Below are 949,966 nucleotides of genomic sequence, written 5' to 3' on the forward strand. Positions count from 1 at the left end.
TGATGGTGGTGGTCATCTGGTTACTGTTGTGCTTTTGCATTCTGGGAGTAGAGTTCCCTCAAGCAAAGTACTCTAGAGGAGATGGCAACAGATACCCAGCAGTTGGGGTGACAGCTCGAACTGTGCAGTTCAGAGTTTCAGAGAACCATGCCATAAAGGTAGGACACATTGTGGACCAGGAGAGCTATCCTAGATGAATTCCTGCTCAGTGCTTGCCAGTAGCTCTGCAAATTAACTGCAGTCCAGTTCTGCTTGAAAGTGAAGATGATAGATACAGAAGGCAGTGAATAGTGGGCAAGCTAAAAATAATTAAAACTTTCTTTACCTAGAAAAAGGGTTAAGCCCTTGATTCCAAAAAGCCTACTAAACTCCAAGTAAGCAAATGTAAAAATAAACTCCAAGGGAGTGAACGTTTTTTGAAAAATCATATAAATAAAAATCCAACAAGTATTGACAATAAAAACAATTACCCACTGACTAGTCACAGACTTGTTTGATTACCTAAAACAGAAAATTCAAATATTTGGTGATGGCCTAAATAAGGTAAGTTTTATTCTTGTCGCATATAAAAAGAAGTTCAGTGACAGGCAGTTCAGAGCTGGAGAGGCAGCTCAAGGACCCTGGTTCCTTCTAGCTTTCCCCACTGCAATCCTTAATGTGACCCTCTCAAGATGCTGCCAGGACTCCAGCCATTGCATGGAGGCAGGAAGATGAGGGAAAAGGGACACTTGCCTACTGATTCTTCCCCATTTGGTGGCCTTTCTGAGAAGCCCCCCTGGTGACTTCTGCCTGTGATTAATTCATTGGTCAGAACCATGTTACACAGGCAACCTCCTCTGCAAGGTAGGTTGGGAAATGTAGTTTTAGCTGTGACTATTTCTACACCCAGCTAAATCAAGACTCAGTAAGAAAGGAGAATGGATCAGTATTGGGTCAACAACTAGCAGTATTTGCTATGTCTACAAAAAATAAATAAATAATAAATAAAGTCTATTCCAAGAATCAGAGCTGTAGACAGTTCCCAGTAAACCTCACCTGTGCAGCTCTAGGAAATCAGAGAGTAGTTCTTGTAGACAACTAGATCTTATAGAGAATTCCCAAATCAAAGTTAAAACTATACTAGCCACAGAATGTAGGAAGTGGGTTGAGCATAAGCATTATTTACTTAACTTCTATTCTATAATTAGGAATCTAGTTATCATTCCATGGATACTGTCTGAAATTCTAAAAATTATAAAATAAAATAAGGATCATAACATATTAATTGCTTGGGTGGAAGTGGCCAAGGGATTAACTGATTAAATAATGCAATTGTTACCTGTTCTTTACCTTTCTTCAAATAATGGAGTGGAATTGAGGTCTACTCCCTCTCTCTTCCTTTTTTTTTACCCAATCCCTCTGTCTCCTGCCTTGAGTTTATAAAAACTCAAAGCCTCTCAAGTATTTCCTTTGTTGGGCCACAAACCACTGTTGGCAGGGGTTAGGGGCAAGGGAACCAAGCTGGAGGCTGAGCCTTTCCTGGTGGGTGGGGGAGGGGAAAGGGCTTCCTCTTGTTAGAGTTAACTCCACGTGTGCCAGCAGGTTGCTGTGCAATTCTGTGCCTGGTACAGAATAGGCGTTCAATAGATATGCAGCTGAGTGTAGTTTTTCACTGATTTGTGGTAGCTTTACTATTTTCTCACAGATTCTTTGTCTTAGATTTTATAATAGTCCACAAATGAGCTAAGCCACTGCAGATAATAGAAAGTTGCATACAAAACAAAATCACTGAAAGAGCAAAATAAATACTATGCACAAGAAAAAATAATAACAAGCAAAGGAAGTAGTTCATCAAAGCGATCACCATGGATGAGGTTCACTGGTGGAAATTTCCGTATTTTCTAAAATGTTTAACCAATACGCACTAATTTCATAATAAAAAACAGCTTCTTAAAAGTATTTTCAGATGTGTGTGCACTTTTGGGTGGATTTAGGATTTTGTTTACATGATGTCATAAAGCTCAATTGATCTGGTAGTTTCTTAGACAACCAACAGATTTAATAGCAAAACACAAAACAAACAAAAAACCTACTCAGACTTGGAATTTGTCCCTAGTATGATTGAGGTCTCTACTTTATAATTGTTCTATTCTCATATTAAGATGATAGACAATCTGTGCATGACATTATCTCATGCATAAGAACAGGATAAGATACATACTTAAAAGAACAGTAAACAGTGGTGACCAAACATCAATTGTGTGTCCCTCCATGCTCCTTGTGTTTCTAACTTATGTTGCTAGTACAGAATTGATCCTTACTGTTGTTTGAAGAGTCTCCCTCCCTGTGAGTTAACCTGTGAATTACCTGAGACTAGGACCCATACCTTGCTCACACACCCTCCCACTTGGAGTAAGTTAAGCCCTCAACTGATGTTCTCCCATGATACCCTGGACTTCCCCTTCTGAAGCGCTCATCAGAATTGTAAGGAACAGGTATGTGCTGAGTGTGCTGTGCTTAGTCACTCAGTCGTGTCTGACTCTTTGCACCCCCGGCTCCTTTGTCCATGGGGATTTCCAGGCAAGAATGCTGGGGTGGGTTGCCATGCCCTCCTCCAGGGGATCTTCCCAATCCAGGAATCGAACTGGGGTCTCCTGCACTGTGGGCAGATTCTTTACCAGCTGAGCCAACAAGGAATAGGTATAGTCCTCATTGCTTTGACTTTCTGTGAAAGGATCTCCACTAGAGTAATCAACCTGGTTTCTTATGCCATCCGGCTTTTTGTTCTTAGCCAACTGAGCTTACCCAGGGAAGGGGCTCTTTCCTTTGGTGGGGAAGCCCAGACAAATGGCAGGGTCATCCTGGGTTAGCTCCTGGTCAGATAGGAGGTGAAGGTGGTCCCAGATTGTTGGCAGGGGGTTTTCCCAGGTATTACAGTTGGTGAAGAATCCGCCTGCTCGATATAGGAGACCAAGAGACATGAGTTCAATCCCTGGGTCCGGAAGATGCCCTAAAGAAGGAAATGGCAACCCATTCCAGTATGCTTGCTGGGAGAATCCCATGGACAGAGGAGTCTGGTGGGCTACACCATGGGGTCATAAAGAATCAGACGCAGCTGAGCATGCATGCTATTGGCAGAGGATCTGAATGATTTTTGGCTCTGTCTTCCTGCAGGGATTCTCAGTTAGACGATTAAACTACTGTACTCTCCTGTGAAGGAGGCCTGCAGTTTCATGAAAATTCAGTTCAGGGGCATATTAGAAGGCTTAGGTGATTAAGCGAGACACATGCTCCAAACAGCTTTATCTGTCATAAAGCAGTGCATGGACTTCACCTGTCTGACTCCTTGTCTCTCTCGGGTACTTTAGAACTTGCATCTGGGAAAAGTGGTATAATAATGTGACATCCTAAAATGCTTAGGTCATTTTCAATCTAATGTCTATATTGCCTACTAGACTGACAGGTTCATGGGAAGCACAGCTCCTATATTTATTTGTTTCACCATTGTCCTCCCAGTGCCCATCCTAATGCCTGGTATACAGTAGGCAATGAATAAATATTTTAGAGTACATAAGTGATTTTGTCTTTTAATTGTTATTCTTAGTACTGCCCTTGTTTTACTTTGCCCAGGATGCTGTGACAAAATCATAGACTGGGTGGCTTATGTAACAGACATTTATCATCACAGTTCTGGAAGCCGGTAAGTCCAGGATCAAGGTGCTGGCAGATTTGGTGTCTGGTGAGGGCCCTCTGGGTGGTTTGCAGACAGACACTGTCTTGCTGTATGCTTATGTGGCAGAGAGGGACAGACAGACAGAGACAGAGAGAGCAAACTCTTGTCTTTTCCTCTGCTTATAAAGGCACTAATCCCATCCTGGGGGCTCCACTCTCATGACCTCTGACCGTCTTTAAATCTAATTAGCTCCCAAAGGCCCCACCTTCAAATCCCATCCCATCGGGAATTAGGGTTTCAGCATATGAATTTTGAGGAGACACAATCACCAAGTCCATAGCAGTCTCTGACGTAGAACTGGTGCTTATTAGCAAATACTGATTTGAATCAGAGCTACGATTTCAAAGATGGGGATGGTAGCAGGAGGCATACTCGGGTTCATTCTTCCTGGTGCTTTACCCCAGCACTCCCTGTCTCTGAGTGAGTATAAACAGCCACTGAAGCCCACCTGCATGTGTGCTACGTCGCTTCAGTTGTGTCCAACTCTTTGTGACCCTATGGACTGTAACTCTCCAGGCTCCACTGTCCATGGGATTCTCCAGGCAAGAATACTGGAGCGGATTGCCATTTCCTATTCCAGGGGATCTTCCCGATCCAGGGATTGAACCTGCATATGTTATGTCTCCTGCATTGGCAGGTGAGTTCTTTACCACTAGCGCTACCAGGGAAGCCCTTGAAGGCCACCAGAACTGGTTTGTTTGTTTTTTTGCTTTTTGTAGGGGATCTTAGTTCCCTGATCTTGTGCCAATAGCTCAGTTGGTAAAGAATCCACCTGCAATGCAGGAAACCCCAGTTCGATTCCTGGGTTGGGAAGATCCGCTAGAGAAGGGATGGACTACCTGCTCCAGTATTCTTGGGCTTCCCTCATGGCTCATCTGGTAAAGAATCCGCCTGCAATATGGGAGACCTGGGTTTGATCTCTGGGTTGGGAAGATCCCCTGGAGAAGGGAAAGGCTACCCACTCCAGGATTCTAGAGAATTCTATGGACTGTATAGTCCATGAGGTCTCAAAGAGTTGGACACAACTGAGTGACTTTCACTTATTTCCCTGACCAGGGATGGAACCTTTACTTCCTGTAGAAGCTCAGAATCATAACCCTGGACTGTCAAGAAAGTCCCCCTACCTGAACTTTTCTATGTTGCTTCTCAGCCTGGTGCCTGGGGTGGCGATGGAGGAATCAGAGAAAGATGGGAAACCACTGATTTCCTGTTTGCATGCCTCACCTCAAGAACTGTGGAAGAGAATTTATATTTTATAGAAAAGTACAAAATTTGAAGTGAAAGAGGAAATGAGGGCATCTAACAACAATAGTAATAAGATTGAGAATCTGTTCCACATTCCACGTAGACAAAGAGCATCCATTTCATTTCCTAGCATGAGTGATTCTGTCCAGGCACTGGCCCACCTCCCACATCCATGGGCTTTTTTTGGGCCATGCCTCCTGCGGGGTGACTCCACCTAGATTCTCAATTAAGGATGGAACATTTTCTTCACTTTCACCACACAGAGGAATGATACTGTGTGTGGAACATCTGCAAATCTCAAGTGTGGGCCTCATGCAGTACCAGTTTCCCACACATAAATCTTTCTGTGAACTGAGGTTCACTGATACTTGCCTTTATAGGTGAGTGTGAGGCCAAGCACACATTGTCCTTTGGAGCAGAAAACCAAGACCCCGCTTTCTAAAGGAAAAAAAGTCTACAGTTTTAGGAGATTTGAACAATAGCTTACGATACTGTTGCTTGTCTGCCTTTTCCTCCTGCCCTGCTCCAGTTTAGGTGCCCGCGAGCTCACTCAGGCAACTGTAATCTGAGACTCTCAGAGTTGGAAGGTGTGGCCTCTTCACCCATCCAGATCTAGTATTCCTCCTTAGCTTGTTTTCTCTTTTCTGTGGGCAAGGAGGTGGCAGTGTCTTTGAGATCTATCTTCACTTCATCTTCAGACAGCTTGTATTAGTTACTCAGTCATGTTCGATTCTTTGCAACCCCATGGACTATATAGCCTGCCAGGCTCCTCTGTCCATGGAATTCTCCAGGCAAGAATACTGCAGTGTTTGGCCATGCCCTCCTCCAGGGGATCTTCCCAACTCAGGGATCAAACCCAGGTCTTCTGCATTGCAGGCAGATTCTTTACCATCTGAGACACCAGGAAAGCCCTCTTACATCAAATGAATTTGCTGCTTAATGCCCTAGATGCCCAACTAAGGAATGGCTAAAAAACCAAGCAAATGAAAAACTGGTGCTTCCATGTGATAGAATGTAATGCAGCTATTAAAGACCCCATTTTAGGAAAAAATATTGAATCCCCTGGGAATAGGTTTATGATATATTACTAAGTAAAAAGGTTATAGGGCAATATGTATAGCACAGTCCAGATAGATAGATGATAAATAGGTGATAGAGAGAGTGAGCAAGTGGACTTGAAGAATGATGAGTCCTTTGAAAGACTTAACTCCACCGTAAGGAACTGTGTTTCTATAATCTTCCATTTTGCCTTTGTAGTGTTAGCCACTCAGTCATGTCTGACTCTTGGCAACCCTATGGACTATAGCCCACCAGGCTCCTCTGTCCATAGAATTCTCCAGGCGAGAAGACTGGAATGGGTAGCCATTCCTTTTTCCAAGGGATCTTTCTGACCCAGGGATCGAGGGTCTCTGGCATCATAGGCAGATTCTTTACCCTCTAAGCCACCAGGGAAACTCATATTTGGCCTTACACTATCTAGAAAGACTAGTAGAGATTTCTAGAAGGAAAACAATCTTACAATTATTCAAACACAAAAATGCAGAGAATTCAGGGGATGGTGCCACACCATTGTTCCCTTCCAGTCCATCTACCGAGTCAGCAGTGATCACCAGGAGCCAGCCCTTCCTCCACTGGTCTCCCTTCCCCGTTGTTTCCTCTCTCTCTCCATGGTTTTTCCATCCTTGGACATTTCTGCAGCATCTTAGCTCCACCCTGGCATGAACAGATCCTTATAGTCCTCCACAGGAGCAGGTATAGGGCTTCTAGAAGTTTCAGAATGGGGCATTATCGAGATGAACTCTTCTTGCTGCTATTCAGTTCATCACATATAATTTAAGGTATGATCTACATTAAAAAAAAAAAACTATCAAGATTATGGAGAACAGAAAAACTCAATAAGTTACCCTCGACTTTTCCATATAGTTAGGCACTTGTAATGATAAAATGTATTCACCTTGAAGAGAAAATTTCCAGTTTTTATGGAAAGCAGATGAGTTACTAAATCACAACCATGGTTACACTTGAAAGTGATATTTTCTGTATCTTAAGGTACTCTCCTCTCTCTCTTAATGGCCTCGTCACTCATCTCTGTATTCCTTTACCTCCTGAAAAAAAAAGTTCACTGCACCCTCTATTTGCATCACTTCTTAGAGAACATTTGACAGATGAGTGCTTCTTCTGTGCAAGCAGGAGCTATGGGGTTTCTGACTCAGGTCAGAGTTACTGAAGCTGAAAAGAACAGAAAGACAAGAAACTGGAGGAAATCAAAGGGGCAGTGAGGTGAGCTCTCTAGGTTAGATCAGAGGAGGCCTTTGGGGGAGTAGGGAGTATGGAATGGGCAGCTCAGATGACCATGGAGGGCTGAAGTCTTGACTTGGTTCTGGAGCCCACTGGAAAGGCAACCACAGAGTTGAGACAGTAGGGGTTCCCCTGCCCCTCTGCCATTATTCTGTCCCAGATTCTGCTCCTGGCTCATCTCCCTCTCCTTTTCTTAGGTGGGGTGCTCAGCTGTTCTGGACAACAGAATGGGAAGTCATTTAGATGCCCTGGAGCCTTGCTTTTGTGGTTCTGATACAGAGCATTAGACCTAATTTAATTTGAAAATAATACAGTAAGATGAAAGGGAATCCCTCTTGAGCTCCTCATTTTAAAAAGAGTTTAAAAAAAAAAAAAAAAGATGCTGTGAGCCCAAGACCTGAACCTCAAAGGAGGCCCTCTGGTCAATGGAGGCAGACAGGCCCAGATGTTTTTCCCATCTGTGTCTTGTCCCTCTGGCAGGAAGGCTGGATGAGGGAGGGAGGTGCACAGCAGAAGATCAGGCCAACTTGCTGATGCTGCCCTCTTATTTAGCTCATGGAAATTTCATAGCATCTAAGGTCTGGCTTTCCGCATGGGTTTGGGGGGAAACCTCCTATAGCCCTCTTGAACTAGTTTCATGGAAGGAACTTCGATACTGTGAAAAACTTCACCCAAGATTAATTGAACTTGACATCCTGAATGTCTTTCGCATGATGTACTAAGGTAGTATTTTTGAAAATGTCAGTATCTGATACTCGGTGTGTGGTTTTGAGATGTCTAAAGTATTCCCACTTCTCAAATTTCCTTTAAAAAGCTGGAATGCAATACATTTCTGGGTTTTATTTCGGATGAAACTCCACCTTGCTACAGCAGAGCTAAATATACTCCAGATCAACAATTCATTACACACACAAATACTGAAGGACATCCAGAGTGAGTGGCTGACCTCAACTGGACACAAACCATTCTCTACTTTCTGGGAAATTAGAATCACGGGCCAGCTTTACATTAAATGGAAAGTGTACGCTACCATCTTGTGGACAAAATATAAATAATCCTGAAATCTTCTGAAGACTGCTTAACTGTTCTCCGTATCATGGTGAACAGCTGTCTTGTCCTGGGTTCCCTGTGCCCTCATGATGACCAGACCATGCAGTTTGGAACTTTGGTCTTGAGTGATCTCGGTCAACAAAATCAAGTGTAATAACAACATGAAGAAATGGGAGTTTGCTGAGAAAATTGTGGAACACAAATGCCAGAGGTCTGGGTTCTTGACTCTGGCTTCTTCACCAGTGTCCTGTGGAGCTGAATGTTTTAAACCAAGATAAATTAGTTTATTAATCAGTTATTTTCTAATGAATGTAAAACTTGGTTATTTTTCTCCTGAATGGTTTTTATGCATACACTAACTCATTCAGTTAATCTTAAAGGAAATCAACCCTGAATATTCATTGGAAGGACTAATGCTGAAGCTGAAGCTCCAATACTTTGGCCACCTGATGCGAAGAGCCGACTCATTGGAAAAGATGCTGATGCTGGGAAAGATTGAAGGCAAGAGGAGAAGGGGTGACACAGGATGAGATGGTTGGATGGCATCACTGACTCAATGGATAGGAGTCTGAGCAAACTCTGGGAGATGGTAAAGGACAGGGAAGCCTGGCGTGTTGCAGTTCATGGGATTGCAGAGTTGGACATGACTTAGTGATTGAACAACAACAACTCACTCACGGACACACATCCCCACTTCCCATGCACTAAAGGAATGACATTCTATAATGCAGAAACGTGGATGGTTTCATCACAGCTGAATAAAGCAGAGAAAGACACAGAATCCCAGTGTCTTAGGGTGGACAAGAATCTCCAAGCTCATCACACTGTATCACTTTTCTAATACTTGCATTACTTGTACAATATTCAGCCACTCTATGAACGTAGTCCTCCAGAATATAAGACAGTACTGGCAGTGGTAACCGCATAAAAGACAGAAACAAATTCTGGTACAAATTTACATGGATAGAGGGGTGTGCAAGAAGGAGGGGACATAGGTATAGGTATATATCACTGATTCATGTTGATGTTTGGCAGAAACCAACACCATACTGTAAAGCAATTATCTTTCAATCAAAAATAAAGTTAATTAAAAATTTTACATGGATACATTTTTGGTTAATACACAGAGAGAGATGACTGAAATTAAGCTAGGCACTAGAAAATCTCTGGGCTTCCCAGTTGGCACAGTGGTAAAGAATCTACCTGCCATTGCAGGAGATGCAAGAGACGCATGTTTGATCCCTGGGTCAGGAAGATCTCCTGGGGTAGGAAATGGCACCCCACTCCAGTGTTCTTGCCTGGAAAATTCTGTTGACAGAGGAGCCTGCTGGGCTATAATCCATGGGGTAGAAAAGAGTCAAACATGACTGAGCACACACACACTCACACACAGGTTGTAGTCTATTTATAGTATGCAAATGGCTCTCATGCCTGCTAGAGCTTAAAAGACCTAAAGTTAGAACTTTCTAGTGTTAAAAGTTCTTTCATCTAGGGAAGGTCTTTCATTAGGAAAGCAAGACATCTACCATAAGCTGAAGGTGTTTTATCCCATTAATTCTTCCTTTAAAGGATCCTATCTAAGTTAGGGATATATGTGTATATGTGTTCTATGTGTTTTTCTTACTCATAGGAAAATCACGGCTTTCAGATTGATCCTACCACTTAGGAAGGCATCATAATATTCATTTTTGTTGTGGTCACATACTGTAACTGGTCTTTCATTGTTTTCCCAATTGTATAAAAGAAATAATGTATGTCTTCTCTGTCTCCCTTAGAGAGATTGCTAAGAATATCCCTGATTAATTTCACTAATCTCAGCATTTATATTTCTGTTACAACTTTGCAACAGAAAGCAGAGCCTATTTCTAAAGAAATATGTTCACCTTACCTTTATTTGCTGTCAGTGTTGAAGCACTGAGCTGCCACAAATAGAAAAGTTCTGAAACCACAAGAAAATGACAACAATAGTAGCAAAGACAGAAAAGGCCTAGGCAGGAACCTGTTCTCAGCACTGGCTCTAGGAAGGTCAGGTGAGAATTAAAAATTTTACTCACCCTACTTAAGTTCCAAGCCTTCTACATCAATTCCACTTGTCTCTGCATTTTTATTTATTTTTTTTGACCTCTCTCCTTGGGATGGGGAGTCTAGTTTGTTTGTTTGTTTTCACCTTGTCGCCAAAAGTATAAATGTAGTCTCAGAGGGAAGTTGTTACTTTAAAAGGTCCGAGGAAGCTTTAAAAAGAAAGGTGAAATAGACCATGCCTTGACTAGCTATGAAACCTCCAGTGCTAAATAAAATACCATAAAATCAACAAGAAAATTTCCCGATCTGATAAGAAGGAAGCTTCTGTATTGCATTGTTTTCCACAGTTTAGACGTGGTGTTTTCAATTTCTGTATATTTTTATATGAATGATGAATTTTTGAATGTTAATACTAGCATTTTATCACAAAAATTTCATGGTTCTTCTTGTGCTTCAGAAACTGCTACATTCCTAAATGTATTCTTACATAATATTTATTACATATATTCCTACATATTTGGTATAGCTTCAAAGTTATTCTTGTCTCCAATAGAACATGTCTCCAAATTAATAGTGGAACTCAATAAGAAAGCAAGGCTCAATGTCCAGAATGTCACTGGATAGTCAGCTCTTCATGTGCTTTGTTCTGTATTTGAAAACTTTGTGTAACAGACATAAAAGATAATCTGAGAGTTGAAGGTGTTATATAAATGCCAAAAGGGCTCAAGGATAGGACGAAGGATGTTATTTATTGAGTGTCTGCAATATAACAGGTAGTCTGCCAAGAGTTTTCCATTTGCAGAAGTCTGACCGTCTCCATTCCAAGCTTGGTATGTAAGAGTGGCTCACACAAGTCAGAGTTAGAAGTACTAGATTAGCACTCAAAGCCCACACTCTCTTTAGGCTATGCCTGTGGTTCCTATATAAAGATTGAAGTGTGGCCTGGGTGAGTTTGGATAGAAGAGTAAATCTCATAAAGCGAAGCATCCACCTAGAAAATTTCCAATGAATATTTTGGCTAAATAAGATTGGATCTTGAGAGAGAAGTTGATATGGATATTGTGGCTCCCTGCAAAGATGCCAGACCTAATGCTATGAGAAGGTGTGATATCTCTGATACCGTGGAAAGAGCAGGTCACAAATCCTGAATCCAGGAGAATGCCCACCAGTAAGTGAGCAGGATGAAGAAAAGAGCGTTGGATTCACAACCAATCCAACAGACAAGGTGAGGGGTGGTCTCACGACTCCTCCCCATTTCAAGTCAGGAACATGAAACCCAGTGAGATAAATGACTTATTCAAAGTCAAATTAGCCTCCAACCCAAGGTCATAAACCAGAGTCCGTGTCACCCAACCCATTGTTTTTTGCTCTGCAGTTTTAAAAGTGCAGGCTTTCTGTCTTTCTTAGGCCCATTATTTCTCCCCAGCGGGTGTGAACAAATAAACAAATTCCAATGAGAGCACCCAACCCAGTCTGGGCTTCCATCTCTGTTGGTCTGACAGCCTTTTGGTCCCTAAATGAAATGATCCCATATTAAGTCTTGGTGCACATGGAGGGAGGGAGGGAAAGCAGACAGTGTGGGAGAAGCAGGAGTCAGTATTAGTTTTCTCATTTAATTAACTGCATTCAACAGAGCAAATGCCATAGGCAAATTACTACAGGCCAGTAACACATCCCTTAAGGAATACTTGGGGCCCATTTTTTTTCAGCCCATTAGTGACGAGAACAGCCTCATAACTCAGGTCTGCCAAAGCCAAAAGAAAAATCTGTATAATTGGAAAAAGGTTGAAAACAATCCTGGATAATAAATTACACTTACTCAGTTCCTTTGTCCTTCCAACTCTACAGCTAGCATCACATTTCATAAGGGAGCCACGGAGAAGAGACAAATGCCGAGAGGGAGGCTGTACTTATTAGACACCAGAGGGAGGCCTCCGAGATTAGTGGAATCAGTTGTTTACTTAGAGTCTGCTAAGCCGAAGGGTGCGTCAGGCCAAGGAGGCTTTGGGCTGCCTGCTCCCCTCAAGATCCAGAGCGCACACAGCCCCACAGCTTGACCATTATCTATAGGAAAGTTGGCAGGAAGAGCTTAACCAAATCTCTTCCAATTAGGTGTTCTGATAATCTAAATTCCCTTGTGCAAATGCCAGCTACCTACCTCATCTCCTTGGACCGCCTGGAGTTATAATCTTCCCTGATTTCATGGATCTTCCTCTCCAGGAGATTGCCATTCAGTAAAAGGAAGATGAAATGGAGGTCTCCTGCTTACCAAGTGCATTTTCTGTAATACGCAGATATATAAACGCTCGTGCGCACATACACGCTGGTGTCTCATGTGGATCAAAACCAGCTGGAGTGCATTTGTCAGGGAGTGCCAGGCTTCAGTTGGTCTCAGAACTTGAAATGGATCCTCCCTGTTTTCTGGGATGCCTCTTCTGGATGTTTGCTTCTGCTGCTGCCAGTGATGCGTGAATTTGATCATTTCAATACTTGTCCATAAAGACATTGGAGGATTCATATTTTGAACCCCCCCCAAACTTCTGGAAGAAGCAGAGGAACCAAGGCAGCTTGACCTCCCTCCCTGCTGAGAAGCTCCCATCACTGTCCCCTGCGTGGACTACCACTTACCTACCCCATCTAGCGTGTAGGCTAGCTTTGCCTGCCATTGTCCTCACGGGAACATATCCAACAAGAGCTGCCATGCCCAGCGGTGTGGGTTGTACAGTGAGGGAGGCTGGGAAAAGGATTTGCTCACAAGAAACATCCTCTAGAAGTGACCTCTTTTCAACATTGTTAAGATACCACATTCACCTCACATTTACTGTAATCTATTGTGATTGAAGGCAGGAGGAGAAAGAGACGACAGAGGATGAGGTGGTTGGATGGCATCACCGACTCGATGAACATGAGTTTGAGCAAGCTCCAGGAGTTAGTGATGGGCAGAGAAGCCCGGCGTGCTGCCATCGATGGGGTTGCAAAGAGTCAGACACAACTGAGCGACTGAACTGAACTGATCGTGAAAGCAAGGGCTTTCCAGGTGGCGCTGGTGGTAAAGAACCTGTCTGCCAATGCAAGAGACAGATGCGGGTTCGATCCCTAGGTGGGGGAGGACTTGGCAACCCACTCCAGTATTCTTGCCTGGAGAATCCTATGGAAACTCCAGCCCATGGGGTCACAAAGGGCCAGACACGACTGAAGTAACTTGGCACAGCAGGCACATTGTGAAAGCAAAGGTCAGTCTGTTGGTTATTCTCTTTTTGAAAGATTCAGTAGTCAGACCATGGAGCAATACAAAGATAATGTCTTTATACACAAGGTCAGCCCCAATATTAGAACCAGGACTTATTTCTGATTGTCAGAAAGTTGTTCTAATGTGACTTGAATGATCTCTGGATCTTCCAGAATCCCTCCCACCAAAACCCTCCCAATCTCACCCCAGCAATTTTCAAAGCCCTGCTAAGAAAGTAATTTCCTTGAAAGTGAGAATCTTACCTGTTCTATTCATCACTGTGTTGGCACATCACATGCCCTAGACATACATTGCAGCAAGTTTGAAGGGAAGAAATGAGCAGAGAGAAAATTTTGAGCTACGTTCAGTGTTCCGAGAAGGAGAGCCTGTCCCTTTGACCATCAAGTCACTGAGGACTAAGCAGAGAGCAGGTCATGGGTGGGTAAGGTGTGGAGTATTGAATCTCTGATTGGTGAGAATAGCACACCCTACCTTAGTGCATGCATGTGTATACACACACACACACACACACACACACACACAGCCTTTGGTTTAACCAATGGCAGCATCTTACTGCAAGCATGGATGTTGTGTTTAGGTCTCTACTGGGGTGGCCAGCTCATCCCAAGAATTTCTTGAAGGTTCTGCATCCGGGAAACTCTTCCATTTCCAGCACATCATAATGATTGGTCACTCTATAGCCTCCAGATTTCCTAAAGGGACAATGGTAGTTGCCTTAAACCTAGTTTCTGAGTATCTGCCTCTCTTTTTCTTATCTGCAAAACAAAGATAACAACTTGATATGGTAGTTGCAGGATTAAATTAGAAGCTATGGACATTAAAATTATCAAAAGAGAGAAAGTTTATATTCTAGCTCAATAGCCTTGAATGGGGCTTCCCAGGTGGCTCAGTGGTAAAGAATCTGCCTGCCGATGCAGGAGATGAAGTTTCAGTGCCTGGGTCAGGAGGATCCCCTGGAGAAGGAAACGGCAACCCACTCCTGTATTCTTGCCTGGAAAATTTCATGGACAGAGGAGCCTGGCAGGCTACAGTCCATGGGGGCCACAAAGAGTCAGACACAACTTAGCAACTAAACAACAACAAGACCTGGATGAGTGTTTGTGAACACACTTTGTGAACTGAGACATAATTGTGCATCCAAAATGCTGCTGGAATTAGGAGCATATCTTTTTCTTGAATACTTCTCTGCCCAGTTTTGCTGAGTCTGTACAGTTCTGGGTGAATCAGCATCTCTTCTGTGAAGCCCCTCAACTCACTCCAGCCACAGTGGTTTCCCTTGCTTTCTAAGAATCTTAAGTCATTTGAAGAAAATTGTTCAGTATCACCATCATTAAGAGTATGTGCTCTGGAATCAGTGAAGTAAATTTTGGCTCCATCTCTTAATATTAAGATGACCTTGGGCAAGTTAGCTAACCTTGTGGGGCTCTATTGTTCTCCTTTGCTAAATGGGAGCAATTTGAATAGTATCTGTCTCATTTGTAGTTGGGTGTATCGAATGAGATAGTGTTAAATGTGTGCCGTGCATAGGCTAAATGATCAGATATGTTAGTTGCTCTGCCTTGAAATATATTTAATATTTACATGCTTATAATCCTGATTCTTGTAGGATCTCCAATCTGGAGAAGGATCCTTTTGTAGTCAGTCCTAAAGGAAATCAACCCTGAATATTCATTGGAAGGATTGATGTTGAATGCTGTAGCTCCAATATTTTGGACACTTGATGCAAAGAGCCAACTCATCGGAAAAGACCTGGTTGCTGGAAAAGATTGAAGGCAAAAGGAGAAGCAGGTGGCAGAGGATGAGATGGTTAGATAGCATCGCCAACTCAATGGACATGAATTTGAGCAAACTCCAAGAGATAGGGAGCATGGCATGTTGCAGTCCATGGGGTCACAACATGACTGAGGGACTGAACTATAACAACCCTTTGTAGTTTACAATCTTTCACTTTCCCTAAACTTTTTATGTGCTTAACTGTGTTTCCTTCTCCTGAATTGTAAGTTCCTTGAGGTTAATAATAATAATGTTATCTGTACCACTTCCACCAAAACCAACAGTAGCTATAGCATTTCGAGTGCTTTTCATTGTACCAGGCACTGTGAAAAGCAAATTGCCATCAACGGGGAGCCCTAACTATGAAGGAGATACTTTACTGAGGTCACTTCATTAATCCCCATAACATCTCAGTGTGGTAGGGATTATTAGCTCCTCTTTACAGATGATTTTAGATAAGGTGGATATTAAGTAACTTCCCTATCAGCTGGGACTCACTGAAAACTGTCTGGTTCCAAAGCTCATGCCTTTCTATATTGCTTAGGTCCTAGGATCACCCAGATTATCTGGTGCACTTCCCCTCACACACAGAACAAAGCGATGCTTCTCAAACTGTTCTGTGGATACAAATCACTTGGGGGTCTTAATAAACTTCAGATACTGGTTCTGGAAGTCTGCGGAGGGCCTGAGGTTCTGCTTTTCTAACAGGTTCCCAGTGATGCTGCTGCTGCTATCCAAGGATAGCAAGGCCACATAGCTTGGAAAATTAATAGGTGAAGTCTCCAGAATCTACATTTTCTGAAATTCTTGGGGCTGGAGATGGGCATGGTGAGGAAGATGGCAGGAAAAGACTATTGTGTGAAGCTGAATAAGTGACCAGTCATATTTAGGTATTATTCCTAACTAGAGTGATCATACCTTGCTGCTCAGTCCCTCAGTTGTGTGCGACTCTTTGTGACCCCATGGACTGCAGCATGTCAAGCTTCCCTGTCCTTCATCATCTCCCAGAGCTTGTTCAAACTCATGTCCATTGAGCCGATGATGCCATCCAACCATCTCATCCTCTGTCACTCCCTTCTCCTCCTGATCATACCTTGGGACCACTTTTATCTGTTTCTCTTAAATTCTATAATATTTGCTCTTCCTCAGACTCCCCTGGTGATCAGAATCAACTGGGGCACTGATGAACCATACAGCTTCCCCAGGTGCTTTACCAGGGTGATCTCCAGAAAATTTTTAATTTTAGCATGTTCTTTAGGTGACTTAGTATCAGAGAATTTTGGAAAATGCTGTAAGTGCTAAAGAAATTGCAAAAGCAGGCAACAAATGAGTGGTGGTGTAGTGAAGGAAGACTAGATGGGGAGGTAGGTAGGAGATGAAGTTTGTCTTTAAAAAACGAAAGGCCAAACCAAAAGGAATTCTTGAACATTGGTTTAAATTGATATAACCATTTTAGACAACTGTTTAATGATACCTTCCCATGTTGAAATACGTCTATCCTATAAGCCAGCAATTTCACTCCTAGATATAGACCAAATAGAAATTCGTGCACGAGGGTACCTCAAATCTGAACAAAAATTTCATAGCAGCATTATTTGCAACGGTCCCAAACTTGAAATATATCATATCTTCATCAATAGTAAAATGGAAACATTGCATTGTAGTTATATGGTGGAATGTTACATGGCAATGAAATGAATCGACCGTTGCAATAAGTAGACACAAAATATGGATAATACGGTTTCTGTTATATGAAGTTCAAAAACAGGCATTTTTTAATCTATGGCATTAGAAATTTTTTAATCCATGGCAATTTTATCTATGGAATTTTTTAATCTATGGCATTAGAAATTGAGATGTGACTATATTTGGGGAGTTGGAGGGCCCCATGTCTGGAAAGGGGCTTAGTAGGGGAACTTAAGTACTGATAGTATTCTCTTAGCCTGGGTAGTGGTTATATGGATATGTTCATTGTGTGATTATTTATTCAGAGGAACACTTAACAAGTGTGTACTCTTTTCTATACAAATATATGAATACTGTGTTTCAAGAAAACACACACAGTCACACCCACGGGGTTTGAAAAAGAAGAGGGGAGACCACAGCCCAGGTGTGCTCTAGGAGAGGTTTGTGGGGGCTATATTTCTCAAGGCTCATCTCTGGGATATTACACTGAACTGGCCCTCAAGGATTTCATTCTCCCCAATCTTATCATATAAAAATAATGTTAGACATTGGTTCTTCCCGAACCAGATATTTCTGAAGAAACTAGCCAAGGGCCACATCCGTCTTTCTCTTGGAGAGACACTTAAGCATCACTTACCCTGTGGACTAGTTTTGTTCCTGATTGGAAGGAACAGCCAAGATTCATTGCTGCTGGAAATTTGCCATAACCATTGGACATTGCAGAGAATTATCAATAAAGCGTGATGAATCCTGTGAATAGTTTAGTCAACTCGGTAATCTCATGTTTCCACTTTCCATCTCTCCACCCCCTCCCGAGGCATACAGACATGCCCATTGTTCTGGCTTCTGTATCCAACCTTGCAAAATCTACCTTCCACAGCTCCCAAAGCATGAGATTTGCTTTTTTCTGATTACCCAACTGGCCCTTAATCCTGGCTTTACCTTCAAGCCAGAGGCCTGGGTGGTCTTTGAGAAACCTGACGAGAAGGTCATTAACAAGGAATCATATTCCCAAACTGACCTTTCATGAAACCTCAAACTAAAATCCTCCTGGAGCCTGGTCTTCTCCTGGTTGAAGGTAGTACCATGGGAACTTGGGCAAGAAGTTGGAAGGGTTCTGAAATGATGCAAAAGCAGAGCAATCCAAAGCAAGTAACATTTTAATAAGTCAGTCAATAGACACAGAATGGGAGGGGGCGGTTACTATGCAAATAACTAGAGTGAAAGGAAATGAATTTTAATAAGGGGCCACTTGCTCATAGGTCATCTACCTAACTTTCAGGAGATCTGCCCCGGGACCCAAGTTTTTAAAGTAGGAGCTGCAAACTGACAGCCAGAGCTAACAATGGCCCTCAGATCAGTTTGGTTTGGCTTGAACAGATAAGTTTGGCTGAGCTTTAAACTCAGGAACTTCACACTAAAATCCATGCTAATGGCTTCTCTTTAAAAATGGAAAGTTCTGGCAACATTTCCACATGTTAACAATTGCTGGAGCCACCATCTCCTATTGCTCCGCACCAGCCTGCTGTACTCATTTATACTGCTTGTCTGTAGGAATCAGGTTTTCTACCCTGCTATGACAGTGTCTGTCTTCAGAAACAAGTCCAATGTCCAATGAAAGGGGGTTTGTACCTGCCTATGGGCTCTGTTGATAGGATGGGCTTAGGCTGCCATATTTTCTCTGATGTCCCCTCTCCCTCCAGCCCACCCACGTCTCAGCCATAGCTGACTTCACCCTGAATGGTACCTGAATCAAAGTTGGCTTGTCTTGAAGCTTGCCAGGGACTTCTGGCCTGGCAAGGAAAAGCAGGCAAGGATAATGGCATCCTTCACTCAGAATGTTGGAATTAGAAAATTAAGCAACTCTCGCCAGCTAGTGGGGGAGAAAACTGAGAGATTACGAAATGCACTTAGCATCACAGCAAGACAAAGCCTGAGTAAGCTGAGCTGCCTGGTGGAGAAAATCCACTGAGGGAGGAGACTAAATTGTGTACAGTTGAGGCAAGGATGAGACACGAGGTGGCCCTGAGAGGTTGCGAGCACAGACTTGCCCCTTGATGTCACGCTCAGTTCTAGTTCTGGTGACCTGCTGTACTTGGTTTCTCCTCCTTGGGTGTTGATGAGCTAGGAGACCGTCACCCCGCTTGTCCTATATCCACTGTGCTTAGGGAAATAACACCCTGAACTTCCTCCAGGGAACCACACTACCATGAGAGAAAAGCCCATGTGAGAATGAAGCCAGGCACAGGAGAAAGACCCTCCACCCTAAATGTTTCAGATCTTTCTTATTTCTCCAGAAATGGCTGGAGAAATGAGAAATGGCTCCCAGAAAGTCTCTCTAAGCCTTCATTCGGCATATACGCCTATATTTAAGGCACAGTGGAGTAATGCAACAATAAAAATAGAAAATAAAATAGAAAATAATAATGATAATATAAAATAGAAATATATTTCATAAACATTTATTGAGTATTATTTTCATAAACATGTATTGAGTATGCCATGTACTGAGTACTGTTGGAGGCACTGAATGAGAAACAAACATGGCTGAATCCCAACACTCAAGGAACTTATGATCCACTGGAGAAGACAGAAAGTGTACATGAATTTTTATAACAAAACAATGAAATAAACACTATAGTCAACACTTTCCCATCCTGTCATCCTTAGGGAAGAGAGGTGAGGAAGCGACTCTCTCACACTGGGGCTGGGGGCGGTTCGGTAATGTGGCTTCCTAGCAAATGAGAAAGAGAGATGACCGAGACCAGTTTACAAGGAGGCACTGACAGCAGGGCAGTGTTGATGGGCATGAAGGGAGGAGACTGGAAAGGAAAGCCCGAGAAATGGAAGCACAGCAGGACAGAGAAATCTCCTTCCCAGGGACTTGAGACATCATTGAATGACAACCTGTAGCCGCCTTCATAGTGGAACTAAAACTGAATGTCATGAAGGGGCAGAGGAGGAAGAGGTCATTGTGGATTCGGATGGCCAGAGAATTCTTCCCAAGGAGACTGGCCTTCAAAGTAGGGCTTTGAAGTTTACATAGGGTTTAGAAGAGGGTGAGTTTTAATGGAAGCAAGGGGTACTCCACGTGGAAGGAATCTGGGACCAAAGGCATCGGAAGCTGAAGCAGCCATCTTCTGTCCTCTCAGGGCCTGTACATGTGTGTCTTGGGGTAGGAAAGAGGGCTCAGACTAGCTTCACTGGACTCGATAATTCACAGTGGAGAGTGGTGGAAAAACACTGTTGATAAGGCCGTCTGGAGAGAGCCTGTGGAAGGCCTTGGATTTCAGGACAAAGGGTTTGGACTTGATCCTGGAGGCAGTGGGAGCCAGAGAAGACTGGGGAAAGGGGTTGACTTGATGAAAGAGTTCCTCATTCGCTAAAGAAAAGCACCAACGCAGCTCATTTTTCTCCTTAGAAAACAATCACAGAATTTAGCTTTAAATGCACCCCCCAACTCCATGAAAAGCATATACCAGCCCCTACAGGGCTCCCGGGGGGAGTTCATGAGTTCAGACTCAAAGCACAAGACGTGTTTTACTTGGCATTTAAGCCTGTCTATGGGTGATGCATGTCCTCAAATGAAGACAGACTGATATGATTAAACATTTTATATCAGTTACTCCGATTCTCCCAGTGTGCCTTCCCCCTCTGACTCCTCCAATTCTGGATATCCAGAGAAAAATAGCTGTAAGACAGATTGTATAGTTCCTTAGTAGCATCTGTGGTGTAGATGCTCAGGATAAGGGCTTTGGTGACAGTAACTGCTGCTTTCTTGGACTTTCCAAGTCTCACTGGGTCCTTAGCAGTGCCTGGGAGCACCTAGTTTGGCACATGGCAGAGACTCAACTTGAACCAACTAGTAACAGTGTTTATGATACATATGGTTTTTAATGGACGTTTTAATGAATTTCTTTTCTCCTTTCTTTCTCTCATCCTTCCTGCTCAGTGTCTCCCAACTATTTCTTCATTTCCTTCTTCCTTTTTTTTTTAAAGATTTTCTGTTCAGCTCACTCTTTTTTCCTCCCCCTTCCCCCCTTTTCTTTATGCTTTCTATCTCCAAGTAACTTTCTTTTTCCTAACAGGAACTGGGAAAGACAAGGGTGTGTGGGCGGCCACGGCTTCCCTCCAAGGAAAGTGTGAGGCTTTGGGCAAAATAGATCTCTCATTTCTTCCAAACATAGGTCTAATCTGAACTGTCTCCAGGCTCTAGTCTCCAATCCAACTTCAGTGGTTTCAGTTGGACTCCACGAGAAGGGACCCTAGGGATGCTGTGTCGTTAGTCTTGTCTTGGAGAAATTCAGCTTCCTATGCGCCTACTTGTCTCGAAGATTGGGGCACCCACATTCTCTTTCCTCAAGTCGCCAGAGCCCAAGAGAGACTTCTGAGTAAAATGCCTGGCTGAAGAGAAGCAGGACTTCATTAAGAGTTTGATTTATCCCCAAATGATCTATTGTTATGCATCAAATATGTTTTCCCTACAAACCAGTTGGCAGGGAGCATGCAGATAAATTACTACAAGATGTAACCAGACAAGCTGTTCAAAAGGGAAATGGCTCTGTGTGTGTGGGACGCAGGAGAGCACATCCATAAACATGTGTTGGGAAATCAATTCCATCTAAGTCTGCTGGAAGAAATAAGCTACTGCCCCCAAACTACCAGTTTGCTGTGATAGCTGACTGTTCTTTTGGGGTCATCTTCCATTGTCTCAGTGGCAAGAATCAAAAAGCAAGGTCAGGACCTACTCTGAAGTCTCTTCAGAGAAAAGGGGCAACTGGGTTATCCACAGGCAATTGTGAATTCTTTCCTTTGGTACATGTCAAGTTTGCTAATCTTGTTTTGCTGGAGAGAATGAGTTAGAGTATATTTTATCTGCATATAACAATATTTAGTTGTAATGATAGATTTCAAGGGAATAATAGTAAAATATAACATAGTGTAACATAACCTAAGGGCTTCCCTGGTAGCTCAATGGTAAAGAATCTGCCTGCCAATGGAGAAGATTCAGGTTTGATCCTTGGTCTGGGAAGATATTCCCTGGGGAGGAAAATGGCAACACACTCTAGTCTTCTTGCCTGGAGAACCCCATGGAGCATGGTGGGCTACAGTCTATGAGGTCGCGAGGAGTTGGACATGACTTAGTGACTGAAGAACAACAACAATATAACAGAATATAATGTAATATAATATAGTATAATATAGCACAGTGGTATATAGTTTGATGTGGAAGAAGAACTGGGCATGACATCAGAGAAACGTGGGGGATGTGAATTCTGTCTGACCACATGCCACTTACTAGCTCTGTGACTCTTAGAAAGCTCCTTAACTTCTCTGAGATTTCACCCTCTTTTTTAAAGGGGGGCAGGCACATATGACTTGCCTTACAAGATTGTTTTGTTTTAACACATGCAACATGCCCTGTACCGTGGCCAGTGAAATTTAAATGATTTAGACTGAAAATAATTAAAACTTTAGTTCCTTACTCACACTGGCTACACTTCAAGTACTCAATAGTTCCATGGAGCTTGTGGCTACTGTGTTGGGCAGCACAGATATAGGACATTTCCATTATTGTGGAAAGTTTTACTAGACAGTACTGTTTGAGAATAGGCCAGAGGCAAAAATAGGTACATTATATATAATTGTTGCTTCCTGCTTAATAGTTCAAAGCACATTTGCACGTAGGACCTGATTGAAGGGCTATCTATCCAGCAAAGTTGCCCTTTCTCTTAAATATTGCTATCTCTCTATATAGTATTCTAACCTGACTCAAGTCTGCAAAGCATGGTGATTGCTGGAAAATCAGAGTGTACACAGAGAGAGGATTTCTGGGTCTTAGGTTGAAAGATACCAAATGCATACTTTGGCCACCTGATGCAAAGAACTGACTCATTGGAAAAGACTCTGATGCTGGGAAAGATTGATGGCAGGAGGAGAAGGGGATGACAGAGGATGAAATGGTTGGATGGCATCACCGACTCGATGGACATGAGTTTGAGGAGGCTCTAGGAGTTGGTAATGGACAGGGAAGCCTGGCGTGCTGCAGTCCATGGGGTCACAAAGAGTCAGACATGACTGAGCAACTGAACTGAACTGAACTAGGCCTTAACTCCAACCACAGAACACATCTCAATAGAGATAACAGATAGGAGTAGAAATGAAGTGGAATCAACAAAAATAACAACAAAAACAAACAAATCTCTAAGAATATCCACCAAATACTCAACGTGGTCTTAATGCTAATATGCATATGACCCTCTTAATGTTTCATTTAACTGCCTTAGAAACATCCCAATGTAGATGAAAGTTACCCCAAGGTGCATAGCTGAAGCTTAAGAAATGTTCTCAAGGTCAAAGCAGAGGGATCACAAATTCGCTTTCATTTGGTTGAGGACCATTTTAACTTTCCACAGTAAAACCAACACATCTTTGCTGCACCCGATGCAGTTGCAGCATGAGAAGAAGGTCCCAAATTTCTTATCAGAGACAAAGTAAAGTAAGCCCAGGGTATGGTCACCCTTCACATTCAGGAATGAAAAGAAAAAAAGCAATAGCTACGTTTGTCAGGTGCTTACTGTACACATTGTTTTCTATTCGTATTATACAGTTTACCTAATAATCTCCACCATAACCTTATGAAGTAAGAACCTTAATATCCCCATTTTATAGGTGAAGGAATGAGGCACTGAATGGTTAACAATTCACCCAAGGTCACCAGCTACTAAATGGTGAAACCAGAATTGGACTGGGTGGTTTACCAAAAATTCACTTTTGGTTCCCTAAGGCCTGTAAAGAAGTGATCTCTCTGTAGTTTCCTCATTTAAGTTTCAAAAAAATGTTGAATTCTCTTACAATGCTTAGAGTTTTCCTTCTGAAAATTTTCTGGTCACTGTAAGAAACAGCTCTAATATTAGAGTTATCATATTAAAGACAAAGATGAAAACACTTTGTTTTCTAGATATATCAGCTTACAGATTTATGTAAATAAGCATTTCATGAGTAATTTAAGATAACAAATGCAAATAAGACAGTGAGACCATTTTATCTTTGAAGGTAAGGAAATACTGTTTCCCAGTGTTTGAGTAAGGAATATGTGAAGTGAAAAATGGGTACTTAAGTTGAAAGATCAGCAGACCAAGACCTCCAGGCCAACTACCCGTTTTCATCAACAGTTTTATTAGAACACAACCCCACCCAATCATTTATGGATTGTCTAGGAGTAGAGACAGTGAGAATATGGCCCACAAAGTCTAAGATATTTACCATCTGGCTCTTTCCAGAAAAAGGTTGCCGACCCCTGATTTAGATGGCAGTGAAACAATAGCATTATGTCTGACGTTGAGTCTTATCTTATAACCATCATTTTCAGCGGACTGAAAACATATGACTTCAGTGCTACAGTATTAATAAAATTTTATATTGTTGAATTTTACATAAGTGAAAACTGCAGATAAGGAGTTTATGGGTCAAATGGTAACTCTTTATAATAAAACACTGTTGCAGTGCTGAATTTTAAAGCCAAAGGCAGTCATTAAATAAAGCAAAAGGAGGAGCTGTTCTGCGATCCTCCAACCTCGGTCCATTCCTGTCTGACAACTCTGATCACAAGAGATCATCATGATTCTTGTTGTTGCTTCACCTTTGCTGCCTGAGTTTCTTGAGGGCAGAAGGTGTGTCTTCTGTGGCCTGGTGCTTAAGACAGTGGTTAGTATTAGTAGGTACATAGTAGTAGCTGAATGCAGAGCCATGTGGCAAAGAGTTGAATAATCCAAGCATAGGAGATTCAGGGGAGCAGCCACAGACAGAGGAGTTTGGGCAGAGTGGTCTCAAAGATGGGGTGAACCGGCAATGAACTCACAAAAATCACAGTCTCTACCTTACAAAGTGAAAATACAACCAGGGTAAACCAGGTAATCATGGCCACCTTTTTATGATCATATAGGATGTGACAGAAGAAAGAAAGAAAGGGAAGTCGCTCAGTCATGTCCGACTCTTTGCGACCCCATGGGCTGTAGCCTACCAGGCTCCTCCATCCATGGAATTTTCCAGGCAAGAGTACTGGAGTGGGTTGCCATTTCCTTCTCCAGGGCATTTTTCTGACCCAGGGATCGAACCTGGGTCTCCCACATTGCAGGCAGACACTTTACCATCTGAGCCACCAGGGAAGCCCAGGATGTGCCAGAGACACACTCTTCTCAGCTCTTTGCAAGCATTTATTATGTTAATTGTCACAACAACTTAAGGAAATAGGTTTTTCTCTTTATTTCATAAGTGAAGAAGCTGAAGCAGAGAGGTTTATTACCTGGGCCTGGAATACACAGCTAGAAAATGGTAGACAGTTTTAAACCCAAGAAGTCTGAATCCAGAGATTAAAACTTATGATTATGTTCTGTTGGTGTCTCTGTGGATGCATCTCTGGCCTCTTCCTCCTCGGTGCTTTTCAAGACATTCCATAAGGAGCTGTTCCCTGAAAATGTACATTTCTGCTTTTGTAATGAAAACCAATAGCTCAAACCTAGTTTGTTGTATAGCTCTTCATTTTACAGCAAACTTACCGGCTTCTGTAAAACAAAGCTCAGCATTCGAACAGGGATGGTCATACCATACTCCGTTGTCTTTGAAGAGTATGCTTTTCTGTGTAATTAAGAAACATTATTTCAAATTTGGAAATACTGGAATGGTTTTAGATGTAGGTCCTTGCTACTCAGGTTCCAGTCTGAAATTCAGTTATCATCAACATCTGGAAGCTTTTTAGAAATTCTCTCAGGCCCCAGTCCAGACCTACTGAATCAAAATCTGCATTTTAACACGATGACTAGGTGATTCCTATGCACTAAAGTCTGAGTAGAATGTACTGTTCCACTTCAGTGTGATTATCATTGACTTCACGAGAGATAATGCGGTAGCCCCTTGGTATCTGTTGGACAATTGGTTTTAGAACCCCCCATCCCACCTCAACCCCGCCCCACAGACACCAGAATCTATGGATACTCAAGTTCCTTATATAAAATGGCATAGTATTTGCATTTAAGCTATGAGTATCTGCCATGGACTTTTCTTTCTTTCCTTTCTTTCTTTATTTGGCTGCGTCACGTTTTAGCTGCCACACACAGGAATGACTCCTTGCATCATGCAGAATATTTTGTTGCAGCACATGGGCTCTCTAGTTGTGGCTCACAGGCACTCTAGTTGTGTCACCTGGGCTCTGAAGCGCGGGGGCTTCAGTAGTTGCGGCATGCGGGCTTAGTTGTTCCGTGGCACGTGGGATCTTAGTTCCCCAACTAAGGATCAAACCAATGTCCCCAGCATTGCAAGGTGAATTCTTAACCACTGGACCACCAGGGAAATCCCATGGACCTCCTCCCATAGACTTCAGATCATCTCTTTCTTAAAATACCTAATGCAATTTAAATGCTATATAAATACTTACCATTGTGGGGAAATTCAAGTTTTGGTTTTTGGAACTCACTGGAATTTTTCCCCCTGAATATTTTCAATTGAAGATTGGTTGAATCTAAGGCTTTGGAACCCATGTATAACTGTATTCTGTACCTCCGGAGGTAATGGGTCAATTTGATAAGAGCTTGATAGGCTAGGGGCAAAGGCCCCATCCTGGCTTTGAAAAGACTTAGAGTTTCACAGTTCTGATTGAACATATGATCACCAGGGGAACTTTTAAAAACCCTAGAGCTACTCAGGGCCCTTTGTAGTTCTATACAAATTTTAGAATTGTGTTTTCTATTTCTGTGAAAAATGCCACTGGAGTTTTGATAGGAATTGCAATGATTCTATGGGTAATGTGGGTAATTTGGTAATATGAGTAATATAGACATTTTAACAATATTAACTTCTCTGATCCATGAACACAGGATATAATTCCATTTATTTTTATCTTCTTCAGTTACTTTCATCAGTGTCTTATGGTTTTGGTGTTTGAATCTTTCACTTCTTTGGTTAAATGTATTCTTGTTTTATTGTTTTCAACACTATTATAAATGGGATTGTTTTCTTTGTCAGATAGCTCATTTTTGGTATATAGAAACACAACTGATTTTTATATTTTGATTTTGAGTCCTGCAACTTCATTATTTATTTATTTATTTATTTATTAGTTTTAACAATTTTGATGGGGTCTTTAAAATTTTCTGTAAACAAGATCACCTCATCTGTGAACAGACAGAGTGTTACTTCTTTCCCAGTTGAATGCCTTTAATTCCTGTTTTCTTTCCTATTTGCTCTGGCTAGGATTTCCACTACTATGTTGAATAAGAGTGGTGCATGCGGGCATCCTTGTCTTGTTCTTGATCTTAGATCAAAAGCTTTTAACTTTTCATCATTAAGTATGTTGTTAGTTGTGGGTTTGTCCTATACAGCCTTATTATGTCAAAGTATGTTTCCTCCATACTCACTCTGTTGAGTTTTGATCATGAAAGGATGCTGAATTTTGTCAAATACTTTTTCTGCATATATTCAAGTGATCATATAATTTTTATCTTGCATTCTATTAAAGTAGTGTGTCACATTTATTTATTTGCATGTGGTACCATCCTTACCTCCCAAGATAAGTCCCACAAAGCCGCATTGAAAATGTACAGAACATATGTGTCAAATACTTTTTCTGCATATATTCAAGTGATCATATAATTTTTATCTTGCATTCTATTAAAGTAGTGTGTCACATTTATTTATTTGCATGTGGTACCATCCTTACCTCCCAAGATAAGTCCCACAAAAGCCGCATTGAAAATGTACAGAACATATGTGAAACAGAGCACCATTCCATGTTCGATGCATGTGACAAGGGCTCGGGGCCGGGGCAGTGGGATGATCCAGAGGGATGGGAGGGGGAGGGAGGAGGGTGGGGGGTTCGGGAAGGGGAACACATGTAAACCCATGGCTGATTCTTGTCAATGTATGGCAAAAACTATTACAATATTGTAAAGTAATTAGCCCCCAAGTAAAATAAATAAATTTATAAAAAAAAAAAAAAAAAAAAAAAAAAGAAAATGTACAGAACTGGAGGCATCACACTCTCTGATTTCAAACTATATTATGAAGCTATAATAATCTAAACAGTGTAGTACTGGTGTACAAACACATAGACCAGTGAAATAGAATTGAGTGACCAGCAAAATTTTTGACAAGGAAACCAAGAACACTCAGTGGGGAAAATATGGTCTCTTCAGTAAATGATGTTTGGAAAACTGAATATTCACATGCAGAAGAATGAAGTTAGATCCCTATCTTACACCACTTAAAAAATGAACTCTAATGGATTAAGAATTTAAACATGAAACCTGATATCATGAAACTTCTAGAAGAAAACTTAGGGTAAAAGCTCTTTGGCATTGGTTTTGGCAGTGATTTTTTAAAAAATATGACAATAAAAGCACAAGCAACAAGAGCAAAATATAAACAAGTGGAGCTATATCAAACTAAAAGGCTTATGCACAGCAAAAGAAACAGTCAACAAAATCAAAAGGCAATCCATGGAATGTGAGAAAATATTTGAAAATCATACATCAGATAAGGGGTTAATATCCAAAATCTGTAAGGAACTCATATGACTTAATAAGAAACAAAACAAGATGAAAAAACCCCAAGTGATCTGATTTTAAAACAGTCAGAGGACCTAAATAGACATTTTTTTCCAGAAAAGACATATAAATGGCCCAAAAGTACATGAAAAAATGTTCAACATCACTAATCATCAAGGAAATACAAACCAAAACCACAACAACCTATCACCTCACACTTGTTAGAATTGCTATTTATACTAGGCAAGAAATAACAAATGCTGGCAAGGATGTGCAGAAAGGGAACCCTAGTACACTTTGGTGGGACTGCAAATTGGTATAGCCACAATGGAAAACAGTAAGGAGATTCCTCAAAAGAACAACCATATGATCCAGTAATTTCACTTCTGGGTATTAATCCAAAGAAAATGAAATCACTACCTCATAGAGATATCTACACCCCAAGTTCATTGCAGCATTATTCACAATGTCCAAACATGGAAATAACCTAAATGACCATTGATGGATGGATTGTTGAAGAAAATATCATACATGCATATATGCATATTTTTCCTTCACAATGGAATATTATTCAGCCATAAAAAGCAATCCTGACATTTGTGACAACATAGGTGAATGTTAAGTTCATCATACTAAGTCAAATAAGTCATAGAAAGATGAATACTGTACAGTGTTGCTTATGTGTGGAATCTGAAAAAGCCAACTCAGAAACAGCAGATTGGTGGTTGCCGGGAGCTGAGGGGTGGGGGAAGTGAGGAGATGTTGGTCAAAGGATACCAATGTCCAATGTCCAGTCATAAGAGCAGTAAGTTCTGGGGATCTAATGTGCAGCATGGTAACTGTAGTTAACAGTAGTGTGTGTTAGTCGCTCAGTCGTGTCTCTTCATGGATTGTAGCCCACCAGGCTCCTCTGTTTGTGGGATTCTCCAGGCAAGCATACTGGAGTGGGTTGCCATTTTCTTCTCCAAACAATATTGTGTAACAGCAATAACAAAATGGTAATTATGTGAGGTGAAGGATGTGTTAAGGAACCTTAGTGCCATGAACATTTCACAATATATACATATATCAAATCATTGCACCTTATACAATATTATATGTCAATTAAATCTCAATAAATCTGGAAAACAAACAAAAACCCAACCCAGAGCTCAGACTGCTTGCCATACCAATTAGTTCAGAACCTCTGGGGGTGGGACCTAGGCATCAGTGTATTTTAAGATCCCTGGATGATTCCATTGTGCAACAGAAGTTACTCCCTCTCTGGAAATGGGGTGTTCTTTGTGGGAGAAGAGAGAATGTGCTTCTATTTGCCTTTCTAACCAAGCTTTAGTTGGCCTCCTCCGAGCCCTCTACTCAACTAGACAGGGCCCTGGGCTCTGGTCTCTATCCTTATAGAGTCCAGTTTTAGCTGGAATCCTCTGAAATCGATTTAGCTATACTCCCTCACCCTCGATATTTGATTACCCTCAATATCTGATCACCTCTCCTCATCCCCTACCCACCATTTCCCAGTGATATCCGATCCCCCTGGCCTGCCCTTATCAAGAATCCTGTTTGGTTAGTTTAGCAAGAATTATCCTACCCTCTTCATACTTTTCCATCCTCCACCCCCCATCCTACTCCTTGGCTATAAATCTCCACTCCCATGGTATTTGGAGTTGAGTCTGAGCTTTCTCCCCTTCTGCCAATAGATCCTCTTGAAGAAAGTCTTCCTTACCATCTTTAACAAGTACCAGAATTATCTTTTCTTTAACAGTACTACTCACCCTTAATGTCTCAGTTTAAGCCTTAAATGTTTTTTCCAGGAAGTCTGAATTAGGTGTCCCTTCTACATGTTTACAACACTCCCTCTACTCCTTCTATCAGTTGCTATTGTAATTTCCTGCATACTTTTCTCTGTGTCCCGTTTGACTCAAAATGTCATGATGGCAACAGTGCATCAATCTTGTTCCACATGAACAACAGCAGTAGCAGTGAATACTCACTGCATCACACACGGACTGTGTGTCACTCCCTTTGCATATTATCTTAGTGAATACCAATCTCAGCGCAATGATCATGTCCATTTTACAGGCAACAATCTGAGAATGGGAAAATTAATTAACTTGCCTAAGGTCACACTGCTAGGAAGTCCTTAGCTAAATTAAGTTCCTGGCACATGGTAGGGTGTTCAATAAAGGTTTGTTGAGTGAAAAAAATAAACATATGAATCGCTTTCCTCTCTAGTTTGTCCTCAACCTCTCTGGTGGGATAACAGCCACAGTGGGATTCCCTTCCCTTACTCTCATCCATACTAGGGTTCAGCTTTGACCTCTTCCAAGTTTTCTGCCCTAAAGTAGATGGGCTGAAAGTTCTGACCTTCTTATGACTGAACAGCAATAACTTCTGACCAAAAGGGTAGTATCCCAGCTCTTTTGACAGAGCATACTAAGAACAAAGTGAAAATAAGAGAAGAGAGACTGTATGGGTACCATTTCCCGAAGTTGTACCTTCAGCTTGAGGACCCAGTGTGGGAGGAATAGGGCATGGAATTGTGGCAAAGGACCCTTAAATCCTTAGACATGTCATGCATTTTCTGAGAATGGAAATAAGCATGATTTTCCACTTCTAGACATACTATCGAATTTATTGTTGTTGCAACCAGTAAAGTGTGAGCTCATCTAAGATTATTATCAAATCCATATTAGCTTCCCATCATCTTATTCAGTAAGTACAAACTGCAGTAATAAAATATTTTGTGGGGTCCAGTGGGATATTTTTCATTAAAAATATGGAATGCCTTACTGGTTTATGTGTCATCCTTGCACAGAGGCCATGGTAATCTTTTCTGTATCATTCCAATTTTAGTAGGTGTGCTGCCGAAGTGACTACCAGTGAGATTTTTGCAGTTATTAGTAGTAGTAAAAATTCTAAGTATTTATTGCCTAAGCAGTGTATTGTGGATGCAGAATATCTCATTTAATTCTCCATCAACCTTTTGCAATGGCTACTGTTATTCTCATTTTGTATATAAAGAGCACAGGATATCCTAGAACATTGATAATATTTCCTGCTTAATACTATGATGAAGACAGAACACCTGGGGGACTGCCAGGCCACTGCCAGAGTGACAGAAACAGGAAGGGTCCATGGAGGTTCAGATGCTTGGGTGGTTGCAGGGAGGATGCTAATACTCATATCTGGACATGGAGGAGGGGCCTCAGATAGACTGACCATGTCTAAAATTTAGGAGCCCATGCTGCTGCTGCTACTGCTGCTAAGTCACTTCATTTGTGTCTGACTCTGTGCGACCCCATAGACGGCAGCCGACCAGGCTCCCCCGTCCCTGGGATTCTCCAGGCAAGAACACTGGAGTGGGTTGCCATTTCCTTCTCCAATGCACGAAAGTGAAAAGTGAAAGTGAAGTCGCTCAGTTATGTCCGACTCTTAGCGACCCCATGGACTGAAGCCTGCCAGGATCCTCTGTCCATGGGATTTTCCAGGCAAAAGAGTACTGGAGTGGGGTGCCATTGCCCATGATGATCCAAAAAAGAAGCGGTATATACCTAAAGATTGTGTGTGTGCTGTACTTAGTCGCTTAGTTGTGTCCTACTCTTTGTGACCTCATGGACTATAGCCCACCAGGCTCCTCTGTCCATGGGGATTCTCCAGGCTAGAATATTGGAGTGAGTTGCCATGTCCTCCTCTGGGGGATCTTCCCAACCCAGGGGCTGAACCCAGGTCTCCCACATTGCAGGTGGATTCTTTACCATCTGAGCCATCAGGGAAGTCCAAGAATACTGGAATGGCTAGCCTATCCTTTCTCCAGGGCAACTTCCTGACCCAGGAATTGAACTGGGGTCTCCTGCATTGCAGGTGGATTCTTTACCAGCTGAGCCACCTGGGACACAGGGGCTAAAGTGGTTACCTTGGCAAATGGCAGTGTTCTGGGGTCGGATAGGCAGGATATATAAGGATCTGGGACCTCCAATGCTGAGAAGAGTGGTACATGGATACTTAGGCATTCATTGATTCCCTCACATGTTCCAGACATAATACAAGTGGCTACAATACAGTTCCTGGAGAAGGTGATAGCACCCCACTCCAGTACTCTTGCCTGGAAAATCCCATGGACGGAGGAGCCTGATAGGCTGCAGACCATGGGGTCACGAAGAGTCGGACATGACTGAGCGACTTCACTTTCACTTTTCACTTTCATACATTGGAGAAGGAAATGGCAACCCACTCCAGTGTTCTTGCCTGGAGAAGCCCATGGATGGGGGAGCCTGGTGGGCTGCCGTCTATGGGGTCGCACAGAGTCAGACACACCTGAAGTGACTTAGCAGCAGCAATACAGTTCTAAGCAAAAGAGATGTGGTTTCTCTTTTAATTGGAATTGTTTAGAGAAAAGTATTCAAATATTAGCATAATACATAATTTAAAGCTGTGATAGGTATGATGAATGAAAGGTACAAGGTGCTATAGAAGTGTACAGTAGGTGGAAGGAAAGGGCCGCATTTGAGAAAATGAAAGAAAGCCAACATGTCTACAGACCCTTCTGCTGCATGCCTTAAACTTATATGGTGATGGATGTTAATTATTTCTCAATAAAACTGGAAAAAAAATTACTGCTGCCTCAGCCCCATGCCCTTTGTTTACAATTTCATTATTCAGAGTAAAGGCTGGCCATCAAGACTTTTCAAAGCTCCCCAGGTGATTCTTATATTCAAACAAGTTTGAGAACCATAGGGTTAGACTGCTGCTACTGCTGCTGCTGCTGTCGCTTCAGTCGTGTCCGACTCTGTGCGACCCTATAGATGGCAGCCCACCAGGCTCCGCCGTCCCTAGGATTCTCCAGGCAAGAATACTGGAGTGGGTTGCCATTTCCTTCTCCAGTTAGGGTTAGACACTAGTTCCCAAATACCAGTCCGCAGATCAGCCAAATTGTAAGTACCTGCTAGCAAATCTGCTGTGTCAGCATTTAAGAGTGGCAGCACCAGGTGATTTTTTAACTTATCCAGGTTTGGGAAAGCCTAATTAGACGATGGCCTCTCGAACTTTAATCTGATTCAGTACGGGGTGGGGACTGAGATGCTGCATTTTTGACAAGCTCCAACATGTTGTTGCCTTCGAGGACCACCCTTGAATAGCAGTGGTTTCAGGGGATGCAAATGAAAGAATGAGCGGCTTTTCTCCAAAACCTGCCAAGGGCTGGACCTGAAAGCTATTAGCATATAAGGGAATGTATTTACATGCCCTTGCCTCCTTCCCAGATGGCTTTCTTCAGAGCAGGGATTGAGTCTTTCTCATGGCGCCATCTTTAGCATCTAAGCTCAGTGCTAAGCACAGTTAGAAGCACAATAAATGGGATCTGAATTGAATAAATACCATGATGTCCTCAGGGTCCAAGCTGCAGAGCCAGCTGAAGGTGAGACATTGCTCTAAAGCTCAGGCCTTCTGCCACTTCCAGTCATAAATTCCAATTGGATGGGATCCAATGCGAAGCTGTGTGTTACTGAAGCCTGCTCTGTAGGGGGTAGGGTCAAAGCAGGCCTCTGGAATATTAATAATCCTGAGCAGTGACCACAGCTATGATATTTACAGACCCATGAAGCACAGGGGACAGCCTGAGGCTGCGCACACAGCTATAGGCTCCAAGGATTTACTCTGCTCCAAATGGAGCATGTATATTGCCCGACACTGCCAAAAGCCATACGGCTCATTAGCTTTTACTATACCGAGAAATGCGCCAGGCCTGGTGCTAAGAGGACATGACAAAGCACATTTGACAGCAGTGGTCAAAGGAAAAAGCGCAGTGGGAGCGGAACTTCTCTGTGGGCTGTGGCTCATATCTTTGGAACAGGAGACAAATACCTCTGCCTCTCCGTTTGGAGGCCCAGGCTGGTTGGAGTCTGACAAGGACTTATTACTTTAGAAACTTTTTTCAGGCATTTGGTTTCTTCTCCTGGATTCTCCCTGCATAGTGATGGATGTTTTGTTCCTGAATATTTTTTGATGCTATCACTTTTTGCATTGTTTGTGAGTTACGTATTAGGAGGAGTTCCAGAAAGAGAAAGGAGCAGAGAGAGAGCAGAAAGAGACAAAGAGACACAGAGAGAAAAAGAGATAGAGAAGGGAAGGAGAAAAAAATATGTAAGTAGATGGAAAGGAGTAGAAAACTGTAGAGAAAAGGGTGGGAAGTCAGAGGAGGACAGAGGCTGGGAGGACCCCAGGCCAGGGCTCCCCCTTCTTTTTGTTTCTTTATAGTCAAGGATGGTCAGAGTGGGCTTCCCAGGTGGCACGAGGGGTAAGAACTAGCCTGCCAATGCAGGAGACATAAGAGATGCAAATTCTATACCTGCGTTGGGAAGATCCCCTGGAGGAGGGCATACCAACCAACTACAGTATTCTTGCCTGGAGAATCCCATGGACAGAGGAGCCATGGGGTCGCAAAGAGTTGGACATGACTGAAGCGACTTAGCACACACGCATGTACACATGGTCAGAGTATCCTTCAAAGGGAACTCACATGCTACCACTCTTAAGTCCCGCAAGAGGCACAGAGGGTGACATTTTTTTGGTCTCATCTTTCAGCCTTGATAACTCACTGCTAACACTTACCATGAACTCTCACCCCTGTTTTTTTTTTGTTTTCTTTGCCACCATCACTCTTTTATTTTCTATCAAAGGCTAGACTACCTGGTTCAGGGCAGTTACATTTTATGGGTTAAATTTTTTTTAGTGGTTGGAATGATTAAGATCTAGTCTCTTAACAGGTTTGATGAGTATAGTACAATACCATTGTCTAGATTCACGCATAAGATCCATGCCTTTTTTACTACTCATTGTAAATTTGTGCCCTTAAACAACATCTGCCCTATCCCCCCACCATGCATCCCCTAGTATTATAATTACCATTACTTTCTGTTTTAACAAGTTTGGCTAAAAAGAAATGATAATTATATAATGTAACAGACGTGCTAATTATGATGCAGTGACAATCATATTACACTATATGAATATATGAAATCAACATGAGTATACCTGACGTTCCATGTGCACACTCAATCGTGTCCAACTTTTTGCAACCCCATGGACTGTAGACCTCCAGGCTCCTCTGTCCATGGAATTCTCCAGGCAAGAATACTGGAGTGGGTTGCCATTTCCTCCTCCAAGGGATCTTTCTGACCTAGGACTCAAATCCACATCTCTTGTGCCTCCTGCATTGGCAGGTGGATTCTTTACCACGGTGCCACATGGGAAGCCCTGAGAACACCTTAAATTTACACAATGTTATATGTCAAATATATTATATATAAAAAAAAAACTTTCTCAGGCTATTATAACCCACCTTTGTACCACATTAAATCTCTGTACTCAACTTTCCATATGTCTCTGACCCTCTTCTCTGCACACAGACTGTGATGAGATCTCATTCTGGGCTTCCCACCTCAACCTCCCCACACTCCATCCCGAAGTGTAGATCCCACATGGAATGTTATAACTCAATGTTTCCCAAAGTGTGTTCCCTGGACCACCTGCTTTGGAATCACATGGATGGGGGTAAAGGAGGAAGAAGAAAGGAAGATTATGTTACATATAGATTCCTGAGCTGGGTCCACCCAACCCTACTAAACCAGACTGGGGAGGAGGTGACTATGGAAAGCTACATTGAAAATCTTTGACCCAGTGGATTCTGATATACAGGACAGTTTACGAACCTCAGCAAAAGCAAGACTGCCTTCGGGGGTCTCAAATTCTTTCTTTCAAGACCCTGTTCAAAGAGTCAGAGACCACCCGCCCCCAACACATGTCCTGTCTGGAGCCTGGGTCACACACTTACGCAAATCATGGAAACTCTCCAGCCCATCACTTTCTCATCTAAAAGTGGGGGTATGTCTTAAGTCATGAGTGGGAACAGGGACAGGTAACATACACGGAAGTACAGCTGGCTTGATGGAAGTTAGGGGAAGCTGCAGTCTCGATGCTCCAGTTAAAGGGTCAGCTGCTTCTCCATAGTAGTCAGTTGTGGCTGGGAACTTCCCTGGTGGTCCAGTGGTAACGATTCTGCCTGCCAATACAGGGGGTATGGGTTTGATCCCTGGTCCGGGAAGATTCCACCTGCCACGGGGCAACTAAGCCCTCAGACCACAACTCCTGAGCCCTCACACCCCACCTACTGAAGCTCCCATGCCCTAGAGCCTGTGCTTTACAACAAGAAGCCACCCCAATGAGAAGCTCAAGCACCACAACTGGAGAGCAGCCCCTGCTTGTTGCAACTAGAGACCCAGCATAGCCAAAAATAAATAAGTAAATATATTTAAATTTTTTTTAAAAAGTGCTCTGGAGGGGAGAGGCACCCAGAGGCACCAAATATTCTGAATTTGTGAGGGATGCTGGAAATCTGGACTTTTATGTAAATTTTTCTGTATATAAATCTTTCTGGCTTAATATTTACGTTGCTCGCTGAAGCTTCTCTGCTGTTCCCTCACATTCCCAGGAAAACCAAGGTTCTCAAAAGTTAGCACACATCAAAATCACCTGGTGGACTTGTTAAAATACACATTGCCAGGTCCCACCCGCCAAATTTCTGATTCAGAAGCTCTGAGAATTTGCACTTCTAACAGGCTCCTGAAGGATGATGGTGCCACTGGCCCAGGATTAACATCTTAAGAATCACTGCTATAACACACCACTCACTACATCTTAAATCAGTACTCACTCCTTCCTTAGCTTCTCTCTCATTTCTGAGTCACTTCACACAGCAGTCACTTTGGGCACTTCTAGGGTTGCTCACGTGATTGAATACATTTTGACAATCGTGACTGTCATTTTTGAATGTTTACTATGTGCCAGCCATTCATCTAAACACATATAGTCAAAGCTATGGTTTTTCCAGTAATCATGTACAGATGTGAGAGTTGAACCATGAAGAAGGCTGAGCACTGAAGGATTGACGCTTTTGGACTGTGGTGCTAGAGAAGACTCTTAAGAGTCCTTTGGACAGCAAGGAGATCAAACCAGTCCATCCTAAAGGAAATCAACCCTGAATATTCATTGGAAGGACTGATGCTGAAGCTCCAATACTTTGGCTATCTGATGCAAAGAGCCGACTCATTGGAAAAGACCCTGATGTTGGGAAAGATTGAAGGCAGGAGAAGGGCATGACGGAGGATGAGATGGGTGGATGGCATCACTGACCCAATGGACATGAGTTACAGAAAGCTCCAGGAGATAGTGAAGGACAGGGAAACCTGGTGTGCTGCAGTCCTTGGGGTTGCAAAGAGTCAAACACAACTGAGGGACTGAACAACAACAGCATTAATCTTCATAACAGCCCTATTCAGAAGGCATTTTCACCCCTGATTTCTACATGGAGGGAAGTGAAGCCCAGAGAAGTTAAGTAACTTGCTTGAGGTCACACGGTTAGTGAGTGGAAGAACCAGAATCCAAACCCGAAATGTCTGAGTCCTTAGAACTTCTGGACCAAGCTGGGGGTGCCTTTGAGAGTGAAAGGAGGCATTGTTAATGATTATGCCCCAGTGACAGATGCAAACCAGGACTATCATAGGCAAACCTGGAGGTAAGGTCACCCTATGTGTCCTGCCATTTCAGATGTCCTTCTTGGATGATCTACAACTTTGTGAAAAGGGCACAGATATTATAGCCAGTCGAAATCCAGTTTAATTGAGTCAAAGCATGAAAAAACCTAAGTCGGGGCCTGCTACATGGTAGGAATTCAGAAGACGTCTGTTTCTTTCAGTCAAGCTCCTGAGTCCTTACAGAGGCATATAGGCCCCACAATATAGTTGATAGAATAGAAGAACATAAGTGAAAACTCTTAAAAGGTCACACTAAGATGTTAATAATCCAGGGCTAAGCATAAGAGTTCAGGGCTAAGCATAAGAATTCAGATATGGAAACTCCTTCAGTTTTAATTTTTAAGGAGATACAGATTTAGAAGTGAATCTTGACGACTGAGTAGATGGGAAGGCCATAATTGGGGCTAGCTAGGGAAAGACATAGAATTAATGCAGAAGCTAAACAAAGGCTAAGAAGCATCTCTGTGACTAAATTCTGTTGCATGTTTCAAGTCCACTCCAACCTTTGTAAGACTGCAGATAGGCTACAAGAAGGCAATCTCTTTATTTATTTAGTTCGTTTTGTATACTCTGTCATGATTTTGCCCTCACTCGCAAACCTCTAGAGAACCCGGCTGAAGACTTGATCCTCCCAGGCACGCAAGTCCAGACAGAGAAACTTCTAAGGAGAATTGTTGGCCTGGGGTTTTTGAGAACTTTTGAATTTAGGGATTTTGAACAAAATCCTGCCCATCACAATGGTTTTCACAGTAAGAGCAACAGCTGCTGGGTGCTTAGTCCCCCTGATTTATGTGAAAAGGAAGGCCAATTTCATCATACTTTTTCTTAGTCCCCGGTGTGGGAAATTCTAAACAGGCTCAACGCTACCCTCTAGTGTGCAAAATGGGCAGATGTGGGGATCAGAGAGCATTTGTGACAAAACCCCTGAAAGAAGAATGGAGAAGGTATGGGGAAAGAAGCATTCCCATATTTGCAGAAGGTCCATGAATTAATAAGTATCCAATGACTGTAAAAATTAGACAAATATTTTCCTAATGAGACGGTCTAACATGGTACTTCTTGTAGAATGTAAAGTTCTGTAAAGCACCAGTCCTATGTCATATTCCATTCACCTACCCCTCCTAGGGCCCATGGTTAAAAAATTAGGAATTCTCTGTATGTCATGCTCCCTGAGCCCCCTTTGCAGAAGCAGTGTTAATGAAAGCTTCTGTAGTAAAGGTTCTGGGAAGTTATGCAATGATGAAATTCCAGTTCCTACACATATTTGACTGCTGAAACCTTTTCTGTTTTGTTTTCTCACAAATCCATGACGTCCCCTGGGACAACTGCTCCTGGAGCATACATTGGCCAATGTTAGTGGGCAAAACACAAGAGTTCTTACCTTAGGCTCTCATATGATGAAAGAAGATCTGTCTCATAGGGTTTGATTACTCCACTTTGCTTGCAAAGATAGAACTCAGTAGTAAACCAGGAGAGCTGACCAAAGCACAAAAGGGCAAAAGAACAGGGTGATGACTGAAACAGAGTATCTGGTCCATGGCACCAAGGACTGGAAGATCTCATACGAGGCTAAGAGGTCATCCAGCTCTGCCTCACTCCACATCTCATCCCAGTCTTTAGGCAGGACATGTAGTCTTCTTACAGTTCTCCTAATACATCATTCGCACTCACTGTTGACCAAAGTTCAATCGAGGCTTTGTTCAAGTGGTCCCTTCTTCAGATTTTGTCATGACTCTAAGCTCCATTGAGCATTTCCATTTCTGGCCTTCAATTAGACCGTTCTTTCATTTATTCATCAAAAGTATATTAACACCTGCTCATAGGTACAACATGATGCTGGGGACGCAAAGACGAAGAGCCTACTTTGGAGCAGCTCGTAATTTCTGCCACTGAAAGAAGATATGAAGAGGGGATAATACAGGCTCCACCGAAACAAGATGAAGATACAATAAGCCACAAAGACATTACCCAAACCATCCAAGAGGTTGTCACCACGATCGCATGAAGTTCCTAGAACAAAGCCTGGCTCATGGTAAGCATTCTGTAGACATTAGCTTCTGTTGTTGTTATTACTACCACTGCTATTTCAGATTACATTTATTTTTCATTACTTGGTTCTTATTTTAGTTAGTATCCAAGAAAATGGAAGGGTTAGATGCCATTTCCACGAGAAGTGGTTTACTTGGCAAAATTACTCCTTTACTCAGTGGCTAGTAAATACCAAAGCCAGTGACGCTTTATTTCTTTGCCTGTAAAATGATGCTATTACTCTCTTTTCAGCTTATTTCATTGATTCATCAATTCCTTCCTTTATTTTTTTCAACTAATACAGAGTCCCCGTTATGTCCCCAGACTCTGTGCTAGGGATGGGGAATGTGGTAATCAACAAGATAGACATGGTTTCTGCCTTTCCGGAGCTGCTATATCCCAGGATTTGGGAGACGATTCAAATGAGATTATGTTATGGGAACATGTTTGTGACACACAGGGCAGGGGCTAAATGTAGAGCATTATTACAATTTAACAACTTGCCAACGGGTCTGCTGTCAAGCTTGATTTTTAGTTTCTGTAATGGAGAATATCATTGTGCTTACTTGGCACTGTGCCTGGTTTCATGACCTTCAGAAATGTCTGCTGAACAAATTAATGAGTGGCCAAATTAATTAGAAGCATTATTACTAAAATTTCATTTGTTACATAAATAATAATCATGATGAGAAAAAAGAGGTTGATGAGAATATATACGAATTAATGAACTCCTAGTCTGTGATAAATGACATGATGTATCCTCCTAGCACCCATGGTATTTGGTACTATATTCTCATTTTAAGGGTGAGAAAAAATAAATGAAGTTCAGAGATATAAAGTAACTTGCCCAGGGCTTCAAACCTATATGCACAGATAGAAAAAAATCAGTGGCCTGAGAACACACATTTTTCTTCTCCTTTAAGGGGAAGTTTCATTCTTTCCCCAGATCCTGTTTTTATTATTGGGGAACACGGTCTTCTCTTCCAGACTAAACTAAGTGGGGATGGATGAGGTGATGACTTCCCCCTAATATGTCACAGCTGGATATGGGTACCATGGCTATTAGCTGAAATTAATGCCCTGAAGGCAGTCATTAGCAGCCAGTCTAATAGAAACCCAGAGCATCTCTGATAATGCGGTCTTGATTTCCTCCCAACATTTTCCAAATAAAGTGAAACAAACAACAGATTTCCTTAACACCAAAAGGCCAGGAGTCTCTGTGCTGAGTGAACTTGATCGAGAACTCAGTCACACAATAACAGACCCAGAGGGGGCCTGAAAGTCACCTAGTTCAGCTGTTTACTTGACTGTTCAATCTCCCCTGCTCCATCCCACCAAATGCTCTCTAGCCTGTGGGTTGGAGAGCTGGTTCCTGTTTGTGGTAACCCATTGGAATGAACTGAGTGCAAAGTCCTATATGTTGAGCTAAACTCTGCTTCAGGCAGCTTCCACCCATTTGTTTTCGCTTTTTCCCTTGGGGTCACCTAGAAATCTGATCTGCTTCCACATTGTTTGTGTTTCCATCTTACTTCTATAACACTCACACCGCACATGGTGCTGTGTGCTCAGTCGCTCAGTCATGCCCGACTTTTTGTGGCCCCATGGACTGCAGCCTGACAGGCTCCTCTGTTCATGGAGTTTTCCAGGCAAGAACACTGGAGCATGTTGCCATTTCCAACTCTAGGGGATCTTCCCAACCTAGGGATCAAACGCGCTACTCTTGCATCTCTTGCTTTGGCAGGCGCATTCTTTACCATTAGCACCACCTGGGAAGCCCCACCACACACTTAACACTATTATAAGGTTAATGTTTTCTCTTTCAACTCATTGTAACTGAAACACCTATTTTAATCCCAAAACTGAGCAATAATATCCATGAAATTGTAGGTTTGATATGGTTGTTTTCTATTTTTTCTAATATTAACTGCATTATCAGTATGCTATTAATAATATGAATTATTTGCATTAGTGAATTACTGAACAACATTATGATTAATGTGTTATTAATGTTTTGGTGGTGGTATGACTACCCCATTTTGGGAAACACCTTACATGTTCCCTCTCTATATATGGTATTTGAAAAGAATGACAGCCTTCATTAAAACAAACATTCCCAGTACTTTCAATCATATAATATTATGCAAAATTAATTTACCATCCTGTTTTTTTGCCTCTGATTTATCTATATGCCCACTTAGGTTTGGGGACACCAGTTTCATATAAAATTCTCTCATTATATCTGTTCTGATTTTCCTAATACAATCTGTGTTTTCATTAGCTTTCTGGGTAGCTGAACTACTGTATGTGTTTCTAAAGAGCTCACTGGTCCTTAAGATCCATAAGCCTTTTTTATCCAGACCAGCATTATAATATCCTTTCCCATCTTGTTCATTCTTTTTTTTTTTTTCTTCCCAGTAGAGGAATGTTCTTCCTGCTCCCCAGCTCTGTTGAGATAAAACTGATGCATAATATTCTGTAAGTTTAAGATGGACATGTTGATATGACATATGTATTGCAAAATGATTAAATGAGCCAATCCATCACCTCACATAGCTTTCATTTTTTAATGTGGTGAAACCACTTAACGTCACCATTAGCAACTTTGAAGTAAATAGTTCAGTATTGATAACGATGCTCATCATGATGTACAGTAGGTCCCCAGAACTTACTCCTCTTATAACTTTATAAATGAAAGTCTGTACACTTTAATCAACATCTTCCCATATCCCCTCATGCCCAAGCCCCTGGAAAACCACCATTTTTCTGTTTCTATGAGTTTGGCTTTTTTAGATTCCATGTAAGTGATATCCTACAGTGATGTCATACACTGTTTTCCCCTTTCTTACTTATTTCACTTAGTATAATGCCAAATGATACTAAGAAGATGCAAATCAATGGAAAGATTTCTTGTATTCATAAATTGGAAGAATTAATTTTGTTAAAATTCCCATACTAACTAGAGCCATCTATAGATTTCGTGTAATTCCCATCAAAATTCCAATGGCATTTTTCACAGAAATAGAAAAATAATTCTGAAACCTGTATGGAACCACAAGAGACCATGAACAGCCAAATCAATTCTGAAAAAGAACAAATTTGGAGAAATCACTTCCTGATTTCAAATTGTACTACAAAGCTACAGTAATCAAAATGTTATAGTACTGGCATAAACATAGGCTCCTAGACCAATGGAACATAACTGAGAGCCCAGAAATAAATCCTGGCATATACAGTCAACTAATATTTGACAAGGGAGCCAAGAATACTCAATGGGTAGAGCATAGTCTCTCAAAAGAAAGGTGTTAGGAAAACTAGATATTCTTATGCAGAAGAATGAAATTGGACTCCTCTTATATGAATGAGTGGAGAAAGAAATGGCAACCCACTCTAGTATTCTTGCCTGGAGAATTCTGTGGACAGAGGAGCTTGGTGGGCTACAGTCCAGGGGGTCACAAAGAGTCAGACATTCAAAAAATGAGGCATTCACCAAAACTACATGGAAAGAAGTTAAGGATTTAACATAAGACCTGAAACTTCAGTACTCCTAGAATAAGCTATAGGGAGAAGATTCTTTCTATGACACCAAAAGGCCAAGCAACAAAAGAAAAAAAAAAGTAGAACTCATTAAACTAAAAAACTATCATCAAAAAGACAAAAGATAACAAGTGTTGGTGAAGATGTAAAGAAAGTGAACCCTTGTGCACTGCTGGTGGAAATGTAAATTGATACAGCAACTGCAAAAAACACTATGGAGTTTCCTCTAAAAGTTAAAAATATAATAGCCATTTGATCCAGCAATGCCACTTTTGATTATATATCCAAAGTAAATGAGATTACAATCTTGAAGAGATATCTGCATCCCTATGTCCTTTCTAGCACTATTCACAATAGCCAGGACATGGAAACAACCTAAGTGTCCCTAGACAGATAAATGGATAAAGAGTATATGGTATATGTGTTAATAATGGAATATTATTCAGCCATGAGAAAGAAGGATATCCTGCCGTTTGCAACAAGATGGATGGACCTTGTTCATTCTTTTGGAACCAAGTACAGACACTTGCATTGATATTTACTATATTTCCTCTTGGCCTGTCAATTTAACTGTCAACATGCTTGTTGATTCTGATTCTGTTACCTAAAATATTCATTCTCTGTCTTAACCTCTAGCCATCTACAGATATGATAAGCATGCATTCTGTATCTTCCTCCAAATCATTGACTGGAATGTGGTCCTTGCTTCTAGATTATTAATTCAATCATCTTACTTTGGGTACTAGTTTCTATTATTGAATCCATGTTTCTTCATTATTAATCTTCCAGAGACTTTTCTCACTTAATGTGGCTATGTAATACTCTGGTAATTACTTCTGACATACTGTTCCATATGCACATTTTTACTTTTGTGGCATTATTAACAAATTTCTTAAAGACCATTCACTTCTGGATGCCATAGTAAGGTTTATTGTTGCTTGTGTGCTCAGTTGTCCAACTCTTTGTGATGTCATGGACTGTAGCCCACCAAGCTCCTCCGTCCATGGGATTTTGCAGGCAAGATACTGGAGTGGGTTGCCATTTCCATCTTCAGGAATCTTCCTGACCCAGAGATCAAACTGCATTGAGTATTCATCTACTCATTGAACAAAACACTTGACATATGCTGAGTATTTTTAATGAAATCAACTCATAATGGTAGGTATAACTGTCTCTGAGATACAGAGGAAGAGTTTCTGAAAGGTCATAAAACCATCAAAGCAACCCCTCTAGTAGTTAGTGAAGCTAAGATCCAAATGCAGGTCTGCCTGACATCAAAACACAGTCTATTTTTTTAAAGATATTTATTTATTTCTTTGGCTGTGCTGGATCTTTGTGGTGACACTTAGGATCTTTGATCGTAGTTGCAGCTGGGAAACTCCTAGTTGAGACATATGGAATCTAGTTCCCTGACCAGGGATCGAATCCAGACCAGGCGCCCTGCATTGGGAGCATGGAGTCTTAGCCACTGGACTAATAGGAAGTCCCACAATCTATTTTTATTCTAAAATGGTAGACTCAGTATGAGAATTGGGTTTGGACAGATAGACATGTCTGTTCTTGAGTTTTCTCAGTAGGGTAACTGCATTTGTGAAGTTAATATGTTAACAGCTATCCTGGGAAAATATCAAATCTTCTGCTAACGGCTTCAATCTGGAAAGACTGAAAACCTCAGTTACATAATCTGCACAGAAGAGAGGTTCATGTAGAATAAAGATGAGGCATACTTCATGGGAGTCTCAGTATGGAAGCTAGGAGCAGAGAACAACATCAGGAGGGGCGTATGCTTAATTTTGCCTATTACAGTCATACTTCTGAAGGCTGGTGAATTCCAGAAACTAGAATTTTAAATGAGTTTATTTATGGTCTCTATTCCATGCGGAGAAGAAATAAATATCGTCTAGATTGATCCTCCTGGTCCTGCTGCTGCTGTCACTATAGCTACCAATATTTTGCTTCCTCTGGATGAGTAACACAGTAATGCCATCTCTCTGGACTTCTCCAACCACATTCATGGACACAAAAGCAGTTCCAGGTCCTTTCCCTTAAGAGTTTCTGTTCTAGAAATGGCACTGCATTCTTCATCCCATCCTACACAGGCTACAGAAGTCCAGGCAACATGGGAACCATTTCAAAGGAGACTGATGGCTCCCCAAGGAAAGACAGACCAGTGCTGTGCCACATGAACTTCTGTTCCTGGACATTCACCCCTTTGGGAGACAGTTGAGATGGCTGCTTTTCAATGGGTACAGCCTCTCTGCAACCTTGGCCCTATTTCTTAGCTTTCAGAGAGTGGGTAGCAAGCAAACTTTTCCAGTAGAAGGCTGTGTTTCCAGGTGCCAAAAAATGCACTTGGCCACAGAACTGTTGCAGAAGGCCTCTAGGGGAGCCTCTGTGTTTTTGCATGGTTGTGGGTTGCTAGGTCTGGGATAACCTGGGGCAGGCTGCATTGCTCACCAAATCCTGAAATGAAGTGCTTAGCATGGGAACATGGGGTGAGCGTGCCTGGCTTTTCGGTCGGGGTTGGCAAAGCCAACTACATAGCTGCCATGATGAAGACCTCATGGAAGGTATGTCCAGCTGAAAGCATGGAATGGCTTGGTCAGACCAGATGGCTAGGCAGTGTGGGAGGGAGCCAGTCATCTGCCCATGCTTGTTTAAGGTAATCTGAAACATTTTAAAATAATAATTTAATTAAAAAGACCTTTCCACCTGCCTCTCAATAGCGGAGGAGCCAAGTCTGTGTAATGAGAATTTCATTACAGTGGAAACTGTCTTGTGAATGTTGTTTTCTTTTGTGGTCTGGTAGCTATGCTCCCAACTGAGACCTGGCTAGGACTTTCCAGAGTGTTACTACATCAATGATGCCAGTGCCAACCTGATCCCCAGGGACACTGAAATCTGATTTGATCTGTAATATGATCTGCTTGATTGCTGAAACAAACAGAAGGCATGCCTACCTCCCCCACAAGAGAAGGGCTTGAGTTGGCATCCCTCCGGGTGTGCAGGGAATCTTCCCTGCTTTGAATGGTGCCACTGGGCTTCCCAGGTGGCCCTAGTGGTAAAGAACCGGCCTGCCAATGCAGGAGACATAAGAGACGTGGGTTCAATCCCTGGGCCGGAAAGATATTTTGGAGTAGAACATGGCAACCACTCCACTGGTGAGCTACAGTCCATAGGGTCACAAAAATTCAGACACGACTGAAGCAAAGTGTTTATTTCTGGCTGAAGTTCCCAGCATATCTTAACAGTGGCTAACTGGCTCAGAGAATGTTCTACAGTTGGCCTATGGGGGTTGGCATCTGGTGTTCCATGTCTGACCCCAACCAAACAGCAAGGGAAGTCTGTCTCCACAGCTGCTCAGTATACCTTGATGCACAAGAAAACTAAAGGGTTCTTAGCGGGTGTCCACACAGAACACTATGGGAGAATTGTGTTCTTTTTCAGAGTGATTGCACTAAGGCTCTTCCCCATCTCTGGCTGGAATTTTTACAACAATCTTCAGTGGCCTCCCTGCTTTCTCTCTTGTTCCCTCAGTCAGTTCCCCACACAGCAGCCAGAGTCATGCCGTTCAGACCTAGGTCAGATCACATCACTGCTCTACTCAGAGCCTCCCAAAGGCATCACACCTCACTCAGTAAATGAAAAGCCAGAGTCCTCATGATAACCTGTAAGACCTGACTGTAACGTCACCTATTACACTTTACTTTTATCCGCTCTGCTTAGCCACACTGGCCTCCTCACTCTTTTGTGGGCACATTTCTGCCTCAGGACCACCCCCTCTTACTTTTTCTCTGCTTATCCACATAGCTTGCTCCCTCGTACACTCTAGGTTTGCTCCAATGTGATCTTCTCAAAAAGACCTTCTCTGACCCCTCCTAACCTACCAGCACCTTCTCCTTCACTTCCTTATCTACTGTTTCACCCTAACATTTATCAAAGACTAATGTAGTATATGGTTTACTTATTTATTTAGGCTTCCCTGGTGGCTCAACTGGTAAAGAATCCACCTGATTTATTTATTTTTAATTTTTATTGATTTATTTAGGCCATGCTAGGTCTTCGTTGCTGCATATACTTTTCTCTAGCTGCACCAAGTAGGGGCTACTCTCTAGTTGTGGTGTGCGGGCTTCTTGTTGTGCTGGTTACTCTTGTTGTGGAGCACAGACTCTAGGGCAGGAGAGATTCAGTAGTTGCGACATGTGGGCTCAGCAACTGTGGCTCCCAGGCTCTAGAGCAAAGACTCAGTAGTTGTGGCTCACGGTCTTAGTTGCTCCAATGCATGTGGGATCTTCCAGAATCAGGGATCGAACCTGTGTCTTCTGCATTGACAGGTGGATTCTTTTACCACTGAGCCACCAGGGAAGCCCTCACTTATTTATTTTATTTATTGTTTGTCTCTGCTAGACAGACAATCTCTGGAAGCAAATATTTTTGTCTAATTTGTTCCCTACTGAATTCCCAATATCTGCTGCTGCTGCTACTGCTGTTAAGTCGCTTCAGTCATGTCTCAATATCTAAGGGTCTGTAATAAGCACTCAGCAAATAATGTGCCCAGTAAATTAATTATACCATTTAATCCTTTCAACAAACATGTGAAGCAGATTCTGCTGAATCCCTTTCACAGATGGAGAAAAATAAGGCTTAGAGATGTTAAGTGACTCGCCCAAAGTCACAATGACAGTCATCAATGTTCCTTTGACAGTCACTAATGATCACTTACTGCAGGGCATCCCTGTACTGCTTCTCCTGCATAATACGAAGTTTCCTCAAATCAGTAGCTTTCAGGTATAGTCCAACCACTTCTACAGTCCTTAGTCTCTTCCACACCAATTCCTACAGACTGAAGTTGTCAGCATTTACTGCATAATTTCTCTTAGGCTTTCCAAAGTAGAGAGCCATACTTTTCCATATTGTAAATCATTCTCTGTCCACAGTGGTACCATGAGATGAGGTGTGCTCCTTTAGCCCAGCCTCGTCAGATACTAAAAGGAATTCCTGTAAATGAGAACATTGTAAGTAGATTTTCTGTAGCATTTTGGGTATGACATGCACTTTATAATGCCTTATTATTGTGTGTTCATATTGTTCATGGGGTTCTCAAGGCAAGAATACTGAAGTAGACGGACTTTATTTTCTTGGACTCCAAAATCACTGCAGCCAGCAACTGCAGCCATGAAATTAAAAGACACTTGCTCCTTGGAGGAAAAGCTATAACAAACCTAGACCGCATATTAAAAAGCAGAGACATTACTTTGCCAACAAAGGCCCATATAGTCAAAGCTATGGTTTTTCCAGTATTCATGTATGGATGTGAGAGTTGGACTGTAAAGAAGGCTGCGTGCTAAAGAATTGATGTTTTCAAGCTGTGGTGTTGGAGAAGACTCTTGAGAGTCCCTTGGACTGCAAGGAGATCAAATCAGTCAATCCTAAAGGAAATCAACCCTGAATATTCACTGGGAGGACTGAAAGATTGAAGGCAGGAGAAGAAAGGGATGAAAGAGGACGAGATGGTTGGATGGCATCACCGACTCAATGGGCATGAGTTTGAGCAAGTTCCAGGAGATGGTGAAGGACAGGGAAGCCTGGCATTCTGCAGTCCATGGGGTCACAGAGAGTCGAACACAACTGAGCAACTGAACAACAAAATTGTATGTTCTCCCAGGCCACTCCAGGAAAGAATGTTGACCCTGAACTCAGAATGTCTTCAAATTTCAACTTTGCTGTGTGACCAAAGACAAGTGACTTAAACATCTCTTTGACAAGACTTCTTGACCACCAAATAGTTCTTACTGTAGAGAGTGATTGTAAGGAGTGGATGAAAGTGTGTTTATGAAGCACTGGTGAATACTATGAGAATGCATAGAACTTAGATATGATAAGGAAATGGTAGTATAATTAATAAGGATCTAAAGAGGCCCACATGAGCTGAGTTGCTTGTCATCATCCCATCAACCAAGTTAGAATTTGTGAATTAATTCATCACTGTGGCTAAAGCCAATAAGAAATCTTAAAAATCCTCAATCAGTCAAAAAGCTTTAGTTAATAAACTTCCACTATGTTCTCTTCATTACTAGGTCCTGAGTTAAAAACAATTTCCATTGTATCTTGCCAATATATTAGTAGACTTGTGAAGATAAACATTTCTATGGGGAAGAAGAACTAAGAGTACTCTCCAGTAAGCAAGGAGGGCCAAAGACAAGGCACTGGTCATCAGCAGCAGAGGATTAGGGATCTTTCCCAGAAAACGTAGTCAAGGACGACTCAGAATGGAGGTGGTACTTTGGGCTGGTTTTACATGTGAACTGCGTCTGAATAGATGGCAGGTAAGCTTCCCTGCTGGCTCAGATGGTAAAGAATCTTCCTGCGATGCAAGAGACCCAGGTTCGATCCGTGGGTTGGGAAGATCCCCAGGAGAGGGGAATGGCTACCCACTCCAGTACTCTTTCATGGAGAACTGCATGGACAGAGGAGTCTGGCAAGCTACAGTCCATGGGGTCACAAAGAGACATGACCAAATGACATTAGAGGAAGAGGCTAGCTTAAAAGATCAGGCTGACAAGGCAGAATGGAGTCAGAAGCTGGAGGGCCTTGAACAGCAGGTAAAGGACTCTGGCCTTGATCCTATAATAAATGGGGGAGTGGGTCAATGTTTAAGAATATAAGAACTGTTTAAGAGTCAAAGAGGATGAAACTGGAGCCCATTATACAGAGTGAAGTAAGCCAGAAAGAAAAACACCAATACAGTATACTAATGTGTATATATGGAATTTGAAAGATGGTAACGATAACCCTATATGCGAGACAGAATAAGAGACACAGATGCATAGAACAGTCGTATGGACTCTGAGGGAGAAGGTGAGGGTGGGACGTTATGAGAGAATAGCATTGAAACATGTGTATTATCATATGTGAAACAGAACACCATTCCAGGTTCGATGCATGAGACAAATGCTCAGGGCTGGGGCAATGGGATGATCCAGAGGGATGGGATGGGGAGGGAGGTGGGAGGGGGGTTCAGGATGGGGAACACATGTAAACCCAGGGCTGATTCATGTCAATGTATGGCAAAAAAACACTACAATATTATAAAGTAATTAGCCCCCAACTAAAATAAATAAATTTATTAAAAAAAAAAAAAAAGAGTCAAAGAGGGAAAGAAACTTGGAGTGCTGGAGCTAAGAGTTGCTTCATCCAGTTCAGCCTCTACCTGGTATTAAGGAGGATACCCAAGGTCCTGAGAAATGAAGTGACTTGCTCAAGAGACTATGTCAGTCAATCCATGATAAAACCAGGACTTCATCTCAGGTCTTTGGCTCCTGGTCTGGTATCCTGCCCAACCAAGGCCTCTTCAGAAACGGAAAGCACATCTTACGATCATAGAACCAAAAAAAGTCTTATTGTATGTTTTATCCCATCTCCTCACATGTGAGTCAACCACAGTGCACACTTACTATTGATAAATTTTAAAATCTGCATTAAATGATCTAAGAGAATTAAGTCCAGTATTGTAGTGAGCAGACAAGAGGAATAAGAATTAACACAGGCATCTACACTTGCTTTTCGTACAGCTTGAAATCAAAAGACACCTACTTTTCTTCCATGTTTGCTCCACTTTCCTTCAAATTCCACTTCTTCCTTTCATGCCTGTTAGTTGCTTTAGTTGTGTCCAACTCTTCGCAATCCCCTGAACTGTAGCCCACCAAGCTCCTCTGTCCATGGGATATCCCAAGCAAGAATACTGGAGTGCGTTGCCATGTCCTTCTCCAGAGAATCTTCCCAAACCAGGAATTAAACCTGCATCGCCTCAGTACCTTGCATTGCAGGCAGCTTCTTTACTGCTGAGCCACTGGGGACATCTTCTTCTGCTTTATTGATTACTCCAGTCTTTGTGTAGATCACAACAAACTGTGGACAATTCTTCAGGAGATGGGAATACCATACCACCTGACCTGCCTCCTGAGAAATCTGTATGCAGGTCAAGAAGCAGCAGGTAGAACCGGACATGGAAGAATGGACTGGTTCCAAATCAGAAAAGGAGTATGTCAAGGCTGTATATTGTCACCCTGCTTATTTAACTTATATACAGAGCACATCATGTGAAATGTCAGGCTGGATGAAGCACAAGCTGGAATCAAGATTGCTGGGAGAAATACCAATAACCTCAGATATGCAGATGACACCACCTTTATGGCAGGAAGTGAAGAAGAACTAAAGAGCCTCTTGATGAAAGTGAAAGAAGGGAGTGAAAAAGCTAGCTTAAAACTCAACATTCAGAAAACTAAGATCATGGCATCTGGCTCCATCACTTTATGGCAAATAGATGGGGAAGGAATGGAAACAGTGAGAGACTTTATTTTCTTGGGCTCCAAAATCACTGCAGATGATGACTGCAGCCATGAAATTAAAGAACGTTTGCTCCTTGGAAGAAAAGCTATGACCAACCTAGATATCATATTAAAAAGCAGAGACATTACTTTGCCAACAAAAGTCCATCTAGTCAAAGCTATGGTGTTTCCAGTGGTCATGTATGGATGTGAGAGTTGGACTATAAAGAAAGCTGAGGGCTGAAGAATTGATGCTTTTGAACTGTGGTGTTGGAGAAGACTCTTGAGAGTCCCTTGGACTGTAAGGAGATCCAACCTGTCCATCTTACAGGAAATCAGTCCTGAATATTCATTGGAAGGACTGATGCTGAAGCTGAAACTCCAATACTTAGGCCACCTGATGCGAAGAACTGACCCATTTGAAAAGACCCTGATGCTGGGAAAGATTGAAGGCAGGAGGAGAAGGGGACGACAGAGGATGAGATGGTTGGATGGCATCACCGACTTGATGGTCATGAGTTTGAGCAAGCTCTGGGAATTGGTGATGGACAGGGAAGTCTGGCGTGCTGCAGTCCATTACTGAGTGACTGAACTGAACTGACTGGGGAAGCCCATTTTTCCTCTCGCCCATTGTTTAATCAGAAGGTCTTCATTCCAGGCCCTGTCCACACCTTATCTGGGCCTTGTGACCAGGTCCTGGCTTGCCAACAGCTACGTATTTTCTTAAGAAACTAGAATTGATTAGGCCTTGATTGAAATGAAATTAATTTTTATAGTTCACATCTTGAAACAAAATTTAAAATTCTGCTTGATGTATTGAGAGGAGCCAAATAATAAACTGATAGAGAAATTGTTGTCCCTCCATACAGATCAGGAATCACTTGCCAGTGTGATTTGCCTGGACCAAGAGGTGATGATGTGCCTGACAGCATGATGGGCTGAATGCTGGATCATGCTCAGTCTAGTATGTTTCTCCAGAAATTGTTTCCTGGAAATAGAATTACCTCACTGTACTAACCCTTGGATTTGCCTTTGTTTGAATGTCTATAACATTAGGTGGGTAGGTATGTGGACGAACTAGACGACAGGGTGAACTTTGAGATACATTGAGGCCCTTTAATCATTTTATTCAATTTTAATCAAAATGACTCAAAGTCAGGTTTTCAGAATTTTAGTTATTACTAGAAAAAAAAATCTATGCATTCTTTCACTATTCAGTGTCTTATGCCTCATGCTATATTCCATACTTAGAAATCAGAATATATTAGCTTATTAAAGGCCCCAAGAAGATTTGCAGTAAATAAACTGCTTAAACATATTTATCATGGAATCTTTTCTTTCCTCCTAAGAAATCCCTAGCCTAGTTTTCCTAAATTTATTAGCAAGACAATAATGACTGAAAAGAATAATTACTGGTGAGAACCAGGCAAATCTCCTATCTGCTAACATGAGAATGAAGTGAAAGTGAAAGTCACTCAGTCCTGTCGGACTCATTGCAACCCCATGGACTATACAGTCCATGGAATTCTCCAGGTTAGAATACTGGAGTGGGTAGCCTTTCCATTCTCCAGGGGATCTTCCCAACCCAGGGATCAAAGCCTAGTCTACTGCATTGCAGGCGGATTCTTTACCAGCTGAGCCAGCAGGGAAGCCCAAGAATACTGGAGTGGGTAGCCTGTCCCTTCTCCAGCAGATTTTCCTGATGCAGGAATCGAACTGGGCTCTCCTGTATTGCAGGCAGGTTCTTTACCAACTGAGCTATTGGGGAAGCTCTTAACATGAGAATATGATCCAGTAATTTGTGACAGCAGTCTCTAGAGGAGAAAAACAAGAGGAGGTAAATATGATTTATAGTCGCCTAGAAAAGGCTATATGTAAGGGTGTTTTTGGAAAAAAACTAGAGATGATTTATGTTTTGACATTCAGGAACGACTGCTGTGCAGCTCACCTGCTAGCTTGTTAAAATAGTGTTGTCTCCAAAAGTCCAGCTATTAAGAAGATAAATTACTGTATAATAAAAATATTACAAGTAGGTTCAAATATCATAAAGGATTCATGGCAGAAACACTAACGTCATATAAACTCCTTGCAATATCAACAATCTCCATTTGCATAATCACATTGTCAGTAAATGTGATTTATATAATTCCTTATACATTATCCTATTTGAGTCACTCCATTATTCTGGTATTTGTCTCCAGTGTATAGATAAGGACACAAAAACTCTGAGAGGCTAAGTGTAGTGAATATTGTAGTGTGCTACCCAGATTCCCTTTAGCACCAAGACTTCCCCTTCCTTCTGCCAAAACTATAGGCTTTTGATGGGTCACCTCTGAGTCCGTCCCCAGGGAAGGGAGTTGTCTTGCACAAAGTCAGACATCCCTCTGGGGATAGTCCACATCAACTGACTTGTCAAGAAACTGGCACAAAGTTTTAGCCCCTTGCCTCGATTCAGGGTGTCTCTGGAAAGCTACCCCAGATTCACAGTTTCTCAATCGACTTTAACACTTCCATCACAGTTCCTGAACTTCTGCTGCCTTTTCCTAGTCCATGTTCCTTCCTTTCTCTTAGGTGTGGATTACTGGGGCCTCTTCAGTTAACATTCTGCATGTAAATCTCTACTTCAGAGCTTGGTTCCCAGAAAACCAACCTAATGACTCTAACTTGACCAAGGTCACCCCACTAGCAAATACCAGAACCAGAACTTGAATGTAAATTCCATACTCTTGTCTGCACACCAATATGCCACTTAGCAAGTGGACCTCTGAATGGTGACCTCTATATCCACATCCCCGGCCACTAGGCACCTCATATACTAGCTTCAGTCACAATGGCCTCCTCTGCCTTCCTGAACACACCAAACTCAGTCACATCAGAGCTTTGCACTACCACTTCCCTCTGTCTGGAGATTTCTTCCTCCAGATCATTACATGATTGGCCCTTTCTTATCTATCAGAGCTCAGCTACAGGGTCATCACCTCGAAGATACCTCCCCTGACCATCCAGTGTAAGGTCACCTTCTTGTTCTAGTCTCTCTTCTCTAGCACACCATTCTGCTGTATTTTCATACATGTGTGCATGCTAAGTCACTCAGTCATATCTGATTCTTTGTGACCCTATGGACTATAGCCAGCCAGGTTCCTCTGTCCATAGGATTTTCCAGGCAAGAATACTACAGTGGGTTGCCATGTCCTCCTCCAGGGGATCTTTCCAACCCAGGAATAGAACGCACACGTCTTCTCTCCTGCATTGGCAGGCAGGTTCTTTACCACTAGTGCCACCTGGAAAACCAGTATACGTTCATACTAGCACTTAATTCTCTGACAGTTAGCTTATGAATTTACTTGTGTATTCTCTTCTCCCTCAAGGCTTGGCCTCCAGAAAAATATAATCCCCATGATAGCAGGCACTTTATAAATATCCTCAGTGCTTTGAACAGTAGTTCTCAAAGCATGGTCCATGGACCACAGATGAAACTACTTTCATAATAATCAGTTCAGTTCAGTTCCTCAGTCATGTCCAACTCTTTGCTATCCCATGAACTGCAGCATGCCAGGCTTCTCTATCCATCACCAACTCCTGGAGCTTGCTCAGGCTCATGGCTGGTGACGAGTCGGTGATGCCATCCAACCATCTCATCCTCTGTCGTCCCCTTCTCCTCCCATCTTCAATCTTTCCCAGCATCATGGTCTTTTCCAATGAGTTAGTTCTTCACATCAGGGGACCAAAGTATTGGAGCTTCAGCTTCAGCATCAGTCTTTCCAATTAATATTCAAGACTGATTTCCTTTAGGACTGACTGTTTTGTTCTCCTGGCAGTCCACGGAACTCTCAAGGGTCTTCTCCAACACCACAGTTTAAAAAGCATCAACTCTTCAGCACTCAGCTTTTTTATGGTCCAACTCACATCCATACATGAATACTGGAAAAACCATAGCTTTGACTAGACCGACATTTGTCAGAAAAGATCTGCTTTTTAATATGCTGCCTAGGATGATCATAATTTTTCTTCCAAAGAGCAAGCCTCTTTTAATTTCATGGCTATAGTCACCATCTGCAATGATTTTGAAGCCCCCAAAAATAAAGTCTCTCACCATTTTCATTTTTTCTCCATCAGTAGATGGGAAATATGCCATGCAGTGATGGAAGCGGATGCCATCATCCTAGTTTTTTGAATATTGAGTTTGAAGCCAGCTTTTTCACTCCCCTCTTTCACTTTCATCAAGGGTCTCTTTAGTTCCTCTTTGCTTTCTGCCATAAGGGTGGTGTCATCTGCATATCTGAGGTTATTGATATTTCTACCGGCAATCTTGATTCCAGCCTGTGCTTCATCCAGCTTGGCATTTCACATGCTGTGTTCTGCATATAAGTTAAATAAGCAGGGTGACAATATACTGCCTTGATGTACTCCTTTTCTGATTTGGAACCAGTCCATTGTTACAAGTCAGGTTCTAACCGTTGCTTCTTGACCTGCATACAGATTTCTCAGGAGGCAGGTCAGGTGGTCTGGTATTCCCATCTCTTGAAGAATTTTCCACAGTTTATTGTGATCCACACAAAGGCTTTGGCATAGTCAATAAAGCAGAAATAGATCTTTTCTGAAACTCTCTTGCTTCTTCTATGATCCAATGGATGTTGACAGTTTGATCTCTGGTTCCTCTGCTTTTTCTAAATCCAGCTTGAACATCTGGAAGTTCTCAGTTCATATACCGTTGAAGCCTCGCTTGTAGAATTTTGAGCATTGCTTTGCTAGCATGTAAGATGAGTGCAATTGTGCGGTAGTTTGAGCATTCTTTGGCATTGCCTTTCTTTGGGATTGGAATGAAACTGACTTTTCCAGTCCTGTGGCCACTGCTGAGTTTTCCAAATTTGCTAGCATATTGAGTGCAGCACTTTCACAGCACTTTTAGGATTTGAAATAGCTCAACTGGAATTCCATCACCTCCACTAGCTTTGTTTGTAGTGATGCTTCCTAAGGCCCACTTGACTTTGCACTCCAGCATGTCTGGTTCTAGGTGATCACTCACACCATCGTGTTATCTGGATCATTAAGTTTTTCTGTGTAGTTCTTCTGTGTATTCTTGCCACCTCTTCTTAATATCTTCTGCTTCTGTTAGGTCCATACCATTTCTGTCCTTACTTAGACACTAAATGTCTTTTTCATTGTGTTGATATTTTGCAATGATTGTATGAAGGCACTGGTGGGTAAAGCTATTGGCTCCACAGCACGAGTCAAGCAGTGCCATCAAACTCCATGAATAGTCACATGCTCCTCACTGTAATGTTCTTGTAGGGGCGGTGGGGAAAGCCAGTTTCATTAAAGAATGTCCGTGATGAAGCAAGAAAAATTATTGTTTTAAAATTGTGACCCTTGAGTATACAACCTTTTAACATTCTATGTGGTGGAAAGAAAGCAACCATAAAGCATTCCCCTTGCATGACAAAGAATGTTTTTGTTGAAGAAAAGCATTTATGTGATTGTTTGGCATGAGCTCAGATAGTAAAGAATCTGTCTGCAGGAGACCTGGGTTCAATCCCTGGGTTGGGAAGATCCCCTGCAGAAGGGAATGGCTACGCACTCAAGTATTCTTCCCTGGAGAATCTTATGGATGGAGGAGTCTGGTGGGCTACAGTCCATAGGGTCACAAGAGTCAGACATGACTGAGTGACTTTCACTTTCACTTAAATTTTGGGCATGAGCTGTACTAGGTGCATTTTTCATGAAACACCATTGTTACTTGAAAGAACAACTGATAGTCAAACTATGGTTATTTATATCTGGGGATCTGACAGACATCTTCCCAAAAATGAATTAAAATGCTACTTCAAGGAACACAGCTGATAGTGTAATTGCCCTGTGATATAATTGAAAACTTCAGGTGAAAATTAGAATGTTGGAAATTTTACATCTGCCATCCTCATTTTGGTAGTTTCTCAATACTTTGAGACTTTTTCTGATGAAATTGGTGATATTAACAAATGTGTGATTTCAAAAAATAGAATATATCGTATAATGCAATGTGTCAACTTTAGTCTACCTGAATAACTGAGGGAACTGTCATTTTCATGGTGAACAATGCATGAAGTTACAAAATTATGTTAAAGGATCCATTCTGAGTGCAAGATAGACCAATGGATTTTAATGAAATAGAGTATGAAAAATCAATTGACATGGTTTCAAAATCTGCTAACTTTTAAGAACTTACTACTAATTGAGTTTTAGTTTAGCATCAAAGAAGATTACCCACAGTTATCCAAAAAGGCTATCACATCAGTTTCCCTTTTCCAATTACATAAGTATATGAGAAACAGATTTTTAAAATATACTTTAACCAAAACACATATCCCAACAGACTGAATGCAGAGTGAAGGCAGAACTGAAAACAGATACTAAATAAATTCACAAAAAGGTGAAACAATGTCACTTTTATCACTAGTTTTTTTTTTAATATAGCTCTTTTATTAAAATTTATCATTATTTTTGTTAATGTATAATGGACTTTTTAACTTCAATCAATTTTTAAATGTCTTCATCTTCATTTGGAAATTGGTAAATGCTTATAGATATAACCCACATAAACAAAGCTTTTGCAGGGTCCTCAAATTTTTTTGAATGTAACGGGATCCTGAGACCAAAATGTTTGGGAACTTTTGGTCTAGAATTAGTGCTGGCATATATCTGGCATTCAAAAACTATTTAGTGAATGTTCCAATATTTATAAAAGGAAATAGATAGGTAATAAAAGCACTCCCAGTTGAGTTATAGTTCATATCTCTGCATCATGCAAAAATAGAATAGTGTATCCATTTGAGTGAATGAGTACATTTTCCTAGTGGCTCAAAGTAGGTAGCTGTCAGGAAAGAGAGTATCCATCTCAAGTGTGATGGTCTTGAAAGGAAATCTCCATTTCCTACAGACAGCCAAAATCACAGGTATTTTTAGAATGCAGGAAGTCTGTCGGCTTAAAATTAGTTTTCATAGGCCTTGCCTTGTCTAGTAGTATCCTTTACCTGTAGCCAAAGAACGTTTATAAAAGGGAAGAAACCAGTCCAGTCTCAGACAGTTAATGAGTTCATCTATGCTCTGCCCATCAGGCTGCCCACAGACATGGTGGCAAATGCCTTTTGAACAGAAAATCTGCCTTGAAAACCTAGACACTTAAAGAGCACCAAGCTGCCCCTCTTCCTTAAGCTCTCCTCTCAAGCCAGGGCATGACAACCAGAGAGAAGCAAAAAAAAAAAAAAAAACCCACTAAGATTATCAACTGAATCTGGCACCCTTTGGTAGTGTCAGTATTATGAAAGCTAAAATTAAAAAACACTGAAGTGAGAGTTCTCAATACTGAAATTCAAAGATGACAATGAGGTTCTCCACCCAGCGTTTTCTGAAGCTGGCTCCAGGATTTTCAACAGTTAAAAAGCAGGCTTGTTCTACGTCTTGCCAGATTTTGAGCAATAGTCCTGACCAGCTTTCGTAAGAAAAGTACAGGAGGTTTGCCTCAAATTTTGGAACAAGAAGATTGCTTATATCTGAATTACAGCAACATCTTGATTAAGTAGAACCAAAGTAATAGGACCTTTTCCATTAGACAGACACTTTTTGTCCTACATTAAGAAAATGACGTGATAAGAAAACCAAATGACATAAATAATTTCGTAAGGAGAAAAGACTACTTACAAAGAGTATTCAGGGTCAAACATCCTTTTAGCTCAGTCTTTTCTGTACTTTCAGCCTTCCATGCAATTGACATAATTAATAGCAACTATGGTTCAAAACGATGATTCAGAGGCATCGGAAATGCAGACTCACCAACTCCTCATGCATCTTACAGAGTTAATAGACACGATTTATTGTTGAAACCTTTGCATCATGAATTGAGTAGCTGGAAAGCCTATGAGGTTTTACAAGGCTAGATTACAGACTACCATGACACATTGCCCTGGAATGATATGGTCACATTTTAGATACTACCAGTTAATAATTACTAAATAATAGCTGAAAGATTGAAGGGGGATACAAGATCATCTTTATCATAATAAAACAGCCATCCCTGGACACCCTGAACTTCAGGTCCCCTCCTTGTGCTTCCTTCACCCTCTATGGTTAACTGTATTTGCAAGTGGTTCATGTTTATCGTTTTTCTCTCTCCATGAGAAAGGAAGCTTCAGGCATGGAGGGTCCTGGTCTCATTCCCTGTAGTTTCCACGCACCTAGAACACAGCCTGCTGCATTTTTGGGGGCTGGTAACTTTTGCTGAATGAATCAATCTTGAACATTCCTCAAGTGCTTGCATGTTTGACCATAGGTGGTAAGTCCCAGTCTCTCTCTTCCTTTCCCTGTCTCTGTCTGTGTCTGCCTTTCTGTCCCTCTCTTTCTATTTCTATTCTCTCATGCTCTTTTCCTTGTATTCTGCTGTTTGTTCAGAGCCTGATCAGGTGCATGGCACGTATTGTGCTGTGTGCTTAGTCACATATAATAGGAATGTCTCAAATATTGAATCGTCTTAGTTTGTTCAGGCTACTATAACAGAATACCATAGACTGGGTAACCTATAAACAATAGAAATGTATTTTTTTTGCAGTTCTAGAGGCTGGAAAGTCCAAGATCAAAGTGCCAGCAGATTCTGTGTCTGATGGAGACCTGCTTTCTGGTTTATAGATATCACCTTCTCATCATGTCCTCACATGGTGGAAAGGCCTTCTTTTATAAGAGCACTAAATCCTGCTCAGGAGGACTCTGCCTTCATGACCTAAGCACCACCCATCCTCTAAAACCATCAACTTGAGGGTTAGGACTTTAACACATGAATGCTGGGGGAACATAAACATTCAGACAATAGCAGTGATGAAGGAATAAATGAATAAATTGCAGAAAAAGTTTTGTCTAATTTTAAGCATTAGCAAGTAGATAGAGAAAGGAACTTTTCTGATATATCCTTGAAAAAGAGAGTACCTCCTGTTCTGCCCATGCTTGGGGCCAGGGATGATATTCAAACTATTTAACAACTGCTCTGGGCTTCCTTGATAGCTCAAGTGGTCAAGAATCTGCCTGCAACGCAGGAGATGCAGAAGACTTGGGTTCACTCCCTGGGTCGGGAAGATCCCCTGGAGGAGGGCATGGAAACCCACTCCAGTATTCTTACTTGGAAAATCTCATAGACAGAGGAGCCTGGTGGGCTGTGGTTCATGGGGTTGCAAAGAATCAGACATGCTAAAGCAACTGAGCACACAGACACATTGGTGGTGTCTGGGGCTTCCCAGGTGGTACAGTGGTAAAGAATTCACCTGCCAATACAGGAGACGCGAGTTCGATCCCTGGGTTGGAAAGATCCCTGAAGGAGGAATTGGCAACCCACTCCAGTATTCTTGCCTGGGAAATCCCATGGACAAAGAAGCCTGGCCAGCTGTAGCTCATGGGGTCACAAAGAGTTGAACACAACTGAGCACAAATACTGGTGGCATCCACTCATGAGTTCTGATATCAGCACTAGACTGGAGCAGGTCCCAGGGCCAGGTATTAACTCTCCAGTAACTGGATTCTAGAATGTTCCGGGACACCAGGAGAGCGACTGGATCACGAGGGATCATGTACAAAGCTTACAGCAGCTGCTCAGATTATTTATGTCTTTCAACAACCAGTATGTCTGAATCTTGGCTCTTGGCTGAGTCACAGCCCTGCCTGGTGCCGCCATAAGTCAGGAGCCCTTCCTAGGAGTGTTCACAGACACAGCCTTGGGGGCTTGCCCTGGAAGGATGCACAGCATCTTCTCTCTGAGCCTTGGGTTCTTTCTGTAAAATGGGAGCAGCTGCATGTGCTTCATATAATGCTTGGAAGACATGTAGCACAGTTCCTGGCACGTTGTAAGGACTCAGCAAATGTTCACTTATATGACTGCTCTTATTATCTCCTCCTGACTCTGGGATATTTTGGTTGGCTTACTCCAAATTTGCATACTGAATACTGAATTTATTGGTTGAGAGCTCAGACCCAAGTCTGTGCCTCTCAATCCTCTGTACACTTTTTCTATCCTGGCCACATGTAGCTCTGCCACTGGGCTTCTGAAAGGACAGCTGACCTCACCAGATTTACGCACTGTTACCTAAAGTTACTAGATCTTGAACCTAGTGCTTGGAGAAAGGGCTGCTCCTTTTAGCAGTTTTCTGATGAACTAGGAGATTCACCAGAGAAGCCAGCACTGCCAGTCTTATAAATGATCCTATTAGGGGTCTGAGAGTCTGCCCCCACTCCTGCTTTGGTGACACACAAGATGGAAAATGCCACTGAATTGTGACAGTTATGAACCTGCAGTGCCAAAGAGGGTTACTCTGAACTTAAACCTATCACCAGTCTACCCAACTGTGGCCAAGATGGACCTGTCGACAGGATCTCAGACATAGTGATACTAGGAGGTTAGCTGTAAACACTGTTTATCAAGCCCAGACACCAGCCGCTTCCTTACCCTAATTTCTTTAGCCTAAAAGTAAGGAAAAAAAGAAAAAAGGTGTCTAGTTAAATAAAAGCGTTTGCTTATCGAGTTTTAGTTTTAGAGGCTTACACTCATTCATACCAGGCAAACCACCCCTTTGTCTCCTTTGTCTGAATCAGCCTGAAGGAAGGAGTCTGTTTTTACCACTTGATTTTCTCTGTGTGTGGTGACCTGACTTTTTCGTTGATCTGTGAACCCCTCCCACTCTTATCTGTACCCAAGGCTCTGGGTGAGAGACTTGTGTGTGCTAAGTTGCTCAGTCATGCCCAACTCTTTGCAACCCCATGGACTGTAGACTGTCAGACTCCCCTGTCCACGGGATTCTCCAAGGAAGAATACTGGAGTGGTTAGCCATTTCCTACTCCAGGGGATCTTCCCAACCCAGGATCAAACCTGTCTCTTCAATCTCCTGCATTGATAGGTGGATTCTCTACCACTAATGCCACATAGGAAGCCCCGCAAGACTCTTGTTGTTCAGTCACCCAGTTGTGTCCAACTCTTTGCAAGCCCAGGGACTGCAGCATACCAGGCCTCTCTGACCTTCACCATCTCCCGAAGTTTGCCCAAGTTCATGTCCATCAAGAGAGACTCTTGAGTTCATCTAAAACACTGGCATTTTTGGATCCCAGCTTGATGAGAGGTAAACGTTCCCATTGTTGAGCTACACAGTTTCCATATTGGCACAGGCCGGCCCTGCTTGCCAGAGAGGACCTAAGCAGACTGATAGTTTATGAAAGAGGCTTGGAGGAGAGAGGGATGAGGCCAGGTGGCCAGAGGGTCAGTAAGAGGGCAAGGAGGGCTCGAGAATACGGCTCACGGCAGGGCTCGAGAATACGGCTCACAGCAGGGCTGACCAAAGCTCTTGGCTGGGGACAGCAGCAGCGTGAGCACAGAGTTCACCCTTGGCCTAAGAAAACCTTCACAGGGGCCTAAATAAAACGTTTTCACTTTAAAAACTTCTGCAGTAATGACTTCCAGCTGTGTGGCAGAGCAAGATCCCAAGTCTGAATTGTTTCCCTAGAAAGAAACAATTGTGCCTGCCCCTGGCTCCTTAACTCTTTCATCCCCATCCTGGAGGGAGACACACCCCAGGTCTGTTCTCTGGTTCCTCAGAGGTGGGATGGGCTGGGCAGCTTTGGTGGCCTTTGCAAGGTGGGCCTGGAGTGGGGTCCTGAAGCCTCTCTTGTTCCAATGAGATCCCTGCAGCCATCCTCTCCATCAGGTTGTAAACTGAGAGTCCTGCCTGTGGCTTGCGTTTTAGAGTCCTATTGGGACACAGCCATGCCTATTTGCTTATGTACTGTCTATGGTTGCTTTCTTGATGCCTTAGAGTTGAGTAGAGGTGACACAAACACTATGGCCTGCTCAGTTATGTTCCTGGACCTAATTCTAATGTGTGCACGTGTATGCATGCATGCTTGTTTGTATGTATGCATGTCTGTGTGTATGTGTAGGCTTCCCCATACCAGCAAGCAATTCTTGGACACCAGCAGGGTGTCTGAGGATTCAACTCAGTTTTGACACTGTCCACCTGGATATACAAACAGACTCCACAGGTAAAGGGTTCAGTCCCACAAGAGTGCCCTCCACTTTAGACACCAGTCACAACCCCAAGTTGCAAGTTGGAGGTTCCAGCAACTCAGGAGGCCACTTGCAAGTCCACATTGTCACTATACTTTTGAACAGGCTATCGATCAGAGGCTCCCATGACACCCTCCTTGGGTTTTGAGTAATTATCAGAACAGCTCCTGGAACTGAGGAAACCTGTTTATTCCCTAGATTACCAACTTATTACAAAGGATATTAAAGACTATGAATCAACAGCCAGATATAGATATACACAGGGCAACTTCCTGAACAAAGGTGCTTCTGTCTCATGAAGCTTGGAACCTCTCATGATGGAACATGGAAGTTCCCTGAGGCCCGTACTTTTTGAGTTTGTATGGAGACTTCATCCCATAGGCGTGATTGATTAACTCATTGGCCTTAGGTCCAACCTCCAGCTACTCCCCTCTCTCCAGAAATCAGATGGGTCTGAAAGTTCCAACCACTTTTTCCATTTGGTTCCCTTGGCAACCAGCCTCTATCCTTAGGCACATGGCAAAAGTCATTTCATTAGCATAAACCCAGTTATAGAAAGAGAGTAGTTATGAATAACAGGATACTGTTGTTTTACATGTATGGCTCTGAAGCATTTTCAGGAATTGAGGAAAAGAGAGCAAACATCACAGCAAAAGACATTCCCCTTGCTTTTATGGCTCAGGAAATTCCAAGGGTTTGGTGACCTGTGAGCCATTAACTGTAGATGAAGGTTATATATATATATATATCTTTTACAAAACACAGTGCTACATCTGCAAAGCCTAAAATATTTACCACCTGGTCCTTTACCAAAAAAAAAAAAAAGTTTATAAAACCTGATTAAATATAATGCAGGCTTACTTGAGGCTTGGCTATCTATATTAATATCAAAGTTTTGGTCTTATAGCCCCGATGAAACAAGAGATCATAGTATTCAATCCATTTTAGATAAGAAACTGAAGTTCCCAAAGTAAAGGGACTCTTCAGGGTTGGGTAATGGTAGAATGGGGTTAGTATTGAGTTCTCCTCCCCCTCCCCTGACCCCCAGGCCAGTGCCCTCTCCAACAAAGGGGCTCACCCAGGCAGCCAGTGGACCAAAGGGATAGTTCTTAGCTTTGCGTGTGCTGTGCTTAGTCGCTCAGTCGTGTCTGACTCTTTGCAACCTCATGGACTGTAGCCCACCAGGCTCCTCTGTCCATGGGATTTTCCAAGCAAGTATACTAGAGTGGGTTGCCATGCCCTCCTCCAGAGGATCTTCCCAACCCAGGAATCAAACTGGAGTCTCCTGCATTACAGGCAGATTCTGTACCAACTGACCTACCGGGGAAGCCCTTCGCTTTCCATGGTCAATAGCAAAATACCCACTTTGGTTTTCAGAGGGACTTTTTCTTAAGCTCTTTTTGCTATGTGTTGCATGGGAATACTCTAGTGTTTGGTAAAATAAGTTTTGTAACTTGTGTGTGCAGTGACCTGGTGTTTTAATAGTTGGAGTATTTGTATCTGATGGTTGAACAATTGTTGAACCCAGGATAGAGCCAAAAAAATAAATTAAATGCTTTCTGTTCATTTGATCAAACCCTCGGAACAGTGGCAAGAACTTGCATAGTGATTTTAATGGACTGTTACACTTAGGGTATGTACAGAGTAAGTTATTTTTCAGTTAAATTTTAATTTGATTTTCTCTAATAATCTCTCAAGGATAAATTTTGACTCTGACAAAAAGTTCCGAGAGAGCAAATAACAGATTTTTCTGAAATTTATGCATTCCTTCCAGCTTTTTTGGAACTTGAGTAATGCAATAACCCAATAGAGTAAACTCACAATTAACTGGAATCAATCTAAACCAGAGCCCTCCAATAACTGAAATTTAGTTTTCGGGTCACCCTTCCCATCACTCAACGTTTAGGGGAAAAGAGCTTCATAGCAACAAAACAAGAGATGGAAATTTAGTTAAAAATTGACAAAACGACTTCTGGAAAATGTCTCTGGAGTCAGTACAGACATAGAATGGGGAAGATGAATCATTTCCTGGGGTCCTCACAATTTGTTAGGTATATGCCTCTTGGGGGACTGGGCAGTGGATTCCAGGAAGCAGCAGGAAACAAAGGTGAAGTCACCAGCTGGAGCTAAAGAAGAGATAAGGCTCATGTTCTTAGAAGCAGCCCTGAGTTAGACCACCCAAGCCATGAGGGTCCCTTAACTCACATCCCAGGGGTCCTCCAGCTTCATGTCTTACCACCTCCAATGCTGAGCAATTGCCAAACTGGGTTCTCTTAAACACAGAGCCAAAGCTATGATTCTTCCAATAGTCATGTATGGATGAGAGATTTGGACCATAAGAATTGTTGAGCACCAAAGAATTGATGGTTTTGAACTGTGGCACTGGAGAAGACTCTTGAGAGTCCCTTAGACTGCAAGGAGGTCAAACCAGTCAATCCTAAAGGAAATCAACCCTGAATATTCACTGGAAGAACTGATGCTGAAGCTGGAGCTCCAATACTTTGGCCACCTGATGCAAGGAGCCAATTCATTGGAAATGACCTTGGTGCTGGGAAAGATTGAGGGCAAGAGAAAAGGGGGGCAACAGAGGATAAGATGGTTGGATGGCATCACTGACTCAATGGACATGAGTTTGAGCACACTCCAGGAGAATAGTGAAGGACAGGGAAGCCTGGCGTGCTGCAGTTCATTGGGTCACAAAGAGTCGGACACGACCTAGACAAACAACAAGCACCTATGGTGTCTCTCTCGACTGTGAGGATTCTCTGGGTTCAACTGCTATGTCTGGCCTTTATCTTCCATGTAACCTTTAGCAGGTTACCTAATTTCTCTGTGCCTTTCTTTCCTTATCTGTTAAATGAGAATAATAATAGTGCTTGTCTGATAGGATTGTTCTGAGGTTATATGAGCTAATACATGGCAGGTATGGAGGACACAGCCTGTTACCTCCAGGGATTTGCACATGCTGCTCCTTCAGCCTGGAGCCCCCTCATACCACCTGGGTAGAAAAATGACTTTTGCTGATTTTCCTCACTCTGTCTGTTCCCATGTGAGACTAGGTTACATTTCCTGCCTCTGGGTTTCTGTAAAACCCTACACTACTATAAGGTCTGAAGAAAAAAATGGCAACTCACTCCAATATTCTCACTACAGAATCCCATGGAGAGGAGCCTAGCTGGCTACAGTCCATGGGGTTGCAAAGAGTCAGACGTGAATGAACAACTAAATATGCATGCACTATAGGGTCTGATTCTCCATGAGACTGAGTTCTCAGAAAGCAGAAATTTGGCCTTAAGCATCCCAGTGTCAGGCACAGTGTCCAGCAGAGACTATCCCCTGAAGTCTAGTTTTTAAATAAATATGTTGACTAAAAAAAGATGCACAACTTGAGAGTTGTGAGTTAAGTTGTATTTGGGGCAAAATAAGGACTACAGCCCAGGAGACAGCACCTCAGTTAGTTCTGAGAGACTGCTCCAAAGAGGTAGTGGGGGAAGGTCAATATATAAAATTTTGGTGAAGGGAGAGTTCAGTGCAATCAAGTGCTTACTTTTCAAGGTTTTCTGCTAGTCACAAGGATTAGATGTCATCATGAAGGAATTTAGTGCTTTTCTACCTATGAGGAGATGCAAAGATTGGGATCATGAAATCAGTTCCTGAAAATATCCAACTATCTAAAGACCTGTCCCACCAGATTCCCGGTAGCACAGAGTACCTCACTCCACCCTGAACTCCCTCAGGGGGTGTTGAAGGTCAATAGCTGCAGCAGCACAGGGTTCAATCTTAATAGAGGCAGATGGCAAATGCCCTTGTTGTTCAGTCTTCGGCAATGCTCTTGACAACTGCTAATTCATAGTTGACAGATGCATAATGCATGAATGGATGAACTATGAGTAAATCAATAAAGACACAAATGAAAGCCAAATTTCTTTTCCATCTCTTCCATCTATCTGGACCCTAGATTGTGTGCATGACAACTGTTCACCTATTCAGCTTCGAGTGAATAAGATTAAAAAAGAAAAATCTCCTTTCCTCAAAATGCTCTACCTCCAGGTCTCAGAAAATTGTCAGAATTCACTAATTTTTTTAGAACAAGACATTTTACTGTCATCATCCAGAAAGCTTTCATGATGAACACATACATCTACAGTGCCTAATCGTGGGAATGGTACCACCTGGGGTTGTGCAGTGTCCAGTCTGCACAGAGATGGTAGCCCTGACTATGCTTCTTAAGGCAGGAAGCCAGACTGATGGATTTAGAAATGCGTGTTTGTGTGCATGCATGCTAAGTTGCTTCAGTCGTGTCTGACTTTTTGCGACCCTATGGACATAGCCTGCCAGGGTCCTCTGTCCGTGGGATTCTCCAGGCAAGAATATTGAAATGGGTTGCCATACCCTTCTCCAGAGGATCTTCCTGACTCAGGGATCAAACCTAAGTGTCCTGCATCTCCTGCATTGCAGGCAGATTCTTTACTTGCTGGGCCACTGGGGAAGCCCCCAAAATGAGTGTTTAACTACCTCTAAAGCTCAGAAATCAGACCACTCTGTGAACCAGGGTGGATATTTTGCTGTGAAAGTCTGCTAGTCTATCTAATGCCACCTAGGGACCCACCATGGCATCAGTCCTTTTACTCAGTTCTTCCTTCTTCCTCAGTCATCCTTACCCAGGAACCTCTGTAAGCTTTTCCTCATAGCAGTGATGTACGCAATTAAAACTCCATGAACTGGAAGCCAAAAGACATAGGTTTTATTTTCAGTTCTGCAGCCAATCAGTTGGGTGATCTTGGGCAAATGTCTTAACTAATCTGAGTCTTAGTTCCCTCCTTAGAAAATAAATAATAAAATAATTTGAAGACCCCAAGACTCTGCAGAGGTGCAAAGGTGAAGTGTTATCATCACCATCATCACTAATAATTATTGTTATTACTAACTAATAGTATCTTTTAGTAATAATAATAGCACTAACAAATCCACCAGGAACACCACATTTTAAATTGATTCTAGTATTTCATAAATTGAATGAGATTGCACATTAACTCAGTAAGAAGTTAACAAGAATTTAATTCTGTAATAATGCCATCCTCATCTCAGAAGAAGTGACTGTCAGTAAGTGTGGATTAGTGAGAAAGACATTAGGAACGTGTGCTGCCTGCAGAAGAGTTTAAAACAAGGTAACAGGAAACTTGGGGATACTTAAAAAGAATTGAGAATCTTGTCTTCCTAAAAGCCTCGTCTCCAAGTTTGGTATGAGGACTGCACTGAACACAGAATTCATAGCCCTGGGGTGGTTTCTAATGGATGATTTGCAGTTATACTGTGTTCTATAATTTGCACACTTGTTTGTGAACCAAACACTACAGTGACCCCATTGGCATTTGACGGGTCAATTCTAACTCTGGCTAAGGGAGAGGGGATCAGGTGGAAATTGTTTAGACAGAACTTTCCCCCTGAAGGTAGAAAACTCCAGATTGTAGTGAAACTACCATGCTTTGGGGTTCTGGACAATGTTGTTGTTGTTGAGTCACTAAGTCATGTCCAACTGTTTTACGACCCAATGGACTGTAGCCCGCCAGGCTCCTTTGTCCATGGGGATTCTCCAGGAAAGAGTACTGGAGTGGGTTGCCATGCCCTCCTCCAGCAGATCTACTCAACCCAGGAATTGAACCCCAGTCTCCTCATTGCAGGCAGATTCTTTACCAGCTGAACTACCAGGGAAGCCCAGATTTATCACTACACACCCATAATACAGCAATACAGACTGACATACATGGGGGAGACAGAAAGACAGTGAATGTGATGGACCAAGTGATGACACTGGAAAGTCTACAGTGTCAGGGTCTCTAAAACTGCTGTCAAGGGTGGGACCAGGTACTGAATTCCAGCCAACGCCAGCCCTCTTTCTCACCTCTTTTCTCCACTTGTTATTTGGGAGATGCATACACCACTGAGAAGATGTCCCCTCTATCACCTAGGTTTGCGTATATGCCTACAAACGGGAGCTCACCACACTGCTAAGTGTGGCTTACAGCCTGCCAGCCAGAAGGAGTGGCAAATGTGGAAGGTGAAAGAAACAGAAGCCATCATTTTCTTCTGGAAGGATCAGCATGTGATGCTAAGCACAGAAGGTTTTGAAGTTGTCTCCTGACATTTGCATGCCTCAGGTCCGTGGAAGGAACTGGTTTCCAAGCTCTGGACAGCTTGCAAAGTTCTATGGCTGTTGAAACCACAGCTTACAAACTAGTGACAGCCCATTTCTGACTCTTGCCCCCTTAACCTTTCCAGTGGTTTTGTATTTCCCCGCGTTATATCACTTTTTGCTTGACAAACCTAGAGTGATTTAATTTTCTTGACTGAATTCCGCCTGATAAAACAAACCTACCACTCATCATTGTGTAATTTTGGGCAAGTGACTTCCACATTCTGGGCCTTAGCTTCCAGGCTATAAAATGACAGGTTTGGAGGAGATGACCTCTCAGTTTCCTCTTGATTTTAATGTCATGTTAAAAAAACTCTGTGAAACTATCAGTTCTCTCTCTCTTACAGGTTTGTAAGCAAACAAGGAGGAGAAAGGAAGGGAAGCTAGCCTTTTGATAATCTAGATATGTCCTGCAACTGAGGGATGTAGTGCTCTGAGTAGACACAGAATTTCTCTGGTAGCTGAAAGGCAAAACTCCTAACATGAATGGGTTTGATAGAGGCTAGTTAATTTCTGGTCAGCTTCTCTCCTGTACAGAATATTGGCTGCATTATGACTCTGTTATAAAAGTAGTGCTCACCTGACCCAAAATTCCAGGAAAGGCTCCTGCACCTGCCATATTTAAATGGAGACTCATTTGTCCACTTCCGCCACCAAATCTCAACTTCCTCTTTTGTCTTCCAGCCTGGATAAGAGAGGCAATCATTTGTGTTAAGACAGTATCCCATTCAAACTCTTCTTTAGAAGTCAGGTCCCTTTAGGAGGGTGTTTGTGGTGGATGTGATCAGCCATTTCTCCATCTAACAGTTAGGTTGGCCAATGTGGTCAGTGGCCCACCCAGAGTCCTGCAGCTTTACCACCTCACTATGCCCTACTAACTTCTGACTGTAGATATCAGCATTGCTTCGTCTGAGTGCTTTCTCCAAAGTCAAGGAAGGCCAATCTGCTCATGTTCAAGGAGCTTGAAAGTGCCGGAGAATTAACACTCCTAATAGTGTGTTGAAAATCAGAGACATCTCTCTGTCCACAGAGGTCCATATAGTCAAGGTTGTGGTCTTCCCAGTGGTCATGTACAGTTGTGAGAGCTGAACTGTAAAGAAGGCAGAATGCAAAAGAATTGATACCTTTGAACTGTGGTGCTGGAGAAGACTCTTGAGAGTCCCTTGGACAGCAAGGAGATCAAACCAGTCAGTCTTAAAGGAAATCAACCCTAAATACTCAATACTCAATGATGCTGAAGCTGAAGCTCCAGTATTTTGGTCACCTGATTTGAACAGCCAACTCATTGGAAAAGTCCCTGATGCCGGAAAAGATTGAGGGCAGGAGGAGAAGAGGGTGTCAGAGGATGAGATGGCTGGATGGCATTACTGATGCAATGGACATGAACTTAGGGAAACTCTGGGAGATGTGAGGGACAGGGAGGCCTGGTGTGCTATGGTCCATGGGGTTGCAAAGAGTCAGACTTAAGCAACTGAACAACAATGACAGCAACAGGTAACAATCAATAAGTTGGTGAATAAATACCACTCTCTTGCTTCCAGGTGGGATAACTTTCAGCAAGGTGACATATTTCTTATGCCGTTTTTCCAAATTTTCACATAGGACTGAAGTTTGATTGCCTATAGTGATAACTTGCTTAATAATGTACTCGTCTTTGACTGTCTTTTCCTCTATCCCTTCTTCCCAAATAAACCACATGAACTTGAATCCTTGTCTCAGGCTCTGCCTCTGAGGGAGCTTGACTAATGTGTTTAGTTCATCAACATGCCAGCCAATTAAATCCAGGAGACTGTAACAGTGGACATTTTCTAGGTAGAGAGGGGAAGTATATTCTGAGTTAGGGTTGAGGATCAGCCTGTGTCACAGGTTATGGTGAATAGCATGGAAACCTGGAGGGGCCAAGGAAAAGCCAGCGAGAGCAGGAAGCAGGTTGGAGAACATGGAATACTTCAGTGTCATCGCACATAAAGCCCGGACATATAACAAGGGCTCAAAAGTGTTTGTTATCTTGTTGAGTATCTTCATTTTCTTTGGAACTAGCCCTGGGCATCAGATTATTCATTCAGTCTTCCATTCATCGATTCAGTTACTTATGCAGTCATTCAACAATCAAAATTATTCCCTAAATTCTCATGGTATGCTAGGGACTGTGCTTGTTGCTGGAATGGAAAAATGACTAGGGCAGAGCCCTTGACCTCAAGGTGCTTCCTGTCAAAAGGCTGTAAATGGAAGCTCCTGCTAGAAGCAAGGATACCTCTCCATTCAGATTCACTTGGCTGGATCCTTGGTAAAAGGTCTTTGCTTGGCTCTGGAAGAGGTGGGCTGCACACTATTTTGCTCATTCGAGGCAAACAAGCAATAATGTAATGGCAGGAAGCCTCATAAAATGGTTATTTCTATTCCCGGATTGCTCCGGGATTCCATCTAATTTATAAACATTGTTTTATGAAAAATTGAGATCATTCTTGGAAGTGACCAGAGAGAGTGACCTTTGCTTGTTTTGGTGCAGTGTTTGTGTATGAATGTGTACACGGCTGTTGTTGCTAAGGAGGCGATGGCCAGCCTGGGGTAATGGCTGTCTTTCCACTCTGCACATTTCCTTAGTCAGGGAGGGTGTAACTGACACCCCACCTCCCGCATCCAGTTCTCCCCAGAAAGAAGGAAATGGAGACAGCAGCCTAACAGAGGCCTGGGAGAGGCTGAGGTCCCACAGTACAAAGAAAATAAATCCCATCACTGCCTCCAGACGCTTTCAGACCCACACACTTTGGGCACAGGCTTCATCTAATCTTCTATGAGAACCAGCTATTAATACCAAGCTCTGTCTCCAGGGATTTGAATCAAATTCCAGAGCTCAGAGCTGTTAGAAGCTTTGGGTGGTGTGCCTTATCCTGGGGGAGTCAAGTGAAGTTTAGGAATGACTAAGCCCAGGAACAATTAGACACAAGAAAGAGCACTGAGGTAGAGTCACCTTCCAGCTCCGTCACTTAACTTGCTGTGTGGCCCTGGACACATCACTTCACCTCTCTGAACCTAAAGTACACAGCAGCCCCTACCAGATATTGGGCCAGGTTCTTTCCTTTGTGTGAAGTGTTCTTTCCTCAGATACCCACCTCTAGATCATCCCTCCTTTCATTTAAGTTTCTACTCATAGGATATTTCGGTCAAGCAGTCTTCCCTACCCTTCATCTCTCCCTCTCTTTTATTTCCTACCCCTTCCCGGCTTCCCTTTTCTTCACAGGCTTATCATTACCTGAAATTGTGTGTATAGCTTTTTTTTAACCAGTTTGGTTTTATTTTCTGTCTCCCCATGAAGGCAAAGACTGCTTTGTTCATTATTGTACCCCTGGTGCCCACAATGATGCCAAACACATAATGGTTGCTCAACATAGATTGATTATATCAACAGTGATTATGCATCACTATTAGTCCCTGTGTATAGTTAGACACTCCGGAGTATACAGGATTCTCCAGAGTGTGTATCCTGGACTAACTCAGTAATGGGAAAGCCCAGATTAAACTTAAATGTTCATGGAAATGCCCCCATCATAATTTGCCAGACTTGGTTAAGCTTGTAATTGGAAGGATGCACATTTTCCCTTAATATCCACAAATGTCACTGTTTTTCCATGGTGTGGTTTTACCCGCTTCTTCCCACCAGTCGGCCACCACGGTTGGTTTCAGCCTCAGGGCTGTTTTGGAAGTGAATCTTTGGACCCTAGGGTCATTTTTTTTCTTTTCGTGGACCGGTAGTGCAGCACAGGGGAAGCTCCCTGCCGCTGCTCCTCTGAAAGCCCTTGGAGATGGTTGTGGTGGGCTGCCCAGCTCCCTGGGGACTTTGCTGGAGCCATCACAGCCATGAGGTAATGGATGTGACCCTCTCTCGTAGCCAGAGCACATACGAGCTAATTTAGAGAGCAAGTTTCAAGAAAATGTTGATGTAATTGGTCCCATGAGTCCCTGGGTGGGGCCGTGTGGAGAAGACAGCCATTTCACCGGCCTGGCATGGCCTACCTCTGAATTAAACAAAAACTGACTGGTAGGAAGAAGAGGCATGAGCAGCAATGAAAAGTCCATGTAGATGGTAGCTTCCCACTTTCTAAGGTCATCGGTGCTTCCTATTAGGGCTAGGCAGAGCTAGAGGTTAAAATAAGAAAATGGAAGTCCAGAGAGGTGAAGAGGCTTATCCAAGGTCACACAGCTTATTAGTGACAGAGCTGGGATTAAATACTTGTTTGCCCTGTTCTGAGCTAGACTGTAGGCAAATTTAAATCAAGGACTGTGTCTGACCTGGTCATCATGGGTTCCTCAGCACCTAGGACAGTGCCTGGTACTTACATATTTGAAACATTCCATACATTTGTACATTCACCAGTTTGAACTAATGTATTTAGGGGAAAAAAGTCAAAAAGACGAGAGACCAGAAGGGTAACTGGCTTATCTCTGAGCCTTTCAGCATTTTCACCTCAGCCCCCAATTACCCTCCATCACAGTTCTCCCCTGGTATTTTTACTAGCATGCCCTAAGTTATTCTTCCAAGACAGCTTTGAAATACCTCATCTAACGTCACAGTCGAGGAAAGAATCGAAGCAATATTGTTTCTCCATTTTAGGGTCATTTTTTTAAAAAAATGAAACCATTTTTAGGGACTTGCCTGGTGACCCAGTGGTTAAAAATCTGCCTTGCAATGCAGAATATGTCAGTTTGATCCCTGGTCAAGGAACTAAGATCCCACGTGCTGTGCAGCTGGAGAGTCTGTTGCATTGCAATAAAAGATCCTGCCGGGCGCAACTAGGAGCTGACACAGTCAAATAAATATATTTAAAAAAAAAGAAAGAAAGAGGAAACCAATTTTAGACTTTCATGTCCACATTATACCAACAGGTCGACTCAATCCAATTCATCAACTCCCTGGCAATAAATTGGCTCAATGAACTGACCAAAGCTGACTAGCTAAATAGCTGTGTCCCTGAAAATATAAAACGATGGGCAGATTCTGGGTTTGAACCCCAGATGTTCTGTGAGTAGAGTAGAGTAGAGTCTGTGTAGAGTCTGTGACTACAGACCCCAGTAGAGTCTGTGAGTATGCAGTTTAACAAGTATCCCAATAAATCAGTTGTGGATGACATTGGGTGCAAAAGACCTCATGCAGGACTCAAGAGATAAAAGTTCTAGTCAGGGACATGCCTCTGTGTAGCTATGTGAACTTGCCCAGTTCACTTTACTTCTCTAGACATGACTGTTTTATCTGGACAACCAGCATATAATTCAGAGCTTGCAAATTGGCAACTCAGTGACTCAATTTGACAGCCAGCAAAGTTTGGTATTGACATTCTTTTCTGAGTTCTAGGTACTCTTAGTCTTTTACCCATCAAATCTATCAAGCATGTTAAAGTCAACCATAATCCACATCCCAAATTAAATAGATTGTCTGTAAAATAGTTGAATTACAATTAATTGGTTGGTATGTTGTACTTTGTAGGAATATAGTTAAATATTATTAATTTTGATTTTGATATTTTCTTTTTATGTTTTGGAGTCAAAACTTTTTCCCTTTTAGGTCTCAAACTTGTTTATAGTCTCTAAAAAAAAAAAAATCTTAGGTCCTAAATACTATGCTTTTAGTGGTACCTACTGCAACCCACTCCAACATTCTTGCCTGGAGAACACCATGGACAGAGGAGCCTGGTGTGCTACAATCCATAGGGCCAACTGAACAGCAACAACTAGATGCTGCTGCTGCTGCTAAGTCACTTCAGTCGTGTCCAACTCTGTGCGACCCCATAGACGGTAGCCCACCAGGCTCCCCCGTCCCTGGGATTCTCCAGGCAAGAACACTGGAGTGGGTTGTCATTTCCTTCTCCAATGCATGAAAGTGAAAAGTGAAAGTGAAGTTGCTTAGTCATGTCCAACTCTTAGCGACCCCATGGACTGCAGCCTACCAGGCTCCTCCATCCATGGGATTCTCCAGGCAAGAGTACTGGAGTGGGTTGCCATTTCCTTCTAGATGAAGCTGCCGTAATGTTGCTTCATTAACAAATTATTTTAATAGACAACAAAACTAGCCAGGAGCTAGCTTGATAGGAATACAAGCAGTTTATCCTAAGAGGTCTTAAGCTTAGTCATTTTTACATATTCTTATTTCCTACCTAGCCCTAGAATTGTGATATATTATACTTCAAGATAAAAATTTTAATATGCTTTCCAGTCCCAGCTCTTGTTATTTTATAAATTGTAACTTCCCTGCCTACAGGTCTTACACATCAAATTGACTAGTATACCTGAGGTGCACAATTTGACTCTATTCTGCCATTTAAGATTATCCATTGATGATATAAAGGACATACTTGGCTAGATCCAAGCCTTAACCTCTCTATTCACTTGCTTTAAAATGCCAAGGGGGTTGACACATAGAGCAACAAATTCTCTAAGCCTGCATGCTGGAGCCATCAAAAAGTTATGCAAAGAATATACTCATAATGCTTTTAGAAACTCTCTTCACAAAATATAAATTCAATATGTATGAAGGAAGGAAGGAGGAGAGGGAGGGAAGAAGCAATGGAGGGAGGAATGAAGGAAGAAAGGAAGGAAAAAAGAAAAGAAAATTTTAAAATGTTAAAAAATGGAGTATGTTCACTAAGTTGAAATCTTCTGGGGTGTATAATTAGCTCTTGGAAGGGCATCATCACTTGAAGAGAAAATACATTTGTAAATAGATTCTTACTTTCAGGTTAGTTTCCTCCTACATGGATACAAGAGTTAAGCATACCTGTCTGAGGAGTCCTGGGCACCTTAGTCTCTGAATTATTGGGGCAGTGCTTTCACAAGGTTGTTTTCTCATTGATGAAACTTAATACCACCATGCCTCACCCAACTAGACTTTAAGTTCTATGAAGGCAAAAACCATTTCTTTCTTGTTTAGTACTGCATCTCCAGGATCTTGCCAAGAATAGGCTTGCGATAAATGTTTATCAAGTGATTGAACTCAAGTTTCATTTGCAATTTTTATACTACAGTCAAGTGGTAATAAAGAAAATGAATAGAACTTACTGCTATTAGAAAACCTGAAAATAACATTACCACAAGGGACAGGTGTGTGACTCTGATTAAATAGGTTAGAATTTGTTCTACAAATCTGAGGTTCAGACAGAAATACTGAAAAATTTATTGGTTATTCAGGTTAACTTTTGGTTATGCAATTGTGTGATTTGTATGTGACTATCATGTTGGAGATATCAATGGAATGTTTCATGCAAGGATGGGCATGATAAAGGACAGAAATGATAAGGACCCAACAGAAGCAGAAGATATTAAGAAGAGATGGCAAGAATGCACAGACAAACTATACAATAAAGATCTTCATAACCCAGATAACCATGATTTTGAGGTCACTCACCTCAAGCCAGACATCCTGGAATGTAAAGTCAAGTGGGCCTTAGGAAGCATTACTATTAATACAAACAAAGCTAGTGGAGGTGACAGAATTCTGGCAGAGCCACTTAAAATCCTAAAAGATGATGCTGTTAAAGTGCTGCATTCAATATGTCAGCAAATTTGGAAAACTCAGCATGGCCACAGGACTGGAAAGTGTCAATTTTCATTCCAATCTCAAAGAATAGCAATGCCAAAGAATGTTCAAACTACTGTACAGTTGCACTGTACTGTACAGTTGTACAGTTGCTAGCATTTCACATGCTAGCAAGGTTATATTCAAAATCCTTCAAGCTAGGCTTCAGCAGTACATGAACCAAGAACTTCCAGATGTACAAGCTGGGTTTTGAAAAGGCAGAGGAACCAGAGATCAAATTGCCAACATTTGGAGAAATCAAGGGAATTCCAGAGAAAACATTTATTTCTGCTTCACTGACTACGCTAAAGCCTTTGACTGTGTGAATCACAAGCTGTGGAAAGTTCTTGAAGAGATGGGAGTACCAGACCACCTTACCTGTCTCCTGAGAAACCTATATGTGGATCAAGAAGCAACAGTTTGAACCAGACATGTAACAACAGACTGGTCCAAATTGGGAAAGGAATACAACAAGGCTGTATGTTGTCACCCTCTTATATAACTTGTAGGCAGGGTACATCATGTGAAATGCCAGGACGGATGAATCTCAAGTTGGAATCAACATTGCCGGGAGAAATAACAAACTCGGATATGCAGAGGATACCACTCTAATGGCAGAAAGTGTAGAGGAACTAAAGAGCCTCTTGATGAGGGTGAAAGAAGAAAGTGAAAAAGCTGGCTTGAAACTCAACATTAAAAAAAAAACTAAGATCATGGCATCTAGTCTCATCACTTCATGGCAAATATAAGGGAGAAAATTGGAAACAGTGATAAACTGTTTTCTTGGGCTCCAAGATTACTGTAGACAGTGACTGTGACCATGAAATTAAAAGACACTTGCTCCTTGGAAGGAAAGCTATGACAAACATCTGTGTGTATGTGTCCTCAGTCACTAAGTCATGTCTGACTCTTTGAGACCCCATGGACTCTAGCCCATCAGGCTCCTCTGTCTATAGAATTCCACAGGCAAGAATCCTGGAGTGGGTTGCCATTTCCTCATCCAGATGATCTTCCCAACTCAGGGACTGAACCCACATCTCCTGTATCTCCTAGGCAGCATGCTAAAAAGCAGAGACATCACTTTGCTGGCAAAGGTCCATACAGTCAAAGCTATGGTTTTTCCATATGTTAGGATATGAGAGTTGGACCATAAGGAAGGCTAAGAACCAAAGAATTGTTGCTTTTGAATTGCAGTACTGGTAAAGAGTCTTGAGCATCCCTTGGACTTCAAGGAGATCAACCAGTCAATCCTAAAGGAAATCAACCTGAATATTCATTGGAAGGACTGATGCTGAAACTGATCTCCAATACTTTGGCCACCTAATGCGAAAAGATGACTCATTGGAAAGACCCTGATGCTAGGAAAGATTGAAGGCAAAAGAAGAAGGGGGCAGCGGAGGCTGAGATGACTAGATAGCATCACTGACTCAATAGTCATTTGAGCAAACTCCAGGAGATAGTGGAGGATAGAGGAGCCTGGTGTGCTGCAGTCCATGGGGTCGCAAAAGTTGGAAACGACTTAGTGACTGAACATCAACAACAGTTATTGCTCATGCTTAGGTCCTGGGCTACATTGCATTATACCAATTCCATTTCAATAGCTACTTGCTTCATGTGCAGATGTCAAACTTTTCCAACATCACAGAAAGTTCTATTGGATAATATTGTTACAGGGAATGTCTTGTTTTTATCAAATAATCTGCTGGTTCATGTTGTTGGAACAGGTTTAATTATCTGTATCTCAATTTCTGGGTGAAATAACAATATGGAAGAATATTTAGCACCAAGATTAATCTATGGATAGAAGAAATGCTGCTTGGTAAAGTGAGCTTTGCAGTGTATTAATACACATTGTACTTGTTAGAAGCAAAAGATGTTTTTAAAAATTCAAAACTGATTTCTGAAAAACCATAAAGCTAAAATTAACACAAAGCTGCAATATAGATTGTCATATATAAAATATCCCATATAATGGACATTCTTTTGACTTGACAGTTTATATTTTCATTGCAGTTATTAGAACTAAGAAAAAATAATTTGTTTATCAAAGTAGATAATCTATTTATTCAACTACAATATTAAAATATAAGCAAAAATATAACTAGTATTTTTAGAACATTAGAAAGGAATTTAAAATTATACCTCAGAGTGTGTGTGTGTGTGTATGTATATATTTCATCTCTCACCAATAGTCTCATTCTTCAGATTTGTTTTAACCTTTTACAACTCAGTCTCAACTCTACCTTTTTCTTTATTCACAGCACTGGAAAGTTTTTAATCCTTTAGAAAAGCATTTCCAAAATAATGGTATACATATCACTTTAGATGGAACATAGACAATTATTTATTTTTAAATTTACATATTAGAAAAATAATTATTCCTCCTAAACAATGAATTTTCAGAATTATGCTTTTTTAAAAAAATAATTTATACGAAAGTATAAGACAATTTATGAAAAATACTGGATAAACAATAGTAGTAGTATCTTAATAGAAAAAAAATCACGAAGCTAGTATGTATATGAATGACTACAGTTTAGAAAATACTACTTAAAGTGAATACCACTCTTATCTGGTAGACTGTCCCTTACATGTGATGACTGAAAGAAAAACACACAATGTAAAAGTTGTGGGGCTTGGTTTTATATAGGAACTTTACCGAAGACTGTAGCCTAGGAAACAACCTCTTAGTAGTTCTGAGGGGACTTCCCCAAGAGGTAGGGGAGAAACCAGCATGTATATGGTTTTTAGCTAGGGAATACCTACAGTCAAGCAAACATTTGGGTAAAAGATTACTGCTGGGCATGGAGAATAGATATCTCAGTTAATGATTTTAGAGTGTTTCTATGTATGGGAAGATGCAAGAATCTGAGTTCATTAAAATTCTCCCTGAGATATACATCTAAGGGACCTATTTTTCCAAAGCACAGAGTGCTTCATCCTGAGATTTTTTCTGGCGTGAATTCCTTTCAGGGTACACTGTAGGTCTGCAGCTGCACTGGCTCGTGACTTAATCTTTGTAGAAAAGGGTGGAGCAACGGTCTTCATTTTACAGTCCTCCCTATTGGTCATAAATTCATATGGAAGGCACTTCATGACCAATTTGTCTCATAGTGCTAGGAAGGCTACTTCATAAGTCAGGTAAGGGTTTCTTTGATAGGTTATTCAGTGTGCTATGATGGGACTGAACTCTGTTAATAGTAGCCATAAAAGTCTCTGGACCACCTGTCTTTACTAGTCTGTTACGGTCCAGGAAATGATTCTCCCTTGTTGCTTCTTCCCATATACAGAGTTATACTATTACAATAATCTTAATCTTAAATGTAACTATGTTTGGGGGCAATCATTTTGAGTCTCTTAGTCATCATTATTTTTGTCAGAGACTTGGTCATGCATTAGGTAATACGTGAAACAATAATCTTATAAAATAGGCAAAATACAATATATAGTATAGCTAGTAGCATAAATTAGGTCACGCGTAAGAATTTAAGCCAAGAGTTTTCATTAGATGCAGCCCAGTATAACCCCAGTTGTCTGATCCAGTCTGTTCTGTACCCATTGCTATTTTTAAGGATAATGATATATTTGCATTGTATATAAGGCATCCAGCCCAGTTTCCTAGTGTTATTAGGCTGATTATCCTTTGTATGATCTAATTACCCTGACGTAATGGGGCCTTTAAACTTAAATACTATAACCTGGTCTTACCCATACAAATCCATCCCATAACTTAGGGCGAGTCCCTCATAATAAGTGGATGGTTATGATTTTTGACTGAAATTTAGCTCATTGCTCAGAATTAGCTTGAGTAACTTTTAAAGAAAAGTCACATATATGGCCAGAGTCATAGCAAGCATGATTGACTAGCCAAATAACAGGATCTCATCTAGTAATATCAACAGTGGCCAAAACAGAAGTATAACTTCCTTTTTCTAAAATAACTTTCTGAGGACCATCGAATCAGAGCCTTGGAGAAGAGAAATCCACCAAGGTAAACCAGAAATACTAGATGTAAGTAATTTACCATAAAGTCAACAATTGGATTCATTTTTAGACTCTGCATAGAGTCATGCCCATGATAGAAAAACATTTGACTCATATGCAAGATGTTCAAGAAATCAAGAAAAAAGTATAAATAATCGTATGGGTCAAGTCTAGCACCTTGGGATAACTGTCTACCTCTGGTGTCATCTTCTGGTCCTGGCATGAGTGTCATTTCTCTTCTATGTGAACATTGTTTTAAGGTGATTTTGAGGTCAGCAGTCCTCTCTATGGGATTCCCAGGTGGCACTAGTGGTAAAGAACCTGCCTGCCAACGCAGGAGACACAAGAGACACAGGTTCTATCCCTGGGTTGGGAATATCCCCTGGAGGAAGGCATAGCAACCCATTCCAGTATTCTTGCCTGGAGAATCCCATAGACAGAGGAGCCTGATGGACTACAGTCCATAGGATCTCAAAGAGTCGACCACAACTGAAGCAACTTAGCATGCATGTACATCCTCGCTATAGACTAGTCCAGTGCAAGGTCCCCTTTAAATTGTGAAAATAGAAACCTAAGTGTCCATTTCTTTCATTTTTTCCCCACTGCACTTGAGATAGTTAAAAGTACCTGCTAAGGATCTTTCCATCTAGATTGAAGGGAGTCCTTTACATGATGTCTTTTCCAGTATATATACTCTCCTGGTTGCAGGTCATGGGCATCTAATCTTCATCTAAAGATAGATTACTTTTTTTAAAAAAAAAAGTTAAGCTTCAAAAACAAGCTTAGAGTGTTCTTTTAATAATTCAATTAAACTTTACAATAATGCAACATAGTTACAAGGAGTCACTTAGGAAATAAGTCTTAGCCTGTAAATACAAAACTCAAAGACAATTAAAAGGCAGTTAACAACAATGGAACTTAATATTCACTGAAACATTTTTTTTCTCTAAAATTGACCCTTATTTCCATCAAATATAGCCAGATTAAGACTATTTGTTGGCAAAGTAATTCTGGTTTCAATAATTTGGTTTGATTACTACACAAGTGTAATTGATCACATAAGCTCTTTTAAATTGTCCTTACTGGAACTTTTCATCAGGAATCTCAGATTGAACTTTAAAAGGCCTCTCAAGGCAAGGAAAGCTATGCCGAATACTTGCCATCAGATTTTGCTTACAGTGTCTAACATATTTGGGTGAATTCCTTTCTTCATGAGGTCCCCCAACAATTTTGAGGTTCTTGCATTTGCCAGGAAGTGACCTTCCTTATTCACCTTGTAAGGATGCAGAGAATCCTGTGAGCAAGTTACCAGGTTGTTTTGCCAAGGGGCTTTTTGGTTCCCAAAGTCCACCTTAGTTCTTTAAAGCTAACTGGTCTTTGGTTTTGCATAGATTCTCAAATATATCATTGCATTCAAAACCTTGGTGATACAATGTTTCCAATTATGTCCTAGGAAGAACAGATTCTTATTGAACTTACTGCAAATAACAGTATGGTCATGAAGTAAGAATACTCACTAAGAGTTTCAAATTCTAGAGGGATCAGATTCAGGTACCTCTTTGACCATCACAGAATAAAACTCAGGATCAACCAAGATGGAAGATCTGAGACAGGAATGACTTACTCAGTTACTTGGGCTTGCCGAGGAGGCAGATGGACATAGGGCCCCTTGCTGGTACCATGGCTCCAGATCCTCATAGAGTTCGGGAGAAGGAAACAAGTCAGCTCTGGGTTCCTTTACAGTCACCAACAATTTTTGACTGAAAAAAATAAAATGCGCTATGTAAGAGTTGTGGGTTTTGGTTTTATTCAGAGACTTTCAGTTCAGTTCAGTTCAGCCACTCAGTCGTGTCCGACCTTTGCGACCTCATAGACTGCAGCACCCCAGGCTTCACTGTCCATCACCAACTCTTGGAGCTTGCTCAAACTCATGTCCATTGAGTCAGTGATGCCATCCAACCATCTCATCCTCTGTCGTCCCCTTCTCCTCCTGCCTTCAATCTTTCCCAACATCAGGGTCTTTTCCAATAAGTCATTTCTTTGTATCAGGTGGCCAAAGTATTAGAACTGCAGCTTAGCAATAGTCCTTCTAATGAATATTCAGGACTGATTTCCTTTAGGATTGACTGATTTGATCTCCTTGAAGTCCAAGGGACTCAAGGACTTTACTGAAGACTATAGCCTGGGAAACAGCCTCTCAATAGCTCTGAGGAAACTATCCCCAGGAGGCAGGGGGAGAAGCCATTATATATATGATTTTTGGCTGGGGAATACCTGCAGTCAAGCACACATCTCAGTCAAGATAACTGTTAGTCACAAGGACAGATATATTAGTTAACGATTTTAGAGTATTTCTATGTATGGGAAGATGCAAGAATCTCGGCTCATTAAACCTCTTCCTGAGATATATATCAACTATCTAGGGGGCCTGTTTTCCCAAAGCACAGAATGCCTCATCTGTCTTTTTGTTCTGAATTTCTCTCAGGGATTGCCAGGTGGCCCAGTGGTGAAGAATCTGCCTGCCAATGCAGGAGACTCAAGAGACCTGGGTTTAATCCCTGGGTTGGGAAGATCCTCTGGAGAAGGAAATGGAAACCCACTCCAGTATTCTTGCCTGGGAACTCTCATGGACAGAGTAGCCTGATGGGCTACAGTCTATGGGGTCACAGAGTCATACACAACTGAGCGACTGAGCACATATGCTCACGCCTCTCAGGGTGCACTGTTGGTCAGCGACTACAGTGGCTAATGACTTGATCCTTGTATAATTGGATGGTGAGCAATACTTTTTGTTTTGCAGATGTTTTAACTTTATTCTAAAAAGGCCTTGTGTTGGTCAGAGGTACCAATCTTATTCCAGCTTTAATTCTCCAACATTATTTTGAATCTCAGTCTTATTTTTGGATTCCCATGAAGAGGTATTTCCTCATTTTCTCAGGACATTCCATTTTCTATTCAGCTTCCCTGCTGAAGCCTGTGAATTTCTAGTTTTACCTCTCTACCTTTCTTTTTCTTCTGGAGAAAACTCAGTTCTGACTGGTACTTGATATACTTTTTTTTTAATTAATTTATTTTTTAATTGAAGGATGATTGCTTTACTGAATTTTCTTGTTTTCTGTCAGACATCAACATGAGATATACTTTAAATACACGCTTTAGTCTTGGTTGAATAGTAATAACTTTGAGAACAGATTAAATGACAAGAGCCTCCTCATCAAATTAACTTCCCATCTGAGTTAGAAGATGTCTTCCCTGCAAGACTTCTCAGAACATTTCATACGCTTTTCTGGTAAAATCTCAGATGTTAACTTTGATTAAACCAGAGTTACCTAAACTTGTTTAATTGTAGAACCATTTCTTCAAATATAATCCTTCTCGAGTCCGTCATTTGGGAAACATCATTTGGGAAACATTACTTAAAAGGCTTGTGTTTCCAATACAGTATACTAATGCATATGTATGGAATTTGAAAGACGGTAACGATAACCCTATATGCGAGACAGAATAAGAGACACAGATGCATAGAACAGTCTTATGGACTCTGAGGGAGAAGGTGAGGGTGGGACGTTCTGAGAGAATAGCATTGAAACATGTATATTATCATATGTGAAACAGAACACCATTCCATGTTCGATGCATGAAACAAATGCTCAGGGCTGGGGCAATGGGATGACCCAGAGGGATGGGATGGGGAGGGAGGTGGGAGGGGGGTTCAGGATGGGAAATACATGTAAACCCATGGCTGATTCATGTCAATGTATGGCGAAAACCACTACAATATTGTAAAGTAATTAGCCCCCAACTAAAATAAATAAGTTTATTAAAAAAAATAAAGTACTCTAAAAAAAAAAAAAAAAAAAAAAAAGGCTTGTGTTTGAAAGCCAGGAGCTCAGAAAGCCAGTCGGTTCCTTCAAGGTGCTTTTCTGTGTAAGGTTATGCTGCCCCCAGGCGGTCAAAAAGGTCTTGGCCAGAAACCTGGAGTTTAAAGAGCCAAGCTCTCTCTTTCCACAGGTGCAATTAAGTGAAAGTGAAATGCACACACACACACACACACACAAATGGTTTTTCTGTTCAGACATATCTTAAAATAATTTGAAAAAGAGCTCTTTATTAAAACACTAAATATAAAATAAGTATCGCCAGGCAGAGGGTACTAAAAGCTAAGGCTCTAAGTCACCTCCCATGAAAAGACATTGTCATTTCATTTTTTTATGTCCTGATTGGAACCCTCCACGCACATACAACAAGGTGATCGACAAATGTTTGCAAACTAAATGATTGCCTGGTTGATTTCTCTCAATGAGAGGCAAGAAATCCAACTGAGTTGTGTCTTGCCAATCTGCCCTTTAGGGATCTCAAGCAACTGCTGCATATCTATGTAAGATTTCAGGTAATATGGCTTAGATTAAAATTCAAAGGTGATGGGCAGCTAACTAGCAAATTCAATTAACCAAAATAGCTAGCTCTAAAACATTACAACCCACTATTGAAGTTTTTCTCTGAAAGAGCCGTCTGAGAATGTGGGTGATGGGACAGTGGTTCTCAGCAGGATCATATAGAAGTTCCTACTTTCCAAGTGTTTATAATCATTTGTGTTCTTATTCTCTTTCTCCTCCCTTTCCCATGCTTCCTCCTCCTTCCCTTCTCCTTCTTTCCTGGATCACCTCTCTTTCCTCCCCTTTCTCCTCCTCTTCCTCTTCTTCTACAGAAGTCCTTTCCTTGAGTACAGTTGGGAATGTAGCCTTAAATGCAGTGATCTAAATGCCAATACTAAAAATCTGGGTATTACTTCATTAGGGACCTTTCAGTTACAAGTGACAGTAAATGACTTCCATCATGCTAAGCAGAAGTAAGAGACATATTGGAAACATTCTGGGTTGCTGAGCAACCAATTTGTAGAAGAAATGGAAGCAGAAAAGATCAAGATTCTTCAGCAGCAGAAACTGGTGGACATTCTCTCATGCACCATTAACAGTATTCATTTTTAATGACAGTTTCTCTGTCTCTCTGTTTTCGGTCTCAAGTTCTAGAGCAAGAAGAGCTAATTGTCCAAACTGAGATAACACGTGCACTGAATGTTTTCTGTTTTCTTTTCCAGATCCATTCTCTATTCTTCTCCATCCTCTCCCATGCCCCAGGGAGGTCAACCTGTATGGACTGAATCAAGGGTCTCTTGTCCTCTTACTTGCAGTTGGGTTTGGCTGATGGAAAGCACTGTGGGAGACTGGAGGGAGACAGGAGGGAGGAGAGTAACTGGGGGTATTTGGTACCTCCCCCGACTCAAAGTCATAGCTCCTGGCAGAGCTCTTTCCTTTTATGTCTGGGGCCAAGGTATCGCCTATGCTTTCTCAGTTTCCTTATACCCTGCCCACTCTATCTAGAGTGTGCGTATGTGCTAAGCTGCTTTAGTCATGTCCGACTCTTTGTGACCCTATGGACTATAGCCCACCAGGTTCCTCTGTCCATGGGATTCTCCAGGCAAGAGTACTGTAGTGGGTTGTTATGCCCTCCTCCAGGGGATCTTCCCAACTCAGGGACTGAACCTGCTTCTCTTATATCTTCTGCATAGGCAGGCAGGTTCTTTACCACTAGTGCCACCCAGGAAGCCCAGCTAGCATATCTAGTCCCAATATTAAATGCTTCCTGATTTACCCAATTTGAGTATCTCTTCAATTTCCTGCTGGGATCTGATAGATACCAGAAATCAACCACAGAATCCACCCGGCAATTATTTAACCTCTCTGGACTATAGTCTCCTCAGCTGAAAGATTGGATCAATACCTCACAGGGTTATGGTGAGCCTTCAATGGGTTAATAATATATGTAAAGCTTGAGCTACAAAGACTCTCAATAAGACTAAGCTATAATTTTTATTTTGTATTTTCAGTTTGGTTATTTTAAGTATATATATATATGTAAATCTGGTTAAAAATACATTCTTTCTGAGAATTTTCACACACTTTTCAAAATGAAAAAAAATGTATGAATGTGCCCATTTGGGACAGGAGAGGGTGGGACCACAATGGCTGTGGAGCCCTGACCAGCGTAAGGAAGTATCAGGTTCTCAGTGGTGATGCACTGATATTCACATCTCAGAGATGGACTATGAGCAGTTCATCCACCCACTGATCATCCTCCACTGCTTAACACCAAGAGAGTGGGTCTTCTGAAGAGCACCACCAGCAGACATTGCCCCTTCTTCTCCATGGAGCAACACTACTGCTGGCCCATCCTTCAAGATAAAAAATACTCCTATAAGGAAAATAGTTCTCTTTCCAGGGAAAGCTATGGACCCAGGAACACTGCTTGAGTGGTTTGCTTACTCTCTGTAGCCCAAAGCCATAATGTCTGCTCTTAACTTCTGTGCTCCAGATCTGTATTGTCCTAGAAAGGAAGAGAGGAGCTGAGAAAGCACCACCCCTGGGCCATGGTTCCATTCGTTCAGCAAGGAATTTTTTTCCCCCGAGGAGAAGAAGTTCCAGCAGTCCTAATGTTGAGGAGTACCATTCCAGAGAGGCAAGATGGCTCAGCTGACAAAGGATGAGCCACAAAGCCAGACAGACCCAAGTTCAAATCCTAATTCAGTCAATTAAAGTGAAAGTGAAAATCGCTCAGTTGTGTCTGACTCTTTGCGACCCCATGGACTGTACAGTCCATGCAATTCTCCAGGCCAGAATACTGGAGTGGGTAGCCTTTCCCTTCTCCAGGAGGTCTTCCTAACCCAGGGATCGAACCCGGGTCTCCCTCATTGCGGGCAGATTCTTTACCAGCTGAGCCACAAGGGAAGCCCTTCAGTCAATTACTAGCTGGATAATCTTGGGAAAGTTACTCACCATTTCTGGGCCAAAGGATCCTTATCAGCACTATGGGGGATACTTTCTGCTTTTGCAGGATTCTTGTGAGGATTAAGCAAAAAAAGATGGAAAGTGCCTAACATGGTGCCTGACACTATGGGCTGGAATCAACAGTCATTTTCATTGGAATGATCGTCATTTTCTGCTTGCTGATTGTTAATGTCCTTGCCTTTTATGCAGTGACCTCAAAGCAACTCACAGACCCTTAGACTCTGAGTTGGAAGGACAAAAGATCCAGCTGCTTTAACATCCCCACCACCCTAACCCTGTGTCAGAGAGAACCCCAGAATGCCAGTTGAGCAGAAAGTAGGGATACATCTGAGACATCCAGTTGACTTAAATCTAGACACATAATAGTAATTTGCATCATGGATCCTCATACATTAGTCACTCTTGTGAAGTGAATTCTAAATTAATCCTCAAAACAATCTATGCTGTAATTTCTACCATTACCCATCCCATATTGTACAGATTATGTAACTAAGGTTCAAAAGTGTTAAATGACTTTCCCAAAGTCACATAAGCCCATGAGTAGACTTGAATTTGACCCAGGCAGCCTGATCTCAGAGCCCCAACTCCTAACCCTTTTGTTGCGCAGCCTCAGTATTAGGCTGTAAGACACAGCAAGGCGGATCCACTTTCCAGGATGTCTGCTTGGGTTGAACTGATGAGTTAATTAGCAAAGCAAGTGATCTGATTGATTTAGGCATATCGCATCCACCAGAGACGTAAGTATCCTATAGACCAGAGCTTCTCAACCCCCGGAGAGTGTTATAATCACTTAGAGAAGTTTTCAAAAAATACCAATTCCTGGGCCCCACTGAAAGATTCTTATTTAATTGCTCTAGGGTAGAGTCTTGGTATAGAAAAATTTTAAAGCTCCCCAGGTTGTTCTAATGCACAGCCAGTGTTGAGAACCACTGATGTAGGGTTTTTAATGGACACTTGATGTTGCCACTAAGTTTTGGAGTCCCTTCGGGATTGGGTCTGTTTATCTTGACATTTAGTTCTGAATTAATTAGCTGATCCTCATACATTAGGCAATAATACATTGTGTAAATTCTGACTTAGGGTACTGCTTTACATAGAAATATGAGACTTTCCAAGGAGACTATTTTTCTCTATTACCAAGTGTAGTCAAGTTTCCTTTGGAAAACGGCAACATCCAAATCCTTTCCTACTAATCATGTATTACAAAAAAAAAAAAATTGCTTTGAAACATTGCAAGGCAGCCAACACTATTCAGTAAATTACACCATGTAACTGGCTTAGGCCTCATTAGGCTTGCCCTCTTTGGCTTTATCAAGGGAACAGCCACTTCTCTTTGCAATCCCTTATGGGAATGGATTTCTTCACTTTTCTCTGAAAGGTCAGTACATCCCCCTTTCCTGTATTCCTCATCAACTAGTGGCAGCTCGGCCTTTTGTTATCTTCTGGTGCAGCTCCCTTGGAGATGCCGTTTACTTCCAAATAAGTGATATCTGCAATTTTAGACAATCTACTGTGATTTTGAATAAGGATCCTTCTAGTGAATCCTGTTAGCTATCTAGCCAGCATTTCCCTTACTCTTTCCTAGCAGGTCATGGTTTTTGTTGAGTTATCGTTACCCTCCCCTTCATGGTCTGAGTGTGCTCAGTATTCCTTTGTGCTCCCTATTCCATTTGCTCCTCCAAATCTGTCTTTATCCTTCTCCATTCTGACCTGGTGATGGGCATGCATCGGTGGGATTAATGGCTCTCTGGCCCTGTGAATTTCAGCAACTGGAAGACGAGTAAGGTTGGAATATTTACGCTGCTGGCTTCCTCCATGGCTAAGTAATTGCAGGCCGACAGCATCCCTTTATGAATGGACAAAGATCCTCTTGGGTCGCCCTCAACATCCAGTGCCCTGTGCCTATGTTCTAATAAGAGCTCTGCACTGCTCAGGCCTCCTGAGGGGCAATGGTGGCTCTCTGTTGTTGCCAGCCTCTGGGCACTGCACCAGCCATTGCTGAGTTTCTTCAGCTTTGCCTACAACCTCATAAATGACCACTTGATTAAATTTTCCTCACCTAACCGGTTCTAATATGCCACCTACTTCCTGCTGGGACCCTAAGACATCCCATGACTCACATTTCCAGTTTCAAGGGCTGATCCTGACTAGTTTAATCTAGTCACAGCATCCCATTTGCCAGCAGTCAATTCAGACACCCCAGATGAAGGCACTCAGTGCATGGTACTTCCTTAACAAATGTTTCTGATCCAGAGATGGGCACCTAATTTACGTAGGCGGGCTGATTAGATGGAAGGTGTTTCCTATTCCATCCAGGCTGCCATAAGAAAACACCACAGATTGGGTAGCTTATAAACAACAGAGGAACTTCCCTGGTCATCCAGTGGTTAAGACTTCGCCTTCCAGTGCAGGAGGGGTGGGTTTGATCCCTGGTTGGGGAGCTGAGATCCCACATACCTCAAAGTCAAACAACCAAAACAGAAACAATATTGTAACAAATTCAACAAAGACTTTAAAAAATAGTGCATATCAAAAAAAATCTGTAAAATAAAATAAATAACAGAAGTATATTTCTAACAGTTCTGGAGGCTGAGGAGTCCAAGATCAAGGCACCAGAGTTCTGGTGAGAGGGCTCCAGTGAAAGCCCGCTTTGATTCATAGCTGGTGTCTTCTAGCTGTTTCCTCTAGCTGTCTCACTTTCCACATCGTGGAAGGGGAGAGAGATCTCTGTGGGATCTCTTTGAAAAAGTGGAAGTGTTAGTCACTCAGTCGTGTCTTAACTCTTTGTGACCCCATGGACTGTAGCCCACCAGGATCCTCTGCCCATGGAATTCTCCAGGCAAGAATACAAGTGGATAGCCATGCCCTCCTCCAGGGGATCTTCCTGACCCAAGGATTTCACCTGGGTCTCCTGCCTTGCAGGCAATTTCTTTACTGTCTGAGCCACTGAAGACCTCTGTGAGGTCTCTTTAAGAAATGCTGATCCCATTCGTGAGGGCTCCATCCTCATGACACAAGCAGCTCCCAAGGGTCCCACCTTCTAAATACATCATCTTTGGGTTGAGGGTTTCATCATATGAATTTAGGGAAAGTGAAAGTCTCTCAGTTGTGTCCAACTCTTTGTAACCCCATGTTGCAAGTCCATGGACTTCTCCAGGCCAGAATACTTGAGTGGGTAGCTGTTCCCTTCTCCTGAGGATCTTCCCAACCCAGGGATCGAACCCAGGTCTCCCACATTGCAGGTGGATTCTTTTCCAACTGAGCCACCAGGGAAGCCCAAGAATACTGGAGTGGGTAGCCCACCCTTCTGCAGTGGATCTTCCTGACCCAGGAGTCGAACCAAGGTCCCCTGCATAGCAGGCAGATTCTTTACCAGCTGAGCTACCAGGGAAGACCCCATAAATTTGGGGGTAGGACATAAACATTCAGACCATTGCAGGCGAGAAGAACAAGGCTTCAGCTTCTGTCAGTGACCATCCTGTGTGAGCATAAGGGATGTCATTGTAAAATACCAAGCACACTCATGGACAGAGCTGGAGTAATAGCACCGGAATCCCGACGGTCGCATCTGTGGAGTTAGTGTTACGGGAAATTAGAAATCCTCTCACAGGTAACTTAGTGTTATGGGAAATTAGAAATCCTGTCACAGGTCAAGCCAGTTTTAGTAGGTTTTGCTTTGTAATTGCTGCTGAAAGCACCACAGCCAATACAGTTTTATCAATATTTATTTTATTTTTGCAGCAGCCACAGAACTCAAAGCACTTACTATGCATTGTCCTGTTTGATTTTCTCAATAAACATGTGAATGATTATCATAATAGTAATAACTAAGATAATATGTAACAATAATAACTTTGTGCCAGAGTTATTCAATGCACTTTATAATTATTAATTTGGTTAATTATCACAGCAGCTCTACTCAGTAGGCACTATGACTGATCCTATTCCATTTTTTATTAGATGACACAAGGCACAGAGGTATAAAAAACATGCATCAAGTCACCCAGCTGGTAAGCAGCAAAGCTGGATTTGAACCTAGGCAGTCAGATCTGGGAGTCTGTATTCTTCACCACTATGTTCTAGCACGCTGTGGATTAGGAGGAACAGGTTTTATGTCCATATTTCAAATGGGGGACCAATGGATCAGAGAGCTAAAGAGCTAGTTACAAGAAGACTCAACTTATGTTAGATCCAGCTCTCTTTCTACTATGCGGCATTTCCCTCCCAGTGAACTTTCCATCCAGGGCTGTTCTAATAATTTATGGAACAATCAGTGCAAATGAGCTTTCTCCACCCTTCCAAACTGTCCTGGAGTGGAACTGGGAAGAGACTCCCTCTAGGGGCCATGGAATATAATGCAGCCTACAGACTACAGACAGTCTTTATTCAAACTTTCATCTCACACACACCCTACAAAAACATACCTCTTATATGGGGCCTCCCTCCTGGCTCAGACGGTAAAGAATCTGCCTGCAATGCAGGAGACCCACGTTTGATCCCTGAGTTGGGATGATCCCCTGGAGGAGGGCATGGCAACCCACTCCAGTCTTCTTGCCTGGAGAATTCCATGGACAGGGGAGCTGGTGGGCTACAGTCCATGGGGTTGCAAAGAGTGAGACGTGACTGAGCAACTAACACACAGACCCCTTATATATTTTGAAGTTATTATTTTATCATGTGTTGCCAAGAATATAATTCCTAGTATATTAAAATAGTGACATTTAAAATAAAACTGTAAGAAAATAAAAAACAAGCAATAAAATAAAACCACAGATCATACTTCTGTAGGTATCCAATGAAATCTGAATTCCATTGCAATTTGGTACTCACCATAATCAACTCAAAATATGTGAATAAACACTTTGCTTATAGTTAGAAAATTTGTATCTTCCTGTTTAAAAAAAGTCATATTTCCATTCCATATTGCATACAGAATTTTATCCCAATGGCATACATGCTTCATTCCTTAAAGCATTTTGTTGATCTTTGCAATAAAAATATGAATATAAGTTAAAGATAAGTGTGTTTTTTAAAAATTTCCTGTGACTATAAGATCCTAAGCATTAAAATATTTCTTTTGGATTGAGTAAAATGCACAAATATTATTAGTACACAATTTATAAATTTTTAAAAACTACAAAAGTTCACTTTAATTGGAAATGCATTTATTAATTAGGTAAATGAAGATTTTTCTAATCTCCATTAGTTTATACAGAACTAATTTACTTATTGCTAGAATGAGTCAGGAACCAGTATTGATTCTATTTGTTGTGTTAAATTTTTTTTTAATTTTAGGTATTTATTGATGTAAGTAGGCAGATGATAATATAAGGTTTATTATAGTAATGTCCTTGATTTATTTGAACACCTTCAGATTATTTGCCAAAAGTATATAGTGATCTATCATCAGAAATTATTTTATGAACAATTAGATGTTTATTGTCTTTATAGCCCTTATCACACAAAATGATTACATTCTTTACTTCATATCTTCCCTCCTGCATCCTTATGTCAGGATGCAGTCACCACAAAAGCAGGAAACTTTCTTTGGAATTGTGTCTGACACATGGTAGGGAATTAACAAATATTTGTTGAACAAATGAATGAGGCAGCCTGTTCCCTAAGAGAAGGCAATCCTAGTGATTCTGTTAGGATGGGGATGAGGGAAGAGTGGATGTATATGTAACTGGGTTCTCCATGAGCCCAGCTATCGAAGCTTCCTTCTCCATACATAATCTCTTAAGTAAACTGTTGATTCAGTACAACAGAGATTCCCCTCCCATTCTCAGTGTGCAGCAGGGGCAGCACTCCGATTCTCCTATACCTCTGGCCCCAGGGACCCTGGCAGTCACCGCCTGTCCTCTCCTCAATAGGTTTTCTTAATAGACTTCCCCATAGACTAAATAGCCATCTGTGGTGTCCTTGGGTAATTCGAGGGTGTCTGGTGTGTCCACCAAACTTTGTTCATTTTCCAGCTGTGTGCCACTTAGGGGAAAGCTTCTAGAAAGCTCTAGTGGTACTTAACTTTCATTTCCATGCCATTTGAAGGTCTACAAGTTACATTGTCATATTTGATTTTTATTCTTATCCCAACTTTGTGAAGTGGACAGGACAGGTTTTTTCATCCTGAATTTAAAGATCAGAAAACTGAAGCCAAGAGAGATAAAGAAACATGTTTAATATCACAACATTAGCAGATGGCTGAGTATGTTTTGAATAGCTAGTCTAGAAGTAGTATAGATTTGAATTTAAATCTACTTTGCTTTAGCAATTTATTAATGTGACTATTAGGGAAGTAACTTAGCTTCTCTGAACTTCAGTTGAGGAAATTAATTTAGTTATAGCTTTACCATTCACTAGCACATAGCATTCCCTGCCATGAGGAGATATTACTATTATTCCCATTTTAAAGATGAAAAAACTGAGGCATATCATAGCAGAAGAGCATAGCCTCCAAGAGTATGGGCTTTGGAGCCAAGCCACCTGAGCTCAGGTCCTATCTCTATCACTGAGGGGCTAAGTTACCTTGGGCAAGTTATTTAATACCTGCCTGGTACAAGGTGAAAATCAATGTATGTCAACTAATATTATTAGGCAACTTGTCCAAGGCTACAAACAATGGCAGTGTTAGGATTCAAAGCTAGCCAATCTGATTCCAGAGACTATGCTTTGAACCATGACACTGTGTTATCTTTAGAGCCAGAAAGTCAGAAGTAGATAGGAAGGTAAATACAGAAGAGAGAAAGACAAGCTTCATAGGTTGTATGTTTGAGAGATATTAAGTACAGGAGAAAGAAAGGAGAGAAATTGTGGAGTATCAGGATGTTTTGCTATAAGAAAAGAAATAGAATTACCTTTAGGTGCACTTCCCAAAGATTTGAGTAAGGAATTAAATTGTTCAACCATGTCCCTTTGCCACAAGAATGTTGTTTCCTTAGAAAGCAATACTGTGGCGCTTCCCTGGTGGCTCAGTGATAAAGAATCCACTGCCAATGCAGGAGACATGCGTTTGATCCCTGGTCCAGGAAGATCCCACATGTTATGGAGCAACTAAGCCCCTGAACAACCACTGAGCCTGTGCTCTAGAGCCTGGGAGCTACAACTACTTACTGAAGCCCGTGAGCCCTAGAGCCCATGCTCTGCAACAACAAAAGCCACTGCAATAAGAAGCCATGCACTGCAACTAGAAAGTGGCCCCATTCGCCATAACTAGAAAAAAACCCATGCAGGAATGAAGACCCAGCACAGCTAAAAAATTAAAATTTAAATAAATAAATACATTTTTTTAAGCAGTAGTATGATAAGATAGGATGTAAGAGTTCTCTCTGAATAGGGTCTCCAATATGGGGCTTTGGAGATAAGGGACAGAAATTTCTAGGGCAAATGTCACCGTGTGTTCCACCAGCAGCAATAGAACCTGCATATATGGATGCTCATTGTATCCTGGGAACTGATCAACTAGCCAATCAAGGTATTTACTCTGTGAGTGCACCTAGGAGGCAGAAACCAGGCTCCTTCTCTGTCTCAATGTACTTCCAGCTCAGTGCCACACTGAGGAAACCCACCCCTCCCTCTGGCAAACTACACCCAGGAAGCCCTGCTTTCCTTTCCAAGATAGTCAGGGCCCTGCGCATACTCTTGACCTGGAGAAGAGAGATGGTCTCCTTTCTCAGTTGGTGTTAGATGTTACCTGTGGCCACCTGTGGGTTACATTGGTGGCTCAGTAGTAAAGAAACTGCCTGCAATGGAGGAGACAAGGTTTCAATCCCTGGATTGGGAAGATTCCCTGGAGAAGGAAATGGCAACCCACTCCAGTATTCCTGCCTGGGAAATCCCATGGGCAGAGGAGCCTGTAAGGCTACAGTCCGTGGTGTCCCAAAAGAGTCAGACATGACTTAGCGACTAACAACAAATGGCCACCTGCTGGGTGACAGTGAGTAGGCTCTGTACTGACCTGTAGCCTTATGTCTTTCAACAACTAGCTCTACCATTTGCCTGTAGTTTCAACAGCAACACCAACAATCATATCTAACATGTGCTGAACAATGACTACATTTGCTTGTTGAAGCCAATTGTGTAGACTGTAAAATGTTACCTACCCTTACCTCAGTTAGAGGATTGCGGTGCTGTAGGATGTCAACAGTCTTCTTCCAGTGTCCAGATGGTATAAATTCTTAGTATACTGTATGGTACTCTATGATTCCTCTACAAGATGCTGTTGTTGTTATTATTATTATGAGCTAAAATGAGGACTGACGTTTCTTAGACATATACCATTGTGTTAAGTACTTAATATGTACTTGTACTAAGTACATGTACATGTATATGACTTGTACTAAGTCATGTCTGACTCTTTTGCAACCCCATAGACTGCAACCTGCCAGGCTCCTCTGTCTTTGGAATTTGCCCAGCAAGAATACTGGAATGGGTTGTCATTTCCTCCTCCAGGGAATCTTCTTGACCCAGGGATCGAACCCTCATGTCCTGCACTGGAAGGTGGATTTCTTTACCACTGAGCCACTGGGGAAGTCCTTAATATGTATTAGCATACTTAATTGCTAAAAAACCTTGTGATGTATGTATATATGTATTATTATCCTGAATTTGCAAATGAGGAGAATCAGAGTTTAGAAAGATAAACTTCTCAAGGTTACATAGCTAGTTGTGAAAGAGCTGGGATGAAACCCTAACCGATGTGACTTCAGGCTACCAGCTCTACTGTGTGCAATTGTTCCTTCTAAGATCCTCATGAACAAAAGAGTCCAATTTCCCTTTGTCTACATGTCTGGGATCAGAGATTGTGCAGTACATACACACTGGTCTAAATCCAGGTTAATATTTCCAGCCATATTTTTAGGAAAGATCGGGGTCTGCCTGTCAGATTCCTGCCTGACAGTGATTGTATTCTCACTGCAGATGAGAAGCCTGTCTGGAGTCCCATTTTAGAACTTTGGAGAGTACACACTGTAAGCTATGAAACAAATTCCAGACAAACAAAGTGATAATGGTCCAAATTGTGTCCATGCTTGATCACCAAGTAGTGGCAATTGTCAGGAGCTTATATATTTCCTTGGAATCAAAGCAAATTTAAGAAAGAGAAATGAAGACATCTGAGCAAAAAAAGAGAGCAATTTTGTGATAGAATTAGGCTTAAGAATGGCCATCGTGGGAGAAAATAATGTAGAAGCTTGTAGGAGAAACGCATGTCACCACTATAATCATTACTAAAACACTATGTGCCTCTGTACTACTTTGGGTTCGTCCAGAAGATGAACCCTAGAAAAGGATTCTAGTATAATAGAATATTTTATTCTATTGTACTAGAATAAATAGTTTATTTAGGAACTGAAGATAGAAACCTAGGAAAGAGAGACAGGGAAGGAAAGGCAATGATTAAAGGATGTGTGATCAACAGCTCTTACTATGGGCAACTGAGCTTCATCTCACTGAGAAAACTCTGGGAGCCAGTGTATATATACATTAAAAAAAACTTACTACCAACTCTTATTGTCATTGGTAGAAAGATGATGGGAAGTTATTAATTTCCAGGCACTCTTCTTCAACCGTAGGGCAGGCAAAGTGCCTTAGAATCCAGATAAAACTTTCAGGGAGAGAAATGCAGGAGCTGGTAGCTGGGAGTCAAGCTTGTCTGCACTGAAGTGGAGCAGATAGAAGGATATGGGTGGGTAACTGACAGTGTCTAAGCAATTTTGCCTTTAGAGAACAAGAGACACATAGAAGCTACCACTTACTGAATGCTTAGATTCACTTAATGATCACAGCCACTATATAAAGTGGGCACTACTATTGTCGTCATTTTGTAATTAACCAAAAGTACTGAGAGGTAACATAATTGCTCACATGCAAATAGCTGATAAATGCCAAAGCCAGGAATTGAATCCAGGGCGCCTGACTCTAAAAATCATTATCTTTTCCCATCTATTTAGGCTCCTTAATCAATTCCTATTTCTCTAGCTCCATTCTTCATGGTTATGCTGGGTATTTTTGTCCAGAAAAAGAAAATCCAAGTTGCTTCTAACTGATTTCCATTGCCCCTTGATTAGCATTTTGTAGGTAGGGTTGTTGATAATTAATGCTGACACTTAGCACTCTCCTAAACTCTTTAAAGGGTTTATCTTAATAAATCTATGAGGCATTTATATTCCCAGCTTACTGATGAGGGAACAGAAACTCAAGATGGTAATAATTTGTTTGAGGCCATATTCAGTGAATGGGAAAACCCAAGGTTCAATCTGACTTCAGTGCCCGTGCTTAATCACTATGTTCTGCTGTCTTCTTAGTCAGCAAGATTTACAAGAACAAAGTTTTGAGTAGACTGTAGCACTCGGCAATTCCAGAAACTTTAAAAGGAGACAAAGTTAGCAAGCATAGCCAATCCAGGGAAATGGCATCTCCACTCAGTTTTGATTCAGAAAGTATGAATAGAAAAATTCAATGATAAGCCTCTGGGTGAACATGCATATTTTTGAGCTCTTGTTTTAAGTGATCAATAGACAGGCTGACACTGGACTTAGAAATGTCATATTCATGTAAATTTCCAGCTGGGACAAAGCTCCCTTAGCCTTGGGAGTAAATTTTGATTCTAGACAGAGGATTTTTGTTTTCAAGGACTAAAATGGAGAGATGTATCAGTAATTGACACCTTTGTGTGCTTGTTTCTTTCTCATTTCAGTGGTATTTGTTTATTACAGAAAATACTGAAATAATGAGAATAAAAACAACAGAAAATCAAAGTTGAAATTGTCTTTAATCACATCATTTTTTTTTCTTTTCTTAAAACCACTATACAAGGTAAAGAAAAAGAGCAGTCTCTGACCCCATCCCAGTCTCTGTAATAACTCTAACCACTGGCAACATTCTGGTGCTCGAAAGTCTTTTTTTCCCTCTGTGAGCATAAAAAATATACCTGTAGACTAAATACAGGCATACACACCATTGACAGCTTTTTATTTTAATTAAAATATGATCATGCTTTTATTTTTTTCACTTAACCACACCTCCTAGGATTCCCTGATAGTTTTAACAGATTCACCTCATTTTCTTTTGAGATGCCCCTCCCAACAATCTTCCTTAAGGAGAATATTCTTCTCCTTTTTATGATTACAAGAAAAAAAAAACTTGTGAGCACCAGAATGTCACCAGTGGTTAGGGTTACTACTGAGGCTGGGATAGAGGTCAGAGACTGCTTTCGTTCTTTACCTTATATACTAGTTTTAAGAAAAGAAACAAACAAACAAAAAAGATGTGATTAACTTTACTAACCCACTCCAGTATTCTTGCCTGAGAAATTCCATGGACAGAGGAACCTGGAAGGGTACAGTCCATGGGGTCACAAGAGTCCGACATGATGGAGCAACTAAACCAGCACCCCCACCAGTACAGTATTTCAGTATATAGGTTATAATTTGTCTAAACAATCTTTTTGTTGGACATTTGGCTTACTTCAAAATGTTTGTTAATACAAAATGTGCTATAGAAATCATGTTGGTATATTTTTTTACACTGCCCAATTCATCTTTTTAGTGCATTTAGCACTTACCTGAAGGTGTCCGGTGGTTGGAATTCCCTCCAACCCCCAACCACCCAGATACAGCATAACTAAATATTTACTTTTCAGAATCCCAGACCCCCTTCCACAGATACTTCCTGCTTCTGATTCTAGTTGAGATACCCACAACTAAGAGTAGCACTAATTTAAATTGTAAATCCCCAAAGGCAATATTGTGTGTCTGCATTCCCATTCTGATACCCAGGGGGCATCTTCCCTCCCACCTCCTCCATCGTTTCTCCCTGCCCCCTCAACCTTGTCATAGGTCCAGCCTCCCACCCTGACTTGTCTCCTGGGCCAGCCCTGGGCCCTCTGGGTATTCACAGAGACCAAAACCTTAGAAGATGCTGCTCAGTCGGATTGAAATATGCCTCCTGTGCTTTCTGCCACACACCCACCAACCACACACACACACAAAGCAAGCTCCGGCTCCTTAACAAAGACGTTATCTGTGGAAAGCTTCCCCGGTCTTGGATGGAGAGGAAGACTTTTCTCCTTGAGCTCTGCCTCTACATTTAGAATGGAAGCCAGCAGAGAAGACCAATCTGAAGCAGAAGGATCTCAAATCCCCTCCCTACCTTCCTACAAAAGGCAAGGACCTCCAGACCTCAACGCCCAGCTGGGCCCTGGTAACCCGACCTTCCTCTCAGCTCTCTCTACAGGACCTGGGGATGGTGAGATCTGGAAAGAGAGGAGGGAGGGAATGTGGAGACCACCCAGTGATTGGTGAAATGGGGACACTGAGATGCAAGACTAATATGGAGAGAATTCCACATCTAGCCACCCCTCCCCTCAAAGAGCCCCTGTTTCCAGGGGCTAGAGACTGGAAGTGGAGGGGGAAATGGGGAGATTGAACTTACCTTCCTGGGAAATCTCAGCTCCACTGTGCAGAGATGCTTCTAACACATCTCTCTCCCTTCCCTCACTTGGAAGGGAAGGGGTACCTAGAGGGCTTGGGCTGTCTTTGACAAACCAGCTGCCCTCCTTCGGGGAGAAAAGCAAGATCACCTCCGCCCTGACGTCTCCTGGGTCCCGTGGCTGCCTTCTCCTCCTCTGTCATCTCCCTGGGTGCTGCCTCTCAGGTGCGGAAGCTGAACTCCCAGCACTGCAGACTTGGGTACTCAGGGGGGCACCCCTTTCTTGGCCCTCTGGCTCAGACCCTTCATAGGGTCCGACTCCAGGCTCCCAGAAGTCGCGGGGGTGGGTGGGGAGGGAGCAGAGCAAGAGGAAGTCGATTCCGACAGCCACAGTCCCGATCCTCCCCGGTGGAACTGGAGACTGCCCAGGTCTGGGAGGACCGAAGGACCTAGGGATGGCAGCTATCCATGGTCCTGGCCGACATCAACGCGTGGATGTGTAAGGCCAACAGCAGCCCGCCCATATTACAGTAAAACGGGTAAAGCAGTAAAACGGAGCTATGGTACTGGAATTGGTTTCAATTAACCCGCTTGCAGGCGGGCTAATTAAAGCCTGAGTGCCGCATTTCTGCACCTTCCCAACATGTGTCAACTGTCAGGGTGAATCTGAAAGTCTTTCCACTTCCTGCTAGTACTATCTCCCCTTATGAATTAAAAAAGATGTTGATGCCTCCCACCCTCTTAGCCTGCCTCCTCCGATTCCTCCTCCAGCACCATTCCCAGCTAAGGCAGAAAAGCCACATGGCCCTTTCCTGCTTTACTCGCAATCCCCAAGCCCCTGAAACTGGTCCTGAAAGTTTCAGGGTGGAATGAATTTGGGATTGGCTTAAAATGCACTGCCCTGGCCTGTAAGTCCAGGGGATGCAACTTTAATTTTTGTCAAATAAAATCTGGATCTTTGGGTCAGTGAGGTTTGAACCCTTTAAAATGACATATATACACTACTAAGTATAAAATAGATAGCTAGTGGGAAGCTGCTATGTAGCAATGAGACCTCAGTTCTATGCTCTGTGATGACCTAGAGGGGTGGGAGGGGAGGCAAGAGGGAGAGGATATATGTATGCATACAGCTGATTCGTGTTGTTACACAGCAGAAACTAATGCAACATTGTAAAGCAATTATACTCCATTTAAAAAAATAAAAGTAGAGCCTGTGTTTTGGTTCCATCTGAACTAAGTCTGAGCTAGGACTGAAGCATGGAAAGTGATCTCTTTCAGTTCAGTGAGCTCCTGAGAGGGAAGAGAAAAGGAGGTCAGGAAATGAGATGGTACAGAGGTGGAAACATACCAGCTAAACCAAGACTCCAGTGGAGGGCCCACGGAGGCAGGCACTGCCGAACTGCCCTCCCAGTAATCATTTTAATGAGCCTGGTCCAGGGCTGAGCAGGAAGTAGACAACCAGATAAATGCTTGTTGAATTAAACCCAGAAAGTGCAATAAATTTTGTGTTTTTAAGCTTTGTATACTGGTATACTGGTTGGTTCTCTCTTCCCTCTATCAAAGTATATAGCCAATGACAAATTTTGGAGGCATTTATTCTATAATCCTTTATAAGGATACCTTCTTATAACATCCACATCTTTGAGGGACTCATTCTGTTTTGCAAGAATTGTTATTTCCATCTGGTCTTCTACATTGGCTGTTCCTTGGGCTGACTTGGAGCAAAATGTTCAGAGGGGGAAATGGCTTGATCATAGTACCAGCTACTTTTATTTAAAAAAAAAAAAAAAGGTCTCTACTTCCTGCCCCTGGAAAGATAAAAAGCCTGCCCAAGGTGACCTTAAAACTGGGCAGCAGAGTGAAGCTATGTTCTCTTGTGTTGGTTCCTCAGTAAAAAAACATATCTAGAGAATGATGATTTCAATTCAATTTTGTTTATGTTAACCATCTTGTAGAATGAACACAAGATGATATTCATAGCAGAAAGAAGTGTCATTAGCAGAAGAGTGAATGCTGGCTTTTGGAGGTTATGGTTTTAAACAGTGTTGTAATGCCATAGCTCCTGAAGGAAAAAGAAAACAGGCAATGATGTGGGAATTGCAGAAACGGGGTTAAAAGAGTGAAAGTCTATTGCTTTGAAGTTCAAATGGGAAACTTCCATTTCGATCTCCAAAGTAATCTTTTACAAGATAGAGCTTTAGCTTCGAGTTGATGTACATTTCATTATTTTATAGCTCACAACTTTTATTTTTATGTGTACATAGATTTGGACTGTGTTGAAAGGTTTATATTCTGATTTAGTCAAACTCCTTTCTCAAGTGTAAACCAAATAGTCTTTATGTAGGGCACTTCCACAATTATCCATCTCTTTGGAAAAAATGGGTCAATTGGGATCTTGTTATTTGACCAAAACAACTATAATAATAATAATAACCAAATTTCATGGGAGCTCATTTGTGCTTTATGTCAGCATAATAATCTGGGGAAAATTGAGGGCAAAAGGAGAAGGGGATGGCAGAGGATGAGATGATTAGATAGCATCATTGACTCAATGGATGTGAATCTGAGCAAACTCCAGAAGATAGTGAAGGAGAGGAGAGTCTGGCGTGCTGCAGTCCATGGGGTCACAAAGAGTCGACTTAGAGACTGAACAATAGCAATAAATAAACATTTAAAATTGTTAGAATGTTACTAAAAATGATTGAGAGGTGCCTATACACACACAATATGTTATTTGATTTATGTGGCAATCTTATAAGGTGAGCATACCTCTTCCCCATTTTACAAAGGAGGAAACTGTAACTCAGGGAGATTAAGAGTCTGTCCAAGTAGGTTCAACCTGATGGAAAAACTGGCATTTGAATCGGGGTCACCAGAGCAGTGCTACTGAAAGATTCTATGTCTTCCAATCTCAAATGTGGGGGTGTACCATTAACAAAAATATGATACCTGACTTTCATCTGTATAAAGCATTGTCACCAAGGGGACAATGACCCACTGGTCCATCCTGCCTTGCCTTTACCCAGTCAAAATTTATTCAGTCTGTAGTGAGCAAGACAGTTTGCCGCTTCATCTGTGTACCTACTCCTCTAGTTCCCCCCCCCCCCTTACTTTTGCTCAGTGAAATGATAGCTTTTAGGTTTTCCATCCTCTTGCAGGTCAGTGATTCCCCGTGCTGGGAGTGGGTGCTGTCCGCGGTGCTGAGACACTCAGCTTCTGGAGGCGCAGATAAGCAGGGCCCTTTCCCTCCACATAGACCTTCTTCCCAGGTGGCGCTAGTGGTAAAGAACCTGCCTACCAATGCAGAAGACATAAGAGACTGGAGTTCAATTCCTGGGTCAAGAAGATCCCCTGGAGGAGGAAATGGCAACCTGCTCCAGTATTTTTGCCTGGAGAATTCCAAGGACAGAGGAGCCTGGTGGGCTACAGTCCATAGGATTGCAGCGTCAGAGACAAGTGAGTGACTTAGCATGCACTCCTATGCTCCAACCTCAGGCACATTTTCTCTTATCTGGCACTTCATGTTCATAAAACCACTGTTCTGTAATCTGCTGTTTTGTAATCCCAGACTTCCCTGTGCACTGGGAAACTATTTTCTCCCCCAAATGACACTCTTACAGAAGCCTCTTGTCTCCCTCCCTTTCCCAAGGACATTCTGAGGATGGGAAGTTTGGGAAAGGTTCAGCTTCCTCATTTCTCATTTGGAAACTTAATTTTTTGTTAGGCCAAAGAAATAGAATTTAGCAGGCTCCATGGCTTTAGTGCTGGTGGGCAGGAGGAGTATTTGGAGGCTAGAGACAATTGAAAGCCTTACTAGGCCAACAGTTACCCTTTGCAAGTACTGCTGTTATTCCAAGCTGATTATCTCCTTCTGGGTGGTGTCAATGGCTGGAGGCTCTCAAAGAAATGCTTTGAAACATGCTCCTCCACCCCCAAATATGTCCTATGTGCCTTTATCTGCAGAGACCTTAACTCAGCCCCCAACTCCTCTTTTGTAAAGTCTCTTAGAGGTCAAAGGCATGGCGCGCGCATGTGTGTGTGTGTGTGTGTGTGTGTGTGTGTGTATGATAGGATGAGTTTCTTTCCAAGGAAACCAAAGGGCCACATTTTTGAAAACAGATCCATAAGGGAAAAACTGAAAACAAAAGAATGTACATTCCTTATCATTTTTTTCTAAGTCTAAACTCCACTCTCCCCTGACAACTCACAAGGAACAATAACAGTTAGCCTTTTGCCAACACTCTCTCCATTTGAAAAGTGATTGCAGAAAAAGACAGGATGCCGCTGACATTTTTTGAAAACCTGTAGGAATAAAGAAGCCTCAGAGAAGACTGAAGTTTATTTCTTCTTTAATAGATAGTCTTTAATTGCTTCTGGGAAGAATAAACTATAGACATCCAAAGCATGTACTAATTTGAATAACCTCAATGAAAGAAACTGGTTTGGGGGCATCACCTACCTCCTAAGAATGATCTGAGAAAAAATATACACTGCAGTTCACATGAATCACCATTCACATTTTACCCACTTAGACAGACCTGAAAACAGGCAGGTGTTATTCTTCTTGGAGTATCATCTCCTTCTTTTGGGAGACTCGGGTCCATCACTCAGTGAAGTACATTTTGTCTCTTTATTTTTCATAGGTGTTCTATTATTCAGAGATTGTTGTCATAAAAGAAACAGTGTGCAAGAGACATACAAAACAAATATTGTTAAAGAGTAACCCTGAACAATTATAATGTTATAGATGAGTTGTATAGTCTCTGGAGAGCTAGAATCAATTTTCTCTGCAATTGCTTATCACTCTGAACTTATTCTTTTAAAATAATTGTGCTTACTACGGTGAAAAGATAAATTGTGCCTTGAAGCTAGCAAAGTTAAAAGTAAGAGTATAAATGAGGTAAAAATTCAAGGCACAGAAACTACTAGTTTCATTTCTAACATGTATCAAATCTACGGTGGCTTATAGTTTTTGAAACTGAATGGAAAAGCTATTAAAAAGCAGTGATCATGTGTGTGTGTGTGTGTGTGCGTGCAGACTTCATTGAGAAGGGAAAGTTTTGATCACATTTTTTCCTTCTTATTTTGAAAAGTCCATATTTTACTAAGCTTACTTATTTTGTCTCCTGTGGTTTTTTGCAATCTTTAGACAAGTCACTTATTGCTTTCTGACCATTTCAGCCCCACTGTGGATAACTCTGAAGTTTCACCAATGCATTTTTGTCCCATTTATTAATTGACATTTATTAAGCACTTCCCGGAGAAAGCAATGGCGCCCCACTCCAGTACCCTTGCCTGGGAAACCTCATGGATGGAGGAGCCTGGTAGGCTGCAGCCCATGGGGTCGCGAAGAGTCAGACACAACTGAGCAACTTCACTTTCACTTTTCACTTTCATGCACTGGAAGAGGAAATGGCAACCCACTCCAGTATTCTTGCCTGGAGAATCCCAGGGACAGGGGAGCCTGGTGGGCTGCCGTCTATGGGGTCGCACAGAGTTGGACATGACTGACGCAATTTAGCAGCAGCAGCAGCAGCAGCAGCAAGCACTTCCAAGGTCTTCCCTGGTGGCGCAGACAGTAAAGAATCCATCTGCCAAGCAGGAGACACAGGTTCAGTCGCTGGGTGGGGAATATCCCCTGGAGAAGGAAATGGCAAACCACTCCAGTATTCTTGTCTGGGAAATCTCATGGACAAAGGAGCCTGGCAGGCTATATAGTCCAGGGAGTTGCCAAAGAGTTGGACATGACTTAGCAACTAAGCAACAACAAGCATTTCTAAATGTCAGTTGTTGAAGCAGTGTAAGATACAAACTACCTAGCCATAACCTAGCTTAAACAGGAGATAATATTTTTCTTTTAAAAAGTCATAGCTTAAAATAATATTTTTCAATAGATTTTAAAAGGAGAAATCACAAGTTTAGTTGTTCTCAAATTTTTCTTGCAAAATAGTTTATTTGTGAGAGAAAATCTCACTACACTCCCTGTGATTAAACTCGGAAAAAGTTTTAAAGATTAAAGAGTATTGAGTACCTACCATGTGTAACATGCCAAGGCTTTCCAGTGGTGAAAAAGATAATAAAGGTTCTTGACTTCATGAAGATGATATTTTAGTGGTAGGTTCTCTGAAGCACAACTAAATGATATAACTTAGAAATTTAGAGTGAAAATTTAGTTTCCTCCTTTCAGAAACTTACTGAACACTAATACTACACAGTTTTAATATTCTTCCATATATTTCTTTTGTTTGGAAACAGCAAGATTAGCTGTCAGTAAAACATTACTACTGTTTCCTTAAAAACTGCTTATTTACTGTGTATTGAACAAATAATAATACTAACACATGGAAATATACTGAATCCAATTGCTGTACCTTTTATATCCAGATGAAAAAAACTAAGTACTGAGTAACACATGAAATTTCAGAGACTAGCTTCTATCCAGTACATAATTTCTTCCTGCCTAAGCTTTCACTTAGAACACACTAAATTATCTTCAGTAGGACTAAAAATCACTATAAAATAAAATATCCAGTATAAAATACTTTATAATATTTCAATATCAAAATCAAGAAATGTTCTAACTTACATTTAATGTGAAGTCAAGAAACAGATTGGAGAAGGAAAAGGCAACCCACTCCAGTATTCTTGCCTGGAAAATCCCATGAACAGAGTAACCTGGTGGGCTCCAGCCCTTGGGGTTGCAAAGAGGTGGACACGACTTAGCAACTGAGCAGAGCAAAAAAATAGTTATCAGAATAGTCCCTTTGCAGGGTATATGAACCCTAGATGAACACCAGAGAAAAAGTCCACTTCCAGTTTTAGAATCAGAGCTTGTCAATGAGTTCTTCAAAGGCATGAGGAAATAGAGAAAAGAAAATCGCCCTTTCAAAGCAATGAAACCTCAGACACATTCAGACCAAATTGTTCTTTCCACCCATCTGGCATACTTGGGCGGTTGTTATTACACCCTATTAGTAGATTAGTGACAGCTGTTTAAAGACACATGATACCATTTGAATTATATTTCAAGGCTGGAAGGGATCTTGATTCATCCAGTTTAACTCCTTATTGTCAGAGTAAAACCAAGGTCCAAAGAGCAGAAGTGACTTATGCAAGGTGACATCATTAGCAAGTAGCAGAACTGACCACCAGAAATCAGGGCTTCTCAAACTTGAGGTACCCAGTAGATGTGGCTGGGCATAAGAGAATAAACTGGAGTGCTTAAAAACACAGGTCTCTGTGTCCCATCCCCAGATATTCTATTTGGGTAAAGACCCTAATGCCGGGAAAAAGTGAAGGAAGGAGAAGAAGGTGGGGCAGAGGATGAGATGGTTGAATGGTATCACTGACTCTCAATGGACACGAATTTGAGCAAACTCAGGGAGATTGTGAAGGACAGGGTAGCCTGGCATGCTTCAGTCCATGGGGTTGCAAAGAATCAGATGCGACTAAACAACAACAAGGCTGGGATTGTGCCTAGGATTTACTGTTGATAATGATACAAGTGGTCTGAGAATCACACTTGCAGAAGTATTACAAAAATCATTGACGATTTAACTATTTCCATGATAAAATGATAAAGTGGTGAGAGAATTTCAAAGCAAAGCTTTTAAGACACTGTTTTTCCCCCCACTGTTTCTTATATTTGTATATTCATGTAAAATGCACAACCAGCAAAAGTCAAAATCTGTCAACTGCCCAGACTTGACTTAGATTATCACAATGATCCCCGGCAATGGGTGGGAAATCTGAAACTCTGATCATTCTTTCATGTTACAAGTTTATCCAGCTAATATATTTCTAAGGCAATGAGAGGATTATTTCATTCCAAGAAACTATAAAATTGAGAAACTGCTAAAGTTTTTTTTATGTATTTAAAATTCTCATATTTGTTGAAGATTTGCTGTTTAATAATGAATTCCCTTATTCATTCAATGAATATTTACTTTAAATCTACCAGCTGGGATTTTAATTAACATCTATTGCATCTTAAAGGGGCTTCTCAGGTGGTGCTAGTGGTAAAGAACCCACCTGCCAATGGAGGAAACATAAGAGACTTGGATTCTATCCCTGGGTTAGGAAGATCCCCTGGAGGAAGAAATGGCAACCCACTCCAGTATTCTTGACTGAAGAAACCCATCAACAGAGGAACCTGGTGGGCTACAGTCCATGCAGTTGCAAAAAGTCAGACATGACTGAAGTGACTTAACATGTATGCATTGCATCTTAAATGTCTTCAAAATGTCTCCCAAAACAGACTTGACAATTGATTGGAAAATGATACTGCAAGTTGAATCAGATGGAGAGTTCTACCACCTTCCATACAAGTGTTTATGATGATAATAAAACATACAGAAATATTTTGATATTACATTATCAACTTTAATATTTGTATTGATTTTAATAGGCTTCTGAATTAAAGAAAATCTACATAGGCAAAATAACAAAGCAGTAAGTAGAATCATAGTTCCCTGAAACAGAAAATGACTTTTGTAGGTTAAAATTTATATTAAATCCAGAAATTCAATTCTGATAGGCTTGTGTTTCACAGTGAAGGATATATATCCCTTTAGGAATTCTCTACAGCAAATAACTAAAGTATTCAGGAAGGCTGAATAAAGCAGGTCCCAAATTTTCATTAACTTTGATGCAATGTGACAGGTTATTGATTTTTAATTCAATTCAGAGTATGAGATTATCATCTCTAAATCATAGATGACCCCAAAAGATCCACCATTATGCTTTTGGGTATTATTAATATGCTGTCATTTCAAATAATTTTATTTGTTGACCCTCCATCTTGCTCTCGAAAGGATTTAAGGCTGTCATTTTGAATTAAGGCTTGTTTTTTTACACTTTTTAAGATGAAATAAAAGAAGTAGTTGGATTTCCATCGAGAGATTCTCAGTTTATGTTCTGTCCATGACTTCACTTTAATTTCTGGAGGGCACTGCAAAGGATCTCAACTTCACCTACAAAGAAAAACAAAGGAGCCACTCATACTGTGAACAAACACCCTTAAGTGTCTACAGTGTGTAAAATGCTAGGGAATCAGTGGGGTGTGTGGATACACTAGGTACTACCCCAACCTTCAAGGAGCTGACAGCTTACTTAGGGTAATAAAATCGGAGCCATTACAGATGATTCCAAGTTGTAGGAAGTGCTAAAGAGCTATTAATATAATGAAGCTTTCTTTCTCAGGGAAGGAGTTAATAGTTTTCTCCCCAGGGAAATCACTAGCTTTTCTGTTTCCTTTCCACATGACCATCCACAGATGCTCCCAAGGGGCTAAGCCACAGAACCTAAAAGTAGGGTTCACATAGCTCCCCACCCCCACTCCATGTCAGAATTCTCTGGGGCTTCATTACAAATACAAATCCCTGACTCATATCACACATTCAGGGAATTTAGTCTACGAGTACAACTCAGGACTATCCATTTCTAACTAGGTCTCCAGGTGATTCTGAGGCATACGAGGTTTGAGAAGGCATGGTCTAAGCAGATAACTCAGCCTAGATTGCCAGATCACCAGACTAAGTAAGGTATGATGGAGTCACTTCCATTCATGCCAGGTTTCTCACATGCCAAGGGGCCATAAGGACACAGACTCTTCATAGAAGTGGAAGGGGACTTGGAGACAAATCAGCCTTATTCCTGCCTAGATCCTGAGGACAGTATAGAAATGATGGGGCCTTATATAAAGTCACAAAACTCTAAGGACCCTCCAGTTCCTAAATCTGATATTCAGTGATTTTTAGAAACCTCTTATAAATAATAGTCTTTGAAATTATTTTTGCTTTCTCAGGGGAAATGAGAAAGAGAGAGAGAAAACAGCTATGGCCTAACCCTTCTCTCTCACACCCCAGCCTCCAGAGCCCTTGGATGGCCTCTTTGGTGAACAGATTATTCCAGCTGAGTGTTCGAGATAGCATCTATGGGAGGGAATCAGTCTTGGACTTTATCAAAATGGCTCATAATGGGAGGGAGGCCATACCTGATGGGAACCAGTATAATGGGCTAGTTCTACATATTAGCAGTGGCCTCAGGCAACATCACAGGGATAGAGAGGGATACATCAAGTCCACCAGCCCTTCTGGCCTTTGTTAGCACATTTTTACAGATAGAAACTCCCCACCCCTTGGACTAGAACTTCTCCCTTTAAGCTTGATCCTTTGGTGGTTTTGTCCATTCATTCAATAGCTCTTGAGTACCTAATATGATTTTTAGGAATATGGCTAACTGCTGGGGATTTGACAGCAAACCTGACATGGCCCTTTGCTCAAGTCTAGTTGGGGAGACAGACAGGCAAACAATTCTAAAATAAAATAAAATAAAAAACTATGATAAGTGCTCTGAGAGAGGAATCTATGGGAAGGCCAAGACCTTGGAAGGATACCCAAACCAGGCTTACTCTAAGAAGAGATATGTATGAACGATTAAAAGATGAACTGGGATGGGGTCCCTAAATGGGAGTGGTAAAGAGAGTATTTTAAACAAAAACTGTATGGGCAAAGGCCAGGGGAAAGCATGGGAACTAAGAGCTGGTCAGTGTTGCTCGAGGGGAATTTGAAGGCTAGAAAGAATCAGGAGATCAACATAATAGCACAATGACTTTTTAAGAACAACTATTAAAATATTCTTATTGTCCAGAAAAAATAAAAGGTCAATGGATGAACTACTCTGTGTTTGATAAAGTAGATAAAATATATCCTTAGGAGTTGGTATTCCAGGCAGAGTAAGGTCCAGTGGACACTTAGAGGGAAAGGGGTGAAAATGCAAAGGAGAAAGAGGAATGTGGCAGCGACAAGCCAGGGTGGAAAGGTGGTGGGTCATAGGAGGTGGGGTGGGATCCAGGAAGGTCAAAGCAGAAAGGACAGTCAAGGCAATTCTGGCTTTTTATTGCTAAGTTTTTCTCTCTCAATAAGTCAGTGGCTTCCCTGGAAATGCTTTTCTTAAATATTTAATACATTTCTTACTGTTCCTCTGATGAAGGTAAGAAAACACAATCCTCTATGAGAGAATGGCCTCGAAGGGTGCATGTTACTTACTACTGATGGAGTCAGCCAAAATCTTAAGTTGCTGGGTGTTGTCCAAGACCTCAATCCGTTGAGTGTATGGGTCATAACGAACTGAGAAGGGCCGTGGGATTGTGGCAGCAAAGTTCCTGAAACCAAAATCATAGGTCTGAGTGAAGGCTACCATTTGGGGAAAAATAATTTAAGAAGATTTTTCAGTGGCATTCACTTGGTTATTAGTAGCATAATAATTAGTAGCCCCCTCACCAGGGCCTTTAGTACTGGGCTGAGAAGTGAAATGGAGTTTTAGGTCCTCTTTGGGAAGTCTTTGTGTGGTAGGTGTGTCTGTGTATATACAAACACACTTATGCACATGCCTCCAAAATGTCAGAAATAGCTTACAATAAAAGCACAGAATAAGGCCAAATTCTTATCATTAAATAAAAGGAGTAAGTAAAATCTAGCCAAAGAATGTTATAGAAGAAAAAAAAGCTCTGAGATGCTTGACCATCAATGCAAAGAAAGAAACATGGTTCTCAAAGTTGAAGACAACACTATGAATGAAACTTAACATGGACTGAGGGCCTCCTATGTTTGATAACTATAGCAAGTTCCAACTGTTTTATACTTTTAACAACTATTATCACTAACTTAGTCTTCATAAAAACCTTAAGAGGAAGATACCGTTTTATGATGAGGAAACTGAGGCTTGAAGAAGCTAAATAACTACTAAAGCCATGCTGGCAATACATTATAAAGAAGGCAAACGACACAGGTAGTCTGAATCTGGCCTGGGCCCCTCACTTCCCTGCCTCCCTGGTGCATAACTCCTGGGCTTGGGAGGAATCTTTTATTAGTGACTGGGGATGCATGAAGAATAGGTGGTTAAGTATCCTTCCCCATCTCTTCTTTGGAAATAGCTTTCTCAGTCCAGCTGGTGACATGAACCAGGTAGTAGACACCTGTGACTCTGCCTGCTCTCCCTTTTTCCCTCTTATTCCCGGGTGTGCCTCATTTTTCTTTTGAGGAATCGACCTCCCCCACTGGATGTACATCATTTGGGCTGTCAGTCTGAGGTCCACTCAGCCCTCCTCAGGTCAAGCAGCAGGTTTGTGAACAAACAGCACTGTCTCTGCTAGAACTTGAATACTGAAATTGAAACTGGTTGGCATCGGTTTCTTTTAGTTGGGATGCTCTGAGGGTATCCCAGAGATGCTCAGATCCCTTCCTTTTCTGAACTGTGTTCTTTAGAATTCTCTTTGGTTCTGTGAGCCAGCTCTCAGCAGATGAGAGCTTTTGTGTCTCCTCTGGGCTCTAGACACTAGCAGTGAGTGCATGCTCAGTCATGTCCGACTCTCTGCGACCCCATGGACTATAAAGCCCGCCAGGCTTCTGTCCATGGGATTTTTCATGCAGGAATACTGGAGTGGGTTGCCATTTCCTCCTCCAGGGGATCTTCCTGACCCAGGGAATGGACCCGCGTCTCCTGCATTGCAGGCAGGTTCTTTACCACTGAGTCACCAGGGAACATAGGGTGTCTGCAAGCGGACACTAGCAGACCAGGTGGGATTTCAAAGAGAGGCCCATGTCCTGGCAAGGTCTTCCCTGTTGGCCTGGGGATGATCACTTCCTGAGTTAGAGAGTCCTCTCCAGAAGGGCCTGTCCATATAGGAATCTCAGTGTGACTCAGCAGTTAAGAGTACCAGCTCTGAGTTCCACTGCCTGAGTCCAAACCCTGGGCCAGCCACTTACTAGCTGTATGACTCCGAGTGAGTTACTTACCCCTTCAATGTTTCTGCACCCCTATCCGCAATCTGTGGTCTTATTTAATGACTAAATGAATTGATATCTGAAAAGCACTGAGAACAATGTTTGGTACAAAATAGCTACTAGGCATCTTGAAAAGTGAAAGTGTTAGTCGCTCACATGTGTCCAACTCTTTGTGACGCCATGGCATGTAGCCCACCAGGCTCCTCGGTCCATGGGACTCTCCTGGCAAGAATACTAGAGTGGGTAGCCATTCCCTTCTCCAGGGGATCTTCCCGACCCCAGGGGTCGAATCCATGTCTCGTCCTTTGCAGGTGGATTCTTTACTGTCTGAGCCACCTTACCTGCAACTATAATTACCTTGGTGGAATAATGCATGAACTCACGAAAATCCATAACCCTAAAGGAGTCCCAGGAATGGCACAGTGGAACCTTTAGGGCTATAGGAAGACTAGGTTCCCAGTAAGGGTGAAAATTTAGGAGAAAAGTGGGAAAGAATGGCAGGAAGGACCTAAGGGCCTGGAGAAAAGAGTAAAGGGAGTCATTTGGGGTCAAACAAAGTGCACTTGTGGGCTACCATTTTACTGTTGGTTACCTAAGCCCAGTGCATTCAAAGCTGACATGCCCAGCTTCATGGGATCCCAGAAGCCTGTAAGACTTACATTTATTACGCATCACTGCTAAGATATGACAAAAGAAGTGGTAAAAATGGTATCACGGTTGCCCTGTCTAAGTAGACCCTCTGCCCAGCCTACCATCCGCTGGGAGCATTGTGGCTCTAGCAGGTTGATGGCAGGGCCATCTTCTCAAGGGGCTGAGAGTCTCAGAGAGACTCAGTACCACTCCACCAGCCTGGTGCTGAACTGCCTCTGAGATTGGCACATTTGCCAGTTATTCACTGATTCAGAGGATGAGATGGTTGGATGGCATCACCGACCCAATGGACATGAGTTTGAGCAAACTCCAGGAGACAGTGAAGGACAAGCAAGTCTGGTGTGCTGCAGTCCATGGGGTCGCAAAGAGCCTGACATGACTTAGCAACTGAACAATAGCAATACTGAGGGCTTGCTATGTGTCTGGCTCTGTTCTTGAAGTGGGGGGAAAGAGCAGAAAGGACAAAACCTCCTATCCTCATGGACCTTAAATCATACAAGTTTTTAGACATTAATAAGTGCTAAGGAGAAAAGTAAATCACAGAGCGGGTAAGCAGTACTGGGGGGACAAGGCTGGGTAGTGATTTTAACTAAGTTGGTTAGAGAAAGACACACAAAAAAGGTTAAATGTGGGTAAAGGCTGAAGAGAGGGGAGGGAGTGAGTTATGCAAGTATGTGGGAGAATAAAGTGGCAAGGGACTCCCTTGGGTGAGAAAACGTCTAGGGCTGTTTGATGAGGGGACCTCTGTGGCCACTCTGAACATAGGAGAGTTCAGGGGTGGACCTGGTGGCCACGCTGAGCAAGGATAAGGTGGTAGGCCCGTCTACAGGGGTTATCATGTTCAGCTAATAAGCTATGAAATGGGGTCCTGCAAAGGATGGCACTTCTCTCAACAGAGAGTGGAAAGAGACAGGGTGGAGAGAGAATACTGTCTGACACACGCTGCTGCTGTAGGCACTGGAGTCCACTCTCCTGCCCAACCTCCAACAGACCAGCGGCACCAGGTCAAGTCAGGAGGTCCCAAGGGCTGCTGGCCCAGCTTGGTTACCATCTCACCTCACTTTCTCCTTGGCATCATTAAAACTCTCAGCCACATAATACAGGGGCTGGAACTCTGTGATCGTATACTCCTGGACAGCGGTCTTGTCCAGTTCCAGAGGAAGGAGCTTCGGCTTGCCTGACAGGCAATACTGCGGGTCCCAAAAGGAAAGTCGTCATGGTTAAGTCAGGGCTGCTGGTCCCTGCCGCATCCCCTAGGCTATTTGTGCATCCCCTCCCACCTTATCCTAATTCCTTCCATACCCTAGTCCCAGTGCAGGTGAGCTAAATTATTCTGCACATACTAGACAGCAATCAGGATCAAAAGGAATAATTTACCCCAACCATTTTCAGGTAAGGTGATCAACAGATGGTGTGGGAGCAGCCACATTTTCTGGCATGTGTTTGCCTATGTCCCAATGCACAGTTCAACCCTAGATTCAGGAGGCCCCTCTGGTCTGGAGACCTGTGTATCTGCAGTTCAATTTCAATCTCTAAAACCCACAGTCATGACCAAATCATAGTTGCTAAGAGGTCAATCACTTGGGGAGAAACCCTGAGGTTCAGTTTCAGGATAAAAGAAGGTTTCGACAGCACAAAGGGAAAATGAATGGTCTGCTGTACCTACCACTCTCAAATCCATCCACAGTTCCCATTCGGGTCATACCTGTAATTCACCAAAGGATGACAGGAGCCCAGCACCATATGCCTTTATGGAGTCTCCTTGCTTGCAGAGCCCAAACTCCACAGTAAACCAGTAAATCTGAAATGGAAAGTCAAGTTGAAAGCATACACAAGGAAGCAGCAGGTGACCCAGGGCCAGAGACAAGGTGCCCAGGTGGGAGTTTGTGCAGGTCTGTTCTCTGAATCAGCCTGACCTGGGGTCATGGTTTTGTGTGCTATGTCTTCCCCTATCCAGTTACCTGTTGAATTAAGTGTTGGCTGAATGCAAGATGCTGAAGCTGAAACTCCAATACTTTGGCTACCTGATGTGAAGAACTGACTCCTTGGAAAAGACCCTGATGCTGGGAAAGATTGAAGGCAGGAGGAGAAGGGGATGACAGAGGATGAGATGGCTGGATGGCATCACCAACTTGATGGATATGAGTTTGAGCAGGCTCTAGGAGCTGGTGATGACAGGGAGGCCTGGCGTGCTGCAGTCCATGGGGTTGCAAAGAGTCGGACACGACTTAGCGACTGAACTGAACTGAACTGATTGCAAGATGGATGGGAAGTGGTGGGAGAGTATTAAGGAAGCCCCCAAAGGATACCCCCAACAAGCCACTCTCTATGACAGGAACTCCTCCACCCCTTCCGCTTTCTTCTCTGTGGCATCAGCTAGAGGGAGTTGCTCCCGCAAGTTGGCTAAAGTTACCAGACAATCCCATCAGGCTCAGTGGGAGGTAGGGAATCGGGTCATGATAGAATCAGTGAGGGTGCATCCTGTCATCTGTGTGGCTGAACCACACCAATGCCATTTTGTTAGCTCCATCTAAGCCTGAAGTCCTAACCCCATCCTTTTCTTCATGGCTGAGCTTTAGTCTACCCACAAGGAATGCACCAGATAAGTTCCTCATCAACTTTTACCCTTCTTATCTGATATAAAAACTTCATCTGACATATAAAAACTTTTGCTGAGGCAGATGGGTAATGCCTCACAAGAAATAATGGTCATGAGACCTTCCGGGGGGAGGATAAAACCCCTAACTCCTGACAGTGTGAACCTGCTTCTCCCTTAGTAATCAGATTCTATCCTTACCTTTGGCCCCTTTAATTAATTAACTAATCAATTTTAATTTGGCTGCACCGGATCTTAGTAGCATTGCCCCTTAAAACCCCCCTGTACCCTTTCCGTGGCATAGAGTGTGGTTGCCAAAGCCTCTGGCTGCTGTCTACCCGCCCTTTCCTGTGTGTAAGTTACCCACAATAAACTTCATCATTGCATTTTATTCAGTTATCTGCTTCCTTATTTGGCCTCAAAGTTCCTTCTCAGTTCTAAGGTTATTATTCAATATCCCCACCATCCAACAATCTGTGTTAAAACCCTGTCAGTCACTGCTCTCAGCCTCCCAAATAACCAAGTCTTTTTCTTTCAATAGCTCCCAGTGCAACATGTCCCAGATAAACAGCTTGGGAAATAAGGTCCTAGAATTGATTCCTGGGTCAGGAAGATCCGCTGGAGAAGGGATAGGCTACCCACTCCAGGATTCTCAGGCTTCCCTTGTGGCTCAGCTGGTAAAGAATCCACCTGCAATGTGGGAGACCTAGGTTTGATCCTTGTTGGGAAGATCCCCTGGAGAAGAGGAAGGCTACCCACTCCAGTATTCTGGCCTGGAGAATTCCATGGACTGTACAGTCCATGGGATCGCAAAGAGTCAGACACGACTGAGCGACTTTCACTTTCTTTCCTACTGAATAGGGCCAAGAGAAAGCCAAGGCCCAGGGTTTCTAGGTAAGTCTATTTATTGCACTAGAGAACATGAAACCTGGGAAGGCTGTCAGAACTGAGTCAGTGTGAGATCCTCACATACAGATGAGACGTCTTTAGCCCAGAGAGGTCAAGTTATATACATACAGTGACACAGCATCTCAAGGGCAGAGCAAGGGCCCCAAGACTATTCCCAGATCAGTATATCAATAATAAGATTGTTTTTGAGAAGCTAGGTTGGTGATGAATACTTTCATCACAATTACAGCAGGTAACTTAATGCTCTGTATTTGAGTTTATTTTTTTCTTACAAATGAGAGATTCTATCAAGTTCTGCAGTTTCCTTGAAAGTTGCTTTTTGTATCACCACAGCATCTGGCATTTAAAAACTCACATCCACACAAATTTAATTCTTTTGATCCTCAAGATCCTCATGATGTACTTTTGAGATGGAAATGATATAAACAATTGTATCCATTTTTAGAGATGAGGGTACAAAAGCTACTTGCCCAGGGTCTCAGAGCAGCTGGGCAGTGAGGAAGAATCTGGGAGGTTTCAACCTTCTCTTAAATTAAATTCACAAACTTCTAAACTGATATATCATAATGACAGGGAAGCCTGGAGTGCTGCAGTCCACGGGGTTGCAAAGAGACATGACTGAGCAACTGAACTGAACTGAACTGAATGGTATGTGTGCATTAATTTGAAGTCCCTAATTCCATTATAAAGTTTTTTCTTTTTTTTTTTTTTTTTTATTTAGCTGCACTGGGTCTTAGTTGCAGCATGTGGGATCTAGTTCCCTGACCAGGGATTGAACTCAGGGCCCCCTGTATTGGGAACACAGAGCCTTAGCCACAGACCACCAGGGTAGTGCAAAGTTTTATTTCTTTTTTTTTTTTTCAAAGTTTTATTTCTTATCTTCCAAGCTGAGCACATTATAAAAAATATGGCTTAGAGGTTAGGGAGGGAATCACTCAAGTTGGAAAGGGGTCTACAGGAAGGAAAGCCCCTGCTGTGCAGAGTCACTCATCCATGGTGTCTATGGATGAGAGTCATCATACCCCTGGGGAAGAGAGTGTTTGGTTAGAAGGGAAAAGGCAGTTCCCACTTCTACCTTGGATCTGAGAAAGGAAAGATCCTAATGCTGACTCCAGTGTCAGGTAGAAAGTAAATATTTTCCTCTTCAAAGATGTGAATCTAGACTACTTCCCACCCACTCAAGGGGGTTCTCAACAACTATCATTATAGCCTGTTGGTGCTTTCAAGACATACTGTTTAAAATTACATGTAAACATCTGCGTGTAGTTGATTTCAAAATCAAACCACTGAGAAGAAGTCAATATGTGAAATGTCACTTGTGCAAATGTAAGCAAGGCATTCTGATTCTTTTTCAAATGATCTGGCTTTCAGGAAAACAGAAAAGTTTCAAAGACCTGAGACAGTCCCACCATCCACCAGGCAGAGAGGGTACTTACTGTTGCAAGTTTCTCAATGTACTCGTCAGGTGCACCCAGGGAGGCGAGGCCGATTTCCTGTAATGGCAGAGAAATGGTCACTGACATGGCTGGGGTCTGCTGACCTTCAACCTTGACCCTCAGATCCAACCTCGTATTTGACCACAGGAAGGAGATGGGTGGCTAGATACCTTCAGAAGGGCCCAGGTAGACTCTTAACTGTTCTGTCAAGGCTTCCCTGACCACACTTCATAGAATCACAGATCTCGAGAACGGAGGAAGCCTTTCTCCATCACTTGATCCCCTATTCACTTTACAAAAGAGAAAACCAAGGCACAGAGAAAAGAGATGACCTCCTCAAGGTCACACAGTAGGTTGTGTCTAACGTTTCAAGTCCTGATTATCCTTCCACAGTTCAAGTGGAATATTCCTGGTGCACTAGATGAGACTTCATCAAGTCCCCTGAAGACACCATAGGAGACTTGCTGTGAAGTGCTTGACATCTGTCCAGGTATATGCATAGCTGGAGAGTCTGAGATGTCACGGACCACCTCTCATCACAGCTCCAAACTCAGAAGCCTCTAGTGGTCTCTGTCTCTTTTACAGCATTTGTTTCAGCCTGATTTGCAGCAGACAGGGCACATATATATACAAATATATATATATGTGCGTGTGTGTGTGTGTGTGCATATATATTATATTTCTTTCCTACTAATATGCATTCATTCATCCCAAAAATATTTATTGAATGCCTTCTATGTGACAGGCAATGTACGAAATTGATAAAGATCCCTGACCTTTACATTTAAGTTACATTTAAGTGGATAGACAGTAAATAATAAGCATATACATAGGTATGTTAAAGGTGATAAGTTCTTCAGAAAGAAGAAACAAAAGGAGAAAGGGACAAGGGGGATCCAGAGTGCCAGAGAAGCAGGGGTGGGGTCAGGGGCTTTGATTGTATTCTTTCCTTCATCTTTTTTCTTTGGCTGTATTGAGTCTTTGTTGCCGCTTGCAGGCTCAATAGGTGCGGCATGCAGGCTCTCTAGTTCAGGCATGCGGGATTAGTTGCCCTGCAGCATATGGCATCTTAGTTCCTCAACCAGGGATAGAATTGAACCTTCGAATGCCTGCATTGGAAGGCAGATTCTTAACCTCTGGACTATCAGAGAAGTCCCGAGGCTGTGATTTTAAATAAGGCCCCAGAATGATTTTAAAAAATCACTGTGTTGCTGTTGTTCAATCTCAAAGTCATGTCTGACTCTTTGCAACCCCATGGACTGAGGCATTCCAGGCTTCCCTGTGCTTTACTCAGTTTGCTCAAACTCATGTCCATTGAATTGGTGATACCATCCAACTATCTCATTCTCCGTCACCTCCTTTTCCTCCTGCCCTTGAACTTTCCCAGAATCAGGGTCTCTTCTAATGAGTCAGCTCATCACATCAGGTGGCCAAAGTATTGGCGCTTCAGCTTTAGCATCAGTCCTTCCAATGAATATTCAGGGTTGATTTCTTTTAGGATTGACTGGTTTGATCTCCCTGAAGTGCAAGGGACTCTCAAGAGTCTTCTCCAGCACCACAATTTGAAAGCATCATTGGAAAGGTGATATTTGAGCAAAGACTTGATGAAAGTGAGGCTGTTGGCTCTGCTGATAGCTGAGGAAAGAGCATTGTACAGACCAAATGCATAGCCCGTGAAAAATCTCTTTAAGGAGAGGCAATGTCTTCCTCCAGGGGATCTTCCCGTCTCAGAGGTTGAACCCACATCTCCTACGTCTCTTGAACTGGCAGGTGGGTTCTTTATCACTAGCACCACCTGGGAAGCCCAAGTCTAACAGAAGTCATCATCAATAAATGCAAGGTTGAAAGGGTTCCCTGTTCTCATAGCCACTATTCTTTGTGAGCCCAGATCTTGCCTAAAACATGGAATCCAAAGTGCTTCATCCCCACTCTATCCTGCACTCCAGTGGGAGACTAGTCCTGCTTTTAGATCAAAAAAGAATATGCTCGGGGAACTCAAAATGACTCCCTGCTTTGGAACTGTCCAGGTCAAAATTGGAACCAGGAACACTGATGAGCCAGAAGCTCCTGTCTGCTGACTCAGGTAACTTCCAACCCCTCTGTGGGGATCCCCAAAATGGAAATGGCTTAAGGAGGATGGCCATTTAGCTCTGACTGGGAAGTGAAACTTTTAGTCATGAGAATAAAAACTTCCAATCCTAGTTTGAAAGCAATCTATGACATCTTGGCAGCAGGAACCACACTTGAAAGTCAGCTACTCCTGTGGTGACACTTCCACAGCAAAGGTTCACCTAATTTCTAAACACTCCCACTTCTAAAAGTCCAACAATCTCCGAACTTCACAATTCCCCCAAGCCCAGATAAGGTGGCTCAGTGGTAAAGAATCTGCCTGCCAATGCAGGAGGCACAGGAGACAAGGGTTAAATCCCTCGGTTTGTTAGATCCCCTGGAGGAGGAAATGGCAACCCACTCCGGTATTCCCGCTGGGAGAATCCCATGGACAGAGGAGCCTGGTGGGCTACAGTCCATGGGGTCACAAAGAGTCAGACATGACTGAGCATCTAACACACACAAAAGCAGTTGTTTTCTTTGTTTAGAGAGGCTGTGTCTAACAAGTACAGTTTTTCCTTGTTTAGTAAGCAGTTAATTTTGCTTTCTGTTTGTTTCAGCTACCATGTAGCAGCCTCCTTATTCAAGAGTAGAAATAGTTCTTTCTTTTTGGCTGAAGGAAGATGCTTAAGTGATTCATATACAATCCCATTACTGTGAAATTCATGCTTGGCCCAGCATTTGCTCATAGGTCATTCTATTTGATCGTTATTCTTCCTGGTGAGGAAGGAGACTATCAGGAAGGGCTCTTTATTGATCCACTTCTGTGGTGACTGAGACACAGGGTGGCCCGGCAACTTGCCCCAGGCTACACAGCACTACCATTCCACTCTCCCACCATCCCAGCTGCCCAACCACAGTTTGGGGCTGCCTCTCAGTGCCAGAAAGAATTTGTAGGATTCTTTCACTCATCCAAAAAGCATTTTTGAGCCTGCTCATCACTGTAATAGATGAATCAAAGCTTAGCCTGCTGCCTTGATGATGGTGAGAAGGCAACTGCCTCTTTATTTTTTGCCACGAGTCAGGCTATTGGCACTAGAGTCTTGGCAAATGCCATCTTACTTACTCAAAGCATATACAAAAATGATTGCCTGATAAGGTAGAAAGTGGAAAAGACCCAAAATATGAGGGGAAAGATGCCATGAGAACTTGGAAGAAGGCAAGGTTACTTCTGCAGGGGGATCTGGGAGGTTTTCACAGATGAAAAGGCTCTTAAACTACACCCAGTAGGACAGGTGAAATTAGCTAAGTCAATAACACACAATTCCTAGGATGACCAGATCACCAGCTCCATGCTGCGGTCCCTGGAATTGGTAATTAGCTAGCCCCATGGGATCACATTCCCACCTGTGATGGGGTCACAGAACTATACCTGGATTCCATCCTCGCAGAGGGCATGAGGGCCCCTCCATGGGCTCAGTTTATCTGAGCAATCCAGGTCTCACCCTGTAACTAGAAGGCTAGAGAAATTAATTGCTCACCTGGGAAAACTGGGCAAAGCTGCGATCCGAAAACAAAGGTACATGTCCCAAGAGCTCATGGCATATGTCACTGAAAAACAAAAAGCACAGAGCTTGGAGGGGAGGAGGATTATCAGCCACACAGGACTCAGTCTTTCTACATGAGGAATGGGCAGAAAGCAACAAGCAACTCATTCAGTCTTATAACCTCATTCCTAAGAATAAGGGGTATCTAAGACTTGATATCAGTTGAGACAAGATACAAGAGAAAAAGAAGAAGGGAAAAGAAATGTAAGGGACAGGACAGAGCACAGCAGCCAGGGGATTTTGAGTGTATGCCCAGTGGGATGCAGAACAAAAGAGCCAGTATTCCTATGGGCAGCCATACACCTGAATGAACTGTGGGTCACAAACACTTCCCATCCCAAGTCTTCTCCTTGGTACTGACATCCCTGCACAGATACAATATGCTCAGTTATTCTCCATGGGAGCTAAATAACAATAATAGTAGAAGTAAAAATAATAATAATAATAATAGTAGAAGTAATAATAACAGTAACAACAACAACAATAATAGTAATGATGCTCGTCTCTTATTCTGGAGGGGGCTGACATTGGTTACAGAAGAAAACTTACATTTATTTAACACTCTATGTGCCGGGTTTACTAGGAGTAGGTCTTTTCTGATTTCTAGTAATGAATTTTGCAGGCTGGGAAAGATCATTTGGGGTATCCTGCTGACTGTTCACATAAACTACTCCAATTCTAGCTGACTCAGGAGATGGCTACTTGCAAAAATAAGAAGCATAGTGGCCAGACATTCTGTATCTCCAGCTGAGACCCAACCTAGGCAAAGAGAGATGAGAATCATCTAGATGTGATCCAGGAATTAGGAAGTGTTGAGACAGCCTGGCTGTCACTTCTTCCTATCCCCATTTGGCATTTCATAGCTCTGACTTTTCTACAATCTTTTTGGAATTTGAGTGCGGACTCTCATTCTCTCATCTGAACCTTTGATTCAGAAGATGCCTAAATCTCCAATCAGTACAGTCTATTTGGACGGGGGAAATCCCCAGAAGAGATGAAATTCCCTGGTTGCACTATCATCAAACAAAGCAGGCAATGAGTCCTGTGGACCAGCCCACCGTGGGTCCCAGCCTTGTTCCTGGAGCCGGGTGAGATAGAACTCACTGTGGCTAGAAACTGAAAGCAAAAGGACAGTACTCACGGTTCTGGTGTATACATGGGCTTAGACCCATGTCTGATGTACTGAGTGCAGTGGAAGACTCGGAAAGCCAGGCCACCCAAGAAATCCCGAGAAGAAAGCAGGCCAGCCACCGGTCGGAGGCGGAAACCAGTGCAACCTGGGAAGCAAAGGAGAAAGAAAACTCAGAGCCCATCACAGGGAGCCAGAGGGGCCTGAAGACCGATAGGGAGGAAAGCAATACATTCAGCTGTCCAAGAGCGTGGACGTTGACGCCAAGCAGAACTATGCCTTAGTACTTCAAATCTATGCCTTAGTACTTTCTAGCTGGGTGATCTGGGTCAGGTAACTTCACCTCTCTGAGCCTCAGTTTTCTCATGTGCAAAATATGGGGAGACATTTCTTAGGATTATTCTGAGAATCAGAAGAGCTAACAAGTATAAACGACTTAGAGCCTAGCACATGGAAACTTTCAATAAATTTAAACTTTCATTATTGTTTGTTAGGGTGGAACACTTATTCCTTACTTATGTTTCCAGAGTAGCAGGGAATTTTCATTCTGCTTCCCAGGGGGGAAGAATATAAAAGGAGCACTTCTAGCTTTTCTGTAGTGCTTTCCATATAGCACATATAGGTATACCCCATGAGGAACAGTGACTTCTCTGAGGATTTGAGAAGAGGAAATGAATATCCTCAACTTAACCCTCTCTGCCCTTCCTCTCTTGACTGTCCACACAGGAACACATTCTGGTCTGCTCTTGGCCAGCCAATGGACTAGATACTGCACCAGTGAATTAATTGGCAAGTTAGTTTACATAATCCAAGGGTGAAACATTAGAAAGTCCATTTTGCCTATACATCTACACCACATTCTCGAAGCAGCTTCTATCGGTAATAAAACTGACATTTTGATCACCCCTCTCTGGCTCTTGTATCTGTCTCTCAGTCTCCCTAATTTCAGACTTGGAAGGAGAATGGTAATGGCCATGATCATGATAGTAAGAGTTAACATTGTATAATACCCACCATATGTCAGACACAGGTTTAAGCACTTTATATACACGAATTAATCCTCATTGTAACTCTAGGTGGTAGAGCTCTTATTCTCTGCACTTTACAGATGGGGGAGCTGAGAAGATGCAGTGATTAAAGCTCTGCCCAACATCACAGCTACCAGCACTCTGGCTTCAGAGTCTGCTTCTATAATCGCTACTCAATGCTTCTCTTCTACTGCTCATGTGGATCTCAAGGCAAGAATTCTGAAGTGGTTTGCCATTGCTTTCTCCAATGGGCATCTGGTCCCATCAGTTCAGTTCAGTTCAGTCGCTCAGTCGTGTTTGACTCTTTGAGACCCCATGAACCGCAGCATGCCAGGCCTCCCTGTCCATCACCAACTGCCGGAGTCCACCCAAACCCATGTCTTTCAAGTCGATGATGCATCCAACCATCTCATCCTCTGTTGTCCCCTTCTCCTCCTGCCCTCAATCCTTCCCAGCATCAGGGTCTTTTCAAATGAGTCAGCTCTTCACATCAGGTGGCCGAAATATTGGAGTTTCAGCTTCAACATCAGTCCTTCCAATGAACACCCAGGACTGATCTCCTTTAGGATGGACTGGCTGGATCTCCTTGCAGTACAAGGGACTCTCAAGAGTCTTCTCCAACAACCCAGTTCAAAAGCATCAATTCTTCGGCACTTAGCTTTCTTTATAGTCCAATTCTCACATCCACACATGACCACTGGAAAAACCACAGCCTTGACTACATGGACCTTTGTTGGCAAAGTAATGTCTCTGCTTTTTAATATGCTGTCTAGGTTGGTCATAACTTTCCTTCCAAGGAGTAAGCATCGTTTAATTTCATGGCTTCAGTCACCATCTGCAGTGATTTTGGAGCCCAGAAAAATAAAGTCAGCCACTGTTTCCACTGTTTGCCCATCTATTTGCCATGAAGTGATGGGACCAGATGCCATGATCTTAGTTTTCTGAATGTTGAGCTTTAAGCCAATTTTTTCACTATCCTCTTTCACTTTCATCAAGAGGCTCTTTAGTTCTTCTTCACTTTCTGCCATAAGGGTGGTGTCATCTTCATATCATGGCAAATAGATGGGGAAGCAATGGAAACAGTGAGAGACTTTTTTTTTTGGGCTCCAAAATCACTGCAGATAGTGACTGCAGCCATGAAATTAAAAGAAGCTTGCTCCTTGGAATAAAAGCTATGACCAACCTAGACAGCATATTAAAAAGCAGAGACATTACTTTGCCAACAAAGGCCTGTCTAGTCACAGTTATGGTTTTTAGTCACAGTTATGGTTTTTCCAGTAGTCATGTATGGATGTGAGAGCTGGACTATAAAGAAAGCTGAGCACTGAAGAATTGATGCTTTTGAACTGTGGTGTTGGAGAAGACTCTTGAGAGTCCCTTGGACTGCAAGGAGATCCAACCAGTCCAACCTAAAGGAAATCAGTCCTGGATATTCATTGGAAGGACTGATGCTGAAGCTGAAACTTCAATACTTTGGCCACCTGATGTGAAGAGCTGACTCATTTGAAAAGACCCTGATTCTGGGAAAGATTGAAGGTGGGAAGAGAAGGGGACGACAGAGGATGAGATGGTTGGATAGCATCACTGACTCGATGGACGGGAGTTTGAGCAAGCCCGGGAGTTGGTGATGGATAGGGAAGACTGGCATGCTGCAGTCCATGGGGTTGCAAAGAGTCAGACACGATTGGGCGACTGAACTGAACTGTACTTGTCTCCTAGGCACTGGCACAGTATATAGTCCATTGGCTTCCCTGGTTGCTCAGCCAGTAAAGAATTTGCCTGCAGTACTGAAGACCCAGGTTCAATCCCTGGGTTGGGAAGATCCCCTGGAGGAGGGCATGGCAACCCACTCCAGTATTCTTGCCTGGAGAATCCCTGTGGATAGAGGAGCCTGGAGGGCTATAGCTCAGGGGGTTGTAAAGACTCAGACATGACTGGAATTACTTAGCACACACTTCTCTCCCACCCCCACCCGCCACCCCACCAATTGGTGGCACAGTAGTAAAGAATCCAGCTGCCAATGCAGGAGACATGGGTTCAATCTCTGAGTCAGGAAGATCCCCTGGAGGAGGAAATGGCAACCCACTCCAGTATTCTTGCCTGGAAAATTCCATGGACAGAGGAGCCTGGTGGGCTACAGTCTTTGGGGATGCAAAAGAGTCAGACACGACTGAGCACACACACACACACAACTACTAGTATACTGTTGTATTCTTCTTATTATTGGCCATAGCAACATGGGTAATTAACCAAAGAATATCTTTAAGACTCCTTTGTCCCTCGGCTTATGTGTCTTAGACCCTCAGGTTGAAGTTCATTTTGCTTGAGCCCTGCTCCTCTCTTTATCTGAATAGTAAAGACCCTACATAGAAGGGATTCAAAAGGTCATCCAACTCACTCCTCATCTAGTCCAGCTCCCATTTCTCTTCCTACCAGGTAGGTTCTCTGGCTTCTTGCCCTAGAGCTGGCCACACTGTCACTGCATAGCTCTGAGGCATAGAAAACTCTTCCTTCTATAACCCTGTGGTCTGTCTCCCTAATTTCCCTCATTTTACCTAGCACATAGTAGGTGTTTAACATGTGTTGACTGTTTATCTTGGTTTTGCTGAGTCAACAGCTCTTGGAAGAAAAGAAAACACTTTTCTCCCCTGTAATGATGGGCATGTCAGTTCAATCACCTGTTTACCTACTGAGTTACTCAGATTCCAATGCAGCCCAAACTCAGTGAACACCTACTATACATGAGTGCTAAGCTTTCACGTTCATTATTTTATTTCATTCTCACAATTTCCCTGTGAGAAAGACTAAATGATGGTGGTCTCCATTTGACAAATGACTAAACTAAGGAAGGTTCTCCCAACTAGAGAGGATCAAAACAAGATTCCAGAGACCAGATGAATAGACTTAGGGCTCAGATCTCTTGGTACAAATAGTGCATGTCTTACACAAATGCACACTGCAGCCAGCTCATAACATAGCAGGAGGTGTGGGGAGGACCCTGACTAGGCACCTTGGGCTTTGAGTATTAAAAAACCTTTCAGGGATATAGACATGGCAAAACCCACACCAGATGCCTTTTCTTGGATGACAGTGTTCTACTGGTGGGGCCTGGCAGGGAGGCAGAGCCCAGCAGTGAAATACTCATTTTCCTGGGAGAATCAACCTGCCTGCATCAGCATGAACACACTCACACTTGCCTAAATTTCCTTCTCTTCCCCTTTCCATCCCCAGCCCCCAACCTTTTGACCTGGATGTGCACTTACTCTGCAGAAACTGAGAAACCTCTTCGAGCTGGGGAATGTTATCTTCGCGGAAGCCGCAATACTTTTCCAGAAGGGGGAAAATGTGGTTGTGCTCATAGCAAGCATGGGTCTTATACAAGGACTTCAGGGTCCTGAACACCATCCCCCATGTTTTCTTTTCTTCCTCCGTGTATTCCACTCGAGGAATGGGCTGCCCACTAGGAAACAGACATGAAATATTTGTCAGCAGCAGGGCAGGTGCAGAGGAGAGGGTGAAGGAACTTGGGCAGAGGGACATGGGTCCAGAGTCCATGAGCTGCCACCCCACATGACAGTGGATTTCCTATTTCATAAGTTATTTGAAAGAGGAAAATTCCACTTCTTGATATAGAAAACATTCATGTGACTTGATTAAGCAAGGACAGAAGCTTGCAACCTTACCCACTGCACTAAGGATTTCTTCTCATTTTGGGAAACCACTGGGCTTTTCTGCTCTCCTATCTAATACTCTTTACCCAGTGTGGAAATGCACTTACCTTCAGAAGCCTATAACATAAATGTGTAAAGTAGCAGGGATAGATAATAGGAGGGTGGGGACTGAGACAAGTGAAGACATCCTCTTTCTGAACAAAAGCATCCAAGCTCAAGCAAAGCAATAGTGTTTCGTATGGTCAACTAAAGCAACCATATCTGTGGGCTCAAGTGTATTTACTATATGCACCATGAGTTTGAGATCCCTTGTTGAGTGGGCATAAACTTGCTGGATTTGGTATTTCTGCCCCTAGGATGTTACAAGGATATTTAAATGCATGCTAGGTATAAGATCTGCTTACCCAGCATCTGTTGTTATGACATAACAAGACTATGGAGAGCTTGCTAAAGTACATATGTTGGACCTACCCCTCATATCCTGAACCTGTGGGGGAGGGGAGAGCCCAGGCTTCTGGATTCCAATATACTCCCAGGTGACACTCTATTATCCGAGCATCATTGGTTCAAAAGGTCCTTTTGAAAACCAGCTAAGAGTGAGCCATGTTCTGAACAGCAAAATACAAAAACCAAACAAAGACTGACTTCAAAGACCCATGACTGTTCTCTGGGCTGCCGGCCTGTTTCCTAACAGGGTACACAGTGTCTGGGACAAGGCAAGACTGTTTACCTTAGAATTATGGATCATCTTCAGGCTCCAAACTAGGTCTCTCTTGCCCTTTCAGAGTTGTAGCTCTTCCAAAGACATTAAAGCAAAGTCACTGTTACATTCCATGGAGTGATGGGCAGGGGGTAGGGGGGAAAAGAATGATTTTTGCCGAAGAATTAAAAGCCCAGAGGGCCTATAATGGCGTAGGAACTGTGAAAAGAACACCACGTAAGACCTGCCTACAGAGGCACCATTGTTTCCGGGTTAAGCGCTTACGAAGGGAAAGAATAGGCTTTGGAAAGGGACAGAGGTAAATAGACTGCTTTGCTCTGCCATTGGCTGAGTGGCCTCAGGCAATTTAGTAAACCTCTCTGAGCCTATACAGCCAGGACATGGGCTAATAACAAGTAACTCTTTGGAGGGTATGGTGGAGAGGTAAGTGAAATGCTATGTATAAAGTATGTAACACTGGTGCTGACAAACAATACCCTTGGATAGTTGGAAATTATCATCATAACAGATTCTCATTTAGAAAGCAAAGTCTCTGCTATAACAGCAATACACTTTCAAGAGATTGTAACATACTAGGCAATGAGATATCCCCTCAGTTGACATTTGCTGTTCCAGGGTTTCATATCCATTCCCATTCTTCCAGTAAAGCACCCTTCTCCCCTCTCAGTCTGCAAGTTCAAGTAAGAGGAGACTCCACCCCTCCTACCTTCAGAGGTGGGCATGTGACCAGGCTTGGCCAATTAGAGTGTCTCATTTCCCTGGCCACAGTGATTGGCTGAGAGATGGGCCCATTTCCTGATCAGAGTCAATGAGACACAGTGAAAGAACTTTTGTTGATTCTGTTGAAAAGAGATAGAACCTCTGGGCGGGATCGTGGTGTCAGCCTAGAGGTGCTGGGTCCACTTCCGAGAGAGATGAGGCCAATGCCCCAGAGCAAGGTCACTACAGAGAACACCAGAGTCAGGGGGAAGGAAAGAGAATGAGATGCTGAGTCCTAGATTCACCTCAACTATTCCCTTTACACTTCGCACTTATAAGAGCCAATAAAACACCCCTTTTGTTTCAGTTCAGTTGTGGCTAAAAGATAAAAATTCTTATAGTTCATTTAGCATATTCTTTGATAAAATTCTAAAGTCTAAGCCCCACCCCAGAAACATAATCAAACTCTGAGCAGCTGCCTTCTAAGTGGTTCTAGACACAATCCCTAGCTCCATCTTTGACTTGGCACTTTGAATCTTTACTGTCGTAGGGTCTCCTAGGTTCGTGCATTTATTCATTCAACAAATACTTACTGAACACCCATGATGTTCTGGGAATATTTATTGTTGTTTAGTCACTAAATCATGTGACCTTGCTAGGCTCCTCTGTCCATCCATGGTCTACTTAGGAATTAAATTCTACACATTTGCTTCCATCTTCTCCTTCCACCAAGAGACCTAGGTTCCACAAGATCCTCAGTCTTTGAATATATCATCAATTATTTTATCAAAATATGATCTCATGAAGTAAAATAAACCAAGATATTTGAGGGAAAGTATTAATTTGGCTTGAAATAAAAATTATCAATTTAGCTTGAAATAAGATTTCAGCCAATTGGGATCTCTCTTCAGAAAAAAAATACACATTTGAAGGAAAAGATGCTGGTTTTGAATTATTCCACCAACCAAAGATGGCATTCAAGATAGTCTAGCACCTATAGTCCAGGAAAGTATCAGCTTCCTCACTCAGTCTTATTTTACACCAAGTCCCCATACATGTAATCATTACCAAGGCAAACAATTTGGTGCCCCTAAACAAAGTAATTTGACAGTGCCTCTTCAAATTGATGTTTTAAGACTTTTGCTAAATATTCTTAGGGAGGAGCCAGAGCATCACATGGTGGATGGGCCAAGAAGAGGTTGCTAACAGGGTTTAGCTGCTTCCTGACTGCCTCCAGTAATTCAGTTCTGGACCCAAATATACATCTTACAACAAAAGCCCTGTTTCTAAAGACACCTGCCCTCCCGTTCACTTTCCTTTTTCTCTTCAGCTGATAAACTCCTATTCCATCTTCAGTTCTCAGTCTAAATGTCACTTCCTCTAACCAATCCCCCTCAGTCAGAGTTAAAGTTCCTAATTATATGGCCTCGTGACACCCGTGTTTTGACTTTGGTCATACTGACTGCATTTATTGTTCCTTTTGTCATTGTCTGTCTTTCTCAATAATCCCCGGAGGACATGGAGTTTGTTGGTCTTGCTCTTGGCATGTGTCCTGGAACAGAGTAAACACACTGGATCAACTGATCCTGTGAGTCTATGACTCAAGGGGCAGGATTTTGACCTCCATGTGGGAGGACGACTGGGAAGGTGCTAGAGGCCAGAATGTGGGGCTGTTGGCATGGAGGCTGGCAGAGCCCAAGGAAGAGGGTCAAAACTGGGTCTTGAAAGGCATGATGATTTCTAGGGTAGGAGGAGGAGGCCAGAGGAGATTGAGATGAAGTATGAAAGAGGAAGGAGGGAAACCTGCAGAGAATAGAACAGTTTATTCTCCTTATTGACAGCAATTCTGCTCCATCAAGACACTGTGAACTCTGAGTGAGTGAACACTGAACCGCTGCTCCTATGTGAAATGCAGGACCCAGATCACATTTTCAACTAATAATCCCAACCTTGTCTTGCATGTGGCTTTGTTTAAAGACACCTTACTTAATGTATATGGTTGATTCATTCACACTGAACTCACAGCCAGCAGCACTACAGCCCAGGCCTGAAGGAAGCATATCGAACACACATTTTCCCCATTAGGCATGTCAGAGCCATCCTGTACTCAAGACCACGAGACAGAATTTCAGCTCTATGCTGGAGGGCCATTTTAAACAACAAAATTACCAACCAAAAGAACAAAAAGTCAACAAACATGGCTCTAAAGAGACTGCAAAAGAAACACTTGTTTACAGTAGAAAAGCCGAACACAAGAAGGCAGTGTTGCCTTGTTTGACCTCAGTTGGGAACTGGTAGATCAGGAGACTCACATTTTCCTTTGCTCTGTGCATATCTGGGGATGAATGTGGAAATGCCCTGAGTTTGTGGGTCTCAAATCAATGTAAGCAAGTAATCTTCCAAAAATGAAAATCAACTGTAACAGATGCTGAGATAAAAGACAAAAGCAAAGAAGGAAGGGATGGAAAACAGCATCAGAAGTTCAAAAGAGATGAGTGGAGATGAGGTCAGAAACAGGCTTTAAATTGGAGGACAAGTTCCTAATGAGACATATGACCTTCAGTACATCACTTAACCCTTTGGGGTTTATCTATACGAGGTGATTCCCTGGTAGCTCAGCAGGTAAAGAATCCGCCTGCAACATGGGAGACTTGGGTTCAATCCCTGGGTTGGGAAGATCCCCTGGAGAAGGGAATGACAAACCACTCCAGCATTCTTGCCTACAGAATTCCATGAACAGAGGAGCCTGGCAGGTTCATGGGGTCGCAAAGAGTTGGATACAACTGAGCGACTTTCACTTCACTATTCAGTTCAGTCACTCAGTCATGTCCAACTCTTTGCGACCCCATGGACTGGAGCATGCCAGACTTCCCTGTCCATAACCAACTCCTGGAGCTTGCTCAAACTCCTGTCCATTGAGTCAGTGATGCCATCCAACCATCTCACCCTCTGTCGTCCCCTTCTCCTCCTGCCTTCAAACTTTCCCAGCATCAGGGTCTTTTCCAAAGTATTGGAGTTTCAGCTTCAGCATCAGTCCTTCCAATGAATATTCAGGACTGATTTCCTATATTATTGACTGGTTTGATCTCCTTGCTATCCAAGAGACTCTCAAGAGTCTTCTCCAACACTACAGTTGAGAAGTATCACTTCTTCAGTGCTCAGCTTTCTTTATGGTCCACCTCTCACATCCATACTTGACTAATGGAAAAACCATAGCTTTGACTAGACAGATCTTTGTCGGTAAAGCAATGTCTCCACATTTTAATATGTTGTCTAGGTTTGTCATATCTTTTCTTCCAAAGAGCAAGTATCTTTTAATTTCACTTCACTACATGAGGTGAATTCACTACATGAAGTGAACTACAACTTCACCTCATCCTAAAAGATGATGCTGTGAAAGTGCTGCACTCAATATGTCAGCAAATTTGGAAAACTCAGCAGTGGCCACAGGACTGGAAAAGGTCAGTTTTCATTCCAATCCCAAAGAAAGGCAATGCCAAAGAATGCTCAAACTACTACACAATTGCACTCATCTCACACACTAGTAAAGTAATAATCAAAATTCTCCAAGCCAGGCTTCAGCAATACGTGAACCGTGAACTTCCAGATGTTCAAGTTGGTTTTAGAAAAGACAGAGGAACCAGAGATCAAGTTGTTAACATCCACTGGATCATCAAAAAAGCAAGACAGTTCCAGAAAAACATCTATTTCTGCTTTATTGACTATGCCAAAGCCTTTCACTGTGTGGGTCACAAGAAACTGTGGAAAGTTCTGAAGGAGATAGGAACACCAGACCACCTGACCTGCCTCCTGAGAAACCTATATGCAGGTTAGGAAGCAACAGTTAGAACTGGACATGGAACAACAGACTGGTTCCAAGTAGGAAAAGGAGTACGTCAAGGCTGTATATTGTCACCCTGCTTTTTAACTTACATGCAGAGTACATCATGAGAAATGCTGGGCTAGAAGAAGCACAAGCTGGAATCAAGATTGCTGGGAGAAGTATCAATAACCTTAGATATGCAGATGACACCACCCTTATGGCAGAAAGTGAAGAAGAACTAAAGAGCCTCTTGATGAAAGTGAAAGAGGAGAGTGAAAAAGTTGGCTTAAAGCTTAAAGTTCAGAAAACTAAGATCATGGCATCTGGTCCCATCACTTCATGGCAAATAGATGGGCAAACAGTGGAAACAGTGGCTGACCTTATTTTTCTGGGCTCCAAAATCACTGCAGATGGTGATTGCAGCCATGAAATCAAAAGACGCTTACTCCTTGGAAGGAAGGTTATGGCCAACCTAGATAGCATATTTAAAAGCAGACACATTACTTTGCCAACAAAAATCCGTCTAGTCAAGGCTATGGTTTTTCAAGTGGTCATGTATGGATGTGAGCGTTGGACGGTGAAGAAAGCTGAGCACCGCAGAATTGATGCTTTTGAACTGTGGTGTTGGAGAAGACTCTTGAGAGTCCCTTGGACTGCAAGGAGATGCAATCAATCCATCCTAAAGGAGATCAGTCCTGGGCGTTCATTGGAAGGACTGATGTTGAAGCTGAAACTCCAATACTTTGGCCACCTCATGCAAAGAGTTGACTCATTGGAAAAGACCCTGATGCTGGCAAGGATTGAGGGCAGGAGGAGAAGGGGACGACAGAGGATGAGATGGTTGGATGGCATCACTGACTTGATGGACATGGGTTTGGGTAAACTCCGGGAGTTGGTGATGGACAGGGAGGCCTGGCGTGCTGCAATTCATGGGGTTGCAAAGAGTCGGACACGACTGAGCAACTGAACCAAACTGAGTCAAGGCTATGGTTTTTCCAGTAGTCATGTATGGATGTGAGAGTTGGACTATAAAGAAAGCTGAGCGCCAAAGAATTGATGCTTTTGAACTGTGGTGTTGGAGAAGCCTCTTGAGAGTCCCTTGGCCTGCAAGGAGACCCAACCAGTCCATCCTAAAGGAGATCAGTCCTGAGTGTTCATTGGAAGGACTGGTGTTGAAGCTGAAACTCCAATACTTTGGCCACCTGATGCAAAGAGCTGATTCATTTGTAAAGACACTGATCCTGGGAAAGATTGAGGGCAGGAGGAGAAGGGGACGACAGAGGATGAAATGGTTGGATGGCATCACCGACTCAATGGACATGGGTTTGGGTAGACTCCGGCAGTTGGTGATAGACAGGGAGGCCTGGCGTGCTGCAGTTCATGGTGTCACAGAGTCAGACACAACTGAGTGACTGAACTGAACTGAACTTAACTGAACATGAGGTGTAAAATTGCCTGAAAATATCTGGTGTGCCTTTGAGTACCAGCCATCTCTGTATGGTGTTCAGTAGCCAATTTAACTCATGATCATCCGGAATCATGAGGCATTCAACCAATTCTACACTTCTTCACCAGGTGTAATATTTTTATGGAAAAGAGGTGGTTTGAGTTTCTCCCCCTCAAGTCCCAACAGCCAAGAAGGAGTGAATACACCCTGTAAGCAGCTCCTGGGACATCTGGAGAAGTGTGGTCTCCTGACTGGAGAGTCCCCAGACACTCAAGGAAGTGGTTGAGAATGACTTTGTGGTTAAAAAAGCCAGAGTTCATGCCATATGACCCAGCAATCCCACTGCTGGGCATACACACTGAGGAAACCAGAATTGAAAGAGACACATGTACCCCAATGTTCATCACAGCACTGTTTACAATAGCCAGGACATGGAAGCAACCTAGATGTCCCTCATCAGATGAATGGATAAGGAAGCTGTGGTACATATACACAATGGAATATTACTCAGCCATTAAAAAGAATACACTTGAATCAGTTCTACTGAGATGGATGAAACTGGACCCCATAATACAGAGTGAAGTAAGCCAGAAAGAAAAACACCAATACAGTATTCTAATGCATATATATGGAATTTGAAAGATGGTAATGATAACCCTATATGCAAGACAGAATAAGAGACACAGATGCATAGAACAGTCTTATGGACTCTGAGGGAGAAGGTGAGGGTGGGACGTTCTGGGAGAATAGCATTGAAACATGTATATTATCATATGTGAAACACAACACCATTCCAGGTTCGATGCGTGAGACAAATGCTCAGGGCTGGGGCAATGGGATGACCCAGAGGGATGGGATGGGGAGGGAGGTGGGAGGGGGGTTCAGGATGGGGAACACATGTAAACCCATGGCTGATTCATGTGAATGTATGGCAAAAACCACTACAATATTGTAAAGTAATTAGCTCCCAACTAAAATAAATAAATTAAAAAAAAAAAAAGCCTGAGTTCAAAACCAGGCTCTGCCACCTTCCAGTTTTATGACTTTGGCAAGCTATTTACTGGGCTGTTCTAAAGCTTTAGTTTTTCCATCTGAAAAATGGAGAGTTATTATTAAGACTAAATGAAATTATGTACATTAAGCATTTAGCAAAGACCCAGACATAGCAAGGAGATTAAAAATGACCTATTATTATTGACTAGCTGAAGAAGGACTCTTGTCCGTGCCTGATGTGTCCACCTGACCATGTGGGGCCGTGATGGGGACAGGGGAGAGAGGTCACCACATTCTGTGATTCCTGCTTGCCACAAGCCAAAGTCCAGCTGGGTCTAGACATGACTAAGGTCAGCACTGTTCTGGATCCTTCTATTACCAGGACTCATTCAGATAAAGGAATTTTCTCATTATCTCTGGAAGCCTTTCCCTTGTGAAGGTCGTTTTTATTCCGTGTCCAGAGCGTTAGCATCTCCTTTATCTCCCCCATATTCTAGCAAAGCTATTGAAGTCCCATCACCTTAGTGTTCTAAACCCTGTATGTTTTCTTGAGCGCATCTTTTCTCACACCCTTAACTCAGGAATGGAGCTCAGATCCCCAAACACTAAGTTTCTCATGGGAGCATTTCTGTAGTTCCCAAGAACTCAAAATAGCAAAACAATTCTCTTCCCAAATAACATTTGATATTTGCATTTTCCTCTGGCTAAAATCTGACGGAATCCCAGAGAGAAAAAAAATAAACTCATTCTAAAATTGCCCTTCACATCTGGGTCAGATCAAATAAAAGTAGAACCCTGAGGCTTGGCTCTCCTGAAACCTCCAACGATTCACTAATTCAGTAAAGCAGCCAACTCCTTCTTGAATGTAACTAATTCTTTCTCCTTCCCGGTTTAATGCAGAAACACCAGAGGCTCTTTTATTCAGGACTGAGGCCTTTTATAATTATGTCAGACGTTACTGCGTAATTACACAACAAAGCTTGGGAGAGAGTTGGGCCCTGCTGCAGGGGGTAATATTGTTTTATCTCATGGTGACTTTTTTAATGCGTGTTATTAAAGGGAGGGTTTAAACATACACAAACATACACAGAGGGAAGGATTCTCCAAGCTGGTATTTTCCAACTTTGGGCAAAGGAGAGTATGGTCTTCTCCCCACCCCCCACCAACACGCAGAGCAGACTTACTGTCTATAGTTGTAGGCAATGTCAGCAAATTGCTTCCGTCTTGCTCGGTATACAGGATCCTTAAATCCCTAGGAAGAAAGGAGACACTTGATTTCTTCAGGCTATGAAACCTGGCCTATCTACACATGCTTTGAATGGGGGCCTTTGACCACTGACAGTTCATCTCGCCTTCCCCTGATTATACTCTGAAAATAAAGCCTCAGTTAATCTGAGCATAAATTGTCCCACAAGATACCATGAGTGACACATTACTAGCCACACTTTCAATTCAATGTGAGCTCTGCCTTGGGATTCCTAAGCACAAATGGTGCCTGGGTTTTAAAAAAATCTCATCTATGGCATTTCTAATCTATATATGTGCTAAATTAGGCAAAGTTCTTAGGATAAGTGTCTATGAAGAAGATATACAACAGCCACTCAACTCCTGACCAATGGTATGAGTCTAGCACTGCCTCCTAACTTCTTAATGGACTAACAGATAAACGCTTACTGGTATTGCAATTTTTTAAAATACCATTTATTCAGTGTCTATTATGTGCCAGTCTGTGCATGCTAGGAACTTATAACTCTCACAAGAAACATGTAAGGTAAACCATTGTGATGATCCCTTTCTTTCCAGAATAAACAGAGGCTCAGAGAAGAGCAGTCCAGTAAAGATAAAGTTAGGATTTGAATCACTCAGTTCCATACTCTTTTCACTTCACTTCAGGAAATGTCAAACTTTACAACTTGGCAGGGGCCTGACTAACTAAGATTCTGCCCCAGGGCATAAAAAGGATGATACTAGTTTCTCCTCTGAGGCTGACTTGCAGGCAGCCTTTCCCCAACAATTTGTAAACATTTCTGAGTGAAAAGAGGCCAAGTGTGTCTTTCAGTATTGGGGGTTGGGGGAGGTCACATCCTGAAGTTGGAGATGATCCCAATTGGTTAAAAGGACATTTTCCTTACGTTTTCTTCTTGGAGTTTTATCATTCCAGGTCTTAATTTAATGCATTTCAAGTTCATTTTTTGAGTGGTGTAAGACAGGGGTCTAATTTCATTCTTTTGCATATGAATATCTAGTTTTCCCAACACCATCTACCAAAGAGACTATCCTTTCCCTATTGAGTATTCTTCACTCCCTTGTCAAACACTAGTTGACTATATGTGCATGAGTCTATTTCTAGGCTTTTAATATGTTCCATTAGTTCATCTGTCTGTTTTTAATGCCCATACTAAAATGTTTTGATTACTATAGCTTTGTAATATAGCTTGAAATCAGGGCATGTAATTCCTCTAGCTTTGCTCTTCTTTCTCAGGATTGCTCCTTGACCTTGGCCTAAAAAATGAATTTTTGAATATGACACCAAAAGCACAAGCAACAAAAGCAAAAGTAAATAAGTGGGACTACATCAAACAGAAAAGCTTCTCCACAGCAAAAGGAACAATTAACCAAGTGAAAAGGCAATCAATAAAATAGGAGAAACTATTTGCAAACTCTTCATCAGCTAAGCAATTAATATCCAAAATATACAAGGAACTCAAACAACTCAATAGACAAAAATCAAATAGTCTGATTTAAAAATAGGCAGAGGATCAGAACAGGCATTTTTCCAAAGAAGACATACAAATGGCCAACAGGTACATGAAGAGATGCTCAACATCACTAATCATCAGTAAGATGAAACTAAAATCACAATGAGCTATCACTTCATATCTGTTAGAATAGCTGTTATCAAAAAGAAGAGTGTTGGCAAGAATGTGGAGAAAAGGAACCCTTTGTGTACTATTGATGGGAATGTATATTGGTATAACTACTTTGGAAAACAGTACGGAGGTTCCTAAAAAAAATTAAAAATAGAACTACCATATGATCCAGCAATCCTACTTGTACGTATATATCCAAAGGAAATAAAATCACTCTTAGAGAGGTACCTGCACCTCTATGTCCACTGTATCCCCATTCAAACAGTCAAGATACAGAAATAAACTCAGTGTTCACTGACAGATAACTGGATTAAAAAATGTGGTACATACATACAATGGGATATTATTCATCCATAAAAGAGAAGGAAAAACCTTCTGACAACACGGATGGAACTTGAGAGCGTTTTACTAAGTGAAATAAGTTAGAGAAAGACAAGTACTGTATGACATCACTTATATGTGGAATAAGCCAAATTCATAGGCAGAAAGTAGACTGGTGGTTGCCAGAGGATGGAGAGTGGGAGAAACAGGGAGATGATGGCTAAAGGGTCAAACTTCAAGTTACAAGATGAACAAGTTCTAGGGATCTAATGTACAGGATGATGACTATAGTTAAAATACTTTAAAGTTGGCAAGAGAGTAGATCTTAAATGTTTTCACCACAGGAAAAGAATGGTAATTATGTGAGAAGATAGAGGTGTTAACTGACCTTACATATGGTAATCATATTACAATATATATAGTAATCACACATGGCAATCATTTTACAATATGCACATATACCAAATCAGCATGTTGTAAGACCCAACTTACATGATGCTGTATGTCAATTATATTTCAAAAACGCTAGGAAAAAGACCATTTTCCAAATAAATTTGGTTGTAATCTGTATTTTAGTTAAGATACCAGTGTCTTCACTCTAGAACCTTGCTTTGTTCCCTCCAAGCATCTACCAATCAACCATACCATCCATCACTTTAGCTTGCAATTTCTGTGTCCCACTATCCCTCCAAACCAAGGCATTAATGAATCAACAACAAAAGTTTACGCCATGGAGAGTAATCTTTAAAGACTCTTTTTAAAGGATAAGTACTCCCTGACTTTCAGATATTGTTTTCTGCTTCACTTGATTGGTTAGTTGGTGATTTTGTTCGTTTGTTTTATAAAACCCAACTCCACCAGTAATTCCAGAGAACCAGGGGTCCATGTATAATGTAGTTTCACCTGAGTATCCATAGCATATAGAGTCTGGCTGGGATATGGAAAGAACCACCAACACTTGTTAAAAGAGAGAAGGAAGAAAAGAATAAGGGGGAGGGAGGGATAAATAGAGGGGAAGAGGAAGGAAGGGGAGAAAGGAGTTCCCTAGGATATTTATAGTTTTTTAAGAAAAAGAGAAATCTAAATGTTTCACACTGAAAAAGTAAAGTAAAATTTCCATATTATTTAGTTTTTTACTCTAAAACTAAATCTCAAATTAAGCAATTATTCAGTTTAGGAAAGATTCCATAACATAGTTATTACAATCTATAACTATAGTGTTTTCCCTCAAGCACTGAATGATTTTAAATCATTAACTACAGGCAGGAAAGCTTAGGAATCTGAAAACTTAAAACTATTGCTGGACCCAGTTCTTCTGGATGAAAGTAAGTTGCTTTGGGACAATAGAGTAAGAAAACTGGACACTATTGAACTTTCCTGGCAGTCCACTGGTTAAGACTCTGTACTTTCAGTGCAGGGGGCATGGGCTCAGTCCCTGGTCAGGGAAAATCCCACATGCCCTGTGATGTGTCCAAAAATAAATAAATAAAAATAAATTAAAGAAAATTGGACTCTATCATTTTATTTCCAAGCAGCGCTAACAAACACTTTGAGGACCCTGTCTACTGGGCTAAATGAAGAACACATCTCCAAACTTAAAGACTCAAAATATAACCTTAATGTTTGTCAGTCATTAATGCTTGATTTACAGTCATCCTCACTACAAGTCCTATTTAATGGTCATGGCTTTTCCCAGTCCCTAAATACAAAGCATAGGATTTGCACTTGTAAAGTGCCTTGGAGAATATCTATTTTTATATTTTGATGTAGATATACAGAAAGTGAAGCCCATAGAGCCATTTGCCGAGGGCCCTTAACTGCAGAAACAGCACCTCCACTTGGGTTTTCTGGTCCTAACCGGGTGGTGAGATGTGGTTTGAAGTCTGAGATAGTTACCCAGGGAGAGGAGTGAAGAATTCAAATTCACTTAACCAGTGGATTTCCACTTTATTAGGCTGTCTCCAGAATGGGATGCCCATGACAATTTCTCTTACCATTTGGCTCATTTTTCTTTTATCTTCAACGTATTTTGTCTAGGTAGTTTAAAAATTTTTCCACCAATTAAAAAAAAAAAAAACCTTAACATAAAATTGTATCTCCAGTAGGTAGCAACTATGTCAGTGGGATTATTTAAATAGAATAAAAAGATAGAATAAATACACCCAAACCCAATCAATGGTATGAAATGGGAACTCTTATTCTTCCGTGCCATTTAGGCTTCTAAATGTATTTTTAATGTGTAAAAATACTCAGTATTTTTTTTTTTTTACTGTGAATGTGGGTTTCTTTTTCCCTCCTCTTTTTCTTTTTGCAGTTGGGTTTATTTTATTGTTTCACTTTTATTTATTTATTTGAAGTATAATTGATTTACAATATCATGTTAATTTCAGGTATAAGGCACAGTGATTCAGTTATACATTTATATATATGTATAACTGAATACATATACATACATATATCTTTTTCAGATTTTCCCCTTATAGGTTATTACAAAATATGAAGTATAGCTCCCTGTGCTATATAGTAGGTCCTTGTTAGTTATCTATTTTATATATAGCAGTGTGTATTTGTCAATCTCTGGTGGCTCAGTGGTAAAGAATCTGCCTACCAATGCAGGAGACACAGGTTCAATCCCTGGGTCAAGAAGATCCCATGGAGAAGGAAATGGCAACCCACTCCAGCTGCCTGGAAAATCACATAACAGAGGAGATTGATGGGCTACAGTCACAAAAGAGAGAGGTCATCACAAAAGAGTTGGACACAATGTAGTAACTAAACAGCAACATATGTTAATCCCAACTTGAAAATTTATCTTGGCATGCATGCTCAGTCACTTCAGTTGTGTCCAACTCTTTGCAACCATGTGAGCTATAGTGTACTAGGCTCCTCTGTCCGCAGGATTCACCAGGCAAGAATACTGGAGTGGGTTGCCATGCGCTCCTCCAGGGAATCTTCCTGACCCAGGGATTGAACCAGCATCTCCTACACTGCAGGCGAATTCTTTACTGCTGTGCCATTGAGGAAGCCCAATTTATCTCTACCCCTTTTATAATTAGAAAAAAAGTAAAATAATATTAAAAACCCATCTCAAATCATTATGGGAATGGACAGAAGATTGATACAGTGAGGTATATCAACACATCCAAATATAATATTATTATATTTTATATTGCATATTTTATATACTATTATATGAGTTCCAGAAAAACACCTATTTCTGCTTTAATGACTATGCCAAAGCCTTTGACTGTGTGGATCACAATAAACTGTGGAAAATTCTGAAAGAGATGGGAATACCAGACCATCTGACCTGTCTCTTGAGAAACCTGTATGCAAGTCAGAAAGCAACAGTTAGAACTGGACATGGAACAACAGACTGGTTCCAAATAGGAAAAGGAGTACGTCAAGGCTGTATATGGTCACCCTGCTTATTTAACTTACACGCAGAGTACATCATGAGAAACGCTGGGCTGGAAGAAACACAAGCTGGAATCAAGATTGCCGAGAGAAATATCAATAACCTCAGATATGCAGATGACACCACCCTTATGGCAGAAAGTGAAGAGGAACTAAAGAGCCTCTTGATGAAAGCGAGAAAGAAGAGTGAAAAAGTTGACTTAAAGCTCAACGTTCAGAAAACTAAGATCATGGCATCTGGTCCCATCACTTCATGGCAAATAGATGGGGAAACCGTGGAAACAGTGTCAGACTTTATTTTTTGGGGCTCCAAAATCACTGCTGATGGTGATTGCAGCCATGAAATTAAAAGATGCTTACTCCTTGGAAGGAAGGTTATGGCCAACCTAGATAGCATATTTAAAAGCAGACACATTACTTTGCCAACAAAAGTCCGTCTAGTCAAGGCTATGGTTTTTCCAGTGGTCACGTATGGATGTGAGAGTTGGATGATGAAGAAAGCTGAGCGCTGCAGAATTGATGCTTTTGAACTGTGGTGTTGGAGAAGACTCTTGAGAGTCCCTTGGACTGCAAGGAGATGCAATCAATCCATCCTAAAGGAGATCAGTCCTGGGTGTTCATTGGAAGGATTGATGTTGAAGCTGAAACTCCAATACTTTGGCCACCTCATGCGAAGAGTTGACTCACTGGAAAAGACCCTAATGCTTGGTAGGATTGGGGGCAGGAGGAGAAGGGGACAACAGAGGATGAGATGGTTGGATGGCATCACTGACTTGATGGTCATGGGTTGGGTAAGCTCCGGGAGTTGGTGATGGACAGGGAGGCCTGGCGTGCTGCAATTCATGGGGTCGCAAAGAGTCGGACACAACTGAGTGACTGAACTGAACTGAACTGATATGTTATTTATATAATTATGCATACTATAATTTTATAAAGATTTTCTATATGGGAAGTTTCCTAACTATGGTCTTTTCCAACTTCAAGTTTCTAAGAAGTTCATTATCAATGTACAAAGGAACCCTGCCAACCAGGCAGCACAGACTTTTGTTCTGTTACCAGCAAAAGAGATCTGCAGCATTGGAGCCCACCTCTCAGGCATTTGGCCTTGCATCCCCTGGGCTGCCAGGTGGCCACAGGGCTCTGTGACCACGTGTAAGACACTCTGAATTAAGCTACAGTTGGTGATGACTAATCATCCCATCTCAATTTAGGCTAATAGCAGCAATTTCGGTAGCACTGCATATAATTTATTTATAATCACTCTGTCTCAATTAAGCTAATAGCAGCAATTTTGGTTGCACTGCATGTAACCAACTATGTTTTGACAGGAAAATATATTGTTGGTGAAGGAGTGGGGGGGCGGAAGAGAGGCATAGTGGATGGGAAGATGGTGAGAGAAGTCTACAGGATGCAAAGTTGTCACCCGCAGTCCACCTGGAATCTCTCGCCTTAATCCCAGCAAGTTTTTTACTTGGGGTGTTGAACAGTATGATTTTGCTTCAGCTGGGTTGACTTATAGAAAGACTGCGTGCGTGCTAAGTCACTTCAGTCATGTCTGACTGTTTGCGACCCTGTGGAATGTAGCCTGCCAGGTTCCTCTCTTCCACGGTATTCTGCAGTCAAGAATGTTAGAGGAGGTTGCCACGCCCTCCTCCAAGGGATCTTCCTGACCCAGGGATCAAACCTGCGTCTCTGGAATTGCAGGCAGACTACTTACCGCTGAGCCACCGGGGAAGCCCTTACAGAAGATTAGTAAGTTGCAAAACATTTATTTTATGATCAAGTTGCAAATGACTTCTGTCCAATAGAAAACACTCGTGGTTGTGACTTTATTGTTTTATAGGACATTAATCATGTGTACCCATCTTTGTAATCTCATTTTTCAATGAGCATTCCATCATCCCATTTTTCAATGACCATATATGTTTTCGTCTCTTTTATCTTCCTTTGCATTGTCCTTGTCATGTTATTGTTTTCCTTACTCCAGAGTCCATAGATCTTTGAGAGATGTTCACTATCTACCTGTATGACAGTTGTTTTTAACTTTTTAAAAGTTATGCTTTGACAGAGCAGCTTAGTAGAAGCACAAGGAGTCTTTGATGACTCAACTCTCTGACTGATCCTTAGAACAGTCCTTGACAGGACCCTGGGGTGGAGAAGGTTGGATGGGCAAAGGAAAAAGGAAAGAGAAGTATTGGAAAGATAGTCCTGCTTTCAGGAAAGAGCAAGGCTCTTCTTGGGAGAGCAGGGAAACTCAGCATCTATGTTCTGGAAAGACTGAAAAGCAATTTGAGAGATTTAAATCAAGAAGTAGAAAGAGATACAGAAAAGCAGTTGTATGTATGGCAAAAACCACTACAATATTGTAAAGTAATTAGCCCCCAACTAAAATAAATAAATTTATTAAAATAAATAAATAAATAAATAAAAAGAAAAAGAAAAGCAGTTGTATTAGCTAATGTTTTCCCCACCAGAAAGCCTCCCCTCATGCAGATCTTCAGTTCAGAAGCAGGTACAGATGCCAGGAAAACTGGAAGAGGGATCTCTGGGGTTAGAGTCTGTGTGGCAGAGGCTGCTGGTAGTCCCCAAGATCTGAGCCCTCTTGCTTTCAGACAGCATTGCTTAACCACTGTTCCTGGTCTCTTTTTCAGGGAGTAGCAACCCTGTGACTGAGCTGCAGGCAGTGGAACTGAAATGAAGGGATGTGAGTCACCTTTCATCCTGGACCATAAAAACCTCCCAGGAGCAATTCTCCCATGCCCGGCAGAATGGAGATGGCTCCCAGGACCCAGATGAGGGTGCCACCACTAGATCGAAGGAGACTTGATCTCTGCAGGACTGTGGGAGGAAATTTCCCTTTTGACCTACACTATGAACTTTTACTGGGTTAATTCATAGAGATTTGCGGGTTGTTTGATAAGCATTTGGCCCTATTGATCAATACTTTGGTCACCTGATGGGAAGGGCCGACTCACTGGAAAAGACCCTGAGGCTGGGAAAGATTGAAGGCAAAAGGAGAAGAGGGCAGCAGAGGATGAGGTGGTTGGATTGCATCACGGACTCAATGGACATGAATCTGAGCAAACTCCAAGAGAGAGTGAAAGACAAGGAAGCCTGGTGTGCTGCAGTCCATGGGGTTGCAAAGAGTCAGACACGACTTAGCAACTGAACAACAACAACTATTGACCTTGTTACTAAAGGGCTCACCTCAGATCTCCCTCTTTCCAGAAGTCCTCCCAAACCATTCTAGTCCATAGGGACCTTAGAACTGATAGTATGTACTATCTGACTGAGAGATGTCAGAGAAAGGAGAGTCCATTTTAGAAACAGGGATCAAACAGACCCATTTGGGATATTTCCCGGGTGACCCAGTGGCTAAGACTCTGTGTTCCCAATGCAGGGGGCCCCCCAGTTCAATCCCTGGTCAGGGCACTAGATCCCACAAGACCCAAAGTGACCAAATTAATTAACGATCTAAAAAACAAAGACTAGACCCATTTGAATTCCGCCTGCCAGGCTGTATCCTCGCCCCCTCTGGCATCCGTTTGGGAAGACTCGACACCCCTACCCGCTCTACCCCATGACCGAAGGCCTGTGGAGGGCAGGAGGAATCAGGTCTCACTAATCATTTCCACCCCCTTTCCTCTACACAGCCTGGGACACAGTGTACACACATGTGAGGCCACACAGCCCTCTCGTCTGAGCTGTCTCCTCTGAAAATGAAAACATTCAATCCTCCCAGGGAGGTTATAACATTGAAATTTTGAAAATGTGGGTAAAGCACTCAGCACAGTGTCTGGCACGCGTTCCTCACTGGAGAAACATTAGCTGTAGATGTTTGCTTAATCAATGTTTGTGGAAGGAAGGGGAGTGGGGGGGAGGCGGGAGAGAGCAGGGAGAAGACGGCAGGTGAGCTGGCCCCTTCCACATTCCCGCCCAGCCGACGCTGAAAGGCAGGTGCCCTTTACCCTGCATTTCGGGAACAAGCCTTCCTTGGCCTCATTTCTCAAAGGGGCTGTTTTGAAGGCCCTGAAGTGAGATGCTGGGTCAGGCGTCAGTACACACTGCCAAGGACAGGCGGTCAGCCTGAACACCAGGGGACCGGGAGGAACAGAGGGTCCTTCGGGAAGAACACCCGAGCCGCTCCTCGCAGCGAGGCCAGGCCCTGCAGGGCCTGGAGGCTGCAGGGAAGCACCCTGGAGGGTTTACTCTGTCCTTGGCCCACGAGTTCCCCAGATCTGATGAAAAGTCACAGAAAGGAACAAAGAGAGCCTGGCCTCCTCGTCAGGGGGACCGTGTACCTGATAAATCTCATTTTATGATAAAAAATATGACACGGAGAGGCCAGGGAGCCAAAGACATGGGCTGGGTCTGTATAGAAAATGAATTCCAGGGAGTTTTAAGACCAGCCCCGACTGCCTCTGAGGAGACACGAGGGCAAGGAGAGGGAACAGGCCGTATCTGGGGACTGGCCTCTTCCCCCACTGCTCCGAGGGAGCCAGCACGTGGCCAAAGGAAGGGACACGGGGCCGGGCGGGAGGCGGGGAGCTTGGGAAGAGGAGAAAACATCCCAGGGACGGGGTCAGGGTGGCCAGACAGCATTTCTGAGAAACGGAGTCTTTGGAGATGCTCGTCTCTCTGGGCAGGCAGCAAAGTGGGGCTGTCCCAGTCATGTCATGGGGCATGTAGAGCATCTCCTTGTGTGGCCCCCCTTCCCTGGGCTCCACTCAGCTGCTTTCTACCCAGGAAGATGGGACGAGATTTCAAATGCTGCAACTTTACCTCTAGCTTTTGCAGGGAGCAGGTGTTTAAGTAATAGATACGAGGAGCCCGAAATCCAGTTTCTATCCTTAAATAATTTCACAAATAAGAATCAAAGAAGCTCTGGGAAGTTCACATAAAGATGCACAGGCAGGAGGATTCACTGCTGAATTATCCTAAAAGACTTAAACCTCCTACAAGCTTCCTGCTGGGGGCGGGTTAGTACATGATGGCACTGACTTAAAATATGTATATTCATGCTGTGTGCCTGCATGCTCAGTCTTGTCCGACTCTTTGTGACCCCACAGACGGTAGCCCGCCAGGCTCCTCTGTCCAAGGGGTTTCCCAGGTAAGAATACTGGAGTGGGTTGTCATTTCCTACTCCTGGGGATAGTCCCAACTCAGGGATCGCACCCGAGTCTCTTGCATCTCCTGCATCTGGCAGGCAGATTCTTTACCACTGCGCCACCTAGGAAGCACCATGTGTGCTCATGTGTGTCTAAATAAATAAATGAATAAAATATTGATGATTTTGGACAGTATAATAGGTGATTTTTCTTCTGTTTTTAAGTATAGGAGCTGGGAGAAATTCACCTTTGCTTCTGCTTATAAAACACTTTCTCCATGTTAAAAAAAAAGCAGAATAAAACCAAGAGAAAAAAGAAATAACTGAGATTAGGGATGATCTTCATATTCTTCCTCATGCTTTTCTGCACTTTTGAGTCCACTCTAAGGGGTGTACTATTTGAATTGGAACAAGCAACAACTGTTCAGATTTTAAAAGGCTAGCCTGCCCAAACAACTTGCTCTTTGTCTCTGTGAAAGGGCCTGAATTTCAGACACTGGTTAGACTTCTCTCCTCAGGTACTATGAGCACAGATGAAAGAGCTGAAGGATCCAAAGTTTAGGATGACTTAGGCAAGTCATTTACTCTTGTTGTGCCTCAGTGACTCTGTCTGTACAATGGGAACACAACCTGCTCAGCTGTAAAGACCACAGAGCTGAGACGGAGGAGAAAACAGAGTCCTGATAAAATGCAGAGGCTCTAACTGAGTTACAGTAACCATCGCCAATGAAAGCAGCCTCCAAGTCATTTAAAGATTGAGGAACCATTTGACTGGTCAGAGAGTAGATAACAGTCAACACGATGGTGGCATTTTTCACCTCCAGGCTGCTCCTTCTAGAGTCCTCCACCCTAAAAAGGAGAATAAGACTCCAACTCTGGTCCTCTACTTAAAAATACTAATGGACACAGGATACAGTCAAATGCTCTGTCTGATATATCAGATCTTTTAAAATCGGACCATAACCCACCACCCAGTTTCATCTCCTGACACTCTCACCCTCACACCTAACACATCAGCCCAGCCATTCCCCAAATGTTGTTGTTGTTCAGTAACTGAGTTGTTTCCGACTCTTTGCACCCCATGGACTTCAGCACGCCAAGCTTCCCTGTCGTTTACCATCTCCTGGAGTTTGCTCAGATTCATGTCCAAATATTCCAGATACTTTCAGGACTCTGAGCCTTTGCATATGCTATTCCCTTGGCTCATAGAGCCTCTTGGTTCCTTATATGACGAGCATCTTGTTCTCAGGCTTTGAAATCCAGTTCCAGGTCACTCCCCACTGCCCCACTGTACCTGGTGGAGTTGTTAGTAGTTTAGTGTTGCCCAAGCACTTGATTTAAACCTCTGTGATAGGACCAAGTCAGAAATAAAGGTGATTTACACATGTGCGTGTGTGTTTTTATGCATGTGTGAATACACATGCCTTACATACATCTATGATAAATAAATAATAGTTTCTGGATGGTGATCTGCATTTGCTTCAAAGATAACCATGATAATGACGATGTCTAAGTAGACACTCAATAAATGTTTGTCGTACAAGCAAATAAAGACACACTGCTCCAAAGGGGGTGGGAAGGTGGAGGGAGGAACTGAGGGAATCTCATGAGCGGGGCCACGGGCTCACCGGGTGATCTGCATCCAGTTCAGCTCCATAGCTGAGAATCTGATTGGCAAAGTTGTCGAGTTCCTGAATGGTTCTTGGAAACCAGGGCACTGCAACACAGAAAGGGCAAAGGCCTGATTAGCAGATTGGTGTAACATGGCCAAAGTTCTCACCAAGATCAGAAGCAGGGGATCAGCTCCAATGAGGCAAGCCCATGGTGCTGGCAAGTGGGGTCTCAGATAACCCCCAAATTCCTATTCAAAAGTCAAATCTCATTTTCTTTGGAAACAAAGTATATATATTTATTGGTTTATTCAACACTGAAGTTGAATAAGCCAGTAACAAAACCTGACGATAGCTTAAGCGTATATCATGATGGTTTGGTAGACATAGACCTTGTGAGAGGATTCCCCCCATCTGTAATTAACACATCCATCACCACACATACTTATCTTTTGAGGGTTTTGTTCTCTTTGCAAATTTCAACAGTACAGTACAGTGTTATTGACTACAGTCACCATGTTTTACATTAGATCCTCAGACCTGATCCATCTGTTTTGGGGGACCATTCCACACGGCATGTGGGATCTTAGTTTCATCACCAGGGATTGAACCTGTGCCCCCTGCATTGGAAGCACAGACTCTTAACCACTAACCGCTGGGGAAGTCTCAGACCTCATTCATCTTATAGCTGAAAAGTTTGTACCCTTTTACCAGCCTCTCCCTATTTCTCCACCATTAAGCCCCTGGTATCCAGTTATCTACTTTATGTTTCTATGAATTTACTTTTTTTTTTTCTTTTTGAAGATTCCACATATAAGTGATACCATTCAGTATGGTTTTGTTTTTTTCTGTCTCGCTTATTTCACTTAAAACATGTTCCCTCACCTATTCCATTTCCTGGAGATTTTCTCTGAATGATCTCAAAATTCATCTCTTGTCCACTATCATGGCACAGTGGAGTGGTGTTTGCTGGTTTACTTTAGCAGCAAAATATTTCATGTGATATATGTTCCAGATATATTCTGGAATTGCATTCTATGCATGCTAAGTCGCTTCAGTCATGTCTGACTCTTTGCTACCCTATGGACTTTAGCCCACCAAGCTCCTTTGTCCAAGGGATTCTCCAGGCAAGAATACTGGAGTAGGTTGCCATGCCCTCCTCCAGGGGATCTTCTCAACCCAGGGATTGAAACCACATCTCTTATGTCTCCTGCACTGGCAGGTGGGTTCTTTACCACTAGGCTTCCCTGATAGCTCAGTTGGTAAAGAATCACCTGCAATGCAGGAGACCCCAGTTCAATTCCTGGGCAGGAAGACCCCCTGAAGAAGGGATAGGCTACCCACTCCAGTATTCTTGGGCTACCCTTGTGGCTTAGCTGGTAAAGAATCCTCCTGCACTGCAGGAGAACTGGGTTCGATCCCTGGGTTGGGAAGATCCCCTAGAGAAGGGAAGGCTACCCATTCCAGTATTCTGGCCTGGAGAATTCCATGGACTGTACAGTCCATGGGGTCACAAAGAGTCGGACACCACTGAGCAGCTTTCACTTTCACTTTCTTTCAGCGCCACCTGGGAAGCCTGTTCTGTTGTAAGCACCAGTAAGCCCAAGAACCCTCCTCTTGCAACCCATCTTCCTTTCATGTATCTCCCTCCCAAGGGCCTCCAGGAAACCTTGCAAAATCTTTTGATGTCAAAGCCATGGTGACATGGAATAAACACCATCCAGTAGTTTGGGATTTGATGATGCTGTGCAGTACCTAACAACCCACGGGCTTGTCCTGAAGCAGTAGCAGTACAGTGGGAGAGAAGGTGGGGTCTGAATGGTGTGACCCACAGTGACTGGGTCCTGCAGAGCAGGTGGTAGCACCCAGATCTCTGTGGCCTTCAAGAAAGAAGGCACACTGAGAGTGGAACTGTCCCAGGAATTAACAGAGATGAGGACATTTTGGACTGCAAGTTCCAAGAAGTTAGGAACCAGACTACACTGTAGTTCTATGTGCAGAGAGGGAACGCAGGGAGGAAATTTTAGGGGAAAAGATGCTAAACTTGCAGCCAGTTGGGTCTACCTTTTAGAACCCAGGCTCCAGCTGCCTACTCACCCTCTCTGTGTCTCAGTCCCAACTCTGTAGAAATATCAGCAACAACAGTAGGAAGCATCGTAAACGTATTTTGAGGTTTTGTCGTATGCCAGGAATTGTGCTTAGCATTTTTGGTGAAATATGTCCTTTAATCTGGGGACTGCTGTGAGGAGTAAATGAGAATGTAGGCAAAGGATGCAGCCCAACGTCAGGATCATAAAAGGGAGCTTTCCACTGCTTGCATGTTATTTCTGTCTGGCTTTGCTCAAGTCAGGCAGGAAAGAACATGTGTGCCATCTAGTGGTCATACTGGGGAACTGTCACCCATGGTCTACACATTAGAGCATCAGACAGGAAACAGCTGCATTCCATCAAAACAAGATGATTATGTGAACACAAGTAATAAAGGTCCACTTAACAGCCTCCTTTCCATAGATCTGAGATGCTAATCTTTCTTCCTCCTCTGTTAATAATAGAAACTAACTAACACTGAGTATAATTCCAAATACTTTACTTAGTATTTGTACTATTGGTGGGTACTACTGTGTGTGTGTACTATTGGTGTGGGTAGTATTGTATGTGTGGGTACTATTGGTGGGTACTATTCGATGAGTTGGATCATCAAAAAAGCAAGAGAGTTCCAGAAAAAATATCTACTCTGCTTTATTGACTATGCCAAAGCCCTGTGTGGATCACAACAAACTGTGGAAAATTCTTCAAGAGATGGGAATATCAGACCACCCGACCTGCCTCTTGAGAAATCTGTATTCTGGTCAAGAAGCAACAGTTAGAACTGGACATAGAAAAACAGACTGGTTCCAAATCGGGAAAGGAGTACGTCAAGGCTGTATATTATCACCCTGCTTATTTAACTTATATGCAGAGTACATCATGAGAAATACTGGACTGGATGAAGTGCAAGCTGGAATCAAGATTGCCGGGAGAAATATCAATAACCTCATATATGTAGATGACACTACCCTTATGGCAGAAAGTGAAGAGAAACTAAAGAGCCTCTTGATGAACGTGAGAGAGGAGAGTGAAAAAGTTGGCTTAAAATTCAACATTCAGAAAACCAAGATCCTGTCATCCAGTCCCATCACTTCATGGCAAATAGATGGGGAAATAATGGAAACAGTGACAGACTTTAATTTTGGGGGCTCCAAAATCACTGCAGATGGTGATTGCAGTCATGAAATTAAAAGACGCTTACTCCTTGGAAGAAAAGTTATGACCAACCTAGACAGCACATTAAAAAGCAGAGACATTACTTTGTCAACAAAGGTCCATCTAGTCAAGGCTATGGTTTTTCCAGTAGTCATGTATGGATGTGAGAGTTGGACTATAAAGAAAGCTGAGCAGAAGAATTGATGCTTTTGAACTGTGGTGTTGGAGAAGACTCTTGACAGTCCCTTGGACTGCAAGGAGATCCAACCAGTCCATCCTAAAGGAGATCAGTCCTATGTGTTCATTGAAAAGACTGATGCTGAAGCTGAAACTCCAATATTTTGGCCACCTGATGCAAAGAACTGACTCATTGGAAAAGACTCTGATGCTGGGAAAGATTGAAGGTGGGAGGAGAAGGGGACGACAGAGGATGAGATGGTTGGATGGCATCACTGACTCAATGGACATGAATTTGAGTAAGCTCTGGGAGTTGGTGATGGACAGGGAGGCCTGGTGTGCTGCAGTCCATGGGGTTGCAAAGAGTCAGACATGACTGAGCAACTGAACGGACTGAACTGATTGTGTGTGTGTGAATTGTTCAGTTGTGTCCAATTCTTTGAGACCCCATGGACTGTAGGCCACCGGGCTCCCCTGTCCATGGAATTCTCCAGGCAAGAATACTGGAGTGGGTCGCCATTCCCTTCTCCAAGGGATCTTCCTGACCCAGGGATCAAGCCCTGCATTGCAGGTGGATTCTTTACCCTCTGAGCCACAAGGGAAGCCTGGTAGTACTACTGGTCTCCCCATATTGAAAATGAGAAAACCAGTATACGGAGAGGTTAAGTGATAAACCCAAATACACACACTGCTAGGAAACAGTGGATTCGGGATTCAATCGTGGGCCTGGATGATGCTGTCATCTCAGGTCTGGACCACAAAATCCATGCTGCCAGGTGCTGGGGTGGGGAGCACAGTGGTGGGGCAGAGGGGCTGGCTCTGCAGCCTGACTGCCTGATTTTCTTTACAGTTTTCCACCTGGAGGTTTGCATGCCCCTAAGCCCAGCCCACTTCTCAAGGTGGGCTCCCTACAATAGTAATGACAGAAACAGACGTTGTGGTAGTAATTCCAGCTAAGACTCATAGAGCTCTTGTTCCGTGCCAGGCGCTGTCCTAAACACTACATACCCTTCCTCACCCAATTCTCATACTAGCCCCGTGAGGTTGGTGTTATTATCACCCCCATTTTCAGAAGAGGAAATTGAGGGGCAGGGAGGATAAGACCCTGCACAGACCTCCGCTGTCCAGATGCTAGACTTTGGAGCCTGGGATCACTCGGCCCCGCATTCAGCTCACTGAAGATGAGATCTGACTTCCCACTTTGTCACTTGAATTCTCTCCAAGCTTTTCTTTCTCCTTGAATCCGGGGCCTTGCATGATGGATCTCTGTTGTCCGCACTGAAAGTGGGGTCTGTTCCCTCCCTGGGTCTGGGAGGGCGTGAGGAAGGACATCCTATTGTAGTCAGCCAGGACTCAGGACCCCCTCTAAGACCCATCCTGTTTCCCTCGTGTGTTGCTGCCCTGGCACTTCCCTTCCAAGGCTGCCTGTCCCCGCTCAATCACAGACGCTATTTTGCCAGAAATTTATCCATAATTCTGGCAATAACAGCTGCCCTTGGAGATACGGCAAGCCAGCCTTTCCTCACTGCACCATCTTCTGACTTGGGGCACCCTTACTCCTGCCAAAGGAGTTTTCAGGACTATGTACTGAGCACTTAAACTACCAGGCTCTGGACGTTGAGGAGCAAATACAGTGGATTCTTCACTCCTGTGGTGCTTACATCCGAGAGAGAGTGACAAGGAATAAGCTATAAATAAATTTAAATATATAACAATGCCAGGAAGTCCCTGAAGAAGACAAAAGCAGTGCCAGAAAATAGAAAAGGAAGAGGATACTATTTTATATAACATCTCACGGTTCCAGACCCCAGGGCAAAGGTTGGAGAGACGTGACACGACCTTGCCATGGCTCAAGGGGACTGGAATAGCCACAGTTGGTCCCCAGCCCATATCAGGGCCCCCATTTCTCAGGGAAAGACAATGGTTAATGCCTTGATTACACAGCCAGACAACCTAGGCTTGAATGTTGTCTCTGGGGCACCCAGGACAAATAATTAACCCTGCTTTAGTCTTCCTACCGGTAAAGTGGGGATAATAAAGTACCACTTTATAGGAACACATAAGTTTAACAGAGTTAATATGTGTGATCTGTTGAGAACAGAGTCTGGCACATAATAAATATAGACTCATGTTGGAAATAGGGATTCCCTGATAGCTGAGTGGTAAAGAATCCATCTGCAATGCAGGAGATGCAAGAGATGCGAGTTCGATCGCTGGGTCAGGAAGATCCCCTGGAGGAGGGCATGGCAACCTACTCCTGTATTCTTGCCTGGAGAATCCCATGGGCAGAAGAGCCTGGCAGGCTACAGGCCGTAGGTTTGCGAAGAGTCGGACACAACTGCAGTGACTGAGCACTTATGCACGTTGGGAATACTGGGGCTTTGGTTCCAGATCACCACAATAAAGAGAATATCACAGTAAAGTGAGTCACATTAATTCTGAGGCTTCTCAGGACATATAAAAGTTGTGTTTTTATGTTATTCTGTAGTCTATGAAGTGTGCGATGGTGTTACACCTGAAAAAAGCAATGTATATATCTTAATCAAAAAATATTTATTTGCTAAAAATGCTAAGTATCATCTGAGCCTTCAGCAAGTCATAGTAGTAACATCACTGATCTCAGATCACCGTGACAAATACAATTATGAGAAATGCTGAAATATTGTGAGAATTACCAGTGTAGGATACAGAGACAAGAAGTGAGCAAACACTGTTGGAAAAATGAAACCTATAGACTTGCTCCTTCCAGGGCTGCCACAAACCTGCTATTTGTAAAAAATACAGTACCTGTAAAGCATGGTAAAGCAAAGCACGATAGAAGGGGAATGTCAGTACTAGGACTGTTCAGCTACAAACTCTGGGGACTTTGCTGTTGTTTTTACTCTGCCCGTAATATAATACAGGGAGCAGAGCAGAAAGTCTTCCAGCGAGGCTAGGAATCCATCCACTTACTCTGTTGTGTAACTGAGCAAGCATTTTATCTCTCAGAGCCTTAGCTTCTTTAACCACAAAATGGATTAAAACTGTCTTTCCATATTATTGCATCATTACATATGTTAAGGGGCTTCACAGGTGGCTCAGTGGTAAAGAATCTGCCTGCCAATGCAGGAGCCGCAGATTCAATCCCTGGGTCAGAAAGATCCCCTGGAGGAGGCAATGGTCACCCACTCCAGTATTCCTGTCTGGGAAATCCCATGGACAGAGAAGCCTGGTGGGTCACAGTCCTTAGGGTCTCAGAGTCGGACACGACTGAGCACGCATACACTTGTGTTAAATGCTGTAGGAAATGGGACACATTTTAACAGAGCGACTGGCCACAGTAAGTGTTCCATTGGTGTTAACCACTAGGATGGGAAAAGTTCAATGGTGATGAGGAAGGAAAAAAAGGAGGAGGAGAGGAATGAAGGGGAGAAGGGCGAGGAGGAGGGGAGGGAACAGGAGGAAAGAAGGGAGACTGGAGTCAGAAGCACCTTCTCAGTCAGGCTCTGCTCTGATGTTGACAGGCTTTCTGATCTTGGGCTCGGTTTCCCCCTGCATAAAATGTGGGCTGTTGGATTCACAGCTGCTGGGATCCTTTCAGGGCTTCATATGCCTACGTGGAGGGCTAATGCTGGCTAGGGGACACATGAAAATACACTTCCAGTCAATCGATGTGTCAGCCTCATTTGTCCTCAGAAGCACAGTTACTGTGTTTCTTCAGCTCCCCACGTGCCTGAGCCTACTGTTTCCCAAAGAAACAAGGCTCTGCTCCAGAGACAAGCTTCTCTGTCCCTGCCCAGGTTCAGGGCTGGGCGTGCTGGTCAGGTTCCAGCTGACCGCCAGAGGGCAGCAGAACCAGCTTACTTTCAGCTTTGGCTGCTTTCTCTTCGTTTCCTCTTCTCTCCTTTTTTTTTTTTTTTTTTTTTATTATATGGCTCAATTCTTTTTTTTTTTTTTTTTTTGAGTTTTATTTTATTTTATTTTATTTTTTTTTTATAAATTTATTTATTTTACTTGGGGGCTAATTACTTTACAATATTGTAATAGTTTTTGCCATACATTGACAAGAATCAGCCATGGGTTTACATGTGTTCCCCTTCCCGAACCCCCCACCCACCTCCCTCCCCCTCCCATCCCTCTGGATCATCCCACTGCCCCGGCCCCGAGCCCTTGTCACATGCATCGAACATGGAATGGTGCTCTGTTTCACATATGACAATACACATGTCTCAATGCCATTCTCCCAGAACGTCCCACCCTCACCTTCTCCCTCAGAGTCCATAAAATTGTTCCATGCATCTGTGTCTCTCATTCTGTCCCGCATATAGGGTTATCGTTACCATCTTTCAGATTCCATATATATGCATTAGTATACTGTATTGTTTTTCTTTCTGGCTTACTTCACTCTGTATAATGGGCTCCAGTTTCATCCATCTCAGTAGAACCGGTTCAAATGTATTTTTTTTAATGGCTGAGTAATATTCCATTGCGTATATGTACATTATTAGAGAAATGCAAATCAAAACCACAATGAGGTATCATTTCACACCAGTCAGAATGGCTGCTATCCAAAAGTCTACAAGCAATAAATGCTGGAGAGGGTGTGGAGAAAAGGGAACCCTCTTACACTGTTGGTGGGAATGCAAACTAGTACAGCCACTATGGAGAACAGTGTGGAGATTCCTTAAAAAACTGGGAATAGAACTGCCATATGACCCAGCAATCCCACTGCTGGGCATATACACCGAGGAAACCAGAATTGAAAGAGACGCGTGTACCCCAATGTTCATCGCAGCACTGTTTACAATAGCCAGGACATGGAAGCAACCTAGATGTCCATCAGCAGATGAATGGATAAGGAAGCTGTGGTACATATACGCAATGGAATATTACTCTTCTCTCCTTTTCTCTTTTTTTCTCCTCCAAAAGGAACACACTCTGTACTTGGGCCACATGGCTTGGTTCAGGCCTCTTGGTGGGAAAAAAAAATCAGACAACTTGAGAGGGTTGCAAAGACTCAAAGGATTCAAGTCTTAGCAAAGTGAAGTTGCTCAGTCGTGTCCGACTCTGCGACCTGATGGACTGTAGCCTGCCAGGCTCTTCCATCCAAGGGATTTTCCAGGCAAGAATACTGGAGTGGGTTGCCATTTCCTTCTCCAGGGGATCTTCCTGATTCAGGGATAGAACCCAGGTCTCCCACATTGCAGGCGGACTCTTTACCACCTGAGCCACCAGGGAATCCCCCAGGTGTTAAGTCTTGGCAAAGAGAAGACAGAAGTTGAAGCAGCTTAACAAGCCCTAGGACCCCGTCATGGAGACTATCAGAGAGACCCAGGTGGCACTGTGAGGCCGTGGGGCCCTCACCCAAGTCCAGGGGCTTCTGGTAGCTTCTGGGCCCCATCATCATTCAGAAAAGGCTCAGAACACACTTGTCTGGTTAAGTAAGGTCCCGCAGGCCACTGCTGGCCAGGACAGAACACTTACCCATGTCCCCATTGTCAACTTCTGGGTTTTTCCAATTTTCCCAGTCCCATGGTTACAGTAACTGCTTTTTTCCTTTAAAGTTACACTTTCTGAGAGCTTCCCAGCCACCAAATGCTGTGCTAAGCACTTGACTTCCATTGTCTATTTTAATTCTCAGAATAATCCTGGCCAAGTGTTTGTGTTAGTCACTCAGTCATGTCCAGCTTTTTGCCACCCCATGGAGTGTAGCCCGCCAGGCTCCTCTGTCCATGAAATTCTCCATGCAAGAATACTGGAGTGGGTTGCCATTTCCTACTCCAGGGGATCTTCCCAACCCAGAGGTAGAACCAAGGTCTTCTGCATTGCAGGCAGATACTTTACCATCTGAGCTACCAGGGAAGCCCAAGGGGGCAGACAGGATCATTTTTGAGTTATTAACAGAGCACACTGAAGGTCAGAGAGATGAGGTGACTTGTTCAAGATTATAGAGCTGGCGGGGCTGGAATCAGAACTGAGGCACCTCGTGCACTGAACCACTGGGCTGGCTTAGAATGAAGTGAGGGTGGGGGACCCTTGATTTTAGATTTCTGTTCTCCATCTAGAGAGGGGGAGGCAATGACAAACTAAGACAGGAATTTAGAGGGGCTGATAGAAAATCCCTAGGACAGCCCCAGGTCCTCCCCACCTTCCATCAGGCGTCCTGGCTTTAGAAGTGGTAGCTTTTTTTTTTTTTATTTTTTTTTTTTTATAAATTTATTTATTTTAGTTGGGGGCTAATTACTTTACAATATTGTAATAGTTTTTGCCATACATTGACAAGAATCAGCCATGGGTTTACATGTGTTCCCCTTCCCGAACCCCCCACCCACCTCCCTCCCCCTCCCATCCCTCTGGATCATCCCACTGCCCCGGCCCCGAGCCCTTGTCACATGCATCGAACATGGAATGGTGCTCTGTTTCACATATGACAATACACATGTCTCAATGCCATTCTCCCAGAACGTCCCACCCTCACCTTCTCCCTCAGAGTCCATAAAATTGTTCCATGCATCTGTGTCTCTCATTCTGTCCCGCATATAGGGTTATCGTTACCATCTTTCAGATTCCATATATATGCATTAGTATACTGTATTGTTGTTTTTCTTTCTGGCTTACTTCACTCTGTATAATGGGCTCCAGTTTCATCCATCTCAGTAGAACCGATTCAAATGTATTTTTTTTAATGGCTGAGTAATATTCCATTGTGTATATGTACCACAGCTTCCTTATCCATTCATCTGCTGATGGACATCTAGGTTGCTTCCATGTCCTGGCTATTGTAAACAGTGCTGCGATGAACATTGGGGTACACGCGTCTCTTTCAATTCTGGTTTCCTCGGTGTATATGCCCAGCAGTGGGATTGCTGGGTCATATGGCAGTTCTATTCCCAGTTTTTTAAGGAATCTCCACACTGTTCTCCATAGTGGCTGTACCGTGTTCATGGATTGGAAGAATTAATATAGTGAAAATGAGTATTCTACCCAAAGCAATCTACAGATTCAATGCAATCCCTATCAAGCTACCAATGGTATTTTTCACAGAACTAGAACAAATCATCTCACAATTTGTATGGAAATATAAGAAACCTCGAATAGCCAAAGCAATCTTGAGGAAGAAGAATGGAACTGGAGGAATCAACCTGCCTGACTTCAGACTCTACTACAAAGCCACAGTCATCAAGACAGTATGGTACTGGCACAAAGATAGAAATATAGATCAATGGAACAAAATAGAAAGCCCAGAGATAAACCCACGCACATATGGACACCTTATCTTCGACAAAGGAGGCAAGAATATACAATGGAGAAAAGACAACCTCTTTAACAAGTGGTGCTGGGAAAACTGGTCAACCACTTGTAAAAGAATGAAACTAGAACACTTCCTAACACCGTACACAAAAATAAACTCAAAATGGATTAAAGATCTAAACGTAAGACCAGAAACAATAAAACTCCTAGAGGAAAACATAGGCAAAACACTCTCCGACATAAATCACAGCAGGATCCTCCATGACCCACCTCCCAGAATATTGGAAATAAAAGCAAAAATAAACAAATGGGACCTAATTAAAATTAAAAGCTTTTGCACAACAAAGGAAACTATAAACAAGGTGAAAAGACAGCCTTCAGAATGGGAGAAAATAATAGCAAATGAAGCAACAGACAAACAATTAATCTCAAAAATATACAAGCAACTTCTGCAGCTGAATTCCCGAAAAATAAATGACCCAATCAAAAAATGGGCCAAAGAACTAAACAGACATTTCTCCAAAGAAGACATACAGATGGCTAACAAACACATGAAAAGATGCTCAACATCACTCATTATTAGAGAAATGCAAATCAAAACCACAATGAGGTATCATTTCACACCAGTCAGAATGGCTGCTATCCAAAAGTCTACAAGCAATAAATGCTGGAGAGGGTGTGGAGAAAAGAAGTGGTAGCTTTTTAACATGCAAGTTCTAGGTTCTTCCAAGACCCCTTCCTATTCCCTTTCTCTTCTTCAGTGACGGTCACAGGCCTCTCCCCTCCCAACCAGACTCACTCACAAAGCTGGGAATAGAGACTGACCCCAGCGACCCAGGCTTCTGTTTGGAAAAGTGAAATCAGATTAGCTCATTAATGACCTTTGCAAATACCTCCGCGGTGGGCTGGCCTCTGTGAGCCCCTCCACAGCCTCACGGGTGGCGGGGCTCAGCAGTTAATGAATGGCTCCGGCAGGCTGGTGCAACAGAGGGCCTCTGTGAAGCCAGAGGCATCTGGGGGTGGGTTGAGGGGGGCAGATCATTAATAAATATTGATTTGGCTCCAAGGGAAGCAGCCCACGGGAGAGTTGGCCCTGGACACCCACGTTGTAGTCTCATTAAGTCGGGGTCAACTGCTCAGCCCGGATGCTGAGGGGCGGCTGGCTCAGGGGTGCTCCTGAGCAAAAAGTATCACCACCACCACCACCCCGCCCCCCACAGGCCTGGCTGGAGCCTGCTTCCTGGCCAGGAAGATTTATAGCAGTTCAAGGTGCAGGTTGAATGCCATCTGACCACCCCCCCTCCACCAGATGCTCCCCAGCCCCAGGGTGTAGCCAGCAAGGCACCCAGGCTTGCCCCAGACTTCTGCCTTCAGCCTGTCTCGGGGAGAGCAATAAATCCTTGGCTTCCGAGGCCCAAAATAGAAGGGTGTTCACTCCCCCCTCTTCCGAGGTTCCTGGATGTCTTTTCTGAGGCCATGGCATCCAGCCCAGCAGAGAAGCCTTCACCGAACTGACCCCAACAGGGCTGATGTGCCCACCTCCTGAAGGATGAACGCCTTTGAGGGCACTAGGTTTCTCCTTTAAGGAGCTTCCATTTTCTTTCTGAAGAAGGAACACTCTCTGTGAAGGTCTTGGCAAGAATAGGTGAACCAAATGCAGATGATGGTGCCAAGCCAGTTACCTTCTCCTGGACCAAACGGAAGCATGGTGGAGGCAGGGCTCACTTATCACTGACAGGCCAGACAAAGCATGTGATCCCTCCATCCACATATCAAAAGGAGAATGAAACCAGGTGAATAAAAGGCATCTAGCAGGAAGTAAAGATTGAAAAGGTGTTAAAATGAATTAATGGATGGAATGAGTAATAGATGCCAGTGAAATGATGAACAAAGAAAAGGGCGTGTATTCCAATCACCAATCTAAACTGGAGCTATCCTCCCCAACAGCCATTTTAAGATGTCACTTATCTTATTAACTTACTTACTGATGGGGATGTTCACTATGTTCCCAAATACTGAATTCCACATTGTAGTGAGATCTGATTACGAGCTACTTGCCCCTGGAGTGTGGTCAACCTACATTGGCTCAAACAGAATGCATCTAAAGCCTCTTCAGTATAATGTCTGTCCCCTCACAGGAGCCCCTCCTCAACCCCTGCTCCCCTCTCCCCACCATGCCCAAGAATGGCCTCAGTGTAGATCCTTGGTGTGCCTGGCACACACCCACTCCCCTATCCCTACACAGACATAGCCGAACAGCAACCTCCTAGACCATAAGACCAGAGAAGGCAATGGCACCCCACTCCAGTACTCTTGCCTGGAAAATCTCATGGACGGAGGAGCCTGGTAGGCTGCAGTCCATGGGGTCGCTAAGAGTCAGACACGACTGAGTGACTTCACTTTCACTTTTCACTTTCATGCATTGGAGAAGGAAATGGCAACCCACTCCAGTGTTCTTGCCTGGAAAATCCCAGGGACGGAGGAGCCTGGTGGGCTGCCGTCTATGGGGTCACACAGAGTCGGACACGACTGAAGTGACTTAGCAGTAGCAGCAGACCATAAGACACATGAGTCAAGACACCACGTGACTGATTTTCCCTAATGCATCCCTCCATGTGGCGGCCGCTGAATGGGTATTCAATACATGAGTTGTACGGATGAACGATCCACTGAATTAGGGCATAAATGTGAATGAACTACAAGAAGGTGGTAAAGCAGACTCTGGTTTTGGAGAAGATGTAAAAGAAAAAGGAAGAAAACCCCAATCATCAGGATTTTAATAAGTAAGAGCCATGTGATTTAGCAAATACAAAGGAGAGAGAGGATTCCAGGGAGAAAAATGCTGTCAAACATTACAAATATTTCAAAGAGGAAGATGACCAAAAAGAGGCTACTGCTTTTGGTAATGAATGTTGTCAGAATGATGAGGAAGAAGAAAAGGAAAAAAAGGAAAGGAGGGAAGAAAGGAAGAACAAAGAGGAAAAAGCAGGAAATCTGAATGTGAAGCTGGCCTTCCATCTCCTAGACCAGTGCTATTTCCAATATAACACAGAGTCACATGGATAACATCCAAGCAGTGTTCACAGGAAGTCATCTTTGTGAATGAGAGATCATTCCCAGGGGCCCTCACATCATCCCACACAAGAATTTGACTCCCTGGCTTCTAGGTGGGGCTAGCTCCAGTGAAGGAGTGGCTGCCGCCAACTCTCTATTTGTTATTAGCCTGGTGAATGTCCACCCCAAGGACCTGGTGGTAGCAAATAGCCTGATACTAAGCTGCAGTTGCTTCCCTGGTGATTCAATGGTAAAGAATCTGCCTGCCAGTGCAGGAGACATGGGTTCCATCTCTGGGTCAGGAAGATCCCCTGGAGAAAGAAATCCAGTATTGCTTGTGGAATCCCATGGACAGAGGAGACTGGCAGGCTATAGTCCATGGGGTTGCAAAGGGTCATACATGACTTAGTGTCTGAACAACAGCAACAGACCATAAAGTCCCCCCCCTTACTGAGGCTTAAGGATATCTAAGATCAAGGGCCTCTTCAACTCAAGCAAGTTCAACTCAATCCATCAAACATCCTAACATACTGAGTATCTTGCATGATGCCCCTGTAAGACCCAGAAAGTGACAGAGTGGATCTCAGCTCTATTTTACAGATGAGGAAGGAGAGGTAATGAGGTCTCCCAGCTGGCAGGAAGTCAGATGGGATTCAAGCCTAGCTGGCATTATACAGAATAGGAATTCACATCCTGGCTCTTGACTCTTTTCAAGTAGTTGCTCTTTTTTACTTGCTATGCTGCCCCCTCAACTCAGCATCAATGGTAAATTGACATTCCATTATAAGCATTTCATATTCTCTTATTACCTCCTTCAACTAAGGGAACACATCTGTACAGAGAGAAAGGGTGTTCTCAGTCTAATTCTTTGTAATCTTCACCATCTTTGGGATTGATCCAAATAGCACATCATGGTAGCCTTTCTTTATCAAAGATCAGGACTTTGGAGATTCTGACTCTGTCTCCACCATGAGATTCACTGGGTATCCTTAGAAAAAACTAGGCATGAGTTTCCTGACCTTTTTGCACGGATCCTTTATGCCAGGCACATTGTAAAATCATATCACATAATTTACACAACTGCACTGGCACACAGATATCTTCGTTTTGCAGACAAGAAAAGCTAGGCCTACAGAGGGCGAGCAACTTGGCCAAAAACTACAGCCCAGGAATTGAATTGGAAAAATGAAGACTCCAAAATCCACACCGCCATTCAAGTGTACCTCTGCCTCGTTTCCTAATACGGAGAATAAAAATCACGTTATCTGCTTACTCTGGCCAGTTGAGTTGCAAAGCTTCAGTGAGACAACCTAAGGGGAAAATATTTTGGATTTGGCCTGCAAATAAGGAATTCCTGTTAGAATGAACGCCTGCTTATAGTCTTATGATATTCCTCAGCTTGAAGCCCTGGAACCTGGGAAGCTGACTGGCCTCAGAAACCGCATTTACTCAGGATCTTCCCTCACCAGTGAATAGACATGCTTCTGACAGCTTGCAAGAAGGCAAGCCCTAGGCCAGCCTCCAGCTTCAGGGTTGCTGCCACCTCTTCACAAACAGGTTTGTCCTCTTAGCTGTGGGCGTGCTTGTCGCGATGAGGCAGGCTACTGAAACAAAAGTCCCATCCCCAGCTGCCAGAGGACTTACAGCAACATTGCCACAGGTAGCAAGCATCCAGGTAGACTGGAAAAGGCTGTCAATCAATCCTGTATGTCTTTATGAACATGCAGATCCCAGGTCTCCTGCAGACCCAGGTCCACGAGCATCTCCAGCCCTGAGATACATATGGGGCCAAGTGAAATGCAAGGGAAGAGGTTCAGAAGTGAGAGGGGGATAAAGGGAAGATGATGGAAATGGAAGAGTAGAGCAGAGGAAAGGCAGGTGCCGGTGGTAGAAATGGGGAAATATCCTGACCATCTGGACCCCCTCCTGCCCAAAGCAGCTTCTCTCTACAGGATCTCAACTCTGAGAACTATGACCCCTTTGAAAATCCTCTCTCCTAAAATATATGCAAGCAGGTGCACATGTACAATTTTGCCCACAATCCCTGGGGCTATTCAGACTCCTCCAAGGAACCCTACCCTTTTTCCTCCCATGATGGATCTGCAACTTCAGCGTTATCATGACACTGCCTTTCAGAGCAGTGATGTTGAAGCAGAAAAGAGAAAAACTCAAGTGAGCTGGGAGGGGAGAGGGGCATATAAGAGGGAGGGAATAAATATAATGTTATTTTGTCTTCTGCAATAATTTTTCCACTTAAATCATTGCCTCAGGAATTAATCCAAATAAAAAAGACAAAATCATAAGCACCTCCAGGCTAGATAGGTAGTAGATAGATGAATAAGTAAATAAATAGCCTTTCTACTCCCCACAGAAAATACAGTTGTCCTGGCAATCTGGATGCGCTTTGTTTCCACAGCAAGACCCTTATAATCACCCCAATTTGAACAAAATCTACCCAATTGCTCTTGGAAAATAACTCTCAAGTCCAATTCCTCTTGGAAAATAACTCCAAACAGATAAATTTCTCGAAAGGTGATGATCCTACACTCTGTCTAGCCAAGACATTTTGTCCATCTGCTTCTCCTGGCTGCAATCTGGCTCCATGTAGGAATTTTACATCCCCCCCATGCAAAAGATTCAAAGAGAAAGGTAAAAGGATTAGTAGACTAATCGATGGAAGATATTAACACTCTTTCATGTTGGGTTGAAGAAGGATTTGAGGTCATCAGGAGACAGGGGAAGAGGAGAATAGACCTCAAGTATTCAAAAGGCTCTATGGATTAAAATCCTATTAAATTCCTATCAGCCAGGAGCCATTTGAGAAGGTTGGGGTTTCTTTAACTTGTCACCATAATTAGCCTTCCCTTAAGCTGTTTTGGGTGGGGAACTTTAGCAATTAAGAAACTGAAAACTTTCATTTTCTAGCACCCATACAGTCTTTTGAATGGTTTAACAACTAGAATGGAAAGTGATTTAGCCCAATTGATTTGAGGGGTTCAGATCTCCCCCTCCTTCAGCCTGTTGTCAGACTCGCCCTTGAGATCTGAGCCCTCAATAGGAAGGGCACTTTGTTGAATGAAAGAATCAAAGGTTCAGATCTACAAAGATGCTTTCTTCTCCTAATCATCCTCCAGTGGAGTTTGACGGAAGGAACAATTCTGCAAAGGGATGGCTATTTCCCCTAAAAAAAAAAACAAAAAAAACTGTTTCTGGGCCCAGACTCCAGTTCACAAAAACTAACTCAGAAACCCAAAGGGCCATGTCTTTCAGCAGGTACAAGGGTCAGGAAACCATGCCTGGGAAGGGCAACCAATATGGGCTGGGGTGAAGTACCATCCAAAGAAACAAGGGTCCTGAGACACATAGTGTTTTGGAGGGTTAGTCTGAGCAGTGTTTTCCTCACTAGGTAAAATATCGACCCAATGTTAAACATCAATACCCTGCCACTTTGAGCCCCGCCAGGGAATCAGACCTGTGTCACGTTCCACCTCTGATGAGCCCAACATGGATGATGTGGTGCCTTGATGTCAGAGCGTGGGCTTCCTCACTTTCACACTTGCTGGGTCCTCAGAGTTAAGGTGGAATTGAGGCCAAATTCTACCATCCATGTCTCCATCACAGCACCCACCCTTCTTCTGCATTCACTCGGCTGCCCAGTTGCCCTGTGAGCTCCCTAAGGACAGGCCCTGCCAACTCTCTCTCTCCCTCCAGCTCCAAGCACGGTGCTTGGCACAGAGCGGTGCTCGACACCCGCTTGCCCACAACTGCACAGAATTCATTCTGTGCCTGAAGACAAGTCATGGCCTCTGATTTTAACGGATGAAAAATTAAGGACGTTGTTGGGCTGCATGACCTCTGAGGTCATTTTCCAGTTCCCAGAACCTCTGAAAATGTCGCTGTGTACCGGCTGGCTTTTCATGGCTCCTATGCTCAAGTCATTATTTATAATAACAATGATGATAACACTAAGAATAGAGAACCTCTATTAAGCCTTTAAATGTGCTCTGGGCTGTCCTCAATACACCACTGGTGTTATTTCATTAATCTTGTAAGACAGAGACTTCTTACTTGAATTCAATACAGTGATAAACTATGATGATCAATAATCTCCCCAAAATCACACCAAGTGGGTGTCCTGGTTCCGGAGTCTGGGCTCCTAACTGCTCTTCCACATCTGCTTTCTGAGCCTCCAGTTCAGGCTGCCTGCCCTTAAGCTGATCTATGTACATCTTCCCTGCCTCCCTGAGGGGCTGCAGGCCTGCCTGTCAATTGCTTTGAATTTCTACCCCAGGGCCCCAGCTGGCCTGGCCTCCACCTGCTCCCAGCAGAGGCAGAGCTCGCCCCAGGATCCGGCAGGCCCTTTGCCCTGAGGGCCTGAGGCTCCTGTTGGGAGCAGGTGGCCGGAAAAGCAAGAGAAGGAGGTCATCAGGGAAGCAGCTCACTCAGAAGGTAGAAGAAGAAGGGAAGCAGATAGGGTTAATTTGAAGAGGAATTCCAAGTGCCCACCCCCCACCAGTGACCAGACCCTGCATGCATGGCTGCCACTCTCAGCAAGGGCAGACACCCAGGATGGACTTCCTGGTCTTGGTTACAGCCACAAGAGAGCAAGGGCAGGAAGAGAAGAGATCCCCTAGGATGGCTTCAGAAGAGTCTTTTAGAAAATGTTTCAATGGCCTATGGGGGGGGGGGCGGGGTGCAGTCTTGTGTCTCATTTTAAAGCATCTCTGCAGTAATTATTAACATGTTATCTTCAACTACGAAGCCTGAAATCCTCTTGAGCTAGTCTTTAATGTGGCCAAAAAAAGCTTTTGATTTTAGATTTTACAATAGAAAAAAATTTTTGATTATATAGGAAAAAATAGTTCATCTCAGCAATCACTTCTAAGTGGTGATCCGAATGAGTTGAAAACTTTGAAAACAGAAAAACCTGCACATGAATATTTAACAGCCTCATCCATAATTGCCAAAATTTAGAAGCAGCCAAAATGTCCTTCAACAGATTAAGCAAAATGGATAAACAAGATGCAGTACATCTATACAATGGAACATTATTCAGTGATTACCAAAAAAATGAGCTATCAAGTCACAAGGCATGAAGGAAACCGCTAAATGAAAAAAACAAACCAAAAAAAAACAGTCTGAAAGGATAAAGGGACATCCCTGGTGGTCCGGTGGTTAAGATTCTGCCTTGCAATGCACAAGACACAGCTTCAATTCCTTGTTGGGGAACTGAGATCCCACATGTTTCAGAGCAACTAAGCCCTCATGCCACAACTAGAGAGTCTGCAATGAAAGATCCCATATAACATAACTAAGACCTAGTAAAGACCCAACACGGCCAAATAAATAAATATTTTAAAAAAGGATATATAGTCTGTGGTTCCCTATTCATACAGCATAACATTCTGGAAAAGTCAAAATCATGAAGACAGTAAAAAGATGGGTGGTTGCCAGGGAGAAATGGGAAGGAGGGAAGGATGAGCAGGTGGAGCAAGGGCATTTTGAGAGCACTGAAACCATTCTGTATGACATGTAACAGCAAACACATGACATTATGCATTTGTCAAAATCAACAGAACTATACAATGCAAAGCATTATCCCTAATGGAAACTCTGGCCTTTAGTTAATAGTCACCTATTAGCACGTCTCATCAGTTCAACAACCACCACATACTATCATTGATCCAGCTGGGCACTGTTTTGAGCACTGACTATGCAAGATCTCATTTAATCCTCACAGAAGTCCTGTGAAAAATAGAGGTCAGGGCTGTTAAAGAGACTTGTCAAGGGTCTCAAAGCCAGTAAGTGGAAAAAGTAGGGCTTGAACTGAAGCCTCTCCAAGGCCAAGCCCATGCAATTCCTACACTCTATTGCCCTAACTCCTCTCCATGGCAATATTTTGTAATAGAGAAGAACAAATATGACTCCATATTAGATGTTTCTTTTATTTTAACCTTTGTGCTCTGCTGCCAGTGATTAGTCACACTGGCTCTCCACCTTTTGTAAAAGAATGTTGCCTAGAACCTAAAATATACAGGATAGCCCATTCTCAGGGCTCTGGCCTTTATACACATATGGGTAAAAAGCTGCCAAACAGAGAATAACATTTGTTTTGCTGGAGATTCACAGGAACATCGTGACCTGACCTACAGGGACACTTGCAAGAACAAAGGATTCCTGCACCAAGAAGTTTGCAATAGACAACTAACTTTTTTTAACATAAAAATATAATTCGGGCTATTTTTAGTAAAATAGCCCACATTCTGACTGGGGTAAGATGGTTCTTTGAGACATCAGTCTGCCATCTTCTCAGTCTGCTGGCTTTCTGAATAAAGTCACTATTCCTTGTCCCCAACAACCTGTCTCCTGATTTACTGGCCCATCGTGTGACACAGCAGAACCAGTTTGGATTTGGTAGCAATTTCAGTAAGTAAACAAGTAGGCAGAGCAAGTCTTAACAATTGCTCTGTTTAGTCATTCATACACAAATATTTGCTGAGAGCTATATAACTCTGAGGATATTAACTCAAGGAAAGGATATTAACTGTAGGAAAGAGACTCTCCCTGCCTATAAGAAGCTTGTAATCTAGTGGAAGAGACAATGAAAGTCCTAAGAACAAGGAACCAAAGAGCTCTAGCTCATGAGAAGCACGTGGGGAGAGCCCATGAGATGCAATAGAGATTACTAAAGAATTTGTCCTGACATTATATTTAAATAGAAAGCACCCTGGGCACCCTAATCATCCATCTCTAGAGACTGGGAAATTCTGAGAGCATAAGAATCCACCAACAAAAAATGTATAAAAATTGCAGTAGAAGGCAACTAAAGACAACTAATATAAGAAACAGCTATCTTGAGGAAGGGGAAAAGGAACAGCTATTAAATGTCTAACTATGACAGGCACTATTGTGCATCCCTAAACTACATCCTCTCACTAAATCCTGGTCTTTCATGGTAGAGATTACCTTTGACATTATTTTTTTTAAGTTTTTTTGATGTGGTCGCACAGAGTCAGACACAACTGAAGCAACCTAGCACAAGCACGATTTTTAAAATCTTTATTGAATTTGTTTCAATTTGTTTCTGTTTTATGTTTTGGTTTCTTGGCCACAAGGCATGTGAGATCCCCGCTTCCCAACCAGGGATGGAACCAGCACCCCCTACATTGGAAGGCAATGTCCTAACCACTTGGCTCCAAGGTAAGTCCTTCTTTGCCATTATTTTATGATGAGGATGTAGAGTTATTTACCTTGTGAAATTCCTGTCTCTCACCTGTGTCCTTCTTCTTATCCCGGGAAAGCTCGTGCACAGTGGCACCAATGTCATGTCTCAAGATCCTGATGATGTTTGCCAGGGCAGGCACGCTGCGTTGATCCAGATTGGTGAAAAATTCATACTCGTCTTTCCTTAAACGTGAAGGTCTTGATTCAATGTGGGTCAGGTTTATATCGTTCTCCTAGAAAAGAGAAGTTAAGGGAGTATGAAGGGGACAGTAACTGGAATTGACACAGACCAAACATGCAAAACCAGAGCAAACACGACGAATTGTGGAGAAGTGAGGAAGACGAGTTCTTCTTTTTTTTTCTTTCTTCCTTTTTTGTCCAGTATAAGAGTAGAAGAAAGCCTTTAACACAGCAAAAACTGTTTACTTTTTCTTCTGCAAAACCAAATAACAAATCCAACGTTGGGAAAATAGTTCAAATGTCACAGAATTTAATCACGTGGAAATCTGCTCAAGGCCTAGAATAGCAAACATAAGATTTCAGTTTGGTACACAGAAGCAATGCTGTTCTGCTTGGATAGAGTCCACAAGAGTCAGGCTTATTGGGTTTAAATCAAAGTTTTTAACTATATCAGCTACGAGACCTTAGAAAATGTACTTTTATATTTCTAACCGTCAGTTTCTCCATCTGTAATTTTGTGGGTATTTGTGGTGCTTAGTCACTCAGTCATGTCTGTCTCTTTGCCACCCCATGGACTGCAGCCTGCCAGGCTCCTATGTCCATGGGATTCTCCAAGCAAGAATACTGGAGTGGGTTGCCATGCCCTTCTCCAGGTATTCATGGTACCTGTTCATAAATTTGTAGGCAACACTGAATGAGATGATACATACAGACTGCCAGGTACATAATACATGCTCAGTTAAAATTATCCAGTATAAATACTGCTCATATTTTTATATAATTACTTTTCATTCCAGTTATGCCACAAATGTATATGTAGCACCTACCAGGTACTGATCACTTCCTAGGTGGCTGGGATACAGTAGTGAACAAAACAAAGATATTTTCCCTTAATAGAGTTTACATTCAATTTGTGATGATACAAACAACAAACAAAAAAGAAAACTGATTTATGTATTATAATGATAAAGGCTAGGGAAAAATACAAAGCAGAGCAGGGTGAAGGGAACAGGCAGTCTTGGAGTGGAACGGGGCAGTTTGCAGTATTTAATAGAATGGACACGTGAAGTCTCATTGAGAAGGGAAGACTCATGTGCATTAAATGCCACAAAATAATAATCACTTAATACAGCTTCTCAATGTCAATGTCTCTAGCTGGTGATACTTTAGCCCTTATGGAGTTCATCAGTAAAAAGAGTCACTTACTTAAACTGGCCCTCAAATTTCAATGTGTGGTTTTCATTATTATGTATTCAAAACTCTGATTTCATTGACAGTACTGTTCTTTGTGAAGAAAATCAAGGAGTATCCTCTTCATTAATTTTTCTTTAAAAGAGGGTTTCTCCAAATATTAAAATGGACAAAATGTACCCAGAAAAAAATGCTTAATAACTTGAATAATTCTATAATTGAAAGAAATGAAATTCATCAACCTTCGAGTTCAAGAAGTGTATCTTTTTCCTTGATGGTTAGTGGCATATGGTCGCACATGGATAATTACAGTAATGATACTTAAATACAGTAATTATATTCAAATAATATCACTTTACAGTTTCAAATTATTTTCTGTGACCTTCTCAAGAATCCTCTGAAGAGGTTAAGGAAGATGTGAAAAACAAAATCAGAGACAAAGATGCTTTGTCAAAAAGGGCCAGAGAGGAAGCTGCTGTGTAACACAGGGAGCTCAGCTCGGTGCTCTGTGATGACCTAGATGGCTGAGATGGGGGATGCTGGGTAGCAGGGAGGTCCAAAAGGGAGGGGATACATGTATACATATAGCTGATTCACTGTTTTGTACAGCAGAAACTAATACAACATTGTAAAGCAATTACTGTTGTTTAGTCACTAAGTCGTGTCCAACTGTTTTGCAACCCCATGGACTATAGCCCGTCAGGCTCCTCTGTCCATGGGATTCTCCAGGTAAGAATACTGGAGTGGGTTGCAATTTCCTTCTCCAGAGGATCTTCCCAACCCAAGGATGGAACCCAGGTCTCTTGCATTGTAGGCATATTCTTACCATCTGAGCCAGCAGGGAAGCCACTTGGGAAGCCCAAAGCAATTACACACCTATTTAAAAGAAAAAGTGGCTGGAGAGAGAAGCTCATTTTCTCTAACCTCAGACACTGGTCTTTTAACCACACAACCTGTCCTGCCAGGGATATGATGAGCATCCCACAAATACCAGGTCTCATCATTCTTATCACTATTATGCCAAGTCCCTCAAAGTGAAAACACTGTGGGAGTAAACACAATAATAAGCAATCCTACATAGGCACTGCTTCCTGCTCCTTCTTCCCCATAATTCTCAGGGGTACATGATAAAGCCCATTATATATGGGCACCAGCTACAGAACAACACACCCCTGACCAGGTAACCCAATGTGGGGACTCCTGACCAGAGAGAGAGAAGATCACGTGGAGGAAGGAAGACCAGACAGATAGCAGTTGCTCTAAAGCTTTCTTTGCAAACAGAGGTGACTTCCTAGTGGAAGCAAAGAGCAATGTCATCCTTCTTGGCTCTGGATGAAAGTGAATGGTTAAGCTCTGCTTATTGACCTAAGCTGAAACTTTAAATGAAGAGATAACCAATTCCTGCCTTGTTAAGAGCAGAGAAAAAACAGCAAAGCCAAGAAATAGGAGTGGATGCACCTTGGGCATGTTTATTTGTGGAACAGCAAGGGAGGGCGGGTGGTATAGGAGGTGGGTAGGGGTGTAGGGTGAAAAAAATTTTCAAAGGCTGGAAGGCAGACCCTACACTGATTGAGTTTCCCCACTTCTATCCCACCCCTCCTAACACAACACCACTTCCCAGGCAGAAGCCTCTCACCTTGGAAATAGCCAGAAGACAATGTATGCCATATATACACTACCATGAGTAAAATAGCTGGTAGGAAGCTACTGTATATCACAGGGAGCTCAGCTCAGCCCTCTGTGATGACCCAGAGGGGTGGGATAGAAGGGAGGGAGGGAGGGAGGGAGCCTCAAGAGGAAGGGAATATACATATACTTCCAGCTGATTCACTTCATTGTACAGCAGAAACAAACACACTGCAAAGCAATTTTGCTCCAATTTATAAAAATAAAAACAATGTATGCCCCATGACTCAGTTTTTATAACACTAGAGACCTAACTTATGGGAGAACTTTTTACCAAAATTTGTAAGCTGACTACATAATAGTGGAATGATTAGATGGACTGTAGTGTATAATCATTCCCTGGAGATCCTGCAACCACTAAAAAGAAACTAACAACAACATGCATAAAACAAAGTGCCAGTAAGCACTCCCACAGTGATGATCTCCAGTGATGAGTCTGAGCAAACTCCAGGAGATAGTGAAGAACAGGGAAGTCTCACGTGTTGCAGCCCATGGGGTCGCAAAGAGTCAGATATGACTTAGCACCTGAACAACAACTCCAATGATGGGCCTCAGGGTGTTTTTTGTCTCTATTTTCTTTTTGATCACAGTTCAACTTTTCAAAAAACAATATTTATTACTAAAATTTAACTTTCTCTTTTAAATGACAGAGCCTTGGGAAAATACTTATGATGGATATAGGTATGTGATAGATAATTAAAATATGTCTTAAAACTTCTGTCCAAAGCAAGGAAAAAAGGCTAGAATGAAAGGCATCTGATGTTATTACAAGATTATGTGTAACTTCCACTTACCTGCCAAAAGTTTCATACTATTATCCATGCAAAGAAAATTAAAATGTATCTTTTTAATGTGAGTGAAATTTCTGTCTAAGATCACCCAGCTAAATTCTTCAGATGATTTCTTTGCCATTTGAATCAATTAACTCTCTAGCTTAGCATGCAATTTCCTTAGTGGTGTTTCTCTGGTTTAATAGTGTGGATCCTTAGATACCAATAATTCTGGTTGCTAAGAAATGCCTTAGAAATGAACCTCCAAATCTGAATATGATCATAGTTACCTTTTAAGAAACGAATTTTTATTATTATTTATTTATTTGGCCATGCCAGATGGCATGTGGAATCACAGTTCCCCAAAAGGGATTGAATCCACACCTCCTGCAGTGGAAGCACAGAGTCTTAAGCACCGGATAGCCAGGGAAGTCCTTGAATTTGTATTTTCAAACAAGGGCTCTATGCAAGTTAAAAATCAACCCATGCACACTCACCACATCTTGGGGGAGGGAAAAAGAAAGAATTCTTTCTGTTAATCCATGTGGACCTTTTGGCAGAGGCAAGAAAAGTTAGAGTTAGAGTTCAACACTGCAAAGACAATTTCACAATTTGCCCAGTAGTTAATTTCTGCATACAAGAAGGCAGAGTAACAACTTGATGGCTCAGGACTCTTGAACAGAGTGTGAGGACCAAAGAAAAGCAAAGTGAAATGAATGATCTATTTTAACAAGGATTGACCAGAAACCCTTTTGTGCTCCCATCCATGAGGAAAATCTTCCTAAATGGGGATTCATCACAAGTAGATGAAACGCAGAATGAATATGATGAACTGTGAAAAATGGATTTGTGCTTCTGGACCTTTTCTTGAACTCAAGCTCCTTCCTCTCCTCTTCCATTTCATTTCTCAAGGAAAGAAGAATGGTAAGGCGAAAAGTGTGGGCTTTGGGACTAATCTGAGTTCAAATTCTGTTCTGTACTCACCAGCTTTGGATACATTAGTTAACCATTATGAACTTTTATTTTCCATGTTTAATATAAAAATCAAAATATTATCTGACAGCTTAATGAGCATTAACAAGAGAGAAAACACCTAGCACCATTGTGGCCTCAATCACAGTCACTCAGTAAGAAGTCAGTATACCCTACCTTTCTCAACCTGGCACAGATATATATTCTCCTGGAAACTGAAACACATTAAGTTGATGAGTCACTTCCCCTTTAATATTTGCTGTACTTTAAGTTTTTCTCAGCTTTTCTCCTGAAAGTATGTTTCCAAAAGGAGAATGAAATGCTGAGCATATTTTCAGATGAGACTAGACTGGAAAGGGGAGCTTCTTGAATTCTTGGACCCCCTACATGCTGTTGCCTTGGCATAAGCTCAAATGACGTTATGTCTTGGTCTGTTTCAGAGCTTTCTGGGGTGGGAAGGCAACATCAAAGACAGTCACAGATGATGGTCCACATCATTGGTCTCAGGTAAACAGACAGGAGCCTTTCATAACTCATTCAATCCAACACATTGCTGGTGCCAAACACTGCCCTAAGCACTGGGCTATTAAAGCAGACAAAGCAGGAAAAATCCCTGCCCTCCTGGAGCTTACATTCTGGAAGGAAGACACAAATAATAACTATGATAAATAAATAAAACATACAGTCTTCAGATGGAACAGACAAAAATAAGCAGGGAAGAGGAACAGACTATTCCAGAGGTTCAATCGAGGTGCCATTTTAAACAATGGGGTCATGAAATCCTCAGAAAATAAACAGATGACATGTAAGCTTAGACCTCTAATCAATGAGGAAGCAAGTCATGAGGGAACAGAAAGTGGAAGGGTCCTGGGGTCAGCCATTTCAGAATATGACTGAAGACCATCAATGAGGCCAGTATGACAGGGGCAGAATGAGCAGGGGCAGGGGGCAAGAGGACATGAGGCAGAGAAGTAACCAAGAATAACCTATCGGCCATTATCTTAACTTTGGTTTTCACTTGGAGTGATATTAAGAAGCTATGTATAAAATAGATAAACAACAAGGACCTACTGTAAGCAAAGGGAACTCTACTCAATATTCTGTAATAACCTATAAAGGTAAAGTATCTAAAAAAGGCTTCCCTGATAGCTCAGTTGGTAAAGAATCTGCCTGCAATGCAGGAGACCCCGGTTCGATTCCTGGGTCAGGAAGATCCACTGGAGAAGGGATAGGCTACCCACTCCAACATTCTTGGGCTTCTCTTGTGGCTCAGCTGGTAAAGAATCCACCTGCAATGTGGGAGCCCTGGGTTTGATCCCTGGATTGAGAAGATCCCCTGGAGAAGGGAAAGGCTACCCACTCTAGTATTCTGGCCTGGAGAATTGCATGGACTGTATAGTCCATGGGGTCGCAAAGAGTTGGACACGACTGAGAGAACTTTCACTTTCTTCTGAAAAAAGAATGAATATATGTATATGTGTAACTTAAACCCTTTGCTGTACATCTGAAACTAACACAACATTGTAAATCACTATACTCCAATAAACTAAGCTATGAGAGGTAGCAGGGCAGAGGGAGAGAGAGATTTTGATTCATGTATTCAATGAAGCACTCTAGCAGGTATTTCAAGAATAGACTGGGGACTTCCTGGTGATCCAGTGGTTAGGACTCTGCACTTCCGCTGCAGAGGGCATAGGTTCGATCCCTGGTTGGAGAACTGAGATCCTACAAACCTTGGGTCACAGCCAAAAAAAAGGACTGCAATGGGACAAAGGCAGAAACTGTCTGGGGATGGCCACAACATCTTGGGTGAGAAATAACAGTTACAAAAGAAGTCTCTCAGAGGTACAGGCAGGGCTTCTTGTATATTTTACTTATCTCTTCTTGAGAGAGGTCCAGTAACAGACCCAGTTGACTAAGAGTCTAAAACTTAAACCCACTGGGCTAAACAGGAAACCAAAAACATTCAGGAAAGCAGGAGCAGCACAATTAAAGTCAAGATTCTCCCCAACTCCATGCTAGAGGCGAGTTCTCGGGCAGGTTCAAGTTAACTTTCAGGATTCACCCCCTGGAAACCATCTTTTAGGATCCCACTCTCGCCTCCCCTGGGAGTGTCTCTGTTGTCATCTGGTCTTCCCTTCCCTTGGTCTTGTCTCTCTTTGTTAAGTTATTTCTTCCCCATCTCCCCCTCCATGTGGTTGGAACTGTGTCCAATTCAGAGGGAACTCCTTTCCTGGGGAAGAGCTGGGCTAGCAGCTTAATCCAAGCTCTTTTCAAGGCTTTACAGGAAAGACCTGTCCTGTCACAGGTTCCCCTTTCTACGCCTTTTTTTTTTTTTGGCACGGAAGAGATAAAATCTAAATGGCCCAGTGGCCTGTTTCAGTCCAAGCTATCCATGAGCAATCACAACCCACATGCCAACAATGGACCACGGCACTCCATCAACATTTTCACAACATAGGACTGAACTTTATGATGCAAGTTTAGAAAGTCAGCTCCATGCTACTGTTTCTCAAATATGTCTGGTTTTGAACAGGTGAACAGCTGAAAACAGTGCCAGTTTTCCATCTGAGGTTCCTCTATTCAATAACTGGATCATCAAACCTACACAAAATGTTTGAGGCAGCACCATCTGCATGGACATACAATAGAAGCAAGCTAACGATCCATCAATAAGAAATAAAGTATAATCACACAATGGAAAATAGAAAAAAAATGAATGAGCAAAAATATATGCACAAATCTCAAAAACAATGTCCCCCATCTTCTCCCCAAAAAGAAAACTGCAGACGGACAATTACAATATGATTCCAATCTTATGAAGATTAAAAGCTTACAGGATAAACAACAAGGTCCTATATAGCACAAGGAATTATATATAATATCGGAATATATATAACATTTTGTGATAAACCATAACAGAAAAGAATATGAAGTCTATATATGTAAAGTATATATGTTCATATACAAATGAAGCACTTTGCTGTATACAGAAATTAATACAGCATTGTAAATCAACTTTACTTCAAAAAAGCAAAACTTGCAAGACCATGCCATATATCCTAATGGATATCTCTATACAACAAAGTCTAGAAAGGTGCATGGGAATAATATGTATCAAATTCAGATTAATAGCTACTTTTGAGGAGGGAGGTACATGGGGAAGGGGTACGCAGGGATTTAAGTCATTTCTGTAATGATTTACTGCTTAAACAGGAAGTGAGTTACATGGGCATTCTTTATATCATTATCTATATTTGGGGGTTTAAATAAGATGAAAAAGTCATCTGGGTTGTAAGAACTCTTCTGCAGTGAAACTCAATGCTCTTCTTATTTTAATTAAAGATGGAATGTTCCCTGTAAACATGTTACTGCTGCAACTGCTCTAGACCAAGGCCAAAAGGATAAAAGGAACCCTCATGATTCAGTCTTGATGCTGTCCTGCTCACTAGACCCAGGAGTCATAGGCAGGACCTAAAGTCCAAACTTGAGAGTAGTAAACATCTTATTATCTGCCAAACATCTCCTCTGCAACCCCGCCTCTGTTCCCAGGAACACTGAGGTTGGTGGATGGTAAAGGATTCAAGGATTCTGTGACCTGGCCATGATTTATTCTCTCCCCTCAAGTCATTTGTTTCTTCTTTCTGGAATTTACTCCCCTGTTTTCCTCACTAGTCAGTCCTTTAGGTTTCAGCTTAAACATTATGTCTGCAAGAAACTTCTTAAACAATTTTTCCCCCAGCCTGGGTTAAGAATGCTCATGGAAGCCTGAGCTTCTCCACGTTCTGTACGTGCAGAGAATGACTGCTTCAATCATCCTGGTCTCCTCAGCACATATATACGGTCTGATAACAGCTGATAATCACAGAAGGTTAATGGAATACATGAATGAGACAGTATGAGCTCATTGAGTATCTTATGAGGGTGGGATATGGGTCATCTGGGCAGAGAGGGAACACAGAAAGTGACTGTGACAAATATAGACTGTACTTGTAAACATTTAGACTATAAACACATATACAGATTTGTTTTCAAATCTACTGTGAAAATGGAGGGTGAACTTGGAAGCAGTTTTTAGCTCTAAGTGTCTAGCCCTGGGCAGCTTGCTTGGTCTGAACCTGTGTGTCTCCATCAGTTAAATGATGACAAGTGAGCACACTCATCATGTACTTCAGAGCTCTGTATATGTGCCTGATGGCTTATTCCTGTCCTTAGGGAATTCATGGTAAAATGATTAGTGGAGTTCTGGCAGAGGAAGGGAGACCTCTTCTCTGCAACTTCCCCCAGGAGTTTGATTCTAATTTTATAGCCCATTACTAAGCCACCTGCAATAAAGACTCTCAGGAGACTATGTTTTCTAAGTAGGCGCAGGACATGAGCGAGTAGAAGCTAAAAATAAAGAGAACTTTGGAAAATGCAGAGAATTGAGAGATCAATGTACTGAGGACAGTGGGATTTTGGGGGGTTAGCAGACAGAGGTTTGAGTATGTTCCTAATTGTTTGGCCCCAATTCACAAAACCATCTGCCTCACTGCCCCCATCACCACACAACCAATGCATGTAAACACCATACCTCTGTATCTCCAATGCAAATATCAAGCCTATTGCATTCTTTTTTTAAGTTAATGAATCTTTATTTATTTTTGTATTATTATTATTTTTAATTGGAGGATAATTGCTTTATAATGTTGTGTTGGCTTTTGCTATATAATATGAAACAGCTGTGAGTATATATATATATATACACACACACACATATATATATGTATATGTATATATATATATATATATACATATATATATCCTCTCCCTCTTGAGCCTCCCTCCCACCGCCACCCATCCCACCTCTCCAGGTTTCTGTTGCATTCTGATGTTGTTACCAGCTGAGGTCTAACAGACCACGAGCCCACTGGCAGGCAGTATCACCACTTAGTGGGATGATGACTTTGGTGTTAATCAGCTATGGAAAAGATAGTCGTGCTCAGTAAGGATGGAGGTGACTGCAAGAGTACTTAGCAAGGTGCTCATAGGTGCAGGTGATTCCACCATATAACATTTCTCCTCCATTGCCAATGTTGGAGGAACTAGAATGGATTTTTCTTTTGTCTTTATTAAGGAAAGGTAAGTTTATTTATACCATAATTTTTGCACTGATTCTTCCCTGCCTTTTACTAGCTGTTTTGATAGTAATGATGCTTGAAATCAGTGCCTTCCAGTTCTCTTCTACAGTAGAGATGATGCCTTTAAGTAATTTGAAATATGCTCCCTGTAACTTCGTGCTTTGTCCTTTTGCCTGTGAAGTGACAAAAAATAAGCAGTATTCTTCTGTCTGACTCTTTTTGACCTCATGGACTGTAGCCCGCCAGGCTCCACTGTCCATGGAATTCCCAGGCAAGAATACTGGAGTGGGTAGCCATTCCCTTCTCCAGGGGATCTTCCCCACCCAGGGATCAAACCCAGGTATCCCACATTACAAGCAGATTCTTTACCATCTGAATCACCATTTCTGAAGCCCCATTCTTTTTCCATGATGGCACTTCAAATATTTGAATGAAACTATTGTTTCCTCACCCCCATAATCCCTTTTCAAATCAATTAACCTTAATCTTAATCCTTTAGCTATCTGTCACAGAGCTAAGAATGTAAGTCTCTGATGCTCCATGGCTCTCCAAAATGATACTGCATAAAAATAATGAGAGCAAACATTCATTGAGCTCTTACTATGTGACAGATACTACCATTAAGTACTTTGCCTGTGTTAATTGATTTAATTTTCACAACAGCCCTACAAAAAAATCTTATTACCTTCAGTTTAAACATGAGGAAACTAAGTCACCAAGAGGATAAATAACTTTCCTAAGGTTATCCAGTTCACGGGTGGCACAACTGGATTTTCAACCCAAACAGTTTGGATCCAGACAACATAGTCTTAATCCCAATGCTGTTCTACTCCTCAGGGTCCCAAATCTCACTCATAACTAAGAGTCTGGAGCTCCTAACTCTATAATAGCATAAGTTCAGTGGGATACTAGTGCCTGCAAAATGGTAATATGTCTTTCTTGAACAAGGTTCCATGGTCAAAAACATTTGGGAAATGCTGAGTAAGGTAACACTGAATAAGTTTCCACTCTGCAGGGCTTTCCAAAGTCTTTAATATTTTCACAAGCATGAGGGGTCTCCAAAATCTAGGTGCAGAATTTTCCAACCCTATTTACCCTTGGAACTCTAATCTAATAAAACACCTAATAATATGTGGCATTCGATAGAATATTGTTTAGGAAATACTGTCCTAAAGTGTAGTTTAGATTCATCCTTATTCTTTTTCTTTTCTTTTCTTTTCTGGCAGAAAATGATTTCATTTTATATGATCCAGAAGTTTAGCGTCATCTATACAATATAAATGGCTTCCCCATGGGTTCATCATTCAGGAGACGCAGGAGACAGGTTTGATCCCTGGGTGGGGAAGATCCCTTGGAGGAGGGCATGGCAACCCACTCCAGTATTCTTGCCTGGAGAATCCCATGGACAGAGGAGTCTGGTGCACTACAGTCCGTGAGGTCACAAAGTCAGACACGACTGAGTGACTAACCACACATGCACACAGTTTAAAGGCTTTGTATCTAACACTTAGTTTTCCATATCATTGAGGGTATCATGAGAGATGTGAAGTACACAAATACACTGTGGCCACCATAACCCCTTGGTTCTATTAAGCTGTGCTTACTGTGCTGTGATTACTCGCTCAGTCGTGTCCAGCTCTTTGCCACCCTATGCTATCCTACTTTTTTTTAATGGTCCTGCCTTGACTCTTGGTCATTGCAATTTCCTGTAAATGCTCAACAAAACATACTAAGCCATTCATTCTAATTTTTTTTTTTTTTTTTTTTACTTTTTGGGAAAAAAATTTAAATCAAGGCTCCTGAATATCTCTAGGCTTCTAACATCTTTCTCCTCTTCACACAGTCTCAAAGATTTCTCATGGGTTTCCTAGATAATAGGTGGAAGCAGTAAAGGAACAGACATTGTGTGAGAATCTTCTGTGGACTCAGAGTCATACCATGCATTTCATGTAGCACATAAAATCTCCCGGACCTAGGGAGGTATGGATCATTAGTTCCAGTTTACAGATGAATAAACAAAAGCACACATTAAACAACCTGTCATGGTCAATGAACTTTGACATTCAACCATCCCACGTGCAGTCCATGTTTCTTGGGTGCATTTCATCCTGGTAAATAGTTACTTGTGGCTTATTTATTAGGTTGAAAACATCCTGTTAATTTACTATTATTTAATTTATTAACCTTAAGGTCTAACTCTCAAGAGGAAAATGCTTATGAACTGTATAATACAAAGGCAAAAGTGTGACGTTCCTGTATTTTACAGACATATTTTTTCTCAGGATCAGCTTGCCATTCAGAAACCTCTCTGTCTCTCTTTTCTACACTCATTTCTTGCTCTCACTCAGGCAGTTATTTTTCTTTCTCACTTTGGATACCCAGGTTTAATTTCGTTAAAATAGACTTTATTTTTTAGATTTACAGAAAAAGTAAGAGGCTAGTAGAGAGAATTCCCATATATTCTGCAGCCAATTTCCCCTAATATTAGTGTCATGTATAAGTACAGAACATGTGTTATAATTAATTAACTGATGTTGATACACTTTCACAAACTAAGGACCATACTTTATTTGAATTTCTTTAGTTTGTGTCTCATGTCCTCTTTCTGCTCTACAATCCCACTCAGGACACTATATTTAGTTGTCATATCCCTTGAGGCTCCTTCGGACTGGGACAACTTCCCAGACACTTCTAGTTGTTGATGACCTTGACAGTTTTGAAGAGTTCTAGTCAAGTATTCTGTTCACTGTTCCTTAACTGGAATTTGTCTGAAGTTCTCCTCATGGTTAGACTGGGGTTATGGGTTTAGGGAAAGAAGATCACAGAGGTAAAGGGCTATTTCATCAAGTCACTCTGTATGGCCCACACCTAAGGAGTGGAGAATTACGTTCTTTTCCTTCTTTGACTCCAGAGTATCTGTTTAAATTATTTGGCATTCTTCTGCCTGGGATATCTGTCTCTTCACCTATTTATGTATTCAGTCACGAGGTAGAGTATAACTAAAGTACTAGGGGTAAAAAATCATTTGGTTCAAAAATATTTCTTCTTACAATCCAGGGCAAAAACATTTTTGAAAGTTGATTTTCCTTTGCTCATATTTAAATATAATTTCATTCTTTTTCATTTATGATTTTATATCAGAGTATAATTGCTTTACAATGTTGTGTTAGTTTCTGCTGTACAACAAAGTGAATCAGCTATAACTACACATATATAGTTAAGCCTCCTTCCCACCAACCACCCCCCACCGCATTCCACCCGTCTAGGTCATCGCAGAGCGCTGAGCTGAGCTCCCTGTGCTACACAGCAGCTTCCCACTAGTTATCTGTTTCACACATGGTCTTGTATATATGTGAGTGCTACTCTCTCAATTCATCCCACTCTCTCCTCCCCCCAGTGTGTTCACATGTCTGTTCTCTTCATCGGTGGCTCTATTTCTACCCTGCAAATAGGTTCATCTGTACCATTTTTCTCGATTCCATATATTATTTCATTCTTAATTGAACACTTCATATATATAAACTGAGCCTGTAGAGGATATAAAGATGACTCACACAAGGTTCCCTGCCAGGAGAAACAATCCTCAGGGTCAATCAGAAATGTACACATTTCATAAGGTAAATAAGTGCTGTGAAAGTGTTAGTCTGTAGTCCAAAGTTAAAAAGTGCTTTGGGAACACTGAGAGAATAGTACAGTCATCCTTCTGTATCTGTGGAGGACTGATTCCAGGACCCTATGGGAACCAAAACCCTGGATGCTCAAGACCCTTATATAAAATGGCAGTACTAGTGTAATGAATACAGTCAGTCCTTCCTACCAGCGAGCTGCACATCTGTGGATTCAACCAACTCCAGATAGCAATTTTGGTTGAATCTGAAGGAGGTGTGACTTATAAATATGAAGGCCAACTGTAATTAACTCAAGCAAAGTTTGATACAGGAAGAGGGAGTCCAATGTTGGCTTCCTGGGTGTGCAACCATGATCCTGAATGATCCTAATTATGAAATGGAGAAACCTTGGCTCACAGACAATGAAAGACTTATCTAAGATCACACAGTTGGGTAATGTAAGAGCCTAAGCTGAAAATCAAGTCTTCCAGTTCTAGACCCTATGTTCTTTTCACTGCATCCAACCAGAAGATAACACAGAAGTCTGCTATGCCATTATTTAAAGCAGAAATGAACAGAGCACTTACCTCAAATAAACGTAAAACTTTGGCCAGTGCACCAACTTCTTCTTTGAGTGAGAAGATCAGCGATACAGCATTTTGATTGGAGTTGTCTTCAACATAGCTCGTTTCCTATAGGAGTAAATGCACTTGGATAAATGTTTTTTTCACAGTTCAGCAATTCAGTCCTGTGAAACCTCTAAGGAAGAAGCAAGCATGGACTTTCTCTTCTAGTTAAGCCTTGGAATATAATGAGCTACATACATTCTATATAGAAGTATATGTGCCAGGGAAAATAAGTAAATCAAGGAAAGTAAAACATTAAATGATGCTCATAGATCATATTTCAATTTTAGAAAACTCGAATTATTCACTGGAGCTTCCCTGGTGGCTCAGATGGTAAACAATCTGCCCACAGTGCAGGAGATCCAGGTTCAGTCCCTGGGCTGAGAAGAGTCCCCTGGAGAACGGAATGACTACCCATTCCAGTATTCTTGCCTGGAGGATTCCATGGACAGAGAAGCCTGGCCAGTTACAGTCTATGGGGTCGCAGAGTCAGACATGACTGAGTAATTAACACACACACAATTATTCACTGATGTCACCAGTCACTCCAAAGATTGCCTTTCAGTGACACTTACCCAGTGGCAGGTACAATCAGGGCTCTGAGAGAAACAAATGAGTAAGAGGATGCCCCATTCATCAGCAGCTCAAATTTTTACTTCCTAGACACCTACGCAACAAGCAAGGTAAGTAGAAAAAGATCTTAAAGGTGGTATGATGGTTCAATAATTGTCCCAGGGAAACACTGAGAAACAGAGGGTAGAAAATACTAAAATTAGAACACACACAGGCTTTTAGCTCCAAAGACATGGGTCGGAATCCTCTCTCTTCCATTGACCAACCAGAGCACTTTGGGACCAACAGCTTTTAACCTTCTTAACTTCCTCATGTGTGATATCAGGCTGAGCACCGCAGAATTGATGCTTTTGAACTGTGGTGTTGGAGAAGACTCTTAAGAGTCCCTTGGACTGCAAGGAGATCCAACCAGTCCATCCTAAAAGAGATCAATCCTGGGTGTTCATTGGAAGGTCTGATGTTGAGGCTGAAACTCCAATACTTTGGCCACCTCATGCAAAAGGTTGACTCATTGGAAAAGACCCTAATGCTGGGTAGGATTGGGGGCGGGAGGAGAAGGGGATGACAGAGGATGAGATGGTTGGATGGCATCACCGACTCGATGGACATGGGTTTGGGTGGACTCCGGGAGTTGGTGATGGACAGAGAGGCCTGGTGTGCTGCAGTTCATGGGGTCGCAAAGAGTCGGACACGACTGAGCGACTGAACTGAAACTGATATCAGGCTAATGTATAATCATACCAAGCCCTATCAAAACAGTATGAAAGAAAGACAGAGAGAAAATATTTTAAATATAATATTAAGAAAAGCGTACAAAATGATGGAAATATCAAAAATACCCACAAAAGATTTCCTGGCCTTCAGTAAAGATCTTGCAGGAGCATTAACTTGTTCCCAGATGCTGGGATCTGAGATACCAGTTGTTGAAAAAGAGTCACAGAATGCATAAGAGCACACAAATAACCTACTGGAAGATGGACTTCTTAAAACAGCAAAGAATGTTAAGGATCTAACACTTTCTCCAGCCGTGTGACAGCAAATTAAGGTGGGACTAGGGTTGCCACTCCAGGAAGGGTTGGCCAAAGTCTTAAAGTTAAGGATTAAATTAGGTTTTACAATAATACACAAAGTTCCATGTGTGCTTTCAAATGAAAATCATGTACCTAAAACTGGGAACAAAACTCCATGCAGAACAATTACTCTCTTGTAAGCAAGTTAATGAAATTAGTGGAATGGATGTTGCGTTATCTCAGTGAGAAGGCTGTGCTGGGCAGGCTCTCGGTGACTTGGCATCTTAAGCCCCGTGTGGCCACTGATGACCCTTAGGATGAAATTCTTTTAATTCAGAGAATTCAGATTTTCCCAGAACCTCACCTGAAACAGTGTGGGGAAAGAACCAGAATTATCAGTAAGTGTGATTAGAGGGAGCCTTAGATGAATAGCAAGACTGAATTGTTATATATCTTTGTATGGACCACAGCACTATCTTTCTAAAAAAATTTTCTTGATCTACCATATATTAAAAGCCCCTGTAAAGTCGTGTCTGACTCTTTGTGACCCCAAGGACTATAGCACACCAGGCTCCTCTGTCCATGGGATTCTCCAGGCAAGAATACTGGAGTGGGTTGCCATGCCCTTCTACAGGGGATTTTCCCAACCCAGAGATTCAACCCGCGTCTCGTGTCTCCTGCACTGGCAGGCAGGTTCTTTACCACTAGTACCACCTGGTTAGTATACTGTCCTAAGCATTATAATAAGCACTTGATTTAGATTATCTCATTTAATTTTGATAACAATCTAGAAAGTAGGTTTTCTCCCAGTGCCGTTTTTATTGATGACAAGAGGAAGGCTTAGAGAAGTTAAATAACTCGTCCAGAGCTGCACAGTTAGCGGTGGCGCCCATGTCACTGGATGCCAGCACTCTGTCCATGAATCACCGCTTCCTGTGGGCTCCTCTTTCTGTCTCTAACCCTGCCAGAGACACGCAAATCAGTCTCTGATGTCAGTCTTCTTCCTAGGAGAGAACACTAAGCCCTCAGTTCTTCCCAGATTCCTTGAAATGACAAAAAATTTCTATTTCTAGTTCACTTGGCAACATTATCCTCTCCTGTTGGCCTCCAGGAAATAGAACATTTCAACAGATGTCACCTATGACTAGCGTGATTCCGATGTGAATGTGTGAAACCCTGTCAGCCACCACCTTCCCTTTTCCACCCAGGCCAGTCTGACCTCCTGCAGAAATGGCTCTCAGGGTCAGGCCTTTCTTTGGTTCCTGCTGACAACAATCCAGCCCTTAGTGACTGGCAGTGATTGGATGCTCCTAGCAGAATTTAGGGCTTCCCTGGTGGCTCAGACAGTAAAGAATCTGCCTGCCATGTGGGAGACCTGGGTTCGATGCCTGGATTGGGAAGATCCCCTGGAGGAGGGCATGGCAACCCACTCCAGTGTTCTTGCCTGGAGAATCCCCATGGACAGAGGGGTCTGGTGGGCTACAGTCCACGGGGTCGCAAGGAGTCAGACATGACATGGCAAGTGAACAACAACATAGTCAACAGTATACAATACCTCCTTCGAATTTTCAAAAGTCTCCTTGGTGCCTCGTCTCCTGAGATTCACCCTCAGGAAACTCCTCTCCAGAAAACTGACTTCCTCCTTGCCTGTTCAACACCTCATTATAGGAAATGCACTGCATCCCACCCTCTTCCCCTTTCAAATCCCTTACCCTTCCTCAAAAGCCCCATGGGTAGTACTTCTCTCAGAAAACGTCTGTACTCCTCAGCCAAGGTGAATAATCCCCCCTCAATCTAGGTATTCCATTTGCCTCCCAATGCCCACATGGGGCTTGAGAATACCTGACTCACAGAGATAGGCTTATCCACAATCTCATTTTGGGGAAACTATGGGCCAAAGAAAGTGACTCACCTGAGAGCACACAGGCAGTACACGGCAGGATAAGAACTGAGGTTCCTACTATGGAGAACAGTATGGAGGTGCCTCATAAAACCAAAAATAGAACTGCCATTTGATCCAGCAATCCCACTCCTGCACATATACCTGGACAAAACTATATTTCAAAAAACTACATGCACCCCAATATTCATAGCAGCACTATTCACAATAGCTAAGACCTGGAGACAACCGATATGTCCATCTGACAGATGAATGGATAAAGATGTGGTACATATATACACCAGCATATATATATATATAGCAATATATATACTGCCGGGAGAAATATCAATAACCTCAAATATGCAGATGACACCACCCTTATTATTTTGAAATGAGGAAACAGACTCAGCAAGATTAAGTGGCTTGTCCAAGGACACTCAGCTAATGAGTGGCAGAGCCAGTATGTGAACCAGGTCCAATAACTCCAAAATCCTTAATCTAAATCCCAGTGACCCAACTGGAACAATAGCTCCCCTTTTCAAAGCTTGAAGGACCTGAAATGAAAGGAAGCTCATGGAATTTTGTGAAATGATGTGATCTTGGGTGGATTCTGATTCCAGTACTGTTCTGCGGACCAGCATGGGATCTTGGGCAAACCTTTTCCAGAATGTGTGTAAACTGGCTCATAATCTGTAATTATTTGCTTCAAATAGATATGTGAGTTGACTTATAAACACATGTACACTCAGGATGCATAAAGGTACAGAAAATTAGTTTAAAAACTAGAAAAGGAGAAAGAAAGCAGGGAGAAAAAATTCTTTACTAGCAACCAAGAAGAAAAGAATTTTGATCACTGAGAATTGCTCAAGTGCCCTCATCTCATATGCTAGCAAAGTAATACTCAAAATTCTCCAAGCCAAGCTTCAACAGTACATGAACCGTGAACTTCCAGATGTTCAAGCTGGATTTACAAAAGGCAGAGGAACCAGAGATAAAATTGCCAACATCCGTTGGATCATCAAAAAAGCAAGAGAATTCCAGAAAAAAATCTACTCCTGCTTTATTGACTATGCCAAAGCCTTTGACTGTGTGGATCACAACAAACTGTGGAAAATTCTTCAAGAGGTGGAAATACCAGACCACCTGACCTGCCTCCTGAGAAATCTATTTGCAGGTCAGGAAGCAACAGTTAGAACTGGACATGCAACAACAGACTGGTTCCAAATAGGAAAAGGAGTACTTCAAGGCTGTATATTGTCACCCCGCTTATTTAACTTATATACAGAGTACATCATGAGAAATGTTAGGCTGGATGAAGCACAAGCCGGAATCAAGATTGCAGGGAGAAATATCAATAATCTCAGATATGCAGATGACACCACCCTTATGGTAGAAAGTGAAGAAGACCTAAAGACCCTCTTGATGACAGTGAAAGAGGAGAGTGAAAAAGTTGGCTTAAAACTCAATATTCAGTAAACTAAGATCATGGCATATGATACCGTCACTTCATGGCAAACAGATGGGGAAGCAATGGAAACAGTGACAGACTTTATCATTTTGGGCTCCAAAATTACTGCAGATGGTGACTGAAGCCATGAAATTAAAAGACACCTGTTCCTTGGAAGAAACACTATGACCGACCTAGAGAGCATATTAAAAAGCAGAGACATTACTTTGCCAACAAAGGTCCATCTAGTCAAAGCTATGGTGTTTCCAGTAGTCATGTATGGATGTGAGAGTTGGACTATAAAGAAAGCTGAGTGCCGAAGAATTGATGCTTTTGAACTGTGGTGTTGGAGAAGACTCTTGAGAGTCCTTTGGACTGCAAGGAGATCCAACCAGTCCATCCTAAAGGAAATCAGTCCTGTCGTTCATTGGAAGGACTGATGCTGAAGCTGAAACTCCAATACTTTGGCCACCTGATGTAAAGAACTGACCCTGATGCTGGGAAAGATTGAAGGCAAGAGGAGAAGAGAACAGCAGAGGATGAGATGGCTGGATGGCATCACCAACTTGATGGACATGAGTTTGAGTAAACTCCGGGAGTTGGTGATGGACAGGGAAGCCTGGCATGCTACAGTCCATGGTAGCACATGCCAAAGAGTCAGACACGACTGAGTGACTGAACTAAACTGAGAAATACACTTAACAACAGAAATAAGTTCTCTTTGCTTTTGTCTAACAAATACATTCTATTGTTAATATATTTGGAAAAAGAGTAGTTTTCATAACTACAAGCAATTAATCTACAGCAAAGATATTCCAAGGGCACTCGCTTCCGACCTTAGTGCTTTTGGGGGTCATGGGCAGAGGTGTGTTTTCACATGTGTGATTATACGTACACACATCTACAGTGTAAGACACCCGAAAACAAGAGCAGACATCCTTCTGTGGACACACTAAGCCTGTATATTGCAGAATTTATCCACAGGAGGAAGCAGTGTGGTTGGAGGAGGGCACAGGGTGTTGGAGTCAGACCTGGGTTTGAACACTGGCTCTGTGCCGTTTAGAGCTATGATTTCTGAGTTTCCTTCATCTTTTAATCCATCACTCCATTCTATTTTTCTTTACAGCACTTATCCTCCACATGAAATTATATGTTCATTTGGTTAAATGTTATAGTCTTGTCTGCTCCACAAGAATTTAAGTTTCACCAGGGCAGACTTTATACCAGCTAGCTGTGCCTAGCTCAAAGTAGGTGCTCAATAAGTCTTTGTTGAGTTGAGTGAACAAATGAGCCAGATGTCTCTTGCGGGATTGTTGTGCTTGCATGTGTAGACCAGCCTTCTATCTGGACTACACCTAGGGCATTCTGCTTATCTGGGTTAGAGCTTCAAGAAGGTATGAATGTGTCTTTTTTGTAGATTGTCAGAGCTGGAGTCCTAGAGACTCAAAGGTGTTAGTAGCTCAGTCCTGTTCGACTCTTTGAGACCCCATGGACTGTAACCCACCAGGCTCCTCTGCCCACAGAATTCTCCAGGCAAGAATACTGGAGTGGGTACCCATTCTCTTCTCTGGGGGATCTTCCCAACCTTGGGATCAAACCTGGGTCTCCCACATGGCAGGCAGATTCTTTACCATCTGAGCCACCAGGGAAGCCCTCCTAGAGACTATTCTCTATCCAACCCCCCCCCCATTTTACAGATCCCAAACTGAGCTTCTTCACCCAGTTAGGGGACTTCTTGATGATACACCAGCATCAGCAAACTAAACACAGAGTTCACATCACCTGATCCCGAGTCCATCACCTTTCCTCTGAGAAGCTCCACCAGCCACTGGGCTTGACTCAGTGTGCGTTCCTCCTGCCAGTATTCTGACACGTTTTGTTGAACAAACAAATCATTTCTGGCTAGACACCACTGGCACTTCTCCTATGCTCCAGGAAGTGTGCTAAGAGCTTTAACGATATTATTTCACTTGATTCTCATACTAACTCTAGGATACAGGTATTTTTATTCCAACCTTTCAAATGAATAGACCTGAGGCTCTGCAAAGTTAAATAGCTTGCTTTCAACACACAGGTATTACAGGGCACTCTCTAAACCCTCCTCTTTACACTCCCCCTGAGTCCCCCCCCCCCCCGCTGTCATCGATAGTGACAATTTATGGTTCTTAGGCTTTTAAGTGCTCCGTAAATGAAGTTTTCAGTTCCCATGGCTTCCTAACCAGATTGCTGCCCCTAACCTCCTGCCATGCTTTCGGGGAGCCCACGGCCAGCAGCACAGAAGCTAAATAATGGCACAGCTGGGGTCTGTTCTGGGATCTGACACCCATGGCATCCCTCTTCAACATGAAGTTCTGTCTCCCAAGTCCTACATACCATTTCCAAAGGAAGTCTTCTCTTGGGATTTAAAAAAAAAAAAAAATCCACTTTTCTGCACTCTCTAGTTATACTAAAACATCAATCATCCTCTGTCCTCCAGCCCCCCTGGGCTCTTACAGATGACAGCCCCCCTGTCATCCTACAAATGACAAATCCCCATAGACCCACCTTATCTCCCAGGGCTGGGCTTTAAGTCTGAACCCTAAATTCTGGGAATGTGGCCAGTCAATTAAAGAACGTACTCTGCAGTTGTTCACCTCAAGGGACAAGCAACACTTTCTAGAGAATAGAAGGCACCCCGGTCATTATTCCATGCCACATTTAAGGGTCTCTTACATGCCAAGTTCAAGACTGACTCTCCAGTATTTTCCTCTGTGTTTAATTTTCTCCTTCCCCAGGTGGGGGTAAGTCTGGGACCTCTTCATGACCCATTTTCTCCCAGAGGTGAAAAAAAGGATACAGTTTCTTACAATTGTGCCATTTTGATTCCTGGCTGAGAACACTTGTAAAACATCACAGAAGAGCAAATCCGGAAGGACCCCAACTCCCATTCCAGATTGTTAAGGACCAATGTACAGAAGAAAAAGAAGGCGACAGACACTTGTGTAAAGACACACAGGGAGTCCATCCGTGGCAGCTCTGAAGCCGATCCCCAACTCCTGGAGCTCACTCCCTGAAAGTCACCCTAGATAGATGTCCTCTCCTTGGGAAACGTGTTGAGCACATGTGTTATCTGTCAACTTCCTAAACGTTTCCGTCCTCCTCAAATGAACTCTCAAAGTCCTGGTGAGTTGATGGGAGTTGGAAACACCAACATTGCTCTGACCTCTTTCCACGGCGGAGGGCGGGGGGCAAACTCCCCTCCCTGCGCAGCTAAGGCGCCCCCAGGCTCACCTGTCCCAAGTCGCTGAATTTCCTGCCCAAGGCTCCGTTCTCCAGGACCAGAGCTGACATGCTGGCTCGTAGCGCGGGCCTTCCCTACCGATTTGGGCCGTCGGCCTCAGGGAGATTTGCAAACAGCGCAAACAACACGTGGTGCTGAGATTTTTAACCTGGCTTTAGGGAGGAGCGCCTCCAAGATGTCTCCTGCCGCGTACCCGCCGCAGGAACGCCCCCCGATGGGCGTTGTCCTGACGCTGCAGGGCTCTGGGTCGGGACCTGGACCACCCAGAAGGGAGGGGCAGGGGAAGCGGCCAGGGAGGGTGTGGCGGATGCCGAGAGGCCGAACTCGGCTGCCCTCCTGGGACGTTGGAAGGCCAGCGAGTTCCGGTGATTAGACAGGTTGGGCATTTCCAGGACCCTCCAAAGCCTGCGGAAAAGATTCTCTGCCACTGGAGTAACTCTGTGGCTGCCTGATGAAAACAATTATAAGAAGCAGAGTCAAGATCTTAGTTGAGATTGGGGAGGGGTTCCTTTCTATTAACCACCAAAGAAACGACCTTTTGGGTTCTGACTTCAGGAAACTAAATAGGTGACGTTGTGAATACTGGGAACTGTTGCTAAGGAGCAAAGGTGAGAGCACGACCTGGGTTGAAATGCAGCCAGTGTGTTACTGAGCTGTTTACATCACTGCTGGGAGCACGCAGAAGAGGATGGTAGCACCACCTTACCAGGACGTTTTAGTAAGACTGTGGGTGAGAGAAAGCATGAGGTGACACCTTTAACATTAAGTAGAGTTTCTGCCCTCTGAGCCACCCTCCTACCCTCCCAGGTGGCACTAGTGGTAAAGAACCCGCCTCCCAATGCAGGAGGCATAAGAGACGCAGTTTCCATCCCTGCGTTAGGAAGATCCCCTGGAGGAGGGCATGGTAACCCACTTCACTATCCTTGCATCCTCAGTCCATGGGATAGGAGAATTCCTGGAGAATCCCATGGACAGAGGAGCCTGGCAGGCTAGGATCCACAAGGTTGCAGAATCCGAAAGGACTGAAGCGAGGTAGCACGCATGCACGGAGTTCTTGCCATATAGTTCAACACGCAATAACTGGGAGATACTGCTTAAAAGTATACCATAGCAAATGCTTACTGCGGACCTTTCTTGTGTGCCAGGTGGTGATGGGAATGCAGGGAGGACCCTGCCTCCCCCACCATGCTACCATTCTGGAAGACAGACAGCAAACATATAAGTAAGTGTAGGCAGAGTTAAGCCTTCTGAAGAAAATTAAATAGGGGGACGGGCTAATCTGCAGGAAGATGTCATTCACCTCCACTTTTTCAGTTCTTACACTGAGATGAGACACTCATTCCCAGCAGGCAAAACTAATTTATACGGACACTGCAAACACAGAAGTTCAGAAAATATGTGAAACAAATCAAGATCGTCAAGGCCTTGAGTCTCTGCCTAATATTTGGCCAGGAGAGTGTAATGAGCTAAGAGAAAACAAGTCAACAAGCCAATAATAGAGGCTGCTAGAAATCCACCCATTCCGCTCCCATGATTCTTTGACAGAATGATCAGGCACCGGCCAAAAGATCAAAAAAAAAAATCTCAGATTTGGGATTCAAAACAAACAGATTGACTCCTGATTCCACCTCTAACTTTGGTCAAGTCCTTGCCTCAATTTGTCTTTAAAATGGGAGCCCAGCTCAGTGCTCTGTAATGACCTAGAGGGTGATACGAAGGTGGGGTGGGAGGGAGGCTCAAGAGGCAAGGGGTATATATGTGCTTATGGCTGATCCGTGTTGTTGTACTGCAGAAACCAATACAACTTTGTGAAACAATTATCCTCCAATTAAAAATAAATAAATAATAAATTTAAGAGGCAAAAAAATAAAATGGGGTTTTAAGGATTGTTTAGGATTCTTGGAGCCTCTATTACGTGCCTGGCTTTCTACTGGTTGCTATGAATACAGATGTTAAGTATAATTTCTGTCCAAAAGGAGTCTTTGGGTGTGTGATTAATATTTCCTGTGGTCAGATGGAGGATCAATGTTGTTGAACATAGAAGAGCAAGACCTTGACTTGCACCCTCAGGAGAATCCATATCCTTTATCAGACTCCAGTGTTTTTCTAGTGTGATAGACATGAGGTTCGGCCCCTAGGTCTAGAAGATCCCGTGGAGTAGGAAATGGCAACCCACTTCAGTATACTTGCCTGGTAAATTCTATGGACAGAGAAGCCTGATGGGCTACAGTCCATGGGGCCACAAAGAGTTGCATATGACTGAGTGACTAAGCTCGCACATACACACAGACATGAGATGAAGAGTTTTCCACCACCCCAAGATTGCCTTACAAACATCACTTCATCCCTTGATGTTGCTGCCATATTAAGGAGAGCAACGAATGTGACAACCCTGTTATGTTGCTATTTAAGAGGCATGCAATGAATGAAAGCAAGCAATAACAGCTTCTTACTTAAATAAATGTACACTGTATGGTAGACACTGCCAAGCATTCCCCATGCATGGCTTCATTTTCCCCCTCCAAAACCCCTTGAACTATGAATCCCCACTTTATAAATAAAGAAACTGAGATACAGAAAGTTTAAATAAGTAGTTCAAAGTCAAACTATATTTCACCCAGTTCCAAGGCACTGGCTCTTACATACTCTTCCTTCCCTTTTAAAAATAAGAACAGCAATGATTTTTAGGACAACAAAATAATAGCACTTCTTTTTTCTTTTCTCATCTACTAAAAATAAAATTCTTAATTTCCTCTCACATAAAAATGACCCAGACCTGTGTTGGGAGGAGAGCACAATTAGTTAGTTGTCTGCTGCTTTAGGGAAAAACATTTAGTAGCTTCTTTTCAAAATTGTTTTGGCTAAAAGGGGAAATTTATCCATGCAATAAGATTAAAACTCACTTACCATGAGATTGCTGCTGACATGAATTTTGTACTGATTTAAAAAAAAAACAAACAACTATCATTTTAATTGGGATGGAATGCAATGTGTTGCTGTTGTGAACAAGGGTGGTGCTGAGCCCTAAGAAAATTTGTGTAAAAGGAACACCCAAGAATTCAGCCTGTGTGGAGAGGGTGTGGAGAAAAGGGAACCCTCTTACACTGTTGGTAAGAATGCAAACTAGTACAGCCACTATGGAGAACAGTGTGGAGATTCCTTAAAAAACTGGAAATAGAACTGCCGTATGACCCAGCAATCCCACTGCTGGGCATACACACTGAGGAAACCAGAATTGAAAGAGTCACATGTACCCCAGTGTTCATAGCAGCAATGTTTACAAGAGCTAGGACATGGAAACAACCTAGATGTCCATTGTCAGATGAATGGATAAGAAAGCTGTGGTACATATACACAATGGAATATTACTCAGCTATTAAAAAGAATGCATTTGAATCAGTTCTAATGAGGTGGATGAAACTGGAGCATACTATACAGAGTGAACTAAGAAAGAAAAACACCAATACAGTATATTAACACATATATATAGAATTTGCTGCTGCTGCTGCTGCTAAGTCGCGTCAGTCGTGTCCAACTCTGTGCGACCCCATAGACGGCAGCCCACCAGGCTCCCCCGTCCCTGGGATTCTCCAGGCAAGAGTACTGGAGTGGGTTGCCATTTCCTTCTCCAGGGCATGAAAGTGAAAAGTGAAAGTGAAGTCGCTCATTCGTGTCCGACTCTTAGCGACCCCATGGACTGTAGCCTACCAGGCTCCTCCATCCATGGGATTTTCCAGGCAAGAGTACTGGAGTGGGGTGCCATTGCCTTCTCCAATATAGAATTTAGAAAGGTGGTAACAATGACCCTATATGCAAGAGAGCAAAAGAGACACAGATATAAATAATAGACTTTTGGACTCTGTGGGAGAAGGCGAGGGTGGGATGATTCGAGAGAATAGCATTGAAACATGTATATTACATACGTGAAATAGATCACCAGTCCAAGTTTGATGCATGAAACAGAGTGCTCAAAGCCAGTACACTGGGACAACCCTGAGGGATGGGGGAGGGAGGTGTGAGGGGGGTACAGGATGGGGGACACGTGTACACCCATGGCTGATTCATGTCAACGTATGGCAAAAGCCACTACAATATTGTAAAATAATTAGGCTCCAATTAAAATAAATAAATTAATTTTTTTAAAAAGAAGGAATTCAGCCTGTCGACCACTGAGATTTGCTGACCGACCAGGAAGAGGTAGGCACCATGTCGCAAGATGTGCAGTTGTATACCTTGTAAACTTAGAGTTGACCTTCACTGATTTGGAAGTTGAAGATTTCCCAATCACTGCAGGTTATCAAACACTTGTCATTTAACCTCACAGGTAGAGAGTTGAGTTAATCATAATCTCTGAGTTCATGGCAAGTAATCAAAACCTCCAAGGCCCCTCTCTTGTTTTATTTATTCATTCTCTTTTATCTTCATGCCACATTTCCATTCCCTTCCCCTAGATACAACATCCTTAACATGTTTTAATATTTAGTCACAGATTTATTAGCTACAAGGAAATATTGGTGTGTGTATGTATTTTTCATGAATATGAGCGATGTTATAATATAGATTTGTTGTTGTTGTTTAGTCATTAAGCCGTGTCCAACTCTTTTGTGACCCTGTGGACTGTAGCCCGCCAGGCTCCTCTGTCCATGGGATTCTCCAGGCAAGAATACTGGAGAAGGTTGCCATTTCCCACTCCAGGGGATCTTACTGACCCAGGCTTTGAACCTGTGTCTCCTGCATTGGCAGGCAGATTCCTCACCACTGAGCCATCTGGGAAGCCCCAGTATAGGTTTACTATAGCATATCAATGTACCATAGATTTTCTGGTTTCTAACTTTTTTCATTCTACATTCTTGGAACGTGGCCATGCTGCTGAATGTAGTAACTCTTTGCTCCTTTAACTAGTGTAGTATATTTCACACTATGTAACTACCGTATTTGATTTTTCCATTCCCCAGTGATGGATCCCAGGCTGTCTCTAACTTTCCACCACCCCCAACAGTAATATTGTGATAAATATCCTCATCCTTGTCCTCTTACATCCTGTGTGAGAATTTTTTCCGGGGTAGAAGGATGAGGTCCTGAATCGTAGGAAACATGCATCCTTAATTTCACAAAGTAATGCCAGATTGCCCGTTTAAACGGTTTGTATGAGTCCACATTCCCACCAGCAGAGCAAATGGGTTCCTGTTGCTGGGTATCCTCAATATTTGGTCTTTTCCAAATGTCTGATTCCTTGCCAGTCTGTTCAATATGAAAAGGTATGTTCCCCAGTGGCTCAGCTGGTGAAGAACTGCCAGTCAATGCAGAAGACTCAGGTTTGAATCCTGGGTCAGGAAGATCCCCTGGAGAAGGGAATGGCAACCCTCACCAGTATTCTTGCCTGGAAAATTCCATGGACGGAGGAGCCTGGCAGGCTACAGTCTGTGGAATTGCAAAGAGTCTGACACAACTGCACATACACACACACACATGTCTAATGAGTGAGTTTGAGCATCTATGTACTTAAGAACTACACTCTGAATAGTTCTTTATCAAACACTTTGCCTGTTTTTATATTAGGATTCCTGGCTTTTGTATTTAGTTGCAGGAATAATGTGTATAGTCTCGATATTAGCCTTGTGGCTTTCTCAGATCACTAAAGATATCATCTCATCACCAGTCAATCACAGTTAACTGTTAACTGGTGTCTTTCCTTGAGAAAAGTTATAATTCAGATATAACAAAAAATCTATCATAAAAATGTTGTGGCTTGTGCTACTGGGATCTTTTTAAAGAAGTCCTTCTTTATTCCTGTGTTGCTCTGATACTCTCTTTTTTCTTCTGTCATCCTGAGTTTTCTCTTTCACATTCAGATCTTTAATCTTTCTGGATCTCTTGTATATGGGATACAGTAATGACCCAGTTGTTTTTTTTCTTCTCTCTCCAAATCACAAGTCAGCTTTTCTATAACAAGTGCAAAAAATTCCCCCCAATTTTTATGTCAGAGGTTTCTGAGTCAAAATGAAATTGCCATTTGTACCCGAGTCTTTCTCTAAAGCTTGATTTTATTCCATTGGTGTATTGCATTATATCTCTTCTTGTATCAGTATCATACTACATTTATTATTATAATATGGTTTGGTAGAATATCTTCATATCTGGTTGTCAGGTACCCTTTCTTGCTTGTATGTTTTCAAAAGTTTATTTGGGCATCAGTACACACTTATTTTTCCATATTTCATCTGAAACATTGATTAGTTTAACCCTGAATGTGTTGGATAATTTGTGGACACTTGCATTAAACAGGAGCAGTCAAGAGTAGACGTACACACTAAATCCAAATTTATGAATGCAGCCAAAGTTTCTCCATCAATATTATACTTGTTGTAGATTTTTGATGTTATGAAAGTCATTGGATTTACAAAATCTCTCTGCCCTTGTGTGCTGAGGCTTGTTTTTATTATAAAGCATTGAATTTAGCAAATGCTTTTTCTGTACCTACCAAGAAAATGATGTGATGTATTTCCTTTCATCTATTAATATAATGAATCACATTGGTAGATTTTTTAGATGTTAAGCTCTTCTTATATGCCAGGATAAACCTTCTTTGATTATGATATATTGATTTTTATTATACTAGTAGATATGGTTAGCTTATGTTTTATGTAAGATTTTCCCATCTCTTTTTAGTGGTGAAATGAAACTGAAATTTTATTACTTGCACCATCATCTTATTTTGAAATCAAGATTATAGTAATCCTGCATAAGGAGTGGTACAACTTGCCCTGTTTTTATAATTTCTGGAATAACCTATAGAAGATAGAAAGTATTTGTTTCTTGAAGATTTGGTAGGACCTCTTGTAAATATGTTGGACTGAAATTTTGGAAAGCAGGAAAAGTAATATAGTTCAATTTATTTCACTTTTATCGGCATATTTATATTTTATGTTTCTTCTCAGTTTGTATTTTTTCAGAAATTAATTCATTCTGTCAAGGTCTCAACAAAACTAACATATTACTGTTTGTAACATTCTTTTATTTTTTGGAGTTCTATTGTATCTATATTTATTTTTCCTTTTTTACTTTGTATTTTGTTTATGTGAATTTTCTCTTATCCTGCCAGATGTTTGCCCAGTAAGAGTCAGCATTTCATAAGACTGCTTCTCTCTGTTGTACGTGTTGTCATCTATTTCATTGTTTTTCTCCACTTTTCTCTATTATATTGTGTTTGAGCTTGCTTTGTTGTTCTTTTCCAAACTTCTTGAGTTGAACACTTAGCTTATTTGTTTTTAATTTTCTTTGTTTCCTGATAAATGCATTTAAAATGAAGTGTTTCTAAGTACTGCTTTGACTGTGTCTCATTAATTTGATACCATTAGTGTTTTTATTATTGTTTGGTTCTAAGTTTTGAATACAATGATCTCAATAATTTAAGAGTTATTAGTAGTCTGTTATTTAAATTCAAAATACTGGAGATGTTTTTAGCTCTCAGTTTTAAAATTTCTAACTGAATTACCTCATGGCTAAAGAGCCTAGTCTTTGTCACTATGATTTTTTGGAGTTTATTGAAGCTTTTTTGGTGACCAAGTACATGTGGCCAATTTTTGTTTTCAGATATTCAAAATTTTCAGATATGATAGAAAAAATAGGTATTATTTATTTCTTAGATACAGATATCTTAACATACTCACTTCAGAAGTTAATGGATCAGATCAAAAAACTGATATAGAACACATACAACATTTGTGTTGTTTATGCAAACATTTACACAGAGATTATAATATACATACATATTTTGTGTTTTAATCTAATCTGACAATTTCTTCTTATTAGTAAGCTTAACCCATTTAAATTTCTTATAACAGCTTTTATGTTAGGGCATATTTCTCTTATTTTATTTCATATTTTCCATTTCCTGCACTTCCTCTTTATTTCATTTTCTCCTTTTTAACCCTTCTATGGAAGAACAGATCAAGTTTTGTTCTTATGATAAAAAGTTAACCCTTCTATTTGTTTTTCTTTGCTGGTTGTTATGGCCTGAAATGTTTGTGTCCCCCCTAAAGTTCATATTGCGATACCTCATCCTCAGTGTGATGGTATTTAGAACTGAGGAATTTGGGAAGTGGTTAGAATGTGAGGGTGGAGCCCTCATGAGAGGGATTAGTGCCCTTATGAAAGGAAACATAAAAGAGTTTGTTTCTTCTCTCTCTGCTCTTCACTGTGTATTATACTGTGAGAAGATGGCCATCTGAAAACCAGGAAAGGGGTTCTCACCAAACAGTAGATCTACTAGCACCTTGATCTTGTCCCAGCCTCCAAAACTATAAGAAAAAAAAAAAGTGTTTGCTATTTTAGCCACCCAGTCTATGGTATGTTTGTTATAGCAGACCAAACTAAGACACTGGTTATCTCTAAGTTGTTACTTATTTTTCCATTTTGATATAATGCTTAATTTCATTTATTTGTGTTTGAAGAGTTACACACTCATTTGGATTAAAAATCCAAAAGTAGAAGCATAAATAATGAAAATTCTCTCATACTCCCACATCCTTCAGCTGCCTGATTCTCTTCCCCAAAGACAACCAACATTATTATTTTCTTCCAGAGACTTTAAACCAAATATATGTTTGCATTTGTGTGTGTACATGTATTCTTTCTCTTCCATTCAAAGAGTAGCACAGCATACACGGTACCTTGCCATTTTAAACTTTTATCTTAATAACATGTCTTGGGATCACCCTGCTTACTGTATACCTTCTTCATTCTATTTTTTTTTTTTTTTTTTGGCGGAGCTTCGCAGCCTGCAAGATCTTAGTTCCCTGACCAGAGACTGAAGCCATGTACCATGCAATGGAAGCTCCAAGTCCTTACCACTGGACTGCCAGGGAATTCCTCCTCATTCTTTTTAATAGCTCCATTATACTTCTTTGTATAAATTATCATAACTCAATTAGTATTCTGTTAATTAACAGTTTTGTTGTTTCCAACCTTGTGCTATTACCTTTTGCTATTATACCCTGTGTTATACCCTTGCCCTTCACAGTTTAAATCATTGGACAGGACAGAGGCTTGCGGCTTTATCCCAAACCCTGCCCCCAAACCCAGTTACACTGCACTGTGGAGATACCTGCTCTTCATGGAAGCATCTATAGGTATAATCTAGTATTGTTGTTCTCTGGCACACACACACAAAAGATGTCCCAATTCTGATTATTTCTCTAACAGAGAGTCTTGTATTTAGCTTGGAGATTTCCCATTGGCGGATTTTAAATATGGTTCTATGGTCTGAGTGATGGCCTCTGACTTAAAGAGGTTCATCCCACAATGCATTGTCTCTTTGGGGTCATCTCACCATGTAGCCTAGTTCAAGAAACACATACCTCTGTCCTTCCAATGGAGGAGTCTAGCTTGCTCTCACTGTGACCACATATTCATGTTCAATATTCAAATAAGCTAGAGAGTTTCTTGCCTTTATACAAGAGTCAGGCATAGTCCGTCCATCCCCTAAATTCCAGAGGACAAAGGCCATGCTCTCTGTTAGGTTCTTTTTAACCTCCATAACTTGCTATAAGGTGAAGGATAAAGAAGTCGGGGAAGAAAGAGTAAGATAAATCTTATGATATTGGTTCTATGTAGAATCTTAAAAATGCGTACAAATGAACTTATCTACAAAACATAAATAGAATTACAGATGCAGAAAACAAAGTTATGGTTACCAGGGTGGGTAGGGAGGGATAAATTAGGAGACTGGGAAAAAAGAAAGGAGAAACGTGACAGCACACTAATCAGTGGAAAGGAAAGATGTCCCAGCACACTAACAAATCTCTCTCTAATAAATTCTCTATTCCAGCCATTTGTGTTAGTCTCCCCGTATAAATCCTTAAAGTGAGTGTTGAGCTGAGGGTTGCAAAATGGGTTTCAGCGTCTCTTAGAATGTCCTGCGTAGAGTGTCAGACTCCAAAATAACAACCACGAAACAATCACATTTAACATACCATTAGACTAATAACAGAAACTATGGGTCTCAAACAAATTCAGATATTCCTTTACGTGTATAATTAGGGTATGCATTTGTGTAGAATTTAGAAAAGGAGCATGTGGAGAGGTAATTTCCACAGCATTTCTACATGTCTTGGACTACCTTTTCAAAGACATTGGCAGAGCAAACAGCCTTGGAGCTGGGAGATAAGACCCTATGGGTCAAAGGGCAGAATGTTGATCAGCATGATAGATAGAGAACCTCTCCATCTCAGAAGACATCCCATAATAATAAAGCTTTCTCCTCTACCCAGAGAAGATTTTCATATGTTCCAGGGTAAAGATAATGCCTCACTTTGGAGAGGAGGATGGGAAAGTTGCCATCAATCCTTAAATAAGATTGGAGTTTTCTGAGCTCCTTGTTCCTCTGCTGTGACACAGATCCAACGTGTGCTCAGTATCTGCCCAGATTCACTCTGCACTGATGCCCATGAACTTGAGGGACAAGGGGAGCCAACATGAACATAAAACATGTTGCCTGCTGTGCTCTGAGAAGTTTACTGCCTAAATTCATTTGGGTTTGTTGTTTCCTTACTGGCCAATTTCATGGAAATTTGACACGTCAGCCTAGTAGTTACACTGATATTTGGGAACTGCTTAACCCACTTGATGGAGAAGAAACAAAGATGTGGCATATGTGGCGAGTGGCCCCATTTTCTTTCTCTCTCTCTCAAGAAATAGAAGCTCTGAATGTTAGCTATCCAGCCCCAAGGCTTCCCAAAATAAAAGCATCTCCCAGGTTTCCTTGCAGCTAGATGTAACCACAGTTCTAATATTTGATCAAGGAAATGCAAAGAGAGGGGCTTCCCAGATGGAGCTAGTGGTAAAAAAAATCCCTCCTGCCAATGAAGGAGACATAAAAGACCCTAGTTCAATCGCTGGGTCAGAGAGATTCCCTGGAGGAAGGCATGGCAACCCACTCCAGTGTTCTTGCCTGGAGAATCCCAAAGACAGAGGAGACTTGTGGGCTACTGTCCATAGGGTCCCAAAGAGTTGGACATGACTGAAACAACATAGCACACAGCACATACAAGGAGAAGTGGTCTGTGCAACATTTAAGAATTGTTCCTAAAGGAAGCCTGTCCTTCTCCTTTTATTTTCTCCTTAATGCAGGCTGGAATGCAGAAATGCTGACTGGAGATGGAGCAGCCATATTGGATTGTGAGGTAAACATAGGAATGGGAGCCATGCTTTTCAGAGCAAAAAAGAGAAGGAACAAGACAGGAGGAGCCTGATTCTCAACACCATGGACCATCACTCCAGCAGCCTTGGACTGCTGCCTTAGACACTGACATAAGAGAAAAATTAACTTCTATTTTGTTTAAACCCATGTTATTTTGAAATTTCTGCCACTCATGGCCAAGTATACTTCTAGCAATACGAGAGATGTGAGAATAATATTTAAGATGGATTTATCTACGCAAGAACTACTCTTTCCTCATCAGAATTTAAAAAAACAGTGAAATACCTCATTGGAAAAAATTTAGGAGACCCCCACATTTCACACCTTGCAAAGTCAACTGGCCGTGAGCTTCTTCAGAACCTCATTCCTATGGTCTGCTTCTTTTTAGTCTAACTTTTCCCACACAGACCACCCAGAAATCTGAAGATTACTATCAATCCATGCCCACACATACAAATAATTAATGTACATAGTGGTTTCCATCAAAGTAAAATTTAAGGCAAAGTATTCTAGGAATTATTAGCAGAACTCAGACATTTCCTTGGGTTATAATAAAATCAGTTGGTAAACCAAGTGTACTTGGTCAAAGGTTTTTATTATATATATGTATATAGGTAGATAGACATAGATATAAATTTTAAGACTCTGGAGCCATTAGTCCTTTTGGCAACATCAGGTTGAAGTCACTGAGTATCATTCATACATTGTCATTCATACACTCATTCAGTAAACAAATTGTTGAGTATATTCCATTCCTCCTCCAGGGAATCTTTATGACCCAGCAACTGAATATATTCTTGAACCATCAGGCACAGTTCAAGACATTGGTGAGGGATTCCCTGGTGGTCCAGTGGTGAAGACTCCATGGTCCCAATGAAGGGAACCTGAGTTCAATCCCTTCTCAGAGAACTAGATCCCACATACAGCAACTAAAGATATGCATGTTGCAACTAAGACCCAGTGCAGCCAAATAAATAAATAAAATTAAAAAAAAAAAAAAGACATTGGTGAGCAGGACGGTCCATGCTCTCACTGATTTCACATTCTTTTAAGGGGGATATGATGAATAAACAAGAAGGGGAAAAAAAGCAAGATACACTCAGTATTAATGATGGCCAAGAAGAAATCAAGTTTTAAAAAAGAGGTATTATAAAGGGAATAAACTGTTCTGAAGAGGCTGATTTGAGTTGGATGCAAAAGGAAGACCTATTCAACCAGGTAATATTTGAACTGAGAACTGAATTATGAGAGGGCTCAACTCCAAATGCAAAGATGAGAGGGCAGAAAGATCCCACTGGAGGGAACATTTTAGAAAATCTCCAAAACAGTGAATAGTGGAACTCTTTTGAGGAACAGACAGAGGCCTGTCATGACTGAAGTAGACAGTGAAGGGGAGAGAGGGGTGAGCTGAGTTTTGAGAGGTGGGCAGAACCAGTTCTTGTATTTATAGCCATGGTGTACTAAAGCCTGCTCATATAGATGTGAGAGAGCTCGTTCTTCAGTTCTGTGAGGTTGTTGCTAAACACATCCCTGACGATAAAGTAAATTATATAAACTTAAAATTAAATAAGTTATATTTAAAACAAAGGTAGTAAATCCTCGAGACATTATTTCATAATTATTGTATTAAATCTTATTATCCATGCTCCTAAGGTTATTTATGTCCATTTTATCTGTGTGGTAGAAACACTACATAATAATATGCTACCACATCTCTGTTCTCAACTTCATGCTCACGTTGGTAGCTTGAAATCTGCCAAAGCAGGAATATTTACTCCATGGAAATCAACAAACACCACACATCAGGAGTGAAGTCAGTGGGCTGTTAAACATTTACCACCATCCCATCAACAATAGCTACAGCAGCAAAACCACAAGTAGGACTGGTTCAAAGTCAGATGCCTCAGAGGCAGGACAACAAAGTCAGTCAAGGGACTGAAGACACTTTGGGGCAGAGTGGGCTCAGCCACTGGTCAATAGAGCTATGGCATCAAATCCAAGTAGATCAGAGTAAGATTCAGTCTAAGAAAAATCCAAAGTCAAAGCTGGGGGAAGCTGCCACAATAGCGGGGCTTACAAGTAAGTGTTGGCACTCAGTTGGTCAAGGTGAATACCACCTCTCCCAAAAACATTGCCCACAGGTGGGAGTGGTCACCCCTCCTTGACTCAGGTAGCATCTTGACTTTCCTTCAATAACTAAACTTACAAATTCTCTTGTCTTGTTTTCACTATACTGTCTCCTCCTTCAAGATTAAGAGCTCTCAGTCTAGAGACCAAATCCTAGTCTTTCTAAATCTCAGGACTAAGCATGGTGTCTGGTTCATTATACTAAGTGCTCATTCATATTAGTTTAATCGAGAATTAAACTAGAGAATTAAATTAAAGATTGTAGAAAAATATGTACAAAGATGTTCAGATCAAAAAAAGTTTGGGGAGTAATGGAAACTTCATCAATAAGGGAATCAATTAAATTATATTTCATTCACATAATAGATGCAGTCATAAAAATTATTTTTAAAATCATAAACGTTTATCATACTTCATAAACACTTATCATACTCCAAACAAACACAATTCATCTCATGACTGATAAAAGTAAAACATAAAGTCTTGTATTCCACATTGTGGAAATATGTCAATAGGCATACAAAAACAACAAAAAAGAATGAGAAAGAGGCATTTTCTCTAGTTATGGGATTGGGAGAGCAGGTTTTGTTGCTGTGGTTGTTATCTTTTCCATTTAAATGTATATAAGGAAGGAAATTTGCACGGAATAAAGGAGCTTGCCTAGAAAATTTTCCCAAAGCCATATTGGATTTCCAGTTAGACATAAAAGGCTATCCTCAGCTTTATTCTTTCTGTCTCCTCCTCTCTGGAAACGGAAAGGAACAAATATTTATTCTGTATTTAAATATTTATTCAGTACCAGGCATTTGGCAGAGGCTGTCTTATATAATTCATTCTAGAATCCAGTGGGATAGATTTTGAATATTCCTGTTGTATGGATGAGGAATCTGATATATAAGCAAAAGACCTGGGGTGGTGATGTTAGTCTTGAGAAAAATGCCCATTATCCTTTCCCATTGATTCTTGAGTGACAGAAGAGTCCTTTGTGGAAGGCAAGGGTGGTATAAACACCTCTGTCCACTCAGAGATCCCTGGTCCCTGTAGAACCTCAGTAGGCTTGGCCATTTGAAAGCTATGGTCTTAGTGGTTGTGATCATTATTCATAGAGTAATTAATTTGGGAGGCATGCAGTCCACTAAACCAAAGGGATGCCCAGTTTCTTTTAAAACACATGCATAATCTTAGACCTTGATTTTTTTTTTTCTAATTCTTTTGCATCTGTCTCACTGGTGGGAGAAGGGGAGCTAGCTGAACTCTTAAGATTGAGAAGATACTTGGGACTAGAAGTGAGTGAGATTCATCCATACAACCTAAAAATATGCATTAAGGTTTTGCTGCAAAACAGGCACTATTCTAGTTCCAAGTATAAATGCTTCCCTGAGTTTATGTTCTTTTTAGGATTAGTAAAATTACAGGGATAAATTCAGATTTACAGCTATAACAGAGAACATGAAAGAGACGCACATGATACTGTAAGAAGTTTTCCCCAGGAGGTTTTCTTGATTTAAGAATATGTAGTAGAAAATACCCAGATGATAAAGGAAGGGAAGAATCTGGAACAGTCTGGAATCTTCCAGGCAGAAGGAGAAGCATATGCAAAAGTCAAATGTGGTAGAAACAATGGAGAATAAGGTTGAAGATGTAGCCAGAGAGCTAGAGAGCCAGACTATGCAGAGTCTTATAGACCAAGTTCAGAGGTTGTTTTGTTTTTTTTTCTAAATCTCTTTCCTGGAAGAATTTCAAAGCCATTGAAGTATATAATAAAATGGTGCTCTTCTATGAGATTGTCAGCTTCCCTCGTGGCTCAGCCAGTAAAGAATCTGCCCGCCATGGAGGAGACCTGGGTTCAATTCCTGGGTTGGGAAGATCCCCTGGAGAAGGGCCTGGCAACTCACTCCAGTATTCTTGCCTGGGAAATCCCATGGACAGAGGAGCCCGGTGGGTTACCATCCATGGGATTGCAAAGAGTCAGACACAGCTGAGCAACTAATACTTTTTATGATATTTGCATTATCACAAATCACTCGGGCTGGTGGAGTGGAGGGCAGGGAAGCATAGCAAGAGCAGTTCAGAGGTAATCACAGTTGTTCAGGCAAGCAATGGACATCTTGAACTAAAATGGTGGAGATAAAGAAAATGGGATGCATTTGAGAAAGAATTAGAAGGTTGAAAGAGTCAATTTAGATATGATGGGTGAGGGTGAGAAACAGATCAAAGATGACTTCTGGGCTGCTGAGTCAATGGAAATAGTGCCATTCTCAGAGATGCTTCCATGCATGCTTTTTTATGGTTTGACTTCTATTTTGCTTTTTAATTTATTTATTTCTAATTGAAGGATAATTGCTTTATGATATTGTGTTGGTTTCTGTCATACACCAACATGAATCAGCCATAGGGATACATATGGCCCCTCTCTCTTGAACCTCCCTCCCACCCCACTCCACCCCTCTAGGTTGTCACAGAGCCCCAGTTTGAGTTCCCTGACTCATACAGCAAACTCCCACTGGCTCTCTATTTTACATATGATATCGTACTGAATAAATATTTAAATGCAGTGACCCAGACATTTTTGAGATCAACCTAAGGAGAAGTTAAGATGAAGGTCCATTTAATTTGTATTTAGTAGATGCATTCAAGTCATTTGCTGTCACTTGCATGGATAGCTATTGCTGGTTGTCTAGAAGTAGGAAAGGTTTCCAGGAACACTCCTACTGTTTCTGTCCTAGGTCACTGACTCTTAGATTCAAAGTCAGAAGTCTTGAAAATGTGGCCTAAGTGTCCAGTTTTCTTCAGCCCCTGACTAAAACAATTTCCTTTCTGGAGAGCTAATGCATGGCAAAGTTAACAATACTGTATTGCATAAATGAAATTTACTAAGCAGGTGGATCTTAAGTCTGCTCAACACACACACACACACACAAACACATGAGAGAGAGACAGAGAGAGAGAGAGAGAGAGACAGAGAGGAAAAAGAAAATGGCAATTATGTGAGGTGATGAGTATGTTAATTACTTGATTGCTGCGATATGAACATCAAAACATCAAGTTGTACAACTTAAATATACACAATTTTAACTTGTCAATTAATTATAAAATTGGGGGGAAATATCATATGCTTGGGCAACTCCTCTCAAATAAAAAAAAAGCAGAATTTCTTTCCTTGTTGGGAATATACTTGATAATAAAACACAACGATGAGAAGGAATTGATGGGAAGTTAAGATTTCCAAGGTGGAGCTGTTCTGAGTGCAGACCACACCCAGGATGTAGCCTTGGAGGAGGGTAACAAAGGGGAGTGGAGGTTAAGCTTGTTGAAGTCTCAGAAGTCAAGGAAGCGAGACGCTCTGTGTTGGGTAGATTGCTCCCATAGTCCCTTTCTTGCCACTGCAAATTTCCACCAGTGCTTCAGGGCCAGCATTGAAGACCATCTCTGTAATAACTTACCAATAATCTCCACTCCTTCAGAAGTCCTTGGGACACCGCTTCATCCTGAGAAAGTATATTTATGGAACTAGTGTAACTTCTTTATCAGAAGATTAATTCTTCATAGCTCTGAATAATGAAGACTATGTCTTATCACCTGGAACACCTCTAGAGTACTAACTTTCCATCTGCAGAGTACAAAATGACTACTGTATAGCTTGTTAAAAAGGCCAGCTGGCCAGATTATGACTTGGTAGTTCTGGGATGAAGGTTTATAATCTGAACATTAATAGGCATCTCATATATTTCTAATGTAAGTATTTTGTGGATGTGATACAGACAGCACAATGCTCTGTGAACTGAACTGTGTGGGGTAAAATTAGTAGAAGCTACTTGTAATGAAATTAGTAGATGATTGTTTCTTGGCAGGAAAGCTATGACAAACCTAGACAGTATGTTAAAAAGCAAAGAAATCCTTTTGCCAACAAAGGTATGTATAGTCAAGGTTATGGTCCTGCCATTAGTCATGTACGGATATAAGAGCTGGACCATAAAGAAGGCTGAGTGAGTATGAGTAAAAGTTGCTCAGTCGTGTCCGACTCTTTGCAACCCTATGGACTATACATTCCATGGAATTCTCCAGGACAGAATACTAGAGTGGGTAGCTGTTCCCTTCTCCATGGGATCTTCCCTACCCAGGGATCGGACCCAGGTCTCCAGCATTGCAGGCAGATTCTTTACCAACTGAGCCACAAGAGAAGTCCAATGCCTTAGAACTGATGCTTTTGAACTGTGGTCAAAAAGTTCGATCTTAAAGGAAATCAACCCTGAATACTCATTGGAAGGACTGATGTTGAAGGTGAAACTCCAATACTTTGGCCACCTCATGCGAAGAGTTGACTCATTGGAAAAGACCCTAATGCTGGGAAGGATTGGGGGCAGGAGGAGAAGGGGACGACAGAGGATGAGATGGTTGGATGGCATCACCGACTCGATGGACATGGGTTTGGGTAAACTCTGGGAGTTGGTGATGGACAAGAAGGCCTGGCGTGCTGCGACTCATGGGGTCGCAAAGAGTTGGACACGACTGAGCAACTGAACTGAACTGAACTAACTAGACGGATCTTTGTTGGCAAAGTAATGTCTCTGCTTTCTAATATGCTGTCTAGGTTGGTCATAACTTTCCTTCCAAGGAGTAAGCGTCTTTTAATTTCATTGCTTCAATCACCATGTGCAGTGATCTTGACAGGACTTAGCGACTGAGAAACAGACTTGTAAGGAATGGAATTCCAGTCCTCGCTGCAGTTCACGAAATGGCCGGCAGGTGGCGAGCGATTCACACAACCCAGCAAGGAGGACGTCGCGTTTTACTGAGCCCCAAATCCCAAACCAAAATCTGCTCAGGCAGTGGAGAGGAATCCTGTTTCCCAAGCAAAGTCCTAGTCAGAGTGGTGGTATTCTTTTCTTTGCATGTGAATCCCCATGAGACAATGGCCCATCTAACCCCCAGGGCTAAAGTTTTGCTGACCCTATAATTCAGCCTCTGACCACTAGGAGCCATAATCTTGGCACTAGCAAGAGCTTGTCTCTATCTTGAAACTCTGGATGAGGTCATATGCCTTCTGAAGGTTCTTGCAGTGAAGATTAGCAAAAGATGTTTGTCTGCTCAAAGAGGAAAGCTGTTGTCAGTAGAGGGGCAGATGGCCGTGCCTCTATTTTCTGTGTAATTAGAGGTGAAGAGGGCTGGAGGGGAGGTGGTTTAGTCAGTCCCCTCATTTGGTAGATGAGAATAGTCTAGGAGAAGGTGAGCCTTTTGCCTAAGGGCACAGAGCTGGAAAGTTCCAGGACCTGGAGTCTGTCTGACTTCAAGTGACTTGCCTTTTCACTTCACTTGACACTCACTACAGGTGTTAAATGTGTGTGTGTTTACTTCATTAGTGTCTGCTCATGAACTGTCACACAGGAGAAGCTGAGAGTGACCATCTGGTTGGGGAAGAGGGCCTGGTTCTATTTGCATCAACAAGTCCACTTTTTACCTAGACTGTGTATTTATTTGCGGTAACCAAGAGGGTCAGAAAACGCACTGGTGACCCACTTCAGTACTCTTGCCTGGAAAATCCCATGGACGGAGGGGCCTGGTAGGCTACAGTCCATGGGGTCGCTAAGTCGGACATGACTGAGCGACTTCACTTTCACTTTTCACTTTCATGCATTGAAGGAAATGGCAGTGTTCTTGCCTGGAGAATCCCAGGGACGGAGGAGCCCGGTGGGCTGCCATCTATGGGGTCGCAAAGAGTCTGACACGACTGAAGTGACTTAGCTGCAGCAGCAGCAGCAACCAAGAGGATGACAAGGGGCAGGGGTTGGGGGTTGGAGTCCACACTAACAGTCCATGAGGGAAGAGGGCAGAGGGCTCTCCTTGTTTTCCAACTGTGTTTTAATGGACATTCTTGTCTTTTACTCTTCCCTTTTTGTCTGCTAAACTAGAAGGTTGCTGAAGACAAGATATTCTTATTTATCTCTGATTATGTTCAATAGTTATTTGACGAATCAGTGAGCATATCCACCTAGATCATTTTGGGATCAGAGCAACATTTTCTAACATCTGAGATGAGCAGAGCATCTCCTATGATGCCTGCATTTATTTAAAAAATGTATAAACAGTGTTCCCTCAGTGCCCAGCCCTGTTCTCAGCGTTTTACAAATATTAACTCATTTAATTTTGTTTTTATTCCTGTGTGTTGAAGGTTCCATGACAATGAATAACCATGTGTGAGAAATTACCCTCTTCCTCTCCCTCCACCTCCTCCCCCTCGAGAGATTCTGCAAATGCTAGGGAAGAGGGTGGGGAGGGAGGAAAGAATTTACTGCCCCATCGCGGGGGCTTACAGTTGCCCAAGCGGACCCTGGGCCCTGGCAGCCTCGGCTTTCTAGCTAAGCTGGTGCGAGCAAACTTTCCCCTTGGTCGGCGGGGCGGGCGTCCAGGGCAGCGCCGAGTTGCAGTGCCGACCGCTCGTAGCCACCGGCTGATTTATAGGCGGGAGCATTCCCAGGTCGCGCCGCAAGGAGTCGGGCTGAGCTCTGACTTCGGGGAGGTGATGATGGACACCGGACACGTGGCCACACAATGGGGACACACGACTGACCTCAGTCACTTCGGCAAACTGCCCCTGCTTTCCGGAGACGGCAGGAGCGTTTCAGGAGCTCCAGCTTAAGGGCCCGGGGCGCCCGCGTTCCTCTCCCCAGCAGATAGCGCCCCTTGCCCGCAATGGTGAGCGCAGAGGGCACCCGAAGGCGTGCTGGGGCCCCCGGAGGTCTCAGAGGCCTCTGACCCTGAGTCTCAAAGTCCTTCCCCGAGGATGCGCGCCTCGGTGCTTTCCCCACTTGGCAAAGAATGCCACACGAACCATCTCCGCTTGGGGGCTGAGTCTGGCCCGAACACGCTGGGAGTGAACTTTCCTGGCAGGTCAGATAGAGACACTCAGGGATTTTGCCCTGTCACCAGGTGGTCGGGCCGGGTGAAAGACGAGGAAGGGTCAAAAGGGGGGTGGAGTGTGCGTGTGGCGTGTGTGGCAGGAGGTCACGGGGATGTGAGGAGAGGGAATCAGGGGAATATGGGTTTGGGGACCCCTGAATTTGAGAAGAGGCGATCAAGTTAGGGAAAAAAAATAACCGGGCTTTTTTTTTTTTTTCTTCCCTGCGATATGCAAACTGTCACTTCGGGTTAGACTGAGCTCTTATCTGGCTCATTAGCATGAGCTGTGGCTAACGCGCTTAAACCCTCTAATTATTTATCATGCCGTCACGGAGCGGGTCGCCACCCCGGGGCGCACTTGCGGGGACCCAGGCGCAGCGCGCAGGCTGGTTGCGCGCTACCCGGGAAAGACCCTTCTCGCCAGGGTCCCCGCGGGGCGCTGCTCCAGGAGGCAGCGTTGCAGAGTTGTTGAGGGTGTATCAGAAGTGCCCTCTCCCCAAAACTCACCCTCAGGGAGGTAATTCAGCACTCAACTCTCGTCTGTACTCGCGCCACATCTTCTCTATTGCTCACCGAAAGCAAGATTTTTGCAAAAATGGAAGGCAAACAAGGAGTAGGGGATTTGGGAGGGGTGGTGTGTTGGATGCATCCTTTAAAGCGACCTCGGGGAGAACCTAAAGGATGCAGGAGTCCTCCTTTCACCCCCCACCCCACGCTAGCCCCCCACTCCCCACCGAGTTCCAAGAGAGTTCAGAAAGTTGGAGGGGGAGGGAGAGGACGCGCTGGGTTGACAGCCGGCCACTCACGTCCACGGTCCTATTCAGAAAACAATTTCAAAATGAGTTAACCTCCGTCGGGGGTTTTCCCCCCTCCCTTTCTAATTGTCCCCCCTTCCCCCGCCCGCTCTGCATTCGCGTCTGTTTTCTGTTCTTCTGCGTTGTGCCAACTATTTTATCTTTATTCCTTCTCTTTCTCCCCGTCCATTCATTCCTTTTTTGTGTGTGTGTGGCTTCTCCGGGCTGATGTGCCCCTCGTTACCACCCACTGCAAGCTCGCTCCTGTCTCTGAGGTGTTTCTATACAAACCGAAGCGTCCAGTTGTCATATTAATTATTACACTGAGTAATGACTGAAATGGTCAAAATAAGGGGAGAGTCGAGAGCGCTTTTTCTTGCTGCTCAAAGATTCAGCAAAGAAGCCGTGCAACAAAGCACTAATTGGTCCCCAGAAACACTCGGACAAGGCACGGAAGATAGGTTTCATAGAACCCAGTGATTGTGAAGGGGGGAAAGCGCTGAATGGACCCCACGCTCCCTTTCTAAACTCTCTTGCTGAGCAAAAAATGGACCTCTGTTTGAATACTGCCCCGATCCTTGAATACTATACCCAGCAGAGAAAAAATGCACCATTTATTGTAAGTTTTTTTTTTTTTCCTTCTCCAGCTATTCATGGGTTCTCTGTGAAGAATCAGCTGGTTTTGTTTACCGTGAAAGACCTTCACTTTATTTCCTTTCTTGGAGGAGGTGGGGAAGGGGGGAGGGGAGGAGAGCCATGTGCCTAGACCGAGAGAGGAGCTGGCCTACTGTAACAAAATAGGGTGTAACAAATCCTACAAAAGTTCAGAATGTATTGGTGCTTTGGAGAGCTATATAGATTAACGACTTTCTTTATGCTTATCCGAGGAAGGTATTTAATCATAATGTAAATGGGGCTTTAGAAAAAAAATAAATAAAGACTTTGCAGCATCACTTCTTATTTGAAGAACTTCAAAAGGATTTGTAAGGGTGGCTGCAAATTGCCCCCTCCCCTCCCCGCAGCTCCCCTCCTTCACCAAAAAGCCACGAGAAAATAATAGTTTGTGCTTTTTTTTTTGTTTTTCCAGCTTTTCCCCCTCCTCTCCCTTTGTAAGGGGCATTGAAAAAGCAAATAGATGGGTTTGGAGCCTGGATTCCTTAATGCAGGTGCAGGCCTGGCTGCTGCGACCCAGAGGCTCAGCCAAATCCCCTCCCCTACTCCCACAGGCCATCCCAGGCTGGTGGACTCAACCCAGGCTGGGCAGCTTCTGAAGTAGCTTTGGGCAGGGTGCCTTGGAGAGAGTAGACTTCACAGTAATGAACTTCTCCTTTTCCCTGGGTAGGAAGGACAGTTTCAGCACAGGCTTGGGGCAGCAAAGACCCCAAGACAGGTGATAGTTACTGGGAATGGGATGTCTGCTATGAATTTCCTGCACACTCACTTTTCTCAAAGTTACCCTGATTTATGGGGTTCACACTCCCCAACACTGAGGGTTGCACCCAAAATTTTCTGTTCAAGTTAAGGCTCTAGGGCCTGTGTTCATCTTTGTACTCTCTTTGCCCTTTATTCGGGATCCACTCTAAATAGGATTCTACTAAATGATTCCTTCAATGGGAAACCTAGTTTCACTTTTAACATGAACTCCTTTCCCTCCAGAGAAAAAGCAGAGAAGCCACTGTGAGAAAGCAGTGAGGGCTGTCTCCTTTCCACAGAGAGAAGGTGAACAAGTAGGGAGTGGGAGTGCAGCCTGTGAGCAAAGGTGGCCTGGCCTCCAACTAAGGGTGGAAAGAAGATGGCAGGAGATTCAGGGCCCCAGCACCTCACGTGTCCCGGGCAGCTGATCCCTATGCATCACCAGGAACATCAGTTCCCCATGTAGATCCTGGTGTTGAATGCAGTTTTCGTCTAAGGGATGATCTACCTCCAGGATTCCCTAACATAGAAGAGGGATCTGAAGATCCAGAAACTAAGACCTTTTTGTATGGGAGGAGAAAGAGGAACCTCCCCACTTCTCTGGGTGTGTGTGCATGCTCACTCAGTTGTATTTGACTCTTTGCAACCCTATGGACCAGACCATAGTCCACCAGGCTCCTCTGTCCATGGGATTTCCCAGGCAAGAATACTGTAGTGGGTTGCTAGTTTCTCCTCCAGGGGATCTTTCTGACCCAGGGATCAAATCTATGTCTCCTGTGTCTTGCGTTGCCAGGCAGATTCATTACCACTGAGCCATGAAGGAAGCTCTATATTCTGTGTAATTCACACAAAAGGGGGTCAGTGTCCTGCCTCCCTATTACAACAATGGCAACCCCTGTAAATTGTGGAGGGATCTGCAAAGTGAATTTACAAACAACATCCGATTTCCTTGACAGGTAAGCAAAGGGAGTGCCACTACTCCATTTATGGATGAAAGTATGGAACCCTGGGGGTTCCCAGCACTAGTGGTAAAGAATCCACCTGCCAATGCAGCAGACATAAGAGATGCAGGTCCAGTCCCTGGGTCAGGAAGATCCCCTGGAGGAGGACATGGCAAGCCACTCCAATATTCTTGCGAGGAGAATACCATGGACAGAGGAAACTGGTGGGCTGCAGTCCATGGAGTCTCAATGAGTTGGACATAACTGAGCATCTGAGCACTTCACATGGAACCGTCCTTTTGTGAGTTATCTTCTTCTCCTTCCATTTCTAGATAAATGGGACCTTGAGCATCCCTGTCAAGTAAAACCTGGAGATTTGCACTGTCAGGCCCACTGGGTGTCAATGAAGCCACAGACAGCTGGAGGGCAGGGCCACTGGCTCTGCTGAAGCCCATCCCTGGGCTGGCCATGAAACTTGTCTGTATTTGATCTGACTTGTTACTGTTTGTGTGTATTAAAAAAAAATTTGTTTCTCTATCACCACCATTTGCCAGTGAGTATCACCACCATTCCTCAAAAAGGACAGAAATGACTCCCAGATGCTGCGACAGTGGGACACGGTGGCATTGACTCTCCAAGGGCTGGAGACATCAGGGCAGTGTGGTTGTAGGAAGCTGGGGGTCAAGCATCCTCTTTCCACAAACCCTTTCCTGGGTGGGCTCTGTGAGCAGGGCCTTCCTTCTTGTTTGAAAAAGGCCATTAAAATTCATCACTTCTGTCTGACCTCCTCCTGAGCACTCCAGGGACATCTCTCTGAAATTCACACCTCTTGGAGGTAGGTGCTCTAACCATGGGAATGTAGATGAGGAAGCTGAGATGCAGAGTGTCCATTATTAGCTCAAAGTCACAGTTTTTAAGTGACAGAGCCTGGATACCAAATCGAGTCCCTTTGCCTTAACCCCCTGGGTAAAGGCTGGAGCCCCTGGGCCTGGGGCAGGAAGTGGCAGCTGTCTTAGGTGTGTGAGTGTTTATGTGTTGGGCGGGGGGTGGGGGTGGGGGTGGGGGGGTGGGGGTGGAGCTGGGAGCACTCTTTGTGTTTACTTGAGTCGGAGAAAGAGAAAGCCTGGAGATTTTGCAAAGCCTATAAGGAAACAGGCTGAGGATGTGGGAGTAGGGAGGGATTTTGGCTCGGGACTGGGGAGGGAAGAATAGGGACAAATGTTCTGTGGCTTTGGCCGGAAGGATTGCAGCACCCGCTGTCTTTGCTCCTGGGTGGAGGCCAAAGCGTAGGGCCACTACAATGCTCGGCTTCACTAGTTGGCGCTTCTATTTGAGCGCCCATTGCATGGCATGTGTGTGTGTGTGTGTGTGTGTGCGTGTGTGAGCGCGCGCGCGCACGTGCGTGTGTGTAAGGTTGGGAGTAGGCTCTGGCCTTGACATCCCTGATAATGAGGATCTCAGTGTACCCGTGGAGCCCACACTCTGGAAGGAAACAGAACAAGTGCTGGCCATCGGCAAATATCCCCGCTCCCAGATATGCTTCTAAATGAGCTAGTGGTGCGTGTCTGGTTCAGAGTGGGAAACTGAGGGCCGTAGAGACTGTTTAAGATCACAACTCGAAACGGTGGTAGAGCCAGGATTATCGGCCTTTGTCAAGTGCGGAAGGATAGAGTCTGAACTGGAACGGAGCAAGACGCAGCCTAAAGTGAAGGAAAATGCACTTCGATGCATTGCTATTGGCTGCCCGCCCTGCACCCTGCCCTCAGCCTCTATTTTACTAAGGAGGAGTGGACGCCGCCTAGCGGCCGCACCCGACGTTCCCAGCTGGGGCAAGTGGGTGGCGGGATGTGCCTGAAGGCCCTTTATTCTGCTGGGTAGTCCGACGCTTCCTCCTGTTGGAAAGCGTGGGGGTGCGCCTCTGTTTTAGGCCTCATGGCCTCTTGTCCTTCCCAGAAGAGGAGACAAGTGTAATTTGGGCGCCCTCTCAGCTCCTTTTCTGCGGTGGGACTCGGGGAGGAAAGGCCAGAGGACGGAGTTCAGCTCAGTCCTGTCGGGGTCAGCAGGCCACAGGTTCCCGTCGGGGAGAGGGCTGTGTAGGTGGGAGGTTTACAGAACTGAGCCTTGTTGGCACCATGCAGTCCTATGTTTCCTAAACCCGTCTATTTCAAAAGAAGAAACTGAGGCCGAGAAGAGAGGTGATTCATCTCCGGAGCCCCACCCCCACCCCACCCCCCAACACTTGCAGCCACTCACACATACCAAAGGCGGCTCCCTGGGTCACCCCCACGATCTTTTAGAAAGACCCATCTCCACAAAGGGCAGTTCAGTGAGAAGCAATTCTTCTGGATGCCTCACCACAAGCATTCCTGCACCCATAACCCGAACTGCCTGTTTTTAGTGGACAAATCAACCAGATGGTTATGCTCTGCTTTTTTCAGTCTATGTAAAGGCGACCTGAGACGCGCCCCAGCTGACTTCTTCTCCCCTCACCGGAGCTGCACAGAGATGGGACCCGTGGCTCCGTCTGCGTCCGCGTTCCCTGCAGCGCCGTGTCCCAAGGAGCCCCGAAGCTGGACCAGGCTCTGTCTAGAGAGGGCCAGGGCCGAGGGCCCAGAAAGGGCGCCTGGGTGGGCGCTGTCCAAGCGGCCGAGCGGCGGCTGCAAGCGTCTCCTCCCCCCTCTCGCGGCGCCAGCACGCGGCCCAGCCGGGCTCGGCTCCCAGTCGCCTGCCACCGGCCCGCCGGGCACACGCCTGGGGCGGGATGGAGGCCGCGCCAAGGCAGCCGAGGTGCCTGCGGCGGCGCCGAACAACCGGCGAAGCTGCTTCCCCAACCCTCTTCCCCAGCTCCATCACCTCCCCCCATCTCTTTTCTCAGATCCCCCGTGGGTACCCTCCAAAGCGCTCCCCTCTTTACGCACCCCCCAGCCGGTCAGGAAATAATCCTTGCGCTGGGGGCGATGCTACAGGCGGGAGGTCACCCTGGAAGAGTATCCGTGCTGTACACACCTGTCTAAGTGCTGATCACAACTCCCCTCAGTGCGATCACCTCCCTTCTTGACCTCCTCCACACTCGTTCCGTTTTGGAGAGCATATTCTAGTTCTCACAACTGGATGGGACATTAGAGACCACCTAACCCAACCTTCTGTGGTTCCCAACGAGGAAACTGAGGCTCGGTACGGGTGCCGCTCAACAAGGGTCACAGAGTTAGTGAGAGGATGCCTTGGTACCAGAACCTAAGTTTTAACAGTCACTTAGTTCCACGGAGTGAGTTCTCCCCATCTTTCTGAACTTTAGGAGCTAATTTGCTTCTGCTCCCAACGACATCGGAAACATCCCCCCCCGCCCCAAGAGAGTGGCAGTAGGGTAGGAGAAGAAAACAGGAAAAATGGAGCCCTACTGTCCCTAACCTCCACACTGCCCTGTGTCACTTTTTCCGCCCAAACCCTTGCCTGTGCTTTTCCCCCAGTTTTCAGGAGAATCCCGGGACACGTCACCCCAAACCTGTCTACCCCTACACCTCCAATTTCCAGAGCTATTCTCCCATCCGGCGACGCTGGCCCCCCCTTTTCCAGAACCACCCCCGGCTGCAGCCCGCCCTGAACGCGCCGCCTGTTTATTCAGCCGGGAGTCCGGCACGCGCCAGGCGCACGCACTGCAACAACAAACCCGGCTGAATGGAGAGTTTGCAAGGAACGGGGGCAGGGAACGGGCGGGGGCGGGGGGGGGGAGGGGAGAGGAGAAGGGGGAGTTTAGGGAGTGGGTGGGAGGAGGCGGTAAGAGGAGGGGGGTGGGGGCTGCAGCCGCTCGCTGCAGCAGCGGGGAGTGGGGGGCGAGGCGGGGCCAGCGCTGCGCGTGGGGCTGGGTGTCCCGTTGAAAAGGCGGCCGCACTCCGGCCGCCCAGCACTCTCTCACTTCTGGCCAGGGAACGTGGAAGGCGCAGCGACAGGGAGCCGGCCAAGGAGGGCGAGTGAAAAGAAGGAAATAAGCAAAGAAAGGGGGTTAACCAAATAACACAAACAGCCCGAGTCGCGGCTGGAGAGACCGAGACCGGGCGCAAGAGCGCGCAACCCTAAAGGGAGAAGAACAGAAGACAGTAGAGCGCGCTCACCACCGACTTTTGCTTCTGCTGCTGCTTGCTTTTTTTTTTTTTAAACAAGAAGGCGCTAGCGGCAGCCTCACACGCGAGCGCCACGCGAGGCTCCTGAAGCCAACCTGCAAAGGGAGGAGGGGAGGGAAGAGGCGGGGTGGAGGGAGGAGGAGACGTATTTGCACCTTCCTCGCTCCCACCCTAAGAAGTCTCTCCCGGGGATTTTGTATTTTTGTAACTTACCTCGGGACTCCAGCTTTATCTCTCCCCTTCTCTCCCTTCTCTGTTCGTGCCCCTCCCCGGTCCTGTCTGTGTCCCCCTAGCGTGCGTCCCGCACCTCGCGTCCCCGCTCGCACCCATCGCGCGACTCCTTGGCCGCCACCGTGCATGGAGAGCTCTGCCAAGATGGAGAGCGGCGGCGCCGGCCCGCAGCCCCAACAGCCCTTCCTGCCGCCCGCAGCCTGCTTCTTTGCCACGGCGGCGGCACAGAGCGCGCAGCAGCCTCCGCCGCCGCCGCCGCCGCCGCAGCTGAGCCCCGCCGCCGACGGCCAGCCCTCAGGGGGCGGTCACAAGTCAGCGCCCAAGCAAGTCAAGCGCCAGCGCTCGTCGTCGCCCGAACTGATGCGCTGCAAACGCCGGCTCAACTTCAGCGGCTTTGGCTACAGCCTGCCGCAGCAGCAGCCGGCCGCCGTGGCGCGCCGCAACGAGCGCGAGCGCAACCGCGTCAAGCTGGTCAACCTTGGCTTCGCCACTCTTCGGGAGCACGTACCCAACGGCGCGGCCAACAAGAAGATGAGCAAGGTGGAGACGCTGCGCTCCGCCGTCGAGTACATCCGTGCGCTCCAGCAGCTGCTGGACGAGCACGACGCGGTGAGCGCCGCCTTCCAGGCCGGCGTCCTGTCGCCCACCATCTCCCCCAACTACTCCAACGACATGAACTCCATGGCCGGCTCGCCGGTCTCATCCTACTCGTCGGACGAGGGCTCCTACGACCCTCTCAGCCCCGAGGAGCAAGAACTGCTCGACTTCACCAACTGGTTTTGAGGGGTCGGTCTGGTCAGGCCCTGGTGCGATTGGACTTCGGAAGCAGGTAGGTGGCATGGGGGCCTGAACCGGAGGATTCTCTTGCCTTCATCCTTTTTCTTCTGTAGGAGGGCAACTGCCCCCGCGGAGATGAGGGGAGGGGTGGATTGAAAGGATTTGTGAGTTTGTCCTTTTCAAATCCTGGCGTGTAAGTTTCAGCCTTGGCTTCAGAGAGTGGCTTTGCCCAGGTCTCCAAGGACTTGCAGGGTAGGGGTACCGAGGTGGTGTACCGAGTACTAGACTTGTCAAAAGAGGCGCTCTACCTGACAGATCTTCCTCCCAACCTCCGCTTCCTCCCACCACTAGCCTCCAAGTTCACACTAACCTCTCCCCTTCTTCTTATGTTATAGGGCCTGCACAACCTGCATCTTTAGTGCTTTCTCCTCAGCGATGTTGGAAGGGAGAAGAAAGAAGAAGAGAATAAGAAGAAAACAAACAAATCCAGGCACCCCAACCCCTACATCAACTAAGCGCCGCACGCCTGAGAAGCAAGGCTCTCTCAAAACAGAGATGCTCTCAGAACAGTATCTTTGCACTCCAATCATTCACGGAGATAGAGTGACTAGGACGCTAGGATGACTAGGATGCACAGATTGCAGCTTGTGTGCGAAAGCAGTGGGTCCCTGGCGTAAGGGAGCAGCACAAGCCCTGTAGGAACTCCCACCCACCACTAACAGGCAGAGCTGACCTCCCCGACCTCTCTTAAAAGCGCAGTTCTTTGGCCCTCTAGATATGGGTTGGTGTCCTTCCTCTCTGTATGCCCCACCCTGATAAAGCTGTGGACGTTTGTCTGCAGTGAAAGTATGCTATTTGAAACCCCGATCCTCTGGGGGTTTTCAAAACCCCCGGCCTCTTGGGGCCCCCCTCCCCAGGCTTCACTCCCTCACACCATCTTTTCTACCATTTTCATCATAGAATGCTTCCAATCTTTTGTGAATTTTTTTTTATTATAAAAAAATCTATTTGTATCTATCCTAACCAGTTTGGGGATATATTAAGATATTTTTGTACATAAGAGAGAAAGAAAGAAAAAAATTTATAGAGTTTTGTACAAATGGTTTAAAATGTGTATATCTTGATACTTTAACATGTAATGCTATTACCTCTGCATATTTTAGATGTGTAGTTCACCTTACAACTGCCATTTCCCCTATGTGGTTTTGTAAAGAACTGTCCTCATAGGTGAGATTGAAAGGCCATCAGATGTACTTCAGCACCAATGTGTCTTACTTTATAGAAACTTTGTTAATGTATTAATGATGTTATTAAATACTGTTCAAGAAGAACAAAGTTTATGCAGCTACTGTCCAAACACAAAGCGGCAGCCAGTTGGTTTCGATAGGTTGCCTTTTGGGAAATTTCTACCACTGCCCTTTTTTTTTCTTACTGTTTTATTACAAACTTACAAAAAAAAAATACCCCGTGTATAACCCTGTTTTATACAAACTAGTTTCGTAATAAAACTTTTTTCTTTTTTTACAAATGAAAATAATCAGCTGCCTCCAAGTTTTCTTTGATGCTACTGCCCCATCCAAGTTAGTATCAAAATGCCAAAGGGAAGGGAGGTGGAGAGGGTGGTGTGAAAGATGCTAAGTGGCAGAAATGACAAAGATAAGTGCTGTGACCAGGCCTATCCGGGGTGACTCTATGAAACTTGTACAAGGAGATATATCTCTATCTATATATCTATATATATCTATTTATATATAGATATATAGATAGTTTTCCTTGACATTTATGCTGCAAATGTATGGAGTTAATCACACCTAGCAAATAGGTGGTGATTAACAGCTGCATCATCTTTTGATAAAATGACTGTACACTGAAAAATATCCCCCAAAAAGTGAACTGGAAGGAGAGGGTTCTCACCCCATTTTCTAACCCTTAGTCCCACTCTGAGTTTCTCATTGTTAAACTGTGGCAGGTCTGGATGAGATGATGAGCATCAGGAGTGGGAGAAAGGATGGTGGTGCCTGAGGCTGGGCTTGGGGGAGGTAGCCCTGTCCACACTGCCAGGGGTGGGCGTGTTCTTCTCCCTTCACCGCCAGCCATGCATTTTCTACTCCTTTCTCCCACTACACACACTGTCCATGTTGGTTTTAAGTAAAGGGTACGTATGATATAAATTTCTTACAGGAGTTAGATTTAAATAAAAGCCTTAGAAATGTGTGGTCGCTTTGAGACACTGGCCTATCTAAGCTTGTGACTCTATCCGAATGGCGTGAGTTGTGTGTAAAAGTACCCAATTACCAAGATTCAAAAAGAAATTGGTGGGTTTTTGGCTGGCTTGCTTCTTGTCAGTTAGCAAGGACGTGATCAGAATCCCACTCTGCCTCTTGTGGGCTCCTCGCTCGCCGCTTGCATTACTTGCAGATTCAGTTAGCGTGTCTCCAGCCAAGCGGAAAGCCGAGTGCAAAATGCATCTTACAAAACCCAACAAAGAGCGAGGGGCCAGCACGTCTTCCAGAGTTAAAAATCTAGTCTGTGTTGGTACATCTATACCATTTAGTGGCACAGAATAATCATTTTTTAAAGCCGCGATGCGCAGAGCACGCCCCAGCGTCTGATGTCATTTTGCTAAATGACCCTCTATAGAATGCACATTGAGGCTTCAGTCCCTTTCAAAGAGATGAGCGTAATTAAGGGGGGAAAAAATCAGTAAATTCCTCATCGCCATAAATAATCGGACTTTCTGCCAGCAGTGGGCCAATTTAGAGCTTACTTGAGGGAAGTAATGCTTTTTGAGATACCTGCTTTATTTTTATCTTCTCATTTGTAGGACCGGACCTTGGTCTCCCCCCACCCCACCCCCACCCCTTCCCGACCCTCATGCATTTCTTTTACTTTTAATTTAGCTCCTTTGCAAATTTCCAGATAAGGTACGCAAAGAAAGTGTAGCAAGTCATTTATGGCTATGAATATAACATTAGGATAATGTTTCAGCCCCCACAAAGGGGATTTTTCCCCTCTTCTCCTTGTGAAGACAGGTGTTCTTTTACTCACTTCTGAATGGGAAATATCCAGTCTCGTTAAACTCGGGGCAAAGTTAGCCGTTGTTTGCCACAATGCGGAGGCAAACTCTAAAAATTCACAAAAACACACACAATTTTGCCGAAGCTAGGAAAGGGCAAAGCGGGGATTGGGCAAAATCTCATTACATCTGCTCTAATCGCTTAGCAACACAAAGCCGGGGCTTGTGCGGCGAGGGGAAGCCATTCAGGGCTCTCTGACAGGCCGCATTCAGCCAGCATTAGTCAGCTCCATAAATCACCGCTGCCCATTGGCTGCGCGGCGGGCTTTGGAGCGGCCCTGGGCTGTCAGCGAAATACAAAATGTAGACCCCAGCGGCTAGCAGTCGCGGCCTCTCCCCAGCGTGAGCCCCCTCTCCTGCTTTCTTTTTGGGGAGGGAGATGCTGGAGAAAATACTGCCTTGACTTTATTAACTTAGAAATCTTACCTATTAAAAAAAAAAAAAAGCCTGGAGACCACCGAGTTAAGACTGGAGTCGCCTGAAATTGACCGGGAGGAGCAAGCAGGCGGGAGAGGAAAGATAAAAAATAGACCAGCCGCTGGCTGCAAAACTGTTGAATGCGAGTATTATCAGAGGCTGTACTGGAGCTCCTGGGACACACATCTCGTTTCCCTGACACTACCTTTCAAAATTTTTAATTGCGAGGAGGAGGATGTTCGTGGAGTGGAGAAATATCTTCGGTTCATATCAGACGGGCCCACCAAAGAAGAGAGAAAAAAAACCCGGTCTGGTCTCTGCCTAGAGCATCAAAGGGCTAGGACTGAGAGGGAATACAATGTGCATTAACACTTCACTGTTCTTGCAGAGTTGGTGATGTGAGATGAGAGAATCCACATCTCCTTCTTGTTTGCAACACGGGGCTGGTGGTACCCACCACAGCAACAGGAGGCTATGTAAAAGGACTTAGCACATGGCCTTGTGGGGGAGATTACACACTATATGTAAATGTGAGCACCTGGTGTTGTTATTCTAGTATCTCATTTTCATGGGGACTGGTCAGTTAGTTGATGCATCCAAATCAACCTAGATTTGAGGTTTACCCACAGGAAAAAGAAATCTTGGAATAGATGTAGTCTTTCCAGGGAAGCCCAGCCCAGCTTACCTCAAATCCATCTCTTCCCAGAAGCTTTCCATGATCATCCTATCTAAAGCAGCTTTCTGCTGGCTATAGTCACTCTACATCCATTTTTCTGTTTCTCCTTCCTGCCATCTACTACTACACAAAAACCGGAAACAAAACAAACTCCAACAAACAACAAAAAAACACCTGTTTATGCAATTGCTATCCATTGCCCCCTATTAGAAGGTAAACTCCATGAGGACTGGGAGCTTACTTGTCTTGTTCTCTGGAGTCCCTCCAGCTCCTGCCCTGCTTTGCCTCTTACTTGCATAAAAAGGAAGTAGGAATATAACTTCAACCTGAACTTAGAGCCCAGCCCTCATCATTCCCAGTGGAAAAAGAGCATTAGTGTCAGCGAATCCACTTCCCTCCCTCCCTTTGACTCCAGATAACCTGGAGTTTCTGGGGAAGTCTGAAAACAGATCATTTCTGGGTCCAGGATTGGAGAGAAGGAGAAAAGAGTTCAGAGACTTCTCAACAACTGGGAAAGGGAAACAGCTTGGAGGGCACTAGGTACCTCAGAGAAGCATCCATTGTGTTTTGAAAACAGGTTACCATAAAACGAGCTGAGGGAGTTCACTCTAGAAGATACAAATTAAGACGATTAAGTCCTAGAAATGTTGACTAACCTTAATCATTTGTCCCTCCCTTTTTATTTATGAGTGCATACATGGATGAGTGAGTGAATGGGTGAATGAAAACAAGAATAGCTTCCCAGTAGCAGCATGGTCTTAGTTTATCTTGGTGGCAAGACCTCTTCATTAGGTCTCCCTTGCCCTCTGGCTTCCTGTTGGGTTTGGCCACTAGGAGGCACCACTAGGAGTTTGTGAGGTAGGAGGGAAGGTAGGTCTGACCATGTTTGTCCCTGCTCCTCACTGAAAAGGTCCTCAGTTGCTTTAGCAGTGGCAAGATCCAACCAATCCATTCCAAAGGAGATCAGTCCTGGGTGTTCATTGGAAGGACTGATGTTGAAGCTGAAACTCCAATACTTTGGCCACCTCATGCGAAGAGTTGACACATTGGAAAAGACCCTGATGCTGGGAAGGATTGGGGGCCAGAAGAGACAGGGACGACAGAGGATGAGATGGCTGGATGGTGTCACCGACTCGATGGACATGGGTTTGGGTAGACTCCGGGAGTTGGTGATGGACAGGGAGGCCTGGCGTGCTGCGATTCATGGGGTCACAAAGAGTCGGACACGACTGCGCGACTGAACTAACTGCTCTTTGGTCTCAGGCCACAGCTCTTGTCAGGACCTTTCTTTCCCATAGCAACAATTCTTGCAGAGATGCAGTAACAGCTTCCCCCTCTGTCCCCTGAAATCCAGAGAAGCTAAGGATACTCCCCTTGTTTCTAGCCTCTGGGTGCTGCATCCTTTTGGTTCCTTTAGTTCCACCCACCTCCATCTCTCCATTAGACTCTTTTCATTTGCCCTTTCAGTGCGCTGCTGGCTCCTGCTCACCCTGGCTGGTACCCAGGCTGTTCTCCCGCAGAATCTCAGGGATGTACTTGTTTTGAGTAAGATTCTCAGGGATCATAGGCCCATCATTATGAAACTTCCTAGAGCAGAAGTGAACCTAGCTTTATTCAAAACCAAACTCTGGTTTATCTTTTGGCACTGAGAATGACTTACTTTAAAGTTTGCAAAATAAGTCAATTTCAGTTTTCTTTTCTAGAAAATGAGGATAATGACTTGTCCCTTGCCTAGACAGATGGATAGAAAATGAAACGGCTTTAGAGCTGTCCATGATTATAGCAGCTGAAGGGATACCCACTACTCACGATCTTCCAAACCCAACAGGAAGCCAGAGGGAAAGGGAGACCTAATGAAGAGGTCTTGCCACCAAGGTAAACAAAGACCATGCTGCTGTTGGGAAGCTATTTTTGTTTTCATGCACCCATTCACTCACTCATCCATGTATGCACTCATAAATAAAAAGGGAGGGACAAATGATTAAGGTTAGTCAACATTTCTAGGACTTAATTGTCTTAATTTGTATCTTCTAGAGTGAACTCTCTCAGCTCGTTTTATGGTAACCTGTTTTCAAAACACAATGGATGCTTCTCTGAGGTACCTAGTGCTCTCCAAGCTGTTTCCCTTTCCCAGTTGTTGAGAAGTCTCTGAACTCTTTTCTCCTTCTCTCCAATCCTGGACCCAGAAATGATCTGTTTTCAGACTTCCCCAGAAACTCCAGGTTATCTGGAGTCAAAGGGAGGGAGGGAAGTGGATTCGCTGACACTAATGTTCTTTTCCCACTGGGAATGACGAGGGCTGGGCTCTAAGTTCAGGTTGAAGTTATATTCCTACTTCCTTTGTATGCAAGATTAGGTTGTTACAAAAGAGGGTGTGTAGGTTAATGGCAGGAAGCAAGTTGCAGCGCAGAGCAGGGCCCTGAGCGCGTGTCAGGCTTAATGATTTATTCAGGCTGCAGCGCATCCGGGCAGTGATTGGCTGCAGGCATGCGTCCGCTGTCAGCTGCGCGCGCCGGGACCTCGCCCGGGTACCTGATGGCAGTGGTGGGGATGGCGGGCAGAGGAGACTTGTCACGCGCTCGGAGGAGAGAGGTGGGGAAAAGGAAGAGGGCGGAGGTGAGAGAAAGAAAGAGGAAGCCAAAGGTGGAGGAAGGGAAGGAGAGAGAAGAGATGGAGAGAAAAAGAAGAAAGAGAGGGTGGGATGGGAGAGAGAGGAGAGAAGGGAGGGAGAGAGGGAGAGAGAAAGAGGAGGAAGAAAAAACGAGAGGGAAATAGAGACAAAGCAGGAGAAGAGAGGAGGAGAATGAATGAAAGAAGACAGAGAGGTTGGAGAGGGGAGTGGGACGCGCTCCCAGAACGTTCCCACGTGCGCCCCCCTCCAGGCAGCCTGCTGGCCGCTGCTCACAAAGCCGCCTTTGATGCTCGAGACCAGGACTATTTTGGGGACGAGATGGGGGAAAGGCGCCAACCCGCACTCCTTGAAGGGAGTCACTTTCTGCAAAGTGCGTTGGAGAGGACTGGGCCCTGGGTCCGGGCAGTCCGGGCAGGAAGTGGACGCAGGGGACAAAAGCCTGGCACCTGCCAAAAGCAAGAGCAAGTCATCCTCGCCTCCTCCCTCCTCCCCTGCAGGTGGGGAGGCTGCACCACGACTTCCGTGCTCCTGAACCCTCTTACCACCATTCTTTGGGGCTCTAACTTCATCCAAGAGTCACTTTCTCCTTCTCTTTTCTTCACTTTTTTTTGCTCTCTCCCATTATGCATTATTATTTACAATAACAGGGCTTCACTGGTGGCTCAGAGGGTAAAGAATCCACCTGCAATGCCGGAGACCTGGGTTGGGAAGATTCTCCAGGGCACGGCAAACCACTCCAGTATTCTTGCCTGGGAAATCCCATGGACAGAAGAACCTGGCGGGTTACAGTTCATGGGGTCACAAAGAGTCCGACCTGACTGAGCCACTAAGCATTCTTTGGGTCTCTAACTTCATCCACGGCTCACTTTCTCCTTGTCTTTTCTTGACTTATTTGCTCTCACCCACTTTGCATCATTATTTGCAATAATAATAAACCAGCACTACCCAAATACTTGTAAACTGGAGTCTTACTCCAGCCCATGAGCCCTTTGGAAAGAGGGAGTGGGGGGGGATGGGGGGAGAAAGAGCAGAAGAAAGCTACTTGGAGGGGAAGGGAGGGGATTTGAACATCAAATGGGAGAACCAGAGGCTGTGTGCATTTTCCTGGATGAAGTTGTGGAGCCTAGAAAGTCAGCAGTAGGAGGGTGGCTGCCTATATTGGGGCAGTTGGAAGTTCTATCAATAACCACCCCTCTGCCCAGGACCAGGACAGAAGTAAAGCTGCCCTCCCCAACCCTCCCTTCCCACCTCCAGGACACACAGCCCTTGGCCTCCCCCAGCTCTTCTCTTTACCAGGAAAAACAGTCTGCCTCCATTGTCCAGGTGCCAGCGGGGCCTTTGGCGAAAGGGAGGCCGGCCAGCCCTCTGATCAAACTCAAAGGTTAGTTAAAAGACAAAAACAGCTGAAAGTCTTCATGAATAATGCTGGGCCAGCACCCCTTCCCCCAAGACACCCCTCTCCCCCCGCCCAACCACCCAGCTCAGTGTAGTGCGAGGCCAGCTCAATACCCTGCCATTTTGTTATGCTGCTCGCCTAAGTCAGAATTTCACAGAAAGCTCGAGAAGAAAAGCTCCCACAATTAGGGGTCGCCTGTCAGAAAACATTAACGCCTTCCTCTCCCAGCCTGTCAGGCCGGCTGCAGATACAAACCGCCATGGCGAATTGGCCATCCACCACGTGAAGCGCCCGCCAGCCAAAAGAGCAGGGATTTCAAAGCCAAAGAAGCTGGAGGCCGCCTGAGTGTGGTTTCTGCAATGTCAGGATGCGAGGAGATACACTTAGCTTCTTCTTTGGAAGAGTCAGCACAAGATGCTTGAAAGAGGTCATTAGGAGATAGATGTGAGGATGGACAGATAAACAGACCTCCCAGGTCTGGGCAGGAGAGCAGGACCTTTTCCTGCAGTGGATGTGGTTTAAATGGCTACTACTTCATCTCTTGTTTACTGAGCATTTTACAAGCTCTGGGCATCTTATGTTGCTCATAATCAGGGCAATACTATAAGGCGATGCATTATTACATTTGCCTTATAGATGAAAAAACTGAGGGACAGGGGAAAATTATCTGACTTGTCCATGATCACAAACCCAGGTAGTGGCAGAGTCAGAATTTGAACTCAGGTTTGTCTGACTTTAGATTTCAAGTTCTTTCCACCATAATCCAGCCCATAGTTTCTCCAGTAAGATCCAAAGACCAACTCTATGCTTGTCTGCATCTGAAAATGCTACTAGTATGCGAGCATTTGTTTATCATCTTCCTTGTATTACCAAGACTACATCCTGCTTCCATAATATTCTGGCATGTGCTGGATACTCAAAACATGTGAAAGGAAGGGAAGAGAGAAGAAAGAGAGACAGGAGAAGAGGGAGGAAGGGAGGGATTCCTTAGATTCCTTTTGATTTTCTTTGAATAAAATGTTGTTCTGGAAGATACTTAACTTGGGGATCAAGGGACCTGACTGGGATTCTCCATGCATCGTCACAAATCTTTGTTTCCTCATCTGCATAAATGGAGATAATAACACCTGTCTGCATGGCTAATTATAAAGATAGAATTAAATAGACTATGTAGAAGTGACTAGCATAGTCACATATCTAGCACATAGTAGGTACTCAAGAAAATTCAGTTGAACATGATATAGGATTTAGTCTTTTATTTTTGTGTATCAGAAAATTATATGCCACACATCCAATTATATTCATGAAACATATGACATCAGGGAATTTTATCTTCTGTTGTTCTATGGTACTCATACCACAAGGATGGTGCGCTAAAGCAGAGTCCATGTTCATGGTGTTACGAGGACTGCCTGGTGGCATGGAAGTGTTTCAGTGCCTCTGAGAAGTGAGCAGTCATCCTCTGGTAAGAGCAGAATAGTCATGCTGTTGCTCACTGCTCCTGTTGATGTAGGGAGGAGGTTGTCAGCCCAGTTCGTGGAAGACAGAAAAGACACCCCAAGGAGTGATGACTTTGCTGGGAGAAAGTGAGCACTATAGTTAGAACTGGCCACTGGGCTCCACTCCAGGAGCTTTTTCCTCTCAGCATTCTGAAGTGATTCAGAACTGTGGCCTCTTCCCAAGTCTTAGAAGCAAATTTTTCCAAAAAACCATTTATAGAAATTCAAGGGATTGCCAGCACTTCCATTGCATCTCTCAAGATTATCTAGATTATTTAGATTTGCATCAACTCCCAAACCTCCAGTACTGTTATTGCCTCCCAACAATCAGTTTTTCCAAGTTCCAAGATACCAATTAAAAAAAAAAAAGAAAGTGAGTGGGAAAAGTTTATAATCCCAGTAAGGTTTCATAAATCCTGCAACAGGTAGTCAGCTTCTTAGTGACTGTTTTCCCACTGATTCCAAGTGTGAATTCCAGAGATCAGGGATGATCTCCATGGCCTTCTCTGTGTCACATTTCCCGCTTTCCCTCCTTCTCTGGTCCACCTTCCTCATATTCCTGAAGACAGATTCTGTCCTGGATATATAATCATTAATTCATGGACTGCTGGTCAAAAATAATGGAGGAGCATAAACACGAGGTCTACTTTTGAGCTATTTCATGAAAATATATCATTGGTTGAAGATGTTCAGAATGCAGTCATGTTTGAGAGGCAGGCCAACTATGTGAACATGCCATGCCCCAAGAACATGATACCATGTGCATGCTCAGTGATGTCTGGCTCTTTGCAACCCCATGGACTGCAGCCCACCAGGATCCTCTGCCCATGGGGTTTTTCAGGCAAGAATACTGGAGTGGATTTCCATGCCCTTCTCCAGGGGATCTTTCCGACCGAGGGATTGAACCTGTGTCTCCTGCATTGGTGGGCACATTCTTTATCACTGAGCCACCTAGGAAGCTCAAGAACATGATATATATAAGACTGATAAAGTGAAGACTGTAGAGTTTGTATAAACAGTGATCTAACACCGGTTCATTTCAGTTCAGTTGCTCAGTTGTGTCCGACTCCTTGTGACCCCATGGACTGCAGCACGCCAGGCCTCCCTGTCCATAACCAACTCCTGGAGTTTACTCAAACTCAAGTCCATTGAGTCGGTGATGCCATCCAATTATCTCATCCTCTGTTGTCCCCTTCTCCTCCTGCCTTCAAGTTTTCCTAGCATCAGAGTCTTTTCAAATGTGTCAATTCTTCGCATCAGGTGGCCAAAGTATTGGAGTTTCAGCTTCAGCATCAGTCCTTCCAATGAATATTCAGGACTGATTTCCTTTAGGATGGACTGATTGGATCTCCTTGAAGTCCAAGGGACTCTCAAAAGTCCAGACCACCTGACCAGCCTCTTGAGAAATCTGTATGCAGGTCAGGAAGCAACAGTTAGAACTGGACATGAAACAACAGACTGGCTCCAAATCGGGAAAGGAGTACGTCAATGCTATATATTGTCACCCTGCTTATTTAACTTATATTCAGAGTACATCATGAGAAATGCTGGGCTGGATGAAGCACAATTTGGAATCAAGATTGCCGGGAGAAATATCAATAACCTCAGATATGCAGATGACACCACTCTTATGACAGAAAGCAAAGAAGAACTAAAGAGACTCTTGATGAAAGTGAAAGAGGAGAGTGAAAAGTTGGCTTAAAACTCAACATTCAGAAAACGAAGATCACGGCATCTGGTCCCATCACTTCATGGCAAATAGATAGGGAAACATTGGAAACAGTGACAGACTTTATTTTCTTAGGCTCCAAATATCACTGCAGGTGGTGACTGCAGCCATGAAATTAAAAGATGCTTGCTCCTGGGAAGAAAAGTTATGACCAACCTAGACAGCATATTAAAAAGCAGAGACATTACTTTGCCAACAAAGGTCCATCTAGTCAAAGCTATGGTTTTTCCAGTAATCATGTATGGATGTGAGAGTTCGACTACAAAGAAAGCTGAGCACTGAAGAATTGATGCTTTTGAACTGTGGTGTTAGAGAAGACTCTTGAGAGTCTAACACTCATGGTTTATATTAATTAGCGATGGGTCTTTCCCATGAAAAGACAGAATGAACCAGCACTGCAGCCCTAGGAGAGGGTGAGGATGCACTAGCCTGGCATCAGCGCTCATACAGTTTATAATATCTCTGCTTCCCAAGGACATGGGAGCGAAGCTTGGGAGAGAAGCAGCACCTGCACTGGGCAGGCACTTTCCCCAGTCTCTTCCTGTTGGGCCGATCAAGAAGAAACCTGCTCTACACCCATCTCCCCATTCCCAGGAATGTTTGTCACCTTGCTTCCCTGGAACACACAAATGAAGGGGGTTTATTCTGTGGCATCTAAAGAGGGTATACTTTTCAGAGAAGAGCTAATTGGTTGCTATGCATCCTCTACAGATGACAACAGACATGCTAATTCTAATTCTAGGTACTTTTTCTAAGGGAAAAAATCAGACATGCCCAAAAGACACACAGCAAATAGTGTTTTTTGTAATAGTAGTAGTAGTACTATTTTTCATAGTGTTGAAGAATATGACACAAACTGAAACTTCAATGCAGGAGATGTAAAAGATGCAGGTTTGGTCCCTGGTTTGGGAAGATCCCCTGGAGGAGGGCATGGCAACCCACTCCAGTATTCTTGCTGGGATAATCCCATGGACAGAGGAGCCTGGTGGGCTACAGTCCATAGGGTCAGACACAACTGAAGCAACTGAACACACACACACACAACATGGAAATAATCTGTGGTATAAGTATCTTGTCGTAAGTGAAAAATATAGCCATCACCTATAATTTGCCAGCCAAAGGAAATCAGACAATGTCTAATTACATGTGTGGTTTTTTCTGACAAGGTGGTACCACATAATTCACTCTTCTTCTTAAAATATTAGCTTTGCCAAAAAATTCATCCAAGTTTTTCCCATAACATCTTACAGAAAAATCCAAATGAACTTTCCAGCCAACCCAATATGTCCATTAATCAGTTTAGTCATTAATTCAGCAAATATTTTCCCAGGCCCTACTCTATACCCTCAGGATACAGTAGTGGAAAAGACCAACACAATTCCATACCTTACAGTTTATGAGGTAAGAAAGATACTCCAAAATCTGGTAGTTACACATTTCTAAATCCTCACATGGTCTTCTACAACATAATTTTAAATGTCAATTGAATAACATCTTTAACCAATCTGTAGTTTTACATAGAGGTTTCTTTTAATTTTATTTTTTGCTATTTGTGAATAAATCCTGTGATGAAAAATCTTATAATGAAACAATTACACAAGACTATGTTCCCAACACACAGCTGAAGAACTGTTTTGTTAAAGGGAATGTGTTTTCTGAAGACTTTTAGATTCATGTCACCTACAACTGGCTTCAGCAGATATTAATATAATCAGTGTGGTTTTCACCAGCAGTGATTGAGTACACATTACATTTATTGTATTTTAAATAAGCAAACAATGTTGCCAATGGTAATTGATGCCTCCTTCTTTCATTCTGCTACATCATCAATGATGGTCAATTACTTTTTCATATCTATTTACATCAGTGATTCTCATATGCGGTACTGAGATGATGAACTGCTTCATAATGAACACAGGAGGATGTCTACTTAAAATACATGTTCCTTAAAATACAGATAAATCCTGATTAACTGCGTGCTCTGGACAGTGACTATAATTTTAGCCCTTCTGGGAAGATATGCCAGATATCTAACTTTAGAAGCAACAACTGTGATGAGACCACTGATTGGATAAAGGTGACTTCTATTCCAAACTTACTTTTCCCAGGTCCCAAAGGTTGAATGCCCCCAGTGGTAATCTGTAGACGGGGAATGCAAAGGATTACTCTAGACTCTGACTCCCCAAATGTTCCTACCTCTCCTTTCCCCCCTCTTCCTATTCACACTGATCTCCCAGCTCTGCCCCCCACCTGCTGCTGGCCTCAAGAAGAAAGCCATTTCCATTGGCCTTGGCTGCCTGGGGAGATCTATATTACTCTGGGGAAGACGAGAGCTGTCCCCATCTTGGTAGAGTGTGAAATTCAGTTTTGATTGCAAAGGGAAGCCATTTCAATGGGATTACACCGTGACCATGTAGATTAAACCCAGCCATATGGCCCAGGGACACTTCTTCCTCTAGTCAGGTAACAGTGCATTGCTAATGACGTGGTGATGACATTTTCAAATGAAAAAACAAAGCCACCTGGACTTAGAATAAAAGAGGTGAAAAATGACAAGATGCTGGTAAGTGGCACAACAGAGCTTTCAGCCTCCATGGGCTTTGAAGAAGAGATGGGGTTTGTTTAATTTAAAAGTAAAACCAATGATCGTGCGCCTGACGTTATGAAAGGAGTTCTGCCTGTTTGGCACAGCAGAAAGGCATTCCAGTGTTGACTCAAAGGGATTGCTTAACCTCACTTAGCCTCAGTTTCTTCATCCTTTAAATGGGCAGAAAACCATACTTCACAGGGTTGTCACAAGAACAAAACAGGTTATGTGATGCTGATTTGTAATCTGCTAGTCACCCTACCAATATGAAAAAAAAATAGATGTTTTTTTAATATCAGAACCCTCAGGTGCAAACAACAGAAATCAACTCCGGCTGATTTAAACTAGAAAGAAACTTATCAAAAGGCTTTGAGTCATTCCTAGAATTACTGAAAAGGTTAACTGCAGAGTCAGAAGGTGACCAGGAACAAATGGGGCTGAGCAGCAGCCAAAATCATTGATAAAATCACCCCACACTGTAACTGGGTGAGATTGCATCCACTCTGCCTTCAGCCTCTGGACTCTGCTGTTTGGACTGACACCATCTCCAGGAACAGCCCTGGATGTCCTGCCAGCAGAGATGGTGCCACTGCTTGGAAACTCGTTGGCTGGACCCATAGCCCCAGCTCCCATTGTGACAAGGATGGATTCTCTGCTGTCCTTGCTTCTTTATGACACTAGCTATCCAGTCTATGGGCTTCCCAGGTGGCACTAGTGATAAAAATAAACCCACCTCCCAATGCAGGGAGACGTAAGAGATGTGGATTTGATCCCTGGGTTGGGAAGATTCCCCTGGAGGAGGGCACAGCAACCCATTCCAGTATTCTTGCCTGGAGAATGCCATGGACAGAGGAGCCTGGTGGGCTACAGTCCATGGGGTCGCTAAGAGTCGGACACAACGGAGCAACTTCACTTTCACTTTTCCCTTTCATGTGCTGGAGAAGGAAATGGCAACCCACTCCAGCATTCCTGCCTGGAGAATCCCAGGGATGGCAGAGCCTGGTAGGCTGCCATCTATGGGGTCGCACAGAGTCGGACACGACTGAAGCAACTTAGCAGCAGCAGCAGCAGCAGCACACACTAGTAAAGTTATGCTCGAAATTCTCCAAGCCAGGCTTCAGCAATATGTGAACCGTGAACTTCCAGATGTTCAAGCTGGTTTTAGAAAGGGCAGAGGAACCAGAGATCAAATTGCCAACATCCGCTGGATCATCGAAAAAGCAAGAAAGTTCCAGAAAAACATCTATTTCTGCCTTATTGACTATGCCAAAGCCTTTGACTGTGTGGATCACAATAAACTGTGGAAAATTCTGAAAGAGATGGGAATACCAGACCATCTGACCTGTCTCTTCAGAAACCTGTGTGCAGGTCAGGAAGCAACAGTTAGAACTGGACATGGAAGAGACTGGTTCCAAATAGGAAAAGGAGTACATCAAGGCTGTGTATTGTCACCGTGCTTATTTAACTTATATGCAGAGTACTTCATGGGAAATGCTGGGCTGGATGAAACACAAGCTGGAATCAAGATTGCTGGGAGAAATATTAATAACCTCAGATATGCAGATGACAACACCCTTATGGCAGAAAGTGAAGAAGAACTAAAGAGCCTCTTGATGAAAGTGAAAGAGGAGAGTGAAAAAGTTGGCTTAAAGCTCAACGTTCAGAAAACTAAGATCATGGCGTCTGGCCCCATCACTTCATGGGAAATAGATGGGGAAACAGTGGAAACAGTGTCAGACTATTTTTTTAGGCTCCAAAATCACTGCTGATGGTGATTGCAGCGATGAAATTAAAAGATGCTTACTCCTTGGAAGGAAGGTTATGACCAACCTAGATAGCATATTTAAAAGCAGAGACATTACTTTACCAACAAAGGTCCATCTAGTCAAGGCTATGGTTTTTCCAGTGGTCATGTATGGATGTGAGAGTTGGATGGTGAAGAAAGCTGAGCACCGCAGAATTGATGCTTTTGAACTGTGGTGTTGGAGAAGACTCTTGAGAGTCACTTGGACTGCAAGGAGATTCATCCAGTCCACCCTAAAGGAGATCAGTCCTGGGTGTTCATTGGAAGCACTGATGTTGAAGCTGAAACTCCAATACTTTGCCCACCTGATGCAAAGAGGTGACTCATTGGAAAAGACCCTGATGCTGGGAAGGATTGGGGGCAGGAGGAGAAGGGGACGACAGAGGATGAGATGGTTGGATGGCATCACCGACTCGATGAATATGGGTTTGGGTAAACTCCGGGAGTTGGTGATGGACAGGGAGGCCTGGCGTGCTGCGATTCATGGGGTTGCCAAGAGTCAGACACGACTGAGCAACTGAACTGAACTGAACTGAACGATAACCCTACATGCGAGACAGAATAAGAGACACAGATGCATAGAACAGTCTTATGGACTCTGAGGGAGAAGGTGAGGGTGGGACATTCTGAGAGAATAGCATTGAAACATGTATATTTTCATATGTGAAACAGAACACCATTCCAGGTTTGATGCATGAGACAAATGCTCAGGGCTGGAGCAATGGGATGACCCAGAGGGATGGGATGGGGAGGGAGGTAGGAGGGGGGTTCAGGATGGGGAACACATTTAAACCCATGGCTAATTCATGTCAATGTATGGCAAAAACCACTACAATATTGCAAAGTAATTAGCCCCCAACTAAAATAAATAAATTAAAAAAAAACAAAACAAAACATGGTCTCTATCCTGGAGGTTGTTCAATTAGTTTTGTCTTTATAAACAAGCTTTTTTTCTTTTTTACTCCTGGGAGCATTCATTTGTTATATCTGTTTCTCCCCAGCACATGTTGCAGGGAAATGGGCTTATTCATCCCTCTATGAGGAAAGTCAGTCCTCACTTTGATCAGAAAATCCAACCTGTGAGGGATCTTCCTTCCTGCTTCCCAAGGAGGAGGTCTGGATATAGCAATTGGGGTTGTATGCTGGCTCACAACACTGTCAGGCCACAGGTGCTGACTAGCTGCCATCCTTATTTATAGTGTTTGGCTTGGCACCTTGTGGTCGCAGGAAGACCACTCTGGCTCCAGATCATGTCTGCTTTCTAGGCAAGAAAGGGAAGAATAAAGAGAAGAAAGGTTGTGCTGTCTAAAGCTGCTCTCCTCTAAAATGCTTTCCTATAAGCTCCCTCTGTAAATCCCAATCATATCTCTCAGGTCAGAACTGTACACACTGCTATATTTAAAATAGATGACCAACAGGGACTTACTGTATAGTACAGGGAACTCTGCTAAATATGATGGAACAACCTAAATGGGAAACGAATTTGAAAAAAGGATGCTAGTATATGTTTAACTGAATCACTTTGCTGTACACCTGAGACTAATACAACATTGTTAATCAACTATACACCAATATACAATTGTAAGTTATAAATAAATAATAAAAATATTAGAGAACAGACAAAAAAAAAAGAGAATAAAAATGAACTATATCAAATGGCTAATGGAAGGGGCTAAAGAAGCCATGAATTGACTTTTAAGCCAGGAATGTTGCTGCTGCAAACACGTGTTGTTGCTGTTGTTCAGTTGCTAAGTCATGTCCGACTCTTTGCGATCTCATGGACTGCAGCATGCCAGACTTCACTATCTCCCAGAGTTTGCAAGTGGGATTCTGTAATAAGAAAGAAGAGGAGGATGGATACTGGGTTTCAAAGAGACTCAAGCTGCTTCCCTGGTGACTCAGATGGTAAAGAATCTGCCTGCAATGTGGGAGACCTGTGTTCGATTCCTGATTTGGGAAGATCCCCTGGAGAAGGGCATGGCAACCCACTCCAATATTCTTGCCTGGAGAATCCCCAAGGACAGAGGAGCCTGAAAGGCTACAGTCCATGGGGTCGCAAAGAGTCAGACATGACTTAGCGACTGAGCACATCACCGCACCCTGGGAGCTGATTTGTACCAGTTCATGGACCCCCACCAGCAACCTGGCTCTGCTCCCAGTCCTTTCAGTCTTTTATATTTGTCTGTATTTTTAAGTGTCATCGATATCATTTATGGAGCCATTTTTAAAGGCCGGAAGCACTTAACCTCTATCAAGCTTTTGAGCTACAGATGATAAACAGAGGCCCAGAGTTATTAAATAACTTGCCCAACATCACACAGTTAGTTAAGTGATATACCCAAAATTAGATTGAGTGGAGAGAATGCCATATATATCCTTTAAAAATTATGTTCTCAATCAGATTTCAAGATTATAAGAATTTCACACCATCAAGACTGGGAGAATCTTTTCTAACTAGTTCCTTTCATTAATAGAACCTGCAAATAAGCCCATAGCACTGGCATTAATGTTTGAATTGTATTCTCAGTCTTTCCTAGTTTTTCCCAATTCCTAGAACCTCTCAGGGTATCACTCTATCCCTCACTGGGTGTTTAGTAGGCTCTGAATATATTAGTTGAAAGAACATGCCAAACTTGCTTTCCAAATCTTGGTTTCTAACACTGTCATTCACCCAATATCTTCAACCAGAAATCCAAGAATTATTTCTAATCCTCTTTCATCCTTTCAACTGGCACTGGTGCCTGAAAAAAGTCTGAAAAATCTACAGAAATAGGGAGAATATTCCAATTATTTATTGGACTATCCCCCCACATTAATGATTATACCCTAAGACTTCAATCTGGAAGTTGAAGGAAACATATGAAACATATAAAGCATGTTATCTGAAAATGCAACCAATGTATTGATTAAATACATTTTTCTCTGTTTAAGGACTTTTAAGATCCCCTGTATTTATCTCTTAGTTCAGCTCCTGCTTTCTCAGCCCCATCGTTTTTGCCTTTGTTCAGGATTTTATCATTTCTCCCTGGACGCTTGACTCTTAATCTCCTTGTTCTTCTCACTCCAATCAAACCTCCACATCGCTGTCACCTGAATACTTTAAAAATAATATGTAGACACACTGCTACCACTAAAGTGATCTTTCTGACATATGATCATCCATATCTCTTGTTTAAAACATTCCTATGGTCTCCCCACTGTTCATGAAAGTAGTTACCTTACTGTGTCTACAAACATCCATAGAGCTTCCCACTATGTGCCAGTATTAAGCTATATGATGTTGAATAAGGCAAACATGACAGTTATTCTACTGGAGCTTCTACTCTAATGAATGGCTGATGACCTAGCTTCTCTCTGCAGCCTCATCCAAATCTCCAATGTCCTTGTTGATCTTTATAGCCTAGCAATACCAAACAGCTTACAGTCTTGCACACATCCTACTTTTCCTCCTCACTGCATTTGCACACATCCTCTATGTTGGTCTGGTATATTCATTTATCCTTTAAGTTCCAGCTCAGATATCACTTTCTCCAGGAAGCCTACCTTGACCTCATACTACACAGATGAATCACTTTTTTCTGGAACTTTTATATATTCTGTTGTTATTTAGTTGCCCTTATCACAATGTTTCCTTATTTATTTGATTACAGTCCTTCCTTTTTTCTTAGAGTGGAGAACTGAGAAAAAGAAAAGGATCTTTATTGCATTTAAATTTTTTTTTAATTGCCAGAATCACTTTTTAAAAAAAGCAGACTCCACTGTATCAAGAAAAGAAATGATGACAATTTTCATATTGACCACCAGGAGTTACACTGTGCATTTTGCTGCTCTGTTAAGAAAATAGCTGTTAAGAAAAGGAGCCAGGAATTTCATGATGCCTCATCTCACTCAACTATAACAATTTGTGAATTCTCATTTATTGTCTAAAAGTAACTGAAATAAAAGGAATCATTAGCGTATGCTTCATAATAGGGACAAACCCTCGAGTTTCAGAACACAGAGAGAACTATTCCTTTTTTCTCTTTAGATGTTAGAAGGTCTAGGGAACAGAAAGAATAGTCTATAGCAAAATGCAAACTGACTTGAGAGTTTTTTTTCCTCAGCTTAAAAAAATCCTAGCAGCAAAATAGAGGCATGGAGAGAAAACTTAAGGAAAACTGATTCATGTAAAGGAGAAACTCATATTTCTATTCATAGAATATATATATATATATATATATATATATATATATACACACACACATACACATTTATATACTTATATAAATGCAAATTGTATAAAATATATTTATATATATTGTGCTCAGTCGTGTCTGACTCTTTATGACTTCATGGGCTGTAGCCCTCCAGGCTCCGCTGTCCATGGAATTTTCCAGGCAAGAATACTGGAGTGGATTGCTGTTTCCTACTCCAGGGGATGTTTCCCACCGAGGGTTCAAATCCTCATCGTGTGTGTCTCCTCTATTAGCAGGCAGATTCTTTACCACTGCGCCACCCAGAAAGCCCCATTTATATACATTAGATAAATGTATATATATTTATAAAAAAGAACTTTTATAAATGACAGTATATTGCTGGTGACTGGTTTTGATGGGAAAAGATCTAAAATTTAACAAGAGTGATAGACACGGCATGAAAAATACATTCACTATGTAAAACTGCAGGTCACAGGGCATTACCTCATTCTATATTTGGGGCACTCAGGACCTGTGCCCAGCAACATATGTACACAAAGATATTGCAATGCAGATGGGCCATATATAGAATATATGTACACATACGCATAACTTAAAACCTCTTTTTCTGGTGTCCCCAGAGCCCCCTTCCCTTCTATTGCCTTTGCCAGTGACATGGCGCTATATTCCCACATTTTTTATTTTCAACTTTTCAAACAAACTCAAGCAGTCCAGGTATGAAGAAGTGGAGAGGTCCTGGGCTCCGTTCTGGTCCTTTTGGGGCAGAGTTTAGGCTTCCATTTTTTCCGTCCTAATTTATAATTTTTCATTTTGTTCTTGGATCCCTCTTCTTTATAACTCCATTCAGCAATTTAAAAAAATATACAAGTTTAGTGTTTGCATGTGGGTTTTGGGTGGGCTGTGGAAACTGATTTTCGAGTCAACCTCTTTTTTTCTTGCATCTCCCGCTTGAGTGGTTTGTCGGCTCCAGGCCTTTCTTTCACTGGAGGAGAATAAGGTTGTCTGTGGAAGAGGTCAGCATTTCAAATTGGTGGAGTTCAACTGCACAAATGACATAGAACTGACAAGAAAAGACAGGGGGTTTGGAGGTCACAGACTGCATAGGTCTCGCTTAGGGTTTTTGCTTTGTGATGAACCCTGGCACCAAAATGAATTAAATAACAGGCTTAAGGACTATTGAGGGAAGACTGAATGCAAATCAAAGATAAGTAGAAGTTTTCTTTCCTAAAAGGGGACTGATTTTTTTTCCTTCCCTCTCCCCCTGCCATATCTACGCCGGCAAGAGCCGTATGTGAAACGTGATTTCGCTGGCATTATGCTGGGCGCTTTCACCGCGCTGGGGCTGTGATGGCCTAGCTTGGCCTATGATTAATGACCTGCTCAGCAATCTGGAAGCCGTAATAACTCCGCGGTCCACACATAAACTATATAGTCGCATTCCTTTTGCGGATTTGCCAAGCTGTTACCAAGGGGCCGCGTAGGAGCCGGATTGCTCGAGAGATAGCGAAGCATTGCTGCAAACGCCATTTGGGCCTTATCTGGCTGAGAAGTGCGATGAGCAGTGGGCTCATTTACAAAATCCAAAGCGCAGATCTCCTGGCTTTTTTTTTCTTTTTCAGCCCAGATTAAGGAAAACAAAACAAAACAAAAATCACTCTAAAAAAAAAAAAGCCTGGTAAAAACTGATCTCTAGGTTCTGAGTGATTACACAGACAGCAGGCAGGGGTGTTCCCAAATTTTGAATAGGATTCATCAAGGCCTAATGCTGATAACGCCCTCTAAAAGCAAAAAGTGAAGTTCTAAAGACTCTCGGTGGAAACAAAGGCTCCTCTTTGATGTGTACGTTCTGGAAGTGTTTGTGTGCACATGCCTAAATGGTAAACCTGTGTGTGGGTGTGAACGCATGTATATGAATGGCTGAATCCCCACCTGAAACTATCACTGACATTATTAATTGGCAATACACCAATACAAAATAAAAAGTTTAAAAAAATCTTTTAGAAAAAAGAAAAATATAGGTCTGGTCTTCAATTCAGCCACTGCCTTGCTCGATGACTGGGAATGCATTTCTTCTCCTCTCTGGGCTACAATTTTCTCATCAGTTCAATGAGAAGGTTGGATTTAGCAAACAAGCCCATAGGCTTTTTCTGGCTCTAAGTTTTCTTCATGTATCAGATATGCACTGAGTGTTCACCGTGTACTTAGCACTCTTCCAGGCACTTGAGCTATTTAGGGGAAAAAGAAGACAAAGCTCCCTATACCCAAGAAGCTTATATTCTAATGGAATGAGATAATCATTAACAAAAAAGATAATAAGTAAATTGTTTATGTAAAGGATGATGAACACCACAGAAAAGGAAACATTAGGGCAGAAGAAAGGGGAACAGAAGCACCATGGGTTGGGCATTGGAGGCAGACTGCATTATGAAACATAGTGGTCAGGATAGGTCTTGGTGAGAAAGTGGATTTTGGCCGTAATCTTCAGGAGATGAGGGAGTCAACCAGGCATATATCCAAGGGGGAAGAATTCTGGCAGAAAGAATACTCTAGAACAAAGTCCTTAACAGTCTAAGAATCTACTGATGCTGTCATCTTCTTTGAGATTGACTGGCTTTCCATTACTTACCTAGCTGGTGACAGCTTTATCACCAAACCCCATGGTTTTCAACTCTGGATGCATGTTGAAAGTATCTTGGGAACTAGAAAAATATAGAGGCATGGGTCCCACTTACAGACATTCTGAGTTAATTGTTCTGGGGGATATCCTGAGCATCAAAAATTCACAAAGCTCCCTAGGTGTCAAGGTCAAGAACCACAGATCTAGAGCAAGCAGGTCAACTCCGCCATAACCTTTCAGGGCTGTTTGTCATTGAGAAAAGCCATCTTACAATTCACAGTGTCAGAACAATTGTCACTCAGTCCACAGGCAGTATCTCGTTAAGAATCTTCTATGCACAGGCTCTGTGCATAGCACTGGCCATTGCAAAGGAGATAAAGATGGTCCAGGCCATTGGGGAGTTCCCAGAGTACGGAGAAGACAGACACAAACACAATTCAATTCTTCAGACACTGAGGTTTTTACAGAAAAACAGAGCCTGTTGTGCAATGCTGAAGGTCAGTTTTTCCCAAACATAACTCATTCAATTATGACATCATTACATTTGCCATATCCATGTAAAATTGACTCATGCCTTTAATTTAAATTTTTACTTTGTCATAGTCCTAATTGATAATATCTGTGAAATCCCTTGTTTGATGTGCTAATTATGTCTACTATAGGTCAAATGAATCACCTCATTAAAAAACAGCTGCACAAAGTTTCAAAGTATGCATCTACATCCTAAAGACAGCCATTGTTTGTCAATGTTGCCTGACTATCCATGCAGATACTTCCCTTAGCACACACCTCGTCATACATTGATGAGTTTGTCTCTAGGATAGACACTGAGAAGTAAAATTGCTGGCTTATGGGGCATTAGCATTTTTAACTTTAATATATACTGCCAAACCGGCCCCCCAAATAACCTAACCAACTTACACCAGGATGTAGGATCATGTACCACTTCTCATTTGTGTCTTTCAAGCAGGGCCACTGTTTACAGGTGACACATTCATTGAAATCTTCTCACCTATCACAGTAGGGATGTATTTGCCCACATATATCTATGTTCTTATTTGCCCACATATATCTATGTTCTTATTTGCAGCACAGAGGAGTTTGCTAGAGGTGGCATTATTATCTAGCCCAGGGAGGGGTGGCGCTCCTCATCTGAGCACTGTGCTTTGACCACCTGAGCTGAGCAGTGCTCCAGCATCTTAGAGTAAGGGGCTGAAAATCACAGTAACTGTGACACCTTCTTGCATACATATGTCGCACTAATTAAGATATAAGGCGTTAGGATATAGAACAGACACCCAAAATACTACTGGCTAAAATCAGCTTAGTTTAGGAATTCTCTCACATAATTGTCCAAGTGTAATAAGTTCAGGGATGGTACTGAAGAGTCACTTCTGTTAAGGTGATGTCCCAGTCCATCTGATCCAAGATGGTGCATGACCACAACCACCTTCTGATCAGGTGAAGAAGGGAATGTGCCCAGAAATCACATTTGATCTGCTGATACACAAAATGTAGTTACATGGCCACATTCATCTACAAAGGGATCTGGAGAATTTTTTTTGATAGCCATGTACTCATCTAAAAAAAAAAAAATTAGTGGTCTACTATTTATGAAGGACAGGGTGAGAGCAGGTACAAGCAGACAATAGCAATCTTGCTACATATTGTCAAAAGGGCCATTACTTGGTGTCTCAACCATGGGAACAGGTCTCATTACATATCTACAGTCATTTATATTTTACAAAGCATTTTCATATATGTGGTCTCTTTTTACTCTCACATAATGCTGTGAATTATTATAGAAAGTCAAAGAGGGAAGAACTCAAGAATCAACAGAGTACATGGTTCAGAAAATCACACTAAGGAACAGCCACTGTCAGCTGCTATACTTGACTCAAAAGCCTCATTTGGTCATTAATGAACACTCCATTAGCCAAATATTTGCTAATGCAGGAGAAGATACTATTTCTGAGAGTAGTTGAGAGCTTTCTTATTAGGATGCAGAAATGAAAGCCAGTTGGAAATAGCTACATAAAGCAGAGAGGTGGAAGATACAGGGAGCAGGTTTTGAGGTGCTCAGCAGACACAGAGGACCGTAGTGGTGAATGGCATTTTGAATGGACGCACTCATTTTGTTCTGAAATCTGTGAGGGGTAGTTGCTGTGGCTAAGTCGCTTCAGTCGTGTCCAACTCTGTGTGATCCCATAGACACAGCCCACCAGGCTCCCCCGTCTCTGGGATTCTCCAGGCAAGAACACTGGAGTGGGTTGCCATTTCCTTCCCCAGTGCATGAAAGTGAAAAGTGAAAGTGAAGTTGCTCAGTCGTGTCTGACTCCTAGCGACCCCATGGACTGCAGCCTACCAGGCTCCCCTGTCCATGGGATTTTCCAGGCAAGAGCTGGAGTGGGTTGCCATTGCCTTCTCCATGAGGGGTAGAGGGACTGAACAAAATCTACTGGAGATCCCTCTTGGGCAGTGATAGCAGCTTTCTGTACCTCTTGAGGTAAATTCTCAGTAAAGGAGAATTCATCATTGTTCCCCTCCCTATGTCCAGGTCCATTTGCCACATGACTTTGCCATCTTCCCATCAAAAGATAGGATTTATTTCCCCAGTTTGAATCTGGACTGGTCTTGTGACTTGTTTGGCCATAATATGACAAAGATTCCCTGCCAATTCCAAACCTAGATCTTAAAAGGTTTTGTGTGTTTCTGTTCTGTGTGCCTCTGGAACCCTGTCTTTCTGCCATTAGAAGTAAACCAGGCAAACTTTCTGGAGGATAAGAGTCAGTGATGCAGAGACCAGCTATTCCTGCTCTGGCCTCCAGAGATCAGCTACTTCCTAGATGACTCAGCAGCTGACCGAACATGCATGATCATGTGTAGCCAAGACAAGAACTGCTCAGCTGAGCCCAGCCCAAATTGCTGACCCATACAATCATTAGCTAAATAGATAGGTGTTATTTTAACCCACTAAACATTGTGCTGGTTTTATTTTGGGGGCAGTAAAAGCTGACACTCCACTTAATGTACCACAGTTTCTCAGGATTTATAATTTATCATGTACTTTAGTTTCTCAGGATTTCTGTAACAAGTAGCACATACACAAGGTAGCTTTAAATAATGGAAATTTATTCTCTCACCGTTCTGGAGACAATAGATCTGAAAGCAAGGTGTTGGCAGGATTGATTTCATCTGGAGAGTCTGAGAGAGAATCTGTTTTGTGCTTATCTCCCCACTTTGGTGGTTGCTGGCAATTCTTAACGTTCTTTGAATTATAGATGCATGATTCCAAGGTCTGCATTTGTTATCACATGGTCTTCAGTTCTCTGTATGTCTCTCCCAGTTCCCCTCATCTTATAAAAAACATCAGTTCTTAGATTAGTGAAAGTTACTCAGTCATGTCCAACTCTTTGTGACCCCATGGACTATACAGTCCATGGAATTCTCCAGGCCAGAATACTGGAGTGGGTAGCCATTCCCTTCCCAGCCCAGGATCTCCTGCATTGCAGGCAGATTATTTACCAGCTGAGCTACCAGGGAACCTAATCTTGGATTAGGTTCCACCCTAATCTCATATGACCTTAACTTGATGACATCTTCAAAAACTATTTCCAAATAATGTCACATTCACAGATCCCAGGGGTTAGAATTTCAATCTATCTTTTTTGAGAGACACAAGTCAATTCACAACACACACACTAAAATTTCTTGTCTTGGAAGATTCATTCTGGGTTCCAAATAATACGTACTAAGGGAACCTCTGGAACACCATCCATTGGTAAGCTAGACCTTTCCCTATATGTATATTCATGTAAGCTTGTGCTATTTTATCTAGATTGGTGCAAAGAACAGAGAATTTGGAGAGGAAGAAAGAGGGTAACATTCATGGTACATAAATTGTCACATTGATTTGAATTCTTACAACTCCCACTTTGTGTAGGCATAAAAATTCCATTTTATAGTTCAGAGATGTTGAGAAATTTGCCTAAAACAGACAGTAAATACATTCTGCAACAGGCATTTGAATGTAAGCCTGTCTGATTTCAAAGACATGGTTTTTTTACTGTACCCATGTCCATCTCCTTTGTGTCAGAAGATCTGGATTCTAGTCCTGGTCCAGTTTCTACTAAGTACTGTGACCTGGAGCAAGCTTCATGATCTCTTAATTTTGCTAAAATCTCTCCTTTTAAAAAATGGAGTTAATGAATGTTACCTTTATTGGCTTTCTTTATTAGCGACTAAAAGTTGAAGTAGAATGTGGAGGTAAGGGCTGAGATTTTCATTTAAACAGCCTTAATTTGGAGTCTTGGCTCTCTGTGCCTTTGGGCACATCATATAACCTTTCAAGTCTGAATTTTTTTTTCTGTAAGAAAGGAATGATATCCCCTATTTTTAAGACTTATTGTCAAGATGAAATAAAATTATATATATATATATAAAATGACATATAATATATATATAGTGATATATAATATATATTATATTATATATCATGCTTAGTTCATTATCTGGCCATAGTAACCCCTCAAAGATGACCTATAGTTAAATGTTTAAAAGCAAAGGGCAAAGTTCTAATTAATACTAATTATTAAGATTCCATGTTATTTTGGTTTGATGGAATCATGTGCTCATTGAAGCCAGAGTGATTTCTCTGGTTTTTTTTTCCTAACTGAGCATCACCCAGGTTTGACCATCAATCGTGACTCAACTTCAAAGGCAGAGCTACTTTCCTGGCTGGAGACTGGCCGCAGAGGAGGACAAAAGTTCCTGCCGCAAAAGTTCCTGAAAGCTCCACTACTGGGGGAGGGGCAGAGCTGTCAGCCCATCTTAGGCTCTGCGAGGACTCAGGATCTCTGACAAGTCCCTCATTAGCTCCTCCTAGTCCGCACACTCCGTGACCTGCTTGGCTCCCATCAGTCTGGGGTTGTTCCAAGTCACCACGTGACTGGTTTCCCTAGCCCAGTTTCAGCCTGAGCAACTCAGGGCAAGACAAAGTGTCTATCAACGTATTCTCCAGGGTTCTCTAATCAGCCTTGAAAACATTTGCCTGGCTCCCTCTGCTGATATCCCTGGGGATCCCTCATTTATAAACTTGGCCTTTTAGCGTCCATCCTCAACTCTTCTTCCTCTCACTCTCAACTCTTTCTCACTCAGACAAAGGCTGTTACGAAACCTGCTGTACCAACTGCCCTCTCTGAGGGAAGTCACTTTACACAGAAATCTTGATGCTTTCTAGCCACATGAATATGACCACAGCTATTTAGATCAGGGATTAGTGCTGCCCCCAAAGGAATGATCTGTAGGCAATCTAAGAAGTAGCATGGCTTTAGATTTCTGACCAGCAGGGAGCTCTAAGCCTTCAGGTGAACACAGCACCCAGAGAACTCTTTTCTCCTAAGGAGGTTGGGCTGGAGACGCCTGAAAAGAAATATGAACAATGAAATGGCATCAGAAGAGGCAAAATAGTAAACAGAAGCCACTGCGTGCATGCGTGCTAAGTCACTTCAGCCATGTCCAGTCCAACTCTTTGAGACCTTATGGACTGTCGTCTGCCAGGCTCCTCTGTCCATGGGATTCTCCAGGCAGGAATACTGGAGTGGGTTCCATGCCCTCTTCCAGGGGACCTTACAGACTCAGGGATTGAACCCCATCTCCTGCAGCTTCTGCATTGCAGGTGGATTCTTTACCGCTGTGACACAAGGGAAGCCCAAACAGAAGCCACTAGGAAACAGAAACTAAGAGACAGAGAGAAGTCCTGTCCCAAGAGAAATGGAATAGAAGTAGGCAGAAAGGAAGTGAGTCCTGAGGATAGAGGAGTTGTGAATAGGACCCTATAAGGGGGTTGTTAGTTGTGTGGCTTTTGAGTCCCCAGAAGCTTTTCAAAGAATCTCAAAGAATAATCAAGACTAATCTAGAATCTATTATTTTGTTCTTAGAACCACACAACAAAAATGAACTCTGGTAACTTGGAGAAAAAGGAAGTGTGTTGGCAAGACGTTGGAAGACTTTGAAAACTAAAGCATCACTGAAGACATAGGCTTCGTGAGGTGCACAAGACAGACGTCTCTGGAAACCCAGGAAGCAAGATCCTCCTGAGTTATGCCTCTGCAATGAGTCAAGTTCAACTCCAACTTCTCTTCACTCAAGAGTTAAAATCACTGAGTTTGAATGCCTTATCTGGACCTGCTTATGGTTAGAGAATTGTAGGAAATCACCATTTTGGCAGAAATTAGGCTCCTTTAACTAAAATAAGTGGGTCTGGATGCTGGCAGTGCCAATGGAATAGCCATCTTGTCCTCTGAGGGCTTACTGTGTGGCTGCTGATGGTGCTTGCTGAGCTTTCATCTTTCCACCTGTAAACTCCAGTCACCTGAGACTACCTGAGTCTGTTTCATGGAAGTGGTACTCCTTTATCTTCTTCAGTTTTGCAAATCTTACCTATTCTGAAATGGCATTTTCTCTTTCTTCTATTGGTCCGCTCTTTTCCTGAGTATATTACCCCCTTATACTCCCACTAGCAACACATGAGTTATCCAATTTTTCCACATTACCATCATTTTTTGTCATAAGTATTTTTAATTTTAGTCATTCTTACAGATGTATAATGGTATCTCATTATGATTTTTATTATCATTATCATTGTTTTATTTTTCGGCTGTGCTGGGTCTTCATTGCAGTGTGTACGTTCTTCGTAGGCTTTGTCTAGGTACAGAGCCTGGGTTCTAGAGTGCGGGCTCAGTAGTTGCAGCGTGTGGGCTCTCTAGTTGCAGTGCATGGGTTAGTTGCCCTGTGGCATGAGGGATCTTAGTTCCCCGACCAAGGACTGAACCCACGTCTGTCCCCTGCATTGGAAGGCAGATTCATAACCCCTGGCCCACCAGGGAAGTCCCTCATTGTGATTTTAATAAGCATTTTTTCAGATGGCTAATGGTTGATTGATAGATTGTTTGATTCCTGGTGAATTTTGAAACTTTCTTATATATTCTACATAGCTGTCTTTTGTTGGATATATGGTTTGGAAATATTTTTTTTCCCAGGGTGTAGGTTATCTTTTGATCTTTTTCACATGGTGTTCATAAAGTAGAAATTTCTAACTTTTTTGCCATTTGATTTATTAACTTTTCCTTTTATGGATCATTCTTTTGGTGTTGAGTCTAAGAACTCTTTGCCTAGTCTTAAGCTGGAAAGATTTTCTCTTATTTTTATTTCTAAAAGTTCCATAGTTTTACATTCTATGCTTACATTCATGTTCTATTTTGAGTTAATTTATGTATAAAGTATGAGGTTTAGGTTAAGGTTCATTTTTATAACTATGGATGTGCCATTGCTGTAGTACTATTTGTTGAAAAGGCAATTTTTCCTCCATTGTTTTGTTCTTGCATCTTTGCCAAAAATTAGTTGGGCATATTTATGTGGGGCTTTTTTGGATTCTTTCTTCCTTTCCATTACTCTATGTATTGATTCCTCCATCAGTACCACACTATCTTAATTATTATAGGTATATAGTAAACCTTATTACTGGGTAGAGTGGTTCTTCCCACTTTGTTCTTATTTGTTGGGATTATTTTAGATCCCCTAGTATTCAGAATCATGATTGGCAGTAGTTTCCTTTCAGCGCTTCAAAAATGTTGTCCAACTTCCTTATGATTTCCACAGTTTTGGATGGTAAATCTAGTCAGTAAACTGGTATTTCCCTATAGGACTTGTGTGGGCTTCCCTCATGGCTCAGTAGTAAAGAATCTACCTGCAATGCAGGAGATGGAAGTTTGATCCCTGGGTCGGGAAGATCCACTGGAGGAGGGCATGACAACCGACTCCAGTATTCTTGCCTGGAGAATCCCATGGACAGAAGAGCCTGGCAGGCTAAGATCTATATTGTTGCAACGAATTGGACACAACTGAAGTGACTGAGCATATGGGCATGCACAGGTTCTGTGTATGTTTGAGATTTTATCTTTGTGTTTAGTTTTCAAAAGTTTATATTGTGTCTTGATATGAATTTCTTTGGGATTGTTCTCCTTGGGCTTCACTCTGTTTCTTAGATCTGTAGATTTCTGCTAAATTCGGGACACTTTGAGAGATTATTTCTTCAAATCCATTTTGGTCAGTTCAGTTCAGTCACCCAGTCTTGTCCGACTCTTTGTGACCCCATGGATTGGGGCACACCAGGCTTCCCTGTTCATCACCAACTCCTGGAGCTTACTCAGACTCATGTCCATCGAGTCGGTGATGCCATCCAACCATCTCATCCACTGTTGTCCCCTTCTCCTCCTGCCTTCAATCTTTCCCAGCATCAGGGTCTTTTCCAATGAGTCAGTTCTTTGCATCAAATGGCCAAAGTATTGGAGTTTCAGCTTCAGCATCAGTCCTTCCAATGAACACCCAGGACGGATTTCCTTTAGGATGGACTGGTTGGATCTCCTTGCAGTCCAAGGGACTCTCAAGAGTCTTCTCCAACACCACAGTTCAAAAGCATCAATTCTTTGGTGCTCAGCTTTCTTCATGGTCCATCTCTCACATCCATACATGACTACTGGAAAAACTATAGCTTTGGCTAGACAGACCTTTGTTGGCAAAGTAATGTCTCTGCTTTTTAATATGCTGTCTAGGTTGGTCATAACTTTTCTTCCAAGGAGCAAACGTCTTTTAATTTCATGGTTGCAGTTACCATCTGCAGTGATTTTGGAGCCCCCCAAAATAAAATCTCTCACTGTTTCCATTGTTTCCCTATTGATTTGCCATGAAGTGATGGGACTGGATGACATGATCTTAGTTTTCTGAATGTTGACTTTTAAGCCAACTTTTTCACTCTCCTCTTTCACTTTCATCAAGAGGCTGTCTAGTTCTTCACTTTCTGCCATAAAGGTGGCATCATCTGTATATCTGAGGTTATTGATATTTCTCCCGGCAATCTTGATTCCAGCTTGTGCTTCATCCAGCCCAGCATTTCTCATGATGTACTCTGCATATAAATTAAATAAGCAGGGTGACAATATACAGCCTTGACGTACTCCTTTTCCAATTTGGAACCAATCTGTTCTTCCATGTCCAGTTCTAACTGTTGCTTCCTGACCTGCATACAGATTTCTCAGGAGGCAGGTCAGGTGGTCTGGTATTCCCAACTCTTCAAGAATTTTCCACAATTTGTTGTGATCCACACAGTCAGGGGCTTTGGCATAGTCAATAAAGCAGAAGTAGATGTTTTTCTGGAACTCTCTTGCTTTTTTGATGACCCAACAGATGTTTGCAATTTGACCTCTGGTTCCTCTGCCTTTTCTAAATCCAGCTTGAACATCTGGAAGGTCATGGTTCAGGTACTGTTGAAGCCTGGCTTAGAGGATTTTGAGCATTACTTTGCTAGCTTGTGAGGTGAGTGCAATTGTGCAGTAGTTCGAACATTCTTTGGCATTGCCTTTCTTTGGAATTGGAATGAAAACTGACCTTTTCCAGTCCTGTGGCCACTGCTGAGTTTTCCAAATTTGCTGGCATATTGAGTGCAACACTTTCACAGCATCATCTTTTAGGATTTGAAATAGCTCAGCTGGAATTCCATCACTTCCACTAGCTTTGTTGGTAGTGATGCTTCCTAAGGCCCACTTGACTTCACAATCCAGGATGTCTGGCTCTAGGTGAGTGACCACACCATCATGGTTATCTGGGTCATGAATACCTTTTTTGTATAGTTCTTCTGTGTATTCTTGCCACCTCTTCTTAATATCTTCTGCTTCTGTTAGGTCCATACCATTTCTGTCCTTTATTGTGCCCATCTTTGCATGAAATGTTCCCTTTTTATCTCTAATTTTCTTGAAGAGCTCTCTGGTCTTTTCCAGGTTATTGTTTTCCTTTATTTCTTTGCATTGATCACTGAGGAAGGCTTTCTTATCTCTCATTGGTATTCTTTGGAACTCTGCATTAAGATGGGTATATCTTTCCTTTTCTCCTTTGCCTTCATCTTCTCTTCTTTTCTCAACTATTTGTTAAGTCCTCATCAGACAACCATTTTGCCTTTTTGCATTTCTTTATCTTCAGGATGATTTGATCACTGCCTCCTGTACAATATCACGAACCTCCGTCCATAGTTCTCCAGGCATTCTGTCAATCAGATCTAATCCCTTGAATCTATATCTCACTTCCACTGTATAATCATAAGGGATTTGATTTAGGTCACACCTGAATGGTCTAGTGGTTTTCCCTACTTTCTTTAATTTAAGTCTGAATTTGGCAATAAGGAGTTCATGATCTAAGCTATAGTCAGCTCTTGGTCTTGTTTTTGGTGTCTGTATAGAGCTTCTCCATGTTTGGCTGCAGAGAATATAATCCATCTGACTTCAGTATCGACCATCTGCTAAGACCCTTCTTTTTTTCCTCCCCTTTCTGATATGAATATTGGTTTTTTGGTTATTGTTCCACAAGTCCTTAAGGCTCTGCCCAATTTTTTTCAGTCTATTTTTATTTTGTTAATATAATTTTTGAATGTGGAAGCAATGACAAGTTTTGTTTTCTTAGGCTCCAAAATCACTGTGGATGGTGACTGTATCCATGAAATTAAAAGACCCTTGCTCCTTGAAAGGAAAACTATGACAAATCTAGACAGTATATTGAAAAGCAGAGACATCACTTTGTTGATAAAGGTCTGTATAGTCAAAGTTATGGTTTTCCAGTAGTCATGTACTGATGTGAGATTTGGACCCTAAGGAAGGCTGAACACCAAAGAACTGATGCTTTCAAATTGTGGTGCTGGAGAAGACTCTTGGGAATCCCTTGGACAGCAAGGAGATCAATCCTAAAGGAAATCAATCCTGAATACTCATTGGAAGGACTGATGCTGAAGCTGAAACTCCAATACTTTGGCCATCTGATGATAAGAGCTGACTCACTGGCAAAGACCTTGATCTGGGAAAAATTGTAGGGAAAAGGAGAAGAGGACCATGGATAAGATAGTTAGATAGCATACAGACCCAATGGACATGAATTTGAGCAAACTCTGGGAGACAGTGAAGGACAGAGGAGCCTGGCTTGCTGCAGTCCATGCAGAGATGACTTAGTGACCTAAGAACAACAACTTTTGATGTGATTATAAATGACATTGTTTTTGCAAAACTTCAGTTTCCAGTTGTTCATTGTTAATATATCAAAGTACACTTGATTTTCTTATTTGATTTTGTATTCTACAATCTATTCAGTTCAGTTCAGTTGCTCAGTCGTGTCCGACTCTTTGCGACCCCATGAATCGCAGCACGCCATATTGTAACTTTGTTGTAAGTATTATTAATATCTGATTTTCCACATTGGTTTTTCTTGCTTTATTGCACTTTCTAGAACCTCCAACCAATATTGGAGGAATAGAAAAAGGTTAGTCTAAATTTTTTTAATTAATTAATTTATTTTAATTGGAGGATAATTACTTTATAAGATTGTGGTGGTTTTTGCCATACATTGACATGAATCAGCCATGGGTGTACATGTGTCCCCCATCCTGAACCCCTCTCTCACCTTCCCTCCCATCCCATCCCTCAGGGTAGTCCCAGTGCACCAGCCCTGTGCACCATGTTTCATGCATCGAATCTGGACTGGCGATCTATTTCACATATGGTAATATACATTTTTCAATGCTATTCTCTCAAATCATTCCACCCTAACCTCCCACAGAGTCCAAAAGTCTGTTCTTTATCTCTGTGTCTCTTTTTCTGTCTTGCATATAGGGTCATCGTTACCATCTTTCTAAATTCTATATATATGCGTTATTATACTGTATTGGTGTTTTTCTTTTCTTTTTTTTTTTATTTTATTTTTTTTTTTTTATAAATTTATTTATTTTACTTGGGGGCTAATTACTTTACAATATTGTAATAGTTTTTGCCATACATTGACAAGAATCAGCCATGGGTTTACATGTGTTCCCCTTCCCGAACCCCCCACCCACCTCCCTCCCCCTCCCATCCCTCTGGATCATCCCACTGCCCCGGCCCCGAGCCCTTGTCACATGCATCGAACATGGAATGGTGCTCTGTTTCACATATGACAATACACATGTCTCAATGCCATTCTCCCAGAACGGCCCACCCTCACCTTCTCCCTCAGAGTCCATAAAATTGTTCCATGCATCTGTGTCTCTCATTCTGTCCCGCATATAGGGTTATCGTTACCATCTTTCAGATTCCATATATATGCATTAGTATACTGTATTGTTGTTTTTCTTTCTGGCTTACTTCACTCTGTATAATAGGCTCCAGTTTCATCCACCTCATTAGAACTGATTCAAATGCACTCTTTTTAACAGCTGAGTAATATTCCATTGTGTATATGTACCACAGCTTTCTTATCCATTCGTCTGCCAAAGGACATCCAGGTTACTTCCATGTCCTAGCTATTGTAAACAGGGCTATGATGAACATTGGGGTACACGTGTCTCTTTCAGTTCTGGTATCCTTGGTGTGTATGCCCAGCAGTGGGATTGCTGGGTGTTATGGCAGTTCTATTTCCAGTTTTTTAAGGAATCTCCACACTGTTCTCTGTAGTGGCTGTACTAGTTTGCATTCCCACCAACAGTGTAAGAGAGGTACACTACACCCTCTCCAGCATTTATTGTTTGTAGACTTTTTCATAGCAGCCATTCTGACCGGTGTGAGATGGTACTTCATTGTGGTTTTGATTTGCATTTCTCTTGTAATGAGTGATGTTGAACATCTTTTCATGTGTTTGTTAGCCATCTGTATGTCTTCTTTGGAGAAATGTCTGTTTAGTTCTTTGACCCATCTTTTGATTGGGTCGTTTATTTTTCTGGTTTGAGCTGCATGAGCTGCTTGTATATTTTTGAGATTAATTCTTTGTCAGTTGCTTCATTTGCTATTATTGTCTCCCGTTCTGAAGGCTGTCTTTTCACCTTGCTTATAGTTTCCTTTGTTGTGCAAAAGCTTTTAAATTTAATTTGGTCCCATTGTTTATTTTTGCTTTTATTTCCATTAGTCTGGGAGGTGGGTCATAGAGGAAGTTTACTCTAAATTTAATTTTTAAACTAAATTGAACTTCTAGAGATGAAAATTATAATGCCTCAGGTGAATAAAAACATTGATAGGCTCAGTGTCAGATTAGACAGTTGAATGTATTGAACTTGAAGACATAACTAAGAAGCTATTTAAAATGAAATGAGAGGGGGAAAGACTAGAAAAATAAATAGAACATCAATAGGCTGTGAGAAAAAGATGTGTAACCATGTACATATGTAAAAATTGAAAGTGTCTTTTTTTCTGTTCTTAACAGAAAAGCATCTAATTTTTCCCCATCAATTGATAACATTAGCCGTCAGTATTTCATAGATGCCACTCATCAAGTTTAGGAACTTCCTTCTAGTCCTAATGTTCTGAAGGGTTTTCTTTTTTTCTTTTTTTTTCAGGAGTGAATGTTAAATCCCGCCAAACAATTTTTTTGTATCTATTGACTTAATTATGTTTTTGTCTTTATTAGTCTATTAATACGGTGAATTACATTGATGAATTTTAACATATTAAACCATCTTTGCATTTTTAGGATAAATTTCACTTGGTCATGATCTACTAATAAGTTTGTCTTTAAAATATTTTTATTTATTTATTTTTGACTTTGCTGGGTCTTTGTTGTTGTCTTCGTGCTTTCTCTCAATGTGGCTGCTGCTGCTGCTAAGTCACTTCAGTTGTGTTTGACTCTGTGTGACCCCATAAATGGCAGCCCACCAGGCTCCCCCGTCCCTGGGATTCTCCAGGCAAGAACACTGGAGTGGGTTGCCATTTCCTTCTCCAATGCATGAAAGTGAAAAGTGAAAGTGTAGTCGCTCAGTCGTGTCTGATTCTTAGCGACCCCATGGACTGCAGCCTACCAGGCTCCTCTGTCCATGGGATTTTCCAGGCAAGAGTACTGGAGTGGGGTGCCATTGCCTTCTCCATCTCTCAGTGTGGAGAGGGTGGGTTACTCTCCAGTTGTGATATATGGGCTTCTAATTGTGGTGACTTCTCTTGTTGTGGAGTACAGACTCTAGGGTGCTCTGGCTTCAGTTGTTGCAGCATGTGGGCTCAGTAGTTATGGCTCCTGGGCTCTAGAGCACAGCCTCAGTAGCTGTGGCACATGGGCTTAGCTGTTTCAGGGCACGTAGGATCTTTCCTGAACAGGGATCAAACTGACATCTCCTGCATTGGCAGGAGGATTCTTTACCACTGAGCCTCCAGGAAGCCTGATAAATTTGTTTTTGAAAGAGATTTTCACCAAGTTCAGAATTCTAGGTTGGCAGGGTTTCATGCACCTGCCCTGCCCTTGCCCTTTTAGTGCTATAAGGATGTTGTTCCATTATCTTCTCACTTATATTCTTTTCTGATGAGTTTTCTGATGTAATCCTTATGCTTGCTTCTCTGTATGTAAATGTCTTTTTTCATTCTGTTTGATTTTAAGATTTTCTTTTCGTAACCGGTTTTAAGCAATTTGATTATGATGTACTTTGGTATTTTTTTTCATGTTTCTTTACTTATGACTTGTTGAGATTCTAGGAATTTTGAGTTTATGGTTTTCTTTAAATTTGAAAAATATTGGCCATTATTTCTTTAAATATTTTTTTTCCTAGATATTCCCCTCACCAAACCCCTGCAATTTTGGGACTCCATTTACATGTGTACAGGTGGTAGATCACATGGTAAAGAGTTTGCCTGCAATGCGTGAGACCCAGGTTCAATCTCTGGGATGGGAAGATCCCCTGGAGAAGGGAATGACTACCCACCCCAGTATTCTGGTCTGGAGGATTCCATAGACAGAGGAGCCTGGCGGGCTACATCCATGGGGTCACAGAGTCAGACACTTTCAGTTTTTATGTATGTACATGGTTACACTTTTCCTCACAGCCTATTGATGTTCTGTTTATTTTTCTAGTCATTTTTTCCTTCTCATTTAATTTTAAATAGCTTCTTTTTTTATATCTTCAAGTTCAGTAACCTTTAATCTGCCACTAATTCTATCAGTATTTCTTTTCACCTGAGGCATTATAATTTTCATCTCGATAAGTTCAATTTAGGTTAAAAGTTAAATTTAGACAAACTTTTTCTATAGATTTGACTATACTTGACTCCTCACTTCCAGTTTAAATTACTACAGATCAAGGACCAAATCTTAATCGCTTTGTCTCTCCTTGCAACTAAAAGAAATATATGGCTGAATGACTTTGGAAACATTAAAAAAAACTTTTCTGAGTCTCAATTTCCTTGTTTATAAAAATAGCGATAATATTATCAGGTTATTATGATGATTATTAAATGCCACGTGAAATTATCGCCACATTATTTATCAGATATACTCCAAAATAAAATTAAAGGTTAAAAAAAATTAAGATACATTAATAAAAGTATGTCTAGTGCCTTCACATGCTATAGTCTTAACAAACCTGAATCCCCTTTATCTCAAGAACAGTAATATTACATTAAATTTTTCTATAGCCCTAGAATCAGGATTCACTAGGGATGTTCTAGAAAATATTTAACAATTGGCTCTGTAGTGGGAGGAATAGCAGCCTGATTTGTAGTATTCTCTGTTATCTGGAAATCCTTCCATTGCAGTTGATTTCAAGCAATCAAAATGATATCACTGAACACAGAGCTGGGAAGAGTTGACTAGTAACACAGCATTCCATAATATTTCCACCATGCAGCTACAGATATAATAGACATAACCCCAAGAGCATAGATAATAATATGTAGTGAAAAAGAACATGATGAGTTTTGGCTATAACTTATTTTGGAATAGTTTATTTTGGTGTAGGCTAATTCAACTTTTAATAGTGGTCATATTTAAAAACTGGCTTGCAAATCCAGAAAAATTTAGCAATTAGCTCTTGTAAAACAGTACCAGCCAACTTTGATACCCCGCCATCTCCTACTTTCCCCAACCCACCTTCTAGACTTTCTTCCTTGAATATGTAGTTGAAACAGTGGGAGTTTTCCTCTCATGTTTTCCTGGAACTGAGCTTTGGAATCTGCTGCTCAGTGTCCTGTATTCTGTATCACTCCCCCTTCCACCTTGGGTCACTGCCTCGATTACTGCAGAACACCAGAGAAATGGATGAGGGTGGACCACTCTCTTCTCTAACAGTCCTGCCACTTTAACCTCCCAGCATCACTTCACACAGAGCTGCAGGAGTGATTATGGCTTTCTTTAATGAATCATTGAAGAGTAATTAGGGAAAATTATAATGTTGGAAGGGAAAAAAATCTAAAAGCTGTTCGATAATTGTGACTTCTCCAGAGTCCAAGGGAAAACATATAAAACACTAAATCCTTCACTTTTTACATTCAAGAACTATTTATTTGACACATACTCTATGCTAGGCATGGTGTTAGATCTATTTAATAAGGGGACATATTCCAAGTTTTCATTTGGTTACCCCATTCTTGGTTTTTATGTGCAAAGATTAACCTATTTCATTAAGCACATAAATGTATCTTTGAAAGGCAAACACTAATTCTCAGTGCCAGTAAACACTAAGCCCCTAAGAAAGAATAAAATGTTTACCCAATAGTCTTATAGCTTGCAAAGCACCTCTTGCCATGGAGAAAGAAAATGTAAATTGTTATGCAGAGAAGTTGAGTTCCTTTGTTTTACCCCATTACTCCTAAATTACACCCACTCGTGCCTTCCAAGAATAAGGAACAAGCACATTGCTGGTCCACTTTGCTCCTTTAGCCTCTTACAGGTAATGCTGCCAATTGAGTTTCAGGTATTAAGATTAGAGACATGAAATGAGACCCAGTCCCTGTTATTGGGGAAAACACACATGTACAAATGAAAGGCCATGATATTATGTGATAAATATTATAACAGCATAAACTCAATGGTGTGGAATCACAGAATGGACTCTTCATTCTGGCTGGAAATGCAGAGCATCTTGGGAAGTCTTCACACTGGCATTGACAGTGAAAGGTTAGAAGGGGTTTGCAGGCAAAGAAGACTGAATGATGGTAAACAGGCATGCAAGTTATAGAAGGCTGTACTTACAAACAGAAACCTTTGAGTGGCAGAATTATGAAGTTTATGATGATAATAGTGCATGTGTGTGTGTGCATGTGTGCATGTGCATATGATGGGGAAGGAATGATAAGGTATGTGACCAAAAAGGTAGAGCAAAATGGCAAGGGTATTTGATTATGATAACAGGTTTGGACTTTATTCTGTAGGTGTGTTGGTCCCAGGTGATATAACCAATTTACGTTTTCAAGTAGAAGACTGAGGATTGTTGAGTAGACTTGTTGGGAGACACTGGAGGCAAGGAGATTATCAGACTGTCAGGATAATCTACGTTGTAGAGGTCTGAACTAGAGTAGTTGGAGTGGTAGGCAGGCATAGAGAACATGATGGAGCAACAGTTCATAGAAAAGAAGGAACAAAAGAAGAACGGAAAGAATTTTTTGGTTGAATAAGCCTCTTCCAGGCAGGTGGTGATGCTGTTAACATGAGAGCATGCACAGGTAGAGGAGCAAGAGTGGGAGACAACAGTCAAGTGTTGAATTTAAAGTACCTGGGAAACACCAAGGTGGATATGTCTAAACCATGAGTTACAAATGACTATTGGCGCTCAGGACAGAGGTCAGAATGGCAGATTAATGGATTTGGATGAAATGGGGGTTATATTAGCTTTCGACTGATGCTGTAATAAGTTACTAAAACTTAGGGGCTTAACACAAACTTATTATCTTTCAGAAGCCTGAAATGAGTCTTTCAAAGCTAAAATCAAGATGTCAGCAGAGCTGCCTTCTTTTTGGAGGCTTTAGGGGGCAGTTTGTTTCCTTATCCCTTCAAGCTTCTAGAAGCTGCCTTCATTCCATGGCTCATGGCCCCTTTATCTATCTTCAAAGTCCATCACCCGATGTCTGCTTTCTCTGTTTTCGTTGCCGCATCCTGGTTCCCCTTCTGATTTAGATAGTTCAGGATAATTTTCTCATACCAAGACATTAACTTAAGCATCTCTGAAAAATCCCTTTTTTACAGAAAGAAACATGTTCACAGGCTCTAAGGATTAAGACGTGAACAACTTTGGAGGGAGACTGTTTAACCTACCACTGGGGTAGATGAGAAAAAAGCAATAGAATGAGAAAATAGAAGGGCTGAATGCAAATATCTGGGGCACATCAATGGCAGAAAGAGAAAAGAAATACCTGGACAATAAGCGTTTCTCAGGAAAAAAAATGGTTTAAGAAATTTCTAAAAGAAGGAATTCAAACTCTCTAGCAATCTTTCCTCAGCCCCTCTAAGCCTCCTGTTGTTGTTGTTTAGTCGCTAAGTCATGTCTGACTCTTTGTGACCCCATGGACTGCAGCAAGCCAGGCTTCTCAGTCCTTCACTATCTCCTGGAGTTTGCTCAAACTTATGTCCATTGAGTTGGTGATGCCATCCAACCGTCTCATCTTCTGCCACCCCCTGTTCCTCCTGCCCTCAATCTTTCCCAGCATCAGGGTCTCCTAGTCACTAGGTTTACCTTTTGCTGATCTATAAAATGAGCAAAAGCATCAAATGGGATATGATTCAATCATCCAGGACCTATTTGCCAGTTCCTGATATATTAGCTCTCCAGACCTTCTCTAATCAACTCCAAACTCCTAACTTGACTCAGATCCAACTCTAGATTTGATATTCAGAAATGTGGTCCTTGACCTTTCTTTCAGAATTCAGGCCAACTTGCCCTCTGTTTTCATTGTTTCTCAGTGTGGTAGCAGTGATCAACAGCGGCTTTCAAGAGTCTTAGGGACCTTCAACTTCTAAAATTCATTCTTCCTTCCCTCAGGCCCTTTGAGTAGAAGTGGAAACCTGGGTTCCAGAGGTGTCACTTGGATCTCTAAAAAGGTGGAAGCACCCACAGGAAGGCTGTTCTCTGTTTCTCTGGCCCTATGTTCTCCATCTCTGGTGCAAGGAATTGGCCAGGAATTGTCTGTGCCTAGGATATCTGTCTTCCATCCAGGTGAACAGAAGGTTACTCTGAATTGCAATAATTTCAGGACCACATGGAATAGAAGAGCTAGTTCCCCTAAGAAGAGGAGGTTGCTATAATGACAAGAAGGAAAGGAAGGATACTGGGCAGGCAACAAAGCAGATGTCCACTATACTGGGGATAGACTTCTAACTTTTCTACTAAGGAGACTATGGAGTTCATGAAGCATCATCAAGAACTCCATGCTTAGATAATATGTATCAGGGAGGCCAAGTAATGATCATTCCTTTAATCATGCAACCTACAAAGGGTACATTCCGTTCTCTAGAATCTGGTCCGTGCATGTATGCGTGTACAGGCACTCAGTCATGTTGGACCCATTGCAACCCTCTGAACTATAGCCCACCAGGCTCCTCTGTCCATGGGATTCTCCAGGCAAGAATACTGGAGTGGGTTGTTATGCCCTCCTCCAGGAGATCTTCCCCACCCAGGGACTGAACCTGAATCTCCTGCTTCTCCTGCACTGGCACATGGATTCTTTACCACTGAGACATCTGGGAAGCTCCCTAATATCTGGTACTCATATAAAATGCTGTGAAAATAATGTATCTGTGTAGCTCCTAGCACACTGCTTGGGACATAAGAGGGATTCAGTGAATACTTGGTGAATTAATGAATGCATGAATGAACATACTGCATATAGATAGTGAAAATGAAAGTCACTTAGTCATGTCCGACTCTTTGCAATCCCATGGACTATACAGTCCATGGAATTCTCCAGGCCAGAATACTGAAGTGGGTAGCCTTTCCCTTCTCCAGGGGATCTTCCCAACCGAGGGATCGAACCCCGGTCTCCCACATTGCAGGTGGATTGTTTACAGCTGAGCCACAAGGAAAGCCCAAGAATACTGGAGTGGGTAGCCTATCCCTTCTCCAGGGGATCTTCCTGATCCAGGAATTGAACCAGGATCTCCTGCATTGCAGGCAGATTCTTTACCAACTGAGCTATCAGGGAAGCATATAGATATGTCAGCTCTTAATCTGCAGGTACTTCCAGGAGGCAGTGCTGTTTTTTTGTTGTTGTTGTTGTTGTTTTTAAGTTTAAAATAGTTTCATAAGGTTATGACACATGTATGGCTGTTCATTCTATAAAATCTTCATCATAGAACTTATGATACACCTAGTTAGCAGTAGCACCCAGATTTTCTAAATAGTCATCGTTTTTCTCTTCTCTGCATAGCCTTCTTTTCATTGGCTGCCTTCTGCTTTTGTTGCATGATCTCAGATTCCTTCTGTTTCCTCTGAGAGTAGTCAAACTACCCTCTTTTCTTTGTCCCTTACCAATTTCCTGGGATTTCTTTATGTATTTCTGATGGGCAACTTCTCAACTTCTCCTCCTTGATTTCCACAGGTCATGCTGACCACCACACTGAGCCTGGAAGAGAGCAACTCGGAAGAGCAATGACTTCCTTACGGGCTCCGTGGCTGAACCCATTTGACTGTCTGGAAGACTGGGCTTGCACAGGTGCTCCCAGTGCTGACATTTTTTTCTTAATGAAGAATTTATTTTGTGGACCTACACCCAGCAGTAAAAGTTTTAAAATTTTGACTTCGGAGGCAGCATTTTAGAAAAACTACTTTATCCTCACACAGTGGCATTGGAAACCAAGAATGTCTGAAAGCTTTTGTATAATCTGATTAAGAGCTGAATAAGAAGAGGAAAGAGGTTAACGATTAGTGGTTTAACACCACATTTACCTAAGCTGAAAAGGTTTTTCTAAAGATCTTTTTAGAAACTTTTGTGAAGTATGTAATATGAGGGCTGGGCTGGAAGCCCAAAGTTAACACATCCACCATCCTTTCTGCCCATTCTTCTCACTTTCAATGGTTAGAATTCTTCCACACCTAAGCTCTGAGACAATCCTCCTCCATTTTCAATGGGCACACAATTAATTCACTGGTTTTATAGCACCATCAGAAATCTGTAAGCTTTTACTCTGAGTGACCATTGTTGGTTATCACATGCATTCTCAAGGGAGGTGACATCACTCTGAAAGAGGCAAAAATTGGTCCTTAGGGTGGGGAAATCTTAGACATTACACTGACTTACAGCCCTTTAAAGGACCACAGTATATTATTAGATATAGAACATATCTCTGATAATTTCATAGGAGACAATGAGGTAAAAACAATCTTTAAAGATCATTTAGTGGAGCAGTAATAATAATTTTTTTAAAGTTTGGGAAACACTGGGTTATAAGGAAGAACTTAAAAACACATGAACACTATTCCTTTTCCCATCCCACAATGCCCTCAAGAAAAAGGATGTTGCATTGTGAATTAGAAGACTTAAGTTCTAACTTTCATATCTACCACCGATGAGCAAATACCTTCATTTATTTATTCAGATATTCATTGAGTACCTTCTATGTTCCAGACACTACACTAAACTCTGGGGGTACAAGATAAATAAGGTGTAGAGTTCTAATAGAGGTTATGTTTGAGAATGGAGAAGATAAGAAATAAGATCCAAATATCTATAAATAATAATTATGATGGTAATAAATAGAATAGGTGGCTATGATAAATTATAATTAATTATAAAAATTATAATACATGCTATAAAGAATTTATAAAAGGACAAGAGGAAGTTAAGCCGGTAGAATGTGAACAGGGATGGTCTTCCCGAGACAGTGATGTGTGAGCTGAGTCTTGAATGGTGAGAAGAATCCAGCCCCACAAGATCTGGGGGCAGGGTTTCCAGGGAGAGAGAAAAGCAAAGACAGAAGTCCTGAGGCAGAAGTGAGTTTGTTGTGTACAAAGAATGAAAGGATATGGCTGGCATGAGCTAAGCCAGGAAGAGAGAGGTAGAAGATGGGACAGGAGATGGGCCAGTCCAGATCATGCAGGGCCATGCAGGCTGTGGGGCAGAGCTTCGTTTTATGCTAAGTGCTCTGTGACTTTGGGCAAATTACTTGATGATTTCTGTCAAACGATGAGTGTGGGGTGGTGGGGGTGGAACAGCTGAATGTTCTAGAATACTAAGTTGCTGCTAAGTCACTTCAGTCGCATCTGACTCTGTGCGACCCCATAGACGGTAGCCCACTAGGCTCCCCCATCCCTGGGATTCTCCACGCAAGAACACTGGAGTGGGTTGCCATTTCCTTCTCCAATGCATGAAAGTGAAAAGTGAAAGTGAAGTCGCTCAGTCATATCCGACCCTTAGCGACCCCATGGACTGCAGCCTACCAGGCTCCTCCGTCCATGGAGTACTGGAGTGGGTTGCCATTTGAGACTCATCTAATTCAGGACCCGGGAGAGATGCCATAAATCGCCAATGGGAGGAAAGTAAGGTAGCAGGTAAAACTTAGGTGGGCAAGGAGATCCAACCAGCCAATCCTAAAGGAAATCAGTCCTGAATATTCACTGGAAGGACTGATGCTGAAGTTGAAACTCTAATACTTTGGCCATCTGATGCAAAGAATTGGCTCATTGGAAAAGACCCTGATTCTGGGAAAGATTGAAGGCAGGAGGAGAAGGGGATGACAGAGGATGAGATGGTTGGATAGCATCACTGACTTGATGGGCCTGAGTTTGAGTAAGCTCTGGGAGTTGGCGAAGGACAGGGAAGCCTGGTGTGCTGCAGTCCATGAGGTCGAAAAGAGCTGGACATGACTGAGAGACTGAACTGAACTGAACTGAAAACTGAACTGAACTGAACTGACACCTCCAGGGTTGCTCATCACAGGGCTGGGGCAAACTCACATTTCACCTGGACAGGAAGGAGCAAGAAGGGCTAGGACATGCATTCCTCTGAAAGTGGAACCTGCCTTCCTCCCATTTTCAATTTTTGAGGTGCACGGAGTACTTTTTCCTCACTCTGCCAATCTCCTTCTCATGTTACACTGGAGCTGCCTAGTGAGCACAAGCATGGGATTGGGGGTCAGGGACCTTGGGCTCTGGACCCCCACCTCTAAATAACTTGTGACACGAGCCAGTCTCTTCCTGGATCTGGGCCTCCAGACCCTCATCTGGGACCATGATTAAGATTCCTTCTAGAACATGGACTCTGATTCTATTATCTTCCTCTTCACCAGAGATGAGAAGGAGCATAAACCGTGCATGGAAGTGCACCCAAACTCTCCTAAAATAATAAAGCAATTTCCTTTGAGATGGTTGACAAGGAAAGTCAGGAGGCCCTTGCAGAAAATGATGAAACCCAGTCCCAGCTGAATATTAAGTTAGAGAGAGGTCTGCAACCGGGCCGGGGGGCAGAGAGAGGGGGAGATGCCAGGGTCGGGGGAGAGAGAAATTTTAATTGCGATTGTTTGGCCTGCTGATCCTAGGCAAATGACAAGGAGCCCCCAAGCAGCCTCAAACACGGATATTTGAAAGGCAGAGACGGCTGGGGGATGGTTTGGCTTCGCCCTCCCCTCTGAGGCTGTTTGAGGAGCGGTCTGTGGCGCTGACAAGCACGGGTTTTGGAGGCCATTGAAAAGTTTTGGGCCTAAATAGGGTAGGCAGCTTGGCTTAAGTGTTGCTATGGAATACCTGGCAACCGGCAACAATAGGCCTTTTAGAGAATCCAGGGCAAACAGTGACCGTGGTAATGGGGTGGGCTTAAGGGTCTCCTTGCCCGGCTGGGCCCCTCCTCTCCTCACAGAGGCCTGGGCACTGGGCTATGTTCCGGAAATTCCCTGCACAAAGCCCCATTCAGTGGGAGGAGGGTCAATGCGTGTGCTTTTGGAGGGGGTGGCGGTCGGACTGGGGAGTGGGGAGAGGCGGGGGAGGGGGTACAGGAGAAGGAGTTTTACTGCCAAAAAAAAAAACCTCTCTCAAGTCTCTTTCTTCTCGCAAAGACTAAAAGAGGCACAGAAAGTGCTAAGTTTGTAAAAGAGGCTGAAAAGGTTCAGAAAAGTAGCATAAAAGGGCCGAGGAACGCCCCGTGAATTTTGAACAGAGAGCAGAAAAGGGACCCTAAAAAGCAATTAGTGATGCTGCTTGTAAATGGAGGCAGCGCGCTGGGGGTGGGGAGCTGAGGGCTGGAGGTAGGTGCGGAGGCGGGTAAGAGGTTGGGGGGGGTGTGATGGGAGCAGGTGAGGAGAAGGGGTGAGGTGTGGGATGGGTGAGGGGACAGGGAGGCCAGGGAGTCGTGGAGGGGTGGACAGCGGCGAGCCCCCTCCGCCCCAGCCAGTCCTGGCTCTAATTGCATGCCTTCAGGCTGCTCTCTGCTGGGGCTGTGCGGCTCAGACTTTGTCCCCTGGTTCCAGCAGCCCCTCCAAAAGGCCGTGGAGCCTGAGACGGTGACCGGCCTCCCGCCCTTTGGTCCGTGATGACCATGAAGGAATCCTCAAGTCTCTGAGAGAGTGGCTACCCGCATTCTCTTGGCAGCGGAGTGATGGCAGGGTGCTGGGGAGCTGGGTGTCTTCCCGAGTCCCCGGGGCGGGGGACGGCGGGGGGGGGGGGGGGGAGGCTCGTATGACAACCCGCGGAGCCCGCTAGAGCAGCCAGCAAATTAGCACTCTGCAAATCCCACGTGCCCGAGCTGCCTAACATCCGTGCTCAAACACCCTACTCCACCTCTCTAAAGATAATAATTTTATATTTCCAGCAGAATGTGCACAGTGACAATTATCTGTATTCCTACTGTGTCGCAGCATCAACGGATCATCAAGAGAATTATGTTCCAGTTGAAAGCAGATTTAAATAAACAGACACTAAATGGGAGCCAATAATAGATGTACCAAAATAGTCCAGGCGAGAAAGCAGCCATTTAAATACAGGGCTGTTTAGTGGGGAAGGTAAGAGGCATCCAGACCCCAGGATTTACAGTTCCCAGACTGCATCTCAGCCCCGCTGATTCTTTCCAGTGATCTCTAGGGTTCTGACCAGAGCACTATCCTAAGCTGCTTCTTCCTTCTCCCTCCCTCCCTCCTTCCTTTCTTTCCCCCTCTATCCTGTCCTTCCTCCTTCCCTTCCTCCCTCCTTCTCTCCCTTTCTCTCCCTTCTTTACTTCAATAAACATTCGTCATTCATTATCAACTAGTTGCCTTTGGGCACCTTTATCAAAATTGTTAAGCACCACCTTTCTTGATTTCTGTGACCCTCTGCTCCAGACTCAAATTGGATCTTGTTGCTCTGTATGGGGCAGGGGAGGAAGTTGTTAGCTCCCCAAGGAGAAAATCAAGCTGTTGTTTTCATAAGAAGGGAGAATGGAATGCTGAAGAGGCAAAATAATGAAGGTCCAGTATATATTCATTCAACCATCACATATTTACTAGAGGTTACTCTGTGTGCCAAGTGCTGTTCTAGGTCCTGGGAATTCAAAGATCAAAGTGTAGGTCTCTCTCCTCAAAGAGCTTCCAACCTTGCAAAGGAAAGATAACCAGGCCACTGGATGTGGGTGGGTGGCACATACATTGGGGACACCGGAGAAGGACCCTGCCAGAGTGAGGCGAAGGAGACTTCAAGAGGAGCCGGCTGTGACTTGAAGGCTGAGAAACACAGAACATTTTACTGAGCAGAAACCTAGCCAGGGGACACTCCTAGCAGAGGGAAGAGGTTGTGCAAGGGCGGAGAAACAAGAGAAGAGTTGGTGTGTTCAGGAGCTTGCAAGTCCTTCAGCAAAAGCAGCTTCAGGATCCAGAAGTCCGACAGAGAAGGCAATCAAGAGGGCTGGGAGGGGGAGGTGTGGGAGAAGTAATTGATGACAACATAAAGGGCTTTGCTGGCTATGTCTACTCTTGAGGTTGGGGTGATGAGCAGAAACCTCATTTTTGCTGGCCTCTTGTTTCCCTTCGTGGGGACTTCTATTACTTTCCTGGCTTCTCTATCTCTTCCCTCACTCCTGTCCAGGCCCAGGGAGTTAGGCTTCATTTCTCTTCTGTCCTGTATAGAGCAGCCCCTTTGATGTATTCCCAGCCACCTGTAATAGAAATCTATTCTACACGGAGAGACCTAACTGTGGGTGTTCAGCCGTTAGGCAATCTAATTCTGGGGTATAGGGTTAGGGAGCTATTGTTTCCCCAAACCTAAGCCTGGTTTTGACTATATTTTCATTAATAAAACTGCCGTTTTGATCTCTGTCCGTTTTTGACTCCTTTCAAGTGACTACTGCTTTTTAAACCCTTGAAATGTCAAGGCAAACTACAGAGGTTAGGAAGGGGACCACTGGAGGAGGGTGAGCATGGGGACAAATGTCATGGGGAGGCTTTTGTGTTAAAACTGTCACTTTGAGAGCAGTCCTCCTGGGTTTTCTTATCCCCCTGCTCTCCACCTGGGTGCCTCTTCCTAGTAAAGTCTCTTGCTTTGGAAAAAAAAATGTCACTTTGGCAGTTGGGCAGAGGATGGATTGGAGAGGGTAAGGAGATTTAGAAGGAAAGAGATGGTAAAGATTAAAAAAAAAAACTGAACTACAAATGTATTTATATATTTAATAATTATATTTTCCAGAGATCAAACTGGGTCTCCTGAATTCCGGGCAGATTCTTTACCATCTGAGCCACCAAGGAAGCCCTAGTCACTCAGTCGTGTCTGACTCTTTGTGACCCCATGTACTGTAGCCCACCAGGTTCCTCTGTCCATGGGATTCTTCAGGCAAGAGATGTATGCGTTGCAATGCAGGAGATGCAAGAGTCACAGGTTTGATCCCTTGGTTGGGAAGATCCCCTGGAGTAGGAAATGGCAACTCGCTTCAGTATTCTTGCCTGGAAAATTCCATGGACAGAGGAGCCTGGTGGGCTACAGTCCATGGGGTGGCAAAGAGTCAGACATGACTGACCATGAGCACACACACAAGTAATCAGCCATATCCCAATACAAAGTAGAAGTTAAAAAAAGACATGAATATATTATTTCATGATTTACTTTAATGAAAATACTTAAAATTACAAAACATGATGCTTAATTTTAAATTTGTAATATAATTCAATATTAGAGAAAATATAGCTAAAACGAAAGGCCCAACAATCTTGAATTGGGTTCTTTATGACATAGGGTTGTTTGTACACATAGAAGAGAGGATAAATGTGATATACATGATATAGACATTTGTAAATTCACTTAGAAAGACAAGAGATGATGAAGATGTTAACGAGGAAGACAGTGGCAGTGGATGATTTGAGTGGAGATAGAGAAGGGATGTGGAGGGAGAGATAGTCTGAAGATAGAATTAGTAGTAGTTGGGGCTGATTGGATGTGAGGGTAAGGAAGAATCTGGGTTTCTGGTTAGTCAATGGGATTCTCATTTGCTGGGATAAGGAATGGAGATGAAGTGCAAGGGACGGAGAGCATAATAATGAGCTTATTTTGTGACATACTGACCCCAGGACACAGAGCAGTCCATTAGGGAGTTAGATATACAGGTCTACAGCTCTAAAAAAATTATTCTGGTTGGATTTAAAAATGCATCTAGAAATAATTACTGAAGCACAGGAATAAGAAAAGTTGCTAAGAGAAAGGGTATGGAATGAGGCAAAGAGAAGTGTGTGGAGGCAAACCAACATTTAAGGCAAGTTTGACAAAAACATATTGAGTTCCACCTGAGAATTAAGGGGGACTATTATTTATACTTCCTGTTATTGGCATCTGATGTTACTTGAGAATCTAAGCTATCACATAATGTACCTTCCACAAAGCCCCCCAAGCCATTTCTTTCTGTTTACTAAGGATTCAAGCTGCTATATGCTAGATATCCATCATTGTAACCATCTATCTGTATATCTCACAAATATATAGCATATATAAAAGCTAATATTTATTGAACATTATGATGTGTCATCTTTGATACTTTGCTAAACTCTTTACACACATTTATACTAGGCAGGTATGGTCAGCTTTGTTTTGAAAATGAGGAAACTGAGGCTCAGAGCGGTCTGGCAGTTCAAACTTTGAAACCAGAACTGTCCAACTACAAAGCTCATGTTCTGACCATAGGTCACATGGCTTATCTTTATCAAAGAAGATGCCACATGAGTTGAAGTCTTTAGGAGTTTACTACCTGGCCACCTTCGTCAAGAAGAAGGCTAACACTAAATGTAAAATTAGCTTGAATCCTGAAACTTGTTTATTGAACAGTGTTAAGTTCTATGAAACTCAGTTTTCCTCACTGGTAGTATGAATGTGTAATACTTTCTTCACAGGTATACTTCTGCCTTCTACCCTGTGGGAAGCCATATTATAGAAAGCTCAGTGACTACGATAGAGGCTCACATTGCAGAAATGTTCCATTTCCCTCTAACTTTAACAGAAAAAAAAAAATCCAAAACACAACAAACCAATCTCTAAAATGTGCTGAAAATAGGAAAAACATCAAGAAAACATCAACAATATAGAATATTTATTTAAATACCATAATAAGAGAAGTAGCATAATTGTGAAAAGGCTCTTTTTATAAATATTAGCAAAAAATCTAACAAAGAAAATTCTGTGACAATATTTAAGTTTTGATATGAGAGTTAAATGTTTTTCCTTGTTAGAAAACTATAATTGAGACCAAGAAGATTAGACTTACTAGTTCCTATTTAGTATTTTTTCCTGTTTGTATTTACTATTGCTTTGTAGCTGTACATTTTTGTAACTTAAAGGTCTCTGTCAGAATAAATAATCTACTTCCTTAATTCATCTGCCTAGGAGTACTTAAAGTCAAAGAAAATGAGATTAAATTATCTGGATTCAGAATTCTTTAAGAACCATTCTGTCTTTGTGGGAAAATGTCTCATCCTTCTTGTAACAAAAGTAATAAAAAGTATCCATGTTTTTAATAATTGGATTTTCAGGACCACAGACAGCTCTATTTTTTTCATCAAATATTTCATGTTCAAAAGTAAAACTACACATGCATTCTACTTATACATTCTTTATTTTTAGATTATATTTTTACTCCAAAAAAGAAGACTTGTTTGGGAATGCTAGGTTTTTAGTTAATTTTGTCCACTTAAAAGTGGACAAAATAATTTTGAGTATTCCATTCTCAATTTTAATTACTCAGTTAATGTTACTTAGTAATAAGTGATACCAAGTTTACCAAGACCTATGTTTTTCTCACATTCTTCCCTCAAAATATCCTTGATACTTTAAGGCAAAATTTTCTGTAACTGATGTTGAATGTGTGCTTAAAAGGGAGACATAGGGAAAATCAGATTAGGGTTACCTTTCCCTTCAAGTTTCATGTAGAGAAAGGGAGATTAAAGGTGCATAAATGCTACTTAAACTCACTTCTGTACTGGAGTTTCTCCATGAGTGTAAAAGGGGAGGGGTGTGCAGAACTCTTGGATGGAGAATTCAGGATGGGATTAAGAAGCAAAGAAAAATGTGACCAAAGAAAGTCAAAAGGCAGCTGGAAGCAGTTAGGAATAACAAACAGTACCATTTAATCCAAACTCTTTCAGTTGCTATGAAAGAAACCCAAATCAAATCCAAATAAAAGAGAAATTGTTGGATATATATGGAAAAGTAGAGGAGTATGCAATTTCAGGAACACTTGTATCCAAGTGCTCATATTATATATTGTCAGAATTCTTTTACTTCCCATCTCTCTTATTGGCTTTTCTCTGCATTGGTCCACTCTCAGGATGGTTATTACCTCATGCTAGCAATGTGAACACCACTAGTTCCAGGCCTACATTCTACCAGCATAGCAACTCCTGAAAAAGATTTCAGCAAAAAACCTGGCCTGTTTTCACTGACCAATCATTGTGGTCAGGGGATGGAATGCACTGATTGATTAAGCCTGGGTCATTGCTAACTCCTAGAGCTATAGACTGAGTCAGATCCAGAAGAACCACATGAACTAAGAGGAGGAGGGAAGAAGGTCTCCAAAAGAACCATAGGGGGAATGTATGATAGGCAGGCGAAAACAATAGAGGCCTTACATTCATTTGATAGTGCTGTCATACAAAGTACCACAAGCTGGGTGTTTTAAACATCGGAAATGTATTGTCTCAGTTCTGGAGGCTGGATGTCTAAAATCAAAGTGTCAGCCGGGTCACTTCCTTCTGAGGGCTGTGAGACGAGAAGCTGTTCCAGGTCCCTCTCCTTGGCTTATAGATGGCTATCTTCATGTTCACCTGTGTTTCTGTTGTGTCTAGATTTCTTTGTCTTATAACAACACCCTAATGGATTAGAACACACTCTAATGACTTCATTTTATCTTGATTACCTCTCTAATGACCCTGTCTCCAATGGTCACATGCTGAGGTACTGGGAGTTAGGACTCCAACTCTGTGACCACAATTCAATATCTAACATGCCCCTATACAAGAAATACTTTATTTCCTGGTCTAAATAGTCTCTGCTCTTAATTATTTATTTGATTGAGTCATGTCTTAGTTGCAGCATGCAGAATCTTTGTTGTGTCATGTGAGATCTTTCGCTGTGGCTCACTGGCTTCCTAGCTGTGGTGAGTAGGCTTGGTTGCTCCACAGTATGTGGAATCTTAGTTTCCAATCAGGGATCAAACCCAGATACCCTGTATCACAAGGTGGATTCTTAACCACTGGACCACCAGGAAAGTCAGTCTCTGCTCTTTTGATTTAACCCTTTGTTATAGGAAATGCCTTTTACCTAGAAAGCCATGATGTATACGGAGTATATTGTATGTGTGTGTGTATGATGTACACTGAGGGTATTATATGTGTGTATGAGTGAGAGGAGATGTGTGGGGTCAGGTAACTTATTTCTTGTTTTGACTTGCTGTATCACAGGAGTTACATCTGGACCTGATGAAGAGGACTGCATATGACCCAGCAGTTAGGACTTGGAGCTGGATGTGGCAGATGGCTGAGGCTTTGGGTTGCCCTGTGGAGGGGCATGCATGTGTTCTGTATTGGGAAGACCTTTGATGATTGTTGTGTAAAGTTGTTACATTTACCTGCTCAGCATCTTTTTTTTTTTTTTTTTTACTGCTGAAATGTCTCCTGCTGATGTGATGGTTTATTAGCTTGTCCTGTATTCCCCACTGCAGAGGTGTACGCATCATCCAGGCTGCCCATCAGAATACATCGTCAACTGAGACCCAGTTGCTGGTTCATGGTCAAACACCTTTCCCAAATAAGGCCAGTCATGTCTGTATTTAGAGGCTTACATGAATACGGGGAGGAAGGATTGGTTTCTTTTATAATGTTCTGTGTTAAGAAAAACCTACCATGGAGTTGGGGAGAGCCATCTTTACTGTAAAATAAAATGAACATACCAAGAGGAAGCCCAAACAGTGGCAGACAGAGGTGATAGATCCAGTGAGACAGAGTCCTGCTGTTATTTAAATCCCTGGATGCAGTCATGTCTGAAATTAATGTCACCCTTTGGATTTGCCAGTTAGGATGACCAAATAAATTTCCTCTTTTCCTCAACTAGCTCAGATGCAGTTTTGTGACTAGCAATGGAGTGCATCTTCAATTGCCTTAATGCTGGAGTTGGGACTCGAAACCAGGTCTTCTCATCCCCATTTAGGGCTCTTTTCTTCATCCCATGATAGTTTATGACATAGTTTTCACTTAAAATTGATAAAATACAAACTGTGAAATGTGACAAAGATACTAGCCAGGTATCAGACCAATATTTGCAGAGAAACAAGAACAGCTCTCTTTTAGAGAGATGGAAGTGTATGGCCCTGGGGAATTGGTGGAAAGTCTAACTATAGAGATGGTACTAGAACACTCAGGTACCAGCACATTAAGGCACTAGCTTTCTGCTGAGCCCCATGGATACACGTGATCAAAATCTTGTAATCATATTAGCAGACTGGCATCAAATAGCCAAGAGGCATGGAGTCAGAGGAGCCATGAGCCTGACTTGAGATTGATACAGTAGCAAAAATTAAGATTCTATACCCAAGCTGTCTAAGTTCAGTGGCAACGTTTTCGTTTGCCAGCTATTCAAATTTGGGCAAATTGATTAACCTTTCTGAGACTTGGTTTCTTTGTACATAAAATAGCACCTTCCTCACTGGGTTGTAGTAAAGATTAAAAGGGCTCCCTAGTGGCTCAGATGGTAAATAATTTGCCTGCAATGCAGGAGACGTGGGTTTGATCCCTGGGTCGGGAAGATCCCCTGGAGTAGGAAATGGCAACCCATTCCTGTATTTTTGCCTGTTAAATCCCACGGACAGAGGAGCCTGGTGGGCTGCAGTCCATGGGGTTGCAAAGAGTTGGACACGACTGAGTGACTAAGCATGCACAAAGATTAAAAAGATATATTAGTATTTCACGTATAGCACTTAGTTCAGGTTTTGGCACATAGTAAGAGCTCAATCTGTATTTATTTTTGTTACGAATAGGATCTTTTTTTGCTATTGGCTAGAATAAACAATTGGATATGCCAACTGGAGTTCCAAGAACCTCATTAGAGAGAAAGAACTACTGAAGCCCAAGGTGGATGACAGTGGTCAGGTATGTCAGTCCTGCAGGTCTATGACGAGAGAAAGGGATGAAGGAGGACTGGAGTGAAGATGGCCTGAGAGAGCTCTGATTAGGCAGAGCCTTGGCTAGGAGCAGTGTGGGGAGAGTGTAGCCTCCCTGAGAATGCTGCTGCATGGCATCTGGGCTGCAGTTGGGGTCATCAACCAGCCCCTCTCCTCAGGAGGTTCTCTCTTGAAGGAGGATCTGAGGAAGTCACTCCCATGACTGCCTGTCACTCCTGGGAGCATTTTGCTAGGAGGGCTCCCGCCCTCACGGTGTCTCCGAGACACTTAGCAACCAATGCAGACAGGCAGCAACAGGGGTACAGCTAGCCCTATTTCTTTCTGACCATTTTTATCATCTTCCTGGTGGAAGCCAATAGTAATCATTTTTTGCCTGTTTTAATCCAATTTAATAATATTATAATTATTGTTATTGTTGCCATTTACCTCCTAACTGTTTTTTCTTCCTCCATTTTGGACCCTTGTTCATCTATTCTCAGCACAGACCTAGAGCTTTCTTTATGACATGTCAGATAACAGTGTCCTTTAATCAAAACCCTCAAGTAGCATGCATTTCACTCTGAAAACTCCTCAAGCTGGCCTGAGCCTGGCTCTGTTTGACCTCTCATTACCCTAGGACCTCCGCTCTTACTCCTTCACCCCTGCCCTCACAGCTCCAGCCACCTTCGCTTCTGCCCTATTCTTTGGTCAAGCCAGGCAAACACTGACCTGGGGACCACTGCTTCTTCCTCCATCTTTGATGCAGATTTACTATCTCACCTCCCTCTGAACCTTTCTGAAATGCCACCTTTCAGGGAAGCCTCCCCAGATGACCTGGTCTAAAATCGCAACTTTGCTGTCTCCTGAAAATCCTTTCCAGCTTCTCCATAGCACTTACAACCATCAAACATACAGTATCTTTTCACTTATTTTGTGTATTGTCGATTTTTCCCACTAGAATGTAAGCTCTATAGGGACAGGGATTGGGGGTCTATTTTGTCCACTGCTGTGATTTTTGCTGAACAAACGAATAAATTTTGTGAAGAGCATCAGAAGCAATGGAGGTATAATAAAAACCCGGGTCTCTTCTGGTAAATGGAAAAAGCACAGAATTTAGAGTCAGTGAGGCTAGCCTGGGTCTAGTTTCATCCCTTAACTAACTGTCAAACTTTGAAAAAGTCACTTATCCTTTGTGAGCACCAGTTTCCACATCTGAAGGTTGGTGATAACAATATATATCTCCCTAATTGTGAAGGCTAATGACTGTAGGAGAACAGACAGCACAAGTAATTTCTTATTGTTTCTATGGCCTGAAAGACAGCAGAATGTGGTGGCTGGCATGCTAAGGCATGTGTGCATCCTCAGTCGCTCAGTCACATCTGACTTTTTGAGACCCCCTTGGACTGTAGCCCACGAGGCTCCTCTGTCCATGGGATTTCCCAGGCAAGAATACTGGAGTGGATTTCCATTTCCTACTCTAGGGGATCTTCCAGACCCGGGGATCAAATGTGCATCTCCTGCATTGCAGGTGGATTCTTTGCCTCTGAACTACCAGGGAAGTACATGCCAAGGCATGGGAGTCATTTACAGTTCCTCCAGTGACATGTAGGGCTTCCCTGGTGGCTCAGATGGTCAAGAATCTGCTTATAATGCAGGAAACCTGGGTTCATTTCCTGCGTTGGGAAGATCCCCTGGAGAAGGGAATGGCAACCCACTCCAGTATTCTTGCCTGGAGAATCCGATGGACAGAGGAGCCTAGCAGACTACAGTCCATGGGGTCACACAGAGTTGGACACGACTGAGCAACTAACACTTTCACTTTCCGATGACATGACATTTTGGGTTGTTTTATTATTAATCAAAGGTTGGGTCTTCGTCCTAGCCCTCTGCTCTTTCACTCTGTCCCCCTAAGCAAGGATCTGGGCCTCAGTTTATTTATTTGTAAAAAGAGGTGATGAAATTTACCACACCTAGCTTGGAGTTTGGAGGAATGAGGATCAAATGAAATAATCTGTGAAATACCTTTGAAAACAGGAACCATCTATACAGACACAAATGATTCATGATGGTTGGTGACAAGGTTTCGTGTGTCTGATTCTAGAATTCCCAGCTGGAGTGAAAAAGGAACCTGAGAAGAGGAATCTTTATTAATAACATTTCCATATCTTCATCTCTGCCAACACAACACCATCTCCAACTCAACCATACAACAGACTCTCCTTTGGTGTTTGATGTTGTTTGAAAAGCACACTTCATCTGACATTTGCATTTGTCTTTTTTTCAACCTCTAGAAAATCTGTTAGACCTGACCTAATTTGGGGGGGCCCATGTATTCATGGCTGGGCTACTCTCTGATAGTCTTAAGTCGAATATATTATGAAAGAATAGTCAGGATCGAGGAAATCTTGCTTGAAGTAATGCTATCTTGAATTAGGTTTTCACATTAGTCAGTGAATTCACACATAGTTATAAAAAAGAATGTACTCTTCTATTCCTTTATTTAAAAGCTATACAGTTTTATGGCTGTAATTAACTTCTGGGTGCTTATACCTTTGTATGTAAAACAGCTATCCTTCTTGCCATCACAGCTTGCTGTCCCAAATGGACATAAACAGGGCACTGTCATGTATACATGAAAAAAAGATGACCTACATACATGATGTTACAGTAGGGTATTAAAACTACAATTTCAGCCATTTCTCCCAATTAAGGCTAACTCATCTGTGATTTCAGCCTCCCATTTGAAATAAAAGTCTGCCGGTAATTGGAGCACAGAGCTATTCACCACTGTACTTCAATCTGGAAATAATTGTCTTTGTTCAATTAGGAATCTGCATTTTCATGCCAGTCTTCACAGATTATCTTGAATGGAAAATGCACTCTGATTACGAGCTATCCTTCTTGGAATGAAAAAAAGCAGCCTGAAGTCCTCATCTTCTTGTTGGGCTTAACATTTTTTCTCCTAGCATACTGAGAATGATATCATACAATGATTTTCTAGACATATTTAATATAACAAAAACCTCCTAGGGAATTCATACATAGTTTTTTAAAAATTTCAAGAACTCTTAGAAATGATTCTCTAGAGTTGGGCTTGAAAAGGTGTTAATTTGTCTGAAAAGTGAAAAAGTGAAAGTGAAGTTGCTCAGTCATGTCCTACTCTTTGTGACCCCATGGACTGTAGCCTGCCAGGTTCCTCTGTCCATGGGATTTCCCAGGCAAGAATACTGGAGTGGGTTGCCATTTCATTCTCCAGGGGATCTTCTCAAGCCAGGGATCAAACCCAGGTCTCCCACATTGCAGACAGACTCTTTACCATCTGAGCCATCATGGAATCCCTAATTTGTCTGAGGTCTTCAGTTAATTTGTCATATTATAATAATCAGATTTCCTATGAAATAAAATCTGACTGCTATTTATTTTTGCCATTTATAGAACCACCCACTCTCTTAGGTGCTTTTAAAATACAGAATAATATATAACTCATAAAAAAAAACTTTGAGAATTAAGGGTTGTTATCTCCACTTAATAGATGAGAACAATAAAGGTCAGAGAGTTTATGTGATTCCTTCCCACCCCCACGGGCAAAGTCACTTAGTGACTTATTGGTAAAACAAAGACTCAACTGCAGGTCTGGCTAGCTTTAAAACCTCTAGCACTTTTTTCTTATTAATTTAATATAGCCAAAGGAAAATTGTAAGAAGCATTCTTGTTAAAAATAATAAGATTCTATCTGCCTTGTAACGCAAAGGACACTGACTCCATCTCTGGTCCGGGAAGATCCAACAGGCCATGGAGCTACTAAATCCACGTGCCACAACTACCGGCCCAGTGTGCCAGAGCCTGTGAGACATAACTGCTGAGCCTACGAGCTGCAACTACTGAAGCTTGTGTGCCTAGAGCCCATGCTCCGCAGCAAGAGAAGCCACTGCAATGAGAGGCCTGCACACAGCAAGTAGAGAAAGCTCACAGACAGCAACAAAGACCCGCCACAGCCAAATAAATAAACAAGTAAATCTTTTTTAAAAATGATAAGATTCTGAGAGCTAGAACTATGAAAACACCAACACAGCAGATGTCTTTGCTATACATCACCCTGCTCTAATAATTTTAAAAGCACCTATATCCAGCCGTTCTGGATGAAAATAAAAGACCCACAATTATGAAACCATTTTAGCACAATGACAACTTTTAACAATAATGTGAGCTACTATCTATATCATGACCTAATTTAATCCTCTCTCCAAGATGGATTTCTTTACAAACTAGACCATGTCTTTTCCATTTTTGGATCCCTTCAACCAAACATACTTATTAAATGAGAAAATGGGTGAATCATCCTTCTTCCCTCTCTCTATCTCCCTCTCTCTCATTTTTTTTTTTTTTAAAACAGGGGAAAGCACGAATTCAGTCCCCTACTACCACAAATTATGCAGTTGAGTTTTCCACCTTTGGGGACATCGCAGGGTTTAGCACCTCCAGAGTGTAATGAATAAGCTTCGTCCTGGGAAAACCACCTTTGTGATCGTGGTATCTTTCCTGCCAGGTAAGTACTGAATCACTCTCTTGATAATTCCAAGAGGCGGGCAGGATATATGGAATCCATATATTATGGATATATTGTGTGTGTGTTTAACATATACATCCAAGTCAAAAACCCCTGTGTAAGTATAAGATGTAGAACTCTGGCCAAACCTTTCATTATCCCCTTTGGAAACATTATACAGGTATTGTAAATCTCCACCTTTGAAGCAAAGTAATTCCTTCTCTTTAATAATACTCTGGTAAACGTACCCAGGAGTGTTACCCATTCTTCTCTGTCTTTGACCATGCCGTTTCATAACGATGAGGAGAAGAAAAGACTTATTTAAGCACCTGGATGGAAAGCGATAGCTAACCCAACTTTTCTTTTTGAAAATATAGCATTAGTATTTGAGTGTGTGTGTGTCAAATGGGACTGATACACACAGAGGGTGGGGGCCATCACTTGTACATTTCATGCTGAATCTGGTTCTGACTTTGGAGTGTTTGGGGCTGTGGGTTGGTGGGAGGAATGTAGCAGGTTCTATGTTTATCAGTCTGCTCCATAGGCTATGGCAGGTGTGGAGATTACTTTCGAATAAAGCCTGGAAGCAATACTCCCCTACCTTCACAGGAACTTGCCATCTGGCTCTGAGGGCCAGAGATAACTCAGTTTCTAAATGAGCTCAGCTTTAGGTCCTCCACAGCAAAAAACTGATAAATGAGTGAGATTACCCTGTTTTATGGCAGTGTCAATGACACACCAGCATTTGGCCACTCAGATGCCTTCAGAAAAGAAAGTGAAGCTTTTATTGAATTAACCTATCTCAAACCCAAGCACATTACTTAAGGGCTTAGGGGGAGGGAGTTGCCAAACTTTATACATATACATAGAAAATACATTTGCATAGTATGTAGATCTTTTGTATGCAATCCTTGGTCTCATCAAGTAAGATGCCAGAGTCAATTTTGGCCTTGTACACTCTAAAATTAATAATTTTACCTATTAAAATTTTCTTCCCAGAAAAAATGGTGGCTAAAGCTGAAAATTTACTAAGCTACCTAGATAATAAACTCTTTGGCTGGAGAAAACATAGGTGTACCCATCAAGTGAACAGACGATATAAAACTGTGACATGAACAATTCAGACCAAAAGACAAACCTTGGAGCAAAAGAGATCTTTTCCTTTCTGCTCTAATTATCTGAACCAGCTGTCAAAATTGATCAAATTGATCAGATAATACCTTAAATCTCCATTTGGTTTTGTCCCTGTGGCCATTACCATCTTGGGATGGTTGTTTTGTATAAACAGCATCAGGTTGAAGAAAATTATGATTTGATGAGAAGAATTGGAGATGCTTGAAATGCATAGCATCCAGCATGGTCCCCTGAGATTATGTGTAGCAATGACAAGATGACATAATTAAATTAAGTGGTATGGCAAAAAGTAAGCAAGTAAGCCCACAGGGCTCCCTTGGGACAATGTCAGCTCAAACAGTTTTTTAAGATGTCTTATTAAAAAGAGGTTCAATAAACTGGAATTATCTCAGCTTGGGAAAATAAAACATAGTTCTCTTGGGAAAACAGAGTTTTCTTCTCTAGAGGAAGCATGGGGAGAAGAAACTTTCTTTGGGAGAGTAAAGAGTATGTGAAGTGAAAGTCTCCCAGTAGTGTCCGACTCTTTGCGACCCCATGGACTATACAGTCCATGGAATTCTCCAGGCCAGAATACTAGAGTGTGTAGCCGTTCCCTTCTCCAGGAGATCTTCCCAACCCAGGGATCGAACTCAGGTTTCCTGTATTACAGGTGGATTCTTTACCAGCTGAGCCACCAGGGAAGCCCAAGAATACTGGAGTGGGTAGCCTATCCCTTCTCCAGGGGATCTTCTCAACTCAGGAATCAAACCGGGGTCTCCTGCATTGCAGGTGGATTCTTTACCAGCTGAGTTACCAGGGAACCCCAAATGAGTATGTATTGCTCAGAAATTTAAAAAAAAATGCAGTATTATATACGTGGAAAATGAGGTAGAAATGGTCAACGTATTTTGGGAGTGCTTTTCCCTATAGAAGTCTCTTTTCTATCACTCTCTTTCCTGGCAGGCAAAACTAAGTGACCATACATGCACCATATCATGCCCCCTGATTGGATCAGCATGGACACCTGCGTTGGTGTCAGGAAGTCTATTGGGCAGCCTACAGCCAATCAAATTCTCACTCTTGAGAGAATGACCAGCACACCAAGTGGGAGAACAGTCAGTTCTGACCAAAACTATATGCAAACCAAATTGAATAAGGAAGAGAAATGATGAGTGAGATAGAAATAAGAGGAAGAAACCTCCAAGGAGAAATGAATGAGGCAGACACCATGGATGCAGCCCAGTCCCCAGAGCCTTCCCAATTAAAGAAATATGTAAGGGTGCTTCTTATAGTATTATAATAATCCTCACTCCCCCTGCCAACTTTTCTTTTTAGTTAATTTTGACAGGCTTTTACTAGTTTACAGCTAATGAATTCCTGAATAAGGCAAAGAACAAGTATCTAAAGATAATATCCTTGGGGTATGAAAACTATAGGAAATTGGGAATAAGGAAGGATGGGATTTAATATTTATTTAAATATACTCTATGTACCTGTTTCTTGAACTTTAATCTCAAGAAGTGCTTGGTGGTTATTGATTTTACATTTTATTTACTGGTTGGTTTATGTAAAATATTTGGAAATTAAGTCATATAGGATAAGTAGTGAGAAAAGCACAGCAATTTGGAGAAAAAATAACTTGGATGTGACCCTGCTTCTGTCAGTTACTAGCTATAGGAACTTCTAGAAGTTACTGATGACTCACAAGCGTGGAATCAAGATTTCTAGGAAAAATATCAACAATCTCAGATATGCAGATGATAACCACTCTATGGTAGAAAATGAAGGAGAACTAAAGAGCCTCTTGATGAGGGTGAAATAGGAGAGTGAAAAAACTGGCTTAAACTCAACATTCAAAATACTAAGATCATGGTATCCAGTCCCATCACTTCATGACAAATAGATGGGGGAAAAGTGGAAACAGTGACAGATTGTATTTTCTTGGGCTCCAAAATCATTGCAGGCAGTGACTGCAGCCATGAAATTAAAAGATTCTTTCTCCTTGGAAGAAAAGCCATGCCAAATCTGGACAGCATATTCAAAAGCAGAGACATCACTTTGCCAACAAAGGTCTGTCTAGTCAAAGCTACAGTTTTTCTAGTAGTCATGTATGGATGTGAGAGTTGGACCATCAAGAAGGCTGAGTGCTGAAGAATTGATGTTTTTGAATTGTGGTGCTGGAGAAGACTCTTGAGAGTCCCTTGGACAGCAAGGAGGTCAAACCAGTCAATCCTAAAGGAAATCAACCCTGAATATTCATCTGAAGGACTGATGCTGAAGCTCCAATACTTTGGCCACCTGATGCAAAGAGCTAACTCACTGGAAAAGACCCTGATGCTGGGAAAGACTGAAGGCAGGAGGAGAAGGGGATGACAGAGGATGAGATGATTGGATGGCATCACTGACTCAATGGACATGAGTTTGAGCAAACTCAGGGAGATAGTGAAGGACAGGGAAGCCTGGCGTGCTGCATGCAGTCCACAGGATCGCAAAGAGCTGGACAATTTGTGATTGAACATCAACAACAGAAGTTACTGAACCTATTTCCTCACTGGAGAGATTTTTTAAAAGAGCAATTTTTAAGTATTAACAATAAATAGCTATAATTTATTGAATGCTTACTCTGGGCCAGCAATTGTTCTAAATATCTATAATGTTATGAAATCCTTATAAAGGTAGATATTATGTAGTAATATTAAGAGTATTAAGAGAGGATGATGATGACTGAAAAGCTTCTGGTATTCTTGAAAATTTGTAGCCTCCTTTGGGAGTATTTTCTCATCTCCCTGGTCACTTCACTTTAGAATGACCCAAAGCTCAGACCTGTGTCCTACTTTTCTTTATCAGTTCCACCTCCCATGGAATCTCATCCAACCCCCAACTTTAAATACCATCTATCAACTGATCACTTGTCAATTTGTATTTTCCAGCCTCAGCATCTCCCCTGAGTCCTAAATGCTTATATGCTAGTGTTTAGTCTGTAATTGCAAACTTAACATGTCCAAAATGGAAGCTTTTCCCCATCCACAGTATTCTCCATCACATTTATTGGCAATTTCATTTCCTATTTGTAAGCCAAAATTCTTGTAGTCATCTTGACCCTCTCCGACATCCTGCAGCCAATCTTCTGCATGCATGGTTTGTGCCCCTTCAGAAAACATCTAGTATCGTATCACTTATCACTTCCACTGTTACTGCCTTGGTCTGGACCTCCATCATCTTTTGCTTGGTTATGGCCAGTGCCTCCTAATTGGGATCCCTGCTTTGGCCTTAATATTCTCCCCACCAATTCCCCACCCTCACACTCCTGCTGGAATCTATCCTCAACCCTGAAGCAAAGATGATCCTGATAGAAAGTAAGTCAGATCATGTCACTCCTTTGCTTAAACCCTTTTTCTCATGAGTTTCCATGCCTCTCAGAGAAAAGCTGAAAATCTTCACAATGGCTTTCAGGGTCCTGTGCTAGTCCTCAGGCCTCTTCCCTCACGTGCATCACTGTGGTCTTAGCTGCTTTTCCTCCTTTCTTGCTCACGTCTCATCTTCCTTGAGGTGCCTAGAATGCATTGGGCACACTGCCATGAGGGCTAGGTGTTTGCTCGTTCCTCTGCCCTGAATGTTCTTCCATAACCTCAGTTTCTCTCTTCCATCCTTCATGTTTCTGTGCAAATGTTCCCTTCACAGTTAAACCTTCCTAGCAAGACCAGCTATATAATCTTTGGACTCAGTGCAAAACAAAAATTCAGAGACCTCTTATTCAGAAAATATTAATAGATGCTCTAAGAAGCCCAGCAGCAGTAACTTTATTTAACTCAAAGCTAGCCAAACTTATTTAAGCACAGTTTTTTTCTCTGTATATAACTTTATATATATATATATATATATATATATATATATTTGCAGTTTTTGCATTTGCAAAAGCCTGGTAGAAATTAGAAGATCTCTTTCAATTCCAAAATTTCATAAATATATGTTTGTATCAATATTAATAATCTATAAAATCACATAATTACATTTTATCACATATAAATTATATAAATGTATCACATATACTGTATGTCATAAAATGTGATTTAGCCAATATAATTAAATGTATAATATATATTTATAATATATAATAACATAATATGTTTGTAAAATATATAATATGTATTTATATTTTATCAAGGTATGAACTTTTAATCATTTTACTTTAGCTTTATAGGAAGTTTGTCAAGCAAATATGGAAAATGGGAATATGCCCTTTGCGTGATTTCTCTATCCAAATATGTTTGAAAAATAATATAACAAACTTGGACAGTATATCTTTTAAATTTTTATGTTAGCATTCTTCTAGATTCCTTTTCCTTAAGATATTTGCAAGATTCTAGTGTTTTGGCAGGAAATGTGACTTTCATTCTTTGGATCTAAACCCTTAAGACTGAATTATGGTACTGAATAACTTCAGAGATGACAGTCTCTAAATGTGTAAAGTGGGAGATTTCTTCTGAGACAGAGAGGCAGGGTGTCAAATGAACTGAGAATTGTCTTTTTCTGACCATAACTGAGGATGAGGGGAAATCCATGTGCACTCGCTTCCACAGGATATTTCTCTACTTTCTTGCAGAGAGGATGCTTGCTGCTGCTGCTGCTAAGTCACTTCAGTCGTGTCCGACTCTGTGCGACCCTATAGATGGCAGTCCACCAGACTCCGCCGTCCCTAGGATTCTCCAGGCAAGAATACTGGAGTGGGTTGCCATTTCTTTCTCCAGTGCATGAAAGGGAAAAGTGAAAGTGAAGTTGCTCAGTCGTGTCCGACTCTTAGCGACCCCATGGACTGTAGCCTACCAGGCTCCTCCGTCCAGGGATTTTCCAGGCAAGAGTACTGGAGTGGGGTGCCATTGCCTTCTCCGGAGAGGATGCTTAGCCATATATATATATAATTACATAGATTGATTTGTGCGTGCTAAGTTGCTTCAGTCTTGCCCGACTCTGTGCCTATGGACTATAGCCTACCAGGCTCCTCTGTCCATGGAATTTTCGAGGCAAGAAGACTGGAGTGGGTTGCCATTTCCTTCTCCAGGGGATCTTCCTGAACCAGGGATTGACCTGCATCCCTTATGTCTCCTGCATTGGCAGGCAGGTTTTTTACCACTAGTACCACCTGGTAAGCCCATATAGACAGGTATATTTAGAATATATAGGTATATATAACATATATTATATATATATATATATATATATAATACAGATAGAGAGGCATATATAATACGATAGGTATGTATCATAATTATTGGAGAAGCGCATGGCAACCCACTCCAGTATTCTTGCCTGGAGAATCCAAAGGACAGAGGAACCTGGTGGGCTCCAGTCCATGGGGTTGCAAAGAGTCGGACACAACTGAGCAACTAACACATATCATAATTATATATATAATACAATTATACATACAGATAGGTCGATATGTGCTATCTCTGTGTTGCTCAGGGTAAAAGATCAGGCTTCTTTTTTAAATTACTATTCATTTACTTATGTTTTTGAAAAACATAATTAAAAAATACTAGAATAAAGGAATTTAAAATAACAAAGCCATACATAATACAAGGTCAGAAACATGAGATTCAATAAGCATAAAATCACTCTTTCAAATTTCTATAAAAGTTTCTCAGTGCTTATCCTTGGTTCCTGTATTTGTATCACCTCAGAACAGAACAAATATTTTGCGGGGATTTTCCTCAGCCCATGTACTACGTATCGAGCAACACAGATATGGATCTCTTACTTTTGCCACTAATTTGTGTGCTTAGTCACTCAGTCATGTCTGACTCTTCGTGACCCCATGGACTCCTCTGTCCGTGGAATTCCCCAGGCAAGAATAATGGAGTGGGTTGCCATGCTCTCCTCCACGGGATCTTCCCAATCCAGGGATCAAACCCAGGTCTCCTGTATTGCAAGTGGATTCTTTTATCATCTGAGCCACCAGGGAAGCCCTTTACCACTAATTTAGTATATTGCAAATACTACCATTTAGTGCGATTTATCTTTTTATTTTCTTGAGAGCAACAGAGATCTATTTGTGACCTTGAAGTACGTTGGGGAAAACACTGTACACAGTAGGTGCTCAATGAATATGTCCTGATGTGCACATACCTGATAGACTGTGTAAATGAGAGATAGGTAAGTAGGTAGATAGGGCTTTAAAAAAAAAACCCCAAAACAGCATTTTTATCTCCTTTATACCCATTCCTGGCTCAAAGCTAACAAAGAAACAAAAAAGTCTCTTCAGAAAATTTCCAAAATAAATAAAAGCCATTTGAGCAAATTTGGGCAAATTTGGGCAAAAGTTTATGATACACAGAAAACCAAAAAATAATAGTTTTAGAAAGCTTTTAAATCTTTTTAAGGAAAAGATGTACTTATCCATTAACAAACCTGTATGTAGCTGTCTTGCTTTAAAAGGTCTCTTGAGACAGAGATCTCAAAACCCCCCATAGGTATCTCAGTTGTGCATAATGTTACTTCAAAGCAAGAGTGTATGTCATTTTCATAAGAAAGAAAATGAATTTCTTGTATCATTTAAGCTTTCTTGATAGAAAATTCAACTTTAAAATTCACAAAAGGAGAAAGGTGTTGTGTTAGTCGCAGAGTCATCTCTGACTCTGTGATGCCATGGACTGCAGCCCACCAGGCTCATCTGTCCATGAAACTCTCCAGGCAAGAATATTGGAGTGGGTTGCTATGCCCTTCTCCAGGGGATCTTCCTGACCCAGAAGGGAGATGCCTAATTAATCTGTTTGTAAGAGTTGGATGTTTTTCTTCATTTGCCTTTACAGCTCAAATGGCAAAAGGTTGTCATAAATTGAATACATTTTCATGCAGGCTGCTAGCCATATTATAGGCATTAAAGAGCAGAAGGATCTTTAATCTGCAGTTCACTCCTAGCAAGAAAGAATTCTTTAGTGCAGTACTATATGGTTAACTTCTTTTGTACAAACTAAGTTACGCTAGTGAAAAGATGGGTGGTGAAGTGAGGTCTTGCTATCCTTGTCTAGAAAGCAGGATTTCTTAGAAGTGAAAATCATACTGCCCTGTAATCAACAAGTGGGCTGGTGACTACTGAGTTCTACAAGAGGACAAGGAAGGGCAGGTATGTCATAGAATCCCAGATATCGAACTTGGAGATGTGCTCCATTTAATTAGATCTTCATAGCTGTCTCATGTTTTCTCTACTTCCTCCACCTTCAGCTTCAGGATAAGTTGATCCACTGCCTACGTTTGGACTGCAGCTCATTGTTCCATACAAAATATTTATTGGGATCACAAACCAAAAAACTGATTAGTTGGGAAATATAAAGATTTGAAAGTACTTTTACAGTAATAAAGAACAAAACTACAATAAAATAGAAACAGATTAGAATGATTCAAGTGCATCTGAATGCTCTTGTTAAAAATGTCAAAGATTCATTTAAGTTTATAAAAGAGGTCCACATCAAACCCATTAAATGGGTGAAGAACAGGTAGGTAGTTCATCTATGAGAAAACACAAATAGGAAACACATAAATTAAAACATTTTAAAATCTTTGCTAGTGATGAAATAAACAGTAAAAATATATTTAGAAATGTTGAATTATATTGAAGTTAGACTTATTGGAAAAGCTCCTGATGCTGAGAAGAATTGAAGGCAAAAGAGAAGAGAGTGGCAGAGGATGAGATGGTTGGATAGTATCACTGACTCAATGGACATGAATTTGTTTAAACCCTGAGAGATAGTGAAGGACAGGGAGGCTTGGTGTGCTGCAGTCCATGGGGTTGCAAAGAGTCAGACATGACTTAGTGACTGAACAATGACATGAAGAAGATTTTAGAAACAAACATTCATTAAAAATTAACATTGATACAAATTATATATTTGCATGGAAACTAGAAAATTCACACACATTTGATATCATTCTGAGTTGGTAATTCACAAATGATAAGCCACACGTAAAACTATAAAGAGAAATAGAAAATGCAGAAAAATATTTTAAAAAGTCATAACCATTTGGGCCTGAAAAAAACCATAAAGGAATTTATTCTAAAGCTGTAACTCAACAGATTCAAAAATCTATAAGCACAGAAGATACTTATTGTAACTAACAGAGAGAAACTTACTATACAACAAAGGAAGATTAAGTAGCCAATAAAAATACTATTTTACAAAGCTACATAGACATCTAAAAGAATAGTGATTACAGAATGTAAAATGAACCCCCAAAAATGCAAAACAACTCCAGCCATTTAAAAACTGTGTACATGTGGTGAATTGCACAATTAAAAATATGCAAGTGGTTTTCAAGTGATAGGGTAAGATTTTTTTTTCCCCTCTTTTTTTTTTGCAAATTCCTTTGCTAGGACTTTGTACAGCCTATGTATTTTTTCCCTTAAAATTATTTTTTGAGGGAGAAAGGAGGAAAGGATGAATATCTGGAGAAGATACTTCTCCCCCTTCACCTAACAGTCAGGTTTCTGCCGACACTCAATTTTCTGCAGTGCTGTCAGCTCCCTTTCGGAGGAGTTGATGTGTAGCGCTTAATCCTGTCTGCGGGCTGCCTCTCTATTCAAGACGGTATGCAAATACTTCCAAACCAGAGCATTTTAGACCTATTCATGGCTCAAGACAACACACTTTTCATTAGCATTTGAAGTGCGAGGGCTGAAAAAGGGGAATGGACAACTTTTTTTTTTTTGCTTTTTCTTTTTTTTTTCTTCTTTTGGCTCGAAGCTTTGGGGAGACTTGAAAATGTACGTTTTTCATCCCTTTGCAACACATCAGCATTGGCGCTAAACTTCAGAGAGACGCATTGACTGCCCTCAGGGGAACGCATTCAGGGGGATTTTTATACATACACAGAGGGCCATCGCCTGAAATAAATCACAGAATGGAGGTGGCAGAGATGAAGAGAGAGGGGTTCAGTGGGCTAAGCTACGCTTCCAGAGGCATGAATTTAAATCACGATTTATTTTCTTCTCACTATGCTCTTGCGTGAACCTCAGTTTCTTAATCTCCAGCAACGAGGAGGGAGCACAGGGGGGAGAAAAGGCCCCAAATTTAAGATGCAGTGCAGGACTCTCAGAAAACAGCCCTCCGGAGGGACTGTGTCTTGCTGCCCAGTGGTTAGAATCTGGTGCTCTGAAATCTAGGTCACAAGTTCAATCCCCTTCTGGGTCAGTTAGCTTTTCTCTGTTCCATAGCCACAGACTAAAGGCCTGAGCCCCTTATTCAGGCTGAATGTCTAACAAAATGTGTGCTCCTGGTCACTGCACAAAACACCCCAACCAAAGCCTAGCAAATCTATCCTCCACTGTGGGGACCCGTTGGGAAGCAAGCCATCACTGGGGCCTCAAAGGCAGGAGAATCTCTGCAAGAACGTAGTGGAGTGGGGTGGTGAGGAGTAGGTGCTGGAGGCAGCCAGACTCTGGGGGTAGGAGGAACCTCAGCCCTGCAATTTACTGTGTCGCTCTGGATATGTTATTTAACCTTTCTGAGCCCCAGCTGGAGACAGGTAGCTCCTCCATAGGACTGTATCAATGACTGAATGTGTTAATGGACCTTAAAAAACTAACACTGTGCCTGGTGTGTACTGAACACTCAGTTAAAACTTGCTAGGGTTGTCATCACTGATCCGCAAGGTAAAGCAGTACTCTAAGGCTATTTTAGGATTCTGAAGAAGATGATTGTGCGTATGAAGGTAAAACAGAGAGGGTCTCCGGATGATATCAGGAAAGATTATATCATGCCTGAGATATACCAGGTAGCATGATAGACTTTTGGGGGAGCAGTGCTAAAAATAATGGGCTTCCCAAGTGGCGCTAGGGGTAAAGAACTTGCCTGCCAATGCAAGAGACATAAAAGACATGGGTTTGATCCCTGGGTCAAGAAGATCCCCTGGAGGAGGGCATGGCAACCCACTCCAGTATTCTTGCCTGGAGAATCCCATGGAGAGAGGAGCCTGGCAGGCTACAGTCCATGGGGTTACAAAGAGCTGGATACGACTGAAGCAACTTAGCATGCATGGAACTTATAAAAATAATGAATCCCAACATGAGTCTTGTCCCAAGGACTTCTAAAGCTAGACGACCCAACTATAAATCCTGATTTCAATCAATCCCCAACTGGGTTTCATTGGATTAGATAACCTTTTGATGCTTCAGTTTCCTTAACTATTATAAAATGGAAATAATAACTACGTACGTCGAAGGGTTGTTCTGGAATAAAATGAGTAACATTGGGTACATGTGAAGCACTTGATATTTATAGTTAGTCTTTAAATGAGTGACTATTTATACTGTAAGAAAATGAAAACACACTCTTGCCATTCTTCAGTTTTGAAAAAGTTACAGTATCCAATTGTAAACAAGATCATAGCATTGGTATTTTAAAAACAATCTGATGACAACTTACCTTTATAGTTATGCTTTTGTGACTCCCATCCACAGCATTCCCTGTATAACAAGCCTCATAGTTCAGGTAAGGTGATGGGTTCATCTTTCCTCAATGCTTCCTTGCTTTTACTTCATTCTCACACATATCCTCAAGAGCATCTCTCCTATACAAACTTTTTCTCTCTAATTTGTTCACCTAGTGAAAAATGTTCAGAATGTCCTTTTTCTCAGAAGCCCTCTTTGAGCCATCCAGAAGAATTTTTTGCCTCTTCTAACAGGTTTCTACATGTCAAAGATAAATGGCCCAGACACAAAGCCCCTTAGAGTGGATCTGAGACAGGAGGGAAGGAGGCAGAGCACAACCATTTAAACAGTGATATAGCCTAAAGGAAATCAGTCCTGAGTATTCGTTGCAAGGACTGATGCTGAAGCTGAAACTCCAATACTTTGGCCACCTGATGTGAAGAACTGACTCATTTGAAAAGACCCTGATACTGGGAAAGATTGAGGGTGGGAGGAGAAGGGGACGACAGAGGATGAGATGGTTGGATGGCATCACTGACTCAATGGACATGGGTTTGGGTGAACTCTGGGAGTTGGTGATGGACAGGGAGGCCTGGCGTGCTGCAGTCCATGGGGTTGCAAAGAGTCAGACACGACTGAGGGGCTGAACTGAACTGACAGCCCTTGAAGGGACTTCTCTGGTGGCTCAGAGAGTAAATAATCTGTCTGCAATGCGGAAGACCTGGGTTTGATCCCTGGGTTGGGAAGCAGGGCAACCCACTCCAGTATTCTTACCTGGAGAATCCCATGGACAGAGGAGCCTGGCGGGCTACACTGCATGAGGTTGCAAAGAGTCAGACACGACTGAGAGACTAAGCACAGCACGTGCGTACATACATACATAGCCCTTGAGAGAGTGAAGTTGCTGAGTCATGTCTCTTTGCAACCCTATGCACTGTAGCCCGCCAGGCTCCTCCGTCCATGGGATTTTTCAGGCAAGAATACTAGAATGGGTTGCCATTTCCTTCTCCCATAGCCCTTGAGGACATGACAAAAACTAATTAGAACCATTAGACCCAAGCTGGCAGAAGATTTGACTTTTTAAAGACCTGGAGCCTCATTATGTGCTTATTGTAATACATTAGCCTATGTTAATGACATACCCACAGGCACCAGGACAGTTCCCACCATAAAAGGCCAGATAGTGGGCCATGGCCCAATTCCCGGAAATCCCCATCACTTTCCCAAAATAGTTGGTATAATCCTCCCACTTATTAGCCTAAAAAACTACGCAGCCCATAAAAACTAGCCACCCCATACTTCAGGGCTGCTCTCATTTTCTGAGATGATCCTATGCTCTGGGGCCACTCTTGCCTTCTGAGATGGACCGAATTCTGCCTATGGAATGTGTTTCTCAATAAATCTGCTCTCCCTTTATTATCACTCACTCTTGCGTTCTTTCCTGCTTAAAGCCAAGGACCTTTACTTAGCTGCCCAGGAACTTGCCTGACACCTAGAACATGACCATCCTCTTGTGCCCCATTTTCCTGCAACATCTTTACAAAGGAAGAGGAAGAAGTTGGTCTTCTTCTCCTTCCCACTTTTCCTTTGATTATAAAAATGCAGCCTACTTAGTTCTCGGGGTATAGCCTTTTGACTGCCCACTTGTATTCTTCAAATGCGTCCTTTATTAATAAATCTCTTGCGTGCGTGCTCAGTTGCTAGGTCATATCCAACTCTTTGTGACTCCGTGGACTGTAACCTGCCAGGCTCCTCTGTCCATGGGATTCTCCAGGCAAGAATACTGGAGCGGGTTGCCATTTCCTCCTCCAGGGGATCTTCCTGACCTAGGGATCAAACATGCGTCTCCTCTGTCTCCTGCATTGGCAGGCAAATTTTTTACCACTGAACCCCCAGGGAAGCCCATTAATATATCTACTTCTTATCTATTTCTTTGCCTCTCACTGAATTCTTCCTGTACAAAGATATAAAGAAACTGAGCTTAATTAAGTCCTGAGATGAGTTGGGTGGTTTCAATTGGAAGACTGTGGGTTCAAGTTCCATCTGAGGCGTGGTTTCAGATCTGCTTAAATCAGGGACAAAAGTTAATGAAAATAATGAAATAAAGGTTACCAGTTGGTCTTTTAAGGGGAGGCAGTCTCTCTGCCTTAGAAGGATTGAACTGAGGATTGCTAGACTGAGACTGCAGCTAGGATTAATGGGAAAGAGTGTGGTGGTTGATTAAGGATGTCTGCATCAGGTGCTAGAAAGGAGATTGGTGGTTTTACTTTTGTTACATATTTGCAAACTCTGCCTGAGGAGTTATAATACGTTCCTAACACTTGCTAAGCATTTTATCTGGAAATTTGAGGTCAATTTACAATGAGCTCTGCCACGTCTCTTCTTCTCTTCCTAATTATTTTCTGGTATTTTCAACTATACCTGGAAAAGGTCAGTTTTCATTCCAATCCTAAAGGCAATGCCAAAGAATGTTCAAACGACATTACAATTGCACTCATTTCACATGCTAGCAAGGTAATGCTCCAAATCCTTCAAGCTAGTCTTCAGCCATACGTGAACTGAGAACTTCCAGATGTACAAGCTGGATTTAGAAAAGGCAGAGGAAACAGAGATCAAATTGCCAACATCTGTTGAATCATAGAGAAAGCAAGGGAATTTCAGAAAAACATTTACTTCTGCTTCATTGACTACACTGAAGCCTTTGACTGTGTGGATCACAACAAACTGTGGAAAAATTTTAAAGATATAGGAATACTAGACCACCTTATCTGTCTCTTGAGAAACCTGTATGTAGGACAAGAAGCAACAGTTAGAACTGGACATGGAACAACAGACTGGTTCCAAATTGGGAAAGAATTATGTCAAGGCTGCATATTGTCACCCTGCTTATTTAACTTATATGCAGAATACATCATGCAAAGTGCCAGGCTAGATGAAGCACAAGCTGAAATCTAGATTGCCAGGAGAAATAACCTCAGATATGCAGATGACACCACCCTTATGGCAGAAAGCGAAGAGGAACTAAAGAGCCTCTTGATGAAAGTGAAAGAGGAGAGTGAAAAAGTTGGCTTAAAACTCAACATTCAGAAAACTAAGATCCTGGCATCCAGTCCCATCACTTCATGGCAAATAGATGGGGAAAAATGCAAACAGTGACAGGTCTTATATCATGTGCTCCAAAATCACTGCAGACGGTGACAACGGCCTTCCTTGGAAGGAAAGCTATGACAAACCCAGGTGGTGTGTTAAAAATCAGAGACATCACTTTGCCAACAAAGGTCCATCTAGGCAAAGCTATGGTTTTTCACATCCATTTCATATATGGATGTGAGAGTTGGACCATCAAGAAGGCTGAATGCCGAAGAATTGATGCTTTCAAACAGTGGTGCTGGAGAAGACTCTTGACAGTTCCTTGTGCAGCAAAGAGATCAAACCTTTAGAAATCAACGCTGAATATTCATTGAAAGGGCTGATACTGAAGCTGAAGCTCCAATACTTTAGCCACCTGACAAAAAGGTCCAACATATTGAAAAAGACTCTGATGCTGGGAAAGACTGAGGGCAGAAGGAGGAGGGGGCACAAGAGGATGAGATGGTTGGATGGCATCTCCAACTCAATGGGCATGAGTTTGACCAAACTCTGGGAGATAGCTAAGGACAGGGAAGTCTGGTGTGCTCCAGTCCATGGGGTCACAACGAGGCGGACATAACTAAGCGACTGGACAACAACAACAAATTTCTCCTTGCCTCTCCTACTAAGGAACTCCCTTAAGAAAAAAGGTAACTTCCCCCCTCCTATCCTTGATCCAATCCTCTCCTATCTGCTCCATACCTGAAAAAATAAAAACTCCAGAGGCACACATTCACTGCCTCCTTCATATTTCCATTTGAAAAATGGAAATGAACATGGCAAAAACAAAAATCTTATGCTCTCCCCATCCAAAATCTGCCCCTTCCGTTATTTTTGGTTTCTATGAATAGCAATACCATTCTTATCAGGCCACAAAATTTGGAGTGGTCCTCGACTCTTTTTCTTCTCTCAACTGATTAACAAATCCTCTTGACTCTGTATCTTCTAAGTAATCTGAATCTTATCCCTTTTCATCTCCATAATGACCCTCCAAATCCAAGCTACCTGCTTCTCTCACTTGGATTAAGGCAATGTTACCAAAACTAAGCTAGGTGGGAGGATATGTGTTAATTTCTTTCTTTCTGCAGTAATTCACCGGTGGGCCTGGTCTGGATATTTCCTGTGAGCCAAACAAAAGTATTTTAGCTTAATGCTTATTACCTGGAAGGCAAGGTACCTGGTTATGAGCAATTATGTATAATTTAAGTTTATAGGGAATATAATATCCCTTTAGTGATTAACTTGTAATAGAATACAAAGTTTCTTCCCTATTAACAGCAATGTCCTCTTAACTAGTTTCTTTGTTTCCATCCTTGCTCCCTGCATCCATTCTTATCATAGCAGTCAGTGTGATCCTATTTAAAATAGGATTTTAACACTCTCTGCTCAAAAACCTTCCAGTGTTTTCCCTCTTTTTTTTTTTTTTTCTTATAATAAAAGCCAGTGTTCTCTGAATGGCCCTTTAGAATCTAGGACCTCACCTCTTACTACTCTTCCCTTGCTCACTCTGTTTTAGGCACATTGGCTCTTTGCTGCTCCCAGGACACACAGATCTCACTCTTACCCTGGGGACTTTGCACATGCTATTTCCTCTGGCCAGAAAGCTTTTACCAGAGGTAATCCCTTTGGAAAATTCTCTGATCTCCTTCAGTTCTTTTCCCAGATGTTGCCTTCTCAGTATGTCCTTTCCAACTATCCTGCTTAATATACCCCTGCCCCCTACCCCCAGAACTTCCTACCTCCTTTCCTGCTTAATTTTTCTCCAAAACGTTTCTTCCAACAGAGGCTCTGTGTATTTATTTCTTTGGTTGGCTGGTTATATGTCACTCCTTTAAAATATGAGCTACACGAGGGGAGGAACTTTCGTTCCCTGTAGTATTCCCTGGGCCTACAAGAGGGCCTGGCACAGAGTAGCCCATCGGTGAAAATTTGCTGAATGAATAAATGAAGTGATGAATCTAACAAGCTTAGCCCTGTGCCTGGCACACAGAAGATGTTCAATAAATGTATTTTTAAAAAATTTTTCTCTGGGATTTGGTGTGGACCAAACAGGGTTATGAATGAAGAAGAAGGATGTATTTCTATAAAATACTACACAGTTCTCAGACACTACTACTTTTATGGCTGTGTTTATCACAGTGCCTTGTATTTAGCGCATATGGGTTTTGAGCTGGGATTTAGATGGGATCTTTGCCAGAAATAGACACTGGGACAGCTATAGCCTCTTATCTGCTGCGGGCTAGAAATCCAGATGACTGAGTAATTTTAATTATGTTTAAAATGAGAGTAAATGTTTTTATTGTGTTCTCATGGCTGTATATAAGAGATAAATCCTATACAAAATTGTCACAAGGGTTCAGAAATCATGGCCACCTGAGGCCATTTAGTGCCAGAGCAAGCAGGCCTAAACACCTCACCAGCTCTACAGGGTATCCTGGATAAACAAACCTTAGCCATTAAGAAAAGACTAGAGGTCCAGTTATATTAGATACCAAAAAAGAAAAATGTAACATATTTTAGGAAGTTTTTCATAACAAGTTGTCAATATTTTATAAAACCTTATTCTTGAATCTCATAAAAGCAAGCTTCAAGCAGCTAGAAAATTAATTTATGTGAATTTCTCCAGCTTTCAAAAATACTAGAAATAGAATTATTATTTACACATTACAAATATCCTGGAAATACTAGACTTAAAAGCTTGTCTGTTGTTTCTACTGCCTTCCCAATTCTATTTTCTATACTGACAGTCAAGTATTTTTCATACATTTCCGAATGACCCATTTGTTATTTTAATTTACTTTTAATGGGTTTCCTTCAGAGGTTTGAGAAGGATGATTTTTCTAGAAAGAAGATAAAACTGGAAGTGTTCAGTAATGACCAGTGATAGGATGAGGTAAGCAAATTTGAGAAAAACTAAACTAAATGACCCAGCAAGTTTATGCTAAAAGGGGCCAGATAAACAATTAACAATAGATAATTCTAACAAATCATCAGGGCACAAGTTAGACCTTCATCCTGCTCCTACTTGGAAAAGACTCTGAGGAGGTGATGATCAGATGGTGCTTGTCCCAGAGACACAAGCAGAAGTCCATTTGGTTACCTTGGTGTTCAAGGTTTGGAAGGAGACTCTATGACCCTGGTGGCTCAGATAGTAAAGCATCTGCCTGCAATGTGGGAGATCTGGGTTCAGTCTCTAGGTCTGGAAGATCCCCTGGAGAAGGGAATCTTCAATATTCTTGCCTGGAGAATTCCATGGCCAGAGGAGCCTGGTGGGTTACAGACCATGGGATTGCAAAGAATCAGACACAATTGACTGCCTAACACATATATACTAGGAGCCTCAGGGGGATGAAAACTAACATTCCTCTTCTTCTCTGTTCAGGCCAGGCCAAACTGGGGCTCAGGAGAGGTAGTGAAGACCATCATAACATGCTGTTCCCAGAGATCCAGAAACACATTGTCCATTTCACTTTTTGCACCTCCCTTTTAGGATCCAACTGTTGGCTTAGTGGGCTTCCCTGGCAGCTCATCTGGTAAAGAATCCACCTGCAATGCAGAAGATCCCAGTTCATTTCCTGGGTCAGGAAGATTCCCTGGAAAAGGGATAGGCTACCCACTCCATTATTCTTGGGCTTCTCTGGTGGCTCAGACTGTAAAGAATCTGCCTGCAATGTGGGCGACCTGGGTTTGATCCCTGGGTTGGGAAGATCTCCTAGAGGAGGGCATGGCAGCCCATACAACATATTAATATTCTTTTTGAAGAAATATTTATATTTAAGCACAAAGGAGAACAGCCAAAATCAATCATAAAGAGCCATCAGCACTTACTGTGAGCAGGCTAGCTTCCTGATTATGGGTGTCAGACCAGGACATCCACTAATCAATGAAAAGGACTTTAGGGAACATAAGTCCTTGAATCCACGCCTTCCTGCCCTTCTGAGACTTGGTTCCATCAGTCTCCTCCCTTTACTGACTCTTTGGCCTCTGCCCCTCAGCCCAGAGGCGTGCTCAAGTGTCCTGAGAAAACCACCTTTCTCCAGTTTTTTCTTTTTTTCTCTTCCAGGCTTTTCATAAGTGAAGACATCCTTGCTTTCCCCACTTCCTCATTTTCTAGTCCTGCTCACACCCCTCCAGTCTGTCTTCCACCTCTTCATGGACACAAGCTTGCTAAGTTCACTGCTGACCCGATGGACATCCAATTATACATTTTCACTATCTGCATGAAGTGCTTTATTTCCCAGTGAATTTTCTTCACGGAAGGTTCGAAATCGTGGCCTCTTTATGGAAAACAGAAAAGTAGGGCTTCCAGAGTTAAGGATATTTGCCTGAAGATATACAGGTAATTCTGCTCAAGCAGGGATTGAACCCAGTGAGAGCCAGCACTGTAACCTAAGCCCTCCCACCTGCCTCAACACCTGCCATTCTGAAACCCTCCTAGAGCCTCATAATAAAGTAGGACTGAATAAATGAGCATAATAAAAGCAAATAAGAGGTAAAGAATGCATTTAGAGAGAGGGAGCATCTGAATAAAACTGAAGGATGAGGAACTGTGAGTTAAAAGTTATAGTCCCAATGTCGTGTTACTTTCTACTATACAGACGTGCATCTGCTATATCCCAATAAAAAAGTAAAATTGACAGATATCACACACAAAAAGCTATAATCCCAGATAAATTATCCAAAAAGGGATGAAAATCATAGAACATTAGGTCAGGAAGAAACCTGACCTCTTCTTGAAGACAGCTGCTCCAAATATTACAACATTTGTTTACTCCACAAACACTTTTTGTTTCAACACCTTTAATAATACTTGGGTTAATACAGAGCTTAATTATAAAAGCTTACCATGGAGCAGAGTAGATACTGCATGCATGTGAATATCTTCCCAAATTATTTCCACCCAGAAAGAGTACTGAATACAAGACAGAAAACCTTACTCTGTTTTTAGACAAAGATGGGGCACACTTCCAGATAGTGGGCTAGATGAAAATTTGACAGACGGAGGAAGTCCAGTTAAGGGAAACCAAAATGCTTAAGCCATAGAATGGTTTCTGAATAGGTTATCAATAATATGATTAGGATTCTCTTCTGGGTTGAGAAGAGCTAAGAAAAATAATGTAGTGATATCTGTAAACTTAGTAAACACATACATTCAGAAGTCTAAAACTAATGTAAGGACATCCCCAAATTTGGATGTAGGTAGCTTTATGGACAATAGTAGGTCGTACTTTACACAATTAATAGACAGAAGTTGAAAATACAGAGTAATTTTAGGTGGAATGGTTGAGAAATGAACAATTGTAGAGAACTGTGATAGAGTTGAAACATTATCTTTTTTAAGAGCAAAGTTTTCTGCAAGTCAAATGGCCATAGCATTGCACTGTTTTTAGTTGCTATGTTTACTTTTTGTGGCAGTTCTCTTTCTTCCTTGCTATCAGCTGTCACTTTTGCTTGCCATCAGTGTTTCCCCTTTTCCCTTATCTCTTAACACAATCATCTTAATCTGTTGTAAGCTTGGAAGCTAGATAATTGAGCTTATTAGGATTCTGTGTAGATCAAGATTTAGTTCCAAAGGCAACAGAAGTGCTTATGAATAGCAGGCGTGTAACATTTCCCTGACTGATGATGTTTTCCAAGAATATTGTCTTAGCAGTCAGGATCAGTGGTGACACTGATCTTATCATCAACCAAAACCAAAGTACAGTATAATTATGGGTTATATTTCAATTTAATCAGAATTTGATCTATATCGTGTTCTTGCTAATTTATACCTCTTACTAACTTCACAGATCCTCTACTAGTCAACTAATCCATTTTAAGCACCCAACTGGACAAGTAATAATGAAGTCTCCGTGTCACCTTAGTTATGAACAGTAGAAGGTCTGATCAGAATACTGGCTGTGGGAGAGGAGGAATATCACAGGACATTTTAGACACATAATTACTAAGATTTCATGCATGATGGAGGGAAGGGGTGAAGAGAAAGTATAAAATGTTGAACAGGACTCTACATTTCAGATGAGGGAGCACAGAGGACTCAAGGGGAGTTAGTATGGTGAGAAAGGAAGGGAAGTGTTTGAGTTTGGTTCAGGATAGGGTGGGGTCTGAAATGCTTTGAGACATCTATGTAATTCCAAAGGTTGGGTTGTCTTCAAGATATTAGCATATCAGCACATATCAGCATATATTTAAATATCAGCATTTTAAAAACATACATCAAGCAAACTTCTCAAACACAAGTAAGATCTTGTGTTGAAATTCCCTAGAATACTTGTTGGGTGACTTACAGGGTGTTAATGTTCTGTGTCATCAGGTGAAAGGAAGAGGCAGAGAAATAAAAGCTATCACTGTTCCACTGACCACTTGAGCCCCCTGTGTACCTTTGAGCTTATGAAGCTCAGGAATGTACAGAGTTTCAAAGAATAGTAAGGAGATGTTAAGAAAGAATTCCTAAGTGATAAATGCAAAGAAATAGAGGAAAACAGTAGAATGGGAAAGACAAGAGATCTCTTCAAGAAAATTAGAGATACCAAGAAAACATTTCATGCAAAGATGGGCACAATAAAGGACAGAAATAGTATGGACTTAACAGAAGCAGAAGATGTTAAGAAGAGGAGGCAAGAATATACAGAACTATACAAAAAAGATGTTAGTGTCCCAGATAACCACGATGGTGTGATCACTCATCTAGGGCCATACATCCTGGATTGTGAAGTCAAGTGGCCTTAGGAAGCATCACTATGAACAAAGCTAATGGAGGTGATAGAATTCCCGCTGAGCTACTTCAAACCCTAAAAGATGATGCTGTGAAAGTGCTACATTCAATATGCAAGCAAATTTAGAAAACTCAGCAGTGGCCACAGGACTGGAAATGGTCACTTTTTATTCCAATCCCAAAGAAAGGCAATGCCAAAGAATGTTCAAACTACTGCACAATTTCACTCATCTCACACATTAGCAAAATAATGCTCAAAATTCTCCAAGTGAGGATTCAACAGTACATGAACCGTGAAATTCCAGATGTTCAAGTTGGTTTTAGAAAAGGCAGAGGAACCAGAGATCAAATTGCCAACATCTGTTGGATCATCGAAAAAGCAAGAGAGTTCCAGAAAAACATCCTATTTCTGCTTCATTGACTATGCTAAAGCCTTTGACTGTGTGGATCACAACAAACTGTGGAAAATTTTAAAGAGGTGGAAATACCAAACCACCTTACCTGCCTCTTGTGAAATCTGTATGCAGGTCAAGAAGCAACAGTTAGAACCAGACATGGAACAACAGACTGGTTACAAATTGGAAAAGAAGTATGTCAAGGCTGTATATTGTCATCCTACTTATTTAACTTATATGCAGAGTACATCATATGAAATGCTAGGCTGGATGAAGCACAAGCTGGAATCAAGATTGCAGGGAGAAATATCAATAGCCTTAGATATGCAAATGACACCAGTCTTATGGCAGAAAGCCAAGAGGAACTAAAGAGCCTCCTGATGAAGGTGAAAGAGGAGAGTGAAAAAGCTGGCTTAAAATTCAACATTCAAAAACTAAGATCACGGCTTCCAGTCCCATCAATTTATGGCAAATAGTTGGGGAAGTGATGGAAACAGTGAGAAACTTTATTTTTGGGGGCTCCAAAATCACTGCAGATGGTGACTACAGCCATGCAATTAAAAGACGCTTGCTCCTTGAAAGAAAAGCTATGACAAACCTTAATGGCATGTTAAAAGTCAGAGACATTACTTTGCCGACAAAAGTCCATTTAGTCAAAGCTATGGTTTTTCCAGTAGTCATGTATGGATGTGAGAGTTGGACCTTAAAGAAAGTTGAAGGCTGAAGAATTGATGCTTTTGAACTGTGGTGTTGGAGAAGACTCTTGAGAGTCCCTTGGACCACAAGGAAATCAAACCAGTTCATCCTAAAGGAAATCAGTCCTCAACATTCATTGGAAGGATAAATAAGCTGGATGGATCCATTGGATGGATGCTGAAGCTGATTTGGCCACCTGATTTGAAGAACTGACTCATTGGAAAAGACACTGATGTTGGGAAAGATTGAAGGCAGGAGGAGAAGGGGATGACAGAGAATGAGATGTTTGGATGGTATCACTGACTTGAAGGACATGAGTCTGAGCAAGCTCTGGGAGTTGGTGATGGACAGGGAAGCCTGGCGTGCTGCAGTCCATGGGGTTGAAAAGAGTCAGACATGGCTGAACAATTGAACTGAACTGAATGTGCTTATTCTAAGGGCAGAGAATTCTTTCTCATATTCATACTAGAACTGAGTTCAGGGCCATTTTTTTCAAAATCACAAAGGGGTTTATTCAGTGACTCCAGAAAATGGATAAAATCTCTTTTGGTCTTGATGGATAATGTTGGAGAAAGCCCAGTGAGAATTACATGGGGCAATCTCTTATTGAAATCATTCTGTTCTATGCTAGTCATTCTAAGGATACCCAACACTTATTTATGTAATTAAACAAATGTGTATACAACACTTCAATATTCCAGAATCTGTGATAGATGCTTTATAAATACCAAGCCATTTAATTTTATATCAACCCTATTATTGGGTACAATTGTTATCCACATTTTATAGATAAGGAAACTATGGTAAAAGGTTAATAAAATTTTCCAGAGTCATACAGATGGTAGACATTGGAAATGGGATTAAAATCCAGGATGTCTGACTCCAGAGCCTAAAACGTGCTATTCTTCATATCATCCAATTAACTTAAATTGAGTTTCTGGTTGAAAAAATAACAATTACACCTGTATATAATTTGTGTGTAAGAAGAGCTTGCACTTTGTTCTAGTTCCATTTGCTCTAAGTGTGTCCAATTTGATATCAAATTATTAGGATTGATACAAAGAAATGGATTTGCCTATTTGCTCATGCCCTTCTTCTTTCAAAAATAAGATGCAATTAACATGTTCTACAAATCTGGAGGCATTGAATTTAAATTGCTAGTTGGAGTACCTCTTGTAGAAAACATCCATTAAGCATTATAAAATACCAGCCCACAGGAAAGAAAGGTACAAACGTTTGGGGATTGGAGATTCTAAAGTCAGGATAGACTCACACTTGGGAGGAAGCCTAATAATATTAACAACAGGAAATACATTCTAATTATGGTGTTCCAGGCCCTCTTCTATAAAATTTATACTTTGGGACTAAGTTTACAATGGAGAAACCAAAGCACAGAGAAGTTGAGTAACTTGCCCAAGGTCACCAACAAGTATACATGTGGAATTGAACCTGAACCCAGGCAGCTAACCCCAGATCCTGTGTTCCTACCCACTCTGCTGCATTAATCCAAGCTAGCCACATAGCAGCTAGTGACAAAGGGGGAGAGTAATTAGCATCCTTAATGTCCTTAATGGAGGCTTTCTGGGCTAAGTCCCATAGGAAGTCAAGAGAATCCTTGGAGAGATTCCTGGTGCCATGCGATCCCTTCAAAACATAAAAGAACAACTTTCTTTTCTTGAGACCCACTAAAGTCTGGGGTAGGGGGGGAAGTGAAAGTGAGGCTTCCTGTGGGTGTGTCACTGGCATCATGGAAGAGATGGGACTGGGCCCTTTGTACCTTAATCCCCAAAGTTAGTGTTAGGGATCCAAGTTCTGATTTTAGTCTCTAATAGTCCCCTCCATTGAATTCACTTGAATCAGTCTCATTTTTTTGCCCTTGCAGTATAGCAAATTAAAAGTTGATTTGATGAAAATAAAAAATCAAAAAAAAGTTGACAATAATTTACACAAGTGAAAGTGGCACTGAATTAAGAGTTTAAACAAGATGACTGGCTTTGGACAATTCTCTGACACACTATATTGAACATTTGCTCAATCACTTGTAAAAGAAAAAGTAGTGAAGAAACCAATAGTTATTGATTGCTTTTCATGTTCAAGGTATTTCCTAGGTACTTCACATATGTTTGACTCATTTAATCCTCATTTGTTGTTATTGCTGTTTGGCCACTAAGTTGTGTCCGACTCTTTGGGATCCCATGGACTGCAGCATGCCAGGCTTGTTTGTCCTTTACTATTTTCCAGAGTTTGCTTAAACTCATGTCTATTGAGTCAGTGACACTATCCAACCATCTCATTCTCTGTCACTCCCTTCTCCTCCTGCCTTCTATCTTTCCCAGCATTAGGGTCTTTTCCAATGAGTTGGTTCTTCACATTAGGTGGCTGAAGTGTTGGAGATTCAGCTTCAACATCAGTCCTTCCAATAATGAACATTCAGGGTTGATTTCCTTTAGGATTGACTGGTTGGATCTCTTTGCTGTCCAAGGGACTCTCAAGAGTCTTCTCCAGCATCACAATTTGAAAGCATCAATTCTCTGGTGCTCATAATATTAGTAATTGATGGATTAATATCCATTTTCAAGATTGAGATAACAGGAACTTAGAGAAATTAAGAATTTCCAAAAGTCATTTGACTAGCAGGGATCAAAGCCTCTAAGTTTAAGTGGGTTTTTTTGCATTTTACCTCCCTTTCACACTGCAGACCTACAATACCAAAAGTTCAGAAGTCACAAAAGGACATAGTATTGTTGCTATTCTTCAACTCTAGTGCTACTACCTAGGAGACCACCATATAAACTCACTTTACCTCCGTTTTGGGGGAGTTCTCCTGGAATTCTGATTTAAAATTTTATTCTCATTACCAAAATTTAGATTTCATCAACTGTAGGATGGCTGCAAGTTCAATGCTTCTTGTAGTGGGCCCATGGTAACCCATTAAAGTGAAAAACTGAAGTGCATTCCCTTAGGAAGTTAACATATGTCTAGGGAGTGACAGGTACTGGAGAAGAAAATTTGATTATAGGTATTGTTTGCATGGTCTATTTTTATCTTGAAATATTTGAAAGGACATGATCTCAAGACAAGAAGGGACCTGTTTTTGGCAGTGGGTGTTTTCTGTTCTTACAAATGTAATTTTGTCCCTGCTGAAAGTTCAGAAATTGCTTTGTCCAAAGGACACTGACATCCTACACTATGCTTTATTTGACATCTTATACCGAGCACTAAACCACATGGGGTGAACTTCAAACAGCTCAGCTATAGGAATGTATATCTGGTTTGAAAACTGAGGTCAGCTCCAGTGTGCTTCCTCCTGTTGCTCCCAGAGGAGGTGAAGACATCTGTGAACACATCTTCTCACTACTTTTGTCTTTTTTTGTTTTTATAAAATGGCCATCAGTCACCCAACCACTTAAACATCTTCCATTACATCCAGCGATGACCATCTCTGTCACTTTGTTTTGGGTATTAGTAACAAAGCCAAACATGGACTTTCGATGATGTGAGTGGAATGGATCATTAGAGTAATTTGTAATTGATTGAGAAAAGGTTGCCCCACAACAATCTCTGGGATTATTATGGTTAAATGATTTACTGATGTAAAAGTTAGATAAAGAGAACTAAGACTTTTCTTTTATACAGCGATGCAAATAATCTTGGCTGATATTACCAAAGGCATAAACAGAAGCTCAAACTGTGCCATCAAACTGTTTTGTTAGAAACAAAAAGAGATTATATAATAGAAAATGGGCATCCATGTATCCACATGGTTCACTTCCTTAATCCTTCAAATCTATGCTCAAATACAGTGTATTTGATCAGCCCTGCCTAAAAACTACTGGTTCCCACCTACCCATAGAATTCTCTGTTGTCCTTAACTTGCTTACTTTGTTTCTTTTCTTTTTTTTAATATTAAAAAGTTCTTTATTGAAATATAATTGATATAAAATGAACTGCATATATTTAAAGGAGCAATTTGATGCATTTTGACACATGCCCATAAAACCATCACAATAGTCAAGAAAATGAATATATTCATCACCCCTGAAGAATTCCTCATATCCTTCATAACTCATCCTTCTGTTTTGGTTTCTTTTACTCAGCATAATTATTTAGAGATTCACCTGATAGTTCATTCCTTTCTATTGCTGAGTCGTAATCAATTGTATTTATTGCTATGATCTGTTTTTGAGTTTTTCCAACTTTATTAAAAGTTTTCCTTCAGCTTTTAATTTTTTTTAATTAATTAATTAATTTTAATTGGAGGCTAATTACTTTACAATATTGTAGTGATTTTTGCCATACATTGATGTGTATCAACAATGGGTGTACATGAGTCCCCAATCTGAACCCCCCTTCCACCTCCCTCCCCATCCCATCCCTCAGGGTCATCCCAGTGCTCCGGCCCTGAGCGTCCTGTCTCATGCATTGAACCTGGACTGGCAATCTGTTTCACATATGGTAATATACACGTTTCAATGCTCTTCTCTCAAACCATCCCACCCTCGCCTTCTCCCAGAGTCCAAAAGTCTGTTCTTTACATCTGTGTCTCTTTTTCTGTCTCGCATATAGGGTCATCATTACCATCTTTCTAAATTCCATATATATGCGTTAATATACTGTATTGGTGTTTTTCCTTCTTACACTTCACTCTGTATAATAGGCTCCAGTTTCATCCACCTCATTAGAACTGATTCAAATGCATTCTTTTTAATACCAGTGTAATATTTCATTGTGTATATGTACCACAGCTTTCTTATCCACTCCTCTACTATTTTCTCTTCACTAGGATGTCAACTCTTAAAGGACTAGAATTTTGGTCTGTTTTGTTCATTGCTCCATCTTTGAAAGAACTCAGAGTCAAGGTTTGGGAAAACCAATTATCAGAGCTGACTTCAACTGGGCTGGAATGGGGAACAGAGAAAAGGGGTAGTAATTAGGCAGAAACTAGATAAGCTCTGAAAGAGTAAAAAGGGCAGCCAAGGATAGTTTTCTGGAATAACATAAAAGCAGCTACACTCAAAGTGATGAGCTGATGAGGAGGAAGTTTGTGTATGGCTGGACAAGTTTCAAGATGTTTGGGAAGACAGACAAGTTCTATGGTGAGCATTTGCCATGCTTTGACTGCCCAGCAGCTGAATCACCACCATCAGTCATGATAGGCAAGGTTAGGCTACAGTAACAAACAATTCCCCCTAGTTTCTGTGGTTTTAAATTATGACATTGATTTCTGACTCATACTACTTGTCCGTCACTGGTTGGTAAGGAAGCTTTGCTCTCTATAGCCATTTGGGGATTTAGGCTGAAAGAAACACCTTCTGACAATATTTGCAGAGGTAAGGAAAAGTAAACTAGGAGAACCATATGCTGGCTTTTAGTGCTTTTGCCCTGATGCGATACATGCCACTGTTACTCATATTTAACTGGCTGAAGGTAGTCACATTGCTAAACCTGAGTCGATGGAGGTAAATCTTGTAATAGGGTAGGGAATATAGGCGATGCTTAACAGTCTATCTCATCCAGTTCTGTCTTTGGGAATTTACCTGTTTAAGGGCTCCTGGAGGGTAGCAGAGCCTGTCTCTGCCCATAGAGATTATAAGTAGCTGATAATTTGCCTCCCCAGCCTTCTTCCCTCTAATCATATGCACGGGGGTATGATTTGAGCTGAGGTTGATGATATAAAGCAACATAGGAGGAGAGAATTCCTTCTGGCAAGACTCTGGTGGCAGCAGCATCTGATTTCCAGGCACACTTGTGGCAACCACGACAATAACACATTCCAGCATCAGAAGTGTAAGATGGGGTATTGAGAATCCAGTGGTGATCAACCTGTAATTGTATGTGATGCGATTCAGAACGTAGTTATGGCTATGCTGCTTCCTGCCACACCCCTACATTTTAAGCCTTAGTTCTTTAGCATTCTAATCTGTTCTGTGAGCTCCCCATTGTCTCTTCAATGAATATCTTTGTATTTAAATCCGCTCAATACGTCTCTGCTGCTTGTATCTTAGGATCATGATTAACATAAGTGATCTGAAATAGTGTTCACTCTTCTTATCCTGTTCATCGTAATATTTGCAAACACCTGAACAAAAGCTGCTTTATCCACAACTTGGCTAAATGGAAGAATATGATTCCTATGGCTTTAGATTTAGTTTTTGGGGTGTGTGTATAGAGTTATCCATGAACATAAACTGAAAAAAAAATCAAATGTCTCAATGGTATGAAAAGCAGCACTCTTCTTTCCCCTGTATTGTTCTCTTCTAATTTTGACATGGTTGACAACATCATCTGATCACTGAACAATGAAATTCAGAGTGTATACTTCCTCCTTGGGAGAGGGTGTCAGTGACTTGGTTTCATGGCCATTTGTTATGCTTACAAACTAGATTCTGTGGTTGTACAGGAAACACTAGCCTGTTTCTCTTTGCACCTGTTTTTATATAAGTGGGATGTATTTGAGGATGTGTTGTCATAAATGTAACAACAACAATAACAACAACAACAAAACATGATTGAGACATTGTCATTTATCAGGAGCTAAGTCCTATATTTCATACACAGTATGTGTTGTGCATGCATGCTCAGTTGCTTCAGTCATGTCCTACTCTTTGTGACCCCACAGACTGTAGCCTGCCAGGCTCCTCTGTCCATGAAATTCTCCAGGCAAGAATACTGGAGTGGGTTGCATGCCCTCCTCCAGGGGATCTTCCTGACACAGTGATTCAACTCTCATCGAACTCACATCTTCTGCATTGCAAGCAGCTTCTTTGCTGCTGAGTCACTGGAGGAGCCCCATATATACTATGTTGGCCAAAATAAAGACATACTTGTGGTACTCTGGGAAGGTCTGGAAATTTGGTGGTACCATTCCGTTCTTGAAATCTGAAACAATTCAAGCAAAGGCAAGGCTGCGGGCTTATCCAGACTGCCAAATAATAAATGTATGCTATTCATCTCCAGGGAAGCTCGGTAAAAGAGTACTGAAGAGTTGGTAAAAATGGAAGATGATCATCTCTGCATAGCAGCCTCAGGACCTCTGAATTTCCAAAGTTAAATCATCTGGAACATTTTTTGCAAGTAAATAATAATAAGAATGATGGTGCCAAATGAATGGAACTACCATTATTTTTGAAAAATGGATACATTTGTGGGAAATTAACATAAAGTCCAACTGCGGATGTTTAGAATTCATGAGTTTGCTTTTAATTCTAAGCTAAGCTCATTAAAAATATTCTTAATTTGCCAACATGAAGCCCATTTGACTTTCCATCTTCACTGTTATTTTAAAGGTAGTAGCTGTTTTGCTTTTCCTTCTTTTTAAAGTCACCAATTTCTCAAATATGAGCTCATTCAAATCAAACTCACTTTTCTCTCCAGCACACAGGTCACATGAGTAGACCAGGAGAGGAAAAAGAGATTTCAGAAAGCACAATTCTTTTGAGGAGTCCCCGTGCCTGCTGCAAAATTATTCGAATGAAAAGATTTTCTTTTTGAGGTAAAACGACAATTAAGGTCGACCTCCTCGGTTTAAATTAAATAAAGAAAAAAAGGAGTGTAATGAAGAATCTGACTCCTTCCTCTAATTTTACAAGTTCAATGGTAATCTAACCGTGCCATTCATTTACAGAAACCATTAATTTTACTATGTGGCTGAAAGTAGTAGGCCTCAGCTTTCATTCTCTTACTTTTCCCCTCCCTTAGTCTTTGTGTGTGCACCTGTTCGGGCCACTTTAGCATCCCATTTGTAAAACTTTGGATAATCCTCTGGCACTAACCCTGGTGTGATAATACTTCTGTTATTCAGCAGCCTAATTACAAAGGACAACACAGATAAAACACTTCAGTCCTATTTTTTAATAGCTGGTTTACCAATTTTGCCAAGCTCCAAAGAGAATGGCCTCCAAACCTTGCTGGATTTAAACTTAATCTGAATTTGTTCAACACACGGAACACCAAGACTTCAGAGCCAAACTTTTGTTCTTAGATTTTTGGACATCCCATTTCTTCTTCCACCTTCCCTCCCATTAAATGGTGATATTAGGGAACTGATTTTTAGAATATGGTTTAATAATATTATTTGAGCATTTTGAAGCATTCCCCAACATCCTCTGGATGTTGACATCCTCCCAATAACATGATAGAGATTTGGAACTTTAGGCATGAGTTACTTTACTCAATCAAGCTAAGTGAAAGACGAGCTGGTCATACTTCTTAATTTAACAAGTTTTTTTGAGGGTGATATCTTCAGAATTGGAGCTCCATAAAGAAAAAAAAAAATGTGTCCAGTATTTCTTTTCTGGCTTACAACAGAAAAAAAAGAGGATTATTTTTAATTCATGGCAAACCCAAGGAAAGGATCATTACTTCAGTACAGATAAGCCTCTGAGCATCTGTGTACTTTACTTCTTTGATCTAGAAATGGGACTGGAGAGCTGGCAATAAGAGACAATCTTATGAATTCTGGGGACTTCTCAGTCCATGGAGAATATCCTGAAGATTTGAAGGATCAACTAAATCTCTCCCCCAAAACAAGTCTTGGGGGTATCTAAGGGGCACTGTACAATTGAAGGGCAGCCCCTACCACTTTCTTAATCCCTTGATTTTGAAACCTCAAATAACTCAAGGGAAACTCAATACATATGTTTCTGATTCACTTACACTGCTTCATCAGAATGGTGTTATGTAACAGCTATTTGATATCTAAGAAGCCTTCTCAGTCTTCTTTCTAAGCCTTTTATTTTGCTCCAGGAAATCACATTTTCTTCGTGCTCAGCAGAATTGGAAGCAGGGAAGGCGTACGTTTGATTCTAAAGGTCATACTCACAAAATCAGCAGAAGTTTGGATGTTGGCAGAATATATGGCTATCCTCTGTTACAGCATCAGGCAAGTGAAAAAACTCAAGGATATTTTCAAAAGCAGGAGACCACAAGTTAGTTGCATTGACTATCCTATCTATTTCATCAAAATGCACATTTCTGTTTTCCAAGATACTAATTGTCACATGTTAAATGACAGAAGACTAATAAACACATTCATCCCATTTTATAGACGAAAAAGTATGTCATAGACTAAAGTGACATTTGTTTTAGTACAAAATGACACTATCATTTGTTACAAATACCAGCTACATTGAGTTATACAGCCAGTTTCTGAATCATATAACAACACTGAAAAATATGTGGAAGAAAAGACACCTATTTTAGATCATAGGAGAGCCCACTAACTATGGAAGATTAATGCTTTAGGGGAGAAGTTCAAAGTTTGAATTTTTAATTATTGATTGAGCACTGAAGTCCTCAAAAAGAATGATAATTAAAAAAAAAAGAAAAAAAAGAATGATAATAAATGAATATCAACAGAGAAAAGCCAGTTATCTAAGTGGTCTAGAGTAATATACTGGTATATTTTACCATTTAAGGGGCACTTATAGTTCAGGCACTGTACTAAGTGATATATATAAATTATTTCATTCAATTTTCACATAATCTATTATTTTATGCCCATTTTTTTCTAACGGGTGCAATGATATTCAACAGTTTAAAGGGAGAAGGACTGTCAGGTCAGGTATAGCTATTTCAGTCATTTCTTGTATTAGTGCAATGTTTTAATCCAATAGGACATGATTAACATGTTCAGTTTTATGAATAGTGTAAAATTTGCATATACATACTCTAGGTAATGTTATGAGTTGGACATTGTAAACCAGAGACCAGCTTTTCCCTCTGTTATAATCATCATAAGTACTGCATGGCAGCTTTTGCAAGTTCACTTTTGCCAAAATGTTCTTTCCTGGGTGGGAGATGTATCTTTCCAAGGTCTGGTAGTTTTTTGATAATTACAGAGCAAAACAAGTCAAGTTTTCCCTAAGGATAAAATAAGGAACCTCAAACATGGAATGTTAAGAGAATTTTCCATGAGGGTATGGTGCTTCAGTGGTACCCTCTGAGAAGGTGGCAGTTGAATTCTAGAGGGTACATCCTAGATATATTTATTATTGTTGTTACCCAGCACCTATCATAGCGCCCGGCAGGTGGCAAATCCTCAGTAAATTTTTGTTGAGTGAAAGGATGAGTAAATGACTAGATAAGAAATAGATGTCTTTATATTTCCTAGCCATGAGTTAGACATGAAAAGAAAACCAGTGAGATAGCTTGTGGTTTTCTTTCCTGAGGTCTCCACTTCTGTGTAGACTTCTATTTGGAGGATTAACCTGTTGGCTCTGCTTGGTGAGTCAAGTGGGAATGACCGTTTCCTCTTTCCACCCAAAGCAGCCCGGTGTGAAGAGCTCTGCCGGGGGATTTGTGGTGGCTGCTCCCAGATGGTCCCTGGTGATTCCCTCCACCAGTATTCTTGCTGGTGCAGTCCTCTCTTTCGCTGAGTAGGACTGACCTATGCAACCAATAAGCCATTGAAGAAATGGTGGAATGTGATTTCTGAGATCAGGTCATAAAAGATAATATAGCTTCCATCTTGTTCTCTCTTAGGTCACTTGCTCTGTGGGGAGCAGTCGCCATGTGTGAGGACACTTACGCAGCCCAATGGAGAGATGCATGAGGTGAGACCCTGAAGGATCTAAACAGTCATGTGGGCCAACAACCTTCCAGCCCCAGGCAAGCCTCAGATAACTGCAATTTTGGCCGACATCTGGACAACCATCTCGTGAGAGACCCCGAGCCAGGATCACTTACTTCAGCAGCTCCTGAGCTCCTGGCCTTCAAAAACTGAGGCCAAAACATGCTCATTGTTACCTTCATGTGCTAAACATTGAGACAGTTTTTTTGGCAGCAATAGCTAATACAGAGTTTTCATTGAATGACACAGAATCAGACTCAGACACTTAAGATAATGGTCATATATTATCAGTTGGCTTATCTTCTTCACATGGATCCATCAGAAAGCTGTTATGAGACTCCTATCTGTCATATAAGAATTAGACCTAGCAATCAATATCTTTTCCTGGGCTTTCCTGGTGGCTCAGTGGTAAAGAATCTGCCTGTCAATACAGGGGTCTGGAAAGATCCCCCATGCCTCAGAGTAGCTGAGCCTGTGTACCACAACTATTGAGCCTGTACTATACAGTCATGAGCTGCAACCACTGAAGCCCGCATGCTCTAGAGCCTGTGCTCTGCAACAAGAGAAGCCACCGAATTGAAAAGCCCTTGCATCGTCACTAGAGAGAAGCCCCTTTTCGCTACAAGTAGAGAAAAGCCCACACAGCAAAGAAGACCCTACACAGTCAGATAAATACATAACATTATTAAAAAAATTTTTTTCTTAGTGATGTTCACATGGGCTAGGGTGGAATTTGTGGAGATTTTAGTGTGTGTGCTTATAGCCACCAACAATTTTGATTCATAGTGAAAATAATTCTGGAGCACTATGAAAACTAGATTGTGGTATCAGGACTACTACATGACAATGGTTATAACAATGGTCAGGATGCTTAAGCTCTCTGAATTGTAAAATCAGAAGTCCCTTTTAGTTGAAAATTGTATGAATAAAGCATATCAGCTAAACAAAATAAGACCTGACAATGGTAGTCAGTATTCTTGGAATTTAAAGATGGTTACATGTCAGTGATCCACACAGAAGAGAGTTTGTTTTAAGGTGAGCACGCATGCAATGTTATCCAAAAGGTCTTTGGCATACAGCTCCCCTGCCCTGACACACTGCATTAGAAGCTCACAGAGCATCTGGCCTGACTCCCAAAGAACAGCGGTGTAGCAAGTCATCCATGCAGACAAACGACATTTTAGAGATTACTTATCAACCACCAAAGATTTCATTTTCCACGGCTTGTTTGGAGATAGCGTGGTCTGATGCCTGAAGGAGGGGAATTCAAGCAAGTTCCTGAAAGTCAGTTTCTGGCATTAGCCAGAGCATGACCTCAGCCAGGTTTCTTACCTCTGGGGAAGAACATTTCTGCTGACACCAGAGAAATGAATGGCTGTGACCTTTTGTGACACTGGGTGAGATGTGGGGTGAGAGGCATGGTCACTACTGAAGCCTTGGAGTTTCAGACAAGACAAGTGTCCCCTGTAAGAAACAAACTGAAACTGTGGTATATTGGCAGCTTGAATCCACTTACTGGAAGTATGACAGGGTATATCAGTTTATCACTCTGCGTGTCATCCTGTGAAAATGGGGCTAAAAAAATAATATCCAATTCAGAGAGGTGTTGAAGGATCAGATAAATTAACCAGCATCTTGTTCTATCTAAATGGGATCTGATATCATAGTTATTATTATTACAATTCTACCTAGGATCCAAGTGCTTTGGCTATGAATAATCTCTTTGGACCTAGGCTTTGGAGAAGTTTAAGCTTGTTTTTTTTTTCAATAGAGAGATACTTACATTTCAATTGGGAGTTACAGAATATTTATAAATTCTATCCCTAAAACCAGATCAGAGAGAAGACAGGGATTCTTTGGCAACAAGAAAAAGCAGGAAGTTAAAAAGAAATGTATGATTTTAGAAGACTTATTTCATTTGAGCTGATGGATGACTTTTTGTTCCTGAAAGGGGGAGGGTGCTTCATGAGTCGGACAGTAATGTCATTATTCATGCTGTAAGCCAGCCCACTTCAACTGCTGGTCTTCACAATGCTTACAAGTGTAATAAAAAAAAAGAATACAAAAAAACCACTTGCTTCCTTTTTTTTATGAGTATTGACATTCTTGTGCAGTATTAGGAGAGCTAATTTAGCTTCCAGTTCTAAGAATTTTTGAATCTATAGCCAGTAATTATTGGCATTCAGAGGTACAAAAGAGGAAAACAAAGCTTGCAAATTCTAGCACATTCATGTGGGATTGGGAGCTGAATTAGGATCCTCACACCCCATTGAATGATCAGCCCCCCTATTAGAGCCTTATTAAAATGGTAATGATTATATGCCAGCTATAGGCAGGCAGCCGCACCTGTCAAAAACTACCCCGATTATCCTGTTCATTGAACTGTCTGGCTCTTGAATCAGTGTCTCAGGTTTACTTCTCTGTGAAGTTTTTTTTTTCCCCTCCTGTCTTAATTTTAAAAGATACAAGAACAAACATTTCCTTGGGGTCATGGAACACTCTTGCTGTTCGTTATATCTTTTCCTCATTTTCTGTTTTTGTGTCTGGTATGGCAATATGATATGGGAGTCATCCTCTTTTGGATTTAAGGATAGATACCGGAAAAAGAAACAGAAGAAATGTAAAGTCCCATCCAAACAAAAATCCTCATGTTAGCAAAAAGGAATGTAAATCTATAATGCATCCAAAAACTGGGATTATTTGATTGTTAATTACAAATACTGTGATCAAGGCAGGGATTATTTTTTTTTTACTCATGCATCTCTTGCCAAGCCTAGAGATCTGTTGTACTTCATGTAAAAACACATAAAACAATTATGTATTTCTTTTGAAATGACTGTTTTTTTCTAGACGAATCATACCATTGAATGTAAAACACTGTTTTCTTCCAAGACTAAATTCTGCCCTTACAGGAGGGAAAGTGTCTTTTAAAATACACTCACCCCTCCATATCCAAAGGGGATTGGTTCTAGGATGCCCAAAGAAACCAAAATCGGCAGATGCTAAAGTCCCTTATGTAAAATGGTGTAGTATTTGCATATATGGAGAAGGAAATGGCAACTCACTCCAGTGTTCTTGCCTGGAAGATCCCAGGACACAGGAGCCTAGTGGGCTACAGTTCATGAGGTCACAAAGAGTTGGACAAGACTGAAAGACTAAGCACATTTGCATAAAACCTATGTACATCTTCTCATATACTTTAAATCATCTCTGGATTATTTACAATACCTAATACAATGTGAATACTATGTAAATAGTTTTTTGCAAATTCAAGTTTTGCTTTTGGGAACTTTTGGGAATTTAAAAAAATATTTCCTAGCCTAGGTTGAACCCGAGGAGGGGAGGGCTGACTCTATTTCATCTAGTGGTCTGTCATATCCCCTAATATAAGAGAATATCAGTGCAAGAGGGCACTGAGAGGTTGGACGTCATCAATAGCACTGTGACAGATGCTCTGATGGTAACTGATCAGAGCACCTGGGAAGAAGGGTCAAAGTACAAAAAAAAGCAATTATTGTGGTTTGTTGTTTGAGAATAGCTTTCTCTGATCTCTAGCATTTCTTAAGGGGAACCACAAAGAATCTTCTTTCCTACAATAGTAAGTGTACTGAGAAGCTTTCTGTTCCCTGTCAGCCACAAGTCTCAGTCATTGGAGAACAGAGCAGGAAGAACAGGGATGTTTCCATCATCTACTTTTTGGTAGAAAGTGTCCTTGGAGGTATTTTGAAGATCCAGGAAGTTAATAATAAAAAGAATCTTAAATTCCTTTTACACACTGTTTTGTTATTTCACAGGAAGAAAAACAGGATTCAAATTTGGGATTTTGTGACTCTATCCAAACTGACAGCATCTTACGTTTCAGGTCCCTTTGATATTACCGCATGAAAAAATTCACAACTAGATCTAAGTTAAGGGAAATCTTAATTACCTTGAGTTGGTAAAGAATCTGCCTGGCAATGCAGGAGACACAAGAGATGTGGGTTCGATCCCTAGATCAGGAAGAGTCCCTGGGGGAGGGCATGGCAACACACTCCAATATTCTTGCCTGGAAAATTCCACTGACAGAAAACCCTGGTTGGCTACAGTCCATGGGGTCGCAAAAAGCCGGACACGATTGAGCGACTGAGCACCCACACACGCTGCTTCTATTACTGTAACAACAAAAGAATACATCTTTTGCAGCAATTCACAATTCATCTGAGACATTCTTCTTCAGAATGCTATTTATTGAATGACTTCAGTGCAATGTATTCTCTTACCTCCCCTCCACCCACCACCCAATCTATCCTGCCCCCATCCAGCCAGTACTGATTCACCATCATGTAGTCAACAGAACTAATTCTCAAGCTTTTATTGCCAAGGTTAAAAAAGGTTGCATTATAAGGAGAAATTTAAAAAGATACTATATTTTTAAAAAATTAAAAACAAAAAAAACAAAAACAAGTAGAGAAAAAAAAGTTTATATCATGGGATAACTCAATATTGAAATAATTGAGAACTATTCAGCCAAGATTATTATCAGAGTGTCTGAGTCCTCAAATCCTTTTCACAGTCCTTAAGCCCCTTGACCTCGCTATAGCATGAATAACCCTTGCCCTTCTGTCCAGGACCGTTCAGCGGTCTCCTTCCTACTTCTCTTCTTTTTTCTTTCCACATTTTCCTCTTAGCAATTCATTTTTTCCAATGATTCCTAGTAATCACTTCTAACAAAAAGACAATCCTAGCTTTCAACCTTGAGCAGCGACTCCTGCAGTCATTCACTCCCAACACTTGGCTTCCTATTTCCCCAAGGACATCCCCAGTGTCTCTAACTCAGCTTGACCACATCTGAGTCCACTGTTGCTAAACCTGCTCCCATTTCTTTAGCATCTTCTTCATCTAATGAGTCACCAAGGCCTAGAGATTCAAGTTCAACAGTGTCCCACAGCAGAAAAGTATTTGGATAAATTAGACAGTGTGTTCCCCCTCTCTCTCCCCCTGCTGCCTCCTTCCATACTCCATGCTTTTACACACACATTTTTTTCTTACAATAATCACCATTAACAAAGCAGTAAAGGTTATCACAGAAGAAAATAACCTTGGGTCTCTGGGTCCAAAAATCAAATCTCCGAAAGAACTCAGTGTAAAAATACTGCAGTTGGAGAAACTTGTGATCAGTTTCAGCTCCCCTATCTACACCCAGAAGGTAAGGATATCTTGAGTTGAAGGCCAAAATGAGAGAACCAGAGGAAGTGTGAATAAGGAGTGAAGTTTGTGGATGCCAGGACAAGGAGACCAAGATTGAGTGCTTTTAGGGCTTGCACAGCCTCCATTCACATGGATATCATTTTCAGTCATATCCATAAACCATGGGGAACTGAGCCCGTGCCCATTGTGGATACTTCACAACAGTGAGCAATACACATGGCCAGCAGCTCTATTAATGGTCCTTCATGATGGCATCTGGTACTCACCTAGGTAGAGTAATCAGCAGAAATGACTTAGGACATCTAACTTCTAAATGACTTACCATGACTTACCAACTTACCATGTGTGGAAACCTCCTGTCATTGACTTTGTAAACCTCTCCCCTCCTACCCATCTCTTGAGATGGAAAATGGCCTCTTCTCTGCATATTTGAGAGGGCACGGTAATGTGAAACGAAAATCCCTCCAACAACATGAGAAAGATCTGCTCAACGTCTTCCTTCTAGTCAAGGCAATGGTGGGAGAAACAGCCAACCCTACAATCTCTTAGATCTGTAACCTTGTCTCTCCTTTCCCTGCCATTAGTCTATTTGAAGTCTTTATTATCTTATTACATATGCCATTTGTTATTGGTTTCTCATCCCTTCCACCTGTCTCCCATGTTGGGTTCCTTCAAGTTAGCTCCCTGTGGAAATACCATGAGTGGTTCTCTATTTCATATTACACCAAGTTCAAACTTCGCTCAAGGTTTCTCCATATAGGTATCAAAACCAGTCTTACCTCCTACAAACCTTAAAGGGAATCATTCATTCTTAGCTCTGTTTTAACTCATAGACCACAGAGGTTACCTTTCCACTTTATCTCTACAGGATTAAGTTCCATTGAACTAGTAGAGACTCAGTTCATTCATAAGTCCTTTTCTCTGATACTCTACTTACATATCAAATACTAGAAGTCACCTCTTCCTCCTCTGATTTCCACAGCACTTTATCTGCACCTCTTTTCTGATTCTTTTATCTTCACATATTTTATGTGTGCATTCATGCTAAGTCGCTTCAGTCATGTCTGACTCTTTGCGAGCCCATGGACTGTAGCCCACCAGGCTCCCCTGTCCATGGGATTCTCCTGGCAAGAATACTGGAGTGGATTGCCATTTCCTTCTCTAGGGGACCTTCCTGACCCAGGGATAGAACCTGGGTCTCCTGCACTGTAGGCAAACTCTTTACCGTCTGAGCCACCGGGTGAGCATATGTAAATCTTATACACTCTCCTAAACGGCATGTCTCTTGAGGGCAGGAACAAAATATGAATCTTCTCTGAGTCACCTGGAAAGCCTAAACCTTGCCTGCTACGTAAAATTCAAGACACATACTTTTTAGAGAAAATACATTAATATTTTATTAAATATTTATTGTTTCTGTTATGTACCTTGTTGGATTGGGCTGTTGTTAATGTATTCTGAAGTAGTTTCCTAGTAAAACTACTTAACGTCTGAGCTAAGTAGTATTGAGTGCAAAAAGTGAAAAAAACAGAAATGCTCAAGACCAAGCATCAAAGTTAACTTTATTATTTTATGGACTGAGTGATAGTAATGTTTTAAAATATTTTAAGTTGTAGCATTTCATTTTTGCCTCATGCACCAAATCTTGGGAGTCTCTTTAACTTCATTCTTTCACATTCTAGAATCCACCAGAGCATTTTTTTGTCTCTATTGGATATAGGATAAGGGACAAGGATGTATTGTACAACACAGGGAATATAGCTGATATCTTATAATAATTATAAGTGGAGTATAACATTTAAAGTTGTGTAGTACCTCTATAACTTATATAATATTGTACAGCAACTATCAGTTCAGTTCAGTCGCTCTTTCGTGTCTGACTCTTTGCGACCCCATGGACTGCAGCACACCAGGCCTCCCTATCCATCACCAATTCCTGGAGTTTACTCAAATTCATGTACATCGAGTTGGTGATGCCATCCAGCCATCTCATCCTCTGTCATCCCCTTCTCTTCCCGCCTTCAATCTTTCCCAGCATCAGGGTCTTTTCCAATGAGCCAATTCTTCACATCGTGTGGCCAAAGTATTGGAGTTTCAGCTTTAGCATCAGTCCTTCCAATGAATACTCAGGACTGATTTCCTTTAGGGTGGACTGGTTGGATCTCCTTGCAGTCCAAGGGGCTCTCAAGAGTCTCCTCCAATACCACAGTTCAAAAGCATCAGTTCTTTGGCGCTCAGCTTTCTTTATAGTCCAACTCTCACATCCATACATGACTACTGGAAAAGCCATAGCTTTGACTAGATGAACCTTTGTTGGCAAAGTAATGTCTCTGCTTTTTAATATGCTGTCTAGGTTGGTCATAACTTTTCTTCCAAGGAGTGTCTTTTAAGTGCATGGCTGCAGTCACCATATGCAGGATTTTTGAGCCCCAAAACATAAAGTCTGTCACTGTTTCCACTGTTTCCCCATCTATTTGCCATGAAGTGATGGGACCAGATGCCATGATCTTAGTTTTCTGAATGTTGAGTTTTAAGCCAACTTTTTCACTGTCTTCTTTCACTTTCATCACGAGTCTCTTTAGTTCTTCTTCACTTTCTGCCATAAGGGTGGTGTCATCTGAATATCTGAGGTTATTAATATTTCTCCCAGCGATCTCGATTCCAGCTTGTGCTTCCTCCAGCCCGGCGTTTCTCATGATGTACTCTGCATATAAGTTAAATGAGCAGGGTGACAATATACAGCCTTGACATACTCCTTCCCCAATTTGGAACCAGTCTGTTGTTCCATATCCAATTCTAACTGCTGCTTCTTGACCTGCATACAGATTTCTCAGAAGGTAGGTCAGGTGGTCTGGTATTCCCATCTCTTTAAGAACTTTCCACAGTTTGTGGTGATCCACACAGTTAAAGGCTTTGGCATAGTCAATAAAGCAGAAGTAGATGTTTTTCTGGAACTCTCTTGCTTTTTCAATGATCCAATGGATATTGGCAATTTGATCTCTGGTTCCTCTGCCTTTCGTAAATCCAGCTTGAACATCTGGAAGCTCACGGTTCATATATTGTTGAAACCTCACTTGGAGGATTTGAGCATTACTTTGCTAGTGTGTGAGATGAGTGCAATTTTGTGGTAGTTTGAGCATTCTTTGGCATTGCCTTTCTTTGGGATTGGAATGAAAACTGACCTTTTCCAGTCCTGTGGCCACTGCTGAGTTTTCAAAATTTGCTTGCATATTGAGTGCAACTCTTTCACAGCATCATCTTTTAGGATTTGAAATAGCTCAACTGGAATTTCATCACCTCCACTAGCTTTGTCCATAGTGATATTCCTAAGGCCCACTTGGCTTTTCCTTCCAGGATGTCTGGCTTTACGTGAGTGATCCCATCATCATGGTTATCTGGGTCATGAAGATCTTTTTTGTATAGTTCTTCTGTGCATTCTTGCAGCCTCTTCTTAATATTTTCTGCCTCTGTTAGGTCCATACTGTTTCTGTCCTTTATTGTGCTCATCTCTGCATGAAATGTTCCCTTGGTATCTCTCATTTTCTTGAAGAGATCTCTAGTCTTTCCCATTTTATTGTTTCCCTCTGTTTCTTTGCATTGATTGCTGACGAAGGTTTTCTTATCTCTCCTTGCTCTTCTTTGGAACTCTGCATTCAAATGGGTATATTTTTCCTTTTCTCTTTTGCCTTTCGCTTTTCTTCTTTTCAAAGCTGTTTGTAAGGCCTCCTAAGATAACCATTTTGCTTTTTTGCATTTCTTTTTCTTGGGTTTGGTCTTGGTCCCTGGTTCCTGTACAATGTTACGAACCTTCATCCATAGTCCTTCAGGCACTCTGTCTACCAGATCTAATCCCTTGAATCTATTTCTCACTTCCACTGTATAATCATAAGGGATTTGATTTAGGTCACACATGAATGGTCTAGTGGTTTTCCCTACTTTCTTCAATTTAAGTCTGAATTTGGCAATAAGGAGTTCATGATCTGAGAGACAGGCAGCTCCCGATCTTGTTTTTGCTGACTGTATAGAGCTTCTCCATCTTTGGCTGCAAAGAATATAATCAATCTGATTTCGGTGTTGACCATCTGGTGATGTCCATATGTAGAGTCTTCTCTTGTGTTGTTGGAAGAGGGTGTTTGCTATGACCAGTGTGTTCTCTTGGCAAAACTCTATTAGCCTTTTGCCCTGCTTCATGTTGTACTCCAAGGCCAAATTTGCCTGTTACTCCAGGTGTCTCTTGACTTCCTACTTTTGCATTCCAGTCCCCAATAATGAAAAAGACATCTTTTTTGGGTGTTCTAGAAGGTCTTGTAGGTCTTCATAGAACCGTTCAACTTCAGCTTCCTCAGCATTACTGGTCGGGGCATAGACTTGGATTACCGTGATATTGAATGGTTTGCCTTGGAAACAAACAGAGATCATTCTGTTGTTTCTGAGATTGCATCCAAGTACTGCATTTTGGACTCTTTTTGACTATGATGGCTACTTCATTTCTTCTAAGGGATTCTTGCCCACAGTAGTAGATATAATGGTCCTCTGAGTTAAATTCACCCATTCCAGTCCATTTTAGTTCGCTGATTCCTAAAATGTTGATGGTCACTATTGCCATCTCCTGTTTGACCACTTCTAATTTGCCTTGATGCATGGGCCTAACATTCCAGGTTCCTATGCAATATTGCTCTTTACAGCATCGGACCTTGGTTCCATCACCAGTCACGTCCACAACTGTGTGTTGTTTTTGCTTTGGCTCCATCTCTTTATTCTTTCTTTCTGGAGTTATTTCTCCACTGACCTCCAGTAGCATATTGAGCACCTACTGACCTGGGGAGTTCATTTTTCAGTGTCCTTTATTTTTTCGTTTTCATACTATTCATGGATTTCTCAAGGCAAGAATACTGAAGTGGTTTGCCATTCCCTTCTCCAGTGGACCATGTTTTGCCAGAACTCTCCACCATGACCCATCCATCTTGGGTGGCCCTACTCGGCATGGCTCATAGTTACATTGAGTTAGACAAGGTTGTGGTCCATGTGATTAGACTGGTTAGTTTTCTGTGACTGTGGTTTTCAGTCTGTCTGCCCTCAGATGGAGAAGGATAAGAGGCTTATGGAAGCTTCCTGATGGGAGAGACTGACTGAGGGGGAAACTGGGTCTTGTTCTGATGGACAGGGCCATGTTCAGTAAATCTTTAATCCAATTTTCTGTTGATGGGTGGGCCTGTGTTCCCCCCCCTGTTATTTACCTGGGGCCAAACTATGGTGGAGGTAATGAAGATAATGGCGACCTTCTTCAAAAGGTCCCATGCAGGCACTGCTACACTCAGTGACCCTAACCCTGCATCAGGCCACTGCCAACCCACACCTCTGCCAGAGACTCCTGGACACTCACAGGCCTGTCTGGGTCAGTCTCTTGAGGGGTCATTGCTCCTTTCTCCTGGGCCTTGGTGGCACAAGGTTCTATTTGTGCCCTCCAAGAGTCTGTTTCCCAGTGCTGTGTAAGTTCTGGTGGCTCTATGGTGACCTCCTCCAAGAGGGCTTATGCCATACCTAAGTCTGCAGCACCAAAAGCCCCTGCCCCTGAAGCAGTCCATGGGTCCTCATGCACTAAGGTTTGTTTGATCCCTCTGAACTTCTCTGGCGAGTATGGGGTTTCATTCTAAATGCAATTTCGCCCCTCCTACCATCTTGCTGGGGCTTCTCCTTTGCCCCTGGATGCGGGGTATCTCCTCAAAGTCACTCCAGCACCGTGCAGCTGCTGCTACAGTGACTACCATCTTGCTGGGGCTTCTCTGCCCTTGGGTGTGGGGTATCTCCTCACAGTCACTCCAGCTCCACACAACTATACTTCAGTTAAAAAAGATAATCCAGCATCCAAAGTCAGGGATATGATGAATCTTCTTATTTGATAAATTTGGTCTTTATTTTGTTTTAAAATATATGTATGAGTCAAGCAGTAAACTGTTTGCTAGTCAAAAAAAAAAAGGACTTTGTAGAGTTTTAGACTCTCTGGTCTAGTGGTTTCTGACTTGAGGGTCTCTGAAAGTCATAATGACTTCATTGAGCTCTTTTCATAATTTTAAGAAATTCTAGTGAAAATTAAGCATTTGGCTATGATGAAATTGCTTAGTTCTATGGTTCCTAAACTATATATTAAGGACTACAGGACTGAATGGGGCCTGAAGGGGCCTCAGTGAACTCATAGATAATCCTGAAGGGATTTCTATATTTCTGAAAAACATAAGTACATCAGGGAAATTTTTACCTCAAGACAGTCCACAATTTCAACATTAAATTGTGCTACATTTCTTTTGATAACATCCTATATGTGAAAGTGAGTTTTCTGTAAGTGCTACAATAAAAAGCAAGTGAGGGCCATGTGAAAACCAATGTGGAACAAAAAAGAATTTATCATTATCTATTAAAAATATGTTTACAGATCTGATTTCAAGATTTGCTAAGGGGTACTGTGCTCAACAGGCACATAACTGTGGTTTTATAAGAATCAAATAAAAATATTTTAAAAGTTTAGGTGTATTTTTCTTCAAATGCCTACTAAGTGGACCTAAACACCCACTAAATTTTTTGGATTTAAGTTCTTAATAAACAGAATGGCTAGATATTTTTTTTTGCCTTGGAGGATCATGAAAAAAAAAAATTGAGGTCCTGAGAGTGCCATGAATTGAGAATGTCTGATCAGGGTTGGGTTTTGCACACAAAAATTTATTTATTGATTTCAGCAACAATCCTCAAATCAGTGTAACTTTGTGGTGTCATGTTTATGAACAGGTTCAGTTGGCAATATTATGGATGCTTCTAATAGAAAATAAATCATTAATGAATAAAAAGTTAATCATTAATAAATGTTCTTTCTTAGACTAAGCCTTTCCAAACATAAGGAACTGGAGGAAAAGATATTTAGAGGGTCCTTGGTGGGAGATGGACAGAAAACCCAGACCTTTGTCCAAGGGCCTGTTTCGACACAAGAGGAAACTAAGACCTGTCAAGATTGAGTGACATGAGCACAGTCACATGGCTTGTTAAGGAAGGACCAGGGTCACCATCTAGTCTCTTGTCCCTTTTCCAATATACTTCATTTACCAGGCTTCCTCCCTAAGACTACATGGAGTTTAGGGAGGGAGTTTTATCTTTTATTTAAATTTAGTTCTATTTTAATATATTTTTAAAAGTCTTTATTGAATTTGTTATAATATTGCTTCTGTTTATGTTTTGGGTTTTTGGCCGTGAGACATGTAGGATCCCAGCTCCCTGGCCAGGGATTGAAGTTGCACCTCCCGCATTGGAAGGTGAAGTTTTTACTCTTGGACCTCCAAGGACATCCCTAGGGAGGGGTTTCTGAATACATTGAAGTTTTGGTAGGTACATGATCACTCTACCTGTGCTCTGGTGAAGCGACTTCCCTCTTCATGCTGTGTGGTTTGGGCTTGGAATAATTCCTAGAACATATTTCAAAAATGCACACTAAATTGAATTAAATAGTAACCATTAAACCTATAGATCATATTTCTTAATTTCAGAATATATTGATGATAACCAACCCAACAGGGAAGTTAGAAAACCCACTTAGTTTACAGAAGGAGGGAATCAGTACTGGTTAATGTGTCCACATTAAAAAATTGTGTGTTGAGGTGTGTTTGGAGATGGCTTTATTTTGCAGCATTTCTTGTGAAATGCTAGAGAGGATAAAGCCCTAGAGAGCTATGTACATCTATTAAGCCAAAGCCTTAATCATTTTTTGTGTAGCTCATGTGTTAAGATTTGAGGATCAGAATATTTTGAATGTCATCCTAGACAAGAGAAACACCAGTCTTATGTACCAAATCCAAGTCAGTGATCTGAGAGATGTTCTGAGTTAGTATCTGTAAGTCCTCTGAGCAGTATACAGAGTAGTTTCAAAAACAAGAAATGAGAAAATGAAGAAAAAATGCTGCTTCTTGAACATTTTGTGCTCCACAGATGGTCCCCTGGCCAACATAATTTTCTCTCTCTTCTTGATGATATGGCTGGAAAATGTCTCAACCAAATTAAGCTAATGGAGGTCAGTGTGTGGTATGTGGCATTAATTTGAAGAACAAGGAGATAGATGGAGGGAAGACAAGGTAATGATTTGTGACAGGGGCCCCAAATTTGATTTCAACAATTCAATTACCCTTTTTAAAGTCCCCTGAAGTAATGTGCTCCAAAACCCTTCCTTCCTTACCCATGCAGATGGGACAAAAAAACTCTTCTTAATCACAATTCTTTATTACTTCCTCTGGGACACGCCATGGGGATTGTAAGACAGAAACAAAATGAACCTGGTATTTTAAAATAGAGGTGATCAGGCGGCAAAAAGCTGTTTTTACATGGCTGGAAGAACAGGAGATGGCAGGTCACATGCAGAAAGACTTCCTGCTGGGAACACTGGACCAATAGTGCTAATGTAGCTCTTGGCACTAGATCCTCCCTGATGGCTCAGTGGGTAAAATGTCCACTTGCAATGTAGGAGACACAGGAAACATGGGTTTGATCTCTGGGTTAGGAAGATCCCCTGGAGAAGGAAATGGCAACTCACTCCAGCATTCTTGCCTCCAAAATTCCATGGACAGAGGAGCCTGGTGGGTTATAGTCCACGGGGTCGCAAGGAGTTGAACACAACTGAGCACGTAAACACATGGACATGGAGTTCTGGCACTGCAAGAGACTTGAGGACATTTCCATCTGTGACAGGCCAAAAATGCAAGACAAGTTTAAACTTCAGCCACAGCTTCCTAATGGAGAATCAATGGAGACATATACTCTTCTCAAGGACCCAAGTCCTACATTATGCTAAGTGAGATAAATCAGACATAGAAAGATAAATACTGTAGGACCTCACTTACATGTGGAGTCTAAAAAAATACAACAAACTGGTGAATATAACAGAAAAGGAGACCTAGGTACAAAGAACAAACTAGTGGTTACCAGGAGGGAGAGGTAAGCGGGGAAAGGCCACTACAGTGGTGGGAGATTAAGAGTTACAAATTATTAGGTATAAAATAAGCTGCAAGGATATATTTTTAACATGGGGAATATAAACAATATTTTATAATAATCATAAATGGAGAATAATCTTTAAAATTTGTGAGTCACTATACTGTACACCTGTAACTTATGTAACACTCTAAAGTAACTATAGTTCAATTAAAAATTTTTGTAATTAAAAATTCTTTTTTAATTTAAAATTTAAAAAAACCTAGAAAGAGGCTTGAATCCTGGTTCCATGACCTTCTAACTCCCTAACCTTGGGCAGACTGGTTAACTTACCTAAACCTCAATTTTTCATGTACAAAAAATAGAGATAATAGTAAGATTTATTACACAGGATTCTTAGAAGGATTAAGTGGGATAATTTATATAAAGCATTTGTAACCAAACTGCACTTGTGAAGGTCAGAGTTAATCTACTATGGATACCAAAAATAAAAAAAAAATTTAAAAAGGAAAGCACAATGAGTTCATAGATATATTTTTTTATTTTATTAAGTGTAAAAGCACTTCAAAGTCTGACTTTTTAGTCACCATTTGGGCACTTCTTTTCAAAACTAACATATGTCATTGCTCACCTTAAAAAGGAGCAAGGGTCAAATGCTTAACCTTGGCATTATGTGTCCTCACCCACAGAAGTAAAACCCACTTGTGAATCAATGATCTTTCGAAAGTGCCAAATGAGAAAAGCACCACAAGGAAAACCAGAGTGGCCCATTAGAAAAGAGGAGTCCCTTCCCTTTTAATATGTCTTCAGTATCTGAAACAGAATACCCACAGAGGGATTTCAGAATATTTTAGGGACACGCAGCCTTTGCAAAGGGCTGCAGCTACAATAATGCACAGAAGGATTGCAAAACCATCATGCTATCCTGCATATTCATTGAATTAATAAAAGTGGCTGGGATGATTTGAATAAGCAAAGACTAGCTACTAGTCTGTGACTGGCATAGAATATGGGCTCAATTATTGGAAACTATGATGATGGTGAAAACAACAACAGATAACTGTAAAGAGGAACCACATTGTAGGAAAGCACCAAAAAATTTGAGGACATACTGCGTGTCAGAACATGGATATTAAAAAACTTGCTCCTCTTACTCCAAGTATTTCGATCAGGAGGTGATATTTACCTAACCATACATCCCAAAGTCCCAGACCTTCAGTGTGCAATAGAAGTAATGCTCCAAAATATTTAACAGCCTGATCACTTTTTGTGGTACCTCTAGGTTGAAAATGCAAAGGCATATGTGCGCTTGTTGACAGTGACACTGACTACTTCAACAAATTATCATTGAGCATCTACTCTTCGACATGCGCTGAGTCACCTAAGATGAGCAAGAACTAGAAACAGCTTTCTAGCAACTCTCAGTCTAGCAAGGGATCCGAACACAAAAACTAACAATTCAGAAATCTAATAGGGTCTGGATTAAAGAATAAGTAAATATAGAACCATATATAGAAGCTGGACACAGAAGGCATACAGTGGCCACCCCTGGGGCTTAGACAGTGAGCTGAGAGGATCTTTATCACTTTGACTGTTGCCTACTTTGTCAAGTACAGACTGAATTACAGCAGACACTTTTTTGGGAAAGAGTAAAGAATTATATCCAAGGATAGGATATTTTATTCTTTGAGTTAAAATAGAAAGCATTTTTTGAGGAGTAAACTAGGACTTTTTGATTAACAGGTATACAATATTATATATAGAATAAACAACAAGGACTTACTGTATCTTGTATTCAATATCTTGTAACAGCCTATAATGAAAAAGAATCTGGAAAAAGCAAAGTGATATCTGTATCACTTTGCTGTACACCTGAAATTAACACAACATGGTAAACAACTACAATTCAATGATAAGTTTTAAAAAATCATGTTTCCAATGTATGAGAGGCTGTATTTGGAGGATTGTATTTTTTTTTTTTTTAGAGCATTTGTATTTCAGGCAAATATGACCACCTGGTTATCAGAACATTGCACAAACAAAAGTATCATCTTATCTTTCTAAAAACCTAATAATATGTGTTAGAAAGTTTGCATGACTTTTTTTTTTTTTTTAGATTGGCATTGTCAACCTATTTTATTCTATTTTATTTTTTTATAAATTTATTTATTTTAGTTGGGGGCTAATTACTTTACAATATTGTAATAGTTTTTGCCATACATTGACATGAATCAGCCATGGGTTTACATGTGTTCGTTGTCTATAAAATGTCATGCATGTGTTTACATGCATGACATTTTATAGACAACTTTCATTTCTATGTACTGGGCAAATGGACCAAGTTATTTCTGACTAAAAGGATATATATCTTTTGCATAGATAAACCTACTTATTGGATGCAATATCCCCCTTGCTCAGAGTTCACTTTCTTTTCCAGATGAGAGAATAACCCAATCTTGCCACACCTGCAATTTTCCTTTTATGATCTTAGAACCTTCTGAGCCCAACTCTGTACATTACATTGTCATTTTGGTGGTCTCTCAGGTAGGGAAATCAAACCTTATACATCTGTGCTGTTTGGATCGCCAAGGCAGGGTGCCACAGGCCTCGTGTCCTGCCTCGGGACCCACACATGCCAGGCCCACGGACAGATCCACACTTTGGTGGGCAGTCTTGCCCGCGGAATCGGTGAGCTGATGATGAATGGCTGTGAAGGCTTTGTGATTGCTCAGGCTCCTTTGTGGGACCAGACAATGGAGGAGGACACAGTCTGGCTCAGGAGAGCAACGGATAAAACTGCTGGGCAGGATGGCGGGCTCCCGCCGACACGACCACTTGTTGACATTGAAAGGATTTCACAACAAGTGAGCAGAAACAGAAACGATTCTGTTCGGCAGGGCTATTAGTTGCAACGTGTGGCACCGGAGCGGTCACTCCCGATGTGTTTCCTCCCTAATGAGCTCTGAATGCCCATTAAACTGGGCTGCTATAGGCCCAGAGCCACCCGGACAATGGCATGCATGAATGCCTTCCCCATTTGCTATTGGCTGGCCCAAGGAAGAAACGACTGGTATCACTCAGATTTAAGCAGAGTTGACAGTACAGTTAAATGATCATTAATTAGAGGTTGTGGGCAGATAAAGACTCGGAGCCATTTCTAATGACAAGATAGGTTAGCGTGACTCACTTGGAAGCATAACCCTGTCTGGTCCTGCCCTATTTCTTGGACTATGTGGAGGGGTGTCCGTGGGATTTTAGACAGGGTGATATATATCTGTACAAAAACATGTTGCAAAGGACAAACATAAAGCTTCATAAGACATAGGAAGTTTTAAAATGATGAGTAATACCTCACAGAGTGGTGAGGACTGAACTCAGTTGTACATGTGAAAAGAACTTCACCTGGGATGTGGGAGTGAGTGGAAAGTGCAAAAGGCTTTGCGTTAGAAAACCAGGTTTGAACCCTGGCTCTTCAATGTATGTGTTGAGTGATCTCGAGCAGCTTTTAAAACTCAGAAATCTCCATTTCTTTATCTGTAAAATGGGGATAGGCATTGACCAAGAGAAAGAAGTGAAGTGTTCAGGGCCTCTTGATGCCTAGACTTAGAAGTGGCCCATCATTACTTCCTCTGCCTCGTATTGGCCAATGTAAGCCTCAACGCCAGCCCAGATTCACGAGGTGTGAGAAGAGGGATGGAATAGATTCCACTTCTTGGTGGTAGTGTCTCAGTGTGAAGAAGTATGGATAGGGAAATAATTATGACCATTTTCGCTCAACTGCCAAACTGTCCATTATAATCCCAAACTGAGCTCATTAATTTCCAAATAAAACTTTTCTCACCTCCACTTTCCCCAATTTAGTTAAAGCCATCAAGGTTTACTCGAAATCCTTCAGGCCACTCTGGGATATGCCAGGCTAACATGTAGTGAGTGACTGTTCTTTTGTCTACTTTCTTAATAAATCTTTTTTCAATGCTCACATCATCTTCATCCAAATAGACTCAATATTAATACAGATCCTTCCCATTTTGGTCTGGACTATTCTGATAACCCAACTAATCTCTCTGTCTCTGGTGTTTCCTTTTGTATTAGTTTTCTATTGACATGTAATAAATTACCAACATTTTGGTATTCTAAAACAATACTATTATTATCTCAGTTTCTGGAGGTCAGAAGTCCAGGTACAGGCTGGATGGATTATCGATTCGCAAGGCTGAAGTCAAGATGTTGACTGGATTACATTCCTTTCTGGGGCTCAGTGTTCTTTACCAAGATAATGGGACTGTTGGCAGAATTCAATATCTTGCAGTTGTAGGACTGAGGTCTCTGCTTCTTACTGGCCATCAACTGGGGGCCGCTCTTGGTGCCAGAGTCACCTTCTGTTCCTGTTACAAAGCCCCCTTCAGAAACATGAGAGTTGCTTTCTTTGAGGTCAGTAGGAGCATATCTCACTGATTTTCATCCTTCCTCTGGCCCAGTGCGCTAAGATAGACTCTTATATACTATACGACTTGATCACAGGAGTGACTCACCATCATAACCAAAGGAATGGCTAACCCATCATATTCACAGGTTCCTCCCACACCCAAGAGCAGATTATTATACAACACATGCAAATGAGGGAGTGGAAATCTTAGGGCCCATTAGATACTGTCTAGTACATCTTTCTCCAACCCATCGTCCAAACACAGCTATCTCTTAAGAATACAAATTGGATTTCTTGGCTTTTAATCTTTTCATAGATTCCTATTGCCTATAAGATAAACACCTTCTGGACAGACTGAACCTTATCCTTAAAAGTCTTTCTCGCATAAGCCACAACACAGGGAAAAGGCTTTCAGATTGAGGTATATCATATCAATTCAGAGAGGTGGTTAGGCTGGCAGACAAGTGGCAGATATATAAATGACTTGGGCTTAAAACACAGTATCTGTTCAATTTGGAGGCTATAGTTAATCATGGGATCTACAGATACTGAAAAAACATCAGAAAGAAGATATTGTAAGACAAATGGGTTTTTATTCCCTTTAAGATTCTGGGGATTCCCTGGTGGCTCAAATGGTAAAGTGTCTGCCTGCAGTGCGGGAGACCTGGGTTCGATCCCCAGGTCGGGAAGATCCCCTGGAGAAGGAAATGGCAACCCACTCCAGCACTCTTGCCTAGAAAATTCCATGGATGGAGGAGCCTGGTGGGCTACAGTCCATGGGGTCGCAAAGAGTCGGACACGACTGAGCGACTTCACTTGACTTCACTTAAGATTCTGGAGAATAAAAGAAGCACATAACATAAAAACATAAGTTTGTGTTTATTAAAAAAAATTAATAATGATTGCAATAATTTCTAAAATGAGTGGAGTTCTAGATATTTAACATAATTAAAGTTTGTTGACAATACTCAATCCCACTTAATCAACAGCTCACATTTATTTTGTAACCACTCTATATCAGGCACTGTGTCTAACATATCCATCATTTCATTTAATCTTTTTGATGGTCTAATGCAGTAGGTATGATTAATCCCATTTTTTTGGATGATGAAACTGAGGTAGAAGGAAGTTAAGTAGATCATAGCTAAAATGTGGCAAAAGACTATACACAAATATATCTGCATAAATGAGAACTTTCAGTTCTGGCAAGCTGGTAGACAGATCCAGTACAAAGCCCTTTCCTGGACTAAACACACACATTTTACATAAAATATAACATCATTTAGTTAAACATACATGAGTTCAAAATAAAGAGAAACTCCTAGATACCAGAATGAACAGTCAGAATGAAGACTGAACTGATGAATAAGACAGTAGTTCAGATGCATATCTCAATAGCTAGGAATTAAGGTTCCATGTTCCTGTAGGGAGAGAACACAGAGAGGATGTGGCCTTGGGCCTGCCTTAATGTGCCACTGGAGCTGAAGCACACGCACAAGATTCTTACCCTGGTGGGGCTGCCTCACCATGCAAGAATCCCACCCACAAAGTCAAGAGAGCAGCAAGAATGTTGGTCTTGTGTTGGAGCTCTAGGCAGGACAAAAAGTCACCACTTTTCCCAGAAATATCAGATATTGCAGAAGCTGGAAAGAGCTTCAGGCATGGTCTTGAAATGTACATAGCACTGGTAATCTAAGCAAAGAAATGTATGTAAGAATTTGTTTTAGATAGAAACCAGAAACACATGAACCTATTGCATGGAATGTGGAATCACTTCTACTTTGGCATGTGAGGTATTTCTTTCTTTATCTGTATAAGAAAGAAAATATAGATAAAGATGAACTCACAGTCAAAAATTACAAATTACATAAGGGAATGATCCCCTATAAGCGAGAATCAAGAAAGGATTAGCACCTCCATAATTTCAGATATTATTATGTCTGAAGGAGATTATAAAATAGGAAACAAAAATATTTATTTTCAACATAGACTGAAAACTAAAACACAACTAGCTCAGAAAGAATACTAAATGGAACTGCCTAATGAAACCTTAGTTAAATTAAAACTCTGATACACAAATCAACATCAGATTATATACAAGAAACAAAAAGTACTGATCTGGAACTAAATATGAGGAAATCACACAGAATTCTGCATACAAGGATGGAAAATTGGAACATATGAAATTTTAAATGCATGTTAGTGACAGGAAGTATAGAATATAGTGATAGATCACCATTTCAATAGGTATTTGGGAAGAAGAGAATTAAGAAGGGAATGAGAAAATTTATTAGAAACATGAATCCATATATTAAGGAAGCACATTAGTATCAAGTAGGGTAAAATCCACATCTGATAAATCATAATGGAACTGCAGATAAAACTTATTTTAATGTAGTAATAAGGCAAAAATATATTCTCTCCTGAGGAATGATAAGTAGATTGACAAAAGACTTCCTAGCAACAAAAACCGAAGTCAGTAAAGGGTGTGGAACAATGTCCAGCTTAACTAAAATTCAAGAGTGAAAGTGAAATAAAGATATTGCAGACATGTAATCACTGAAGCAGTTTGTCACTCGAGACACTTAGTCAGAGAAGGTTACTAAAGGATGGACTTGAATAAGGAAGTTGAAACTGAAGGAAGTAGGATGCAAGAAACAATGGTGGACAAATAAAATGCCAAACACATGGGAAAATATAAACAAACATGAACTGCTTTTCAGAAGAAGAGCAATTGGGAAGGTTTTAAAAAAAAAATAGCTTGGAGTTACAATTTAGACAAAAATAACATAAACTAAGGAGTGGGTGATCTAAGTGTTTCATTTTGTTCAGGAGGAATGTAGAAATGCTGTTATATGTTATACTTTAAGAATACAGAATTAAAAATGATCAGTACCCACTAAAAGTATGCAAATAAAATACAATTTACCCTTGACAACATGGGTTTGAACTGTGATGGTCCATTTATATGTGGGTTTTTTCTAATAAATATATTGGAAAATATTTTGGAGATTCACAACTTGAAAAAACCCGCAGATAAACCATACAGCCAGGAACTACTGAAAAAATTAAGAAAAAGGTATATCATGAATGCATAAAATGTATGTAGATATTAGTTTATCCTTACTTAGGCATAAGGTGAGCAATATTTAATATAACATTAGCAATGTGCTAATTTTCTTACTGTTTTATAACTTTGCTTTCAAAGAATTACATTATTATACCATATGTCTCCTCTCTCTCACAACTGGAGAAATTTTGTGTCAGCTTATTGTCACAATTAAGTGCTTTTTTAAAATAAGTAGCAATATCTTCAAAACTATATTATGACTGTAATACAGTTCAGTTCAGTTCAGTCGCTCAGTCATGTCTGACTCTTTGCGACCTCATGAACCGCAGCATGCCAGGCCTCCCTGTCCATCACTAACTCCTTAAGTCCACCCAAACCCATGTCCATCGAGTTGGTGATGCCATCCAGTCATCTTATCCTCTGTCGTCCACTTCTCCTCCTGCCCTCAATCTTTGCCAGCATCAGGGTCTTTTCCAATGAGTCAGCTCTTCACATCAGGAGGCCAAAGTACTGGAGTTTCAGCTTCAACATCAGTCCTTCCAATGAACACCCAGGACTGATCTCCTTTAGGGTGGACTGGTTGGATCTCCTTGCAGTCCAAGGGACACTCAAGAGTCTCCTCCAACACCACAGTTCAAAAGCATCAATTCTTTGGTGCTCAGCTTTCTTTATAATCCAACTCTCACATCCATACATGACTACTGGAAAAACCATAGCCTTGACTAGACGGACCTTTGTTGGCAAAGTAATGTCTCTGCTTTTTAATACACTGTCTAAGTTGGTTATAACTTTCCTTCCAAGGAGTAAGCATCTTTTAATTTCATGGCTGCAGTCACCATCTGCAGTGATTTTGGAGCCCAGAAAAATAAAGTCAGCCACTGTTTCCACTGTTTCCCATCTATCTGCCATGAAGTGATGGGACCAGATGCCATGATCTTAGTTTTCTGAATGTTGAGTTTTAAGCCAACTTTTTTACTCTCCTCTTTCACATTCATCAAGAGGCTCTTTAGTTCTTCTTCACTTTCTGCCATAAGGGTGGTGTCATCTACATATCTGAGGTTATTGATATTTCTCCCAGCAATCTTGATTCCAGTTTGTGCTTCATCCAGCCCAGCGTTTCTCATGATGTACTCTGCATAGAAGTTAAATAAGCAGGGTGACAATATACAGGCTTGACGTATTCCTTTTCCTATTTGGAACCAGTCTGTTGTCCCATGTCCAGTTCTAACTGTTGCTTCCTGACCTGCATACAGATTTCTCAAGAGGCAGGTCAGGTGGTCTGGTATTCCCATCACTTGAAGAAGAATTTTCCACAGTTTATTGTGATCCACATAGTCAAAGGCTTTGGCATAGTCAATAAAGCAGAAATAGATGTTTTTCTGGAACTATCTTGCTTTTCTGATGATCCAGCAGATGTTGGCAATTTGACCTCTGGTTCTTCTGCCTTTTCTAAAACCAGATTGAACATCGGAAACTTCATGGTTCATGTATTGCTGAAGCCTGGCTTGGAGAATTTTAAGCATTACTTTACTAGCATGAGAGATGAGTGCAATTGTGCGGTAGTTTGAGCATTCTTTGGCATTGCCTTTCTTTGGGATTGGAACAAAAACTGACCTTTTCCAGTCCTGTGGCCACTGCTGAGTTTTCCAAATTTGCTGGCATATTGAGTGCAGCATTTTCACAGCGTCATCTTTCAGGATTTGAAATAGCTCAACTGGAATTCCATCACCTCCACTAGCTTTGTTTGTAGTGATGCTTCCTAAGGCCCACTTGACTTCACATTCTAGGATGTCTGGCTCTAGGCGAGTGATCACACCATCGTGATTGTCTGGGTCATGAAGAACTTTTTTGTACAATTCTTCTGTGTATTCTTGCCACCTCTTCTTAATGTCTTCTGCTTCTGTTAGGTCCCTACCATTTCTGTCCTTTATCGAGCCCATCTTTGCATGAAACGTTCCCTTGGTATCTCAAATTTTCTTGAAAAGATCTCTAGTCTTTCCCATTCTTTTGTTTTCCTCTATTTCTTTGCATTGATTGCTGAGGAAGGTTTTCTTATCTCTCCTTGCTATTCTTTGGAACTCTGCGTTCAAATGGGGATATCTTTCCTTTTCTCCTTTGCTTTTTGCTTCCCATCTTTTCACAGCTATTTGTAAGGCCTCCTCAGACAGCCATTTTGCTTTTTTGCATTTCTTTTTCTTGGGGATGGTCTTGATTCCTGTCTCCTGTACAATGTCACGAACCTCCATCCATAGTTCATGTGGCATTCTGTCTATCCGATCTAGTCCCTTAAATCTATTTGTCACTTCTACTGTATAGTCATAAGGGATTTGATTTAGGTTATACCTGAATGGTCTAGTGGTTTTCTCCACTTTCTTCAGTTTCAGTCTGAATTTGGCAATAAGGAGTTCATGATTTGAGCGACAGTCAGCTCCCGGTCTTATTTTTGCTGACTGTATAGAGCTTCTTCATCTTTGGCTGCAAAGAATATAATGAATCTGATTTCGGTGTCGACCATATGGTGATGTCCATGTGTAGAGTCTTCTCTTGTGTTGTTGGAAGAGGGTGTTTGCTATGACCAGTGCATTCTCTTGGCAAAACTCTATTAGCCTTTACCCTGCTTCATTCTGTACTCCAAGGTCAAATTTGCCTGTCATTCTAGGTGTTTTTTGACTTCCTACTTTTGCATTCCAGTCCCCTATAATGAAAAGGACATCTTTTTTGGGTATTAGTTCTAGAAGGTCTTGTAGGTCTTCATAGAACTGTTCAACTTCAGCTTCTTCGGCGTTACTGATCAGGGCATAGACTTGAACTACCATGATATTGAATGGTTTGCCTTGAAAACAAACAGAGATCATTCTGTTGTTTTTGAGATTGCATCCAAGTACAGCATTTCAGACTCTTTTGTTGACTATGATGGCTACTCCATTTCTTCTAAGGGATTCCTGCCCACAGTAGTAGATATAGTGGCCATCTGAGTTAAATTCACCCATTCCAGTCCATCTTAGTTCACTGATTCCTAGAATGTCGATGTTCACTCTTGTCATCTCCTGTTTGACCACTTCCAATTTGCCTTGATTCATGGACCTAACATTCCAGGTTCCTATGTAATAATGCTCTTTACAGCATTGAATCTTGCTTCTACCACCAGTCCCATTCACAACTGGGTGTTGTTTTTGCTTTGGCTCTATCCCTTCATTCTTTCTGTGGTTATTTCTCCACTGATCTCCAGTAGCATATTGGGCACCTACTGACCTGGGGAGCTCATCTTTCAGTGTCCTATCTTTTTGGCTTTTCATACTGTCCATGGGGTTCTCAAGGCAAGAATACTGAAGTGGTTCGCCATTCCCTTCTCCAGTAGACCACATTCTGTCAGACCTCTCCACTATGACCTGTCCATCTTGGGTGGCCCCACATGGCATGGCTTAGTTTCACTGCTATAGACTTAGGTAAAATATTCACAAAGCATATATTTGATAAAGTACTTATATCCAGACTATAAAAGGAAAATTTTCCAAAATACAATAGTTACTATAAATTATCTGCGAATCTAAATAACTATTTAAGTAGCTATAAGTTATCCAATTTGTGAGCGACCCTATGGAGAAAACGATAAAAATTTGTTGAAATACATAAGGGAAGATAATCTTTGGACAGATATATGTCATTAGGGGAAGACTTAATATCACAGAAATGTCAATTTTCATCTAATAAATCTCTAAATTCAATGCAACTAGTCACAATGCTGACAGCTTCATGGGCTTGACAGAAAGCTAATCTTAAAATTTATGTAGATGAATAAAGGGTCAAGAATTATCAAGACAATTTTGAAGAAGAATTAGAAGGAGTTATTTGCCTGGTCAGATATTAAGAGTTATTATAGAGTCAGATTAGCATTAATAAAAGCTGGGTGATATTGTTGCAGGTATAGAGAAACAGACTAATAAAACAGAACAGACAACTCAGAAACAAGCCCGTGTGTGTGTGTGTGTGTGTGTGTGTGTGTGCATGTGCGTGCATGTGTGTGCGTTATAAATCTAGTGTATGAGAGAGGTGCCATTACACATCAGTGAGGTGGAGGTGGGTGGGGCAAGAACCATTTACTATTTGGTTCCAGGACACTTGGCTTGTATAATAGGAAAAAGGCCAAATTAAATCTCCACCTTTCACAAGAAAGCAATTCTAGATAGGTCAAAGTTCTTAATGTGAGATGCAGAACTTTAACATTTAGAAGAAAAAATCTTTTAAATATTTGGATAAACAATGATATCAGAAATAAGATACAAAAGCATAAACCATAAATGAAAACTGATTATAAATGACACTATATTAAAATTTAAACATCTCTGTAAAAATAAGTGCAATGAACAAATTGATAAGCCACAGATTTTTTAAAATGCAAATTAAAGGGCTAAAGGCAATTTTAAAATATATGAACCATTTCATTAATTATTGCTGCTGCTAAGTCGCTTCAGTCGTGTCCGACTCTGTGCGACCCCATACACGGCAGCCCACCAGGCTCCTTCGTCTCTGGGATTCTCCAGGCAAGAATATTGGAGTGGGTTGCCATTTCCTTCTCCAGTGCATGAAAGTGAAAAGTGAAAGTGAAGTCGCTCAGTCGTGTCTGACTCTTCACGACCCCATGGGCTGCAGCCTACCAGGCTCCTCCGTCCATGGGGTTTCCCAGGCAAGCCCCATGGACGGAGGAGCCTGGTAGGCTGCAGCATTAATTATTAGCTAACTGGTAAAACAATCTCTTCCACATCTCCAGGTCCCTGCAATGAGAAGGGGTTATGAATAAGTAATTCACAGAGAGGAAGTAAAAACCCCAATAATACCACCAATAGTAATCAGAAAAATTCAATAAAGCAACAGTGAGAGAGTATAAACACTTCCAGTTTGTAAAAATAAAAATCCCAATGATGTCAGATATTTGATAATGTCTAGTACAGGGTTTTGATGCTAGAATCAGTATCTCGCATAGTCTGCTACCACCTCTTTGGAGAGTAATAATACACATGTCCATTAGCGGAGGATACGTGAATACACTACACCATGAAATACTATAGAGCAGAGAAACCAATGAAAAATCAGATTTATAAGTATCAACATGGTCAAAGCTAAAAAAAAATTTGGAATCTCTTGTCCTGGCCTCTCTGTGGTTATCCAGTGTCCCTAAACTGAAATCATCTTGAAGTATGAGTGATAACAATGATACAACTTCTGGTGTTCCTGCACCTTTGAAGAATTTCATTGAAACAGACAAGCAGTGTTTAGAAGCTCCCCACAAAAAACACATTTAGTGGGACTTCAGGAACAGCACTCAAGAAAAGATGTTTTAGGGTTGATATCACTCCCAGCATTTTTCAAATCACATTAAATGAAACAACTCAATTATCTCACATGGAAATACTTTGCCCAGCCTGAAGCATGGAACAGGAACTCAGTTTGTGTTCCCTTCTCTTAAAGTCTTGGTTCAGAATATTTGGTCATGTCTGGAGCCATTTTTGGTTGTCACAACATAAGGAGGTGCTCCTGGAATCTAGTGGGTAGAGGTCTGTGATGTTGCTAAACATCCCACAATGCACAGAGCAGCCTCCCTCCCTTCTCCACCCCAACAAAGTAACATCTGGCCCAAATGTTAACAGTGTTTAGCTTGAAAGACCTTGGTTTAAAGTTGAGTTGGAGTTTCATATTGAAAATTTGGAATAGGCTATTGCTTTTCAAATGAAACAAATAGGTTTTTCCTAGGTGCTAAAGAATCTTTCAAATATGTCTCATTTTGTGAACGTTTACACACAGTTTGGGGCTGGAAAATACCAACTCCAACCAAACTATGCCTTTGCTTTACCTATTAAATGTCTCATTTCAGTAAATAGGGCCATTTAAATGAATGCTACAATATGTTCAACAGTTCACATTTTCTTGTCAAATCATAGTTTTTCTTTAAATAGTCTTTAAAACCATGATTGGTGATTGTTCTACATGTAGAATAAAAATGTTTTCCGTTTTTGTTAAAACATTCAAATAAGGTGGAAGATATTCAATTTTAAAGGTTTGAATAGTTCAAATAAAATTTTGCATTTTATACTTTAGAGAAAGATGAATTTTAAATGGCTGGAGGAGAAAGAAAGCCATTTGTAGGAAAGTGTGTAGAGAGAAGAGACCAGGCTTAGGAATCAGAAGACCTGGCTTTCAATCTGGTCGTTCTCAAAGTGGGGGTCTTTGGAGCAGTAGTGGCATCAGCAACACCTGGGAATTTGTGAGAACTGCCAGTTCTCAGGCCCCACTCAGACCTGCAGAGTCACACATTCTGGAGCTGGCCCAGTGATCAAATTCTCCATGTAACTCTCAAGTATATTCAGGCGTGAGAACCATGGATCTGAACTCTCACTTTCTACTTATATCCCTTGGGCAAGTCAGCTACCTTCTTTGACCCCCAGTTTCTTTGTGTATTTGCCTCCCTGAATGAAAAAAGAAAAGAGACTTGGATATAAAGATATGTTATCAACTACAAAGCATGACATTGATATTATGAATCCAGGACACTTCAGAATCAATGTTGTTGACGACAGAAAGCTTGGACCTCACTTAAAAAGGTATCCTTGACTGTTTCTATGAATCCCAAAGCAGAGATGTCCACCCCTGTGACAAGTTGCTCAGGCCATTTATCAATCAGATACAGGGTTTGCGGAAATGACTCTGCGTTTACCAAGGTAAGCAAGAAAACTTGCAAACCGTGCAAAAACAGAACCCCAAAACATTTAATGAGTGAATCCTGGCATAATCGTAACCCAATGGACCTGGTCCTTGTTGATAACAAATTGTACCCTGAACTTCAGTCTCACCGATAAATTCTAAGAACTAAAAACACGCTGTGGAAATGGCATTTGGTTCTGATCAGTCACATATCACCTCACAAAATAGGAATGAAATCTTTATATTAACATCTAAATTAATACTTTCTAAACTAATCTCTCACACTCTTATTTTCTTCTTCGTTATGAAGGTGTCCTACTGCCAAATGCTCTCGGAATAACACAAGTTGTAGAATCTCTGCTAGATTTCTCAATAGTCATTGGATCTTTTTTTGATTATAACTATAAAATAATCTTGAGATCTGTCAGTATCCTGATCAAGTTTCCAATGTGATATTATGAGTATCTGGCCTTCCCCCACCCAAAGATGGTGGTGGTGTTGTTCAGTCGCTCAGTAGTGTCCGACTCTTTGCTACCCCATGGACTGCAGCACGCCAGGCTTCCCTGTCCTTCACCATCTTGCAGAGCTTCCTCAAACTTATGTCCATTGAGTCAGTGATGCCATCCAACCATCTCGTCCTCTGTCATCCCCTTCTTCCCCTGCCTTCAATCTTTCCCAGCATTAGGGTCTCTTCTAATGAGTCAGCTCTTTGCATCAGGTGGCCAAAGTACTGGAGTTTCAACTTCAACATCAGTCCTTCCAACGAATATTCAGGATTGATTTTCTTTAGGATTGACTGGTAGGATCTCCTTGCAGTCCAAGGACTCTCAAGAGTCTTCTCCAACATCACAGTTCAAAAGCATCAATTCTTCAGCCCAAAGTACAGCTTAGCAAAGCCTCTGTTTACTGGAAGTTTATTACCTTTATCTCATAAAGTCAAAAGAGCATCTTAGACAGTTGTACGGGTGCCAAAGTAAAATAAGTGTAGATGTTATTTTTATTTAGAGCATGTGAAGAAGTTTGTAATTTATTCACAGCTGATTCTGGTCTTGGTACCCATCTGTAAAGGTAGAATCATAGTACTCACCTCCCAGAATCATATAGATAGTTTAATGAGATAATAAGATGTTTAGATAACGTAAAAAATTCGATGTAGTGGTGGGCACATGGTTTAGTGCTCATGAAAACATATATTTATTTCCAAAATTAGTTCAAAGACCCATACTTGCTTTTGGGAACAAATAAGGGCCTCCTCCCCAGTTCTACCCATAGCATTTGAGTCTTCTTGTAAATATGACTGAATTCACTTGTGGAAATTGTGAAAACCAGGACAGGTTTTATAGAAACAATTGCTTTTTTGTCTAGCTATCTGCGTAGGCAGCAACACGAGCAGGACTTCAGTCATGGGATGCTCTGGACTTGGAATTTCGGTTATAAAAGAACATTTGTGAAACAATGGATCAATATGTGAACATATCACTGCCCCTGTTGATAAGGAGAGTCAAACAGAGCAGATTTTTACTGCCAAAACTGGATGTTGATAAAGCTGTCCTTCACCTCCTGAGGACATTTAAATTTGGGGTGATAAGGTGCATGCTATAGTCCATATGTCATACTGACCCTCCAGAAAGTCCAGCTGTGAGACTGTGGGCATGGTGACCTGCCTGCCCCAGCCTCGGCCCTGACCCTTAATACCAGCAAGCACTATTAATAAAAATAAATAGTCATGAGACATTGAGCATTCATCCTTTGCCAGTAATGTTCTCTCGTTAACTCACGAGATTTCGCTGTGTGGAGCTGCTGGCTAACATGCTGGGAATTCGATAGTACACATGACGAAACCAGTCCCCTCCCTCACTGAGTTCCCCATTAGGTTCTTTACATTCCTATTATAGTCTTCACTACAGGTAAGATATTTTTATCCTCATTTCACAGATTAGAATAGTGAGGTTCAGAGAGTTTAAGTAACTCAGAGACTGGATTCAAATCCAGATTTGCCTAGCTCTGAGCTCCATCTTGTTTTTAAAATGCCATTCAATCACCAACTATTTTAGTGTTTACACTAAAATATTGTCGTGAGAATTACAAACCCTAAATACTCTTTCAATAGAGTGGTTATTGACCCGGAATAACTCTTTGCACTTAATTTTGCTTAATATATATTTCAGGATTTAAATGATGGCTGCCATCCATGTACAGGTTACTTATTCCTTATTATATTGATCATTTGCTTATATTTTCTTTTTTTTACCCCAATGTCAGTGTATTTATTTACACATTGTTATAAAACTTTGGTGTTCTAAAATGTTGAATTGGGGGCATAAATTTATGATGGTAAATAACTAGTGTTTTCAGAACTCCAGAGGCTTATAGGGAATTCTTGCCTGGGGACATCATGCCAGCGCAGTTACCATGTGCAGAGTACATGTCTGTCTCCCTCACTTAACTACGAAAATCAGGAGGACAGGTACCATGACTTATTCAACTTGTTTATCTCCAGCAGCTGTACACACATAAAGGGCACTTAGTGATTAATAAATATTGTGAAGAATGAATGAATGAGTGAATGAAACTGTCTATTGAGAGGTATGAATATAAAGAGAACATAATTCCCTGTAGCTCGTTATAAGGTTCTATCATTAACTCGATGGCATGAGTGCCAATAGCAATTAGAGTTGGTCCTAGATAATATGCGGACCTTTTGTATACTTTGTAATTTACTTGTCTCCCTAGGCATTAGATCCCTTTAAGTACCTAGAACTATAAGAACACCAGATTTCATAAGCTATGCCTTATAAAGGCAGAACACTAGATTTCACAAGTTATGAATTTCAGGAAACCAACGTACCTAATACTTTACATTTCTGTGATTTGTACACATTCCTAAAGATACAGCCCTGAAATTGTTTATAAAAGTCTCAGCTTATAGCTGCTATCCTGGGGATAATTATTAATAGTTCCCTCTTTCATTCTCAAAAGTGTACTATTTTGATAATTAAGATACACTGACATGAGAAAGACAAATACCATATGATAGCACTTATAATTGAAATCTAAAATATGACACAAATGAACTGATCTATGAAACAGAAACAGACTCACAGATATAGAGAACAGACTTGTGGTTGCCAAGGAGAGAGTAAGGAGGAATGGATTGGGAATTCAGGATTAGTAGACACAAACTATTATACGTAGAATGGATAAACGACAATGTCTCACTATATAGCATAGGGAGCTATATTCAATATGCTGTGATAAACTATACTGGAAAAGAATATGGAAAATAATGTGTGTGTGTGCATATATATATATATGTATATATAGCTCAATTACTTTGTTATACAACAGAAATTAACACAACATTGTAAATTAACTATATTTCAATAAAACAAAATTTTACAAAAGATAAGCTGACATGGATGCAACTTGCTGGACTCCTTTGTTGCCACTGGAACTGAGGGCAGCAGTGTAGTTACGGTTGAGCGCATAAGGGGTTGGGTTCTAACAGTCTGAATCTTAATTCCACCCCCTTAATTTACTAGCTGTTCAATATTGGGAAGGTTCCTTAGGCTATTTAAATGTCATTAGCAATTTCTGGCATCAAAGCAGGCTTAATGAGAGCATCTACCTCAGTGCTCATTGTGATAATTAAATGATACAGTCCATGAGGAGATGCATATGGCCTGGTGTGTGATCACCACTCAGTAAATATTGGTTATCAGCTACAAACATAGTTTTCTTTACCATTTTTTGAGCCACTGAGGTGCAGCCCAGCCACTACATGTGGTTTTTATGGCCTCGAACCTGAAGGAAGAGCCTAGAACAGAGACTGTGGAGGCAGAGAGAAGTGTGAGGTTACTGGCTGATAAGTAATGAGGAATCGTGATCTGACAGATCTGGATAACTCGTCAGAGAATAAAATCAATGGTCATATCCTTCCCTACCCCCAGTCAGCTGTATGCTCCATGAGGACAGGGACCATTATCTGACCTTTCCATTATTTGTATAAATTGCATTCCCAGCACCTAGCCCAATGCATGGAATACAGAAGACAATGAACAAACATTAGTTGAAAGATAAATAAATTGAGCTGAAGGGAATGACCCCCATACATGAGTGTGTATATGCACATACATGGAGTCACAATTTCTGACCTTTTACCTTCAAGCCAAGCACTACCCTTCATGTTAGGTAGAGGGGGGCAATAGATTTTGCCAGCTCAATCCCAACTTGCCCTTTGGCCTTGCTATCAGCTAAGCATCTTTGGTGATACAACCTGGGTTATTTCTGCTTCTGGGGAAATCAGCCATTGGACATCTCACTCAATTATCCACTAGGGAGACCCCACAGCACTAGGGGCCTGGGAAAGAGTGGCAGGCAAGGACAAAAGACACAGAAGAGCCATTTCTTGTTTTGGGGAAACACATTACATTTATAAAACTATCCTTCATATAGCACCTATTCTGAACTGGGCACTGTACCATGCATTAGAGATACAGATGCGGGTAAGAAAAGCTAAAAAGCTGAGTTCAAGGGACAGACAGGGAGCATATTTCTGGGACAAAGTGAAAAGTGCAATAAAAGAAGTCCATATAAGACATAACAGGAACACTGAAGAGAGGGTGACTAATCCTGCTTGTGAGTACTGTGTAGGCCCTCACCAAGGAGGGGGCACTGGAGTTGGGGCTTGGGCAGTGAATTTGGGGGATGAATCAGGAGAAAGAACATATGCATAAGTTCATCATTTCCAGAAGGGTATGATGAACAATCAGTGTGGGAAACGATCAAGCACATTCTAGAGGTGAGAATATTTGAATCATCAAAGCAAGAGTGAGAGAGAGAAGGGGGTCCTACCAGCTTAAAATATCAGTTGTTTGACTTAAGGCACATAATTTCATTTCTCCAAGCTTCGGTTTTCTCATGAGTAAAATGGGGATAATAAAAATATCAACATCATGGGTTGTTTGTGAAAATTAAAAAAATAAATAACAGCTATTCCTATACTGTTATCATTACTATAATATTTATATGATTAATATAAATATTTTAATATCCATTAATAGTATTATAATTATTGTATTATTTATATTTGTATAATAATTATTATATCATTGTTAAATTACTTCTTAGAAGAAACCTAGATAAGAAACCTAGAGGGTAATAGTAGAATGTTCATGGATTGACAGAGGGAATGAATAAAGGTTTCTCAGTATAGTATTGTATATCAAAACATTTAGCTAATATAAATGTCTGTTGTTATTGTTCAGTCCCTAAGTCATGTCCAACTCTTTTTGACCCCAGGGACTGCAGCATGCCAGGCTTCCCTGTCCTTCACTATTTTCAGGAGCTTGCTCAAACTCATGTCCATTGATTCAGTGATGCCATCCAACCATCTTGCCCTCTGTCATACCCTTCTCCTCCTGCCTTCAAACTTTCTCAACATCAGGGTCTTTTCCAATGAGTCAGTTATTCTCATCAGGCAGCCAAAGTATTGGAACTTTAGCTTTAGCATCAGTCCTTCCAATAAATATTCAGAATTGATTTCCTTTAGGATTGAATGGTTTGATCTCCTTGCACTCCAAGGGACTCTCAAGAGTCTTCTCCAGCACCACAGTTTGAAGCCATCAATTCTTTAGTAATCAGCCTTTTTTATGGTTCAGCTCTCACATCCATACCTGACTACTGGAAAAACCATAGCTTTGACTATACGGATCTTTGTCAGCAACGTGATGTCTCTGCTTTTTAATACGCTGTCTGGGTTTGTCATAGTTTTTCTTCCAAGGAGCAAGCTTCTTTTACTTCCTGGCTGCAATCACTGTTCGCAGTGATTTTGGAGCCCAAGAAAATAAAGTCTGTCACTATTTCCATTGTTTCTCCAACTATTTGCCATGAAGTGATGGGACCCAATGCCACGATCTTAGTTTTCTGAATGCTGACTTTTAAGCCAGCCTTTTCATTTTCTACTTTCACATTCATCAAGAGGCTCTTTAGTTACTCTGTACTTCCTACCCTTAGGATGGTATTATCTGCATATCTGAGGTTATTGTTATTTCTCCTGGCAATCTTGATTCCAGCTTGTGCTTCATCCAGCCCAGCATTTCTCATGATGTACTCTGCATATAAGTTAAATAATCAGGGTGACAATATACAGCCTTGACATACTTCTTTCCCAATTTGGGACCAGTCCATTGTTCCATGTCTGGTTCTAACTGTTGCTTCTTACCTGCATACAGGTTTCTCAGGAGGTGAGAAAGGTGGTAAGGTGGTCTGGTATTCCCATCTCTTGAGGAATTTTCCACAGTTTGTTGTGATCCACAGTCAAAGGCTTTGACATAGTCAATAAGGTAGAAATAGATGTTTTTCTGGAACTCTCTTGCTTTTTTGATGATCCAACAGATGTTGGCAATTTGATCTCTGGTTCCTCTGCCTTTCGTAAATCCAGCTTGAACATCTGGAAGTTCACGGTTCACATGCTATTGAAGCCTAGCTTGAAGGATTTTGTATGGTACCTTGCAAGTGTGTGGAATGAATGCAATTGTGCGTTAGTTTGAACATTCTTTGGCATTGCCCTTCCTTGAGATTGGGATGAAAATTGACCTTTTCCAGTCCTGTGGCCACTGCTGAGTTGTCCAAATTGCTGGCATATAGAGTCAATACTGAAAACACTTTAACAGCATCACCTGTTAGGATTTGAAATAGCTCAGCTGGAATCCCATCACTTACACTAGCTTTGTTCATAATGATGCTTCCTAAGGCCCACTTGGCTTCATACTCTAGGACGTCTGGTTCTAGGTGATTGATCACACCATTGTGGTTATCTGGGTTATGAAGATCTTTTTTGTATAGTTCTTTTATGTATTCTTACCACCTCTTCTTAATATCTTCTGCTTCTCTTAGGTCCATACCATTTCTGTCCTTTATTGTGCTCATCTTTGCATGAAATGCTCCCTTGGTATCTCTAATTTTCTTGAAGAGATCTCTAGTCTTTCCCATTCTATTGTTTTCCTCTATTTCTTTGCATTGATCGCTGAGGAAGGCTTTCTTATCTCTCCTTGCTATTCTTTGGAACTCTGTATTCAGACGGTTACATCTTTTTATCTCCTTTGCCTTTTGCTTCTCTTCTTTTTGCAGCTATTTGTAAAGCCTCTTCAGACAACCATTTTGCCTTTTTGCATTTCTTTTTCTTGGGGTTGGTTTTGATCACCGCTTCCTGTACAATGTCACGAACCTCTGTCCGTAGTTCTTCAGGCACTCCATCTATCAGATCTAATCCCTTGAATCTATTTCTCACTTCCACTGTATAATCATAAGGGATTTGATTCAGGTAATATTTATTTATTTATTTATTTTTATAAATTTATTTATTTTAGTTGGGGGCTAATTACTTTACAATATTGTAATAGTTTTTGCCATACATTGACATGAATCAGCCATGGGTTTACATGTGTTCCCCTTCCTGGACCCCCCACCCTGATTCAGGTAATATTTAAATGGCCTACTGTTTTTCCCTACTTTCTTCAATTTAAGTCTGAATATGGCAATAAGGAGTTCATGATCTGAGCCATAGTCAGCTCCCAATCTTGTTTTAGCTGACTGTATAGAGCTTCTAAATCTTCAGCTACAAAAAATATAATCAATCTGATTTCGGTATTAGATTTCCCTAGTGGCTCAGACAGTCTGGAGTCTCCCTACAATTCAGGAGACCCAGGTTCAATTCCTGGGTTGGGAAGATCCCCTGGAGAAGGAAATGGCAAACCACTCCAGTATTCTTGCCTGGAAACTCCCATGGACGAAGGAGCCTGGTGGGCTGCAGTCCATGGGGTAGCAAAGAGTCAGACACAACTGAGTGACTTCACTTTCACTTTCACTTTCTTTCAGTACTGACCATATGGTGATTCCATGTGGAGAGCCATCTCTTGTGTTGTTGGATGAAGGTGTTTGTTATGACCAGTGTGTTCTCTTGGCAAACCTCTGTTAGCTTTTGCCATGCTTCATTTTGTACTCCAAGGCCAAACTTGCCTGTTACTCCGGTATCTCTTGACTTCCTACTTTTGCATTTCAGTCCCCTATGATGAAAAGGACATGTGATTTTTTTTGGTATTAGTTCTAGAGGGTCTTGTAGGTCTTCATAGAACTGTTCAACTTCAGCTTCTTTGGCATTAGTGGTTGTGGCATAGACTTGGATTGCTGTGATATTGAATGATTTGCCTTGGAAATGAACAGAAATAATTCAGTTGCTTTTGAGAAATGAAGTCCCACGTACTGCATTTAGGACTCTTTTGTTGACTGTGAGGGCTACTCCATTTCTTCTAAGGAATTCTTGCCCATGGTAGTAGATCTAATGGTCATCTGAATTAAATTTGCCCTTTCCTTTCCATTTTAGTTCACTAATTCCTAAATGTCAATGTTCACTCTTGCCATCTGTTTGACCCCTTCCAATTTGCCTTGATTCATGGGCCTAATATTCCAGGTTCCTATGCAATATTGTTCTTTACCGCATCAGACTACTTTCACCACCTGACACATCCACAACTGGGCGTTGTTTCTGCTTTGGCTCAGCCTCTTCATTCCTTCTGCAGCTATTTCTCCACTCTTCTCCAGTAGCATACTGGACACCTATGGACATGGTGGGTTCATCTTTCAGTGTTATATCTTTTTGTCTTTTGTACTGTTCAGAAGTTAGTGGATTAAATATTTTGTGCTGTGGTTCATATTGTGAACTTCTGGGGAAACCAAATCTGGCCAAAAAAACTTATGTCAATTAAAGTGGGTAGAGGCTCAGATAGGGTTTGAGATTTGACACTCACTGGATGAAAAGATAAGCCCCTCTAGCTTTTCTGACTCTAATATCATCACGACTATGTTTTGTAGCCCAAGACATCTGTATTTCAACTCTGTAGGAAACTAATAACACAAGCACTTTAACATTTGTATAGGGAGATTTAGATGGAAATTACCTTACCTAACAGAGGTGTGATAGATGTCTGTGTTTTTGAGAACACATGAACTGGCCATTAAAGGTGTAGTTTCAAAATGAAGTGGACAAATGAGGAAATTATAGAAAATTTTTAGTTTGAACAAACCATCTAGTTGATAGATTCTGGGTGTTTTGTTATCTAACAAATTGCCTTAATCCTTTACTTCATTTTGTGTTTGTACACACGGCCCTCATGTCTGCTTAAGGTGGCCATGGTATTATATATAAAAATTATTGCTATTTTTTCCTGTGAAATTCTGTGAAAGGAGCAAAGCATGGGTCAGGCTAGAGGAAAAGCCACAATCATAGCTTGAAATGCTTGGAATTCTCAAGGGGCCAAGCCAATGGGGTACAAACAACTTTGCTTTTCCATTCTGCCAGCTCTTCTTTCTGTTTGTTTGTGACCACTCACTCCTTGTTAAAAAGAAACAGGCAGTGTGACTTGTGGAGGGTCCACAATAAATGCATTTCAGAATTCATAAGAAGGTAGAACCAGCATGCCTGACACGCAGGGTACTGGGCTTTCTGTGTCCATCAAGGCATTTTTATTTCCTTTGAGACTTGGGAGGGCAATTTAGGGCAAGGTTTCAACCACTATTTTCACTTATTCATTCATTCACTTATTCAACAAATATTTTTATTGAGCACCTATTACGTGCCAAGCCCTATGCAGCTTCTGGGAATTTAGGAGTAAACCTCTGTGTATGTGTGTGTATGTGTGTGTGTGTGTGTGTGTGTGTTGTAGAAAATGTTAGATGGTAATAAATTCCATGAAAAGAAGTAAATCAGAAAAGGGAGATAGAGAATATGAATAGAGGGTTGTTCTTAGTAGGACTGTGAGGAACACCCTCAACATTTGATAAAAAACCTGGAGGATACAGGAGGGCCAGCTGCGTGGCTATCTTAGAGATGCATGTTCCAGGAAGGGGAAGCACCAGTCAAGGCTCTGAGGTGGCAGCCAGCCTGGTGGGGTGATGAAAGAACAAGGTCTGGTGCAGGGTGAGAAAGCAGGGAGGTAGGCCCTGAGAGAAAGCTATGACAGGCAAGATGGGGAAGGGTCTTCTAGGCTGCTATAAGGACTTCAGCTTTTTACTGTGAGTGAGAATAGGAAGTCATTGGAGGGAGTGGGTTGAGAGGTGTTGGGTTATATTGCATGCTCACAGGATCAGTCTGATTGCCATGTGGAGAGTATTCTGAAGAGATGCAAGGGTGGAGCAGGAAGACAAGTGAAGAAATGACTGTGACAGCCCATAAGAGGTGATGGTGGTTTGAATCAAATGGTTTAGCAGTGAGCTTGTGGAAAGTGCTCAATTTCTGGATATATCGGGTTGGCCAAAAAGTTTGTTTGGGTTTTTCATAACATGTTACTGAAAAACTCAAATGAACTTTTTTGGCCAAACCAATATTTTATCTGCAATGTTGCTTACAGGGGTTTGGGTGGAGACTGATACACATCAGGAGTTCCAATTTAGAGGTTTTTGGAGACGTTGTCATAGTTTGTGCAGGCCAGCACCTGCTCTGTGATGCTGGTGGGCCCTAGCCATCCTCTAAGAAGGAGGTAACCTGAGAGAAAGTTCAGCCAGTTGGCAAATGTTTGCAGACAAGTAATTGTGAGCAGGGAGTGCAAAAGGCTCAGATCTTCCAGCTGACGGGGCCAGACAGCAGGCTGCCGGCATTGGCAGGTGGCAGGAAGTCACTTCTCAGGATAACCCTGAGATGCCCTTGGGCACATTTGTCCCAGGTCTGGGTCAGAGACTGTGTCTGATTGGAAGAACTAGGCAAGAGCTATGACCTGTAGAATGAGAATCTCACCACTTATCTCAAAACACTAACTATGGAGCTTGAGGAAGAATTAGTGTATGAGGACTAGAAAAGGTCAGTTTTCATTCCAATCCCAAAGAAAGGCAATGCCAAAAAATGTCCAAACTACCGCACAATTGTATTCACCTCACACGCTAGCAAATTTTGAATGCTCAAAATTCTCCAAGCCAGGCTTCAACAATACATGAACTGTGAATTTCTAGATGTTCAAGCTGGATTTAGAAAAGGCAGAGGAACCAGAGATCAAATTGCCAACATCTGTTGGATCATCAAAAAAGCAAGACAGCTCCAGAAAAACATCTACTTCTGCTTTATTGATTACGCCAAAGCCTTTGACTGTGTGGATCACAACTAACTGTGGAAATTTCTGAAAGAGATGGGAATACCAGACCACCTTACCTGCCTTCTGAGAAAGCTGTATACAGGTCAAGAAGCAACAGTTAGAACTGGACATGGAACAACAGACTGATTCCAAAATAGGGAAAGGAATACTTCAAGGCTGTATATTGTCATCCTGCTTATTTAACTTATATGCACAGTATATCATGGAAAATGACAGGCTGGATGAAGCACAAGCTGGAATCAAGATTGCCGGGAGAAATATCAATAACCTCAGATATGCAGATGACACCACCCTTATGGCAGAAAGTGAAGAAGAACTAAAGAGCCTCTTGATGAAAGTGAAAGAGGACAGTGAAAAAGTTGGCTTAAAGCTCAACATTCAGAAAACAAAGATCATGGCATCTGTCCCATCACTTCATGGCAAATAGATGGGGAAACAGTGGAAACAGTGAGAGACTTTGTTTTTTGGGTCTCCAAAATATCTGCAGATGGTGACTAAAGCCATGAAATTAAAAGACACCTGCTTCTTGGAAGAAAAGCTATGACCAACCTAGACAGCATATTAAAAAGCAGAGATTTTACTTTGCCAACAAAGGTCCATCTAGCCAAAGCTATGGTTTTTCCAGTAGTCATGTATGGATGTGAGAGTTGGACTATAGAGAAAGCTGAGTGCCGAAGAATTGATGCTTTTGAACTGTGGTGTTAGAGAAGACTCTAGAGAGTCCCTTGGACAACAAGGAGATCCAACCAGTCAATCTTAAAGGAAATCAGTCCTGAATATTTATTGGAAGGACTGATGCTGAAGCTCAAACTCCAATACTTTGGCCATGTGATGCAAAGAACTGACTAATTTGAAAACAACCCAATGCTGGGAAAGATTGAAGGCAGGAGGAGAAGGGGACGACAGAGGATGAGATAGTTGGATGGCATCACCAACTCAATGGACATGAGTTTGAGTAAACTCTGGGAGTTGGTGAAGGACAGAAAAGCCTGGCTTGCCGCAGTCCATGGGGTCAGAAAGAGTCAGACACGACTGACTGAACCGAACTGAACTGAAAAACTTTAAAAAAGTTATCCTATGTTTAATGCACTGGAACTATTTCCTGATACGGTAATCATTCACCACATGTGGCTATTGGGCATTTGAAAAATGGCTGACCTGAACTGAGATATCCTGAAGGAATTTACCACTGTACCACTGTGCCACATAAAGAATCCATCCGCAATTCAGGGGACAGAGGAGACGTGGGTTTGATCCCTGGATCCGGAAGATGAAGATCCTCTGGGGAAGGAAATAGCAACCCACTCCAATATGCTAGCCTGGAAAATTCCAATGACAGAAGAGCCTGGCAGGCTACAATTCATGGGGTCACACAGAGCTGGACATGACTGAGCAACTGAACATGCATGCACGAAGGAAATTAAAGATTTAGGATAATAGCAAAAAGGTAAAATGTCACTTTGAAAAAAATTTCACACTGATTACACACTAAAATGACAATATATTGGATAAACAATGTAAGTGTATGAAAACAGTATTAAAATTAATTTGACTTGCTTCTTTTCAATTTTTGAAATGTAATTGAAAATTTAAAATTATACTCATGGTTACCATTCATGGCTCACATTATATGTCTGCTGCGCAGAGCTCCTCTCAGGTATGCAAAACACTTTTACAAATATTGGGTCAGGCAGTACTTCAAGGTAAGTGCCAATCTGTCTGCTTTACTTGAAGTCAAGGTAGGTACCTGGCCAGTGGTAGGAACTCTTACTCTTTCAGCCATGATAGGGAGACTATATATCAAGAATAGAAGCAATGTTGGGACTTCCCTGGTAGTCCAGTGGTTAAGAATTCTGCCTTGCAATGCAGGGTACTTGGGTTTGATCCCTAGTCAGGGAACAAAGATCCCACATGCCTCGGAGCAACTAAGCCTGAACACCATGACTAAGACCTGATGCAGTCAAATAAATAAAAATAAGTTATTTAATTTTAAAAAGAATGGAAACAAAGAAAATTAATTGGATATTCGAAAAAACTGATACCCATTACTTGGTGAAAGACTAATAGATGACAGAGAAAGCTGAATTCCTCTTTCACTTGCTTCCATATTGTATATCAAAAAGCATGGTTTTTGTACTAGAAGTGGATGGCCAATTGCCATTAACAGACTGGTGACAACTGAGGAGGACCTCTGGATCAGATGGCAATGTGTTCAAAAGTGATCATTTCCACTGTTCTTAACCCCCATTGAAACCACCTACACAATATAGAAATAAGTGGGGAAGATTTGAAAACTAAATGAAGAATGTCTTTAGTTAATTCTATAGAAGAATGTCATCACTATGTCAGGAACAATGACAGATGTTTGCTAGAAATGGTGTGTGAAAGAGCATGTGAAAGGTAGCAGCACATGGAAGAAGTCTAGGCTGCACTGCTGCCTGTATCTGCCTCAGGACGCTGGATAAAAATACAAGGTAGGTTCTGATATGACAAACCTCCTAGAGATGGATGGCTTATTGAAAGCAGAAAAGAATAGTGCCATGACAACCGGCTGCTAGGAAGGTCCACTGCTCTGGCCTTTTCTGTGTCCTCTCTAGAAAGAACCCAAAAAAGATGAATGCCCACTCTTGATTTACAATGATTGAGAAAAGCTCGCATTGTAACTAGGAATGGGTAACTTTTTAAAATAATAAACTCATCTATATGAAAAGTCATGGTAATTACACCCAGTGGTTAATGTTAGTTTCAGATCTATTAATATCAGGAACAACATCCATTATAAGAGCTATTATTAACATATTTCTGGAAGTCAGAATCAGTGTAATGGCTCAAGGATGGGAAGGCAGCTTAAATACTAGAAACAAAGATGTAAGCTTATTGCTATCTATGGATGTGCTAGAAAACTTCACAATATTAACTGGAAAAATAAACAGAGCAAGAGAAAAAGGACTAAGAAATGTGCTCAAAAACACCATCTCTTACTAGTTTCCCATAAAACAGGTACTTTTCCTGAAAGAAGATTCCTTTCATAAGAAATACCAAATGTGAAATAACCAAAAATAAACTTATAAGAGTTTTTTTTCTGTGCAAAAATATACTCTCAAACTTACTGAGAGACATAAAAGAAGACAAAATATATGGAAGGGCACACAATGTTCCTTGTTTAAAAATGGCAAAATATTAGTCCTTTCAAAATTAATGTTAAATTTAAAGTATCATATTGAAACCATATGACTTTATCAATATTCAGTGAAGGCTGCAATTTCAATAAAATGCCCAACAGATTACTTCTGAATGTTATAAATGATTTTAAAGAAACTTTAAATGACTTCAATGAATGAAAACAATTCTTGTACAGCAATGATAATTGAAACTAAATTTAAAAGACAAATAAGAAACTGAGAAATTATTTATTGCATATAAGAATATTATGGATTATTATATATACCATCCAACAAATCTTATAAATCAACTTTTAAAGAAGGAAACAGGTTGAATAAAAACAAGAATATGAACTACGATTCCCAAAACAAGAAATGCAAATTGCTAAAATATGCTAACAGATGTTCAGTCTCACTAATAATCAAAAAATTCAAATTAGCAGTGTGATACTATTCGTTTTACCTGTCACACTGGCAGAGATTTCAAATATTGCTAATGCCAACTATGAATGATGATGTGAGAGATAAGCACTGTCATATAGAATTGAGAGGAGCATTACTTGATTGTTTGATTAGTTTCCGGAGAAAAATCTAGAAAGGTCATCAGCCCATAGGATTTTATCAGAGTTTATCAGAAACAAACCTCCCTCCATCAAGATTTATACGTAAGAATATTCATTGCAAGAGTTACTTACACTAGGAAAACATTTGGAAAAATCTAAGTGGGCAAAAATAAAGCAATGGTTAGGCAAATATGGTATAAGAATAAAATGCAACATTAATGCAAAATGTCTAGAATATTATTATTTAGGTACTGATACTTAAACAAAAATAGGCTACAAGACAATGTGCATAGCAAAATCTAATTTGTAATACATAGAAGTATATTGTTTGCACAGAAAAACACCTTGAATGAAAATGTGAGTATGCGTGCATGCTTGTGTGTGTGTATATATGTAGTATGTGATTGTACACACACCTACATATGTATGAATATGCAAGTATGCATGTACATGTAAGAGTATGTATATACAGAGAGAGAGAGAAGGAGAGAGACAGAGTCAGAGATCTCATAAGGGCAATCTTGCCTCCCCAGGTGGAAATGCCTGAAGATATTTTTTTATTTATCACAACTGAAAGGGGAGAAATACTAACATCTAGTGGGTGGGACCAGGAATGTTGCTAAATACCCTATAATGCACAGGGCAGCCCTCACCTCAACAAAGAATGATCTGGGTCAAATGTCAGTAATGCCAAAGTTAAGAAACCCTAAGATATGTACACATGTATTTCTACCTATGGTACTGTGCTGGGCTTAGTTGCTCAGTCATGTCCAACTCTGTGTAAACCCCATGGACTGAAGACCGCAGGCTTCTCTGTCCATGGGATTCTCCAGGTAAGAATACTGGAGTGGGTTGCCATGCCCTTCTCCAGGGGATCTTCCCAACCAGGAATTGAACTGGGGTATCCTGCATTGCAAATAACTGTCAAAAGAAGAGAAACGAAAAGCAAAAGAGAAAAGGAAAGATACACCCGTTTGAATGCAGAGTTCCAAAGAATAGCAAGGAGAGATAAGAAAGCCTTCCTCAGTGATCAGTGCAAAGAAATAGAAGAAAACGATAGAATGAGAAAGACTAGAGATCTCTTCAAGAAAATTAGAGATACCAAGGGAACATTTCATGCAAAGATGGGCACAATAATGAACAGAAATGGTATGGACCTAAAAGAAGCATAATATACTAAGAAGAAGTGGTAAGAACACACAGAAGAACTATATAAAAAGATCTTCACGACACAGATAATCACGATGGTGTGATCACTCACATAGAGCCAGACATCTTGGAATGTGAAGTCAAGTGGGCTTTAGGAAGCATCACTACAAACAAAGCTAGTGGAGGTGATGGAATTCCAGTTGAGCTATTTCAAATCCTGAAAGACGATGCTGTGAAAGTGCTGCACTCAATATGCAAGCAAATTTGGAAACTCAGCAGTGGCCACAGGACTGGAAAAGGTCAGTTTTCATTCCAATCCCAAAGAAAGGCAATGCCAAAGAATGCTCAAACTACCGCACAATTGCACTCATCTCATACATTAGTAAAGTAATGCTCAAAATTCTCCAAGCCAGGCTTCAACAATATGTGAACTGTGAAATTCCAGATGTTCAAGCTGGTTTTCGAAAAGGCGGAGGAACCAGAGATCAAATTGCCAACATCCTCTGGATCATCGAATAAGCAAGAGAGTTCCAGAAAAACATCTACTTCTGCTTTATTGACTATGCCAAAGCCTTTGACTGGGTGGGTCACAAGAAACTGTGGAAAATTCTGAAAGAGATGGGAATACCAGACCACTTGACCTGCCTCTTGAGAAATCTGTATGCAGGTCAGGAAGCAACAGTTAGAACTGGACATGCAACAACAGACCGGTTCCAAATAGGAAATGGAGTACGTCAAGGCTATATATTGTCACCCTGCTTATTTAACTTATATGCAGAGTACATCATGAGAAATGCTGGGCTGGAGGAAGCACAAGCTGGAATCAAGATTGCCGGGAGAAATATCAATAACCTCAGATATGCAGATGACACTACCCTTATGGCAGAATGTGAAGAAGAACTAAAGAGCCTCTTGATGAAAGTGAAAGAGGACAGTGAAAATGTTGGCTTAAAACTCAACATTCAGAAAATGAAGATCATGGCATCCGGTCCCATCACTTCATGGCAAATAGATGGAGAAACAGTGGAAACAGTGGCAGACTTTGTTTTTCTGGGCTCCAAAATCACTGCAGATGGTGACTCCAGCCATGAAATTAAAAGACACTTGCTCCTTGGCAGGAAAGTTATGACCAACCTAGACAGCATATTAAAAAGCAGAGATTTTACTTTGCCAACAAAGGTCCATCTAGCCAAAGCTATGGTTTTTCCAGTAGTCATGTATGGATGTGAGAGTTGGACTATAAAGAAAGTTGAGTGCCGAAGAATTGATGCTTTTGAACTGTGGTGTTGGAGAAGACTCTTGAGAGTCCCTTGGACTGCAAGGAGATCCAACCAGTCCATCCTAAAGGAGATCAGTCCTGAATATTCACTGGAAGGACTGATGTTGCAGCTGAAACTCCAATACTTTGGCCACCTGATGCAAAGAACTGAAAAGACCCTGATGTTGGGAAAGACTGAAGGCAGGAGAAGAAGCAGACGACAGAGGATGAGATGGTTGGATGGTATCATGGACTCAATGGACATGAGTTTGAGTAAACTCCAGGAATTGGTGATGGACAGGGAGGCCTGGTGTGCTACAGTCCATGGGGTCACAAAGAGTCAGACTCGACTGAGACTGCACTGAGCGACTGACTGACTCCTGCATTGCGGGTGGATTCTTTACCAGCTGAGCTACCCAGGAAGACCCTCTATCTATGATACTTATAGGAATATTCTTGGTTTGATTTTTCTTGCTTTTTTAGATTCTTCTGTGGCTTAAACGATTTGGGCAATGAAACTAAATTATTTTTAGTGTCAGAAAAAAAAACCACAGAATAATATCTATCTTGTGGGAGGGGAAAACGCCCTTTAAAGTGTCACTTTCTGCTTGCCTCTTATTCTTTGCAAATCTTTCTCTCCATTCTCTGAATTAAATAGAACTTCTAGTGTGTATCATACCACTCACAGTTGTCGTCCATTTGGTCTTATTCTGGTATAGTTTTCTATTTGTTCAAGCTCTACAATGAAATTATAAACCCACTGAAGTGTGGAGCCAGGAACACCTTGAGGGGAGCGACCATGCTTCCCAGGTGCCGATCTCAGAGCCTGACGTGTGAGAAGTGCTTGGTACCTATTCACAAAAGCAAGGAACAGAGGAAGGAGGAGCAGGAAGAAAAGAAGGGGAAGAGGAAGAAAGATTCAAAGGCTGTTGACCTAACTTTTACACTTTCTCATGCTGCTCCCATCCCAGTACTTCACACAGGGCAGCCCACAGAACAGGCAACATGGTTGAGAGCAGTGTAATGCCATCGGAAGAGCACCAGCTTTAGGGTTAAAGAGATGGGTCCAAATTTTAATCCTGAAAGTCACTTACCCTGTTTTTTTTGTAGGTGTTTTTGTTTTTTAGCAAACACACAGTGCTTCTCATCTGCCAAGCACTGTTCTAAGCTTTTTGCAAATATTTACTAACTGTGCCCTCTTGGACAAATGTGTTAAGCTTTCAAAGCTCTGATATTTCATCTGTAAAATGGGAACAGTAGTACCTTGCATGGTTGTCATCAAGTATAAATGTGATTATGTACGAAAAGTGCTATGGACAGACCCCAACGTGTGGCAGGAGTGATCATCATCATCATCATCATCATCATCATTATACACATCACCCTGGTCATCCAATTAAGTCTTTTCAGATGATTACTATTGGTAGGACTAATTATTAGTAATTCATAGGACTTACAGGCTGTAAGATTTAAAATATATCTTGGAACTATTTCTACAAATGAATTTGCTAGTTTGCTGGACAATAGCACAGCCTTTCACACTTTTTGGAAGAAAGAAATGTCACCTTCCTCTAGGGAAGTCATATTGGCCAAATGACTACAAAGTCTGGGGTGTGTTTTGCAGGGAGTAGTGGAGGAAGAGGGACGATCATATCATGAATGGACCCACAGGGTCAGTGGAATGGCCTTTCCATGCATTAGTCACTATCTATGATTTGCACCATGACTGTACCCTATGTCCTTGGAAACTGTACTTAAAGATCGACAGCAGAGTCGTGAACTGGGGGTAGGAACATGGGGAGAGAAGGAGAATGCTGATACAAGCCCAGGAGAGTGCTTGGGACCACAGGAAAAGAGATCATGGACAGATACAGAAAGAATAACTATTGATTTTGCAGACTTTTCATATGATTATAGTGTTTCATGCTACTTGGAGTGGAGGGGCATCAGGGCATGTTGACCTGGGATCGGGACCAGAGCTGAGTCAGATGAGACGGAAGGTGGGAAAGTTGACAGGAGCAACCCAAGCAGATGGGGTGTGGTTTTCTTTGAACATACTTCATTGGTTTATTCCATTCACCTCCCTCCCTTTTCCCAATCAATAAATCAAGCAATCGAAGTATTTATTCAGCAATGGCTACATATCAGAGCTGTCCTAGGTGATGACTGTTTTTGCTGTCGTTGGTAACCTTGGTTCCTCCCTTTTCATTCTTTTTTTTTTTTTAATGGTTCCTCCCTTTTCATTAAGGTTCCTCCCTTTTCATTCTTTTTTTTTTTTTTTAATGGTCTCCTTTCCTACCAACTACAGGAGTTTTATTAGAGTTTTTCTCTACTCATCTCATTTCTCTGCTATTATTAGAGTTTTTATCTATTTATGTCTTCCACAGAAGCCATGCCAGGCTAGTCTTCACTATCCTCCATACTCGAGAACACCAAATGATTTTTGTGTTTTAAATCTTCAACCCAACCTCTGGCACAAGGTGACTTTCCAACTCCCTCTGCCCCAAATGACTTCTTGGCCCATATCCTAGGACTTCAGCTACTGTCTACTGCTACCCGACCTAGCCTTTCTCTTTCATATCCTGTGTGAACCTCTTTCTCTACCTTACCTCCATTCATACTCAGCACCTATCCAAATCCCCAGACAAATACTAAAGATGCCAGCTAGTTGGAACCCCGAATGTTCTCCCCATTCTCTTCCTATGGGGGAAAAAATGTCTATTCCACGGAGATTTGTATTTGTTCCAGAAACACGGGAGTACTGACATTTTATTGGGTTGGCCAAAGAATTCTTTCCATAAGATGATATGGAAAAATATGAACAAACTTTTTGGCCAACATGATATGATTGCCTATGCAGATATAGACAACATAGCCACATTTTCTCCAAGTAAACCTCTGAGCCAAGCCCTTTAAATATTGTTTCTTAGTATTAGTAGAACAGTTGGATAATTATTATTATTATCTTCAGTTTACAGATGAAAGAGCTGAGATGAAATAAGTTAAAATCACTTTGTCCTGGTCATATAGCTGTGATTCTCAGCCAAGTCTGTCTGCCTTCACAGTCTGTATTCTCAAATTCCATGCTAGGTGGCTCAATTGAAGATTTACAATATGAACGTGTCAGTCGTTCAGTCGTGTCTGACTCTTTGAGTCCCCATGGACTATAGCCTGTCAGGCTCTTCTGTCCATGGGATTTTCCAGGCAAGAATACTGGAATGGGTTGCCATTCCTTTCTCCAAGGGATCTTCCCAACCCAGGAATCAAACCCAGGTCTTCTGCATTGTAGGTGGATTTTTTTTTTTTTTTTTTTTACTGTGTGAGCTACCAAGGTGGCTTAAATGAAGATTTATAAAAGGTAAATAGAACTTAACACTGTGATTTTCAAATAGAGTTTACTGAACCAGTCCATTTGATCCTTGGAAAAAGGAACTGAGGCTGGGACTAGAGTGACTGTTGCATGCTGGGTATTCCTAGAAATTGACCATGAGCTGGGCTTAGTGTTTAGGTCATTTTGGGAGTGGGTTGCAGATCAAAAGGTGGGGAAGGAAGCAGGTTTGGACAGAGGCAGAAGTCAAGCTAGTGTGGACTCAACTCAGCCTTGACCAAGGCTGCAGAGCTCTGGAGGTAGAATGGCCATGAATTGGGTTGAGGGAACTGGATCTAATTATCTCACAGTCATCCATCACTGGATGAGGACTATCCCCAGAAGGCTGCATGACCTGGTGTCAAGCTCTTTGCTGCTGTTTGCAATCCCTGACAGCTAAGGGGAATCTGAGTGGCACACTGCATTTTCCCCAGAGCTACTAGCTAGTTAATAGGCCAGCCAGAATAAGAATTTGTTCCTCAGACAGCCTGATGGATACACTTGCCCATGCACCTTTCTAGATAGACTGTGGCTCTGCTTTCCAAGCATTGTCAGTTCTTTGGTGATTCCGAAGCTATGTCAGAATCCAACGTTTGTACTGACGATATTGATACTTACACCAGCCTACATGGAACCCAAAGTAGGTGTTGGACATGTACTGGGGGTGGGGGTGTGTGGGAATGGCAGCAGCATATAGCACAACAAAACTGATAAAAGTAGAACCTAGGCTGCAGTGTTCCATCTGTTACTAGGGGAGAATAAATTTTCCTGAGTTAGAAATTACCGTGAGGCATTGGTGAATTATTTGGTATCCAGAAAAGTTCACACAGAAAGAGAAGGATTTTGAATTCTTAGGGAATATATACAAAATCTGCTGCATGAATACAATTAGTCTTGGTTTTGAACTTGTTATACATTTAGCATATTTCTCTAATCAAAATGGTCTTTTAAACGTCATTTTTCAGCTCCAAATTGTATCCCAGTCAAAAATCATAATTTGGAAGTATCTATTCTCAGTTACTTTCATGTAGTATTGCTTGTCAGATTTTCCCCTTCAGGATGTTAATCAAATCATCTGTGGTTTAAAGTCCTATATTTCTTTGGTTCCAAGGTTCTTTGAATTATATGTACTGTTTCTGCTCATTCTTATCTTGTTTTCTCGGTACAGATCTCTAAGAAACTGTATTTAGAAAGAATCCCCTCTAAAGATTTTACTCAGAGAACTGGACAGTTTCAGCCATTTGAGTGGGAGTGCTGGTGGGTAGTGGGGTGATATTGGTTTTGGTGGTAGTCAGGATGTTGAAGGTAGGATAATGTTATCGGGTGATGGTGGTGGTGTGAGTGATATTCTTATGGGTTGTGATGTTGAAGAACTATGTTGGTGATGGTGATGGTGATGATGGCGGTGGGGAGTTCTCATATTGAGAAAGTCACACTTCAGACTATCTATCTAAAACCTAAGTATGAATGACGCATATTTGTTTCCTGTCCTACTCTTCCAAAATTTTAGCCAAATGGGGGTGAATAAAGGATTTGGATAAGATCCTTTTCTGAGATGCTCATTCAAAATTCTTTCCCAGAAAATGACGTATTTCCCACAAGAAAACAAGTAAAAAAGAAAATTTGTCATCCTCCTCCTCATTACCTCCACTTCACTTTTGACTGATGCTGCAGCTCCCGTCTTGAGCCAGTCAGACCAGCTAGCTCCTCCTTGACCCTGACAAGCCAAGTCACTCTCCATTGTGCCTTTGCTCATCTCTTGCCTCTCTCTTGCATCAACTCACTCCTTGCCATTTATTTTTTAATCCTGGCCTTCAAGATTCAGCTCAAATTTCAACCCTTCTATGGGGCTAATCACTGACCTTGGTAGCATTCTTATTTCCCTTCTCCACAACACACGCAGTTCAGCACAATCATGCATGTGTGTTGTTTCTCAGACAGTGCATGTGAGTTCATCTGGTCTCCTCCGATAGATTTTCAAGGCTACAAGAGCAATGTCCTGGTCTTGTACTTTGCTCCTCATAAGGTCCAGCACTTAGTAGATACTTAATTAATATCACACTTTACTGCAAAGCACAAGAAAAGGACACCAAAGTAGAAAGAAGGGCCCTCATCCTAGCTCTGCCCCATCCATTGCACGACCTTAGGTCATTGCTTCACTTCTCTGGCCTTCAATTTCTTCGTCAATGAAGTATGACATTGAAGCAGATGACATTATCATTTTCCAAGTATGCGGATGATCCATAAACTTTCATATTTTCAAACAACATTACTCAGTGGCTTGTAGGAATAGCTTTTGAATCTGCCATTTATTATTCCAGGTTAAAAAAATAACTTCAGAGTTCTTGTTCCAAATGTGGCTTAAACACATATAGAATTGTCTCCATTCTGCTTCTACACTCATAGATATGACAGAGGTCAATATCTGAAGGATTAGTAAACATATAGTGTGCTAAGTCACTTCAGTCATGTCTGACTCTTTGCAACGCTATGGACTGTAACTCACCAGGCTCCTCTGTCCATGGGATTCTCCAGGCAAGAATAGGAAGTAAGCTGTCATGCCCTCCTCCAGAGGAAACATATAGAGCTGAGGTCAAAAACAGAAGCAAAATAAGGAGATGTCCAGTGACCAAAAAAGAATAATGATGTGTATTCATCTCTTTGAAAAATAAAAGGAAAGGAAGAAAGGAAGGGAGGGAGGGAGGGTGGGAGGAAGAAAGGAAAGAAGGAAGAAGGGAAGGAATGAAGGAAATACAGAAAACTTGCAAGCAAATATGAGCTGACCAAGGTCCGGAGAGAGCTAGCAATGGAACTGGATCACAGTAAAGGGGCTCAGTTGCTGAGCCTGTGAAGTTTTACCTATAACATCTCAATTTTAAAGAGGCAATGAAATCACACATACGGTATGTAATTTAAAATAAAATGTAAATGTAGGGTGAAAAAACTGTCCAGCAAATATGCCCAAAATGCTTTATTACAATGGGACTATGAAAACTAGCTATTTTCTTCTTTGTTCATTACTAAGTTAAAATAGACAAATAACTACCACTCCATTGTCTCATTTCTTTACTTTGCAGGTCTATCTTTATACACTGAAATAGTTGCTGAAGTACAAGCAACCTGGGCTCTAAGCCCAACCTCCTGGTGACTAACACACCTAAAACCCAGGCCTTGGGTGGAGAATCCAAGCCAGTAAAGGTGGTGACTTCCAGAGGTCAATGGAGTTGTCCTTGGGAAGATCAGGTGGGATCTTGTCTATGGCCCCTCTTCCCTTCCCCAGGATATTCTTAACACAATAATACAAACGTTTTATTATTAAAGACTACAAACCCGCTGGCTTCTGTTTTTGAGTCATCTCATTGTTTTGATGCTTGTGGTGAGGCAGTGATGAATGGAAGCCAGGCTGACCTAATCTAGTCTAAATATTCTGAACTGGAGAAGGGAATCCTCTGCAGCAGAATGCCAACCTACATCTTTTAATTGCCTCGGCTCCTGATAGATTGGCTCTTACCCCCTTTGAATTCCTTTGTTGCAGAGGAGTTAAAATTCATGAGCGTCCCATGCCTGGGAAAATTCACTCCAGTGCTGCGATTTTTCTGAGCCAAGCTGGCCAACATCGCAAAGAGTCGGAGGTCTGGCGGGCCATCTGTTACATAATAGTCAACAATCTCGAAAATCTAGGGAAACAGGGATGAGGAGAGCGAAGATGATGAGGCATTTAAACAGAACAGATTGCTGCCTTACATGCAGGGGAAAAAAAAAGAGAGAGATAATATGCTTTGATTGAAGCAGAGACAAGCTTTATTAGCATAGGGAACAAAACAAACTTTAAAAAAGCCACACCAATAAAGCTGACAGTCTAAAGAGGCTTGGTGACAAACCCCATGTTGAATTGTAAGTCACAGGGGTCCCAAATGTGATGGGGAGACACACACACACAAATAATGCACAGTGTATACGCTCACACACAGATGCACACATACATAGGAGAGAAACAACTGAAAAATTGCTGTTGGATTCAGATGCTAAATACAAGCCTTTACTCAAGTTTCAAATGCTTACGAGCCTGGGAAAGGCACTTTGCCTTAACCACCTTCCAAGCAAACCACCTTCATTAGTGGGTGAGAAGAGTCAGGGTCTACTTTGACTGTTTCAACAAAGCACACTCCCATTTGACCAGCACTGGACTCTCAAATTCCCCATAGCTGCCTGTAAACATTCTCATCTTTACTAGACACAAGTCTGTTCTTAGCCATGACCTATACAGCATTCTACCTGAGAAATACTCTTTCTAAAAAAGAGGAATGAAACTGGAGGTAACAAAGTTTAAGGAAGAAGAGATGAGGACAACTGGGGAAAGAGAAGAAATAACAAAAAGAAGATAGGAAACTCTGGAAAAGGCATAACGTCAGTAGAGAGCCTCAAAACATAGGGCAAAAATAAAGTATGTTTAAAATCAACTAGTTGGCAAACAAAAACTGAACTCTAATTGGCGGCATGCTGGCTGAAGTATTTTGAGGGGGAATCTCTTGATGTCCACAGCTTACATTGAAATATGTCCAAAAATAAAATGGATTGATGGCTAGATGGAAGGATGGATAAATGGACTGATTTATACTGAAACAAATAAGATAAATGCTAATTGTAGAATCTGGGTGGTGGGTACATGGGTCTCCACTGTATAATTCTTTTATCTTATCTGCATTTTGAAAATGTCCAAAATAAAATGTTGAGAAAAAAAAATGAACATTGTGACTCCAAACATAAAAATAGAATGAACACTAAAATAAGAATTCTAGATATTTTTAAATGTCTAATTAGTCATCTCTTCAATTTCCATTTTTATTTCACATGACATTGTTTCCATATATGTAGCTTGAATTAGAAAGGAATGGGTTAAAGAACATGATTACAAAGCTCCAGCGACTAGCTTTGGTTCTGTAGTTATTTCCTTGTTGTTATCTTGCTGTTATCTTTTTGTTGCTCTTATTGTTTCAACTGAAATTAATGATATTGGTAAAAAGTCATAATTTGGTATAAAAAAGTAGATTTTACAGTCATTTTCTCCCAAATGAACTCTCTCTGAGATGAACAACACCAATTCTTTATTCCTCCTCATGAGTTCCTTCCTCTGACATAAAATCACTGGAAAACATTCCAACAAAACCAGTTTCAAACCTCAGATAATTCGGAGTGCCAAGTTGGAATGTGTTTGGCAAATTTCACTCCAATAAAAAGTATCTGGTTTATTTTTCTTGCAGGTCTTCACTGGCTCTAAATAACCAAACTTGTTAGATGTATTTTCATTGAGGGGTTGACCACAGTCTAAAACTCTGGCATATCAAAGAGTAAAAGAATGAAAGAAATAATTTTTATTTCTAAAAGTTTCATTTTGCCCATCTCTCTGAACTAAGCTATGAACTGACAGTTTGCATTCGGTCACAGGAGAAATCAGAAAAGAAAACGTAATTTATAGGGTAGCTAAACTGTCACGCGCATTTGTCTGTCTATACTGCAGAAAGGGCTTAATGTCATGCTCAGGGCATTTTACACCTAACTCAACATGTGCAGAAACCAATTTTTTTTCTTCTGTAATAACTAAGAGTAAAAATATATATTTTATATATACATATATATTTTAACCAAGTTCACTTAGTGTGTTCAAGTCAAAATTTTAAGCACAAGGCACTGAAATTTCAAATGAAAACATAAGCGATTCCATTTCATGTACAAAACTGCACTGTGAGGTAACCTCCCAGCTCAGAACACAACAATGTGGAAGAGGGCAAGGTTAGAGGCTTGGGTTGGTTCAAGAGTATCTGTCTGCAAGAAGCACATTTTATACTGGAACGTGACAGGCGACAAGGTTATTGTCTGCAAGTTTTCACCCCAGGGGATTAAAAAAAAAGAGAGGGGGAAATGTGAAAGTATTTCAGCAGATAGTAGACACTGTGGGGTGTCCTCTTTTCCAAGCCAGCAACAGCAGTTTTAACGCCTTGACCCATGAAAAGAGACACTGGTAGTTCAATGCTCACCAAATGGCGGGTTTGGGATGCGGTATTGGAAAATTACTGGGTAGAAGTGGATGCAGTTAACAAGTGCAAAATAAAGGCGGAGGATTTGGAGGAGGATGGGCTCTCTTTGTCACGTTCAGTGGCATTCCCAGCCTCTGTCACTTCTTCCTCCATCACTTCCAGGCCTGAGGTCACATCTCAGGCCTGAGAAGTCAGTGAGGAACCACCTCAGACACCAAGAACCCAAAGTCTGCTCTCCAGCAAGTGGCAGAAACCTGCCCCTGGTGGCCAACTGAGTCTACATAACACCCCAAACGCGCAAAACTCCAGCCGGTTTATCTGAGAAGAGTGAAAACTCACCGCAGGATTTGCAGCAAGTAGCAAGTACTTCTAAAGGCTTGAGTTTCCAAATGTCTGCGGAGTCTTCCTCTAATAGGAGAAAAGGCCTTTGAAAAATTCATCAGGTGAAATGACAGAAACGTTGGGAGAAATTTCAATGTAACTGCAGCTTCTGAAACACAAACGAAACAAATACTTGTTAAGAGTCAAATGGTCTAGGTATTAGTGCTGCCATTTACTACTTGTGTATATTGAGCTAGGGTTTTATATCTTTAGTCTCATCTTTCCTGCCTGCAAAATGGGGAATAATATTAGTATAATAATAAACATAATACTACTAATAATCATTATTACTATTATTATCACAGGATTATTGTGAGGATCAAATGAACTCATATGAACATAGCAATACTTCACAGTTAAGTGCTTAATAACTACTTAGTATATTAATTGCTGCTATGTTCATCATCATTATTATCTTCTTGGTCAGTCAGTGTTAGTAGCTCAGTCGTGTCCGAATCTTTGTGACCCCATGGACTGTAGCCCGCCAGGCTCCTCTGTCCACGGAATTCTCCAGGCAAGAATATTGGAGTGGGTGGCCATTTCCTTCTCCAGGTGATCTTCCTGACCCAGGGATCACACCCAAGTTTTCTGCATTGCAGGCAGGTTCTTTACCACTGTGCCATGAAGTCTCCCTATCTTCTTGATAGAAAGAATATATAAACTTGGGTAATAAATATTTGTTGGGGGACTCTTGGCTAACAAACACAGGATATGTATTTTGGGGCCTTGACTTGAATGATTTGCAATAAGTTACTTTGGCTTCATCCTGTTAACAAAAAAAAAACAAATCAGAGGAAGAGGAGAAGACAAAAGGGAAAAGAATGTATTTGTGGGCAATCTTGGCTCTGAATATCAAGTCTGTTATATTTGCAGAGATTTGTGGCTATTTGCAGTCACCTTAGCAAGCCTGAGGAAAGTCCCATGGTATTTTTCTATTCTCAAGACATATTTGAAGTAAATAAGGTAAGTCCCTTAATGAAAGCTGAGATTCCAGGGAGGTAGAGAATACAATTTTCTGACTTTGCAATGGGCCAGGCAAAGTAGGTGTAGGTGTAGGTATCAGCTTTCATCCTGTAAGACAACAAGAAAAGTCTTCCACATGTACCATGTTTGAGAGTTGAGCTTTAACATACATCCCTTATGATACCAGAAAAAAAAAAAAGATTTTAAAGGGAGTGATATAATTTTTAGAGGTGGAAGAAAAATTACTTAGTATCCACAACTTAAAAAAAAAATCATATTATTCACTTGTATGTAGTCAGAATTCTTGGTTGCAAGCCACAGAAAATAATTGGGCAACCTAAGCAGAAGGGAGTGTTTTGGAAGGATATGGAGGCCTCTTAGGAGGACCAGGCTTAGAATGAGCCAAGAACTCTGGGAGACTAATCTGTAAGAAGTACATTTCTGCTGCTCAAGATGTATAATTGACATCACCTACTGTGTTTTTTTTCCCTCAAGAGTCAAAATCCTAGAAAAGCATATCTGATTGGCCAAGGGTGGTCATATGACCTACTTATGGGGTTGTGCAGCTGTATTCTCTTCAGGTCCAATAGTTTAAGCGGGCATTGTCTCCTCCCAAAACCCCCACACAGTGGGGGATTATCCAGAAAAGCAATCAGGATGATGCTCTGAGCGTTAGTATTGGATGTTGGACAGCTAGAGGAGGTGGCATTTTTCTTTTGTTGTTGTTATTCAGTCGCTCAGTTGTGTCCGACTGTTTGCAACCCTGTGGACTGCACAATGCCAAGCTTCCCTGTCCTTTACTGTCTCCCAGAGTTTGCTCAAATTCATGTCCATTGAGTTGGTGATGCCATCCAACCACTTTCCTGAATTATTTTTAATCATGTGTATCATCCTTCACACATTTAAAATTATTTCTATTTTTACTTTAAATAGGTAATTCTTAGAGTTCTGAGTTTTCTGGTTCCAATCCAGTAACTTACGGATCTTCATCAATTTCAAAGAGGCACTATGAGAAAAGGTATAGGTAATCATGGCTGTTAACAGAGATGTTGTGATCCAGAATCAGCTCAGTTGTTTTGAAAAGGATAGGCTAAATTAATTTTTTTTGTATATGAAACTGACCAACATAAAAATGGAATAATAGCCAGCAGTGCCACGGGTAGAGCAACTAAGGCACTCTTATACATTGTTGGTAGAAGATTAAATTGGTGCATCCCATCTGAAGGATAATTTGGCATTACACATTTAAAATGTCCACATCCTCTGATCTAAAAATTCCATTCTAGGAATTTATCTTAAAGGAAAGATTAGTATAAGCACAAATATATTTATTGCAACATTGTATTGATACATATTGGGCTTCCCAGTTGGCCCAGGGGTGAAGAATCTACGTGCCAATAATGCAGGAGATGTAAGTTTGATCCCTGGGTCCAGAAGATTCCATGGAGGAGGAAATGGGAACCCACTCCAGTATTCTTGCTTGGGAAATCCCATGGACAGAGGAGCCTGATGGGCTACAGTCCATGGGGTCACAAAGAGATAGACATGACTTAGCGACTGAGCACGTATGCATTGATATGTAATTGTGAAGAAGTAGAAACCACACAAATATTCAACAAAAGGTAGATTGGCTGAATAAACTGGTAAACTACATAATGAAATAGTTTGCAGTCATTAAAAGATGTTATGGAATTGTTCATTAACATTTTAAGATATTTATGATATGTGGTTGAAGAATAAAAAACAGGTTACAAAAGAGTATGTGAAGTATGGTGGCTTTTTGATTTAAAAAATACAAATACAGTTTGTGTTGATTACTATACACAGAGAAAGATAAAAAAAGTCTGGAAAGCCATACATTAAAATATTAATAGTGGTAATTTCAGGTGGTGGGATTATGGGTGATTTTTATCTTTATGTTTTCTGTTTGATTTTTTTGGCCTTTACATACTGCACATGTAACTGAAACATAAGCTATTTATAAATATTTTTGTGTTAAGGAAGTATGCGTGCATACGTGTTAAGTTGCTTCAGTTGTGTACGACTCTTTGCAACCCCATGTACTGTAGCCCTCCAGGCCCTCTGCCCATGAAATTCTCCAGGCAAGAATACTGGAGTGGGTTGCCATGCCTTCCTCCAGGGGATCTTCTTGACCCAGGGACTGAATCTGAATCTTTTATGTTTCCTGCATTGGCAGGTGGGTTCTTAACAACACTACCACCACCTGGGAAGCCCTAAGGAAGTATAGACTAACATTAAATGTGCATACAGAGGCAGGATTGATGTCACAGATACTACTTCAGAAACATACCTTGTGTAAATTGTGCTTTGTAAGGAAAAAAATGCTTCTGTGCCTAAGTTGACAGCATCTCGAAACATCCTTACCTGTTTATGAGAGAGATCATAATGTCCTTCCTTATGTCTTTGTTCCCATCATGAGGCTAAGGCATTTTTTTCCCCAAAATTGTCTACTAATGTGGTTGCAAAAATCATGGGCTACAGGGAAAAGCTGTGCTTCATTTGACTATGGGGAAGAGAGTAGAAAGGGCCTTCATTTTGCCAAATGAACAGAAAGCACACAGACCTTTTCAGCCTCAATGCCATTCAGGCAAGTAGATGTGAGATCCATAGTTTAATAGATAAAGTAGCAAGCAAGCATCCCAGTCCTTTATTTCTGGAAGGGCAAGGTTGGCTCAGGGGGCACACTTCAGAGGGCCCCAAGGATGCAAAAGATGCCCTCAGCTAGTGCAGCTCAGGATGAATTTGTACACTTTTTCTATAAATTAAGCCTTACTTGCAGTTTCGAAGGAGGATGCAGAAAAGCAAGCATTAATGTGTTCCCCTGCACTGCAGTCAAAATGAAGTTTCAAAAGAGGCAAACAAATTGGCCTGCTTCTTTTCCCCTTATGGCAGCTTCTAGCTTTCATTTTTCTGAACAATTATTTTCTAATTCAGATGCTTAATAAGAACCTTCGGGTCAATATGATGAAAGACACTTTGTAAAATGAAGAACCAGCATTATGCCAAATTAAAGTTTGGATCTTTGCAATGAATGAAGCATTTTCTATATAGAAATCCATGGCTATGACCCAGGGGCAGTGCAGAGGTTATTTTTTTCTTTCTTTCTTTCCTTTTTTTTGGTTCTTTCTAATGAAACTTTCTCTCTTTTTTTTCTCGCCAGTTGTCTTTGTGTCTCAGAATCGAATGTGTCCCACTGTATTTTGCCGTTGGTTCCCTCCTTCTCTGTGCTGCACAGTGGTAACTGCTACACAGAGTGCGCTCTGCAGAGTCATGTGTGTGAAGCTGGTGTTCCCTTGGAGTGTGGGTACAGGACATTTCATCGTGTTTAGGTCCCTGGCCCCCTTTTCTATCTTGGCTTTGTGAAACCTTGTTCAGCCATTAGAGAGAACAAAATGCCCAGCAAAATGGGGGAAAGCATTGCAGAGAAAATCTGTTAACACAAGGCACAAGGACCAGCCAGCTATAGCTTGATCGACTTTGTGGTTTAACTTTTCACAAAGTAAAAACGATAGGCCAAGCTTTGGCAGGATGGAGGTGAGGGTGGGGGTTGGAGAATAAGGGGAAAAATAAATCTTGTTTTAATCAGCCATACAAAAGAGGGCCATTTAATTTAAAGAGGACTAGCATGGACGGTAGAATCATATCTTTTTCTCTGTATTTATTAATGGGTGACAATAACAGATGGAAAAATGAATTTGCCTCCTTCAATAAAAGCAAATAATCTAGGTTACTGGTATTGGATCCTCACTAGGGCATAGCAGGGGCATGATTAAGTTTATGTGTGGGTCTGCTAGAAGTTCAATTATTTTAGGTTATTTTTAAAAGCTTTATTGAAGTATTTTAGGTTATTTTAGATTCTTACTCATAAGGGTTTGCCAATTAAAAAGGCTGTGAAAGTGAAAGTGTTCGTTGCTCAGTCATGTCTGACTCTGTGAGTACATGGACTGTAACCCGCCAGGTCCTCTGTCCATGGGATTCTCCAGGCAAGAAGACTGGAGTGGGTAGCCATTCCCTTCTCCAGGAGATCTTCCTGACCCAGTGATAGAACCCGGGTCTCCTGCATTGCAGGCAGATTCTTGACCATCTGAACCAGGCTGTAACTGTAGTTATCACTGTATGCCCAGATCAAGAGTCAAGCTCTTGAGTATGATCTCAGAATTACTACTCTCAGACCAAAGTACGTTCCACTTTTAAGTCACTCCCGTAGCTCTAATTATGCTTTTAAAGGTCCAGTTTATAACCTTGATTTGTTATGGTCTTGTTTGGTTCAGATTGTACTAAAAGGAATACCTAGTTGGAAATTCTCTGAAATTCCACTTTATTTACTGTGCTAAGTTCCTTCAGTTGTGTCCAACTCTGTGTGAGCCTATGAACTGTAGCCTGCCAGGCTCCTCTGTCCATGGGATTCTTCAGGCAAGAATACTGGAGTGGATTGCCATTCCCTTCTGCAGGGGATCTTTCCAGCCCAGGGGTTGAACCAGCATGTCTCACGTCTAACCTGCATTGGCAGGCAGATTCTTTACCACTAGTGCCACCTGGGAAGCCCCACTTTATTTACAGTTCAGTGCTTTTTGTTCCCCAAATTATTTCTTAATTTATCATCCCTGTTTGAAATATTAGAGCCTTTTTAAAGAGTGTAAATTAAGAAGTTTCGGGTTTTGGTTTTTTTTTTTTTGGTGGTTTGACTTACACCACCCTTTAGCCCAATGACTTTTTCATTTCTTATTTCTCCCTTTAGCCCTGTGTCTTATTCTCTGGGTCCATGGACCTTGAACTGAGCAGATGATAAATGAGGTTCATTCTGGCTACAGGGATATGTTAGCCGATAAAAATAATAGTGTTCGTTTTAATAAAATAAGATATCTTGGAACAACCAAGAAATAAACTGTTATTAGTTTTATATTATTTCACTGTTTCTATCATTATCTCTGTAATGGACATGGCAGTAAATAATAGTTTTACCTTCATGTCGGGAAACTAAACACAGATCAGTTAAATGTTATAAAAAGTCATGCTGTATTTTGCACCTGTTTAAAAATCAGGACAAGGGAAACTTCAGAACAAGCTCTTCAAGAGGTCTATGTACACAGAAAATTATTATTCACTGGTTCATTGTTACTCAAGAAGGAATTTTTATATCAGAGCATTTTCTGATATTGATCTATATTAAGACTATAAAGCTAGTTTCTTAAAGAACCTTCACATGTTCTCTATAGTAACTGCATCAACTTAAAAAATCTAAAAATAGAACCACCATGTGACTCAGCAATCCCACTCCAGGGCATATATAATTCCAAAAGATAATGTACCTCAATGTTCATTGCAGCATTGTTTACAATAGCCAGGACATGGAAGCAAACTAAATGTCCACTGACTGAGCAATGGATAAAGCTGTGATACCTATATATAGTGGAATATTACTCAGCCATAAAAAGAACAAAACTGTATCATCTGCAGAGATGTAGATGGACCTACAGGCTGTCATACAGAGTGAAGTCAGAAAGAGAAAAACAAATATCATTTATTGATGTATATATGTGGAATCTAGAAAAATGGTACAGATGAATCTATTTGTAAAGCACAAATAGAGAGACACAGATGTAGAAAAACAAATTTATGGATACCAAAGGGGGACGGGGGATGCTGGGATGAATTGGGAGATTGCAATTGATATACATACACTGCTGCTGCTGCTGCTAAGTTGCTTTAGTTGTGTCCAACTCTGTGCGACCCCATAGATGGCAGCCCACCAGGCTCCGCTGTCCCTGGGATTCTCCAGGCAAGAATACTGGAGTGGGTTGCCATTTCCTTCTCCAGTGCATGAAAGGGAAAAGTGAAAGTGAAGTCGCTCAGTCGTGTCCAACTCTTAGCGACTCCATGGACTGTAGCCTACCAAGGCTCCTCCACCCATGGGATTTTCCAGGCAAGAGTACTGGAGTGGGGTGCCATTGCCTTCTCCGATACATACACTACTATGTATAAAATAGATATCTACTGAGAACCTACTGTATAACACAGGAAATTCTACTCAACGCTCTGTGGTGACCTAAATAGGAAAGAAATCCAAAATAGAGGGGATATATGAACATGTTTGGGTTATTCACTTTGCTGTACAACAGAAAATAAAGCAACACTGTAAAGCAACGCTAGTTAAAAAAAAAAAAAAAGACCACAAAGCTAGGCACTGAGAGTAGTTGGTGTGTAATCCTCTGTTCTTGTTTATCCTGAAAGGCAAGTTTCCTTAGTAGTGAGCTCCAATACCTAACTACTTGCTACCCAAAAGTTTACTTGTTTTCAGAAATCCATGTTGAAGGCTGATCTGGTGGTCTCTGGTTAAGAATCCTCCTTGCAATGCAAGGGATACTGGTTTGATCCCTGGTTTGAGAAGATCCTACATACCTCAGAGCAACTAATCCTGTGCACTGCAAATACTGAGCCCTGTTCTGCAAATACGTGTTCCCGTGTTCCATAACAAGAGAAGCCACTGCAATGAGAAGCCCACACACCTCAACGAAGAGCAGCTCCCACTCACTGCAACTAGCTAAAGCTCACATGCGGCAACAAAGACCCACCACAGCCAAACAAATTTTTTTTCAAAATCCTAAAAAAAAAAATCCATTTTGTGGTCCAACTGAAGCAAAACCATTGGCCTTAAATTGCATCCTCCTTTCACTGATTTTCAGGCTTTCATGATAGCTCAGTTGGTAAAGAATCCACCTGCAATGCAGGAGACCTGGGTTCGATCCCTGGGTTGGGAAGATCCCCTGGAGAAGGAAAAGGCTACCCACTCCAGTATTCTGGCCTAGAGAATTCCATGGACTGTATAGGCCATGGGGTTGCAAAAAGTCAGACACAACTGAGTGATTTTCACTTTCACTGATTTTCAAAAGAAAATCTTTGCTTAGAATTAGTTTTCTGTGAGTAGAACAACTGGAATTTTCATTCTAAACTTGGAAACAAAAAATAGTGATTCTTAAACTGTGCTTTCATAGTACACTCTATGTTATAGATTGGCTCAAGAGATGGTACCACTAAAAATGATGTATTTAGAGTTGCTGTAGAAAGCAAAAGTGCAGGATAACCAGTTATATTTGAATTAAAAATAAACCATAAATATTTTTTAGTACATAAAAATCCTTCTGCCTTCTAAAAACATCCAAGAAGTAATCTCATTGTGAAATTAAAACTTTGCTTTTTAATTATTTTTGTAGTCTAGGTTCCTTTAGTGAAGTATTTTTAAGACTGAGATGAATAAATCTGGGTATGTATATGTTGTCTCTCATAAATACATTAATAAAGCACTCACTGTTCATTATTTTTGTAAGGTAGCTTTCCTTGTAGAATGGTTTCTTTTTGCACCTGTACTAAAAATGTCAACTTACCCCAATTCTAAAGAATTTATAAGTCTTGGAGTATGAACTTTTAAATATAAGTTTTTAGGAATATATATGCTCCTAAAATTTAATGTCATAATTGAACAAATTTGTCACTGATACTTTGGGATTTTTTTACTTAATCGTTTAGTAGAGATTATTGAGCACCTGTTTTATGTCAGATGGATATATAAATATGAATGAGAAAATATCCCCCCCTTCAAGAATATTATAGTCAAATAGGCAAAAGAAGACACAGCTGAATGCTAGAAAATGACATAGTTGCTATAACACCTCAGAACTGTCACCCACAAATTTGTTTCTTGTGCTAAGAATACATGTTCCTGAAAACCACAGTGCTTCTAAAACAAAGTGACTAGATAAACATATTTAAAGTTAGCTTGTATTGAATGTTTCTTGTGGGCGAGTCACTGTGGTACTTTGGGTTAATCCATTATCTAAATGAATCCTTGTAAATCTTAGTTCAGTTCAGTTCAGTCGCTCAGTCAACCTTCATTGATTCGCTCAGTCATTCCTTCTCAATGACAAATATTGAAAACTTTCTCCTGAGATCAGGAATCCCCACTTTCACTGTTTCTATTCAATACTATACTAGCTGTCCTAGAAAGTGCAATGAAACAAACAAACAAAATTAAAAGGAAAAGGATTGAAAAGCAATGGATAAAATTGGCCTTGTTGACAGATAACATAATGGTGGACTTAGAATATCCAAAAGAATCTACAAACTTTTAGAACTGACAAATAAATAGAGCAAGGTTGCTAGATACAAGGAAGGTCAATGTATAACAAAAGTTTTATTTTTATACAACACAAAAACTATGTTTTGTGTCTAGTAATCAACAAAATGTAGAAAATAAAACATAACTTACAATAGCACCAAAATAATCAAATATAATAAATACCAAAATATAATGAAAGATGTGTAAGACTTTTATACTAAAAGCTAAAAAATATTAATTAAATAATTAATGCAATATGAGAAATGAAAAGATATTTAAATAAATAGAGAGACATATCATGTTCATGAATTGGCTCAATGTTGTGACCATATCAGCTCCCCACAAATTAATCTATATACCTACTGCAGTTTCAATATAAGTTCCAGCAGTGCTATGGATTAAATGTTATGTTTCCCCAAACTTACATGCTGAAATCCTGATCCCCCACTGCTATAAAGGTATTAGAACTTGGAGCCTTTGGTAGATAATTAGGTGAGGTAGGTGGAGCCCTCATGAACTGTGAAGTGAAAAAGTGAAAGTGAAAGTCGCTCAGTCATGTCCGACTCTTTGTGACCTCATGAAGTATACAGTTCTATTCATGGAATTCTCTAGGCCAGACTACTGGAGTGGGTAGCCTATCCCTTCTCCAGTGGGTCTTCCTGACCTAGGAATTGAACTGGGGTTTACCTGCATTGCAGGCGGATTCTTCACCAACTGAGCTATGAAGCAAGCCTGTATCAGTGTCCTTATAAGAAGAGAGATAAGCTAGCTCGCTTGCGCACGTGCTCTCTCTCTTTCCCTCTTTCTCTTTATACCATATGAGAATGCAACATGAAGAAGGCTGACTGCAAACCAGAAAGAAGGCCCTCATCAGACACTTGAACTGCAGCCCCTTGATCTTAGATGTCCCAGCTTTTAGAATTGTGAGCAGTAAATTCCTGTTGTTTAAGCTACCCAGTCTATGGCCATTTGTTACAGAGCCTGGAGGTGACTGAGATGTGTCATAATCCCACTTGTTTATTTTTGCTTTTATTGCCTATGCTTTTGACATCACATCCAAAGTCAATTCCCAGATCACCATCAGGGAGCTTTTCCTCTATGTTTTTTCTAGGAGTTTCACAGTTTTGGATCTTACAATTAAGTCTTTAATACCTTCTGAGTGAATTTTTGTGAAGTCTAAGGGTCTAATTACTTTGCATGTGAATATCCAGTTTTCCCAATAGCATTTATCTTAGAAATCTCAGAAAAATGATGTCAATAAAAGAACCCAGACACACGAGCTCATGCTCCAAGATTTCATTTATATGAAAAGTACAAAACAGGCATAAATCTCCTGCAGGGTATCTTGCCTGGAATATTCTGCTCCAGTATTCTTGCCTGGAGAATCCCATAGACAGAAGAGTCTGGTGGGCTACAGTCCATGGGGTCACAAAGAGTTAGACACAACTGAAGCAACTCAGCACCTCTGTTCATTAGACTAGTGCTTATTGCCTTGCAGGCAGGTCAAATCTGAAAAATCATTGTTTCCAGATCAGCTCAAACATTTCAACGACTAGTCCACACAGTTTCTTTTGACATTAAAAAATGTAATTTTTTCAGTCCAGCCACAAAATGTAACTGATGTATGATTCTATTCTATTATTATTCTATAATATTTTATTTTATTCTATAATATCTATTAATATTATATTAGTCTGTAAGTATAAAAAAAAATCTATTGGGTTGGTCAGAAAGTTCATTCAGGTTTTTCCGCAAGATGTCATGGAAAAATCCAAACAAAATTTTCGGGCAACTCAATAGAATGTTATAGGTCAGGATGGGGGTCACATTTGGGGGTGGTAGTAACAAGATATGGCTAAGAAGTGGGGCAAGGCTTCTGAGGTGCTGCGATGTTCTTTCTCAACGTGGGTGCTGATGACACAAGTGGGTTCTGACTGTAAAAGTGTACTGAGCCTTCTGCTTCTATGTGCACTTTTCTGTGTTAACATTACACTTCAATAAAAGTAAAATTAAAAGGTAATTTGTTCAAATGCTTGTCAATAAGTGATTTACATAAAAAATTAATATACATCTAAGTGGTGTGGAAATTTAGAAGTCGCAATTTCACAAAATTGTGTCCTATAAAAATTTTTGTATCCATCACTGTACCATGTGTACCAAAAAATTTGCTTGATTATGTTCTTTTTTCATTTCCACTGTATTTTGTTCCAAAAAGCGTATCAGGAAATAAGAAAAATGTCTCTTCATTCTTGTGACAAGGATATCAATCAAAAATAGAAGCTACCATTTTTTGAATGTCTAGTATATGTCACAACTGTAGCTTGTGTTGTCTCTAATTACTCAACATTTGGTGAGATGAGTTTTATTATTCCTTTTTGCAGATGGGCTAACTGAGGCTCAGAGATATAAAAGAATTTGACCAAGGCCACACTGATTTTTAAACTCAGATTTAAAAACCTGTTCTTTTTGCACCACACCATGCCATCCATGTGTCTGCTTTTTAGGACAATGCCAGCTCTCTGAAATACGCCACATGAACAGTCTACCGGCTGCCCATGAGCATTGGAGTCTGGAGACCGGGGACTCATTTGCCTCCATTTCCATTTCTAGTGAATCCAGACACCATGGACTTCCTACCTTAGTCTTCCTGAGTCAATGTTCCTCCTATTTAGAGAGAGCTCAGACCACCATGATCATATGTTTCAATCTCAGTTTTTGGTTTCTAAAAATAAAAAGAGGATCCATGGTCTAGATGGATCTATTCTATAGCTGATTTTTTTCATCAAATGCAGCAAATAAAATAATGAGACATGAGTTGGGGGTGGTGGTTTATATGGTTTTGTCTAAGTTACGAGAAAAATAGTCTTACATCAAGGCTCCAAACAGGAAACATAGATTGTATTTTAATCACCATGTGGAACCCTGTGTAAGACTTTTAAACCCTCCTGGAGAAAAAAGAAAGGATGTTATATTGCCTTATAAGGAGATATTGAAGTAAAGCTACTTATACTAGGCTTTTAAGAAAAAATGTACATAGAGACCAAAATTAGGCTGATGTGATTGCTTTATAGAAGCTTCTCTTTCTTGTCTCTTATTTCACCTTAACTCTTCTCCATCAGTCACACTGCTTCTACTTGAGCTTCAGTGGTACAGGAGTTCCTGGGCAGATGCTAAGGATGATGCAGGGATCAATTTAGTCCTTCATCAAAAATCCACTGGGTGCCTGCCATATACCAGATGTGCTATGTATAATAGGATGCTTAGGATAACATGGTGAGTCAGATTTCTTTCCTGCCTTTAAGAAGCTTTAGTTTTGTCACTAAAGGGCTAGGGATTCAATGTCCTCACAACCACTTCAGAACTGGCCTGGATCTATAGACTACTCCCAGAACCACTGGTTTTACTTAAAACAAGTCAGTGGAGGCTGAACCTGCTTTGGTTCTCCCTCTCCTCAAGGTTTTATTTAACAAGTAATCTGCCTTCTGCAACAAACACTGTTTTAATCCCCTCTTCATGGTGAGGTTCATACTTTCCTTTTTACTTTCCCATTTGTCCACATGCTATGTTCATGGCATCCTCCGATTGTATACTAGGATCATGTGTGTGTCTGTGTGTGTGCTCAGACACACAAATGTGCATCTTCTCCAGGCAAGAACACTGGAGTGGGTTGCCATTTCCTCCTCCAATGCATGAAAGTGAAAAGTGAAAGTGAAGTCGCTCAGTCGTGTCTGACTCTTAGTGACCCCATGGACTGTAGCCTACCAGGCTCCTCCATCCATGGGATTTTCCAGGCAAGAGTACTGGAGTGGGGTGCCATTGCCTTCTCCGTAGACATGCTCAGAATGTCTTATTTGGTCAGTTTTGCTTAAGAAGTACTGTTGATCAGCTGACTAACTGGTTGAAAGACTCTGAGCCCACCTGTCCTGCATAACAGACAGGTTGGCTAATCCAAACCAATTTCTCTGGGATGAGGCCACCTGAGGTGAAGCAACAGGGCACTGCTGGCCAGCGTGTCCACCTCGTGGGGTTTGACATGTTATCAGATGCCAAAGTTTGCCTAGGGTGACTAACAGCCAGCGCTGGGGTTCACTTATTACAGTTACTTCCATGAGAGAAAGTAGCCAGAGAGCATTAAATAAAAATGCAACCTTGGGTCCTTCCTAGAATCTAGCATGATATAAAAAATTCCCAAGGTCTACAACAAAGTAGAATGGAATAATTCCTGTAACCATAGGGAAATGTGCAGAATTCTTATGAGTAGAACTGTCCAGTTTCCTCCATTCCCATCCTTCTTTTCCTATAAAAATGTCTAGATTTTCTAGAGGTCAGTGGGAAATGTTTATAGGGGATTACCCTTTAGGATAAAGGCCTCCCTTGTGGCTCAGTGGTAAAGAATCCACCTGCAATGAAGAAGACGCAGGAGATGCAGGTTTGATTCCTGAGTCAGGAAGATCGCCTGGAGGAGAGCATGGCAACCCACTCCATTATTCTTGCCTGGAGAATCCCATGGACAGAGGGGCCTGGTGGGTTACAGTCCATAGGGTCACAAAGAGTCAGACACGACTGAGCATGCATTCATACCCTGTAGGATAAACTAATTGTCCTCAAAAACAATTTTTCTCCAGAAAAAGCAAAGAATAATCAATAGTGGGGCTTGAGGTTATCATTGCAAGGTATGGGGGTAACTTTTCAATGAAGAGGCCACAAGGCAACTGCAAACACAACTCTCCATATTCAATTATAAGCTCCTTTGCTGCATAGGCTCTAGATAGTCAAGCACCCCAAACCCTAGCTGAATCCCAGCCCACATCTTCCCAGGCAGTTAGACTCCTACCCCACTAGTCTTGAAATCCCAGAGGAATTCCTCCTCCATGGGAGAGTAAAACCCTAGACTCAAGTAAACTGTGACTTGGATGAGGCAGCATATCCAGTTATGTCAAAATAGCCTGGTGGCTAAAAGTCAGATTGCCTCATTTTGTTCTGGACACACTGCAAGGGTTTGAATCCTGGCTCCACTGCTCATTAAACTTTTACACCGTGGGATAATCTGCTTAACTTTAGTTTCCTCAGCAGTAACATGGCCACGGCAATCCTCGCAGAGCTACGTGCAAGACTGAACTAGATGGCCCGTGGGAGATGTGGAGTGTGATGTGGCACATGGGAGTACTTGGCCAGTTTTTATCTGTCCCACTCAGCTGGGTCTCAGACTCAACAGGTGTGGTGAAGACCATCCCCTCCCAACGTGAGGCAGGTTTCCCTCTCTTGCCATTGATAGATTCCCACTCAGGGGGGTCTCTGTGAAGTTCCCCATCTCGCACAGACTGTCTCCACTTCCTACACTGAATCCCAAACGAGAAGAGGGATCTTATGACCTCCAAATTGGAGAATCTTATGACCCTCCAAGCATTGTGAAGGCTGACTTGGAGATGGGTCCTTCTGAAATAATTCCAGGAGAAATAGCCTTTACATGTGTGTATTCCACAGCAAGTTCTGCCCAATGTTGCTTCTGTGAGGTCTTATCAAGAAAAACCTTCTGTAGTTAAATACATGTTTAAAGGACTAGTACCATCTCTCTTGGAGATTCTTGCCTGCATGCTTAGTTGCTCAGTCATGTCCAACTCTTTGTGGCCCAATAGACTGTAGCCCACCAACCTTCTTCGTTCATGGAATTTTTTCACGTGCATCAATATATGAAAGACTTGAAAAGATCATGAAGAAACTGACTTGACTTCATCTCACTCAATGTTTCTACTATTTATTTTATTACAAACCTGCTGTTAATATTTTGGAACCCATGTTCTTAGGAAAGCACAGTAGAAATGGTGGGAGATGTCAAAAAACAACAATAAATGATGCTACCAGCAGCAGTCACCATTACTTTGTCCTAAATTCTCAGAAAACAATTTTAAATGCTCTCTACATTGTCTTGTCCACAGTTAAGTTCTCCTTTCCCAAAATCACCTTACCTGGCTGCATAGCTGAGGTCTTAAAGACTCTGGGATTGTTACCGAGGTCCTGTCATAGAGATGACCTGTTTGTTTGTGAAAAATTTTCTGTGCTTACTAAACACATGTAGCTTGATTTTTATTTTTTTCATAAGAGAGTTGTCTTCCTTAGAAAATAGATCATTCAACTCCATTCTATACCAATATGTTTTCTCTTTTCACTCCCTCTTTGTGTAGTAATCTACTCTAGAATCTGTTCCCACAGGTTTGGGGAAGGAAAAAAAAGCCCCCAGCCCCCCTTCCCCTTTGCCTTCCAATGCCCCCGAGCAGCTGGTAGGGTTTATTGCCCTTCCCCGACATTGGCTTCGTTCTATACACAGAGTAAGATTGATTATCCTCATTCAAAAACGTGAAGATCCAGCATGCGCCTTTGTCCTGCGTCCCCTGAGAGTGAACTGGCATCAGCAGCATGCCGTAAAGAGGCAGCACTTCGGGGGCCGGGAGCAGTGACAGCAACAGTATGGAGCAAGCGCACAGGGGCCACGCCACCACCCCCTGTCCTTGTCAGCCTCTACCTTGAGCTGCTCCTTCACCAGAGAAGACCATGGACAAAGGAGGCTGGTCCAGTCCTCCTGCAGAGACTGCTTGGCAGTGCTGGCCAGGTGGAAGCTGTAACCAGAGCTGAAATGGCCTTTCATCCAAAGTCACCATCACTTACAGTCCAGGGCTACACTGATGTTGAGCAAGATGTGCTTTGTGTGTGCATATGTTTGCACACACATGTGCACACAATGCACACAGTGTCTGTCTGAGAGGCCCCCAAGGCAGGTTGCACAAACCTGGCACATGACAAGGTTCTCGCCAGGCTCTCATTTTTCATTTCACCAGTTGACCTGAAATAAAAACTCAGAGCCCCTACAGTATTGAACCACCATTCCTGAGCCAGCCAAGGTTTGGAACATAAAGAGAGCTGAACAAACCAGCGTGTAGGCAACCCCAGGGAAAGTAATTGTTCTTCTTAGCAGCCCGGCTGCTTCTCTGCTTAGCATCTGAACAAGTTAATTTGGAAACATGGTCTTCTGGAAAGAAATGGCACTCATCTCAGCATCCGATGGATTCATGGGGAGAAATGCCCTTTCGCCAGGTAGAAACAGTAAATTATATTTGAAATCCATTTCTATTGAAGGAAAAAAAAAATCTTCACTTTCCCAGGAGCCACTCTTTTGGCCTGATGGCAAGATTTAACCATGGATGTCCAACTTCAGGGGTCACTTTTTTGCTCACACCGGTGTCTGGCAACCAGGGGAAGAATTTTACTAATCGAACCAGGAGCAGTTTAATTAAATACAAATTCACATAAAGATGTTTGCCCTTTGCTAATCTTGGGCTTCAAGGAACTAATCTCAGCAGCATCTAAATCAGATAAATCAGCTAAATTGATCCTGTTCCTTAGAAAGGGTGCTTCATCTAGATCCAATCAATAGCAGATTGAGGTGTGATGTGAGATGAGGGGAAGGAATCAGGCTGTCCACTGATTCTGGGATGGGAGTTGGACTTCAAGGAGCAAAAAGACCTCTGTCTCATGTCAGCTTTGTTCCCCACTGAACTCTGGGGCTGCTGAATCGTGGCACCAGGACTGCCCTTTCTTCTGGGCAGAGGGAGAGACAGCAGTGGGCTCAGAGGGGAAGAGCCAGAGAAATATGATCTAGACATTGTCTTTTTGTTCTGTCCACGGTTTTGCAAGTCTGCATTTGACCTTCCATCCCCTATTAATTAGGACCTGCTATGTTTCTGGCACTGAGCTAGATGTTTCCCAAATTATTTTTCATGCCATACACCTGAAAACTCAACTAAAAAGTAACACGGGATAGGTGTCCCTGGGAGTGAACCCTACCTCACAAGGACTAGCTGTATGACTTGGGGCAAGTCAGTTCAGCTTTCTGAACCCCAGTTCTCTCATCTGTAAGATCAAAAGAGTGATAGCGACAGTGAAAGATTAACTGTGATAAACCTTAAAAAAAAAAAAGCACGTCACACAGCTATCACTCTCATTCTCATTTTACAGATGGTAATGTGGCTCAGACAGGATGAACTGTCTCAGACCTCACTTCAAGTAAGTCACAGAATTGGGAGATACAAATTAGTGAAGAGTACTTTCAAGAAATTGAGGAGTTGGGAAACAGAAATAAATGCTATAAAGGGAAGTTTAAAAGTTATTAGAGAGGCAATGGTATGGAAGCCTGGGGTTTGATAAGATTTCAGATTGTGAGACTAACAGGAGAGAGAAGAAAAAACCAAAGATTAAGCCTTGGGGCACATCCGTGCCTCAGGCTGGGAAAAAGAGGCGGGAATCCCCTTTCTTCTCCCTGTCCTTGATATCTTGGGGCTGAGGAATGCACCTGATTGCGGGTGAGTTACTTGGTGGGCTTCAGATGACAAAGGAAGCCCAATGTGAGGGACACAGAAAGGGAAGGTGGTAGGGAAAACTCAGGGAAAAAATTCAAAAGACCTCTGGGTTGAGCACTATAGAATCCTAAAATAACAAAATGTCTTGTTTGGGTGACCAGAAAGAATTATCACGTAGGGCACGAGCTAGGGAAGAATGGAAAGTCGAAAGATGAAGATCAAATTCAGTCTCTTTCTAAGAATGGGCATCATTCACTCATTCCTTTCAGTTCAGTTCAGTCGCTCAGTCGTATCCAACTCTTTGTGACCCCATGGACTGCAGCACGCCAGGCTTCCCTGTCCATCACCAACTCCCGGAGCTTGCTCAAATTCATGTCCATCAAGTCGGTGATGCCATCCAACCATTCATTCCTTTATTCTTTCCCAAATTTTAGGCAGGAGGATGCCACTAAATTTCATGAATAAATAGATCTCCTGCCTTCAAGGATATCTCAGTCTGCGGTCGCAGGAAAAAGAGAAGAGAGTGATGTGAATGAGGGGAAGTAGGGGGCCTGGGGAGGTGATAGGGTGGAAGTAACAGAGCAGAGGAAGTCTGGCTCGTGGGTAAATGACGAAGTACTTAAATGACAAGATGATGCCAGGAAGTTGATAGAATGAGCCAAAGATGAGTAACCCACAGTTTTAAGGACAGTAGTGATGACAATAGCAATTTTGTTTTCAGAGCTCTTAGTTCCTTTTTGTCTGTTTAACTTTCCTACCTACAGATATATCTCATTTATTCATCACAATGTTAGTATGTAGTATATGACATTCCCCCTTTATTTATGGGTGAGGAAACAGAGGCTCGGAGTAGCAAAGTCTCACAATCTCTAATCCATAATTTTGGGGCCAGATATTTCACTGCAGTGTCATGTAGCAAATCCACAGTCTTCTTCCGGCACCACTTTATTCCTAATAAACCATATCCAGATTTTATTGGTTTGTATCAAGGATATCTCTACAAAATCTTCACAGTAGTTTTGGTGTTTGGAGTTTTGTTTTGTTTTTTTTTCCTGGAATTTTATCCAAAGAAAGAACATGGTGTAATAATCCAATTCAAAAGCTAACATCAATCTCCTTTTGTGCCGAGAATCTGAATTACATCAAATGGATCTCTTGAACCCATTCCCTACGAGTTAATAATTAAAGTTCCCACTGCACAACCTCCATGGGTGTGTTTGTTTGTATTGCCTAATAATTGGCATCCAAAGACAGTTTTACCACCCCCCCCAAAAAAAGGCTTTGAAGTGTGTGTTCTCTTCTTTCCAGAAACAAAATGGTCCTTTGAGAAAATTAACACCACCATGCCTGTAGAGATAATCCAGTCTAATCCAGTTTTTCAAATATAGACTGAATCTCAAGTACCAACCAGTTGAATGATTTGCTGAGAGTGGGGAGAGCATTTTACTTAAATTCACATGTCAGTATTTTTGTATATTATGGGTATTTATATGTCCTCTATGTACAATTATGATCAGGAATTATCTAGTTTAATGCCCTCATTTTATAAATGAGGAAACAGAGGCACAGAGCAAAGTGATGAGTCTGATCATCACTGGTTCATGGGGAACCAGTGAAAGAGTTGAAATCCCAGTCTCCCAACTGCCTCCTTGGACATTTTGCGTAGACAGTGCTTCTCTCAATACAGTCCATGGACAACATCATGTGTTAAAGACAATGTGCCTCCCATTCTGGACTTGCTAAATCATGATTTCTGGTAGTAGCTCAGAAATCTCAAAGCCTATGCCTGAGGACCCCTGGCATGTAGACATTGCCATTTATAAAATGCAGATTTGATTGTCTAGTGCTATGACAAGACAACATTGACTTTCTTCTTGTATCTAAGACCTTCATGGAGAAAGCAGTCAAAGATCTGTTGTAAACTTTCATTAGATTTTTCATTGTGATTTTTTTTTTCCTCTGTACATAAGTAAATGACAGCCCCCTCCAGTACCCTTGCCTGGAAAATACAGAGGAGCCTGGTGGGCTACAGTCCATGGGGTTGCAAAGAGTTGGAAAGGGTTGAACAACTGAGCACTCATGCATGCACCCTCCATTAAGTCAGTGTTCCCTTTCCTCCCTGAAGCTCTTTTTCTGTGCCAAGAAAAGGCAGGCAGAGGTGGGCAACATCAGCTCCTCACTTCTCTTGCCTTCTGACTACTGCTGGCTCTTTCTCCACTTTGGTCTCCTCAATTTTGTCAATGAACCTGTTGGTTCATTGCAGGAACTCCCTAAAGAGTCCTACTCTTCACTCATATTGTGCCTATTCTAAATATTTACAAATTTGGGAAGAGAATGAAAAGAGATGATTAATTTGAGTCAAGAGGAACATTCTATGTGCATTTTCAAGTGTGGAAGGCAAAGCATTGCATCCACTTGTCCCATATCAATGAGATTATGAATCCAGACTAGAGGTTGGCTCTCCAGATTTTCAGATCACTGCCCATGTCTATACTTGAAAAAATGCATTCTTTTTAGAGTCCATTTCTAACAAGAATCCTGCTAACTCAGCTTTACCAGAATCCCCACACTTGATGTTTGATCACCTTCAATTTCTGATCAAGTTCCTTATCCTCCACCAACCCCCAGATCACCCTGATCAGCATATCTGATCACTCTGGCCTGCCTTTAGCAAGCATCTTGTTAGGTCAGGTTCATCAGAATCCTCCCTTACCTGTGGTTCCTCTTAGTACTTTTCCACCCACTGGCTCTTCTCCTACCCTGGCTCCTTGGCCTTATTGTATTTGGAGTTAAATCCAATGTCTCTCCCCTAACACAAAATTTCATTTTGTGTTAATGAAGTAGTAGCTCCTCTTCAAGAAAGTTTTCTTTATCATTCTTTTAAAAAGTGTCATGAATAATTCTTTCCTTAACAATATAATCTCTATAAATGGTCTATCTGAGCTCCCCTTGGTTTTTCTAAAATTGGTGGGGCAAAACTCAAAGTCATCCTGATCCCAAATCACAGAGAAAATGTATACTCCATTTATGTGCAAGCTCTACTCAATATTGCATCTATTAAACCATAATGAAAAGACAGTTCAATATTGGAAAGCTCATGCTGGCCAAGAATTGGTGAACTAGACATTTTAAAATACACATGCCCTAAAAAGTGAGTGCCTGTCTTCACCACAATGAGAATAAAGATCCAGGTGTTTACATGGCCTAGACTGCCATAGAGACAGGAGTAAAGTTCAAGAATCCACTGAGTTTTAGAACCCAACAGGAAAAAAATGGAATCATTCCTACTTCTACTCCACTTTCAGTCTTCTCACACAGATCATGAGAACTGTGATACATCTAATGGATAATTGCACAATTCTTTAGGTTTCATTGGATGTACAATCATGAGAAAGAGACAGTGTTTATCAGCTGACTCTGCCCTAGAAGGGGGCTTCCCTCATAGCTCAGTCGGTAAAGAATTTGTCTGCAGTGCAGCAGATCCAGGTTTGATCCGTGGGTCGGGAAGATTCCCTGGAGAAGGAAATGGCAACTCACTCCAGTATCCTTGCCTGGAGAATCCCATGGACAGAGGAGCCTGGTGGGCTGCAGTCCATGGGGTCTCAAAGAGTTGAGCACGACTGAGCAACTAACACTGCTACTTCTGCCCTAGAATATCTTTTCAATGCTGATCCCTGGCAAGGGGACTGGACACCATGGCCCAAGCCAAGTAGATGATTAAGTCACACAGTTAATAAGTACATGCAGAGACTACAGTTAGGACAAAGTAGCCAGGATAACTACAGTTAACATGTGACCACCTTATATCAGCATGCTGGACATTGATGATCTGCTACTACTTAACCCGCTTACCACCTTTCCACATACCAGATGCCTGATGTCCTGCTGTCTCCATCAGCCATCGTGGCACATCTCTTTCTCTGCTTCCTTGCTGCCATGTTGTACTTCCCCCCAGCTCATTCATTCGATACCACCTATTGAAAATACTGGTTGACGGTTTCACTGTTTTCTCCCCTATTGGTTGATACAGTCTCAGAGACCAGGAAAATATTTTCAAATATAAACTGTATAAGAAGTGGCTAAGCACACATATTTTAGAGCCATACTACCCACATTCCTGGTGGGCCTCTCTGGTGGCTCAGATGATAAAGAATCTGCCTGCAATGCAGGAGACCCAGGTTTGATCCCTGGGTCAGGAAGATCCCCTGAAGAAGGGAATGGCTACCCACTCCCATCTTCTTTCCAGGAGAATTCCATGGACAGAGGAGCCTGTCAGGCTACAGTCCATGGGGTTGCAAAGAGTCTGACATGATTGAGTGACTAATACACAAAACACAACACCCAATTTCCTGGACCGAATTCTGTGATTTATTCCTTTCTATCCCTAAGACCTTGGAGAAGTTGCTTGGTCTCACCAGGCCTTAGTTTCTCATCTTTAAAAGAGAGAAAATAAGAATTATGCTTTAGGTTTGTTGTATAAATGAGATAGGGCTTACCTCAAAGCTCAGTTGGTAAAGAATCCACCTGCAATGCAGGAGACCCAGCAAATGAGATAATAAACACATAAAGGTTTAGCATAGTGCTCAGCGAATTCTTGCTAAGTAATAAGGCCCCAGTTCAGAGCTCTTGAGTTGTTCTATGGTTTTACATGTATCATTGAGCTCTTTTTTAAAAATTAATTAATTGTTTTTATTTTTGGTCGTGCTGGGTCTTCTTTGCTGTGCGTGGGCTTGTCTCTAATTGTAGCAAGTGGGGGCTACTCCTCATTATGGTGCATGGGTTTCTCATTGTGGTGGCTTCTCTTACTGTGGAGCACAGACTCGAGGTGCACAGGCTTCAGTAGTTGTGGCACAAGGGCTTAGTTGCCCTGTGGCATGTGGGATCTTCCCGGAACAGGGGTTGAACCCATGTCCCGGGCAGGTGGATTCTTATCCATTCTACCACCAGGGAAGTCTTCACTGAACTCTTATAACAACTTTCTGTGGTATCATGATTATCCCTGTTTTGCAATGAGGACGCTGAAGCACAGAGAGGTATACAACAAGCCTAAGATCCTGAAGCCAGTAATGGCAGGACAGGGATCTGAAGCCAGGCTGTCTGGTTTCAGAATCTGTGCTCTTAACCTCCATGCCCTACTCCCTTGAAACAAAGCCAAATCTGGTAACCATATGGGAATATCCTATGTTACTCTCTCAGGACTCTTTAAGACAGTGCCACTATTTGCACTGGCAGGTGATGTCACTGTGGGTGAATCCTATTCATCACTTTCTCAGGATGTGGAGTCAGATAGGGCTAATTTTTATCCTGGCTGACATCTGGTGGAAGCTATGCTTGGGGCCAGCGGTCCTCACACTTCTCCTGACCCTTGTTTCTTGTTCCATCTTTAGTTCATCATTCAGTAGTTTCTGGGAATGTGCCCTGAACTGTACAGCATAAACTTGTACTGGCACAGCATATGCCTGAACTATAACTTTCCAACAAAGGCAAATGGAAGATAGACATGCACACACTGCTTCATAATAGAATAATGACTCCCAGGAATGAAACTAATACAGTGGCCTGGTCCCTAGAAAATCAAGACACACCATCTCAGCTTTGGACACAATGTGCCCCTTGATATTTGGTGAAAACAGCTCAATTCTTGAGCCAAAGGTCCTCCATAAGGGTTGCCTTGTAGCTCAGCTAGTAAAGAATCTCCCTGCAATACAGGAGACCTGGGTTTGATTCCTGGGTCGGGAAGATCCCCTGGAGAGGAAATGGCAACTCATTCCAATATTCTTGCCTGGAGAGTCCCATGGACAAAGGAGCCTGGCAGGCTACCTGTCCATGGGGTCACAAGAGTTGGACACAACTTAGCAACTAAACCACCGAAAAGAAAGAAGTAGGATGCTCTCTAAAATCTAAAGCATGTGAGGGCTTTGACCATTAACCCCTCAGGTGCCTGCCTACAGCTACCCAAGGAAAAAGGAAAACCAATCCCTTTCCCACACATTATCCTTTATGACTCCAGATTTCTGAAGAACTGAAGAAAGGTAAGGACCCCAAAGGACTTAGAACTATCTGGATAATTTTCACAGACAAAATTTTAGAAATAGAAAAGCAGTTCTATTTAATAAAAGGGAGAAAGAAACATCTTTCAAAGCATAAAAATTGCCACCATGAACCTTCCAGGGACGCACTCAGAAACCCTGCTGAAAAACTGACTTTCTTGTATAAGCAATCGGATAATGAGACTCCTTTAAGAAGCCCAGAATAGTTAAATTCATCACCATAATTTAATTGTACAGGTTATTAAAGAGCAGTTCGCCTCCCCTCTTTCTCCGGCGCTGCTTCTGTGTATTAAACTCAGACTAATCAAATTGGGAGATTCCAAGAGTACTGTATTAGTCATCCCCATCCCTTTTAATTTGTTTAATGGCCTCCTCTGTGTGTGTTTTCTGACTGGCTGGACATCACTTAGCCTTACCATGACATGTAAGTAAAGAATGGATAGGAAAACTTCTGCAGAAAAGAATCAAGCATGCCTCCATTCTAAACTTACATCTGATGTTTGAGTAATTCATGGGACGTGGCCTGCAAGCAATGACGCTTATTATTTCTGCTGAGCAGTCTCCAGACACAGGAGAAGAGAGAGGGCGAAGAAAGGAAGGAAGGAAGAAAAAAAAGGAGTCTGAATTTACACTCACCGCTTCAAAAGCCCTTTTGTACTCAGCCAAGTTCTCCCAGTTGAAGATGCCCGATTTGCCAAAAAGTCGCCTGCAAGAAAGCACACAACACAACAAAAGTATAAAACAGTCCATTAAAGGACTCTTTTTCTGCCCACCCCCACCTTGTTTTAATTTTTCTTTTACGTGAAAGACATATTTTTAGAGAGTGGCACTTAGTACTCAACAATGCTGACTGGGATTAGCAAAGATTCACCTCGTTAGTGAAGCTTTGAGCACCCGTGGGCTCTTTGGGTCGATTGTCTTTTCACCTGGCTCGGGCCACCAAGTCACGGTGAACTAAGAATAGGGGTTATTTAGCATGTAGCACCCGTCGGAGAGCAGCCTCTCCGAGCGGTGGTCTGAGGGGAGTGAGAATGGCTGTCTTGTTTGGGTGGTTGTTTTTAGCTGTTTTTACACATTCAGACTTTCTGTCCATTCAGCCAGGGAGGCCACGTGTCCAAAACCTGAAAGGGGCTAGCGCTTTAGAACAACTCGGTTAAACTTGCCATTTCGTATGGAGGACAGTTTAGGCAATTTTCCAACCAGTTGTGAGAATGTTTTTAAATGTTTACATTTTTACACAGATGCTAAAACCCTTTCATAGGTTGGGGGGTGTGGGAGCAGGTAGGGAAGGAGGAGAAAGTCAAAATCAACAAAGAGTGTTTGGTAACTTCTTCCATCACAGGCTGCCTGGACACCTGCTGAAAAGTCACAAGTCTAGTGAAGTCACTGATTCAATGTTTTAGTTTCCATGATGCCAACTGGCTGAATTTTCCAATGAACTGGCCAGTTGTTTGGCATTTTTCAGGAACAACTCTGGATCAATTTGAATTATTTAGAAGCAAGTATCCCATTGGTGGACGATGAAAGCCTGTGTTTTCTTTTTATTTCCTTCCTGGGCACCTGCTGTTTTGTTTATTTTAATACTGATTAGTACCCTCAACCTTGGGAAGGGTAGTTCAGTTTACTTCAATAAATATTTTATTGAACATCTGTCATATACCAAGCACACTGCTAGCTTCTGGAGATAGAAAGATAAAATGTGGTGCTTGCTAACATCCACAATTTGGGGATTTAACGGGAGACAGACGTGTTTTCAAAGCAATGCCACCAAAAGAAACCCAGAGTGGGGAGGAGCCTTTGGTGCAATCTGGGCTCCCAGGAACAGCTTCAAGGAGGTGAAGACTGGGTAAGGTTTTAAAGGATATGGAAGGGGCTTCCCTGGTGGCTCAGTGGTGAAGAATCTGCCTGCCATTGTAGTAGGGACACTGGTTTGATACCTGATCTGGGAAGATCCCACATACCACTGGGCACCTAAGCCCATGTGCCCCAACTACTGAGCCTGTGTCTCTAGAGCCTGGGAGCAGCAACTACTGAAACCCTCATGTCCTAGAGCCCGTGCATCACATCAAGAGAAGCCACTGTAATGAGAAGTCCATGCACTGCAACTAGAGAAAAGCCCTTGCAGCAATAACAATCCAGCAGAGCCAAAAATAAATAAATAATTTTTAAAAAAGACACTAGGGCTATGAGACTGCCTCTAAGATCCAGAGTAAAAAAAAAAAAATAAAGGATATGGAGGAATAAACCAGCTAACAAAGGAGAAAGGAATTCCAGAAAGAAGGAATCACACAAGGCGAAGAAAAGATGCCTGCAATAGTGTTGATGGGTCTTTAAGAGACTTGTAAATGAGGCATTTTGTTATCTGGAAGTTACCAGCTGAGTACAGATTAGTTATCTGATTGACCCATCCTAGCTTAGGGCAAAACTGCAAAGAACAGATATGAAATAGGTAAGTGTTGTGTGAAATATCAATAACCTCACATATGCAGTTGACACCACCCTTATGGCAGAAAGTCAAGAAGAACTAAAAAGCCTTTTGATGAAAGTGACAGAGGAGAGTGAAAAAGGTGGCTTAAAAGCTCATCATTCAGAAAACTATGATCATGGCATCTGGTCCCATCACTTCATGGGAAATAGATGGGGAAACTGTGGAAACAGTGACAGACTTTATTTTGGGGGCTCCAGAATCACTGCAGATGGTGACTGCGGCCATGAAATTAAAAGATGCTCCTTGGGAGAAAAGCTATGACCAGTCTAGACAGCATATTAAAAAGCAGAGACATTACTTTGCCAACAAAGGTCCATCTAGTCAAAGTTATGGTTTTTCCAGTAGTCATGTATGGGTATGAGAGTTGGACTATAAAGAAAGCTGAGTGCCAAAGAATTGATGCTTTTGAACTGTGGAGTTGGAGAAGACTCTAGAGAGTCCCTTGGCCTGCAACGAGATCAAACCAGTTAATTCTAAAGGAAATCAGTCCTGAATATTCATTGGAAGGACTGATGCTAAAGCTGAAATTCCAATACTTTGGCCAACTGATGCAAATAACTGACTCATTGGAAAAGACCCTGATGCTGGGAAACATTGCAGGTGGGAGGAGAAGGGGACGACAGAGGATGAGATGGTTAGATGGCATCACCAACTCAATGCACATGAGTTTGAGTAGGCTCTGGGAGTTGGTGGTGGACAGGGAGGCCTGGTGTGCTGCAGTCCATGGGGTCACAAAGAGTTGGACACGACTGAGTGACTGAACTGAAGTGTTGTGTGTTAGTTGCTCTGTCACGTCTGATTCTGTGACCCCATGGACTGTGGCCTGCCAAGCTCCTTTTTTCATGGGATTCTCCAGACTAGAACACAGGAGTGGGTAGGCATGCCCTTCTCCAAAGGACCTTCCCAACCCAGAGATAGAACCTGGGACTCCTGCTTTGCCGGCAGATTCTTTACCATCTGAGCCACCAGGGAAGCCCATGAAACAGGTAAACTGTGCAGAATCACATGAGAAGGGTTGAGCAGGAATGGTGAGGTCAAGAGAACCAATTCTACACGGTTCTACCCTAGTATTAATTTCACTGGTGAAGGGTTGCTTAAGCCAAGCAGTGTTCCCACTGAACTGGTTCAGGCATAGGCACTTAATCCAAATAGATTAAGTGAGAAAAACGGATACATTTCTCAGAGCTTTGGGGAGTGAGAATCTTCCTTTCATTCACTTAATTTAGTGGTAATTTGATGTCTGGTTGGGAAACACAGCAGCTGCATTGCTACTATCAGTGCAGTTCCGTCGCTCAGTCATGTCCGACTCTTTGCGACCCCATGAATCGCAGCATGCCAGGCCTCCCTGTCCATCACCAACTCCCGGAGTTTACCCAAACTCATGTCCATCGAGTTGGTGATGCCATCCAACCATCTCATCCTCTGTCGTCCCCTTCTCCTCCTGCCCCCAATCCTTCCCAGCATCAGAATCTTTTCCAATGAGTCAGCTCTTCGCATGAGGTGGCCAAAGTATTGGAGTTTCAGCTTCAACATCAGTCCTTCCAGTGAATACCCAGGACTGATCTTCTTTAGGATGGACTGGTTGGATCTCCTTGCTGTCCAATTGCTACTATGAGAGATATTAAATTCCTGTCATACTGCATACTGCTTGGTGTCTCTGTTTCTTTTCTTTTGCTAAGTCTATTTTGAATTTCCTTTGGAAATCAATCCCTTTCATCTGTGTGTCTTGAGTGGAATCAATCTCATCTTCAACTCCAGGTAGATTGAGTGGGGTTTTCTATCCCTTGCCAAAATAGACTTCTAATTAATACACAGAACAAAGAATAGAGTAAGAAACATAACATAAGGAAAAGGCAGGGGTTAATGCATGAAATGCAGCCACTTGCTTCAGGTAGGGTTACTGATCTGGGTCTAAACTTTTCAGCAGCCAGTGCAAAGAGAGAAATATAAGCAGTTTTGCCACAGACTAAATGTTTATATCCACCCCCTTTCATATGTTGAAATCCTATTCTCTAATATTATAGTATCTGGAAGTGGGGTCTTCGGAAGGTGATTAGGTCTTAAAGGTGAAGCTCTCATGAATGGGACTAGTGTCCTTATAAAATTAAAAGTTGACCCAGAGAGCTCTTTTTCCTTTTCCTTCTATAAGGACACATCAAGAAAATAGCTGTGTATGAACCAGGACATGAACCCTCATGTCCTGAATCTTCCAGCACCTTCCCAGCCCCTAGAACAAAACTATGAGAAATTTCTGTTGTTTATAAGCCACCCAGTCTATGAGATTCTGTTATAGCAGCCAGAATGAACTAAGATAGTTATTTTTAAAGTTCATAATGTCTATTGATTAAAACAAGCCAGATGCTTAGAAAAAGGACAACTATTCTTAGAAAAGGGAATCTAAAAGAAATTTCTCCCATGGGCCATTTGATGTGGTGGCAAACAACAGTCTCAGTAAATATCCTTACAATAAATAAAATTAGTACTTATGCTTGTTTGATTTTTCATAACCTCTGTTAGTGTAAGTTGAAGACTTTATAACCAAATATAATAATTTAGGAAAAGTAACTCTACTGGAATCTAAAGCCACAGAGTCTGGAAATCTAGATTTTTATAGCCTTGGATTAATCCAAGGAAAATTTTCTGTTTCTCCTGAGTAACAATTTCCTGTAGAGCCCTAGGAGGGTCCTAGTGACCTCAGAGCCCCTTTGAGGCTTGCAAAAATCTGTGTCTCCCCAGACGTACTTCAGTTAAGAGTCTCTGCATGGATCTCCACTTTCCAAAAAAAAAAGAAAAAAGATTTTTACTAATGAGTTTTTAAACAAATGAACAAAATCCTTTTGAGAACCAATGACCTGGATCAACTTATCGTCTACTGACTTTTCAGGTCTGTCCCTATAAGAAGCATTGCTTCTTTCTAAGATTTCTAAGATTTTATAAGTGTAGACAAATTGGAGATCGTGAATCCTGAAAATATCCAGAGGGCACTTAGTTTAAGTCTGGTCAAGAGAAGACCCTAGGTCTCAACAGTTGAGTTTCTTTGGAAAATCTGGGAAGAAAAAACTGCATGTGCTTCACTCAGCTCTTCCATTTTTCTTTTTCAAAGAGGGCTGTCCAAAGGAAGTTCTTTGCTCATCCACACTATCAGTCTTATTCTGGTTATGCTTGCCCTAACTCTAATGGGAGAGTATTGCTTATATTTGGGGTATAAATCTTGGGTTCAACCATCAGGCTTAGTTGTGTCAAACTGAACTACTTACTCCCTTCAACATAGCCTCCTCAGTAATAAAGCACTAACAGTAACAACCCAGCCCTAACAAAGTCAGTCCCTGGAGAAGACAATGCAACCCACTTCAGTATTCTTGCCTGGAAAATTCCACGGACAGAGGAGCCTGGTGGGCTACAGTCAATGGGGTCACAAAAGAGTAGCACACAACTTAGCAATTAAACCAAACATAGTAAGTGGGGATTGAACAATTCATTCAAAGGATATGCAGTCAGCTAATGATGACATTCATGGAATAATATGCACAGGTGAGCCTGAGCAGCTAGCTGGCAGTCCTGCTGTTCCAGGGCATGATCTAAATCTATCCTAGCATCACATCACTGAGGGTGATGGAGTCAAGACTTTGTGACTGGCTGGGAGTTCCAGGGTAATGGCAGCAACTTTAGACTCTCCTAGATTTCCAATGCGTGTTTTTATATCTTGACTCTGGGATATTGATCCAGGAGAATACTGGTGACATGGAGATCCATCCTTCAATTCCTTTCTCAAAATGAGGTTTCCAGAAGTTTCCTCACATGTCTTTGCCCTTCTCTCCATAGTCCCTTTCCCCCTGCAATTTGAGAAAGGAGTCTGGACAGAAAGAAAGTGAAGTCGCTCAGTTGTGTCTGACTCTTTGTGATACCGTGAACTGTAACCTGCCAGACTCCTCTGTCCATAGGATTCTCCAGGCAAGAATACTGGCATGGGTTGCCATTTCCTTCTCCAGCGGATCTTCCTGACCCAGGAGAACTTCCCAAACTGCTAATCCTACATTATCACAGGACATATCGTTACAGGATTTTTACTATAGTTTTCAACTGCTTTATTTCCTCAATTTGGTTCAGAACCAAGGCAGTAAAAAAACAATATTTACTGGGCCCCTGTAAAGACTATTAAGAAAAAGTCGATTTCTAGTTGTGATTAAAGTCAAACAGTTTAACCTTATCAAAACTTCTGGAGATGAGCAGTTAAAGCTCATAACGACTTTAAAAAGGACTTCCTCTTTTAATTAATGGTTTGATGACATCCTTTCCTGAAACTGAAGTTGAAGTTTCACTTTCAGACGGAACCCTTACATGGGACAAGGACACACGAATGGGAAATTACCAATAATGACACTGCAGCACAATGACAAGTTGAGTTTTCCAAACACAAAAAATCCCCATGTTAAGTAGTACAGGATAGTGACAAAAGGAGGGGCATGGTTGCTTGATATCCTTGACTCTTGACCTTGTTGTTATAGCACAGATAAGAGTAACAAAATGTCTACTGAAAATTGAGATGTACTCCTAGGAAAGATGAGCACCAACTTTTCAGGCCAGAGGATGACAAAGGGGTAGGGGGTGGAGAACAGAAAGTTATTTTTGGTAGAAAGGATATAATTGGGAAAAAGGCCACCCTCAGAACCAGCTCACCTTCCTCCTAGAAGCTACAGCATCAGTGATAATGAATCAATCCTTCAGTTGGCAAAACCAGCCAGATGCACAACTCCAACGTGAAGGTATAGCTTCAGCTTTCACCATCTTAAATTCATGCCTGCATTCTTGGCCCTGAGAGATGCACAGAGAAAAAGGAAATTAGCAATTTGGAATACGTTAGGGTCACATGGCCTCGCTAACATCTGATGAGATAGGTCTCTATGGAACTGCTGGGAGCCACTGCCCTGAGTGACACAGGTCTTAAAAGGTTATGGATAGACCCTATAAAACTCTAAACTTCCTTAAATAATCCCATTATAAAGGCATCAGTTCATGAATTCACCTAAACCCTTTTGGATCTGTTCATTTTTCCAGCTTGAACCTAATAGATTTTCTTTGCTGCCTCCTGCTAAGAGTTAATTTTTTTCCCCCTTTTAACTAGTTCAATGATCATGTCTCTGAAAAGAGATTCTAACTTCACAAACTTAACCTATTTGAATGCCATTTGCACATTCTTGCAGATTGATTTCTCTTTTCTGTTTAAATAACTACCACCACTTCCCTGTGAATTCAATGGTCAAAACTAAAAGAATCTGAACTTAAAATGAGGGTAAATTGATTTCTTTGAAAAGAAAATCATTTCTCTCTCAAGATACTCAAAATGCATTTTTATGAAAGAACAGCACACAATACCTTCTCATCATAAAACTGAATGACACAATATATTTCACAAGGCTATGCTACTTCTATAAGCTTAAGATCAACACATTCTATTAGAGACCCCCAAAAAGCACTAACCAAAAGAAAAATTAATAATTTTTGATTATTTTAAAATTAAGAACTTCTGGGACTTAAGAGGGTGAAAAAGGTACTCATAGAGTAGAAAGGGATTTTGCAATATTTAGCTAATTTGTAATATTTCTTACATTTAAAATATATAAAAATCTTATTTAACCGAATAAGAAAAAGAAACTAAAAGGAAAAATGGACAAAAATAAGCTCCTCACAAAAGAGGAAATCTAAGTGGATAAAAAAATATGAAAAGGTTCTAGTCATCAAGGAAATGAAAAATAAAACCATGATGAGACAGGGAAAACTAACAGATGGCTACATTAAAAGCAAACAAACAACAACAATAACAAAAATACTAAGTGTTGATGAGAATGTGGAACAATGGAAACATACAAACATTGTTGGCAGGAAAGTAAGCTGTTTGGCACCACTAAGGAAAGCTGAAAGTATGTATAGCCCCAAATCCCATCAATGCTACTCCTTGGTTGGCTACCCTAGAGACATACACACATAAAAACATGCACCAGACTCACATAGAAAACAATTATGGTTACCAAAGAGGAGAGGAAGGTACAAACTAAAAGTATAAAAACAGCTATATATAAAATGAATAGCAACAAGGATTTACTATATAGCATAGGGAAATACATTCAATATCTTGTAATAACTTCTGATGGAATATTATCTGAAAAAATATATAACTGAATCACTCCACTGCATACCTGAAATTAACACAATATTGTAAAGCAACCATTTGCTGTTCAGTCACTCAGTTGTGTCCGACTCTGTGACTCCATGGACTATAGCATGCCAGGCTTCCCTATCCTTCACCATCTCCCACAGCTTGCTCAAACTCATGTCCATTGAGTTGGTGATGCCATCCAACCATCTCGTCCTCTGTCATCTCCTTCTCTTCCTGCCTTCAATCTTTCCCAGCATCAGGGTCTTCAGTAAAAAAAAAATGTGTACCAGGAGCCATTTATGGGGACATTTGCAGCAGCATTTGTATACAGCCAAAGGTGGGAGGTGGCCCAAAGGTGTCTCTACAGTGCTGTGTGTGCTCAGTCATGTCCGACTCTTTGTGATTCCATGGACTGTAGCCCACCAAGCTGCTCTATGCATGGAATTTTCCAGGCAAGAATACTGGAGTGGGATGTCATTTCCTACTCTAGGGGACATTCCCAACCCAGGGATCAAACCCGCGTCTCTGGTATCTCCTGCTTTGGCAAGCAGATTCTTTACCATGCGCCACCTAGGAAACCCACCTCTACAGTAGAATGTGTGAATAAATCAGGGTATAATAAAATAGGTAAATACTGTTATGAAAATGGACAAACTGCAGTCACAGGTAACAATGCTAAATCTTAAAAATAAATATCATGTTAAGTAAAACAAGCCAGATATTTTAAAAAATTCATGAGTCATACTTGAATGTTGATTTAAGAGCATATAAAGGAAGTAATGACGATAACAGCTATTGTCATGGCTGGTGTGGCACTCCAGGTTCTCCTCTACAGGACCCAACACTATTCAAAGCTGCTAGAATATTTTCTGGTGATGGCTCTCAGCCAGTCTCTCACAGGGCATTACCCTTTGCCACAGAGAACTGTACTCCCAAGGTCACATGCCTTCCCTGGGGGTTGGCTTGTGTCTAATAACTGGCCCATGTAGGACTATGAAAGCCTGGTCCCACTTGCCTCAACTGAGGACAACTCTGAAGGGCTAACTCAGCTCAGAGACTCCTGTGGGACTGGGCACTACCTCTGGGGCAACCACATTGTGGACCAATTTCTCGCTCCTCTCATCTTGCCTTCCTGACTTCCCTCCAGGTGTGAATCCCATGAACATCCCAGTAAACTTCGGCCTATAACTTTCCATCTTAGAGCTTGTTTGCAGGAAACTCTAAGAAAGCCTTTATCCATTATCTTTAAGAAAAAATGAGCAAGGGGAGAAGAGAAAAACAAATATCATGCATTAACGCATATATGTGGAATTTCTAGAAAAATGGTAGAGATGAACCTATTGGCAGGGCAGGAATAGAGATGCAGATGTAGAGAATGAACATGTGGACATGGTGGGCAAGGGAAGGTAGGATGAACTGAGAGATTAGCACTGACATCGATACACTACCATGTATAGAATAGCTAGCTAGTGGGAAGCTGCTGTATAGTACAGGGAGCTCAGCTGTGTGCTCTGTGGTGACCTAAGTGTGGAGGGGGGAGGGAGAGGGGTGTGGGAGGGAGACCCAAGAGGGAGGTGATGTATGAATACATGTAGTTGATTCACGTTGCTGTACAGCAGAAAGGAACTCAGTACTGTAAAGCAATTACACTCCAATGCAAAAAATAAAATTTAAAAAAAGAGATGTTACTGGGAAGAGGCACCTTGGTCCTTCTGGAATGCCAGCAATGTTCTGTTTAGAACTGGGTGGTTGTTGTATATATGTTCTTTCTATAATAACTAGCCATGCTGTACATCCATCTTTTCAGATCTTTTCTGTAAGTGTTCTCTATCACACAGAAATAAAAAAGATTAAAAATTATTTTATTCCTCATGGAAGGAAGAAAAAATTTATTTCTGATTTAAAGGAACTGTAACATTTGGAAACAGTATCTCCTAGGTTCTTTGTGGGTTTTCCCCACTCATTTCCACAATTATTTGGCTGTGACACGTGTACCTCAGCCATGTTGTGATGGCCCTGGAGCTTTCTCTACACTGGAACATCTCCACCAAGTCTCTGGAGCCAGAGCTTCTGGCTCATGGTGTCACTGAGAGGAATCAAACATCTAATCTCCTCTCCTTATTTATATACAGAGAAACAAAGGGCTCCTGGAGACCATATCAGAGTGCCTCTAAGCTGTCCTGTTTCCTTCTAATGGAATGTTTATCTTTCCCCTACCCAATGGTGAAACAATTCACTCCAGGACATGCTTTGGTCAAGGGAATGTGAGTGGAAGCGACACACATCTCCTCCGTAAGAGATTTTAAGAGTCACTGCATGATTTGTCATTCTCCCATTTTTGTCCACCATGACATAAGCAATGTCCCAGACAGAGACTGCTCCATCCATCCAAGTCCCAGCTCAGAGCACGGCTGGCCCACAATGATCCTCTAATTCAGCTTGGGCTGCTATAACAACTAGAGACTATGTGGCTTAACCAACAAACATTCATTCCTCCTAGTTCTGGAGGCTGAAAGTCCACAATCAAGGTGCCAGCATATTTGGTGTCTGCTGAGAGTTCTCCATTTGTAGATGGTTGTCTTCTGGCTGTTGCCTCACGTGAAAGGCAGAGAGAGACAGAGAGAGAGAGAGAGAGAGAGAGAGAGAGAGAGAGGAGGGGGGAACTTCAGTCTCTTCATCCCCTTATAAGCTCACCAATTCCACCATAGGGGTGGGACCCTCATGAGTTCATCCAAACTTATTTACCTCCCAAAGACCCACCTCCAAATACCATCACTTGGAGATTAGGGGCATAAACATATGGATTTGTGTAGGAGAGACACAAACATTCAGCCCAAGGTACCTGATGAACCATTGCTGATAAACAGACACCGTATCTAAGTTAAGCTTTTCTGGATAAAAGAAAAAATAAATCCCAAGAGGAGGAAAAACTTATATGAAATGAGAGCCATGGATTTGATCTTGCTTTAAAAAATGACTCTGCTTTGAAGAGCTCATCAGAGACCCTCTGCAATCAGGCTGAGAAATTCTGATTAAACCACATTCCTTGCTTCCACACCTGAAAACAGTCTATGGCTGCTGTATAAAGCCAGAGCTTGCCTTTTCATCTGGGTCTATCACTTAAAACAGTTCCTTGGCACAGCTGACCCACCTTGAATACCCAGTGTTCACTACCACCACATAAAAAGGCTAAGAAAGAGACAGATTTTCATCACTGGTTCTCAGAGACAAGCTTAATAGAGAGTGAAAGAAAAGGTCTTGGGCTTCATTTTGAACTTGTTTGAACTCCATGGGACAGCTGGCAAAAGCTCGATCAAATCAAATCTTCAGAGACCAGTGACTCGAACACATTGGGACAGAATGGACAAGCCTTGGTTTCAGCTGAATCCAGGACTTATCACCTCATTCTGTCACTCATATTTTCTCAGTCCACCCACAAATCCTCCAGGATTTATTGCAGATGTAGCAAGCTTGCTGGAAATAATGGTACAGGCAAAGAGGCTAGTCGGCTATCAACTCCAAGCTCTGGGTAATACCAATGGGAAATTGTTTGCACAAAAGGGGCACTGGGGTGACAAACGGAGAGAGGGCTGGCCAACTGAAGATGCTAGGACTTTGACAAAGCTAACATCCTAATAGCAAGCCACTAGCTTTATCTGATTCCATTCTGGGGCTGAGAGCTTCCCACACCCCTCTTTCAGCTCTCCCCACCCCCCTACACTTGTGCGTGAAAGACACAGGTTGCTTGCTTTGGTGTGCGATGTACCATGAAATGGTAATCTAGAGAATGACTACATTTATATAAACTACAAAGTGTTTTTCTGTGCAACACACACATGCGCACACACACACACACACACACACACACACACATGAACCCAATTTTCAGATCTGCAATAAATTTGTTTTTATATTGTTGACAAATGTAACAGTTAGAAGAAAGTATTAAATTATGACAAAGGGAATTAAGACTGATTTTTCTTTTCCCCAGAAAGAATCATTTTGGGGATCTTTCTATTAAAGACACAATTTTTTTTTTCCTGGAGTCTGCTCAGGTTTGATTAGGAAAACATTCAGAACAATAACAATTCTATTCTTCACCCATATGTTTGCAAAGGCAAATGGGTTTTTGTCTTCCCACTTTCATCTTCAAGCAAGCCCATTTTGGGGCAAGTTCTTGAATTCATTTCTGTTATTTTTACTCAGTGTGCTCTTACTCTAAGCAGGTGGCAACGCTGGATGCTGTGTGATGAAAATGGGCTTAGCGACCCTCATTAGAAAAGCCCACAGCACTTCAAGTGAGGAAGAATTATCCTCATGGACAGAGTCTCTCCCTTTTCCTAATCTCCTCATTTTCATAGAAACAAAGAGAAATTCTTTTTATCTGAGTTGCAATGGACTGTTAATGCTTCCAACTGACTTAGTCAAGATGATGGTTTCTCTCCATTTCCTTTTCACAGTATTTCTCCTCAAGTTTGGTAAAAAGTATAGTAACATGGACAGACGATGAAATTTGAGGGTCACTAGAAGAATTGTACAAAAAAGATCTTCATAACCCAGATAATCACAATGGTGTGATCACTCACTGAGAGCCAGATATCCTGGAATGTGAAGTCAAGTGGGCCTTAGGAAGCATCACTATGAACAAAGCTAGTGGAGGTGATGGAATTCCAGTTGAGCTATTTCAAATCCTAAAAGATGATGCTGTGAAAGTGTTGCACTCGATATGCCAGCAAATTTGGAAAACTCAGCAGTGGCCACAGGACTGGAAAAGGTCAGTTTCTTTCCAACCCCAAAGAAAGGTAATGCCAAAGAATGCTCAAACTGCCGCACAATTGCACTACTCATCTCACTAATAAAGTAATGCTCAAAATTCTCCAAGCCAGGCTTCAACAATACGTGAACCGTGAACTTCCAGATGTTCAAGCTGGTTTTAGAAAAGGCAGAGGAACCAGAGATCACACTGCCAACATCCTCTGGATCATCAAAAAAGCAAGAGATTTCCAGAAAAACATCTATTTCTGCTTTATTGACTATGCCAAAGCCTTTGACTATGTGGATCACAACGAACTGTGGAAAATTCTGAAAGAGATGGGAATACCAGACCACCTGACCTGACTCTTGAGAAATCTGTATGCAGGTCAGGAAGCAACAGTTAGAACCAGACATGGAAAAATGGACTGGTTCCAAATAGGAAAAGGTATACTGTCAAGGCTGTATATTGTCACCCTGCTTTATTTAACTTATATGCAAAGTACATCACGAGAAATGCTGGGCTGGATGAAGCACAAGCTGGAATCAAGATTGCTGGGAGAAATATTAATAAATTCAGATATGCAGATGACACCACTCTTATGGCAGAAAGTGAAGAAGAACTAAAGGGCCTCTTGATGAAAGTGAAAGAGGAGAGTGAAAAAGGTGGCTGAAAGCTCAACATTCAGAAAACTAAGATCATGGCATCCAGTCCCATCACTTCATGGCAAATAGATGGGGAAACAGTGGAAACAGTGGCAGAGTTTATTTTTTGGGGCTCCAAAATCACTGCAGATGGTGACTGCAGCCATGAAATAAAAAGACACTCCTTGGAAGAAAAGTTATGACCAAACTAGACAGCATATTAAAAAGCAGAGACATTACTTTGTCAACAAAGATCCATCTAGTCAAGGCTATGGTGTTTCCAGTAGTCATGTATGGATGTGAGAGTTGGACTATAAAGAAAGCTGAGCACCGAAGAATTGATGCTTTTGAACTGTGGTGTTGGAGAAGACTCTTGAGAGTCCCTTGGACTGCAAGGAGATCCAACCAGTCCATCCTAAAGGAAATCAGTCCTGAGTATTCATTGGAAGGACTGATGCTGAACCTGAAACTCCAATACTCTGGCCACCTGATGTGAAGAGCTGGCTCATTTGAAAAGACCCTGATGCTGGGAAAGATTGAAGGCAGGAGGAAAAGGGGACAACAGAGGATGAGATTGTTGGATGGCATCACCGACTCAGTGGACATTACTTTGAGTAAACTCCAGGAGTTGGTGATGCACAGGGAGGCCTGGTGTGCTGCAGTCCATGGGGTCGCAGAGTTAGACATGACTAAGCGAGTGAACTGAACTGAAATGAATACAACTTTAATGTGGTTTCGGAGTTAGAGGTTACTGACAGAGTGTGAAATATTGATTTTTAAAAATGAACTTTCTTCAGAATATACTCAATATATCTCTCTATTTTACAGAATGATGCAGCTTCAATAATCTGTAATAAGATATATTTGAGTATGTAGGTTGTTAACCTCACTCAGAAATACAAAAATTCCTTAAAAACAAAATACAAAAATTTCCTTAAAAACCAATTTAGTTTTCAATTCACTTATTCCATTAGGTGGCATGATACCCATTACATCTCCACTTATCCATTATATATGGTAATTTCAACATGATTTAGGAGACATTGAAGAGAATGAAACAGACTTCATCTTCAATCTTTATATATATATATAATTCGATAGAATGCTGTGAATGTAAGCACTTATCCTGCAAAGTTTCTACCTCTGGTCTCCATTTGTTAGCTTATGTCACACAGTCCTCAGGACATAAGATTAATAAAAGATGATTTGCAGGCAATAAAATTCTACCAGTGTCATCCACTCTTAAAATGTCCCAACTGTGACTCATACTGATGCAACAGACAGTACTGAGTCACAGAATTTGGACCATTTTTCAAAGGCAAAGTCTCAGGGGACAATCTTCAGGGAAGCTCTCATTCCTGAAATTACCTCCTAGCAGATTCGAGGGGCTCAACCTTTCATTCCTCCCGATCATCCCTTCATCCCTTTGTGTCCCTCTTCCTCATCGTGCATGGCCAGTCAACCCTCTGTGTCTGGCTTCTTTACCTTCAGTTCAGTAATTACTTTTATAAACATGGGATGGAAAGACGTGTTTTCTCTCCTACTGATTTTCAGTTTTTATGCTACAAACACTTTCTTTTCCAATGAGATTCGATTTTGTGTTTATCAAAGAACAGCATACACATAGTTTATTGAGATAAATAGTACAAGTGTGTTAAAAAACACACACACACAGCCCCACACTTTAAAAGCAATTCCTCTTTGGCCTCTTAGCTTTGTCTTCCTTATTTTTAAACAATATGGCTCTGTAGCTATGTCAATTTTGACATTTTCAATTGTCTTCCTAATTCAAGAGTTGACAGTCTATCACTTTTCTGTTCCTCCTGCCTATCTTTCCATTCTCATTATTTCAACTTTTATATTATCATAATCTTTGTTTTAATCAATATCAAATATTCATATTACTATGTCTTAGTAAATGTTCTTTGCTGAGTCAAGTCATGAACTATGGTTATGTTTTCCCCTTATCCAATTTCTACCTTGAGACAACCACTTCATTTTCTAGTTATATAATTTTCTATATTCGCAATACTTCCCAAACTCACCAACTTTGAGTTCCTTCTCGACATTCTTTTTCCACACAGTCAGACACAGGCAATTTGACTCCTTCCACTTTCTCTTACCTAGAATCTGCTTCCTCTCTTAATCTTCAGATCCTGAGGTTTCCAGGTGCTGTTGCCCAAGACATAAACCCCTTTGCCTCTTTCATGTGTTCTATTTCATTTCATGAATTCCATGCTTCCTCTATCACTGTTATTGTACACATCTTGATGTAACTCACCCTCTACTCCTAAAGAACAGTACACAAAAAGTTGTGTGTTTGTGTGTGTGTATGTGTGCACGTGAAAATGTCTAGCAAACTAATATGCTATCCACACAGAGGCTATACTTCCCAGCCTCTTTTGCAAATGGAGACATGTGATTAAGTTCTTGCCAATGGAATGTGAGTAGTAGCAATCTCTGAAAAAAGTATGTATTGCCTTTTACTCTCTTCTTTCCCACTGGCTGAAATGGTGCTGGTGGGTCAGCTTCAACCATAAAAATAACATCCTGGAGGAGGCAGAGGAACAAGATAGAAGGAACCTGGGCCACCACGTGATCCTATGGAGCAGACTTTCCTCCCCATCTTAGACTACTCCCTTAGCTCTTAAGAGTTAATGAGTGCAAAATTGACTTCTATCTTATTTTATAAAGAAATCAACTTCTACCTTGTTCAAGCTAAATATTTTAGAGTCTCTTTGTTACTCTTTCACATTTCTGCTTGTTCAAGATGGATAGCCTGGAAAGATTCAAAGGCTCTGAACAAATGTGATTCAGATACAATTAATCAGTGTGATTGGTTTTGCTTTTGTTTTGAAATATTTTTATTGTGGAAATCTCTTTTAAAATATGAAAATTAAAAAAAAAAACCCCACAAACCCCTATGTCCTCATCACCTGGCTTCAATACAAGTCACCTCCTGACCAATCTTGCTTCCATATACCTCTTACTCATCCTCCCAGACTCAGAATTATTTTGAAGCAAATTTGAAACATCATATATTTTCATCTGTAAATATTTCAGCATGTCTTTAAAAAAATTACTCTATTAATAGCTCTGCTGCTGCTGCTGCTAAGTCACTTCAGTCGTGGCCAACTCTGTGCGACCCCATAGATGGAAGCCCACTAGGCTCCCCCATCCCTGGGATTCTCCAGGCAAGAATACTGGAGTGGGTTGCCATTTCCTTCTCCAATGCATGAAAGTGAAAAGTGAAAGTGAAGTTGCTCAGTCGTGTCCAACTCCTAGAGACTCCATGGACTGCAGCCTACCAGGCTCTGCCATCCATGGGATTTTCCACACAAGAGTACTGGAGTAGGTTGCCATTGCCTTCTCTGTTAATAGCTCTATTGAGGTATAGTTTACACAGAATAAAATTCATTCATTTTTGGTATTCAGCTTGCTAAATTCTGTTAGTTATTTGTAGTTGTGTAACCTCTATCATGATCAAAATACAGAACATTTCCATCACTGCCAAAGATCTTTCATATGCTTTGTAGACAATTCTCTCATTCAACCTTTAGTCCCAACTAATCTGTTTTCTGTCACTATGGTTTTTCCTTTTGTCTTTTTTTTTTTTTTTTCATTTTAGTTGGGGGCTAATTACTTTACAATATTGTAGTAGTTTTTGCCATACATTGACATGAATCAGCCTTTTGTCTTATATAGTTTGTGTTTGATTTTGTTCATTTCACATACTGCTTTTGAGATTTACCCATGTGATTTGTGCATTAACAATTCAGTCTCTTTTTTTTATTGGTGTAAGTATTTCATAGTGTGAATGTGTTGTATTAGTCAGTCGTGTCCGACTCTGTGATCCCATGGATTGTAGGCCACCAGGCTCCTCTATCCATGGGATTCTCCAGACCAGAATACTGAAGTAGGTTGTCATTTCCTTCTTCAGGGAATCTTCCTGACCCAGGGATTGAACCTGGGTCTCCAGCATTGCAAACAGATTCTTTACCATCTGAGCCACCAGGGAAGCCCTATTCATAGTATGAGTACACGAGAATTTATTTACCCATTCACTAATTGATGGACTATTTCCAGATTTTACCTTTTAGCAGTATAATGCTGCTATGAATATTTGGACATAGTCTTTGAATGGACATATAATTTCCTCTCTCTTAGATAGTATTTAAGAATGAGATTGCAAGATTATATGGAAAGTATGTGTTTAACTTGATAAAAAAAATTGTCAAACTCTACCAAAGTGACTGTACCATTTTGCATTCCTACTGACAGTATGTGACAGTCTCAGTTGGTCACCAGCACTTGGCATTGTCAGGTCTTTTTAGTCTAAACATTCTGATGAGTATATTAGTGGTATCGTATTGCAGTTTTGATTTAATTTTTTCCTGATTGAGCAGCCCTGATGACAGCTTTCTTGCAATATTGTGAAAGATCTCTGAGCCAGAACAATACAGCTAAGGCATTCCTAAACTTTCAAACCTCAGAAACAGTGCAAGATAATAAATGTTTGTTGCTTTATTAAGCTGCTAAGTTTTGGTGATAAGTTGTTATACTGTAATAGATAACTAATACATCAGCCCTCTATCAAATACATGTTTCACAAATATTTTTAAGTCTGTAAATTGCCCTTTTGCTTCTTTAATTGTGTCTTTTAAAGAACTTTTTAAATTTATAAAGTATATTTTTCTAATAATTGTTTTCTTGCATAGAGTACACTTTTTGTATCCTGTTTAAGAAATTTTCACCTATAACCCAGTGTCACAAAGATTTTCTCCTATGTGTTCTTCTAGAAGTTCAACAGTTTTCCCTCTTTACAATTAAGCATTTGGTTTATTTTGAATTAAATTTTGTTGATGGTGTGAGGTGGGAGTTAATGTTCCTTCTTTTTTTTCATACAGGTAACCCATCTGTTACATTTTCTCATGAATTCCTTGGAAAATTTGGCCATATGGTATGAATCTACTTCTGGACTCCCTATTCTGTTCTCCTATCTCTATGTCTGACCTTATGCCAATACCATACTTTATTGATTACTGTAGCTTTAGAGAAGCCTTGAATTAAGTAGTACAAGCCTTCCAACCTTGTGCTTTTTGAGACTGTTTTGGCTATTCTGAATACTTTACTCTTCTCATACATTTTAGAATCAGCCTATCAATTTATTTTTAAAGCATGCTAGGATTATCATTTGGATTGCATTAAATCTATAGATCAATTTGAGGAGAATTGCTGTCTTCATAATACTGGATTTTCTGATCCTATAAATGTAGTGTATCTCTCCATTTTTTAGATCTTCTTTAATTTCCCCATGTAGTTGTTTACAGTTTCAAGTGTTTAGGTGAAACAGTATCTGACTTGACCCTTTTTAAAACATAATTTAAATGTCATTATTATCCACCAAATTTAATAATTATTCCTTAATATCATTAAATATCTAGTCAATGTTCATATTTACTTGATTGCTTTATAAACATGCTTCTCTCTCTTTTTTCTTTTTTACAGTTTATTTGTTCACATTGGGACTTAAATGTGGTTCCATACAATGCAATAGGTTGATAGATTTCTCTTTTAATTTTATGCCCTTCTTTTGTCTTTTTCTTGTAATGTTTTCAATGTTGTCAAAGAAAAGAAGTCATTTGTCCTCTAATGTACTAAATAGTCTGAGTTTTTCTGGGCATCTTTCTGGTGTTGCTGACTGTGTTCCTCAGTCCTCTATTATTCCTGGCTGACCAGATTCCATTTCAGTTTTAGGGGAGAGGACAAGACTAATTCATGGATGATGTTGAGTACATCTATCACAAGGTACACAACATCTGTCTCTCTTTTTCTTGATGTCAGCAGCCACCAACAATCATTGTTTATATACACTAAATCATGAGGGGAAAAGAAATGGTAAGGTGTTATTAGTTCTACTACTATGTCTTCATTTACTTCTATACAGGAAAATACTTGCCCTTACCATCTATTTGGATATCCCGAAGTACAATTTATATGATTTGTTTAGACATTCTACTGAGTTTTATTGGCTCCAGAAATGCTTGTAGGTCTTTGGTAACCCACTGTGTGTGTGTCTGTGTATGTATGTACATTCACATTTATTTAAGTATTTACGTCATTAAAATAATTTATAATATTTTGTAGATGTCTTGCCTGAGGAGGACCTGATTTTCTGAACCTGAGCTGCTATGACAGGATTCATAGGCTTTAGAATATTAGTTCTCCCTAATATCACAAAACATAAATGGGAAAATCACATTGTACAGTCTATTGGTACAAATCTGTGATCTCTCTTTTTCTTTTTGTCTTGGTGGGACTCAGGTACCACTGAAGATGTTTTGTGAAGGCTTGTTGAACAATACCTAACTTTTTATTCATTTATTTTTTAATTGGAGGAAAATTGCTTTACAACGTTATTTTGGTTTCTGCCATACAACAATGCAATTCAGCCAGCACTACACATATATCATCTCCCTCTTTAGCCTGTCTATATAATAAGTACCTAACTTTCTGAGGGAGGTACCATGGCATATAACAATCATCTAAAGATCCCTTTTTCCAAAACACTGATAAATGCAGTTTCTACAGACTGTGTCCCTTTTCATTTCAGCACTGACAGCTCAGTTCCTCCCCTCACAAAGTTCTAGTTTACCTAGCAAGGGGTTTTCTATATTTAAAAAGTAGGCTGATGAGCTGTTACTTGAAATATGTATCCAGAGTACTATCCCCTAGGTGGGGCAGTGGTAAAGAATCTGCCTGACAATGCAGGAGATGCAAGAGAGGTGGGTTCAATCACTGGGTAAGGAAAATCCCCTGAAGAAGGAAATGGCAACCCACTCCAGTATTCTTGTCTGAAGAATCTCATGCACAGAGGAGCCTGGCAGGCTACAATCCATGGGGTTGCAAAGAGTTGGACATGACTTAGCAATTGAGCATACATCCAGAGTAATGAGCCTGCTCACATAAAAAGATCAAAATCAAGCCCACAGAAAAGCAGGGTCTCCTCAGGCAAGACATCTTAAGATAGAATGTCCTCACTGTCACTATTTGTCTATGGAAACAACTCTCATCATAAAGAGACACCACTGAAAACCCAAAGACACTTGGTCCCACTGACTCCCCTGAAATGCTCTCCATTCTCTCTGTTGTGTCTCCGTAAGGCTGGCCATTGGACAGAAGGTGTCCATATTCAGGCCATGTTTCCAATATCCTGACCCTCTACTCATCTCTCCCAGACCAAACCCCACCAAAACTGTTAAAAAGTGGTCCCTTTTCTGTTAGGGGCTCCCCCATGTTCCCCAAGAATGAATCTACTATTCAAAGTCCTTTTCAACCAAAAATCTTCTCCATCCACCAAAGTCAGTACCCTGCAGTGGCAGATCATTTGACCCTCAAATGATTCTCAATAAGTATTTATCAAATGGAAGAGAAATGATCAATCCTTCTCCAAAACAAAAGGAGACATTTCAGTGAAGGAGAGAGTGAAGGAGAAAGAAATAAACCTTTCCTGGCCTCTGTTTGTGCTAAGAAATGGTTCTAGATATTTTATTATATTAATACTAACATTTCATTGCATTATTACTAACACCAACACCAATGTTAACATTAACAAATACTGACTCTGATACTGATAATAATGTTGACACCAATACTAGCGCAAATATTAATACAAATACTATCTACTGATGCCAATACTAGCAAATACTGATATTGATACTGATACTAACACATTTTCAGGTTTTAATCCACATGGAGGGATCCAAAGAGAGTAGAACTCCTGGCTTCTTACCCTCTCCCTTGCCTATCCTCTTCATGGAGAAGGAATTAGTTATCTAACAGGTGAACAGCAGTCACTGATCAGTTAAAAGGCTGTAATCCCTGAAGATTAGTCACTTTTTATCTCTGCCTGTCCAAGAACTGCCCACAAGAGGCAGTGATCCTAGGTAAGAGTGTCTATAGAACCCAATGTCCTTCAGGTCCTGTCTAAAGGCTTGGATCTGAGGGCAGGCTGTCCCATCTGACAACCTAGCTAAGTGACCCCTCCAACAAAGCACCATCCATCACAAAGTTGATATTTTCTGGAGCAGGATGAAAATACCCAAGACCCGGAACATACGACTCAATAAAGAAATGGAAATTAAGAGTTTTTGTACACATTGGATGGGGAAAATGAACTGACCTGGGACTGGAACTGTTTACACTGAAAATTTCTAAATTTCCTAAGAAGACAAACATCTCAAAAGCCTTCCTCTGAGAGAGGAGATAATAAAGAGAGTCCTTCCTCCCATACTACCTGTTATGGACTGATTTGTGTCCCCTACAGATCATATGCTGAAGTCCCCAGCACCTCAGATTGTAACTATAGTTGCAGATAAGGACTTTAAAGAGATAATTAAGTTAAATGAGATCATTAGGGAGGCCTCTTATTCAATATGACTGGTATCCTTATAATGAGAGGAAATTTGGACTCAGACATGCAGACACACAGAGGCAAGGCCATGTGAAAACACAGGGAAAAGACAGCCATTTGCAAGCCAAGGAGAGAGGCATTGGGAGAACCAATCCACACAATGCCTTTGTCTTGAACCTCTAGCCTCCAGAACTGTGACAAAATAAATTTCTGTTGTTTAATTAAGCCACCTAGTCTGTAGAGCTTGGCTACAGCAGCCCCAGCTGCTGTAGCATACCACCCAACCTATCAAAGTAATAACGTTGCTATTGACTTAATCTCTTGTTGGGAGAGTTCTCCCAGTTGTGCCTAAGTTCACAGATCATGGGCACTGGGCAACAAGCTTGGACTCAGAGGCACCCCAGCAAAGGCATCAAGACACCTTTCTCTGTTTCTGCTCCTTCCCTCTCATCTGAACCTGTGTTATGGTTGGTGGCAGCACTAACATTTGATCTAGAAATGTGATTCTTCCTGAGGTAGCTGTGGCTCCTGCATTTCTATCAAAGGAAAAAAAATCTATCCACTGTTATTTTTAATTTCCCTTGGATTTGAACTTATTCCCACAACAGAGGAATCTGAGGAAGAGCTCAGGGGGTGAATTCATTTAGGGTGGCCAGATAATACACAGGATGCCCAGGTACATGCGAATCTCAGATAAATGACAAATAATTGTTTTTAGTCTAAGTATATTCAAAATACTGTATAACTTAGTCGTTCTGAATTTCATATGTAACTGGGCATCCCGTTTGCTAAATACAGCGACTGTACATTCAGAGTATCTTACTAACAGGAAATAAGAGAGTAAACCAACAAGAGACGTGAAAACGACCAAGTCCTTGAGAATAAGAAGCAGGAACTCACCTTAGTATCTGCACCACCTATTCTCACACACACACACACACACACAGACATGCACACACCATGAGGTACTCAGCACAGTGTCTGCCTCAAAAGCACCAATAATCAGTTGGTGAACTGAACTAAGGTTTTAAAATCGATTAATGTCTCCATTCAAGAAGACCATGAATGGACAAAATGCTACTAAAAAGTATAAATTGAAAATAAGTCAACAATTACCTGATTCTAAAGCTGAAATGAGTTAAGAATCACCTCTCTACTGCCTCATTCCCTGGGGGTTGGGGGTAAACATAGCTCAGTGTGCTTCCATGACTTATCTAAGACCTTATATTTGGCAGTAGCATATCTGGGGCTATAACCAGACCATCCTAAGTTTGCAATGCTCCTCCCACATCCTGACACTAAAAATATTTCTGACAAAGGCAAACATTTTCTGGCCTAGAAAATTCCATGTCTACCTTCTCGACCAGCTGCTTCAGCCATTAAACAACAAACACCCACCAAGCTATTATGCATATTCTTTAGAGAAATCCAAGAAAGAGCTTTGCCCTTTCTTAAGCTCATAAAGAGTACTCTTACAGATGGGTGGAACAAAATAATACGTCAAAAATAAATATAACTGCTGAAATTTTTAAGGCCTTTTACGTGAAACTGCTTTTCACTGATAGACACATCCGATTATACTAAAGAGCTCTTTATCCATTTTTTTAAAGGGTGGCAGCTTCAGTTCAATAGTGTTAGTGAGACAATCCCTTAAGCTGTGTCAAAATGCCAGTTATCTGAGATGCCACCCAGATTTGAATGATTTAGAGAGAGACAAAACACACAGAAAGAAGGAATCATCTTTTGACTACCGCTGCTTTTGACAAAGCCCCCCCCCCCTGCTTTTTCCTGAAGCATCTTTCTCTATCAGTGGTGACAAGTGTCAATCAAACCTTCCGTAGCTGAAGAAGGGGGAGGAATGGGCAGCGAAGCCAAGGAGAGGGGCGGGAGGAAGAAACATGAAACATTCTCGAACAATTGCTCAAGGAAGATTCCCTATCAGTGTGTGGTCTGGGAGAGAGAAGTCTTTTCCTCCCCACCCCACTCTTCTAATCTCTAACCGACTATTTACCTCTTTTTATCAACTTGAATCTCTCTGTTGCTCCAAAGGCTCCAAAACAAATCGCTGGTCAGCCAGGATTAAGCTGCTTTGTTGCCAATGATTAGCAGGTTTGCTTGCAGTTTCAACATCTTCAGCAACAGCTGAACGTCAAATGATTCAAGAAATACTGGCCTTATTTTGGCCAAAGCCATGTGAATGCTTGAAATAAAATGGGGGAACATTAGCCTATAGAGAAGGTTCTAGAACATTCCATGTACATGTTTAATATGGACAGAATGAGAACTCTATCATTTGTATTTCTGTCTTTTTTTTTTTAATGCAGCCATGATTTTGAAAAATATTACATACCAGCAACCTCCTGTCTCAAAGAAAACATCCAGTTTAAGTCCTAGACTCTAGGAAATGTTTAATCCAAACACATTTACACAGATGCACATTTACCAAACAAAACAAAACCCTCAGTAAGTATTTTGAGGTTCAAAATCCACATTGCAAAAAAACAAAAAAAAATCCACATAACATTCATTTTTTGAATACCTACTATGTGCTAGGTACTGTGCTGGAAAATAAAGAAATAAAAAGAATAAAATCCGTTCCCAGTTTTCAAGAGTTGTCTATTGCACTCACTTATATACACCGTAATCATTAAAAACCTTCAATAATATAATTACCTGGGACTCTGCTGTTATTTATACAGCCTTGAATGTCAGGGACTATACTTTCATCTTCTATATCGTTTAACAGTGGTCCCCAATAGTTTTGGCACCAGGGACCAGTTTTGTGGAACACAATTTTTCCACAGATCAGGAAGGGGGAGGAATGGTTTAGGGATGATTCAAGTGCATTACATTTATTGTGCACTTTATTTCTAATCTTATGCCACCGCTGATCTGACAAGAAGTACTGGTCTGTGGGCTGGAGGCTGGGGACCTCTATTGTATTATACTTCACACCAATCTTCCAAATAGTAGTTTCTCAAGGTAGTATCATGATGTAGGGAAAGGCATTAATAGAGAGTCAGAGGCTCATGCTCTCATTGATTTTGTAGACACAGACAAACCCCTTAATCAGTGGGTCCTTTTGGCTTTCTGCATTTATAATGAGGGAAACCCCTTTCCATCCTCCCTTCCAATGCCAATGTCTGTGATTCCTTGACCTTGGGACAAGGAGACTGAATAGCAGAATTTAAGGATCTTTTCTGATATTAAGCAACTTGAGAGCAGAATTTATCTCTCTCACTGAATCCCCAAGGACACAGTGGCCTGTAATGAAGATTAACATACTTGAAATTTATGCCAAAAGTCTATGAAGCAGAAAAGAAAGCAGCAAGAGTAGCTTCAGCAAGTTCCTAGGGCTCAAGATATAGGAAAGACCTAGAGCAGATGCAACTTTATATATGGTAACTTCTGAGGCAACCAGCACGTCCATGGGTCTTGCAGACAGGAGGGGATAATCGTTGAGTACTTCCAGGTAATAATGTACTTTAGGAATGGGACCAGGGATGACGGGAAGGCCATAGTCTTAGTAGAGCTTGAAATACTAGCTTTACAAATGAGACTTTCCCCATTTCCCTTGTGTAAATATATTTTGCCTACAAGGAAAATTTCTCCCATCCCTGAGTGGATCTGCTTCCTGTCCCTACCTGGATGCCCCACCTCAAATTAGGAACACAATAGTGCACTTACCTTGTGTGGGATACCAGGAGGGGGCTGGATCAAGCCCAGGAGTGTTACCTGTCCTGCTTCTTTCTCAGGAATCTTGCTCTATCATTTCTCTCATCTTCTACTGTACCACCAGCCTCTTCCCCTCCATCATCTTCTTTCATTCAGTCTACAAACATGTTCAACTCATTTTAATCCATTCATTCTTAAATTGTAAATCACTTTGGATTTTATTTAAATACTCTCTGGGAATGACATCTGTTTTTCTCTTTCCCATTTTTATAATTTTCAATTCTTTTTCTTGTCATTGCTGTCTAGAGTCTCTATTATAGGATTGATTAGACATGGTGATAGTAAATATCTTTGCCTTATTTCATAGTTATAAGGGAATGACTTTAGTGTTTGCAGTAAATATTTATTAGCTATCTTTTGCCAGGTGAAGCATATTTCTTCTATTTCTAGTTTGCTAGGAGAATTTTTTTGCAAATTTGCTTTAATTGTATTGATTTTTCTGTATCTCTTTACATGATGAATTACGATAATAGATTTTCTAATGATGATCCTAACATCCATTTCTGGGATGAGCTCAAATTACAGAGTGCATTTCTAAATGAGCTTTGCTAATAATTTTTAGAATTTTTCATCTACACTCATGAGTGATTTACACTTTTTTAAAAGTTTTTTGGTGTGGACTATTTTTTAAAAGTCTTTATTGAGTTTATTACAATATTGCTTCTGTTTTAGGTTTTGGTTCTTTGGCCATGAGGCATGTGGGTATTAGTTCCCTGAGTAGGGATCAAACCCGCACCACCTGCACTGGTAGGTAAAGCCTTAACAGCTGGCTGCTGCTGCTGCTGCTAAGTTGCTTCAGTCATGCCTGACTCTGTGCAACCCCATAGACAGCAGCCCACCAGGCTCCCCCGTCCCTGGGATCCTCCAGGCAAGAACACTGGAGTGTGTTGCCATTTCCTTCTCCAATGCATGAAAGTGAAAAGTGAAAGTAAAGTCGCTCAGTCGTGTCCGACTCTTAAACCTCCATGAATGAGTTATATTTAATCTTCCTCTCATGGTTTTCTTGTTTACTGGTATCAAGCTTACACAAGTTCCCAAAATAAGCTGGGTAGTAAAACTTTTTTCCCCTTGGAGAAAAATCTAAGATTGGGATTAGCTATTTGTTGACTATTTTCTAGAGTTTATAAAAATCATGTGGGCACGGTGTTTTTATTGCAGGAAAATTTTAAGCTACAGATATAATTTCTCTAATGATTATAAGACCATTCAGATTTCTACATAATTTTGAATCTACTTTGGTTATTTGTAATAATTTTCTAGATATTTGTCTTCAAATTATTTTGTTATAAAGATACTTGTCATTTTCTCTTATTATCTTTTAAATTTATGTTGCATTCATAATTATGTCCCTGTTTTCATTTCTAACATCACTGAAGTTTTTCTTCTCTTTCTCTATTGATCCTACCAAAGGCAGGAATATTGGTCTTCTAAATGAATTAGGTTTTGTTGATTTTCTCAGTTTTATATTTATTTGATTTTTCATCTATTTTGCTGTTATATTAATATATCAGATTTGTTTTTAATTTCTTTGGATTTCTTATGCTGTTCTTTCTATAACTTAAGTTAGATATTTAATTCATTAGCTTTTGACCTTTCTTTTTTCTAGATAAAAGCATTCAAGGCTCTGAATTTCCCTACTATAGCTGTGTCCCACAGGTTTTATAAATATCTTTTTTTATTATTCACATGATATTTATACTTTCCAACATAATATCTTCTATAATTCATAAATCATTTAAAAGTATGCTTTAGATTTCCAAATGTATAGTTTTAAAAAATTATCTCTTTTCAATATCAATCTTTAATTTAATTGTGGTCTTATATACACTATTTCTTAAATTTGTTGATATCTTCTTTATGATATATAATATGGTCCATTTTATAGCTTTTTCATATGCTTAGGCAGTATTCCATACTTGCCTATTAGAATAATCTCATTAGTTTTATTCATCAAGTCTTCTAAATAATTTCCTTGTTTGATTACTGTTCTGGAGAGATTTGTCATGGTAAAGTTTTGAGGGTTGTGGCTGCTGAAGGAAGAGCACAGCATGGTTGTGGTGAGAGTGAGGAAAGAGCACTTGATATTATATCACCCTGCCCACATCCACTTCCTTGGTACACATCACATCCCACTTAACTATTTGGCATGCTGGAAGACTATAGGTCTCTATACAACTTTATGTTTTACTTCGTTTCTTGAAACTTTCCCCCAATTCTCTCACATATTTAATATTACTAAAACATTAGATCACTTACTCTGTTTCCCTGTCATGGCTTGCCTTTGCTCTTGCTGTTCCCTGCTCTTTTGATGACTTTCCCCAATCCCCACATCCCTTGATACTTTATATAGAAAACTATAAGGTCTCCATCCCAAAACTATCAGATCTAAAAATGAATTTAGCAAGGTTTCAGGATACAAGATTAACGTAGAGAAATCTGTTGTGCTTCTATACATTAATAATGAAATATCAGAAAGAGAAAGTTTAAAAAGTTCTGTTTAAAATTGCACCAAAATGAATACAATACCTAGGAATAAACTTGACCAAGGAGGTGAAAGAACTATACTCTGAAAACTATAAAATACTGATGAAGAAAACTGAAGATTATACAAAGAAATGAAAGGATATCCTGTGTTTGGGGGCTGGAAAAATTATTATTGTTAAAATGGCTATGCTACCCAAAGCAATCTAGAGATTTAATACAATTCCTATCAAAATATCTACGGATATTTTTCACAGAACTAGACCAAATAATTCTAAAATTCATATGGAACCACAAAAGATCCTAAATTGCCAAAACAATCTTGAGAAAATAACAAAGTTGGAGATATAACCCTCCAAGACTTCAGACTATATTACAAAGCAACTGTAATCAAGACAGCAAAGTATCAACACACTCTCTCTCTCTCTCACACACACACAAAACCACAAAGATCAATGGAACAGAATATAGAGAGAACAGAAATAAACCCATGCACTTATCATCAATTAATTTACAACAAACAAGAACATATAAGATGGAGAAAACAAAAAATATATACAATGGAGAAAAGACATTTTTTCAACAAGTGGTGCTAGGAAAACTGGACAACCACTTGTAAAACAATGAGATTAGAACATTCCCAGGGACTTCTCTGGTGGTCCAGTGGCTAAGACTCTTGCTCCCAAGAGGGAGGCCTGGGTTCAATCCTTGATCAAGGAACTAGATCCCACTTGCCACAACTAACAGTTTGTATACTGCAATGAAGATCAAAGATTCTGAGGGCCACAACTAAGATCTGGTGCACCCAAATAAATAAACAAATAAATTTTTTTTTAAAAAAGAACATTTCTTCACATCTCATGCAAAAATAAACTCAAAATGCTTAAAGACCTAAATGTAAGAGTGGAAACTGTAAAAATCCTTGAAGACAACATAGGCAGAACACAGTTTGACATAAACCATAGCAATATTTTTTTGGATTGGTGTCCTAAGACAAACAAAATAAAAGCAAAAATAAATAATTGGGACCTAATTAAACTAACAGCTTTTGCACAGCAAAGGAAACTATCAACAAAATGAAAATATTATAGCAGAAAATACTTGCAAATGATGTGACTAACAACAGTTAATATCCAAAAAATATAAACAGCTCTTATAATTCAATATCAAAAATACAACCCAACTAAAAAATGGGTGGAAGACCTGACTAAATGTTTTTTCTTTTTTTCCAAAGAAGACAGACAGATGGCTAATAGGCACACGAAAACATGCTCAACATCACAAATTCTTGTGTGCTTAGTCACTGAGTCATGTCCGACTCTTTGTGACCCCATGGACTATAGCCCGCCAGGCTCCTCAGTCTATGGGAATTCTCCAGGCAAGAATACTGGAGTGGGTTGCCATGCCCTCCTCCAGGGGATCTTCCAAATCCAGGGATCAAACTCAGGTCTCCCACATTGCATGCAGATTCTTTATCATCTGAGCCAAATCAAAACAGATATCACTTCACACCTGTCAAAATGGCTATCATCAAAAAATCTATAAATAAGAAACATTGAAGAGGATGTGGTATATGCAAAACAGAAACAGACTCACAGATACAGGAAACAAACTTGTGGTTACCAAAGAGGAGAGGAGGGAGGGGAGGGACAAACAGGGGTATGGGATTAACAAACAACTGTGTGTGAAATATATAAGCAACAAGGCTTTACTATATAGCACAGGGAATTATAGTTATTATCTTATAATAACACAATGGAGTATAATCAGAAAAATACTGAATAATTATTCTGTATACCTGAAAGTAATACAATGTTGCAAATTAACTACACTTTAATTAAAAATCATAAAATAAAAATCCCTATGTCCTTTAAGAGTCTTCTCAGATTCCTCCTTTCTCTGAAAATCAATAGTACTCACTGTGTTTCTCAGTTATGAATTGTCTTATTTTGTACTGCATGATATTTTCATGAGCATATATTCTTTCTGACTCTTTGAGACTGTAACCTACCAGGCTTCTCTGTCCATAGGATTCTCTAGGCAAGAATATTGGAGTGGATTGCCATGCCCTCCTCCAGGTTATATTCCATATACATGTATCTATTCTCTTTTAAATTCTTTCCCCATTTAGGTTGTTGCAAACTATTGAGCAGAGTTCCCTGTGCTATACAGTAGGTCTTTGTTGGTTATCCATTTTAAATATAGCAGTGTGTACATGTCAATCCCAAACTTCCTAACTATCCCTCCCCCAACCCTTCCCCATTGGTAGCCATAAGTTCTAGAACTTGATCATTTTAGTAGCCCAACACTACCTAGGAAAGTATCGATATATAAATACTAAAAGAATATGCAGACTTTCATATTCAAATGCAAAAATTTTCATGACTATAAGTTTACTAATTAAATATCACTTTGAAAGAATCTGTCTGCCTAAACATCATAAATGTTCTGGGATAAAGCAAACTAATTATAGGATATGAATAGACTTCCATAAATACTACTGATATTTTTACACTAATTGTTGTGTAATTCAAGACCCAGATGTTCCAGACTTGTTGTACTAAAACAAACTTGAATCAATTTGGCAGCTCATTTCACACCCCTGGCAGGCTTTGTGACACATCACATCTCATTTCCTACTGAGCTGGATTTGTCAACATTTTCTCCAGTATGCTAACTGAATAGCTAAAGATAGAGCATCAAGAGAAGCTCAATGTTAGGATCAAAGAAACAAAAAGATATTCATCATTTTAGAAGTTGCTTTCAAATTTGATTTTTTTCATGAAATATCAATAATTAAGATGATCTTTCTTTAGACAAAGTTATGTTTCCTGCTTATTTATCTTTTATGCAGAGTACATCATGCTAAATGCTGGGCTGGAAGACTCACAACCTGGAATCAAGATTGCCAGGAGAAATATCAACAATCTCAGATATGCAGATGATACCATTCTAATAGCAGAAAGCAAAGAGGAACTGAAGAGCCTCTTGATGAGGGGGAAAGAGGAGAGTGAAAAAGCTGGCTTAAAACTCAACATTCAAAAAACTAAGATCATGGCATCTGGTCCCATCACTTCATGGCAAATAGATGGGGAAAAAATGGAAACAGTGACAGACTTTATTTTCTTGGGCTCCAAAATCACTGTAGATGGTGACTGCAGCCATGAAATTAAAAGACACTTGCTCCTTGGAAGAAAAGCTATGACAAACCTAGACAGTGTCAGGCAATGCGTAGCTGGCATCACTGACTCAAAGGATGTGAGTTTGAGCAAACTCCAGGAGACAGTGAAGAACAGGGAAGCCTGGTGTGCTGCAGTTCATGTGGTCACAAAGAGTAGGACATGACCTATCACCTGAACAGCAACAATGTTTATAATGATTTTCAGAAGAATTTTTTTTTTCTCCTGTGGAAGCCTACATATACAGGTGAACCTTGTAATGGTATCAAGGCAGTAGAGGTCTGAGTATAGAGTAAGCCACATCACCTGGGTCTGAATTCAAACTCCACCATTTACTAGCATGAGAGCTTAATCAAGTTATGTAACTTGTCTGTACTTCACTTTCCTCATCTATAAGTGGCTTTAATCCTAGCACTTGTCTAACAGTGTTGTGAGAGCATGCTCAATCGCTCTGTTGTGTCCGACTCTTTGGGAGCCCATGGACTGTAGCTCCCCAGGCTCCTTTGTCCATGAGATCTTCCTGGCAAGAATACTGGAGTGGATTGCCATGCTGTCCTCCAGGGGATCTTCCCATGTCTTCTTGTGTCCTGTGTTGAACCTGTGTCTCCTGCATCTCCTGCATTGGCAGGTGGATTCTTTACTACTGAGCCACCTGGAAAACCCCTAACAATGTTGATGCAAGCATTGAAAGCTCATAAACGCAAAGTTTTTAGAGGAATGCCTTTCACACATGACAAATAAATTCCTATAAGGTTAATACTGTGCTTGGAGATCCAACTACAACAACCTCTCACTTACATGATGAATTTTTGTGCTTTAAAAAATAAAGTAATGAAGAAATTTGAACTTAAAATATATATACCTGCACTATCTTTGAAACAGCTTGCTTAAAATTCTTGGCAATTCTGGTGGTGCCGAATGTCAGCAAAAAAGTTCAGAAATGCTCATAGTGACCCTGGAAAAAGAATAAGAAACTCTTCTCAGTCAAATGCAAGACTTTCTCTGGAGAATCCACCCTTCAGTTGCCATTGTTAAAGGGCTCTGAGATAATATTTTATGAAATCTGAATGCTTTATTGTTTTTCTTCATTTTATAAACAAATTCATTTGATTTAAACACTTTGATTAACCACTACTTTTCAACATCTTATCATCCATTATATGCATTTGTGAGTCAGGTCTGTATTCTTTTTTTTTTTTTTTAAATAAATTTATTTATTTTAGTTGGGGGCTAATTACTTTACAATATTGTAATAGTTTTTGCCATACATTGACATGAATCAGCCATGGGTTTACATGTGTTCCCCTTCCTGGACCCCCCACCCACCTCCCTCCCCATCCCATCCCTCTGGGTCATCCCATTGCCCCGGCCCTGAGCATTTGTCTCATGCATCGAACATGGAATGGTGTTCTGTTTCACATATGATAATATACATGTTTCAATGCTATTCTCCCAGAACGTCCCACCCTCACCTTCTCCCTCAGAGTCCATAAGACTGTTCTATGCATCTGTGTCTCTTATTCTGTCTCGCATATAGGGTTATCGTTACCATCTTTCAAATTCCATATATATGCATTAGTATACTGTATTGGTGTTTTTCTTTCTGGCTTATTTCACTCTGTATTCTAACTGCACATCTGCTTTTAACCTTTCATGTCAAATGAGACATTTTAATACGTATTTTAATATGGGGATTCTAAGTGTACACTGAGATAATAAATTACTGGGTCAGATTTTGCCAGATAAACAGACTCTTTCAAGTATAACTGGAAACCTAGTTCCCCTAATGGCCTGAAAACGAAACACACCTCTAGAAACACTTACCTTGAAGTCGACGAGGTGTTGATTTGCGCCATGGGATCTGTCAGGTTTTATCACCTGAAAGTGTCTTCTTTAATCATCATTGAAATGTACATTTTCACTTGGATGGTATTTGTGATTATCTCAGTTCACTAAACTTCAAACCTGATTATTCTCCCAATTAAAACAGCAGTGGTTTCCTATTTCTCAGCAAGACACATGGATCCACGACAGGGTCTTGAATGACCAAGATTTCATTTCTTTCTGAGAATATTTTATACGATTCAGTAATCAGTAAAATTGGTTCTTCTACAATGGGCACCCTCTGTCATTAGTGAGAATTAGCAAAGTTCTATTGCCTTTAAGAAAAAATAAAGTGGTCTATTACTGTGAATGAACGTGCTCCTTTTTGTGTGAAGACTCCTTTTAATTTTAAGGAGGGCTTTCATGCTTTTGTGTTATGAATTAAATCACCATTTCATGAGGTTTATCTTTGGCCAGGAAGGAAGAAAATCAATCTTTCATTAAATCGGTGAGATCAAAAAATCATGCTCACCAAAAGGACTGTAGACCTGGCAGATGCAACCACTTGTCCAATGGAGAGCATCCAGGGACACGTCACCCTTCATACCATGCTCAGACACTGCAAAATGTACATTATTTCTGTTAAGGAAATACCATACAATTTTCATTGGAAGGACTGATGTAGAAGCTGAAACTCCATTATTTTGGCCACCTAATGTGAAGAGCCAACTCATTGGAAAAGACCCTGATGCTGGGAAAGATTGCAAGCAGAAGGAAAAGGGGGCAAAAGAAGATGAAATGGTTGGATAACATCATGGATTCTATGGACATAAGTTTCATCAAACTCTGGGAGATAGTGAAGGATAGGCAAGCCACCGAGTTGCAAAGAGTCAGAAACAACTTAGTGACTGAACAACAACAATATAGTTTTTAATTTTAAACAGCTGCATTAATGTCAATATTCCTTAAGTGGCTTGTTGACATGTGGGTTTGGATATATTGGAGTTAAATCTCGTGTGCTCTGAAGTATAACATATGCAACTTGTCCTGAGAGCAATCACACAGCCTATAGATTTGTTATGACAGAACCTCCTGGGCAAACATGTTAGCTGGTGTTTCCTGGTGGGCTGGGTTGGAACTTCAAATGTCAAGTCCTCTACAATGCTGTGTGTGCGTGTGTGTATGTGTGTGTGTGGTATGTGTAGGGAGAGGTTGGGGATGCCAGTGGAGATGAAAAAGGGGATCAAACCAAACTAAGATGAGCGACAACACTGATTCAGTGAAAAGAGCCCAGACCCTGGAACCAATTCCAACCCAGCTTTGTCACTTACCCACTTGCTACCTTGGGCAGGTTCACTAGCTGAACTGTGACTCCTTATTTATAAAATGGACATATGATTAACTCATGTAGTAGTTAGATTCTTGATAATGAACGTGTTTATCCCATAGTAGGTGTTTCAGTTTTCACTGTGTAGCAAACCAACCCTTGGGGCTAGTGGTTGAGTCCCTGCTCTAGATGACTCCTTGAGATTTTAGGTATTTTTTCTCAAAAACATATAGATGAGAATAAATGCACATGAGGGATTTCTATTAGGCTGCAAATAGGCACTCTATAAAAGTGGGATAAAATAAAACCTTCCTTGTGAATTTCTTGTGAGCACTGAGTTATTTCATATAAATGCTTAAAATACTGCCTAAAACATAAAAAATGCTCCAGAAATTCTACATATTATCATTACTGTCATCATCATCATCATCAAAACAGGACCAAAATGTCATCAGGGTCCCAGGAAGTCCTTGGGAACAGCTTTGGTCCTTGTTTCCCCTCTTCCTTTGGTCTAATCTCTCACCTGCCTCTTTTCTCTGCATCACTTCCAGGACATCTTTCTCTTTCTGCAAATTGGTTTCCTCCTACTCTCCTCCACATGTTTGTTGGTTTCTCACAGTTTTGTGCAAATATCCCTGGGCTGCCATGCTAAGTTAGCCCTCACCTTCAACTCCACTGCCAGGTGGAAAATTCACTTCATGTTTCCCACCATGAGAGAAGCTGAGTAGTCCAGCTTATCTTTCTACATTGGCCATAGGTGGTTAGATAGCCAGCTTGAGATTGACTCTCCTTGGATCAGATATCCATCTCTGGTCTGATCAACTGTGGATGACAGAAGTGGGTGATTTCTCTTGGAAAGGGGTATGGGGGGTATAAATAAGGCTAGTCTTCTCAATACTCTTCCAAACCAAATTGGTCCGGTGAATTAAGAAGGAAACCCTGAGGATGCAGATGGCAAAAACTGTTGCTTTATCATCAGGATGAAGGTAGGAACTGGAGACAAAATGTGCCTGAACTTCCAGCAGTGGTTGAGGAAGAACTGGGGAAAGAAGTCAGGAACAATAAAGAGGCTATATTACCAATAAATACAGCTCTGAAAACTAAAGTGTTCAACCCACCGTTATAGATCTTCCATCATGTGCAAAAACCTTTCAGATACTTCATTAATAAAAAGTCAGTGTTTACTGAGTGTTACCATGCACCAGGACTTCCCAGGTGGCACTAGTGGTAAAGAACCCACCTGCCAATGCAGGAGACATAAAAGCCTCGGATTTGATCCCTGGGTAAGGAAGATTCCTGGAAGAGGCCATGGCAATCCACTCTAGTATTCTTGCCTAGGGAATCCCATGGACAGAGGAGCCTGGCAGGCTACAGTCCTCAGGGTCACAAAGTGTCACACACGACTGAAGCGACTTAGCACACACAATGCACCATGTACCAGGCACTAAGATAAGTCCTTGAAATGCACAACATGCATTTCTCTTTTTTTCTAAGTGAAAAAAGTAAGTTTTAAAAAACGTTTTATTTTGTATTGGGGTATAGTCGATCGATTATGTTGTGATAGTTTCCAGTGAACAGCAAAGGGACTCAGACATACATATACATATAATCATTCTTATTTAGCCATCGCAACAACTCTGGGTCAGACAGAGAGACCGTCAAAATGCCTCACAGCCTCGATGACCCAGACATAAAGTGATATGAGCAAATGCCAACCAGAAGTAACTGGTGAGACCTGCAGGGTTTAACGTCAGCTCTAGGGGTAGCTTCTATTATTATCACCATTGGTAAATGGAAAACTAAGACACAGAAGGAAAGATGTGCTGGAAAGTCTGAATGCTGGATATTTGAAATGGGGCATCTAATTCCAGAGTTCTCACATCCTTACCTACCAACTTTGAAGCTCAGAAATGTCATACATGTTCTTGATTAATTAGTTAAGTAACGATACAACCAGACACGACAATGGCCTATAGCAGTTTTTACATAATACTGTAAATTAAATAAAATCATTGTTTTAACAGGAATACTATGGACTTCCTTGGTGGCTCAGACAGTAAAGAGTCTGCCTGCAATGCAGGAAACATGGGTTTGATCCCTGGGTTGGGAAGATCCCCTGGAGAAGGGAATGGTACCCACTCCAGTATCCTTGCTTGGAGAATTTCACAGACAGAGAAGCCTGGTGGGCTACAGTACATGGGATCACAAGGAGTCAGACAGGACTAAGCATCTAACACACACAATCAATTCCTACTTCAAGATTCACTCCAAACATTACACTTTCCTTGTAGTCTTTCCTGAGTTCCCCTACCCTGCTCCATACACAGAATGAGTCATGTCTTCCTTGGTATAGGAGCACAGTGTACACACCTCTATCAAAGCATATCTTATGTTTTATTGAAATTATTTATATGTACATTTTCCCAGGAAGACTGTGAGCTCCTAGATGTCAAGGATTACTACTTTTTTGAGTAATCTTTGTGTCTGGATTATCTAATATTAACATTTGGGACAGTGCAGATGCCTTATACATGTTACTGAATGGAAGAAAGAATGAATGAATGACTGACATAACCAACTGCTCATGGTAGAATGCTGTTCTTATATCTTTCAATCATTGTGAAGAGACAAAAATCACTTACAGAAATGTAAATATCTAATTAGATTTTATTACATTTCTTTATTATTTATTCCATTATTTATTACTATATTCTACTGTATTTTGGAGAAAGTGATCAAATTTATTGCAAGGATTATAAAAATCATTTGGCCTCAAAATGGACAATGGCATTGTTTTTATTTTTTTTACAAATTCAACATGAGTACACATATTTTTCAGATGAATGGATGATAAATGTTTTCTGATATGCAGGAAGATAAACTGGTTTACTGAAAGGAAATATACATGGGGAAGTATTTCTAAAATACCATTTCCAACACAGAGGTCACTTATATTTCATATGCTATTAACTTTCTTTTTCTGAATTCTGAAATTTTTTCAAAAAAATTATTTTAAAATTATTTAGGAATTAAATAGATTAGTTAAATTTATTAAAAAAATTAGTTAACATACCAATCAATGCAGCGGGAAAAAAATACTGGAAAAGTGCATTGTGTTTTAGTCAACTAAAAACTCCTAGTTAGTACGTTAATTTTTTATTTTTTTGCTTTTCAATCAGTTATTTCAGCAAAAAGTTATGAGATAAAATGTATATGAAAAAAAACTAGGCTCATTTCAGAAGTGTTTCATATTCTAAAAAAAAGAGTTCAAATAAATTTGGAAAGGCAAAAAAAAAAAAAAAAAAGAGTTCAATTATTGGATGGGCTTCCCAGACCGCTCAGTGGTAAAGAATCCACCTACCAGTGCAGAAGACATGGGTTCGATCCCTGGGTCAGGAAGGTCACTTGGAGAAGGAAACGGCAACCCACTCCAGTATTCTTGCCTGGGAAATCTCACGGACAGAGAAGCCTGGCAGGACTACAGTCCATGAGGTCGCAAAGCATCTAGCATGACTTAGCGACTAAAAAACAACAACAAAATTATTGAATAGCAATTATATTTTAGGTAATGTCTTAGGCTCTGATAATATAAAATTAATAGTCATGTGTAATGGCATTGCTTTTAAATCTTGGTGAGAAAAGTAGCTGTTTTGCTTTTAAGTAATTTTTATTAGCTGTTTCTTCCTGTGTCCTCCCTCTCCTGTTCCTGCCTTTCCCTTTCCCTACCTCTTCACATCACACACCACTGAGATGCCACTTCATTTATTTAGACTTCATTTTAGTGGATTAGTCATTCACCTAATGGAGCTGGCCTCCCTGGCTCGGAAAGTAAACATGTTGAAAAGTAAATACAACTGAACAGATCAAGTAACTACGTCCGGTGGCTGCACCTGCCATTTGGACCACTTTCCATGGGCAATTTGAAAACTAGCTGGCAGAATTCTTTACCTTCTGAAGGCCAAATAGAAAGAGCACTGGAACATGAGTTTGGGAATCTCAGGTCCCAGCCAGAGTTTTGATCTTAAGAGCGATGTGACCATTGTTGGCTGGTCACTTTTCTCTCTGAGTCTCATTTTCCTGGTCTTTAAAAGACAGGGTTGGACAAAATTACCTCTAAAAGTCTTTCCCATCTTAAAATTCTACATTCATTCATTTAATAAATATTCAGTCAAGATCTGCTCTGAGTTTGGCACTCTGCCTGGCACTGCAGGGACAAGGAGGTATAGACAGCATGGCTTCTGCCCTCAGGGCTTGACATTAACAGAAGTGCTTTGTTGTTGTTCTAGTTACTAAATGGTGTTCAATACTTTTTTGACCCCATGGACTGTGGCCCACCGGGCTCCTCTGTCCATGGGATTTCCCAGGCAAGAATACTGCAATGGGTTGCCATTTCCTTCCCCAGGGGATCTTTCTGACCCAGGGATTGACTCTGTGTCTCCTGCATAAGGCAGGCAGATTCTTTACCACTGAGTCACCAGGGAAGCCCAACTGAAACACACAGGATCAAAAACAAGCTTGAAATGTATGTTAAACTCATTTTTAAAATTTATTTATTTATCTGTCAATATTTGGCTGTGTCAGCTCTTAGTTGCAGCACACAGGATCTTCTTTGTATCATGTGGGATCTTTCATCAAAGCACAGGGACTCTCTATGTGTGGTGCTCCAGCTTGCTTGCTCCACAGCACGTGGGATCTTAGTTTCCCGATCAGGGATCAAAGCCATGTGCCCTGCATTGGAAGGTGGATTCATAATTACTGGACCACCAGGCAAGTCCCTTAGACTCATTTTTTTCAAGGCTACTTCAGTTCAGTTCAGTTCAGTCGCTCAGTCGTGTCTGACTCTTTGTGACCCCATGAACTGCAGCACGCCAGGCCTCCCTGTTCATCACCAACTCCCGGAGTCTACCCAAACCCATGTCCATCGAGTCGGTGATGCCATCCAACCATCTCATCCTCTGTCGTCCCCTTCTCCTTCCGCCCCCAATCCTACCCAGCATTAGGGTCTTTTCCAATGAGTCAACTCTTTGCATGAGGTGGCCAAAGTATTGGAGTTCCAGCTTCAACATCAGTCCTTCCAATGAACACCCAGGATTGATCTCCTTTAGGATGGATTGATTGGATCTCCTTGCAGTCCAAGGGACTCTCAAGAGTCTTCTCCAACACCACAGTTCAAAAGCATCAATTCTGCAGCGCTCAGCTTTCTTCATTTTCCAATATAAATCCTTTTCAAGGAACGATCTTCATTAAGTCCCACGGTTTTGTACCTATATATTTAACTAAACACTTGCTGAGTCTTGTTATCTGGTAAGCTTTTCCAAAGATGATTGAAGAGGTAAATACTTTCTCATGGCGGATGTGTTTTTTTTCTCTTCCTTCTCCTTCACTTCATTTGGCTCACGGAGTTTACTATTTCATGTCTTAGAACTTTTGCTTTGGTTTGGTTTGGCTTGGTTTCCTTTCTTTCTTTTTTTTTTTTTAACTGAGCCACGTGGCATGTGAGATCTTAGCTACCTGATCAGGGATCCAACCAGAGCTCACCACAGTGGAAGTGGGAAGTCCTAACCACTGGATCACCAGGGAATTCCCATCCACGTTTTAGAACTTGGTTCACACAGGTTCTCCAACCTCTAGACTCCAATAAGCCAACAAAAGAACTAACTGTTAACCTTCTTCTCAGAAGCTTTCCAAATTCAGCACTGGAACTCAGCTCTGAAACCCACCTGTTCTGAGATGAAAGTGAAAGTGAAAGTCATTCAGTCATGTCCGACTCTTTGCAGCCGCTGGACTATACAGTTCATGGAATTCTCCAGGCCAGAGTACTGGAGTGGGTAGCCTTTCCTTTCTCCAGGGGATCTTCCCAACCCAGGGATCAAAACCAGGTCTCCCACACTGCAGCCAGATTCTTTACCAGCTGAGCCACAGGGGAAGCCCAAGAATACTGGAGTGGATAGCCAAACCCTTCTCCAGCGGATCTTCCTGACCCAGGGATCAAACCGGGGTCTCCTACATTGCAAGCAGATTCTTTACCAACTGAGCTATGAGGGAAGCCCTGTTCTGAATGTAAAGATACTGTAGATTGTGTTTGTGCTTTGTCTAAATTTATTATCTTTCAGTTGGTGGTATGAAGTGTTTCTCTAGATTTCATATCAGTCTTAATTTTTACAGTAGAAACTCCGGATAACAGCTAGATTGTATTTTCTACACTGATATAACCATGACAATATCTTTTTTTATAGTAGTAGTTTGCACAGAAATGTTCAACTAGCCTATGAAATATTATTTTTAATAATATTGCCATACTTTGAAATGTTTATGACAGTTTCCAAATGACTTCCTTTTTTCTGCTAAAAAATAGTCTTAAAAGGTCACTAAACACCAAAATTCTAATTTCTGAGAAGTCATTTTATCCCACTAACCATCTGCAACAAAGCAAGCATCAGATGTGTACTCACAAGATATTGCCACCTTAACATTTGGAGTAGAAATATATGGCAATCAATTTAAGTTAGGTGATTAAACATCTTTTTTAAGACATGAAAAGTGATATTTTAGTAGCTACTTTGGAAAAAAACTAACATATGGAAATCCAAATATATACAAAAGATATATTTGTAATAATTCACTTTACATAAAGATTCACCATAAAGTTCCATTTAATATTAAATTTTTCTAACATTAAAAGGAAGTTTATTAATATAAATTATACTTAAATCTAATTTTGGTGGCACTTATCTATTATGGAAATCATGATCTCTGGCATTATAACATTCTTTACTACTTATCATTTACTGTCATATAATCGATCATAATTAAATACTCTGGGACTTCCCTGGTGGTCCAGTGGTGAAGAATCCACCTTGCAATGCAGAGGACTCAGGTTCAGTTCCTGCTTGGGGAACTAAGATTCCACATGCTGCAGGGCAGCTAAACCTGCATGTCACAACTACTGAAGTCTGTAGGCACTGGGGCCTGTGTGCCACAACTAAGACCCTATGCAGCCAAATAAATAAAGGTTTTTAAGAAATAAACTCTGGATGTCTATGGAAAATCACTGAATATGTGAATGTTATGGAAAATCTTACTGCATTACGTATTTGAAATTAAGTGAAGAAGAAATTAAATGAAGAAGACAAGTTAGCTTAAAAAAAAAAAAAAAGCAGTAGTTGGCAAATGTCCTCATGCTGTCAATGCCTTGATCTCTGCAAAAACGTTCACAATATACTTTTTGTAATCATTAAAATAATTCCAATTAGGTACTCGGGAAAAATGCCCTGTTTTATTCAGTGTCCTACCATCTGCAATTTAAAAATCTGCCCGAAAGGCATATTATTAATAATGTTATAATTATACATTTAATGATTTATCATGCCCTTCTGATAATTAGAAAAATTTTCTTTTTGTTGGCAAACCTCTAGCCACAATAAGCTTAATGATATATCGGTAATTATTCTCAGTCACTAGATTTAATTTTATGAAAGTACCTAGGCTCGTCTCCTTTTCCCAGCTGTAGAGAATAAAGTGAAGTTAGTTGTTAGAAACATGGATGTTATCTATGGCAGTGCCAGAAAAAGAAGAAAGTAAAATAAATACATTATATCAGCAACAAATGGGTACTTCAAAGTGGCTTTCAATGTTGGTTATACAATAGAATTATCTGGGAAACTTTTTAAAAATCCCATTCTATAGGCTACATTTATTCCAGTTACAGAGATATTGTGGGCTTATTTCCAGCCCACTTCAATAAGGCAATGTCTGTTTTACTGCACATGAATTTTGGGGTTTCCCATTGCATATATAGCTTCTCAGGTAGTGCTAGTGGTAAAGAACCCATCTGCTAATGCAGGAGACTCAAGAGATGTGGGTTCGATCCCTGGGATGGGAAGATCGCTTGGAGAAGGGCATGACAACCCACTCCAGTATTTTTGCTTGGAGAATCCCATGGATAGAGGAGCCTGGTGGGCTATGGTCCATTGGGTTGCAAAGAGTCAGACATGACTGAAGTGACTTAACATAACATGCATGCAATACTTATATAAGTCAGGTTTACACTACACTGCAGTCTGTTAAATGTGCAATAGCAGTTACATCAGAAAAATGTACATACCTTGGCTCTTTTTACATACCTTACTTTAAAAATACTTTATTGCTCAAAAATGCCAACTATCATCTGAACCTTCAGTAAGTCATAATCTTTTTGCTGATAGAGGGTCTTGATTCTATGCTGATGGCTGTTGACTAATCAGGGTGGTGGTTGCTGAAGGTTGGGGTGGCTGTGCAATATCTTAAAATAAGACAACAATGATGTTTCCCTCATCTGTTGACTCCTCTTTCATGAGCAATTTTTCTGTAACGTGCAGTGTTGTTTGACAGTTTCTATCCACAGTAGAACTTCTTTCAAAACTGGAGTCAACCCTCTCAAGCCCTGCCACTGCTTTATCGACTAAGTTGACATAATATTTTAAATCCTTTATAGTCATTTCAATGATCTTTGCAGCACCTTCACTGGGACTAGATTCCATCTCAAGAAACCACTTTCTTTGCTCAGCCATAAGAAGCAATTCCTCATCTGTTTCAGTTTTATCATGAGATTACAGCAATTCAGTCATATATTTAAGTTCCACCTCTGTTCATTCTAATTCAGTACTTCTCTTGCTATTTCTACCACACCTGTGGTTCCTTCCTCCACTGAAGTCTTGGATTCCTCAAAGTCATCTATGAAAGTTGGAATCAACTTCTTCCAAACTTCTGTTAATGTTGATATTTTAACCTTTTACCATGAATCATGAAAATTCTTAATGACACCTAAGAACAGTGATATTTTTTTCTTTCCAGAAGACTTAATTTATCCAGATTCATCAGTGAAGTCACTATCTATGGCAGCTGTAGCTTAGCAAAATGTATTTCTTAAATAATAAGATTTGAAATTTGAAATTACTCATTGATCCATAGGATGCAGCATGGATGCTGTATTAGCATGCATGAAAACGATATTAATCTCATTATATATCTCCATCAGAGCTCTTGGGTGACAAGGTGTACTGTCAACGAGAAGTAAAATTTTGAAAAGAAGTCTTTTTTCCTGGTCTCAACAGTGGGCTTAAATTACTCAGTAAATTGTGTTGTAAATAGATGTGCTACCATTCAGGCTTTGTTGTTCCATTAAAAGAAGACAGGCTGAGTAGAGTTAATATAATTCTTAAGGGCCCTGAGATTTCTCAGAATGGTAAATGAATATTGCGTTTCAACCAATACTGATGCATCAGACTGTCCTTTAAAGCACTGAAGCCAGGCATGATTTCTGCTCTCTGATGATGGAAGTCTTAGATGGCATCCTCTTCCCACAAAAGGCTATTTTGTCTACATTGAAAATCTATGGTTCAGTATAGTCACCTTCATTAATTATCTCGGCTGGATCTTTGGATAACTTGTTGAAGCATCTACCTAAGCACTTTTGCTTCACCTTGCACTTTGATGTGATGGAGGTGGCTTCTTCCCTTCAACCTCATGAACCAACCTCTGATGGTTTCAGACTTCTCTTCTGCAGCTTCCTCCCCACTCTCAGTCTTCATAGAATTGAAAAGAATTTTCAGATCTTACCCTGGATTAGGCTTCGGGTTAAGGGAATGTTGTGGCTAGTTTGATCTTCTATCCAGACCACTTGGACTTTCTCCATCGGCAGCCAAGTTGTTTCACTTTCTTGTCATGTATGTGTAACACTTTTAATTTCCTTTAGGAACATTTCTTTGCATTCACAACTTGACTAACTGGTGCAAGAGGCCTACCTAGCTTTTGACTTATCTCAACTTTCTACATGCCTTCCTCACAAAGCTTAATCATTTCTAGTTTTTGATTTAAGGTGAAAGATGTGTGATTTTTCTTTTCACTTGAACACTAGAGGCCATTGTAGGGTTGTCAACTGGCCTAATTTCAATACTGTTGTGTCTCAGGGAAGAGGGGAGCCCAAGGAGAGGGAAAGAATGGGGGAAATGGGTGGTCAGTGTATCAGTCAGAACATACACAACACTCATCAAGTTCACTGTCTTACATGGATGCAGTTCATAGCACTCCAAAACAATTACAATGGTAACATCAATGATCACTGATTACAGGTCACCATAACAAATGTAATAACTTTGGAAAGGCTTGGAATATTGCTAGAATTACCAAAATGGGACACTGGGACATGAAGTGAGCAAATGCTGTTAGAAAAATGGCACCAATAGAATTGCTCAATGCAGGGTTGCCACAAATCTTCAATTTATAAAAAAAAATACAATATCTATGACGCACCATAGAGTAAAGCACAGTAGAAGGAGGTATGCCTGTACATCAGACTTTCTAGGGATGCAGCCCAATTTTCCATATTCGCTAAAGCACCTAGAGTTGATTCCAACATGCAGCCAAGGTGAGAACTGGGGATATAGAAGAGACAAGAGGAGAAAAGAATCTGAGCTCTGATTGCTTTCATATCTCTCATTTCCAGTAGATCACATGTCTGATGTCACCAAATGAAACATTCAACCACCTAGAATTTTTGATCTTAGAACTCCTACCTTTTGAAAAGGAAAAGGCCCCATTCCCTGGCCTGCTGTGGGTTTGGGCTGATGTCAACCTATGAAAGGCTCTTGTAGGAAAGAGCTGATGTCCTCTGAGAAGATGAGGGCCTTCTGTTCCAGGCACCCACCGCAGCAGCATGGCATCCCCTCTGAGGTCACCTGCTTAGTGTGACTTGGTCTGTGTGCAGCTGCTTCATGTACAAATGCTTAAACGAGTGTGGGAATGGTATTCACTCCATGGACTACAGGGATCTTCCCACATGTTTATTCTCAGTACATGAAGACCTGCTCTGACAACTATCTGTCCATTCTAAATCCAGTTGACCCTGAACAATGGGGGTAGGAGGAAAGGTGTTAGGGGCACCAACCCTCCAAACAGCCCAAAATCCAGGCATAATTTATAGTCAGCCTTCCATACATGTGGTTTTCCTTATCTGCAGTTCCATATCCACAGATTCAACACACCAGGGATCATATAGTGCTATACTATATCTGAGTGAAAAAAATTCTTGTATAAGTAGACCTGTGCGATTTTAATGTCTTTTGTCCGAGGGTAAACTGTCTACCTCTTCATCTAAGCAATGCCTGGCATTCTATGAAAGGAGGAAATGGAGGTGAAAAATCCCTAAGTTAGTGTTAAGGCAGAATTGATCAAAGATGTTGCTAATGACATACAAAACTATATTATAAATAACTATACATGAAATGTCCTTCTTTGTTATCTTGACTCCAAAGCCATAAATGCAACTTATCTTTTACTTGGACATAATTTACTTTTCATTTTCTTTTCTGACTCCTCTCCCCACCCCTTTTCATGTCATTAATGATCTCTCAATTTACTTCTAGAGATTTATCCAGTATGTCAGGATATCATTAAACTATATATTTAATATATATATATACACATGTATATAATATATATATAATACATAAACATATATATATAATAATATATATAGTTTAATATATGTCATTAAACTAATATTCCTGCTAAATAAGCAATGATGATTCCAAAGTACATGGACATCTTTGTAGGTCTTTACTTGAGGTGATTTTAGAAGTTAATATATTATTTCACCTCTTAAAAGAACATATTTAATGGTAAGCAGTAAACTGAAGCAAAGGAAAAAGAAAAGGAAAGTGGATATTATTATATTATCCTATTTCCACCAAGTTTCAGGGACAAATGCAACCAATAAATGTCTGAAATGAATAGAATTGCTTAAGTAATCCCAGAGGATTGATTTAAAAAAAAAAAAAAAGAGTGTTTTTCAAAAGTTGAACCCCACTCCAACAGTATAAAAAGCATCTAATACAATTACCTCGAGATAAGAAAAAATAATCAGAAACAAACATTGGAAAATGCATCTACTAGAGAAATTTCAGCAGTGGTTATTTGTTATATGGGCTTCCCTGGTGGCTCAGCAGTAAAGAATCTGCTTGCAATGCAGGAGACACAGGTTCAATCCCTGGGTTGGGTAGATCCCCTGAAGGAAGAAACGGCAACCCACTCCACTATTCTTGCAAAGGGAATCCCATGGACAGAGGAGCCTGGTGGGCTATGGTCCATGGGGTCCAAAGAGTCAGACACAACTGAAGTCTTAGGCAAGACTATTAAGCTGTCTTAACTCCAGTGTTCTTACCTGTCCAATGATAATAATTCTCGAGGGACATAATTGCTTCACAGAAGAGCACAAGCTCTGGAGTCAGAAAGATGTGTCATTGAATCCCATTTCTGTCAAATACTAGCTGAGCAATCACAGGCAAGTTAACTAACTTTGCTGAGCTTCACATTTTTCACATAAAAAAAAAAACAAAAACCTAATATAGAGAGTAATAGCAAAGGTTAAAGAAATAACATGAATTAAGAGCCTAGTTAAATTCTGAGAGCACTCTAAGCACTTTAAAATTGATAGTGATTATTATTTCACATAAAGTGGAATCTACTGCAAAGATTGGTCATTGTAAGAACCAAATACTGGGCCCCAAATAAATTTGTTCCATAAATATTTACTGAGCCTTAATGCATAGAAGCCTATGCTTCTGTGTAGAGAAATTTTAAAAAATAAATAAACTTGGCCCTCAATGAGTAATAATTTAGATAGGACATAAGGGACATATAAAAACAGCTACTGGCAGCTCAATGCCTAATACCTGCCTTGATCAAGTTCTTTAAGACAGTAGAGAAGTCCAGGAGAGAAATTTGCAGACAGAGGGAAGAGGTGGCCTTTGAGCTGGGTCTTGAAGGAGCTGCATGGGCCAAAATGTGAGTCAAGGAAATCCAGGTGAGACCGATGAGTATCAGTCAATAAAATAGCCAAATTAATGGACATCATTTATTTAATTTGGTCATATTTTTGACAGAGTAGAAATGATCAGCAGTAATCCAATTGCTTGCCAATTACTGAGTTATGCTAAAATAGTCAATTTGATTTCAAGCTTACAGAGTCACTCAAAAATAAGCTAGTATTTTAAAAGCTAAAACATGGAAGCATTCTGCATAACTCTAAGAAATGATCATTTTAAGAACACTGAGGCAAGGGCTTTCCTGGCAGTCCAGTGATGGGACTTCGTACTCCCAATGCAAGGGGCATGAGTTCAATCCCTGGGCAGGGAACTAGGATCCTGCAGGCCACATGGCATGGACAAAATAAATAAATAAATAAAATTTTAAAATAAATACATAGTAAAATTAAAAAAAAAAAACAACACTAAGGCAGAAAGATGCCATGCAATTGAGGACACCAACCCTCTCTATACCAGATAAAATCAGTTTGACAGTTTGTTTTAACAGAACATAACTGGAAATTGAAGTGATTTTACTGAGGGATACTTCACTGGATAAACATTTACCATGCATTAATTTATCTCTTTAGCAATTAATTCTATTTTAAGGAGGTAGGATTTAAATGATTTGGAAGAATGTCAGAATATATTCTAATGAACTTATGCCATATGACTCTGTACCATATGTGATCAAAGTTAATTAAACTGATTTTTTTAAAATGATGTCATTATTTGTCGACAGTGTGGATATAACCCTTGGAACTTAAACATTCCAAGTATTGGAAATGAAGTCATAAAAGTAGTTCAACCGTGCAAAGATTTAATACCTTTTTAAAGACATAGACCTGGGAGAAAGGGATTATCTGTTCATATGGTCAGAGTAAACAACCCACTTTTGGGCCCAACAGATGGAGGCTTTGAATCTGGAGAAGAGGAAGCAGAGAAGAATAAAAATGCAGAGCTTAAAATGACCATTTGGACTATGTTTTAAAAAATCTTCTTTCCTACTCATTGTGAGTCCAGAGGCTCATTATTACAAGTATAAGAAAACATAAAACTCCTCTGGGTCTGAAATTTCTCAGTCTTTATTCTTCATTCATTAAGAGGTATGCTTAATTTTTATTATGCATAGTTAATTTTTAAAAAATTGATTAAATAAGACTATCATATTCTGCTTTATTTTCAATAATTTATTTCAGCTCCTTTAATATTTTATCTTGGTAAAACTATGCTTTAAAAGAAACAAAAAATTTTTATGGTCTTTAAAAGAAAATCAAAATGATAAAATCAATATTTGATAACAAATTTTAAACCCATGACTTCTTAATTTGCTAAAATGAAAGCTTCTTTTTCACTGTAACAAGTACCATTTTCTACACACACACAAAAATTGTTACCAATAGTCTCATCATGTTGATATTTTGAGTTAATATTTAATGAAATGACACGGAGCAAGTATATTAGAAATGTTAAGTATTGCAATGCAACATAAGACAGCGAAGTATTTTGCAGTTTCTCAGACTCATTTTTGCTTGAAAAAATAGAGTAAAAATGAAACATTTCATTTGTTCCAGACACCATATAATAATTTGAGCCCTGGTGAAGGAATCTGACTAATATTCTATTTACTTTATGTCAAAGAAAATTTTATGAGTATATAATTTATGAAACCAATATTTCTTACACAATTCCAAAAAGTAACTTCATTTTTCCATTCAGGAATAAAATGTTTGAATGCTGTGAGTTTGAAATGAGAAAACAGAAATAAGACTCTGATCCTCCACTTCCCATGAATATTTCCAGGCCAGTTTGTCCTCCTGACACCCACCCCAATCCTTTCTTTTTCCCATGAGACTCCCCCCCTTTAAGATTAACCTACCCTATCACTCTCCCACTGGGCCTCTCCCTGATTGTCTCTAGTCCAGCTGGGCCAAGCTTCTTGACTACTCTGTATCTCTCTCTCTCTAGCAGGTGGACTTGGCTGTACTGGTCAGAAATGTAAAGCTTGTATTAAAATGATCATATAGCCATAACTGAACTAAACAAGACTACGTTTAAAAGAGAAAAAATAGCTAATAGCTCTGAAGTGTCCATTGATTGCCAAGCTCTGTGTTCAGCCCTTTTATGTGTATCATCATTTCAATTTGCCAACAATTCTATCTGGCATACACTATTATAGATAAGGTGACTGAAGCTTGAAAAAAGATAAATAATCTTCCCAAGGTCATGCTGCAAGTAATCTTCAGTGAGAGAGTACTTCAATCTAGGTCTTTCTGACTTTAAAATCTGTTCTATTAATCGCTTTGGTGTACATACTTTACTCAGAGTTTTATTCTATGTTTAACATCTAAAACTCCTTTGAGATGTAAATGCAGAATTTATAAGAAGCAGCATTTAATAGAAGAAAACAACTTCATTGTCTTTTTAAAACAGTGTATTGGCTTTTCTTATCAAATGTGTAGCCATTATATGAGGAATTTTCAATACACACTACCATTATTAATTTACATATATGGAAATCAACATGATGATGTTTTCTACTCACTATTCAAATATCATGACCTGATATTACAGTAGGTCAATAATAAAGTACTCAAAATAATATGATTTAGACTCTTTCCAGCAGAGTCTTCATAGCTAAATAAGTCAAGGCAAGACAACTATTCATTTAAGGGTTCCATATGAAGAAGGTATTTTTAATTTGAAAATCAACTTGTCTCTCTTTCAAATGTTTATGTATAGATATACCGCAGAGAAGGAAATGGCAACCCACTTCAGTATTCTTGCCTGGAGAATTCCATGGACAGAAGAGTCTGATGGGCTACAGTCCACGGGGTCTTAAAAGAGTCAGACACAACTAAGTGACTAACACTTTCACTTTCTTTCATACAAATGTTCCATACAAATATATATACATAAATTGCAAAATGTTTCTCATCCTTTTGAGAAATGTAAGTATGTAAGAGTGATCTAGAAAATTTCAAAGATTAAGGAAGTCATGAAAGAGGTGAATTTTCAATTGCTTTGAGGCAATCATTTTGGAAGCAAATATAAATGGAATGGGGTTCTGGTTTGATACCCTCTAGTTGTGGGATCTTACACAAACCACTTAACTTCTTTCTCTCTTAATTTTTCCATCTGTAAAAATGATTTATTGAAAGAATTAAATGTAATTATGATGTGAAAGTGCCTTTAAAAGTGTCTGGTACATAGCTGACTTTTTAAAAAGTTAGTTCCTTTTCTCTTTCTTTTAACATTTTACGTGCATTTACTGACCACTACTAATGAGCTTCCCTGGTAGCTCAACTGGTAAAGAATCTGCATGCAGTGCAGGAGACCCTGGTTTGATTTCTGGGTCACGAAGGTCCCCTGGAGAAGGGATAGGCTACCCACTCCAGTATTCTTGGGCTTCCCTGGTGGCTTAGATGGTAAAGAATCTGCCTGCAATGCAGGAGACATGAGTTCGATCCCTAGGTTGGGAAGATCCTCTGAAGGAGGGCATTGTGTGACACTCCAGTATTCTTGCCTGGAGAATTACATGGACAAAGGAGCCTGGCAGGCTACAGTCCATGGGGGTCGCAAAGAGTTGGACACAACTGAGCACAGCACACTAATGTTCTAGACATGGTTCACCCCTTGGGAATATAGAGGTAGAAGACAACTGACCCTCCAAAATAGTCCACACTTTAGTGGATAAGAATGATCAGAAAACCTACAAATAAACACTACTTTGTGCTGGATAAAAATGAGCACAGACTGAAGGGAGAACCAGGTTGGGGAGGGTCCTGTTATGGGGGATGGGTTTAAGGGGGTCTTAACAGGTCAGAGGGGAACTAGGGTGAGTTTAGGAATAGTAATTCAGGTTTAGGAATATTCATGGAGATCGGTAGTGAGGTTCTCTATTTTTGCTCTCATTTCAACCTCACAACAAACCTGAAAGTTACTTATGAATATTCCCATTTTTCAGATGATGAAATAGCAGAGACTAGAGAGTGTTTATCAATGTTTATGAGTATGCACATCAGATAATAAATGAGCATGACAATCATATGATGTCATGATTCAAAGACACAACAAAAACACAACAAAAGAGGGTAGTTGATTAAGATCAGCTGGGCCAGGATCTCAACACAAGTGAAGCAAGAGACTAACATCAATTCTATTCCAATTTGGAGTGACTAGATTTCTAAAGATATCACAGGTCCTACCGAAATCCCTTGGAGTGATGAAAAAGTGGGGAAAGTTCATTTTGCTAAGAAAACCTCCTCAGACATTATCTCACATCTATCTTTTCCCTGGTCCAAACCAGGAGAGAAGGCAGGCACTCATAAGAGGCTGCTGAACAAACAGAGACTACCCAGTTTCAGTACAGCTTATATTAAATAAGAGAACAAACTCAAACACACAGGGTGGACAATACCCAGTGATGCAAATCAGTCGGCTTTATGTTATCATACTGAAAGACTAATATTACCTGTTCATTAGGAAACAAAAGCCAGGGTGAGTGAGCAAACCAGTCAATTTTCAGATTTTCTTACCTTCCAGGAAAGAGTTACATGTGTCAACATTGACTCAGCAGGGCTCATTGCCATTTAGAAAGAAAGTCGTGTTACACCCACTAATGTTTTTGTTCAAGCTATGACAATATTCCCTATAGAACATCAGCTTCTGCATTGCTAGGGTCATGATCTAGGGTTTAAGTAAGTGAAAAATTTTCCCCAGTTACAAAAATCAAATATATCTAAATGTAGGTGTGTTTAATTTTATAAAGGACTCATATTTTATTTCTAAGAAAGTCAGTTTAAGGGTCTTTGAGATAAAAATGCAGAGGTTTATTAGCTCATAAAACAGAAACAAGGCTGGATTTACGCATGTCACCATAAGGCATTCAAACGTTACCAGGACCTGGTTTTCCTGTCTCCCCACTCTTCTCTTTTCCATCTTGGCTCCCTTCTCCTCTTGTTGTTGTAAGACGGCTTTAGCTTAACCCTAACTCTGCCCCTAAATCTCACACATCTGACTTTCACATGTAGTAGGAAAGGTGAACATTTTTCCCAAAAACTCCTACATGTGGTTCTGAGATAAAATCCAACTGGTATAGCTTTGGACTCCACCCACCCTGGAAGAAACCAATCTTACAGCCACAGAAATGCAGTATGTTGATAATCCGGGAAGGGAGAGGCCAACATGAGAGACAGAGTCAGAACCTGGTAGATAGTGATTTATAGCAGAAGGTCACACTACTTCAATATCAAGCTGTATTTTAAAATGCTGTCTTGGTATTATTTTCTCCCATTCAGAATGGGAGAAAATAATAGCAAATGAAGCAACAGACAAACAATTAATCTCAAAAATATACAAGCAACTTCTGCAGCTGAATTCCCGAAAAATAAACGACCCAATCAAAAAATGGGCCAAAGAACTAAACAGACATTTCTCCAAAGAAGACATACAGATGGCTAACAAACACATGAAAAGATGCTCAACATCACTCATTATTAGAGAAATGCAAATCAAAACCACAATGAGGTATCATTTCACACCAGTCAGAATGGCTGCTATCCAAAAGTCTACAAGCAATAAATGCTGGAGAGGGTGTGGAGAAAAGGGAACCCTCTTACACTGTTGGTGGGAATGCAAACTAGTACAGCCACTATGGAGAACAGTGTGGAGATTCCTTAAAAAACTAGGAATAGAACTGCCATATGACCCAGCAATCCCACTGCTAGGCATATACACCGAGGAAACCAGAATTGAAAGAGACGCGTGTACCCCAATGTTCATCGCAGCACTGTTTACAATAGCCAGGACATGGAAGCAACCTAGATGTCCATCAGCAGATGAATGGATAAGGAAGCTGTGGTACATATACACAATGGAATATTACTCAGCCATTAAAAAAAATACATTTGAATCGGTTCTACTGAGATGGATGAAACTGGAGCCCATTATACAGAGTGAAGTAAGCCAGAAAGAAAAACAACAATACAGTATACTAATGCATATATACGGAATTTGAAAGATGGTAACGATAACCCTATATGCGAGACAGAATAAGAGACACAGATGCATGGAACAATTTTATGGACTCTGAGGGAGAAGGTGAGGGTGGGACGTTCTGGGAGAATGGCATTGAGACATGTGTATTGTCATATGTGAAACAGAGCACCATTCCATGTTCGATGCATGTGACAAGGGCTCAGGGCCGGGGCAATGGGATGATCCAGAAGGATGGGATGGGGAGGGAGGTGGGTGGGGGGTCCGGGAAGGGGAACACATGTAAACCCATGGCTGATTCATGTCAATGTATGGCAAAAACTATTACAATATTGTAAAGTAATTAGCCCCCAACTAAAATAAATAAAATTATAAAAAAAAAAAAAAATAAAATAAAATGCTGTCTTGGGACCTCCCTGGTGGTCCAGTGGTTAAGAATCTGCCTTGTAATGCAGGGGATTCAGGTTCAATCCTTGATCGGGGAACTAAGATCCTACATGCCTCAGGGCAACTGAGCCCTCATACTACAACTAGAGAGCCCTCATGCCTCACTGAAAGATCCCACATGAGGCAATGAAGATCCCTTAGCAACTAAGACCTGACACAGCCAAATAAATAAATATTTAAAAAATAAAATGCTGTCTTTCCTGTTTTCTCATGTGCTCACATGTATTCCTAATGCCCAGAGTCACTTTCACCATTCATTCCAAAGTTACCCCACACAGGTAACTTCTGTTCTTAATTATGGGGGTTTTATTCCCCAAGCATCCAGGTTCACACAACAGGGAATGGTGAACATGCCAGATGCCTAAGTGAGATGCAATGCCTGTTGACTTCTGTGGTTGATCCAGCCAAAGACAGTTCCCACGATGTCCATGCAGGTCCTCAGCAAGGAATAAAACCGGAGGTGGCTGCTTTTGGGAACACAGTAATTTTTCAAGCATTATCTCATTTAATCTTCATGATACTTTCAAATTGTGGTGCTGGAGAAGAATCTTGAGAGTCCCTGGGACAGCAAGGAGATCAAACCAGTCAACCCTAAGGGAAAGCAACCCTGGATATTCATTGGAAGGACTAGTGGCTGAAGCTGAAGCTCCAATATTTTGGCCACCTGAAGCAAAGAGTTGACTCATTGGAAAAGACTCTTGATGCTGGGAAAGATGGAGGACAAGAGGAGAAGAGGGCGGCAGAGATTGAGATGGTTAGATAACATCACTGACTCAATAGACATGAGTTTGAGCAAACTCAGAGAGATAGTAGAGGACAGAGTAGCCTGTCGTACTGCGGTCCACGGGGTTGCAAAGAGTTGGTCACAACTGAGCGAATGAACAACCTCATGCCACGTCTATGAGGCAGGTAACAGTATCATACCAATTCCACAGATGAATGGAGTAGAATTGTAAAGTAAACGGCAAAATAACTTGTCAAAGGCCACACAGTCAGGTGAATCAGATCTATCTGATTTCAAAATCCATGTCCTGAATTATTTAGAGAAGATGATGAACTTTCAAAAACTTCTCACAAGAATATGAGCTCTTGAAGGAGATGAGTAGGGTCTGATTAATCTTTGCAATCACTACCAAAAGCACAGTACCTAACACACTGGTGCCCTATCAACTCATTCACTCATTTATTCACCCACAGATTTTTGCCAAACCCTGCTGGTGTCCTCGTGGTATCAGCCCTTGGTGATACAGAGCGTTCAAACTTCACTGGAGTGAGTTGACTTTCTCCAGCACTGAGAACACAGAATAATCATGTTCCTGGGCTGACTGGATAGGGCAGGGCATATACGTGGATAAATTAGAGGACACACAACTCCCACAGGGAGAGGTCATGGGGTTGGACCCTGAGAAACTCTGGAAAGAAGTTCAGTTCAACTCCAGAAATGGAGATCTAAGTTGGACCCTAGATTTCTAATTAAGGGTAGCCACATCCAACACCATAAGGGTGATGTCATCTGCATATCTGAGGTTATTGATATTTCTGCCGGCAATCTTGATTCTAGCTTGTGTTTCTTCCAGCCCAGAGTTTCTCATGATGTACTCTGCATATAAGTTAAATAAGCAGGGTGACAATATTCAGCCTTGACATACTCCTTTTCCTATTTGGAACCAGTCTGTTGTTCCATGTCCAGTTCTAACTGTTGCTTCCTGACCTGCATACAGATTTCTCAAGAGACAGGTCAGATGGTCTGGTATTCCCATCTCTTGAAGAATTTTCCACAGTTTCTTGTGATCCACACAGTTAAAGGCTTTGGCATAGTCAATAAAGCAGAAATAGATGTTTTTCTGGAACTCTCTTGCTTTTTCGATGATCCAGCGGATGTTGGCAATTTGATCTCTGGTTCCTCTGCCTTTTCTAAAACCAGCTTGAACATCTGGAAGTTCACGGTTCACGTATTGCTGAAGCCTGGCTTGGAGAATTTTAAGCATTACTTTACTAGTGTGTGAGATGAGTGCAATTGTGCGGTAGTTTGAGCATTCTTTGGCATTGCCTTTCTTTGGGATTGGAATAAAAACTGACCTTTTCCAGTCCTGTGGCCACTGCTGAGTTTTCCAGATTTGCTGGCATATTGAGTGCAGCACTTACACAGCATCATCTTTCAGGATTTGAAATAGCTCCACTGAAATTCCATCACCTCCACTAGCTTTGTTCGTAGTGATGCTTTCTAAGGCCCACTTGACTTCACATTCCAGGATGTCTGGCTCTAGGTGAGTGATCACACCATCGTGACTATTTGGGTCATGAAGATCTTTTTTGTACAGTTCTTCTGTGTATTCTGGCCATCTCTTCTTATTATCTTCTGCTTCTGTTAGGTCCATACCATTTCTGTCCTTTATTGAGCCTATCTTTGCATGAAATGTTCCTTTGGTATCTCTAATTTTCTTGAAGAGATCCCTAGTCTTTCCCATTCTGTTGTTTTCCTCTATTTCTTTGCATTGATTGCTGAGGAAGGCTTTCTTATCTCTCCTTGCTATTCTTTGGAACTCTGCATTCAGATGGAAATATCTTTCCTTTTCTCCTTTGCTTTTCACTTCTCTTCTTTTCCCAGCTATTTGTAAGGCCTCCTCAGACAGCCACTTTGCTTTTTTGCATTTCTTTTCCATGGGGATGGTCTTGATCCCTGTCTCCTGTACAATGTCACAAACCTCTGTCCATAGTTCATCAGGCACTCTGTCTTTCAGATCTAGTCCCTTAAATCTATTTGTCACTTCCACTGTATAATCACAAGGGATTTGATTTAGGTCATACCTGAATGGTTTAGTGGTTTTTCCCTACGTTCTTCAATGTAAGGCATAAAGTGAAGAAGAACTAAAGAGCCTCTTGATGAAAGTGAAAGAGGAGAGTGAAAAAGTTGGCTTAAAGCTCAACGTTCAGAAAACTAAGATCATGGCATCTGGTCCCATCACTTCATGGGAAATAGATGGGGAAACAGTGGAAACAGTGTCAGACTTTATTTCTGGGGGCTACAAAACCACTGCTGATGGTGATTGCAGCCATGAAATTAAAAGACGCCTACTCCTTGGAAGGAAGGTTATGGCCAACCTAGATAGCATATTTAAAAGCAGAGACATTACTCTGCCAACAAAGGCCCGTCTAGTCAAGGCTATGGTTTTTCCAGTGGTCATGTATGGATGTGAGAGTTGGACGGTGAAGAAAGCTGAGCGTTGAAGAACTGATGCTTTTGAACTGTGGTGTTGGAGAAGCCTCTTGAGAGTCCCTTGGACTGCAAGGAGATCCAGCCAGTCCATCCTAAAGGAGATCAGCCCTGCGTGTTCATTGGAAGGACTGATGTTGAAGCTGAAACTCCAATACTTTGGCCACCTCATGTGAAGAGTTGACTCATTGGAAAAGACCCTAATGCTGGGAAGGACTGGGGGCAGGAGGAGAAGGGGATGACAGAGGATGAGATGGTTGGATGGCATCACCAACTCGATGGACATGGGTTTGGGTAAACTCCGGGAGTTGGTGATGGACAGGGAGGCCTGGTGTGCTGTGATTCATGGGCTCGCAAAGAGTTGGACATGACTGAGTGACTGAACTGAACTGAACTGACATCCAACACCTGGCTTGGGTGTGGGACCTGCAACTCTGGTTAGTGGAGCATGGAATAGACTCTACCTTTGGGCCAGGGGGTTTGAGAGCACAGACGGCTGGTGTGCCAATCCAGGCTCTGCCATTTAATAGTTTTGTGACCTTGAACAAGTTGTAAGACGAAATAATAAGAGCATCACTCTTATAACATTGTGAGGATTACATGAGTCAATATGTTTAAACACTTAGAGTGTATATGTGTTAGTAAATATCAATGCAAGCATCAGAGCCTGGCACCGATGTCCCATCACACAATCCAGGATACCCACTGCCTCCTCTGTGTCTCCACAACATATTCATCAGACTCATATGCAGCCAAGAAAATCGTTGACAGTTGCCACCTTCAAGACGGTGCTCAGCGCACACAATTACTCCCTCTGCTCCCTTGCTGACTACACCACAGTTAAGAGTGGCTTTAGAAAAGAAGAAGATGTACCCAAAATCAGGAGCAGGATGAAAAGAGTGAGGTCCATAGAGGTCAAAGCTAAAAGAGGTGCTCACACTGAGGATCATTCGAGTGCATCTGTCCATGGGTTTAAGAAGAAAAATTGCAGGGATAAGATTTCAGCATTTGAATTACTGCTGGGTACACCATTTATAATAGTGTAGTGTTAGTTACCCAGTCGTGCCCAGCTCTTTGCGACTCCATGGACTGTAGCCCACCAGGGTCCTCTGTCCGTGGGATTCTCCAGGCAAGAATACTGGAGTGGGTTGCCATTTCCTTCTTCAGGGGATCTTCCTAACCCAGGGATGGAACCCAGGTCTGCTGCATTGCAGGTAGATTCTTTACGATCTGAGTCATCAGGGAAGTTCCCAAGTATTGAAGAGTAATTTATTTTCTGGACAAGTTTTATTCCTCAAAAGTTTTAAAAATTGAATTACAGCTTTAAAACACTAGGAGAACTTGTTTCTTATGGGAATTAACTTGTGAATGCATTTGTAGAACCAAGACTCCTTTAAAGAAAAATTTATTATTAACCAGAAACTGGATTGTTCCATGTTGTATTTGACTGAACTGCCTTTCTAAAAACTGTCATATGTTATACAGGCAATATTTGTTTTCTTGATAGCAGAAGAAGTAAATTCATTGAAGGATATCTTTGTGCAAGAGAAACACAGCCTTGAGGGAAGTAAAGCATCAAAGAGTCTCAGAAAACTGCCATGGATTTTTCTACATTATCATAGGTATGTGTGCATGCTAAGTTGCTTCAGTTGTGCTCAACTCTTTGCAACCCTATGGACTGTAGCCACCAGGCTCCTCTGTCCATGGGATTCTCCAGGCAAGAATACTGCAGTGGGTTGCCATGCCCTCCTCCAGGGGATGTTCCCCACCCAGGGATTGAACCTGTGTCTCCTGCGTTGCAGGTGGATTCTTTATCACTGAGACACCAGGGAAGCCCACATTACTGTATACTAGGTACAAAATAGAATCTTTAAAAGGTGCAGCAAAGAAACTGCCTGAAAAGCAGGAGAACTGGGTTTGATCCCTGGGTCAGGAAGATCTCTTGGAGAAGGAAATGGCTACTCACTCCAGTATTCTTGCCTGGAGAATCCCATGGACAGAAGAGCATAGCGTGCTACAGTTCACAAAGTTGCAAAGAGTCAGACATGAATGAGCAACTAACACACTTCAAACACTTCAAGGGTTGTGCAAACTCTAAAAGATTTATGATCTAGTTAGGTTTGGGCCACTTGATAATTCTCCTCTAAGAAATATATTTTATCTTTTAAAAATCCACTCTTTTCTTCTATTTTGTGAATATGTGTTACTGTCAAAATATTCTCTTCTTCCTTCTTGAGTTCATTCTGTACTTCTCTTTTTAAATTTTCTTGAGTTCATTAGTTTTCTCTTTCTTTTGTATATATGCATTTACAGCTTTAGCTGCAAAGTCCGATGCTGTAAAGAGCAATATTGTATAGGAACCTGGAATGTTAGGTCCATGAATCAAGGCAAATTGGAAGTGGTCAAACAAGAGATGGCAAGAGTGAACGTCGACATTCTAGGAATCAGCGAACTAAGATGGACTGGAATGGGTGAATTTAACTCAGATGACCATTATATCTACTACTATGGGCAAGAATCCCTTAGAATAAATGGAGTAGCCATCATGGTCAACAAAAGAGTCCGAAAGGCAGTACTTGGATGCAATCTCAAAAACAATAGAATGATCTCTGTTCATTTCCAAGGCAAACCATTCAATATCACAGTAATCTAAGTCTATGCCCCGACCAGTAACGCTGAAGAAGCTGAAGTTGAACGGTTCTGTGAAGACCTACAAGACCTTTTAGAACTAACACCCAAAAGAGATGTCCTTTTCATTATAGGGGGCTGGAATGCAAAAGTAGGAAGTCAAGAAACACCGGGCATAACAGGCAAATTTGGCCTTGGAGTACAAAATGAAGCAGGACAAAGGCTAATAGAGTTTTGCCAAGAGAACGCACTGGTAACAGCAAACACCCTCTTCCAACAACACAAGAGAAGACTCTACACGTGGACATCACCAGATGGTCAATACCAAAATCAGATTGATTATATTCTTTGCAGCCAAAGATGGAGAGGCTCTACACAGTCAGCAAAAACAAGACCGGGAGCAGACTGTGGCTCAGATCATGAACTGCTTATTGCCAAATTCAGACTTAAATTGAAGAAAGTAGGGAAAACCACTAGTCCACTCAGGTATGACCTAGATCAAATCCCTTATGAGTATATAGTAGAAGTGACAAATAGATTTAAGGGACTAGATCTGATAGACAGAGTGCCTGATGAACTGTGGACAGAGGTTCGTGATATTGTACAGGAGACAGGGATCAAGACCATCCCCAGGGAAAAGAAATGCAAAAAAGCAAAATGGCTGTCTGAGGAGGCCTTATAAATAGCTGGGAAGAGAAGAGAAATGAAAAGCAAAGGAGAAAAGGAAAGATATTCCCATCTGAATGCAGAGTTCCAAAGAATAGCAAGGAGAGATAAGAAAGCCTTCCTCAGTGATCAATGCAAAGAAATAGAGGAAAACAACAGAATGGGAAAGACTAGAGATCTCTTCAAGAAAATTAGAGATACCAAAGGAACATTTCATGCAAAGATAGGCTCAATAAAGGACAGAAATCGTATGGACCTAAGAGAAGCAGAAGATATTAAGAAGAGGTGGCAAGAATACACAGAAGAACTGTTCAAGAAAGATCTTCATGACCCAGATATTCACGATGGTGTGATCACTCACCTAGAGCCAGACATCCTGGAATGTGAAGTCAAGTGGGCCTTAGAAAGCATCACTACGAACAAAGCTAGTGGAGGTGATGGAATTCCAGTTGAGCTATTTCAAATTTCCACATTAGAGCAAACATAACAAATTAAATAGCAAAACCAAAGATCAATTGAAATTTACCAAAAACTAGGCAATAAGGTATCCCCTAGTATAAGCAAATGGGGGCAAACCAACAACAGCCATAAGAATTACATGGTATTGGCACTTGTTTAAGAGAAAGTGGAGGGAAGCATATATGGTTGTGTTTAATGATGAACAGAATCCCAAACAGCCAATAGTCATTTGCTGGGGAGCACAGTGGGTCAGTTTGAGAAACCAGATGAAACTGAGAATGGATTCTCTCTCTAATATCAAGTGAGTTCAAGGAGCATGAAGTAAGGGACTGAAAGGGTTGAAGCAGCTTAATTCTTATAAAGAAGGTTGGGTGCTGAATAATTGATGCTTTCAACCTGTGGTACTGGAGAAGACTCTTCAGGGTCCCTTGGACAGCAAGGAGATCAAACCAGTCAATCCTAAAGGAAATCAACCCTGACTGTTCATTGGAAGGACTGATGTTGGAGCTGAAGTTCCAATACTTTGGCAACCTGATGCAAAGGGCTGACTCATTGGAAAAGACTCTGATGCTGGGAAAGACTGAGGGCAGGAGGAGAAGGGGATGACAGAGGGTAAGATGGTTGCATGGAATCACTAACTCAATGGACAAGAGTTTGAACAAACTCTGGGAGACAGTGATGGACAGGTAAGTCTGGCCTGCTGCAGCCCATGGAGTCGCAAAGAGTTGGACACAATTTAGCGAATGAACAACAACAATCCTTATGAAGTCTCAAAATGTAAACGGATCTCCTTCCAGTTAAGGAATCATACACTGGAGAAACTACTAGAAGTTGAATAAAATTGATCAATTACTGGAAATTAATATTAAAAAAGAATATTTCCACCCAAGTGGAGAAAGGAAATCTTGGGAAGCAAGAGACCATAGTTTTAAACATTATATAAAAATAACAAAAAAAGGAGCTTTTTGACATTAGAAGAGCTTTCCTAAATTCTGCCTTAATCTAAAGGGTCAGGAAAACTAATTTCACATGAAAACTGTACAACAGAGAAGTATCAAGTTCAAATCCCATATGATGTTATCATAAGAAATGAGATAATATGGAGCATAATAACATTTTCAGAGATGATGAAAGCATGCCAGACAGGTACGTCCACAAAATGCAACTTACTATTTAAAAATTAGTTAAAAGACATTAAGAAGATGACATAGACTATGAAAAAAGAACATACATCAGAATCGTAAAGCTGAGACTCTAAGTGCTAGAACTCAGGAAAGAATTAGAAATAAAATATCCTCTAAGAAATGAAGACAAGAATAGAAAGATACAGTTTGGAAAAAACATTCAGCTAATGAGCTAAAGGATAGAAGGTGAAAAGGGAATTTTTTTAAATCAATGAAAATAAAGACTTTTTTAAAGTTTCAAGAGAAAGTGACAAATACAAAGATGAGCAAAGATTACCTAATATACAGATACTAGGAATTCCTGAAGAATAGAACCAAAGCAAAGGAGCAAAACAGAAAACTTTCCTAAATTAAAAAAAAAAGGATTTGAAACTACATATTGAAACATCATACTGGGCCTTTCCTAACTTTATTCCAAGACTCAAAAAGTGGTTGAAATAAAAGAAGAGACATACTATGCTCATAGATGACATGATTCCACATCATAAAAATATCATCTCCTCAAAATCTATAAATTTGACATAATTTCAAACCCTACAAAAAGTTGATCCTAAAATTCACATGAGAGATCAAATGGTCAAGCAGTTTTGAAAAACAAGCTAGTGTCCTCAACCACCCAGACACTGTGATTCCTAACAAAATTGTAGTAATTGGGATAGTTGTGGTTTTGGTAGCATAATAGACGAATAGACCAGTTGAATAGGTCAAAGAATCCGAAAACAGAAACACATAAATGGGAATTTGAATCCTGAGTCATGATTGATTTAGTTGATTCTATTTTAGAGTCTGGAATCCAGCATTATGTCAGGGCTAAGATTTCACTATTATAAGACTTTGAAAGTGAAAGTGTTAGCCATTCAGTCATGTCCAACTCTTTTCGACCCCATGGACTGTAGCTCGCCAGTCTCCTCTGTCCATAGGATTTCCTAGGCAAGAATACTGGAGCAAGCAGCCATTCCCTTCTCTACGGAATCAATCTTCCTGACTCAGAGATCTTTAATTCAATAAGACCTTACTGCTCTCCGGAAATCATAACTTTGTTATAAATAAAATAAATTTAAATTTTAGAATGTTCAGTTTCCAAATAGTATAGGCTTTTTTTTTAGATTTTCCATTAAGGTAGAGTGAAAAAATTTTGGCATGGAAAGTAGAAGTCAACTGTAGTGTTGTCTTTTGTCAGTGGCCAGTGACTTCACCCTTCTTACCTCATTTGAGGATAAAATGCAATAATATTCACAAAAGCACTTCAAAAATCCTCAGGTATCCCTCTGTCTCAAGGCCAAATGTAATAATCTGTTAGAGCCTTTTTCATAATCCGACACTCTTACTCAACGTATTATATGAATTATAGGAGTTCATCCTGCAAACAACCTTACGAGGACAGTGCATCACCTTTGTTTCATGCCTGGCACATTTGAGGGAGCAAGGGATTAGTAATTTACCCAAGGTCAAGGTCAATTAGCTGGGAAGTAATGGAGCGCGGACTGACATCTATGTCTGTTGAACTGCAGCACTTGATCTCTTGATGACTCCTTCACAGTCTTGCTATAAAATATTGTCATTGCTCTGTTTGAAATTGAATGGGTACCTTTTCAATATTAAAATCAGAGTAAAGGAAAAATTATATAATCTGAATTAATTAAAACCAACCAGTTATCTTTCCCCAAAATATCTTTATAGAACTAGGTCAATTTTATTCTTTAATAGAATATTTAGCCTGTTGACAAGAAATGCACAGGTGACTAGTAGGCACTTCTGAAAAACAAATTTTTTAAAGTGTGAGAAACTTGGAGAGGATGCTGTTTCCTGAAACAAGAGTCAACTCCTAATGCTCCGTTTATACACTAGGTCTTACACTGACACATGAAGAAGCTCTTTTAATTAACTGGTTAGGAATTCAATATCTTCACATATGCAAGGCAAGTCGACTTGCCCAGGCAACCAGATACACTGAGCTTTGTATATTAGTTCTGCTCTTTTGGCTTTTGAATGAACTTTCTAAGTCATGGGCATTAAAGGTAGTCTTAAGTAAATGGTTTTTAACTCAAGTGCTCTTTGGGAAAATGAGGATATGCTAACCAGTGGAGGAGAGTACAAGATGACCAAGCAAATTAAAACTTAACAATAATATTAAAGGACAAGTGCCCAAATAACAAGATCTAAGAGATTAGTTTGCTGGATATCACATGGTTCTCACTAAATGTGGACAAAGAGATCTTCAGTGCTTTGCCAAAATATGAAACTATTAGGCAAACTATCCCAAATGCATATCTGCTTTTGCATGGCGTTTTCAGAAACCATTTCCAAGAAGTTAAGGTGAGTTTTGCTACCTTACTATAATGGTGAATTTGAAGGCATGTCTTTGGTCTCAGTAACACTGTCAAACTCAGGTCATTTTCATATTTGTCTTAGTGTTCCCCTGAACTCTCCTACCTTAACAAAAGTGAGGGTAGTTTTCCTAAAAATATAATATGATTTCTTCTGATATTTGTCTTCAAGAAATTTAGAGTTGCACTTGGGATAAGCATAACACTTTTTATACAATGTCTTAGTGGCATCATTTACATTTAAAATTTTTCTTAACCGTTTTATTGTCACCTGGGTCCATAAACTGTCTCTATGAGATTACAATCACCTTAAGGGTAAATGTTATAGTAATTCCTATTTATTTTTAAATTCTCCAACCAAAATTCTTAACTTACTCATGTAAAAGTTCTGCAAATCTTTTGTTTATATTTTTTGTCTTCCATAAAATTTAACAAAGATTATTACCCAGAAAAGACAGGCAGTAATTTATTCTTTGAGTAAAATAAATTTGTTTAATTAAAATTTTTAAAGATTTAACTACTTTCTATATCAAAGTTTGTAACTTTCATTTTTCCTCTCATTCAATAAATATTTACTGAATATCTTCCAGAAATCCATTATTACTCTATTTCTCTTGAAACAACTTTTTTACAGAATTATGAAAAAAATAAGATCTTAGAATTTGACAGCTAGAAGGAACTTTGAGGGTTACTGATTCAACATACTGATTTCAGAGACAATGAGGGAATTTTTCAAGTCTGTAGAAGTAGTGTCAGGCCTAAGGGAAAATAGCTGGTCGCTGTCACAGTGGAAAATAACAGCTAGACATCTTGACTTTGGTTTCAGGACTTTCCTCTGTCAGAAGTTACTTTTTAAGTTTTCTAATATGTTTACAGATGAGAAATTCATCAGAATATGACATTCATGGTACCTGGAAATGGTTACTGGCTGCTACTTGACACAGTGACTCTAATAGAAGAGAAATAAACACCTTCTCCAGGATAGATCACATCCTGGGCCATAAATCTAGCCTTGGTACATTCAAAAAAATTGAAATCATTCCAATCATCTTCTCTGACCACAATGCAGTAAGATTAGATCTCAATTACAGGAAAAAAGCTCTTAAAAATTCCAACATATGGAGGCTAAACAACACGCTTCTGAATAACCAACAAATCATAGAATAAATCAAAAAAGAAATCAAAATATGCATAGAAACAAATGAAAATGAAAACACAACAACCTAAAACCTATGGGACACTGTAAAAGCAGTGCTAAGGGGAAGGTTCATAGCAATACAGGTGTACCTCAAGAAACAAGAAAAAAATCAAATAAATAACCTAACTCTACACCTAAAGCAACTAGAGAAGGAAGAAATGAAGAACCCCAGGGTTAGTAGAAGGAAAGAAATCTTAAAAATTAGGGCAGAAATAAATGCAAAAGAAACAAAAGAGACCATAGCAAAAATCAACAAAGCCAAAAGCTGGTTCTTTAAGAAGATGAATAAAATTGACAAACCATTAGCCAGACTCATCAAGAAACAAAGGGAGAAGAATCAAATCAACAAAATTAGAAATGAAAATGGAGAGATCACAACAGACAACACAGAAATACAAAAGATCATAAGAGACTACTATCAGCAACTATATGCCAATAAAATGGACAACTTGGAAGAAATGGACAAATTCTTAGAAAAGTATAACTTTTCAAAACTGAACCAGGAAGAAATAGAAGATCTTAACAGACTCATCACAAGCACGGAAATAAAAACTGTAATCAGAAACTTTCCAGCAAACAAAAGCCCAGGACCAGATGGCTTCACAGCTGAATTCTACCAAAAATTTAGAGAAGAGTTAACACCTATCTTACTCAAACTCCCAGAAAATTGCAGAAGAAGATAAACTTCCAAACTCATTCTATGAGGCCACCATCACCCTAATACCAAAACCAGACAAAGATGCTACAAAAAAAGAAAACTACAGGCCAATATCACTGATGAACATAGATGCAAAAATCCTTAACAAAATTCTAGCAAACAGAATTCAACAACATATTAAAAAGATGATACATCATGACCAAGTGGGCTTTATCCCAAGAATGCAAGGAATCTTTAATATCTGCAAATCAATCAATGTAATACAACATTAACAAATTGAAAGATAAAAACCATATGATTATCTCAATAGATGCAGAAAAAGCCTTTGACAAAATTCAACATCCATTTATGATAAAAACTCTAGAAAGAAGGAATAGAAGGAACATACCTCAACATAATAAAAGCTATATATGACAAACCCAGAGCAAACATTATCCTCAATGGTGAAAAACTGAAAGCATTTCCCCTAAAGTCAGGAACAAGGCAAGGGTGCCCACTCTCACCACTACTATTCAACATAATTTTGGAAGTTTTGGCCACAGCAATCAGAGCTGAAAAAGAAATAAAAGGAATACAGATAGGAAAAGAAGAAGTAAAACTCTCACTGTTTGCAGATGACATGATCTTCTACATAGAAACCCTAAAGATTCTACCAGAAGATTACTAGAGCTAATCAATGAATATAGTAAAGTTGCAGGATATAAAATTAACACACAGAAATCATTTGCATTCCTGTACACTAACAATGAGAAAACAGAAAGAGAAATTAAGGAAACAATACCATTCACCATTGCAAAGAAAAGAATAAAATACTTAGGAATATATCTACCTAAAGAAACAAAAGACCTATATATAGAAAACTATAAAACACTGGTGAAAGAAATCAAAGAGGACACAAATAGATGGAGAAATATACCATGTTCATGGATTGGAAGAATCAATATAGTGAAAATGAGTATACTACCCAAAGCAATCTATAGATTCAATACAATCCCTATCAAGCTACCAACAGTATTTTTCACAGAACTAGAACAAATAATTTCACAATTTGTATGGAAATAAAAAAAACCTTGAATAGCCAAAGCAATCTTAAGAAAGAATAGAACTGGAGGAATCAACCTGCCTGACTTCAGGCTCTACTACAAAGCCACAGTCATCAAGACAGTATGGTACTGGCACAAAAACAGAAATATAGATCAATGGAACAAAATAGAAAGCCCAGAGATAAATCCATGTACCTATGGACACCTTATCTTCGACAAAGGAGGCAAGAATATACAATGGAGAAAAGACAATCTCTTCAACAAGTGGTGCTGGGAAAACTGGTCAACCACTTGTAAAAGAATGAAACTAGAACACTTTCTAACACCACACACAAAAATAAACTCAAAATGGATTAAAGATCTAAACGTAAGACCAGAAACTATAAAACTCCTAGAGGAAAACATAGGCGAAACACTCTCTGACATAAATCACAGCAGGATCCTCTATGACCCACCTCCCAGAATATTGGAAATAAAAGCAAAAATAAACAAATGGGACCTAATTAAACTTAAAAGCTTTTGCACAACAAAGGAAACCATAAGCAAGGTGAAAAGATAGCCTTCAGAATGGGAGAAAATAATAGCAAATGAAGCAATCGACAAAGAATTAATCTCAAAAATATACAAACAACTTCTGCAGCTCAATTCCAGAAAAATAAACAACCCAATCAAAAAATGGGCCAAAGAACTAAACAGACATTTCTCCAAAGAAGATATACAGATGGCTAACAAACACATGAAAAGATGCTCAACATCACTTATTATCAGAGAAATGCAAATCAAAACCACAATAAGGTACCATTTCACACCAGTCAGAATGGCTGCTATCCAAAAGTCTATAAGCAATAAATGCTGGAGACAGTGTGGAGAAAAGGGAACCTTCTTACACTCTTGGTGGGAATGCAAACTAGTACAGCCACTATGGAGAACAGTGTGGAGGTTCCTTAAAAAACTCGAAATAGAACTGCCATAACACCCAGCAATCCCACTGCTGGGCATACACACCGAGGAAACCAGAATTCAAAGAGACACATGTACCCCAATGTTCATCACAGCACTGTTTATAATAGTCAGGACATGGAAGCAACCTAGATGTCCATCAACAGACAAATGGATAAGAAAGCTGTGGTACATATACACAATGGAATATTACTCAGTCATTAAAAAGAGTGCATTTGAATCAGTTCTAATGAGGTGGATGAAACTGGAGCCTATTATACAGAGTGAAGTAAGCCAGTAAGAAAAACACCAATACAGTATACTAATGCATATATATGGAATTTGGAAAGATGGTAACGATAACCTTATATGCAAGACAGAAAAAGAGACACAGATGTATAGAACAGTCTTTTGGACTCTAGGAGAAGGCGAGGGTGGGATGATTTGAGAGAATAGCATTGAAACTTGTATCTTATCATATGTGAAACAGATCGCCAGTCCATGTTTGATGCATGAGACAGGTACTCAGGGCTGGTGCACTGGGATAACCCAGAGGGACGGGATGGGGAGGGATGTAGGAGGGGGGTTCAGGATGGGGAACACATGTAAACCCATGGCTGATTCGTATCAATGCATGGCAAAAACCACTACAATATTGTAAAGTAATTAGCCTCCAACTAAAATGAATTAAAAAAAAAAAGAATGCTTATAATCACAGTCAAGAAACGTAAGAGTATTTGTACCTTTTGTTTTGGTAATTCTGTTTTTAGGCATTTATCCTGGGGAAATCATCAGAGATATACACAAAGATTCAGATACAAGACTCTATGGCAGGCTTTTTATCAAAATGCCTAACCATAAATTATGTGACACCTATATGGCAGAATATTATACAGTTTGAAAGGAGGTGCAGTTATGCAACAAAACTTAGTATAATGCTAAGTTTTGAAAAGGTAAAATAGCACACAGTTGAGTAAAATGAAATTAGATGTGTGTGGCAGTCCATTCTAGTCTGAAGAAAACAGACTCATAACTATGGCTACTTCAGAGTAAGAAATCAGTGATTTTAATTTTCTTCTTTTACTTTTTCTGTGTATCCAGTTTTATAGAACAAACTTGTATGCAGGTATACTAAGGGCAGTGAAAATGAATGTTATGTAAAAAGAATACCTTTTAATCAAGGTAGACGCAGAAGGTGTCCAAGCTGAACAGACATCCACGGGAGAAAAAAAAAGTTGTTAAAATGAAGCCATAATACCTCTCTATTTTAAATTTTTTAATGAGCTCTTTTCACTTGTCATAGTTATCTTTCCTTTCTGGACTGAACTTGACAGGCACCCACAGAGCTAGAAAAGTTCTAAAGGATAATGACCCTTGGTAGCCTGGTCACATTTCTAGCCAGGAGTCCCTCTCCTTCCCTGCCAGACACTCTCAGCCTTACCTAACCTGCATTTGGGATCATAAGGCGAACTCTATCATACCCTTTCATAACTATTTATGATCCCAGGACATCCCATATAACCCGGACTCTGATTCCTGTATGTCTCTGTCTGTCCCCTAGTCTGATCTCATTTCTCACACTCCTTTGTGACTCCAAACCCTTCTAGTACAGCCTGGGGAGGGCTGCCTGGTCAGTATTCTACACTGCCAATCTCTTCCTTGAATATCTCCCACACTTTGCTTTTGAATTGAAACCTGTCTCCTGGGGCCATTCTTCATTAGAGAGGGATAGGAGTTTCTCTCCCATCCTTTACCACCTGGCGTGAGGTGGGTTATATGTCCTTTGTGTATTTCACGGGGACTTGCAAAATGCTGTCCTCCCCTTCTCTATAAAAACAAGTTCTTCTGAAGCTCATGCCATCAAAATATATCCTATCTTGGAAATATATTTAATGTTCTGCACTGTTAGCTTCAAATCTGAGAGTGATGATGCTTCTAAATCGTATACATAGAGTAAAGCGTTAGTTGCTCAGTCATGTCCAACTCTGCAACTCCATGGACTGTAGCCTGCCAGGCCCCTCTGTCCATGGGATTTTCCAGGCAAGAATACTGGAGTGGGATGCCATGCCTAGAGTAAACCCACACTTAAAAGGTTCACCTGGCTTTAGGTCACAGTTGTGCTGCAGCCCTGTGGCTGTAAAATGAACTCTGTCATTGGTGTCCTTTGTAAAATGAACTAAATGTTCCCATAGATGATGCTGAAATGGTTAGAAAAGAGAGAGGTTTAATTCAGAGTGTACTACCCATTTGACTACTGTGTCCCAAAGGATGAAGGAAGGAAATGAGCCAACCCTCCAGGATGGACAAAGGAAAAGCCCTATGGACCAAGGCAGCTGTGGTCCCTGGCACTGTCCAGGCACACAGCAGACCCTCTGATGTATTTACTAGCTGACTGAATAATTGGTTTTAATGCTATCCCATATACTCCAAATTAGCCTACAAATTTCTGTAGCTTGACATTTCCCATTCAACAATCCACAATTTATCATGTGACTTGATCTTTCTGATTTGACTGGTTTACTTAAAGTCTGGGATTTGTAGGGTCTAACCCATAGAAAAATAGAAAATGAGTGGACTTAAGAGCAAAATGAATTATGTCTATTTATAACTACAAAATTCAAGTCTGAAGCTAAAGCACTCTCTGATCATATGGGGCTTTCATTTGATTGGATGATTACTTTTATCTCTTATAGTTTCTCCTTATTTATCTTTACATCTCCATATATACCTATGCAAATTGCTCCAAGCAACATATTTTCACTCATTTTTTGAAACACTTGTTCTCCTTCAGCAAATAATTATCTAGTTCCTTCTATGTTCCAGACACTATGCTAGGTGCTAGGAATGCAGCCATAAACAGCACAGATAATGTCCCTGCCCTGTTTATCTTCTACCAAAATGGTAGGTAAATGCTTTACATATTTTGATTCCATTTCATTCTGTTCTATTCTAATAAACTTAGAATTATATAATAAAACGATAAATATTATTTCAATAGACATTTTTAGTTAACAAAGTAGTTTTACAGCCAGTATCTTATTTGATGTTCAAGAAAACTCCATGGGAGGGTGTGGAGAAAAGGAGAAAAGGAAACCCTCCTACACAGTTGGTGGGAATGTAGGTTGGTGCAGCCACTATAGAGAATAGTATGGATGTTTCTCAAATAACTAAAAATAGAATTACCATATGATCCAGCAGTCCCACTCACGGGCATATACCCAGACAAAACTATAATTCAAAAGATACAGGCACCTCTGTGTTCACAGCAGCACTATTCACTATAGCCAAGATGCAGAAACAACCTAATGTCCATTGACAAAGGAATGGATAAAGATAATGGTACACACACACACACACACACACAGGAGTACTACTCAGCCACAAAAAAGAAGGAAATAATGCCTCTGCCTGCAATGTAGCAGACCGAGGTTCAATCCCAGGCGGGGAAGATCCCCTGGAAAAGGGAATGGCTACCCACTCCAGTATTCTTGCCTGGAAAATCTCATGGACAGAGGAGCCTGGCAGGCTACAGTCCATAGGATCGCAAAGAGACAGATACAACTGAGTGACTAAGTGAAAAAGAAAAAGCCGTTTGTGGCAACATGGACGGAACTAGAGATTATCATACCAAATGAAGTAAACCAAAAAGAGAAAGACGAATACCATATGATATCACTTATACATGGATCTAAAGTAAGACACAAATGAACTGATCTACAAAACAGAAAGATTGACTGGCATAGAGAACAGATTTGTGGTTGCCAAGGGGGAGGATGGAGTAGGAGTTTGGGGTTAACAGAGTCAAATTATTATATATGTGTGTGTGTGTGTGTGTAACGGATAACAACAAGGTCCTACTCTATAACACAATGAACTGTATTTCAATATCCTATGATAAACCATAATAGAAGAGAATATTTTCTTCAAAAAGAATATATATGTATGTGTAACTGAATTACTTTGCTGTACAGCAGAAATTAACACAAATATTGTAAATCAACTATACTTTAAATGAAAAACATCCTATGGGGTAGGAAAGGGAACTAGTTTTACTGATATTATTTTACAGATGACACTGTCAAGACACTGAACATAATGACATTAGCAGGTATTGCTTCTAAGGGACTGAGACTCACACGGGGACAAGGCAGGGGAGAGAGCAGGAGCTAGCATCTAGTGGAGAAAGGCAGTCCATACACACCACCCACCATCACTTTTTGGAAATTTCTTAGACTATTTTATTTATTCATTTTGACTTTTATGGGACTCATGCTGCTGCAACAATTCTATTTATTACCATCTTGAATCTCTTGCTTTGGGAGGTCTGTTGATCAAGGTCAACTTTGATGCTCATCTTAAACAACTCTCCTTCTCACTGGCCTTTGACAGAAGACCCCTCTCACCAGGAAATCTACCAACCTTGCAAGCAAAGAATAATATCTTTGCCCAGACAAATTTACCAGCATCCTCTACAGTGGTGTTTACATTCCTTGAACACAGACACTGTGTCTTCTTTTTAATGAACTTCTACAAAAAGCTTCTAAAAGCATATAACAAGCGCATTCTTGAAGAGGTCTCTTTCAGGTCAAATCATGGGGACTTTCCTGGTGGTTCAGTGGTTAAGAATCTGTCTTGCAAAGCAGGGGACACAGGTTTGATCCCTGGTCAGGGAACTAAGATCCTATATTGCCTATGGAGCAACTAAGCCCACGTGCCATAACGACTGAGCCCAAGCACCACAACTAAAGAGTCTGCACCACAGCAGAAGACCCTGCACGAAGCTATAAAGATCCCATGTGGCATAACTAAGACCCAAGGCAGCCAAGTAAATAAATAAATAAAATACTTCTAAAAAAACGTCAAATCATGATAATTACATAGAAGAATATATTTTTATATAGAAAGGAGACCAAAGTCCTGAAAACTAGATATCCAAAATAGGAGGAGGAAACGCCATGGAACAAAATCTGCAGGATTGGTCATATTTATGTCTGGATCTTTATGTTATTAGTCAGCTGGCCCACCCCTGGACTGTCCAGCCGAGGACCACCATTCAGGAGCGTATGTATGCACCGTGTTACCAGAGGAGTCAGAATGGCTAATTTCTGTTTGGTTATCTAGTCTGATCAGCAAGATGTTTTTCTCTCTATGGTTAAAATAGTTTTGTTTGTATCCCTTAGTCATTTTTAAATTTGGAAGAAATTCAAAGAAATAACAAAGGAAAAAGCAAGGGACTGTCAATTCAGTCAAGATAAGCATGTGCAAAAGTAGGAGCTGTCTCTTCTTCTTCCTCCCTGGATCTGGGGGCGGGGGAAACAAAAGCAGCTGTCAGATGGAGCCCAGGTTAATCTTGAGTGCTGCTTGCTTAATTTGACTATTTAAACTTTTTAATTTGTTTTTTTCTCTTCTACATCTTACCAGAGGAGTATTTTTAGATCAAAGAAATACCATATTTTGTGAGCAGGTGGAGAGCTAGAAAACTCCAGTCACCAGGTGTCACACTATCAAACAGCGCACCAAGTGTAAAAAGTGGAAAAATAACCTTCTAGGGTATCTGGGGAAAATTCCAAGGAAGGCAAAACAATGATTCTCCTAACCCCTGGCAGCCATTTTGCTTTGCAACTTGACCACAAAGAAAATATGATTATGAAACAGATATAAGCTAACAAGGGACAATTCCAAATTCATATCTAGGAAGAAGCTGGCAAAAAGCAGAGGAGAAGGCAGGGGTAGCTGCTTTCAGCATCACTGGCTTTTTCCTTGTTATTCTCCAGTTCATCCATGCTTCACTGGATAACTTTCCAGGCTCCAATAAGACATCATCCCTTCCAGGAAGGAAGGACATCTGGTTCCAGTCAATTCACCAACACTGTGCCAGCTAGTGAGGGGTCAGTAAGAATGAAAATAGACATTAGCCTCAAGCTGCCAAGCATCTCATGGAAACAGAGATGCCAGGCATTCTATGAACAACAAATTGATCCAGTACCCAGTGTGGGCCAGGCATGATTCTAACAATGCACATTCACATGGGTAGAGGTGAAGTGAAAGTCGCTCAGCCACATCTGACTCTTTTCGATCCCATGGACTATACAGTCCATGGAATTCTCCTGGCCAGAATACCGGAGTTCCCTTCTCCAGGGGATCTTCCCAACCCAGGGATTGACCCCAGGTCTCCCACACTGCAGGTGGATTCATTTACTGAGGAACAAAAAGATAGCTGTAATATATGTATGTGTGTGAATTTATGCAGACTCTAAGTGTGTAAAGGGTACTGCAGCTGTTTACGAAAAGAATTAGAATTATTTCTAAGAATAACAATAAATAATGTTTCAATAGTAACATACAGTCTTACAAGACACTTTCACATAGGGATTTTATTCAACGCTCAAAAAAGCCCAATGGCGTAGGAAAAATAGCTAGTTTTAATAACGTTACTTCACAGATGACAAGTACAAGGAGTAAGCAAGTGAGGTCAACTTAGAAGCATGCAAACTGAACTGGAAACACTAAATTCTGGGAAGGGTTACCTCTAGAGAGCCAGGAAGGGTGAGGAGTGGGATGGGAAAAGGGAAAGGAGGTGACTTCAAGTTTATCTGCAACCTTCTATTTATACTATTTAAATAAAACCCAAAGAAGAAGGGGGAAAAGGTGAACTTTAATTCTTTCTGACGAATAAACAGTTCTTCCTCTATGAGGCTCTGCTTTTCTGCATTTTGAAATCTCTTTTTAAAAAAAGGAGAAATAGGCAACAAAAAGGAATTAATAGCCTTTAAGAATATTTATACTTCCCTATGTGTTTTTACCACATATTACAAAAATTAAATGTGATCACAGAAATGGAGCTTCTAGCCTAGCTAGGAGCAACAAGCATTACAAACAATCCTTTCCTTTTATTTTCTTTTTTATTCTTTTTCTTTCCTTTCCTTTGCTTTTTATCCTTTTCTTTTCTTGGATACTCAGCAGTTAGATTATTCTGTTTTATATAACAATTAGAGGATGTTGTTTAAATGTCTTCATCCATTCCTAGATTAAAGTATCCTGACGGCTGGGCCTCTGTCTCATATCTGTCTGTCTTGCATATTTTATGGAGTGGTATCACATTTACCTAATAGCCACACAGTAGTAATTGTTTGTTACAGGACATACACACACACACACAAACAGGGAACTTAATTCTAAATGGTAGTAGAAGTACCCGTTTCACTTATTTTTTTCCTGAGTGTCTTGCTCTTTCATTAAGATTCAGGATTTTTTTTTTAAAGAAGTGATTAATAAAAAAAAACACCACCACCACCACTCAGGATTAGGCTCACAATGTCTTTTAAGTGCGGCTGTCTGAATTACAAGTCCTCCAGAACTTGTAAGCAAGATTTGGTTGCATTATACTTGGAGAAAAATCAGGACTTGGTATTGATTTTTACCCCCTGATCCAAAGAAAGTGCAGGTGTTTAAGCAGTTATGAAATTGATTGACTCCCCTCTAGCAGCCAATTGACAGTAAGTTTAAGCTTCGGAGTGAGGCTGTAAAAGGTTTGATTATATTAACAATACTCATAGTCATGGGTTCATAAATCTTAAGAGAAAGGATGCATATGTCACATATAATGCATGAAAAAAAGTTGTTCTTTTATCATGGATAACGCACTATTGTGTGGAAACCTAGTTGATCAGATATTCCATTATTTGAGTAAGTATCTGATGTCTTGTTTTCTTTCAAGAAGGCAGGTGCAGGATGAAGCAGGAAGCCTGCCAAGAAAGATGATAAATTACCATTTGGTGCTGGCGACCAGAGCTCTATGAATGCAGGGCTGCCAGGAATTAGGAGGGAGAGTAACCAGAAACGAGGAGGGACATGACTTCTGACTACAACTGTGGAGGTGTTTGCTTTTTGTCCTCATTATCTTTGCGGTATTTTAAGGGTCTCTGTTAGTTTTGTAACCTGCAGAATGAAGTGCTGTTTTAAAACAACGGTACACCACCTCAAAATATTATATTACAGCTGCTGAGGTCAAATACAAAATCAGAGTTGAGAGAGCACAGCTCAGTGAAAGCAAATAAATGCCCTAAATAGACAAATAACATGGTAAAGCCAAGGTGCTGTGTGGCTGCAGCTTTGTTTGGGAGGGACATCTGGGCTGAATCCCTGGGAAGAGCTCTGCCCCAAGTCAAAATGCACAGCAGTGTGTTCAGGTTGGGTTTCACACTCCAAAACTAAGAAGAATCAAACAATAGCAATAGCAATGACCATAATCATGGTTTTTGGAATGTCTGTTCCATGAACATCTCCTTCCCTACAGGTTATCTTTTCTGCTATCTTGTTATAGGTTTATAAATCAGTGTTTAATATTCATTCAATGTCTATCAGAATCACCATTGGCCATGGCTGTTCTTAATTTATTAAACTCAACAGGATTTACTCAGCAGCTAGAAAGTCCCTGGCACTCAGCTGGGTGTTGGGGATCTACAGATAGAAGATCTAGAACTTCTGAAGCCATGGTCTAGTGGGGGAGAAACAAATCCAGTGCAGGGGCCTCAGTAGGGTGGTAATGATCCATGGAGCACCATGGGAGGGCCCCTGGGAAGCCAGGCAGGCTCAAGTAAGGTTCTTATGAGTGGTGACATCTGCAGTGGGAAAGAGTGGGGGGTGGGTAATTACTCAAGGCATTGGGGAAAAATGAGCTGAGATGTAGCCCTTTTCAACACTCCAGCTTTCTGAATGAAAGCATTTTGGCTGGCAAGATGTGAAACGAGAGGTCCTCAGGGCTTATACCACAAAGGATTCTGGATTTCAGATTGAGTTTGGAATTTATTCTGAAATTAATGAGCTCTCCCTAAAGGATTTTGAGCAGGGGAGCTATGTGATATATCAGCACTTGGCAACAAATATTTACAATACAATATAGTGGGCACTCTGATAGAAACATGATGTAAGTACTGTACAAACGTAGAAAAGCAGTTATTTACTGTGGGAATGGATTGAGGTAAGTCCAAGAGGTCACTCTTAAGATGGGTTTTAGAGGATCAGTAGGAGTTCACCAGACACTAAAGGAATAGATAGCCTATCTACTGAAAAGCTATCAAGAAAAAGAAAAAAGAGAGAGAAAAAGGAAAAAAAAATTCAACAGAGCTTTGAAGAACTCTACTGTACTGCCTCTGATATCTGATACAGAATAACAGAAAACAGACTCCCAGGAAATAGTACAAGGTCAAGACTAGATAGGATTGTAGCCCTTGAATCATTGAAAGTCTCTTGCTCTAAAGAGAATTTAGAGAGCAGTGAGTCTGAACTCCTCCTTCTACACAGGAGAAAACTGAAGCCCAGGGAGGGGAAGTGACTTAGGGCCCAGGGACACACCTAGTGAGAGCCACAGGGAGGACAGGGCAGGCCCCCGGACTAACCCAGCATGACTTTCTTCTCTCTCAACTGTCACCTAAGCCTTTTCCTCAAGTACTTTTCCAGGCTCTCTGCTTCCAATAAATCACACATTCATTATATGCACAGGTAAAGTCTAGTTTGCTCATTTGTTCCAGTTTATTTTTATGCTACCTATGTGTTCCCAGCAGACATGAAATAGAGGAATATTTTTAACACAGGTTATTTTGCTCCAACACCTGATGAAGTGTAGCTGTTAGGACATTAGTCATTCTTTCTATGCTGGTGTGACTCAGTCTCAGACCATCTGGGAGCTGGAATTCATGTTTCCAGTTTAGACCCACCACTGACCCACTGGGTGACAACCAGGAAACCTTGCCCAGGTTCAGTTTGATAAGAGAATGACTATGACCTTCCTCTTCTCTGTAGAATCACTAAGGTTTAAAAAAAAAGGCAATAAAAGAATAAGAATGTGTTTTGCCTACATTATACACTATCTAACTAAAGCTATAGGTAAAATTCAATAGACATAAATGATTGCTTTTAATAATCAGTTTAAAAATGAACACAGCATTATGTATTGGGCATAATCTATGATAATGGAGAGTGTACCACTCTGCTAGAGGACACATCTTAACTATAACTTTAACTCCATCATCCACTCTGTAATCTTGAGCACATCATTTAACTCTCAGGGCATATTTTCTCATCTATGAAATGAAAGGTCTGGATTCTTTCATTCTTAGTGTCATGACTGAAAATATGTCTAGTTTACTAATATACTAGGGTGCTGTGTCTAAAGGTCTGAAAGGTAAGAATAAGGAGGTAGTATGGGAATAAGATAATTAAATTAAAGAAAATAGAAATTAGGGAAAATAAGAAGAAAGAGAATAAGGAGGAGAACGGAGACAAGGAAGAGGTGGGGGGGGGTGCGGGAATGGAAAGGGGAAGAGAAGCCCTTGCCTCTTACATGATTATTTCATAGATCTGAGGCAGCACTAATGTATGTGCAGTTTCAGACTAACACACTTGGAGAATTCCTCCAGATACTGACTATTGGAACTAGAAAGTTAAAGTTCAAAAGCAGAAAGAAGTATTTGTTTTTAACAAATACAGAAAGGAACCCAATTCACTTCATTTCATGGGGCTATGAGTTTATACCCCAAATTAGGTAAAGAAATATAAGAAGATTAGAATTAATTTCACTTAATAAAATAGAGGCAAAACTCTCAAATAATATTTTTTTAGAAATGTATCATGATCAAACAGTTGTCTTTCTACAAAAATCAAGATAGACATTTTTTAAAAATTACACGTTCACCTCAGTGTATGTTAGAAAAAATTTTTTAATGAATTTCAATACCAAGCCAAATTTTTAAAAAGTTAAAAATACAAATAGGAGAGAACTTTGAAAACATGGTAATAAGCTACCTACCAAAAACCTATAGCAAGCATTATATTTAATGAAAAACATTTTCAGTCATTTTCTTAAACACTGGAGAAAGACAGGGGTGACTATTGTCATTATCATTCTCCCTAGTGTTTGTGGAAGCTTACAATCTTATAATACCTTTCCTAACTACCCCCTGTCCTCTTTACCAGGCTCATCTCTAGCCAGCTCTCCCCTGGGACCCTCCCATTAGCAGAGTGGACTTCCCAGGGCATTGTTATCAAGTCTGGCTCTGCCACATTCGTTGAGAAGCTCTAAGAGTTACCATGTCTCGGTTAGTTTCTTTTGGGGTCACTGCTCCTTTCTCCTGGGTCCTGGTGCACACAGGTTTTAGTGAGAGACTTTATTTTGGGGGGCTTCAAAATCACTGCAGATGGTGACTTCAGCCATGAAATTAAAAGATGCTTGCTCCTTGGAAGAAAAGCTATGACCAACCTAGACAGCATATTCAAAAGCAGACACAAGTTTGTCAACAAAATTCCATCTAGTCAAAGCTATGGCTTTTCCAGTAGTCACATATGGATGTGAGAGTTGGACTGTAAAGAAAGCTGAGTGCCAAAGAACTGATGCTTTTGAACTCTGGTGTTGGAGAAGACTCTGAGAGTCCCTTGGACTGCAAGGAGATCCAACCAGTCCATCTTAAAGGAAATCAGTCCTGAATATTCATTGGAAGGACTGATGCTAAAGATGAAACTCCAATAATTTGGCCACCTGATGTGAAAAACTGACTCATTAGAAAAGACCCTGATGCTGGGAAAAATTGAAGGTGAGAGGAGAAGGGGATGACAGAGGAAGAAATGATTGGATGGCATCACCAAAGTGATGGATATGAGCTTGAGTAGGCTCCAGGAGTTGGTGATGGACAGGGAAGTCTGGCATGCTGCAGTCCATGGGGTTGCAAAGAATTGGACATGATTGAATGACTGAACTGAACTGAAGAGTTACAATGTGGTTCTGCAATTGCCTTTTCCCCTATGCCTCATATGGGAGCTGCTTCTTCCACTGGATCCCAAAAGAAAGGAGGCAAGACTGCATCCATTCACAGCCAATTGTTACCAACGGGTAGATGCAATCAAGTCTTCGATTTTGGAAACCTCTGAGATTTGACAGTATTTCTTATCATATTGTAACCTAATTAGGGTTGATCAATACAGTCCTGGAGGTCTTTTCCAACATAAACATTTAAAAAAATTAGATATAAGGGTTGAAAGAGAAAAGGCAGAATTTTCATAGTTGTATGGTATTATGATTTATGATAAAAACCCAAGAAATGCAAAAAACTACTAGAACTCACAAATTTCACATAAGTCATTGCATATAAAAATCAATTAAAACATCAGTGACTTACACTAGCAAAAACATAGAAATGGTACTCACCCTAAAAGAGTGGACTGTATGTTCCCATGCTTATGTGTGGGCTGACCATAGTGATTTCCATCCAAAGGGTACAGTCTGGAAAGGGGAATAAAAAGAATAACTTCACAGCGGAGACCACTGATGAACACTACCTCAGCTGAGTGATCAAGGTCAATGTCAACATTGTTAAATCATATTGATAGCATCTATCCTTGACATGATGTGATAAGAATGGGACTTTACTTCTGTGATCATCCTCCTCAAAACCCACAATCCTAGTCTAATCTTAAGCAAAACATCATGCAAACCCTAACTGGGGGACATTCTACAAAATGTCTGACCAATAGTCCTCAAATTGGTCAGTCATCAAAAATTACCCCCCACTTCATCCATGTGGATTAGTAAGGTATACTGTGACAATTGTTGTTGCTGTTTAGTTTCCCAATCAGGTCCAACTCTTTGCGACCCCAAGCCAGGCCTCTCTGTCCCTCACCATCTCCTAACATTTGCCCAAGTTCATGTCCATTGCATCAGTGATGCCATCCAACCATCTCATCCTCTGATGCCCTCTCCTCCTTATGCCCTCAGTCTTTCCCAGCATCAGGGACTTTTCCAATGAGTCAACTGTTCACATCAGATGACCCGTCAGTCAGCATTGGAGTGAGGTGCCCCATCTTATCTGCCACACAAAAGAGCAGGCACACTGGTGTCCTTACCAATGAACCAATGGGATGTGCCACCTCTTTGCCTGTTCACTGTAGCAATGTGGACATGTCTCAAGGGCTCTACAAGGGGAAACCACCCTGAGGGAGGGTTTAGTAAAACCTCAGGATAGTATTTTTCAAGTTATTCCATAGAAGCACCTTTCTTCTTAGAGGCAAATGACAAGTGCACAAACACTCCAGGAAACCAGGAGGCAGAACCTGAAACATCCTGGCCTAAGCAGAAAATGTCTTTCAAGTCTCCCAACGGGGTTTTAAAATGTCATATGAATGTTTCATTTGAATTCATATTCTCTTTTATTTAATGTAAAACAATGTTTCAAATTGCCATCCACAACTGAAAATGTTTCCTAGCATTTTAGCCTGTACTTTGGTCTGCAATCAGCATATTACATGGGCACAGAGTGAGGTGCTGACAAAGAATACGAGATCTTGTAGCTGGTACCCTCGGACCCTGTCCACTTGTCCACTTCCACAACCACTATCTTAGTTGTTGTTTAGTCGCTCAATCGTGTCTGACTCTTTTGTAATCCCATGGACTGTAGCCTGCCAGACTCCTCGGTCCATGGAATTTCCCAGGCAAAAATGGGTTGCCACTTTCTTCTCCAGGGAATCTTCCCAATCCAGGGATTAAACCTGAGTCTCCTGCATTGGCAGGAGGATTCTTTACCACTGAGCTACATGGGAAGTCACTAGTCCAAGTTACCACCTTTCTTTTCCTAGACCACGGTTGTACAGCCTCTAAGCTGGACTGCCTGCTTCCACTCTTTGGTCTGTATTCAGAGTGTATCCGACTAACAAAAACCCTTCCACACCTTTTCATCGCTATCAGTAGAAAATCAGAATCTTTATCAAGGCCTCCAGGCTCTTGGGTCTGGCCTCCACCAGTTTATTCAACCTCATCTCTGACTATGACCTCCTTACTCTCTGTGCTCCAGACATTCAGCCTCAAGCCTGCTAGTCTGTTTCCTCTCCCCAGACTTAAACCAACTGGTTCTCCTCCTTAAACCTTCTTCCTTTAACCCTTATTTTTGTTTTGGCTCCCTAAAAAATTCATTTTCTCCTATTCTACATTCTGACAGCTCCTCATATTTCCCACTCACTGGCACTAAGCTCCTCAAGGAGAAAGGTAATGTCTTCTTTCTATCTGTTCTTGGCACCTAACACCTTCCCTGACACATAGTAGCTGTTCAATAAATGTTTTGTGACAGAAGGAAAGAATGAGCTAGTGAAGAGTTAATCTTCTTACAAGTCCAGAAAACTAAGGCTGAAAGAGAATAAGTAACTTAGAGAATTTTCTAATGCAATACATATTTTGTCAACATATCATTGACCAGAGATGTATTAACTCCACAAGTATAAGTTTCTGCAAAAATCCCCCAGTCAATAATGTGTTAAAATTCCACTTTAATTGGATGGCATCGCTGATTCAGTTGGGACATGAGCTTGAGCAAACTCTGGGAGATAGTGAAGGACAGGCATTCTACCATTCATGGAGTCGCAAAGAATTGGACATGACTTAGCAACTGAACAACAACAACAACAAAATGTTAGACTGAAAGCTTTGCTCTAGCTCCACCCAAGACACCTTTCAGGTCACTCTGGGGATGAGGAAAAAGTAAGAGGCAGAATCTCCTAGATTTGACACAGAATTTATGAATCTCGCGAGTCTTGATGACCGAGTGTTCCTAATCTAAGCGGTTCCCCTAAGAACGTAAAATGAAATGGCAAGGGTCTCTTTCATCTTTGAAATTTCAAAACTGCTGTTGATATAAATAACTATTTGAAGTTTTTATTTCTTACTCCATCATGCCTATTTGGAAACACGGGAAAATAGAATGTTTTATTAATAAGCACCATCCCTTGATGGTGATCCTTGTATTGACTTGAGGCCGACATGAAAAAGAGGGTGGAATGAACTGGAAATGAAAAGCAGAGCATTCACTCAATAATCATCCCACCAACTTTACGGAGATCCACCTGCTACTTAGAGGTACGAGGATATGATACTGATATTTCCCAACCACAGGTGGCTCAGGGCCTCGAGGGAAGACAGGGCATCATCAGAGAGTCACTAACAGTCTGTGCCTTGGATGTGGTACATAAGCTCTTTCAACTTGTTTCCACATCTCTAAAATTAGGGAAATGGCTGTACTTACCTCTTAGAATTGCTGTGAGATTAAATGGGATGATGACCGTAAAAGACTTACCTTCGTGTCTGGCACATAGTCATTTGTATCAGTTGGAATGTTTTTGCTTACAGGAGACAGAAAACTTGACCAGTGGTGGCTTAAATCATGTATTTATTTTTCTGTTAACGAGCAGCCTGGGGTGGGCGATCCACAGAACTGTTTAGCAATGATGGGCATCTGGCCCTGCATCTCTGGAATTCTCCTGACCTGCCTTCACAGTTTAAAAACACCTGCTGCTTTTGAAGTGCCTCTCTTTTGACTGCAATAAGTAGATCTTTCCTAAGAAGCCCAAGAGACTTTCTTATATGCTCCATTGGCCAGAAATATGTACTAAGTGCTTAGTATAGTAACTGGCAGCTGCTAACTAATCAGTACAATTTAGTTGTTAGATGATAGTGATGATGGTGGTAATGGTGATGATGATGACGGTGCTGGTGACTGTGATGATGGTGGTGATGATGCAATAGAGAGGCAAAACATATGTACTTTCTGTTTATAATCAAGACCATCTTTCAACTTCTGGATCCATTTGTCCTTCTCTTCTAAGGTCTGATATAAAGAGATGGAATCACAGAATATAGAAGTGTATTGGACTAAGTTAAGGTTTTGCTTGGGAGAGCAAAAAGGAAGCAGAGTCACAAACAAATGGAAGTAGATAAAATAAGATATGGTGGGTATACCAGGAAGGTTGGTAAGTTAGAAATAGCATAGAATCATAAAGCATGATCCCTGAAAGTCCTTCTCATTACCAGAGTAATGAATGAGTCTTCTCTGAAACCAGGGCCCAGAGAAGGTAAATAATTAACTCAAGGTAACACAGAATTTCAATTAGAACTTAGGTTTCCTAAAGCCTATAATTTTTTAAAAAAAAAATGTTACCAAAAAATGCAATCTAATGGTGAAAGAAATGCCTAAAATAAACTCTGATTATTAGCAGAGTCAATTGCTGCCCATCTGCCATAATTTTACCCTCCCATCCTGGCATAAAAAGAGTTAATAAGAGTTTTCTGGTTATAAACAACAGAAAATACCAAAGTTTCCTTGTTTTTCTGAATGGCACAAACACCTGATAAACAAACCTTGCTTTCAAAAGATTTCATAATCTGAAGTGTGTGCTTAGTCACAAGCTGAACTCTTGATTCCTTGCCCTTGGAAACAAAGAGAAATCTCTAATTCAGTTAAAAATAAATGATCTGGGATCAAATCATGGATTGTGTCCCCTTGAAAATGCTTAGTTTCTCAGAAATAGACTCACAGACAGAGAAAACAAACTATGGTTACCAAAGAGGAAAGTGGGGAGAAAGGGATAAATCAGGGATTCAGAATTAACAGATTGAAAGAAAGTGAAAGTTGCTCAGTCATGTCCAACTCTCTGCGACCCCATGGACTGTACAGTCCATGGAATTCTCCAGGCCAGAATACTGGAGTGGGTAGCCTTTCCTTTCTCCAGGGGATCCTCCCAACCGAGGGATCGAACCCAGGTCTCCCGCATTGCAGCGGATTCTTGCTTCTCAGAAATAGACTCATAGACAGAGAAAACAAACAATGGTTACCAAAGAGGAAAGAGGGGAGGAACGGATAAATCAGGGATTCAGAATTAATAGATACACACTACTATATAAGGGTTCCCAGGTGGCGCTAGTGGTAAAGAATCTGCCTGCCAATGCAGGAGATGCAAGATATGCAGGTTCAATCCCTGGATCAGGAAGATCCCCTGGAGAAGGGAATGGCTACCCACTCAAATATTTTTGCCTGAGAAATCTCATGGACAAAGGAGCCTGGCAGAGTACAGTTCATAGAACCACAGAGTTGGACATGACTGAGCACACTGCTATACATAAAATAAACAACAAGGACCTACGGTATAGCACAGGAAATTATATTCAATACTTTGTAATAACACATAATGGAAAAGAATGTGAAAAAGAATACAAACATATATGTGCGTATTTATGTATATAAAAATGCACACACACACACACATATATATACACACACACACACTTTGCTGTCTATCTGAAACTAGCACAACATTGTACAATAAATCAACTATACTTCAGTTTTTTAAAAGCCCAGTTTCTTTGTCCCTCTGGAAATAGAAACAGCCTCTCAGATCATAACCTCATGATATTTAACAGCTTTTGTTCTATCTTGTTTCTTGATTGAGCAATCTGTCCATGGACTGGGTACATATACAGTAGATGGGAAATAAGTATGTGTCAAATGCTATCCCAACATTAATATATATCTAACTTTAATAAATATCTAATCATCTGGATCTTAAAAAGATGGTATTAACTTGAATATCAGAGAGACAAAACATAGTAGCACATCAGAGGAGATGGCAGCCAGAGCTAAATCCCTAATAATACGTAATTTATATCAACATTTTCCACAATCAGATGTTACGCTATGGTTTTGACATGAATTGTCTATTGCATTTCATCCTTACAACAAGCCTCTGAGGCAGGGATGGCTACTGTCAACACCCACTGGGTAGATGAGGAAACTGAGGTTTAGAGAGCATCAGCCAAGTGGAAAATGATGGAGCTAGGATTTGAACAGCATTGATCAGGGCTGCACTCAGTTGTGTGCAGTAGGAACCAGATTTCAGTGGCTTAACCCGATAAGGGTTTAATTTTTCTTACATAACAAGGAATTCAAACATAAAGAACTCAGGGCTCATAACCAGTCCAGGAAGTCATCAAAGACCAAAAGACCCAGCTGCCTTCTTGCTTCCACAGGCACCACCCTTAACCTGTGGTTGTTGTCCGCACAGTCAGAAGAGGACTTCTGTGCCTCCAGGCACTGCATCTGTCAGGAAGCAGGAAGAAGCAAAAAAGCAAGAGAGAAAGGTTGCTCAGTCATGTCTGACTCTTTGCTGCCTCATAGACTATAGCCCACCAGGCTCCTCTGTCCATGGAATTTTCTACGCAAGAATACTGGAGTGGGTTGCCATTCCCTTCTCCAGGAAATCTTCCTGACACAAGGATCAAACCCAGGTCTCCTGCATTGTAGGCAGCTTCTTTACCATCTGAGCCACCAGGGAAGCCTATGAGAGACAAAGGACATGTAACCAAATCTGTTTCTTTTTTATCAAGAAAATGGTAGCTTTTCCAGTAGAATTCTATTTATAACTAGTTGACCAGAACAGACTGTTAACGTAGCTACTCTAACTGCAGGCAAGTATGGAGATGTGAACACTCAACCTAGCACATTGTTGCCCTAAATAAAACTCGGGTTTTGTTACTGAGAAGTAGAGAGTACTTATTGGGTAGACAATCAGCAGTCCTGTACTGAATCCAGACAGCTTTTGGACGTTAAAGCTCAAGAAATAAATGTGCTCATAACCTCTATGCCAGTACAAACATCAATATCCTATCCCACCATTCCCCACCAAAAAACTGTTTGAAGCCAATTCGTCACTGGAGTGACAAGTTTTTTTTTGTTGTTGTTGTTTGTTTTTTTACATAGCTTCTTCTAAAAACTCAGTCCTGGAGCATAGAGGGAGGAAGCCTGAATGCTGTCTGGGTCCTATAATTATCACTTGCCTCCCACTCCCCTTTTCAATGCAGTAAATGACCATCAAGCCTTCTGCTCCCCGATGACCAAACACCGAAAATAATTTTCTTTGAGAAGACTTTGTTCCACCTAATTTGTGAGTAAAATGTCCTAAGGGCAGCAGTGAAAGGTCTAAGATAATGAGGAAGTCTTCAAACTCAGGGGAACTGATGAGATCTGCTCTCAAAGTCGCCATACACCATTAATCAATTGTTACTAGGCAGAGTCACGGAACCCAGATAGAGGTCAACAGATCACATGACCCACGGCTGGCCAAACGGCCAGCATCCTGCTGCTTAAACGAAAGCAGAAGTGACTTTGTAACTCTTCCCATTTAGCTGAATTCATAACCTATGTTGATTTTTCATAGCCAGGGTTCAGTTTAGACTGGAGAGCCACTGAGTAAAATAAAGTAAAAAACCCAGAGATGGGTGGAAAAGTGTGTGTGTGTGTGTGTGTGTGTGTGTTGACAGGGGCGGTGTTACCAAGTAAACAAGATAAGCTGGCCATAAGATTTACAAGAAAAACTAATTGGAAATAAAAATCACATTTTAGCAGATTACCCAGTTTTACTTAATGTGTCCTTATTTGAAAATTACAAGTATCTTTACTCATTATTTCCATACGCATTTAAATTTATTCTTGTCCTTTTTTTTCAGTTTAAATCATAGATGCTGTGTTTCATCATTTTCCACAGGGCACAGTATTTTGATTTTTCAGATGCTCTGTAAACCTAAATAGTCGCTATAATGTCAGACTTGGACACATCTCGACCTTCTTTGACTTCTGTTTGTTACTGCTCATATGCTAAGGTGCTTCAGCTATTTGTAAGAGTATCTTTAGATGGTTCTGAAAGGTAGATAACTGAACATCTCAACATTACCTTTAAGTATTTCTTATGTTAGCAAAATCCAAAACTCCCTCTCTAAATAAAAAGGAAGATTTAGTACATTCTTTCTCTGATTCTAGAAATTTTTGAACACTAAAGAAAAATATAAATTAAAAAGTAAAATCATGTATTACAGAGGGCAGGGCAATTTTATTTAATAAACAGTTTCCTCCTACATTGTTTCAGGCTGTTCTTTTTAGTCATACTTGGGACAAGATGCTGGGCAACAACCACATTTAACAGAAATACCCAAAATACCATCCAGAGAAACAAATTGGGTCATATTAAGGTTCTGTTTCCATATCCACTTAGATATGGAACAGTTAGTGCTTGGAAGTCCCCAGTTTAGTTCCTAAAATAAGAGAAGTCCTCTAATTTGTCACATAAAAACTTTCCCACACTTATACCAAAGCAGAAAAATCTGTGCAAATCAAATTTACCATGACAAAAGATGAAGATACAAAATGATTTAGTTTAGGATCTCTGGTGTGTATTTTTAGTTTAAGCTAAATCTTTTCTAACGTCACCAGTTCTTTAAGTTCTGGAAGTCAGAGAGCATGTCCAGTGAAATACTTTGAAATCTTTCTGACAAGGGCAAAAGAGAAGGAAAAGTTAAATCTTGCATGCATTTCAACCAGCCTTCCACATTTAGGAATTTATAGTATAAAAATAATCAGAAGAATACAAATAAGAACATGTAGACATATTCATCATATTAATTACAAAAATATTTGCTAATAGTGAAATCTGCAAGTCACTAAAATGTCCCAAAACAATGGACTGGTGAATTGCATTATGACTATGCAATGAAATTCTCTGTAGGTCTTTGAAACAGCAATAAAGGTCACTATTTATTTATATTGCAAAGATAGCCACAGTTCAGTGTGATAGGGAGGAAAATCAGCTTATAGAACAATGTATGCAGTATGAGCTCATTTTTGCAAAAAGAGTACAAAGATGCAATATGTTAAGTATTAAAAAATATGTTCCAAAATGTAAACAGTGATTGTGACTGGTTTTATTAGGCCATAGGCAATTTTCACTTTTTTCCACAGTAGACAATTCATGTCAAGGTCTTAGCATAGTATCTGACACATGGTCCATATATATTAGGTACTATTCATATTAGGGTTTTAATTTATCAGTCATTGCCTCTGATGTGTCACTTTTTTTTCTCCTTCTAAGTAATTTCTTTTTCTTTTTTTCTAACAATAATGAGAAAACTATGCAAGAAGTGATTTCCATTTTGAGGAAAAAAAGGGGCTGGGGGGAGGTTAGGGAGAGGTTTCTGCACCAATACTTGTCTTCCCATCTGGGTTAGTGACATGCATGCAAAAGGCCTAAAAAGAGAGGTGGAGGGGAAGCAAGAAGGAAGACTTCGCCACAGTAAATGAAAAGCAAACAATATGCATATCAGCATCCCAAGATGTACCACTCTGCTGGGAAAATCCAAGACAAAAGAATTTTCGGACACAACAGTTCAAAGCATATTGCACCTGTCAAAACGTCTGTCATCTTCTATAGAAAGGCACCATTCTAAGAGAGAAAAGGGAAACTTTCGCAAAGTCACTCAGGAACAACAGCTTACTTTGTCTCCTTCCTCTGGTCAACTCCTCCATCTGAAAGCCATTTAGCTCCATGCTATAGCTTGCCTGGAAGGACCAGACAATAGGAAGGTCTCTTTCATTGTCAAGGACAGTTACACTTTGAAGATGACGCTCAAAAGAGGTTAAAATGGGTCAACAAGCAATTGTTGGCCCTATGCAAGGACATGCGAAGAGGACATTGTTAAAGTCACACACAAAAATCTTGATCTCAAAGAATTCAACTTTAACCTAGAGGAGGTGTGGGAAGGAAGAAACTAACATGCAATACTGATTTTATCCCAAAGAGGAATTAGGAAGGGAGGGGATCTACCCCAAGAGGATTAATTAATAGACAGTTTGAGGATGGTCTTTGCCATTCCAAATATCCATCTACACTGTGTATTAGGAAGATAAGTGTAATTTAGGGCAAAGTGAGAAAAATGTGACTTTTCTAAAAATAATGTATGCAAGTGGTTTTAATTCCATGCTGGCTATTATATTTGTTAAGAGTTTTATTTTCTAGATGCACTTTGGGAAATGTGTTTGGCATGTAGTCAGAAGATAGGTAAAGGCTGGGTGGGTGGATATATTTAAACAGTAGTTATTTCTTTTGTGCAATTTCTTAGATATCTTTAAAAGGAAAGTCTCAAAACCCATCAGAGCAAAGATGATCTAAAGAGAAGTAACAAGGAAAATCTGAATCAGCCCAACTCTATGCCTAGATTCACAGCCTGATTCTGCCTTGTTTAGGCCATGTGACTCTGGACAAGTAACTTACCCTCACTCTTGTCAGTTTCTACTTGTGTAAAAAGAGGTAACAACAACAGGCCATCAGAAATATTGGGAGGATTAAAGGAAAGACTGCATCCAGGAGAAATGAAAACATATCTATACAAAAACTTGTACACACAAGTTTATCACAGCATCATTCATAATAATCAAATAGTGGAAATAATGCCAATGGAAAAACAAAATGTGGTCTAGCCACATATTGGAATATTATTCAGTCATAAAAAGGAATAACATATTGACATCCTACAACATGGAAGAATATTGAAAAATTATGTTAAGTGGAGGAAGCCAGTGACAAAAGACCACATATTATATAATTCCATTCATATTAAATTCCCAGAATAGGGAAATCCATAGAGACAGAAAGCAGATTATTGATTGTTCAGAGCTGGAGAGTGGAGAAGGACAGAACAGAAAGATGATAGCTAAAGGGTACAGAATTTCTGTTTGAGTGAGTGAAATGTAAAACTTACTGTGATGATGGCTACACGTATTTGTCAATATACTAAAAAACAGTGTATTGTACACTTTAAATGGGTGACTTGTATAGTGTACAAATTATATCTCAATAAGGTAGCTAAAAATAAACAAAAGAGACCAAGCAAGAATGATGGACAAACTTTTGTGGTAAAAAACAAAACAAAATACTTTTTTTAAAGGAGGGTGGAAAAATACTATAATAAAGGAATCAGAACTGTGCATGGCACAGAGTAAGGACTCGATAAACACTGAGTATCAATAATTACTTTTATGAGTTAGTATAAATCATTGTGAGTAGCTTTGGAAAAAAGAGTACTGTTATGTAGTATGACTAACTATTAAGACTGAAATTTCAACTTTAATCTTAAAGTATGAATCCTTAAAGATATTTCAAAATTCAACCATATACCCTGAAATCTAAAGATAATCCATTCCTAAATAGTCTACTTAAAAGGTAAATTTCTAAATGAAATGCAGCCCTTTCTCTTCTTTAATGAGTTTGCTATGTAAGTATATTAAATTATCTGTGACTGTAAAATCCTCTTTAAGCTTTGGAAACTGACTAACTACAGAGTCAAAACATGAGAAATGTGAGAAAGTTCTTTCATCATGAAATACACTTACAACTGGAATCATTCTTTAAAAAAAAAACTTTGGGGGACTTTCCTGGTGGTTCCATGGTTAAGAACCCACCTTCCAATGCAGGTAACATGGGTTCAAACCATAGTCAGGGAACTAAGATCCCACAGGCCATGTGTCACGGCCAAGAATTTTTTTTTTTTTAAGTTTAAAACCACCTTTAAAAAAAAGTTTACTTGTGATGGTAGATACTGCCTACTGTCATTTTGTACTCTGAACTCTTCTAAACTGAAGGTTCTTAATGGAATATTTTGTTAATTCATCAACTATTTACTTCATTTTTAAAATAGAGAATGCTTGTGAGCATGAGTGCTGGAGGAAGTCACTGTCTGAACAAATTGCTTTGTCTGTTTCCTCATCAATAAAAGAGACACTACAGTACTACTTAACCCCACAATGCTCTGATGAAGGTAAAGAATATAGAGACATGATGACCTGGTCACCAGAAATAATACTCACCGTCAGTGTAAGGCAGCTGGATCTAGAAGCCTTCCATTAGCCCTGCATAACTGATGGTGATATTTGCGCTAATTATTGTTGATACTTGTAGGAGGAAATGGCAACCTGCTCCAGTATTCTTGCTTGGAGAATCCCATGGACAGAGGAGCCTGATGGGCTACAGTCCACTGGATTGCAAAGAGTCAGACATGACTGAGTGACTAAACCACCACCACCATTGTCTATACTAGTCACAAAATAATTGTTTGCATTTGCACGCCAGTTGTGCTTTTCAAAATGCTTTGATTTGATAGAAACTTGATCCCCAAATTATCCCTTGCAGTAAACAAAACGTTACCCCAATTTAACCAAGAAGATACTGCAGCCAAAGGATAGAGAGACGAGATGCTAGGTTCAGATCACATTTACAGGAACATACTCCCGGCTCTTCAGATCCAAGTCAGCCCAGCTCCTGAGTTCTTCCTTACTTCTCCCTCTATGATGTCCCGTCCCTTCTACCACTTTGATGCAAGTCAGCTCCAGTAATCTTGGAAAGTGCTACCATCTTTAACAAACCTCAAAACCACCTTCCCTTTCTTAAGTTAATGAGACTTCATTCACAGAGATGATGTTGCTTCACACAAAAAGAACTATGTGGTGATCATCTCTGCTCTTCAAAGTGTTCAAACATATCATATGTCATCAACTCATAACACTCATCTCCTACTCTCTACTTTGTTACAAGGAAGAGAGGGATATAAGTAGAGTTTCTAGACCTACCTCACTTACATACCAATATCATGAAATAAAAACTAATTTATATATGATATCTACTTAGATAGAATATGCACATATATTCATTGTACTTATATAATAGTTCTAATGACAGTATACAATAGTATGGCTTATATATAAAAAAATACTGTATAGTATATAATAATATCACATATAAAGCTTCCCTGGTGTCTCAGACAGTAAAGAACCCGTCTGCAATGCAGGAGACCTGGGTTCGATCCCTGGGTTGGGAAGATACCCTGGAGGAGGGCATGGCAACCCACTACAGTTTTCTTGCCTGGAGAATCCCATGGACAGAGGAGCCTGGCAGGCAACAGTCCATGGGGTGGCAAAGAGTCGGACACAACTGAGTCATTAAGCATGTATAATTATAAGCTTCAAAATAAACAAATGTATATATAATCGTTAAAAATAAAGCTTCCTCATATGTGAAGCAGCACTAATGCCAATAGTAACTACTTCATGAAGCCATTGTGAGGACTTAAATGAACTAATATATTCTAAATGCTTAGAACAATCTCTAATATAAAATACACACTCAGGAAACACTATCTGTCATAACTATTACTTATTCTACATATTAAAAAGGATTCCTCACTTGTAAACATTGTTCACTAGAGATGCTCTTAAATATTTTGTTTCTTCCATGAACTAGTTTTTAAAATTTATCAGTATTCAACAAAACTTTCAGAAAAACATTTTTTTCCCTAAAGTGACACATTATCTTCTTAGGAAGACTTTTACAGCATGTGGTAATAAATATCCCTTAAATCAAATCACATACTCCTGAAAAAATAAAAGCAAGCTGTAACCCAAAACCTCAGCAACAATGATTTTATACTATAGGACCTCGTTCTAGTCCTCAGTCACACTCCAATGCAAATACACGTATTATTTATTTCTTAAAATTGATTCATACTCAGTTACAACTGTTCAAATCAACATTACTTTCAGAAAAAATGACAGTAAGAAAGATTTAACTATGCTTACCTTGGGGCATTTTTGTCTAAGTTCTAGTGCCTCTCAGAAAGACCTGAACACCCATACCTCATAACTATGACAGTCAAAACTGCAAATGTTCTTTACCATCACTGTCTAAACTATGGTCATAGTTAGACTAACTAAACTCCCAACCATATGCATCCAAAATGAGGTAAATTAAGATAGCTCATTACATTCCTCCAAGGAAGAACGGGTTTCTGGAGGTATTTATGAAAGACTGCTTTCTTTAGCTTTGATTCTTACCTCGCTTTTTTGAAAAGAAGCCCTTACTTTGACCTCTACTGGTTTACATGGATTCTAGTATATTTAGAATCGAGTTTTGAGTCATGTTGTTTCAAATGCATTCCACAAGACACTAGTGTCCAAGGTATTTATAGGCATTATATTAAAAAACAAAAAACATACAAACCACATCAGAATTCCCTTATCACATAAATGTAGACATACTACATATAGTATACATATGGTAGTATACATGCTTTATGAATATTTTATATATATTGAACTGAAGGGGAAAGTATAGTAGGATTTTACTGCCTCCATGTATCAAATTGAATAAATCCAAGTTTGTGGGAAAATTGCAAGAAACTTGCAATTCAAACTGTGTGTGAATATCTTGGTAACATTGATTTGTGTTTCTCTCTGTGGAAAGAGCAGTACATTAAAAAGTGAAAAAACTAAACTCATAAAATCATTTGCTAAATTAGTTTCTGCATTGCCTCACAGTGAAAAGCTGCTATGTTTAACTGACCTTAAACCAAAATTGAAAACACTGCCTAAAACCACAAGTTGATATAAAGGTCCCCTAAGTGTCTCTTCTGCATTAAACTTAGTTCCATGTGTTTCAGGGGCCTTCAAAGAGGTTCTAGCTTCAGGTTTCTGACATAAAAACCTTAATGTAGCCTGAAGAATTCCCCTAGGCACATGGGGAGTAATCAAATTTCATGTTAACTATTAAATTACAGACATTCAATTATGTTTTCCAAACCTCTGTTTTGAGATTCAAAAGGCCCTTGGAAAACATCCTTAAACTGAAGCCCAAGTTGGCAAGTGAAACCCTTTACCTGCGAGACCAGAACAAAGCGGGTCGGGCCCGTCCCTGCCGGCACATGATGAAGCGGCACGCGATGTACCCCGTCCCCATTGTGAGGTGCAAATTCTTTGTGACACTGGGAGACACCGCAGAACAAAAATACTATTAGAAATGCTTCAAAAGGAACATTTTGGGGCTGTGATAGAGACTTTTGACATTATTTATTAGGTTCAAAACGGCCTCTGTGAAGCCTGACAATGGTTCTGTGGAAACCAGTGCATCTGAGGCCCTTTCTGTTGTTCTGGGCAGGCATTGATTTGAAGATGGGCAGCACTCGCCGAACAATTCCCTCGCAGCGGTCAGTGTAAGCGAGCATTCACCCCCGGCCTAGGAGAGGCCTGTGAACAAACCGTATGGAAACGTGGGGGTGGGCGGGAGTGGGGAGAGGAGCAAACCTTGATTAACCTCTTGGAGGGGAGACAGCTAGGAGTACTGGCAAATCCAGGAAGGGGCGCTCCTGCCAGACTGCTGTGGAGGGAGGCGTCTGCCCTGGGCCCCGTTTTCCCGGGGGGATGAGGATGCTTGGTGAGTATCTTTGGTGTCATGGCAACTGCGCCTATTCGGACTGGATTTCCAGGCGTGCCTGGGAGCTGGCTTTGGGAATCTAGGCTTGCGGGTCGGTGCACCTACTGGGGCTGCTGTCTTCTCCACTAACTCCAGTTCTGAGGAACTCCAGAAGACTCCAGGCAAAGCAAAGGGGGTCTGGCTTCTCTGGAAGAGGCCAACGGCAGTGTAAGGCCTCAGGATAAGACTTGGAAGGCAAAGAAGAACCAGGGTGGCACTCAAGTGTGAGGAATTAACCCGCCCTGCTAAAACTTTAAAAAAAAAAGAAAAGAAAACTCTCCTGATAACTGGATGTTTCAGAAATCCACGACGTTTGTAACAAGCTGAGAGAAATATTTTAAAATCCCCTGACATTACGCTCGTGTGCTTCCCATGTTTCTTTAAGAAAATTCCTTTCCTATTGTTCGAAAGAACCTCCTCCCCCCAAAATAGTTTTTACAGAATCCTCCTAAAACTTTTAATTTCAAGGAAAACAACTCAAAACTTCTAAAGAGAGGGAAGAATGAGTGACTAAAATAAAGGCTCATATTTGAAATTTGGGGAAAGGTTTTGACAGAAATTACTCTGGAGTTAGAGATCATGGAAAAACAATTTTACAGCCCATTTAGACTATGACTGACAATTGAAAATCCAAGAGACAATTATTTCATGAGCTTTATTAGAAATGTCAAACCATGTGACAATTAAAACAGTGTTTTAATCTGATGTTGGCTCTACACGATACATACATATACACTAATAATAGATTTGATTCTTTCTTTATTTAAACTATATATATATATCACACATGCATTTGTATGTAGCTATATATACATATATCAAATCTTAATATATGTCATACATATAAAATCATTTTCTGGGGACTTTCCTGGCAGTCCAGTGGTGAAGATTCCCCACTTTGAATGCAGGGGGCACAGGTTCAATCCCTGGTTGGGGAAATAACTTGCCACATGCTATGTAACAAGGGGAAAAAAATTCATTTTTATGTAAGAGCCTATTCATTGACCTATGTAAATTAAATCTAATTCTTCAGTAGTGTATTAAGATAACTAACATGATTTAAATCTCTATGAGCTTTTAAACAACTTTGAATAGCATGCAAATGGCTCAATTATTTGGAACAACCCAAGGCATCACCAGATGGCCAACACCGAAATCAGATTGATTATATTCTTTGCAGCCAAAGATGGAGAAGCTCTAGACAGTCAGCAAAAACAAGACCGGGAGCTGACTGTGGCTCAGATCATGAACCCCTTATTGCCAAATTCAGGCTTAAATTGAAGAAAGTGGGGAGAACCACTAGACCATTCAGGTATGACCTAAATTAAATCCCTTATGATTATACAGTGGAAGTGACAAATAGATTTAAGGGACTAGATCTGATAGACAGAATGTCTGATGACCTGTGGACGGAGGTACCTGACATTGTACAGGAGACAGGGATCAAGACCATCCCCATGGAAAAGAAATGCAAAAAGGCAAAATGGCTGTCTGAGGAGGCCTTACAAATAGCTGTGAAAATAAGAGAAACAAAAAGCAAAGGAGAAAAGGAAAGATATAAGCAACTGAATGCAGAGTTCCAAAGAATAGCAAGGAGAGATAAGAAAGCCTTCCTCAGCAATCAATGCAAAGAAATAGAGGAAAACAATAGAATGAGAAAGACTAGAGATCTTTTCAAGAAAATTTGAGATATCAAGGGAACATTTCATTCAAAGATGGGCTCAATAAAGGACAGAAATGGTATGGACCTAAGAGAAGCATAAGATATTAAGAAGAGGTGGCAAGAATACACAGAAGAACTATACAAAAAAGATCTTCATGACCCAGGTAATCATGATGGTGTGATCACTCACCTAGAGCCAGACATCCTGGAGTGTGAAGTCAAGTGGGCCTTAGGAAGCATCACTATGAACAAAGCTAGTGGAGGTGATGGAATTCCAGTTGAGCTATTTCAAATCCTAAACTATGATGCTGTAAACATGCTGCACTCAATATGTCAGCAAATTTGGAAAACTCAGTAGTGGCCACAGGACTGGAAAAGGTCAGTTTTCACTCCAATCCCTAATAAAGGCAATGCCAAAGAATGCTCAAACTACCGCACAATTGCACTCATCTCACATTCTAGTAAAAGTGAAAGTGAAAGTGAAGTCACTCAGTCGTGTCCGACTCTTTGTGACCCCATGGACTGTAGCCCACCAGGCTCCTCCGTCCATGGGATTCTCCAGGCATGAGTACTGGAGTGGGTTGCCATTTCCTGCTCCAGGGGATCTTCCCGACCAAGGGATCAAACCCAGGTCTCCAGCATTGTAGGCAGACGCTTTACCATCTGAGCCACCAGGGAAATCCTACATTCTAGTAAAGTAATGCTCAAATTCTCCAAACCAGGCTTCAGCAATATGTGAACCATGAAATTCCAGGTGTTCAAGCTGGTTTTAGAAAAGGCAGAGGAACCAGAGATCAAATTGCCAACATCCGATGGATTATCAAAAAAGCAAGAGAGTTCCAGAAAAACATCTAGTTCTGCTTTATTGACTATGCCAAAGCCTCTGACTGTGTGGATCACAATAAACTGTGGAAAATTCTGAAAGAGATGGGAACACCAGACCACCTGACCTGCCTCTTGAGAAACCTGTACGCAGGTCAGGAAGCAACAGTTAGAACTGGACATGGAACAACAGACTGGTTCCAAATCAGGAAGGAGTACATAAAGGCTGTACAGTGTCACCCTGCTGATTTAACTTATATGCAGAGTACATCATGAGAAACGCTGGGCTGGAGGAAGCACAAGCTGGAATCAAGATTGCCAGGAGAAACATCAATAACCTCATGTATGCAGATGACACCACCTTTATGGCAGAAAGTGAAGAGGAACTAAAGAGCCTCTTGATGAACGTGAAAGAGGATAGTAAAAAAGTTGGCTTAAAGCTCAACATTCAGAAAACTAAGATCATGGCATCTGGTCCCATCACTTCATGGCAAATAGATGGGTAAACAGTGGAAACAGTGGCTGACTTTATTTTTCTGGGCTCCAAAATCACTGCAGATGGTGACTGCAGCCATGAAATGAAAAGATGTTTACTCCTTGGAAGGAAAGTTATGGCCAATCTAGACAGCATATTAAAAAGCAGAGACATTACTTTGCCAACAAAGGTCTGTCTAGTCAAGGCTACAGTTTTTCCAGTAGTCATGTATGGATGTGAGAGTTGGACTATAAAGCAAGCTGAGTGCCAAATAATTGATGCTTTTGAACTGTGGTGTTGGAGAAGACTCTTGAGAATCCCTTGGACTGCAAGGAGATCCAACCAGTCCATCCTAGAGGAGATCAGTCCTGGGTGTTCATTGGAAGGACTGATGTTGAAGCTGAAACTCCAATACTTTGGCCACCTGATACGAACAGCTGACTCATTGGAAAAGACCCTAATGCTGGGAAAGATTGAGGGCAGGAGAAGAAGGGGACGACAGAGGATGAGATGGTTGGATGGCATCACCTACTCAATGGACATGGGTTTGGGTGGACTCCGGGAGTTGGTGATGGACAGGGAGGCCTGGCGTGCTGCGGTTCATGGGGTCACAAAGAGTTGGACACGACTGAGTGACTGAACTGAACTGAACTGATAGGCATCACTGGCAAATTCAAAAAATATGCAGACTTCAAATGCATATTGCATTCCCATCAGTGGGTGTTGAACTGTATGCCTATGTGCTCAGTCACTTCAGTCATGTCCAACTCTCTGCGACCCCATGGACTGTTGCCCAACAGGCTCCTCTGTCCATGGGATTCTCCAGACAAGAATACTGGAGTGAGTTGCCGTTTACTTTTCCAGGGGATCTTACCTACCCAGGGATCAAACCCAAGTCTTCTGCATTGGCACTCGGATTCTTTACCACTGAGCCACCTGTGAAACCTTTGCATTTCTTCAAACTAAGCAAGTATCTGAGGGAAGAACATAATAAAATATAAACCATCTAGTACATAGTAAGTGCTCAATTGTTGCTGTTGTTGTTCAGTTGCTAAGTTGTGTCCAACTCTTTGGACCCCATGAACTGTAACAGGCCAGGCTCCTCTGTCCTCCACTCTCTCCCAAGTTTGATCATATTCATGTCCATTGAGTTGGTGATGTTATCTAACCATCCCATCCTCTGCTGTCCCCTTCTCCTCCTGCCCTCAATTGTTCCCAGCATCAGGGTCTTTTCCAATGAGTCTGTTCTTTGCATCAGGTGGCCAAAGTATTGGAGCTTCAGCTTCAGCATCAGTCCTTCCAATGAATATTCAGGGTTGATTTCCTTTAGGATTGACTGGTTTGATCTCCTTGCAGTCCAAGGCACTCTGAAGAGTCTTCTCTAGCACCACATTTCGAAAGCATCAGTTCTTCAGTGCTCAACCTTCTTTGTGGTGCTCAGTACCCAAGTGCTCCTAGTGTCGTATTTAGAATCTTAAAATAGGAGTGCTCTGACTTGGAGTCAGAATGGAGGCCTGAATCCTGGCTCCTCCCTCCCTAAAGTAACAGAATCTCTATAAGCCTCTAGTTCCTCATCTAAGCCATGGGAAGATAACAGTTCTTATCTCAGAAGCTACCCATATGGACCATAATTGCAGATGCATATTCAGATTTTATTACATTGTCTTATACATAAGGCTCAAAGTGTATTAATTATCCAGCATCCTCAACATCCCATCATCAAGCCCATCTTCCCAGAAAAGAAGAATCTCTGACTCGATATCTTTGGTGGAAGTCTCCCAGCACCAACCTTACAATTTACAGCCCAGGAACGACATTATCCTCTAGTTCAAAGAAGGCTCTCAAAATCTCTCTTTTCTTCTATTGGTCAATTCCAACAAACTGTACAAATATTTGAATCAAAATCTACCCATAAAGTTACCTAAAAAACAGTATGGCCATCATCAAAAAAATCTACAAACAATAAATGCTAGAAAGAGTGTGGAGAAAAGGGAACCCTCTTGCACTGTTGGAGGAAATATAAATTGATACAGCCATTATGGAGAATAGTATGAAAGCTTCTCAAAAAAACTAGATATAGAACTACCATATGACCCAAGAGTCCCACTCCTGGGTATATACCCTGAGAAAACCATAATTCAAAACAACACATGCACCCCCAATGTTCATTGCAGCACTATTTGCAATATCCAGGACATGGAAGCGATATAAATGTCCATTGATAGATGAATGGATAACGAAGATGTGGAACATACATACAATGGAATATTACTCAAGCATAAAAAGGAATGAAATTGGGTCATTTGTAGAGATGTAGATCGACCTAGAGTCTGTCATACAGAGTGAAGTAAGTCAGAAAGAGAAAAACAAATGTCTAATGCTAATGCATAAATGTGGAATCTACAAAGACTGTATCAGTGAACCTATTTGCAGGGCAGGATAGAGATACAGATGTAAAGAACGAACTTGTGGACACAGTCAGGGGAGGGCAGGGTGGGATGAATCGGGAGATTAGGATTGACATATATACACTACCATGTGTAAAACAGATAGCTAGTGGGAACCTGCTGCATAACACGGTGAGCTCAGCTTGGTGCTCTGTGATGACCTAGAGGGATGGGATCCTGGGGAAGTCGAAGAGGGAGGGGATATAGGTGTACATATAGCTGATTCACTTTGCTGTACAGCAGAAACTGGCACATTATAAAACCATAAAGGAGCTACATAAAATGAGTCTAATCCTTATTCTACATGACACTTACTAGAATATTTGGAGGTACACATTGTTTCCTTACATTTCTTCTCCTGCAGTCAGAACACCACCACTATCCTCACAACCACCATTTAGTCAGCCCTGCTGTGTTCAGGGAATTTTATATCAACAACATCTCATCAAGGCAGTGATTGTCAGTTTACAGAAAATAGCAGGCTCAAAGAACATTTATGGGACTTGATCATGGCTAAAGAACTGAAACAGGAGACAGCAGAAATTTGAGCTCAAGTCTTTCTGGTTCTGAGCTCAGGTTTCCGTGATTTCAAAGCTTATTCTTTCTGGTCCATCTTCATTCATCTTATTATGCAGTTTTATACTTAATTTTTCTACACATTAACTTGTGCTATGAATTTACACCTTCCTTATCTGTGTGTACGTGTATGCTAAGTCGCTTCAGTCATGTCTGACTTTTTGTGACCCCATGGACTGTAGCCCGCCAGGCTCCTCTGTCCATGGGATTCTCCAGGCAAGAATACTGGAGTGGGTTGCCATGTCCTTCTCCAGGGGATCTTCCAGATCCAGGGATCAAACCCGTGTCTCTTATGACTCCTGCACTGGCAAGCAGGTTCTTTACCACTAGCACCACCTCCTTATCTGTAAAGTGGGGATAATAACATTAACTGCCCAAGAGAGTTATATGAGGATTTCATAAAATAATGTGAAATGCTCAGCATACTATCTGGCATGTGGTGAGAGCTTCATAAATGGAGGCTAGGTTGCTGATGATAATTGCCCTCATCACCATTATCAGGTACAATAACTGAACCATCAAACATGTGTCATCAGCTCACACCTGTTCTCTCCTCCAATATAATATATGGCAACAAGTGGATTTCCATGAAAACTTGGCAACTACATTTTTTATAGAATGTTCTAGAACAGGATCTGCCATTGAGTCAAATAATTTTGCTTGTTTCTATTGACGTTAAAGGCAAAATATGGCCAAATGAAAAGAGGTAAAAAACAGAAACCACGAACTGATACTCAACAGATGGGACAGAATCTCCCTTGAAACTGCAAGAGGGCAGGTTCTGAAGTCTCATAGGCCCCTGGATGTGTCTCCCTATGGCCTCCAGGTGCATAGCATTTACTGAGTGGGCCTGAATACACGTTTTTGTCATTCACTGTTCTAGAAGTAAACTATCCCAGGTCTGTTTGGGTGTGCCTCTGGCTCCCATGTTCATGTTTTGCCTGACAGTGAAGATGAGTGGGGTCTCTTCCCACTCACTGGGCAGTGTTGGGGAGGGACTCACTTCTCCAAGGCTTTCTTCTTTGAAAGAAGCTATACTGGCAGCAGGAGGCCCAGGGAGTGCTGTACTGGTGAACGTAGAGTAGTCTTCTATATGCCATTGGAGACTGAATCCTTTCTGGAAATACTATAAAAGGTAAACTATTTTGAAAGAATACACTTCAATATCAGTGAATGTACCTTATTTGTTAATAGGGTCTTTGTAGATGCAGTCAAATCAGGATGAGGTTGCTGTGTTTTGTGCTAAGTCTCTTCCATCGTGTCTAACTCTTTGCGAATCTATGGACTATAGCCTGACAGGCTCCTCTGTCCATGGGATTCACCAGGCAAGAATACTGGAGTGGGTTGCCATACTCCGCTCCAGGGGTCTTCCCGACCCAAAGATCAAACCAGCATCTCCTGTGTCTCCTGCATTGCAGACGGATTACCTGCTAAGCCATCAGTGAAATCCTGAGGTTGTTAGTGTTAAGGCCTTAGTCCAATGTGACTAGTATCCTTATAAGAAGAAAAAACAGACACACAGGAAGAATGCCATGTGGTGGCAGAGGCAGAGTGGAATGACGTAGCTACAAGCCAAGGTAACCAAGGACTGTGGCATCCTCCAGAAGCTAAGAGAAAGACATGAAACAGATTCTCCCCTAGAACTCCAGAGGGAATTGGCACTCCAGAGGGTGTCAATCCTGATGACAACTGAATTTCCAACTTCTGCCTCCAGAACTGTCAGATAATAATTCTGTTTTAAGTCATCCAGTTTGGGGTTTTTGTTATGACAATCCTCGGAAACTGATATACCCACAAAGGGTCCAACTCACATGTGTTATCTAAGAATAATTATTAACAGCAGCCCTTTTCACTGAAAAAAAAAAAATTGTTTAGACTTGGAGAATAGGAAAGAATAAAACCTAAGAGGTAAGGAAGTGTGGAGTGGAGAGAGGAATGAAGTGCATTTCTTCAGTTCTACTGTTTGGCAGAAACTGTGCCGGGATACGACAACTCCTTTTGGAAACAAAAAAAATTTTTTTAGATTTTATAATGTGGACCATTTTTAAAGTCTTTATTGAATTTGTTATAATACTGATTCTGCTTTATATTTTTCTTTGTTTTTGTTTTGTTTTTTTTGGCCCTGAGACATGTGGTATCTTATTTCCCTGACCAGGGATCAAACCCGTGCCCCCTGCATTGGAAGGCAAGGTCTTAACCACTGGACCACCAGAGAAGTCTCCCAGGCTGTACCAACTCTTAAAAAGACTTGCATTCCCTGTGCTCAAGGTTCAGTCAAGTGGCAAAGATGCTCACCATGTTAGGTATCAGGACGCACCTTTGTCTTCAAAACCACAGCTTTGTTTTCAATAGGAATCAAAAGAAATGCTTCCAGAGGCCCTACAGATAATATTAGAAATGAGAGAAGAGGTCAAGTGGGAGCACCCTGGGAGTATATTCCATCAGAAGGGGAAGTCACTTCTCAGACCTTCTTTCATTGTCCTGAGGGAATGTGAGCCCAGTGAAGACAGATTTTTCCGGATTTTCAGGAGAAGCAGACATATGTTTTTTATATATGTAAAAGCTTCTGATTTTTAAATGTTGGTAACTCAATTTAGAAAAATATATGGTTTGGATTCCACATAACACTTGCTCTCTGAATCACCACAGGCTACCAGTGTGCATCTTTGAGCTGCGGCCAGCCCTATAAAAGTCACACCATCATTTACCTCCTCTCATACCATCTTCATCTCAGAACATGATTTGTTAAATATTTGGCTTGGAGCCATGGGGATGCGTTTGCAAGCTCTGTGCCTAAGCAGACTATAGAGTTCTAGAAGTCTCAACTTCCTCCAACACTTTAGGAAGACCCAGCTTTTCATTTTAATCTTAACTGTCTCATCCTTTTCATCATAAAGCCCAGAATTTGAAATGGTAAACAAATCTATTAGTCTTTCCCAAATGCAGAGAAACTTCTAGAATCTTTGAAAACAGTAGCTATGGGACTCTTGATCCCAAAGGAAAATCTACAACCTTGGAACCCACAGCATTTGATCTGCCCTCTTTCTTTTGTTCAAATATCAAGAACAGAATGGAAGGCCTGAAAGCACTTTAAGCACCCTCACACTCCAGAAGTTACAGGTTGAAAGAGAACTTAGAAGGTCATCTGAGGCTGACCCTCACCATCCATCATCACTCACTCCTGTTTAAATACCACCAGGGCCCTCAGTCTCACTACCTCTGCATCAGAGATTTCACTGCTTATCAGAAAAGCAAGTAAGTAATTTGGTATTTACTACATAAAAGGCACATTTAGATAGATAAGACAGAAAGGAACATAGGCAAGTTTTATATAGGGAATAATTATCAAAGTCAACTTATATGATGTTGAGATAGCTGGTGACTATGTTTGTTTAGTTACTCAACCAATATTCATTGCACTCCTATCATATACTAAGGCACTACAACAAAGGCAAAATGTTACCCACATCAACAGAATCCATCATTTTGAGGTTAAATTGATTAGCTGATTTTTTGAAAAATGGACTTCACAGCAACACAGAGCCTCCCAGTTTCACCCACATGAATTTCAGGTTTCCTCTACGATACAACTGCCAGGTTGCCTGAAGTGAATAGAACCACCAGTAGTCTGGGCTTCCCTTGTGGCTCAGCTGGTAAAGAATCTGTCCACAATTTGGGAGACCTGGGTTCAATCCCTGAGTTGGGAAAATCCCCTGGAGAAGGGAAAGGCTACCCACTCCCATGTTCTGGCCTGAAGAATTCCCATGGATAGTCCATGGGGTCGTAAAGAGTAGGACACGACTGAGCCGCTTTCACTTTCACCAGTTCAGTTCTGTTCAGTCACTCAGTCATGTCTGACTCTTTGCGACCCCACGGACTGCAGCACGCCAGGCTTCCCTGTCCTTCACCAACCCCCAGAGCTTGCTCAAACACATGTCCATTGAGTCGGTGATGCCATCCAACCATCTCATCCTCTGTCGTCCCCTTCTCCTCCCACCTTCAATCTTTCCTAGCATCAGGTTCTTTTCCAGTGAGTCGGTTCTTCACATCAGGTGGCTACAATATTGGAGCTTCAGCTTCAGCATTAGTCCTTCCAATGAACACCCAGGACTGATCTCCTTTAGGATGGACTGGTTGGATCTCCTTGCAGTCCAAGGGACTCTCAAGAGTCTTCTCCAACACCACAGTTCAAAAGCATCAATTCTTCGGCACTCAGCTTTCTTCACTGTCCAACTCTCACATCCATACATGACCACTGGAAAAACCATAGCCTTGACTAGATGGACCTTTGTTAGCAAAGTAATGTCTCTGCTTTTTAATATGCTGTCTAGGTTGATCATAGCTTTTCTCCCAAGGAGTAAGCATCTTTTAATTTCATGGCTGCAATCACCATGTGCAGTGATTTTGGAGCCCCAAAAGATAAAAGTCTCTCACTGTTTCCATTATTTCCCCATCTATTTGCCATGAAGTGATGGGACTGGATGCCATGATCTTAGTTTTCTGAATGTTGAGTTTTAGGCCAACTTTTTCACTCTCTTCTTTCACTTTCATCAAGAGGCTCTTTAGTTCCTCTTCACTTTCTGTCATAAGGGTGGTGTCATCTCTGTATCTGAGGTTATTGATATTTCTCCTGGCCATCTTGATTCCAGCTTGATTCCAGATTTCCAGGATTTCTCCTGGAAATCTTGATTTCACCAGTAGTCTAGGCATTAAACAACCAGAGAATGTTGATAGAAATGCAATGGCCTTTTGCAATTTCCAATGGCTTTGTCTTTATTTTTTTCAATTTTTCAAATCTCCCTACCAAGACAGTGGCAGAACCTGAGCCCAAATCCATTGCTCAGGATTGAAATTCCAGTGCTCTTTGTTATGTTATTTTTCTCTTGAGTCTGCTTCAGTATTTCCCAATCTTAGCTGCTCATGCACCAATATCTGCTAGGCTCTGAAAAATACAAGCACGTGGTCCCAGGATCCCAGTCTTGTAGTTAGTAAGCCCCTTGGGGATTATGATGTATAGAGCCACAAGTCTCAGTCATCAGAAGTGTCAGGTACTGTTACAAACTGTACACATCCCAAACATTCATTAACAAGCTAGAGCCATGATCTCAGGGATGTCTCTCTCCTCCAAGCATTCTCTCTCTGTGAACAATCCTCATGACAGACACCAGAAGTATCTGCTACTTTACAGCTTAGATATTCCTTATGCTATTTGCTTTCACACCAGTAATCACCCACTTGATTCAGACCACAACTCTTCAGCTTATTCACTCAGGAGGAACCTGAGGTTGAAGAGTAAGCATCTGTCTGTACCATGAATCAAGCACCAGAGAAGCTGGGGTTGGGACACAGGTCTGAGATTTTGAAGGAGTTTGGTTTTTTTCTACTGCCCCATCAATGGCAGTGGTGTGAGAGGAAACATGTGACTACCCTGAACTGGGCTTGATGAAGTGCTAAGCCGCTCAGTTGTGTCCAACTCCTTGTGACCCCATGGACTGTAGCCCACCAGGCTCCTCTGTTCTTGGGATTTCCTAGGCAAGAATACTGGAGTGGGTTGCCATGTCTTTTTCCAAGGGATCTTCCTGACCCAGGGAACGAACCTGTCTCCTGTATTGGCAGGTGAATTCTTTACCACGGAGGCACCAGGGAAGCGGCTTAATGAAGGGAGGGATACATATGTCCGCGACAACAGCTCGCAAATAGTGAGCGCTGACCACCTTTCTGGACATGCCTTTGCCAGCAGTTGATGCAACCAGCATGACTTCTGTGCAGAAGAAGACAGGGCACCTTAGGCTAAGTACTCTGCCTGAGGACCAGTGACTGAAATCAGGTCCCACAAAAGCCCACAGTCTAACCCAAACCTCTCCCCATGCTCACTCACTGATGCAAAGACCTACTTTCCTCAACTACTTGTTTTTGGGTGTTTCTCGTCTTAAGAAATTCTTCCTGACATTCAAGTTTAGCAGGTTCTTTCAATGTGTAGGCAACTCTGCATCTTAAGCTGTAGCACAGGTGTTCCATCTGTTGCTATTTCTCTTGAAATAATATTGTGGCAGACAGGAGATTTCAAGGCAAATAAGATAAACCTCAGAGCTGAGTGTTATTTTTTCACAGAAACAATTCATCTTTCTCTTGAGCTGCGAAATAGCTCATGATACATCATGACAGATGCAGATTTATTCATTTTCTATTCATTAGGAAAAGACAATTGTGGTACCCCCCTGCACGCTGAGTCCCTCTGGGCTGCCACGGAGCAGGATGGTGTACTCCTCACACCTGCTCCTGGCAGGTCTCTCTCAACAAAGAACTTCTAAGTGTTTGTGGCCCTGAACTATGTCCTTTGCTCTCTTGGGCTTCTAACTCCAGCGTGTTATGAAGAGACTAGAGGCACTTGTCCTAGAAGGAAAAATAAAAAATCCAGAGGAAATTCATTCCCAAAGCTCATCTTGCCCTTAACTGTGTGCATAAATAGGGGCTGTGTGTGTTAGTCACTCAGTCGTGTCTAACTCTTTGTGACCCCATGGACTGTAGCCCACCAGGCTCCTCTGTCCCCGGGATTCTCCAGGCAAAAATACTGGAGTGGGTTGCCATTTTCTTCTCCAGGGGATCTTCCCAACCCAGGGATCAAACCCAGGTCTTGCACACTGCAGGCAGATTCTTCACCATCTGAGCCACCTGGGAAGCTCAAAATAGAAGCTAAATAATTTATTTCATCTCCTGCATGAAAGTGTGTTAGTTGCTCGGTTGTGTCTGACTCTTTGTGACCCCACGGTGTGTAGCCCTCCAGGCTCCTCTGTCCACGGAATTCTCCAGGCAAGAATACTGGAGTGGATTGCCATTCTCTTCTCCAGGGAATCTTCCCAACTCAGGGATGGAACCCAGGTCTCCTGCACTGCAAGCAGATTCTTTACCATCCGAGCCACTAGGGAAACCCATCTCTTACATAATTAACATCAAACCTAAACCTTAACTAGGTCTTCATTTAATATTAAAAACTAATGACACATGCTTTTAAAGTATTCTTAGACCATATAGTGGATTTGAATGAAGTCTGCCACCTCAATGTCACCACTTCCCCTAGGGACAGAGAGAGAGTTTTTTAAGTCCATGGGAGGAGGCTGAAGGCATCAAGCCCTGATCTGAACACTGTAGAGCCTAGAGGCCAAGTGCACAAGCTCTGAGCCCAGACTTCTTGGATCAAATCTGGTTCACCTCTTCCAGGCTATGCTGCCTAAGTTAAGCTACATAAGTGCCCTGTGCCTCAGTTTTCAAATTCACAAAATGGCAATAATGATCCTATCTACCACTTAGGGTTGAGGTGCAGATTTTAAAGTAGTTAATAAACAAGAGTTTAGAGCCCTATGTGACACATAGTGGGTACTCAGTAAGCCTTAGATGCTATTATTGTTGTTGCTGTTGTTTGAAAATGTTCTTCCTTTCTCTCCTTCTGTAGCTCCTAAATGTACTCTTTCAGCAATGAGGACTCAAGTGGAAAATAATACCTTTTCATTCAACCCGAGTTTGCCTCATTTTATTCATTCTGTCCACCTTATCCCCGTCCATCCTCCCTTTCTGCAGACTTGCCTGGGTGCAACAACCTTTCTTTCCTCGGGGATTAGTCCATGTTGCTCGGTTCACCATAATCCTTCATTCTAGCTCTAGTGTCATATCCTCTACTAAGAAACTTTCATCTTGGGCACCAGTACCCCTTTGTGCATCAATTTTTAAGAGTTCCAGGACTGTGTCTCACTCTACAGGGAAATTACTGATGTTTCCCAGGGATGTGGGAGGATGAAATGACCACAAGAGGGGCAGGCAGTTGTCCTAGCTGAGGGACTCTGCTGAGTAAGAGGGTGCCTTCCCTGCCTTCTGCGGGAGGGATGTGCCTTCTCCTGATGTCACTCAACCACCTCTCTTCCTCTAGTAAAAAGACACAAGGGATCAGAGTCCTCTGGTAAAAGGACACTGGAAGGTCACCCAGGTGTATTCAGATGCACTTCACCCTTCTCCCATGACACCATCCACCTTATGCAGTTGCATTTGAATCATACAGTCTTCAGACCAGGGACACAGATGCATGTCCAAATATTTTGTTTTTAAAATTTTTAAACATGAGGTATAATTTGAGAGCCACTACATTTGGTTTCTGGTGGATCCATTGAATAACTGTCTGAAGGCCTTGATTTCTTCAGTGATGGAAGAATTAAAATGACCTTTAAAATATCCTCTAGCCCTAATAATTCTGTGAGTCTCTGAGGTTATTTTTCATTGCATGAAACATCTTTTATTTAACTACTTTATTTATTTTTGGAAACATTATGTTACCATATAAAATTGCTGTTTTGTAGGATAAAAATTGTTACATGTAGGGAATTTCACGTTTTATAACTTAATATCATGCTTATAAGAGTATAGGTGACATACACTGCTGCTTAGTTGTTAAATTGTGTCCAACTCTTTGTGACCCCAAGGACTATAGTCCACCAGGCTCCTCTGTTCATAGGATTTCCCAGGCAAGAATACTGGAGTGGGTTGCCATTTCCTTCTCCAGGGGATCTTTCCAATCCAAGGATCAAATCCATGGCTCCTGCTTGGCAAGTGGATTCTTTACCACTGAGCCACCTGGGAAGCCCATAGGTGACATATACATATTGTTTAAAGGAAACAAATAGCCACAGACCAACTCAATTTCATTACACAAATATCTACAAATTATTCATCCATTCCCTTACTGATGAGTATATGCATGAAATTTGCTTTTGTTTTGTTCTTAATATTACAAAAAAGGTTGCTATAAACATTCTTATACATGTCCTCTGTTGCATGTACTCTAGTTTCTCTAGGAGTAGAATGGCCAAGTCCTAGGGTATCCATGTCTTCAATATTACAGTTTTCCAAAGTGGTTTTACCAACTGACACTGCTACCAGCAGTGTATAAGTCTTCCTATTATTCCACATACTTGTCAACACTTGCTATTACTTTATTGTGTTTTTCAATGTGTGCCATTCTGGTGGGTATAAAACAGGACTGCATAGTGATTTTAATTTTTTTATTTTCCCAATAGCATCTCTCCTCCCACCACATCTTTAATCTGAATTGCTTACAAGCAATGTGATTGTGGGTTGAGTTTCCACCCCTTTCCTTTCTCCTGCCTCTGGTATTCTAACCAGCTGGTACATAGTGGCACAGCCCTGGAGGACACAGTGGGGAGCACATGGATAATCCACAAAGTCAATAATTTACCTCTAAATAAATAACCAGGAGTTGACCCTTGGGGACTGTACTCTCGCAATTTAACTGCCATGACCCAGTGTAATATTTCATGTCTTGCTAAAACTCTGGCCAAGCACTGTTTTGCATGCAACCAAGTACTTGGACAATTCTTTCATCTGAATGATGAGCTAATTCAGCCACAGCTTGCTTGAGACACAAAGGGCTTCTGCTACCTGTCTGCCTATCTGTAACACTCCAGATGGCACCCCAGCCTTCTTACATAAAATGGTTTTTAAGTTGCTCACCCTTTCTCCCTTGAGAATGTGCAGTTTCTCAGTGACCCTTTTAAAATGAGATACTAAGACTGGAAAACATTTTAAATCACATCATTCAAGGGCACATATTCAGGAAAGAAACCCTTTATTGTATTTATTCTATAAGAAAAAATGCAGAAGTGTTTCCCCCTCAAGCCAGAGAATGCAATGGGAATGATGATCTTTCTTAAATGATGCTGATGAATAACATTAAGAAGGGTGGGAAGAAAAAGTCACACATAGAATCGGAAACAATTGAAAAAGGAATCCAGGCTACCCCCAACCTCGGCCTTTGTTGAAGGGATCACCAGAGATCTATGTAGATATTATTTTGAAATTTAGAGCTTCAACTTGTATGAACATGAATGCCCATGCTGAGTTTTTGCATGCCTCTGTGAAACAGCAAAAAGAACCCAACAGACCCTATTCTTGCATTAAAGCAACACACTGTGGAAAGCCTGAAAATAAACCATCTATGCTTGATTAATTAGGTTTGTAAGTATTGTTTCAGAACCAAACAATATTTCTAAAGATTTCAATAGTTCAAAGATTGCCCTATGGCCGTCTGGCCAATACATCTTCTAACACATGCAGTTTACAAGCATTTTTCTTCCCAATATGTTGTCTTTGGTTGGTGCGACATTGTTTGAAGGCAGGGCTATTTTGGGTCATAGTGGTTTTCTCCCCTGCACAGCAGTGGTGCTGAGCACAGCACTTGGACCATACATCTTCCATGTCATTTCCATCAAAGGCACATGATACTTCCTAGTGACCAATCAGGAGTAGTCCAGCATCCTAACAGAGGGCATATTGGCAAACCAAGCTTTCTTAATGACAGCCATTGTTTGAGGCCAACAAAAGGAAGGTCCTGAATATTAACATGTGGCCTTGTGTAAAGGTCACTGGTATGGCACATCCATCATATTTCACAACCGAGAAAGAGAACTTTATAAACTGTCAGAAACTACTGTTGTCCAAATAAATGTATTAGTCTGACAGCTGACACCAACGAGGCAATGATCTTGAGTGATGATCTCTCTTAAGAAACCTCCTTTCGCTTCTTTGAAGCAGCAGACATTATGGCGAGAGACCGTGTTTAAGGAATATCACAGGGGGTTAGAATAATCAGGCAGCCCGATTAAAATATTAATTTAATAACATGTAATCATTAGACCAAATGGCATCTCCTTCTTAAAGGCATAACTTTCCACACTGAGAAGAGAAATCACATAGTTTAACAGCTTTGAGTCTTGAATGGTCTTCTTAATAGTAAAGACCACAAGTTCATGAAAATTTTGTCAATAAGGTTTACTACAACTGGCACAAAAGAACTCAAAGGTCTGGGACTGAGAACAACACTGCATCTTGGTTAAAAGCTACATAAAGTATGACAGCAGAATTGAATAAAATTAGATGGTAGCACATGCATTTAATACTAAATCTAAGAGCAGATTTAGTAACCATTATGAAGTAATGAAGCTCCAATATTTTGGCCACCTGATGCAAAGAGCTGACTCATTGGAAAAGACCCTGATGCTGGGAAAGATTGAAGGCAGGAGGAGAAGGGGACCACAGAGGATGAGATGCTTTCATGGCATCATCGACTCAATGGACATAACTTTGAGCAAACTCTGGGAGACAGTGAAGGACAGGGAAGCCTGGCATGCTGCAGTCCATGGGGTCGAAAAGAGTTGAACACAACTGAGTGACTAAACAACAGCAAAAAGCAGGTAGCAAACTTTCTTACTTGACGGTCTTGATCGGAAAGTGTTCTGTGTTCAATACTAGAAATATGGTGTTCTGCTTATTAAACAGCATTTTAAAGTAAAAGTTGAAAATTACTTAAGAAAGCTGAAAGAATATGCTCAAGAGAATGATTAGTGAATCAGTGCATATCTCAGCTCCCTCACTCTGACCTTACTATCACAGTCACGTGAGGGGTCGGGGAAGGAATAAAAGAGGGAAAGAAAGAAAAGAGAGAATTCTGTTTAGTTCCTTGGATGCATCATACTCTCATACTCTCTCCTGACATTTAGACAGTTTCTTTCTATCTGGTGTATTTTCCACAGCCCCTGTTCCTCTGACTAGTTTCTACTCCCTCCATAGTTTTTCACAACTCCCGATCTGCTCAGATCCTTCAGCTGTATGTTGACATCATTCTTTGGATTTGCTTTATCATAACACTCAACACTTGAAAACACTTATTGAATCACCTTGTCTTCAAAATTACTCCAAACTTCATAAGAAGAGACACGGGATATGTCAATTTCACCCTCATAGGTGCTCCAGAAACTTTTGTACGTAAGTAGTAACTTTCAATAACAAAACTGGAACAAAGTCTGAATTTATCATCTCTTGACTTCTAACAAGTTTCTGTTAAATAAAAGAAATTTTTGTGCACATGAAAGAAGGATTCAGCATTGGAGTAATTCACCTTTATTGTACTATAGAGAAGACACTAAGCAACTACAATGAAGCCTCACCAATTCATATTCCATTATTTCAGAACAAAGCATAACCAGGTAAGAGATAGGAGAAAGTCAGCTTAAACCATCTTTGTAAAGGGTGTTTTCTAGGCAAAGTACTTACATACATAATATACCAGTGACAACACTTAGCTACTTGTTTTGGCATTGAGGTCTTCTTTCCCCCTTTGTATGTATGTCAGCTCCAGTTAGAATGTCCTCCATGTAGAATGCTGTCCACCTCTCAACAGCGTATTAGCCTTCAAGGCCCAGGATATGTACTACTGTTTTGATGAAGCTTTCCCCTGCTGCTCATGCTCACAGCCCTTTCCCTGAATTCTGAATGGCTCTAGTTCTTCCTGTATTCCCAATGGACATGAAACACACCGTAATTGAAAGTCTTAGATAAGTGTGCATTTTTTAACAAAAAAAATATATTATTTGAGGGAAGAATCTGTATAGTTACACTTTTCTGAATTGAACACACTGCCTACCATGTTGCACTCTGTGAATGGATATTTTCAAAGTAAATGCAGTAACTTATAAGAACAAGCATTTAAGTATTTAAGGAAATGCTAAAGAAATCTCTTTTGGCAATGTTTTATTAAACATATCACATAATATAAATTAATAGTTTAGTCTGTCCACTCAGACATACACACGGGACAATGATTCTATGGCTCTAAGTGGTTTGAATGAGAGTCTTGTGATTATTAGATTTCACTACAATGAGAAAATCACTCAGGATGGTACCCTACTTCCTTTCCTCAGTTGATGGGTCCAGGTTCATGTAATTGATGCAAGCTTGGACAATGAGACCGTTTCAATGGGTTTTTGTTATAAGGACCTAAGAGACTATATCTCATTTCCTTTCCAGAGGGGATGCTGTGGCATGTGAAATGAAAATTATTGGAGGCCATATTTTCAGCTTTCATTGAGAAAATAAAGGTGATATGCAGAGAGAACGAGAGGCATAGATGGAGGGTCTTAAGGAAGCTCATATTCCCTCGTTCAGACTTTCCCTGAGGCCGGATTCACCCCAAATTCCATTTAATTTAGATATATAAAACATCTCTCTTTCTGACCAATGCAATTCTGATTGATCTCCACGTCTATTCAAATAGTTTTAATAAAACTAGTCACTGTTATTGTATTACATTAACTGAAACTGTGCTTCTTTACAAGTTTAAACTGATCTCTCCATCACAAATGTCTAAATTCATAAGAATGCTAGTAGGTTCATCTGCTGTTTCTCTCAAATAAATGGGATACTTATAAGAAAGTTACTTAGATAAGTTATGAAGACTTTTGATCCTCATAAATATAGTAACATTTATTACCACCTCATAATGAATTCAAAAGACAAGAATAATAATGACAAGGCTGCCGGTAACAATAATAATTGCTCATTTTCTGCTGGAAATATTGCATTTATGTATCATGAAAAAATAAAATATTGCTCAGTCCCACTCTATCTGTTGCACTCTACAGATGATGAAGAAATAGACCTAGTGAAATTAAGAGGCTTGTTCCAAACTCTTCCGAACTCTTCATCGGCAGAAGCAATCCTCTAGGCTTGACTTAAAGTACTTAGCACAATGGTTAGCACCCAATAGGTATACATATCCATGAGCTCTTTTCCATCTCTTTTCCCCCCAAAGTCTGGTTTTTTTCTCACCACATCAATCCCGAATACTATAGGGATTCGTAAAGCTGAATTCCCCAAACTTCATTTCTGACTTAGGGCAGCCACTAAGCCTCTTTGCCTCTGTCTCCATTAGAAAGAAAGACAGAAATAGTTATTATGTTCATCCAACAAAAAGGAAATTAATGGTTGATTAGATGCCTGTTCAACACACTGAGGATAAAAACCAGTCTTCATGGTGAATTATTGAATTAAGGGGCCAACTTACAGTGAGGCTGTGTCTACACAAAGCCAAACATCCAGTCAACTCAGCCAAAAAAAAAAAAAAATACAGTTTAGCAACAGGAAAAATTAAATTAGTTGATCAGGACTGTGCAGACAACATAAAATGAAGAAACAAAGGTCAGTACAATAGCATGGTTAAAGCGCTGGCAGAGATTACAGACTTAAAAGGGATAATAAGTAAGAGGAAGATTTTTGATGCTCACTGTCAGAAATATAGAGGTGCTATTGAATATACAAAAACAGATTCATTAATTTTGTGTGGGGTTATATATTTCTCTCTCTTTTTCCTCTTGATTACATTTCATTTTCAAAATTCAAGCTTAAGATGCAAATCAAGAAAAAAAACAAAGCTGGTATCCAGAGATCTGAGTTCCACCCCAACTCAGGATATTAAAAAGAAGCACTCTCCTTTGCTAAGTCTGTCATATGACAGACTCTGATGTGATCATTCTGTGTGGCCTAGCTCCATATTTGGTAGATCAAATATTATCTTCATTTTCTACAGGGCAAAAACCATATTCAAATGCATACTATCTATGGAGAATTCTAAATAACAAACCTTATTTGATGTTCACATCAATTTCCCCAAATCATTTTTAATACTATGGCAAAAATCAGCAAATCCTCTGTTGACTCTTTGAATAGTAGTCATTGACTAGCATTAATGGTGTATGTCAACTGGATGTCATTTTAATGTCCTGTATCATTTTTAGATTGACGTTTCAATTATAAACCCTGCAATATTACTATGCTGTAATATTTAGAGTCCATAAGCTCTCAATAAACTCTAAAATTGCAAGAAGTTTTCATAACTATCGACTCATAACTATTTCATAACTATTGACTTTTAAGTAGGAAAGGATGAGAAATGATTATGACTTATGAGTAATGTATCACTTAAGAATGAAATACAATTAATTAAAATTGCAGATCTTAATTAATAACTTATTAGTTTAACTCTCCCCCTAACCCTAAAAGAATTAGTCCCAGGAGTTAGACAAAGGAAGCCTTCTTCAAGACAAAGTGGAAAGTACAGTTTTGTGAGCTGAATCCTGAACCCCAGGAATGAACATTTGCAGCTGCACCATGGACTGTTTTCTGTTACCTTAAATACCGCTGGGCCATATGGAGCATTTCTGAGGACCTTCTATTTTAAAATGTTCTGTTCATATTTTATGCTTTTCCATATGTCTCATCCTTATTTCAGAGTTTCTATTCATTTCCATGAAAATAAGACCTTTGTTTTCCGAGAGTTCATTTTCCTCTCTCTCCTCATCTCTATTATGGCCACAAACCTCTACTCGGGTTAGTTCAGCCACTCTAGGACTGGCCGATTGTGACAAGATGAATAGAGAATTATTTGGAAGAAAAACAGCAGCCGCAAATGATCCGCGGTGCCGCGGTGCCCCTGTTTTCTTTGCTCCTTCCAACCAACCCAGCGCGGAGGAAAATAAACCTGACGTTGGTGTTGAACTGCTTCAAAACGAAGAAAATGCCTACAGAAATCACTGCTGAACCCCTGAAGGAGGTGCCGAAGGAAGGTATCCTTTGGTGAACGGAAAATTAACCAAAACGTGCTTTCTGAAAAAGGGAGCTCCCTGTAGTTTGGGGTTGACTTGGAGCAATTATCCAAACAAAACAGTTGGCGCCTGTGTTGGCGACAGAACTGTGTTTGCATAAAGTAGAGTGAGATGACAAATATGCATGAAAATTAAATTTAGGCCTCGGGGACTCCTTTCGGGGCCATAGAAGAGCTGATTAGATGTTCACAGCTGGAACTGGTGCTGGCAGGCGGGCCTCATTCACGGGCAGAGTGGGGGGACTCCCTTTCTGAGCACCAACTCTGTGGCAAAGCCAGAACAGCAGTGTTAACAGGATCTAATGTTTACAGACCCCGAGCCCCGTGGCCCCGAGCTTTACCATCCAACTGGAGTTGTCTCAAAGTGTGTGTGTCCACTGACGCACAGGTCCTCCTCCCTCACAGCCCTGTCAGGCTCTCATCCCCCCAGACTGCCTTTTGCAGCATTTCCCTTTAGAAAGCAGCAAATCCAGCCAAGAGAAGAGCCAGCACTCTGGGTGGCAGGGAAACTGGTTCTTATAAGATCACTCTTGAAGGTCACAGCATGATACTTCAGTTATCTTGGAACAAGGCCCTTGGGGTACTTAAATGATCAAAAGTGTGTGTTTCAGCACCTTCTGGCAATGATTTTCTTGGCTTCTATGGTGGAAGATTCCAAAAATCTCACCCTTCCTTTGGAATACAACTCTGTGGCATTGCAAAATAAGAGTGTGTCTTCCTTCCCCTGGATTTGTGACTTGTTGGGTCCAATTAAGTGGGGCAAAGGTGATAGGGAAGACTTCTTATGACAATAGGAAGTGTAAAGGATGAGCAGAAATTAGCCAGATGAATCAGGGGAAGTGGACAATATTGTCCTAAGGAAAGAAAGAGAGTGCTGTGCTTAGTCATCATAGTATCTAACATTTATTGGGCATTTATTATTTATTGTGATGTGCCAGGAACTGTTCCAAGCATTTTGCATGTACTTACTAATTTAATTTCCCATAACAACCTGATGAAGTAGGTATAATTATTACCCTCATTTTTTTTTTTAATTAAGAAAACAAGGCCCCGGGTAGTTAAGTGTCTTGGCTAGTATCCCACAGATACTAATTGGCACAGCTGGCCAAGGCCATTGGGTGTCAGAGCTCATATTCTTCCACTGATTTGCTCTGAAGCTCTAGAGAGGACAGGTAGAAAGTAAGACAAGAACAGATTGACAAAGGCAGGAACCAAGACCCTGCAATAACCTCAACATCAGGGTTCAATGTCCATTCTTGTGCTCCTCAGTCTATTTTTCATGGAGCCACCAGAGGCATCTTTTTAAAGATTAAATTAAATCTTCTTTGTTCAAACTCTTCCAATGACTTCCCCTTGCACTTACGGAAAGATTAAAACCTCTTGCCTGGGAAATCTCATGGACAAAGGAGCCTGGCGGGCTACAGTCAATGGGGTTGCAAAAGAATTGGGCATGACTGAGCAACTAAACAACAACAAATCATGGTCACAAGACCTGACATGGTTTACTTCCTTCTTACCTCCATACCAACCTACCACCTTACCACACTCCATCTTTTTAGCTCCACTCTAGCTTCTTGACCCCCCTGAGATTATTCCCTCCTAGATCCCATGCCTTTGCTCTTGCCTCCACTTAGAATGTTATTTCCCCTGGACACTGGCATTGGCTCAACCTCTTGCCTCCTTCAGACTCTGCCAAAATCTCACCTCCTCTGAGGGGCTTTCTTTGATCACATTATCTAAAATATCACCTCTCAATCTCAGTATTTTTTCCTTATCTTGATTTGGAGAAATATGACGTGAAGAAAATGACATAGGACTTATCACTGCCTGAAGTGATATAATAATCTATTTGTTTGTTCACTTGCTTACTGCCTGGCTTTCCTACTGGAGTGTCCATTCCATAAGGCAAGGTCCTATGTACTCTTGTTCATTACCTAGACCTGTGTCTGATATATAAAAAGCACTCAATATGTTTCACAAAATACCCCAGAGCCTTGATGCTGCTTAAGATTGCTTTACTTTTGAGCATTTTAAAAATGTGGAACATTATTCAAGAAGAGCATGCCTGAGGAAAGACAAGTAGGAGTGTGAGAAATAAAGCGGTCATTCTCAAGCTTCATTGAACAAATGTACACCTTTTGAATCAGGACCTACAGGGAGGGGAGCTCCCAGGTGATTCCGATCCAGATTCTCTGTGGTTAGGGTTGTCAGATTTAACAGACAAAACTCCAGGGTGCCTAGGTAGGCCTGAATTTCAGATAAACAAAAATGTATTGCATGGGACATGCTCATACCACTAAAAATGATCTGAAGGATAAACTGAATGTCCTATATTCTATCTGAAAACACTGCAGACCACACTTAGAGAAAAACCTTGTACTAATGAGAAAAGGAGTACGTCAAGGCTGTATATTGTCACCCTGCTCATTTAACTTTTATGCAGAGTATATCATGAGAAATGCTGGGCTGGATGAAGCACAAGCTGGAATCAAGATTTCTGAGAGAAATATCAATAACCTCAGATATGCAGATGACACCACCCTTATGGCAGAAAGCAAAGAAGAACTAAAGAGCCTCTTGATGAAAGTGAAAGAGGAGAGTGAAAAAGTTGGCTTAAAGCTCAACATTCAGAAAACTAAGATCATGGTATCCAGTTCCATCACTTCATGGCAAACAGATGTAGAAACAGTGGAAACAGTGGCAGACTTTATTTTTCCGGGCTTCAGAATCACTGAAGATGATGACTGCAGCCATGAAATTAAAAGACACTTACTCCTTGGAAGGAAAGTTATGACCAACCGAGACAGCATATTAGAAAGCAGAGACATCACTTTGCCAACAAAGGTCCATCTAGTCAAGTCTATGGTTTTTCCAATAGTCATGTATGGATGTGAGAGTTAGACCATAAAGAAAGCTGAGTGCCGAAGAATTGATGCTTTTGAACTGTGGTGTTGGAGAAGACTCCTGAGAGCCCCTTGGACTGCAAGGAGATCAAACAAGTCCATCCTAAAGGAAATCAACCCTGAATATTCATTGGAAGGACTGATGCTGAAGCTGAAATTCCAATACTTTGGCCATCCCATTTGAAAAGACCCTGATGCTGGGAAAGATTGAAGGCAGGAGGAGAAGGGGACGACAGAGGATGAGATGTTTGGATGGTATCACTGACTCCATAATGGACATGAGTTTGAGTAAACTCCGGGAGTTGGTGATGGACAGGGAGGCCTGGCGTGCTGCAGTCCATGGGGTCACAAAGAGTCAGACATGACTGAGCAACTGAACTGAACTAAACTGAAAGGGAGAGATGATATTTAGTCTAGAGAAGATAAGTTTCATTGAGAAAGGAACCTGGTTTTCAGTGGTACTCACATAGCTGAAGGGAAAGGACCGCTAGTCTCTGTTACTCTAGAGGACAGATGAAGACCAGATGTTGAAGACATCTTTCCAGTAAATACAGGCAGGCAAGAGTGCAATGGCTTATCTCTCCCAGCACTGGTTTTCCATTCCCATATTGTTGAAAGAATTGCTGCTACTGCTAAGTTGCTTCAGTCATGTCTGACTCTGTGCGACCCCATAGACGGCAGCCCACCAGGCTCCGCCATCCCTGGGATTCTCCAGGCAAGAATACTGGAGTGGGTTGCCATTTCCTTCTCCAGTGCATGAAAGGGAAAACTGAAAGTGAAGTCGCTCAGTCGTGTCCGACTCTTAGCGACCCCATGGACTGTAGCCTACTAGGCTCCTCCGTCCATGGGACTTTCCAGGCAAGGGTACTGGAGTGGGGTGCCATTGCCTTCTCTGAAAATTGAGTGAATGAGAAAGGGTCTGTTCTGGGTGAGGATGGATGAATTCCAAAGACTCTTCCAATGCTAGGAATTCAATCCTACAGAGGCATGAAAACAGACCTCTATATTAGACGGGTTTCCATTCATTGCAAAGGACTAGAATATACTCAAAAGGCTTAAGCAAAAAAAAAAAAAAGAGAGAGAGAGAGAGAGCTTATTACTTTGCACTGAAAAAAAAAAAAAGGAGGATCTTGACTCAGGAATAACTGAATTGAAGTGTGTAGAAATGATGCCCTCAGAATTCAGATCCATCTCTGGCACTACTTTTCCTACATCTGCTCCATTTTCAGGCAGTCTCCTCTGGTGGAGATAAGGATAAGGATAAGGTAGGTCACCCATGCTCCAGGCTGACATCCTAACAGGTTAGCAATCTCGTCAAGGGGAAAGCATTCCTCTTTCTCATCAGTTTCAGTAAAATCACCAGGACATGATGTCATGGCCTCTCCTTGGATCAGATGCCAATCCTCAAACCCACATCAGAGTGCCCAGCAGAATTAAATGCTCTGATGAATATTTTAACTCATTTCGATCATGGACTCATTCATTCCTGGAAATTTGGAGTAGGGTCGCCCCACCCAAGTTGTAGGAAACTGCTAGCAGGGGAGGACAGTGATGTTACCAGAGGAAAAGGGAAATCAGAGTAGATAAACCATCAGAGAGTCTTATATTCCAAATTCAATCTCTGCCAGCTATTTAAAGAGTATCATACACACTAACACGTTTTTATTAAAGTCATCCTCTTCCAGCTATGCTTTCATTACTTCTACAGCAATACCAGAATGCATCTTTACCACTCCCGCAAAGCCAATCCTTTCCCCACTGTCCAGTTCCATTTAGTGAAAACATTTATTGAACTGAAAATATTTCAGTTCTTTAGAAGGCTTCCCTGGTGGCTCAGACGTAAAGAATCTGCAAAGTGGGAGATCCTGATTCGATCCCTGGGTCAGGAAAGATACCCCAGAAGGGAGCATGGCAACCCACTCCAGGATTCTTGCCTAGAGAATCCCATGGACAGAGGAACTTGTGAGCCACAGTCCATGGTGTCACAAAGAGTCAAACACGACTGAGTCACTACCACTTAGATGGCCCACCTTTCCAATAAGTACAGGCAGGCCGTGACAGAATGCATTTCCTCTCGCAGCACTGGTTTCCTAGCTCTGGGAGTAGGCGAGCCTTTGTGCTGACAGAATGGAATGAATGTGGAGGGGGCAGTCTGGCCTGGGTGAGAGTAGATCAATTCCAAAGATTCTTCCAACACTATGAAATCAGTCCCTTGGAAGGAAAGGGAGCTGGTCCTCCTCTGTATTTCTTGACCATTTCTGAATTGAAAACAATTATGGAGCACTTAGTATGTTCTAGCTACCATGCTGAAAGCTAGGAATACAAAGATAGCTAAAGCATGGTTTGTGCCCTTCAGAATATCCTGACCTAGGGAGGGAGGGGAAAAAATGCAGAGGAGACTGTGAAATGATGTGATGAGGACAGTGAGATAGATATGCATTCGGGGCTGAGGCAGCACAGAAGGTGGCACTTAACCCAACAGGGACACACCGAGGGCTCCTGTCACTACCTGTTCACAATACAGAGGCCACAGGTTTGTGTGGAAGAATTTTTAATATCTTTTAGTTTGTCACCTTGCTCTTTCAGTGGCTACTAAGATAGTCCAAAAGAGACTAAGCTAAATGATGCTGTTGGTCTTTTCAAAACAGAAAGGCTTTCAATTTGCCAATAATAAAAGCATACATGCTCATGGCACAAAATTTGGCAAATAAAGTATTAAAAAGGAAAAATATATAATCACTATTATCATTTTCATGCTATTTTTATTCTGGTCTTTCTCCATTCTTTCTTTACAAATGGAGAAATAGATAATTGTAATATATATTAACATAATATATGTAAAATGTGTAATGTATATATGTACCCATGGAGATATATATATATATATACACACACATACACATACATATATAATACCTACAATAATACAGATGATTTTATATTTATGCATCTTTAACCTAACTTTCCACTGTTAGAAGTTTCCCATGTCAATAAATATTCTTTGAAGACTTTTTTATGACTCTAATATTGCTGTATGATAATATCACTGTTCATTTTGGACAGTCTTTTTGACAAAGGCGACAAAAAGAAATTGTCAAGTGAAATGACTCATTTAGGCAGGCAAAGATGTCAGACTTCAAAATGGACTGTGATTTATAACTCCAAAATTTAAGAAAATTAAAGTGCCATAAACTTTTAAGGGAGATAAAATGTTGTTGTACTTCCTTTGCTCATTCACCTTTCCAATGATAGAAGCAATGACAAAATATAAATAACAAATAACTCTCATGTGATTTTATAATACCCTCCCTTACACTCAGACCAATATCAAAGCATTCTTTACTTATACTGCTGAGTTGGGATGAGTATGATACTTTTAATACTCCATTTTAAAAATTTAATGAGTCAATCCTATTGCAGATCAAGCTATATACAGAAGATGTGGTTCTTAATTTTGCAGACCTACATTTGTGTTAATGTTACTAATGATTTTCAGGCTGTCTTATCTTATTTTGTAAATTCAAGAATGAGGAGGTAGTTCCACTGGAGGTAAAGGAATCGCTCCCAGGAGTGCACAGGGAGTTCTAATAGGATTAGACCCATTAGCGTCAATAAGTCCCTGGTGTCAAAGTCTGGATAATCTGTAACCATTAACTTTAAACTGAAGTGGTTGGCTGCTCAAGCCCGTAGAATAGAGGCACAATATGGTCTGAATAATAGTTATGTGCTTGTCTGTCACTCCTATTCCTAAATCCTCATCTTTTGCTTTCTAGTTGTATCCTCTTTCTCTGTTCTAACTCTCCTTGGGCTTTATTTCTCACCACTTGCATCATCATGAATTATAGTTATCTGTGTTCTTACTGGACTCTTTTGTTTGCAAAGATGACCTGTCTTCCTCATCTATTTTGTTTCCATGTGTTTATATTTAAGTGTAGGAGGAACTCAATGTCCAGGTCTCATCGGTCCTCTCTCCCATCCCCAAGCTTCCTCCTCTTCCCAGGGTAAGACTGGCCAGATTGCCAGCTGCAGGAATCACTGTTCCCCAAAGCAGGAAAACAGAATGCATTCCTTTTGTCATGCTACTGTTTTCTTATATGCCTGCTGCTTTTGTGCAGTATGGACTCACCTGGTCCTTTCAATGCTCATGCTGTAAGCACATCAGGCAAAACTGCCACTTTCTCCCATCCAGCTTTACCATTAGTTGGTAAAATTTAGGCTTTGATTCTATTCTGTCTTCTTACGTCTACTCTCACTTGGATGGGGAGGGATTAATGACTTCTTCTACAAACTTTTAGCACTCCCATTTCTCCAGAGTGCACAGAGGCAGACATGACTGGGTATGCTTTCACGAAAGTCAACAAGACACCTACCACCTCTTGGAAAGGCCTTTGCTCCATGCATCATTCACTCTCAAAGAAGACTTACAACTTTCGCCTAACAATTCATGTTACCATCTACTCTGTGCAAGGCATTGTGCTAAAGAGTAGTCTTATATCAATAACTAAATGAAACCCCATCTCTACTTTCTAGAGACTTCAGTCCAGAAGGAGCAAAATAAGCAAACATACTGTTGCCACATAGTGTAACAAAAGCTGTCGTGGAAGCCTGCACCAATGGGATAGGAGCATCTCACAGTAGTTCTGGCATGTAGGGTTAGCAGACATTAATATTCCCATTTTACAGATGAGATAACTGAAGCTCAGAAACATCAGGTTCCTGAAGATTGTGCTGTGCTTTGCTAAGTCGCTTCATTCATGTCTGACTCTTTGCGACCCTAGGGACTGTAGCCCACCAGGCTCCTCTGTCCATGGAATTCTCCAGGCATAAATACTGGAATGGGTTGCCATGCCTACCTCCAGGGGATCTTTCCAATCCAGAGATTGAACCTGCTTCTCTGGCATATGGCACAGATAGTTAGAACCAGAAAATATTCTGGTCTATTACATGTCTACAGCATGATTCCTCTGCAGAAACACAGGACCTGACTTTTTCTAGAAGGGGAGGGAAGCTAGGATGATTAAAGTAGTCATCCATTATTGTGTTATGTTTACAACTGATTGCTCCAGCCATGTAAGTAGGATTATCTGAACCACTCGTCTAGACCTACTGCTCATAAGAAATCATCTACCACTTGGTTTCAAGCTATATTAATGAGTCAGATTAAGACTAAGTTATGCTGCAGTAACAAACAATGCACTAATTTTGTGGTTAATAGAAATAAAGAATTATTCTCATTCTCTATTCCTGTTCATCTACAAGTTGGCATTAGCTCTGCTCCACGTCAACTTCATCCTGGGTCTCCTGCAAAGGAGCAGGTTCTACATGGAACACTGCTGGTATCAGAGCAGAGGGAAAAGAGGACACAGTTCTCACAATTTCTGCACAGAAGTAACACATTTCTCTTCATACCTCATTGGCCAAAACAAGTCACATGGCCAACCCTGATGTCAATGAGGCAAAGAAGTAAAATCCTCCCATAATTCAAGGCAGTAAATGTTTTGGACAATAATGCACTATTTTCATGACTAAAGAGGTGCAACTAAATGTAGAGACAGAAGATTTGAGGATGAATATTAGCTCATTTGGGCTTCTCAGATGGTGCTAGTGGTAAAGAACCCATCTCCCAATGCAGGAGACGATAGAGATGCAGATTTGACCCCTGGGATGGGAAGATCAGATCCCCTGGAGCAGGAAATGGCAACCCATTCCAGTATCCTTGCCTGGAAAATTCCGTGGACAAAGGAGAATGGTGGGCTACGGTCCATGGGGTCTCAAAAAGTCGGACATGACTGAGCACACACACAGCAGCAGCATTAACTCTTTCATGACAGGTGAACAGAAATCAAACTCTCTGAACCTTAGTAATATCACCCATAAAACAAAGATAAATATTTCCCTCTATCTCAGGAACTTGACATAAGATTCAAGTACAATGTACAAGAAAGTTCCTTATAAATCATGGAACACATTGCTCTTGCTATCACATATTGATTCATGTTCAAATATTACACTCCGATCTGTAGACCAGGTGTTAACAACTTCAAATGTCTATAGAGTCAAGTAGATAACACAAATATAAACATGTAAGTTATTTGTTCTGAAAAGAAAAACAAAAAACCTTAATATCCACCTACTTATACATTTTTCTGGTGAGTTTTTTTTTCCTTTCTTTCTTTTTAATCTGCTTTCCAAGGAAAACCGTGCATATCTGAAGGCTAGGCTGTCCTACAGAACCACTGGCTTAGATTGTACCTTTCTTAGGAAAAGAGCGTAAGGCTCATATATCCAGTCCACTGCTCCAAATACAGTTCTGACCCTCAGCAAATCTGAGATTAGGTTAATAAAATTCAAGTCCATTAACAAATAAATATTTATCTTAGAAAAAAGTATGAACAACAGCCAAATGTGTCAGTATCCTAAACACATGGAATTAAATAAAAGAGCTGGACATAGAAATAGTCCTTGCCAACCAGGGGAGATGAGTTAGGACACAGCGTAGAAGTGTAGGCTTGGATGTGTAAAGTCCTACAGAGAAGTCTTAAGTGGATGGGTTCTAACCTTCCCACCCTATGCAGTGGGGAGATGCACAGTCTTTGAAATGGGCTCTGGAAAATGGTGAGGATTTCAATTAACAGAAATTGGGAGGGGGAAGTTCTAAGAAATACACAGAGGAAGAAAAGAGAATGACAATGAAAAAGGTTTGTTCAAAAGAAGTATAAAGAAAGAAGGAGTAAAAGAAGAAAATGAAAAACCTCACACACTGGAGCATTTGCTTCTCAAGGACCTGTGTGTGTGCTGGGTACTGAGCTTAGTACCTTCCACAAAACTAGCTCATTTAACTCTCACAATCATCACATTCCACTGATAGCAGCACTGACGTTTCTTCTAAAGTAACTTTCTTCTATCCCAGAGGCACTAAGTCAGAGTGCTGAAAGCAGTGTTTGGGGACAATCCTCTAGGCAATGAAGTGTGGGTGAATTTGAAATGGAAGACTAAGAACAGCACAGGGAAGTTGCTGACACAGCCATTTAAGAGCCCTTAACTATCCAAAATCTCTCCCCACCCTCAAAAAAAGAAAAGTCCAGAACCAAGTGGCTCTACTGGTGAATTCTACCAAACATTTAAGGAAGAATTAATACCAATCCTCCTCAAACTCTCCCCAAAAAATTGAAAAGGAAGAAACACTTCTAAGTTCATTTTACAAAGCCAGCAGTACTCTGATACCAAAATCAGGCAAGGACACTACAAGGAAAGAAAATTACAGGCCAAAATACTGATGAACATAGATGGCAAAAATTCTCCAAAAAAAAAAAAAACAACCTAGCAAACTGAATTCAGCAGCACAACAAATGAATCAAATGGGACCCATCCCTGGGTTGCAAGGATAGTTCAACATAGACAAATCAGTAAATGTGACACTCTACATTAACATAATGAGGGATAAAAGTCATATTATCATCTCAGTAGCTGCAGAAAAAAAAAAATCTGACAAACTTCTACATTCTTTCATGATAAAAACTTTCAATAAATTAGGTATAGAAGGAATGCACCTCAACATAACAAAGGCCATACAAGACAAACCCATAGCTAACATCACACACAATGGTTTTCAGCTTTTTCTCTAAGATTAGGAGTAAGACAAGGGTATCTACCCTCACCACTTTTATTAATCACAGTATTAGAAGTCTTAGTCACAACAATTAGGCAAGAAAAAGAAATGAATCCAACTCAAAAAAGAAAAAGGGAAATTATCTGTTAGTAGATTACATGATCTTATCTTACATGTAGATTACATGATAGAAAATACTAAAGGCTCCACCAAAAAACTGTTAGAACTAATAGATAAGTTCAGTAAAGTTATAGAATACAAAAGTCAACATACAAATTCCATTGTGTTCCTATATACTAATAATGAACTTTCCAAAAAATTAAGAAAACAATCCCATTTATAAAAAATTCAAAAAATAAAATACTTAGGAATAAATTGAACCAAGGAGGTTAAATATCTATACAGTGAACACTGATGAAAGAACATTGATAAAAGAAAATAAGGACACAAATAAATGAAAAGATATCCTGTATTCATGAGCTAGGATTAATATTGTCAAAATGTCTTAATTATCTAACAAATTCATCTTCAGTTCTAACAAACTTCCAACAAAGTGATCTTCAGAGCACTGCCCTCAGTGATCTTCAAATTCAGTGCAATCTCTATTGCACTGACTCCGGATTCTAAGCAATCCCTATCAAAATTTCAATGACATTTGTTACAGAAATAGAAATAAAAAATCCTAAAATTTGTATGGAGCTACCAAATACCCTGCCTACCTAAAGAAAAACAGAGCTGGAGGTATCATATTTCCTGATTTCAAATTATATTACAATGCTACAGTGACCAAAACAGTATGGTATTGGCATAAAACAGATATATAGGCCAATGAAACAGAACAGAGAGCAAAGAAAGAAAGAAACCCATGCACATCCAGCCAACTTATTTTTGACAAAGGCACCAGGACAAAGGCAAGGCAAAGGAGAAAAGAAAGTCTCTTCAACAAATAGTGTTGGGAAAACTAGATTTCCAAATGCAAAACAATGAAATTGAACCTGTATTTTACACCATGTAGAAAATCCAACTTAACATTGATTAAAGACTTAAATGTCAAATGCCTAGAAGAAAACAGAGGAAAAGCTCCATGACATTGGCCTTGGCAATTATTTTTTTGATATGATATCAGAAGCATAGGCAAAAAAAACAAATGTAAACAAGCTGGTCTACATTAAACAAACAAAAAACCTCTGCATAGCAAAGGAAACAATCAACAAAATGAAAATGCAACCTGTAGAATGATAAAATATATTTGCAAACCATACATCTGAAAAGTGGCTAATATCAAAAACCCATATAACTCCATAACAAAAAAAGAAAACACCTTATTAAAAACTGGGAACAGGACCCGAATAGACATTTTTCTAAAGAAAACATATAAATGGCCAAGAGGTATATGAAAAGGTGTTCAATATCACTAATCATCAGAGAATGCAAATCAAAACCACAATGAGATTATCACTCTACACCTGGTAGTATGGCTATTATCAAAAAGTCAAATGATAAGTGTTGGCAAGGATATAGAGAAAAGGCAACTCTTAAACATGGTTGGTGATAATGTAAATTTATATAGTCATTATGGAAAACAAAATGGATGAACCTCAAAAGATAAAAAATAGAACTATTGTATCATCCAGCAATCCCACTTCTGGATACATACCCAAAGAGATGAAATTACTATCTCAAAGAGATATCTGCACTCCCATGTTTAGTACAGCATTGTTTACAATAGCTAAAATATGGAAATAAATTTCACCAACAGATGAATGATAATGAAAATGTATATGTACATATGAATAGAAATATTAATATTATGTAATATAAATAATATTAAGCCTTAAAAAACAGAAGGAAATCTGCCATTTGCAACAACATAGATGAACATGGAAACCTGGGGAACATTATGCTGGGTGAAATAAGCCAGACACAGACAGACAAATACTGTGTGATCTCACTTACATGTGGAATCGATAAGGTTGGACACACAGAAACAGAGTGGGAAAATGGTTACCAAGGGTTAGGTTGGGGGGAAATATGGTGAGATGCTGGTCCAAGGGTACAAACTTTGGTTATCAGATAAATAAATTCTAGAGACTAAAGGGTGACTATAGTTAATAATAGTGTACTTGAAATTTGTGTACTTGAAATTTGCTACAAGAGTAGGCCATAAGTGTCTTCGCCACAAAAAAACTAATAAACATATGGAAACTATATGAAGTGATGAATATGTTAATTAGCTTGAATTTGGGAATCATTTCACAATGTATACATATATCAAAACATCATCTTTCACACTTTAAGTATATACAATTTTTATTTGTTAGTCACTTCTCTATAAATCTGAGAGGGCGGAAAGGAGTCCTTTACTGACTGCTTCAGTTAAAATAGCCACCTATATTTTAATATTTTTACCCTGTCTGATTTTCTAAATAGTACTTATCCCTACCTGAAAATCCTAAAGGAAATCAGTCAGTCCTAAAGGAAATCAACACTGAATATTCATCAGAAGGACTGATGCTGAAGCTAAAGCTCCAAAATTCTGGCCACTTGATGCAAAGAGCCGACTCATTGGAAAAGACCCTGAAGCTAGGAAAGATTGAAGGCATGAGGAGAAAAGAATGACAGAGGATGAGATGGTTGGATGGCATCACCGACTCAGTGGACATGAGTTTGAGCAAACTCTAGGAGATGGTGAAGGACAGGGAAGCCTGTCGTGCGGCAGTCTGGGGTTGAAAGAGTCAGACATGACTGAGAGAGTGAACAACTACCTGAAAATACTGTATGTGCTTGCCTTTCTGTCTATTTCCCAGAGGCTCCCCAGGGGCAGGATTATGTCTAGCTGGTTGCTACTGTCTTCTCAGCCATACCTGTCCCATGCTAGGCACCTGCTATGAGTTGAATTTTGTCCCCAGGAAGAGCTATTCAAGTCCTAACTATGTACCTGTGAAAGTGACCTATTCGAAAAGAGTCTTCAAGGATGAAATGTAGGTGTAAGTTAAGATGAGGCCAATTGGAATAGTAGTGGGCCCTTAATCTACTATGACCCGTGTCCTTAGAAAGGGAGAAGAGCCCCAGAGACACCCACTGAGGTCATTTGATGATGATCAAATGATGCAGCTGAAAACTAAGGAACACAAAGGATTGCAGGCAAAGACCATAAACACAAAAGGGGCAAGGGAGAACCCTCCTGTAGGGAACATGCCCTGCCCACAGCTTGATTTCAGACTTCCAGCCCCCAGAACTATGAGAAAATACTCTTCCGTTGTTTAACCACCTGGTTTCAAGATCGTCTTCTTATACTAGGATCGAATTTTCAATGATAAAATTTCAAAATGTAGAAAGACAAGAAAAAATGCCTGTAATTCTTTCATTTCAACTCACCAAGCAATTTTGCTTTTAAAAGCTCTGAAATGTAAAACGCCGTAGTTGTCATTCAAGATGTCTCTCTCTGTGAGGAGTCAGCTTTGGAAGTCAAAGTCCAGAATTATGACCAAGAACAAAGGCCTATATTTAGTATGAGTTCCAGGGCTATCATTGCAAAGCAAGAATGGCAGCCTAAGTACCTTCCCAAGGTTGTAGCTTGCAGGCCCTCCCTAACTGCTAGAGCTGCTTAATTAAAATTGAAGTTACTGAGTGAACAATTTCAGTTTAATCTGTTTTATGCATATTAATACCCAGCTACTCTCTAACTGGTGACTTTTTCCTCCTTCTTCTATCTTGTTTCTTTTGGACAATGTAATATATAGAAAGCAGCCAAGCTGTATCTAGTCAATGCCCATCTGACTCTCAGCATTGCTGCCTAGGATCCTCTGAAGAGAAAATAATAATAATAATGACCCATACTAACTCGCTTCAGAAGGTTTGAGTATCCTATCTGAACCAGCTCTTATCTTAACCTGCTGATGTGAGATTTACAAATGGGAAGAGAACAAACAAGGAGTAATTTAAATTTTAATTTTAAAAAACCCTCTATTTTCTTACCCCTTATCAAACTGCCAGCATTTTTCCTGCTGACAATGAGCAAGGGTCACTGGCACAGGCTAGACTCTACCCACAACCAAGGAATCTCTTTCATCTAAAACCCTGATCCCTTTAATAAACAAAATACGAAAAGGCAGTCAAAATTACGCTGTGGCTTTATAAAAGAAGGCAGGGAAATCCTCTGAGTACAATCCCCTACTTGTTATTTTCGCATGCCATGTGACTCCAAGTCATTCTGAAGGATAAAGAGACAAGGGCTGCCACCAGATCCCAGCCACGACGTCCCCTCCGTTCCCAGCCCTGGCCCATCTGTTCTCCAGAGGCCACATGAATGGCATATGTCAAGAGAGTCAGAGCTGTGCAAACTGCCCAAAGAAATCACTCAGCCAACTTCCCTTTGCTTCCACGACTTTAGCAATTGTTGCTGCGCCAACCACCATATGGTGAATAATTAGTTTTTCGACCCTACTCAAGAAAAACGTCCGCTTCATTGCCAAACGTTAGCAATATGTGTGTTAATGAACAGTGTGAGTTGAATGCCTATACATTCACAAAAGTTGGGATTTTTTTTTTCTTTTCCAGCGTCAAGCTCTGTCCCTTTTTCTTTGCCTCCTTTCAGATAGGTGATGATAGGGAGTCTGTAGTATTTTAAAGCAAACTGTAATTATTTGTTTCTTTTTCTGAGAGTCTGCAACCCAATGCGAGATGCCCAGTTTTCACAACCAAATGCCTTTCTTTTAATAAACTGGCTTCCATCTTCTTTTTCTCAAAAGGAGTAACTTAGTCCATGTGAAGATGGCTCGTCAAAGCCAAGTACCAGGATGCTCTTTGCCCTTGATGTGTAAGAGGTGAATATAAATTTGTAGTGAGTATCGTTAATGCTGTCCCAAGCAGGATGAACTTTTTTATCTCTTTAAATAAACACTTACCTCCTCATTCCATCAGAAAATACACTTGGTGCTCTTAGCATGAAGATTTAAGAACCCAGTCGAGATTTCAAGCTCACTGTCCCCAAAGTAGAAGCCTTAATCAGCAGATAATTTCTCTCAAAAGAGGGAAAGATGTCTGTGCAGTCAGAAAATAAGCATTTATTCCACATGCACAGTGCAAGATAAAAATACCTAAGTTTGCATCCATTTTTGCATTTTCTAGGGTAAGGCAATGCTGATTTTCTCCTGAGAGGTTTTACATCAAACTGCTTTTTGACCTTGGCTTTCACGTTCTCTGCATGCAAATGTATGAACTCTGAGAAAGAGAGATGGGGAATTGAAATGTTCTCTAATGCAATTCTCAGGGCCTGGCTATAGGTCAGTGGTTCCCAAATATCTTTAGTTTACAGACCATTTTACCATAGCCAAGTCCCCCAAGATCCTCCCTCCTATTCATGGCTGAAAAAGAACTGCCTCGCTGGAATAAATCAGCTGAGAAGGAGCTGATTTAATGAGCCAGTCAAGAGAGATCTCACGAGCAAAAAGAGAGTCAGTGCCATAAAATAACAACTGTCATTTTCGTTTTATACTTTTAATCATTTAGGATAATACCTACCATCACAGGCTAGACTATCAACTCACTGAGGACATGGGCGGGTTCAGTTAGCTATTTACTATGTCCACAGTACCTAGAACTAACACCCCAAAAAGATGTCCTTTTCATTATAGGGGACTGGAATGCAAAAGTAGGAGGTCAGGAAACACCTGGCGTAACAGGCAAATTTGGCCTAGAGTACAGAATGAAGCAGGGCAAAGGCTAACAGAGTTTTGCCAAGAGAACGCACTGGTCATAGCAAACACCCTCTTCCAACAACACAAGAGAAGACTCTACACGTGGACATCACCAGATGGTCAACACCGAAATCAGACTGATTATATTCTTTGCAGCCAAAGATGGAGAAGCTCTATACAGTCAGCAAAAACAAGACCAGGAGCAGACTGTGGCTCAGATCATGAACTGCTTATTGCCAAATTCAGACTTAAATTGAAGGAAGTAGAGAAAACCACTAGTCCATTCAGGTATGACTTAGATCAAATCTCTTATAAGTATACAGTAGAAGTGATAAATAGATTTAAGGGACTAGATCTGATAGACAGAGTGCCTGATGAACTATGGACAGAGGTTCATAACATTGTACAGGAGACAGGGATCAAGACCATCCCCATGGAAAAGAAATGCAAAAAAGCAAAATGGCTGTCTAAGGAGGCCTTACAGATAGCTGGGAAGAGAAGAGAAGTGAAAAGCAAAGGAGAAAAGGAAAGATATTCCCATCTGAATGCAGAGTTCCAAAGAATAGCAAGGAGAGATAAGAAAGCCTTCCTCAGCAATCAATGCAAAGAAATAGAGGAAAAGAACAGATTGGGAAAAACTAGAGATCTCTTCAAGAAAATTAGAGATACCAAAGGAACATTTCATGCAAAGATAGGCTCGATAAAGGACAGAAATGGTAAGGACCTAACAGAAGCAGAAGATATTAAGAAGAGGTGGCAAGAATACACAGAAGAATTGTACAAAAAAGATCTTCACGACACAGATAATCACGATGGTGTGATCCCTCATCTAGAGCCAGACATCCTGGAATGTGAAGTCAAGTGGGCCTTAGAAAGCATCACTACGAACAAAGCTAGTGGAGGTGATGGAATTCCAGTTGAGCTATTTCAAATCCTAAAACATGATGCTGTGAAAGTGCTGCACTTAATATGCAAGCAAGTTTGGAAAACTCAGCAGTGGCCACAGGACTGGAAAAGTTCAGTTTTCATTCCAATCCCTAAGAAAGGCAATGCCAAAGAATGCTCAAACTACCACACAATTGTACTCATCTCACACGCTAGTAAAGTAATGCTCAAAATTCTCCAAGCCAGGCTTCATCAATACATGAACTGTGAACTTCCAGATGTTCAAGCTGGTTTTCGAAAAGGCAGAGGAACCAGAGATCAAATTGCCAATATCCGCTGGATCATCGAAAAAGCAAGAGAGTTCCAGAAAAACATCTATTTCTGCTTTATTGACTATGCCAAAGCCTTTGACTATGTGGATCACAATAAACTGTGGAAAATTCTGAAAGAGATGGGAATACCAGACCATCTGACCTGTCTCTTGAGAAACCTGTATGCAGATCAGGAAGCAACAGTTAGAACTGGACATGGAACAACAGACTGGTTCCAAATAGGAAAAGGAGTACATCAAGGCTGTATATTGTCACCCTGCTTATTTAACTTATATGCAGAGCACATCATGAGAAACGCTGGGCTGGAAGAAACACAAGCTGGAATCAAGATTGCTGGGAGAAATATCAATAACCTCAGATATGCAGATGACACCACCCTTATGGCAGAAAGTGAAGAAGAACTAAAGAGCCTCTTGATGAAAGTGAAAGAGGAGAGTGAAAAAATTAGCTTAAAGCTCAACGTTCAGAAAACTAAGATCATGGTATCTGGTCCCATCACTTCATGGGAAACAGATGGGGAAACAGTGGAAACAGTGGCTGACTTTATTTTTTTGGGCTCCAAAATCACTGCTGATGGTGATTGCAGCCATGAAATTAAAAGATGCTTACTCCTTGGAAGGAAGGTTATGGCCAACCTGATAGCATATTTAAAAGCAGAGACATTACTCTGCCAACAAAGGTCCGTCTAGTCAAGGCTATGGTTTTTCCAGTGGTCACGTATGGATGTGAGAGTTGGACGGTGAAGAAAGCTGAGCGCCGCAGAATTGATGCTTTTGAACTGTGGTGTTGGAGAAGACTCTTGAGAGTCCCTTGGACTACAAGGAGATCCAACCAGTCCATCCTAAAGGAGATCAGTCCTGGGTATTCATTGGTAGGAATGCTGTTGAAGCTGAAACTCCAATACTTTGGCCACCTGATACGAAGAGCTGACTCATTGGAAACGATCCTGATGCTGGGGAAGATTGAGGGCAGGAGGAGAAGGGGACAACAGAGGATGACATGGTTGGAAGGCATCACCAACTCAGTGGACATGGGTTTGGGTGGACTCCGGGAGTTGGTGATGGACAGGGAGGCCTGGCGTGCTGTGGTACATGGGGTCGCAAAGAGTCAAGACACGACTGAGCAACTGAACTGAACTGAATTGAACTGTTGTCTCTTTAGATGTTGCCCTCTCTGGCTCTCCATCCATATTTCTGATTTTCTTCTTTTCTGTCTACTGGTTCTCCTTCCATCTCTGCTTAACCATCCACCTCTCTAAAATGTAAAGTGTAAACTGGTCGAAGCTCACTCAAGTCCGACTCTTTGCGACTCCATGGTCTATAGCCCAACAGGCTCCTCTATCCGTAGGATTCCCCAGGCAAGAATACTGGAGTGGGTTGCCATTCCCTTCTACAGAGGATCTTCCCAATCCAGGTATTGAACCCGGGTCTCCTGCACTGCAGGTGGACTCTTTACCAACTGAGCCACCAGGGAAACCCCCTAAAATGTAAGTATCCCTTTAAACAGTACTGACTAAGAGCTTTCTACACAGATGGAAATGTCCTAGATGTGTGCTTTGGTAGTGGCCACCAGTAAGATGTAGCTAGCAAATATTTGAAATGTGGCTAGTGCAACTGAAAAACTAAATTTAATATTTTAACTAATTTACATTTGAATTGCTGCATGGGGCTAGTGGCTAGCATGCTAAGCAGTGCAGACATAAAATTTTGTCTCTTTTTGTGTGCATCCTCTCTCAAGGAACTCTCTCTCTCCCAGTACCTGCCCTATCTCACCTACACAGAGAATAACCAAAGCATCCTCACAGGGCAAAGAAATAGACCCATGTTTCCAGGTTCCTTTTGAAAATGTATATGAATTCTTCCACCATTATCTAGAACTCAACATTTCAGATTCTGTATTTTACTGCTACACCGATACACTTGAAACAGAAGTCATCCAGGGACAGCTCAGAGTAGCATCTGGCTTCTGGACAGCAAACTCTTCTAAAAAGGCCTGAAGAAAGGTTTCCTGGTCACTTGAAAAGGTTCTGTTGTGTTCAATCTTTATAATCCTCTCCTCCAAGACCAGATTTCTCTATAAGGTACGAGCTTCCAGAAGGGTTTTTATTTTCCCCCAACACTTTTATCCTTTTCAGTTTTCAGACTGCAGCTTCATCCTGTTGTTGCCAGATCCTTGTCACTTGTCAAATGAAAGAGATGCTCTGTGGAGTTTCTTGCTGATTCCTGGTTCACAGGGGCTGGTGAGGCATGCACTGGCAGAAAGGGGCTGGAATAGGAAGCAGTGCAGCAGGGGGAGGGCAGGAGAGGAGGAAGAAGGCAGGAACCTGAGACTGATCTCAGCAGTTTTTTCCAACATATTAGCTGAATCAACTCTGTAGAGACACAACCATGGAGCTGCAAGGGACGAACCTATCTCTCCTTTGTCATGAAGATACATAGAAAAGCACATTTTTATAAAAAACAACTTGGAATATTCATTCACGTTCAACATAAACATGCTGATGTTTCATCATCTGACTGATTTTTAAACTATAAACAGATTACATTTAGATGACTTTTTTCTTAACCTTCACAGTAAAAACAATTCAAGACAAATATTTTAGTGGACCCTTGAACAACAGAGTTGAACTGCATGGGTCTGCTTATACAGAGATTGTTTTTCAAGAGTAAATACTACAGTACTGCACAGTTCTTGGTTGGTTGAATACATAGATTAGGTGCTGTGAATCTGGGGGAACTATGGATACAGAGGGCTATTAGTCATTCATGGATTTTAGACTGTGCAGAAGGGTTGGTACCCCTTACCCTTCATTGTTCAATGGTCAGCTATATTTGCATTTTGGGTGTCTAAGGCAGGATGACATATTAAGATATATATATATATATATATATATATATATATATATGTATATATATATATATATAACTGGGTAAATTCAAATATAGATTTGAATTTATATTTAATTTACGTGTTACTTGTACTCTAGTAAGGTCATGGTATTTCAGAATTTCCAGTGATATTCAGAAGATCATCTGTACTCAAATAATTCACTCAGAATTTAAATAAAATCATCTATCATGAAATGCATTTAACGGTGTTTCTTAGAAAGTGGGAAAAACTTCTTAAAATTTGCTAGAAAAAAACTAACATGGAAATCAAAAAGGAGAGTGAACCTAGAGAGACAGGAGAAAAATGAGGTGGTCGCTAAGACTGTCTAGCTTACCTCCTTCTAAGAGATTCCTGGCCATAACACAGAGAAGGGGAACCCTGGCAAAATATTTGAACAGACACTTTTCCAGAAAAGATATGTCGATAGCAAATTGGAGTGTAAAAAGATATTCAACATTAGTCATTAATAAGAAAATTAAAACCATTACATACCTATTAGAATGGCTAATTAAAACAACTAAATTGTTGCTGAGATGATGGAGCAACTGGAACTCTCAGACACTGCTGGTGGGAACTTAAGTAGACCAATCACAATGGAAACAATTCAGCAGTTTCTAAAAAAGTCAGAGTTGTTAAGAAGAAAGTTAAACTTGGGATGATCTAACCATTTCCATCCTAGGTATTTATCCAAGGGAAATGAAAACATATGCCCATATGAAGACTTGTACACAAATGTTTGTACCAACTTTATTTATAAAAGCCCTAGACTAGGAACAATCCAAATGCCCCTCAACAAGTGAATGAATAAACACACTCTGGTGTATTCACACAATGGAATACTACTGAGCTCTGATAAGGAACAAACTGTTGGTATATGCAAAAGCATAGATAAATTTCACAATAATCATTCTGAAAGAAGCCTGACCCTCCCTCCAAAAAAGAGTACATACTGCATGATTTCACATTCATAAAATTCTAGAAAATGCAAATCAATCTACAGTGACAAAAAAGTAATCAATGAGTGGTTGCCTAGGGATGAGAGGTATGGAGAGATAGGATGAAAGGATTACAAAGGTAAATGAGGAAACTTTGGGGGGTAATGGTTATGTTCACTATTGTGAGGGTGGTGAAGGTTTCATAGGTGTATATATGTCAAATTTTGTATTTGTGTCCCTTAAATATGTATGGATATGAGAGTTGATCTATAAAGAAAGCTGAGTGCTGAAGAATTGATGCTTTTGAACTGTGGTGTTGGAGAAGACTCTTGAGAGTCCCTTGGACTGCAAGGAGATCCAACCAGTCCATCCTAAAGGAGATCAGTCCTGGGTGTTCACTGGAAGGACTGATGTTGAAGCTGAAACTCCAATACTTTGGCCACCTGATACGAAGAGCTGACTCATTGGAAAAGACCCTGATGCTTGGAAAGATTGAAAGCAGGAGAAGAAGGGGATGACAGAGGATGAGATGGTTGGATGGCATCACCTACTCAGTGGACATGGGTTTGGGTGGACTCCGGGAGTTGGTGATGGACAGGGAGGCCTGGCGTGCTGCAGTTCATGGGGTTGCAAAGAGTTGGACATGACTGAGTGACTGAACTGAACTGAAATATGAGCAGTGTATTTTATGCCCATTATGTCTTGATTAAAGAGTTGCCTAGCTTAAGTCTATTTTACATTTTAAAAAGAAAGAAAGATCCCTTAGACTAGAGGGAAAGTACACTTTGGTGTTATATGCCTGTCATTTCTCAGTTTCTTCCTTATCTATAATATTCTTTACCTACAAAGCATCCACTGGGTATGTTGTATAATCAATATTTCAAATAAATAATATGTGATGATGTGGATGGAGAAGGAGGAGAAAGATAGACAGGGATGAATGGTTACACAAAGCTGATCAATTTGCAGGCATGTCTGCATTTCTACAGACTTTCAAAGTAGAGGGGTGCTGGGTTGGACAGCATGGCATGTGATGGGCCTCAAAGACTCAGCAGATACTCAAGTTAATTGATGGTCCTCCTCAACCTTCTCCTTTTAACTGAAGAACCAACTTTCAAAGACTAAAAGGATTGTAAGGATATCAAGTGACAGTAACAGACTTCCTCTCTCTTCCCAGTAAGTCTGGGATATGGCATTCTAAGGGCTTTCCTGGTGGCTCAGATGGTAAAGAACCTGCGTGCAATGCAGGAGACCCATGTTCAATCCCTGGGTTGATGACAGCCCATGAAGAAGTGAATGGCTACCCACTCCAGTATTCTTACCTGGAAAATCACATAGACAGAGGAGCCTGGCATGCCGTTCATGGTGTTGCAGAGAGTCAGACATGACTGAGCAATTAAGCACACACACATGACCTTCTACTCTAATAGAGATGTAGGCAAGGAATGATGGCTTATTGGATCTCATTACAAATGGTGTTCACATTAAGAGAGGTGACAGAAAAGAATGAATACGCATTGAGTTCCTGTGTATCAAGCACTGTAGTCAGTCAGTCAGTTCAGTCACTCAGTCTTGTCTGACACTTTATGACCCCATGGACTGCAGCACATCAGGCCTCCCTGTCCATCACCAACTCCCGGAGCTTATTCAAACTCATGTCCACCGAGTCGGTGATGCCATCCAACCATCTCACCCTCTGTCGTCCCCTTCTCTGCCCACCTTCAATCTTTCCCAGCATCAGGGTCTTTTCCAATGAGTCAGTTCTTTGCATTAGGTGGCCAAAGTATTGGAGTTTCAGCTTCAGCATCAGTCCTTCCAATGAATATTCAGGACTGATTTCCTTTAGGATGGACTGGTTGGATCTCCTTGCAGTCCAAGGGACTCTCAAGTCTCCAGCATCACAGTTCAAAAGCATCAATTCTTCAGCACTCAGATTTCTTTATAGTCCAACTCTCACATCCATACATGACTACTGGAAAAACCACAGCTTTGACTAGATGGACTTTTATTGGCAAAGTAATGCTTCTGCTTTTTAATATGCTGTCTAGGTTGGTTATAGCTTTTCTTCCAAGAAGCAAGTGTCTTTTAATTTCAAGGTTGCAGTCACCATCTGCAGTGATTTTGGAGCCCAAGAAAATAAAGTTTCTCACTGTTTCCATTATTTCTCCATCTATTTGCCATGAAGTGATGGGACCAGATGCCATGATCTTAGTTTTCTGAATGTTGAACTTCAAGCCAATTTTTTCACTCTTCTCTTTCACTTTCATCAAGAGGCTCTTTAGTTTCTTTTGCTTTCTGCCATAAGGGTGGTATCATCTGCATATCTGAGGTTATTGATATTTCTCCCAGCAATCTTGATTCCAGCTTGTGCTTCACCCAGCCTGGCATTTCACATGATGTACTCTGCATATAAGTTAAATAAGCACTGTAATAGGTGCCCTATAGGCACAAGCTCTAGTCCTCCAGTCTGCCCAAGTATAGCTTCATGACCTTATCATATGAACTCTCTAAGAAGTTTAAGCAAGTTAATCAGAGAGCTTGTAAATGACAAAAAATCCAAGCTCTTTTTTAAGTTAAAAAAAAAATTCAAAGATTACATATGCATTTTCCCCCTCTCTTTCTAGAAAAACAAATCTCTTAAACAAAGCCCCGTGACAGAAGCTACAACATGCAGAGACGATGGGACTGAATTAAATTACAGAGATGACGTCAGTTTCTGAGGGTCAGCGTTGATAGGAAAACCTCATTGTCCTGTCACCAGGTCTCCATTGCCCTTCCAGATGTCAGAACGAAAATAACCAGACAAGTGCAGGGGGTAAATTCAAGGGTCCTATTCAAGAACCCTCTGCCTGTTTACCCTGTTTACAACTTACACTCCACATCCAGGATGCAGAGCGTTGTGAGGACCTGTCGGAGATGTTGTAACATTGAAGAAAAGAAAAAGAAAATATGTACTTGTTAGAGTTTTAGTACAAATCCAAATGGAATGATCTGTTTTCAAAGTAAAAACGTTGCTCCCAATGTCATTAACAAAATTAAAAAATTCTAATGTTCACAAATGAAAGCAAAACTCTTCTATACCAAGTACACACAAAGTCTTCCCACAGAAATTGAGATATTTAATATCCTCTTTTAGCTTATTTCTATAGGCATTTGAATCACAAAATTGATTCAGTTTGACTTCTTTTTACCCTGAGAAAAAAATAGTTCAGGAAAGTGAAATTAAAGGATTTCTTTAAAGGAGAAGTATGCTAAAATCAATGATTTTTTGAAAAATTAGACTGTGGACACAGTTCTCCATTTCCTAAAGAATATTTACAAAAGGAATTATGTAGTTGAATAATCTTAGAAGAAGCAATACAGTCAGCCGAGGAATACCTCCTGACACGCCTTTTAATGGTATGTCAGAAGCCAGAATTTTTAGTAATGTCTGAACTGAAACATGGGGAGAAAGTCCACTGTTTTTCTCCAGGGCTGCCAGCTTTAAGAGTACAAATTTACTGACTCGTTACCATAATAAGCACTACCAATTAGTCTAGCCACATGCCCTGCACGTATATATCCAGAAAAAAGATTTTTATCTTTGTCGTCTTTGAACCCAGACCAGAAACAGTGGCCAAGCTCATGCACGTTACCAGATGTCAGCTGATGTGATCAAAACAGGGAAAGGCCATGCATCTGAAGGCTCTCCTATATCTGTGTAAAATTAAGTTGTTTTCAGCCATTTTCATCTTTGTACACAATAAAGAGGGGTGGGGGCAGCTGCATCTTGGATCAAGATAAAGAAGTCCTCCTCACTCATCCACAAAGATGAGAGTTAATCTAATTCAAACTTCTTGAGGCCGTGTTTTCATGGCACAAAGGGAGCAGCTGCTGAAATGGCCATGATGATGCCAGAGGGTTGGCCAATGGACACTGAATCCCTCCAGGCAGAATTCCACTTGAGAATTCTGAAGAATTCTGTGTATGGGCTGATCAGTGAAGGCTTAGTAGGTGGCAAGGACCACATCGTCCCCTTCCTCTACTGAGAAAGCTCAGGTTTTTGCCTATTTCATTTCAATCAGTAATAAATATGTCAACCCCTGCTTATAGAAAGGGAACTACCTACAGCCTGGTACCATGTCACACATACACACACACACACACACACGTCACACACACACACACACACACACACACACAGCCTGGTACCATGTCACTCACACACACACACACACACACACACACGTCACACACACACACACACACACCAGGTACCATGTCACACACACACACACACACACACCACAGGTGTTTAGATAAATCCTAGGCCAAACTGGACCACTCAGACACTCCATTCTCAGAAATCTGAAATCCAGACACAGAATAAATCAAATGGCTGGAAAATTCTGGTGGATCTAGGGGATACAGGCACATTTAGGGAGGTCCATGACTGTCCAAGTGCAAGCAGCAAAAGAAAGCTGGTTTACAGAAAGAGAAGAGTGAGGGATCAGGTAACCAGAGAGAGAGAGAGAGTAAAATGGCAAAAGTCCCATTTGAAAATCCATTATTAGAAAAGTAATGTGAATGTCTAGCCATCATTCCAAGTGCAGCCTCTCTGCACTTTTTGTTAAAATCTAAGCCTCAGAGACACCCTAGGCTAGATTTTAAGAGGCATTTATATCCAGAGGAGGTGGAATGAGAACAGTCATCAGTGCCATAGCCAATCTCTGAATACTTAGCAAAGGAGTCCAAGCTGATTGGAAAATAGGAAGGAGACTCTTTCCTCTGCCCCTGTCTACCTCCTGGCCCAGTGAACAAGGGTTTGTGGCCAAAAATAGAAATAAAAAAATTTAAAAGGCAGAGCCTCCTGTACATATTGTACACACTGATTCTTGAGGCAAGGCATGCACTCCACTCCCTGCCCTAGGGCCCTGCCTGTATGTACAGGGGAGAGTGGCAATTATACAGTCTATCCCAGAAAATAAAGACCCTGCACATTAAGTGTCAGGTCAAAGAGAAGTTTCCTGGTAATACTGCTTACTGGAGTTGTAACCCTCCATATAACCTTATAATCCATGAGTACCAGAAAATCAGGCAGTGAGAGGGAGGTCTCACTATATCAGGAAGAACAGCACCAGACAGAGGTGGAGGTAGGCCTGGTTTAGGGTTGGGTTAGGGTTAGGGTAAGAATGTAGGCTATTCCCTGAGAACAGACTTGGTTCTTATGAACCTACTTCCCAGCATCAAGCCTAAAAAAGATCAAATAACTTCTAAGTAGATAATGAACAGAAGCAAAGCACATGCTGTGTCTTCTAGAAAGCCTCAAGGAAAATATACTGTTGCCCACTCAAAGACGAAAAAATATGAGGGACTTCTCTGGTGATCTGGTGGTTGACTACATTCCCAGTGCAGGGGGCCAGGATTTGATCCCTGTTCAGGGAACTAGATCCTACACGCCACAACTAAGACCAGGTGCAGCAAAATTTTTAAAAAGATGAAAAAATATGAACTTATACAATGCTATGGATAAATGGGTAAGTAGTTGCACAAATAGAGCCAATTAAGGAAGAGAACACATCACCCCGAAAGCTCAGAAAAACCTCCTGCAACCAAACATTTTGGAAATTCTAGAAAACAGTTTGGCATCCTTAACAGGATACAAGACAGAACCTTACGAAACAGCAACCTGCAAAATAACAGAATAAGATGAAAGGACAAGAGCATCAGTGGTTTAAAAACATCAGGATGACCAGCAAATACTCGTAAGTAGAGACAAAGCAGAGCAGAGTGAGATAAGGAACAATTTCACAGAAATTAAATGTCCAATAGCAACATCAAGTAAATGGATGAGTAAATGGAATAAGCAACACTACAAGAAAATCAAATCACTAGCAAGGAAGGTGCAGCAGACGCCGCTGGTACAAACAGAAACCATAATCTCTGCAAACAGAAACCACCTTTGATTCAAGTATCCACAGCTCAGAAAGAGTCAAATTCTTCAGTTCAAGGGGAAGTCCCTGTGAATGAGAATCACATTACTTTTACCACAATTGGTTCAGGGGAGAGTGGGTGACTTGGGTAAAGTCAAAGAGATCTGAGAGGAAGTCTGCTGAAGCTTCAGAGAAGAGTTCGCTGGGGATGGTGACGACACACAGATACAGTGATTTTCTTCTGGAATGGGAGACTACATTACCAACTTAAGGGCAGGGCCCCCACCCTGGGCATGGCTTCTGTTAGTTGTATTTGAAAGAATCCTGATATGCAGGACAAACTTGAAAAGCACACCCATTCTGAGGGGAAAAAAAGGACAAAGAAATGAAAACCATCAGTGAATAGTAAGTAAGGAGGATAAAGACAAATAACACAAATTAAACCTAAGAAATAAAGGAGTTCGCAGATAAAAATAGAGAACAATTGAAATTCATGCAATGAGCAAAGATATAATTTAAGAAAAATGAGAGCTTCCCTGGGGCCTCGGTGGTAAAGAATCAGCCCTGCCAGTGCAGGAGACAAGGGTTCAATCCCTGGTCTGGGAAGATTCCACACACTACGGAGCAACTAAGCCCAGGCACCACAACTATTGAACCTGTGTTCCAGAGTCCAGGAGTCCCAACTACTGAAGCCTATACACCCCAGAGCCCGTGCTCCTCCACAACAAGGGAAGTGACCATAATGAGAAGCCCTTGCACTGCAACTAGAGAGCAGCCCCCCACTCACCACAACTAGAGATAAGCCCGCACAGCAATTAAGACCCAGCACAGCCAAAATTAATTAATTAATTAATTAAAGTAAAAATGATCCAGGGATGAAAATAACCTGATAATTCAGACCAAAGCACTCACTGAGTAGCACTCACTGAGTAGCACTCACGGAGTAGCCATCATAGTCAACAAAAGAGTCCAAAATGCAGTACTTGGATGCAATCTCAAAAACGACAGAATGATCTCTGTTCGTTTCCAAGGCAAACCATTCAATATCACAGTAATCCAAGCCTATGCACCAACCAGTAATGCTGAAGAAGCTGAGGTTGAACAGTTCTATGAAGACCTACAAGACCTTCTAGAACTAACACCAAAAAAAGATGTCCTTTACATTATAAGGGACTGGAATGCAAAAGTATGAAGTCAAGAAACACCTGGAGTAACAGGCAAATTTGGCCTTGGAGTACAGAATGAAGCAGGGCAAAGGCCAATAGAGTTCTGCCAAGAGAATGCACTGGTCATAGCAAACACCCTCTTCCAACAACACAAGAGAAGACTCTACACATGGACATCACCAGATGGCCAACATCGAAATCAGATTGATTATATTCTTTGCAGCCAAAGATTCAGAACTTCTAGACAGTCAGCAAAAACAAGACCGGAGGCTGACTGTGGCTCAGATCATGAACTACTTATTGCCAAATTCAGGCTTAAATTGAAGAAAGTGGGGAAAACCGCTTGATCATTCGGGTATGACCTAAATCAAATCCCTTACAATTATAAAGTGGAAGTGAGAAATAGATTTAAGAAGCTAGATCTGATAGACAGAATGCCAGATGACCTATGGATGGAGGTTCATGACATTGTCCAGGAGACAGGGATCAAGACCATCCTCAAGAAAAAGAAATTCAAAAAGGGAAAATGGTTGTCTGAGGAGTTCTTACAAATAGCTGTGAAAAGAAGAGAAGCAAAACGCAAAGGAGAAAAGGAAACATATAAGCATGTGAATGCACAGTTCCAAAGAATAGCAAGGAGAGATAAGAAAGCCTTCCTCAGTGATCAATGCAACGAAATAGAGGAAAACAAAAGAATAGGAAAGACTAGAGATCTCTTCAAGAAAATTAGAGATACCAAGGGAGCATTTCATGCAAAGATGGGCTCAATAAAGGACAGAAATGGTACGGACGTAACTAGAGCAGAAGATATTAAGAAGAGGTGGCAAGAATACACAGAAGAACTGTACAAAAAAAGATCTTCACGACCCAGATAATCACAATGGTGTGATAACTCACCTAGAGCCAGACATACTGGAATGTGAAGTCAAGTGGGCCTTAGGAAGCATCACTACAAACATAGCTAGTGGAGGTGATGGAATTCCAGTGGAGCAATTTCAAATCCTAAAAGATGATGCTGTGAAAGTGCTGCACTCAATATGCCAGCAAATTTGGAAAACTCAGCAGTGGCCACAGGACTGGAAAAGGTCAGTTTTCATTGCAATCCCTAAGAAAGGCAATGCCAAAGAATGCTCAAACTACCACACAATTGCACTCATCTCACACGCTAGTAAAGTAATTCTCAAAATTCTCCAAGCCAGGCTTCAGCAATACGTAAACTATGAACTTCCAGATGTTCAAGCTGGTTTTAGAAAAGGCAGAGGAACCAGAGATCAAATTGCCAACATCCACTCAATCATCAGAAAAGCAAGAGAGTTCCAGAAAGCATCTATTTCTGCTTTATTGACTATGCCAAAGCCTTTGACTGTATGGATCACAATAAACTGTGGAAAATTCTTCAAGAGATGGGAATACCAGACCACCTGACCTGCCTCTTTAGAAACCTGTATGCAGGTCAGGAAGCAACAATTAGAACTGGACATGGTGCAACAAACTGGTTCCAAATAGGAAAAGGAGTACGTCAAGGATGTATATTGTCACTGTGCTTATTTAATTTATATGCAGAGTACATCATGAGAAAAGCTGAGCTGGAAGAAGCACAAGCTGGAATCAAGATTGCCGGGAGAAATATCAATAACCTCAGATAAGCAAATGACACCCCTCTATGGCAGAAAGTGAAGAAGAACTGAAGACCCTCTTGATGAAAGTGAAAGAGGAGAGTGAAAAAGTTGGCTTAAAGCTCAACATTCAGAAAACGAAGATCATGGCATCTGGTCCCATCACTTCTTGGCAAACAGATGGAGAAACAGTGGGAATAGTGGCAAACTTTATTGTTTGGGGCTCCAAAATCACTGCAGATAGTGATTGCAGCCATGAAATTAAAAGTCGCTTATTCCTTGGAAGGAAAGTTCTGACCAACCAAGACAGCATATTAAAAAGCAGAGACATTATGTTACCAACAAAAGTCTGTTTAGTCAAGGCTATGGTTTTTCCAGTAGTCATGTAAGGGTGTGAGATTTAGACTATAAAGAAAGCTGAGTGCTGAAGAATTGATGTTTTTGAACTGTGGTGTTGGAGAAGACTCTTGAGAGTCCCTTGGACTGCAAAGAGATCCAACCAGTCCATCCTAAGGGAAATCAGTCATGAATATTCATTGGAAGGGCTGATGTTGAAGCTGAAACTCCAATACTTTGGCCACCTGATGCAAAGAACTGACTCATTTGAAAAGACCCCGATGCTAAGAAAGATTGAAGGCAGGAGAAGACGGGGACGACAGAAGATGAGATGGTTGGATGGCATCACAGACTTAATGGGCATGAGTTTGAGTAAATTCCAGGAGTTGATGATGGACAGGGTGGCCTGCGTGCTGCAGTTCATGGAATCACAAAGAGTCGGACATGACTGAGTGACTGAATTGAACCGAACTGAATATCCCACATCCTAAATTACATAAACGAATACTGAAAAGTCAAGAGTACTTGGGGTAGGCAAAGCTTGCTAAATTCCTTGTTTCAAATACATTTTTTCATAAATTTTTTCAACTAGAAATACAGATTGAAGAATTTATTTCAAACTATTAAAGGTAACCACTAAGAAATGACAGTATCATTATCCACATGTTGCAGTGGAAGGAAAAGTTAGAGAGATTAGTATCTACCCTTAGAAGAAAAGACAGATAAATGTATTATGTATCTCAAGATGGGCAAGACTTTCTTGGCATGAAAATTGTGTTTTTTTTAATAAAGTCTTCTTGATAACATCCCTGTGAACAGCCCAGTCTCTTTGGGGACTGCAGAAAATGGTCTCACACATCATACATGACAATTACAGAAGGCAGTAGTTAGTGTTGGGGTGAGAAGAGGTTCTCAAATCAAACTCCAGTTTGAAAATTTAGCTCTGCAGTGGACAAGCTGTGTGTTCTTAAAATAAAATAGCATATCAAAGTGCTAAGCAGAGTTAATGACACCACTAAACGGTCGATAAATGTTACCTCCAACTATTATTGCTTCTATCTAATCTTTCCAATATTGGAATAAATTGCCACCCACCAGATGTAGCTTATAGCCCCTGCTTTTATGTGAAGAATTCTCAAATATGTTGGCCAAAAAATGTAATAACACTATTCTGTTATTTTGCTATTAATACCTTATAGAATAAGAAGTTAAGTTCTCCCCGAAAAGCATAATCTGTGAAGCAGATGGATCATGGTAAACATTTAAATATTACTCTAATTCTTCAAATATGGCCAGTTACAATGTGCATTTCTATAAAGAAAATTAGCTCATTTGTCATTGGTAAATAAGGGATGAGGTCAATATAATGCAGTCATTTGAAAATCACATTTTTTTTTTCATATCTAGCTTTCCCAATGTGTTAATGTATGAACCACTAGTAAAAGCAGCTGAATTTAACTTGCCCTAATACAGCTTCCTGGTGGCTCAGACGGTAAAGTGGAGAAGGAAATGGCAACCCACTCCAGTATTCTTCCCTAGAGAATCCTGTGGACAGAGGAGCCTGGTGGGCTGCTGACCATAGAATCGCACAAAGTCATACACAGCTGCAGCGACTTAGCATGCCTGCATGCACTGGAGAAGGAAATGGCAATCCACTCCAGAATTCTTTCCTGGAGAACCCCAGGGACAGAGGAGCCTGGTGGGCTGCCATCTATGGGGTCACACAGAGTCGGACACGACTGAAGTGACTTAGCAGCAGCAGCAGCAGACGGTATAGAATCCGCCTGCAATGAAAGAGACCTGGGTTCAATCCCTGGGCTGAGAATATCCTCTGGAGAAGGGTATGGCAACCCACTCCAGTATTCTTGCCTGGAGAATCCCCATGGACAGAGGAACCTGGTGGGCTATAGTCCATGGGGCTGCAGAGTCAGACACGACTGAGCAACTAAGCACAGCACAGCAATCTAGCTGAACACAGCAAGTTACGGAGGATCCGCCATCATACCCTTCTTACTCTGTCTGACCAGCAGCTCAGTTCTGCAAAGTTAATCATGCAAATCTCCCAAATCATTATGCATTTGCCCTTGCCTACAAAATTTAGCAACCTCAACACTTCTTTGTATTTTCTGACATTAAACTACCTTAAGATTATGTAAAAGTCATATTTAGCAATAAAAAGGAAATGTACTGATGTGGAAAGAACTTCAAGATGATTAACTGAAAAATGAAAGATGCAGACACCCTGTGCAGTGTGCTCTCTTTTGCATCAGAAAAGGAGAGAAAAGTTAAAAATTATGCCCTGCTTTTACATTTTAAAAAAAACTGTAAAAAAAAAAGACAGAAAAAGCTGTTAAAAGGGGCTACCTTGCTGGGTCTGGAAACTTGCTCTTTTTTTTTTAATTGGAGTATAATTACTTTATGATGTTGTATTAGTTTCTGCTGTACAACAACGTAAATCCACTGTAAGTACACATATAGCCCCTCCCAGTTGAGCTGAGCAATCTGTGCTATACAGCAGCTTCTCACTAGCTAGTTATTTACACATGGTAGTATATATATTTCAAAGCTACTCTCTCAGTTTGTCCTACCTTCCCCTTCCCCCACTGTGTCCACAAGTCCGTTCTCTACATCTGCATCTCTATTCCTGCCCTGCAAATAGGTTCATCTGTATCATTTTTCTAGATTCCATATGATATAGATATTGATATAGATAAATACATATGTACATGTTAATATACAATATTTGTTTTTCTCTTTCTGACTTACTTCATGCTGTATAACTGACTCTAGGTTCATCCATATTGTTTCAAATGACCCAGTTTCATTTATTTTTTATAGCTGAGTAACATTCCATTGTATACATGTACCACATCTTTATCCATTCATCTGTTGATGTACATCTAGGTTGTTTCCATGTCCTGGCTATTGTAAATAGTGCTGCAATGAACACTGAGGTATATGTGTCTTTTTGAATTACGGTTTTCTCAAGGTATATGTCAGTAGTGGGATTGATGGGTCATATGGTTCTTTGTACTCTTCAGCCATTTAAGGAATGTCCCATACTTTGGGGATGCAATAAACAAAAATTAAAAGGTTTTTAAAATGTTGTATTTACTTCTCTGGTTCTTTAGCAGGAATTCAACATATCTTTTTAACAGCATCAGTATTTTTGTCAGAATTGTTACTATTTCTGTAACTTTGCAAAACTGCATATGCTATGAGTGATCAGTTCAACTTTATTTTTTTCATTTTTGTATATGATTTTGCAGAACATGGGCAAAAAACCATGAATCATAATAACTCTGTCAACTAGCCATAGCTCTTTCCTTCTCCCATGTTCTCCTTCTCCTTCCAGTCTCCTATCAAACCCAGTCTTACATCAATCATCTCATACTGTCTACCATGTAGAGAGACAGGTCTTAGAGATCTTCTAACATCTGTTACTTCCAGGAGAGACAGCGGAGTGTATTTTACATTTGAAGTGACTGTCATGACAAAGCAACACTATGTCTCCAAAGGAGCAGCCAGATACCAAGGAAAGGACTTTAGTTCTCATACACACTGAAAATAAATTAAGGACTATTTCTTCTCAAAAAGGCTTTCCAGGTGCTCAGAGGTAAAGAAAAGAATCTACCTGCCAATGCAGGAGACACCAGAGACGTCAGCTCGATCCCTGGGTTGGGAAGATCCCCTGGAGGAGGAAATGGCAACTCACTCCAGTATTCTTGCCAGGAAAATCCTACACTGTCCATGGCATCACAAAGAGTCAGACACAACTGAGAACACACACCATTTCTCCAGAAAAAAGAGTTCCTTTTAAAAGCATTTGTCTGTAGAGGAAACCATAGAATTTCAACACTCAAGTGATAACAGCAAGTCATTCAACAGCAAATATCTTTCCATTTCATAGCTCATACCCCCAGGCCACCCAGCATCTCTTGGATAAGCACAGTTTCACAATCTTAAGACACAATGCATTAGTTTCAAAGAAAATGGTTTAATTTCACAAGGTACTAGCCTAGACTCAGAAGTATTAACTACCTAACAGTCTATGAAGTCTTAATCCACAGGCTGCTGTTTTTAGTAGCTTATGAAGTAAGTTTAGAGATAGTTACTTCTTACAGAAGAAAAACCATGCTAAACATCAAGGATAATATAAGCCTTCTAACCCAATTTGATTATATCTAATAAATGATCAGTTAATCAGAAAAAAAAGCAAGAAATCCAAACATTCTTCTTATATCTTGTGGGTTTGTTTTTTTAATTTAAAACATACATCTGCATATGTCTGCATACTGTTAACCAAACTTTTGATGTAGGACCAAGGCCTTTTCTTTGAGAATGGGTCTAAGAGCTGATGGAATTTCAAGTTTCCTCTCTTACATAGGCTGCATTCATAATACACATCTAGAATTACCTACCTGCAGTTTCTGGTTTCCATTTCCTAAAGTAGGGATGCTTCCAGAATGAGCTAAATGCAAATTCATTCTAGATCTAGTAATTTCCTCTTAGATTCTTACAATTACCAATAATTTTAAGCCTAATTTAAAACTGTTTCTGAAGGATTCAACTTAGTACTTTCAAAGAAACAATTCTTTTGCCCTCATGTAATATTTAACCGTTACATGGTCATAATACATATACAACTGGCAGACACAAGTTAGAGAAAAGACAATGAATTCTTGGCAAACATAGTACTCACTGGTGATAGAACTAGATGGATAAAATAGACACCTGGCATATAGCAGTATGCTGTGGGAGTCACAATGTTCTGCTAAGGAGATGGGGGAAGTTGGTGAATCCGGAGGAAGTAGAAAGTCAATTAAGTTGGGGGTTGTAAGAGAATATTTACTGCCGTCTGGGAGTATTTAAGCTTTAAATACTTCAGTTTTGGAATAACTGAAACCCAGATGGCACCAGCAGCAGTGACATGGAACTTCTACAGAAGACATGCAGTTGAAAGATAATATTCAAGATTTTCTAATCTCAAGCCTTTATGTAACAGAGAAATACATTTTAGCTCAAAGAATACAGGTGACTTTTCCAAATTCACTCAGCTGATTAATAGTGAAACCAAAAGTCCTCACTCCTGAGTCAACATACAGTTCAGTTCAGTTCAGTAGCTCAGTCGTGTCTGACTCTTTGCGACCCCATGAACTGCAGCACATCAGGCCTTTCTGTTCATCACCAACTCCCGGAGTTCACCCAAACTCACGTCCATTGAGTCAGTGATGCCATCCAACAATCTCATCCTCTGTCATCCCCTTTTGCTCCTGCCCTCAATCCCTCAATCTTTCCCAACATCAAGGCCTTTTCAAATGAGTCAGCTCTTCGCATCAAGTGGCCAAAGTATTGGAGTTGCAGCTTCAACATCAGTCCTTCCAATGAACACCTAGGACTGATCTCCTTTAGGATGGACTGGTTGGATCTCCTTGCAGTCCAAGGGACTCTCAAGAGTCTTCTCCAACACCACAGTTCAAAAGCATCAATTCTTCAGTGCTCAACTTTGTTTATGGTCCAACTCTCACATCCATACATGACTACTGGAAAAACCACACCTTGACTAGACAGACCTTTGTTAACAAAGTAATGTCTCTACTTTTTAATATGCTATTTAGGTTGGCCATAACTTTCCTTCCAAGGAGTAAGCGTCTTTTAATTTCATGGCTGCAATCACCATCTGCAGTGATTTTGGAGCCCCCAAAAATAAAGTCAGCCACTGTTTCCACTGTTTGTCCCCCTATTTCCCATGAAGTGATAAGACCAGATGCCATGAGCTTAGTTTTCTGAATGTTGAGCTTTAAGCCAACTTTTTCACTCTCCACTTTCACTTTCATCAAGGGGCTCTTTAGTTCTTCTTCACTTTCTGTCATAAACGTGGTGTCACCTTCATATCTGAGGTTATTGATATTTCTCCCAGCAATCTTGATTCTAGCTTGTGCTTCATCCAGTCCAGCATTTCTCATAATGTACTTTGCATGTAAGTTAAATAAGCAGACTGACAATATACAGCCTTGTCGTACTCCTTCTCCTATTTGGAACCAGTCTGTTGTTCCATATCCAGTTCTAATTGTTGCTTCCTAATCTGCATACAGGTTTCTCAAGAGGCAGGTCAGGTGGTCTGGTATTCCCATCTCTTGAAGAATTTTCCACAGTTTATTGTGATCCACACAGTCAAAGGCTTTAGCATAGTCTATAAAGCAAAAGCAGATGTTTTTCTGGAACTATCTTGCTTTTTCAATGATCCAACAGATGTTGGCAATTTGATCTCTGGTTCCTCTGCCTTTTCTAAAACCAACTTGAACATCTGGAAGTTCACGGTTCACATATTGCTGAAGCCTGGCTTGGAGAATTTTGAGCATTACTTTACTAGTGTGTGAGATGAGTGCAATTGTGTGGCAGTTTGAGCATTCTTTGGCATTGCCTTTCTTTGGGATTGGAATGAAAACTGACCTTTTCCAGTCCTGTGGCCACTGCTGAGTTTTCCAAATTTGCTGGCATATTAAGTGCAGCACTTTCACAGCATCATCTTTTAGGATTTGTAATAGCTCAACTGGAATTCCATCACCTCCACTAGCTTTGTTCATAGTGATGCTTCCTAAGGCCCACTTGACTTCACATTCCAGGATGTCTGGCTCTAGGTGAGGGATCACACCATAGTGATTATCTGGGTCGTGAAGATCTTTTTTGTACAGTTCTTCTGTGTATTCTTGCCACCTCTTCTTAATATCTTCTGCTTCTGTTAGGTCCATACCATTTCTGTCCTTTATTGAGCCCATCTTTGCATGAAATGCTCCTTTGGTATCTCTAATTTTCTTGAAGAGATCTCTAGTCTTTCCTATTCTTTTGTTTTCCTCTATTTCGTTGCATTGATCACTGAGGAAGGCTTTCTTATCTCTCCTTGCTATTCTTTGGAACTGTGCATTCACATGCTTATATGTATCCTTTTCTCCTTTGCTTTTTGCTTCTCTTCTTTTCACAGCTATTTGTAAGGCCTCCTCAGACAACCATTTTCCCTTTTTGCATTTCTTTTTCTTGGGGATGGTCTTGATCCCTGTCTCCTGTACAATGTCCTGAACCTCCGTCCATAGTTCATCAGGCACTCTGTCTATCAGATCTAGTCCTAAATCTATTTCTCACTTCCACTGTATAATCGTTAGGGATTTGATTTATGTCATACCCGAACGGTCAAGCGGTTTTCCCCACTTTCTTCAATTTAAGCCTGAATTTGGCAATAAGGAGTTCATGATCTGAGCCACAGTCAGCTCCCGGTCTTGTTTTTGCTGACTGTCTAGAGCTTCTCCATCTTTGGCTGTAAAGAATATAATCAATCTGATTTCGGTGTTGGCTATCTGGTGATGTCCATGTGTAGAGTCTTCTCTTGTGTTGTTGGAAGAGGGTGTTTTCTATGACCAGTGCGTTCTCTTGGCAGAATTCTATTAGCCTTTGCCCTGCTTCATTCTGTACTCCAAGGCCAAATTTGCCTGTTACTCCAGGTGTTTCTCGACTTCATACTTTTGCATTCCAGTCCCCTATAATGAAAAGGACATCTTTTTTTGGTGTTAGTTCTAGAAGGTCTTGTAGGTCTTCATAGAACCACTCAACTTCAACATGCAGGGTGCTGGTTATTCTCTATTTACCTCTCTCTCACCTACAATTACTTTCTTCTCTCTTCTGGCAAGATCTGTGCCACAAGAGGCTCATCTCCACTGAATGTGTCACCAGTCTTCCTCTTCTTTTGGCTCCCAGTTGGGTTTGGATTGCGGGAGGCACTGAGAGACTGAGGGGATGAAAGAGAAAGGTCTCTAATTCTCCCGCTGTGTTTCACCACAGTTCCAGCACGTCCTTCTACATTATAATTTCTGTCAGCAACAGCTCCAACTTCCACCAGGCTAGAAATAGTCACTGCCTTCCAGCCTCCTTATCTTAACTCCCTCATACCTCAAGTTATAAACCCTAAATCCTCCCCACTTCTCGGCATATTGCCCCCTTGCTAAATTCTTTTCTGTGAGGTGCCCACTTTTTAAAATACCCTGATGTTTTATTTGTTTATTTATTGACTGAGAGATCCTAGCTCCCCAACCAGGGACTGAACCCAAGCCCCCTGCAGTGGGAGGTCAGAGTCTTAACCACTGGACCACAAGGGAAGTCCCTGTGAGACTCTTTTAAATGTGCCAAATATTGGATCCTAGTTATAGGACCAGTTATCACTATATGATTCTCCAATCATATTTTGCCCTGCCCTGAAAACACAAAATCTTCACTTTTTAAAATTAGCACCAGCACTTTAAGGGAAACTAACAGAATATCTTAATTTTATCTTGTGTTTTCAGACATTTCTTTAGGAAGTGCTGTAGCCTGGATTTCTTTGGGTTTATCTACTTGGGATTCTCTCAGCTTCTTGAACATGAGGGTTTATGTCTTTCACCAAATTTGGGGAGTTTCCAGTCATTATCTCTTCAAATAGTTCTCTGTGTTATTCTGTCTCCTCTCCTTCAGGGACTCCACTCACCCTTGGATATCATCATGTGTGTCCCCCACGGTTTTGTTTTTTTTGCAGTCCATTTTCTCTCCCTTGTTCAGACTGGGGAAATTCTGCTGATCTGTCTGAATACTTGGATTTTAAAAAAGAGAGAGATGTGAGAAAATCTTATTAGAAATATATGTCTGAGGCATTTCCTTGATAATTTATAACATACTTTTCTTCCAGAGCTCTATATACAACTAAATTCTTCTTATTTTCCTGTCATGATTTAACTGGTAATTTTGCAGGAAGTAGCTCCAATTTTATTTCTTTTATTGTTCTTTTCACAATCTGTACTGATGTTGTTTATAGGTTTTTAGTGGTTTCTTTTCTGCTTCCTTCCCTGGGGAGCGAGCTTTCAAGGGCAGGGAACAGAACATACCTTGTTCACTACTGGTTTACACTCTGCAAATATCATTATGAACAAAAACTGAATAAATAGATCTGCTACCCCTTATATATTTAAGGAGAAACAACTGGCAGGTCCACATATTTTAGTGATGAGGCTAAAGTTGGACCAAGAAAAAGATAGCACCTATGTTCACAACCTGGGAATTTTAACCTCCTGGGGTGTGTAACCTCCAAAAAGTGAAGCCCACTTGTGACCCCTTATTATCCAGATATGCCTAGAAATCTTAGTAAAATCAAATTTAACTGGTATCCAAAAATTGTTCAGACTAAAAGATTAATACAAATCTTTAATTCCAGTCTGTTGAGGAAAGATGGAAGAAGGTTTAGATCATTGCTGTTGTTGTGGCCAACTCTTTGCAACCCCGTGGACTACAGCACACCAGGCTTCCCTTCACTATCTCCTAGAGTTTGCTCAAACTCCTGTGCATTGAGTCAGTGATGCTAACTAACCATCTCACACAACAAATTCCTTAAAAGCCTTTTCCCCTAACTTCCTGCCCCATCTTCTCCCCTTCCCTCCCCCCTTCTCCTTACTCTCTCCCCTTCCTGCTCTCTCCTAAATTGCAACACAGTCCTCCATTTTTCCCCATGTACCCCCACAACAAGCCCCCAAAGCCCTCCTCCACACCAGCTGGCACCATAGGCTCCCTCGCCCTTTCTTCTCTGCCCTCCTTGACATTGTCATTTTTCTTCTTCTCTTGCTCTGCATACATTTTGGATTCTTTATTTTTTTTCTGGTTCTTTGCTCTCCCATCACCCTGCTCTGATATACACGGCCAAGAAGCTCCCTGGAGAGGGCAGAATCTTCCTTGCTGGTCAGTTTGAAGAGGAGACCAAGTGGGCGGAGGCACAAGAAAGGATGCTCACCCTGGAAGGAAGGGGAGGGAGGAGAATGCCGTGCAAGAGAGAGGTGACAAAAAGCAAAAACGAGGCCCTTCCCCACATCACAGTGACATTCGGACAGACAAGGACAAGATGCCATCGTAACTGTACCTGTTGGTTCATTTCACAACTTTGCTTTCTCTCTCCCCCCAGCCACTCCCCTGTCCTCCATGCGTTTCTCCCTCTCTGTTGTTTTGTCCTACAAGGTTTCAATCAGGGTTTTCCAGCCTATGAATGATAAGAACTATGCGCTGTGGGCTCAGAACAGAAACTGCCATTTTACTTACTCACTCTGAAGAAGGCACAATTCAGTAAAAAACTTAAAACACAGCCTAGAAGTACTTATCTCACTGTTGAAGGTAATGGTTTAAAACAGCTTAAATGAGGGCTTCCCTTGGCGGCCCAGTGGTTAAGAATCTGCCTTGGCTGGGGATATGGGTTCACATCCCACATGCCATGGAGCAGCTAAGCCTGTGCACCACAGCTACTAAGCCTGTGCTCTAGAGCCTGGGAGCACACTACTGAACCCATGTGCAACAACTACCAAAGCCTGCTCACCCTAGAGTCTGTGCTCTGCAACAAGAGAAGTCACCACAAAGAGAAACCTGGGCACTGCAGCTAAAGAGCAGTCCCCATTTGCTACAACTAGAAAAAGTCTGAAAGTAGCAATGAAGACCCCCTGCAGCCAAAAAATGCTTAAACAAACTGGCTTCAAGCTATGAAAAAGTAGCAGCAGAGGTTAGGACCCTAGGCTCTGGAGAGTGACTGAGCTATTTCAGCCCCACCACTTAGCAGTGGCCTAAGCCCTTATCCAGATGCTTAGCATCCCTGATGCCAGCTACTCTGTCAGGAAATGGAAAGGATAATATGCTGCCCCAGAGGGGTTCTCTGAGGGTGAAATGAATACTTCAGGTGAAGTGTTAAATCAATACCTGGCAGATAGCCAAGTTCAACGAACTTTAACTGTTGTCATGGCTGTTGTTGAATCACACATAGGCTGACTGATCTTATCCCAGAAAACAGGGAAGTGTGGGTTTATGAAAGACAAACAGGCCAAAAAGGGTTGGGGCCAACATTTGCATATCTATCTAACCAAGGGCCTTATCAGATACCCCTCAACATGTCTTAACCGGCTTTCATTCAGTCTTTGCTCTGGTTTACATGTGAAGGACAGCAACGTGCAACTTTTCACTCACTGGAAATCATGTAGAATATAGGGCCCACAAGACACCGTGAGTTTCCCCTGGGGCACAGAGGTACAACCAAGCGCTTTGCACACTGAGAGATTACAGGAGCCCACCTCCCAGAGGGGCTGGGCCAATGGACCCAATCGCCAGGGCACTCATAGAGGATTCCAGTCCTTTTTTTCTCTCAGACTTCCACAGAATTTAAATGGTGGGAGGTGGGGGCGGGAAAGAGGGGCCAGAGAGGGAGGGTGGCCAGCACAAAGCCTAGAAGGCACTGTGAGTAAAGGCGACTTGCAATATTAATCCATGTGATTAATCCAGCACGCTAAAGAAGAGTCTTAACAGAATCCTTGCGTGGTTTTGATCCAGGGAGATTAGAAAACACTGTTGCTTTTACTTGCCAGTGCCTCCTTGGCTTTGTGCTAGAGCTGTATTCTTCCGAGTCCAGTAGGAACAAAGGAGGAAGCATTTCTGTGAGCACGGGGAGCACGGGCACGTTGACAAACGTCCTTCTTCCCCTCCCCTTCTGGGAGACCTTCCTGAATTTCCCAAGAACTAAGCCCAGGGTTTGTGTTTGCATCATTTCCCTCCAAAAGCCAAACGACTGAAAATTCCACCCCTCCTCCGCCCAGTGCAGATTTCTGTCAACCCATGAAAAGTGGTTTTCACCCAGGCCTGGGTGGATGGCAGGTCCCACCCCAAGCTCTTTGCAAGACAGTGGCGAGAATGGCACAGAAGCTTTCACCGTTCCAGTGGGAACCACGGCTTCTTCAGGAGGGGAAGTAGCCTGAAAGCGTCCTGTCAGAATCCGAGAGTTTTCTCACACGTTTTAGTATGAGAAGAACGGGAGCCTTTGGAAATGGCACAGAAAGAGCAAGAAAGCCTCCAGGAAATGCAAACTTATCTGGGTGAGGCCTAGTCAGGCTTCATTCACCTCTGGTGGGCTATGAGGTAATTCTGAAGACTGATGTGAGCTACATCTGAGCAAACAATGACATTTTGAAGCCATTTCATCTCTCCTAATTATACTTGGAAAAGTGAAAGTGAAAGTGGCTCAGTTGTGTCTGACTCTTTGCAACCCCATGGACTACACAGTCCATGGAATTCTCCAGGCCAGAATACTTGAGTGGGTAGCCTTTCCCTTCTCCAAGGGATCTTCCCAACACAGAGATCAAACCCAGGCCTCCTGCATTGCAGGTAGATTCTTTACCAACTGAGCTATCAGAAAGCCCAATTATACTTGGGAGGAGCGAACATTAGTTTTCTCCGGGAAGCCTCTGGGGTCTATGCTACAGGGGTCTCCAACCTCGGGGAGAGTTTTCCAGCCAGTGGATTGTGCTGAAGCCACCCTCAATGCCAGAAGAATGGTGGTGAGGGGTAGCAGTCACAGGAAGCTTCCCAGGGCATGTTTAGGGACTGAGAAGCACTTCACTCTCAGTTCTAGAAAAAGAGAAAACTATGGTTTGCCAGTGAAGTGGGATGAGTGAGGAGAACAAGACCCCAGCTTTCCCTCTCCCCTTCCTGACCCTTCTTATAGTTCTCCAGGCCATGATCCCTAACCTATTGTCAAGACTGAGGCCAGCAGAAGGACAGCTCCCAGCTGAATGTCAAGGTCACCCAGCTACTATTAGTCAGTGTGTGAAAATGAATGTGTTAGTCACTCAGTCGTGTCCTACTCTTTGCGACCCCATGGACTGTAACGCACCAGGCTCCTCTATCCATGGGATTCTTCAGGCAAGAATACTGGAGTGGGCTGCCATTTCCTTATCCAGGGGATCTTCCTGACCCAAGGATTGAACCCAGGTCTCCTGCATTGCGGGGCAGATTTTTTACCATCTGAGCCACCAGGGTTCATAAAAAAGCTGAAAGTTTATGAGGCCTCACTGTTAGAAATAATTTTACACTCCCCTGACTTTTCTCACTGTTGTTTCCCTGTCCCCAGCATTGTGCTTGGTGCAGAGTCAGCATTTAATAAATATTTGAACTGTGTCATAGAACTCATCCCAACCAGCTATCTTGTCCTTTGATAAATTCCTAATCTCTCTACTAAATTATAAGATCTTCAAGGATAACTACATTGACAGATTTATCCATGTGTCCCCCTTCCCCTGCTAACACCTAGCAGAATATCCGAACATGGTAGGTTTTTAGTAAGCAGTGGTTGACTCTGTGGTCTGTGGCACAGTCTGCTTACATGCAGTCTTGTCATAGGGATCTCTGGACAGCATGACTTGTGTTTGCACATGTGTGTGTGTGTGTGTGTTTGTGTGCATGGACAGACACATACTCTTGTCTGCAATTACATCTGTATTGGTGTACATGTGGGGTTTCCCTGGTGGATCAGATGGTAAAGAATCTGCCTGCAATGCAAGAGACCTGGGTTCAATCCCTGGCTCGGGAAGATCTCCTGGAGAAGGGAATGGCTACCCACTCCAGTATTCCTGCCTGGAAAATTCCATGGACAGAGGAATTGCTATAATTGCTATATCTGTTGGGCTATAGTCCATCAGATCATGTACGTATCTTGCTCTGAAAGGAGCAGCATGAAGGAGAGTGAGAAGTGGGAGGCCATAAGTTTTGGCTAGTTATCAACCCTACTATGGAGAAGGAAATGGCAACCCACTCCAGTGTTCTTGCCTGGAGAATCCCAGGGATGGGGGAACCTGGTGGGCTGCTGTCTATGGGGTCGCATAGAGTCGGACACGACTAAAGTGACTTAGCAGCAGCAACCCTACTATCTGCAATTTTTTTAAATATATATTTCTATAACATTCTGCTGACTGAGCCTCTGGGTTCTCATCGGCTGATTGAAAATATTCAAAAACAGATAATAGACCGTCCGGTCTCCTCCTCTTGCTTTATAGCTCAGGAGACTGATCCAGAGAGGTTAAGCAGCTTGCCCAAGGTGGCAGAGCAGATGATGGAGCCAGGGCCTCATGTCCTCTCACCTCCTTGAGTCTCAGCAGCCTAGTTTGAACTCTGTGACTCTTGAAAACCTACTTTTGCTAAAGTTACAGAATGGTCCTAGTTGTCAAATTAAATGGGCATCCTTAGTACATTTCTTTTTTGTCTTTCTTTACTATTTTATGCCAACTAGACTTTCCATTCTGTTGAAACCCATAACCTCCTTTAAACGTTGCTAACAGTCATGCTAATGGTCATCAGCCATTTGATGGGGGACAGGCACATTCCAAGAACTTTATTTTGTTACCCTTATCCCCCACAATGAACTCTAGGAGTCAGATACATGATTGCCCCCATTTTTTAAAATTTATTTGGCTGTGCTGGGTCTTAGTTGCAGAACATGAGATCTGCTTCCCTGACCAGGGATTGAACCGGGTTCAATCCCAGGCCCCTTGCATTAAGAGAGCAGAGTCTTAACCAATGGACCACCAGGAAAGTCCCATGTCCCTATTTTAACTTAGGAATACTAAGGAGAAGTGAGGATGAGGAACTCGGCCAAGGTCACACAATTCATCCATGGTTAACTTGAAATTTAAACTCAAAAGTAAGCCTGTGGATTGGGTACTTCCCACCACAATTGGGAAGTACCAAGGAAAATGAGAAGTGGGAGACCATAAGTTTTGGCTAGTTATCCACCCTACTATCTGCAATTTTTAAAAATATATATTTCTATAAGATTCTGCTGACTGACTCTCTGGGTTCTCATTGGTTGATTGAAAATATTCAAAAACAGAGAATAGATCATCTGGTCTCCTCCTCCTCTTGCTCCTCCACAATTGTCAGCTCCTGCCTCTTTCTCACCTTTCTTGGTCACATGCCTTCTCAGTTTCCCTCTCCTTTCATGTCCCTGAAATATTATCCCTCTGAGTTTCAGTCTCAGCCCTCATTTCTTTTCCCCACTTTTGATCATCTAATCCACTCTCAAGACTTTCTTACAACCCCTATGACTCCATATCCTTTTCCTCAAGCTCAGACCTCTATTCTAGCTCACAAACAAATAAAAGCTCTATATACAGATCTACTTCAATATCTGTATCTGCTAAAGTCCATTGCACAGAATGGTCTCCTTTCCTAACTTCTGCTCAGTTCAGTTCAGTTCAGTCGCTCAGTCATGTCAGACTCTTTGTGACCCCGTGGACTGCAGCACGCCACGCCTCCCTGTCCATCACCAACTCCTGGAGTTTACTCCTGGAGTTTACTTCTGCTCAGCTGATAAAAAATTTGGTTTAGCTTTATGATATTCCAGTTATCTTTTCTCCTCATGCCACTTGGGTTTGGTTTATTTAAGGCAAAAATAGCAAACTAATTCCTCCTCGTTATTTTAACTAAAGGTATATTTGTTGCTTTTAACCAAAGGGTTAAGACACACTGCAAGAGGAACATTCCACCTGTCAGCTGAGGCAAGCTCCCAGTTGCTCAGGAGGCCAATCGAGGTGCCAAAAACTCCTTCTTCATCACTACCATCATCCTGGCCCTGGTATCTGATCTCATGATCATGGTCAGAAATGGAAAGTCAAAGGCTGACTTTGATTTTGGCTACAGTCCATGGGGTCACATAGAGTTGGACACAACTGAAGCAACTTAGCACACACGTAAAACAGACAACTAATGAGAGCATACTGTATAGCACGGGGAACTCTACTCAGTGCTCTGTGGTGACCTAAATAGGAAGAAAATCCAAAACACAGAGGATATGTGTATACATATAGCTGATTCACTTTACTGTACAGTAGAAACTAACACAACATTGTAAAGCAACTCTACTCCAATAAAAATTAATTTAAAAATTTCTCAGATGATTTGTATATACAATAAAGACATAAAACACACTTTTATCTAAAGAATAAAATATCTTCCCCATGGTATAGCAGGCTGATCATGACCCATCATCTATTTATCCCTTTCCCAACCCCTGATCTCACAGGGCTCTCTCTGTGATCTGTTTGACAAAGGAACCTGAGGCATCAAAAACCTAAAGAGGCAATTCCCCATCTTCTCCATCCTGGCCACCCTAGAGCCTAGCACAGTCCCTACCTCACAAGACACATGCTGAGTCAAACTGAACTGGATCAATGTATCCTTTAAAACATAGATTTCTGAAATAATACAGTACTACATTCATATTGCATCTTTCATCCAGGTATGGTCTAACCAGAACAAAAAACAATGCGTGGAGAAAAGACAGTCAGTGTCATGAGCTAGATGCATCTTACTGCTTCAAACATGGAAGATGTCATCATGGGGCAGGGGAGGTGGGGACGTGGTCCTGTCTGTGAAATCCTTGCTGCTCTCAGTTAATTTACTGCCTGAAGTCAAACCCATGCTCTATATATTAAAGCACAACCCCCACCTTTCTTTTGTTTAAGAAGAGCAAACTTGCACCACAAAGATACAAGAACAACAAATATTGATCTTCTTGACGGATGGTACACCTCACACCACAGGCCACTCAAGCATCTGCTCGTTACCACCCAGCCCTCCCCTTTGTGGGGAAATCGTGCCAAGTGGCCTCCTGTGTTGAGCGACTGCAGATTGCAAATATTTAAAAGAAATAAATTTCTCTGAGTGAAAGCACCTTTCTTTGTTCTTCAACCCCATCTCCTCCCAAGTCATGTTGATTCTGGGGCTCTGCATACTGCCAGCACCTGGACTTTCAATTGTTTGCTTGCCAAGATCGCTGTGGTTTCCTTGCTTGGTTTTAGGAACCATTATAAGTACAGTAGCCAATGAAGGTGTGTTTTCTTTCTCTCCTGGCAATCCGTAGGGGAAGCATGGGCTTCAGGACACCTAGCAGCAACTGTTATTAGAGTGCAAGGGAAGAGGGGTACAAAAATTGGATCTCCTCTGTCTGAGCACTTGTCTCCTAGGAGGATGAGAAATGGACCACCGTTGCAGACCAAAAGAAAAGGACTGGATTTCCTCAATAGCCTTAGTATTTGGCAGAAAAATTTTTAAATCTGGTTTTTCTGAAATCCAAAACCATTCTTATTTTTTTAATTAATGAATTTATTTTGGCTTCATCAGGTCTTAGTTGCAGCATTTGGGATCTTTCACTGCATCATGGGTATCTTCCGTTACGGTGCAACAATTCTCCGGTTGTGGCTCATGGGCTCTGGAGTATAGAGGCTCAGGAGTTGTGGTATGCAGGTTTAGTTGTTCTGAGGTATGTGGGGTCGTAGTTCTCTGACCAGGAATCAAACCCGCATCCCTTGCATTGAAAAGAGGATTCTTAACCACTGAACTACTTTGGAAGTTTCCAGAACCATTCTTTAACTGAGCATGAAGACTTGCAATCAGAAATAAGTATGGAATTTCAGCAAGCAGAAATTCAAATTGTGACTGAGGGTGGCCACTTAGAATATTACCCCAAGTGTCTAAATACAAATACTAAATAAAGCTACTATTTGACATTAAGCATCACCCACCATTCAATGGAGTAGGATGATGCCCCATGTGATCTTGATTGCTGCTCTTAATCTCTCCCCACTGAACTATGTTTCAAGGTAGCATTAGAGTTAAGTAAACTTCAGCCAATCCTTGTGATCCAGTTAGCGTTGATGACAAACTGGGTGTAGGGACAAATGGCCGGTGTAAAGCTTTAGCTTTTCTCTTACCCAAAGCTGACTTCTCAAAGTGTTGCAGCCTCTGTTAATACTACCAATTGGAAGGATGTTTGTTACTTTTCATTCCCTATAAATCTTTATTCTACTTCCAGAAACAATTAATGGGAATCTACACAGCTCAACATGCAAAAAACTAAGATCATGGCATCTGGTTCCATTGCTTCATGGCAAATAGATGGGAAAACAATGGAAACAATGACAGGCTTTATTTTCTTGGGCTCCAAAATCACTGCAGATGGTGACTGCAGCCATGAAATTAAGACACTTGCTCCTTGGAAGAAAAACTATGACCAAACTAGACAGCATATTAAAAAAGAGACATTACTTTGCCAACAAAGGTCTGTCTAGTCAAAGCTATGGTTTTTTCAGTAGTCATGTATGGATGTGAGAGTTGGACCATAAAGAAGTCTGAGCACCAAGAATTGATGCTTTTGAACCGTGGTGTTGGAGAAGGCTCTTGACAGTTCCTTGGACTGCAAGGAGATCAAACCAGTCAATCCTAATGAAAATCAACCCTAAATATTCATTTGAAGGACTGATGCTGAAGCTGAAACTCCAATACTTTGGCCACCTGATGCAAATAACTGACTCAACAGAAAAGACCCTGATGCTGGGCAAGATTGAAGGCAGGAGGAGAAGGGGATGACAGAGGATGAGATGACTGGATGGCATCACTGACTCAATGGACATGAGTTTGAGCAAGCTCCGGGAGTTGGTGATGAACAGGGAAGCCTGGCATGCTGCAGTCCATGAGGTCGCCGAGTTGGACACAACTGAGTGACTGAACTAAACTGACATAACTCAAAATCTTGATCTATACAGTTTAAGTGAGTGATTCCCCTAAACTTCAGGGATAAAACAAATGCTCAGATCTGACACATCAGCACATTACAATGCTATTAGCTACAGGGTTTGAAGTTCAGAACCAAAGTGATGTAATGAGATTTCATTGGGGCAACCAGGGTCAAGGTTTTTGACAGTAAGAGACTGCAGGGTCTGGAGTGGCTACAGCCATCTCATAAACACAAGACAAGTGTCTGCTGACTTTAAATTACTTTTTGGTGAGACAGCTTGAGTTGGGTGAGCTCTACTACTTTGCCAATTCTGTTTGGTTCTTAGAGATTTGTATTTGTGATATGAGGATCAAAATGCAGTCTGTGGTCATGGAATAGTCTATTTCACCTTGGGGAAAACTGATCAGTTCTGATAAGTGTTGTACTGATGAGAATTATGTCCACTTCACCTTGTTGACACTTTCCCTAACCAGTTGAGCCAAAAAGCCCTAGGTAATTTACTCATTCCAAAAGTAAAAGATAAACTACAAACACTTACAACTAAAATAAAAAGGTATTTTGGTCTTGTCAACATACAGAGTGAGCCATGGAGTAAGGAGCTGAAATCAGCCTCCCTTTGGGGGCTGGATTAGGAAGATCACCAAGGAATTCTATAACAACTGTTTTGAATTATATGAAAATCATTAAGCCACCTTCATTTTCTTATAAAGCCTCCACAAATTACAAGAAATATCAGAGGAAACATGACAAAGCCACTATTTAAATTTAAACTTAAAATGAAATTCAGATTTACATAGAATAGATTTGCACAGAGCCAGATATTTTTAGGAAAATTATTCTATAAAAATCATCAACTCTAGATGTACTAAAATTTATGTTTCAAAATAATCTATCATAAATGTATCTTCATATTTCACCCTCCATAAAACACACAGTTTTAACAACAGTTGCATCAGCAGAAAAACTCTCCTGAAAACCAAAATTTATCAAAAGTTATTGGCAATCTTGGCTATCCATTCATATTTAATAGTAAGGCACTAAGAGGCTGACTGCAAACTCTGGACTCACTGGAAGCCTGTTGATTACTGGGCTTCATTGTGGCATGAGTCAGTTATCCTGCCCTTTCCATGAGAGACTCCTCAATGTCAGAATGTGAAGGTTTTTCTCTGGTTTCTCCAGAGAAGATTCCTCCAAATCCCAGCCTGGGAAATAGTTGCTTGGTTGATGGCACTCAGGGAACAGAACAGGAGAAAGGGTCACTTTCTAAATTTCAGGAAACCCCTGTTTGGAGATCCCACTTTATCTCTGAGCCCAGTGTCCCTCTCTAACTTAATTTTACCGGATAATAAATCTCTTCTCTTTGGAAGGACAGCTATGACAAACCTAGATGGCATTTTAAAAAGAAGAGAGACCACTTTGCCAACAAAGGTCCATCTAGTCAAAGCTATGGTTTTTCCAGTAGTCATGCATGGATGAGAGAGTTGGACCATAAGGAAGGCTGAGTGCCGAAGGACTGATGCTTTTGCACTGTGGTGTTGGAGAAGACTCTTGAGAGTTCCTTGGACTGCAAGGAGATCAAATCAGTCAATCCTAAAGGAAATCAACCCTGAATATTTATTGGAAGGACTGTTGCTGAAGCTCCAATAATACTTTGGCCACCTGATGTGAAGAGCCGACTCACTAGAAAAGACCCTGATGCTAGGAAAGATTGAAGACAAAACGAGAAGGTGGCAGCAGAGAATGAGATAAAATAGCGTTGCTGATTCAATGGACATGAACCTGAGAAAACTCCAGGAGATGGTGGGGACAGAGGATACTGGCACGTTAGAGTCCATGGGGTCTCAAAGAGTCAGACACAACTTAGTGACTGAACAACAACAAAACCTCTGTCCTGACTCTGGAGGTTGAGCTACAGAAAAACGGAGCCCTGCATCCAGACTGTCACCAGCCCCTTATTTTAGCCCTGCTTTAGAAAGTATGTGAAACCTTCGAGTTCCAGTTTTCTTAGAGGTAGATGAATTGACCCACTTCTCCTTGTAGGACCCCTGTGTAGACCTGCACTGGGAAATCACTCCTCCTGTGACCACTTCTTAACCAACTTCACAGCATTCAAAAAATTGTTGAAAATGCTTACTTGATATTGTCTCCTCTCTTTGTCTTTGTTTTTTATCCTTGTGGGTGAATGCTTTTGTTTTAAAGCATCCCAATTTTTTTCAAAGTCACAAGGACAAAAAAACCATATGACATTTGTCGGAAAGTAGTAAAGGCAACTCTTCTCACCCTCATCCCCCCCACATATAACATATAACGATATAACATTTGTTGGAAAGTAGTTAAGGCAACTCTTCTTACCCTCATGCCCCCCACCTAAGACAAATACCTCCATAATGAGTCACTTAAGTCACAGAAGCTTGAACCCCAGACACATTCATCCTGGTCCCTGGTGACCAGAGGAAAAGGAGCATCTACCTCAACCAATAAAACAAAATTGCAGTGAATACAAAGGGAATAATCTAAAAAGAAACTAACATATAGTTTGGCAGGACAGTATAACACAGCACTGAAAATCATAGTGCCTGAGCTGCAATCCTGCCCTCCACTTTTTACTGAATCTCTGATCCTAGGGAAATTGTTCTATCTCTCTTGATGTCAATGCCCTCATGTGGAAAACAGGATTTAAGAATAACTCCTGTTGCTATGAATGTTTAAGGGACAATGTAACTGCAAAGTGCCTAGCACAGAGTTGGTGAGACAATGAGTGGAGGAAATACTGATAAGGGTTAAAATGAAAAAGACAACATTCACAAAGAAAAAATATAGAGTCTTAGGGAAAAAAAAAACATTAAACAGAGAATAAAAGGGATTAGAGCCACAGTTTACAAATACATAGATCCTTAGGCCCCCACCATCCACAAAAATACAGAATAGATGGATAGAGATATATAATACATAAAACAGGATATGTGTATATATATATTAAAAAGAATATATACACATATAATGGAGAAGGAAATGGTAACCCACTTCAGTATTCTTGCCTGAAAAATTCCATGGACAGTGGAGCCTGCCAGGCTACAGTCCACGGGGTTGCAAAGAGTCGAATACGACTGAGCCACTGCACACACTTACATATAAATATATATTTGTCAATAGCATCTGAGTTCCTTTTATGTGACAGAGATTCTAAGAGTTAGCTTGTTTTCAGGAGAGGAACAAATTTACTATCTCCACTTGGTTATTAATTAGCCCTTCAAATGAGGTCAGGCATTCTCCCTTATTGTTAGCTCTCTTTTTACAAGACTATAAATAAAAATACAACCCATCTCCCATCTTATCACCTGCCTCACTCAGATGCCAGCCCACACATTATTCTCTGTGGAAAAAAAGTCCAATGTGAATATTTAATATTAAATTGTTGAGGGATGTATATGTGTGCAGGGCCAGACCATCACACACTTGTAACTATGTACTCCAGTGTGTCAAAGCAAAAATTTACTAAAGTAGGAGACACTAAATAAAAGGTCAGTGGCTTTTGGATAGCTATGGGTGCATATGTTATTAAACCTACAAACATTGCTTCTCAAGAAAATATAAAGTTCCTTCCAGGTTCCTGTTAGTGTTTGGGGTTTAGATCGTACTTGGACAAAGGAATCATAATTCAATTATCCAATGATTTATTACAAAACACTTTGCCCACACTGGCTATTCTGATGTGTAAACATCAGAGTATTACACGCCCTCTATCCCAGGCTTCGCATTTCAGATTTCATTAGCCAATAAAGCCAGGTTTATTTATAATAAAGTTAAGCCCTTCAAACCACTGACCATGGAAACCAGATTTTGAAATAATTCAGATTTGTGTTTCTGTTCTTTCTAATTAAGGGTAATATCGGGAAGCACAGACAGTGGGTAGCATTGTTGGAGCACCATGGATTTAAGCAAGAAAATCTGATTATCAGCTCATGTCAGAAGCCAAGCGATAATGCAGCTTAGCATTCGTTTGGGTTTTCTCTTTGGCCAAAGATAATTACCGTTCGTGAGGACTTACGTAAGTGTATCTAATATCTAGGGCCCTAAAATTTATGAATAGCAAAAGCACACAATAGGCAAAGAAGAATTACTGTATTTATTATTTCTATGGCTTATTCCACCATGATAATTTTGTTATCTAGCAGTCAAACCTCTAAAATCAAAGCATAATTTCTTAAAGGACAAGAAGTTAGCTATGCTGGCAAGGTTTTCTGCCCAATTTCCTCTGATGAAAGTTGTTTATACCAAATTAGAAGTAGAAGAGCCAGAATTTTAAAAGAAATTTACCAAAGGGGATTCAGAGTTACCTACTGAGGTCACTGCACAAACTGATGTTAAGCTTCTGCAGTGAGATTTCTTTTTTCATAAAGTGTAATTTCTTAAACCTGTGCTGTTGATAATAAATGTGATGCTTCCTACCAAACAACACCAAAAGATGTGTAAGATGTAAAACAGTTCTTGGCAAAGAGGATAGTGTCTCAGAGAGTACTGCTGTGTTACAAGCAACTTGAGTACACATCACATAGAATAAATTTGGGAAACACAGAGGGGAAAAAAAATTACTGGAACTAGGGATTAAAAGTTTGATAAAAGCAGATCTAATTATGAGGATGAAAAAAATACCAAGTTGTAAAATTGCCAAAATAAGAATGCCGAGATCCACAAAAAGATAAAGATACAATTGCTTTTGGAAGAAAAAGATAGTGTGATTCTCCCTAACTGTAGTTTATTTCTTAGAAATATGTTTTATAATTTGTTTACTACTCATTATATACCACCAGTAACTAACACTTTATTGAGTATCTACTACACTGTTCTAAACACTTTCGACATCCTTAATGCCTCAAATCTTCCCAGTAACCAATGACATCATTATTTTATCCTCCCCTTTTTACAGAGGAGGAAAATGAGTCACCAAGAGGTTAAATAAATTTCCCAGCTGCCTTCCACTACTCTCAAAGTTACATAAAACTTTTTGTTGATGAAATCCAACCTGGTAATTAGCTTTGGCTTTATATATCAAACTTCTAAACTCTAGTTCAAACAAATTTTCCCCTTCAGGGTCCCAAAATCTATTCCATGTGACACTGGGTTGGCCAAAAAGGTTGTTTGGGTTTTTCCATAAGTTGGTATGGGAAAACCCAAACAAATTTTTTGACCAACTCAATATATACTCAGGCTGCTCATTTTACAACATTTTACAGCAATGCTCACTCTGATTCCAACCTGAAGGAAATGGCGTGTCAAGACCCATCAGAGTAGCTCCACTGCTAGCTCAGGCTCCAAGCACCAACTCTCCATCCTTGGGCAAATCACCCAACTCTCTGCTGAACCGAAGTCCAATGGGAGCAGTGTCATTGACAGGATAATGACAGGTGAAGGTAAGGTCAAAGGCAAAGCTCTTACAATCTGAATCTAGAACATTCCCTGCACTCCCCCACTCTGCTCCTGGAGCTCTCACTTGCAATCTAGGTCTATTTGAGGCGCGAAAGCACAATCAGGGTAACAACAATGGTGACAATGACAACAGGTATAACAATAAGAAAGAGAAGTGCTGGTCAGCACAAAGAAGTAATGTGTACAGTGGGTCACAGCACACACCCTGGAGCCAGACTGCCCAGGCTGGATCCTGGACCTACCACTTGGGCAAGATGCTTTCCTTTACTTTGCTTTCATTTTCTCACCTGCAAAATAAGGATAACAGCAACTCTCATCTGATATTTATGACAATTCAATGACAATATTCATAGAGAATTTATAATAGCCAGGTGGAAGGTCACCAACATGTATTAATACCTATACACACTGGAGAGTTATGGGTAGTAATACAACTAACTGTTCAGTGACAGGTGCCATCAACTCATTGGTTACTGTACTGGGAAGTTAAAAGATAGAGTCATGACTTTTCTTTGTTTCTACTTTTTATCCAGATGAAAAGTTAGTGATTTTTTTTCCACCTTGGCCAGAGAACTAGGACAGGAATTTGTGCTTCACAATTTATATGGCTGATTTTATCTACTTCTGTTTTTACATTTTAGTAACAAACTGTTCTTTTGAGCACTGTAGAATCATATTAGACTATTGAGACTTTAGGATTTCATGAGGACTGCTTTACAGTGTTCATGAAGACACTAAGGCAGAAGTAGCAGAGGAGAAAATAGTCAAGTCATTAGGGGCCATGAAGAAGGAGGGAAGAAGCTACAGATGAGCAGTGGGCCTCCTGCCCCCAAATCCATGGCCTTTGCTCTTCCTCTGACACTAGAGAGACAAAATAAGGAAGAAGAATAAATATAGCAGAAGTGCACCTAAACCTTCATGGCAGCCATTCTAATGAGTGTGATGTGAAGAAGGAAGGAAGGAGAGAGAGAAAGAAAGAAGGAAGGAAGGAAAAAAAGAGAAGAAAATGAACAAGGGAAGGAAGAAAAAGAAGCTAGGGAAACTGGTTCAAAATGGGTCATGTGGCTATGCACAGTTGCATGGGAAAGAAAGTAGTTGAGAGGGTCTCAGATTCAGTGACTGAAGAAGCAGATGACCAATATCAGTGCCCAGGCATGGCGGTCCCTTCAGTGTCTGGCTAGAAGCTTCAGTGATGCACCATTAAGGAGGCACAGGTACTTCAGAGCAAATTCACCAGTAGTTCTCTTCTTATCTTTCATGTTTGCTTGGACTACTGTTTAGTTGATTTCCCCATACTTGAGCTTTCCTCTTGCATTTTTGTGTTCCTATCATTTTGCTTTAAACTCTAGGAGATTTTTCAAAACTTTTTTGCAATTTTCTGTTAAATTATTTACTTTTAATAGGCATATGTTTGATTCTTGAACTCTTTCTGTTTGCTGACTGCTTATTTTTCCAAGACTCAGTTGTTCCTATTTTATGGATTTTCTCAGAATCTCCCAGAGGACATAAATTAGGTATCTTTTTAGAGTGAAAATTTTTTTCTGGTTTCTGAAATATGCTTGTTTCTTCTAATGCCAGTTTTTCTATTGAATCTTCTTGGTCCTTTTGTGCAATTGCTGTTGCTCTTGTTCAGTCACTAAGTCATGTCTGACTCTTCACAGCCTCATGGACTGCAGCATGCCAAACTTCCCTGTCTTTCACTGTCTCCCAGAGTTTGTTCAAACTCATGTCCATTGGGTTCAGTGATGCCATCCAACTATCTTATCCTCTGTTGTCCACTTCTCCTCCTGCCCTCAATCTTTCCCAGAATCAGGGTTTTTTCCAATGAGCTTGCTCTTCGCATCAGGCAGCCAAAGTGTTGGAACTTCAGCTTCAGCCTCAGTCCTTCCCATGAACATTCACGCTTCCTTGGTGGCTCAGCTGGTAATAAACCTGCCTGCAACCCAGGGTTCGATCTCTCATCAAGAAGGTCCCCTGAAGAAGGGAATGGCTACCCATTTCCGTATTCTTGCCTGGAGAATCCCATGGACAGAGGAGCCTGGCAGGCTACAGTGCATGGGGTCACAAGGAGTTAGATACAACTGAACAACTAACACTTTGTGCAATTGGTTTTTCTTAAAATCTGGCAGTCCTTGATATGATGGCTCAAAGCCTAGTGAATGGGCTTCCTCTCTCTTTCTGCCAATGTTTATTCTCTTATTAGAAGATTCAGGGCTACCCTTCAAGTACCGTGATCTTGGTAGACACTGTCAAAGCATGTGAACTGAAAGGCTTCTCTATCGGTGTGGGTGAGCTGGCTGCAGCTTTTCCAAATGTCAGAACAAGAGGGCTTCATTCTAAGACACCAATTCCCACACTAAGAGTCTGATCCTCCTCCTACAAACTCTCACCTTCTTTACAAAAACTGCCCTCCAGTTTTGTTTTGTCCTGAAGAGAAAACCCTGCCTGCAAATCATTCCTGTCCCCTCATCGTCCCCTGAGGGTGGAATGCCTTGCCCGATTGGAAAATGTAGAGGAAAGAACTGAGTACCTTTGGTTCAGCAAACACTCCTCCTTCATCTTTGGGGGTCTATGGAACGCAAGTGGCTTCCTTGCACTTTTAGACATGAGGTTAGTTATCAGAAAGCATCTGCTGTCCCCCGCCCCACAGGGGAATTCTGTCATATTAAAGTGCCGCCATGGAGCCTCAGGCAAGCCAGCCATTCTGGAAATCAGAAGACAAAGCCCATTTTTGGCACACACTTAAATCACATTCCTACCCTATCTGGTGTTTTGATCTCTTTCAGCAAATATTTCTGTCTCTCTCTCTGCTTCAAAATTCATGCAAAGAGTAAAAAAAAAAAAGACTTATACATTGATTCCTCAGATTCCCCTAATAGGAACATTTGTCTGGGTTTTGTTTGGTTTGGAGTTTTGTGTTTGTTTTATTTTACTTGGTTTTATTTTCACTATTGTTTTCTGGTCTATTCAGCATCAAACCAATTCTTCACATTGTGGGGAGGATATTCTCCACTGGGAGGCAGCACCCAGTAGAAACCGAAGGGGCAGACAGACCCTCCAGTTTCTGCCCAATCCTTGTTTGTTGTTTAGTCGCTCAATTGTATTCAACTCTTTGTGACCCTACGGACTGTAGCCCACCAGGCTTCACTCTCCATGGGATTCTCCAGGCAAGAATACTGGAGTGGGTTGCCATTTTCTTCTCCAGGGAATCTTCTCAATCCAGGGATTGAACCTGGGTCTCCTGAGCATCTCCTGCATTGCAAGCAGATTCTTTTACCACTGAGCCACATGGTACCAGGCAAAGGTTTTTCTTTCCTAACCTATAGATACCTTAGTTGCTATTTTCCAAACCCAGCTCTCTAGACTCATACAGACTATTAACACCTAATGTCCTTTCTGCAGTTTGAAGATGGAAAAGCCCTTCCTGATATCACCTAGACTGCTTGTGAGGAATTAAACCATGCAGTGACTTAACTCTGATCTGCCCTTTCATCTGTGCACTATTCCCCTTCCAAGAGCCTTAGTGCAATTATTTAAACTTGTTAGGCATTACATTAGAAGCAGTTTTCTCCACAATCTTACATTTCTTAAGCCTTTTGAGGCAAGAAATGTAACTGTTGCTTGGGACAGTTCTTTCACTTAAGAGAAATACTGCTATTTAATTTATAAGAAAGACAACCTGTATTACTAAATATATCTGTTTTCTAAACTATAAAAATAATGAATGCTCACTCAAAAAGTCTTAAACAGTACAGAAGGGCATGCTGATTTTACCACTCTCAAGAGCCAAGCAACACTACAAAAATGCTCTGGGGTTGCTTTCAGTAAATTTTGATGCATATATAGTGCCGTTATACACACACTTTTCTTTTTTTTACACAAATGAGATCACAGTGCAACCCAGATAAAGCTATGTCATTTCATGGTCCACTTCAGTGTGGGTGCCACAAGAAAGCAAGCCCAAATTCTACATCCAAAAACTGGTTGACAAGTATAATGTATAGACTAGCAAGTCAAGAAACACATATCACTGCCCCCCAAAAAACTCATTTTAAAATCTAAAGACTAAAAATTAACCAGTCACTTCATGTTTTTAGCAAACACACTTGCCATTGTGTGGGGCTTTATTGTCCCCCCAGTGAATAGAAGCCTTTAAAAATGTATATGCCTAGAACTGAATACCGTGTCAAATCTATTGGCACTGCATGTTTAAACACCTGCATGTCATCATCAGCCCTTCATAATATTGTTAAACAATAATTACACTTATGATGAGTAATGAATCCAAATATATTCTTCCTTGAGATGTACTCACTCTTGTGTTATAAGTAACCCATTGGTAGAATACGAAAGCTACACAGGTAAAACTGGATTCATAAATAAATTCATATAATACTCAATAAAGTTTTTAAATGATTAAAATGAGCTGTAATGATGTCACCTTCTTCACTAGAGAATTCTGGACTTATTTTTCTGAGGACAATGGATTTCATCATTTCTGTTTACCAGAGTTCTAAATTTCACTTGTCTAATCAGACTTAAACACCCCCCTCACCCTGAAAAAGCAGTTTTACACTTTGAAATCTGATGAAGTTTAGCTTGATTTTTTTTTTCATATTTGAAGTGAAAATGAAAACTTGAGATACACGTTAAGCCTGACTTTGTTTAAAAGCAATAACATTTGCTGATGGATTTAGAGAGAACCTCAGAGGAAATAATTCACCTACTTCTCAAGCCAGAAAGATGACAACATGCCAATCACTGTGATCAAAAAATACCAGCCTTGTGAAAAAGAGAGATTCAAATATAAAGTGCACTAGTCAGAAGAAATGCTAGTAAAAGCTAATGTATGTAGCTGGCTTTCCATGCATGCCAGGCACAGTGCTAGGCATTTGACATTGAGCTCACTTAACTCCTACAATAACCTTATGAGGCTGGTGCTATTATTTCCCCATCTTGCAGATGAGGACCGCTGAGGCATAGAAAGATAAGACCTATCTCCCAAGTCACAGGCCAAAAAGCAGCAAAGCCAAGATTTGAACTCAGGATGTCTGCCCTCAGGATCTGTCTGTATAAGCATTATCCTTTACCATTTATTCAGTTTTCCACCCACTCAAGCCACAGCCTGAAAACGGGTACCAGTATCCTCAGCAGCACATTTCTAAGTAACCTGGAACACAGTAATCCAAAACTTGGTGGTAGTTCCAAACTCTCCTCTAGAACTGAGCTGACCTCTTGAAATTCCATCTTGTCCTGACCTCAGGTTATCTTTGGCTTATTGATATGGACTTACTCCTCCTTTTTCAATACTCTAAGCCCTGAAACCCATCTGATCAATGTCACACACACCGTAGTAAGGGAGGTTACTCAAACACTGGCTAAGTGTTCAAAGTCCCTGCCACTTATCATTTTCCTGAACTTGTCATGAATATGAGCCTTTGGTCCTTAGGCATAAAGTTTATCACAAAAGAGGGTTAGCATGATCCAAAATATGGCAACCGCTCTTGCAGTGTGGGACCGCTTAGAAGACACAGAATAAGCTGAAGTCACACTCACTCTTTTCAGCTGTTTTTGCTGCAGCTGTCATGAAGTGAACCAGCTCTGAAGTGGGTTGAACTTCCACACATGTTGGAGTGTTGACTGAGCCTCCGGGTGTTAGATCTGGGAGGGAGTCCTGAGGATCAGGCTGGGCTGCCCAGGTACCCCTCCTACGCAGAACCCCTATCTCCTGGGGGAAATCCACACCTGCTAGCTCTTTCTTCAGCTCCAAGAAGTCAGCCGGAATGGTCCTGTTAAACCTAAGTCATATCCAGCCACTCACAGCCCTCCTCATCTCATTCAGAGTACAATCCTTAATGACTTCCTGGTAGACTGAACAGGATCTAGGACCAACACCTCCCACCCCCCACCCCTCACCATGACTGCTTTGAACAATCTGAGATATTTTTGAGCACGAAAGGGGGGCCTACTAAGAATTACTCTGGAACCATGACAGGTGTAAACCTGGACTGTCCTAGGCAAATAGGGATGTCTTTTATGGAATGAAAGTCACAGACCTTCCCTTGAGTGCCCCCATTATTTCTATCTTATCTTCATGGATTCATTCATCAAGCCATCCCACTGGTTTCTAACCCTGGAGTCACAGAAGAGGTTGACCTCAGATCCAGGGAATTTGCTGAGGAGTCCACCGTCCCTGAAGACAGGAGGCCAAGAGAGGTCGTGAGTTCAGTCTAAACTTAGGCAGCACATGCTGAACTCACCTGCACTCCCAGCTGCCCTGTTTTCACATTTTCTTGCATCTCAGGTTTCTCTGGGGCCATACTGCTCTTTCTTGAAATAGCAGTTTTAGAAATTCCTTTCATTATGGTCTGTTTATGGTGAAATCTCTCTGTTTTCACTTTAACTCTCTTTATTTAATCCCCATCCTTGAAAGATCATTTAACTAGTGACTCAAGGTTAATTTATTCTCAGCACATTAAAGATATTATTTCAATGTCTTTGGCCTCCAGCATTGCTGCTGGAAATTCTACTGCTGGTCTGATTTTCATTCCTCTGTACATGTCTTTTCACTCTCTTACAATTGCATCCTCAATCTCGCACAAAATTAACATTTTGTGCCACTTATAGAGCACTTACCATGTTCCAGGCACAGTTTTAAGTGCTTTGCATAATTTCATCTTTATTTTTTATAATTACAAATAATATTATTTGCAATTATAAAAATTATAATTATATTGTAATATAATTATTTTTTATAATTACAAAAATACACAAAACTGAAAATTTACCATTTTAGGTACTTTTGAGTATATAATTCAGTGTCATTAAATAGGTTCACAATTTTGTGCAGTAGTCATCATGACTTATCCAAGAAAATTTTCATCATCTCAAACAGAAACTCTATATTTAATAAGGGATAGCCCTCCCTTTAACTCCTTTCCTCAGATTCCATGATATATTCTACTTTGTGTCTCTCTGAATTTGCCTATTCTAAATACCACATATAGGGGGAATCATGCAATATTTTTTTTTACCTAGAATACTGTTTCCAAGGTCCATTCATGTTGCAGCAAACATCAAAATTTCATTCCTTTTTATAGCTTAGTAATATTCCATTGTATAGACATACCACATTATGACTATCCAGTCATCAATTGATGATACTGGGTTACTTCTACATTTTAACTATTGTAAATAATGCTTCTATGGGCACTGGCATACTTGTATCTGTTTGAGTCTCTGTTTTCAGTTCTATACCCCACAGGGGCTATTTCATTTTACATTTCCATTAGCAGTGCACAAGGGTTCCAATTTTTCCATATCCTTTACCAGCACTTGTTATTTTCTGTTTTTTCAATCACAGCCATCCTAATGAGTATGAAGAACTATCTCATTGTGGTTTTAATTTGCATTTCCCACATGGCAAATTGTGTTGAGTATCTTTTCAAATGTTTGTTGGCTATCCATTCAAGTCATATGATCATTTTTTAATCCAATAATTTGTTTTCTTGTGTTGAGTTGTAAAAAAAAAAAAAAAAGAGTACGTCATATACTACTTCATATACTACCCAGGCATTAAAAAAAAAAGGATGAAATAATACCATTTGCACCTTGTTATCATTTCTGTAGGATCCTGACTTGCGAGATATCATCTGGGACAATTGATATTATTTTTTCCAAAGTAAGTGAATACTCCTCTCTTTTCCTTTCAAACTTTTATATTGGGTATTAGAAAAGCTAGACTTAAATATCCACAGAAACACTTAGTTGAATATAAAATCCTCAGACCACCTTGGTCATAGAGGATTAACCAGCTACTGAAAATCAGAGAGGAGACAGAGAACGAGCTTGCTACCTGGAATGCTGAGATAAAGACTCTCTACTTTCAAAATTACTCACTCATAAAAGGTCTGAAAATGCCCTCCTTTCCAAATCTAGCACACTTATATCTGCTGAGAAAATGATGCTCTTTTATAGAACACAAGTTTTAGGACCTGCCCTACCTTCACCTACTCCTTACAGCCCTCAGCTCACCCAGCCACCTCTGGTTCATTCTTTCAAATATCTGTTTTAGCACTTGCTATGGAAAGGATGAAGGCAATGGCACCCCACTCCAGTACTCTTGCCTGGAAAATCCCATGAACGGAGGAGCCTGGCGGGCTGCAGTCCATGGGGTCACTGAGTCGGACACGACTGAGCGACTCCACTTTCACTTTTCACTTTCATGCCCTGGAGAAGGAAATGGCAATCCACTCCAGTACTCTTGCCTGGAGAATCCCAGGGACGGGGGAGCCTGGTGGGCTGCCGTCTATGGGGTCGCACAGAGTCGGACACGACTGACACGACTTAGCAGCAGCAGCGGCATGGAAAGGATGCATGTGAGGGTTACTGACCTGTTTATGATCAACTCTCATATCTTTCTCCACATGAAACCACTACAGCTTGTATACAAGCCTTGAACAGCACATAACTTTAAAATACATGTTTAATGCACCATCACTGATTTGACTATGATCTGAAATGTGAAACCAACTGAAAGCATAATTTTCAGAAGACAAAGTATTTTCTTCACAAATCCTAACAAGTATCTTCCAACAATGTTAACTGGAAAGGCTCTAGCAGAGCAAAGGGAAACAAGTACTAGAGGTGTGGTGTGAGTGAACAGCTAGTCCTGAGACTGGATGGAATCCAACCTCAGAGCCTGACTCCCAAACATGGCAGAGCAGTTCCCATCCAGGGTGGGGCTGTGGGCAGGGAAGTAAGGCTGGTGGGGGCAGTGGGACAGAATAGGAGATTCAAGACCAAAGCAAGGTCATTCTGGGAACAACAGCTAAACAGGGCAATAGGAAAGCAGGGTCAGAGACTCACCTGGGTCTCTCCAGCACCTGCAGAGCACTCAGCTCATTCATTCATTCATTCAACAAATGCCAACTGGATATTCAACAGATAGAAAGCATCTACCATGCACCACACATTCTGTCCAGAGCCAAGAATATAACCAAGACAGACAGCCCGGGCCCTATGCTTAGGAGCTTACATTTAGTACACAGCAGACACAGAATCAGTATTTGTTGAAATAATTGAGAAAATGGCTGAGTCAACAATCCTCTTTTTTCTACTAGGACATCTTCATCTGCCACACTATGCAGTAAAAAGAATGACAATCTCAAATAAGTTGTCACGGTGTTGGTCAAGATATTTGAAATTCAGTGAGAAGACTTTAAAGATTTTGTATACATATAAAGCTACTTATATAAAAACTTTATATCTACTATTATTAACAATAACCCAAGTGTAAAATACAGGCTTCCCCAATGGATCAATAGGTAAAGAATCTACCTGCCAATACAGATGTGGGCTGGATCCCTGGATCTGAAAAAGGGAATGGCAATCCACTTCAGTATTCTTGCCCTGAAAACTCCCATGGACAGAAGAGCCTGGTAGGCTACAGTCCAAAGGGCTGCAAGAATCAGAAAAGACTATGCGACTAAGCTTGCTTGTTTGTTGTGTACAATGTTTCTTGACACTATTTAAAGATAATACAAACCATGATTAGACATGAAAAAAATAATATTCACTTCTTTATTTCATTCATTTCTTAATTTGATGCAATATATATTTATGACATATTTTGTCCAACTCTTTGCAACCCCATGGACTGTAGCCTACCAGGCTCCTCTGTCCATGGAATTCACCAGGCAAAAACACTGGAGTGGGTAGCCATTCTCTTCTCCAGGGGATCTTCCCGAGACAGGGACTGAACCTGGGTCTCCTGCATCACAGGCAGATTCTTTATTGTCGGAACCACCAGGGATACCCAATTTATAAATACATTATAACATAGTTCATAGCACTCTAATGAATGGAGTAACACATACATACATATATATATATAAAAATTGGAGATAGTAAGTAATTGGAGACAGTGACTCAATTTATTTTTTCATTGTTAGGAGTTTGCAGTCAAAATTTGGACACCACTGTTTTAGATCCTTTGGCACAAACTAATAGGTGAGTAATTCCAAACTGATTTACTTAGCAGAGCTCCAATCCTGCATGTCCCATCCAACCAGGTTTCGCTAGTTCTGAGGCAAGTGGGGCTGAGAACTGGAAGAAGGGAGGGAGCAAGGTGCATTCCAGGTAAACAGAACAAGAAGTGCAAAGGGCCCAGGAGCAAAGTGGGCTTGAGAGCTGGAGTAGAGAGAAGCTAGAGAAAAAGAGATGAGTGAAAAGGCCAGGAAGGTAGTTGGGTCCAGAGGGTGCAAGGTCTTAGAGGCATAATAAAGACCTTGGATTTTACTGAGAATTAAATCAAAGCCTGTTGGAGGTTTGTGAGCAGGAAAATGACATACAATGTTTTTATTTTTGGAAACATTACTCAGTCCTTCAATCCAGCTTTGATGTGAAATATACTTTTACTCAATGGGCATGAGTTTGAGTGAACTCTGGGAGATGGTGAAGGACAGGGAAGGCTGGCGTGCTGCAATCCATGGGGTCACAAAGAGTCGGACACGACTGAGTGACCGAACAACAAAATACTTTAACCACCAACTATCTGACTTGTCTGTCTGTGTCGCAAATGAAAGTATTTCTGTGACTTGATTTATCCACACAACATCAGGTTATTGAGATTTACCCTTGATGGTATGTGTAGCTTTAACTTATTCCTTTAAATTTCTTGCAACAGTCCATTGTATAAATATGCTGCAATGTATTTATCCATTCTCTTGTTAATAGACAGGTATGTCTTTTCAGTTTGTCATTACCAAAAATTAAGGCAACAAAAACATTCTTCAATGTGTATCCCTGAGTACACATAGTCTCTAAATTCACAGTTGATGGGAATTGTTGGGACAAATGTTTGTATTCTATTATTGTGTTAGCTCATGAACATGCTCTCCAAAGTGATTCCACAGCAGTGAGTACAAGCCTTCTTATTTCTCTATACATTTGCCAACAGTTGTTAACTTAGGATCTTATCATTTATGTCAACCAATGGATACAAGTAAACCTAAACATCAATTAGCACATTTATTGGATATTCAGCTTTCCCGTTTGTGAATTGTCAGTTCCTATCTTGTGCTCATTTTTCTACCCCATTACTTACCGTTTTCTTACCAACTGCTATGAATTCTCTGGATATTTGAGATACCAATCCTTTGTTAGTATTTACTTTCTGAATATTTACTGTTAACTCATCTTTCCAAACTGAATGAAAAAAATCATGGTGAAAAAAAAGTTCTAATTTTAATGTAATAAAATTTATCATTATAGTGTTTTTCTTTTTTAAATTTATTTATTTTTAATTGGAGGATAATTGTTTTATAATATTGTATTGATTTCTGCCATACATCAGCATGTATCAACATACTTTCAAAGTTTGTGATTTACATTCCTTATTGAAGAAAACTTTTCTAAACGTTTAATATCACAAAAATATTTTTATTTTCTTCTAAAAGTTATTCCTTTCATAGTGGGTCATAAAATCACCCAAGATTTACTTTTCTATATGCTATGAGAGATGATCATTGGAAAAGACCTTGATGCTAAGAAAGATTGAAGGCAGGAGGAGAAGGGGACGACAGAGGATGAGATGGTTGGATGGCATCACTGACTCAATGGACATGAATTTGAGCAAGCTCCAAGAGTTGGTGATGGACAGGGAAGCCTGGTGTGCTGCAGTCCATGGGGTCGCAAAGAGTTGGACATGACTGAGGGACTGAACTGAACCGAACTGATTAGAGATGCACTAGGGAATTCTTCCTTTTCCCACCAGTATCTAATGTCCCTTCTCATATATAAGATTTACATATTCTATTCTGTTCCATTGGTATATACTTGATCCAGTAGCTCACTGTCTTGTATTTTTACGAAAGTGTTGATAGCTGACACAAGTTCCCATATTTTCTTCTTCATAACTCTTTTATTCATACTTAGTCTTTGATCTTCCAAACAACTTGTAGGATCAGCTCTTTAGCTTCACCAAAAACACTGTGATTATCTCTCATTCCTTAGCCTAGTGTCTCTTCCTTAATCCAGGTCCTTCTTTAAGCATTAAGTATTTAATAACATTTTGTACTTCTCTCCATATGTGTCTTAAAAATATTTTGTTACATTTATTCCAAGCTAATTGGTAGCTTTGGTTTTAATAATTTGGAGATAATTTTCAAAGTATATAATCAATATTGTCCTTTTTCTCCTATTCTTGTACCTCTCACTCACTCAACTGCTATGAACCTAGTCCCAGCCACCACTGGAGTATTCTAGCAACTTCCTGCTGGGACTCAAAGTCTCTTATTTCCCCAACACTTCATCATACGCAAACAGCCAGAGAAACTTAAAAAGCAAATCAGATCATTGCATCCCCAGCCATAAAATAAACTCTCATATGGCTTCTGCCTTACAAGCAGAACAAAATACAAGCTCCCTTCATTGGCCATAATTCATCACACAAGTTCCTGTATAATCTGGCCCCTGCTCACTGCTCCATCTGCTTCCAGCTGCACTGACATTCTGTCAGCTCTTAGATGTGCTAAGCCCAGCCCATTTCCAGGATGTTCTTTCTGTTAGGTGCAGCCTGCCTCCAAGAACTTTCTGACAACCAGAGGTTTACCTGAGTGCCTTCCTCTTATAGATCACCTCTTCAGAAAGGGCCTCTCTGTCCACCTCACCCTAGCTAAAGTAGCAACCGCCTGCCACCATAAGTCACCCTCAACCTCAGCACCCCAACTTACCTTCTTTATACCACTGCAGTTTTCATTACCTGCAATACCTTATGTATTTGTGCTGCTTATTTTTCACTATTTCTGTTTCTCACTTTGTGATGGGTTTCTAGAAGGAAAAGATGTTTCCTTTACTGTTGTTTTTAGAACAGCCAGCTGACCCCCACTGGCGTCAGAAATAGAATACAACATATAATGTATAATATTGGAACACACACCACATAATTATTTGAGGTATAATTGTTGCTGTTGTTTAGTCATTAAGTTGTGTCCAACTCTTGGCAACCCTGTGGTCTGTAGCCTGCCAGGCTCCTGTGTCCATGGCATTCTCCAGACAAGAATACGGGAGTAGATAACCATTCCCTTCCCAAGGGTCAAACCCAGGTCTCCTGAATTGCAGGCAGATTCTTTATCATCTGAGCCACCAGGGAAGCCCATAATACATGGTAGTATTATATATGATGTCTAAGATATTACATAAAATATGTTCTACATACAATAATATACAATGTACCACACATAATATACAATGTATAATATATACTATGTAATAACATGTATAGTGGTCAATCTACTACAAACAGTGACAAATAATATGAAAGCCTTTGAAAGATGTACATCTTAAAATTTTGTATTCCTATTTCTATAATTCCTCCAAAGTCACACACACAGAGAACGAGAAAGAAGAGGAGCAGAAAGGAGAATGGAGGAGAAAATAGAGGAGATTTCAATAATTTGAAAGAGGATCCAGCTGATGCTGATGCTTCCATAGGACTTGTTTCCCAGTCCTCGCCATGAGGAAAGGAGTGATGGGTATCCAGGTGGCACCTGTCTGTAAGCCTGAGAGGTTGCGTATGGCTGTAGCACAAGCTAATCAGCAATGTATGGTTCTCACTGTCACCCGCACCACTCTCTGCTAAGTGAACGGGCCCGTGGTCCCCTCTTATGAAGCCTTGACCTCTCGGGGCCTGTGCATGAAGAGTGGAGCGGCAAAAACCAGGGGATTTTGCTGGAATATGTTTCCTCCACAACACAGTCCATGCTGGGAGTCATGGAACCCCTTCAGTTACTCAAAATCCAAATGGAAAAATAACTAATGAAACAGCATATTGTAGATGCCTTATTTAGATACATTCCTGGGTTTTAGCGGTTAGAAAACCAGGTCATGTTTTTTAACCAGGTCATGTTTTGCATCTTCCCTCAGCTGGCCTTTTACTTTCATCTTTTAACATGTCATTTTCTACATCACTTGGTTTCTACTCTTGATTTTTATTTCCAGTCACCATATGCTACTTTTCAGCAAGCAGTAACTTGGAGCAATTTTGCCCACAATTTTTGGAAAGTGGAAATAATTGATAATAAAACTAGAATTTCCCCCTCCCCCTAGGGTTTGGGACTTTCTGATTTCATCAGTGTCTCTGAGGTCTGTAAGTAAGTAAGTGAAAGTCACTCAGTCGTGTCTGACTCTATACAGTCCATGGAATTCTCCAGATCAGAATACTGGAGTGGGTAGCCTTTCCCTTCTCCAGGGGGTCTTCCTAACTCAGGGACTGAACCCAGGTCTCTCGCATTGCAGGCAGGTTCTTTACCAGCTAAACCACCAGGGAAACCCTTGTGGTCATCTCTAAAGCCCTGAGCTCTGTGGTTATCTCTAAAGAACATTACCTTTCTCTTCATGGTAAATAGGAGGGAGATGAAAGCAATTAGAGCCCTTAGGATGTAAATTTCAGTGTTGGCCAAAAGGTTCTTTTTTTTCCCCTGGTCCTGCTTTTGTAAAAAAAAAAAAAAAACAAAAAAGCTCTGGTAGGACTAAACCTAGGAGCTAGCCAGCTATGGTGACCATCTCCATGTGCACATCACAGCCATTTACAGACATGCGTATACACACTGCAGGACAAACAGTCACTTATCCTCTCCCCAAGAGGGGATCATTAGCAACTCGTGAGTACAAGGTAGGCTGGAGAGAACACTACTAATACGTCAGCCTTTTGCTTGCTGAACTCAATTGTTTCTTTTTATTGATTATACTAAGATAACATCATTATCGTCTTTTCTGCATGTTATACCAATACAAGCACTGCCTTTCTATTCTTGCTCATCAGATTGATTAATGATACATGTTTTTTTTTTCCCCTCAGTGAACATATCTGTGTGTAAAGGAAAAAGGGGTAGAATGACTTTCAAACAGGGATCCAAAGTACTATGGGAAATGTCTTTTAGCATTCTCCTTATTTTGAAATCTAAAAAATAAATCTTTCTCCAGTTATACATTTTTTAAGTGAAGGAACAAATCATTTTATGTACTGAGAAATGGACTATTTCCTGTCATATCAGTAAACAAGGATGTCACAGTCACCAGAGATTGCAGCCCTCCAGTGTGAGCTGGTGAGCCCTCAGGGCTCAGGAAGGAGAAAAATACCCATGATCCAAAAGGTATCAGGCTGTAGCCACTCCGTATGGTGAGCCCCCAGGGAGCTCAGGATGTGAAAAGACACAGGATAGCAGCCCAGGATAGTTGAGATGCATATGAAAGGAATGATTTCACTAAGCCCAGACTCTTGCATTTTCCCATACACAGAAAAGCACAAAATTCTTTAACTTGGCATATCTAGTTTTCTATAATTAACAATAATCTTTTGATGTTCAGACTATCTGCCCTTTGTTGCAAAACTTCTATATAATCTGGCTCCTCCCCCTCCTCACCTCCTCAGAATAGTTCTCTCAAGATTACTTGAGATGCTGTTTCCCAGGCTTGAGGTCCTAAAAATTCCCACCAAATAAAACATAAGTTAACTTTTAGGTTGTGACTATTTTTTAAGTCAACAGTATCAAGCAACTGAATTCCAAATGATGACACAATGGACACAGTCCTGCCAAGGACATCCTGCTTACTCATGTGTGCATGGACACCCTGTTCTCTCACAGGGATGCACTTCTCACAATGGGAATACAGCTGGAGGATTTATGAAAAACTTGAAACAAGGCATTTAGAACCACTTTAATAATTCTTACAAAGCTATATTTCCATTCCTGAGTTAAATTGGGGGAAGATCAGAAGCTATTCCTTTTTTTTTTTTTTATGGAATATTACCCAGCCATGAAAAAGAGTGAAATTCTGCCATTTGCAGTGATGCGGATGGACCTAGAGAATACTATGCTTAGTAAGTCAGATAAAGACAAATACTATACATCACTTACATGTAGAATCTAAAAAATAATATAAATGAATGCATATGCAAAACAGAAACAGATTCATAAATATAGAAAACAAACTAGAAGTTACTGACGGAGAAGGAATGAGGAGGGGCAAATTAGTCGTACAGGATTAAGAGATACAATCTACTATGTATAAAATGATAAGCAACAGAAATATAGCACAGGGAATTATAGCCATTATCTCAATAACTTTTAGTGGATTATAAAGTGTGAAGATACTGAATCCCTATGCTGCATACCTGAAATTAATATAATATTGTAAATCAATTATTCTTCAATTTAAAAATTCAGACACAGCTATTTATTCACTCAGTGCCTGATATTGGCCAGGACACTGTCCAGGGTGCTAGGGAAACAATGCTGAGGCCAAACAGATACAATTCCTACCAAGAGTCCAGAGGAAGACATGGGTAGTAATTAAGAATTATACATATAAATGTAAATTTTCAACAGTGACAGATATTATCAATGAGAGAGACTAAGAATTTTGAGAGCACAGTAATGTATTAGGATGAAATAGAATTAAACATGTATACCCTTTGCCATGTGACTTTGAAGTATCTCCTACTTGAGTAAATGAAGTATGTTTCATTGTCCCATTGGTGCTGACCAAGGCCCCATAACTTGTTTTGGCCAATGACATGTTTGTAAGCGTGACATAAGAAGAGGTTTTAAATATAGGTGCAGGGTTTGGCTTGGCCTCTTGCATTTGTATGTTGACAAGAAAAGTAGCTGTTGGCAGCTACCGGTCCCAGATAGGAGGAGACAAATGTAACAGATTCAAACCTAACCCACAGCTTCAAGCCAATCTCAGATGTGGCTAGCAGAGAAAAAACCAACACACAGACCTGCAAACATGAATAAAAAATGGCTACTGATGATGGTAAGCTACTGATTTAGGAATTGCTTGTTATGCAGAATCATCATTGCAGAAATCTAACTGAAACAGATATACAGTAGATACAGTAAGTTCATTCAGGGAGGTCAGGAAAGGCACCCATGAGGATGTGACAATGGTAAAGACCCTTGTAGTTTTACTTAAAATATCAAACCTTAAAAAGACCATATCAGGATTTATTTTCATATTTCTGTTTTTCAACTTGCTGCTTTTTTGTTTGGTTAGTCACAGTCCTCAAGGTCTTTGGCTTTTTGTTGGTCAATGTTTGTTAATATTGTGCCTCAGCCTTTCATTGGCCCAAATAACCTGGTGTTAAGAGAGACCCCAAACGAGCTATGACCAGGACATGAGCATATGACAAAATACCAAAGAAAGCAATGGTGACTCCATCACTTCCTCTCCTCAAGGTGATCAGAGTCCAAAGCAGAAGATGGTAGGCAAAAGAATCACATAAATAAAGGCAAATTTTCAATGATACTAAATGTTATAAATGAGAGATACATGGGACCCAGGCATGTGGGGAGCCAAGGAGTATGGATTATGTTGACTTAGACAAAACTGGAAGAAGGAACATCTTAGAGTGGCATCTCTGAGATCAAAGTAACCAAGACTGAAAGAGTATGACAAGAGAAGAAGGAGTTTCCAGGTGGAAGAAGAACAGTAAAATGATGAGAGGAAACCATTGAGGGAGTGGGGGGTGCCTAAAAAGCTTTCAGAGCGCTGAGATTCAGTGGTACCATAAACATACCCCACTGGGTACTGCCTGGCAGGTGCAGCTGGAGGCATGTAAACCATTTATTTGTCTCTTCATGAGGTCAGAAAATGTGTCTTTTACACAGTAAAGGAAGAGTCTACTTTTACAAAGTAAAAAAAGAACCAGAGATTGGAGTTATCTGTTCCCTGACATCAAGTTTGTGCTGGGCACCAGGTAAGCAGCCTATCAACGTATTTAAAGAACACAGGTGGATCCTCCCATGATCCTAAAAGAATACAGGTGAACTCTCCCATGATCCTAAAAGAATACAAGTGGACTTTCCCATATCCTAAAAGAAAACAGGTAGACTCTCCCATGATCCTCTCCCATGTATTAAAGAATCTAGAGTATAGGAATTGAAAGAGATCCTAAATCACCAACATTCTCCCTGAATAGATGAGAAAAATGCTCAAAACCACGCATACATGCAATGACAAGCCAGCAGTCAAATTTCAAAGTCTGGACTCCCAGGTCTATCCCACAGTCCTATATTCAGTTATGAGCACATCTGGTCTTCAAAGTCCAGCTATTAGGTTTGATTGAGAAAGCAACACCCTGTATTCAGAAAGGAGAAGGAATCTCAGTTACAAAGCAAGAATCACCAGATGGAGAGTTAGGCTCAGTTCCATAACTTCCATCTCAATCCTCTTCAGTGAACTTCCTGCTACTCACTCCAACCACATTGCTTCACACATTTGCTTGTCTTCTGAGTAGGTAACACTTGACGAGGGCAGTCAGCACTAAGAACTGGATGCTGTCCCAAACTACACTGCTCTTAAATCAATGGAGATTTCTCAACACCACTACTCAGAGTTCTGCCTGTTGTAGATGGAACAACTGAGTGGTATCGTTCACAGAGTGTGCGATACAAACAATGTATCCCTTTGGTTGTTTAGTGCACCACCTGAACATCTGTACTCAGCCATCCTGAGATTTCTGCTCTCCAAACAATAAGCCATCATGGTAGCCAATAGTCCAAGGAAATCCTGTGCATTCTGTTTCATTTTAATAGGAGACTCTCTCTAAAAGGTAAAGGCAGCTGTAAGAAGAAAGAAGAATTGGAGATGGGCTTATCTGATTCCTTAGAAAAGCCCTATCCTGAACTTTTAAGCAAGACTAGAATGCAGGTAGACTTTTTTGGTAAACAAAAAAGCTATTGTAATCAACAAGCAAAAAAAAAAAGAAGGCTTGAAAGAATAAAGTAGCTGGGATATTCACTGCCAGTCATTAACCTGATTTTCTAATGAATATGGCATTAGGCATTCATTAACAATCATTTGTGTTTATGTTGAACAGTGGATGTATAATGAAGGTTGGTAAATGAAAGCAAAATTAAACCAGGGGATTTTGGACACTTATAAAGCAATTAACTTGTTTGGCAGTAATTACACATTGAAAGCTAAATCAAGTGCATTTAGAAAGCCACAAGAGTCGCCACATAAACCAGAGGTGCTTTGCTCTAAAATAATAGAAGAACCTCTCTTTCTTTCAAAATGAAAGAGAAAGGCAAAAGTATGGTGTAAATGACAAATAAGGCCCAGGTCTAATGAAAAGAAATACGGTTACAGCCCATATGTTAGAGGAGAGGCAAGTTACTGAAAAATAGGACAGCTCAGCTAATTAAAAAAGAGACAGAATGAAAAAAAAAACCCTTTGTGACCACAATGATGTGAAAACAGGTGGTCTGTGACAGAGAGTTCAAGTTTTTGTTCTGTTTATGCACACAGGCATGCACACACTTGCACACACACAGATTCTACATTCTTGAGCTACCCATTAGATGTGTGAAGCATAAAAACTGAATCCTCAGTGAAGTCCTTAGCCAGCCCCTGCATCTCAGTTTGTAGTTACCAGGTCTCTGTCACTGGCAGTTCTGTTAACTCGAGTTTCCACAACAGTGCTTGACTACAGTTTTTACTCAAGTTAGCACAGGGCATGAAACGGTATGTGTGCTCAGTTGTTTCAGATGTGTCCGACTCTGTGCCCCCCACGGACTATAGCCCGCTAGGCTCCTCTGCCCATGGGATTTTCCAGGCAAGAATACTGGAGTGGGTTGCCATGCCCTCCCCCAGGGCATCTTCTTGACCCAGGAATCAAACCCATGTCTCCTGCACTGCAGGCAGATTCTTTACCACTGAGCCACTGTGGAAGCCCATGTCATGAAAGGTCAGCCATTAAATGCATGCAAGGCGCCTTTTAAAAAGGAGGAGAGAAGGGCAGTGGCAGGGAAAACAAAGGTGACCTGCCCAGGGAAAAATCTATCCTGTACCTGATTAGACAGCAAGGGGAAAAAGACAAAATTCCAGGTGGTCCCATCATTCATCAACAGAAACTTTGCTCCAAAAATACATTCATAATCCAACGAAGCCTTCAAAGTGAAAAGCACTTCAGAATTTTCAACCCAACAATTGTCATACATGAAATACTACAGAGGGGCTGGCTGGATGTGTTTCTTCAGTTTGCTTTCCTCAGGCTGCAAGAGGATGGCGGGGCTGGAGTCTTCAGATGAGCCCAAAGGTCTGAAAGGGGACAAAGTCTTCCAAACAGGAGTCTTGAGTGTCCTCCTTAAAAAGAGCTGAAGACACATAAGCCCTCCCCATCTGACAAATACCTTTGCAAACGAGGGTTGTAGGCACTTGACGGTTAGTAACCGAAACAATGGTTCCCAGGGGGATCCTTAAAGGGCAGCTGGCTTTGTGGAAACATTTCCCAAGAACTTGGATGTCCACTATGGTAAAAGCAAATACTTGCTTTGCCCCAGGATTGGAACGGAAAACGGAAACCAGGAGGTAGCTTTTGAAATCCTTACATAGTCATCTAACTGCCACCAAATTAAAAAAATGTGTTTGCCCTGACATGGTGAGTACATATCTTTCAAGACATGTGGTCTCACTTTTAAAAGATAAATGTCTTATTTCCAAGCAAAGGATCAGGGTGTTATACTGAAAAACATTTTTCTCCCTTGTTTAAAACCATTTTAAATATTTAGATCATCTACCTAGTTCTAATCCAATGTGGAGTGTTTCGTTAGAGATTTTCTTCGTCTGAAAATTACTTCCTGATTTTGACCAAGACCTCATCAATATTTCACTCTCTTTGCAACAGTCCCAATATCATTTCCTGGGTCTTCATAAACAAACATGTTTCTTTATATATCAGGAGAGTCAGGGAATAGACTAATCTTTAAGGCACCTGCTACTAATCCAGTGCTTCTTACATTTTATAAGGCATTCACATCACCTTGGAAACTAGTTAAACACAGATCCTGATTCAGAAGGTCCCAAGTGGGACCTGAGATTCTGTTTTTATATAACAAGCTCCCAGGTGACACTGACTTCCACACAGCAAGGTAGTAATCTACTAATCTTTGTAGTTGGTAACTGGTTTTAAAAGGTTGTACTATCAAGACTTGGGCTTCCTTGGTGGCTCAGTGGTAAAGAATTCATCTGCCAATTCAGGAGATGTGGATTCAATCCCTGAGTCTGGAAGATCCCCTAGAGGAGGAAATGGCAAACCACTTCAGTGTTTCTGCCTGGGAAATCCCATGGACAGAGGAGCCTGGTGGGCTACAGTTCATGGGATCAAAAAAGAGTCAGACGTGACTTGGTGACTAAAACAACATGGCAAAATCACTAAGGAAGTGGTGGAGCTGAGTTCAGTTCAGTTCAGTCACTCAGTCATGTCCAACTCTTTGAGACCCCATGGACTGCAGCATGCCAGGCTTTCCTGTCCATCACCAACTCCCAGAGCTTACACAAACCCATGTCCCTCAAGTTGGTGATGCCATCCAACCATCTCATCCTCTGTCATCCCCTTCTCCTCCCGCCTTCGATCTTTCCCAGCATTCCTATGTCTCTTTTCCAATGAGACAGTTCTTCACATCAGGTGGCCAAAGTATTGGAGTTTCAGCTTCAGCATCAGTCCTTCCAATGAATATTCAGGAGGTGGTGGAGCTAGAGTCCAACACAAACCTGCCTAGTAGATACGCCTGTGTTAATTCTCTGTGTTCTGGGGTCTCTCGTGAATATTTCAGTGTGACCGGGCTAAGGGGTGTGAGGCAGAGAATGATCTGGTAAGATGCTTACATTAATTTCTCATAAGGATTCCAACTTTGAATTTTCCTTCCTTCAACTAGCATTTTGCTATATAAATAGAAAATATAATTCATCCCAACCCCATGGTGATTTAAGATTTTAACTGTCTTGGGCAAACACCAGTTGGCAAAGAATTGTGGACTCTTTAATGATTTCCCTCTTGACTGTGTGCTTATTTATTATCTTTTAAAAGGTCTAGATTTTGAAGAACAAGATCAGGCAGCAAAGGCTGAGACTGGACCAAGGATACTGTCAAAGAAGCTACAGCTAACCCAATGGAGACTTTGGGGAAAGTGAAAAAAAAAACAAACCCTGCCCTCTCTGGGCAGATACAGTCCCAAGACAGGACTTGGTTTCACCAGCAAATGGGGCTGAATTTCAGCCTGATTTTTATCCCCTTGGCCTGGAGCCCTTGTGCAGGGTACACCCTTCCTGCCTTCTTACATGGTGGCCCTGATGCTGGTGACTTCATCTGGAGTACATAGTACACGACACAGGGGTGAACATAAAAACTAGACTTCGGAAAGATAGTGAAGCAGACACAAGAGCCGTTAAGTGTAGAACACTCAACCCTTAGGAGTTTAGCCATGAATAGAAAACAGGAGATGAGACTGAAACCAGACAGGGCAATGGGGTCAAGTGTTGATTTTCCCCCCTAGATAATTAGAGACCTGGGAAAGCCTAGAAATAGAGGAAAAGCGTGTGGAGGTGAGGAAGCAGGCTTAACACACACAATAGTCAACTTTAAATTCAAAAGCATCCATTCCTTTTTCTAATCCTCTCTTCAAGGAAAACAAAATCATCTCAGGATTAAAAGGTTCTTTGAATCGAAGAAGATGTAAACCTAATTCCTCCTAAAATAGGCACTAAGACTCAAACTTGGATAAAATAACCTATTCTTGCCATATGTCACTATTATAAAATTGATTCCTCAGTTTCTAAGAGTCAGCTACTGATTTCAAAAGTTCAAGAATAACAATGGGAAAATGGATTTCTAATCCACATATTTATGTAATTATTGTTCTTCATCAAATTGTAACTTACAGACAGGCTTCTTATTTAACAATTAATATGCATAATGATAAATGGTTCATAACCAAAAACTGTATATTCTTTGTAAACACTTCTTGTTATAATTTCCTAAAAAAAGCACTAAAACTACATCTGCTGCCAGTTCTCTTCCTCTGGTGATGGACAAGTTATATTTTGTGTGGTCACATATTAGTAACCGCATTATAAATCTATAATCCTAATTTCTACTTGAGTACAAATAAATATAGTAAACTCTTTTTAAAAAATATTAGCCTTAACAATAATTATCAGGAATAAGGAAAGTTAGGCTTTTAGTCAGTTATATGTTTCCTCTTTTATTGTGGGTACCATTTCAGAAGTCTCATTGAATTTTTAGGAACCTCCCAGTCCAGTCAAAAGAAATCACAAATCCTTAACTAACGTATGCTAACTTTTCTTTGAGGAACAAAAGAAGCATCTTTGTTTGTTCCTCACCAGCAAACACCAAGCCATCTAAAAGGAGTCCTTTCAGTGGCAGTGTTAGCAGGGAAATTCAATTGTATTTAATTAAGTTCTTCCCCAAAAAACTGCACACAGAAGCACCAAAGAGGTTATCAGAGGTCAGATGCCTGTCATGACTTTCTGACCCTCCCAAAATGCAAAATAAAAGATAGAAGTAGCCCTGCTGGTAGGATGGCCTTCCACATTTGTGTCTCTCCCTTTCTGCTTTAATTTAATAGCAATCAGCACAATATGTCTGCTTTTTTCTGAACAATAGGACAGGCAGAAGTTAGATTTACAGCTCTGCAAGGGGAAGGCAGGAGACAAGAGAGGCTTACTATGGCTTTTAACGTTCAATAAGAACATCACTTTGATACCCATTAAAAAGAAAAAAAACTTGAAAATCTACTTAATATTCATTGCTGTCAGAAGTGGACAGATGTGCACTTTTTGAAATTTCATATTCTAGAATTATCTTAAATTATCAACATTCTTACAGATACTTTTTAAAAAGGATGCTCAGATGAATAAGACTGCTTTCCTACTGAAAAAAATAGACATGCTACCCAGTCATGCATTTAGGAGTGCCTTGATTTTAAAATATTAGGTATTTATGTAACGATCCTTATTTTCCAAATTTCCCAATTTTTACAAGTCTACTAATAACCTTATAATCAGCAAATGTACTGACATGATCAGAAGCGCTCAATGTGTTGTGTGAAACCAGACAAAACTTAATTAACCGAAATGTCATTTAGGGTCTTGAATGTCTAGTAACAAATGAGCGCCAGACATGGAACTTACTTCCTGAAATATCTTAAGTTCAGGAAATTGCATTCTTGAGTGACACTGTAAGGAGAATCTTGGAATCAAAGGCCCAGAAGACATCTTAAAGATGAGTTAATCTGACATCCCAGTGGATGTGTAAATGGCCGCATCCCATTCCCAGCCCACGGTCACCCAGTTTGTAGCTGGATAATTCCACGAAGACTTCAATCTCACTGTTTCCTGCAGCCACCCATTTCCAGAGAGACAGCCCTTTCTTTCATAAGTGAAAATCAAAAACCTAGACTTAAAGGAGGCTTAATTTTGAGGTCAAGAGCCCCAAATTTTAATCCTGGCTCTGAACCCAAAATAGGATCTTGAGTAACATTTAATCTCTCTGTGCTCGTGTAAAAAGGAAGGTAAAAATATTTGTGGGATCATCTTTGGGTCAAGTTCTTTGTATTCAAATCTGTGTTCTATAAATTTTCTTCCTCTAGGGTTGTTAGGTCAGGATAGAGAATTGGCTTCTACTTGGATACCAACTCAGATCCATTGGTGGCAGCTATCTGGACGCTGCATTAAGAAGGATGTTGAGACCGTCCAGGTTTCATGGGAAAGAGCATCCTGTCTCAGGGTGGAGGAGGAACATGTGCCCATATTGGCCACCTTTGCTCTGGGTAATGCCTAGCAAAGAGCTAGAAGAAGGACACTTGGGACCAAAACTTTGCTTCAGCAAGAACAGCTGGGAGATTGGGGCAGGTGAGAATATAGGAGCTATTTCCAAAATGATTCCAGTCTTGGGGATAGGAGGAGATTGACCTCTGTCCTTTCAGATCAGCAAATCAGGTTAAAAGAAAAAGACTGTAAGTTCAGGTCCATCCACTCTCTTGAAAAATCAAGCACAGGGTCAGAAGAAAGAAGTTACTGAGCACATCTCAAAAGCTCTGAAGAGGAATTAGTATGGTCTCTATTCAGGCGAGAAAGCTGCCTGGAAGATTAAATGACAGTCCCAAGGATACTTGGCTGGCTACTAAACAAGGGGGATTTGAATTAAATCTGTCCCCAAAATGCTGCCAGATATACACCAATAACTTTTACCATTATTCTAACTCCCTTCAAAACAGCAGGACAGAAAGAAAGACTGTCCTGCAGTGATTTCCATCCTCTCCGGACACTTCTGGCACAATGCACACCTGCAAATTCACTTGTCAGCTTTCTGCATTACATCAAGCTAATAGGCAACTAATTTGCTATATATAATATATATATATATATGTATGTATATATATATTATATATTCTAAAAAAAATCATTAACCTTTTATTGTAATAACATCATTCTAATGGGGTTATATATTTAACCCCATTAACCTTTCTTAAAATGCAAAAGTTTTAACCTAAGTAGTGATCAAGGAGGACTTCCTGTTAATTTCATTATGAAAAACTGCAGCAACCTAAGCTTTTTGGAACTCTCTATTTCCATTGGATATAGTATCATTGGGTATTATAAAATACAGTTATTGAAAAGTGAAACCACTGAAAGAAAATCTGTAATAGGGACAATTAGAGAGAGACAGAGAAAGAGAGAGAGAGAAACTTAAAACTGATGATTTGAATTCCCCACCTCAACCCCACTCTAAATGTAAGTCATAAAGAGCCCAGTATTGTTCCCCTGGGAACAGGCTGAGTGACAGATGCAGTGAGTACTGGCGGCTAACTCCAGTGCTCTGAGTTTGTAGACGTAATTAAGTAGATGCTGCAAACACTTAGGCGACACATCTGGACTGGTTACCAAGGCAGTGCAACACCATCTGATACCCCCGCATTAGGCATATGTTCTGGAACTCATCCTGCTAACTAACATTTTCACCGGGTCCAAAGTTTTAACCTTTGAAACAGCACAAGTGAAATGTCAGATTTTGGAATCAAAATGAGAAACACATTGAACACTGGGTCCTTTCTTAATGAACAGGCTTTCAAATGAACATGAAGATTACTAGACATTCACTAAATGGTAATAACCGGATAGGATTGTAACACAAACATATGTTACGGTGTTTATCAAATGAACTGGAATTAAATGGTAGAGAGAGACTCACCTCCCATACCAAAGAGCGAACTTGGTTTTCCTTTTCACGTGGAAGGATGTGCCATGAGCGAGGCGGGTAACATGTGGGCTCTGGAGCCTGGGTTGCCGTGCCTATCCCTCCTCTGCTAGCTCCAGGACCTGGGGAGATAATCATGAAAGCAATCATTTATCAAACACCTACCTGCACCAGGCATCTTACCTGTGTTAGCTCTTCTAATACAGCCTAATGAAGTATCAATTGATAATAGCAGATTCAAATGGTGGGTAAAACTTACAATGTGATATAAAGATACCTATACATATATATAAATATAATCAAATTATACGGGCTTCCCTAGTTATTCAGATGGTGAAGAATCTGCCTGCAATACAGGACATCTAGGTTCAATCCTTGGGTCGGAAAGCTCCCCTGGAGAAGGGAATGACTACCCACTCCAGTATTCTTGCCTGGAGAATCCCATGGACAGAGAAACCTGGTGGGCTACAGTCCATGAGGTCGCAAAGACTTGAACACAACTGAGTCACTACTACTGTCACTTTTCACTTAATTGTTTTATATATATATATACGGCTTCTCTGATAGCTCAGTTGCTAAAGAATCTGCCTGCAATGCAGGAGACCCCAGTTCAATTCCTGGGCTGGGAAGATCCCCTGGAGAAGGGATAGGCTACCCACTCCAGTATTCTTGGGCTTTCCTGGTGGCTCAGCTGGTAAAGAATCCACCTGCAATGTAGGAGACCTGGGTTTGATCTCTGGGTTGGGAAGATCCCCTAAAGAAGGGAAAGGCTACCTACTCCAGTATTCTGGCCTGGAGAATTCCATGGGCTGTATAGTCCATTGGTTGCAAAGAGTCAGACACGACTGAGCAACTTTCACTTTCATATATATATGGTCAAGAAAAGTTATAGTTTAGAAATAAACTAGTTTAACTATCTGAGGAAGAACCAGCCTTCACAAAACATGAGAACCAAACATACAAGGACAGTGGAAACCTAAGAATGTCAGCTTACTACCGAATGGGTCTATAAGACATAATGAATTAAGGGGATGATTGTTGCAAGATCTCGACCACAGGAGTATGGCAGGGCCATGTGTACTTGGTTATAGCCAAGTAAGGACAGCATGGCCCATGATGGCCTAGCATACAATAATGATATGGTTAGAAAGGTGGTGATAGATAAGCCCACTGTAGTCAGAGAGTTAGGAAGCCCTGTGAGACTCCCCTGGATGTGACACAGGTCTCCCCAAGGAAGAGCGCCTCGTGGGAATTAAAAGAAGCAAAAAAGAAAAGTAAATAGTTAGAGGAGAGTGACTTGTTTAAACTGTCAATTCAAGCATAAGTGTCTGAAAACTTCTAGGTACCAGAGACCCCTTCCTTTTCTTGTGGATTCTGGTCAAGTCAATGAAATTAACACACTATCTATCTATACATTCGGGCTTCCCTGGCTGCTCAGTGGTAAAGAATGTGCAATGCAGGAGACACAGAAGATGCAAGTTCGATCCCTGGGTGGGGAAGATCCCCTGGAGAAGGAAATGGCAATCCACTCAGTATTCTTGCCTGGGAAATCCCATGGGCAGAGGAGCCTGGCAGACTATGGTCCATGGGGTCACAAGAGTCAGACACAGCTTAGTGACTAAACTACCACAACCTATACATTCATATGGTCTTACGTGTCCCTCAAACTACTCAACCTGCTACTGGGAGAAAGCCACAGAGTGACACCATACCTAAGGCAGCCTGTTCTTAGGGCTTTCCCTTCACCCTGCACCACCCAGAGGTGTAGGGCCTACCCAGAGGCAGCTCAGCCACACTGGCTCCTGCCTGCATTTTCTGAACAATGATGCTGTCCTCCATCAGGTCAGCTCTCCAGCTAAGAGGTGATGCTATGAATTCTAGTCTTCAAGCCCTCAAATGCAAAGCACATGTCTCGCCCACCACCCTCCCTGAATCAGTCCACAAATCAGTTAATACAGCCTCTGCCACGTGATAAGCATTTAGTTGAGGTAGCTCTTTGCTCTTTAATTTTTTTTTCTGAAAATTTATTTATTTATTTATTTTAGTTGGAGGCTAATTACTTTACAATATTGTAGTGGTTTTTGCCATACATTGACATGGATCAGCCATGGGTTAAGACAGCTGCTGAATAATCTGCAAAATATGACAACAGTCTGTGACTCGAGCTTTACAGTAACATATGCTTTCAGAGTTTCATTTCACTATGAACAGAATTAAATGTGCTGAAAATTAGACTGCAAGATATTCATAATGAGGGACAGCATACAATAGTCACCTTATACAAAGAGCAATTATTTAACATGAATTCACGGATTGCATGATTGTGCTTTCTTGTGAAGACAGGCACAGCTGCTACGCTGAGAAAGTGCCAAATTTTATTCATTTCCCCCCCATTTCCAGGAAGAGAAAACCCCTTGGCCTTCTTCTGCAGTCACCCCCTCTTCTGAGATGGGTCCACATGACCAAGCAGTGAAGACTGAGGCCCCCTTGCCTTTGTTTCAAAGTGTTTCTCACTTGCCTTTTTGCAACTCAGTGTGTGTGCACGCATGTGGTACGGTGTCATTTTGGTTCCTTTTTTATTATAATTAAAATATATGTTATTCAACATGGGCATGTGCATTTATATAAAATAATACAGAAAGTGATACACAAGAAAGGTAGAAAGAAGTGTCAACTCCCAGAACTTTTCAGTTGATTTGAAGAGCTGAAGTTCTCAGAATCCGACAGTATCCTCTGAACCAAAAGGTTTACTGCATTATAGGGAAAGGGGAGGTGACAGTGTGTGGCCCTGGACAGAGCTCCACAGACCAGGGAAACAGGCACATTTTCTTGGGAGGCTGGAAACCTAGTGGTAACCAAGGCACATTTCTGCAATGAAGTTTTAGGTTGGTTGGTTGTTGTTTAACAAGGCTCAGCAGGAATGACCAATGTGTAGGACAAGATATTCTCTTAAAATAGAAGAAAGCATTAAAGCAGCCCACTCCCCCCAAATAAAGGAGTTTATTTGTATCTGTGCTCTGTTTACAACTGCATGCAGGCAAGTAAAACAGAGCTTGCTTCAGAGAGAACAAAGATGTTTTTGCCCTTAAGTAACTGGTGGCTCAGACAGTAAAGAATCCGCTTGCAATGCAGGAGACCCAGGTTTGATCCCTGGGTCAGGAAGATCCCCTGGAGAAGGGAATGGCTACCCACTCCAGTATTCTTGACTAGAGGATTCCATGGACAGAGGAGCCTGGCGGGCTACAGGCCATGGGGTCGAAAAGAGTCAGGCATGACTTAGCAACTAAATAGCAACAACAGCAAACAACTCTGCAAACACTCTATTCACCCTGTAAGAAAGGAATCTACTGTCCATACTTTGCATGATTCTAACTTTGTTTCCTTTGAAATTGGTGACCTTGAGAACAGAATTAGAATTCTTCATCTGTCTTAGTCTTCCATATTCCCAGCACTGGTTTCAAAGCAAGCTATATCACTAATGATTCAAATATTTGTTTTCACGGTAGTTACACAAAAGATATCACAACCAGTATGTGTAGGACAAAGGCTTGGATTCTAATGCTGATGTTATTTTACTAAGAGAAGAGGCCCCTCTTTCCCCCAATCTCAAACCTCGACTTTGATAATTGTATCTTTTCTCTAAGCCTTCATCTGTCACTACAACAAAAGCTACCTCAAGGTTCCAGCTCAAGAATAGTACTTTTCAATGTACAAATCACTTTTCTGAACACTTAGGAGAAAGTCAACATTGGACGTAAACCAAAGAGTCACATAAACGTAACTGCTCTCCTCTATTCCTGAAATATGACCAGTACCCAAGGAGTTTTAATAGGAAAGTCCCCTAACTTAACTGTGACACAGTCCATGTGTTGTAAGTGACCTGGATCAGAGCAAACCCAATTATCTCAAAGCACTAACCAGTTTCTCTGCCTCTTATCTCTCTCTTATCCCTCTCCTCCAATCCATCTCCCAAATTGACCTCGATTGATCTTCCTAAAGAATAGTTAACCTTCATGTTATTTTCCCTGCTCAGAAATCACCCCAGGTTCTCCAAACTCCTATGTTTGACATTTAAGAGCTTCTGCCCCTTTATCCGAACTGCCTTTCCAGCCACAGGCTCCATTCTCCCCTGGACACACTCAGCTCCTCTTCCACAAACCTCAGGGTCCCCATCATCCTTCACACTTTCCCAGCTGCATGGGAGCATGACACTCTGTCTTCTTCCTTGGCTCCCTTTCCTCCATATTCAGGTCTCAATTTTAATGCTCTAAGAGACCATTAGAGTCTGGGGCTTCCCTGGTGGCTCAGATGGTAAAGAATCTGCCTGCAGTGCAGGAGAGTCAGGTTCGATCTCTGGGTCAGGAAGGTCCCCTGGAAAAGGAGATGGCAACCCACTCCAGTATTTTTGCCTGGAGAATTCCATGGACAGAAGAGCCTGGCTGGCTAGAGTCCATGTGGTCTCAAAGCGTCAAACATGACTGAGCAACTAACACTTTTACTTTTGCTTTCAAGAGACCATTAGTAACCGTTAAGCACTTTGAGAAGAAAGACTGTCCTGATTATTTCTGAATCCCCTCAATAACTAAGAATGCCTAATCCTGGGTAGATGCTTATACAACTTTTACTGGGTAGATAAATGGATGGATGCAGACATAGGTAAGAGAAGAAACAACTGGATTGATGGGTGGAGGGAAGGATGAGGAATGAACAGATAAGTGGATAAATGGATGAATGATTCAACAGTTGAATAAATGAACCAATGAGGTGTATCTTATTATAATACACGAGATTCAAGTAGAAAAACAGTTACAAATAAAATCAATTGACAGTAAAAAAAAAAAAAAAAATCCTGGAAAAGAACATCGCTGAACTCTGTTTCTAATCTAATCCAACTTTGTTCACAAAGACATTTTTAAAAGATAACTTTGGGGTTCTGACTTACATCCAAGAGCTATTTAGAATAGCTATTTATTACTAAAGCTAGCATGAGAATGGTATTTAAATTAATCTCAACCCAGATCTACTTCTAAAGTACTACCTAACCAAATTCTCCTATCACTGACTGGGAACTTACATTGTTTTCTCAATACAATCATCTTCACCTCTGAAAAATTCAGGTTTCTGGATCCATCAACATCTAGACACAGGTTTTCTGAGATTTCAAAACAATGATAGGAAAAGTCTGATGCCAGCAGCCCTGTGCCCCTCTTAGATAGAAGCGCGCAGTCTTCACTGAAAGCCCACAGACTCTTACATAATACACAATGCTACTGAGATAATCTGATCTCCAACAAGATTGCAAGAAGCTACTTGGATATGGCAAGAAGGTCTGGCATAGACCAGTGTCTTTACTCAAGTAAGAACTAATAATTTGTAGACTATTGCTAACCAGAGTGTCCAAAAACTGTTTTTAGAAGCTCATTTTTCATATGCAATAGTCCATTAAATTTATTGTTGCTTTCTGTTAGTAAGCACGAGAGGGTGGGATAGGGAGAGTAGAGTTGGTAGCCGTATCATACAGCTTACTTATATTGTCTCTACTGTTGACAAAAGTCTGGCATTCTTTACACATGTGCTTCTGGTTCTCTGAGTCTATTGGTGAAACAGAGAATTAAACAGGTGAGTCTCAAACAGCTACAGTAGAGGAAGGCCATCCAAGCCAGTCCGGGGATATCACAGAAGGCTTCCTAAGGAACGCACTATCCAAACTTGGTCCTGAATGCCAGATAAGCAGGAAGGCAGTACACAGCACACACCTGGGAAGATGATGGTAACTTCAGATTACCATGAGTAGTCCAGAGGGATGGCAGCTAAGAGAAGAAAGGGAGTTCAGTGGCAGAGTCTTCTGCCACCTTTCCCTCTACAACCATACCATTTTTTTCAAATGGGTCACATTATGCCTCCATTCTGAGGAGACCATCCTCTGTGGCTCCAAGACATTGTGTGTTTAGAAGGGAAACTGCCTGCAGTGATTCCAGGGGCACTTCTCTCATGACAGAAAAGAGCACACAACACATTTAAAACCAGGCGGCGCATCCCATGCTAGGACCAAGTCGGTCTCATGCTAGTTCCTCTTGGGAGGAAGGGAAGCAAGAAGCAAAGGAGCTTGAGATCAGTGCCATTCACCTCTGCCCATCACCCCACCTGAATTCTGTGGTCTCTCACTTCAAGAGAAGGAGAAGGCAATGGCAACCCACTCCAGTACTCTTGCCTGGAAAATCCCATGGATGGAGGAGCCTGGTAGGCCGCAGTCCATGGGGTCACAAAGAGTCAGACATGACTGAGCGATTTCACTTTCACTTTTCACTTTCATGCACTGGAGAAGGAAATGGCAACCCACTCCAGTGTTCTTGCCTGGAGAATCCCAGGGACAGCAGAGCCTGGTGGGCTGCTGTCTATAGGGTCGCACAGAGTCGGACACGACTGAAGTGACTTAGCAGCAGCGGCAGCAGCAGCTGGGGATACCATGCTCCGCCACCTAGAACCCAAACCTACCATCTACAGGGGGTTTACACGATGGTTCTCTGCCACAAAACTGAACTCGTACAGAGTCTTCTGCAACAAAAACTTCCATAATCATTATTAACTGTATAAAATTATATGTATATATGCATTTCATATAATGCTGCATTTTTTAAACCCAAAGGAAATATTAGAAAGGGAAAAAGTCACATTGTCCTGGGCGCACACACACACATTTTACTGGGTCGTTATCACCATAAACATAAATACAGAGGTACGGGGGCAATAATCCACTGAGACTAATAAGAAATGAGAAAAAGAGAGAAGGGAGGAAAAGAATATAGAAGGGAGGTAAAGAGGCAATGAGATGATTAAGACCAAATAAAGATAAACTCAAAAATACTTTAGAAAATAAAGTGTACCAATACCAGATTCCCAGGTGGCACTAGGTATAGTAAAAGAACCCGCCTGCCAATACAGGAGACATAAGAAACACAGGATCAATCCTTGGGCTGGTAAGATCCCTGGAGAAGGGCATGGCAATCCACTCCAGTATTCTTGCCTGGAGAATCCCATGGACAGAGGAGCCTGGCGGGCTACAGTCCATGGGGTTGCAAAGAGTCTGACACTACTGAAGCGACTTAACACAGCATATGCACATACTGATACCAACATGATCTATTGGCCAGAAGTGGCAAAAGAACTAACTAAAATTTGATGGAACTAATATTCTGGTACAGTAGCACTGCCTCAATACTGCTACAAAACAACTGTTCCAGTACATATCCTTGGCTCTAATTCCCTCTAGCAACTGATGGTTGCAGGGCTTCCTGAAGTCTACACTAGTGTTTCTGCAAAAGGTACAAATTAATTGCTAAAATTGCCAGTATAAGAGCCTTCGAGGAGTGACTAATCACAAAACCCTCAGTCCTATTCTTTGGCCCTGTGTACTTGCTCCATTCACTTTCCAAAAAAATTAAATAAAATAAGATGGTCAGAAAACATGCTATTTGTACCTGAAATACATGCCTTAGAGCCAGAGGGAAAAATTCATGTATAACGCACTTGATTAGATTTGGTGTTGAATTATTAAATCATTTCTTAAATAAAGAAAAAAAGAAGTGTTGCTCTGAAGCACAAGAATGGAATATGTCTGAGTGAAAGCTCTATTTCTGAACAATCCCTTGTTCTATTCAAATCTCTTTAAATTCACCAAAATGAATTTAAGGTCTGTAAAGGCCATGATTCATAAAAGAAAAACCCAAAATTGATTTAAAGGGGCTAATCAAGGAGGAGATTTGCAGTACTTTCAAGAAACAACCTTCTGAAATGGAAGAGAATTGGCCAACAATTCCATTTTACTGAGCCACATGTTAATATAACAGCCAATTATTGTTCAACAAAAGCCATATCCCAATTCATTCTTCTTCACAAAGTAACAACTCTGGTCTGTGAGTTGAGAAAATAAAATGATGGGCTAGACACACGCCACAGAGGAAAAGTGTGGGGTAGGATTTGGGGCTTTTTACGGATGCAGTACATTTCATTAGAGGTTCGGAGTCTCCCGCTGGGCTGTTATTTCTCAGGCTTTTGTGTGGGATTTTCCTTTTAAAATGATACCTCAATGCAAACGTCCACACTAGTGTAAGAAAGCACTTAGCACATGCCTAAGAAACCTGTAGAATGGTCATGGAAAGCACAGAAATTTTGTCAAGGAAAAAATAAAGCAGAAAAAATGGAATATTTTAGGCTGTGCTAGCAGGTGGTTATAGAACAAGTAGGACTGTAACTGTAGCAAGAGAAAAGACATTGTGTTCCCATATTCCCGACAAAACTAAATTGCAGACCTGGGAACATTAAAAAGAAAACACACACATACACACACCATCCTTCAAAAGAAAAATAAAACAATGCTTCCCAAATAGGCCCGATTATGTGGGTCACTGCATACTGTGTATTTCCCCTGTAGCATTTTCTCGTGGTTACTGTTGCCAGGGGACACTTGATGCTCTCATTATATATGTTTGTCTTTCACATCAGAGCCAGGCTTTTCCTTTGGATGCTCCCAGAACTGTAACAAAAATAAAAATAAGGACCGGACCCCATTCTTACACAAATACCTACAAAGCCTAGGGAGTGACCCCCGTGGGTCACCGTGTTGTCCCTGGAAGCATTGACACCCTTGCCCCGGGGGCCCCCAGCCTTTTGTCACAGGGTCAAAGCCAGGACCTCGGCTGAGTATCCTCTGTGAAGAATTAACAAGTGTGACAATTTGTGGGCCCTCCCCCCACAGCCCTCGGTCCGGCCTGCCTGAACGCGGTAAATAGAGACATCTGGATGGAGCCCTTTCACGGCAGTAATTGAAAATGAACACGGATCAAGTTCTGGCCTGTTGTATTCATAAATCTTGAGGCTTAATTACATTAAAGGGAAATCTAGGGCCCAGCGCTATGGAAACTGCAGCTTCTATCAGGCGCTTGAATCATGAATCTTTAAGATAAGTGGGTTTTCTCTCCCCACCCCACCCCCGACTCTTTAGTAGGGTTGAATGGGAAATTTCCAAATCAACCCCTTCAGTATTAATGCACCAGGAAACTTCTGGGGAGATTTGGACTCCACTATTTCTACATGTGCAAGTTTGCTGGGTGACATCTGTGGCATTCCTCCCAGCAGACCAGCATTTCGAGGCTTACAATTAGGCACATTTCTACGAGTAAGGATGACGGACTTGGCAAATATTTAAACTACGCTTCTCCCCCCAAGTTGAGCAGAAAGAGTGTGCATCTAGTTAAAATTTAATGAGTTGCCAAAAAAGAATTAGCAAATGAACACTCTGAATGAAGTCAAAACTCTCAGCAACCCTTCTGAACTTAACAAGTGGAAAATTATATTCCTACGTAATTCTACTGAGATTTCATATATATTTTTCTATTTTTTATATATGAAATTTTTTATTTGCTTAACATAAAAATTCACTCAACCTTATTAATTGAAGATGAATTTAAAAGGAAGTACATGGCACTGATAGTTTATCCGGTTTATGCTTCTGGGATAATTTTTATATCATATGACATTGGGGCTGTTTTGGAAAATAGATGGATGGAAAGCACTGGCACTTAACTTGCTAGAAACACATCTACATCAATCCTCACCTAGAAGTGAAGCCCTCTGAGGTCAGGCTCCCTGTAGACAGGGCCTTTTCCATTTTCTCACACACAGAGGGCACAAGATATATACTGGGGGGATGAACTTATAAATGAATCTACAAACTTGATCTGCAGCTCTGAGGTCAGCTGTAATAATGTAATCTGTTACTAAACCCTCTTTATCTTCATTCCTTTGTGGTAACTACCTATCACCAAATAAGACAAATTACTGAGTATAGAAACATATGAAGGATGGTAAGGAGACTGGAAGAGTAGTAAGAGTAGTTATCAACCAGAATCTGATCTTTCAGACATTGTGCTAAGATCTTTGTATACAGCCTCTCAAATGCTCACAGCAATCCATTAAGTCATGTTATCATTATTTCCATTTTCCAGGCTGGGAAACTGGCTCAGAGAAACTAAGGGTCCAAGACCACACAGTGAGGAGTGATGGAATTGAGAATTAAATAAAGGCCATTTTGACCCTAGATTCCATGTTATTTCCACCAAACTGTATTCATATCTAACCTTTTATGAAGATCAACCATTTATAAAACACTTTCCTAAATATCATGAGTGGCATAATATTATGATAAAACCATGAGCTGTGGGTTCACACCTTGCATCCTATATTTGGTCCTTATGACTGCCCAGATAAGTCAGCATCTCTTACCTCTTAAGTTCCTCTCCCTTAAAAGTTAACTGAGGGTCCTTTTGAAGCTGAAATAACATATGTAAACTACTTAGCCTGATCCACAGTAAGTGCCCAAGAAACAAGAGTTATACTATTTTCTCCTTCACACAAGCTTTCAATGAATGTTTTCTATTGTGACTTAACTTTCTAGAAACCTCTTACTAGAAATTTACTAGAACTGTATTAGGAATTTATGAGTTGTAATAGAAGGTTCCTGCTCCCTAAAAAGGCTTGACACTAGTGAAAGAGACAATGCATCAATACTGAGCCTTACTTATTCTCCTTAGAAGGAATGTTATGACAAACATAGCATATTAAAAAGCAGAAACACCACTTTGCTGACAAAGATCCATATAGTCAAAGCTATGGTTTTTCCAGGAGTCAGGTACAGATGTGAGAGTTGGGCCATAAAGAAAACTGAGTGCCAAAGAACTGATGCTTTCGAACTGTGGTGCTAGAGAAGACTCTTGAGAGTCCTCTGGACTGCAAAGAGATCAAACCAGTAAATCCTAAAGGAAATCAACCCTGAATATTGAAGCTGAAGCTCCAGAACTTTGGCCACCCTATGCGAATGACTCATTGGAAAAGACCCTGATGCTGGGAAAGATTGAAGACAGGAGGAGAAGGGGATTGCAGAGGATGAGATGGTTAGATGGCATCACCAACTCAACTGACATGAGTTTGAGAAAACTCCAGGAGATAGTAAAGGACAGGGAAATCTGACATGCTGCTGTCCATGGGCTTGCAAAGAGTCGGACATGACTCAGCAACTGAACAACTTTATGTTATGCACTGAACTGTGTCCCCACAAAATTCATATGGTGAAGTCCTAGCCTCCATTACCTCAGAATGTGACAGTGTTTGGAGATAATCCCTTTAAAGATATAATTAAGGTTGTGTGCTTGCTAAGTTGCTTCAGTCGTGTCCGACTCTTTTCGACCCTATGGACTATAGCCCACCAGGCTCCTCTATCCACTGGATTCTCCAGGCAAGAGCACTAGAGTGGTTGCCATGCCCTCCTCCAGGGGATCTTCCCCATCCAGGAATTGAACTGATGTCTCTTATGTCTCCTGCATTAGCAGGAGGGTTCTTTACCATCAGCACCACCTAGGAAGCCCATAATTAAGGTTAAACGAGGTCATAATGGTGGATCCTAATCCAATCACATTACTGTCCTTTTAAGAACAGATCAGGGCACAGAGAGCTACAGAGGGAAGACCATGTGAGAACACAGCAATAAGGAGCTGAAAGCTTAGAAGAGGGGTCTCAGAAAATAACAACCCTGTTGCACCTAGATTTTGGACTTCTAACCTTCAGTATTTTGAGAAAACAAATTTATGTTGTTTAATCCATCCAGTCTATAGTATTTTGCTACAGCAACTCTAACAAATTAATGCACTATACAAAATAGATTAAAAGCAATAATATAAGACCCAATCCCAGAAGGACTCCCACAGAACCAAGTACTATATAATATCCCATACAATATGGCAATCATTATTTACTCATCTGCATTATTGGGTCCACAAGCTTCCTAACAGGGTCCAGGGCTTTTCTGGTGGCTCAGATGGTAAAGAATCTGCTCGCATTGCAGGAGACCTGGATTCAATCCCTGGGTTGGGAAGACCCCCTGGAGAAGAGAAAGGCTACCCACTCCAGTATTCTGGCCTGGAGAATTCCATGGACTGTATAGTCCATGGGGTTGCAAAGAGTCGGACGTGACTAAGCGACTTTCACTTCTAGCTTCCTAACAGTAGAGTGCAGATATGGTTGCTGTTGTGTCCTCAACATTTAACACTATTCCTGGGTCACAACAGATATTCATTAAATGAGTAAAACCATAGGAAATGTTTTATCCTTCCTTTCCTGTGGTCCTGGGTAACCAAACAGCTGATGTCAGAAAGTTCTTCTTTATAGGAATATTGTAGCTAATAAGTGCCAAAGGAATGATACAATTATGCAATTTCCAGCTTGTTACTCTTAATGCAAAAATGGGGCTATGCTGATTGCTTTTACAATTAATGCTAAAATGACTAAGAATTGATGTTAAAATGATTAGTGAATGGCTGGTGGGGGATTTACAATGATAGGATCATGTTAACACTATCTGTGTTCATCGATCAATCTTAAAATATCTAAAAAGGGGGTGACTAGTATGCCTCATGACATGATATAACAAGGACATAGCACCATCTTTGAAGTACCTTCCCTAAAAAATTGTGCCAATGTCTAGTGGAACGTCTAGATCTCATCAGCTGTTCCCAAAAATATAGAGGTTGGGAGAACAAGTTAAAAGGTATATCAATGAAGCAATCACTGAAATCTAGGATGTGGGACATTTTACAAATATATGACCTGTTTTCTCTAACAAAACAATGGCATGCGCTGGAGGGAAGAGGAACGGGAGGGTGTCACAAAATTAAAGAGAACATAAAAGAAATAACAGCATATTCAGAGTGTACAATTTGTTTGAATCTTGATTCAATCCTATCAAACAAAAAATGACATTTTTTAAGACAAGTTGGGAAAAAGAAATGGGAACTAATATTTCACTGTGTTGATGAATTATTGTTAATTTTGTTATGTATGATCATAGTATGGGCTTCCCTAGTGGCTCAGCAGTAAAGAATCTGCCTGCAATGCAGGAGATGTGGGTTTGATCCCTTTGGGAAGATCCCCTGGATCTAGCAACCCATTCCAGTATTCTTGCTGGGAGAACTCCATGGATAGAGGAGCCTGGTGGGCTATAGTTCATGTGGTCACAAAGAGTTTGACTCGACTTAGCTAGCGACTAAATAACAACAACAATGAATCATAGTATGATCTGATGTATAAATGTAGAGAGATGTAAATTTAGGTATGGATATGGACATCCTTATCAATGAATGAGCACACTGAAGAATCTGTGGATACAATAGCGTGATGCTTGAGAATTTCCATAACAGTTTTAAAACTAACTTGATTCTCAAGTGCTCTATAAAAGAGGGCAGATGTTATTGTTGTTGAAGGTGAAGACATTGAGAACACAATTTTCTTGGTTAAGAGGTTTGCCAAGATTATTCAGTCAGGTTAGCTGCTTCTTCTAAGTCCTACTCCAGTGCACACGAATGTTTCATAATAGACCCCTAACTATAAAAACTAAGGACAAAGGTATAAATTTTAAATTAACATTTAGTCTCAATGCAATATTCTTGCTGGGTGTTCTATGTGTATTATCTCATTGATATTCACCACAAAACCATTTAACAGGTGCTGTCAGACATATTTTGCAGATGAACCAGAGCTCAAAGAGGTCATGTGAGTTGCCCAGGGTAGTAAAGGATTCCAAGCTAGATTTGTCTGCCTCCAAATCAAATGAAGAATGCAGGTCATTGGTCAGGGGGCCAAATCAGTGTGGCAGCTTCCTTCTTGGTGAGTTGCAATGTACACTGGCTTAGCCAGTGTTGGATTAAACAACAGAAATTTGTTTTCTCAAAGTTCTGAAGGTCAGAAGTCCAAAATCAAGGTGCAGCAGGGTTGTTATTTTTCTGAGACCCGTCTTCTTAGCTTTCAGCTTCTTGTTGCTGTGTCCTCACATGCTCTTCCCTCTGTAGTTCCCTATGTCCTACTCTATTCTTAAAGGGACAGTAATGCGATTGTATTAGGAGCCATCATTATGACCTCATTTAACCTTAGCCAGACTTTGAACTAGCCCTTTTTTACATTGAACATCTATTAACCTCATGTATGCCCACAGAACACACTTTGAGAAATACTCCATTGATCCATGTTATCAGTGGGTGAAATGTTACTATATTGCTATCATTTTTGAATTTGAGAATATGAATGCATACCATTAAATGGAAAAGGAATAAATCCATTTCTTTAGCAAGAAAACAGTGGATTATGTGTGACCAGTATCATTTTTCTTTGGTAAGCAACTATCTTTACTCTATCAAAAACAGTATTATTTCCTTGCAAGTATTTAGTCTCCAAAGAGCTGATGATGTCTAGGATCTCTTCCCCAACCCAAGCTCATTCGAAAATTTTCTCCCTCGAATGGTGAACATAAAAGGGAGAGGAAATTTCCATTTTTCAAGATGTCTACACATCTTGATGTCAGTTACTACTAATACAAATAGAAAGATTTGGCTTACAGAAATGAGCTAATTTTTATTCTTCAGATGCGAAACTTTTGAACTAAAACTGGATCATGAAAAGAAAAAAGGAAATTGGGGCAACAGTTTCAAACTGAACTGTTTCAAGAAATGCTTTCCACACATAACCAAACACTCCCTTAAGTCCCTGTGTGTGAGAGTGTGTGTGTGTGTGTGTGTGTGTGTGTGTGTGCGCGCGCGCTCAGTAGTGTCTGACTCTTTGCCATCCCATGGACTGTAGCCCACCAGGCTCCCCTACCCATCAATTTTCCAGGCAGTAATACTGGAGTGGGTTGCCATTTCCTCCTCCAGGGAATCTTCCCAATCCAGGAATCGAACCTGAGTCTCTTGGGTCTTCTGCATTGGCAGGATGATTCTATACCACTCTGCCACCTGGGAAGCCCCCCTATATGTCCCAAGTTTTCATTATCTCAGATTCAGACATCTTCGTGGACCTGCCACCCAGGAGAAACAGCTTCTGAGACTGTGAACAGCCCCTGATAAAGCTTCAGTCAGGAATGAATGATTTAAACTCATCACAGAAGAGTCTTCAGAAGCAATAGCAGTGGGCTGAGGGCCAAGTGGTATGTCAAGAAACCCCCTTTTCAGGATGTACACAGCAGCATCCTTCATCTTTCAGGTCTGGTAGAATGTTTAGATGGGCAACTGTGAAACCAGGAAATGTCTTCTCTAAAGAAAACCAGAACCTTCTGTTGAGAAAGGGAGAAATGTCATTCCACTTTAAAGGAAATCCAATCATTATAGACAAATTCTTCCCTCCTAAAAATCAAGAATCTGTATAGTAACCTTTAAAACTTCCACTCATATTTTCACACACTCATCTTCCCCCCACTTTGAAAACTCTCCTCTAACCTCTATTCCATACTGTAAAATCTGGTGTACATATTTTCCCCTAGATTTTTACAAGAAGATAATGCCAGCCACTATCCATAACAAATGTGCACCCACACTGCCATTTCTCTGCAAAAGCAAGGAGGGAAGTGACTGATGATCTCACAGTCACCCGGGGATGACAACTCTGTGAGCTGTGACATTGGCAAGCACTGGACAGCATAGATGGGCAAGTTAACAGATTGCTGGTTGAGGCACCCAAGAACTTTAGCAGACTGAAGACGAGGAGTTTCTCTCAGGAAAACCCTATTGCTGACATTCCAATCTGGCAAATAGAGCCCTAGACTGTTCCATCCTGGCTTCTTCCTGCCGAACTCTATCAGCCCTCTATCCTGTAACTATATTTTTTGGTGCACGTTTTTTTATTTCCATCTTGGTATACATTGAATTTTCATTTTTTAAACAAATCATTCAAATCACAGTGCTTTGTGATTAGAACAATGTAGATCAATTTCTTGAATAAACAAATAAACATTTTCTATGTGCCAGACACTGTCCTATATGCTTTCCATATATTACAAATTATATTTTAAAAAGAAAAAGAAATGAATTAAGGCATCATGAATACATTAAAGGATAAAAAACAATTTTTCATATAATTCAAAATGGAAATTGCCCATCTAGTTAATGTACATACATTACTTCTCTCCCAGATATATATTTTATGTTTCTATAATTATGTTTAATTATATACTTAAATTCTTTATAACATAAATATATGATAGATTGACTATATTTGATATTTGATTTTATATAATTTTATATTTAATTTTATATAATTACCACATAATATTTAATTATATATTATAATTATATGTGCATAATTATCTATCTCTCTATATATAATTATCTCCTTTCATATAATCATTCATTCGACAAATATGTGCTTAATTCCTATTAGTGTATGTGTTGCCCTAAGTGCTAAGAACAAGAGTAAACAGGGCAGGTGTTAAATCTGACTAAAAGGAGTTCACAGTCCATGGAGAGAGGTGCCAAGTGAAGACAGGGAGGCTGTAAAAAGAAATTGAAGTTTTGAGTTTGTTTACAGGCTGTTGAGAGGTGCTAGCTAGCACTTCTGTACTTTAGAGTGAACTGACATCAAACATCTAAGCAGAGAATGTTGGTTATTATTGAACGTGTTGTCAAGATAACTGTATTGCTCACCTTGTTTCTATGACCAAGTAACAGGTGTCTATTTTATATAATAGAAAAAAAGAACAGAAGGTAAAAGGGGAAACTGATATTTTACTGGACCCTCCAATTCTGCTGGGTGTTTTCATGTTCATTCTTTTAGTCAATATCCACTAACCTTAGAAATCATTTTATACACCTAACATTCTATCCACTCTACAGAAAACAGAAAACCTACCAGCTCTGGAATTTAATTTTCCCAAAACAGCCTTGCTGGTGGAACAGAGTTAGGATTAAAACAACAAGAACTGCAGCAAATGGAAGAGCATGGACTCCATCTAATCCTTAGCCAGGCCAGAAATCTGGATTTCTAAGTGAAATCCCTTGAATTTTTTTTTTAATTGGCAATAATTCAAAAACTTTTAAAACACTATGTGGGTAAAGATGACATACTGAATGGGAGAAAATATTTGCAAATTATACAAGCAATAAGATCCAATACCCAAAATACATAAACAACTTATACAACCCAACATCAAAAAACAACCGATTAAAAAATGGGCAGACCTGAATAAACATTTTTCCAAAAAGGATATGCTGCTGGCCAACAGGTACATAAAAAGATGCTTAACATGGTTAATCACCAGGGAAATGCAAATCAAAACCAAAATGAGATACCACCTCACACCTGCTATAATGACTGTAATCAAAGAGAACACAAATAACAAATGTTGAGGAGGCAGAGAAAAGGGAACCCTCATACACTGTTGGTGGGAATTGGTGCAGCCACCATGGAGAACAGTATGGAGATTTCACCAAAAACCTAAAAATAGAACTGCCATATGATCCAGCGATCCCTGGGCATATATCTAGAAAATATTTTTGATTGGGTTGTTTGGTTTCTTCCTTTATAATGGGCATATATCTGGAGAAAACTCTAATTTGAAAAGATCCATGCACCCAAATATTCATAGCAGCACTATTTGCAATAGCCAACACATGGAAGCAGCCTAAATGTCTGTTGACATGTGAATGGATAAAGGCGATGTGGTCACACACATGCGTGCACACATGCACTCACGCACGCGCACACACACACACACACACACAAATGGAATATTACTCAGCCATTAAAAAGAATGAAATAATGGCAGCAACATGGGTAGATTTAAGATTATCATACTAAGTGAAGTAAGTCAGACAGAGAAAGGCAAATATCATAAGCTATCACTTATATGTGGAATCCAAAAAAAAAGATACAAATGAATTCATTTACAAAACAGAAATAAACTCACAGACACATAAAGCAAATTTACGGTTACCAAAGGGGAAATGGGGCAGGGGGTATGGGAGCACTGGGGAGGATAAATTAGGAGTTTGGGATTAACATATACACACTACTATATATAAAACAGGTAACCAACAGGGACCTACTATATAGCACTCAATATTTTGTAATGACCTATACGAGGAAAGAACCTGAAAAAGAATATATATAAATGTGAAGTGAAGTGAAAGTCACTCAACTGTGTCCGACTCTGCGACTCCATGGACTGTAGCCCCCACCAGGCTCCTCTGTCCATAGAATTCTCCAGGCAAGAATACTGGAGTGGGTAGCCACTCCCTTCTCCAGGGGATCTTACCAACTGTGTATTTTATATATATGTGTGTATGTATATGTATAACTGAATCACTGTGATATACACATGAAACAAAAATTAAAAAATTAAGACCTGCCTTTTCTGCTCTCCTAGAAGTCTTTGAAGTAATCTTTTCCTTCAAACTCTCTTCAGCACCTTTCCTCTGCTGCCCTTTCCTCTGCTCCTCTCAACACTGAGAAGTCAAATCTCTCTCCCACTTGTCCCCTCTTAAGTTATGAGAGTCCTCTTCTACTTTCACTGATTTTCCTCTTAAAAATAAACTTTTATGTCCTTTTCTCTCCTTTGAGAGGAGATCCTGTCAAACTCTGAATAAGTATCTATGAGTTAAACTGGAGACATTTCAAGCATCTACTTGTACAATATTCCTTTTAACCTTCCAATACTAATAACTTCACTTACTAAGAATCCAAGATCTACAGATTCTTCTTTGTCTACTTGATGTTGGTATCAGTGATGTTTCTAGAACAGACCTCCTTTGAGTATGAAGGCTTTTGACATTTATAAGACATTTACTGGAAACAAACAGGGTTTTTCAAAAGTCAGTCAAAGACTTTTCACCCCTGCCTTAGTTCACTAATGTTTGGACTCAAATCTCCACATTTTTAGAACTGCCATGTTCTCTGGAAAAGGAAAAAGTAGACTTTAAACTCAATATCCACCATTCTTGTTATGCAAATAACAGAAACATAGCACACATGAGAAAAAACCAAGACCAAACCATAAAGTAAGCATTTGGAAATTGAACACTGAATATTTCCCCTGATGTCTCCTTGGGTACACAGTACAGCATACATTCCCACAAAAAATCAATTCTTGATTAAAGGTGGAGGTTTGTCAGTAGACCTTTGAAATTTGGTTGCAACTTCCCTCTTCAATCTGAACCCACTGGCATTCCTTCATTTAGAAATTCCTCACAGATTCAAGGCTGTTTCTAATGTATCTCTTTATCAAATAAATTGGGGCTTCCCTGGTGGCTCAGTGCTAAAGAATCTGCCTGCCAATGCAGGAGCTGCAGGAGACGCAGGTTCAATCCGTGGGTCAGGAAGATACCCTGGAGGAGGGCATGACAACCCATTCCAGTATTCTTGTCTGGAGAATCCCTGAACAGAGGAGCCTGGTGGGCTACAGCCCTTAGGGTTGCAAAAAGTCAGACTCTATTGAGCATTCACACACACACATTAAATAAATTGACAATCTAGGGAAATCCTTTATGCATTCAGGTTATTTATGTCTTCTTTGATTTCTAATATAATCTTCTTTTGAAAAGTTCATCAGGATGATGAAAAGATTTCTCAAAGAAAGAGATTGTCTGGTCCAACTGCTGGTTCTGAAAATGCAGTTTCTGAGAAGATTAAATAGTCTGCACATGACACAGAAGGAAGAACACCTGAGCCTGATGCTTCATCTCCCTCTTGTGATCTTTCCTCAGTTAACTTGGTCACCAATATGTGTTGCAGAACTACGATGCTCACAGAATTTCAACCTGGTGGCTGTAAGTCACTGGAAACCTTTATTTCTTTTCTACTTTGAACCTACTGCTTCTGATAAGAAGGGGATGATTTGGGGGAATTTGCAGTTCCAAATGAATGTGTAGATAAGACCAAATCTCTGGATCACTTTCCCACCAAAGACTCACTTTGAATATACTTAGGAATAGGAGCTACTGGCAGGGGGCATCCTATCTTTCTCTGAGAAAATTCACTTCTCTCTTTTCTGTGTTTGCACCCTGGAAATGGTTAGTTTGCACCTCCATCTGTGGTTGACAGGTGCAGAAAAGATGAAGCTAATGGTACCGTTGTACTTGTTTAGCAGGGGGGCTGTAAGCCTCATCCAGCTGACCATCTCCCTGAAGGCAGTTGAGAAAATGACAGTCGTGGTGCCCAGACTGTCTCCTGGCAGAAGCTGTTGTTCCTTAACCACATTCCTTTGTGTAATCCCTCCAGTTGTCACAGCAATGCCTTACTTCAGTGTCAACCAGGTCAGCTGAATGGGGATCTACTTGTGTCTGTTTTTAAAATATTTTTAGTTCCCATACTGACAAAAACATATAGTTAAGTTACCCAAATAGCTTGGTCTTCCAGGCTTTTAAATCGGTTGCCATGGTAACAGATGTTCCAGACAGGGACCTACAGTTTTATATTAAACTATGTTTTCCTCAACTTGCCACAAGATTCACACGTACATGCTTTGTCTTGGGGAAGGAGCTGGTGTCGGGTGGTAAAGGCACAAATAGAATTCGATCTTTGTTCCCACTTTGTATTACATCTTTTTAATAAAAAAAAAAAAATTCCACATTGTCCTTGTAAACTTGGCCATCACATAATGTTATTTCATACCACTCCTGGAGTTCAATAAGATCTGAAAATATTGAAGTAATAGCCATAGTAACTGAGAAGGATAAGGGGAAAAAAGCCTTAGGCTCTGTTGCCTGTTCTCCAACTACACTTCAGATAAAATTAAAACTACACAACTCCATTGACTGGTCATTTTGAAACAATGAACAAAAGCTTAATCACATATCTAGACAGGGCAATTAAAGTCAAGACTACAGAAATCTAATTCTCTAAGCACATCCATGTATAATAACCACTTTTGGAAATGGGGCTCATATTGAAAAGCCTCTGTGTCTGTATAGAATCTTTAGTTTTTAATTATGAGACATTTCACAAAAAGAAGACGTAGGGGGCTGGGGAGGGCAACTCCAACAAACTATGGAAGGAGGCCTTTCCTCCTCCACAGACTCTGAAACTGGTAAGTTTCTAGCACCAGCTTTTAAGAAGAAAGCACACAGTACTTTGCTAAAACTTTACTGCAAAACTGTTCTCTGAAGAGACATGTGGTCAAGGAGAAGGAATATGCAGGGTTACAGAATAGAGAAGATCTGGGTTCAAATACCAGCACTGCCTCTTATCAGAACCTCACCCCATTTTTGGGATAAAAAGTGTCTACTTGAAATGGATTTTCATTTAATAATCCAGTGAGATCCCAGATGGAAAACATTCAGCCTAGTATTGTTTTAGTGAATACTTTAGTTCATAATTTTTTGTTTTCCCATCTCCATTAGGAATCCTGGAGTTTAAAAGCAAGTAGTTATCTTCTTAGTGACTTTTGCAACTTGATTTTCTCATTTCTTCGGTGGGTCACAAGGGTCTCTGTAACCATACCTTACCCAAGATTCCATGTACAGCTCAAGGGGAAATACTCATAGTCTGTAATGGAATCTCACCCAATCAAGGAACTAAACGAAATAGCCACAAATTCCTTACATTTTAAGAGAATCAGACTTCCAACAGAAAGATGAAAATGATTTCTGGATGAAATTTAGGTCCTCTGAGTAGGTAATAGCAAACAACCTATTCCAACAACACAAGAGAAGACTCTACACGTGGACATCACCAGATGGTCAACACCGAAATCAGATTGATTACATTCTTTGCAGCCAAAGATGGAGAAGCTCTATACAGTCAGCAAAAACAAGACCAGGAGCAGGCTGTGGCTCAGATCATGAACTGCTTATTGCCAAATTCAGACTTAAATTGAAGAAAGTAGGGAAAACCACTAGACCATTCAGGTACGACCTAGATCAAATCCCTTATGAGTATACAGTGGAAGTGACAAATAGATTTAAGGGACTAGACCTGATAGACAGAGTGCCTGATGAACTATGGACAGAGGTTCGTGACATTGTACAGGAGACAGGGATCAAGAAAATCCCCATGGAAAAGAAATGCAAGAAAGCAAAATGGCTGTCTGAGGAGGCCTTACAGATAGCTTGGAAGAGAAGAGAAGCAAAAAGCAAAGGAGAAAAGGAAAGATATTCCCATCTCAATGCAGAGTTCCAAAGAATAGCAAGGAGAGATAAGAAAGCCTTCCTCAGCAATCAGTGCAAAGAAATAGAGGAAAACAACAGATTGGGAAAGACTAGAGATCTCTTCAAGAAAATTAGAGATACCAAAGGAACATTTCATGCAAAGATAGGCTCGATAAAGGACAGAAATGGTATGGACCTAACAGAAGCAGAAGATATTAAGAAGAGATGGCAAGAATACACAGAAGAACTGTACAAAAAAGATCTTCACGACCCAGATAATCACGATGGTGTGATCACTCACCTAGAGCCAGACATCCTGGAATGTGAAGTCAAGTGGGCCTTGGAAAGCATCACTACGAACAAAGCTAGTGGAGGTGATGGAATTCCAGTTGAGCTATTTCAAATCCTCAAAGGTGATGCTGTGAAAGTGCTGCACTCGATATGCCAGCAAATCTGGAAAACTCAGCAGTGGCCACAGGACTGGAAAAGGTCAGTTTTCATCCCAATCCCAAAGAAAGGCAATGCCAAAGAATGCTCAAAATACTACACAATTGCACTCATCTCACATGCTAGTAAAGTAATGCTCAAAATTCTCCAAGCCAGGCTTCAGCAACACGTGAACCGTGAACTTCCAGATGTTCAAGCTGGTTTTAGAAAAGGCAGTGGAACCAGAGATCAAATTGCCAATATCCGCTGGATCATCGAAAAAGCAAGAGAGTTCCAGAAAAACATCTATTTCTGCTTTATTGACTATGCCAAAGCCTTTGACTGTGTGGATCACAATAAACTGTGGAAAATTCTGAAAGAGATGGGAATACCAGACCATCTGACCTGTCTCTTGAGAAACCTGTATGCAGGTCAGGAAGCAACAGTTAGAACTGGACATGGAACAACAGACTGGTTCCAAATAGGGAAAGGAGTACGTCAAGGCTGTATATTGTCACCCTGCTTATTTAACTTATATGCAGAGTACATCATGAGAAACGCTGGGCTGGAAGAAACACAAGCTGGAATCAAGATTGCCGGGAGAAAAATCAATAACCTCAGATATGTGGATGACACCACCCTTATGGCAGAGAGTGAAGAAGAACTAAAGAGCCTCTTGATGAAGGTGAAGGAGAGTGAAAAAGTTGGCTTAAAGCTCAACGTTCAGAAAACTAAGATCATGGCATCTGGTCCCATCACTCCATGGGAAATAGATGGGGAAACAGTGGAAACAGTGTCAGACATTATTTTTGGGGGCTCCAGAATCACTGCTGATGGTGACTGCAGCCATGAAATTAAAAGACACTTACTCCTTGGAAGGAAGGTTATGGCCAACCTAGATAGCATATTTAAAAGCAGAGACATTACTTTGCCAACAAAAGTCCGTCTAGTCAAGGCTATGGTTTTTCCAGTGGTCATGTATGGATGTGAGAGTTGGACGGTGAAGAAAGCTGAGTGCCGCAGAATTGATGCTTTTGAGCTGTGGTGTTGGAGAGGACTCTTGAGAGTCCCTTGGACTGCAAGGAGATCCAATCAATCCATCCTAAAAGAGATCAATCCTGGGTGTTCATTGGAAGGTCTGATGTTGAAGCTGAAACTCCAATACTTTGGGCACCTCATGCGTAGAGTTGACTCATTGGAAAAGACCCTAATGCTGGGTAGGATTGGGGGCGGGAGGAGAAGGGGACGACAGAGGATGAGATGGTTGGATGGCATCACCGACTCGATGAACATGGGTTTGGGTAGACTCCAGGAGTTGGTGATGGACACAGAGGCCTGGCGTGCTGCAATTCATGGGGTCGCAAAGAGTCGGACACGACTGAGCGACTGAACTGAACTGAGTAGGGAACACCACAACAGACTAAACGTGCAGAAGTTTATTCAAGGAAGTATCTGTGGAAAAATGGGGAGGGACGAGCCTGACCCCGAGGGAAGGAGAGAGGAAAGGAAGGAAGGAAGGAAGGAAGGAAGTTTGGGTGGAAGCTTCCTAGATTGCCATGCAATCAAGGAAAGTGCATCTAGAACTTTAGGGAGTCCTCAAGCCAAAGTCAGCCAGTCAGTTCAGTTCAGTTGCTCAGTTATGTCTGACTCTTTGCAACCCCATTGACTGCAGCACGCCAGGCCTTCCTGTCTATCACCAATTCCCGGAATTTACTCAAACTCATGTCCATTGAGTCGGTGATGCCATCCAACCATCTCATCCTCTGTCGTCCCCTTCTCCTCCTGCCTTCAATCTTTCCGAGCATCAGGGTCTTTTCAAATGAGTCAGTTCACATCAGGAGGCCAAAGTATTGGAGTTTCAGCTTCAGCATCAGTCCTTCAAATGAATATTCAGGACTGATTTCCTTTAGGATGGACTGGTTGGATATCCTTGCAGTCCAAGGGACCCTCAAGAGTCTTCTCCAACACCACAGTTCAAAAGCATCAACTTCAGTGCTCAGCTTTCTTTATAGTCCAACTCTCACATCCATACATGACTACTGGAAAAATCATAGCCTTGACTAGACAGACCTTTGTTAGCAAAGTAATGTCTCTGTTTTTCAATATGCTATCTAGGTTAGTCACAGCTTTTCTCCCAAGGAGTAAGCGTCTTTTAGTTTCAACCATTAGCCATTAGAGGTCTCTTATTTGCCAAGATGGATCTCAGTATCCTGGTCATGTTTGGCCTCATGACATACCTGAGAGGGGAAATCTAATGACTTCTACAACTCCCTAATTGGGTTTCATATTTTCTCCAGCTGTAGAACAGCCTTAAATTAAAACTTGGATGGTTCAAGAAGGATTACTTAGATATATTTATAAAGCCAATCTCTCAGTTAAGAAAGCTTTTCTATGAAGCAAGCTATGCACAAGCAGAGCCGCTGATGACATTGCCTTTGCACTGTCTGGAACACTTGCAACAGCTAGAACACATTCTTTCATTGCTGAGCAAACACCTACTATTGAGGCCCCTCATACTCTTGCCTTTCTCCATATCTTTGCTGTAAGAAGCCTTCCTCCTCAGCTACCTTGAGAGCTCCCTGTACCCTGAACCTCCTCCTGGCTACCATCCCATCTTACCAAAGAGTTTAGACCAAAGTGATTTATCTTCAAGGACACTGGACTCATAGGAGTATAAGTTCATCCTCACTGCTATGATAGATAAATTCCTTAAGCTCAGTGGCTTCACACAGTTGAAATTTATTTTTTGTATATCCAACAATCCATGCAGGTAATTATCAGGTAGCCTTCAACACAATGAGTCAGGGACCTCTGCTTGGTCAATTTCTAGGGGTTGGGGATCTTCTCTTCCAAACAGTAATTAGAAAATAAGAGAATGTTGGAATCACTGGGGAAAAATTTTTTATGGGTAAAGCCTTGACATTGGATCTATCACTTCCATAAACATCTATTGACAAGAACAAATTCCATAACTACATCCAGCTGCAAAGGAGGCTGGGAATTGTGATTCATCTGTATCCTCCAGACCAAGAAGAAGATTTGGTTAGTCCCTAGTCATTTCTGCTAAGTTCCTATACTGGGAACTGAGAACTGGGCTCTCAGGTAACTGAGTTACTATCTATCTGTGCAACAGGACTGAGTTAAAAGGTTTTGCTTTAAAAGATTTCTGAGGTTGGATTTTCTCTGGGAAGATCCTCTGGAGGAGGAAATGGCAACCCACTCCAGTATTCTTGCCTGGAAAATTCCATGGACAGAGGAGCCTGGTGGGCTACAGTCCCTGGGGTCACAAAGAACTGAACAACTGCACATGCCAGAGGTTGGCTTCAGAACCTACAACAAGACTGTGAGCTGCCTGGGGGCTCAGCCTTGGACACTTGGTAATTGTTGTTAGGTGGAAAATTCCTGTAAGAAAGTGGATTTGGGGTTATAAACAGTCTATTTATCAACAAAATAAGAAAGTTTATCCATAAACTAGGAGTTAAATACATGTGTCAGCATAAGTATCTATTAAATATGAATTTGGATATCAGGCAATTGGTTCCCATCCTCTAACAAGATTAAATTCTTACCATAAGATGAGTGGCTCACAGACATGTTAGGAAGTGACTATCCATTGTCATTTGGGGATTTTCTTGTGCAACATACAATCTGTTAAAAACACCACGACATTGATCTTTAGTGGTCTCTGGAACAGTACAGACTGACTAAAAATATTGTCTTCCACTAACCTCCAATGCGGAGAAGGCAATGGCACCCCACTCCAGTACTCTTGCCTGGAAAATCCCATGGACGGAGGAGCCTGGTAGGCTGCAGTCCATGGGGTCACTAAGAGTCGGACACGACTGAGCGACTTCACTTTCACTTTTCCCTTTCATGCACTGGAGAAGGAAATGGCAACCCACTCCAGTATTCTTGCCTGGAGAATCCCAGGGACGGCGGAGCCTGGTGGGCTGCCGTCTATGGGGTCGCACAGAGTCGGACACGACTGAAGCGACTGAGCACAACCTCCAATGAGGCAACATGCTTTATGAGAATAAAATTTTTGGACCCCATTTACTGCATTATGGTGAAATTTTATTTCATGTTCTTACACATATGCAAATATGCCATTTTGAACATATGCTTGGAGAGAAGGCAAAAGACTGCTGGCAGTCTAGCCACTTAGCTTAGACAACAAACAATAGAATTTTTTTTAAAATCTGAATCAGAGCTTCTTACTTTGAAGATGACAAGTAGCTCTTCCTAATCCCCGAACAACATAATCCTGCATTACATTGTCCATTTTTTTAATCCATTTATTTATATTTATTGGAGGATAATTACTTTATAATATTCTGATGGCCTCTGCCATACATCAACATGAACCGGCCATAGGCATACATGTGTCCCCTCCCTCCTGAACTCCCCCTCTTTGCCTTGTCCATTTTAGAGGATAGACAATACCGTGTGCTTACAAATTAAAATCAGGAAATTTTAGGTCTGCTAAGAAGTTGAACAATACAATCCTGATTAGAGAAATATGCAAAGACTGCCTTCCAGATGTACTTTGCATTTACAAAATATTTCGATAACACTTATAGACACATGGACATAAATGATATTGTATTTGCCATGTCTGCATTTATTCTCATGAAATTGGATCAGAGATTAATTTCAGGGGGTGGCAGAAAGAGCTCTGATGTAGGAGTCCAGAGTTCTTGAATTCTTGACTCAGCTCTGCATTTACTAGCTGTGTAGTTTTGAATAAGTTACCTAAATTCTCTGGGCTCTGGTTTCCTCCTTTATAAAACTGATATTTTGATTAAATGACTTCCCCCACATAGAGTATATCTTTAACCTTTCTGAGTCTCCATTTCCACAAATAGAAAACTGCATATAAAATTATCTACCCTTTTTCCATCTTAGGGTTCTCTCAAGAATAAAAGAAAAAATATACAGAAAAGAACTTTGGAAATTACAGAGTGACAGGCAAATGTAGGATGTTTTAAAGAAAAATAAGCACATTTGTAATGTCCAAATTTCTTGCAAACTTATTTAGTCTAGACCCAAGGATAGATACAGTGGAGTTTAAGATACAGCTATGTTGATCCATCTAATCATCATTTCGAAAATTGAGAGAGTTATTTCCATTTTTGACAAGCTGCGGAAGAGAGCCTAAAAGTACAAAAAGGAAATTTTTTAAATTCCTTGAGATAAAGGAAAATGAGAACACCTTGATCCAAAATCTATGAGATGCAGCAAAAGCAGTTTTAAGAGGGAAACTTGAGACATTGTCCCACATCAGGAAATAAGAAAAATATTAATTAAATAATCTGACCTAACACCGAAAGAAATGATAAAAAGAACAAGCAAAGCCCAAAGTTTAGTACAAGGAAGGAAATAATAAAGATCAGAGCATAAATTAATAAAGACTAAAAAAAAAACAAGAAAGATTAACTAAGCTGAAAGCTGATTCTTTGAAAAGACAAAGTTTACAAACCTCTAGCCAGACCTCATCAAGGGGAAAAAAAAGAGAGAGAGAGCCCAAATAAAGAAAATTAGAAGTGCAACAGAAGTTACAACCCATACCATAAAAATATGAAGGATTATAAGAAATTACTATGACTCGTACATGCCACAAATAGGACAATGTAGAAGGAATGGATAAATTCCTAGAAATGTGCAATGATTTTAGAGCCCAAAAATATAAATTCTGTCACTCTTTCCACTGTTTCCCCATCTATTTGCCACGAAGTGATGGGACCAGATGCCACAATCTTAGTTTTCTGAATGTTGAGTTTTAAGCCAGCTTTTACACTCCTCTTTCACTTTCATCAAGAGGTTCTTTAGTTCTTCTTCACTTTCTGCCATAAGGGTGGTGTCATCTGCATATATGAGGTTATTAATGTTTCTCCCAGCAATCCTGATTCCAGCTTGTACTTCATCCAGCCCAGCATTTCTCATGATGTACCCTGCATATAAGTCAAATAAGCAGGGTGACAACATACAGCCTTGACATACTACTTTCCCTATTTGGAATCAGTCTGTTGTTCCATGACCAGTTCTAACTGTTGCTTCCTGACCTGCATAAAGTAGGAAGTCAAGAAATACCTAGAGTAAGAGGAAAATTCGGCCTTGGAGTACAGAATGAAGCAGGGCAAAGGCTAATAGAGTTTTGCCAAGAGAACACAGTCGTCATAGCAAACACCCTCTTCCAACAACATAAGAGAAGACTCTACACATGGACATCACCAGACGGTCAATACCAAAATCAGATTGATTATATTCTTTGCAGCCAAAGATGGAGAAGCTCTATACAGTCAGCAAGAACAAGACCGGGAGCTGACTGTGGCTCAGACCATGAACTCCTTATTGCCAAATTCAGACTTAAATTGAAGAAAGTAGGGAAAACCACTAGAACATTCAGGTATGACCTAAATCAAATCCCTCATGACTATACAGTGGAAGTGAAAATAGATTCAAGGGATTATATCTGATACCAAACATGTAAAGAAGTGTTAATACCTCTCTTCTTGAACTATTCCAGAAAACTGAAGAAGGAACATGTCCAAACTCATTCTACAAAGCTAGCATCACCCTGATTCCAAAACTAGACAATGACACCACCGAAAAGATATTTATAGGCCAATATCACTGATGAACATAGACACAAAAATGCTCAACAAATTACCAGCAAATCAAATTCAATAATATATTCAAAGGATTATTCATCATGATCAAAGGGATGTACCCCAGGGATACAAGGATGGTTCAATATCTGTGAATCAGTCAGTGTGAAACATCACCTTAACAAAATGAAGAATAAAAATCATATGATCATCTCAACAGATACAGGAAAATTTTTCACAAAATTCAACATCTATTTATGAGTTAAAAACTCTCAACAAAGTGTGTGTAGAAGGAACACACCTCAACATAATAAAGGTCTTATATGACAAACCCACAGTCAACATCACACTCCATGGTCAAAAAGTAAAAGCATTTCCTCTAAGATCAGAAACAAGACAAGGATGACCACTCTCGCACTTACATTCAGCATAATATTGGAAGTCCTGACTGAAGCAATCAGACAAGGAAAAATTAAAAGGAATTCAAATTGGAAAAGAAGAAGTAACTGCTACTATTTGTAGATGACATGACACTACATAGAGAAAACCCTAAAGATGCCATCAAAAAACTATTAGAACTAATAAATAAATTCAGTAACTTTTCAGGATACAAAATTAATATACAGAAATCAGTTGTACTTTTATACACTAATAACAAACTATCAGAAAGAAAAATTAAGAAAATGATCCCATTTACAATTGCATCCAAAAAAGTAAATACCTAGGAATAAACCTAGCCAAGGAGATAAAAGACTTGTACACTGAAAACTATAAAGCACTGACAAAAGAAATTGAAGATGACACAAACAGGTGGAAAGATATACTGTGCTCATGAATTGGAAGAATTAACATTGTTAAAATGGCCATAATACTCAAGGCAATCTACAGATTCAATGCTATCCTTATCAAAATATCAATGGCATTTTCACAGAACTAGAATCAAGAATCCTAAAGTTGGTAGGGAACCACAAAAGATCCCAAATATCCAAAACAATCTTAAGAAAAAAGAACAAAGTTGGACGTATCAGACTCTCTGATTTCAAACTATACTCCAAAGCTACAGTAATCAAAAAAATATGTTACTGGCACAAAAACAGTCACATAGATCAACAGAATACAATGGCAAGCCCAGGAAGAAACCTGTGCTGATATGGTCAATTAATCTACAATAGGGGCTTCCCAGGTGATGCAGTGGTAAAGAAACCGCCTGCCAATGCAGGAGATGCCAGAGATATGAGTTTGATCCCTGGGTCAGGAAGTTCCCCTGAAGTAGGAAATGGCAACCCGCTCCAGTATTCTTGCCTGGAAAATTTCATGGACAGTGGAGCCTGCCAGGCTACAGTCCATGGGGTCAGAAAGAGTCAGACACAACTGAGCACACACACAAAAACAAATCTATAATAACAGAGGCAAGAATATACAATGGGGAAAAGACAGCATTTTCAATAAACGGTATTGGGAAAACTATAGAGCTATATGCAAAAAAAATAAAGAGAGAAACTGGACCACTTTCTCACACTATACACAAAACAAACTAAAAATAGATTAAAGACTTAAATGAAAGACCTAAAATCATAAAACTTCTAGAATAAAACATAGGCAGTAGGTTCTTTAGACATCAGTCTCAGCAATATATTTTTGGATCTGTCTTCCTTAGGCAAGTGAAAAAAAAGCAGAATTAAACAAATGAGACTACATCAAACTAAAAAAATAAATAAATAAAACTTTTGCACAGTGAAGGAAACTATCAACAAAACAAAAATGCAGACTATTGAATGAGAGAAGATATTTGCAAACAACATATCCTATTGAGGATTAATATAAAAAATATACAAAGAATTCATATACCTCAATATCAAAAAAATATCCAATTAAAAAATGAGCAGGGTACATGACCAAATATTTTTCCAAAGAAGACATATGGATGGCCAACTGACATATGTGAAGATGCTCAACATCATTAATCACCAGGAAAATGAAATCAAAACTATAGTGAGATATCATCTCACATCTGTCAGAATGGCTTTATGATAATGTTTATGATAATGTAGAAAAAGTGGAACCCTCAACACACTGTTGGTGAGATTGTAATTTGGTATGTCACTATTTGAAAACAGTATGGAGGTGGATAGGAGGTGTCTTCTCCCTGAAAGGGGATTTCTACTAAATGATTGGATGGATATGAATTTCTGTACACAGTGCATTCTGAGACTGCTCCTCATCTCTAAATATAATTAGAAGAGGGTACTAACTGCATCCCAAGTCAAGCAACTGGAATTCACATGGAGGACTTCTCCCTAACTCGCCAAAGACACTGGCTTGTCCTAGCTGAGAAGTAAGCGTCCTCTGCTCTGCTTCCTCAGAAAGAGTAACTGTGGGGCCCTCCATGATTGCGGGCAAACTCTGGATTGAGTAAGCATCTTTCAGCACAGCTGCTCTTTTCTGCAACCAAGGGACCATGAGCCTGCAGAGTTCCAATGATAGGAGACCTGCATTTCCGTTCAGCCATTGCACTGCAAAAAATGACTTCTGTTTTAAGAGTCTATATGTCATAAGGGCTTAAACTCACATTGTATATTTGGGCAGGATTGGAGAAAGAGCATCAACACTGCCATATGTAATTCAAAATAATACATGCTTTTTAATGACACTAAACATCTTGAATGCTGGGATGTTGCTATTCTAATTGTAAACTTCCTGACATAATATTGGGTTGGCCAAATAGTTCATTCAGGTTTTTGCTAAGATGGTATGGAAAAACCCAAATGAACTTTTTGGCCAACCCAAATACAAAAAGCCAAACTTCTCTCTATTTTAGTGGATTTCTATTTAGATTTTTTTTTTTTACTTCGAGGAAATGAGAGATTGTTTTTCTGTCTACCTTGCTGGCTCCAAAAGCATATAGGTAACCCTTGTGGTAGGTAATCTATCTATATGCAGATTAGGAAAGAAAAAAACAGGAAAGATAGATTTTTTTTCCTACCTGGCCCTCTCACTCTGCCTTAGACAGGTCCACTCATTTTAAAATGAAAGCAATCAATACCAACAGCAAACTTTAATTAATAAATACAAAATGGGTAAAGTTTCACACAATGTGCCTTGGAAAAATAACATTTCTGAATGTGATCACACTGTAAGAACAAAATTGGTAATTTAAGTTCTAATTCTAGTATAAGTTCTATAATTCTAACTGGTAGTAGAAATTCAGCCTATAAATATTTATGTTGAATACTGTATTATTTAATAAACTTGCTAAACACTCTTCTGATTTTATTTAGCCTGCTTTTAAATTTTAACCAGAGAAAGGAACAAATCCATTTGCAATTCAGGAAACATGGGTTCGATCCCTGAGTGGGGAAAGTCTCCTGGAGAAGGGACCTCTGGGTTCCCAGGCAACCCACTCCAGTATTCTTGCCTGGGAAACCTCATGGATAGAGGGGCCTGGCAGGCTACAGCCCATGGGGTCGCAAAGAGTCAGACAGGACTTAGCAACTAAACAGCAACAACAAAAAAGTATTCAGACAAATATAAAATGCTAGCATTCAAAGAGGAGTTGGTGGACAAAGTACAGTTTTCATCCTCATAAAGGTGGCCTGCCCTTCTAAATCCCTTGTATGCAGTTTAGCCGGTATGCAGTTTCTTAAGACTCTCTGGTTTAAGAAAGGTACTTATTATTCAAGGAACTGCAAACATAATGCATGTGACAGTCACATTTATAGTTTGCTTGTGTCATTTTATTAACCAGAAACTTAAACTTGAAACTACAAACCGCATACAAATTGTAACCCACAGTTGTTTCCTAGGTCAGACTTTTAAAGGTGAAATCCCCATTGTTCCTAATTCAGACTCTTTTACTCTTGACTAAGAGGTAATCTCCTCAGTGTTTAACAGGAGGCAACGGCTTGGGAATTCTCTCCCATTTCGAGTGCACACAGAACTGCTACTGCCTTTTATAAAAATTGTGCATAAGCCTGGATACAAAACAAGCCCTACAGGAAAAGAAAGAGTCCAGTGAATTCAAGGAAAGTGCAAATAACCTCAAGGCCTAGTCTTTCCTTTTCTGAGAACTAATAAGTGAATTTTGTGAATCTGGACCAAAAACAAATCCCACTGAAGTGAGCCTTTGAGAGACATTTGTGCTGATGATGACAGCATTTTCATGGTAATTTGTCAATGTTCTTGCAAAACAACGGTAATTTACTCCAGGAAAATCCAGCTAATAGGCCTATAGATTTGAGGCCTTCTTCCAGGAGGCCACATGCACGCCACCCTGCTGTCTAGTGCCTGCAGACTCCATTGCCATTCAAGAATTCCCAGCTGAACTGTGTTGTTCAGTCACTAAGTTGCATCTGACTCTTTGGTGACCCCATGGACCGCAGCACACCAGGCTTCCCTGTCCTTCACTATCTCCCAGAGTTTGCTCAAACTCATGTCCATTGAGTTGGGAATGCCATCCAACTATCTCATCCTCTGTTGTCCACTTCTCCTCCTGCTTTCAATCTTTCCCAGCATCAAGGTCTTTTCCTAATGAGCCGGCTTTTCACATCAGGTGGCCAAAGTATTGCAGCTTCAGCTTCAGCATCAGTCCTTCCAATGAATATTCAGAGCTGATTTTCTTTAGGGATGACTGGTTTAATCTCCTTGCAGCCCAAGGACTCTCAAGAGTCTTCTCCAACACCACAGTTTGAAAACATCAATTCTTCAGTGTTCAGCCTTCTTTATGGTCCAACTGAACATCCATACATGACCACTGGAAAAACTATAGCTTCAACTATATGGACATTTGTCGGCAAAGTGATGTCTCTGCTTTTTAATATACTGTCTAGGGCTGAACCCCTGGAACATCCAGACCTGCTTTTTCCACGTCACAATTTCAAAGCCAGTGCCCAGTATGGGAAGCCCAACTGGGGTTAGAGGGAGTGGGGAGTTGGGGGAGGAAAGGGGCAGAAAACACAGTATTAATGATTGTCAAACTCTGTGAGGCCTTAACCTGACAGCTATCTTTCTGAGCAGAAACAAGATTAAAACAAAAAAACAAATTGTAAAAGACATCAATCAGTACCATTCACTTCCTTTTCTGATTATGAAGAAAATACATATTCATTATAGATTTTTTAAAAACAGAAAGACTTCAAAAGGGACAAAATCATCAATAATTTTATCCAGATATTTTTACCCAGATATCTTTTATCCAGATATACTTCCTTCCAGTTTTTCTCAATGCAGATTTTAATTACTCTATGCAACTTTATGGGCTTCCCAGGTGGCACTAGTAGTAAAGAACCTGCCTGTCAATGTAGGAGCCATAAAAGACATGGGTTCAATCTCTGGGTCAGGAAGATCCCCTGGAGGAGGGCACAGCAACCCATTCCAGTATTCTTGCCTGGAGAATCTCATGGACAGAAGAGTCCAGTGGGTCACTAAGAGTTGGGCATGACTGAACCGACTTAGCACACATGCAACTTTATTGTGTATAAGTACTTTTTTGAAAATATGATTCTTGTAGTCACCGGATATCACTATCTCTGGGCACCTGTAAGTGAATGAATGTTCATATTACTAGACAACATAGGTGATTTCAATTACTGAATAACTAAATATAACATTGTAGTGACAATCCTCGTACAGAAATCTTGGTCTCACACTCTATCTTCTTAAGAAAGATTCTCAGAAGCGATGAAAAGTATCGATGGATATGGACATTTCAATATACTTGATTCGTAAAATTGAGTCAGGAATTCCCTGGCAGTCCAGTGGCTAGAACTCCATGCTTTTATTTTCAGACAGGTTCAAACCCAGGTCAGGAAACTAACATTCCACAAATCTCACCGTGCAGTCAAAAATAAAAAAAAAATGAAATTTAAAAACTTAAAAGTTGAACGAAATTAAATAAAAAATAATAAAAATTGAACCAAATTGCTTTCCAGAAAAGCTGTAGCAATTAGACAATTTGTTCAACAGTAAAGTAAGAGTCTCATATTAATGTACTTTCATCAAAATTGAGCTTTTAATCTGTGGTAATTTCAGGTCAAAACTCACTTTTGTAGTTTATGCATACACCATACATTATGTATGGCTTTGGTTTGCTATAAAGTCAACATATTTGGAAAGCCAGAGCAAACAGAGCGACCTCCAAGAGCATACAATATACGGAAAGCTAAGCAGCTTGCCTGGGGTCATCTGACCCTTTAACCATGAATTTGGGACTAAAAACCAAGAATTCTTCTAATTCCCAATCCAGTTCCTAAGCAGTAGCAACTTTCAGTAAAAGTTGCTTTTACTGAAAAAAGTTATTTTTACTTTCAGTAAAAATAAAACCAATTTTAAAATGTGGAGAGAATGGGGAAATAGGAGATACTTTTCATTGCTGCTTGGTAAATAATTTTTAATTAATTAATTTATTTTAATTGGAGGCTAATTACTTTACAATACTGTGGTGGTTTCTGCCGTACATTGACATGAATCAGCCACAGGTGTACATGTGTCCCCCCATCCTGAACCCCCCCCCCACCTTCCTCCCCACTTCATCCCTCTGGGTTTGTCCCAGAGGACCAGCATTAAGTGCCCTGCTTCATGCATCAAACTTCCACTGGTCATCTATTTTTACATATGGTAATAAACATGTTTCAGTGCTATTCTTGCTTGGTAAATAAACTTTTTCCTCATTGAATTTTCATATCTTTGCAGCACTGGCCCAGGCCAGCAAGCCTGCTACCCAGCAGTTTACCAGTCATCACATTCCAGCTCTCGGAGAGGGTCCTTTGGAGGAGAAGAGTCACAGAGTACAAACCTTATGTTTCAGAATTAACCACAGTAGTGTCATTAGGAAACTCAGTCTAGCCTGAAGATGCCTCGTGACAATCTAAAATCAAATACAAATGAGTCCTCCCTGCCTCTGTGGATGCGTGTTCAGTCATGTCCATCTCTTTGTGACCTCATGGACTGTAGCCTGCCAGGTTCTTCAGTCCACGGAATTTTCCAGGCAAGATTACTGGAGTGTGTTGCCATTTCCTTCTCCAGGGGATCTTCCCAGGGACTGAACCCACATCCCTTTTTTTTTTTAATTTTTTTTAAAATTTTAATTGGAGGCTAATTACTTTAAAATATTGTGGTGGTTTTGCCATACATTAACATGAATCAGCCATGGTTGTACATGTGTTCCCCATCCTGACCCTCCCTCCCCATCCCATCTCTCAGGGTCATCCCAATGCACCAGTCCTGAGCACCCTGCCTCATGCATCAAACCTGGACTGGCGATCTATTTCACATATGATGATATACACATTTCAACGCTATTCTCTGAAATCATCCCACCCTTGCCTTCTCCCACAGAGTCCAACAGTCTATTCTTTATATCTGTGTCTCTTTTTCTGTCTCACATATAGGGTCATCGTTACCATCTTTCTAAATTCCATATATATGCACTAATATACCATATTGGTGTTTTTCTTTCTGACTTACTTCCCTCTGTATAATAGGCTCCAGTTTCATCCACTTCATTAGAACTGATTCAAATGTATTCCTTTTAATAGCTGAGTAATATATGCAGAGTACATCATGAGAAACGCTGGGCTGGAAGAAACACAAGCTGGAATCAAGATTGCTGGGAGAAATATCAATAACCTCAGATATGCAGATGACACCACCCTTATGGCAGAAAGCAAAGAAGAACTAAAGAGCCTCTTGATGAAAGTGAAAGAGGAGAGTGAAAAAGTTGGCTTAAAGCTCAACATTCAGAAAACTAAGATCATGGCATCTGGTCCCGTCACTTCATGGGAAATAGATGGGGAAACAGTGGAAGCAGTGTCAGACTTTATTTTGGGGGGCTCCAAAATCACTGCAGATGGTGATTGCAGCCATGAAATTAAAAGACGCTTACTCCTTGGAAGAAAGGTTATGACCAACCTAGATAGCATATTTAAAAGCAGAGACATTACTCTGCCAACAAAGGTCCATCTAGTCAAGGCTATGGTTTTTCCAGTAGTCATGTATGGATGTGAGAGTTGGATGGTGAAGAAAGCTGAATGCCAAAGAATTGATGCTTTTGAACTGTGGTGTTGGAGAAGACTCTTGAGAGTCCCTTGGACTGCAAGGAGATCCAACCAGTCCATCCTAAAGGAGATCAGTCCTGGGTGTTCATGGGAAGGACTGATGTTGAAGCTGAAATTCCAATACTTTGGCCACCTCATGCGAAGACTTGACTCATTGGAAAAGACCCTGATGCTAGGAAGGATTGGGGGCAGGAGGAGAAGGGGACGACAGAGGATGAGATGGCTGGATGGCATCACCGACTCGATGGACACGGGTTTGGGTAGACTCCGGGAGTTGGTGATGGACAGGGAGGCCTGGAGTGCTGTGATTCATGGGATCACAAAGAGTCGGACACGACTGAGTGACTGAACTGAAATGAATATTCCACTGGGTACATGTACCACAGCTTTCTTATCTATTCATCTGCCGATGGACATCTAGGTTGCTTCCATGTCCTGGCTATTGTAAACAGTGCTGCAATGAACATTGGGGTACACGTGTCTCTTTCAATTCTGCTTTCCTTGGTGTGTATGCCCAGCAGTGGGATTGCTGGGTCGTATGGCAGTTCTATTTCCAGCTTTTTAAGGAATCTCCACACTGTTCTCCATAGTGGCTCTACTAGTTTGCATTCCCATCAACAGTGTAAGATGGTTCCTTTTTCTCTGCACCCTCTTCAGCATTTACTGTTTGTAGACTATTTGATAGCAGCCATTCTGACTGGCATGAGATGGTACCTCATTGTGGTTTTGATTTGCATTTCTCTGATAATAAGTGATGTTGAGCATCTTTTCATGTGTTTGTTAGCTGAACCCACATCTCTTGCATCATCCTACATTGACTGAGTGTGTATTAAACAGCTTCAGTTGAGTCTGACTCTCTGCAACCCCATGGACTGTAACCTCCCAGGCTCCTCTGTGCATGGGATTCTCCAGGCAAGAATACTGGAGTGGGTTGCCATGCCCTCCTCATTGGCAGGCAGATTCTTTACCACTGATAAAAGGCTATGCAGCTTCTTCCTGATCTGCTGAGAACACTTACTCTTGGAGCCATCATGTAAGAAGCCTGACTGCACAGAGCCCCTATTGAGGAAGTCTACATCCTATTGAGAAGTCCCAGGGAGATGCACTGATTGACAGTTCCTGATGAACCCAGTCTTCCAGTCAGCCCAGGCACCAGGCATGTGAGGGAGGAACTTCCAGACCATTTCAGTCCTCAGCCATTTGAGTCAATCACAGTCTTCATGACTTTCCGCTAATGCCCCAGACTCCATGGAGCAGAAGCAAGCCATCCCCACTGTGCTCTGGCTGAATTCCTGACTCACACAACGAGTGTAATAAAATGACACTTTTATTCATTGTATTAAGGGCAATTGGTTATACAGTAATAAGTCATACCTTATTCCAGTAATAAGGTAATTGAGGCTTCCTGCATAGCTCAGTCAGTAAAGTATCTGCCCACAATGCGGGAGACCTGGGTTCAACTCCTGGGTCACGAAGTTCCCTTGGAGAAGGAAATGGCAACCCCAAACTGCTCCAGTATTCTTGCCTGGAGAATCCCAGGGACAGAGGAGACTGGTGGGCTACAGTTCATGGGATCGCAAGAGTCGGACATGACTTAGTGCTATCTTTTTGCTATCTTTTTTTTTAACTCCAGTAATAAGCTGGAATACCTCTCCTCCGCTCCCCTATCCTTCATCCTCCCCACCCTCCTGTTCCATTGCATTATTGCTGTGGTCTAATCTTTGTGTCCCCCTACCACCTCCAAATTACATGCTAAAATTCTAATGCCCAGTATTATGGTTTTAGGACGTGAGGTCTTTGGAGTGATTAGGTCATCAGAGTGAAGCCTCATGAAGGGCAGTAATGCTCTCACAAAAGAGGCCCCAGAGAGGTTGTCTTCCACCCTGCGGGGACAGAGCAAGAAGTCAGCAGTCTACAATCTGCAAGAGGGCTCTCCCCAGAATATGATTATGCTGGCACGCTGATCTCAGAATTCCAGGCTCCAGAACGGTGGGAAATAAATTTCTGCTGCTTATAAGCCACCCAGACTGTGGTATTTTGTTTAACAGCCTGAACGGACTAAGACAATTATTCTCTATCTTTTCCTTTTCCATTTTTCAGCCCATGAACTATTAGGTCTCCTACTTTTCTTTCAAAAATCTATGAAGATTGGATCAGGAGCATTCATAACAATATTGAATATTAATATTTTTGATGACTGCATTGACAAAGAGACTTGGAAGTCACCTTGGATCGCATGAGAAGATCTAGAACTGGACTTTCCAGCTGGCATTAAAATGTCTGTGACATTTTCTCTGCTCTTTTCTATTTGTCATCCATTTCCTATCTCAGATCCTGCTGCCTAGCCACATCATTTTTTTAATTAATTTTTGTTAGAGTATAGTTGCTTAATAATGTTCCTTTACTTTCTGCTGTATACCAAAGTGAATCCACATATTGAATGTAAAGAATTTCCAGAAGTTTCTATTAATCAAATAAATGTCAACAGAGGTCAATTTCAGTTAAAATAGTAAAATAAGCTACCATTTGTTGAGTGTAGTGCTAAGCGCTTTATCCACATTTTCTTAGCATCATAACCATATGAGGTAAGTCTTATTAAACCCATTTTACTGAAGGGGAAATTGTGACTTAAAGAGTAACATGGCTCCCATATGGTAAAGCTAGAATTTGAACCCAAGGTCATAAGACCTCAAACCCAATTTTCAACTACTGCATGAGGAGCTTTCAAGCCTTTCCACCATGCTTCATGGTGAAAAAAAAAAAAGATGCATCTTACATCATGGCCAATGAACATCAACACACGTGAATTAGAAGTGTCAAGAAGCAATAAATACCTTACCAGGTACACAATGTATTGATCTTCTCTATTCTTTTTGGTCTAGTTCTCACTTTTAAAATGTAGTTGTGTGTCTTAGTTGCTCAGTTCAGTTCAGTTCAGTCGCTCAGTCTTGTCCAGCTCTTTGCAACCCCACGGACTGCAGCACACCAAGCCACCCTATCCATCACCAACTCCCGGAGTTTACTCAAACTCATGTCCATTGAGTCAGTGATGCCATCCAACCATCTTATCCTCTGTCATCTCCTTCTCCTCCCGCCTTCAAGTTGCTCAGTCGTGTCCAACTCTTTGTGACCCCATGAACTGTTGCCTGCCAGGCTGCTCTATCCATGAGGATCCTCCAGACAAGAACACTGAAGTGGGTTACCATTCCCTTCTCCAGGGAATCTTCCTGATGTAAGGACTGAACCCAGGTCTCCTGCATTGCAGGCAAACTCTTTACCATCTGAGCTACCAGGAAAGCCCAAGGTGTGTGTGTGTGTTAGTCGCTCAGTCGTATCCAACTCTTTGTGACAAAATGTACTTAGTAGTCCATCAAATTGATTGCATAACTTGTTGCTAATTGATCATAATACAGAGACCAAAAAAAATCACTACACTGTTTATCCAACTTGACTTAAAATCTGGGAGGTCCTTACTCCAAAACCCTTTTCTACTTTAAAGATAATTCACCAAAGAGCTAAACACAAAATGTTTTAATACAACCCTTTTTAAAATTAGAATAAACTTTATCATTTCTATCAACCTCTTCTTTTTTTTTTAACATGAGACTATTTAATGAAAAGCTCTATTTGATAAATTTAACAAACAAACTGATATCTCAATCTCATACTAGATCTGGTTGCTGGGCAGCAATAGAAGACACAGGAAAGATATTCAGCCTCCGTTTGCCTCATTGCTCAAAGCCCTTCCCAAGAGAGCTGTTGGCCACAGACCCGACCAGACACCACAGCACAGGATCACACTTGCCCCTCCGCTTCAGCTATTTGGATCATCAGCTGGGTAGAGAACAGTGATGTGCCTGGCATAAGAAAAGGAGTTGGACCATGTCAGGAATGAAAGTGAAGGCATGATAAGTCCCTTCAGTCACGTCCGACTCTTTGTGACCCTGCGGACCGTAGCCCGTCAAGCTCCTCTGTCAATGGGATTCTCCAGACAATAATACTGCAGCGGGTTGCCATGCCCTCCCTGCCATGCAGGGATCCAGGGGTCAAACCAGGGATCGACCCAGGGATTGAACCCACGTCTCTTACATCTCCTCCATCGGCATGTGGGTTTTTTCCCACTAGTGCCACCTAGGAAGCCCATGAAAGTGAGAATGATGGGTAAATAATCCAAAGAATCGAGAGAGTAGACACTGAATGGTCATGTGGCAGGATGGGGCTGGAGAGGCCATGGTAACCACAGACATACCACAGTGATGATGATACCGAAAAGGCCACACAAAGCAGGAGGAAGATGAGTGCGTGTGAAGAGGAGCACAGAGATGCCTTGCTCCCCCAGACAAAGAGGAGCTGGTCACTCTAGGCGGGACAAGTTCCACTGGCTTTCTGGTTTCAAATCCAGTGCTGTGTACTTGCAACAAAAACATACATTTTTCTTTCTGGAAATTTGTAAAGCATTTAGTTCTTTACAACTCAAAGTTCCTTAATTAAATGGACTCCTGAAATATTCTCATAGGAACTATTCCTATGCTTTTGTCTTCTGGAATATTAAAAATCTTCATTACAATGCCTTTTATTTGAGTCATACAGTACTTTATAGTCCACAAAATCATCTGTAACGTGGGATAATAATTTTACCTGTTTCATATTTTTTGTGGAAGGTGAAATAAGTAAACATAAGAAAAGTCCTTAAATTAAGACTTTCCACATAGTTGATGCTCAGTAAATAGGACTTGATCTTATGACAATACTATGACATGGGAGGGTATTACATATGACAGGTGAAGACACGGGCACGCAGAGAAACCCCAGGCCATGCTAAAGGTTACACAGCTAAAAAGTGGTAACAGAGGTCTTTGGGCTTTGCATCATCCATAAATATTCCACAGATATTTATGGAGTTCAGAATCAGTGCCAGGTTCACACCATCACAGTGAATGAGACAGATGCATTTCTTGCCTCCAGAAAAATTACAGCAAAATATTCCTTCCCCACATCTTATGTTTCTATAATATAGGCATCAAACTAGAGAGTTGTTCTTTTTTTCACACTCTACAAATAAGATTAAATGAAGCTCTAATAGGAAAAAGCCACAAGACTAGAAAGGCATGCATCTTCTGCTATCTTGAGAAATTATAGTTTCCTCCTCTGTACCTGTCTATAGCCTCCTAGGGTTACCACAGCATGGCACTGGGCACACTGTATTTTAATTCCTTGAACAATTTTCAGTTCCCATTCTTCAACCCAAGACTGTCAGCTCCCTAAGGACAGGAACTCTGCTCAGGGCAGCACAGTGCGCTAGTTGCTCAGTATGTCCAGCTCTTTGTGACCCCATGGACTATAGCCCACCAGACTTCTCTGTCCATTGAATTCTCCAGGCAAGAATACTGGAGTGGGTTGTCATTTCCTTCTCCAGGGGATCTTTCCAACCCAGGGGTCAAATCCAGGTCTCCTGCATTGCTGGCAGATTCTTTACCATCTGAGCCACCAGAAAAGAACAGAGTGGGTGCCAAATGAATAACTGGTTGATTTTAATTCAATAAAAGGCTAGAGTGCTAAGTTGCTTCAGTTGTGTCCGACTCTTTGCGACCCCATGGACTGTAGCCTGCCAGGCTCCTCTGTCCATGGGATTCTCCTGGCAAGAATACTGAAGTCAGTTGCCATGCTCTCCTCCAGGGAATCTTCCCAATCCAGGGATCAAACTCACATCTCTTCTGTCTCCTGCATTGGCACACAGGTTCTTGACCACTAGCACCACCAGGCTCTTATATCAATGCAAATGCCTTGATTTTTCTTAACATTCAGGTTGGTCTTAGTTTTTAGTTCACTGAGAGGTTTTTATTCCTTGTGTTTGTGGGGTTCCCCCTCCATGGTGATTTTTTTCAGTTTAAGAAATGCATTAGGCTCAATGAGACCCAGGAACTAAAATGGTTCCTGCCACAACTACCAACTGGACTTCAATATAGTTTATAATTAATTATATACATATTTATTAATATAATATTATTTACTATATATGTTAGAGAGAGAAGCAAAGAGATAGATAAAGATTAGTGAAAAAAATTGGTGTAGAATCCTTTGAAGTCTTTTATTAAAAGTAAACGTAATTCTACAGAAAAAATTCAAAGCAATCTATCCACTAAAGACATAGTTCTCACTTTGAGATAAAGCCATCATTTTGGGTCAATTAAACCTTGCCCAATGTGGGGTTCTTTTTTTTCATTATTAACCTATTTCATTCCTACCAATTCAGAGTAGTGCAATTTTGAGATCAAAATGTCTTTCCATCAAAGCTGGAGTTTACAAAGTCAACAGTGCTAAATGTTAATGGATTCTGCCCTCATGAACCAGGGGTATGGGGAGGTAGCTGGACCATTTAAAAACTTCATAAACATCAAAGATTGGGTGTTAGCTATGAAGAAGCGAAGGTTTATAGAGACCTTCAAGATAAACTTTGCAAAGTTAGGCTTCTCTCCTGGTTAACCTAAATCAATGGTGTCTCTGGGGAATACAGTAAATGTGAACTTTTGTGTGGCCTTTTTATTTGTATGTGTGTGTTTTAGCAAGCACCATGGAATGGCAGAGGCTTCCTCATCAGTGGAACCATGTAGATTCAGAAAAAGCCATCTTCCATTGAGAAGACAATTGTTTTCTATAGAGACAAGAAACAAATGCCTGTGACCCAGGTCACCTTGTCCCAGCAGGCTTTTGCTGCGGCTTCCTCTGAGCAAACACAACAAAGTCCAGAGCAGTCAATCCTGCCGCCCCACACTGGGCCCCTGCAGTTGTGCTCTGCTATTTACCCTTCCTATTAATCTGTCAGTGTTCTAGTCAAACACGCAAAACAATATGGTGGGCGCATAGTTTGATTGGCCATTGCTAAGTAACTTGGGCCAAAGATGAAGAAATGGAACTTCCAACCCACAAAATGTGAGGCCCAATTTGGCTGTTAGAAAACGTTCAACAATACTGGGGCATGACAATTTTTCAGGGTGGCTGTGATTTAACATCTCTCACCAGAAAAGTGGTCTCATTAATGACATTCCATTCTGGAATCTAAATTCAGGTCATGTCTCTGTTCCTATCACTGTGGGATAGGACTGTCTGGGCGTTTTGGAGAGGAAGGTGCTCCGAGTAAGATGATATCATCCTGTTAGTGATGAGACTACTGGATTTGGTTTGGCACACAGGTAAGCCTCTGGCTAACAACTGAAACATTCTTTGAAATGAAAAATTCAGTTGTTTATACAACACTCTTGGAACACTAAAATATTATAGCTCCACGTTCCAAAATGTAATCCAAATCATCAAACAGTTAGAGTGAATTTAGTAGCTCATTTCCTCACTCTACTTTCCTCCTTTTCTGCTAGCCAAGAGGAAGCCTCAGAATCCTTCTCAACACAAAGCTCTAGGTGGCCATTTCTAATCTGTTAGAATTGGCACAAAAGATGAAGCAAATAAGTCATTCCAGCCCTGGAAAATCACATAAACAAACCCATCAGAATATAAGATGAATAGATGATCAACAACTGTCCAGGACATTCTCTGCTAGTAATACAGGGCATGCATTTCCCTGTTGTGTGTTTTCAGAAATCACACAGAATGGGAAGAATATATAGAGGTACTCATGAATCTGAGAGGCTAGGATGCAGTACAACAAAGTGAAAGAAAATAAGGCTGTTGAAGTCAGGCTGACTTGGGGCTCAAATTTCCCCCATTTACTATTTACTAGCTACTCAACCTCTGGCAAGTATATATAAGTCTGCTCTGAGATATGTTTGTTCATCCATCAAATGCAGAAAACCAGGTTGTATAATACATAAGTAGGACTTTTCAACTCTGGTCCCTGCTTCATTTTTTCCAGCTATTTACTTCACAGACCACAGGCAACTTTGGGTTCATATCCTTGTAGTTTTTGACCCAAGAGGAAAAAGAACCCTCTCTTCCCAGTTGGAGTTTAAAAATTGAGAAAAAGAATTCTGATCAGCTTGAGTCACTCACTGGACTCCCACTATGGGGACTCTGATTGGTCCAGACCGGGTCAACTGCCCACCCATTGCCAAGGTCCAGTGCTCAGGCTATCCTCAGAAGCACCCGGTGAGAGTGTTAGGAGCAGTTTCTCAAAAGTATCGAGTGGTGAAAATACTTTCCTGGGATAGACAAAACAATAAATGTGCGCTCTAAAACCACATGGAGTGAACAAAGTAGATAAAATAATACATGCAAAGAGCCTAGTAACTGGCACATAGTATTTCATAGATGGTAGCAAAGGTGATGGTATTATTATTATCAATCTCCAGTCTCAAAAGGTACAATCAATAGGAGGGGGATTCACAGAAAGATATTTAATGCTTCACATGGAGTTCATCACTTCCTGATGTCAGTTTTAAATCTGGCTACTCAGATTATGTTCTCAAATAGCATTCTCAGTGAAAAAGCCAAGTGCAATGGTCATACTTTTCATACTTCAATTTAAATTTAGCTAATTCTAATTGCAGAGATTTCACTTTGGTCCAGCTCACTGAAGAAAAGGTTGTGTTAAAGGATGCACTTAAGAATGTGATTCATTTATACATTCAGTTGTGCTCCTATGTGCCAGGCACTGGGCTAGATGCTGGGTGACCCAGGGGAGCAAAACTGATCAAGTCTCTGGCCTCAGGTAGCTGACTTTCCAGCAGGGGAGTCGGAGAGACAAGCTATGGGGGAAAATAAAGCACCATAAAAGGGGAAAAAAAGCACAGAATGGATTTTAAGTAGAACCAGGCCCTCTGAAGAATGGCATCTGGTTAGAGACATGAACCAAGTAAAGGAGCTATGAGAATGCTTTCCCCCAGGCAAAAGAGAGAGAATGGTGAGTACTCAGTCTGGATGTGGGGCAACACAGCCAGAGCAGAGCAAGCAGGGTGATGGGGATGGGAAGTGACGGTAGACAGCTTGGCCACCCTCTAAGAGGCCTACTACCATGTTACCTTACATGGCAAAAGGGACTTTGCAGATGGGATTCATTTAACGACCTTGAGGTGAGGGCTTTGGCCTAAATTATCCAGGTGAGCCCAGTGTCATTACCAGGGTCCCTAAAAGTTGAAGAGAAAGGCAGAAGAGACGGTCAGAAATGCACTATGAGAAAGAGTCAACCCAGTGTTGCTGGAGTGAAGGTGACAGGAATCAAGGGGTGTAGGCAGTTTCCAGAAGCTGGAAAGGGCAAGGAGACAGAACCCCCCCACCAAAGTCTCCAAAAAGGAGCGCAACATTGATTTCCCAGTGAGACCCACGTCAGACTTAAGACCTGCAGAACCGCAAATAATAGATTTGTGTTGCTTTAAACCAGTAAGTGTGTGATAATTTGTTACGGCAGCAAAAGGCAATGAATATAGTATCATTTTTAACATTACCAGATGGTTATGTGTCAGTGAAAAGTCTCTGTCTTTTCTTGAAAGCCTTGACTTACGCAACTTATCAGGAGTAAACCAGTTGCTTAAAAGTGAGAGCCTAATGATCTGGGGCCATCTTATAAACACACAAAAGGAAGAATGGCAGAGAAAATAGGGGCTGTCTCTCCAGGTTTTCCTAGCAGATATGTAATGTATCCTTAGGGTGGCAAAATTTTTTATGAGGGGATTAAAATAGGATGCTATAATTTACAATGATGTGTATAAATATGGAAACTAAGGGGATGTTCCAAACTGTAAGACCAACAGCACTGAATCAAGAATCAAAACTGTTGGCTAACATGGAGCAAACCTACTGACATAAAAATATGTAAGAAGATGCATTACCTCTCATACACTAACTGCATCCTGACTGCAAAGGGTCTGATTTAGAGTCAATGAAAATGCTTCTTCTCCCATTGCTCCCTGCTATATCTCTTTAGACATCTGGTCCATGAGTTCAACTCCCTATAAACAGCGGATGGAGAAAGAACAGATTAACAGTGATGAGACAATGAGGAAAATGACATTTTTAAGCTACTGAATCATCCTAACTATGAACATACTTGTTTTCAGGGACTGTCAATAAAATTTTATACTTTTCTACATAAAGTTCTTGATTGTCTTTTGTAAAATGTAATCTTAGGTACTACTGGGTTTATTTTCGTTTGGTCAGTTTTATTTATTTTGCATTATAAATGGTACCTTTTAAATTACATGTTTTTCTCATGTTCAGGGTTCAAAAAAATGTGATTTAATTTTATATACTGTTTCAAAGCAGCAAGTTAGCTAAACTCTCATATTAATTCTCAAATATATGTCTATAGATTATTTGGGGTTTTGGTGTGAACAATTGTATCACCTGCTAATAGTGACACTACATTTGTTCCTTTCCATTTTTTAATTGTTTTACTGCACTAGCTTACATCTCTAAAATAGCACTGAACAGCTTAGCGGTAGTGGGCATCCATATTTTTCCCCAAAACAGATTTATTGTTGATATACTGAAATAAATAAAGCTTGCAAGCACAGGCCCCTGTGAGTTCTAGGAATTACTAGGATTTGCACTATACTGTAGGTAGAAAGGGCAAGGCTAGAGAAAGTGGGAGGCACTTCCGATAAATTGCTTTAAAAGGTCTCAAAATGACAAAACTAAGCACACTCTTCCCATATGATCCAGCAACCACGCTCTTTAGTATTTACCCAAAGGATGTGAAAACTTGAGTTCCATTAAAAAAAAATCTGCACGATTGGATGTTTATAGCAGCTTTATTCATCATTGTCAAAAGTTGAGAGCAAGCATCAAGTATGTTTGTTGTTTATGTATTTATTTGTTCTCTAGATTGCTTTGTTAAGTTAAACAAGTTCTCTTCTTTGTTTGAAAAGATTTGGGGGTTTTGGTGAGGGGATGTTGCTTGTTTTTAATTAGGAAAAAATGACGAATTCTATAGAACATAATCTCTGCATCTATTAATATGTTCATATTTTTCCTTTTAATCTGTTAAAGTGCCGTTACATTAATCAAATTTCCAATATTAAACAAACCGCGTATTCATAGAGTGAAAACAACTTGGTCAAAATGTATGTTCTTTCTACTACATTGCTGGATTTCATTTGTTACTATTTTATTTAGTTTTATTGCTTCAATGATCATCATTGAAATTGACTTTTTCCCTCTTAGAATGTCTTTGCCTTGCTTTGGTATCAAATTATCCAAGCCTCATAAAATGACTTGGAGGATTCAGTTAAGTTCAGTTCAGTCGCTCAATCATGTCCGACTCTTTGCGACCCCATGAACCGTAGCACGCCAGGCCTCCCTGTCCATCACCAACTCCCAGAGTCCACCCAAACCCATGTCCACTGAGTCAGTGATGCCATCCAACCATCTCATCCTCCATCATCCCCTTCTCTTCCTGCCCTCCATCTTCCCCAGCATCAGGGTCTTTTTCAATGAGTCAGCTCTTCACATCAGGTGGCCAAAGTATTGGAGTTTCAGCTGCAACATCATTTCTACCAATGAATACCCAGGACTGACCTCCTTTAGGATGGACTGGTTGGATGTCCTTGCAGTCCATGGGACCCTCAAGAGTCTTCACCAACACCACAGTTCAAAAGCATCAATTCTTCTGCACTCAGCTTTCTTTATAGTCCAACTCTCACATCCATACATGACCACTGGAAAAACCATAGCCTTGACTAGACGGACTTTTGTTGGCAAAGTAATGTGTCTGCTTTTTAATATGCTGTCTAGGTTGGTCATAACTATCTTTCCAAGGAGTAAACGTCTTTTAATTTTATGGCTGCAATCACCATCTGCAGTGATTTTGGAGCCCCAAAAAATAAAGTCAGCCACTGTTTCTACTGTTTCTCCATCCATTTGCCATGAAGTGATGGGACTGGATGCCATTAGCTTTCTGAATGTTGAGCTTTAAGCCAACTTTTTGACTCTCCTCTTTCACTTTCATCAAGAGGCTCTTTAGCTCTTCTTCACTTTCTGCCATAAGGATGGTGTCATCTGCATATCTGAGGTTATTGATATTTCTCCCGGCAATCTTGATTCTAGCTTGTGCTTCTTCCAGCCCAGCGTTTCTCATGATGTACCCTGCATATAAGTCAAATAAGCAGGGTGACAATATACAGCCTTGATGTACTCCTTTCCCGATTTGGAACCAGTCTGTTGTTCCATGTCCAGTTCTAACTGTTGCTTCCTAACCTTCATACAGGTTTCTCAAGAGGCAGGTCAGGTGGTCTGGTATTCCCATCTCTTGAAGAATTTTCCACAGTGTATTGTGATCCACATAGTCAACGGCTTTGGCATAGTCAATAAAGCAGAAATAGATGTTTTTCTGGAACTCTCTTGCTTTTTCGAGGATCCAGCGCATGTTCAAGCTGGTTTTAGAGAAGGCAGAGGAACCAGAGACTTGGAGGATATTCTCTAATTGTTGGTGAAGTTTGTACAGGGTTGAAGTTAGCTATACCCTAAATATTTGAATGACTGTATTGGTCAAACTATCTTATCCTGGGAAGTTCTTTAGGGAAAATTTCTAACTATTGATTCAATTTATCTAAGATCTACAGGGCTCTTTATGTTTTCTACTTCTTTTGAGTTATTTTTTTAAATCGTGTTTTTCTAGAAAATTATTTTCCAGTTTTCCAAATTTGACCTTAAAATATATGTATGTGTGTGTGTGTGTGTATATATATATATATATATACACTTATCTTTATTAATATTTTCAAATTATTAAATTTGCACTTTTATTTGGCATCAATTAGCTTATTCAATCGGAGAAGGCAATGGCACCCCACTCCAGTACTCTTGCCTGGAAAATCCCATGGATGGAGGAGCCTGGTAGGCTGCAGTCCATGGGGTCGCTGAGAGTCGGACACGACTGAGCGACTTCACTTTCACTTTTCACTTTCATGCATTGGAGAAGGAAATGGCAACCCACTCCAGTGTTCTTGCCTGGAGAATCCCAGGGACGGGTGAGCCTGGTGGGCTTCTGTCTATGGGGTCTCACAGAGTCGGACACGACTGAAGCGACTTAGCAGCAGCAGCAGCAGCAGCAGCAACAGCTTATTCAGTGGGTTTCCCTGGTGGCTCAAACAGTAAAGAATCCATCTGCCTGCAATGTGGGAGGCCAGAGTTCAATCCCTGGGTCAGGAAGATTCTATGGAGAAGGGAATGGCAACCCACTCCAGTATTCTTGCCTGGAGAATTCCGTGAACAGAGGAGCCTGGTGGGCTACAGTCCATGGGATCTCTAAGAGTTGGACACAACTGAGCAACACACACACACCTTATTCAAAGTTATCATTTTTTCATTGATTTTTCTCAGATTTTATCGATGAGCAATAAAATATCTGCAATTAGTAGTCTTTCTCTTCTTTTCAACTGACTGCTGTCCTACTTATTTCTGTTTCATGTTTTATTTAATTTCCTAGACTTTTCAGGATAATAGAAAATAACAGTGACATTGTAGGTATCCTTGTCTTAGTCATAATTTGAAAGTCCACCAGTATTTTTCATTAAGTACGATAATGACTCCTACATTAAGATAGATTATATTAAATAAGTATCTGCCTGTTTCTAATTTATAAAAATTTTTATAAAGAATAGTTGTATGTTATCAAAATATCTAGTATTTAATTGCATTCTCCTATGATTTTTCTTGTTCAATCAACTATTGTGATATATTTGGTTCTTATAATTCCCAACATCAAAACTATCACTAAAACTATCCTTAAATAATATCTACTGGGCACATAAAATATGAGACAGTAAATTTATATTATTTATATAAAATAGTGTGTTTTATGTACAGGGATGAATTTAATGTGTTCATGGGTATTTTAGGATATTGGCATCTATATTCACAAGTAAAATATTTTATTGACTTTTTCTTTATACTACTTTTGTCCAGTTGGCTATCAAATGCATTTTAAAAATTTCACCAGTTTTTATGTACTATAACAATTTCTATAATGTGGAACTTCTGTTTCTTTAAAACATTGAAAGAGCTCACTTATAAAACTGCCTGGGCTTTTTTAGAGTTAATTATTTGAAAGCATTTTTTATCTTTGTCATGACTACTGTTTAAGTTAAGCCCTCCATCTCTCTTGAGTGAATTTTAATTGTTTTTGCATGTCAATATGATAATTTTGTTGAGGCTTTTAAATGTATCCCCCCAAAATTTTTCTACATAGGGGTTTCTTATATTTTAAATCTCTATATGTACTAAACTAAGAGGAAACTCTGGTTCATGGATTTTATTTCCTTGAAATTATAGGTATACTAGCTTCTGTTTTATGCCTCAAGAGAAAATATAGAAATGGCCCTCCCCTCAAGAGATAATTGGTGAGATTGGAGAAAAGTTTATATCTACAGGGCTAAATTTATCAGGAGTTACACCATTTAAAAGGTAATATAAGTGTATCTCTCACTCTGTGTTTTTACCTTGCTTCCTCTTCTACCTTCCTGTGCCTGGACATAGCAGGTCTGGTTTCTGCAAGGCAAGTTCCTGGGGTCAATATGGTAAGCATATCTCATAGGCCTTGGCAATAGGCCTGCCAATCACTATTTTCCTTGAGAGTTATAATCAGTCATTTCAGGCTGGAAAGAGTGGGAATTCCCTTCTGGCTTGAACTCAAGCCTCAATCCCCAATTCATCTCTATCAGGAGCCCTTTACTAGGAGAGTAATTTGGCCTACGTTAATATAGATGATTAGCTGATGCAAAACATCAGCCTTTACCCTGTGAAACAAGACTGAAGGGAATGAAGGAATGAAGGGAATGATTTTCCAAACATAACCCGTAATTTTTTAGATACACCTCTTCTCATTCTCAATTTTATGTGTTTGTGGTTTTGTTTCGTTTTTTCCCTTAAATCAGCTTTCCAGCAATTTGCATGTCATTATTGTTATTTCACAGTCTAAACTAAGAGATTCAGTCTGGGTCAAAAGTGAGCGTAAAGACCTCAACTTCATGACTTTATACATCTTCATTCTAATGTTACTCTAGTCACCTGGCACAGTTTCCTTACATAAACTTACTTCTCTCTGCCACTTTTTCCTCTAACAAATAATTTCCTCCCCTTCAAGTATGTTTCATAGCTTCTGCTTATTCAAGTCACCCATTTGATTATGATCTTTAATGGATCTTTCCCTAGCTCAATACTTCTCACCTCATCCTCTGATGCTCAGTATTCCCAGTTCAGATTCAGGAGGTAGGGAATCTTCCCAGCTCAGCTCATGCCTTCCTGCCAAGAAACATTAAAGATCCCAAGGAAGCTAGGGAATGACAGGGGGCCTGTGCTCAGTCACTTCAGTTGTGTCCGACTTTTTGCCACCCTATGCACTGTAGTCTGCCAAGCTCCTCTGTCCCTGGGATTCTCCAGGCAAGAATACTGGAGTGGATTGCCATGTCCTCCTCCAGGGGATCTCCCCAGCCCAGAGACCAAACCCATGTCTCTTAAATCTCCTGCATTGAAAGGCAGATTCTTTACTACTATTGCCACTTGGGAAGCCCAACAGGGGGCCTAGGGCCTCTTAAGTGTCTGTGCCTAAGCCTAGCATCTTGATTTGGCCTCCTCAATAACAGCTCAGAAAGAACATGTTGAAACAGATTTCTTGACTCACATCCTTATTCAAGCCTGTCTCCCATCTTTGTTCTCTCCCCTATTTCCACACTACGATCGCTGTCCCCAAGTTCTTCAGCCCTACATCCTCTCTCCTTGGTTCCTCCCTTTCTCTTATCACCTCACTCGCATGCTCCCATCCATCAAGTCCCATCATTGTTTCTCTAAAGTAGATCCCAAATCCACCCATTCTCTTCATTTCCATTAATGCTATCTTAATCCAGACACCATTATTTCTTACCTGGATTATTACAACAGCCTCCAACAGGTCCCTAACCAGTCACCTCACTCCCGATTCCTTCCATCCTTCTCACTACACCCCACAGAGCAGCAGTAATGACTTTCTTAAAACATAAATTCGATCAAAGAGCTCCCTCACTTAAACTCCTTCAATAGCTCCCTATTTCTTCTAGGATAAAATATAGTCTTCTCCTATGCCTGACACAGCTCTCCACGATCTGGTCCTGGCTAAACTCTCTATGTCATCTCACATGTGCTTCTCCCACTTAGAGTACTCCAGCCACACCACCTTCTTTCAGAGACCCAGGACCCTTCAACCGCTTCTCTGCCTTAGGATCTCTGCACACATGCTTCTTTTTGCTTGATCTTCCGTCTGCTCCTTCACTTGCTTTACAGGTTAGATCTTCTCCAAGTATCTTTACTTGGCCATCCTATCCAAAGGAAATTTCTCCCATTATAATTCTTTATTTTATTGCCTTATGTTTTCATTTTTTTAAACCTATCTCCCTAAATTATTGGAAAAGAAACTACAAGGAGCAGAAGAGAAGAAAAAGCCAAAAAAAGAAGCAGAAACAATTAAAAAAAAAAAAACCTTCAAAAAGAAAAATGAAGGAAAATCAAGAAACTGGAAGGAAATAAGCATAAAATTATTAACCTTCCTGGAGGAAAAAAAAGCTCATAAAATTTTTAAATAAATGCAAAGGTTGTATGTGTCACAACTGAACATTCTAACCACTTTTTCCCCTAAGTCTTACATAATGGTTCTTAACTTTTCTGCCTTCAAAATCCTATAAGTCGATTTTCCTTGAATTTTGGTGACTACAAAATTCTCTAATTTGAAAACTTATCAAAATGAAGCCTCAAAATGAGTTAGAAGCATTTGAAAAAGTCATTATGAGCCACTAGAAGAGTCTAATGCTTTCTTTGCCATTGTAAGTTTGCACAGCGAGCATCCAAGACAAGTTTTAAAATAAAACAACCCTCTCTTAGGACCACGGGTACATGAGGCATCATTTCCCCACAATAGCCTGGCCCTCTCGCCTCCTTTTCTCCTCTGCAATGCCTCTTTGTAAATCCCAGGTGTTTGTGGGCATAAAGCCCATCAGAAGGGAGTTTATTGTGAAGAGTTCTTTCTTTGCCACTTGTTCTAAACCTGTTAAGAGAGTGCTACATGCCTTAGACCAAATCTCCATAAAAATCAAGAAACAAGAAGTTTTCTGTACTCCTGCCCGACAGCCACACTATGACATTGGTTCGACAGCTCTGTGACCCTGTATTGTCCCAACTTTATTCACTAGTCTCTTTTTCTCTTTCTCCCTCCGTCCCTTTTTTTAAGCCTTTATTGGCATTTTTTTATCTACTGTAAAATGAAAAGGAGGAGGTTGCTTTTTGTTGTTGTTTTCTTTCAGCACCCTATGTGGCAGCTAGAAAAAGCTATCTGTAGTTACTGTAGTAATGGTTTCAAGAAACACCTGCAAATCAAAGAAAGACACCAGAACAGGGTCTTCAGATTTTTTTTCTTCTTCCCTCAGAGTTCCTTCTTGGCCATTATAGAGTAGGCTCGGGAATGAATTTATGTGACAGCTATGAAGTTAGTATTAAAATTGTGAATAGTGCCTAGCAGTTTTCATGCACTTACTATAAGATCGCCTCAATTTGCCACACAGCGGTGAATAGGGCGAGGAGGGCGGGGTGTCAAATGAATGAGAGGAGGAGGGACTGTGAATGGGGAAGGTTTCCCTGGAGGGAACAGCACGGTAGTTACAAGAGAAGAGTGATTTATTTTTGAAATTTCAGAAAGAAAAGCCAAGAAAATCTGCCTAAACGTCCTGAAGCACGAGGGTGAAGGATGTGAGATAAATGATAGGTTTGTACACATTTAGAAAGTGTCAACGCCAACTCTAGAATCAGAGACCGGGCGCGGGGTGGGGTTAGGAGGTGCGATCTAAATCCATTCCTCTGGTCTTCCAAAATTGAATATTAAATACCAGCAGGGAGCAGATGTGGGTAGGGGCTGCAGAATGGCGGTAAGGGCCACGGTAGGAGGGGGTTAAGCGTTTAGTTCAATGGAAATTAACCACTTGGGGAGAATTAGAAGAGAGCTGGAGCGGGCTGGGGGAGCGTGTCTATTCTGGCGCTGGGATTTGGGGAGGGCATTCAGAAAAATGAGGTGAGCTGGACTGCAAAGAGCAGGGTGGGGCGTGCCCTCCGCCGGCCCCATGGCCCCGCCCCCGCAGCCCCCGCAGCCCCCCCACCCCCCGTATTAGCATGCGGGCCGCAGCGGGCCGGCGGGGCGGGGGAGGGCGGCAGTGGGATCGCCGCGCGGGGCTCATTGTGGGCCGCGCTCGCCTCCGCGGGGGACCATCTGCTCGCTGTCAATGCATCACCTGCTCGTCTGGGCCGTCGCCGGGGCAACGGGGGGCGGGGGATTAAGGAGCGTGTGCTTCTCGTCCCCGCCGCAGAGGCGGCGGCTGCGGCGGGGGCGAAAGCGGGGCGCTCCTCCGCTGCCCGCAGCCCCGGGACAGGTCCGCCCGGCGGTGGGGCCCGGCGATCACCTGGCGGGCGCCGGCGCTCGCCGCTGCCCCTCGGGCTTTGCAAAGGCACCCAAGCCGCCTCCATTCGCGGAGATGGCGGGAATCTCGAGGTGGGACAGAGAGCAGACTCACCCAGAGGGCAAGAACTGAGACCCTCGCGTCTACCTGGAGTTGCGTGGGCCAGGTCCCGGGGCGGGAAATGGGGGGCAGTGGTGCCGCCCTCCGCTTCTTCCAGGGAGCTGGCCAGCTCAGCCCGTCCTTACGGGCGCAGCGCAGTTCAGAGCGCCCTGCAATCTCTGGGCAGCCACAATGGGGTCAGCATCGCGGGTAGAACCTCCTGGGCTCCAGCCTACCATCCAAGTCACAGATAACTTCCCCACCTCTCCTCTGACATTCTGGTCTGAGGATCACCGCCAAGACTGGGGGAGCCTTGGTGATCAGAATATGAGTGACACCTGCTCTTTGGGCTTACCTGAATGGGCTGTTTTTCCATGGAGGGGATAATTCTGGAGATAAAAACCCCAAGAAATCCTGAAATCCCCCTTCCACCCACTCCTTTCCTTGCACTCCACATAATTTTTGAAGACAGGAGAAGCTTAGTGAGTGATGCAGCCGACAGCAGGGGGCAGAGCTAGGCTGCAGATGAGAACAAGGCCACTGGGATTATATTTGATCCAAGTCATGCTCTCTGGTTTAGAAACTTCCAGGAAAATCTATGCTGTGTCCTTGCCTATCTCCACACCACTCCGCAAGTGGTCAAGGACACCAGCTGCACCAACAGAGGTCAGCCATAGACAAGGAACAGTTAACTGCCCCACCTAAACCTAACACGGCCCACAAAGAGCCAAGGAGTTGTTCAGCTTTAATCACAACTCGTATCTGTTTTTCTTTTTTATTTCTGTGCTGGCCAACTGCTTTTATTCCTTTGCAGAATAACAGAAGCAGTAGAAAGTTGAGATTCACTGGGTCCCAAGCTGGATGCCCCCATCCCCTCCCAGACCACCATCTAAAACACTTTCAGCCAGGTAAAATCCCAGCATGTTTCTAAAGCTTTCTGAGTCAAGAATACCCCAAATCTTTCTAGAATAGACCTCATTCCAGAAGCTGGCAACCCTTGAGCAACCAAGGGTTTGACTAACTTAGTAACTCAAACCCACTTCCTGCAGTTCTGCTTTCTGAAGAAAACAGAATTTGTCCTCTTTTCAAGTCAACCCTTTGTGTTGAAGAAATTGTTATATTGTCTACTAACCTCAAATTTTCCCCAGTCTTTTGTTACAGTCATTTTTCTTTTCTTTAACAAAATCCATATTTAAAGTTATGCTAAATCATGTTTGAGATATTGACCCTCTATAACCTCTCCAACTAAAATCTCGTATTCATCAAACAAATTTCTCCCACACTTTTAAGATTTCTAGATATGAACACCATGAATTATGCTAATTTTGTGATTAAAATTTCAAAATTTACTGTTACATTCATTTGTTGTTCCTATTATTTAATGTAACAGAAAAAAGTCAAGAATAAAAATATCTATGTGCTTTTCATGAGATGAAGGAAAAAGAAAAACAAGTGTGTAATGTATAAACTTGCTTAAAAGATTAAAAAAAAATCTACACATCCAAAATTGCTTTTTTAATTTTCCAGAAATAAAGGTAAGAGTTCTTAGAAGGCATGCTCTTTGATTCAAAAGTTACTTCCAAATAGAACCATGGCATCATTCCTACTATAGAAAAGATAATAGAAACCAAAAGATAAGTACCCCAAGATTGTTACAGACTGTGGCTGGGGATGTTCAGGGCACCTTCAACCCCACCAACCACCCAGCAGAGCAGCTTTCCCCACCAAGAGCACCTCAAAACACTCTTAATCTGTTCTATTCCCACTTCAACAGCTGCTGGCTTTACAACAGAGATGAGAACCCTTCACCAGTTCAACAAATAATCATTGAACACCTGCCATGTGTAAGGCACACTAGACAAAGACCCCTCACTCATGGTACTCACTGTTCAACAGGGGTACATAGATTTTTTAAAATATTTATTTATTTTTGGCTGCATCAGGTCTTAGTTGCAGTCTGTGGGACCCTTCACTGTGTTGCTCAGGCTTTTTTCTAGTTCTGGCTCATGGGCTCTAGAGTACAGGCTCAGTAGTTGTGGCACACGGGTTCAGTTGCTCCACAACATGTAGAAGCTTCCTGGGGCAGGGATCAAACCTGTGTCGCCTGCATTGGCAGGCGGATTCATAACCACTGGACCACCAGGGAAGTCCTAAACTGATTTTTTTTAACTGTTTATTCTTTTACCCAACAAACATTTCTTGAGCACCTAATCGACAATTTAGATAGGGGAAAATATACCCACAAGTAAGATACCTCTCTCAAACAGAAAAACACACACACAAAAACCAGAGCATAATGTAATTAATTAGAAAATATTATCAGTAGATCAAAGTGTCATGGAAGTATAGAGGCAGCATCAGATGATTTTTGTCTAGATAGTGCCGCACAGATGTCATAAACTGGACCGTGAAGAGTTAGTAGGCATCCCCAGCACCCAGATCAGGACCTGGCACATAGCAGATGCTCTAAAATAGTTGTTGAATGATGCATTCTCCAAGTAAGGGAGAAATTCCAGAGGAAGAAATCACAGCATGAGCAAAGGCTTCAAGACATATTGTTTAAGGAATCAATGAACAATTCACTGTGAGCAAAGCAAGGGAGAAGAAAGAGGAAGATGGACCAGTGGTGTGGAGGCATGTGGAGAAGAGACGTGAATATCATGCCAAGAACGCGGACTTTGTCTTGAAGACCAATAGTTTTTCAAGAGCAGAACACTTGTTTTAAGCAGAATCTTGCAAGAAACTCAAATACAATGAAATTGACCAAAATACAGCTGCCCTAGCTGAAACAGGAATAGGATCTGACATCCTGCTTCCTGTCCACAACCTTGCCCACTAGGCACTGCTGGGGAACCCTACTATTTCCCCTTGAAATACTTAAAAAAAAAAAAAAAAAAAACAAAGCCCTGGGGAGTGGGCTATCACTGAACAGCATTAAGCAAAAGAGTGTGAGTCTGGATGAAAAGCAGTCTAGGAAAGCATTTAGGTTGCTATTGAAATTGTCAAAGCACAAAATAATGAGGACATATTAGATAGGTGCCACTGGTAGTGAAATGGGTGATAAAGAGATTTTGAAGATGAAATCCTTAATATGTATGGTCTTTCTGCTTCAGGGAAAATAATTTCACCTCTGGTACATTCTGAATTTGGATATTTTTCAATAGTAATATGTAACAAACTGTGCATCATAACTATTACTATGGCCAACACATTCCCACACTTGCAAAAGTTTTGGAAAAAATATAAATTCCTTAGTACTAGCGGCTTCAGATGTGGCCCATATGTCAGAGTATAGATTTTTGAGTCTTAAGATGAGCAAATGGAAGATTTATAAATATAACCGAAAGGAGGGTAGAGATGAGAGGTATCTAATGCTCCTTTAACTTATTAATCAGGAGAACCAGTTTCTGAGCAACAATCAAAGTTATGGTGCATGGTGACACTTCCCTGCACCCCCACAAATGTAAGCATTCAAGTAGTTTTCTTAAAAGTCACATGAAATTCATCGCTGATTACTTACATTTAGCTACAACTGCACATTAAAAATTCCTCATGGGTAGAAAGCTTGCAATTTAAAGAATCCACAGCACTCTTGAACTGAGTAGAACAAAGATATATAATCACACAAATAAGCTAAAGGAAAAGAACACAGCAAAGGGGAGCTGGGAAGCCGAGGAAATTCACATGAAGAAGATAGCTGGCATTTAGCCAAAACTGAAAACTATAAATATTAATCAGATGAGAATCAGTGTCACTTTACTGCAAGAATGTTCTGTAATTAAAAGGGTGGGTATTGTGTTGTGCATGTTAGCACAATTGCCACCCATAATATTGGATGCCGGCAGCTCCTGAGTGCTAGAGAGAACACAGATCTCTAAGGATGTCACCTAGCAGAGGATTTACTACATAAGCATCAGACATCTACGTCAAATTCAAATAACACTCTAAAATAAAGGGAGAAGAAATACCGGAGTTTCAAAATTATGCTTCTGTCTTGAAAAGAAAAGGCAAGAGAAGAAATATTCATTGAATACCTGTTAAATGCCAGGCATTTTCTACATGCTTTCCATACATTATGTCACTTAATCCTTTTAATTCAAGCTTACAGACAAGGTGTCATCATAACCACATTTCAAAGATACAATAGTTCCTAAATTGGCCTTGCAATCCAGGGTATGGCTGCAGGTGAGTGTGTCTGAAGTGGAGTTAAGGCGAGGTATCCCTGACACTGACAAAGTTTACGATCATGAGATTAGAATGCTGGATCATCCACATGAGCACTGAGTCTCCCAGGAAACTGATGACCTTGGAGTCGATGAGAAGGGTGGGAGGAAGGCAGCAAAGCTCTCATTTGTGAAAATGAACAGTAACTCTACTAAGTTTCAGTGGTCAAGCAAAGGATGTTTGGGCGAGATACCAGGTGTGTCAAAGGAGAGGGGATTGTTAATGGTTGAAAGAGTCAGTAGGGGGACAGAAGAATATTGTTCCCTTCTTTCTTCTGTGTCTGATCAAAGATAAGTGAGGATGAACAGCTTCTGCCCCAGTGGGGTGCAAAGGATGTCATCTTGTCAAAGGAAAACAAGTTTTAGTTAGGTCAGAAGTGGAGGGACCTTTGAATGAAGAGGCCAGGAACGCAGAGGAGTTCCAATTAGGTCACTGTGTTGTCTCTTCCTTGCCTACAGTCTAAATCCACATCCTTCAAGGTTATCGCAGCCCTCCATGATGTGATCTTGTCCAGTTGTGCCCTCACCAGTGTTTAACAACCAGCTCTCTGTGAGGATAAAGTCCTGATTTGTTGCCAATTTCCATGATGTAAATACTCCAAACATGACTGATTTTCAGCTTCCAACGTGACATTAGTGAGAGCAGAGTTGAGGAAAGATACGCACAAGCAGCTTTGATGAGTCAGTGCAAGTTGACTCACAAACACCACTGCCCTCACTATTTCATGTTTTCCTGTCTCTTCTTCCCACCCTTTATTCTTGTTCAAAAATGAGGCTGCTAACTTGTGCAAACTCTACATTGCACAACCATGGTAGTGCCATGCTCATCACAGTCCTCACTGGTATGTCTGTGTAATATGACAGTTACCCTTCAGATGGTGGGAAATATGGAGAAAAATGCCTTCCTTAATTTGCACAAAGGCATTGTTTGGTTTTAATGCTGCTCAAAGACCACGTACTGCAAGTCATAAGCCAAATCCAGCCCACAGACATGCTGGGTTTAAAAATGCTTGCTTCTTTTTTTTAACTATCTTGCTAACATTTAAAAATCCCCACATTTCTAAGTTCTCTTGAAAAAATTAGAGCAGCCTGTATTATTAACATATAGAAAGTGCTGACACCTAAAACAAGGTTGTCATTCAAAAGATATCAATATCCTTCAGTCATCCTGAATACTTAACCATTTTACCTCAATAATCCATTGGAATCTATCTATGTCATCTGGACTCTCTCTCCCCTGTGGCTCCTCTTTTACCTTGGCTCAGTTTCTAGAATAGTCTTTCCACCTCGGCACCTTGCACCTGCCATTCTTTCTGAAACTCTCCACTCTCCACCCTCTTCACTTGGCCAATTCCTACTCATCCTTCCATTCCAGTTTAGACATAATTTCTACCATCAGCTCTCACCAAGACTTCCTAACAGCTTCCACCCTGTTTGTACGCAGGCCATGGGCCACAGAGCACTCGGAGTGACCTTTTTAAAATGTAAATCATAGCACAGTGCAATTATAATGAAACACAGACTCCTTAAAATGACCTTTAAATAACTGTGAGATTTGGACCTCTCTCCATTCTTTGTCACGGTGTTTCCCTTTCTCCTTCACAATCCCACTGCACTTGTGCTCTGGCTGCCCCCTCTGCCTGGAATTCTCTTTCCCAAGGTCTTTATAGAGCCCATATCTTTATATCATTCATGTCTCAGAGCCAATCACCTGCATGTTCTCAGAGAGGCTTCTCAGTCATCTATATAAATGAGCAGCCCTCCTCCCTCCCAGCCTCCCTGCAATGACTCTGCATCACATCCCTTTGTTGCATTTTTCAGATATCCCCCAGCACCTCCAGATCACAACTCCTGGTGGTGGATCCATTGATCTGCACTTCTATTAAGCTGCTGTGAATGGTTCTGATTCACCAACTTGGGATGTCTGCGCTATAGTACTGGGTTGGCCAAAAAGTTATGGAAAAACCTGAACTAACTTTTTGGCCAACCCAATATAATGGGTGAAAAAAAAGTAGCAAGCATGTTAAGGATTGCTGTGGTTCATTGTTAGTGATTTGTTCCTTCTGAGTTTTTGTAGTTCAGTATCGCAGTGATGGTATGATAGCACAAAACCAGCATGCTTTTATTATCATCAGTTCCCTGTCTGTTTATTATTGATTTCTAATGCTTCTATCATCAAAATTCTACAGAACTTGCTAGAAACAAAACCACAAATTCCTCCAGTCCCCATGAAGAACAGTTATGATCATACTAGTGAATGGATGGAGTATAGGATGGACACCTAGAGGTGAACTCAGCAAGCTAATAGGATGAAACAAGCACAGACACGTGTTAAGAAGAAAGCCACAGAATCTACGGATGTTCAAGAATTGATGGGAAAGTGTCTAATGTCACAAAGAACTGTAGGATTATAATCTTACTTAATGGTGATGAAAATACAAAGCCTAAAGGAAAAGAAAGAAATGGAAAGTGCCCATATGATCAGCAAATGTGAATAAATCTTGTGAGTAGAGGGACTGTTTTGCTACCAGGGTGAACATGAGAGTCACAGAAAAATTATTTCACAGCAGTTTTGCAAGCTTTTGAGTTTCTCTTAGCAAAATTGATGCCATTCGGTATGTCATTTCCATGACAAGCTTCCATATTAACACTTAAATAGGAAAAAAATGTCCCAAGTCAAATCTGAAAGCCCACAACCAATAACCAGAAATGCAATTCAGTCAGTATAAGACTGACAGTATTGCAGTTGTCCACCCCCTGCTAAGAAGAAATTTCACTCTTCTCTGAAATTTCCCTCATTTCCCAATTTGATAGAACCTCTCCTAGGACCTTATATATATATATATATATATATATATATATATATATATATATATATATATTTATATGCAATATTTTAGTTAATCCTCACAAGAACCCTTTGAGGTAACTACAATATTTTCCACATTTTATAGATGAAGTCAACTGAGGCTTAAGGATGTTAAGTAATTTACTCAAGTCCATACAGCCAAAAGGTGATTAGGATGCTACTTACATTCAGCCCATCTGATGCCAGAAGGAGATAATTTGTAAAGCACTCAATTCAGCAATCTCATGCTTAGAGTGATCTTTTCACATTAGGGTTTCCTCATGCCCCTCCCCATCTGCACAATTTGGTAGGTATTAATCCTACACTACCTTATGCTCCAAATTATGCAATGTTTATTGCTGAAGAATTGGGAAGGATACAAGAGTAAGTCTATAAAGTATCTCACTTCTTTTGAAGTTAATCACCACCCAACTAAGAAGCTCAAGGAAGAACCATTTTCCCGGAACATTTCCAAATCTGCCATTTTCAAAGGAAAAAATAAATCTCAGCCCCTGAGCCAAGACTGAACACCTGCAGACAGACTTAAAACATTCAATTTAAACAATAACAAAAAAGCACCCTCGTACAAAATACAGATGAGATTGTCAAAGGAAAGAAAATGGTAAATCACAGTGAGTTTCCAAGCCTGAACCAAATTTAGCATCACTTCTGAGCAGAGCAGGTACTGGATATTATGCCTGGGGACCCTGACTCTAACCAACTCACGTTTTTATTCTGAATTACTGTTTTGAGCAGTACAACCCAGCAAGCTTTCAGAGGTCACACCCACAGGTGGTATATAATAAATCCTAACAGATACTTTCTCTTTTCTTCCCTAAACACATAATAACAATTTCCACATCCTGTTTCATCTTAGATCTTTAGACTTTCTGAACCCAGGGAGTTCCAACATGGAGATATAATTTTCTTTAAATCCCTCTGAAGCAATCTTTTCATTTGTGATAAAATTACAGTATCACACTCCCTCCCTCTTTTGTGCTGTAGACTCAAAAGAAGCTGGGTCATAAGTATTCGAGAACAGAACACTTTGATGTGAAATCAATAATCGTATATTTGCCTCTTTTCTAATGACTGCAATTTGGGTTTTGGCCCATCTTTAATCCTTTTTACACTTCTGAACACTGCACTTCTCCTCTGTATCCTGTCCCTGCACATCAGGGCCAGCCCCCTCTTCTCCCAACACTTCCCAAGCAGCTAGGAAGTGACAGACATCACCTGGCCACTTTGGAGAGTTGTCAAGGTACCCTTCCATGAGGCTGGGTGACAGGATTTTCCATCCTCACTCTCAAGAGGCTCCCAGGCGAACTTCCAATTTTTAAAGCCCCCAAAGAAGAAATGGCAGAGAGGCTAGACACACCTTTGAGAAGAGAATTTCATTCAGCAAAGATGTGAGTCTCATTATGACCTTCAGTTGGAGCCCAGTGATGTTTAGAAAGTTGAAGAAGTAAAAGTGAACCAAAACAAACATTTTATATGTTTAATATATACTCAGTAGAATTATATTTTATATAATTTATAATATATCAATAATAGTATGCATGTGTGCTAAGTCACTTCAGTCATATCTGACTCTTTGTGACCCTATGGACCATAGCCCGCCAGGCTCCTCTGTTCATGGGATTCTTCAGGCAAGAATACTAGAGTGGGTTGCCATGCCCTCCTCCAGGGGATTTTCCCCACCCAGGGATCACACCCATGTATCTTATGTCACCTGCACTGGCAGGTAGGTTCTTTACCACTAGCACCACCTGGGAAGCCCTAATAGTATACATTTATACAACTACATTATAAAATGTGTATAATAAAATTATATAATACATGTATGTGTATATAGCATATGTGTATATACCTGCATATACATATATATATATTTTTTTTAAGTCATTCAGTCACGTCCGACTCTTTGTGACCCTATGGCCTATACAGTCCATGGAATTCTCTAGGCCAGAATACAGGAGTGGGTAGCCTTTCCCTTCATCAGGGGATCTTCCCAACCCAGGGATCAAACCCAGGTCTCCTGCATTGCAGGTGGATTCTTTACCAGCTGAGCCACCAGGGAAGCCGAAGAATACTGGAGGGGGTAGCCTATCCCTTCTCCAGCAGATCTTCCCAACCTAAGAATTGAACCAGAGTCTCCTGCATTGCCGGCAGACTCTTTACCAGCTGAGCCACCAGGGAAGCACACATGCATTATAGATATATGCATGTATATACACACATATACATACATCTTATATATACATATATATATATATATATATATATATATATATATATGTATGTATATATGAGCTGTAACAAAGATTATCACTATAAAAACACCCTTTAATCCTCACTTGGGGTGTAAGGCATTTCAAGCTGGTTCACTCCATCACTCAACTCTCTTTTCTCTTATTTCTCCTAACTTTCCTCTCACGCTTTCTAGAGACATACATATATTCACTTACTCAAAAGAGCCACTGATGTGTTTGTGCATCTTCAAAAAGTTTGTACAGCTAAAAGCAGGGCAAGTAGACATGTGTCCCTTGGTCTCTAAATTGGCCAATAATGTAACATCCCTGATGAAGTCAGTAATGGATTGATGCCTTTCTAACTGCTATTCCTTAAATATTTAAATGTTTACATTTCTTTACATTACAGTAAGTCTTTAAATATACAAATATACTTTTAAAATTTACATATTTAAAGCCCTAGCTTCACCGTTAGGAATTGGAAGCTACCTATATGCTGTTGCTTCAAATGTGCTTTAATCTACTCTGCAAACTCTCCTTAGAGCAGTATGGGAAGTGAGTGCTCAGATTTGTGCCTGCTCCTTGGGAGTCTTGGTCCCTTCCCAAGAAGATGAGCCATATTTTCTTTCCCATCACAATGGTTCTCAACTGGAAGTACATATTTTCTCCCTTGCATTACATTTTCAGTAATATTTTGGTTCCTTTCATGGAATTTATAGCAAAGAGCCCAAGTGGCCTGCCCTCCAGTGAGACTTTGGGAAGCTTTCGGGACTGTAGTGGCTGGGGATGGGAAGGAAGCTGGCCTTGACTGTGTAGCAGACACCTAAAACACCTACTGCTGTCTGCCCAGCATCCATTCCAGCTGCTTCAAGCAAGAGTTTGCTAACAGCCCTTTAGGAAAATGCTCACCCCCTACTTTCAATTCATCTGTCCAATGGGGCATGTGTCCCAAAAATGGCACAGTAACCGATTCAGAGGTCAGGATGTTTGCATGAACCCTCAGGAAAGGGAAACTCTTTCTAGGAGGTTTGGCAAACTGGTAGAAGGGAAACCTGTAGCTCCATTTGGCCATTTCCTGCCACCATGTGAAAAGAAAGATGAAGCCACAGGGAGGGAGCAGAGATTCCAGAAAGAAAAGGATTTCTGAGGCCATGACTTCATAACTGATCTAGCCATGCCTAAGGCCAGTTATGACCCAGAATATCAATTACACAAACAAATACCTTCCCTTCTTTGCTTAAACCCATCTGAGTTAGGTGTTTTTGGTCCCTTGCAACTAAAAAAGTCCTGAATAAAAGCACGCTCTATAATCAGACTTTTCCTCCATAACAACAACAAAAAAATTATTTTAAGATTTTACCCTCAGATTAGGAGGTGAGGTCTTTCTCTGAGGATGGATAATAGTCCATCTCTGGATCTGGATCTCTAATTTGGCAAGAAAAGTAAAACAGAACCAAAACCCACTTGAACTAAATGCATTAACAGACAGAGCATTCAGTCCTTTGACAAGCATTTATTGAGCACTAAATGCTTGCTGGATAGGTCACTGTGCCCAACACTGGGACAGCTTCTGAAAGAGAGGTAGCATTGCTCTCCTGACACTCACAGTCCGTGGAGGAAGCCAGAATATGAGTAAGTACTATGCCACGTGGTGACAGGTGTTTTGGAGAAAAATAAAGTTGGATGGGGGATTGTTGTGGGGATAGGGAATGGTAGGGAATTGGGGATGGGTTGATAGAGGAGAGGCCTCTCATCTGCGCAGAAACCTGGAGACATTGTGGGAGGGACACACACAGCTCTCCCAGTGGGGGCGGGGGCGGGGAGGGGAAAAGGTTCAGGTCAGAGGGTGGAGCGCCAGGGAAAACTCAAAGGTGGGAATGCGCTGGGCTGTACCCCTGGGAGACTGATGTGGTTGAGACAGGTAAGGAGGGATCCAGGGAAAGTAAAGTCTGAGTTAGGAGAGAGGCCAGATCCTGGAGGACCCTTGAGGCACTGGAAAGACTATACTTTGACTCTGACTCAGGTGGGAACCGCTAGAGGGTTTTGAGAAGAGGACAGATATGACCTGACATCATAGAAAGAATCAAATAGTTTCGCTTTAGAAAATGAGTAAGGGGGCGGGCAGGACAGGGTAACACAGGGGCTGAGAGATAAGTCTCTAAGTAATTCCATTAAAGCTTTTAAACAGAAATAGTATAAAAACCTCCAAATCCAAGTAGTTTGTTGGTATGATGCTGTAAAATAAAGAACTGAAGATTACTGAAAAATGATTCGCAATTATACCAGCCAGTGAAAGAGTACAAAACCATAATGCAGAAATAATTATTCCAGTCTCTCACAGTTCCAGACCAGTGGCTCTCAATCAGGGGAACGTTTGACAATATCTGAAGACCTTTGGGGTTGTCATGATTTGCAGCAGGCAAGGAGGGGAGAGAGTGCTCCTGGAAGCTTGCAGATACAGGTCAGGGAGGCTGCTGAACATCTATAAGGCCCAGCACAGGCCCCCACAGACAAAGAAGTATCCAGCCCCAGATGTCAATAGAGCTGAGGATGAAAAACCCGAGTCTGAAGGATGTAAAGATTCATTGTTCTTAGTTTTTGTGTTAGTGACTCTTAAACTGGCAATAAACATGAAATCAGAGAAACACAAAATGGATTTGATTATTTTCCTCCTTGGCTAAATCATTTGAAAGGCAAAGACTATAGTTCCTGTTTTACATTTAAGAACAATTTATTTGAAAAAAAAAAAAATGAACAGTGGCCTATGTTCTCAAATAGACCATTGAGGGGAAAAGTGACATAAGAGTATTCCTAAGTTTGCAGTGGAAGAAAACTTAAATTTTTTTAATATAAAAATGTCATTCCAGAGAAACAAAAGTACCTGGCACAGATTTTGCTTTGGGGAGGAAAATGCCTTTGAAAACCCAACTAGTTGCATAATTAAGTGATAATGAATGCAGAGCTGTACTTTGTATTCCATTCCAGCACATTGGAGTTGAATCTGAGCTTGAAAAGCTAAATCCCTCAGTGTTCTGGCCCCTCATCAGTGAAGTGCAAATCAAGGCCTTTAACTGCTACAGAAGGGGTGGCTCCAAAAAAAAGTGTGAACTACAAATATGATGTTTTCAAACTGCCTGCTTTCTAATGATATGCTAACTGTATGTAATAAAAAGAGATGTTTCACTGGAACAAGAAAGCGAACTATCATACGTGATGTTTTATGTACAATGGAGCAATAATCTACTTAAAATAAAAGAAAGGCTCTTAAATTCCATATTATATGGCAAATAGAAACACTTTCTGGATTTTTAACCCACTGATGGTTGCACTTAGAGAAAGACTAAATAATGTTTTATATTTGTGCTTTAGCCAGCATTATGTATCAGAAAGATGTGTGAGAGTACATATGCGTGTTGGAACGAGCTTCTTCCTAGGTTATAGAAATACAACATTGTACAGTTAGTCCTTGGAAACTTGTTTTAAACTAACTTGGAGAAACATTAACCTTAACAGAGGTTCTGCAAACGTAAGAAATTCATGACTTGATGAACTACTTAATATTTTCTCATCATAATTAAAGAACATAATATAGCAACCTGTGGCTAGGCAATCATTCAAAGGAGCCCATATCATTTGGTTTTTTTTTAAAGAACTAACCATTTAAACTTCTTTATTTTTGGCTGTGCTTGGAGGCATGCGGGATCTTCCCCAAAAAGAGATAGAACCTGTGCTCCCTTCAGTGGAAGCAGAGTCTTAACCACCAGACTGCCAGGGAGGTCCTGATACTGAGGTTTAAAAATGAACAAGCATAAAGTTAGGATTTCCCTGGCAGTCCGGTGATTAAGAATCTGCCTGCCAATACAGGGGACATCAGTTCAGTCCCTGGTTGGGGAATATCCCACATACCTCAGAGCAATTAAGCACCACAGCTATCGAGCCATGCTCTAGAGCCTGTGAGCCTCAACTAGTGAGCCAGCACGCTGCAACTACTGAAACCCTCGCACCTTGAACCCATGCTCCACAAGAGAAAGCCTGTGCAGCAATGAAGATCCAGTGCAGCCATAAATAAATAAATAAATATAGTTTTTAAAAAGTATAAAGGTGGAAGAGATGGAAATTTGTTTTTGCTTCTATTCAAATTAGTATTTTCTCAAAGAAGGAATAAAACAAAAATTCCACATACAAAGAATTTAGGAGGTAAGCCTGATAGGGAGCAAAATACATAATCTAATGTATGTTCAAGTTCGAGCACCATTTTTATAAATAGGTAGAGTTAAACATCTGACAAAAAAAACAAGGCTCTACAATAAAGGAGTAAACAAATGACAGAAGCTGTGAGAAAACACACATCCATTTAATACAATTAGTATCCACTAGATTTAACAGAGAGCACAGATTCTTGCTTAGCTTTGACCCCAGGCACATACCATGGTACAACAGCCCCTGGAAAGAACCGACCAGTTACAGATCTGCTAAAGGGACCGCCAGGAAAGACCAGGACAGTGGTCAGACAAGGCTGTCCAAACAGCCTGTTCCCTATACAGTGGTGACACAATAATGGAAGGAAGAAGTTTGGGCAAACCAGATTGGTGACACAGTAAGACAGACCCTATATATATATGTCCCTTTTGTAAATATATATCCATCCAACCCTTCTCGCTTAAGAACTCTCTGGGTGAGACAAGTAAGTAGCTGCTTCTGCTGGCTCCGGTCAAACCAGTATAATTAATTAATCATGGAGCTGCATATCCATATTGCCCTGCCTTTACTGCAAGCTGACATTCCTGTACCAACAAAACTGTGGACTAGGAAGCTTGCAATCTGCAGCAAGAGATTTGGATAAAAGTAGTCAAGGTCATGGGCTTCCCTGGTGGCTCAGATGGTAAAGAATATGCCTGCAACGCGAGAGACCTGGGTTCAGTCACTGGTTTGGGAAGATCCCCTGGAGGACGGCATGGCAACCCACTCCACTATTCATGCCTGGAGAATCCCCACAGACAGAGGTGCCTGGCAGGCTATAGTCCATGGGGTCACTAAGAGTCAGACAGGCCTGAGCGATCTAAGTACAGCATAGTCAAGATCACAGCACTGAGAGTGGGATGTGAAGGAGGCCTTTGGGATGGCTTTGCTGATGCCAAACAGGAAATGGCATCAGCCTGCTTGAAGTTCAAGAGTTATGTGATCTGCTTTATGGATGACACACAAATTAAACAGACCATTTCAGGTGAGTGGTTAGAGAGTTCAATGAGCTAAAACTTCTTTTCTGGTATTTTCGGATGTGAAGATACCCCTAAGATAGGCCAGTGTCACAAGAGAGGCTGGACTCTGGGAACTGTATTACTTGAGCTGTGCTTTGAACTATCAAATTTTTAATGGTAATGTCTTTTCTCGCAAAGTGGATCTCTGTTACCTCTAGAATTTAGCTTTTAAAGACAGTCTTTAGCAAGATCCTGCTGAGGGGAAAGAACTAAGAGCCACAGAGGACATAGTTGGGATTTGAAAGAAAATTCATTGAACCATCATTTTAAATAGTTTCTTCTGAAAGAAGATGTAAAATAATGGTATGTCTGTGGATTATACCTCCATATTTTTTTCCTTTTTTATCACCATAAATCAGGAAAAAAAAAAAAAACATTGAGCAATATTACAAAGGCAACAGAAATACTTTAATGCCTCTGAAGGCCCAGCAGAAATGAAAACACTTCTGTCTAGATAGGAAGGTTAAAGAAATTTTGACTTTTGAGTGAGATGCACAGATGTTTCTTTGAACTCTAAGCCATAAATTGGCTCACAGGCTTGCTTCAGTGTGACGTATTTGTCAGAGTCCCTGATGACAAATAACAGAATCTACCTTGGCTGGTTTAAGCAGAGAGGGATTTATTAAAAGTTATGTAAAGTAGCCACCCCACGGGATTCTCTAGAGAAATATTACTCCCAACTCTGCTCAGTATCCTCTCTTGGGACCCAGTACCAGAAGCTCCCACTGTTGCCCCAGATGAAGGGTGTATCATCGCTCCACCACACCCAAAAGACTGACTCACCCCCATGTGTGGCCAGCTCCTCTCACTCCTGTCTTCTAAATCAGATCTCATGTGGGTGGTCCCATCTGACAGAACCTGTCCACACACAGGCATCCCAAGTGTCAGAGAGTCCAGGGATCTGGACGTGCAAGGTGAGAAACCATCAAAATGTAGAGAGAATATTCAAAGTCATTCATTTAACAAATGATAGCCACAAATGACAAAAGTCCAATATGAATCCCAATCTACCTTTTTCATTCATATTTCTTCTCCCCAAACCCCACATTCTAGGCAGCCTGATCTTGTTAATATTTCCCATACATCTTACTTCCTGGCTCTGCAATATGAGGCTTATTTAAGAACACACAATGATAAAGCAAAAAAATCTGGATTTGAACCCAAGTCTATTCTCACATCCCAGGTTTGCCTCTGAGTCATGTGCCAAGAGTAAATTTAAAGTCTACTCTTCACATTGTTCCCAAATACCAAGTTCTCTGTATTAGCTACTTAGTACCAGATACAAAGCAGACAGCAATTTAATTCACTTCAACTGTTATGTTTTTAATGCTTGCAATTGAGTCATAGTTCAGCCAGCTAGAAATTATGTAATGTTTGGGCAAATTACTTAACCCTCTGAATCTGTCTCCTCATCCACAAAGTGGAAATGATGAGAGTTTCTAACACAGTTGAGGCAATGACATCTTTGGAAACGGCACAAGCTTGGACTAGAATTCAGTTCAGTTCAGTCGCTCAGTCGTGTCCAACTCTTTGCAACCCCATGAACTGCAGCACGCCAGGCCTCCCCGTCCATCACCAACAACCAGAGTTTACCCAAACCCATGTCCATTGAGTCAGTGATGCCATCCAACCATCTCATCCTCTGTCATCCCCTTCTCCTCCTGCCCCCAATCCTTCCCAGCATTAGGGTCTTTTCCAATGAGTCAACTCTTCACATGAGGTGGTCAAAGTATTGGAGTTTCAGCTTCAACATCAGTCCTTCCAACGAACACCCAGGACTGATCTCCATTAGGATGGATTAATTGGATCTCCTTGCAATACAAGGGACTCTCAAAGAGTCTTCTCCAACACCACAGTTCAAAAGCATCAATTCTGTGGCGCTCAGCTTTCTTCACTGTCCAACTCTCACATCCATACATGACCACTGGAAAAACCATAGCCTTGACTAGACGGACTTTTGTTGGCAAAGTAATGTCTCTGCTTTTAAATATGCTATCTAGGTTGGCCATAACCTTCCTTCCAAGGAGTAAGCGTCTTTTAATTTCATGGCTGCAGTCACCATCTGCAGTGATTTTGGAGCCCAAAAAAATAAAGTCTGACACTGTTTCCACTGTTTCCCCATCTATTTCCCATGAAGTGATGGGACCAGATGCCATGATCTTAGTCTTCTGAACATTGAGCTTTAAGCCAACTTTTTCACTCTCCTCTTTCACTTTCATCAAGAGGCTCTTCAGTTCCTCTCCACTTTCTGCCGTAAGTGTGGTATCATCTGCATATCTGAGGTTTTTGATATTTCTCCCGGCAATCTTGATTCCAGCTTGTGTTTCTTCCAGCCCAGCATTTCTCATGATGTACTCTGCATATAAGTTAAATAAGCAGGGTGACAATATACAGCCTTGACGTACTCCTTTTCCTATTTGGAACCAGTCTGTTGTTTCATGTCCAGTTCTAACTGTTGCTTCCTGACCTGCATACAGGTTTCTCAAGAGACAGGTCAGATGGTCTGGTATTCCCATTTCTTGAAGAATTTTCCACAGTTTCTTGTGATCCACACAGTCAAAGGCTTTGGCATAGTCAATAAAGCAGAAATAGATGTTTTTTCTGGAACTCTCTTGCTTTTTCAATGATCCAGCGGATATTGGCAATTTGATCTCTGGTTCCTCTGCCTTTTCTAAATGCAGCTTGAACATCTGGAAGTTCACGGTTCACATATTGCTGAAGACTGTCTTGGAGAATTTTGAGCACTACTTTACTAGAGTGTGAGGTGAGTGCAATTGTGCAGTAATTTGGCATTCTTTGGCATTGCCTATCCTTGGGATTGGGATGAAAACTGACCTTTTCCAGTCCTGTGGCCACTGCTGAGTTTTCCAAATTTGCTGGCATATCGAGTGCAGCACATTCTCAGCATCATCTTTCAGGATTTGAAATAGCTCAACTGGAATTCCATCACCTCCACTAGCTTTGTTCGTAGTGATGCTTTCTAAGGCCCACTTGACTTCACATTCCAGGATGTCTGGCTCTAGGTGAGGGATCACACTGTCGTGATTATCTGGGTCGTGAAGATCTTTTTTGTACAGTTCTTCTGTGTATTCTTGCTACCTCTTCTTAATATATTCTGCTTCTGTTAGGTCCATACAATTTCTGTCCTTTATCGAGCCCATCTTTGCATGAAATGTTCCCTTGGTATCTCTAATTTTCTTGAAGAGATCTCTAGTCTTTCTCAGTCTGTTGTTTTCCTCTATTTCTTTGCACTGATTGCTGAGGAAGGCTTTCTTATCTCTCCTTGCTATTCTTTGGAACTCTGCATTCAGATGGGAATATCTTTCCTTTTCTCCTTTGCTTTTCACTTCTCTTCTCTTCCCAGCTATCTGTAAGGCCTCCTCAGACAGCCATTTTGGTTTTTTGCATTTTTTGCATTTCTTTTCCATGGGGATGGTCTTGATCCCTGTCTCCTGTACAATGTCATGAACCTCTGTCCATAGTTCATCAGGCACTCTATCAGATCTAGTCCCTTAAATCTATTTCTCACTTCTACTGTATACTCATAAGGGATTTGATCTAGGTCATACCTGAATGGACTAGTGGTTTTCCCTACTTTCTTCAATTTATGTCTGAATTTGGCAATAAGAAGTTCATGGTCTGAGCCACAGTCTGCTCCTGGTCTTGTTTTTGCTGACTGTCTAGAGCTTCTCCATCTTTGGCTGCAAAGAATATAATCAATCTGATTTCGGTGTTGGCCATCTGGTGGTGTCCATGTGTAGAGTCTTCTCTTATGTTGTTGGAAGAGGGTGTTTGCTATGACCAGTGCGTTCTCGTGGCAAAACTCTATTAGCCTTTGCCCTGCTTCATTCCGTACTCCAAGGCCAAATTTGCCTGTTACTCCAGGTGTTTCTTGACTTCCTACTTTTGCACTCCAGTCCCCTGTAATGAAAAGGACATCTTTTGGGGGTGTTAGTTCTAAAAGGTCTTGTAGGTCTTCATAGAACCGTTCAACGTCAGCTTCTTCGGCATTACTGGTTGGTGCATAGACTTGGATTACTGTGATATTGAATGGTTTGCCTTGGAAACGAACAGAGATCATTCTGTCGTTTTTGAGATTGCATCCAAGTACTGCAATTTGGACTCTTTTGTTGATCATGATGGTTACTCCATTTCTTCTAAGGGATTCTTGCCCACAGTAGTAGATATTATGGTCATCTGAGTTAAATTCACTCATTTCAGTCCATCTTAGTTCACTGATTCCTAGAATGTCGAGGTTCACTCTTGCCATCACCTGTTTGACCACTTCCAATTTGCCTTGATTCATGGACCTAACATTCCAGGTTCCTATGCAATATTGCTCTTTACAATATTTACAATGGACTAGAATAGACACAATGAATATCAGGTCTACACATCAAGGAGACCAAAACAAGCCTTATGCTTTAATGGAGTAAGCAGGTGCCTATCTCTATGATTACGAGGATCTCAGGAAGCCCTTCCAGCCCTCATCCAGGCCCCCTACACACACACACACACACACACACACACACACACACACACACACACACACACACACACACACACACGCAAACTGTTCACTGATGACTAAAGTCAGGGATCTGCCAGGGTCCAACCACAAGAAATGGGGTTGACAAGATCATGGATTTGAATAACCTACTTTGAGACAGAAGTAAGGGTTATGAGGTCCCGTTCTGAGAGCAGTGGTACAGGAAGAGAAGGGCAGAAGGCACAGGACATTGCACAGGCTTCTGGGGGCAGGAGATGGGCACCACAGAGGGCCACCTGGCAGTGGAAAGGGGTGAGGTGGCCACTGAAGTGGCCCAGACATCCTTCAAGGGACAAATGACAAGCTCTGCTTGACTAATGTGGGGAGTGAGTAGGGAATATAAATGACCCACAAGACCCAGGGTAGGGATCACAAAAGACTGGAAAACCATGATGTCCAGTTCACCTGATGATGGAAACAAACTACTTCAACTCCTGGGCAAGGCAGCTTGGAAATAAGCCTCATTGACTAGAGGATGATGGAAGGAGCTGGCATCTAGCAGGCTCTTGTGGCTGGATAAGCACACCCCTCTCACTCCCAGAGAGGAAAATAACCCCAGCTCTGAAACATGTTTTAGTCTGAAGGACTATCTTTGTATAGCAAGATTATTTCCTACTTCTAACTTGGCTCAGTATCAATGTTGCTATTGTTGTTCAGTTGCTCAGTTATGTCCAACTCTTTTGTGACCCCACGGACTGCAGCATGCCAGGCTTCCCTGTCCTTTACTATCTCCCAGGGTTTGCTCAAACTCATGTCCACTGAGTTGCTGAGGCTATCTAACCATCTCATTCTCCGCCACCCCATTCTCCTTTTGCCTTCAATCCTTCCCAGCATCGGGGTCTTTTCCAGTGAGTCGGCTCTTTTCATCAAGTGGCCAAAGTATTGGAGCTTCACCTTCAGCATCAGTCCTTCCAATGAATATTTAGGGTTGATTTCCTTTAGGATTGACTGGTTTGAGCACCTTGCTGCCCAAGGGACTCTCATGAGTCTTCTCTAGCACCACAGTTGAAGGCATCAATTCTTCAGTGCTCAGCCATCTTTATGGTCCAGCTCTCACATCTGTACATGACTACTGGAAAAACCAAAGCTTTCACTATATGGACCTTTGTCAGCAAAGTGATGTCTCAGCTTTTTAATATGCTGTCTAGATTTGTCAGAATATGTATAGGACTTGCCTAAGGCCACAGAGATAATAACTGCTGAATCTAAGATAAAAATCCAGGTCTATAAGACCTTATTGTTGCCATCACTCACTCATTCATCCACTCAAGGGACAGGCATGTTTGGGGACATGGCATGTGCTATAAACTTTGGGTAAACATAGTTGTTATTCAACTGCTGTGTGCATGTGTGCTAAGTTGCTTCAGTAATGTCCAACTCTTTGCGACCCTGTGGACCATAACCTGCCAGGCTCCTCTGTCCATGGGATTCTCCAGGCCAAGAATATTGGAGTGGCTTGCCATGCCCTCCTCCAGGGGATCTTCCTGACCCAGGGATCGAACCTGAGTCTCTTAAACAGCTCCTGCATTGGCAGGCGGGTTCTTTACCACAAGCGCCACCTGGGAAGCCTATTCAACCCCTGCTTCTCCAAAAATGTTCCTTCTGCCAATTTAATTCAATTATTCTTTTTACTCAGCTTAAACAGATTGAAAGGATAACAGAATCTGATCTTCCCTTTCGGCTTATTTTCACAAACCTTAAGACCCACTCTGCCTCTCCTTTTTCAAGGATTTCTTGTTCTTTTATTATCTGTTTGTTCCCTGGCCTTTAGCTCACCTACAAAGGAAAAAGAAAGAGGAAATCAGCCCAGTGATTTGAGTCTCTCCCACCACCCTCACTCCTCCCTTATGTCTGGGAGGAGAGCTTGGGTCTATAGGGAGGAACCAAAAAGTGGGTGAGAACAGGGCCCCGTGGGTGAGAACAGGGCCCCTCGGGTGCAGCCATGCTTCCTTGGGGCACAGAGTGGGGACAAGAGAGACATGCCCAGTCACATTTCCCAATGTGCCCAAATGAGGGAGACACGCTTCCCCCGCCCCTCCCCTAGGCATGCTCCCCCACTCACACCAAGCGACAGCTAACTCTGGACGCATGCTCCCTTTAAAATGCCACTCGTGAACAAACCTAGCAAACCCAGACAGTCATCAACCTTGCCACTTATCAGAATGACTGTCAGCCCAGTGACACAGTGAGGCCGGACCAAATCAACTTTGATTTATTTGAACCATATAACTCACTAAGTACATTTATTTGTCACAATGGCTCTGATCACTCTCTGACAGGGTGTCTCAAGATGAATGGCTGCTCAGGGGCATAACGAACAGAACCGTTCCCAAATCCATCAACAGACAGGATGTGGGTGAGCTAAGTGCCAAGAGAGCCAGAAGACACCTCCAGGAAATGTTCTCAGGGACACCTATGTTGTCACCGTGACTGGAGCTCAGCATTGCAGTACCTGCATCTGGTTTTGATCAGCGTTGCCTCCTCTGGTGTCCAAGAAAGGCTAATGACAAAACACACCTAGCCCAGCGGCCAAATTTACTACTGGACCTATTAGATGGGGTTCTTGAGTCTTAAAGGAGCTGTGTGGGAAATACTCTTTGACTCAGCAATTCAGCTCCTCTAGGAATTTACCTGAGGGCTTTCCTAGTGGCTCAGACAATAAAGAACCTGCAGGAAGTTATCTTAATGCATGCAAATATTTCACTACAAAATGTGACCATGATGATGATGATGATGGAGGAAACAGGAGATCAATCTTGGCACTGGTCTATGCATTTCTTGTATATTAACTCAGTTTATCTTCATAACAATCCCACCAGGTAAGTGCTGTTATTGCTACCACTTTACAAATGAGGAAAGTGAAACATCAGTTAATTAATTTCTCAATATTAAACAGCCAGTAAGAAGCAGAACTGTACATGTGGCCCTGGCAGTCTAACTTCGGAGACTGCTCTCTTAACTAGCTATGCTATTTGCAAGAAGCCTAGTGTGTTTTATTTTTCAATCATGCAGAACTTTCCAATTTACATCTTTTAGTCCTCAACAAAGAATGATAAAGAATCCATAATAGTATTCTTAGCTAAAACTTCAATACTTTGGCCACCTGATGCAAAGAGCCAACTCATTGGAAAAGACCCCGATGCTGGGAAAGACGAAAGGCAAAAGGAGAAAGGGGCGGCAGAGGTTGAGATGGTCAGAAAGCATCATTGACTCAATAGACACGAATCTGAGCAAATTCTGGGAGATATGAAGGACAGAGGAGCCTGGTGTGCTGCAGTCCATGGGGCTGCAAAGAGTCAGGCACAATTTAGTGACTGAACAACAATAGAACAACAATAAAACAGAATTTCCAAGATACCTTTGAAAAGAATATAACCCTCAGGCAAAATAAGACACAGTTTACTTTTTTTAGGTATATTTAAGCTCCTCTGGCTTCCTGGCTTGGAACAGTCACCTTCTTGCTATATTCTCACATGGTGGAGGGTGAGGTCATCTCTGTCATGTCTCTTCTTCTAAGGGCACTAATTCCATTCTTAAGGGCGCCACCCTCATGACGTTATTACCTCCTAAAGGCCCCATCTCTGATTACTATTGCATAGGGGTTAGGTCTTCAATTATATGAATGTTAGGGGGACACAACATTTAGTCCATAGCACCAAGACTCACCGAAGTTAACAAATGTGTTCAAAATCAGGGATGGGATGGGGAGGGAGGTGGGAGGGGGGTTCTGGAAGGGGAAAACATGTACACCCATGGTGGATTCATGTCAATGTATGGCAAAACAAATACAATATTGTAAAGTTAAAAAAATAGATAAATTAATTTAAAAAAAAAATCACACAACCAATGACTAGCAGAGACAAAATTCAAATGTTGTGAACCCAAAACTCAATGTTCTTTCAACCATTTATGTTTCTAAAGGATTATGAGAGCTTGCACCTTAAAAAAAAAGCACCACTGCAAGCTAAATTTAATATTTCATCCTATGGTTTTATGAAAATCAATAAATGCCCATCCTCCAAGTACCTGAGAGCTTCCATGAAGGATGGGACTTAAACAATAGAGATGATTGGTGTCATTAACCTTTATTTCATCTCAAACATTCCCAATAAAAAGTAGCTCAAGGTCCCAACCTTTGCATTCTCTTATTTCTCTCTTCTCTTTACCACTACTGGTGGCCACAAATATTATGTTTTAGTGAATCCTCTATGATTTCTTTTGATAAACAAAGGTTTATCAAAACCTTTGTTTCTGAGGTGGATTTCCTCAGAATGTGATATCTGTAATGCTAGATTTTGTTGACCTATTTGTGGAAATGCTGTGATGGCTTTCCTGGTTAATGAACTATTTCAACTGTGCCCAAGCAAACCCTCCGTTTTCAGGAAAGTCATTGCCAGGTGAACACCCCATTCTGAACAGTACCACCTCATAAATGAGCTGCACTGAGTTAGCACAAAACCCCCACAGGTCTAGGCTGGCAGCAGGAGATAGTCAGGGATGGGGGGTTTGAGGACGTGAGCTCTACAGACTGTTCTCTGGAGCATACTGGAGGGTAGGAGTCCTGCTCTTCAGAACCCTGGCAGCTGGAATAAATGCATTTCCACTAATTAGTTCAACCTGCAATTTGCAGAAATCTGATTCCTTTTACTATGTTTGGCTATTTCAATGGTGCAGCAATGCCAGCTCTCCACCTGGGCATGGAACTCCCATTGGTTTTAAACTTCTGCTTCCCCCCACTTTCCCCTGCCCTGAAAAGCTATTTCCAAAAATTTCCTTCACAAAAGGATCACCTTTTGTCCTTATTCTTCCTTAGCTAGCATTACAGCTCTGACACCGTCAAAATTCTCCCCAGAGACCCAGAGAATGGGTCTTAGAAACACATTTGTACAATCACCTTGTCTTGGTTTTGCTCCAGACGTAAGTTATTAAAAAGTGTATTAGCAGAGGAGATCCAGAGTGTTCAGGGTAGTATGAGTACAGAGATAATGTGGAAACTAGAAAGAAATAATACACATGAAATTACAAAACAGAAACAGACTCACAGACTTAGAGAACCGAACTTACAGTTGAGGGGCGAGGATGGTGGAAGGAAGGGACAGTTAGGGAGTTTGGAGTGGGCATGTACACACTACTATACTTAAAACGGATAACCAACAGTGTCCTACGGTATAGCACAGGGACTTGGACCGGAAGGCGAGTTTAGAGGAGAATGGATACATGTACCTGTATGGCTGAGTCCCTTTGCTATTCACCTGAAACTATCTTAATATTGTTAACTGTCTGTATTCCAATAAAAGATAAAAAGGTTTTAAAAAATACAAATATACAGCGAAAAGAAAAAGTGTATTAACGACCTGACTCTAGGCTTGCAAAGTACAAAGGAGGTTGCCTCTGACACAGCTAGTGGAGGAGACACTGAACATTATAAAGCCCGGGGTGGGAACCTTTCCATGTCCTCCTTTTCAGGGCTTCGGAAGGTAAACTGTGCCAGGCAATCCGAGTCACCAGGAACTGTGTGCGGAGTTTTCCTGGAGGCACTTCTCTTCTGGAATCCAAGCTGTCAGCAGCACATGGGGCCAGCTGACTTATGGAGAGCGGGGGCCGGGGCTTTGGTATTCTGCGGAGGCGGCGGCGCGTGCTGGGGGCCCCCGGGAGGGCGCGCTGGCGACGCCGGGCTCTGCCAGGCTTTGCGCTCCCTGCAGCCTGGCCCTGCCTCCCAGCAGGGGCGACCCGGGCTCCGAAAAAGGTTAACTAGCACAAACAGCCATCATTTGTGCAGAGTGGGAAAGCCCCATGTGTTGCCCTGGCTTCTCTTTATGCTGCGTGAGGGGTGGCTTTTCTCTGTCGTTCAGTCGCTTGGCACGAGGTGGGTGCCCAGCAGGCTTCCGCTTGGGGACTGGAAGGGCCGGGCTCCAGGCGAGTGCGCGGGAGGCAGAGAAAGGCGGCCATCAGCGGCCCTCCCGGCTCCAAACCAGGGGAAGCGAGGGCTGGGGGGAGAAGGGGGGTCAGCGGGGAAGTCGGGGTTGGGGGGGTGGGGTCCGGCGCCGAATAGCGCTCCAGTGTGCGCTGAATAAAGGCGGTCACCTCGACCTAATCGGTTCAAACGCTCTGTTTTCAGATCCCATCTGCTTATCTCCAGCGAAGTTTGGGGGACAGCGCCGTCCTATTGTGGGCCCATCATTTTGCAAATCTATTCCCGTCAGGGCTCTCATTATCGCAGATGTCAGCAGAGGAATCCGAGCTGTCGGGGGACCGCCGACCATGAAAAGGAGGGGCCCAGCGGCCGGCGAGGCAAACAAAACAGCCACCCCCCCACCCACTCCCCCCGCAATCGTAAACAGGCCTGAGTGTCACAATATTTTCCCACATCGCCCGACCATTCCAGGGAACTTATTTCGAAAAGGAAAAGAAGAGGGAGGGTAAAACTGTATCAATAAAGAGGCGCCAAGTTCATTTCCTCCAAGTGGAAGGATGTGTATAACTTCTTCCTAAAACCATCCCTCTCTCGGCAACACAAGTTGATCAGATGTTTATTTCCCATCAGAGAGTTTCTCATTAACATGAAAAATGGTGCAGTGGCTAACGTTTAGTCTGGGCAGCAATCACTGTAAAGAAGTTGAATTCTTTTAATTTTCCTTTTTTAAAAAAATAAACCCTGCATCACCCCACCTCATGTGGTGATCAACATGAGACTTAACATTTTGCCCATTGTAGAAGTGAGTGAGTGAGCGATAGTTGCTCAGTCTAACTCTTTGCCACCCCATGGACTGTAGCCCTCCAGGCTCCTCTGTTCGTGGAATTCTCCAGGCAAGGATATCCCAGGCAACGATACTGCAGTGGGTTGCCATTTCCTTCTCTGCACACTGTAGGAAGGAGAGCACAACTGCTTGCCAGACCTACCCTCTTGTCAGGAGGTTAGGATAACCCAGGAGGGCCCTCTGTAGCAGCAGGACATGCACAGTCAAGGATTCCTCATCTTGAGAGGAGTTGGTCTAAACAGGGTTTTCTGTTGTCAAAGGAAAGCAGAGCTGGGTTTTGGAACCAGAAATACAGAAGGATCTGGATTTCAGTGGGCTTCCCAGGTGGTACTAGTGGCAAAGAACCCACCTTCCAATGAGGGGACATAAAAGATGTGGGTTCCATCTCTGGGTGGGGAAGATCCCCTGGAGGAGGGTATGGCAACTCTGGAGAATCCCATGGGCACAGGAGCCTGGTGGGCTACAGCGCATAAGATCACAAAAAGTCCAACACAACTGAAGCGACTGAGCATGCACACTCGCATGATTTCAGTGGTTTGAGTGGCAAGTTCTTATCACTATATTTTAAGTAAAAGAATATTAACCGGGGAACTACTAAAAATTAGTATTCATCAAAACATATTAATTCCTGGACCCTGAGAGGCTCCCCTGAATTCCCACCCAGTATCAAAGTCCATGGCTTCCCTGGTAGCTCAGTTGGTAAAGAATCCACCTACAAAGCAGGAGACCCCAATTCGATTCCTGAGTTGGGAAGATCTATCTGCTGGAGAAGGGATAGGCTACCCACTCCAGTATTCTTGGGCTTCCCTGGTGGCTCAGATGGTAAAGAATCTGCCTACAATGTGGGAGACCTGGGTTTGATCTCTGGGTTGGGAAGATCCCCTGGAGAAGGGAAAGGCTACCCACCCCAGTATTCTGGCCTAGAGAATTCCATGGACTGCATAGTCCATGTGGTCACAAAGAGTCGGACAGGACTGAGAGACTTTCACTTCACATCAAAGTCCATCAGTGATTCTGTTTGAAGGCTAAAGCCCTCGCAGGACCTGGAAAGGAAAGCCGAGTCACTCACACCAGTTCTTTGTTGAAAAGAAGACAACTTCATAAAAGTGTGTGGTGATTCTTTAAAAGTTTTATTTTACCCAAAACTTTAAAATCTGCATTAGGAAGAATTGAGGGATTATAGTTTTGACATAACTTGGGTTCTGATGTTTGGTGGGTTAAGACCAAATGATGAAGACAGACTCCAGTGTTATGGTCTATCTCTGAAAGGCTACCCAAATGTTCCATAAACATATCTATAAACAAGAATTCTTTATGAGCTTAGCATGTTCTAGGCTTCACAGAAACTCATTTAAATTGTAATGACAACCCTCCAAGGCTGCCAGGCAAATATTCGTACTCCCATTTTACAGCTGAGGAAACTGAGGCCCTCATAGAGCTATGGTTTAAACCTGTGTCTTTCCTCCACACCCTGTGTATGAAAAGCCCATCTGCATCACAGAATACCAAACAGCCACAAAAAGAGAAACAAATAGGTAAGAGGTGATTATTTATCAAAAATAATAAGGACCTACTGTGCAGAACAGGGAACTCTACTCAGTACTGTGTAATGGCCTATATGGAAAAAGAATCTAAAAGAGAATGTATATATAGGTAGAACAGATTCACTTTTCTGTACACCTGAAACTAACACAACATTGTAAATCATCTATACTCCAATGAATTCTTTTCTCTAAAGGCAATAAAATATTTACAGCATACAAAGTGGAAAAAAAACTGATACTGACAGTGTGTCTAGGGTGAGGGCAACTTGTTTTATAAAATGGACTTATACTTAAATTAGAAATGGGACGCACTGGTGACTCAGTGGTAAAGAATCTGCCTGCAGTGCAGGAGACACAGTTTCCACCCCTGGGTCAGGAAGATTCCTTGGAGAAGGAAATGGCAACCGACTCCAGTATTCTTGCCTGGAAAATCCCATGGACGGAGGAGCCTAGCAGGCTACAGTCCATGGGGTTGCAAAAGAGTCAGACACAACTTAGCGACTAAACAACAACAACTCTCTGGTGACCTAGATGAATGGGATTACATGTGGAAAAAGGGGGGACCAAAAGGGAGTACATATACATATATATATGTGTGTGTGTATATATATGTGTGTGTGTATATATATATATACATGTGGCTGAGTCACTTTGTTATGCAGTGGAAGCTAACACAACATTGTTAAGTGGCTATACCCTAATAAAAAATAATAGAAAAAAGTAATTAAAAATAATAAAAATCACAGTTATTAGAGGATCTCTCTAAAAAAAAAAGAAAGATATACTAAAATAGTCATTGTGGTTGTCACTGAATTTTTTTTCTATCGCTACTTTGAATTTAAAACAATTTATACCATAAGCTTGTAAAACAGTCATTTTGTCTATCAGGGGGAAAAGTATATATTTGTTCTCAATGAGAGAAATTTCATAATAAAGGAAAGTAACTGTATCTAATTTTGTTTAATTCTCCACAAACTCCTGACACAATGACACAGAAACTTCTTGGCTTTCAGATCTCCGACCTCCATGGCAAAATCAAAAGTTGTCATCTGCCATCGGACTGCTATGCTTGTTAAATTATCATTAGTACATGTGACCTACTAACTATGTGACCGAGTGCAGGAGAATGAGGATGACTGCTGTCCCCGTTCCAGTGGTCTCCGGGCTTGCCAGCCTCCTCTCAACAACAGGGTGAGGCACAGCATTGAGTCTTCAAAGAGGTCACATCAAACCACGCTTGCCCCACAGGCAAGGTGAAGCATAGATCACAGGGACAACAGAGAATTGTGTGTCTGCTGGCGGGACTGGAACCGATGCCAATCACACAAAGACCCAGCCTTCAGTTCAGCCCTTGACAGGATGCGATTCCTTTCAGGCTGACTCGGCCAACAGAGCGGGCTCCTTAATATTTTCTGGCTGCGTTTCCTAACGCTAATGATGTAAATGAATATTTAGCCTCGGATATTAACTTAGAGTAACAATGCTAGTTATGTCCTCTAACTCAGTAATCACTGGGCTTGTTGAATACCGTGGTGATTTGTCATGGCTGAAAGCGGCAAATTCGTTTTGGGGAACTTGAATTTTCTCAAATTGTCCCTTCAGATTTCCAGCCAGGAGTTCCCTCTGACAGTGTCAAGTTTTAATATTTGGCAGAGTCCGGCTAATCTCAAGTTTGCTAGCTCGATTTCAGCGGCTGCTGTCTTCATTGTTCTTTTCCACTGTGCTTTTTGGTCCTCACAGGTCTTAGGTGAGAAATATCCTCTCCCTGGTCCCCATTTTCTATGAAAACATCTTCTGGATGACCTCAGGGTCTAGGTAAAACTGTGATGCCAGGCATGTCTGGGGAATGAAAGCATGTCCTGTACTCAGAATATAAATGTTTCTGAAGCTACTTCTTGAAAACCACATTTTCTGAGATGTTTACAGCACACAGTTGAGATGAAAATATGTGAAAGTATTAAATAACATTTTTATAGGGCAAAAAGTATCACAGATCAGCAGTTTGATCTTGTTCAAGTGCACAATACTTGTCAAGCTACAAATCTGCAAGTCATAGGATCAGAAAATGATCCAGTGAAAAACATACTATATGTTAACATTCTACCACCATCCTCCATAAATGACAACTCTCCAACCTTGGTACTTTGTGGGCAAAGATCCTTTGTGTTGAGTCATGCCTAGGTCTGAACACTAGCCTAGCACTTGCAAATAATGTGATCAGGGTGAGTCTTAATTTCACTAAGCCTCAGTTTCCTTGTCAGCTAAATGGGGCTAATATAGGACCTACTTCATAGTGTCACTGTGCCAATGAAATATATTAAATGCTTACCTTCATGCCTGGTCGCATGTTTGGGCATATAGTGAGCACTCAATAAATTTACTTCTTTAATGCAATCAACAAAATATATTAAGGATCTATTATATCCAAAAATACCCCCATGGAGCTTACATTCCAGTGGATGTTACTGTTTCATCAAAATTCCTTGAGGATTGTTTAAAGATTCTTCTTGTACCAGAAATACCTGCCAGTTACCAGCCTAGAGGGTTTTCCCAGTGGCAAGGCTTGTAAAGAATCTGCCTGCAATGTGGGAGACCTGGGTTCAATCCCTGGGTTGGGAAGATCCCCTGGAGAAGGAAAAGGCTACTGACTCCAGTATTCTGGCCTGGAGAATTCCATGGACTGTATAGTCCATGAGGTCACACAGAGTTGGACATGACTGAGTGACTTTCACTTCACTCACCAGCCTAGAAATAGCATTAGATTTCAAATAAATATCACAGCAATTTTCCTGAGGCTCTGTACACTCAACTTACATGATCTGGAAGAGGGGAAAGGAGAAGAATGTTGGGGCACCTCATAATCATATCCTCCTGTTCCTGCAATTACATTTCCAAATAGTTGACCAAGGATGATCCAGAGAAGCTATGACCCTTTCAGAGAATCCCAGCACTGCTTCCCAGATACTGCTCTAGCCTTAGATAAGAAGAGCTAGACATGGAGCACCATTCCCAACCCTATGTTACACACAGAACTGACAGCATTCATTCATTCCACAAATATTTACTTTATTTACCATGCACTAGTCACTGTCCTGGGCTTCCCAGGTGGCTCATTGGTAAAGAACCCACCTGCCAACGCAGGAGACGCAAGAGACTCGGGTTCGATCCCTAGGTCAGGAAGATCCCCTGAAGTGGGAAATGGCAACCTGTCCCAGTATTCGTGCTTGAAATATTCCATGGACAGAGGAGCTTGGTGGACTATAGTCCATGATTGCCAAGAGTTGGACAGGACAGAGCAACTAAACACACACACTCAGTCACTATCCCAGGGATAAAGCAATAAACAGAGATTGTACCCTGCCCTCAAGCAACTTAAAGTACAGTTAGAGAAAATATCAAATGAACAAGCACTTACCATAAACTGTAATAAGTGGTATGAGACAAATTCTCCATGGTCTCTCAAATTTCTGCCTGTCTTGTGAGCAGAAACATTTACTGCATTATTGGTGAGATGAACTTTTCATGGATATTTGCAGAGCAAACAGTCTTGGAAAATAGAAATAGTATTTCCCTTCAGAGAAAGAGCAAGTCTTTTTACTGTCCAGTAAAATAAAGATAAAGGCTCTCCCTGGGATGAATTTTGGGCAGGTTTGCTTGCAACCCATTAGAAAAGTTTCAGGTTCTCTAAATCCAGGATTCCACCCCTGTAATACAACCCACTGAGTGTGCACGTGCCACCCAACCCTCATTACCTCACCCTGTAGAAACCAAACTCAGAGAACCAGTACAAGAAAATGATGCTACTCTGGCAACTGCTACTTCTGTGAGTAATAAGCCTTCCTTTGTCTTTGACTCAGAAGTCTGTGTCCTCTGCCAAAAGCTAGGAGACCAGGGGAGGCTAACATTTATTAACATTTTCAAGTCGCCTTCCCAAAAGAAGGGATTGAGGAGCCAAGTCCTGAAGGTTGGATAGAGTTCACTTATCGAAGGGGAAAGAAAGTTGCTTCAGGTGGAAAAAATGGTGTGCATATTCCATTTTCCTGAAAGCTAGAAATGACTTTCCTGATCTTTGCTCACCCCACACTCCACTCTTCCAACAGCTTTGAGAGCCTCCAACTCCCTATAATATACCCCTCACCGTTTGAGATACCTAGAGTGGTTTCTGTTTTCCTGGTCCAAACCTTACTGATACAAAGAGCTTGGAGAAGCAAGAAAGGACAGGGTCGTTTGTGGAAAGAGGATAGGGAGGCAGGGGAGATAAGGCTAGCATTCAGAGTTTGAGTGAAGGAGTGGGCCTTAAAGAGGTCAGAATATCTTAATATCTCAGAAGAGAAAGAAACAAGGATGAGTATGAATAAACCCAAGAGAAAAGAAGGGTGGGACATCCAAAAAGTAATTTCTCTCTCAGGAGCAATAGTATTAATCGCTACCATGCACTGCTCCCCTAATCTATGTCAAATAATGATCTAAGGACTTTAAATCTATTAGTTCACTTAGTGTTCACCATGATGCAATAAATATAATTATTATACTTCCATATTACACAGAAGGGAACTAAGATACAGAGAGATTGACTGCAGAGCCAGAATTTTAACTTAGGCAGTCCATCTCCAGATATACATATACAGACACAGATATAGATACAGACATAGATACTCAGCTGCACTGAATTTGATTTTTTAATATTTACTTATTTATTTGACTGTGCTGGGTCTTAGCTGCAGCATGTGGGAACTTCCATCTTAATTGTGGCATGTGAGATCTAGTTCCCTGACCAAGGATTGAAGCTGGGCCCCTTGCATCAGGAACGCAGAGTCTTAGCCACTGGACCATCAGGGAAATTCTCTAAATTTTATTCAAATGATCTTTCCTTTTTGTTTATTACTTTAATAAGGAAAAATCACCTATCTACCCAGCATCCAATATATGAACTTGAACACTAACAAGTTACATTTACCTATGTGTGTCCTCAATTCTGTTCCCATACCTCTCCCCAACTGAAATGGTTTTATTGAATCTTGTTTTCATAAAAGCTTTACTTTTTAAAACACAGTCATAAGATGTATGTGTGTATTCCTAAAATTGCAGGATTAATTTTTCTTAATTTTAATTAAAAGCTGACATGCTAAACACAATCTGAAACAGTTTTTCACTTTATATTTTATTGAACATGAGATCATATACATTCTTTTCACTTTTCAACTCTTTCATAGTTTTGTCCCCTTATCTATCCATTACTGAGAAAGATGTACTAAAATCTCCCTAGAGATTTGTCAGTTTTTCCTTGTAGCTAGTTTTGGTTTCATGTATTTTAAGGGTGTGGTTGCTAGGCAAATTATCTTTAGAATTTTTGTATTCTTCTCATAAATTGAACCTTTTCTCATTGCATAGCAACCTTCATTATTTCTCATGTTGTTCTTTACTGTAAAGTCTAAAGTCATTAATATTGCTACACCAGCTTTATTGTGACTAACATTTGCCAGCTTTATCACTTTCTATACTTTTCAAATTTTTGTATGCAATGTTTTAAATTTCTCACTTTTTAAATGGCATATGGCTATATGTTTTTTTAAAACCCAGTCTGACAACCTTTGTCTTTTAATTGGAATATTTACAATTTAATTTTTTGCAATAACAAATGCATCTGGAATTACTTCTACATACCTATTTCTTATTATATATATATTATATATAATAAAAAATTATATATATATTATATACATATGAAAAAAGTGAAAGTGCCTCAGTCATATCTGACTCTTTGCGACCCTATGGACTGTAGCCTGCCAGGCTCCTCTGTCCATGGGATTTATCTGGCAAAAATACTGGAGTGGGTTGCCATTTCCTTCTCCAGGGGATCTTCCTGACCCAGGGAATGACCCCCGGTCTCCTACATTGCAGGCATTCTGAATTAGGGAAGCCCATATGTACATATACATACACATATGTGTGTGTGTGTGTGTGTGTGTGTGTGTACATACACGTGTGTGTGTGTGTGGCTGCACTGGGTCTTAGTTGCATCTCTCAAGATCTCAGATCTTTGTTGCAGCATTCGGCATCTCTAGTTACAGCATGTGAAATTTTTAGCTGTGATATGCAAATTTTTAGTTCTGGCATGTGGGATCCAGTTCCCTGACCAGGAATCAAACCCAGAACCCCTGCAATGGGGGCAGAGAGTCTTACCCACTGGACCACCAGGGAAGTCCCTCTATCAATTTATTTTGTACTTTATACTTGTCTCATGTGCTCTTCTTTTTTGTAATCTTCTTTCAGGGGCTTACCAGGTGGCTCAGCAGTAAAGAATCCACCTGCAAAGCAGGAGCCATGGGAGATGCAGGTTTGATCACTGGGTCAGGAAAATCCCCTGGAAAAGTGAATGGCAACCCACTCCAGTATTCTTGCCTGGAAAATTCCAAAGATAGGAGCCTGGGAGGCTACAGTCCATGGGGTTGCAAAGAGTCGGACATGACTGAAGTGACTTAGCATGCAGACACCTTCTTTTGGATTTATTTTTCCCCCATTCCACTGTCTCTTCTAATGATTTAGAATTTATAATCACTAATTCTATTGTTCTAGATTTCCACATAAACCATAAAGTCTAAAATTAACTATATCTTTATCATCTTCCCATGAAATACAAAGCCTTAAAACACTTCAATCCAATCAGTCACTTCCAATTTGCACACTATTGTTATTCTGTGTACTTAATTGTCTTGGCTTATCACCATCAATATTTTATAAAATTGATCTTTGTTTTAGACTTATATATAGATTCACAACGTTTTAACTAGTCACTCCTCCTTGCATCTAAGAATCTTCTATTTGGAAACACCTTTGTTATTCTTCCGGAGATGGCAATGGCAACCCACTCCAGTACTTGTTATTCTTCAAGTGCATCCTTTCAGAATTCTCAGTAGTTACCACGAATCTGTTCATATCAAACATTCTCAGTTTTTATTCTTCCTGAAAATGTCTTTATTTCACTTTCACTGTTATATATTTTGCTAGGTAATACTAGGTTTACAGGTATTTTCTCTGTACATTCACAAAATTCTAGTTTTTTTCTGGCTTTCATAGTTGCTGTTCAGAAGTCAGTTGTATTCAATTGCCATTATTTTGTAGAAAGTCTGTTTTTCTCATAGAAATAACTTTGAAATTATTATCTTTCTTTGAAGATTTTAAAGTTTGATTGCAAAGTTTCCAAGTGTGTATTTTTTATTATTTGTCCTGATTGGGATGGATTCACTTCTTCAATATGAAGATCGATGCTTTTACTGGTTCTGAAAAATCCTTAGCTATTATCTCTTCAAATACCCTCTCTCCTTCACGTACCTCTTCTCTTCTTCTGAGACCCCAAATATTAGACCATCTCACTCTATTCTTGTGTCGCCTCTTTTAAGTATTTTTCATCTTTTTATTTCTTTGTGCTTTGTACTGGATACTTCCTTCAGGTCTAGCTTCCAGTTCATTAATCCTTTTTCTCACTCTGTCTAATCTACTATTAAAATCCGTCCATTGATTATTTTTCTTCTAGTACCAAGTTTCAAGGCTGACCATTTTCCTTGTTCTCTACTTGGGGGGCTGGCAGCTTTATTTTTAGTTTACCCTCCATACTCAGCCTTTATGGGCTTGTGGGGTTCCAGCTATATTGGGGACCTCCCTTATGCTTCCCACTACTTTCTCCCATTTGTAAGAGACCATTACAATCAAAACCCAGCTTTGCTGGGGTTTCTTCAAATGTCCTCAGAATGAAAGTATCTTTAGTACTTTGTTTACCTCTTGAGATTCATTTCCTCCTAACAGCTCATTGATGCATTTTAGGATTTTTAAAATTTTATTCAGCATTTGAGGATTTCACTGGGAGGATAAGTAGAGTATCTTTTCTACTATTCTTCCAGAAATAGAAGATTGGTTTGTTTTCAAATGGGAATCAGAACAGACACCAAATCTAACACACATTCCATTTTTATTACGAACAATTCAAACATGTTGGATACACATGCTATATGAAGAACAAGTTGTAAGCAAGTATATACAGTACAACACAATTTTTGTACAGATAAATATTTTAAAAATATTTGAATATATATGTATATGTATATGAGCATAGAGAAAGATTTAAAGAGCTACATACAAACTGTTTTGATTACTTCAGAATGGCTAACACTTGGTGTGAGAAAATAAGGGCAAAATATTATAAGAAGAGGGAAAATATACAAGTTTTAAAACGCACATATTCTTCCAAATATGTCTAAATCTATAGACAAGGACTAAAAGGTAACATGGACAAAAGGGTCAATGGTTAAGTGTTATCTTGCCCAACTATAAAGGGGTTGACCAGCTGGTCTTGCACATATCCTTTAAATTGCCACTTAGGTAAGGGGTAGTCTTGAATTACAATGGACGCACAGCAATCAGGGGCTTCCCTGGTAGCTCAGTTGGTAAAGAATCCACCTGCAATGCAGGAGACCCCAGTTTGATTCCTGGGTCAGGAAGATCCACTGGAGAAGGGACAGGCTACCCATTCCAGTATTCGTGGACTTCTCTGGTGGCTCAGCTGGTAAAGAATCTGCCTGGCATGCAGGAGACCTGGGTTGGGAAGATCCCTTGGAGAAGAGAAAGGCTACCCACTCCAGTATTCTGGCCTGGAGAATTCCATGGACTGTATAGTCCATGGGGTCACAAAGAGTTGGACATGACTGAGCAACTTTCACTTTCACAGCAATCAAACCAGTCAGTCCTAAGAGAAATCAACCCTGAATATTCATTGGAAGGACTGATGCTGAAGCAGAAGCTACAATACCTTGGCCACCTGATGCAAAAGGGGCCAACTGACTGGAAAAGACCCTGATGCTGGGAAAGATTGAGGGCAGGAGAAGGGGGTAACAGAGGATGAGATGGTTGGATGGCATCACCGACTCAATGGACATGAGTTTGAGCAAACTTTGGGAGATAGTGAAGGACACAGAAGCCTGGCATGCTGCAGTCCATGGGGCTGCAAAGGGTTAGACATTACTTAGCAACTGAACAACAACAACACAGCAATCTTTTCTCTTTCTCAGTTTCATTTCTGAAACACTTCCTCTGCCTTATCTATACTTGCATTTCAAACCATCCAGAGTACCCACCTCAACCTGCTTGTGACCTCAGAATTATTTTGTCTGTTTACAATTTTTCCTTGATTCTTAAACCCAAAGCTCAATACTGTTGAATTTCATTTAGACTTCTCCATCTGGATAGGGTGACTCTATAAAAACAGGAACAACTAGTATTTCTTGAGCACTTACTGTCTATCAGGCACTAAATAGGTGCTTGCTCTGCATTACTTTATTTGTCTTTAAAACAACCCTGTGAAGAGAGGTGCAAAGGCTGAGAGAAAGCATCTGAGGGAAATCTGATTAGAAAGTCAGATCAGAAAATCATTCTGATGGAACTTCCCTGGTGGTCCAGTGGTTAAGAATCTGCCTGCCAATGCAGGGAACACGTGTTGGATCCCTGGTCCAGGAAGATCCCACATACCGCCTGGCAACTAAGCCCGTGTGCACAATTACTGAGCCTGTGGTCTAGAGCCCATGCTCCACAACAAGAGAACTCACCACGAGAAGCCCATGCACCACAACTAGAGATTAGCCCCTGCTCACCACAACTAGAAAAAGCCACATGCAGCAATGAAGACCCAGCACAGCCAAAAATAAAAGGAAGGAAGAAAGAAAGAAAGTCATCCTGAGGAGAAGATGATGAAGCCAAGCCCTAAAGAATTGGGTAGGGGTTAAACTGGTGATTCAATCCAAGAAATTGGATCTAGGAAACTCAGCATATAATGACTCCATATTAACCTTCTAATTGACTGGCAAAGGAAACTATCTAGATTTTTTTACCCAATTACAATTTTGCCCCTAAAGAAGAACCAATGTTTGGAGTCCCAATGAGCTTGAGGCTTTAACAGAAAGGTCCTGTCATGACTCCCTAAGGGAATGATAAGATGAACTCTGTTTTGTAATTATTACTATTTTCCTCATTACTTTTAAGGTTTTTTGTGATTTTGTTGTTTAGATGATGAGTTGAACAAAATAAACACTTAGGAGAAACAGTATTTCCTGGGGATCTCAAGGGATGTGAGAGATTAGGAGAAAAAAGAAACTGATGGTGAGGTGGTACAAATGTGAGGTGTTTTGAAGGATGTCATTATAAGATAAATGAAGAATGTTGAAGTTTGAAGCTACTATGCTTAATAATTTGTCATCTTTCTGTGCTGTCCAATATGAGGTCAAAAGATACATACAGCTATTTAAACTAAATAAAATGAAAGATTAAATTCCTCAACCTCACTAGCCATGTTTCAAGTGCTCAGTAGACATTTGTGGCTAGTAGGTAATGCATTAGAGAGCTCAGATATAGAACATTTCCATTGTTGTACAAAGTTCTGTTTGAACTGAGAGCAACAGCTCGGAAGGAAATAGCCCTCCCTAGTGTCCTACTGCACATTTACAGATATAATTTTTAGTGAAGGCTGTGATGGTCTAAAGTTAAATGTCTTACATGGAAATTCTATCAACTTCAGTCAACAGTTATTTATTCTACCAACTCCAGTCTTCTAGATATAAGACACTGAACCATCCATGGGAGAGGGAGGAGGGAGACGGATAAAAAAACAAATTAGACATGACCACTGCCTTCAAGAAGTTTGTTACCTAGAAAGGAACAAAGATATGCAACCTGCTTCATGGGCTAGAAAAACCCAGGAAACTTTTCCTTAGGCACAATTTCTCCCAAGACTGGAACTGTCCACAGTACCCCAATTCAAATTCTCCAATTTTAGTTTCAAGGACGGTTTTTGGAACTCTGGGGACAATGGAATGAGATTTGCACACTGTGACAACAGAGGACTCTAACAGAGAATCCTAGACAGGGGTCCTTTTTAAGCTGTCTCCCTTGCCCATTTTCAAGATAAAAGGGAGCATGTCCAGACAGCATCACACAGTCCAGTGTGATTCACTGTTGTGTGATACTAAATGTTTAGATTCCTCCAAAGAGAGAACGTAAGTCAGTTCAGTTCAGTCGGTCAGTCGTGTCCGACTCTTTGTGACCCCATGGACGGCAGCACGCCACGCTTCCCTGTCCATCACCAACTCCTGGAGCCTACTCAAACTCATGTCCATGGCGTCAGTGATACGATCCAACCATCTCATCCTCTGTCATCCCCTTCTCCCGCCTTCAATCTTTCCCAGCATCAGGGTCTTTTCCAATGAGTTGGTTCTTTGAAATCGGCTTGTCTTATTTCCTCATTGGTAAAATGAACAAGTTGGACTACAAGACCATCCCTGTAGCTTCCAAAAGATCATGTTCAAATAACTTATACTTACTTTTATCTGAAAACATGAGGAAGGCATTTTCACTCACCTGGATTGACCAAGGCGCCCACCTGTGGGCTGCGTCAGAGAGTCTGTGGTCACATAAAGTATGTGAGGAATCATTGCTGCTGCTGCTGCTAAGTCGCTTCAGTCATGCCCGACTCTGTGCGACCCCATAGATGAGAGCCCACCAGGCTCCCCCGTCCCTGGGATTCTCCAGGCAAGAACACTGGAGTGGGTTGCCATTGCCTTCTCCAATGCAGGAAAGTGAAAAGTGAAAGTGAAGTCGCTCAGTCGTGTCTGACTCCTAGCAACCCCATGGACTGCAGCCTACCAGGCTCCTCCATCCATGGGATTTTCCAGGCAAGAGTACTGGAGTGGGGTGCCATTGCCTTCTCCGGAGGAATCATTAGGGAACAGCAAGATCTCCACAGCATGGAGGCTCTGCCACTCTGTGCCTTGAGCTTATGGTAACACATGACAGCTGGAGACCCAGTGAGTAGATGGATATTTTATACTAATTAGATCATCAGTTTTTCCAAGGTGACAGTTAAAAAATTTCTGCAAAAGAATAAATGCAGGCTGAAGATAATGCAAATAGCACAGCTACGGATAGGTTAGACTGCATGAAATTGCCAATGTTTGCTCAGCTTTTATATAAGAAAAATAACAATTTAATGTGGTTCAAGCTAATGCTTGCAAACAACAAGGAAATGACACTATTCCTGGGGCCAGCCGATCAGCCACGTTACCAGGCAAGACAATGACCATCTCGTGAGACTTTACAAGAAGTGAGTTCAAAGAAGGTGAAATCATCAAGATCATTAGAAATACGGACAATATACCCACTAGCCTTAACTATCAACTTCCCTGTAAATATATACTCTGCCTTACGATATTAACTAACAATAGAGTGAAGATATTAAAGTGGCTTACTGACTTCATCTCTGCGTCATTTTAAGTCCTCTTTGGTGGTTTATTTTCTAATGTACATAATAAGTTAGCACTGCAGTGCTGATTGGACTCTACAATCAAAACCTGTGTAGCTGACTCCTTGATGGCCAACCACGGGGCCTCAGCAGGAACTCTGAAGAGGATGGTTTATGTTCTGCTGCCATCTCGTGGTGAGCAAACTGGGAACACACTGTTGGGAAGAGCGGGGAGGACTGCTTCGGACCAGTGAACTCCAAACTTCTAGGGATCCTAGTGCCCAAAGGAAAGAATCTGAGTTCTCCTAAGTGTCACTGTCACAACACGTGGAAAATTTCACAACTCAAACCAGTCTATTTTTGGGGTCTACAACCTTAGCAGGCAACCTTACCTCTTTAGACCCCTCTTTCCTTACCTGTAAAGTGTTGACAATTTTTTAACTCTAGGTGAACCGCACAGACACCTCCAGTTCTAAAATGGCTATGATATTAATAGTGTCATTTTTTATTTTACTAGCTTCCAAATTCTTTATTCTTTTCTTATTCCTTTTTCCATAAAGAGCTATAAAATCTCAGAGTTGGTGCCCCCTTCTCTGTTTCTATCATACTGTCTACACATCTGTATCTGATAGCACTTATTGGGGGTTTGGACAGTTTTGGTGGAGGTGGTTGAGTTTGGTTCAATTTTATTTCTTATTTTGGTGTAACTTTTAGACTCACAGGAAGTGGGGGGAATGTACAAGGAGTTCCTGTGCATCCTTCTCAATCTGCCTCAATGGTAACATCTTACACATCTATAATACACAACTACTGTACACAAGCAAAACCAGGAAATTGACTTCAGTGCAATCCAGAGGTTATTCAGATTTCACTAGTTTTATGTGCACTTAGTTTGTGTCTGTATGTGAGCTGTTCTTGTGTGTTTGTGTGTGTGTGCTCAGTCGTGTCTAACTCTTTGCGACCCCATGGACTGTAGCCTGCCAGGCTCCTCTGTCCTCGGGATTTCCCAGGCAAGAATACTGGAGTGGGTTGCCATTTCCTCCTCCAAGGGATCTTCCCAATCCAGGGATTGAACCCGAGTCTCCAGCACTGCAGGCAGGTTCTTTACCACTGAGCCACCAGGGACCCTCAGAGCCTCAGATAGCAGCTGTTAAAGTATGCAGATCTATACAGTCCTGTGGGGTCACAATTACAATCCCTGCTGGCCTCTGGACCAGGATATCTGGTTCCCTTGGAGGACAATTGCAAAAATCAAAGCTCCTGATGAGGGTATTAGCTGCTTTCTGAGGAGTCTCTTTGAGCTGTAGCAAGGCAAACGGGGTTACACCAAGATGGCACTTCCCTATTTACATTCTCTGCGAGCACCTCCTTAGCCCCAAGGTGTGTGTGTAAAACATGAAGCCTGTCCCTCAAAGTGACCTTCCACGCTAAGTAAACAGGCCTTTCTCATAAAAAGACTGTGAAGCTCTCTTGCTTCACAAAGGCATCAAGAAATGACTGCATGCACCCAGGGGTTTCAGCAATGCAGCAGGAGAGTGCCTTGTATGTCCACGCAGCGGTTTTAACACCAGCCCCAGCCAGAGAGTGGGGGAGTGCTACAACCGACAGAACTTTCGGCTTTAGCAAGGCAGCAGGATAATTCTGTGACTGTTCACTCCTGTCGGAGCTTTCCCACCTGAGCTAGCACATTAGATGGGACTCACAACGATGTCCACCAGTACCTCTATCTCCGGGAACCAGCTCTACTATCCCCTGCCCATCCAGCCAATGCTTTTAGCTTTGGAAATAACTCTCCTTTGCATATAATCTCTGCACTTTTCAAGCTTCTGGTATCTTATGGGGTCTCAGGGTGACTGAGACTGCAGGCAAGCCTTGTAAGAGTGCACTTTTGGGTGTCTGTATATCAGCCCCATTGGTTTCCTATGCCAGATGCTTTGGGGGCTCATCCCTCTGGTATAGATTCCAGGGGACATGGGTGCCTGATGTGGGGTGCCAACTCTTCAGTCATCCAGGAGAAGCACCTGTCTGGTGAGATCCCTCCCTACTGTGTGAATCATACCAGGGGTGGGATTTTGCCAAGAGCGTCTTTCTGCCTCTCCTACCCTTCTCATTGTGGTCCTTTTAGCCTTCGTTGTGAAGCAGATGTTCACTAGTTCTCAGGTTCTTCTCAGAGGGAACTGATTGACAGGTAGCTATATATTTGTTGTGCTCATAGGAGTAGGTTAAGTTCAGACTCTTCCCACGCCACCATCTGTGTTCAATTGCCCTCCCTCTAACTTTTAGTCTTTATCTATAAATGGGGTATTTAAACCTTCCCTTTATTCTTCACTGTCATGAACATTACAAGCCAAAACCTGTGAATGTAACCGTGAATATGACCTTGTTTGGACCAAGAATCTTTGCAGATATTAAAGGTCTCAGGACGAAATCATCCTTGACTATCCAGATGGGCCCTCAATCCAATGCCAAGTGTTGTTCTAAGAGGAACATGGAAGAGAGATAGAGGGATAAGAGGAGATAGCCAGGTGAAGATGGGGCAGAGAAGGGAGTTATGCAGCCACAAGCAGAAGAATGCCTGGAAATAAGGAAGGAATCTGCCCTCTAGCCTTCTTAGGGAACATGGCCTCCAGAGCTACAAGGAGATAAATCTGTTCAGTGTTAAGTTACCCAGCTGGTGATCATCTCTTATGACAGTCCTGGGAAACAAATACAGCAGCCAAGAGCAAAATAAACAATATTCAGTTCCAAGAAAATATTTGAGTTCATCCGGAGTCATGCAAGAAGGAACAGAAAATGATAGGAATAAAGACTGAGCATAGTGAAAGACACAAAGTTTAGAAATCAAAGAAAATATGTCAAAATTTTTTAACTCAAAAAAATTCGTTTAAGTTTTTTACTGAAAACAAAACAAACAAAAAGTGTCTATGCTCACACATTCAATTGTTTATAAAGTATTTCAGTTGTTGTTGTTCAGTCACTCAGTCATGTCCAACTCTTTTTGACCCAGGGACTGCAGCCTGCCAGGCTTCCCTGTCCTTCACTGTCTCCCAGAGCTTGCTCAAACTCATGTCCATTGAGTTGGTGATGCCATCCAACCATCTCATTTTCTGTCACCCCCTTCTCCTCCTGTCTTCAATCTTTCCCAGCATCACGGTCTTTTCCAATGATTTGGCTCTTCATATCAGGTGGCCAAAGTATTGGAGCTTCAGCTCCGGTATCAATCCTACCAATGCATATTCAGGGTTGATTTCCTTTAGGATAGACTGGTTTGATCTCCCTGCAGTCCAAGGGACTCTCAAGAGTCTTCTCCAGCACCACAGTTCAAAAGTATCAGCCTTTCGTTCAGCCTTTCGTTCAGCCTTTCATTCAGCCTTCTTTATTTTCACTGTGTTAAAAGTTGTAGGCCCCACCACATGGGCCTTCCAGTACAATTTGGCCCAACTGCCAACATCTGCACCATTTTGCCTAAGGGTTTCCTCTGGTCACCAGAGCCTGCTCTGCCTGGGACACGTGGCAAAGTGGAGTGCTGAAGGTCCCAGGAAAAACCCTCAAGCAGCATATAAGTGGAGTTGAGGTATATACATCCCGGTGCCCCACATCTCTGTTGGGACTCTCTGACCACTGAGTCGCCAGCAGGACTAAGCCTCCAATGCCTAGAGCACCACCCTGCTCTCCTTCCTGTCTTCTTTCTCTACTCCTCTACCAGTGTCTCCTAGGATCCCCTCCAAAATGAACCACTTCCCCTTGGATCCTTGTCTGTGGGTCTGTTCTTGAGGAGCCCAAACTAAGGCAGATTGCAAACACACTGAGCTGGAAGCAGTTCAGAACCAAAAGCGTAATATGAAATCTTTGTCTTCTTCAAGAATTTATTTGAACGGCCTACCTGTTTCATTTTAGTGTTAGAAAAGTATCTAAATGTTAAACTGGCCTTGCTTGACATCAACATCTACCAAGGAGATACACAGAGCTGTAGAACTCCTCTTTTTCTCAACTTTATATCCACCTTCCGTCAAGAGGTGAGTTCTAAACCCCAAATACATCTCCTATCACTCCACTACTCTCTGTTTCCACCCGACATCTAAATGCTCTTGGAACAGAAGTCATTACCTTCAAGGAAAAGAGGTTAGAGGAGATGAAAGGAGACAAGGCCTTGGCAAGGTGAGGTTCTGATGCCCACGAGCTGAGTGACATGGGACACATGCAAACCAGACTTCATGTTTAAGCCTGTGTAAGTAATTACTGGTGCAAGGATGTATACTTAGATTTCATTAGATTCTTTGAGCAACAGCCAGTATCTGTGTGCATGGTCAGTTACCAATAGTACAAGGAATGGTTATGTGCAGGTTCTAGAGTGTGACTGGTTTGGAATCCAGTTCAGCTGTTCCTAGTTCTTTCCTGAAGTCTATGGCTCAGTTTTCTCATCTTTAAAATGAGGGTGAAAGAATACAGACTTCATGGAGTCACTATGAGGACTCAACAAGATAATGCCTATAAAGCAGAAAGCATATGGTGCTTCTCAATAAATGTTAGCCACTGTCATTGTCCCACAAGTCATCCGACAGGGAGATGCATGGGGTCAGTCAGAGGTCCCCAACCTTTTTGGCACCAGGGACTGGTTTTGTGGGAGATCATTTTTCCACAGACCGGATGGTTTCGGGATGATTCAAGAGCATTACATTTATTATGTACCTTATTTTGATACATTGTGATATATAATGAAATAATTATACAACTCACCATAATGGAGAATCAGTGGGAGCCCAGAGCTTGTTTTCCTGCAACTAGATGGTGCCATCTGGGGGGTGATAGGAGACAGTGACCCTCAAAGTGTGTTTCACTCCTGTGAGAATTTAATGCTGCCACTGACCTGACGGGAGGCAGAGCTCAGGTGGTAATGAGAGCAATGGAGAACAGCTACAGATACAGATCAAGCTTCACCAGCTTGCCCACTGCTCACCTCCAGCTGAGTGGCCCAATTCCTAACAGGGGTGGAAATTCCTGATGTGAGTCATCCTTCTCCCTCACCCACAGCATTCAATTAATAACTATGATTTTCCACCTGAAACTCTTCAACTCATTCAGCTCATTTTCACTCAAATTTCATTTCTCTAATCAACACACTAGCTTGTCTTCCAGAAAATCCCCATGCTTAATCATCCTTGAATCCTCTCTCCACTGGAGTGATCAGTAGGCACTAAAATCCTAACATGACTTAAAACTCTTAAGACGTTGGCCTCAACAGGGCTCTTCACACGACGCTCCAAGGGGTCTCTGGAGTGCCTGGGAGGAGATGAGGCCCCTGCCGTTCTTGTTTGAGCCAAAGCCAGCCAAGTGTGCAGATTCTGTGCACTGGGCTTCCTCCTATTGTGACGAAGGGGCTGCACTTCTTCAAACAAAACACACACACACAAAAACTAGACAAGTAACCACACCCACTCTCTTTTGAAAAATGAACACAAATGGTGAAGAATCCGCCAGCCAACACAGGAGACGCAAGAGACACAAGTTCGATCCCTGGGTCAGGAAGATCCCCTGGAAGAGGAAATGGCAACCCACTCAGGTATTCTTTTTTTTTTTTTTTTTTAATTGGAGGCTAATTACTTTACAGTATTGTAGTGCTTTTTGCCATACATTGACATGAATTAGCCAAGAGTGTACATGTGTTCCCCATCCTGAATCCCCCTCCCACCTCCCTCCCCATCCCATCCCTCAGGGTCATCCCAGTGCACCAGCCCTGAGCGCCCTGTCTCATGCATCAAACCTGGACTGGCAATCTGTTTCACATATGATAATATATACGTTTAAATGCTATTCTCTCAAATCATCCCACCCTCACCTTCCCTTACAGAGTCTGAAAGAATGTTCTTTACATCTGTGTCTCTTTTGCTGTCTCACATATAGGGTCATCATTACCATCTTTCTAAATTCCATATATATGCGTTAGTATACTGCATTGGTGTTTTTCTTTCTGACTTCCTTCACTCTGTATAATAGGCTCCAGTTTCATCCACCGCATTAGAACTGATTCAAATGTATTCTTTTTAATGGCTGAGTAATATTTCATTGTGTATATGTACCACAGCTTTCTTATCCATTCGTCTGCTGATGGACATCTAGGTTGCTTCCATGCCCTGGCTATTGTAAACAGTGCTGCAATGAACACTGGGGTACACATATCTCTTTCAATTCTGGTTTCCTTGGTGTGCATGCCCAGCAGTGGGATTGCTGTGTCATATGGCAGTTCTATGTCCAATTTTTTAAGGAATCTCCACACTGTTCTCCATAGTGGCTGTACTAGTTTGTATTCCCACCAACAGTGTAAGAGGGTTCCCTTTTCTCCACACTCCCTCCAGAATTTATTGTTTGTAGACTTTTTGACAGCAGCCATTCTGACTGGCATGAGATGGTACCTCATGGTGGTTTTGATTTGCATTTCTTTTATAATGAGTGATGTTGAGCATCTTTTCATGTGTTTGTTAGCTATCTGTATGTCTTCTTTGGAGAAATGTCTGTTTAGTTCTTTGGCCCATTTTTTGATTGAGTCATTTACTTTTCTGGAATTGAGCTGCAGGAGCTGCTTGTATATTTTTGAGATTAATTCTTTGTCAGTTGCTTCATTTGCTATTATTTTCTCCCATTCTGAAGGCTGTCTTTCACCTTGCTTACAGTTTCTTTGTAAAAAGTTTTTAAGTTTAATTAGGTCCCATTTGTTTATTTTTGCTTTTATTTCCATTACTCTGGGAGGTGGGTCATAGATGATCCTGCTGTGATTTATGTCAGAGAGTGTTTTGCCTATGTTTTCCTCTAGGAGTTTTATAATTTCTGGTATTACACTTAATCTGTAATCCATTTTGAGTTTATTTTTGTGTATGGTATTAGAAAGAGTTCTAGTTTCATTCTTTTAAAAGTGGTTGACCAGTTTTCCCAGCACTACTTGTTGAAGAGATTGTCTTTTCTCCATTGTATATTCATGCTTCCTTTGTCAAAGATAAGGTGTCCACAGGTGCGTGGCTTTATCTCTGGGCTATTTTCTTCCATTGATCTATATTTCTGTCCTTGTGCCAGTACCATACTGTCTTGATGACTGCAGTAGCTTTGTAGTATAGTCTGAAGTCAGGCAGGTTGATTCCTCCAGGTCCATTCTTCTTTCTCAACATTGCTCTGGCTATTTAAAGTTTTTTGTATCTCCATACAAACTGTGAAATTATTTATTCTAGTTCTTTGAAAAATACTGTTGGTAGCTTGATAGGGATTGCATTGAATCTATAGATTGCTTTGGGTAGTATACTCATTTTCACTATATTGATTCTTCCAATCCATGAACATAGTATGCTTCTCCATCTATTTGTGTCATCCTTGATTTCTTACATCAGTGCTTTATAGTTTTCTATACATAGGTCTTTTGTTTCTTTCACTTCAGTTCAGTCACTCAGTCGTGTCCAACTCTTTGCGACCCCATGAGTCGCAGCACGCCAGGCCTCCCTGTCCATCACCAACTCCCGGAGTTTACCCAAACTCATGTCCATCGAGTCGGTGATGCCATCCAGCCATCTCATCCTCTGTCGTCCCCTTCTCCTCCTGCCCCCAATCCTTCCCAGCATCAGGTCTTTTCCAATGAGTTAACTCTTTGCATGAGATGGCCAAAGTATTGGAGTTTCAGCTTCAACATTAGTCCTTCCAATGAACACCCAGGACTGATCTCCTTTAGGATGGACTGGTTGGATCTTCTTGCAGTCCAAGGGACTCTCAAGAGTCTTCTCCAACACCACAGTTCAAAAGCATCAATTCTTCGGCACTCAGTTTTCTTCACAGTCCAACTCTCACATCCATATGTGACTAATGGAAAAAGGATAGCCTTGACTAGACGTACCTTTGTTGGCAAAGAAATGTCTCTGCTTTTTCTTACGCTGTCTAGGTTGGTCAGAACTTTCCTTCCAAGGAGTAAGCATCTTTTAATTTCATGGCTGCAATCACCATCTGCAGTGATTTCGGAGACCAAAAAAATAAAGTCAGCCATTGTTTCCACTGTTTCCCCATTTATTTCCCATGAAGTGATGGGACCAGATGCCATGATCTTTTCTGAATGTTGAACCTTAAGCAAACTTTTTCACTCCCCTCTTTCACATTCATCAAAAGGCTCTTCAGTTCCTCCTCACTTTCTGCCATAAGGATGGTGTCATCTGCATATCTGAGGTTATTGATATTTCTCCCAGAAATCTTGATTCCAGCTTGTGTTTCTTCTAGCCCAGTGTTTCTCATGATGTACTCTGCATATAAGTTAAATAAGCAGGGTGACAATATACAGCCTTGACGTACTCCTTTTCCTATTTGGAACCAGTCTGTTGTTCCATGTCCAGTTCTAACTGTTGCTTCCTGACCTGCATACAGCTTTCTCAAGAGGAAGGTCAGGTGGTCTGGTAATCCCATCTCTTTCAGAATTTTCTACAGTTTATTGTGATCCACACAGTCAAAGACTTTGGCTTAGTCAATAAAGCAGAAGTAGATGTTTTTCTGGAACTCTCTTGCTTTTTTGATGATCCAGCAGATGTTGGCAATTTGATCTCTGGTTCCTCTGCCTTTTCTAAAACCAGCTTGAACTTCTGGAAGTTCACAGTTCCTGTATTGCTGAAGCCTGGCTTGGAGAATTTTGAGCACTACTTTACTAGCATGTGAGATGAGTGCAACTGTGAGGGAGTTTGAGCATTCTTTGGCATTGCCTTTCTTTGGGATTGGAATGAAAACTGACCTTTTCCAGTCCTGGGGCCACTGCTGAGTTTTCCAAATTTGCTGGCATATTGAGTGCAGCACTTTCACAGCATCATCTTTTAGGATTTGAAATAGCTCAACTGGAATTCCATCACTTCCACTAGCTTTGTTTGTAGTGATGCTTCCTAAGGCCCACTTGACTTCACATTCCAGGATGTCTGGCTCTAGGTGAGTGATCACACCATCGTGATTATCTGGGTCATGAAGATCTTTTTTGTACAGTTCTGTGTATTCTTGCCACCTCTTCTTAATATCTTCTGCTTCTGTTAGGTCCATACCATTTCTGTCCTTTATCGAGCCCATCTTTGCATGAAGTGTTCCCTTGGTATCTCTAATTTTCTTGAAGAGATCTCCAGTCTTTCCCATTTTGTTGTTTTCCTCTATTTCTTTGCATTGATTGCTGAGGAAGCCTTTCTTATCTATCTCTCCTTGCTATTCTTTGGAACTCTGCATTCAAATGGGAATATCTTTCCTTTTCTCCTTTGCTTTTTGCTTCTCTTCTTTTCACAGCTATTTGTAAGGCCTTCTCAGACAGCCACTTTGCTTTTTTGCATTTCTTTTCCATGGGGATCTCTGTCTCCTGTACAATGTCATGAACCTCTGTCCATAGTTCATCAGGCACTCTATCAGATCTAGTCCCTCAAATCTATTTCTCACTTCCACTGTACAATCATAAGCGATTTGATTTAGGTCATACCTGAATGGTCTACTGGTTTTCCCTTTCTTCAATTTAAGTCTGACTTTGGCAATAAGGAGTTCATGATCTGAGCCACAGTCAGCTCCCAGTCTTGTTTTTGCTGACTGTCTAGAGCTTCTCCATCTTTGGCTGCAAAGAATATAATCAATCTGATTTCGGTGTTGGCCATCTGGTGATGTCCATGTGTAGAGTCTTCTCTTGTGTTGTTGGAAGAGGGTTGACCAGTGCATTCTCTTGGCAGAATTCTATTAGCCTTTGCCCTGCTTCATTCTGTACTCCAAGGCCAAATTTGCCTGTTACTTCAGGTGTTTCTTGACTTCCTACTTTTGCATTCCCGTCCCCTGTAACGAAAAGGACATCTTTTTTGGGTGTTAGTTCTAAAAGGTCTTGTAGGTCTTCATAGAACTGTTCAACTTCAGCTTCTTCAGTGTTACACTTGGGGCATAGGCTTGGATTACTGTGATACTGAATGGTTTGACTTGGAAACGAACAGAGATCATTTTGTCATTTTTGAGATTGCATCCAAGTACTGCATTTTGGACTCTTTTGTTGACCATGATGGCTACTCCATTTATTCTAAGGGATTCCTGCCCACAGTAGTAGATATAATGGTCATCTGAGTTAAATTCACCAATTCCAGGCTTTGTTTCTTTAGGTAGATTTATTCCTAAGTATTTTATTCTTTTCATTGCAATGGTGAATGGAACTGTTTCCTTAATTTCTCTTTCTGTTTTCTCATTGTTAGTGTATAGGAATGCAAGGGATTTCCATGCTTTAATTTTATATCCTGCAAGTTTACTATATTCATTGATTAGCTCTACTCTTGCCAAAAAATTCCATGGGCGGAGGAGCCTGGCAGACTACAGTCCATGAAGTCGCAGAGTCAGACATAATTGAGCACACACACAAGGTCCTAGATACTACTGTGACATGGCCTCTGGCTGCATCTTTGCCTTCTTCTGTTTCCATGTCACTCACCTCTGCCCATATCATTGAGCTACATGATCCAGGGGAGTATTTTTCAATTTTTCTGGTCCAAGGACACCCTCACACTTTTTTAAAGTATTGAGCCTCATTACTTGTTTTCTTGTTACTACTGAAACAAATGACTACAAATTTAGTGCCTTAAAAACTACACAAATGCCTTTTTTCTCCAGTAAGAGGCCTGAAGTGACTTCTAAAAATAGTTCACTATTCACTTGACTCAGAAAACCCCATAAAATCATGTAAATCAAGAGGTTCAAATGTTTGTGTTCACTTTAAGAACACTCGTGAAACTGCCCAGGCCACTGAGGGTATGCACATCCAAAATGCCACCAAGTATCTGAAAGATGTCACTTTCAAAAAGCAATGCATGCCTTTCTGTCATTACAATGCTGGAGCTGGTAGGTATGCACAGGCCAAACAGCGGGGCTGGATGCAGGGTCAGTGGCCCCAAGGGTGCTGAATTTTTACTGCACATGCTCAAAAATACAGAGAGTAATGCTGAACTTAAGGGCTTAGATATAGATTCTCTGGTCATTGAGCACATCCAGGTAAACAAGGCCCCAAACATGCGACACAGGACTTACAGAGCTCATGGTCAGATCAACCCGTTCATGAGCTCTCTCTGCCCCGCTGAGATGATCCCTACTAAAAAAGAACAGATTGTGCCTAAACCAGAAGGGGAGGTTGCACAGAAGAAAAAGATATCCCGGGGGGAGGAGGGAGGAGGAAAAAAAAAAGGATATCCCAGAAGAAACTGAAGAAACAAAAGCTTATGTCCAGTAAATAAATGCAAATAAAAGTTTAAAAAAAAAAACAACACCACAAATGTATTATCATAAAGTTCCAGCAGCCAGAAGTCCAAATGGATCAGCGGGCCTGCATTCCTACTGGAGACTCTAAAGCAAGTAATCTTGATATATTCTGATGCACGACATCCTCAAGTCAGGCTCTGCAGAAACAATTTATTATGCTTTTGTTAAAGCCCCGTTTTGTGGAGCTAGAAGTACTTAATTTCCATCTTCACCTTTTCAACTTATCCAGGTGTCTCTTGGCCATTAACATCCAACTGCTGGTGCCAGAGGGTCTGTTTTAAGCAGGGCTGCTGTCTTTTCTCCCCTTTCTCACTCTAGCTGTCGGATTCACCGAAACCTCAGAAATGTTGCTAATGTCACTTGGTTTTCTGGCAGTTGGAACCTGGAAATGGCCTCTATTTGTCAAGCATTTCCTTGTCAAACCTGGCATTTGTCAGCTCATCCCGTGCCTTATCAGCTTCAGTCTTCACAACAACACTTTGCCAGAGGGACAGTCATCATCCTCATTGGACTCGTGAAAGGGGAGATTCAGAGAAGCCACATGACTTCCCAGCTCACATGTTGAGAACACAGGGTTCACTGATCTAGAGATCACCTGCCACTACCCAGCTGACTGTCTCCACCAGCATGATAGTCTCTTCCTATGGGGCTCCAACATGACTTCACAATTTCAGAAAGTTCTTGTCCAGGAAGGTGAAGATCTGAATAACTCTGTTCCAGGAACTTTTCGTGGCCAAATTACAGACTACTCAGCTAGCCCACCTTGGGGCAAAAGGGCCCTTTCTCAGAACTCTCAGCCAGGGTCATCAAACCACTGCTCACTCTCTAAGGCTCACTTCCAAACACCACTCTCCATGTGCAGCAATTCCACACTGTTGTATCTCTAAGTGTACCTTTAGAGATACCCTAAGGTATCTGACCCCTTTGCCATCAGTCCCTTGCTTTGAAAGATCCACGTTAACCAGAACCCTAAAACACTGTCAATCTTCTGGCTGTGACACACCACTTCCCCTTCTATGATGTTCCTAAGACTGGCAATGCAGCCATTCCCCTACTGCAGCAAGCAACGCATTTGGATCTGCTTGATCAATGGGTTACTCTGACTGACTCTTCTAAGAGTCAGCCGTCAGTCCCTGGTTTCTCATATAGCTTGTGTGTGTTCCCAGTGTGTATCCACATTCTCTTCAAGTCCCTCAAGCAAGTAAACCTTCACAGGTACCTTTGCCCAACAAAGTAGTGAATCACTGACAGCACATCTCTGGGAACCCTGCTTCATGGTCAGCCTGGTTCTCCTCCAGCCTCCAGAATGTATATCCTGGACTCATCCCAGATATTCTCTGGTCCCCTCGTCAGTTTCCCCTGTATGCTACAGCCAATTAGAGTCCATGCAAGAAAAGATCTAGAATTGCCCTGAAGGTCACAGTTGCACTAAGAATACATCTAGCATTTAAAGGCTAGGACAGAAATGAAATTCCCTAGATCCACATATCAGTATGTTTTCATGGCATAACTAATAACCACCTCATTGTTATAAATGTGTGTGTTCAGTCACTCACTAGTGTCCAACTCTTTGCAACCCCATGGACTGTAGCCTCCCAGGCTCCTCCAAATCCCCTGGGATTTCCTAGGCAAGAATACTGGAATGGGTTACCATTTCCTTCTCCAGGGGATCTTCCCAACCCAAGGATCGAACTCAAGTCTCTTGCATCTCTGGCATTGGCAGGCGGATTCTTCACCACTGTGCCATTTGGGAAGCCCCCATTGTCATATGACAGTAGGCATTTACTTTTTAACCTTTTGAGCTCAGCTGGGGTTTGGTCTGGGAGCTCTGCTATCTTGTTTCAGTGCAATCACACATCCAGGGGTTGTCTGACTGTCAGATGATCTAGATTGGCTTCTGCTAAGGTTACCGGGGTGAATGAGCTCTGTGTCCCCTGACTCTCACCCTCCAGCAGGCTAGCCCTCGAATGTTCTTGTGGTGATGCCAGAGGATCAGGAGATCACGTCCTAGTGCTCAAGGCAGTTTCAAGCCTCTCCTTATGTCGCATCTGCTAACATCTCATTGGCTAAAGCCTGTGCTCAGGTCAGGCAGCAGGTGCACTACAGAGCCCCATGGCAACAGGCATGGATGTAAGGAGAGGCAAAGAGCAGGGACCAGATGAAGGGTTCTCCTTCAGACCACTGCCTCACAACACATGCTGTGTACAGCTCCCCATAAAATAACTCTGTCTACTACACAGTGGATTGACATTTGCATCTGGGCTTCCCAGATGGTGCTACTGGTAAAGAATCTGCCTGCCAATGCAGGAGACATAAGAGACATGGGTTCAGCCCCTGGACTGGGAAGATCCCCTGGAGAAGGGCATGGCAACCTACTCCAGTATTCTTGCCTGGAGAATTTCATGGACTGAGGAGCCTGGCAGGCTACAATCCACAGGGTCACAAATAGTCAAGACATGACTGAAGCAACTTAGCATGCACGCATACGCTGTGAAGTGATCACCATGGTAAGTCTAATAACCATCTGTTCACATGCAAAGTTATTACAATAGTACTGACCATATTCCTTATGCTGTATGTTAGATCCCTGTGGTTTATTTATTTTACAACTGGAGGATTGTGCCTCTTAATCCTCTTCACCTATTTTACCCAACTACCTACCCACCTCCCCCCTGGCAGCCACCCACTGGTTCTCTGTATCTATGAGTCTATTTCTGTTTTGTTTTTTTAGATCCCATGTATAAGTAAGATCATATGGTATTTGTCTTTCTCTGTCTGACATATTTCACTTGGCATGATGCGAAAGGATGAAACTTTCCCAAACCATATACAAAAATAAACTCAAAATGGATTAAAAACATAAATGTACAACCTAAAACCATAAAACTCTCAGAAGAAAATAGGCAGTATGCTCTTTGATATCAGTCTAAGTAATATTTTTAATCTGTCTCCTCAGGGAAAGCAAACAAAAGCAAAAATAAACATATGGGACTACATCAAACTAAAAACCTTTTACACAGTGAAAGAAAGCAGCCACAAATTGAAAAGGCCACCTACTGAATGGGAGACAATATTTGTAAACAGCATATCCTACAGGGAGTTAACATCCAAAATATAAAAAGAATTCATATAACTCAACATCAAAAAAACAACCCAACTGAAGAATGGGCAAGGGACCTGAATAGACATTTTTCCAAAGAAGACACATTGATAGCCAGCAAACACATGAAAAGATGCTCAACATCACTAATCACTGTTGCTGTTCAGTCACTAAATTATGTCTGATTCTTTGCGACCCCATGGACTGTAGCCCACTAGTTTCCTCTGTTCATGGGCATTTTTCAGACAGGAATATGGGAGTCAGTTGCCATTTCCTTCTCCAGGGAATCTTCCCAGATCAGAGATCAAACCTATGTCTCCTGCATCCTCCTGGTAAGGATGTGGAGAAAGGGGAACCTTTGTGCACTGGTGGTGGGAATGTAAATTGAAGCAGCCACTAAAGAAAACAGAATGGAGGTTCCTCAAAAAGCTAAAGCTAGAAGTACCATATGATCCAGCAATCCTACTCTTTTCAGTATTTACCAGAAGGAAAAGAATACTAATTTGAAAAGATATTTGTACCCTAATATTTATTGCAGCACTGTTTACAATAGCCAAAATATAGAAGCAACCCAAGTATTCACCCATACATGATTGGATAAAGAAGTTGTGGTACACACATAAAATGGAATATTATTCGGCTATCAAAAAGAATGAAATCTTGCCATTTGCAACAATATGTATGAACCTAGAGTGTATTATGCTTAATGAAATGTCAGAGAGAGAAACACAAATACCACATGATCTCACTTACATGTAGAAATTTAAATTTAACTAGGTGTCCTGTATTTTTTTTATTTAATTTTTATTTTATACTATAATCAATTTACAGTGTTGTACTAGCTCAGTTCAGTAGCTCAGTCATGTCTGTTTCTTTGCAACCCCATGGACTATAGCATGCCGGGCTTCCCTGTCCATCACCAACTTCCGGAGCTTGTTCAAACTCATGTCCATCGAGTTGGTGATGCCATGAAACCATCTCATCCTCTGTCATCCCCTTTTCCTGCCTTCAATCTTTCCCAGCATCAGGGTCTTTTCCAACGAGTCAGTTCTTCGCATCAGGTGGCCAAAGTATTGGAGCTTCAGCTTCAGCATCAGTCCTTCCAATGAATACTCAGGACTGATTTCCCTTAGGATTGACTTGTTTAGGCAGCCTGTATTTTTATTTGCTAAATCTGACTATTGTATCCAGAGGAAAAATGAAAATACTCTTAATAATACTCAATAATACTCTTAATAAGAGGAGAATGCACACTGGGCCGGCCACACACACACACACACTCAAGAAACAGATCCATTTCCAAGAAAAACTAGTTTTAGTTCTGTCTCACATTCTCACTTCAGTCCTGAGACTTACGGCCATTGTCAATCCACGGATCTTGCTAGGGTTAAGAAGATACACTTTCTTTCCCTCTCTCATTATGATTGCTCTGTAACAATACCTAAAACAACAAAAAAATTTTCCCAGATTATCTCCAAGCAGCCATACTATTTTTGAACCAGAAGGGAACTTCAAGTCATTCCTGTCAACCCCATCGTTTAACAGATAAATGTATTGGGGCCCAAACAGATGAAGAGACTAATCAAAGGTTACATAGTTTTTTGGAACAGAACTGAATCTAAAGTTCAGATTTTCTCAACCCTGGTCAGTGTAATTCCCACTATTTCTGTGGTCACTTTTGCCACTGCATCCAGTGAGGTCTTCTGGGGCCAACACTTTAAACTGAGTTGAGAGAGAAATCCTTCTCGTCCCACATAACACTAACTGTGTGCTCTGCCAGAAACAGGCCAGGCATTCCCAAAGCAATGTGCCCCTTAGAGGTCAGGGAGCACCTCCAAACACATGCATGACCCAATGCAGCCCTAACTTGCAAAACCCAGGAGAATGTGAGCTCTCAAATTCTCACTCAGCATCCATTGCTTGCTTTGGCAGGCCTCCTGGGGCCGGCCTGCCCAGCTCCTGTTCAAATACAGCTTCCTTTTGTTGACAGCTGAGCGACTCTTTTGAGCCACACAACAAAAAGACACCCAAAGAAGCAGCTTTCAAGATCTAATCTATGGCTAAGACCACCCCTCCCCAGGCTAGCAGGGTGGCTGTCAGCTGTCTGCACAGGCCGGCATTCCAGGGTGGAGCGGCAGCCTGTGCCCTCTGCCCAGAGCCACCCTGCTCGGCCTGATAAAGGCCTGGCTCCATCCCCCGGGCGACATTCCACCACAGAGCAGCTGCACTTAGGTTTTAATAAGTCCCACTGTCCTGTTGATTTAATGAGGCCTCTTGGGCGCTGGGTTTGTAAATGACAGTCATCATAATGCCAAGGCCACGGAGACACAAACCATCTTGTGTTTGCCATCTCGGAAGCTCCCACCGCAAAAGGAAAATGTTTTTCATTTACAAACAAAATGCAATCATAAAAAAATCCACCAGTCTGGAATTTATTACTTTATTAATTCTCCTCTGGTCCAGCAAGTGATTATAGCAAAGTGGTGAAGAGCATAAGCTTTGGAGACACAAACAAGTCCCACTCCACACCTGCTAGATGGCACATGTTGTTCCGCCACTTGGAACTCTAATTTTCTTGGCTATGCCTATGTGCGTGCTCAGTCGTGTCCAACTCTTTTGTGACTTCATGGACTGTAGCCTGCCAGGCTCCTCTGTCCATGAGATTTCCCAGTCAGGAATACTGGAGTGGGCTGCCATTTCCTTCTCTAGAGAATCTTCCTAACCCAGGGATCAAACCTAGGTCTCCTGAGTCTCCTGCATTCAGGCAGATTCTTTACCACTGAGCCATGGAGGAATCTCACCTCCTCAACTGGCTGCTGGGCAACTGAGTGAGATCACACATGGACAACCTTAGACTGCCATCTGGTATTTTTTAAGATCTCAACCAATATTTAAATAAATTACATAAACATATGTATATAATTTGGGGCTTCCCAGATGGTGCTAGTGGTAAAGAATCTGCCTGCCAATGCGGGAGATGTAAGAGACGTGAGTTCAATCCCTGGGTCAGGAAGATCCCCTGCAGGATAGCATGGCAACCCACTCCAGTATTCTTGCCCGGAGAATCCCATGGACAGAGGAGCCTGACGAGCTACAATCCATGGGATCTCAAAGAGTTGGACATGACTGAAGCAACTTAGCAAGCATGGCATATATATATATATAATTTATCTTACTAAAATACATGTGATACTACAAAATAATAGCCAAAAATAAATGTGTGTGTGTGTGTGTGTGCTGCTGCTGCTGCTGCTGCTAAGTCGCTTCAGTCGTGGCCGACTCTGTGCGACCCCATAGGTGGCAGCCCACCAGGCTCCACCGTCCCTGGGATTCTCCAGGCAAGAAAACTGGAGTGGGTTGCCATTTCCTTCTCCAACGCGTGAAAGTGAAAAGTAAAAGTGAAGTCACTCAGTCGTGTCCGACTCGTAGCAACCCCATGGACTGCAGCCTACCAGGCTCCTCCGTCCATGGGATTTTCCAGGCAAGAGTACTGGAGTGGCTTGCCATTGCCTTCTCCAAGTGTGTGTGTGAATATATCATTATTAAGTAAACCTCTTTACCAGGTCTTAATCCCTTTCTCTTGGGACTTCCCAGGTAGTGCAGTGGTTAAAGAACTTGCCTGCCAATCCAGAAGACACAGGTTCAATCCCTGAGTCAGAAGGATCCCCTGGAGAAGGAAATGGCAACCCACTTCAATATTCTTGCCTGGAAAATTTCATGGACAGAGGAGCCTGGCAGGCTACAGTCCATAGGGTAGCAAAGAGTCAGGCATGACTGAGCATGCATGCAGGGGTCAAAACAGCTAGGACTATGAGGCAAACCCTGGCCACTGCCTGTTTTTGTAAAGTTTTACACAAACCTACTCACTAGTTTATATATTGTCTATGGCTGCTTTTGCAGAACAATGACAGAGATGACTAGTTGCCAAAGAGATCTTATGACCAACAAAGCCTGAAATACTCTCTGGCCCCTTACAGAGAAAATTTGTTGACCCATGGGCTAGAAATAAAGGCCTAGAACAGCCTTCGGCACATAGTAGGCCATAAGTAAATACTTGTTGAAAAAAAACTAATGAAAGCAGGAAGTAGCTGATTTACTGCTGGTCCTGACCTATTGACGGCTTCATGAAGTCACGACCACTTCATACTGATGTGTCAGCTCTCTTATTGTCCTGGGGAATTGTTGGAGCCATTGTTGGGCATGAATAGGGCATAAATATCACTTGTAAATCAGACACAACGGTACTGGGTCCCTGCCAGTAGGCTCCAAGTGTTCCATCTTCTATTCAAGCAGAAGGAAGAGAGGGAGCTGGGAATAGCGGAAAATACACTGAACTTTAGATAATATAGATGAGAGAGAGCAAAAGGGGCAGACTCTAAAATGTGCATTTTGTCTCTAGCTGTAGCAAAGGAAAAGGAGGTAGCCTAATCCTAATCCTGCAAAACTCTACAGAGAGCAATAAGAAAAGGAGGCCTCCACGTCAGAGGTCGATGAACACTGCAATTCTGAAAACAAAAACAGGATAAACACTTGTGTTTAGATTTGACTAAGGCTTGGGTTGGACTAAATTATTTGGATACAATTGTCTGCTAAAACTTGTATCAAAATGCCTAGCTGAGGAACCTAATCAAACTTACAAGCTTTTGCACAGCAAACTATAAACAAAACAAAAAGACAACCTACAGACTAAGAGAGAATATTTGTAGGCGATTTGCCTGTTCAGTTCAGTTCAGTCGCTCAGTCGTGTCTGACTCTTTGCGACCCCATGGACTGCAGCACACCAGGCTTCCCTGTCCATCTCTAACTCCCGGAGCTTGCTCAAACTCATGTCGATTGAGTTGGTGATGCCATCTAACCATCTCATCCTCTGCCATCCCCTTCTCCTCCTGCCTTCAATCTTTCCCAGTACCAGGGTCTTTCCAAATGAGTCAGTTCTTCCTATCAGGTGGCCAAACTATTGGGAGTTTCAGCTTCTGCATCAGTCCTTGCAATGAATAATCAGGACTAACTTCCTTTAGGATGGACTGGTTGGATCTCCTTGCAGTCCAAGGGACTCTCAAGAGTCTTCTCCAACACCACAGTTCAAAAGCATCAATTCTTAGGCACTCAGCTTTTTTATGGTCCAACTCTTACATCTGTACATGACAAGTGGAAAAACCATAGCTTTTGACTAGATGGCCCTTTGTTGGTAAAGTAATATCTCTGTTTTTTAATATGCTGTCTAGGTTGGTCATGGCTTTTTTTCCAAGGAGCAAGTGTCTTTTAATTTCATGGCTGCAGTCACCATCTGCAGTGATTCTGGAGCCCAAGAAAATAAAGTTTGTCACTGTTTCCATTATTTCCCCATCTATTTGCCATGAAGTGATGGAACTGGATGCCATGATCTTAGCTTTTTTTGAATGCTGAGTTTTAAGCCAGCTTTTTCACTCTCCTCTTTCACTTTCATCAAGAGGCTCTTTAGTTCCTCTTCACTTTCTGCCATAAGGGTGGTGTCACCTTCATATCTGAGGTTACTGATATTTCTCCTGGTAATCTTGATTCCATCTCACTTACCCTATCTTTTTAAAAATATTTATTTATATATTTATTTTTGGCTGCACTGGTTCTTTGTTGCTACTCCAGGGCTTTCTCTAGTTGCGGCTACTCTCTGGTTGCAGTGTGTGGGTTTCTCACTGCAGTAGCTTCTCTTGCTGAGCACAGGCTCTAGGCATGCAAGCTCAATAGTGTGACACATGGAATTAGCTTCTCTGTGGCATGTGGAATCTTCCAGGACCAGAGATCAAACACATGTCCCCTGCATTGGCAGGCAGATTCTTAACCAATGGACCACCAAGGAAGTCCCCTCTCCTACTATCTTAATTGGCATGGATTGTGGGGAAAAATTCTTTTACTACCCAAAACAGGTCCACTAGTTCACCCTGTATGCAATGGACTTTTTGAACCCTCCAGGTGTCATATATTAGCAACTAGTGATAGGCACAAGCCAAAATTATCAAAGACGCAAAGCTATATTTTCCTTCTATTGTAACTAAAAACCCTCCTTTGGAAGGTGGCAGGAGGGGACCCAAGTACAAAATCTAAGATGCCACTTTCACCCTATTAAAGTGTAAGGGACATGAGTTGCTCAGTGAACCAGAGGCAACTGTTTATGCAAATCACCTGTCAAGGCCCTATGAACATTATCTGACATGAAATCTAGCATCTCTTTATGGAAGATTCCACCCTACTCGGTCTCCCCACAATCCACAAACCCCAGGGAACGGTACAGTCAGAAAGCAGGGTTCACATGCCTCCCACATCCAGGCTGGTAGAAAACTGGAATCCTAGAGCCTGTCATTGCTCCTTTTCACCACACGGGGTCACTGCTAAAGACAGATGGCTGCAGGTCCTCATGGCCTTGGCAGGCAGGTCCTGGTCCCTGTGCCAGTTGTCCTGAACTGACTCTGGAGGGAAGGCCATCCTGACTCCTGTGCCAAGTGCAATAAGGGGGCCTGTGGAGCCCCCAAGGTGACTACTTTTAGGGATTGGCTCTTTCAGTTCATAGGCCATGCTGCCTTCCAGAACATTAGCCAACCCCAGGCTCCCAGAATCAGGATTCCTTCTAGCACCCTCCTCAAGGACAGAGGCTTCTCCCACCTTTCCCTCTACAACCATACCATTTTTTTCAAATGGGTCACATTATGCCTCCATTCTGAGGAGACCATCCTCTGTGGCTCCAAGACATTGTGTGTTTAGAAGGGAAACTGCCTGCAGTGATTCCAGGGGCACTTCTCTCACGACAGAAAAGAGCACACAACACATTTAAAACCAGGCGGCGCACCCCATGCTAGGACCAAGTCGGTCTCATGCTAGTTCCTCTTGGGAGGAAGGGAAGCAAGAAGCAAAGGAGCTTGAGATCAGTGCCATTCACCTCTGCCCACCACCCCACCTGAATTCTGTGGTCTCTCACTTCAAGAGAAGGAGAAGGCAATGGCAACCCACTCGAGTACTCTTGCCTGGAAAATCCCATGGCCGGGGGAGCCTGGTGGGCTGCAGTCCATGGGGTCACAAAGAGTCGGACATGACTGAGCAATTTCACTTTCACTTTTCACTTTCACGCATTGGAGAAGGAAATGGCAACCCACTCCAGTATTCTTGCCTGGAGAATCCCAGGGACGGCGGAGCCTGGTGGGCTGCCGTCTATGGGGTCGCACAGAGTCGGCCACGACTGAAGCGACTTAGCAGCAGCAGCAGCAGCACTTCAAGAGATTGCTCACCCTGTGTCTGCTGATACAACTCCTTCCATTATTTTTATTAAATCCACAAGACACTGAAGAAAATATAACATGGTGTCTATTTTTGCTAAAATCCCATTGACTGTCCTTTTGGGACTATTTTGGATCATTTATGAACTATCAAGGGGTGGCTCATATGCCTTTAGAGCAGGCCATAAAGGACCACAAAAGGGGCCATGACTCAACGACACAAGATTTTTTCTGTTTTTGGCCAAGCCTTAAGGCTTCCAGGATCTTAGTTCCCCAAACAGGGATGAACCCACATCCCTTGCAGTGGAAGCCTGGAGTCCTAACCACTGGACCACCAGGGAATTCCTGACATAAGACATTTTTTTAAGCTTTTGCTTTTCACTTAGTGTGCATCCCAAAGCAGGTAGTAATTTTTTACTATAATTTTTTTCAATAACTTCAATGCATACAAAATTTAGATAGTCAATAAAATATACATTCTATTATAACAAATGCTGGCAGGAGGTATAGTTTCAAAGAATAGGATTAATAAAACAGATCTTTGCTTCTTCAACTATCTGAGGTTTCTTTTCCCTGTTTTCCCTTCTCCACCTTCTGCTGCTGCTCTGTCTTCCTCCCTGTCTCACACTTTTTACCCTCTTGACCTTTCTCTTTTTTTGCTCCCTTGATTACTGGTCATACTTAAATGAAATGTTTTAATCAATTATTTATTGAATAAAATATCATATTCCTGTTCTTTAAGAAACAGCCTTAGTGAAATTTTTTACATCCAAGACACAAACATATCAAATTATGAAAATGTAAGAGCCTAAACTATAAAAAGCTTTCTAAAAAACATCATAAAGGAAAAGGTTCATGACACTGATTTGGCAGTGATTTGTTGGCCATGACACAAAAACAGAGCCAACAAAAGAAAAAAATGGACAAATGGGACTTCATCAAAATTAAAAATGGTTTGTGCATCAAGGGACCCTACCAACAAAGTGAAAAGGCAGCTCATGGAACTGGGGGAAAATATTTCTAAATTATATATATGATAAGGGATTAATATCCAGAATATATAAAAAGCTACAACTCAACAAGAAACAACCAACCTGATTTAAAAGGACTTTGATGGAAATTTCTCTAAAGAAGATACACAAATATCCCATAAACATACGAAGAGATGTTCAACATCACGCTTCATTAGGGATATGCAAGTCAAAACCACAGTGGGATACCACTTCATTAGGATGGTTTCTAAGAAAAAAAATTCAAAATAACAAATGTTGGCAAGGATGTGGAGAAACTGAAACACTTGCGCACTGCTCATGGGAATATAAAATGGTACAGCGCTGTGGGAAGCAATATGGTAGCTCCTTGAAAAAGTAAAGAGAACTACCAGGGACAGGGGAACCTGGTGGGCTGCCATCTATGGGGTCACACAGAGTCGGACACGACTGAAGTGACTTAGCATTGGCAGCAACCACATGGTCAGCTGTTGGAAGGGGTCATGGAGAGGATATTGACTACTGATTGACCCCGGAGCTGGATGCTGGCATCAGAAGCTCCTCACCCCTTCCCCTGTCCTTGGAATGTACATTTCGCTGGCTCTCCCCAACTCAGAAGCTGACCCAAAGACACAACCTTGAGAGAGCAACAGGTTGCTGAGACTTTCTGGACGTGCAAGTAAATGAACATTAAGGCATCTGTATAAACTTTTAAGACTCCAGGCATGGAGATCTGCTCATCTTCCCACCCCCAGGACAAGCAATGTAAGAAAACTCCTTTGCTTATTAAAACTGCCACTTATCAGTCCAGCACCATCCGCCTCTTTCTTGGGTCTCTCCTTGCTTTCTGTGGGACCAGTTTCAGATTTTACCCCAAAACGTCCCGAGGTTATAAACCGACACCAGCAATTCCACTCTTGGGAACGTGGCAGGATTTCTGGACCTGGAGGACAGGAAATGGAGACTCTCGGGCATATACCCTGGGAAGAATGAAACCTACCAACTGAAACCCACGGAGACTGATTTCCTAAAAATGCCTGATTTACAGAAGACAGAGACTTATCTCCTGACGAATAAACCCCTGCCAAAAATCTTTCCCCACCCTCAAATCAGTGAACTCACTGCTTGGGCTCTGGTCGGACACCCTGCTCTTTGCATTCCTTGCCCATAGATACAACCCACCCCAAACCCTCAATGACTTACCTGTGACTTGTACAGCATGCATTTTGGGAGTTGCAATTCCTCAGCTATTCCTGAAAAAAAAAAACAAAACCTCAATTTCTGCTTTTGAGCTTGCCTCAGTTAACTTCTTTATCTGAGTTCACAGATACAGATCCAAAGGAATTGAAAGCAGGGACTCAATGGAGATTTGTACAACTGTGTTTGTAGTGGCATTATTCACAGGAGCCAAGAGGCGGAATCAACCCAAGCAAGGGCCCATCAAAAGATGAATGGATGAATGGGTAAACAGAATGTGGCTATATATACAATGGAATATTATTCAGCCTTGAAGGAAATTCTGACACATGCTTAGACATGGATGAACCTTGAAGACATTCTGCTAAGTGAAATAAGCCAGACATGAAAGGACAAAGACTGTGATTCCACTGTATTCAGCACCTAGAATAGTCAAATTCATAGAGACAGATAACAGAATGGTGGTTGCCTGGGCCTGGGGTGAGGGGGGAAGTGGGGAGTTAGTATTTAATTGGTATAGAATTTTCACTGGGGATGATGAAAAAGTTCTGGAGATAAATAATGGTTATGTCTATACAGCAACGTGAACACTTAATGCCATTCAACTGTACATTGAAGCATGGTTAACATGGTAAATTATATGCTATGTATTACTATATTAACTGCAATAAGAAAATGAACTTCCTTTTAACAAATTATGTACCCTCGAGTTGTATTTTTCTTAGATTACTTAGGTCCTCAACTAGAGAAAGAGAGAGAGAGAAAGGGAAAATGAAAGAAGAAAAAATTTCTGATGCAGATCTCCAGAAAGACTCAGTAAAGCTAGAATAATTTAAAAAAAAAAAAAAAGTCAAAACCAGAACAGACTCAACTTGAGGAGCCCAAGAATCCTAATAGTTATGTGGCTTGTCCAAGATTGAAGGAACGAAAGTGAAAGTCACTCAGTCATGTCCAACTCTTTGTGACCCCAAGGACTATACAGTCCATGGAATTCTCCAGGCCAGAATACTGGAGTGGGTAGCCTTTCCCTTCTCCAGGGTATCTTTCCAACCCAGGGATCAAACCCAGGTCTCCCACATTGCAGGCGGATTCTTTACCAGCTAAGCCACAATGGAAGCCCTTTATACAGCTCATAAGTGGAGAGCTAAAATGTAAACCCTGGAGAATGTACAACCATTTGGTGATTTTCACAGCTTGGAGTAAGAAGTTGGGAAAAAATTTATTTTAAATGGTTTGGGGGTCATGTCAGAGTCTGTGATAGCTCCACATCGCGTTTGATCTCCAACAAAGGTATTCACTGCAGCAAAGTACCACCAGGCACGACGTCCTGGAGAATTGCACAGGCCACCCCAGCCCACTGTAGACTCCTCCTCTCAAGGACCAACCCTGGGCTGGGGCTCCTATAGGGAATAAGGGGGGTAGGAATGTGAAAGAGACGGGTGGAGTTAGGGCATAAGTCATTGGTTTATAGGTGTCACATTGTTACTTAGGATAGACAATGTGGAGTTGTTTTTTAATATGTATACTACACTCTTTTCACAAAGCCTAGTTAAAACTTATCTCCCTTCCATCTGGATTACAAACATTTAAAAAACAAACATTTAACATTTCAAAGTTTCCTGCAGAAGTCTCAAGGACAGAAGTAATTGTCACTTCAGTATCTATACATCCCGGCAATACCAGGTAGTGAATTAATTGGGATGATATAAATAGCAATGGTTTTTCAAAATTGAATTATGAACATCATCCAATTTTTCCTCTCTGTTGGAACATTCCCATGAGCATATGAAAATGCAGTTATTTCTCTCATCTTCCAAAAATCATTCCTTGACTCATTTCCACACTTACCAGTTACTACATTATTTTTTGTTCCTCATTTGGTAGAGAATCCAATTTTTTAAAAAATGAATATTCTCCATTGCTAATTCCTCTAATCTCATTCTTTCTTAAACCTACTCCATTCAGGCATTCTTCTCTACCTCTTCACCAAAATTGGTCTGGTCTAGTTCACCAAAAACCTCCATATTGCTAAGCCCAGAAGCATAGCATCAGTCCTTTCCATCTCACATTGTCACGGACACAAGGTGAGCATTCCTTCCTGCCTCACCTGGTTCTCCTGCATCTGTTAATGTCAGTGTCCCTGGGGCTCAGTGATCTACTCTTTATCTGCTTTCACTCCTTTATTGATATACCCTAACCCAAGGCTTTAAATACAACCTATAAGTGCTGGTGATTCTCAAATATCTATGTAACTCCAGCCTCATTTATTCAACTATCCCTTTCTCCATTTGGATATCAAGTAGCCATCTCAAATGTATCATGTCCAAAACTAAATTTTTTAATGCATGCCTCCTAAGTCACTTCAGTCATCCTAGTCAACTCATGATGATCAAGTAAATATCAAAAATTATTATGCAAATACCAAACAATTAACACCAGCTACTAACTAATGAATGCAGAGTTCCAAAGAATAGCAAGGAGAGAAAAGAAAGCCTTCTTCAGTGATCAATGCGAAGAAATAGAGGAAAACAATAGAATGGGAAAGACTAGAGATCTCTTCAAGAAAATTAGAGATACCAAGGGAACATTTCACGCAAAGATGGGCACAATAAAGGACAGAAATGGTATGGACCTAACAGAAGCAGAAGATATTATGAAGACACGGCAAGAATACACAGAACTATACAAAAAAGATCTTCATGACCCAGATAACCATGATGGTATGATCACTCACCTAGAGCCAGACATCCTGGAATGCGAAGTCAAGTGGGCCTTAGGAAGCATCACTACAAACAAAGCTAGTGGAGGTGATGAAATTCCAGTTGAGCTATTTCAAATCCTGAAAGATGATGCTGTGAAAGTGCTGCACTCAGTATGCCAGCAAATTTGGAAAACTCAGTAGTGGCCACAGGACTGGAAAAAGTCAGTTTTCATTCCAATCCCAAGGATAGGCAATGCCAAAGAATGCTCAAACTACCACATAATTGCACTCATCTCACACGCTAGCAAAGTAATGCTCAAAATTCTGGAAGCCAGGCTTCAACAGTATGTGAACCGTGAACTTCCAGATGTTCAAGCTGGATTTAGAAAAGGCAGAGGAACCAGAGGTCAAATTGTCAACATCCACTGGATCATAGAAAAAGCAGAGAGCTCCTGAAAAACATCTATTTCTGCTTTATTGACTATGCCAAAGCCTTTGACTGTGTGGATCACAATAAATTGTGGAAAATTCTTCAAGAGATGGGAATACCAGACCACAAGACCTGCCTCCTGAGAAATCTGTACGCAGGTCAAGAAGCAACAGTTAGTACTGGACATGGAACAACAGACTGGTTGCAAATAGGAAAAGGAGTATGTCGAGGCTGTATATTGTCACTCTGCTTACTTAATTACATCATGCGAAATGCTGGGCTGGATGAAGCACAAATTGGAATCAGGATTGCTGAGGGAAATATCAATAACCTCAGATATGCAGATGATACCACCCTTATGGCAGAAAGCGAAGAACTAAAGAGCCTTTTGATGAAAGTGAAAGAGGAGAGTGAAAAAGTTGGCTTAAAACTCAACATTCAGAAAACTAAGATCACGGCATCCAGTCCCATTACTTCATGGCAAATAGATGGGGAAATAATGGAAACAGTTGAGAGACTTTATTTTGGGGGGCTCCAAAATCACTGCAGATGGTGACTGCAGCCATGAAATTAAAAGACACTTACTCCTTGGAAGAAAAGCTATGACCAACTTAGACAGCATATTAAAAAGCAGAGACATTACTTTGACAACAAAGTTCCCTCTAGTCAAAGCTATGGTTTTTCCAGTAGTCATGTGACAGCTGGACTATAAAGAAAGCTGAGTACTGAAGAACTGATGCTTTTGAACTGTGGTGTTGGAGAAGACTCTTGAGAGTCCCTTAGACTGCAAGGAGATCCAACCAGTCCATCCTAAAGGAGATCAGTCCTGAATATTCATTGGAAGGACTGATGCTGAAGCTGAAACTCCCAATAGTTTGGCCACCTGATGTGAAGAACTGACTCATTTGAAAAGACCCTGATGCTGGGAAAAATTGAAGGCAGGAGGAGAAGGGGACAACAAAGGATGAGATGGTTGGATGGTATCATCGACTCAATGGGCATGAGTTTAACTAAACTCCAGGAGTTGGTGATGGACAGGGAGGCCTGGCGTGCTGCAGTCCATGGGGTCGCAAAGAGCTGGACACGACTGAGTGACTGAACTGACTGACTGACTAACTGATTAATAATGATGAATGCTAGGGATTGCCCTGGCAGTCCGGGGCTTAGCACTTCACCTTCCAGTGCAGGGTGCGAAGGTTTGATCCCTGGTCAGGGAACTAAAATCCTCCATGCCTCAGGGCCAAAAAAACATAACATAAAACAGAAGCAATGTTGTAGCAAATTCAATAAAGATTTAAATGATCCACATCAAAAAATCTTTAAAAAAAATAATGAATTCTAACTGAGAATTAGGATATTATCTTGAAATAACATCCCAATCAGAAAGATACCCTGAGAATGGAGAACAACATCCAGTTAACATTGGTTGATGGAATGAATGAAGTGGGGGGAGTGAGATGGTGACAGGGAGGGAGAGGGGAAACTAGAGAGAAACTTTGCCTACTTTACAATTTTGCCTAAAGCAGGACCTGCTGACTGGTCTCCACAGAAAGGAAAAACAAAATCACAAAAAAAGAAAGTTTGCTGCCTGGAAAGATTTGCCCTAACAAAGGAAAAGGAAAGGGCCAAGAGGACAGGGAGACACATGTTTGGACACATCTCCTGCTTGGGAAAGCTGACTCCTGCAAGGGCCAGGATCTGATGAGTGTGCAGGAAAACCTTTTGCCCTGTCAGTTCCTCATAACAACTGCACACATTTATTTACTCTCTCAAAGCACAACGCAGAGGAACCAGAGGGGTGTTCAGGGCCAGGTGAAGGCAGGGACGTTTATCCATCTGTACATTCAGCACTTCCCTTCTGTTGGGAAGAATAAAGGAGAAGCGATGTCGTGACCCCAGTGGACGTGCTACTTGGAGACACAGCACTTCAACTCAAACTGACAGTCACTTGAGCCCTGGTATCTTATACTCCCAATAATAACCTTCCTGTAAATTCAGCCCCTGAGAAATGACAATGCACTAGGAGGGTGCCTCTCTGTGAAGATTACGTTTTAAACTGTTTTTGCATCATGAATAGTGCTACACAGGTACACGTGGGGTGCACCCTGTGAAGTTTATTTTTGACCTAGAAGTATTTCATATGGTTCAGCCTGATATTTTCCTCTGTAGGCTGATGAAATCACTTAGGCAAAATACCACCATGACAATAAATCCTAGCTTAACTATATCCCCACCACCCTCTTCTCAAAATCCTGGAATGTTTGTTTCCTTTGAGATAGTAATTTTGAGGGATTTAAGCCAATTCAGATTACTTGGGAGAGAAAGTAATTTACCTGTAGTCCTCTAGGATGCACCCAGAATTCAAGTCAATCACCAAATGTGTTCAAGCTTAAAGAAATTTGGAGGGAGAGCGATCTTAGGGTGAGAAATGTGAAAAGAAATGTTTTACTTTACTATTTATTATTACATTAAATTCAAATTACTATATTACACAAAGAAATTATATTTATTTATTACAATATGCTGTAAATGTGGAGAAGCAGATTATATATCATGTCATTCAACCCTCTTCTTTTATTATCGAAGTTGAAGGGCTTGCTCAAGGTCAGGGTCAGTAATTTGGGGCATAACTGGAGCCAGACCCTTGTATGTACTGAACTAACTCTCTTTTCTGAACCTATATTCATTATAGATGGAAAGAGCCTAGGACTTGTGGATGAAAACCACTTTGTAAGAAATAGAAAAAATGGTCAACAAAAGTCACAAGAATTTTATTTCCCAAGTATTAGAATAATAATCCAACAGAAAAAGACGCCGAAAAAACTCACCAAGCAACAGGGAAATTTTAGAGTAATTCATTTAGAGAAGTATGCTATAGCAGAACTGAGTGGTGTCAAGAGCAGAAAGAACTGAATTGCAGCTCAGAGAATTTAAAGAAAAAGGAAGAGTATGTTTCAGTAATGTTTTGGGGGTGATGGTGGTGTTTTACTTGAATTATCTAACTTGTTTATGTAGCTAAGAAATTTTCACTTCTAAGAGTTCTGTCAGTCATCTGTATTGAGTGCTTACTGTCTATCAAGCACCCGTAAAGATATTTGAGATCTATCAGTTAAGTAAACAAACAGAAATCTCTGCCCTAAATGAGCATATATTCTAACTGGGGGGGAGCGAGGAAAAAATCTCAGGATAAAAAGCAGCAGGAGTACTGGGGTGGGAGCTTTCAGCAGAGTAGTCTGCACATGTCTCTTGGAGAAGGTGGATTTGAACAAAAGCTAGAAGGAAATGAATCAAATGGCTCTTAGGAGAAGATTGTTTCCAGGCTAGACAAGTCATGAAGGGAGAGGCATGCCTGGCAAGTGTGTGTTCCACCATGTGCTGTGTAGAGCTGGTGTGGTACATGGTCCTGGAACATGGCTAAGTCTTTTTAGATAAAACAGGAAGCCTCAATCCATCCAACTTTCCCATGCCAGGCTATGCCATGGACAACAAGACCAGTAGATCATGCAGTGGACCACCAGGAATTGGTACACTTCAGTTCTGGCACAAGTATATCTGTGGTTGTATGAATCTCAATCATATTCCTTATATTTGCTCTTCAGGACTGCTGGTGGTCATGACCTTGTCTCACGTGACAACAAATAGACAAGACTCAATTCAGTTTAGCATTTGAATGAATGAATTAGATGAACCATGATTATCCATTTATTAGCTGGTTTATCATAACAGGCAAATGCTTCCATTTTCACATCTACCAAATCAAGATATCACCTTTTTCCCAGTCTATTTCACAAGGGTATAATAAAATTTAAGCAAGATAATATGTGCAAAAATATGGTTAAAGTTACAATGCACAATGCAACGTGACTTACCCATTTCTGTGTCCTGAGAGCCCAGAATGGTGTCTGGCATTCCACAAATGTCTGCTGTACGAAAGAAAGACTAAGTAAAATTTACAGTGTGGTGGCAACAGAAAAAGCATCCTGTTAAGACTCAACATATGTCTATACAATCAAAGGTATTTGGGATTATTTGGAACAACGACATATATAAACCAGGCCAAATAAAATATTATTTAGACTTTTACTTGAAGACCTTTTAAAGAGGTTATTCAAAACATGATATGATAAATGGGAAGGAAATAAAAAACAGAGGGTATATATTTATATGTGTAGCTGATTCACTTTGCTGTACAGTAGAATAGACTCCGAGCTAGCACTTGTGTCCAACTCTTTGAGACCCTACAGACTTTTGCCCTCCAGGCTCCTCTGTCCATGGGATTCTCCAGGCAAGAACACCAGAGTGGGTTGCCATTTCCGTCTCCAAAGGATCTTCCCAACCCAGAGATCGAACTCTCAGCTCTTGTTTCCTGCATTATCTGGCAGGTTCTTTACCACTAGCGCCACCTGGGAAGCCCAGAATAGACTCCAATAAAAATAAACTTTAAAAAAGAAATTTCCATTGCCTATATAAAAAATATGATATGAAAGTATAGGCTACTTTCAGTTTAGCTTGTTAAGTCCTTTGATTTAGAAAAGTGCAAGGTATTTTTTACCCAAAGCAGGGAAGGGAGAAGGGCAAAGAAAAAAGAATTCAATATTGCTCTGCAGATGGATACAAGAAAAAACTTTTTAAAACAAACAAACAGGAAGAATTGTGGGTTTCTTTTTAGTAATTTCTATATCTGGAATATAAATAGCTGTTGAATTGTTTCAATGTTGCTATAAGATAAAGCTGAGACATTACTTTGCCAACAAAGTTCCCTCTAGCCAAAGCTATGGCTTTTCCAGTAGTCTTGCATGGATGTGAGAGTTGGACCATAAAGAAAGCTGAGCACTGAAGAACTGATGCTTTTGAACTGTGGTGTTGGAGAAGACTCTTGAGAGTCCCTTGGACTGCAAGGAGATCCAACCAGTCCATCCTAAAGGAGATCAGTCCTGAATATTCATTGGAAGGACTGATGCTGAAGCTGAAACTCCTAATAGTTTGGCCACCTGATGCGAAGAACTGACTCATTCGAAAAGACCCTGATGCTGGGAACGATTGAAGGTAGGAGAAGGGGATGACAGAGGATAAGATGGTTGGATAGCATCACTGACTCAATGGACATGAATTTGAGTAAACTCCAGGAGTTAGTGATGGACAGGGAGGACTGGCGTGCAGCAGTCCATGGGGTCACAGAGTCGGACACGACTGAGCGACTGAAATGCACTGAGTAAGATGTGAAGGAGAGAAGCAAAGATTTTATGCTCTGGCCAAGATATTTCAGATGCCAAGAATTCTACCCAATGAGTACACAGGAAGAAAATCCAGGATAATCATCAGCAAGCTATTCCTATAAAAAAAAAACTGGATTCCACTGAAAATGCCTGCTCGGCATAAAATCCGCAAGCTACGGCACAAGCTAGTTCTCTCTTCTCCTGGGAGACTACATTTAATACTGCTTAAAATTACAAACTGAGATTTTGCAAGGCTGTTTTGTTTGTTCTGCTTGTTCCACCTTGGCCAGAATTTAAATTTCGTCAACGTTCACGTTAGGCTTGGAGGGGTCGAGTAGGGATGAGCGGTGTTTCCAGAGAGTTCTCCCTGATTTTGAAATCGTGGGTTAAACCCATTTCACCTGTAAGCTGCCTTCAGTAATCAAGATCCTTTTCAACGTTGCTACAAAACTCACAAGTCCTCCAAGGAGCTTACGGTCTAGAGGGTAAGATATCCGCCTGATTCTTTTCCAGCAACTTGAAGTCACGGGCATCCAGTTGTAATTGAGCTGGTTAAGACCAGTTTGGGCCACCCACCCGCCAACTGGGCATGCGCGGGACCGCCTAGTGACCTTTTGAACTTGCAGATGCCAGTAACCTAGTTACACCTGTAGCTGACTGTCAATTACCACACCGTCCAATCACGTCTCCCCATGCTCCCTATGCCTTGGACCGCCCTGCTTCGTTATTCATTATCCCATAAATAACCCCAGCCTCTTGCCTTTGGGAATGCAGATTTGGAATTTCTTCTCCGGTTTCCTCCTTCGGCTCCCTTTTGAGTAAACCCTCGTTTGCTGCAAACCTCAGCACCAGCGTTTTGGCTAACAAACGTGATTCAGTAACAATTTCTCATGCTGAAAGTTTTCACGGATGTAGTCTTCTTTTCCCGTTTGTACATTTTTATTTCCCAAAGCACCATTTTCATTTGGAAAATTTCTAGGAGTTCTTGGAGATGTTGTAGCTACGTCAAGCAACTTTTTCCATTTTCTAGATAGCTGCTCAAGAGAGACCAACAGGTAGCCACCGTTCTGAGCTCTTTTTCTTCCTCAGTCTAGCAAAAACTGCAGAGAGAATGAAAAATAAATCTTGACCAGAAAACTCACCTTACAGCTCAATTTCTGGCCTTTTTTTATTCCCCTGCAAAGCAAAAGATACAGTTGATTTCCTAGTAAATGGTTAGGTTTTTTCTACTTTGGAAACATCAGCTGTAACTCTGTTGGCCGCTTCACGAAAGTCCAGAAGCACCTTGTTCAAGATTCAAGATCCAAAGCAGGACCTGTGGATGATGGCTCAGCATCTACCTGAGGCTTCACACTGCCTGCATTCGTCTCCCACTCCGTCACTCATAGTCTTGTGACCTTGGACAAGTGAGTTAACCTGTCTGCCTCAGTCTCATCTGCAAAAGGGGAATGTGCATGTGTGTGTGTTAAGTCGCTTCTATTGTGTCCGACTCTTTGTGACCCCATGAATTGTAGCCCACCAGGCTCCTCTGACCACGGGAATCTCCAGGCAAGAATATTGGAGTGGGTTGCCATGCCCTTGTCCAGGGGGTTTTCCTGATCGAGGGATCAAACCGGCATCTCCTGCATTGACAGGGGGATTCTTTACCGCTAGCACTACCTGGGAAGCCCAAGTGAGTTAAAAATTGAGTGTCTGGCATGTGTAAAAGTTTATGTGTGTGTTTGTGATGGTCATGGTGAGAATGATGATTCTGCTTTCTTGGAAGGCTGCTCAAAGCACATGTGAAACATTTTATTAGTTGAAGTGGTGGTGGTTTAGTCACTAGTGCTGGTCACTCGGTCATGTCCAACTCTTTCTGACCCCATGGACTGGAGCCCACCAGGCTCCTCTGTCCATGGAATTCTCCAGGCAAGAATATTGGAGTGGGCTGCCATGCCCTTCTCCAGGGGATCATCCCGACTCAGGAATCAAATCCAGGTCTCCCTCATTGCAGGCAGATTTTTTACCATTTGAGCTACCCAGGAAGCCATTAGTCATTAAGTCGTGTCCAACTCTTTGTGACCCCATCGACTATAGTCTGGCAGGCTCCTCTGTCCGTGAGAGTCTTCAGGCAATTAAACTGGAGTGGGTTGCCATTTCCTTCTCCTGGGGATCTTCCCCACCCAGGGATCGAACCCAAGACTGTTGCATTGCAGACAGATTCTTTACCTCTGAGCTAACAGAGAAACTTAGTCAAAGTGACCAGGGACTAAAATCTCAATAACAGGCATGATGCAGAGAAAGGAGCACTAACAGTTCAGAATCCTACAGCCATAAGGGATGCTCCACAATGTAACCCCGGAAGTGTCCCCGCCCCTCTGTTGCCTTTTCCAATATGGAAAAATCTCCAGATTCCAATCAGGAAATTAACCCTCTCTCTCACGAAGAAATGATCACCCCTCATGTTGTCACCACTGAGGGCAGATCGTGGTGCGGTAAGGAGGTGAGTGCCAGTCGAGAGGTACATGAGGAGGAAGCAGGAGCGCACAGAAGAAGAAAGCCATTCCCAGGCCTTAAATAACTGCCAACATCACAGTAGCGGATACTAGAGGGAACAAACTGCCTGTGAAGTACTGTTGATTAAAAATCCTTGTCTGAAAACAAACGTGAATGGCTAGAGACAATTTATAACAAATCAGCAAAAAGGAACAGGGTCCACTATAATGAAAATGACATCCCACCCCATGAGGCACACAGAGGTCAGCAGAACTGGGTCAACTCAGGACAGAGGAAATTCAGAGCCACCTCGTAGTTGTGCTGGGCTAAGGGTAGAGATTTGTGTAGCTGTCATCTATGACATCAGCAGATTTTAATAATACAATAATATTAAGAATGGTTGAACACGGCACCATTTTAAGCCTTATTCATTGCATGTGTATTGCAGAGAGGCAGTGGTAGAGATTTGAAATAACTTGAAGAACCTTTTTTCACAGCAATCAAATGAGCCTAACAGAAATAATATTAATCAAACTATTCAATTGCTAAACAAAGCCAGGTATTTAGAAATGTTTCTGATGCAGTTAATAAAGTGTGTGAACAGGTCCTGGACTGCGGAATCCCCATGGCCACTGGCAAGCTAATTTCTAAACCCTAATGTTGAATTATTTAAAGATGGCATATTCAACCTGCTAAAGTCTAGGATAGTATCTCCCTAAAAAAAAAAAAAAAAAAGTAATAGAATGTAGACCTGGAGGTGCTAAGGTTAGTTTGGAAAGAGAGAAAGCTCTCTTTATCTACAACTTTTAGAAAATACTGCTTTCAGCAAAGTGAAACTGTTTGGTTTTATTACCTTATGTTTTATTGAAAGATTTCTCAGAAACTTGAATGAGCTAATGAGCATGGTCAATCCATAAGAAAGGTACAGCAGAGGCAGGGCGTTCCAAATTAATATAATTCTTCTCCATAACCCCCTGAAGCATCTTCCACAACCATTTAGGAAATGCGAATATGGGTTCATTCCCTCTCCCCACCACACACAGGAATCCAACCCATTCCTAGGCACAGACACTAATCCATGTTCTTCAGAGAGAAAAGAATCAGAAAAAAATGCTTTCAACTTCTTCTGCTCAAGTACTAGTTAAGGTAACATAGCTCTGTTAACAGAGAAGGCAATGGCAACCCACTGCAGTACTCTTGCCTGGAAAATCCCATGGACGGAGGAGCCTGGTAGGCTGCAGTCCGTGGGGTCGCTAAGAGTTGGACACGACTGAGCGGCTTCACTTTCACTTTTCGCTTTCATGCATTGGAGACGGAAATGGCAACCCACTCCCAATTAACTCGGTGTCACGAGATATATCCTAAGCCTGTTTTGGTGATTGTTGTTTTTCAGTCACTCAGTCGTGTCCAGCTCTCTACGACCCCATGGACTGCAGCATTCCAGGCTTCCCTGTCCTTCATTATCTCCCAGAGTTTGCAAAACTCATATCTGCTGAGTCAGTAATACTATCCAACCATCTTATCCACTGTCGCCCCTTTCTCCTCCTGCCCTCGATCCCTCCCAGGATTAAGGTCTTTTCCAATGAGTCAACTCCTCCCGTCAGGTGGCCAAAATATTGGGGCTTCAGCTTCAGTCCTTCCAATGAATATTCAGGGTTGCTTTCCTTTAGGAATGACTAGTTTGATCTCCTTGCTCTCCAAGAGACTCTCAAGAGTTGATTAGCCCAGACTTTATCCTTTGTGGTGCTAGGTCTGACATCTTTCCATCATGTCAATGAGACTAGAGCACCACCTGCTATTTATGCATTAAGTATTGTTTTAGGAAGTAGAGGATAGTGGTTAATAGTACTAACTCTGGAGTCACCCAGTTTGAAAACTAGAGCCTCACCTACTTGCTGTGTGACCTTGGAAAAGTTGTTGCCTAACCTCTCTGTCTCAGTTACCTCATCTGTAAAATGAGGAGAACAATTCCATTGCACCAAGAATTGTGAGGATTAAATGGGTTAATCCATGGAGAAGTCTAGCAGAGTGAGTAGTACATAGTAAGTTTTCAACAAATGTTGGCTATAGTTGTTTTTCTTATTTTCAAATACAGATCTCTGCTCTATGCTGCTGGAGATACAGAAGTTAAAGGCTAGGCCTGCTCCTCAAGAAATTAATAATTGGTCACGGGAGACAGATATACAGTGAATTGTGGATGGAGATGACTGGGCTTTCATAGCATGGTGTGCAAAATTGCTGGGAGGGCCTCCAGGATGAATATTAGAGGAGCAGGACTGGAAGCCTTCCTGGAAGAGGTGACATTAGACCTAGGCCTTGAAGCATAAGATGAGACCTGTAGACTCAGTTATTTGCTGATAAAGTGACCTGGAAGAGGCCAAAGGATGAGTCAAAAACTCAACCAGTGGCATCTTAAAAGAGACATTTCTTTGTGATAGAGTTTTCCACCACCATCACCCAAGTCAAAGACCAGCCTTCTGCAACATCCCCTCCACACCTGGAATTGTGCCCATTTATGGGTACCCCCGTATATACTGCCTGATGACAAGCTCAGACCTTTGCATTTGGAGAGAGAGGCTTGCAGTTTTCCATGGTGTGGTTGTGTTCATGTTGGCAGGGCCTGAGGCCAGCAGTAGGCAGGACCAGAGGAGGATGGGCAGAGCAGTGGGAGGCAGGAGCGTTTTCTTGGGAGTTTCACAAGGCACAAAAATTCCAGATCATGTCTCTGCCTCGGCCCCTTCAGGATATCCTGTCATTGAGCCAGGACATGTATACAGTTGAAAGTGGCCGATTTCACCACGACCCCTAGATTGGCCATTTTTCCTGTCTAGAGGCAGGTCTCGCATATCATCTGTTACAATCCAGGAAAAGGAGAGGAAAAGATTTAAAAGCAAACACTGAAATGAGAAAGAATTCACTGGGCATTCATCAAACTAAATTTAAGTAGCTACACAGTCCTGACAGGTGCCCGACGCGGAGAAGAAGCGAATATTTTCTCACCATGCTACAAAGTGTAACACTTTTCTTTCTTGGATTGGTGGTACAAAATCTCTGCTCCCTGTCCAAAACTGCAGAACAGGTAAGATGAAACTTATGTTTTTTTAAAAATTTGTTTACCTTCACGATTGTATTTACAACCTTTTGCTTTCCTACGTGGTCATGAGTAAAGCATACTCTCTGGGCTTCACAAAATTGAAAGCTTATGGAGAATAGGATGCTAACAAGGATCCATCTGTCTGAAGGGGTACTAACCCAGTTGATTCTATTCTGTGCTAAAATACAATCACTGGGATCTCTGATTTTAGCCCTAACATTCCTCTCTCCATTGTGGATTTTGCTGTCTTTTCTGTTTGTTTTAATGAATCCCTCCCATTGCATCATTCTGAATGTCGAAAATAACAATGACTGTAGAGAAATGAGTAGAGAGGAGCTCTGGGAAATTCCAGGTCAGGTCATAACTGATTAAGAAACACAAGATCACCAAAATGCCAGGAATCCATCCATCTACCTACCATGAGTTGTAGTCAAAGGACCCAGGGTAGTGGAATCAATGGCCTGGTGAAGGACACCAGCACGCCTGCCTGTCCAGCAGATTCACATGAGTTGTCTCATAGAGCAGGTTCAGAACCAGCTCTGCAGCAAGTCTAGGCTAGAGGAGGGTATGTGAGGGACCTCCCCGGTAGTCCAGAGATTAGCACTCTACTGCAGGGGCCATTGGTTTGATTCCTGGTCAGGAAACTTAAGATAACACAAGCTGTGCAGCCAAAAAAAATAATAGGATTGTATGTGAGAGATGATCTAAGTGATTTATTTAAAATGCATTTCACAAGTTAGGATTTCTGCTTTATGAATAATAAAACATAAACGTGACTCTGCATCCATGCCAGTCAATTTTTTTACATATATATATATACACACACACACATACACATATATATATATGTACACAGTCTTTTTTCATATTCTTTTCCATGATGGTTTATCACAGGATATTAAGTATATCCTGTACCATGCAATAAGACATTGTAGTTTATCCATTCTCTTTATACTAGTTTACATCTGCTGATCCCAAACTCCCAATATACCCCTCCCATATCCCCCCACCCCCTTAGCAACTACAATTCTGTTCTCTATGTATGTGAGTCCGTTTTGTGACAGGCAATTTTTTTTCAATTTTACTGAAGTATAACTGACTTCCCATGTTGTGTTAATTTCTTCTGTACAGCAAAATGGCTCAGCTATACATATCTATTTTTTTCATATTTTTTCGTTATGGTTTGTCATGGGATATTGTATAGTTCACTGTGTTATACAGTAGGACCTTGTTGCTTACCATCCCACAGATAATAGTTTGCCTCTGCTAATCCCAAAACCCCCATTGTTCCTCCCTGTGTCAGGCAAACTTTATCAACACCAGTTTTACTCCAGTTGACTATATTCTGATGTTTTTCACTAAAATGTTGGAAGATGGCATGTGGGTTAAGTGCTCCAACTCTGAGGTTAGATAGGGGCAAGATTGAACTGGGGCTTTCTTGTTAAATCAAGATTGAACTAACAGCTATTTGAGGACAAGTGACTGGAGTTCTGTAGTGGTTCAGATGGTAAAGAATCTGCTTGCAATGCAAGAGACCCAGGTTCAATCCCTGGATCAGGAAGATCCCCTGGAGAAGGGCATGGCAACCAACTCCAGTTTTCTTGCCTGGAGAATTTCACGGACGGAAGAACCTGGTGGACTACAGTCCATGAGGTTACAAAGAGATACGACTGAGTGACTAACACTTTCACTCCTTTTTCATTCTCTATGCTCCATGGCTTACTAGCTGTTGAACCCTGAGTGTGCTACTTAGTCCCTCTAAGCTTCAGTTAATCCCTTGACATTGCTCCACAAACAACAGCTGAGTTTACTCTTCAGATGAGACCATATGAGAGAGATAATGAGCCTTTCCACTTGAAAAGAATCATTTGAAGGTCAAGGGATTTCTTGAAAAGACAGTATTAATTCTGGCTTGCTAAGATAGAAAAGACAAAGTAATGTCACCCCATATACTTATATAAATGGTAAACCCTAATGTAAAGAAAATCCTGTTTAAAAAATGTAGATGTGCACTAACCATTAAAGGGAAAGAATTCAAGCAATATCTAAGAGTGGCTTTTATTAGTCCACAAAGAACATTCCAGTGCTATTTTGGTTCATAACGATCACCAAATGAAACCTGCCAGTAAAAACAGATGTTTGTTTTCTATATGCCACTATAGTGTGTAGGGAAGAGCAATGGCTGATCAAGGAATCAAAATCACTGTCAGTGTGACCTTGGCCGAGTCACTGAACCTCCCCCACCCCAGTTTTCTCCCCACTAAAGTGAGAATAGTGATACCTCCTCTACTTATCTCTACGGTGGTCGAGATCAAATAAGATGATACCTTTGGAAGCTTGCATAACCATAAATTTCCCTGTAAATGTAAGCTTTCTTCTTATGCAGCCCTCACATATTTCAGTGAATTTAGAAGTAGGTATGATGTTCCCACCACCCCTAACCTAGTGCCAGACCTAGGGGATGACAAAAAAATAGGAGAAACTGGTCCTCTCCTGCAAGGGTCTTTCTAATGGAGAGACCACAAAACGTTCTTCACTGACCAGCCACAGGGAGAGGAACAGTTGAGAGAAGAAAGATGAATGTGGTTTTGTGGACATGGTGGTATTACACAGGGTATAAAGGAGACAAGGTTTGGGTCACCAAGGGAAGAGGAAAGAACACTCTGATTAGTAGAGGCAACAGGCCAAACACAGAGGTAAGAACAGAGATGCAGCAGGACTTCCCTGGTGGTCCAGTGGTTAAGACTGCATTTGTGTGCAGATGTGCCTGCTCTGTCATGTCTGACTCTTTGTGACCCCATGGATTGTAGCCTGCAAGATTCCTCTGTCCATGGAATTTTCCAGGCAAGAACACTGAAGTGGGTTGCAGGGGATCTTCCTGATCTAGGGATTGAACCCATGTCTCCTGTATTGTCAGGTGTATTCTTTACCACTGAGCTGTGCTACCTGAGAAGCCTCCAATGCAGGAGGCATGTGTTCAGACCCTGATCAGAGAACTAATATCATTGAATGCTGTATGATGTAGCCAAAAAAAACAAGCATCACAGTAACGGACATTTATGGCCAGTGACATTCCAGATACTGGGCCAGGTGATTTGTATTTGTTACACCACTCAGAGGTCTCAATAACCTGCAGAGTGGTTATCAATATCCCCCCCTTTACAGATGATGGCAAAGAATAAGGAATTCATTTGAGACTGTATATTTAGCAAGATACAGAGCTTGATTCCAATCTTAGGTCTTTTGAGTCCCAAGTTCAATCTTTTTTCATTATACAAAACTGCTGCTTAAGCATGATGGGGAGATGAAGGAAACTGGAGAAAGGGGGGGAAATCCATGGGAGATCAGCACCAGAATCATGGATGAGGGACCCTGAAGACAAGGCCAAAGTGTGTCTGCATCGTTCACTTTAGCAGTGAATTCTCTGCCACCTGCTGTTGCCAAGTGACTATTTATGGTGTGTCTTTGTGATTTCCCACAAGTCATTCATTCAATCAGCAAGTCATTACTAAACTCTACTATGTGCTAGACACTGGTCCACGTGTTCAGAGTACAGCAGAGGACAAGATAGATCGCCACCCTCATGGAGCCCACATCCTAGCTGGATTGTAACAAGAGATTGTAAACGTCTTTGGAGCAGGAACTATATGCTTCATTTGGCACCTATACCACATTATTCCTATGGAATCGATGCTGAAAGAATATTCTTGAGACCTGTTGATGGATGAACAATTGACCTTGAAGAACCCGCTTACAATTTCCCATTTAAAAAGTGTACCCTGCAGTATACTTTCAGTTTCCCATTTGAATATGTGTAAATAGTGACATTGCCCTATTTTGCCAGACTCCAGACTTGAGATCCGTGATGGCAAAGGCATGGTACTAGCAGCAGTTTCCCCTGGCAGACACTGATCCCTGTTGATCCCAACACTCCTTTCAGATATGATGGAAAGACTGGCCAGTCATCACCAATCAACCTCATTGCCATCCCTATCATTTTGTTTACATGAAGCTAATAAAGGAGATTGGCCAATCCAGGCTCTGCTAGTGGGATTTGATTTTTTTTTTCTTTTTTATGTTTTCACAGGGGAAAAGATGTGATAAGAAGTCTCTCCTTACAATTAGAACTGAGTGCCAGTCCTGCTCAGTCAACTTTGGGATGAAGTGCCCAGATGGTTACACCAAGATTACCAACGGCACTGCGGGGACCCGAGATTGCAGGTACTCATCAAGAGATAATGTATACATGTGCGGGAGTCTTGGAAGTTAAGGGATTGTGAATCCAAATTGAAACTTCCTGACTTAAAACTACAAAGCATTTCCATGATTTTTTCTTGCTCTAAGGTTACACTGAGCCCAAACTTCAGTAACTCACAGCTATGACTGTGAGTCTAAAAATTATATTACGATTCACATTTTCATACAAAATTGACTACATTGCATTGCACAGAAATGTTCTCCCCTCATCTTGCCCTTCCTTATTTTGAAAATCTGGCGTTTGTTTCCTCTGGAAAAGGTTCTAATCAGAGCATGTGAAAAGCCTTGGGTCTTCCTTTGAAACTAATACAACATTGTAAAACAACTATACTCCAATAAAAATTAATTGTTAAAAATACAATTTAAAAAAGCTTTGGGTCCGATAGTCATCTTACTAACCAGCTGTGCACCCTATAGATACTATAGAACTCAGAGAAGGGAGACAGATTTGTTGGATTTTAGGTGAGTGTTGCATTCTTGAAGACCTCTTTTTGACCTCAAAACTCTAATAATTCCAGTTTAATCCTTGCAAAGGATGACGAGCATTTCTGCCCACCAGCTCATGAATGTAGCCAGGCAGCTCAAATGCAAACACAAGTTTTAATTTACTCAGTCTCCTAATTTAAAAATTAGACTATTCAATGAGTTTGCTTTTAATTCAGGGGTGAGGGACTGGAAAAATTTTGTATAAAATGAAACAATTAACTCTGTTATATTACACTATTTTAAATTCACATTTGCTTAATGCAGCTGTGCATCATTACATGCTAAGTCACTTTAGTCATGTCCGACTCTTTGTGAGCCCATGGACTGTAGCCCACCAGGCTCCTCTGTCCATGCGATTCTCCAGGCAAGGATACTGGAGTGGGTTGTCATGCCCTCCTTCAGGGATCTTCCCAACCCAGCGATCAAACCCAAATCTCTTAAGTCTTTTGCGCTGGCAGGTGGGCTCTTTACTGCTAGTGCCACCTAGGAAGCCCTAATGCAGTTAACCGTACTATATTCTAAAACCCCAAGTCATCGTTTTTAATAGAAGTTTCCCAGCATTAACTGGCCTGGTATTAGCAAGGATATGCCGCAGTTGACCACTCTGTTACTAAAGTGGGCACACACTCAGATTCTCTGAGAAAGTATGTCAGAAAGATTTGGGGCTCAAAGTTAAAATTAAAGGGGGACTTAGGACATTCTTTATACTGTACTCTTCACGACCAAAGTGGGCACTTGGTTATGTGTCCTGCCCACTTCTTCCCCTTCCCACAAACACAAAGACTATGATTCACTCATGCCGTCTGTTTTAGAATTGGGGACTTTGGCATGTCACTCATTTATGCTGAAACAAATCCAAGGCTGTTTTTTTAATATAAAATTTTAATTGAAATATAGCTGATCTACAATGTTAGTTTCATGTAGACAGCAAAGTGATTCAGTTATATACATGTGTTCTTCTTCTTTATAGTTTATGACAAGATACCGAATATAGTTCCCTGTGCTATACAGTAGGTCCTTGTTGTTTATCTCTTTTATATATAGTAGTGTGTATCTGTTAATCCCTCCTAATTTACCCCCCTCCCCCACTTTCCCCTTTGGTAACCATAAGTTTGTTTTCTATGCCATGCCTGCTTCTTGAAGGGAAATTTCATTTCCTTTTGGGCTCTTTCTTTCCCCTTCTTTATGAAGAAACGTCCATGCTAGTATGTTCAGCCTTTCAAAGAAATAATCAACTCTATCTCCAACACAAAGCCAGTAGCTCTGCAGTGAATTAACAATGTTCCAGGGACTGGTTTAGGGATACAACCTTGAACTCAGCATCACAATATTCTTAATGGCCCAATGAAAAGAAATGAGAGTCATGGAAGAATGCTCTAGATACACTGCAGTTATGTCCTGGAATAAGCCATCCATGCGAAGATCTCTGTAAACAGACAAGTGCTTAACCTCCGTAGAATATCTGTTCCTCAGCTGGTACAAAAACGGTTCTAAGGAACTCATGATTCTCTCTCAAGGAAACCATGGCAAATATTGCTCCCTACCTTAGAATACCTCTCACAGAAATTTTCCATCTATAGCATCTGCAAAAAATTTACAAGTCCTAAATGGTCAGTTTATTTTAAAACCACAGATACTATGCATCACGTAACGCTTGAACTTTCCCTTCTTTCACTGACTGCTAGGGCACTCAGAGACAAGTCTGAAGTCTACATCTAACATATGCCTAGAACCTAATATCATTTCTTTCATCTATTAACTTTATTTCTAACATTTTAGATATTTCATCCTTATTTCATCCTTTCCTGATTTTTTTCATCCATCTCTTACATTAAAGATGAATCATGATTAAGCTTTATTTTACCTAGGAAGCAAAATGTGTTCAGTCTACATATTTTAAAATATAGGCAAGTGTAAAGACCTGAATAAAAACCTATGGCAATCTCACTGCCCAGAGTTCACTGAGTTGCTGTAATCATGTAATATCCACTTTTTCCCTTCAAGGTACACCTTTGAGGTCAGAGCGTACTCCCTGTCTCTCCCTGGATGCCGCCACATCTGTAGGAAGAATTATCTCCAGCCTCAGTGCTGTCCAGGCCACTGGGGCCCAGACTGCATGGGTAAGTGGCCTGACATATTTCTTTGATATTTGCTTCTCAGTGTCTCATTGTACAGGAAATCAAGAGGAAGGAAGCTTGATAAAAGAGAATGTTAGCATCTTTTTCTAGAAAGTTCCTTTTCCATCCATATATGGAAAACCTTTTCAGCCCTGTCAGCTTTTATATTGATATCTGCTTTTCTCTCTTTAGGGATCTCTCTTTAAGACAATTCCTTTACAAGTCAGAAAAGGGGGCAACTGAAAGGATATTCATTTTTATAAAAGACTTTACTGGCCATAGAAAGGGAATAAGAATGCTGAACTAGTATGATCCCAATACAGTTTTCTTTAAGAAAACATTTGATTACAGTATCAAATTTTGGTTGCTATTTAGCAACCAAAATAATCATTAACTCTTCTAAAAACTTGTCGTAGGATCCAGTAGCAAACTCTGTAATGACCAGGTTCCATTGTAAGAAAAACCACTGGCCAAACGTGAGTCAGTGGTATAGTTTGAACTCTTGTGGTCAAACATAATGTTTCTCAGCTGAAACTGAACTTCTATCTTGATTAAAGATGTTGACACTCAAGCAGTGACTAAGTCCCTGATAACAACATGCTAATTACATGAGATCTCTCTCGGAGAGGGAGGGGTAGTAAAAATCAGGCATTTTTATTCATGAATTTACCATTCGTTTTCCATCTTCTAAGATGTAATGAAAACATCCTAAGGATCTACTTACAGGGAGAGACTAGTTCTCTTTTGCTTTGTTTTTTTTTCTCATTAAAATAACATGAGCAAATTGTACATAGCTTGTAAAATTTAGAAAGGTATAAAGAAAGAGGAAAAAGTAGTGACTTATATTCTATCACACATAGAAAACTATAAATACTTTGGCTTATTTCCTTGTTCCTTTTTTCCCCCCCATATTGCTTGTAAATAGTTGAGCCCATATTATATGCATAACATTGCCTGTTTTTTTAACTAGTGATTAAATGAACAATAATTTCAATTTACTCAATACTGTTGACATTAGGTACTAGAGAAGCAGTTGGCCTATATAATCTGATTTAATTCTTAAAATAAATCTTTAAGTTATACTTTCTTATCCCCATCCTGCCTGTGAGAAGTACAATTTAAAGATTATCTCTTGCCTGTCTCGTTGGGGTCAGTAAACGAAGCACATTCAAGTTCAGGGCTGCCTGTCACCAAAGTCTGCTCTCTTTCTACTCTGTCGCACTGCCTGGAGCAGAATTTGTCTTATAAAAAAAAAAAAAAAAGGAGTTCCCAGTGTGTTTCTAATTTCTCTTTTTTTCTACAAGTGTTTTTAATTTGTTCCCATGGTTTTATTAATTGTAATTGTTGTACAATATTATGTAAGTTACAGGTATACAATACAGTGATTCACAATTTTTAAAGTTTACACTCCACTTATAAAATACTGTCTATATTCCCTGTTTTGTACAGCATATCCTTGTAGCTTATTTCCTACCAAATAGTTTGTACCTCTTGATCTCCTACCTCAATACTTGCCCCCTCCCTTCCTTCTCTCCCACAGGTAACCACTAGTTCATTCTCTATATCTTTGAGGTTGCTTGTACTGACTAGTTTGTTATATTTTTAGACCCCATATATAAGCAACATCATAACAATATTTCTCTTTCTCTGACTTATTTCACTTAGCATAATATCCTCCAAGTTCATCCTTGTTGTTGCAAATGGCAAAATTTCATTCTTTTTTTATGACTGAGTCATATTCCATTATATATACCACATCTTCTTTATCCACTCATCAGTTGATGGAATCTTGGGTTGCTTTAATATATTATCTTGGCAATTGTAAATAATGCTGATATGAATATTGGGGTGCATATCTCTTTCAAATATATACCCAGGAATGGAATTGTTGGATCATATGGTAGTTCCCCAGTGGCTCAGACAGTAAAGAATCTACCTGCAATGTGGGAGACCCGAGTTCAATCCCTGGGTCAGCAAGATCCCCCCTGGAGAAGGAAATGGCAACCCACTTCAGTATTCTTGCCTGGAGAATCCCATGGACAGAGGAGCCTGGCGAGTTACAGTCCATGGGGTTGCAAAGAGTCGGACACTACTAAGCTACTTCACTATGGTAATTTTAAATTTAGTTTTTTGAGGACCTTCCAATATGTTTTCCACAGTGGCTACACCAATTTACATTCCCACCAACAGTGTACAAAGATTCCCTTTTCTCCACATTCTTCCAACAATTGTTGGCTGTGTTCTTTTTGATGATAACCATAGTGGCAGGTGTGAGGTGACATGTCATTGTGGTATTGATGTGCATTTTCCTGATAATTAGTGGTGTTGAGCATTCTAATTTTTCTTCTGTTTGGTAGGTCCCTTCAGCCCTCCCAGTGAATGTCTGGATCACGCTCCTTACCCTGGGAAGGTCAAGGTTTGGGGTTTAGGGTACCCTGGCCCTTCTCTGTTAACCATTCTGCTTTGTTTCACCTTAACATGTTGGCACTTTTGTGTTCTAAGAGTTGGTCACATCAGAATGAAGCAATTAACCCAGACATCCAGATGTCGTGAACTTTCTTTTAAGCATCAAATAGGGTCATGTTCACATCCAGTTCACAGAATCATCCTGATAAAACTGAATTTTTTATTTGCTTTTCTCTTTCTAATCCACAGAAACTAATGTGATCTTAAGTTAATTAGACACACAGTAGACAAGAAAAGGCTTTGTCTAAGATGCAATAGTGAAAGTGAGCATATCCAGTCTAGTGAATAACAGACCACAGCCCAGAGAGCAAAAGAACCCAGAGCCAGCTACCAGACATTTGAGGTTTGAACCTATTCCCCTCATCACTAATTTGGGCAAATGATTTGCTGCTTCTCCAACAGTCTCCTTAGCTATCAAATGAGGGTAGAGAGTCCTACCTTACAAAACTCTAGGAGGGATTTTAAAACATCAATATAGGCGAAAGTACTTAGTAGAGTCTATGACACAAAGAAAGCTCTGTGTAAACATTTTATGAATGAATGAATGAGAGAACCAGAGTCAAACGACCTCTGATCATGAAAGGCAGATAAAATGACTCCCTTTCTCTGAGCTCCTTTTAAACAGTTGGTCATTCATAAAACAGCCAACAGGGTTCAAAATCTCTGGTGGATTTCATGCATCACAGTGGCTATACCAAAATTGTGGCAATACTTGCACCTGCAATCGAAGGAGTCACAGATTTCCTTGAATGTTCAGGCCTTTCCTTGTGATAGGTCTCAAGGCCAAGGAAACCAAATGTGGAAACCAAGGTCAGGACATTTTTCTGCCATTCTCTCGTTGGGGCAGAAGGGCACTCCCATTTATCTTCATCTTCCAAACATACCAGACGTCTCAAAAGACTTCCTTCCTTTGGCTCAGGAAAGAGAGAAATGCTCTACTTGGCTGTGTGTTTCACCTCCCCCATTTTGCAGTGATGACAAGTGAGTTCTTGGTTACTGCTTTACATTACTGAAAGGATAAGGCCATTTCAGAGCCACTGACATATGTCCATCCTTCTTTTTGAGGAAGTAGAAGCCCTGGAACAGGCTTCTTTCCAAGGCAAGGGCAGAATCCACTTCCTTCTCAATGCCACTGACAAAGACATTCACAGTCAACACCTCTGGGTTACTTTTAAAATTATTTTCGTAGTGCCCTATTCAAAATTAGATAATTCGATGATCAGCTCTGAAAACTTAGAAAACACAGAAAAGCACAAAGAAAAAACTGACTCATCTTCTAAAATTAGGAATAAGGCAGGAATTCTCCCCTGGGGGAAAATATATGTCATCCTGGAGAAGGAAATGGCAACCCAATCAAGTATTCTTACTGGGAGAATCCCAGGGACAGAGGATCCTGGTGGGCTGCCGTCTCTGGGGTCACACAGAGTCGGACACGACTGATGCAACTTAGCAGCAGCAGCAGATGTAAGGAAGATGTTTCTACTCAGGTTTACCTTGCTTGTCCCTCGTTAAAACTTGTACAGCCTTATCAGAACTGTGTATGGGAGTCTCTTCTCATAAGCACAAAAACATTTTTAACCTTGAAACTTAATCACATTTGAACAACCAATATTCTATTTCAGAGGAAATGAATGTTTCAATTTGAACATCTCAGTTCTTTTTTATCCTACCCTGAACTTTAGCAGATTTGTGCAAAATCTCAAGAGCATCAGAAAAACAATGTGGGTGTAGGGTTACACAGAAACTCAATTGTTTCAATCTGATTATTTCATATAGAAGTGGCCTTGATGCTTTGTGAAGTCAATGTCATTAAATTAGGCACGTTTATTTTTTGTATCGTGTCACTGCATCTTCAGACTTCTTATCCTTTCCTCTTGTACATTTCCTGCCATTCACTGCCTGGGTTGCAAATAATGGACTACGTGGATTTGAAAACACTCTGTGAGGCATGTCCTTCTTGGCTTTGAGTGACAAATTCACCCTGAGTTCACACAAGGAAGCTAGTTTCATATCAGTTTCCCAGGCAGACAATTCCAGCTAGAGCTGTCAGTAGAATATTCACCATTTTTACAAACCAGGACATAGTCTCTGTCTAGCACTGTGCAGCAGGCTTTGAAACAAAGACGGTGACACAAGTGGCCACCTCTGGAGTTCCTTGGGAGATAAAGTTACAGGGAGGTCCCTGGCCTCTTGCTGGCCAGGAAGTTCGTTATCTGCCTTTGAAAGAACAGAATGTCTGATGATTTGCTGACAGCTTGTCAGGGTAAGCCTCCTGCGTGAGCAAAGTCACGATGTGAGACCCTCAGAGCAGTGATGACCAAAGGGAAATGTGATAATGACCAAAAATAGCTTTATCAGCTGCCTGAGCCCTCCCCCAGGCTTCAGAAACATGCATTGAGAACAAATTCTAGAAGAGCTTTTTCAAGGGTGGTTGCTGACAATGTCAGTTCTCACCAACTTTTTTTCCTAATGAGGGCCTGCTGTTAGTTCAGTTGCTCAGTCATGTCCAACTCTTTGCTACCCTGTGGATTGCAGCACGCCAGGCTGCCCTGTCCTTCACCATCTCTGGAGCTTGCTCAAACTCATGTCCATTGAGTTGGTGATGCCATCCAACCATCTCATCCTCTGTCGTCCCCTTTTCCTCCTGCCTTCAATCTTTCCTAGCATCGTTTAGGATTGCCTGGTTTAATATCCAGTCAATCTCCTTGCAGTCCAAGGGTCTCTCAAGAGTCTTCTCCAACACCACAGGAGGGGCCTGAGGTGATAGAAAATGATTTGAGAAGCAGGAAAGAAATGGATACTTTGAAAATTTTGATTTTAAAACCAAACAAGTTGTTTTCACAAATTGTTAAAACGTTCGATATAGGACAACAGATGAGGATTCTCCATACTCTCACACTCCTGCTAGCTTTTTCCAGAGTTCCTTCCAGGGTTGGCCAGCTTATAAAATTCAAGCATTTCTTGAGCCCCTACTGTATGCTGCTCATAGTCTCCTACATGATAAGCCCAGTCGCTACCCACAAGGAGCTCACAGATTGAGAGACAGAGATGCAAAAATAGATGAGGGAAAATAGACACACCTGAGAGTCCAGGTGAGAACCCTGCAACTTTGAGGCGTTTTGCAGCTTTGCCCAAGGAGAGCCAGCTGGTAACTGCAGAACAGAACAGGAAACAAGGGCCGTCTTCTGCAGAGCCCCAGCTACAACGCATTCCTGTCTCCTGACCCAAATACCTGGTTGTGTTGCCAAGTCAACTACTGGGAAAGCAGCCTGTCCCCCACGAACCTGCTCCTGGCAAACTTGCTTTCACTGTTAGCTGGGAGCCTGTCACCTGCCTGGAGCTGATTCCTTGACACCCAAGTCCCCCCTAGTTCCAACCTGGCACTGAGAGGCAGTGTGGCTTTACAAAGGTTGTAATCACTAAAGTTAAATTGCCTTTACCACATTCTCCTTCTGGGACCTTGCTAGTTACTTACCCTCCCTGCCCAGTTGCCAGATTTAGCAAATAACACTAGAGGATACCCAGTTAAATCAATTGCAGATAAACAACAAATAGGCATACAGTATTTGGGACATGGTTATTCTAAAAAAATTATTCATTGTTTATCTGCATTTGAAATTTACCTGGCATCCTGTATTTTATCTGGTAAATGAATCCTTCAGTCTAAGTTTTCTCATCCGTAAAATGGAAATGGTAGTGGTAATATGTGTGGGTGCTAAGTTGCTTCCGTTGTGTCCGACTCTTTGCAACCCTATGGACTGTAGCCAGCCGGGCTTCTCTGTCCATGAGATTCTCCAGGCAAGATTACTGGAATGGGTTGCCGTTCCCTTCTCCAGGGGATCTTCCAGACCCAGGGATTGAACCCAGGTCTCTTGTGTCTCCTGCATTGGTAGGCTGGTTCTTTACCACTAGTGCCATTTAGGAAGCCCTGGTGGTATCCCTACCTCCAAAGGCAATGCTGAGGACTAAGGGAGCTGGTACATATAAAGTACCTAGGATGTGCCCAGCAGATAGTAGGCATTCAGAATATGCTACTTACCAATTCTGTTTCTGTGGTTCTCAGATCATTGGCTGGCCTCTTTAGTTCAGGAGGTGTGTCTTGGTTTAGTTTTATATTCTAATCTACTGATCATGTATACTCTGGCTTAGTGTTAAGGACTCAGAATCTTGAGTCAGGCCTGATTGCAATGGCAGCTCCAACACTTAACGAGACCTGTGATCTTGGGCAAGTTACTTACCTCTCTGAGCCTCAGTTTTGTTATCTGTAACCTAGAAAGGAAGACAAGGATGAGAGCTTCCTATACAGTTGTTGTGAGAATGAGACCACACATGCAAACTGCTTAGCAATAATATGTATTCAACAAGTTCTCTCCATCTATTGTTGAGCTGATAACTACCTCCCCACTTAGGACATTTCTGTGCATCTCATTTTTATTATGGCTTGTGATCCTTTGGGTTTATTATTTTTCTTCCCACCAGTGTCTGCCTTTCTGTGGACCCCATGGGTCACCCTGATGCCTCAGGTCAAAGCAAAGGCCTGCCCTTCAGAAATGTGGGGACAGTAGTGGGTTGGTCTGCTGAAGTTGCTGTAACAGACCATAACAACAGACATTTGTTTCTCATAGTTCTAGGGGCTGGAAAGTCCAAGTTCACCATGCCAGCAGTTTTTGGTTCCCAGAGAGGGTTGTCTTTCTGGGCTGCAGATGGCTGCCTTCTCTCTGTGGCCTCACATGGCAGAGAGAGAGCTCTGGTCCCTCTTTCTCTTATAAGGGCTCTAGACTCATCATGGGGTCCCAACCCTCATGATCTCATTTAAACTTAATGATGTCCCAAAGGCCTCCCCTCCTAGTATCATCACACTGGAGGTCAGAGTATTAGCATATGAATTGGGGAGCACAGATATCCAGTCCATAAGAGTAAGCATTCACTTTGCCCTTTATCCTGTTGGGTCACAAGCCACCAGCTGAGATGGCTGGCCAGAATGAGGAACATGCTGCAGAGAAAGCATCACGTCCCCTGCAGAATATGTGATGCTTAGGCTCTGGAAGACTCCCGGAGACAGCCAGTTCCAGCCAGCAGTTGCCCCCACCCTTAGCCCTGCCATAGGCAGACACTCAATGGAACCTGCATGGATCAGGCTGCTCATTTCAGAGAAGGAGGTATCAGGGCACCTCTTGAGAAATCAGCCTGAAGCACCGAGGTTGCCTTATCAGCCCCTCCCTGTACGCAGGCCCTTTTCTATCCCCACTAAATCTTCACTTTCTGGTGAGGACATGGAGAAAACATTACCAGCTTTGAAGATAATTGAGGGCACTTAGTGAAGTTTTAACTAATTCATTAAATGAATGACTTATAAAATATTTAAGCCATTTAAAATAATTATAAGGAATTCATTCAGAGAAGCACAATCACAAGGCTTTAAAGTCAGACCAGGCCCGTGTGAATTGTTACCTCTGAGCCCAGCAGCCTGGTGACCTATCTATGAATTCCTCAGTATCCTCATAGAAAAAATGGTGAAAATAACCACTCCATAGGGTGAAGAGTAATAGTTCATAGTTGTGGAGATTAAATACACTGACACAATACGTGTACAGTGCTTAGCATTCCACCTGAGTCTCAATTGCTAACAACAACAATAATAATAAAACAGGACAGCGCAGAAAGGAAAAACAAGTCATATTGGTCTTTCTAAGACCAACATCTGGCCCAGTGGTTTGCTAAATGGTTTTTTGGACCTGAAGAAACACCTCCTCAGCATGGCTATTTTTACAACTACACTGAAGTATTCAAATGAAAAAATTTAGAGGTTAGAGATAGGAAATTGTTTACCATGTGTTTAAAAACAGCCCTTTCTGACTCTAGTGTCTTAATTTGTTTTCCTTTCCATTGAGTATAAACTATGGAAGAAGACACCCCTGGGGTCTACTTGGAAGTAAAGTTTAATTGTTTATAGGGACATTGACTACTTTTTCCAAATCTGTCATTGAAGAACATGATCTGCTAATGGATTTTTCATTTATGCTTAAGTCATAATTTACATGCAATAAAATTCTCCTTTTTTGGTGTAAAGTTATACACATTTTCATGAACCTAAACAGTTGAGTAACAAGGACCACAATCAAGATAGAGAACAGCTAGTCATTCCCCAAAGAGTCATTCCCCAAAATACTCTTTGTGGTCAAGTTCTCCCTCAACTCCCAATCCCTGGCAAATACTGATCTGTTTTCTGTGCCCGTCACTGTGCCTTTGTGTCCTATAATTGGAATCATACAGTATGTACCTTTGTGAGTCTGGTTTCTCTCACTTGGCCTATGCGTTTGAGATTTATCCATGTTGCAAGATCAGCAGTTCATTCTTTTCTAATGTTTCATAGTCCACCATTGTCTACCCAGTTCATCTATTCACCAGCTGAAAGACATTTGAGTTTCCAGTTTGGTGCAACCAAGAATAAAGCTGCTATGAACATTCATGTGTAGGTTTTAATGTGAACATTAGTTTTCATTTCACTTGAGAGTAAATACTTAGAAGTGGGAGTCCTGGGTTGTATATTGAATGTATTTTAACTTTATAAGAACTGCCAAACTCTTCCAAAGTGTCTGCATCATTTTTTCTTTCCCACCAACAACATGAGAAAGTTCAAATTGTTTGATATCCTTGATAGCACTTGGTATAATCAGATTTTTTTTCTTAATCTCAGCCATTCTGATCAAAGGCATTTTATTGCAGCTTGTTTTAATTTCTGTGGTTTGTGTGCTTATTGGCTATTAATGTATCATTCAGGTTGTTTTCTTACTACTGAATTTTGAGGGTCCTTTAACTATTTGAGATATGTCTTTTATTTGGTATATGATTTATAAATGTTTTCTCAAAGCCTGTGGCTTGTCTTTTCACTCTCCAAACAGCACCTTTTGAGGAGCAAGCATTCCTAATTTTGGTGATGTCAAATATTTCAATTTTTCTTTCATAAAAATTGCTTTTTGTATCACATCTAGAAATCTTTGCCTAATCTAATATCACAAAGATTTTCTTCTGTATTTCCTCCTAGAAGCTTTGTAGTTTTAGGCATTACTTCTAGGTCTATCATCCATTACAAGTTAACTTTAGCATGTGACTCATGGTCTGAATCAAAGTTCATTTCTTTTTATACAAATATCTGATAATTCCAGCATCATTTCTTGAAAAAGCTATGCTCTGGCCTTTGGGCCCTTGTATAAAGCAAATTAATCATCAATATGTGGATCTATTTCTGGACTCTGTTCTGCTTCATTAATCTATGTGTTTCTGCCTTCACCTTACCACACTACCATGATTACTGTAGCTTTATAGTAAGTCTTGAAATTAAGTACTGTAAATCTTCCAATTTGGACATTTTCAAAATTAACTTGGTTACTCAAGTTCTTTTACTTTTCCATATAAAGTCTAGAATCAGTTTATCAATTTCTACCCAAAAAATCCTGCTAGGAATTTAACTAAAATTACAATGAATCTATAGATCAGTTTAGGGACAACCTAAAATATTGACTCTTTTTATCCATAACCACAGTGTATCTGGGATTTTAAAATTATTTTTGTTAGTGTTTTATAGATTTCATCTTACAGATTTTGCACAATTCTTGTTGTATTCACACCTGAGTTTTTACTTTGGTGTTAAGTTTACCTATATACTTTTATTTCAATTATCAGCAGTTTCGTGTTAGTTTATAGAAATGTAATTGATTTTTGTTTATGTGTCCTTGTATCCTGAGAACTTATAAATTCATATGTTAGTTCTAATGAATTTTTGGAGATTGTTTTGAATTTTCTATGTGGAAAATCATATTGTCTGAGAATAAAGAAAATTTTCATTTCTTCTTTTCCAATCTGTATCCATTTTGAGTCTTTTTTTCTTACCTTACTGCACTGACCATGATGAATTATGTTTTGTATACCATTGGATTCAGTAGGCATAATTTTGTTTAGAATTTTTTAATGTTCAATATTTGTTCTAGATTTTAAAGAATTTACATCTATGTTCATTAGGGATGTTGGTCTGTAGTTTTCTTGTGATGTATTTGTCAGGTTTGGGAATCAGAGTAATAATGCCCTTTGTATAGAATGAACTGGGAAGTGTCCGCTCTTCTTCAACTGTTTAAAAGAGCTTTTTTCATAACTGATATGATTTCTTCCTTAAGTGTGCGGTAATATTCACTGGTGAATCTATCAGCATGGAGTTTTCCTTGTGGGGAGGATTTTAACTTCAAATTCAATTTCTTAAATAGATACAAGGATATTCAGGTTATCTATTTTCTCTTGAGTGATCTTTGGTGTGTGTGTATGTTAGTCACTCAGTCGTGTCCAACTCTTTGCAAACCCATGGACTGTAGCCCGCCAGGCTCCTCTGTCCACAGGACTTCCCAAGCAAGAATACTGGAGTGGGTTGCCATTTCCTTCTCCAGGGATTGAACTCAGGTCCCCCAAACTGTGGGCAAATTCTTTACCACCTGAGCCACCAGGGAAGATCTCTGGTAGTTTGGAACAATGAATTTATTCACCTCACCTACATTGTCAAGTTTATTGGCATAAGGTGGTTCCTGCTGCTGCTAAGTCGCTTCTGTCGTGTCCGACTCTGTGCGACCCCATAGCCGGCAGCCCACCAGGCTCCGCCGTTGCTGGGATTCTCCAGGCAAGAACACTGGAGTGGGTTGCCATTTCCTTCTCCAATGCATGAAAGTGAAAAGTGAAAATGAAGTCACTCAGTCGTGTCCGACTCTTCACGACCCCATGGACTGCAGCCTACCAGGCTCCTCCATCCATGGGATTTTCCAGGCAAGAGTACTGGAGTGGGCTGCCATTGCCTTCTCCCAAGGTTGTTCCTAGTATCTGCTTATTATCCTTTTAATGTCTCTTAAGATTTGTGACAATGTCCCCTCTCTCATTTCTGCTATATTCTGATGAAAAATAATTTCTAAATGAAGGCATTAGACTGTGATCATCCTGAAGTTACAGAGTATATCCTTTTGATCTTATGTCTCCAGTGTTAATTGAAATCTAGAATATAAGCTCCATGTGGGCAGGACAGCTGGCCTTCCACCAGCTGCCCAGGGCTGTGCTTTCCTCTGAAGCGAGTCTTGGTCTGCTTAAATGTCCAGACACTCACTCCTTGCTAAGCTTGTTCACAGCAGAACCTGGCTGAAGCACTATGGACGCTGTCTGGTGCCCTGCCCGTACACCATATAACCATCTCCGTGCAAAGACCCACCAACTCATCACCTCCCAGCAGCCTAAGAAGCATAAAATCCCTGGGGGTTGTAATGGGGATGAGTTAATTAGTTGATTGTAAAGTGTACAGCAAATGCTCAAGAAAGAGGAGAAGGTCTGACGGGTCCTAGTACAGTCCCTGACTACATTGTGGTTCACTCCTCTCCCCTACGTAATCCTAGATGATGCCTGCAGGGTCTTCAGTTATTTCTTATCCCTGGCACCTAGCAGATGCTTCATGCATCTTTGCAGAATGCTTGTATGCAGTTTCAAATGAATATATCTGCCCTTTGATTCCCCAGAGTGCCCGGGAGGAGCGAGGTCCCCCTGCAGTGGCCGGGGCCGTTGTGCTGAAGGCATGGAAGGAAATGGAAGCTGCTTATGCCAAGTGAGTTCAAAACACTGTTCTCCTTCCTGACTCTGCTTTCTCCTTACCTGTTGTCCCTCTGTAAACACTCACTGGGTGAAGACTCTAAGAAACAGCAATATTAGTTGGGGAGGGGGGGAAGTGTATGCAGTGGGCAATAAAATGACACGTTACAGGCTGGTGGACCTTTGAGCGAGTCAGTTAACTGCTCAGCCTTAAGTGAATCCATCTGTAAAATGAATTTAATAATAATACTGAAGCGATTATACTTGTTGAAAAACTGAGATGAGAATAATGCAGGGCTCTAGAAATTGTGTCATTGTTACCCTCAAAGTCACCACTATTAGCAGACTGGTCTTTGGAGCTGTATTCAGACCCATAGGCGAGTGACTGGTCTGCCAATTGAGGAATTTCTTTACTATCCCATGAAAGGGACTTTTTGCAAGCTTCAAGCCTTACACTGTAGGAATACAAAGAAATCCTTCTGAAAAGAATTGAGCTCAACTGTCTTTAGAAATGCAAAACTGAGGGCGTATTCATTTCACCCTTGGGTGGATTTAGGATGTGGCTGTCAGTGCTGGTTCTCAATTGATTTATACGTTAGAAGCAGCTTTCTTCAGAAGAGCTCCAGACTCTTAGCCCCAGACTGATTCAAGGAATGAATGTACAAATTATAACACAAAAAAGAGCAAGGAAGAAAAAGAGTTTCAGGACAGGCACTGAGGAAAGATCCATTTGAGAAAAAATGCTGACCAGATAGTCAGAAATCTGTGGTCTTTGTAGGTAACACAGATTGCTTGGGTCTAACACCCTTCCTCCTGGTGTCCTGCAGGAAGGATTCGGTGGAACAGCCTGTGAAATCTGCGCTGATGACAATGTATTTGGGCCCAGCTGTTCAGCAGGTATGTCTCATTTTGGTGTCGTCGAATGCATTTGTGAAGGTCCAAAGTCAGACATGGCTTATACACCTCAACACCCCGGAAATAAAGTTCCTGGGGGGCGGAATGCAGAACAATTCTCCAAACCAAGGCTGTGCAGACAAGACAAAGAGTTGACAACAAATCTTTGAAAAGGCGGTCTGAAAGGACAGACAGTATGTCTGTGGTTTTCGGCACTTGCAGGCAGCCACTCACCAGGAATACTTCCTGACAAACTCGGGGGCATAGCATTACCTCACCCTAGGCTCCAGGATCCAACATCCACCAGTTCTTTTCCTGCCCAGCTACTCCCTGAGGTCTTTCTAGACTGTGGTCTCCGCACTGACCTTCTCCCCAGGGGCCTCTATGTCCACCACAGGTCCCAACACATTCTAACCTATCCCTTCCTTTCGGGAGTTCACAAACACCTGAGGTCATCAGAGGTTGTTGGTCCCATTTTGCAGATTATGGATTTGTCCCCAACATGGGTTTGTCCACTCTCTCACTGTTAGTTCTCCCCAGAAGCTGACCCATTCTGCAAACGTTCTCATATAACTAGCATATTTGAGAGGGGACCCAGGGAAACACTAAGAAAGTGACATAGAGGAAATAAAGGGTGTGCTGTCAAGCCAGAGACCAGCATGGATGACCAGAGCTTAATCCCCTGGGGAACTCTGGAGTCCACAAGGAACACTCACCTTGGAGTTACCTCACCTGAGAGAAGAGGGAGCCTCGAGGTAGTAGGCAGAATGATGGAACCCCACTCCCTCGCCACCAAAATGTCCACATTATAATACCATGGACTTGGGAATATGTTGCCTTCCGTGGCAAGGGGAAATTAAAGTAGCAGATGATAGAGGATGAGATGGTTGGGTGGTATCATCAACTCAATGGACAGGAGTATAAGCAAGCTCCAGGAGTTGGTGATGGACAGGGAAGCCTGGCATGCTGCAGTCCATGGGGTCGCAAAGAGTCAGACACGACTGAATGACTGAACTGAACTGAAATTACAGTTGCTAATCATCTGACTTTACCATGAAGAGATTATCCAGGATTATCCTGGTGGACTCAATGTCATCACAAAGGTCCTTAAATGTGGAGGAGGGAGACAGAGACAGAAGATACAGATGTGAACCTTCTGATGTGTGAAAGATTCCAGATGTGATGAGATGTAAAAGTGGTGAGATGGGAGAAAGACTCCGTCTTACTGGCTTTGAAGATGGAGGGGGCCACAAGCCAGGCAGTTTGGGCAGCATCTCAAAGCTGAAAAAGGCAGGAAAAGAATGCTCTCCTCCAGAAAGAAATGGAACCACCAACATCTTGAATGATCTTAGTACAACTGCTTTGGGTTTCTGACCTCCCAAACTGTAAGACAGTAAATGTGTGTGGTTTAAGACACTAGTTTTGTGGCAATTTGTTACAACAGCAATAGGAAGCTAATACATGTGGTCATTAGGGCAGAGTCATTCATTTCCTGGCACTTCCAGCCCCCAGTGAAGCAGTCTGTGGAACAGCCATCCTAGGAAGCGTCGACAGGCTACTACTACTGGAGGGGAGCTGAACGCATGGACTTGGTGAGGTCTGAGAATGTGGGCATGGTAGGGACAGTGTCTGCCAGGTCCTTAGTCTCCCAAAAAAGGATAGGTCAGGTGACCTTTCTCCAACACCACTTTGGTTTGGCTTTTATGGAAAATCATATTTCGTAGGTACTGCATTGATTCAAATATTTTTGGTAAGAAAAATACAGACATTCCAGCCCTGTAAATTTGTACACTCTATAGCAAGTTTCCTTTGTAATAGCGAAGATATTATCTCTCTCTAATCCATGGGATCCTTGAAGGCCAATGCTGTCTTTATCTGCTTCTGTCCTGACCCAGAAGCACGGGTATTGGGAGACATGGTGTCAAGGTGATTAGATTTAGACTCAGACTGGGTTTCAGTCCCAGGGCTGCTGCAAATTGTGGAAACCTTAAGTTTACTGAGCATGCTTTCTGCATCTTCATCTGTAAAAATAGAAACAACATTGCCTCCTTTAGAATTATCATGAGGATCTAATGAGATAATCAGTGCACAACAAGTGTTAGCAATTATTATGACTATTATTAATACCAACTATTTCCTAGTGTTCCCTGCCAATCTTATGTTTTTCTGAATCCATCACTTTATAAAAGATATTTCATAAGAGTTAGCAAAAGCAAACTTAAACTACATGTTAGCATTCTGAGTGTTTCTTTAACATTATATTGGATTGGCCAAAAAAGTTATTTGGGTTTTTCTGTAACATCTTACGGAAAAACCTGAATGAACTTTTTGGCCAAACTAATACATTAAAAGACAGTAAAATATAATCATCCAATTGTTTACCAAGAACATGATAAACAAATTGTCCCTTCCTTGCCACAATACAATTTAAATCACATATTTTAAATAAATACTGAAATGGGAAGAAAGATAGAATCCCACACTGCTTACTTAGCAAGAAAGCCAAGTAATTGTTTGTGGATGAAAATTTAGAAAGAAGATAAGCTCATGTTACCTCCAGGAAACTGATGTTGGTTGCCAATGAGCATAGACATACATGGAAATTTTTAATTTAAAAAGTGGCCTCTCTTTACACCTCTTTGTGCCACGGGGAAAGGGCAAGTGAAAGGGAGTAAGGTGGTTTGTTGAAAACCCAAATTTTTGAGCCAGAAAATTGGAAACCTAAACTGAGACTCGGGAGATAAGACTCCCAGTTCTTAGTTCCAACAGAACTTTGTGAAATTTGTGAGATGATGGAATGTCCCGATCTTCACTATCCAACATGGTAGCCGCAAGGCAGGTGTGCATGGTAAGTCGCTTCAGTTGTGTCCAACTCTTTGTGACCCCACGGACTGTAACCCACCAGGCTCCTCTGTCCATGGGATTCTCCAGGCAAGAATACTTGAGTGGGTTGCTGTGTCCTCCTCCAAGGGATCTTCCTGACCCAGAGCTGAATCTCTTACATCTCCTGCACTGGCAGGCAGGTTCTTTACGTCTAGCCCCACTTGGGAAGCCCCTTAGCTCATGTTACTCAATTTAAGCTTAAATAGCCTCAAGTGGCTAGTGGCTACCATATTGGATAGTGTAGCTCTAGGCCATAATGGCCAAGAGAGCAGGCTTCAAGTCAGGCTGGCCTGAGTTTGAAACCAAGCCCGGTTGCTATGGGATTTGAGGCAAGCTATTTAACCTCTCTATGCCCTCCTCATCTATAAAACAGGGATAATAATACCTGCCTCATGGGAATAACTTGTAGAAAAGCTATTAGCAGCATGTCATGAGCGCTTGGTGAAAGCAAGTGTTGATATTAAGCGAAGACAAGAGCAGTTCTACAGTAAGGAGAGCATTCATTCACCTGTGCCTGAAGGATGGCTCCGTGATGCTGACCATTTCCCGTTGGCAAGAACTGGGAGAACCTGCAAACCGTTTTAGCCAGGCATCCACTGGGTGCCAGTGTTGTTTCACCCATTGAGGCGCTGGCCGTTGGTGGTGGCAGTTCTGCCTGTAAGTAGGACAGCTATGAGTTGCAGTTTTATTTTTAACACTGACTTTAACCTGCTGCTGGAGCATTCTCCTACCTGATTCTTGATGTGCCTAGAGGTAATTTCAGGCTGCATTTATCAAGGGTGTTCATCTCAACCACCAAGGTCCTTGCCTGGTCAGTGCCTCACTCCAGGTTAGGGCAGAAGACAAAGCCCCCTCTCTCTCACATGACCCCAGATCAGTCCCACAGTCATGTCTTATTAATAACAGTAGCTGAGTGCCTGCTGGGCACCAGGCAGTGCACAGGCTTGACACGCAGAATCTCTTTGGAACAGCTCTGCAAGCTGGGTTCCTTATGTTATGAATGAAGAAGCAGAGAGGTTGCTCAAGTTCCTGCAGCTACTTCAGGAATAGAGGCAGGGTTTGACCCCAGGTGTCTTACTCCAGAACCTGGGTGCCCAACCACTGCACCATTGAGCCCCTGGCACACATCCACCTTGCATTAGACCCCTGACAGGCGATGGCATCCAAAGATGGGAAAGATTAGCTCCCCACCCCCAAGATCTGGAAATGTGGGTGATGCTTCTAAGCCTGTGTGCACCACACATGTGGAATGCTACAGGAACACAAGAGGGCAGCCTACTCTGCTGAGGGGCATGGCACAGGGGGCTTTGTGCCCTGTCCCTCTGACCCCAATGGTCATGGCTTTGGCCACTTTAGAGTCCTACACCCCAAGGTTCACATGTCTCTAGAGATTTGCTGTACCTGGTTTCACAAATGCTTAGGGCTCTTTCAGTGACATTTGGGAATCCCTCTGCCACTCACATCTCCTTCCCAAGGACACTTTCTGGGCAGTGACTGGAAGGAATGAGTGTCAGAAGCTCCTGAAAGCTACTATGCCAGGTCGGTTAATCTAGTATAGAGATCGTGCCAGAAGCCAGGACATGGGGTGCCTGGAAGGGAAGCTTAGCGAGGAGGACAGCCCTTGTAGTTAGCATTGAGGTTGAGAGCAGGGACTGAGTCACAGTCGACCCCCCTCTTCTGCCCTCACACTCCCTCCACCGGGTACATGACAACATTTAGGACATGCGGCATCACTGTATCTTTTCGAGTCTGGCCGTCCCACTACACTGTGAGCAGCTTGAATCCAGATATTGTGAATGACTTATTTGTATACCCAGTGCCTAATCCAGTGCCCGCCACTAGGTTGGAACTGGGTAGATATTTTTTTAATTGGATTAATTTACATCTTTGCTACCAAGCCCATAGTACACTCCCACATCAACCCAGTTATCTCCATAACCAATTTGACTTCCCTCTGGAACTCTGTCCAAAAGGCTACAGCCAGAGGTTGACATCAAAGTGCTTTGCTAATACGGAAACAATGATAAACTGATTTTTGAAGGGAAGATGATAATTGCAAATCCATTTGATTCTTCAATAATTTGAATAAGTTCTGGAGCTAATTGTCTCTCATTTTTTATATGTAGCATGGGGTTAATTATCTTATCTCCCCGGGTGCTGTGAGCATCAGATGAGATCATGCCTGTAAAGCATGTGACAAAATGCCTGAAGGAGAGTAAGTGCTTGATAAAGGGTTAAGCAGGGCCAGTTATAGGGCATGGTGAAGAGAAGCATGTCTTAGGTGCAAAATTTAAGGAGGCATCAAAAACTCAGTAACTGAAAGAAATCGTTTTTTAAGATTATCTAGGGTGGCTGTGACAAACTGTCACACGCCGGGTGATTTAAAGACATGAATGTATTGTCTCAGTTCTGGAAGCTAGGAGTCCACAATCTGCGTGTAAGCAGGGCCAGGCTTCTTTGGAAGCCTCTAGGAGAGGGTCCTTCCTGCCTCTTCCAGCTTCTGGAAGCCCCAGGCATTGCTGGGTTTGTGGCCACATCCCTGCGGTCAGCACTGCAATCTTCACTCGATCACCTTCTTGCAGTCCGTGTCCTTGCCTCCTCTTATAAACCATATTGGACTGAAGCCGCTCCACTCCAGCAGGACCTCATCTTAGCGACTTATATCTGCAGTAATAACTCTACTTCCAAATAAGGTCTCGTTCTGAGGTCCTTGGAGTTAGGGCTTCGGAGGGGCGAAATTCAATCCCTGACAATGATATTTTTAAATTATCGAGCAAAACATCAAAATGTTACAAAAAAGAAAAAAAGAAAAGCAGGATTCCACTCTGCATTTGAACTCCCCTGCTTCGCTATCCTCACTCTAACCCAGCAGGATGCTGTCTTTATTTAAACTGAGCTGTGCAGTTGTCGGTATTGTTATAAGATGCTCTAAAAGATGTTGTAGGGAAGTAGAAGGAGAGGGAAAGCCTTCCGTGGGATTCCAATGGAATAGAAGAGAAAGAGAAACAGAGCCCCGACAGCTGTCAGCCAGTTGCTAGCCTAGTTGTTCCCAGCCAGGCTGAGGTGTGGCTCTGCTGAGCATATGTAGCATCACAAAGTGTCACCATCCATGATTCCTCTGTCTGTGCTGGAATAAGACAAAAACTAGGCCACCGCCTTGTCATGCCTGAATAGAGAAATAAACAGTGACAGTGAGCAACCGCCATCTCTCTTGGTTAACACGAGCGGCTACTGCTACTTCCCCAGGACCGCCGCACCCCACCCCACCCCAGCACTGCTGATTTGAACCACTGCTGTGTTCTGGCGATATTTGGCTGGCACAACAAAATGAATAGTTGCGGCAGAATGTGATAGTGAACAAGGTACAAAAAAAGTGTTGCTGGAGCCCAGAGGGACACAGGTTCTGCTCTAGCACCTCTGAGATGGCAACACAGAGGAGAGGGGCTTTAGCTGGCCTGGAAGGATGAGGATTTCAACTGCATGCAGAAGGGAACACAGTGGAGGCCAAAGCATGGAGTTGTGAAGTACAGCGTGCGTGTCCTGCCACCTCCACTGGGCATGGTCTTTCCCAGGACAGCTCCACCCCCATCTCTCCCTGGACAGCCCTCCCATTTCTTCATGGACAGTCCTCAGAGCCATTGACTCATTGCTTGTTGTGTTCAGTCACTGAGTCTTGTCTGACTCTTTGGAACCCCATGGACTATAGCACGCCAGGCTCCTCTGTCCTCCACCGTCTCCAGGAATTTACTCAAATTCATGTCCATTGAGTCAGTGATGCTATCTAACCATCTCATCCTCTGTCTGCCCCTTCTCCTCCTGCCCTCGGTCTTTCCCAGCATCTGGGTCTTTTCCAATGAGTCAGCTCTTCACAACAGGTGGCCAAAGTACTGGAACCTCAACATCAGTCCTTCCAATGAATATTCAGTGTTGATTTCCTTTAGGATTAACTAGTTGGATCTCCTTGCAGTCCAAGGGACTCTCAAGAGTCTTCTTGAGCACCACAGTTCAAAAGCATCAATTCTTTGACACTCAGCCTTCTTTATGGTCCAAATTTCACACCCGTTCTTGACTACTGTTATGTCATATGACTTGTATGTCCTATCTTATGTCATAGCATTGATCACACCATGTTGTGATGGGCTGCTTTCTCCTGCCTTCCAATTGTGAGCTCTTTGTGGGCAGGGACTTCGGGTCCTCAGTCCTAAGCACAGCGCCCTGTGCATCGATGTTCAATACCTGTTTTGAAGAAGGTGAGCTAGTGAGTCTTCCCATGCACTTAGATACTAGGATGTATAAAACTAAATGGTGAAAGATGAACATGAAAATTGTTAAAGGTTGGAGTTGGCTTGGAGAGGCCTTGTTTTCCAAACAGGAATTTAGATTTCATTAGGTTAGCAACTGGGAGTCATTGAGATATTTGGGGGAAGATCACATTGATGCCATTACTGATCAAATGAAATGGATAACATGCAGAGGTGAGAAGTCAGACAAGAAGTCCAGGTAAAATGCTATTGCAATAGTCTGGGCAAATAGGATAAGAACGTGCAAGAGGATGGTTCCTGTGGAGATTGAATCTCAGGGGATTGAGGGAGATATGTAACAAAGATTGCAAAGAATGTGATAGGTTTATTAGATATTTGGAATACTTAAAACTTAATTCACCCTGGCTTTTCTGGCATCTGATTAGGATTTAAGCTGGTGTCTTCTTAATTATGTTTCACTTGAGCTAATGTTAAATTGACTTATGTGTACTAAAAACATGCGTTGTAGGCAGGATAGTGGTCCCCTCAGAGATATCCATGTTCTAATTCCTGAAACTTGAGAATATGTTAGGCTACAGGCAGAGGGAAGTTAAGATTGCTAAATAGGTGATTTAAAATGGGAGAAGTTGCCTGGATTATCCAGGTGGGCCCAATGTGGTCACAAAGGTCCCTGTAAGTGAAAGAGGAAGGCAGAAGAGAGAGTACCAGTAGAGATGGCAATATGAGAAGGATTTGGCCTGAAGTCACTAACTCTGAAGATGGAGGAAGGGGCCAGGAGCCCGGGAATGCTGGCAGCCTCTAGAGGCTGGAAAGGCAAGGGAGCAGATCGTCCTCTAGAGTCTCTAGAAGAAATACAGCCCAATGAATAACTTGATTTTAGTCCAGGGAGACATATGTCAGACTTCTGACCTTTGTTGTTGTTCAGTTGCTAAGTCATGTCCAACTCTTTGCAACCCCGTGGACTATAGCATGCCAGGCTCTTCCGTCCTCCACTGTCTCCTGGAGTTTGCTCAAATTCATGTCCATTGAGTCAGAGATGCTATCTAACCATCTCTCCTCTGCCTTCCCTGTCTCCTTTTGCCTTCAATCTTTCCCAATATCAGGGTCTTTTCCAATGAGTTACCTCTGTGCACCAGATAACCAAAGTATTGGAGCTTCAGCATCAGTCCTTCCAGTAAATATACACGATTGATTTTCTTTAAGATTAACTGGTTTGATCTTGCAGTCCAAGGGACTCTCAAGAGTCTTCTCTGGCACCACAATTTGAAAGCATTAGCCCAAGGAGACACACTTCAGACTTCTAACATACAGAACTATAAACTAACAAGTTTGTGTTGTTTTAAGCCACTGACTTTGTGGAAATTTGTTACAGCGGCAAAAGGAAACCCATACAATACACTTCACAGGGGGCTGGACAGAGGATGCTGGAGACTCAGTCAGACAGTAAATCTTTCTACAAATGAAACACAAGCTGAGTGTTAAAGAGATGAATATTTATTTCAAATGCCCTTCATTTCTCATTCCTTTTTTTTTTTTTTAATATTTATTTGGCTCTGTCAGGTCTTTGTTGCAGCATGCAGCTCCTTCATTGCTGTGCACGGGCTTCTCTCTGCTTGTACAGGGGGCTCAGTAGTTGCAGCATGTGGACTTAGTTACCCAGCGGCATGTGGGATCTTAGTTCCCTGACCAGGGATTGAACCTATGTCCCCTGCATTGGAAGGCAGATTCTTAACTACTGGACAACTGGAAAGTCCCTCATTTCTCATTCCTGAAGGGATCTGTCGCGGAGCTGAAAAGTCATCTGTTTCAAGCTAGTCAGTGTGGCTTAGTTATTCTCTAGCCTTTCGGATTTCTTCTTTACACTTGCATTGCCCTCATCATTTGGGGAGTAGATTTTCTGTAGATTCCTCCTGCCAACAGCAGTTGAGTCAGTGGTAGCATTTCCCTTTTAAATGTGACAGGAGTGTATATGACATTATTAGTTCTTGTGATGAGGTATCTGAAGATGAAGTAACTAACTTGAAAGCAGGGAAGAGAACTCCAATGCATGTGATATGCCACCTGTGCTTTATGTACATGTTCTCGTTAAACTCTATAGAAATCCCATGAAGTGGGCATCATTTTCTACATGTTATAGAGGCTCGGCAGTAAAGAATCTGCCTGTCAATGCAGGAGACTTGCAGGAGATGCAGGTTCAATCCCTAGGTTGGGAAGATCCCCTGGGGCAGGAAATGGCAACCCACTCCAATATTCTTGCTTGGGAAATCCCATGGACAGAGGAGCCAGGCAGGCTGCAGTCCATGGGCTTGCAAAAAGAGTCAGACACAACTGAGCAGTCACACGCACATAGACAAATATAGTAAGTCCCTTACATACAAGTTGTGAACTTTCAAAGATGTGAACATGCATCTGGTTCCAGCAAGAAACCAGAAACCGTGCCATGAAATTGCAGCTTGCCCTCCATCTCCTATTGCTGATGATCCTTCAACTCTACTATTTCCCACCCCCTCTCCCTCCTCCAGTCAGTAATTCTTGCCTCTTCACTCAATGCCAGCCCTTGTATGCCAGCTGCTGTACTATACTATTGTACTTTTCAAGGTACTGTACCATAAGATTTTAAAAGCTTTCTTTATTTTTGTTTTGTATTTATTATTAGTGTGAAAATTATGATAAACCTATTATAGTACAGTATTATATAGCCTATAGTGTTAGTTGGGTACCTAGGCTAACCCATGGTTTTCCCCACTTCAACAAGCAGAATCTCAGTCTACACTGTCTGAAAACAGTACCCTTCCAGAATCTTTGGAGGAAGTCTATATCAGGTAATGAGAAGTCCCCATTTTCTGTCCACAGTGTGCAGCTGTGTGCATGGAGTATGCAACGGTGGAATACACGGTGACGGGACCTGTGAGTGCTACTCGGGGTATACTGGCCGCAACTGTGATGAGCGTAAGTATTGCTAGTTTCCTTTATTCCACTGGGCTTCCCTGGTGGCTCATATGGTAAAGAATCTACCCTCAGTGCAGGAGACCTGGGTTTGATCCTTGGGTCAGGAAGATCCCCTGGAGAAGGGAATAACTACCCACTCCAGTATTCTTGCCTAGAGAATTCCATGGACAGAGGAGCCTGGTGGGCTATAGTCCATGGGGTCGCAAAGAGTAGGACATCACTGAGCAACTAACAGTTAATATATCACACAAATCAAATACACAAATGTATGCATTTCACATGTGTGTTCATGTATTGGGGCCCTAGGTGGGTGATGTGCATCAAATGTTTTGCTAGAATATCGTCAAAAATTTAAAAAGAAAGAGGACAAAAAGAGAGGAAGGGAGAGGGGGATATCAGGGGGAGGAAGAAGAGGGGAGAGAGAGTGTGGAAGATGGGAAATCCCAGAAGGTTTGGGAACAACGCAGTGACATGGCTTCAGCCATGTTTTAGGAAGGCCAAAACTGGTGGCAATGTGAAGATGGGATGGAGAGGAAGACACTGGGGCCATTGCAGCCAGTTAGGTCCCTTGTAAGGAGATGAGGCATGTTCTCACTTATAGTCTCAAAGACAGAGCACATCAGCAGGAAATGGAGGCTCACCAAGATTAAATGATTCATCAAAGTTCACAAAATAGTGAAGAGCTGGGTGGTACTCAAGTCACTGAAATTCTCTACACAATTGATCCCCTTGGGCTCAATCAAGAGATAGAGGTCACAGGGTGATTGCAACAAGGCAAGTTTAATATAAAGAATTAGTAATAGGAGAGTGGCTGTAAACACACAAAATAAACCATGGGGCTGATGGGGCATAACAGAGAGGGGGACAGCCATCCCTAAGACTGGGTTCAAATTGTGTTGGAGAAGGTCTGGTGGCAGCCCACTTGGTAGAGGAGAAGTTTGCTGGTTTGCCAAACTAGCATGGGAGTACAGTCACCCGGCAGGCAGGCAACAGCTGCCAGGGACCCAACAAGCCAAGGCTGAAGGGCACAGAAACCTTGAGGACACTGTGACCTGAGAATTTGGGGATCCTCTGGCTTAACACAGCAGAAGTTTATTTCTTACTCAGGTAGCAGTCCGACGTGGGTGTTCCTGGCTGATACCAGCTCCTACCACATGGTGTTTAGGGATCCAGAGCTTTCCACTATGTGTGTCTGTCAGTCTGTAGAACCTCAAAATGCTCTGCTTTGAGCCACAGAAGAAAGGATAGAGTATAGAGAAAGATCTGTTAATAAAGTCTAGAGTGATACATAGAATGCCCAACATTCCATCAATGTAAGGAAGTCATATAAGCCCACCTGGATGCAAAAGGGGGTTGAAAATGTGACTCTGAAAAGGCAGCCCCTTCCCAGCAACAGTTCAACTTTATGAAAGAGGTGAGGGGATATTCTCTATGAATTTTTAAAATTTTTAATCTTAATTGAAGGATAATTGGTTTACAATATTGTGTTGGTTTCTGCTACACATCAACATTCATCAGCCATAGGTATACATATGTCCCCTCCCTCCTGAGCCTCCCTCCCACCTCCCACCCCATCCCACCCCATCCCACCCCATCCCACCCCTCTAGGTTGTCGCAGAGCACCAGGTTTGAGCTCCCTGCGTCATACAGCAAATTCCCACTGGCTATCTATTTTACATATGGTAATATGTATGTTTCCATGCTAATCTCTCCATTAGTTCCACCGTCTCCTTCCCCACCAGGTCCACAAGTCAGTTCTCTATGACTGTGTCTCCATTGCTGCCCTGCAAATAGGTTCATCAGTACCATCTTTCTAGATTCCATATGTATGCATTAATATATGATATTTGTTTTCCTCTTTCTCACTTACTTCACTCTGTATAATAGGCTCTAGATTCATCCATCTCATTAGAACTGACTCAGATGCACTCCTTTTTATGGCTGAGTAATATCCCATTGTACATATGTACCACAGCTTCTTTATCCATTCATCTGTTGATGGATATCTAGGTTGCTTCCATGTCCTAGCTATTATAAATTAGAATACTTCCTAACACCATACACAAAGATAAACTCAAAATGGATTAAAGACCTAAATGTAAGATACTCTCTCTGAATTTTTGATTCAACCAGCCAGTATTGAGAGACAAATATGTACCTCACATTTGTGCATATCTTGAGAGTCATTACTTTGCCAACAAAGGTCCGTAGTCGTGTGTGGATGTGAGAGTTAGACTATAAAGTTGAGCACCAAAGAATTGATGCTTTTAAGCTGTGGTGTTGGAGAAGACTCTTGAGAGTCCCTTGGACTGCAAGGAGATCCAACCAGCCCATCCTAAAGGAAATCAGTCCTGAATATTCATTGGAAAGACTGGTGCTGAAGCTGAAGCTCCAATACTTTGGCCACCTGATGCAAAGAACTGACTCATTGGAAAAAACCCTGATGCTGGGAAAGATTGAAGGCAGGAGGAGAAGGGGACAACAGAGGATGAGATGGTTGGATGGCATCACTGGCTCAATGGATGTGAGTTTGAGTAAACTCTGGGAGTTGGTGATGGACAGGGAGGCCTGGCGTGCTGCTGTCCATGGGGTCGCAGAGTCAGACATGACTGAGTGACTGAACTGAGCTGAACTGAGAGTCACACACTGACTGCCCTTTGTTCCAGCATCTTTCTGAGGGAGTCTGCATAGCGAACAGCCTTGGAAGATATAAGACCTCTCTCAGGAGCAAATACAGGCACGCTTACTGCCTGTTAATGGATTGCCTCTCAGCTCCAAATTCACCCTTCTTGCCTGCTCTGTGAATATAAAGTAGGCTTTAAAATATTTCTCATTTGCCTGCCAGCAAGATGTGAAACCTCACCAATAGAGGATGCTAAAGGGACACCAAAGGAGGAAGGGTTTTCTTGTCTTGTTTCTGGCTTAGCACACTCACCAGGCTCCTGAAGAACACAGTTTTGCTCCTCTGCTCAGCCCTGCACAGTTTCTCCAGCACTAGCTTCCTGCGGGGATTAGGATGCTCCAGTATTTGATATCTGCATGCCTTGTCTGGTGATTGACTCAGGCAGCAGCAGCATCAACCAGGAGTCCTGGACAGTGCAGGCTGGTGCCCCAGTTCAGGAGCAGGCGTGCTGTTCTGCACACCCTCCCCTCAGCCCCATCCACACCAGGGGCCCCGCAGGACTGGCCACCTGGAGAACTGACCACTCACCTTCATGCCACACAGCTGGCTCCTGAAGCCACCCCACCCCATTCACACACAGGAGTGCACCACACTTCTGAGAGCATGGGCTTCTCAGCTCCTACTTCCAGTAACATCCCGAGGTGAGCAGCCTGCCCAGGGGCCAAGGGAGCCCTAAGGCTTAGCACCTCCCTGTGGATGACCTTCCCTGGAGCCCCAGAGGGATGGAGTCCAATAAGTCTCACCATCGGACACCTCAGCAACCTCTCCACTATAGAAGTGACCAAGGTCCTGTCCTTTCCAGTGACATCTGTGTCTCAGCTCTGGAAGGAGGAAGACTTGCTCTGATCTTAACCCAAGAGGAGGGATGGCTCTTTATTTTTCTCCCTTTATTCTTTCCAGTTCTTTTTAACTCTCAGGAGCCATTTTAATCTGTCCGTGAATATTTACACTAAAACTTTCCCTGTTTAAATAATCGTGTGATTTCTATCTCTTACCCAGGCCCTAAAACATTACCTATTATTTAAAGACAAACAAAAAAGCATTTCACTTCCCTAAGTCAGGGCTCGTCTTCTGTAATGACACCTGTTCAGGTCTCAGTCTGGCCCTCTTCGCCTTGCCTGGTGGGAACTGGGGCTTGGAAGAACTGGCCCAAAAATGCTGACCCTCTGGCTACTGCTCCTAATGTGAGTGATAAACTGTCCTTTATCTCTGACCCCGGCACGTCATATCTTCTAGCAGCATCCGTGTTACTGTGTCAGTCCAAATTGTTTGCTTTGCAAGCTGGCTTATTATGTCAGATTCTTTATCATTTCTAAAAGCCATCTAAGCACCGTCTACTGATATATTGTAAAATACTATGCAGTCGTTAGAGATCAAAGTACATCTTTAAATACCTCCATAATGTTAAATTAAAAATTAAGTTCTTAAATATTTTAACAGGTTTCCATTTTGTTTAAAAAACATCTTATGTGTAAATGTATTATATTGTTTTTGCCATTGATTATTTTGAGAGTGGGATAGGAGAATAAGACTAAGACAGCTAATTTTTGCCTTACAAATTCTGTATTTTTTTAATTGTTACAAGGAATCTGTGGTCACTTTTGTAATAATAGGAAATACTGTATTTGTTGAGTTTTTATTTTTTTAAGAACTGGTTGTACTACTAATGCAATTACCTTAACAATCTTCCTTTCCAGCCATCCCAGAATGTGCAGCCTTGCTCTGCCCAGAAAATTCCAGATGCTCACCTTCAAGCAAAGATGAAACGAAGCTAGAATGCAAATGCCTTCCCAATTACAAAGGCGATGGCAAACACTGCGAGCGTGAGTAGAACTTCCATCCTGCAGGTTTATTCATTAAGATGATTAGATTCCTGATCAGAAAAAGCCTCACAGCCTTCTTAATATTAACACAATGAACACTTCTATTTCTCTCTGTGCAGTTGAATGATGTATATTAAAAGTTCTAGGTAAAATGCTCATCATGTGGTAGTTGTTCAATAGATGATCATTTCTCCTGTTATCAAAGTGTGTCTATAGATTTTTAGGGCTTCCCTAGTGGCTCAGACAGTAAATAATCTGCCTGCAATGCAAGATACCCAGGTTTGATCCCTTAAACATATATATGTTTTTGCTTTATATCACCTGAATCAGTGTTAAGATAGAATGTAATTTGTTTGCTTCTTCCTTTCTTCTTTCTTTCCATGCTCTTTCACTTCATGAGAGGTTGTAATTGGTTCTGAACATGCTATTGGAACTAGGCCATCTGTGTATAAATCCCAGATCTGCCTGCTAACTAACAACATGGCCTTGGACAAATTCTTGAATCTGCCTGTGCGTCCATTTTCCTGTCTGTGAAATGGGGATAATAGTGGTAACTACCCTAGAGAATTAATTGAGTTCATATATGTCAAATGTTTAGAAAAGGGACAGTACATATTATAAATTCTATAAATGTTAGTGCTTTCTTTCATGCCATTTTACATTTAAATCTACACATAGCATGGCATAATAATACATCATCACAGTACTGGTAGTTATCATTCCTGCAAGGCATATATAAATCTATTTGGTAGGTGGAGGTGATCCAGAAGGTAAGATGAAATGTTTCCTACTCTCTCTTGAAACTGTTAGATTGCCTATGCAGCTTCCCTGGTGGCTCAGATGGTAAAGAGTCCACCTGCAATGCGGGAGACCTGGATTTGATCCCTGGGTTGGGAAGATCCCCTGGAGAAGGAAATGGCTACCCACTCCAGTATTCTTGCCTGGAGAATTTCATGGACAGAGGAGCCTGGCGGGCTACACAGTCCATGGAGTCGGACACAAATGAGCGACTTTCACTTTTCACTTGGCTGAGCTGTGCTCTCCAATCCCTCACAGTTGATTTTCCCTCTCCCTGCCTGCATGTGGTAACCACCTTGTTTGGTCATTGCTTCTCCAGCCATCAATCCGTGTTCACAAAATATCTGCCACCCTCATGCTCAGTGCACCTACCTGGGACCAAATCAGCACAGGTGCACGTGTCAAGAAGGCTACCGCGGGGACGGCCAGGTGTGCCTCCCAGTGGACCCCTGCCAGGTTAACTTTGGAAACTGCCCGACAGAGTCCACAGTGTGCAGATACGATGGGCCTGGACAGGTGAGCTGAGGATGTCTGGAACTGGTGAGAGCAGGAGTAGGACCACCCGCCGAAGGTCCAACTGTGCCAGGGGTGTAATTTGTCATCCATGCCCTCCCGCTTCTCCCTTTCCATGCTTAGGTTGGGCTTCCTCCCCAGCCAGACCCCCACGTACTTGGGGTCAACCTCAGTGAGCCCTAGTCTACCCTCTGAACTCGCCCTTGCCCAGCTTTCTGGTCAAAACTTCACTGTCTCTTCTATCCCCGTCCTGTTTGATGACTGACAAAATACATACATACGACTCAAATTTGATTAACAAATTCATCGTTAACTGTTAAGTGAGTGTGTAATTGACTTTAGCCCACAATCCTCCATTCTCTCTAATGTCTTTTCAAAGTGACAGAGGACTCTGAGGACCAAAAAACTGTCCCCAAAAGATAAATGCTGATAAAACGTTAGGCAGCATGGACAGATTTGTAGGGAGCAATGAAGATGCCCTGCAGTAAGCCATATGTGTTTCTCTAAACCACATCATGACCTTGCCAGGTAAAATTCAGCCTGGTCAGGAGACCTTTGCTGCAGAATCCAGATAAGAGAGACCTTTTCCCAATATCTCATTTACCCATCAAATAGTGGGTGCCTACTGCAGCCATAATTGACGTGAAACGTCCAGTGGAGGAAATCCATCCATACAGGAGACTACAGCCACCTGGGTGAAAGGAAAGGCTTCAGTGCCTGACCAAACCCAGCCACAGGTCCCCAGCAGTCTCACCTGCACCCCCTGGGGATGCTCCTAGAGTGCCCTGCAAAGAGTCCACCTGATCTCATCTCTAAGAAAAAGAACACATCTCACAACATTTCTGCTGTTGATTTCTGAGGCAGGTTGGCAAGAAATTCGAAGAACTGAATTCTCATCTTCTAAATTAGATCCCTTGTGGGAAAAGTCATGTTACATTGTGAATCAAGGCCCTGTACCTTGGGAGTGAGATTAAAAGTATACCTTGTCCCTTAAAAAAAAAAAAAAAAAAAGAAGTACCCAGGCATATTTTCAAGTCTTAGAAACATCGTTCACACAGAAACATTGTTCACATTCATTTTTCCAGAACAAGTCATTCCTCAACCTGGGAATGGTTAATACTTTGAACCTGAGAACTCTTTGTTGTTAGGAGTGTCCTGTACATTGCAGGATGGTTAGCAGCATCCCTGGCCTCTCATGACACTGGCCTCTTCTCCTGTTGTTACCACTGAAAATGTCTCCAAGCATTACCAAGGTCCCTTCCGTTGAGACTCCCAGTTGAAAACCACTATTCTAGAGAAATAATACATCTGAACGTCGATCTCCACTCATCTAAATCTAAAATCAGGAAATATGGCACCAGGGAGGCCCAGGGTTAGCAAACCAGGAAACTGAAAGGTGAATTACAAAGTGTATGAATTTCCAAACAGATGAGAAAACATGATTTCCAATTTTAGATACACTGATGAATTTAATTTCAGCCCATACTTTAGACCTACCCCAAGTCAGCTTGCATGCCAGGATAAAGACAGGAATTTAAGAATGTCAGCCTAAGTGACTAATGAAAACCATTTTGTTCTTCTCTTCCCATCTGCTGAAGGCTCACTGCGAGTGTAAGCAACATTACCGCAACTTTGTCCCTGGAGTGGGATGCAGTATGACCGATGTGTGTGAATCTAACAACCCCTGCCACACACATGCAGACTGCATCACCATCGCCCCCGGCCAAACCAAGTAAGTCTTTTCAGTTCCACCACCATCTTTCCAAGAGGGGGAGGTGGTGGCCAGTCAATGCTGAAATGTCCTTGAAGGGCAGGAAATGTGTCTTATTCAGCCTTGCATCCACCCCAACCCCCACATAGCACAATGCAAGGAGCATAGTAGAGACTCAGTACGTCTTTGTATAATCAATGAATTATTCAATAATGGTTTCCTTGATAGTGATCTTGACAACACCCTGAAATATTGACCTGATCTGAAAACATGGTGTAAAGTGGTCAGAGCCTGAGAGAATGAAGCCATTGCCACTGGGAAAACAGATGTCCATTGCAATGACAGGAGTTTGACCTCTAATGCACATGTCATCTATTAAACAGGGCTTGTCAGTGGTGCAGAACAAGGGGAAAGTGAAAACTGGGGAATGTGAACATACGCAAGTGGTGTTTTCTGAACTCTAGGTTTCAAAAGAAGAGGTTTACCATGAGTAAAAAATATTTGCATGAAAATTCCTGAGACAGGGGCAGTTGACCTGGTGGGAAGATGGTACTTGGAATTTAAAGACCTGGGTTGAAGCCTCCGCATCGGTATCTGTCAGATTCATGACCTTGGGAACATGATGTGGTCTCTCTGGCTTCAGTTCCTCCATCTATAAAATGAGCAGTAATGTCGACTTCATACAGTTGTTGTGAGGATTCATGAGAGAATGTTCTGGAAACTCCTCTCCAGCTGTGTTATGTTTTATCAGGGGGTGAATGAAGGCTGGAACCCAAGGCTTTTATTTCCCAGGCAGATGCTTGCATCTCAAGGCTGCTTTTGGTTCTCCTTGTCACCACCATCTGCAAAGAACCCATTCTGCTGTAGTGAGCTCAGAGCCATGGGAGACATAGAACAGTTTCTGTGCTTCCTCTAGCGTACCTTTTATAGATGGGTCTTGAACGGGTGGATTTTCCCAGATAGGTTTGATGGTCACTGTGTTCTTTCTGGGCAAGTAAATGGATCTGTACACTCTGTGGGTGGACGAGAAAGAGCGCGGGTGTCAGAACCCCTGGATTCAAACCCAGCTCTGCTGCTTCCCTTAACCTTTCTGACTTGTTTCTTCTGTCACAAAAGGGGAAAACTAGGCTCCCATCAGGGCTGTGATGAGGATTAAATAAGGTTGCATTCTTCCAACTCTGAGAGGAACCTGGCACACAGAAAGCACTCCATACACACCATGCACACACAAACCCCTCCCAGACGTACACACAGGCACACACGCATCCACAGAGCATGTCCTCTGCTGAAACCCCAGTTCTGACAGCGACCACAGCACTGGCCAGCTTACACATTTTGTACTATCCTCTGAGAAAACTTGAGCAGAACACTTTAAACATTTTCTTTCTTCTGTATTTGAGAAGATAAAATAGAAAAATGAAACTTGAACATCAGAATAATGGAAGTTGCATTAAAACTTGTGTCTAGAATGTCAGTGGAACTAATCATCAATGTTATGGGTCTGTGTGTCACTAAAAAATCTCCTTGCCTCCCTCCTCCAAAAGAGAACTGTCCTCAGCTGGGAAGTTGTTTTTGTCGTTGTTTAGTCACTAAGTCATGTCTGACCCTTGTGTAACCTCATGGACAGTAACCTACCAGGCTCCTCTGTCTATGGGATTTCCCAGGCAAGAATACTGAATTGGGTTGCCATTTCCTTCTCCAGGGGATCTTCCCAACCCAGGGATGGAATCCGCATCTCCTTCATGGCAGGTGGATTCTTTAGCCACCAGGGGAGCCTCAACGGGGACGAAGCCTAGGTTAAAGGCTGGCTGAGTGACATTGATAAAATATGGGGCCATCAATAATTTCGTTCACCCAGAAGAGGGATTTATTTGGTCTATGCCTCCTCAATGTGGCAATCAGTCTATGAAGACTATTCTGAATCATGCTGCATTAGTGATAGAAGATGACTCATGCATTGTCTCTTCTGTCAATAGCCCTAATGGTGTTAGTAAACCCATTTCACAGATGAGCAAACTGGGACTCAAAGATATTAAGTAACCTTTATCATGTCGTCATCAATTATTTGTTTTCAGGCTCATTTCCAGCAACATGATGCTAAAATAGCAAGATATCTGTTGTTATTACCTTTATAGCCCTCTCGCCTAGCACAGTTTCTAGATTTCAGTAGGTACTTCGAAAATAATTGGTTCAACAATGAGGCACTGTCCCAGGTGCTGGAATACGAGGAGAAGAAATAAGGTGGGATCCAGATTCTAGGAGAGCTTCCAGCTAGCAGAGGGGGAAACACCCGACAAGGCCATTCTGGTGGGAATGGTTGTGGTAGAGGTAACAACAGGATGCTTCTATGGGGAAAGTGTTGGGAGATCAGGTAAGGCTGCCCAGAGCAGGTCACACCTGAGCTATGAGAATGGTCCTGGCAGGACACCCACCTGAGAAGGACAGAACAGTCTAGAAAAACAAATTGTTGCTAGAATTTTGCATGAACAGCAGGAAGGAGACATAAGCAAGATTCCCCCTTTGAAGTCTTGCATGCCTGCTAAGCACTTAAACTATATCCCATAGATCAGAAGTCTCCAACCTGTCTAGCACCAGGGACCAGTTTCATGGAAGACAACTTTTCCTTGCACTGGGGTGGTTTCAGGATGATTCAAGCACACTACATTTATTGTACACTTTATTTCTATTATTATGACATCAGCTCCACCTCAGATCATCAGGCATTAGATCCTGGAGGTTGGGGACCCCTGCTATAGACAAAAGGAGCCCCTGAGAGAATTAAGCACGAGATGCCAGATTGCCCTTGAGGACAGACCACCCAGGGCTTGTGTGAAAGACTGACTTAATGTGAGCAAAACTCAGGTCAGAAAGACCAATTAGGGGGTCATTGCAGCAATCCAAGCAAGGGATTTGTTCAGAAACATTTTTTCAGCAAACATTTAGGATATATATCTATGTGCCATGGGACTGATTTAGAAACATAACTGGATTAGCAAGGATCTAATTGTTCTTTGGAATTGTTCTACACATGAGTCATATCTGTGGTATGCTTGCTCACAGCACCCTTGCATCTCTCCTCTCTGAATTGTTCCTCCCCATCTCCTGTTTCTTACTTATTTCTTACCAGGATCTTGGTAGATCCTGGTGAATGTCACCTTCCTAAGCACCTTGCCAATTTCAGCCAGCCGCCAACCAGTCTTTGCTAGGGAGCAGTGGTTTGCTAAAGCCAGGGCCTACTGAGTCCTGAGAGCCGATGATTAAATTCTCAGGAACTTGCTGGCTGGTTAGTGTCACGGTAACACTTGAGATTGGCCAAGGTGAGAGTGTGAACCATGGAAACTGTCAAAGGCTGCAAATCAGAGCTGTTTTTTCCCCTGGAGATTTGGGTGTTTGACATCTACCAGGACACCACTGCTAGTACATCTTTAATTCTATTTCTCTTTTGCGAACCCAAACTATTATATAAAATTCTGTGACTTTCCTTGTTTATGTATTTCTTTTACTTCAATTACTGTTTGTTTTACAACTATTCATTAAATACCTACTATGGACCAAGGCTTGCGCTAGATCTTGGGTTTATGAGAATGAATAAATACACACATTGCCTTTGTCCTCACTTTTTTCTCAGATCAGAAGGGGAAATAGATCTTAATCAAATAACCACTCAGATGAGGATAAAATTACAACTGGAACTGGTGCTGCAGAAAAGAGCCACCTGGTGCCATGAGCTACATGGCACACTAAGGAGGATATGATGTACCAAGGGAGGGAGGAGGGCATGGAAAAATCAAGGAAGGTTCCCCTAGGAAGGGATGGTTGAGCAGAGATCTCAGAAAGGAAGAGGAGGGGAAGAATCTTCCAAGCAGGTCCACGGCTCTGACTCTTTACTTGAGGCCAGCTTCAGCATCTTATTCTGATTCTGTGCTTCTGCAGTAGGGACCAAGACCCTACATTTATAGCAAGTCCTAATGGCTCTGATGTACATGGGCTTTTGCTTATGTTGTTATTCAGTGGCTAAGTCATGTCCAACTCTTTGCAACCCCATGGGACTGCAGCATGCCAGGGCTCTCTGTCCCTCACTATCTCCCTGAGTTTGCTCTTGCTCATGCTTGGAAAAAATATTGGAAACAAAGAGTATACAAAGAAATCTCGTGTAGCCAGCCAGGCTCCTCTGTCCATGGAATTCTCCAGGCAAGAATATTGGAAGGGGTTGCCATTCCCTTCTCCAGGGGATCTCCCCAATGTAGAGATCAAACCCAAGTCTCCTGCATCGCAGGCAGATTCTTTACCATCTGAGCCACCAGGGAAGCAATGTTTACATATACAGACATAATTTATTAAATATCCATTTCTTGTGGGCTGCTATATGTCAGCCAGAATATTAGGAAGGCTCACCTCTGTTCATCCCACTCTTCTGGCCTTGTCTCTATCCCACTCTGAGCATCATCTTCCCCTTCTGCACAGTGAGAGGTTTGAACTGTATGATCTCAACATCCTCTGGCTTTGGGACCCTGAAAATATGTTTTCACCCTCTCTGTAGATGCACTTGTCGGAAAGGTTATGTAGGCGATGGCTCAACCTGTTATGGAAACATCATGGAGCGACTCAGAGAATTAAACACCGAACCCAGAGGAAAATGGCAAGGAAGGCTGACCTCCTTCATCTCACTCCTGGGTATGCAGGCATGGGTGCACATTTCCACAGAAAAGGCAGCCTTCTGGTGGGGAGGAACATCTGAGACACACAATCACTCAGAAAGGGGTGTGCAGGATAGGCAAGCCTCTTATCTAGCAGGATCAGCCCTTTCTAGGAAGGGCAAGTGGAAGGAAATGGACAGGCAGATGTCCCAAGGAGACAGGAGTTAGTGCCAAGGGATCCAGTAGTGCAGCTGAGGCAAAGGTCCTGGGGTCACCACTGAGTAATAGTCTGCAATAGCAGTGAGATAGGCAGCTACAGACGTCAGGATGGATACCATCCTCTTTCCCTTGACGTTACGGGTCCTCCAGATGGGAAACAACATTGACAGGTAATACTGGCAGGCGGTATTCATGCTCTTTAGTGGAGATGCTGTTTGAATGTGGGGCATAGTCTTGATGGCATGTGACCGACTGTCTCACTCATCGCTGGGTGTTTAGCATCCTTTCCCACACCCAACCACTAACAATCTAGAGTGACGCATTTTCCACCAGCCCCTGGACAAGGTGACAGCCAAAAACACCCTCCTGCATGTCCAAAGGCCCCCGAAAGGTCATTAGCCCTCCCTCCCATAAGAATGAAATAGAGCCAATTACAGCATTCGACAAGATTTTCAATAAGACACAAATTTTGCTGATCAACAGAAAATGGGCTTGAGCAATCAACCAAATCCTTAAAATATCAGTCTCTAGAACTGACCAGTCAGCAAGCACAATTTCCCAGAAAGAGCACAGACAGAGAACAAAGTGTTCTGCATGGATCAGTGCTGTGTTCTCAAGGCAAATAACATGCATCCTACACAAACAGCTTGCTCTTTGCAGGACACCCCGTGGGCAGTCAGGAATCACTGGTGGGCCTCTGGGATCTCCCTCCTTCCTCTCTGTGCTTTTAGAATATCAGTGAGAGCAGACAAAGGGGACAGTGTCCTTTGCAGGCTGTACAGACCCTCAGGCATTACTCTGGACAAAGCCCAGTCACCCTTCACCTGCCTAGTCTACAAGGTGCTGGGACACATGGCCTCCTGTGTGAGAGCACAGAGCCCAGCCTACTGTCCCAGCTCCCCAGGAGCATGGAAACAGGACCAGCTATGAAATTTGTAGAGCCCAATGCAAATGAAAAGACAGGGGTTCTTTGTTCAAAAGGTATTGAGCATGTCACAGTGGCACCCGCAAAGCATTAAACCAAGCATGAGCTCTTCTGAGCTCTTCCATCTCCTGGATGAAGCAAGAGCTACATCTTTACTCACTAAGATGGTGACAGCTCGGAAAGTCAGGCACAGGGGCAGGAGGTGGCCAATGATTTTGTCACATGACCCTCACAGAACTTCTCATCCCAGGCTATCTCTGAGCCAAGACTGTGGTTGCAGGGAAAATCACACAGTTGTGAGGAACATTTCACATTCTTAGCATCTCACGTCCTCAAGGGCCTGCATAATACCAGTTAGAACAGAGAAACTTGGGAGTCAGGGGGTCTAAGTGGATCACAAGGGCCATTGCCTGATTTTACTCCTCATGTGCCACTGACCCATTTGCTGTTTTCTTTCTTTGTGTATTTTGATTCCTAAGACAAAGCCTATGCCTGGCCACTGAGTAACCTGGGGCCATTTACTGTGCTGTTGCCGACAGACAAGGGATTAAAAGGATTCAATGTAAGTATTTAAAATAACTTTATTTTATAAAGAGGAGCTAAGGCAAAAAAAAAAAACAAAAAAACCCTTAGTAGACAGTATCCTCTTTATTTAAAGTGGGAAACCCCCGTTAAAATTAAATCTACTGATGACAAGGATGGCAATTTCTTTTGTAAACTTTTTGCAAAATATGACACCCTTAGGGATTGTATACAGATTAGGAGTGTACAACTCAATGAACCGTCACAATGTGTACGTCCAGGTATCTAGCAAGACCATTTCCAGCTCCCTACAAGACACCCCCCCCACCGCCCTCTTCTGGTCATTAGCCCTAAGGGTAATCCCTATGGGTTCTCAATTGCTGTCACATGCTAAATAAGATTTGCATAATGCAAAACTGCTCACTCGCCACAGGAAGAATTAAACTTATATACCAGCTAGGTGTTTGTTTCTTTAAAACCACCATAAATGGCAACAAGGATAGAGGAAACTAGAAGAGAAGTGTAGTCTTCAGTGTGAGCAGCCGCTTACTCAGATAATGTCCACCAGTGGGAATGAAACCCACAGTACCAGTGGAGGTATCCCATTGTGATAGTATCAGTGCCAGAGTTAGATATGGTTTAATGTAGATAGTGAACATATTGATTTATATGGAATTGGCTTTTTTATTTAATCCAAGATATTTTGTGATAATGTGTGCTGAATTAAATCAACACCCAGAGTTTCAGACTCTCTCCTCCTAATATGCACCGCCATTCATCTGCCCAAGATGAATATGTCATTAATCTTTGGAGATGCACTCACATCTCCCCTGTGGGGTAGGAGAGCTAGTGGATGTTGAAGGTGTCTGGGCTAGATACTTTGCGTGTGATCGCCTGTTTAATATAGAGATTGAATTTACACAGGATTAAGAAAGGTCTCTGTTGAGTGATCATTGATTATATAATATTGACAAAATGTCCATTTGGTCCAGTGGATTTAAAAATTCTTAATTTTTCTATTCAAAAGCTCTGCTTGTCCACTCGACCCGGTTTTTTACACAACTTCATATTTCATTCCCAACTGATTCCTGGGCTCAAGATGACTGATTGCTTGGCTCTTGCCACCCACCGTGGTCCTCCTGGCCCCAGTGCTCCCCACTGGTTCCCTGCTAGAGCACGCCCCGGAGTTTGACAGCGGACCATGTATCACCTACTACTCTCCAAATTTCTGCCCCCTTTACGACCTGGCCCAGGGGAGTTTAACTCTGGGAAAGTCATCTGTACCTGAAAGAGCCCAGACTCAAGTTGTACACTCACTTTGATGTTCTTGATGTTGAACGAGTCATAGCCTGAGTCCCAGACCTCATTTTTCTCTTCCAAAGCACTGTAGAGATGAAAGGAATTGCCTTTCTTTTCTCAGGTAAAAGAGTTTTTGCTGGATAACAAAGCTGCTCAGTACTTCGTGAAACTCCATATAATTGCTGGGCAGATGAGCACTGAGCAAATGAACAACACAGACACATTCTATACTTTGACGGGAAAGTCGGGAGAGATCTTCAGTGAAGATAAGGTAAGGGTCTCCCTGATCTTCACTCTCTGAACCAAAGTGTCCACTGAGTCGATGGCCACAGCAGGCTCTCTCTTGGTCTCCAGGGATCGTGAAAGGTTATGAAGAACTTCTTTCCTGGTTCCTCATTTGTAACAGTACTTCCCTACATAGGACAAAAACAAAGAGCCAACAATGGAAAGGGTCAGGTGCGGAGGATGGACTGTTAACAGAAATGGGATTGTAAAGTGATTTTGCCCTGGTCTGAATTAGTTCTCAAGGCAACCATCATTCAACTGCCAGCAGGAAGGAGAAAACTGATAGTAAACCCGTTTCCTAGAAGCATCAGCACAAAGCCAGATCAGCACTCATCTTAGAAAAGGAAATGGGTTGTTTGTTTTAGGTGGCCAAGTATCCACCCTCTCCAATTCAACATTTCATCTCTCCTAATGCCATTAATTCTGTTGTGTTTGTTTTTAAAATAATTTTTTGTGACTTTACTGAGATGAAGGGCACATGGTCAGTCAACAGAGAGTTGTGGTAGGGGGTGGGGTTGGAGGGGGTGGTTATGACCTATCTGGTTGCATTTCACCAAATATCAATAGTTGATAGATCAGTGAGCACTTACTACATGCAAGATGCTGGGGTAAATCTCTGTTTGTGATATTTAAGGCCCACAATGACCCCGTGAACGTTTTTCCAGTGGGAAAACTGAGAGGTCACACAGTAAGGGCCAAAGGCAGGATTCAATCTCAGGTCTGCCTGATCCCAAAATGTGAATCATTCTAACTCTTTTTTTTTTTGTTTGGCTGCCCTGGGTTTTTTTGTTGCAGCGTATGGGATCTTTGTCATGACACACAGAGTTTCCGTCATTGTGATATGCAGGTTTAGTTGCCCTGTGACATATGGGATCTTAGTTCCCCAACCAGAGATCAAACTTGCACCCTTTGCATTAGAAGGCTGATTCTTAACCACTGGGTCACCAGGGAAGTCCCCCAAAGCCTGAATCCTTAACTAGTATGTTGTATGCTATGTATGAGGATGGATGAATGGATGGATGGATGGATGGATAGATGAGTGGATGTATGGATGAAGGTGTAGTTTCCTTGCTCACAAGGACATGTATTCATTCATTTACCTATTCATTCAGCACATATTTTTTACTGTGTGCCTATTCTGTCCAAAACACTAAAGTAGGTAGGTAATGAGTTTACACTAAATTGAAGAGTTTGGGGTCCCTTTGTAGCTTGCTGTCTTTTGGGGGAAGACTATACAGTAATTCCTTATTCCTATTTAGCAATCATTGATAGTCAGAAGTGATTTCATATGTTATTTCATTTGAGCTCAAGGAAAGACCTGTGAATTCAATGGGGCAGAAACTGTCATCCACATTTTAGGTTAGGGAACTTATCCAAGATCATACAGCCAATAAATGACAGAACCCAAGGATTTAAGACTTCTTCTAATCCAGTGCTCGATTTTCAAGGACACACATCAATTTAGTTTTATTTTTCCTTGGTGTTTTAGGACAATCAGCTAAAGCTTCAACTCTATGAAGGCAAAAAGAAGGTAAAAATTATACAAGGGAACATACTTGCTTCCAATGGGCTCTTGCACATCCTCGACAGAGCCATGGACAAGGTGGTGCCCACATTTGAGAGCAATACTGAGGTGAGAACTTGAGGTAAAAGTAATGTCAAGTCAGAGCCATCTTCCCTTGTTCCTTAGAGAGTCATGTTCATGAAGAAAATGCAAGCCAGCACTGCTGCTAAGTTGCTTCAGTCGTGTCCGACTCTGTGCGACCCCACAGATGGCAGCCCGCCAGGCTCTGCCATCCCTGGGATTCTCCAAGCAAGAACACTGGAGTGGGTTGCCATTTCCTTCTCCAGTGCATGAAAGGGAAAATTGAAAGTGAAGTCGCTCAGTCGTATCCGACTCTTAGTGACCCCATGGGCTGCAGCCTACCAGGCTCCTCTGTCCATGGGATTTTCCAGGAAAGAGTACTGGAGTGGGGTGCCATTGCCTTCTCCAAAGCCAGCACTATGTGCCTGTATTTCTGTTTTTAGTAGAATTCTGACACCTCTGTGGAGAAAGAGAAAGGTATGCAGTAGGTGTAGGAAAGAGATTGATTTTGTGATCTTTTGCATAGACACACCTGATAACTCAGACCAATTGTCACAAAAATTTATCCCTTGTGCGTTGTGGAGGAAGGCATATCCTCCCTGTGATAAAATTCATTCCCTCTGATCTATTTGATGATGGCCAAAAACTACTTTGGGGTTTCCCAGGTGGCACTAGTGGCAAAGAACCCACCTGCCAAATGCAGGAGACATAAGAGATGCAGGTTTGATCCCTGAGTTGGGAAGGTCCCCTGGACACGGCAACCCTCTCCAGTATTCTTGCCTGGAGAATCCCACGGACAGAGGAGCCTGGCGGGCTAAAGTCCACAGGGCTGCAAAGAGTCAGACATGACCGAAGTGACTTAGCATGCAAAGACTATTTAAGAACATGCAGATCTGAACTACTGTTTAAATAAATACAGGAAACACATGTATAATGTGTTGTGGTTAGCCAGATCCTTTTATAGATGTCCACTTTCCTCTTTATTTCCCCTTAGCTTTCCATCAGAAAAGTGAAAGTATTAGTCACTCAGTCATGTCCGACTCTTTTACCTCATGGACTGTGGCCCACCAGTCTCCTCTGTCCATGGGATTCTCTAGGCAAGAATATGGGAGTGGATTGCCATTCCCTTCTCAAGGGGATCTCTGACCCAGGGATCAAACCCAGGTCTCCTGCACTGCAGGCAGATACTTTACCATCTGAGCCACCAGAGAAGCCCATAGATGTCCACACTTCCAGTAAATCCTGTCATTAGTCTTTTCATGTTAGAGCATCTGTTTCCTAAACTACCTCCCTTTTTTGTACTGAACTTTAAGCAAAATGTCTCTTTTTAGCAAACCATAATGACCATGCTACAACCAAGATACAGCAAGTTCAGATCTTTGTTAGAGGTATGTACTTTTCATGAACTCCTAGAAAGTTTTTTATGTCTAGTCCTTGGTACAATAAAATTAGCAGAGGGTATCAATTATAAATACTTTATGGGGAATTCATATATCTATCTAAGATAGGTTACAGATGCAAATTTTCATTTCTCAAATGCAGAAAACCAATATGGGACATGCCTTAAATGAAGATGGGGTTGGTGGACCATACACTGTTTTTGTTCCAAGTGATGAAGCATTGAATAACATGAAGGATGGCACTCTTGATTATCTCCTTTCTTCAGAGGTATTGTATCCTGTGTACTCTTATGGTGTCATGACAGCATCACTGCTTCAGTCTGTACCTACACAGGCTTTTTCTAAATTAAGGACAACAAATAAGTAGCACATGTACCACTTACCTTTCTGCAACCAAGGCAGACATCATTAATCAATCACAGTGCTCTGGAACTAAGCCTAGATGTGGCTACAATCTCCCCAGTAGAATTCCATGTCACTATAAGACCAGTCTATGTCCTTTCTCTTCTAAGATTTCTCAATGGCAAAATCATAAATTTTAATTTCCCTACAACTCTAAAACCATCTGAAAAATGAAGCCTGGCAGGGTATTCTGGGTCAAGTTTAGGTTAAACATAAAAGGAATGTTATTTTTAGGGGCTCCCAACTCTCCTTTCTATGGCTTTCAGTTCTCTCCACACTAACCCTCTCCTTATACATCATAAACCTTCAATTCTTTCATGTCCTCTTCAAGAAAGGAGATTTTTTTTTTACTCTTTCAATCTAGGGTAAAAATAATAGACTCCATTTAAAGTGTTTCCTCTTCCAGGAATAACAGCCTTAAACGGAAAAGAAAAGTGAAAGTTGCTCAGTCGTGTCTGACTCTTTGTGATCCCATGGACTATACAGTCCATGGAATTCTCCATGCCAGAATACTGGAGTGGGTAGCCTTCTCCAGGGGATCTTCCCAACCCAGGGATCAAATCCAGGTGTCCCGCATTGCAGGCATATTCTTTACCAGCTGAGCCACAAGGGAAGCCCAAGAATCCTGGAGTGGGTAGCCTATCCCTTCTCCAGTGGATCTTCCTGACCCAGGAATTGAACCAGGGTCTCCTGCATTGCAGGCGGATTCTTTACCAACTGAACTATCAGAGAAGCCCAACTGAAAAGAAGGTTAGGTAATTATGGAATTTTTTATCAGAATGCCAAATAGTGAAATTATAGGAAAGGCCACAACCTTTTTCCCAGTGCCCTGAGGTCTTGCCATCATCTTGGAAATGGGACAAAACTACTGTGACCTCACGTAGATCAGTGTTGATTACACAGGGGGTCTGAGTCTCTTAGAGTAGTGATCCTCAAACTTTAGTGTGCTTAAGAATTACCCAGAAAGGGCTTCTCTGGTGGCTTAGTGGTAAATAATCCTGCCAGTGATGGAGACACAAGTTCAACCCTGATCCAGGAGGATCCCACGTGCCGCAGAGCAACTAAGCCCCTGTGTCACAACTGTTAAGCCTGTGCTCTAGAGCCAGGGAGCCACAACAAGAGAAGCTACTGCAGTGAGAAGCCTGCACACCACAACTAGAGATTAGCCCCCACTTGCCCCCAAGAAATGCCTGTGCAGCAACAAAGATCCAGCACAGCCAAAAATAAGTAAATAATTTTTTTTAAATAAGAGAATTACCCAGGGAACTTGTTAAATAGGCAGATTACAGAAGCTTACCCCAAGAATTCTGATTTCATGGCATTGGAAATAGACATTGTGGTAAGCACCAGCTTTCTAACTCAGATATCAAGTCACACTGTTTTTGGCACTTGAAACTTGTTGCCTGAATGATGCAGAGGGTCACATGGATACATCCCTTTCTAAAATACTTTCAGGTACCTACAAGGATATTCCGCATCCAGAATGCATGCATGCTTAGTCACTTCAGTCATATCTGACTCTTTGCAACCCTATGGACTGTAGTCCCCCAGACCCCTCTGTCCATGGGATTCTCCAGGCAAGAATACTGGAGTGGGTTACCATTTCTTCCTCCAGGGATCTTTCCAACCCAGGGATAGAACCCGTGTCTCTGCCTCTTGCATTCGCAGGTGGGTTCTTGACCACTACTGCCACCTGAGAAGCCCTGCATCCAGAATGCTTTGCATTAAAAAAAATATATATATATAGGTATCAAGAAAATAAGTCAGAAGGTAATCTCTTGCATTACAAGTGGATGTTAAACATATTTAGAGATTTGTTACAGGTTTTCATTGAAAAAGTCATATTTGCCAGTGCCTTTAAAATAGGATGCTATTTTAAAAATATGATTCACACTCAGGTTTCCTGAAACCTAGCTATTATAGGAAAACTCTTATTCTTCTCTTTAGAACTCATACTCATATTTAATTTTAAAAGCGAAAGAAGTAATAATTTCTCCCCTGGGAATCTATTAAAATTCTGAGATTATATGGTTTTTCTTTGATACAGATACTTTTTAATAAGAATAAAGGAGTTCTCAGATACCTAATCAGGTGAACTTAAAATTAAAACCTTTTAGCTAGAATAGAAAAAGTCAACCTTGCTCTTTTCTGTCAAGCACTTTTGTTTGAGAAGCTTCTCTCTTTTTGTAACTCCTTCCAGCAGTGACTGGGGCTGTCTCACTCAGGCTCTCGAGAATAGACTGTAACTCTTCCCATCTCCTAGACAAACCTAGACAACATATTATAAAGCAAAGACATCAGTTTGCCATCAAAGGTATGTGTAGTCAAAGCTTTGGTTTTCCAGTAGTCATGTACCAGTGTGAAAGTTGGACCATAAAGAAGGTTGAGCATCAAAGAATTGATGCTCTCGAACTGTGGTACTGGAGAAGACTCTTGAGAGTCCCTTGGACAGCATGGAGATTGAACCAGTCAATCCTAAAGGAAATCAGTCCTGAATATTCATTGGAAGGACTGATGCTGAAGCTGAAGCTCCACTACTTTGGCCACCTGATTCAGAGGGCTGACTCATTGGAAAACACCCTGATGCTGGGAAAGATTGAGAGCAGGAGGAGAAGGGGGTGACAGGATGAGATGCCTGGATGGTATCACTGACTCAGTGGACATGAGTTTGAGCAAGCTCCGGGAGATGGTGAAGGACAGGGTAGCCTGGTGTGCTGCAGTCAGGCACGACTTAGCAACTGAGCAACAACAACAACTTCCCAGCTCCATTCAGTGAAATCACATCAGTAGCTTGAACTCAGTCCCTGGTAGGAATATTGACATCATGGAAACTGGCCAGTACTATAAATCAGGGCTTATTTTTTCCTCATAGAATGGATTTAACAGCACAGCACTGCTCCTGGCTCTCAATCTCATTTCTCTCAAAGGCAATATCTTACTTCTCACAAAGAACATATAACTTCAAGTCTCTCAATCCTGAGTCTCAAATTGTTTTTCCACTTCCAATTTCTAGGTGAGGAATAGAATCATCTTTTCTACTGCTTTCTCTGGTCCAGAGCCAATATGGGTTAAGATTCCTCAGCCAATGGGAAGCTCGCTCTTTCTCCACGCATCTTAATGACATCCTTCAGCTTTGACTTCAGGGAGGAACGTCAGCTAGAGACAATAAGCTCCCCATCAGTTAGGCCAATGAAATGAAAGGCAGATTGGTTTCATTAGAAGAATGTCTTCCAATTCTGCTTTGGGAATGCCTTGTTTCCTTTGCAGTTATCTTTCTGCTTCTCCCTGAAGCAGATTTCAGTCCTGAACCATCTGATCCCTGCAGAGACCATGGCTACTGATCACAAACCCCAGTGTATGATGTCATCACTGAACTAGATAGAAATAAAAGCAAAGGGAGCAAGAGACCAGCCCCTGCCAATTCACAAAGACCTTGTGAGCAAAATGGGACAAAAAGAGGTGAATTTACAGAGTTCAAGGTTGTAGTTGCCATTTGGTAGAAAAACTCTCCCTTTCTGTCTCTGGCACCAAACAAGTCAGTTTTGTTGTTTGTTTGTTTTCACGTAAAACAGCAAGTAGAAAGTGAATGTCCACATAAAGGAAAGAATGCATTGCACCAACAAGCTCTCCGACAGCAGCACCTGTAAGCGAATCCTGTGGATCTAAGCCATCTGGACTAAACTCTGGCTGGATAATGGCTCCCAGCCAGATAAGTGGCAGGTGCAGACAATAGTGGCGTGATGCTGATCAACTCCTTTGTCCCTTTCATTCTCCAGTTTCCTATAGAATGAGTCCAATGCCAATGAAGTCTTGAGGCTTTAGAAGTGGATGATCCAGCTGATAAAGTCTTTCCTATAAAATAGAGGGCTGGAAGGGGTTCAAACCAACCCTGTTATTTTGCAGTCTAGAGGTGTGAGATGCTTGCTCAGGGTTGTGTCACACAGAAGAAGAACCAGGACTAAACTCAGATTCCCAAGGTCAACCTCAGTGACCTTCTCAGGACCTCTTCCCTCCTCCCTTTAACTTGGTAGCACAAATGTTTATGCAAGTCCTGCTATGCTGACTGGGGACACAGTGATTAATAAGCCAGACAAACCCAGTTCCTGCCCTCTGGGAGTTCGCAGTCTACTTTGGTCTGATATTTTCAAGGGGTCCCCACTTTTTCCAAGCTTTTCTGCTACTGAGCATTCAAACTTGTATTGGCATTGCTTCTGCCTGCAAGTCCTCATGGCTGGGTTCCATGCAGTAGTTGTCAGGGAAAGTTAAGACACAGAAGCTAAGTGATTTGCTCCAAGTGTTATGGTAACAGAATCAGGGTTACAGAAACCATCACTTCCAGGGCTGGCCAGCTAGTGGTCAATTTCAACATTCTTACCAGTCACCCTACCCTGTGCTTAATGCTGTTGACCTATAGATATGGTGGCCTTCCAAGTGTTCACACCAGGACAATTTTGAGAGTGAATGGGGCTGCCAGGATGATCGCTGTAAACCAGGGTTGTTCTACACAAACGAGGATATGTGGTCTCTCTGCGTCCAGGTAATTCCCCTGGCATAGGGGCCAAGTGGAAGTGCAGAGAAGAATCTGGGTGAATGGCACTTGGGTTCCTCAGGGCTTTCTTTCCACCTGGGACCTCACACTGTTGAAACATGTCCCTAGCTGGTCAGCCGCTTGGAGGTTATTATGATCTCGATTTGCAATCCTTTACCTTTCCAAGACACAGTAGCTATGGCTGTGCCACTGAAGTAGCAGAATTCGGGGCTTCGAAGCTTGTAACCCCCAGCTCGGACTCAGCTGGGAGATGACAGTCATCCAGTCAACTGCCACTGCCTTTTTCCCCCAGCGAGGGGCCCCTGTGTGCCTTAATTCCATCCACTGTCTCCAGGGCACCCCTCCAGGGACTGGTCATCCTGCTTAGAGTCCCAAGACTCTTTTTCTATTTCCTGAAGCATGAGAAACCTTGGAAAGGACCTTGAAGGCGAGATGAACATGTACCATAAGAACACAGAAGAAAGAGTCCTGGTCACATGTTCCTAACGGGACTGTATGTTCCTAAATACCCAGTGCATGGCCTGATGAGTCCACAGGTATTTGTGGAGTGAGTGAAACAGAATCACAAACTGAGGCTGTCTTAGAAAATCTAGAAGGTAGCCTTAGACATTGAGAGAGTTGACGGAGCAGAGTAACTGAGACCTTGAGTTACTTCTTAGGCTTATAGTCTAAGTTATTAATAGCTTTGCGACCTTGGACATGGCTTTAAAACTCAGTCTTATCACACATAAAATGAGTCAGTAATATCCCCACCTCACAAGGCTGTTGGGAGGTGCACATAATGTTATGGGAACAGCCCCTGCCTGTCACAAAGTAGGAGATGTTAGTCATTTGGGGGATGGGGTTTTCTCACCCTGGATTTCCCAAGAGAGATTATGGGTCATTTATTTTTATTGACCAAGTGACCAAAGTCCCTTGAGAAATTTTACACAAGAGAGGGAAATCTGTGTTTTCCTCAATGACTTAAAGAAGTATTTTGATTCATTTGCAGGGATCTCGGAAGCTTCTGGAACTCATCAGATACCACATTGTCCCATTTACTCAGGTTGGCCCTCCTTTCCTGCCCTATTTTTTTCCCTGTTTTCAAGATAGCTGATCTTAAATTTCAGTATTTTAGTGCTAGAGAATGTGTGACAATTATTCATTAGCTTAGCTCCGAGCACATGCTTATGTGAATAATGAACCTGTCATCTAAGAACTCTTCGAAAAACCCATGGCAGCAAAGCTCCCATCACTTATTTCATAAACTTTCAAGTAATTTTTTCCAGTGAAGACTCTGGGTGCTGCTGTCAATATCTCCATTGTTCTCGTGTTCTTGCAGCTGGAAGTGGCCACCCTCATTTCGACCCCTCACATCAGGAGCATGGCCAACCAGATCATAAGATTTAACACAACCAGCAACGTAAGTGAAAACTCTGTCTCTGGTGTCATTGCTCACATGTGTTTTTTCCTCTGCTTATGGCTGTTCATCGGGTTATCCTACCTGAACGCAAGCTCTTTGTGATTGCTTCATTCGTTCATTATGGCATTCCACAAATATCTGCTGAGCAACTCCAAGTGTGTGAGTCTAAACTAGAAGCCAAGGATAAAGGTGTGGAAAAGACAAGCTTACATTCCAGCAAGGAAAACAACCTTAAGCAACTAATTAGTGACTAGTTAGTTATTTAGTTACAATTATATAGGGCTCCCATGAGAAAGTTAAGAGGGCTCTAGAGCAGCAGAAGCAGCAACAGCAGTATACAGCAGATCTGGGGCTCTGGAAGTCCTCAGTCTGGAGATGATGCTTCAAAGGATGAGTAGGAGAGAGTTCCAGGTAGAAGGCAAAGCAGGTGCAAAGGTCCTGAGGTGGGAGGGAACATGACTTATGTAAGAAACTCAAAGAAGGCAGTGTTATTCAGCCAACTTCTCAGGGTTGTAATATTAGCAGAAATCTGGCAGCAGAGAAATTACGTCTCCTGTTGGCTCACTATGGATGGTGATGCTGATGCCCCCTCATCCTTTCAACAAGTTTCTGTTGGGTGCCAAGAATATGCCAGGTATCATTCTATGCCCTTAAGTTTGGGACAAACAGATGAAAGTCCCTGGTTGCATGGAACTTTCATTCTAGTAAATAAGATGATAGACCATAAGCAAATTAAATATATCCTATATGAAAGTAGTAAGTGTTAAGGTTAAAAAAAAACAGCAATGCAAAGATGAGAAATAGCAAGTGGGAATGGGGCTGACATTACAATGTCTAAGAAATCCTTATGGAGAAGAAAATATGTGAGCAAAGACCTGATGGAAATGAAGGAATAGGCACTGTGAGTACCTGGGGGAAGAGTATTCCAGAGAGAGGAAACAGAGAGTGCAAAAGTGCGAAGCAAGGAGCTTGCCGACCTGATCAAGGAACAGCAAGGTGCTCGGGGCCAAGACAGAGGGACAAGAGGACTGAGGTCAGAGGAGGTCTAGGCAGTAAGAAGGAGAAGGAGAGATGTGGTCAGGTCACACATGGCCTAAAAACTCAGGGCAAGGATGAAGGCTCGTACTTTAAAGGAGATAAAAAGCCGTTAGAGGATTTTGAGCAGTGGAATGATGTGATCAGACATACATCCGGGGAGACTATTTAGGAGGGAATGTAGTAACTCAGAGGAGAGTGGCGGTGACTAGCGGGGAGACAGGGAAAGGGGCAAAATAGAGGTACACATTATTGGGCATAAGATAGGCTTAAGCATGCATTATACAACCTGGGGAGTAGAGTCATTATTTTCTAATAACTGTAAGTGTAAAATAACCTTTAGAATTTGTGTTGAAGTTTCTTAGTTAAATAGAAGGAATGATGGTAACTGAGAGCAGGGTGGTAGCTGAGACCTGGAAAGGAGTGGTTGAATTCTGAAGGTGTTTTGAAGGAGACCAACAGAATTTGCTGAGGGATCCAATGGGGATCCCCCATTGGATCCCAAAGGAAAGAGGAAGCCAAAGATGTTTCCTGAGCTTCTGACTGGAGCCACCAGAAGGATGGTGTTGCCATTAGTATCACCCAGTGAGATTTGGAAGGAAAGTAGAGATCAGAATTCTTTGCTAATTTGTTCATTTTCTGCTCCCTTGCCTACCACATAAGCAGGAACTTGTTTGAGTTTGTTCACTGATATCTCCTGAGACCCCAAAATAGAGTCATTCATTGTATCTGAACAAATGGATCTCCATTTCACCATGGGGGTAAAACAGTTTGCCCAAGGTCTCATAGCAAATATATGACAGAACTCAAATAGTTATACCTCTTCCCCAGTCCAGCACCAGCAAGGACCATTTCTGCAAGGACATCCTTGCTTAGAATCAGTTGAGAATTTCATTCAACAGATTCTTCTTTCCCTGTCAGCCAAGCCCTTCTAACCGCAATCCTCCACTCAGCACAAAGTTAAGTGAAATTGAAGGCTCTTTCAAGAGGTTGCCACCATTCAGATCTGCCTGGGGGCCACCAGTGCTCCTCAGGCAGAAAGATGAAAGATGGCATTGTTTGTCTCCAGGGACAGATTCTGGCAAATGACATAGCACTGAAAGAAATGGAGGTCGCTGCCAAAAACGGCCGAATTTACACGCTGACTGGAGTCCTCATACCTCCCTCCATCATCCCAATCCTGCCCCATCGATGTGATGAAACCAAGAGAGAGATGAGACTGGTAAGGAAACTGGGAAACTCAATAAGGGGACCCTAAAGAGCCCTCACAGAGCAGACCATTCTGTCATGATTCTGAGGGAACTGACAGGGAGAGTTTCACACGGGAGCCTCGTTCTAAAGGCTTTTCTGTCTTCATGAAGAGGCAGGGGGACCTGAGGTCCTGTTTCATCAAACACAAACCAAAATTCCTGGGGGAATTTCCACACTGATCATTGCTACCCTGGTATATTCATTTTCTAAAGCTGCCATAACAAGTTACCACAAAACAAGTGACTCAAAGTAACAAAAATTTATTCTCTCAACAGTTCTGGAAGCCCGAAGTCCAAAATCAGGGTTTCCTATTTCCATTGCAACTTTTTGGCTCAGCTGGTTTTAATCAGAACAACTAAATTTCAACAAGCTTTTGAACAACCTGGACCAGAGCCACCCCACAACAAGGCGGGGAGTCACAGCTGCCCTGGTTCTCCACAACTTCCTTCCCTGAACTTGAACAACAGCTGCTCAGGGTGGAAGAGCTCTAAACAAGTCTAACTGTTGACTCCTATCAAGTCTTTCCTGCAGATTGTTCAAGAGCTTATTCTCCATTCCGGCCCCACCAAAAAGAATCAAGATGTGGGTTTGAGCCACCATCCAAAGAATTTTGGTTAAATAAGAAGAGCTTCCCCATAGCTACCTTAGAATGAAGTCTTCTTTTACTGTTTTCTCTGGATTTAAATCAAACCAATATGCTCTGGTTTAGGGTTGTTCTGATTAGATCTATTAAAAGTACCAGTGCATTCTCTGAAAAGTATTGAGGGCTAGTAAACAGTAGGAACATCTAGTCCCTTCTAGAAATCTCAGTTTTCAGAACCCATAGCTGCCTTGGGGCCTAAGGTTTAATTAATAACTCTCTATACCAGTTAGGATCCCTGCCGGATACAGAATTTATCCCAATGGTTCAAATGAAGAGACTTTAATTAAGAATCTGTGACAGAGGGGTGGGCAGGGCTGAGGAAACAAGCAAGTGATGCTGGGCCATCCAAGGAGAAGCTGGCAGGAAACCATTACAACAGAGGATCGAGGGTGGGTAGGAGTGGGAGCAGGGCAAAGGGGAGAAGAGGTGTCCACCAGGAGCTGGAGGGATGGCACTCGAGCAGAGAGGGAGCAAGAAAGACATACCTTGACCCTGTGCTCCTCCTACCCACCGATATCCTGCTGGCCCCTCACCCAGACCAATTGGAAACTGGTGAGGAAGCCCAAGGTTGACCTGCTGAAGCAAAGAACCCAGTAGAGAAAGTCAGAGGACTTGAATGTGTAGTCAATGCTGATGCTTCGTCCTTGGAACAGGTGGGCAACTGCAGTGTCCCCTCAGGGGCAGGGGCCTCTCTATATGGCTAAGGGTCGACCAGAAGCCTGAGGCCTGCAGGCAGTCTGAACCTGAGAGGAGATGAGGAAAGGGCTCCTCTGAGCAGACCTAGTTACTTCTCCCAAACCTCTCTGGCATTGACATCACTCCTTCTCTCTAGAAAGGAGGCAGTAGGGTGGGGAGAGGGGCCAAGAGTGGGATGCTAGTGGGACCACCTTTCTAAGGGCACAAGGAGACATAAGGTCAGATGCAGTGGCCTGCTGCTCCTTACACTGACCCCTGTCCTTCCTTCCAGGGCACGTGTGTGAGTTGTTCCCTGGTGTACTGGAGCAAATGTCCTGCCAACTCCGAGCCCACAGTGAGTGTGACAGCTTCAGGGAAGCACATGTCACCCCAGCAACCCCATGGGTGTGGTTTCTCATCCTTCCCACCTTCCCTCTTCTTAAAAGATAGTCATTCCAACTCGAATAATAAAAAGTTGGCTCTTAGCCTCCTCTATCTGGGAGAAAGATAGCTCACAGATCTGTGTTTGAGTTCTTGCTCACTTATCCAAGGTAAGTTGCTTCACATTTTTACTCTTAATTTTCTTATCTGTAAATAGTAATAATAATAATAATAGCAACAGCGGCAGCAGAAGCAGGATTAGCATAGATAAAAACCCAAGTGCAATGCCTGGATCAAATAGCCACTCAGTAAATGTTTCCTCTCTAGTTTTCCTCTTAAATAAAATCCAGTGTTTGTTTAAGAGATACAAAACTTAACCTCCACCCTCTTAGGGTCCCTGGCTGGGCCTGCAAATTAAGTTGATATAAGATAAACTAACAGGAGAAAAGCACAATTTTTTTTTACATGTACATCAGTTCAGTCACTCAGTTGTGTCCAACTCTTTGCAACCCCGTGGACTGCAGCACGTCAGGCCTCCTTGTCCATCACCAACTCCTGGAGCTTGCTCAAACTCATGTCCATTGAGTTGGTGATGCCGTCCAATCATCTCATCCTCTGTCATCCCCTTCTCCTCCTGCCTTCAATGTTTCCCAGCATCAGGGTCTTTTCCAATGAGTCAGCTCTTCACATGAGGTGGCCAAAGCATTGGAGTTTCAGCTTCATCAGTCCTTCCAATGAACACCTAGGACTGATCTCCTTTAGGATGGACTGGTTGGATCTCCTTGCAGTCCAAGGGACTCTTGCCTAGGAGATCCCATGGACAGAGTCTGAGCCTGGTGGGCTACAGTCCGTGGGGTCGCAAAGAGTTGGACACAACTTAGCAGCTGAGCACAAGAGCTTCCATAGGAGAATGAAGACCCAGAGAAATAACAAAACCCAAGTGTTTATAGAGTAGATTGAGCAAAGATGGGTAATTGTGGAAAAGTAACTAAAATGTGAAATATATTTCACAATATATACCTATATCAAGTCATTATCACTATGTTATACATCTTTAACTTGTATACAAGTTTTTGTATCTGCTATTTTTTAAATGCCTTTAGCTCAAAATAATCCACATGGCACATTTGGAGGGGGCATGTTCTGCTACACTTTATTTGTGTCTGCTCTTCCCAAGCATCTTTCTGGAGAGGAATAAATGAAATATCAAGAAAATGACACTAGAACCAACAAAACCTTGTCAAGCTCCTTTGAATTCCACACCATGTCTACTGAGGGTTATAGAGTTAGTTAGGGAGCATAAGGGCTTACCTGGTGGCTCAGTGGTAAAGAATCTGCCTGCAGTGCAGGAGTCCCAGGTTTGATTCCTGTCAGGAGGATCTCCTGGAGAAGGAAATGGCAACCCAGTCCAGTATTCTTGCTTGGGAAATCCCATGGATGGGGAGACTGGTGAACTACAGTCCGTGGGGTCCTAAAGACACAACCTAGCAACTAAAACAACAACTACAACTACAACAGGGGGCATAATGATGAATAAGATATTGTTTTGTTTTTGTCCTGAGAAGCTCTAATCTAAAAAGGAAAACAGACCATGGTGCACAAGGTCACTTAGCTGGTAGGTGCAGACCATGAGCCTACATTGCCTCTGCCCAAGGAAAGAGAGGAAAGGAAGAAATGAGATGCATGGGTCAGAGCCCAGAGAGCCCCAAACTGCCCCTCCCAGGCTCCTATGGTCTGTACTTGGCTAGGTATCCTGACAGCCAAAGAGAGGGTTGAGTACTTCTTCCTCAATGACCTCAGAATTCCTCCAGACATCTAAGATTTTAGGATTTTACTGACTGTGGAAGTTTTCCTGGCTTTCTTCTTGAGTAAGAGCCTAAGATGAGGAGTACCTCGATACTAGTTTTTATCTAACATAAAATCTGAGCCACAGATTAAATACTCAGGATGACGGTTGAGATCAGCACTTTTGTCCCATTTCACAGATCAGGCAGCTTGAGGCCCAGGAGGCAGTATGACTTGCCTCTGAGATCCTAAAGTTAGTAGGTGGTAAGACCCATTCTTTCGACCTACCACTTACCAGCAGTGTTCTTTAGAAAGAAGATTTAACCTGTCCATTTTATAGATGAGGAACCTTGGTTTCCTCATCTATAAAAAAAAGGGATGAGAAATATCCACACAGAGTTAAAGAATGATGATCTCCTATGGGCAGTGTGTCTGGCCCTAGGAGGTTCTCAATAAATGGTAGTTCTCAAACATTCTGAGTGGCTATCAGAGGTTAGAGAATGGTAGGAAATCTGCCCCTATAACCCCACAGACTGCACTGTTTTGTTTGGTAGATCTTTGTACAAACTAGGGTGGAAAACTCTAATAGCTCCAGAATTTCTCTATAGAAGGAGGTTTTGTGTGTGTGTGCTAAGCTGCTTCAGTCATGTCTGACTCTTTGCAACCCTGTGGACAGTAGTCCTCCAGGCTCCTTTGTCCAGGAGGAGGTTAGAGATGGTTATTAATTGGAAGGAAGGCGAAACCACATCTGCAATGCACAGGAACGTGTTCCCTGATCGATTAGCAATATCTGACAGGACACAAGAGCAGATGAAAGGTACCTATGCCCCAGGTCATCATGCAAACCCTGGCCTGTATTCTCCCAACAAGGAAACAGAGGCTTAACAGGTGACTGAGTTCTGCCTGGATCCAAGTGAGCTGTGTGCTTTAGTACTCTATCCTGGGATCTATGGTAAACTGGAGGAAATAGATCGTCTAGTGTATAGAGAAGTCAAGTGATGCCCATATGACCTCAAAATGCAGACTGCAATGCTTTTTCTTTTTGACTTTCTTCCAGACACTCTTTGTTCACAAGTGTCTCTACACTGGCCGAATCAGGAGCCTGAAGAATGGATGTGCCAGATACTGTAACGCCACCGTGAAGGTGAGGCGTGTGTGTGTGGCCAGGAACCTCATCCAGGCCACCAAGGCCCATACAGAAGCCAGCAGGCTGGGCAGTTCTTGTGCCCCAGGGTCTGTGAATCAGAGGTTGCCAGTGGAAGCTTGACCACATTTTCCTGCAAAGGAAGCTTTGAGCCGAGTCTCCATGTAGTGGCCAAGTTATCTCTTCCCTGCATCTTTGCATCCATCCCATGGTTCCCATGGCTCTTAATACAGAGCCCACACCCCTGACACTCCCCTACCTGGCTCACACTCAGCGGTGCCCTTGGCGTGTCTCTCACCCTCATTCCCACCTCAGCATATGTGCCTTTGCTATTTCCTCCCTCAGAATGCTTTTGCAGGTTTTCTCGGGGCTGACTCATCTCTCAAGTCTCCATTCCACCATCACCTCCTCTGTCACCACCCAGTCCACAGTGGCCCCCCAGTGGCCCCACACCTCTGTCACCAGCCACCACTTGATAACAGAACTTCATTTTCCCAGCACATACCACTCTCTGAAATCCTCTTTTTTTTTTTTAATTTATTATTTGTGTCTTCCCTGACTAGCTGGAACACATGAGCACAAGCCTGTGTCTCTCTTGCTCGTACAGTGCCAGAGCCGGGCAGGCAGCCAGGGGCAGCCCTCAGGAGATTCACAGTGAACAGATGGCTGAGCACAAGCCACGCTGTCATCCACCCGAGAAAAAGGGATTCTCCTGAGGAGGGGAGGGGGCCGATACTGTCTGTGATTGTAATGGAAATGAAAATGAATAAAATGAATTTCCTTTGAGGAACTGGCACTCTGCTTGGGATTCCAAAAGGCAACATGCATTTTGTTTTTCAGATTCCAAAATGCTGCCAAGGCTTCTACGGGCCAGACTGCAACCAGTGCCCAGGAGGCTTCTCGAATCCATGCTCCGGGAATGGGCAGGTGATGAGGGCTGAGGCTTACTTTTTCACAAAGGCTGAGGTTGACCTGTGTTGTTGTTCAGTTGCTCATTGGACTCTTTTCAACCCCATGGACTGCAGCACGCCAGGCTTCCCTTTCCTTCACTGTCTCCTGGAGTTTGCTCAAACTCACATCCATTGAGTCTGTGATACCATCCAACCATCTCATCCTCTGTTGTCCTCTTCTCCTCCTCCCCTCAATCTTTCCCAGTATCCAGGTCTTTTCTAACGAGTTGGCTCTTTGCATCAGGTGGCCAAAGTATTGGAGCTTTAGCTTCAGTATCAATCCTTCCAATGAATATTCAGGGTTGATTTCCTTTAGGATTAACAGGTTTCACCTCCTTGCAGTCCAAGGGACTCTCAAGAGTCTTCTCCAAAACCACAGTCCAAAAGCATCAATTCTTTGGCACTCAGCTTTCTTTATGGTCCAACTCTTACATCCTTACATGCCTACTGGAAACACCATAGCTTTGACTAGACAGACCTTTGTCAGCAAAGTAATGTTTCTGACCTGTGTTAAGTCATGTCAAAAAAAAGAATTCTTAAAACCATTAAACCAAGAAATGATTCAATGCCAGTCACGGTTACCAGGGAACAGAAGAAACAGATCAGTTGCTAAAAGAACAGAAGATGTCTACAGGAGAAGGAATCTTTCCTGGGGGAGTGGCGGGGGGCAGGGTGTCCGGCAAGGTCCCTTCTGGTCTGCTTCCCTACTGCTGAGGGCACGACCTTGAACAACTCAGCAAGGCTTTCTGGACCCCACTTTCCTCCTGTGGGAGATAGCATTGTTGGTGTGCATTGATGTTCCAAGGTTTTTTAGGACAAAAATTTTGTTATTCTTTTAAAAAAAGGAAAAAAAGAAAGAAACTGCTCAGTGAATGCTTTTTGAGCCCATCTACAAAACCTGGCTTAATGAAGTGTAAAAGCCAAAACTTGACTCATCTAGCGTGGAGGCCAGGTCTGAACAAAGGTAAAAGTGGTGTGGTTCGTTTGGGGAAATTATGGATCTGCACATATAAGGAATCCATGTCAAAAATATGCCTCTTTCAAGGGGAAGGAAAAACTGCCTGACCCCCAAGGGGGACACCACACAGGCGAGGGTAATAGGGCAAAGCTGCTACGAATTAACCTCTGTAGCTGGGAGGTCTGCTTGGGGCCACAAGCCCAATTGTGATGCATGTCAATCAATACAAATCTAACCTTGAAACTGCTGGAGAGCTAAGGGGCAAAATGCTCACACTGAAGGGACAAACTGCCATTTGGAGTCACATAGCTGAGCACGTGAGAATCTGCAGAGAAAGGCCGGCCTTCATTCTGAAGGTCGGAGGTTTATCAGTCCAACCCTTAAGCATTGTATAGAGGTTCCAGTTGTGACCGGCCCCCCTCAAATGACTTCCCATAAAGTTCTGAATCCTGGCTCAGGATTCTTATATGTCACTGGCTTAGCTTTGTACCTAATACCCACAGCTCCACTTTCCACAAGGGTTCCCAGAGAGTCATTTCAAGCAGAACTGAATCTGAGTCAAAGAAGCAGGTCAGGAGCAAAAGCATTCGGGACTCCTGGCCAGGGGTGGGGGCTGGGAGATGTGTTGTCCTGACGGCCAGGAGCCCTGTCTTTGTTCCCAGTGTGCCGACGGCCTTGATGGCAACGGGACGTGTGTTTGCCAGGATGGTTTCCGAGGCTCCCGGTGTCAGTTCTGCTCAGACCCCAGTAAATACGGACCTCGGTGTGACAAAAGTAAGTGTCGCTTCCAGAGCTGCCTTCCACTCCTTAGCCAGGATCCCTGCGGCTCTGTGGTGCAGTCCTGGTGTTGGGTGCCCCTTGGCTTGGTGGGTGCCCCTATCACAGGGCATTTCTTAAGCCCTTGGGTCTCAAATGCTAGCATGTGCCAGGTTGCTGAGCCCCCTCACAGAGCTCTGAGATAGAAGGCCTGAGTGGTACCCTGGGCATTTGCATCTCTTAACAAGTCCCCTGGGATGTCAGCACCACTGACCCAAGACCACCTTTAAAAACCAGTCATGTAGGGTTTCCCCATATACCTGAACTGATCATGGACTTCTTATCAGCACACAGAGTCCTCACCTTTCAAGCAGTCATCTTCCATCAGCTCCTCCCTTTGTTAAATGCATGGCCTTGGGTTAGTTAGGCCTCAGTTTCCTCATCTATAAAATGAGGGTCATATTGTAACTACCTCATAAGGCTAGTACAAGTGATAAATGGAGACAAATTGCCTGAGAACAATGCCTGGCACCTAGTATGCACTACCAATATTATTATCTATTATTGTTACTCTTATCTATTATTGTTGGCACTGTTGCTGTTATGCTAAGTTCAGTGACATAAATGTCAGGAAACTCATAGAACATGTAGAAAGTTCCACAATACTAGGTATTGAAAAACATGCAGCTAGAAAATACATTGTTCTTAAAAATAATGCAATGTGAATATATAAGTATATAAAAATACACATCTCTGTGTATCTAAGCTAAGATTAGAACTCACTGGAGAAAAAAAAATGGCTTCCTTGGTGGCTCAGTCGGTAAAGAATCTGCCAGCAATGCAGAAGACCTGGGTTCGATCCCTGAGTCAGGAAGATCCCCTGGAGAAGGAAATGGCAACCCACTCCAGTAATCTTGCCTGGAAAATCCCATGGACAGAGAAGCCTGGCAGGCTATAGTCCATGGGTTCAGAAGAGTTGGACACAACTTAGTGACTAAACCACCACCACTAAGCTGAGATCAGAACTTGATAGTAAAAAAAAAAAGATGAATAGATCAGAGCTTGCTGTGGAGTCAGACCAACATGAAGTTAAAGCTCCATTCTAAAACTTACTGGCTCTATGACCTTAGAGGGAATTCCCTGATAGTCCAGTGGTTAGGACTCTGTGCTTTCACTGCTGAGGACATAAGTTCTATCCCTGGTCAGAGAACTAAGTTCCCACCAGCCGTGTGGCACAATAAAAAAAAAAAATCTGAGACCTTAGAGAAAGTCTCTCATTGAAGCTCAGTTTCCCCATTTATAAAATGAAGACAATACTGATACCCACTTCCTAGGTGGCTGATTAAGTTGGATCATAATTGAGGACTTTAGCCCAGAGCACGTACCTAGCAAGTAATCAGTAAATGAAGCCATTCTTACTACTATCACTGCTAACTCCACTCATCTGTTATAAAACACACAACCCCTCTCCTCTCCTACCATATCTGATTTTCACAGCTACCTCTCAAGAGGGACGGGACATTAGAGCCCAGCAGAGTCAGGGCTGCCGATCCTTGTCCAATGCTCTTTTTGCCAAATAAAGTTTCTGAGGGGAAAGAAAATAGGGGCTTATTCCAAAGCCTGTTAGATATAGGCATTTTTATGAGGCTAGCAGGCAGGGTGCTAAGGCTGGGAAAGGACTGGTGGGCTTCCTGCTCCAAAGCCTCTCGTCCGGGTTTGTGACTGCCCACCATCTCACATGGGGGAGCTTCCTCTTCTTTCTGGGGTCTTGTTCCTTGCTAACTAAGCCCTGACTTTCATAAAAGTTTATGGAAAGTCTTTTTTGTTTTAAATCTCTTCCAGCCCCCACTCACTATGTTTCCTTTTCCTGGATGCTGGCTCCAAGTCCCCACATTAATTCCTCTCCCCGCAGTCCCTTGTGGGGCAAAACCCGAGATTCCTTCATTTCTGATCATATTCGAGCCCCCAAATCCTTGCCACCTGCCTTTGAGAATCTCTAGTGTTCTTTTCACTCCCGCATGCATAGGAACCTGACTCTGATAAGCTAGCTCCACATTGCAGCAATTTTTAAATATTTGTAATCAAAGGCAAAGTTAGCAGCTAAAGTTTAAGATGATAACAGGCAGGTTGGAAATGCCAGTCAATTTGCTGATCTGCTGTTAAGTGACTCATGGTCACTAACTGAAATGGAATTTGAAGGTCTGAGTTCAAGTCCCTGTATGGGAACTTACCAGCAAGTTAGGCAAATTAGACAATCACCTCTCTGGGCCTCAGTTTCCTTATCTTGAACATGGGAATGGTAAAAGTACCTACCTCTTGAGGCTGGTGACTATGAATGAGAGTGGTTTGGTCACTAAGTCATGTCTAACTCTTTGTGACCTTGTGAACTGTAGCCCGCCAAGCTTCTCTGTCCATGAGATTTCCCAGGCAAGAATACTGGAGTAGGTTGCCATTTCCTTCTCCAGGAGATCTTCCTGACCCAAGGATCAAACCCAGGTTTCCTGCATTGCAGGCAGATTCTTTTACTGCCTGAGCCACGAGGGAAACACCGTGATTGAGAGGATACAGGTTAAAGGCTGGCCCAATGCCTAGAACAAGGTCAGTGTGCAAATACTGGCCATGAGTGAACATCGGTCTGCTGTGATAGAGAGTGAAGAACAAATATATAAGCCGCACATCAGAGGCTGTTCTGGCAGGAGAAATCACTTCTGTTTCTTCCAGAACATCTTCAGGAGAAGGCAGAAAATGTCAGCCTAAACTCTCCAACAGGAAGTAGGTGAAAATTGAGCTCCTTGGCCTCTTTCATTCATCACAACCCACCCTCCCACTGCACTGCACACATAGACATACACAGCAGTGCAGAGATCAAGCCCTTCTCTCTGAGAGCTGTCCTGGCACAGGGACAAAGATGCTCCCAGAGTCTTCCCAGGCTCAGCCACCAGGTCTGTCCTGACAGGAGTGAGGAGATGGGGGTTGAGAGTGGGGGACTTCCTCTGTGACCCATGTGCCCATTGCTAAGCTTGTCCCGAAACCCTGAATGGCCCTTTTCCTTCTCTTTCAGCATGTCCGTGCATTTTCGGAACGTGTGATAACAGGATTGACAGCGACGGCGCCTGCCTTCCTGGGACCTGCAGGAACGGCTCTGCAGGGAGATTCTGCCACAAGCAGACCTCAGTCTGTGGGCCCTACGTGCAATTCTGTCACATCCATGCCACCTGTGAATACCGTGATGGGACAGCAAGGTAGGCCCAGGGAAGGCGTGCCACCCTGTTACCTGTAGACAGACCCAACCCATATCTAACCTCTTCGTAAACCAAGGCCCATTCTCTCCAGCTGCCAGCACGGCTTTAGTGGAGAAAACCTCAGACTGAGCTGGGTTCAAATTGTAGCACTTCCTACCTTCAAAACTTAACCAGCTGTGTGACCTTGGGCAGTTACTTAACCTCTCTGAGCCTCACTTTCCTCATCAGTACAATAAGGGTGATGTTGCATACCTGGCAGGACAGTTGTGAAGGTTAGAACAACTGAATGCCAAAGCACCCAGCACCAGGGCTAGTACGTCACAGATCTTCAGTCATGGAAACTGCAATGATTACCATCACTAGTGTGAAAGAAATGAAGATTTACCCACCAACTTTCCAACACTTTAAAATCTCTTTTACGTCCTAAAATCATTAATAACAACTCCCATATTAAAGACATCTTACAGGAAAACTGGGTCTTTGGATCACCAGTTGATGTCTTAATGTTGTCTAATATATGCAATGGGCTGGGGGGAGGAAAGTCAGAGAAAATTTTCCTCTCTGGGAATATATGGTTCAAAAGCAGCACCTACACAAAAAATTTCCTGGAAAATGCAGACCTGTGGAATTCTTGGCCTTATTTTTGCAGCACTTTTCTTAATTTGGGCTTCCCTTGTGGCTCAGCTGGTAAAGAATCTGCCTGCAGTACAGGAGACCTGGGTTCAATCCCTGGGTTGGGAAGATCCCCTGGAGAAGGAAAAGGCTACCCACTCCAGTGTTCTTGCCTGGAGAATCCCAGGGATGGCGGAGCCTGGTGGGCTGCCGTCTACGGGGTCGCACAGAGTCAGACACGACTGAAGCGACTTAGCAGCAGCAGCAGTTAAGAGTATCCATCCCTGTTTATGGCCATCCTCCCCCACCAGTCTGCAGGTGGCATAGGGGAGAGACTGACTTTGCTCTTCCATGGTGGTACAATAGAAATGCATCTTCCTAAGGGGTTATATGGACTTCCATGTGGCTCAGACAGTAAAGGATCTGCCTACAATTCAGGAGACATGGGTTCGATCCCTGGTTGGAAAGATCCCCTGGAGAAGAGAATGGCCACCTACTGCAGTATTCTTGCCTGGAGAATCACATGGACAGAGGAGCCTGGCAGGCTACAGTCCATAGGATCACAAAGAGTCGGACACTACGGAGCAACTAACATTTTCACTTTCACACATAGCTTTATAAAGAAGATGTTAAACCCATTTTCCAGATAAGGAAACAGGCTCCCAAAGGTTAAGGGACTCACCCAGGGTCACACAACTGCTAAAAGGTGGGGCCTGGATTCCCAGCCAGGTGTGTCTGACTACAGAGCCAGGAGTGGCCATGACCACTATGCCATTTGCTCCCCTCATAAGGGCAAAGCGTCAGGGCGCTCACCCACAAACCCATCCACCTGGGTCTTTTTGGGAGTGGGGTGGGGATAGTTGGTACTTATATTTCTGGGGCTGACGGTGTGCTCACTCTTCTTTGCAGCTGTGTTTGCAAACCAGGATACGAAGGAGATGGAAGCTTCTGTGTGGAGATGGACCCTTGTTCAGGATCAACCCCGGGGGGCTGCAGCCGCTATGTGAGTGTTGCTGTTTATCTCCAGGCTGCTGGTATTTTAGGAAATCCCAAAGAAAGGCCTTCCAAAGGCAGTGTTGAATGACATCATGGCATGAGGCATATTTGCTTGAACCCTGTGTTTTAAAGATGGTGCCAGGTGCTTTCTGTGACCCTCCACTTCTGAAATCCACATGTGCTGGGGGCGCAGGACTCTTGGGCTCCTAAAAATACAAACAGGGAATCAGATATTCTAGATCATTAGTAATAAACTTGTGATTCAGATGTTACAACGTACAAGTGACTTGCACGTACGTGATCTCACTTGCTCCTCTCACCAACCCAATGAAACAGATGTTGTTTATTCCCATTTTACTGATCAGGAAACTGAGGCTCAGGGACATTAAGTGACTTGCGTTAAGATCTATTAGTGTCAGGGGTGTACCCCAAACTGACCATCGCTTTCATTAATAACTTTGAAATATCACCACCACCACCTAGCCAAGGTCAACTTCATTCCTTACCTACAGTTTAATAACTGCTGTCCCTGCTGCTCCTCTATAGCCACAGCCAGAGTGGATCAGATCCTGTTTCCCCTGCAGGCTGAAACCCCTTCGGGAACTTCCCCTGGCTCTGATGGTGAAATCAGATGCAAGTGCCTTGCCCGACTCTCCAGACTGCCTTTGGACAAGCCCACCCACTCAGCCTCATCTGCACAGCTCTTCTTGCACTTCTCACTGTGTCCTTCAGCCTCCTGGTGTGGTCATCCTGAAGGGCCTGGAACTCGTACACATAGGAGCTTGGGCTAAAACATCCTATATACCTGGGTTTATGCCTCTTTATGGCTGTGTGACCTTGGGCAAGTCACTTAGCTCCTCTGAGCCTCAGTTCCCTTATCTGTAAATAGAGATAATCACAGTACGTTTCTCAAGATGAAGGCTTACACCTGCAAAACATTCAGAACCGTCCCTGACTCAATAAATGGCAGTGATGTTAGCAACACTGGCCATTAGCTGGCCAACAACAAGCCAATTTGTTCTTTAAATCATCTTAGCTTTTCCATCGAACTCAATGCAAGTGTGTATTTTAATCATTTCCTTTGTACTCCATGCAAATATATACCTCTTCAGGGGACCTCTGGAAATCCTTCTTTTGCACTTAACAATCATGTGGCTGGCCTGGAGTTTCAGAGGCTTTGTTGCTGCTTTTCCTCTTGTAGGCAGAATGCATCAGAACTGGCAGGGGGACCCACACCTGCGTATGCCGTCAGGGATGGACCGGGGATGGAAGAGATTGCTCAGAGATCAACCCCTGCTTGCTGCCCAATGCTGGCGGCTGCCACCACAATGCGACCTGCTTGTATGTAGGCCCTGGGCAGGTAGGCGTGATGAGGTGGAGGGCAAAGAGGAAACACGATTCCTGCAGTGGATTTTCTTTTTTTCTCTAAACACAGAAGTACTCTGGCTAGAACTTACTGCAGCTCTTTAATCATTTGTAACAGTGGGAAGGAGTTAATTGTCACAACAAACCTATGACTAGGTACTGTATTTTCTTTTACCTTTTGATCCCATTCACCCTCACCCCACCTCTGGCAGCCACCGATCTGTTCTCTATATCTATGAGCTTGGTTTTGTTTGTTTGTTTTTTAGATTCCACATACGTATGAGATCATATGTTGTTTGTCTTTTTCTCACCTGTTTCACTTAGCATAATGTCCTCAAGGTCCATCCATGATGTTACAAATGGCAAGATTTCATTCTTTCTTTGGCCAAATAGTATTCTAATGTATACATACACAACCTATTCTTTATCCATTCATCTGTTGATGGTCAGTTTGGTTCCTTCCATGTCTTGGCTATTGTAGATAATGCTGCAATGAACATGGGGGTGCATATATCCTATCAAGTTAGTGTTTTCATATTTTGCAGATAAATATCCAGAAGTAGAATTGCTGGAATATATGGTAGTTCTGTTTTTAACTTTTTTGAGGAAACTCCGTACTATTTTCCACAGTGACTGCACCAATTTGCATTCATACCAACGGTGCACAAGGATTCCTTTTCTTCACATCCTCGCCAACACTTTATTATTTCTTGTCTTTTTGGTGATAGCCTTTCTTACAGATATGAGATGAGATACCTCATTGTGGTTTTGATTTGCGTTTCTCTGATTATCAGTGATGTCGAGCATCTTTTCATGTACTTATTGGTTATCTGTATGTCATCTTTAGCAAAATGTCCATTCAGATCATCTACCCAATTTTTTAAATTGGGTTGGTTTTTTGGGGTTCTTTTTTTGCTGATGAGTTATATGAGTTCCTCATATATTTTAGATATTAACCCCTTAACAGATTATGATTTGTAACTGTTTTCTCCCATCCCATAAGCTTCCTTTTCATTTTATTGTTGCTTTGCTTTGCCATACAGAAGCTTTTTCATTTGATGTAATCCCACTTGCTTTTTTTTTTGCTTTTGCTACCATACAGGTACTATTACATAAAAAAGGAGATTGAAGCATGGAGAGGTTGCATATTTTGCTCATGTTACACAGAAACCAAATTGTGGTGTAAAATGCACACCCAGACAGTCTGACACCAGAACTTCTCTCTTGGTCACCACCCTTGATCCCACTCTGTATTTCTCTATAACACTCTACAGTTTGTTGATCACTTTCACTTAACCTCATTTAAGGGACACTGAGGCAGAATGAGCTACTTCTTAGGAATTAATTAGCTCCAAGTGAGGTGATGACAATTGTATCATGATTGTAGCCATGAAGAAGTCCTAATCATAAAAGACCTCACTGCATTCTTATCTCTTGCCAAGCATTTGGCCAACAATTCCATTCGTTTTGGACTCACCAGAGTTGCCACATTTCACTTGAGGAAGAAAAACAATTTCTTGGTATCGGTATTAGTTTGCTAAGACTGCTGTCACAAAATATCACTAACTGGATGTCATAGAGCAACAACATTGTATTGTCTCACAGTATGGGAGGCTCGAGGTCCAAGATCATGGTGTCAGCAGGTTTGGTTCCCTTTAAGGGCCGTGATGATGAATCTGTTCCGTGCCTCTTGGTGTTCCTTGGATTACACATGTATCACCCTGATCTCTGCCTTCATGTTCAGATGACCTTCTCCCTCTGTGCCTGCCTGTGTACAAATCTCCCCTTTCTGTAATGACACCAGTCATGCTGGATTAGGGACCCACCTTACTCCAGTGTGACCTCATCTTAACTAATTCATATTAACAATCCTTTTTCCAATAAGGTTACATTCTGAGGTGCTGGGAGTCAGAACTTCTACATAAGAGTGAGGAGGGCTGAGGAGGGACACAATTCAACCTGTAATAGTATCTGTTCCATTCTGCTGTATCATCCTTTCTGCAAACAAATTTGAAAAACTTCTAATGGAGGTGATGGAGGAAGAGAAAGGACTTTTTATGGTGTTATGTAAGAAATAAAATAGGCTGTATCTAGGATTGCCCTCAGTAATGTTACTACTTGCCTTGAAATCTTGTAGATATTCCAAATAGGCAAAAGTCCTAGTTACCATGAATGTTTATTTTAAAAGACAGACCATGTTGGGGTCAATATTAGTCTTCGGGGTGCAGGAAGGTGCTATCCCAAGAAAGTTATACACTCTTGTTTATAAGGTCTTGCCCTAACTTGTAAAGTTGTAGAGATGAGCATATATTTACATATATAGATGAGCGTATATTTACATATAAGATACCCAATTTACCTTATAAAGCATACACAGCAAATAATACTTAATCCCTTAAAGATGAAAATTCATAAATAGAGGTTCTGTTCATTTCTTCCCACAACTTAGTGGGTCGTCTTGTATCACCTCTAAATGTAACCACTGTCTAGACCAGTCCCTCAGTAAACCTCCTCCAATCAAAAGCTCCTGCTTTCCCACCTCCGTTCTTATTTCTCTAACATGTGACCTCAGTTTGCATGGACTCCCCACTGCTCCCACCCTCTCTTAAGGTCCATCCACGCCACACTTGCCAGAAGAATCTTCCCAGCTCATCCCCCCTCCTCTGAACAGCAGTGGTCTTCATCACAGAAGCATCTCATGTGCCACTTCATGCATAAGACTTACAGCATCTCTTGTTTTCCAGTGTTTGTTAAAGATTGGATTCTTCTTACTTACTTGGTATGCTTTGTCTTCCTCTTTTCAGTGAAAGCAGCTTCAGGGTTCATTGCTGGTTCCATAATGGTCACTCAGTACCTCTGGTTGTTGAAATGATTACTTCTTTTTAAATTAAGTTTTTTAACTTCAAAATAATGTTGGAAGACATCTGGGAAAATAAAAGTGAAGAGAAAAGTTAACACCATTCACAGTGTACCTGCAGTCACCATTTGTGTGCCGATGTATTTTTTTCCTTCTGGTCTTTTTAATGCAGAGGTTTTTATTTTCCTCTGCACTGTTGCAATCCATTACATTTTTGTTTTGTTCCTGTTCTGTACTTAGCACAGACATTCCCCATTTTGTCATACAACACATCACTATCATATTTAATAACTGCATGATCAGGGCTGCTGCTTCCTTATAGTTTGTGTGCTACACAAAGTATCCAGCCTATGGGGCAAGCGGGGCTGAAACCCAGCACACACTGCTCACCAAGGTATGTACCCTGGTGTGGACCCAAACCTTCCCAGAAGAAGGGGGACGTTTTTTTCTGCATGATGAAACTGTCTACCTGCTGAGCCACTTGCCATGTGTTGTTCACGTAGGGATGGTACCTTCCTTACTCAGATCTGCAGGCTCAGAGGGGATGACTGTTCAAAATTACACAATGTGCCTTATAGACTAGGAGTGGCCTTGTGCATGGATTTCCACCAAGTGGATGCCTCATAACTTACTTCGTCTTTCCCTCTTAGGTGAAGGGGCCAATTTTTTCCCAGTGGAATGTTCTTTAGGGTCTAAGTTCTCTCTGAGACAAATCTCCATATGGTCCCTCTAGGGTAAGGAATTCAAAAAGGAAGTAAGAACCAGCAAGAACCTACTGTATAGCACAGGGAGCACTGCTCAATGTTATGTGGCAGCCTGGATGGGAGGGGAGTTTGGGGGAGAATGGAAACATGTGTCTGTATGGCTGAGTCCCTTTGTTGTCCACATGAAACTATCACATTGTTAATCAGCTCTACTCCAATACAGAATTAAAAGTTTTAAAACTTTTTTAAAGGTTTTTTTTAAAAAGGAAAGTAACAATGAGCTTTAGACTGGGAAATGTAACATAGAATGCAGAGACCAATAGCTCTGGAGTCTGAAGTGTACCAGCTACATTACTGATGTTCTCTAAAAGGGCCAAACAGCTATGGTCTCCATAATTCATTTCTTGGTGCGTTGAGAGGGCAAGGTATGAAAGTCTGTTGTTTTCAATAATCTCTTTTACTTTGCTCTTGGAATTACAGAATGAGTGTGAGTGCAAGAAAGGATTTCGAGGCAATGGGATTGACTGTGAACCAATAACATCATGCTTAGAACAAACTGAGAAATGTCATCCACTGGTGAGTTACTTGATTTTTCTCATCAGAACTTTGAAACAATTACTTGAGAAAGAAAGAAGTTTGGGTTATTTTTTACCTGGGCCCAGTAATGAATAAAATCTCTCTTACTCCCAAAGGGAGTCCCTAAGCAGAATGAGTAATTATTGCAGATTTCTCTCCATTCCAAACCATGGAAGAATCAACACGCAATTGCCAGATAAGATTCCCAGCTAAATCTGAATTTCAAATAAATGACAATCCTTCAGGACAAGCATGACCCAAATATTACATAGGACAGATCTAAACAAAAAATTATTCATGACTTATCTAAAATTCATTCTTGGTATTTTTATTTGCTTAATCTGGCAATTCTAAATCAACAGAATAGTTGAAAGGGTAACTAGATTCCCATTTTGAATGTCATAACAGAGTTTAACCCAAATTACTGGTGAAAATGCCCAGTCAAGGGTAGGTTGAGCCTTGTGTCTAAATTAGGGAAAAGCAGGCACAGATGTTAGAGCTGGTCGTGATCATGTTTTTAAGAGAACATCACTAAGCACCCAGCATCAGAACCGATGAAAACACTTAGTCCAATGCTTTTGGTTGCAAATAACAGAATCCACAAAAATCAACTTAAGCAAAAAAGGAATTTGTTGGCCATATGCCCCAAGGGTAGCTCCATAGGCAGGAATTACAAAACTTCCCAGGGGCTTAGAATCAGGATCAAGGCAGCGTCTTCTGTCAATCCTCCAAGACCATGCGGTTTCTCATTTTGCTATTCCCTGTGTTTCTACTTTCTCTGTGTCTGTCTCTGTCTCGTTCTCTCAAAGTTAAGTGCAGTTTTGTGCATCTTGGAATATCTGACTCCCTGTTCTTAGAGGGATATCTATCAGTGATGCCCACTAACCCAACAGCATCCCGTGTCATAATTCTAACTCATAGGAGAAAGGATCTGACCAGGGTCTGGACCAGAAAGATTCCAGCCCAGCTGGGTCCAGGTGTCCACACATGAGCCAGTCAATGCTTGCCGGGGAGTAGGATGACATGAGCAGGACTACCAGACCCAGCCCTAGTATATGTGGGGAGGTGGGTGATTTTCAAAGAAGAAAAAATGGGAGGAGATGTCCCTAAAGTATCTGTTACCCAAGAGTCATAAGAGCAGTTCACAAAGCTGAAGAAACTCTGGCAGTCTTAATTTAAGGCTGACTAAGCCCTGCTATTCCAAACATGAGAGGTTATTGGAACTTCCACTTCATTCCAAGGTGTGGAAGAACGAGCATAGCGTTGCCAGAAAAAGTGCAGGACACCTAGTTAAATTTGAATTTCAGATACACAGTAAATTCTTTTCCAGCACAAGCATGCCCCCAAATAGTATATGGGACATACATATACAAAAGCCTCTTTGTTTATCTGAAATTCTCATTAACCGTGCGTCCTGATTTCTGCTTGTTAAATCTTGACAGGGATGAAAAAATCTAATTGTGATTCCATAAGAGCTACACCAAACTTGCAGGAAGGGCTGAGGGACTGTGGGTTACTTCCAGCAATCTTTCAGCCCTGAATTTCACTGTAGACAGAGCCCAGGTATTCACAGGTACACCTCAGATCTAATGCTTTACTTAGGAAAGCAGATCATTTCTCTCATCTTCTTTGTATCAGGCAACCTGTCAGCTTACTTCCTCCAGCATCTGGAGTTGTGTTTGCCAAGAGGGCTATGAAGGAAACGGCCTTCTGTGCTATGGAAATGCTGCAGTGGTAAGTCCTCTGAGAGCAACTTCGGGACAGAATCGTAAAGACAAAAATCTTCTAGTTTAAAAGAAAAAGACAAACACTCTTGGCTAGGATGCCTTTAAAGTGTTCTACCAATCTTGTGCTCCAGGAGATTCTATCTGAAACAAGCAACTTCTCACAAATGGCATATGTGCTCTATGGGTCACAAATTTTCTACAGATTGAAGGGAGGGAACTTTTATTTGGCACCTTCTGTGTACCAAAGCAGTCTTGACTTCTCTTTCTTGCCATTCTTCCTCTTTCCAGTCCCAGACTTCCCAAACAAGCAAGTAACTGGCACCTGCTGAGTTCCTGGGCAATCCTGTCCAGGTTGTAGGCATTCTATAGGTATCCAGAGCACACTGTGCTTACCCCTATCTGGGGTATGTGTGTGTGCACCTGTATGCACCTTCTGTGTACCAGGCATCTTACTAAATCCTTAACATGCAGCCGCACTTCATTTAAACCTCATCACAACCCTCTGGGTTTATGCTATTTTTATTCCCATTTTATTGATGAGGAAACTGAGAGCCTAAGCAAACTTTCCTAAGCTTGCTCAGCTGTCTACGTGCAGAGGTCAGGGGCCGTCTTTTCTCTTTCATATCTTAAAGCCTCCCTCACTCCAACCCGGTGCCAGTTGTGATGGTTCAGTATATATGTTCATTAACAAACCCCATGGTGGATAAGTTAAAAATAATAGTGGCTAAAAATTACTGTGTCCTACATGCCAGCCTCTTTTCTAAGCACTTTAAAAACATTGGCCTTTCCAATTGCCACATCAACCCTAACAGTCGGAGCTTTTATCATCCCTATTTTACAGCTGGGAACATTGAGGCCCAGAGAGATGAGGTAACCTGCCTAAGGTAGCAGTCCCCAACCTTTTTGGCTCTAGGGACCAGTTTCGTGGAAGATAGGTTTTCCACAAATTGTGGATAGAGGGATGGTTTCAGGATGATTCAAGCATGTAACATTTATTGTGTACTTTATTTCTATTATTACATCAGCTCCACCTCAGAGAATCAGGCATTAGATCACAGAGGTTAGGGATCCCTGAGCTAAGGAACTACAAAATAGCTGAACCAGAAAGAAAACCCAGATGGTTTGGTTCCATGTCCCAAGGCCCTGCTTAATGCTGACTCTGAAAGCGGGCAGTTTACTGAGCTCTGTGACCCTCCCGAGGTGCCGGGTAGCCATGTCCTTACAACCAAAATACAGATTTGGACAAACTTGAGGTTGTTGTTTCATTTGAAGTTTCTGGAATTACTCCTTTACCTTGAATATAGAAGATAATTTGAGCCAATAAGCATGAAAGAAACTGCATGGCTCTGGCCACATGGGGATTCATCCAGCCTGGGCATCATTCATGTCAACATGGGCAAGGCTGGCAAGGACGATGCCCAGAGATGCCCTGACATGCCTCTCACTGATCCTCCTCTGTGTTCTCTCTCCTCTCTTCTCCCTCTCTTGCATGAAATGAATAAGGAATTGTCCTTTCTCTCCGCTGCAGCTGTATTTAACCAGTGGATAAATGTGAGTACCTTTGTTGAAATTAGGATTGGAAATAATATATAATTTTAGAGATATGGACTGCATATAATAGACTGAAAATGGGGGAGGGAAGGCAGTCATCTAGAGCAGTGGTTCTCAGCCCTGACTCCACTTTAGAACCATGTGGAACACACGTCTTTCAGTAGACATGCCTAGGCTCCCACCCCCAGATACTCTGATCTGAGTGGGCAGAGGTGTGACCTGGACATCAGTGTATATCAGGAACCTCACAGGTGATTCTAGCATGCAACCAGGGCTAAGTACGTCTAGTCTAGGATAAGCTGGGGTGATCAACTTTTCAACCAACCTAAATATATAAGTATGGCTTCATTCTTCATTGAAAAAAAGGTCTTTTTACAAACTCAATATAATTCATCATTAGTAATTCACCAATTTAGATTTGGCATTTATAGCTGCAATCCTATCACACTTCATGTGGGTTTTGCCTGCAGCCCAACATGTCCAGAGGAACTGTCCCCTCTCCCTTGGAAAATTCTAAAGCAAAGAATCCGATCTCCAGCATCCCCAATTGTCTAAATCTCTGTCATCTTTGCCCAAGTGGCCCAAGGTGGCAGGTTCAGCAGCCACTGTGACAAGTGTTTAGTCCCATTTAAGAAGACAGGTGCCAAGACACACAGTGTGTGGTCAGCAGCCACTCCAGGACAGCTTCCTGTTGCTTCCACATGGGGTCTCTCCAACTCTCATCACATGGGAAAGGAGGGCCCTACAGCAGGCACTGATTTCCATAGGACCCACCCCACACATGTCAGTTTGCCCGTGGTGTGCTGTATCCCACTCATCCCAGCTCGCAAGAGCACAGCTTTCTCAGCCCCTCTTTCAATGCTGTCGTGATGGCGGCTGAAATCAGCCATGGTGGGAGAAGTTACACCACAGAAATCAGCAAGCACTGCAAACCGGGGTGTTTGTTTTTTCTGGAGAGTCAGTTGTTAAACATAAGCCCATCACAGCTTCTACCCAGAACTTTTAATAGCTCTAGGCAAATAGATAAAGTTTGATTTCAGGCCTTCAGTCTCTCTCTCTTGCTGAAACTGTTTCTGGAGTCTTCCTACCATCCTTATTCCAAAGGTATCCAAGGATTCTCAGGGTTCTCTGCACACACGTGTGCACATACACACACGCACATGATCCTGTCAAGACTGTTCTCTGCCTCTTCGTTTAGACTAAAGGGTGAATGACTGATAATGATTCGAAGTGTGGCCTGATTAGGAAGATATACCTTTTGTCAAGGCTCACATTTAAATAAAAGGAATGAGTCTCAGAAGGAATGTGGAGGCATCAGTCAGTAGGTGGAATGGATTTGGGAAAGGAATCCCTAGGACCTTCCCAGTATCTCTGAAATGATATCACATGGGATATTGGGTTTCTGCCAAGGATTAAGTCAGCCCCGTTTGTCCTCTGACATGAGTCATGCCACTGTCTTTTCCTTCTGGGATTCAGAATGCTTCCCTACAACACCTGCTGTCAACCACCTCAAACCTCACTGTCCTTGTGCCCTCCCGACAAGCTATTGAGGACATGGACCAAGAAGAGAAAGCCTTTTGGTTGACCAAGAGCAACATTCCCATCCTCATAAAGTAGGTATTATGTATTTTGTTCTTCAGGATGTCTTACTTACTAGCATCAATATGAATGAAGTCCAGTGGAGGTGGGCCCCATGGGCCTTCAGATCCATGCAACTGAACATGTTTTAGAACCCACCCACCCCCACTCCTTCCCCCAGGATGGAAGTAGTCAACATGACTGACAGCCAACTCTGTGCGAACTGCTTTTACATACAACCTAGTTAATCCTCTCTATGAAATAGACATTATAATTGTTCCCATTTTACAGATGTGGAAATCAAGGCACAGAGTGATTAAATAACTGACCCCAGAGACCATGGCCAATAGTTTCAAGAGGAGATTTTGAACCTGGTAGTCTGGCTTCAGAACCTACCCTCTTAGCTACTCCCAACACCACTGTCTCAAGCATCAATACCTCATTACAGCCCTTGTGGACTATTGTTATAGGTACCATACGCTACTGGGCACATACGGAGTGGCTGATCTGCAGGCCCTGTCACCTTCTGATATGCTGGCAACATCTTTGCAGGGCAACTTCCTCCACCTGGTGAAGGCAGATGGGGTAAGAGAGCACCATATTGAGTCTGTTCAATGGAAACTTGTGACATATGTTCATACCGTACTTTGAAGTTTTTATGTTATGGAAATTTCCAAACATGAGCAAAAATAGATGGAGAATAAACCTCCATGGTAGGCATCACCCAGCTTCAACAACTATCAACATATATTGATACACACAGACACACAGTTACTGCATAGCAGGGCTCCTATAAAATGAGGCTCTCTGCCCACTGATTGGCCACAGGCTCTTCTGTTAGACCACAGACTGATCCAGAAAGGCAAATATTTCATTTCTTCTGGGTGAAGGCAGTGGAGTTTCACAACTTTGATTTTTATGTGTGGCTAAGAACTTGTTATTGGTAACCTACTGATTGAGTCATTAGAGATGACTACAACATTATACTATGTTAGGATCAGTCAGTCAGTCTGCAGATGTTTACTGAACACCTACTGTCTGCCAGGAACTGATCAGAGTGCTGGAGACAGGATAGTGCACAGGAAGAGGGGAGCCCTATAGATGCTCACCTTCTGGCATTTTCTACAGCATTTCAAGGCTTGGATTTGGTTTTCTGTGAGGAGGTCTGGCTGCCCTGCTGAATGCAGCAGTGATTTAAAGCTCTTTCTATGAACTGCACAAAATGAGGATAGAGGGTGTACTGGGAAGTGAAAACTACCCCATCAATGGAGTGTGGGCCACAGTCAGAATGCTCTAGAATTGCAGCTCTAAAGCATTTCTGCCTTCCTACCCATCAGCAATGGTGCTGTGAAAAGGTTCTATCTATTTAGGTATTACATAAACATATATGCTTCATCAGAATGGTCCTTTTAGAAAGCAGAAAAGAGTTACATAGGGTCTCATGGTCTCTCTACATTTTATTACAATAATTCTAGAACCTTACTTGCATGTATCAGTCAATGGGTGGTTTTCCACTAGTGTTTTAAATCACTGATTCTCTGAGCAAGCATTAACTGAACACCACCTTAGGAAGGTTCATCCCAGGGTTGTAGCTTCAGAAGTAAATCAATTAAGACCTGTGAATTAGAGGCGGTAACTATCAAAGACACAGTCATAATGAGTTCTTTCTTATGTCTGATATAAATGTCCCCCTGTAACCCAAAGAGAGGTGCAAGGTGGCCAGTTTTGTGTACTTTAGGACCTCTGCTGACGTGCCTAGGATGAGACAAGTCCCCTCAGGATCCAGGGTTCCCAGGAAGAATTTCAATCAATGTGCAGTGGTGGGAGAAGAGGAGAGGAACCCCAAGAGGGCAGAGGCCGGTTGGGTCATACTTGGTTGATGGCTACATGAGTGGGCATTTAGGTTTGCTTACCTCCATTCCCCATGTATTTCATATTCTTGTAAAGTCAGTAACTGCATTATTTTGCTAAGGCTGCTGTAATCAAGAACCACAGACTAGGTGGCTTAGACAACAGAAATTTTTGTCTCACAGTTCTGCAGGCTGGAAGTCCAAGGTCAAGGTGTGGACAGGGTTGGTTCTGTCTAAGGACTGGGATGTCAGGCTCTCTCCTTGGCTTGTTGATGTCAGTCCTCATGTTCACATGGTGTTCTGCCTACATAGCTCCTGTGTCAAGATTTCCTCTTCTTATAAGGACACTGGTCACATTGGATTAGGGTCCACCCTAATGGCCTCAATGGATATGAATTTGAGCAAACTCCGGAAGATAGTGAGGGCCAGGGGAGCCTGGCATGCTCCAGTCCATGGGGTCGCAAAGAGACATGACTAAGTGACTGAGCAACAACAACGACCTCATGTTAACTCAGTTACCTGGTATAAAGACCTTGTCTCCAAATAAGGTCACACTCTGAGGCACTGGGGGTTAGGACTCCAACATATGAATTTTAGGGACACAATTCAACCCACCATGCTATCCACAGTGCTTTTCCAACTGCAGGGTCTGTTTAGTGAGCCTCAGCCAGCACTTTTTTAATGAAATAGAATGGAGCAGAATTAATCAGATGCCTCCCACATGGCAGAGGAAATTATTATTTGATCTCAGTTGTGTGCGTGAGAGAGAGAGAGATCAAATGGCTCACAATTTTAAAATATTTCTAACTGTATGTCATGGTCCAAAAGTGAGAAGGTCACTACTGCTCAAAATGTGGAAAACCTAGAAATCATTCAGTCCCTGGGTGTACCCAATAGGGACTCACCTTCTCACTGTGGTGCATTTACAGAATATCACAATCGAAGGAGCATCCGTCATTGATGGTGACAATGCAGCCACAAATGGAGTGATACACATCATCAACAAGGTACGAAATTGCTTCCTCCTGCACATGTGGCATCTCCTCCTTTTGTTATTTATCCTCCTATACAGTATCTTTGGTGGGGTGGAGGGAGTACTTAGCCTTAATATAAAAGTAACCTGCTTCATTATTTTTATTTTAAAACCATTTAGAGGCTCTACTCATTCAGTAAGACTCAGTTATTCTTTACTTATGCCTGTATCCTGCAGTGGATTCATATAAAGTGCAGTTGTGTATATCATATTTCTTATTTATGAGACCATCTTACAAGCCACCCAAAAACCTTAGTATTATGAAGCCCATACACCCAGGTGGGACATAATCAAGAACTGGAAGAAAGGCAACTATGTATGTGTCACTGGTCCTCTCCTCTCTGCATTATTATGCCCAAGGGAAAAAAAATGGAAAATGGTAGAAAAGATATTGTGGAATTTTTATTTTCTCTTCAGATGCAATTCAACAGTATTCAAAGATATGAAATAGAAAAAAAAAATTAAATGGAAAACGAGTTTTTAAGCTATCCTATAATTTTCAGTTATTATGTTAAGAACTTCACTTAAATTTAAAGTTAGAATTTAGGGTATATTGGAAAATTTTGAAAAGTAGAAGATTAGAGAAGACAGTTAACTAATTGCATTTTAACTAAAATTACTCTCATTTGACACTTATACACTCCCTTTTTTTATTTCAAGTTACAGAATATGTTAACAGTTTCTGTTCAGAAAAGAGAGGCTTCTTATAAGACTTCTGAGTGCAATACTTTGCAAAGACCTTGCAAGTCTCTTGTATTAACAAGAAGCATAAAGAAATACATTTTATGAGAAAGTGGTAGGTCACTTGCAGAGAACCATGCTGAGTTTATGGCTTCATTTACCAGAAAGCAACATTACCAAGAGTGTTTTTTTCTCCAATCCTGGCTTTTCAAAGTACTAAAAAAACACACTTCTTTTTAAAAAAATCATGAAATTACCTCTTCTTATCATTTATATTTTTATTTCTGATGAACACAACCCCATTAATAAAATGGCACCCCAACCCATCTCCTCTACTGAGCTTTATTATCATGGGACCAATTCAAAGTCCCACCTCCTCCATGAAAGACTTCCCTGATCTGTACAACCCATATCACCAAGGTTAACATAGTGACAAGCAAGTAAGTTCTAGAATCATATAGGATCTGGGTTCAGGCATTCAGCTAACTCTATAACCTTGGGCAAATTACCTAACCTCTCTGAGCTTCATTTTTCCTCCCTTTGAGGATTGAGCAACGCCATCTCTCTCAATGTCTGCTGCCTAGTGAAGCCACAGTAAATCTCAGTTTTATTCCCTTTTCCTTCCTCTGAAATCCTGTGGGATTTCTAGTATGGAACTCATTTGATATAACTGCACCCCTTTGTTTGATGATTCTTTATGGACTAGGTCATGAGCATCATTCTTGTATGATGGCACATCCTGGAGGGGTGGAACTACATCTTTTCTCTGTCCTGCATCAGCATTACCACCTCACCTGGCGTGCAATAATATTGGAATGATTGACAACCCATTAGGTGCCAGGCATCATGCCAAGTATCATGCATCACATTTGATTTTTACAACAACCCTAAGAAAGTATGTACCATTCTCCTCACTTGCCAAATGAGACAGGTGAGGATCCTATGGCTAAGCAACTGGGTTGAGGAAGAAATTTGTGTGAACACAACGATTCATGGATGTGTGTCAACTGATTCAAGTTTGCTGCTTAGCCTCTGGGTTCCACTGGCTCCTTGAGGAGCCCCTTTTCTATCTATCCATTGGATACTGTGGTCCCTCTTGTCAGGACCACCACGAACAGCTATGCAGGCTGTTCCCTGCCTAGAGGGGCCTGGTCTAAGGATGGAATGAGGCTGAAATCCAACCCACTTCATGCCCCAAGCTATACACCCCTGTTTAGTCTTGCAAACTGTTGGAGAATGCCTTGTTTCAACTTGAAGTGGCCTCAGGATCACATGGGGTTTCCTGGTGGCTCAGTGGTAAAGAATCCACCTGCCAATGCAGGAGATGCAAATTTAATCCCTGGATCAGGAGGTCCTCTGAAGGAGGAAATGGCAACTCATTTCAGTATTCTTGCCTGGGAAATCCCATGGACAGAGGAGCCTGGTGGGCTATAGTCCTCAGTGTCACAAGAACAGACGCGACTTAGCAACTAAACAACAACAATATAATTACATACTGTTGTGACATGAACCAGTATATTGGAGAGCAGGAAGTCCTACCAACACAAGCTAACAGAATTTTGGGACTTCCTTTCCCAGGTTCTGGTTCCACAGAGAGGTCTAACTGGCTCCTTACCAAACCTGCTCACCCGGCTGGACCAGATGCCTGACTATTCCATCTTCCGGGGCTACATCATTGCAAGTACCACATCCTCTGCATGACCCTCTGCTCAGGTTACCTGGGAACAGAAGTCCCTCACGTGCTCCTGTCTCTTTCCATCACAGCAATATAACCTGGCGACAGCGATCGAGGCTGCTGATGCTTACACGGTGTTTGCTCCAAACAATGATGCCATTGAGAGTTACATTCGGGAGAAGAAGGTCAAAACTCTGGTAGGTATTGGCACTAATAACCCAGGAAATTATTTTCTGGAAATTCAAGCACTTAAAGTTTTCAGTCGATCCACCATGTACCATTTCACTCTTTCATCAAAACTACCTTGTCAGTATCCAGTTATTTAATAGAAACTCAAGCAGAGACTCTCATACCCAAACCTCCCCCAGGCCAGAGCTGCTCATGTATTTCGTCCATACCTCTGGAAGCACACACTCAGGCTCATAGACACAAGGATGCAATCTCCCCAGGAACCTGGAAGCATCTTCATAGTCACCCTTCCTCCCCTCCCTGGCTTCTCCCTGGTCCCTCGCAGCGAGCTGTCAGCACAAGGGACCTAGAGGGAATGGACTGTTTCTATCTTCGGCCTAGTTGCCCCATCTCTGTCTTCCCTGATTCCTAGCATCTGGGGATAAACAGTCAAAATTTTTCAAAGGACTTAGTGAAATAATACTGGGTTGGCCAAAAGGTTCGTTTGTGTTTTTCTGTGACATCTTATGGAAAAACTCAAATGAACTTTTGGGCCAACCCAATGAAAAGCTCCAATCCCTTCACTCTCTGGCTCAAAACCCTTGGGTGGCTGTCCATTTCCTCGGTGACTAAGTCCGGACTGTCTCCCCAGGTACTTACAGCCTCCACAAACTGGTCACAATTACCTTCTATTCAGTACTGGTACCAGACTTTCCATTTAAAAGGATCCCAGGGGTGTCCCACCCCCAGCCCCATAGCAAGGGAGCAAGTTTAAAGTTGTAATTGCAGAGCAGGTATGCTGTTTTCACTTCTAACTTAATATAGGGTAATGGATGCTAAGGAAACAGGGCTGATACTTGAAGTCCCACTAAGGCACTGTTGGGTCCACTGCTCTCTCCCTACCCATCCTCTGCAGACACCATGTGGTCTAATCAGAGTGATGTCATATAGACCTAAAGATGGCAAAGGCGTGTTTGGTGTTCTTGCCCCTGTCTACATACACACACACACAGAGGAACCCTCCAGGCTCCTCTGTCCATGGGATTTTCCAAGCAAGAATACTGGAGTGGATTGCCATTTCCTCCTCCAGGGGATTTTCCCCACCCAAGGATCGAACTGGGTCTTCCGCACTACAGGCAGATTCTTTACCAACTGAGCCAGGGAAGCCCCCGCCACACACACACACCACTGCCTCAATCAGGAGAGCTGCCCTTCCTCCTTCCTTGCCTCCTGAATCTTCCCCATCCACACTGATTCTTCAAGTCCAGTTTCACCTTCCTCGGGAAAGGTGACTCTGGCCCCTTCAGTTCAATTCAGTTGCTCAGTCATGTCTGACTCTTTGCGACCCCATGGACTGCAGCATTCTAGGCTTCCCTGTCCATCACCAATTCCTGGAGCTTGCTCAAACTCATGTCCATTGAGTTGGTGATGCCATCCAACCATTTCACCCTCTGTTGTCCCCTTCTCCTCCCACCTTCAATCGGTCCCAGAATCAGGGTCTTTTCAGATGAGTCAGTTCTTTGCATCAGGTGGCCAAAGTATTGGAGTTTCAGCTTCAACATCACTCCTTCCAATGAATATTCAGGACTAATTTCCTTTAGGATTGACTGGTTGGATCTCCTTGCTGTCCAAGGGTCTCTCAAGAGTCTTCTCCAAAACCACAGTTCAAAAGCATCAATTCTTCGGCACTCAGCTTTCCTTATAGTTCAACTCTCACATCCATACATGACTACTGGAAAAACCATAGCTTTGACTAGATGGACCTTTGTCAATAAAGTAATGTCTCTGCTTTTTAATATGCTGTCTAGGTTGGTCATAGCTTTTCTTCCAAGGAGCAAGTGTCTTTTAATTTCATGGCTGCAGTTACCATCTGCAGTGATTTTGGAGCCCAAAAACATAAAGTCTGTCACTGTTTCCATTGTTTCCCCATCTATTTGCCATATAATGATGGGACCAGATGCCAAGATCTTCATTTTTTGAATGTTGAGTTTTAAGCCAGCTTTTCCACTCTCCTCTTTCACTTTCGTCAAGAGGCTCTTCACTTTCTGCCATAAGGGTGGTGTCATCTGCATATCTAAGATTATTGATATTTCTCCCGGCAATCTTGATTCCAGCTTGTGCTTCATCCAGCCTGGCGTATAAGTTAAATAAGCAGGGTGACAATATACAGCCTTGACATACTCCTTTCCCAATTTAGAACCAGTCTGCTGTTCCATTTCCGGTTCTAACTGTTGCTTCTTGACCTGCATGCAAATTTCTCAGGAGACAGGTCAGGTGATCTGGTATTCCCTTCTTTTGAAGAGTTTTCCACAGTTTGTTGTGATATACACAGTCAAAGGCTTTGGCATAATCAATAAAGCAGATGTAGATGTTTTCCTGGGACTCTCTTGCTTTTTCAATGATCCAACGGATGTTGGCAATTTGATCTCTGGTTCCTCTGCTTTTTCTAAATCCAGCTTGAACATCTGGAAGTTCACAGTTCACATACTGTTGAAGCCTGGCTTGGAGAATTTTGAGCATTACTTTGCTAGTGTGTGAGATGAGTGCAATTGTGCAATAGTTTGAGCATTCTTTGGCATTGTCTTTCTTTGGAATTGGAATAAAAACTGACCTTTTCCAGTCCTGTGGCCACTGCTGAGTTTTCCAAATTTACTGGCATATTGAGTTCGGCACTTTAACAGCATCATCTTTAGGATTTGAAGTAGCTCAAGTGAAATTCCATCACCTCCGCTAACTTTGTTCTTCGTGATGTTTCCTAAGGCTCACTTGACTTTGCATTCCAGGATGTCTGGCTCTAGGTGAGTGATCACACCAGCATGGTTACCTGGGTCTTGAAGATCTTTTCTGTATAGTTCTTCTGTGTATTCTTGCCACCTCTTCTTAGTATCTTCTGCTTCTGTTAGGTACATGCCATTTCTGTTCTTTATTGAGCCCATCTTTGCATGAAATGTTCACTTGGCATCTCTAATTTTCTTGAAGAGATCTCTAGTCTTTCCCATTCTATTGTTTTCCTCTATTTCTTTGCATTGATCACTGAGGAAGGCTTTCTTATCTCTCCTTGCTATTCTTTGGAACTCTGCATTCAAATGAGTATATCTTTCCTTTTCTCCTATGCCTTTCACTTCTGTTCTTTTCTCAGTTATTTGTAAGGCCTTCTCAGACAACCATTTTGCCATTTTGCATTTCTTTTTCTTGGGGATGGTCTTGATCACTGCCTCCTGTACAATGTCACGAACCTCCGTCCATAGTTCTTCAGGCACTCTATCAGATCTAATCCCTTGAATCTATTTGTCACTTCCACTGTATAATTGTAAGGGATTTGGTTTAGGTCATACCTGAATGGTCTAGTGGTTTTCCCTACTTTCTTCAATTTAAGTCTGAATTTGGCAGTAAAGAGTTCATGATCTAAGCCATAGTCAATTCCCTGTCTTGTTTTTGCTAACTGTATAGAGCTTCTCCATCTTTGGCTCCAAAGAATATAATCAATCTGATTTTGGTATTGACCATCTGGTGATGTCCATGTGTAGACATCAAGCGGGTGTTTGCTATGACCAGTGAGTTCTCTTGGCAAAACTCTGTTAGCCTTTGCCCTGCTTCATTCTGTACTCCAAGGCCAAATTTGCCTGTTACTCCAGGCATCTCTTGACTTCCTACTTTTGCATTCCAGTCCCCTATGATGAAAAGTACATCTTTTGGGGGTGTTAGTTCTAGAAGGTCTTGTAGGTCTTCATAGAACCGTTCAACTTCAGCTTCTTCAGCATTACTGGTTGGGGCATAGACTTGGATTACTGTGATATTAAATGGTTTGCCTTAGCTACAGATAATCTCTTCTGCCTATAAGTTCAGACCATCTGTACACCCCGCAGCACTTCTACACCTCATACAAGGAAATGTCTTTGCAGGTGGGTAGGTCTTAGTTCTCCAATTAGATAAAAACTCTGGGCATTAGATTTTTGTAACTGGCATGTTGAGCGAGCAGCACCCCTGGAACCGAAGGGGAAGTCATCTTTTCTCTGTCTCCCTACTCCTCCCCAATCCCTTTGAACCTGTTCTGTGGGGAACATTCATTAACTGCCCTGGGATAAAACCTCAGGCAATCTTGCAGAAAGTCTTATCATCACTTTCAGCCACAAACACAATCTCAATTAAGTAAAAATAAAAAAAAATTTAAAAACCAGCCCCTTGTAGTTCTCAACATTTTGAATTGGATTTAAAATTAAATCTTCTTTCCTCGCTTGCCCCATGCTGGTACTTTGTCCCAACAGGACATTAGAGGAGGGGGCTTGGTCCTTGCACCAATCGGAGTCCATCAGAGTGTGGGGGAGAGGAGGGATAGATTGGGAGTTTGAGACTGACATGTACTCACAATTCTATTTAAAGTGCCCTTCCATGAAAAAGATACTAGTATAGAAAGGTAAAAATTATTACTAAAAAAAAATTAGGGTCCATCAAGAGACAGAAACCATACCAAAGAGAATTTAATATTACGAATTGTGTATTGGATATAAAGCTATATAAATATAATTGAAAGGTAAAATAGAGATAGCATCGAAGCATCTCTAACCCCAAAGGCTGGGAGAAGAAAGGAAAGAGGTCAGGACAACAAAAACTTGGAAACATGCAGGGGCCCAGAGAAGCGGTGACTCAGACCTGTGAGGGGCAGGGCCCATTCGTCTAGTGGCTCTGATGGTGGAGGAGGGTCCCTGGGGGCCCTAGGAGAGGGCATTGCCAGGCTGGTGCTGGCATCTTGGGGAAGAGGGGGACATGATAAAACCACTCTGGGAGTCAACATCTCCACCATTCAGATTCAGCTGCCACTGCCAGCGTGATGACGTGCAGCTGGGATGGTGCCCAATGAGTAACCCAGTGAGTGCCCAGGCACTGGTGGACCCGTGGGCTGACTTTCCCTTCTGTGTGTTATCCAGGAGGAAGACGTGCTCAGGTATCACGTGGTCTTAGAGGAGAAGCTGCTGAAGAATGACCTGCACAACGGCATGCACCGGGAGACCCTGCTGGGCTTCTCCTACCTCCTCGGCTTCTTCCTCCGTGATGACCAGGTGTGATCCTTCCCCTGAAAACCCAGCAGTGGGTGTCCTAGCTCCATCATCCTCCATCACTTCCCCGTTGGATAATGTTCACCAGCACTTCCTCAGCCTTATCCGCAGCAGACAGCTGTCTGTGTTCCACCATAAAGTAATGACTGGGCCAGACTGGGAAGCTCCCCCTGGTCCACCCCATCCCCAGCCCTCAGGCCATCAGGTGGCCTGACTGGTCATGGGATTGAATCCCAGCAGTCACAGGGCCCTTCAGTTTTGCTTCGTAACAACAGACAGTCCCCAAGCCACCTCCAAGGTGGCAGGGAACCTGGCAGCTAAATGTAACCCCCTGGACGTGGCATGGCCCCGGGTGTAAGGAGCCACCTGACAATGTGAAGGAAGGATCCAGCAGCCAAATGAATGAACATTATTACCATTGCTTGTTCATACAGACTGCAGACCTAGGGCCAACTGCCCCCACCCCAGTATCCGAGTATTAATCTCACACATCCTCTAAGCACTTCAAGTGTTTAGAATTTGTAAAAAGAATTGAGACTAAATACATATTTTAAACATTTCAATATGCAATTCTATGTACCTATGTCAAATAGCCAGTGAAACAATCAATCTGAAAATTCAATAAGAAATTCACTATGTGACTCTGGTATAAATTCTCACAAGAAAAGTTAATAAAAACTAATGATATTAAAATGATGAAAATTTAATCCCAAACTTTTAAGCGGTAATATTGTTCCCAGTAAAAAAGTGCATATTTTTTTGAAAAGCACAGTTTTGAAAACAATATTCTCAGTGTTATCAGCATTGAAGCCTAAGTGAATTTTGTGTACAGTTGCTTTTTTTTTTAACACACTCAGATTTTGGTTGTTTTTTTTTTTAAGTCTTTCTGGTTTTTCATTATTTAGAGAATAATCTAACGCCAAATATTTCCCTCTGACTCCTATAAATAATCTTAGCTATTGTGTAATAATTTTGAGGAGAACCTCTTAAAAACATTTTCTTTTTTTTTTCCAGGTAAGGCAATCTTTGTTGATAAAGACCTTATAGTTTTGTTTTTATCTTTGTTATCTTTTATTTCATCATGTAGAAATGAATATTCTGGTTAGTTGAGTCAGTTTTGATTCTGTCATGTTTATTTTCCATGTGTTTGAAAAGTCTTTGATCTAGAGATTTTTCTTTTTTTCTTTTACAATAGAGGCTTTATCTTAAATAGTTCTATCTTACAATAGTGGTTTTGCTTTTATTGATAACTCATTCACTCTCAGGACAACAGAGATGTGGGAAAATGCTGTCTAAATGAAGAGACTTGTGTGCAGATCAAAATTCTAATGCAGCTTGTAATTCTTCTAGTATATCTCATAATAAAAATGATTCAGATATTTTTATGCCAAATCAACACTATTACAACATCAGAAGTTCTGACATTTTGATATTTTAAATCAGCTCAGCCTCTTGGAATTCTGCACATTTGTTTTGCAATCACCATTTGACACCACAAGTGAGGCCCCTGCTGCTTCTCCAAAACTACACAGGCCCTGGACCACCAGTCATGGACTGGTGGACCTCAGTCATGATTCAGTCCAACATCCCATGGAAATTCACTTGACTCCAAGTAAATAGTCAGGGACTTTAACATTCAGTGGAAGTTAAAATTTAAACACTTAATAGACTCACTTCAATCTTGATGCATTGGGGAGTTTGGGAGATGTTAATCATTTTTAAATGCTCATTAGATATGAAGTTGATATCTGTTTAGTACAACAAAGAATTCCCTCTTCTCCCAACCTCAGCCCTGCTACACCTGTACACACACATGTATGACCCCCCAGTTTTTCAAACAACCATTTGTTTTCAGTTATATTAGTTATACTCAGAAATAAATTAATGGCTTATTTTGCACTAAATAATCATTAAGATATCCTTCCATTAAAAAAAATCAAAACCAAGCAAGTTATAACTCAAAGTTGAATTTAAGTTAGAAATTTAGTTCCCATGTCTTACACACTTACTGATACACTAGGCAAACACAGTACAAACAAAGACAATACAAATGTACTGTGAACACCACAGAAGCCCCAAGGAAAACATGATATGGTTAATACAGACCTCTGAGCAGTCTCCACACCCTAGAAAGTGATCTGTCTGGTAGAACACATTTTTGCAAACTCTAAAACACTCAAATATTATTTTTATTCTTGTATAATGGTCATTTAGTCTTACTGAGGGGTGCTTGCAAATTAACTAGGAAGCAGAGATATGCTAAAAGGATGCTAAGTTTCATTCTTTATGTCTTGGCTGTGGAAGGCATCCACACTTCTGGGACCACCAATAACTAGCACAGCCAAGCACATCTTATCAATGGCACTAATATAGTGATCATGATTCAGAATTTTTTGAACAGTAAAAACCAATCATTTGGATGATGGAGAGAAACCTTAGAGATTATCTGGAACAACCTCTTCTTTTTACAAAGGAGGAAATTGAGATTCAAAGAGGAAAAGCAACTGGCCCAAGGTCACACAGATAGAAGGTACCAGGTGCAGAACTGTCACTCAGACTCCCCTTTCCTAGGGCAGAGCTGTCTCCAGTACAATGTGCTATACCTGCCAGGTGAATATTGCAGTATCTCCTAGGCTGGTGTCATGTTGACATCCTCCAATCCCTATCGTCCTTATTTCCCTTAAAATCACTGTAGTAAAAATTGACAGTTAACCTTCCTGTTCACAGCTCTACGTAAATGAGGCTCCGATAAACTACACCAATGTAGCCACTGACAAGGGAGTGATCCATGGCTTGGGGAAAGTGCTGGAAATTCAGAAGAATAGATGTGATGTTAATGACACTACTATCGTACGAGTAAGTTCTATCCAAGACCAACGATGTAACTAAAGAGTGTTGGCTTATTTTTTATAATTTTGAAAGCCTGGGACACATCTATTAGAGTATCTCAATTCAGTTTAAAAAACCACTAAAGGAACATCTCTAAATGCCAAAGAGCATACTTGGTTGTGGCTCTACAGAAATAAATAAGACATGACCCTTGCCCTCAATGGGCACACAGTCTAGTGCCTTGTATGCCTTGGAAAGGCTGCCTGAAGGGTTGTGTTGACCAGGATTTCAAAGCCATGGTCTTCCTCAATGGGAAAATGTGTCATGCCCAGCATAGGCACAGGGAAGGAGCCCTGTACACCCATTGACAGGGTTGGGCCTACCATAATCTACCAGGAGAGAAAATATGGAAATGGATCATTTCAGTATAATATAGGACAAGTAATTGAGACTTTTACTCCATGAGATGATATAGGTTCTCTCAGTAGTAATGATAACTGTTAACATCTATTGGTCACTTTTTATGTGCTAGGCACTGCTCTAAACATTTTACATGTATTAACCCATGGAATCCTCACAACACCCTACAGAGTAAGCACTGTCACTCTGCCCATTTTGCAGATGGGGAAAATGAGCCATAGAGAGATTAAGTGACACCCCCAGGTTCACAGAGCTGGCAAGTGGCAAAGAAGGAGTTCAAGTCCAGGCATTCTGGCCCCAGAGTGAGAGCTGTGAATGACCAAGCTATACCATCCAGTAGGTGCCAAGTTAAGAACTAGTCACATTGGCCTCCTCCTGTCTTGGAACAGGCTGGCACTTTTAAAATGTCTGTCATTCTTCATTTGTGAATCTTTGTTGCATGACAGTGGATATTATCTCCATGCTGACCTCTCTGTTGGACAGTGTGCCCCTAAGGCTGGGGGCACTGTGGGTGATGCATTCTTTAATCTCACAGTCTGGCCCAATTCACTAAATAGTGGGTTTTCAATAAATGAGAGTTAGTGTTACAGGAATTAGGATTTAACTGAGTTAAGACTCGCACAGGTTACAAGATTACAAGCATCTGAAATGTATAGTGGAGAAAGTGATGCTCCAATCTCCATGACCCGAAGTAGCTGAAGTGTTTGGCTCAAAGGACATGAAAGAGGTTAGCCAGATGAGCTTCTGATTTGCAGTTCTATAGCCTGAAACCTTCAGCCTCCAGTCTGGAAAATATTTGCAACCTTGTTTTGATTAAAAGTAATAACCATGAAATCCTCACTTTGCCTTTGTGTTTTACCAAGGGAAAGTGTGGAAAGTGTCCCCAGTCGCCCATCTGCCCATTTGGAACTAAACCACTAGTAAGTATTTCTTTGATATCTTCTTTGATAAAATTGTTTCTGGATCACAGGGAGGTCTGAATTAGAAAGTGAATCTTGAGCACACTTCATTTCACTGCCCTCCTTCCTTCACTGGGTTTCAATTTAATCTCACCTTCTTAATCTTGTATGCATCTTTCTAAAGTCTTGAATCCATTTTTTTTGAACCAAAGCAAAATTTTGATTAATAAATAAATAGAAACAGGAGCTCATCTCAATCAACGCCCAATGGGAGAAGGGATTTTTCAGTTTCTACATCTTTCATATCCCAGTAGCTGGTTGAGGACAGGAGCAGGAAATCTTATCAGAGGAGGTGGACTTCACAGTAATACTGTTTCAAGCCTTGAGGAGTCCCACCTTCCTGATTCCCTTTATGGTTGAAGTTATAACTAACTTTCACAAAGAAACACATGACAGAATTGGGGGGTGATACACATATCTCTGAATGAATGACCTGTCTATGTTTCTTGTAGCTGTTTATAGGAAAAGGTGCTTCAGAGGATGCTCCAACAATTACAAAGAATCAACACACATGCACCTTCCATGGCACAATAGTAATTTATGACAATAACAGTGCTGACTCTTCTCACTTGAGTTTGCATTTACTCTTGTGTAAGTCTTTGTAAACAGCCTTAATCCTGCCTCAGACCAAGGCAGACCATCAACCAAAAAATAAAAAGAAACCAAGTCTCAGTTCAATATCGAGTGTTGGAAAGATTCTTTTATCTGAGTTACTCTATGATTCTTCCCAACTTGAACTAATCTTCTAAAGAAAAGTTCTCTTTATGGAGTATCACTTTAAGGGATAATTATATGCATTTTTCCACCTAGTATTCTGGCAGCCAGCATTTCAATGTTGCATTTTATTTTTTATGAAGCTGCTCCAAGAAGCCAACCCCCTCCCTTTCCAGAACATTTCAGTTAGAGAGACAGCAATGTATCACCCACCTCCTTGCTTTCAGAGATTGGAAAGCTTTGTCCTAACTGAAAAGCTGATATTAATATAGTTGCTATTATTTCATAGGGCAAAGAGTCGAGGAGATGTCTCTATACCATTTATTTCATGGGCAGGCGATCCCTGTTCATTGGGTGCCAGCCAAAGTGTGTGAAAACCATCATTGTGAGTATAACAATTTAATAAGTCTTCTAACAAAGGCAATAATATTGAGAAACATAATCATATGCTGTACTTTTCAAGGTGCTTTTGCATGGATTCTTTCTGCCATCTTGCCTTCCTTCTCATTATCTGTTTTTAAATATTTATTTGTTTAGCTGCATCAGGTCTTAGTTGCAGCATATGAGACCTTCATTGCATCACGTAGGATCTTTCGTTGTGGCACACGGGCTCTCTAGTTCTGGTGCATGGGCTGAATTGCCCCATGATATGTGGGATCTTAGTTCCCTGACCAGGGCTTAAACCCACATCCCCTGCATTACAAGGTGGATTCCTAACCACTGGACCACCAGGGAAGTCCCCTCATTATCTCCATTACATTTGTCACTTGAAATAGCCAGAGCAGCACTAAAACTCAGGACAGCCGTACAAGTCAGTACACTGGTGACAGCTGCAATTTTCAGTCTCATGATGAAGAAATAGAGGGACCAGGAGGCTAAGAGGATCTTCCTGTTCTCACAAGAAAGGGAAAGAGACAGGAAATGGGCAACTCCCTAAGGCAAGAACAGGGGCACCTGGTTATTTAGAAAAGTGGAAACCCAGGGCTAGGGACCTCTTGGCTGTGGCTTTGGAATCTGCAGGAAAATTCTCTATAACATCCTGTCCTGCTCCTTTCACAGAAGACACAGCCTCTGCCAATCCTAGAGGCCAGTGATTCGGCTCTTAAGTTGTGAAGAGTACAGCTGCAGGAGATGTTGTGTTTTAGTGCAGTCAAGAATAAAAGCAGGCCCAAGCAAGCAGATAATCCTGCAGAGCTTCCCGGAACTAAGAGAGTCATTTATAGAACGTCAGAGGTCTCACCTGACCCCCAACCTTCAGTACCAGATGAAATAACACACAGGGGCCAGGTTTGTGGATGACCAGGGCCTCTCCCAGGTGGCTCAGTGGTAAAGAATCTGCCTGCAATGCAGGAGACATGGTTTCCATCCCTGGGTCGGGAAGATCCCCTGCAGAAGGAAATGGCAACCCACTCCAGTATTCTTGCCTGGGCAATCCCATGGACAGAGGAGTCTGGCAGACTGCAGTCTATGGAGTTGCAAAGAGTCGGAGACCACTTAGTGACTGAACAACAAACAGGGCCCATCTGGCATCACCTACGAGACTCTTCCTGCTGCCCCTCCTCCCTTCTCACTTTTCTTCACCCTCTGCTCCTGCTTGCCTTTTTCCTTCCGGTCCTTCCTAGCTCCTCAGCAGAAGCCTGCATGCTGGTGCTGGCACCTGTGGAAATTGCATGCCCCCCTGCCGCGTTCTTGGGGGATGCTGTCCCCATCCCTTATAACCATTCCACATGGGGTCAAGGCTACGGGCACACATCCAGTCCCGCCTGCAAGATGTCCACACTGTGGCTGGACACGTCGAAAGGACGGCGGTATGGTCCTGTCCCCACCCAGCCTGGCCCTTCTGTTTCAGACAAGAGAATGCTGTGCGGGCTACTTTGGCCCCCAGTGCCAGCCCTGCCCGGGGAAACCTGAGAACGTCTGCTTGGGAAACGGGATCTGCTTGGACGGAGCCAATGGCACAGGCGTGTGTGAGTGTGGGCGGGGCTTCAGCGGGACGGCCTGTGAGACCTGCTCTGAGGGCAAGTACGGCATCCACTGCGACCAAGGTGCGGACCCCACCACCACCCCGCGGGCTCCCCGAACCAACCCGGAAATGCAGGAGGAAAGAGAGTCTAAATACGTGCTCCCTAACCAGCCTGTGTCCAGGGCCGGCTGGAATCCACCCCCCACCACCTCGCCCCCACCGCCATTATCATGTGAATTACAAGAACTTCTGTGTTGTGTAATTTGCACTAGGCTGCTGCTGCTGCTGCTAAGTCGCTTCAGTCGTGTCCATTAGCAGCAACGCCAAACATTTTCAGTACTAACTAACCTGCACCTACCAGCCCACCCCAGTCTGCTCATCGACATTCTCCAACCCACCCAGGTTTCTGTATTGGTCTGCGGGCCCTGGTCTCTGTGGTTACACTCAGTTTTGGACATTGTGTAATTGTTTGGAAAGCAGATCTGTGCACGTTATCTCATTTAATTCACATGTGAACCATATATACTGGAGTGTTTATGCCTCCTTTTTACAAATGAAGACTTAAGGCAAAGAGGTTGAGTGACTTCCCCCAAGGTCACACCTGATGACATTTGAATGCACACCCTGCTGCCCTCCAAAGCCTTGTTCTTGAATCAGGCCCTTTATGGGATGGTCACTCTATTGATCCACACAGCCAGCCACATGCTTTATGTTGTTTTTACAAAAATTGTGATCTGTTTCAGCAGATCACAGTAAGTGAATAATAATCACTTATTATTACAGTAATAATCACTTATCACAATAAGTGTCAATAAGTCACCTACAGTCTCTCACCCTGACTTTCTTGTGCCCAGGGACACACACTTATGAGGGTGCTGACAGGAAAGAAGGGGTTTCCTAATCCGTGATGGGAAAACAAAGCATTTTTTCTGCCTTCTATTGAGAGTCATGCATGTGACCTGGCTATCACTGTTTTCTCATCAGCCAGTCCAAGGCAGACAAAATCAATATATAATTCAGTCATTATAATTGGGCTGTATAATATGTAATTGGCGTTACTGTGCTGAGTTTTTCTGTGTTATATGGAAGAATTATATACTTGGCATTTATGCAGGATTTCCTAACCTAGGATCCACAGATGATTCTCACAGGGCCCAGCAAACCCCCAAGGCCGAATGCTTTTTTTTGAGAAAGGCATCCTTAGCTTTCATCCAATTCCTAAAGACACTCACGACACTGCTGCATAACAAAGGAATCAACATTTCTATGTAGTCAGTGAAGGCAGAGCCACACCAGGTTTATAGGATCCTAGCGGACTTCTCTCTGAAACCTACTCTTAGGGAATAAACATGGTTCCGTCCCAAGGGATCCCACATAACCTTGGCTCTTCTGATAACCTGAGCCAAGGACACTCTCACACTGCTTGGGTCACTGCCGCACAGTGCTATACAGTCCCCACAGGGTGGTCTTTGTTGAAGCACAACCTGTTTCACCATTTAGCCCACTCCTATGCCCCCTGCCCTTCCTGGGAATCCAACCCCTTCCCCCACCTACCCATTAGTGACACTAATTATCTGGAAGCGGACTGGAGAATTTAAATACACAGAAGTGAACCTTTGTAGTAAATGAAAAGTGAGTTGTTGAACACGGGTCAAAAATCTGACAGTGTATGGCTGTGTTTCCATTTAGTGTGTACTTGTGTCCACGGGAGATGCAATCAAGGACCCTTGGGTGATGGTGCCTGTGACTGTGACGTGGGCTGGCGAGGAGTGAAATGTGACAGTGGTAAGAGCCAACCTTCTCGTACTTGTGATCTGTTCTCAGCAGCAACTTTTCCTCCTAAAATAGAAATGTCATCTTCATTTCTTTCTTTGGCAATAATTCCTACTTGTAGCAAAAATAGTTTGTAAAATAAAAGCATCAAAAAGAAAATAAAAATTATTCATACTCCCAAGGCAGGGATAAAACTATCATTAGTATTTCGTATTAGCGTTCCAGCCTTTTTCTAGGTATAGACATGTGTATGGGACCATGCTCTGCACACAGTTTTGTGAGTCTCTCACTTCACATAATACATATGATCAATATCTTTTCATGTGAATAAATACATAGAGAAATATCATTTTTTTCTTAATTTCTATATAATATCCGATTATCAGACTGTGTTAGTGGTTCAGTCGTGTCTGGCTCTTTGCGACCCTATGGACTGACTGTAGCCTGCCAGGCTCCTCCGTCCATGGAATCTTCCAGGCAAGAATACTGGAGTGGGTAGCCATTCTCTTTACCATGTTCTTAAAATTAGTTTTCTGCTATCATAAACAATGCTGCAAAGACTATTTCATTCATATATATATATTCATGTATATGTGTGTATATATTCATATATATTTGTATTTATCTTATTAATCCATTTGGTTAGATTCCCTGAGATGGGATTTCTGAGCTAGCAGTTGGTACTTTGGGGGAAAAGTTTGCTACTTATTGCCAAGAGATTATATCAATTTATTCCCCACTCTCAGTAGAGCCTGAGCCGGTCCATTTTCCTGAACCCTCCCCACTCCTACTGCACTGATGATTCCTAATGTGTCCCCATGAGAGTGATGAGAGGGGAGAAAATTTCACACAGAAAGAAGCTTATGGAAAAGCCCAAAGATGGGGGGGGGGGCTCTGCACATCTACAGAACCACAGGATTGCAGGATGAGAGGAATATAGGGGCAAAGAGGAACGTGGAATGAGAACAGGCTAGAGATGTAGGCAGGAAGCCTAAGGGCGACGGACCTTCTGCTGAAGCTTCCTGTTGGGAAGCCATTCAAGGGTTTTGAGCAAGTCAGCAGTATGATGTGATTTGTGTTTTAGAAAGGTCATTCTGACACTGGATTGGAGAGATTACCCCTGGAAGCAGGTATCAGAGAGTCCCCCTCTTCTGGGGCAGGAGCTGGAGAGGAGTCACAGGTGCCTGACAGGCCAATGAGGGCTCCAGGGATATGGAATTATCAGAAGGAGTATCTTTGCCCAAAACTCCATGTGATGCTAAAAATCAGGGTAACACAGATTTCATTGAAAAGCTAAAGTTGGAAGTGTAAATGGTCTCAAGCCAAGGAGATACCCTAGAGCAGATGTAAAATGCTGATGTGCCAAGCAAGGGTTTAGAGGGCCTGGGAGAGGAGAGTAGGGAGCAACAGGGTCACATAAACAGGAAGGCAGCCTGGGGGAATCCCTAAAGTAGAGCAAGACAGAAGTGACAGCCAAGGATAATCAGGAGGTCATCTGTTGTATCATAGACTCCCTCCTGTGTACAGGAGGACCAACAGCATTTAAAGGGACAGGGAACAACCTGGAGGCTGCACAGGTTTTCAGGAGGCAGTTAACAAAAATCTGAACCAAGGTGGTGGCCTGACTGTGGCAGGGAAAACGAAGACACTTAATTGTCAAATGAGTTAAAATCAAGAGCACGAGGCGACTAGAGATACAGAAGAAAGGAAGAGGGAGGGAGGGAGGGATCCACTGTGTAGATGATGGGTCAGTTCTGGAAGAGTCCAGCTTAGGGGCAGGGTGCAGGAGGTAGTGCGGTTTGCAGGCGGGTGAGTTTGAGGGGCGGGAGAACACACAGGTGGAGGTTCCCAGGAGGTATTAGCTCACTCATTCATTCATCAGATACTTGGAGCTCCTGCCAGAGGACACGGCAGTGAGCCGTGTGTGGTCCCTGCCCCAGCAGCCGGCAGTCTGGGAAAGATGCAGAAGGTTCCCAGACAGTCACTGTAGAGCAGGTGTGAGTGTGTGGGTGGAAGTCTCGAGAGTGAGGCCAAGGCTGGAGACATACGTGTCATTAAGCAGGTAGAGGTGTATTTGTGCCACGAGGGGAAGAAAGAGGGGCCAACGATGAACCACCAGACTCATCTTCCTGCTTTCTCTACTGTGGAGAAAGACCCCAGTCCACCCCCCACCTGCTCACCCAGTCTTGGAGCCACCCTCTCAGCCTCCCCCTGCCCTTTCCCTAGTACCGTAGGTGAACTATTTCACCTCCTGCCTCCTCCTGCTCCTCTCAACGGTACCCTTGTGATCCATCTCTTTGCCTTCTGTCACATTTCCCTCCATTCCATTCTTCACGCTGCTGCCACACAGAACCTTCTAAAGCATATGTCTTGGTTTGTTCAGGCTACTATAACAAAGTACCACCGACTGAGTGGCTTATAAACAACAGAAAGTCATTTTGTTCTGGAGGCTAGCATTCGGGATCAGGGTACCAGCATGGCTGGGTTCTGGTGATGGCCCTCTTCTGGGTTGCAGAGGGCTGTCTTCTCACGTTATGGTAGAAGGGGCAAGGGAACTCTCCAGGGTCTCATTTATAAGGACATTAGTTTCATTCGTGAAGATTCCACACTCATGACCTAGTCACCTAAGTCCCCACCTTCAAGTACCAGCATATTGCAGATTACATTTCAAAGTATGAACTGGGGACAGGGGACATAAACATCTGGACTATAGTAGTATTGTTTCCCACCCACTCCCCAGGACTTAGTGACCTGCTGTGATTCTCCATTGCTTCCAGGAGGAGAAACACCTTAGGAGGGTGTTCGGTTCAGTCGCTCAGTCATGTTCAACTCTTTGCGACTCTATGGACTGCAGCATTCTAGGCTTCTCTGTCCATCACCAATTCCCGGAGCTTACTCAAACTCATGTCCATCAAGTCAGTGATACCATCTCATCCTCTGTTGTCCCCTTCTCCTCCTGCCTTCCATCTTTCCCAGCATCAGGGTCTTTTCCAATGAGTCAGTTCCTCGCATCAGGTGGCCAAAGTATTGGAGTTTCAGCTTCAGCATCAGTCCTTCCAATGAATATTCAGGACTGATTTCCTTTGGGATTGACTGGTTTGATCTCCTTGCAGTCCAGGGGACTCTCAAGAGTTTTCTCCAACACCACAGTTCAAAAGCATCAATTCTTCAGTACTCAGCTTTCTTTATAGCCCTCTCACATCCCTACATGACTACTGGAAAAACCATAGCTTTGACTAGATGGATCTTTGTTGGCAAAGTAATGCCTCTGCTTTTTAATATGCTGTCTAGGTTGGTCATAACTTTTCTTCCAAGGAGCAAGCATGTTTTAATTTCATGGCTGCAGTTACCATCTGCAGTGATTTTGGAGCCCAAAAACATAGTCTGTCACTGTTTCCATTGTTTCCCCATCTATTTGCCATGAAGTGATGGGACCAGATGCCATGATCTTTGTTTTCTGAATGTTGAGTTTTAAGCCAACTTTTTCACTCTCCTCTTTCACTTTCATCAAGAGGCTCTTTAGTTCTTCTTCACTTTCTGCCTTAAGGTTGGTATCATCTGTATATCTGAGGTTATTGATATTTCTCCCAGCAGTCTTGATTCCAGTTTGTGCTTCATCCAGCCCAGCATTTCTCATGATGTACTCTGCATATAAGTTAAATAATCAGGGTGACAATATACAGCCTTGAAGTACTCCTTTCCCAACTTGGAACCAGTCTGTTGTTCCATGTCCAGTTCTAACTATTGCTTCTTGACCTGCATACATATTTCTCAGGAGACAGGTCAGGTGCTCTGATATTCCCATCTCTTGAATTTTCCACAGTTTGTTGTGATCCACACAGTCAAAGGCTTTGGTGTAGTCAATAAAACAGAAGTAGATGTTTTTCTGGAACTCTCTTGCTTTTTCAATGATCCAGCAGATGTTCACAATTTGATCTCTGGTTCCTCTGCCTTTCCTAAATCCAGCTTGAACATCTGGAATTTCATAGTTCATGTACTGTTGAAGCCTAGCTTGGAGAATTTTGAGCATTAGTTGACTAGCATGTGAGATGAGCGCAATTCTGTGGTAGTTTGAGCATTCTTTGGCATTACCTTTCTCTGGGGTTGGAATGAAAATTGACCTTTTCCAGTCCTATTGCCACTGCTGAGTTTTCCAAATTTGCTGACATATTGAATGCAGCACTTTCACAACATCATCTTTTAGGATTTGAAATAGCTCAAGTGGAATTCCATCACCTCCACCAGCTTTGTCCGTAGTGATGCTTCCTAAGGCCCACTTGACTTTGCATTCCAGGATGTCTGGCTCTAGGTGAGTGATCACACCATCGTGGTTATCTGGGTCATAAAGATCTTTTTTGTATAGTTCTTCTGTGTTTTCTTACCACCTCTTCTTAATATCTTCTGTTTCTGTTAGGAGGGTGTAGTACAAAGCTATTTGCCAGTTGGCACTTGCCCAGTTTTCCAGCCTGGTCTCCAGTGCACAGTCTGTAGAAGGAGCACAATCTGTATAAGGAGCTTCAGCCTAGTAACGGCAATAAATGTTTAGTCATATTCAAAAAATTGCGATATAAGAGTGTAGTGTAAAGCGCCTCTACCCCACTCCCGAGTCATGTCAGACATCGTTGACTGATCACTGCACTCTTCCCTCTGAGGTCAGATAGGGGCGCCACATCCTTCTCAAAAGACCACACCACGTGGTCTCTATCAATTAAGTGAATCAAAGGTCTAGAGCAGATTTCAGAGAGGGGGACCTAAAAGGTGACTGGGATTTCAGAAACAGAACAGAGAGAAAGAGATTTCCAGACTCAAGGACTAGCACACATAAAGGCACAGAATGGCACTGCATCCACCTAGCCCCTGGGAATCTGTAACTGTTCCCTCCCACTTACACAGCCAGGTCTCTGTTTCAGGACCTTCTATATAACTTGGCCAGACCTAACAAGATTTCCCAATAGCTCTTAGCCTGAGAAACCAGCCCAGTGGGTACTTTTCCATCATCTCTAACAATTTCTCTCCGGATCCTCCCTTGCCAGGAAGTTATCTGTTAGCTGGGCATCCAAGAATAAGAACATAATGTTGTTCCAGGAAATTTAGGAATTAATTCAGCATATAGGTAGTGAGTACCTGCTGCATGCCAGGCTCTGGGCTATTTTTGCACATGCAAAACAACAACAATAACTTAATTATAATTAGATATTTGCTTATTTGGGCTTCCCTGGTGGCTCAGCAGTAAAGAATACACTTGCCAGTGGTGATGGGGGTTGTGGGTTTGATCCCTGGATTGGGAAGATCCCCTAGAGAAGGAAATGGCAACCTACCCCAGTATTCTTGCCTGGGAAATCCCATAGATTGAGGAGTCTGGGGAGCTACAGTCCATGGGGTCACAAAAGAATAGGACACATCTTAGTGACTAACCAACAACAACAAAATTTGCTTATTTATATCATCACTCTGTAGCAAAATGATGAAAAAAAAAGAATAAGGAACATAGAAAGTATAAATATTGGGTTGGCCAAAAAATTCATTTGGGGCCTTCCATAAGCTCTTACAAAAACCCACATGAATTTTATGGCCAACCCATTAAAACAAGAAATTAAGCCCCAGGGAGTAGTGTGCAGCCTCACCACCTAGCACGGACCTGGCACACAGGAGACACTCCATCAGTGTATTTGACCTTCAGATTTGTCTCTAAGCTTCCTAGAAACCAAGGTAAAAGAAAATTTACATGGTCACATAGTTCCCATGATGTGTACCAGTTAACTTGTGAGGAAGTAAATCATTTCCTATCACCAAGTACTAAAAGAATATTCTTCAGTGAGATTTATTAAAGAAAGGCTGACAGCATTTGGTTCTCTTTTTTCAGAGATCACAAAGGACAACTGCAACGGGACCTGCCACACCAGCGCCAAGTAGGTGCCCTCTAGCCACCTTTGGGAGTGATGCAAAGGGGATTTTTCCTAATAGTGTGTGTCTACCACACCCCATCTTTAGGGAAGCAGCTTCCTGAGACCATTTCTGAGGATTTATGATAGATTTAAGTACAGAACTGAAAATGAGGCCACCATCAGTTTGCCAGATCCAACCTTTTGAACAAGCTACCCCCTGAGTTACCGGACACGTTGGCAGAGTGCCAGTTGTTACTGCCATTCAAGCTACAGGGACCCTCTCACAGAAGCAGAAGGAGCCTGGTGGGCCTCAATTTCATCAAACCTTACTTGCAATTCACAGCCAAGCCTTCTTTCTTCATAAGTGAACTTCATATTCACAACACCCAGAGGAGCTTAATGGGTTAATTCATTAAGAGTCCAGAAGCTGGAGTTAGACTTGAATCAGCCTCTGTGGTTTCCATTGATTGTATGACCTTGAGCCACTTATTTAATGCCTCTAAGCCTTGGTCTCCTCATCTGTAAAATGGGAAGAATGATAGACCTACCTGTTAGGGCTACTGGATATTGTGTAGGTTATGTGAAGTAGTGTGTGAAGTATAGGTTTGAGCACATAGGATGCTCTCTGAAGATGGGCAGCTGCCCTTCGTATCCTTGAACCAATGCCTCCATATACACACTCTGTTGTTTGCCTGATAAATGACTGCAGTTTTAGCTGCTTGTAGCGGGGCTGTGCTAGGGATCAACTCTCCTCCCAAGCCTTAGGGAGGACCTCTGAGTGCCTCATGGGGCAGGAGCTGGGATCCTAGGGGAAAGGGTATTGTGAGTCCCATCCAGGCGGGAGGTGGGATGTTGTGCATTTTTCTGCAAACACCACTTGCCCTTTCTCTTGGCAGCTGTCTTCTCAATCCAGATGGCACAGCCTTGTGCAAATGTGCAGCAGGGTTCCAGGGGAATGGGACCATCTGCACAGGTAAGTAGAGAAGGAATTTGCTGGGTGGAGGGTAACCCAAGCTATTGAGAGATCTGTGTTTCTGCAGACTAAATGGGCAGCTGCAGGACTTCCCTGGTGGTCCTGTGGTTAAGACTTCACACTGCCAATGCAGGGGGTGTGGATTCGATCCCTGGTCGGGGAACTAAGATCCTACATGCCATGTGATGCGGCCAAAAATAAATAAATGGGCAGCTGCTACCAAGTAGTGATGGGGAACTGCTACCAAGTCGTGATAGGGTAGCTGATCTCATTCAGGGGCAGGACACCTACTATTCACGGATGAGATGTGGTGGTTTTGGAATGTCCAGGGCCACTGCCCTGGTTCTCTTCTCTAAGTCTTGGCCACAACTGGAATCACCTGGAGAGCTTTAAAAACCATGGATTTGGCTGACCAAGGGTATGGCCTGGGCATGGGGACTCTGAAATGGGACACAAAGAGGCTTGAGCCCTGGTTCTTTTTCCCACTCCCCACATGGCCTTGAGTGGTCTCTAAACTACCGTTAGCTCATTTATAAAGTAAACATAAAACTATGTCCCTTGCAGAGCGATTTGGGATGAAATGACCTCTCCATGTACAACAACAGAATGAGAAAGCTGCCAAAAACAGCCCCGATGTTAGACTCCTTGGGTTCAAATCCATGTTCTTAACAGTTTGTGTTATCTGGGGACAGTTGCTTGACTGCTCTTTGCGTCATTTTTGTCATCTGTAAGTTGTAGGTCATAATAGAATCTTGCTCAATGGATAGTTGGATGGCAGCATGACTTACTTAATACCTGTGAACATTCCTGGCACAGAGCACTCGATAAATATGAGCTAACACTCTTATGGTGACCAATACATATTCAGTGCTAGAAAAAAATGGAAGCAGCATCATTTTCTCTTGACACTGTGTCCAGGAAGACTTCAGTCCAGATTGTGGTGGAGCTAGACAATGATTGCACTAGTTTGCTTTCTTTTTTTAATTCATTAATTAAATTTGGGCTTGCGTTCACTTTTTCTAGTTGTGGTGAGTGGGAGGCTACTCTCTAGCTGTGGTGCACAGGTTTCTTATTATGGTGGCTTCTCTTGTTGCAGAGCATGGGCTGTAGCACATGTGGGCTTCAGTACTTGTGGCACACGGGCTTAGTTGCCCTGCAGCACATGGAATCTTCCCAGAGCAGGGATTGGACCCATGTCCCTTGCTTTATAAGGCAGGTGGACTCTTAACCACTGGGTCACCAGGGAGGTCCTCACCAATTTGTGTTCTAGACCATCTGACCCTGGGGATTGTCTCAGGTGTTCCCTGAAGTAGGATGTGTTCAACATACCAATGAAAACAGTGGAAAGGCAAATAACTGTAATGTTTCTCTTGCCCCCTGTTTTGGGGGGAGATAGCAAAATGGCAGCTGTTATAAACAGTCCTGTCGTTAGACTCCCTGGGATTAAATCTATGTTCTTATAGTGTTACCTGGGGACAGCTGCTTGACTTCTATTTGCATCATTTTGTCATCTGTAAGTTAATATAATGCTCAATATTTCTATAAAACTTTCATATACATTATCCAAACCTGCGCATAAACCTGTATGGGTATACCCCAAAATTCATTTGTCTAAAGTCACATGGTGAACAAAGGGCAAGCCAGGACTCATACACACACCTTGGGACTCCAGATCTTTGATCCACTTTGAATTGATTTTTGTATACATGTCTGTGTACTCAGTTGCTTCAGTCTGTCCGACTCTTTGCAACCCTGTGGACTGTAGCCCGCCGGGCTCCTCAGTCCATGGGATTCTCCAGACAAGAATACTGGAGTAGGTTGTCATGCCCTCCTCCAGGCGATCTTCCCCACCCAGGGATCAAACCCGTGTCTCCTGCTTTACAGATGGATTCTTTACCTCTGAGCCATCAGGGAAGCCTTTTTGTATATATAGTGAGGTCCAAATTCATTCTTTCACATATGGATATCTAATTATCTCAGTATCAGTTTTTGAAGAGATCCTTCTTCCTGTGATGGAAATAACATATTGGCACCTTTGTGGCAAATCAGTTGACCACAGATGTTTGAGTTTATTTCTGGACTCTTAATTCCATATGGATCCTTCTGCCAGTTCCACCCTGTCTTTATTACTGAAGCTTTGTAGTAAGTTTTAAAATTAGGGAGTGTGAGTCCTCCAACTTTGCTCTTTTTTTTAAAGATTGTTTTGACTGTTCTGGGCCCTTTGAATTTACATATGAGTTTTAGGATAATCTTGTCAATTTATGCAAAGAAGTCAACTGGGATTTCGACAGATTGCATTTAATCTGTAGATCAGATTTGGGGAGTAATGCCACCTTAACAGTAGTAATTCTTTCCATCAATGAACATGGAAGGTCTTTCTATTATTTAGGTCATCTTTTATTTCTTTCTACAATGTCTGTAGTTTTCAGAGTGTTTCGTAATTGGTTAATGGAGTCCATCTTTTGATGCTATTGTAAGTGGAATTGTTTTCTTAATTTCATTTTCAGTTTGCTCATTGCTATGGTATAGAAACACAATTGATTTTTGATTGTTGATCCTGTGGCCTGCAACATTGTTGAATTCAATGATTCACTCTAATTCTTTTTAGTGGATTCTTCAGGATTTTCCATAGCACATCATGTTATCTGCAAACAGAAATGCCTTTACATCTTTTCTAATCTGAATGCCTTTTATTTCTTTCTTGCCTAATTGCCCTGACCAGAACCTTCATTCAGCACAGTGTTGAATAGAAGTGGTAAAAGCAGACCTACTTGCCTTAGTCCTAATTATGGGAGAAAGCATTTGGTCTGCCATCATTAAGCTTGATCTTAGCTGTGGGTTTTTCATAAGTGAAAAATGTCCTTTATCAGGTTAAGGAAGTTGCCTTCTATTCCTAGTCTATTGAGTGTTTTTATCATTAACAATATTGAATTTTGACAAAAGGCTTCGTTCCTTATACTACGATGATTGTGCTTTTGTCTTTCATTCTGTTGCTGTGCTCTATTACATTAATTGACTTGGGGGAATCTTGTATTCCTGTATTAGTACCTCTTTCTTACAGTATGTAATCACATTTATATATTTCTAAATTTGACTTGCAAGTATTTTCTTGAGGATATTGAATCTCTATTCACGAAGGATATTAGTCTATAGTTGTTTTGTGATAGCTTTGTCTGGTTTTGGCATCAGAGTAATACTGGCCTCATAGAATGAATTGAGAAGTCTTCTCTCCCTCCTCTTTCAGTTTTTAGGAAAGTATGTGAAATTTTGGTATTTATTAAATGTTTGTTAGAATTCACCAGTGACATCTAATGCTTGCATTCTTCTGAATTATCTATATTTAATCCAATCCCTGCCATTTTGAAGTAACTTCTATTTCTCAATGACTCAAGTAAAAACACATCAGTTTTCCCCCTCCTTCTCTACTGCTCTGTGTCATCTTTCTCTTCTATAGCAATCAATGCCTGTGAGATCAGCAATGGAGGTTGCTCTGCCAAGGCTGACTGTAAAAGAACCACTCCAGGAAGCCGGGTGTGTGTGTGCAAGGCAGGCTATACTGGCGATGGCATCGTGTGCATAGGTAGGTACCACCTCTCATCTGCAATTTCCAACTGCCTTTAGTTTTGACCCTTCGGTCAAGGTGCTCTCTGATCTCTCCACTTGTTTTCCATTTACTTGTTTTTCCTCGGCTGCTTATAAGCAATCGGCTAGGAAACGCTTTCACACCAAGCAGACGTCCTGCTTGCCATCAAAATGTCCTCCTAAACTGAGCATCTACTGATGATTCTTCTCTGAGCCAATTACACTGTGATGGTTACAAATTTTTTTTTTAATTCCTACATCTCTTCATTCATAAAATGCTGAATTAGACTCCAAAATTCTATTATTTCAAGTCCTTGGCTGCAAACACTCATATTCATTCAATAGAGGGACAGAGTCAAGCCTGTAGATACGCCTCTGCTGGCACAGTCCCGGCCCCGAGGAGTCAGTTTTGAGAAACCACAGCCAGCACCCTCCCTGTTGGGTTATTTTAGCCACAGAGTTGCCAAGAAAACCAACTCATGCCTTGACACCTGCTCTGCTTGGTTGGTCAGCCATCCTGTGGATCCGTTGAGATGCCTTTATTTAAAAATAAGCTCGATTCTCATGCCAGGTGTGGGATTTTTGTTTTAAAGACATCAACCCCTGCTTGGAGAACCATGGTGGCTGCCATAGGCATGCAGAGTGCACACAGACGGGACCCAACCAGGTGAGCTCTGCCTCCCCGGGGAGCTACATTTTCCTAGGAGCAAATTCCCGAGGATACAGACCCAGGCCTGAGGGAGAGGGGCTGAGAACAGACCTCTAGGGGGCAACAGGATGAAGTAAATACATTAGAGGAAATCCTGAAAAAATGCCCCTAGAGATCGTTGTTTTGGAAAGAGGAGGAAGGTGGGAGGAGCAGGGAACAAAGGGTTCGTGGGGAAAAGGCCTTTCCTACAGTGGAGCTTCCCTGGTAGCTCAGCTGGTAAAGAATCCACCTGCAATTCAGGAGACCCTGGTTTGATTCCTGGGTCAGGAAGATCCCCTGGAGAAGGGTTAGACTATCCACTCCAGTATTCTTGGGTTTCCCTGGCAGCTCAGACGGTAAAGAAACTGCCTGCAATGTGGGAGACCTGGGTTCAATCCCTGGGTTGGGGAGATCCCCTGAAGGAGGGTTTGGCAACCCACTCCAGTATTCTTGCCTAGAGAATCCCTGTGGACAAGAGGAGCCTGATGGGCTAGAGTCCATGGGGTCACAAAGAGTCAGACACGACTGAGCGACTAAGCACAGCACAGCGCAGTGGGAAGAAGTGGGCATGTGCAAACACCACATGGCTCCAGAAACATGAAGGGTTCCAGCCAGGCTCTCCTTTCCTTCAGCTTTCTGATGGCCAGAATCTTACCATTTCTCTTGGGCTTGAGCCTCTGAAATACATGTACAACAGCAGAAGATAACGGTTTTAAGCCCTCTCTCGGTCACATATTCCCCAGCACTGTGACCGATGCATTGTCTCCCTAGGGAGAAGGTTAGGGGAGGTGGGAGCATGTGAGGACTCCACATAAAGGAGGGGTGGGGTTGGGGGCGAAAAGACTCTGGCGGGGAAGCTGGAGGCTCAGGGACCCAGACTCTGCCTCCCTCAGCCCCTGTCACACTGTGAGCAAGCAGAAAACTGTGTACATCAGAAACTGGATGGATGATGATGGAGTGAGAGCCAACAGGACCTGTCTGTGAAATGACCCATTCTGCCTTCTTCCTGGACAGGCCGTCTGTAACTGTTTGCCGAAGTACACTGGAGATGGGAAGGTCTGCACCCTCATCAACGTCTGCTTGACCGTGAGTACAGCCCCCTCCCTGCATCTAGGGTGTGTTGTTGAGGTGACCTCCATCAGAGCTGCTTCTGGGCCATTTCTCCCTCATGTCCCAGTTGCAGTGTTGGAGACACTGCAGTCTCTGCCTCCATCTTCATGTGTCCTCACCTCTGTGTCTGGGTCTCCTCTTCTAGTGAGGATGCTAGTGGACTCAAGACCCCCTGGTTAATCTAGGACATCGCATCTCTGAGATCCTTCATTGCATCTGCAAAGACTCTTTCTAAATAAGGTCCCATTCACAGAGACCAGGGCTTAGGATGTGGACATAGCTTTGGTTGGGGGGAGGGGTACATAATTCAACCTACCCCAGAGCAGGAGAAGAAGGGGTCTCTGGCCTTGGTCACAGAGCGAGTGTGTGGCAGAGTCTGAACTTGAGCCCCTGTCTGTCTGACTCACAGGGCACACCCTTGACACTTCTCCTGCTTGTTCCTCCACGAGGCCCTGATCCCCAGCAGAGGCCCAGTTCATACACCTTCCCTCCTCATCCATATCTCTGCCCACCTGAGAACCTCCTGCAAGCATTAAAACAGCACAGATACTCCATAATTAAAGCCCTTTCTCTCCAGGCGAGGTCCCTACTTGTCCCCCGTGATGGTCTGTCTATTTTACACCAACTGCCTTCTGGCTGGTGACTGTTACTTTGCTATGATGGATTAGAGTTTAGCCTTCAGCTGAGAAGTGTCAAACAAGATTGATGCCCTTCTAGTTAACTCCCAGGTGCTGAGAAACTTCCCGTTTGGCAACTCTGGACTGATCTATTCAGGGCTGGAGATCTGCTGGGATGGACTTGCCATCTTGAGATATGGACACACCTCAGAGACGTTGTGGCTTTGGTTCCAGACCACCAAAATACAGTGACTATTACAATAAAGCAAGTCACGAGAATTTTTGGTGTCCCAATACATATAAAAGTTATATTTACACTATTCTGAAATCTGTTAAGTATGCAATAGCATTATGTCTAAAACATACAATGTATGTAAGCCAACCATACTTCAATTTTAAAAAGATATTAAGATTTAAATAAATAAATAATGTATTGGGTTGCCAAAAAAGTTCATTTGGATTTACTTGTGACATCTTATGGAAAAGCCCAAATGAACTTTTTGGCAAACCCAATACATACGTTAATTGAAAGAACACTTCGATACTAAACATGGCTAACCATCATCCAACAACACAAAGTCATCACAAACCTCCAATCTGTAAAAATCACAGTACCTGCGAAGTTCAGTAAAATGAGGTATGCCTGTGTAAGGCTGGGTGAGTAGGATGACTCTTACAACTTTAGGGAAATGGAACACAAATTCAGGAAAAGGTAAAGAATGCAAACCAGTCAGTTCAGTTCAGTCACTCCTTCATATTCAACTCTTTGCGACTCCATGGACTGCAGCACGCCAGGCTTCCCTGTCCATCACCAACTCCCGGAGCTTACTCAAACTCATGTCCATTGAGTTGGTGATGCCATCCAACCATCTCATCCTCTGTTGTCCCCTTCTCCTCCTGCCTTCAATCTTTCCCAGCATCAGGATCTCTTTTCCAACGAGTCAGTTCTTCGCATCAGGTGGCCAAAATATTGGAGCTTCAGCATCAGTCCTCCCAGTGAATATCCAGGACTGATTTCCCTTAGGATTGATTGGTTTGATCTCCTTGCTGTCCAAGGGACTCTCGAGTCTTCTCCAACACCACAGTTCAAAAGAAACCAGTCAGAGAGTAAGACAAAAAGTGAATGTCAATACAGAATTGCTTTGTGAGCATTGGCAGGGCTGGCAAGCTAACTGGTCTGATTCCTATCCCCCACTCCTTGGAAATTTTACCAGAATAATGGCGGCTGTAGTGAATTTGCTGTCTGCAACTACACTGGACAAGACGAAAGGACTTGTACTTGCAAACCAAACTACGTTGGGGATGGGTTTACCTGCCGTGGCAACATCCATCAGGTAATGCAAGGCATGTTTCTATAAAGTGAACTCCACTTTCCTCCTTGTGTGAAGAATCTAAGGCACTGAGAAGGGTGCAAGAGTTTTGTTCTATATAAAACTAAAATGTGAGGGACTTCCCTGGAGGTCCAGTGGTTAAGACCTGCACTTCCATCACAGGGTTTGATCCCTGGTCTGGGAACTACGATCACACATGCCACACAGTTCAGTTCAGTCACTCAGTCGTGTCTGACTCTTTGCAACCCCATGGACTGCAACACGCCAGGCCTGCCTGTCCATCACCAAATCCTGGAGTTTATTCAAACTCATGTCCATTGAGTCAGTGATGCCATCCAACCATCTCATTCTCTGTCATCTCCTTTTCCTCCTGCCTTCAATCTTTCCCAGCATCAGGGTCTTTTCCAATGAGTCAGTTTTTTGCATCAGGTGGCCAAAGTATTAGAGTTTCCGAATCAGTCCTTCCAATGAATATTCAGGATGGATTTCCTTTAGGATGGACTGGCTGGATCTCCTTGCAGTTCAAGGGACTCTCAACAGTCTTCTTCAACACCACAGTTCAAAAGCATCAATTCTTTGGCGCTCAGCTTTCCTTATAGTCCAACTCTCACATCCATATATGACTGCTGAAAACCATAGCTTTGACTAGACGGACCTTTGTTGGCAAAGTAATGTCTCTGCTTTTTAATATGCTGTCTAGGTCGGTCATAACTTTTCTTCCAAGGAGCAAGCGTCTTTTAATTTCATGGCTTCAGTCACCATCTGCAGTGATTTTGGAGCCCAAAAAAATAAATTCTGTCACTTTTTCCACTGTTTCCCCATCTATTTGCCATGAAGTGATGGGACCAGATGCCATGATCTTGGTTTTCTGCATGTTGAGTTTGAAGCCAACTTTTTCACTCTCCTCTTTCACTTTCATCAGGAGACTCTTCAGTTCTTTGCTTTCTTCCGTAAGGGTGGTGTCATCTACATATCTGAGGTTATTGCTATTTCTCCCGGCAATCTTGATTCCAGCTTGTGCTTCATCCAGCCCAGCATTTCTCATGATGTACTCTGCATATAAGTTAAATAAGCAGGGTGACAATATACAGCCTTGACGTACTCCTTTCCCGATTTGGAACCAGTCTGTTGTTCCATGTCCAGTTCTACATGTTCCATGCCCACATAGCATGGCCAAAATGTAAAACAAACAAACAAAACTATAGGAAATTTTATCTTCCCATGAGAATTCACTTGGTCTGGCATGCAGTGATTCAGATGAACAGTTCTCAAGTCAGAAAACGCTTGGGTATGAATTCAGCTCAGCTAGTTATTATGGTAATGTGACTTTAGGCAGATTATATCACCTCTTTGTGTATATGTTTTCTAACCTTTAAAAGAAAATAATAATGGTAGCATTCTCAGCAAGATGTTACAAGATTTTAATGAGACAACGTGTGTAGCAGGCACAGAGTACACAGTAACTCAAAGGCATGGCCACGATGTAGGCTGTTGTTGGTGTGTGTGTGTGTGTGTGTGTGAAAACACACCCGAGCATCTGTACTTGGTGGAGAGACACTCGGATGTGATACCTGTAGATTTCTACCTATTATAAATTGAACATCCTGTTATTTGGTTTAAAGAGTGACCAGAGCATTCTGGCTGATTCAGATATTCTTGTTAGTAAAGAAAATAAATCTTCCATAAACCTATGACAGATTTTTTTAACATCTGAACTTTCAAAAATGCTCTTAAAGCTCAGATACTTCTATAAATGGCTGAACCTTTCTGTGGTAAATCAGATGGAGACTCCAGGAAGCTTTTAGAACTCACAGTATATCCACATTGTCATTCTGAACATCAGTCGTGAGCCTACAGATAAGTCTTGTTTAAGAGGCCTGCCTTGGCAGTGCATGCGTGCATGCTCAGTCACATCAGACTCTTTGCAGCCCCATGGCTGTAACCCATAACCAGGCTCCTCTGTTCGTGGGGTTTCCCAGGCAAGAATACTGAAGTAGGTTGCCATTTCCTACTCCAAGGTATCTTCCCGACCCAGGGATCGAACCCACATCTCCTGTATTGGCAGGCAAAGTCTTTACCACTGAGCCACCTGTTAAGCCCTAAAAAGATGATACATGCTCTCAATCTTGGAGAAATTGCCCTGTGATAACCCTATATTGTTCTTGTGTTTAGTCCACGGACATTAAGTGAACCTTTTTGTCTTTGTTTCCAGGAGCTTCCCAAGAATCCAAAAACATCTCAGTTTTACTTCCAGTTGCTGGTAAGAATGTGTATGTATGTCTAACTAGAAGAATTGGGTCTCAAACCCCTGATATGGATTAAAGATATGAGATAAATCTGTAACTTCTGGAGTAGGTAAAGATAGAAGACAGTCCTGGAACCTACATTCTGCAATACTCTCTGTGTTAGTCATCTGTGAACTTCTCAGGCCCCAGGTGGGCAGCATACGAGTCGAATAAAGGTTGCCCTTGCCCGTTGCACACGTGAGAATGTAGTTTATGAAAAAACTGCCACCCGACCCGTTGAGACAAGAAGCATTACTGGGGCAATCAGCTAACTCTTCGGGTGAAAATATTAAGTTAAATCTTTCTGCATCTCATACATCAGAATACAGTCCAGAGATATTGAAGAAAAAGAATAAAAATCTAGAAGAAAATATAAGTAATCATAGGTTCTTAGCCTTGGCAAGAACACAGAACAGTTGAGTAAATTGTCAAATTACTTACCTTTGCATTCTTATCTCAACCATAGAAAACATTTAGTGTGTGAAAGACACTGGCAAAAAGTTACCTAGAAATAACAGAGATATTTCTAGGTGGTGGGATTATGGGTAGTTATTTTCTTTTTTATACTATATTTTCAAATCTTTCATACCAGTCAAAATATGTCATTCTATAACCAGATAAAAATAAACATTATTTCCATGTCTAAGGAAGCAGGTGATTCTGAATCTAAGGCTAAATGAAACATGAGTCTCCCCATTCAGTTTTTCTCTCCCCTCTGCCATAACGTACTCTCTCTGTTATTTGTCTGAGCCCCTGCCTTTACGTATGTTTTGTACCATACGATGGTACAAAAAAGCTTGAACGAACTTTTTGGCCAACCCAATACATGGCATGTGGCCCCTGCCTGCCTTCCCCACAGGAACATTCTGTGCGAGACCTGGTCGGCCCTGGCCCCTTCACCATCCTGGCACCTTTATCTGCAACCTTTGATGAGGAACCCCAGGTAAGCATGAAGCTAGAGGCAGGTAGGTGGAAGAGCTTTGAGACTGGAACACAGAGTCTTTGGGCATCACCCTGGAAGCAAAACGAAAGACATTTCTAAACTGGAGATTTAGAATCAGCTGGAGGTGACCAGCAATGAAAGGGGTTGCCTGTCAGTGTGGGAACCCCCATCAGGAGAAGTATTCAAGTGGATTTGGGGTCACCACTAGCATAGACTTCTAGAGGACATTCCTAAATAGGGTAGGAAGTCAGGAAAGACCAACCATTCTTAAATAATTTAAACCCTAATAGACACCCCTCCCAAAAAAAAGGAATGCTAGATTAATGGGATATAAATAGGTTCTTTTCTTGCAGAATTTATCAGAGCCTTTACTGTCTAACATTCACTTGGACTCTTCATTCTGGATTATCCATTAATATATAATAATGTAGCAAGCATTTATTGAATGTTTCCAACCAGAGGGCTCCTAGCTCTGGCTGGAACCCTCGGATCTATTACAGATTAAGGACTGGGACAAATGGGGCCTGATGCCCCAAATTCTTCGATATCACGTGATCGCCTGCCACCAGCTGCTTCTGGAAAACCTGAAATTGACCCCAAATGCTACTTCTCTCCAAGGGGAGTCAATTGTCATCTCCGTGTCTCAGGTAGGAGAAGCCACTTCAGGAAGGTGCTCATTTTCCTTGGGCCCTCTCTCTTTCCTCTTCCTTAGAGCAATAAGAGCAATAATAATAATAATAACAACTAACACATGTGGGAATGACTGCTATATGCGGGCTACTATCCTAAGTATCTGATGTGTGTGTGCTAAGTCACTTCACTCATGTCCGACTCTTTGAGACACATGGACTGTAACCTGCCAGACTCCTCTTGTCCATGCTATTTTCCAGGCAACAATACTGGAGTGGGTTGCCATGCCCTCCTCCAGGGGATCTTCCCACCCAAGAATCAAAACTGTGTCTCCTATGATTCCTGCACTGCAGGCGGATGGCAGATTCTTTATCCCTGAGCCACTGGGGATATGTACTAACTGATTTAATCCTCAGAATCCCATAATGTAGATATTATTATTTTCCTCAATTTAAAAATTAAGAAACTGAACCTCAGGTTAAGTAACTTTTCCAAGGTCACACAGCAAGTAAATATTAATATTAGAGCTGGAATTGAAACTCAGAGGCAAGGCAGCTTCAGGTGGTCAAGAGAACTGCTTTCAGCAGAAGCTGGGGAGGGATGAAAGCTTTTGTTCAAAGCCTTGACCATGCTGATGCCTTCCCTCACCACAAAAAGAAACACATGGTGGCTATGGAATTCATGACAAAGGGGAAAAGTATGTGGTGGGGTCAGAAGGGGGGTTGCTAGAGAAGACATGTGAAAGAGAAGCTGATTTTGATCAGCTTATTATTTCATATTGGAGAATCGCAATGAAATAACTGTTTTGATTAATTGTTCAGTTGCTAAGCTGTATCTGACTCTTTGCAACCCCATGGATTGCAGCATGCCAGGCTCCCTTGTCCTTCACTATCTCCCAGAGTTTGCTCAGACTCATGTCCATTGAGTCGGTGATGCCATCCAACCATCTCATCCCGTCGCCCACTTCTCTTCCTACCCTCCATCTTTCCCAGCATCAGGGTCTTTTCCAATGAGTTGGCTCTTCGCATCAGGTGGCCAAAGTATTGGAGGTTATTTGCTATTAACTTCTCCAGGTGAAAATTACATTCTTGACTCAGATTTTATAATAATAATAATTAAACATATGCTTAAGTAATTTGGATCTTCAGATTTTGCTCACAGTTCTACTTGAACATTCACTTTCATGGTGATTTAATATGTTCACAGAATATTTTGGAAGAAGTGATTTTGTGTCTATTTCTCTTTGTGCTCATTTCCTCTTTTTTCTTTTTTGGTTGATTTCAGGACACGGTGTTGATAAATAATAAAGCCAGGATCATATCCAGTGATATCATCTGTACAAACGGAATCATCCACGTCATAGACAAACTGCTATCTCCCCAAAACTTGCTTATCACCCCTAAAGATGCCTCTGGAACAATTCTGGTGGGTATCATTGTCAGACTGTCAGCATGGAGTGACTCACAAGATGTAATTTATTATCTCAATTCTGCTTTTGAGGCATTGTTCAAGACAGTTAAATTTTGCTGCTTCAGTCTCAAGTTACTATTAAAAACCTCACTGGGGCCTCTCTGGCAGTGTAGTGGTTAAGACTCCGCACTTTCACAGCAGGAGATGCTGGTTTCGATCCCTAGTCAAAGAAATAAGATCCCACAAGCCACATGTCACGCTACCCCCAAAAAAACAAAACCTCATAAATACTGTTCTTGCGTGCATGCTAAGTCACTTCAGTCATATCTGACTCTTTGCGACCCTGTGGACTGTAGCCCACCAGGCTCCTCTGTCCATGGTATTCTCCAGGCAAGAATTCTGGAGTGGGTTGCCATTTCCTTCTCCAGGGGATCTTCTCAAACCAGGAATCGAGCCTGAGTCTCTTATGTCTCCTGCATTGGGAGGCAGGTTCTTTACCAGTAGAGTCACCTGAGAAGCCCATTAGAAATGCTATTCCTAGTAAGAAGTAAATAGGTGAAAGCCTGTTTTAAATAGTTGAATGCATTTTGTAAATTATTCTTTAGTTCCCACAAGGGGAGGTTGTGCATAGATTTGGAAGATGGAGAAATTACATAGATGGATGATAACGATGAGAGATGATAGATAAATAGATGATCCACAATAGGTAGGCAAGTAGGTAGATAGATAGATGGACAGATACCATTAAAACTAAACCAGGAGTAAAACATCTTCTCAACGGACAGAAAAGATACTTTCAACTTTTTTGTTACTTATTAGGGTTGGGTTCTTCATTGCAGACAGCCGAATCCACTGTATCTCATTTAAATAAAAAGGAGTTTCTAAAGATGTTAAGTATATCACCATATCTCTTGGAAAGCAAGAGAGCCTAATTCAGATGCTACACAGCTGAGGACAAAGCAGCTGGGGACACTTGTGAAGGGAGGACACCTGACTCCCCCACAGGGCTGTTCAGAACCAGCTCCGCCTGTGCCCTCTGTCTCCATCCGCATCACTAGGACACAAGAGTCTGCACACCAGATGCCTCCAGCCCTGTGACCATCAGAAGATCTAATATCCCTGCTAGCAGCCACCACCACCTCGTGTCGTGTCTTTCTACCTATAAGTTTTGCACAAGCACTTCTGCTTGGGGGATCCCATATCACATGCAGGACTCCAGCTGCGAGGCAGTCTGGGGAAATGTAGTGCTTAGCCATCTAGCCCCTGTGATACGGAAAGGCAGGTGTACAACCTACAGAGCGTCCTATGTTATCTTCCCCTCATTTTATTCGGTTGAGCTTTTGTTAAAGTGCTTTGTGAACTATACGAATAAAAGTTTCATTCCCATTCTTACTATCTTTGCAGCAAAATCTTACGACAGTGGCCATGAACCACGGCTATGGCAAATTTAGCAACTTGATTCAGGTAAAAGCCTAGGAGAAAAGTTGCCTCGGGGGATGTAACCTACCTACAGAGGTTTGGTTTGTGGAGTTTTTTGTTTGTTATGTAGTGTCTGTTTGTGGCACTAGCCAGCTGTTGTGAGGTTTTAAGGAAGTCTAATGTTCTGGAGAACAAAGTCATACTCTGCCACTCCATCCCCCAAATGTTTCCCAGCTGAGTTAGAAGTTAAAGTATTTGAGGCTAGAGTGAGGGAAAGGAATTAGGATGTGCCCATTCCTAAAATAGGGGCTTCATGTCTGGAATGATCACCCCCTTTACTGAGATGGGGAAGCTGAGAGGCAAAGATGGGAAATCTCTGCCCATTAGACAGGCAGAAATTACATTTCAAACCCCATTTTTCTGACTTCAGAGACAAGTCCCACAAATTGTATAGAGAAACTTCATGTTCAAAGATTTCAGAGAATAATCAGGAAGGATCAGGTTCTTCCACAACCTCCCCTCCACCACCTACCCCTAGCAGTCTCAGGAGGTCTCGAAGAACCCTGGGGTCCCCATAGCACAGACTACAAACCTCTGTGCAGCCCAGCCATTTCCAAAGGGGTCTAGGGCTTGGACTCTCTGGGGAGCTTTTTAGAAAAGGAGGTTGGAAGGTGCTCATAATAAGAATCTCCAGTGATGTTACAGACCAGTATCTTTGCCCATCCACCTACTCCCTAAACCTTCTAGTGCCCCCATACCTGGGCATCAGGTCTGCTTGAACACAAGCTTTTACAGCAAGTTAAAAGTTTCTCTGGGGCTCAAAAACAGGGAATAATAAAGCCTACTTCATAGGGTTGTTGGGAAAACTACAAGAAAAAATGTATATGATGCAGTCCTGTTATAGAAGGTTCTCAAAATGATTCTTTGCCAATCACCTGGCAATTTCTTTTTTGAGTCTGTGTGATCTAGAAATCCTCTAAATATATACAAGTATCTCAATATCGTATAGGTCTCACATTTTTAAAGGAAATATGAGAAAAGTGCTGAGTGGGTCTTACAGAAATTAAAACGTTTGGACGAGAGTGGTGGCAAAAAAAAAGTCTTGCTAAAGTGTGTTTCCCTATTAACAAAGCCCAAAATTGGCCTTTCTGTTTTACTTTCTAAGAAAATGAGAGTCAGAATGACGGGAGTGTGAAGAAAGCCTCCAGTTTCAGGCTGAATCGCGCTTGAACCAGCCAGAGGCCTGAGAAGCCCCATGGAGGGCACAGAAGGGCCCCGGGCTGGCTTTTGCGCTGGTTCTTGGGTACCAGAGCTAGGGCTTCTTGGCTGGGCTTTGGCGCACACCTGACCAACTCCTGTGTTTCAGGACTCCGGCTTGCTGAGCGTCATCACAGACCCTATCCACACCCCGGTCACGCTCTTCTGGCCCAGCGACCGAGCCCTCCAAGCCCTGCCCCGTGAACAACAGGATTTCCTGTTCAACCAAGACAACAAGGACAAGCTGAAGGAGTACTTGAAGTTCCACGTGATCCGAGACGCCAAGGTATTCTGTTTTCACACAGGTGGGAATGGCAAGGTTGCCCCCGGGGTGATCAAATCCAGGAATTGTCTTTACCTCTCAGTCTCCATGGTGTTGGGAGGTCTGAACATCCCCTGCCCCCACTGTGTCCTTCTCTGACGGGCTGTGGGGAACTGACCACAAGAGTACAGCTCATCTGGCTCTGTTTCTCTCCCGCCATTGCTTTATTTCCCCTAACTTTAACCAGCACTCAAAAGCATCCTTCCCCTCTTCCACTGCAGACCAGCTCCCTCCCTTTCCTAGTTCACAAGGCCAAGTGTCTCCTGACAACAGTTTCCAAGTTTCTCCCAGATGGACTCTTTCTCCCCCAATTCCAGAGTTTCTCGGCAAAAGACGGATTCATCCAGCTATGGCCAGTTGTTGGCTCATGTACCGATCTACTGTGATTAGGGAAGCAGGATCTTGTAGGAACATGGCAGCTCTTGCTAAAACCCTGTCCCTCTGAATCCTCCGCCAGGACCCTGTTCCCCCAGGAATGAGACATCTAATCCAAGAGGGCCTCACTTTGGTTAATTTGTAGGTCCTGTGTTAGTTTCCTAGGCTGCCATAACCAATGACGACAAACTGGGTGACTTGAAACAGTAGAAATAGATCCTCTCAGAGTTCTGGGGACCAGAAGTCTGAGATCAAGGTGTTGACAAGGTTGTTTCTGCTGGAACTCCTGAGGGAGAGTTTGTTCCCTGCTTCCTTCCTGGCTTCTGGTGTCCAGACATCTTCGGCATCCCAGGCTTGTAGCTACATCCCTCCAGTCTCTGCCTCTGTTGTCACATGGCTGGCTGTCCTCTCCCTGTGTGATTCTGGGTCTTCACATGGCACTCTCTTCTTCTCTCTTCTTCTTAGGATGATACCAATCTTTTTGGATTAAGGGCCCACTCTCCTCTGGTATGGGCTTCCCTGGTGACTCAGACGTTAAAGAATCTGCCTGTAATGCGGGAGATCTGGGTTCAATCCCTGGGTCAAGAAGATCCCCTGGAGAAGGGAATGGCTACCCACTCCAGGATTCTTGCCTGGAGAATTCCATGGACAGAGGAGCCCGGCGGGTTATATAGTCCACGGGGCTGCAGAGAGTCGGACACGACTGAGTGACTAACACTCTCACTACTCGAATATGACCTCATCTCAACCAATTACATCTGCAATGATCTTATTTCCAAGGGAGGTCACATTTTGAGATAATGGGGGCCTAGACGTCAGTGAAACTTTTGAGGGGACACAATTCAGCCCATCGCGGTGCCCTAATGCAATTTCCCTAACCCTGGTCTGCCACTGGCTTCTTGCACCAACAGAGCACCTCCCATGGACTCCTGAGCACAGAAGGGGAAGGAAGGATGTCTGTAAAAGCTGGAGGAGACTTTCCTCCAGAAAAAAGTCCAGCTTCCTAGAGAGTCCGTACTTATTCTTCCTTTTGATTCTATCTACTGTCACTTTGAAGCTGGAATTATTAGAACTCTTAGAAAAAACTTGTATCTAAATTTGGTTTGTTAGCAAAGCTCCTTCTTCAACCCAGATTCAGGGTATTAATATGATCCCATCACTCCTACAGGTCTTGGCAGTGGATCTCCCCAGATCTGCTACCTGGAAGACCCTGCAAGGTTCTGAGCTGAGTGTGAAGTGTGGAGCTGGCAGTGACATCGTGAGTATTGTCACCCAGGGCAGGGGCAGGGGGCAGAGAATGCATGCCCCAACCATTGCTGCTTCCAGGAGATGTTTCATTTTTTCCCACATTGGCAGCAAGTTCTTTCTCTCACTGCCTTCATGACTGTTCCCCTGAATAAGTGAATATGAAAACCCTGAAAAGTCCTGGCCAGCCCAAGCCTTCACCAGGTGTCAGGCAGCCCCCCCTTATACTTGTAGAGAGTAGCTTCTGTTTGATTTTTCAGAAGATTTATTTTCCAGTGTGAGACACCTCCCTGAAACAAGAAAGAACATTGTCATTCCTTTCCCTTCCTTCCTGGCCCCTCTGCAGCCTCCCCTCCAGCCCTCTCTTGGCAGTCAGAGCCAGCTCTAGGCTATATCTACCTAGACAGCAAACAGAGAGAAAATTTGCAATCTTTACCTTCTTTGGCTAGTTCCTGACAATATTACCTTCCTGTAATTCCACATGATAAGTAGATTTGGTGGGATAATAATAGCTACATTCTTTCTCTTATATTTAATGGAAAATGACAGTGGCTTAAATATATCAGGGTTTAGCTCTCTTAAAAAAAAAAAAAAATCTACAAGTAGCCAATCCAGAGCTAGTATGATAGCTCACTGGAGGAGCTCCTTCTGTCTTTCTGCTCTGTAGCATGTATTTCTAGCCTCATAGTCACCTCAAGGTCCAACATGACTACTGGAGGTTTAGCCATCACATTTACTTTCCAGGCAGGAGAAAGTGAAAAAGCGATTCACCTCCAAACTGAGTTGGTTACCTTCAAGGAGCCTTCAGAGAAGTCGCAGACAACATTTTGTTTACGTCTTCTGACAAGCAAGAATCCCTCTTGATGATTGGATTGGAATGGCATTAAATTTGTTTCTGAATTCAAAGAATGTTAACATCTTTACATCTAAACTTCTGGAAAGATATCCCAGTGTACTTAAACTCTTGAGATCATCTACACGATCTCCATAGAAACTGGGCACTTACCAAAAGAAGAATGTCGACTGCTAATCCTGAGTGCTAATAAGGCTTTCAGAGCACTTTGTATTCAGAGTACCATTTAAACTTTATATGCAATGTAATCATTAATCCTATGCACCTGGTGAAAACAATTAAACCTCCGTGAAGTTCAGGGACTGGCTCATATAGTGCAAGAGTGGAAGTGCGGGGCTTCAACTGCAGTTTTCTAGTCTGCTTTCCACTGAATCACACTGTGTGCATCCTATCAAACACTAGTTAGATTTCTTTTTCTTTTCATAGAACTTTCTAAAAGCATTTTGCTTCCTGTTGGGGGTGGGATGGGGAATATATCCATCAATTTACTAGCTGGGTGGACTTTAGGGATGTTCAAGGCTTGTTGCAAGCACTCAGCAAAACAATGTATCTAGAGCATGATTTAGACAATGCCTTGTTGTTCAGTCCATAAGTTCTGTGACCCTTTGAGACCCCATGGACTGCAGCACACTAGGCTCCTCTGTCCATCACTATTTCCTGAAGTTTGCTCAAACTCATGTCCATTGTGTCAATGATGCCATCCAACCATCTCATCCTCTGTCACCCGCTTCTCGTGCCCTCAATCTTTCCCAGCATCAGGGTATTTTCCAGTGAGTTGGCTCTTTGCATCAGATGGCCAAAGTATTAGAGCTTCAGCTTCAGCATCAGTCCTTCTAATGAATATTAAGCGTTGATTTCCTTTAGGATTGACTAGTTTGATCTCCTTGCAGTCCAAGGGACTCTCAAGAATCTTCTCCAGCACCACAGTTCAAAAGCATCAATGCCTAGTGCATGTGAAAAAGAAGTTGCTATCATTATAAGGTTAAAGCCCATCACTGTATATTTTGGAAAGGAAGTGATACCTGGAGCTTTGCTAAGTGCTGGCACGAAATAAGAAAACTGGGTAATTGCCTGTGAAGTGGCCGTGTCAACCAAGTTTATCCTGAACGAGGGACAGGCCACACCTTCTCCACCTTGTCACCCCCCCCACCACCATCTGTACTTTGGTGGAGCAGTATGGCCAAGTGGCCAGGAGTGGGGGACTGAGGCTGCCAGCCTGGGCATGAATGCCCACACCACCACTTCCTGATCGTGTGACCTTGATGAGTTACCTAACCACTCACTGCCTCAGTTTCCTCATCTGTAAATGGGAATACCAGCAATAGTAGCCACATCCTAGTGTGGCTGTGAGGATTGAAGGAACTTGCATAGGTAAAGCACAAAGAACAGTACTTGGATATAATACAGTCTAAGCATTTGTGATGTAGACATTGATATCAATACATATCAGTTCTTTCTGACTCTGGTAGGTTCTGGCCACATTCCGTGGCCTGAGAAGAGAAGTCTGAGGATCACTGACTGTTCACCTTCTCTCTCTCCCTGTCTCGCAGGGCGACCTCTTCCTGAACAGCCAAACGTGCAGAATTGTGCAGCGGGAGCTCTTATTTGACTTGGGTGTGGCCTACGGTATCGACTGTCTACTGATTGACCCCACCCTGGGGGGCCGTTGCGACACTTTTACCACTTTTGATGTCTCGGTCAGTCCTAAAAACACTACTGTAGAAAGAGACCCTTGAGCCAACAAACAGCCCTTGTGACCCAGCGTGGACCCTGCTGTGAAAACTCAAAGGGCTGGTCCCCAGCGAACACGGGAACCAGGGGATCAGGAGGCCACAGGACAGGGCTTTTCAGATTCACCATCGACAAGCATCTACTCAGTCCTGTACAGGCCTTGCCCATTCTCATTTATTCACCACCCATTCATCCCCTCACCATTAAGCGAGCAGCTGTTGGGGACCAACTGTATGCCCTGTTCTGCCAGTCATTTTCAAACCCACCCATCCACTCAGTCATTCACTTATCCATTCAGCAAGCAGTTTTTGAGCCTCTGCCACAATAAACCATGTGAAACTGCCATGTTTGACAGAGTATGACTACAAAAATGGCCATGTCGTATGGTTCAATCTAATATGTGCTGCCCATACTTCCACTCACTTGCTCGTGCACTAACACTGATTGAACCTCTGTCCTGGGCCCTGCACTGTGTGAGGCACATGTGCATTTCACACTCGTTCATCCATCCAGTACCATTTATTGAGTATGACCTTTGAGCCTTCTGTTTGGCTCAATGCTCATCTTACCCCTATCCAATAATAGAAGTAGTGATCATCAACTCCATTATGTCAATTTGGAAATTGAGTCTCAAAGATGAAGTGACTTAAATGGCAAAGTCTGTGACCAGTTGATTTCTATACCAGGTGACTTATAGGCATTCGATAAATACCTAAATTACTAGAATGCCAATCAGCCAAAGTAGGAGATGAAAAAACAGTTGTTACCTTCTTAACTTTCAAAGTATATATACACACATTTTTTTTTCAGTTAATCATTTTTCCTCACAAATCCCCTGAAAATCAATAGCAAGAATTAGTATCCCTATTTTATAGATTAGAAGACTAAGGATCAAAGAATGTGATTCACAAAAATTTCACAGCTGATCTCTAAGGGAACTGACACTTGTATCCGCATTTCCCATGGCTGCTGTACCATGTGCCGTGCAACCCTGCCCTGGTGCCCCTTCATCTAATAGGGAACTTATCACCTCAAAGAACTAAACCAAGGAGTTGAGATCCAAGACAGACCTTCAGAATTCTCTATGGCAAAATTGCAGTGCATTTGTTTTTATATTCTTAATCATAGCCAGAATCTAAATCAAGATTAAGTTCTTAGTCAAATAATCGTAGCATTAACCAGGGGCACTTACTTGTGTTTCCCGATATTCTGGATTTTTAAGTGTTTCTTTCTTTCATACTAGGGGAATTGTGGAAACTGTGTCTATACTCCCAGTTGCCCCAAGTGGACTAAACCAAAGGTAACTATGAACACAGTGATAATGTTTGGAGAGTGATAGGTTTGTTTCTTTACTAGACCCCAATTTCCTTATAGGTATGGGTGTGTGTGTGCATCTGTGTGCATCCGTGGGTGTGTTATAACTACGTGTAACCAATTCATGTCTTTCAACAATCAGGCCACTGGGATGAGAGGTGAACATTCTTAGCCCAGGGAGACTGTCAGCCCACTTTTAAAAATCTAGAAGAGTCATGGGATTAAAAACCTAGAAGGGGTTACAAAAATAATGCTAATTGTAAAAATAATAGTTGCCTTTAGTTGGTTGCTTCTCATGTCTCTGGCTCTGTGTTGGACTCTTTATTTTGACATTATCCCCTATTCCCATTATATACAGGAAAATATATTACTGCAATTTATAACAAATGAGTCTCAGAGAGGGTAAGCAATCAGCCCAAGACCACACAGCTATAAGGAACAAAGCTAGGATTAGAGCCTAGAATACAATGTAAGAGTAATGGTTAAGACAATGAAATTTGGAGTCCACAGTTATGAGGTCAAATTCCAGTGGGTAATCTTTGACAAGTCACTTAATCTATATGTTTTTGCCCCTGCACAATGGAGCTAATAATAGTTGTGTGTGTGATTATAGTTGTGTGTGTGATTATTAGGAAAAGTAAGTTTTCAAATGTGGGTACAGAGCCTGGCACATAGTAAGTACTAGTTAAATATTGGTTTAAGCACTTACTTGAAAGTCAAGCTCTTTCTACCCTACTAGTAACCCCTCTAACAGAAACACTCCTACAAAAATGAACTGTAACCTCATACCCTCTCTACTGATGATCTTATGGGCTTGCCAGACCTCTCTCCTGATAGAAAGCTACCTCTTCCCCACTTCCTCCCCAGGTAAACTCATCTTTTGCAAACAGCTCTAAAGTCCCCCAAATCCTTCTTAAAATGGGGCAAAATCTTCTTTCTGTGAACTCCACCTCTGCCCTCTCCCCGATTCATTTGCCTCTCTATGCCCCTAAGAAAAGAATTCCCGCACAGGGCTCATGGCCATTTGAGGCCTATTTTCTACTTGGGCAGTACCTAGGATCCTCCACTGGGGGCAGACTAGAGCCCAAGTACAGGGATGGAATGTGGAGGGATGGTTCTGTCTCTTCCTTCAGGGCCAGAAGCAGAAGTGTCTGTACGACTTGCCCTTCAAGAGGAACCTGGAAGGCTGCAAACAACTTTGCACTCTCGTGATACAGCTCCCCAAGTGCTGCAAGGGCTACTTCTGGCCAGACTGTCAGGGTAAGAGTGCCTCTTATTATCTTGTGATTCTGAAATGATTGTACAATCACTGTGGAGCATTTGAAAGTACCAGAAGTATAAAGTGGAAGGTGGGGGTGGGGGAGCAAGGGAGTATATTGTTCTAAGAAAAGATCCAAAAGCAATTATTCTGAAGAGTTGTGTAGCTTTCCTTCTGCATTTTTTTTTTCTTATCATACTTGGTTTTTACAGAGTTGAGATTCTGCTGTGCAGAGGTTGTAAATTAAGTGTTTTCTGCTTAATGTTATAGAAAAAGACATTTCCCATAGTACTAGAAACCCTATATTTTATTTTTGAAATGATACTGATTCCAGCCTATGATACTGATAAGCACACTAGTTTAAATGCATCTAAGGACATCCACCTCGGCAGGGTGCTATATCAGTGTGGTATGTGTGGGCCATTATTTCCTGAAAACTCTCCTGTTATAAGATGTATAACATCACCCTTCCTCCCTAACCTCGCCTTTTCAGGAAAGGGCTCCTGAAACCCCTGGGTCTAGATACAACTCTAGCTAATAATGCAGCAGCAACAGCATAACAAATGCCATAGAACTTCCTGTCCACCATGCACTGCTTTAAATGAACACATTTATTGAGTGCTACTTCCCATACAGGGCTTCCCTGTGGTAAAGAATCCTCCTGCTAGTGCAGGAGACACAGGTTCAATCCCTGGGTCAGGAAGATCCCCTGGAGAAGGAAATGGCAATCCACTCCAGTATTCTTGCCTGGGAAATCCCATGGACAGAGAAGCCTGGCAGGCTACAGTCTAGTCAGTCGACTTAATGACCAAACAGCAAAACAATTTCCCGTATATGGCAATACATCTGAACCTCTCAGCAAACCCTAAGAAGCAGCTTCCATTGTCACCCCCATTTTACAGATAAGAAAATGGAGGTACAAATTGGATAAGAAGCAAGTCCAGGTTCCCCCATTGTGTCTCCAGGAGCCATGATTTTCGGTACAATGGACTTTCCTGGTGTCTTGGTGGTAAAGAATCCATCTGTTATGCAGGAGACAAAAGAGTTCAGTTCAGTCGCTCAGTCATGTCCAACTCTTTGCGACCCCATGGACTGCAGCACGCCAGGCCTGCCTGTCTATCACCAACTCCCAGAGTTTGCTCAAACTCATGTCCATTGAGTCGGTGATGCCACCTAGCCATCTCATCCTCTGTTGTCCCCTTCTCCTCCTGCCTTCAATCTTTCCCAGCATCAGGGTCTTTTCCAGTGAGTCAGTTCTTTGCATCAGGTGGCCAAAGTATTGGAGTTTCAGCTTCAACATCAGTCCTTCCAGTGAATATTCAGGATTGATTTCCTTTAGGATGGACTGGTTGGATCTCCTTGCAGTCCAAGGGACTCTCAAGAGTCTTCTCCAATGCCGCAGTTCAAAAGCATCCATTATTCAGCGCTCAGCTTTCTTTATAGTCCAACTCTCACATCTATACATGACTGCTGGAAAAACCATAGCTTTGACTAGATGGACCTTTGTTGGCAAAGTAATGTCTCTGCTTTTTAATATGCTGTCTAGGTTGGTCATAACTTTTCTTCCAAGGAACAAGTGTCTTTTAATTTCATGGCTGCGGTCACTATCTGCAGTGATTTTGGAGCCCAAAAAAATAAAGTCTGTCACTGTTTCCACTGTTTCCCCATCTACTTCCCATGAAGTGATGGGACCAGATGCCATGATATTAGTTTTCTGATTGTTGAATTTTAAGCCAACTTTTTCACTCTCCTCTTGCACTTTCATCAAGAGACTCTTTAGTTCTTTGCTTTCTACCATAAGGGTGGTGTCATCTGTATATCTGAGGTTATTGATATTTTTCCCAGCAATCTTGATTCCAGCTTGTGCTTCATCCAGCCCAGCATTTCTCATGATGTACTCTGCATATAAGTTAAATAAGCAGGGTGACAATATACAGCCTTGACATACTCCTTTCCCTATTTGGAACCAGTCTGTTGTTTCATGTCTGGTTCTAACTGTTGCTTCCTGAACTGCATACAGACATAAAAGATGTGGGCTCAATCCCTGGATGGGGGAAGATCCCTGGGAGAAGGAGATGGCAATCCACTCCAGTATTCTTGCCTGGAAAATCCCATGGACAGAGGAGCCGGGCAGGCTACAGTCCATGGGGTTGCAAAGAGTTGGACTCAACTTAGCGACTAAATCATCACCATACTTTATTTTTCATGATCCAGTTAAGAAAATTCTGGGCTGAGTCTACACAATTACTCAACCTTCACTCCACTCTCCATCACTAAAGCATAGACCATTCACCAAAGTCGGTGCCATCCCATATGTTTGTTCAGTGCTTTATATTTTCAGTGCTGCTGGTTACAGTATCTCATTTGGTCCTCATAGTCACAACATGGAATAGGGCAAGTGGGCCTCATCACCATCCTCTAGAGTTAAAAGAACTGAAGCTTAGAGCAAGTTCATTATTCAGCCCAGACCAGCAAACCCAGGTCTACGTGTGTGCTCAGTCACTTCAGTTGTGTCCGACTCCTTGCAACCCCATGGACTGTGTAGCACACCAGGCTCCCCTGTCCTTGAGATTCTCCAGGCAAGAATACTGGAGTGCATTACCATTTCTTCCTTCAGGGGATCATCCTGACCCAGGGATCAAACCCACATCTCTGATGTCTCCTGCATTGGTAGGTGGTTTCTTTGCCAAATCCAGGTCTCCTGACCCCCAAATACAGCACACAGTTCAATACATCACCCTTCCAGTCCTATCAGATACATTTAAACCATCAGCCAGTGGCTTACCCTAAACATCCAGTGACACCATATGGATATGTCCCCAGGACAACAGACCCCCTGGACTAATGGAGGACAGAACCCACAGCTGAGGTCAGGTTAGCAGCACATTTACAAAAGCACTGAGCTGCTCTGGGCCTGGGGAGACTGTTGAGTCACTTCTGTTTCATCTCTTCCAGTCTGCCCTGGAGGCCCAGACACCCCATGTAATAACCGGGGTGTCTGCCTGGATCAGTATTCGCCCAGCGGACAGTGTAAATGCAACAGTGGCTTCAACGGGACAGCATGTGAGCTGTGCTGGCCGGGGAGATTCGGGCCTGACTGTCAGCGTACGTGGCATCCCCTCCACTGAATTTTCGCCTGTTGTCATCTGGGTGTGCACCCTGCCCTGGTGCATACCATCCACCTGAGCTAGAAGCATCCTTCCTCTTTTTCCCAGCCTCTCATTTGCCTGCTCTTTTTTCCCTCCTTGGATATTTTCCCAGTTTCCATCCACTGAAAGAGCCTCGTCCATAGAATTGAAATTCACATCCCCAGCAGCCACCCAGGCAAGCTGTAGCCAACCAATGCTCATTCAGTCATTCAACTACCACGTATATGCTGAGTCCTTACTAATATCAATAGCTCACATGTATGGAGTGCCTGCCATGTGTCAGGCAGGTATGTTGTAGCATCTCATCCTCACAACAAGCCTTCGAAGTGGGAGCTATTATTATCTGTCCTTAGCAGATGGAGAAGCTGAGGTACAAAGTGCCTAAGTGACTTGATCAAAAGCTAGGAATAGTTCTAAATTGTAGGGGTACAGGGTATGAGAAGGGGATAGAATCTCAGCTTTCAAGGAGTTACACTCAAAGGGAAGAAGCAAAAATAACAGAAACAAAAATAGACATAAAGGTACAAAGAGAAAGAAGCAGGTGAAGGGGATCAAGAAAGAAAGGAATTACTACTCCAGAAAACATCTCACGAAATATTTGAGTAGAGACCTAGCAGAGATGAGGGGGCCAGGTGTGGGGATATCAATAGTAGCTCTGTCCAGTCAAATTTCAGTGATGCTGGAAATGCCGCCAGTTCTCCCATGAGGAAGCCACTTGTCATGTGTGGATATTGAGCACACAGATTCTGTGACTAAGGGACTGATTTTGTTAATTTTAATTAGTTTATATTTAAGTAGCCACGTGTGATGACTGGCTGCTCTGTGGGACAGTGCAGACTAAAGGAATGGCTTTCTGGGAAAACAGGCAAGTGCAAAGGCCCTGAGGTAGGGCAAGGTTCAGCATGCAAGGGACCAACAAAGCAGCCAAGGTAGCTGAGCAGAGTGGGCAAAGAAGAGGGAGAGAATGCAGAGATGGGCTCTGAAGGTCACCAGGGGCCAGATAATATGGGCGCTTCTTGGCCAGAGACAGATCTTCAGCATCTTATCTAAGTGCCGTGGTGGCCAGTGAAGGATTGTGAAGGGTGGGGGTGTCCTAAACAGAAAGGGCCACCCAAACTGCCCTGTGCAGAGAATACCATGGGAAAGCAGGAGCAAAAGACGGGCCAGCATTGGGGACGCTAATGCCCCAATCCAGGTGAGAGATGGCAGTGCCTTGGGCTAAGGCGTTGGCGCTGGAGGTGGTCAGATGCAGAAGGAATGGGATGTTTCTTGAAGCTTTGACTTTTAAATGGATTTCTGTTAGGAGGCCCAGATAAGGTTCCCTTCCCTTTCTGTTCTATTCCATACTCCATGACACCCTCTACTTCTGTAATTTACAACACTCAACATATTTATCATTACATTTTTAGTAGCCCATTACCCCTAGACTGTAAGCTCCCTGAGAGCAGGGACCTTATGTCTTATGTTTTCCGCTGTAACCTCATCACCTGGTAGCCTGTCCCTCACGGTAGCCATTGAGTAAGTTTACTTTTTGTAAGTTTGGATGAATGAATGTGGATAAGCACAGTGCCTTCCACACTGACCACACAGCCAGCACACGGCCAGTGAGCTGGCAGATTGGACTTCAATCCTGGATCCCTGCTGACTGACCACATTCCAACTTGCTCGACAGCTTGTGGCTGCTCAGACCATGGACAGTGCGACGACGGGATCACAGGCTCCGGCGAGTGCATCTGCGAGACGGGGTGGACAGGCCGCTTCTGTGACACCCAGACAGGTCTGTTGTGAGGGTGGTCGGCCGCCAGCAGCCCTGCGCTGCAGCAGACCTTGCTAAGAGCACCCAACTGAGGGTGGGGGTCTGAGCAGGGGTTCATTTATCCACGAGGAAAAGATGGCTATGTGGCCCCAGAGTCAGGAGATCTGGGGACCTGGAGGAAACTAAATGAAAAGATTTAACCCAAACCCAGGAAACCAACCTGCAGTCCTGTCAGTAATGGAAGGACCCACCTCAAACAAAGGACTATTGGGCAGGAATGGTCCCTAGGGATCACTGCCCAGGGCTGGCTGTGTGAGGACACAGAGTTGCAGGGTTTCACGGAAAATACAGTATTCCGTGGAGGCCAGGATCCGACCCTGAACTCTGCTACTTACTAGACAAATGGCCTCAGCAAAGCCACCTTCTCGGGATCTTGATATACTCGTCCATAAACAGAGAGCCTCTTGCACAGCTTGTAGGGAGGGACTGTTGTGAGGGTCAGGGTCATGGGTTTGGAGCGCCAGTGCATGTGGGCACTCAGGAACAGTAGCTGCCAGTATCATCATCAGTTACGGTCATCTTTGCCATGACCTCAGTCCTTACTAAGCTGTCAGTTTTCTGAGGCCTCCCTTGTACCCTAAGCCCTATGTTTGGGTCAAAAGGTCTAAGGTGTAAAGGTTGATGATCAAGTTGTCACTTCATCGTCCCTGGAGGCAGAAGTGTGTGACTGAGCTCTTCTTATGAGTATCAGCAACCCAAAGTGCCAGAATCCTGGCAGTCCTCATAACTTCAGTCCCTCCCCTCCTCCTCCCCCTCCCCCCTTGTCCTCCCCCCTCTTCCTCCACTCCCCTCCCCCTCCTTCTCTCCTAACCATCCCATGGCTTCATGCTGCCTCTCGATACTGCAGCCCCTTCCAATCACCAAAGCCCCAGATTAGTGGTACCCTAAGAAGGGCCTTGAACTTCCAGATGTTCAAGCTGGATTTAGGAAAGGCAGAGGAACCAGAGATCGAATTGCCAACATCTGTTGGATCAGAGAAAAAGCAAGAGAATTCTAGAAAAATATTTACTTCTGCTTCATTGGCTTCACTAATGCCTTTGACTGTGTGGATCACAACAAACTGGAAACTTCTTAAAGAGATAGGAATACCAGACCACCTTACCTGCCTCCTGAGAAATCTATGCAGGTCAAGAAGCAACAGTTAGAATCAGACATGGAACAATGAACTGGTTCCAAATCAGGAAAGGAGTACATCAAGTCTATATACTGTCACCCTGCTTATTTAACTTCTATGCAGAGTATATCAAGCGAAATGCTGGGCTGGATGAAGCACAAGCTGGAATCAAGATTGCCGGGAGAAATATCAATAACCTCAGATACGCAGATGATACCACCCTTAAGGCAGAAAACAAAGAACTAAAGAGCCTCTTGATGGAGGTGAAAGAGGAGAGTGATAAACTGGCTTAAAACTCAACATTCAGAAAATGAAAATCATGGCATCTGGTCCTGTCACTTCATGGCAAATAGATGGGGAAACAGTGGAAACAGTGACAGACTTTATTTTCTTGGGCTCCAAAATCACTGCAGATGGTGACTGCAGCCATGAAATTAAAAGACACTTGCTCCTTGGAAGAAAAGCTATGACCAACTTAGCGTGTTAAAAAGCAGAGACATTACTTTACCGACAAAGGTCTGTATTGTCAAAGCTGTGGTTTTTCCAGTAGTCATGTATGGATGTGAGAGTTGGACCATAAAGAAGGCTGGATGCCGAAGAATTGATGCTTTTGTTAACTGTGGTGTTGGAGAAGACTCTTGAGAGCCCCTTGAACTGCAAGGAGACTAAACCAGTCCATCCTAAAGGAAATCAATCCTGAATATTCATTGGAAGGACTGATGCTGGAGCTGAAGCTGCAATACTTTGGCCACCTGATGTGAAGAGCTGACTCATTGGAAAAGACACTGATGCTGGGAAATATTGAAGGCAGGAGGAGAAGGGGGTGACAGAGGATGAGCTGGTTTAATAACACCACCCACTTAATAGATATGTGTTTAAGGAAACTCTGGGTGGTAGTAAAGGACATGGAAGCCTGGCGTGCTGCAGTCCATGGCATCACAAAGAGTTGAAGACAACTGAGTGACTGAACAACAACAACAAAGAAGACCCTGGAATTTCTGCTCCAATCTAACCATCTCTTCTGGAACCTCATGCTCTCAGGGCCAAAGAGCTAGTCTGCAAAATTCATCCTTAATGGCAGACTTTGAGGTATAAAGTTTTCATTGGTTGCCCTTAACGTTGACATGGCAGAAGTAAAGTCTTAATACAAAAGAGTAATTCTGGAATCTCAGAATACCTTAGCAAATTACCCCATTACCACCCCCCTTGTAGCTGTAAGGGGGCACTTGGGAAACACAGGGGCAGCCAGATGGCATATTGGAAGATGCCTTAGTGGACCCAGTGCCTCACACATCACAGTGGGAGATGAATGATGACTTCTTTCTTTGCAGCTTTGCCTCCCGTGTGCACGCCTCCTTGTTCGGCTCATGCTACCTGTAAGAACAACAACACATGCGAGTGTAACCTAAACTATGAAGGGGACGGAATAACGTGCACAGGTCAGTCCCATCTGTGCATAGGTGGAACAGCAGCGGGGTGCTGGGGCAGAGCAGAACTCAGTCAGGGGACCTGGGCTCAGTCCTAGCCCTTCTGCTTCCTGCCTGGGCCACTTCAGCAACACCCACCTTCTCTGAGATGGGTTTGTTCATGCCTGACCTGCCCACTTCCCAGGCCATGACTTTGAACTTGCTTTGCAAACTGCAATACACTTTGTTTTATAGTATTTTTGTAACTTTACAAATAATCCAGTCTTATGTCAAAAAATTCAGAAAATATTCTATAGTATCTTAAGACAGTGCTTCCCTCAGATCCAACTTAACGACTAAACAGCAATTTTAAAAACAACAGTGAAACCTGCATATACTCTCACCACTCAGTGAGAATCACTTTGAACACAGCTATGTCTCTATCTCTAGTAGTTAGGATATAGCTTCAGCCACACAGAAACCCAAATAAACTGTGGCATAAACAAGGCAGATGTTTACATGTTTATTTTTATCTTGTTTAGCACTTTGGATGGAGGTATCCAGAGCTAACATAGGGTTTCTCTGTGAAAGGTCCTCTGGGGCCCAGACTCTTTCTGTCTTGTTGCTCTGCCGTCATTCACTCACCTGGCCTGAGATGGCCACTACCAAAAGCACATCCCAGGCAGCAGAAGGAGAGAAAGTTGGGCGGAGGCAAACCTCCTTCCCTCTAAGGACATACCTAGGGTTTCCCATGTGGCTCTAGTGGTAAAAAACCCACCTGCCAATGCAGAAGACACGCTTCAGTCTCTGGGTCAGAAAGATCTCCTGGAGGAGGAAATGGCAACCCACTCCAGTATTCTTGCCTGGAGAATCTCATAGACAGGGGAGCCTGGCAGGCCACAGTCCATGGGGTCGCAAAGAGTCAGACACAACTGAAGCAACTTAGCACGCACAGAAGTTGCTAAAGTCCTGTCTGCTCCATCACATTGCCTAGAACCTCATTCTCTATCACACCTGGGACAAAGGAGCCTGGGATGGAGTCTTCAGTTGGTCAACATGAGCTAAGCTATATATCTCAGATAGAAAAAGGAGACAGGAGATATTAGGGGAAAACTAGCAGTCTCAGACACATGTACCTTCTGTTTTCATGAACATTCATGAAAACATGATTCTTCCTATTCATATAGGGACAGATACTTTCTTTACAGAACTGAGATCTTGCTATTCCCGCTATTTTATAATCTGCCACGAGGCAGTCCAGAATTGGCTCAGCATCCGCAGTGGCAGCAAAGACCCAGGTTCTGTCTGTCTGCTCTGCCAGCCTTGGGCCTTCTGTCCTCATGTTCATGCTCTCAGCCAGAAAGGCAGAGGAGAGAAATCAGAGGGCTTTCCAGTTACTCCTGGGGCTGGAGCTAATCTCTTCGTAAGTTGAAATTTGGAGGATTGTGAAAACAAAGGTTAAGAGGCAACACAAAACAGTGGGGGAAATGTGGGCTTTGGAATCAAACCAACCAGCCCCCTCCACGTTGTAGCTAGTTTGCCTTTGATGGTCAGTTAAGCTCTGAGTTTCACTTTCTTCATCTGTGGAATGGGGGCAGCAGTGTCTATGTCACAAGGTGCTCAGTAGTGCCTTAACCCTACACACACACACACACCCAACTATGTCCTAACATTAAAAACCCAAACTCATTAGAAAACTACTATCAAAGTGGAGCCTAGAAGTTTGTGATTAAAAAGGGCAGAGGTAGACAGATATCCCCAGGTCTGGTCTATTAGGGCAGGGTCCCCAACCTCCAAAATCTAACACCTGATGATCTAAGGTGGAACTGATGTAATACGAATAGAAACAAGGTGCACAGTAAATGTAATGAGCTTGAACCACCCTGAAACCACACCCCTAAGTCCCTGGGAAGATTGTCTTCCATGAAACCAGTCTCTAGTGCCAAAAAAGGTTGGGGACCGCAGTATTAGGGTGTTAGCCGAAGGACACGAGTGTTGGCAAAGGTAGCACAGAGGCCACTAGGCATGGGGAGAGGAGGTGCTGACATGTTGGGGCCCATTTCCTCGCCCGGTGTCCCTGGTCCTGGGGTGACCCACACCCTGATCTGAAGCCCTTGTTACACAGATCTAATTTCCTCTGCTCTTGCAGTTGTGGATTTCTGCAAACAGAACAATGGTGGGTGTGCGAAGGTCGCCAAGTGTTCCCAGAAGGGCACGAAGGTCTCCTGCAGCTGTCAGAAGGGCTACCAGGGGGATGGCCGCAGCTGCACGGAGATTGACCCCTGTGCAGATGGCCTTAATGGCAGATGTCACGAGCATGCCACCTGCAAGATGACCGGCCCGGTGAGTCTCTGTCCCGGGGGAAATGAGGGGTGAGGGTACCCCCTGTGCCTCCCCCAGCCTGGCTTCTCCACTCAGGTCACCACTGGCCTCTTCCTAAGCCTTATTCCCATCCTAGTCTATTTCTCTATTGCTTAATAAGTCAACAGGCTAAATACAGAGTGGAACCTGATGCAGGAGAAGGACCTTACTGGAAAAACTGATTAAGTCCACATAAAGTCTATTGTTTAGTTAATAGTAACACATCAACACTAGTTTTTTAATTTTGACAATGAACTGTGGTTAGGAAAGATGTTAACATTAGGAAAAACTGGGTGGAGAATATAAGGGGACTCTCTCCATCTTTTCTATAAATCTAAAATTATTCAAAATACAAACCAAAAAAGTTAGCAAGAAGTGGCAGGTAAAGTGCACTCACACCTTTTTAGAGTGCAATCAGTGCCCTGTTGCCCCTTTCTCTGATGGGAAGGGAAGATGGTGGGAGATGATGTCCATTACAGCTACAAATGTGAACTTAACAGTCAGGCAGCCTCTGAGTCTTGGCTCCTGGCCTGATATGCTCTGAGTCTCAGTTTTCTTAGTCACAAATAAATTATGAGCCTCATAATAATGCAGACCTCACAGGATCATTTGTAGGGATTAAAGGAGATCATTCATTGGCTTGACAAATGGTCATCGAGCACCTACTATGTGCTGTTGTAGCTGTCAGGGATGTAGTGATCAAAAGTTTATACATGATAGAAGGAATAGGCATGCTCAGTACAGAAATCAGGCCAGTGTGATGAAAGGGACCAGGAGACAGGGAGGGTCTCTCTGAGGAAGTGAAGTCTGAGCTGAGATGTAAAGGAGGACACTCCATCCTGAGTCTGAACAAAAGCAAGACAGAGAAGTAACTCAACTCCCACTGGACAGGAGAGGCATGTTGCTCACCCTTCTGAGCATCTCCTGGATGGTAGCCCGCGGAGCACATGGGATTCTAGGGGGCCAGAGAAGAGGCTTTTTCATCTTTCCTGCTATCCCCCCAGGGCAAGCACAAGTGTGAATGTAAAAGTCATTACGTGGGAGACGGGCTGGACTGTGAGCCAGAGCAGCTACCCATCGACCGCTGCCTGCAGGACAACGGGCAGTGCCATGCCAATGCTGACTGTGCCGACCTCCACTTTCAAGGTCAGAGTGATCTTGACCCAAAGTGCCTGATCTTCAGGGTTGCGGAAAGAAGCTCTGTAAGAGCAAAAGGGAAAAGTCTTAAAAACTGGGACCAAACAGCCCATGCATTGCCCAGGAAGTAGTGGGCTTCTGCAGTCAAGGGGCGGAGTATGCTCAGAACTGGACTCTGAGTGTTAGAACCAGGAGGGAGCTCACAGGTCAGCTACTATACTCACTCTTCCCTGGTTGCTTAGCAACCCTTGCCACTGTGGATTGGAATTGAATCTGAGGAGCATAGTTTAAGATATTAAATAACAAAGAGATAGTGCCTGCCACAAGCAGAGCAGCAGTTTCTTAGTAGTTGTTTTAATAATAGCACATCAATCAGCATATATGCATTCACTTCCAAGGAAGATTTGAATGGCTTATCATAAACCCACAGGTAGAATCACACTAAGAATCATAACACACAATAAAAAGCCAGCTAGCAGTGCAGAGATGTGGGTGGTAGGGCACCTTGACCCCTGATGGAGAAAAGCCATCCGGGACCCACTAGTGGGGTTCTGAGCCCAGGGCAAGGAGGGACCGTAGTGGTGCAGAAAGAGATTCAGAGCACTGTGGCATTGTGGCCAATCAGGATTTACTGTTTGTTTTATAGACATGGTAATTTTAGTGGCGCAGCTTTCTGACATCTCAATAATAACTATTGACTTAACATCTGCTACTTATTGCCTTAGTCTGTTTGGGCTGCTGCAATATAGCCCAGGTGGCATATAAACAACAGAAATTTATTTCTCAGCTCTGGAGGCTGGAAACCTGAGATCAGGGTGCCCGCATGGTGGGGTTCTGCTGAGGATTGTCTTCCAGGTTGCAGACCACCAACTTCTCCTACTGTCCGCACAAGCAGAAGGAACAAGAGCTCTCTGGGGTCCCTTTTATAAGGGCTCTGCCCACTCGTGGTGGCTCCAACCTCCTTACCTAATTAGTCTCCCAAAGGCCCCACCTTATATTATCATTGTTAGCAAATCAGGTCTCACTGCTCGCCACTTACAAAATCAATATTCACAAACGTTGGTAGAAAGGAAAGGCACCAACCATCTGGGGAGGTGGTGGACTCAGTGTCCCCACCTCCCCAAACCAACCTCCAAAGATTTTGCTTGGCCATGAAAGCTTTTAAAGGGAAACAGGGACATAATCTCAGTTAATCATTGAGATGAGGGGGCTCAGAGTTGTCACTATCCCCCACTGTGTGCAGGCTGGTCGACTTCTTATGATTTTTTCTTTAGATGCTCTCTTGTTCACACAGTTGGTTCATGAAATGACTGAAGGGGAAGCTAGGGAAGAGATCTGATCATCTGTTAATTACTTATTCTTCATTTCTACTTCAATCTACAGGAGAAACCAACACATTAGGCAAGGTATTATGTGATCAAAAGATTTGAAAGCTGGGCTAGGGTTGGAGATGGGTAGAGCATGGGGATGCCTGGTTTAAGGTTAGTGACAAGACAAGGGGGCCTCCTGCAGAGAGCTCTGCCTGCCAAAAGCTGCTTGCTTACATGAAATTCGTTGCTGTCTTCTGTCTTACTGCTTTTCTTCCCTTGGTTTTATTAATCTTAAAAAGGCCTCAACTACATTGTGAATCTCCTTGCAAAAAGAGACAGTGTCATATATTGTCATATGTCCTATGTATTTCTCCTGCTTTATATACCCTCTATTTCACCCCCCAAATGAGTTGGAGGTGTCTTAGGACTTAATACATATTATGGACTGAATATTTGTGTTCCTCACAAACTCATGTGTTGAAATTCTAACCCTCAAAGTAATGATATAAGCAGTCCTGGGCAGGAAAGAGCTCCCTGGGGGCTACGATTGAGGCTTGAAAGATGCTTGAGCTGATTAAGCACAGAGGAGCTGGCAAGGCATTTCTACTGGGAGGACTCGTGAACAGCAGAGAATTATCAGGGGTAGCTGGGAAGGATGAGGCAACAAGGGGGTATGGTGTAATATCAAGGCCATGACCCCAAGGTACCAGGGTCTCTACTGGGAAGAGGAATGATACCAGGGAGAGAAGGGCACTCTGTAGACATAGAGCGTGAAGAAAAGGAAAGGATCCACTATAATGTAAGGTTTCCATCTCAAGAGACCAACTCAATGGTGGTGTTAAAGCAGTCTGGGAGAAGGAGACCCAAGAACTTTGAAAGCTTGGTTGGGGACATTCTATGTTCAAGGTGATTGTGGATCTTCCAAGTTCTATCACAAGGTGATGGTAGGACTTCAAAGCAGAGATTCTGAAGGCAGTTGGTATATAGGATGCAGTCAAGAGTGATCAGCTGGGATAAGAGATGTTGATTCATGAGTCATTTGCCAGGAGGAATGTGGAATCAAGAGATACTTGGGTTTTTTCTTTAGAGCACAGTTCATTTAGCCAGTCCTGCCTGTTCCCACAGCTCACAGAATCTATTCATTGCCTAGCGCATCACCCATCTTCTCCCGGGAGCTTCACTCTTCTACTTTATTATGAATACCAAGAAAATTATGGTAATGATACTAAGTGACCAAGAGTCACATTTGGATCCACCTTCTGTTGTAGCTGAGTGGTTACCCTTAGCAAGACAAGATGGCGTTGGGATAATGGCCCAGCCGTCCTGGTGGGCAGGTCACAGAGTCATCCCACACTCAGGGGGACGTGCCTCGTCGCACATAGTACAGAGGAGGGCAAACCGGCATAGCCTTTGAGGCAACCAGTTTGGCAATGTGTACGGAAAGCAATACAATAATTCATGCCAAGACTCATAGAGCCATTTCAAGGGACACATCCTATAGGAATAATCGAAGAATTGAATCAAGTTAACCTGGTGGCTCAGACAGTAAAGAATTGCCTGCAATGTGGGAGACCTGGATTCGAACCCTGAGTCGGGAAGATCCCCTGGAGAAGGGAATGGCAACCCACTTCAGTATTCTTGCCTGGAGAATTCCATGGATAGAGGAGCCCGGCACACTACAGTCCATGGGGTCACAAGGAGTTGGACACGACTGAGCGACTAACACTTCCACTTCATACCACCCCAGCATTACCTAACATCACAAAAAATGATAAATAACAAATTAGTAAATGATGATCAAATATACTGTTGTTATCCTCTCAAAGACACAATTAAGAATTGTGTTGTAATGACAAGAATAGAAGGCTAAACACCTATGCATTCCTCCCCAAGCTGTTCTGTTGGTGAGTGTTTATGTTCCAGATCTGGCTGATAATATTATATGGCCTGTGGAATGAATATACTATTGGTTATGGTCAAAGAAGAAAATCTTGTGCATTTCCTGTTGGTAAAGAATCTGCCGGCAATGTAGGAGACCCCAGTTCAATTCCTGGGTTGGGAAGATCCACTGGAGAAAGGATAGGCTACCCACTCCAGTATTCTTGGGCTTCCCTTGTGGCTCAGATGGTAAAGAATCTGCCTGCAATGCGGGAGACCTGGGCTCAATCCCTGGGTTGGGAAGATACCCTGGAGAAGGCAAAGGCTACCCACTCCAGTATTCTGGCTGGAGAATTCCATGGACTGGATAGTCCACGGGGTGACAAAGAGTCAGACATGACTGAGCGACTTTCACTTTCACTGGTTTGGACTCCACACTTCCCCTGCAGGGGGCATAAGTTTGATCCCTAGTCAGGGAACTAAGATCCCACAGGCAGAGCAGCCAAGAAGAGTAAAGAAAACCTTAATCTTAGCTCTTTTGGAGGGTAGAATGTACCCTTTTAGTGGGTACATCTGATACCCACTATCATTATCATCTGATAATGAACTTGACAATATAAAAATGTGACTTGGTTCTTGATCTGTTTCTGATCTCTGCATTAATTGGTTTAAAAGAGATATCATATATTTTAAAGTGATGAATATTTTCTAGTATCTAAGGGGAAAATGGCTAGAAAACTTTTTTAAAGGCATAATGGCAATCAGAAAATACATGGGTTCCTTGGCAGAAACTCATTTTAATGTATTTTTTTTTTTATGTCTGTGAAGCTCACAAAAAGTGTTCAACTAAAACTATCAAGGTAAAATCATGTTGTCAGAGAAAATGTATAATATTGGGAAAGAATCCTCATTTAATGTTATAAGAAAGACTTCTAAAACCTATACATGCAGCATACTGCCATATTTGTGATATATATGACATGCAAATGAATAGGAGCAAAGACTGAAAGGGTGAAATTACATCAAAATTAAAAGTTACCAAAATAAAAATTCTGGACAGAAGTACATCAAAATGTTAGCCGTGGAGTATTGATTATTTCCAGAGAGCAGGACGATGGGTGATTTTTATTTCTTTTCTTTTCTGTATGGCCCAGATTTCCACCTTGAACACGTGCTACTTTCATAGTTAGAAAAGAAATAAGTATTTTAAATGACATCTCAAAGGAGGGTGATATCCCAAGAAACCCTGGGATATGGCCAGCCTTCCGCTTTGAAAATCTCTGCTGGGAGCACTGCCAGCTGAGCTGTGGGGCTGAACAGTTCCTCTCCTCCCCCTTCTAGACACCACCGTCGGAGTGTTCCATCTACGCTCCCCGCTCGGCCAGTACAAGCTGACCTTTGACAAAGCCAGAGAGGCCTGTGCCCAGGAAGCTGCAACCATGGCAACCTACAACCAGCTCTCCTATGCCCAGAAGGTGGGTTGCCAGTCCGTGGGCACCATGCAGGCAGGGTCTTCTGGGTGTACGTCTGGGGGTGGGGGGTGCCGCTTCCTCTTAACGCAGGGGAGGCTTCGGCTGTTTCCTTCCTGGAGGGAGGAGTTCAGGGAGCTCCCGAGCATGTCCACTGGGGTTCTGCCACATGTCAGCACAGAGTGGGTGCATCACTGACATTATCGTCTATTCTTACAACATCCCTGGAGATAGGTATTCCTACTGCCATCTTACAGATAGGGCAACTGAGGCTCGGAAAGGTAATGTGCCTGACATCACCCAGCCAAGAAGTGGCAGATCCAGGACTCAATGTACCCCAACTCTACAAGTCTGCTCTAGATCATGACATTCAACCAATAAGGCAGAGGCACTGACTGGGAGTGTGTACCTCACAGCTGGAAACCAGAAGGAGATCAGTTACCCACAAGCCTAGGGTGTCCCTGAGCCCAAAGGCAGCCAAGTATCTCTCGAATAGCCTAGGCTCTCTATGCCTGGGGGCATTGCGAAGGGCATACAGAGAAATTGCCCCAGCTGTCAGCCACAGCCAAGTAGGAAATGGAGCTCTGGCCAGGGTAACTCTCTCGGCTTCTAACATCAGAAGCCCAGCTCATTCGGAAAGGTCAGCAATTCGGAGTAGCCTGCTAGTGAGTGCTCACAAGATCACTGCCCAGCCTCAAGATTTAACTGCCCTTCCTCCAACCTCCAGCATGACCAGATCTTCAGACCTGACATTTCTTTGCAAGGAACAAAGCCCTTGATGCCAGGACCCAGCATCTTGGAGGGTCGGAATTTCTTGTTTCTCCTTCTTGCTCGAGCTTCCCAGGTGGCTCAGCAGTAAGAATCCGCCTGCCAGTGCAGGAGGTGCAGAAGACTTGGGTTCAGTCCCTGGGTTAGGAAGATCCCCTGGAGGAGGACATGGCACCCTGCTCCAGTATTTTTGCTGGGATAATCCCATGGACAGAGGAGCCTGGCGGGCTACAGTCCATGGGGTTCCAAAGAGTCAGACACTACTGAGCGACTGAGCATGTGTGCACATGCCTGCTTGTTCGTTGTGTGACCTCAATCAAGGCATTGAAACTCCTGTCCTACCTGGCATGTTTGTAAAGGACTAAAGGCAATAAGCCACACAAGGGCTTCCCTCGTGACTCAGCTGGTAAAGAATCCACCTGCAATGCGGGAGACCTGGGTTCGATCTCAGGGTTGGGAAGATCCCAAGGAGAAGGGAAAAGCTACACACTCCAGTATTCTGGCCTAGAGAATTCCATGGACTGTATAGTCCATGAGGTCACAAAGAGTCGGACACAACTGAGCAACTCTGACTTCACTTCACTTCAAAGGTAATAAGGCAGAGTGACTGACACACAATGGGAACTCAGGTTTTAAGATTAAGAGCTCTGGAGTAGAGTGCCTGGGTTTGAATCTCAGCTCTGCTACTTGCTGGCTCTATGACTTACAGCAAGTTACTTAACCCCTTTTGCTTCTATGTTCTCAATTATATTATAGAGACTTTTTTTAAAGTTTCTATCTCAAAGGGTTGATGGAAGTGATAAAGTGTTGACACATGAGACGTGCTTGCAAAAGGACATGGCCCAGAAGAAGCTCTCAGTAAGTGTTATGATGATGGTGATGGTGATGCTGGCAATGATGGTGATCATGGTGAGAATGATGATGGTGAGGATAGTGATGGTGATCAATTAGAGTTCCATTGACCCATAAGCAGAGAAATTTGCACCCAGGGGTAACTAGCTGATTGTAAATCTGTTCTCAAGAGCAGAGGGAAGAAAGATGAGTCTGAAGGACTTGAGCACTTACAGGGAAGAGAAGGCAACACTTTCATCCATCCAGTGGCTCAATCAACAAAAATGTAATGAACACCTACTATGTTCCAGGCACAGGGGTACAATAGGCAAAATGAGCCATAACTCCTGACTCCATGGAGTTCTCGGTCTGATGGGGGAGTCAGACATTAGCCACAAAACTCCACAACACATATGAAATCAGAGCTGACTGACAGCCACATCTTTGTCTCTACAGGCCAGGTACCACCTCTGCTCAGCAGGTTGGCTGGACAGTGGGCGAGTAGCCTACCCCACATCCTATGCTTCCCAGAACTGCGGCTCTGGTGTTGTCGGGATAGTGGACTACGGACCAAGAAACAACAAGAGCGAGATGTGGGATGTCTTCTGCTACCGGATGAAAGGTAATGGCCCCAACCTCTCTTCAGATTCCAGGCCACGCAGCCACTAAGCTGTCCTCAGCTGGGCCAGCCGACCTCCCAGTGTAAGATGGGGTAGCCCAGGCTCCTGCCTCACCAGAGCAGGACTCTATATGTTTCTGCCTTCCAGATGTGAACTGCACCTGCAAGGCGGGCTATGTGGGAGATGGCTTCTCGTGCAGTGGAAATCTGTTGCAGGTCCTAATGTCCTTCCCTTCGCTCACAAACTTCCTGAAGGTCTGTACCACATCTGTTTGCTTTCACCTTGGGGCAGAGGAGTGACCTCAAAGCAGATGTGAGAGAGTCTAGTCCTTGAGAGCAGGCAAAGGCTCACAGTCATAGTTAAGAGTGTGGACACTGAGCCACACTGCCCGAGTTTGACACTTAGGTTTGCCACTTACTTGGTGCATCACCTAAAACGAGTTGCTTTCCCTTCTGGGCCTCAGTTTTCTCATCTGTAAAATGGAGATGACCCAACGTCATAGGGTCATTGTGATAAATAAATGACTTGATATTTGTAAAGTGCTTAGCCCTGTGGCCAGCAGATGGAAAATGCTATACCAGTGTTAGCTATTAACTCATCTGTTTGTGACTACAGCAGCTTCAAAGTCTGCCCTGTAGGAATAAGTTGCTCTTTTGTCTTCATGGACAGGGTGGGGCACAGTTAGTTAAGTTTGCCTGGTGATCACGCAGTGGCTAAATTCTCAACATATGGTCAACTTGCATTTTGCACTGTATTTTTTTCTTTTTAAAAAATTTTTATTTTTGGTGATGCTCCGTGGCATGCAGGACCTTAGTTGCCCAACCAGGGATCAAACCTGCACCCTCAGCAGTGAAAGCACTGAGTCCTAACCATTAGACCACCAGGAATTCCTGCACTGCACTTAAAGTCACTTTAATATTCTACAAGTCATGTCCAATGAAGAGAAAGCCCCTATTTGAGAAAGAATTGGTGTTGACTACGGTAAGAATACACCGAAGAAATATATAAAAAAGATCTTCATAACCCAGATAACCATGATGATGTGATCACTCACCTAGAGCCAGACATCCTGGAATGCAAAGTCAAGTGGGCCTTAGGAAGCATCACAAAGAACAAAGCTAGTGGAGGTGATGGAATTTCAGTTGAGCCGAGCTATTAAAGTGCTGCATTCAATATACCAGCAAATTTGGAAAACTCAGCAGTGACAAGACTGGAAAAGGTCAGTTTTCATTCCAATCCCAAAAAAAGGCAATACCAAAGAATGTTCAAACTATTGCACATTGCACTCATCTCATACACTAGCAAAGTAATGCTCAAAATTCTCCAAGTCAGGCTTCAACAGTACATGAACTGTGAACTTCCAGATGTTCAAGCTGGATTTAGAAAAGAGATCAAATTGCCAACATCCATTGGATCGTTGAAAAAGCAAGAGAGTTCCAGAAAAACATCTGCTTCTGCTACACCAAAGCCTTTGACTGTGTGGATCACAACAAACTGTGGAAAATTCTTCAAGAGATGGGAATAGCAGACCACCTGACCTGCCTTCTGAGAAATCTGTATGCAGGTCAAGAAGCAACAGTTAGAACCGGACATGGAATAACAGACTGGTTCCAAATTGGGAAACGAGTATGTCAAGGTTATATATTATCAACATGTTTATTTAACTTATATGCAGGGTACATAATGCGATATGCTGGGCTGAATGAAGCACAAGCTGGAATCAAGATTGCCGGGAGAAATATCAATAACCTCAGATAAGCAGATGATACCACCCTTATGGCAGAAAGCAAATAAGAACTAAAGAGTCTCTTGATGAAAGTGAAAGAGGAGAGTGAAAAAGTTGGCTTAAAACTCAACATTCAAAAAACGAATGTCATGGCATCTGGTCCGATCACTTCGTGGCAAATAGATGGGGAAACAATGGAAACAGCGACAGACTTTATTTTCTTGGGCTCCAAAATCACTGCAGATGGTGACTGAAGCCATGAAATTAAAAGACGCTTGCTCCTTGGAAGAAAAGTTATGACCAATGTAGACAGCGTGTTAAAAAACAGAGACATTACTTTGCCAACAAAGATCTGTCTAGTCAAAGCTATGGTTTTTCCAGTAGTCATGTATGGATGTGAGAGTTGGACTATAAAGAAAGCTGAGCACCAAAGAATTGATGCTTTTGAACTGCGGTGTTGGAGAAGACTCTTGAGAGCCCCTTGGACTACAAGGAGCTCAAACCAGTCAATCCTAAAAGAAATCAGTCCTAAATATTCATTAGAAGGACTGATGCTGAAGCTGAAACTCCAATACTTTGGCCACCTGATGCAAAGAACTGACTCATTGGAAAAGACCCTGATTCTGGGAAAGATTGAAAGCGGGAGGAGAAGGGGATGACAGAGGATGAGATGGTTGGATGGCATCACTGACTCTATGCACATGAGTATATGCAAGCTCTGAGAGCTGGTGATGGACAGGGAAGCCTGGCGTGCTACAGTCCATGGAGTCACAAAGAGTCAAACACAACTGAGCGACTGAACTGAACTTATCAAAGAACTGAGCTTTGATATAAATAACAGCAATAATAACAATAGATAACATTTCTTGTGCATTTTCTTCACACAAGGCATTGTCTGAGGCCTTTCAGGTTACTTTTCACTTGCTTCACAAAACATAAGCTCCATAAGGGAAATTATTTTCTCTGGCTTGTGGCTAGCATATAGCAAGTGCTCAGTGATACTTGTTAGACAGAATGAAGCCTTATGCAACCTTATGAAGTCACTTCTGTCATTATTTCTGTTTTGCAGATAAAGAAACTGAGGCTTAGCAAGGTCAGAGGCCAAGGAAAGGGGACAGAGCATAAGTACAGGGCTTGTAGGAACAGGGCAGAAGCTAGACCAATGACCCCAAAATAGTGAGTCTTTGTCCACAGACAAACAGTATCTACCTAACTAGCCTAAAAACTCAGGGTTACTGTAAATATTCTAAAGATGAACACCCAAACCAATGTTTGTGCTGTGTGGGAGTGTGGCTTGTGACAGCATTGTGACAGCATCTCAGAGAAAAGACTGTAGAACAAAACCCGCTGGCTGTGTGCCCTTCAGCAAATTTTCAACTTCTCTGGGCAGCAGCAGGGCTCTCTGTACGATGACAGTGCTGAACTGGGTAGTGCGGTTTCTTAAAACCTGTTCAGTGAATATTTATTGAGTACTTAACAATGTGCTTGAGATATATCAGTGAACAAAACAGACAAGAAACAGAATAAAGAAAATAGTATTGAATGCTAGAAGGTGATCTAGACTATGGGGATGAGGAGGGGACCCATAGGGTTCCCGTGTTGCCTAGAATGATGAGAGAAGGCCTTAGTGAGAAGGTAACATGTGAACAAAGTGGGGACAGAAGAGAAGAAGTTAGCCATGCAGATTTCAAGGAAGAATATTCCAGGCAGAAGGAACAGCCAGGCAAAGGCTGAAAGGCAGGATGTCGCTGAGCAAGCCTGAGGAATGTCAAGGAGGCCAGTGTGGCTGGAGCACGGTGAGCAAGAGGACAGCTGGGTGCAGCGTCAGAGGAGCAAGAGTCCAGGTGGTTTGGGCCTCATGGGCACCGTAAGGACTTTGGCTTTTCCTCTGGGTGAAGCGGGCGCCTTGCAAATTTTTGGCAAAAGAAGACTCCAGAATTCACTTAACATTTCAAAGACTACACAAGCTGCCTTGTTGAGAATGGCCTGTGATCTGGCTGTGTCTTAGGACCATAGGATTTATGGAGGAAAGGAAAAATCCTCCTAAAATTTTCCCAAGGGGCAGTCAGAAAGAAGAGCAGATGAGTGGCAGCCTGAGCTGGGGTGATCATCAGGAATACTCCCAGAAGTGTGATGCCACCCTCTCCAGCCAGTCCCTGAACACCACGCTGACCCCTCTGACCACCTCCTTCCTGTCCCCAGGAAGTGCTGGCGTATTCCAACAGCTCAGCCAGAGGCCAGGCATTCCTGAAACACCTGACTGACCTGTCAATCCGAAGCACCCTCTTTGTGCCCCAGAACAGTGGGCTCAGGGAAAATGAGGTGAGCTGGGTTCCTGGTATCTGTGTTTAGTGCTTCTAGACAGTATCAATTATCACCTCAACGATGCAGTGTCACAAATGACCCCACAAGGCAGTAACTACATTTATGTGGCTCACACAGCGGCAGATCAGCTGGCAGTTCTTCTGGGCTTGGCCAGGCATGCTTGTGTGTCTGAGCTGGGCTGGCCATCAGCTGATCTAGCCTGGCCTGTCTGGGACTTTGCTCCACAGGGCTCTCACACTTCAGCAGGTTAGCTCAGGCATGTTCTTCTGGCAGAAAATGCCAGCACTTTCTAAGACCCTGTCCGGTCACATTTGCTAACATACCACACACCCAAAAAGTCACGTGGCTCAGCCAAAGCCAGAGTGGGAGGCCCTCAGGGTTATATGGCAAAGGGCAAGGATAGAGGGAGAGGTGAAAAACAGGGGCCAGAGGTGCAACTGATGTACCACACTGACCTCCTTCGTGTCGTAGCACACAGAGGAACTGGCAGTGTTTATTAAGCCCACCCAAAGGCTCCGACAGTCCCAAGCCCTTATCCCACTGAGGGCTGAGAAGCAATACCTCTGGTCAGTTGTTACCCACTCAAGACCCACGCCTCCCAGGACATCACTGGGAAGCTTTGCTTAGACCATTAAAATGACTTTCAAAGTGGAGGCAGAAAAGCCAAGGCCTTGAGAAGCGATTTTTTTTCCTGTGTCATCCTTACCATGAAAACGAAAAAACATTGCTTGACTTTTAAAGACCATTCTTACGTCTCTCCTCTCCTCTCAGACCCTGTCTGGGCGGGACATAGAGCACCACCTCTCCAACGTCAGCATCTTTTTTTACGATGACCTTGTCAACGGTACCATCCTGCACACGAGGCTGGGAAGCCAGCTGCTCATCACCTCCAGCCAGGACCAGCGCCAACTGGTATGAAAAGTCTTCTGGGCTTATTGGGAGAAATGGAGATAATAAATGCAAAGTTTCTAGCATAGAGTAGGTGCTTAATAGATGGCAACGCTTATAATGTGAAAGAAAACTCTAAAGCTGCAGTTAGATGGTACCGGCTGAACACCAGAACACACCACACTGTCAGGCAGCCCCTACCCTTTGAAAAGCCAGCCCTTGGCCGCCAGCCCCAGAAGCTGATAATGAGGAACTATAAATGAAACCATTCTAAAGCTGCCTGATTCTCTGCCTGTATATTATTAGATTGTCAGCCTATCCCAGGTGTTAACATGTGAGCCTTGAAGTCAAGTGACCCTAGTATGTCTGCCACTCACTAGCTCTAGGATTTTAGGTAACTTGTCTGAACTGCTCTGGGTCCTCATTTGAAAGACAGGGTTGTTGGTGATGTGTTGATGATGGCAATAGCAGTGATGATGATGCCTACGATGGTAATAGTGATATTATTTTGATAATGGTGGTGTTGATTATTTCGATGATGGTGGTGGTTGTGATATTAGAAGTGGTGATAGTGGTGGTGGTACCATGACCATGATGTTCAAATCATAGGCTTTTACAGTATTCTTTCAACTGAAGTATAGTTGATTTACAATGTTGTACTCGTTTTAGGAGCACAGCAAGATGATTCAGTTTTTTACATATATATTCAGGTATATATGAATTTTGAGATTCTTTTCCTATATAAGTTATTACAAAATAATGACCCTCTGACCAATTGGTGGCTCAGACAATAGCACAGGGAACTATATAGTTCCTGTGAGAAGGAACCTTGCAGAAGGAAAGGCTACCCACTCCAGTATTTTTGCCTGGTGAATTCCATGGACAGAGAAGCCTGGCAGACGACAGTCTATGGGGTCGCAAAGAGTCGGCCATGACTAACACTTTTTTCACATTATGTATGTTAATCCTGTACTCCTAATTTATTCCTCCTCCCATCTTTCCATTTTGTTAACCACAAATTTACAGAAATAGTCTGTTTCTGTTTTATAGACAAGTTCATCTTTTTCTTTCAGATTCCATACATGAGACATACAAAATTTACCTTTCTGACTTAGTAAGATAATCTGGGTCCATCCATGTTGCTGCAAATGGCATTATTTCATTCTTTTTATGGCTGAGTAATATTCCAGTTTATATATAGCACATCTTCTTTATTCATTCATCTGTTAATGGTTGTTTAGGTTGCTTCCATGTGTTGGCTACTGTAATAGTGCTACCATAAACATTAGGGTGCGTGTTTCACTTTGAATTATGGTTTTCTCTAGCAATTTGCCCAAGAGTGGGATTGCAAGATCATGTGGTTGCTCTAATTTTACTATTTTGAGGAAACTCCATACTGTTCTCCATAGTTGTTGCACCAATTTATAGTCCCACCAGCACCGTAGGAGGGTTCCCTTTTCTGACACCCTTTCCAGCATTTATTATTTGTAGACTTTTTGATGATGGCCATTCTCACTGGTGTGAAGTGATACCTTATAGTTTTGTCAGATCATACGCTTTCATGGAGATTCAGTGATTCAGGGATTTTGACATGTGATGATGGTATCTGCCATATAGCAAGGGCTAAATGAATAATTTTTATAAACACTGTATTTTTTTAATTTTATTTAGTAATTTTTGGCTGCATTGGGTCTTCGTTGCTGCACATGGGCTTCTCATTGCAGTGGCTTCTCTTGTTGTGGAGCATGGGCTCTGGGGCACACGGCTTCAGCAGTTACAGTGTATGGGCTCAGTAGTTGTGGCTTGCAGGCTCAGGGGCACAGGTTCAGTAGTTGTGGCACATGGGTTCAGTTGCTCCAAGGCATGTGGGATCTTCCCAGGCCAGGGATCAAACTGGTGCCCCCTGCCCTGGAAGGGATGGACTTCGAACCACTGGACCACCAGAGAAGCCCTAATGAATATTTTTAATACTTACCTAATAAAGGACCTTTATTATTGAAGATCAGTAGTTTAGACCAGTGCTTCTCAAACTTTAACAGGCATTTAAATCACCTATGAGTTTGTTAAAATGCATATTGTAATTCAGCAGGTGGGTTGTGGGGCCTCAGGTTCTGTACTTGTAATCAACTCCTGGGTGTCTGCCCATACCACAAGCCTGTGTATCACACTTTGTTTTTTTTGTTTGTTTTTTTAATTGGACGCTAATTACTTTACAATATTGTAGTGGCTTTGCCATACATTGACATGAATCCGCCACGGGTGTACATGTGCTCCCCATCCTGAACCCCCCTCCCACCTCCCTCCCCATCCCATCCCTCTGGTCATCCCAGTGCACCAGCCCCGAGCACCCTGTCTCATGCATCAAACCTGGACTGGCAATTCATTTCACATATGATAATATACAAGTTTCAATGCCATTTTCCCAAATCATCCCACCCTTGCCCTCTCCCACAGAGTCCAAAAGCCTGTTCTATACATCTGTGTCTCTTTTGCTGTCTCACATATAGGGTTATCATTACCATCTTTCTAAATTCCATATATATGCATTAGTATACTGTATTGGTGTTTTTCATTCTGGCTTACTTCACTCTGTATAATAGGCTCCAGTTTCATCCACCTCATAAGAACTGATTCAAATGTATTCTTTTTAATGGCTGAGTAATATTCCATTGTATATATGTACCACACCTTTCTTATCCATTCGTCTGCTGATGGACATCTAGGTTGCTTCCATGTCCTGGCTATTATAAACAGTGCTGCGATGAACATTGGGGTACGTGTGTCTCTTTCAATTCTGGTTTCCTCAGTGTGTATGCCCAGCAGTGGATTAGCAAGGAATTAGATCACTTAACATCCCTGTCTTGTGTGGTGTGATGTTCACAGAAGTGGGTCTGGAGTTGAGGCATGGGGTTTGCCACCTACTACCTATGTCATCTTGGTATGTGTGATCACTAACTATGTGATCACAACAGTTTCCTTCTGACCCCTCATCTGTTAAACAAGCAGGCTGGATAGAATGACCTTCTGGGTTCTCTGCAGCTCAGAACAGTTTGTTGGCACAAGAACTACTAATGTGCTGTGTTCTGGGCTATCTAGAGAGCAAGCACAAGTCCCATACTGCCTGTCAGTGAGGATGGGCCTGAAACCCAGGCTCCAGGACCTCAGGGAAACTGGACAGCTTTCTCCCATGGAATGGCCGCCTACATGGAAAGAAAGAATCAGATGGTCAGAGATCTCCAACAGCCCTCTTCTCTACTCCCTAGGAGACCAGGTTCGTCGATGGAAGAGCCATTCTGCAGTGGGACATCTTTGCCTCCAATGGGATTATTCATGTCATTTCCAAGCCTTTAAAAGCTCCCTCTACCCCAGGGGTGAGTATCCAGCGTTCCTGGTAAGGAGGAGCCTCGATGTCCACTGCTACTCCTGGAAGCCCTGTCCACCCCATCCATGGCAGCTGGCCTCAGGGATGCCCAGCCCCCATCCAGTGTGTTAGTGACATAACACCTTCACCACCAATATTTGCTGAATGAAAAGGGCGGGATATGCCAGTGGAGAAACCACTGGAAGGGGAGCGAAAATCCTGAGCCCCTCCACTTCGTAACCAGGTGAACTCAGACAAGACCCAGAAACATCATCAAGCCCCATTTTTCTTATCTGCAAAATGGAGGTCACAATGCCTTCCTCCTTGGGTTCTTGGGAAGACAATGAGTTTATGTCAAATAATAAAGACAGTTCCTGGCACATGCTTTATAAGAGTTGGTCAGCTGGCTGTGGTCAGTTGGTGGTGATGTTAGTTTTCTAACTTTGTTCTAAAGGTATGAAGCTCCAAAGCCAGGCTGGCTTCAAAGCCCACCTCTACCACTCATGGGCTGTGTGACACTGGGCAAGTGCTTACCCTCTCTGTGTCTCTGTTCTCCCATATAAAAATGGAAACAATAGAAACTGTTCTTATCTCTTTGTGTTATTATACATTTAAATGGATTATTTTATGTAAGGGGACTTAGAACAGACCCTGGAAGTAGTAAGGGCTAAACACATACTGACAGCTTTATTATTATTTTTATCCCAGCCGGCACAAGATGCCTCAGGCAAGCCAGAATGGGGTGGGCTCCAGGAAGCATGCCTCTTTGGGGAAGTCACCAGTTCTGATACCAGCTGCTGCCCTTTCTGTGTTTAGACTTCAGGCCACACCGGCCTGGGAACAGGGGTGTTCTTTGCCATCATCCTGGTCATCGGAGTCATTGCTTTGGCGGGGTACTCCTACTTTCGAATAAACCAGAGAACGATTGGCTTCCAGCATTTTGAGGTAAGGCAGATAAAAACAGGACCGTGGGGATGGGGGTCCATTCTGAAACCCAGCCCCTGGCTCTGGGCTACTCCAGCAGACCGGCTGCTTCAGGGAGCTCGCTGAGTGCTTGGCACACATTCCCTGTCTCCTGGATGGGGCCTCTGCCCCGAAGAGATCAGCAGTGGCAGCTCCAGGGCCCTCTACCTGGCTGAGTCAGGGGATGGAGGAGGGCGAAGGGCAGCCAGTAGCCCTTCATGCCACAGGTTTGGCTTGGAGCCAAATTCACCAGGGGCCCAGGAGGCCACTCACCTTGGAGAAATCACAAGACAAGCTTCAAAGCTGACTCTGAGGTTGGGTACACGGTGTGGGGGACTTGCACAGCCAGAGGCCTCAGGTCACAGCCAGTGAAACACACTGGCCCTATTTGAACAGCTGAGCCCGCATCCAGGTCAGTAGGTCTTAACTCACCATGGGAGACCCTGCAGGCCAGATACAGCTGCAGCCCCCAAGCAGTAGGTCACTTCCTTCTGGCAGATAACCTGTATAAGCATTATATACATCACACTTAGCAAAAGTGACATGCTGCACGATTCCTTTTATATTAAGTTCAAGGACAGGCAAAACCATTCCAGGTGATGGGAGTCAGAAAAGCAGTTACCATGGGCAGGACCAGATATTGGCAGGCAGCGGGCGTGAGGGCACCTCCTGGAGATGGAGATGCCCTGTATGCTGATTTGGGTGGTAGTCACACATGGGTGAACATATTTAAGAAGTCATTGAGCTGAACACTTAAGATTGGTGCATGATATTACATCTAAGTCAGATCTCAATAAAAGGACAACAGAAAAGTTCCCGGAGGTGGGGGCAGGACTTGCCTTAGCTTCCAACTTGGCTGCGACACCCCACCTTGGGGACTTTGTGGTGCTTAGCCCTGTGCTTGTCTGTCCGAGCAGTCGGAAGAGGACATTGACGTTGCAGCTCTTGGCAAGCAGCAGCCCGAGAATATCTCGAACCCCATGTACGAGAGTGCACCTTCAGCAACCCTGGAACCTTCCTACGACCCCTTCACGGTGAGTTTGTATTTTCATCTAAAACAGGTTCAGCTGGGGGGGGCAGGGTAATGATGTCTTTCAGCAGATCTGTAGAGAGCACTGCGCCAAGAAATCTCACTTCTAGGACATGTCTCCAGGCCACAAGCCTAGAAGCAAGCTGGGTGAAGCCATGTGGTCGTTCTGTGTTCTGAGCTCTTCGGGGTGGATTGCAGAGGCATCCATCAGTTAGATCTAGAAAAGAACTAGGGGTTGCACAACCTCAACCTTGTGACCAGGTGAGAGGTGACAAGGAGAAATCTTGGGCTGAATTCTGCCACAACCACTGACGAGGTAGCAGACACAAAGGAAGACCTAAACCTGCTTCAACATTTACACTGTTGTCCGGGATTCTTCTGCCTATTGTCAGAGCTGCTGCTTGCTTTAGGAGCTACATCTCTTTGATGAGGTCTTTTATATCTAGGGGCATGGGTTCTGCTCTGGTCTTCCAAGAAAGGGCCACTTGTTTCTAGAATTAGTGACCCTGGAGCTTGGATGGAGCTGCCACTGACTTCAGTGCCGTGGCAGGGAACCCCATTCACATCAAATGTGCGAGACACACTCTGCCTATATTACCAGGTCTGGACTGAGAAGCTAAGAGTGAGATAAGAGAAAACATATTGGTCTTTGCCCCAGAGCTCATAAACTCCTGTGATTTCCTAAGTGGTAAGAATACTAGGGGCATCTTTTGTTCTGAGGAGATTCTGGGTGGGCTCCCATATGGCTTCTGGATGGGGGCTGGTCACCAGAAAGACCAAACCATGATTCGAAGGTTGGGATTTTTCATCTCCACCCTTCACCCTCGAGAGAGAGAGGGAGGCTAGAAATGTAGCTGATAGTCAATGTGAGGAAGTCTCCATAAAAATTCCCCCCCTTTTTTTAAATGTGTGTGTATCTATTATCGGAGAAGGCAATGGCACCCCACTCCAGTACTCTTGCCTGGAAAATCCCATGGACGGAGGAGCCTGGTAGGCTGCAGTCCATGGGGTCACGAAGAGTCGGACACGACTGAGCGACTTCACTTTCACTTTTTGCTTTCATGCATTGGAGAAGGAAATGGCAACCCACTCCAGTGTTCTTGCCTGGAGAATCCCAGGGACAGCAGAGCCTGACGGGCTACCGTCTATGGGGTCGCGCAGAGTCGGGCACGACTGAAGCAACTTAGCAGCAGCAGCAGCAGTATCTATTATAGATTTTGTTTGTAGTTACCGTGCGGTTTTGTTATAGCAGTCCATATATAAACAAGATTATCTTAAGTTGCTGGTCTTTTAATTTCAAATATCCTGCATTTGTGTTCTCCTTTTCTCATGACTGCTGGTTTTGATATCACTTCTGTGGGATATCCATCCTTTACTGGATGTTTGCCTTACCAATGAGCTTTTCTAGTCATAATTGTTTCTAGTTGTGGCCTTGTCCACTTAGAGTAGTTCCTTTAGCATTTGTTGCAAAGGTGGTCTGGTGGTGCTGAATTCTTAGCTTTTGCTTGTCTGCAAAGCTTTTGATTTCTCTGTTAAATCTGAATGAAAGCCTTACTTGTAATTTTGGTCTTTTCATAAGAGGTGAGCTCACATCCTTCTATTCCACCATCATCCATAAATCCCAATAGTAGGGGGTTCAGAGAGCTTCCAGAGTGGTGAACATATCCACACTGGGAGGGTGATGCACCTGAAGTCCACGGGGCAGTGGTTATACTGAATTTTTATAAGTTGGCATTGAAACATTACAATATTCTATTGTATCATTTTAAGCTTGTAGAATGCAACATTTGTTTTTATTTTTCTAGTGAACCAAATGCAACTATCCCATGGTTCTCAGTGGCTGTTGTAGTATATTTAATATATTTGCAATACTGAAAAATAATCAGATCATAAATCCTATTGTTTTTTAATCAAACCCATGTAAAAGTTTCTAGTCCAAATTGCAAGGGCAAGTTCAGTTAAGCTGCATTTATTAACAGTCTATTTCTGTAAGCCTTGTGATATGGAAATCAACCTCATTTTAAAAGCAAGGGGGAAAATTACACATTCTGTTCAGTGTTCTCCATGGCCTCTCAGCTGTCTAGCCTCTTCTCGGGGCTCCATGAGCACTGTCCATGGACTACTCACCTGAGGCAGGTGAGAGTATCCTAAGAGGCAGGACTCAGCTCAACCTTCCTAATCAGACCAGGTGGCAAAAATGTTCCAGTTACAGGAATCCTAAGCTGAAGGTACCAGCCCCACATATGCTTTATTCTCATGTCTTTTATATTGAAGGAGTAGATGTTGCCTCTAGACGACCTGCAGCCAATCCACACATTGTGAGCATCCATTATCTGAATGGACAAAGCTGTGGTCTCGTCAGAGCCACAGACAGCAGGAGGTTCACGAGGCCACCTCTGGACTGTTGCTTCTTATCAGACCCAGTTCAGGATGAACTGTCAACCAGAAAGGATTTTTTTTTTGTAACCAGAGTAACAGCCATGTTCTGTGGGGTGGTTTTATTTTCCTTACAGTAGTGTCTAACTTAATTCACACACCTCCCTATCAGGTAAATATTATTAGGCCCCTTAATAGATGAGAAAAATATTGCAGAGGTGAAATGACTTGTCCAGGGCCACGTACCTTCAAACAGCCGAGACTGTGCCCATGTTCAGGCCACGAGCCACAGGAGAGCAGCGTGAAGCCACCTTCGCCACCACCAGGTGTTTTCACAGGAGACTGCAGCAAAAATAAATAGTGTTTTTAGGCTGAAAGGGAAGAAAAAGTTTTCCTTGACCCTCTGATGATTCATGGCTGGGCCTGAAAAGTAAACTGGTAAAGACAGACTCACAGAAGAGCATATGTATTTTATTGAACATTTATGTGTACGTGGGAGCCTTCATGAGAAAATGAAGACCCAAAGAAGGGAACAGAACAGGAAGCCTTTGCACCTTTTAGACTAAATGTATGAGGAATTGACAAGAGAGCAAGCTCTGGTCCTAGAGGTAGTAAATGGTGAAGAAGTCACTAGGGAGATAAGGGTTAGTGAACAAGGTTTGTTTGTACAGGTTTCTTGGCCCCCAACTCCCCAAAAGTGATACACCTTCTTTCCTCTAAAGAAAATTTCATGAGAAAATTTTATTACCTGTTTCAGGGGAAAAGGGTAGGGGGCAGAGTTAGAGTGACCTTCTTGCTTCTGTCATTTAAAAAAATTCCTTCAGTTTGACATTTAACAAGCCAAGTTACTGTATTGGGGGTAGCATGTCCTAAGGGCTTTCCCCAGGGTCTCAGTGGTAAAGAATTCACCTACCAATACAGGAGACACAGGTTCGATCCCTGGGTCGGGAAGATCCCCTGGAGAAGGACATGGCAACCCACTCCAGTATTCTTGCTTGGAAAATCTCATGGACAGAGGAGCCTGGCACGCTACAGTCCATGGGGTCACAAAAGAGTCGGACATGACTTAGCAACTAAACAACAAGTGTGTCCTAAACCCGCCAAGGCCTCACACCAGTAGCCAATAGAATGCTTAACCTGGAAGGATGCACCCTCTGCCTGGTTCACAGACTTCTCTTTTCCAGGACCCTGGCAACCAGCACCTGGACAGCAGTGACCCCCTGGGGGCGCTATGAGGGCTGGACCTGCCCCATCCAGACATCACCGCTGCCACCTGGGACCCCAGAGCCACCTCAGAAAAGCCATCAACTGTGAATCCTCAGCCCCAGTTGACTGTGGGAAATGTAAGGTCCTTTAACATTTCAAAGTCTGGAGCACGCAAGCCATACCTCATCTCTTCGGCTGATCCAAGGAATATTCTGTTTCTGTGGGTGAGAGACCATGTTAAGCCCACCCACCACCCAGGGGACTGCTCCGTCCCTGACCCTCTGCTATCTTCCCCAACCTTCAGTAGCACCTTTTACCTTTTGCCCAGCACTCTAGTGACCTTGTCTTATTTCCCTGTTAGACTGTAAGCTTCCGAAGGCAGAGACCGTCCTCATTCGTCTTTGTATCTTGGCACCCAGCACAGTGTGTGGCATGTGAAATGTACTCAATTATTGGTTACAGAACAGAAATAAAGTCAATGGAACAAATCCAGTCCAGTGTCTGGGGAAACAAACAGACCATTTGCCATAGGAGGGGTCAAACTCTGAAGGTAAAAGCAACTCATTAGGGCTCATCAGGGCTGTTAGTTAGCCAGCATCTGCATTATGAGTGCTTCTTTCTAAATTCTGTTTGGTTTGCTTGTTTGTGTGAAGACATAATAACCACAAGGAGATACCACTTCACACCCACAAGGATGACCATCCTTAAAACACGGACAATAACAAGTATCCGCGAGGGTGTAGAGAAACTGGATCCTGTCTACTTTGTTGGTGGGAATGTAAAATTGTGCCCCTATTGTGGAAAACAGTCTAGCAGTTCCTCAAAAAGTTAAACATAGAATTACCATGTGATCCAGAAATTCCACTCCTAGGTACAGACCCAAGAGAAATGAAAACATGTCCACACAGCAACTTATAGAGGTAGCAATTATTAGTATTATTCATAACAGCCAAAACATGGCAACAAACCAAATGTCTACTGACTTACGAATGAATAACCAAACTGTGTCTTGCCACACAATGAAATAGCATTCCACCCTACCCTAAAACAGAACTAAGTTTTGATAGATGCAACACCATGGATGAACCTTGAAAACATGATGCTCAGTCAAAGAAGTCAGACACAAAAGACCTCATACCATATGATTCCATTTACATGAAAAGTCCAGAATCGGGCCAGTTCTTTTCCATGCAGGACTCTGTGCAAGGCTGGATGTGCACCAGACCCTCAAAAGGCCAAAAGTGGCCTCTCCATCACTGTGACAACCAAGTGCCTCCAGCCTACCCACCACCCTTTTGCAAGCTACCCCGGGGGTAGCACTGGCCAGGCTCCAGAGCCCCCTCTGGGAAATGGAGATAGGAAAGGCTGGGATGAGCAGATCTCAGAACCTCCTCCATCGCCCTCACGGCCCAAACAACTTTGTTTCAAATCATCAGGGTTTTTGCTGAGCCAAGTCCAAAGTTCAGAAGCCCCCGGAGTCTCAGAAGCTTCCTCACAACTCCAGGAAAGGGAAGAAATGCCCATTTCAGGCAGAGGAACGATTTACCACCTCCTTTTGGACAACGTGCCATGATGGGGCAAAGCCGGCTCTCCAAGAACTCGCTCCCCAAGGGCACTGTGGGACAGATTCACTAGTGAGTCCACCAACTCCACCATCAAGGGGACAGAAAGGTACATGATTAAGAGGAAAAACAGCAGGCACCCATGAGAGGGGTGAATGAGATGAAGGTCCTGGCACAATGAGAGGTCAAGGATACTAAGTTTAAACACATTCAAACAGTTTAAAAGGGCTCTTCAAAATATAAGTATATCCAAAACCCAGCAGTGAACTGACTTCACAGCATGCACTCCTAATTCAGTATTAGTATTTTCTTCCCTTAAAACATTGCTTCCAATTTTCCATTCTCCTGGTACTTTGCAGACAAACAGGTGGATCACTGTCTTCTCCTTGTTCTCAAGGAGGGAACTGTCTGTGAGAGACAGAAATTCTAGGTGGGTCACCTGCTGCCCACCTAAGGCCAAATTCACACCCATTTTCCTTCTGTGGCTTAACTACATGGTCTTCAAGCTCTGAGAACAGGCAAGTGTGCTTTGCTGAGGGTGGGGAGACCAGGGTGGTAAGGAACGAACCATCAACCTTTTGCCCCTTTTCTCGGGGATATTCACTTTTGGGTACATTAGAATGTGATATGACTTTTGCCACTCACTGAAACACACAAAAGCAGATGACTGAGAGTAAACCGGACAATACAATTCAAACTTTTATTTGGCAGTAAGTTCGATGTCATGTAACATAAAATCAATATTTAGAATAAATAGCAAATTCACATTGAGGATAAATAGCAAGTCTACCTAATTTGCATTTACCGTGCCTGAAACTAAACAGGCACCATCTGTCCTTCTACTAAATAATTAGAAAACAGTGTCCTAAGTCAGAGTTCAAGGCTGCAGTGTAGAAAAGTACAGAGCAGTGTTGTGGATTGGTTCTGGAGAGCAGGCATGAGGTGGGGAGTCTCATGCGGGAAGTTTGCAGGGAACTGTCGTTGGGATGCACATCTGAGAAAGGGCGGGATGGGGGGGGCAGGCAGGAGCTGATGGGCCTTCAGAGTTGCTCCGGGGAGGGAGTTCTGACCACACCCTCATCCGAGGCAGGACTCTTCAACAGGGGGAAGCTCCCAAAGAGGACCCACAGCTGCAGTGAGCCAGCAGCAACCAACCCCCACAGCAGTTAGGGGATAAAGTCCTTCAGGGTCTTCAGGGTAGCCAAGCCCATCACACGCTACTAGCACAATCACAGATGAGCACAATGAGAGGTATATTCAATGAGTGCCGAGCCTGGCCACTCAATCACACAACTGACAATCAATGCCATGTGCTGGAAACTCAGTATTTTACCACTGGCCACATAAGTGAGTATGTCCAGAGAGAAGCTCGTAGGGAAAGATGCGAGCTTATCTACAGAACTTCTTTCCACTGGCTGCACACAACTGTGTATCTGTGGCTGCTTACCACCCTGCACACTTTCAGCCAAGTCATCATCTCATCATGGCCACCCACACAATCTGTCAATGCGGGGGTTGGCAAACCACGGCCCAAGGGCCAAATCCAGCCTGCAGCCTGTTTTCAGAGGCCAGGCTGCCCTGGACCACAGGCAGGCCCAGTCCTAGAGGAGGGGCTGCAGGAAACAGCCTGCAAAGCTGGAAGTCTTTACCATCTGGTCCTTGACAGGGAAAGTGTGCTCAGCCTTGCATTAGGGAAACTTCACTCCCTTTTTCTTCCTCAATCCACTAGGGTATTAAAGGTAAGGTAAGCTAAGCTAAGCTAAGCTAAGCTAAGCTAAACTTGGGGGCTTCTCTGGTGGCTCAGATGGTAAAGTGTCTGCCTGCAATGCGGAAGGACCCAGGTTCAATCCCTGAGTCGGGACGATCCCCCAGAGTAGGAAATGGCAACCCACTCCAGTACTCTTGCCTGGAAAATTCCATGGACAGAGGAGCCTGGTGGGCTACAGTACATGGGGTCGCAAAGAGTCGGACACGACTGAGCAACTTCACTTTTCACTTAAGCTAGACTTGGAGCCTAGCTCCCATATGCTAATGGAGAAAAGAAAGGAAATTGGTACAAAAGGAAATCAATACTAAGCTAGGACATCACAGGCTCCCTGGTAGTTAAATAGAGCAATCAAGGAACCCTCCCTGCCTCTGGCCAGACTGAGTCTGAGAGCACATTCCAGACCAGGGCGCCCAAGTGGGCCTTTGGCAACAGATGAGCATTTGGCAGAGTGGATCCAATTCCAATGTTTACCACACTCTCTACCGCTTTAGAGGCCTTTGGGGAGGAAAATCAGGGGGGAAGCTATTTAGTTCACCCGAAGCTAAATTAGCTAGCAGGAAAGAGGACTTTGCCTTTGTCCTTGGCACTAATTAAGAGGACCAAATGCTCAGGGCTGGGGCAATGGGATGACCCAGAGGGATGGGATGGGGAGGGAGGTGGGAGGGGGGTTCAGGATGGGGAACACATGTAAACCCAGGGCTGATTCATTTCGATGTATGACAAAAACCACTACAATATTGTAAAGTAATTAGCCCTCAACTAAAATAAATAAATTTATTAAAAAAAAAAAAAAAGAGGACCAATGCATTCAAAGCAACTAGGAATTTAGTCATAGATCGGCCTGAATCAGTAAAAGGTGGCAAGCTGGCATTAGTGGAGCTGAAGGGAATTTTTAAAAGAAAAAAATTTTAAAGGCTATGTTAGGAGGAAAGTGGGAGCTCTAAGCCAAACTCCTAAAATATATTAAAAGCCAGGTTTCATCTACTTAAAAAATGATTCTGGAAAAACCAGTTGTGCAGGTCCTTTCCAGGGCAACTGGCTACAGCTATGGTGAGCCTTAGGGGCACAGACAGCCCCTGGACTATGAATTTTTGTTCACATCCTTCGGAGAAAATCAGTCTAACTGATGCTAAAAAGGGAAAATATTTTTCAATGTGCAAGCTAATTTTATTCTGCTCACTTTCCAAACTGATCTTTTAAGTGGTAGAAAACAGACTCCCTTCCCTTGCACCCAAATGCGTTCATCAGCGGGCCTGCCAGAGGATAAACCAGGAGGAACAGAATGCTGTACAGGGTGCTGAATCCCAGCTGAGTCACAACAGTGACAAGTTAAAACGACCAAGCACAAAGAGAAGCCCTCTGTCCTTCATACAGAGACGGCCGTCCTGACCCTGACTGTGCGCTGGCCCCAGCGCACGTTCAGTGGGTCCTCCGCAGACCGACCTCAATACCGCCACGTGCCGTGGCCCACAGCTGATGTTCAGTCGCTCAGTCGTGTCTGACTCTTTGCGACCCCATGGACTGCAGCATGCTAGGCTTCCCTATTCTTCACTATCTCCTGGAGCTTGCTCAACCTTAATTGGTGATAAGTCATTAAAATTTCTTATTCACACACCCAGAAAATGTATTTCTCGCCCCACCAGACATACGTGAAAGCAGTAAAAACAGCTGTACTGAGTTGTTTTTGAGTAACAACTTTCTTGAGTAAACAAAACACCCTATCACTGGCACATAGGAGATATCCAATGAATACCTAATTAGAAAAAGTTTTAAAATACCTACTTCCTCACCAGCTTCTCCAAAGCAGAAACTATCAGCCCGAAGCACCAGCATATCCTCCAAGGACCCCAACACTGAGCAGTTCGGGGCGCCACCTGCACCCCTGAGATGCCAGTCTCCAATGCACTCTGATGCTTAAAACCCCCAGGCACTAACAAACAGCCAACAAAATGCCTCCTGCAGCATGAAAAAGGAATGGACACCTGTGTTTATAATCAAGGGAAAAAAGAAGGCCAACTGGGCCTATTAGGTCTAGAGAGTCACCTTGACTATTTTAGTTAAATACAAGAAAAGATCACAGGTACACCTGGTGGCTCAGTCAGTAAAGAATCCACCTGCCAATGCAGATGTGCATTTGACCCCTGGGTCAGGAAGATCCCCTGGAGAAGGAAATCACAACCCACTCCAGTATTCTTGGTTGGGAAATCCCATGGACAGAGGAGCCTGGTGGGCTACAGTTCATGGGGTCGCCAAGAGTTGACTAAACAACAACAACAGTCCCATTAAAACACACAGCGTTACATAACATGCTGTAGAAGTCACCTAATTTCTGCACTCGGGCAGGTAGCCTGTGGCAGGCCAAGCTCACATTCCCTCAACAGCTGGCTCCACACGAATCCATTAAAAAACGCCAAATAAGCGAGCAGTCTCTCCTCAAGCCCCTTTCCTCCACACCTGCATCCTTCAGGTTTAAGGACAGGTGTCACTTGCCTTGTCCTCAGAAAGAAATGGGAACACTCAGTGAGGCTACTTCCAACTCTATTTCTCTCAACTTCAATGTCCTTGATCCTCTCCCACCTTAAACACAGACACTAAAGAAATTCCCCAGACAGACACATAACCATGGCAGGAAAGCAATCTAAAGGGAGGAGAAGGTGGGAGAGGGCCACCTCCCTCGCTCCGGCTGGATTCAAGCCCCTCACCTCGGCTGATCAATCAGGAGAGAGACGGTATCGGCTCACTGCCCTCCAACGAGGATGGTTTCTGGTAACACACAGTTTAACAAGATTGCAAAACACCTGGTTGGGAGGCAGGGGTGGGGGGGTGTCACCGTACGGCACTAAATTACGAGGACATTTATTTCGTTTCATTTTCCATCCTCCAATAAACAGGCTCAAGCAACACACGTGGTGGTGGTGTCAGGGGTTATAAAGTCCTGGGCTACCCACCACAAACGCACTGGCTCCTCTCGCTCATTCGCATGTAGCAGCCTCATTCTATAGTCTGTTCTGCTGGCAGGACATTAAACCAGAACTTTTCTCTCCTTGTCCTCCTTTTCTGAGGGAAAAGAGTGAACCTGCCCACCACTTGGGGCGCCATGTTCCTTCCCCCACGTGGGGCAAGACGCAGGAAATGGATACTGAGGACAATCAAGGCCAAGGACTTGCAACTTCTCCCGTTCTTTCTCACATAAGACCTCCAGAGAGGCTGAGTCTGCTGTCAAGTGAGGCACCAGTGTGCCAGAGCCCTAGTACCAGATGTCTGGGAACCAGCTGCCGACTGGGGACCATCTCTGCCGCTGACACCATGCACGCTATCCAAGCACCCACTAAAGCATCAGCAGTTCACCAGTGGATGCACGTCACCAGGTCTGGCACTGTCTGTGCGTGTTCAGCATTTTCCATGCACTTTTCCACAGAAGAGTTTCAAAACATCACCTGCTGGAATACAGAGCGGGCATCAAGAAGACTCCCCATCCCAGGAAGTCTGATGCTGGATACAGTACCTTGGGAAACAAGAAGGCTGATCACAGGGTGTCAACAAGAGGCCAGCCGCTGTTCCTTCCCCACATGCACAGGAGGGCAGGCTCTGTGAGCTGTGAGCTCCCTTCTCCACGAGCTGAGGGGTATCCTCCATAATGTACAAAACAGGTATCACTAAGACTATCTGTATCATTTCCGAAAGCGACGCTCACATTCCTGCAGAGTCTGCCCAGCATGGGGCCATCACCGATCCTGGCTTTTGGTGCCCAGGGGTGGTGGGGCCGCCAGCTACTTGGCCTGGGCCTCCTGCAGCAGCGGCAGCCGGGCAGCCGGGGGCCGGTCGGACCAGATGGGCAGCTCGTGCTGCAATGGGGTCCGCCGTGGGTAGAAGGTGTGGCTGACGTCGTAGTTCAGCAGGCAGCTCAGGGATGCCATGTAGATGTCAGCGAACCGCGACAGGCGCCGCAGGAAGTACGTGGGGTTCTGGTCGGTGCGGAACAAGCTCCCAAACTGGGCATTGAAGAAACCTTTGGTCATTTCCCTGAAGAGGTGAGAGAAGAGCAAAGCAACAGTGTGATTCCCCCAAGGTCTGCTTTTAGTTACTGACATCAGATGACACCAAAATCACTGTTTCACAGAGAAGAGATACATGTAGGACCTTCCCGGTGGTCCAGTGGTTAAGAATCCGCCTGCCGATGCAGGGTACGTGGGTGTGATTCCTGGCCTGGGAAGATACCACATGCCGCTGGGCAACTACGCCCAGGTGCCAGAACTACTGAGCCCACGCAATGCAACTCCTGAAGCCAGAGCACCCGAGAGCCTGTGCTCTGAAACAAGAGAAGCCACTGCAATGAGAAGCCTGCACACCGCACCTAGAGAAAGCCCGCACATAGCAACAAAAACCCAGTGCAGCCAAAAAGATTTTTTTAAAAAAGATACATTAAAAAAAGTTATACATATATATATGTATAACTGAATCACTTTGCTGTACATCTGAAACACACTGTTAATCAACTATACTCTAATATAAAATTAAAAATTAAAAAAAATAAGCTACAAAATCCATAAAAATTTTGAATCACTATGTTGTACACCTGAAACTAATATAATATTGTACATCAACTATACATCAATAAAAAAAATTTTTAATCACTGTTTCATACGCTTCAGTTCAGTTCAATCGCTCAGTCGTGTCCAACTCTTGCAACCCCATGGACTGCAGCACACCAGGCCTCCCTGTCCATCACCAACACCGGAGTCTACTCAAGCTCACATCTATTGAGTCGGTGATGCGATCCTACCACCTCATCCTTGGTCGTCCCCTTCTCCTCCCACCTTCCATCTTTCCCAGCATCGGGGTCTTTTCAAATGAGTCAGTTCTTCACATCAGGTGGCCGAAGTATTGGAGTTTCAGCTTCAATATCAGTCCTTCCAATGAATATTCAGGACTGATTTCCTTTAGAATGGACTGGTTGGATTTCCTTGCAGATAAAAGGGACTCTCAAGAGTCTTTTCCAACACCTCAGTTCAAAAACATCAATCTTCAGTGCTCAGCTTTCTTTATAGTCCAGCTCTCACATCCATACATGACTACTGGAAAAACCATAGCTTTGACTAGACGGACCTTTGTTGGCAAAGTAATGTCTCTGCTTTTTAATATGCTGTCTAGGTTGGTCATAACTTTTCTTCCAAGGAGTAAGCATCTTTTAATTTCGTGGCTGCAGTGATTTTGGAGCCCAAAAAAATAGTCTGCCACTGTTTCCACTGTTTCCTCATCTATTTGCCATGAAGTGATGGAACTGAATGCCATGATCTTCATTTTCTGAATGTTGAGCTTTAAGCCAACTTTTTCACTCTCCTCTTTCACTTTCATCACAAGGCTCTTTAGTTCTTCGCTTTCTGCCATAAGGGTGATATCATCTGCATATCTGAGGTTACTGATATTTCTCCCAGCAATCTTGATTCCAGCTTGTGCTTCCTCCAGCCCAGCGTTTCTCATGATGTACTCTGCATATAAGTTAAATAAGCACAATGACAATATACAGCCTTGACGTACTCCTTTTCCTATTTGGAATCAGTCTGTTGTTCCATGTCCAGGCAGGTGGTCTGGTACTCCCATCTCTTGAAGAATTTTCCACAGTTTGTGGTGATCCACACAGTCAAAAGCTTTGGGATAGTCAATAAAGCAGAAATAGATGTTTTGCTGGAACTCATGTGCTTTTTTGATGATCCAACGGATGTTGGCAATTTGATCTCTGGTTCTTCTGCCTTTTCTAAAACAAGCTTGAACATCTGGAAGTTCACGGTTCACGTATTGCTGAAGCCTGGCTTGTAGAATTTTGAGCATTACTTTACTAATGTGTGAGATGAATGCAATTGTGTGGTAGTTTGATCATTCTTTGGCATTGCCTTTCTTTGGGGTTGGAATGAAAACTGACCTTTTCCAGTCCTTTGGCCACTGCTGAGTTTTCCAAATTTGCTGGCATATTGAGTGCAGTACTTTCACAGCATCATCTTTTAGGATTTGAAATAGCTCAACTGGAATCCCATCACCTCCTCTAGCTTTGTTTGTAGTGATGCTTCCTAAGGCCCACTTGACTTCGTATTCCAGGATGTTTGGCTCTAGGAGAGTGATCACACCATCTGATTATCTGGGTCGTGAAGATCTTTTTTGTATAGTTCTTCTGTGTTTTCTTGCCACCTCTTCTTAATATCTTCAGCTTCTGTTAGGTCCATACCATTTCTGTCCTTTATTGAGCCCATCTTTGCATGAAATATTCCCTTGGTATCTCTAATTTTCTTGAAGAGACCTCTAATCTTTTCCATTCTATTGTTTTCCTCCATTTCTTTGCACTGATGACTGAAGGCTTTCTTATCTCTCCTTGCTATTTTTTGAAACTCTGCTCAAATGGGTATATCTTTCCTTTTCAGCTTCTCTGGTGGCTCAGAGGGTAAAGCGTCTGCCTGCAATGCAGGAGACCTGGGTTCTATCCCTGGGTGGGGAAGATCCCCTGGAGAAGAAAATGGTGTTACTCCAGTATTCTTGCCTGGAAAACCCCATGGGCAGAGAAGCCTGGTGGGCTACAGTTCATGGGGTCGCAAAGAGTTGGACACAACTAAGCGACTTCACTTTCACTTTCCTTTTCTTCTTTGCTTTTAGCTTCTCTTCTTTTCACAGCTATTTTAAGTCCTCCTCAGACAGCCATTTTGTTTTGCATTTCTTTTTCTTGGGGATGGTCTTGATCCCTGTCTCCCGTATAATGTCACGAACCTCCACACATAGTTCATCAGGCAATCTGTCTATCAGATCTAGTCCCTTAAATCTATTGCTCACTTCCACTGTATAATCGTAAGGGATTTGATTTAGGTTATACCTGAATGGTCTAGTGATTTTTCCTACTTTCTTCAATTTAAGTCTGAATTTGGCAAAAAGGAGTTCATGATCAGCTCCCGGTCTTGTTTTTGCTGACTGTATACAGCTTCTCTGTCTTTGGCTGCAAAGAATATAATCAATCTGATTTCAGTGTTGACCATCTGATGATGTCCACGTGTAGAGTCTTCTCTTGTGTTGTTGGAAGAGGGTGTTTGCTATGACCAGTATGTTCTCTTGGCAAAACTCTATTAGCCTTTGCCCTGCTTCATTCTGTACTCCAAGGCCAAATTTGCCTGTTACTCCAGGTGTTTCTTGACTTCCTACTTCATATGCATAGGACTCAAATTAGCCTAGAGCAGCCCTGACTTCTAATTGGGAAAACAGTCTGTTTATCCATCAAAATGGTTCTGACCACATTCCCCACTTAGGCCAATGGAGAGAACATAGCTGAAGGCTCCAAAGGCAAGGTGTGAGCCCCTAAACATGCACACCCCATTTCCCAAACAAAAATGGAAGGTGCAGGAGCCACTTCTGAAGGTCCACAGAAATGGAGAATATTCTCAGTCTCCAAACTTGCCGCATCTACAGAACGGGATCAAGGCCCCCTCCTCATGAGGTTACAGTGAGAACTATGTAAGGTAAGAGAAATAAGAGTGTATCATAAACTCGAAAGTACTTTATGTCTAAGAGATTAAGGATTATATTACAGCGATGTAAGCACACCTCCACCATCTAATACAGAGCTTCAAGCACCTCCTTGAAGCCTGCATTATAAGCATATATGCATCATATGCCCATCACTCTCTCAACCAACATTTCAGACCAATAATCACATTATAAAAACCAATACGCTCCCAATAACCAACACGTTGAGAGGTAGAAGGATCAATTCAGTGTAGCCATGGCTTCTGCAGCCCAGAGGAATGGACTCTCCCCACTTTCCAGGCACACCAGTCCCACCAGACTGCCCACTGCTCAGAGGTCAGAACCAGGCAGTGAGCGCTACCTTAGAGACAGCTGTGCTGCCTGGGAAGGGGGGGGGGGACCACAAGAGCAGAAATGGCCACATCAACACTGTCCACGTACACAGCACCCTCTTCTACAGGGAAGCACAAGTGTCCGCAAGGCCTCTTGAGAATAATTGCTCCTTTAAAATCTTTACCATCTAGCCGAATTAAGCGCCAAGATGCTCTGAGCCAAGCCATGGCTCAGATGGTAAAGAATCTCCCTGCAATGCAGGAGACCCAGATTCAATCCTGAGTCAGGAAGATTCCCTGGAGAAGGGAATGGCTACCCACTCCAGTATTCTTGCCTGGAGAATTCCAAGGACAGAGGAGCCTGGAGGGCTACAGTCCAAGAGGTCGCAAAGAGTTGGACACGACTGAGCGACTAACACCTTCACTTTCAGTTTTCACACACACACACACACACTAAAAAAAAAAGAAAGAATGTCATCTGCAGCAACATGGGCAGACCTAGACATTATCACACTAAGTGAAGTAAGTCAGACAGAGAAAGACAAATATCACATATCACTTATATGTGGAATCTAAAAAAATAATACAAATGAACTTATTTACAAGACAGAAACAGATTCACAGACAGAAAACAAATTTATGGGTACCAAAGGGAAAAGAAGAGGGAAAGGGATAAATTAGGAGTGAGTGATGAACAGACACACGCTACTATATAAAATACATACACGAAAAGGATTTACTTACTATATAGAACATGGAACTATATTTGATATCATTATTCAATATAGTCAATCTTTCCTATAACAGAGAAGAATCTGAAGCTGTACACTTGAAACTAACACAATATTGTAAATCAGCTATATAGTTTAGTTTTTAAAAGAAAAAACAACTCAAGAAAACTATTCCCTTAAGACACATCCATCTGACAGCAGATGGGCTTTCTTCATCAATCAGCATCATGATCTGAGTGACTGCACATACCTAACACAGCAGTGTTACAAATAAGCACCAGCACTGTAGGAGCCCCAGGGATTCACTGCGGTTCAGAGCCACCTCCAACACTGTCCCATGGGCCACGCTGGGCTGCTGGCTGCCCAAACAGGGAAGCTAAGTGGGACAGAAGGAGGGATGGATGGGGGGAAGGAGGGACAGACAACAAACTCAGGGGTGGGTGGAAGGTGGGAGGGAGCCCGCTGCTGCCTTGAGGAAATGTCATTCATCACTAACGAACGCTCGTTCTGGATCCTGGCAGTCACAGTCACCCCCAGCAGCTAAGTAAGGCTGTTTCGAATCCCACCTCTGACCGGCCTTGGGGAAAGCACGTGGGCTGAGTATGCGGGGCCACGGTGAAGGATTCACTCCGTTCACAACAGGCCACTCTTACCTCATCTCCTTCCTCTCCTTCTTCCACTCCTGCAAAACCAGCTGCGACTCCACATCTCTGTGAACCTGCAGGACACAAGCCAATTACTGAGAAAGTTCTGGATACGAATAAACTCATTAGGTTGTGAGAATTTTCTAACAGGTAGCTCTTCTGGGAGGAATTTTATTCAGATCTAAGAGATAGGCACATGCATGAAATAATACATTTTCAGACTTCCCAGCTGCATTCTCAGATTCCCAGCTGCTGCCCTTCTTCACCAAATGTAGACATAATACTATGATGGAATACAGGGATGCAAGGTCTCTGTTAAACTAGAGATATTAAAGTATTATGAAAGGCTTTGTATGAGCATTAATACATATATGTCCACATAAAATGTGTGTATTATATGTGTGTAATGTATCCATTATATGTGTGTTACACATATAAATATATACCTAATACACACTACCTAATAGGCCCATTTATATATATATCATAAATATATGTATTATACACACACACATAAAAATGGCAGTGAGTGGAAATAGCAGATGTAACAGTGCATCCACAAACTTCAAGCATGTAAAAACATGTGCATTTGGAAATTAACAGGAAACTTTTTCTTTAATTTGTTCAAGGGTAACAGAATTATAATTGGCTTAATCTTTTTCCTCAATATTATTTTATTAATACCTTTTAAAGTGTTTAAGAGAAAAAAATTGTTTTTGTAAAAGGCAAGAAGGCAGAGCACCTCAACCAGATGGAAAGTGGAGAATTCGCCAAGTGGACTGAAATGTGAACAAAAGGTAAAAAGAAAATGACAGCTGTATGCACCCTAACACGTGGAATCTCACAAGTCTCTCTCCAAGCCTCCCTGGGTTAAACCGAACACACGAACCAGAGCCAGAGGTGCACATGCCCGCAGGGGCCAGGCAGGATTCCTGCAGCCCACAGTCACAGGGGCAGCCTTAGGACCCAGAGGAAAATGCCAAATGAGCAAACCATCTGCTTTTGACATGGGAGCCAAGGCCCTTCTGTTTATCACGTATGCCCAGATCAACAGCTTGACCAAGTCACCTGCTACAGGCTGCTGCCACTCAAAACCCTGAGCTTGTAATCTGGATTTCCTGCCCTCCACTGTTGTCTACACCAGCAGGAAGCAGCCACCTCTGAACGACCACTGGCTGTGTGTTACTGGAGCACCAGAAGACTGGTCCAACACTTCTAGGGGTGTCAAGGCAGGTCCTGCGAGTTTGGTTTCAATGAGCTCTCACATTTTAAGCCAATAAGTCACTCACCACAGAATTCAGGCACTACAAAATATGAGACTAGATCAAAACTCTGTAGAGTGCCACGAAGAATTTGTATATATATATATACACACACACGTAAACACACATACATACACACACACATACCTATACAGATACACATGCACACATGCATACATACAGATATACGTGTATACATACATGGATACACATATACACACGGGTACATATTCAGCACCTCTATGTGGCAAGAGCCGTGCTAGATACTGAAAACATAAGAGAGAATGAGATGGAGACCCTGGCAGGGGGCACACCCAGGTAAGCAGACCAGGACCAAACAGTGTGACACTGGACAGAACGGGACATCAGTCTTCCTCCCACCTCTGCCCACAAACAAGGCCCCTGTGTCTAGTGTGAAGAAGCTTCTCCTCGCGCTTACAGGAGAGGAGAATTCTCTGACTAGCGACCAGAAGGAAGATAACCAAAGTGCATCTGTGTGCTTTCTCCTTTTGGAAACTAGCGGCCATAGGCCACCTGACTGTGCCTCTCCACTCTCCCCTCAGCAGGGGCCCGCACCGGAGGGCGGGCTCCATGGACATTAAGAGCCAGTTCGGGTCTCCAAGTCCACGGCACCTTCTCCAGCCAGCTTTTCCAGAACGGGGCGGAGCCAGGGATGAGGGATCATCTCCAGCAAAGCCCAAGACTGCTGAAGGGAGAAGCGAAGGAGGAAGGCCCCAGAGAGCTGAGGCAGGGAGCACCCCCCAAGCAGGGGGCACCTGAGCTCTGGGTGTGTGCACCGTAACCCAGCCTCCCCTCACACCCTCTCATCCAAGGCCCACCCACACTCACCCAGGGCTCCCTCCCACCTGCCCTTTCTTCATTGTTTATCATCTCTCCCATGTGACCAGGAGCCTGGTGGGCTGCCATCTATGGGGTCGCACAGAGTCGGACACGACTGAAGCGACTTAGCAGCAGCAGCAGCAGCATGTGATCAACCTCCTCCCCTGGAGTCTACCCATCAGCATTTAACCATGCTGAAGGCTCTCCCATTAGAAGAAAAAGCAGTTTCTCCTTGAGCCACCCCTTTCTCCAGCTCAGATCCTCCTCCAAGGCCAAACTTTGTAAGACAGCAATCTCAGGAGTCTGATATTTACTTTAAAATACTTCAAAGACTGGGTATTACTTAGCTATAATTTAACCTTTAAGTGATACCATGCACTCAAGGCTGGGTAGCTGGTGCAGGAAAAGACTAACCAGAAGCCCACACCAGAAGCTAATCCTACAGACACCTCAGCCACCTTCAGCCCCTCTCATTGATTAGCCCACTCAGCCATTTATGGCTACAATCTATGAAAATATACTGTACAGGCTAGCCCACTCCTGCATGGGCAGAATTATTGCCATCTAGCCAGAAGTCTGATAACCTGTACCAGCGAAGATCAAATCCAGCCCACTGCCCACCTTTCTATCATCCTGATGAGCTCAAGAATGGATTTTCCTTTTGAAGTTGTTGAAAAAAATTCAAAAGAAAAATAACTTCATGATGTGTAAAAATGATATGAAATTAAAATATCAGTGACCACCAATAAAATGTCAGGGATACAGCTAATAACTGGTTGCTCACATATTGTCCAAGGCTGCTTTCATGCTACCAGCATGGAGTTGAGACCGTACGACCTGCATGACCACACACAATGGCCAGCTGGCTTGTTACAGAAGTCTGTCCAACCCGGGCTAAACGTGGCTCTAACATGGTTACCTGAAAGACTTGATACCACCACACCATCCACCAGCATGACCACCATGAACCATACTACTCAGGAGGGCACTTCAAGGCTAATGAACAAAAATTCTTCTTTATAGCTACTTCCTTAAATCCAAAAATTAAATACTTGCAGTTAATTCATCAGACCCAGCTCCAGGTAACATTTTTGGCTTCCAAAATGAGAAAGGAAAAAAAAAAAAAATCACACCCAACTTCAAGAACCAATTTCTCTTCTCAGAAAATAGTGTCCAGATAATGTGCTATGTGCACATTATCAGAAAAAGAGGAGCTATAGAAACATCTGACACAGGATCACTGGAATAATGTATAGTTTTCCAGGTGAACACAGGGATAGGGGGAGAGGAGAAAGGGAACAGGAAGCACAGTGAGAAATGCCACTCATTTGTGTAATTTTTTAATCATCAATCACCTTCCTCTATGTCCTAGAGAATCCACCCAGACAAAAAGCTGGAAAAGGAAACCAAAGCTAAAGCATCTACCTGCAGGCTGCATCTGTGTATCTGACCAGCTGCCCGCATCACAGAGAGACCGCACCTAAGGCGAGGGCTCTGGCTATACACGAAAGCTCTAAACCGCACAGTAAAACAGCACTTCAGTGCAGTGCCCAAAAGCAGGGACTCAGGCACCACACAGCCCAGGTTCAAGTCCTTGCTCTGTTGTTTTATGACCTTGGATATGTTACCTAACCTCTCAGACACCCAGTTTCCTCATTCTGAAGTGGAAAATTGTACACAGGACAGCTGGGACGAGTGAGGAGTAATGTTGCAGAGCAAGCGCTCAGCACAATGCCTGGCATCTAGAGAGTAACTATTATTACGTGTGACCTATGCACAGACTTGAAGCTGCATTAACCCAGAATCCATGCCTTTTATTTTTAGACAGTCACCTCACAGACAAGCACAGGAAGGGAAACAGAACCAGTCCTCGTCAGAGGCGAGCCAAACAGCAACACAGCCAAGACGAGCTGGAAGCAAGGCCCGGGGGACGTGCGGGGCCCCATGCCCTGGATGGTGTGCACCCTGGAGTGACAGCCTGGCGCTCCCGGCATCCCTGCCTGAGCTCGCTGCCAGCTTGGCCAGGCAAGGCAGTTCCCTGCCCGTTTCCAAAGCAGGCTGGCAGGCTGTGGGCACCAGGCCATGGCCAGAAGCTGCAGGTGTGTTAGCCAAGAGAGCAGGCACCCATGCCCCTTATCCTAAGAGTCAGCACTCACGCTGAGACGCTGAGGGCCAGGCCAGCTGAACCAGGTGAGAAAGCAAGGTGTCTCATGAGACTTGGTGGGGAGGAGGCAGGTCACAGCTACAACAGAGGGCATGTTCCATGGGCCAGGAAATTACCAAAATGACTTTCCTCACTATCTGCCTAAAACTGGCTACGTAACTCACAGAAAGAAAAAAAAACCACCACTGAACTCCAATGAGCCAGCAAACTGATTCAAAATCAGATGGAAGCTGCATGCAGAGATCTCAATTCTTGCTCTGAGACTCTTCCCAGCAAGCCATGGTGTCCAGCCTGAAGTGTTCATTCCTTTTCACAGATAGGGAAACTGAGGCCCAGAAAGGAGAAGTCCCACAGCAGGCTAAAGGCAGCAGCAGGACTGGACCCAAACACTAGGTAGAGGTTCTCGAATCCCACTACCCATAGAATATCTCCCAGTGGGGCTTGGGTGGAGAAGTAAGGACTCTGGAATTCCCCATATGGGCACCACAAAACTCCTTCTCCAAATGGCTTTGGCAGTAATTTAAAAAATTCTCTTTAGGGAAAATGGCAAGATTCTTTCAGGGGCAAAATCACTCCAGTGGCTATTCTGCAGGATGACTTCTGCTTCATACTTTAGGACCACAATTGCACAGAAAAATATCTGAAATAACTCTGATCAGTGGACTAACCTCAGGCTTAAAGAAAAAGTAGGGGAGGATTTCCCTGGTGGCCCAGTGGTTAAGAATCCACCTCCAATGCAGGGGATACAGGTTCAATCCCTGGTCCAGGAAAATCCCACGTGCTGAGGAGGAACTAAGCCCATGTGCCACAACTATCCTGAGCCTGTGCATTCTAGAGCCTGTGCTCCACAACAAGAAAAGCCACCGCAATGAGAAGCCTGTGCACCACAACTAAAGAGTAGCCCCCACTTGCCATACTAGAGAAATAACGCACATAGTAATGAAGACCTAGCAGAGCCAAAAATAAATAATTCTTTTAAAAAAAAAAAAAAGAAAAAGTAGGAGAGAAAAAGAATTCCAAACCTGCATCTGCTCCAATAACCCAGTCAGGGTCTGTAGCCAGGTCACAGTTTGAATGTACTGCTCCGTGTTCATGATTTTGAGCTCGGATCTTAATTCTGGGATAATTGCACCCGTTCGCCAGCCATGCTTCAGGGTCAAGTCCTGATTGCAAAAATCACAAAAAGTCAACATTCATCACAACAGAATTTAAACCATTTCATTACCTTTCCCAGACACAACAGGCATTCATTGAATTAATTTTAATTGTAAAAGTTGGTCATTAACCAAGCCAAACTCAATGAATTACACTTAATTAAAGCCAATTTAGCCCCAGGCTTTGGCTATTCCCACCCCACCCCCCCCAAGAAAGTTTCTGTTCCGGAAATAATTACTTGAGTCACAGCCCACACAGAAACACAGGATCTGGAATGCTTAACCACAGTCTCTAAAACAACAATTAGGTCAGGGGCAGAAGGAGGGTCAATTGAAATGCTAACTGAAGGTTTTTATTCAATCCACCCACAGAACGCTGGGGAACACCCATGGCACTCCAAGCCTCCTGGGTTATGGGCAATTTCAGACTTGGAATGATCACTCAGTACCAACATACATGATCGTATCTTCATTCCAAATATTGTACTCCTATGATAAGACAATAAGCCAGAATATCTGATATAAGTTATGTCCTGGCAAATCTAAGATATACAATCACCATACTGAATGGCTGTTCATTTTCTCATCTGACAAGCATTTATTAAATACTACTGTTTGCCAGGTCCTGCGCTAGATACTGAGAATAAAATAGTGAACAAAAATAACAAACCTCTGCTCTCATGGGAAATACGGACCAAAAAAATAAGCAAGCAAATACACAATAGCAGGTGGTAAGAAACACAATGGACAAAAATCAAGCAAAATAAGGAGTTACCATTTTATATAGAGTGAGTAAGAAGGCCAGGCTAACAAAGGGACATTCAAGCAGAGATCTGAAGGGAAGGACAATAAAAGTACGTAAATGTGTGGGAGCAGAAAAATTCTGGCTGGCAAAGAGCAAGTGCAAAGACCCCGGGGCAGGAACATGCTGGGAGCAGGGTGTGCTAAGAAACAGCAAGGCAAGGAACCGAGAAGGAGAGAGGGCAGAAGCAGGAGGTGCCTTCAGAGGGAGGAGAGGTTGGGGAAACAGAGCTGAGCACAGCAATCGCAGGAAGCCAGGCTTTTACTCTAAGGGAGAAAGGGATACTTCCAAGGAGAGCGCTTTTAACGACAGAAGTGGTATATAGTTTACTATTTTGAAAATTCACTCTGGTTACTCCCCTAAAGCTAGAATCCCTGCTCTACAAGTCCTAAGGATGCCTACCTTCTTCCATAGTTGAATTTCTTTAAATCTTTCAATAATTCTCTTTCTCCTAAAATATATGAAACCCTACATACAGCACAGTCTTCTAAATATTCCCAGTCATGGCAAACTTTAGAAGATGGATCTTATTTCTGACAATAGGTTAAAAGTCAACTGGAACACTCCTAAGACTAAAGTACATGACAATGAATTAATGATAATGAAATTAATTTTCTCCAGTGCCTCAAGCTGGCTCTCAAATATATCCCAAAGAGGGCATCTAAATTTATTTTGAGAAACAGCAGCAACATTGGAAGCATCTACATTCTCAAGGGATTCCTTTGAAGGGTAATATTCATTGCCCACATAATCTCTGACACGTTAATCAATTCTGGTCTGATCACTTTAAAACAGTGGTTTTCTAACTCCAGGATGGATCCAAATATATGCTGTCTACAAGACATTTATTTTAGATCTAAGAACACACAGAGTTGAAAGTGAAAAGATTGAAAAAGACATTCCACGCAAATAGTAACCAAAACAAAAGTGGCTATCCTAGTATCAGGCAAAATAGACTTGGGGTCAAAATAGTTACAAGACACAAAGAATGACATTACATCATGATAAAAGGGTCAATTCACCAAAAATATATAACAATTAAAAGCACATATGAACCAAACATCAGAGGTCCAAAATGTATGAAGCAAACATTGACAGAACTGAAGGGAACAAGAGACAGCTTTACAATAATAGGGAACTCCAATAGCCCACTTTCTATAATGGATAAAATAAGGAGACAGAAGATCAAAGAGGAAATACAGGACCTGAACAACACCACAGATCAATTAGAACACTCCACTCAACAAAAGCAGAATACAATATTTTTCTCAAATGCACATGGAGCATTCTCCAGCAGCAGCTGTATTTTAGGCCACAAAACAAGTCTTGATTAATTTTAGAAGACTGAAATCATACCAAGTATCTTTTATCACTAAGAATGAAACTAGACATCAACAGCAAAAGGAGAAACTGAAAAATTCAGAAATATATGGAAATTAAAATACACACTCTTCAACAACCCATGGGTCAAAGAAGAAATCACACAGAAAATTAGAAAAATACCTTGGGACAAATTAAAATGCAAACATAACATACTTAAGTTTATGGGATACAAAAAAAGCAAGACTAAAATGAAAATTAACACCTCTAGCCATTTAGATTGAAAAAGAAAGGTCTCAGAACAACAATTTAACTTTATACCTAAAAGAACTAGAAAAAGAACAAACTAAACTGAAAGCTAGCATCACAAAAAGAAATGGTAAAGATCAGAGCAGAAATAAACAGAGAATATAAAAACAACAGAGAAAAATCAAAAAAACTAAGAATTGGTTCTTCAAAAAAAATCAACAAAATTGACAAACCATTAAGTTTGATAAGAAAACAAGAAGACTCAAATTACTAAAATCAGAAATGTAAGTGGTGACATTACCATCAATTCCACAGATTTAAAAAAAAAGATTATAAAAGAGTACTGTAAACTACTGTATGCCAACAACTTGGATAATCTAGATGAAATGGACAAATTCCTAGAAACACACAACCTACCAAGACTGAATCATGAAGAACTGGTCAATCTGAACAGATCTCTTACTAGGAAGAAGACTGAATCAGGAATCAAAAACCTTGCAACAGTGAGGAAGTCCAGAACCGGATGGCTTCACTATTAAGCATAAAAGAATGAACACCAATCCTTCTCAAACTCTTCCAAAAACTCAGGGAGACGAAACACTTCCTAACTCATTCCATGAGGCCAGCAACACCGTGACATCAAATTTTAGGGTGGAAAGCTGAGAACAACACTGATGGCTGGGCCCCAACCCCAGAGCTTCTTCCTAACTCAGTAGGTCTGGGGTGAGGCCAAGAATTTGCAGTTCGAACAAGTTCCCGGGTGATGCCAATGTCACAGGGACAACACTGGACAAACAACTGCAAGGTGAAGCTTCTCATAGCACTAAGACCTGTCTCTGTGTTGGGGGGGCATGTACCCACATGCCTCCAGGGTAGCACAGTTATCTCCTCAAGGCCCACAGACCACACAGCAAGAGGTATGTCTTGTGATGCCATGTCACTTGGTTGGACATCCTGGGCGTGCCAGCATCCTGACAGGAGCACTTTAGGTTTCTACTTTACTAAGCACTTTTGTGTACATTCACGTATTTCACGCTTTGTATAAATGAATTTTATTTCTATATAAATACATATACATAAATTCATTCCACAAGGAACCAAGGGTGGTAATAAGTATGACTCACTCATTCCTGTGCTAATTATAAATTAAATCATAATTCAAATCCTGAGACATTCCAGTCATTCCAAAGGGCATGAAAGCCTCATTTTCACATAATAGCCATTTCCTAGAAATAGCTATTGTACTTTTTACATTTTGTACTCTTTCAAAATGACTATCAGGCAAAAGAAACCCAGACTGATGTTTACAAGCTTTTACAGAGCATTTTTATATTTCTGATGCTTAATAAAGAAAGGAAAAGGAAAAAACACCGTCATTTATTTCCTACCTTTACTTAAACAGAAAGATTTTTTTTCTGATAAACTTAGTAAATTGTTAATTTCCATCATTTTCCCAAAATTCCTCTATTTCATGCCTCTGATCCATTTGGTTTGGTAAAATATGAGACATTAAAAAAAAAGCAGCAAGAAATGTGGCCCACTCCTCATTTTTATGAAAGTATGAAAATAGTCTTAAATAATAGATAAACTCTTCAATAAGTGGGCCTAACACTGTACCCGACAAAGAAACAGGAAATAAGATTCCTCACCGCCAGGTCACTATATATATGGTCACCAAAATACAACACTTTGGAGCCCCTCCATCCAGTAAGCTTCAAAAATTCATATAAATTGCCCTGCAATAACAGAAAAATACGGGTGTTATATTGTATTATATGACAGGTAAAAGGCCTCTACACCCCATGACCCAAGACACCTACTTTTTTTTTAAACTTAAAATATTTTTGTTTTTACAGTTTAAGTATCAAAATATTAAGATAAAAAACATTTATGTGAAATCTTTCAGCCCTTTCTTCTAAGTCAAATGTACTTTTCAGGAGGGATTCATATTATATATCTTTTTAAGGATCTTTTTTTTACATTTAACATTCTGTCATTTATTGACCACGTTAATAAATATTCACCTGCCATGTAATTTAAGCAGCTAAGACCCACCCATGATTCGTTTCATCAGTTATCTGATACTAGACATTTGCCTTGCTACCTATTTTGTAAGTAACATCATGATAAACATTCTTTAGCAAAGCTTTAGCTATCTCTTAATAGTTTTCTTCAGCTAGCTACATCTTAATCATTTTCTTCTGCTAGCTTCCTAGATGGGGAATGGCTGTATCCAAGCTAATCTTTCGGGCCTAGAAAATTACTTAGTGCCAAATCCAGCAGTCTGTTACATATACAACAGGTATGAACCAGTTGGACAGTATATAATACGAGGAATGTACTACACGGTTCAAAAAAAACTATATAGCGCTCTTCTGTAATTTTACGTTATAAATATTATACAAATGTAAAATGTTTAAAGGATAAAATTTAAAAAACTAATTTCAGTAACACAAAAATGGACAGCGATTCAATCATTTACTCAACATGGGAGAGCTTTATATGAAACCAAAATATATCAAAACTGTACCTAAAACACAGTTCATCAGTAAATAATGACTAATTGGGGTAAGATGCCATGTGATTAAACACGTCTTAAAGAGAACCTTCTATTTTTACTACTGGCATTCTAAATTTTACATCCTACAGAAAAAATGCTTAAAAATATTTTTTTTAAAGCTGCTCAATTCTGAGTTAATTCACACAGAGCACAGTGAAAATATATTGACTTAAGCTTAAATTCTGCCACCAAGTTATAAACAGTCAATTCAAGCAGAGCCCCCAGGACTGTGCCTGGCACACAGTGAGCCTCAGTGAATGTCAGCTATTACATCATTATAACTGATCACAAAGCATAGCGACTAAAAGGACAGATGGGTCACGAGATACCTGCTTGTAAATCTGGCCTTTCTGCAGCTTGTAGATTCTATCCCAGAGTAAGACACCTTTCTCATTCACCTTTCGGAAAGGTCTAACAACAGAAACAGGAAACGTTACCATGTGTGGTAGCAGTGCAGGCTGTGTGCTGGATGAAAAACTCCACAGTTACCCCCCTGGAGAGAGAAACGAGCCCCACAACCCAAACCAAACCCCACCACCACGTTCCCCAGCCTCATGCAAAACATCCCATGCTGCAGACCACGGGATCCAGAGGGGGTGAGTGAAAAACGAACGCCAGAGTCAGATGAATTTGGAAAACACTGTGCACTAGACATGTCCCTCTTTAAAAGTTACTGATGGTTCTGAAAAGCCCTCCTATAAAGAAACTTTCTTTAACCCAGATTTTCCAAACTTATTCAACCGTGCAGAAAACGTTTTACCAAAAATAAAGCTTACAGAAATACTGCTTATTACATTCATCCAGCTTTGTATTTGAAATGTGGCCAGTCTAGATACAAGACACATCAGAGAATCGGGCATATTATTTTATGATGGAAAACAGGAAAAACAGAACAAAGGCTTCATTCCTCACCCTGGGTGTGCTAGTCCAAAAAAAAAAAACAAGGTTTATTTGTCCTTTTTCTTTATTTAGGTAACACTTATTTGAAATGCTTTTCTGGTGAGAAAAATATAAACTCACTGCAAAAAACCTCTGGAAAATGTAGTCAAATACAGTAAAGAAAAAGAAAATCATCCATAATTTCAGTACCCAGGTAGAAACACACCAGTTCAGTCCATATCTTTTGGTCTTTATGTATCTATTCTCTTTCTCTTTTTTATGAACATAAAATGAGGACCATTTCTGGATACTGCTATGTATCTTCTCTTCTCCAAGGCTGTGAGCAATTTCCCATGTGATTCATATATCATTTTTTACAGTCGGGAAATATGTTCACTGCCTTAAAAAAAAAAAATCTCATTTTTAATGACTGCATAATATCCTCTCATATGGATGGTCCTTAACCTTCATCATTATAAATAACAGAGGGATGAATACAGGTAGAGGATTTTTACTCCAGACATCTAGAGTGAGAGCAAGTGAGCTGTGCTGGGTTCCTCCAGGGAAAATCTAATAATTTAAAAGACACCGTCCTGCCACTGTGTTAAACATGACAAAGGAAGGAGGTCCACGGTGAAAGGGGAGATGAGGTCCTTCCCCTGACCACCTCCCTGAGATCCACAAAGAAAAAGCCAGACAGCATTTTATCAGTGACCAAGAAGTCAGTGATTTCAGCTACAGGCACATCTATATCTAACTCCAAAACCTACAGATTGAACATTCTCTTAAATTCTCAGTCTCTGCACATGGTTCCTGGTTTTGCCTTTTCTTCCAGGAATCACTGTGACACTCAGGAAACTGGAATTTAGCATAACAAGAGGAATTTAATCCACTCAACACTGACTACAGGACGACGAATTATCATGCTTTAAATCACCTAGCATAGGGACTTCCCTGGCAGTGCAGTGGTTGAGATTTTTGCCTTCCGATGCAGAGGTGGTACAGGTTAGAGCCCTGGTCAGGAAACTAAGTTCCCACATGCCTTGCAGCCAAAAACCAAAACATAAAACAGAAGCAATACTGTTAACAAATTCAAAATAGACCTTGAAAATGGTCCTCAAAAAGATCTTGAAAAAAGAAAAAAAAAGATACATCCCAAACTGGATATAGTGTTGCTGTTAAAAAACAAATCACCTAGCAGAGGGGAAAGACTGCATGGTTACCTATTGCAGGATAGAGAAATGTGGGTAAAAGTGTTTAAAATGTAGGCCATTATTACACAAATATGGATCATTTTTATAATCCCAGTGCAGTAACTCTCAATGCCATTGACATTTGGGGACGATGACTTCCCTGTTGGCTCAGATGGTAAAGAATCTGCTTGCAAAGTGGGAGACCTGTGTTTGTTTCTGACTTGGGAAGATCCCCAGGAGAAGGGGACAGCTACCCACTCCAGTATTCTCGCCTGGAAAATTCCATGGACAGAGGATCGTGGCAGACTGGGCTACAGTCCATGGTCACAAAGAGTTGGACACAACTGAGCGACTAATACACTCTTGGTGAACAGGTCAGTCCCAATGTTAAAAAGACATTTTAGGACACTTGACCCTACCCTCACCCCATCCGCCACTAAATGCTAAGAGCACAACCCAAACCCCCATGCCTCTATTTCCCAAAGCTACCATGGCAGAAAAACTTCATCTAAGTCTGGGAAGAGATTTACTCCATTTGATGCAAAACCTGTGTTGCAGAGAAGTTTTGCAAAATCTAAGGACACTTGTCAGTGCACCATTTAGAGCTCTATTTAAAGAGCTACTCACCAGGTAGTTTGTTGTTGCTATTTTGTTACACTTCACAATGCATCTGCATAGAGAGATCTAATTTACTATGTGATGTTAAGTTTGGATGTTAACTGCTGTCGATCATTTTCTTAAAGACTGACTCATAGGACTGACTAGCCTGAGTTAAATTGAGAACTGTTTCAATAATTAGCTATCTGCTATGTACATACTCATCCTACCTTTCTTCCAATTACTTGTTAGGAGGTTTGTTAAGTATCAAAAGCTATGATGTCAGATGCTTGTGATTTTCCAATTGTATTTCACCAAGACACATTATCACAATATCACCAAGACACAGTTCAGTGTTCAGAGCATCAGATGAATAAAATCTGGTCTCTAAAAAGACAGACTCTTACCTCCGCTTATCATTAAAGAAGTTTGGCTTCTCAGCCTGAACGATGACCACATCAAACAAGTCCCTCCAGTCTTTTCCAACAATATACCTCATCCCTTTGTCCCTAGAACAACATGGCAGCCAGGTTAGCCTAACATTAAAGGGGTTAACTATTCTTGCAATTTTTTCCTTCAAATTTTCAACTATTTAAATACATAGAACATTGGAAGTGAGCCAAAAACTAGGCAGGAAACACAGAAGAACTTACACAAAGCTACTGGGGCTGTTGGTGATCAGAAACATCTTCTTGCCATGATCAGCCAGCTTGGCCAACACCGCGCGGGTCTGCTCAGCGTAGCAGATGTACTTTTCTAAAGAGCAAGAGGAAAATGCACACAGGGTTTCAGGGTGAAGTCAGTCAACCTGAAAGCACTTCCTAAAGGGGGGCAGATGGATCCAGCACTGTCTGGAGCACTTGAGGGGAGAAAAGCCTTCACGAAGCCTGATTCAAGTCGGTATATTGGTGCCCAGTGAATCAGTAACCAAGACCTTGCCTCTTCAGTCTAAGTGGAAAACACTTGAGTGGTTGTCACTGCCAGCTCCTCTACTTGAGTCAGGATTATGTCAACTTCTGAGACAAAGGGGAGGGAGACATGTGAGGTGCAAGGATGCAAGGTCCCTGTACTGCACTCAGAAGAGGTACTGCGGAGGCTTCCTTGGTGGTTCAGTGGTTAGGAATCTGCCAGCCAATGCAGGGGACACAGGTTCAATCCCTGGTCTGGGAGCTAAAATCCCACATGCCACAGAGCAACTCAGCCCATGCGCCACAACTACTGAGTCTGTGCTCTAGAGCCCATGAGCCACTGAATCCTGGGTGTTTTAGAGCCCTTGCTCCACAACAAGAGAAGACACTGCAATGAGAAGCCGTTGAACCCCAACTAGAGTAGCCTCCACTCGCCACAACTAGAGAAAGACTGAACTCAGCAAGGAAGACCCAGCATAGCCTTGGGGTCCAGGGAAGGACCCCTGCTGCTTTCATCTTTGCACCTTTCCCTGGACCCCAAGAAAAAATTATTTTTTTTCTTTTTTAAAGAAGAGGTACAGACCCTGATCAGCACCTGGAGTGAGAGTAAAATGCCTACATAATTATACAGCAAAGGGAAATGCTGATCTTCACGTAACATCTGGTACATACCAATATCTGCTTCAATTGCTCTGTACATGATTCCTTTGGTGTGCACATCCCGAATTGAATCCTGTCAAAAGATAGGTTTTTAATCAGTCTGAGTATAACTGAGAGAGTCTGAGTGAGAGGACAAGCAAAAGGTCATTTAGGATAATGTCTGTCTGCAGAGTCTGGCAATCAAGACACTAAATGAAATCTAAATTCTGGTCCATTTATCATGGACAGGAAGAAACTTAAGTTTCCATGGTGATAGCAGCAGGTTCCAATGCAATTTTCGAAAGAGTCACTTGGAGGAGGCAATTTGTGTGAACAATTCTGAATGAAGTCCCACAGGATAAACAGTCGTTTATATGCCGTATGAGGGCCAGGTTATTTCAGGTCACCCAGACAAAGGGAAGGACTGCTGCTTTCATCTTTGCACCCTTCCCTGGACCCCAACAACAGGTTCTGTGACCTAAAAAAAGAGGCAGAGACCAACAGGATAGGATCCTCCTCTCTTCAGTGCTACCTAAGAGGCAAGGAACTGTCAAGGAGCTCAGAACGCAGGCAGAGCTTTGATCCAGCAGGCAGACACAAGGAAGAGCCTGGCGGAGTGGCAGCCTGATGCCTGGCAAGTGTCAAAGCACAGCCCTGCTCCTCGGGGGGCTCTGAGCAGGTCTACTACATAGGTGGGCACTCCTCGAAGCACACTGAAACTTTCTGGAGCCTGTAGCAGAGGACTGGGATGCAGGAAAAGCTGGGCCATAAGAAATCCGATGGAGAGAGGAGCCTGGCGGGCTACAATTCACGGGGTTGCAAAAGAGTCAGACATGACTTAGTGACTAAACAATGACCACAAAGCCTTAGAAAACTGATAGGTGCTTACTGTCAGGAACAAGCACCTCCTGATTGTAAACTCAATCTCAATTATCTTCCAGCAGAGGCCTGTTTCAACTGCATATCAGCAGAAGGCAGTGGTTAAGAGCAAGCAGGAACCCAGCTTTCTTTCCTGAAATCCAGGCTCTGCTACTAACTGGATGTCCTTGGGCAACTTACTCAACCTCTCTGTGCCTCAATTTATCTGTAAAACGAAGGCAATGATACCTCATGGCATTCTTGTAAGGATTAATTAATAGGCATATAGCATTTAAAAAAATAGTGCCTGGAACACAGTAAACTCTACATGTGTGTATTCACACACATGTAGTGGTAGTTAACACTTCATAGTAAAAACTGAACTTTGTTGTAAACAACTTTCCTCATGAATGCTAAGGGTTACATAACTCCAGTAATTCTTAAAAATTCTTAAAGATGAAGTATCTGTGTGAGCCAAAACAGAGAATGGAAACTAAACATTTAAATTTAGTTAAAACAATACCAAACTGATATTGAAAAACTGTAATTCACCCTGTATTTTCTAAAACCCATGATTTGAGGCAGTCAATATTTAAACCTAGTCATGAACACATAATAAAAACATTGTAGTATGTATATACAAATCTTTTAAAACTCTGCATGCTCAGTCACTCAGTTACGTCCGACTCTTTGGGACCCCATGGACTGTAGCCCACCAGGCGCCTCTGTCTATGGTATTTTCCAGGCAAGAATACTGGAGCAGGTTGCCATTTCCTTCTCCAGGGTATTGTCCTGACCCAGGGATTGAACCCTCGAATCTTGAGCCTCCTGTGTTGGCAGGTGGATTTTTTCTCACTCTGCCACCTGGGAAGCCCCTTTTAAAAATACAGATATTTAAATTATATATATAAAGATTCTTAGAAATATGCATTAAAAATATATATTAAATAAGCAATATATAAACACATTTTTAAGTACTGAAAAAAGCTCAGACAGCTTAAAGAATGCATCTATAAACACATGTAAATGTGAACATAAATTAAAATACATAAATACAAAATTATTTAAATGATGTGGGTATGTATATGCACACAGAAATCCAGGTAACAAGTACCCTCTTCTTTTAACAAACAATTTGACTCATTTCCAATTCTCTTAACACCCTTCTTAGGATTTCCAAGGTTAAACTGCAAATAAAAGAGATTCCAGATGAAGGAGGATCTCAAACACCCAGCTGACAATGGAAGCCAGAGATTCTATTACTTCTGAGGAGCTGGAAGAAGTGCGGCATGTGACCCCCCCATGTCCACACAACCTTGACGTCTTTGTACAGGTGCACAGGTTCATAGTCGATGTTGTTCTTCAGAAAGTACTCGTTCACACAGGACAGCAGGGTCATCTCGGGCAGGGAGAAGATGTCCATGAACTGCTTCATGGTGTTTCCGGAACTCTGCAGACAGGGAGAGAGGCTTTAGCAAGGCAGCCAACACCACAGCAGACTTTACACCCACCGGGGGGATCCTGGTCATCAACATCTGGCTCCCTCCCCACAAGGAAAGAAAAATTCTAATAAAAAAGTAAAAAACGTTCACCCTGTCTCTTGTCCTTCACGGCAGAGCTGACGTCTCACTCTAAGTGCAAATGGGCTTTCCAAGGAAATGCCCTGACTTCTCCTCAAAAGTCTAGCCAGGCTTCCCTTTCTGTTCTCCTTTGGGTTTTATCCAATTTTCAGCTCACACTCTTTCATCGTACACAGAGGAAAGGCAGTAAATTGATTTTTGCCCATGTGAATGACATAAAAAGCCGCTAACTCTCCTGAATTTGAGCACTACCACTCCCACTCCCGCCACCCCAAAAGCCCACATGGGAGCTTGGAAAACAGCCCTTCCCTGAACACTTGCGATTTATAAGACTAAGTTTACCAGGTAACTAGGCATCTTCCTTGCATTTTGGTAACACAAATAAGAGAGTGCATCTAATAAGACAAGAAGCAAAAATTTAAAGAGGACCACGAAAGTTAGAAAGGCAGAGGTCTCCCTTAGGCACAGAGCAGTGTGCTGTCCTGCTCTTAATCTCAGGAGAGGCAACAGTTGCTACAATGACAACCCCAATGACTTCTCCAGAAAGTGGGGACACGCCTGGGGAGGTGGTGGCAAATGGGGGAGGGCTACAAGGAAGGTGTAAAGAGCCTTCATCAGGTAGGGAGGAAGGGTCGAGAAAGGAGAATCATGAAAGAACCCAGGAGTGACTCAAACATACTCACCTCTCTCAAATCGAGGGTCTCTCAAAACACAACCCCAATTGCCTTCTTGATTCCTTGTGAGCAGAGAGTCTAGTAGTTTAAGATCCTAAAGCTACCAGGCCACATTTCGTAAAGGAAAAAGATAGGCTACTTTAAATAAATAATTTCTCATTACCTTCCCATAAAAGTCGCTCATGTGTTCCAAAGGCACGTGGGAACCCTCGTACATTTCAATGACCTCCTCATCAGGGACCACACTGAGGCCTCTGGGAAAATCACAGGCAGGGCAGTTAGCATCAGTTAGAGACAGCAGTGATATTCAGACCTCCAGTGACTGCTGAAATTTTTCAACTGAGGTGCAAGACGCTGTTGTCACAAGAAAGCAGGAGGTGATAATTGCTGATAAAAGCCACTGATAATTGCTACAAATAACAGGCATGATGCTGCTACTATTACTACTATCATTCTGCTGGTAATGAGAGCAGGAAAAATAGTAGCTGACACCACATGGTACCTACTGAATGCCAGAAATGAATTTCACACAGTCATTCACTTCATTCTCAGCACTCTTAGGAGGGAGGCACTATTATTCTTCCCATGTTCCAGCAAAAGCCACCAAGGCACAGAAAGATCACAGATCCTGCTCAAGGTCACCAAAGTAGAAAGTGGGGTCAGGACTGGCTCCTGGGCTCTGCAAACACCACATCATACTGCTCCTTTAACAAGGTACACGGTCTTCTAACGACTTGCTTTGGGTGGGTTGTTTTTTTTTTTTAATGTTTTTACTACGCTAGGGAGAGAGGCTGGTTTGTCCCCATCACTCTCCTGCCCTCCGACGCTCTACCCTAAGATGATCAGTGCTGACGCAGAAAGAGTCAGGCACCAGGCTCAGATGGACTAACCCCCACGTCAGGGTGCCGGACACCACCTCTAGCAGGGAAGGATCCCAAATGCTGTATCACAGTGAGGGCCAGGCTCCCCATCTGTAAAAAACAGAGGTAACATGCCACCTGCCTGCTTCTGAGGGCTGCAGCAGAATCTGTAAGTGAATCCAGCTGCTCCAAACAGACAGAACAAACACTATGGAGTGTGAGTGGCCCAGATTCTACCCCTGTCTCTGGCGCCTGTGCTGTGAGCAGGTGCTTTCACCTGCAACTTAATGGTCTCGGACTTAATGGTCTTCCTCCCCTGGAATCACCTCTAGAGCAACGTCTGTTCCCCACCCCCTTCTCTAGAGGAGAAGGCACCTGAGAAACAGACACCAGTGGTGAGGAAACCACAGAATGACTGATGGCAATACCATGCTGTTACAATGGGTGTGAAAATAATTCAGCTCGAATTTCAGTTACTCATACAGCTTATCACACAAAATCACTTGGTCAATATTAAAGTACATATAAAACATAATTTATATTTGACATGTAACTTTAATGAAAACATCATCTCAGCCTCTTTCCTCCATTCTCCACTCTTGTCTTACTTTTAAAAATATCCAAGGGGATTCACTGATATTTTGCCTCCGATCTTGATTAACTTGAAACAACTACTGGCCTTTGAAAACAAAAAAGCACTGTGCTTCCCTTCCATCTTTGCTCCAGAAATCAGATAAGACACTGGGACTACACCAGCTTCTTCTAGACAGTGGCCTTGGAAAACCACTCTGGCTAAGGCAGCAGCAGTAAGCAGTACACACCCTGAAGGATCTAACACCTAGAAAGAGACTCAACACAGTAAAAAGGAACTCTGCCAGGTGAATTACCTTTTTTTCCCCACACTAGGACCACACTTCCAGTCCTTCAGCAGCTGCTGCCACCTCCAGGACACAGTTCCCGGCATGTGGCCACACAAGCCACATCTTTAAGGTCCATATAACCAAGTATTAGCTCAAAAGATGCACTGAACTCAGTGGGCTACAGTCAGCTGAATTCTGCTGCAGGCAGTACCCACAACATACAGACCTGCTGCAGCCGGGCTCAGATGGACAGTCAGCTGCACCTGAATGTGGCCTAAACCAGCGCTGAAGTCACAATGAAAACTACTTTACACACCCTGTGTGTTTATGAGAAATAAAGGGTAGGAGCACAGATCTGAACGAGTCTGCCCTGGGTTCAAATCCCAGCTCCCTCAACTACTGAGGGATTACCTGGACAAGGAACGAGTAATTTAACCTCTTTGGGTCTTAGTGTCATTTTTTAAATGAGCAGCAAAACCAGTACCCACTTCCTAGTGCTGCTGAGAAGATAAAATGAGTTGCTATAAAGAGAACGGCACCCAGTATATGGGATGTACCATCCAAGTTCCGCGCTATGGCTATGATGGGAACAACCCTAGCTTTTCACCAGATTCCTAAAGAGAACTTAAAATGTGGGGGCTAAACAGGCCTGTGGTGGGAAGTCAGTCTCCCCCTCGGCCCAGCAGTGCTCACTCGCACCGCCCACACATAACCTGAAAGCCACCCAGTGAAGGGGGATGCAAGGGCATGGGGCTCAGAGGGGAGTGAGGCTCTGAGTGTGAGCACTCTTCTCCTCCATTCACTCACTCATTATCCGTTTAGAGGGGAGAGAGGAGGAAAGGGACATTTTCCCAGGTGCCGCTAGTGGTAAAGAACCCGCCTGCCAATGCAGGAGCTGTAAGAGACACAGGTTCAATTCCTGGGTCAGGAAGATCCCCTGGAGGAGGAAATGGCAACCCACTCCAGTATCCCTGCCTGGAGAATCCCATGGACAGAGGAGTCTGGTGGGCTACAGTGTACAGGGTCACAAAGGGTCAGACATGACTTAGTACACATCCTGTTCCAAGCCTGCTCTAGTCCAAACAACCAGCCGCCCTGAGGTGGGTGTTGGAATCATGCCCATTTTAGAGAGCAATAAACCAAGGCTTTGAAACAGACGGTCAAGAACTGGCTCAGGGTCACACACAGGTGAGCGGCGGGGCTGGGGTTCACACTGAGGAAGTGTGACTCCAGAGCCACACACACACCCCTGCTGCCTCAGCTGCCACACCCCCTCTCAGCACTGAGACCCCAGCGACCTTCCCAGGACCTCAACCTGAGCACTCCTTCCCCCTTAAATGCCTCAGTGGCTCCTCCTACCTAGCCCAGTCCATATCCCTAACATAACGGACAATTTATCTGGAGAAGAAGGAACAAGGTAATTAGGACCTACAGGATGGTGTGGCCCAGAAGAAAGGAGAGAAAGACCATGTCAAGCTGAGAGGGTGAGGAAAGGCCTTGCCACCTGTCAGCCATGCAGAAGGATGAGTGAGATTTCAAGAAGCAGAGAGGAAGGAAAACTGCATCCTGGAAGAATGCCAGCCTGAACAGATGTGAAGCAGTGAGAAGGAGAACTCAGAGGAAAGGTATTTATCTGCTATTTGCACAAATCTGGCATCCACTCCCTCTGAGACTGGCTGAAACTGTTAGGAAGAAAAACTCCCTTTCTCCGCTTGACCTGGAGCTGAGAGTGGAAGCCTAGTACTGCCAGGGGTCACCACTTGGAGGGACCTGCTGTGAGCAAACCCAGAGAGGAGGAGCATCAAGAGACAGAAAGAGCACTGACAACAACCATTTGGGCCTCTGGAGCCAGCTACACCTGCAACAAGATCTGTCCCTGGACTACACCATTAGTGAGTCCAAACTGGGTTTTTGTTTAAGCCAGCTTGAGTTGTGTCTCAGCCACTTGCAAACACGAGTTTTAACCAATCAAGGATGCGAAGGAACTGTGTATGGAAGAGGAGAAAGCTAAGGGTTTAGAGAAGGTTGATGGAATATTTAAGAGATCTGGGCTCTATTCCTTAGACAATGGGGAGCCATCCAGGATTCAGAAGAGAGAAGGGGGTTGTTGAAGGCAATGCTTTAGGTAAATCAGTCTAGCAAAATGTCCAGTCTGTGGGCTGTGCTGCAAAAAACCACAGGAGCCCAGGAGAGAAGGGGTAAGTATCTGAGTCCAAGAGCAGATAGCAGAAACAGAGATGGAAGGACAGATTCGAAAGATCTGCTGAAAACTGCCAGTTAAGTCTCAGACATTCAGAAATGCTGCACGTGGGCCAAGAGCACAGTCAGGAGCCAGACTGTCTGGGTCTGAATTCTACTTTCGTGTGGCCTTGGGCAAGTTACTTATTAACATCTTTGGGACCAACAGCAGTACCTACCTTATAAGATTATTTTGAGGATCAAATGAGTTAACTCAAAACCCTTACAGCAGTATCTGTTGCACTGCAAAACTCAACACTGTTGAGTTGCTATTTATTATTACTACTACTATTATTATTTGCATCATCACCATCACCTCTTCTCCCTCTTGAAACGCCATTAAAATGACAGTAAAAGAATAAACTGCTCAAAAGGTCAAAGGAAATAAGAGCAAAGACATCAGCACATAAGACATTTCAACATGTTTTTGGAAAACAGTTGGTGAAAGGAGGCCCCTGACTTAACAACATTGAGAACAGAGCCTGCAATGAGACCCCAAAGAGAGGAACTGATGAACCACCACAGATCCCAGAAAGACTCAGCCATACGAGACACCAGGAAGCTACTGCAGGATGTGCTCCAGCAAAATGAGGGAGTAAAGTTAGAAAGAGGAAGAGATGAGAGCCAGAAAACAGAGAAAGTAGCAAATTGAAGTCCCTGGATGAGCAATCAGAGCAGATCAGAGCAGGAGGCGGTAGTCAAAAAAAAAAAAGAGAGATTATGTAAAACATTTGAGTTGTGGGGAAAAAAATGCCTGCTTGATATCTGTGAAGGAACATTTAGGGAAAAAACTAGATAGCTACGTAGGAAACTAAGCAAATAAAAACTGAGGTTATTATTAAACTTAGGAAAAACCAAATGCTGAACAAGAAAGAAAACAATGCACTACCTGCTTAAGAATCAACACGACCCGTGGAATCATAATGCAAACAAGATGGTGACGCAACCAGAGAGGGATCTTAACGAGGTTAGGAAAATGAGGCTGGAGATGGGGCTGCATGTGTGGGAGGGCCAAGTACTCAGTCCTCACAGCAGGGACAATGTCCAGAGTTAATAAATTAGGAAACAGAAGTACGAGCACATTATTTAGGAACAGAAAGAAAATACCAAATATTTACACATATGGTAAAGAACCTGCCTTCAGTGTGGGAATCCTGAGTTTGATCCCTGGGTTGGGAAGATCCCCTGGAGAAGGGAAAGGCTACCCACTCCAGTATTCTTGCCTGGAGAATCCCATGGACAGAGGAGCCTGGTGGGCTACAGTACATGGGGTCACAAACAGTCAGACACGACTGAGTGACTAACACTTTCACATACCTATATATACACACACACAAACCACAACCCTCAACAGTATCCCCTAATTTGAGATTTAGAAAAGGCAAAACCCTTTATTTCAAAGTTATGAAGATCTCTCACTGAGCTCAGTACTTCTACTAATTTTAATAAACAGGAGGAAAAGAGACAATGTCCAAACTACTCAACTATCATGGTGGGAATGACCTGCCCCCACCATCCTTCCCCACCTCCTCTGCAGGACCCTCACTCAGGGGGCCACCATTGCCTCTGGAGAGCTCGCCCTCCCCAGAGTCCTCCAAAGTGGCCCCTAATGGCCTGAGCCATTATAGCCTGGGTCACTGTGGACTGCACTCACTGGTTTACTTGTGTGGCTTTCCACCTACGCTCCAAGTCCCTTGAGGACATCCTCACAAGCCAAACCATTAGCATCTAACATGGCAGTGGTCCGATCAATGTTCCTGAATGATGGAGGGAGCGGGTAAATGAATGAATGCTTTACAGATACACACTGCAGGCTCCCAACACTAAACAGTCAGGGAGTCTTGACAGCTAAAGCAATTTGGTTACTTGAGGAGGAGGGGATTAAATTTACCTCCTCTTACTCTTACCTGTAGACGGTTCCCAGCTGGATATAATGAAAAGCATCAATCTTCATCAAGACCGCCTTCAAAAACACAAGCACATGCACAGGTAAATTAATGCATCACAAATTGCATATTTAATGAAAGTTCCAGGTGTCATTGTGAATCCTATCAACATTAAGCTGTGGTACACAAAGAAACACACTGTATGTTTTTTAAAGGTTTGCTTGCTAATTAAGAGCATTGTGCAGCCCATTAAGGAAATAGCCTGTCTGCAAAAAAAAGATATGACAACCAGCTCCTCCTCAAAACATCGAAAATGACTATTTGGACATAAGTAGTATTGCCCAGGCTAAATGTATTCATGCTCTTCCAATATACAGTCTCCTGAAAGACTTCATCCAAAAGTGTTTTGGATAATTTAGTTCTGCAGCCCCAGAGAATATAATTTCAAATCAATTTATGCATTCAGCAAAGAAAAGCACCAAGAATACATTTTATTCCTGAACATGCTAAACTCTAGAAAAACGTGAAAATTACACCTACCCGCTGCACGTCATAATGTAGTCCACGAATTGCAAAGTTTGGGTCATACTCATACTTCCTGATTTCCACGGGATACTAAGAAGGAAAAAAGGAACTGGTTTTAGCTGATGATGTACTAAGGTCAAGGTCAAGATAGCATCCACACTTGGCCTTTGTTCGGAGGCTGAGGCGGCTGGTGCACCTGGGTGGGAAGCTGTGGTCAGAAGAGATGGACTGGAGCTGCCTCCTGCTTCAAGCCAAGCGCCTCCAGGCCACAGAGCGCCCTCCTCTTTATCTGCCCACACACAGGGAAGGCCTCAGCCCCCCAGCCTCCCCGGCCTTACCTATTCTCACATCAGCTGCAGGAATCCCTTAGCCATCGGTACCGCCTTCCTCCCCCTGGGGCCAGAGACACCCTCTCTCAGCACATGGTTCCCTGTTATGGCTCCAATGCTGGTTCAGAACACGTGGCCTGGCTCCCCTGCTATTTCCTAGTCATAAACCTGTCCCTCCTACTACACAAAAATCCCAGCCCCTTCTTTATCCACTACTTTCTTCTCTCCCCAGATCTCAGAAGTAGAATACCAGTGACCCCACTGGTAGCAGGCCCCACCACGCCCATTTGACAGAAGGGACCTCAGAGGCTTCAGATGAGACAACCTGGCCCAGGCCACACAGCAGGGATGTGAAGGGGCAGGGGGGTCAGGGTCTCCCCACTGCCCCTGCACTCAGAGTGTGGACCTACCAGCCAGAATATCCACTCCTGAGTTCAGGGAGGCTGTGTCCCCACGATCTCCCAATCATGATGGACTCTGCTTATGTAAAGGCCTAGACAACCATCAACCAGCACAGCAGCCCCTCTGCGTGACTGCACTGCCATCTCCTCGTGCACAGCCAAGGTCACGCGTGTGCGAGAACACCTCCTGGAATCACCAAGCTGACCCACACGCAGTGAGTAATTCCAGCCAAGCTGCACGAAGCGCTGAGTCAAATGTCACATTTGGGCTCATTTATCTAACACCCTTCACGTGTGCCAAGAAATCACTCAATGCTATTTCCACTCCTGGGCGTTTCCAAGAATCCTGCACACTGTGTATGGTCCTTCATTTTTACTAATACACTTCACACACAGACACACATACACGGAAACTCTAGCTGGGAACACCGTTAATAGTAACATCTCGTCGAGGAAGTCAAAGACGCTCCCATCAGCCAGGAAGTGACATGTCTCTCCAATGACCTACGGCTAGATTTTCTGGACTCATATAGCTTAGAAAGTGCACACCAGCCAGAAAAACATGACTCACCCAACGTGTCATGAAAATGACTGGTGTCCCTGACAGCAGAAGAACTATAAACAATAAAAGACCTTTACTTGGGGTTTTATTAAAAATCTTCTGATTTGGGCTTCGTCTGGGTTTCCTTCAGTCCCTGGATTTGTTCTCGTTCTGAGTGCAATCTGGACAGGCTAGTGTGTGCAGGCAAAGATCAAAGTTTCCCCTTAAAATGCTACAGAACTGTCCTTTACAGCTTTAAGTAAAGTTAATACTAAAATGCTGCAGAGAAACCCAGGAATTCCCTTTGCATAATTCCTAAAATTCTGTAGCCTGTCCACATGCCCCGCTCCTGGATAATCAATCACGGAGCTCTGGACAGAGCTGCGAACCTCCACATTACAACACTGCCTGTGAGTTCCTGAGGTCCCAATGCCTATAAATATGATATATCCACTTTTCAGAGGTCTCAGTTTGATATTTAAAGTAACCTGAATTATGAGTCTAATTAGAGGAGGGCAAAAGCGTATAGAAACAAAGTTCTCCAAAATCCACACAAAACATGAAGCCAGGACAAAACAACCTGCCTCATGATACTCTCTTAACAGGTGGAATTCAATGAGTATGTGAAGTGTTTACTGAGCATGTACTTTGTGCCAAGGCCTGGGAATGCAGTAGTGAACAAAACTGACACCATCAAGACTTCCCGTGCAATCCAGTGGTTAAGACTCTGAGCTTCTGCTGCAGGGGGCATGGGTTCGATCCCTGGTAAGGGAACTAAGATCCTGCATGCCATGCAGCATGGCCAAAAAAATTAAAACAACAACAACATCAAAAAAAAAAAAAGAGAAAAACTGACAACATCTCTGCCCCTAAGAAGTTTCCATCCTATGGTGGGCAGGCAAAACAAATCAACACTTGTACAGTGCTTCATAGTGGTAAGTACTGCAGAAAGAATGCACTAAAAGGGTTTGGAAATCTGGGGGAAAAAAAGAATTAAAGAGCAAGGCTTCAGGCTTCCCAGAGCCAGGCAGGATGTTCCACCAGAGGAAGTGGCAAGCGCAGAGGCCCAAAGGTAGGAGCGTGTGTGGCAGTTCAAGGAGTAGCCAAGTGGCTGGTGTGGTTGGAGCGAGGGCAGGTGGGAGGAGGCGAGGCGGGTGAAGAAGCTAGGGGTCCAGGAGCACTGGAGGCCTTCAGTGTCACTCCAAGTGTGATGGGAAGGCTCGAGGAGATTCTGAGTCCAAAAGTGAGATGACTAGTGCTTAAAGGTTCACTCTTGCTGCCGAATGGAGAACAGACCAAGGGGCAAGAATGGAAGCAAGGCACCTAGTCTAAGGCTACCGCACCATCGGTGGGAGGTGTGGACCAGGGTGGAGGCAGCGGGGGAGGTGAGAAGTAGATGGAGGCAGGACGTATTTCAACTGACTATCTTCTGAATGAGTGAAAAGAGAGCTCACAGCTGCAGAGATTGACTTCCTCGCATACGATGCAGCACCCGAAAGGAGACTAAGAGTCATCCCTGGTTTGGGAAGATCCCACGTGCCATGGAGCCACTAAACCTGGGAGCCACAATTACGGAAGCCCTCGCCCTAGAGTCTGTGCTCCACAACAAGAGAAGTCACCGCAATGGGAAGCCTGCGCACTGCAACAAAGAGTAGCCCCCTGCTAACTGCAGTGAGAGAGAGCCCGCATGCAGCAATGAAGACCCACCACAGCCAAAAGAATAAATCAATCTTTTAAAAAAAAACTCCCACTCTCATTTAACAAAAAAAGAGAGAATGGATAATTATGAAGAGGCTGGAACATTTACATCTGCTTTTAGGGAAGATGCTAAATTGCAAACTTGCTGCTCTATTACTGTGCATCTCAAAAGCAGATGTCTCTCATCTTCTCAAGTACTTTTAGTCTTTGGCAGAAAAAAAAATAGAACCAAACTCAGTGCTTCCAACAGCATCGTGGAAGAATCATTTTCAGATCCAAAACTAGAGAAAAATTTGCATAAGCATAATTGCCTCTATTAATATGTCTGATATAATTAGTGTTAGGGCATACTTCTTTTATCAAAGCAACAAACAGACATAATGGGAATGAAATTTCAACTATCTTAAATCAAGAAGCTTTACTAATCAGAATGAGTATACCTTTCTTTCCCTTATTTCATCTCTCTTTGCCCTCAAATTTCATAAATTTTTAATCTTCATGAATATTTCATTTTCATCTGAACAATAAACCCATAGGATAGAAAGAAAAGGTGTTACTAATTCCACAAGGGCCAATGTGAACAGAAGACAGCATCTGTGCCGTGCAAATAGACAGATTGAAGTTCAAATTCGAGGACTTCCCTGATGGCCCAGCGGTTAAGACTCCACCCTTCCAATGCAGGGGGCACAGATTCGATCTCCGGTTGAGGAACTAAGATTCTACAGGCCATGTGGTTTGGCCAAGAAATAAAAAATAAATAAATAAATAAAAATTTTTTTTCAAGTTCAAATTCTGGCACTGCCTTCTTTCTTGTCTTGTGGCCTTGAACTACTAGCTGAACTCGTAAGTCTCAGTTTGCTCAACTGTAAAACAGAGACACTATCTATCTGCAGGGCTGTAACACAGATTAGCAATAATAGTAGTAACAGCTAATAACAGTAGTAATAGCTAACCTTTACTGAGTGTTTTCTATGTGCCAGGCACTTCACATAAATCAACTCCTTTAATTATCACAATAACATTGTGAGGAAAGTACTACTGCTGTGCCCATTTCACAGAGGACAATACTGAGGCCAAGCATTAAGTCTGTTACTCAAGATTACCTAAAGGATAAGTGGTAAAAGCCAGGATTCAAAATCCAGAAGTCAGGCTCCAGAGCCTGTGCTTTCGGCACCAAGCAGACAATGAACAGACGGTGCTGTTAGCATAATGACTTCCATTTTATAAGTAATATCACAGCAATGATATTTTTATTTTTCTTAATAAGTTTTATAAGTAATGTCACAGCAAACACTGCAGACAACCTGGAATTCAAACACCAGCTACAGTGCAAGACCCCTTCAGCTTGCTCTCCAGCAGGGTGGTGGCGAGATGGTGGGACAAGCTGGCAGACAGGAGAGCAAGGGCAGGACCACCTCACTCTTACTCTGCTGCCATCCTCAAAGTCAAGGGAAAGGTCCGTAGGTTAGACCGAAGAGAAGGGAGTCTCTTGAACAAATGGAGACATGCAGCTGGGTGGAGAGTAGTTAGATGAGTTTACCTCTGATCAAGTGGCCATAACTAAAGAGAGCTTGGTGGCTGAAGGGAATGTTACTTTGGACAAGCACCACTCCTGCATTGTGAATAAGGACAGATGAGTTTCTTATTAAATCCACTGACAGCCAAAAGCTGAGGGGAATCAGGAAATACACTGCATCTAAGGGCAAGGACCCAAAACTTAGGGACCCTTTAACAACATTACTGAAGGTCTGCTATCCAGAACCAGGAAGCTGATGGTCACCCCTTGTTCCACACTAGTCAGACCCCACCTGCAGGAACAGCTTCAGTTCGGAGCCTCATACTTGAGGGGGATAAACCAGAGCACACACAAAATGATGAAAAAGACTAGAAAGGAGGCCAAAGGGGAATGGCTGGGAAAACCAGGAATAATGCAACTGGGAAAAGAGAAGACCTGGAAGGCATAACGGTCCATTATAACACCCAGCCCGTGACTCAAATAGTCAAGTAGAAAACATCCGTGTTCATGATTTAGGTTTCTAGGCTACTCAGATCCACCCTTGCTCACCCCAGCCCACCTCTGTGGATAACTCCTTCCAGACTCCACTGAAATATCAACTTCTCGGTTGTTTCCTCAGGCAGGAGGAATTCCTGCAGAGAAATTCCCTCAGGCAGAGAAAATTGTTCAAACCATCCTCCACACAGGTCTAGCTCTCTGTTCAGATGTCTGTAGGGCTCCACCAGGTAGAGGCTTCATAATTTACCTGCCCACAGGACAGACACCTCCACTAGACTGCTGGTTCTCCAAGCGTAGCACCTGTGTCCTACTCACCTTCATCCTGCCAGCTTCCATGACAGCTTAGCACAGAAGAGGCACTGAGTAAAGGATGAAGGAATGTGTGAAGGGATAAATGAAGGAAAAAGAAGGTATCAGTGGAAGAATCTCCCCAAGTTCAGGACACCTCTGGGAGTGATGCACTCCAGTCACCTCTCTTGGAATGCTGTGGGGGGTTTTCAAAGGGCACTGGTGCAGACGATCTCTGAAGATGTTCCTGAAATGTACTCCAACTAGACTAGAGAAAACCACGTTCAGTTTAGAGTGTTTCTTTCTTCCTGCTTTACTGCAAGCTCTCAGCAATACTATGCATCAGAAGACATTCAAATATTCCTTATCTAAGAATGCAGTTCAGTTCAGTGATGAGGGCAAAACACCGCCCATGATTTGAAGAATTCCTTCTAACCAGAAATTAACAGGCTGCCCCTTCATCAGACTTTGGGAGAACCTATGTCATTTGCTCTGTGAGAGGGCATAGTGCAAATGACCATGGCTGAATCTCCGCTAATGAGTAACTTGGGACAGTCTTCTATCAGAGACATCTAAAGATTTTTTTAAACATACAACTACCTTCTAACAAAGTTTCAGTTAGGCAATATAAATAAGTTTTGGAGATCTATTATACAGTATAGTACCTATAGCTAACAGTATTGTATTTTATACTTGAAATTTGCTAAATGGGTGGATCTTAGTTAAGCATTCTTACCACACACACATGCATGCATACACCCAACAATAACAATAAAGGGAGCAGGAGGAAACTTAGGTAAGTGATGGATAGTTTATGACCTTGATGGTGGTTTCATACACTTATCCCAAAATCCAATGAGCTTTATATATATATGTAAATATATATAGCTTTTTACATGTCAATCATAACTCAAAAAAGTATTTTTAAAAAAAAACTATTTTCCAGATAGTCATTTGGAATGGAACCACATCTACTCATACATTCAACAACAATTTACTAAGTGACACCTACTGTGCCGGGCATGAGATCAGGTCAACTCAAATCCCCACGGGGGGAGGGGAGGAAGACTGGAAGTCCCTGTGCTCTTACCCGGTGTTCGTTGATGAGAAGGTCCCGAGCAGCATTGAATATCAGTGTGTGAAGGTGTTTTGAATAAAACACCAAGGTGTAGTCATAATCAAAGCCATAGATTTCAATGTCTGACAGGCTCATCTCATTGTTTGAAAAGATGGCATCTGGATTTAACAAGTTGCTCATAATTGAAGGAACCAGTTCTAGAAGTAAAGGGGGAAAAAGACATTATACCCTATGATAAATAAAGGTTAGCATGACGTAAACAAAATGAGTAAATTAAAGCACAAGGGTAATTAGCTTTACCTTGAGAACACGATGCTAAGTGAAAGAAGCCAGTCACAAAGAGTCGCATATTGTAGGATTCGATTTAAATGAAATGTCTAGAATAGGCAAACCCCTTGAGAAAGAAACTAGATTAAGTGGTTGCCTAGAACCGTCAGGATGGAGAGAAACAGAGTGAATGCTAATGGGCATAGAGTTTCTTTGGGGGGTGATGAAAATGTTTTAAAGCTGATTGTGGTGATGACTGAACAGTTGTTTTGATGATACTAAAACCCACTGAATGGGAAACTAAGTGAGTGAATTGTATGGTAGGTACATAACATCCTAATAAGACTGTTGTAAAAAATATATTTGCTTTGACATCACAAAAAGATTTGTTTTTGTTTATAAAAGAATATATGCCAGTTACAGATATTAGAAGATAGAGAACCATGTAGATAAATAAGTATCACCCATCATACATCATCCAGAAAAAAACATTCTATGTATTTGCTATCGATATTGTTCTGTGTATATAGTGTACATAGTTGACCTCACATTGTACACACATCTTTGTATTCCACTCTAATATTCTATCATAATGTGTTCTATCATTACAGAGTTTCTGAGACTATAACTTTAAATCATCATATAAGATTGATATATTGCGCCAAATCAGCCTTTTACTCTTACACATTCATGACTTCTCCTATTTAAGAAACAAAACAAAAGCAAAAAAAAAAAAAAAACCCCACAGTAATAAGTACCTTCAGATGTTCACCTTTGCCTTTCTGGTGATTTCCTCCAGATAGATTATTAGAAATGTAATTAACCCCAGGATACCATCAGGGTCCCCTGGATTCAATGTTAGTTTCGAGTACCTGTTTTAAGTAGTTCAATTTGAAAGGATTGCTATTTCGTGACTTGTATTCTTTCTTGGAGGTTTTCCAAAAACTCATCTTACCATACAACTTTCATGAGTTCACCACACCCTTTTAAAAATCTAAGATGCAATATGGGAGGTCAGTGATTTTACTTTCCAACATCTTGAAACATTTTTCTATTTTACCATTGCAGGAATCATTTCACCACTGTGAGTGGGAGGTGGGAGGTGTGGGTGGGTGTGTACTCAGTCGCTTAGTCATGTCTGACTCTTTGCAACCCCCTGGACTACACGCCAGGTTTCTCTGTCCATGGGATTTTCCAGGCAAGAATACTGGAGTGGGTTGCCATTTCCTTCTCCAGGGGATCTTCCCGACCCAGAGATTGAACTTGTGTCGCCTGCATTGACAGGTGGATTCCTTACAAGTGAGCCACCTGGAAAACCTATTTCATCATTATCCCTCAATGATTCCCACCCATGATTTTTAATCTGCCTGCCAATGTAGGAGACATGCGTTCGATCCCTGGGTTGGGACGATCCCCTGGAGAAGGAAATGGCAACCCACCCCAGTATTCTTGCCTGGAAAATTCCATGGACAGAGGAGCCTGCGGGCCTGTCCATGGGGTTGCAGTGTCACACACGACTGAGCAACTCAGCATGCACATACGCAAGAAAGCAAGCGAATGACAGGAGCTTGGCCAAGATATTGCAACAGTAAAAGAAATTATCACTACAGCATCGCTCTTCAGCTTCCTCATCACCCTGACTGAAGTATCGCATCATTTTCAGGAAAGCACATCCAAGAAGTCTAAAGATATCATCTTTGCAGTCATTCCCTCAGCTTTCATGAAACACAGTTGCGAATTCACTGTGTGGAATTCTATTTTCCACCCAGAGTGACAAAAAGCATAAACCTGTCAGAAGAAGGCATTTCACAATTATCAGATGAGTCAAAAGATGAATGCAAAGATATAGAAAGCAACTCTCTAGAGTCTAGTAATGATGGAGAAATTGATCACATAAGTGAAACAGACTATGAGTCTTCAATAACCACATCCCAGATGAAATTTAGGATCAGGAGCTGCATACTCTATTTTTAAAGACAAGTCAATATGATATTGTCATCCAGTCATTTCACAAGTAGTCATTTAACACAAAGAACCTCCTTATGCAACACTCTGTGACAAGAACACAGACCATCCCATTTTGCTAAAAGGATATGGGACAGCATTCTCTCCCTTTTTACAACGCTTGTGCACCAAAAATTTACCTGAAGCAGTTCATCAATAGACAAATGCTGAAGACAGGTGACTTCATGGAAATAGGTACAAAACCACCAACACACGCACACAGAAAGTGAACTGTCCACATCTCATGAATGAAATTGAACCGTGTGTATTCTACTACTCTTTACATGAATAAGAACCACCTCTGACTCCATCACAAGAGCTAACACTTATGAAGGTATTATATTTATTAAGATCTTAACCTTGTATTAGGGGCTTCCCTGGTGGCTCAGATGGCAAAGAATCTGCCTGCAATGCGGGAGACCTGGGTTCTATCCCTGGGTTGGGAAGATTCCTTGCAGAAGGTGATGGCAACCCACTCCAGTATTCTTGCCTGGAGGATCCCATGGATAGAGGTGCCTGGTGGGCTACAGTCCCAGGCTTCAGTCCAAGGGATCACAAAGAGTCGGACATGACTGAGTGACTTAACTTTCTTTCTTTTTCTTTCTTACCATGTATTACATACTCAGAAGCACTTTGTATCACCTCATTTAATCCTTATGACAACCTTAGCAAGCAAAAGTTCTATCATCCCCATCTGATGTATGAAAACATTAGAGACACACAAAAATTATACAATTTACTGAAGGACACACAACCACTAAATGGCAGAGGTAGGCTTTGAATCTGGGAAGTCTGGCTTCAGAATCTACACTCTTGATGCTCTTCTGTAAGATTAGGGGAGTCAACAAGCATTTGAGAAGCAAGCATTTATTTTCTAAATAAAATGGAGTCAATCTTTCCTCATTTTAATGTTTACCATAGAATAGAGTCTACAGTGTTCCCTCCTTCCCTCTGCTCACTTTTTTTTCACATTATCCATTTCTAAAGAGCCACCTGAAATATCCAAAAAGTACGCTTCACAGGGTGATAACTCTAATTAGCCACTCATATGAGCCACAATGACACATTCTGGGCATTTCAGAAGGCTCCTTATACCTGTGGGGCTTGGATCCATTTGAGAACCTAACAGAAGCCATAGAATTCTCTCCCCCCAGAAAAACACAAACACAAACCTTGTGGAAAACTTCAGGGAGCTTGACCCCGAAGCCTATTCATGGTCACCAAGTAAGATGCCACATTACACTAACCTTAAAACCAAGCCTTCCCATCCCCACACAGCATATCCAGGCCAAAGACAGCAAATGAAGGAATGAACGAAGGAATGAATTTCCCTCCCATTAACAACCTAGATATGACCGACTCTACTGAAAATCAAACAGTCAAGATTCAGCAACAATTCCATTTCTTCATTAGGTTCTTTTGTCAAAATCTATGAGATAATAACCTTGGTCTTGTTTTTCTTTTTTTACAAATAAGATTTGAAGATAGGAAACACATTTTAAGAAACTTAAAGGCAGACAGTTCACAGGAACTAGTCCTGAGGAAGGGAGAAGCCAGTGGCTCTTCAGCATCCAACATCGAAGAGCATCTGGCCTCACATTATCAACAGGTCAATGCCCAGGATGTCACTTTCCAAACAGGACCACATGGCACTGTCCGAATGAAGTCAGTGAAGCGGGATCACTTACAGAATGACCAAAAGCTCCTCTTTCACAAATGACCTTTCCAAGGGAAGTTCTCACAGCCTGCTGCCATTAGAAGTTTCTATTTTGAACTGGTGCTGGCAAGAAAGTCTCTCTCCCTTTCTGCTACTTGAGAAGAGTATGTGAGGCCCTCAAGGAACCACGACTATGCTGGAACACAGTGCTGACAGTCAGCACATCTCCAGGGGCTGCCCAGGAATGAATTCTCCACTGGCGGGAAAGCCCGCAGTGTATCCATCACATGAACATCACCAGAAAGCGTGCGTGTTTAATTAGTCATCACTTGAAATAAACACCAGGAACATCAGTAGCTTAAAAGGAGCTCAACACCCCATGCAACCACTTCAAGAAAGTGCTAAGAATTAATGCAAGTCATTACAAGGCAAAAGGAAAGAATGCCAACCACTCAGAGAGAAACGGTCTGTCTAAACTGTGGACTCCAAATATAAACAGAAGGGCCCTTGACTAGTCAGTTATGTACTTACCCAAAGCAGAGACAAGAGTGGGTACGAATTTAGAGAACAAATTCCTTTTGCACTCAATGGATGATGACAGCAGGATGACACAGTGGGGACAGAGACGTGGATAGACAGTTCTGTCGCTCTGCCCAAAGCTCCAACCACAGCTGAGTTCCAAGGCAGCCACCCTGAACCGGCAAGGCAGCAAGCTGGGCAACCCCTGCACACTCACAGGTTACCCACTTGCTCATCCCACAGAGCACTGGGACACCCAGTAGACCACCTACACGAGTCATCTGTAAGCTTTCTGAGACTCTGTCTTTGCTTATTTTTATGGTGGTAAAATATGCATAACATAAAATTAACAATTTTAACCATTTTAAGTGTACGGCACAGTGGCACTAAGGTGACTCACACTGCTGTGAGACCATCACCACCATCCATCTCCAGAACTCTTTCATCTTGCAAAACTGAAACTCCACACCTGTTCAACGCTAGCTCCCCATTCTTCCTCCTCCCCCAGCCCCTGGCAATCACCATTCTACATTCTGTGTCTAGAAATGTGACTCATATAAGGAGAATCATAGAGCAGCTGTCTTTTGGGGCTGGCTTATTTTATTTAGCATAATATCTTCAAGATTCATTCATGTTGGGGCATGGGTCAGAAGTTCACTCCTTTTTAAGCCTAGGTAATATTCCATTTTATGTCTATCCACATTTTGCTTATCCATTCACCCACCGAAGGGCATTCCGACTGCTTCCACCCACCGGCTATTGCGAATAATGCTGCTATGCACATGTGTGGACAAATATCTCTTTAAGTCCCTGCTTTCACTTCTTGAGGGTATATATCCAGAAGTGGAATTGCTGGCATACAGTAAACTGGACTGTAATTTTTTGAGGAACCATCATACTGTCTTCCACACCCGCTGCACCATTTTCTGTTGTTTGGGGTCCTGGTTTTCTCGTTTGTAAGATCACCATAAAAGAATTCCTTCCTTGCTTTAATTTTATCTTTACTACTGACAGAGAAAATGAATGAAATCAGAACTTAGGTACAGAAGTCAGACATTTTCCACCTATTTAAGGAAATATTGTTAAACTGTGTAAATAGCTAAGTTTGGGAAATACAATCTTTGCCAAGTACTTCGTGATGGCACTTTTCTGAACCCTGTGATGTTCAGAAATGCACGATGACTCTTCTTAAAAGGTCTCCAGTCTAATGGAGCAGCACATAGGGACAGTGCTGAGTAGAAATCTATGGCCTGAGTCACATCAAGAAATACTCACGATGTCCTCAGAAAGGCAACATGACTGTCCCTCAGCCCTCGGGGACACAACCCTGGGAAGCTCTGAAGGACTGACAAGCCCAGCAGGCTAGGTCACCACATGGAGCACAACTGCCCTGGAGAGGAGTCTGAGGCTCCAGAAAACAGTGCAGGAGAGAGAGATAAACTGTGGTTATAGCTGCCTGTATTAAGCCACTGAGATTTCTGGTGTCACTGGTCACTGCAGCACAACTTAGCCTAACCTGACTGACACACCTTCTATTTCTCCATTACACTCTTTTTCTGAGAAACTACCCCACCTCAACATTCAAACTGTGTGGTCTTGGGGAGGTTCTGTTCCTGACTTTAAGAGGAAACACGTGATCCAGGCCTGGTCAAAGAGAACCTCAGAATGACCAACATGGATTCATCTGGGACAGCCACAGAACACCCTCTAGCCAAACATCTTCATATGTACCCTAAAGCCATAGGGAACCGACTGAGTGCAATCCAGAAAATTCCTAGATTTATAAGGGGATTTCAAGAAAGAAATATTCGTTTTTCCCAAACATGGACCTAAGAGGATATAAATCTGGAGATATGAGGAGGTCACCTCTAGGAACCTAAAAAAGAGGCCAGTGGGGAAGAGAGCAAGGTCAAGAGACAGAGAAAAGCCACCCAACCACATTATCTGAACTTGGATCAATTCACGCTTGAAGCTGAACCAACCCACAAAATATCTTTCCAAGTTTCCCTTGTAATTAAATCAGTTTGACTCAGGCTTTTTTTTTTTTTTTTAAAATATTGCTTATAGCTGAAGGACTCCTAACTAAAGGTTCATTTCAAGGATATTCAGGTTCTCAAACTTTTTACTGCCTACAAATTTCAACTTTTAACATGGCATCAAAGGCAGTCCCCACTTAGACTTTTATCTGTCTTCCCAATCTGAAATCCTCCTTCATATGCCCTATTTTCAACAAGATGGACCATCTACTAATCTGTGTTTTCCAGAACATACTGTAACTGAATACCAGCTTGAATAATATTCTCTCTCTGCCTAACTAAACAAACACTGCTAAGCTGTACGGGAAGGATGTTAAGTAAGATTCTCTTTCACGCTATGCTGTAAAATAAACACCATGTTAATGATTTATGGGTTTTTTAACCATTAAATAGGTAGGGAAAATATATGGACTACTATTTATTTCATCTAGGAACAGAACATAACTTCCCAATGTAAAAGCAACAGAATAAATCACAAAAGAAAAATATCAACAGATTTACAGTATAAAAATTTTAAACATCTGTGTATCAAAAACAGGGAAGGATATTAGACAAAAAGACAAACAGCAGAAAACTAATATCCTCAGGGTAAAAAGGAGTCATACAAATCCAAAAAATAAAAAGAGTCTCTCTCTTACAGGAAAGGAAATTATGGAGATGCAGACATAGAGAACAGACTTATGGACATGGGTACTAGAGAGGAAGGAGAGGGTAAGACAAATGGAGAGAGTCACATGGAAGTGTATACAGTAACACATGTAAAATAGACAGTCAGTGGAAATTTGCTATATGACTCAGGAAACTCAAACCAGGGCTCTGTTACAGTCTACAAGGGTGGCAAAGGGTGGGAGGTGGGAAGGAGGTCCAAGAGGGGGGGACATATGTATACCCATGGCTAATTCACGTTGGTGCATGGCAGAAAACAAACCAAACTGTAAAGCATTTATCCTTCAATTGAAAATAGGTTTTTTAGAAAGGAAACTAAATAGTTTATAAACCTAAATGCTCAACCATTCCAATTATTTTTTAAAGAGCAAATTAAAACAATTGGATAGATATGAGCCACTCTCTCTGAAAAGGGATTACAAATGGTTTTAGTGTCTTTACTTCAACATTTTTTTTCTATAATAAGCATGTGTTACTTGGTTAAGAAACAAAACTAGGATGCAATTTTTCTCTGGTAAGACTGCAGTGGTATCTCTGTTACTGCTGTTGTTGTTATTTGCATGTGGTTTCTTTTTGTTTTTAATGACAGAACACAGGGTGGGTATTGGTGCTAAGACTAGGTAGCCTCACTCCTTGCTGTTTAAGAATAGTAAGTTGGTTCAACCTTTCTGGAAAGAAGGCTGGCGATAAGTACCAAGAGCCTTTTAAAAATATTCATACTCTTTAACCTAGTAATTCTCCTTCTAGGAATGCATGCTAAGGACATATTCAGAGATACTGATAAAGATTTATATGAAAGATTTCACTGCAGTTATATTAAAAAGCAAATTCTGAAAGAAAACATGCTCTACTTGGAGGCCCAAACATACACATCTCAAATACCTGAACTCAGGAAACAAACATGGCAACAGGAAAATGTTCAAAGAGAAAAGCTGAAATGCATTTGAAAATCCTTGAAGTTCAATTTTTTGGTAATGCAAAAACCACAATCCCAGAGACATTAAGCTGACATTTTTCTTTAACTAATTACTTTTTCTTTTTGGAATATACCCTAGACATCAAGCTGTTCTCCTAAAAAAAAATTAACAAAAAAGAATATAAAGATATGAAGTCTCTTAGGAAGAAAAGGAAAAAGCAAAATGAGAAAAAGAAATCTTTTTTCATGGAGAATTTTAGAGCTTCAAAAAACAGAAGAAAAGTCTCCATTTTTCCCCATTTACAGTCAGTCTTCCAAATCCTTAGGTTCCACCTTCACAAATTCAACCAAATGCACATAGAAAATATCCCCAAAAGAAAAAATTCCAGAAAGTCCCAAAAAGCAAAACTTGAATTTGCCACATGTCAGAAACTATTTGTATAGCCTTTACACTGTATTCACCACTATTTACACAGCATTTACATTGTATTTACAACTATTGACATAGGATTTATATTTATTAAGTATTACAAATAATCCAGAGATGATTTAATGCATCTGTTACAAAGTGCCAGGTACCATATGGACTTCCCTGGTGGCTCAGTGGTAAAGGATCCGCCTGCCAATGCAGAAGACCCAGGTTCAATCCCTGGGTCAGAAAGATCCCCTGGAAGAGGAAATGACAACCCACTCCAGTATTCTTGCCTAGAGAATCCCATGGACAGAGGAGCCTAGCAGTCCAAGTCCATGGGGTCACAAAAGAGTTGAACATGACTTAGCAACTAAACAACAGGCACCATATGAAGCATATACATGGATCCACACTTAACATGAGACACTAGTTATTATCCTCACTTTACAGGAGGAAAATGAAGATGAAACAATATCACCAGCTTGGGGTTATAATTCATTGCTTGCAACATATCTCTATGCTTCTCCATCGACAAAAGTGAGGGCAAATTTTCAATATTTGTTTTCTCAAATTTTAACTTCAGTTTATATTTCATAATATTCCTATATTTCATGAATATTCATAAATATTAAAAATCAATTATGAATTAGTTCGTATTTATGTAACACAGCTTCAAATTCTTTTAACGTTCACAAGTAGATTGAAAACAAGGGTTCAAAATTTCTTTTAAAACTATGCATACAGATTGAAAACACATTTTAAAAAGTGAAGGGACTTTTGTTTCTAACATGAAGCAGTATTTACATCTCCCCCAAATGTTTCCACAAATGAACTCAAGGTTCCATATCCTATTCAGTTCAGTCGCTCAGTCGTGTCCGACTCTCTGCGACCCCATGAATTGCAGCACGCCAGGCCTCTCCGTCCATCACCAACTCCTGGAGTCTACCCAAACCCATGTTCATCGAGTCGGTGATGCCATCCAACCATCTCATCCTCTGTCGTCCCCTTCTCCTCCCGCCCCCAATCCTACCCAGCATTAGGGTCTTTTCCAATGAGTCAACCCCTCGCATGAGGTGGCCAAAGTATTGGAGCTTCAGCTTCAACATCAGACCTTCCAATGAACACCCAGGATTGATCTCTTTTAGGATGGATTGATTGGATCTCCTTGCAGTCCAAGAAACTCTCAAGAGTCTTCTCCAACACCACAGTTCAAAAGCATCAATTCTGCGGCGCTCAGCTTTCTTCACCGTCCAACTCTCACATCCATACATGACCACTGGAAAAACCATAGTCTTGACTAGACAGACTTTTGTTGGCAAAGTAATGTCTCTGCTTTTAAACATGCTATCTAGGTTGGCCATAACCTTCCTTCCAAGTAGTAAGCGTCTTTTAATTTCATGGCTGCAGTCACCATCAGCAGTGATTCTGGAGCCCAAAAAAGTAAAGTCTGACACTGTTTCCACTGTCTCCCCATCTATTTCCCATGGAGTGATGGGACCAGATGCCATGATCTTAGTTTTCTGAACGTTGAGCTTTAAGCCAACTTTTTCACTCTCCTCCTTCACCTTCATCAAGAGGCTCTTTAGTTCTTCTTCTATATCCTATTATAAACCCTTAAATTTCTCATCTACAAATGCCAATTAAAAATAACAATAAAAAGGCAACCCTCATGATAGGTGATTTTCTCTTAGCAAACCACCACATTACAACTTCCTTCTGAAAAGTAAGACTTGGGCAAAGGCCAGTCAGTTCTGCCACTGACAATTTCACATTCTCTGAAAAATGTTAATTTGTTCTGGTGTAACTAATATGTTAGGGAACAATATGACCATAACACAAGTTTAACAAGTATCTTTAGAATATGGTTTCCTGTCAACAAATGTTGCTTGATATGTGTTCACTTAATGTACTTTCTGCTGATACTTTGGCCACCTGATGCGAAGAACTGACTCATTTGAAAAGACCCTGATGCTGGGAAAGATTGAAGGCAGGAGGAGAAGGGGACGACAGAGGATGAGATGGTTGGATGGCATCACCGACTCAATGGACACGAGTTTGAGTAAACTCCAGGAGTTGGTGATGGACAGGGAAGCCTGGCGTGCTGCAGCCCATACGGTCGCAAAGAGTCAGACACAACTGAGCAACTGAACTGAACTGTTGATAATTACAGTCAGAGAAATAAAATTGCATGGCAAGTATGACCTGCAATCATACAATTCATAAGAGCACAATACTATTAGACTTTAGAGATTTAAAAACAACCATTATTATACAGATGGTCAACAGACATGTAAAAAGATGCTCAACATCGCTAATACTCGAGAAATACAAATCAAAACCACAATGAAGTGCCACCTCACACTGGTCAGAATGACCATCATCAAAAAGTCTACAAGTAACAAATGCTGGAGAGGGTGTGGAGAAAAAGGAACCCTCCTATCCTGTTGGTGGGAATGTAAGCTGGTGCCATAACTATGGAAAACAGTATGGAGGTTCCTTAGAAAACTAAAAAAAGATTTACCTTATGATCCAGCAAACTCACTCATGGGCATATATCCAGAAAAAACAAAAACTATAATTCAAAAAGATACATGTTCCCCTCTGTTCATAGCAGCACTATTCACAACAGCTAAGACATGCTGCTGATGCTAAGTTGCTTCAGTTGTGTCCGACTCTGGCGACATAGACGGCAGCCCACCAGGGTCCGCTGTCCCTGGGATTCTCCAGGCAAGAATACTGGAGTGGGTTGCCATTTCCTCCTCCAGCGCATGAAAGTGAAAAGTGAAAGTGAAGTCGGTCAGTCGTGTCCAACTCTTCGCGACCCCATGGACTGCAGCCTACCAGGCTCCTCCATCCATGGGATTTTCCAGGCGAGAGTACTGGAGTGGGGTGCCATTGCCTTCTCCGGCCAAGACATGGAAACAACCTAAATGTCCACAGACAAATGAATGGATAAATAAGACGTGGTACCTATATAAAAAGAAATACTGCTTGGCCATAAAAAAGAACAATATAATGCCATCTGCAGCAACTTGGATGCAATTAGAGATTACTAAGTGAAGTAAGTGAGAAAGACAAATACCATATGATATCACTTACACATAGAATCTAAAATACAACACAACAAATCTATCCACAAATCAGAAACAGACTCACAGACACAGAGAACAGACTGGTGTTGCCAAGGGTGGGGGCAGGGGGAGGAAGGGATGGAGTGGGAGGTTGGGGTTAGCAAATGGTTACAGTAACAAGGTCCTGCAGTAAGGACAAGGAACTGTATTAAATATCCTATGATAAACAATAATGGAAAAGAATATTTTAGAAAAAGAATGTATATATGTATAACTGAATCATTTTTTTGTACAGCAGAAATCAACATAACCTTGTAAAACAACTACACTTCAACTTAAAAAATGTTCAACAAAATAAAAAATAAAAACAACTATCTTTTGCCAGAAACTGTTTTCTCCAGTATCTCCACTAACCATTCAGTTGCGCATCACTTTTACTTCTGCAACAGCCCAATAAAAGATGCCAACACGAAACAAAGTGTTCCGGGCATCCTTTCCACTATGAAGGTGAACATCTATGGGGTTCCCTGCCCAGCAAGCCCTAACCCTTAGCTAAGAAATGTCCCTTCCCCACCTCTAAAGACACACATTCTGAGCTCTTCTGGGACTCTGCCGCATCCCTCCAGCTGCAGCTATTCAGACTAAAACACTTGACTTGTGCTGGGCCATGTCTAGGATCCCATCTCCAGGAGTCGGGGGTACTTGCCGCAAGCCAGGCTAAACCAGAGTCCTTCCCTTATTTCTCTGTCTTTACTATACAGCTTTTTTTTTTTTTTTTTTTGGCCCCGCAGCTTATGCGATCTTAGTCCCCTGATCAGGGACTGAACCTGGGCCCCCGACGGTGGAGCAGAGAGTACTAACCACTAGACTGCCAGGGAATTCCCTGTCTTTATTATATACCTTTACTGAGCCACAAATGAAATATAATAAATTGCACACAGAGCATACAGTGTGATGAGGCTTGACACACATACACCACAATGAAGCCATCATCAAAATAAAGATAATAAGTATGTATCCAACATCCCCAAACATTTCTCCCCACCTTTCTGAATCCCACCTCTCCCTCTGTCCCCTGCTATTCTTCTTCTGGTCAGATTCGCTTGCATTTTCTAGAACTTTATATCAATGGGATCACCCAGTATGTAACATGTTTGTAAACTGGTTCTCTCACTTACTAAGCACTCAGGAATTTTTTAATAAGCACTTACTCCATATCCGCTATGTGCCAGACACTGTACAGGGCACTGTGTGGGGAATATTAAAAAATAATAATAAAGCGCAAGCTCTGTAGTAAGCAACATCCCAGGCAGAGGTGGGAGACCAGGAAATATCACGCTGACGGGCAGAGACAAGAGGAACTTAACGTCAGGCTGGGCGGGCCTGCAGAGGGGGGCAATTCAGAAGTCCTTCTACTGCATCTATTCATCTCAAAAGAAGCTTTCCTTTTTCCATGACTTTAGGTATTTTGCACTATCTCCAGGGAAAAGTAGTTCATGACAAATAGAATTAATCTTCTGAAAAATTAATAATACACATGACATTTACACTACTCCCACCAAAATTTACACCTTATTACTTTGTAAGTATTATCTGTAATTCTGATGGCTCCATAGATAGCCATCATGCTTCCTAAAGTCCCAAATATAAAATTATATGCAACGGTACTTGAAATAAAATTATATAGAGCAATGATTTAATGACAACATAATCTTCAAAGTCATTTAATTAAAAAAACTGCTCAAAAGTACATGTGTTTCAAGGAAAAATATTAGAAAAAGAATATTAATCGTATAAAAAGATCAAATACTAGGCAAGCTATCATGAAATTTTCATCAAAGCACAGAGAAAATAGAAGAAAGTAACTATCAGTGCCTTCCATATGCCATGCATTGCTTCTCTCCAGTCAAACCACACGCGGCCTCTTGCGGTCAGGACCAAGGCTCAACAAAGGATATCAAGAAATTCGAGTACGTGTGAACAAGCGTCCCAAATAATTAAGTCAAAGGGGAGGGCTAGGGTGATGCACGATCACCATCTTCCCATTTAAGCAGCGATCATATGGAAGGGGAATTGGAATTACATACTCTCTGTGACTCAGGCCATCCAAAATAAATACTGGCAGCATTGGGATCACATGGCAAACTCAAGCAGATGCCAGGTGGCCTCCAGCGAGGGCTATGGAAAAGGGATTTCTTCTCGAAGCAGAGGCCTGGACTCCATGACCTCCAGAAGGCCCTCTGGCTCTCTCCCATCTTAGGAACTCTTTCCTACCTGAAGATGTGAAAATTATGCGACACGTTTCTCCCTTAAGCCCTTTTGCTACTTTTTCCTGTAGCCAAGGATCATCAATATCACACACCTAAACAAAAGATTTCTTAAGATTGCATCATGCTATTTTTCTAAGATACAAGAAAGGTATAAAAATAATACAAACAACACCCACGTCCCCCGGCTGCCTTGTGCTGTGTGTGCTCAGTCACTCAGTCATGTCCAACTCGCTGCAACCCCGTGGACTGTCGCCCGCCAGGCTTCTCTGTCCATGGAATTCTGTAGGCGAGAATACTGGAGTGGGTGGCCATTCCCTTCTCTAGGGGATCTTCCTGACCCAGGGATCAAACCCGCGTCAAGACATTATTTACCTTTTTTTGCTCATTCTCTCATTAGAGTACAGCTTCCCAGAGGCTTAACAGACCTGTGGCACTGCAGCAGACTGAATGCAGAACACACAGATATTCCAGTTGTCTTCTGTTAGGTCCCCATGCAGCTTAGGAAATCAACCCTCTAAGCCCTCACCTGCATTCTCCTCCTGCCAAGGAGGTAACCACTACCCTGAATTAGGTGCTTATCATCCTTCTTCCATTTCTTTAGACTTTGACCACATACACGTGTACCCCTACAAGTATCTCTTATGTATTTCCAAACCTTTTATAATTAGTATTCATCTGCAACTTGCTTTTTTTTCACTCAGTCTTATTTTTGGGAGACTCATCCATATTGATAAATAAGCATATTTTCCCTGAAGGCTCAGTTAGTAAACACTGTGGGCTGTGGAGCCATAAAGTCTCTGCACAACTCTGATATCGCAGCACAAAAGGAGCCAAAAAATACATACAGGGAAACAAGTGGGTGTGGCTGTGTTCTGATAAAACATAATACACAGAAACAGGAGGTGAGATTTGGTCCATGAACTGTAATTTGCAGTTCTTCCCATAGTTAACATTATTCCCTTTCAACGCCATTTCAGTAGTTGTCTGATAGTCACACTTGCTGGTTTCCTTTGGTTCACATTTGCCCAAGAAGTCTTATCCCATTTCATTAAACTTGAACCTCTTCTACATCTTTTTTCGGGGTGTATCTCTTGCAAACAGCATCTAGCTAGATTGTGTTTCTTACATCTGATCTGATAATCTGTTCATCTGAGTTTATTATGATCACTGATATATTTATCATCTTTCATATTTGCTGCTTTTTCTCAGTTTCTTTCACCTCTTCTTCTGCTCTCTTTTGGACTGATTTCTGCATTGTCAATATGTGTTTAGATTTACTCACAGGTCTATCAATTCCTTTGTTCTTCCTTGGGGCCTGGTGTGAAGGTCTATTCATCCAGGAAGAGTTTGTATTTGCTTCCATCAGGAATCCCAGGAGGCTATCACCCTGGGACCCTTTTAGTTAATTTCTCATCTTGAGGTTACACAAGCAGACCACCCAAGCAGAATAAATTCAAACTCAAAAGCATGTGAGGACAAGGTCATGGGGAGACTTTCAGGACACTCTGACCACACAGCAGCAAGTCTAGAGCAGAAAGCAAGCAAGACTGACACACTTCCCTATTGTCTCTGCATGGAAGGTGGCTCCCTGTAGGTCCCAGATTTACTGAACAGTTTCAGACTGTGTGTGTCCTCCCAGCAGGACAGAATTCACAGGCATCTCAGTGTACATGTGTGTGTGTATACACACTCCCTCTCAGCAGGCACAGCCAATAAAACCCAACAAGTGCTCCCAAGACCGTAACACCTTCAGGACTGCTCATCAATCTTCATCTTTAGTCCCTGTGATTTCTCTTCAGTTTCTCAGAGCTCAGCTGTACATGCAAATAATGTTCTTTGTATTTTTCATTTGCATGTCAGTGTCCCACACCACGGGCTTCCCTGGTAGCTCAGAGGTAAAGAACCCACCTGCCAAAGCAGGAGATGCAGGTTCGATCCCTGGTTTGGGAAGATCCCCTGGAGAAGGAAATGGCAACCCACTCCAGTATTCCTGCCTGGGAAATCTCATCAACAGAGGAGCCCAGTAGACTATAGTCCACGGGGTGGCAAAAGAGTCGGACACAACTGAGCAACTGAACAACAGCAACATCCTGTACCAAAAGGGTTCTGAGACTATCAACAACATCTAGTCTACCAAACTGCTGAAAGCCAAAATCCAAAAGAACTTTAAAATGCAGAGCATGTCTGTGTTTGCATTTGTCTTCAAGAGCTCAACTAAGGATTGGTTTCCAAACCCAGCTTGTAAAAATACAGATTCCCTGGCTCCACACCTTCTGAATCAGAATACCTGGGGCTAGGACCTCGAAATCTCCATTTTTAACTGAACTCCCAGATGATTCTGATGTGCCCATCAAGTCTGAGAACTACTGAAACAATAAATACGTTTAATTCTACTTACCTTCAAAGACTGGCAATAAAGTTATCTTTTTATCTCCATTTTGTATTTTATCTCCTTTCACCTCCTAAAGTATTCTTTAGAACCTCTGTTTTGGACCATTACCTCCAAAAAGGGGGTTCTACAGTCAAATTCACTTGGGAAGTACTAAACTGTCATCCTCCTCCTTGGAGAGTCATGTATTTTAAAGGCTCTGAGAAGCCTATCCGTAAACAAGCTCCTTTAACATACATTTTGCACATTTCTTTAATCACATCTCTCAGGAGACGATGGAACCCAGTCTGAGAATCACTGGCCTAATTTTTCAATTATCTTACAGGGATCTCTTTAACCCACTGCAGTTCCTCCAGGGAAGGATTTGCATTCTGTGCTTATTCTACACACACTAAGCTCACACCATTGAGCTACACACAGTCCTCACTAAACATCAACCGAGAACTCTGAATAAATCCTTTGACACCCTGTAAGAGCTTCTTCTAACACTTTGTACTAATCCCCACACTTCTTTCCACAACTTAATATCCTTCGTAGCTCTGGCCAAGTAGCCAAACATTCTAAAAAAACCAAGCTCTGAGATGACCTCTGCAGGGGGAAATCCACCAGGCTACCCAACTGTACAGCTGGAGTAACTTCTCTTGAAGGCACAGGAACGTTCCATCCTGTACCTAACAGGACAGGATAATTATCTGATCAGCACACAGGGAATGCCAGGCTTGAGTTCAAATAAGTCACAAACAACATGTAACAGAAAATAACAGACCACACACAAGTATATTCATCCCTTTAAATTGCAGTCACACAGTGATTTCTGAGATTTTCACCATTTTAGGACAAGGTTGCTCAATCTTGGCACTATTGACACCTGAATTTGGATGATTCCTGGGGGAGGGTGTACTATATACTTTGTAGGATGTTTAGCAGCATCTCTGGCCTCCACCCACACCACTCCCCACCAGAGGCCAACATCACCCTGTTTCTCCCAGTTGCAACAATTAGAAATGTCTCCTGATACTGCCAAGCATCCACTGAGAGTCAAAATCCCCCCTCCCTTACTCCAGGTGAGAACCATAATTCTATAGGAAATTTTTGCTAGAAGAAACCAATAAGGAAATAAACGAGCATTTCTTTTCCTAACAAAACAAAGACCCTTTTCTTCGGGCTGAGTTTGACTTCAGATACATAACTATTACATGTCCAGAAATCTCAAGTTTAACAAAAAAAAAAGAAACTAATTCCAAGCGAGGGACATTCTACAAGGCAGGTGACCAGTATTCCTCAAAACTGTCAAGGTCATGGTAAACAGGAAAAACTGAGGCACTTCACAGCCAAGAGGGGCCCAAGGAGACACGACAACTAAATGCAGTGTGCTATTCTGGATGGGATCCTGGAGGAGGAAAGGACACTAGGTTAAACATTAAGGAATTCTCAACTAAATAGGGACTTTGCTTAACACTGATACATACTGACAAAGGATCAATATTGGTTAACTGTGACAAATGTACCCATTTTATACCCAACTCAGATGTGAGTTTTTTCCCCAGGCCACCAACGCATGGACACCACAGGGTGTCCTACAACACAACTCACTTCTGACACCTCCTGCAGAGAGCGTCAGATCCAACAGGTTAAAGGCTCAGTCCTACAAGACCACCCCAGCCCAACTTCAATCACCAGTGCTGGTGGTCACCTGCGCCTCTGACAGGCCGGCGATAGACTGGAGGGTCCATCAACTCCCTCCTCAGGTTCAAGTAATTGACTAGAGTGGCTCACAGACCTCGGGGAAACCTTTTTCTTTCTAGGTCGCTGGTTTACTGTAGAGGGATACAACCCAGGCGGAGCCGGATGGAAGAGATGCATGGCTCAAAGTTCACAGACAGCACAAGGAATTTCCATGTCCTCAATGGGTGCACCACTCTCCCCACATGAATCTCCATGGCAGTCCTGTAGGACTGAGCCCTTAACTTGGAGGACCTGATGCTCTCCCCAGCAGGTGTCAGGAGTGATCTGTATGGAAGCACACTCAGATGTGTCCAAGAATTGGTGGCCTGGGGGAAAAAACGCACATCTGAATTGCGTGCAGAATCCTTTAGATACATTTGTCACCCAGAAGCCTTCAGAACCCGTCCTTCTGGGTTTTTATGGAGACATTTTTGGAGTTGTCTTCATTACGCAGACATTTATGGAGTCTTTGTTACACGGGCAATGATTGGATCATTGGCCACTGGTGATCCATTCAATCTCCAGCCCCTCTCCCTCCCCGAGGGGTAGGGGGACCAGAAGACACAAGTGCTAAGTCTCCAATCACAGGGCTGGGTCCCCCTGGCAACCAGGTCCCCCTCCTTGGTTGCCTAGGAGTACTCCAAAAGTCACCTAATTAATATAGCAAAGGATACCTTTATCCATCTCTGTACTTAGGAAATTTCAAGGGTTTAGAAGCTCTGTGCCATATTTCTGATTTTAAAAAATTGCAATATCACCATCCCATAGTCATGGAGTTTACAGAAACATGCAATTTTCCTGTAAATCTAAAACTGATCTAAACAATAGTCTTTTTTAATTTGGGGGGAAAAAGGAGGGTGGGAGAGAAAGAGTAAAACTACGAGTAAAAATCATCTCCTCCTTCCTTCATTCTGGGAGTCTCTTCAAAGAGAAGACACCTGAAGGGATTGTTCCAATTAAGGCAAGAGATCAAACACCAGAAAGCAATAATCAGGAAGGGAGAAAATAAAATTTTCTCCTCTAGTAAACTTGGGGGGGGAGGGGTACAGGGGGCTGGGAGGGTGTTTTTGTATGAACATCAGTATCTCCTCTGATTCTTTACTCCTACACACATACAGTGTAAAGCGTTTCTTGCATATCCCCCGGGGCCAGTTATTTATTAATATCTTCCCCAAGCTAGACCGACACTAATCTGTTTACCAACCTCCCCATCCGTGCAAATCGGGTCCCCCTCCCTTGGCCCCAGCAGGTGCTCAGCCCCTAAGGGCCCCTCCCACTCAGTCGTGTCCCATCTGTGAAATCAACAGCTTTTAAGCCCACTGAAAGTGAAAAGTGAAAGTGAAGTCACTTAGTCGTGTCCGACTCTTTGCAACCCCATGGATTGTAGCCCAGGGAATTTTCCAGGCAAGAGTACTGGAGTGGGTTGCCATTTCCTTCTCCAGGGGATCTTCCTGATCTAGGGATCAAACCCGGGTCTCCCACATTGCAGGCAGAGGCTTTACCTCTGAGCCACCAGGGAAGCCCTAAGCCCACTGCTACCTGCTTAATAAATGTCTGGTGAATACAAATGTTTGGTGAATGAATGCAGGTTGAGCACATGTACAGACTTCAGCTAAAGCGGTGGTGCAGACCCAGACAAGGTGAAGGAAGAAAGTCCCTGTGTCCTCTGTGGTGAGACAGGGACCACGTGGGCATGTGCTGGGACGTGAAGACAGGACCCCAAGTACTGATTCACAGACCTGTAACACTGAAAAAGCTCACATATTATTTACTCCAGCGGCCTCATTCTACAGAAAGAAGACTAAAGAGATTAGGTGGCTTGTTCAAGGACACATGCAGTGGCCACATTTTGCTCCGCTAAGCAAAAGGAGACATAGACCCTAGTGCTAACTAGCCCATCTCCACAGCTTACTAACCATGACTAAGACTGAGTTATTTACTAACTAGGCACAAGAGCTACTATCCCCTGAGTATCTGCCAAGCCTACTCTAAAAATCCTCGCTTTATCCCCACTCCAGTATTCCTGGGCTTCTCAGCTGGTAAACAATCTGCCTGCTTTGCAGGAGACCTGGGTTCAATCCTTAGGTTGGGAAGATCCCCTGGAGAAGGCAACGGCTACCCACTCCAGTATTCTGGCCTGGAGAATTCCATGGACTGTACAGTCCATGGGGTCGAAAAGAGTCGGACACGACTGAGCAACTTCCACTGACAAATGAGAGCTGGAGGGTTGAGTGATAAAGATCAGATTCAAGCCAGAGTTGGGCTTTGGTGTGGGATAATCCCAGCGGGTTTGGAGTAGGTCAGCTTGAGGAGATTTTGAGATTTGTTAGCTCTGGTATTAAGTTCCCTTCCTCTGACCTCAGTTTTCCCAAGCAGATTCTTTACCAGATGAGCCACCACAGAAGCCCAAGACACTGGAGTGGGAAGCCTATCCCTTCTCTAGCGGATCTTCCAGACCCAGGAATCAAACTGGGGTCTCCTGCATTGCAGGTGGATTCTTGACCAGCTGAGCTGCCAGGGAATTTCATTCACCAGGCACTGTTCTAAATACCTTTCATGATGGACCCACTCATTCCTCACCACAACCCTCTGATGTCGGTACAACCAGCATCCATCCCCATTTTACAGATAAGGAAACTGGAGCTTTGTGATGTCCCCAGAGTCACAATCTACAGCAGCAAACCTTGCCTGTAAAATCGGAATAGCAAAAATTTTGCCTGTAGTGTCATATTAAACACACAATTGCCATTCAATCAAACAATGGCATTTAGAGAAATGAAAACATGTGTTCACACAAAAACCTGTACACAAAGGTTTACAGGAGCCTTATCTGTGATGGTCAAAAACTAGGAGCAACCTTGTAGTGAACTGTTCTGTATCTTGACCTATGCTGAATACACGAACCTGCATGTGATAAAACCGTGTAGAACTAAACGCGCATTCGTAAGTACAAGTAAAACTAGGAGATTCTGAATAAGATCTGTGGGTTGTATCAATGTCTATATACTGGTTGTGATACTGTGCTATTGTTTTGCAAAATGTTGCCAGTGGGAGAAACAGGTTAAAGGTTATGCTGCTGCTGCTGCTACATCACTTCAGTCGTGTCCGACGCTGTGTGACCCCATAGACGGCAGCCCACCAGGCTCCCCCGTCCCTGGGATTCTCCAGGCAAGAACACTGGAGTGGGTTGCCATTTTCTTCTCCAATAAGGTTATCCTAGATCTCCACGTATTAATTCTTACAACTGCACAGGATACAATTATCTCAATTGAAAACTTCACTTAAAAAGTCTTGCCTACCCAGCAGGCTTGATGATCTTTTATATTCCTTTCACTTAAGATCTGCAATTCTCAATGTCTCAAAAGCCAGTCTTCTTGCCACCCACACCACCTCAAAAATCGATGCAAAATTAAACTCCGAGCAAAGGAAAACTAAGACAGCAAAGCCTATTTCACAGAATTCTGCACTGCTGTTCACTTTGAGTTCCCTCAGAAAATTATTCCAATTGGTGAAAATAAGCCTCTTGTGTTCTTTCATGACTTCTGGACAAAAGATGGAAAATGTGATTCTACAAAATGCTCTCTCCGCTAAATATTTTCTCCCTCTCTCTCTCTGCCATCTCCACCAGCACACCCCCCCAACACACACACACAAAATATGAGTACAAAAATTTCTATTCTAAATCCTCCCTGAAAAAGCAGCATGCATGGATTATCACTGGCCCTTTACACCAGTTTCCAAATGATGAGCTGCTACTGTGAGGCAGTGCAGGGAAAAGGACAATGGGTGTGGGGCCGAAACAGACTCGAGGTGAAGACCGCACCTTGGCCAGGTTTCTTAAACTTGAGTCTGGCCTCTCTCATCTATAGGATGAGGATGTGGCACCTCCTTCCTAGGTATGGGGAAGAATTCCGAGACACAGTTTATGTGTCTGATATGAGTATTTACTGGGTCCTCTTTCTATCCTCCCTGCTTCCCTTACCAACAATCAAATCAAGCTAATTTTCTGTTCATTTTCTGGCCACAAAGAGGTCACGCCCTGGAATTCCCTCCTGGCTGAGGTTAGTAGGTAATTTGGGACACTCCCAACCTGGACCCCTCTTATTACAAGTACAGCAAATCTTACCCTATCCTCTAAAACAAAGAAGGAAGATAAATCAGCCTCCGGACCCTGGGCACCTGCCTAGCAGCCGGAATCCAGGGTAACCCGCCGCCTGCCGGACTCCGGCGGTTACTATTATTGCTGTTTATTAATAACAATACCTAACGGTGCGTGGCGGTGACCGTCTCCCAAAAGATGTCCGTGGAACCCCCCAGGAGGGTCGAAAACGCTTTCGATGTGGATTTCTGGCTAAAAAATCCTAGGAATTTATAAAGAGGCTTTCCCGACAGGAGAAAGCAAGAGTTGTAAAGTTTCTCTGCAGGCGCATTTTTTCCGCGTTTCCTGGAATCGCACTGCAGAGGCGTTGTCGCCCGCGGTTGGGGTTGGGGACAACCGAGGGTGAGGATGGGGGTCTGGTGGTCAGCAGCGGACCTCGCGGGTCAGAGAGTGCCGGCTTCCCGGATGGCCACGTGGGACGGGACCTGGCCCCCCAGCCCGGCGGAGAGGGGCCCCACACGTCCAGAGGGCTCGGGGGCCGCAGCCCCACTCACCTTCCGTGCTCCTCTTCGCCTCCCGGTAGCGCTCCCATAGGTAGCGCTTCATGTCCGGGGCGGTCCCAGGTGCTGTGCACAGGGGCTGTGCGGGGCCCGAGTGCGACCGCCCCCGGGCCGCAGTCCGGCAGCCATCCCGCAGGGCCGTCACCGCCCTTGCACCGGCTCCACGAGCCGCCGCTGCTACCGCCGCCGTGGCCATGCCTGCCGCCGCCCGGCGGCGAGTGGCGCCCCAGGGCCGGTGCTCTGCCCGCGCTCTGCCCGGCGGGCGGGCGGGTCCCTGCGTCTGAGCACGTGGCGGCGCGGCCCGCCCCTTCGGCCGCCGCGGGGGCGGGGCCTGAGGTGGGGCGGAGTCCTGAAGGGGAGAGCCAGAGTTCTGGAGGGGCGGGCCGGGGCGGGCCGGGGCGGGCCGGGGCGGGGCCTGGGTAGGGCGTCCTGGGGCGGGACCTATTCCGCGGGGCAGGGCAGCAAGTTCCAGACAGCCGAGACCACGCGCGAAACATGCTACAGTCACTTCTTGATCGTGTGACGCGCAGAGGTGGCTGTGCGGTGGCGTGAACGTCCCGTCAGCCGAAGTCACATGAAATGGAGTGACTCTGCTAGCCCTGGACCACGAGTCGGGATCCCGGCGCCTCACGTCGACTCCGCAGCACCTTCCTCCCCCGGTCTGTGACTGTCCCCCGACCCTGGCTGTACGGACAGCGCGCCTCTGGCCCTGGCTCCAGGAGGCGACCTCTCTGCATTAATGACCTCCACGGCCTGGACCTTACCTGGATCGCGGGGACCGGTCTGGGAGGTCCCGCGTCCCTGGCTTGGATCCTTCCGTCCCACCGAGGAGCCAGCATCTGGGCCCAGGTCCCACACGTGGGCCGATGTGCCTGAAGGGCATCCCCCACTGCATAACCTGGCAGGCCAGTGCCCCCCACCAAGATTTCTGGCTCGCGAGGGAAGCCCTCGGGACACCAGTCCCCCTGCTCTGGCCCACGCTCACACGGCGCGGCGGACGGGTCTTCTCTCAGACCTACAAGGCTGCACCTGTTCTGTACGTTACGGTTCCAGCAAAGCCAAATAAACAGTAAACCTCACGACACGACGTTTCAGTGTCGACTGAATTAGACTTGGCCCCTGCGGGAAAGTCTGATGCGGCCCACCCAGAACCCGACTGCGAATCCCTGAACTGCGAGGGCTCGCAGAGCTACCCGGGGTTTCAGTGCAGTGAAAAGCAACCGGCAAGGCTGGCTCTTTGCCTCGGAGACCACACTACCACCTGTGACACAGGTGGGGCACGATTTAAGACAAATAACCCAAAGCATTCCTGTATGCTTAAGTTGTGGGCTGAGGGGATCAGATGTTTTCATGGAAAAAGGTGGGCTCTGGGTTAGATCGTGACAGACAGTAATTACTATTCACTGAAGGCTTGCAATGTGCATTTTCCCATGCAGTCCTCTCAGAAATCCTAAAAAGTTGGCACCATAATTTCTCCCAACTTCTAAGTGATAAAACTGAGGTTAAGTGCAATAGTGCTGTTGAAGTCACACAGTTGAGCCCATTCTTTCACTTGGATTCCTGATGTAATAGGTAGGATTTCGCTGGGTGATAAGCAAGA

At 41.9% G+C, this 949,966-nt stretch overlaps 5 protein-coding genes, 2 long non-coding RNA genes and 2 other non-coding genes across 21 annotated transcripts; 3 read left to right on the forward strand and 6 right to left on the reverse strand.

Moving 5' to 3' along the window:
* Positions 1–31,343: 31,343 nt before the first annotated feature.
* On the reverse strand, positions 31,344–31,450 carry LOC145504030 (U6 spliceosomal RNA). The gene has a single exon (XR_014052022.1). It is a non-coding gene; the product is annotated as a U6 spliceosomal RNA (small nuclear RNA).
* A 55,334-nt stretch (positions 31,451–86,784) lies between these two features.
* Positions 86,785–88,469, forward strand: LOC145545018 (uncharacterized). Its single transcript, XR_014081791.1, has 2 exons — positions 86,785–87,655; positions 88,233–88,469. It is a non-coding gene; the product is annotated as an uncharacterized LOC145545018 (long non-coding RNA).
* Positions 88,470–109,491: 21,022 nt separating this feature from the next.
* PAH (phenylalanine hydroxylase) lies at positions 109,492–193,637 on the reverse strand. Its single transcript, XM_081595576.1, has 13 exons — positions 193,264–193,637; positions 185,043–185,147; positions 170,978–171,161; positions 150,019–150,107; positions 137,860–137,927; positions 128,585–128,781; positions 124,306–124,441; positions 123,099–123,168; positions 119,509–119,565; positions 116,273–116,368; positions 115,624–115,757; positions 112,180–112,295; positions 109,492–110,103 (listed from the first exon to the last, which is right to left on the reverse strand). The coding sequence occupies exons 1-13, from the start codon at positions 193,321–193,323 to the stop codon at positions 110,060–110,062; spliced, it is 1,356 nt and encodes a 451-aa protein (XP_081451702.1). The 5' UTR covers positions 193,324–193,637; the 3' UTR covers positions 109,492–110,059.
* Positions 193,638–221,120: 27,483 nt separating this feature from the next.
* Positions 221,121–221,777, forward strand: ASCL1 (achaete-scute family bHLH transcription factor 1). The gene has a single exon (XM_081588256.1). The coding sequence runs from the start codon at positions 221,121–221,123 to the stop codon at positions 221,775–221,777; it is 657 nt and encodes a 218-aa protein (XP_081444382.1).
* Positions 221,778–281,120: 59,343 nt separating this feature from the next.
* On the reverse strand, positions 281,121–281,284 carry LOC145504142 (U1 spliceosomal RNA). Its single transcript, XR_014052123.1, has one exon. It is a non-coding gene; the product is annotated as a U1 spliceosomal RNA (small nuclear RNA).
* Positions 281,285–327,744: 46,460 nt separating this feature from the next.
* On the reverse strand, positions 327,745–718,335 carry LOC145547027 (uncharacterized). Of its 6 annotated transcripts, XM_081595577.1 has the most exons (15): positions 718,131–718,330; positions 716,383–716,436; positions 709,389–709,438; positions 701,309–701,393; positions 590,380–590,507; positions 474,013–474,087; positions 425,923–426,015; positions 419,353–419,497; positions 417,677–417,865; positions 400,379–400,513; positions 393,850–393,919; positions 391,031–391,137; positions 369,674–369,824; positions 330,252–330,298; positions 327,745–328,216 (listed from the first exon to the last, which is right to left on the reverse strand). In XM_081595577.1, exons 12-15 carry the CDS (start codon positions 391,125–391,127, stop codon positions 328,119–328,121), a joined length of 393 nt encoding a protein of 130 aa, XP_081451703.1. In that variant the 5' UTR covers positions 391,128–391,137; positions 393,850–393,919; positions 400,379–400,513; positions 417,677–417,865; positions 419,353–419,497; positions 425,923–426,015; positions 474,013–474,087; positions 590,380–590,507; positions 701,309–701,393; positions 709,389–709,438; positions 716,383–716,436; positions 718,131–718,330; the 3' UTR covers positions 327,745–328,118. The 6 variants fall into 6 exon arrangements, 1 of the variants encoding a protein (XP_081451703.1); XR_014083472.1 differs by lacking the exons at positions 327,745–328,216; positions 330,252–330,298; positions 369,674–369,824; ... (4 more) ...; positions 419,353–419,497; positions 425,923–426,015 and adding exons at positions 468,178–469,558; positions 637,200–637,319; positions 708,291–708,435; XR_014083473.1 differs by lacking the exons at positions 327,745–328,216; positions 330,252–330,298; positions 369,674–369,824; ... (4 more) ...; positions 419,353–419,497; positions 425,923–426,015 and adding exons at positions 666,705–666,784; positions 708,291–708,435; positions 714,847–714,901 and having other exon boundaries at positions 471,321–474,087; positions 718,131–718,335.
* A 102-nt stretch (positions 718,336–718,437) lies between these two features.
* STAB2 (stabilin 2) lies at positions 718,438–883,329 on the forward strand. 2 transcript variants are annotated; one of them, XM_081595578.1, is made up of 71 exons: positions 718,492–719,135; positions 719,244–719,401; positions 722,300–723,283; positions 727,386–727,519; positions 730,046–730,161; positions 742,164–742,249; positions 743,061–743,130; positions 753,126–753,221; positions 757,602–757,727; positions 758,845–759,041; positions 760,637–760,770; positions 765,290–765,423; positions 767,010–767,092; positions 768,473–768,622; positions 770,126–770,269; positions 771,553–771,609; positions 771,764–771,889; positions 777,564–777,617; positions 777,894–777,974; positions 780,079–780,231; positions 781,871–781,933; positions 784,802–784,888; positions 785,729–785,815; positions 787,459–787,570; positions 790,614–790,794; positions 792,316–792,409; positions 793,604–793,762; positions 797,809–797,904; positions 799,543–799,638; positions 801,135–801,182; positions 802,659–802,795; positions 803,231–803,345; positions 805,540–805,617; positions 807,903–808,001; positions 808,089–808,196; positions 813,093–813,224; positions 815,949–816,077; positions 817,334–817,390; positions 818,433–818,528; positions 819,993–820,188; positions 821,796–821,891; positions 827,743–827,788; positions 828,661–828,737; positions 832,192–832,317; positions 832,913–832,986; positions 834,022–834,093; positions 835,949–836,068; positions 838,278–838,325; positions 839,210–839,293; positions 839,794–839,940; positions 841,208–841,348; positions 842,738–842,797; positions 844,119–844,295; positions 845,875–845,964; positions 848,355–848,501; positions 849,779–849,835; positions 850,983–851,109; positions 854,063–854,212; positions 855,929–856,033; positions 858,518–858,625; positions 860,742–860,935; positions 861,958–862,099; positions 866,620–866,753; positions 868,803–868,968; positions 869,114–869,220; positions 872,895–873,014; positions 873,789–873,929; positions 877,169–877,276; positions 878,083–878,211; positions 879,147–879,263; positions 882,820–883,329. In XM_081595578.1, exons 3-71 carry the CDS (start codon positions 723,206–723,208, stop codon positions 882,868–882,870), a joined length of 7,650 nt encoding a protein of 2,549 aa, XP_081451704.1. In that variant the 5' UTR covers positions 718,492–719,135; positions 719,244–719,401; positions 722,300–723,205; the 3' UTR covers positions 882,871–883,329. The 2 variants fall into 2 exon arrangements, with proteins under 2 accessions (XP_081451706.1, XP_081451704.1); XM_081595580.1 differs by lacking the exon at positions 722,300–723,283 and having other exon boundaries at positions 718,438–719,135.
* Positions 792,001–808,836, reverse strand: LOC145547030 (uncharacterized). The gene is made up of 3 exons (XR_014083483.1): positions 808,398–808,836; positions 796,544–796,691; positions 792,001–792,608 (listed from the first exon to the last, which is right to left on the reverse strand). It is a non-coding gene; the product is annotated as an uncharacterized LOC145547030 (long non-coding RNA).
* On the reverse strand, positions 844,467–948,686 carry NT5DC3 (5'-nucleotidase domain containing 3). 7 transcript variants are annotated; one of them, XR_014083482.1, is made up of 16 exons: positions 948,361–948,686; positions 925,788–925,972; positions 919,442–919,516; positions 918,923–918,978; positions 913,221–913,311; positions 912,119–912,253; positions 909,979–910,039; positions 909,052–909,154; positions 908,806–908,907; positions 906,059–906,140; positions 904,819–904,905; positions 900,667–900,807; positions 895,388–895,452; positions 881,882–881,977; positions 873,770–873,948; positions 844,467–846,241 (listed from the first exon to the last, which is right to left on the reverse strand). XR_014083482.1 is itself a non-coding variant. In XM_081595581.1 (14 exons), the coding sequence occupies exons 1-14, from the start codon at positions 948,560–948,562 to the stop codon at positions 889,942–889,944; spliced, it is 1,638 nt and encodes a 545-aa protein (XP_081451707.1). In that variant the 5' UTR covers positions 948,563–948,686; the 3' UTR covers positions 886,909–889,941. The 7 variants fall into 7 exon arrangements, 1 of the variants encoding a protein (XP_081451707.1); XR_014083481.1 differs by having other exon boundaries at positions 912,116–912,253; XR_014083480.1 differs by lacking the exons at positions 844,467–846,241; positions 873,770–873,948; positions 881,882–881,977 and adding exons at positions 885,090–886,378; positions 888,433–890,194.
* Between the last annotated feature and the right edge of the window lie 1,280 nt (positions 948,687–949,966).

Source organism: Giraffa tippelskirchi, chromosome 4 (assembly GCF_054371585.1).
Source record: "Giraffa tippelskirchi isolate mGirTip1 chromosome 4, T2T-mGirTip1v1.2.pri, whole genome shotgun sequence".
Classification (NCBI taxonomy): domain Eukaryota; kingdom Metazoa; phylum Chordata; class Mammalia; order Artiodactyla; family Giraffidae; genus Giraffa; species Giraffa tippelskirchi.

Excerpts from the sequence above, each read along its gene's own strand:
- LOC145547027 (XM_081595577.1), bottom strand. The coding sequence starts at position 391,127 with ATGAATGAGCTGGGGGGAAGTACAACATGGCAGCAAGGAAGCAGAGAA. Across the intron at positions 369,825-391,030 it reads AGCAGGACATCAGGCATCTG|AAGCTGCAGTTACATTGAAA; the intron begins GTATGTGGAAAG and ends TTTGTGTTTCAG. Across the intron at positions 328,217-330,251 it reads GATATTGAATACAAGATACA|ATGGAAATGTCCTCAAGTCT; the intron begins GTAAGTCCTTGT and ends GGCCTGTCACAG.
- STAB2 (XM_081595578.1), top strand. The coding sequence starts at position 723,206 with ATGCTACAAAGTGTAACACTTTTCTTTCTTGGATTGGTGGTACAAAAT. Across the intron at positions 818,529-819,992 it reads AGTGTGTGAAAACCATCATT|ACAAGAGAATGCTGTGCGGG; the intron begins GTGAGTATAACA and ends CTTCTGTTTCAG. Across the intron at positions 834,094-835,948 it reads TCATCAACGTCTGCTTGACC|AATAATGGCGGCTGTAGTGA; the intron begins GTGAGTACAGCC and ends AAATTTTACCAG.
- ASCL1 (XM_081588256.1), top strand. The coding sequence starts at position 221,121 with ATGGAGAGCTCTGCCAAGATGGAGAGCGGCGGCGCCGGCCCGCAGCCC.
- PAH (XM_081595576.1), bottom strand. The coding sequence starts at position 193,323 with ATGTCAGCTCTGGTCCTGGAGAACGGAGCCTTGGGCAGGAAATTCAGC. Across the intron at positions 150,108-170,977 it reads GGATAAGAAGAAGGACACAG|TGCCCTGGTTTCCAAGAACC; the intron begins GTGAGAGACAGG and ends TCTGTGTTGCAG. Across the intron at positions 128,782-137,859 it reads ATTGCCTACAACTATAGACA|TGGGCAGCCCATTCCTCGAG; the intron begins GTAAGTCTGCTC and ends TCTGTTTCCTAG.
- NT5DC3 (XM_081595581.1), bottom strand. The coding sequence starts at position 948,562 with ATGGCCACGGCGGCGGTAGCAGCGGCGGCTCGTGGAGCCGGTGCAAGG. Across the intron at positions 919,517-925,787 it reads TTCTCATCAACGAACACCGG|TATCCCGTGGAAATCAGGAA; the intron begins GTAAGAGCACAG and ends TTTCCTTCTTAG. Across the intron at positions 912,254-913,220 it reads TGAGCGACTTTTATGGGAAG|AGTTCCGGAAACACCATGAA; the intron begins GTAATGAGAAAT and ends CCCTGTCTGCAG.